The 1,153,433-nt window shown below is 40.6% G+C and overlaps 1 protein-coding gene across 2 annotated transcripts; it reads left to right on the top strand.

Moving 5' to 3' along the window:
• Positions 1 to 305,825: 305,825 nt before the first annotated feature.
• LOC150075719 (glutamate-gated chloride channel-like) lies at positions 305,826 to 1,019,065 on the top strand. 2 transcript variants are annotated; one of them, XM_090387634.1, is made up of 9 exons: positions 305,826 to 306,092; positions 580,277 to 580,399; positions 752,896 to 753,002; positions 880,836 to 880,903; positions 949,663 to 949,886; positions 959,585 to 959,667; positions 1,002,627 to 1,002,761; positions 1,006,639 to 1,007,063; positions 1,016,699 to 1,019,065. In XM_090387634.1, exons 2-9 carry the CDS (start codon positions 580,320 to 580,322, stop codon positions 1,016,924 to 1,016,926), a joined length of 1,350 nt encoding a protein of 449 aa, XP_090243760.1. In that variant the 5' UTR covers positions 305,826 to 306,092; positions 580,277 to 580,319; the 3' UTR covers positions 1,016,927 to 1,019,065. The 2 variants fall into 2 exon arrangements, with proteins under 2 accessions (XP_090243760.1, XP_090243759.1); XM_090387633.1 differs by having other exon boundaries at positions 1,016,696 to 1,019,065.
• The last annotated feature ends 134,368 nt before the right edge of the window (positions 1,019,066 to 1,153,433 follow it).

Below are 1,153,433 nucleotides of genomic sequence, written 5' to 3'. Positions count from 1 at the left end.
TGATGCTTCAGCTGCAAAAGATTCTTTTGATTAATTACCATAGCAACGACTCCTGTACGATACCCCTTCTGGGAGCTGATTCGCTTCTTTTCTCCCGCACCACTGCCTAAACGTGATCTTAGCAGAAGGAGAGAAGATAAAGGAAGTTCTGAAGAAAAGGATGACTTCAATGGACATGCGATTTATGCAAATGATTTCATCTAGACTCACTTAAAACTTTCCTCTTCGCAGTTCCCTCGTACCCCCGGGAACTGTCTCAATGGCCTTCATAATCCGCTGTGTTTGCCCTCGCCATCTGGGGCGCTTCGTCAGGAGTGCTGACTCTGCTTTTGCTTTGTATCCGTTGAGTGTTAGCCGGCGACAGGTTTAGGTAAACACGCGCGTGCTCGTCTCCTACTACCGATAGACCGTGAGTGGTCTCTCGTGTGGAACCCAACTGCCCCGAGATACACGGTGGAAATGGATTTTGCGTTTCTAAAGTGACAGTGGGGGCTCTCGAAGGTTCCCTGAAAGCGCTGAGCTGGCGACCGACAGATGAAAAATGTCCTTTGACACGAAGCAGGATGCGGAAAATTAATGTTCTTCTGTGGGGCAAAGATCGCCGCCGAAAACTCTCGCACGCACACTTCGAGGGGAGGAATAATTAGGCTTCTGTCGCTCTTTAAAAAAAAAAAAAAACTCTGTGCGCTGATGTAGCGCGTTCAGCGATATCTACAGCGACTAAACAAAAATATCGGATCATTTGCGCGCTCGGGAAAGGACACGTGTTGGGGATTTTGAGAATCAGGGATGAAACGCTTCTAGAGGAAAGTGTCGATTACTCACATCTGATCCATGGGGATCAGGATTCCTTGTTCGTAATGACATAGGGATAACAAGAAGCTGGGGGCAGTGAAGGATACTGTTTTCCTACAGTACTGACGTTTGCATTTGGTCACCAACACCCATTTGTGGGCAAAAGAAGTGACTGGGAAATGTATTAGAAAATAAATAAGCGATCGTGGAATTTGGCATAAAGGAATCACTGGCGTCTTCAACGTGTCAGGAATGGGTATGAAAGCAACTGCGTCCACGCTAGAATAAATGGATAAACGAAATACATAATAGATTGGCTTAGCGGCGGAGCTTAGCGACTTCTCGCGGGGATTCAATTTAGGATGCCGTATTAGCGATCAATCTGTTTTAAATTTTACATTAAGGGCTCCATTAAACTAAATTCCCAAAGCATGCGTTGTAATTTGAACTGTATTTTAGGATTTAGGATGCCGTATAAGCAATCAATCTGTTTGTGTCGACGCAGTAAAATTGCAACACCCTGCCCGACGGTGGATGACGTAGGAAGACACTCTTACTGTATTATACAGTTCAAATTACAACGCATGCTTTAGGAATTTAGTTTAATGGAGCTAAACTAAATTCCCAAAGCATGCGTTAAAATATTGTAAAATATGTAAAATATTTCATTCCACGCTTATCTGCATTCACCGTTTTATGTTACTTGCTATGCTTCAGGCCTGCAGCAGAGTGGCCTCTGCTGCTCTGCAAGGTCTTGCTGGAGTCTTTTACCACGAGACCCGCATATCTCGGCATCTCGTATAACCCTGACATCAAAAACGAGAAACGGAGAATTTTGAATGAACTTAGCAATGCGTGGCAATCAGGATGGGATTCCAGTACTACTAGGTCAAGTCACCCCCTCTTTTGTTCCTGCAGTCACCTTCCCTCTCAACAAGAACGTCCGCAAATGGTTTTCTCCCAGCTTAACAACGTCATATATACTTTTTGAGCACAGCTCCATCATCTCCAAACTATTTCAATTTGGCTTGTCTAACACCAATCTCTGCTTGCATGCGCTGAAGAAAGCTGGAAGCGTGTTCTGTATCGCTGCAACCATGACGACAGATCTCAACTACAAACTGCTGTTATCAATTTTTCCGAAGGAAATGAAGTAGTACTGACTGAAAATTCTCAATCGTTCTCAGCTCTACAACAATTCTCCTCTGCTGTTTTCACCGAACAAACTTTCCTCCAGTTTATTATCTTCTAAAAATGAACATGGAACCAACCTAACTCTTACAACCTTTGTCGTCACCCCTAGAGACTGAATTTTGCTTTTATCTTACTCTGTACGTTACAGCATCTTTGGCGTTTTAAATCTAAACCTTTCCAAAATGGTCTTCTAGGGTTAGTACTGGACTTAATCTGACTATACCTCACATGTACCTCCTGCTCACTTTTTTTTTCATTTTTATTTTGTATTGTATATTTTACAATTTCTTCTTTTTTTTTCTCCTCTGGTTCCCTCAGATTGGGCAGCTGTGGGTACTGCATTTACTGGCACTCACTGTTATAACACTTTCTCCAGTGGGTGCGGTTTCGTTCTTCTTATGGCAGGCAAAAAATGTAGTGGCCAATCTCCTGGTGGTTAGGGGTTCACTTAGTTGTAGCGCACCTTCTGGTGGTGTAGACACTGAGCAGGCTATCCAGGTAATTGCCTCCATTCTGGCAAAGCGGCCAGAAACAACTAAAAAAAAACAAAAACTGCGCACACACACACACACATAAATAACATCACACACACTTCTGGCAGTTTTACAGAGTCCTGTGTCATTACAAAGTACCTCGGAGGAGTTAAAATCATTGTTCCGGAACCGCCGTACACGAGATACTATACATGATATAATCTCCAAATACAAACGTCATGGTGCTGCTACAGCCAGTAAATGTTTCAATGGACTCCACAATTGAGGAAAAATGATCCGAGCGCGCTCACAAGAGTGGTACGTATATTATCTCACTACCCATTGATTGCTGTGAACTAGGACTTCACGGAGGACATAAGAGCAGACATCATAGCATGCGATGCACAGCGTGGACTTTCCTGGTTCATAGACCATCTTAATTGTCCCTGCAACATTGGATTATGGAGTGGAGACGCAATGTACACGGTTTCCTCGAATATGGCCGTGTTTCGGTCTGATAGATGCACGATAAATGTTATTTACTGGAGTGTGTCATCTCACCTCTGAAGAGTAGAGGTGCTGTCTGTGGTTGTTTCTCGTAGTTTGGCCTTGGACCATTGCCTGTTCTTATTGGAAGGCAGAGTTCCATGCGTATGTTTTTATGAACGGCGGCATCTCGAACTACAGTTAAACTCCGCCAAGGTACAGGCTTATTTTTTTGTGTTCAAAATGTCAATTTACATTTTGGATAATTTCACACATTTTGCACTCTGGCAGTAGGGTGAGGAGGTTCCACTTTTCTATTTCTATTTTATTGCATCATGACATGGTTTGAAGACATGGGCGTACCAGAGGTTCATTAACCTACCCGGAGACGAGACCTTATCTCCATTGAACAGTTGAAACGTCATTTTCAGACCAGGCCAATGCGAATTGGCAGGGTCTGAATCAGTTTGGGAATTGTAAATGCTCAACTTCTTTTAAGATAGGCAGAAAAAGTGCGTATCTTAAAAGAAGTGGCGAGAAATGGTAACATAAGGAATTGTGGTTAGTGTTGCATGAAGATTATTCAGTTACTATTCATCGAGAATGACGATGAAAGCAGGAGCTGAGCGCAGCGTGGAAATTGTGCATCAAGTATCGTTTATTGAGAAGTGTTTGTCAGCAAATGCTTCTGTTGTTGGCGGCATATGTTTAGTCTTTTGTCTTAACTATTGACGTTCAAATATTATCCCATTTTTCCATCAGGCACGTGCTTAAGATTATGCTTTCAATAGCTGAGTCACGAAGTCTTTTCACAAACACTGAGTAGTGGATCGAATGCACAACAGATGGTTAAATGAAGACTCAGGGGACATGCGTTGAATGTATAATGTCGCTACATTATCTTTTTTACGCTCAATGCAGAATATTAATAAATCTTGCTACTCGATGTCATCTGTTAGCATAAAATGGATATTGATGTCCCGAAAAGTGATTTGTGCTCTGTCGAACAAGATTTTCTGATTTGAAATGGCCAGCGTTACTTTTCAGGAGTAAGCCTGTTGTGCTGTGATTTGAAACTTGCTCTTTTGAGCCCTTACCAACTAATTTATTGTTTATCCAAAGAATTCTGTAAAAAAAAACAATGAAATCACAAAGAAAATGAGATTTTTTTTCTCCACGTTTGAATTGGGTCAGAATTTCTATATTTAGCTTTGAGTTCTACGAATAGATTTTATTTTAGGTGAGAGAGAGGGCTTGCGTGTTTCTGTTGTTCCTTTCACGAAAATAATTCCCGAAACTCCATTAAATCGAAATCGTTTCTCTTGCAGAGCCGGTTTACTCAGAAATGATCGATCTGCGGATGGAAACCTCCTCGGCTTCTTCCATTCATCTCGCGATGCTGCGCAACTAAATAGAGACTTCCACACGCTGTACACAGAATGCCAGGATTAGCATCATCAATTTCGCCGCGTCCATTGATCCCTGGTTATCTCGTTGTTCGTGTGCCATTACGGCATCACCACACAACCCGTGATGGGACTTCTGGGAGGCAGATAATTTATCCTGGTGTCGAGAGTTAACTCGATTAAGGGGTCGTTACCTGAAAATCTGTTTGTCCTTCCGAGAATTTTCGCTTCGCTATTGTCGCGTGGAAATCCGGAGAGATTGAAACGGAGACTTTTATCTGAGCCTTGTTTCTCTGACTACTGCTAATGATGTTTGCGTGGAGCACCCCATGAACACTCCCTCCCAACACGCACACTCGAATCTGCATAACGAGACGGCAGCTCGTCCAAGTTCTTTGTTACTTAAATTTGTCAAAATGGAGAGCGACTGATGGAAGGTGCAAATGATGTTTACTAATTGCCACTCCAAAGACTTCGTTCGCCCCAGGGACAACAGCAAAGATCCTGGCGGAGAAAGAAAAACACAGACTACACCCGAGAGGGTTCTGGAGCTCGAAAATACGACTTTCTTTTCCGATTGGCCAACGCATGATGGCTTGTTGGGCGCATCGATTATCCTCAGCAGTCCGTGCTACGGGCAAACTTTTCATTAATTAAAAATAATGAAAACACACGACGCACTAATTGCGCGTCACTCGCTTAATTAATGCCCGACAATAGAATATAAAGATCCAATAACAAGTCCCCTTAGGGGGCAAAAAAAGCCGGCCAACGAGAGCATCACGGGAGAGGGATTTATATTTAAATCTATTTAAGATCGACTTTGCAGCTTCTTGTGGGTAATGGCGACAACCACGCCCCCTGGTTAATTCGAGAATCGGTTCGGAGAGTGACCCCGGTGGGTTGTTCTTTTTTGCTGGGTCCTCCTCGATGGGATTAATAAGATGCAGTCCGTCTTAACTGGCACGGTCGAGAGCGCTCGTTTGGCGACCGGTTCTTCTTCTTCGCGACGCACAACTGCACGCCAGAGCACGAAAATAATAGAAAGAAGAAGTTAATTGAATGGAGCAGAAAAAGTCCATTAAGAGCGACTAATAGAAGGAATAATCAATAGAAGCGCGCGAGCCTCTCTGTGCCGATAGATGACAAATCCTGTTATGATACTATCCGCCGCACTCTGCACAGCACGAGGAGGAGGAGGAGGTAAAAAGGAGTGTTTCCGCCTCAGCTGCAATAGGCCGCCTCGTGCCCGAAATCGCGTCCAATGTCTTTCACGGCGGATTTTCTTCGATTTAAAGCAGGAGGGTGGAAGGGCCCCCACTTACTTCCAGTCGTAATCAGTTGCAGATGAAATAAGAGGAGGGTAGAGGGGACTCTCTTCTCTCGTAGAGGGGGGGGGGGAGATGCATCGAACGGGCCATGAGCGCTAACGAAGAACCACACGTGACCTGAGAAAGTTATTCGGAGAGAGAGAGAGAGAGAGAGAGAGAGAGAGAGAGAGAGAGAGAGAGAGAGAGAGACGGTTTATAAATGCACTTTGCAAGAATTCAGCTCATTCAGCTCAAAAATTCGCCCTCCTCACCCACCCCTTCTCTGCCAGCGACGTCACCTATCGATCCCCACCACCCACGCTGTGCTGCGAAGAGATCCGAAGTCGCTTTTTCTGTTGACGTCATCATTCTCTGAGTGACGTCATTGAAGCAGTCCTTTGCCGCAGCTTCCCCCTTTTGGCCTGGAGATGGTGAAGGTCAGTGCGACCTCTCTGATGGGACTTCTTTCATTCGCTTCTTCAAAATAAGAATTATCGCGGTGTCATTCGAGCGTAGATTCGAACTTAAGACTGCACCGAATCATCAAGAAAATAAAAGAAAATAAGAATCGCTCCTAATTTTACGGTAATTTGAGGTACGCTAAAACCCCCTTTGCCGTAATTTCATGTTATCAATGCAGACGAGAGTCCACCGTGAAAGATGTCGTGGCAAAGAAGTTGCAGGTATTCAATCTTATAATTAACGCACCAATGTAAGAATTTCTCCAAACGAAGCGTGTCTCAGCACCGGATGGAGTGGTTTTAAATATTTATGGTAACCGACTTCTCTTCGATGTTAAATTTTGAAAGGCAACGTAAACCTCTGGCATGGTGCCGTGAAGGGTATTGTATGGTCGTGGTACCTGCGTGTACCGGTGAACTGTACAATAAAGATCTTATTTATTAAATCCTGCCACTGCAATACACGTGTTTAGCACACACTCGCTTTCATTCGCCGCTGTGGTCAACTGTGGGCAGTGCTAAGTCAACAAACTCTTCGTCGCACTACACAACCGAGGTAGCCACACTTATTACTTTATAACTTAATTAGTAAACCTACACAATATATAGAAAAAAAAGTAACGGAACAACTAAATATAAATATATATAGGAATATGGAGGCGATTATCCGGTCGTTCGAGGCAATGGTTAAGCCGCATCTTGAGCAGTACTGAGTACAGGTGTGGATGCCTCATTTTAAGGAAGTAGATCTCATGGAACGGGAGTAAAGAAGGGTAAGGAGATTGGACTGGGAACAAAGGGGTACTTCTCCCAAGAAGGGGTTCAGTTCTGCAAATTGCAGCGTTTGCAAATTAGGCACCTGCAGGATGACCTGATTGTTGTTTTTAAGGCTTTCAATGGATTGAGCAAACTCAGTGCTGATGGCGATCTTCCTCTTGCCCAGACTATGCACATGGAGCGAGGCATAAATTCAATTTGAGGAAATTTGGTTGTAGGATAGATGTGCGTGCGGTAGTTTGCCTTCAGCCAGAGGGTAGTTGATTGTCGGAACAAGCTTCCATCTGATGTGGAAGTGGATAGCTTCAATAAATTCAAGGAAGAATTAGACAAACTATTGGAGGCGATGGATAAGGTGAAATGCTATTTTATTTATTTTCTTGGTTGACGGTATATACGTGCTTTCTTGCCTCATTTGGCACTACTAATATTTCAAAGAACCTTTTATTGATACAACACTAATAAGATGTTCGGCCCTCCTGTAACCTTATCGCACACCGTAACCTTCTCCAGTAGATTCTGAATCATTATTTGTTAATAGGAAATTTTATTCCTCCTTCAACACAGCATTCATTCAGCTACTGATTTTAGTAACGCTGGCCTGGATCGAAACCGATTCGAGCTCATCCAAAATGTTCATTGGGGTTGAGATATAATCACTGGGCAGGCCGATGAAGCACGCTCATATGTTTAAATCAAGTCACTACGATAAAATGGTGCAATGACACGCTGAAACAGAAAAACGGAAACTCGCCCCCAGTCCACCCCACTGCCACGGTGCATGAAGAGCAAACTTGTTCGTAATGTCAAGTGTAACATGCGGCACATTGACTTTGCGGACAATTTCTCTGTTCGTACACGAGCTGGGCAATTCCAGTTACAACTTTCCAAGTCCAAACCACGGAAACAATCGTGGACGATGACAGCACCTTTTTCCTCATTTATTTCAGCTACAAACAGCAAACGTACATGCCTTGAAATGCAGCTACTTAAAATAATAAGACCATTTCAAAGCAAATCAATACACAGAAACTTGGCAATATTGATTAGTACTTAAGTTGTCTTGAAATAAAAAAAAAATAATCGGTCTAACTAGCACATCCAGAAGACAATATAATTGTGCAGTCGAATTTTTTCTCTTGCATTAAAAAAATATATCAGTAATATAAACAAATTTTCAAAAGTTTACAAAACAGTTGTATTCAGAGAGAGATTCGAGTTGTTCTTGAAGTGTGTGTCCATCAAATCTCTCCGAAATTCGCTTTATTTATTGATTAATGTTGTTGCCGTCCTGTTATAGAACAGTTGTAATACCCATAATATGATGTCCTTGCAGAGGATGGTTTTAGCAGTGCATAATTTCTTAAAGCTCTGTCTGGTGGGTCATTAAAGTTTGTTTGAGCCTAAGTTGGAGCATGAGCAGTAGTAAACCGGCTTTCTCTCTTTTCCTCCAGAGTTTCAAACCCAAAGAATTCACGCCACTCCAATTACGATTTCTCATTATATTTTAATCCACTCTAAAAACAAACGTAGTGCATTTTGTTCTTTTTTGAATATTCCTAATATTTGACAGGCTGCATGGGGAGACCAAACCTGTGAAGCAAATTCTAGGACCTGACTTACATAAACTTTGAAAAGAAACAGAAAATAGATACTGCTACCTGATGGAAATCTCTGCTAACTCGTTTAAGAAAGCCTAACTTTTTTGCGGGCTGCCTTCATAATGTGAGAAATGAAGATCAAAGGAGAGTGATTCTCAAATATAAACACCCAAATTCTTCAAAGTACAGGCTTTTTAATCGCGGTGTTTGTAACACAATAAGAGAAACTGGACTTTTGTTTTCTATGAATTGGCAGAATCGGCCCACACGTATCCTCATTAACATTCATTCAGTTCTTTTGCCCCCACTCATTGGTGTTTTCCATTGATATAAATTTTCATGCCAGCTGCAAAAGTATTTATTTTAACTTGGTGTAACAACCTAATAGTTAAGTCATTGACAGAGATCAAAAATAGTGAAAAGAGCCCTCCACCAAACTTCGCAGTTGAACAGCGCCCTCCGCAAAATATCGTAATTTTTACATGCGGAATCGCCAAAAATGGCCATCAGATCGGACAGCTACGTAGCGCGAATCGTCCCTCTATAACACAGCGTTCCAACGTTCTTGGGATCAACTGCGATAGGTTGTGCAAGTCTACGTTGTCCATAGCGCGCTGTGAAGTTTGGTTTATGTGCAGCCCTTCCGGAAAATCCGCTCCCACGCATCCTGGTTTCGCTGAAATTAATTCCTGAGACTTTCCTGAATTCCTAGCCGAAGTATTCAATAGAACTGATGGGATATCCGTACCACTCCCTCCCTCCCTCCCGAACAGTTGTGGGAAGGCTGATTGATTGCTATGACATCCTGTGATTATCCCCTCCCCCGATAGACTCAACATCTCGACCTATCTACTTTCTAGTGTGATCGCAGTTGGTTTCATACTCATTCGTTGGCTGGCATGTCCTTTTTTTTTAAAACCAAATCTAGGATTTGTCCAAATACTATTCTAAAAAGAGTACATCTTTCTATCATAAGAATCTCAAAGCTGGCTTACTGTGCGTTCAGTGGTACGAATTGTAAGGAAGTGGTATGTTTACCTACTTACTCCGTAGCCGAGTGGTCAGGAGCGGAAGTGCAGTAACACCCGCTCTTTGGGTAGACCGGGGTTCAAGCCCTTGACTGCTGAATACGGTCGTTCTGTGGACCAGCGTGGCAGATCATGGTCCATTTTCCCTCAGCATGAATTGTTGAGGTTCCATCCTGCAGTGAGTTGGTAATGGCTGCACTTTACCTTTTTACAAGCAAAAGAAACGTCAAGGCGAGTTGATATGCAAAGAAGATCAGGTGGAAACACGCAGATGATGGAACGGAACGCAGGACTACTAATAACAAAGTGCTGTGTTCTGTATCGACGAATGCCACCGTTTTTTAAAGATCGTCAGATTAACATTATTATTATTATCATCATCTGTTTATTAACCTTATGTTCACCCTCTGAACAGCCACTGGGCTAGGAGGGTGTACAAATATTTTAAATACAGCGTACAATTTTATACAAATTTTTGATATTTAACATGAAATTGTTTAGAAAATTCTATTCACTTAATAGCAGTTAACTTTAAAATAAAATTGATATTAAGTTAATATTGTAATTATAAATAGAGGTTGTCCTACATATCATTTTTTCTGTCGTTACAATTTGCTTTCCTTTTGCAATACATTTTTTGCATCAAATTATTTCCATTTCTCATACAAATAAAGCTCGCGTTTTATAATAATTCTGGTGATTTGGTCAAGATTTTATCGATAATTTTGCTTCTGTATCTTCTATTTTCTCCAAACTTATTTGGATCTATGGAGAAGGTGTTGAAATGTTGAATCGTGTTACACGGGAACATTCCTTTCAGGGAGTCCGGGATCATCAGTGAGCTTCATCCTAAGTGGACGTTGCTCGCTCTGGTGGTTTCTATTGCTTGCTTTGGGAAGTGAGATAATATCCTCTAACACCTACGAACCCTATCATTAGGGTTCGTATTAGTGGTGACAATCATTCAAGGAAGCGAGTGTACACGTACATTCAATTATTCTTGGTTGAGGCAGAAAAACTCTTTCCTCGCATTACTCGCACTAATAGTATGAAATCAGCCAAAATAAATAAGTAAAATAAAATAAACTTCCACTTCCCACATCAGCTGTCCATCCCCTCCAATAGCTGGTCTATAGTTCTCACTAGAATTTATTCAAACAACCATTAACATAACAATAGACGGGAGTTTGTTCTAACCATCAACTACCCGCTGCTGAAGGATAAATGCGCGCACATCTGACCCGCAACCATCCTTCCCCAATTTGAATTTATGCCCCCTCACGTGTGGACATGTGGTGTGTCATATGTAGGGTGGCCGCTAAACGTTATTCATCTCCGCTATGGTACGCTGTAGTATAGTTATGCAACAGTATTCTTTTCTGGTGTATTTATATTTATTAAAAATTGATATAAATACAATAGAGTGTTGCACAACTCGGAACATTAGTGTCGTCTTCAGGGTGTCGCCCATCAAGATTGTAGGAAAAACGACAATAACGTGTTTGTCTCTGTTTCGGACGCAAAATACATGCCAAAAAGTTAGGTCAAAAGAAGAGTAAATAAATAAATAATGCAAATTAAGAATACTTTTAGATTAGATTTAAAGAAATCTGTAATAATGAAGTTAAAGACAAAACTGATGAATAAAAGAGAGTGGAATTATATTATAGTTTACAGTTGACACCACTGAGAACTGAAATACAACTACAGAAAAAGCAAATCAGATGGAGATCTCGGTGTCAAACGTCAACGGTGCCAGTGAGAAAAAGAAGGTAAATCTGGAGATTATATCTAAACACATGCAGCGCGGACTAAGCGACCTTTAGTGAAAAATAATAATAAAATTAAATTCGTGACAAAACACAACTCAGTATAGATTTTTTTTATTTTGACTTGTTTCATTTACTTACTCCTTTATTCCTTTTCTCTTTATTCACCCTTATTTTCCTTTACCAATCCTTTCCTTTACTAATACCTTATTTTCCTTGAGCCAATCTGTTGAGCCAACATGGACTATCTTTGTGGCCCACTATCGACATCTGTTTGGGTCCGTGATATGACGAATTTGGGCTCTTCTGGAGGTTACAGGGTGCTCTACTCGCTATTAAGTAAGCAGCTTGTTTTAGGTATGTACGCATCTAAAAAAAAAAAAAAAAAAAATTCCTTCTCAGTTTAGAATCATGTTGGTCTATTTGTAACGAATGTGCGTTGCGCAAATCTTGAATGCTTCGTTTCTTCCGGAACATCGTGTATGTCCGCTACTCTGGAGTGTCTTAAGTGGGCACTGATTAGCGTAGCAAGGGTCAACATGCATTTGGACAGCACGTGATGCTTCCACGGGTGATGCCGAGGTTTTCACGAAGAATATAAAGAGTGGGGTTGCCTGAGTCATAATCAACTATCTCATGACCCAGTATTCGTGCCAAAGAATTTATCCCGTTAACTGGTGGGACTGAGGACCATACATAGGCATAGAATGTGGGTGGCAATGAGACACATTTGCGCATACTGAAATATTAACAGTGGTGTTGACAATTCCCACTGCCTCCCATGGGAGGTAAGCCCTTCATTCGGTGTTAGACCAGACTTGGCTCGGATGGACTCTTTCTCTATTAATGAATACTTCGATTTAATTTTTGACTCGTTTGGGGAAAGATATTTGGACAGATTTTTTCTGGTTTAATTGTAATCCAGTCCAATCAAGATCGTTTTCTTGAAGCTTTGTGTCTCCAACCTGTTAGTTGATTACCTCGGGTTAGTTGTGGGACATCTCTTTGATAATGGTGATGAGGACTGAGGAACTTTGATGTTTCCTTCAAAAGAAATCGAAACACATCACAGATTATTATATTCTTGCTGTTCCTGAAGTCTTCTTTGTGCCGCAGAAGAGTACAAACAGGAAATTCGTTCACTGTCTCAGTAATCTAGCCATCGACATGGAAACCATCTGATGGAGATCATCAAAAAACTTCCACTGAAAGCTGTTGTGGGTCCCGACCGGTTTCCTCTGTTTCTAATCAAAATCTGCAGTACATATATTATAGACCCCCTAGAAGAAGAAGAAGAAGAAGAAGAAGAAATCTTTATTGTATACAAAATGCATATGCCGTACACAATACCCTTCACGGCTAGAAGCCAGGGGTTTACAGTAAAGGTTAACACAAGGTAAAAGTCTAATATAAAGGTTACAAAGGCTAATACACTGCAATAAACAAGGAACGTAAATACACAACAGCATGTTATCATGCTAATTTATCCTCCAGGGAGCAGTCCTCTTACAGTGTTGGAGTCATCTGAGCAGGCGCAGAAAGTTGGAGCAATGTAGTGAGGGATCCATGGGAATGATGGACAGGTCCTTGGGAGCAGGTTCTAATGCCCTGTGACATGGTCCTGAGAAGGAAGTCGATGGAGTAAGTTCTGCCTGTATTTTTTATCCACTGCGAACTTGTAGAGGTCGCCATCCAAGGAGTATACGTACTGCAGCATTTGCACGGGTATGAAGCGATCGGATAACTTTAACCGGTTTGGGGTGGCCTGGAGGACTGGATTGGCCCGAAGGCTTGGGACCGGGATCCTCCAACCGCAGTTGGCCCAGAAGTCTGGGTGCGAAATAATGCCAACCATCATTTTTACAGAAAAGACGAGCCTTCTCTCATGGATAATGGCAGGAAGACGTCTGATGTTTAGAGATGCTGCCATCTGGGTGGTCCTTCGTGCAGAGGGAAGTCGGAATTTCCATATGGCCCACTTCAATAGCCAAAATTCGCCCGCAAAAATCCGTCTTAGATGCGTTGCGGCAGTTGAGGTCCAGACTTCTGCTCCATAAAGAATGACCGGATAGACACACGTCTTAATATACCTGCACCCAACGGCCTGGTCATGGACATGCATAAGTTGTTGCTTAAGCATCCACCGGAGTCGACAGAATTTTTTTTGCAGGTGGTCTATGTGTGGTATAAAGGAGAGCTTCTGGTCCATATTTTTAATAAAATCTTAGAAAGTGGAGAGATTCCAAATATCTGGAACACATACTTTGTTCGGCCAGTCTCTAAATGCAAGGACCCCAAGCGGCCTCAAGATTTCAGGCCTATTGCCATCGGCTGTGGGTTCCTAAAGATATTTGAAAAAGCAATACAGCCCACCATTGCAGACCACTGTTTCAATCACAGACCTCCGTACCTCCACACTGTGATTAAGGGGAGATCTACTAACAGCAACCTCCTAGACACCTTTACCAGAATCCGGAAAGCCCTCAACAACAGGACACAGCTTGATGTTATTTTCTTTGACATAAAAGCGGCCTATGACAAAATAGATATAACAGCTCTAATCACCATTCTCCAGCAGTACTTTAACATCACTCGAAGGACTCTCAGTATCATTAAATCAATCCTGGAGCATAGACATCTCATCATATCACATCGCAGATTTCAGACAACTTGCATTACTAATGTCCCACAAGGGGAGTCCTATCACCAACCCTAATTTCCGCAGCGCTGGAGCCCTTTCTGTCATCCCAAACTGACTTCCAATCATACGCTGATGACCTGAAATTTTATATCAAATCTTCTGACCAAACTCAGGTTCTTAGCACTACCTTGCAGGCAAGTAAAACCATACATAACCTCCAACAATATTTGGCTTCCATCGGACTACAAATTAATCAAACAAAGACAGCTCAAATATCCTTCACCTGGAAAAAGTCACGCAATGACATTAATCTTATTGTCAATGGATCACTCATTCAGAAAGTTAAAACACACAAGAATCTCGAATTAGTGTGGGATGAGGGGCTGACATTCCAGGCACACCTCCTGAACCCAAAAACAAAAATGTACTCCGCTATGTGGGCGATCCGCCAGGAACTAACGGGAATTCATGACGCCGACCTGGTAAAGAAATATGTTGTCCGATGTGTCTATCCTATACCTTTCAATGCTGCAACCATTTGGTCCTCTGCTCCCACAACACACTTCAACAAGTTCCTCAGCCTGGAATACTGGCTCCTGAAATGGCTCAACTGGCGGACTGGCAACCAATACACAATTTCTAGGGTTCAGTTCTACATAAATCTGGAAGTCACCCCACGGAAACACCAGATTGTGGCAGCAAACGTTCTTACACTTGCCAGACTAATCACAAGACGACTCGACGCCCCTGACATCACTGATTTAATAAAAACTCCACGCATTGCCGGAAGGAATCAAATGGACCCAAGGCTCCCACTCACAATCAGCTTGAACAACCTGAAAGGATTGAGACGCATTTTCCCAGGAAACACGGTAGATTTGATGAACAATCTAGCCATCGACCTGGATAGATTCTGCGAGCAGTATGGATACAGACGTCAGAAGCTAAAGGACACATATGCAAACGTACACTTATGAGACGCCACGAAGGAAAACGCCACCCCAATGCATCCCGTTAAAGATAGATGAAAAGGTTGTTATTTGGTTTTCAGGAGCATTAGCAACTAAGGCCATATTGCTCCGGGGATATGCTGTGGTCATTCCCTGACCTTTCCGCATCCTCCGTATTTGGTGGTGACGGGCTCGAACCCCGGTCTGATCAAGAAGCGTGTGCTACGCACTGCTGCTCTTTCCCTACGGAGGCGCCAGGGGTGAAAAGGAAAATAAAGTGAAGCCATCACTGGTCCTCTCTCTCTTAGAATCTACTACTCCAAAGACGCCTGGCTGTGAGCACTATTACGTTCAAGATTGAAGAATTGAAGAGATACCACGTGCAACAACCGGTGAAGGACTGCCTCATTTCTCTATGTTTTGTATATTTCTCTCATGCTTTTGTAATTTATAGCAATTTTGAGAAAATAATATCCTTTAATTCTTTTAATTATGTAAAATAATAAACACTAAGTTCTGTACCTGTCGGGTTAAGCATACATGGGCCCCATGTAACCGCCAGGCACATGTCCCTGTCTTAACCTCTGTATGTAAATGTCACCCCCCCCTAGCTTTCTGTTGTCCAGGGGGTGGCTCTTCGGCAGAGCAATAAACAGATTTAATAAATAAATAAACAAATAATATGAGTGTATTTCACGTGTAAGTAGGTTGTGCAGTTCGTTGCACCGATGCTTCCATGCACTGTTGCTACCAAACACTGCCCCAGTGATTGGTACTTCCGGAAGAGGGCGATCTCTGACACTGCCCCTGTTTTTGCAGAGAGTTCTGTTCAGATCGATTATGTTGTGCGGGAGTGCAGTTGCACACTCTCTTTGAGCAGACGGGGTTCAAGCCCCTGACTCCTAAATACGGTCGATCTGCCAACCCGAACTGGACCAGCGTGGTAGATTATGGTCCATTTCCCTCAGCATGAATTGTTGAGGAGGCTTCCATCCTGCAGTGAGTTGATAATGGCTGCAAGTTTTACGTTGTGTTACGCCTTGTTTTCAGGGCCACCTTCCGACTTCTCAAGCAGTGAGTGCACGGGACAAAGCGAAAAACAAACGAACGCTGTCGAAGACCATTTTCACTTTCTTCCCGGCAAAGCAATAACTGAGTGCGTCGTTCGCGATCGGTGCCCTAAAAGGGTTTTCGTCGCTGCAAGCTGAATTTTACACGTGCGCCCTCTACCGTACAGGGAGAAATGTGCGTTCAGAGAGAGCTTTGAAAGGGAAGCGTATATCAAGGGCGCCTTTTTATATCTGTGGTTCGTAAATGTATGGGTTTTACGCGGGGTGGACTGCTTCAGAACCCGTCTGTCTACGGACTAATGAAATGCACGTGAGTAGAGAGGCAGTTGCAGAATGCTAATTAAATGTCCATTTCTAACTGTCCGACCCCCTTCGCCTCTCATCGTTCCCGACCCCATCGACCGGGCCACGTAGTACATCCGCTCCTGTTTTATGCGCGATGTCCGCTCACTTTATTGAACAATTCCGTCCGAAACGAGCGAAATCGAAGTCCCCCACCCCCACCCCCCACCCAAACGTCGCGCGCTCCTCAGCAGTCGAGCAAAAAAGCCGACGTCTCACTTCTGCACGTTTATGGCGTTGCGAGAAGGTAATCCCGGCGAACGGAGACAAAATGACTCGACAAGTTGGTCGTGAGGGGGAAGGGGGGGAACTGGGCTTCGGCAAAGTAGCCGGACGCGGGGAGAGGAGGGAGAGCTTAAGGCGCGCGTGGTGGGAAAGGTAGTGCTCGGTAATCAATAGCCGAGTCTCCGTTAATGCTCGCAGTGAGCTCATTGCCAGTAATATGATTTGGGGCTGACACCGAGTCAATATTGCCCGATATGTCTTTATGGAGGCGTCTGACGTCTCTATGCCCTGACAACGCTCAGCCACGCGCGTTCCGGAATTTAAGCAGACGTCTGCGAAGGAGGCGGCGGCAGAAACACAATCGCAACACGAATTTCAGGCGAGAATTGAGACACGGCGGATGGGCGCGCGCAACACGAAAAGCTGCTGGAGTTGGGACGGATTAAGGTGCCGTGGCCGACGAGCTAAGTGGGTGTCGGCTTCAGGGGGAGGGGAGGGCAGAGGAGGGGGCGTTAGTTAGACGATCGCTGTAAACAATGGCACGTGAGTATATTTCGTCGATAAATTCGTGGCCCGCGTGTAGATTTAATCGGCGAAAGGTTTCCGCGGTCTCATCCGTGTCCCTCACGACATCCAACAGTTCATGCTTTGCGTGTCCGCGCGTCGAGAGCACCCCTGCAGCTGACACCGATCATATCGGAAAAGAATTACGATCATTAGGCGTCCAAATAAGTGCGTGTACATCGCCGCTCGTGACAAATGCTTCCGCCATGTAAACCGCGGCCGTTATTTGCCTATTTTTCTCATTATCAGAGTTACAGCTGTCGAGGGGGGTGGGGGAGAGGGGACGACAGGCACGGCGCGGGACGAGGGCGAATAAGCGATAAGAATATCGAGAGATTGTTTCGGGTCGCAGCTGGAAGGAAATTTTCCGGCGTCTTTTATTAAAATGTGCTTCCGAGTTTGCATAACGGAATCGATGGGTGGTCGTCTGCACAAGTGGGTCAAAAAATGAAAGGACACTCGCTCGGATTTGAGAAAATGACCGCAGGGACTGCGAGTCTCCTAAAAGTAAAGAGTTAGCCTAACTGTAACTTTTGGTTTTGTGAACTTCCATCTAAGGGGAGTACGCTTACCGCTTTCTTTACAGTTCGCTGTGCAGTGCGATGAAATGTCACTTTTAAAAGAACAGAAAGAAATTCTCAATGCGAAAGAGGACTTGGCGAATGTACGATTAAGCGCGAATTTTCAAAGAAATAAAAAGGGATGCATTTATTCGCCAGGATTTCTTTTTTTAATTTTTTATTTTATGTAAACCCCGAGCACAAGAGGTATTAGAACCTAAAGTACTTAGTACCGTGCGTGGGTTAAGGATATACTAAGGAACAGCTTTGATTTCTTATAACACAACACATCCCGAAAAAGTCGCAGTCACCAGGTCCAACCCGCAGAAACGGTAGAAGCGTTCAACTGTCATCATTGAGCTCCTCACAATCGGGTGCCCCAACGTTTTCAATGATCTCCGTAATATACGCGTTGAGGGTGTTTCGTTGTCGTCAATCTGAACTCCAGTGGACTCTCCAATCTGATAATTATCGGTGGACTCTCACACTGATAAACATCAGTTTGAGAGTCCATTGTTTATACACAACCCTTCCTTTCCCTGTCAAAGTGAAACGTAAAATCAACCAAGAAATGTCTGCCACGAGCAAACTACCATACCAAAGCACAAAAAAAAAGTGATGTATTTATTAGCTCATTCGTCTTACACTAGCTATTTCTTAGTATGGTACTGTGCTCGTGGTAATTCGAGGTAGTGCGACAACATGGCAACTCGTTGTGAAGCGTGTGTTTAGTGTCAAACGGCATCAGGGGTTTCCCCCCATCTCCGCGTGTTATTCATTGTGGGTGTGAAACAGAACACTGTCAATGCCAGAGGTTTAAAAGTGTATGGATTTTGTACATGTGTAGTGTCGTGTACCGTTGTTCCTCTGATCATTTAGCCGCTGGGCTCAGATTTGGAACCCAAAGTTGGGTTCCATTAGGACATTAGGCAGACCAGGTACACCAATATTATAGTTATTTACTCTGGCAGGTCCTGCCACCTAATTTCTTGAGATTTCAGTGGCTAGGACCAAAAAAAAAAAATAAATAAATAAATAAAATGAAAAATAAATAAATAAAATAAAATAAAGGAAAAAACACCCATTATAGACAGGGGTCAGCCGAAAGGAGTACTATTTACGAATTATTATTTATACGAATCGATGTTATTAAGTTTTTGGGTGTAGGGCTCAAGCAATTTAGAGATGATTCGAACACTAGTAATTCTAAGTTAGAGAGAGAGGGGTGGGGGGACTGAAGGCTGGGAGAAAATACAGAGGTATGGGATCCATAGAGAAGATGACCCTCAAATCAGTGGAGCACGCCCATCCCCACCAGAGGGAAAAGAGGGGCGGCGAGGGGGGAGAAAACTCGGAGTCACCTCCCCCCCATCCGCCCGGGGAGTGGAGGAAAAGGACCACGCAAGAGAGTATGGCTAGGAAGGCCTGATGGCAGCGTCTGAGCTGTGCTGGTGGTTGTCACTCCTGGGACGAATCAAGGAAAGAGTTGTATGGCACAATTCCTGCGGAGATTTACGGTTGAAGTAAAGTTCGTTGCCTGGCAAAAAGGTCTTGGGCAAACTTGGAAAACGCGCGGAAAACGTTTTCAATGATCTCCGTAATATACGCGTTGAGGGTGTTTCGTTGTCGTCAATCTGAACTCCAGTGGACTCTCCAATCTGATAATTATCGGTGGACTCTCACACTGATAAACATCAGTTTGAGAGTCCATTGTTTATACACAACCCTTCCTTTCCCTGTCAAAGTGAAACGTAAAATCAACCAAGAAATGTCTGCCACGAGCAAACTACCATACCAAAGCACAAAAAAAAAGTGATGTATTTATTAGCTCATTCGTCTTACACTAGCTATTTCTTAGTATGGTACTGTGCTCGTGGTAATTCGAGGTAGTGCGACAACATGGCAACTCGTTGTGAAGCGTGTGTTTAGTGTCAAACGGCATCAGGGGTTTCCCCCCATCTCCGCGTGTTATTCATTGTGGGTGTGAAACAGAACACTGTCAATGCCAGAGGTTTAAAAGTGTATGGATTTTGTACATGTGTAGTGTCGTGTACCGTTGTTCCTCTGGTCATTTAGCCGCTGGGCTCAGATTTGGAACCCAAAGTTGGGTTCCATTAGGACATTAGGCAGACCAGGTACACCAATATTATAGTTATTTACTCTGGCAGGTCCTGCCACCTAATTTCTTGAGATTTCAGTGGCTAGGACCAAAAAAAAAAAATAAATAAATAAATAAAATGAAAAATAAATAAATAAAATAAAATAAAGGAAAAAACACCCATTATAGACAGGGGTCAGCCGAAAGGAGTACTATTTACGAATTATTATTTATACGAATCGATGTTATTAAGTTTTTGGGTGTAGGGCTCAAGCAATTTAGAGATGATTCGAACACTAGTAATTCTAAGTTAGAGAGAGAGGGGTGGGGGGACTGAAGGCTGGGAGAAAATACAGAGGTATGGGATCCATAGAGAAGATGACCCTCAAATCAGTGGAGCACGCCCATCCCCACCAGAGGGAAAAGAGGGGCGGCGAGGGGGGAGAAAACTCGGAGTCACCTCCCCCCCATCCGCCCGGGGAGTGGAGGAAAAGGACCACGCAAGAGAGTATGGCTAGGAAGGCCTGATGGCAGCGTCTGAGCTGTGCTGGTGGTTGTCACTCCTGGGACGAATCAAGGAAAGAGTTGTATGGCACAATTCCTGCGGAGATTTACGGTTGAAGTAAAGTTCGTTGCCTGGCAAAAAGGTCTTGGGCAAACTTGGAAAACGCGCGGTAGTGTTGCTCGTGTTCCAGAAGATGATTTTCTTGATCCTGTGGAAGGGGATGAGAATGCGTTGAAGGTCTTCATAAAGCGAGCAGTGGTACGTAAGGTGGTCCCAGGTTTCCTGGGATCGACAGTTACGCAAAGGGTTGTCCGTTATATGGAAATAAGTCAGTTTTGCACGAATGGAACCGTGCCCTGTGAAAAGGAAAGAAAGTGGTTTGGAGGCCTGGTTTATCCCAAAATAGCCAGTTTATCCCAAATGCCATGTTGGGCATTTGGAACCTGCGTAAAATGGGTGATAAGTCTCTTTTCTTCTGCAGTCCTGTTGTTGAGTGCATCAGAGGCGAAGTATAATATTGTGTCTGGTTTTTCTTTGGAGAGTTGATAGAGTAGACCTGTGCGGACAATTTCTAGGTCTAAAGGTTGTACATCTGCTAGGACTTGCAGGGCATGGGTTGAGACTATGCGACAAGCTCGTGTTATTATTAGAAGGATAGAGCGCTGGATGGTTTCTAGCTTTCTGTGATTGACGACGGTCTGCGTCTTTGCGAACCACACCCCAGAGGCGTAAGTGATGGCAGGGATGAAAACTGCCTTATACAAGAGCACCAGGATGCGCTTTTTGAGACCCCATTCCTGCCAAGTTACCCTGGCCAGTAGGGCAGTGTAGTTTGTGATCTTCTTACGTACGTTGAAAAGATGCGGTAGGAAAGATAGATTTTTGTCAATGACTACGCCAAGGTATTTCATTTGGGCTTGCAATTTTATGGTAGCGCCATGGATCTTTATCTGCAGCGGTCTGGTTGGTGCAAGCGTACCCCTCAGTAAGACAGAGCAGGTCTTAGCAGGTGAGATGTTCAGTTGATTATGAGTAGCCCATTCTTGTAGCACTGTCAGCGCACGATTTGCATAGGTCTTTAAGAGAGCCCTGGCGTCTGACCCTAGCATCAAGATCAGTGCATCAGCGTATGCTTGTGATTGGACTTCTCCAAAGTCGATGTTCAAGAAGTCATCCAGAACGTAGTTCCAGAGCAGAGGCCTAGAACGGAATCCTGCAGGCAGACTCGGTATATATGTCCTGAAACGTGACTGTAGGGGGTCTTAAACATGATGTTTCTATCTGAAAGATAGCTACTGACGCAATTATATAGGTTCCCTGGGAAGTTGGCTCGTCTGAGTCGACCCAGGACACTCGACCACCATAAAACGTCGAATGCCCCGGCGAAGTCCACGGATATTGCCAAGAAGTATTTATTGTTGCAGTTTTTGGCTGTGGCTATAATATTTATTATTATTATTATTTATTCATTTTATTACAATGCTTCACCCCTGAACAGCCTTCAGCTAGGAGGGTGCCTATATACATTTATACATTATAAGTTAGAGAGCAAACATAGAAATCGTACATCTAAAGTGAGCAAACAAAGCAGATACAAATATATACAGTGACACAAGCAAGATAGAGACATATAAACACATACGCGTCCTAATATATGCATTTACAGCTAATACATATACATACAAAACACATAATGATTTAAAACAAATTAATTCATCAGTAAAGTAGAGTTCATGGGAGATTCCATCCTGAAGGAGATAATCAGGAAACTTCTACAGTTGTATGTGGTGGTACATGTCCTGTATCTTCTCAGATCTGTACGCTTTCTCATCACAGAACTTGTGGGGATCAATCTTCAGGGTGTTGTACGTTTCGAGGATGTTAGACGGAAAACATCTTCTAAGCATAGTTAAATTCTCTAATAAGCTTCTTAGGGGAATCCATGAACTATTGCAAAGAACGCGGGAAAGCCTAGGGCCTGCAACAAGATTATGGACATTTGGAGCATCAAAGCGATCGGTGAGGAGTTGGCAGAGATTACGCAGATTTCCTGTGATGAGCAACTGATTCCAAGGGGTGCAACCAAGGTTACCATACATGACTGATCTCGAGATGGTGAAAGGGAGGCCATTAACACGGTTCAACCACCTTAAAATCCAGTGCTCGATACCCATGAATTTTTTGATGTTAGTGAGGGAAGCAGAGGACCAGATCGTCGAGGCATACATGGGAATCGGGACAAGACATGTTTGTATGTAGTGAGTGGCAAGTTTTTGGTTGTTTACACCAGTAAGTTTCCTGTCTTATCGCCCACATTGCTGACAGAGTTTTTGCTTTAGTGTTGGCGAAGTGCTGTTGGAAGGTCAGGCCTTCATCCCAGGTGAGCCCTAGATCAGTGTGATGAGAAACCTTTTGAACTCTAATACCATTGATGTAGATGTCTATGTTCATTTTCTTCTTCAAGTTGGTGAAAGACATTTGTGCTGACTTGGTCGGATTTATGGATAGGCCAATATTCTCAAGGGTCCCGGAGTATAAACAGAAAATTTATTTATAATGGTCAAGTTCTTCTATTAGGGCAGTGGCATGGGCGGTGATTGCTTCAGATTTGTCACCGTGTTTTGACGAGATGAAGAGTTTTATATCATCTGCGTAAGAGCTGCAGTCAGGATGCGTAGAGAGGAAGGGGTCCAAAGCGGCAGCAAAAAATAGTGCGGAAAGGACGCCACCTTGGGGGACTCCTCTGTAGACGACGTGGTTCGATTAGAAGGTTCTATGTTCTACTCTCAAATGCCTTTGTTTTAGAATGGAAACGATGACTTTTAATAAGCCTCCCTGTATTCTGAAATGCCTTTCAAGTATTGTCATCAAGGAATTGATTGAGACATTATTGAAAGCAGATTTAATGTCTAAAAATACTACGTCAATCTGTTCTTTGACATTCAGAGTCGTTCGGATCGGAAATAGGGTGTCCATTAGATTAGTCACAGTTGATCTCTTTGGAATTACAGTGTGTAAATATGGTGGTCTTTTATGGAAAAAATGCATAACAAGAATTGGCAGCAGAGTCTTCTCGAACAATTTTAGTAAATTGCAGCTTTTAGAGATGGGACGAAAATCCTTCTTGTCTTTCGGATGTTTGACTTTAGGCACGGGTTTTACAATATAATGTTTCCATATTTCAGGGATAATTCCAGTGTGTAGGGTTTCTCTAAATATGTGTAGCAAGACCTCGATGATGAATGGACTGCTTACTTTCATGATGAAGAGGGGGAACATATCGGGGCCAGAAGTGGATTTATTTGGGAGACTATTTAATGCCTGAATTACATTTTCATTGGTTATGGTGATTTCTGTTAGTAGAGGTCTGATATCAAGATTGGATCCGGATGGAGTCATGTTATTCATATAATTTCCCAGTGCATCAACAGTTGATTTTCCTGGCTTGACGTCTGCGCGTGTAGCACAGTGGTATCGTCACCGTCCACCCCACACCGGGTGGAAAAGGCATGGGTTCGAACCCGTCGATGACGCGAGGAACTTTAATGGCCTTTTTTCACTCCGTGGCTGAGTTAGTTGGTCTCAGGCGTAGATAGCAAGGTTTTTGTCCCCAGTAACTGGGTTTTTTTCATCCAGCAAAACAGGCAAATCAACCATAGGACATACGCAATTTACAGGCACAAAATACGGGTTAATGTATTTAATTACGGGTAACCCTAAAATAATTATTTTTTTCCTGGCTTGAAACCAAATTGGTTTGGGGCTGCCAACCCTGCGGTTTCGTAGTGGCTTTCTAATCTCTGGCGAAGGAGCTGCTCAAACACTTTGCTCAGGACAGGCAACAGAGCAATAAGTCTATAAGATTCTGATTTTGACTGGTGATTTTGACGGATTCTCGGGTATTAGGCGAACTAATGCAGTTTTCCAATCTGTTAGGAATTCCCCACGTTTCATACAGTGGTTATAGAGGTTTATAATGAGATCAGGTTCGTACTCAACGACTTTTTTGGCAATTTCTGGCTCAATTAAGTCTTTTCCGGGAGATTTCTTATTCCTGAATTTGTAGGCTGCAGCAGTGAGCTCCTGTATAGTGAAGGGTGGTTCTACCACTGTGGTGTTATACAAGGCATTTTCCCTCTCCAGTTGAAGTTGTTCGGTGGTGCGATCCGGGCATAGTTGCTTAAAGATGACATATTACAGATGGAGTCCTGCCACGTCGTTGTCATCTGTCCTTCAGTTGTCTTCGTGGCGTGAATGACCCGCCACGGGTCATTCCCGTTTCATTACATATACAAAGAAATTTCATTCTCTGAAATTTCATACAATGAAATTTCATTCAATTTCAATCTATAAACAATCCCCATGGGTCAGAGTTGCCCACAGTAGAGACAAGGTGCTCCCAGGACAGTTTTTTTCCTCTGTCTTATCGTTGCTGTATAGGAATTCCTTGCCTCCCTGTATTGGTTCTAAAAATGATGCCAGTTCATCCACTTTGGTAGTTTACTGCGTATAAAAATGATGCAATCCCACCATCCCATATGCCAGATTATCGATTCCGTGTAATCAGTAACCAAAGATCAAAGTAAGACTAGCCAATTGCCTGCCAAGCGACTATGACATCTAATCGTATAATCTGTTTGCAGAACAGACTTCATGCTGTTTGTGATCCTCCATCTGGCCTATCGGTGTGTTGACTCGTCCACTTCATGTCAACCCCAGGGAGTCACCCGGCCGTCCAAGAATCTAACACTGGTGCCACCAGCCGAAAACAACAAGATTGACTAATGACGAAAAATGGAATTCCCTAACCTCTTGTACAGCCGATCAGTTCGTTGTTCCCTCCAGAATAACAGTAATATTAGACATAGACAACCAACTAGCAGTTGCATAGTACGCCAAAACCCATTGGTTTTCTTCCATCAAAATTGCTTGGACCCTCCGAAATAAGCTTCATATCCTTGAGCAGATTCTCCTATCACAGCAGTACGATTGTATGTATTACGGAAACCTGGTAGATCCACCAAACTGAAGAGACCTGGTGTGGCTGAAACTAGATGCAATATGATAGAGCATTTGCTTCTAGATCCGATAAAAGAAGAGAGGGGGGGGGGGTGTCTGCATATTGTACAAGTAAATTAGGTAGGAGCCCAACCAACACTTCGAAGCCTTACGGATCACACTCGAGGTGCGCAAAATGAATATTGGTATTTGATCGATTTATATCCTTCCAACAGTTCTACTTTTGATTCTGGATGCCTCAACTGGTCGCAAACCAAAAACCATGCGCTTGATTTATTGGGATTTAACCTCAGTAGCTCGGTACTCGGTAGTCTCAGAAAAATGCTAACAAGATCTTGAGGCAACTGGAATGGGAAGTGATACAATTCCGCCCAGGCCTCCAGTCATCTGGAACTGATCTTTGCCTTATGGCGCGCCTATCTGTTGTTCCCTCTCCAGAAACATAATTAGACCATGACATTACTTTTTCCACCTTGAACTTCAGCCAACCACTTTGCAAGCACAGTAAAAGTAGTGTTAGCTACAACTACTAGGACATCTAAAAGTGTCTTTTTTCTCCCTCTGCAATTCCACGGGACATCTTAACAACTTGTCCTGTAACCCGTCAAGAATTACTTCAGTGCCTCTTTAGATAAAAGGAAAGTTAACTATGCAAACGTTCATTCAAGCTTCCTGCAGAACCTTAACTCAGATAAATGGTTCGACCATATCACTCGGTTCTCAAGTGCTGTATCCACAAATATGAAGGCCCCGAAATTCCAACCAACGGATATCCTTGACGTGATCGTCATCACCAAACAGTTAAAATGCTATGAAAGCGTTACCGCTGGTCACGATCAAGTATCGCATTCATGCAATGATGCTAAAATCCGTATTTTGCTGATGTTCAATTAACAATCTATAATATTGTGGTAAAAGAAAACTACTTCCCGAAGAAATGGAATTTTATAAAGTAATGCCCATTCCAAAATCCAGTAGACCCTCAATCAGTCACTGTTCCTCCGTTCATATCGAAAGCGTCTGTTCCAGTTTGAGCTTCTTGAAAAAATTACTGTTACCAGTTTTTCCAACCACCTACCACTTAGATACCGCCCCAAATTCGCTATGCAAGAGTGAAGCACAGATCTGCAGTCACGAACTTCCTAAACATTTTATTGGCTTTTGAGAATAATTCTGAAATTGCTGCTCTGTATTTCGGCAAACAAATGGTATTTGACGCTGTTAATATTGGGGCTCTTCTCCAGCTTCTGGAAAGATTCTTCCAGGTTAAACGGATATGCCCTAGCATTCCTCCGCTCACTCCTGATCCTCCAGACTTGTATCCCTTTCAGGTGGTTGCCAGTTATTTCGTCACCATGCAACTGCTGGCGTTCTCCAAGGATGGGGTTCTTTCAGGACTTCTGTTCACTGCACTAATCTTCCTATTTACCAACCTTCACAGGGTACAGTGCTTATGCTATGCTTATGACAACACATTTCTTACTAGAGTCAGTCCTACACATGATCATCAACTTTTTACTAAACGAATAAACAAAGTTCTCGACAACTTCTGTAATTACCTGGCACAATTCTCTGACTATCAACTCTGCTAAATCTGCCAGTAGATCATAGTTTTCTGTCTTACAGATACAACTATCTCTCAACATTGCTGCCATTCCTCAAGGAAATCAACACTAGGATCTGGAGTGATATTTGATGCCAAACAACTTTCATGCCCAACTGCGGTTGGGCATGAAATGAGCTGAAATAGACTACAAGGCAACATCTGCTTTATGTCAAAGATCGGGAAACGTCACTCAAATATATTTACAAGATATAATTCACCCAGTACTATTGCATACCTCAGATTTGGGCTACTACTGCTGCCCCTACAACCGTACGACCTCTTTTTCAGATGATTCTGAAATGGCTTAATTTCAAGTGCTTGAATTTCAACAAGGGCATCCCTCCCCATATACGAAGTTACGAACAATGATTGATATTATTTGGAAATGACATTACAGGGTGATTATCCACAGATTAAATTTTGAAATGAATCACTATTTTACCACGTGGATAATGCAAAATTAGTTCATTAAATATGTGCTGTAATATACTTTCGGAATTGGGCCAAGGCATTCAGTTAATAAACTATTTCTGTATTTTACACATGGTACAAGGGATTCGTTTCAAAAATTAACCCAACAAATAATTAATCATAAACAGTTCAAGCAGATTGGGACGCCTCATTGAAGGTTGAGCAGTTGTTGGAGACCCTACTAAATCTTTAAGGCTTTTCTCAATCTGCTTAAACCAAATATTAATGACATTCTTATTCTTTCTCGGTTAATACCCTAAGGAGACCTAAATTTAAATTGGAAGAAGGGGATTGCTTCTTGTTGTAGGGTTTTAGGAGCATCAGCAATTAAGCCCATATTGCTCCGTGTATAGTGTATTCTGTGGTCGATTTTCTGTTCGCCTGAAGAAAAACCCTAGTTTCCGGACAAAAAACCTGCAATCTCCGCTGAGACCGACTAACACAGCCACGTTGTGAAAACGGCCCATGAAGTCCACACGTCATCGGCAGAACTGGAACTCTGGTCTTTCCCACCCCATGTTGGGAGGACGGTGATTCTACCAACTTGTTAGGTAGAAGTTAAAAATTTACTTTCTGCCAGAGTGCAAATTTGTTGCTTGCTGAAAGAATCTTCCATCTGGGTGTTGGGAAAGTGGGCCGCTTATTAAATTTTGCGTAGTGGAAAATAACGGTTTCGACTATTTATTCTTTATTGTAAATTTTAAAAATTAGGTTAGACTGATCTTTAATATTAAAAAAAAATCAGGATCTTCTTTCTTTGGAATGCCATCTGATACGCTTAAGTTGGTTTCATCGTGTTGGCGAAGATTTATTGTTGGTCGATACCACGATACAAGTCTTCCAGGATTTGTTTCCTATTTTTCTTACCATCGACCAGATTGTTGTGGTCAACTAGCCGAATGTTGAAGTATTCATGGGGCGACATAAAAATCTATATGGTTTTTATGTCACTCTATGGGTGGGTTGCTATTATTTAATTTACCTTAAGAGAATCCATCCAACTGGGTAGTAATTTGGCAGGCGAGATAACGCTTTCCGCCCCCACAATCAAGAATTTAAATTTTAAGTGGAGTTATGTTCATATTTGCATACAGTATTGTTCTAGAGAACCAGCTCAACATACAACATTTGGCCGAACCTGTTCAGCCATCTCATGATTTATTACTCAATTCCCGAGAAGTTGTTTTTATTACCTAACGGGGCTGTGATTCATACCTGAGAGGCGTACGAAAAGATGGGGCACGAGGCAGTTTTCAACGCATTTGAAATTCATTGGTATATTTTGGAACCTAATAAGCTCCGTGGATTTCCGGTAGCTTATTGGCAGATGCAAAGGCTTCAGCTCTAGATTTTCGTTAATTATTTGAATATTTTGAAGCGAAATCCAAAATTACCAACTGAGAAGTCGATATTCAATTTCTCATTGGTTACTGTATAAGAATGAAGGAGACCCATTCTATGTATGTTTTGTGATGACTGCATTACTGCTTATAGTAGTTATTTCTTGGTTTGGTAGGTAGTGCAATATCATTGCAACTTGCTGGCACCTCCGCAGCCAGGTGGGAAGGAGCAGCAGTGCGTAGCACACGCCTCTTGATTAGACCGGGGTTCGAGCTCGTCACCACCAAATACGGAGGATGCGGAAAGGTCAGGGAATGGCCACCGCATATCCTGGAGCAATATGGCCTTAGTTGCTAATGCTCCTAAAAACCAAACAAACAAACAAACAAAACAAGCAACTTGTTGCGAAGGTATTCGCACTATGAGATTTAATTAAAACGATGTCAATTCATTTACCTTGGTAGATGAATTGATATCGTTTACAGCGTATAAAAACGATGCGATTGCACTGACCCATATGCAACTCCTTCGTAGTCTAAGGCTCTAGCCATAAAGACATCTTTTAATCGGTAATCTATTGTGAGGTAGTGCTAGGAGAAAGCCTAGAGGTGAATAGGCATTTCTCGACTAATGTTCCATTTAGTTGACTTGCAGATAAACTTAGTTTTAGAGATTCAAAGGGATTTTTGGGATTTCTTAGCTGCTCTCGATCCACTGAGGATTAATAGAGGTATGGTAGCGTTAACCTCTGTCCAGCCAAATGTGAATTAGTATCCTTATACGGTCCGAACGGCAGATGAAAAAATAACAAACTAAACTGGATAACGTAAAAGTATTTTTATTTATTTTAATCAGTAACGGGCCAAAATATGACATATAGACATGTAAGGCGGCTCGCAAACGCTACTTCAACTTCGCCGTGGTACACTGATGTTATCCAGTATTCTGGCCTTTCTGCAGAGTTTCTGCAGAAAGGCCAGAAATGTAATGTGTGTAATGCTATGTTTGTGCAGTGCGTGTTTGTTATGTTGCTTAGTTATTTTTGGCCGCTTTATTACCAGGGAAGTGCGTCTTGATAGCCGTCTACGCCACGAGGAGGCGGGCCACAATTGAGCGCGAACCGCAGCAAACCTTGCGTGTCACGTATTGAATGTCCAGTTCATTCCAAACACGAGCAAATAAAACAAAAAGGACAGTAAGTTTATAAAAATTAAAGGAATTAAAAAGTAAAAATAAATAAAAAAATAAAATAAAATAAAAATAATAGAAATAAAGAATTGATGGTAAACTAAAAAAAAAAGGTTAAAAACAATAAAAATCTGGCACTAGTGAAGGTTGGTTCCGGCAAGAACTCAATAGAGGAAAGAACAACAGTAAAAGGAGGAGGAAGAATAGAAAGAAACAAGAAAACACTGACAGACGTGCAAGAGGAAAAGACACGAATTAAAAGGGAAGAGATAAGGATTCACACAGGATGACCTGTGTCGGCGGATGATCCCGCCTGAGGCCGACAGAAGTCGGGAAAACACAATGAAATCGTTTGGCGTTGTGCAAGTGGAAGGTTGTGGTGAAGATTGTACTTGAGCTAAAATACGGTGGTAGTGACGATGGAGATGCTGGTCTGGACTGGAGGTAGAGCTGGAATAGTAGTAGTTCCCGGAATTGAAGCACTACTGATGAGTTGTCCACGTCTGTAGAAGGCTTTATCTGCAAAATCTTGCTGAATATTAAATTTTTCTTTGGAGTTCATGAGAAGCGACTCACTGCCTCGAGAAAATGGTTGACACACAGCAAGACAGAGGCTGACGAAGATCCGAGTAATTCGGGATCAGTACCGAGTCAAGTATGATCCTGTCTCAGAAAAGCATATGAGCTCATCCATGACAACGATTATCTGTCTTCTCAACCTTCGGCGACACGCACACACACACGCTAGTCGTGCCATACGCTCCAACGACCTTTTGTGATGTGCGTCACCTTAAAAAAAACTGATTGGAAATTTTACTGATTAAAGATAATTCTCTCCTTGTGCACAAACCTGAATGCATAACGCTGTATTCTTGAGGAACTTAGGGAAGATAAGTGGATCTACCTAAATAGAAATCATGATTGTGCATACGTTTGTATAATTATTTGGAGGCCGTGAGGGGACGTGACTCAGTTTCCGTAGTAGTACGAAATACTCTGTCATACCACGTGAGTTTTTTTGTAATTGTGACCATCTGAAAGTAAACTCAATGCCTCATCCCGCAGCGGTTTAAAGGTCCGAAGACGAGGTTTAGTAGAACTTCGAAACGTATCGGATTCATATTAAGCTTAGATCGAGATGGTAGCATTTCAAAAAATCAATTACACGCATGGTGTAACAGTGTCTTTGTTTCAGTAACTACTAAAATATGTCTTTCTTGTTAGGGGCACATTTGAGAAAATACAACAAATATAATAATGAATTCTTAAATAAATCGGTTACCTTTACGCTAACCGAAGTTCAAAGATTTAGATGGCCAGTTGGCTCAGTGTTGATCGTGCAGTGTTATACACAGGTTTTAGAATCGTTTACAAGAGTAAGCAACCGATACGGGAGTATCAGGGGTAAACCACGAGCAATAATGCTGGAAGAAGACGGTCTGCATCTTTGTTCCAACAAAGATACAGACTGAGAACACCGTCTCCGTTGGTATAACGGCCGATAGAACGTTTGTTCCCTTAATTCCCCTTGGTATAATTTCATTTCATGGTGTGGGGGAGGGGGGATTTTAACCTGTATGAATGCCAATATTCTATTTGAACCTTTTCTTTATTCTCTTTTCCTTACTCCACCTTTCGCATCTGACTCGTATATCTCACAGAAGAAATCGGGTTCTTGGGAATTGCTATATTAAGTATATTCCTTCTTCGGATTGGGCTGTCTGTTCAAATTGACTAGTCACAACTTCATTAAAGGCTATATACAGTTCTTTATTACACATATATATATACAGGAAAATAAATTAAGAATAATTATGCACATCTTATAACATGATAACTCCACACATATGACACATTGTATGAACTAATCGGTTATGTAATTTCATGTTCATGTACATCACTTATTTAGCACAAGGAAATTAACACTTTCATGAATATTCATTATAATAGCTTCTCTAATGTATAATCAATTTTTCTTTGGGATCACACTCCATTTCCACATTCAACTTTCTTATACAATCCTTCCTTCTTATATAGCAATACTAATCACAAAACCTCCTCTGGCTAAATTACCATGGTACAATCGAAACCATCCTATAAACTAGCGTTTAGCTTAATTATCTGGTTCATACCAGCACTAAACAAAACAACTTTCTGACTTGGTCACCATGGTACATCTGGATCGTCATGAATGACAATATTCACCTTAATTATTCCTTTTAATTACCCCGTCTAAATTAGTTACTTTACATCCATCCATTCATTCACATGTAATTTGACCATCTCCATATATTCTCCGTTCATTACTATGTTCTAACACCACTACTCTACTCATCTACATATACAAACATATATCTTTGTGTATATTTCCCATATGACCTTCCCCTAGAATTCTCTTATTATTCCCTATAGTCCTTCTTATAATTTAAAGAGTGCTTATGTTAACTTGGCACTTATTTTTAATTTCTGGCGGGATGTCTCCGTTAGGGCCTTCTATCCTTTCCTCATTCAGGACTGTTATCTTCCTCCATCCAGAGCAACATCTTACGGCCTCCGGGGAAATATCGTACGGCATTCAGGACCGCTACCTTCTGTTCCAGGACTGCTACTTTCTGTTCCAGGACTGACTTCTACTCTTTCTGCCTGTCAAGACTATTTCTGGGTATTATCGCCTTCCTTGGTGGACTTGGTCATTTATGTATATCTTCGTCTCTCATTCTTACTGTTTGACGAATTCCCTTTAACTACCCCTTACACGTTCATCCCTTCTTTCTCTCTCCCTTACATTTCCGATAACCTCACTTCGACTTTTTCCGTCGACTATCTCCTCACTATATTTCACTCAACTCTTTCATTTTTTTCTCCGATAAAATCTCCTCTTTTTTCGAGCGCTCTCTCTTTTTGTTTCCCGAACTCTACACTGCCCATCAAGCCTGGCACGCCCCCCCAAGGACTCCAACCAATCCCTCCTTACAGTTTAAAGTTTCATTGGCTAACACCTTTCTCCCAGGCTGCCTGACCCTTTGATGTCCACCGGAAACCGCCACAAACACTCATTTTCATTTTGCACCTTTCTTTCTAAAAGTATCAGAAAACTAAAATATCAGTCAGCCTGACGCCAGTTTTAATTTGAAACGAACACTGGACGTGCACTCACTTCCTGTTTCGGTCTGACAGTGTTATAGATCAAAGGAGGCGCTTCGTCTAATCCCGTCTCCCGTCCTATTGTTCGTTCTCAAGCAACCCTTTTCACGCCTATTCGCAAATGCCACCCCTTTACCTAGTCCCGCTGTCCCTGTTTACTCTGTTGTATTATGGGAATTGATAGTTTACCCCTTGGCTACCATTCTCAATTCTCACGCTTAAACTATCCCATCACTAAATCTATCGTTCTTCTATTTTAATCTTACTTTGAGATAAAAAAACCAAATATCTTTATTTTAATTAATTTGTAAGATTTTACATCTTACAGTGGGAAGAAGGTTATACCATGGTGGTGGCTTCAGAAACTGTCAGATGATGCGTTGTAATCCCCAACAACCTCTACAGTTTTTCCAGAAACTTAGACGTGCTAATTGACTGAGCAACCTCGGCATCCATTCACCCAATGAATGTTACCGAAGGCTGTGCATTATTCGCAATCCGTCCAAGACTCCACTTTTTACCAGAGTAGGTTTCTTCTTGATTTTTGTATCTGGTGTAATCAGCGCCATTTTACCATGAATTTACCTTTTCTGTTTATCGACAGTACTCATTACAGAGGGTACAACAAACTGATAAATTGCTGAAATTTTTACTCTTTGTCGACAGTTGTTTTATGGACTTTGGTACAGACTCACGCACAGAGAGGAGGAGGCATTCGCGCGAAGTTGAAATGGTAAAAGTGTTCTGTAACGAATTTCGCTCCTTCAAACTTTGTGGGGGGTGGAAGCGAAAGGTATAAGAGCTTGCAAAAAATAGATGGGAGAATTTCTTGGTACTGTTGCGCTGTTCGAGAGGGCACAGGAAGTTTATTCTCGCAGCCTGTTGAAGAAAGAATCTTCTACTGAAAGAAATTGTCAGAAGAAAAGAGAAAGAGGAAAAAATTGGACCGAGTCTTCTCTGTTAAATTTAAGAAGAAACATCAGCTTGCTACTATTTCTCTGCTTTCTTCAAACCATTCTCCGCGGATAAAGCCTCGCTTTGGCGGAGGAAGAAGTAGACGCCACAGCGGACGCTCAGAATGAGGCATTTTCTGATGTCAAAGGAAAAAAAAAAAAAAAAAACGCCAGCTCCTGCTCTCTCTCCCTTTGTTAACGGCTTCGTGCCTCTGCGCCAGAGGGCGATAAGTGCGTTCCCCAAAGACCTGAGGGGTGGAGATGGGGGAGGAAGCGAGTAGGAGCCGAAATGATCACTTCCGGTCGTTGGAAGGTCAATGTCTGCGGTGATGTGAATTACTTCCATTATGTGTTGTCACTCCAAGGTGCAGCGCGAGACAAGAAATCAATTTTAATAGCTCGTCGTCCTCGGGACGTGACCAAAACGCCTGCCTTAAACAGATAAGAAAAGGCTCCGTAATTTGGCTAAAGAATGGCGGAATTTTCATCAGTGCGTCTTCGAAGATGAGGTGGACGCCTGATGCATTCAGGCTGAAGATTGCTGCCGAAACTTCTTAAGAATCCCGCGATGGCTCTGTTTAATCAGCGCAGTGGAACAAAGCATTCCGGCTATCCCCCAAATATTTACACCCCTCAGCCACGAACACCGCACGATTCTCTTCAAGAAATTGTGGAGGAAACGGGGCTGCGCAGATGAAACCTTCCGTGCAGGGAGAATATATTTAGGTTGATAAGGTGGATTATAATTCTCGAAAGCTGCAACTTTTTCGAAAAGTCAACTTCATCCATCACATTGACTCTCTGCTATCAAACGTCAGTTAATAAATTTTCAGATTCTATGAGCTTGCTTTCTTCTTTGGCACTGCAAGCAGACTACAGAAAACAGAAGAAAACTGTTTACATTAGAGTTACAGATATCGTATTATACGCATTTAAGAATCATAACTAGTTTTTCATTTATTTTCTGTTTTATAATTTCATTCAAATTCACTTCGAAAAGATTTATTCCCTCTGAATGGTATCTGCTCTCATTTTTGGTTTCCGATTTATGCACCACGCGTTTTCTAGTTTTCCGCAGTACATCTTAACCTCTCAGTCCAATTTTCCAATAAATAGAGACGGACCATAAATTTCTACTATAAATAGAGACGGACTGACGTCCATACTGGACATCCGTTTTGTTTTATGTATCATTGTGATGATACAGAACTCAGTAAAATGAGCCAGAAATGAGTGTGGTTCTGTGTGATATTATTGTTTAATTCTTTCTGGTTACTTTACTCTTGGGAAGCCACGATCACCACGAGAGCTGCTCCTCAGTACCCGTCTACCCCAACGATAAGCATTGTCCGTCCAGTAATATAGGACAAAAGAAATTCCGGGCTCATAGGAGGACAAGAAGCCAAACCTATGAGTGCATGCAATCCCGTGCTCCTGGTAGCCCACGCCAGAGGTGCCTGCAGTCGTGCCCCACAGGCCTGTGAAATAATTAAAGTTTAAAAATAAAAAGAGTACAAAATAAATATAATAAAATTATAAAAATTAAGAGCAAAATAATGATGACAAATCAAAATAATAATAAAACCAATGTCCAAAATAAATAGAAAAATCGGAGTCAGCTTTTAGAAGATAACTGTTCAGAAGTTAAGTCAAGAATACTTGTTTACACTCAACAGATATCGGAATCGTTCAGCTTTTTGGAGTTTCATTATTAGACCACGCAATATTAGCAATAGCAAGGGTTAAAGTTTTAAAGATCTTCTGAAGAAAAGCTGATGGGGAAACTTTTAAAGGTTTGTAGTGATCTCATTATTCAGAAAACAATTTTCTCTATGCTTCCTGGGTAGCACAATTATTAGAAGCACCGTCCGCCCCACAGCGGATGGCAAAGGCCCTAGTTTGAATCCCTTCAAAAACGCTAGGAATTTTTAAGGATCGTTTTCACAACGAGGCTGAGTTAATCGGTCTCAGATGAGAGTAACCTGTTTTTTTTTTTGTTTTTTTTTCCTACCGGAAAATCGGGTTATCGTACAGAAAACAGCAAATGGACTATAGAGCATACAATATGGCCCAAGTTGCTGATGCGCCTAAAACCCTACAATAACCATTTTTTTTCTGCCAGGGATAATATGGTACACACATGGTCGCAAAGAATCTCAGATAACTGTACATTGGACAATGATATAAGAGATGTTCCAAGTCTTCTCTGCAACATCATATAAGAGATAGTCCCACAGTTATGATCCTTTCCAGTTCAAAGTTAGCATTAGTTGAGGCACACGATGCAAGAAAGCAAGCTTATACAGCATCACAAAAAAAAAAAAAAAAAAAAAAAACCTTTCATTTCACCCATCCGGCCACTCCAAATGTTTGTCTGCTTCAGCCTAAAATTTATTTAAGCTATCAACTTTCACAAATTCTGTTCCACCAATCAACTACCCGCTGGCTAAAGGCAAATTTCTGCACATCTATCCTACAACTGTCATTCCTCAATTTGAATCTGTGTCCCCTCAGGTTCTTCATCTGAGCAAAAGGAAGAATCCCATCGGAATTCAGCTTGCTCAACCCATTCAAGCTTTATACACCTCACTCAGAACACCTCACAGGTGCCTACTCTCCAGGCGCTGCAATTTGCAGAATTTAAGCCTTATTTGGTAAGCGAACGCCTTTGTTTCATTCACTGATCTTGTTGCCCTTCTCTGTACTCGTTCTAGCAGCTTTACAACTTTCCTAAAATGAGGCCTCCATACCTGTATGCAGTATTCAAGGTGTGGCCTGACCATTTCCTTATACAAAGGGATAATCATCTCCTTGTCTCTACTAGCAAAATTCCTGTTTATCATTGACAAAACTCAATGATCTGCTCTGGCAGCCTATCTGCATTTCTCAGAGAACTTCATATCTGACTGCACAATTACTCCCAGGTCTTTTTTTATTCTCCACCTATCTGAGTATAGTACCACACCGTATATTTCTCTTGGGTTACTTCTACCCATATGCAGTACTTTGCATTTGTCAATGTTAAACTTCAGTTGCCATTTCTCAGCCCATTTGCCCAACTTATCTAGATCCAGTTGGAGTAGCATACCAAACTTGGACATTAATCCTGATATTCCTTAATATCATTGATGAATACACAAAACAACAATGGGCCTAGCACCGAACCCTGGGGACTCCGCTAATAACATTTGTCCACGTAGAGCAGTGTCCATTGATTACCACTCTCTGCCGTCTCCCACTCAACGATCCTTTTAACCATTGTAGCAAATTACCCTTAATGTCATACCTCTCCATTTTTACAGCAGTCTTAACATGTGCAACAGTATCAAAAGCTTTCTTAAATCCAAATATATGATATCAAAATTTATTTTTTGCATCCAGTACCTTTCTGACCACATCATAGTATTCAATCAAATTGGTCAGAGAAGACTTCCCCTTAACCACCTATGCTGTTTCTGAACTATTATAAATAAATAAATATTCATGTATTGCAACTACAGCAAGCCCATCACAGCACTACGCTTGGGGCATAAATTCAGTACAAAGGAGACAAATATATATATACAGTATATAAAAAATACATAGGATATCTATATATACATCAACAACGAATATGAATTATACTGATCAAAAATATATATTGCAGAACATCATATTTGGCTCTCGGATGAAGTTGCTCATTTGTTTGGAAATGAGACTCCTGTAGTTTTCAGAGTTTAGCAACCTCTTTCAATCGATGTTGTGAAAATTTGAGGTGAAGAGAGGCATTGGGGAACATCCTGTCCATCTAAATAAAAATAAATAAATTTTCTGTTTATACTCCGGGACGACTAAACGGTCAGACTAGTTTACAAGATACACAGAATACAAGAAACAGCACCGTATTCAGCAGTCACGGGCTTGAACCCCGGTCACTCAAGGCACGTGTACTTATGCACCCGCGCGCCTGACCATTAGGTTACTGCTTCCATTTGTTTTAGTCTGGAGAGTTTGCATTTGAATTGTTGTTGGTTTCTTGGTGAATTGGTTGCAGAAGTAATTAACTTTGCAAGAAGCATGACTACAGACTCGTTGATCATCTGTAGCAGAGGCTTTGTTTTTAAGTTTTTATAAAGCTGTTGCCTGGATATTGTACGGGGAAAACGAAGTTTATTACTGCTGTCTTGTCTAGGTGATCCTGTATCACCTCTTTAATCAATGACCCCATTATTTTCCCCCGGAACAGAAGTTAAACTAACAGGTCTATAATTATTTATAAATGTTAAAAGTTATACTACTTTCCTCTATGCCCCGTGGAGCCATTCTCAGCGATTAAATATCAAAGTGTACATTTTGATTATTCTCACCGGCCTCATAGGTAACATATCGAACAAAGTTGTTTCGTGACAGTTACTTTTATAGAGGTATCCCATTGAATTTGTCACAACTTTATTAATTCATTCTAGCAGCGATTCTTTTCTTTCCTGGTGTCTGAAGAAGGAATATTTTTTCTTCTTTGCTCAGGCCTTTAAAAGCTAGATATAGGTCTAGAGGCAAAATCGGTCTAGACTTGAAGTGGCATTTTTGAGACTGTCCGACTTTCTCGAACAGGGCAAATAACACGAATCTTCATCCTGTTGAGTTTTGATTGTAATTTCACGTCTTTCGCCTTATGGAACCACTCCCGTGTACTGTACTGTATGTGACATAGGGACAAACACAACCTTGTAGTAAATGTGTTCAGTTTTTACGCTTCAACCCACTTTGCTATCTTAAAAGTGTTATTACCATGCTAGTGTAATATATTTTTTAACTTTGGCAACAGATGATTGGCATGAGAAGCAAATCTTAATTTGTCATCAATAATAAGGCCGAGATACTTAGTTTCTGTAACCATTAGAACCTGTGATCCATTTATTTTACCTGTTGGTGCTCTTGTATAATTCAATTCATTCTTGAAAACAATCAAGTTAGTTTTGGTAGGTGAAACTTTTAGTTTATGAGTACAAGTTCATTCAGACATAACTGTTTATGCCTGATATTCTGGTGCATACAACATCAGACAGAAATAGTCCTCACGTCTTTGTTCTGGACGACCTCACAATCTTCTGCATAGGCTATGGTATGAGAATGGTCAAAGTGAAGCAACTGTATAATTCAATGATCAAAATAAGGGTCCCCCAAGGTTGACCCCCTCCAATGTGGGCACCTGAAGGTAGTGAGGGGACCTCAAAGTTTTCTGATAGTCCACATCAGCATCACTGGGATCCAATCTCCCACAGCTTAAGTTCCAGGATTATAGGAATGTTCTAGGTTCATAGGAATCCATCGTTTTTGCTGTGCGCTGCGACCAGTGGAAACGCGGAAAGGGAAATCCTGGTGGTTGAGGGGCCCAGCTTCAACACTGATGGGGAGTTAACACTAATCATGAAAAACCATCCTTACAATTAATTCTCCAAAGTCTTCTAATTTGATGACAGCCCGGTACATAAATCGCTCAGTAATGCCATACATCCGAAACCCACAGCGATGTTTTAAATTCCAGAATATGGGCATTAGCAGATGGCCTGTCGTGGAGGTTCTACCTGTTCTCGTTGCGTATGGAAAAAAAAAAAAACAAAAAAAAAAACACGAAAGCAGTGCATGTACAGCCACCAAACCCACTTGAGTCAAATGTAAATGTGAGTACCCTGCATTCTCAAGGCTTGCCAGTGGTGAAAAAAAAATAGAAAATGACACAAAGCAGAGCTAAATATTCCATATCAGGAGGCGTGAAAAATGGTAATGGTAATAAGTAGCAATAAGCCCACATTTGCTCAGAAGGTTGCGGGGAAACAATCTGTTGAAACTCAGACACATATGACCATCCCACCAAAAGCATCTTTTTCTATCATTGCACACTACTTATTGAACACTCATAATCCACTACAAAATTCTCGATCAGCTGTCACTCACATATCGATAGCACTTACTGCTCCACCTCTAGCTAAACGAAATAAAACGGAAAAGAAACTAAAAAAAAAAAAAACAACAAAAAACCTGACTCGCTGCCCACAATAAATGAAAACGTTATGAACGAAAGAGGTGAACGAAACCAACCAATGACTATGTGGTCTAGGAATTTTTTCGGACATAGATTTGAACACTGGACAACGTCCATACTTTCCAAAAAGGTAGAAATCCAAGGATGAGAAAGCAAAGCCCTCAGTCGCTCAGAAGCCTACAGACGGATCCAAAAAATCTAAGAAATGTCCACATTCCAATTTCTGCAGTGGAACTGGCGTGCAAGGCCTTCTTCTGTAAGTACGAGCCAATGCTTCTGCTTACAGGACATATAGTTAAAGGTAAATGAGGACCCCTACATGCGCTATTGTACTATTATTGGGAACGACAGAGCTGGGGATGGACTTGCCCACGGAGGAGTCGCCATCCTTGGATAACCACACCCTTTGTTTAACCTACACCACTGACCGCTACAAAAGAGGTAGATTCGCCTCGTAGTTCCTTCTATCTGCTTAATCTATTTGTCATCTGTGAATGACATCCATCAGGCAGACCTTGATGATTTCATTATGCAATTCCTGCCCCTTTTATATTATTAGGAGGATACTCTGTCGGGGTCTAAATATTGACAGATTTTAGTGTTATCTGTTGAAGTAGTCTTCGCGTAGGTTTTTTTTTTTTTTTTTTTTGTTATTTTCAGTCTATCGGTTTCATGTTGAAGGCAATGTAGCCAACCCTTTTCGACGACCCTTACTTGCAAGTTCCCTTGACCATCACGTTGCATTTCTGGGGATAATTACTTTTTTTCTTAGTCAATTTTATGTAGCTCTGAGAAGAACCTCCTGTATGAATGTAGCCAGTTCCAAAGCAGAAAGAAATTCAATGTGTGGAAGTACAATCTCAGTAGAAAAATCCTACTTTATAGACTCTGATTTAATCCATTTTATGTTATTAATTGAATATCTTACGCCTATTGGAGGAGAAGAGACAACATTAGGTCGAAGTTGAGTATTTAAGTTGAAAACGTTTGCACGTTGGTCTCTGTTAGGATTGAACAATCTGTCCCAACAATGGCATTGTCAATCCGTTAGGACAGAGAAATCTGTAATTTTTTGAGAAATATTATTAGTGGCTAGGGTAAGTCCAATATTAGACTCTCCATTAGCAGTGTTGAGAATGGTTGATTGGACCGATTTAAAATTGTGTGCAGCAATGAAATCCTCCAGAAGATAACCACGAGAGGCAGCAGTTGCTAAACTAGAGATGGGATTTTGCATTTGCGTCGGTAAAAATAATGATGTTAGATGGACCTAACATGTCACAGGAGGGAGTCCGAGTAGTGTGTATGTCTGGAGCTCAAGGATCTGGGTATATTCTTACTATGTGTACCATATCCAAAAATTTCATTACGTCATATAGTGTATTACTTCATTACTTCATTCGTGTGTGCGTGTGTGTGTCCCATCCTCTTTTTCTTACTATTGAATACACCATGAATTTTCAAACTAATAGAGTAAGCTTATCTGCGAAAAGCTCTAAACCTCCCAAACACTTCCTAATTCATTTCGCAAATATGCATGGTCTCAATTCTAATCTCAACGATGTCCATTTCCACTTGCAGTCTGCCAAACCCCATATACTTTTTCTGACAGAATCCCAATTATCGGTTGATTCAAATACTGCTCATCTCAATTGCCCAAATTATTCGCTGTATGATTCCTTTCGCCTCAAAGATGGTACTTGTGCATATGTCCGTTCGGATATTCCCTATCAGAGACTTGGTAATTTGGAATCTCCTCTGGCTTAAAATCTCTCTACCTCATTGTGTCAAATTCATCTGTTGTCTCTACCGTTCTCCTAACTGCACTAATCACTTGGAGCTCTTTGACTTCCTCTCTTTGCAGCTTGACTTTCTCCAGTCCAACTTTCCTAACTGTTCTTGATTTAAAACTGTTGTACCACATCTTTGCTGGGTTCAACCTACCTGCCGGATCTTCTGTGCTATATTGACCTTCACGCTCCTGCGGTGGCTACTAGACAGAAAACTGCATTCCACATCAGTAAATAAAGATTAGAGATATCCAGGAACTCCTTCAAAAGAACATTGGCACTCATGAACAAGTTTGACTTGGATATGGCTGTGAACAAGACACAGTTTCACAGAACTATTTGGAGTAGGTTGACTGATTGACGGATGAGTTCTGGGCTAAAGTTGTCCTCTTTAATTCGTGTGTGTGTGTGTGTGTGTGTGTGTGTGTGTGTGTGTGTGTGTGTGTGTGTGTGTGTGTGTGTCCTGCTGCAAAATACTTGCAGCAGGACATTGATGAAGGTATATCAGGCTTAATGTCGAAGTTTGCAGATGGCACGAAGGTTGGCAGGGTTGTTAATGACAGTAATGGCAGTGTGCTACTGCAACAGGATCTAGATAATTTGGGCAGATGGGCTAAGAAGTGGCAACTGAAGTTTAACCTTGACAAATGCAAAGTACTGCATATGGGTAGAAGTAACCCCAGAGAAACGTACCAACTGTGTGGTACTACACTTAAGGTGGTAGAAAATGAAAAAGACCTGGGAGTAATTGTGCAGTCAGATATGAAGTTTTCTGAGCAATGTAGACAGGCTGCTAGGGCAGGTCATGGGGTTTTGTCAATGATATATAGGAATTTTGCTAGCAGGGAAAAGGAGGTGATTGTCCCTCTGTATAAGGCAATGGTCAGGCCACGTCTTGAGTACTGCGTACAGGTCTGGAGGCCTCATTTTAGGAAGGATGTAAATTTGCTTGAGCGTGTACAGAGAAGAGCAACACGATTGGTGAGGGGAATGAAGGGATCCTCTTACCAAGAGAGGCTTAAGTTCTGCAAATTGCAGTGGCTGGAGACTAGGCACCTGCGCGGTGATCTGATTGAGGTCTATAAGGCCTTGAATGGGTTGAGCACGCTGAATTCTGATGGGATCCTCCCACTTGTTCAGAATACGAACCTACGGGGACATAAGTTCAAATTAAGAAAGGATAGATGTAGAATAGATGTGCGGAAATTTGCCTTTAGCCAGCGGGTTGTTAATTGCTGGAACAAACTTCCATCTGTCGTTGTGGAAGTTGATAGGTTAAATAAATTTAAGGAGGAACTGGACAGGCAATTGGAGGGTATGGTGTGATTTTTTTTTTTTTTTTTTTTTTTTTTTTTGGCTGATGCTGCATAAGCTCCTACACTGCTTTCTTGCATCAAGTGCCACTACTACTACTACTACTACTACTACTACTTTCATGGCGTTGTTAGACTTGACGTCATGAATATCTTTTTTTATTTTCGTGAATTGGACTTTTCCCGTTTGAAAATTAACTTTCATTGTACAAAGTGTATTTATAGTCTACCATTTATTTTTATGTTTTATACAACCTTTGCTCTATTATACACTTTAACTGGGCGAATGCCTGTTGTGTAAATTATATGTTAAAAAAATAAAATAAATAAATAACAATGAGGTAATTTTCCTCGGTAATTTTAAAGTTCACAAGTCCAGCTGGCTTCCGTTTTCTAGTCACTCCGAACCAGCTGGTCGAGATGCTGAGGCTTTTGCAATTATTAATGACCTTGCAAAGATCGTTCATTTACCTACAAGCATACCGACAATCTTCACCATACAGCCAACATGCTTGATCTTTTTCTCACAAACAACCCTTCTAAGTACACGGTCGAAGTGAGAGCTCCCTTGGGCACTTCAGATCACAACTTGGTGATTGTCTCTTCTCCAATGGAACCTTTATCTCATGGCTATTCCAAACCTCGTGTTGTTTAGCATTACAAGAATACAAAATGGGATGACTTGCGAGACTTCTTTTCCTTGGTCGGATTACTGTTTCAAAAGTTCTGATGTGAACGTTTGCTCAGATCGTTTTTTTCCAACCCATATATTAAATGATCTTGGTAAAACACCTCCCACCATTCCCAACACGCTCCATTCAATGCCTCCTGTAGTCTTCCGTCAAAAGGATGTCAGGAGGATTTTGACGAATTTTGATTCTAAGAAAGCTTCAGGTCCCGATGGTATTTCTCCACTTGTTCTCAAAACCTGTGCTCCTGAACTTACTACTCTTCTTTGCCCCCTTTGTTCACTTTCTTATACCAAAGGTGTGTTTCCTTCTGCTTCAAAATTTGCTCATATCCAGCTAGTTCCTAAAAGGGTGATAAATCCCCCCCACCATCCAATTATCGTTCCATTGCAATTACTTCTATTCTTTCTAAAGTAATGGAGAAATCCATTAACCGCCAACTCTTAAACTACCTAGAAACCTTCCATCTGATCAACGATCGCCAGTATGGATTCCGTCAGTGTCCATCCACTGGTGATATTCTGGCTTATGTTACCCATTTATGGACTAATTCAATGGAAAGGTTCAGTGAAACACAGGTAGTTGCTCTTGACATCTCAAAGGCTTTTGTTCGTGTTTGGCATAAAGGTCTTCTAAACAAGTTTCCATCTTATGGTTTTCCAACTGTTTTTAGTAATTGGTTATCCAGTTTTCTCTCTGATCGCTCACTGATGGTGATGGTAGATGGCTCTCTGTCTTCTAACTTCTCCACTAATGCCGGTGTCCCGCAAGGTTCAGTTCTTTCCCCCACTCTTTTCCTCTTGTATATTAATGACCTTCTTCCATTGACTGGAAATCCTATCCATAGTTTTGCTGATGATAGCACATTACATTCCACTTTCCATTTTTAGAAACCTTGTCCAGCTCAATCAGCTTCAACTTCTCGAAAATCTGCTGCCAATTTCTTAAATGCCTATCTTCAGGTAATTCTCCAGTGGGGCAAAGACAACTTAGTTGATTTCAACCCTTCTAAAACTCAGTCTTGTCTTATATCTCGCAAAAAGGATTCTTCTGCTCCTATGCTTATCTTTAGTGACACTCCGATTTCTAGGCAAAATGATATATCTCTTTTGGGGATTACCCTGACTTCTAATCTCTCTTGGCACAAGCACATTACAAATATTGCTTCCTCTGCATCTAAAAAACTTGGTTTTCTCTTTCTCTCTCGGCGTTACTTTTCTTCCAAACAGCTGCTCACTCTGTATAAATCACAAATCCGCCCTGCCATGGAATATTGTTCCCACATGTGGGGTGGTGCCCCCAAAACCTCTCTCTCAGGCTTCTTGATTCCATTCAGAAGAGGGCAGTTAGGTTAATTAATGATTCATCTCTAACAGAGTCTCTCCACTCTTTGTCTCATAGACGCACTGTTTCTGCTGCATGCCTCTTCTACAGATACTTCCATGGGCACTCTTCTTCTGAAATGGCGTCTATAATTCCCACTCTCTCTTTCAAAACAGTCCGAAAACGTCCAGTCAACATTCATTTTCTGTCCAACTTCAAATTCACAGAACCAACTTTTCATCTTCCTCATTTATTCATTCTACTGCCGTTTTCTGGAACAACCTTCCTTCATATGTATTTCCTGGAAATTACAATGTACAGAAGTTCAAGTCCAATGTCAACAAATATCTTCTTTCGTCTTCTCAACCTCCCACCCAAGCACGGTACTGACTACTCTACGTCGTGATACCTCTCGTGTTTGAGGTCTACATAAAGAAAAAAAAAAAAAAGTTCTCTCTCTCTCTCATATAAAATTTTGAAAATCCTCTTGGAATCTTTAGGATCCAGTTGACTGTAAATCTGGATTTTGTTTTTGTTCTAAATCTGAAAATGGGTTTCCTGTTTCATTTCTTCTTTGGAAAATCTTGCAGATTTTTTTTCAGTAATTTCCCTCTGGGTCATACAGCAGCATTCTGGGGATTCCGACGTCCATAGTAAAATTAATGCGAGTTGAACTTTTCTGATGAGGATTCAACAGAAACGGATTGTGGACAAGTTAGTGCAAAGCCAAGAACAGCGCTAACAGTGTCAACATTCAGTTCGAAAATTGACCTTTCCACTGGAGCCGCTTCTTCGTGCCTCCCAGAGAACTGTTTTGTTTACAAAGTTAAAAGCTCAAGTTACGAGTGGTCTGTTTCATTCCGCCCGACTTCGGCTCACCCGATACCTCTGTTTCATTATGCTGCAGGCAATTTCCGCGAACCTCTCTAGCGAATAATTCGGAGTTTACAACACAAACAAATGCAACCCTTTCACGAGGATGTTTCCCCTTAATCAGTAAGAACCCCCCTCGCTTATTCATTCTGCCGGGCGACTGCTTTGCCCTTTCTCGGAGGAATTCTGCCGTGTCCTCCCCCTCGCAGCCCCTCCCCACTTTTCTCCGCTGTTTATTTTGAACACACGAAAACCCAAACAGAATTCCTTCCAATCTCGGCTCGTGCAGCAGCAGCCGAGCTCTTTGCAAGTAACGGACCAACATCCGCCTGCCTGAGTAGCACTACGCCATCCCCCAATCAATAGAACTCTTCGATGCTTTTCCCTACTTCTTCTTTTTTTATTCGTTAACGAACTGGAGCAAGCGGTGCGTTTTGAACAGCCGGCTTTGAGCGATGCGGAGAGAAGGAAAAAGGGGTGGGGTGGTGCAATCTGCGGAGAGAGAGACTCCACGTTGCTGTTGTTTGTCATCTCCAATCTGACTACCACCCTGACGCTGCTGCTGTTGTGTTTCAAAACACTTTCGTGTTCGTAAAAGCATTTTGCAGAAACATTTCCTGAGTGATTTCTTGCCCATCGAACGGCACGCGATTAGATTTTGTGTTCTTCCAACAACGCATTCGGAGCTGCGGCATTTTCTGTTTTCTGGAAGGAAGTGCATCCTCCGGAAAGGACATCTTCGCAAAATGTTTCTCGTCGCTGGAAGTTTCGTTTTTCGCTGCACATCGAGGCTGGACTGATTTTTAAGGAGTTGAAAACGCAATTTTAATGCCGACTGGGCCTTATTTAAAAACGTTACAATTATTTCTCGATGTACAAAAATTCCGATTTATGTTTATGATTTATATGTTCAATAATACTTGTAAAACTTCAAAACTGTAAGTTGTTATTCATATCTTTTTTTTTTTCAAACGGAACACCCACTAATATGCCCTTGAATTAGGTGTTCTCTCTCCCTTTTTGCTGTTACAGTATTTCCCAACAAGCGTAATATAAAATGGGGATAAATCAATTATCAGTACCAAATTATCGCGAAATCTGCGCTGATGTCACGCGTGCTTTTTCTGTAGAGAAATTCCCTTAAATTTATCCGATCTACAGAGAGTCTCAGAAAATTAGATTTATTTGAGTAGCTTGTGGAGACGGCTGCAGACATATCTCTTTCTCCTGTTCTGCACTCTGGATAAACCTGTCTGCAATTCCGGGGTGGAACTCGGTGTCACTCCGAGTACAATGCCAATTGACAGCGTGAGTGATGGATAACTTTGGCTTGTACTGTTCCCTCAAGGTTTACTGACAGTGTCCTAACACTAATATACAGAACTCGGATTGACTCAACTTTATTCAGTTTGAAGTTACCGCTTTAGGACCGGAACTATAGGGGGTTTATCTAACTGTATTTTCTTAGTTGGGACTTTAGCGCAGAATGGTTCAATGAAAGACGCTTGCAGAAATTGTCGAAGCGGAATTCGAAGTGAATCCTTCTGGATCTGAAGGGTGCTTTATCTGTTTTGTTTTTCAGAGTGAAATAGTAAACTTACTCGTAATTTTTTATAATGTATACTTTTCCTGTACTCAGATAACTCTACTCATGGCATCATTCATCGGAAGAACCCCCCAAGTATTAATACATTGAAAAAAATAGTATTCTCGAGAAGGTACCTGATGATCAGTGTGGTCCTCCGCCATCTCAAAGCGACTGACTGGCATAGCGGTTTAATTAAGCTCGTGAAATGTGGCTGTAATGGAAGTATCGATAATGCACAGACAGTCATCGCAAGCAGGAATCAGAAAAGGTCAGATGGTGAAAAGGTGAGAATATCTGATCACACCAGAGCGCTTCGTTTTATCGGATATAGTAGTAATAGTAATAGAAGCATTTGATGCAAGAAAGCAAGCGAATGAGGCATCGGCCGGAAAAAAAAAAAAAAAAAATCACACCATTCCCTCCAAATGCCTGTCCAGTTCCTCCTTGAATTTATTTAATCTATCAACTTCCACAACGACAGATGGAAATTTGTTCCAGCAAATGACCACCCGCTAGCTAAAGGCAAATTTCCCCACATCTATTCTGCATCTGTCTTTCCTAAATTTGAATTTATGCCCCCTCAGGTTCGTAATCTGAACAAGCGGAAGAATCCCATCAAAATTCAGCATGCTCAGCCCATTTAAGGCCTAACATATTGCTCAATGTACACTGCCTGCAAAATGCTTATTCTGTGGTCAATTTTCTGTTTGCTGGACGAAAAACCCGAGTTTCCGGGAGAAAATACCATGCTACTCTTGTCTGAGACCCACTAACTCGGCGACGTTGTGAAAAAGACCGATGAGAATCCTCATGTCATCCAAGGGACTCGAGCTGTGGTTCTCCGCTCAGTGTGGGGAGGACGGCACTTCTTTGAGGAGTTGTAAAAATGTGGACAGGTACAGTGTGCCGTCAGGCGGAATTGAGGAACAAGGCTAAAGATAGCTGAGTGGATTCTGGTAATAAATTTATTAATAAGAACCTTAATATCGTCAACAGGATCGAAAAACTGCTTGTCCATATTGCAGAAAGGTTGGTTGATCAGCGGCCATTCTGAAATTGTACAGTGGGGGATGATATTTGAAATTAAAAGAAGTTGCAGCGATATCAATAGTGATTGGCCAATGATCTGAATTGAATATAGGATTTTCTCTGGAAACTGTCCCAATTGAGGAGAATATAAGATCAAGTTAGGCGTTATCCCTGGTTAGGAATTTCTTCAAGACCATAACTGTAAAGTATATTAGCATTAGCATTAGCATTAGTAGAGGCATTTGATGCAAGAAAGCAAGCTTATGCAGCATCAGCCAAAAAAAAAAAAAAAAAAAAAACCACTTCCACTTCACCCCTCTGTTCGTTCGAAATCCCTGTCCAGCTGAGCCTTAAATTTATTTAGGCTATCAACCTCCACCACAAGGGATGGAAGTCTCTTCCACCAACCAACCACCCGCTGGCTAAAGGCAAATTTCCGCACGTCTATCCTACATCTGTCTTTCCTCAATTTGAATTTATGCCCTCTCAGGTGATTTTTCTGAGCTAGAGGAAGAATCCCATCAGCATTGAGCATGCTCAAACCATTCCAGACTTTATACACCTCAATCAGATCACCGCACAGGTGCCTAGTTTCCAGACACTGTAATTTGCAAAACTTAAGCCTTTCTTCGTAAGAGCACCCCTTTGTTCCATTCACTAATCTTGCCCTTCTCTGTACTCGTTCCAGCAGCTCTACATCCTTCTTGAAATGAGGTCTCCAGACCTGTATACAGTACTCTATGAAAGAGGTTCTCACAACACTAAATAAGAAAATATATTAAAATCTGCGCCTCCTTGTGCCCCACATAATAATGCATGACAGAATCTGCTTTTCCTTGTAGGACGGCCCATCCTACAAGGAGGAGCAGATTGTTCAATGTTGATATCTGTAGCCCGATTATGCGGACGCATGATCGGGTTAGAGATCGAGGTTGAAAAATAAAATAAAATCTCCAAATAAAATGTGGCGCAATAAAATGTTCTCCGCTTAACAAGCTCTTCACATAACGCTTCGATTGACTTCTTTGCTGGCACTAAGGACGTACTCGTCTTTGCCAAGAAATACAATTGCACTGTTCTACTGAACAATACGGAATTGCTATCTTTTTTTTTTTTTTTTCGCTTTAACCATCTTTCCTCCATGCACTGTCCCTTTGTAGCATTTGTTGTATTAATTTTATATTCTCTGTTATTTGAAGATTGTTATGCACTGGTAGTCATATTCTTCTGTTGTGCGTCTTTGTTTGCCCCATCTTCTTCAACCCATGCACGGTACTCCAAGTTTTGATGCCTTGTTCCTTTGGAAAGAAACTTGTTCCTTTGTTTTTTGAACTATCTCACACTGATGCGCTTGCTCAGTGTAAGACGGAATGAAGGAAGATATCTTCAGATAAACGACAATAATACTCCTTCATGGGAAGTGCCGTTCTAATGGAACTCGTTGTGAACACGAAGTGATCTTATTAGAGATCCATCCGGGCCATTGCAACGAAGCAACAATATTCAAAACAAAATTCCCCAATGACGTAATCAAATGATTTTTGCAACCCCCACCTCAATTCTCGTTTTCGGTCTAATGGACCACGTTTAATACGCATTGGCACCCGTGATATTTCTGTCAGAGGAATTTCCCCCCTTGGGGAGGACTGCCAGAAATGATGAGATATTCTTGTGCCTCAATCGCTCCTTAATGCCCTTCGTTGCAGCTGAATGAGCCTCGTTAGCCTCTTTCTGAATTCCGTTCTCGCTAAATGCCGCTGTGCAATGATTGAACGACGCCTTCATTGATGCAGAAGTGCATTCGGCCACGAATTAAACTTCGAAAAAAGGCTACGCCGCATGTTGCACTCGCGAATCGCATGATATGTGGAATTAGCGGAGCCCTGCCCAGAGAGGGGGCCCTATTTGTGTACACACTGGCCTTTTGTCATCCTCTGTTTGAAACTGCCGGGGGGGGGCCCAATTTATCTTTAATTCTGAAATTTGTTCGGCTTCGGGCTCCTTCATGGGGTTGTTCGCTGTTGCGTTATTAAGCATAAAATTAAGTTTTTATGCGTGCGCAGGGTTCGAGATAATGCGTTAAACTACTCTGTTTATGCGTTGCAGACTGCATCTCGAGATAATTATCGAAGTAATTAATCTTTCGTTGCGAATCCATTCTTTCTTTCTTTTTTTTTATTTTTTGTCTTTTTCTGTCTCTTCTGAATTAAGACGGGAACCTTATATCACGTGACTTTCCTCTTCCCACCCCTCTCCGGGGACGCTCCAAAGAGTATGATAAAACGAGTCTTTCGCAATTCCACCTCGTCGCGAGTGTTTGCTTGGCGAAAGAGAGGCAGTAGCAGATAACACTCGATGTGTGTGGCTGGACAGCTCGTGCAGTTTGCTGTCAAAACTTCCTCCGTGTGTCACCGGCGGAATCTCACGCCTATCGGTTTCCATGAATATTTGATGTCTCCTTCAATAAGCACGGCGCATGTTTCCTTGACCTTTTCCTATTCGGGGATCATCGTGCGTCTTTGCCACCTTTATGGTTCTTGCGAGATGGCTGCGCAGGGAGAGTAAACTCATCCCCATCCCCCCCACGGTCTCCATAGTTACAAAGTAGCCGCACAAAACGGGTTTCGGTTTCGCACGGTGCTTTGCGCTTAAAGACAAAATACTTATCTGCCGGCAACGCTCCGTGCACTCGTATTAATAAAGGTTACGCTTACCTCTCCCGGCGCACGTGCCGGAAATCTCCATCGACGCTACTGTTGTGCGTGCCACGTGGTGCATTTCCCAGGCTTTAAGTGCTCGTAACATTGTCTGCAGTCGCTCCGCCATCGGGAGGTTTCTCACCACCCTTCCGTAGGCATTTGTTCTATTTCTTGTAAGAATGCGTTCATAAAATTCAATTCTCCCTCCCGCATCGGGGGTGGGTTAATGACCTTCGCCGTGGGGATTTTATTTGCTCCTAACGAATCTCAAACTCACAAAGTCCCTGCGATTGGCAGTAACTCCCCGGCACAGTTAAAGAGTGCACATTTAGCGCCACCTGTGTACTGAATAGAATTGCGTTCCCAACGACCTAAAGTTAAAAAAAGAATCGAAAGAAATGTTATCGTCCATGAAAATTAATTAAAGGTCATTGGAACTTTGGGAAAGATACACAGAGGGCTCAACGATCTCATTTTGTGAACGCTTCCTGAAAGTTGTCGAAGTCAGCACCACATTCATCGTAATGCCATTCGCGACTGTCCCACTACCGCTGGGCCCTTTTCCTGACGTTAGAGGGCACGAGCGCTTTCACGAGGATCAGTTGAAAGATTTAATCTCTTTTCATTTTGGGTTTGGCTCCAGAGATAAGTGTGTTCCTTGAGTTGTCTTTTATCCCCTCTTCCAGGAAGTTCCTCTACAGTTTACATCGAAATCATTTTTCTGAACCGCTGTAAACCTGAGCGAGAGAGTTGCCATCTCTTTGTGGTGCATCACTATTATATTCTGCGACAGGAGAGTGTCGTCTGATAAAGTTTCCATAACCTGGAAACTACCATTTCTAATGTCTTTAAGGCTATGGTTACCTCACCTTACGACTAATCTACCATTCGCTGACTCTTCCAACATTTAAGTTATATTCTAAGTGACTTCCGTCGCCGAGTGGTCAGGGACGGGGAGCAAACGGTCTACTCAAAGAGCACACGCTCTTTGAGTAGACCGGAGTTCAAGCCCCTGACTACTAAATACGGTTGATCTGCCAACCGGCACTGGACCATCGTGGCGGATTATGGTCCATTTTCATCAACATTAATTGTTGATAAGGCTTCCATCCCGCAGTGGGTTGATAATTGCTGCTGATTTTTAGGGAGAAACAGAAAGTCTAATCAGGTACGCTTTGCACCACGTTAGGGAGAATTTAAGAATATTGTGAGAATGTATTTGAATGATGAAAATGAGTTAAGATGGGAAGTAGTCTGGAAGCTTATAAAGTAGATTTTTGGATGATGTGTTATTTGAGGCTTCTACAGGCTCAATGAGGAGATGCGGACGATAAGTTAGGGCGATGCCGTGGTGGCATGCTGGTTTAACTTGATTAAGGAAGTCTGAATAAGAAATGTAGGCGTTTATAGAGAACCAGAAGGCATGAAATGGATGCAGCGGAACTGAATACGTTGATTTAAGAAAGAGATATACTAGGAAAATACGAATGAGTAAATTTAAAACGGAATAGGGACTGTTGGGGTTGTTATCACACCTCTAGCACGGTGTAGAGGTGTGATTTTCCTTATTCCAGGAATGGCTGCTAACGATCCAACTCAAACTGCACAATAGGAATAATGCAGTTTGGTAAACAAAGTTCTCCAGGCATTACAGACCCAATGACTACCATCAAAGTGTTTGGGTCTGTAATGCCGGAAGAACATTATTTACCAAAAAATTTAACATTTCTGCGTTTGGTGCTGCAACGCTTGTAAAATTCGCTGCCATGGTCTTTATAATCGTCGTAATACTGATATCAGTTCCTGTAACCGCCCTGTACTCTTGCCCTCTTGGGTAGCAGAGTTGCTAAAATCGCCGTCCTCCCCACACCGGGTTGAAAAGACCTGAATTCGAGCCCCATCGGCGACGCGAGGAATTTTAATGGGTCTTTTTCACAACGTGGCTGGGTTATTCGGCCTCAGGTGAGAGTAGCGTGGTTTTTCCCTCCCCGAAAACGTTCGTCCAGAAAACAGAAAATCGAGCACAGAACACATTCAATTTACAGACAGCAATATGGCCGTAGTAGCTGGTGCTCCTAAAACATTACCACAAAAAAAAAAAAAAACAACCTTGTACTCCTGGTTGATAGTATTCATTGAGAACTGACGGTAATATACACGCGCCCGACTTTTCTTCGTTGGTTTCTGCGGTCTATTCGAACGTTTCCATTTGGTGATTATGTCGGCCTCGATCTACGATATTGCAATTTTGTTGCAGTGGAACGAACAGATTGATTGCCAACGTGTCATCGTATTGATGACTCCCCGTTGGGAATCGCTAAGCTCAACGGCTCCACCCACCTATCTCGTTGATGCTTCCTTGTAGCTGGATCGCACTTGCTTTTAAATCTATTTCTAACGAACAAATAGCGGCTGTGGTTCATGACACAGCGTCTGATGTAATAAACCATTCTCGCCGGCATTTTACAAGATTTAACGACAACAACGAAAAGACCATAATGTTTCCAGGATGCGGGAAATTTGTTTAAGGAGCAAAATTTGTTATTATTATTATATTAGGGTTACCCGTATTTGTGCTCTGTGAATTGCGTGTGTTCTGAGGTCAATTTGCATATTTTGCTGGACAGAAACTCCCCCCCCCCAATATCTGGGGGAAAAACCTTATTATCTACGCCTGAGACCGACGAACTCAGCCAAGAAGTGAAAAAAAGTCCACTAAAGTTCCTCGTAGCATCGACGTATTCGAACCCGGGTCCTTTCCACCCGGTGTGGGGAGGACAGTGATGGTACCACTGCGTTACACGCGCAAACAGCAAAACGTGTTATAGCAGAGGAAGTAGGAAGAAATTCCGAGAATGGATGGCGGGAAAAGATTGCAGTTTCTCAGTTTCTCAGGAAAAGATTGCAGATTGTCGGTGCCTAATCAGCAGTCGCCATATCTGATGGAGCTCTTCAGGCAGCAAGAAGTTGGCGGAATTTCTTGAAGGAATCAATTCAAATGGTGTTTGCAAATACGTGCAGATTAGCACCGTCTCCAATGGGCTTATTCTACCCTTGCGCGCAGCAATTTGAATTGTAACCATTTTTTTTTTTTTTTCAAACCAGTCCACAAAGGTGTAGATCTATGTCGATAAGCTTTGCATTTTAAATAGATCCTAATAAGAAGACTTTTGATCTCTTGCGCCCCAGCGGGATGAACCTTGAAATACATCAGTTCTGAGCCATTGATAAAACTCGAAATTTACTCTCTTTTGGAATTGAAAAAAAAAAAAAAAAATCCGTGGACAGCTGCCAGTTTAAAGAGAGACTCCCAAATCGCGTTTCAATCGAAATCGTTTGACCATGCAAAGATTTCTAGGAAATGCTCCAACTTTTCTGGGAGACAAATTATTATGCCCACTGCTATAATTAACTCAATTAAAGAATTCAATCACTGATTAACAAATAGACAAAGAGCAGCTGGGAAAGCATTTTCGGAACTAAAACTTGTAAAGAATGGTGTAATCAAATGACAAATGAGAGGGACGGAGGAGGATGGTATGTAGCCGCATGAAGATCTTTCTGTTGATCCATCACCCACCGTAAATTGTTCGAAGATGTCTCAGTAAATAATTATTCCACCTGCCGCTGCCCGCGGAAGCCTTCAGCTGAGAGGACGTTTTGGAGAGTTGCCAGCCTGGAAGAGGGAATTAATGGGGGTTCACCTTGTCCCGCTAGTAGAGCATGAAATTAACTCTGTGGTCTGCGCTAAGGCCCATCTCCCTGCGAAAATAATTTGAGCCACAAAAATAAGTGACCTTTGTACCGGTAGTTTATTCCGGCACGACAAGAAGACGTTGCTTAACAGATTAACTCGCTGATGAACGCTGGAGTGAGACACGCGAGCACAAAATACGCTCCATGAAGGGTAAAAGGTTGTACGCTCAAGAATTGTAAGAGCTGAGGTGAATGTACCCGTATTGAATTCAAAACTTTTAAAGACGATTCGTTGGGTTAATATGCAAATGTGCCGCGAATAATCAACTTTTAAATCTAGACAACTGGATTAAGTTTACATCTGAATGCTCTTATTGAGCTTAATTTCGAAATGTGTTCCGAGTAGTCAGCTGAGACAGATAGAAGACGTTTGTTAATTTTGCAAACTAACCTTGACTAATTCGTTCCCGAAATATGTAGACGGATTTAATCGAGAAATCTTTTGGACTTCTTCTGGACACCTGTAGGATTTAATGTCGAAAATTTATGTACGATTGAAATGAAACGTGATTAAATAGGAAATTTTTCTACGTGAAAAATAATATAATTGATTGGAACATTAAAGAAAGAAATTTTTTCAAATTGTTCAATCCTGTACAGTAACCAAATAAACTAACGGGCGATTTCCTGAATTCATCTACGAATTCAATATTCGGTCCTGGAAAGGGGGGGGACACTTTCATACATTTTAATTAAAGCTAACACTGCAAAAAACTGGGTTTTATAGTAAGCAATTTGGTAACTCGTGATAATCATACTGTCGATCTGAATTCTCAAATAACATTAATTAAGTGACATCGACAAAAATTCAAAGTCGTATTTTTGATATTAAGATTACTTTGAAAAAATAGATTTGCAAATACTTAACTTTCGAATAAATTCGTATTGAATTCGTTCGCGAAAGATTCCTTTGTTTATATTTAAAACATGATTTGGTTGGTTGTTTGCTCTGTTAAATTAAATGACTTAGTAATGTCCTTCAACTGCGTAAAGTTTTTTTCAGTGTTTTCTCCAATGTAAATCTGTGAAATTTTAGGAACAAATTCATCGACGTTCCGGGTACAAGACAACCCCTCGTGTGTAGCACAGTTGGAAGGATCGCCGTCCTCCTCACAAGAGGGGTGTGAGGGGGACGGCAGTCCTTTTCACAACATGGTTGATAGTTGGTCTCAGGCGAGGGTAGCATGGTCTTTTCTCCCAGAAACTCGGGTGTTTTCGTCCAACAAACAGAAAATTGACCTCAGAAAACACTCAATTTTCAGACACTATACACGGACAACATGGTCTTAGTCTCTGATGCTCCAAAAAAACCGAACAAAAACAAGACAACGATCGTTTGCAATTTGAAAGGGTGAGTTCAACGATCATTTGAAATGTGTAGTCGAACCCCTTTTCCTAGCATAACATTGGTAGCCTTTTGATCTCGAAAGTTCGAGAGGAAGTTACACTTTTTTGGGAGTACAGTAGATTTTTGAACCGCTTGAAATCTATAGCTGAAATTCAATCCCTGTGTTTTTAATCCTTGATAAGCTTTAAATCAAGGATTTAATCAATCCCTAATAAGTTTTAAAGTAGCATTGAAGTAGTTGATGGCTTACGACTTATCCCGATTTAAGGTAGTTTCTTTGTTGATGGATTTATTAGGTGTATCGGCATCTATGGCCATAGTGCGACAAGGGTGGTTCTAGCTCTCGAGCAGTTTATCTTGTGGAGTGGGTCTCATTTTCTTTCCAGATGGCATGTTCGTGTTTCTTAAGAATGAAATCTCAGTGAAGAGATGGTCAGAAGAGAAGTCATAGTGAAGAAATAGCGAATTATTACCAGAAGTTGAAAAATAATTTTGAAGATATTAAGATTTCTGCCTTCCATTTTCTCTCATTATGATGATCTTTCTCCATTTGAAAAATTCAAGTGATCTGCATTGGATTTGATGTTTGATTGGCCACGCAAGATATCTGTGAAACAGAAATGCAAAATGCAGAAAATTATACACTAGTCACAAGCAGAGAAAACTTCGTGGAGTCCGTCGTTGACATTTTTCTCTTCAGGTTTTTTGTCTTTAGTCCGGAGTGCTTTCAAACTACTGAATGTAATCAGTGAGGTGCATCCCTTTTCTCTCTCAGCTTTCTTTTTCCTTTTATTCATTAAATCATATTTCTTTGCATAAATACTTCGATTGCATCTCTCATTGTGCCATATTTGTTAACCCCATTTTGTTATTAATCGGAAATGTATTACTACCCGAAAATCTGTGAATAAAAAGTGACGCGTGGTTGTGTCTATATTGCAAACGTTTATAACTAAAGAATTTAACTGCCCATCCTTAGCAAAAAAATCATAGTTCGTTGGAACTCATTTAGACTACAAAAAGGATTTAACGGTTGAAAAGACCTCGCCTAAATTTCAAATTCACCTTGAAATTCTAAACGGCAATGTAGACCAATGAAAAAAAAAGGGAATTAAAATTAAAAGCGTCATTTATTTATTGTAAGATTGTCCGTGCTCAGCTTTCGTTATTGGTTTTTCTGCTGTGAGCGCAAAAACTCGCGTTTTAGAAGTTTGAAAAAAAGGAGAGAAAAAATCACGCATTCAATCTCGATGCAGCGAATCGCCAAACGTTTACCCAGTCTATTAGTAGTTAACCAATTACTTGGGTCAACAGCGTTATTTGTAAAGGGAAACTCGTTGTGTCCCCAGCACACTGCTCTGGAACTCTGTTCAAACTGCGACATCAATCTTTCGTACAAGCGAAAATGAAACAGCACCTCCGCATTAAAGTTAGATTTATTTTGCCATCTTATCCTTCCCTCCAGGACTCGAACATCGGCTCGGAACACCACTTTAACAGATGGATCCATTTCTCCACGAACGCTGCTGTTTGCATACACGTGTTCTGCTCTTCTGTCTCTCCGTCTTGGTCCGAATAAAAACTCTCAGCTAATGTGACTAAGATAGATTTCTCGTCCTCAGTTACTTGACACCCCTGGCGACGACTGTTTTTTCGTCTACATCCGCCCGGAAGACAATTTGTCAAACCCTCCATTCACACTTAGCGGCAGCGAAATACCGTAGCCGGGCTTCTGCATCTCTACGCAACCCAGAGGCCGAGTGCATCCTGGGAACACGCGCGCGCGTGTGTGTGTGTGTGTGTTGCGGAGATCCGCACACAGGATTTAACCGGAAAAGTCTTTCTGTGTTTAGAAAGTTGATCAGCACTGAAAATTCTACGGAAATTTCGTATCTGAGCTTCCTTTTCCGCTTTCTTCTTCTTCACTGGAATTCATTCCACCCCTCCCCCAGCTCGTCTACATTTCTTCATTTTTATCTTTCTTACTTCGTTATTCGTCATTCTTTCTGCGCTCTTTACTGTAAAAAAAAAAAATTCTGGCGAAAACTGCATCTGAAAAATGACTTTAAATTCTCTCTCGGACGTTAAGTTTCTTCGTTTTCAAGAAACAAATCTTAATGCGAAGAGAGGGAGTAAAAGCGCCTTCGGATGAAGATATTAAAAGATTTATTTTAACGGAGCAGTCTGCGCAGAAATCAGAAACCGAATTCTTAAGGCGTCGAATTAAAAGGGCACTTAGTGCGAGCAGAACTCATTCCGTACAGGGAAAGATAAGAACTTCCACCCTCCTTCTTGAGCATCTTACCAGAGGTCGCGCAGCATCTCTAAATAATTCAAACTCCACGGATAAGAACGCTCGATTCGGTGGTCGTTCATTTGCAGCCGTGGCGGTGCTTCGGGTGAGTGGTGACGCAGTTTCTTTCCCCTCGCTGGGTGCGGGAGGAGATAAAAAATTCAGCTGCGAGGCGGTGCGCGCGCTATTAATCAGTCCTCGGAGGGAGAGTGTGGCAGAGTATATAAATATCAGGAATGATGCTCGAAGATGTAGAAGTGGGAGAAGGTTCCTTCTGATCGCATTAGAACAATCGATGTGACCGAAGGAAATAAATTCTCATCACTCACGCTGCTCGCTACCAGGGCTAAACAAGAGGTGTAAACAGAGGGCCGATAGCTGTACGAGGGGTGGGGAGGGGGGTGAAAGAGAACGAGGCAGTTGCAATGCCAGGTGTAAAAAGATAGAGCGTGCGGGGATTGATAATGCGAGTTCTGGCCGGAGCGCTGTTCTTTGTGCACCTCGCCAATCTACCAAGAAGCAGAGACTAGGAGGGCTCGTGCTGCGATTTCGATAATTGGATCAAATTATGTCCAAACTTGTTCGTTCGGCAAGCGTGGACGATTAATCTGAATTGACACCCAAAGCAAAACTCGACGTATGCTCGAAAACCAGAACAACCGATAGGTGGTGCAAGTTTCAAGTTAACATTTTGATTTTCCGATTGCGTTATATTCGCTGACACGCGGTACATCTTAATCTTACAAATACGAAGGATGTTTGAAACGTAAGATAAGGGATATTTCGATGCAGTTATAAGCAGCATCATTTTTCCCTTGGGAAAGTGGAATATTAGCCGAGTAGCAGCCGATTGCTAATAAAAACTTGATTTTGGGACCGCGTCCTTAACCGCAAACTCATGAGCTAAAGCAAAGGAAGTTGTTGCACAATTTTACTGTTTTAAACGAAATGTACGTGTAAAAATATATATTCGTAGCTTGCTTTCGAGATATGGCCCATAATATGCAGATTTAGAACAGTTGAATAACCCTGTCCTAGAAATTAGTGAAAATGGCATTTTTGACATTTATTCCTGCCAGTTGAGGTTTCCTTTTCCAGAATTGTACTAATCGGTGAGAGACCTGTTGGGTATTTTCGCTGACATTTCCAGAGAACCGCAGAAAATAGTGCTCACGGATGAAAATATCGAAAGCGACCAATAGGCAGCATCGATGAGAGATTAAATTTGCACTGGGCGTCCTTATCAGTCAGAGGACGTTCAATATCAAATCGGCGATGCGTTCCTCTAATCCAATTCCACATGGGATCGAAGCGTCGCAATTATGTAGTCAAATTTATATTCTGAGTTTATTCAACCCCAATAATTATTCTTAAAGAAGCGATATCTGTAGATGAGGTGGTATGCAATATCAACACATGGAAAAAGAAATTTTAACGACGAAGAATAGTGGTATAGGGAAGTATCATCACTAATGGCTGCACATCTTCGAGGGTGGAACCTCGATTGCTCAGCGATATAGAAATGGGATCTTAGATCCTTATTCTCCATATGAACTTTCTTTAGTTATTTTTTATGTTTGATTCGGGTTTGATTTTTTACGAAATGTGCGCGAAATTTTCTGGAAGTCTCGACATGTGGTGATGCAATTTTTCTAAAAATGTCCAACTTTCCTAACTTTTACGCATGCATTTTTACATAGATTATGAGATAGCCTGTTGTTATAAAAATAAAATAAATGCACTTTCTGTTTATAATCCTCGGCGGCTGCACAGTTAGAAAAGATCACAAAATTGAAAGAATATAAGAGGGTATGAAAGTGATTTTACTTTTGTAAAAAAAAATTAAGAGGTACGAATAACTTAGTAGCTCAACGAAGTGGTTCTGCAGGCGGGTACGAAAATACTAAGTTTGAGCGAACTATAGGTCAAACCAATGATTACTAAATACAGTGTTGTTCTTGTATTCTCTCTATCTTCTAGGCTCTTCTGATTTTATGCAATCGTCCGGGAGTATAAATAGTTAGTTTCCTTTTTTTGAGAAATGCAGACAAAAATCTTAAGCACAAACACAGGGGTACTGCCATATACCTGCCCGATCTTAAGCAGAATGATAAGAGCTGCAGTTACACTGGATAAACCAGCTGGCTTCTTTAGTGTTGGAATTTGCACTTGTGGGGGGTTGAATTTTTGAGAAGGTGTTCTTTTCTTTATTTAATATTAATTTAATATTCTTTGTTTCTATTCTTATTTTGTTTTGTTCCCTTATGTGAGTTGTTGTCCACCTTATTTTAATTTCCCCCACTTACGCATCTGACATTTCTTCGCAGGAAAATTCCAGAATCAAGGGAACGTCTCAATTATTTATAATTCCCTTCGGAAATGCTGAGTGTTCAGGAATGACAAACAACACACACATTACTATATAACATAACATAGTTTATTTACACTTATGTATACAACATGAAAATTATCAACTCTCGGGCACATAATATTATTATTCAATATTTCCTATGTATTATCAGTTATATATATGCAATTACATACATTGGTTTACTCTAGCAAGGTTATCCCCTTCTATACAACACAATCAATATCATTACAGAAAATTGCTATAGTTTCTTCTTCTTTTCACATGATCCATAATTCCTTAAGAGTTTTAGTTAACATCCTTCTTTTAAAATCAATTCTTACCCTGTAACTGATTTAGGAATTTCGCTCTTCTGATTTATTTAGTGCCCCTTTTTTGTCTCGGGGATTATAATATCACAAACTTCTCTAATTAGGATAAATCATACATTTGATATAAATTTCTGGACTAATGCTTGTCCCAGCTACATTTAGAAGGCTGTCTCTTACTCTGTGTTTCTTACCCTTCCCTTCCAAAATATATCATACATATGTGTCAGACAATAACTTAATAACATATATCCAATTTCTCTCCTTTGCCTTCCTACATATGTCTAATTATACAATAATCAAAGTCATTACTATCATTAAACACCCGTATTTTCTCAATTTATGTAGTTATACCTGTCAAATTACAATTATTATCTAAATTATCTTTACTTTATGTGTATAATTTGTACGTATATATATATATATCTCACAGTATCTTTCTAAACTTCCACTAATCTACTATTAGGGTTCCTACAGTCCTTTAGGGGTAAATGAGAATACTATATGCTAGGCACTTACTTAATTCTTCGAATCGAACTCCTCTGTTTTGGGGGTTTCAGCTCCTTGTTGGGACTGGCATCATCATATGTCAAAGGCATTCATCTCCGGACTTCTAGCGGAATTTTCGTTCGGGTCACAATTCTGGTACTCTACTGATCTTACTGTTCTATCTGGACGGGACTGGCACTTAGCGGTACGATCATACTCCGTCGTTTCGGGGACTGCTATCTTTCCTTCTGCGGCTTTTCTCCACCTTATACAGGCCACTTTCCATTCGCTGCTTCCTTCTTTATCATCGAGCTACTAATTCCGCATTTTCGCTCCTTCTCTCTCCACCTTATTAAAACGTATTCACAAAAAGAAAACTCACAGGGCATCTCACACTAACTCCTTCTCTACTCCACTTTTTACAGCTCATCCACAAGGAGATAGCTCATAGGGTGCCACCCTCGCTTCTGCGCTCCACCTATTAAGAACTTCTTATTAAATTAAGAAATATTTCCCAGCGCTCGTTGCATTCGGGTCACTACCCTTGCCTTCCTTCCGATGTGGATTAGACTATAGCACAGAGCCACTGTTCTTGCCTTCCAATGACGGACAGGCTTATTCTCCTTACACTCCATAATTTTCTACCACGACAAAACACTCAACTGTCCATGTTACTAACTCATTTTTACTTACACTGACGAAAAAACTCAACTGTCCTTCCTTACTCAAACCCCGACAAGAATCTCCACCTTGTCATTCTTAACTCATTTTTCCAAACGCCAAAAAGAATCTCAACTTTGTCTCCCCCTAACTCATTTCCATACACACCCACATAACTCAACTCAGGGATCTCACTCTCTCTTCCTGTTCACTCACTTTTTTCATCTCAATTACGTACCGCCCCGATGTGTCAGGTCTGCCCCTATTTTTTCGCTTTAACCAATCTTCTTCTTTTTATCAACATTCATTCTGTCCTATTCGTCCTTTAACTTTTCTCAAGCTGTATCTACACTGTACGATTCAACATCTTATTTTAATAAATCGTAATTTTCCCAGGTTGTTTGTACCTTTGAAGTGCGCCGTCATCTTCGCCACCCCTGGTTAAACTTAGCGGATTTATTTCACACGATCTACCAAACTTGCCATCGCCGACAGCCAGACACCAGACCTAGTTCTAATCCGTGCATTTGACCCGTATTTACTACCTGTCCGATCTCCAGGTGTCACGACCAAAGAAATGTCCGACAATATTCAGTCTACTGTCCTTTGTTCTTTCAGAGCCTTAAATTGTTCACACATACTCGCCAATAGTCGCTGCTACCGTTCATGTTGTTTTGGTGTTATCCTGGGAGCTCACCCCTTATTGCCTTTGTCAAGCTTACTGCTCCCTTTCTATAATTTAACCTTGTCTAATTTTAATCCCTAGCGAGTGCCTTAGTAATATAAATGACTGGTAATGTTTTGCTGTCCCATATTGTTATTTCATAAGCTTTACTTTATATTAATCTCACTTTTTATAAAATAGTATACTCGTAAGATTTTACATCTTACACACTCTATAGAGTTTTCAGTTTCTGTGCAGTGATCTTTCGTTTCCAGAGCTAGTTAATATCTTTTTACTGTTAGTACAGCGTCTTGTTGCTACATTAATCGAGTCTTGCATCATTTTTTTCCCATCAGAAGGGCAGAACAGCACTTCTCTCTTTTCATCTGATTCCTAGGGATGCATTATTTTCAGGCAAAAAGATTTTGCTATAACTTTTGTGAATGGTGTACTAGATTTTGTGGATATTCCGTGCACTGGTGCAATTTTCAAATGGGGGTTCTACGTAGTTTGCTGTTTTTGCAAAAATGTGTGCACAAGAAGCAAGTGTGGGCATCCAAGTGCGTTTAGGGGCTTCACTTTAAATTGTAACACGGACACTACTTTGTCGATTCCTCTACTGTATTTCGCAATTTTTTTATCGTATATACTAAACCCATTTGTCAAGCAGTTAAGTGTCGTACGCCTTCTCTCCATCTGTAGATGAATGACAATAATTGTCAGCGACCATCCCAGTTGTGGATCCGCGCTACTCCTAAATAACAGACCCTCAATAGAGGAAAGGATTCGATCTTCTGGCCAGAGATAGAATAGAACTGGAAAAACAAATCATCAATAATTAAGAGTCTACTTATAATTGCTTCTAGTAGCAAAGTTAACGAAATCGATACACAGAAATATTACACCTTCCATGCTACCCGTGCCTCTGCTTATTGTTTTTTCTTTATTTTCTCCTAAGAGACACCCGCTTACGCCTATTAACCAGGGGATGAACATTCATATATACAAATATAAGTTATATACATAATTATCCTTGGGGTGTTGCATCTGAGCTTTGAGGGCCTCCGGATCAGATGGTTAAGAGAACAACTTTACCCAACAGAAGACTGCATTTATCTCCCAGAGGATCTCATTAGCACATTATTGAGCGGAACTCGCACTCAAACTGGGTGAGGCTAATAATAAACCGCTGACCTTCGGTTCGCATACTTTCTTAGAGTGCGTGCAATTAAGATGATTTACACGGAGAAAGGCAGAATGAACTAGAGCCGCCTCCAGCTGAAAGGCTAGACTACATATAATGAGGTGACGGTAAGAGAAATGGTTGGAACACAAGCAACCAGAAAGGTGCACAAGGGGTAACAAATACATTGCTGTCCTAAAGGAAAACCCTCTCTACATTGGTTGGTTCACAAAGCGCATTAATTGAGATCCCTGGAGCTGATTTGTGATGCTCGGACAAACGCAACCCTGCCACCACCGGAGCCTCAGTTAAACAGAAAGCTGTGGGTGTTCGTTTGGTACATCGTAGTTTATGAATTAGTAATTTTGTTAACCGAAATTTCATTTATTAAATGAAAAATCCATCGAAGGTTGACATATTCTAGGTGAACACGTGGTAATAATGCTGCAAAATACTAAGAGGACAATGAAATAGGACAGCACCACGGGAACGAAAACGCAATCAATAATACATGCGTGGATCTGTACGCAGCTTGCGTGTGTTACATGCAAGGACCATGAAAGAGATCGTAATATTTTATTCTAATACTTTTATTAACGATCGCTAGATGGATTCCATCAGTGTTGATCCACTGGCGATACACTGGCTTATGTTATCCATCTACGGACAAATTCAATAGAAAACTTTGAAATCGAAGCAGTTGCTCTTGACATTTCAAAGACTTTTGATCCTGTTTGGCATAAACTCCTTCCAAATAAGTTTCCATCTTATAGGTTGCCAACTGTTTTTTTTTTTTTCTGTAACTATTCACTGTGGCTATATTGATAGATTACCCTGTATTGTAACTTCTCCACTAATGCTCGTGTTTTCTAGGGTTCATATTTTTTCTCCTATTCTTTTCTTCTTGTATATTAATGACCTCCTTCGATTGATCGGAAATCCTATCCATAGTTTTGCTGATGATAGCACATTGCATTCCACCTTCTAGTATGAGAAATTGTGCACTGTACAAACTGCTTCAACTTCTCGAATCTCCATTACCAATTCTTTAAATGCTGATCTCCAGGTAATTCTCCAGTGGAGAAAGATAACTTAGTTAATTTCACTCCTTCTAAAAGTAAGTCTTCTCATATTTCGGAGAAATAATTCTTCTGTTCTTATGCTTATATTGAATGACACTGAAATTCGTAGACGAGATCTTATATTTATTAGGGATTACCGTGACTTTTAATCTCTCTTCGTATAAGCACATTACAAATATTGCTTCCTCTGCATCCAAAAAAACTGATTTTTCTCTTTCGTTCTCGGGTTTCTTCTAAACAGCTGCTCATATTTTACAAATCTCAAATCTATCCTACATAGAACATTGTTCCCCCATAACTTCTCCCAAGCTTATAGATTCCATTCTAAAGAGGGCAGTTAGGTTAACTAATGACCCGTCTATAACAAAGCCTCTTCACCCTTTGTTTCATGGATGTTCTGTTTCCGTTGTATGCCTTTCTACAGATATTTCCATTGGCGCTGTGTGGGTGGACCTGTTTAGATATCTTTCAGTGTACGTTTATGTATGTGATTACATACAGTACAGTGACTGAGTCGCTAATTCTCATGTATGCACTTAAAATAAGCAATTTCAACTAATAACGCAGTTGTTGTCAAGAAAACAGGAATAATAAAACAGCGTTACATCTCACTGAACTAATTTCTTCTCTTTTCATTTAGATCTTCCACTTCTGTTCTTTGCAAAGAAGCTAAACTTCCCCTCGTATTTATTTCTTGAGAATTGCAGAAATTGAAGTCCAAGGTGAAAAAGTATTGCTTCGTTTAGGGCATTTTACCCTGAAATATATAGTAGACTGTTCACGTTGATAGCAGATGCTGATTGATTCCGTAGCTAAATGGTATTTAGAAAAGGCTTTGATGGCATTGGACAACTTTGCCAAAAAATCTGTCATATGGGAGAAATCCCGATTTACCGTGATATACTGATTTATCAATTTTAAGTAAATGTAGGCAAAGTCTGTGAGCCTAAAACGACCCCACGAAATTGTCAGGACATCCCCATTTAGTTCCTCAACTACGAAGGATATCAATTACAGACAGCACTTCACATCAAGGTACGGCCTTTCTTCATTGCGTCAAAATAAGAAATTGCAGAAACAGAGTTCCAGTTGGTAGTTGCTTCAAATCCTCTTATCTCATTCCAAGTAATGAATTAAAAAAATAATTTTTTTGTTTATACTCCGGGACAACCACACGGTCTGGAGTTCTCAAGATACAGAGAATACAAGAATAAACGTGACTGCTAAATACACCGTATTTAGCAGTTACGGGTCTGAACCCGGTCACTGAAGGCACGTGCATTTATGCATCCTCGCCACGGCAATCATAATGGAACCCGCTACATACAGAAGACTGAATTTCTAAAATAAGATTATATTCTCCTTAAGATGACATTAATGGAAACTGCGCATTCTTTAAAGTCTGAGGGCAAGGACCCCGTTGGTGATTGAAAAGGACGGTATGCATATTACCGTCTGATCCTATTGTTGTTAGTTTATATGCCAAAGCATCTCAGGCACTGAGGTGTCAGTCTCTTCTATCTATAAAGTTTTGGTGAATTAAAAAGACAATTACTGGTAGGGAAAAACCGTATGCAATGTCTTTTTCTATGAAAACCCCAATCACAAAAGGTATAGCACCTATAACACTTTAGTACCGAGCGTGAGTTTAAGTTTGAGAAGATAATCGTTGATATTAAACTTGAATTTCTGTAGATTGCAATTTTCAGGAAATATGTATGAAGTTGTTTCAGAAAAAGAAGTTGAAGGAATAAATGAGAGAGAAGAAAAAAGTTGGTTCTGTGATTTTGAAGTTGGACAGTAAAAGGATGCTGACTGGTTGTGGCACGTACTCAGACTGCTTTCGAAGAGAGAGAGCGGGAATTACAGGAGTCAATTCAGAAGAACAATGCCCGTGGAAGTATCTGTACAAAAGGCATGCAACAGAAACAGTACTTCTACGAGACAGCGAGTGGAGAGACTCTGTTAGAGATGAGTCATTAATTAACCTAACTGCCCTCTTCTTTTGGATGGAATCTAGAAGCCTGCACCGTGGAAATGCAGTATACGCGAGAATAGACACGAAGAAGTCGTATTAGCCTCACTACGAACAGGCCTCACTAACTCAACGCATCTTTATCTGCTTGCAGACACTAATCCACCATAGTGCACAAACTGCAACGCCCAGCTCATTGTCCAACGCGTACTCCTTGATTGTCCGAAATACGATAGTGAACGACAATCGATGTTTACTTTATTTTCCACGACGAACACTAATTTCAGTATTGCTGACCTAGCAGTTGACCTGACTGGCTCCTGACCTCCTTGTTGCCCTAGCAGATATGCCACACGTGATCAAAATTTTTGCTTTCCTCAAACAGATTCAGCTGTAGAACGCAGTGTAAACTTGAACGTCATTTATACGGATAAAACTATGTATTAACATTACCATAGTTAGATGCATTATGGCCTTTTGCCCTTGCGCAGTATAGCCTATAAACAAACAAACAAACAAACAAACTAGAAGCCTGAGAGGCTATTTAGATACAGAAGAAGAAGCAATATTTATGATGTGCTTGTGCAAAGAAAGATTAAAAGCTAGGGAAACCTGTAATAGATTTTATTATTAGATTTTATTTAGAAATCTGAGTGTCATCGAAGATAAGCATGACAAAAATCCTTTTTGCGAGATATATAAGATAGTACTCAGTTTTAGAAGAATTTAAATTAAATAAGTTATCCTTGCCCCATTGGACAATTATCTGCAGATCAGCATTTAAGGAATTGGTAGTAGATATTCGAAAAGTTGAATCTCTCTGTGCAGGCCAAGGTTTATCAAAATTGAAGTGGAATTCAATGTGTGTTCATCAGCAAAACTGTGCATTTGTCGAGAAGTTATAAGAGAGAGAGAGCGACCTACAATTACGTGCAACGAACGGTCAAAGTGAATTATATACCCAGTTGAAAAAAACAATCAATAATGCATAAGATGGAAGCGTATTTAGAAGATCTCCATGCCAAACACAATCAAAATCCTCTGAAATGTCAAGATAACTTTCTCGAGTTTCACCGAACTTTGCCTTTGAATTTGTCCACAGGATCGACACTGATGGAATCTATATTGCCAATCAGTGTGGCAAATGGGAACCAGTGGATCGACGGTGATGGAATCTATAGTGGCAATTATTGATCACCATTTATGGGAACTGGCTGATTATGAGGAAATATCCAAGCAGAAGGATCAATGGAAAAACATAAGTGGAATAAATAAGTTCAAAAGGGCGACCTAGAAGGGAAGTGACCTCAGGAGTATAGAGTTTGAGAACGAGTGAATAGATACCATCAGGACCTGGAACTTACTTGGCATCAGAATTGTTCGAAATTCTTCTGACATACTTTTGAAGGACGACCACAGGAGACATTTATTGGAGGTTACTGGGAATTGTAGGAGTTTGTTTACCAAATCATCAATACAAGAATTAGAAGAAGAGTAGTATGCAACAGGCCAGCTTTATCCTTTGCGGAGGTGGAAATAAAACCAACAAGTTTTAAGGATTGTGGGAGCAGAGATGGGCAAAAGTTACTGCCAGTAGCTTTGGAAAGAAACCGGAATGCTCCACCTACTATTAGAACAAAAGCAACTTTTCTTTTCTTCTCTTCTCTTTCTTTACATCTAATTTTGAATTGATCAATAACTGCTTTACAATTGTTGCGAGCCTTGGTGTAGGCAAAAAATGAACCTGGAGATTTCAATGCAACTAATTGCGAATGCAACATTCTTATCTCGAACAGCCATAGGACACATTGTAAAACCAAGCTTTTGACAAAGAATGGGATATTAAGGTGGGGTGTGAAATAAAGGATTTCATCCTTTATTTCTCTATCCTTTATCTAAACCAAGTTTAGATAAAGGATAAGATATTTTCAAGCAGATATACGACGGTTTTCTAAGCTTCTGAAAGTCCTGATGACCAACACTGTATGCGGGTGACCGTGTAAAAGTTAAAGATCAACAAGAAAAACAGGACTAGGCGAATACATTTTTGGCAACGAGAGATCTTTAAGCAAATTGTTGTTTTGTTTTGTTTGGAAAAGCCGTGCCCAGAATTGCCAAAGAATCACGTGCGTTCCTGTACTTACTATTGATGTATTAAATAATACGGTATATGGTATATTGGTTTGAGAAAAAATAACGGGACCTTATAACCGAAATCTCAAATCCTCGAATTGAGCGTAATAGAATCATAATGTGATAAATCCAGAAGAGGTGCGAGGGCACGTTCATGAAGGTCAACGTCACTTAGTCCGTATTACTCCAAAGTTGAAAACTAATTAAGAACTTTTTTACTCGAAGAATGGTGAAATATTTGCCTCTAGTCATTTTAAAATATTCTGTGGAAAACTCTGGATGATAAAGAATCTTTAAATAATTGGTGCATTTCCTTCCATTGCCCAAGTACTTTTGGTAACCACGTGCAGAATTACTGATTAGCCTGTTAATTTCAATAACTCTTTAATTAGCGCAGAGTAATTAGAGTGGATGATAGTAACTCTTTATGTTGGCCAATTGGAACAAATGCGTGAATTAATTTTGTATAATAAAATGGTTGGATCTAAAGCGAGCGTCTTCTCATAGAATTCGATTCTCTCAAGAATGAATACAATTCATTCTTGAGAGAATCGAATTCTATGAGAATGTGCACTGATATCTTCCTCTTTTCGAGCAATGGTTGAGTGTACTTTGGAGAAATTAGAGTCTCGCATCTAATGGCATTTATTCTGCCCACAAATTTGCTGATTTAATTAGACTGTTACCAGAAGATAGTGAGTGGGTTCGGATATTCATTTTCACGTTGGCGTTTGAGGTGCGGTAATTTCTCTTACGGGCAAAAGTGACTACTGGAGCAGGCCGTTACCCTCCGGGATTCGTAAAGTTGACGTTGCAGCATTGCGCTTTTTGGATTATTCGATAAACCGTTGTTCGCCCCTTTCGCTTAGCCTTCCTGAAATGCCCTCTTAAGAAGGGTGATTATTTCCTAGAAGAGGTGATTTCATGACTCCCGAACTCGTAAAGAAGCCCATAAAAACTGGGAACAGTTAATTGGTAGAAGTCTATGTATACGTCGTAAACAGGGTGCCCCACTCCAGAGAAGCAACCCATAGTTTTTATATTTTCACAAGAACGAATTTTATCAGCGGTGTATTAAATCCCTTCTCATTTCTCTTTGTTGGAATTCTTTTGGGTGATAAACACCCCTCCCTAAATCAGTGAAGTATTTTTTTTAAGATCTAGAAAACAACGTCGATGATTTTTAATGCAAGTTTCATCCTGCAGAATTATTGCAGATGTTGAGCTTCTCCGCAAAGAAGTTTAGTTGTAGGAATTCAATTTGATTGGCAGACACTAATTTTTCTGAAAGCTATCACCAGAGAGTCTACCCATAATTCAAAAAAAAGTCCAAGAATTTTGGAGCCACAGAACTACAAGAGACCCTTTTGCGGTTTCGTAGTGACTATCTGGAATGAAAAACCGCAAAAGAGGTCGCATTTATCGGCAGGTTGCAAATTAAACAACAGGGTGATGTTCGCATGGACGGATAAAAGTTCTTTCTCTCTCTTTCTTTGTGTTAAAGACAGCCTGTCCACCCACATGCCAATTAAAAGCACCATACACGCTGTTTTCGAGGCTCGCATTGATTGCATCGTGTGCTGGGCAAAATGCAAACCGAGTGGGCACTAAATAATCGCTGTTTAATACGCGAAGGGTTTGGAAAAGGAATTCATCTGCGTCAGTGATCGTTGCGGCCTGCCGTTTAGCAAGACAGATTATCCCTCGTAGCAGTGAGCCTGGTGCAACGAAAACAGACGAGTAAAGCGCATGATGGATTGGTTACACGGATCACCTGGCGCAGAAGAAACGTGTCTTTGCAGCGCACACAATTAATTTGCACACAGACACCGAACACGAGGTTCCGGACGAGTAAACTTGACGCCTGACCTTTTCAATGATAATTTCGAAGCGGGAGACGGATGTGTGTGTGTGTGAGGGGGGTGACTAAATGCAGAGAGCTGGAGGCACTGAGATCGTCGAATGGAAAAGTTGAAGTTGATTTGTTTGGTGGGAATCGGACAGGAGAGATTCGTACGAATTGAAATAAGTCGGCTCAATTGGATCCCCCTGTGGTAGTGACTCCCTTTGAAAGAATTTAGAGGAAACCACGTGAATTCTTTTGGCGCAGCAGTTCTAGGGACAGGAGATTTTCAGTCCTTTAAATGGAATTACACATACAACTGTGTCCAACAGACGGCTTAAGTAAGCCCCTAACAAGTTCCCACATCAAGGCTACTAAAATTCTCTCACAAGTCCATTTCAGAAATATTCGGGCATGAGAGTCCTAGACCTTATCATTATCCACTACTTGGTATCAACCAATTACAATAACACACCACCTGGGTGATACCACACTCAAGGTAATAGAGAATGAAAAATTCCTAGGAGTAACTTTTGCAGTCGTCCAATATGCAAGTTCTCGAAGTGCTGGCAGGCTGCTAGGAAAGCACAAGGGATTTTGTCAATTATATGCAGAGCTTTTGCCAGCGGAGATAAGAAAGCGATTATTCCGTTGTACAAGACAATCGTTAGGTCGCAACTAGAGTATTGCATACAGGTGTGGAGGCTCATTGATCTCTGGCATTTCCAGAAAACTGGCACACCCATCACACAGCAAGCAACGCGGAGATGGGCAACCCCTGTGCTTCTTGACACGAAACACACTTTACACTTTACTTTAGGAAGGATGAGGATCTGCTGGAACGTGTGCAGAGAAGGGAAACAGGATTGGCGAAGGGAACAAACGGCGATCTTACCAAGAAAGGCTTTAGTTCTGCAAATTGCAGAATCTCCAGACTAGGCACGTGGGGAAAGATCTGATTGAGGTGTTTAGGCTTTGAATGGATTGAGTAAACTTAAAACGACGTTGGTATTCCAACTCATGCGCAGACAACGCACACAAGTGGAAATAAATTGCAAAAATGATGGCTATTGCAGGACAGATGTTCGAATTTTGTTTTTTTTATACAGCGTATGAAAGGGTAGTCTTGAAGGGGGAATGAAATTTATGATGTATTTTAAGGGACATGTGCAAGTTATTAAAGTGTGGGAACGTTTTCACTGTCTTACCAAAGCCAAGTGCGCTCAGCAACTATTCCAAGTTATTAGAAGCTACTTACAAAGTAGACTCATCCAAGTAATCTCGAAACAGCAGTCTCTCTCAAGGATCATCTCAAGAGGATGCCCCCAGGGATCAATTCTGGTACCCCTCTTCTGGAACATAGTTTTGGACAGCTGGCTCATGCAAAAACCTGACAATATCTTCGCCTACGCCGATGAGTTGATTCTTCTAATTCCTGGTCGATCGCGTCTTCAACTAGAACAATCAGTTAATATAACTCTTTCTGAGCTAATCAAGTGGTCAATTATACATAAACTGCGAATATCTGCCACAAAAACAAAACTGATGTTTTTGAGGGCAAGTTAGATTACAGAAGCCCTCCTAATATAAAGATAGACGGAAAGAAAATCCCTTTTGTTCCTGAATTAAAACATCTTGGCGTAATTTTAGATGGCCGGTTAACCTTCTTCTCTCATATTAATCACCTCCCCTCAAAGCTTAAGAAGTTCACTGCAGCAATTATCTGCATTTCCAAATCGGACTGGGGACTAAATAAGAAGACTCTCTTACTATATTACACAGCAGTATTCGTACCAATAGCAACATATGCTTCAGGAGTCAGGTATCATAGAGCCCTTAATGTTAAACTTCGTTCCAAGCTCATCTCCATTCAACGGATTATGCTGCTTGTCATGCTACGCGCCTGCAGGACAGTGTCCTCTGCTGCTCTGCAGGTCCTTGCTGGAGTCTTACCACTAGACCTGCATGTAATCTTCAAAGGACTATGCTATCGTCTAAAGCAGGGAGTTCCCGGCGAGATTCTCGGCATCTTATGCAACTTAACTGCTAACATCAAAGACGAGAAACGAAGAATCAGGAATGAATTTATCACTGTGTGGCAATCACGAAGGGATTCCAGTACTACTGCTCAAGTCACTCGCTCTTTTGTTCCTGCAGTTACCTTCCCTCTCAACAAGAACGTCCGCCAATGGTTTTTTCCCGGCCTAAAAGCATCGTATATACTTACTGGGCATGGCTCCATTAACTCCAAACTATTTCAATTTGGCTTGTCTGACATCCTGGACGCACATTCTGTTTCCCTGCAACCTCTACCACGACGACAGATCTACACTATAAGTTGCTGTCAGCAACTTCTCTGAAAGAAATGAAGTGGCACTGAATGAAAATTCTCAATTCTTCTCAGTTCTAAACAATTCTGCCCTGCTGTTTTCACCAAAAGAAAGCAACTCTTCTCAAGTTCAAAAGAGAGCAACTCAACTCTATCTACAACTCTATCACCTGCCACTTCCCTAAACCAATCCTAATCTCACACATCAATATTCTTCTATGTTTATATTTTTAAATCCCATTGCTACCCTTATTATTCTTATTTCTCTGCTGCTCTTTCCATGTTCCAGCATTACATTACATTTTCCAATACTAGCTCACCTGTTCTACTCTCTCTCTCTCTCTTTCCCCAATATTTAGATTCAACATTTCTCTTTTGGCTCTCATACGCGTTTCCCTCTCAGTGTTTATTCTCTCCGAAACTCTTCCTGTTTCCAGTTAACAAATTTCTTCAATCCTTCTTAAGAATCTGCCATCAGTACCAAATCCTCTGGAAATGTAACGCCTCTTTCTGTTTTCACCCATTACAATTCTCTCTCATTCATTCTACCTCCACGAGATACCTCTTTGGGCACCTCCGTAGCCAGGTGGGAAGGACCAGCAGTGCATAGCACACGCTTCTTGATTAGATCGGGGTTCGAGCCCGTCACCACCGAATACGGAGGATGCGGAAAGGTCAGGGAATGACCACCAATATGGCCTTAGTTACTAATGCTCCTAAAAACCAAAAAAAAAAAAAAAAAAAAAACCTCTTTGACCCTTTTCTATATGTAAATTAAATATAGTAAGTCGAGAACAGGAAACGTTCCTAACCCACACTTCGCTCTATATCTACATACTAATACATTTTCAGTGTTACCTTATCATACTCTGACCTATGCTTTTTTGGCCACAATACAGGCTACTAATTGTTCCCCTATCCTCCCCAAACTTCTCCTGTTCCTTCCAATATATTCAGTAATTTAACCCTATCAAAAGTTTTCTCAAAGAAATCTGTAAAACAAACACCTACCTACATCTTTGTTTACTTCCAGATGTTTTTCTGTGAATATTCTCATCACTCCTATTGCATTTCTTGTTTCCCTCCTCTTCCTCGTGAAACATACCTTTCGTCTCCAAATTTTTTCCTAACCTTCTTTTCATCATTCTGTTTAATATTCTATGCACATCATTGCGGCATGCGGAACGAACTTATAGTTGAAAAACGTTGCAATTCGCTTCATGGTTTTTATTTTCTGCTGGTCTCATAAATGTCATCATTTTTGGCCATTTCCCTTTTTTTCTTTTTCTTTTTTTCAATTCTATTTTATCAAATTCATCCTCTTTCTACCACTCGCTGGACCCACATCTCACTTATATTCCATCCATCTCCGCTCATCTCTTTTGGTTCTCTTGGTACTTTACCATTCCTTCTCTTTAAAAATCACTGGCCCCTTCCCATTTTCTCCATGCTCACATTCCTTACTCTCTCATACGTTAAACTATACTTTATTAATCTTTCTAATATTAATTCCCTGCAAAACACTTGCCATTCCATTCCTCCTTTGCTTTTTGTATTACCTATGTAAGCCTAGGCCTGACGTAGTCGAGTGGTCAGGAGCGCCAGTGGAGTAGCACACGCTCTTTGAGTGGATCGGGGTTCGAGCCCGTGGCTGCTAAATACGATTAATATTTGTAGTGATTGATTTTATTGTAAACTCCACTGACCTGGTCGTCATGCCGGAGTATAAACAAGAACATTTTAAGCCTCTTGTTAATCTCTTTGTATCCCTTCCTGTAGGTGTTAATATTTTGCCATTTCCTTCTTTCTTTAATTTATCTTATAATATCCCTCTGTCAAACATGATTTTCTAAGTATATATAGAAAATCATGTCTTTCCTCATACATTCGCCCTTTTGCACATCTTATCAAGCAGTTGCTGACTTTGAACTCTTTCAAGAAACTTAATGTCCTTTTTTTTTTTAACTTGATGTTTCCCCTTAAAACAAAAAGATGTTCTGTATTTCCTTCAAAATTCTATTTTGACTGAATGATCCTGTATTGCATTTTTGATCGTTGCGTCTATGGTTTTTTCATCGTTTAAGTTAGACTTGACCAGTTGTAAGAATTGTCTTTATGTATTGGCGATTCGTTAAAACTTCTCCAATCCAAAGAAATCCCTCCATATTTAGACAGAGTATTCCAAGTACTGTACAGTAATACAGCCGACCGGGCTAGCCGGTTGGGCAAAGTGCCTGCCTGGCAGCCCAAAGGTCGCGGGTTCGAATCCCGCCTCGGGCTTGGATCAAAGTACTGAAAAAACCGTGGGAGGTGCACTATGGCCACAGAAGCCGATGCGCCAACAACTACAAAAAAAAAAAAAAAAAAAAAAAAAAAAACAGTAATACAATTGGCTTATATACAATGGAGGTCAAGCCCCTGGCCTTTGCTGATGATCTCGTACTGGTTATTCATTCTGGTACAAGAGGCACATTGGAAGTACAAGCCAACTTTGCACTGGGAAAACTTCAAGACTGGGCTGCCATACACAAATTAACAATCTCCAGTGAAAAAACAAAGTCAATCCTTCTAAAATGAAAGCTCCAAATCCGACGGCCACCAGTGATGAAAATTAACAACACCCCAATCCGTCTCTACACAGAAATCAAGTATCTGGGCCTGTATCTAGACGCGAACCTATCCTACCATCCCCACTTAAAATACCTGTCAGCTAAAATCCGAAAATACACTGCAATGATAAGGCGGATTAGCAGAGCGGATTGGGGCCTAAAGAATAAAGCTCTATCATTAATATATCAGACAGTATATGTCCTGATTGTGTGCTATGGAGCCTCCATCTGGTGTGAAAAGGTAATCCTGGAAAGGAAAAAGCGCAAGCTTGATTCCATTCAAAGGTTTATGTTATTATCGGTTACCAGGGCGTGCTGTACTGTCAGCACCCCTGCATTACAAGTCATTGCAGGATACTTACCTCTCTATCTGGAAGTTGTCAAGAAGGGTCTCTTCCAGCGCCTGAAGAAGGGAATCCCAACTCAATTGTTAAACCTGCAATTGAACCATGCAAATGACCCTAAGAAGGAAAGAAGAAAAATTGCAGACCACCTACAAAACCCCTGGCAAGAAACATGGAACACAACGCCTAAGGGAGCAATCACCAAAAGGTTTATTCCCTCAATTAGTCAGACTTCCCCAAAGCCTCTCCCTGGTACTCGCCTGGATTGCAAGTCACCTTCCTGCTTACAAGCCATGGACCGTTCCAGCAAAAACTAACAGCCATGGGAATAGAAAATAACCCATATTGCCACTGTGGTGAAGAGGAGTCCTGGGAACACCTTATGTACGAGTGTCTCACTTACGACAACGCCAGAATTCAATTTCTCACAGAGATTCAAGGAAACCCCCGCAATCAGGAGTCAACTTTACTCCAAGAAGAGGCCACATACCTAGCCTTAACACGCTACGCCCAGGCTGTTTTCAATTGTAGAAGAGCAAGACTTGCGGAACTCAGGGCAGAACAGAATAACGTGCCACCCCTGCGATCTCCTACTGGTATAAGATAATGCAATTTACCCTGGGTGCAGGATACTCACAGGGGCACCTGCTCCTGTAATTTCCAACTCCCTTCTCCATCCTCTTCCTTAGAGTGGACTGCCTTCCCTCTTTGGTCCACTCCAACTACTGTTCTCCACATTTGACCTCTTCTTCTTCTCTTACTCCCCCCCCATATGCTCTCTTATCTTTTTATTTTATTTATTTTTCTTTATTTATTTATTTTTTATTTTTATTTTTACAGCCTCAACTTTTTTTATTTTCACTCTTCATTTTTTTATCTTTTTTATTTTTTTTATTTTATTTATGATTTTTTATTTTATTTATTTTATTATATTTTTTTTTTTATGGCTTCTGTCAGGTAGCTCAGGCAACCCTGGCAGAGGCAGCCAGAGTATAATGGGCAGCCTGGCTCACCTCTCAGTGGTTGTGGCGGGCAACGTGGAGCCCCAGTAGGGGCCCCGCGGCCAAGCAGCCAGACACAACAACAGAACAAAGCACAATACTACATTAACTAGACATTACATTTTTTTTCTGGCTGTGCAGTAGTTCTACATTTCATCACAGAGTGCATATGGTGCAGATGTGGGAAACCACCGGTGGCGCCTGAATCTAAATACTATGCCACTATATACAATGGAATTATGGCCTCCCTACCTCTATAAGCAAATGTTCGATAAATCCTCGATAGGACACCATAGACCTTTCTCGTAGCCTGTTTCCACCAGCACGTACTTCATATCCGCCAGTATTGTAACTCCCAAATCCCACCCTTCATCTACTTCTTTTTTTTATTTATTTTTTTTATTATTCTTCCCAAGCAATTTTTTATGGGGTTGCTGTTCCCCAACTCTATTATTTTGTGTTATACATCGAAACATATCTGCCACTTTAAGTTCCTCCAAAATGTTTAGGTAAGAAAGAACGCCGTTTAACGCTGATTATTAACTATTCTCCAGATCTTGATATCGGCAAATTTTAAACCATGCCCCCGCTATCCCTTCGTTTATGTGATTTATGAAAATCATCAAAAACAATGGACCAAGAACCGATCCTCTGGGGCATCCCTCTTCTAACTTTAGCTTGTCTGAAGAGTAACCATTAATCGAAATCCTCTGTCTCGTGCCCTTCAGCACCTGAGCTCCATCTCAGGATCTTACCAGTGATCTAAATGCATTACAGCTTATACAGTAATCTCAGAGGAACTGAGCCAAATGCTTTGCTATAATCGAGATAAACTATGTCGAAATTCTTTCCTACACCCAGCTCATGAGTAACTCTTTCAAAATAGCTAACCACTTTGGTTAAACTCGATTTTTCCACTTAAAACAAAAAGATGCTGTATTTCCTTCAGAATTCTATTTCTGACCCTGTATTGCACTTTTGACCATTGCCTCTATAATTTTCCCATCCTTAAAGTTTGACTTGACCGGTTGGTAGTTATTCACTGTACTCTTAGAATTGTCTCTATTTATTGGCGATTCGTTGGAACTTCTCCAATCCAAAGAAATCTCTTCCGAGCCCAACGATTATTCGTTTTTTTTATGCCGGTACTCACAGAACTTGCACATACTATACATGTGGGTGAGGGATTTAGTCCACAACGACAGTACGAGCCCATAGTTGTGATCTGCCTCTTCGTGGCGTGGACGGGTACTGTGAAGCAGCCTTCGTGGTGGTTTCTGCTCTCCAGTAACACAGTGGTCAGAAACAACACACACACACACACACACACACACACACACACACACACACACACACACACACACACACACACACACACACACACACACACACACACACACACACACCTGATATGGCTGCAGTTTTTAAACATAGTAAAATTCAAATGAAGGCTGCTTTCAAAAGGTTTTTGGCAGCCGTCATAATGATATTAGAGTTCCGCGTATGCATGGGATGATGCGAGATGATAATCTAGCATCATCCTAATAATGATACGCAATTATTTTCTACACTAGATGTTTTTCCTTCACTCTCTTCAGACTTCCGTTCCACACTTCCGATCTCCGCCCGTTTCTGTCCAACAAAAGTTGCAGAGCTCCGAAACGTCCACGCTGATCTCCATAATTTAACAAAAACAAAAGCCACGAGTTCTGTCTTCAGATGGTTCTCACTTAATACTCACTGCGATATTCGCTAAGATAGAAAGAGAAGCGTCAGCACTTAAGTGGCGAGTGCAGCGACATCTGGTGAATTTCAGCGAAAATTGCTAGACATACTGGAAGTCCTTCCTTTGCCCAATGATCCCGAGGGTCACCCGACATGTTTGTTCGCTGCTGCTGAAACTCCCCCTTATTTTCTTTACGGTTCGTTTCGCCGCCCTTCCCGTTTCTTGCAGCGAAGATCCGTTTGATGATTCCGCCTTCCCTCTTCACCTGGGGCTGGACCGGGCGGCTTGTTAACACCGTCTGGCAGGGCGTAACCCGCGGACACGAACGTGACGCGTTCAATCATTTGGTCACCGTGACCTCGTTATCATTCTTCATCTGCTTTCGCTTCATCGCCTCTCTCGACTCGAACGTGACTTCGCGAAGCAGGAATCGCGTTCATTACCGCATCTTTTCGTTAATAAAGTTGTCCATTTGCACGTGACACCGGTCCACTTAACGTCATCGGGCGGGTGGGGGGAGCTCGATTCACATGGCGGGCTCCGTCGATGCAGTAGCGATTTCTGAAGCACTCTTCCGTCAAAGGACACCGTCGACTTCCTTCAATAAACCGCACTGCGAGGATTCGTCACTGCATGTGCTTGCCATCCGCCCTTTTAATTAGTTTCGACGAAGGTCGGAGTGGAACGTGCGATCAAACTTTGTCTTTAATCCTGCGTTCGTGAAACATTTCAGGGAATGCGACAGAGAAATTGTCCCCACTGGACTGCATTTCTGGACAAAAGGACCGTTCTGTTCTGTTGTTCGTACTACTGTTTCTGCGTTGTTACCTCTTAATTTTCAATGTTGACGAAGAGTTCCTTGTTGTTGTTATTGTTGTAGGGTTTATAAACGTAAGCGACTAATGCCATATAGCTCCATGTACATCGTCTGCGAATGGGTATGTTTTGTGGTCAATTTTCTGTTCGCTGGAAGGTAACCCCGAGTTTCTGGGAGAAAAAAAAAAACAATGCTGCCCTCGCCTGAGACTGACTAACTCAGCCAAGTTGAAAAAGACCCATAAAAATTCTCCACGTTACACGGGACGCGAACTCAAGTCTTTTCCACCCGGTGTGGGGAGAACGGCGATTCACCAACTGTGCTTTCCCAAATGGGCGTGACAAGTTCGACCTACGTTTGATCGCGCAGTGCACTGGAGTTCAGCCAGGTTTGATGAATTCGGATTTACATTTGCATTTGTGGTTGCAATGTAAAGGAAACCTCACGAGGTGATAGATTGATAATGTGCCATCCCTACTGCTAAAGTTCCGGAAGGTGGGATGATTGTGGTGGGGGAGTCTCATGATATGGATTGAGTCCCGCTGATATAGAAACGATAAAATGCATATTTAAGACACTTAATTTTTCATTTTTATCTCAAAAGAGATGCTCAGTTGCAGAATAAGCCTTCACGGTTAACACAGTTATGATCAGGATTCGAATCTCGTTTCGACGGGAGAGGGAAGGCTTTTATCGTCTTTCAACGTGGTCGAGTTAGTCGATCTACGGGTGAGTGTGGAGAGAGGGCATTTCTTCCATCTCGGGAATTGGAGGTTTTCTCAGAAAGCAGGCGAACTGACTGAAGAATACACACTATTAGACACAGTGCACCGATATTTTATAGTTCCTTTGGCGTTTAACACACACCACCACCAAGGTGATAATGTGACTGTACTTCATGCTAATTTTTTTTTTTCCAGTGGTTGGAGCAACGTAATGCACACATATTAACGCTCATATTAAAATCTTGCAAATGTATACAGAGTCAGTTCAGGATAGTCTACTTACTCACAGACAGAGATTAAACCATTCTAGAATTACATGAAGCACAGGAATATAACCAGTAGAAAGTTACAACTCCATAACGCAGATGGAATTCTCTTATCGGACAAATTCAGTATTGCTCAAGAGTTTGCCAAACATTTTTCCAGAATTCAACCCAATGATACATTGAGACCTGCCTCATTTCCTGACTTCACACGTGTTAAAGATAATATCCTAATTAACCTCTTTATCACACAAAGATTTAAAGTCATCATTAAAAAGCATAAGAAATTACTATACTAGGGTCCAGATGACATTCTTGGCTAATTTTGGAAAATGACTGTCATTACCTTAAAACCCCTCATATTGCGGACCTTAAACTTGTCTCTCAGGATGGAGAAGTATCCTAAGCACTTTAAGCAGGTCAATATAGTTCCTATTTTCAAAAAAGGTGATAAAAATGATGTAACTGATTACAGACCCATAACCTTGCAAAACAGCCTGACTAAACTATTCGACACAGCAGTACACAAACATCTCTTCGAATTCTTCAGGCCTTTCATTGATCAGAACCAACATGGTTTCTGCAGTGGCAAGTCTGTAGTCACAAATTTGCTTCCTTTCTGACAATACACCTCTGAAGTTTTTAATAACCACCTACAAGTTGATGCAGTCCACACAGATTTCTCTAAGGCATTTGATAAAGTCCCGCACGAACAACTTCTGGAAGAACTTAAGCTATATGGTATCCGTGACCCTTTGTTCTCATGGATACGGAGCTATATTAAGCATTGTTCCTTGAGCGTTATCATCAATCAAGTTAACTCAGACCGTTTTATACCACTAATTTGAGTACCCCAAGGCTGCCCCTTATGTCCTCTACGTTTCATTCTTTTCATAAATGATCTTCCTTCTTTCATCTACACCTCCAATATTCCAGTTGCTCTCTATGCAGATGGTCTTAAGATCTACTGAGCAGTGAAGGAGACTACCGATTCTCAACAGCTTCAATGCGCCCTCAATAAATTCCCTCTGTGGCTATCTCTCAATGGCTTGTCTGCTAACCTGTGAAGTGCAAAGTAATCTCTTTCTCACTTGATACGCTTCCGACTAGGGGAGAGCAGCATTTGGATTTATTATATCATAATCTGATAAACATAAAAAATGTCACCCCTCAAACTAAATTCCAGTCAGATCACAACCCAATATGCTGTGAAATTTCCCTGTCCAACAGTACAGGTGAGCAACGCATCGATGAGCAAATTCGTCAAACCAAGAAAATATACTCTCTTAAGTTCATTAAACTTGAGATTATTTTAAAACATCTCAAGACCTACAACTGGAATGCTCTATGCAATAAACCGGTGGAAGCCGCTGCCAACTTGATTGAGAAAGAGCTCCTATCAAAACTAAACCAGTATTTCAACGAGTATTTAAAACAGGTGCTTTTGGCCAAGCAAAATGATTATAGGAGATGAAAAAAAAATCAGGATTGAATGAAGACTTCACGGACTACAAAGAAAAAAGAGCCAGTTTCTTGAAAAAGAAACGACATTCACGCTACGAAGAGGTTATTAGAAAGGCTTCGACATTCGAAAAGAATCGTGAGCAAAAAGGCAGCTAAATTTGAAATGGAAGAAACCACATTCGACACTGGGCTAAGGAGTGCTTTGAAAGGCTGCCAGTTGAAGGTAAAGAAAAACATGTCCAAGGATATAACAGCTTGAGGATATGGCACAACATATTTTAGCGAGAGGAGGCGTTTTTGAGAATGCTTTATCCACAGTCACTATTTCTAGAGAAGATCTCATCAATGTCATGAATTCCTTGCCTACCGAATCTACGATCGGCCCCGACGGGTTTCCTATCTTTATTTTAAAAATATGCAGTGCCTATATTGTTGATGCGCTGTTCCACATTTTCCAAAGCATCCTGAGAGATGGAGTCCTCCCCAAGAGATGGAATCACTACTTTGTGCGACCGGTGCCAAAAAAAAAAAAAAAAAAAAGAACCCTAAGGCCTCTTCAGACTTTCGACCTATATCCATCAGTTGTTCTTTTTTAAAGCTTTTTGAAAAAGCTATTCTTTCGGCTTTAACCCAAGAGTGTTTTGCGCACAGGCCACCCCACCTCCATACCGTAGTACCGAGATGATCCACTACTAGTAATCTGTTGGAGACTCTTCAGAATGCAGCACGCATTAAATGAAAAAGCCCAAATTGACATCGTATTCCTTCACATAAAGGCAGCTTTCGATAATGTGTCCTTACCTGCACTTGAAAATATATTAAAAGTTTATTTCCGCATTGAGGGCAAACTATTGCAGATCATCAAGACCATTTTGAAGCCAAGGCACCTCATTGTACAACACAAAGAATTCCGTGCAGAATACACCCTCACTTGGGGCAAAACGTCAAGTCAAAAGTCAAAGTATTTTATTATTTTTTGGCCGGCTCCAGGGTTTCCCCTATTCGCCGCTGAAAGTAATCTATACATTGTGTACAATTTATAATGATTAATTATACATGAAAAGTAGAATGATTAATTATACATAAAAAAGACTATATACAATGATGGTACATAAATAAATACTTGGCTTCGGAGTCCAGCAGACTGATCAATACATCAGGTAAGAGTAATCCAAAGAAGCAGTCTAGCATTTTACTGAACCTCAGGAGCAAGAATTCTTTTCCTTCATTTAAACAATTTATCTGCATAAGTGGAGAAGGCAGTGTAATACTCAGAACACAGTTAACCAATCTCGGCAGTTCGGAGCAGTCAAATACATTTGTGAGAAGTTGAAAGTCCAGTCTTAAATCGTCGTATAGGGGATATGAAAGACGAGGTGCTGAACAGTTTCTTGAGCACCGCAACTACAGAGAGGAGTGTTACTTAATCCTGGTGAGAACAATTTAAAGTTAAGACTTCCATGACCGGTACATAAAAACGTAGCGTATAAACCAGGATTGAACTAGTCCATTTTCTTGTCGAAATCATCAACCTCGGGAAAAAAACTTAAAGGTCTCCCTACCCCTCCCTACCCAAGGTATTTTGCCACGCTCTACAACATTCATTTCTCATTCTTTTAATGTCTACCTTTTCTTGCAAGTCAGTATTATAGGTTATACCATTTATAACCGCAGGAACGTTTTTTCTTCTACAATATAAAAGACAGTGTAACATTACTTCATATTGGATTGGCAGTCAATGACTGAGGACCTGGAGAGCAGCTGTAGAGACAGTTCGACAAGCTCTACTTACAGCGAGAAGAAAGAATCTTTGTGCTTGGGTAAGATGTTTTTGAACAACGGAGTTACCGATTCTGTATCCTCAAGCCCCAGCCGCATAACACACAATTGGTATAAATATACAACTGTAGTATAATTTAATGCAAGATTTCTTTACACCAAAAGTACTCCTGGTAATCTCAATAATTTTATAGGTCAGAGCTTTTATTTTCTGAAGTACATATTTTGCATGGTAATTGAAATTAAGACGGCCATCAAAATAAATTCCTAAGTATTTATGCTGCCGAGTGCTCCTAATCATTTCTCCATTCATCTTAATAACAGGTGATCTATTCACATCAAGAGAGCCTTTTAGCAACATTTGTTTTGTTTTATTAGTCGAGATTTGAAGTTTATGTGTTTGACACTAGATATCCAAGTCCTCTAGAACTTCATTTGCTCTGCACTATAGCTCCCCGCAGGAATTACCAAAAATCAGAATAGCAAGGTCGTCTGCATAAGCTATCTGAAGGATGTTGTCTCGATCAACCGAGAGCCACCCATCAAGGACCATGTTCCAGCACACAGGGCCAAGAACAGAGCCCTGAGGGCAGCCCCTAGAAACAGATCTGGAGACAGAGCAGAATCCTGAGGAAACTGTGATGCTACGAGAATCAAAGTAATTCGAAAGGAGACGGTAAATAGGAGCAGAGACCCCGGCCTCTCTGGACCTCGCCAGGACACTCGGCCACCAAACAGTGTAGAATGCCCCTTGGAAATCAACAAAGAGACCGAGGACATATTTAGAATTGGAATTTTGAACAGAACTCAAAACCTGACAAATACCATCAACAGAAGACCTTCCACGTGTAAAGCCAAATTGAAGTGGGGAACTTAGGTTTCTGTCTAAATAGTAATTTAGAAGACGAGAAACAATTAATTTTTCCAAGACTTTGCCAAGGATGGGGAGCACTGCAATGGGCCTGTAAGAGGCCGGATCATTGGAGGGTTTGTCAAGGGACTTAAGCAGAAGTTTAAGTCTAGCCTGTTTCCAAGCCAGTGGGAATAATCCTGAAGACAGACAAGCATTCAAAAGATTTAATATAATTAATGGGCAATTTTTCCAAAATCTTTTAAGTACAGAAACCTCAAGGAGATACTGTCCAGGACATTTACCATCCCTTAAGGTTGAGATAGCAGATTCCAACTCAGTATCCGTAAAAGGAGCTTCGGTTCGGGGCCCTTGGTAAGATAAATGATCTAATCTCATTGTAGTATGGATGGTGTTTTCACAGGAAGCAGTGTCCTCATGGAGCAAGCTGTCCAAGATAGCATTTATGGACAAACTCCAGGCCAGGGTTTCATTACCATTTACAATAATAGAAGAAAGAACATCGCCAGGATGAACCTTGTTAGTAACAAGTTTGTAGGGTAATCCCCACGGATCTTCATTTATGTTATGCTGAACAAACCTTGCCCAGGCAAGTTTCTTCTCTTGGAAAATGGTATTGAAATAACTCCTTCTATTGGATTTATACAACTCACCAAGTCTGTCAATCTCAGCTTTGGGCATGTTAGCTCTCTTCGCTCTCTGAAAATTACGACGAGCATTTTGTAAGTTTCTTCTGAGAATTGTGAGATTTGGGGTCCACCATGAAACACTATTCATTATTCGTTTTTTCTTTTTTAGAGTGGACTCACAGACGGTGATTAGAATCTCTTGAACCCTAGAAACCTGCATATCAGCAGGAAGCGAGCCAAGTTGGACGATTATTTCTTCTGAAGTAAGCTCATGTACTTTTACATCAAATATATTCCAGTCAGTGTGTTTTGTCTTAAACCGTGGGAAGTCAAAACAGCACCTAATAACCCTAGGATTGTTGCGTAAACTGATCATAAAAGTGATGAAATTGTGGTCGATCGAGCACCACGAAGTATGGCAAACCAGTTGGAAATGCCATAACCAAGAGTAGAGTTTGAAAGGGTAATGTCAATATAAGATTGACCCAGAGAAGAAACAAAAGTAGGCGGATGGCCTGGGGTATTCCACAGAGTGAGGTTATTGGACTGAATAAGCTCCTCCAAAAGCTCACCTTTAGAATCTGTAGTAGGGCTATTCCAAAGCTGGGAGTGAGCATTAGCATCCATCATAAAATGACGGGAAAACCAGATAAACGGATCAAAACGTCTTCCATGTAATTTAGAAATGGCTCTATGGCCTACCCAGCCTGACTACATTGAGCGTACAGAGAAACCACATACATTTTTCCAAAACAGCCTTCCAAGCATGCACATGCGGCATGTGTGGTGCAAAGACTAGAAATTTTTGTTACAGTAATGAGGGGGCAGCAACCACCAGGGCGGCCCAAACCCTAGTGGCGTTACCACGGTCACCGACCGTAACAGGGTTTGAAGAAATAATGCGATAGCTGAGAGGGAGGCCCTTGACCACACCCTTATAAGAATACAGTTCTTGTAACCCTAAAAGTTGAAATTTGAAAGGTTGAAATTTGGTATGGACCATTAACTTAGAAAGATCACTTAAAACCGATAAAGATCGTTGATAATTTAACTGTAACGTATATATACACAAGATATTCCAGAGTTAGGTAAAGTCGGTCCGAATTTTTGTTACCTCTTGGGCTTTCACAACGGCTGGTGACTAAGCTGGTAACTTAGTCACCAGCCGGTACCATCGTCAATTGCTGCAATATCTGGAACTGAAAGGGGGGGGGGGGGCTGTGTAGATTTTCGCTAAATCGATTAAACAGGCGTTAAACTGCACAGTCACGAATAGTGCTTCATAAAATAAGGAGTTGCTAGATGAGACTTGCACAACTTTCAGGTTGGAACCTTTGACGAAGATGGCAGCTCCGCCGCCTCGGCCACCTTAGTTAGTCGATGTCATTTCATTTTCTGCTCAACTTGTAGTCCTTTTTCGCTGTAATTACTACTTCATTCATTTTTACTTTTTGACTATTATCTTTGCTTTGTTCTATTAATTATTATTTAGCTATTAGTATTATTTTATTTATTTATTTTTTTTTATAAATCAAAATCACTTGTATAAACAACTAATTGTAAGATTCCTCTGGCTTTCTGTGTAAGGAATCACTAGTGTATAAAATTTATGTTAATAAAGAATCTTATTATTATTATCCACGCTGTTGGACAACAAGAGTTGTTCGAGGGTTTCAAACTTATTTCGGAGGCTCCGGACATTTTGGTAGAAAACTCTAAGTGCGAGTTGAAAGGGAATTTTTAGAAGTGCTGATCTATTTGTTCATGCTTTTTGATACTCAACAGATTAGGCCATGTGGTGCACTGGTTTTCGACCGTCGACAGACACTAGTGCAGTTTCACAATTCGTTAGTCATGCAGGGGGAGCCGTGTCACCCTTCTGTTTTGCTCACAAGATGAAGTTGAAGTGGTTGGTTTTGGGTCTTTCGATTCATAAAAAGGCCTGATTAGTGTGCCAACTGGCCACACTGATGGGGATGAAACAGATCTGAAGGCCCGACTTTCGCAAACTACTTTAAAGGACGAGTAATTCGGCGTTTTTTTTGAGTAAATCTGCTGATACTTTGGTATGCAGTTTTTTACTCATTGCCGCCTCAATATCCTCAGCAGTTGTCATTGGCCCCAGCCGGGAAATAAAAAAGGCTTCTGTGATGGGAGGATTGCTCATTAGTTTCAGAAATAGAGGACGTGGAGGTAGCAATCCTAATCTGACACTTTTCCTTGATCTTGGTAGTGTGACCCTTAATTTGAGAAGGTGAACTGATTAGCTGTCAATTGAGGAGACGAAACAGAACGGATAGCGGGGATTTCAGCCCAAGAGTGTTTATTCATGACAGGTGAGCGATGGTCGCCTGGATTTTTTCGAATGAGGTCGTGTGGATTTTTGTCCATGAAGGTAGGTATTACTGCTTTCAGATAGAAGCACAGATGATAAAACTGAGGTCAATTTTCGAGGTAGGTTGCTAATTTGGTGGGCTGCCACTTGTGGATTGCACATCTGTTCAGCTGCACGACATGAATTCTTTACCGGGACTTCGCCGATTGCTACATTAGGGAATTGAGGGTCATCCGAAAGGTGATTGCTTCCATGAGTAAACGTTTGGGCGACTTCAAATTCAGCGGGATTGTGAGAGGTCAAGATATCTAGTTTTGCTGATTGGGCGGAGAAATGAGTGTTGATTCTATTAACTGATTCATTTTGTTTGGAAGACTTATGAGTTTTGATTTGCATATTAGCATACAGATCGTTAAGGGCAGTCGTCAGTTTATCTATTAACACAGGAAAGAAATTACTTTGCAAATCATCTGCGACAGACTTACTTATTAACTCATTCTGTATTTCTGGCCTTGTGTTGTCCTGTATGGACAGTGCGGCCGTTGACAGTGTTCCTGGCAAAGGATTTGGATTGAAGCATTATTAATGCTTCCGGCCTGGGAAACAACCAATTTGTCTTTGGCACACGACAGCTCCAACAAGCTTCGAGACGAAAAAATTATCTCACTCCTGATACACCCCGGTGTTTTGCTACTGATTAACATTATCAATTCACATATTTGTGTTTGCTAGCGCCAAAGAAGTTTTGGAAGCTTTCTTTTGTCGTTAAGCATTTCTGTTTACACTCTGGAATGACCACACGGTTAGAGGGGTCCACAAAGTGGAGAGAGAATACAAGAAAATGCGCCGTATTTAGAAATCGTGTGCCTCAGTAAGGGCATTTGCTAAGGCCACACAATCGCTGACACGAAGAACTTGTTTTTATCGAATATTCGATTACTTGTTAATTGAGTCTTGTTTTTTTTTTTTTTTTTAATCTATAATAAACGAAACATGGATAATCTGTTAACCCATGGATGTTTCACACTTTTCAGTTTCCTCTTGTTGTTCGATAAACGGTATTTTATTTTACACTCGAATCGCGTTGGGCTTCAGATCTAATCTATGAATTAACTTGTTCTGGAAGAATCGACCTCCGTGCTTTTCAATCTCTATCAAAACGCATTAAAATACCTGAACAGTAAAGTCGACGAGTATATTATAGGATTGCTTCAACTCTCCTCATGTTGCTTCTTAACACCCACTGTCGAAATTCATTTCGTGTTTGAATATTTGCTAATTGTATCTCCATTACGAGGCTTTCACTTGCGCAAATAATTTATTCAATAATCGCGCGCAAGATTAACAGTTGTGAAAGATCAAGGGTGTGAAGGAACAAGTTACGCTGTTATATGGCGAGAAATTAAGATCACTTCTTTCTTTATAAAGCACCGTTTATCTCTTTCCATTAACTGCTTGAATAACTCAGGCTAATTAACGATTCCTCTCTTACAAATTGACTCCATTCCCCGTCGTTCCTAATCGGATACTGCAGATAAGTTTCACTCGATGACCAACTACGATTCTGAAGAAGGCACGGCAGGACAAGAACTTTGAAAACTGTGAGGAGAATCGTTCCATCCTAAGTGCTTCTGAGTACTCGCTTGACGTTGAATCCGGCAGTCGGGGAGACAATTTTTGGGTTCTGTTCAGATACTGGCACCCTTCATGGATGCAAGTTACCATGGCAACTCAGATTTCATTCACTATTCGAACACTTTTGCGATTTTATCTTCAGGTGGCGCCACCGTGCGTTCTCGATTCTTTCTCACACTGTTCGTCCGAATCAAGAGTCAAAGATCGTGACCTTCGATATTACTCCGCTAATCTTTAGGCGTATCGATGTTGCAACCTTTTAAAAATTCCCTCAGTAAGTAGGCGACATTTTAAAGGGGTTTTGAGTCCAAATTCTAGAGAATAAGAAATAAATCCGCCTCTTGCAATGGCCGAAGAAATTTAAATTCAATCCTCAGTGGGATTTTATTTATTAATCTTTCCATTTTGGTTGTTAGCCCAACCTCTTTATACGCTGATTTCAATATAGAGAGCAACTTCCTTTCTTACACCTGACCAACAGCTCTGGCCGAACACTCACCCCCGTTTGAAAATGTCTTCAGATTTCGTCTACAGTGGGTAGGGAGGGCTGGATCACCAGAGAGGGTTCTTTGTTTTTATATTCCACGAAAGTGTCATATTTTTTCTCACCCTTCTTCGTGCTTGTTTCAGGTTGGTTATTAGGATTTTTATGGCGCATCAGCATCTAAGGCTATAGTGCGCCAATTTGTTTCAGGACACTTGAAAAGGAATCCTTTGGAAACCCACTCAGATCCTTACGTGGCAGAAGAGGAAATATTCGTAGCTACGTGGGTGAGGCAAGTAATTGGCTACTCTGTTTCTTTCACTGATTAAAGTAGAGACAGAGGTTCGCTAATTAACTGAATTCATTTCAGAATTGCTCATTCGCAAAAAAGAGGACGAAAATATTTATGCACGAGTCAGTCAGAGATGAATAATCGGCACGATCCATTCACAGGACATACTTTTGGGGAAGTGGCCCATTCCTCTTTTGTCTACTAGGGTTAGGTAGAGGGAGGGAAGAGCTTATCTCCAACATAAAACTACATCGAAACCGCATATTTCTCATTTGAATCCTCGCCTTCATAATCCGTCTTGATGATTGTATTGCAGATGACTGAATAAATTCCTCTGGATGGTGAAGCTACTCATAGAGTCTCTCTCTCTGGATGCTTGGTTTCTACCCTGTGCAGGCCGAGATATCTTTTCACCATTGCATGCCTCGGTCCAGTGACGTCAGGGGGCGAGTAGTGCCACAAGCACTCCGCTGCTAAATTAATTTGTGTTCGATGTTGTTTCGGTGCAGGTTGTAATTATTACGCGGGCTTCGGTCTGTCTTGAGTCACGGGGAGCTACGCAGCGGGGAGGAGAGGAAGAGAGATTAAAATTCCAGCAGTTAAAGCTCGCTTTTGCTTCAAGAATTGGAGCCACCAAATGCGGCGGCTGATTTAAGAGAGAGAAAGACCTAAGCGGCCCTAAAACCTAACGACTAAGCGACCCTCCGGTCGCCTTGGCAACGCACGTGTTCGATTAATAACGTGCGTGCCCTCGGCGAAGGAGGCTTCGCACCGACGCACGTTCCACCGTGGAAGGCGCGCGCCTGCCAAACCCGACAACTGTTTCCTGGTGTGGAGCTCTCCGCGGGTTGTTACTGCGAGGCTCGGCATTTAATGCGTCGTTTGTAATACGGAGATGACTTCTTTGCCGTTATTCGCGAGCGGATTATGAGCCGCAAACCCTCCCCCCCCGTCTTGCCGCGCTTCTGGAATGCATTTTATCCGGAGGAATGGGCTGGAGGCGCGCGCCGAGTTCTGGTTATATATAAGGCGTTAATGATGCAGTCAAATGATGCGTTGATTTATGGGACAACCCTTTGCCTATCTCGAGCTCCATCTTTGTCCCTTTATTTGGAGAAACGTGCAGAAGCGCGAGCAGATAAATCTACCTGACATTTTGTTGTTGAATGTCGTGATTAATAGCGTCATCATCTGCTGTTATCGAAGCATTATCACCCTCCTCCCTCCCTCTATTCTCAAATTAAAGTGCATCTAGTGACAGTCGCGTGCCATCGACCCCCCATCAACTGGAGACACTTGCGCACTCATTAGTCCACTCAGCACGTACACTTCGGGGGCCGAACTTTCGTGCGATTCAGCTCTTTCAGTCAATTGCGAAGACTGAGCGCAACACTTTTCATTCAGTTTATTTCCCCCACTTTTCATTCAAATTGGTTCGCCCCCAATCCCTTATTTTTGGCAGAAATATTCTGCTTTTACCCGTTCCCGTAATTCATTAACAAGCGTGCCACTCGTAGGTTGCGATCTGGGAACGTACGATCTTAGAGAGGCATTTCCAGTAGGGCCGTTTGCCTTCTAGAGCACTAATAAAATGCCTCTGGAGTGAACAGTTAATCACATTTCCATCGTGGATAGTTAAGAGTACTGGCCATTGAACACGAGCCTTACATACAGGCACCATGTGTTCAGGACTGCCTCTATTTGGACATGCTTACTACACTGGAATGATGAGCAAGCAGATCCGTATTGTCTTCATTAGTAGGCTCTCTCCTGCTACCACAGCTGATGATGTGGAAAACCTTCTTGCTGCATTCAAAATGAATGGTAGAGTCACCAAGCTATCCACAAAATATCCCACGTACGCTTCCTTTAAGATCGAGGTAGCTGATGCAGATTTTGAAGCACTCTTAAATCCTGAAATCTGGCCTGCTGGAGCTCTTGTTATGCCATATCTCGGCCATAAAGGGCAGCGATATAGAAGTAATGGAAAGGACTCCCACCAATGGTATCCTGATTCGTAGCAATCCCAGATCTCGTTACCGCAACCAGAACCACAAACACAAAACACCAATATGCCGATCCCGGTGCTCATCAGTCCTAGACACACCCCGCTGAATCGAGTAGTGCCATGTCAGAGACCACCCGTCCGTATCAAAGTACCTAGAGTACCTGCCTGCCATATTTTATCAGAATGTGCGTAGTCTTAGGAACAAGCTTGACACTATGGAGCAAATTCTGCTCCCCGGATATTTTGACCTGCTCGCCATCACCGAAACCTGGCTCAATGACGATGACGAATTCCTAGCAGCAGCTGCCCCAGCTGATTATGGGGTCGTATTCAAATCTCGGATTGCACGCAAGGGTGAAGGCTTCGCAATATTTTACAAGAAATCTGCTTTCAAGCTATTGGATAATAAATCCAGTAACTCCCCTAACTATGAAGCAATCCTCGTTACGTTAAGATACAACTTCGTGACGTTTGACATCTGTGTGGTACATACCTCCAACGCCTTCCCAGCATATCATCCTTGAAGTTTCCAACTGGATAATCAATCAGCTGCACTCTTAGCTTCTCACTTAGTTTGTGGTGATTTCAATTTACCTCCTCAGCTATCTAATCAGAAAAAAGATCTTCTGGCACACTTCAGATGTGCTGATCTACAACTTATTAATGAAGCTCCAACCAGGGGGAATAACCTTTTAGATCTAGTTCTAGCCTCTATCCCTTGCACCGTTGATTACATTGCAGAAACGTCATTCGACTCTGATCATGTCCCAATACATGTGACTCCATATCTCCCAGCCCCCAAATTAGAAATCAGAAGGACAACAAAAAAGGTTGACGTCACTAGTCCCAACTTACTTGATGTAGTTAAGTGCATCAGAGCCGCCTCTTACATTCCCTGGGTGACCTTAGAGAGTTGTGACCCAGAGCTAGCTGTGAACATTCTCACAAACTGGATCAACACGGTTGCCAAATATGCCGCCTCTAAAAAAATCACAATCAGTTCATATACAAGACTTTGGTGGAATTCAGAACTCAAAATGAGTTTCCAGCTGACGCAACAGCTCCATCGTACATGGAAACAGTCTCAAAATGTCAAATGGCATCGTTTATTCAAGGGCACGGGCTCAATTTAATCGCCTGAAATCTGAGGCAATCAAATTATACGTTAACCGAGATCTGGCTAAAGGAAAACTTCCATACAAGAAAGTGAACCTTCATTTTCCTTTGCAACTTGATCCTGAATCGTGGCTCGATTTCGTCACAAGATTTAATCGTAATCCTATGCCAAACTCAGATCTGGCTCTACTAACAGAACCCAACCAGTAAGAAGTGTTGAACACCATTCTGATCAATCACAAAACAACAGCTGATCGTCGCCATCAATTCTCTACTTGCCTCGTCAACCACTGGTGATGATGGAGTTCCCCAATTCATGCTCAAATGCCTAAGTCCGTACATTATTCAGCCACTTTTAATTATCTTCAACCAGTTACTCTCGAACCAGATTTTCCCACAGCAATGGGAAAACTATCTCATTAAACCTTTAGCCAAAGTTCAGTCGCCATCTAAACCTAAACACTTCCGACCCATCTCCAACTCCTCCAGCGTGCTGAAGCTCCTGGAGAAGACCTTACTCCCGATCCTCACCAAGTAGATCTTGCCCAGTAATCCAGCCCAAATTCACTATTCCCTTCCAAACAGATCAACGATCACAAATCTGCTAGCCACCACGAATACTATCTTGTCAGCATTCGAGAAAAGGCACGAACTAGCTGTTACTTACTTAGACATTGAGGCTGCATTTGATGCCGTCCAAGTAAACCAACTACTCACTCTCCTGGAATGCCACTTCCAGATCACAGGGAACATATTATGCTTTCTCTCCTCTCTTCTGAATAACAGAGTTATAAAGTTTCATACAGGAGATCGCACCCTTACTAGATCCGTCACCGCAGGAGTCCCACAAGGAGGGGTCCTTTCCGGCCTTCTGTTCTCATCTATTATCTTCCCACTGGTTGCACATTCTCGATGTCTACTGAGCTATGCGGATGATATCAAGATACTCACTCCCATCATCTCTAGTCGACCTTGATCTGGTAAAAACGGAAATTAACAACACTCTCACTGCAGTCACATCTTACCTCTGCCAGTTTTGGCTCAAAATAAATCCTGCTAAGTCCGAATTCATGGTGTGTTCATTGAAGCAAACTCCTTCTTCTCTCCAGCCTTCGGTCGGCAACACCCTCATCCCAATTGTATCCAGCCATCGTGATCTGGGCGTTGTATTCGACTCCAAACTTCGATTCAACGCCCACATAGACATGATCCTCATACGTGCTTTAAGATTCCGGTGGATAGCAAAACAGCATCTCCTTCATATCAGAGATAAAAAGACAACCGTGAGGTACATAAGAACAATCATCTTTCCACCTTTACTCTATGCTGCTGAAATTTGGGCGTCAGCGGCACCATCAATAAAGAAACCACTCTTTGCCACAGAATTCTGGCTCCTAAAGTGGGCCAACAGGAAGCACAACCTTCCAGCTCTGATTCGTACCACGCAGCGTGCCAACTCTCTCGGAATTCCACGGCTTCCCACCTTAGTCGACGACCAACGCCTCCTAGCAACAGTCAAGGTGATAACAGGCATAATCGCAACACCTTCATTCTGGGATACCTGTGGCTGGAGGATTCCCCCTGCTGCCCTTAGGGCGAATCCCGAGCTCTACTCGCATTCAGCGCGACTCCATCTGTCGGACAGGTTCCTCCCTCAGCAGATGTTCAAGAAAACCCAGGCACTTGACGCCGACCTGAACAAATTCGCTGTTGACCTGACTTATAGGAAAAAAATTATGTCTAGTAGGACTAATTAGCAATGACATATGTACCTTGCATCTGTTCTTGTCTGATTGAGCTGGTGCCCTTATCCCGGTGTTGGCAGCTCAATCAGACCTAACTCTCGTAAGGAGTTCTCTCCTTTGTATCAAAATATGTTTTCTTTTGTAAAATTACCTGTTTTTGTAAATTAATTGTTCTATTTCCCCGGATGTTTCGGGAGTCTGTAAAAATGTAAACCCCTGGCTTTGGCCGTGAAGGGCATTAAAGATTATTCTCTCTCTCTCTCTCTCTCTCTCTCTCTCTCTCTCTCTCTCTCTCTCTCTCTCTCTCTCTCTCTCTCTCTCTCTACCATTATTATTTCACGTTGACCCACTCAAGTTGCCCCATAATGTTATCAATGTTCATTGAGCCCATGAATTTCTCTGTTGATCATTTTAGACAGGGCGGCGAGGTTTCTTTCAATGAGAAACTGATTCTAAATAATGGTTTCCAGGTCTAACCGAAACATAATTGGCATATAATTTGGGGAGGGGTAACGAGCAATGGTCAGGATATGGTTGGAAGCGCAATATGCAAAAGTCATGCTTCTTTCTTTCTGTAGGTTTTTGGTGCGCACTACCAGATCATGATACAATACGTTGCTGTTGGTACCAAGCATGTTTAAATATAGTTGGTCAGCATTCATTTGCTAGTAACATCTACCAGTTCGACTGATCACACATTGAGGTTTTTTGTTCTGGCTCTGTTCAAGTGGAACTCAAAGGATAATCGGTCATCCCATGTCGCTTCAGAAGTCGTTACATCACTTCCGTCTTTTGGTGTCACTAATACCAAAAGATGGATGGAAGCGGACTTCTGGATTGACATGGGATAACCAACTATCCTTTGAGTTCCAATTGACCAGAGCCAGAACAAGAAACGCAATGATATGTGTGACCAGTGAAGAACTGGTCGCCAAAAAAAGTAAAATAAAATAAAAATTAAATAAAACAATATTCATGCTACTCCAGTCTGAAAAGACACCTATCTTCTTCCTCATTTTACACTCACTTCCTCTGCCAAGTTTAGAAGAAACTTATTCCACTGTTGTACTACCGCTGCCCATAGATGAACTTCATGAGATCCAGTCCTGCTTTTCCTTCGGATTTTATATTTGTACCGCCCTGATTTTCGGGGGACAACAGACCATTCTCATGAATTTTACTCAATCCCTGCAGAGAACTGTCACAAAATGATCACTCTTCAGAGTGACCATTTATGATAGTACTCTGGCTCCTATATTTTATCCAGCTTGCGGTCCAGCACAGGACCTTACAATAACTCCAACTTCTTTTATACATTCCGATCTCCTCTTAGGTATCCGGTTGCCAAACTTTGTATTTCATCCCTTCTAAGCAGTTCTTCATATGTACACCGCAGTGCACTCGTTACCAATCTGGTCGCTCTTCTTTGAATCCTCTCAGAAGCAACTCTACACTGTGCTGCCACTTTATTAGGTACATCTACCTAGTAGCGTGTTGAGCCTCCTTTAGCCTTCAAAACAGCCTGAATTCTTCTAGGCATGGATTGAACAAGATGCTGAAAAGGTTGTGCAGGAATGGAGTACCATGCAGATATGAGTTTGTCACGCAGTTCCTTGAGATTCCGCTGAGGTGTAGGCCTGCATCTAACAGCCCTTTCCAGCTCATCCCAAATATATTCAATAGGATTGAGATCCGCGGACTGAGCAGTCCACTGCATCAAAGAAAACTCATTGTCATGTTCCTGGAACTGTTCCATAGCAATTAGCATTAGCAAAGGCACATTATGCAAGAAAGCAAGCAAGCAAACTGTTCCATAGCATTAGTAGAGGCACATAATGCAAGACAGCGAGCTTATACACTTCTGACAAAAAAAAAAAAAAAAAAAAAAAAATCCTTATTTCACTCATCCACTCGCTCCAAATGTTTGTCAAGTTCTGCCTTGAATTTATTTAAGCTATCAACTTCTAAAACGACAGATGGAAGTTTGTTCCAGCACTCATCTATCCTACTTCCGCACATCTATGCTACAACCGTCTTTCCTCAATTTGAATCTATGCCCCATCAGGTTCTGAGCAAGAGGAAAAATTCCATCAGCATTGAGCATGTTCAAACCATTCAAGGCTTTATACACCTCAATCAGATCACCTCGCAGGTGCCTAGTCTCCAGACACGATAATTTGCAAATTAAGCCTTTCTTCGTAAGAGCAACCCTTAGTTCCATTCACTTATCGTGTTGCCCTTCTCTGTACTCGTTCCAACAGTTCGACATCATTCTTAAATTGAGGCCTCCAGACCTGTATACAGTACTCAAGGTGTGGCCTGGCCATTGCCTTATATAAGGGGATAATCATCTCCTTATCCCTACCAGAAAAATTCCTGTATATCATTGAGAAGACACCATGAGCTACTCTTGAAGACCGTTTGCACTGCTCAGCAAGCTTCATATCTGCCTGCACAATTACCCCCAGGTCCTTTTCATTCTCTACCACTGTCAGTGTAGTATCACAGAGTTTAAACATTAGTCTCGAGTTACTGCTTTCCATATGTAGTAGCTTACACTTGTCAATGTTAAACTTCATTTTCCACCTCTTAGCCCATCTACTCAACTTTTCTAGATCCTGTTGCAGCAGTGTACTGTCATTAAGGCCATTAACAACCCTGGCAACCTTCGTATCTTCTGTAAACTTGGACATTAAGCCTGATATACCATCATCAATATCATTTAAAAATACAGAAAACAATAATGCACCCAACACTGAACACTGAGGGACTCCACTAATAACATTAGTCCACGATGAGAAGTGTCCATTGATTACCACTCTCTGTTCTCTCCCCCTCAACCACCCCTTAAACCATAGCAGCAATTTGCCTCCAATGCCACTACACTCCTCCAATTTGTGCAGCAGTCTTTCATGTGCAACAGTATCAAAAGCCTTTCTAAGATCCAAGTATATAATATCAAAGTTATTCCCTGCATCCCGTTCTTTTGTGACTGCATCATAGTATGCAATCAAATTGGTCAGGCACCACTTCCCGTTAACAAAACCATGCTGTGTCCGAGCTATAACTGAAGTCTTGTCTAGATGATCCTGCAGTGCTTCTTTAACCAGTGCCTCCATTAATTTACCTGGAACAGAAGTTAAACTAACAGGTCTGTAATTACCTGTGTCTCCCTTTTATCCTCGTTTGCGGATTGGGGTCACATTTGCACATCTCCAGTCAATGGGTACCTCCCCTGAGTCCAAGGAAGCTCTCATAATTATGGCTAAGGCTTTGCTTACTTCCTTTGCTGCCTCCTTTAATATAACTGGATAGATCCCATCCACCCCCGGTGCCTTTCTTGTGTTTATCTTCAGGGGGATTTCAGGGGATATTCATGTGTTGTTGTGGCGGACCCCAGGGTTCCCCCCATTAGCCGCTACTACTTCTTGTTTTGAGGCTCACGCCAGAACCGGCCATTTGTATGTAGTGTGTTGGGTGTGTAAATGTTATGATGTGTTCTGTTGTTATGTAGTCGGCCAGTACCTGGCTCTTAGCAAGTGGGAAGCAGCAACACCTGGTCACAGCTTCCCACCCCCCCCATCCCCGCCACGTGGAGGCGGCCAGGATCTTCTACCTTCATGCTAGTCTATACCGGAACAAAGTTCCAGGATAGGCAAAGTTAGGAGAAAAAAAATAATAATAAAATAAAATAATAAATAAATAAAATAATAATAATAATAGTAAAATAAAATAAAACAAAAATAATAAAATAAATAAATAAAAATAGCTGGAAAAGTTAGGGTGGTGCGGAAGGAAAGAAGTGCAGCGGGGGGTCAGAGAAGGGACCCGCCGTAATAAAAGGAAGTTAACAGAAATTGAGAAAAGCTAAAAGTGAGAGAGAGGGAAAAAAAAAAAAAAAAAAAACAGGTGGAGGCAATTTTCAGCCTTTGTAGTAGCCACATGTCGCGGTGCAATCCTATCCTAATTTAGGATTAGCAGTTCCTATCCTGTGAGCAGGATTATGAGATGTCGAGGCGCATCCTCAATAGATCCTTCAGCTTCAAGGGAAGCTCTTTCAACGTTGAAGATTTCTTTGGCACTCCCATCGTTTGATAGGAAATCCTGTTAGAACAAAGGCATATCAGAACTCTACAACGGACCAGGAGAAGGTTCGGTAGTTGCAGCAATCGCTTAATTTCATTGTTAGATAGGTATTCAATGGTATGGCACAGTTGAAGCACTAGAGTCAAACTACATACTATAAACACTATTTACGATTTCTAACACAGTAGGTTCGTCATTCCAATCAATAAGGATTTAGTTTCCATCACGATGTATCACCTCAAGTTCGTGAGACAAAATGCAGGAAGTAGCAGTTGAAGCTTCTTTGAAATATTGAAATACTTTATATTTATGAATTCTTTCTGGTTAGCAGTTCTTGTGAAAGTCTGAAAGTCTTCAGAAATAATATCAGTCTTTGATCAAGTCTTCAGAAATAATGCAGTCCTTGTTCAAGTCTTCAGAGATAATTTCAGTCGTTGTTCAAGTCTTTCTCTTGATCCGGGTTCAGGCTATCTCAGGGCAGCAGCTCTCGCTTCCTCTCGTCGTTTAAATGCTCGTGTTGCAAATAAGTTAAAAGATTCAAATGCATATTGTGATTGGATCAGAGAAGGCTTATTCTCCCTGTCGTAAGAACCAGTAATGAGTTGTAGTTCATTCCGTAAGTCAGTATAATAGTGATACTCCAAAAGGATGTGATCTGCGTCCTCTTCACCTCCACAGAGACAAAGAGGGGAAGGAGACAGTCCAAGTTTATACAGCTTGCTATTAAGGCTGCCATGACCGGACAAAAGGTATGTTCCATATAGTCCAGGAGCAAACCACAATAGTTCTCTTTTCCTGAATTCCCTTAGATTCGGCAAATACCCTCTTGTCACCTTTCCTGTCTCCGATACAGACCAGTCAGCCTGCCACTTATTTACATAAATAGTGCGCAATCTTTCCTTTTCTGTTGTTATTGGAACATTCAGGTCAAGTTCCACTTTATCAAGAGAAGTAGGATGTGCCTTTTTCAGGTGATATCTCAAATATCTATACTGGACCTCATATTGTATTGGCATCCTTCCTGTCAGGAGCTGTAAAGCTGCAGTAGAAATTGTCCTACAAGCTCTGGATAACATAAGAACGGCAGCACGCTGTGCTTGCAATAGCTGTTTGACAATGGCACACTTGGTTGCCCTATAACCCCAGGCGCCAGCACCATATGTGATAATGGGCAGGAATATACAGTTATAATACAATCTCAGTGAGTGACCTTTAAGGCCCCACTCTTGTCGTGTTACTTGTCTCAATCTAGATAATAATGACTTGCATTTTTCTTTAATGTATTTTGCATGGGGTATAAAACTCAAACCATCATCCAGAATAATTCCCAAGTATTTTGTGGTTGAACTGTATTTAATAGCTTGTCCTTTATATTTTATTTGAGGGGGATGGCCTCTGTCTAACCTGCCTTTAAGCAACATCTGGGACGTTTTGCTTGTAGATATCTGGAGTTTATGCTCGTCAGACCACACAGACAGCTCTTGCAGCACCCGGTTGGCAGCATCTTCGAGAGACTTCCTGGAGTTTCCTTGGACCATGATGGTTAGGTCGTCTGCATATGAGATCATGGTTGTTGCATCAAAATGTTTATTTAACCAGGAGTCGAACACTAAGTTCCAGCACAGGGGCCCAAGAATAGACCCCTGTGGACATCCTCTGGTAACTTTTCTCGACACTTGAATGGAACCACTCTTAATAACTAGCGAGCGCTGCGAAAAGTAGCTCATCAGCAACCGGTATATAGGTGAAGACACTTCGGCCTCCCGGAACCTCTCCAGGGCACTTTGCCACCAAAGTGTGTCAAAGGCCCCTTTGAAGTCCACAAAGAGACCGAGCAGATATTTAGTCGTGGTTTCCCGCTGTATTTCTAAAAGAGAAGCAATGGCATCTTCGGTTCCTCTACCCTTTGTAAAACCGAACTGTACAGGCGAAGAGAGTCCTTTCATAACATAAGTAGTCAGAAGTCGACTCGCAATAACTTTTTCAAGAGCCTTGCCCATAACTGGGAGCAAGGCAATAGGTCTATAACACAGTGGATCAGATTCTGGCTTCTTTGGATTTTTGAGAAGAATTTTTAAGTTAGCAACTTTCCAAATTGCAGGGAAAATACGTTGATTAAGACACGAGTTGAATAATGTTGCAATAACTACAGGAACCGTTTTCCATACGCGCTTGAGCACTTCCACTTCAATGCCATCAAGCCCAGGACATTTGCCCGAAAGCATAGACTGGATAGCAATATCAATCTCCTCAAAGGTAAAAGAGGGTTCAACAGGCGAGCCCAAGTAACTAGCATTTTTCACTTTGATGTCTATCTGTTTTGGATCCGTGCATTCTTCTTCTTCTTGATATGTTTAATTACCTTCTTGTGGACATGTGTGTGTATAGGTAGGGTGGCTCCTAGAACGTCCGTTCAAATCCACCTCGTTTCTTTGTAGGTTGAACAGACTCTGCAAAACAGGCCAGCGTGTAATATAGTGCAATGTTCGTGTAGTTTAATGCATGTTATGTTGTTGTGTTATGCTGACCTCTTGGCTACCCAGAAGCAGCTATCACCAGGAAGGCTGCTTCTAGATACTCGTCCACACCACGGGAAGGTGGGCCAGTTCCAGTAGATGGGACGCATAAGGTCTCAGGTTATGAGACAACAACACTTTAAAAAAAAAACAAAAAAAAAAAAACCTCTGGGGGCCCAATCCAGAGCTAGAAAAAAAAAAAAAAATATATATATATATATATGCACACATATATATACATATATATAAATAAATAAATAAAAAGAAAAAAATAATAATAATAAAAAAAAAATAATAATAATAAAATAAATAAAATTAAATTAAAAAAAAATAATAATAAAAAAATAATAGTAAATAAATAAAATTAAAAAAATAATAAATAAATAAATAAATAAAATAAAAAAAAATAAATAAATAAAATAAAATAATAATAAAAAAAATAAATAAATAAATAATAATAATAATAAAAAAAATCCTCCTCATCATCACCATTAGTTTCTTGGGCATTCTGGACACACTTCGGTAATGTTTTCAACACATTATTTTGGTTCAAGTGTTTAACAGGCGTTTCCTCAGTTCAAAGGCTCCCTTTGCAAACTCCTGGAATAATTGAAATACACTCCTATTAGATAAGAACACCTCTTCCCGACCTAACTCATTTTCAGCAATGATTTCCCTGATTATTTCCCTGACATTATCATAAATTGTACACACATATAATATATGGTGCCAACTTTCAACCTCACCACAAAAACAGAGATCTGTATCCGAAAGTCCCAACTGAAATAATTTCGCTTTCATCGAGCCGTGACCTGTTACTAAAAATGATGTTTGTAAACTTGGTGTAAACCAGCTTCGAACTGTTCTGTCACTTAAAAAGGTAACATCAGGAATAAATTTCTTTGTCACTCGACCAGAAGATACAGTGTCCCATCTTGTTTGCCACAAGTTAACAATCTCGTTTAAACATCTTCTCTTCTCCCTCTTAATGTCAGAATTTATGTCAACTTCTATACCAACAAGTCTAGTAGATATTTTCTTCTTAATGCCATAGCACAGCCCTCGATAAGCCACGAACAAATCCAAGGGGACTGCCCCAGCCATCACTTGAAGTGCAGTCGTAGCTACAGTTCTACATACCCTTAATATACTGAGAAGCATTGTTCTTTGTAGTGAGTTTAATTTAGCCTGAAATCTAACAAGAGCCACTCTGTGAGACCAAACTCCCGCTGCATATGTAACCATAGGCAGAAACACCACCTTATAATATAAAAATAAAGTTTTATTGGACACTCCCCAATCTCCTCTTGGTACTCTTATAATATAACCGGCAAATTTCCTGATCTTGCTATGTAGATGTGTTATATGCGCATAATAAGACAACTTGTGATCAATAAGGAGCCCCAAGTATTTAGTTTCAGAAACCATAGTCAACTGTCTCCCATTTAATTTTATTTGCGGCGGTCGTCCCAAATCAAGTTTTGTTTTAAAAAGCATCATTTTGGTCTTTTGGGGGCTAATGGTAAGCTTAAATCCTTGTGCCCAGGTATTAATATCATTTATTACACGGTTTGCATTTTGCTCCAAATCGTGTCGTGATCGACCTGCCACAATTAATGTGACATCATCAGCAAAAGCTATCACGTGACAATTTACTTGTGGTCGAACCAGCCAGTTCTGTAGCACCAAATTCCAAATGGAAGGACCTAATACAGAGCCCTGAGGGCAACCTCGCGTGATTTGTCTTTGAAGGAGAAAATGTTTAGACCTTACAGTCACATATCTCTCAGAAAAATAACTCCTGAACAGACTGTATAACTGCTTAGAACACTCAGCACGACACAGTTGAGAAAGAGAGTCGTTTAAACATCTTCTCTTCTCCCTCTTAATGTCAGAATTTATGTCAACTTCTATACCAACAAGTCTAGTAGATATTTTCTTCTTAATGCCATAGCACAGCCCTAGATAAGCCACGAACAAATCCAAGGGGACTGCCCCAGCCATCAAGGCAATAGGTCTATAACACAGTGGATCAGATTCTGGCTTCTTTGGATTTTTGAGAAGAATTTTTAAGTTAGCAACTTTCCAAATTGCAGGGAAAATACGTTGATTAAGACACGAGTTGAATAATGTTGCAATAACTACAGGAACCGTTTTCCATACGCGCTTGAGCACTTCCACTTCAATGCCATCAAGCCCAGGACATTTGCCCGAAAGCATAGACTGGATAGCAATATCAATCTCCTCAAAGGTAAAAGAGGGTTCAACAGGCGAGCCCAAGTAACTAGCATTTTTCACTCTGATGTCTATCTGTTTTGGATCCGTGCATTCTTCTTCTTCTTGATATGTAATAACATCTAGGATCCTGTTCATAGTGGGTATCCAAGATATGGTTTCTTGATCATCAGTAGTTGTAACCGCTGCAAACACTTCGCCAGTTGGAATTTTATTGTTTATTAATCTGTAGACGAGCCCCCAGGGAGAACTGTTTCCCTGGGTGCTCACTAGTTGCTGTTTATCTTCAATAATTTCTCCTCCACTTTACTCTTAGTTATTACAAGATCATCTAGCTTATTGCCAGAGTTGAATATACTTCTGGCATTCCCCTCGCTGAATAACTCCTCATGTGAATGTCGATGCAAAATATTCATTTAGTTTGTTAGCTACCTGAGCAGAATCATCAACAGTTGACCCATCGATATCAAGTGGACCAATCTGATTCATCCCCTTCCTTCTAGAGTTTTCATTAGTAAAGAACTCTTTGCTGTTTTTCTTTGCATCCCTTGCCAAAGATTTCTCGTAATCTGCCTTCGCCTGCCTAACCTCCTTTGTAACTTGGTTACAGATCAACTTGTATCTATCATAGGCTTCTGTGTCACGTGTTAATTTGTATGTATCCCATGCATTTTTCTTCTCTGCCATAGGTCTCATTAGTTCATCTGACATCCACTTAGGCCTGAACCTTTAACAATATTTCTTAGTTGGTATGTAATGCCTAGTAGCTTCCAAGATAAGTTCTTTGAATGCTTCCCATTTGGAATTTGCTGTTGGTAACATCATCAGTTGGTCCCACTGTATAGAATTTAAATACTGTCTCTGTCCATCGTAGTCGCCTTTACGAAAACATAACTCTTCCCTTTACCCCTAATGGTAGTTACCTCTTTGAGTGAATTTCACTTCAGCACACTGTGATCACTGCCACCTAGTGGTTCATTTATCTGCAGATTCTTAATGCAAGAAGAATCACTACTGATAATCAAATCAAGAGTATTACTCCCTCTGGTTGCCTCCCGAACATGCTGATGTAGAAAACAATCATCCAATAAATCCACAAAAGCCTTGCTAGTGTGTGAGTGACCAACCCACAAATTCCAGTCAATATCCGGAAATTAAAATCCCCCATTATAAGAAACTGTAATTTACTGGCCTACTCTATTTCTCTGCACAATTTCTCATTATACTCATCACATTCATTAGGCCTATAACAGACACCTACTCTCATATTTCCTTTCCCAGTGCACACCAAACAGACTCATCATTGCATTGTCCACCCACATCAATTGGATGCACTTCCTTAGATTTTATGTGTTTCTTAACTAACAGCATAACCCCTTCTCCCTTCCTGTCCTGTCTATCCTTTCTGTGCACATTGTACTTCCCAAATTCCAGTTCTGCACTGCTAAAGTCTGTGTGACACCATGTTTCTGGTAGTGATTCGGACTTTGTGCACCGCCGTATTATCCTGCTGGAATTACTTCCAGCAGGATAATACGGCGATAAAGTTTATCCTCAGTCAGATGGCTACCCATCTGACTGAGGATAAACTGTCAACATGAACGGATGCACTTGGGCAGCAACGATGTTTAGGTACGATGTGGCATTCAGACGTTAAACTATGGGTATCAATGGACCCAACGTGTGCCAAGAAAACATTCCCCACACCATAACACTGCCCCCACCACCTTGTACAGTAGTCGTCAGACATGACGGGTCCATGGATTCATGTTGTCTTCGCCCAAGTCTGATCCTTTTATCAACATGATGCACCGAGAACATAGTCCAGTGCTGGTGTTGCTGTGCCCACAGGAGGCGTGCTCTCTTGTTCTTCATTGATAGCAAATGTACGCTATGTGGCCGTCGGCTGTTGTAGCCCATTGGCGACAGAGTGCGACTAGTGGTCCGTTGCGATATTTTGTTCTGCGCACCATGGTTGTGTTCTTAACCGATGTGCGACATTGTGGCCCGTCCGTTTGCCTGCACAATTGTAGCCATCCTCCTCCTCTGACCTGTCTCATCAAGAAGCGATTTTCTTCCAAGGAGTGCCGTTGAGAGGATGTTTTCTGTTCGTTGCACCATTCTCGACACACCCTTGAAACTGTGGTGCGTGAAAAGTTCAGGAGAACTGTCGTTTCAGGGATGCTTTGTCCAGTACGTTCGAAGTCCGTTAGATCACTCCTTTTCTCCATTATGGCTACGGTTTTTACACTTAACTGATACTCGAAAAGTTGTTCTGCTGCATTTATATCCAAAACTCCACAGTTGTGGATATAAATGCAGCAGAACAACTTTCATGTGACTTGCAACGTTGTGGGACAAACCGTTTGTGTGCACAGTACCTAATAAAGTGGCAGCACAGTGTATGTCCCCAGACGTGAATATAATATTACAAATGCAGTCTACCCGTCGTTTGTATAGAGGGATAATTACGTCAATATCCCCAAATGATCATATTATAAACAGGATATAACGTGCCTACCTACCTGCTTGTAGCAACATCTAAGCCTTTATGGTCTTGAATCACTTTTAGCTCCTCTTCTCGTCACTTATGTGACCCCACGATTTCTGTTCCCCGATTGATTAACTTTGCATTCAGAAACATTAAACTTATTTTTAATTTTTGGACCATGTATGCAACCAATTAAAGTCTATTTGAGGCATTATAACCTGGCACGAATTGTTAACTGTCCTTCCCATATTCAAATCATCTGCAGACTTTGGCAGCTTTCCTTGAATACCTTCGTTAATGTCGTTTATGAAAATTAGAAATGTGAGAGAACCCAAAACCCACACCCAAGAAGCTGGCTTGTTACACCGGTGCACTCTGAAGAGTGACCATTTGCGACAATTTTCTGCCTTCTGTGTTTTATCCATTTTGCGATCCAGCATAGGATCTTTACCAACTTCTTCCAGTTTATATAGCAGCCTTCCAAGAGAGTGACATCTAAGGAGCATCGGTGTCTAAAGCCATGGTGCTCCGTGCATATTGTCTATAAATTACGTGCGCCCTGAGGTCGATTTTCTGTTTACTGGATGAAAACCTGAGTTTCCAACAGAAAAACCGTGCTACCACGCCTGAAACCGACTAACACAGCCACGTTGTGAAAAAACTCATAAAAATCCCTCCCGTCAGAGACGGTCTTTTCCACCGGATGTGGGAAGGACGACGATCCTTCCAACTGTGCTACTCACGAGGGCAATCCGAGAACGAAGTCATCTTCCCATGTGTAATTGCCCATGAATTGTGTGTGTTCTCTGGTCGACTTTCCTCTTTTGCTAGACGAAAAACGAGAGTTTCCGGTTTAAAAAGCTTGCTCGCAGAGCCACAACAGAAGCACTTCGCAGTCTTTCGAAAAATGGCTTGCAAGAAGCATTTAATGCGTGGGTACCACGGTGGCGAAAATGTGTAAAGTTCAAAGGAGGGAAGAAGATATCCACAGAAGATTCTGATAATGACAATTAAGATAAGATATTCCGCCATTCCGCGAATTAAATGATTACCCCTCGTAGAGGGGTAATCATTTGTAGTATGTATACTTGTAGACTTGTGTATGTATGTATACTTGTAGTATGTATACTTGTAGACTTGTGTATGTATGTATACTTGTAGTATGTAGACTTGTGTATGTATGTATACTTGTAGTATGTAGACTTGTGTATGTATGTATACTTGTAGTATGTATACTTGTAGACTTGTGTAGTATGTTATGCACAGTGACTCCTGACCGTTAGTTTCACTTCGCGATTAGGAGTCACTGTGCCATGTTTTTTACAGGGTCCTGTGACATCACATTATACACTGTGATGTTACAGGACTCTGTAAAATGGCCAGAAATGTGTGTTGTGTTGTGTTAAGTAAATTAGATAGGTAAGAAATGGACCTGAAGTTCTTTGGCAGAGTTATGGCTTGAATTTTTGAAATAGATATAACGGAGTATCCATTTCTTGCAGCTAGAAAGAACAGCTGGGAAATGAATGAGTTAAAAGGTTGAGGATAAACTGACGCGCTCTCTTAACCATGAAGTGCAGGATTTTGCCTTCTGCTGCTACTATTGAGGGATGCGCAGAACTTATTTTCTCTATTGGTTGTTGTTCGTTGACTATAATTGATGGTAGGTCAGTGCTGAACATCTACTGGAGAGTCTTGGCATAAAATTCAACCACTTTTCTGCATCTAAGCATCTCTAAAGGTCTTATGCCCTTGGCCAGTTCAGAAGTTTGCCCGCCTCTACAAGAGCGTTCAAGTGTTTCCAATTGCATCTTATTTGAGCCATTTGAAATATGGTTGGGTTCTTTCAGAATGAGATGCTACCTTTTATCGTGCCTGACAGTTTCCATTGTTTTGAGGAGCATTATTTATTTTTATTTATTATTATTTTTTTTATTTTTGCTGGTCGGGTACGACCAGGTCTCCTGACCTGTAAAAATTAAACGAAATTTTCACCTGTTCGGGCCCTCGTGGGTAGCACAGTTGGTAGGATCGCCCTCCTCCCCACACCGGGTGGAAAAGATTTGAGTTGGAATCCCGTCGATGACGGGAGGAATTTTTTTTTGGGTATTTTTCATCACGTGGCTGAGTTAATCTGCCTCGGGCGAGGTTTTTTCTCCTGGAAACTCGGGTTTTTCGTCCAGCAAAGAGAAAATCAACCTCAGAACACACAATTTAAAGACAAAGTACAGAGCAATATGGCATTAGTTGCTGATACTCCCAAAATCCAATAACAACAACAATTGTTCGCTAGCAACAACTTGGTGGCTTGATTAATTGTAAGTTCCGGATCTTAGAGTTCAAAAATATTCCATAGAATTCATGTTACATTTGTTGCGAGAGTTTAGTGACCTAATTTTCCACATGGGCAGTTTTCAAAATGTTATGAGTGCTTTGAAAAATAGGTAGAGTTTGTTGGGTGTTTCCAATTAGGATAAATGAGGAAAGGCCATCGGAACTCACGGCATCGTTACTGGTAGAGGATCTTGATTGCCAGAATGAGACGGAGTTTCGTCAGGATGCCGGGAGACAGTTATATTCACTTTCTTCTCGAATTAAACGAGATGTTCGCCTTCTGAAATAACGTTTAAGTTCGTTGAGCGATAAATATTCAAAGGATAGAATAATCGATCTGTTTCTTAATTGGTTCCAGGTACAATTCTCTCTGTAGCGAGCCTATTATAGATAATTCATCGTAGGGTTTGGATCCTGGATCCCACAAATTCTGCTCTTCCAATGAAAGCAGCGGTCTTTGTGATTGATCTTAACAGAAGAAAAGCATGCCGTCAACAGACTGGACATATCATAGTGTCACGCGTTCTTTGATAAATTTCGTGGAAAATTTATTTATTTGATCCCACACGAAGCGTTCGTCGAATCAGCAATGAAATGTCGACTTTCAGGAATCTGAGCTTATTTCAGAAACAAACATATTGCAAATTAACTGTGTCTGCGGAAGATTTACAAATGGAAATATGCGGAATTTCTCATAAAACTAACGTGAATCTTGAGAAATCTGTGGGGGTTTGTTACATCCTTTGTGAATCGCATTTGGGTGCAGTCTCTGCCTCAGTATTTCTTGGGAGTGGTGCTCTGGGTCCGATATCAGCCGATTATCTAGATACTAGAAATCGAAGTAGATTTACCCTATATGTAGTAAAACCAAAATGTCCAATGTAGAATGGAAATAGGAACAAAGCCCCTGCATTAGAAGAGTCTTTTGCCCCGCTCTATAATATTAATATAAGCTGATCAACTCTGTCCACTCCTTATTTATGGATTTGTTCCTCAATTCCATCTTATGGCACGCTCTACCAATACGCTTTGGTATGATAGTGAGTTAATTCATGAAATTAAGCCTAACAACTTCTGTAGGAATAAGTATAAGCAATTAGGTGAGAGATGATACCACGAAATATTCAGTCAACTGTGCAAAGAAGTGAAAACGCTCGTATTTAAAGCTGACAGTAAATATACAGTCAGTTCAGAATACCATTCTGGAATTTCATGAAACGTAAGGAGAAACCCACTAGTAATTTTCAGCTCCAAAATTCGGATGGAATTCTCTTATCTGATGAATTCCATATTTCTCAAGGGTTTGCCAAATATATATCAGGGATTCAAACTAATGATACAAAGAGATCTGCTTCATTTCCTGATTTCGCACCAGTCTCTCACATTTCACATTCTCTAACTCATCATTAGGGAATGTGAAAAATGCTTGCAGAAAAGGCCCTAAGGCATACGAACTTTATTCGGGAAAAAGACTGGCTTCTCGTAGGCCCCCGTAGTCAAGTGGTGAGGAGCTTGGTCAAGGTCTTGAATCCCAGTCTACTCAAAGAGCGTGCTCTTTGAGTAGACTGGGATTCAAGACCCTGACTGCTAAATACGGTCGATCTGACAACCCACACTGGACTAGCGCAGTTCAGATTCCATACACTGGACAAGCAAATTCTTGTGTAAGAAGGATCAGATGGCAGAATAAGATTTTTTGTTAGTTCAGAGTTGTTTAATCCTGCAGTAGTCTCTTGATAAATACTGTCTTTTCATATGCTTCCGATATAATGCAATTTATACGATTTTAGCAGGGACCATTATATTCGAATATAATTCCTAAACCTTTTATGCGTATAAATACAAGACGCTTAACTTTCTGGAGGTCTTTGAATGTAATTAGATTTCATTTGTCAGTATTCATTTTCAAATTATTTTGCTGCGCCCAAATATTGAATTTATTTAGAACAATTTGTAATGATTGGCATTATTCTTAATTATAACAGGTAGAAAAAAAATATTATAAAGTCTTGAGGACAGTTAATTTTAGTAAGGTCATTGATTTAAATTTTAAATAAAAGCTGTCCCAAAGAAGAGCCGCTGTACTCCAGTATTGGAATGTCATATCCTTGGGAATGTGACCAGACAAATTAATTTAGTGTACTCTGTCTGTTAAGGAATCCATTAAAGAGTCAATAGAGGGTTGGTAATTCCATACACGATTAGCTTTTGTTTTAAGATGCCTTGAGCGATCGAATCAAAAGACCTGCATAGATTGACGTAAATGACATCAACCGCGGTCCCTTTATCTAGCTCAGTAGAAACATGTTGCCGAAATGAGAAGAGGTTGGTCACCACTGAACTCCCATGTCGAAACCCATGTAAATTTTTCGATAAAATTGGTGATAAAGTAGGATAGGTTTTTTTATAAAAAATGAAGTCAAGTATCTTGGATATGCTGTTTAACAAAGTTATGTGGCCGTAGTTTCTAATCTCATTTTTTTTTGTTGTTGTTTGTATAGCTGTAAAAATATCCTTTTAAAATGAGAGGGATAAACTGTTTCTTCAAGTGATATTATTAAAAATATAGCATAATATAGAGATTAAAGGTAGTGAACATTTCTTTAGAGACTATTAAGGGACTTAGATCAAAACCCATGCGTAGTCTTTTCTTAGGGAGATTAGAGCTTTTCGGATCTTTCTTTATCCTCAATACGGATGGTAGATAATGTTTCAAAGGAGTTGAAGGTGGGGGAGAGGGGTTCATCTGGGATAGGTTGGAAGGTTGAGAATTAAGCTCTGCAAGATAGTCTGTAAATAAGCTACCTTTGAGGATTAGAAAGTATTTGTTAAATTGTGTACATAAACAGGTTGTTTCTGTAATTTGGAGTTTTTTTTCCTTCGGATTTTTAATTATCTGGGCATTAAAATTGCTTCGAGATTCGGTAATAAGTTTTTAATATTTTTTCTCAGTTCAGAAAATTTTTGACATGCGGAATGAGTTTTATTTTTTATGTATTCTTTGTGGGCTTTATTTTTTGGGGGAAGGATTTGTTTTAATTTGCCATTAAACCACACTGGTAAGTTTTGATTTGTTCTTTTATTTGGTACGTTTTTATCAAGAATAGAGCGGTCAGTTGCAATAAACTGATTCGTTAAAAATTCAGTAAGTTTATTTTGAAATAAGAAATTCCAATCCGTTTGTAATAAGTTGTTATTAACGTTTTTCCAATCCGCCCTATGGTAATTTGTCATGTAATGATTTGCGTTGGTAAGACCTTTAGTTAACGCCAAGCTATCTGTACCGCTTTGTGGTGTTGGGGGTATGATACCTGTTGCCGCTCTATCCCAATATTAATGTTAAAGTCTAATAAGTCAAGCAAGTGGAGCCCACGGGTAGGTTCTTTATCAATAGTAATATATGTAAGTTCAAACACCATAGATATGCTGTTATCTGTATAAAACCATTGTCTTGCCAATCTTTCAATGCAGCTCACTCATCTGGAACCTTCATACCAAGAGTTTACTTAACAAAATAGAAGCAGTCCAAAAATTTTTCTTCGGCTATCTCACTTTGTGTAACCCTCCATTTTATCATTCAGAATACGATAAATCGCTGTGTGATTACCTTCATCTAACACCTCTAAGCACCATAAGAATTATCGCTGATATCACTCTTCTTGCCAAAATAATTACTGGAACATACGAAGCAACTGATTTCCTAAGCAAAATCAACTTCCATGCTCCTTCTAGACAAGTCAGGAATCTCACACTGCTTCGCCTTTATTCTGTCAACACGGACTTTATGAAGTTCAGTGCACTAAACAAAATTACCAGATCAGAAAATGACTCTCTCTAACTAATTTACTTTTCTGAAAATTCTTAATCTCTGAACTCCGTTCACAAATGTTTCTCATCTCTTGGACTACAAATGATTAGAACTCTTTAATCCTACGTAGTTTGTTTTTATTTATTTATTTTATAAGTTATTTTGTTTCTTTTCTTTTATTTCTCTTATTTCTTCTACTAGTAATTACTTATTGTACTCTTCTTATTGTACATGCGATTTTAATGGTTTATTTTAAACGCTCGATTTCTCTCTGTAATAGTTACTAATTCTGTTTATTGTTTTGCTCTCAAATATACTGTTAACGGTTACCTGTTGTGTACCTTTTTATCAAATAAAATAAAATAAAATAAAGATACACTGCATATAAACGGTGTGAAAATTAGCCCTATCCTAGCGAACGCACTGCGGAGTGAATATTCAAATTTGATGGAACATCAGTGCCAATCGGTTGTTACGAATCCTCATAGTCAAGTCAGATACAGAGCGTCTGTGCCTTGTCATGGTGCTTCCCACAATGTGACCAGCGAGCAAAACTAAGCGTAAACAGATATCGATGTGAAGAATCGCTTGTCACAGTCAAGCTCTTCTTAACATCGCAATTTTCTGAATTAAGAAATGTATGAATCACATCAGCTGGGGGCACAAATTGAAGAAATCATGAACAAGACACACTTCTGTAAAGAAATCAAGCAAAAGCTATCTCAGGAAACCTAAAATCGGAGGGGGGAACTGAAGAGATTGTAAAAATTACTTGACAAAAACGGCTCATCTAACACCGAAGTGATTGACCGACGTTTTCCTCCAGCAGCCGATTCTGTACACCATTTGAACTTGAAGTCGAACCTTTAACCCAAGAAGGATGCGATGGTCCTCTGGATGAACTGTTGCCCAAGAGTATAACAAAGTCAAACAGTCTTCTTTGTGCCATCTTCTGATGATATCAACACCTCTTCTCTGCTGCCGATTCTGGGGCTCTAATATAAGGATAGTCAAGGGAGTACTGTGAGATAATTTTGAACCAACTTTTGAATATTCTATTCCATGGGCCAAATAGGGGTTGCTGCTATTTTTATAGGATTTTAGGCGCACCAGCGGCTTAGACCATATTGTCTGTAAAATGCGTGAGTTTTGTAGTCGATATTCCCGTTTTGCCGAGAAACACCGATTTTCTGGGAGAAAAATCCATATTACCTCTCTCGAGACATTTCCATTTATTAATACACACAGTTTACATACATTCATATATATACAAAACTTACATAGATTTATATACAATTATATATATATACATTTTCATGATCCAGGGCTTGTGTGTGTGCCATGCGTTGTGAAAGGCTCATAAAAATTAGTCGCGTCATTGACCGGATTGCAACTCGGGGCCTTTTCCAGCCGGTGTTGGGACGACGATGCTTATATGCACTGTGCTCTCTGCGAGGATCCCAATCGTAGATGAGGCTATTGATGCCATCAGAAGGCGCATTGCGAAACGGGTAACATATTAGGCCTGACGTAGCCCAGTGGTCAGGAGCGAGGGTGCGTAGCACGCGTTCCTTGAGTGGACCGGGGTTCAAGCCCGTGACTACTAAATACGATAAATATTTGTACTGACTTGGTTGTCGTGCCGGAGTATAAACAGAAAAATTTATTTTGTAATTCCTTCCAAAGGCGAAAGTATAGCCAAGATTTGTGACCAAATGACTTTCAGGAGATACGAAAGCCAAAACAGTTGCTGAAGGTTAGTTCAATGCCTGAAAGCTTGCTTCTTTTCTTTCCTTTTTTTTGAAGGAATAAACACGAAAATGAGCATAGTAGTGGGATCCACGTATAATTGTTAAAAGCGATCTTTTAAGTTTGTCAGAAATGTTTTTCTACAGACTCAAATGCATATTTTACCTGAGCAGCCTTTACAAAAAAAAACAAAGATTGACAATGTTTCCTGGTTATCAGTAAACTGTATAGGAGCAAGAACCATCGCAATTTCTGCCTGAGAGAACCCCCACCCCAAATCTACCAAACAAAAGAAATAAACGGTACAAAATTAACTCTGTTTGATGAAACGATCGTCACGGCACAGAGAAATAAAGGGAATTGCGAGAGAAACATCATCAAAATCCCAGCAGCTTGTCTTGATATTTAAATACGGGCTCACATTTCTAACGAAGAATAGCTCACCTGGCTGCACGCTCGAATAAATTGCCGCGATGTTCCTCCGCACATAAATTGTGGCCATAATAGCGGGGGATGAACATTAATGTTAATATTTCCTAATTATCCATCGCGGCAGATTATTTTGAATACTTTCACGTGTGTTGGATTCATAAAAGTCGCATAAAACATGTCCTTGCAGCTCCCAATTGGCCGCCTTCTCCGGATACAACAGACAGTCCGGCTCAATCGATAATTAGCAATAATAACCCAGGAAGGGATCCTGAGCTGCGACGGTGTGTTTGAACAGCGGCATGTCCGGATTCTCCACTGTGGAATGCCTTAATTTGCATGTTTGTTTGTTTTGTTGCTTTTATAGCCAAGCAGTTCGCTTTCAGCACCAGATCGTTTTCTCCAACACCGAGTACTGCTGTTGGAGACTGCAATCTGACCAGCACAGAAATGTCAGATTCTTTTAAGGTTTTAAATAAGGCAAACAAATATCTGAAATAATAACAGGTAATACCAATTTTTATTAGCTTTGAAAATTTACATATAAACGTTGCTAAGGAGATCAATTAATGAGAAAGGATATTCTCTTAGAGTTAAAATTAAACGACCCTTTCACCCCCCCCCATGTATGCAAGTTTAAGTGTAAGTGTGTGTTGTCATACGGCACCAGGGGTTCCCCCCATTTCCGCGTTGCTTTCATTGTGACGAACCAGTTCACTGGGAAATGCCAGAGATTTAAAAGTGTGTGGGAATTGTTCATGTGTAGTGTTTTCTGTACCGTTTTTCATCTGGTCATTTAGCCGTTGGACCCCTATTGAGGCCCAACGTTGTCCCACTTACGCCCCGTGGAGGCAGACCAGGAACCCAGTAGCCGTAGATTCACTCTGGCAGGTCCTGCCGCTTAATTTCCTGGGATTTCGGTGGCTAGGACCTAAAATAAAAAAAAAAATAAATAAAATAAGAAAAAGAAAAAAAAATCTGCGCTATCGTAGGGGTAATATCGTTTAAGTTAGGCCGAGTTTTGGGCGTAAGGTAATTTTATCATATTAAGGTTTTGATGTGTGGGGCTTTAGCTATGATGAAGGTAGAGAGGGGGAGGGAGACCGAAGATTGGGGGAATAAGACAGGCATATGGGGCCAATAGAGTAGATAGCCCCAGTTTTCAGTGGGGCATGCCCATGCCCCACCAGACTAGAAGTTTGGGGGTGGAGGAGAGGGAACATAAACGTCCCCCCAAGGAAGTGGAAATAATAGGTGAAGAGGGCTAGGGTGCCCTCTTCAGATCGCCATCAGGCTGTTTGCAGCTGTGCTGAGTTTAGTTTGTTCTCTACTCTCTGTGCTGCGTTCTGTTCTGTTTTGTCACACATGGAGCCCCGTCCTTGCTTTTCTTTTCCGTGTGATCAGCACTCTTCTTGTCCAAGTACTGGTCCCCTGAGGGTTTCAGTTTTCTGTCACATTTGGCGGCGATTTTTGTCAATCTCTGTGTACGTTGCTGTAGATAGCTATTAGTGTTTTTCTCCTGGTGAATAGGTCTTGCACATACCGGGAGAGTGCCCTATATTCATCCTCAGTGTCCAGGAAGTGATGCTCCAGTCCTTTTGGGAGGTATCTCAACCTTGTTATTAGTAGCCCTCTGAGGTCTTCATAGTGTTGACAATCATAGACTATGTGGCTTCAGCTTTCGCTTTCCCCACATATGCAGTTGGGATCCTCAACGAGTCCGAAGCCAAACAGCTTCTCCTTGTAGGGTCCGTGTCCGGTTAATAGTGTTGTCATATGGTACCCTGGGAAGTACCACGGTGGCTGCTTTGGGTATGTTTTCCGGAGGTCTGGTAGAAATCTTTTTGTTACTTCGTCATTTGTAGTCTCGGCCCAAAGGTCTAGGAGGTGTGCCTGTAGCCTATTTTTTTCGGTTTTTAGGTTGCCCGCAGGGTCGGTCGTGTATCCTTGGTGGCTAGCGACCACACCCCCTGGCCAGAAAAAAACAGTAGCTCCGCCCGAACAGCCTCCAGGTTCGGAGGGAGCGCTCCAGCAAGTACCTGCAATGCTGGGGTATTTACCGTGCTGCAAGCGCGCGTTGTTGATAGCAGTATTGCCCTTTGGGTCATTTCTAGTGTTCTTTTGTTAACTACCAGTGTCGTTTTTGGATACCACCCCGCTGCTGCGTAGGTGATTGTTGACAGGACGGTTGTTTTATAGTAAGTAAAGCATCACTGATTTTTTCTTGAGTCCCCAATTTTTCCTTGTGATTCTGGTTACCAGTCCGGAGTATCCTCTGATTTTTCTTCTTATGTATTTCAGATGCGGCTGGAAGGTCAGATTTTTATGTAGGATAACGCCCAGATACTTCAGTTGGCTCACAAATTTGATGGTTACATTGTTGATTTTAATTTGCGGCGGTTGTCGTAGTTGTAGAGTCCCCTTTATGAGGATCGATGAGGTCTTGTCTGACGATATTTTCAGCTGGTTCTTTGATGCCCATTGCTGCAGTCTCAGAGGAAGGAACAGTACAAGAGTTGTGAGACCAACGAGTTGTACAGGCACAAGGCATTATGCTAAAAAAAGACGCCAATCTTATTCCTATATGGACCATCCATACTCATTTTCAGCATTCCAATTCAATCCTACCACAAATGGTTAAAGCAGGATATTTGTTATGCGGAATCCGTTCGTACATTCCAAATCCAAGAAGGTGTTATAAATGTAAAAACATTCGCAGGCAACATGCCGAGACAGCGAAATCTGCCCTCACTGTGGATCCAAAGAACCTAACCAAACAGACTGTACTGCTAATTCCCCTGTCTCTCTGTCCAAATTATAAAGGAAATCTTCTGCCCTTCTCTAAGGAGTGTTCTCTAAATTATGGAAACTTGGTAAAAAAATCCTAAAACGCAAAGAGAAAAACAAAGTAAAAAATCCTGTGAAGTGTGCTTGCACGCTGGTATGCAGTTACTGTCAAAATCTACAGAACAGCTTTTTTAACCAAACGGATGTCTCAGTTTCTCTAAAGGCTACGTTTTTTTTCTCCAAAGGGTTCGATTGCTACGTGGACCAGATCAGTGGTCTCTTTCACGAAGCCAGTTATTTCCTTGTACACAGTTGATGAAAAAATAAATACCCCGATAACTTTAGCATGCATCTAACAAAGAGTCAATATTAGAGGAACCGACCAAAACAAAGCACAATGTTACTAATGATAAGAAACAATCACACTCCACCAATATGGAAGAGATGATTAAACAGAAAAAAATGATACAATACTGATGCTCCACGCAGAAGATGACAAAGATGATAATCACTCCATCTTCCCAGAAAAGAAAAGACAAAAACAGGACCGATATACGCAATTTCCTCTAAAAAAAAGTCAGATCAAACAACAATATTAGCCAAAATCAAGTAATGCAGACCTTTATACAATTAAACTGCCAAGGATTGCGCAGCAATAGAGAACAGGAAGATTTAATAGAATAATTTGACCTTGTAGGGCCGTGTCTTCAACAAACTTAACTAAACTCCCAAGTTGTCGCATCATTTCAGATGCGACAGAAGTACAGAGTTACCATCTTGTGGAGGAGTTGCTGTTCTGATCAGATGTAATGTAACCTCAATACTCCCTCAACATGGGCCGTTGTACGTGGTGAGGGGACCTCCCAGTGACGCTGCTGGTCCGCCAGATTAGCATCATTGAGATTGATCCCTCAAACTAGGTTCCATGCTAACATCAATGGAATTCGCCGTGTTTACCGTGCGCTGCAACCCGTGGAAATTCGGAAAGGGAGATCCTAGTGGTTGAGGAGCCAAGCTTCAACACATCACTTTGGCCCCTGCTTCGACAAGAAGGGTGGTTCTGGATAGCCTGGCTAAGATCAATTGGGTAGTGAGTTCGTTCGCCTTGAAAGGTCAACCGTGCCAATGCCATGTCCCTACCCTCATGGTCCGAGGAACAGGATTCAGGCCGGCGGCGATGTGGATATGGTGTCTGGGTAGCCCTGGCATCCCACTCCCGAGCGCATTTATTGCTTGCCGGATAGTCGGCATTCCTTTGAGCTTCATGGTGGATGGGGAGCCCGGGCACTGAACCCAAAATAAAAATAAGTATGAATCCTGATAAACCTATTTCTTCAGGGGTCCCAACTCGGTCCCTATCTGCAAGTAACAAGGAAGGAACAGAAAGCGCTATTGCGCCAAAGAGACAACAAACAGAACTACTGCCAGGGTCTGAACCAAGATTCTTGATCATTAATTCCAACAGTGAAAAGCCAATTGGAAAAATGTCATCCTTCTTTATAGAGGAGGATTTAGAGAGGTTAGCTGGTTCCCCCAAATGAGTTAAGAGACTTCGTTCTGGGGAGCTCTTAATTGAAACAAAAAATGACAAGCATTCTGAGCACCTACCCGAGAAACATCATTCGGAGGAATACCGATAACTAATTGTGACATCACATAGAACACTCAATTCATCGAGAGGTATCATTTCAGAGTTCCATTTGGTACCTTATCGAGGTTACTGAGGAGGAAATCTGCTCTGAACTAAAATCACGGAGTTATTGCAGTTAGAAGGATCTCTGCACGTAGGGATGGGAAACGTGTTCTCACCAGATATGTCATTCTGCATTTAACTCGCCCACGTCTAATGAGATAATAATAATAAAATTCTTTATTCATAGAAATGTAGGACACGATTCCCGCTACAGGCAACCAGAAAATCTCACAATTAACTGTACACATTACATTCAGTACTTAAAAAAACTACGTGGCTACACAAATTCATAAAATACACAGAAAGTGCTAATAGATTACATACAGCTTACATTGCATCATTAGCATTAGCATTAGCATTAGCATTAGTAGAGGCATTTGATGCAAGAAAGCAAGCTTATGCAGCAACAACCAAAAAAAAAAAAAAAAAAAAAAAACACTTCCACTTCACCCCTCTGTTCGTTCAAAATACCTGTCCAGTTGAGCCTTAAACTTATTTAGGCTATCAACCTCCACCACAAGGGATGGCAGTCTGTTCCACCAACCAACCACCCGCTGGCTAAAGGCAAATTTCCGCACGTCTATCCTACATCTGTCTTTCCTCAATTTGAATTTATGCTCTCTCAGGTGATTATTCTGAGCAAGAGGAAGAATCCCATCAGCATTGAGCATGCTCAAACCATTCAATGCTTTATACACCTCTATCAGATCATCTCGCTGGTGCCTAGTCTCCAGACACTAGTAATTTGCAAAACGTAAGCCTTTCTTCGTAAGAGCACCCCTTTGTTCCATTCACTAATCTTGTTGCCCTTCTCTGTACTCGTTCCAGCAGCTCTACATCCTTCTTGAAATGAGGCCTCCAGACCTGTACACAGTACTCCAGCTGTGGCCTGACCATTGCCTTATACAAGGGAATAATCACCTCCTTATCCCTGCTAGAAAAATTCCTATATATCATTGACAATACACCATGAGCTAGTCTTGCAGCCCTTCTGCACTGCTCAGAGAACTTCATATCTGCCTACACAACCACCCCCAAGTCCCTTTCATTCTCTACCACTGTCAGTGTAGTACCACAGAGTTGATAAGTTGCTCTGGAATTGCTGTTTCCCATGTGTAGTACTTTACATTTGTCAATGTTAAACTTCATTTGCCACCCCTCAGCCCATCTGCTCAACCTTTCCAGATCCTGTTGCAGCAGCATAGTGTCAGTAGTGTCCTTGACAACCCTGCCTACCTTTGTATCGTCTGCAAACTTCGACATTAAGCTTGATATACCATCACCAATATCATTTATGAATACAGAAAACAATAATGGAACCAACACTGAGCTCTGAGGGACTCCACTAATAACATTAGTCCACGATGAGCAGTGGCCATTGATTACCACTCTCTGTCCTCTCCCCCTCAGCCACCCCTTTATCCACAGCAGAAATTTGCCTCCAATGTCACACTGCTCCAATTTGTGCAGCAGTCTTCCATGTGCAACAGTATCAAAAGCCTTTCTAAGATCCAAGTATATAATAGCAAAGTTATTCCCTGTATCCAGTTCCTCTGGGACTGCATCATAGTATCCAATCAAATTGGTCAGGCAAGACTTCCCCTTAACAAAACCATGCTGTGTCCGAGCTATAACTGAAGTCTTGTCTAAATGATCCTGCAGTGCTTCTTTCACCAGTGCCTCCATTAATTTTCCTGGAACAGAAGTTAAACTCGCAGGTCTATAATTACTTGTGTCAGCCTTTGATCCTCCTTTGTGAATTGGGGTCACATTTGTACATCTCCAGTCTGCGGGTACCTCCCCTGAGTCCAAGGAAGCTCTCATAATTATGGCTAAGGGTTTGCTTACTTCCTCTGCTGCCTCCTTTAATATAACTGGATAGATCCCATCCACCCCCAGGTGCCTTTCTTGTGTTTATCTTCAACAGTTTCTCCTCCACTTTACTCTCAGTTATTACAAGATTCTCTAGCTTACTGCTAGAGTTGAATACACCCCTGGCTTTCCCCTCGCTAAATAACTCCTCATGTGTGAATGTCGATGCAAAATATTCATTTAGTTTGTCTGCTACCTGAGCAGGATCATCAACATTTGACCCATCGATATCAAGTGGACCAATCTGATTCATCACCTGCCTTCTAGAGTTTACATAAATAAAGAACTCTTTGCTGTTTTCCTTTGCATCCCTTGCCAAAGATTTCTCGTATTCTGCCTTCGCCTGCCTAACCTCCTTTGTAACTTGGTTAAAGATCAACTTGTATCTATCATAGGCTTCTGTGTCATGTGTTAATTTGTAAGTATCCCATGCATTTTTCTTCTCTGCCATATGTCTCATTAGTTCATCTGACATCCATTTTGGCCTAAACCTTGAACAATATTTCTTAGTTGGTATGTAAAGCCTAGTAGCTTCCAAGATAAGTTCTTTGAATGCTTCCCATTTTGGATTTGCTGTTGGTAACATCATCAGTTGGTCCCACTGTATAGAATTTAAATACTGTCTCATTCCATCGTAGTCGCCTTTACGAAAGCAATAACCCTTCCTTTACCCCTAATGGTAGTTACCTCTTTGAGTAAATCCCTCTTCAGCACACTGTGATCACTGCCACCTAGTGGTTCATTTATCTGCAGATTCTTAATGCATGAAGAATCACTCCCTCTAGTTGCCTCCCGAACATGCTGATGTAGAAAACAACCATCCAATAAATTCACAAAAACCTTGTTATTGTGTGAGTGACCAGCCCCCAAACTCCAGTCAATATCTGGGAAATTAAAATCTCCCATTATAAGACACTCTGATTTACTGGCCCACTCTATTTCCCTGTACAGTTTCTTATTATACTCATCAGAGTCATTAGGCCTATAGCACACTCCAACTCTCAATTTTGATCTCCCAATGCTTATGTCACACCAAACTGACTCGACACTGCACTGTCCAGCGATGTCCACTGGCTTCACTTCCTTGGATTTTATGTATTTCTTAACTAATAGCATAACCCCTCCCCCCTTCCTATCCAGTCTATCCTTTCTGTAGACGTTGTACTTCCCAAATTCCAGTTCTGCATTCCTTATATGTGTGTGACACCAAGTCTCTGATATCCCAACAATATCTGCATTTGATGTTTTGAGCAATACCTCAAATTCATCAGATTTATTTACTAAACTCCTAGCATTGGTGTACACGCAAGTATACATGCACCTATTTCTATTCTTAGCTACCCTAACACAATATAGTTATTATACAGAACTTATATTGCATTATACAGATTTTACAGTTATTATGTACAAGCTGCAACACATTAAAACAGTCCGGTCTGGACACTTTCACTGGGAATTATTCTGCTAAAACTTGCTCAAAGCTGGCTATATTAACTGTCCAATGCGTCCGTATGTACCAAACCCTTGACGGTGCTTTAAGTGCTAGAAATACAGACACTCGCAAATGGCCTGTCATGGAGACTTGCACGCACTCTCTGTGCTGCATAGGACCATGAAACCTCAGCACCAAAACCATCATGCATTAACTGCCAAGGAGAGCACCATGCCTATTCACGAGCATGCCAGAGGCGGATGGAGGATAAAGAAATTTAAAGACTTAAGGCAGAACTGAACTTATCATATCAGGAGGAGTGAAAAGCCGTGAAACCCTTGAATATAAACAAACATACCTATTCTCAGAAGGTAGCAGGGAAATGTTCCATTGGAATCCAAACAGAAGTGACTATATCACCAAAATAGTCATTCCTCCTATTGCACGCTACCTGTTAAGTTCACAAAAACCTGCAAAGAAATATCAAATCAGCTGCCACTGCCATATCGGTACATCCTAATGCTCCACCGGTAAAAAAAATTAGAAAATAAGACTGAAGTAGAAATGAGTAAGAAGCCTGGGTATCCCCTAGTGCTGAAGAAAATATAGAGATTGAGGAGAAGGAGATATCAGATGAATCACTCTGGGAACCCTTTGCGGAGGAGGAAATGGACACAGGACAGCGTCCATACTTCCCCAAAAGAGATAAATCCAAGACTGAGAAAAGTAAGCCCTCAGCACCTCGGAAGCGGGCTGATGGACCGACCAAGCCCAAATAATGGCTAAATTTCTAGAATGGAATTGTCGTGGATTCTGCGCAATATTGGTGACATAAAGGCCCTCCTGCAAGAGCACGAGCCAGTCTGCTTTTGCTTGCAGGAGAATTTCCTAAAAGCAAGTGATGAGCCCACCATGCGTCACAATATTTAATAAGGATAGAATTGTGGATGGTCCTTTTCATGGAGGGTTGGCTATCGTTGTGAGCAACCAGACCCCAGTTAAGCCTTTGCTACTTACAACTAGCATGTTGCATTTCGCCTTACAGTGTTTTTTTTTTTTTTTTTTTTGTTAAATATCTTCTCTATTTATTTGCCCCACCTGGGACAAACATCCCCCAGAAAGATCTTGATGATCTTGATTATGCAGTTGCCTCTCTCTTTCTTACTTCTCCGGGATTTTAATGAACATAATACTCTGCGAGGTAGTACTAGCATAAATGGAAGGGAACGAGTCATAGAGCACATGCTCAATGAGGTCATTGTCTTCTTCCACAAGCCGACCCTTACTTTTTCTGCCATTGACATTTCTATCTGCTCCCCTTTTCTACTCCCTTCACTCACTTGGGAAGTAGAGGAGAACCCATATGGAAGTGATCACTTCCCTGTTATTACCTGATTACACAGTGGGAGACCGTGCCTTCCCGTTAGGTAACTGCGGTGGAACAGGATCAGGCTAAATGGAATGCCTTTCAATATCTGGCAGCGTTTGACATCATTACAGACAGTCAGGAGCCTGTCAATGCTGCAGTCACGTACATCACAGAAAATACCGTCCACGCAGCTGCGAATGCCATTCCGAATACATCTACCCGGTTCCCATCTTTTCTCAAACCATGCTAGAATTCAAAATGCACAGCAGCAGTAAAAAAGATTCAAAATAAAGCTTGGGAGATATTCCGACGATATCTTGCCATGGCTAATCTAATATATTTTAAACGTGCACGAGGAAAAGCACGCTACATTCGCCGTCATCTATTACCCTGTCTACCAGCACTAAGGTGGTGGGATAAAATTCGGAAAATGAAGGGAAAATATACATCTCGCCATTCATCGATTCTCGAATATAATGGATGCACTATTGCAGAGCCAACTACAAAAGCCAATGCTCCTGGGAAAGCATTTTCAAACATCTGTGGTATATATTGCTTTTCCCCAGAGTTCTTGGTCCGCAAACACAAAAGTGAAAAACAGACAACTAAATTTCACACCAAAAGGCCTTTGTCCCTACAACGGATCATTCATTATGCAGTAATTAAAAAGAGCTCTCACCCTTTCTAGGGCAAGTGCTGTTGGATCAGACGGCATCTATTATGATATGATTAGACACTTATCGCCAACATCTATGGATTATCTCCTCTATTTATTTTCTATTTGTCCACTCTATTTGTTAATGATATATAGGAATTTTGCTAGCAGAGAGAAGGAGGTGATTATCCCTTTGTATAAGGCAATGGTCAGGCCACAACTTGTGTACTGCATACAGGTCTGGAGGCCTCATTTTAGGAACGATGTAGATCTGCTGGAACGAGTACCGAGAAGGGCAACGAGAGTGGTGAGTGGAACAAATGGTTGCTCTTACCAAGAAGGGCTTAAATTCTGAAAATTGCAGCGTCTGAAGACTAGGTACCTGCGAGGTGATCTGATTGAGATGTATAAGGCCTTGAATGGTTTGGGCAGACTGAATGCTGATGGGATTCTTCCTCTTGTTCAGATTACTCACCCGAAGGGGCATAAATTCAAATTGAGGAAAGACAATTGTAGAATAGACTTGCAGAAATTTGCCTTTAGCCAGTGGATAGTTGATTGCTGGAACAAACTTCCATCTGTCGTTGTGGAAGTTTATAGCTTAAGAAAATTCAAGGAGGAACTGGACAAAGTTTTGGGGTGAGTGAATGGGTGAAACGGGACGGTTTTTTTTCTAAAATTGTCCTATCGCTATGACCAGCTATCGGTGCAAAATCCTGGAGAGAATGGTTAATTTTCGTTTAATATAGGAGAAGAAGAACTCTTTATTGCATACAAAAGGCAGGCATACGCCGTACACAATACCCTTCACGGCTACAAGCCAGGGGTTTACAGTAAAGGCTAATACAATCAAGGATAAGATAGGAGAAAAAAAAAACAATATTATTACTAATTATAAAGGTGTAGGAGAAAACAAACTGCAAATTTACATATGGAAATATATACACAACAGCACGTTATCAACTTAACTCCTGGCTTGTAGCCATGAAGGGTATTATGTACGACGTGTGCCTTTTGTATGCAATAAAGAGTTCTTCTAAATTATTCTCCAGGGAGCAGTCCTTTTACAGTGCTCGAGTCATCTGAGCAGGAGCAGAAATTTGGAACAATGTAGTGAGGGATCCATGGCAGTGATGAACAGATCCTCGGGAGCAGGTTCTAATATCCTGTGACGTGATCCTGAGAAGGAAGTCGATGGAGTAAGTTCTGCATGTATTTTTACAGGCTTGATACTGGGATTCTCCCTCCGCAGTTAGCCCAAAAGTCTAGTTCCGAAATAATGCCAACCATCATTTTTACAGCAAAGACGAATCTTCTCCCATGGATAATGTCAGGAAGACGTCTGATGTTTAGAGCTACCGTCATCTTGGTGGTCCTTGGTGCAGGGGGAAGCCGAACTTTCCATATGATCCACTTCAATAGCCAAAATTCGCCCGCAAAACTCAGTCTGAGATGCGTTGCTGCAGTTGAGGTCCAGACTTCTGCGCCATAAAGTAGGACTGGATAGACACATGTCTTAATACATCTGCATCCAATAGCCTGGTCATGGACATGCATAAGTTGTTGCTTAAGCATCCACCGGAGTCGACAGAACTTTATTTTCAGGTGGTCTATATGTGGTAGAAAAGAGAGCTTCTGGTAAAAAATAACGCCCAGATAGGTGTGTTGTTGAACAGCAGAAATCGCAGATCTTCTTATATTCGGTTGGACCTTTGTTGAAGGGTTCCGTTTGAGCGAGAAAGTCAACTGTTTCGACTTTTCAAGATTCATGTGAAGGCCGAAACCGGAGAGGAAGGCCTCGAGGTTCTGGATTTTCTGTACGATTAAGACATTTAGAATCAAACGACATTCTCTCCAGCATTCAGTGCGGGTACCGAAGGAACAGATCCACTCTGAACCATCTTATAAGACTGGAAACATTCATCCGGGATGCTTTCCTTAAACGTGAACACAGCTTGGATGTGACACAACCAATGACCAAACTTGGAGATTTGGCATTTTAAAAGATTTGCATTGCCTCGGTATTAGAAGGCACATCCCTGTTTTTATTAAAAACTTTCTAGCCAACCGATCCTTTCAAATTTGTGTAGGATCCTCACTCACTCCCTTGTGCGAAGGGCGCTGTTTACAGTTGGAGGAAGTTGTTCTGTGATGGAATTTACTTTGATGGCGAAAAGCGTGACACGACACTGATCCCTGCGGTACGCCTTCAAAGTAAATTCGCCCTTTATGTTGATGACTTTAGCATATTTTCTCAGTCATGCAACATGAGGGTTATTGAAGGAGAAGCCATTGATCGCCTTAATTCCTGGGTACTTGTTAATGGATTCAGGTTCTCACCGCAGAAGACCGTTTGCGTACACTTTTGTCGTAAGCGTAATCTTCATGCTGAACCTAGATTGAGACTTGGACAAAGTGCTGTCCCAGTAGTGTCAGACACCAAGTTCTTGGGACTCGTATTTGATAAAAAGTTGACATTTTTGGAAAATATCTTTCCAGGCCTCTCTCCTATTTTGTCTTCTTAATTTTTTTCTCTCTTTTTCTGTTAAATATACTGGTTGTAAAAGAGGTTTTATGGGATCAGTTGGTGCTTTCAATTGTGCTGGATGCTCAACTTGCTTTGTTGTTCCTTCAAATTTTTCATCTACAGATTTATCTGAATCTAATGCACTATCATAGCCTTCTCCTTTACAAATAAAGGAATCCTACCATTCAATATCTGGTACATATCCTTCTTGATATTCTTTCTTGGGAGCAACAAGTGCTGCCAATTTTGTAGCAGATGAAATCCTAGTTTTCTTGGCTGCTTGAGCAATTTCTTGTTGCAATCTTTCCAGCTGAGCTTTTGTTCGTAACCTTTGTGCAAGTTGTTAAAGTGTTCCTTTTTCGTGAAATTTAAATAATTTTTTAGTTCTCTGTGCTGGCTTCAAACTTACACGGGGATCATAAAATATATGCTCAGTAATATCATCACTTATTTTTTCTTGGTTAAGTTTAAATTTCTCTCTTCTCTGTGCTCTAATATTTGCCTTTAATGTAGGCATACGATGAGTAAGCTGAATTTCCTTGCCTGCAATATCAACAGGTCGGCCTTCAGCATTTAGGATGAGGAGAGATGGCTTTGAGTGTTTGTCTAAGACTTTCAGTGCTTGTGCAGTAAGCAATGTTGTCTATTAGCAAGCCTTGCATGAATTTGTGCAGTTAGCTCAGAAATTTTTGCCCGGCTTTCGGAAATATTATTTATTATCTGATTCAGACTGGCTGTTGGAGATGATGATGCAAACTGAGATAAAAGTGCAGAAGGAGGAATAAACTGGGCATTTACTCTAGCAATGGCATCCTGAAACTGTAGAGCTTTATTCCGTTCCTCTATCATTCTTTGAGCATTTGCCATAATTTCATTTACTTGAATAGCAGTTAGTTGTTCAGGACTACATTGGTCAGCAGCAAGAATTACTTCTGTTTCTTCATCCACTGTTTTGGCTCTTTTATTTTCGCCTCCTTAGTGACCTTCCTTATGCCTCTTCTTGCTCTTATTTTTTATTTTTAAATCCTCTATAGTGATAAAAAATCGAACTGTGTTTCACTGCTTTATTTCGTCCAAAACTGAAGAAAGTTTATCTGCTGTCCTCCTCTTATTATAACCACTAGACAAACAAATGACAGCTGTATTTAGTAAAGCTGATTCCAGAAAGCCTAAATTTTTGGATTGTTTTATCAATCCATGGCTTTAAATCATTCAAATCTCGCTTTGAAAAAGCCATTTTTGGAAAAGATTAAATAAATAAGTTTCTGATATTTCTATTAGAAATTTTGATTCTTCACAATTGTTTTGGACTGCTACAAATACTGTTAATCAACCACCATGCAGAGTAGATATAAACAGAATATTATCACCTTCTTGAATTTCGTAGTCAAGTTCTCCCATTAATTTCCGATCAGAATCGTTCACTAGAACCAATATTCCTGGACGCATACTTTCTCCCTGAATAATGAACTCTGGTCTTTCTGACACGACATTTTCTTTCATCCACTGAAAATCCCACATATCCGCCAACTCAGTACAAAGTGCATGAGAGGACTAAATATTCTTCTCCTTCTCTCTCTTCTACGTGTTGGGGTGCGGACCGATACACCTTAATTCGCATCTACCGTGCACTTGTCCGATCCAAACTGGTAACGGGTCCCAAGATATATATTTCAGCCAGTGACAGTGTACTTCGATGGCTGGATCCTGTCCATCACCGAGCTATCCATATCACTACTGGAGCATATCGAACATCTCCTGTCCGGATACTATTCGTTGAAACAAATGAACCGCATCGTTATTGCTTGGACGTAAGCAATTGTCTCTAAAGTATGCTTTAAAACTGAAATCCCTACCAGACAATCCTACGTGGCCATTCACTTTTGAGCTGCGATGGAAAAGTTTGCACAACACTCCCGTCAGATTTCCAATCGCCCTTTTGGTATTCAAATCCAAACTACTCAGAGAACTTAAAAAATCAAGGTAGACAAGGTTACCCATACGCCAAAGCAGCCACTTCCATCCTGTCATGCTCACGTTCCAGCATGCAACTTTTCCCTTAAAAACTGGGGAAAGTCTGATTCTCCATTGTCTGTCTATCTGCAGTTTTATTCAGCACACCGAGCTGAACATTCTGACTTCGCGGCACTTTACACAGACGGCTCGAAGTCGGAATCATGTGGGATCTGCTGCTGTCTTTCCGGACACTACTATATCAGAGAAGATTCTCTCTGAATGCAGCGTATTTACTGCAAAGCTGTATGTTATAGGTTAGCCCTGGATCACATTAGAAAATGCCAAATACCAACGGTTCATTTCATATTCCGAAATGAACGTCTTTGAGCGTCTTACAGGCTTTATTAACGGCGAGATACAAATGTATAATCCTCATCCAATTCTGTCTCAAGTTCAGCTGAAGATCCACTTTCTCCATGAACGTGAATACGATATCCGCTTCTGCTGGATTCCCAGCCACATTGGGATTAGGGATTTTGATTTAGCTGACACCGCAACCAAATCAGCGATTCTCACTCCAATGATAACTGCTGCTTGTCAATCTCCTGTACAAACTACAGGCAGATAATACTCCAAAAGATATATTCCCAATGGCAGGATTCATGGAATAGACAGACTACAAATAAATTACATGATATAATGCCTGTAATTGAACCGTGGAAGTTTAGTCTGCACAAGAATTTTTACACCTTATTAATTTATATAACTGTATATAAAATCCTGAATGTATATATTTTTTTAACATTTATACCGCTTTTTACCATTATATGACTTGGACGAGGTAATTTTTTTTAAAGGTTACCAGAATTTCATTATACTGTATATTTATTTTTGAACAAAGGCTATTATGCGCCAAGACATAGTTAAGCCTTGGCGCATAATAGCCTTTGTCGCTAATGCTTCAATAAAATCATAATCTGAAATAATCTAAACCTCTCTACACCTATACCTCTTCAGGCCACTTTAGAGGTAGTAGCAGTAGGCATTGTTATTGAGATCATTTTAACCCTGCTTCTATATAAATTCAATCAAATATTTCATGTTCACGTATTGAGTTTGATCATACAGTAGTTCAAATTAGACCTCCATTTTGTATCTTGGAGATCTGAATGGCCATTATTCGTTATAGGGATCCAATTATATGGATATCAGGGTCGCTTATTAGAATCATTGCTCGAAGATTACTAACTTTAAACACATACCCACATCCATTTTCCAACCAGTTCTAGGAACACGAAGTTTCTTACTAAATTTGTATCGATATATTTTGTTTACACGAATGCAACATTTTTTTTTTTTTTTATGTGTTTTTGTAATGGGCGGCACCTAGAACGTCAGTTCATCTCCGCCTCGTATCTCTGTGAAGAACAGTACCACTGTAGAAGGGCCAGAAATAAGTAGTGTATGTTTGTGTGTATTCTGTGTGTGTTCTGTTGTCGTGTCTGACCGCTTGGCTACCCAGAATCATCAGTCACCTGGACAGATGATTCTGGGTACTCGTCCACACCACGGGAAGGTGGGCCAGTCTCAATGGAGCTTGCACTGTCTCAATTCGAGACTCTGACCCACCTGATGTTGGCAAAAGATGGGCCAGATTCCTCTGGGGGGCCCACTCCAGAGGAGAGAAAAAAAAAAAAAAAATATATATATATATATATATACATATATATTTGTGATTGCTTAAATGAATTAAATTTGATTGTTTTATTGATTGTTCTAATATTTTATCCCTTGCTACGTTAATGCCATTGCCGTTGGCAATTCGACAATTATACGTGCTTGATATATTTTAGTTTGATTGCTTAGATGAATTAAACTTTAGTGTCTATTTTCCATTGGGTATTAGGGTGTATCCTGAACAGGAGATTTTGTTAGCATTTCAAGTCTAACATATTCCTAGGGGTCTGTGGTGGCGTTCAAATTATATAATAAACAATAATAAAAAGTTAGTTCTAATACTAATTATTTAATTTTAATTAATGTTATTAATCAATACTAAACAATACTAAATAACATTCCCTTATCTGGTCATCTAACAGCAAATTACAAGCATATTACCTAGACAGCCAGATTACTATCAAAAATAACAAAATCGAAACTAAACATTATGACAAAAGAGACCACTTCAAATTCCCAGCTATAAAACTCATCCACTGGGATAGCAACATTGCAAAACACATACACGGAAACACAATTAGGAACCAAACGACCAGAATAATAAAAGTATGCAGTAATGCAGAAAACACAACAAAAGCAATTAACAAACTGATAAAAACACTCACAAAAAACAATATACCCTACAATTACAGCAAACACCACATAAAAGCGGCCACACTTATTAATAACAAAAATCTAATATCTAAATCACAAAGCAATACCAAAACCTAAATTAAGGTCCGGATTTCTTACGCTCAGAGGAGGCTCGTCCTCTGACCGCACTATAATCCGGTTTCCTATATTAACCCACCCTTCAAAATCAGAATAAAAAAAAAAAATAAAAAAAAAAAAAAAAAATTAATCTATGGGTAACCATTCGCAAGGTAAAATCACTTTACAGGAGGCTGTAAATATGTAAATAGCTATCCCCGAGGACAAAACGGGCTGTTATGCCTCAGAAAAGTTATACCGGCCCAGTCCAAAGGGATAGCAAACCAACTTATGTAAATAACAATAAATAACGCTTGTAAATATTATACAAACATATCACATTTTATTCAAATTAATGTTCACCACGGAGTTTAAAAACGGAAACAAAAACCCCCCACCCAGGCCGCACCCCGGCTGACGTCTCCAGGAAATCTTCTTTCACAGTGCCGTATACATCTAAAGAGTGAATCTTATTACGAGCTATCTTATAAATAAGACCCCAAGGATTATTATTACCAGCACTGTGAACAAACTCCTTCCATGTTTCCCGCTTACGTGTGGCAATAGTCTTTACATAACGCAACACGAATGCAACAGCGCATGATCTGTTACCACCTGATACATCAGCAAATATTTCGAGTTAAGATTGTTTTCTTCATTTATTAAATATGGGTCTTAATCGCAACAAATTATATATAATAATAATTATATAATTATACATTATTATTAATCTTTTGACTGTTTATTATTAATATTTTTTCAGTTTGTGCTAGCTTCGTGGCTGTGCAGATCCTCCCTTGGCTGTATTTATCTAGATCAATCCCTAGATTATTGACAGGGTCTCAGTATTTTCCAGAATATGCGTTTCAAGCAACTGAGGTTGTCCAGTTTGTGTTGCCGTGGTGGGCTAGGATCCAACTGTCTTCTTCCAGATATCCTAGGCTTTTAAATGACTTCCATCATGTTGGGTGCATGAATCCTATCCTCCTGTGACCAGTCTGGCTGCTGCTGCTCGCAAATACTATCTGCTGCTTACATGGAGTTACTTCCTCCTACATCTGCATGCATCGTCGACCTTGATGTGGAATATTGATTATGTGTGAACTTGTTGAGTCCCTTCTGAAGCCAATTTTGCGGACTCAATTTTTTAAAATGCTTTTTTGATGTTTTATCTATGTAGTTTTTGATATGTAGGTTGGAGCTCCGTTTAAAAAATAAATACTTCATGGAATGATTCCAGTCTGTCGCCCTAACTTTTGGCTGAATGGTTCCAACATCTGTAGTTAATTAATCAACGGCCCTGACACTGAAGTTTAAAGTTTTCGAAAAAAAAAGTGATAACTGCACGATTGTCATTTATATTGAATTCTATGCGCGGTTGACTTGTACGTTGGCTGCTACTGTTGGTCTAAAATATAAAATGTTGCTCTAAAATCTTTTGTCGTTAACATTTTTGTTGTGGCGTCCCAAATTACAATTTCTAAGATTAAGTGGTTATACAAGAACAGCTTTGAGCTGCGTCTATAACATCTCATCTGCTCTTTTGCTCTTGATTTCTCCCGCCAGTCGTCGAGCATGACCTGAGGGATCATTTTGTCGATGCGGTGTAAGCCATTATCGCCTCGCATTATTCTTCTTTCTCCTTCGCTAACTGGAAATTTGAGAAAGTCCTGCCGTCCCCTCCCAGGACCACATCCACATGTAGATCGTGAACACGCGGATAAACAAAAAACACTTTCAGGTTGACTGACAAAAGCAACAAAAGATTTCACCGCACGCGAAAGCTCGGTAATTCCATCAAGGCTTCCATCCCACCTGGGTCTGCGAGGAAATTCCAATCTATCAGGAAATCTTGATTCTCGGAAATTACGTTTAAATACAAATCAAATCGCTTCGAGACAATTTCTGAGACTCCACTTAAGGACTGTCACTTGCTTCTCCCGACCAGCGCCCCCTGCCGTCACGAAATTATCGCCAGTTAACCCTCTGCGCGCACCACAGTGACCAAACTCCGAAACGCTGTTCTGTCTCCGACATTTCCCCGTAACTCGGTGACGGCTCCGTACGTCACCGTATCGATTTCGGATATCGCCTACGTCTCTGGCGAGCGCTCAAAGAAAATTAGAACACATAACTTTGCCTCGCGAAGGGTTGTCTAGGTGCGCGTGCTGTCGCTTGATCATCACGTCGTTAGAACGAAAGAAAACTGCGGGGCGGTGTTTGACGTGACAGTTGTGCCGAGCTGAAACTTCTCCGAACAGTTCGCAGTTTTCCGGGATCTGTTGGATGGTCGGAGTTGCACACTCCAGCCAGGGCAAGCGCCCCCCCTTACAACTCTCACATCCAAGTCTGCTTAAAGGTTTGGTGCAGTGCGGTTTTGGGGACCCGGATCATTCCTTCATCTTTCGTTTCTCCTCTTGGTGGATTTGAGCAAGAACTGCTTGTCTTGCCTTCAATGTAGCTGAGTCCGTGGACCCGCTCATTACGTACTGTTACTAGCAGTGTTCGTTTTCGTGAATAAACTGGCAACGTCCATTTTTATGCGATTGTCTTAGAGCCTGCGATAAGTGAAGTAAGCTGCAGCTGCAAGACGAAATCGCCATCTTACAGTGTTTCATCTGCTTTTTCCGTTTGGTGTTTACCACGGATGAATTTTTGATTTACTGTTCAATTTACAATTTTCCCTTTGGCAGAAACCGGTAGGTTCATTGAGCAAACGTAATTTGGTCCACAGGCATTCGCGGACTGCTGTATTGAGGAGCGTCCTGGATACTGGATTTCCTAAACCTTAAAACGTTAGTGAAGAGTGATGAAGTTACTGAAGGAACCATTAGGTTTTCAGTCCAGGGATACTCCAAAAAGAATAACGTAAGGTGGTCTGCAGTGAACAGGAATTTAGTAAAACGTTCTAGTCACGATCTGAAGGGTATTTGAAGAGAGAAATTTGTTAAATCTTGCATCGACCAACGGACCATCAAAATATGTGATCATTGTTATCTAGCTTTTATTTTATTCGACCTTCAGAGTCGCCGATGGCCAAATGTACGAGAGATGGGGGTGTCTTCGGCACTATTAATTGGTCGGTGTGATTTCGTGGCCGGGCGATATTTCTTCATCTGATAGAGTGAATCTCGCAGCTGACCGAGCTGCCTCGGAATAAATCACGCGTCGCAAGCTTCGTGCATGGGTCGCGTCACGCATTCATCTCTGGTGCGAGTTTGCACGATCCTTGCGACAGTTGGTTGCCGAACAATTCGTCACCGCCCAGTTTGCCGCCGACATTTCGTCGTTTCCAATTTGTCGTCCTATGAAATCCGTTCGCCGCCATTTCAGCGTCTCCATGTTGTCGTCGGACGATCCGTCACGGGTCTCGGTGTCTCCAGCAGTTCGTCGCATCCTATTAGCCGCTTTTGTGTTTCTTCGACACCCTTTGTGTTTACTCCAACACACTCTCGCCTTTTGCTTTTGCGGCATCTCCCTCCGCTCGATACTTCCAGTGCGGTGGTGGAGGAAGTCGGAATGGACGGAGAAATGCGGACGGGGGGGAGAAGGGGAGGGGAGAGGAGGGGGTTAAATGAAGTGACAAACCGGCCGCCCCTCCAGGTCACTGTTGTCATGGTAACTGGACAGCGAAGCCGCAACCACTGGTCTCGCTCTCATTCCTCGAAAAAGGGTCGGACACCATGTCGAACATCAGAGCACGCCTTTGACATCTTCACACCTTCCCGACGTACAGTGCGGACAGAATTGGTGACGACGGCAATATTTGGAGGATGTGGGTAGGTGGGTGTTATAACGTACGATTACTCATCGGTGTAGACAGGATATTAGAGCTGGAAAAGGAATTAGAAAATGTGAATTGGAATATCATCGGTTTGGCTGAAACAAGAAGAAGAAATGAATCACTTATAAGTTTATCAAGTGGAAATCTGCTGTACACCAATGGAAACAGTGAAAGGAGTGAAGGTGGAGTTGGGTTTCTGGTCCATAAAGATTTTAAAAATAACATTTTGGAATTCAAAAGTACATCACCAAGGGTGTCAAGACTAATACTCAAGATTTCTAAGAGGTACAAGCTAAAGATTGTAATGATTTATGCACCAACATCGAGCCATGATGATGAAGAGGTTGAAGAAATGTACACCGAAATTGAGTCTTCTAGATGAGCAGAAAACCCACTACACTATTATTATGGGGGACTTCAATGCTAAGATTGGAAAAAGGCAAAACAGCGCAGAAAGAGGAACTATAGGAAATTTTGGAATTGGTGAAAGAAATAAAAGAGGTGAAAGACTTGTGGAATTTGCAGAATCTCAAGGAATGTCAGTAATGAACACTTTTTTTTCAAGAAAAGGGTGAACAGAAAGTGGACATGGAAGAGTCCAAATGGATTAACAACTAATGAAATCGACTTCATCCTCACTAACAGAAGATATATTGTGAATGATGTTACCGTCCTGAATAAGGTAAATGTTGGAAGTGATCACAGAATGGTAAGACGTACACTTGATATAGATGTAGAAAGGAAAGGAAAAAAACTGACTCCAGTAAATAATATAAAGGTCTTTGAAATAACAGAGGAGGAGAAAAAGCAGTATGTACTGGAACTTAAGAACAAGTTTGAGCTTCTGCAGACTGCTCAGGACCAAGATATTGACGAGGAATATTACAACTTTCTGAAAGTGATAAAGCCCAAGAAACCTATAGGGAAACAGAAATCCAAAGAAGAAAAAATTAGTCAAGAAACACTTGTCATGATGAACCGAAGACGACAAATGAAGAGCAAGAAAAACACTGACAGGGAGAAAATTGAGTATACTGAGTTATGCAAAGCCATTAGAAAGAGACTCAGAGAGGACATAAGAAGATTTAACACAAGAAAAGTAGAACAAGCATTAAGGGAAAACAAAGGATTTAAATCAGCAGCCATGAGCAGTAATACAGAAAGACAAATGATACTGAAACTGAAGAATAGCGACGGTGTACTTATAAACAGCAGAGAAGGCATAATTCAAATAGCAGAAGACTACTATAGAGAATTATACAAGGAGCGAGGGAATGATACCAGCAGTTGGGAAGATGGATTGCAAAGTAGCAACACACAGGACATGCCCGATATTCTTCCTGATGAGGTAGAACATGCATTGAAGAAAATGAAGAATCGGAAAGCCCCGGGGGAAGATGAAGTTACTGTAGAGTTGTTAAATTTGGGAGGAAGAGACATAACACAAAAACTGGCAAGGCTCTTCACAAAGTGCATTAGAAAAGGTGTGATGCCTAAGCAGTGGAATAATGCAATCATAGTTTTGCTGCATAAGAAAGGAGATAAATCAGAAATTGTAAATTATAGACCAATTAGCTTGTTATCCCATATCTACAAGTTGTTCACAAGGGTCATTTCTAACAGATTAGAAAGAATACTTGATGAGAATCAACTGAAAGAGCAAGCTGGCTTTAGGACAGGATTCTCAACTATGGATCACCTTCACGTAATATCACAGCTAATGGAGAAAGCAAATGAATATAAAACACCATTATGCCTGGCATTTGTGGATTATGAAAAGGCATTTGACTCCATACAGCATAAGGCAATGTTTCGGGCACTGGAAAGACAAGGCATAGATACCCCATATATTATGATTTTGAAGAAAATATATGAGAGTGCTACCTCCTTTATTAGACTAGACAAAGACAGCAGGAAATTTAAAATCGAGAAAGGAGTTCGACAAGGAGACACAATATCTCCGAAGCTGTTTACTGCTGGCCTTGAGGAAGCTTTCAGAAGATTAGACTGGTCGCAGAAAGGAGTCAATATGAACGGAGAGTACCTAAACCATTTACGATTTGCAGATGACATTGTGGTCATAAGCCACGATCCTAAAGAATTAGAGGAAAATCTTAATCAGTTATGCACAGTTAGTAAGGATTTTGGACTAAAGATGAAAATGGCTAAAACAAAAGTAATGATGAACGGTTTTGCCACAGGAAGGGAAATAATGATTGAAGGAGCAGTAATTGAAAAGGTGGAGTCATATACTTATCTGGGACAAGTTATTAGCTGTAATAATGATAAATGGCTGGAAGTCAAGAGAAGAATAAATTTTGGATGGATAGCATTCAGGAAATATAGTCACATACTGAAGAGCAATATCCCAGTTTGTTTGAAACGTAAAATAATGAATCAATGTATACTCCCCACCATGACTTATGGAAGTGAAACTTGGGCACTCACCAAAAGAATGGAAGAGAAGCTAAGAACTACACATCGAAGAATGGAACGAATTATATTGGGAATCAGACTGTTAGATAAGAAGAGAAACACATGGATTAGGCAGCAAACTCAAGTAAAGGACATTCTTACAAAACTAAAGAACTAAAATGGTCTTGGGCAGGACACATAGCTCGAAGACATGATGACAGATGGACTAAGAAAATAACAGAATGGTACCCAAGAGGAGCTAGAAGAAAACCTGGAAGACAAAGGCGGAGATGGATAGATGAAATTCATGAGTTTTTGAGTAGTAAATGGATGGCCAGTGCTCAAAACAGAAGGAACTGGAAAGTTGCTGGAGAGGCCTTCATCCTGCAGTGGATTGAAAATGGCTGATGATGATGATGATGATGAGGGGTAGGTGGGTGTGCCTGTGTGGGGATTGTTGTATCTCTAATTAAGGCGGCAACTGGAAGTACAGTTCAACTCCACCAATGATCTCTGTGGGGCTACGGCAATTTTGTAAAAGAGGGCGCATGTTACACACGTGACCTTTTAATGTTATTACACGTGATGTGCCCTCGCGCGTAGCACTGCTGGTAGAATCGCGGCCTCCCCACACGGGATGGAAAAGTCCCCAGTTCCAGTCCCCTCGATTTTTATGGGCATTTTTCACCGTGTCGCCAAGTTAGGGGGTCTCAGGCGAGCGTGACGTGGTTTTTCTCCCGTAAACTGGGGTTTTTCGTCCAGCAAATAGAAACTCGACCAGTGAACAAACGTAATTTGCAGATAGCACACATATGAAGCAATACGGCCTTAGTCGCTGATGCTCCTGAAACCCTATTACAACAACACGTGTCTCTGTAGTATAACAATAATCGGTTTCTTTATAACATAAATTGTAGGCTGCTTCTGACGCTCGTTTCTAATCACGTGGAGATGGGCCAAATTTTACTCACCTAGTGGTCCAAGAGGACAAAAAAAAAGAAAGCCGTACCTACTGGAGAGAGTGCACTACGAGTGATACCGAGGAAGGCCTCGATCTAAAAAATCAATAAACATTAAAAATGAAAAAATAAAAAATAGACAAAAAATAAAACAAAAATATGCACTGTTATGAAAAAAAATAAAATAATAAAAAATATATATATAAAACAAAAAAAAAATTCTAAGAATTACAACACAAATTCGTTAAATTACAAGTAATTAAAACCAACGATAATTTTTCAAAATTAAAGGGTATGCATTTTTTTTTTTTCAACAAAATCGGTACAGTAGACCAAAAACAGGTGTTCAAATAGGTTCTGGTTACATTTAAAGAGGTTACAATTACGAACGAATTCAAGCTGCAGCAAGGCGTATAAAGGCAAATCAGTTGGTAAGTTATTATAATTAAAAACAGCCTCACTCATAGTACTAAAAATGAAAGTCTGATTAACAACAGTTTGTGTAAGAGTTTTTCTTAAGGTGAACACTTTTGAGTGCAAGTCGAGTGCAGGGCTTGGAAGTAAGTTTCGTTATTCACAAGATCTGCAAGATCAGGCGTGATGTGTCCACAGTAGTCTTGCACAGCCGTTGTCTAAAGACTTCGTGAAGGGGAAAAGAATATGAAAAGTCCTCCCGAATACCCAAAGACACGTCTATATCCACAAATTGCAAAGATTGGCTATCGGCCCTGAAAAGTCAGCGGTCATGTTCTTTGGAAATCTGAAAAAGAAAAGTGATATCAGGATCTGCATTAATAGTTCTAATGTTAGGAAAGTCAAACAACACAGTGACTTAGGGTTGACATGGGATGACGGACTTCAATTTTATCATTAGTTTTCCAGAGCAAAAATTGAAATCCTCGAAACTGTGTGAGAATTTAGTTGTTACTAACAAGCAGCTATATTCAAACTTTCTTGGTGCCAATGCGAATATATTATCACCAACTAGTCATTCATCCCAAAAACTCACATAAAGAAGCACTTCAGCCTCAGATATCGGATCATGAGGTAGCTTAAACGTATTATCGCATAGCCGTGAAATATTTTCTCTTCTCAAATGTGGAAGCACTCTTTGGAGTCGATTACTCATCGAGATAAATTTTGCAATCCTTTCTAAAATCATCAACAGGCAAATTTATGGGATCGCCATTGAAAACATTATTCGGCATCTGTACGATTTCCAGATGGATGGATCTCCATATCCACTTCTTTCTGATATATTGGAAACTAATCAATTTAACATTTAAATCCGTGTTGGTATTTCATAGTGGATGGATCCTGCGAAGACAGGCGATCTTTCTGATTTTCAAAGTGGTGTTACGGTTGCCTTCCAATCTCCATCTCTTCTTTGTCCTCACCTTCTTCCCATGTTCATATGGGGTCAGCACTCCTTATCAACTACGATACGTATTCCATTTCTCCCTCCCTCATCCGCTCCTCTAAAGAACAACTTTTGTTGCCTTCCAGTCTACCTTTATACAAAGTCTTTATATTTAGCTTAGTTTATTGTAATCGGCACCTTCTAGCTGACATCTGCCGTGAGTGAAGCAATTTTGTAACAAATCGATTTTAATAATAATGGTACATAGGGCTGTCTTCTCTCGGGATGATGGGCTATACCCCAGGACCACTTTTCTGATATAAAAGCAAGGATCTTCTGGTGAAATACGCCAAAACATGTACCCATGCCATTGTAGGCTCTGCTGCAAAACATGGCCATTTGTCCCAAAATGTAGTATGAAGAAACAGTTTAACAGGGAATACTTAGTCATGCGGTAGTTCCTTTGACTACATTAAAATCGATTCTCCGATTCAACCTTGGAACCATGTCTCGGATTCAAATATTTATAAAGACCCTCACTTCTCTTTGCTAATTACCTAAAGGGCAATTAACGCCAGAAGATTAACATGGATTTACTTATTTAATTAATATACAATTAATTAATTTAATTATTAAGTAATAAACAAAGGCAGATGACACATCACTATCTTCTCATTTCATCCTATTACACTTTGCGTCGCTGGCCAAAAATTGGAAACCTTTTGCAATTGGCATCATCGGTTAATCAAAAGTACTGTATGCAAATGTTAGTCTTTTTTTTTTTTTTTTTTTTTTTTTGATTTGGCAGTTGTTGGCGCATTGGCTTCTGTGGCCATATTGCACCTCCCAAGGTTTTTGCAGCACTTTGATCCAAGCCCGAGGCGGGAATCGAACCCGCGACCTTTGGGTTGCCGGGCAGGTACTTTACCCACTCGGCTAGCCCGGTCGGCCAAATGTTAGTCGTCACGGTATAATCGTCAATGGGTTTGTGGTCATACCAATGAAATTGTGATCACATGGTATGGCCGCAAGTTTATTTGTATCAGATAAAAACTGTGCACTTTCCTTGAGTGTCTTAGTCAGCTCGGTCACTCATGTCAGTAGCAACCATCCGAAACGTGCACAATGAGTAAAAGACGAAAGGAGAATGCAGCTGTAAAAGGAAGAAATGCAAATAAAAGGAAGAAAGTCATTACTCCAAGAGACTGCAGGAATTTAAAACGAATTGTACATCAAAATAGAAGGTCCATTGGGAGAAAATAACTGAAAATTTCAATTTAGGCAACAGAGCAATAAAGCGGGAATTCAAGAATCATCTCGGATTTCGTAGCCATGTGCCTATATGAAGGCCACTCATTTAAAATAATCGACAAATTCGACTGGGGTGAGAGAGAGAGAGAGAGAGAGAGAGAGAGAGAGAGAGAGAGAGAGAGAGAGAGAGAGAGAGAGAGAGAATCTTTATTGCCCTTCACGGCCATAAAGCCAGGGGTTTACAGCCTCCCGAAACTTCCGGGAAAATCGAACAACTATTTACAAAAAAAAGGTAATTTTACAAACGAAAACATATTTTAATACAAAGGAGAGAACTCCTCGCGAAAGTTAAGTCTCATTGAGCTGCCTTAACATCGAGATAAGAGCACCGGCTCAATCAGACAGGAACAGATGCAAGGTACATATCAGTCATTGCTGATTAGTCCTGCTAGTCATAATTTTTTTCCGGTAAGTCCGGTTAACAGCGAATTTGTTCAGGTCGGCGTCAAGTGCCTGGGTTTGCTTGAGCATCTGCTGAGGGAGAAACCTGTCCGAGAGATGGAGTCGTGATGAATGCGAGTAGAGCTCGGGATTGGCCCTAAGGGCAGCAGGGGGAATCTTCCAGCACCAGGTATCCCAGAATGAAGGTGTTGCAATTATGCCTGTTATCATCTTAACTGTTACTGTTACAACTGGAGGCGTTGGTGGTCGACTAAGGTGGGAAGCCGAGGAATCCCGAGAGAGTCGGCAAGCTGCGTGGTACGAATCAGAGCTGGAAGGTTGTGCTTCCTGTTGGCCCACTTTAAGAGCCAGAATTCTGTGGCAAAGAGTGGTTTCTTTATTGACGATGCCACTGACGCCCAAATTTCAGCAGCATAGAGTAAAGGTGGAAAGATAACGGTTCTTATGTACCTCGCGGTTGTCTTTTTATCTCTGATATGAAGGAGATGCTGTTTTGCTATCCACCGGAGAATAGAAGCACGTGTGAGGAGCATGTCTACGTGGGCGTTGAATCGAAGTTTTGAGTCGAATACCACACCCAGATCACGATGGCTGGACACAATTGGGAAGAGGGTGTTTCTGACCGAAGGCTGAAAAGAAGAAGGAGTTTGCTTCAATGAATACACCATGAATTCGGACTTAGCTGGATTGATCTTGAGCCAAAACTGGCAGAGGTAAGATGTGACTGCAGTGAGAGTGTTGTTAATTTCCGTTGTTAATTTCCGTTTTTACCAGATCAAGGTCTTGACTAGGGATGATGGGAGTGAGTATCTTGATATCATCCGCATAGCTCAGTAGACATCGAGAATGTGCAACCAGTGGGAAGATAATAGATGAAAACAGAAGGTCCGAAAGGACCCCTCCTTGTGGGACTCCTGCGGTGACGGATCTAGTAAGGGTGCGATCTCCTGTATGAAGCTTTATAACTCTGTTATGCAGAAGAGAGGAGAGAAAGCATAATATGTTCCCTGTGATCTGGAAGTGGCATTCCAGGAGAGTGAGTAGTTGGTTTACTTGGACGGCATCAAATGCAGCCTCAATGTCTAAGTAAGTAACAGCTAGTTCGAGCCTTTTCTCGAATGCTGACAAGATAGTATTCGTGGTCGCTAGCAGATTGGTGATCGTTGATCTGTTTGGAAGGGAGTAGTGAATTTGGGCTGGATTACTGGGCAAGATCTGCTTGGTGAGGATCGGGAGTAAGGTCTTCTCCGGGAGCTTCAGCAGGCTTGAGGAATTGGAGATGGGTAGGAAGTGTTTAGGTTTAGATGGCGACTGAACTTTGCCTAAAGGTTTGATGAGATAGTTTTTCCATTGCTGTGGGAAAATCTGGTTAGAGAGTAACTGGTTGAAGATAATTAAAAGTGGCTGAATAATGTGCGGACTTAGGCATTTGAGCATGAATTGGGGAACTCCATCATCACCAGCGGTTGACGAGGCAGGTAGAGAATTGATGGCGACGATCAGCTGTTGTTTTGTGATCTGAATGGTGTTCAGCACTTCTTTCTGGGTGGGCTCTGTTAGTAGAGCCAGATCTGAGTTTGGCATAGGATTACGATTAAATCTTGTGACGAAATCGAGCCACGATTCAGGATCAAGTTGCAAAGGAAAATGAAGGTTCACTTTCTTGTATGGAATTTTTCCTTTAGCCAGATCTCGGTTAACGTATAATTTGATTGCCTCAGATTTCAGGCGATTAAATTGAGCCCGTGCCCTTGAATAAACGATGCGATCATTGATATTTTGCGACTGGTTCCATGTGCGATGGAGCTGTTGCTTCAACTGGAAAGTCATTTTGAGTTCAGAATTCCACCATAGTCTTGTATATGGACTGATTGTGATTTTTTAGAGGCAGCATATTTGGCAACCGTGTTGATCCAGTTTGTGAGAATGTTCACAGCTATTTCTGGGTCACAAGTCTCTAAGGCCACCCAGGGAATGAGAGAGGCGTCTCTGAGGCACTTATCTACATCAAGTAAGTTGAGGCTAGTGATGTCAACCTTTTTTGTTGTCCTTCTGGCTTCTAATTTGGCGGCTGGCAGATATGCAGTCACATGTATTGGGATATGATCAGAGTCAAATGACGTTTCTGCAATGTAATCAAGGGTGCAAGGGATAGAGGCTAGAACTAGATCTAAGAGGTTATTCCTCCTGGTTGGAGCTTCATTAATAAGTTGTAGGTCAGCACATCTTAAGTGTGTCAGAAGATCCTTTTTTAGCTGGTAAATTGAAGGCAAATTGAGGTAAATTGAAATCACCACAAACTAAGTGAGAAGCTGTGGGATGTAGTTGATTGATTAACCAGTTGTAAACTTCAAGGATGATTTGCTGGGAAGGCTTTGGGGGTATATACTCCACACAGACGTCAAACGTCACGAAGTGGTATCCTAACGTAACAAGATTTGCTTCATAATTAGGGGAGTTACTGGATTTATTATCCCATAGCTTGAAAGCGGATTTCTTGTAAAATATTGCGACGCCTCCACCCTTGCGTGCAATCCGAGATGTGAATACGATCCCATAATGAGCTGGGGCAGCTGCCGCTAGGAATTCTTGATCATCGTTGAGCCAGGTTTCGGTGATGGCGAGCAGGTCAAAATATCCGGGGAGCAGAATTTGCTCCATAGTCTCCAAGCTTGTTCCTAAAACTACGCACATTCTGATAAAAGATGGTGCAGGCAGGTACTCTAGGTACTTTGATGCGGACGGGTGGTCTCTGACATGGCACTTCTCGATTCAGCGGGGTGCGTCTAGGACTGACGAGCACAGGGATTAGCATATCGGTGTTCTGTGTCTGTGGTTCTGGTTGGGGTAACGAGATCTGGGATTGCTATGAATCAGGGTACCATTGGTGGGAGTCCTTTCCATTACTTTTATATCGCTGCCCTTTATGCCCGTGATATAGCATAACAAGAGCTCCAGCAGGCCAGATTTCAGTATTGAAGAGTGTTTCAAAGTCTGCATCAGTTACAGCGATCTTAAAGGAGGCGTATAAGGTATAAGGTATAAGGTATAAGGTATGTTAGTGTCTAACGGCTCCTGGGATTTCTCCCATCTCCGCGGGTGTACATTGTATCGGGGCCAGAGATTTGAAGTGTGTGGGAGTCATGTGCTGTATATTGTGTTGTGCCCTTTGTTCCTCCGGTCTATTAGCCGCCGAGCCCCTAGTGGGACCCGACGTTACCACACCATGCCACGGGGAGGCTGACCGGGTGTACCACTGTAGCTAGAGTACTCTGGCGGGTCCTGCCACCTACTTTCCTGGGATTTCAGTGGCTAGGACCAGATTTAAGAATGAGATGATCGCTGTTTCTTGAGCAACGGTTGTAATTTTAACAGAGCGTAGGGTTGTTCGCTGATAACTTGTTCTAGGGCCAAATAGGTCGGGCAGTAATTTTGATGTTTTTAGATTTAGACCTGTGGGGGCATGAGTGTGTGTGTATATAAAAATATATATACACACACACCCACACACAAATATATATATATATATAAACTAAAAAAAAAAAAAAAAAAAAAAACGTTGTGCAAGAGAAAAGTAAGGGAGAAAGGCAAAAAGACTGGAGGGTAGGAAACAGAAGAAAGGGGCCAATAGGGAAGATGGCCCCTGATGACAGTGTGGCATGCCCAACGCCTCACCAGAGAGAAGAGTAGGGTGGCGGGTGGACGAAAACCACCTCCCCACAAAAAAAAAAAAAATAAATAAAAATAAAAATAATAATAATAAATAAAAAAAAAAAAAAAAATCATTCTGTAAAAGAAAAATAGGGGGGGGGAGTAAAGAACGGATGGCAGGAAACAGAAGAAAGCCGGAAAAAAAAAAAAAAAAAAAATGAGAGAGAGATATACCCCGCAAGTTCAGGGTAGGTACAGCTAGCACGGCCAGTCAGTTGGAGCCGACAACTTGCTGGAAATCCAGCAGTGTGAGTGCTGCTATGGTGGATGGGTCATGTTCAGTAAGGTCTAGTTCAGGTGCCGTCATTGGGACTCCATTTGGTGAGTCTTTGTCGCATCCAGACTGAAGGCTGGTCCAGTAGTCCATCAGAACGAACAGTGGGGGTGGTCAAAACCGGGAGTCCAAGATTAATGGTCAAGTCCAGGGATCGATGCTAGGCCTCTTCTTGATGAGATGTGTCACGTCTGGTCGAGAAAAGTTTGTCCAGGAATCAATGATGAGGAATTTGTCAAAGTATGTGTGGACCCTGTCTTTGATTGCACTGCTGGTCAAGTCTTGTGCAAGTTGGTCCAAGGCATTAGCATTCATGGCTCAATGATGAATAGCAACAATTGGCAGTCATGGTTGTTATGACCTATTGATTCGGATACTAAGGTGGTGGTAGTGCTTTCTGCCTGGTAAATAAGTCCATTGCAAATTGAGTCAGAGCTCGGTAAGTTTCTTCATTCTGTAGGGTGAGGTGTTCTTGATTTTGGTAGTTGAAGCGTAGTTTTGTTATTAGGATCCTCCTGAAGTCCTCGTAGATTTCACAGCTGTGGGCAAGGTGCTCCCACGTCTGATCCTCTCCACAGTGGCAGCGGGGTGAGTCTGAAATTCTGAAGTCATGTAGTTTTTTCTGGAAGGAGCCATGTCCAGTGAGGAGGTAGGTAGCATAGAGTCCTGGTGAAAACCAGACAGGTGTGAGGGGGTAGAAGGCCCTGACATCAGGGAGGAATCTTTTGGTGACAGCGCCTTTAGTTGATGTCTGCCATCTTTCTTGCCAGGTGTCTGTTAGATGTTCATTAAGTCTCATCTTTTCAGCGTTTCTATTATTTGCTGGGTCAGTGGTGAAACCTGCACAAGTAACTGCTCTTCCTTTGGCTATTTGGTAGAGCAACCCATGACGAACAATCTCCAGGTCCAGTGGAAGAGATCCAGTGAGGACCTGTAGCGCATGGGTGCTGACAGTGCGACAAGCACGCGAGGACAGAAGGAGAAGAGAGCGCTGGATAGTTCCTAGGCGCGATCTGTTTACTACGGTATTGGCCTTCTTGTACCAGACTCCAGAAGCATAGGTGATAACCGGGATGAAAACTGCCTTATAGAAGAGTGACAGCGTTCTCTTCTTTAAGCCCCAGTCCTTCCGGGCAACTCTTGAGACTTGGGCAGCATACTTCCTGATCTTAATCCTGAGTTGGTCTAGATGAGGAGTGAAGGAAAGGTTTTTGTCTAAGATCAAACCTAGATATTTAAGCTCTGTTTTTAGTTTTACTGTAACACCATTGACCTTGATTTGAGGTGGTCTTCTCAAATCAAGGGTGCCTTTTAGTAGGATCGAATTGGTTTTCTCTGGGGAGATCTTTAGGTTGTTATGCTCTGCCCAAGCTTGAAGGGTGGAGATGGCCTGGTTGGCAGTTGCTTCTAGTTGGGTTCTGTTATTGGCAGAAAAGAGCATGACCAGGTCATCTGCATAGGCCTGGGTTTGTACATTGTTGAGTTTGGTGTTCAGGAAATCATCCAGCACCAGATTCCAGAGGAGAGGCCCCAGGACAGATCCCTGAGGGCATCCCCTGAAGACTGGTCTGGAGACACTGCAGTGGGGAGCAGACACGACAACTCGCCGGTCCTGGAGATAGGTCTTGATGCATCTATATAAGTTTTCTGGGACATGCGCTCTTCGGAGTCTGCCCAGGACGCTGGGCCACCAGAGGGAATCGAAGGCACCAGCAAAGTCAAAGGAGATTAGTAGAAAGTATTTGGAGTTGCAGTTGGTAGCAGCTTCAATGATTGTTTCCAGTGCATCAATAGTGGAGCGTCCTTTCCGGAAACCGTACTGCTTAGGTGAGGAGAGACCAGCGTCATTGTAGTGGGCTTCTATTCTATGGGAGATCATCCTTTCGAGAAGTTTGCTGAAGACTGGCAGCAGTGCAATGGGCCGGTAAGATTGTGGCAGATCATGTGGTTTGGTTGCATTCTTCAATATAAGTCTAAGGATTAGGTGGGATATTTCGTGGATAGGTTGGTGACTCTACCATTCATTTTGAATGCAGCAAGAAGGTGTTCCACATCATCAGCTGTGGTAGCAGGGGAGAGCCTACTAATGAAGACATTACGCATCCGCTTGTCCATCGTTCCAGTGTTCGCAATTTGCATCTTGCTGAAGTGCAAATTGGTTCCAATAACTTTAAGATTGGGGCTCAGTTCCTTAAGAGTTGGATTACTGGTCAGTGTTCGTTCTTTTGTTCGTTGGCTTACAATCATTGCATACGTTGTAGTGTGTCTATGGGTCTTTACATTAGATACAATCGTAGTCCCTGTATAATAGTTGCCTCTCACGTTATTTGAGGTGGGGCCACAATTGCGATGTACTTCAGCAGCCAAAGCATTATCCGGTTTCAAGTGCGAGGACCCCATATGCGAGTTTTGTGATCGCGTGATAGGTGCAATTTGGCAGGTTTTGCTCCTGATGACTTCTTTGGATCTTCTGGGAGGCAGTATGTCTTGAGTATCCATTGGCATCTGCTGTGATTTCAGCATGTACTGGTCTAGTGCTGCGTTCAGGGCACACAACTTCAGACTCACATATTGTAAGAATGGGGGTTGGAGAGGGGTCATGTGGTAATAAAGATGGGGTGGTTTAGGTAGGAGCTCTCGGTTTCGCGTGAAAGTGTCAGTCCGGAGGATGCTGCTCATGATGGTTAGTTTGAACAGCAAGATCACAAACAGAGTGCTTCAGGTCATCAAAGTCAAAGGTGGTACTATCAATGCCAAGGCAAAACTGTGGAACAATGGAGAAAGATCGTGTGGTCTGTCGAATCTCGAGTTATATGTTTTTGCACCAATTTTAGGGTGGAAGCATGGAGTTATCCTTATGAAGACATGCATCCAAGCTGTATCGTGTCCACCCCTAGAATAGCCAGAGATGGTATATTGTATGTTCTGTAGGTATATACTGAGTCCTCTCAGACCATTAGAACGTCATATTATCTTTAATGAATATCCGTCTGTCGTATGGGACCAACTTCACCCTGCAGTGCTTCATTTTTACTCGAATTGCGATAAATTCTTTCAAGACAATGTAATTATCCACCGCGCAAACAAATTATATCTGAATAGTCCGAGGAATATTCCCAATATTTCCAACACCTACTCTAGCCTAATACTCCAGATCTGAATTAAAAATGTCTGGGATTTGTTAGAAAAGGCAATTTCGTTTCGTAGGTTTCTACCGACCACAAAACACCAGCTGAAAAATATCATGCCGAAAGAATGGTCAAATGTAGATCTATTTCAAACTCCCGGTAGAATACATCCCACGACGGTTTGGGCTGTAATTCATCAAAATTGTCTCCTGTGGATATTGAATAAAAGTTTCTAAATTTTTGACCAGTATATGTTGCAGTATGTTACGCTTTCCATTTTTTAAAATAATTGCAGGAATTTTGACACGTACCAAAATGTACAGATGATGTTCTGAATGCAATGCGCACCCACTATTTGATGGCTGTGCTCGGACGAGCAAAATTTAATAAATTTCAGTAGGGGTTAAAAAGTGTCGTTTCCCATGGGTCGATCTCTCACATTGCATTTAAAGTAACTGGCAATGCCGCGCGAACCAGAAACGCAAAGGGACAAAAATTAAACCGAAGGACAATTAATAATGTTTACAGATTTGTAATCGGTATCAAAGTCGCGCTGAAAAGATAAATTAGGGCTTAATTTATGTTTCCGGTGGCATCTGTTCATTTATTACGAGGAGAGGAAGAAGAACGAGCCACAATGCAGATGCGATAACAGATTGTAAAGGATGCTTGTTTCTCATAAGAAAAGTAAAAAGAAAACGTTTTGATTGTCCTCTCGTAAAGATGTGTCTGGAGAAAATTATTAGTTTAGCAACAATGTTTATGCCATTAGAGCATCGGGGTTTTACAGTTTGAGTGGCTGCTGCTCTCATCTCGTTCAGCGAGATGGATGGGCCCTTAACACGTCTCCTCGTTGGACGTATTTGCTATTTTATGGAATTATATGCATCGTGAGTTCACATGTATAGCATCTTATGTAGGGCGGCTCAGAACTTTAGTTCAACTCAGCCATGGAACATTGTGATGATTCAGAACCCTGTATACGATAAGAAAGGTGTGTGATGTTGTGTTTGTGAAAGGCGAGGTTACCTGAAAAGCCTGCCCAGGGTCTACATACACTGAAAGGACAAAATTTATGGGATACCTGGTTCCTGGGCAACGCGATGCTGTCACCCCTCTCGCTAATCACTTCTAGTGGACGAACCCACCGCTTGGCAGGTATGGTATGTAGGTGGCTTTGAAAGAGGGATGATAGTGGGTGCCCGACACATGGGTTACTCTATCGCAAAGGTGGTACAGAAATTGCACTATTCCCTTTCGATAGTATCAAGGGTGTATCGGGAATAACATCTGAACTCTGAATGATCCTGCTTGCTATTAATCTACTCTGAAGAATTCCAATTAAAAATTAATTAAAAAAATCATGGACAGCGCTGTGGGTGGAGAAATGTGGTGGATGAATGTGGCCGTCGGCGTGTGTCTTGCATTTTTTCAGCTAACTCGAGAGCGACAGTGGCACAAATCGCCGCCAATTTCAACGAGAGAGGTGCCAGAAACGTCTCATCATTTTGTGTTCACTCAATAGCCTCGTGATTTTTGGGGATGATTCGTTACAGAGCTTGCTTAACTCGTGTAGCATTCTCAATTCTTCCATCTGAAAGTGGTCTTCCGTTTCCAGGAAAACCAGAACGCTCAGATCAATTTGGTGAATTATTTGATAGTGTTTTGAGGATAGGGAAGGGTCAGAATTCTTAGATCATTCTTTGGATTGTTATTCAAGCCACGATGTTATTAACCTTTAGTTCTTCTTGCAACGAATACAACGAATGTTGGTGCCTTATTTACAGTATTGAAATTGCAAAACAAATAAAAAAATATATATATATATATATAATTATTTTTATAAGTATTCTAAGTTCCTTCGTTAACATAAATCCGTTTGAGATACGTATTAAATTTTCAATTTTTGATGAAGCACTACACATATTCATCAAATAAATGCGATTGTATGCTGCTGCTGCTGCTGTTGCTGTTGCTCAGGTAGCTTAATTTGTATGACCGAAGGTTAACTCCTAAGCTTCGGCCATGAAACTGGAGGTCACAAAAAATGGAGGAAAAATATTTTTAACGATCCACGCCTCGCAGTTATTCACCTCGTCTGTGATTAACTTAGTTTCAAAAACTGGGGGAAGACATTTTTCCTCCAGTTTTTGAAACTAAGACTGCTAAATCTTTCAGGTGCTGTAGCGTCTTATATGACCGAAGTTTAAATGTTAAGCTTCGGTCATACAGCTGGCAACGTCTGTTCATTTATAAGGTTCAAGATTTTTTCAAAAGAATTTCGGAGAGTGACAGGAATCCGTATCGGATCTTTCTCGCCGATTTACGATTAAATTTCATCCATATAATAGACGATAAAATTAATCAAAAGCGACAGAAGAAAAAATGCCATTCGAACCTTTGATGACGGCGAGATTATCCGCATGACACTACTTCTTCATGGAGAGCAAATAAATATCCACAAAATAGCGACTTCAATTTGAAGACAGAGATATTAATGGGTTTGTTTCACTCCGTGACTGAGTTAGTCGGTCTCAGGCGTATATGGCAAGGTTTCCCCCTCAGAAACTGGGGGTTTTCGTCCAGCAAAACACACAAAAAATCGACTAAAGAACGCACGCAGTTAACAGACATAAGACACAAACAGCACGGCAGATGAATTTCATTATTCGGTTGGCCAAAAAATAATAGTTTTTTTTTTTTTTTTTTTTACCTTTTACCGGTAATCCATGAATTGCCGGTATCTCAGTCTTGAAATCAGTTCCTCGATCAGCAAAGGTCTGCTACAAGGCTTGACTCCTCTACTCTCCCCCACGACTGTACCTCTCATGATCAAGAGCAAACCCCATTACAAACGAACACTAAGAAAGTGAATTCAAACATTCGTCATGTGTATTATTTCAAGTCAGGTGCAAGTTCTACCATCTCTTCTCAGCCCAAATATTTGTTCCTCAAGGATCAAAAGTACGTGAGTTTCTAAAAGCAAAGTCCAGAGCAGAAGGAAAGTCCAGAACAACGTCGAACTACGGATGACAGGCCAGTACACACAAGTTTCTAATCCACGATGTGCGGAACGTATCTAACAAACTCCACACTTTTCAGACTCAGTCGTCCCGTGCTGAATTCACCTCCATTTGTCTCAGTGAGACCGGCACAATAGTCAAACACAACTGGATGTTCTCATTAGATCCTCCACTTGTAACTCCATTCTAATGTAGTTATAAGTTCCTACTCTTAAGGAGATGTGGTGAAATTATCCTCTTTCTGGTCCAATTTCTGTCAAAAACTCGTCAGAAAGAGTCGGATCGAGCATATCGGATAATTTTGGGGCTCTTTGTGGTTTCTTTAAAGTTGACAACTGTTATACTGAATGGAGATGCAAGAACTGAATTCTTGGCTTTGACCATTCATTATCTGTAATCGGCTCTTCCTACTCTTAAGTTTGCGCCAGTGAAAAATCAAAACCAAATCTATCCTTGAGGTGGACGAGTTTAATATGTTAAAACAAGGCACGCAGAAGCTAAAAAGAACCTCGAATCTCTTACAACAAATTTTCAAACTTAGATATAATCGCCAGCCCCTGTCCCACTGAACGGCTACGTCCACAGATTCAGACCACAGAGCATGAAATAGTTTTCTCAGTAAAATTTGCCGAAACGTAACTTGGGAATGGCCGGGACCCACTTGCCTGTGCTCCTCAGGCTGGCTACCAAATGCTCTATTCCTCTAGAGAGAATCGCAGAGAGGAAGTCGCAATGCTCTACAATACCACTATCTTCTCCTTATCACATTCGGTGATGACCCACTCCCTTTCATTTGAAGCTGCTATGGTGTCCGTAAAGCTCAACACCGACCTAACAGACATAGCAACAGCACGCATTCCGCCAGGATAAAATTTCAGAGGATTGAGCTCGGATTTTTCGAGGTGGCCACCTCCAGTCATTTGATTTAACCCAGGCTCGAGAGCATTCCTGGGTTTGAATCTCGATTTCTGCAAGAAACCTTCACTTGGAAAGGAAGGCTTCCCTCCGCCGCCTCCCAACGTAGTATTTATAATTTTTCTGCAAATGAAAACAGGATTTGGACAAGAAAATGAAGGCCGGCTCCAGAGAGCGGTTTATTAGGACTACTTTTGTTAAAGTGCCGTATTTGCTCTGTTGATAAATGACGCGGGTGAACACTGGTGAGAGGCTGAAAGGGATTTCTGACAGATTCATAATGACGCTTCCACGCGGCACCGTTAAATTGAATCCGCGGAATGATCTTCCTCTCGAGTGGCTATTTGCGAGGTCAGTTGTACTCGGTGGAATATTCCAGCTGCGCGTGTGGCGATCTCGCTCAGACTGGACGATAATCGAGTAGTCACCGACTGCGGATTTGCCATTATGCTCGCTAATCACGGCCAGGATGTCGCGAGTATCACAACACGGATGCAGATTTGCCCACCATCCCGTCCGCTGTGTGCTGCCTGAATCGCCGCCTGCCTCTCGGTGACCTCTGAAGCATGACGCACTCCTCTGATAAACACACATTTCTCTAATCTCTTCATTAATACCGACTCTTATTGATCCGCTCTTTCCCCTCCCGCAAAGACCGAGCTGGGCGGATCGGGGAGGGGGGGGCAGCGAAACATCTCCATTTAAGATACGTGCCACTTCGGCTAATCGTTTATTTCTTGTTCGTCATGTGGTTGGCACTAACTCCGTTAATTAATTAATCGCTCGCTAATTCCCTCCCCCTCCCCGGTCTCGTTTCTGTCCAAACAGCGCCCCCTCGTGGAAATGCATGGTTTTGCGAGAGTGGGAACGTGACGTTGTAGCACACTCTGATCGTCGTCCGCCTCATTTTCAAATAATTCCTGACCCCCATCTATTTTTGAAGAGCGTCAAATATGGCGAACCAGATGTAGAGCTCCTATGGATGCGAAACGTTAATAAACAAAAGCGAAATGGAAGTATTTTCTGCCGTTTCTATTCATCACGGGTCGGTCGAAATGAAGCCTTTCTCCGCGATTCCTAATGAGCGATTCGCTTGAACGTGCCGATCGCCTCATAGCTTCCGTGGAAGCGCGCTCGCTCGCTGAGGCCTCTGAGAGCAGCAGGCCGTGACAAACGGGGCGGGGGGGGGCGAGAGAAATCGGAAAAGGCAGAAAGAAGAAAGAGATCTTGATTATGAACCCGGTCACATATCAAGTGAACTCTGAGCGCGCGTGCTTGTTTTAACAAACCCAAGCGCGCGTCTACTGACAGAGACAAACGGTGGGAAAGACATCTTCCTGAGATTGAAAAAAAATATATAAAAAAGACATCCAGCGTCCCTATTTGTCGTTTGGCTAGTCTTTGTCAGCGACCCTGCGCAGTTCTGTGGAAGATGAGGTCGGAGGTTTCCGTTGTCGCTGTGAGAAGAAACGAATGGGAGGAAACGCATCTTTCGTGAATGTTTTCGACCTCATTACAGGAATTTCCTTCCTTGCTGTCTAAATGCTGATTTCACTAATCGTTAAACTTCCCTTTCTATAATTACTAAATCCTCAATGCCTAAATAGTAAATGCATAATCTCCAAATCCTCAGTCCCAAAAAGAAATCTTTACTCTTTGAACTTGAGTTCGCGACCACCAAGGTCAGTGTGCAGATGCGTGAAACTGACACATGGCGCGTTTATTACTTTTGCCCTTCGCCGCTTTTGCTCGACTCTGACGTTTCTAAGTCCGACAAGCAAGTATCGATAGTCTTCCACGATCGTTGTCACGTTTATCGGAAGTGACCACCGTGTGGCGTTACTATGGGGGACATCTTCGGTGCACCGACTACTTTGGTCATCTTTCTCCCGGTATGCTAATTCGTGTGGCCGTTTCATCGTGTATTTACTTTTGTATAAGCTGGTGCTCGCGGGCCAGATTTCCACGTTATGAGAGCTGAAAATCAAAAAGGAAAGTTTACATAGAGATAAGGTTTAATTCGGAATGGGTTAGATTAACAAATTAATTCACTGGTGGTATTTGGCTTTGTTACTCATCCATGGAAATTCAATGGAAAAGTTTTGTAAAAAATAAAGAAGTTGGTCTTGAAATTTCTAAGGCTTTGGACCATATCTGGCATCAAGGTCTTTAAAAAAAGCTTCTGTATCATCAATTACTGACTATTTCTTGCAATTAATTATCCAGTTTTCTCTCTAAGCGCTCGCTGCAAGTGATGGCAGATGGCTCTCTGTTTTCTGTCTTCTCCATTAACGCTATTCCCCCCCCCCCCAATTCAAGAGTGGAAGAGAGAACTGATGTTCACAGTTCTTTCTCCCACTCTTTTCCTCTTGTATATTAATGAATTTCTTCCACTGACTGTAAATACTATCTACAGTTTTACTGATGATAGCACATTGCATCCCACCTTCCATTTGGAGAAAACTTGCCCTGAACAGCTTCAGTTCTCGAATACCCACTACCAAAAATCTTTGCCATTAAACAGCTTCAATTCTCGAATACCCACTACCAAAAATCTTTGCCCTTAAACAGCTTCAATTCTCGAATACCTGCTGTCACTTCCTTAAATGACGAATTCCAGGTAATTTTCCAATGGGATAAAGATAATTCAGTTAATTTCAATCCTTCTAAAACTGATATCTCAGAAAATAGATTCTACTCCTCCTATGCTTATTTTCGACGACACAGATTTCTAGACAAGATCACATATCTCTATTAGGGATTAGCCCAACTTCTTCAACTGCCTCAAGTGTCAGCCATAAAACACTACGTAGAAATCACTCTCTGTAAGGGTGCCCCATTATTACCCCCAGAAACACTGTGAACTCTCCTCACAGCTCGATTCTGAAGTCTCGATGGACTTTATTGCACTATTTCAGCAAGGTCACCATAAGTCCAGTGATATTCCCATGTTTGATGATGATGTGCCCAGAGATACACTTGCAACCATTTTAATTACAAGACATGACCTTATATCTGCGTTTAATGAATTGCCTACAACTGGTACTGCGGGGATTGACATAGTTCCACAGTTTATCATTAAATATTTGAGCCCATATCTAATTTATCCTCTCTCAATGATTTTTTATCACCACATTAGAAGGAGAATTTTTCCCTCCAGCATGGAATATATATTCTGTTAGACCACTCGCAAAAGTTTCCCAACCAACTGAAGCCAAGCACTTTAGACCCATCTCACGATCCTCGTGTTTACTGAAGTTGCTTGAGAAAACAGGCGCCTCCGTAGCCAGGTGGGAAGGAGCAGCAGTGCGTAGCACACGCTTCTTGATTAGACCGGGGTTCGAGCCCGTCACCACCAAATACGGAGGATGCGGAAAGGTCAGGGAATGACCACCGCATATTCCCGGAGCAATATGGCCTTAGTTGCTAATGCTCCTAAAAACCAAATAATAACAATAATCGAGAAAACATTGCTGACTACACTTACCATGTACATCCTCCTCCTCCACAGGCCTCAGCAAATTCATTATGCTTTTCAGGACAGATCAACAGCAGAAAGAAGAAATTGCAATTGCATATCTCAGCTCTGCTTAAGCTCCTTCAAAATCACTAGCAAATGACAGACCAAGTATTGATGGTTCTATTTTGAAGAAGGACTGTCAGAAACTTCAGTACTTGGCCTGTGATTTGGCACCCGGCTACTTTGTTTAAGTATGTGCGCTTGCGCGAGTTGATGTATGTCGTGTTCGGTTATGCTCTTCATAGATAGCAAGTTTTAGTTACTTATCCTTGACCGTACAGCATGATTCAAATACCAATAGATTCCTCTTCTTCCGCCCAACACGGATGAGCCATCATCACCATCATCAAACAAACAGGTACTTCATGGTTTATACTTTTTTATGCTATTGCTTCCATTATATTAGTTCTAACCCGTATACAGCCAGCAAACAATAGTGCCCTAAAGGCATATGACGACATCGTGGTCAACCTTGAGAAGTCACAAAGCCCTGCGCTGCTGAACCCGCAGGGTACGTTAAACTCTCCTATCCTTTCAGCTTTAAAACCTCCCCTCTCAGCAGAAATACAGTGGTTGTAAGAATACTAATCCTTATTCCGACCCCCACAGGCAAACCATCGTCAAGAGAACACCTAAATACAAACGGTTTTAATTCTTCGCAGAAAAGTAATTAGTCGGACAAATTTCAACCTAAAGGCAAAGAATGGCAGAATCAGAAATTTCGACAAGCCCCCCCACGTGCTTCCGTTGTAAAGTGGATCATCCGGAAGCAGTAATCCAATGTACGTCATGTCGGCAATTTTACTGCGCGACATGTACCAAATGCGATATAAAGCGGTTCAACAAGCAGCGACGTCAAAAGTACATTTGCCCATTCTGCAAAGAAAGTAAAGGACAAATGACAAATGCAACGGAATATGTGGATATCCAGAATGATACGGAGGTCGAAAATAACCAAACAAACGTCCAAACATCAAGCTTTAGTCAGACTCACGCTGCAAGTCAAACTGACTCAGTAGCGGTTAACCCGCAGTGTGAAATGGACCCAGAGGTCTGCAGTCAACAACCAATCATCGCGACACATGAAAATCCTGTGGAATGCAGGAAAGAAAGCCAAGGGGAAAGTGCCCTCCTTAATGATGAGCAAAACAGGTTCCTGAAATACATTGATGGCATCTGTACAGAACACATGAAATTGTTCCACATGCAAACTGCAGAATTTCTGGAAAACATAATGTGGAAATTCACATCAATCTCTGACAGTCTGCAGAATTTATCTGAAGAGAACCAGCAGCTTCGTGTACAGAACAATGACATGAAACAAGAAATAGGTCTCCTAACCAATCAAGTGCGTGAACTAACAACCTTATTTTTTCCCAATGAAAATAGTATATCCAACAACGTGGCTCTGGGAACCTCGGAAAACAAGCCACAAGAAGTAGAATTGATACATGATTCCAACGCTAAAAGGAATTATACTCCCCAATTTATGTATAATGCAATGCCTCATATGCCTGTCACCCTTAGCACAATGGTAGCTATAACACAAGGAGATAATAATCAGCTTAGTAGCAGAGACACAGGGCCGAATGACTGTAACTCACCCAAACCTGCATCTAACAACACTGGGGGTAGCCACGCAAAGACCTCTCAGGTGGCCCTCTCCACAATACCGACCCAAAATACTACTAAATCTAAAAGGTTAAAGGAGACAATCCATACTGGAAAGGGTACAACAAGACCCACATTTGCAGAAGTAGTCACCGGCAAAAAAGATGCTGAGAATAACCAAAAGATCCCACCAGCAGGCCACATAGGCAGCCTCTATTCCCTGGCATCTCTCACCGACCAACATGTTCACTCAAAAGAAACCCGGATGACATATTCAACTTATCAGAACATGGAACATGGAAGACGACAAGGCAACAGAGATGCCACAGAACTTTCCTCTAAGGGTACTCGTGCTAATTCGTACAATATCACAGCAGTTCAGACTCGTGGTCGAATCTTTATATCTCGACTGGAACCGACTACTAAACCAGACAGCATTAAGGCCATGTTTACAGAAGTACATGGGATGAATATTGATGTGAGACAGAGAAGAACCAGGTATCCAACTTATGCCTCTTTCATCCTTACCTGCCACCCAGAGAAGATGAGCTTCGTACTGGATCCAAGGCTATGGCCCCCTGGAACCCTCATCAAACCCTTCCTAGATCAGAAGCCAAGAACCGCAAGAAACCATCAACATCAAACGCAATAGCAATTAAAGCTACCAAGCTCCCAAGCCAAAAAAACGCATGAGAAATCAAATAACTTCACTGAGAACAAACTTACCATAGGAAACAAACTGTCCACATATCATTCAATCCAACTCTCAGCAGATTATAATGATAATCCCCAGAGCTTCAGACCTGTAAAGAATATCCCTGTACACATGGCAATGCACAGTAGACCAGTGCGAACCTTAAAAAGAGACCTGCCACCTGTACTAACTCCAGTTACTATGGCTACCACCATTCGAATTGTCTATCAAAATGCAAGGAGTATTTGTAACAAGCTAGACACTGTCGAACAGCTTCTCCTCTCTAAAACCTTTGATATTCTCTGCATTGCCGAAACATGGCTTGGGAACGGGCGGGACTTCCTTGCCTGTGCTCCTCAGGCTGGGTACCAGATGCTCAGTTCCTCCAGAGAGGATCGTAGAGGTGGGGGAGTCGCAATATTCTATAATACCACTATCTTCTCATTGGCACATTCTGTAGTAACCCAATCCCTTGCATTTGAAGCTGCTATGGTATCCCTCAAGCTCAATGCCAACCTGATAGACATAGCAACAGTATACATTCCACCAGGCCCAAACAGTGACATCATTGAAGATGTGATCCACTGGCTGGTAAATCACCTCCATGCCTCTGCTAAGCACATTATTTGTGGAGATTTCAATCTTCCACCTACTCTCACACATCTTAGTAGGAAACTCATTAGAAGTATGGATTCATTGGGTATCGGCCTACTCAATTGCCACCCCACGAGAGGATCTAATCTCTTGGATCTAATGTTCTCTTCAGCACCATGCGACCTCGAAGACAGTCCTCAAAACCTATTTCAATCCGATCACGAACCCATTGCCATACTCCTGCACTTAGCCGCACCTAACTTTGATATCCAAGGCCCAAAAAAGAAAAAAGACATCACAGCACCCAAATTCATTGATCCATCACGATGTCTCGAAGCTGCATCCTCGATACCTTGGGAGGCTCTCAATAATTGTGATCTCGAGCTAGCTGTGGACCTCATGACCAGATGGATTCGAACCATTGCAAGTTATGGTGCTACAAAGACTGTCTGCATCACTCCCCGTTCGAGAGCTTGGTGGACACCAGCACTGAACAACAGCTTTCAACAAAAACAAAATCTCCATAAGAGATGGAAAAAATCAGGCGCTATACAAGATCGTATTGCCTTCTCCAGAGCCCGGGCAGTTTTCAACCGTCAGAAAATATTTGCAATTAAAAAGCATTTAAATTCAACCCTACGAAAAGGCAAATCGTTTTATGACTCTCAGCACACAGGAATCCCTAAAGCACTGGACCTTGAACTGTGGATGGACCACATTGCACGGTTCTCAAACAATGTGGCCCCGATGCACCTAGGCAACTTACCCATCAACGACGTCCCTACTGATATGCTCGCCACCGTTCGCATCAGCAGGAAGCAGCTTATAACTGCTATAAATGGATTGCCACCCACTGCAACTGCAGGCCCCGATCTTGTGCCACAATTCATGATTAAATGTCTTAGCTCGTTTATAATCGGTCCTCTACTATCAATTTTTAACCGTGTATTAACGCAGCAATACTTTCCCCCTCTCTGGAACAGATATACTGTGAACCCTAAATGCCAATCTGCAACCCTCATTAAACAGTTCAGGCCAATCTCTCATTCTTCCAGCCTCTTGAAGCTCATGGAGAAGACATTACTTTCCACCATCATCAATCAAATCATGCCTCACAAACCCCCACAGATTCACTATGGCATTCCAGGTAGATCCACAGTCACCAATTTAACATCGTTAACCAACACCATTCTCAGTGCACTAGAAGCGAAAGCAGAGCTTTCTGTCACCTACATCGACCTGGAAGCTGCCTTCGACTCCATCAGTATCCCCTCACTTGTTCACCTCCTAGAAAACTACTTCTACATAAAAGGTGACATGTTGTGGTTTATCACAGCCCTGCTCTCTGACAGAACCATTCTTCTCAAAGTGGATCAACACACAATCTGGAGAAAGATCACTGCGGGAGTTCCCCAAGGCGGAGTTCTCTCCGGAGCATTATTCACCGCAATTATTATTCCGTTTGTGCAACAGAGAGAAGACATACTCTGCTATGCCGATGATATTAAAATATATACTCAGATTAACCCCGGCGAACATCTCTCAAACATCAATAAAAAGATCTGTGAAAAGTTACATAACCTAGGATCCTATCTCCATCAATTTGGCCTCCTCATTAACCCCGCCAAATCAGCCCAAATGGTCTTTTCTCTGAAGCGCCAACCCACTGAAATCCAAGCTTCTCTAGACGGCATTCCCTTCCCAATGGTCAAGATGCATACAGACTTGGGCGTCGTGTTCGACTATAAACTGAGCTTCAACCCCCACATTGACAAGCTCACAGCAAAATTCTGTCAAATGCGCTGGACCACAAAACAACAACTGCTCCACGTTAGGGATCTGGATGTGACTCGTCGATACGTATACACCTCAGTATACTCCGTCGTACTGTATGCCTCGGAAATTTGGGGGTCCGCAGCCCCTACCAACATCAAGCGCGTGTACTCCGCCGAATACTGGCTCCTTCGTTGGATCACGCAAAAACATCGTCGTCCACCCCAGCAAAGGACAACTGCGATGGCGACGTCCCTTCACTTTGCCCGACTTCCAGATCTTGTATTTGAAAAACGCCTTGTTCTCACTGTCAAGATGACAACCGGAATGGTCTCGGAGCCAAGCATCTGGGAACTGTGTGGCTGGAGGATCCCTCAACCCGGACTGAGGTCAGCTCCCATGCTCACAGCTCACTATAACAGACTATCGCTCAGTGACCGCTTTCTCCCCAAGGAGATGCTCCCCACAATCGTTTCAATTGACGGCGACCTCTGTAGGTTTGTGAAGGATCGGGGGTACCGAAGACAGATCCTTAAGAGCCTGACCTTGGCCAGGCAAAGTGCACATTAATAAGAGCAGCATAATAATGTCCAATATATTGTAAATAATGTTGAAAGCACGATGTCTTTATGAATGTGTTGTAAATAAAGTGAAGAATATCGTTATGAATATAAATATTAATATAACATAATGTAAATATGAATATCTTTATTTCATTGTAAATACTGTCAAAACCATAAAATGTCCTGTAAATAATCTGACACTGATTCTATTTTATTGTTGGCTCTGGGGAATGAGCCCGAACTTCGATGTGGGCCCCGTCTCCCCAAGGCTATTATTGTCCACCATCCAATGTAAAACCCCTGGCATTGCTGCTGTGAAGGGTCTATTGTATATACCATGTTTGTATACAATAAAGATTATATATATTTTGGAATTGTAGGAAGGCATGAGTTCTTGGTCCATTTATCGCACTTGTATGCTGTTAGTGGATTGCAGAACGACGCTTGTGTGTTCCAAGTTTGTTTTGATGTCAGGGTTGCCTACCTTGCTTATTGGTTGAAAATTATTTTCAGTTCGAAGTATTTTTGTTTGTTTGTTTGTTTTGCATTTTGCGGAGGAAGACGAGGAAAAGGATTCGTGACACATATCGGTGTAGGTTTTACCTAAGGGGTAAGGGTGTCGTTAGTGTGATTTTGACGTTTTTTGGCGTTATTCCAAAAGAATTGTAACGAAAAACCGTCATGCGAAAAGCGTTACGGAAGTTACGTCATTTTCAGCTTCCGCCAGAAGCGAATTATTGTAACTTGTATCGTTGCAATCATACTTGTATGAGTGCAACGATACTTTATCTTCTACTGGACAAAATTTAACGAAATTTGCCACGAAGCTTCTTTTGCCATCTTAGCTCTATACCAGGGGAAAAACTTTCAAACCTCTGAAAATTTCAGTAGTTTTTCCAGGATAGTTGAAAACATTATCGAGGAATTTTTCTCACCTATTAAACGGGATAAAGTGGACGTACAGCACATCGTTGGAAAGCTAAGGGATTTAGAAACAGAAATATTAAGGTTTTAAGACACAAAGAACTTTCGGAAAAGCGTTAATTCGAAAACGCATCTGGTTTCAAGTGACCTGGTGTTTGCAGATTGAATGTAGTTTTTTTCTTTACAATTAAGCTCTGAGGCTGGAAAAGAGTTTATGAAAACATTCTTCAACTTGGACGTGTCATCACATCTTTCCATAAATTGTAATGGAACTATAGATGTATTTAGATGTGAATTCTTCGATGTAAAAATTATAAATCCTACTTTAGTCATCATAGACGAATACTTTCAGATATGTAATTATTATTAATTAAAATAAAAACATTGTTATATTATTATCCATTAATTTTATTAATATCTGAAAATTAAAACGTTTTTAACGCCTGTCGATGACTCTTAAATGTAAAACACGCGAAATGTGCTAGCGACAGGACACTAAATGTACTTGCTACACATTTTTTTTATCAAAATATATGAAGTTTATTCTCTAAAGAGTCAAAACTATCAAAATGTACGAAGATTAGAAAATGAAATTTCTGCTTTAGTGGATTTATTGTCTCGTGAGAACTGCGATATTGCTTGTTCAGATTATTGTGATTTGTGTCCGTCGTGTGAGAAATTTGAGTATTGGTCATCCGCACAGCATCGCGACAAAGTGGTGGCTGTGGTGCTTGTCGTTTTTTTTTTTTTTTTTTTGGTCGGTTATCTGTCCAAAGGGAGGTTGGATTTTGATAATTTGCAAACATTAGTGGTGTTTATTTAGAGGTTTTTTTTTTTTAGTTTATTTTGTCGTTGGCTACCTTTCCCGAGGGTGCTGACAACTGACAATGCGTGGTGGGTTGGTTATCTGATTTGTAATGGGATACAAAAGGTCATAATGGGAGGAGATTTCGCTTTGACGAGTTCTGACAGTTCCGAGGTTGCAGCAAGTTTTGTTAATGAGCATTTTAAGTTTTATTGAAGTATCTCTCCCACCCCAAACATTAGTGGTTGGACAAGAGTGTTCCAGAATTGTGACGTGTCAGAAATTTAGACTAGGTATGAGGTTTATTTTAACTCTGATTACCTTCCCCTTGTTTTCTGTCAGATCATTTGCGACTGATTCTTCTATGGTCACAAGTACAGTGTTGACTACAACTGTTTATGCGACGAAGTGTGGTAATGTGGAACTCGTGGGACCATTCTTTGCGATACTCCTCTGGAACTGCTTGAACGATAGATCTATTTATTTATCTATTTACTATTTATTTATTTATTTACTATTTACTTATTTATCTATTTTATCTATAGATCTATTTACTTATTTATTTATCTAATGGCGCTGCATTCGGTTGTCTCTTTCATTTCGCAATGTTCCATGTCCAGGATATACGGAGTTGTTGCATATTCCAAATCTGTGGATGGACTAAAAATTTGTCGATCCTTTGAAGTTGTTTCAACTATATTCAGGAACTCTCTGTCGATAGTGCTCAGAATTGCCTCGTTATGGCAAAAAGGGGTTTGGAGGTTTTCAGCTTTTCGTGCCAGCTTTGGTAGGAGGACTTTTTTCTTTTCACAGATTAGTATATTAATATACAAAGATGCCACAAACTTTTACTGCACTAGCGAAAAAACATAAAAATAAAATAAAAAACAAAAAAATCGCTCTCTTAATGGTACGTTAATTTCCGGTGAGTGGATGGAACATTTCTTATGTTTTTCAGAATTTACTTTGCTTCTGATTAGATGCTTGATCTTTCAGGGTATTCCTAGTCGATATATCTCAACAGATGTTGTGTTCTGATGACGAGTTAAAGAATATTATTAGAGGTTACGCGATCAGTTGGCGCTTGATTTTGATTAAATCTGACTTCTTTTTTAATTTTCACCTGATGTCACAATTAAATAGTTCTTGGGTTAAAGATGCTAATCCTCGCCTAAGAACAGTGTTTACTGTTTATGTTACGTAGTAAAGACAACAAAACAAAAAAACTACATACACTACACAAACATAATATTAGACATATTTGCCGCCGTTTTACAGAGTTCTGTATCATCACAATGTACCACGGCAGATATGAACTAACGTTCAGGTACCGTCCTACGGTGTAAGGGTACTTCCACGTAGAACGAAGGGTAGCCGCTTACAGGAAACGAGCAGCGACATGCAGCTGAACCTTCGCACTGGCTATGAACCCGCAGAAAGCAGCGCAACTTCTCGGAGGCGCCTCCGTAGCCAGGTGGGCAGAAGCAGCAGTGCGTAGCACACGCTTCTTGATTAGACCGGGGTTCGAGCCCGTCACCACCAAATACGGAGGATGCGGAAAGGTCAGGGAATGACCACCGCATATCCCTGGAGCAATATGGCCTTAGTTGCTAGCTCCTGAAAACCAAAACAACAACAACTTCTCGGAATGCGATGGGGTAGGTTTTATGGGTGCCACCGAAAGTACGATTTCTGTTACTAAGCTAAATACAATCAAAATAATTGCGGATGGAATTAATTAGGAAATATGAAAGCGGCGAGTGTTATCAATTAGTGTATTTTTTTAGGCCACGCTTTAAAATTTAACGCATTTTTATGCACTGTGCCATTTTTTGTAAACGCAAAACAGTGAGAACTATTTATTTGCAAAAAAAAAACAAAAAAAAAAACAAAAAAACCCGCATTCTATTATCAGCGATAATAAAATACAGTCTGATATTTTCAGAAACAAAGTTTAAACCTGAAAGCTGAAGTAATGAATTGTAAAGTTATGAAAAGCAATTTTAAATATATCAGATCGAATCGAGAAACGTTGTTTTAAATTCGATTAATAAAAACACGGACTAATTTTACTTGTTTAAATATCAGAAAAAAAAAAAAAAAAAACTGTTTGAACGCAGTTTGACACGTGTCCCACATTGCGCTTTACATAAATGCTTGAAATTAAAATTTCAGTATCCATGCCTAAAATTTCTGTATTATTTTTTTTTTACACCACGAATCCTTGCCTTCCATAGCAAAAGCAGTTCTAATAATTTCCCTAAGAAGGCCACAGGTGCGTGGTGTGCGTATCCAGTTGAGGACATCTTTTTTTTTTTTTTTTTTTTTTATGAAAATCCCAAACATGAAAGGTATCAAAACCTATAGTACTTAGTACCATGCATGGGTTGAAGGAGAAGTATGGGGGGGAGGGGGATGCCGGAAACTTTGCTCTAGAGACTAAACATGGGTTTCACCACTTCAAGCCTCCAATAAGCAAAGTGGTGGTATTTCACCGGTTGATGAAAGTCATCTACCACCTGCAATCTGCTGGGAACCAGGGAGTTAATTTGGTGAGGTAAGCTGGTGGATTAAAGAAGAAACGGTAGCGTTTAATAAGAGCATGTGGGCACGCTCTTATTATACGCACTTCAACTAACTTGCATTATTCATTTAGGCTACTTGTGGCTGCCCATGACAGGCAAGCAAGTCACCTGCTTTTTAGGTGGAAGCACCTTAACATACTATAATTAGATTTGGTTTTCAGATTTCTGGGAGACCGGTCCTTGAGGTTGTCACAGACATTCTCTCAGATAGGTCAGACAAGCTGTACTTGCTACCTGAGAGTCTAAAACGCTGATGGAACTGATATTCGGGTGACACTCAAGTCAAGTGGACCCAATTTCGCCGAAGTCCGGACGGTCTGTGAGAGCCAAATCCTCTACTTCCACCTTCACGATGGTGGGACTGTTAGTAATCCTGGGTATAACCCGCATGCACAAGTACATGGTGGGAGAACACCCATCGAGGTGTGGCGCCCATACCACATGGAGAAATGCCGCCCCTCTATGTTACCAGGCAGTACTAGGTGGTAGATGACTCTCATCAACCGGTGAAATACCACCACTTTGCTTATTGGAGGCTTGAAGTGGTGGAACCCATGTTTAGTCTCTAGAGCTAAGTTCCGGTCAACCCTTCCCTATCTCTTCCATCATGCAGTATGATTGATGACTTTTGAAGTTATGATGAACATCGTGGAGAGATCCAAATTCCTTACATTTCGAGGGTACAGCTCTAAAACGTGCTCTAAAACGTGTCTAAACGGTGTTCGCAGGTCGGCCGCTAGTTAAAATTCTATTATCTTTTGTACAAATGTAAATATTTACTTAATATTTACATTTGTACATATTTGTAAATATTTACATTTGTAAATATTTATGTAAATAGTTAAAATTCTATTATCTTTTGTACAAATGTAAATATTTACTTCGCTAAGTTTATTGGAGTTTCCAAACTGGCTTGTATCTGCTGAGGCTTGGTTTTTTTTTTTTTTTTTTTTTTTTTTTTGCTGGTTTCCAGGTTTGGGCAACCTGGAGACGATCACTTCCAGTAATGGAAGTGATCGTCGTGGTCATATGTTGGAGGAATTTATTATTAATAACAGCTTAAATGTAATAAACCTACCTCAAGAAGTAACAACCTTTTCCAGCTCTGTTGGAGAATCAAATATTGATGTGACATTAACTAATTTTAATTTTAAAGCAATTGTTCGTGATTGGATGGTGATTACTGATTGGACAACAAGTGATCATCGGGTTCTATTTTTTGTTGTTACTGATTTTTCTAAACCTGGAGATCAATTTTTACTACAGCCAGCTTTAGTTAGATTTTCTATAAATCATATAAACTGGGAATTATTTGACTCATCCATTTCTGCAGATTTCCCTGAACAAGACTTTTCGTCTCTTCACTCTTTTACGGCTGCTGGAATTGCTGCCTTATTACGCCAGTCATTACTTAAGGCCTCTTACAAATCGGCCAGCAAGAAAAAGATTAGTTTAAAGACCTGTTCCTGGTGGACCTCAGAATTGTCTTCTTTAAGGAAAAAGGTACATCAAGCCCGTCGAAAATATCAGCGTCGACGTAGGGATTGGCATTCTGATGAAGTAGCTTATTTTTACTCTCAATACATTTTACTCAAACAACGTTATGTAAAGGCTATAGCCACACGTAAACGGGAAACATGGAAGGAGTTTGTTCACAGTGCTGGTAATGATAATCCTTGGGGTCTTATTTATAAGATAGCTCGTAATAAGATTCACTCTTTAGACGTATACGGCACTGTGAAAGAAGATTTCCTGGAGACTACTGATTGGATAAATACAGTTAATGTTATTCTTGACAGACTATTCCCGGTGGATGATATAATTACTGATTCTGTTGTACATTCAAATATTCGAGTTGCAAATTCGCTTTATACCACCAATATTCAGACAGAAGAATTTACCATTGATGAGTTAACCTCTGTTGCTAAAAAGATTAATATTAAGAAATGTCCAGGGATAGATCTGGTTGAAAATACATTTATTTTGCGATTTTTCAAATTGCGTCCACAAGTACTGCTTTTACTTTTTAATAAATGTCTTCAAGAAGGTCTCTTTCCTGATATGTGGAAAATTGCGCTTTTAAAACTGATTAAAAAACCAGATAAACCAGCATTAAATCCTAGATCTTATAGGCCTATTGCACTTTTGCCAAATCTTGGGAAGTTGCTAGAGCGCCTAATGACTCTGCGTGTTACTGATCTTCTTCAGTCGAAAAATATGGTGTCCTCTAATCAATACGGGTTCTGTGTAGGGAAGTCTTGTGAAGATGCACTTGTTGAATTTGCTCGCAGCATTGAGAATTCAACATCAAAGTACACGTTAGCTACCTTTGTTGATTTCGAGGGCGCATTTGATTCTCTATGGTGGCAGAGTGCTCTCGAACGGTTACGATCAGCTGGATGCTCTCAGCAACTGTACCATCTGTTCGCAAGCTATTTCAGTAATCGTCACATTTTAGTGAAATCTAAATTTCAGGAGGTGTTTAGAGAAGTCTCACGAGGATGTCCCCAGGGATCTATCTTAGGGCCTCTTATATGGAATATGGTATTACAGGATTGGATTTCCCGTTGTTTCAGTAGCACTAAAATCATCGCTTATGCCGACGATCTCACTATCTTAATTCATGGTTCATCTAGATCTGCTATCGAAAGTAATGCCAATGATGTCTTACAAAATTTATTTCAATGGACAGTGGATAATAAATTGACAATAAGTTTGTCTAAGACTAAAATGATGATCTTTGGATCACATTTAAACCCTCAACGACCCCCTTTAGTGAAGATTAATAATAACAGGATTCCACTTGTCTCTGAAACTAAATTACTTGGGATTACAATCGACTCAAAGCTTAATTTTGTCTCTCATTTAAATAATGTAACAACAAAGATCAGAAGATTCACTGGTGCTATTGTAAAAATTTCTCGTTCAGACTGGGGACTTTCTAGACGTACCATGAGAATTTATTATAATGCCGTATTCCTTCCTATGGCTACTTATGCGGCAGGTGTATGGTTTCACAGGCTTAGAACTGTTAAATTTCGATTGAAGTTGGCTACTATGCAACGCACAATATTATTATGTATGTTAAGAGCTTGTCGTACTGTCTCAACTTCTGCACTGCAGGTTCTTGCAGGTGTATTGCCATTGGACCTTCACGTTGCTTACAGAGGTCTTTGTTATAGGTTAAAAAACCAACTATCAACTGAATTTATGGGTTTGGTTCTGAACATTAATTCAGATATTAAGCAAGAACGTAATCGTTTGTGGAATGAAATGATAAATCTATGGCAGACACGCTGGGATACGTCATCTGTCGGATCTGTTACTAGGACTTTTTTCCCTGAGGTGACCTTTTGTGTAAAGCAGAAACCTGTCTGGTTCTCTTTGGATTTATATACATCCTTCCTCTTAACGGGACATGGATCTCTTAACGAAAAACTATGTCGTTTTGGTCTTTCTAGGACGGAAGCTTGTCAATGCGGGGAAAATGAAAATTGGAGCCACATTTTATTTGAATGTCCGCTGTATAATGACTTTAGAGATGTTCTTCGTTCGTCAGTTTCTACACTCTCTCATGGGCATGAAACTTTGCTGGTGGGAGACAAGAATTCTTATGTTGCTCTTCAGCAGTTTGCATCCGATGTTTTCACAAGAAGAAGAATTTGTTATACGTCTACGAATAATTCTACTTCTTTGTCTGGTGAAGCTACTCAATAGGGAGCAACATTCCCAAATTTTTTTTTTTTTTTTTTTATATTTATTTTTATTTATTTTTTTATTTATTTATTTATTTATTATTTTTTTTTTTTATTAGTTTATTCATTTATTTTCTATTTATTTATTTATTCATTTACTTTTATTTATTTGTTTATTATTTATTTTATTTTATTTTATTTTTTTATTTTATTTTTTTTTTTTTAACACCACGGGAAATCCTTTTTTTTTTTTTTTTTTTTTTTTTCTCCTCTGGAGTGGGCCCCCAGAGGAATCTGGCCCATCTTTTGCCAACATCAGGTGGGTCAGAGTCTCGAATTGAGACAGTGCGAGCTCCATTGAGACTGGCCCACCTTCCCGTGGTGTGGACGAGTACCCAGAATCATCTGTCCAGGTGACTGATGATTCTGGGTAGCCAAGCGGTCAGACACAACAACAGAACACACACATAATACACACAAACATACACTACTTATTTCTGGCCCTTCTACAGTGGTACTGTTCTTCACAGAGATACGAGGCGGAGATGAACTGACGTTCTAGGTGCCGCCCATTACAAAAACACATGTCCACACACATGTCTGTCCACACAGTTAAAATTCTATTATCTTTTGTACAAATGTAAATATTTACTTAATATTTACATTTGTACATATTTGTAAATATTTACATTTGTAAATATTTATGTAAATAGTTAAAATTCTATTATCTTTTGTACAAATGTAAATATTTACTTCGCTAAGTTTATTGGAGTTTCCAAACTGGCTTGTATCTGCTGAGGCTTGGTTTTTTTTTTTTTTTTTTTTTTTTTGCTGGTTTCCAGGTTTGGGCAACCTGGAGACGGGATTGCTGGCACCCACCGGTATTGCACTATCTCCGGTGGGTGCGGGATTTGTGCCCAAGGCACAGAAGGTAATAGTAGACCCAGGCAGGCAAGGTGGACGTACACAAGCGATAAAAAGCTTTGCAGAGTTTCTGCACCAACACAGACGTGCAAGGTGGAGATGGGCTAAGGCCTAGGAGCCACCCTTGATACAGGTAAAACACACACACACACACACACACACACACACACACACACACACACACACACACACGTGTTCGTATATAATACAGTATATATATATATATATATATATATATATTTCTTTTTTTTTATATGTATAATGAGAATGCTAATGTATAAAAAATGTATATATATCTTCTCTGTAAGTTTTTATATATAATCTGTAAAGAACTCTGTGTACAAATAAATGGAAAAAAAAAAAAAGTTAGTACACCGGACCGAAAACTATCTAGGAGGCTTCCGGATCAGCTAGTGAATAATCCTGTTACCTCTACTCTGCCAAATAGTGATTGGAGCGAGTCCTAGTAGCGGGGACGCGGGCAGCATTGTCGAGGCCACGTTATGTCGAAGATCTGGGTATATTCTTACCACATGTACGCCATATCCAAAAATTTCATTACTTCATACAGCATGCCCCACTCACATTTTCTTACTATTGAATACATCATGAATTGTCAAACTAATAGAGCAAGCTTATCTGCGAAAAAATCTAAACTACCTAAGCAATTCCTAATTCATTTCACAAATATACGTGGTCTCAATTCTAATCTCAACGATGTCCATTTCCACTTGCAGTCTGCCAAACCCCCATGTACTTTTTCGACAGAATCTCAGTTATCCGTTGTTTCAACTACTGCTCATCTCAGATGCCCAAATTATTCGCTGTATGATTCCTTTCGCCTCAAAGATGGTACTTGTGCATATGTCCGTTCTGATATTCCCTGTCAGAGACTTGGCAATTTGGAATCTCCTCTCTTTGATCTTCTCTGGCTTAAAATCTCTCTACCTCATTGTGTCAAATTCATCTCTTGTCTCCACCGTTCTCCCAACTCCACTGATCACTTGGAGCTCTTTGACTTCCTCTCTTTGCAACTTGACTTTCCCCAGTCCAACTTTCCTAACAGTGAAGTAATTTTCCTTGGTGATTTTAATGTTCACAACTCTAGCTGGCTTCCGTTTTCTAGTCACACCGACCCAGCTGCTAGAGATGCTGAGGCTTTTGCAATTACTAATGACCTTGCACAGAATGTTCATTTACCTACAAGAATACCGGACAAGCCTAATCATACAGCCAACACGCTGGATCTTTTTCTCACAAACAACCCTTCTAAGTACACGGTCGAAGTGAAAGGTCTTTTAGACACTTCAGACCACAACTTGGTGATTGTCTCTTCTCCAATGGAGCCTTTATCTCATGGCTATTCCCAACCTCGTGTTGTTTGGCATTACAAGAATGCAAAATGGGATGACCTGCGTGATTTCTTTTCTTCATTTCCTTAGTCGGATTATTGTTTCAAAACTTCTGATGTCAATGTTTACTCAGATAATGTCAGTGAAATTATTCTTGCAGGAATGGAATCCTTTATCTCACACTCCACTTTAAAATCTCGTCCTTTATCTAAACCTTGGTTTTCCAATAAATGTGCTAAGGCTGTCCAAGAGAAGAATGTTGCAGATCGTAATTGGCTTGTTTCTAATTCTTCAGTTTCATTTTCTACCTACACCAAAGCTCGCAACAATTGTAAAGCAGTTATTAATCAATCCAAACTAGAGTTTGAACAGGCTAAGAATAGAAAACTTGGTTCTTGCCCTAATGGTAGCCGAGCATTCTGGTCTCTTGCCAAAGCTATTGGTCGCAACTTTTGCCCATTTCTGCTCTCACCTCTGTCCAAACCAGATGGTTCTGTTGTCACTTCAGCCAAGGATAAAACTGACCTGCTAGCATCCCATATTTCTTCCAACTCATATATTAATAATGATCTTGGTAAAATACCTCCCACCATTCCCAACACGCTCCATTGAATGCCTCCTGTGGTCCTCCGTCAAAAGGATATCAGAAGGATTTTGATGAATCTTAATGCTAAGATAGCTCCAGGTCCTGATGGTATTTCTCCACTTGTTCTCAAAACCTGTGCTCCAGAACTTACTCCCGTTCTTTGCCGCCTTTTTTCACACTCTTATTCCAAAGGTGTTTTTCCTTCTGCTTGGAAATTTGCTCATATCCAGCCAGTTCCTAAAAAGGGTGACAAATCCCTCCCATCCAATTATTGTCCCATTGCAATTACTTCTACTATTTCTAAAGTAATGGAGAAATCAATTAACCGCCAACTCTTAAACTACCTGGAAACCTTGCGTCTGATCAACGATTGCCAGTTGGATTCCGTCAGTGTCGATCCACTGGTGATATTCCTGCTTATGTTACTCATTTATGGACTAATTCAATGGAAAGGTTCGGTGAAACACAAGTAGTTGCTCTTGACATCTCAAAGGCTTTTGATTGTGTTTGGTATAAAGGTCTTATATACAAGCTTTCATCTTATGGTTTGCCAACTGTTTTTAGTAATTGGTTATCCAGTTTTCTCTTTGATCGCTCACTGAGGGTGATGGTAGATGGTTCTCTGTCTTCTAACTTCTCCACTAATGCCGGTGTCCCCCAAGGTTCAGTTCTTTCTCCCACTCTTTTTCTCTTGTATATTAATGACATTTTTCCATTGACTGGAAATCTTATCCATAGTTTTGCCGATGATAGCACATTGCATTCCACTTTCCATTTCGAGAAACCTTGTCCTACCCAAGCAGCTTCAACTTCTCGAAAATCTGCTACCAATTCCTTAAATGCCAATCTTCAGGTAATTGTCCAGTGGGGCAAAGACAACTTAGTTTATTTCAACCCTTCTAAAACTCAGTGTTGTCTTATATCTCGCAAAAAGGATTCTTCTGCTCCTATGCTTATCTTTGGTGATACTCCGATTTCTGGGCAAAATGATTTATCTCTTTGGGGATTACCCTGATTTCTAATTTCTCTTGGCACAAGCACATTACAAACATTGCTTCCTCTGCATCTAAAAAAGTTAGCTTTCTCTTTCGCTCTTTGCTTTTCTTCCAAACAGATGTTCACTCTGTACAAATCGCAAATCCGCCCTGCCATGGAATATTGTTCCCACATCTAGGGTGGTGCCCCAAAACCTCTCTCAGGCTTCTTGATTCCATTCAGAAGAGGGCAGTTAGGTTAATTTATGATTCATCTCAAATAGAGTCTCTCCACCTGCTTTCTCATAGACGCACTGTTTCTGCTGCATGCCTCTTCTACAGATACTTCCATGGGCACGGTTCTTCTGAATTGGCTTCTACATTTCCCACTCTCTTTCAAAACAGTTCAAACCTGTGCCGCCACCAGCCAACATCCATTTACTGTCCAATTTCAAACTCACAGAACCAACTTTTCATCTTCCTCATTTATTCATTCAACTGCCGTTTTCTGGAACAACCTTCCTTCATACGTATTTCCTGAAAATTACAATCTACAGAAGTTCAAGTCCAATGTCAACAAATATCTTCTTTCTTCGAAAGAAGATATTTGTTGACATTGGACTTCAACCCAAGCACGGTACTAAGTACTATAGGTTCTAATGCCTCTCGTCTTTGGTGTTTACATAAAAAAAAAGAAAAAAAAAAGATTCCTCACATTGAAGAAGCCTCACTGGCTTTTGAATCCTAATTCTGTCTGGCCATCCAAATTCTGTCTGGCCCCCCAACCTTTTTGAGCGTTCTTCAAGAAAGGCCAATCATTTATCGAGTCAAATTTTTGTTTGCGATTTGATACTGTTCACTGAGCATGCGTATGAGATAGACGATTTCACTTATGGCAGTTTCCGTTTTCGACTTTGTTCGTATCTCCCCTTTGTTAAATGGCGCGAGAAATTGAGCTCTTTTCATCGAGGGCATTTTCTAGCCGGTTCGGCCTCCGCGGGTAGCAGTGCATACAATCGCTCCTCCCGGTTCGAATCCCGTCAGACGAAGAAATTTTTAGGAACAGTTTTTCGCAACGTGGGTGAGTTAGTCGGTCTCAGGATGAAAGACCCGATTTTGGGGGAGAAAATTTCTTTTTTTTTCTCTCAGAAAATAGCAAATCGAGCACAGAACAAGCAATTTACCAATAAATACACACGCGGCGCAGTATGTATATTATTGGTAATTGCGCCTGAAAGCATAAACAACAATGTCCATCCGATGATTATAAACATTGTGCCAACCTCGAGGATTCCTCGGGCTTGGAGGTGTGATATTCCCATTGTGGGAAATTTTATTATGAGTTCAAACTATTAGTGGCCAGTTTTTGTCCCTACCGCGTGGTAGGGACAAGAACTGGGTACTTTGGGGTTCAACAATCTCTAGGGCTATAAGGCCAATAAATCAATGCGGATAGCAGTAAATTTTTCTGCTCAGCAGTATTTGATTTACGAATTGGTACTGGCCGAGTCGAAAATTGTTGGTTATATCTGCGATCAGCAGATATGGAATTCTTATGAACCTCCCCATAAATTAAAATAAAATCCGAACTTTGAAAAATAATCATATTTGTAATGTCTCACATTAACAAAAGCCACACGGACGACGTGGCTTTTGTAATAGAACCTGAAAATCGAGGTAACGGACACGAAGAAATTCATTGGAGAATTTCAACTTAGTTGCTTCGAAGACTTTCTCGCGAAATGAATGTCACTGATGGCCGATTATTAAGACTATCCCGAAAGCCACGAAACCAATGAGTAAATCCATATTTCTTAGTAAACACCAAAAGCAGGGAATCAGAGGAGTCCCCGAAGAAGAATTTGAAAAGAATGTGCACCCTTTACAGAACCCTGTGTGCATCGGTGATCAATAATGCGGTGGATTCGTTTGTTTACGTATTTCAAAAGCCTGATAAAAAGAGAGGGATAATTTATTAATCTCTTAATGAACTCGTAAAACTTTAATGGAATGCTTTTTTTTTTTTTATTCAGAATGCGGAATAACTGCTAATGTTCATTTATCAAATTTCCACTTAGAAAGCTGCACGGGCTGATCATTAACACTCGCACCTGTCGAGGCTGTATCATGTGCACGTGAAACAATTTAATATACGCAAAAATCCGACATTTTTGAAAGTTGTCCAAAATGCGAAATCCAATTGTCTGTTGTACTTTTTCCAGTTCGGAGCAATATGGCCTTAGTTGCTAATGCTCCTAAAAACCAAATAACAACAACTTTTTCCAGTGTGGGATGCTGCATTTCGAGCGATTGATTTCAAAGTTAAGGATCTGGAAATGAAAAGTGTGTACGACCCAATGTCACAAACGAGTTTCATTCCAAGATTAGGAATCTGTCCATCTGCCAAGAGTAGGAAGAACACAAACACGATGTCCGAGAAGACTTCGCCTGTCAAAAGGAAACTGATTTCAATTAGCAAAAAGTGATCTTCTTTAAAGCGTTGAATTATAAAAGCAATTTTCTCGTGATCAACTTCACTCCCAAATCTCGAAACCTGCTTTCTGGACGTTCAAAGAGTTCGAAAATCCAACTTCTTTCTGCAAAATTAATCCAGATGGAGGAAACTGATCGACACGTATTTGTTGTTCGAATCTCTCTTCCCATACGTTTATACAGAAGTCACGTGAGAGAGTGCAGACACACACGCACAGTCGACGCAAAAAAAATCTCTTGTCGCTTCCGACCACTCTATGTGTGGATGTGTCTGTGTGGAAGCCAGTGGAGGATTCGTATCTGCGCAGCACTAAGCGGCAGTTACAGTTATGATCTCTCTTTCTCACGTGCGCAGATTAGACGCCTCGCCCTAACAATCTATTAACGTGTTTCTGACACTCAGTGAGCCAGGCGGATCGTTATGTATTGGGAGAGCTGGCTGTCTCTTCCTTGGGCCTTTCCTTTAAATGATTCCTCAGTAATCCTCTCGATTTGTCTTCCTCCATTTCCGTTCTTAACGTGTTGTCTGTAAGCGGATGAGGAATGAGCTGGAAACTGATCCATTAAGTGAGATACTTGCAAATCTCGTTTCTTGGAAGAAGTTCCGAAGGCAGTTCGGATGTGACCTTTCTGTAGCACGTATAATTGCATGCGGCGGTAATTGGATTATGACGCGTTCCTCATATCCCCGATGCATTAATCAAGCAGACACACGTGATATGCAAATAGGATGAAACAATTCACAGAAAAGCAGCCACGCGTTGCGAAGAGGTGACAGCGATTCCGAGCGATTATGCGAATCTATTCGAAATATAATTGAGCTAAAAGCTGCGAAAGTGTAGGCATCCCCCGTGTCATAGGAACACCTGCTGCACGAATACCTGCAAATTGGCGTATTGCGTTCCTCAAATCCACTTATAATTTATTGAGACGAATTTCCCGTACTGTAATGAGCGCGTGCAGAATTTCAAAGCATTAGCGAACAGTCGATACGCCAACATCTGCCTCTAATAAAGAGACAAGAGGGCTACCTAAAATAATGGCATTCGACAGCATAGACATCTGTCTATGCTGTCGAATCTTAGGATGTCTATGCTGTCGACTGCAGACATTCGTCTGCATTCGACAGCGTAGACATCCAGCCCCTCCTGCAACTTTGTGAGGATGGATACCAGATAAAAGGCAATATATTGGAATTCTTGAAGTCGTTACTTCCGACCAGGGTCCTGCACTTGATTGTGAATAAATATCTTTCACAAGGAAAGTTTGTGTAGGTGTTCCCCAGGGCACAGTTCTTTCAGGGCTCCACTTTACGGCTGCCATCCACCCATTCCTGTGTCAGCAAACAGAATTTATCAGTTATGCAGACGACTTGAAGCTCCTCTATCGGATCAACGGGATCGGCGGACCTGATTCTGTTTCTGAAACCATTATCAACAGCCTTAAGAATCTTATTACATACTTGGCCCAGTTTTCTCTTAAGAAAAATCAGGACAAATCTGAACAGATGGAGTTTTCACTCAAATCAAACCCGACGAAACTAAACCTGAAAATCCATGGAACCCCATCACCCCAGTCACCAAGCACAAAGATCTCGGCGTTATATTCGACCCTAAACTCAGTTTCAAACACCATGTTGCAGACATTCGCAATCAAGGTCTGCAGATCAAGATATCACAGAGCCTGAGTACACGCTCAAATACATACACCGGTTTCTGCAAGCAGTCATCATATACTGTTCAGAAATCTGGGCGTTGGCAACGAAAACGACGCTAAAAACCATTGCATCCGATGAGTACTTACTGGCTTCTTCGGTGGGTCCTCTTCAAGCATAAACTGCCACCACTCACACATACTTCGGGCGCCTCCGTAGCCAGGTGGGAAGGAGCAGCAGTGCGTAGCACACGCTTCTTGATTAGACCGGGGTTCGAGCCCGTCACCACCAAATACGGAGGATGCGGAAAGGTCAGGTAATGACCACCGCATATCCCCGGAGCAATATGGCCTTAGTTGCTAATGCTCCAAATAACAACATAACAACTCTTTGAATTGGAGTTTGTCCGTCATGACATCCTCATATTGGTTTTGTGAGTCATTTGGCATCATTTCCACAATTACATTTTCCATTTTGTAAAGTTTCCGGATTAACGAGATTGTCGGACTAACGGTTCCTAATCGTATTACTTTGTTAGGGGCTCCAATAGCTGCTGAAGGATTCAAACTACAAGTCCGTGGGTATATTTGTTGCCCTGCAATCAACGAGCGAGGTTTTGGGCTCTCCCCCGAGAGTTTCTTTGTAATTTCATTTCTAAAGTTTCGGAAATCAAAGAAATTAGAAATGAAATTACGAAGAAACTCGATTAACATTCGTCATCCATTTCTTATTTCTGATTCGTGGTCATTCGAACGCATGCGTACCAAAGACTAATTTCCTACTTATACGATTCCGAACACACACAGACTTCGTTAGTTTCATTCCTACTCTGTGAACGTCAGTCCTGTCGAAAAGCTTTGGTCCTCTTAAGGGAGGAAATTTTAGAGGATCTTAATTCAATATTTTTATCGTATTTTAAATTCACGTTCATGACAAAATGTCTTCCGTCACTAAAGATTGCTTGCGGGTTTGATATTTCTAGGGTCTGGTTGGGTTCACCACTGCAATCCTGGGATGTTAGACTACCTGTATGATGATAGCGAGGAGCATATTATGAGTTTTAAATTATCTAAATATCATTTTAATGTATCATTTATAATTTATTCGCATAAAGAGAGTTGGTTAAGAAGAAATCCTACTGACTAAATAAAAGGTAACTCCTTGTTTATTCCTCGAAAGCTGTACATAATATAATTTATCTATTTTGTTAATGTTAGTATTTTGTTGTTCTGCATGTTTCTGTTAATATTTTATTTTTAATTTGTTGCACGATGCGTTCTGTTCACGTTATTGGTTGTCGTACATCAAAGTTCTAATGACCATGCTTCCATGAGGTTACCTTCCTTGTACATAATTTTATTACGGTTGATCTGGACCTTGTAAGGCGTTTATATAATGATGTCTAATCTTAGATGTTTATGGTATGAAGCCATTTCTTGAACACTTCGTCAATTACGAAAGTGTGAAGAACGAAATCTTTACGTGGCAGAAGATTTAGTTCAAACAGTCAACGACATACTTGCTCTCTGGTTTGTGCGGCGAATTCCTTTTATACCTTGTTTCCCGTCTGAAGATACTATTGGAAATATGAAGATTCGTTTTATCAAGAAGACCTCGACGATATTTAGTTGCAGAAGTATGATGTTACAGCTCTTTTTGGTACCCACGATTGTAGAAGACCTGGACTAGTTGTTAGTGTTCAAATTTTGTTTCATTTTATTTATTTTATTATTTATATATATATATATATATATATATATATATTAGGAAGCTTGTAAGGTACTCAGTCGAGAGTTAGGCGGATTTGAACTAACGTTCCGGGTGCCGTCTTTATGTTTAATAAAAATGTAAGTATTGGGCTTTCCTGTATTGCAACTGAGCCAAGTCTTTTTGGAAGCAACATTGCTTATTGTCGATATGCATTTTGCTTATTCATTGTTAATTTTTAACAAATTTTCTTGTTAAATATAATTGGCATGCTTATTGTCAATTATTAATTCATGGCGTAGCAAGAATTAACACATCCTGCTAGGCCTCCAATATTCTCATAGTGTCGAACTTGCCCAAATTATGCCCGTTAACTATAAATAAAAACCGCAAAATCCTTCAAAAACGCTCAACCCCATATATTTGATTATCGTAGCTGCCAAGGTCACCGGTTAACAGATACGATATTATGTTAATTTAATATGCACTTTACGTTTCTCGAGCTGTATTGATTAATTAATGAATTGATAGACAATACATGACGTAGCAGATTAAGTAATTTATTATCAGAATGATACAATGTAAAGGAATTGAACCACCTCAATATCAAACACTTAAACTATTTACGATACGTTTCGGGAACTCAGAGTTCCCGAAACATACCCATAAATAGTTTAAGCGTATTGAGGTGAGGTTCAATTCCTATAAATTGTATCATTTCGATAATCAGTTATTTAATTTAACGCGATGTAATATTGCGGTGTCTATCAATTAATTAACATAATAATGAACAACCACGCAGACACCCTCTTCCAAGTAATCTATTGATTAGCCCGGCTTGGCGTGGATTCCAGATTTCTGAGACAAATTTAAGTTTCTGAAGGGTAACTCTTTGAACAAATACACATACATGAATTCCTCTGATGCCAGAAAGGAACAAATTATTATATTACCGTAGAATAGGACCTGTAACATTTTGACCTCAGCTGCCCTTCTGCCCTTAAACATCAATACCAATGCCTACGTAATTTCTTAGAATCCTTATGGTCCTGTTTGCCTTAGACTTGATCTGAAATTATTTGAATCTTAAAGATTTTTACAGAAACTCAAGCTGCCATTGAGAAAAAAAGATTTATATCTCAATGGCAGCTTTGAGTTTCTGTTTGAACTAACGTTCCGGGTGCCGTCTTTACATTTAATAAAAATGTAAAATGTAAGTATTGGGCTTTCCTGTATTGCAACTGAGATAGAGAAAGCGCTGATTCTTCTAATAAAAAAATCCGTTTCCCACATAGCCCACAACTAACGCAGATACACACCTAATAGGGAACTTTAAAATCTTGGGTTTTTCGGGTTTGCTAGTTTACCAACAAGAAAATGATTACTACAGTACTTTTTAACGTATTTCACGTAATGAAGTTTCAAACATTGCAATGCGTTCATTTAAAATACACCGTATTTTGTTTGCTGTGTTGTAGAGAGCACGAAACATCAACTAAAGTATGAACTTCTCATCCACAGAATGTGGTTGTTGAGAACTTATTTTCTGGTTTAGGGTCTCAGAGATGTGATGGTCTCTCTTATAGGAAGATTAATTACTTCGAGAATGGAACTGCAGTACGAACTTCTTCTTTTATGGACGTTGCTCTACGCATTATCCTGAAAATAGCTTTGTTTGACTTATATCGGGGACTGGGACAAGGTATGGACGCCGCCTAGGATATTTGGACATGTTAGCTCAGGGAATGGTTTGCTTCCTCCGCTTTACTTGAAAAACTGCCGAGTTGTGGGCATTGATCGTTCTCTTGCAGTAAAATGGCGTTCATTGATTTTTGTCCTTGAAAAAAAACTTAGTTGAAACAATTTCGTGTTCTTCCCTGTTCCTCGATGATTGACCACATTGGTTACTGAACAATAACCGCGGACGAGTTAGGTTCTACGCGTTCAATGGGCACCTTCGATGTAGCTTGACCTTTCTGCGGGTGTTGTGCCACTAGCGTGAGGTTAAAGCATTGCCGTAGGCTGTTAATCGATTTTCTATAGAGAGGTCTCACGTGACCGTGGATTTGGCGAGTAGACTGCCAAGGAGCGATCTATGATTAGCATTTGTGAATAATGAAACGGAGGCATCAGAACAAACACACATCTGCATCTTTCTCTACAGATGATGGCAGGAATTCTTTGTAAGGCGTCTTGCACGATTAACTACAGATCTGATCCACCTCAAACAGTGAGTCTTGGGTCTCATTGATATTAGTTTAGAGCAGCAACCTCTCGGGTGACAACTTGGATAAATCTGACTTAATAAAGGAGTCCTACGAAGAGATCGCGTAAAGAACGTAACTCCTCATGAAATCAGATCTGTGGTAGGTGATTATACTTTACTGTTCAATAAAGGCGAGTCATCAACAAGCGTTATTCAGAAAAATATTCTGCTGTTTGTTCACTGGACTGATCAGGGTTATCTTCGAAAAACTGATTTCATCTCGAAAACTATTAGTGAGAGTGTGAGCAGCCCTTTCCTTTTAGGATTACCAAATTAAAAAAGCTTTTCCTTTCTTTGTAACCGTTCGGTATTTTGCGTGGCAGCGAATACATTAGTCTGCAGTCGTATTCATTGATTTTAGTTCCTTGGCATACCCTACTCGTCTCTGATCGACGCTCACAGTGCTGTTCACCCGGGGGCGCGGATAAAATTTTTCTCTTTTCAGTCAGGCCGAACCCGCTGCTCGGTACAGAGACATTCTGGGCGACTGTTAAAGAGGATGCTGTTCGGATTTACCCACCATTTACGATTCACACTGCCGAAAATACTTTTCTTATGTGGGCCCCCAGGGTAAAAGGGGCTGTCGCGCATCGACGTCCTGTAGGTGTTTGTTTGTACGCGTCGTTTATAGTTTAAACAGAGCAAAGCGTGATTTTCTCGTCTTTATTTCCACGACTCATCAGTGAACCCGTCCCTTGTATTTTCATTTGCGTTCCTGATCCCTGGAAAGTTTCTTACGCGTTTTGGTGATCCCGATGTAGCCTTAGCGGACTCTCCGTTGAGTCATTTCACTCCTTTGAGCTGTTTCTACTTCTCCGCACGAAGCACCCTCGGCGTGTTGGTGTATTTTATGTCCTCTGCCCGCTGTAAACACGCGCGAAAGGTCTGTTCTGCCTCACTAACGCCAAGTAGCGGTTTTATTGTCCTATCCGCACCCCAACTCGGGTCGCATTGCACGAACAGAAGATGGAAAGGCGAGTGAGTCTACCGAAACCTCCCTTGTTTGAATGGAACGGTTTATTGTATCGGAGTCGGCAGAGCCGCCAATGCGTGTTGTTCCTTCCTGTTCGGTACCTGGTTGTTTACCTAGAGATGACCTATTCTAGCGATTTCCTGCGTTGCACCTTCTGGCTTTTTTCCCACGGCTCGAGCTTCCATGGCGTGCCAGAGATTTGCATCTGCCGTTTGTGAGTAGCGTGCAGTTTGCTTCCCGGAAGATATTCTCCTCTTTTACGACGTCTACTTTGCAACTGGCAAAGCCGACAGCGAATTCGGGCCATCCTTGCAAAAGTTGCCCGAATGCAAAGTAATTAACGCCAAACTCTTCAATAAAAAAGGAAAGTTAAAAAAGCTCCCTCCCCCCCCTCTCCCTGAATCATGTGCTGCAAACTCGTTGAACTCATTATTAAGTGTTTCGCTATTTTATTAACCCCTCCATTTTATTTTATTGTATTTTTCAGCAGACCAGCAAGTGGTGAAGAAGAACTCGTGTTCTTCAACTTATCAAACAGTGGAGTTTGTCGTTGAAACGTAAAATAAAAACTTCTTTGTCAACTGGAATTTTCCTCTTTGATTTTCACTCCTTACACGTTTTTATTTTTTTGGGGAGGGATTAAGGGGTCTCCACTATGTAACGCATTTCGTAATTCAACAGAGGTCACTAACGAGGTTGTCTCTTTACGCCTTCTTCATCCATTTGTTTCGTCCGCCATAATTACGATTGAGGGTCTTCAATCAAGACAGCCTTCCGTCCATCGTTGCGTATTTTTCCCGTTTTCTTTTCAGGCTCGCAGTGACGAGGGGGAGAGGAGTCGGTCTCTGCAATCAATAGAGCATTTGCTGGATGGCTGTGAGGCGATCGTTGGAGTTTGCCAGCCCTTGATCATGACATCTCATTAGTGGTCCCAACCCCTCCATCTCTGCCCCCCTCTTCTGAGTGCTCATCTGTATCAAACTTCGTTTAGAGAGAGGATGACGCTGAAGGTGGTGGAAAGAGGAAGGGGGAAGGGACTGATGCACGTGCGTGCGGCTAATCATGCGGCGGACAGCTGGAGTGTGTCTGCGGCCCTATTCAGCGAGAATGGACGAACCTTTTGTTCGAAACAATGAGACGCGGTGGTCCAGATATTTGGGAACTCGCAGCTGAGGTCCCTGAATAGTGGGGACAAAATTTGGGGGGAAGGGACGAAAGTCTAGCGAAAACACGGTGAGGATGAGCTTAAAAGTGGCTGGATGACCCAATCGCGGCCATAATGACAGAGCGAGGATTTCTCTTTTGTGTGGAGTTCCATAAAAGCAAACGAAGAGGAAAGTATACTTGCAGTGGTGTGCAGTCTGTTAATTATTTTAACTTTTTTAATGATTCCGACTAATCCCTGCAATTATCGCAAATTTATTATGAAATATGAATGCGTATTTAAATATTCTAATAAAAGATAGAATGTTCTATCAATAAAGGAAAGATAAGTTGAATTTAATCAGACTTTGGACAGTTCGGATTGAGTGGTCTCGCCATTTTCTGACTGTTGTTCAGCTACATACGGTTAAGGTCACAATACGGTGTAATGTCGACAAGAACGGCATCCTAAGCGCTTCTCACCAGCGTCCCGTGAAGTGATCGTGCCTTACTGATGTTATAAAGAAGTTATTTATTTATTTTAATTTAATTCGGGTAAACTAAAAGTTGCATTCACCCTGGACAGCAATCAAATGCTATGAGGGTAAACACAACCATAACATAGCAATACAAAATCTATATTGGGTAATATAAAAGAGATAAAGATAGAAGGCGAAGACGGATTATTTCGACATAAATGCTCAATATACAGTCATCGTCTGGAACAGCAGAAGGAGCACAGATAATTCTCAATTACAGAAGCCACATAGGACGATGATGAAATGGAGGTCTAAAATTGCAATATAGCGTAGGTATCTGCAAAAACTTTTTTGTTCTGTAGGCTATGTCAACACAAATTGCCTCAGGGTTAATGTTTAAGTCCTTGAGAATCGTGTTTGCTGGGAACATATGACTGAGGGAGCTGATTTGCTTAAGGGCAGGTCGGATCACAGATGTTTGCCGGTTACTTATTCTTCTGCTATTCTTGGGCAGGATGATGAGGCTATCGATGCTGGGAGTGAGCACCGGAAATGAGCTTGGAGAGGGAAATTATGTTGCGAAAGGTGATGGTCTGCTTCCAAGGGATTATTCCATACAGCGAATGCACACTGGTATGAAAAATTTAAGAACCAATCAGATTTTCACCTGTGGCTTCTCACGGGAGTGGCCTCGATATGGGAAAAGCATACCAAAGGAATCTCGTGAGGTACAGAAATGAAGGAAACAACAACGGTACAGAGGGACTTCATTCAAAAATGGCAACATAGCACTGGCTGCCATGATACAGATGCATCACTGCCAAAGATGGAACAAAGGGAAGAGGTGGTCCTCAGTAGGAGATATGGCAACCTCTAATGTCGATGCAGGCTTTGCACCGTCTGTCCATACTTAAAACAATGTTGTTGTTTTTTTTATGAAACCCCCAATAGGTTCCAATGCGAGAGGTATTGGAACCTATAGTACTTGGTACCGTGCTTCGGTTGGAGGTTGAGAAGACGAAAGAAGATATTTGTTGACATTGGACTTGAACTTCTGTAGACTGTAATTTTCAGGAAATACGTATGAAGGAAGGTTGTTCCAGAAAACGGCAGTTGATTGAATAAACGAGGAAGATGAAAAGTTGGTTCTGTGAGGTTGAAGTTGGACAGTAAATGGCTGGTGGCGGCATGTGTTCGGACTGTTTTGAAAGAGACAGCAGGAATTATAGAAGCCAATTCAGAAGAACAGCGCCCATGGAAGTATCTGTAGAAGAGGCATACAGCAGAAACAGTACGTCTATGAGAAAGCGAGTGGAGAGACTCTGTTAGAGATGAATCATTAATTAACCTAACTGCCCTCTTCTGAACGGAATCAAGAAGCCTGAGAGAGGTTTTGGGGACACCATCCCAGATGTGGGAACAATATTCCATGGCAGGGCGGATTTGCGATTTATACAGAGTGAGCAGCTGTTTGGAAGAAAAGTAAAGCCGAGAGCGTAAGAGAAAACCAAGTTTTTTAGATGCAGAGGAAGCAATATTTGTAATGTGCTTGTGCCAAGAGAGATTAGAAGTCAGGGTAATCTCCAAAAGAGATATATCATTTTACCTAGAAATCGGAGTGTCACTAAAGATAAGCATAGGAGCAGAAGAATTCTTTTTGCGAGATATAACACAACACTGAGTTTTAGAAGGATTGAAATCAACTAAGTTGTCTTTGCCCCACTGGAGAATTACCTGAAGATCGGCATTTAAGGAATTGGTAGCAGATTTTCGAGAAGTTGAAGCTGATTGAGCAGGACAAGGTTTCTCAAAATGGAAAGTGGAATGCAATGTGCTATCATCGGCAAAACTATGGATACGATTTCCAGTCAATGGAAGAAGGTCATTGATATACAAGAGGAAAAGAGTGGGGGAAAGAACTGAACCTTTGGGGACACCGGCATTAGTAGAGAAGTTAGAAGATAGACAGACATCTACCCTTCACCCTCAGTGAGCGTTCGGAGAGAAAACTGGGTAACGAATTATAAAAAACAGTTAGCAAACCATAAGATGAAGCTTGTTTAGCAGATCTTATAAAGCCAAACACGATCGAAACCTTTGAGATGTCAAGAGCAACTTCTTGTGTTTCATCGAACTTTTCCATTGAATTAGTCCATAAATGGGTAACATAAGCCAGAATATCACCAGTGGATCGACACTGACGGAATCCATACTGGTGATCGTTGATCAGACGGAAGGTTTCTAGGTAGTTTAAGAGTTGGCAGTTAATTGATTTCTCCATTACTTTAGAAAGAGTAGAAGTAATTGCAATGGGACGATTACTAGATGGGAGGGATTTGTCACCCTTTTTAGGAACTGGCTGGATATGAGCAAATTTCCAAGCAGAAGGAAAAACACCTTTGGAATAAGAAGTGAAAAAAGGCGGCAAAGAACAGGAGTAAGTTCAGGAGCACAGGTTTTGAGACCAAGTGGAGAAATAACATCGGGACCTGGAGCTTTTTTAGCATCAAGATTTGTCAAAATCCTTCTGACATTCTTTTCACGGAAGATCACAGGAGGCAATGAATGGATCGTGCTAGGAACAGTGGGAAGTGTTTTTCCAGGATCATTAATACATGAGTTGGAAGAAAAATGGGATGCTAGCAGGTCAGCTTTATCCGTTGGACGAATTGACAACAGAACCATCGGGTTTCGACAGAGGTGGGAGCAGAGATGGGCAAAAGTTGCGGCTAATAGCTTTGGCAAGAGACCAGAATGCTCGGCTACCATTAGAGAAACAAATAAGTTTTCTACTCTTAGCCTGTTCAAAATCTAGTTTGGACTAGTTAATAACTGATTTACAATTGTTGCGAGCTTTGGTGTAGGCAGAAAATACGAATGTTTAAGTTCTTGCGGTAACATCGTCCAATTCTCTGTCATCGCCATCTTCAGCTGATGAACATTTTCTGATGGGTGTGGACATGTCGCTAGGCATCTCCCCAGAGCGTCCCACATGTGTGTTCGAAGGGATTTAGATGGGTGGAATGGGCAGGCCAATCCATACGAACAATATCCTCACTTTCCAAAAGCTAACAGCTGCATTGCGATGGGGTGTGGCGTTATCGTCCATAAACACGAACTCGGGGCCAATGGCACCTCGGAACAGACGCACATGGGGAAGGATTACCTCAGTACATCATATGTACACTCATCTGGTGCGTTTCCTGGCGCAGTATGGGCAACAACGCAATTTAACTATTTTCGACCTATTTAGCCTTTTCTGCTGAATTTCAGCAGGAAAATTTACCATCCCTCGCTCCGTGGAGGCAGGTCGCTACTACTCTTTATATTTATGCTTTATACACTATTTATAATAGATCTGATTGCTTTGATCCAACCCAAAAGCAAAATTTTACAATCAGTTTAGAGGTCACTAATATACATCAATTGAGCATAAGCTTCACATTTACATATCAATACAATAAGGCAACGACAAGCAGTTGCAAGACAAAACTAACATCCGCAAACATGCAGGAATAAACATTACTTACGCGTGTGCCAAGCATACACACATATTTACATCTATACATGACTATATATATATATATATACACAACCATAATATGGTAACAGTCTTTCAGCCACCATGTACATAGAACCGAGTAGGAACCAGCACTCTAAAAGAGCACCACCCTGACAGCTGAGCAGCAGGAGGAGCACTGATCTAGAAGAAGCAGAACTCATTGAGCGGTTGTTATAGAAGCTATCCATAAATAACCTAACTTTTAATTTGTTCAAGGTAGTTCTTGTAGATAGGGCAATTCCTACTACGAACAGAATGGTCAGAGACACTACCGCGCTTCAAGCAATTCACGCAGGTAGGCTTCTCGGCCTGTTTAGGGCACTCCTCAAGAAAGTGGTCCTCCCCAGCACAATGGCCACACACAGCCTTAAATTTACAGTTCCTTGCTTGGTTCCCGAAGGCAAGACATTTAAAACAGTTCACTGTGAAATATATATCTCTGACTTTGTAAGATCTCCAGTTCAGGAACACTCGCCCTTTCTCAATCAAGATGCTCCTCAGTTCTGTGGGAACCTCGATGATCCAGTTCTTAATGTCCTTGTTCATTACTTTTGCCACTGATCTAACTATGGTGCTCGATGGGAAAAGAGATCTATTCACACTGTGAGAACTAAGGTTGCGCTCAAAGAGCTCAGAAAGAAAATCTTTTTCGACATCAGCATCCACATCGTAGATGATGAGACGTTTACCTGGCTTCTTGGGTACCTCAGTCTTCATACCCTTTGCCCTTATTGTCTCACAGTTAAGTACCTTTTGAGCGTCTTCTTGACTGGAAACCTCCAGTACAACTCCATTATCTTTAATGGTTCTCATTCTGCGGACGTTCACACTCTTTAAAACAGGCTTTAAAGTTTGTAAAACGGTCTATCTTACATCCTCACTGGTCCTCAGAGTCTTGGAGTCCGATTTAATCAAAACGGCGTGCACTTCCGTCTTCTTTGGACCTGAACTCGTCTGGTTCCGTACGACGTCTGCGTACGAAGTGGGCGCAACGCTGACAGAGGACTGATTCTTCAACATCGCCTTTAACGACTAGTTCTCGGCATATACTTCGATAGTCTTTGCTTCCATCTGATCCCACATTCCAAGAATGGCGTATATAGCCGCTCTGTTGACCTTATTTGAGTCATTAAACAAAAAGTCATGGAGTCTCTGACGCACAACTTTCATGTCTTTAAAGTTTTCTTGCGGATCTCCTTCTTCTTCGTCGGAGTCCTGCCTAAGCCGCTTCGCGGCAGTTCTCTGTACTGACTCAGCAACCGCAGAGTCACTGAAGGAGTCTCCATCCATTTTTTCCACCAAGTCGGTGGTCAGTCTCTCGAGCACTACTTGTGTCGAACCTGAGGAAGTAGTTCCAGCCAGATCATCTGCCGAGCCAGAACCGCCAGGACAAGCAACTCACTCTCCAAAGTCTTTAGAGATAATTTGTTCTTTGAAGACATGGTTGTGTATAATACACAATAAAGCAACAGTACTTTTTAAATGATTTAGTGGTTTATGGAAACACAATGTTCGTTCCAGAATAGTCCCACATTACAGTCACTTTGGATCAGCAAAGTCCGCCGATCGAGGCCTACTTAGCCGACCAGGACTCGCCTGGCCGCCCACCCCGGACTACGTGGAAGTATGGCCTACCAGTTAGCAGCTATCACTGCACAGTAGTACAAGAAGTCTCTTGTGGAAATTACTATGATCACTCTAATATACGCTAGATCAAAGCAAGGAGAACACTGTGCACCTAGACCGCCAAAATGGTACCGGGGCATTATCTCAGTACAGTAGCGTGTACGGGTTACAGTACCGTCTTCTTACAATGTTAATGAACATTATAAACAGCATTTACATGAAATAAACAAATAATTGCATACAAGCATACCAATTTCCATATATTTGAACCATACTGCAGTACACTACACTATCTCTCTCTCTCACACCAACTATTCTCAATTTACAAATTAATAACATCAGTTTGTATCATACTTAATTTGAATCCACCTCGATGATTACTCAACAATTACTCTCTTACATTACCAATTTTTATCATTTACATCAGTAAACTCATTTCAACTATTAATTACTCCTTTTGTATATTTGTTTCTAGCCTTTAACACACGAAATGAATTACAACTGTATTACCAAAATGTATTACATCAGTAATATTCACTATAGATCACGCATTCTACCTGAATTAATCTAGTTAACATCTTAATCCTCCCCTTTACCACCCTTACGTTATTTCATTAACATTCATAACAAGTTATCTCAACCTTAGTAACTAACTTGCCTAATACAACAGGAATGTTCCATTTTTAAAAGACTATCGCCGAGTTCCTTACAGTGCTATGTTATGAGTCCTTCAGTTCAGGATTCAAGAAAAAAAAACAGGAACAGACTTGCATTCCGGAATGGCCGCTACTTCCATTTTCCTTTGCGATCAGGCTTCCTTCGTGGCAGACGGGCTTTTCTTGGGCACTCTGCTTTCCTTAGTGACGGACAGGTGTTCTTTCCTTTCTTTGCCCACGTATCTGCAAAACTGGCCATTATCACCTTCCGATGGCGGACTAGGTTTTCTTTCTCTTCTTGCACGTTTTTTCGTTTTCGTCTCCATCATATTTTGCTACCACGAGATGTGAACTCCGACCACTTCAACCTGCAAACTCACGACTTTCTCTCTTTTCCACAGAGAAGTCAGACACAGAATCGATATTTTCCCAATTACTTCCCCCGAACTTTCTTTATCCCTCAAGATTGAAACGCCTCCCCCAAGGACTAGTAACCAATCCTCATACTCTGCTTAATTTTTCATTCCTTCCTATATGCTAAAACAACTCGCCCCATCTGTCTCCCTAGCGCACAAACCAACCCTTCTCTAGAAATTTCCTTTTTTTTTTTTTCACGTGGCAGTATGGCTCTTTCATGTTGCGGGTTACCTCCAAAACATTCATTTTCGTGTTCACACTTTCTCTGCTAAATACATCGAACTTATCCAAAATTCAGTCACCCTGACGCAGTTTTATTTTGACAGGAACACTGGACGTCCACTAATTTCCTTCCTGTTTACTTCCTAACGGTGGCTTAGATCAAAAGAGACGCTTCGTAATCCCGTTTCATGTCCTATTGTTCTTGCCCCCAGCAACCCTCTCTCGCCTGTTCTCAAATGGCATCCCCTTCTCTAGTTCTGTCCCTGTTTTCTCTCTATATTACTCGAAATTTTTTATCTCCATTTAGCCAGTATTTTAATTCCCTCGCCTAAAAATACTCATTCCTAAATCCAGTGTTCTTCTAACTCTATCCTTATTTACGTTAAAATTAAATATCCAATCTTAATACTTACTTTCTTTAACTTAATACTCGGGCATTAATGCTATTTCTCACTTTCCATCGCCCTTCCTGGATTTATTTTAGTAAAACAGATATTTCTATTAAATTTGTAAGATCTACATCTTACAATTTCATGTTTTGGAAATAGGGTGCGAGAAACAACTTTGCTATTACAATACACTGTTTAAAATCCGTCACCCTCGGGGATTGAGACATGCGGATTTTAGAGAGGTTTACAACTTTTAGTGATTCAGCAGTTTAACGAGCTCATTTTAGTAAATATTGAAATAGCTACGCTCCATTTCGATATCCACTGAAACACGTGAACTGTTTACATCTGAAATACTTGAGATGTAAATCTCATCTGTTTGATTTTTTTTGTAAAATGTATAACCTTTTAATTTAATTTAATTTTAATTTTGATATTTTGAATTAAAAACAAAGTTTCTCTTCATACGACAGGAGTCACAAGGCAGAAAGAACAGCGTATTGATGGAAGGTCCATCAGCGATTAGTTTGCTGGTGGGCAGGCAGGAGTCATAAATGAGTATTTTTCAGAGTGCTCGGAGAAGAAATGGGATCCTCAGGGATCAGTGCTGGGACCGCTGCTCTTGTTTCGTATCTTTCTAAATTACGTTAGAACTCTCAAACTTTTCTGACCACCTAGAGGTTGAGAGGGTGGTTTACGATGGGAAGCAGGCTGCGCCGCTTTCAAATAATGTTGGCCAGATTGTAAGTAGAAACTAGAGTTTAACGCTATCAAATGCAACAGCGTTAAACTTTTGGGGTTCTTCCCACTTGGAGAAAATGAATCGAGGAATTTTTTACAAAAGGGGGATTAAAGGATCTTCTTAATGTATTATTAATTAAATAATTCATTTATTTATTAATACAGTTAAGTTTTAAAATGAATTTTTATTATTTTTATTTTCTTACGAGATGCATAAGAAAAAAATAACTTTTTTTATTTTTATTTTGTTTTCCCATTGCCACCAAACGCAATTCAGACTATTTAGTGTTAGTAGTAGAAAAATGAATATAATTAAGATAAAAAAAACACACACACACACAAAAATATCTTCTCGTTTCTATCCATCCCTTTTAGTAATTTGTCCTGTCTTACTTTAAATTTATTCGCATTACCACTTCCACAACACCAGTTTGTTCCACAGTCCATCACTCTCTGGCTTTAAAGCACATTTTCGTACAACTGTCCTGCAGCTATCCTTTTTCATTTTGTGTCTTCTCACATATTTCCTGAAAAAGAGCAAGGAATACCGCCCCACTGAGCTTACTAAGCCCATTGAAAGTCTTCAACACTTTAATCGGATTTCCTCACAGTTTTCTACTTTCTAAGAGATGAAATTTGCTAGATAAGTCTCATGGGAAGAAGAATACTCTTTTGCGTTCCTCGACTAATCTCGTCGATTTTCTCTGCATCCATTCCAACAGATAAACATCCCTCCTAAAATCAAGTTCCAGTCTTGTCAGCACTCAAGATGTGCTATAACCATTGCTTTACAACGGGGTAATCGCCTCCTTATCCGTAATTAAAAAATCCAGCATATCATTGACTGAACCCTGTGAGCTTTTCTAGCAGTCTGTTTGCATTGGTCAGAGAATTCCATGTTACTCTGTACAATTATCACTAGAACTTTGTAATTCTATACCACCACCATGAGGTAGCTAAATCCAATTCGACACACTGCCTCTGGAACACTTTTAGGTAGAGTTCCTGACTGGACAATATCTGTCGGACACTGAAAAAATGGAGCCAACATAGACTGCATTCAAACCATTATGCGATGATTTATTTCGGAAATAATAAAACGACCGTCGGACTGTTTTCCATTACCACAGAGTTTCATACAATCAGAATGGGCAATGAAAATTTCAGAAACATTTCTAATCAAGACATTGCGATGTATATATTGATTCAATGAGTCCAGGACTGCTTCTAAACACAAATATCCCCACTCTCACCCTATTTTTAAATAAATCCGAACAGAGTTGATACAGCTCAGAATGGAAAACAATGGTAAAGTTCTGCTACATTTCTGAACATGCTGGATTCCAGCGAAACGAGTAAGCAATTCGAGCAGATAAAATTCCGCTCAACCCTGTGTCTTTATCTGCCTTAGTCCCTTACATGGACTACACAGCCATTATACGAAATATCTCAAATAATATTGGTTGAGCAATCAAGATCAATATGGCAGCAATAAACCCATAATAAGCTCTTTCAAATAAAGAAAAAGTCACAAATCTTCAACTCTAGCTAACGGTTGAACAGACCAGACAAGGTTATCTCTGCTTGCAAGAACAAGCATTGGGCACATCATCCTCATCAGCCGTTCTCAATCCACTGCAGGAAGGCGGCCTCTCCAGCAACTTTCCATTTCCTTCTGTTTTAGCATTAGCATTAGTACAGGCGTATGATGCAAGAAAACAAGCTTATGCAGCATCAGCCAAAAAAAAAAACAAAAAAACCCACCCATTTCTTTCCTCCATTCGTTCGAAATTCCTGTTCAGCTCAGCCTTAAGTTTATTTAAACTATCAACTTCCACAACAAAAGATGGAAGTTTGTTCCACCAATCAACTACCCGCTGGCTAAAGGAAAATTTCTGCACATCTGTCCTACAACTGTCATTCCACAATTTGAATCTGTGTCCCCTCAGGTTCTTAATATGAGCAAAAGGAAGAATCCCATCGGATTCAGCTTGCTCAACCCATTCAAGCCTTATACACCTCAATTAGAACACCTCACAGGTGCCTACTCTCCAGGCGCTGCAATTTGCAGAATTTAAGCCTTTCTTCGTAAGAGCAACCCTTTGTTCCATTCACTAATCTTGTTGCCTTTCTCTGTACTCGTTCCTTCTTGAAATGAGGCCTCCAGACCTGTATACAGTACTCAAGGTGTGGCCTGACCATTGCCTTATATCGGGGGATAATCACCTCCCTGTCCCTGCTAGCAAAATTCCTATATATCGTTGACAAGACTCCATGACCTACCTTGGCAGCCCGTCTGCCCTGCTCAGCGAAATTCATATTTTGACTACACAGTTACCCCCCAAGTCTTTCACTTTCCACTTCCCTGAGTGTTGTACCACACAGTTGGTACGTTTCTCTTGAGTTGCCACTTCTCAGCCCATTTTCCCAACTTATCTAAATGCAGTTGGAGCAGCATACTCTCTTTACTGTCATTAACAACCATGCCAACCTTTTGTATCATCTACAAACTTGGACATTAATCCTGATATACCTTCATCAATATCATCGATAAATATACAAAACAACAATAAGCCCAACACCGAACCCTGGGGTACTCCGCTAATAACATTAGTCCACGAAGAGCAGTATAGTAGTAGTAGTAGTGGCACATGATGCAAGAAAGCAAGTGTAGGAGCTTATGCAGCATCAGCCAAAAAAAAAAAAAAAAATCACACCATTCCCTCCAAATGCCTGTCCAGTTCCTCCTTAAATTTATTTAACTATCAACTTCTACAACGACAGATGGAAGTTTGTTCCAGCAATTAACCACCCGCTGGCTAAAGGCAAATTTCCGCACATCTATTCTACATCTGTCCTTTCTTAATTTGAACTTATGTCCCCGTAGGTTGGTAATCTGAACAAGTGGAAGGATCCCATCAGAATTCAGCGTGCTCAACCCATTCAAGGCCTTATAGACCTCAATCAGATCACCGCGCAGGTGCCTAGTCTCCAGCCACTGCAATTTGCAGAACTTAAGCCTCTCTTGGTAAGAGAATCCCTTCATTCCCCTCACCAATCGTGTTGCTCTTCTCTGTACACGCTCAAACAAATCTACATCCTTCCTAAAATGAGGCCTCCAGACCTGTACGCAGTACTCAAGGCGTGGCCTGACCATTGCCTTATACAGAGGGACAATCACCTCCTTTTCCCTGCTAGCAAAATTCCTATATATCATTGACAAAACCCCATGACCCGCCCTAGCAGCCTGTCTGCACTGCTCAGAAAACTTCATATCTGACTGCACAATTACTCCCAGGTCTTTTTCATTTTCTACCACCTTAAGTGTAGTACCACACAGTTGGTACGTTTCTCTGGGGTTACTTCTACCCATATGCAGTACTTTGCATTTGTCAAGGTTGAACTTCAGTTGCCACTTCTTAGCCCATCTGCCCAAATTATCTAGATCCTGTTGCAGTAGCACACTGCCATTACTGTCATTAACAACCCTGCCAACCTTTGTGTCATCTGCAAACTTGGACATTAATCCTGATATACCTTCATCAATATCATTGATAAATACACAAAACAACAGTGGACCCAACACCGAACCCTGTGGGACTCCACTAATAACATTAGTCCACGAAGAGCAGCACCCATTGATTTCCACCCTCTGTCTTCTCCCACTTAACCATCCTTTTATCCATTGTAGCAACTTACCCTTAATACCATTCTGCTCCAATGTGTACAGTAGTCTTCCATGCGCAACAATGTCAAAAGCTTTCCTGAAATCCAAGTATATGATATCAAAATAGAGTGGTAATCAATGGACACTATTGATTACCACTCTCTATCGTCTCCCATTCAACCATCCCTTTATCCATTGTAGCAACTTACCCTTAATGTCATACCTCTCCAATTTGTACAATAGTCTTCCATGTGCAACACTATCAAAAGTTTTCCTGAAATCCAAGTATATGATATCAAAATTATTTTTGTCATCCAGTTCCTTTGTGACCACATCATAGTATCCAATCAAATTGGTCAGACAAATACTCCCTTTAACAAACCCATGCTGTGTCTTAACTATTACTGCAGTCTTGTCTAGGTGATCCTGTGATGCTTTTTTAACCAGTGATTCCATTATTTCCTCCGAAACAGAAGTTATACTAACAGGTCTATAGTTACTTGTATCACCTTTTGAACCCCCTTTGTGAATTGTTGATACCTTTTGCACACCTCCAGTCCATGGGGAACCTCCCCTGAGTCCTAGAAGCTCTCAATATTTATTTCTAAATGTTTGCTTACTTCCTTTGCTGCCTACTTTATATATAACTGGATTAGATCGTGTCCACCCCAGTTGCCTTTTTTATGTTTAACTTCAACAATTTCTCCTCCACTTTGCTCTCAGTTATTACAAAATCACTCATCTCCCTGTTAGAGTCTGATAAACGTCTAGCACTCCCCTCATTGAATAACTCGTCATGTGTGAATTTAGATGCAAAATATTCATTCAGTTTATCGGCTACCTGAGCATGATCATCAGTGGTGAACCCATCTATGTCAAGTGGTCCAATCTAATTCATCACTTTCCCTCTAGAGATTACATAGATAAAGAACTCTTTGCTGTTTGCTGTTTTTCTTTGCATCTTTATCTATCCATCTCCATTGTTTTCTTTCAGTACCTCTTCGGTACGAAGGATTTCTCGTAATCTGCCTTCGCCTGCCTAACCTCCTATGTGACTTCATTACAACTATTTTATATCTGCCATAGGCTTCTGTGTGACCTGATACTTCACACAAATCACATACATTTTTCTTCTCTGCCACGTGACTCATTATTTCATCTGACATCCATTTAGGTCTAAACCTTGAACAGTATTTCTTAGCTATAGTGAAAAGCCTAACCTCCTAAATTAAGCCCCTGAAGGCTTCCCATTTAGAATTCAAGTTGATCCCACTGTACAGAATTTATAAACTGTCTGAGACCACCGTAGTTGCCTTTACGAAAGCAAAAGCCCTTCCCTTTAGCCTTGATGGTAGTTAAATCTTTAAGTAATTCCCACATCAGTACATTGTGATCACTGTTGCCCAGTGGTTCCTTTATCTGCAAATTCTTAATGCATGAAGAATCACTACTGATAATCAGATCAAGAGTATTACTCCCTCTGGTTGCCTCTCGAACGTGTTGTTAACAAAACAGTCATTCAATAAATCCACAAGTCTTCCTAGTGTGTTAGTGACTAACCGACAATTCCAGTCCATATCTGGAAAGTTAAAATCCCCCATTATAAGACATTCTGATTTACTGGCCCACCCTATTTCTCTGCACAATTGTTCATTGTACTCGTCAGATTCATTAGGCCTATAACACACTCCTACTCATTTTTCCTTTCCCAGTGCTTCTTTCACACCAAACAGACTCAACATTGAATTGTTCACCAACATCAATTGGATGCACTTCCTTAGATTTTGTTTCTTAACTAACAGCATAACCCCTCCTCCCTTCCTATCGTGTCTGTCCTTTCTGTATACACATTGTACTCCCCAAATTCCAATTCTTCGCTGCTTATATATGAGTGATACCACGTCTGTGATATCTCAGCAATATCTGCCTTTGATGTCTTCACTTGTACTTCAAGCTCATCAAATTTATTAACAATACTCCTAGCATTGGTGTACATGCAAATAAACATGCACCAGTTTCCCCTCTTAGTTACCCTAACACAGCCCATGTATTTACTTGTTCCACTATGACTCTCAACAGTCCTGGAAATCCCCATTGCCTTGCTTTCCATGACTTTTGCCTCTGCCTGCGGCCACTGTTAACCTTTTAGTCTGTGTATTCCCCCAAAACTAGCACTTTTCCGACCCACCTAACACTGCCTCGATAGCATCAGCAAATATTCTTGCACCCTTTCTAATTGTACCCCATCCCTGTTTCATGCAATGCCATCCATTTATTGCTCACAAACTCTTGGATTTTGTCTGTCCATGTCAGTTGTTTTTTTTTTAGCACCACCTCGGTAAAATTCTATTATTTTCCTAGTCCATCTGTCATCATGTCTTCATGTGTCCTGCCCAAGTCCATTTCAGTTCTTTAGTTTTCATAAGAATGTAATTTACTTTAGTTTTCTGACTAGCATTGGGCACACTCATCTCAACCACCTCCGCTTGTTGACAGGCGAGGCCTTCGCACTGACAGTGAAACAAATCCTCCTTAGCTGTCCCCACTATCAAGCTGCTGGACTAGCAAATATTAGATCTCTTAGAAGCAAATCTGTCTATTTATTTAATTTTCTAAAGATTATTTATTTGAACACAAGATAATGAAAAATGATTTCATTTACATAGTGACTGAGTGACAGACAATTTCGCCCTTATGCCAGAAAACTCCATTATAACAAAAAACACAACCTTGATTTGTTACCTCCACTGCTCCAATTTGGAGACTAATCTTTTAGGTGAAACTGTCTAAAAAGTTTTTTTTTCTGAAATATAAGTACACATATCAAAATGATTTTTTTTGCGTCCAATTCCTTTGTTTCTCGATCTAAAACGTAATATTTGCTACTTCAGAGTAGCCAGTCAGATTGATCAGACAAAGCGTTATTTCTTACCCAGTCAACTAGTTTAATGTGATAAAATTCGACAGAGATGTATTTTTCAATTTGAATGGAAATTACCTCAGATCAGAGCAGCAAAGCAAATAGCTGAAGGTAGTGGGAATGTCGTGGGTCGGGAAGAGAATTGGAGGAGGGGGATTGTCCTCCGAATCACGGCCTTATGAAACGTTCTAATTTTATGGTGTTTCGATTAAAGGGGTGTGAGGATATTAGGCGCCAACTCAGCTTTGTTATGGGACTTTATAAGTGCTTGAAGAACAGGGTAGATGCCCTCGAAGGATTTAAATTGGGGGCCCATAAAGCTCTCAGCTGCACACATCAAAGCTAGAGCTTTCACTTGATCATCAGGCCACACACACAGCAGCAACCCCCAAGTCAGAATGCGCTGGCCCCACAGAAGCAAGTTGTCGATTATTCTGTTGTCAGGGAAACGGGAATATATTGTGCAAAAAGGATAGGTGGAATAGGACTAGTGTGTGGCTGACAGGAGGAAAAGTTGATAACAGAGCAGATGTCATCTTTTAAGGGCACAGAAGGTGATATTATTTACACGTTGGCATTAATTACAATAACAGTGACTTAACAAGTACAGGACAATGTTGAAAAAAAAAAGGCGCAAGTTAGGGTTAAATTTGAGTGTCTACAATTCTGCTAGGACACGATAGGAGAGAGTATATAATGAGAGCCTTGTCGATCAATTCGGCCCTGGAGATATTGGGCAAGGCTCAAGGGGTACACATTTTCTCATCCTGGTCTGTGCTTGTTGACAAGAGAGACTGTTTCTACAGGGATGGGATACACTTGAGTAGAAAGAGTGTTTGCTGATGCTATCGTGTTAGGTGGGTCGGAAAACTGCTAGCTTGGGGGGATACACGGACTAATAGATTAACAGTAGCCGCAGGCAGAGGCGAAAGTGATTCTTGCACTGCTTCTATTGGAATGAGCAGCAACCTAGACAGAAAGTTGTTGGAGATTTCAAGGACGACTGCTGGGAGTCATTGTGGAACAAGTACGAGGGGTATCAAAAAGTTCGTACCCTTACCTAGAAACAATAGCCCTGGAAAGGGAAACTTCACATGAACTTTAATCCTTTTCTATGTACTTTCCATGTATAGTAACACATTTATCCCGTCTATGGGTCAATTGTTTCATGTCTTCATCACAGAAGTGTACATTGTTAGCCTGAAACCACTATTCCACTTCATTGATGACTTCCTGGGACGAATCAAAGTGGAGTACAGGAGATATGCTTCCACTGCTTTGATATATCTTTAGCCACCGGATCATACTGGTACACCCAACATTCTTCATTTGTCACCAACCGATCAAAAAAGTTCTCAACATCTGCATTACACAAATCCAACAGTTTGCAGAACATTGCATGCGGCATTGTTCAACTTTCCATAACTAGCCTCTGGCATTCCTGCCGTGAAGGGTACATTGTATGCATCCTTTTGTACACAATAGATTATATATATATTGCTTTTGCAATGGCGTTAGCAATCTTTGAACCCATCGTGCAGAGACTTTGACGTGCAGATGATCATGTGAAATGAAGTTTGCACGGGTAGCACAGTGGTATCGTAACCGTCCTCCCCACACCGGGTAAAAAAAGCTCGGATTCGAATCCCGTCAATGACGCCAGGAACTATTAATGAGCTTTTTTCACTCCAATAGCAAAGTTTTCTCCCCGGCAACTCGGATTTTTTGTCCAGCAAAACAAGCAAATCGACCAGAGAACACAGGCAACTTACAAACACAATGCACGGCAGATGAATTTAATTATTCGGGTGGCCTTAAAATAATAGGTTTTTAAGGCCACCCGAATAATTAAATCCAGACCGATAACTAATTCCAACTGCATTTGCGATGAAATGGATTGTCACACGTCTGTCACTCAGCATCAGCTGCTCAACCTTTGCAACCATCTCACTGTTGATGGATTTTTTTTTTTTTTTTATGTGCGAACCCCAAACACGAGAGGTATTAGAACCTATAGTACTTAGTACCGTGCTTGGTTGGTGACCTTCCTTCTCTTGACTCGTCAAAGACACTTGTACGACCGCACAGAAACTCCCGTTTCCATTTTTTTACAGTGTCACAGGTTGGACAATTCTGTCCATCATAGCTCTCAATTTTAAGTCAATTTCCTGAGCTTTCTTGCCCTGCAAATGCAGGAACTTAATCACTGCTTGATACTCCAATTTGTCAACCATAGCGTCCTTCCTCAGATTCCGGGCTTCACTTCTGGTGTACGATCACCTGTAGGAATGCAATTTCACAAGTCAGTTATTGAACATGTAGACAACTTATTAAAAACGGAATCTTCCTACTGATGTTTTATCTAGGTCAGGGTACGAACTCTTTGATACCCCCTCGTAAATACATGGGTTGCGTTAGAGTAAGAACAGGCGCGTGTATATTTACGTGTACACCGATGCTAGGAGTATAGAAAATAAATTCGATGAATTTGAAGTGCTGCTGCAAGAGTACGCGAACTTTCTATAACTGCCACTAGAGCGCTCTCCCTGATTGCTACTGAGCAGCTCTGTGCACATGCCAGTACTTGTCGAGCTGGCGTTGAGTGAAGAGTTTTTTTTTTTTTTTTAGCTAGCTGCGTGTCACTGACGATCGTTTTGAAGTACGTGGATCATGTCGGACATACAGCGTGAAGTGAACAGCGATATGTGATTCGTTAATTGTATCAGACGGGGCTTAAATGCATGGGAAACAGTTAAAGAGATGAAGGGTGTGGTAATGGTGTCTTGGTAGGACGGCCATATTCCAGTGTCATTTGTCATTTGAAGGAGCCTCATGCTACTTGCCTCTTGGGCTTCCCCCCATATGTAACTAGATCTCGATTCGTGACTTGCATCATAACCTTTCCAAAAGGTTAGTATTATTAAACAACACAGCGAGCGATCAGTTAATTATAATGCAAGTCTGCTTCGATTTCAAATAACAAATAGATAGGAACAACCATTTAGCCTAGTGGCAGGGACGGCGTCCCCTCCCCACCACGAGGAGGTAGTCATCCTATCTAGCGAAATGGTTGACGTTCATAAACGCCTTTTATGAGTTTGACAAATCTTTCAAATGTCAATGGATCTTTACATAAGTCCACTACTGTGGACTGAGAGGGCGAGCTTCCCTTTGTTCCTCTAGCCTCGCTCGGAGGACATCATAAAGAGCAACCGCGACCTCAGTTCATGTCCAGTTAGGAAGAGCAGACAACCACTCCAAACGGGAGCCGAGGCCTTCGCCGGCTCAGGGTACGAACAAATGGGATAAAGGAATACAAATGGCGTCCTTTCTCAGACGTAGTCCATTGGGTCTGTCACATGGTTTTTAATTCATTACTGATTAGCCTAAACTCAGCTGTTATATTAAAGGCTTCGTTTGTCCTACCAACTGAGCACGAACAGACGCCGAATAGCAGACTGGGAATTCCTCTTTTCAAGCAGTACCTTAGGTGGGCCTGAACAACCTGCAGATCAGTCTGCATCTTGCCGGCTAATACACACGAAGAATCAGTTGAAACAGTTCTGAAGGCACTGGGTTATACCAAGGAGAGCAGGTCTCTGTGCCTACAGAAGGATTGCGCGGACATGAGTGTTCAACTTTCTTCCAAAGCCCCAGCCGCGTACGTCAGGATCGGGACAAAGATGTTGTCACATCCTCTTATTCGCCGGACTTAGCCCCGTGTAATTTCCTTCCTGTTTTTCGGAAGAATGCTCTGAAAAGCAAGCATTTCACGTTCGACACAACGATGCTCGGAGAACCGCAACAGAAGCATTTCGCAGTCTTTCGAAAAATTGCTCGCAAGAAACATTTAATGAGTGGGCATGACGGTGGGGAAAGTGTAAAGTTCAAGGGAGAGTATTTCGAGAAGAAATCCACAGAAGATTCAAATGATGACAATTAAGATAAGTTCTTGAATCAGGCAACAAATTAAATGATCATCAGTTTTTAAATTCTATGCAGTTGGACCAACTGATCATATTTCCATCGGCAAATTCCAAATGAAAGTATTCAAAGAAATAATAATAATCAAGGCCTAAATGGATGTCAGATGAATTAATGAGACCCATGGCAAAGAAGAAAGATGCATGGGGTGCATATAAATTATCAGGCGACACAGAAGCCTATGGAAGATATAAGCTGGTCTGTAATCAAGTCACAAAGGAGGTTAGGCAGATTATGAGACGTCTTTGGATAAGGATGCAGAGAAAAACAGAAAAGACTTCTTTACTTATGTAAACTTTAGAAGGAAAGGATGAATCAGATTGGTCCAGTTCGCATTGATAAACTACTGTTGATGATGCTGCTTAAGCAGCTGACAAATTGAGTGAGCATTTTGCATCTTCATTCACAGATGAGGAATTCTGTACAGAAGTGGAGGCCAGAAGCTTTTCAAACTCTAACAGGAAAGGGAACTGAATGATTTTGTAAAATCTGAGAGGAAAGTGGAAGGGAAATTGTTGAAGTTAAAAATAAGAAAGCGTCTGGGGTGGATGGGATCTATAGAATTATACTAAGGGCGTCAGGGAAGGAAGCAAGCGAATCCTTAGCCATAATTTTGAGAGATTCCTTGGAGTCAGAATATTCTGACTCGGAGTCAGAAAATTGCTGTTGGTAACATCATCAGTTGGTCCCACTGTATAGAATTTAAATACTGTCTCAGACCACCGTAGTCACCTTTACGAAAGCAAAAGCCCTTCCCTTTACCCTTGATGGTAGTTACCTCCTTGAGTAAATCCCACTTCAACACACTGTGATCACTGCCACCTAGTGGTTCATTTATCTGCAGGTTCTTAATGCATGAAGAATCACTACTGATAATCAGATCAAGAGTATTGCTCTCTCTTGTTGCCTCACGAACATGCTGGTGTAGAAAACAATCATCCAATAAATCCACAAAAGCCTTGCTAGTGTGCGAGCGACCAACCCACAAATTCCAGTCAATATCTGGGAAATTAAAATACCCCATTAGAAGACTCTCTGATTTACTGGCCCACTCTATTTCCCTGTACAATATCTTATTATACTCATCAGAGTCATTAGGCCTATAGCACACTCCTACTCTCAATTTTGATTTCCCTATGCTTATGTCACACCAAACTGACTCGACACTGCCCTGTCCATCGATGTCGACTGGCTTCATTTCCTTGGACTTTGTGTTTCTTAACTAATAGCATAACCCCTCCTCCCCTCCTGTCCTGTCTATCCTTTCTATACACATTGTATTCCCCAAATTCCAGTTCCGCATTACTTATATCTGTGTGACACCACGTCTATGATATCCCAACAACATCTGCCTTTGATGTTTTGAGTAATACCTCAAATTCAAATTTATTTACCAAACTCCTAGCATTGGTGTACACGCAGGTATACATGCACCTGTTTCTATTCTTAGCTACCCTAACACAACCGATGTGTTTACTTGTACCGCAATGACTTCCAGCAGTCTCTGAAATATCTTGCATCTTGTTTTTCAGGCTTCTGCTCATTTCAATAGAAGCAGTGCAAGAATCACTTCCACCTCTGCCAGTGGCTACTGTTAATCTATTAGTCCTTGTATCCCCCCAACTAGCAGTTTTCCGACCCACCTAACACTGCCTCGACAGCATCAGCAAAAATTCTTGCACCCTTTCTATTTAAGTGTATCCCATCCCTGTAGAAGCAATCTCTCCTGTTAACAAGTACAGTCCAGGCTGAAAAAAATTCTACCCCTTGAGCCTTGCACAATCCCTCCAGGGCCGAATTGATCGACAAGGCTCTCATCATATACTCCCTCTTATCGTGTCTGGGCAGAATTGCAGACACTTTCAAGTTCAACCCTAATTCACGGCTTTTTTTCAACAGTGACCTGTACTTGCTAAGTAATTCCGCCGGTCTCCTACTCTTAATATCATTAGTGCCAACGTGTACAACTATATCACCTTTTGTGCCCTTAAAGGATGATATCCGCTCTACAACGTCATCAACCTTTGCCCCTGGCAGACATACCCTGGTCCTATTCCACCTATCCTTTTTACAAAGCATGTTCCCCGTTTCCCTGACAATAGAGTCACCAACAACTACTAGTTCCTGTGGGACCAGCGCATTCTGCCTAGGGGGATGCTTCTGTGTTGCCTGATGACCAAGTGCAAGCTCTGGCGTTGCTGTGGGCAGCTGAGAGCTTGATGGGCCCCTCAATTTATTTCCTTCGAGGGCATCCACCCTGTCCTTCAAGCTCTCATAAAGGCCCATAACAACGCTGAGTTGTCGCCTGATTTCCTTGCACTCCTTACATCGTGCACACACAAAGACATCCCCCTTGGCAGTATCATGTCCCGTACCCGACTGCTCCGCAAACATCAAGCAAACAGTGCATTTTAATAGACTGTGATTCAGAGGGCAACTGCCCCCCTCAGTTCTCCCCTGAACCACAGCACTCCCATTAGCTTGAGCCTTTTGCTTTGCTGCTCTGGTCAGAGTCATGATTCCGATTTAATTCAATACAATTCAAAACAAAAATTAAATTCTTAAGTTATATCCCAAAACAGTTATGTTATATATATTTTTTTCGGTATCTAGTATTTTCTACGAGTTCCCTTTATACAACTTCCGTATCACGTGCACCACTATAGTTATGTATTAATTATTTGTTACGATTAAGTCGTTATATATATATGAGTTAAAAGTACAATTTAATTGACAATAAAGTTTATCAAGATTAATAGATTTACTGATTAATTGACAATATTATATTATGCACTATACTACACTAAGCTTATGCTATCGTGTAAAAATTGCCGGGAATTCACGAACGGTATTTCTACGGACTCGTAAGTATTGATTAGCTTCCAAATCTCGCTATCTCAATTTAGAATAAACTAAGGATCCTGACTAGGTCTATAATCTACTTATAGAAGATAATTTGATATAACAGTTGGTTAATAAATCGACTAAATTTGGTTAAAAAAAAAATTTGGTTTGTGACACGTGGATTTGATACCGTTACCGATACTAAGTAATATCTACAAAATCTCTGTCTAAGTTAAACTTTAAACTAAGTATCGTAACTAGGAATATAAAGCTACTCTAGAAAATAAGTTAATATGACAATTTAAACTAATAAATCAGAAAATAAATCAGGAAAAACTTCTCTGTTTGAAGAGCTTTAAGGAGCAATGTCCGCACAGGCTAACCTCGCAGACAGATGTCTGCATTGCTCAGAAAACTTCATATCTGACTGCACAATTACTCCCAGGTCTTTTTCATTTTCTACCACCTTCAGTGTAGTACCACACAGTTGGTACGTTTCTCTGGGGTTACTTCTACCCATAAGCAGTACTTTGCATTTGTCAAGGTTAAACTTCAGTTGCCACTTCTTAGCCCATATGCCCAAATTATCTAGATCCTGTTGCAGTAGCAGACTGCCATTACTGTCACTAACAACCCTGCCAACCTTTGTATCATCTGCAAACTTCGACATTAAGCCTGATATACCTTCATCAATATCATTGATAAATATACAAAACAACAGTGGACCCAACACCGAACCCTGTGGGAATCCACTAATAACATTAGTCCAAGAAGAGCAGCACCCATTGATTACCACCCTCTGTCTTCTCGCACTTAACCATCCTTTTATCCATTGTAGCAACTTACCCTTAATACCATTCTGCTCCAATTTGTACAATAGTCTTCCATGCGCAACAGTGTCAAAAGTTTTCCTGAAATCCAAATATATGATATCAAAATTGTTTTTTGCATCCAGTTCCTTTGTAATCACATCATAATATCCTATCAAATTTGTCAGACAAGACTTTCCCTTAACAAACCCATGCTGTGTCTGAATTATTGCTGCAGTCTTGTCTAGATGATCCTGCAATGCATCTTTAACCAGCGACTCCATTATTTTACCCGGAACAGAAGTTAAACTAACTGGTCTGTAATTACTCATGTCATCCTTCGATCCCCCTTTGTGAATTGGGGATACATTTGCACATTTCCAGTCCGTGGGAACCTCCCCTGAGTCCAAGGATGCTCTCATAATTATGGCTAAGAGTTTGCTTAGTTGCCTTGCCGCCTCCTTTAATATAACTGGATAGACCCCATCCACCCAAGGTGCTTTTCTTACGTTTAACTTCAACAATTTCTCTTCCACTTTGCTCTCAGTTATTACAAGATCATTAAGCACCCTGCTACAATTTGATAACCTTCTTCCATTTTCAAATTGTAATAATTCCTCACGTGTGAATGTAGATGCAAAATACTCATTCAGTTTGTTTGCTATCTGAGCAGGATCATCAACAGTCGAACCATCGATGTCAAGTGGACCAATCATATTCATCCCCTTCCTTTTAGAGTTTATATAAGTAAAGAAATCCTTGCTGTTTTTCTTAGCATCTTTTGCCAAGGATTTCTCGTAATCTGCCTTCGCCTGCCGAACCTCCTTTGTGACCTGATTACAGATTAACTTATATCTGCCATAGGCTTCTGAGTCGCTTGATAATTTATATGCATCCCACGAATTTTTCTTCCCTGTTACGAGTCTCATTAGTTCATGAGATAACCATTTAGGCCTAAACCTTGAACAATATTTCTTAATAGGTATGAAACTTTTAGTAGCTTCCACGATTAATTCCTTGAATGCTTCCCACTTAGAATTTACTGTTGGTAACATCGTCAGTTGATCCCACTGTACAGAATTTAAAAACTGTCGGAGAGCACTGTAGTCACCTTTACGGAAGCAAAAACCCTTTCCTTTACCCCTGATGGTAATTAAATCTTTAAATAAATCCCACGTCAGTACACTGTGATCTTTAAGGGCACTGTTTTTGTATATAGTGATATGGAATTCAAATTTTTAATTGAGGTAGTTAGGTAGCTCTAACGTATAATTATAGAAACAGTAATACGCTTCACTGTTTCTATTAGATAGCGTAGTATTGACATTTAATTTAATTTATTGATCTTATTAATTTAAACTACCATGCCCCAAACTAGAGCAGCAAAGCAACGGGCACAAAGTGGCAGGAGTGCTGTGACTCGGGGAAGAACTGCGGGGGGGCGATTCTCCAACGCATCACAGCCTAAAAAAATGTGCAACTTGTGAAATGTTTGCCGAACTATCTGGAACGGAACATGATATTGCCATGGGGGATGTCTTTGTGTGTGCGCGATGTAAGGAGTGTAAGGAAATCAGGCGACAACTCAGAGTTGTTATGGGCCTATATGAGAGGTTGAAGGACAGGGTGGATGCCCTCGAAAGATCTAAATTGAGGGGCCCATCAGGCTCTCAGCTGCCCACATCAACGCCATCAACGCCTTGCACTTGGTCATCACACAACACAGTGACAACCCCCAAGGCAGATTGCGCTGGTCCCAAAGGAACTAGTAGTTGTTGGTGACTCTATTGTCAGGTAAACGGGAAATACTTTGTATATTGTGTAAAAAGGATAGGTGGAACAGGACCAGGGTATGTCTGCCAGGGGCAAAGGTTGATGACGTTGTAGAGCAGATATCATCTTTTAAGGGCACAAAAGGTGATATAGTTGTACACACTAATGCTATTAAGAGTAGGAGACTGGCAGAATTACTTAAAAAGTACAGGTCACTGTTGAAAAAAAGCCGTGAAGTAGGGTTGAATTTGAAAGTGTATCCAATTCTGCCCAGATAGGAGGGAGTATATGATGAGAGCCTTGTCGATCAATTCGGCCCTGGAAAGATTGTGCAAGGCTGAAGGGGTAGAATTTTTTTCAGCCTGGACTGTACTTGTTAACAGGAGAGATTGCTTCTACACGGATGGGATACACTTAAATGGAAGGGGTGCAAGAATATTTGCTGATGCTATCGAGGCAGTGTTAGGTGGGTCGGAAAACTGATAGCTTGGGGGATACAAGGACTAATAGTTTAAAAGTAGGCAGAGGTGAAGGTGATTCTTGCACAACTTCTATTAGAATAAGTAGCGACCTGGAGCGAGGGGTGTTGGGGGTTTCAGGGACGGATGTCAGTCATCGTGAAACAGGTGGGTATATGGGATGTGTTAGAGTGGCTGGGAATAGGAACAGGTGCATATATACTTGCATGTATACCAATGCTAGAAGTATAGTAAATAAATTTGAATTTGAAGTGTTGGTCAAGACATCAAAGGCGGATATTGTTGGGATATCAGAGACGTGGTGTCACACTGATATAAGGAATGCCGAACTGGAATTTGGGGAATACAATGTGTACAGAAAGGATAGACAGGATAGGAAGGGAGGAGGTGTTATGCTGTTAATAAAGAAAAATATAAAATCAAAAGAAGTGCATCCAGTTGATATAGATGAACAGTGCACTGTTGAGTCAGTTTGGTGTGACATAAGCACTGCGAAAGCAAAAATTAGAGTAGGAGTGTGTTATAGGCCTAATGACTTGAATGAGTGCAATGAACAATTGTACAGAGAAATAGAGTGGGCCAGTAAATCAGAATGTCTTATAATGGGGGATTTTAACTTCCCAGATATTGACTGGAACTTGTGGGTTGGGCACTCACACACTAGTCAGACTTTTGTGGATTTATTGGATCATTGTTTTCTGCAGCAGCATGTTCGAGAGGCAACCAGAGAAAGTAATACTCTTGATCTGGTTATCATCAGTAATCATTCATGTATTAGGAATTTGCAGATAAAATTGGTGACGGGCTCGAACCCCGGCCTAATCAGGAAGCGTGTGGTAGGCACTGCTGCTCCTTCCCACCTGGCTACGGAGTCGCCAGCATGCTACTGCAACAGGATCTAGAAAAGGTAGGCAGATAGGAATGAGAAATTATGGTAACTAAAAAGGCTTTAATTAGTCTCCATATGAGGCCTTTAGTCTCAATAAGTCTCCAGACGCTTTCGAGGTAATTTGATTGAAGAATATAAGGCCTTGAATGATTTGAGCAAGCCGAATGGTGATGGAATTCTTCCTATTGCCCAGATTACGCACCTGGGGACATAAATTCAAATTGAAGATAGGCAGCTGTAGAATAAATGAGTGAAATTTTGCTTTTGCCAGCGGTATTGATTGTTGCTACAAACCTCCATCTGTCTTTGTGGAAGTGGATACCTTAAATAAATTCAAGGAAGAACTAGACAAATTATTAGCAGGAATGATAGATGAAGTAAGAAAGGTTTTTTCCGCTAATGCTGTATAATCTTGATTTCTTTCTTCATTTGTTGCTACTAATAATCATGCTAAATAAAATTAATTGATTTATTTAAAGATTTTCATAGTGTTCATAGTTAGGTCAGGAGCAACCTTTGGTTTCCCATATCTGCGCCATATGCACGCTGTGAAGAAAACAGTACACTTGGACAGAAATTATGGGATACCTACCTAGTAACGGGTAGGCCCACCTTTCACAAGAGCAAAAGGCGCGCCTACCCATTACTCGGTAGGTAGACATTGAGCCCACTAGTTCTCCAAACCGTTCCACAGATATTTCCAACCATGCTTGCTGCACCGCTGTCTATAATTCTGCCGCATTCCTGGGTATCCCGTCGATGACGCGAGGAACTTTAGTGGGCTTTTTTCATTCCGTGGCTGAGTTAGTCGGTCTCAAGTGTAGATAGCAAGGTTTTTTCCCTCAGAAACTGAGGTTTTTTTCGTCCAGCAAAACAGGCAAATCGACCAGAGAACACACGCAATTTACAGACACGAATACGAGTTAATGTAATCATTTACGGGTAACCCTAATATAGTAATTTTTTTATTCCTGGATTGAGGATCCAAAGTTCGGACCAACCTTTCCACATAATCCCTAAGATTCTCTGCAGGGTCCATGTCCAATGAATGGGGAGGCCATTCCATGGTTGTAAAATATGCAGAATGATCTTCAAACTATGTTCTAGTCACCACGGCTCTGTGGGGAGGCGTATTGTCCTGTTGGAAGAGTCCATTGTCCTGTGGGTGCACCATATTGTCTGCAAGGATGGACACGTAACCTGGACCGTTCAGAGATGCGTCTAGACGTACCAGAGGTCCCAACGTGTGCCAGTTGAACACGCCCCAGACCATTACGGACCGTCCACGTGCCTGAACAGTCCCTGGTTGACATGACAGGTGCATAGCTTCGTGCGGTTTCCACTAGATACGCACCCTCCCGTCCGCTAGAAAAAATAACTGGAAACGGGACTCATCGGACCAGGAGACCCGTCTCCAAACATCCAGAGTCCAGTGCCGATGTTCTTTCGCTCAGTCGAGACTTAGAGTTCTGTGTTGTGATGTTAGCAATGGGACCTATTGCGGCTAATGACCACCTAATGATCTTGGTGGAGACGTTTCTGGCACCTCCCTCGTTGAAGTGAGCCGTGATTTTTATCTCTCTCTCTCTCTCTCTCTCTCCGGTTGGCTGAAACAATGCGAGACAGACGTCGACGGCCACGTTCATCCACCACCTTTCTCCGCCCACAGCGCTGTCCACGATTAGATGTTATTCCGGAAACGGTATATTCCCGATACTCTTGATACTGTCCAACGGAGATAGTGCGATTTCTGTACTACCTCCGCGACAGAGTGACTTATGCATAGTGCACCCACTATCATCCCTCTTTCAAAGTCGGTTGACTCACGACGTTTATCCATGCTGGCATCGAATTACCGTCTACATGAATGCAGTGTACCTACATACTTGCCAAGCCGTGGGTTTGTCCACTAGCGAGGGGGGGGGTTCCAGCGTCCCATTTCCCAGGAACCAGGTGTCCCATAAATTATGTCCTTTCAGTGTAGTACGGTAAATGCCAGGAAACTGTTGTGTTGAATGTGTAGTATTATGTTTGGTTCTGTTATTTCCAGACATTTGGCCGCAGGGCCCCAGGTGGGACCCCACGTTTCGCGCACACTTCTAGGTTGCCCATTATATTCTCTGGCTTGACTCCGCGAGTGTCGCCTGAGCTTCCTGGAAGGTGAAAAAAAGAAGAGTAGGAATGTGGGAATATAGTAGACGAGGAGGAGAAAAGAGGGAGATAGGATGAGCCTTGAGGAAGACAGCGAAGGTATCCTCAGGTGAGATGGAGCTGCTCCATCAGTCGAAAGAGAGGGGGATGAGAAGGGGAACAAAAGTTACAGTGCAAGGGAACAGTGCTTAGGACGCCATTTGACGGGTAAAGTCTTCTTTCCTTCTGTCGTTAAATCCAGGTTACTTTTCTTTGGGTCAAGTCTAGGGGTCATGTTTAGATTTTTAGATCCAGTGATCGGCCCTATTGCTAAAAGGTCATGTCCTAGGCAGGAATTTCCGCTTCTCGAACAGGTCCTGGTGAAGCGGGTGAAAGCAATATACACTGTCCTACCATTACTATCCGGACATCTGCCTTTGGACAAAAAAGAGCTTTTATTGTGTCATTTAATATTTTGCGCTGAAACGTTTTGCTTTTATGGCGGCCTGCAATCTTCGCGGCATATTGTACTAGTGCTGACATTCTCAACCAGCGTTTTATAAATGTCAGGTGATATGTTCCGACAATCGGCCTTTAATGCAGCCACCAGTTCAACCTTGTTCTTTGGGCGAACATGACGTGCACGAAACCGACGACCCAGTACATTCCAAAGATGCTCGATAGATCAGCTCTGTGCTGGACAATCCAACTTTTCCACACCCATGTCCTCAAACCACTCTGTTACGACCCTAGCAGCATGACATGGCGCGTTGTCCTGCTGATGCAGGTATGGGCCTTCCACTAAGTATTGCCTTAATGTCGGAAGTGCATAATTGTTCAAGATGTTCTGGTATTGCACAGTATTCATGATTTTGTCGATAACTAATGGACTCAAGCCAAATCATGAAGGGAGCCCCATTTCATGACACTGCCTCCACCAAACTTTATTGTTGGGAGGAAACAATTAGAAAGGAACTATTCCCCTGGCATTCGCCGCAACCAGGAACGGCCATCAGACTGGTAGAGTGCGAACCTCGACTCGTCTGTCAATAGGACTATTTTCCACTGTTCTACAGTCCAGGCTAATTCGCGCTCCTTACACCATGTTAATCGGCATCTAAAATTTGTTAGGTTATCAATGGCTTGTGAACAGCTGCACGACCATTGTAACCCACCCATATCATGAAGTGTCCTTCGTATTGTTCTTGTGCTGACATTAGTAGCCCAGTGGACATGTGGACATGTGTATATGTAAGGGCGGCACCTAGAACGGTTGTTCAACTCCGCCTTGTGTCTCTGTGAAGAACAGTATCACTACAAATGGGCCAGATATGTGTGTGACGTACGTTTGTGTGTTCTGTTGTTATGTTCTGGCCACTTGGCTACCCAGAAGCATCAGTCGCCTGGACAGATGATTCTGGGTACTCGTCCACACCACGGGAAGGTGGGCCAGTCCCAGAAAAACACGTACTGTCTCAAGAGAGACTCTGACCCGCCTAGTGTTGCCAGAAGGTGGAACAGATTCCTCTGGGGGCCCGTTCCAGAGGGAGGAGATAAAGACAGAAGAGCCCAAAAAAAAATAAATAAAAATAAAAAATAAAAAAAAACCACCCGTGGTGCAGTTAGGAAAAAAAAAGAAAAAGAGTAAAATAATAATAATAAATTAATTAATAAAAAAATATATATTAAATAATAATGATAAAAAACAATAATAAAAAATAAAGAAATAAGAAGAAGAAAAAAGCAATTTAATTAAATTGGCTGCACTAGAGTGAGAACTCAAGGCAGAGCGAGTGAAAAAAAATTAATTAAAAAAGATATATATATAATAATAAAAAAAGGAATAAAATAAAAAATAGAAATAAAAATAATAAAATAAAATAAATAAATAAATTGGCTGCACTAGAGTGGGAACTCGAAGCAGAGCGCGTGAAAAAAATAAAAAATAATAAAAATAGATATAAAATAAGTAAATAAATTGGCTGCGGTAGAGTGGGATCTCAAGGATCTCTAGCCCAGTGGTCAAAAGCGGGAGTGCAGTAGCACACGCTCTTTGAGTAGACAGGGGTTCAAACCCCTGACTGCTGAATACGGTCGATCTGCCAACCCGCACTGGACCAGCGTGGCAGATTATGGTCCATTTCCCTCAGCATGAATTGTTGGGGAGGCATCCATCCTGCAGTGGGTTGATAATGGCTGAACTTTACCTTTTTTTTTTACTCTTACAGAGGGTTTGTGTGACTTGAGACAATGACAAATTACGATTTGGGCCCACAGCTCTTCACGGAATTCTCTTGCCCCATTCTGTTAGTTTTCAGGATGTACCAGGCTGTTTTTTGTCAATTCCTCTGTCATTTGCATATGGCGTCACTAACAGTTGACCTATTATTATAATCATCTTAGGTTCACCCCCTGCACAGCCCGTGGGCTAGGAGGGTGTACAAATATATATATATTTGTACACCCTCCTACGTATCATCAACTCAACCCAAAGATCGATTATACTATTTACTTCTCGTGCCTGCAGCACGGTGAGCAGCCATGCTTTACAGGTCCTGACTGGAGTTCTCCCCCTTGACCTGGAGATTGTGGGCAAAGGATTACTTTATCATCTGGCAAAGGGCACCTCAAGGATCTGTCTCGGACATACAACTGACCCAGCAAATAACCGCACCGCTTAAAAGAAGAGGCTCTACGCTCACCTGCTGCAGGTGTGGCAAGAGAGATGGACAAACTCCCATACAGGGGAGATAACTAGAAAGTTTATACCTGACGTCGGCAGGGTCTACCCTAAGTTCCCAACATGGTTCTCACCTGGACTCCATGCGGCATACCTTCTCACCGGACATGGCTCCATCAATGCCAAACTTTTCCTTTTGGGAATTGAAGAGGACCCTACCTGTGTTTGCGGCGGTCTGGAAAGCTGGCAACATCTAATGTATGATTGCCAGCTTTATGACGACCTCCGCAACATCCTAATAACAAAGATCCTATATTGTCCTAGAGGACGGGAGCACAACATACTGGATACAAAACAAGAGTACCTGGCTTTCTCCTTCTATGCCCAAGAGCTCTTCTCAAGAAGACGAGTGCTCGCTGCAATGGAGCACAACAGAACCCTATACATGACAACCAGGAATAACAACTGAACCTACTTAATAAAGGACAAGGACTGACTTGATTAAACTGGACGGAACCTGGTCCCATGAGTGATATCACAAATAGGAACACTAATACCACTGAAGACCAACTGCAGCTTGCTGCTGACCATCTTGGCTCTCAAACCATGCTCCCTTGCATGGTCTTTTCTTTTCCCCTCTTCCCCCGGCAGGGGAGGGGACGGTATTTTCCGTCCCCTCACCTCCTTGCGACTCCTCTCTTCGCCTGTTGGGGCATGGGCCTGCCCCACTGATTATCTGGTGTCGCCTTTACTATCGTCCCCATATTTCTGTCTTTCCCGGCCCCGGGTGCCAAGCGTTATAGTGATCAAGCGAATTTCAGAGTGATTCATAAAGCGTTTACTCAGAGCCAAAGTTCTTATTTAGTTTAAAAAGTTTTTTACATTGTCTTTAATTAATAACTTAGTCTTACAAATTGTAAGCAAGTTTTAAGAAAGGAAATCCACCTTTCTTTTTTCTTTTTAAACTAACGTACTAACCCTTATACCGCTTGGTCACTCTAGCGGCACTGCTCCTGCCTCCCCGTGGCGGGGCCGGTAACCTGGGAGAAGAAATCCACTCTCCCAGGGCTGAAAGGAGCAAAGATGGAAAACAGTTCATTTCCACCTTTAGAGCCATCGAGCTCAAGACTAGCAAATAAAAGTGACAATGAAAATGACTATTCTCAAGCAAAGAGGTTGAAAACAACACCTAAAGAGGAGATACCAGCCTTCCTCATCTTGCACTCTCTATCAGATCAGTCCCTGAGCAAATTATCACCTTTTCTAGTGCAGAAATGCATTGAGTCTGCTGCTGGTTCACCTAAATCAGTACGGCGACTTCAATCAGGTGATCTTCTAATAGAAACAACTCAACCTCAACATTCTGTAAAGCTATTAAAGCTCACAACTTTTGGAGGACACCAAATAAAAGTTACTCCCCATGCCACCTTAAACTCCTCAAAGGGAGTAATAACAGAATGGGACTTATTACTTGTACCAGAGGAGGAAATTGTCCAAGAATTACACGATCAAAAAGTCATCCAAGCAAGGAGAATAATGACCCGAAAAGACGGTACACTCGTTCCAACAAGAAGCATAATTCTTACCTTTAGCACTCCTAACTTGCCAACATCTGTGAAAGCAGGCTACCTGCATTGCCGTGTCCGATCATACATTCCGAATCCCATCAGGTGCTACAAATGCCAAAAATATGGACACTCCCAGACTGCATGTCGAGGTGAGGCAGTATGTCCCATCTGCGGGTCAAAAGACCATAACCAATCTGATTGTGCCACTACCACTCCGCATTGTCCAAATTGTAAGGGTAACCACCCAGCTTTCTCAAAAACATGTGAATTATGGAAGCAAGGAAAAAAAATTCAAAAATATAAAGTAGAGAACAAAGTGACATACTCAGAGGCAAGAAGACGGATAATCAAAACAGAGACAAAGCAAACATATGCCGCAGCAACTCAATCTTCACAGTCTGTAGGGATCCAAACTGAAGTATCGATTCCTCCAAATATATCAATCGCGAACTGGGCACGTTCGTTGCTTTCTGTTTCAAAACAGTGTCCTACACAAAAAACAAGTGAACAGTCCAATAATACCCCAATCACCATACCAACGGAGGCCTCCTCAACAATAAAACCAAAAGTAATAGAAACCAAAAAACCGCAAACATCCACCACCGGAATGGACATTGATGAACATCACGAAGCAGAAGATACATTTTTAGAACTACATGCAAGTGAAGAGATGGATGTGACCCGACCCGTTTTTCCCAGGAAAGACAAAGCAAAAATTGATCGATACAAGCAAGCTGCAACTAAAAAACAGCCAGAATCGAAAACAACACAAAAAACCACATAATGGAAAAAATCCTTCAGTGGAATTGCAGAGGATTTCGAAATTCAAAAGATGATTTGCAGGATCTAATCGATCGGTATGAACCAGCTGGCATAGCCTTACAGGAAACCCTTCTAAATTCACGAGTGTGCCCTTCCTTAAAAAATTATACCATTTTTAGACGAGATAGGAGCATTGACACGCCAGCTCATGGAGGGGTGGCTATCATTGTCAGAAATAACATTCCATCCAAGCATGTATCCCTCCAGACTCCTTTTGAAGTAGTGGCAGTGCGCATTGAAATTGGTATCACCATTACAATAGCCTCTATATATCTCCCTCCTAATTTTGCTTTCTCCTCAGATGATTTAGAAAAGCTAGTAGATCAGCTGCCATCTCCTTTCTGCTTACTGGGTGACTTTAATGCTCATCATCCTCTATGGGGATCGCCAAAAATTGACAAAAGGGGTAAAATAATAGAATTGCTGATTGATACTCACAACCTTACTCTGTTAAACACTGGTGAACCCACATATGTCCATTTTACTACAGGATCCATGACTGCAATAGACCTTTCAATCTGCTCTACCTCCATTTATGCCAATATGGGGTGGTCAGTTCTCGATAACCCGCTAAACAGTGATCACTTACCGATTCTTTGCAGTATTCAAACAAAAGTAAACTTATCTCCATTGCAGCGATCCACGTGGAAATTCTATAGGGCAAACTGGCATAAATTTTCCTCCCTAATACAGTTTGATGATGAGATAGTCCAGTCTCATCCCATAGATAGTGTCAACGATCATATAACAAATCAAATATTACAAGCTGCGAATTCTGCAATACCAAAATCTTTACCTGGGAAACGCAGACAGAGACATTACTGGTGGAATCAGGAATGCACAAGTGCTAAACAGACAAAAAATCGAGCTTGGAATCTCTTTAGAAAATTTCCTACAACTGCTAATTTTATTAACTTTAAAAAACTCAAGGCCAATTTCCGCCAAAAAAGAAGAAAAGCAAAGAAAGATGCCTGGATAGATTTTGCTTCCACCATAAACAAGGATACGGACAGCAGACTTGTCTGGAAGAAAATTCAAGCACTTAACGGTAAATTTGTGCAGTCTCCAGCCTCAATCCTGAACTGGAAAGGGCAAGAATTGTCTGATCCAAAAGAAATAGCAAACGCATTAGCTGAGTCTTTCGCCAGTATATCAGCAGTGTCCACATACAGTCAAACCTTCCAAAAAATTAAGGCATCTGCAGAACAACATAAAATAAATTTTTATACTAATGCACCTCAGCCGTACAATCAGCCATTCACGTTAAAGGAACTTTTTGAGTCTCTAAACAAAACGTCAAGTACTGCTGCCGGCCCGGACGGAGTATGCTATATAATGTTAAAAAAGTTAAATAATAAAGCAATAAGTTCCCTATTGAAATTCTACAATCGAATTTATTTAGAAAATACTTATCCACACTCATGGCGTCACTCAATTGTACTAGCCTTTCCTAAGCCAGGTAAGGATCATACCATACCGAATAATTACAGGCCGATATCGCTGACTAGCTGTTTAGGCAAAGTCTTAGAAAAAATGGTGCACAGGCGGTTAACGTGACTTCTGGAAACAAACAATCTGCTAAACCGAAATCAGTATGGTTTTCGGAAAAATCACTCAACCTTAGATGTGATGATTAAAGCAGAAACAAATATCCGCAATGCTTTCATTAAGAGACAACATCTGGTTATGGTCAATCTCGATATTGAGAAAGCGTTTGATACCACTTGGCGATATGGTATCCTTCAGGATCTTCGATCATTCGGTCTGAGGGGGCAGTTACCACAATTTATACAAAATTTCCTACACTACAGATCTTTTCAGGTCAGATATAGGAACGCTATATCCGAATCATTTGAACAAGAGGAGGGTGTACCGCAGGGTTCCATCCTGAGTGCAACACTATTCACAATAAGAATTACAAATATAACACAAGACATACCAAAAACAGTTGAATCATACATGTTTGCCGATGACCTGATTATCTCTTGCCAGTCACAAACCATGATTTCCATTGAAAGGCAACTTCAAATGTCCATAGCCAGAATAGAATTGTGGGCGCAACGGAATGGCTATTCATTAGCAGAAAATAAATCGACTGCAATTCATTTCTGTAAAATACGAAAATTACATCCAGATCCTGAAATATATTTAAAAAACAATCGGATTCCTCTTACCAACAATTTTCGTTTATTGGGTTTATATCTAGACAGTAAACTTAATTTTTCTAATCACGTAGCCTACCTTAGAACGGCCTGTCAAAAGAAATTAAACATCTTAAGAGCTGTGTCATCTAACTCCTGGGGTGCTGACAGACACTCCCTCACACATCTTTATGAAAGTTTTATCCGGTCCCGCTTAGATTACGGGTCACCTGTCTATGACTCGGCAAGAAACAATTCCTTGCTACGTCTAAATACTGTTCAACATAGTGCCCTAAGAATAGCCACAGGTGCCTTCAGGACATCTCCAGTCCATAGCCTGTATATTGACGCAAATGAACCGCCATTACACCTTAGACGAAAATCCTTACTATGTAGCTATGCTGCAAAAATAAAAAGTATTCCATCTCATCCTTGCTGGGAATACCTGTTTAACCCTCAGTATGAAATGCTATATCGTAATAAACCTAATGAAAACCGCCCTGCGTGTATTAGATTGCAAGAACTGATGCTCAGTTGGAATATTAACTTCCAGCATATCCTTGAAGACGTAGCTCCTCCTGAACATCCCTGGTCTCATTACTCACCGCTCTGTGATAATTACTTTCTGAGATGGAGAAAAGGCTACCTGCCAAACAACAACTTCCAGCAGCTGCATAAAGCCCACGCCTTAGAAAACGCAGAGAAATTTCACATATATACAGACGGCTCCAAAACAGATGAAGCTGTAGGTGCTGCAGCAATCTCTTCTGCTTTTTCAATAGCTGTGTCTCTTCCTATAGAATGCAGTATCTATACCGCAGAACTGTATGCAATAAAACTAGCTCTAGATAATATAACCAAACAGCAAATCAAAAAAGCTCTTATATACACCGACTCCTTAAGTGCCGTCACTGCAATTCAATCTACTACTTCTTCCCAACATCCCATTCTTAAACAGATACGGTCTCAATTATACCAATATCAAACATCCAAACAGTTGGTTACCTTCTGCTGGATCCCTGGGCATGTCGGCATCCCAGGCAATGAAAGTGCAGATCATGCAGCTAAACATCCTACAAATAGATCACTCCATCATCTGAAAGTCCCACACATTGATTATAAATACACTATTAAAACAGCATGTAGGCTTCAATGGACTAATCTGTGGCAAACACAAGTAAATAATAAACTGTTTCAGATTAAAAAAGAACCTCAGTTCTGGACTTCTAGTTTCAGGAAAAGCAGACGTGAAGAAGTGATTTTGGCAAGACTCCGTATTGGACACTCATACAACTCATTTGTTCTTGCTTATGGGAGAAAACCCACCTCAATGTTCATTCTGTCAGACTCAGCTAACAATCAAACATATTCTAATAGAATGCCCTAATTATTCAAGTAACCGGAAATCCACTTTTTATTCTGCATCCAATCTGCTGGAACCTTTAAATTTACTACACATACTGGGAAATAATGCAAATTTTGAAGCACTGTTTAGATACTTGAAGAGCATAAATGTATATAATGGCCTCTGACAACAATTATATTAATAACTCAGTCATAAGTTAATAAAGAAAAGGCACAATATGGCCCAGGAGGCCCTTGTGCCAAAAAACCCAAAACAACAACAACAACAACTGTCTTTCCCCCCAGCCTTCTGTCTCCCCTCACTCTACCTAATACGCAAGTGTATACCCCACATAACTTAAAATTTAATAATGACTAAATTTAATTGCGTTCGCACTAAACTCATTTGGTCTTTCTACTCAGTTTTCTTTACCCCCACTGAGCGAAAATTTTATTTTTATTATATATATCTGATAATTAAAATAAATGATATTTAAAATAAAAAACATCAGCCAGTAGTACGGCAAAAATACAGAGCGAAACGAAACGCAAAATAATATAAAATAAACAAACAGGGAAGGGAAAGTAGAGATGATAAGACAAAAAGGTAGTCGATAATCCCCTGTATATAATTTAGTCATTAAACCCAATTAATAACAACGATGTAAATTTAGAATAATGCCAATTATATATAATTTAGCGGTACCCCCCTCGAAGGTACCAGTTCCAAAAGACGTGAAATATCACCAAAAAGGGGTTAAAGAAACTACAAAAACTAAAATATCAAAATAATAGACTGACCATTATGCCCCATATCGACAGAGGACCACGAGGCCAATAATGGTCACGGAATCGCTGCATTTCAATGATAGCTTCATATTTATTTATGATAGCTTCATGATATGATAGCTTTATGATATTTATTTTTATTACTTTTGCCTAACTTTTACATCACAATTATATTGATATGCTAAATAAGCAGCGCCTGTGCCGCCATCTATTCTTTTCCTTTCTATTATATAAGCTGGTTAAGCTTGCATTATGTCAGTGGTGTGGCTTTGATTAAGAGTGCTGACTGTTCTATAGATTATTTCTCGCTGCATAAGGACCACCGCCATGCAAATCCTCTGCATTGGTTGATCTATCGGAGAATGGAAGGGTGGTTTGGTTCTTCGATATTTCCGCCTTTGCGATGATTTGTATGACGATTGAAATGCAGCGATTCCGTGACCATTATTGGCCTCGTGGTCCTCTGTCGATATGGGGCATGATGGTCAGTCTGTTGTTTTGATATTTTAGTTTTTGTAGTTTCTTTAACCCCTTTTTGGTGATATTTCACGTCTTTTGGAACTGGTACTTTCGAGGGGGGTACCGCTAAATTATATATAATTGGCATTATTCTAAATTTACATCGTTGTTATTAATTGGGTTTAATGACTAAATTATACAGGGGATTATCGACTACCTTTTTGTTTTATTATCTCTATCTTTCCTTCCCTGTTTGTTTATTTTATATTATTTTGCGTTTCGTTTCGCTCTGTATTTTTGTCGTACTACTGGCTGTTTTTTATTTTAAATATCATTTATTTTAATTATCAGATATAATTAGGCTTCATGTGGAGGATGTGCATTTGCTGCCTCTAATGATAGCTTCATATTTATTTATTTTTATTACTTTTGCCTAACTTTTACATCACATTATATATATATAATATATATATTATTCTTTTGTATTATCATTCTATTGTGGTTTAATCCGTCTTTTGTGCATCGTTAATGCCATTGTTTTTCGCCATGTTGGCCAATTGAACATTATACGTGCCAGTGTATATTCGTTTCCAATAGTTCGATTTTCTTAAATACTGGTGTTTTTTACATATAGGTATTATTGTTAATACAGTACTGGTCTTTAAGCTAGCCTTATCTCGGTTATCTTAATTTCCCATGGCCTATACATTTAGGATTTAGAAGCTTCTTGCGTATTGCTAAAGAAATTTTCATGATAATTATTGATGAAACATTTTTTTATATATCTGTAGCAATATGCAATTATCAATACTATTTTATAACTATATAATATTATTTATACATTTTTGTATTACATCACGTGGACGTAAATCCCCTACTTCATCGGGGGCTTTGAGTGGATTGACGGCCCATTCGATGTAATGCATTTTTTACTTACTCGTTTATGTTTGCATCTATCACAGCTTTGCTATTTTATTTAATTCTAGATGCTAAGGTTCTTTTTAAAATTTTTTTGAACTTGTTTATATTATTCTTAATTGTTGTTAGTTAAATTAGTATTAATTATGAATTAAATTAATTTTTTATAATCTCTACAGCAACTGTGATAGAATACACAAAGCCCAACGGGTAAGTTGCTACAGATATATAAAAAAATGTTTCATCAATAATTATCATGAAAATTTCTTTAGCAAAAATTTCTTCTAAATCCTAAATGTATAGGCCATGGGAAATTAAGATAACCGAGATAAGGCTAGCTTAAAGACCAGTATTGTATTAACAATAATACCTATATGTAAAAAACACCAGTATTTAAGAAAATCGAACTATTGGAAACGTATGTAGATAGATATATATTTTAATTAATTTATTTATTTATTTGGTCCTAACCACTGAAATCTCAGGAAATTAGGTGGCAGGACCTGTCAGAGTAAATATTTTAATACTAGTGCGCGTAGATGGGGGAAACCCCTGGTGCCGATAGACACGAACAACTATATATATATAATTTTTTATTTTTTTTAAATACAGCGTACAATTTTATACAAATTTTTGATATTTAAAATAATGAAATTGTTTAGAAAATTCTATTCACTTAATAGCGGTAACTTTAAAATAAAATTGATATTAAATTAATATTGTAATTACAAATACAGGTTGTCCTACATTTCATTTCTTCTGTCGTTACAATTTGCTTTCCTTTTGCAATACATTTTTGCATTAAATTATTTACATTTCTCATACAAATAAAGCTCACGTTTTATAATAATTCTGGTGATTTGGTCAAGATTTCATCCATAATTTCGCTTCTGTATCTTCTATTTTCTCCAAACTTATTTGGATCTATGGAGAAGGTGTTGAAATGTTGAATCGTGTCACACGGGAACATCCCTTTAAGGGAGTCCAGGATAGTGAGCTTCATCCTAAATGGACGTTACCCGCTCTGGTGGTTTCTATTGCTTGCTTTGGGAAGTGAGATAATATCCTCTACACTAGGGATCCCCAGAGTGACTGCGATGTCTCGTACAGAACGCATGCTCATGTGGAATCCTATTATTCCACGTTGGAAGACTTAATTCTGTGGGCATCTTGCATGCCCACTTTTGCAGTTGTCTGTTCGAAACCCAGTGTGCATATTTATAGCAGGTTCTGTGACGTGTTGCATGTACAGGACCTGTTTCACTATTCATGGAAAGGTGTCCTGATGTTAATGGTAGGGCAGTGTAGTCTTCTTTGTTTTCCAGAACATGGTGCTGAAGGATTTTTGGAAGATAATGTATCATTGTGAGTAGAGAGCATCTTATATTCCCGTAAATTTCAGAATCGTACATAAGGTGGTCCCAGTTTTCAGGGGACTGCAATGGCGCAGGGGGTCGTCAGTGATACCCAGCGCTTAACTGCGGGCTTGGGGGATTCACACACTAATAGATTAGCAGTAGCCGCAAGCAGAGGTGGAAACGATTCTAGCACTGCTATTGGAATGAGCAGCAGCCCAGAAAGCCAGTTGCTAGGGATTTCATGAACTGCCAGGGGTCATGAAACAAGTAAATACATGGGCTGTGTTAGGGTAACTAAGAGTAGAAACACGTGCATTTATACTTGCGTGTACACCAATGGTAGGAGTTTGGTAAATAATTTGATGAGCTTTAAGTGCTAGTCAAGATCATCAAAAGGCAGATATTGTTGGGATATCAGAGACTTGGTGTCACACAGATATAAACATTGCAGAATTGGAATTTAGGGAGTACAATGTGGACAGAAAGGATGGGCAGGACAAGAAGGGAGGAGGGATTTAGACACTGTTAGTTAAGAAACATAAAATCTAAGCAAGTGCATCTAATTGGTGTTGGTGGACAATGCAATGTTGAGTCTGTTTGGTGTGACATAAGAACTGGAAAAGGGAAAATGAGTAGGCGTGTGGTATAAGCCTTATGAATCTGATGAGTATAATGAGCAATTGTGCAGAGAAAAAAGAGTGAGCTAATAAATCAGAATGTCTTATAATGGGGGATTTTAACTTTCCAGATATTGACTGGACCTTGAGTTGGTCACTCGCACATTGGCAATACTTTTGTAGATTTATTGGATGATTGTTTTCTACAGCAGCATGTTCGGGATGCAACCAGAGGGAGTAATACTGTTGATCTGATTATAAGCAGTGATTATTCATGAATTAAGAATTTGCAGATAAAGGAACCACTAGGTGGCAGTGATCACAGTATACTGATGTGGGGTTTACTTAAAGATGTAACCCCTCTCTTTACCACATCAGGGATAAATGGAAGGGTTTTTTTGCTTTCGTAAAGATAACTACAGTGGTCTCCGATTTCTTTTTAGTTCTTTACAGTGGGACCAACTGATGATGTTATCAACAGCAAATTCTAAATGGGAAGCATTCAAGGAAGTAATTTTGGAAGCTACTAGGCTTTTTGTTCTAACTAAGAAATACTGCTCTAGGTTTAGGCCCAAATGGATGTCAGATGAACTAATGAGACTCGTGCAGAGAAGAAAAAATGCATGGGATGCATATAAATTATCAGCCGACACAGAAGCCCATGGCAGATATAAGCTGGTCTGTAATCAAGCCACAAAGAAGGTAGATTACGAGAAATCTTTAGCAATTGGTGCAAAGAAAAACAGCAAGGAGTTCTTTACTTATAAATAAACTGTGAAATAAGGGAATGAATCAGATTGGTCCACTTGACTTCAATGGTTTGACTGTAGATGATCATTATCAGATAGCTGCCGAACTAAATGAGTATTTTGCACCTATATTCACATGTAAGGAGTTATTCAGGGAGGGGGACGCCAGAGGTGAATTAAACTCTAACAGGGAGTTAAATGATTTTGTAATAACTGAGAGAAAAATGGGTGGGTTGGTTATTAGGATTTTTATGGCGCATCAGCATCTAAGGGTATAATGCGCCAACAGAGAAAAATGGGAGAGAAACTGTTGAAGATAAACATAAGAAAGGCACCCGGGGTGGATGGGATCTATCCAGTTATATTAAAGGAGGCAGCAAAGGAAGTAAGCAAACCCTTAGCCATAATTATGAGAGCATCCTTGGACTCGGGGGAAGTTCCCACTGACTCGAGATGTGCAAATATATCTTCAATTTACAAAGGAGGACGATCAAAGGGTGATACTATTAATTCCAGTCCAATTAGTTTAACTTTTGTTCCGGGTAAAATAATGGAGTCACTGGTTAAAAAAGCACTGCAGGATCATCTAGATAAGACTTTAGTTATAGCTCGGACACACATGGGTTTGTTGTGCCCATTGTTTTTTTTTTTTTTTTTTTTTGTATATTTATCAATGATACTGATGAAGCGTATATCACGCTTAATGTAAAAGTTTGCAGTTGATACAAAGATTAGCAGGTTTGGTGCAACAGAAACTGGAAATGTTGGCCAGAAGGGCTGAGAAGTGGCAACTGAAGTTTAACATTGAGAAATGAAAAGTAGTGCATATGGGTCCAGTAGCCCCAGAGAAATGTAGCGACTGGGTGGTGTTACACTCAGCGTAGTGCAGAATAAAAAGGACCTGGGGGTAATTGTGCCGGCAGACAAAGTTTTCTGAGCAGTGAAGCTAGGCTGCCAGAGTAGGTAATGGGGTCTTGTCTATGATATACAGGAATTTTGCGAGGAGGGATAAGGAGGTGATTATCCCCTTGTATAAGGCAATGGTCAGGCCATACCTTGAGTACTGCGTGCAGATCTTGAAGCCCCAATTTAGGAAGGATGTAGTTTCTAGTAAGAGTACAGAGAAGGGCAACGAGAGTGGTGACTGGAACAAAGGGTTGCTCTTATGAAGAAAGGCTTAAGTTCTCCAAATTGCAGCTTCTGGAGACTAGGCACCTGCAAGGCGATCTGATTGAGGTGTATGAAGTCTTGAATGGATTGAGCATGCTCAATGCTGTTGGAATTATTGCTTTTGCTCAGATTACAAACCTGAGGGGAATACATTCAAACTGAGGAAAGACAGTTGTAGAATAGATGTGCGGAAGTTTGCCTTTAGGCTGCGGGTAGTTGATTGCTGGAACAGACTTCCATTTGTTGTGGAAGTTGATAGCCTTAAATAAATTCAAGGCAGAACTAGACAAGACAAACATTTTGAGCGAATGGATGGGTGAAATGGGAATTGTTTTTTTTTTTTTTTTTTTTGGCTGATGCTGTATACGTTTGCCTCCTTGCATCATGTGCCTCTAGTAATGCTAATGCTTTCAACTTTCCTTTGATTGATTCATGGCCAGTAAGTAGGTATGAGACCCACAGGCCAGGTAACAACCACGAAGGTGACTCTGGGTAGGTTCTTAAAATTTCAGGGGTGAATTTTTTAGTGTTATTTCCTTTAGTATAATTAATGCATCTTGACTGCTAAGTCTGCATTACGTATTGTGTCAGCCTCATTTTTTCTGCCTTGGTATTGTTAGCAGGACCAGTTGTGAATCCAAGGCACGTTAGCATTAGTAGAGGCATTTCCTCCATTGTTCCAAATGCCTGTCCAGCTCAGCCTTAAATTTATTTAGGATATTAGCTTCCACAACAAAAGATGGAAGTCTGTTCCATCAATCAACTACCCGCTGGCTAAAGGCAAATTTCCGCACATCTATTCTAAAACTGTCTTTCCTCAATTTGAAACTGTACCCCTCCTTAGGTTCTTAGTCTGAGCAAGAGAAAGAATCTCATCAGCATTCAACTTGCTCACCCCATTGAAGACCTTATACACCTCAATCGGATCACCTCGCAGGTGTCTACTCTCCAGACTCGTCAATTTTCAGAACTTAAGCTCTTTCTTGGAAAGAGCACCACTTTGTTCCCCTCGCCAACATTGTTACCCTTCTTTGTACTCGTTCTAGCAACTCTACATCCTTCCTAAAATGAGGCCTCCAGACCTGTACACAGGTGTGGCTTGACCATTGCCTTGTATAACGAGATAATCACCTCCCTGTCCCTGCTACCAAAATTCCTATATATCATTAACAAGACTCCATGACCTGGCCTGGCAGCCCGTCTGCACTGCTCAGTGAACTTCATATTTGACTGCACAATAACCCCCGGTCTTTTTCACTTCCCTGCGTGTAGTACCACAGAGTTGGTACGTTTCTCTTCGGTTATCGCTACTCATATGTGGTACTTTGCATTTGTCAATGTTAAACTTCTGTTTCCACTTCTCAACCCATTTTCCCAACTGATCTGGATCCAGTTTGAGTAGCTTACTTGCATTAACAACCCTGCCAACTTCTGTATCATCTGCAAACTTGGACATTAAACCTGATATACCTTCATCAATATCATTGATAAATATACAAAACAACAATGGTCCCAACACCAAACCCTGGGGAACTACACTAACAACATTTGTCCACGAAGAGCAGTGTCCATTGATTACCACTCTCTGTCGTCTTCCACTCAAATCCCTTTATCCATTGCTGTAACTTGCCCTTAATACCATTCTGCTCCAATTTGTACAGCAGCCTTCCATGTGCAACAGTGTCAAAAGCTTTCCTGAAATCCAAGTATATGATATCACGTGTTGGACCTCCCATTGGAAAAACTGTACAGTAGCTCACTTCTGACAACCTCCAAGTCCATCTGAAGTGCACTAGACAGCACCTGAAGAGCGTGGATGCTGACGGTGCAACAGGCCCTTGTGATGGTAAGAAGGATGCCACGTTGCATTGTTTCTAGTGTCCGCCTGTTTACACTCGTAATAATTTTGTCAGACCGACCCCAGATCCATAGCTGATAGTGGGCAAAAAAAAAGCTCCGTAGTAAAGAGGGCACACTTTTTCAAGCCCCAATCTCCTCGTGAAATTGTATTTATCAGTGCAGCGTAGTTGTGAATTATCTTTGTAAGATAGTCAAGGTGCGGAGTAAGGAGAGATTTCTATCCAATATACTGTCGAGATATTTAAGTTCTGGAGACAGTCGGATGGTCATGTTCTGTATCTCTATTTGTGGGATGGAGCGTCCCTTTCAGTAGTAGGGAGTTGATTTTGCAGATCGGATGTGTAGGCGATTATGATCAGCTCATTCCTGAAACGTGACAAGAGCCCTGTTTATTTTCTACTTATTGTGTGGAGTCTGCTGCCATGGTAAACATCAAATCGTCTGCATATGCTTTGGGAAATAATATCTTGTTGGGAAATATAGTACTAGACGGCCCTAGGACTGAACACTGGGTGGCATCTTTGTGAACTTTTCGGGTCACCGATCTGTATGGTGCTTTAACTGGTATACTTCTTTGTGAGAGATGGTCCTTGATGCAATAATAACGGTTTCGTGGCAGGTTGGCTGTACGGAGTCTGTCGAGGACACTTGGCCACCACAGTGAGCCAAACGTCCCGAAAACATCGATTGAGATCATCAGGAAATATTTTTTTTTTTTTTTGTGGAGTTTCTTGCAGCAGAGAAGACTCTGTCCAGTTCATGCCCAGTGCAGAAGCCCTCTTTAAATCCGTAATGGTTTGGTGATTGTAGGCCAGCATTGTTATAGTGGGCGACAATTCTGTTACGAAATAGGTGCTCAAAAAGTTTACGAAAAACTGAGAGAATGGCTATGGGTCTGTATGAGTTTGGTTGGTCATATGGCTTGTTCGGGTTTTTCAGAATGAGGCGTGCATTGGCTTCTTTCCAGGCAGATAGGAAGCGACCGGTGTGTAAGCAGCGGTTAAACAGTTTTAGTATATGTGATCTAGGATGTATTCTACCACTTTCTTTGTTATTTTTGGCTCTAGTAAGTCCAGTCCAGGCGTCTTGCGGTTCCTAAACTTGGCAGTTGCAAGAGTCAGTTCTTCAAGAGTGAAGGGAAGTTCAGTCTATTGAGTTGAGTATGCTTCGTTTTCTTAAATATTTAGAGTGAACAGTTTTAAAACAAAAAAAAAAAACACAATTTCAAGTTTTTTACAGAAAAACAGCTGAAGTCATTTCTTGTGTGATGCCTACGAGTTAAAATCTCATTATGTTTAAAACAAAAACTAGTCGATGTCGCCTGGAGTAGTTTGTTGTTGCTGCTGCTGCTGCTGTTGTTGTTGTTGTTTCCGTTTGGGACGATGAGAAGGGGCTCCTCTCATCGGCAATCATTTCTTACCATGTTAACGAAATGCGACACTTCACGTGATTAAAAAATGTTTTCACATCTTGAAGTTTCTCCATGTGTGTATCGTAACTCTCAGACATCCTCGAGCGTTCGCGCGTTGTATTCTCCTGAGAGATGGGCTGGCGAAGGGGCAGGCAATCCACGTACGCGAGAAGGCAGTCGGGTAGTGGGCTGCAGGTGTTGGGTGTTGAAACAATGAGAATTGTTTCTCAAGCGTGGGATTGGAAAATGAAAAAAAAGGCATCTTGGGAGAAGAGAGAACCTTGTCTATTGAACGTCTTCAATAATTTAATAAGAAAGATATTTCCCATTACTAAACAAACGTCGCTAATCGCATTACCGAACGAGGAGATGGAATATGTCGGATTTGTTTCGGAAACTTTGAGAAAGTTCTCTGGTAATGTAATAAGCTGTCTTAATTGAAGAAGTCACTGCAATGACCGCAATAGTAAGGTCCGCGCACTCACCGGCTCTTTCTTTCTCGCAGGAATAAGGGTGCACGAACGCCGTTCCCCACCTCGCTAATCCCACCCATTGCATCTACTCAATTGGAGGAACAAAAATAAATTTACTGCTCAGATATCGGCCTGAGAAACTCAGCTAATTGTGGATCGCGCCATCCATCCCAGAGGAGAGGAAAGACGCCTTCCAACGTTTTGCTGTCGCTTTTAAGTTACACGAAGGAAGGAGAAAAATGCAACAGCTTCTAAGAGAACAATATTTTCTTTTTTTAACATTCCGATTTAAACAGGAAAAGAAGAAATTTCCTTCTGTTGAAGCTGAGAGCATCCTCCTTTCTGAATGGATGTTATCTTAAAATTACCGCCGTTACTGACATTCAAGGGGATGGGGAAACTTCTTCTTAATCTAAGGTGACACGTGAAACCAAAAGAGTCTCCCATTTAAACACCGCCTCCGTGCATATTCACTGAAAACAACACCCTAAAGTGTATTTTCTCCAACCGCAAGAGTTCAACTCCCAGTGACCCAGAACAAAGTTTCAAGATCTCAGGTAATGAAAGGGGCGTTTCTCTTCTGGAGAGTTCATTCATCACGAGCCCACAGAGACATCGCGGTCGAAGAGCTCCAACCGAAGCCACGAAGCTGATTTCTGCTACGAGATCTTATTTAGAACATAATCAGGAGAGAGCGTGGCTATCCTTTACGTGTCGTGTTACAAATAACTCTTCCATCGAACACTTCGAATTTCCGGTGTAATATTAATTATTTTACGCGGTAGGTATCCTTAATGCTCTCTTTTAAGGCGTATATGAACATTGTGGTTAATGTCCAATTGTTTCGTAGGATCCAGGTCTTCAATTTCAAGAAAATGAACAAATGTCTCGAATTGAGATATTAAATGAATTTAAAAAAAAAAAAAAGAAACATTTCTCGATTTTCACGAGTCCTAAATTACAAGAAAAACACCTAACACTAAGGGTCCTGCCCCACGAAATCGCGGTGCTTATCAGGAAAGTGATCACCGCTAACAGCTAGACCTCTAACAAAGATGTGATCTTGCTATGTGATTTTCGTACAGTATTTTAAAAGAAGGGTGTGATGATTGAGGTCTCGTGGTAAGTTCCATTCTTCTGCAAGGGCAGACCTTTGAATGGATGGCGGCAGGACGAAGCCGAGATTACTCATTTGATACCACTAACTAATCCCAACGTATTCAATTTGATGCGGACCAGAAAATCTGGATGTTCACTCCACAGAAGAATACACCTCCGTTTGAACGAACTCGTCGACCGCGTGAGCTTCGGTGGAGAAAAGATATTTTCCTTAAAACGATATTCTTTGTTCAGGACCTACGGTAGTTTTCAGTAATGCGCAAAAGACACAATCCCAGACCAGCAAATATTTGTAAAAGGCACATCCATACTAACCTGCCTGACACATTGGATGAAGTGGAAATTTGTACGGAAACGGACCTCCGCCAGTAAACTCATCAAAAATATCTTGAGCAGAATTTGATCTCAAAGTTCTTAATGATGTTGTCTTAGTGGTCTCATTTGCAAATTACATCGGTAACTGCGCTTATTTTATCTTTATCTGCTCTTTCTTTCTTTGTGTTTTAAGTCTATGTTTGATCTTTTCAAGGAACTATGGCGGCAACAAGGGCTGAAGGAACAGACTGAGCTTGGCAAATGCTCTCAATCTTTGGGTAATTTTCAGATGTGAACTGCCATTGCATTTTCTCATAATTTTTATACTAATATATTTTAATGTCAAACAATAATAGCAATTTATACGATAAGAGCACGTACACTGCATATTTTGCAAATAAAAGGTCTTTGAACACGTTTCACTGAATCCTGTTAACCATAAAAATTGACGTATCCATACCCATTAATGTCAGTATTGTTACCATTTTAAGATCAAATCAGTTGTCGGGCTGGCTAAACAGTAATGGAAATATTTCTCTTGAAATTATTATGCAGGGATCAAGGAGCTCGTTACTGAGCAAAGTACCGGCTTCCTCCCACAAGAAATGTGGAGATCAACGTGCCCGTTCTTGTGCCCGTGCGAACAAGATTGGACAGCCTCCACCACGCTGATCCTTTTCCCTGATTGTTTGAGGAATGTGATTTGTTTACTCTTTTATCTGTGTTATAGACTTCACTCATCAGTGAGTGAAATCTGTGTTATTGGTTGTAGATACCTCAGTTTGCGATTGTCTGGCGAGCAGCCATCAGAAGCTTCATACATAACATTCCCGAAGCTTTCGCTCCACGTTTGCTTGCTTGCTTGAGGTTTGAGAGCGACTCGTCGAAGAAAATACAGGAAAATATGAATCCAGTTAGGCAAAATAAGGATAATTTGCTATGTTACTATCAAAACGTGCAATGTCTAAACAATTGCAACTATAAAGACACCTATTCCCTTATATTACAAGAAGACTACGACATCTACTTCTTAGCGGAAACATGGCTCACTCAGGATGTTAAGGACAGTGAATTGGCCCCACCGGGCTTTGTTGTTATTCGTAGGGATAGACTGGATAAGAAAAGCGGCGGGCTCATGATCATCTGTCAAAGATTCCTATCTCAAAAATCAAAATCTTGGCTAACATTGAAGGAATTTTTCTCCAATTGGGCAGTGGCTCTTATATTTGCTATGTTATGCTTGTCTACCTTCCACCACCTATAGATAGCACTCTTATGGTGGAATTTGAGAACACTATCGACCAAATTCTTGATCAGCATCTGGGAATAGACCATTTAATTGTTTTAGGGGACTTTAATATGCCACATGCCTACAATGGATGTAATGCCAATCCAAATAACGTCTGGACACTTAAGGGTAGATTTAAAAAAAAAATTCATCTCTCTGAATCAGATCTGTGAATTTCCAACTAGAAATGAAAACTACTTGGATTTAGTCTTCACCAACTTTCCTTTGGTGGTCTTTAAGCCAACTAATCTTTTCAAATCAGATCACATTTCCGTGGCCTTTTTACATCAAGAAAAGACCAGTTAAAGATACGGATTTAGAACAAAAACAGAAGCTCAATTTCAATAAAGTGAAATGGCCTGATATGAATTATGCATTTAAAAACTGTAATTGGGAATTATTAAAAATCAATGATCCTCAAGAAGCACTGGACTGCTTTTACCAAATCATTAATGAAGTAACTAACAACCTTGTTCCATGCTATAGTGTTCCTGATCCAAATTACCCACACTGGTTCTCTAAGAAACTAAAATCCTTACTGGCAAAACGAAAAATGCATATTAGGTTTAACACAAATAAGGAAATATGCCATTACAATAAATATTCTTCCTTAAGAAGACAGGTTAAAATGACATTAAAACAGGACTACAACAAATATTTGTGCTTTGTCGAAAGAAGAGTCTTCGAGGCAAAAGATATGAAGCCTACATTCAGCTATTTCAAAGCCAAAAATCAAAATACGGCTGTAAACACACTAGATATTCCTAATGAATTGTCATCTTTGTCTGAGGCAGACTACCTTGCTAGCAGCTTTGAAGAAATTTACAAAACAGATACAGCAGATGACGGGACGGAAGGTAACGAAAATTTTCCTCTCAACTACATTGATACACTAACAGCATTCGAAATCAACCAAGCAGAATTGTTGAGCACAATCCACAGTATGAAAAATTACCTCACACGAGGCCCGGACGGTATCCCTACTGTCTTATGGAAAAAATGTGGGACCACACTTGTAAAGCCATTACTTCACTTAATAAAATTGGTATTTGAGAGTGGAATCTATCCAGCTCAAACTGAACAAGGCCTTTGTTACTCCTCTTTACAAAAAAGGAGACCCATCTTCACTCAACAATTACAGACCAGTTTGTCAATTGAATACACTCTCAAAGATAAGTGAATCCATTGTAATGAAGCAGCTTTTAACCTTATGAAACTTAATTTGTCAGATTACTCCCACGGATTTATCAAGGGTCGTCCCCCTGCACAGATATGATTTCGTTTGTTTCGAATAGCATATTTCCTTAAAACAAGTAGACTCCATCTTCCTTGATTTAAGCAAAGCCTTCGACAACGTAGTCCATCAGAGACTAATCAACAAACTGCATCACTATGGTCTCGGAGGACAGGCACTAAACTGGATTGAAAACTACTTGGAAGGTAGATTGTGATTGTGTGTGTCCTGATATGAAGGGTGGCTCCTAGACACAAGCCCATCTCCACCTTTTACTCCTGAGAAAGCTCAGAACGTCTGCAAAACAGGCCTGAAAAAAAGAGCATTATGTCAGGCCATTTCGCCACCAGGGATTAACTAACACCTGGATCCACCATTCTCTGTGTGCTGTAATGCACAAATCCTGCACCTACCGGAAGTAGTGCTATACTGGTAGGTGCCAGCAATCCCGCCCCCAAGGCTGCCCAAACTTGGAGGCCAGCGAAAAAAAAAAAAAATAAAATAAAAAAATAAATAAAATAAAAATTTTCCAACTAAGAACAATGTACACTTGTTGAACAAAAGCAACATTATACGATTATCTACATGTAAATAGCAAATACATACACTTAGAATGACATTAACTTAACACTTAGAAACATTAACATTATCTCCACTTTAGAGTCCATCCACAAATGCAAGCCTGCAATTGGGTGTCCAGGAGCAGAAGATCATCTCGCTGTAAACAAGAAACATCCTATAAAGATGACATTACACGAAGTGTTCTGTCGTCAAATGTGCAGCATTTCCCTTAATTGGTATCCTGCAATAGATTTCTTAGCTCCTGTCTTCTTTTAAAAACTTTGGCCGAGAATTCCTGAAGCAAAGCAAAGATGTCCCACCTCTGAACCAAGAGAGGTAAATTATTCTCCTTGAGGTTTGGCAACCTATTTAGTAATTCCTGCCTGTCTGAAGTATACAGCCCGCATTCAAGGATGACATGTCTCCAAGATTCCACCTCACCGCACGAACAGTAGGGGTCAGGTTCTAATCCTCTTTCAAATAGTTTGGCCCTTAAGCCATGTCCAGTGATTAAGTAACTCGTGTTCATGGTGGGAGCAAACCAAGACAACACCCTCCTGTCCATTGCAAAGCTTACGGCTGGAATGAAGCCTCTTGTAATGGTGCCATACTCACTCAAATCCCAACGTTGCTGCCAGCAATTCACAAGCTCGCCCCAAATTCTACGTTTTTCCTCCTTTATGTTGTTATTTGGATTAGAGGTGATATTCAATATTTGTAACGCCCTTCCCTTCTTTAAGTTATATACAATACCTCGGAAAATAATGTGTAAATCCAAGGGGATGGTACCTGCAATAACCTGTAAGGCATTTGTCGACACTGTCCTTGGAGCGCGTATTACTGTAAGCAACATTGTACGTTGCAGGGACAGAAGCTTGGCTTTAGTTGTAACCTTGGTAGAAGCCGCAAACCAAATACCAGCACCATAATCTACAATGGGAAGAAATATCGTCTTGTAGTACAATACCAGAGTTTTTTTGGATAAACCCCATTCCTTGCGGGAAATTCTAACAACTGCAGCTACGAACGTTTTGATTTTTTCATTGATTTTAGTGACATGTACATGAAACCTGAGACGATCATCTAAAGTTAAACCCAAATACTTGGTGTTCTGTACATATGGAATTTGAGTACCATATAGGGTTACCTTTGCGGCCTTCCATAATCGAAGTGGTGTTTAAACACCATGAAATTGGTCTTGGTGACAGAAATCTTTAGTTTATTCAAACCCGCCCATGCCACTAAATTATTCAAAACTGACTGAATTTTTTGTTCGAGAATTTGTCTTGATCCTCCCTGCACCGCCACCACCAAGTCATCTGCATATGCAACTTTGATGAACTCATCGCTATCCTTCGTGAGCCACTGGTCTAGCACTGCATTCCAAAAGAGAGGTCCCAAGACTGAACCCTGAGGGCATCCTCTTGAAACGGTAGTCGTGTATGATAAATGCTTTGCACATACTCTAATTTGTGGATCCTTAAAGTAAGATCTGAGGACTCTGAACAGGTAGTCATCACACTTTGCCAGTTGCATTGACCTGAGAGCACTCTCCCACCAAAGGGAATCGAAAGCGCCCTCAAAGTCAATAAAAACAGCAAGAACATATTTGCTGTTTGCCTCCTGAATGTAAGTCAGCAGGGTTGAGATTGCGTCCTCAGTGGAACGCCCTTTTTTGAATCCAAACTGGCAATCAGAGGAGAGTTTATGTTCTGTAAATAATTTAAAAATCCTTGGGGCAATCATCCTTTCAAATAATTTGCCAAGATTTGCCAATAAAGAGATTGGCCTGTATGCTCTGGGGTTTGTTTTTGGCTTTCCCGGTTTATGCAAGATTTTTAAGAGCGCAAGCTTCCATTCGAGAGGGAAAAGCCCTTCTAGCAAGCATTTATTAAATAAGTTTAATAAAATCTCAGGGAAGAATTCATAAAATTTTTCAATTACTTGATTCTCAATGAGGTCAATGCCAGGACATTTTTTATGGTTCAATTTAGCTACTGCAGCACCTAGCTCAAGCATATTAAAAATGGCAGTTTCGGTTGTCCCCTTATATTCACGATTAATGCGTCTAATTTCCGCTTGATCAGGGCTGTCCATAAACGGCAAATCTTCCGGAAATAGGCTACTCACTATCCCTTCGACTGTAGATTCCCAGTCCGAAGTTTCTTGATTCTCTCTAATTATCGTGTTGTAAATTTCACCACACAAAAGTTTATTTCTTGAAAGCTTATAGATTATACCCCAAGGGTCAGCATTTCCTGTTTCCTTCACCAGACGTTGCCAACAATTTTGCCTGCTATCAGCAATTGCTTTATGGTACCTCTTCCTCAAGTCTCTGTAATCATTTTTCAAAGCCTGAGTGTCTGCGTCCGATAGATGCCTATTCCTTTGGTATGCTTTTCGTGCTTGTTGAGTTTGTTGTCTCAATTCAGCTAGTGCCGAAGACCACCATGGGACAGAAGTTCTTCCTGTCTGTTTTCTTTTTGTCGAGTAGGCCATTGCCTGATATAAATGATATTGAACCAGAAAAACATATTCTTTTGCTGTTAAGGTGTTAATGATTACTTTGTCATCTCCATTAAAAATTGTATTCAGATATTCACGAAACTTGGTCCAGTTCACCCTGTCCATCCGAAAACGCCTTAAATCCCTTATTGTTATATTCACTTGCCTATCCTCCGGTAAAATCGAGAAGGTGATTGCTCGATGGTCACTATTAATTAGATACGGATTGACGTCCCAATTTTGCACCCTATCCACCAGATTAATGGAGGTTAAAGTAGCATCTATATTAGATTCACCATTTGTCGTCGAGAATGTATATGGTTTATTTGGCAAGTTCTTTACACAGAGATTCTGATCCAAGATCAGATCAACCAACTGCTCGCCTCGAGCATCAGAAAAGCCGCTGTTCCAAAGTGTAGACTTAGCGTTGAAATCTGCTGTAATTAGTAAGTTTTTAGCTGAAAATCTGCTACATACCCTGTCAAGTCTGTGTAAAGCTGGCTGAATATCTTCTGAAGGAGGAAAATACTGGGAAACCAGATAAAACGACTGGTCCCTGGAGGAAACCAGGATACAAACTGTGGTAGCAGAACATTCACTTGAGATAGTTGTTATTACTAGTTCACTGTTAAAGATAATTATGGCGGCCTTGGGTCGATCGTCACTTGAGGCAATAATCCTTGCCGAAATTGGATATCCTATAACTTTATACGCTGAACCCCCCCCTACCTGAGAAGAGTAATACGGTTCTTGCAAGCATACAATATCAAACCCCAGATCATCAGCAGCTTTCCTAATCTCGTCCGCCGCTGCACGAGATCTTTGGCCATTAATTTGAATAATTTTTATTTCGCCGTATTGCAGGTTAACACTTGTTGAATCAATTACCGTTGTATTATTCATGTCTGGTTCTTCGGTCTGTCAATTCAACAGCTTTAAGATACTCAGGGCATTTATTATCCCTGACCGAGTGATTACAATCCCTACCTCTACGTTTACAATTAACACACTGAGGTGGTTCCTCCTTGTGAATACAGTCAGAAAAAACATGGCCTCCACCCCCGCAGTGGCCACAAGATACAGCTTTATGGGAACAGAACTGCGCACTGTGACCATATCCCAGACATCTGAAGCATTTGCTTACAAGTGTAAACTTACGAAATCTGTGTGACGTGAAACCTAGATAAATTTTGTTACTCTGAATCACGTGTCCCATAAGGCGTGGGCTGAAACCAATAACCCAATTGGTCACTCTGGTTCCGGTGCCCGAGTTAAATCTGAATGTAATCTCATTCTTAACTTCCTCCTGGCTAAAACCAAAGTCTTTTAAATTTTTATTAATTAAATCCTCCAAAATATCCTCCTTAGAATATTCCTTCGGGACACCGTAGATCAAAATTGTAGGATCGGACAATCTGGGTTTTTCTATTGATAATCCTGCTTTTTTTAATGCAGAAGCACTTGAGATCTTCTTGGCATCATCAGGATTTGTTGTCTCTAACAACACACCTTTATTTCTCAAAAGACGTACACCCTTGATTTTCATGTCCTTGTGATCTTTTTTAATCACTTCAGTAACTGCCTTCCTGATATCCTGGCTAGACGCCAGGGAAGATTCTGCTGAGGGCCTAAGTATTAGTATGTTTTCGGAATCAGAGATCCCACTTCCGGAATCCATCCTATCTTCACCAACAATTGGTCTGCCCGAAGAAGCTGCCACCTCCACTGAAGACGTTAGCAGTGGAATCTCTGTTATTTCAGGAGTCTGTCTATTTCGCTTTGTACCACCACGAACAACTTCCGTAAAAGTCTTATGAGGATGTAGATCACGTTGGATCTGTATCATCTTGTCCAAAAGACCTGCTCTGATTTCCAATTCAGATGCTTTGGTCTTAAGTCGTTCATTGTCAATTAAGATTGCGGTGGTAACTGCCTCTAGATCTGCCCATAGACTATGAATGCGGTTAGAGGCAGACTTAGTTATCTTGCTAGAATCCTTTGATAGAAACTCTCCCAGAGCTTTCCTGATTTTGGCAACCGTCGCATATACAATTGAAGCATTCAAAGACCCACCCAGGTCCAATCCCTCTGTTAGAGAAAGATCTTCAGAAGATTCCGTTGGAATCGAGTTACTATCGACAATGACCATCGGCGGCTCAGAAGCCAACGAATCAGAGGGACTCTCCTCCACCACAATGTTTTTATCTCCTCGAGCTTGAGTAATTCTAGGAGTTTTGGGAGTTTTCTTCCCCCTGCACCCCTTTTTTTTTCTTAGATGAATCCGTAGACTCTGATCCAGAAGAATTCTCAATGTCAATATCTTGTGTCAGTATCCTAACTTGGTCATGGTCCAAGTCAGTATCCATGTCAGATAAGTGCAGGGAAAAAAAAAACCACACGACTATTGTCTATCCTCTTGTTCTAAACTTTTCTTCTCAATCCTAATAGGATACTCATTAGTACCCTAAAGGCAGAGTTATATCAATATGTCTATGTTTAATATGTATTTCACTTATCCAGCTGGATGGAAAGTGGAAGGGAAGTTCTGAAATCTTCGAAAAGCAGTGTCTAGATCTCAGTCCCTAATAGCCTGAGGGCGCCAGAAAAATTCTTGAAATTAAGTATTATATATATAATCTTTATTGTATACAAACATGGTATATACAATAGACCCTTCACAGCAGCAATGCCAGGGGTTTTACATTGGATGGTGGACAATAATAGCCTTGGGGAGACGGGGCCCACATCGAAGTTCGGGCTCATTCCCCAGAGCCAACAATAAAATAGAATCAGTGTCAGATTATTTACAGGACATTTTATGGTTTTGACAGTATTTACAATGAAATAAAGATATTCATATTTACATTATGTTATATTAATATTTATATTCATAACGATATTCTTCACTTTATTTACAACACATTCATAAAGACATCGTGCTTTCAACATTATTTACAATATATTGGACATTATTATGCTGCTCTTATTAATGTGCACTTTGCCTGGCCAAGGTCAGGCTCTTAAGGATCTGTCTTCGGTACCCCCGATCCTTCACAAACCTACAGAGGTCGCCGTCAATTGAAACGATTGTGGGGAGCATCTCCTTGGGGAGAAAGCGGTCACTGAGCGATAGTCTGTTATAGTGAGCTGTGAGCATGGGAGCTGACCTCAGTCCGGGTTGAGGGATCCTCCAGCCACACAGTTCCCAGATGCTTGGCTCCGAGACCATTCCGGTTGTCATCTTGACAGTGAGAACAAGGCGTTTTTCAAATACAAGATCTGGAAGTCGGGCAAAGTGAAGGGACGTCGCCATCGCAGTTGTCCTTTGCTGGGGTGGACGACGATGTTTTTGCGTGATCCAACGAAGGAGCCAGTATTCGGCGGAGTACACGCGCTTGATGTTGGTAGGGGCTGCGGACCCCCAAATTTCCGAGGCATACAGTACGACGGAGTATACTGAGGTGTATACGTATCGACGAGTCACATCCAGATCCCTAACGTGGAGCAGTTGTTGTTTTGTGGTCCAGCGCATTTGACAGAATTTTGCTGTGAGCTTGTCAATGTGGGGGTTGAAGCTCAGTTTATAGTCGAACACGACGCCCAAGTCTGTATGCATCTTGACCATTGGGAAGGGAATGCCGTCTAGAGAAGCTTGGATTTCAGTGGGTTGGCGCTTCAGAGAAAAGACCATTTGGGCTGATTTGGCGGGGTTAATGAGGAGGCCAAATTGATGGAGATAGGATCCTAGGTTATGTAACTTTTCACAGATCTTTTTATTGATGTTTGAGAGATGTTCGCCGGGGTTAATCTGAGTATATATTTTAATATCATCGGCATAGCAGAGTATGTCTTCTCTCTGTTGCACAAACGGAATAATAATTGCGGTGAATAATGCTCCGGAGAGAACTCCGCCTTGGGGAACTCCCGCAGTGATCTTTCTCCAGATTGTGTGTTGATCCACTTTGAGAAGAATGGTTCTGTCAGAGAGCAGGGCTGTGATAAACCACAACATGTCACCTTTTATGTAGAAGTAGTTTTCTAGGAGGTGAACAAGTGAGGGGATACTGATGGAGTCGAAGGCAGCTTCCAGGTCGATGTAGGTGACAGAAAGCTCTGCTTTCGCTTCTAGTGCACTGAGAATGGTGTTGGTTAACGATGTTAAATTGGTGACTGTGGATCTACCTGGAATGCCATAGTGAATCTGTGGGGGTTTGTGAGGCATGATTTGATTGATGATGGTGGAAAGTAATGTCTTCTCCATGAGCTTCAAGAGGCTGGAAGAATGAGAGATTGGCCTGAACTGTTTAATGAGGGTTGCAGATTGGCATTTAGGGTGTGGCTTCACAGTATATCTGTTCCAGAGAGGGGGAAAGTATTGCTGCGTTAATACACGGTTAAAAATTGATAGTAGAGGACCGATTATAAACGAGCTAAGACATTTAATCATGAATTGTGGCACAAGATCGGGGCCTGCAGTTGCAGTGGGTGGCAATCCATTTATAGCAGTTATAAGCTGCTTCCTGCTGATGCGAACGGTGGCGAGCATATCAGTAGGGACGTCGTTGATGGGTAAGTTGCCTAGGTGCATCGGGGCCACATTGTTTGAGAACCGTGCAATGTGGTCCATCCACAGTTCAAGGTCCAGTGCTTTAGGGATTCCTGTGTGCTGAGAGTCATAAAACGATTTGCCTTTTCGTAGGGTTGAATTTAAATGCTTTTTAATTGCAAATATTTTCTGACGGTTGAAAACTGCCCGGGCTCTGGAGAAGGCAATACGATCTTGTATAGCGCCTGATTTTTTCCATCTCTTATGGAGATTTTGTTTTTGTTGAAAGCTGTTGTTCAGTGCTGGTGTCCACCAAGCTCTCGAACGGGGAGTGATGCAGACAGTCTTTGTAGCACCATAACTTGCAATGGTTCGAATCCATCTGGTCATGAGGTCCACAGCTAGCTCGAGATCACAATTATTGAGAGCCTCCCAAGGTATCGAGGATGCAGCTTCGAGACATCGTGATGGATCAATGAATTTGGGTGCTGTGATGTCTTTTTTCTTTTTTGGGCCTTGGATATCAAAGTTAGGTGCGGCTAAGTGCAGGAGTATGGCAATGGGTTCGTGATCGGATTGAAATAGGTTTTGAGGACTGTCTTCGAGGTCGCATGGTGCTGAAGAGAACATTAGATCCAAGAGATTAGATCCTCTCGTGGGGTGGCAATTGAGTAGGCCGATACCCAATGAATCCATACTTCTAATGAGTTTCCTACTAAGATGTGTGAGAGTAGGTGGAAGATTGAAATCTCCACAAATAATGTGCTTAGCAGAGGCATGGAGGTGATTTACCAGCCAGTGGATCACATCTTCAATGATGTCACTGTTTGGGCCTGGTGGAATGTATACTGTTGCTATGTCTATCAGGTTGGCATTGAGCTTGAGGGATACCATAGCAGCTTCAAATGCAAGGGATTGGGTTACTACAGAATGTGCCAATGAGAAGATAGTGGTATTATAGAATATTGCGACTCCCCCACCTCTACGATCCTCTCTGGAGGAACTGAGCATCTGGTACCCAGCCTGAGGAGCACAGGCAAGGGAGTCCCGCCCGTTCCCAAGCCATGTTTCGGCAATGCAGAGAATATCAAAGGTTTTAGAGAGGAGAAGCTGTTCGACAGTGTCTAGCTTGTTACAAATACTCCTTGCATTTTGATAGACAATTCGAATGGTGGTAGCCATAGTAACTGGAGTTAGTACAGGTGGCAGGTCTCTTTTTAAGGTTCGCACTGGTCTACTGTGCATTGCCATGTGTACAGGGATATTCTTTACAGGTCTGAAGCTCTGGGGATTATCATTATAATCTGCTGAGAGTTGGATTGAATGATATGTGGACAGTTTGTTTCCTATGGTAAGTTTGTTCTCAGTGAAGTTATTTGATTTCTCATGCGTTTTTTTGGCTTGGGAGCTTGGTAGCTTTAATTGCTATTGCGTTTGATGTTGATGGTTTCTTGCGGTTCTTGGCTTCTGATCTAGGAAGGGTTTGATGAGGGTTCCAGGGGGCCATAGCCTTGGATCCAGTACGAAGCTCATCTTCTCTGGGTGGCAGGTAAGGATGAAAGAGGCATAAGTTGGATACCTGGTTCTTCTCTGTCTCACATCAATATTCATCCCATGTACTTCTGTAAACATGGCCTTAATGCTGTCTGGTTTAGTAGTCGGTTCCAGTCGAGATATAAAGATTCGACCACGAGTCTGAACTGCTGTGATATTGTACGAATTAGCACAAGTACCCTTAGAGGAAAGTTCTGTGGCATCTCTGTTGCCTTGTCGTCTTCCATGTTCCATGTTCTGATAAGTTGAATATGTCATCCGGGTTTCTTTTGAGTGAACATGTTGGTCGGTGAGAGATGCCAGGGAATAGAGGCTGCCTATGTGGCCTGCTGGTGGGATCTTTTGGTTATTCTCAGCATCTTTTTTGCCGGTGACTACTTCTGCAAATGTGGGTCTTGTTGTACCCTTTCCAGTATGGATTGTCTCCTTTAACCTTTTAGATTTAGTAGTATTTTGGGTCGGTATTGTGGAGAGGGCCACCTGAGAGGTCTTTGCGTGGCTACCCCCAGTGTTGTTAGATGCAGGTTTGGGTGAGTTACAGTCATTCGGCCCTGTGTCCCTGCTACTAAGCTGATTATTATCTCCTTGTGTTATAGCTACCATTGTGCTAAGGGTGACAGGCATATGAGGCATTGCATTATACATAAATTGGGGAGTATAATTCCTTTTAGCGTTGGAATCATGTATTGTTTCTTGTGGCTTGTTTTCCGAGGTTCCCAGAGCCACGTTGTTGGATATACTATTTTCATTGGGAAAAAATAAGGTTGTTAGTTCACGCACTTGATTGGTTAGGAGACCTATTTCTTGTTTCATGTCATTGTTCTGTACACGAAGCTGCTGGTTCTCTTCAGATAAATTCTGCAGACTGTCAGAGATTGATGTGAATTTCCACATTATGTTTTCCAGAAATTCTGCAGTTTGCATGTGGAACAATTTCATGTGTTCTGTACAGATGCCATCAATGTATTTCAGGAACCTGTTTTGCTCATCATTAAGGAGGGCACTTTCCCCTTGGCTTTCTTTCCTGCATTCCACAGGATTTTCATGTGTCGCGATGATTGGTTGTTGAATGCAAACATCTGAGTCCATTTCACACTCCGGGTTAACCGTTACTGAGTCAGTTTGACTTGCAGCGTGAGTCTGACTAAATCTTGATGTTTGGACGTTTGTTTGGTTATTTTCGATCTCCGTATCATTCTGGATATCCACATATTCCGTTGCATTTGTCATTTGTCCTTTACTTTCTTTGCAGAATGGGCAAATGTACTTTTGACGTCGCTGCTTGTTGAACCGCTTTATATCGCATTTGGTACAGGCCGCGCAGTAAAATTGCCGACATGACGTACATTGGATTACTGCTTCCTGATGATCCACTTTACAACGGAAGCACGTGGGGGGGCTTGTCGAAATTTCTGATTCTGCCATTCTTTGCCTTTAGGTTGAAATTTGTCCGACTAATTACTTTTCTGCGAAGAATTAAAACCGTTTGTATTTTAGGTGTTCTCTTGACGATGGGTTTGCCTGTGGGGGTCGGAATAAGGATTAGTATTCTTACAACCACTGTATTTCTGCTGAGAGGGGAGGTTTTAAAGCTGAAAGGATAGGAGAGTTTAACGTACCCTGCGGGTTCAGCAGCGCAGGGCTTTGTGACTTCTCAAGGTTGACCACGATGTCGTCATATGCCTTTAGGGCACTATTGTTTGCTGGCTGTATACGGGTTAGAACTAATATAATGGAAGCAATAGCATAAAAAGTATAAAACATGAAGTACCTGTTTGTTTGATGATGGTGATGATGGCTCATCCGTGTTGGGCGGAAGAAGAGGAATCTATTGGTATTTGAATCATGCTGTACGGTCAAGGATAAGTAACTAAAACTTGCTATCTATGAAGAGCATAACCGAACACGACATACATCATTAGCATATTAGCATTAGCATTAGTAGAGGCATTTGATGCAAGAAAGCAAGCTTATGCAGCATCAGCCAAAAAAAAAAAAGAAAAAAAAAAAAAAAAAAAAGTAACATAAATAAATAAAAATAACCACTTCCACTTCACCCCTCTGTTCGTTCGAAATACCTGTCCAGCTGAGCCTTAAACTTATTTAGACTATCAACTTCCACGACAAGGGATGGAAGTCTGTTCCACCCACCAACCACCCGCTGGCTAAAGGCAAATTTCCGCACATCTATCCTACATCTGTCTTTCCTCAATTTGAATTTATGCCCTCTCAGGTGATTTTTCTGAGCTAGAGGAAGAATCCCATCAGCATTGAGCATGCTCAAACCATTCAAGGCTTTGTACACCTCTATCAGATCACCCCGCTGGTGCCTAGTTTCCAGACACTGTAATTTGCAAAACTTAAGCCTTTCTTCGTAAGAGAACCCCTTTGTCCCATTCACCAATCTAGTTGCCCTTCTCTGTACTCGTTCCAGCAGCTCTACATCCTTCCTGAAATGAGGCCTCCAGGCCTGTATACAGTACTCTAGGTGTGGCCTGACCATTGCCTTATACAAGGGAATAATCACCTCCTTATCCCTGCTAGAAAAATTCCTATATATCATTGACAATACACCATGAGCTACTCTTGCAGCTCGTCTGCACTGCTCAGAGAACTTCATATCTGCCTGCACCACCACCACCCCCAGGTCCCTTTCATTCTCTACCACTGTCAGTGTAGTACCACAGAGTTGATACGTTGCTCTGGGGTTGCCGTTTCCCATATGTAGTACTTTACATTTGTCAATGTTAAACTTCATTTGCCACCTCGAAGCCCATCTGCTCAACCTTTCCAAATCCTGTTGCAGCAGCATAGTGTCAGTAGTGTCCTTGACAACCCTGCCAACCTTCGTATCGTCTGCAAACTTGGACATTAAGCCTGATAAACCATCATCAATATCATTTATAAATACAGAAAACAATAAAGGCCCCAATACTGAACCCTGAGGGACTCCACTAATAACATTAGTCCACGATGAGCAGTGTCCATTGATTACCACTCTCTGTCTTCTCCCCCTCAACCACCCCTTTATCCATAGCAGCAACTTGCCTCCAATGCCACACTGCTCCAATTTGTGCAGCAGTCTTCCATGTGCAACAGTATCAAAAGCCTTTCTAAGATCCAAGTATATAATATCAAAGTTATTCCCTGCATCCGGTTCTTTTGTGACTGCATCATAGTATCCAATCAAATTGGTCAGGCAAGACTTCCCCTTAACAAAACCATGCTGTGTCCTAGCTATAACTGAAGTCTTGTCTAGATGATCCTGCAGTGCTTCTTTCACCAGTGCCTCCATTAATTTTCCGGGAACAGAAGTTAAACTCACAGGTCTATAATTACTTGTGTCAGCCTTTGATCCCCCTTTGTGAATTGGGGTCACATTTGCACATCTCCAGTCAATGGGTACCTCCCCTGAGTCCAAGGAAGCTCTCATAATTATGGCTAAGGGTTTGCTTACCTCCTTTGCTGCCTCCTTTAATATAACTGGATAGATCCCATCCACCCCAGGTGCCTTTCTTGTGTTTATCTTCAACAATTTCTCCTCCACTTTGCTCTCAGTTATTACAAGATTCTCTAGCTTACTGCTAGATTTGAATACACCTCTGGCATTCCCCTCGCTGAATAACTCCTCATGTGTGAATGTCGATGCAAAATATTCATTTAGTTTGTTAGCTACCCGAGCAGGGTCATCAACAGTTGACCCATCGATCTCAAGTGGACCAATCTGATTCATCCCCTTCCTTCTAGAGTTTACATAAGTAAAGAACTCTTTGCTGTTTTTCTTCGCATCCCTTGCCAAGGATCTCTCGTAATCTGCCTTCGCCTGCCTAACCTCCTTTGTAACTTGGTTACAGATCAACTTGTATCTATCATAGGCGTCCGTGTCACGTGTTAATTTGTATGTATCCCATGCATTTTTCTTCTCTGCCATATGCCTCATTAGTTCATCTGACAACCATTTAGGCCTAAACCTTGAACAATATTTCTTAGTTGGTATGTAAAGCCTAGTAGCTTCCACGATAAGTTCTTTGAATGCTTCCCATTTTGAACTTGCTGTTGGCAATATCATCAGTTGATCCCACTGTATAGAATTTAAATATTGTCTCAGTCCATTGTAGTCGCCTTTACGAAAGCAATACCCCTTCCCTTTACCCCTAATGGTAGTTACCTCTTTGAGTAACTCCCACTTCAGCACACTGTGATCACTGCCACCAAGTGGTTCATTTATCTGCAGATTCTTAATGCATGAAGAATCACTACTGATAATCAAATCAAGAGTATTACTCCCTCTAGTTGCCTCCCGAACATGCTGATGTAGAAAACAATCATCCAATAAATCCACAAAAGCCTTGCTACTGTGTGAGTGACCAGCCCCCAAATTCCAGTCAATATCTGGGAAATTAAAATCCCCCATTATAAGACTCTCTGATTTACTGGCCCACTCTATTTCTCCGAACAGTTTCTTATTATACTCATCAGAGTCATTAGGCCTATAGCACACTCCTACTCTCAATTTTGATCTCCCAATGCTTATGTCACACCAAACTGACTCGACACTGCACTGTCCAGCGATGTCGACTGGCTTCACTTCCTTGGATTTTATGTGTTTTTTAACTAATAGCATAACCCCTCCTCCCTTCCTATCCTGTCTATCCTTTCTGTAGACATTGTACTCCCCAAATTCCAGTTCTGCATTTCTTATATCTGTGTGACACCACGTCTCTGAAATCCCCACAATATCTGCCTTTGATGTTTTGAGCAATACCTCAAATTCATCAAATTTATTTACTAAACTCCTAGCATTGGTGTACACACAAGTATACATGCACCTGTTCTTTTTCTTAGCTACCCTAACACAACCCATGTGTTTACTTGTACCCCAATGATTCCCAGCAGTCTCTGAAATATCCTGCATCTTATTTTCCAGGCTGCGGCTCATTCCAATAGAAGCAGTGCAAGAATCACTTTCACCTCTGCCAGTGGCTACTGTTAATCTATTAGTCCTTGTATCCCCCCAATCTAGCAGTTTTCCGACCCACCTAACATTGCCTCGATAGCATCAGCAAACATTCTTGCACCCTTTCTATTTAAGTGTATCCCATCCCTGTAGAAGCAGTCTCTCCTGTTAACAAGTACAGACCAGGCTGAAAAAAATTCTACCCCTTGAGCCCTGCACAATCTTTCCAGGGCCGAATTGATTGACAGGGCTCTCATCATATACTCCCTCCTATCGTGTCTGGGCAGAATTGCAGACACTTTCAATTTCAACCCTAATTCACGGCTTTTTTTCATCAGTGACCTGTACTTGTCAAGTAATTCCGCCGGTCTCCTACTCTTAATGTCATTAGTGCCAACGTGTACAACTATATCACCTTTTGTGCCCTTAAAAGATGATATCCGCTCTACAACGTCATCAACGTTTGCCCCTGGCAGACATACCCTGGTCCTATTCCACCTATCCTTTTTACAAAGCATGTTTCCCGTTTCCCTGACAATAGAGTCACCAACAACTACTAGTTCCTTTGGGACCAGCGCATTCTGCCTTGGGGGTTGCCGCTGTGTTCCGCGATGACCAAGTGCAAGCTCTGGCATTGGTGTGGGCAGCTGAGAGCTTGATGGGCCCCTCACTTGTAATCCTTCGAGGGCATCCACCCTATCCTTCAAGCTCTCATATAGGCCCATAACAACGCTGAGTTGTCGCCTTATCTCCTTACACTCCTTGCATCGCACACACACAAAGACATCCCCCATGGCAGTATCATGTCCCATACTTGACTGCTCCGCAAACATCAAGCAAATAGTGCATCTTACAAGGCTGTGATTCAGAGGACAACTGCCCCCCTCAGTTCTCCCCTGGGCCACAGCATTCCCATTAGCTTGAGCCCTTTGCTTTGCTGCTCTGGTTTGAGTCATGATTTAGAGTTACTTTCAATAAAATTTCGGTTTCTGTACAAAATTAAATCCTAAACTTGTATCCAAACACAGTTATAACGCTATATTTATGTTTCAGTAACGAGTGTTATCTACGGAATATTTACGTTTCAGTAACGAGTGTTATCTACGAAATATTTACGTTTCAGTAACGAGTGTTATCTGCGAAATCCCTTTATATAACTTTCGTATCAAGTTATGTATTAATTATTTGTTTTTACTAATTATTTATGTTACGTAACCTAAGTGGTTATATGTATAATTAATTATGTTAAATAAAATTAATTATATTACGTTTGTAATCTAAGTCGTTATATGTATTTATTTAAACGTACAATTTAACTGCTAACGAAGTTCAACCAACGCTATCTAGTACGGTTTTTTTTATAAGATCCTCACCTACCAATAACGGGGTCCCAAGGACCAATAGATGAGGAGAAATATCAACTTTAAGATTGAGAAATGATAGCCCAAACAAGCCCACAATGTTATCCAACAGAAGGCTTAAGTAAACTAATGAACAAACGATATTAAGTCAATACTGCGATGGCGCTAGTAAATGTTTTCGGTCTCCATGACTAATTTCAAAAATGGAATATTTCAAGTCGCCATTATCATCCATACAAAGTCTATGGGATAATGGTATCTCTATGGGAGATTTCAGTGATATATGTATAAGCACTATGCAATGCAATATACGACTATGAAATCAATTACTCAGTTTGTAATATAATCTCGTGCAAATAATTCCACAACCCCACGGTCCCAACAACCAAAAAATCACCTATGAACTCACCACAACTTTAACTTCTAGGAAAACATATTTACACATAAGGGGGTTGTCAATGAACGCATTAAATATCTCAAAAAGCAGGAGCACATTCACTACACATGAGCCACACTGGACTCTTGGAAGGTAGAGAAATGTCCGTGACATTTAAAGGTAAAACCTCATATCCTTTCAAGTCTGAAATTGGTGTCCCACAGGGTTTCATCCTTAGGCCCGCTATTATTTCTTATCTTCATCAACGACCTGCCAAGCGCCCTTGGAGACTACCAAATCAAAATCAACATATTTGCGGACGACATAAAAATCGATAAAGCAATTGGCAGTACCAATGACTGCATCATCCTAAAAGAACTCTTCAACGAGTTTTTCAGTGGTTGAAGGAGAACAAAATGGCAGTCAATGAAAACAAGTGTGAGCTGATGAGCTTTGCAAATGCACACAAGAAAAACAAACTTCATTTTTCTTATTGTATCAACAACAAGGCAATCAAAAAAGTCAGTACAGCCAAACATTTAGGTATCTTTATTAAAGAATCATTTTCCTTTGATGTCCATGTCTCTAACATTGTGAAGGCAGCTAGCAAAAAACTAGGTTTCCTGAAAAGAATTAACCGAGACTTCAATCAGTTGGCACTTTTCATCTTTCTTTACAAAATGTATGTTAGGCCAGCCCTAGAATTGGCCTCACAGGTCTGGTCCCCACATGCAGCTTACCAAAAATTAGAAATTGAAAATATTCAAAAAAGGGAAATCCTGTATGTCTGCTTAAAAAGTGGCCTTGAATACAATGAGAAATCCTACCAAGAGTGGTGTTTGGACACTTTGGACTTGAAACGCTGGAAAAAAGAAGAGAAAGCCGACTTACTCCTTCTTAAGCAGCTGTTAAATGGTACCCTGAATTGCCCTCATCTCGTCTCAAAAATAAATTTCAACGCTCCGACAAGAGCTTTAAGAAACCATTCACTGCTGAAACCATCCTATGCGAGAACAAATTATGGATACTACAGCTTCTATAAGAGGACTGCAAGATCAATCAACAAATCAAATCTGGATGTATTTGATACCCCTGGACACTTGAAGAAACAACTGAAACTGCTAACCCCATCCTTTACCTGACTTAAAATGGACTCTTCTTGTAAGTTCTAAGACTCTGATTGTGTAATGTGTGTGAAGAAATAGCAGTGCTCTGCCTTACTCCTACCTGTTCACTTAAATAGGACGGATGAGTCCTACTTTTATTTATTTTCTCTGTACATTTCAATTCTGTAGTCTTCTTATGTACATTTACTTTTCTCTTTACTTTGGGAAATGTATACTCCAAGCCAAGCTTCTACTTTGAAGCTGTGTAATAATGATTTGTAGCTGCACCCTCAGGCACATTTGTTTGCTATTTTGTAGCTGTTAACAATAATAATAACAAGAGGTTTTGAAGGCGCTATCCCGGACTGGACAAATTAAAAATCGTGGTCCGAATGGTAGAAATAACTTCGAGATGGACTGGCTCTCTTCATCGAGTAATTCCGTCCACGGGGATGAACAACAGATCCAGAAGTGTCTTCCTGTTTCTCTCTCTCTCTGTCCATCCCACGCAATTACGAGGCCAAAGGCGCAGTTTATTCAATCGCCGATGGTTACCACCATCTAATTATTCGAAGCTCGGTTTGTTTCGCGGTACGAATTAATCTGCGGCTGTTCCGTGCAATTACGAAATCATTGTTTGGTTTAAGCGGCGACGTTAATCTTCGAAGCCGCGGGAGCATCGGTGAACTTTGCGTAGTACATGCAACTTGGGATTAACGGGAATACGCTCAAGGACGAGCGAGTTAAGTTGTCGCTTATTTTCGGCGCCTTAATCTTCTCTGGTGTATGAATAGAGTAGATGGCGCGACTTCGGGCATTCTGTTGTATTTGTTGGGTAACTCCGCAATATCTCGCCGGTCGGATTACGACAACACAGTCTAGTGCATGGGGAGGCCAGCCTGCGGTCCGAATGCCAACGGCAACACTGGAAACTTCTCACGTTCCAGTTCAATCTCCAGAGTTGAAGCGCATCAGCTCTGCGTGCGTATTCATTTTGTAATTTAACAACAGGTGAAAGTGACAACAGATGCCCTGTACACTCTTCCCTGATTTCACGAACTCACTACCCGCACCATTTATTGCTATCTACAGGGATCAAGAACAGGCACCACGACTAAACTAACCATCCTTGGACTCAACGAAACTGGCTCTCACCCAGATACAAGACCTTCCTTTGGGACTCTATAGAATTTTTTTTAAGCCACGCTCCCTTGCGTGGCCCTTTGCCTCCGCTCCCCTGGCGTGAGGGGGAAGTGACTTCTGGGCTCCTCCTCCCCTCTCTTCCCTCTGGTGGGGCCATGGGCCTCCACTGATTTGTGGGGTCATCTTCTCTGTGGACCCCTTATTTCTGTCTTTTCCCCCCAGCCTTCAGTCTCCCCACCCCTCTCTCTCTCTTTTAAGTATAATTACTAGTGTCTGAACCCAAAAATGTAACAACATTTATTTGCATAAATAGTACTTCTTTTTGGCTGACCCATAACTATAACGTATTATTATTATATATTTTTTAAGGTCCTGGCCACTAAACTCTCAGGAAATTAGGTGGCAGGACCTGCCAGAGTAAATAACTATAATAGTGGTGTACCTGGTCTGCCTCCACGGGGCGGAGTGGGGCAACGTTGGGTCCCAGCGGCTAAATGACCAGAAGAACAACGGTACACGACACTACACGTGTACAAAATCCATACACTTTTAAACCTCTGGCATTGACAGTGTTCTGTTTCACACCCACAATGTATAGCACGCGGAGATGGGGGGAACCCCTGGTGCCGTTTGACACTAAACACTCTACCCGCACCATACATTCCTCAAAGTATGCATGGTCCTTCCCGCTTCCTGCCGCAGTGAACCCGGCAGGTCACCTATGGAAGGTTGTCAATTTCAGAAAACACACAAAGAGTATACGATTTCTTTTTTCTACACAAATCCTGCCAATTATTCTACTGACTAGTTAGTTAACTGACTGTCAAAAGGGAGATAAGTTCATTATTACAAATACACTGCCCTCAAAAAGTGCCTGGATATGCATTTGTTTCACGTTGACGTCTGCCAATCGCTTCCACAGCGTGTCATTGCCCTTTGACACACCGAGCCATCCTGGGTAAGCTGTGTATGGACGCACAAATCGGAGCTTTGTATGGCGTGGGGCATTCCCCTGTGGAAGCAAACGTGGCAGTGCATTAAAGAACTGCCTCATCGTGGAGATCATGGAATTGTCCAAAACGATAAAGTAGATTGGTAAAGCGGGTTTGCCCTCGTAGGTAGCACAGTCGGTGCAATCACCGTCCTCCCCACACCGGGGGAAGACCCGAGTTCGAGTCCCGTCAACGACGCGAGGAATTATTATGGGTCTTTTCCACAAATTGGGCTGGGTTGGACGGTCTCAGGCGAGAGAGCATGGGGTTTTACACCACAAAACTTGGGTTCTTCGTCCAATTTTAAAAATAATTAATTAATAAAAGGAAAGTAAATAGACAACAACATATGCGTTTTCTCCTTCACGTAGATAACTATCCAGCGACCTTTGCTCGTACTATTACGAGACTCTACGTTATAGCGCACTCGCCTTCTAATGCGACATTCCATTCTGTTTTCCCTTTTTTGGTAGAGCAGCTTCTGTTTGAAATATAGACCGCGCAAATGGGAAATAATCAGTGCTAGTATTTTATTATTATTATTCTCAGTTTATTTCTGTTAGGAGAACACATGCATACAGCCACTGGCCAGGGGGTGATGATACAACTGTTGTTGTGTTTTTAGGAGCATTAGCAACTAAGGCCATATTGCTCCAGGATATGCGGTGGTCATTCCTTAACCTTTCCGCATCCTCCGTATTTGGTGGTGACGGGCTCGAACCCCGGTCTAATCAAGAAGCGTGTGCTACGCACTGCTGCCCCTTCCCACCTGGCTACGGAGGCGCCTGATACAACTGTGTTACAAAATGTAATACAATTATGAAATACATAATATCTGATTTATAAGTACACTTTATCTGGAATATTTGAGTTATTAATTACTCGCAAAGGCTTTTACTGCTTAACTACTGTAAGAAAATGAGCGAATTCGAACTGCTGGTTAAAACAAGTAACTCGGACATAATAGGGCTTACAGAGACGTGGTGCCACCCGGAAATTGGGGATGATGAGTTTCAGTACGGCTTGTATAATGTATTTAGGAAGGATAGGGTAGATAGAAGGGGTGATGGGGTAATGCTTCTTATCAGAAGCAGCCTGAGTGCGACGATAGCTTTCCCAGATTCAGACATTTCACATGCTAGTATAGAGTCTGTATAGTGTGAGATAGTTGGAAACAAAGGTATAATGTGAGAAGGAGTAATCTACAGACCAGGTGATTGTGAAGACTATGACAAAAGCCTCTACATGCAAATGGAATGGGCAAGTAAGCGTTAATGCCTTATTATGGGTGATTTCAATTTGCCTCTAATTGATTGGAGTAAATGGCAAGGAAACTCGACATGGGGAACAAAATTTTTAAATCAACTAGATGACTGTTATTTGTATCAACATGTCAGGGAAAGTACGACCGAAAAGAATATCCTAGACCTCATCATCACACATGAATCAGATGACATAACAGGGCTGACAGCAGGAAGCGATCATGGAGTTCTACGGTGGATCATGAAGAGAGAGAGAGAGAGAGAGAGAGATAGCAGAAGTAAAAGGCAAAGGAATGGGTTTTAATTTCAGAAAAGGAAATTACGATGCCTTAAGGTACTACATGGCCTCTATAAACTGGGTAGATATCGCGCAGAGAATGAATACAATTGAACTGTGGTACGCTTTTAAAACATCAATCACAGATGCCTTGAATGCGTATATACCATTAAAAAAAATACTCCACGAGAAGGGTTCCAAGTTGGATGAATAGTGAAGTTGCCACATTACTTGAGCAGAAAAAGGTGGCATGGAAAGGTTACAGAGCAATAAAAAGTACTGAAGCCTATAACAGCTACAAGGTGATGTGTAATAGAGCCACAGAAAAGGTTCGACAGGCAAAGGCAGTTTATGAGAAATCACTAGCAAACAGAGCAAAGAGGGGGGATAAAGAATTCTTCACATATATAAATGCCAAGAAGAGCAGGACAAACCAGATCGGACCTTTACGTAAGGGAAATGGGATAGTAATAAATACACCAGCTGCCGTTGCAGATGAACTCAACAGTTATTTTGCATCGATATTTACAAATGAAAAGCCTTTTGTGGCAATGGGAAATTGTGGGAGCGAAGTTAAAAAAATATGTGATTAATGATATTGAAATTTCGCAAGATTATTTAATGAAAAACTTTCGAGCGTACAGACCAATAAGGAGTTGATGGAATATACCCTATAATCTTAAGAGAGGCGGCAAGCGAGTGCATTGAACCATTGAGGCTAATTATGCGAGCATCACTAGACTCTGGGGAGATTCCCTTGGATTGGAAAAGTGCAAATGTATCTCCCATACATAAGGGTGGCTCTAAAAGTGAAGTTGGAAATTATCGACCTGTCAGTCTGACTTCAGTAGTAGGGAAAATCATGGAGGCAATGATCAAGGGTGGAATTCAGGATCATTTCGATCGAATTGAAATTCTCAAGGATACTCAGCATGGTTTCGTAAAGGGAAAATCATGTTTAACAAATCTGGTTCGCTATTTCGAAAGGGTCACTCACGAGCTGGATTTAGGGAATAATTTCGACATTGTTTATGTAGATTTCAGCAAAGCTTTTGACTCAGTCCCACATGAGCGGTTGCTTTATAAGATGGAACGGGTTGGAATCACTGGGAAAATCCTGAGATGGATAGAAGGATGGCTTCAGGGCAAGAGGCAGAGGGTTGTGATGAATGGCTATTCCTCAGATTGGGTTGATGTAAGAAGTGGGGTTCCCCAAGGATCAGTATTAGGACCACTGTTGTTTTTAATTTTCATAAACGACATTGATGAAGGGATAGAGGGCGTGATGTCTAAATTTGCAGATGATGTTAAAATTGGTAGAGTAGTTAATGATCACTGTCAAGCTGAGCTTCTTCAAAGAGACCTAGATAGACTTCAGGAATGGTCAGAAAAATGGCAGCTGTGCTTTAATCCAACAAAGTGCAAGGTATTACACCTGGGAAACAGTAATCCCAAAATAACTTATTCACTTGGTGGAGTTCAACTAAACCCAGTACTGGAGGAAAGGGACTTGGGTGTTACGATACGATCAGACATGAAATTCTCTGAGCATTGTAAAAAGGTTGCAAGAAAGGCCCATGGTGTCCTATCGATGATCTATCGAACTTTTGCAAGTAGAGATAGGGACGTGATAATCCCATTATATAAGGCTTATGTTAGACCACACTTGGAATACTGTGTTCAAGTATGGAGACCGCACCTAAAGAAAGACATCGAGCTTCTTGAAAGGGTGCAAAGACGGGTAACTCCTCTGGTGAGATCGGCAAAAGGGCGTCCTTATGAAGAAAGACTTCGAATATGTGGGTTGCAGAGTTTGGAAACTAGACACCTTAGAGGAGATTTGATTGAGGTGTTTAAGGCTCTGAGAGGCATCAGTAAAATGAATGAGGACAAAATTTTCAAGATTATAAATGATGCTAGAACTAGGGGACATAAATTCAAGTTACGGGGGGAAATGTTTAGATTGGACTGCAGGAAGTTTTATTTTAGCCAGCGAGTTATAAATTACTGGAATAAGTTGCCTTCATGGGTGGTAGAGGCCGACAGTTTGGGGAAATTCAAAGGTCATCTGGATAGTACTTTCGGGTAAGGGAAGCGCATAGGATGATAGGATTCATTTCCTTTTTATTTATTTTTTTTATTTCATTTTATTATTTTTATTTATTTATTAATTATTATTATTTAATTATTTATTTAATTTTTGTTTTTATCATTGTTTTGTTCGGTTTTTTTTTTTTTTTTTTTTGGCTGGTGCAGCATAAGCCATAGGCTTTCTTGCACCATACGGCCGTTACTAATAGTAAAAAAATACTAAAAAAAAAAAAAAAAATACTAAAAAAGAACATAATACCGTGACACTTGAAGTATACCTTCTCCTTAAACACACACAAGTGGGACTTTAACCATATTTACATAAACACGAATATTTATAGCCAAAACAGCGAACAGCAATGAAACCACGTGACAACAGGAATGACCGCGATACAATTTAATGCAATGCAAAATAAAAATTTTAAAGTTCAGTTTACTGCTTCCAGCAGTCGGGTTCTTCTGTGAGATTAGAGTGGGGTGGGTAGGACAATCCTAACCTCTATTTCTTGATGAGGTCGGGTTTCCTAAAGCCCAGTGGCTCGTGCTTGGCCGAACAAGATCCTAAAACTGTTTCCTTACATCTGTATTTGCAAGTAAGAGTTTCTGAGAACTTTCCTTCTGTAGGATTTGCAATTGCAGAGCTTTTCAGGATTCATATTCAGGTTGTTGAATAACTGGATGGTGTTTGCTGGAAAGAATCTTCCGAGGCTATCGAACTGCGTAAATGCCGCTTTCAGTTGTGGTTCCTTATCTGCAACTCGTCTTGGTTTTTCGGTGGGTATTATTATCCACTCTCGGGCTTTCGGTGCATCCAGCTGTCCCTCCCGTTAAAAGCTGAGCGAGGATCATTATGTTTCTTGACGTGATTATTTGTCTTCAGGGAGTGACTTCCAAATTGGAGTATAGTATACCTCTTGAGATGGTAAAAGGCTTAGCTGAAATTCTGTTCAGCCAGTATTCGGGTCCTAGAAAGGTTTTGATACTGCTTTCGGGAGCTGAAGAGCAGGTTTTTGCCGCGTTTTGATATTATTATATTATTTGATATTATTCATATGCTCGTGTATGTGTTATGTCGAGTGTTGGCATTCGAGGTGAGCGGACGCACTTCGTCAGGGCTCCTGAGTTAAGTGGATCGGATTATGGTTGATTAGTGCTTTTAAATATTTGATTTATTTAGATATTGTTGGATTATTTTGTTTTAAGTTTTCCTGTAAGAGTTTGATTTTAATAATATTATAGATATAATTTTTAAAGTTAATTTTCATTGATATTTAGCTAATTTTATAATGGTAGTTACGAGATCTGCCTTAAACACGTCACAAGGTATCGTGACTCACACGGAAGTGACCGATGGCGATTTACGGGTGAGTCATGATTTAATCCATTGCGGAACCTGTGGAATGTTTTCCAAGGTCGACCTGGTGACTAATCATAGTTCACCCGGGGATGCTTTTCTGTGTGATCGATGTAAGGAGTGCACCGATCTTAAATTATAATTTGGTGGAACAATTTGAGTCCCTGAAAAAACGAGTGCTTGCCCTCAAGAATAATGCATCTGGGAGCTCGTCAGGGTCTCATGATCTCAAATTTGTCAGTTGATAAAGGGACACTAGTTCCGAAAGCTACTGAATTTGTACTTATATTTTATTTTATACTGGGTATACTGTAAATATCTATTTGAAAATTATTAAACTATGGACCCCAGTACTCCAGGCCCATTTGTCACTAAGTGTAAAGTGTGTTTAGGGTCAAACGGCACCAGGGGTTTCCCCCATCTCCGCGTAGTTTACATTGTGGTGTGATACAGTTCACTGTAAAGGCCAGAGATTTTGCAGTATATGGTGTCCCCATGAGGTTGGTGATGGTTGATCTCTGTGGAAGTACTGAGTATTGTGGCCTGTGCTTAAAGCAATGCTCGATAATGGTGCGCAGGATTGTTTTTTCAAAGATTTTTTGCAAAGAGCATCCGACAGCGATTGGTCTGAAGTCTTTTACAGATTTTGGGTTTTTTATTTTGGGGATCGGTTTTACAAAATAGCTTTTCCACAGCTTCGGGAAGTTCTCCATCAAAATTCTGTGGAATATGTGTAGTAGTAAATCGATGATGTCACAGCTACAGATTTTGATCATGAATAGTGGGAAATTATCTGGCCGAATTGTTGCTTTATTTGGGAGGCTGTTGATTGCACTTTTTAGGTTGTCTCTGCTAATACTGATTTCCTTTAGATGTTCGTTGTTAGTGACCATCGATTACTGTTGATAGATTCCTTAAACTTCTTGATTACATCATATATCCTGTTACTATTTACTGCAGATACAAGTGCGCATGAGTGTTCAGAAACGACTCGCTTTCCCTCTTGCGTTGAATGCATTAACGACGGAAGAAATTATTGAGGTTTAATCTCGTTTTTAAGTTTTTTTTTTTTTTTCTTGTTTTGGTTTTATTTTATTGTTTTGTCGGAGAAACTGCAACAGAAAGAACCGTTAATGAAAGGATTGATAAAATAAATTACAGTCGGGTAGTAATGTTTCAAATTGTTTTTAGACGATAAAATTTGGGAGGGTGAACAGTCTTGGGTTGATGACATCAGCTCATTTCAGAGAGCTCTAAAAACGTGAGAATAATATTTGACCGCCCACTGTTCCAATTCTTAAATCTGTGCCCCGATGTTGCTCAAGAAATCGAGAGAAATAAAAGAATTGCTTTTATTCAAAGTTGTGGACCACCCTAAAAGAAACAAAATAAATGCTTTGTTTATACTCGTGGACTTTCGCTTAAGACCAGATGAGTTTTCGCGATCAAGAGAATACAAGAACATAGCCGTATTAACAGTGTCAACACAAATATGTACTACAGGAGCCTCGTGCTCGGCTACGACGTAACCTAATCTAACTCGGGCTATTTGGTGTGTTTGGTAGCAGAGTGGTTATAATCACCCACCACCCCACGCCGGGTGGAAAAGGCCCAGGTTGGTTGAAATTCCGTCAATGAAGAAATTTTATGGGCTGCTTTCACTCCTTGGCTGACATGTACTTCTGATATCATGTGTTGATGGCAAGGTTTTCTTTTCCCCTTGCCCCAGGAAACTGGGATGGACTTTTCGTCCAGCAAAACTCGCAATCCGACCAGTGAATACATGCAATTATGGACTTCTTGCACGCAGGCAGATGAGGATATTCTCGTGTAGTCGTAATATGACTGTTTTTTTTTTTAACTCGGTCTATTTGTATGGCAAACCCACCGTAGATCTCAAGCAATATACGTATATATTGGCGTCGTTTGTTTCTGCAGCGTTAAATAAAAACAAAAAGAAAACTTTTTAAAGTTAAATCGTCCCAGTTCGATCACTGATAACTCTCAACTGTCTCTTGAACTTAGTGTTAAGTGAGATATTCGCAACGTACATTTTCATCGGCCAACCCTGCTATTCGGGCCACCCAACATTAAACAGATTATCGATTGCGTGCTGTGTATAAAACAGGAGACAACCTGGCAAAATACAGATTCTTTTGTCATTAGAGCAAAATACGCCAACAGTTGATGTTCTGCTCATTTTGGGACTGCTTTTGATCATTAGCAGGCGAGAAATTTTTGTTCGACTCGAAAGTTGCTAAATGTTGTAAAGGTTGGGAGCCTCGTCACATACTTTATGCTGCCCATGGTTACACTCCCTCACGCAGTTCACCTCGGATGTAAGCGAAACCGTTCAGACAATCGTAGACGTTCTGTTGCAGTTTTGGCTGAGCAGTAGGGAGTTTTATTTATTTTTAATTAGCTAAAAGTGTATGGAAAGTTCGCTGTCCATTCACTTAGAAAAAACAAATCTCAGATGTCAGCTTTGGAGACACGCTTGTAAATCAAAAAAAAAATTCTTGAATATATGCTTGTTCGCGATCTTGCCCAGTTTTTTCATCCACGAATCAATTATCACTGGAAAGATTGTGATGAGGAATGGATTTTCGACATTAGCAGATTTGGATAAGTCAATTTTTAATTATGAATTCGAATAATCATATTTGTTTGACGTGGAAGCAGATGTTAATAAAAATGCACATTCTTTATAAATATGCAGAAAGTTGTGTAAATGATAGATATAAATAGAACAACTGATCACCACGATTACAGTTAAAGGTTCGAGTATATTACAACCCAACTTTATGTATCGCTTTTCCTCTGATAACTAACTTGTCCCACATAATAAAAGGAATTCCGTGAACTATTAGCGTTCAATAATAATTGCCCATATTTTTAATTTGTCGATAAAACATTTTTGAAATAGCGTTCAACAGACAGCATTAAGGATTATAAGTTTGGTATTCTTTTTGAATGCAATGCACGCGCAAGCAGATATTTTACTCTTATCCAAAGGTACGCCGGGTCCTTTGATCGACTTGTATTGGAGAAACTCAGCGAACGTTATACATTTGCTTTTCCTGGATAAGCTGAAAAGATGCAAAAGACTCCAGAAACAGAGCCACAAGCAAATAAGTATGAAGGAAGATATATTTAAGGAATGGACCGAGCTCACGTTTCAGCAGACCTACCAGTCACATGCACAACTCCCTGTTATACTTTTTGCCCTCCCTGCAAACCTCCAATATCACTCCTAGTCATAACAATAATCCATCTCATGGAGATGGTCAAAAAACTACCACTGAAAGCTGTAGTGGATCCCGACCGGTTTCCTGTTTCTAATCAAAATCTGTAGTTCATATACAGTGATGTGCAAAACTTAAGGACCAGTCAGGTTTTCACCTATAGCTTCTCATTACAGGGGCCTGTATATGGGAAAATGTTGAAGGAAACAACACCGACACAACAACGGAAACAAAACGGTACAGAGGTCCTTTATTCAAAAATGACAACATAACACTGGCTGCCATGATACAGATGCATCGCTGCCAAAGATGGAACAAAGGGAAGAGGTGGTCCTCAGTAGGAGATATGGCCACCCCTAACGTCGATGCAGGTTAGCACCGCCTGTCCATACTTGAACAATTTCATTATTTTAATCTGATCTATTATCGTTATTATATTTTATTTTTAACTAAATTCAATCTGCTGTATGCTATTTATTCATCCTATTATGTATTTATTACATTTCCGGCGAGATGATATCTCTGCCGCTTGCTAACCCCTGGCTTAGTTCCGTGAAGGGTTTGTAAAGGTAGGGTACCTGCGTGTACCTAGGAACCTTACAATAAAGATCATATTATTGTTATTATTATTATGTTGTCGATAAGTTCTTGCGGTAACATCATCCGTTCCTCTGTTAGTGCCATCTTCAGCTGGTGAACATTGTCTGGTGGGTGTGGACGTGCCGCTAGAGTGTCCCATATGTCTTCGCTGAATGTTGATGGAATTCTTCCTCTTGCTCAGACTAAGAACCTGAGGGGGCAGTTTCAAATTAAGAAAATATAATTGAAGAATTAATGTGCGGAAATTTGCCTTTAGCCAGCGGGTAGTTGATTGGTGTAACATGCTTCCATCTTTTGTTGTGGAAGCTAATAGCCTAAACAAATTTAAGGCTGAGCTGGACAGTCATTTGGAACGAATGACGGAGTGAAATGGAAGGTTTATTTATTTATTATTTATTTTTTTTGGCTGATGTTGCATAAGCTTGCTTCCTTGCATCGTATGTCCCTACCAATGCTAATAAACATGAACTCGGGGCCAATGGCACCTCGGAACGGACGCACATGGAGAAGGTGCTGTACTGAGGATTACCTCAGTACAGTAGCGCGCTCCCGGTTACAGTACCGCCTTCCAGTATCCGGAGTTGTGTACATTCATTCAAGATATCGCCTCCCCAGACGAGAACACCTCGACCGCCATATCGATCCCTTTCTCGTGATGTTTGCGGGGTGATACCGTGTGCCAACCTCTCGACAAATGAGCTGACGTCCAGAATCGCTGCTGAGACTGAATCTACTCTCATCAGTATAGAGAACCTTACCCCATTGAGCTGCTGTCCAGTCCTTGTGCTTGACGCACCACTGTAAAGGGTGTCTCCGATGGGCAGGTGTTAAAGAGACAACGTACTGGCCATCGGTCAAACAGTCCACCTTGGTGGAGTCGCCTGGCCACAGTAAACCGCGATATCCTGCGTCCTGTGCAGCTGGTTTGCAATGATTTCGCTGTCTGGTGTCGGTCTCTCTTGGCCTGTAGGAGTATATAGCGGTCATCATTGGGCGTTGTTTTTCGTGGACGACCGCCACTGGTCCGTCGAACAGCTGTAACTGTCGTTCTGAAGGCCCACCACGCACGTGAGGCTGTGCTATGGGCGATACCGGACTCTGCAGCCACATTCCTCGTTCTTCGACCTTCCTCAAGCTTCCCAATTATTCACCTCGGGTAAAGTCATCCAGATGCTGTCTACTGGACTTTGGTTTCTTACAGTGCTACTGTATGAAACCAATGGAACGTGTGTAAGAATCGTGCTCACCATTCGATAATTTGCACATAACTGCCGAACTGCTGCTTTTATCTGTTTATGTGAGCCCTCTCATCACGATTGAAATGTTTGCATGTACACCAGCTTTCTATTGAACGGCAGCCACAGTTATGCAAATCGCCACAGGCTGTTTTGTTTGATTTTGTGGTTGTAACGTTTAGAAATAGTGTTGGGCCTTAAGTTTTGCACACCAGGGGTCTAGCGGCTAAACAACCAGAACAACGGTGCACGACACTAAACGATCGAAGACCCACACACTTTTAATTCTTTGGCATTTACAGCGTACTGTTACACACCGTGACGTAGACTACGCGGAGATGGGGGGAAACCCCTCGTGCCGCTTACCATAAACATTAGATCGTAAAGAAAATATTATATCGTAAGTATAGCGTAGTTTAATCTAGTTGTTATCTCACAGCACATAAGGAATCCTTAATATATCATCAATAAGAAAATATTGCAACTCAAAAATTACAAGGTGGCAAATCCGATTTGATAAAGAAATTTGATTTGCGTTAAAAACCTGTAAAGACACATCTTCGCCTTTGATGCCCTTGTGTTTTGAAATCCTTAAGCAACAGCCCCAGAACAGCCTAGATTTCTCGTGGCATGAACTGAACGAGGACTTTAAAACGTTCTGCGGCAATGTTGGTCCATTTGAAAATTGCTTGGTTGAGGATCTCTACACCGATCAGTTTGTTCTACCTCACCCCACAGCTGCTCATTTGGTTTGCGCTCTATTGAATGGTGAGACCAACGGAGCAGATTGAATTCACTCTCGTGTTCGTGGAGACCACTTCTGTACAATTCCGCTTGGTGTTTGGGCATGGCGCATTATTCTGTTGGAAGAACCCACTCGCTGATGCACACTCTGCAGCTATGAAGAAATACATGTTGTCGATAAGAGTTTCCAGATAAAATGTGTCATCTAACTGTTGCCTCACTGGTATCAAAGGGGCCTAATGTGCACCACCGAAACACTTCGAACACCATTTTGTAACTCCTCCGCCGCCACCATTACTAGTCTGCATCGTTAAAACTTGGCCAGATGGATCCATGGACTTGAAGTTTTCGTCATATCAGTCCAGTCTTCCCATCGCCGTTCAATAGCAGGAATCAGGATTCAGGTCAGCCCAAGCAGAGTTTTTTCAATCATCGGGTTGATGTTCCCGAGCCTTTCGTCTTCTGTATTCTTACCTTGCATCAATAAAAGAATGTGGAATGCTGGCGGGCAGAAATTCAGGATGCTGCCTATCTGCTCTTCCACCTCTTCCTGCTTTGCATTCCACACTCTTATTTCTCTTAGGAGTACACTCGGTTACAGCCACTGGCTAGGGGGTGATCATACATATACAACTATGTTACAAAATGTAATACAATTATGAAATACATAATATCTGATTTATAAGTACATTTTATCTGGAATATAGAATATTTGAGTTATTAATTACTCGCAAAGGCTTTTACTGCTTAACTACTGTAAGAACATAATACCGTGACAATCGAAGCATACCTTCTGCTTAAACACACACACAAGTGGAAGTTTCACCATATTTACATAAACACAAATATTTACAGTCGAACAGCATATGCAGACAACAGGAATGACGCGATACAGCAAAATAAAAATTTGAAAGTTCTATTTTCCAGCAGTCGTCTTCTTCTGTGGGGATTAGAGTTGGGTGGGGTTGGTAGGTCAATCCTGACACCTATTTCTTGATGAGGTCGGGTTTCCTAAAGCCCAGTGGCTCGTACTTCGCCGAACAAGGTGCTGAAACTGTATCCTTACATTTGTATTTGCAAGTAAGAGTTTCTGAGAACTTCCTTTCTGTAGGATTTGCAATTGCAGAGCTTTTCAGGATTCATATTGAGGTTGTTGAATAGCTGGATGGTGTTTGCTGGAAAGAATCTTCCGAGGCTATCCAACTGCGTAAATGCAGCTTTCAGTTGCGGTTCCTTATCTGCAACTTGTCTTTGTTTTTCTCATGGGGTGATTATCCACTCTCTGGCTTTCGGTGCATCCAGTCGTCCCCTTAAAAGCTGAGTGAGCGTCATTATATATCTTGACCTGATTATTTGTCTCCAGGGTGTGACCTCTAAATTGGAGTATAGTGTAGCTCTTGAGATGGTAAAAGGCTTAGCTGAAATTCTGTTCAGCCATCTTAAGAGCCAGTATTCGAGTCCTAGAAAGGTTTTGATACTGCTTTCGGGAGATGAAGACCAGATATGATGACTAAAAGGCCGCCGTAGCCTAGTGGTCAGGCGCGCGTGTGCATAAGTACACGTGCCTTGAGTGACCGGTGTTCAAGCCCGTGACTGCTGAATACGGTGCTGTTTCTTGTATTCTGTCTATCTTGTGAACTCCTCTGATCGTTTGGTCGTCCCGGAGTATAAACAGAAAAAAAAAATATATATACATAAAAAAAATATATATTTGGGTCGCGTATAGGGGAATACATCTGTTGATGTATTGCTTCATCAGACCGGGGTCTCTAATACCCGTGAGCTCTTGCCTGGTTGCCCAAAGCGCCGCGTATGTTTTGTTACGGATGTATGCGAAGTGCGGGCGGAAGGTCAGGCCTTCCTTCGTCCCACTTGAGTCCAAGATCAACGTGTGACTGCGCCTTTTGGACGAGGATGCCGTTCACAAATATTTCCATTTTGTTTGGCTTTATTTTATTTGTGAAAGTCATATGTGCCGTCTTTTTTCCATTCAACTGCAGCCCGATACAATCTAGGTACTCTTGAAGTTCTTTTATTTTAGTATTAGCCACTTGGTTGTGGTATTCAGCTGATTTCTGATCTCCTGAGGTAATAAAAAATTTTATATCATCGGCGTATGTGATGAAGTGCTTCTTGTTCTGGGCTAAGAAGGGTTCGAGGGCTATGGCAAAAAGTGTGGCAGACAAGACTCCGCCTTGTGGGATACCTTTATCAACCTGATACGTTGCGCACATGTTTTCGTTTGTCAACGCAATCTGTCTGCGCCGAAGAGTGTCTTTAATAATTTCTTCTCACTTTGTATCACGTTAGAGCGCTTTATTTCATGAAACGCGTAGACGTACTACTCAGTGTGAATTTCAAAACTGACATCTCGAAATTTCGACGATTTTATAGAAATGCGCCGTTTCTTGAGAAAAGCGTTGCGACAGTACAGCGGGGTTGGCGTTTCCTTCGCGCGGTATTCGTTTCAGTCCACGCAGAAACATTTTAAGTTTTTCTTCGTTTTCTTTATGATAATTGAAATTTCGAATGAGAAGCAAATGAGGAACGCTTCATCCTCTGCAATTGGCGGGGTCTCAAAAGTACTGACATCTGGTGGCAAAACACTGGACTTCGTAGATGTCTTACGTTTTATTTCTTTTATTACCTTTTAGTAAGGGTGAGGTGATGCCGCGTGGAGTGAGGTAATACGAGGTCTCCTCGCTGAGAATAAGCACTCGGTGCCCTCTGACATCGCTCTTTCCGGAGCATCCGCTGCAGGTGCTCATGTAAGTAGACTTGTGGCGGTGCTGGTCGCAAATGCGGGTCCAACCCCTTCCACCGTCTACCCTCGGAGGTCCTCCATCTGCGCGTGACCTATCCGCACGCGGAGCAGACTGTTAACTTTATTAAAAGTCCACTCGCGAGGGTTCTTCGCAGCCTCGCGCTCTAAAATAAACATAAAAACGACGCATTAGCATTCTCCGGGTGGAAGGCGGCACTCTGTATTCAGACCGGCGCGTCAATCGAAGCCCGGCGAGGAGATCGTTGATTTGCACGAGCGGCTCTGAACGCTGTTTGCTCGAGCAAGCAAAAGCCAGACGAAGACCTCCGTTGAGTCTTTCTTTCTATCTTTTCGAACAAGAACAAGACGGACCGAGAGAAATAGAAAAGATGAAATTTTTCTCACGTGCGACGTCTGTATTTGGGCGCGTTGCGAGACAGGAACGTGGGATTTAATGGAATCGCCTCCCCTCCCCCCCGGGTTTCGAGATTGCCGTTTCGTTCAGAGGCGCTTTATTCTTGTTGCCACGGAGTGCAACGAGCATTGGGTCAAGAGATCGAAGTCTCGCTACCATGCGAGTCATGTGATCGAAGCGGTCTCCCGATTTAAAACAGCGAAGCCATTCGGTTACACCGAGAAGGTCTTCACTCTGTCGACCCTCTTTCTCGGGCCTTTCTGTTGGAGCAAATGAGCGTGGAAAGCCCTTTCCACTCGTGGCAGAGGAGTGTGTCGAAAGTCAGAACGAGAGCTCTTTGCAGGTCTCTGACGATATATTTTTATTGGTTTCCTCGTTGTTGACCCGATTAGCATAGATCGTAAACAAATCCATTAGAGAATTGACGGTGCAGATGAGATATCGATGGGGTGGTGCCGCTGCTCCACTGCCCACCATCGCCGTAACAAAACGAATTCTGCCACCGCGTACCATCCCCCGTATGCATCGACCACGCGGTTTCATTCCTTCCCCGTTGTTCGTTTCAAAGTGGCGACTTTCAGCGCGGCCGGCAATTTCATTCCACACCACGTGACAGGGGGTTGTTTGCCGGCGATTTCTGCTTAACGCGATGTGGGATCCCGACGAGCAGACACCGCTGATTGATCTCCTTTTGAAAACAATTGCGGGGATCTTTTCGGAAGTGAGCGTTCCGACGATGCTAATAATAATTTCATCGCTCACCTCACCTCAACGGGGTCAATTAGCGGCATTTGTTCGTCCGTAATGCCGCCTTGCACGCAGCGCATTACCTAAATGGCATTTCACCTCTCCTCGAGCAAATCGTATTCCCCGCAGGGACGCGTTAACTATTCATACTGCGTGATCGTATTTTGGGGGAAATTAGACCCGATTAGACTCGTGTTCAGACGCCTCCCCTCCCTTCGTTCCTTCTGCCACACCACGATTTCAATGCGCAAGTGATGACGCAATTCTACTTGCAACGGACTACTGGACTTCGCAGCACGTGCTTTACATAACTTTAAATGTCCTCCCCCAGAAAGAACAGCCCCCCTTTCCGCAGTTTCAGAAATTTCTGTACGATGTTCAGAAGTTTCTTTTAGGCAACTGAGAGCTTGAGGCGATGCTGTACGTTGTTTATATCGCGTTTACCAGGCTAGTTCGGAATGAAAAACAGTGTTTCTAGAGATCACATGCACGCATTTGTACATATACTATATTGCCAAAAAAATCCGGACCTATCAGGAATAGGTATGAGTGAAACCTGCGTTCACTCATAACCTGAAAAGCAGATCGACGAAATAAATTAGATAAATCGAAGTATTCGTCTGTTTATCGTTAAAGCGGATTTGTGCTTTGGGGCATTCAGCGGCAAGTCATTGGAGCGTGTCTTATCAGCGGTAAATCTTTTCTTATCATTGCAGCAAACAATAAACCTGACATCGATGGCGGCTGATGTAACCTCCTACAAAGGGCACACTCCTCGTGGAAATGATGGTAACTTCGTACTTATTTCTTCCAGCAAACCAGGGAATACACTGCTGGGATTTAAGGGTCTTTTGACGATCGACCTCTGCTCTCCTGCATCACCCTGATCATTTCATCAGACAAGTCTCCAACACCAGTGAATCAGCTCTTCCATAGCGAAGTTGGACCTCAACCCCTTACTCTGCCAGATAGTGACGGTACTGGAGGGAGTCCGAGTAGTGTGTATGCGGGGAGCATTATCGAGGCCACGTTATGTCAAGGATCTGGGTATATTCTTACCACGTGTACACCATATCCAAAAATTTCATTACTTCATACAGCTTGTCCCACCCACTTTTTCTTACTACTGAATACCATGAATTGTCAAAATAATAGAGCAAGCTTATCTGCGAAAAGAGCTAAACCTCCCAAGGACTTCCTAATTCATTTCACACATATACGTGTTCTCAATTCTAATCTCAACGATGTCCATTTCCACTTGCACTCTGCCAAACCCCATGTACTTTTTCTGACAGAATCTCAGTTATCGGTTGATTCAACTACTGCTCATCTCAGATGCCCAAATTATTCACTGTATGATTGATTTCGCCTCAAAGGTGGTACTTGTGCATATGTCCGTTCTGATATTCCCTGTCAGAGACTTGGCAATTTGGAATCTCCTCTCTTTGATCTTCTCTGGCTTAAAATCTCTTTGCCTCATTGTGTCAAATTCATCCGTTGTCTCTACCGTTCTCCCAAGTCCACTAATCACTTGGAGCTCTTTGACTTCCTCTCTTTGCAACTTGACTTTCTCCAGTCCAATTTTCCTAACAGTGAGATAATTTTCCTTGGTGATTTTAATGTTCACAACTCCAGCTGGCTTCCGTTTCCTAGTCACAACCACCCAGCAGGTCGAGATGCTGAGGCTTTTGCAATTACTAATGACCTAGCACAGATTGTTCATTTACCTACGAGAATACCGGACAATTCTAATCATACAGCCAATACTCTTGATCTTTTTCTCACAAACAACCCTTCTAAGTACACGGTTGAAGTGAAAGGTCCTTCAGGCACTTCAGATCACAACTTGGTGATTGTCTCTTCTCCAATGGAACCTTTATCTCATGGCTATTCCCAAGCTGGTGTTGTTTGGCATTACAAGAATGCAAAATGGGATGATCTGCGAGATTTCTTTTCTTCTTTTCCATGTTCGAATTACTGTTTCAAAACTTCTGATGTCAACGTTTGCTCAGATCGTGTCAGTGAAATTATTCTTGCAGGAATGGAATCCTTTACCGCACACTCCACTTTAAAATATCGTGCTTTATCTAAACCTTGGTTTTCCAATAAATATGCTAAGGCTGTTCAAGAGAAGAATGTTGCATATCGTAATTGGCTTGTTTCTAATTCTTCAGTTTCATTTTCTGCCTACACCAAAGCTCGCAACAATTGTAAAGCAGTTATTAATCAGTCCAAACTAGAGTTTGAACAGGCTAAGAGTAGAAACCTTGCTTTTTGCCTTAATGGTAGCCGAGCATTCTGGTCTCTTGCCAAAGCTATTGGCCGCAACTTTTGCCATCTCTGCTCCCACCTCTGTCCAAACCAGATGGTTCTGTTGTCATTTCAGCCAAGGATAAAGCTGACCTGCTAGCATCCCATTTTGTTTCTAAGAAAGTTAAGAAAGCTCCTGGTCCTGATGGTATTTCTCCACTTGTTCTCAAAACGTGTGCTCCTGAACTTACTCCTATTCTTTGCCGCCTTTTTTCACTTTCTTATTCCAAAGGTGTTTTTCCTTCTGCTTGGAAATTTGCTCATATCCAGCCAGTTCCTAAAAAGGGTGACAAATTCCTCCCATCCAATTATCGTCCCATTGCAATTACTTCTACTATTTATAAAGTAATGGAGAAATCAATTAACCGCCAACTCTTAAACTACCTAGAAACCTTCCGTCTGATCAACGATCGCCAGTATGGATTCCGTCAGTGTCGATCCACTGGTGATATTCTGGCTTATGTTACCCATTTATGGACTAATTCAATGGAAAGGTTCGGTGAAACACAAGCAGATGCTCTTGACATCTCAAAGGCTTTTGATCGTGTTTGGCATTGGTCTTCTAAACAATCTTTCATCTTATGGTTTGCCAACTGTTTTTAGTAATTGGTTATCCAGTGTTCTCTCTGATCGCTCACTGAGGGTGATGGTAGATGGCTCTCTGTCTTCTAACTTCTCCACTAATGCCGGTGTCCCCCAAGGTTCCGTTCTTTCCCCCACTCTTTTCCTCTTGTATATTAATGACCTTTTTCCATTGACTGGAAATCCTATCCCTAGTTTTGCCGATTATAGCACATTGCATTCCACTTTCCATTTTGAGAAACCTTGTCCTGCTCAATCAGCTTCAACTTCTCGAAAATCTGCTACCAATTTCTTAAATGCCTATCTTCAGGTAATTCTCCAGTGGGGCAAAGACAACTTAGTTGATTTCAACCCTTCTAAAACTCAGTCTTGTCTTATTTCTCGCAAACAGGATTCTTCTGCTCCTATGCTTATCTTTAGTGACACTCCGATTTCTAGGCAAAATGATATATCTCTTTTGTGGATTACCCTGACTTCTAATCTCTCTTGGCACAAGCACATTACAAATATTGCTTCCTCTGCATCTAAAAAACTTGGTTTTCTCTTTCGCTGTCGACGTTACTTTTCTTCCAAACTGCTGTTCCCTCTTTAAAAATCACAAATCTGCCCTACCATGGAATATTGTTCCCACATCTGGGGTGGTGCCCCCAAAACCTCTCTCAGGCTTCTTGATTCCATTGAGAAGCGGGTAATTAGGTTAATTAATGATTCATCTCTAACAGAGTCTCTCCACTCGCTTTCTGATAGACGTACTGTTTCTGCTGCATGCCTCTTCTACAGATACTCCCATGGGCACTGTTCTTCTGAATTGGCTTCTATAATTCCCGCTCTCTCTCTCAAAACAGCCCAACACGTCCAGCCAACATCCATTTACTGTCCAACTTCAAACCCACAGAACCAACTTTTCATCTTCCTCGTTTATTCATTCAACTGCCGTTTTCTGGAACAACCTTCCTTCATACGTATTTCCTGAAAATTACAGAAGTTGAAGTCCAATGTCAACAAATATCTTCTTTCGTCTTCTCAACCTCCAACCCAAGCACGGTACTAGGTACTATAGGTTCTAATACCTCTCGTGTTTGGGGTTCACATAACAAAAAAAAAAAAAAAAAACTCAACCTCTCGGAGCAAGCAGATCTTCTACTGATGATTTTGCACTTTCTCTTTCCTCCCCTATCCCACTGCCATCTTTAGGAACTCCCTACCTTGCGCTAACTATTTTTCCACCCACTGTTTTTGGCTTGGTGATTCCTTCCTCTCTGCTCCTCCTCCTCCTCCTTAGGCCCTCCCTGCCTTCATCTTTTCTGTAAAATTCTCCTTCCAGCTGGCTCTCTTCACGTAAACAGACCAATAATTTGAGAAGACAATATCAAAAGCACAGGAGATTCGGAGATGTTGACTTATTAGCAGGGTATTTGGCAAACTATATAAATAAAAAGAAGGGATATTGCAAGATCATTAATGAAACTAAAAGGTCTCAATGGAAGACTTATGTCAGGGAGCAAGGATTCCGAGATCCTTGGGGAAATTTTAACATTATTATTAACAAAAAAGGAGCTCAAGATATAACTAGTACTATTGGTTTAGAAGGCAACCAAACTTTAAATTTGCAAGACTCAGTTAACAGGACGCTGGGCGATCTTTTTCCTGAGATTAACGAAAATAATTCCACTCCGTTGCAGGTGTGGATGATGGAATAAAATGCGCAATATAACTCTGAATTACTTGAAGAGGAATTCTCTATGGATGAAGTCATGTTGGCGATGGACCGGGCAAAGGATTGTAAATCACCAGGGCCTGATAAAATTGAGGTGAAAATTATGAAGCAGGCATTTATGTTAAGTCCTGAGACATTCCTGAATTTGCATAATAGATGTTTGATATATGGCGCTTTTCCAGGGACCTGGAAGGAGGCCCGTGTGAGGTTAATAATAAAAAGTACAGATAGATTGTTAAATGAAACAGGTACATATCGACCCATCGCTCTTCTATCAGTGCTGGGTAAAATATAAAGGTTGATTAGAGACCGTTTCATGATTAAATACGAAAATAAGTCCATGTCCTCATTGAACCAGTATGGTTTCAAGAAGGGAAAGAGTGCAGAAGATGCTGCATATGGGCTAACCCGTGCTGTGGAATTGAGCGATGCTAGATATGTGCTTGCAATCTTTATTGACTTCAAGGGGGCTTTTGACCGGCTCTGGTGGGAGAGCGTGCTTGTTAGATTAAGAAAAGCTTATTGTTCAATGAATCTTTTTAATGTGTTTAGAGATTACTTTTCTGATAGAGTTATAATGGTCAGAAATAAATATTGTCAAGTAATTAGAAAAGTAAATTGGGCATGTCCTCAGGGCTCTGTGATTGGCCCCTTTGTCTGGAATATCGTTATGGACGAATTTCTGGAGGGTAACTTTGAAGATGTTCAGAGTATAGCGTATGCCGATGACCTAGCATTGTTGTTCCAAGGTGATTCCCGTCTTCAGCTTGAGACTAGAGCTGAAAATGCTCTGTTCTCGCTGAATGAATGGTGTAAGCAAAATAGGTTGGAAATATCTTTGACCAAGACTGTCCAAATGTTGCTTAAAGGTAAGCTAAGTGTAAGTCGTCCTCCCACTGTTCGGCTGTCTGGTGGGGCTGTTCGACATGCTAGAGTTGTAAAATACTTGGGATTGATGCTTGAGGAAAGATTGTATTTTACAGAACATATAAAGTACTTGAAAAATAAGGTGAGAGTACTATACTCTAAGCTCAGGAGGGTTGTGAGGAGTGATTGGAGCATCAAGGCTCGTTCATTGAACTTATTGTATGATTGCGTATTTGTCCCAATCATGACTTATGCCTCTGGGGCTTGGGTACATCGAGTTGAAAACTCACTTATTCAAAAATATATGGCTCAATCTCAAAGATTTGTTTTATTGAGTATTACTTGGGCATGTCCGACGGTTTCTACGGACGCCTTACAGGTGGTTGCAGGAAGGATTCCGGCTTTAGCTAATGTCTTATTAGCTGGTATGCTATATTGCACCCAGCATAATATAAGGAAAACTATTCTCGGAGTTTCCTCTTGTCCTGTAGAGGACTTTGTATATTCTCGAAATAATTTAAAGTTGGAAAAGAAGAGGTTCATCTCTGAGATAGAGAACCTTTGGCAACAAAATTGTTCTGTGGACAGACGAACCATCTTTCCAAATTATTAATTTAAAAATTAAACCATGGTTGCAATTTGGCTTAAATGCTATGTTCTTGATGACAGGTCATGGTTTAGCTAAAAGATTGTTCGAATTGGGACTTAGGGATTCTGACCTATGCACCTGTGGTGGGGTGGAGACTTCTGAGCATATTATGTTAGATTGTGTACAATCTTGTCATTTTAGGAATAATTTAGAGAGCTCAGTTGGTGAATCAATGGAGAGAGATCGTCTTAGTGTCCTGTTTTCATATAAAAGGAATTTTGGTTATTTTAATGAATTTATAAGTGCGGTTTTCAGAAGAAGAAATAGTTTAGTAGATAATAGAGGCCCGCCTCTCCGAGGCAGGGACGGAAACCGTACTTATTAAGATACACAAAGAGATTGAAATGTGTTATTTCTAAGGACGGGCTGAGTGGCCGTAAAACTATTTTTAGAGTTCAATTTTAATTTGTTATACTAAATTCAAAATTCTAGACTCTGGTGCCATTTTATGATGAGACAAGCCACGGATGTCTTTATGCACAGGTAGTGGTTGGCTCAAGGTGTTTTAAATGGAAATGGCTCTCTTCGTTTTTCTTCTACTGTTGTTTGGTCCGGATCCCCATGCTGAGATCTCTTTCCGGTAACTGTGGCCGTTCGAACAACGCAACACAAACAACACACTGCTTACTTAACCCTCACTACCAACATCAACTGGTTTTGCAAAGTTTTGCAGCACCACAGAGAACTTACGAGTAAAACGGATTTGTGGCAACCACAGGAACTGCCTGATCAACACGCCATCTTCACTGTGTAACCACCTACAACGTTTCCCGGCTTATGAAACTGAAGGAAGGCAAGAAACGTTGGAACAGAGATCCGAGGGCGAGAATAAGTATACCGTACTGTCGATCAGGAGTTTAGGGAAGTCACAGGATCTGATATTATCACAAGCATGAGAGCTGCGAATGTGAATTTTACATCTGCAGCACAGAAATCACACATCGTAGCACCCGTCCACCTGATTGGTATACACTCTATTTCCATTGGTCCCTTGAACATTAAAAAACTGTTATGGAGTGGCGAATCGCGGTACAGGATTTCCGGTTCTAATGGCCATGTTTGGGACTGGTGGATACCTCGAGAATGATATTAACAGAGAAGAGGTGTTGTTTGAGATTGCACCATTGTTTGTCATTCTGCAACAAAGAACGCAATGGAGAATATTGAAATTCTGGGCAATTCCACGCATCAGCGTGACAGTGAATCATGTGCTGCACGCTCTGTAGTGACCTGGTGTTGACCTCTAAAGAGGAAAATACGACCGGCTTTCTGTTATCAAAAATTGGTTTTGATCTGCCAACGGGATTACACCGTGTAATTGAGGCCGAAGATGGGCCAACACGTCGTTAAATGTTGTCTCAATAAAAGGTTCTTCGAAGCATGCGGGTATCTGCTTATTTTTGGCAGTGTAGTGTATGTTATCATAACCACAAATCGGATTATAATTGAATGCTAGGCTGATCTCACATTTATCAAATATACGACCGCTAATTGAAAAGTTAACCGGAGGTGAAACGTGTAATGGTTCCAATTACATAAATAAATAAAACTTTTTTGAAAAAAAAAAAGAAATAAAAGCTTCGTTCTTCTGAAAATAGATTCACGAGTTTTTCTCTCTTGTTTTCCTGCTGTTTAACAGATCTCTGTTATGATTATTCGATCAACAAATTGCACTTTCTAAGGTCGCGTGCATCTACATCCGGTATTTATAACGTCGCTTACTTGGAGTTGTATCATTTTGTAAGGGGGGCAGGGGCGGGGGCCACTTTCCGAAGGCATCTTGTACTGCTAGAATTTTTTGGCCGTGTTTGGTCAAATATTCATTTCTTTCGGCCTGCTATTTTTGTTGCCGCTCTGCCCCTTAGAGGACTTCCTGGACGTAATGAAAGTCACGCAACGCACGATCTTATTGGCAGCACAACAGTTTCACGCAGTTCATTAACAATTCATATCGGCACAGAGGAGAGATGGCTTCCCCGATTTCGTGTCCACAACGAAGTTTAACAAAAAAAAGTTCATAAAAGACTGAAGTTACTCTTTCCGTGTCAAGTGGGCGCTGTCCCAGAGATATCTCGCGAGACCCATATCGTCGTGATTCCAATCAGCTTGCCTTCGAGTGCTTATAAGGACAGTTGCGCAGCGGTCGAGGGATCGAAAGCGATAGTGGGGAGAACTGAATTGTTTTGAATGATGTCCACTGAAAAGCTGCAGCGAATGGAGTGGATGGTTTTGTTTCGCCTTTGAATTGTCGCTGGAAGAACTCTCGCCGTGTGGATATCTCCGTGATCATTCGCCCGCTGTGTGCAGGGGAAGTCATTTTGGCCCGTTAGCCGGATGTGGTATCGATACATGGCTTTGACGAGCAATGAAAACAAATGTCCGCCACTCGAGATTTCTGAGAAAGAACTGCTGATTACGCAGCTTCCTTAGAAATGCTTCTGCTGAGGAACGAGTTCTCCGAGACGGATTAGCGTCTTTGTGCCCATCAGAAGAACTCCCCGTTGTGGTTTTACCAGCGACTGCCTACCCCCCCGTATGTTCTCGGTATTTCCTGTGTCACGTTTTGCGCGTATTGATATTCGCGTTGAACCGAGGATCGAAGGTGACTGCGAGTACGAGTCCGTGCTGTTGATTCACCCGCCCCTTCTCGAGCTTCAGTTTGCATCGAGAAGCAATCTCGACCGAAGTTGCGTTTAATCTATCGTCTACATTTTCATCGCGCAGCGGCAAAGTGATTGATCCGTACTGCGTGTGGTTTAAACGCACGTGCACTGAGGCAATAAAAGAAGCTTTTTATTTTTATTTTTTTTCGGTGCCCCGAGTGAATTCTTACTTCTGGAGACTCATTGCTAAGAAATTGCTTACACTCCGCGCACAACAGACTCAGGGGTTCAGCGGATGCTCGGAATAATTTGTGCGCCGCTCGCAGCTTTGGAAAATTGCGGAGGAAACATTTTTCGTATAAAAGCGGTGTTTAGCGGGAACACGACGGGATGAGGGAATCGTAAACAGCGCGAGAATGGCCCTCACGAAGCACTTTGCTCCAGATGTTCACAGAGCCGTCTTCGAGACTACCCAAACTTTCTTATTTTGATGCGAAAAGATTGGCAATAACTGGAATGGTAAGTGGGGTGGGCAGCAGATTGGTACGGATTAAGAGACACGAGGTCAAGGTTGTGGCGGGGATGGGGTAGTCAATGATATTTCGGTGGCATTCCCGAATGTCTTCAAGGCCCTCACTTCACGTCTTTAGAAATGTTAGATGAAATATCGCTTCCCTTCAGCAGTTTTTAAGAAAGTTGTTCGGTTTTTATTCGTGGTTTTGGTTGGTTGAACCGGCTGCGGTTTATTTCATAATCTTGTTAATTATATTCCGTACACGAGGGAGAATACACGAACAGTGACAACTTTATAAAAGTAAAATTCGGGTAAACACTTACACACGAACTCCAGGAATGAAGATATTTACCTTCTCAGTACAGTTTCATTTCTAACTATTTTGCTCTAAACTTGGTACCATTAAAAGGCCCTTGTAGGCGGTGTAGTTGATATAATCACCGTCCTCTCCGCACCGGATGAAAAAGAAAAACTTTGGTTCCAACTTCTTCGTTGAGACAGGAATTTTTATGGGCCTTTTTTCACTTAGTAGATTTTTTCTCCCGGAAACTCGGGATTTTCGTCCATAAAACAGGCAAATCGACCACTGAACACACTCAGTTGACAGCCATAATATACGTATATGGCGTAGCACTGTTTCAATCGCAGATGCGTCTAAAACCCGATAACTCATCAATAGAATGGATTACAATGGACGCAGTTAAAAAATCAACCTGATAACGAAATTCTTTTTTGATCACATCATGACCTTTCTTGACCAATACTTCTCACGATACATCTGTCGATTTCTGGTCTAAATAAAAGTAGTTTAAAAAATATCGCGTGAAGAAGAGTTAATTGAACGCAAGAACAGTAGTTTTGGACAAATTAATCTGGGCAGATTCGTTGCATCAAAACGACAAGGTCTTCGACTTCGGCGCTTTATTAAAAATGAATTTAAGTGGAGTCTTTATCTGAAAAAGATTCGCTCAGTGAGGCATTCGGACCTTGAAAAATTTGTGACAAACCGCTGCCTTTCAGACAAATCTGGACCCCAAAGTGATCAGCAAATTTGCAGGTGGACTAAAAAATACACCCATTATTAGCCTGGCCTTCTGCAATATTTATGGCGAGCTGTTACGTGGAACCATTATGGATGCGACCATTAAGAAAGCGAAAAAAAAGTGCATTAACTCGGAATATTTAAACCCCACAACACTCGTGCCCTCTGGAAAGCGATGCATTATTTTGAGGAAACAAAGCAAAAAAAAAAGTACAGCTTAAAAAGAAAAGAATTATTTTCGGAGATTATGTCTTTCGCAACGCCTTCCAGAGAGTTGCATAATGACCCACTCAGTGCGATTGAAAGCGACTGCTGCGGCCATTAGAGATTTAAGCAGAAATTACATTAAGGTGGAACCGTGTCAGCACATACTTAAAGGTATGAATGTTGAACTAATGAGCACCCCGACAAGTTCCGGAAAATGTTCGATAATTATAAACTGCGCATTGTGTTTTGAAAAAAAACAGGCTACGACTGGATGGAACAAAGCAATTGATTTAGCGTGCATTGTGAGTTTCAGAATGTTAAGTAATTAAAGATGGTTATTAGGACAATATTTACGCTGTTTTCTGATGGATAATGCAGTCTCATAAATATCTGGTTCGTTCATTTTCTGAACATTTATTGCGATGTTCAGAGAAGTTAACAAATCAACTGCAGCGAACAGCTCAAGATTCGGCCATCAATTTAGCTGTCATGGGTTATATGGTACGCTTACTAATCTCCTGTTTGGTGCCTTTATGTTCCAAATAGAAGAGTTATGACAGAAAGGCATCATTCTTCACATAGATCGAGATGTCGCGACCCTTAACTGTGTTTCTCCCGTGAAAGACAGTTCGTGGGACACCCTTATCGTCGAAGAAACTTCTCAGGATGGAGGAATTTTAATAAGCAGACTTGAATGGCATCAAATATCTTAGATGTTCATTTTGTTCTTAGCCGATTGATTAAAAACTTAGAATTTCTGGATCAGAGGGAACCATAATGATCGGAGAGGCAGGATGTAATCTTAGTGTAAAATTTAAAAAAAAAAATCATTCCGAAGCTCCTAAATAACTAAAAATTCGTAGCCAGTGGTGCTGTATGACAACGATTTAGAACTGTGAACTAATCCAGTCCACGAAGTCGACGCCTGGTTCCAAGGGTTCCAGGCGCTCTTTGTGCATTGTCAAGTGACCCAAAAGCGCCTTCTTAGCAAGGATTTTTTTTTAGTTTAAATGTTAGCGTATTTAAGTTACATCATATTCAGAAGACTTCTGCCCTTTCAAACAGTAAGTGCAGTGAGGAAAGAAAAGATGCCTTTCCTTTATTCTTTTGTAACTATGACGCCCTCAGGCGAGGGCGCTATTGTTTTATTATTCCGGAAATTCGGGTTTTTCATCCATCAAACTGAAAATCGTCCAGAGAACACACGCAATTTACAGACGTAAACTAAAGTTTTACGTGAACTCACGTAAAACTTTAGATCATCGGCATAAGAGACAAAGTTAGAATTACGTGCTAGGAAAGGTTCCAAAACTGCTGCGAAGAGGATGGTTGAAAGGACGCTCCCCTGCTGCATGCCTCTTGTGACATCGATAGTTACCTGGAAGTCTTTGACAGCAACAGGCAGATGTTTGAGAAGTAGGGTGGACTTCAAGATTTGTAGCAAGTTATCTGCCAGTTTGAAGTAATGCTTCAGAATAGTAAAGAGAGCTAATAGGTATATCCTATTGTATGCCGATTTGATGTCCAGGAAGACGATGCCAATCTGGAATTTGTTATTGATTGCCTGTTGGATTCTGAAGAGGGTATCTAGAAGATTGGTAGTTGTTGATCTCTTGTGTAGAACGGTATGAAGGTACTCCGGCCTCATTTTTTTTTTCATTTATTTACACACCCAAATATTATGTACAATTTCAAGAAACATAAACAATAATCTATATACAATTTTATGTACATTCTCATTTATATAATTACCCTAGCATATATATATATATATTTTTTGTTCACAGTACAGTTGAGGAAACAGTACAAAACACGTGTGTGTGTGTCCTGGTATCAAAGGTGGCCCCTAGGCATAACCCATCTCCACCTAGTGGATCTGTATTGAATGTAGGACCTCTGCAAAGGAGCAGCCAACACCTGTGCAGCTGCTGTCTGGTGCCTGTCCCCAGGCGCGAATACCCAGGCCTGGGTTTTTTTTTTTTAAACCTTTTACACGCCAAAGTGCACGAAATCCCGCACCCACTGGAGGTAGTGCAATACCAGTGGGTGCCCGCTATCCCGCTCACAGGCTGCCCAGGCCTAGAGCCAGCAAAAAAAAAAAAAAAAAAAAAAAAACAAGGCTGGAGCTCCAAAAACCCATTGAAGTCACACAGCTAAGACAAACATTTGTAAAGAGACCTGCAGTTATCAGTAGCATTATATATATCAGTTACCCTATTAAGTTTAGCATTAACAAGGAAATAAACTGTTAACATTGATTACACTATTTACATTACAGTGAGAATTACCAGTCTTTCTGTTTGACAGTTCTAGCAACAGAATTTGAAAATTATTTACAGTCGGTTTTACAGCAACACAAGTTGTTACTTACCAATAGTTACATATAAATTTACATTTACATATAAATATTTAAGTTACATATAAATATTACAATTCTTCGAGGTTAGCTTCCTAATAATTTAGGCCCGTTTATACACAAAGCTTCTTGGAATCCCATCCAGCATCACTTAGAGGAGAAAGGGGTCTACCTGTCATTTCCTGTTGCGTCGATGGCTATCTTCCGATATGTTCTTCCCAAAGGTGAGTTAATCTGGATCATTATGACCCCGCAGTAGAGTTTCTAGCCGCAAGTCTTTTCTTGAAAACTGCCGCAGAGAACTGTTGAAATGTAGTGAAGACATCAGAATTTTCGATGAGCAAATGTACATTATTTTCTGAGAGATTATTTATTTTACTCAGCAGTACCTGTCTTTCATTCGAATAATCGTTACATTCAAAGAGAACGTGCTGCCATGTCTCAGATGCTCCGCAGTGACAGAAAGGATCAGGCTCAAGGCTCCTTTCGAAAAGTTTAGCCCTGAGCGATCCGTGGCCAGTCATTAAATATGAGGTAGTCATGCTAGGCACAAACCATTTTGAGACTGTGAGTAATGACGCGAATTCAACATTTGAAATGTATCTTCGTGTAACCTCACCGTGTTCACTTTCAGCCCATCTTTGCTGCCAAACAGCGGTGAGTTCCTTCCAGAGTCTTCCTTTTTCCTCTTTTATTCTGTTCGTAGGGTCTGTTACAATATTGAAAATATTTACAGAAATTCCTTTTTTGAGATTGTAGATCATACCCCTGTAGGAGATATAAAGGTCCAGAGGCAGGGTTCCTGCTAGAACTTGTAGGGCATTATTCGACACCGTCCGAGGAGCTTGTAGACGTGTGAGCAACACCGAACGCTGTAATGAAAGAAGTTTAGTCCTGGTCTTAGTTTTTGAGACCCTCCAGAACCAAACACCTGCTACGTACGCAGCAATTAGTAGGAAGATAGTCTTATGGTATAAAGACAACGTCTTTTTGCTGAGGCCCCATTCTTTTCTGGAAATCCTTGCGATTCCAGCCGTGAAGTTTTTAATTTTCTCAGAAATTTTGGATACGTGAGTATGAAAGTTTAGTTTGTCATCTATTGTAAGTCCCAAGTGCTGGATACGTAGGGGATTTGTGAGCCATTTAGGATAACTCTGGGAGGTCTGGCATAATTGAATTGCTTTCGAAAAACCATGAAATTTGTTTTTGTAGGGGAAATTTTGAGCTTATTTAGATTCGCCCAGTTGGATAAATCATCCAATATTGTTTGGATCTTTTGTTCCAAGATTGTTCTTGACATTCCAGTAACGCCAACCGCCAAGTCGTCTGCATATGCAATTTTTTTGCAATCTCCATTTTTCTTTGTCAGCCATTGGTCTAAGACCGCATTCCAGAATAGAGGCCCCAGGACTGAACCCTGCGGGCACCCTCGGGAAGCAGTCGTGCTGTAAGTCAGGTGTTTGGCACAAACCTTGATCTGTCTGTCTTGAAAGTATGATCTCATAATTTGGTAGATATGATTATCACACATGGCTGAACGTAGCGACCCGAGGGCGCTCTCCCACCATAGGGAGTCGAATGCGCCCTCGAAGTCCACGAACACCACCAAGACATACTTACTGTGAGAATCCTGGATGTATTTCAGAAGAGAAATTATAGCATCTTCGGTCGAGTGACCCTTTTTGAATCCGTGTTGATGATCTGAGCACAATTGCTGGTCCGATAACATGCTTGCAATTCTGGGAGAAATTAATCTCTCAAAAAGTTTCCCTAAGTTAGCCAGGAGGGATATTGGTCTGTACGCCCTTGGGTTTGTTTTGACTTTTCCAGGTTTATATAAAATTTTCAGTAGAGCTAGTTTCCAGGGTTTGGGAAAAAGTCCTTCGAGGAAGCATTTATTGTACATATTCAGTAGTATATTGGGAAACAGTTTAAAAAATTTCACAATTACCAAATTCTCTAGCAAGTCAATGCCAGGGCATTTTTTCTTATTGAGTTTAGCAGTAGCAGCTCCTAGTTCCACGAGAGTGAAAAGGCAAACATCGGTAGATCCAACATAATTCTGGTTTTTCCTCCTGATCTCTGCCTGTTCTGGAGTATCACAGTGAGGTAGATCCTTTGGAAACAAATTATCAACGATCGTTCCGACAGTAGAGTGCCAGTCTGTTGTTTCTAGGTTATTACTAATTACAGTCTGATAGATATCTCCACTTATCAGTTTATTCCTCATTATTTTATATATGATCCCCCAGGGGTTGGTATTCCCAACATCTTTGACCAAGTTTTGCCAGCAGGTCCTCTTACTTTCAGATATGGCTCGATGGAATAATTTTCTTTTCTCTCTATAACTGTTTTTCAGCCTTTCAACGTCCTCGTTAGAAAGATGTCTACTACGCTGATATAAGCGTCTGGCTTGTTGAGTTTGAAGCCTCAAATCAGAAAGCTGAGCGTTCCACCATGGCACTGAAGGCTTTCTTATATGTTTCCTTTTACTTGAGTTTGACATAGCTATATATAGATGTTGCTGAACAGTGTCTACATATTCTGAAGCCGATAGTTGGTTTAATGCTTCTGCATCCTCCCCATTAAATACTGTACGCAGATAATTCTGGAATTTTTTCCAGTTGACTTTATCCGTACGGTATCTTCTTAAGTCATGGACAGGGACAGTCAAGTCATTGTGTTGGGAGTTCTTTGATATGTTGAACGTGATAGCCCTGTGATCGCTGTTCACCAAGGAGGGTTTCACGTCCCAGTTTCCAGTTTTGTCATCCATCCTTATGGAAGTAAGTGTGACGTCAATGTTTGATTCTCCGTTGGTAGTGGAGAAAGTAAATGGTTTATTTTGTACATTTTTAATACAAAGGCTGTGAGCCATAATTAAATTTTCAAATTGGGCTCCCCGAGGATCAGTGAAGCCACTGTTCCAGAACGTCGATTTGGCGTTCAGGTCCGCCGCCACCACCAAGTTATTATTTGCGAATTTATCACAGATCTTGTCCAGTAGGTGCAATGCTATATGCACATCTTCTGAGGGGGGACAGTATAGTGAAGTTAGGTAGAAAGAGATGGAACTAGAGGATACGAGGATACAGGTAGCATTCGCTGAGCATTCTCCTGTAATCGCAGTAATAACTAGTTCGTTATTAAACACAACAATTGCAGTTTTGGGTGGAGGATCACAAGTTGCTATGTTTCTAGTGGAATTGGGGTAGCCCATGATTTTATGCGCCGTTCCACCTACTTGGGATGAATAATATGGTTCCTGTAGACAGACAATGTCATAATTATGTTCTATGGCTACGTTTCTGATCTCATCAGCTGCGGCTCGAGAGCGCTGTGCGTTTATCTGTAAAATTCTAATTGTGTCTGTATTTTGAGAATAGCCAAAGTTATTTCTGCTTGTAGTTGTATTATCCATCAACGATACGCTTATTTGCTAGTTCCATCGCTTTTAAAAACTCGGGGCACTTGCCATCCCTGACTGAGTGATTGGAGTCCTTGTTCTTGCGTTTACAGTTTATGCATTTTGGTGATTCTTCTCTGTTGGGGCACTCTGCGAAGATGTGACCCCCATTGGCACAGTGACTACATGACACGGTTTTATGAGAGCAATTTTGTGCAGAGTGCCCGTAGGCCAGGCACCTGAAACATTTGTTAACTACGGTGAATTTTCTGAACTTATGCGATGTAAAGCCTAAATATATTCGATTGTTTTGAAGTAAACAGTGGAGAAGTTCAGGATTGAATCCAATCACCCAGTTAGTAATACTGTTTCCAGAACCTGAGCTGAACCTAAATGTTGTACCCTCGTTTACCTCCTGTTGTGAGAAGGAATAATCTTTTAAATTTTTATGATACAGGTCGTCCAAGATATCTGCCTTACTATAATCTTTTGGAACTCCATAGACTAAAATTGTTGGGTTTGACATTTTTGGCTTTTCTATTGAAAGTCCTGCATTCTTGAGTGCAGGCAAGGTACAGATTTTGGTGGCATCAGATGAGTTTGTAGTCTCTACTAACAAACCCTTGTTCCGGAGGAGTCTGATGTTCTTAACTTTCATTTCTTTATACTCGGTTTTGAGTGTGTTTGTCACCGCATTCCTAATGTCTTGACTGGACTGTATCACTGAGTTAGCAGTGGGTCTTAGGATTAGTATATTGCGTGGATCACCAGGTCGAGAAATCCAGGGGGTTTTGGCAGGCTCTGAATGGGCCACCATCTGTGGTTCATTTGACATTTCTGTTGATAGTTGTCTAGACTTTTCGCCCCGTCTTCCGGAATTAACTTTCTCCAATGGATGGGATCGCTCAGGATCAAGTCGGCCCCATTTTGATTTTGCAGCCTCTGCAAAAGTCTTTTTCATCAACGATTGATTTCCTCCATGGGAACCTCCTGGGGAGAGTATATGTTGATCAAAAATATCTGCCCGACATTCTGTGCTGGTCGTCTTGGCCTTCAGCCTCTCATTATCTATTATTAGAGCCATTGTTAGTGCCTCCATGTCAGCCCAAAGGCTGTGAATGAAGTTTGATGCAATTTTCGTAACCATACTGGTATCTGCTGACATAAAATCTCCGAGCGCCTTCTTTATTTTTACAACTGTGGCGTGTACAATAGTTGGATCCAAAGAAGCTCCAAGATCCAAGGTATCGGTGAAAGACGTGCTTTGAACCCCTGTTGTCTGGGAGGGGCTAATATTTTCAGTATTTTCTGGATTTGTTGGTTCTGTTTTGTCACCAACTGTGCCAGTATCTTTCTGTACTGTATTTTTAGACTTTGAATCTTCCGGATTAGTGTGTGCGTTTTGGTGTGAACTTCCATTTTCGTGGTCTGTTCGCTCTCCTTGAACAGAAACAACTCCAGCGCGGCCGTGTTGATCAAGTTGGGTGAAATACACCTGGCTGTCACTGGCGTGCCGCCTTCTACTATGCTGCAGTGGGCTGGGCGACGCCAGGTGGGAGTCGAGCAGCAATTTCGGGGGGGAATACGGTACTGATTGGAAAGGGCTTACTTGTCCATTCGTCGGCTTTTTCCGACAGCAGTAAGCAGTGAATTTCGCGCGTGCTGTGCTTGATAATTTTTTCAGGCTTATCTGAGACAGACCTGAGCAGCTTAGGTACTCCGGCCTGTGACCAAAGCAGTCTGCTGGGCAATTGCTGGCTGAATCACTTTTTCAAAGATTTTAAGTAAAGAGCAACTGATGGAAATTGGTCGCAGATGTTTCGAAAATTTAGCTTTCCTGATATTTGCAATAGGTTTGACATGATAAGATCTCCAAACTGATGGAACTCTTCCAGATTGTAAGATTCGTCTGAAAATGTGGAGTAGAAGGTCAACAATGTATGTGCTGCATATTTTTACTATGAATAATGGGAAACCGTCTGGTCCTACATAGCTTTGTTAGGTAATTTGTTGATGACATCAATCAGGGTCTCCCTAGATATTTCTATATCGTTCATCTGTGCTCTAGGTAACCAGTCCTCCTGTGAGAGGGGAGGAATCTGGATCTGGAAAATCTGCCTGCAGGAGGTTGCACTGTACACATTCCTGGACAAGCGCTTGATCAATGATATGATGGTTTGTCTGGTGCACATTAAGGAACAGCTGGCCCTCATAGAATTTACTGTATGATGCTTCAACATCTAGATCAGAAATATTAATCTTCACTGCTAAATTTTTACAATCGGATCTTTTCTAAACATACAGTTCGCCAATTCTTGGCGACATTCGTATGTAATAGGAATGTTGCCATGAACTGGGGAATGCATATTCAGAAAGCTGTCCCTACACCAGGAAAAGATCATTCGATTCATCGCAACTACAGACGCATTTCTTCAACCAGTTGCTTTTTTTAAAACTTTGATTAAAAAAAAAAAAAACAGTGTTCCATCGATGCACCTTGAATTCCGAAACATAATCAGCAGTAATAAGTTTGCCTTTTCGAAGAATAAATTATCCTTAGATTTCGTGGTGAAGATTGAAACAAACATAAGAATGCAATAAGTGAATATTTATTTATTTGTTTATAAGAAATCAATTCACCTGATATTAGCAGATTTCGATTCTGCCGATGTCAAAGGATCCTCTTCCAATCGTGAATAGCATTCGTCTCCTACGGCTAATTTTTGTTAAGGACTAAACGTCAGAGAGCACATTAAACATCCATGAACTACTTGCATTAAGAAAATGAATATAATCCAGGTCATCTTTAGTACATTGCTTTATACCCTGCTCCACTTATATAGGTCTCTAAATCTCAACTAGACTAACAGGCACGTGTTTATGACTCTACTAGGAGAGCACCTTAGCATATCTTATCTCCATCCGCACTCTGCTTCTTGGATTGCCTTGGGTGCATACAGAACGTCCCCAAATAAAAGTCTATATATTGAAGCTCACGAACCGCCACTCAACACACACAGAGAGAGAGAGAGAGAGAGAGAGAGAGAGAGAGAGAGAGAGAGAGAGAGAGAGAGAGAGAGAGAGCTTACTGGTGAACTACTCAGCTAAAATTACAAGCCTCCCCACTAATCTTATTTCACCACTTCTACATTGCTCGACAAAATTAACAGAACAAAATGTTTTTCATGAATATTTTATTGTGAACAGTGTCTTTGAAGGCGAATATTTGATACAATAGGCATCATGACCTGCAAGTTCCGAGTATCCAACAGAAATCGATCTACCACCTTACAGAGCCACACATTATGCATATTATTATTGCCTTTGAAAACACGGGTTGCCAGCATATCACTTCCTTCCCATTTTTTTCTCTTTTTAGTGCGATAGACACATCTCCGGACTCTGGTTGGCAAGTCATTATTTAGATGATTATCTGAGATTTCGGGCAGTTGAATGACTTGGAACTGTGCAGTCGCAGGCAGAGTGGCACGTTGGTTTAATGTGTCAAGCAATGTCGTCTCGGCACTATGGAAGCAGCAGTGTCAGGAGAGAGGAACCATTGCAAGAAGAGCTGTCTAAGGTCTCCCGAGGATACATCAAACAGAACAGACGTTATCTGGCTCTAGCAAGACGAAATCCAAGGTGTCCTGCCATCAACTGTTTCTTGAGGCTGCTGCAGCCACAGGTGAAAACATTTCAAACCGACACTGCGTTAAGAAGTCTCAATTGAATGGACTATACACAAGGAAGCCATTGGTTTATATCCCATTAACCTCAAACCACCGCAGAGCTCATCGAAACTGGTTCCATGAACATGCGACTTGGAGTCCCTGACAAATGGGGAACAATTCTGTTGCCTGATTCCCGGGAATCAGACAACAGAACTGTTCCCCAGCAGAACAATTCCAACATTATTTAGATGGAACGGGACTGATCTGAGTCCCGTTTTAGCTTACAGATTCTAGATTATTTTATCTGGACACAACGAAGAAAGTGATACCGTTCCTCCAACATCAGAGAAACGGACACTTATGGCGCGGTGTTTTCGTGCGGTGTGGAATAATGATCAACGGCCGCACCCCTCTTTATGTTTTTAATAGGGGTACCGCAACTGCGCAGAGGTACCGAGAACAGATCTTCGAACCCCATGTGAGACTTCTAGGGGCGCAGTTGGCCCAGATTTTCTTTTCATGCACGGCAAAACCACTACAAAGAACTCAAGTGATGTAGTAGTATAGAAGTACATAGTATAGTACTGTATATATAATCCTGTTGACGGTGGCACCCAGGCTTACGCCTATATCCACCTGTATCCAATTATAAGATTAAAAAAAAAATCCTTATCGCTTATGAACGGCCTGAGTGTTTAATGAACAGACCATTCTGCCACTAGGGAGCAGCCAACCCATGGGCAAATGTCCTGCCCAGCTCATCCCTGGCAACAGGAGCCAGGCCCGGCTCCAATATCAGTGTCTGTGCGTAACAGCACCAAAAATCCCTCACATACCAGTGAAGTGCAAGACTGGTATGTGCCAGCAAATCCCACTCCCAGGCAGCCTGAAAGCCCGCAAAAAAAAAGAAGAAAAAAATTCCTCAATGCTTCTACATTCAATTTCTGCAGTGACAACTCTCTGAACGCCAAACACAAAAAAAAAAAAAAAAACCCTGCAGACAGCTCCGATGCTCAAGTGATGTAGGAATATCTTGAAACTGAAGATATGAAACGACTGATGTGGCCAGCACGATCAACACACTTAAATCCGATCGAACATGTGTGGAACGCCGACTTCCAACTCCTCGGTGAACTGTGGTCTGCGCTGTTGAAAGAATGGGATTTGCTACTACAGGATCTTATAGGCATCCTTATATCGAACATGGTTCACTGCTGTCAGTCTTGTTTATGTGACCATATCGTGAAGCATGTAGTATTGACTTATGTAATGTGACCTTTTTGGAAATTGTTATAGAACCCCTATAAATGTCCGTTATACCTTTCCGCAGTTTCTTGCTGCCTCCTCATTTCATTGTTATTCTATGGTATACCACCTTACCAAATTTTGTCCCACTTCATGTCAAGCTGCAATAAATTAAACACCACGTTTTCTTCGTGTTGTATTAATTTTGTCGAGGATCTTCACTGGGCAAACTAACTGAGAGCAATACGCGTACTAGTATTATATTACGGAATCTAACAGATAGCTAGAATGGCAACCTTCGTGATATCCTCAGAGACTTAAGAGATCCGGATTCCCCGTGGAACACCTTCTCACTTTCTTGTGATGATTACTTAGTGCAATGGAAAAAAGTGCTGTAGCGAATATTAACCAACAATTGCATTCTCACTTTACTTAAATTTAATTGATGATTCAAAGTCTGGCAATAAAGTGGGTTCAGCTGCTGTTTTCCATATTATAACAGATTCTCTTTTGCTTCCGGCCGCGAAAGCAGCAGTTATCCTGTTGAAGTCCGAGCCATTAAGCTTGCCGTGAAAAATATTTCCGGGTGTGTGAATCCTTTAATAAAATCATCAGACGTGAGATGATACGTCTCCGTGAATATCAGAAAAGTGTTATCTTCTCTTTGGTTCCAGGGCACAGTGGTATTCCGAGAAATGGATATGCAGATGATACCGTGAAACACCTTCCAGCATAGCTTCATTCAACAAATGATCTGGTCCCATATCCTGATTACAGAATAAGTATACATGTTTAGTGTGCTATGTGGAGAGAATATGTGTGAGAACAATGGACACTTCTGTGGAAAATGCAAGCTGTTTCTACTGAAACCTGAAATAATCCTAACCAAAATCACAATAAGTGTCACTCTCACCTCACTTATCTGTATCTGTTCCTGCTTACAGGAAATGATCCATCGTACTGCACGCGCTACTGAGCACCGATAACAGTAAAGCATATTATCATCAAATTTACCTTGTTGAACAATGTCCGACAGTCTACTTTCAATTTCCTCTCAGAATGTGCGGCAAGATCCTTTGTCCCTCAGCCGCATCATGGGTATTGATGCGAACTCTCCGAATTTTTTTCTGCCTGCAACAAATTCAAATGTATGACCACCACTGACTGCTCCCCTGGCTCTTATCATGCGTAGCCTCAATTACTGCGGTAGGCGCAAAATGGCCTAAGTAGCCCTTGCGTCAGAAATTACAACAACAACAGCCAAAAAGTCGAAAGAGAATGTAATCTTGTTTTCTTGCATTAAGTTACTTTCCATGAAAACGAATGCCTTTTCTTGAAATGCAATATGACAGAAGTCAGAAAGTCCCTCTTTCTTTGGCCATTAGTCGTAAGACTTTAAGTCTTCTGCTTTGTCTACACCCAGTCTTGAGGGGAATTCTTTCAGGCTTTTCTCAGAATTTGTGCAACGACTCGAACGATCTCGCATTCAGTAAATTTCCTTCTTCAATGATGTCGAAAATCAAGTAGTTTTTGAAATAAAGTCCACGTGCAGATGTTTTCGATGTAATACTCTGAGAAGGAAAAATAGCAACGATGTCCGATCTTAACGGTATCACAGCGAGTGACAAGCTACTATAAATGGTGTCACTCCCAAGTGCATTAATGATCAAGTATTTCGATATCTGCAGAATTATCACGTAATAGATCAGAAAAAAAATTCGAGTGACTATAGCGATTTCCGAAGTAATTTTCAAGCAATTTTTTTAAAAATAAGGGGATTGAAATAGTTTTGGTTTTCTAATTTCCACAGTTATTTAATTTTTCTTTTCTAAAGTAAAGAATTTAGCTCAATTATCAGATAGGAACGATTGTATAATAGGACTTCCTTACTAATGCACTAATAACTAGCCTTCTCTTATAGCTCGCTCATTAGTGGCACTGTTCCTGCCTCCAAGTGGTGGGGATGGGAACCTAGGAGAAGAAAGCCACCCTCCCAGGAATAAAAGGAGCAACAATTGGCAACGCAAAACAGTGAATCTTTTGATCCAAATCTATGAATCTTTTGATCAAGATCTCTTAGAGAGACTTGACGACTTAAATATATCCCATGCAAAGAGACAAATTCGATGGAATTTTACTCCTATCTTTTTAATACTATTTTCCTCCATAGAACAACTGAATAAGCTGAACACTGAGTAAGCTCTCCCCATTTTTGAAATGTCTCTAAAATGCGGCTGGCCTCCAAAATGGTAGATATTTTAAAGAATATCTTCCATCAAAGAATTCAGAATAGGAGCTGGTAAACATATCGAGAAACACACGCCAAAAGAATTGCTATAAAAAAGACAGAGCCTGTCCCTACTCGACATACTCAATTCAAACACTAAATCTACGCACAGCTATAAAAGCTGGTGACAATTTTCTATCACATTTTTTATCTGACTTTAGTCAGATAAAAAATGTCAAAAATGCAGTTCCCCCATGAAAGTTTATAAATGGTATTATTGATGAGATCCTTCGTTGGATCGTGAAATGGCCAATAGATAGGAGAGTAATCATAATTGGTCATTCCTCAGACACAGAATAGTCAAATGGTAATTCCTCAGAATGGAGCGGACCTGGCTAGCCGGATGGGTGATCCATGAATGGGATCATTCTACTTAAAAATGAGTTAGATCGGTTGCAGAAATGGTCTCTAAAATTCAATTTAATGCTAATAAATGTAAGATTAATTGTAAGTTTAAATTTAATTTTGCCAAACTTCCATGCAGTGTAAGGATGCTAGGAAAGCCCATGATGCTCTACTACAATATATTCCATCGTCTCTTTATAATAAAACGATAGTAAAGTCATAGTAAGAACATTGAGTTCAGCTTTACAGACCCCACCTGAAGGGAAACAGAACTTCTGAAAAGGGTTCGAAGAAGAGCAATCCGATTGGCCAGGAATGCTAATAGATGTCTATATTAATAAAGACTTAGAAAACGCGGAATGCAAAGTTTGGCAACTCGAGATCTTATCTGTATACAAGGTAGGGCATAGCTTTGCAGGGGATTAGTGAAATGCATGTTTTCAGTAATAGAAGAAACAAGAACTACAAGTCACAACTATAAAATTTTAGGCAGTTACTGAAGGCTGGACTTCGTGACGTTTACCTGCGGGCAGGGTGCCCTGGATCATTTCAATAAATTACTGGCTAAGGTGGTCGAAGCGGTCCAATTAACCCGTAATTAGGAGGAGAGGATATTATTTATTGGATGAAATGACCACATCATCAGGGAAAGGAACTCTGAGGACTCCCATTGTAAATTGATGAGAAGATAATATGGCTGATCAGCGGTTGAATAATGAAGAAAGAGATGAAGAATCAATAATTATTGTAATACTAAATAAAATCATGTGAACTTTAAACGTGAATATAAAAGTTATATTAGTATTTATTTTTAATTCACTCGCTTTAGGAAAATCAACTACATCTGTAACGGCGGTTGGGATAACCAGCTAATGTTATATTTTACGGAATCTCTGACCTTCCCAATGAAATTTGAGCTTTAAAAATGCGTCGTTTTTATTCCCTCTGTAATATTTTTATGAACAGCGCTATCAGAGAGGTGTTTAAAAGGAAGAATAATCCGCACGCTTCGAGAAATAAAAATTAGAAAAGAACGGGAAATGAGAAGATCATTAAGCTGGCGTCTTTTAAGGATTATAAAAATGCCTCCCTCGAACCAGACGCATCGCTTGAAAGAATTTCCCTTTAATATCATAAACAAAATAAGAATGCGCCTCGTAAATTATTAGGTGTGAACGAATGGTTAAGTGGATAGTTCTGAGGAACTTGTAAGCACAAAGATAAAATCGGACGACGAATATTTGGGTGGCAAACACGCAAATAAAGTTGATGGATTCCATCATAAAAGTTACGACTGACCGGTTGTTGCCACCAGACGAAGTCAGTCGATAATTAATCTTTCTGACTACGAATTAAACTGGCGCGAGATTACCTTACTGGAGAAGGGCATAAATTTCCGTCCTCCGAAAAAATTAAAATAAATGAGTTCATTATTGGAACTGAAAGAGGCAATGAGAAAAATGGACAAAAAACGAGAGTAACTTGGGCAATTAATCAAGCACTAAATAGAAACATGAGGCGAAAGTCTACTTCATCTAGAAATGAAAAACAAGCAACAAGTTCTTTAAGTGCAAAGAGGGTATTTTCATACGGGTGGAAGAGAGGGAGGGGGTTCAATTGATAACATAAAAGTTGTTGTTTATAATATGATTGACCGCAAAAATTAGCGAATATCAGTGTCGCTTTCTTCCTAGTTAAGTCTAGGAAGGAAGTCTGTGACAAGAAGTGCAGTTCTTAGCTGCACAAAACTTAAGAAAAAAATTACGAACGTGCACTTATATTAGAGAATTAACCGTAGCACGAATATCTCCCTCCGATAGATCCATCCATCGATCCATCAGAGCCAGTTTTAGAAACAAGATATATCTAACTTGTTGATATCTCTTTCAATTGCCGTTAAAACTTCAAAAAGATTAAGATCGACTTTGGAATAGAGTACAATGATGAGAGTATGTGCCGGATCATTCCATATTGATTTTGACTCTGGAATATCAGACGGGAGGCGTGAGATAGATTAAGTACCCAGGGGTGATTCTTAATTCGAATTATTTACGCGTGGATGGTAATGAAATTGTGAACACTACCCTGTTCTTAATAGAGGTGGGTATTTTAAATTCCAGAATAAACCAATTTGTGGCTTAGCAATGGGCCAGGAAATCTGCGCGAACATTTGACTGAGTTTTTTCAGCCAATATGCAGGTCTATTTATTATTGTTATTTCTTCAGCTGGAAATCATAATCTCACCTCTGGACAGCAAAGTGCTAGTCGGGTTTACATTAGTGACAAGTGAGCAATTACCATAATGATTACAAGACTCAAGAGATAAATGATTAGTGTACAATAATAATAAAATAGGAGATTTATGGGAATAAACAAAATAAAAAATAAATGTATAACAACATTAGTAAATTAATTCTATAAACATGAGCAGAAATTGATCAAAGTGATTAGTAGAAGAAAGTCTGAGGTCCATTTTGAACGCCATCTGAAAAAGTGGCCATTGGCACATCCCAGGAAGGAAACAGAATTCCTAGTTGGCCCTGTCAGTCGACGACGTGAGGTTTCTGGTTTGTAGAGCTAACCAATCCCAGAATCGCTCGTGCTGCGTCAGAATTGAACCACGGAGAAGATTTATTTTGTTTTCTGTATTTATTTTCAAAACATATTTTCCTTAGGTCTATTTCAAGGATGTTGCAGAAATTGATGGTATTGGTGGGGGGGGGATGTATGAAATACATGTTAGGCTTTGAAATGCGCTTCTGTAGATATTAAAATTGTAATTTTGATCTCTTCTTCTCTTCCTTCTGCATAGGCTGTTTCCAATGTCCGTGACATCCAAAGTGTGTTCAACCAGCTGACTTATAACATTCCGTTTAACGGCGAGATGTTTCCACGGTGGGTTGTTCAAGTTTGAGAACAGTACCGCCTTGGAGATTGTGAAGGGCTTCCTCGTGGTCCACTTCAACCATCGCAGGTACCATTTGATTTCGAGATTGTAAACAAACTAATGTAGGAGGATTATGGCAGTTTTTTATTTAAATCGTTTATCGGCAATACGCCCATAATGAATAGTATCCTCTCAGTTTGGCAACGATCTGATTTCCTGTAAGAAGGAAAGTGTTATGTCTTTGTCAACAAATATCTGTCGAGAAACAACTGAGATAGTGAAGCTTACGTTGTTTGGAATCCAACTCGACTGCATTCAGTGAGGAAGCAGCCTCATTCGCAGTTTGAAAATAGTATTTCTATTAATTAAATAAAATACAAATTTCTCTTTTTATTTCCCATGCGATGAGATGAAAGTACAGAAATGCCTGCGATGAAAGTACAGAAAAAAAAAAAAATACCAACGTCAGTTTCCATTTCATTTTCTCCTAATGAGGACTTGGCTTGCGTGTAATGACGCCTAATACTTTGCATCACTTAATTTTTATTTTTCTGTTTTTTTTATGGAATCGAATTTTTGTCACGCTACTACCCGGAGGGGGAGGAAGGACTTCATTCCATTTCTTTCTAAGTAAATTCCCTTTAAAATTGTTTTCAGTTGGATGAAAACGTCACAGTCCCGAAAAGCAAACACCTAATGCTTCTTGACGAGACAAGTATCTGTCGGCTTTAAGTTTGGAATGCTTTTATTGCATTCTGTAGTGGAACATGCGCGAAATGTTTTATATTATCCGTTTCTTGTTTTTGCGAAGGAAGGTCTCAAAAATTTTGTAAGACCCGCAACTTTTATTCCTGCATCGATGCTTTATGAAAAAGCGTCTTTCCTCTCAACTTTATTTTGAAGCAACAGAATTTGGACACATTTCTTTAGCACGCTTATGTTTCATCCACACGATCTGTTTTACCTTTTCCTACTGACAGTGCAAGTAAGGAGAATGATAGAAAGCATCTTTTATACGTTACGCTCTTTTATACCAACATAAGAATTGCGATCCATTATACATTTCAAAACTTCGGATTTTTGCGCAATCATTTTTATAGGAACGCTCGCAAATGCGTAAAATGCTTATTGTCTTCACTACATTTGTCCGTCCACCCTCACAGGACACTACCACATTGAATGTTCTGGCATTACAAGAGAAGGAAAAAGTCGGATTGACGTGAAATTTCTATGTATGCTTCTTGATCCTTATGGAAGGTTGAAGTCAAATTGGGATTTCACAAACACCTCCCACCCTGCAACAACTACTTTGTTTTAAATTCGGAATAGCAGCTCCAATCCTTTCAGACTTTCACAACTTACAAGGTTTGATAATAGAGTTCAGGATTAATCAATTTAATGACAACCAAATGGAGGAAAAAAGAGAACAAAATTGCAATTAAACTGAACGCTGTCCCATTTCTTTTTCAGAATGGATTCCATTTTGGAAAACAGAACAGTAGGAAAAAAATCAGTGGAATGAAGGAAGAGGATGGTATAGCTCCAGAAACATGGAATAGTATTCAACGTGCTGTCCGATTATGAAAAAAAAAATTCTCCTTCAAAATTCAGAAAAGTAAAATGACGTTGATCACTTTCTTCTACAGCAAGGTAAGACAGTGAATATGTACTTATTCATCTTACGAAAGTAAGCACTTATTTGCTTTCTACTCAAAGAACTCAAAACTTGTGCGTTTCGGTTTCTTTGATTAATAATTCAAGAAAAACAGAGATGGCCAAATTATGCGCAATATAGGAGTTTTTTCGAAACTCACGGATTGATCAGTGAATAAGGGAGGACAGAATAAACTGAAGTTTATTAACAGAAGTTTAACAGAAATTTAAGTTTATTGTCAGAAACTTAAATTAAAAAAACACACTTAATGATTAGTTTATTTAAACGTTTCAAAGATTCAAACACCTCCATAGGCAGATGGTTGATTTCCAATCGCTGTAGCGCACAGATATCTTTTTCTCTACCCACTTTAACATTACCCCTTTGTGCCTTTTAACGAACCAACCCATCTTTCTTCTTCGTACCTTTTCCAAAAGGTACAAATATTTCTTAAAATGGGAATTGCACGCCTCTTTATAATGCTCAAGGTCTAACCTAACTATTTCTTCACAAATAGAATAGGATCTGATATCTATGCTTGTATAATATATTTACAGAGCCTCTGGTCTTGGAAATACAGCACTCCGAGTCTGCAGCCTACATATACTATTTCAGAGGACTTCATATTATTATTATTATTATTATTATTAAAATCAGTTTATTTCCCAAGAAACCTTGGGTCACCCCGGGACGGCTCTGTGCCAGAAGGGTGTGAATATTTACAGACTAAGGTGCGAGGAACACAATGTACAATAAACAAGGGTACATGCGTGCTCGACCCGAGACATTTACAGGACTAAATATACAATAATGTACAACATATACAGTAATATACAAAATATATGATTGCATGAAGACAAAAAGTTTGTCATATACAACAGCCTGTCATGTCCAGGAGCAGGTGAGTATTATAAGTTCATTATCTGGTAGCAGTTCTTGAGGATTTCCTTTCTGTAGGGCTTGTCTTCACAGAACCTATCAGGGTGGATCCTAAATTTATTGAAGATCCGAAGACAATTGGCTGGAAACATGTTCCTCAGGGAATCAATGCTTGACTGAACAATTACTCCCAATTGATTTTCAGCCCTATCTGCTTAGTTTATCTAGATATTTTTGAAGCGTACCCTCATTAACAACTGTATCCATCTTGTACCATCAACAAACATAGACATAAAACTTGAATTTCCCAAATCAGTATCGTTAATAAATATTAAAAACGTTAAAGGGCTCAACAGCGAACCCCGAGGGACACCATTAAAAAAATAATCCCTGTATAGCAGCGCCCTAATGTCACGTTCGATTGGGACTTTATCAAAACATTACTGAAATCAGAAAAAAAAATGGAATGGTGTCAGTTACTTCTTCTATCAGTTCCTCACTAACAACCTCGGAGAAGTTAATTCAATTAGAACGACGTGAACTGTTCTTAATGAAGCTGGCACAATACTTTTGTTGTGAACTGTGAAATTTGATAACTCATCCATTACGTTTTCAGCTCGATCAATATATTTGTTAATTTGGACACGGTTTTTATTGAACAGCTGTCGATGGAATAATGAACGAAGAAATCGCAGAATTGCTCGTGGAGCAAAAGAAGAATGTTTCGCTGGTGTAAAGTACGCATCCTAACCAAAGCGAAATTGCGTTATGGTGGGTGTTTAGGAAAACTTTTACTTTGCATTACGTTGCTCATCCAGTGAGCGTAAAAATGTAAAGAATTAAAATTCTGGGACATTAATGCGATTGTAAACGAGTTTCTTAGATTAAAATTGATGCATTACGCGGAAATACTTGTCTCACACCCCTGGCTGGTAACGAAGAGATGTACCGCGGTCTGATTGTTAATCCATTTCTGTAGTTAGACTGTTAATTTTAATTTATGTGCATCATAAACTCCGGTGTGTGCATCCCACAATGGCGAATTCTCATAAATATCTCTGCATTTCACTCCCAGAGAATGGTAAGCATTAGTGTGAGCCTCTCTCTCTCTCTCTCTGAATTACAAATTTTATGACACTTTTCCCTTTGGGGTATCAGCTTGAAGTGGTAATAAATTATTCTGCATTTTAACACACTTCAAATTAAAGCGTTACATTGCTGTTTGTAATGGACGCGATGTGCAGATTAACTGTTTCTCGGTATATTAAGCGATTCTTAGAACGTTTCGTTCAAGTTTGTTTGATATTTGATCAGACTTTCAGTTGTAATCGACTCGGTTCGTTGCATTCAATTGTGTTATATTTCGTGAGCAAACTGTTCATCAGAAGTCGTTAGCGAACTCATACAGAAATAAAGTTTAGTCATCTATCAAAGGGACGACAACTGAGAGGTTACAACATTGACCGTATGAAAACAGCGAACCATCCTCTGAAATGCACCCATTTATGAATATTTATTATCGTGCACGTAGCATTCCTTTTCCGATCACCGTCGCAGTCTGAAGCATGTCCTGATCTAATTAAGGACCACTTAAAATGGATTCGCCAGTTGTTTTAGGATCCTTCCTTTTTACCATTCTCCGTTGAGAACCAGCGCATGATAACGTCTATTACCAAGAGGGAATACAATACAGGGCGTGTATGGAAAGGAACCTGTCATCTAGTTTCAGTCACTGTTGCTGAAGTACCAGGACGGATGGCCTCAGTGATGTTAGGAGAGGTGATGTCGGCGAAAAAATTTCTAGAAATCTGGAAAAGAGAGGATCCTGAAATGCAGCCGCCTGATTCTCCTAGTATAAATGTTTTTGCAGAATCTGTTGGATGTCTTTGGAAGGCAGACGGAACTTACATGACGTCCATTTTAAGGGACAGCATCTGCAGCAAGGATTCGCATCAGTTGATCCTTGTAGAAGGGATCGCTAATTCCCAAATTTCATGGTTGTTGTTGTTATTTGGTTTTTAGGAGCATTAGCAACTAAGGCCATATTGCTCCGGTAATATGCGGTGGTCATTCCCTGACATTTCCACATCCTCCGTATTTGGTGATCACGGGCTCGAACCCAAATTTAATGGGTATTCGGTATGGTCAGCGCGGGGAGGTAATGTACCTCCTAGTTGACTTGATGTCTCGATGAAGAACCAAACTACTAAACCGAGTCTATAGCTGTTCGACGTTCAAGCGCAATTTCATCTTAAGGTTAAAAATAATTTTAAGGACGTGTTTCCCCCTAGAACTGGGGTACACCACCAAGGAATAACAATCGGACATCAGCAGTGCTGACCTGAGAAAAATCACTTCTTGTACTTTCTCTGACTGACTTAAAAAGGTTTCCTAAAGGGTTTGACATTTAATCAAAGATAAGAACTACGGGCTCAGAGGAAAGAAATCGATTCCTGTTAGCCACTTGGGGAAGTAATCACCTGGGCGATCCTCCTTGCCGCGAGGAGGCTGCCATTTACTGTACACTCACTGGGATGCTTTCAGTGCCAATTTATCACTGAGGGAATCCAGACCGGAAAATAATTCATAAGGAAGGAGTGGGATAAAATGTGAATCGGGGTCGGGAGAAAGGGAACAGACAGATGGGGACTCCAGGAAAGCTTCTTCATAGAAAAGAAGGGGGTCGGTATGAGATAGAGAGATAGTAGGACAGTGTGGTGTCCTACCCCTCTAGAAAGAGAGCCAATTCATGTCAAAAGTTACAGAAACCCTACTACAGAGGGTTTCTGTAATTCTTCCTGGCCCAAGTACTAGAGCCAGTAGTGGTAGAGAGATACTCTGCATCGTTAGCATCCTCTAATTGTTACATCTCGCCTTACATGCGCTAAGTCCAGCAGTGTTATTCCAGTTATGGATCTTGTCAGTGATAATTGTCAATATAGTCAGTAGTTGGTGATAGTTATCTTCTATTGTATTTTCTTGGTTGAAGAATTTTATGGGTCTTTTTCACAACGTGGCTGATTTAGTCGGTCTCAAGCAACGGTAGTAGGGATTTTTGTCCCGGAAACTCGGTTTCCCCCTAAAACCGTACTACAACAATAATAAATCTTGGTTGAAGTGGTTTATTTTCCTTTCAGTAGGTTTTTGTTAATGTCTTGGTTAATAGACATTACTGTGGGCTCTGGGAAACGTGTCATTGCAGTAGTAATTCCGAGGTAGGGTATAGTTCACTTTGTTTTCTTTTTTCTGTGCTGGTTTCCTTCTCCGTTCTGCCCTTACTGTTCCTTGGCACTATTTTTCTTTTAGGGGTTCCGTTCACTTTTATGACCTTGGCAAGAGTGACTTCTTTCTCTTGAATGACGCTATTGCAAAATCTGTGAAGGCGGTATAATAGGATTTGGTATCGATTAATCTTGTTTTCATTTCTCTTCTTAGTTCTCCTCTTTCCAGTTCCAGGTTGTTTCTGATGCTTGTATAGATGTGGCAGTCTAAGACAGCATGGTCCTGGTCTTCCTTTCTCCACAGTAATAAGTTTCCCCTCTCATAAAATTTACTATTCTGATTTCCATGTCTTGTAATTAGGTAGCTTGCTTTAAAACCTGAGGTTCATCACGGTTGGAATTTTGTTGTTTATTTTTCCTGTGGCATGAACTTGTGGGTCAGCCTGCGAAGTGTGGTTGCTGCCATTTCTCATTAACCACACTCCCACCTAAATTTCAGAATTACAGCGTATAATAACAGTTTTCGTGATTTATTTATTTACTTGAAATTTAATGACACCGGAAAGTTTAATACAAAAAACAATATGATTTCGAAATCATATTCCTAATTTATAGAATATACTAGAGTCTCTAACAGGTCTCTCCACTCTGTCTCATAGACGTACTGTTTCTACTGCATACCTTTTCTACAGATACTATCATGGGCACAGTTCTTCTGAATTGGCTACTATAATTCCCGCTCTCTCTCTCTCTCTTTCAAAACAGTCCGAAGCCAACATCCATTTACTGTCCAACTTCAAACTCACAGAACCAACTTTTCATCTTCTTCGTTTATTCATTCAACTGCCGTTTTCTGGAGCAACCTTCCTTCATACGTATTTCCTGAAAATTACAATCTACAGAAGTTCAAGTTTAAATGTCAACAAATATCTTCTTTCATTTTCTCAACCTCCAACCTAAGCACGGTACTAAATACTATAGGTTCTAATACCTCTCGTGTTTAGGGTTTACATTAAAAAAAGAATAATATAAAAGTTCAACAATCTTCCACAACCCTCATTCAGGAGTCTTCTGCACTTTTCTGGAATATTCTAGAAATTTCTTAATTATTTGTTTATTTTTTATACATAATAGAAAATATTTTAATAAAAATTTTGAAAATTAATAAAAATGAAACGTGATTCCAAACTTTTAGGCGGGAGTGTATTTGCCCTTTTTCTTGACTTTTCCTGTTTTGGTTGTGCTCTTACACGTGCTGCGATGCCATCAGTTGTGGTTGGAGTTATCCTGCGAATGTAAATGCAAGGCTTCTCTGCTATACCTACAAATACAATGGCAGTTTTCTGATTATGACCTGCAGGGTTGGGCGCTAAGATCTGAAGGCCCCTGGAGATGGCCGATAACTTTGCTCTTTGCGCCTGTAACAGAGTAACAAAGACATCATTTTGTATGGCTATCTTTGTCACTCTGCCTGCTCGTGCTGCTGCTGCTTGAGTCATGATGGGTATGAAAACAGTCATAATAGACCTTTAAGGCCCCAGTTTCCTCAGTTTTTTTCTGGTGACTTTATTTAGCATGGCCATATAATTTTTGGCCTTTTCCTTCAGGTTTTGTGTGCGTTGAAGAAAACTGAATTTTTTGTGTAGAAATATTTGTTAATCTGTACATATTACTGCGTCATGCATTGTCTGAAATATGTGCATGCCTGTTTTCCCTTTGAACAGCATTTGACATGTTTTAGATGTAGAGACCATAAATTTGTGTTGGCATCTGCCTGTTGGGTCATTAGAGGAAGGGCAGATAAGACAGGAGGGGGGAATTATGTTCTTAATTAAAAGAACGTAAAAGCTAAGGCAGTGCAATGCTGAGTCAAGTTTTGTTGACATAAGCACTGGAAATCCAAAAGTGACAGGAGTGTACTTAGCATTAGCATTTACCATTAGCAGGGCATATTATGCAAGAAAACAAACTCATACAGCATGAGCCAAAAAAAAAAAAAAACTCTTCCCATTTCACCCATCCATTTGCTTCAAAAGTTTCTCCACTTCTTCCTTGAATTTATTTAAGCTATCAACTTCTATAATGACAGATGGAAGTTTGTTCAACCACCAGCTGGCTAAAGGAGAATTTCCATACATCTATTCTACAACTGTCTTTCCTCAATTTGAATTTATGCCCCGTCAGGTGAGTAATCTGAGCAAGAGGAAGAATCCCATTATCATTGAGTTTGCTCAATCGATATTTCAAAGCCTTAGACACCCCAGTTAGTATTGGTCTAATGACTGTCATGAGTATAAGGACAAGTATACATACAAATAGAGTGGACCAGTAAATTACACTGTTTTTATGAGTGCGTAATTTTCACTTTTCAGTCATCTGCAAAGGGAACCCACTAGCCATACTTTTGTAGATTTATTGAATGACTGTTTTGTTCATCAGAGAGGCACAAGAGGACGCATTATTCTTGATCTGATTTTCAGAAGCAACTCTTCATGCATTAAGAATATCCAGATAAAGGAACCACTAGGTAGCAGTGATCATAATTTGGGATTTACTTAGAGATGTATTCTTAGAGATTCAAAGGTATACGGAGGGGAATTTCTTTCATAAAGGTAAATACAGTGGTCTAAAGTGTTTACGGTTTTAAACGGATAGAGTGAACTAAATGCTGATTTCAACCTAACCTTTTTTTTTCAAACCTCATTTATAACGAGAGATAAACTGAAAGACATCGGTAGAGGGGAGATGTACAAGATTTGCTCTCATCTAGAGAGTTGATTGTTGGAAATAACTGATGTTGTGGAAGAGGTTAGTTTGATTAAATTATTATTATTAATAATATGAATTCATTACCAAAGAAATGTCCCTTTACAGCTATAGCTAGAGGACACAGGTTGCATGATAATAATGAATAAATATTGCCATACTATTTACAATCTATGTATACTCAAATGAATTGATACAATAAGTGGCCTAAAACATCATCTGATTACATAAATTCAACAATAAGTGGATAATATAGCATCGCAGAAGTTATATCACTTAGAGTTTGACTAGGGCATACATATCTGCCAGAGAAGATCTGTACGTTTTGCCCATGCACAGCTTCTGACAGTCAATGGATAATCTATTAAATATTTCAGTGGAATTCAATTGAAATATGTTATCCAAGGAGGCCATGCTATGCAGCTTGGAGCCGTATGGCAGTGCGCTGGTATGACATTTATTACGATCTGACGGTCTAGTAATGCTATCCCAGATATCAGGTGAGCTTAATTTTCAGTAGAGAAGCTGGGCGAAGATCACGAGGTTCCTAGAGTTGATGTGATACTTCCAAGGCAGTATATTTAGATTAGAGCGCAGGAGAGATTTTCAAATTGTAGGTAGTAGGCGTGCGATCTTATTTAGCCATTTTAAAATCCACTATTCCAGGGATAAGAACCTGGTTTGGTAAGATGGAGGTGCCGAGGACCATATCGTTGAGGCCTGCAATGGAATTGGGGTTATACAACCGAGAATATAGTTACTGATAAGATGTGGGTTATGGAAGTTGGAGATTATTTATTTATTTATTTATTAAATCTGTTTATTGCTCTGCCGAAGAGCCATCCCCTGGACAGCAGGAAGCTAGGGGAGGGGGTGTTATTTACATACAGATGTTAAGACAGGGACATGTGTCCGGCGGTTACATGGAGCACATGTACGCTTTTTTTATGAAAATCCCAAACATGAAAGGTATCAAAACCTATACTACTTAGTACCGTGCATGGGTTGAAGGAGAAGTTTGGGGGGGGGAGGATGCCGGAAACTTTTCTCTAGAGACTAAACATAGATTTCACCACTTCAAGCCTCCAATAAGCAAAGTGGTGGTATTGCACCGGTTGATGAGAGACGCTTAACCCGGAAGGTACAGAACTTACAGTGTTTATTATTTTACATAATTGAAAGTTGTGCAATACCGAATTGCCTCGAATTATAGGATATTATTTTCTCAAAAGTGCTATAAATTACAAAAACATGAGAGAAATGTACAAAATGTAGAGAGATGAGGCAGTACTTCACCCGTTGTTGCACGTGGTATCTCTTCAAATTTGACTGTAATAGTGCTCACAGCCAGGCGTCTTTGGAGTAGTAGATTCTAAGAGAGAGAGGACCAGTGGTGGCTTCACTTTATTTTCCTATCCACCTCTCTTTAACGGGATGCATTGTCGTGGCATTTTCCTTCTGGTGGCGTCTCATAAGTGTACATTTGCATATGTGTCCTTTAGCTTTTGACGTCTGTATGAATGCTGCTCGCAGAATCTATCCAGGTCGATGGCTAGATTGTTCATCAAATCTACCGTGTTTCCTGGGAGCATGCGTCTCAATCCTTTCAGGTTGTTCAAACTGATTGTGAGTGGGAGCCTTGGGTCCAATTGATTCCTCCCGGCAATGCGGGGAGTTTTTATTAGATCAGTAATGTCAGGGGCGTCGATTCGTCTTGTGATATGTGGGCAGTGAAACAGATCTCCTGTTTCACTGCCCAAATAGCTACATATGTTTTAATGCCGAGAGGCATTAAATTAGTAAGGAATCGACAAATTGTTAGAGGATGGACAGATGATGCGGGAGAACTCTTCTTTAGCTGATGCTGTCTAAGCTTGCTTCGTTGCATAATTTCTGCCTACTAATAGTAATACTATTATTAAACTTCAATCGAAATATATTATTAGTAATAATGAACCAGTTAAGGTTTTCCATTTGAGTTTTAAAGGAAGTTATCCTAATGTGTAATAACCACGAATTGCGAACGTTGCCTGATCATATCATCATGATTTTTGTTGGATCCAGTTTCGTTTTTCACCAAGGCTTTAATTATCCTTCGTATATAAACTAATATCAAATTACTGTAATTACCGAAACTTCTGAATTATTCGATAGTTGCTGCTCCAATTAAGAAGATTAATTTTAATATGTAGGTCATTTCCATTGATCTGCTGATTTAGGCGTCATTGATTAAGTTTAGAGTTATGTTGAAAAGATCATAACATTTTTAGTCTTTTTCGTTCTTTTCATATCCGGATATAAAGCGCACAAATTATAATTACGAGCCTCATTCTCCCCCTTTGGTATTTTCTCTAATTATGAAATTAAAAAAAAAAGAATGAAATACCATTTTTTATTTTAAGAATATGCTTTCAATTGCAGAGTGTAATTTGCTTATAGCTGCTTTAAACCATTCTATTTTTTAAACACACACAAATTTACGACAATCATCCGGAAACCGACTTCATTACGAGCATTTCCCTTTGCAGCCGCTAATTTTCTTCTAATTTCTGTAATGACATTACTTCGAGCCCCTTGTTGTGCGTGTAGTTAAAACTATTTTGCACGCGCTGTGCGTTAATCTGTTTTATTCAGTCGTTCGATTTTTGTTCGCGGTCGGTCCACTTCCCGACAGGCAGCTCGATCGAAAGCACAGAAGTATCCAAGAAACGCCGCCGAGACTCGAGAAAAGATGCGCAGATCGTAGCGACGCACATCCAGGAACGGAGCAAACCTCCAACGGCATTCCACGTGCCAGCTGGTGCCAGGGATGGCGGAACGCAGGACACACTGTTCGGAGCAGGAGCAAACTACGATCTAGTATCGATTGGCAGTCGTAGCGTGACGGGGAACCGCCTCCACCTCGACCAGCCAAGAAAACGGTGATTGGCCGTCCTCCGACGGCCTGTGCTGAGGAGTGCACAGATCCCGGATGTGTAGATCAGACGCCTCTCAGGAACTCTGGAAAGTACCAGTTCCCTTTTGGCACGTCTTACCGTTCCGCGTTGTATACAAGCAGACCAAAGAATCATCGACGTCCACTGAGGTAAGATTTGATTCTTAGAGTTTTTCAGAAGCCCCTGGAATTGTAGTTTTCTCGGATAAAGCCAGGTGTTGCGGAGTAGCCGTCTCTAAAAGGCAAATCACTTAGAATGTCCCGACTCGTGGCGGCCATTGCAGACTGCTTTACCAAGTGTCCTGAGAACCACGGCACTGCTCGGTATGGCGACATTGAGACAGGTTCCTGCTGGAGGACGAACGTGGTAGCGTTGGCGTGAACCCAGCCCCCCTCCACCCCCATAATGAAGGCGATAAAGGGAACGACAGTGGTGAAGCCGAATCTCCGCAATGCACTCACCGGATGCTGCACGTCCAAATGACTTCCCGATGATGCGCTGGAGTGGGATGCTTCAGCCGCCACTGATTCCGCGGATTACTGGCAACTAACAGCACGGAACGCTATTAGTGGGTGGGAAATGCGAACTGAAGCTTTCTTCCTTATAAATAATTACCGAGGCATCGTCGACTCGAGATGTGTCAGAGGTCAAGCGGTATCTGGTATCCCCCAACACGTCGGTAGCCATTGTGCGAGGGCTGCTACCGCCGCTGTCTAGAATTAACGCTCAGCGTGGAGTGTTCGCTGCTGCACAGTCTGCCACACGTCTTGTGCAAAGCGTTCGAAATGTGGATTTCCCCCCACAAGAATTTTAAATGTGGCTTGCGTAAGTAGCTTCTGATTTCTCACCTCACCTAGAGAGGACCTGCGTTGTTTATTTCGCTAATTACAGTGAAGGCCTGTTGCTCGCAAGAAATCTAGGTTTATTTGAGGTTATAAATGTCTCACTTATCGAGTACGACCTGAAAACATCTTTTGAGATGCTGCAAATGGAAGCAGTCTGCTGTTTCAAGTGCCTGTAGAGGAATAAATACACCTGTGAATTTAAAGACAGTCAACATTGACCTAAACTAGTTCCTTTCGGCTTAATGTCTTTAATGCTGCTGTATTTGTTTTAGAATAGATTAGTTTTAAGCTTTAAAAGCAGAAATTGCTCGCAAGGAATCAAAAACACGAGAAGTAGAGTTCAAAGTGAGTATATTTTAATCAGCATTTTGATTGATTGAAGTTGTGCCCTTGGGGAATAAACAGAGCATTCATATTTTTGTTCAAAATTAAATTTTTAAGAATGTATTGCCGATGCGTAATTCATTTCAATTGATAATCTCTGAAATAGAATAGTAAGAGGTACAGATTTTGAAGTATAAATATCCACGTGTGAATTCTGCTATTTCATAAAACAAGTTTTCTATTCATTTATGATGTTTGCAGCGAGAAAATTAGCGAACTACATCATCTAGTATCGCCGTATATTTTTATTTTGCGTCGTTCCTTCAAAATGTCCTGCCTTTAATGTTTTCCCGAGGAACGTTCTTAAGAAAAAGTCCAGACGTCATCTGCTTGTAATTGCGGCTGTTTGAATCAAATGAGAGAAGTCCGTAATAATTTTGCATCTGTCGTGGCCTCTAGCAAAGCCCCATTAAAATGCTATTTTCTAAATAACACGTTACTGCGGATGTTGGTCGTTGATTTGTCTTCGGAGGTATTAAGTTTCATTAAGCAGAATTGCCGCTCGCGCTGCGACTCCATTGGATGATTTATATCGTCAGATTAGTACGTCTCTTTAAGAGAGGAATACTTTTCAGATCGCATGTCTTGAAAGGTGATCGCATGAATCGAAGCCAATCCAATCAGTAGATTGCGTTCTTCCTAATAACGCAAAGGCGATACGTCTGTGTCTATTGATTAGTCGATCCTGGAGCAGCGAGGAAATCGATACCCTTTCTAAACCTAACTCTTTTCATTTCCTTTACATGTAATTAAATTTAGTGCAGTTTTAGCTGAAAGGGGAGCGTGTTTTCTGGGAATGTTTCGTTTTTGGAAAATCTGAATTCCCGTTCTTTCTCTCATCGCATTCTTGGTTAAGAGACAGTTGTCAGGGGTGCATTGGACTGGAAAAATTTCAGGAATTTTTCAAGCTTTCCTTTGGCATTGTTATATAATTCTGTCCCTTCGTAATGCCCTGAATTTCTTGAAGATACACGAATCAGATGACGGGAGTCATAAATTTAATAAATATTACTCCGTTTTTTGTTTCTAACTTAGTTGTTTGTTGCTTAATGGTTAATGGAATGGTGCCTGCAACTTTCAGCCAGTTTCAGACAGATTCCATTAAGAACTAAATCAGCAGAAAGCGGTCGATAGACCACTTTGGCTCAACTTGTTCACAGAATGGCGTACTGTCACTCACCGCTTCTCTTTTACTGAATAAGCTGCGTTACTGTGTACGCGAGTTTTCCAGATACATGGCCAAACGATAACCTGGTTGCAGGACGTAGAAATGCAGGGGGAAACTACAGACAGTATCTTCAGAAACCCTCAACCAACTTTCTTTTGCAGCTTGCAATTGTTTGGGATATTAAAAAGAATGGGTAGTCAACCTTTACAATTTTTTTCCAATCTGATTAATTAAGCGAACAGTTCGGTCCTCAGTTATATCGGATAACTGACATCCCGGATAATCGAGTAGCTGAGAGTGGCAATGTATACGCACTTTTTGATCAAAAAGTCGGTGCGTCTCCGGTCATCCACCACATGGCATATCATCGGTCATCAACCACAAAATATAAAGGGATCCATCGATTATCACAACCAGTTGGGATTCAGCTGTTCTGAATACTGATCCCTTCTCGAAGAAAATTTTAAAAGTTCACGTCTCATTCTTTGTTAATATTCGAAATGGTTGTGCTCTCCGCTCCATATTCTGCTACTAAACGGTACTAAGGGCACGTTTCTTTCCATTTTATTATTATTTTTTTTTAAATTTGATCGCCGATGGACCAAATACGTGGATCACCTCACGTTTAATATTCTGTATTATTACTGCAAAATGGACTGTTTTTAGTGTTTGCCCACGGAATCTAAATTGCAGCAAATGGCAGAAAGTGTAATTGTTTTTCTAAACTATTTACGACAGCGGTCTTTAAAGAGTATACTTTGCATTGAATCTTGCCATCTTAAGTCATGTTACATAAAACATTTATTGCAGTAGAATGTGTTTTTAGCGAGGACTTTCGAAGTGACGGAGGATTGATTCAGCCAGTTGTCCAACGTCTCAATGGTACAGACAGTTTGTGTAATGGGAAAGAAGCATTTCTTTCCATGGACCAGCTCATGGACTAATTTAAAGTTAAGAATTACACTTGGCAGAAATTTGTCCATTAATAAATATTACAGTAGTGGCGCTTTACAATGGCCTCCGACTGTTTCGAGAAAAACTCAATTACAGAAATACTTAACTTTAGGAATTGATGCTCTGAATGGGTGGGGAATGAAAGGGGTTTGGTTTACCGCATCAATGGCTCACAGTGAATAGAAATCTTCTCAGTCATATCTGAGTCGATAAAGGCGCTTCGTGAGTTCCACTAAAAGACGGTACAAATGAAAAAAAAAAGTCTCATCTGGCTAAAAACTGCTTCATCCACCGTTCTCTTGGTCTGTTCCAATTCAGCCCATCTGTCTATCGATCAGCTCGTGCATTACATCGCATGTTCCGGATATTACAGATCTGAAGGTGGTGCCAGCGACACTGAAACATACCCCCGTCGACGAGGGGATATTAGAATCTTGAGTGGCTGCGAAATTTAAAATTGAAGGCGCAGGTGTTCGCAGGAACAGCAGCAGCAGCAGCGTTCCTTCCCATTGAGCGACGCGTTGCACGAGAAAAGGTTATTAGCGAAAGGTTGGACATTAAATATATCAGCGGAGTGGGGAGAAAAAAGATGTTTTAAATATATCGGGGGAACCATGTTACTTTCATCTGTGGATGCGTGAGAGAGTATCCAGCTAGAGACGCCGGTTAGTCTCGCGTTCTGGCTGCATGTCGTCAGTACAGCGATGCTCCCCACTAGACATTAATTCCCTCGTCCCTTCGATACCCCGCTTTGAAATGCTGACTTCTACATTAATAAAGGAAATGCCGCAACTGAGAATAGCCGGAAACTTACGGATTTTTAAAAAAGTCGCGAGCTGAACCTTGCTCTTTCCCCAAAGAGGTGGTCCACGCGTTCAGTTAGTGTATGTTTATCGATTGGTAACCGATCTACCATTAACCGCGTTTTCCTTCTTAGTGGATCCAATCTGTTTAAGCAGTAATGTATCTAAATTTCCTAAATGTACCCGAAAATAGGACCTCTGTTAAGAAGTTTAAAAAAGCTCCGGTTATTTCGACATAAGAACGAGTTTGATGTCTACAGCTTGGTTTCAGATCCAACCCGCGATATGAAACGCATGCACATTAACTTTTGGAATGAATCAACACTTATTTTCCATATTGAAGACCGCTGATACACGTGAGTTACAGATCTCTGCTGATCTCTGCTGCGAGACGTGTTTAAAGATGCTGTTTAGTGGACCTGCCCTTAATACATTCGAACAGTAGCCTGCATTTTACAAAATGGCTTCCAGAAATGCACACCATCGAATTTTGTTTTGCGCTGCAGGTTTCCTAACCACACACACACACACACTCAGTACTCAAAATACTTCCTTCTGTTTTACTCAGCGTTCTCTTTAGTAACTCATAATTTAATTTTCTTTATTCACACCATATTTTTGCGGACAACATTTCTGCAGGAGCAAAGGTACCGTTGAGAATTATTCAGAGTTGAATCTAAGCTTTAGATTTTACAATTCATACTCGTATACCACGGTGACTAGGGAAGCTTTTCATTCAAGTTCCCGAAATCAACTCCTCTGTTCATGCGTGAATATTCAAAATATAACCCCTAAAAATACATAGCAGATATATTGCGCTTGAAGAATCCCAATGATCATTGTGGCCTCTAGGAGCCGATCTGCACTTCCCGCTAACTTAGTACTCATAAGAAAAACACGTCAGATGATAGAACTGCAGTTCACTGGTGAAGATTTCATTTGTCTGAAGGTTTTCTAGTAATAATTATGAATTTTCTGTTTATAATCAGATGCCTTCTGAGGTGGGAGCGATATCCGCATTTGGTGATCCGATTACCTCCCTTTCCACACACACACGCACCCAAAACTTCTCTTCTGTTACATTGTATAGAGGCAGAATTGCGCGTAGCAGAGCTACACCACAAAAAGGGGAAGGGATCAAAGCGGCGGGGGTTGTTCTGGAACACATATGCGGCCTTGTGTACGGAACAAACCGTGAGATGTTATCAGGCACGCGAAGGGAGTTTATGGTCGTCACGTGGTCCAATCTCTTTGTTGGGGAGAGCCGAAAGATAACTGTCCACCGTTATTCCACGCAATGTTCGCGTCTTTGTTCCGCATGCGTGACCCAAGCACCAGCGACCACGAAGAAACTGACACGCTAAGGAGTCTATTTCTATAACGGCAAACATTCTTCTCTTTCCACATGTTTGATCGGATAGGTAACATTGGGCGCTCTGTGCCTTGAAGACCATTTCCTGTCCAAGAAAAACATCGAAAGTAACACAAATGAACTCTTCCTTCCTTCTGAGTACCTGACTGAATACTGATAATGTTTTAAAGGAATACTGTAACATCCAATTAAAGATTCTATTCATTGCTGCAATTAAAGATCCATGGTAAAATGTACGGGACATTTTACCATGGATTTTTCGCAAGCGTCAGAAATTTATTTATAGTGCAGAGATGGCGCTGGTCAGTAACTACATACGAATTCAACAGTTTGATTTTGTCATGGTTTTGAATAATCCAAGTGCAATTAGCAATACAAAGTACAAAGAGGGATACTTTTTTCAATAAGGACCAAAGGGCTTTACACCATGGGGATGGTAATGACGGGTTTCGTGTCTGTAAAATGAATGCCCTTTATTGCTGATGACAGTCGGATCATCCCTCAACAAGTTCCTCCCATTGGAGAAAAGCGAAACCTTAAATATTCCAACTCACGCAGAATAAAATCTCTCGTCGAATTTTTTAAAGGAATACTGATAATTTTCAGATGTTTTAATTCCTCTACTACTGCTTCAGTGAATGAATTTCTCTTAATTACCGTCAACTATCTATGTATGCAGTTCACGATGAACTAAGAACAAAACTCCTCTGTTTTTTCTAATAAGTTAAAAGATTGTATTTTAAATTCAGTTTTTATTTTTTTATTTTATTTTATTTTATTAATAAAAAGATACACAACAGGTAACCATTAACAGTGTATCTGAGATCAGATCAATAAACATAATAACAATAATGTGAAATCCTACAGGACGATAAACATTGATACAAATTCAAACAATAAAGCATATGTACAAAAGAGGATTGTATTAAGTTAAGTTACCGGTAAAACAAGTAATAATTAATCCGTTAGAGAATAGAAAAATAATATAACAAATAATAATAATTAGATGTGAGCTAGTCACTTTGCAGTTTAAGTGAAGAGGCAAACTTGTGGATGGAGTTCATCAGTGATTGGGAGTTGTCAAAGAAGTCAATGCGAGAGTCATTTGCTGATTTGCTGATTCTGTTCAGTGGACTGAACTTCATTAAGTCCGTGTTGGCAGAGTCAAGGCGAAACGGTGTAAGGTTCCTGACTTGTCTACAGGGAGCATTGAAGTTTATTTTACTCAGGATATCAGATGCTTCATAAATTCCAGTGATTACTTTGGCTAGGAGGGCGATGTCAGCAGTAACTCTTCTAGCGCACAGAGGCCTTAGATGAAAGTAATCACACAGCGATTCATAATACACTGAGTGATAGAATAGAGGATTGCGGTACGTAAGGTAACGGATAAAGTTTTTTTGGACTGCTTCAATTTTGTTAGTTAAAGTCTTTGTGTGAGGATTCCAGATGGGTGAACTGAATTCAAGGATTGGCAGAACAATAGTTTTATAAAGGATAACCGCATATCTGTAGTTTTTGAACTTGTATGTGTTCCGTTTGATGAATCCCAGTGTTTTGAATGCTTTGCTGGTGATTTTAAGGACATGGGCATCGAATTTAGCACTGCTGGAAAAGAGAATCCCTAAGTCGTTAACTTGGTCACACCTTTCGATGATCACAGAGTTAATACTATACTCCGTATTCATTAGTTGTGGAGATCTGCAAGATGAGAAAGAGATAACTTTGCACTTCGAGGGGTTAGCAGACAAGCCATTCAGAGATAGCCACAGAGAGAATTTATTGAGAGCACATTGAAGTTGTTGAGAATCGGTAGTCTCCTTCACTGCTGAGTAGATCTTAAGATCATCTGCATAGAGAGCAACTTGAACATTGGAGGTGTAGATGAAAGAAGGAAGATCATTTACGAAAACAATGAAGAGAAGAGGACCTAAGGGAGAGCCTTGTGGTACTCCGCTTAGTGGTATAAAACAGTCTGAGTTCACTTGATCGATGATAACGCTCAAGGAACGATGCGTAATATAGCTGCGTAGCCATGAGAGCAAAGGGTCACGGATGCCATACAGCTTAAGTTTTTCCAGAAGTTGTTCGTGCGGGACTTTATCAAATGCCTTAGATATGTCTGTGTAGACTGCATCAACTTGTAGGTGGTTATCAAGAGCTTCAGAGGTGTATTGCCAGAAAGGAAGTAAATTTGTGACTACTGACTTGCCACTGCAGAAACCATGTTGATTCTGATCGATAAAAGGCTTGAAGAATTCGAAGAGATGTTTGTGCACTGCTGTGTCGAAGAGTTTAGCCAGGCTGTTTTGCAAGGTTATGGGTCTGTAATCGCATACGTCATTTTTATCACCTTTTTTGAAAATAGGAACTATATTGACCTGCTTAAAGTGATTAGGATACTTCCCCAGCCTGAGAGACAGGTTGAAGATCCGCAGTATGAGGGGTTTCAATGTAGTGACAGTCCTTTTCCAAAATAGGCCTGGAATGTCATCTGGGCCTCTAGTATAGTCATTTTTCATGCTTTTTAATGCCGAGTTTAAATCTTCATCAGTGATAAAGAGATTAATGAGGATATCATCTTTAACAGGTGTGAAGTCAGGAAATGAGGCAGGTCTCAATGTATCATTTGTTTGAATTCTAGAAAATTGTTTGGCAAACTCTTGAGCAATACTGAATTCGTCAGATAAGAGAATTCCATCTGCGTTTCGGAGTTGTAACTTTCTACTGGTTATGTTCTTATGCTTCATGAAATTCCAGAATGGTTTGATATCTCTGTGAGTAAGCAGACTATCCTGAACTGACTCTGTATACATGTTGTAGGAGTTTAATATGAGAGTTTTCACTTCTTTGCGGAGTTGGCTGAATATTTCATAGTATTGACTGTCACCTGTTTGCTTATATTTGTTTCTGTAGAATTGTTTGGATTTAATTTTACGTATTAGTTCACTATTATACCAGTGCGGGTAGGTAGAGCGTGCGGTAAGATGGGATTGAGGAACAATGTCAGATATAACTGAATGGACACAGTTAATCAGGTTGTTGGTGAGCACATCGATGTCATCCATAGCGTAAGCGAGCTGCTTGTCTACGTTTCTTAGAGCTAGGTTGAGCAGAGGCCAGTCAGCCTTTCTGAAATTGAATCGAGGAGTACGGGAGCTGCATTTGAAGTTATGAGAAGTCACTGTGATGTCAAAAGTAATTGGTGAATGATCCGAGTGAAATATGGGGTTGTCGGTGTGAACATCTATATGAGTAGAAGTTGAATTTCTTAAATTAAAATGGTTAATTTGCTTTTCACTTTTCTTTATTTCGATTTACCTGCACAAAATACCCCTAAAAGAACAAGGCAATGCCATCGCAGTCTTGAATTAAGCAAATGGAAACCAAAAGTGTGGTTGTGTTGCGGTGGTTACATTGCACGAAAAGTTCAGTTCTGAAAGGGCGTAATTGAGGAAAAAAAAAACTACAAAGCAGAAATGCATTTTAATGTTTAGATGGACCAGCTTGAGCTGCATAATGAAGCTCAAGTTGGTTCATCCAAAACGGAGATGAGGTCGGTTTCATATGTAAAATCATGGCCAACTTTGTGATGTTGTTATTTGGAATACTGTATTTAAAATGAAATGATAATTCGCTGAGATAAGCCGATTTCATTGTACAGATTTCAGGCCGAAAATTATTTGCTGTTGTGCTATATTTCTTGTTCTCGGGCATGCAAATCTATCTCTCTTCTCAAGTGATGTCTTTTATAGTGAAATCTGTCCTTAAGCTGGCAACACTTTTATTACATTCATTTTTTCCACATGCATTTGTAATATTGAGCCGTTTCATGAAATAAATTAATAATTGCAGTATGCAGACTAAAATATTTATCAAAATGCACTCATGGATGGCACAGTGGATATGATCACAGACCTCCCTAAGCCGTGTACAAGATTCGCAGTTAGAAATCCATCAGTGATACGAGGAATTTTTACAGGCCTTTTTCACAATGTATCTTTTTTTGAGTTTTTCGTCCAGCAAACGGACAAACCACAGAACAAACGCAATATAAAGATCCTGATAGGCTTGGTTGTTTTGCCGTTCAACAAATATTGCTAATATTTTCTGTTTATCCAAACAGGTCATAAAAGTAATACTCTCATCAACAGTCGACATGCTATCCAACAACTTACTGGCGTACATAGTTCCTTGACCCAGATCAACAGTTCACTGAATATTGACAGTAGCTAGCAACAGTATTTAATATACTTTTCAACGACATCAAATACTCTTGCTAGTCTACAGAATGGAACGATCAATAAAAAACGGGACATACCACAAAGACTTAGGACTGGTATGGAAATGTAGTCTTTCTTTTTGTCAACACTTCTCTGCTGCCTAGAAAATGGTTCTCGGTTCGGTGTGGATCACTAATCAAGAATTTATTGGGATTCGAAACCCAAAACTGGTATGTTGGCGAGGAAGACGGCGTCCCCAGTCTTCCTCTCCAACACAGCTCAAATGTTATTTTTTAAGCCGATCGAGTATTCAACATTTAAATCGGTTTTTTTTGTGTTTTTTTAATGTTAAATACTAGATAATAGCCAAACAAGATAAACCCATTCACTATCTGTAATCCTGGGAATAAGGGAATCCTGTGTATAAACTTAATTGGAAGTCGTACGGGCTAATTCTTGACGAAAGAAATGTTTGTTTCTTTGATAAATTACTCTTGAAAGACACTTGTGGCGAGGCTGGAGACGCTCGTGACCTTCCCTCGGTTTAGATGGAACTTTGATAGCTATATGCTTTGTCCCTTTCGTTTTAAATTAACTGATCACAATCCCTTTTCGGACGGAGAATGTTCCCTGAGAATACTGTTCAGTTTATAAACGACTGGCTGAAAATAACTGAACGACTTCAGCAATAACAGACACTGCAGGACATATATATACATAAATAACCTAGAAATATCTATCTTGAACTGATAGGCTTTAAATTTCATCCAGTATTTAAAATGAGGCAGAATGAATAATTTATGAGAATGCAATGCAAAAACCTTTACGATTTATAAAACTTTACAAGTTCCTACAATCCCGATAGAATGCATCATTAAAAATATACAAATGTTTACGGTCCCTTTCATATTTAAATGCAAATAATTGTCATTTCTGATGCTTTAGCTCGAATAAAGCTTTATAAAATTTTAACTATACATTAATTTCTGAAAAATCTTAATCCGGCTATCAATGCCCTTTTCGAAAGTAGCCGATGCTGCATTTTCTGTAATCGTGATATTTACATTCAAAGAAGCGAATATTTCCTTCCAGAAGCAATGTCTGTTTAACTGCTACATTTTTAAATGAAAACTGACCACTTTAACGATGAAAATTCTGGTATAAGTGAAACCAGAGAAAGATAAAGAAGAATATAAGAAATAAATTAGATTTCCTCGTTGAAGTCAGATTTTAATATGCAATGAAAAAGAATTTCTGCTCTAGTTAAAACTGCAGAACACAAAATGCACTTGTATGATGTGGATGGTCAAAAATGTTTATCCTGCATCAAAGCGTTCAATGATAATTTAGATCTCTCAACGTCGCCTCACAGCTTATGTTTGGAATGCCCTTGGGAAACGTATTGTTCCATTGACAATGTCTCCAGCGGTTCGCGCTTCCTGTTGACCAGTAGTTAACATTCTATCTGGACTTCACTCTTAACCTACAATGTAAATAGGCGGTTCATGATTTGTGCTTTTCTATTCATACCGTAAATTATAAGTTTCTGTTCATCGGCCCATGACTTAAAGATCACGAAGGTTGAAGGTCATCCGCTCGTCACGTTTCAGCCAAATATTTCCACGGATTCCAGCGATATGCTTGAAAGAGTTTTTACCGATTTGTTTGAACCAACTAAGCAGTTGGAGAGGCGGGCATTTTTTTTTTGTTTGTTTTATAGGAATATACACTAATTACATTTGCCCATTATTTTCTCAACACCAAAATGCAAGTTCAAGTTCATTCTGAAGCAAAAACTGAGAGTAATGTTCTTATTTATTTCTCTGGGGATTCAGGTGTAAAGGCAGATTTGCGTGATCAACACATGCGAATATGTCTCTACTGCTGAGCGGCTTTCAAGCACCAACAGCATGGAATGGGCCACAGCATCGCATTACTTAGTAACATGATATGGACTTCGCAAAGCGGATTCATTCTGTAACACAGATTTGAACATGCCCAAAGAGTGGACGTCGACTGCAAAATTTCGCGAGTAAGAATAAAACGGGCAAAGCATTCTCAAGGGCGCTTCTCACTTCCAAGAAATGACTGACGGTTTTTCTCTGTTTCATTAAATCAACCTTTCATATATAAATTCTGTAATTTCGAGAAAAAGAAGGAAGTTCAGCAATACAGAATCTTCTAGGAAGTTCACAATGAAAACACAAAACACATAATACACTGAAAAAATATAAATCAATCAGCAGTTTAAGACTCTTAAAGAACAGAAGAAAATCTTTAATTGCAGTGTAAAATATATACAATTAATTTCATTACGGCATGATGGTGCCAGCCGTCTACAAATACAACTACAAATACATACATATATGCATGCAAATACATATATAATTGAATCATTACATTAAACTATACGTAAGCACCTAAATGGCATTGAGATATTATTTTGGTGATAGAGCTTTGCATGCGTGGTCGACCAGGGTCACAGGCGGCGTTTGGCATCTCGAGAATCTGTGGTGGCCACGGGTGTCACTATTGGAGGATAAAAGCTCAATTGGCTGGGACTTGCGTTCTAAATTTTTAGTGTAGCGAGGATTTCCTCCTGTTGTCTACCACTTCTTGGAGGTCATCGTTGATCACTTGCGGTGAGGGCCGTATTTTCTTAATCAGAAGACTGTCGGTGAGTGCTAGCTGGTTATATATATATATATATATATATATATATATATAATCTTTATTGTATACAAACATGCTATATACAATAGACCCTTCACAGCAGCAATGCCAGGGGTTTTACATTGGTTGGTGGACAATAGCCTTGGGGGAACGGGGCCCACATCGAAGTTCGAGCTCATCCCCCAGAGCCAACAATAAAATGGAATCAGTGTCAGATTATTTACAGGACATTTTATGCTTTTGACAGTATTTACAATGAAATAATAAAGATATTCATATTTACATTATGTTATATTAATATTTATATTCATAAAGATATTGTTGACTTTATTTACAACACATTCATAAAGACATCGTGCTTTGAACATTATTTACAATATATTGTGCATTATTATGCTGCCCTTATCAATGTGCACTTTGCCTGGCCAAGATCAGGCTCTTAAGGATCTGTTTTCGGTACCTCCGATCCTTCACAAACCTACAGAGGTCGCCGTCAATTGAAACGATTGTGGGGAGCATTTCCCTGGGGAGAAAGCGGTCACAGAGCGATAGTCTGTTATAGTGAGCTGTGAGCGTGGGATCTGACCTCAGTCCGGGTAGAGGGATCCTCCAGCCACAAGTTCCCAGATGCTTGGCTCCGAGAATATTCCGGTTGTCATCTTGACAGTGAGAACGAGGCGTTTTTCAAATACAAGGTCTGGAAGTCGGGCAAAATGAAGTCGCCATCGCAGTTCTTTGCTGGGGTGGACGACGATGTTTTTGCGTGATCCAACGAAGGAGCCAGTATTCGGCGGAGTACACGCGCTTGATGTTGGTAGGGGCCGCGGACCCCCAAATTTCCGAGGCATACAGTACGACGGAGTATACTAAGGTGTATACGTACTGACGAGTCACATCCAGATCTCTAACGTGGAGCAGTTGTTGTTTTGTGGTCCAGCGCATTTGACAGAATTTTGCTGTGAGCTTGTCAATGTGGGGGGTTGAAGCTCAGTTTATAGTCGAAGACGACTCCCAAGTCTGTATGCATCTTGACCACTGGGAAGGGAATGCCGTCTAGAGAGGCTTGGATTTCAGTGGGTTGGCGCTTCATAGAAAAGACATTAACCCTGATTTGGCAGGGTTAATGAGGAGGCCAAATTGATGGAGATAGGATCCTAAGTTATGTAACTTTTCACAGATCTTTTTATTGATGTTTGAGAGATGTTCGCCGGGGTTAATCTGAGTATATATCTTAATATCATCGGCATAGCAGAGTATGTCTTCTCTCTGTTGCACAAACGGAAGAATAACTGCGGTGAATAATGCTCCGGAGAGAACTCCGCCTTGGGGAACTCCCGCAGTGATCTTTCTCCAGATTGTGTTTTGATCCGCTTTAAGAAGAATGGTTCTGTCAGAAAGCAGGGCTGTGATAAACCACAACATGTCACCTTTTATGTAGAAGTAGTTTTCTAGGAGGTCAACAAGTGAGGGGATACTGATGGAGTCGAAAGCAGCTTCCAGGTCGATGTAGGTGACAGAAAACTCTGCTTTAGCTTCTAGTGCACTGAGAATGGTTTTGGTTATCGATGTTAAATTGGTGACTGGATCTACCTGGAATGCCATAGTGAATCTGGGGGTTTGTGAGGTATGATTTGATTGGTGATGGTGGAGAGTAATGTCTTCTCCATGAGTTTCAAGAGGCTGGAAGAATGAGAGATTGGCCTGAACTGTTTAATGAGGGTTGCAGATTGGCATTTAGGGTGTGGCCTCACAGCATATCTGTTCCAGAGAGGGGGAAAGTAGTGCTGCGTTAATACACGGTTATAAATTGATAGTAGCGGATCGATGATAAACGAGCTAAGGCATTTAATCATGAATTGTGGCACAAGATCGGGGCCTGCAGTTGCAGTGGGTGGCAATCCATTTATAGCAGTTATAAGCTGCTTCCTGATGACGCGAACGGTGGCGAGCATATCAGTAGGGACGTTGTTGATGGGTAAGTTGCCTAGGTGCATCGGGGCCACAGTGTTTGAGAACCGCAACGTGGTCCATCCACAGTTCAAGGTCCAGTGTCTTAGGAATTCCTGTGTACTGGGAGTCATAAAACGATTAGCCTTTTCGTAGGGTTGAATTTAAATGCTTTTCGTTTGCTAATAGCCGTGCTGAAGATGACAGAAGGATTGTGCAAAAATCTCTGTAAATTCGGCTCTGTAATTTTACCCGTGGCCATCATGACTTTCAGTAATGGCCTTCTTTCTCCAAATAGGTAGGATCAGAACCTACGCAGTTTAAGGGCATTTGCTGACTGTGTTGCTCTGAGAACTGGGGGAAGATGAAGTGTAGTGGTGACCCATTTTAATAGCCAGAATTTGCAGCAAATATCCTTGTTTAAGGTTGGATTTAGCAGCTGAAGCCCATATCTGTGAGGCGTACAGGAGTACCAGGCATGGATTGGATACAAAATATATTTTTAGCAGGTGCGAGTCATTTGTAGGGAGCAGCTGTTGCTTGGCAAATCCAGCGTAGAGAAATCAGCCTCGAATGTACGAGATTAATGCGATCGATGAATGAAAGCTTGGAGTCGAAACCGATTCCAAGATCTGTGAACACTTGGAAGCTATTGAGCAATCGAGCAAATTCCAGTAATACCAAATGCAGTCTTACAATTGCCGTATACTGTGGGATTAAAACCTCCTTATCTATACAGGATAGAAAGGTTCAATTGATCATCGATAGGACACGATGGGATTTCCTCGCCGCCTCTTTACATTGCTCAGAGAACTTTATATCTGCGATATTATAACCCCCACATCCCTTTCTGACCTAATAATGTTTTAATTCAAGTGTATAAGTTATTTGGGGTTGCTATTTTCCAAGTGTATGGCCTTGAATTTTGCTGCATTAAAACATATTGCCACTTTTCTGACCATTCCTGAAGCCTGTTCAAATTATCCTGAAGGAACTCTGCTGTCTACTGATCATTAACAGCTCTCCGAATCTTTACAGTGGCTGAAAGGTTTTACATCATGTCATCTGTTCCTTCAATGATTCATTTATGAAAATCAGAAACAAGGTACAAGAATCGATTCTTGGGGAACCCCACCTCTGATGTTACACCAATATCGAGAATATTCATTATTCACAACCCTCTCTCTGTCTGCTGTCCTGCAGCCACTCTGCAATCCATCTAGAATCTTTACATTTTTTGCAATCATTAATGAGGAACGACATTCCTGAAGAAGGTGCCCATTTTCTGGATCCTTTTGGAAAGGGACACAAACCAGGTTGCGCTCTGGAATTCACTAGGCAATGTTACAATCCACGAACTCCCAAATAGAAACACATCTAACTTTACAGAGATGTGACTGGCAAACCAGTCAAGGAATTAGTTTGCGATCTGCAAGCGTTTGATCTTGCAGTATCGAAACCTTTTATTTTTTAAAGAAAGAATACTTATTTGCATTAAAAATTAAATCAAGTTTCAGGAACCAACATGCGTTTTAAAGGAACCAACATGCTCACAGTGCTGGCAAAATTATTATCGATTATAACCGTCATAAAACCATCAGCCAGTCAAAATGAACATTGATGGTTTCTACTGAGCCCTGAATTATATTTTACGCCGCAATACAGTTCACTTTTGGCCACATTTTGAACCTGTTTCTACACGTGAAGGTATATCAATTACATATGAAGTGCGAAGTGAAGTTTTCACATTGGTTTTGTTTCAGTTTAGGTATATTACCAAGAAATGTATATTCATTATCAGACGGCATCTCTGACAATAATTTATTACCCGTGTATGGGTAGCACTTCAAATTGAACAGTAGCACGGATATCGAAAGTGAAAATGATGTTTTTGGTGCCTCGAGAACATCTGGCAAATGTTTCCTATCGAAATATCGCAAACAAGAACGAAAAAAAATATTTTTAACGAATTTTCTGCACAAAGTGTAAAAGCAAATAATGCTAAGGATTCTTAATACAGAAAGGTGGGCCCTGTTATCCGAAACTAAGAATTTATCGCGTAGTTCATCTACGGCATAGAAAATCCCTGTTTATGAAAAAGAGTTGTATAAATCGAGGGCTGTAATTCAGATCGGCTATTTAGATAAGAGTATTTTATTTCGAGTATTAATTTATATAATTATGAATGAATTTTTAGCTGTTTTTCGCAGTACCCATTTCCTACTCAATTCATAATGTTTGTATGAGTACAACATGGTTTTATTATATCGGTGTGATGGTTTCGTTTTGTACAATTAAGTATGTCAAACTCTTTGAACGAAGTTAGGAAAAATGAAAACGAAAAAAATTATTTCGGATAACTGGAATTATGTTGCATTTAATGTCTTTCTTTTTTGAAGTCATATTACGATTGTACTCGATGTGGGATTAATGAGAGTTGTTTTGAACTTTTATAAACGTTCAAAAGTACTAAAAAGGGTTGTGCATTGTTTATGCGCCACATCAAAATAACTGCGCAGTGGCAGTTCCAGATATACAACAACAGCATATACAAACTATTTTCTTCACGCAAATTTGCCTTAATGTAGCTAAATTCTTATACCTTCCCACTGCATCGGTTTCTACGAGTGGGGGAACTTACCCTTCTTGCTGCACACAGCTCGCCCATCTTACTGTAATACAAGCCAAGGGCAGTCATGATATAAGAGAGCGATACGAAACGATTTATCTCTTGCATGTGGGGAGCATTTTGAAATGACTTTATTACTATTGGGTGTGCAATTAACGGAATGAATTATTTCTCTAAATTAATAAACTTTCGACAGTTTGGGTTCGGTTACATTCAGTGACTCTTGTGTAATGATGTAGAGATGAATTAGTAAAGTTACTTGTTCGGGTTTGAATGAATTGGTCCTAATTTGTTTAATTCTTAAAGTACAATGCAATCTACTCACCACATTCACGATTGTAGATAATCAGTCAGATGATGGACAATCGTGAACATAGTAAGTACATTGTGAAGAGTTCATCAATCCACTCAGCTGCTACTCTTCGATCTGAAGAGTAGCAGTTGAGAAGGTTGATAGAATTTTCTTCTGAGGTCTTTCATTACTTTATACGTTGACAGTTTTTCTTCTGCAATAGTATCTTGTTGATTTTATGAATAAATATATGCAAATCGATCGTGATACATTACAACCAAGTTCAGCTTTCATGCATCAAATCGGTAGTCCAAATGACGCTGCCCAGAAAAGCTCATTTAAGAACCTGCGATGGTCTTTAATTCTATTTATGTTTAAGAGCAAAAGTTCTACATTTAGCGTCCGAACAGAATCTGCAGGGATTGATTTTAAGGCCGTTGCAAATTTCGGTAATTTTTGTAGGGAAATTACATTCAATGCAATTTGGCTTCTTCTACAAGGAAGAAAGGAGATGACCGCTAAGATGTCGCGCATAAATTTTATTTACCATCAGATATTGTAAAATTTTAATATTTCTACAGATGACTAGAAATTTCCATGACTTTACCTCCAGTAACAAAAATAAATGCTTTGAGGTGTTCTTGGTTTCTGAATTAGTGGCCTAACTATCTCATCGACAAACGTTCAATTGAAAGAACCTACTGGAAGTATGACGGTGGTGGGAAGGACCCGATGATAATGGCGCTTAGGTTTATTGGAGTTAGTTGATGCATTCCAGAAGACACTGCACGAACAACCATTCATCTTGAATGTATAGGCCCCAGTACTGGAATCATTAAAATAGTGAATTTCGCCTTCATTGGTTTTACATTCACTTCAATCAAGAGCATTATAGACCTCAGTCAAATCCATTCTAAAGTTCTTGGTTGAACTCGCGGTACAACTCACATATTCGACATATTCGAAACATTTTCTCACATAGGCGTCCTTTTTCAGATCTCACCGAGCTGATTGTCCTTTCCTTCTTTGGACCCTTAAGAAACTCGATTATTTTAGGTGTGGTCGCCATATTTGGGCACAATTGCCAAGCAGCATTTTGCAATTTCTGTTTATTATGTTTAATTTCAATCCAATTGTGTAATTTCTTGATTTACTGTTGGGCCTAATTCTGTATCTGATTCAATGAAACTCTTCAAATTTTCAACATAAACTTAAAAAATATATTAGCTGAGAGGAAAGGAATAGCTAGTGCTTCCGAAAATAAAGTAGCAAACAGAACTTCACCTACATAGCAGGCGTGAGACTTCAAAGATTGTTTTTAGATGGTTATGGGTATCAATAAGTTACGATTAGATAGGATTTTAGTCATAATAATCAGAAGGTCGCCAGAAATATTTATAAGTAATTTGATTTTTCGAATATACACGTAGTGGACTTTATTAGGTACATATACCCTTTCCATGAAATGGGGTGCTGCTTTAGCAAAATCATGCAATTCTACGCGATATAAAAAGTAGGTGGGCATAATAAACATGGATGCTGCTTGTGTACTGGTTGGTTGTTGTAAAGTTTTAGGCACATCAGCAATATTGCTGATGTGCGTAAAACCATATTGCGCCTAATATATATTCGTAAATTGCGCGTGGTCGATTTTCAGTTTGTTCCACGAAAAGCCCGAGTTTCCGAGAGAAAAAATATTCTGCCTTTGCTTGAGGGACCGACTAACCGAGCCACGTTGCGAAAATTCCTCGCTCCATTGACGGGATTCGAAGCAGGTATTTTTTTCCCATTTTAGCATTGAACCAACCTGAGGGATAAAATGGGGAGGGAGAATGAAACTTACTCTTTATTATGAGGATGTACCTAAAAGAGTGGGCATCTCAGTGTATGGAGAAGAGCTGGTCTCCTTGATAATGTGTCATACTCTGCTTTTATGCCTAGGGTTCTTATTTCCAGGTGGGTTTTAAACGTAAATATTTCTCATTCAGACACTTTTGAAAAATGTCTGAATGAGGTTTGTAATGACTAATTTTCCACTGATAAAATTGTAAAGGTAGGCCGAAATTCATCTTGTGTATTCGTTGCATTATAATCGGGCATCAGAGCTGATGAAGTGTTTGGCGAGTGCTACGGGACAGAGGTCGCTTAAAAAGTTAAAAATAGCTGAGAAAAGAGCTGAATGGAATTTCAAGATGAATTGATCAATTGGACGATTTCTCAAAACTCGAGTGGAGTTCTCCCAGCTCTCATGATTTTGTACAGAAAGAAATCATTTATTATCCGGAGGGTCTGGTTTCAGGCTGAGACGACAGAAACTGCATTTTGAAGTCAGCAAAATTTCCTCATGGAATTTTAGGACATGGTTATCACTTTATATTCTACCCAAACGAAGGGTGAGGGGTAGAAAATGCAGCGCTTCATTTTCATCATACAGTTATAGGTATTTTTAGTTGAACTTTAACTTTGCTTAGCTTTTAGTTACTACTGTATATACCGCTGATAAAACATGTCTTTGATTGTTAAAAAAACGAAATTATATCCTTAATTCAAAGCGTGACAGCTGGACGTTTGTTACTCGACAAGGCAAAGCAATTTTAAAGTAGTACTGAAAATCTGAGATTCAGCGTGAAGTTCAAAGAGACAGTGGGATGCGGATTTATCACAAAGCCACCTGGAATTTTGTTCCTTAAGATATGACACATCTTCTTTAGACACTTTGCAGATGATTAAGATATCGATTGAGATGCTTCTTCTTCGGAGAGAAACGAAATTTCTTAACATTGGCTTAATTTTTTCACTCTGTCTTCGGATACCCGGCTCTTATGAGCAGCTTCAACATTGCAAGGTGTGCAGGATATTTCCTTTTACTGGAGGCCAATATCATTTTATAGAGCAATACAAAAGCAGCTGTCGTGAGTAAGCCTGGGAGGGGTGTAAGAAAGTGAATCAACGGCGGGGACTGTGGTTTACCCAAATTTTTGTTTACGTTTAGCTTGGGCTGTTTTTCAGCAAGGCAACTAAGGCATGGGTATATCGTGTCTGTGAATCGGGTTTGTTTTGCGGCCTCTTTATGATCTGCCGGATGACAAAAACTACGTCGACAGAGATTAACTCAGCCATTGAAAGCCTATAATTTCCTTCCACAGAGAGAGGACTTGAACCAGGACTTTTGTATACGGTGCGGACATCGATTAGGACCAATGTACAGGCCGGAAGGCCTGTACATTGGTCGTAATCGACGTCACCACAGTATTTTGACAAAAAGGTTTTGTCCTTTTTGATCTAATTGGATTAAACCCAAAATATTAGGTCGAAAGAAACCAAAAATTCTGAGTGTTTTATTAATAACTGAAGGAAATGAGTTTCCCGAAAATATTGAAAATAATTTTTTACGCTGGCCAGCTGTTTTAAAGTAAACAGCTGGCCAGCTGTTTACTTTAAAACAGCTTTGAAGTAAAGTAAAGGGAAACATGTAGATGGCAATGAAGCTGAAAGGAAAAGATTACGTTGGTGCATATTGTTGGGTCAAGAGAGTTGAAGAAAAAGTCATACAAAACATCCAGATCTCTCCTCAACGATCCGTGGGGATTGATTTTAATCCACAGATGCAGAAACACCGAAATGGATATCGGTAATTGTAAGATGTAATCCTTATCTTAACTTTCTTCCAGTCGAACAGAATGCAATCTTAGTGATCCAAGAAGATCTGAGAAAGGATCTTGTATTAGGTCTGCATTCAGAGCACGCACTGATTCTGTGAATTTAGTTAAGCTCAAAGTGACTGAGGGTTTTTGAAACTCTTCCTTTAATCCTGATCGTTCAACCGAGACTATTTCTCGATTTTAAATTTCTTTCGTTCGTGGTATCACTTCCACGATTTCATCTTTCTTAACCAATCATCTGTGTCGAAAGCCTCAGCTGCACATTTATTCCTTTTAAAGTTCGCTTTCCCTCTGACCCTTTTTAGAGATGTTTTTGTACGTAGGCAAGTCCGTATAATGGCGCTGGGTTCGAGGCTATTCTGGAATGTAAGACACTAGACATTGACATGGAGATGGCTTATTTCCATGTGAATGAAACCGTTCCAATGGCACTGTCATTCTCCGCGCAAAACTTACTGGCGGACATTAAATTGACATCGATGGAGGATGCTAGTGAACGAAGCGTCTATCTCTCGATTCTTGGGGACAGCCATTCGCGCGTGCCGTTATACTTTGTGTGAAATGCTAAGTCGCGATAAGATAAGCGAAACGAAGTTGCCCTTCTCAATTTATGACGACCCGCTCCTCGCCTGTCCGTCAGAGAAAATTCTGTTTACCAGCCGCAGATGGCGAAGTGCAACATCTCGAGGTGTGCGCAGATGGGATCCCTGCACAGGGCTGGGGACGTTCACTTAGAAGTAATGTAGTAGTGACGTATGAGGTGCCACGCGGGATTCCATTAACAGTCATTTCACTCTGATCTCCGCAGGTGGAACTTTCGTACTTGCCCAGAGTCGAGATTCTTGTTTGCCACGACGACAGGCATTTTCTGCTTCTTTTCGTTTCCCTGGGTGCATGACGCCACTTAAGGGGAGAAGTAGCTTCTGAGACATCTTACGCTTTTGCCACACAAATACTTTCGAGAGACATCCCTACTTTTCAACTACCATCGATGCATTAATTTTGACGCACTGCGAACACTCGATAAATTTCTGATCAAAGTTTTATACATTTCAGGGGGCCTCGCGGGCCCATTTTCTAAAATATCCAAATTGCTTTGCGCTGAATGCATCTAAACCTGGACACACACACACGCATATTTTAAGGTATGTCTTGGTAACAAATCACGGATTTGGAAGAACTATATGAGTGATGTGATTCAAACTCAACGAAACCCGAATGTTAATTTTATTAAATCTTTTAATATCAAATTACGTAGTCAAGAAATTATCATAAACGTAATGATAATAAGCAATTATAATACTGAAAATACCTACCATCTTCATAAATACATTCAATATGTTTTCATCATATTCGATATCGACTTTTGCGATGACTGAACGTTCAATTTGCAATTTTATTCTCTATACTGGGTTCCAGGCCCCCCCTCCCGTGTGTGGTCGATTACATTCATAATTATTCATACTTATACATATTTGCCTTTCAGGTTATCCCACAAATAATAATCGCGCGACGTTAAATATGTTGTGGGCTAAAAAATGTTAGAATTAAGTCGCCCAATCTTGCTTAAAAATAACATTCTTCTCAGTAATTTTTGGACTAAAGAAATAAAAATCGATTAATGTTTCTATTTTTCACTTAGCAATGAAGGACCTCTGGTAGTTTTGTTTTCAGGAGCACTTCCTCTTTCAGGAAAACGACTTTCTATTCTCGATCGAAATTGTTCATTTATTTGATGTTGGTGAATCGGGAAATTTTTCTTGAAATTCGGCTTTGATGTTCACACACGATTTTGAACAAATCATGGTTCAAGTATAAACAGACCTTCAGGCATGGGTTATGCCACGAACAAACCGTCATGAATGAGTTCGTGTAATTGTAAAATAATAACCACCGTTCACAGCATGCAGAGTTTTCGTGTTCTGATATGTGCCTGCTGATTTCTTGTTGTATGTTTTATTTGTGCGCTGCGTACAGGTGTTTTTCAGAAAGCCAAAACTATACAGTGACGAAATTTTCACAAAATATTTTCTTTGAAAAAAAGATGTGGCACCGAAAGGTTTAACATGAGGCCAAACCAGTGATCGAGTCCTGTGAGAGAGAGAGAGAGAGAGAGAGAGAGTTGACGTCGTTAAAATTTGAAATGGCAACAGTAAAAGGTTTTTATTACTCCACGATGGAGGATTTCTGTTCATCGTGGCGCATTCCATTATTCAATCTCCTCCAAATAAAGACGCAAAATCACCTGTCGGCAGTGAGTAGCTGCAATCAGATTATCGAGCTGCAATGGCATTTTTTCGGAGTTGTCTCGCGCAATAATTTGCGATATCTTCGCAGACCACAACCCATCTTCTCATCGAGCTGTTTTTGCAGACTGCTCTACTCCACAGAGCGTTTGATTAAGGGCAGATAAATTGAATAAAGAACAATCGATCACCTCTTCCCCTCCGATCTTCTGGGTGTATCCTTACTACTCCACATCGTCTTAACTTTCTCTCTCTCTCTCTCTTTCTCTCTCTCTCTCTCTCTCGCTGACTAACCGAAATGCTCGTGCAGCGTTTGCTTTTCTTCCTCTGCCTCCTCCCAGAACGCCAAACGCTATTAACCGAAATTTAATTTTGCTGTTCCGCTAAAAGCTGTGCTGTCCAAGTTTGGCTTTTTGTCAATTCCGTGATCTTTGAAAACTCCATCGCAATCAATAGTAACCCGATTATCCTGTCGCTTTCTGCAGGAGCGTTTTCGGGGGACGAATTTAGTTATTGGGGTCAAAAGGACGTTTCAAACAACGAACTGCTTAACGCGATACGGGTTGAAGAAGAATGCACTCCTATGCCTGACCTCTGACGGTGGAGCGTTCATTCAAAATGGCATTTATTACACTCAACACTCATCAAATGCGATGACGTATTCGTTACACTCAACACTCTCCAAAAGTGAGTGATGGTGTATTTATTACACCACCACTCGACACTCACTAAAATCGTATTTTGATGAGTGTCGTTATGAGGAGGGTGCATACCAATGCAGTGCACATCCACTTGACGGGCACTTGATCCTCGTTATTAGAAGCAGACTTGGGATATACGCATGTAGTTATGCATGTCTCTAGTGCGATAGCCAGTTGACAGCAGTACATCTCCTGCATATTCAATTAATCTTACACGTGTGTGTGTGTGTGTGTGTGTGTGAGCAGAATGTTTATGCGGACGTGAGACGTTTATCCCAAACCAACCAACATTTTCTAATTCATGGCGTGTTTGCAGCTTCTCTCTGGAAGGGAATCAAAATCGCTAAATCTTCCCAATATTTTGGATTTGGAAAGGATGAATTCTAGTTCCAGAACTCAAACTGCCGTGTTGAGTCCACACTCATCTCCGCTGGATGGAGACGTGCGTGTCTTTTTGATAGCGAGTATATTTTATTTAAAATTATTATTTTTAAATATTTTAACAGATGGCATCCAACTGATGCCGTTTGTTAAACATTCGGGAAAACTTCCTAATCTCAGTAACCTGCATCAATTATTGAAATCTGCAAGGACACAATTCAATAACTGACGCTCAACGCCCATTGTACATACTTGTACCAATCGAGCCGTAAAAATTGATGAAAAGTCCCTAATTTGTAAACTAAAATAAATAAAAAAACCTAATGGAAACCATCGCTTCTATTCATTGAACACAGAACAGGACGTCAACTCAAACTTGTTGACGCTGAAACAAAAAAAAAAAAAAAATCGGCAATATTTTTCTTTCATAATTTTGTGTCCAAATATTTTCCATAATATAGATGCGTCCTAAAAGGGCCATGTTTTCCGTTGCAGGTCTCTCACAAAATAAGAACATCAACTATTATGCCAATGACTGGAATATGCTTGTTAGGACACTGGCAGTTCTGTATAAATCTCCAAGAGAGAGAGAGAGAGAGAGAGAGAGAGAGAGAGAGAGAGACAGAGAGAGGGTGGAACCAGATTTACGAATTAGCTGCATATTTAATGCCACTGGTTTCGAATTCCATCATAAACATGCCGAAATGATTTTCAGGAAAACTTATGTGGAAACAATATCATCCAGAAGCATCCTGTATTTCGATTTCTAAAGTGGATATAACCACGATCATTCAGAGAGTAGTAGTGTTATCTCGCCTCGTTTGTGCAATTTTTGTCTTTTACCAGAAACTTACTTTAGGGCAGTTCGCTCCTACTTGAAGCATCTAGGGGTGGGGTAGTTTATGAGCACCTCTTTAATCGCTGCTTATTTTAATGTGCGTGTCGTGAATTCTCCTGGAGAAATACAATCTCTGATTAACTTATCTCGTGTAAACTTCTTATAGAAGTAACGGGCGATCTCTTTGTAAAATTATTACAAAAATCGCTCTTTCTTTGGAAAGATCTTTTCCAATATTGAAGTAATCGAATATTGCAGTGGCGGTTTTATTGATGTATTTTATTACTTTGCTAAATATTTTCAGCGATAATTGTTTTATTCAATTAAATTGAACGCTGCAAATAATAGAGTGTACGATTTTTATTTCCAGAAAAAAAGAATGCTCAAAAGCAGGTGATTTTTGTGCGTAGAATTTCAAGAAAATTCTGCCACCGTAATTCTTCCAGCGTATTCGGGTCTATTTATGAACTCGTGTACATCAATGATTGCGTGCCAAACATCGCGATAAAAATAGAGTACATCGCGCACACGTTTGCATATTTCAGTTAAATTTTTATGGTTGTAGCTGTTGTCAGGGAGCCCCGCTTCAGTCTTCAAGGCCAGAAATTAAACGCGAGGCCGAGAAGAGTGCGCCAACCCACTCCTGCTTCCACTCATTCGCTAATTTATATCGAATTGATCAATCTTCTCCTTTTCTTATCAATTTTAGATCCGAAAACGATGCGAGTATATAAAATTTAATAGGGCTTGTTCGTACAAGTACGGAAGATCGATTTAGTTCAGCGTCTCCTTGTAGTGCACGAGCAGTTTTACTTAACGTCGCGCTAGTCTGTAATGCGGACATTTAATGTTTGTGTTCTCCTTCAACGTTTCGAAATCAATCAATTCCCCATTTCCGAAGGCAGCGACAGTTACGTGACACAATATTAGCTTTGTGGGGTTTGCGAGTCGTGGCTCACACATTGCCGCCAGTGTCCCATAATTCCGCAGAATGACGAAGGAAGGCGGTGGTGTACACAAACGCGGCTGAAATATGCCCACCCATCTAACAACACGTTGGTTGTGCTCCCCGGGTAGCGAATTACGACTTAAACAGCGCGTGCCGGTGGACATCGAGAGATTGCGAAGCATATCCGGGCGTTGTGCCGCCGCAGATCCTCTCTCGAATACGTCCCGGTGGTCGGTGGTGGTGGATATACACGTCATGGCGCGTGCGACCTCGTGGCAGAGGGTTCAGTTGGAACTTTGGAAGTTCCCGACTGGAATTTTCTTTTACTGCTGCTGCGCTTCCCACGAGGCAGAAAGGGGCGCTCTTCTGATGCGAATTTGTTTTATCCCATCAATTCTGCACGCTAAAAACAAGAACCGCTTTCTTTTGGAAGCCGAGCTCAACTATTTCTCCTTCATTTTCCTTATCGCTTTAATTAAGACTCCCACATACTTAACGCTGTCAAAACTGTAATTATTCAAACAAATTTTTATTCTCTTCGATGCATCCGCCCCTTCCCGTTTCAGTTACAGCCAGCGGGCTCATCTTCCCGTTCGCGAGGCAGTTCCCATTTTCCCCGAAACGAACGAATGAAGATCGCCTCGTGTGTGCGTTCCATCTCTGTCCAAATGAACAAAAAAATCCAACTCGCAATTACTCTGAACTATTAATCCGAAGTTTCATTTTAATCCTAGGTTTTATGCATTGTCATTAATATTTATTTATTTATCGCGGCAATTGCGTTGAAACTCTCTTCGCAAGCGATCCTTTTCCATACCCTTTCAGTCTGAATGAACGGATACTTCACCCGTTTCCACTTTTAATCGGATTACCTTCGCCGTTGAATCTCTTTTCCCTCTTTTTGCAATTAGCCGGATGACTTTTTTCTCGCTGGATCCAAATGGTTTCAGTTCTGGCCCTCTTATTTTTTCCCGCTTATTTAACCGAGTAAAATTTTCGTCGTGTAATCGTTGAAGGTTTCCATTTTATATCCTCACTGCAATTTGCGATCAAAATTTTTATATCTTTTTCCGTAAAAATGTTGCTTTGGAGACATTCAAAATAATCTGCGTTCATCGAGGTCCCCTAAACAGCTATTTCCGAATGAACTTCGACGATCCAACTCTAAAAAGTTTTCTTTTCAAACGAACAACTAGAGTCATCTAGTTGTTCTTTTTCAACGCACCAACCAGAAAACAACTAGAGTCGTTGGTGTGTCTTTTTCGTGAAAGTCGACAGAGAGCGCGAAGTCGAAATGCTGCTTCATTTAATGGTGAATTCCAGAGTACATTAGCTTAGTTCAGAAGAATTACTTTCCGCGTTTTGTCCCTGCAGAGAAGGTCACCATAGCCGAGTGGTCAGGCACGAGAGTGCATAAGTACACCTGCCTTCAGTGATTGGAATTCAATTCCGTGACTGCTAAATACAGTGCTGTTTCTTGTATTCTCTCCATCTTGTGTACTCTTCTGACCGCGTGATCGTCCCGGAGTATAAACAAAAAAATATATATATACATAAAATAAATAAATATTCATTTATTGCGTATTAAGCAAGTGCTTCAAAACGCATGGCTAGGGGCAGATCATTTAATACAGAGGAAAAAAAATAGCGAGTAATCAACATACATAACAATATTTATATATACATACAATGCTGAATATTCATGTATTAACAAAATAAGACAGTTGCGATACAATACACACCTATTGGGTTGCTAATCACTTGGCGAAAGGTGGTCGCTCTTTGTATTTATTTTCATCCGATTGGAAAAGGGAATACAATGATCTTCATTTGTCAAGTTAATTTGTATAACATTAACTGACCCTATTTTTAAAATGGTAACCGGAAGTCGCGATAGGAGATATGATAACAATGTTTGGGGATTGATTTTATTTTGAACTTGGTCGTAGTAACATTCTCGGTGACTCACCTGACGAAAGAACCACTCATTTATCTGCACTCGTGAAAGTGCAACAGAAACTGACAAGGTTGAAAACAACTCTCGGAGAAGGTTTTGTTCAAAGACATTTCAGTGTTTTGGTCCCATATTCGCCGAAACTGATCCTGACTCTGGAATCATCACTCAGCGTTAAACTTCAAAATTCAATCATTCAATAACTGATCGCAAAGCATCGATGTTTAACTATCCACAAAGATGAGTGAAATTGGTGTTTCTTACGGAACACATCAATCAATTGTAACACAAAATTTATTTAGGAATGCGACAAGTTTCCACCAGGTATCTCCCTCGCATCCTGATTGATGATCATAGAGCGCAGAGTTCTTGTATTCCAAGATCTTTGTCAATGTGCTAATGTTGACCCACATCCATCATTACTGGCGACGAATCCATGGAACAAAGGTCCATTCTTCTCAGGGGAAGACTCCTTTTCCAAGCCGCAAAAAAGGAAGACAACCTCAAGTGTGAATATCTTACTTATCATATTTTATGAATCAGGGGCTTTGTTCATTATGAATTATTTCCGCATGGTCAAACAGTGAAATACTACAAAACAGTTGCACGGCGATTGCATAGCTCTTTCCATTCCACAATGTCTTTCGAAGCGTTTCTTTCATTCAATCACTGTGGTCCCTCGTAATGCTCACCTTCATTTTTTTTTCAATTTACCAAGCATAAAGCTCCCTTGAAAGATTAGCAATGACTGAAGAAATCACTCAGGAAGCTACACTGGAGCTGTTACCAATTCGAAAATAAACCAATCAGGAAGTCTGTCAGAAGTTGCAGAACCATCGGAATGGGTATATACAGCGTCCAGGAGATCCATTCGAATAGTCGGAAAGCTTCATTATTTTCCAAATATTAATTCAGCCTCGGAACTTTTCGATCACGCTTGTACTTCATGAAACTAGCGTTTACATACAGAATTGTTGAAGAAACTTAAAATATGCGCATTTATATTATTAATTCAGATTTTGTTACTTTAAAAAAATAATATATAATAACTCGGGTGTTTACGTCAAGGCATTTATTGTGGCTAAATTTATATGGCTCAAATATCGCTCAAAATTTCGTCTTCTGAATCACTAACAACTCCTTATTTTGGGTACGGATATCTCGGGTGGTTTTAAACGTGTGCACGCACATTCTAAGGAGATTAAGTTGAGGAAAATCTGGTTACAGTTTGTGTAAGCTGGTTGCGAGTTTAGCAAAACTGGAAACTCTGTATGGACTGTTTCCCCTGCAAGAAGGAACGGCCCTTTCGTATTTTTTGAGTGATTCGTTAATCTGCTAATATTTCAGTATCTTTTATAAAGGTTTGAGGGCAGCCATAGCGTTATTACCACCTTGAAAATTACGAATTACTGCGCTTCATTTGTAGTTTCACTAATGCGAAACATTGCATGCGATGCTTCCACTTCAGCAATGTTTTAGCAGTTATGCACACAAATTAGTTTGTGTGACATTGATTGGAGTATTCCGCATTTTTATATTTTCAAGTTGCGCGTTAAAACTTATGCTTTCTTTGTATGTTGATTTATACGTTCACTTAAAACATTATTTCACGTGAAGTTGATTTTTGACAACGCAGCGCATTAAAAACAGCTCCAGGAATTGCAAATTTCGCTCATTACTTATTAGCAACAGCAATTCTCAAGGTATTTTTAAACGCTTCTGGCTGACGTATCCTGACGCAATTTCAAAAAACGTAATCGAGTAAAAACTATTTCCAGTCGTGGTACCTTCTGATATCACACATATCTACAGTTTAAGGCAGAGAAATTTAATTAGCAGTTAGATCTTAGTAGATCAAACATAATGAATAAAAACAAGACGTCGAGTGGGCTTCTTAGAAACCCTGTCTGTAATTGTATTTCGTAAGCTAGACAGTGCCATTTTTAAAGAACGAAATCCTCTGACAGCAGAGATATTTTTGTGTCGCGAGGAAAATGCTGGGCTGTTGCTGTTTATTGCAATCACAGACACCGCTACACAACGCCATTCTGTTGAAATTTGTACTTTAATTTTGATTTTTCGCCAAACAAACTAAAGCCTTGAGGGCTTTTTGTTTGTAAAGTAGAGCGTTCTCTGGTGTTTGTCTGTTTAGCTGAAAAAAAAAAAAAAACTTAAATGTCCAAGACAAAATAAAAAGCATAAAATCGTTGGCCGAGACCGATTAACTCGGCTAAGGTGCAACAAAAACCTATAACAGTTATTTTCGCCTAGACAGGATTTGAACTTTTTTTTCCAGAGAACAGAAGGAGAGAATAAAGGAAGAAAACAATTCGTTCGATGATTTAGAAGTTCAACAGTCAATGGAATACTAATCAGCTTTTTCATTTGTTTTAACGGGTTTAAATAAACCAGAAAAATATGATCACTTTCAATTCAGAAAGCCAGTGGAAATATTTGTAGTTGTATAATAGTTTTAGGCGCATTAGGATCTTAGGCCATATTACGTCATATATGATATGTCTGTATATGAAATATGTCTGTACATTGCATGTGTTCTTTGCTGGTCGAATTGCTGTTTGCTGGAAATGAAACCCCGAGTTTCAGGGACAAAAATCCATGCCCCCATCGCCTGAGACCGATAACTCTGCCACGTTGTGGAAAAGATCCATAAAGATTCCTCAGGTCATTGACGGGGTACAAACTCAGGTCGTTTCCACCTGCTGTGGAGAGGATGGTGATTATACCAACTGTTCTACTCAAGAAGGCGAATATTAGAAAAGGCAGCTGGAAAAATTAAATCTGCGTGATAGGAAGTGCAGTGAATCGGTGGAGAAGTGGAAAGGAATAGCTGAGGATTTCAAGAGTTTTTGACTGTATAAGAATTGTTCATCATTTAGAGAAGTCTTGGCTCGAGTCGACTTCCCTCTAAAATTTCTCGCAATGAGTTATTCCAGTTTTTTTCTCACTCTTTAAAACAAGAAAATCGTTCCTGAAACACACACACACACTTGTTCAGACATAGCTCATATAATACCCAATCTAAGTAGGCGGCATGGATCGTCCTCTTAAAGGAGGAAACCAGCGTCTGAAGATAAGAAGCTCGACGTAGAAAAATAGTTTTGCAGAGGAACATTTTGGATTGAGAGAAAGCTACAAACATCTGCTAACCTGAGAAGTGGTCGATCTGTGGTTGAAAAAACCTCTTAAAAACTCTGATTTTTGGATTCAAGTGTTATCGAACAAACAGGTGTGTAGTTAGAATATAACCGTCTGACATAGCCTCTTTAGACAACTGTCTGAGATGTACGACGGTTTTCTATATATGGCATGATTGTATCGTGTCCTTACGTACAATAAAGATTGGTTGATTGATAAGATGCAATGTGGAACTAGAGTAGCTGCGTCCATCTTGGTGTTGTTGGCAGTGGCGCATAGATAGCTTAAAAAACAGCAAAACTGATTATACTTCCATTTACAAATAACCACGAATATATCTTCACTCTTCCAGTTGGCGCAATATGGCCTAAGTAGCCCTTGCGTAGAAAATCCCACAAAACAACACCACTCTTCCGGCATGCTTTTTGTGCATTGTCGGATGAATGACATATATTGTAATCATGCCATTCACCACATAGTTATATAACACTCTTATGTTATTGTGCTAAGGTAAATGTACGTTGCGTGGAACTTAACGCTTGTTTTGGTGGCTGGATCCTAGCAATTAACAGAAGATTTTCCAACTAAAAACCCAGTTTTATTGCGCTATCATTCAGTGAAAAGAGCAGGAAGGTAATGGGACATGGCATTGTATCACTTGGAGAGCATTACTGAAAACGAATTTCTTCATTTCTGCGCTTCGTGTTTGACCGCTCTCCACATAGCACTTGCGTGACCTCATCTCGCTCTGCGCGCCCTAAAAATCAACAAAAGCGCTAAATCATCGATTGCCTACTCCAGGCATATCTTCAGTGCCAATATCCGTCCACACAATGCGGCAACAAATTCCCCGACTTTCCAGAGGGTGAGATGGGAGGAGGGGAGTAGTAATATGACACTGCCTTCGGTTCACTTTATTTATTCAAGACGAGACGATGCCCATCCAATTTCCACTTGTCGACTTTGATGTCCAAATTCATTCCTCTTTGGCGCAGTCGCAGAGAACACACCAATAATCGTATTAGAGCGGAAGGAAGTAAGTCAAAGGATTCAGTATCGGTTTCAAATTAAACTGAGCTCCTTCAAAATAGGGAAAAAATAATGAAGACTTTGAATGGCCAATGATTATTGTGTTATTCGCATAAGCCGATTTGATTAATGTTTCTTTCTGAGTTTGGAAGCTGGACTATCACTTCCATTACACTGGTCAATAAATTTTAAGCTGTAGAATTTTCTTCCCTAAATAAGGTACACGTAATTTGATTAGCTGAATCCAAATTTGATGTCAGATATTAGCACTCACAGATTTAGAGAGGAATGCAGGTTACGCTTATTGGAATTTTAATGAAACTTTCAAAAGTTTTACAATAAGCAGCTTAGAAATACAATATATATATATATATATATATCTTTTTTTTAATTTTTCTCTTTTTTTATGCAAGGCTCTGGAACCTCTCTGATCAATGTCCGGCAAGAGTCTGCCAGCATAATCAGCTTCCATTTTCCATGATAACATCTCTCCACGGTAGAAATATCTTGATGAAACTTTCTATGTTCAACACTAACGTGTCCATGATTATCTGGTTAAAAGGTGAAAATGGGAAGAAGAAGCGTATTTTTCGAGAGATATCGCAAATGTAATAAACTGTCATTCAAGATCCAACAGTTATCTGCTCTGTCGTTGTCCACATAATGTTCATAAACTTTGTTGAAGGATTTCCACTTCCTCATATAGGCTGCCCAATTAGTGTAGCATATAAGAAAAGCCACTTCTTGTCCCGATCACCTAATTTGCAATCAGAATAAAGCTCAGATGCTTTTCTCAAGGGGCGCTATGGATCACCTGTCTGTGAGGTGGAATTGTGTAACCACCACACATAAAAGGACAGTTATGGGGCCAAAATTAAGCACTGGCATTTCATAAACAAGTTCAAATATCGCAGTTCATGCAATATATATACAAACGCACGAGTACTAATATTAACTCAGAAACTTGACTCCAACTGATAGATCTGTCTGGGAGGTTTGCTTTTCTCTTAAATGCAGGGAGTTGAGTTCATTCCTCGTAAAAATAAGAATAGAGCGAAGACCGATTTCCTCATAGCAACAAACAAAGAAAGGGACTGTCAAACAGGGTGCCCAGTGGATACGTTTGATTTGTTAGCATTTACATTGTGACCTTGTGTGAAAACGTCACTGGGGGGGGGGAGCATGAACCGAATTGTTTTCTAATTAATCCGATTTACGAGGGTTGCTTATAAAGGTTTGAGTGAAAAGGTTTCTAAGTCGGTGTGTTGAAACCCCGGACGGAGGACGAAACAAAGGACGCAGCTGTGGTCAGCGGTGCCGTCAATAACCGCCGACCGACACACAACACCGATATCGAGAGGTCGGATTTCTGGCAACGTTCACTTGACGGTGACAACATTCAGTTCCTGATGTTTGGCTTACGTTGCCATGGCAGCCCCCCCCCGCCCCGAGTAGGTTAGCAGCGCGTGCAGACGAACGCTACAGTGGGCTTGAGTAAACATTAGCCTCGCGATGGCAACTGATTCTGTTTCTCGTTAACTGACTGTTCGGCTCGGGGCTGGACGGAAGTCGCCGTTTCCACAACCTCGAGGATATGACGCCGGGGATGCCGGGAACTTGGTTACACTTCTGCTCAAATAGCGGACTAAGATATGCTCGGTGTGGGTTCCCCCATCCTCCGAGTTGCTACGTTCTCCAAGAGGCTGACCTTGCCGTGATACACCACTGAAAAAACAAGAAGGCGCTGGTTGAACAGCTCCAATAAATGCCCTACACTTTAGGTTTATGGAATGTTGTCCTGTCTTGGAGCAGTTACAGGTTTTGATCTCTCAGAATCCGACATGTACAACATTGGTCGGAGTATCAATCGCAGACCGTGATGCTGCGATCCCAACTTGATTTTGTCTTTCTCATACCGTTGACTTTTACTGACAATGGTGCGTGCGGTGGGTTATAGGGGAGTATCCACCTATCCACGACACTACACATATACAATATCCACACACTTTTAAATCTCTGGCATTTCCAGCAAACTGGTACACCCACAATGAAAACTACGCGGAGATGGGGGGGAACCCCTGATGCCGTCTGACACTAAATACACCTTATCCACCTTTCTGCATGTTCCTAGAAAAACAAGGACATTTGGGTGATGTAGGGTGAGATTAAAACCGTTTCATCGCGTGATGTGCTCACCTCCCCGAACACAGATCGATTTGAACTCTTGAAGGAGGTGATGTATTTCGAGTCTCGTCCTTCTCCATTAAAGGATGTCTCAGGTGGTCCCGCAATCACGGCCAATGTGGACGTACATTTGATTTTACTGAGAAAGCGGGGCTTTGATATTTTCGTCTTTCTTCGCTCTGCGAATTTCCTTTCTCTCAACGAGCTGCCACTTTCTCTCTGTTTGTTTTTCTGCATTCTTTCTTTCTCTTTCTCTCTCGCTTTCATTTGCTCATCCTTTCCCGCTCAGTTGAGTGCCTTCGGCTAAACCAACACGGGAGAGCCGAAAGTTTCGAAGATTTGGACGAGCCAAGGGTGGACGCACGAGCTGCGTCCGAAGTTGCTGAATAATGTATTTTCGGACACACACACACACAAAATAATGCGTTTACCGAGAGGTTGTCATGGAGACTTAATTGACGGTTAAGTTTAGCGTGCAGACACCGCGGGTAGTCCTTTGTTAGTCGATCTGCTGCACAAACACGCCGGACTCGTTGTGCGTGCTTGTACAATGTATTCGCAACGCATCCGAAGTCCTATTTGTACGGGTGGCAGCGACATCATTGCGAGGTCTGCTGACGTCAAGCTCGAGGTTTATCCTCGACTTCGCGTAGGAGCTTCTCCTCGAACAACTCCTCTTTCCCTTTCTCGCCTCGCTTTGCAACTGTTCGCCTTTCTTCTTCTCAGAACTTTCTTCCCTCCCCGAGTGCACTGCGGGTGCCGCTAATCTGTCCCCAAGTTTATCTGCAGTCCATCCCCCGATTCTTTCGTTCCGAAAGTTGGTCCGCCAAAGTTCAGAAACTCGACGCCGCGGACGCTGTTCGACTCCACCCAAAACTCGGAGTTTATGCAAAGTAGTGCGATTGCCGGCGAAGACACGCCAAAACAGCCCTTTTCACTCCCCAAAGACGCAATTATTAATTGTCGCCCTTCTTAATGACAGCGAAGCCACCGACGCTTAATGTCGCTTGTCCACCCCTTAATTATAGCGGTAGCGATAGAGGAGGTTAATTAAACGGTAATATCTGAATTAATTAAGGGTGCGCACGTGAATTATTCCTTCCTTTCGCAGAATGGCTCCTCAACGCGCAGAAAAATGCGACTTCGCTCAGGTGGGGACGACACCTCTGATGGAGCGGAAAGAATTCCAGAAGCAGCAACTGTGTACCTCAGAACATGCCATCCCCACCACCTCCACCCGGTTACATCAACGCCATGGTGGACAGAAACTGCTTTTTCGAGGTGTTTTGCCGGTTTTAAGCAAGACTTCTATGGCGCCAGTGCATTACGTATGTACGGGCTAATTTGGATGCTGTACACGCTGATGAACGAGAAATATCATCATCATCTTGTTATAAAGATTCAAAATTAGTAAGATGAATGCTCAGGATTTCAGCGGTGCCGTTGCTGAAGTCGTTTCTACAAACTGCAATACGACTTTTGTGCGTCAGATTAAAAACAGACCCCAAATTCAAGAAATCGTAAAGCTCGACAGCCTCGTGTCATTCGATATTATCCCAATGAATGAAGAACACTTCTAAACAGATCCAGTGTGCTATCGTTAGCTCGCTAGAGCTCCTCTGGGTCTAGACTCAATCACACAGGAGTGCATGGACGAATGTGAATTCACCTCCAACTACTACACAATTCATTTACTGTTCGCCTTTCTTCTTCTCAGAACGAGTGTAACACGAGTTTCACCCCCTGTACAGCAAGTGGGCTAGGAGGGTGTACAGAAATTTTAAAATATACATTATACACTTTTGTACAAATTTTCAGATCTTTACAATATAATTATTATATAATAATAACTATTAAATAGATATATACATTTGCTTAATTGTATTCACTTTGAAATAACAGAGATGTTGATAATTGAAGAGTTAAATACACAGGTTGAGTTCTTTATCAGCAACCAACATAACAGATTTATTTATTTTCATTATACTACTGCATTTAATTGTTTATATAATCAAATTTCTAATAAACACTGCTCAATTTTCACAGCGATCCTGGTGATTTAGTCCAGATTTGGTCTATAATTTGGCTTCTGTAGGTTTTCTTCAAACTTTTCCGGATCAATGGAGAAGGTGTTGAAGTGTTCAATGATGTTACATGGGAACATTCCTTTTAGGGAGCCCAAGTTTGATAGCTTCATTCTATGTGGGTGATGGCTTCTATTTCTTCCTCTTGTTAGTGCGATGATATCTTCTATTGATGGGGCATCAATATGGCGAGTTAGCAACTTGGTAAGCGTTGACAGATTTTTTTTTTTTTTTGAGAACAGTGAGCTTCCAGGAGGTCATGCCTAGGTTGACTAGGAGAATGGATTTCGAGATGGTGAAGGGGATCCCTCCCAAACGGTTCAGCCACCGCAGAATCCAATATTCCATTGACAGAAATTTATTACATTGAGAGGTAGACGCAGAGGACCAGATTTCAGCTGAGGCATATAGTGGTATGGGTGTGAGACATCTATTAATGTATTGCCCAATCAGTTTGGTGTTGTGACAGCCAGCGAGCACCTGGCGGATAGCCCAGAAAGCAGCATAGGTCTTCGTCTTTGCCTTTAGGAACTTTTCCTTGAAATTTAAGTCTTCATGCCACGTTAGTCCCAGGTCAGTATGGGATGAAACTTTGGGGACTGACTCACCAATAACTGTAACTCAAATGTCATTCTTGACCTTCCTCTTCGTGATTGTCATGTGGGCTGACTTGGCATTGTTGAGGTGGAGTCCAGCTCGCTGTAAAAAAGTCAGTTAACTGTTGAATTTGCTTGGAGGTTTCATTATTAATTTTTTGTATCTGTTTGGGGTCTTTTGAAATGATAATTTTAGATAATCAGCGAAGGAACTAAAATTTGGATTTTTTTCGAGGAATGGTTCAAGTAGGATTGCAAAGAGGGGTGTCCACATCACCCCACCTTGAGGTACACCCCTCGTTGCATAGGTTGTTTTCTGGTGAGTTCCGTTGGCTATAATTAAATGTCTCCGCTGTAGTAAGGACTTCAGAATGCTGACAATTTCGTTAGATATTTTGAAATATTCTATTAAGATGCCTATAAGAGTGATTCGATACTGTCTCCATTCCTACAGGAATGGAGACAGTATCGAAGGCAGATTTGATATCGAAGAAGATTATGTCCTGTTGGGCTCTGTCTTTCAAAGCTTTTTGTGCTCTGAAGAGAGTATCGAGATTAGAGGTCGTGGACCCATGCTGCAGGACTGTGTGGAGGTAGGGTGGTCGGTGAGCAAAACAGTGTTGAATAATCACTGGGTGTATGAGTTTTTCAAATATCTTTAATAATGTGCATCCTATGGAGAATGGACGGAAGTCCTTAGACATCTTGGGATTTCCAATTTTAGGGAATGGTTTGACATAATAAGATTTCCAGATTTCCGGTATGGTGCCTGTCTTTAGAATCTTCTGGACGATGTTTAAGAGAAGATCCACAGTGTACACAGAGCACACCTTAACTTTAAATAGTGGTATACCGTCAGGGCCCTTAACAGCTTTGTTGGGAAGGCCATTTATCACGTTAATGAGCTGCTGCTTAGTGATCATAACATCATCCATGGCAGAAAGCGTGTCCTGGTTTACACTAGGTAGGGTTGAAACTTCAGTGATTGCATCTTGATGATCGAAAGATATGTGAGTCCACTCCTCAAATAGCTTTTCATCCAGGTTGAGATGGTTGTTGCGCTTTGGGAAAATTCTCCAGGTTTTTGTAATTTGGGATAATATATACTGTTGATGTGCTCCTCTCTTGAAGCGAAGGAAACGAGCTCTCTTTCTTTTAAAGGTTTCGTGGTCCGTACTGCTTCTCGATTTCAACCATTTTCTATGTGCCCTCTGCTTACTTCTAAAGGCAATTTTCATATACAAATGGAACCACCGCTGGGTTCTCTCAGTAATTCTGACTTGTTTAGACGCTCCGATTGAGGCGATATGTCTCAACTGCTCAGCTAGGGTCTGGATTGCCTCTTTAACAGATAGTGAAGATAAATTATCGCAATCAATGGTGGAGAGATGGTTGATAACTATATAAGGTTTCAGGAATTTTGGAGAAAAATTCAGATCAGAGTGAGTATCCGAATAGTAATTTCTAATTTTATTTCCCGATAACGTTGGTATGGAGAAGATACAGGTTATAGGTGAGTGATCTGATGAGAATGTGAAAGGGTTGGATATGTTATTACAGTTGGGGAAGTTGTGGAATATCAGGTCTAAAGCTTGACCTTTTCTCGTTGACGGTGTGATATATCTCCTGAGGTCTAAAGAATTCAAGGTGAGCGTTAAGTCTTGTAGAGCTTTTACATGTCTTGGGACTGGCATATCGAAGTCTTCGCCTACAACAGTTTGTTCAGTAGGGGCTAGGCTTGTTACTAACCAGATCTGGAGTTCAATCCGTGTAACTTCGGAATGGTCAGGAGGGAGGTAAACCAAACAGAGTTGTATTTTCACTGGTCGGTTCACCAGTGTTACTCACAAAGCTTCGTCAAAGTTGTTAGACTGGCTTAGTTTAACTCTAGTCGCCTGCCACTAGATTAGAAAGAATATTTGGACGCCCCGTCCTCTTCCCTTACCTCTACTGTTTCCAATACCTTTTAAGAAGTATATCAATTTGTCGCTCATTTGTCAGCAAGGTCTCCGTTAAACAGATGAGATCAATTTCTGTGAGAGATAAAAGCGTTTGGAGGGAGTGGAGTTTATTAGATAAACTCCTGACATTTTGTAGGAAATATCGCAATTGCATAGTTTTTGATTCAGTCTACAAACTAGCCATTAGTTGCTACGTTGGATTAGATTGTGAGTTTTGTCTGTGCGCCCTCACGGGGCGAATTTCTTTAAAAGGCTTAACCCAGTGTTCCTGGAGGCCAGTTCTTCTGATTCATGACAGTATCAGTCGCGTTAGATGTGCATATCACTAGGAAGGAGGCATAGCATGGGTGTTTGGTTCTGTGCGTGTTTGTCCTCAATTTATACATCGTGCTACAAGAAATGATGCATTTATTTGCTATTGAAATAAATTGTAACTTATGTATATTACATTTAATTTATTTTCTGCGTCTGAAAAAAATTCGCATTTTGTTCCCATCGATCGTCAAAAAGTTCAATTCTTCGTTGAATTTTGCCGAACTCTCCTTCTCAGCCACACTTACAGCAAATTTATTTCAAAAGATCCTTAACACGCTACCATAAACTTTAATATCTTTATTGCAGGCAGTGAATGGTCACATGATTGCCTGATGCAATTATACCCACAACAGCGACAATGCTAGGTTTAACATGAAATAACTAATCCAGGAAGAATTACATAAAACATATATTAGGACATAAAACGTATAATTACATGTTTCACATTTAAAATTGATATTAACATGGGAAATGAAAACACATGAAAAGACGATGGCAGTCACTCCGTTGAAGACGAAAGCTGTTCCCTGATGATGCGTCTTCTGTACGATTTGTCCTCTATGAATTTTTGTTGTCCACATCCATCTCCTGGACGTTGTGCAGCATCTCCATGGGCAGGAATCTATTCCCTATCCTGAGCCTCCACGCCACAGACATTGGAGGATCCCACCTTCGGGAGATCCTCCAATTGCAAATCTGCTAAAAATTTGGCGTATTGACTTCGCCCGCTATCATTTTAATTGAAACGAGCAAGCGGACTGCGAATATCCGTTTGGACACTTTTCTGTAATTTAGAAGTTGGGTGATATCTGAAGTATGTGTGAGTGGTGGTAGTTTATTCTTGAAGAGGACCCACCGAAGAAGCCAGTACTCCTCAGATGCAATGGTTTTTAGCGTCATTTTCGTTGCCGACGCCCAGATTTCTGACCCGTAGGTGATGGCTGGCTGCACACACCGGTATATGTATTAGAGCATGTACTCAGGCTCTGTGACATGAAGGAGGTGTTGTTTGGCAAGCCATCTTGATCTGCAGACCTTGTTGTGAATTTCTGCAACATGGTGTTTGAAACTGAGTTTAGGGTCGAATATAACGTCGAGATCTTTGTGTTTGGTGACTGGAGTTATGGGGGTTCCGTGGATTTCCAGGTTTTGTTGCGTTGTGCTTGATTTGAGTGAAAATATCATTTGTGCAGATTTGTTTGGATTTATCTTAAGAGAAAACTTAAGAGAAGGCTGTTGATAATGGTTTCGGAAACATAATCAGGTCGGGCAGTCCCGTTGATGCGATAGAGGAGCTTCAAGTCGTCTGCATAACTGATAATTTCTATTTGCTGGCACAGGAATGGGTGGATGGCAGCCGAAAAGAGGAGCCCTGAAAGAACTCCGCCCTGAGGAACACCTACACAAACTTTCTTTGTGATGAAAGATTTTTTTATTCGCAGTCAAGTGAAGGTCCTTTATAATGTATATTCTTCTGTTCCCTAAGCGGTTACAGTTGTGCCCTCTGGTTACAGAGGGCACAACTGGGATTGACTGGGAAGATCCATTGTCTCTTTCACATTGTTACTAAGCTCTACAAGACCATGCCTTCTAAGTTACTCCTCGAAAATTAACGGTTAGCATTCTTCAGTAATCTACAGTAGTGTCTCTTCTTTGCACATTCACCAGAAGTTCGAAATCTTTGTTTAGATACAGCCTCCAAACCCGGATTCTGCGGTCCAAGTGACGTACCACCATAATATCGAGAGTGGTTATGACCTCCTTATTTCTACTTCCAAAATTGAGATAAATCATGTTTTCTGCCCACTTAGATTGAACTATGAGCTTAAATGTCTTTCTCTGTCGTAATCCTGAATCTTTCTCATTTTAAAACGGCCTTTAATTTATTTCACTGTAATATTAACTCTATTTTCAGGTTTCCATTTCTCAAATGCAATTCTCTGATTTTGGCGTCACTAAATTTTAGATGCCATTTTCAGATCTACTATAAACAGGTCCAGATCCTTTTGGGCAAAATAGTCTGATCCTGATCGTTAAGCTCCTTCCCAACATCAGCAATCTTTTTAAAGCTTCGCCTGTATTTCCTCATCAGTGTCACTTAGAAAGATAGAACACAAGAGCGGTCTGAGCACTGATCCCTGAAGGATTCTTCTTGCTATTCCCCTTCATGAAACCATGCTGAAAGGTGCTATTCTTTTAAAGATTTTCTTATGTTGTGTATTTAACAATGCATTCCATAATTTTGCTAACCACATAAGTTCAGCTGTCTTTAATTGGCTAGTCCGTTTTTAAATTGGCAAATCTCTAACCCAAGAGATTCGTCAGAATCTAATGATGATGCTGATGAATTATCATTAGATTCTGATGGTGCACTGATCTACTGCTGCCTTTTTCAGTACAATTAGTTGTACTGAAAAAGGCAATTGAATTTACGAAAAAAATGCACATAATTTACGTTCTCTTGGCCTCAGCAGGTAGTTTCTGGACTTGAGCCCATTGACCTGATGATTATGAGGAGGACTTTGAAGTTTGCCACGAAAACCAGGTCGATAAAGATCCATAGAATGAGATCATGCCCCGATATCACCAAGACATATTCCAAAAAGACTTGAAGAAATAAGAGATACAGCATTTGTGGAAGGCACAGTAGGCGGTTAATCTATGAGTTCATGCTTAATGTGGACACCATTTTTCAAAGGAAGGAATGGCTGAAAATGGGGTTGTTGTATCCTACTATGATGGTAATAAGACATGGGCAAAGGCTGAGACTATTCGAACTGGGGTTGGTTCAAAACTCCTAACTACATATGTGATGATGTTGAATACTCTCAGGACATTCTTTAGAAATATGCTGAGCATACTTGGAAAGCCATATTGGGAGTAGGTAGAAGTCTTTATTAGCAAGAGAAAATACTTAAAAGTTTATCGAATTTGTCGATGTTGCATTTGTAGCAAGTCTGGCGTGGAGCTATCAATGATACGTGTATAGTGGATGCATTGCAGTTTAAATATGAAAAGATTTTGTTATTCAGGTTTTACTGAAAGGAGTTTTATTTTAATAGTGATTGTATAAGTTTTGAGTCACTGTATATCGTATTGTTGTTGAGTAATGGTAAGATAGTGAAGTTCCACCTCCACGAGCAACGGCGGTAACGCATGCCACTATGCCTGATTTGCCTGGTATGAGGCTAAGTGAACAAATAAAGTGTTAGAAAAAAATACGCGTGGATGGAATTAATAGTAAAGAAACACGCATTTTCTAAGAGTAGGTTATTAGATGAGATGCATTGTCGATTATCCCATTACTTTGATATAGCGCAAGGATTTTTTAAATTTTATTTAAATCAGACCTGTGTTTGGTAATTATGGAATCTAATGTTAAAGGCACAGGACCATCTCAACAAGAATAACCCCTTACAGCATGGTTTCCTGAAGACGAACTCTTGTCAGAAAATGAAGTAAGATAAATTAGTATGACGAGTTTAAAAAGCAGTTGGATATAAGAAAAAAACTGGCATCATATATGACTATATTTTAGTAAGGCTCTTGATATAGTTCCTCATCAGAATTTATTGTATTAACTAGAAAAGATCGGAATAACAAGAAAGGACCATCATTGAATTAGGGGTTGGTTGAAGAACTAGAAAAGATCCGAATGACAAGAAAGGATCGTCATTGAATTAGGGCTCAACTAAACCCAGTACTGGAGGAAAGGGACTTGGGTGTTACGATACGGTCAGACATGAAATTCTCTGAGCATTGTAAACAGGTTGCAAGGGAGGGAAGAACTAGAAAAGATCGGAATAACAAGAAAGGATCGTCATTGAATTAGGGGTTGGTTGAAGAACTAGAAAGAGGGGGTGCCCGTTTATGGGCACCCGCTCTTTGCAATAGCAAAGACTGCAATAGCAAGTGGAGTCTTCGAAGGAACCTTGCCAAACCTCTCTCTCTTGTGTTTTATCTTCCTAAATAACATCGATGATGAAATACATGCGAAGCTGTCAAATTTTCTGGATGATTAACAATCAGGACCAAGTTATGCTGATTCAAAAAATATTTGGAAAGTGGCCCTCACTTAAATGCTGTAAGTGTGAACTTGTTTGTATGTTTGTTGTTTTTTGGCGCATTGGCATCTAAGGCCATGTGAACTGTTTTTGATCTCCATAATGGAAGAGTTGATAAACAGAGCAACGTTTTGTTAGTTGCTAGTATTCTAGGTGGCATGAGTACTCCAGACAAATGTCAAATAAGATAAATTTCAGATGTTTACGGAGACAAGTGTTACGGTCGTTGGCCAAAAAATTATAAACCTTTTTCAACTGGCAAATAATTAAATGTACGGTATGCAAAAAAATTTGTCATATGGTGCGATCACAAGTTCCTTAGTATCAGATGAATAATGTACGATTTCCCTGGGCTTCTTACTCGATCCTCTCATGGGGAAAGACAAGTGATCTTTCCGATTTTCAAAAAGCTATTATTGTTGGAGCACGATTATCAGGAGTCACAACTGAGAAAACAAAGTAAATCGCTGGCGTGTCGAAAGCAATCATCTCAAAAGTGTGCAATGAGTGGAAGATGAGTGGATAATGCTGCACTAAAACGAAGAAATGTAGCAGAAAGTCTGTTCTCCAAAAACGAGACCGAGGAATTTAAAGAGAAATGTGTGTCACAAGGGAAGTTTCAGTGTGCAGAAAATGAGTGAAAACATTCGATTTAGGGGAGGAAAATGCCACTTACAAATGAACTGCATGCGAGAGTTCAGAAATCTAAGATTTGGTAGTCGTTTGCTTATACGAAGAAAGACTGGAACAGTGGGTAAAGATCATGTGGTGTGACGAATTTCGATTTTAACTTTTTTGCATCGATGATAGAACGACAATAAGACGCCAACTTGACTTCTTGAAGCCCTGCATTCACACTGACTGTCTCGTGTACTCAAGTGGCTGGAGGCGATATCATGGTATGGGTATATGTTTTTATTGCTACGGACTGGGTCCGATCACTTGCCTTTAGAAGGTCGTGGTATGGTCAATGACACCTTTTCTCTCATATGGGGCCGATTTTATCCTGCTATGCTTTATTTTTATCGGAATTGGGATGATATTTTCAAGACGATAACGAATTACCCACCAAGTAAATTTTATGAGAATGGTTCGAGGAAATATTCCCAAGATCTATCCTAGCTACCTAATTCTCCAGATCTGAATCCAATTGAAAATGTCTGGAGTATGCAGGAAAGGTCAATTCGCCTTCACGTTTCTTGACCGGTTACAAAACGGCATCTGACAAATATTCTAATGGGAGAATGGTGAAATGTGCAGTTAGATTCCCTCAACACTAGTGGAATCCATTCCACGACGGGTACGGAATGTAATTCTGTCAAAAGGTAGCCCTACTATATATTGGATAAAGGTTTCAGTGGGTGTAGAATAAAAGTGAAAATTTCAGGTGGTACAGGCGCATTGAAGAAAGTTGACTATCTGTGACCAAAACTACTCGGAAAGATTTACAGACTGGTTGACAAGAATGCTTCTAGAGGGGATTCATCAGTGGTGCAGGCGCCTCCGTAGCCAGGTGGAAAGGAGCAGCAGTGCGTAGCACACGCTTCTTGATTAGACCAGGGTTCGAGCCCGTCACAACCAAATACGGAGGATGCGGAAAGGTCAGGGAATGACCACCGCATATCCCGGAGCAATATGGCCTTAGTTGCTAATGCTCCTAAAAAAAACTACAACAACATCAGTGGTGCAAATGTACTTAAGAGATGATTTATAGTCATCTTATGAAGCAGTGTCAGGGTGATATAGCCGATAACTGACTCGTGCTTTTTTTATTTAAAAAAAAGTGCGATTTCTTCCAAGTTCCATTTAATTTGGTAAATATTTGTAGTATCACTATCTATGAATAATGAAGTAATGAATTTCGTGTTCAGGGATATTTGAATATGTAGAGGGGTTTCCATTAAAATGCATGTTTGACGACTTTCAGGTGGCAAAATCTGACTTTCTCAGAACCGAAATTTTTGAAGAGAAAGTGACCAGAATACATCAGGATAAAAGGCACAAAATAATTCCGAAGCGCAAGAGCAAATTCTAAATTGTGGGAAATATCATTCGGGTATTTAATTTTAAGGATTGACGAAGCGCGTTTGGTTAATAGCAAAGGGACAGTAATGTTCAGGTTTTTTTGCGTATATATTTTTTATAGATGAAGTTTTTTAGTCCACTCTCCGATTCCTTCGGAGATCGTAGTAGGTCGACGACCTACCTACCTAATATATAGTAAGGTAGTAATGTTTCCTCTAGTAATATTCTACATTTCTCAGCTGCACTTGAGGAAGAGGAGAAGCTCCTCTCGTGGATTAAAACGGACATTTCAACGCAGGCAGAATATTTAGACTGCGGTCCAGTTTTACAACGTGCAAAATATGAACACACTTTCTGCTTAGAATGGCTTCATATTTCTTCTGCGGGGAAGCGCCTCTGCAGCTCATGGAAGTAATTTTCTTTTGAAATTACGGTTTCTAAATCACATTTTACTGTAACTGAATTTAGCTTTCACTCGGTGTTTCCCCGCTCACAAGCTTACCGATGAATAACAGTTTTACGCGCTTTCTATCTGTAACCCTAGCAACAGAATTCTACGTCTTGCAACGACATATTCCGTACATGGCGAGACCGGAGTGCTGTCGACCACTTTACGATGCTAAATGAATCAGCGCAGTTGAATTTATTAAGGCCGCTGCAAGCTGGAAAAAATACTTTTTTGTATTAAAATATGGAACGAAAACAAGGCAGAAGGTTGGATTTGATAGTTAGATTTATTTCATCGGAAACCGAGGAATTATTTGCGAATGCCTATCCACTTTAAATCTACAATTTAAAATGTAAGCGTGTTTACACGAGGCATAAAGAAATGGAGACAGAAAGATGGATAGATGGAGGCGGGAAAAAACAAATAAATGACGATGCAATAAATAAGAAAGTCGCAGAAATTTCCAAAGTAAACTTGGCGAAGAAAAGAACAACATGAAGCCAGAAATGCAAATCAAAAAAAGGGAAATGCAACAAGAGAAAACAGATGAAAGAAGTTGTGCTCTTTAACTATTATTTTTTGGGGTTTCTGCAAATTCGAGAAGCTCGAAGTCTATTTTTATATTTTCAGAAAATGTACCGCTTTACAGAACATTCCCTTGACGAAAGGAAACTTCTCAGCGCCATCCCTGACTTTGCCGAATGATTTTTTTTCTTTTAACGTTTTCAAGTTTATTGCGATCCAGTATTGGACGATATATTAAATAAAAAGCACCGCTCCAGTGGACGACTGAAAATAAAACGCCAAAACCCCACGGGAATGGTTTGCACTTTAAGTAAATGTCAGTATACATCTTTGCCGCAGCTATTTTATTAAAAGTGCGTAGCGCAATACTGGGGTGGTGCTCCTCCAAAACATGAGATCAATTCACTCATTAGGAAAGCCTATTTTGCTCAATGCTGCACGAAAAACTGCGAATTTGCTCTACTTGTGTAATAATCTTTCTATATATAAAATCCTCGCGCCTTCTGTTGCTGCATATTCTTGCTTGGACAATTCCGAAGACATTATCAAGTCTACGCTAAATTGTATCTAAAATTTTTAATGAAGCTTAGATTGAGATGGAAAAATATATTAAAACAATACAACGTTCTAATACATTTTATTCGTTGATAAATGAGGATATTTATTTTATTATTTTTTTTTAATCTGCCCTCCTCGTTTGGAGAGGTTTGGGTTTGATTTCCCTCTTCGACTCTAGGAATTTCTACAGCCTTCTTCATTCGTTTAGTTTCAGATAGTCTATTTCAGATGAAGGGTTGCAGGGTTTCCCCCGTGAGCTGTTCCGGGCTAATTCACCCTCAAAACGTAAATCGGCCCATAAACGCACAATTCTTCAAATATAACGTACTTCTGGATATGAACTCACGTCTTGGGTCCATTAATACTAATATATTATCTTCTGATCTTGCCAGAGAATCTGTTTTATCAGTTTTAACGCAGGGAAGAAGGAAATTGAATTTATTCACACTTTACTGTTCACATTGCGTTGCGAAGAAGGTAGTTTTTGTTATTATTAGGAGGATACGGGACTCCCTACGCAGGTATCAGGTAGGGTTTAGAGAATAGATATCTTTTCCGATGTCTATTCATTCGTTTCGATATGTAATGCCATTCGTTGAAGTATTGATTTAGTGTCGTCAGTCCTTCCATAACCTCACACAGTTATTCTGAAATACATTTACTGCTGGCAGTGGTTCGTGTGCCTACAGGCTGGTTGGTTTTTCAGTCTATTGTATAACTGTTGTTGTTGTTGTTATTTGGTTTTTAGGAGCATTAGCAACTAAGGCTATTGTATAACACAAACTCTCTAACTCTTATTTGAAGTTTTCACCTGCTGGAAATAAAAATAAACATTTTGGCATTGCTTGTATATTTACGCTCGTTTGATTCTATCCTTTTGTAATGCTGATTAGCACTATATAATTGGGGTCCAGGTATTCTATAAATAATTAGACATATAATGGAAAAATCATTTTTGAAAGAAAAAATGCAGCCGAGAATGTAGCTTTCCGGCAGGACACCACTGCACTGCGAAGAAGCTTAAGTTGTAGATCTTATCTGAATTAGTTACTCCTTCGCAATTTGGTTTAATGTTCACCTCGTTTAAGGAATACCAAATGAACCGGACATTGCTTCTTTGTGATGCGTGCCGCTTCTGAACAGTACAATCCGCGAGTTATTGGGTGGTGCGCTGACTACACATTACCGAACGGAATTGGCGTATGGATGCTGTGAAATGAGGTTTTGTGTGCAGAATGACTCCCAGAAATATGTTAGTATCGCACCTCGTGTTTCACGAGCCTGTTCGCAGATAGCGCGAGGAGGCAGCAGTTCCAGCCGAATTTAGAGATTTTGAGATTTACACTTTAATCCTCCTCATTTATCCGCGGACATTACGTTACGGGTACTTCGGAAACGCCGCTCATGCAACCTCACGTGAAGATGTTTTATCTTGCTTGCGATCGAGCCATTCGCGTAATGCATATTGTTTATTGCCATACACGCGCCATTTGCGGCTTCATCCCTCAGTGCCACGGGCCATTCCCGTGTACTCTTCTATACACTACGTTGGCACGGGCATCGCTTGTGCTCGCGCATAGTTATTGCCTGTTACATAACTGAGGCAGCAATTGTCATAGACACAACTTCGCGACTCGACTTACTTCCACACGAAAGCGAAGTCGCTTCTGATATGACGAAAGAAACGCTCCTGCGTCCATCAGCGTGCAGTGCAATGCAATACAGATCCTGCAATGTTATTGACACGCAGCGAACGCCGATGTGTGCGATTGTGCCAATTAGTGCTCCGTGATTTCCCTAAAGTTCTAGTGGGTTTTCAGTGAAGAATATTATCTCCGGATTCCTCCATAAATATTCTACCTGTTGTGTGGCTCTTTATTTGAGGTAATTTTTAGAATTTTTTAATTTTTATTAGATATTGTATACATTAAACTGTGACGTAGCACAGGCGAATCAAAATTAAAAAGCGGTTGCTTTAATGGTAGTCACATTTCTCCATTATATGACTAGGACAACTGCGCAGGTTGGGCTTCCAGCGTTGACTTCTCTGCTCTACTGCATACACTAACACCCTGAGCCAATCCTCTTCTTTCAGGGCAAACAGTACACTGTTTTGTTCCCTTCAATCGAAACTATAAATTGTGAATCCTTCTTGAACGTTAATTAGCGAACAAATTCATTCCTTTGCTGCTGTAAAGGAAGTTGTTCTCTTTAATCTTTTAGTACTTCTATTGGCTGTTCCCAACAAACGATTAATATTCTAATAGACACGAATAAACAAATCAGCTAATCAACGCAGTGCGTTATATTTCAGGTGCGTTCGATTTTTAATTAAATTAAATGTTTTTTTTTTTTTTTTCATTTTCTGTGATTAATAGTAGTAGTGGCATGTGATGCAAGAAAGCAAGTGTATGAGCTTATGCAGCATCAGCCAAAAAAAAAAAAAAAAAAAAAAATCACACCATTCCCTCCAAATGCCTGTCCAGTTCCTCCTTATATTTATTCAACCTATCAGCTTCCACAACGACAGATGGAAGTTTGTTCCATCAATTAACCACCCGCTGGCTAAAGGCAAATTTCCGCACATCTATTCTACATCTCTCTTTTCTTAATTTGAATTTATGCCCCCTTAGGTTCGTAATCTGAACAAGTGGAAGGATCCCATCAGAATTCAGCGGGCTCAACCCATTCAAGGCCTTATATACCTCAATCAGATCACCGCCCACGTGCCTAGTCTCCAGCCACTGCAATTTGCAGAACTTAAGCCTCTCTTGGTAAGAGGATCCCTTCATTCCCCTCACCAATCTTGTTGCCCTTCTCTGTACATCTACACCCTTCCTAAAATGAGGCCTCCAGACCTGTACGCAGTACTCAAGGCGTGGCCTGACCATTGCCTTATACAGAAAGACAATCACCTCCTTCTCTCTGCTAGCAAAATTCCTATATATCATTGACAAAACCCCATGACCTGCTCTGGCAGCCTGTCTACATTGCTCAGAAAACTTCATATCTGACTGCACAATTACTCCCAGGTCTTTTTCATTTTCTACCACCTTAAGTGTAGTACCACACAGTTGGTACGTTTCACTGGGATTACTGCTTCCCATATGCAGTACTTTGCATTTGTCAAGGTTAAACTTCAGTTGCCACTTCTTAGCCCATCTGCCCAAATTATCTAGATCCTGTTGCAGTAGCACAATAGAATTGAAAAGTAAATATAACTATCTCCTTGTCAATTAATTACTAATATTATAACTTTAGAGCACTTAGTAAAACACTATCGGTTTCTATAGGCTTAGCCATTTAGTTTAATTACAAATATTTATAATTATTATCCCTTATTACTCTTTTGAAGCCTCTTTTCTCTATACACATATATCTCTTCATTAGCGATTCCACGTTCACGAGTCTTACAGTACAACCCTACACAAATTGGAGCAGTGTGATATTGGAGGCAAATTGCTGCTATGGATAAAGGGGTGGTTGAGGGGGAGAAGACAGAGAGTGGTAATCAATGGACACTGCTCATCGTGGACTAATGTTATTAGTGGAGTCCCTCAGGGCTCAGTGTTGGGTCCATTATTGTTTTCTGTATTTATAAATGATATTGATGATGGTATATCAAGGTTAATGTCCAAGTTTGCAGATGATACAAAGGTTGGCAGGGTTGTCAAGGACACTACTGACACTATGCTGCTGCAACAGGATCTGGAAAGGTTGAGCAGATGGGCTGAGAGGTGGCAAATGAAGTTTAACATTGACAAATGTAAAGTACTACACATGGGAAAAAGCAACCCCAGAGCAACGTATCAACTCTGTGGTACTACACTGACAGTGGTAGAGAATGAAAGGGACTTGGGGGTGATTGTGCAGGCAGATATGAAGTTCTCTGAGCAGTGCAGACGGGCTGCAAGAGTAGCTCATGGAGTATTGTCAATGATATACAGGAATTTTTCCAGCAGGGATAAGGAGGTGATTATTCCATTGTATAAGGCAATGGTCAGGCCACACCTAGAGTACTGTATACAGGTCTGGAGGCCTCATTTCAAGAAGGATGTAGAGCTGCTGGAACGAGTACAGAGAAGGGCAACAAGATTTTTTTTTTTTTTTTTTTTATCTCCGCTAGGTGGCGAAGGTCAGTGAGTTACTGAATTATGTGCTCCTAAAAATACTCAAATACCTAAGTTAACCTGAAAGGATCATAAATGAACTGCATATTGACAGAGAGCTTATGAGAAGTTGAATCTGGATATAGTGTCTACTAATGGAATCCTGAACAGGTAATATGTCTAATCTTGATTTTAAGCATTCATACTTCGCGTAATAGTTGAAAGGAACGGTTGGTTTATAGCGATTCAGTGCAGCCGAACATAGCAATATTCTGCTTAAGGCAATACGGCACTTAAGCTCTGAACAAGGTCAAGCGGTGACAAAGTTAGGGATTAAAACCTCCCCCATTTCCACCTGCATATTTCATAGGCTAGTCATCGAACGATAGAAGTGCCCTATCTTGTTGTACTAAAGACTACCTTCCTCGAAATTACTGAAATTCCAGCCCCCATTTGCATTTCAGAATGACAGATTTCAGCGCATCAGCCGTGCCGCTTACTTGCTGTATATGTCTGACCAATGATGACTTTATAATTAAATGCGTTACTTGTCACAAAAACTATTGCAATAAGCCTGATTGTACTTCTGTAGATATTAAGAAATTAAACAAAACTAGAAAACGCAAGTTTGAATGTAACGCCTGTAGGCAACAAACAGGGAAAAATAATGAAGAATTACCCAATGAAGTCATTTGTGAAGATTCTTGCACAGAACAGATTAATGACCTTGAACAAGCAACAAGAGAAATCCTCTCGCAGACTGACCTTGGAAATGGCATCTTGGGCCATCCTGAAGGATCAATTTTTGAAACCTTGGGATGCGATATTTGCCCGGAAGACTGCGAGCACTCTGAAGGGGGTTTCGCTAGAAAGAGGAGCAATCATAGCCCGGATGAAAGGCAGGAAGAGAACCGTAAAGAATATGTCTCGCGTACGGAATTAAAGGATATCCTTGCAGACTGCATCAGCCCCTTTTCGATGCAGGCTGTGGAATACGCTGAAAACCTCGCGAGCAATTTCATCCCTGTACATAAAATGCTACAGGAACTGCAGGAAGAGAATTTTCTTCTCAAAGAACAAAACAGTAAAATATTGCACACCCTTAAACGACTGGAGGAAAAGCTAGGATGCTTTGAATCCGTCCTCGTTGCACAAGGTGGCTCAACGGCTCCCGTAACCGACGAAACTTGCTATGCGAGGCAGAGCTACCCAAAGAAAAGTAGAAGTGATATGCATGGTTTGTACAGGAGGACAGAAAGCATTGAAAATCACAAACAGAAGACAAGAAAAGAATTGAATTCGGAGGAAAACATATCAGAAGGAATTGCAAAACTACAAGACAGCCAAATAATATGTGAATCTCAAGCCCAGCCGCGAACTGTCTGTTTGCAGCAGGACCTCGCAAGCAATAGCACCAAACTCAGTGAAACTTTAGGGGCAGCACAAGGAAATGGCTCCACACATTCCACTAGGAAAAGTCGAAACCAAAATAAAGAAGCCTCAGAAACATTAGGACAACAGGAATCAACTGAAATGATTGGAGCATGCATGTATTCCAAGAGTACGAACTCCAGAGTTACATCTTCCCCCTCAAATCATGTTCCTGCAAACCCACTCACTTATGCGCACATCACTATGCTACCTAAAAAGCATAACACTTTTGAGGGTAGAAAAACCCGCCCATCCCAAAATTTCATGCCTACTCTCGCCGAGGACAGCCGACGACGTAATCCAGTTCACAGAGAAAGTATTAACGTGTCTTCCTGTAACACACCTGAAACAAACAAACGGTTTTCTGAAATGTACAACATTACTTCCGTTGCAACCAGAGAGCAAATTTTTGTATCAAGGCTGGGACCCACAACACAGCCCAGAAACATTAAAGCCATGTGTGAGGGCGAACATGGGATAACTGTGGAAGTAAAGCAGGTGAAAACACGACACCCAGCTTACTCCTCCTTTATAATCTCTTGTCCACCAGATAAAGCAACTCGCCTACAAGACGTAAGCGCCTGGCCAGTAGGTACCTTAGTCAAGCCCTACAGAGACAGATGGGCCAGACCACTGGTTAAAAATGATGCAAGGAATCGGGCTCAATAGCAATCAAGAAAACTACCCCCAGATGGGAATGCAGAACATCACATCCACCTGTTTGTACAAAACGTGAGGAGCATCTCAAATAAGCTCCACACCCTACAAACGATGATGATGTACGAGGACCTGGATTTCATTTGCCTAATCGAAACCTGGTTGGGAAATGGAAAACAGTTAGATCGGCTAACTGCGGCAGCAAACTGCAAATGTGTGGGAACCGGAAGAACAGATAGGCGAGGAGGGGGAGTTATAATTTGCTACCAAAATAAATACCAGCCTATAAGAGAACGAAAAACCAATTCAAATAATTTTGAAGGGATTTGCGTTACCTTTTCAAAAGAGCACGTGAAAATACAGTTATGCATCATATACCTCCCACCTGAGCACTCAAAGGAGACAAGAAACGAACTCTATGCTTGGCTTGCTGCAAATCTAAAGCCATCAGTCGACACAATAATAGCGGGAGATTTTAATTTGCCTTTTCCGAAACACAGGGAGGCCAAGAAAGAGCTGGATGCTACATTGGGTGCATTGCACTTAACGCAGCTTCCGACACCAGTGACAAGGGGAATACAGCAACTTGACCTGTTGTATCATAGTTCCTTAGACATAAGGCTAGCGCAAAACTGCATAAAATTTAAGTCGGACCACAATTCCATTGAAATAGAAGCAGCACTGAAGATACACAAATACATGCAGGGTAACCACACGAACTGGGAAAGGCAAAGTAAGTATCTTTTCTCCGTGAAGTATATTAAATCAGAGGTCATTCTCAGTCACCTGACTAGTTACAACTGGAATGACCTGCAAGAAAAGCCAGTAGACGAAGCTTTAGAAATGATCACTAAAAAGCTATACCAAACAGCACTGGAAGGAGCAGCAAAAGAAATCAAAATATCTGAGAGAACAAAAGAATGGTTTAACCCACAACTGAAAGCAAGTTTCCTCAGGAAGCAAAAACTGTATAGAAAATGGCAAAGAACGGGTCATCCTGCCGATCACATTCGTTATAAGAAAGAAAGAGCACATTTCATCAAAGCAAAAAGACAGGCACACTGCAGTGTTGTTCGTAACAAACTAAAACGAGCAAAAAGAATTACTAGCAATAGAAATAGCACCGAAAATATGACCGAATGCATTTTCAAGGAATGGGCTAATAACACTTTTAGTAACCTGCATGGACCGAATCAAATTGAGAACACTGATAATAGTAACAAAATTTTGGAATTCCTGAAAGATTCGGCAAGAGAGGAACCAACAAGACCTCCATTGAGTGAAATACAAATCACCAAAGAGAGCGTAATGAAAGCAATCAACGATCTGCCCAATAAGGCCACTGTTGGACCAGACAAATTTCCAATGTTCATCCTTAAGATAAGTAGCCCATTTATAATAGATCTATTACTGCACATCTATCAGGAAATCATCAGGTCAGGAGCTTTCCCGCAAGCCTGGAAAAATTACATTGTAACCCCAATACCAAAGATTAAACACCCAAAATTGGCTAAGGATTACAGACCAATTTCTGTCAGCTGCACCCTACAGAAGGTATTCGAAAAAGCACTGCTTCCCACCATCAATCAACACTGCTTCAGCCATAGACCACCGCATTTGCACTCAGTTATTTCGGGTAGATCAACAATAACAAACTTACTGGAAACCCTTTTTCGCGTGCAGAGAGCACTAAATGAGAAGGAGCAAATTGATATTATTTTTTTGGATATCTCTGCAGCCTACGACAACGTCTCAATTCCAGCGCTCATTGCGATTTTAAAGAATTATTTTAATGTAAGAGGAAATTTGTTAACTATAATAACCAGCCTGCTAGAACATAGGAAACTTATTGTTAAGCACCAAAAGCTACAATCTTGCTTTACCATCTCGCGAGGAGTGCCACAAGGGGGAGTTCTTTCGGCTACTCTCTTCGCGGCCGCCCTGGAGCCGTTTCTTGCACGGTACTACAATTTTATAACATATGCTGACGATGTAAAATTCTTCATCACTTCCAAAGACCATGAATCAGCAGAAGGTATTTGTCAGATGGCAAATAGCACAATCAGAGAATTTGAGAGCTACCTGGATTGCATCGGACTCCGTATTAATGCGCAGAAGTCTGCCCAAATGACCATAACTTGCAAGCAGAATAAAAATGACATTTCGATCTCTGTGAACGGGTCTAATGTGGTAAAAGTGCACTCTCACCTGGACCTGGGTCTTAAGTGGGATGACAGACTCACCTTTGCTCAACACTTCGCCCATATGAAGACAAAAATATTCGCCGCTTTATGGGCTACTAGACAGGAACTGGTAGGAATTAGGGATCCTCAGCTAGCGACCAAGTACATTTTAATGTGTGTCCTGCCAATTGCAATGTATGCCTCGCAAATCTGGTCTTCAGCTCCAGATTCACATTATAAGTCCGTCCTTGGGATCGAGTACTGGTTCTTGCGATGGCTTAACAGAATTGCTGGCCACCCTTTTACTATCTCAAGGGCCATTCTCTACTCAAACCTTAACATCACACCCTGGATGCAGCGGACAATTAACAGGAACATACACACTCTCGCACAAATGCTCACAGGCAGAGTGGATGCTCCAGTCCTGGATAATATTCTAGTCAAACCGCGTGCCACTGCTAGACGTTGCGGGGAAGTAAATAATCCACTGCGTCCAGTCCTGAACAATCTTAGTAGCCTGCAAAGATTCTTCCCGTCAAATGCAGCGAAAATATTTAACTCACTACACATAGATGCCGAAAAACTGTGTGAGGATGCAACATACCGGAAAGAGATCTTCCAGGATTCGTATAGACTTACCGAAATATGAATCGGCTGCAAAGTACCAAAGAATTTAGAGTAAAAGAGAAACTTTCTGCTTTCAGAACAATAATAATTTGTTGACTGTAAAAATATACCTTCTGTAACAGTTATGTAAATATGTAATTTATAGATGGAATTATTAGTGAATTGTAAATATATGAGTTGTATAATGTATGTACAGAATCATCAATGTGTAAATACTATATATATTAAACATAAAAATGTGTATATAATATTTCGGGACGAGACTACGTGTTCAGTATATGTAACCCACTGCACGTAGTATCTCGTACCCTGATATGTACTTAGCACCCTCCTGGCACTTTGCCGTCCCGGGGTGGTTTCCTTATGGAAATAAACGGATAATAATAATAATAATAATAATAATAATAGTGAATGGAACAAAGGGGTGCTCTTACGAAGAAAGGCTTAAGTTTTGCAAATTACAGTGTCTGGAGACTAGGCACCAGCGAGGTGATCTGATAGAGGTGTATAAAGCCTTGAATGGTTTAAGCATGCTCAATGCTGATGGGATTCTTCCTCTAGCTCAGAAAAATCACCTGAGAGGGCATAAATTCAAATTGAGGAAAGACAGATGTAGGATAGACGTGCGGAAATTTGCCTTTAGCCAGCGGGTGGTTGGTTGGTGGAACAGACTGCCATCCCTTGTGGTGGAGGTTGATAGCCTAAATAAGTTTAAGGCTCAGCTGGACAGGTATTTTGAACGAACAGAGGGGTGAAGTGGAAGGGGTTTTTTTTTTTTTTTTTTTTTTTGGCTGATGCTGCATAAGCTTGCTTTCTTGCATCAAATGCCTCTACTAATGCTAATGCTAACCCATGCTAAGCATACGCGAACTGTCTAAAGCTGACAACACTGCATTACAGCTACATTTAATGGACGAATTTCTTTTTGTCGTATGTATGAAAACAAGACAATCATAGATTGAATCACCTTAGGAACGTAACTCTGGATTCCGTGATGGAATCCACTTTCATTTTCAGCAATGGGGAAAGAATGTCGTGTCTTCTTGAAACATTAAGCAGTTACACGCAGCTTACTCCACATCTGATTCCCAGGCGCATGAAATTTACGTCGGTGGTTTAGAAAACAGACACTTCAGTTGGTGCTGCGACTGTCGTCCTTTCTGTTATCAGTACGGTCTCATTGACGATGGCATGTAGCTTTTTCACCTTCGAACTTTCACTGTTTGAATCTTGTTATTTCGCATGCCTTGATATATGCAGGCTCTCTGAAAGCAGTCCCTGTCATAAGAAGTAATCCCTTCATATCCGGAATAAAGGACATCCGCTTATAGTTACTCTCTTACCAAACCAATCAATTTTCTGCCAAACTTTGAGGAACCCGTGGCGCTTTACCATAAGTAAGGATGCTAATCTATTGGAGTTTTTCCACTTTCTTAACAGATTAACTGAGATCATAGCAATCACGATGCATATATACCTTTCACAGGGTTGATAGGTGCAATGTAGCCTAAGTAGCCATTGCGCCGAAAATAACAACAACAGGATCCATAAGCTACTATTAATCGGCTACCCAACCTCCCAGACCCTAGATCTATAACATCTTATTGGAATTTATAATAACCTGTTTGAATATTCCAATATTTAAATGCCATAAACTCATATTTAACTACATTGTAGAAAAATGCATTATATAAATCTTGAACAGAGGCAATTTTGCCGTAAACCCAAGCAAAAATCAATTTATTATAACCTCGAACACAAAAGGTAGTTGAGCCCATGTTACACCAGCACTGTGTTAGAACATGGATTGCAAAAAGTTGCGGAGTCAGAGAAGAAAAACTTTTTTAAGTTCGTCTACAGAGACTACACGTAGATGAGTGGAAATATCTATAGGAAACAAAACAGGGTGCAGAAACTGAAAAATCTGTATGGACCCTTGTGAATTAAGCTGACCAGAATTCGATTCTTGTGGAGAAAGAAAGATTTATGGGTTTTTTTTATGTTCCTCGAAATTTTCTGTCTCGAGCAAGGGTTGCCAGATTTTATGCTCAAGAAACTCTGGTTTCTCGTCCAGCAAACACTTACAGCGACCAAAGATTTGCCGAAATTTATAAAAATGAATATTATACCAAATTAATTCGAGCTGCAGTTTTCCAGGAAAAGAGTCATTGTAAGGAATTATTGAGGAATTGTGGACAAATTTGGACTTGGCAAGAGAAATGACCTTGAAGACAGGCTGGTGGAGTTTGCGCAAAGACTTTAACTGGTTGTAATGAATACTTCCTTCGAGCTGCCACCGCGCAGACTTCAGACATGGAAATATCCAGGTGATACAGACAACAATATTGTGAGGAATCAAAGTGATTATGTTTTCATCAACCATCGTTTCAAAAACGGCGTAAAGCATTTATGAACAAATCCAGGCGCTGGCATAGGTTCTGACCATAACCCGTTAATTGGTGAACTGAAAGTGAATCTGAAACGTATAAAAAGGAGGGTAAACAACCAATTGACCTACAAAAATTGTAGAACAAGGATATTTAAGAGAAAATTAAAGAATCATTCGTGAAGGAACTGGATTATAGCCTTCCAGAAGAAGACACAAATGAAAGATGGAGATCAATTACAGATGCGTGCTTAAAGTGGCGGATAATCATCTGAAAGGTGAACTTCTAAAATTAAAACAGAAGTGGATAACGAATAATATAATAGAACTGATGGAAAAGAGAAGGCAGAACAAAAACATCCCAACAGAATACAAAAGTTAGGAAGAAAACAGAAGAAGCAAAAAAAAACTGGATGAGGTCCAAATGTGAAGAAATTGAGAAACTGGAAATCTGTACATGACCAATTCGACAAGCATAAAGCCTTGAAAGAAGCGTTAGGACTGCACTACAAAACTGGTAGGGGAATATTAAAAAAAAGAAAAACAGAAAGATTGTAGTTTCAATTGAAGAAAAATTTGAGTGCTAGCAACAATATATCAGAACTGTTTGATGACAACAGAAATGAAAAGTTTCACAGATCGGAAAATGTGGAAGGACCGAGTATCATGGAGGAAGAAGTTATCTTAGCTGTTAAATGTGCTAAACTCAAAAATTCAAGTGGTCCTGACAAAATTCCTACAGAACTATTAAAGATAATGAAAGTGGAGATGTTGGTTGGCCTGCTCAAAAAAGGTTTATTTTTGACACTGTAGAAATTCCCAGAGAATGGTTGAGATCATCGTTCATGCCCATACCGAAATATGCAAATAGTTGTGCTCAATTTAGAACAATTAGTTTGATTAGCCGTGAATTGAAGATACTTCTACACGAAGTACTTCTATAAAAGATTGAAGATACTTCTACACGAAGTACCTTCAATCTTTTATACACCGAATTTATAAAAGATGTGAGGAAACACTTAGTGATTTTCAATTTGGCTTCCGACAACGACTGGGTATAAGGGAAGCCATGTTTGCAGTTCGGACCCTAATAGAAAGATGTCGAGACAAGAACCAAGAGGTATTTCATCTGCTTCTTGGATTATGAGAAAGCCTTCGATCGGGTTATACATGACAAACTGTTCCAAATCTTAGAGATGATCTGAATCTTATATAGAGAAGATTGGAATTGATAGCAAAGACATCAGAATAACGTTGAATTTGTACTGGGGACAATCAACAAAGCTACGCATAGAAGGAGAAGAATCGGAAGATATAGAAATTAAAAGAGGAGTTCGTCAAGGTTGTATTCTATCACATTTATTACGTAGTGATTTCAGTAGCCGAAAGCTTCATGGTCGGTGCAAGCAAGAAATCACTATTCATCCAAATCCTGACCTCACAGGGTTCTTCAATCATTATCACATATATTGTTCAATGTATATGCTAAAGATTTTTTTAAGGAAGCTTTAAAAAGTTATCACTATCTTGGATGCATGCTGAGCGAGGACTGGGACTGTTCTATTGAATTAAGCTCAAGAATTGAACAAGCTCGTGCAGCTTTCCTTAAAATGAAGAATCTTCTATGCCATAGTGATCTTACGCTTCCTTTAAGAACAATAATTATATTGATATGTTTTGTCTTTTCTGTCTTCCTTTATAGAGCTGAGACCTGGATCTGACAAAGAAGACCCAGAATAAGTTAATGCTTTTAATATGTGGTGTTATAGACGAATGTTAACAGTGTCATGGACTGATAAGATAAAGAATGATAAGATCATGAGACGAATGAAGAAAAAGACAGAAATAACTAACACCATTAAGGAGAGGACAATGAAATATTTAGGACATATAATGAGGAATGACAAATATGAAATGTTTCAGTTGATAATCCAGAGCAAGATCAATGGAAAAAGAAGTCGAGGGAAAAGAAGGAAATCTTCGTTGGCAAACCTCAATGTTTGCCAACATTGAGGTTTGATCAACGTAACGAGGATTTATTTAGGGCTTCTTTCTCAAGCGGGTCCATCGCGAAGATGACAGCCAACCTCTGAAAATAGATGGCAACTGAAGAAGAAGAAGATATTATTCTCTTCAGTACAATCACTGTTCTGTTCCCCCTGCTGTAGTGGATATCACGTACAGTTGACGACCTACGACCTATTTGTTTTTCTTTGGAAAGATAGCAGTTCGATTACGGAGAATTTAACCTATATAGAATTTTAATATTCCATATGCTCCAGGAGAGAGAGAGAGAGAGAGAGAGAGAGAGAGAGAGAGAGAGAGAGAGAGAGAGAGAGAGAGAAAATTTTGGATTTATCCAAGAAACAAATAATCCCTTAAAAAGAGACATTAAATTTCCCAGAATGCAGAGAATGCAAAGGTTCTGTTATTCTTCTTCAAGAAAGGTTATTCCAGGAAAGAAATCTAGCAATGCGGGTATTATTGAATCTGCCATTTTGTACTATGGTTGATTTACGGCCCTTTTCTATGTATTCCTATCGGAGTCCATGATTATCCTCAATTGTTCAACTAACTTTTCGGAACGATTCACCTCAGAAAACTAATAATGAATGAATGTTGGAAAGCTGTGGTCCAATATTACTCTCCAATATCTTAAAAATCGGAACTTATTCTGTGTGCCAAATTGCTTCTAATTGAGTGGTTGCAGGCCAGGTTTTTACATTGTGTAGTCTACTTTATCAGTTCCTAATCATTCCATCAATATTAAACTGTCTTCCGTGTCTTATCTGAGATTTTTATCTCCGTGCCGGTCCAACACTTTTCTGTTGGTGTGTGCCGAGCTATCAGAAGGTTCGATAACGAGTCGGAACGACGAATACCACGTAATGCAATTAATGCGAGGGGCAGCTTGCTGGAGTTTCTGCAGTCGAATAGCATCGCTAAGATAAAACGTGCGAACGGTCGATAACAGAGCGAAGACAGATTAACATTGATGGAATCCGAAGGACAATTATTCCAGCACTGCCACGCTATTACGGAAGGACTGTTCCGCACCCACCAGCATGGCGGATTTGAACCAAACACACTGGGCTTCGTTGTAGATGGTCACAGCTGGGAGGAACAAACTAGAAAATGGTACGGACTTACACTCGGGACAACCATCACGTTATCCCTTGCTCCAGAAGCGGATATTCACCGATGATAAACAGCCATTAAGGAGGCCATAAATGGAGAATTGTCAATGGCCGTTATAACTCGTTCACATTGTAGTATCGGCAAATTGCAGTAATTTCAGTGGCTTGGTCGATGGAGGATAAGAAAAAAAAAAATACATAGTTGATGTTGATTAAGTTCAGCCATAAAATTGTTGACATCACACTACTAGTTTAGAATGTTTATTAATTATGACATTAGTAATTTTAATTTGAGCGCGGGAATACATCTTCGAACGGCTCCAATGACAAGCGATTTTCTCTGGGATGTAAAGCGGGCTCTTTCCAAGTGATAAAGTTTAATTTTTTTGTAGTATATATATACTACAGAATAAGAATATAGGTATTCAGTGTAAAAGTATACATATTGCGCCATAAGGCCAGATACTTAAGCAACCTAAGTGAGTTTTTTTTTTTTTTTTTTTTATGTGAACCCCAAACACGAGAGGTATTAGAACCTATAGTACTTAGTACCGTGCTTGGATTGGAGGTTGAGAAGACGAAAGAAGATATTTGTTGACATTCGAATTGAACTTCTGTAGACTGTAATTTTCAGGAAATGCGTATGAAGGAAGATTGTTCCGGAAAACGGCAGTTGAATGAATAAATGAGGAAGATGAAAAGTTGGTTCTGTGGGTTTGAAGTTGGACAGCAAATGGATGTTGGCTGGTGGCGGCACGTGTTCGGACTGTTTTGAAAGAGAGAGCAGGAATTATAGAAGCCAATTCAGAAGAACAGTGCCCATGGAAGTATCTGTAGAAGAGGCATGCAGCAGGAACAGTACGTCTATGAGACAGCGAGTGGAGAGACTCTGTTAGAGATGAATCATTAATTAACCTAACTGCCCTCTTCTGAATGGAATCAAGAAGTCTGAGAGAGGTTTTGGGGGCACCACCCCAGATGTGGGAACAATATTTCATGGCAGGGCGGATTTGCGATTTATACAGAGTGAGCAGCTGTTTGGAAGAAAAGTAACGCCGAGAGCGAAAGAGAAAACCAAGTTTTTTAGATGCAGAGGAAGCAATGTTTGTAATGTGCTTGTGCCAAGAGAGATTAGAAGTCAGGGTAATCCCCAAAAGAGATATATCATTTTGCCTAGAAATCGGAGTGTCACTAAAGATAAACATAGCAGCAGAAGAATCCTTTTTGCGAGATATAAGACAAGACTAAGTTTTAGAAGGGTTGAAATCAACTAAGTTGTATTTGTCCCACTGGAGAATTACCTGAAGATCGGCATTTGAGGAATTGGTAGCAGATTTTCGAGAAGTCGAAGCTGATTGAGCAGGACAAGGTTTCTCAAAATGGAAAGTGGAATGCAATGTGCTATCATCAGCAAAACTAGGGATTGGATTTCCAGATAATGGAAGGTCATTAATATACGTGAGGAAAAGAGTGGGGGAAAGAATGAACCTTGGGGGACACCGGCATTAGTGGAGAAGTTAGAACACATAGAGCCATCTACCATCACCCGCAGTGAGCGATCAGAGAGAAAACTGGATAACCAATTACAAAAAACAGTTGGCAAACCATAAGATGGAAGCTTGTTTAGAAGACCTTTATGCCAAACACGATCAAAAGCCTTTGAGATGTCAAGAGCAACTACTTGTGTTTCACCGAACCTTTCCATTGAATTAATCCATAAATGGGTAACATAAGGCAGAATATCACCAGTGGATCGACACTGACGGAATCCATACTGGCGATCGTTGATCAGACGGAAGGTTTCTAGGTAGTTTAAGAGTTGGCGGTTAATTGATTTCTCCATTACTTTAGAAAGAGTAGAAGTAATTGCAATGGAACGATAATTGGAAGGGAGGGAAGAGCTCCAAGTGATTAGTGTAGTTGGGAGAACGGTAGAGACAACAGATGAATTTGACACAATGAGGTAGAGAGATTTTAAGCCAGAGAAGGTCAAAGAGAGGAGATTCCAAATTGCCAAGTCTCTGACAGGGAATATTAGAACGGACATATGCACAAGTACCACCTTTGAGGCGAAAGGAATCATACAGCGAATAATTTGGGCATCTGAGATGAGCAGTAGATGAATCAACCGATATCTGAGATTCTGTCAGAAAAAGTACATGGGTTTGGCAGACTGCAAGTGGAAATGGACATCGTTGAGATTAGAATTGAGACCACGTATATTTGTGAAATGAATTAGGAAGTCCTTGGGAGGTTTAGATCTTTTCGCAGATAAGCTTGCTCTATTAGTTTGACAATTCATGGTGTATTCAATAGTAAGAAAAAGTGGGTGGGATATGCTGTATGAAGTAATGAAATTTTTGGATATGGCGTACACGTGGTAAGAATATACCCAGATCCTTGACATAACGTGGCCTCTACAATGCTCCCCGCATACACACTACTCGGACTCCCTCCAGTCACTATCTGGCAGAGTAGAGGCAGCAAGATTATACACTAGCTGATCCGGAAGCCTCCTAAACAGTTACCAATAGGTTCGGTCCGGTGTACTAACTAGCGGCCGGCCTGCGAACACCGTTTTAGAGCTGTACCCTCGAAATGTAAGGAAGATTGGATCTCGCCACAATGTTCATCATATCCTCAAAAGTCATCAATCATACTGCATGATGGAAGAGATGGGGAAGGGTTGACTGGAACTTAGCTCTAGGGACTAAACATAGGTTCCACCACTTCAAGCCTCCAATAAGCAAAGTGGTAGTATTTCACCGGTTGATGAGAGTCATCTACCACCTAGTACTGCCTGGTAACGTAGAGGGGCGGCGTTCCTGCATGTGGTGTGGGCTCCACACCTCGACCCCTGCTTACGTTGGTTCACACCTGGGTGGTCACCCACCATGTACTTGTGCATGAAGGTTATACCCAGGATTACTAACAGTCCCACCATCGTGAAGGTGCAAGCAGAGGATTTGGCTGTCATAGACCGTCCGGACCCCGCCGAAATTGGGTCCACTTGACTTGAGTGTCACCCGAATATCAGTTCCATCAGCGTTTTAGACTCCCAGGTAGCAAGTACAGCTTCTGGCATATCTGAGAGAATATCTGTGACAACCTCAAGGACCAAAGTCTTCAGTGTTATACCCTATAATTAAACACATAATTAATAATAAAATAAAATGATTGCTATCAAGCCTAAGAGGGAATAAGAAGGAAGAAATCGTACTTGTTGAGTGTGGATTGGGCATACTCACCTAACTCATAGTTACCTACTCATTCGGGATGATCCTCCACTATGCAGCAACTGTCCGACTCAACTCGCAGTAAAACACCTTATCACTGAATGCCCATTACACTTGAAAGAACGACAAATGCTTTTTCATCTATGTTCCTCTAATCAACTTACTTTACAGCAGATTCTCGAAGACCGACGAGATTTAAATGATCTTTTTGCTTTCCTCAAAACGAAAAACAAATACCATCTGACCTGAACCCACCTGTTTAGTATACCAAACCTGTACCAACTAATATTGTAATAAGTGCATGCATTATGGCCTTATTAGCCCTTGCACCAATAAATAACAACAAATCTTTGAACACAAAATCTATCTTGAATCGCTGATATTAAATAAACTGTCAAGACTCTCTCCATCCAAGGGTTTCTACAAATAAGACTGTTTACATAGCCCAGATGTGCTCAAACATGAGTCAAAAAATTACCCCACCGTTATTAGCAACGTCAATGAAACTACTGTTTTACTCAAAGAGAAGAATCTGCCTGATGTATTCCCTTAATGAATTCAGACACGATACCACAAAGGAAGGGTATTGGGTGGTGTTTTTCTTTTACCCTGATTTTTTGACTATTATCCCGAGTTTTATTGGATTCCCATTCGCAATTTATGTGAATACATTCAAAACACAAACGGTGACACAAACTCTGTACGTGTAATAGGATTCTTTTCTCCACTCTCCTTATTTTATTATTTGTCGCGCGCTTTTAAATCATTAGTAGAAATCATCATTAGTGAAATATCTGTTCATGATAATGAAGACCCGATGTGAGCGTAGCGTTTTTAAGGATATTCAATCCTAAAATTCGGATCACCGTTAAAACCACGTGCTTTTTTCAGTAACGAAGCATTGAAGCCTTCAGGAGTCAGCCGTCCTCGATTGTTAATCTCTGCACTCCTATGTGATTCAAAAGCCAATTAATAAAGTTGTTGTTAAGAAGCTTAAAGAATTCATTTTAATGGTACGTACTAAATTCTCTCCCTGGTGATGTTTAAAATTTGTTTTATGGTATCGTCGGGTCTCTTCCTAATTTTATAAGTTATTAATCGGTGTGTAGGGACCATACGAAATTTTGGCAATTTTTGTTTGTCAAATTTTGTTCAGTAAAGAAACCATGCCCTCCTCCCGACAGACTCTACAGTTCCATATTAACTCAGTGAACTCAAAATACGTTCCAGTTGCGTCGTGGCGATGCTGATGCTATAATTCATCCATTGCGTCACTCTTCGTGTTGTTGTTCCGGTTTACGCCACCCCCTGCACTTTATTGGGCTCGCTATTGGAATGGATGGCGTTTTCGTTTCACATTCGCGCATAAAGATGACATCCTGGACTGTATTCCCTCCGTATGTGTTTGTTTTTCCACCGACTGATCACTCCTGTGGCTATCGTTATGTCAGAGGAATGCGCTGCTCGCGCTATTCCCCTCTTCGAACAGGGATGAGCGGTCTGTTTCCCGTTTCCTCTTGGGGGGCCACGAGAGAAGATACCCTTCGAAACAAGGCCCGCGGGACGTCACTAAAGGCGATGCAGACATGGAGTATTTCACACATCGCACTCACTACGTGCGTGGAGTTTACATCATCTCGTAGCTCCGCGCGATAACTCTAGGACGGACCCTTCTAACTATAAAGAAGACAAATTTTTCCAGTAATGAATACAAGTTGTCGTATTAGTCAGCATCTCAGAGATTTTTGAACGGGGGGTTGAGTTGAAATGACAAAGTTACGGCGAGATTAGTTTTCTCTGTAAACGACATGAACAATGGTGATGAACAGCGAGCTACGTGGTGGTGCTGTTTCTCTTGGAGAATTTTAGGTGTTCATGCGTCCAGGTAAAAATTCGAGGTTCACATTATCTTTTTACACCAATAACTCTGATATTCTTAACCACTTATAAATCGCAGGGCTATGAACCTGTTAATATTTTTATTAATATTTTGATTACTAATAGTTTTTAATTTGTTCTATATGCACAAGCCCTTGCATCACTTTCAAATTTTTGATTTCTTGCCCCTCGATGTCGGCAGCTGTATGTAGTGAGGGGACTTCCAAGTGATGCTGCTGGTTCTCAGATTAGCATCACTGGGATCCAATGCCCACAGTTCCAGGCTAACGCCATAGTAATCCACCGTTTGCGCTGCAACCTGGGACTCACAACTTCAACACACCACTTTGGTTCCTGCTTTAACAAGAAGGATGGTCCTAATGGATCGACCAGGATCAATTGGCTAGTGTCGCCTAGAAAGGGTCAACCGCGTCAGTGCCATGCCCCTACCTTCATGGTCCAAGGGACAAGATTCAGGATGGCGGCGGTGCGGGTATAGTGTCTGGGTAGCCCTAGGCGTTCCATCCCCAGCGCATTTAGTACTTGCCAGGTAGTGAGTATCCCATGTGGGCTTCGTGGTGGGTGGGGAGCTCAGGCGCTGCACAAAAAAAAAAAAAGAAAAAGAAATTACAAAACGTATGAATCCTAATAAAGTTATTTGAACTCTAACACGGTTTCTGTCTGAAATATTGGAAAATAACCATGCTAATGTGACTTCAGAGAAAAGACAACGAAAAAAAAAAAAAAAAAAAAGAAATTATATTAGGTTCAACAACCAGTTACCTGATAATGCACTCTACAAGTGGTGGGAAAGCTGTAGTTTTCCGTGGTTCAGACCTGCCTCATTCATTTTGCTTAATCCCTTTGGTGCCTTAGCATCTCAATTAGGTATCCCCTTTGATCTCATGGCTTTAAACCCACACCATTTAAGAGTTCTTCGTATGTGCATCGCTTTGCACTAACCACCGATCTGTTTGTCCTTCTGTGAATTATTTTCAGAATGCCGTTCCTCGAATCACACGTGCAACCGATCAAAGTAGGACCGATTGCATATGTGATTGTTTTTGGAGTAACGTGGCCCAGCATGGATTGTTAACCATCTTCAAATCGCCAGCAAACTTTTGCCGCTTCCCTTAACTACTCTCGCCAATAACATTCATGAAAATTAAAAATAGGAGGAGACCGAGTACCGATCCCTCAGGTGTTAAGTTCCTTGTTATTGGTTCACCTGCTATTGCTATTTGTCCACTCTAAACACGGACCATTTATACCAGCTAGTAACCCTTGAGTGGAACATTCTGGACACTTTAAATTCGTTGTATTTCGTAGCGTGTATAAATAGTCAGTAGTTAGCGATCTGGGGAAAAATCAGTGCAAGCAGAGGTCGAGATTTTGCATCCACACATCTCAGAGGAATGGTGTGGCAATAAAAACTGCCTTTGCCACAAACGAGAAGCAGTCAAACTTCATTCCATTATTACTAGAAAAAACGCCTCCCCTCTATTTTATTAGTTCTTTTTACCGCGTCAAGCGTGCACACATCTGGCACGTGTTTCAAGCGTTGTCGAGGGCGGCAAAGTTAGCCATATAAAAAGTGTTCTAAAACACCATCGTCATAATTTATTTATACGAATGCGTACGCATTATTTATAGTCCTACCCAAAAGATTATGGTAAAAATTAATACGAGGATAAGAAATTTTGCGACACGGCCTTCAAGGGTCAAATTACTTCCACTAAATAAGTCTGCGTCGCAGTAAAAAAGCTAGGGTGTCCGTGCACCGCCGAAAATAAATTATGGGCACTCAAACCAAAGAGATCGGGAAGTACCTTCCTTAATGAAACAGGCCTGTTGTTCGAAAAACACATAGAGCTGCCGCTTGAATAATTTCACAGCCCCTGTAACTGCTACTCAGTGGTAACTCCGCCCGTTCGCCCCCGGCAATAAAATTTCGAATTAATTTCCATCCCTAACCCTGTGCCGAATTAGCGCTCGTTCTGACATCTTTTTTGAATGTGGCGTGCTCTCCCACCCCACCATTGAAATTTCTTTGTGGCCGCGTGCCCCGGTGTTCCATCTGCACGCGCACATTTGTTTTTGCTCCCTCAAATGACTGCTCGAGTTGTTCCACTGGGAGAAAAGAAAGAAAAGAGAATTTTCCAAAAAGCCGACGAAGTGAATTTTAAGCATTCAGGAAGCCACGAGCCAGCGGGCATTGGAAAAAAAAATCTCCGAACATCACATCAGGACTCGGCAATGTTACATTATGTATCGCAGAAAGTGATTTGGCTGCCCTTAGTTTGTGCTTGACCAGCCGTGGCCGCATGACGGTCGGCGATTCGTAAAATCTGCTTTAAATTCGGAACTCATGAATTCTTCGGAGAGAAAGCAGACCGTTGCGGAGAAAAATGAGAACAATTTGCATCAATAAGCTCACCGCGCAGATCTTTAACTTCGCCGACTTCCACTAAATGGAAATGGAAGAGCAGTTCTTCGGGGCAAAGATTTGTTTCTCGGAATGTTTACGCCATTGAGACAGGGGTGGAAGGATTGGAACTCGGGAAGCTGAACCCCATTTAGTCTGCATTCTCCATTCAGCTTCCCCATTCCTAGTTGGGCATTAAGCGCTCTTCTGCCTGAAATTAAACATGAAATTATTAGAGAGAGAGAGAGAGAGAGAGAGATAATCTTTAATGCCCTTCACGGCCAAAAAGCCAGGGGTTTACATTTTTACAACCTCCCGAAACTTCCGGGAAAATAGAACAATTAATTTACAAAAACAGGTAATTTTACAAAAGAAAACATATTTTATACAAAGAAGAGAACTCCTTACGAGAGTTAGGTCTGATTGAGCTGACTTAACATCGAGATAAGAGCACCAGCTCAATCAGACAGGAACAGATGCAAGGTACACATGTCAATGCAGATTAGTCCTACTAGACATAATTTTTTTCCTGTAAGTCCGGTCAATAGCGAATTTGTTCAGGTCGGCGTCAAGTGCCTGGGTTTGCTTGAACATCTGCTGAGGGAGGAACCTGTCCGAGAGATGGAGTCGCGCTGAATGCGAGTAGAGCTCAGGATTGGCCCTAAGGGCAGCAGGGGGGATCCTCCAGCCACAGGTATCCCAGAATGAAGGTGTTGCGATTATGCCTGTTATCATCTTGACTGTTGCTAGGAGGCGTTGGTCTTCGACTAAGGTGGGAAGCCGTGGAATCCCGAGAGAGTTGGCAAGCTGCGTGGTGTGAATCAGAGCTGGAAGGTTGTGCTTCCTGTTGGCCCACTTTAGGAGCCAGAATTCTGTGGCAAAGAGTGGTTTCTTTATTGATGGTGCCGCTGACGCCCAAATTTCAGCAGCATAGAGTAAAGGTGGAAAGATGATTGCTCTTATGTACCTCACGGTTGTCTTTTTATCTTTGATATCAAGGAGATGCTGTTTTGCTATCCACCGGAGTCTTGAAGCACGTGTGAGGAGCATGTCTATGTGGGTGTTGAATCGAAGTTTGGAGTCGAATACAACGCCCAGATCACGATGGCTGGATGCAATTGGGATGAGGATGTTGCCGACCGAAGGCTGGAGAGAAGAAGGAGTTTGCTTCAATGAATACACCATGAATTCGGACTTAGCAGGATTGATCTTGAGCCCGAACTGGCAGAGGTAAGATGTGACTGCAGTGAGAGTGTTGTTAATTTCCGTTTTTACCAGATCAAGGTCTTGACCAGGGATGATGGGAGTCAGTATCTTGATATCATCTGCATAGCTCAGTAGACATCGAGAATGTGCAACCAGTGGGAAGATAATAGATGAGAACAGAAGGCCGGAAAGGACCCCTCCTTGTGGGACTCCTGCGGTGACGGATCTAGTAAGGGTGCGATCTCCTGTATGAAGCTTTATAACTCTGTTATTCAGAAGAGAGGAGAGAAAGCATAATATGTTCCCTGTGATCTGGAAGTGGCATTCCAGGAGAGTGAGTAGTTGGTTTACTTGGACGGCATCAAATGCAGCCTCAATGTCTAAGTAAGTCACAGCTAGTTCGTGCCTTTTCTCGAATGCTGACAAGATAGTATTCGTTGTGGCTAGCAGATTTGTGATCGTTGATCTGTTTGGAAGGGAGTAGTGAATTTGGGCTGGATTACTGGGCATGATCTGCTTGGTGAGGATCGGGAGTAAGGTCTTCTCCAGGAGCTTCAGCAGGCTGGAGGAGTTGGAGATGGGTCGGAAATGTTTAGGTTTCGATGGCGACTGAACTTTGGCTAAAGGTTTGATAAGATAGTTTTCCCATTGCTGTGGGAAAATCTGGTTCGAGAGTAACTGGTTGAAGATAATTAAAAGTGGCTGAATAATGTACGGACTTAGGCATTTGAGCATGAATTGGGGAACTCCATCATCACCAGCGGTTGACGAGGCAGGTAGAGAATTGATGGCGACGATCAGCTGTTGTTTTGTGATCTGAACGGTGCTCAACACTTCTTGCTGTGTGGGCTCTGTTAGTAGAGCCAGATCCGAGTTTGGCATAGGATTACGATTAAATCTTGTGACGAAATCGAGCCACAATTCAGGATCAAATTGCAGAGGAAAATGAAGGTTCACTTTCTTGTATGGAATTTTTCCTTTAGCCAGATCTCGGTTAACGTATAATTTGATTGCCTCAGATTTCATGCGATTAAATTGAGCCCGTGCCCTAGAATAAACGATGCGATCATTGACATTTTGCGACTGTTTCCATGTGCGATGGAGCTGTTGCTTCAGCTGGAAACTCATTTTGAGTTCTGAATTCCACCAAAGTCTTGTATATGGACTGATTGTGATTTTTTTAGAGGCGGCATATTTGGCAACCGTGTTGATCCAGTTTGTGAGAATGTTCACAGCTATTTCTGGGTCACAAGTCTCTAAGGCCACCCAGGGAATGAGAGAGGCGGCTCTGATGCACTTATCTACGTCAAGTAAGTTGGGGCTAGTGATGTCAACCTTTTTTGTTGTCCTTCTGGTTTCTAATTTGGGGGCTGGCAGATATGCAGTCACATGTATTGGGACATGATCAGAGTCGAATGACGTTTCTGCAATGTAATCAAGGGTGCAAGGGATAGAGGCTAGAACTAGATCTAAGAGGTTATTCCCCCTGGTTGGAGCTTCATTAATAAGTTGTAGATCAGCACATCTCAAGTGTGCCAGAAGATCTTTTTTCTGATTAGATAGCTGAGGAGGTAAATTGAAATCACCACAAACTACGTGAGAGGCTGTGGGATGCAGCTGATTGATTATCCAGTTGGAAACTTCAAGGATGATTTGCGGGGAAGGCGTTGGAGGTATGTACACCACACAGAGGTCAAACGTCACGAAGTTGTATCTTAACGTAACGAGGATTGCTTCATAGTTAGGGGAGTTACTGGATTTATTATCCAATAGCTTGAAAGTGGATTTCTTGTAAAATATTGCGACGCCTCCACCCTTGCGTGCAATCCGAGATGTGAATACGACCCCATAATCAGCTGGGGCAGCTGCTGCTAGGAATTCTTCATCGTCACTGAGCCAGGTTTCGGTGATGGCGAGCAGGTCAAAATATCCCGGGAGCAGAATTTGCTCCATAGTGTCAAGCTTGTTCCTAAGACTACGCACATTCTGATAAAATATGGTGCAGGCAGGTACTGTAGGTACTTTGATACGGACGGGTGGTCTATTATTATCTATCTTCTGCCATGAGTAGATCCAGGCATACATTCAACAACCACTTCTCCATATATCCTATCTTCAGCCCTCTTCTTCATCTCTCCATGTCCACCAACCCCTGTTAATTCGTCAATCACGGTTTTTTCAATCTCCTTCTGGGACTTTTTTCTCCCAACTTTTCCCCATCAAATCTTCACCTTGCAAAGCATGTCCAATCCAATTTCTCTTCCACCTGATTATTTCAGGCAATCATTCTTCTCAAAACCTCCCTTCTCAGTCATCCTTTTCGAAACCTTCTCACTCGTCACTTTATTAATCCATATTATCTATTCCCTCTTCCTTCGTATCCAGATCAAAAACTTTCCCAATTTTTAATATCTTCCATTCTCAATGTCCATGTTTCTGCTCCATAAAGTTCCACAAAACATACAATACATAAATCCATAAAGTTCCATAAAACATACAATTTGATAAATCTTTTTTTCTTAAACCAATTCCTAATCTCCCATATAATATTGTTCTACGCATCTCAAATACCTTTTTTCTCCACCTTCAGGCTTCTCGAACTCTTTCTTTCTCTCTTTTAATTTCCATATTTAACTCACCGCTTTCTCTCTCTACTCTCATAACCTTTGTATTCACAAAATTTATTCTCATTGTAAATCTGTCACAACTTTATTAGCCTGTTAACCAATTTCTGCAATCCTTCCTCACAATCTGCCGCCAGTGCCATATCATCTGCAAATCTAGCACTTTCAATAATCTTTCCTCCACTCATGCAGTTCTTTCGTCGTCCATATTTCCTTTATCAAATACCTCTTTAATCATTTCTTCTACAGACAACACCCATATTTCACAGCTCCTGCCTACTTACTATTTTTTTCTCCAGATAATCTTCTAATCTGAACATTACGTGACCTGTATCACCGGAAAGTCGTCCACTCTGTGAAGATTGATCATCAAGAGTGATTATGGCATTGATCTATAAGATATCTCCTACTTAGGTTTCTAAAGCTGTGTAACAGAGGATAAATGGGCGCATACTTGATACTTGGGGTATGATGAATCTGTGAATGCCCTCTCGATTCACGCCTCCTTCTCAGGACAAAATGAAAGGTGACTTGGGTAATAAGTGGTTAAATGTATTTGTTCTTTCAAACCAGTCTCCCGGTAAATTCCCAAACCGACAAATATATTTTAAAATTTGCTTCAGGTAATTCATTCCAATGATTTTCAACCAGATATTTATTCCTATGCATAATAATAAGATCTAGCCTTTCATTACCATGGTGGATATCATGTAGTAGTTCTCTCGTGGATCTTCTTTCACGTTGCTAACCTTTGCAGTCTGCTTATTCTAAGTCTTTCTTAATGTGGACATCGATTAACGCACATCGGCAATCTGGTTTTCCCATAATCCGTACGATTTTCTGTAAAGAACGAGTTTCTTTTTGAAGAAAGACAAACAGCTTCAAGAGAGAAGGTGTAGCCTTTATAGCTAAATCTAATAATCCAAATGCACTCTCACCATCTTCTTATATAGAGGACAGTGACATCTTTCTCCCTTCTTACAGACGCCTTAAAAGTCATAGACAGGACGCCATGTGCCTTCCTAGCCTCATGGTAAAATTCATATCCTTTCATCTTGAACCACTTTTAACTGCTCTCCTCTAGCTTTAAGTAATTTCTGGATGTTTGTTCCTCAGCCGCCATATCTTACTGGCCTCGACCATCTAGAGAATGAATAGAAATTTGTTTATTTATTTATTATTAAGCTTCTGTTGACATTTCTCAGACTGTATCTGCAACCGATCCAAATCATTTTCAAGCAAAATTCCCTGGTTGTGATTGATAATCGCCCTTCCCACATTTAAATCCTCAACAGAGTTTGACAACTTTCCCCGCACTCCCTCGCCAATGTCACTAAGGAAGATTAGAAATAGGAATGGTCGTGATACCGACTACCACTGCCACTGGTTCGTCCTGAGGAATGCCCATTAATGGCTTCTCTTTCTCCTGTCTTTTAAGTAGCCCTGATCAAATGAAGACTTACTAGTGAGATCTTTCTTTGGATATTACTGCAGAAATTTGTCTGTTAGTGTTTGGTTGTTTCTTCATTTTTGGAAATGAAGAAACTCCAGGAAGAAACTTCAAATGGAATGGAAGAAAGGAAGAAACTTCAAATGAATCTCTAGGGAGCAATATCAATGAATTTCATCAACCAGTAAATCCTTGATTCATTCAGATTTCTGTGATGGCGTGCGTTGCTCTTTTGCTGCCGAGATCTGGCGACTCGTACATGATGGCTGGTCTTTGTGAACGCGCTCATTTCTCTAACTGTTTCGCAGGCTGATTTCGGATGAAAACATTTTTCGTGCTCAGGGTGGTGATTCGGCCGTCGTCAGATTGCAATTCGGGCACTTCAACACGCTCTGCCTTTCCACACTGCGTTTCTGACATGACGTCACCGAGTGGCCGCGAGCACTTCTGGCATATGCTCGTGCGCCTAGAAACACATGCCCTCGCGTTGCCGTAACTGTATTGTTTCTGTCACGTGCTCTCGTGCAGTGAACACCCCATTTAGTCACATTCAGCGGAAATAAACGAAGTTTGCAACTCGGCCAAGCGTACCGCTAAATACACATCAGTAGCGAAGGGAGAGAGAGAGAGAGAGAGAGAGAGAGAGAAGACGCCATTCTCCTCCGTGCTGCTGATCGCAGCCAAAGATCATTTCCAGTCTCTGAGTGCAGCATTCGCAGCGCGTGGCAGCAAACCGGATTTAAAAATTCGGATAATATTAAGCACTCCGTTGAATTATTCATGGCCGAAATTAAATTATTTGCGTGCCGGCGAAACAGTGGTTGAATGTACGACAGTGTACTTCGGTTAACTGCTGCGGGGCTCATCAATTTTGCACGCTCAACTTGCACGAGCGACGAATGGTTTAGTTGGTTTGGTGGTCAACGGTAATACGGAACTCTGCGGTTCGGATGCAGCAGGTGGAGTAGTCGAGCGTGGAGGCTGTGCGGTAGCGCACTCCCCTCAAGGTGGCAGGTTGTCGAGGGACTGCATTAAACGGGTTTCTTGTTAGCAACGAACTGAACCTCCTCGGTTTCATTCACACTCGCTCACTATGCCAACCTTTGTAGCTGCGATAAACTCAGCGAACGGTTTCGATAAATCGATGCAAAAGTCAAACTGCACGACCTTTTAGTCGCCCCTCCGTTAAAATGCCCCGCAGTTCTTTCTTAATTTAACGAAATTATTTAATTATTTTTGGCTGTGATTTTGAGTCAGAAATCACTTTATCGAATATTTATTTATATCTGCATCTCTCAGAGAACTTTTTTTTTTTAAGTGGAAGAGGAAAGTAGATCAGGAATGAATTATATCATTTTGATCGCGAATATCCCTAATGCGTCCTCCAGATTTAAATACTAACATTTTTATCCCTTAATGACAACCAATAGATCAATTGGCGATGAAGAAAAGCAGCAGTTCTTGGGAAAGGGTGATGAATTTGTGGTGATGCAGAAACTTGGACGCACGTGTTGTTTGTTTGTCCTTTTTATGGATCAGAGCGTCGTCGACTTTTCGACGAGGTTTCTCCCTTTACTGAGGATAACGTGGAGATCCTTTTACAAGATGCATCTAGCTTCCGGGCTCTGCAGAGATTTGCTGCCGCTGTGTTTGCCAGAAGAACAATCATAAGGAACTTTTCAGATCTAGAGTTAGCAGCATATGTGAATCATGCATGATTGCATCTGGGTTCGGGTGCTTCAGTCTGGGAAGCTATTTGTCCGGTCTGTGGCTCCTGAACATGTACCACTACGGTAGTTTTTTTTTTTTTTTTTTTCCTTGGTTCTCGGGTTTGGGCGGCCTGAGACCAGGGATGTTGGCACCCAACAGTATTGCACTTCCTCTGTTGGGTGCAGGTTAGTGCCTTGCACTTCAGTATACAATAGTAGAGACAGGTCCGGCTCCACGTGCCCAGGGTCGGGCATCAGCCTACAGCTGAAGATATCAGCTGTTTCCTGATGGCAGAGTGACCTGACATAAACAACATACTAAGTTCATAAACATTTCTTTAATACAAGTTTAACCTTTCCTATACAAAATTTGACTATTTTTCTTTAGATATAAATTACACTAATTATATCTAAAAATGCTCTTGTTTTGAATATTCAATTTCTTAGCTATGTTTCAGGCCCACTTTACAGTTATCTGTTTTATTTAAAGAATTAGGTGGAGATGGGCATATGCCTGGGAACCACCCCGACACAGTATACACACACACACACACACACACACACACACACACACACACACACACACACACACACACACACACACACACACTCAATTATGACCACCCTCATCCGTAATTGAGTATGCCACATAGCTCGCAGAATAAAAAACTAACCAGCTTCGACGACAGAGCGGTGATAATTTTTTTCCTCTGGTCGTGCAAGTCGATGATAAAGAAGCAGATTTGGGACGTAGTAAAGAAAAAGATCACAGATTTTCAAAAGGTCATGATTGTGGGAGTTCGTCATCAGGTGCTTCCGTATCGGAAACGGCACTTCTTTGGGTTGTTCACGGTCCATTGTGGTTAAGGTGTACAAGAAATGGGGTCGAATTGGTCAAACCATCTCCACCGAGAGAACTGTAAAGGATTACGCAAGGTAGATATTGGTTGTGAGCGAGATTTGTTTTGGAAGAAATGTACGGGCTGAATGGCAGGTCACTGTGTGGAATGCAAGAATATCCCAAATTGCGATGCGGCACACTCGCTTAGACGTAAGGGGATTCCACAGTAGACGACCCAAGAGACAACCGCTGTTCATCGTTTATCATCCACGGCAGCGAATGATGGTTGGGCATTCGAGGACTGCCAACGAGTGTGCTGATCGATTGAATCCAAATACGTAGTGAATCACACCGAAGGATGCCTTCGTGTTTGCTGCAAGCAACAGGCGTCCGTGTACCCATCGTGAATAGTACCAACTATCCAAGATGTTTAATCTTGGATAGTTGGATAGCTTAATATGGGGTATAATTTGCTGGCAAGAACTAAGAGCCCTGGTGAGTATGGAAAAACGTTTCACTGGTGAAGTCTTCATGTAGCTCTTAGGAAACCATATGCACCTTGCCATGTTGGAAAAGTCGGACAGAAACGGGATCTTCCCAGAGGATAATGCGCCCAGTCATCGGGTCCAAAAAGTGAAAGAGTAGATTGAGGAGCGCATTTGGCTTCCAAATTCGCCTGATCTCAAACCACCATCATCTATTCCAACACTGCGGTGAGCCTTGCAGACAGCATGGCTGCAAATCCCTACTGACGCCTTCTGATGTAGTGCAGTCAATGCTTAGGCAAATAGCTGCTGTTGTCCGGCCGAACGGTGGCCCAACGCGGTATTAGGAGGTGGCCACAATTCAGTAATTACTGAGTTTATATAAGAATATGAACTCAGTAATTACTGAGTTCATATTCTTATATAAATAATGCTTTAATGGAACCCCCTCTATCCTGAGCTGATAACAAATTCAAATGGAATCCGAAAATTTAAAAGTTAATTACTCGCTTTGCCAGCGAGTAATTTACTTTATTTAGTAAAAAACTGTATTTTTAAACATACACTGGTGTTCAAAGAAAGTGCGTCACCTATAAGAATTTTACATTTCTAACCCACTTTTGCGATGATGTGTTACATTAATGACACAAATAGAAATATAAACAAAAGATATTTATTAATAGGTACGGCAAAGCTAAGTAATATTTGACAGGTGCTCTCGAAATATTCCAAAATGAGCATTTGCAACCTTTATACAACAGTTTCGCTAACACCACAATTATGGCTGAAATATTATCAGAATTGAATTTGCTTCAGTTTATCATTTTAAGTGGAAAACAAATTGAAAAGTTCACCAGGTGCAAAGTAATATTTAGTTGAACCGCCTTTGGCCCTGAGGACAGCAGCACACCGTCGAGGCATTCACAAAATCAATTTCTGAAGATAATCAACTGATAGTTCGTGGTTCCAAACACCAATTATGAAGTTCACGAAGACTCTTTGGTTTCTTTCTGGCAACTGCACATTCCAAACGATGCCAACTGTTCTCTGTAGGATTCAGGTCTGGCCGAATTGTTTCCTGACCAGCTAACAGTTGTAATGGACCGTTCTTCCAACCATTTTTTAAACTGTAACAAATGTAAACACATTACTGTCGAACCCCTAATGCAGAAATGAAGCTAAAGTAACTACAGAAGTGCCTACTTACACTTTTCGCCAGATGACAAGGAGCAGAGTCGTTCGGAAAGATGCAGTTACTTGCAGGTTGAAATGGTCTCTAATGAATGGTTGGCAGCAATTTGCTTTCCAATATAGCTAGGCATCCATTGGCATTTATGGAAACTTTTTTATAAAGTGCAGGTGGTACGAAATACACCCCATATCATTTGGGGTGTTGGTAGGGAATTTCACTGTAGACACCATACAGTCTGGATGGTATTCTTCACGACGTCTACAGCGAATCATTTGTCTCCGAGAAAACAACTGATCTCCTCTGCTCGGGGGTCCATTTGACACGCTCCTTACACCAAATTAATTTTTAATTTTTTGTATGAGGATGGGCTTCTTCTTAGGACAACAGGCTTCAAGTCCATTTTTGAAGAGGCTTCTTCTGACTGTTACTGCACTTGCTACCACTGCTCTGTGTTCTTCCCATTCTCTTTTCAGCTCAGACGAAGAAGAAGCACGATTTTTAAGACATAAGCTCTTCAAAACGCGGTGATGTTTTGGCGTAGAGACTCGTTTGCGGGGTCCGATTCCCTTTTTCCTATCAGCAGAACCAGTATTGTTGAGTTTGGAGAGAAATATACTCATTGTCAACAAGACACTCTATAAGCAATATGACGGGATGACGTCCTTCCTCACGTAAAGCAACTCTTTCTTCGTGGCGTCAACTGCACGTAACTCGCCATCCTGACACAAGAAAGGAATGAGTGCAACTCTTGTAGAGCGTGCTTTTATAGCTGAAAGAACAGCTGATGCAATATTACGTCATCACCTACGCGTGTCAATCTTATCTAAAGCAATCTGTAAGAAATATTGCCGTATACGTAAGTTATTCGGACGACAATTACAATTTTAAGGGGTGATGCACTTTTTTTGAACACCAGTGTACTAGCCCGGCAATTTCCGATGTTGCACAGGAGCGAAGTAACTGTGATGACCGGTTTACCATAATAAACTTTGTCATAAGGAATAAACGGCGCCTCCATAGCCAAGTGGGAAGGAGCAGCAGTGAGTAGCACACGCTTCTTGATTACACTGGGGTTTGAGCCCGTCACCACCAAATACGGAGGATGCGGAAAGGTCAGGGAATGACCACCGCATATATTCGGAGCAATACGGCCTTAGTTCCTAATGCTCCTAAAAACCAAAATAACAAACAACAACAACAATAACAAGGAATAAACTTTGTTTCTTCCTGTTGAAGGCATAGCTGAACATATCATAAGAGGGACGATATTGTTGCCTGTCAGTCCCCTATAGGCAAATAATACGCAACAAGATATACTCCCAATGGCAGGATTCAGGGAATAGATATTTAGACTACAAATAAATTACATCAGATAAAGCCTGTCATTGAACTTTAGCAAACTGGGCTGCGCAGAAATCGTAGCGAGGAAGTTATTCTTGCTCGACACCGCATAAGACACAGTCATCTTACACATTCCGTCCTGCTGAGAGCAGGTGATCCGCCTATGCGTGAGTCTTGTTACACACTGTGTTAACTGTAAAACACGTTTTAATTGATTGTATAATTTCATCCGAGCATGAAACATGTTTTACTGCTTTTACCCATCTGATTGAGCTTATACATTGTCTCAGTCCGATTTTATAAGACAATGACCACGTCAAGTACTTTTAAATTTTTACAAGCTATATTGATATTTACCAATATACATACACTGAGCTGCCACTTTAATAAGTACACCCCTGCTGTGCACAAAAATGGTTTGTCCCACAATGTTGCAAGTCACATGACCACAGTTCTGGATATAAATGAAGCAGAACAACCTTTCTAGTATCAGTTAAGCATACAAACATAGCAAGAACGGGGAAAAGGAGTGATCTAACGGACTTCGAACGTGGCATGGTAGTAGGTGCAAGATGTGCTGGACAAAGCATCCCTGAAACGGCAGATCTCTTGAACCTTTCACGCACCACAGTTTCAAGGGTGTATCGAGAATGGTGCAACGAACAGAAAACATCCTCTCAACGGCACTCCTGTGGAAGAAAATCGCTTGTTGATGAGAGAGGTCAGAGGAGGATGGCTAGAATTGTGCAAGCAAACAGACGGGCCACAATGTCGCACATCACTTCAGAATACAACCAAAATTAAACAAAATATCGCAACGGACGACTAGTCGCACTTTGTCGCGAATGGGCTACAACAGCCGACGACCACATCGCGTACCTTTGTTATCAACGAAGAACAAGAGAGCACGCCTCCTGTGGGCACAGCAACACCAGCACTGGACTATCGAGGATTGGAAAACTGTTGCTTGGTCTGATGAGTCGAAGTTCCTGGTGCATCATGTCCCTACCACCTTGCACAGTAGTCTGACGACTATTGTGCAAAGTGGTGGGGGAAGTGTTATGGTGTGGGGAATGTTTTCTTAGCACACGTTGGATCCATTGATACCCATAGATTCACGTCTGAATGACACATCACACCTAAACATCGTTGCTGACCAAGTACATCCAATCATGTTGACAGTTTATCCTCAGTCAGATGGTTACTTCCAGCAGGATAATGCACTGGTGTACAAAGCCGCAAACACTATGGAATGGATCCAGGAACATGACAATGACTTTTCTTTGCTGCAGTGGCCCGCACAGTCTTAGGACCTCAATCCTATTGAACATCTTTGGGATGAGCTGGAATGGTCTGTCCTCTGAAGGCCTACACCTCCGTCGAATCTCAAGGAACTGCGTGCCACACTCACCTTCATGGTACTCTATTCCTGCACAACGTTTTCAGCACCTTGTTCAATCCATGCCTAGACGAATTCGGGCTTTTTGAAGGCTAAAGGAGGCTCAACACACTACTAGGTAGGTGTACCTAATGGCAGCATAGTCCTTATGGAAATAAACGGATAATAATAATAATAATAATAATAATAATAATAATAATAATAATAATAGTGTATAGTGTTATTTATTATTATTATTATTATTATTATTATTATCATCTTTATTTTCTCCTAAGAGACACCCGCTTACGGCTATTAACCAGGGGGGTGCATATTCAGATATACAAATGTTAGTGTTGAGGATTTATTTTAAGTCGCTGTGGCTGTATTTTATGTATTTACCATTTTTTGACGTTGTAACCTTTCTGTAATGTTACAAAATCTTGTATTCATTTTTTTATGGCGTGGTCGTGGCGCACCATAGTCTTAGTCGCTTTTGCGCCAGTAAAATCCAAATCCGAATCCTCCTTCAACAGAAAACAGTACAGAAAGGAAACTTTCGGTGTTTGGATTTATTCCGCAGGAGTCCAGAAATAAATCCATTGGCACTAACGCGACCTTACTTTCGTGTCTCCTATTTTTACCGTCCAGGCATGAGCTCAGGCGAAAGGACAGATTCAAACTTATCCTTTAGAAATCACAAATCTGTCTGGCGATAAACGAAAGAGTATTTGCACACACACACACATGCAGCTCGAAACGGCTTGCCCGACCTCCGGCTGCCAAGACAACCGGGATTATCTTTTAAACAAATACGGAAATCTTGTAAAGATTTCGGCTTTGCTTTTCGCTGTTGGACATTGTAAATATCTTTGCCCGATTGTTCATTAGAGGGGCAGATTATCGATGCTCACAATGGCGATCATTTTCTAGCTTCGTGCTAAGAAAACATTCGCCAGATAATTTTCCCTCTTTATTATTTATTTCTTTTACTTTGGGCACACGAATTTTAATTTCGTACTCAAAAATTGGGCGATTAATTAAAATCTATGGAACCCTTAATTATTTTTTGTGTAGCGTCGAGCAGCCAGCCAAATGGGGATCCTGCACGGAAGGGCTTGTTTGATTAAAGAATTTAATAATACTACAGATTACAATCACCATAAATATTCACCAAAACTCGGTTGAAATTGTGGCGATGAATCTCGTAGGAGCTCTCTGTGCGCGCGCGTTATCAGCTGGACAATTAGTCTGAGAGGGAGAGAAAAAGTTAACGAAGTGTGTTTGTTACCGATGGAAAGTAATCAGAAATATTCGCGACTCCCAAGCAATTTGTCATTGGTGAGTAAATAAAAGTAGCGAATGGACAGAGGCAGGAAATAACAACACTACTTTAATCTTCTGGGAGAAAAACAGAGTGAATTGGCTCTGTGAGAGAAAGGCTGGTTGCAGTGAGGGCAGACAGATTGCTTATTTCCACATAATCGTGGTATTATGGGTTGTGGTTTGCTTAAAATACGCGCCATTGAATCGACTGTACATATTGTGTTCTTCAATGGGTATATTTTGTAACCGGTTTCCCTTTTTTCGGATGAAAGATCTCAGTTTCTAGAAGAAACAGAAGGGATTGATCTCAGGCTTTTTTTCACATAACATTGTAAAACACTGACCGCAGCCGTTAGTTCAACGACGAGACCCCCCCCTCATCGCAAAACTGTGGGAAAGCGTCGCCTCTGGAAGTCCCTCATGTATTAATGCGCTTTTAAGTTTCATATCAATGATCTATAGAGTTTTTCAACTGGAAAATGAGATCCAACTTAATTGCGCATCGAGTGGTTTTAGTTGGAACTGCTGACAGAGGCAGGGAAGCAGTTTTTTCTAACGTCTTTTCCTCCAACGATTCCAGAGCCATTTCAAGAATTTAATTATCATCCTAATCCATAAAAAAAGATCTGGAGAATGTTATACGACCGGAGGTATCGGCTTACCGCGCGTCTTTGCTGCATCCATCTAAAAGCCGTGCAGCAGGAACGTACTAGAACGGCTAATACAGGAAATACAATGAATCCTGCACCGCTCATTTTTCAGCGAATAGAAAACTCCACTTAGTGATGGATTTCGAAGATGGAAAATCCTCTCAGACAACCGTTCAAGCTCACAGATTGAGAGAGAAAGAAAACAAACAGGAAATCAATAAAATATTCGAAGAAATGGATCTGACGAAGGAAACAAGACGATGCGTCTTATCTTCATTGGAGATGCACCCGGTAATGATTATTGAGATGTTGTCTGGCTTATTTTTTATTCATTAACAGCAAGAGAACAGGAGAGCTGTCTAGTTATGGTTTACGTATGATCGAAATAATCAATCTTATGTAGACCATATTGAAATAGTTAATCATATATAGTTATCGTCTATCGTTATGGTCTATAAAATAATAATAATAATATTATTATTATTATTCAGTTTATTAAGCTTGATTTTATCCCCTGTACAGCCGGTCGGCTAGAAGGGTGCATAGAATTATGTTACTGCTATTAAGCGAATATAATTAATTCCTTTATTATTTCTGCCGTTTGTTAACCCCTGGCATGGTGCCGTGAAGGGTATTGTATGGTCGTGGTACCTGCGTGTACCGGTGAACTGTACAATAAAGATCTTATTTATTTATAATTTTCTAAACAATATCATTATTTTAAACATCAAAAATTTGTATAAAATTGTACGCTGCATATATATATATTTGTATACCCTCCTAGCCCACTGGCTGTTCAGGGGTGAACCTAAGTTAATAAACAGATGATAATAATAAGTGAAAAAATGCATACATTGAAAGGGCAGTAGATAATGTTTGACAATGCACTTGCCTGGAGTTGGCATAGTATAGGCATATATATATTTACAAGAGGGGGAAAACTTAGGTTTGAACATGTATACAGACTAGCATTACAATCTATTAAAAGCAATCTAATAAAAAGACAGCCAAATCTTGAAATACAGAGGTTCCTAAATTTATGCGTCTGTAGATGGCATGTGATGGACTGGTGGATGAAGTGATTTGATCGTATTAGACAGGACTCATTGAAGATTGATGCTTCAAGTCTTCCAGGATATTCCTTTATTTCTTGTCATCCAATAGTTTGTTGGGGACAATTAGCAGATTATTGAACTGTTCCATAATGTTTGCTGCGAACATATCTCTAAGGCGGACAAGGTTAGTAATAGTCGACCTGTAACCTTGTTTATGTCGCTCTGTTGAATGAATACTTGAGGTTGAGATGATTTCTTGCATGTTGGGGGATCAATCCTATTAGTTAATAGTTTAGAAAGAGTGATGAGGTTCTTTTCTAGAAGTGATTTTCCATCCACGGTGTCATGTTCATGTTTGCTTGTAGAATAGATCTGAGAGATGCTGAACGGGTTTCCATGGATCCTCCTGTTTAACCACATCAGAACCCAATATTCAACTGCCAGGAATTTCCTCACAATACTTGACGTAACTGAGGACCATAACTCAGACACGTATAAAGCGATGGGCGTGAGACCAATTTTAATATATTAGCATATGAGGTACGTATTTTTACAACCAACAAGCTCCTGTCTGATCTTCCAGAAGGCTGAATGTTTTCTTTTTGGTTTATATGAAATGGTCGTGGAAAGTAAGGTTTTCGCCCCACGTGAGACCAACATCCGTGTGGAATGAAACCTATGTTACTTTACTGCCATTTATTAGAGCTTGAATATCATTTTCCCCCGCTTTTGGTGATAGATATTTGGGAAGGCTTTTTCTGATTTAGTTGGAGCCCTGCCATACCTAAGTAGTCAGCAAATTGATTAATCTCTGCAGTAGTATTTTGATTTGTTTCCTGAACGCTTTTAATGTTATCAGAGATGACAAACAACTTTAAGTCATCAGCGTAAAAGCTGAAGTTTGTAAATTTTCCTGAATTCTGTGCGAGACCAAGCCCCGGAAAACCCTCAGCTCTCCGGCTAACAATTTCCGAGCTCTCGTTCTAAAATTATAATTTTAAAATTAAAACTAGACCTCGATCTCGTTCTAATCTTAGGTAACCAAGAAATAATATCTGCTTTTTCCGAGATTTTACAAGCACTCCTCATTTAGTCTGTTTTTGCGATGCATAAAAACAGAAATAATTTGGAATACAAATTAATCTATGATATATAAATTGAAAGTTTTTAGAACTGATAGTTGTGATTCGTTGTTGAGAAGAAACGAAATCTATTCCCGATCAAATCAAAGCAGGGTGAGGGGTGAAACGCGCCTCAGAAGAGAAGTGTGTGGTCTTTGTATTTGAAGATTTCCTTGTAAGTCTTCAGAATTTAATTGATTGTATAGATATAAGAATGTATTATTTTTAACTTTTTCAACTTCTATCTTTAATTATATTAGTCCCCGTGGTCAGCATATTTTGTATAATCACCGTCCTCCACATACCGGGTGGAAAAGACCCGAGTTCAAGTCTCATCGACGACATGAGGAATTTTTATGTGCCTTTTTCACCATGTGGCTGAGCTAGACAGTCTCAGGCGAGGGTAGTATGGGTTTTCTCCCGGAAACTCTGGATTTTCCTCCAGAAAACAGTCAATCGACCACAGAACACATTAAATTTACTAACATGTTATATAGGCAATGTGGCCCAAGTTACTGATGCACCTGAAACCCTGAAACATATTTTGTTGACTATGTAGACTTTATCGTTGAGCAACAGAAATCCTGGAATTATTTATAAGCTTGGGGGAGGAGCTAATGCCCAGGATAAGATTAAGAAGCGTGAATTTTTATATACAGAGTAAACAGGGGCTGAGACGATTTATACGACATTTTCTAGTAAAAAAGGGGAAGGACATCATTATTGCTTTATAGAAGAATTTGGTCAGATTGCTTTTAGAATTGTACTCAGATCTGTAGACTACGCCTAAAAAAGACAAAGAATGTCTAGAGAGGATTCAAAGAAATGGGACGAAATTTACGAGTCCAAATCGATGCACACGAATAATGAACGGCTTAGAAGAAGTGGAGTGCAAAGTTGTTTGACACCCACACATCTAAGGGGAGATCCAATCGAGCGGTATAAACAGTCGAGGACTTGAATGAAGATCTGTTTTCCTCCGTAAAATATAAAATATTCAGTTTTCCTATTGCAAATAAAAAATATCAGGGAATAATAGAAAACCGGATCTCATGAAATAAATTCATCTGCTATCAGCGAGTATTCGAACACTGAAATAAGTTGCTAACCAAGTGGCCGGGGCAGCGATTCTGGGTATGTTTAAAACAGGGTGGATACCTTGTGGGAATAGAAATAGTATAAATGTCAGGATATTTTGGCCTAATGCAGCAAAAGTCCGCTTTCTTGCAACATTTGTTTTATACTTTTATGGTTTTATACTAACACTAGGAATATTTGAGCGGATGGTCAAGTAATGTGGGAAAGTGTTTTTTTTTTTTTTTTGGCTGATGCTTTATATGCTTGCTTTTTTGCATCATTTGCCTTTCAAATACTAGTACAAAAGCGTAATCTTATCAAGAAAGGCTTCAGTTCGTTCTGCGTATTGCAGCGCCTCGAACCTGAGAGTTGATCTGATTGAAGTGCTTAAGGCTCTGAATTATAATCGCCGTCCTCCCTACACTTGGAGGAAAAAAGACCTGGATTCGAATCGCATCAAAGACGTGAGGAATGTTTATGGGTCTTCTTCAAAACGTGACTGAGTTCGTGGGTCTTGGGCGATGGTAGCATGTTTTTTTCTCCCGTAAACTGACAAACAACAAATCGACCATAGAATATACGCAATTTACAGCCATATTATATACTGCCCAGTATGGATTAAGTTGGTCATGCGCCTAAAACTCTGCAGCAACCGACCAACTTTATGGCGCTTAATTTTTTATATCGACTTTGACATGAATTGCAGTGGAAACAGCTTTTACATTTAATGCATGCAACATAGACATCCGAGCTATTTGATTAGCATGTACAGGTGGTTCTCTGTTCTTGCCTTGTTTAGCATTCATGAAATGTCAATCAAGACTTTTTTTTATTTATTCTTTACCAGTAGTTGCTTTTAGGATTTGTTTTTCTGCTTGAAATTCGCGTTGCTATGACTGCATTCAATCAGCCACTGAACCTTCGTACCACGAGACCTTATTAGCAAACTCAAAGCCTCGCCGTGTACTCAGAGTTAAAATTTTCGTAATAGTTAATGCTGTTCATCAGCTTATCAGCCAGAAGGTTTTGGGAGTTGTTTAATCCATCAAAACCATATATAAGACTCCGATTATGTGGACTACAGAGTTTGGCAACCAGGCACCTTTGAGGTGACCAGACTGAGGTTTATAAAGCTCTGAGAGGGGGATTAGTAAAATGAATGAAGGCGGAATTTTCACAGTTGCAAAGAATTCCAGAACTGGGGGCCCATAAATTCTAATTACAGGTGAAGAGGTTTAGACTATATTCTAGGAAGTTTTATTTTAGCTAGCGAGTTGTTGATTACTGGAACAAATTGAACCCGCATGTAGTTGAGGCTGTCAGTTGGAAGAAATTCACATTTTGCGCTTCCCTCCTCAAAGTAGGCAACTGGATAGTTGCTTACTTGAAAAAGGAAAGTGCGTTAAATTTTGGATTAATTTTCTTACATTGCAGTATAAACCGGCAGGAAGAGGTTGTTATAGCAAGGACACGTATCAGCCATACATGTTTCATTCACTGATAGGAGAGAATCCTCACATAAACTCAAACCGAAGAAAGCCGAGTATTGAAATACACTGCACAGCTTTCAGTCAAACATTGCAATTAACTTTAAAGCATTTAATAAGAAATCTGACTGATCTTTCCAACTATTTAAGCAGATCCAGTTATATCATAAATTCTTATTTATTGTGGATTTCTTCATGAACGGCTTGCCTCAAGGCAATCTCTGGCACATCTTGGATTTAGCAGCCTTAAACGGCCACACCTACAACAGCAATTTCCGAGAAAACAATATATTTACCACTCGCACCTTGCCACTAATTGCCAATTATTTCGTAAAGACAAACACTCCTGGGACGAAGATGTCGTGCAGGTCAGCAAAGAAAAATGATGAAAAATGTTATTCAGCAGTGGCTGAACGAAGCGGCAAATTCAATTTAGACCGGAGCCTTTTGACTCTTTTGGGATTACTTGAGCCACCAGAATTGGATTTTGCGTTGGACTTTTAATCCATTGCTAGAGAGATCCTCACAGAAATTATTATATCTGATTTAAATATTTTTTCGCATTATAAAATAGTCAATTTTATGGAAAGAAATAAGAAAACTCCACTTGCTTGTAATGGAAATATAATCGTAAGAAAGCCACATTTTCAATCTTAAAATCAACCACTCAAAAGTACCGTCAAGGTCAAGTACTGTACAGCGATTACAGTGAAAATGGTCACTTTCAGGATTGAATAGCTCTGCTGATTAGACTCCAGAAATTTCCTGAGTAGTTACTCGCTCGAACTACTAATGTAGAGAACAGGCTGATGAAGGCTAACTAAGTTTGTCTTTGAAAGTTTACCAGGAAGATTATTGGATGCGGATTTTAGCCAAATTTAACATAACGATTTACAAAATGAGTTACCAGTTTATTTTGTGGTCGGTTGAGGTGTAGAGTCCTGTTTCGTGGTGTTAGCAATGGGACTTTGGTGGGTCGGTAGGTCCCATAACTTATTGTTACTAATGATCGCCTGATGGTCTTGGTGGGGACATTTTTGGCACCTCCCTTGATGAAGTCGGTGGTGATTTGTGCCACTGTCGCTATCCGGTTGGCTGAAACAATGCGAGACATGTTGATCCACCACCTTTCACAGCCCACAGCTCTGTCCACAATGAAATGTTATTTCGGAAATGGCGTATTCTCGGTACAATGTTGATACTGTCGAACGGGGATAGTGCAATTTCTGTACCACTTCCGCGAGAGAGTGACCCATGCATCGGACACCCACTATCATCCCTCTTTCAAAGTCGGTTAACTCGCGACATTTATCCATACTGACATCGAATTACCGTCTACAGGAATGCAGTGTACCTGCCAAGCGGCGGGTTCGACCGCTAGCGAGAGGGGTGACAGCTCCGCGTTACCCAGGAACCAGGTATCCCATGAATTGTGTCCTTTCAGTGTAATTATTTAGCATTTCCAAAAGCAGCATAAAATTTCCCTCTGGAGCTCTCTCTAATCGATGCTTTTATTCCATTATTCTGCCCATGGGATTCTAAGTACTTGTTTGTTTGCCTCTACAGAAGGTCGCAACCTCTAATTCGTGAAATTCGAGACTTAATAAACAGCATCTCCAAGAGCGGAGGCGCGAACGGAAGCAAACCGAGAAGACGGACACCTCCGCCAAGCAGGTGCGTCAAGATAAGAAATGGGGGTTCTGAATTATTCTGTCGCGAGACGTTTCTTCCTACGTCTGAATTTCGCAGATAAGTGTATCGTGTCTTTTGAAGTGTGCAGTTCGACTGGACAGACACACTTAGTAGAACTGTGTTTCGCAGGGGAGGGAAGCGCGCACCTTCGCGATATAAATAAACGCCCACAAAACCGCGGATAGCCCGACCTCGTTTCTTATGGGAATTTTCGAACTTCACGCGCCATCTTAGCGCGTTGCCCAACCGTGAGACACGAAGAAGCAACGGAAGCGTAATTTGACTGGATTCGCTATTCATCGGAGCTCGAGACAAACAGTCTGAATGCCTTTCCTGTCACTATGGCAACGAGAGAACAAACAACATGAAACGTGATGTTTCGTTTTAATCTTCGCGTTTACTGCCGGGCCCCGTTCTTCCTGGAGGTGTCCTCTGGCACCGAAGGGGAGGGGGGGAGAGCGGGAGGCACGATTCTGTCGTCACTAAAATAAGAAGCGTACGTCACAGTAGAGTGGCTGCTTTGTGCGCGTTTATATTTCACGCAGGAGGTGAACAGAAGAACCAGCGCGTGGTTTGTCTGAAGAGCGTGCCGGATGAATCGCTTTCTGTTTTGTTTTGTGATGTGGAACGGAGAGGAAGGATGGAAGCCACTGATTGCGAGGATTCACTCGCACCTGCGCCGCACCTTTACGTCTATAAAAAGAAGAAACGTTGCAAACCATGACGTCCCCATCTCCTCTGCTAGTGGGCAGCATCTGCAATGCCAGATAATTTAACCAGCCGCCATCGATAAAGTTGCGAGAGGAGGCTTCAGTGCTTCATCAGATCGGACAGCAGTGTGCTTCGAACATTGAAGTCCGAACGAAAGGTGCATTTTCACATTCCGCTACTGGATTTACACATCCGGAATGCATCGCTTTGTAAATCCCCTTGCTTGAGCTCCCAGGTTTTCAGTGTTTTTCCAAAACCAGGCTTATCAGATCGCCATTTCTGTGAATCCCTCCAATGGCATTCGGGTTTACGGTCGATTCAAACCAAGTTACAGGCACAGATCAAGGCCCACCAGGGTAACCTCGATGGATATTTTTATTTCGATCCAAAACAAGATGGCCGCCATTCACATTTAGAACGCATGTGTTCTCAGACAAATGGGGAGCGAGATAAGAGGCTGTTTTTTGTTTCTTGAAAGAAGATTGGAATAAAGTCAGTTGTTCAGTGTTGAAGGAAGTGGAGTGTGCGACCTTTTTTACAAAACCCTCAGGTCATTTGAGAACTATAATCTTATAATCTTCTATGTTAAAGGAAGGCCGTTTTTTCCATAATCCACCTGGGCGCCTCCGTAGCCAGGTGGGAAGGAGCAGCAGTGCGTACCACACGCTTCTTGATTAGATCGGGGTTCGAGCCCGTCACCACCAAATATGGAGGATGCGGAAAGGTCAAGGAATGACCACCGCATATTCCGGAGCAATATGGCCTTAGTTGCTAATGCTCCTAAAAACCAAACAACAACAACAACCATAATCCACCACCCTGTTTGAATTTACGTGTGTCATCTACAGCGAGGTTATCATCGACCTTATATTAATTAAACGCATAACAGGATACATAAGCGAATTTGAATGAATGAACGAATGGCTGCAAGCACCGTTCCCAAGGATTACGGCTATTATTTTATGCAGACAATACGAAGATCTTAATGTCTTGTAAAAACCAAACAGACTGTAAAAAAGTTACAGAAGGCCTTGATAATATTTTGCAACTGATTGTTAAATAAAAATATGTATTAAATGCCGATAAGTGCAAGGTTCTATCGTTTTATGACCCAAAGAAAAATATCAACTCATTTGATTACAGCATTGAAAAAAATATCAACCCAAGATAAGCCTCGCTAACCGATTTTGCCATAATATTTGTATTTATATTTTGCATATAAATTATCAGGTGACACAGAAGCCTGAGGCTGATATAAACTAGTCGGTAATGAAGTCACAAAGGAGGTTAGGCAGGCGAAGGCAGATTACGAGAAAGCTTTGACAAAGCATGCAAAGAAAAACAGCAAGGATTTCTTTACTTATATAAACTCTAAAGGGAAGGGAATGAGTCAGATTGGTCAACTTAACATAGATGGTTCGACTATTGATGATACTCCTCAGATAGCTGACAAACTGAAGGAGTATTTTGCATTTACATTCACACATGAGGAGTTATTCAGAGAGGGGAAGGTTAGACGTTTATCAAGCTCTAACAGAGAGCAAAGTGATCTTTAATAACTGAGAGCAAAATGGAGGAGAAATTGTTGAATTTAAACATAAAAAAGAGGCACCTGGGGCAGATGGAATCTATCCAGTTATAATGAAGGAGACAGCGAGTGAAGTAAGCAAACCCTTAGCCATAATTATGAGAGAATCCTTAGAGTCAGGGGAGGTCCCCATGGACTGGAGGTATTCAAATGTATCCCCAATTCACAAAAAGGTGACACAAATAATTACTGACCTGTTAGTTTAACTTCGGTTTCGGGGAAAATAATGGAGTCACTAGTTAAAGAGATGATACAGGATCACCTAGACAAGACTGCCGTAATATTTCAGACACAGCATGGGTTTGTTAAGGGAAAGTCTTGTCTGACAAATTTGATTGGATATTATGATGTGGTTACAAAGTAACTGGAAGCAAAATATAATTTTAATATCATGTACTTGGATTTCAAGAAAGCTTTTGATACAGTTCCACATGAAAGACTGCTGCACAAATTGGAGCAGTGTGGCATTAAGGGCAGGTTGCTGCAATGAATGAAGGGATGATTGAGTGGGAGACGGCAGAGAGTGGTAATAAATGGACACACTGTTCCACATGGGCTAATGTTATTAATGAGTTCCCCAGGGTTCGGTGTTGGGCCCATTGTTGTTTTTTACATTTATCAATGATATCGATGAAGGTAAATCAGGTTTAAAAGTCAAAGTTTTCAGATGATACAAAGGTTGGCAGGGTTATTAATGACAGTAAAGATAGTATGCTACTGCAACAGGAACTAGAAAAGTTAGGCAGGTGGGGTGAGAAGTGTCAATGTTAAACTGAACTTTAACATTGACAAATGCAAAGTACTACATATGGGTAGAATAACCGAAGAGAAACCTACCAACTATGTGGTAGTACACTCAGGGAGGTGGAGAATGAAAAAGACCTGGGACTAATTGTGCAGTCAGATATGAAGTTCTCTGAGCAGTGCAGACGGGCTAAAAGAGCAGGTCATGGAATTTTGTCAATGATATGCAGGAATTTTGCTAGCAGAGACAAAGAGGTGATTATCACTTTGTATACCTCAAGAGTTCTTATCTGTTACCCCAACTGGACATATTATCTAGATGTTCTGGGGGCAGAAACGTTTCAAGTGAGCGGATAGCTAATGCTAGGGAAGAGAGCCTAAAAAACTTCAAGGGTTGTGTTAGGATTGTTAAGTGTACAAGAACAGAGTCTTAATTGTTTATATAGTAAAGTTAGAAGCGTCGTCAATAAAATGAGCGAATTCGAATTGCTGGCTAAAACAAGTAACGCGGACATAATACGGCTTACGGAGACACCCGTAAGATGAGTTTCAGTACGGCTTGCATAATGTATTTAGGAAGGATAGGGTAGATAGAAGGGGTGGTGGGGTAATGCTTCTTATCAGAAGCAGCCTGAGTGCGACGATAGCTTCCCGGATTCAGAAGTTTCACGTGCTAGTATAGAATCTGTATGATGTGAGATAGTTGGAAAAAAAGGTATAATGCGAGTAGGAGTAATCTACAGACCAGGTGATTGGGAAGATTATGACAAAAGCCTCTACATTCAAATGGAATAAGCAAGTAAGCGTCAATGTCTTATTATGGGTGATTCCAATTCGCCTCTAATTGATTGGAGTAATTGAGAAGGAAACTTCACATGGGGAACAAAAAATTTTTTAAATCAACTAGATGACTGTTATTTGTATCAACATGTGAGGGAAAGTACGAGAGAAAAGAATATCCTAGACTTCATCATCACACATGAATCAGATGACATAACAGGGCTGACAGTAGAGGAACCAGTAGCAGGAAGTGATCACGGAGTTCTATGGTGGATGATGACGAGAGTGGTAGCAGAAAAGGCAAAGGAATGGGTTTTAATTTCAGAAAAGGAAATTACGATGCCTTAAGGTACTGCATGGCCTCTATTAACTGGGTAGATATCGCGCTGAGAATGAATACAATTGAACTGTGGTACGCTTTTAAAACATTAATCACAGATGCCTTGAATGCGTATTTACCATTAAAAATACTCCACTAGGAGGGTTCCGAGTTGGATGAACAGTGAAGTGGCCACAATATTACTTGAGCAGAAAAAGGTGGCATGGAAAGGTTACAGAGCAATAAAAAGTACTGAAGCCTATAACAGCGACAAGGTTATCTGTAATAGAGCCACAGAAAAGGTTCGACAGGCAAAGGCAGTTTATGAGAAAGCACTAGCAAAGAGGGGGATAAGGAAGTCTTCATATACAGGGTGTTTCAGTTAAACGTTTCAGAACTTCTAAGAGGAGTAGGGTACATCCTGACAACTCGAAATCATATAGCAATGTGGGGTCGGAAATGCTTTCCTGAAGCGGTGTTGTACACAGAAGCACCATAAAGAAAAGAGACCGTAAGTGAGAAATCGTTTTAATAATACATGAAAAAAAGCAAAAGGTACATGGATTAAAGTAAGTGTTCGAAGTTTCTTCCACGGGCTACAATGCACGCCTCACATCTCCGACGCATGGACATCCGAACATTATGGAATACTCCAGGCGAATTTCGAATTTCTTCGGCAGCTACTGCGATTCTTGCAACCAGCTCCTCAGCATTGTCATAAACTAGCGATTTCATATGACCCCAGAAATAAAAATCAAGACATGATAGGTCTGGTGACCGAGCAGCCCAACGCACGGGACCACCACGTCCGATCCACTGTTGACCAAATGTGACATCCAGGTAGTTACGAACATCTCCGCTATAATGGGCAGAGGCTCCATCGTGTTGGAACCACATTGTCTGTTGCGTCGATGCAGAAATCTGTTCATCTCTCAAAAGTTGTGGCAATACTTGCTGCAGAAAGATCAAGTAGATAGGTCCGGTTAGACGACACGGTAACAGGTAAGGTCCGATGAGGTGGTCTCCCATAATACCGGCCCATACATTGATCGAAAATCGAATCTGTGCTGCACGACGTCGTATTGCATGTGGGTTCTCGACCGCCCAGATATGGTCGTTATGCTTGTTGAAAATTCCTTCCCTTGTGAAGGATGCCTCATCGGAAAACAACACTTCAGCAGGAAAAAGGGGATTTGTAGCACATTTTCCAAGGTACCACTGTACGAAAGCAAAACGAGGTGCATAATCCTCCGGTTGCTGTGTCTGGACACGCTGCCTGGAGTATTCCAGAATGTTCGGATGTCCATGCGTCGGAGATGTGAGGCGTGCATTGTAGCCCGTGGAAGAAACTTCGAACACTTACTTTAATCCATGTACCTTTTGCTTCTTTTCATGTATTATTAAAACGATTTCTCACTTACGGTCTCTTTCTTTATGGTGCTTCTGTAGTAGTAGTAGTAGTGGCATGTGATGCAAGAAAGCAAATGTATGAGCTTATGCAGCATCAGACAAAAAAAAAAAAAAAAAAAAAAAAAAAAATCACACCATTCCCTCCAAATGCCTGTCCAGTTCCTCCTTAAATTTATTCAAGCTATCAACTTCCACAACGACAGATGGAAGTTTGTTCCAGCAATTAACCACCCTCTGGCTAAAGGCAAATTTCCGCACATCTATTCTACATCTGTCTTTTCTTAATTTGAATTTATGCCCCCTTAGGTTCGTAATCTGAACAAGTGGAAGGATCCCATCAGAATTCAGCGTGCTCAATCCATTCAAGGCCTTATATACCTCAATCAGATCACCGCGCAGGTGCCTAGTCTCCAACCACTGCAATTTGCAGAACTTAAGCCTCTCTTGGTAAGAGGATCCCTTCATTCCCCTCACCAATCTTGTTGCCCTTCTCTGTACCCGCTCAAGTAAATCTACATCCTTCCTAAAATGAGGTCTCCAGACCTGTACGCAGTACTCAAGGCGTGGCCTGACCATTGCCTTATACAAAGGGATAATCACCTCCTTTTCCCTGCTAGCAAAATTCCTATATATCATTGACATAACCCCATGACCTGCCCTGGCAGCCTGTCTGCATTGCTCAGAGAACTTCATATCTGACTGCACAATTACTCCCAGGTCTTTTTCATTTTCTACCACCTTAAGTGTAGTACCACACAGTTGGTACGTTTGTCTGGGGTTACTTCTACCCATATGCAGTACTTTGCATTTGTCAAGGTTAAACTTCAGTTGCCACTTCTTAGCCCATCTGCCCAAATTATCTAGATCCTGTTGCAGTAGCAGACTGCCATTACTGTCATTAACAACCCTGCCAACCTTCGTGTCATCTGCAAACTTCGACATTAAGCCTGATATACCTTCATCAATATCATTGATAAATATACAAAACAACAGTGGCCCCAACACCGAACCCTGTGGGACTCCACTAATAACATTAGTCCACGAAGAGCAGCACCCATTGATTACCACCCTCTGTCTTCTCCCACTTAACCATCCTTTTATCCATTGTAGCAACTTACCCTTAATACCATTCTGCTCCAATTTGTACAGTAGTCTTCCATGCGCAACAATGTCAAAAGCTTTCCTGAAATCCAAATATATGATATCAAAATTGTTTTTTGCATCCAGTTCCTTTGTAACCACATCATAATATCCTATCAAATTTGTCAGACAAGACTTTCCCTTAACAAACCCATGCTGTGTCTGAATTATTGCTGCAGTCTTGTCTAGATGACCCTGCAATGCATCTTTAACCAGCGACTCCATTATTTTACCCGGAACAGAAGTTAAACTAACTGGTCTGTAATTACTCGTGTCACCCTTCGATTCCCCTTTGTGAATTGGGGATACATTTGCACATCTCCAGTCCGTGGGAACCTCCCCTGAGTCCAAGGATGCTCTCATAATTATGGCTAAAGGTTTGCTTAGTTGCCTTGCCGCCTCCTTTACTATAACTGGGTAGATCCCATCCACCCCAGGTGCTTTTCTTACGTTTAACTTCAACAATTTCTCTTCCACTTTGCTCTCAGTTATTACAAGATCATTAAGCACCCTGCTACAATTTTGATAATCTTCTGCCATTTTCAAACCTTAATAATTCCTCACGTATGAATGTAGATGCAAAATACTCATCCAGTTTGTTTGCTATCTGAGCAGGATCATCAACAGTCGAACCATCGATGTCAAGTGGACCAATCAGATTCATCCCCTTTCTTTTGGAGTTTATATAAGTAAAGAAATCCTTGCTGTTTTTCTTAGCATCTTTTGCCAAGGATTTCTCGTAATCTGCTTTCGCCTGCCGAACCTCCTTTGTGACCTGATTACAGACTAGCTTATATCTGCCATAGGCGTCTGAGTCGCTTGATAATTTATATGCATCCCATGCATTTTTCTTCTCTGTTACGAGCCTCATTAGTTCATTTGACAACCATTTAGGCCTAAACCTTGAACAATATTTCTTCATCGGTATGAAAAGTCTAGTAGCTTCCACGATTAATTCCTTGAATGCTTCCCACTTAGAATTTAATATTGGTAACATCGTCAGTTGATCCCACCGTACAGAAGTTAAAAACTGTCGGAGACCACTGTACTCGCCTTTACGGAAGCAAAAACCCTTTCCTTTACCCCTGATGGTAATTAAATCTTTAAGTAAATCCCACGTCAGTACACTGTGATCACTGCCACCTAGTGGTTCTTTTATCTGCAAATTCCTAATACATGAATGATCACTGCTGATAACCAGATCAAGAGTATTACTTTCTCTGGTTGCCTCTCGAACGTGCTGCTGCAGAAAACAATCATCCAATAAATCCACAAAAGTCTGACTAGTGTGTGAGTGACCAACCCACAAGTTCCAGTCAATATCTGGGAAGTTAAAATCCCCCATTATAAGACATTCTGATTTACTGGCCCACTCTATTTCTCTGTACAATTGTTCATTGTACTCATTCGAGTCATTAGGCCTATAACACACTCCTACTCTAATTTTTGCTTTCGCAGTGCTTATGTCACACCAAACTGACTCAACAGTGCACTGTTCATCTATATCAACTGGATGCACTTCTTTTGATTTTATATTTTTCTTTATTAACAGCATAACACCTCCTCCCTTCCTATCCTGTCTATCCTTTCTGTACACATTGTACTCCCCAAACTCCAGTTCGGCATTCCTTATATCTTTGTGACACCACGTCTCTGATATCCCAACAATATCGGCCTTTGATGTCTTGACCAACACTTCAAATTCATCAAATTTATTTACTATACTTCTAGCATTGGTATACATGCAAGTATACATGCACCTATTCCTATTCCCAGCCACTCTAACACATCCCATATACCCACCTGTTTCACGATGACTGACATCCCTCCCTGAAACCCCCAACACCCCTCGCTCCAGGTCGCTACTTATTCTAATAGAAGTTGTGCAAGAATCACCTTCACCTCTGCCTACGGCTACTGTTAAACTATTAGTCCTTGTATCCCCCCAAGCTATCAGTTTTCCGACCCACCTAACACTGCCTCGATAGCATCAGCAAATATACTTGCACCCTTTCTATTTAAGTGTATCCCGTCCCTGTAGAAGCAATCTCTCCTGTTAACAAGTACAGTCCAGGCTGAAAAAAATTCTGCCCCTTGAGCCTTGAACAATCTTTCCAGGGCCGAATTGATCGACAAGGCTCTCATCATATACTCCCTCCTATCGTGTCTGGGCAGAATTGCAGACACTTTCAAATTCAACCCTACTTCACGGCTTTTTTTCAACAGTGACCTGTACTTGTTAAGTAATTCTGCCGGTCTCCTACTCTTAATATCATTAGTGCCAACGTGTACAACTATATCACCTTTTGTGCCCTTAAAAGATGATATCCGCTCTACAACGTCATCAACCTTTGCCCCTGGCAGACATACCCTGGTCCTGTTCCACCTATCCTTTTTACACAATATATTTCCCGTTTCCCTGACAATAGAGTCACCAACAACTAGTAGTTCCTTTGGGACCAGCGCAATGTACAACACCGCTTCAGGAAAGCATTTCCGACCCCACATTGCTATATGATTTCGAGCTGTCAGGATGTACCCTACCCCTCTTAGAAGTTCTGAAACGTTTAACTGAAACACCCTGTATATAAATGCCAGGAAGAGCGGGACAAACCAGATCGGACCTTTACGTAAGGGAAAGAGGATAGTATTAAACACACCAGCTGCCGTTGCAGATGAACTCAACAGTTATTTTGCATCGATATTTACGAATGAAAAACTTTTTTGTGGCAATGGGAAATGGTGGGAGCGAAGTCGAAAAATATGTAAGTAATGATATTGAAATTTCGCAAGATTATTTAATGAAAAAACTTTCGAGCCTACAGGCCAGTAAGGCTACTGGAGTTGATGGAATATACCCTAACATCTTAAGGGAGACGGAAAGTGGGTGCATTGAACTATTGAGGCTAATTATGCGAGCATCACGAGACTCTGGAGAGATTCCGTTTAATTGGAAAAGTGCCAATGTATCTCCCATACATAAGAGTGGCTCTAAAAGTGAAGTGGAAATTATCGATCTCTCAGTCTGACTTCAGTGGTAGGGAAAATCATGGTGGCAATGATCAAGTGTGGAATTCAGGATCATTTGGATCGAATTGAAATTCTCAAGGATACTCAGCATGGTTTTGTAAAGGGAAAATCATGTTTAACAAATCTGGTTCGCTATTTCGAAAGGGTCACTCACGAGCTGGATTTAGGGAATAATTTCGACATTGTTTATTTAGATTTCAGCAAAGCATTTGACTCAGTCCCACATGAGCGGTTGCTTTATAAGCTGGAACAGGTTGGAATCACTGGGAACATCCTTAGATGGATAGAAGGATGGCTTCAGGGCAGGAGGCAGAGGGTTGTGATAAATGGCTATTCCTCAGATTGGGTTGATGTAAGAAGTGGGGTTCCCCAAGGATCAGTATTAGGACCACTGTTGTTTTTAATTTTCATAAACGACATTGATGAAGGGATAGAGGGCGTGATGTCTAAATTTGCAGATGATGTTAAAATTGGTAGAGTAGTTAATGATCACTGTCAAGCTGAGCTTCTTCAGAGAGACCTAGATAGACTTCAAGAATGGTCAGAAAAATGGCAGCTGTGCTTTAATCCAACAAAGTGTAAGGTATTACACCTGGGAAACAGTAATCCCAAAAAAACGTATTCACTTGGTGGAGTTCAACGAAACCGAGTACTGGAGGAAAGGGACTTGGGTGTTACGATACGGTCAGACATGAAATTCTCTGGGCATTGTAAACAGGTTGCAAGGAAGGCCCATAATGTCCTATCGATGATCTATCGAACTTTTGCGAGTAGAGATAGGGACGTGATAATCCCATTATATAAGGCTTACGTTAGACCACACTTGGAATACTGTGTTCAAGTATGGAGACCGCACCTAAAGAAAGACATCGAGCTTCTTGAAAGGGTGTAAAGACGGGTAACTCGCCTGGTGAGATCGGCAAAAGGGCGTCCTTATGAAGAAAGACTTCGAATATGTGGGTTGCAGAGTTTGGAAACTAGACACCTTAGAGAAGATTTAATTGAGGTGTTTAAAGCTCTGAGAGGCATCAGTAAAATGAATGAGGACGAAATTTTCAAGATTATAAATGATGCTAGAACTAGGGGACATAAATTCAAGTTACAGGGGGAAATGTTTAGATTGGACTGCAGGAAGTTTTATTTTAGCCAGCGAGTTATAAATTACTGGAATAAGTTGCCTTCATGGGTGGTAGAGGCTGACAGTTTGGGGAAATTCAAAGGTCATCTGGATAGTACTTTTGGGTGAGGGAAACGCATAGGATGATAGGTTTAATTTCATTTTCTTTTATCAATTATTAGTTTGTTTGTTTTTTTATCATTGTTTTATTCGTTTTTTTTTTTTTTTTTTTTTTTTTTGGCTGCTGCAGCATAAGCCATAGGCTTTCTTGCAGCATGCGGCCATTACTAATTATAATACTAAGGCAATGGTCAGGTAACACCTTGTGTACTGCGTACAGGTCTGGAAGCCTCATTTTAGGAAGGATGTGGATTTGCTAGAACGAATGCAGAGAAGGGCAACAAGATTGGTGAGAGGAACAAAGGGGTGCGCTGCGCTTACGAAGAAAGGCTTAAGTTCTGAAAATTGCAGCGCCTGGAGAGTAGGCACCTGCATGGTAATCTGATTGATTGTACAAGGCTTTGAACCGGTTCAATGCTGACGGGATACTTCCGCTTGCTCAGATTAAAAACCTGAGGGGGCATATATTCAAATTGAGGAAAGACAGTTGTAGAATAGATATGCGGAAGTTTGCCTTTAGCCAGCGGGTAGTTGATTGATGGGACAGACTCATCTTTTGTCGTGAAAGTTGATAGCTTAAATACAAAATTTAAGGCTGAGCTGGATAGGCATTTGGAACGAATGGGAGGGTGAAAGGGGAAGTTTTTTTTTTTTTTCTTGGATGATGCTGTATAACCTTGCTTTCTTGCATTGTATGCCTCAACTAATGCTAATTTCACTGTTTCTTTGTACTTTATATTAACTGAATAATCAGTAAAGCTTCTCTAAATTAGGTTTAATCAAACCTTTTGACTCTTCTTTCAATAACTTAAAACTAACGAAAACTCGCATGCGGAAGCTGTATCCCTGGTTATGCACTTCGTACTAATTCGTACCCTCCTCCATTCTATCTGTCAAAGTTCAGTCAAAAAAATAGAAAAGTTACAAATAAACATAATAAAATATTGACTATCCCATGATGGTATCCAGTACTGACATATTATAACAAATGCCATTAATATCTATCTAAATAAAACTAGAAAACAATTATTCATTAGATGCAAATCTCAAGGATTAAAATTGATATTTAAGTAATTAATATTACTTGCCTAAGCTCTAAGATGTAACGCAATATAGAGCTTAGGCTAGCCTAGCTTGTCTAAGCTCTATATTGCCTTACATCAGTCGAAATACGAAAATATATCTACAAAATTATTGGAAATTTAAACACGTTTAGCGTTACGTTTAGAACAGAAAATGAAAGAAATAGTCCCATTAGATATTTGTTGTGTCTAAGAGATCACTAAAATCACGACACTTCCAAAACATACTCTGCTCAATCCAGGGACATTTAAAGAGAAGTGACATTCTGAAAGAAACACAACATGGCTTTGTTAAGGAAATGTTGAGAGATTAGTGTATATGTTGGAATTCCTGGAAAGATTCTAAGGTGGGTGGCAGCAGGGCAGAAGGCAGAGAGTTGTGATTAATGGATATTCTTCAAATTGGTGTAACTTCAGGAGTGGGTTTCCCCAAGAATCTGTTCTTTGACCACTGTTGTTTCTGACTTTCTAAACGACATCGACGAAGGGATGGAGTGCGTGATGTCAAACTTTGCAGATGATATAAAAATTGAAAGAGTGATTAACGATCAGCGCTAAGCAAAGCTCCTTCAGGACGACCTGAGCGGGCTGCCAGAATGATGAGAAAAATGGCAACTATGTTTTAACGCAACAAAAAGGCAAGGTCTTAGACTTGGGGAACACCAATCCCCAAAACAAATTATACACTTTATTTAAAAACAGTGGAGAAGGAAAGGGATCTGGAAGCTACAATAGGAGCATTTATTGAGTTTCTCATCTGTAAAAAGATATTGAGCTTCATGAATAAGTTGCGAGATTATACACTAATCGCATGGTGAGATCGGCAAAACGGTGACCGTACGAGGAAAGATTCCATGTGGGCTGCACAACTTGGCCACCAGACACCTGATTGAAGTTGATACGGCTCTGAGAGGGTAAAATGGATGAAGACGGAATTTTAGCTGTTTTAAAGAATTTCAGAAGAAGAGCCGTAAACTGAGATTACAGGGAAAGGAGTTTAGACTAGATTCTAGGACGTTTTCTTTTAGCTAACGAATTTTTGATTACTGGGCTGACAGTTTGAAGAAATTCAAAGGTTGACCTTTGAATTGTGTTGCTGCGAGAGGAGAGAAGTGCATAATTTGTATTTTCTTATTTTATCTTTAGGTGCAGCTAAAGCTTCCTAGTACTATATGAGTAATGCATTCACTTCTATTAAAATATTTATTTAGCTCTTGAGTAATAATTTTTAATGTCTTGGTTTGTATCTATAAAATTTACTTTGAATACTTGTAATTGGAGTTAATATTTATAATTGTGAAAAATTCGTATATTTTTAGATACTTGGTTATTAGGGTGAAATTTAATTTATGGATTTATCAATTTAATAAATGTATGTATATATTTTTTATAAGATTTTGCAAGTGTATATGTCTTGCGCTTTGTAAAATGGGGCCTCTACCTGCTAAGTGAAACTAATGGGCTAGCCCTCGTTGGTAGCGCAGTTCGTAGGATCACCGTCCTCCCCACACCGAGTGGGAAAGACCTGAGTTTGAGTCCCGTCGAGGACGAGCGTAATTTTTATGGGCCTTTTTCACAACGTGGCTGAGTTAGTTGGCTTCAGGCGAGGGTAGAATGGTTTTCTTTATTCGGAACTCGGGTTTTTCATCCAGAAAACAGAAAATCGACCTCAGAACACACGCAATTTACAAACAATGTACACAGAGCAATATAGCCTTGTCGCCGATGCTCCAGAAACATTACAACAACATCCGAATCGCTACTTAGTTTCCATAATATGAACTTCTGTTTGTATTGCGCAAACCAAGATTACTTCATAACATATCTTTGACTATCTTTCTTTCTTTCTCCACTTCTGCTATACCTGTTCGTCATGTCTCCGCATCGCACTGTGTTTATTGACAAAACAGGTTGAGTTCAGTTTTAGCAACAGGCGAGAAAAGACCTTTTTGGTTTGGAGCTGCTTGTCAACATGAGTAGCTGAACAAACAGACTAACCAAATTACCCGCAGTGCACCCCTACAGAGCCTGTCATAACCAATATTAACTACGTTTGCCTGTTCCAATATGAAGGAGTCGAGTGGACAGACCAAGACGAGAAGTAGCTGCTTGTTGGCTGGTACCAGCCCGGAGACGAATTTGGAAGAGAATAATACTAGTCTTTGTTTTAGCGAAATTTACTGAAACCGCTTTCTGCCAACATAACTGAAAGACTAATCGTGAAGAATTTTTCTTCCATAGTTGCTATTCTAGAGGACATTGGACCATGCGGAGGTCTCTTCATAACGCAACAAGCGTGTTCATGTTTTTAGGACATGGGACTATTCGTCCAAAAAAAAAAAAAAATATGAACTAAAATTACCGAATGTTACTCAAGAAAAAAAAAAAGTAAAACTGCGTTGTTGCTCGTGCGTGTAGGAGGTAGAGATCGAATTGGAACTTTCTCTGTAGAATATTCTCAGGAGAGAGAGAGAGAGAGAAATACTTCAGTTATCACAGTGTGTCGAACAGAATAATCCGCTGCCCCTTCTTCAACCTCCACCCCTTTCTCTACGTGCCGCTACTAAAGGCAACGTCACTCTTCGATAACAAGCAATCGTACGTGTCCTTAAATTATGTCTTGGCGCGCGTGCCAGTCGTGTATCCGCCAAGAAACACGAAGAACCAATTAGAAGTTCTGCCGCACGTGGAATACTCCGGGGAGCAGCTGGAGAACGCTAAATTATTCACCCGCAGACACTTCGCGACAACACTGCTGAGGGTAATTGAGGGGTGTTGAACACACGGATTGCGATGACTCAACTGCGTCCAGATCGGAATTAAAAGACCGGCGGAAACCACGCTATCTCGGTAGGAGCACCCGAAAACGGAAGATTGCATCTGGGAAAGAGACCAATTCCTTGATCGGGACGAACATTCGTTCATTACATGGACAAGGGCCAACCTTTTCCACATAGTTCTGCAATCAATCACCTTTTTTTTCAGTTAGTTCAGTTTTTTTCGATTACTTCAATTAATTGAGGTTGATAAAAAAAGAAAAAAAAACTACGTTTGAAACCAACACGTAGAGTTGTTACGTTAATCCACTTCACGTGATTTTTATGTATCGTGTATACAAAACGTATTCAAAGTCCGATTTTCTTATTATGGGTTAAAATCCCCTCCGCCCATGATCAAATAACCAAAGTTCCTTGAAGCGGCCCTCAAGAATTTCCCCGTCTCCATCTGGATTCGAACTCAGACCTCTCCAAATGAAGGAGATGTCTGGATTCGAACTCAAACCTCTCCAAATGAAGGAGAGTAAAAACTTCAACTGTTTTTCTCACATTTAACGCAGGTTTTGTGTTTCTATCATTAAAATTACATTTGTTACAAACATTTAAAATTGGTTACACCTTTTTGGGACAACCTGTATTATATATACGCATGTATATCAATATATAATTAATGGCAACATCGACACGTTATGCGATGGAAATAATAGCAGTACGTTCTTATAATCACAGGTGCTTTCACATTACTCCTTCGATGTCAACGTGCATACACTTCAGCCAATCGTAAAGTAATAGAGCGCGCCCGCACACACACACACGCAGTCATAACAGTAAATTATGAAAGATGATAAGATACTGCGTCGGTCTTCGAGCAGTTTAGAAAGAACTGTACAGTCCACTATGGAACTCGGGGTTGCTGCAGAAAATTTGTTGCAAGGATCAACGGTATCAGATATGGGTTACAACTACAAGGCACGCTGTTTCAACCACTGTAACATCCTGAACATTAGCCAGGTCTTAGATAGGAGTTTAAATTCAATAAACTAAAAAGATTGACTCAGACGTGGAACTCACACACTTGAACATACATAGATTTAACAAATCGTGCACAAAGAGTTCAGATATTATTCTGCCAGACATTCAGAAATCTTAGAGGAAATGTTCATGTGCTAATCCATAAAATCCTTTATCCGTGCGGACTCAACAATTGCCGACCGGGCTAGCCAGGTGGGTAAAGTGCCTCCCTGGCAACCCAAAGGTCGCGGGTTCGATTCCCGCCTCGGGCTTGGATCAAAGTACTGCAAAAACCTTGGGAGGTGCATTATGGCCACAGAAGCCTATGCGCCAACAAGTACCAAAAAAAAAAAAAACTCAACAATTGGTTCCAGAACACACGTATTAAGCAACGGCAAAATGACCATGTCCAGATGCACTGCAGATATCTTCAGTAGTTTAATTATAAAAATGGTAGAATGGATCCCAGAGACAACGTGGAAATCGTACAGATAAACACAATGATATTATAATTATAGATTTTAACGAACTATTACAAGATTGGGGTAAAGCGACTATTCAGATTAGATTAATTAGGATACAACTGCGTCAATTCGAAAATAGACTCTAAGAGCCCTAGTATTTAAATTTAGAAACGTACATTTGTTAAACCTTATAACACGATACAGACTCAAAAACACAGAGCATTTATTTATTCGCAGAATACTGTAGCATAAGATTTCTAGATAAGAGGTTTGATCAAATAATCATTTATTTATTGGATTTGGCAGTCCCTGCCAAAGTTTGACAACACCGCTGTCTGTTGTACAGATAATTTACGCAATGTTATTCTAATATACTCCCTCCCCTGTTTATGCCCAAGTAGAGAGTGGGAAAGACCCTCAAAAGCGGCACAAAAAATAGATACATATAGAAAACAATCCAAACTCCAGGTTAAATTTCCCAACAGTCCAACGCTGACATGCGCTTCAATCTACATATCTTTTATCTCAGCAGCAGAAGGAACTAGGACGCCGAATAATGAGGTCCTCAAAAAGTTGGAGAAATCTTTACAAATAAATAAATATTCATTTATTACAAATACAGCAAGCCCATCACAGCACATGGCTAGGGGCAGGTAATAATACAAAGGAAATGACATAAAATAATCGAATATATACATAGCAGATTTCATACACACATTAACAATGACTAGGAATTATAGTTATGAGTTAGAAAAGAATTTGCAGAACAGGACATTTGGCTTTCAGTTGCAATTACTAGGTTGGATTATTTTTCTTCATTTTATCGGAGATCTGACTCCTGTAGGCTTCAGAGTTGATTAACCTGTTGCAATCAATGTTGTGATGATTTATGAGGTGAAGGGATGCATTGGGGAACGTTCTGTCCATTTGAGCCTGGAGAGGTTGGATTTGAATCGCTGGTTTCTTGAATTTTCCCTGTTGAGGGCAGCTATTATATTGGCTAAGTTTGGTGCGTCCCATGCAGAAGTGATTAACTTTGCAAGAAACATGACTCCAGACTCGTTGATCATCTGTTGCAGAGGCTTTGTTTTTAGGTTTTCATAAAGCTGTTGCCTGGATATTGTATGGGGAAAACGAAGCTTACTATTGATCTATCTAAGAACCCATGAAGCTCATCTCAGAGTCTGAGATGTAGCTTCGCCACTGAGATAAGCCTAAACCGCAAGCAGCTGCCTAGAACAGAACTGCCAGCAGAAGGAGCTGGAACTCTGTAGGTATACCAAATATATTGGAAAAGTGTATTTTAAAAATTTAATTACTTATTACCGCCTATAAAACCGAAAATAGCGATTATATCTAAGTTTAGTCTCCAGCCCCATTAGCTTAAGGATCGATGGCTACAATATATAGCTACTGCTGCAGATCCAATATCTATGCAAAACTATTACTGTGGCGAAACTAGCTATAAGTTCGTGAATGAATACCAAGGTCATGTTACCACAAGCGATGTTATAAAAGTGATACACTTAAAAACCTAATGAAGCACGGATTCAAATTGAGCACTAATTGTACAAATATCCTACAGAAAAGAGATTTACTATGACCAGTTACAATTCAGCTAAAAGTTAGCTCTTAAATGTAATCTGTCGAATACTTTAATGGCTGGATAAGAAAGGTATTGGACTAACGATATTAACTGCAAAGTACAATCGACAGTCTTTAAAAATGCAACCATTAAAGAACAGATCAGAGAGCTACAAAAATAAATTTATTGTTACGAGTACAGATATTTTGCAGACAGACAATCGGGGCACCTATGGAATCCAAATCAGTTTTGACTACAAACCGTTTACTGCTTATTACAAAGGGAATACATTAAAAGGCAAAGAATCAAATAACAAAAGCGAATAAAGACATAGAAGATCTGATTTCCTTTGATAGTAACTTAAAAGAAATTAAATAACATCAACGATCTCAAGCTGACGAAAGAAACGTAGATAACAGAGAAATCACATTTCAGACCCAAAAATAATGAAATGGGTGTAGAGAAGATCAACGACATTGGTAAAAGGAACGTTTTACAAGGAAAGGCTTCAGTTCTGAAGCCCCTAGATACTGGGCGCCTGCAACGAGATCTGATTGAGGTTTTTTAGGCTTGGAATGGATTGCGTAAGCTCAGTGCTGACGCAATTCGTCTTCTTGATCAGATATCGCGCATGGGGAGGCATAAATTCAAATTGAGAAATGATGGTTGCGGGACAGATGTGTGAAGGTTTCCCTTTGCCAATGTGTGGTTGATTGTTGAATGAAACTACATCTGATGTTGTGGAAGTGGGTAGTAGGAAAGAATTCAAGGAAGAAGTGGGCAAACCTTTGGAGTGGATGGACAAATGTGTGAAATTTTTTTTTTTCTTTTGCTGATGCTGTATAAGTTTGCTTTCTTGCATCATCTGCTACAAGTACAAGATAGTACGGACCTGTGTGTTCTCTATACGTTAAAAATTACATTAATAACAATTATCCTTAGTGACCGATATAATCACATGCACTCACTTCCAGATTAACTTAACTACAGTGTCCATGGCCGTCGCTAGTGAGGATACGAAATTATCGAGAATAACCCGAGAACGAACTCTGCAGACTTCATTCGTATACTTTTTTATTTTCCCTAAATATTTCAGCATTATAAAATATTAGGTCCCGAGGGCAGCAAAATCTCTTTAGAGTGTGCGTATTAGTTACCAAAGTAACTAAGGCTATGAGGCTTCACTACATTTGTCTGTAAATTGGGTGTACTCTGTGGTCGATTTGCTGGACGAAAAACCCGACATTTCGAAAGGAAAATCGACGTAACTCTCGCCTAAGACCGGCTGACGTTGTGCAAATGCTCGTGGAATTTGTGGCGTTGTTGACGGGATTCGAACTCGGGCCTTTTCCAGTGACCTGAGAAACCAGTAGCCTGACTGTACCGAAATAATTTAAAATAAACAGTGTCGTACCCAAAATGTTTGTGATTTCGTTTGCCTGAAAATGTAGAATTTATTTTTATCGCCAACACGTGGCATGTGGGAACTACTACGGAATAATTAAGATTACGGCCATTGAAGGTTATTCGTCTCCTTAATAAATGTGCTGACATAAGCTATTTCAGAGGGCAGATGGACAAGCATTCCCTACCTCAATAGCACGATCAAAAGTCACTGCCTATTTCACTAGGCTGTACATATAATTTCGTTTCTTTTTATTGGACTACCCGTATTATTTTTTCTCGTTGGAAAATTTAAAAAATCCCTAAAATGTGAGCACGCTTTAAGAGATCAGTAATTAATGTTTTCTTTTGTTAAGCGTAGGGATATTAGAAGTCATCGGGGAAGAATTAAGTGCGCACAAAAACTACTCGAAAAGAAAGCGTTGCACTGAACAAACGAAGAGGGGACACTATTGAGTGATGCACTATTTTCTGACGAAGAGCTAATCGAACACCTCCCTGCGGTACAGACTAGATCGCGTGGAAAGTGCAAATAAAGTAAGATACATTCGTTATACTTGTAATAATGGTGAGACGTTTTTAAAGCCCTCTCTTATTAAAATGGATGAAAATGGCCCGTTCAATATCGTACCGTCCGAGCAATTATTGATTTGCGATAGACCACGGCTGGTATTGGGAACCACTATTGTGTATCCATAAACGACCAAGTAATATTCCAAATTGATGCTATTTTTAGCAACTACTTCGACTACAAGAGAATGTGTCATCGTTATCACGGCTGTAACTTCTTTTCAAGCCTGGCCGTGTTTAAAATATTTTACAAACAAAAAGGATGCAGGATACCAAACAATTAATTAAGAAACACTCACCGAAATTTAAATTAAATTTCAACTGGCTCACCCCGTCAATACGCAAATATTAGATTTTTATTTCGCTTTTTACAATAAGTCAACATTCAACTTCACGATCAAAGTGGAAGCTTGCGTAAAGTTAGATCGATGCTGGCTAATTTCCGTATATTATTAGTATTGGCATTAAAATGAAATAATAATGCATGCAAGGAAGCGAACCTATTCTGCACCTGCCAAAATAAAAAAAAAAACTCATTATTCCCCATCATAAAAGTACCTTTTCAATTCTCCCTGAATTTTTCCAATCTGTTTCTCCGCCTCGGCCGATTGTAGGCAACTTATTGCAACGTTTGGTAACGCTCTACCCGAAGGTAAACTTCATAAGAGCAAGTAACAACAGATTTGATCTGCCCTCAGGTTCTTATCTCATTTCCCAGTGAAAATATTCCTCCCTCCCTCTTTCAGCGTACTAATTTACATATGGTTAAAACCGACAGTGCTTGGCACCCTAATGTGGAACACTGCGTTCAAGTATGGACTCCGAGCTTCTTGAAAGAATCCAAAGAAAGGCAACGGGTCTGGTGAGATCGGCAGAGGGACATCTAAGGAAACCTTCCTTTGAATTTTGGCTGCAGAGCTTGGAAACCTTAGAAGAGATTTGATTGAGGTGTATATGAGCTGGAAGTAAAATGAACGAGGGTGAAATTTTCACTATTATAATTCATACATTCAAATTATGGGAGGGTATTTAAACTGGATTGTAGGAAGTATTTTCGCTAGCAAAGTGTTAATTATTGGAAGAAGTTATTTCCATACATGGTTTGAGAAAATCCTACCTCAGCTGGATAGATACGTAAGTGAGGAGTCGGTTTTATGGAGAAACCACAGGAATCGCTGGACATGAGTCATGAATATATATAATACAAAAATACCTGAGTGAGGACGGAAACAAATAGGTTGTATTTTTTATATTGGCTGGTGCAACAAAAGCCTCGGGGTTCCTTGCACCACATGGCTAACAACACTTTGTACCAATGTAGTGTATTGAATGTCCAGCCTTTCTATATCGTAATCCCCAAGTATTTTTCATCCTGGATATCCTTTAATTCTTCTTCCTCCACTCGATAAGACTCTTGGATTTGTTTTCTACAAGTACATTATCTTCCATTTGGTTGCGTTAAATTTAACTGACATTTTTCGGATCATACTTTCAATCAGGCCAAATCTGTGAAGTGACATCTCTGAAGAGAGGAATTTCTGAAGTCATCTTCATCGAGGCTGTAGTTAGCCGATCTTAGGTAGTGTGTGTGTGGAGGGGGGGGGGTCCCGCTAATCGTTCCAGTTTTTCTAGCATACATAACGTCGACCCCTGAATAAACACACACATACACATTACAAGTACAGTTTTGAGCGTACTCTTGAAGTCGTTAATACCACCATTTATGCTTTTTATCTTTCTACAAACTCCTAATCCGTTGATGGATCTTTCTAGTTATTCCGACCAGCTGTAATTTATAACCTCGTCATAGTAATTTATCAGGTACCCTTCACGAAAGCGTGATGAGGCTCATTCTTGTCGAAATCTGCCTGTATTCTGCCTTAACTATAGACTCCATAAGCTTATCAACCACAGAATTCAAACTCACTGGTCTATCATTGCCCATTACTTCTTTAGCTCCTCCCTTATAGATTAGAGAGACGTTTTCACTTCCAAAGTCAACGGGAATATTTCCTGAATCTAATGATAATCTCATTTAAATGCAGCAGTGTTCCAGAATAATAGCGTATTGGAACGTCATTATCTCAAATTGCAAGTAAAGATAAAAACTCACAGGGAGGAATGTTAAAGATATCGATGGACAAAACCAAAATGTGAAAAGCCTTTTGATCTGTTTGCATTTCATAAAATATGGATTTCAGTAAATTGAGTTACAATTTAACCCGCTTTATAGGTGAAAACCGAAGCATAGTCTCAGATCATGACTCCTTTCATATGACTTACCGGTGCATTCTCTTGAATCAAATATTATCAAGAGAAATATGACGTGTGACAGCGATTTTTTTACAAAACTATTTAAATATCTTGAACCATAAACTTCACATTCATCTCTCTTACCGAAGCATGTCTAAAAGATGTTGGAGTAGCTTCCAGGTGGAAGCTACTGCAACCATACATCGCATCAGATGGCATCAATACAACTTGATCATATTATATTGATGTGGGATTTACTTAAAGATGTAACTACCTCCAAGCAAAGGTGATATTACCAACAGTGAATTCTAAATGGGAAGCATTCATTGAATTATTATAGGATTATAGTATTATAGGAATTATTGAAATACTATAACATCCTTGGATTCTGGGATGAATTGGAAATGTGCAAAGGTCTCTCCTATTCACAAAGTGGGGGATCGAGAAGGGCAAAATAATTGCAGACCTTTGAGAGAGAATTTAATTTATTCTCGTAGTCTGGAAATCTGCGTTTCAATAAACTATTAAAAATTGTTTCAGCCGGGCATCTGTGGAAGGTTTTCAACATGTACGATATATAAAATAATAATACGGTGACAGAGTATTTCGGAAATGCTATTTCAAAAAAGACCGCGAGTAATTTCCGTATTAAACGCAGTCACCAAAAAGGAATTGAATCCTGCCGTCAATCACAGCCCTGGCATTGTGGCTGCCATTTCCTATTAAGGAAAAAGTGCCCCCGACATAGATCAATTTAAGGCTGTTTACGTTTATTTTGGCTCGTCTTTCTGCCTACTCCTCATTACAGATATAGGTGGCGCTTTCGTAGCCATTTCTGCCATTATTGCTTGGCGGGAGGTAAAAGCGCTTCATCAAAGTTTCAATGTTGTCTTTGCCGAAGGTCACTGGAATATGAGCTATCGGGTTCCTCATAAATTATTCGTCGACATCCTCGGAGAACTTGTTAGTTACATGGAGTCGATCAGTTCTACTCGGTTGGCAGTTGCTAGGCAACGACACAGCAACCAACAGTTGGGTGAGTTTTAGTCCGGAGATGAAGTGGGTAACGAGGACACTCCGAGAAGACAGTACTCGTCGGATGCCCCCAGGAGTATGCCCCCCCTTACCAGCGTTCTCATTAGGGACCAGTATTATCTCCGGGACGTGGAGGCAATGCTCAGCCCTTTCAGGCAGACGAGATCAATTAATTTCGGATCAACTTTAATCTCGTGCAATCAGGAATTCATCCTGAATCCCGTGGATTCCGTAATTCTTGGTTCCTTTATTAGAAATGCAAAACAAATAAACGAGATTAGCTATGCCTTAACGAGAGCGCTGGGTACCATTCCTGCGTCCCTTCTAAGCAGCGATAAATGCGATGTTCCAACTTGTACCCAACATATGTAAGAAATTTCGCCATCCGCAGTTTTAAACATCAGTACTGTTAACATATTATGGGCAGATTATGTGCCAAAGGGTTTTCCTTTTAAAAAATGGTCAGTAGAATGGTTATTACTTAAGGTCATGTCATGTATACTTTGTTGTAAAAGTATTTGGACACACTGAGGATTCGGAAAAAAAATGTATCACTCCCTCCACCAACGTGTCAGAAATGGGTACAAAAGCAATTTCCTTCACGCTACAATTAAACGAACCAACGAAATACAGTGGATGGATCGAGGGGTTCAGCTTGCACACTTCCAACGGGAAATCATCGTAGGACGCCATATTAGCAATTAATTTGTTCGTTCCATTGCGCAAAATTGCGAGACCGTTGAGCCACAGCGGGACGTAACCCCCAAATGGAAACGCCATGGGACTTCGTAGTCGAGTGGTCAAACGTGAGGGTACAAAAGTGCATTCGCTTTAAGTGACCGTGGTTCAAACTGCATGACAACTAGATACAATAAAAGTGTCGTGTACTTTCTCTATCTTATGAACTCCTTTGGCCTTATGTTGTTGTCCAGGAGTATAAATAGAAAATTTATTTATTTATTTATTTACTACTACAGCCGGGAGAACTCTCCGTGGACCGCACAAATTGACAGAAGGGAACTTAGAAGAATGTGAGCGGATTCCATCAACTATCACGACTTCAGTTCACCGTATTTCAAATGTATTGTTAAATATCGTAAGACAATAATGGCACCTGTTTCAAATTGAACCCTGAAGGGCTCAATTTGAAGCATCGTCCTCGGTATTTTTTTTTTTTTTAGGAAGAAAGGATTAAGATGCCACGACCCATCCTTGCTGGCTGGGTTGCATCTTCTTAATATTCCATCCAATCACTGTAGGATGGAATCGAAATTCAAAACGGCTGTGGAAAAGCATGTCCATTTTTGTTTGCTTTTTTATTTTCTAGAAGCACGTGAGAGACGATAAAGGGATTTTCTTTACCAGTGATGTAAATTGAATTTATTTTACCTCCTTAAGTTTCTTGTGGCTGTACTACACGCGCAGTAAACAGATCCAGAGTCAGTATAGTGCCCTAACCACATTACAGCAACGTGCTCACCTCTGGCTAGGTGGTGCCTTCCGTCTATTGTCCATTGAATTAGGCAATGAGCAGCAAGGCCTTGACGCTGCCTTAATTAGATTGACTTCGTTAACCCCGAGCACTAAACAGGCTCCCCAAGCCGCTCCCCTCCTCCTCCCCCCCAGTAGCTGCAGGAACAGCGATCCCGTTAGACCGCTGATGAGTGTTCAACGTCCACGAGAAACCGCTGGGACAGTCTAAATTTCTGAAATTTAATGACAATAATACATCAATTACTTTTCATATCTCTTCACAAGCGACAGTTTTCAGAGAATGCAACCTTCCAATGATACAACAAAAGTAAAAACTACAAGATAATCCGGAAACCAAATAAACCGAAAACGAATAAACCAAAGGCAGAGAAGAGGACATTTTATGGACCTCTTGTGTTGCAGTAATCTTTGTGTAATGTCATCAAAGAGGAATGGACCAAAATGAGCCGAATTTATTTATTTTTTACTGTTTCTACCTTCTAAATGATTTCTAAGTAGCCTTTCAGTCTTTTTCAGTTAGAGTTACTGGAAGGAACACATTTGCAAACGATTGGTCCAGTTCGAAATTTAAAAAGAAATTATAACGAGCGCCGTTAATTATCCCGAATATTCACTTAAAATAGAACACACATTCGCTGTTACACATCGAAAAATTAGAATAACTGATATAAATTATAAGGGACCAATCTGACTGTTCTGCAACGGACTTTTCAGTTTTCTGTGGCTGGGATGACTAATATTTTCCTCAGTTCTTCTCTCTCTCCACTTATCAAATATGAGAACGTTGAAGAATGTGTACTTGACCGCAGACTCCCATTTTTGTCAGTTTTGCACTTTAGAAAATGAAGGATCTTTCTGAATGTTTCCAGAAGATTTATGAGATTGTGAAGGAAATGAAATCATTTATTTCTCAAGGTATTTCGACAACAGTTGGTAAGTTTCAATGGGAAGTGATGCATATTTCATTATTTAGAAATCTTTATTGCAATACTACTACTACTAATAATAATAATACTATTTGATAAATTGCAATATTGCCCTTCACGGCACAAGGCCAGGGGTTAACAGTAATAGTACAATATGTCAGAGAAAGAACATTGATAAATTAAAAATATGAAAATACATATGTGGACGAATAAAAAGGAATGCAGCTCAACACTCGAGGTTTATAAACACCACAATGTACAAAGAACATATAGATGGAAACCTGAAGAGTTAGTAAGCCATCTTCATGCCATATGGTAGGCCAGAATCCAAAGACTGCGCACATTAGAGTAGCTGAAAAAGCAGAAACCTGTAGGATAGATGGAGACGGCTGAGGTGTGCCCACAGAGTTGGAGTCGCTCTGAGGGAAGGCTGAGGGATTCTCCAAGAGCACAGGTCCCCCAATGATGGTGTCGAAATTTTGTCAGTGATCATTTTGACGATCGTAATAAGGCATTTCACCCTAATCAGCGTGGCGAGCCTGTGATTTTTTTATCGAACTGGACATTTCAGCTGTGGATGAAGTTTGTTTGTTCATGGCCCATTTTAAGAGCCAAAATTCAGTAGAAAAAAGTGGTCAAATTGTGCTAGGGGCAGCAGATGCTCATACCTCTGCGACATATAGTATACGTTCTCCCTCTTCAAGATATCTTCACTTTATTTCATGCATTTTCGTTTTTTTACACGTTAGGCCACGGTTTAAAGGATGATTCTACAGTATGGAGGACAGACACACACCTAACTAAAAAGAAACCATTATTTGGCAATTACCGATTGGTCCAAGCAGCTCTCTCTCTGGTAGTAATGTGACTTAATTGCTGAATTTCATCTCACCATAGCCTGACGAATTAAGAAGTTTAAATTACGCGTTAATAGAGATATTTCAAGCCAAAGACATCAGCAGCGGTCCTCCTTGTCACGAGCGAGAAAGCCTCCAGCGGCGGAAAGGCATCGGAGGAATGCCATATATCCATGGTTAACCAGAGAATGGTGACAAAAGACGGCCGTTCTTTGAATACCTGCGGTAGGTTGAGTATGCGGAAAAGTTAGCCGAGCGTTGATAGGAAAGAGGTGAAGAGGCAGCCAGCCGCAGCGAGCACACGTGCGTGGCTCCGTGGAAGTTGGCTGCAAGAATTCGGAGTGACCGCGAAGCCATTAAATGAGTTCCGTGAAACAATCTCGTGCTGGTCCGAGTGTATAAATATTTATCGGCAGCGCCGAAATGGTCGCAGTGCCGTTCACGCTCTGGCGGGGTCGCCATGTGTGTAGTTCTCGCCTTTCCCGATAGTTGAAAACATCGTTTTTGCCTACTTAAACGCCGAATTAGATTCCATTTAGGGCGACGTGACCTCAATGCTGATTCCGTGCCTCTCTTCAAAACATTCCCACACGCTTGGCGCGCAGCACTCTGGGAATTTTTCAGGGCTTCCCGGCAAGAAAGAAGAGAGCGAAGAGCAGAAAGATCATGAATCAAAGGATAATGCTCAGACTCCCAACTGTTGTATAAAAGATTAGGCCAAACAGGAAACTTATTTTAGACTTCAAAATCTAGGTTTTTTGATTCGTGTTGGGCCGCGATGTATTCCTCTTTTTAACTTGAACTACCACGTCCACAGTAGTTGAGGGCCTCGAAGTGTTTCGTGGTAACAAACACAACACGAAGCAATCGTTGTTGTTCCCGCAATACTTTCTGGTACGTGGGAAGCGCTAGCTGTGCAGGGGAAGATAAGATCGAGCAAAAGCTGCGCTAATGTGCGGCATTTGTAAATTATGAAACCGTTCTTGAATGAACGTTTTTGCACGATATTGGCCTCGAATTTTGAAACTACAAACATAAATCATACATTCGAGAAATCCCAACGAGGAATCAAGTTTGCGATATTAACCATAATTTAACGAGTTACATTTTAAATAAGTAATTAAGTTACTTATGAGTTTGCGCGAATGATTGACATAGTAAATCAAGATATTATAAGCACAACGACAATAGTCAACCCAGTAATGTAATTGGACAAAAGAGGTTCTTATGTTTTTATAACTTCAGGCATACGTGATTAAATTCAGACGTTGGCAATTGTTTTTTTTTTTTTAAATCTTCTTTGAATAATTATAAAATATTATGTGCGCTGTAGAAGTATAATAAATGTGCCCCAGTAAGATAAAATGATTGCTTTAAATATGTGTTGTAGAAGTTTGTACTAAATGTTCAATCATCGTGAATATTCATAAGACGCATCGCTCTCACAAATACCTTCGATGTTTCAAAAACATTTATTAACAAGTTAAATCATCACGAGGTAAGATGTTAACAGGTGGTACAGGTCAACTTGTAATTATAATCAAATATTGGTCGCCATTCCCGAATCGATAGAAACTGAATTTAATAATATTTAAGTGTTCAGAAGGTGAAGGACTGCATTATATCCAAATCTGTAGCAACATATATTAAAAGAAATATATGCAGTCCTACTTTGATGATCTCGCTGATTCCTCGTACCATCATTAAAAACGCTACAGAGATGGGAAGCACTATTCTGCGTTTTTACACTATTTTCTGTATATTTGAGGGTTCTTTTAACTATTTACAACTGAAATTTTGATTTTCTGAGGAGTATTTATAAATCTCCGCATCTGGTAGAGTCTCTCGTGTTACAAAACCGCTTATAATCAGCACTTGGCAGCTCTCGTTCAAAAAAAAAGCGGGCAAATGATGTTGAAGTAACTCGAAAACGGTATTAAAATATTTAGAAAGATCTCCCCGCGTTTTCCCTGTAGGCTTAATGCACTCCCTTGTCACGCTAGGAAACGCTTTATGAAGCCATTTCGCCTTTTGATTTCGAAGAGTAAATCATAAATGAAATTTATCCCGAAATTTCCTGTCTGGTTTCAGTGGCACTATTTTGATTTTTACAGAACAGAGGCGGTTGTAGGAGGCGCGAGCACTCGCTGTTCACATATTTATGAGTTCAGCGCACACATTTCAGCTCGGCTGACAGGTGAAATGTGTCCTGCAGCGCCACGCTGATTAAATATTTGAGCGGCTTCTCGACACTGTCTTATCGAGGTCTAGAGAAATTCACGTGTTAATGCAGCCTCCTAAATAAAGGAGATGGGAATCAATCAAGGGCTGATGAATGCGAGGTGAAGCACCCCACAGCCGCTACTAACAAGAAAGGTGACTCAAAGGGAAGTCGTGTTGAGGAAATTGAAACCACTTAAAAGTGTGTCCAAAACAGAATTAATAAGAGTTATAGCCGTTACGAAACACTTCCTCTGTGCCTTGCGCGCAGACTGCTTCGTTAAGGGTATAAATGCCACAGCCGCTGAAATTCTACAGAAAATACAAAATAATAATGATAACGAGTGAACTTTGCAGGGTACACGAAGAACAAGACACGGAAAGACTTCTTCTTCTACTGTAAATAACGCAAATGGATTTGTTCTCTGAGATCAAAGTTGTACTAAATAAAAGTTGGACATTTTATTTTCTGTTAAACCACAGATGAGGTAGTTTAAAATGTCACGTATCAGTTTTGTTTCTTAAAAGCCTATGTTTTTTTTTTTATTGGGCATCATTAAATTTTCCGTCAACGCTCCAAAGACTCTTTCGTCATGTAGACTCGAGTCTGCTAATAAATTCACCATTTACTGACCGTCTGCTCTGCCCTAAACAATCCTTCGATTCTTCTTTATATTTTGTAAGTTGCTGCATGAGTCATCACCACTCCACTCTCTCTCTCTCTCTCTACACAATCCTGAGCCGTGGCAGCGTGCTTGACTGAGATCTTGTTGCCGCTGCACTGCTTTATCTCTCGATACAGGAGTGAAATACTCTGCCTAATCAATGGCTGTTGCTGCACCACTCCGTCACCTAATCACGGGCATCCCTCTACAGATCCTCCACTACAGTAACTTGTCAGACGGCTTTGTTTCTTAGCTCCGAGAGTTTCCTCGTGCCAAGCTAAGAAAGGGATCCTCGTTTCTTTATTTCTTATTTTTGAATTTCCAATTTTTTAAGCGAGGGGGCGGAGACCGGCGAGATAAATCACATTAATTACAAAGGAGACGAAGATAGCGTTCCTAACCAGACATGACAGTGAATAATGTATTTTTCTCCTGGTGGAGACAAAAAACCCTCTTCCAGAGAGATGTTTTTTCTAAATATTTCTATTTTTAATCGCTCTCTCCCTTTCTGCCTTTCGCTCTATTGCCGAGCGATGCCCGGGAGTTTGTTCCATTCATGCGGGACTGAATGCATTTAAGATGCAAATCATTAAGGGCCCCATCTTAAAGGATCAGACCATGTTTGTTAAACACGTCTAACCTAAACAATCTCTTCCCTTTAAAAGAGAACTACTTTGTCTTGCCTACAGTTTTACATGCCATTTAAATATTTTAAAGTCTTTGAAGCCTTTCTTCAGAGCGGTGGTTTTCTTCGTAAAATACTGTCATGCAGATCTTCAGAATAGCTGCATCGAAATGGATTAAAATCAGGGTATCATAAAGAAAACAGATGCGGGATCTGGAAGATTCCAAGAAAAAACTTTTACGTGGATAATGTAAGGAGCAAATGAGGAAAATTGGAAGTTGGCACAGTCCAACAGGCATAACGGTCGGGCAAGTAAAAAACCCAAATATGATTTTACGTGCCTCATATTTAGTTCGTTGTTGAACAAGGCAGTATTTTGTCAAAGGCATTAGCTATCCTCCTCTGTTCTCCTTCGTCCTTTTCTCTTTCCCTAACATCAGAAAGAAGCTGAGTCTATAATCACGTGTTAGAATTTTTTCACTAATATTCATCACTCCAACGTACAGAAATATTTGTTCCATTAAACTTCTATTGTGTGGATGGGAGAAGACCAGTTTAGAAGTTTCCAACGGAGCCGGTGAATGATTCATTGACACGGAAATAAGCAAATTCAGTCTCCGAAGCTATCAACCGTTAGTTCGTGCACTTTTCTCTCTCCTTTCTGTGTCTCGCACTTTATTAAAGCCACGTTTGCTAAATTCAAGGATATTTATTGCAATCACCAGTGGCCTAATGAATCCCAGCAGGCGGCGCTGCTTATGGATGCGGACGAAATTTTAAAGCGCAATAAAAAGAGATGAAATGGGCTATAAATGGGACTATCTCATCGCGCGAGCGTGGAGCTTGATCTTTCTCTCCATGCAACATCCCTCGGCTGTGATCATTTGGGGGAGAGGGTGAATAGCTTTGTCTCTATTCCCTTCGCCACATTCTGGTTTTAAACAGATGCTCAATGCTGTCCATTCTTTCTCACTGTGTAGGACTTATTTCGGCTTGGGTTGGACTCCCGATAAAACAGGAAGAACATTTATAGATGGTTCTGGACCCTGTATTGGATATTTTCATCAGTGTTGAAATAAGCTTAGAAAATAAGACAGTCGGAAATGGATTGTTTTATTAGCATGTTGGGAAAAGCCTTGTCAAGATCATGTTGACTCGTTTTCAGAATGAAAGAGGAAGAAGGTACAAGAATAATCGGAAAATAACAATGCGCATACTCTGTCAAAACGTCATAAGTATCCACAATAAACTGGTGAATTTGGGGTTACTTTTTGTTTTGGCGTAGTCTCGACATGTTCCGTGCTGCTGAAATAAGGCTCGATTCAAATAAAAATGTGTTTGCATCCTTCATTCGCTAATAGGGCAGCTATATGGCCATATCAGCGTATGCAACTCGAGATGTCAGAGAAGAAGCAGAACTTTGGTACTGTTTCGTCAAGTATCAGAAGCGGTCCTCGTAAATGATATCTTCAGCGTTGCACATTAGTTTGAAAGCGTCATCGCCGCATATTAAGTTCAGAAATCTTACCTGGATGAGGCTGTTGTCTGTATTCAACCAACACTAAAGGCAGACATCACTGACGAAATAACAAACCGGCTTATTCATGGCCTAAGCCGTAGCTCCTAACTACCAGGATATAAATAGTCCCAAGCTGCCACAATGATCGACTTATCCGTGCTCGAAAATTGTGTTGGTGACCGATTTGCTTACCAGGTGATTAGCCACAATTTCAAGCAACGCAGCATCCAAAACAGTGGCAATTTCTGCAAGATCCAAAGAATGATGGACATTAGCCGTAAGCGCGAACTTTAAACCAAAGCAGAAGCTGAATTCCAACCATTAAGAGTTCTGAGGCTAGCTTTGTTTCAAGCGCGAGAAATTACAAGCTATTAAGCAAAATATACAGGTTTTCAGAAATATGGTAAAAGAATCAGTTAGTTGTAACGTTTTTTTGTCGATCCAGTTTAACACGTGCTATATCCAATGAGAGAAATACGGGGATGATGATCTATTTACAATTCCCTTCAGGTGGTTTATCAACGATTATTCCAGTGATTTGGAAGGATTATACTGTACACCGTGTTCAACTCTAAATGTGAGTTTTTTTTTAATAATTCTCTTATTTCGCTTGATACTGCCGGTTATTCTTTCATCAATAATAAATTGGAATCTAATCGTAATGAACATACTTTCTAATGTATTTTCGAACAGCACCTGGTATTGTTGGACGATTTCAACTTCCCTCTTCATAGTTTCGGTTTCGTTCGTTGCTAAAAGTAAAATAATACAAAAATTCTAAAATATCCCACTTCATATAATATTAATTATTGAACCTGAGTTTCGGGAACAAAATCCATGCAACTCTTGAATGAAACCGTCAAACACTCAGCAACGTTTTGAAAACAAAGGTCCATAAAAATTTCTTCTGTCATTCGCAGGATTCGAACCCAGGCCTATTATGTGGGGAATTAGTATCAGTAGTGCAAGAAAGCAAAGCAAGCTTATAAAGCGTCCATGCGGACCTCCTTGAATCTAGAGATGCTCTCTTAATTATGGCTAACGGTTTGCTTAGCTCCTTTGCTGCTGGGGTGTATGGATAGATCCCATACACCCCAGGTGCCCATTTTCCTTTCAGTTATCACAGAATCATTTAGTTCCCTGATAGTTTTGTATATTGGAGGCTTGAAGTGGCGAAACCCATGTTTAGTCTCTAGAGCAAAGTCCCCCCCCCCCCCAATACTTCTCTTTCAACCCATGCAAGGTACTAAGTACTATAGATTTTGATACCTTTCGTGTTTGGGGTTTTCATAAAAAAAAAAATTCTGACATATTCCCTAAAGAATTTCTCATGTGTGAATATAGATGCCAGTTACATATTCGGTTTAATTCGTATTCAGATTCCTAATGCATGAAGTAGCGCTACTGATAATCAGATCAATCGTACTGCTTCATCTTTTCACCTCTAACAATTAAACCATCAATATCAAGTGGCCCAATGTGATTAAACCCCTTCCTTCTATTTTAATATAAGAAATAAGTCTTTGCATTTCTTAGCATCCTTTGCCAAAGATTTCTCGTAATCTGCCTTCGCTTGCCTAACCTCCTTTGTGACTTGATTACAGACTAGATGAAATGCATTCATGCTAAAATGCATTCAATGATGCATTTTAGCATCGAATAACAGAAGGCTGAAATAGAGTTTATTTTCAGTGTGGGAGAAATTCTACCAAAATTAAGATTTAAAATTCCAATAGAGGCCTTTTCCGCCGGTGTGGGGTGGACTATAATTATATCAGCTGAGTTCCCCACGTGAGCAATATATGTATATGAAGTAGATTTGTTGTTGGGTTTTACAAGCATCGGTAACTATGGCCATGTTGCTTCGCGGTATACTGTCTGTAAATTGCGTGTCTTCTGAGGTCGATTTTCTGACGCGAAAAACCCAAGCTTCCGGGAGAAAAAACCATGCTACTCACGCCTGAGACCGACTAACTCAGCCACGTTGTGAAACAGGCCCATAAAAATTCTTCCCGTCATCGACGAGATTCCAACTGGGATCTTTTCCACCTGGTGTGAGGAGGACGGCGATCCTAGGAACTGCGCTACGCACGAGGGCGAAGTAGAGTTTGAATTGATACATTGTCAATACACTCATTAATGCATCACATCAGTGAACATAAGGATGTAATATATTTTGATCGTAAATAAGAGAATATAATATAAAGAATGCAAATATAACGAATTATTATATACAGTAAAGATACCTAAATTATTAAAATATACTTCCTATCTGGAGATAACCAAGCAAAAAATGACTGCGTGGTGTTGGCTAATGCATCAATAATGTTATTCCAATCGTGCTTGGATATTAACTTCAATAAAGTGCTTGTTTGGCCACTTGATTAAGCTCAAATCATAACTACTTGAATCGTAATGCCTCGTGAACAAGACACGAGTTATGAGAATGCCTGGTCATTGGAGTGGTATAAGTGAGGTGATGTGAGAACAAAGTCCACCAACTGGATTTAATTGCAACGAACGCCAAGCTGAATGGGCCAGTCAACGTGCAGACGTCAGCACTACTAATTCTGTGAATAAAATCTTGGCGTCATTTATCACGGGGATGCCTCTCAAAGAGCCTCGATATGCTAAATAAACGCCCATGAACTGCAGTTCCGCTCCACAAGTACAATTCGAAGTGCTTTCTGAATAAAATTCCCGCTGCTGTGGGGGACCGGAAGACCACGATGGGGAGCAAATGGCACAATTATGAACGCCAAACTGAATGTGTGCCAAGATTCAAGAAATCATCTTTCTGTTCCGAAGAAAGGCGTGTCTGAATTGCTCGAATGACAACACGAAGAAATTGCGCCATCTAGGGCCACATTTACCAGAACTGCGTGCTTCTGAGCGAGCCATAGCCAGCTCGATCTGTTCGTGTGTGTGTTTGGAAGGGACATTTACACCGCACTGCGGTCATTTGGACCGTTTTTGTGCCTCCCATTAACAGAGCCCGAGATGGCAAAGGCACCGCTCTAAAAGATAAAATTCACGAATATCACAAATATTCAGCAGAGCCGGCCCCCGATTAAGAGCAACGCGGTGCCATCGGCTATTGGAATTCGATTGTTCCCTAAGAACATACTTCAATCGCGTGCTGCTCTTCAAGACAAGTGTCTTCCTGGCATTTACTCCTAACTACCCAATAGGAGTCGCCAAATTTTATAGCACAATACGCTTGACGTAAGTGAAGCGATAGACGGGTTTTATTGGTCATAAAGCGAGAACTACACAAACAAATGACGCGTAATTTCCATCGGGATCGTCAACCACATTGTCCAGACACAGGGTGTACACGTGCTGTCTCGTAATGCCTCGAATCATCGCGTCAATTTTAAATATGTGTCGCTGTTGAACAGGCTGCACACAAGAATCTATCGGAGTAATGTCGTTTGCACTGTCGTTACCCGACTTCGAAACTGCGGTGATCCGATGATTCAGAACCACTGGTTCTTGCATGACGACCAGAACGCCACTGAAATTTTTCTAATGAGAGTAGGATTTGACATTACACTTTACAGCGCGAGTTCTACATTTTCCCAAATTTTCTCTTGATTTCCTGTTTTCACCTTTAAGAGTGTCTTCAATTATCTTAATGCAATTTGAACTCAGACTCGTCTAAACAAGACCATTCCTAACACGCAACTCAGAGGCTGCTTACGAGATCGTTGTCCATGTAGCCAATGTGTGGCTGGCTTTCCATCCAAGTATTTGCGATCCTGTCCAAACCATATTTACAAAACGCCCACAAACGGAGGATTGTGCAAAGAGGGACCGTTAAAATAATTACTTCTTTAATTACCTCATCCCACAAAACAACAGGCAAACCGAATAGAGAACATTCGCAATTTATAGATACAATACACATGGGTACATAAGGTTGTTCTCGAATGGCCCTAATTTGGCAGGTTTTTTTTTTTAACTACCTCATCCCACGGGTTCAAACGGTTTGAAATGTGATGACTGATATGACCACCACGCTAGTTTAAATTCGCTCTCATGTTTCTGGAACCATTTCTGCTTAATTCTGGTCTTGTGGCACGGCGCTTTTCTGTTTTAAGAACCCATTCGCAGATGGATACATTACTGTAAAGTAATGAAGGTACACACTGTGGAAAAGGCCTGTGTTCGAATCCCTTCAATGACGCGAGGAACTTTTATGAGCTTTTTGTCTCTCCGTTTCTGAGTTAGTCTCTCTCAATGACGATTGTAGAAGGATTTTTTTCCCCAAAAATGCTATTTTTTTGTCCTGGAAAATGACCAGAGAATACATGAAATTTACGGGGAAAATGCACGTGGACGAATGAGTTGTTTTTTGTTAACCCTAACAGGAAATGTTTATTTATTAGGCGCGTATGTGTGTGTGTGATATCGCCGGTGGCTCCTCCTAGGCACCTGAACGTCAATTCATCTCCGCCTTTGTACACTGTGATGATTACAGAAAGCACTGTAAAAGGCCAGAAGTTTCTGGCCGTTTTGTCACCAGGCAGGCGATCACCCGAAAAGTCTGCCCAGTGTCCGTCTACACCACGGGGAGGTGGGCCACAACTACGTATGTATCGTGGCCGCCCTCCGAACGCTTTGTTTTACCAGCTCTTACTGCCCTAGTATCAGAGAAAAATAAATAAATAAATAAATTAAAAAAAATATATATATATATATATATTTATATATATTTATATATTTATTTATATATATATATATAAATGTAAGTAAATAATAAAAACTCGATAATAAAATCCTGTCCATCGGGCAGCCCAAACCCAGGGTACCAGCAAAAATAAATAAGTAAATAAATACAAATAAAAAGTGAAGAAGAAAAAAAAAAGAAAAAAGGACATAAAAAAATAATTAAAAATTAAATTAAATAAAAAAAATTAATTTAATTAATTAACACTTATTAGGCGTGGGTATCCAAAGGCTGTTACATTGCCACCATTAGCCTCTAACCCTGGCACCTTCAATATGGGTCCATGTCTTTAAATTGCGTGTGACTCCTGCTATTTTCACCGCATTTTTTAACTTTATCTTTATTGTACAGTTACTATAGTATATACTTTACGGCATCCCATTACAGCTGGTCCTTGCCCTCGTGGGGCAAGGACCAGCTGTAATGGTCCTTGCCCCACAGTTGGTATAAAAACCGTCCTCCCCACACCGAGTGGAAAAGACCATAGTTTGAATCTCATCAATTGCGCGAGGAATTTTTAGGGGTCATTTTCACAACGTGGCTGAGTTAGCGGTCTCAGGCGAGGGTTGCGTGTTTTTTTTTTTTTTTTTTTTTCCAGCAGACAGCAGATCGATCACGGAACACACGCAATTTAAAGACATTATATGCGGCCCAATATGGCCTAAGCTGCGGATGCGCCTAAATCTCTACAACAACAAGAACAGCTGATCCTCCCATTAGCATGAACGAACAGGAACCGCCCCGTCTTGTTTATTTTGCTGAGAGGAGTGCCACCAGTCGTTGCCTGCAATACTTCATCCATCACAAGGTATCACGAAATGTGCATTCCCAATGCCTCTTTGGTTACTACTATTGTACTGCGTTATTATTTGAATGACTGTAGCTTTTCTCTTACCTTGAACGAGTCTTGTCAGTTTCCGATGACCGCCATCAGCAAACTGTTCAGAGCACAGGATCGACGTTATTTGATTACTGGATCAATCTCGATATATCCCGAGACAGTCGTAGGTGAAAGCTCCAGCAGGATTGCAGTTTCCATGATACTCATGTTCGCGTGTCTGGCGCCGATCACCATGCCACGTTCAAAGTTACATAAATCTTTCGTCTTTTCCTGTTCTCGCACTAAACTGTTCGCATACAGCACCCTCGTATCTGCCCTTCTGCTGTATATCGTAAATTACAAACTCGTGGTACTATTACTGAACGGAGCAAATTCTTGAAGAAGGTTGGTGCCCTTAATAAAGGGGTGTATAAAATGGCTCGAAGAAGCCCTTCCTAGGGAAGGGCCTCTTTTTGGATAAAAACCCAATAATCCCAGTAGATCATCAGTAGATTTGATACTATGGTATTCAATCCTTCTATCGGAAATTTCAAATCTCCTTTTATGTAGTTCAAGAGGGAAAAAAAATATATATTTTTTCTCAGAACTCAATGACTATATTGCATTTTATTGAGATTAACTTTGAAATGGCTTTTCGATGCCAAACGGGAAAATTATTTTGGAAATTTATACACCTAATTGCATCATTAATTAAACTGTGCAAAAATTAAATAACGTGGTTCATACACGTTGCTTGGGTATGGACTAAGAACAGATCTAAAGAGGATCTCCGATAAATCCCAGAGTTCAGAATTCGCTACCTGTGCAGTTATTTAGTAAAACTTGCTATCTGGTTTACAGAAATATATTTATTTAATGGATCTTAGGTTTATGTTTAATGGATCAAAGACGCCAAAATTCTTTTGGTAATCATCGTACCATCAGCGGCACTATACTTTTCGGATTTTGAAGCGAAGGATCAGAAAGTCATTTTTAATTTATGAAAATACACGTTTTCATGATGGAGCTTATTCCAATCCACGTGATGCCACAGACACACTGCAGTCGTAGATGCCTTTAACCCTTAAAGTGGCATTCTCGGAATTTAAATAGGTTGTAGTTCCAAGTTTCCCCTAACTCCTGCTTTAAAAGAACTGTACTTATCCTTGCACAGCGAGATGTTTATTGGAATATTTTCGTTCGGTTATCTTGATGGCTGGTGTTAACCTTGAAGCCAAGTATTTACCTTCCTTCTTTTCCGGGTGCTTGTTAAAGCATCAACTATCTTCCTTATTGGGAATTTCTTACGATACCGCTTGCTAAGGGAAAATACCAAACATCAGCAAACGTGGAACAGTCTTTAATCTTAGCTTGGTATTTTTTGTGTCACAGGACTTCTTTTCCACGTTGAACTGGAATCTCATTGCGACTGCACTTACTTTCTCTCTCTCTCTCTCTCTCTCTGTGTGTTTAGGAGATCCTATTCGGGAAATATTCCGTCCTGATGAGGCTGCAAAGTCGAAGAGAGTTGCTGTTTGCTTGGACGCATAGGACAGATAACTGAAGTGGATGTTTTACCCATTGATTAGCCTACCTTGTAAATAATTGGGTTATCATATTTTGATGGATATTCAGATCCAATGTGACTTCGACTTATGATTAACCCGGTTCCATCATGACGATCGTTCATACGGTGACCATATTACTACTATCTAATTAGTAACATGGTCACCGTGCCTTAGTATCCACGAATACACTATCTCAGAGGTTTCCTATAACCCTACAAGCTAGGAAGCTAGTTGCTGAGCTATCATCTCCCTGTATCACTTTAATCTTTTAATAAGCTATATCTGGGCTTGAAAATCCTGAGCTCGTTTGAATATACGAGGTATATTCAAACGAGCATATCGTCCTCACTATCATATGAGGACGATATGCTTATTTGCGTCATTCATTCCATTTTTGTGTAAAAGAATTTCAGTTCGCTTTATAAAAGGTAAATGGAATTGTACTCTTCAGGAAAAAACAGAATTAAACTGTCATAACATAGGGTCTGCTCTTTAATTAGCTTTCTTCATGATTTCCTTGAAGTCCTGCAGACAACTTAAAAAGCAAAATAAGGGATCATATATTTTATTTATTCATTTCAGAAAGCTGGCTTGATTAAAATGTGGTAGGTTTTACGCACAGTGCTATTTTAACGGGAATAATCATTTCGATGTCTCTTCTGCATTCGGTTTTGTACCTTTCCAAGAAAGTATCGCTTTATTTTTACAAACGCTGGAAATCTTATTTGAAGCCATACTCCTGAAAAATTAGAAATAATTTGGGTCGCCAGGGAGTGTCTGGCCACTTCATTCGGACCATGGAAGCTTGGGCGAGAACCTCCAAGTTTGACAGTAGTTATAATCAACTTCGCATAACGATGGATAACAGCTTTAAGAATTTTGGTTCATAATTCACTTGACATCTGGCTACATGCAAATCATCGCAAAAATATTCAAAACTGAGAAGTCACATTGCGCATCACATGTTAAGAAAAGTGCTATAAGCTAGCTGTCCGACCCGACTAGTCCCCTCTCCCAAAATCATTTCGCCGAAAACAGGGAAAACGGACAAGATCTCACGAGCTTCTGATGAGATGTAATTGCCAGTGCACATTTAGCACCGGAGAGGACAAAAAACCGTCATATCAGGATTATCCAAGAGCAAACTCGTCCACCCATATGTATTATGCCTATAAATTGCGTGGATTCTACATTTGATGGACAAAAAATGGATTTCTACGGGTGGGGAAAGGGGGGGTTTGCTATCCACGCTTGAGACCGACTTGGATTCTTAAAGAGCAAGTTGTTCTTGCTCGGATCCGCATAGCGCACAGTAATCGGACATTCCTTTTTGCTGAGGGCAGATGACTCTTCCGCGTGAACTCTGTAACACCGTTTTATCTCTGACACATATTTTAATTGACTGTACAGATTTTAATGTACACGTTTTACCGCTTTTAACTATCCTACGGAGCCTTATACACTCAGTAATATTTTATTCGACAATGACAACTTGTCAGCTCTCTCTAAATTCTTACGACTTAGTAATTTATATACATACACATGTGTAGAAAATATTGATATACTTTCGATTCACATACTACCTTTACAAGTTACAAGAACTTAGGCCTGATGTAGCCGAGTGGTCAGGAGTGCGAATGCAATAGCACACGCTCTTTGAGTGGACCGGGAGTCAAGCCCGTGACTACTAGACATATATGTATTGATTGATTTAGTGTGAACTCCACTGACCTGGTGGCCATCCCGGAATATAAACAAGAACATTTTTAGTTTTAACATTTTATAATCATTTTGAAACATCCGGGAACGGATTCAGCTGCTGTGAGACATTACGCAACATGAATGCAAGCCTTTACGGTGATCTGTGCTCAATGCAGAGAGTGCAGAGTGTGTTTAGTGTCAAACGACACCAGGGGTTCTCCCATCTCCGCGTACTATACATTGTAGGTGTGAAACAGAACACTGTCAATGCCAGAGGTTTAAAGGTGTGTGGAATGCAAAATAATACGTCGGTGATAGGACTATCGTTCGGCAGCCGCCATACATATAAAAGAAATTGTCCTCTTCCCTCCGATCGCCCATAGTTACCCTTAAATTCTCGGGCACACAATCCCAAGAACGTATTTTTCAATCGCGATGTATTTTTTATCAAAGAAACATTTTTCTGAGTGGCTACTACAGAAACCTTATTTCTTGTGGTTATATCATTTGCGAATGGATCCTTAAATAACTATACTGTCACAAGTTTCAATCTTATGGGAAAGGGGACAAATATGGATCGCCATGAGAAGGAAAAGGGATGAAAAAGAGCCACTGGCTTCGTGGTGTCTCTGTAAGATGCTGTAGTTCCACTGACACCGAAAGGCTGTGCGACTGAGCGCAGTGGCATAATGGTTAAATTGTTGCTGTGGATCGCGACTTACGTCTGGCCCCGGTGTTTAATTACCGCCTGATGGATGTCCTTCTGTAATTTGCGTGTCTTTATTTGTCACTTCTGGTCGGTTGGTTTTGTTTCGGTTGTGCAATGAATCGCAGCATCAGCTGGCATGTTCAGCTCGGAGTTCTTAATTGTCTTTTTTCGGAATTCATGGCCGCCACGATTGTCATTTTGCAGAGATCGCCCTCCCCGTGTAACTGTTTAATGTATTCGGAGTGTTTTTGCCATTTCTGATGGCGTCGCTCGAAACCCTTCCCTCGTATAATTAATCTTCATCGCTCCAGCGCAGCACCAAAGAAGGAGCCATTCATTGTTCCTTCATCTGAAGCCTTTCATGTCGCTAATGAACATTTTAATCGATCAGTAGACGTACGGAAGTAAACAGAAACGATCCATCCATTTTGGGAGCTGCACAAAGTGTGAATAGCGATCTCTCTCTGCTAACGAGATCGCGGCCGGAATTCTTAACAATCCCCAAACTCATGAATGCAAATTGCTTCACGTGGAGTGAAAATGGGTTTTCTACTCCATCACAGGAAAGGAGGAAGGGGGAGGCGGTGATAATAGACTTACTGCCAGCCTTCTTCTCCTCGGGAGCAAAGGAACTCGTAGTTTCATCAGAAATTCCTCAATGGACGCTTTTCTCTCTTGCAAACTATCAATGACGAAAGTTTCTTACATTCGATTGTACGTTTGCTTTATTAGATCATACGATTTTCCCAAGCACGAGTATAAATCAGACAGACATCTTCCTACAGCGATCTGTAGAGGCGGGGTGTCTTTCAGCCTATGGCGGAGACCTGGTTGTAATTCACCCCATTGTGTAGAGTATTTTCCACCTTCTTTCGGTGATTCCAGATCATGCATTAAACTATAACTGGTTTGATGCATTTAAAGTGCACTGAATTAAACTAAATAGTGCAGTAAATTGCTATTAGCAGCGAAGAAATATGGAAGGAAAAAACATACATACGTAATCAGCTAAAAATCCACATAATTTGTCACTCAGTTCTAATAATTTGTCCTATACTTCTTTAGATTGATTCAAACTATCCACTGCCACAGCACCAGATGGAAGTTTGTTCCAGCAATCAATCATTCTTTGGTTGAAAGCAAACTTTTGAGCATACATCCCTTCCCAATTTAAATTTATATCCTGTTTTATGCATTATTCTTTCTCGAACCAGAAGGAGGAAAAATACCAGAATACTAGCATAAGCAGCAGAATTTAGTTTACTCAAGTCATTTAAGCCTTGAACATTTCAATCAGATCTCCTTGCGGACATATAATTTCCAGACACTGAGGTTAACACTAAAGTCTTTCTTGGTATGAGCACCCTTTTGTGCCACTGACTAATAATGTTTAAGTTCTTTCCAATAAATACACCAACAGATACACAACCCCTTAATTTGAAGTTCCAGAAGATCATCCCTAACATTGTTCAACGGGATAACACATCCTTGTCTCTGCAGGCAAAATTCCTTTATATCATTGATAGAACCCTGTCGTGTTGCTAGGGCAGTTCATGGCTTAGATCATCCTTTAGTAGATTTTGAGACAATTTTAGTTATTATTATTCATTATTTCGGCCTGGTGTTCTAATTTCAGTCAATCATTATTTCAGCCTGGTTTTAATTTTAGCGTTATCAAAATTTGCTAAAATGTAACTAATCCAGAATTAAAATTTTAACAAAATCAACTTTTGGCCCATTTAACGGATTGAGCACTGGTTTATTTATTGATACCATCAAAGATCTCGTATTATTGAGTAATGTGAATTAGTAATTTAGGGCACAAACCGTCCACATCTCCATCTCACAACGAACTCTGAAGTGCACGTACTAAAGAGCAATTTGGTTGAACACAACCTGCTCTTTAGCACCTCTCGTAATCGATTAAATCGCAACTGGGGTTGGAATTATAACCGCCCTATTTCTACGACGTTATATCGTAAAGAGAAAAGCAAGCGCAGAAATATAAAACTGAACATAAGGTCACACACCAAAAAAGCCGAAAAGCAGATTTCATTACTCCCAGTAGTGAGAGCATACGCAATAACAACAACGGCAGTACAGAAAACAAAATATAAGTACATCACAAACTGACAGAAACAAACACGCAATGACCTTATCCATGTCTTTCGAAAACCCTCTGAAAATATATGGACACAAACCTGGCAATCTCAAACAAGCAACAAATTATACAAAAATCAAACAACAGCCAATATCCTGGAAAAAAGGTTTTGGTCAAACAAACACGAAGAGGATCCTCGCCCGGCTTCTCATCGGATACCCACATTTAACGTACTCGTATCTCCTAATGAAAGACGATCCTCCACAATGCCCTCAGTGTCTGATCATGCATGCTCACGGTAAAGCACGTTATCGTAGAATGTCCAAGTTACCAAATTGCCTACCAGGCTTTCAAATCATATGCAAATGAACCGTTAAACTTTCAACTTATTATGCGAGACCAAGAAGACGTAAATGAACTCTTTATCTTCCTCAGTGTGTAATAAATCTTACCAACCGCATTTAATATGAAAACATCAGTAACAACATATAATCGGTAATAACAAAATTTGAACAGGCATAATACAGCCGAAGCAGGCTTTTGTGCCATAAAACTACAAACAACAACAAATAGCAACTGGAGTATCAAGTTGTTCTACATTATTGGGTGTCTGCACTCCCAGAGATTTAAGTACGAAAAACCACCAAAAGACCATCTTGGAGGTGATGGGGCTACAAAATGCTAATAAGTTACAATAGTAATCCTCTCAGACATGATTCTTATTAGTGGTGCAGTCCCGAGGTACTTCATTGTAAGAAGTCAGTGTAATTGTACTATGACGATCCCGACCAACACTTTATTTCCTATTCCTCTAACTCCTTGTAAGAAGCACACGAAAAAAAAGCTGTATTTCTGCGCATAGAGACGGTTCTTCTGTGGCCTCCAAGAATTCAGTATTTCTGTAACTTTCCCTTCAAAGGCTTTCGAATTAGTTTCTTTTTATGACCTTAGCTAATAGTGAAAAGCGCAATCCAACGTGCTTGAGGAAAGAGCTGTACTTTCTAAATCGTGATTTAATAATGAAGGGGGCACACAAAGTGTCGGGAAGAAAGAAAGAAAGAAAATCTGCAGAAACTCCAGTTAAAAGCTTTTGGAAATTAAATGACAATCAAAAATAAGAGGTGTATTAATGACAGAGAGATTTCGGTTGAAAGCCGAAAGGAAGAACAGAATGAGAGAGGATTGTCCTTTACAGTAGACGGATCTAATCTTTATTTAATAATTAACTATTAGAACGATTAAGGATAAAAAGTTACCTTTTAATGAATTTTACTCAAGGAGGGAAGCGTTCCATTACAATTTTTATTTTCATCGGTGATCAAAATTAGAATCGAAAGTGACACGGATATTAAGGATTTTGACAGAATTAACCTATGGAAACGAGGAGCCAGGGGAAAGTAAAAAATGAGGAGGGGAGGGGAGAAAAAGGAAGAAAGGAAAAAATAAAGAAACTAGCCAGTTTCTGAAAGGTAAAGCATTTAATTGCTAATCTCTTGGGCTTCTTGGATACAGTTTACACATGGAAAAAACTTACTTAGCCAGACGATTCTTTTTATAATTTGTGAGAAGGTTGTCCTGAGCCAGACTATGACTATTTGACTCGAAATATATATATATATATATATATTTTTTTTTTTCGAGTCAAATATCGAGCGTTGCTCATTACAAAAAAATGTGCAGAAAGGTGAATATTTAGGTCATATATAGGAAAGAAGGAGTGACATTGAACTTTTATAGTCTTCACACATCTGTTCAAAGAAATTATATTTATTTTTATTTATTACGTAGGTTTATTTCTAGAGGGTTTTGATCACGCTAGGAAGGGACCCTACTTGGATAAATCTCACATAATTCCAGCTGTTGCATATTCCAGGATAAATTATCTTTTGAAGTAGGGGATATATCCCATTATACTTGTTGGGGTAGGAGTATATCCCCCTATGCCCTTATTTCAAAACCGCCAAAGGGAATGAACTGTTAACGTGAATCATTCTTGAAATATTCGCTACTTTGTTTTTATATCCGCGTCACTAAACAACATATATGAAAATGTATTGATGTGCACAAACTCCCATTTTCCTGCTTGTGCACAAAATTCCCACAACCCTCTTAAGGCATCACATTTGCAGATAATGACTCGCAGGTACAGTTCTTCCTAGGCCACATTCCAATTCGGTAGACATTTCATAAAATTTTATGGAAGTTTACAAAGTTTATTCCAATCAGTTCTTTATTTTTTGAGCTTCAAACGTGGGCTCTGTGGTAATTTGCAGAATGTTCATGCCGACTTTAGGCTCTTAGATAAAGTACCATTATTCGGAGAGGGGGGGGGGTTCGAGTCTTCAGAGATTAATAAGTTTATAGGCGTTTCCTAGAGTTTGCTTTCTACAAAGCCTATTCAAGTATATTTATTCGGTTAGATACCTAAGCTGTTGAAGATTGCAGGCTATTTGCAATGTAAGGATCGTATCCCGGTGACAGATCAGATTTGTAAATAAATAAATCTTTATTTGTCCTACCAAATATAAAATATGGGTGTACATTGGTAAGTGACAAATTCCCTTCACGGCAGACAATGCCAGGGGATTATCATAAAATGCGAATAAAAGAATATCTAAAATATACAAGAAAGGTTAAATATACACGAAAAGATTACATTTAAACTACATTACTCTTCACTACATTTCTGTCTAGAGTCCTGGCAATTGTAATACAAAAGTTCATCTCAACATCACATCCACTGATCAACTTGTGCGAGATATACAATTGCGTACACACAGTTCTTGACAGAAATTCGCACAACTACTAGGGAACAGTAGCCTCAGCGAGCCACACTGCGGTTTGTTTCCTATATTTAGGGTCTTCGATGAGCCTTAGTAGGTCAATTCCTATACGTGTTAGGCACTGAATTGATTCTAACGCACTGGCGGGTATAAACCTGTCGGCCATCTTCAGTCTGTTGGTCTTCATTCTCAAGAATTTTGTGCCTCTCAATGCAGATGACGGGATGTGCCACTCACAAAGCTGCCAGAAGCATGGTGATGATATCGTGCCAGTCATCATTTTGATTGTAGTTATTAATCGTTTCCAGGAAATGATGTCTGGTAAACGCTGCAGTTTTAGCTGTTCAGAGAGCTGCGTGGTCCTTAACTGTTGAGGGAGGTGGTGTTTATGGTTTGCCCACTTCAGCAGCCAGAATTCCCTCGCATATATTCTCCTAATGTGGGTAGGGGTGGCTGACGCCCACAATTCAGCGCCATACAAAATGGCCGAATACACTGTGGTTCTTAAATATCGTGCGGTTGTTGCAGTCTGTTTCACATGCAAGAGGTACTGTTTTGTTGCCCAACGTAAGTAGTTCATTTTCTTTACAATCAGGTCAATATGAGAGTTGAACGTAAGTTTCGTATCAAATGTTACTCCCAGATCTCTATGCGTCTCAACAACTGGGATAGGTTTGCCATTAAGTTTCGGGTGTACGAGCGTAGGCGATTTTTTGAGCGAGTACACCATGATTACAGTCTTCTGCGGATTTAGGGCCAAGCCAAATTTGTCTAAGTACACGAATAAGTTCAGAAGCTTATAATTAATCTGCTCACACAATGCCCTGTTGTTCATGGACGGTTGGATGGGTGTTAGGATCTTAATGTCATCTGCATAAGTGCATACATCATCCCTACCGTTGCAGAACGGGATCATCATGGCGGTAAAGAGGAGTCCTGATAAAACTCCACCCTGTGGAACTCCTGCATGGAGATGGCGTTGGAGGATCTGACTATCTGTGCGGTAATAAATGGACCGACAAGTAAGTAGGGCCTGTAGGAACTTCAGCAAATTTCCTTTTATTTGGAAGGCGTGTTGGAGCAGATGAAGTAAGGCATGTACATCCAGACTATCGAAGGCTGCTTTTATATCGGCATAAATTATTGCAATTTCCTTTCTGGCTTGGAAAGCATTTAGTATCGTGGCCTGAACTGTGAGGAGGTTAGTTATTGTTGATCTTACAGTCATTGAATAATGAATCTGTTGAGGCTGCCCAGCCAGTATCTGATTCGACGACTTTGGCAATAGAGTTTCTCCAGTACTTTTAACAGGGTAGATGCAGTGGATATTGGCCTATAGTGCTCCACAAGGTTAGGCTTTGTAATTTTCGGCATTGGAATTACAGCGTACTTATTCCAGTTCTCAGGGAAAACTCTGCAAGCAAGGATAGAGCTATAAATTGCTTGGAGTGGTTCAATTAGGTAAGGACTAAGACACTTTACCATGAAGTGGGGGACTCCATCAACTCCAGCTGTGTTAGTTGGCCTGAGGGAGTTAATACTCTGTATTAGTGCTTCTTTAGTTATAGGAACAGACTCCATCTCATTGTCAACTAATTGATCCCACTCAACTCCCTGACTTGAGACTCATGATATATGCTGGAGAATCTGCTGATGTGGTCCATCCACGCTTCTTTGTCAAGCCCCTGATTTGTGTCACTTTTATGTGTGCAACGAGGTAGCTTTCCCCTGTCAAGTGTGTCTTTCATGTAGCGGTTGATTGCTCTAGATTTTTCCCTATTAAATATTGCTCTGGCCCTCGAGTAGTTAATTCTATCTTGTGTGTCATTAGACAGTTTCCATTTTCTGTGCAGAGTTTACTTTAGTTTAAACAATGTAGATAGGCTAGAGTTCCACCAGGTTTTAGATTTTGATGACATCCTTACTACTTTGGAAGCCGCAAATTCTGTAATAGAGTTGATCCAACTTGTTAAGAGTTGTTGCAAATAAGGCATCACATTTGAGTAGACATTCCCACGGGATACAGCTGGCAGAAAATAAGCATTTATTTGGGTCCAGAAAGGCTGGCGAAGTGACAAGCTGGCTCTTAATTTTTTCCTTGACATTGAAGTCCACATACGGTAGCATTATGAGCATTGCAATTGGGCTATGATCGGATGGAAAGAACATTTCGGGGGGTACATCAATTATACATTTACCAGAAGACAGAATTAGGTCAAGTCTATTTTCACCTCCTGTAGGTTGGTCATTGATAAGAGAGATGGAACATGGCTGTAGTTTATTTAACATGGTGTCCAGTAGGTTATTGAGCTGTGGTGTAAGGTTGAAATCTCCACATACTATATGGGTGGCTGACACATGTAATTTGTTGAGAAGCCAGTCTACTACATTATTTATCATTTCTAGACTAGGGACAGGTGGAATGTAAACGACTGCTATATCCTATGTAAAGGCCATCCGGAGAAATAGCAGGAGTACGGGTGATCTCCTTCTTTGACCCAGGGATTAAAGAGATGAGTCGGATAGGAAGGAAACACCGGATAGTTCAATGTGATCATCCAATAATTCTAGGGATCAGTGTGTCCACATTCAGATTTTCGTGGCCCCGAGTAGCCACTGATAATGACCAAGTAATTTCCCCGTGCAATTTAAATAGTTCTATTTCTAACAAACTCAGTTATTTTTCTCATTTTATTCATTTATTTCTTTCTATATACGTAAATTAAAACAACAAATGAAAAATATAAAATTAATTTCGGGACAAAAATCAGCTCTGTTGTACAACAAACTTCTAACAGAGTCAGGATACAAGAATTCTTAAATAAATCATTGGGCACCGTTGCATCTGGTCCTCATTACGTCATGTTACCTAACAACTGTAACATTCAGGGTACTGCAGAATGAAAAGAACCTGTAGGTATTTGTGCAGTCAGATATGAAGTTTTCTGAGCAGTGCATATGGTCTTGTCAATAAAAAGTATATATATAGGAATTTTTATAGTAGAAATAAGGAGGTGATTATCCCCTTGTATGAGGCAATGGTCAGGCCACACCTTGAGAACTGCATACGCGTCATTTTAGGAAGGATGCAAAAAGCTGTTGGAACGAATACAGAGAAGGGCAACGAGATTGTTATTATTATTATTATTTAATCAGGTAAAGAAAAGTTACATCCACCCCTTGCCAGCAATCAAAGGGTAAACAGATTTATAAAAATGAATACAATATCAATATTGGGTAAAATAAAATATACAGAGATCGAGTCAATAATTAATTACAGAAGTTAAGACAGATTAGATTCGCCATAATACTCTAAATACATTCAGCGTTTGTCCAGAAGAGGGCGGGGATGCCGGGAAGATGCTGCAGGCTGTCAGGAACAGGTGAAGGCATATCACCCTCCAACACAGTAGCCACTTAAAGCGATGGTGACATGAAAGGTCTAAGTTAAGTATAATTCCACAACTAAGTATTTAGGCATCTATCTTGATGATACCTTAAGTTTTCTGCCCCATGTAGGGTACATATAGGAAAGATGTAAATCAATTCTAGCAAGATTACGATTAGTAACCAGAAAGGAGTGGGGGCTGAGAGGTCACTCTCTCAGACTATATCACAATTGTGTCTTTTTGTCTATTATTACCTATGGTGCCGGTGCATGGGGCTATAGAGCTACCAAGTATGCTGTAAACAGTTGTTACAGACCCAGCGTGCTGCCCTCCTAATAATGATGTCTAGAGTATGTAGGACTACATCTACTGTGGCTTTACAGGTTCTGTTGGGAAAACTACCAGTACATTATGGGATCCAATACAAATACATGAATTATCATCTGAAGAAAGCACGTCCTGTTTCCTTGGAAGATGTGCAGCTTGATTTGAGTGCTTCTTTTATCTCTGAAAGGAAAAGACTGCGTTTCATCTGCATTCAAAAGTGGCAAAGAGATTGGAATACCTCAGACCTTGGCAGTGTAACGAGAGAATTTTTTTCCATTAGGCAGAGAGTTCAAGAAGAAAAAAATTTATGGTTTTCTCCAGGATTACGCGGCACATTCCTGCTGTACGATCATGGCAACATTAATAGCAAACTGTTTAAACTAAGACTGTCTCCTACTGCACTTTCTCGGTGTGGGGCTGAAGAGGACGTGAATCTTATCTTATTTGATTGTCACTACTGTTTGGAATATAGACAAGAACTTCAACTTACAGGACACTTCACTAGTGAAAAGACTGAACAAGTAAAAAACCTTTACTTGTTCAATCTCAGGTTGTATTTAATGCTCTAAATACATTTGCTACACGTGTCTTCAAAAGGAGAGATGAACTTCGATCGTTTAACCCAAGATAGACTCTTGTTCTTGTGACTCTTTGTACTTCAAGTGTGGTGTTTAGAAAAGTGAATTCTAACTACGAGTTCTCAAAGTAATTACTTGAATTAGATGGTAACAATATTATTGTTATAAATTAGAACTACTGTTTTTCGACTACCTCTGAAGATTCTTCTTTTTGATCCTTGGATATGCTACTCCAGTGGATTATCCCTTTTAGACATGTATTGTTTGGTGAACTGTTGAAACCAACTTGGACTTGCTTTGACATCATTAACAAATATACTCTATGTACATAGTATATATATTTGTTGATGATCAATCTTTCCCTATTAATGGAGTTTAGCGGGTTGAAAATTGGTCCATGATATTTGGACTCTTTCCTCAAAGAAGACAGGAATGTCCTTGAGGAACTTCCTCTGTTTGCTGATCTTTATACTAGGATGGGACTTTTGGTAAAATTCCAGGCGCCAGTCACACAACATAACAGCAGAACAGAGCACACATTTACACACAAAACTACGCGCAAGTTACCGGTTATGGCGCAAGCCTCACCACGAGAAGTATAAAAGCGGCTAATGGGGGGGAAGAACCCTGGGGTCCACAACAATTACACTTAAATACTTAAAATTATTGTTTTCGTGTTAAGCTTTGAATTTGGACATCCGGGTTACAGTGCGATCAGTTAACGAGCCTTGTCTGAGCGCAATAAACCAATGAGGGGGTCTAATGGGGACCCAGAAAGTTGCTCTATGACCCTATTATGATTAACGTCTGGGCGATGTCGAATTAAATTGGCTTGAATAGCTGCGTTTATATGGTACATGATAAATTTAACTGGCATTTTATTCTTGATTAAATTGCTTTTAGTTTTATTAATGTTCCCAGTATACTTCCCTGGTTAATACAGATACGTATTATTCCGTTGGTTTGATTTCTAATTTTGCCCCCCCCCCATTAGACCCCCCAGGTGTAGTACGATTACAGTCTCATCATGAAAAAGATATAAGATTGCTAATTACTTGAATAGGTATACAATTTCAAGTCATTAGTTTCCGTTGTTCTTTTTTAGGGGAGGCTCGGCGTAGTTGCGATCTTGGATCTGCAGACGTTTCCTTTCAGCGAATACGTCCTTGGCAAACTGAGAGATGGGGCACAATATTGCTACTCATCAATAACTAGGAGGTGTTCATAACTTCTCGATATTTGCTGGATTCTGGAGAGGCGGACTAGTAGTAGTAGTAGTAGTGGCATGTGAGGCAAGAAAGCAAATGTATGAGCTTATGCAGCATCAGCAAAAAAAAAAAAAATCACACCATTGCCTCCAAATGCCTGTCCAGTTCCTCCTTAAATTTATTCAACCTATCAACCAGATGGAAATTTGTTCCAGCAATTAACCACCCGCTGGCTAAAGGCAAATTTCCGCACATCTATTCTACATCTGTCTTTTCTTAATTCGAATTTATACCCCATTAGGTTCGTAATCTGAACAAGTGGAAGGATCCCATCAGAATTCAGCGTGCTCAACCCATTCAAGGCCTTATACACCTCAATCAGATCACCGCGCAGGTGCCTAGTCTCTACCCACTGCAATTTGCAGAACTTAAGCCTCTCTTGGTAAGAGGATCCCTTCATTCCCCTCACCAATCTTGTTGCCCTTCTCTGTACACGCTCAAGTAAATCTACATCCTTCCTAAAATGAGGCCTCCAGACCTGTACGCAGTACTCAAGACGTGGCCTGACCATTGCCTTATACAGACGGACAATCACCTCCTTCTCCCTACTAGCAAAATTCCTATATATCATTGACAAAACCCCATGACCTGCCCTGGCAGCCTATATGCATTGCTCAGAAAACTTCATATCTGCCTGCACAATTATTCCCAGGTCTTTTTCTTTTTCTACCACCTTAAGTGTAGTACCAGACAGTTGGTACGTTTCTCTGGGGTTACTTCTACCCGTATGCAGTACTTTGCATTTGTCAAGGTTAAACTTCAGTTGCCACTTCTTAGCCCATCTGCCCAAATTATCTAGATCCTGTTGCAGTAGCACACTGCCATTACTGTCATTAACAATCCTGCCAACCTTTGTATAATCTGCAAACTTCGACATTAAGCCTGATATACCTTCATCAATATCATTGATAAATGTACAAAACAACAGTGGACCTAACACCGAACCCTGTGGGACTCCACTAATAACATTAGTCCAAGAAGAGCAGCACCAACTGATTACCACCCTCTGTCTTCTCCCACTTAACCATCCTTTTATCTATTGTAGCAACTTACGCTTAATACCATTCTGCTCCAATTTGTACAATAGTCTTCCATGCGCAACAGTGTCAAAAGCTTTCCTGAAATCCAAATATATGATATCAAAATTATTTTTTGCATCCAGTTCCTTTGTAACCACATCATAATATCCTATAAAATTTGTCAGACAAGACTTTACAAACCCATGCTGTGTCGGAATTATTGCTGCAGTCTTGTCTAGATGATCCTGCAATGCATCTTTAACCAGCGACTCCATTATTTTACCCGGAACAGAAGTTAAACTAACTGGTCTGTAATTACTCGTGTTACCCTTCGATCCCCCTTTGTGAATTGGGGATACATTTGCACATCTCCAGTCCGTGGGAACCTCCCCTGAGTCCAAGGATGCTCTCATAATTATGGCTAAGGGTTTGCTTAGTTGCTTTGCCGCCTCCTTTAATATAACTGGATAGATCCCATCCGCCCCAGGTGCCTTTCTTATGTTTAACTTCAACAATTTCTCTTCCACTTTGCTCTCAGTTATTACAAAATCATTAAGTATCCTGCTACAATTTGATAACCTTCTGCCATAGTCTTACGTCTTCATAGAGCGGACCGTGACAAAAGAGGTGCTCCCAAGTTTTGAGCCTGCAGAGGCAGCGAGGATCATGTACTATACCCATTCAGGCGAGTTTCATTAATTGAACCATGGCCGTAATAAGGAATGTAGCGTACAGATACGGACTATGAAGGAGTCTGGGTAGTAGCACAGTGGTATCGTCACCGTCCTCCCCACACCGCGAGGAAAAGGCCGGATTCGAATCCAGTCGATAACATGAGAAACTTCAGTGGGCTTTTTTTCACTCCGGGGTTGAGTTAGTCGGTCTCAGGCGTAAATAGCAAGGTATTTTCCCCAGAAACTGGGTTTTTTTTTCCTTCCATCAAAACCGGCAAATTGACCGGAGAACACACGCAAATTACAGACATGTTTATGTAATGAATTACGAGTAACCCTAATGTAATAAGTTGAATTTGGAAAAACAACTATGACGGAGTTTTGGATAAAGCTCGGCAACGTTTGGTAAGAATTATTTGGTAACGGGGCCTTTGGTTGTCTCTGTTCACCTGTTTTGCCAGATTTTGGTCCGTTGGTTTGCTATGCTTTCTCGTTCCTGTTTTACATTTTTAGCTGGATTAATGGTGATGTTCTGGATGGATGCAGGGAGTTCCTTAGAGAGGTGGTAATTTAGACCCCGTCTAATGACCTTCAGATGCTGGAGGAGAACGCCTGCCAGGACTCAAAAGACAGGATTGCTAATCGTGCAGCAAGCACGTGTAGTAGCTAGGAGGATAATGCGCTGTATAGTGATGAGTTTCCGTGAATTCTTTGCCAGAGTGGTTCGCGGATTCCAGACTATGGCACAGTATGTTATGGTGGGAACAAAAATGGCCTTGTATAGTAAGGCAAGAGTGTGACGTTTTTAAGTCCCAGTGTCGTCTGCTAATCCGTATGACCACGACTGTGTACTTTCTTTCTTTCTGATGGAGATAAGCGAAGTGGGGAAAGAACATCAGCTTAGAATCCAGGATAACTCCGAGGTACTTGGTTTATGTTTGAAGTTTGATCGTTCTGCCCGCTATCTTAATTTGTGGAGGCCTAGCTAGTAGTTTTAAATGTTCCCTGAGAGGATGAAGGTTGTGTTCTCCGGGGACATGCGAAGTTTTTGCAAGTTGGACCATTCCTCAAGAATTTGCATAGACCGGTTCCCAGTAATTTCCAATGCTGCCCTCGAATCCGCAAGGATGGCGATGATAAGGTCATTTGGGAAGGTCTGGGCTGTGGTAGACTCCAAGTCAAGATTGGAAAACTCATCCATGACCACGTTTCAGAAGAACATGATGTAGTCATGGATGGTTGGTCAAGGATAGAGCTCTGCGGACAGCTTCTGTAGACAGTGCGCGACACCCGACGATAGGCGTTTGTCACAATGACTTTCCTCTTACTCAGATAGTCGTGGATGCATCCATATATATGTTGGCAGGCGATGTGAGCTTGCCATAGGCGTTTCAGGATCCTTGGCCACCAGAGTTGATGAAAAAAATTGTTTTTTTTTTTTTGTTTTTTTTCACTGATACCCGTAACCTGGCTTTTGGTTCATTCCACAGCTCCCGTTCTGCTTACCGAAAGTGGCCCACTGGGTACTTACATCCTTTCGTCCGGGCTACGAGTCAAGCAAGACGAACTTTTCACCCATTTAAAGCTTGAGAATAGGTTGAGGTCATTTCGGCCCCAAAGCTTCTAATCATTCGCTTTACTGGATGAGATTGATTCCCTCAAGCGCCTATTCTAAGGGAAACTTCGGAGGGAACCAGCTACTAGATGGTTCAATTAGTCTTTCGCCCCTTGGGCAACCTGGGTACGGAATTGCTTGTATCCACTGGACTAGCACTCCTTCCAGTGGATGCGGGATTTGTGCATTTGGCAGAGTAAATGGACACAGGCCTGGTTTCACGTGACATGGGATGGACACCAGGCAGCAGCTGCCCAGATGTTGGCTGCTACCTGGAGACAAAGAGGCTTTACACACACACACACACACACACACACACACACACACACACACACACACACACACACACACACACACACACACACACACACACACACACACACACACACATTTACGCTTTGGTTCATCACAGTGACATCAGATGGAGATAAAGTTAATTCTGGGAGCCACTTTAGGCAGGATATACATACTTATAATACCAACATTATTGAGGTGTTTTCAAGTATATCATCATCTTTAAGAATCGTCATGAATGAAGTTAGATTGTTCAATGCACATCGCCATTAACAGGCACAATTAGTGTTGCCCTTGTGCCAGAAAATCAAATCTCAATCTTCAAACTAGGTTATATTTTGGAGGATGGATCTCTGAATGGTAAGAGGGGTACCTTCAACCCTGTTTATCCATCCCAGCATGCAGTAATTCTAATCCGTGATATATCAGAATATACCATATTCCGCAAGAGAAGAGCAATCTCTGTATCCAGAAAAGAGGAAATTATAATCTTTTTGCATGATTACAGATCGCAACCGATTTTTTTAAACATCGGTGGAGAGTCTGTAAGCATTTCTACAATGATTCCGCAGGAATTTTTTTTTTCGAAGGCAAAATGTTCACAGAATAATGAAATACTGAATTATACGATGGTTGTCTTATTTTGCGCAAGAGCTGCATTGCATGAAATGGGCAAATGGATTTAAAACCCGCATTTTATATTAGTGTTTTCAAAGATGAATCTAATAGGGTAGAAGGTTGTTTGTAAGAAATAAATATTCAGTCGAGGGAAAGCGGAGAACTTTAATATTAATTGGATTGAAAAGAGTGAAGAGAATTCTTGCTGACTCTTTCAGTCGCAGTTCTTTTTTTCCCTTTAAATTTAACTATATATAAGACTTCATTGGATAAATAGATTATGACATAAAAATTGCAGTTTATTTAAAAATATATTTAAAGAAAATTTAGAGGAATAACAGAATACGGAATTATACGATGGTTTCTTTATCTTGGACAAGAGCTGTATTAGATGAAAATGGGCAATCCATGGATTTAAAACCCGCATTTCATATTAGTGCTTTAAAAGATGAATTTAATAGGATGGAAGATTGTATGAAACAAATATTTAGTCGAGGGAAAGCAGTTGTTAATGCAATATCAAGACGATATTGCATTAACAATTGGTGCAAAACCTATTGAAGTCAACGTCGAGGTGATGTACTTCCGTTAGCTTTTGATTTGGGAGGAAGCGATCTCAGATATGAGGTCTCTGATGCTTCGAGCAGAGCATCGGGGTTGACCGAAGTTCTAGCTTGAGTAAAAAAAAAAAAGTAAAGTGCAGCCATTATCAACCCACTGCAGGATGGAAGCCTCCTCAACAATTCATGTTGAGGGAAATGGACCATAATCTGCCACGCTGGTCCAGTGCGAGTTGGCAGATCGACCGTATTCAGCAGTCAGGGGCTTGAACCCCGGTCTTGAGTATTCGCCAGTAACACCGACTCCAAAATGAAAATGTATGGTGCTGAGATTTCGTCTGTGGCCATCATAACAGTAGCTACCAGTCGCTGTATTTAAATAATATCATGCGGTCGTTGCATCCGCAGTGAAGTAGCTAAGGTTTTATCTGCGGTGGAAGACAAGCTCTCCGGTTAGCCTATTTAAGGAACCTGAATTCTGCTAGGATTGACTTTTTCGTTTTAGCAGCTGCTGATGCCCACACTTCAGCAGCATAGTGGAGTGGAGAATAAATTACTGTCTGTATTTCTTAATTGTATGATGATCCTTAACACACATTAATTGTTGTTTGGTTGTCAGCGAATGGAGGCTGCTTTGGACGTGAGATTGTCTACATGAGCATGAAACTGAAATTTTGGGTCAAATGCTATTCCCAAATCTGCGTGGGTAGGAGTGGCAGAAATTTCAATTCCATCAAGTGTTGAGGCTATTGCTATAGGACTTATTTGAAGGAAAATTCCATTAGTTTTGTTTTTTGTGGATTGATTGAAAATTTTTTTCAAATTTTCTCTTTGTGGCAGGCTGGTTTAGGCTAAGGCCTGACTTCAACAACATTATAAAGGCAGGAAAATGGTTCTTCCCGTTAGTTTGTGTCGTCTTTTTTGTTTGCCTACAATCGGATGAAAGTTTAGTAGCGAAATCGTTACATTGAACGATGACTTGAAGACACCACTTTGCCATATGGATCCTGTACTGATCCAGATGTACCGATAGATCGAAGGAAAACAAGGTTTTCCTTCGATCTGAGGTTTTGCATTTTCTTGTTGCTTGTTCTGTGGATTCAATTCAGCTCTTATTTGTTCTCCAGTGCGTGAATTGAACAGATCTACTCTCGGTTTCAGCTTCCCAACTTAACTTTTCTTCCCTTCTGTCCTTGAAACGATCTTCCGTGCTTTGATAATTACACTCTACACAAATTTCATCCGAAAAAGTTTTTTTTTTTTTTTTTGCTTCTCGACTGTTAACCTGACCGCATACAATAGATTTGATCAAAACGTCTCTTCTTTGGCGTCACTATAAAAATTCAAACAGTAACGTGCCTTCAATAAAAATTATATATTATTAATCAAAGTGCAATAGAAGTATACTCACTATTTTATTTCTCCTGAACAAATTCGAAATTTAGCGATAACAGCGCCGAATCTTTTCAGTTTCTGTCCATAATCGACTCTCTCTCTCTCTCTTTCTCTCTCTCTCTCTAATTGAACACGAGACGGCCAGATTCAGTTCGTAATAGAAAGATTACTTTTCGAAGCTCGAGCAAGCAGAATTCTTTCGTTAAAGAGCCAAATTAGCACTTGGGAGAAAAATGAAAATTGCACTTGAGAAAATTCTGTTGGCAGTCGTGCTAATCCTGCAAACGTGGGAGAAAAATCTCAGTTTAAGCGAAGGTGCTGCAGAAATAATCCCAAGTTTGATTGCGGAGGAAAAAAGAAATGTCCACTCTAAGACAGCAGCAAATAACATTAGATTCGCCGGATAAAAACTGCAATTGTAGCTGTCGTCCCTTAAGCGCGAGAAGAATCTCTGATTAGTCTTCGGAAGTAATTCGTCGTTCTCGAAACAGAAATAAAGATCGGGGGGGGAGGGGAAAGACGGGGTTATTGCCCATAAGTCTTTACATTAAAAGTGTTAAAATTCTTTTAATGTAAAAGCGAAATTCTCGACATTCGTTTTGGTGTCGAAGAAATCGGAATATTTTGAGGCTCCGTAAAGAAATCTTAATGCATTTCTTGTCATCTTGAAGGAAGGAAGAAGACCGCCTTCGATTAGTTGTTGACATCCGTTAAAGGAGGACCTGCAGCCCACTGCGCCCCCGAATATGTCTTCGAAGAAGGCCACCCCCTCTGTTCTGGATCGTAATCAGTTGAAGTGGCTGAAAGATTAATTATTTAATCTTTCAACACTTAACAACAAATTGCACCCTTAACAACAAATCACAGATTGATATCATATTCCTCGACATAAAATCGGCTTATGACAGAATGCACCTCCCAGCTCTTTTTACCATTCTGAAACACTACTTCGGCCTGGCGGATACCTTACTTCAAATTTTGAAGTCTATTTTACTCCCTAGACTCACAATGACTTTCAAGTAACTATTGACGTCTCAACAGGCATCCCACAAGGAAGCGTACTGTCATCTATCCTGTTTGCAGCAGTTTTCGAGCCTTTCCTTGCTCAGAATCCGAACTTTGTCTCTTATGCCGACGATCTGAAGTTCTACGTGAGCTCAGATCATAATCATCAGATTCATGATATCAACCAACAAGCTTCTAGGCAGATATTGAGCTTGGAAAGTTATCTTGCCACAATAGGGCTGCATCTGAGCCCTTCCAAATCAGCACAACTGACGATAACCAAGAAGATAGTCAAAAATGATATCCAAATCTTTGTTAGTGGGGAACCGGTGCAAAAGGTGACCTCTCATACTGATATTGGCCTCACTTGGGACGTTGGGGGCTCACATTTCAGCCTCACTTTACCAGGATGAGGCAGAAGACGTACGCTGCTCTTTGGACAGTGCGTCAAGAGCTCGTTGGTGTGCATCAACCAGCGATGCTTGTTCGGCACATTCTGAGGTGCATTACGCCGATTCCACTCTATGCTTCAGAAATTTGGTCATCTGCCCTTGCCTCATACCTTCAGAAGTATTTCAGTTTAGAGTACTGGTTGCTCAGATGGATGAACAGGGTGGTAGGTCCCTCTAACTATCTCCAGATCTATCCTACAAGCAAATCTGGGCACCACTCCCTGGAGACATATCATCATGACAAAAAATGTCCTCACACTTGCATGGCTTATAACGAGGCGAATTGATGCTCCATCGGTATCCACATTAATCTCTGGCCCTAGGAGGGCAAGAGGGGAGCACCCCGACTCCTGTCTCCCTCTACGTCTTACGCTGTCAAGCATTGATTTCCTGAGGAACATGTTTGCAGCCAATTGTCTTCGGATCTTCAATAAATTTAGGATCCACCCTGATAGGTTCTGTGAAGACAAGCCCTACAGGAAGGAAATCCTCAAGAACTACTACCAGATTATGAGCATAATACTCACCTGCTCCTGGACAGACTGTTGTTTGTTTTTTTAACTTGCCTATTTGTATATGACAAAGACTTTTTGTCTTCATGCAATCATATATTTTGCATATTACTGTATATTTTGTATATTTAATCCTGTAAAAGTCTCGGGTCGAACACGCGTGTACTCTTGTTTATTGTGCATGTGTTCCTCGCACCTTAGTCTGTAAATATTCACACCCTTCTGGCACAGAGCCGTCTCGGGGTGACCCAAGGTTTCTTGGGAAATAAACTGATTTTAATAATAATAATAATAATTTCCACATCAGGTTTTTGTCTTCGTAGGCCTGGTCGGATGGAGTAGGTGTGGATTGTTCAGCGAAGATGAGAAAGCGCGAATCATTAACAGACTGTTTCGTAACGAGATGTATCCTCGAGGTACAACAAAATGCTCCGCTATTCCATCCTTTTTCCTTTTACGCCACTTTCCGGAAGAGTTTCCTTCGGCTGGTCGTTACCACGGCAACGGCAATTTACGAGGCGCGAAATATGTTTTCATCCTTCCGTTCATTCTGCCGAATATCGCCGCTGCCCCCTTTTAATACAAAACGCCTCATTTCTTGCGCAAGAATAGCATTCGGATGTCGTGCACGAGGAGTTCTTTCCCCCCGCATTCCCGAATTTCCCTCATTTGCATTTTAATGCGTCTTCCGTTGTTGTTTTTCCTGTATCTCCCATTTCTAACGTCTTTCCTTTCTCCTTTATATATTTTAATTTTCAAACAGCGCCTAAATCATATTTTTGTTGAAGCTGTCGGAAATAGAACCCGTTGGGCTTCCCACAATGCGGCGCTGTGTCCTCGACAAAGCGAAAACAAACTTTCCTAAAAATAATTCCCTTCCGGTTCAACCCGAACTTCTTGCGAAATACAAACATCAAAACATTTAACACACGAATGCGTCACGCTTAAATGAATTTTCATTTAAATGAACGAATCTTCTGAATGGATCTAAAATGAATATATCTTTTTTGTGTTCAGTTAAGGAATTTCATTTTTTAGTAAGGACATAATTAATTTAACACCGCGATCGTAATGGTGCAGCGTAAGGTACATCTTGAACTTGATAGTACAAAAGGTACAAAGAAAAACTCGATAGCATAATGCGTATCGCTGTATTTAAGAATCTATATTATCTTAGTGTAGTGTGACCAATTAATCGATTAAATTTATTAGTTTTATTTTTTTTCAATTTTTAATCAATTCGGTGTCAATCATTTCATCGTTAATCAGTTCATTGTTAATCGATTAAATTGAATTTAAACGGAAATCATGCTCTAGACCGGAGCGGCGAGGCAACGGGCACAAAACTATCCTAACTGTTAGGGTTCGGGGGAAAGTCAAATGGGGATTCTCCAACGTATCATGGCCTAACAAAATGTGCACCTTTTGAAACGTTTGCAATGTTGTCTGGAACAGGACATGTTCCAGCCAAGGGGGATGTTTTTGTGTATCCTAGATGCAGGGAGTGTGATATTAGGCACGAACTCAGCGTTCTGATGGGCGTTTATGAGATTTTTAAGAGTAGAGTAAAGTGGGGGAGCCATCAAGCTCTCAGCTGCCCAACTCAACGCAGGAGATCACACTTGTCAATAAAATAGCGCAGCAGCAAATCCAACCAGAATGCGATAGTCCTACAGCAGGGAGTTATCGTCGGTGACTCTTTGTCAGGGAAGCAGAACATATGTTCTGCAAGAAGTATAGGTGGAATATGACCAGGGTATGTCTGGCAGGGGTAAAAGAAGATGACGTTTTTGAGCAGATATCATCTTATAAGGCCCCAAAAAACGATATTGTTGTACACTTTGGCGCTAATCACATTAAGAGGGAGATGAGATCTGCAGACTTAATTAACAAGTACAGGGCAACGTTGGCAAAAAGTCACGAGTTAGAACGTGTAAGTGTCTGAAATTCTGCTCTGAAAACACGATAGGATGGAGTGCATGTTGAGAACTTTGTCAATCAATTCAGCCCTGAAGAGACTGTGCAAGGCTCATGGGGTAGAAGTTTTCTCTGCGTGGTCTGTGCTTGCTAACATGAGAAACTGCTTCTACAGGGATGGGATACACTTAAATAGAAAGTGCAAGATTATTTGCTGACGCTGTCGAGGCAGTGTTAGGTGCGTCGGAAAACTGCTAGCTTGTGGGGGGTTTCAGAAACTAATAGCTTAACTAGAGCCGCAGGCTGAGGGGAAAGTAATTCTTGCACTGCTATTATTGATACATGCCGCAGCCTGTAAAGCAAAGTGTCTGGGAATTCAGGCCCAGATGCGACTCATCATGGAGCAAATAAATATATGAGCTGTGTTAGGGTAACGAAGGGTAAGAACATGTGCATCTACACTAATGCTAGAAGCATTGTAAATAAATTTGATGAATTTGAAGTATTGATTAAACCATCAAATGCAGACATTGTAGGAACAGCGGAAGCATGATGACACTCAGACATAAGAGATGCTGAATTTGAATATATGGGGACTACAATGTATACAGAAAGGACAAATGGGACAGTGGAGGTTAAGGCGTTATTCTTCTAGTTAAGAAATGGTGGAAAGTGCTTCTAGTTAAGAAATGGTGGAAAATCCAGTTAAAATGGTGGAAAGTGCTATGTTGAGGCAGTTTGATGTGACAAAAGCGCTAGAATATCTCACAATGGGGAATTTTAACTTTCCAGAAGATTTATTTTGGCCAGAGAGTTATAAATTACTGGAATAAGTTATCTACATGGGTGGTAGAGGCTGACAGTTTTGGGAAAATTCAAAGGCCAGCTGGATAGTTTCCTACGGGAGGAGAGAAACGCATAGGTTGTCTATTTCCTTTTCTTTTATTATTTATTAATTATTTACTTTACTCTTTTTTTTTTTTTTTTTGGCTGGCGCAATATAAGCCTTAGGCTCCCTTGACCCACATGGCCATTACTATTATTAATTAGCATTAGCAGAGGCATATGATGCAAGAAAGCAAGCTTATATAGTAGGAGCCAAAAAAGGAAAATCTTCCCATTCACCTATCCATTTAGCTCCAAAAGTTTGTCCGGTTCTTCCTTGTATTTATTTCAGTTATAAACTTCCACAACAACAAATGGAAGTTTGTTCCAGCAATCAACTACCGTTGGCTAAAGGAAAACTTCGGCACATCTATTCTACAACTGTCTTTTCTCAATTTCAGTTTATGCCCCCTCAGGTTTGTAATCTGAGCTTGGAAGAATACCACCAGCATTGAGCCTGATCAAACCATTAAAGCCCTTATACTTTGTACATTTCAAGCAGATCGCCTCGCAAGTGCCTAGTCTCCAGACGTTGCAATTTGTAGAACTTAAGTCTTTCTTGGTTAAAACACCCCTTCGTTCCCCTCGCCAATCTCGTAGCCCTTCTCATTCAAGCATCTGTACATATTTCCTAAAATAAGGCCTCCAGACCTGTATACAGTACTCATGGTGTGATCTGACCATTATCTTATACAAGAGGATAATCACTCCCTTATCTCTGCTAGCGAAATTCCTGTTTATTATTGACATTTGACAAGACCCTTATCTGCTCTGTTTGCACTGCTCAGAAAGCTTCATATCTGACTGCACAATTACCTTCAGGTCTTTGTCATACTACTAATGATATCGACTGAAATTTGTGAGTTGGTCACACGCACTAGCAAGACTGTTGTGGATTTCTTGGATGACTGTTTTCTTCAGTTTCATGACAGAGAAACAACAAGAGGAAGCAATACTCTTGATCTGGATATCAGCAGCGATTCTTCATTCATTACGAATCTGCAAATAAAGAAACCACTAGGTGGCAGTGGTCACAGTGTACTGATGTGGGATTTACTTAGAGATGTACCTACCATCAGGGATAAAGGGAAGGGTTTCTGCTCTCCTCAAGGTGACTACAGTGGTCTCAGACAGTTTCTAAATTCTATACAGTGGGACCAACTGATGATAATACTAACAGAAAATTCTAAATGGGAAGCATTCAAGGAATTAATCTTGGAAGCTATTAGGTTTTTCATACCACTAAAAAAATACTGTTCAATGTTATACCTAAATGGATGTTAGATGAAGTACTGAGACGCGTGGCAAAGAAAAAAAGTGTACAGGATGCATATAAATTATCAGATGATGCAAAAGACTATGGTGCATATAACTCTACTGAAGAATGACTTTCAAGGTGTGTACTGTACAGTTTAATTAACCCACGGCGTACGGAATCTACCTGTTGAGTTATAATTGGGTTTTGGTCATTTGTAATCGTAAAACTAAATGTTGCGAGGGAGTCAGCATCAAATTCTGCATTGAACACACTTCTTCTGCCATTAGAAGACATTGATTTCAATGTCCAACAAACTGCTTCTGTTATCCACTGAGACATAATATATATGTTCCCTGGTTCACGTCTCACCCACAAGGGAAAAGAGACCTTCCTCATTTATTTTATTCAATCCCTTCAGTTTACGCACATCAATCAATCTCCCCTTAAATACGTTGTCTCACTGTAAAATCCACACCTTCTAAGTCTGTCTTCATATTCACATCGATCTGCACTCATTACCAATCTGGTGACTTTTCTTTGAACCCTCTCCAAATGTTCCGTGTCTTTTCATTACCAGAGTTCAGAGGCTTGCAATTACCAGACCTGATATAATTTTCATATCTAACCAGCCTCGCCATCGTAATGTACATAGGGATGCCATTCTTCTTCATAATAGCAATGGCCCTACAAATTGTCCTAGCCCTTGTTTACATTGCATGGAAAATATCATATATGATTGAAAATCGCCCCTAGGTCCTTTTCGTCCAGAACCAGTTTTAGTTCCTCTCTCTTTTACGTGGCTTCAGGATTTTTGCTCCCCAAATGAAAAACCTTACATATAGGAGCAAACCAATTTCGGGTGCGAGGTCTAAATATACGTTCCTTTGAATGAACATGACCTTTCTCGAATTAATTACAACCCTTCCCACTTTAAAACCATCAGGAAACTTTCAGATATTCTCGAAAATTTTGTTATTCTCAGTAAGTTTACCAACTATACATTTGCCCCATGTATGGCCCGTGTGCTAGGATATTTTTTGTACTAATATTTTTTGAGGGTATACGTAATTTGATTCTTAGAATCACATACTGATGATATAAAATACATTGAAATTCATATTTGAAATTTTAGCATCATGTATGAATATATAGGGATTTGCATTCGTAGAAATTTAGAGGTGAATTACAGAGATTAAAGTTGCTATTTACACACTTGTAATCTATTTATATAAATTAAGCTCGGGTTATTTATGATAATTAATTTTACTGGCTTGCAGAAACTGAATACGGTGGAGGACAGGTATTACTTTGGAGATGCATATTCTCCACCACCCCGAGTGACAGAATATTTTCTAGTGCCATTTTCTCTCTTTCGTTTTTTTTACTTCAAGTAGTTCTGTGCTTAAAAGGTTTAAAGTAAGAACCCAAAAATGAAATCCACATTTCTTTTCTTAGTGTATGTACTCGTATATCTATTAATTTACTGACCAACTCTATTAACTTCAACAACCGCTTAGTCACTGGTTATTTTGTTATTGTATAAGGGACATCGGCGACTAAGGTTTATGGAGTTTTAGGAGCATCAGCGACGAAAGCCATATTGCTCTTTGTATATTGTATTAATTTGCGTGTGTTCTGAGGTCGATTTTCTGTTTGCGGAACAAAAACCCGAGTTTCCTGGAGAAAAACCCTGCTACCCTCGCCTGAGACTGACTAATTCAGCCAAGTTGTGAAAACTGCCCATAGAATTCCTCTCGACTCTCTCGACTCCAACTCAGGTCTTTTCGACTCGGTGTGGAGAGAACAGCGATTCTACCAGCTGTCCTACCCACAAGGGTTCCACGGATGGAACACCAATCCCAAGGGTAAGCAGCTTAAGGACTATGAGTTTCAAGAGGGAAAGGGGAATCATGCCTAAGTTGGCTGAAAGGATAGAAACCAATCTTTATTTATGATGAAATCTTTACTGGTGTGCCATTATTTTGGCACACCAATGAAGGAGTGTATGCTAAGGACACAATCCATCAGGACGATGGATTGATGTGTCCTTAAAATCTGAAACATTGCTGCTACAAGTCATCAATTCTATAAATCACTTCTTGTAATGATAATGGTAGACCACTTCCAGACTTATGAATTCGGTAGCCTTCTTCGAAATGCCTTATAATATTTAAACGTGGTTCTTTTCGAACAAGGAGCCCTTCAGACATTTTTTCTGCCTTTGATACTCTCTGAGGGCAATAACACTATCGCATTTTTATAATAAATTTAATTAAAAGTGCTTTGTCTTTTAATTAAACTTTAAACACGCGCATTCTCTGATCCCAGAATCATTCCTTTTTTAGAACGAATGCAAAATAATTTCTTTATTAAAATTAATAAATCGTTTAGCTCGCTGGTGGGCAAATTTCGAAGTACATTTTTATTGTTTAAAACAGATCCAGCTTTTACTGATTACAATGCGAAATCCCATTTTTCATTCGACCTAAGGGCTTCTAGTCATTAATTTTTAAAAGTGGGAAATTTATTTTTAACCAACATGTATTGACCGATCAGTTGAATGCCTACGAGCTACTTGCCCAGAATGTAGCATACGTCTTCTTGGTCCTTACGAAGTGCTTTTTGAAATTTTGGTTTTTAGGCCACATTAGACCTAGGTTTGTGTGGGATGAAACTTTACGGATTCTGTCACATTTAATGGCATGTCTTTCCTAAACCTCCTGTTCGTGACTGTCATGTGGACTGACTTCGGATTATTTAGCGGGAGTTCAGCTATCTGCAGGTAGTCAGTTAACTGTTAAATTTGTATATAGGTGTCAATATTAATTGAATCGGTTTGGGGGCTTTTGAAAACATGAACAGTTTAAGATAATTAGCATTGATGAAATTTGGAGTTATTGTTAGGAATGGTTCAAGGTAACTGAAGTTTTAATTGGTCAACAATCTTGCCTTGTGTCAAACCCGTCATCGCATAGATGGTTTTCTGGTGGATCCACTAGACATAATTAATTATCTATGCTGCAGCAGAGACGCCAAGATGCAGATTATTTGGTTTGATGCTTTTAAGTTTCCTTCAAGATGTACATCAGAGTAGGAATTAAAGCCGATTTAATAACAAAAGACATCATATAGAATGAGCTCTGTCATTTAGGATTGTTTTGCTCTGAAGAGGATATCCAGAAAAGTTGAGGTCGTGGACCTGTGCTGCTGGGATATGTAGAGATCGGGTTAAAGTAATTTTGAGAATTATAAATAAATAAATATTCCTTTATTACAAATAGAGCAAGCCCATCACAGCACATGGTTAGGGACAGAAATTCGGAACAAAGGAAATAAAATAAAAATATCAAATACACATCAGAATTCATGTACATTAACAATGTACAGGAATTATATAATGAATTAATAAAATATTTTACAGAACAGCACAATTTGCTTTCAATTGTGATTATTGAGTTGGAGGCAGGATGGTGTTTTTATTCCTCTTCATCTGATTGGAAATATGATTCCTGTAGACTCTAGAGTTTAGTATCCTTCTGCAATCAATGTTATGATGATTTATGAGGTGAAGTGATGCATTGGGGAATATTCTATCCATTTGTTTGAGTTTGGATTTGAATTGGTGTTGGTGTTTTGAATTTTCTCTGTTGGGAGCAGATGTTATATTGGCTAAGTTTGGTGAATCGCTTGGAGAAGTAATCAACTTTACCAGAAGCGTGACTCCAGACTCGTTGATAATCTGTTGCAGAGGCTTTGTATTCTAGTTTTCATAAAGCTGTTGCAAGGAATTTCTTGACCGTTACTTGAGGAACACCAGACCAGATTTCGGAGGCATAAGCCAGAATGGGAAAGATGCATCTCCGAACATGATTTACGACTGTTTATTTTTTATTTTATTATTTTTTTCCGTCTTGAATCGCTGCTGTTTCTTGTTTGATTAGCCATTTTGGTTTTTGAATATTTTGAGGAACATATGAATAGTGGGAATTAAAGGAAAAGAAATTGAAGGAAAGATTCTTGTCAAAAACAACTCCTAGATTAAATCTCTCGTCGTAACCTTGCTTATAATCAAGCGAGATTGGGGATCTCTGCGTCAGGATGTTCTACATTGAAGTTTTTTTTCGACAGAAGCTGACTTGACTTATACCTATGAGAGCTTTTAAAATGGACACACACACACACACACACACACACAACCCCGTTTGGTGGTGCCGTCAGCTGCAGCTGCTGCCATATTTACAACGATTTCATTAAACCCCAAAGCAGCCCATTAAAGGTGAGGAGTGGAAACTGAGTGTCGATGCCACTCCCGGGTCCGCAGCGGGTAATGGTTATTAATAAGATGCTGTCGACTGCCAAAGGTGTCGAGTGAGAAACAGCGAGCTTCCGAAATGCGCAGCGTTGACCCCTAATTTCGGGCCATCAGCTAAAGTGTTGTGTATTTATGTGTGCGCGCGCATCTTGCCGAAGTTTTGGCACTTTTAGAAGCAACGATTGATTAATCTGTAATGGGTAGCTGGCGATTACAGCAGGGTGTCATGTGATCGTGCCAAGGTTATACTGCCTCCGAACCAGACGTGGAATGTCAGAAGGGGAGGGAAAGGGGATTCAGACCTTTCTAAATGTGTTCATTTTTTATAATATTAAATTAAATTAATTTTATTGTACGTAAAGACCCGATACAATTACCCCCATCACGACTTGCTGCCAGGGGTTTCATATGAATAGTAATATAATGAAATAAGTTAAATAATGATAATGAAAAATAATTGGTTCACAGAATACAGTGGCACAGATCGAGTTTTTCAGAGTTCACAAATAGATATTTGCAGTTCAGCTTCGTCACCGTACTGGGTAGGGAGAAAATCACGTGCTTTCGTTAAGATTCTTTCCTGGGCTGCTTGTCACAGGAAAACCGGTGCAGATTAACGTCCAGCGATTGTATCATCATTAAAATTTGTGTTGGAAGGAACCTTTCAGACATGTGCGATCTCCCGTCAGTCGAGCACAACTGTGGCTTTGCTCTCAACGCAGGAGGAGAAATTATACAGCGGGTCCCGTCCCATATGTTGCTGCAAAGATCTTTCCCTGAGTATTTTCACATCGAAGGTTAGGCGTCTCTGTTCCATCCTCACTGCCAATCATTCCAGACCAAGAGCCGTGTGGCCACCGCTGAAGTTCGCTGCTGTGGAGCTAACTTGGACTTCCACGTGGCCCATTTAATAACCACAACTCGGCTGCATATAGAAGCTAAATACAGCTTAATGAAAAAAAAAAAATCAAATCAAATCCAGGATCCAAATTAAATTATTCAGACAATCACATAGGCCAACAAGGGAATTGCTGAGTTGGAGGATCAGCACAGCAAATGAACACTGGAGTGATTTCCTGGCAAAGTACTTGCGACTGTTAGCAGCAATCTAAGAAAAGGCCCTGTAGGCCTCCGACGAATCGGTACATCCCATCCGTACCATTTAACTTCTGAGAAGGTGTCAGGAGATCATTCGGCCGTGTGGCATATGAATAACGTGACTATATGAAATGATGCCACACGAGAGGAGGACTGATCGTCTGCAATGCCACTCTGAAGCGACAATGTTCTAATAAAATTCATTGCACGTGCATCCTTAGCCTCCCGATTACGGCAACACCAACTAATTTGGTTGCGCAATTTCGTTCATTTTCCGGATGGTGTGGGTGGGCTGTCTAAGGCTGTTGGGAATGGAAACATACCTATCACGCGGCTCAGTAGCACAGTGTCCTCCCCACACAGGATGGAAAAGGCCCGGGTTCGAATCCCGTCGATAACGCGAGGAAATTTTACGGACCTTTTTCACTCCGTGGCAGAGTTACTCGGTCTCAGGAGTAGACAGCAAGGTCCACCCCCCGCCCCGGAAAAACTTGGGTTTTTCGTCCAGCAAACCTGGAAAGTCGACCAAAGAACACGCGCAATTTACAGCCGCATTACTCATGGGTAGTTGAAAGTAACTTTCCAGGTGACCCTAATATGATAGTTTTTTATACCAATTAGTCTAAGAACGAAAAACTAAACAAAACAGTTTCGATTCTCGCCAGCATCTCACTCACCCTTGCGGCGATCATTCAACCTCAACGCGCTTTACGCTCAGCGTTGAGACCCCCAACAGTTATCAAGCACATCCCAGCAGCGTCGCACGCGTTCAACATCTGTGTATTTGTTTCAGCGACAAAATGTCGAAATGAGTGCGGTGTCAATTGTGGGGTGTCCAGAACGTGATTGCAGCGAGCGGCGAAGCTTAAAACTGGCGAGTTTGAAGTGGCTCCGAGAATGCGAGTAGAGTATCTCTGCACTCGCAAATGACGTCACACACACGAATATCGACCCTTTCCACGATGCTCGTCAACCAACCAGGCAACTGCCCTGTCTGATCGGGTTCCTCTGGATAAGGGACCGGATTCAGTTCCCACTTGTACGAGTACGGAACTAAGCTGCTCGGCATTGAGAGTTCGCTCGCTGTGTTCTGTTTGAATTCAGTTATTTCCTTCGGTTTCAACCCTCCCTCCTGACCTCGTTCTTCCGCTTAACAGCACGTGCACATTCCATCTTTCCCTTTCAAATTGCTGATCTTTCTTCCACGGCGTGCTGAAACATCACGGCGCGGTGTGGAAGATCGGAATGGAAAAATTGCACGCTCACAATCCAGGAGGATTGTGAGCGTGCAATTTTCGTCACTTTGATGGAGATGTTATGGGTCGACGGTAACGAAGACGACAGCTGTAGCCTCATTGCAGAGCAAGCGCGTCTGTCCCTCCCCTCTACCTCTCCAACTCCGACGAAAGTGTCGCTGGATGACGACGCCGAGAACTCCAGGTTGCAATATCCGCACGCATCTCTTTCCGTCTCTCCCTCCCTTCCAGGATCTTCAGGTCGATGGGTGGGCGAAAGAGGAAAAAACTCATTGCCACAGCAACAAAGAACGGAAGTGAACCTGATACACCTTACCGATACGTGAATGAAGGAGCCCATCCTGTGGTGCTGTCATGGAAACCCCTCGGATTAATGTGCCCTAATGGAGTAAAGCTACCGGACTCGACTCTTCTTGTGGTACGCTGTTCCCTGTGAGCTCGCTCGGATGCTGCAATCGATGCTGAAGCTCACCGGATAAGCGCATTCGTGCAGCCACCCCAGTTTCCCTCTCCCCACCCTAAGTGCTCGCATTGCTTTGAATAAGTAGCGTATTATGCTGTTCGCGAAGTTCTATTGTCAGCACGAGGTGAATTTTTTTGTTTGAACCTCTGGATTCAGTAACTGAAATACAACTAACTCAGGAAGTAATAAATATATAAAAGGGCATTCAAATCTTGAATAGCAAAATGCAGAAATATCCACGCTCAACCCTGGATGCACAACACAGAGACCGATAAGAATTTGCAGGCGTTATTAGAGACTCCCTTCTTTTTATCCTGCACGATGATTGAATGTTTTGGATTAAAACGCTTTCTCGTATGGCTCTTTGCAGTAACCTCGCCGGGGAAACTTTAAATTTATTTCCATTTGAAAGGAATTTTAAAATGAAATGGGTTAGTTGTCTTAATGGCATTTATATTCCCGAGGGTTGGTTTTCGGCATCAGGTAAGAAGCGGAAATTTTGCCGTATCCCCAGAATATTCACTTTAAGCATTTACGAATTCAAAATTTATGAATAAGTAATCTATATACGAGGGGTGGTCATTTAATTCGCGGACTGGTGCAAGGTTTTATGTTTGCAGCGCGAAATTTCCATAACTGCAGCTACAGGTGGGCTCCCTGATCGCTACTGAGCAGACTCTGTGTGCGCATGCCAGACTTGTTGAGCTAGTCGCGTGAGTGAAGGGAGCTTTTTTTTTTCTTTTTTAGCCAGATGTCACTGGATCGTTTTGAAGCAAATATCATGTCGGACAAACAGATTGAACAGAGATATGTGATTCGTTATTGTGATATGTGATCCCTTATTCACCGGAGTTCGCTCCGTGTGATTTCTTCCTGTTTGCACGTCTGAGAAAGCTCTGAAAGGCAAGCGTTTCAAGTTGCCTTTCAGAGCTCTCAAAGCCACAGCGGAAGCAATTCACAGTCTTTCGAAAAATGACTTGAAAGCAGCATTAATGCGTGCGTACGACGGTGGCAAAAGTTCAAGGGAGAATATTTCGAGAAGGAGAAATGCGCAGAAGAATCAGATGTTGACAATTAAGATAAGATCTTGCATCAGTCCGCGAATTAAATGATCACTCGCCGTAAGTAGATCATTTTTATTAACACAGCAGCATATGGCATACAGCTCCTTCATGGTGTGGGGGTGGCGTTTTATATATATTTATTAATTTTTTTTATTTATATTATTACTATAGTATTTATATTCTTAAAAATCCCCACTTTGCATCTGACTAGTTATCTCACAGAAGAATTCCGGTCCTGTGGGAGTTCTTATATTAGTGCACTCCTCCTTTGGATTTTTTTTTGCTGCGTGTTCAGAAATAACCAAACACTATTTGCATTAAGTTAGATACAATTAGTTTATTATACATAATTACAAATAAAAGATCAAGCAATTCCTTACACATTATTCACTTCATATATAGGTACATGGCATGGATTACGTTCCTGGTCATTTGGCTCTCCTGTCATCATCTTCTTAATATTCGGCAACTAACACATTCCTACGATCAGTTTCACCTAACTCTTTCTTAAATACAATTGACATTTTTTTATTTATTAATCATACTTATCTAGCACAATCGTACATTCTTCTTCATGGTTAACACAATTCTTCTTCTGGAATTTTAATATCCACTTTACACATTATTCTATTCTATTCTCACCCTAACACATTAAAATTACATGTTAATGAAATATACATTGGTTTATTTATTTCTTCATCCTCTCAGGTAAACTCCAGCATTTAGCGACTAATTTCTCTACTTCAGTAATATTATATAAGTAACATACAACTGTACCTGCTTTATAGGTTAACCCGTCCAACATTATTAACTTCCTTCCATTAATTAGCAAATAAACCATAACTATAATCAATCCTTCGTTAAACTAATTCTACAATATTTCTTTGTTTATCTATACTACATGCACTGAGTTAACTGTATGTTTCCCTAAATCTCACTTAATATTTATCTAATCTTCCCTGCAGTCCTTTGCAATTACATAGGGGTATATACGTTGTTTAATCACTTACTTCCGGGGATTTGAATCCTATCGCTAATACAATGTTTGGCCTGTGACTTTCCGCTCTGCATCGGGGTCCACTGTTGGTTTGGAAACGCTCTTCTCCGATTCCGGACTGCTTACTTCTGCCAGGAACACTATTCGCTTTGTCGATCATATCTTTCTTTGATGTGCCGGGTCATTCAATAGGAGTCGCTTCCCATTACTTTATTTCTTTCTGTAGGCTAGAAGACGGTCCGGTGTTCTTCCATAAGCATTATCTCGCTGTCCTCCTTCTAAAAATATCTCTCGATGGACGCTTTCGGACTTCTAATTTCCATCTCGAGAAAGTTCCCTTTACAGTAACTTAGCTATACTTTACTAACAGTATCAGAACTTAGTCAACTCACCATAACTGGTTCTACTGGTGGATTACTTCCGGGGACTGTTTCCCGAGCCTACCTCCGAAAAAAACTTTAATCATACGTCAGAAAAAACCTTTCATCACTTCTAAAAACATACCTTCTAAAACATACCTCTCCGAAAAAACTTCATCACCCCTTTAACTCGCGCGCTCTTGCCTTTTTAGTTCCCAAAATTTCGAAACATCCCTCCCTTTCTCAACCAATCATTTCTATCTGACCATCATCATCTCCATTCTCATTTGCCTATTCCACATGACAGGACGGTCGAGCTCCTTCCGGTGTAGAAAGGACTTCCGTTTTCCAGAGAATTCTCGATCCTTCTAGAAATGACCAGAAATTTCTGGAGCTCGGAACCCATCCGGAAAACATCTGCGTCCATTTATTTGATTCGTCTCGCCTTATTTTAAAATGACCACACCCGCTCTGTTTGCAGTAAACAAAAACGCTTACACCTGGTACCCCTATTGTAATCTCTGGAGCACTCCTTCCCTTTTGCCATGCCATCAATTAACCCCCCACTGTTCCGTCTCGTATTCTTCACTTGCTGCTTCAGGTAGTGGGCGCTGATCGTATATTTCTTTCTAATGTTTATTTTCACGGTATATTTGCTTGTACATTAAATTTAATCTTCTCTTATATTAATTCCATTAACGCGAGACCCATTATCTTAGACAATATTTGTGATTTTAAGTGTTTTCTTGTAAGGTTTACAGTATCGCTCTATCTAGCGTTCTTTCTTTAATTATACTGATATTTAATTTAACTTGTAAGACTTTGTGTCTTACAATGGTCAGGTATTTAACAGGTCAGGAGTCCAATAATCTCTAGTGTTTCGGATTACCATAAAAATGGACTCTTGTTTTTTTTCTGGATGAAGGTGTTTCAACTATTCTTACACTCGTTGCATACAGTATTTCCTCGATTTTCAATAGAAAACCTGAAGATTAGAATAAAAGTATTGCATCGTTCTACCCATTAGTTTGGGGATCTTTACAGGGTGCTGGAAGAAGAAGAGCAGCAATTGATCGCATTTGCTGACTGACTGATCTGCAATGAGTTGAACTGATCCGAAAAATGGTCAGTCTTTAGGGACTCTGTAATTTGAATGTTCAAGGTTTGGCGAATTCCTCGTAGTGGAATAATTTTTCCTTGACTCTTAGTTGATTTTTTGGGCTTTCAGGAAAGATAATTTTAGGAAAATGTTTTGCGCAGCGTTCTTGTCAATAATAGTTGGTTTAACCCGAAGTCCGTTCAGATGGCACAGGACTGAAAGGGTATTCTGCGTGATTCAGCTTTTGAAATGATCCGTCTGATCAGCTAATGTATGCCACCACGGGGCACGCTTAGCGCAATACTCACATTGAATTTAAAAATCCAAGATAATCAGTGTGGATGTGTAGCTAATAAGGTCACGCGTGTTGCCTTTTCCTTTAATTCTGGCTCAGGAATTTTAGTGGGCCATTGCGCAGATGGAGGTTTTAAAACAAAAATCTCAAAAATTTGAATGCCAATTTTTTGCATCGAATGGTAGAGATCCAAATTATGAGACTCGAGATTATGACCTCCCTGTTATCATAATCGCGAGGATGCATTGTGGGAAGTTTTTGTACTTTGGAAGTACGTTTGTGGGCAAACGCACGGAGTCTTGTGGGCCTTTTCTTTACTGCGCAGACCAGGGTATCGTTTGTAACGAGTCCCATCACCCACGAAGCTTTTTCAAAACAAACATCCGAGTGTTTCTGATTACCGAATCAGCGACGTTGCTTTGAATTCGCGAAATTTTAATGAGCAGCCGTCTTTGAACATTTAAATGTACTGCGCGGGGGTTTCTTGCGAGGGAAAGGGGCGCTGGGACTGGGGGAAGGAATCGTCTAAAGTGAGACGCTGTCGGCTGGATAGGCCGTCGCTTGCTTCATTAAACCGATGGCTGCGTCGTGAGAGGAGGACGATCTATCTCCGTCAATGCCGCCAACAGCTTTCGCAGTTTTGGGTAGTAATTGAGTCAATCAGTTTTCGGAGGGTGCTGCCGCCTCGACACAAAGGGCTGAAACGGGGGAGACGTTTTTTATCACGCGAGGGCGAGAGCGAGGAACAGAAAGAGAGCGGGTGGGTGGGAGTCACGGCGGAATAGAAAGGGGGCGGAACAACGAATGAATTCAGGATTTCCGACCGAATGTAGATCGTTAGTCAGGGATGGCGGTTAAGCGCGAGGCACATTTCCCGTAACAGGAGGGAATACTAAATGCTTGTCCCGGCGCCATCTTAATGGATAATTAATGTTAGGACAACGCCTGACATCCGTACACGCTAACTGACGACACCAGGAGATGACAACGCGTTGTGGAGGGGATGCGAAGCCTTTCCAAAAGGGGGCACGCCGAGATTTTTGGGTTGCTCTACGGAGACTAGCAACAGGGCAACTGTGAATCGAAAGCAATCACTGACGGACGGATAGACGGACGGACAAGGGGGGAAAGCAGATTTCGGGATCGAACTGATGCGTTTCCTGTTTCAAGGGTACTCCTCTCTCTCGATTAAAACATAGGTCATTGTTTTGCTGGACAACAGAAAAAAGGAGAGGGACCTATCGGGTCTCACAGAGAAAAAACTGACACTAACGAATTCTGCAATTTTTCTTTTATAGAAAGGGAATATTTCTAAACAAATTCGCGCAATGGTATTCGTTATCATTGGGCAGAAAATGAACGACGGAAGTTTCTTCCAACAATCTGTTGAAACATTTTTTTTTTTTGTATGACGCTTTATAAGCTTCCTTTCTTGCATCATTTGCTGCTGTTAATACAATGCTAAATATCGTTCCCAAACCAAAATCCAGAACCGTATCCTGGACATTTTTAGCTTCGACCCAAGTATACAATGATCAAAAGAACTAGGGGAGGCGGGCACTGCACAATCTGTTGGACAGTCTACAATATCGATATCCATTATAATTGCAGCCCTAGCAAACGTTAATAGACTGCCGTGTTTTACTACGGGGAGTATTGTGACCTCCTTTCTTACTAGCAAATGAGGTCATAACACTCTTTGCCACACCAGCACAAGCGTCCGATCTAATTCGTTTCTCTTCCTTCTTCTTTCTATTTACATAGATGAAAAACGTCTTGTCCCCCATTCTTTGCTTTCTCATACTCAGCCTTGGCCGTCCTAACGTTTCCTGCGGTGCTATTACAGATCAACTTGTAGATGGCTTAACTACTTTTCATAGCTCTTTAACTTTCTCAGATGTCGGAGAATTCACTAACAAAAAAGCTTAAAAAAGATGCGGCAAAAATATTCAGTGTCACACCCTCTAGAAAGTTTTGTGCATTTTCCTCTCTCTCTCCTTTTTTTTTTTTAATGATGTCAGAGCCATTTCGGATAGTGTACAATGACGAATTTGGCTACCAGTAGTACTAGTTTTTTTTCTTTCTTACAAGAGAAATGAAAAACGTTCCTGAGGGAATATTTTCAAACGAAAGAACAGCAGATATGAAGCCACAAGAAAGAGGAAGATCGTTGTTTTGAACGAATTTTCACTCGATTAGCGGAATAATTAATAATTAGAAAAGAGTTCAACGAGTAATCCGAACCCACCGATATTCGATTACGACCAAACTGAATTTTTGTATTAATGCGCGGAAGAATTTTTAAAAGCAAAATATTTTGTGAAAAGTCCCAATTAGTTTCATCTACCGCATGCGTGATATTTCTTTTAAATGGGATATGTTTTCAAAACGATATCTGCAAACAAACTATTTTTATCCATGCGGTCCTGTTCGCGCATTTAATTTATTCGTTATCGATTTTATAAAGTTTAAGTAAAATGAACCGGAATTGGCTACTTCGATATAACAGAAGAGCTCAACTTATTTGAACAAATGATGATTATTTTGAAATAATTTCCGGAATTTTCTTTAGAATTTATTAATTTTGGAAAATCGGAGTGATTCATAAACGCCGGAGAAGTCCACTGTAACGAGATAAAAGCACATAACGTCGTGTTTGAGCATTCTACGATTAGTGTTTTTGATGAGCACTGCAGTTGGAGAAGCGTAATGCTCTTTTATCACCCTCGCATGAAAGGAATCGTGGACACTTAAAAGACGATAATTTGATTAACGCTTTATGAATACTCGGAAATTAATATTTCTAATACGTGGATTATACAGTACTCTGCACTTAAAAAAAAAATCACCAATGTTTTCAGAAAGGGTGTTTCTTAATCATGTTCTAACGATGATTTCAAAAATCGCTTCTGTTTGTTTCCATCATTCAGCTTTCTTCAAAAATCACGATTTGATTTTTCGCAAAATTTTATTTTGGCAGAATTTGTGCACTGAAATTATGACAAAATGCTGCCTTTACCAGACTTTTATATTTAAATACGTGTTGAAAACATTATTAAATAGCAGTGTTGTAAAAAATCCACTGAACACTCACCTCGCATTTTTAAAACCGATCTACAATGGGTCAAATTTTCGTTTCTTTGATTTTCTTGCAGATCTTTCTACTTTACAGTCCCTCTTCAGCTACTAGCAATAATCAGCCACAAGGTTGACATTCCACCACCCTGGTTACCTCATCTCCGTGTCTTTGATATTCTAGTGAAACCTTTCACCCTGTTCTTCACTAACACTTCCTAGATTTTCTGGGACGTAATCGATATCGGATTATAAAACATGCATTCACGCTCATGTTGCAGCCCAGCTTCTTCAAGTTTGCCAACATATTTTCAACTATATATATATTGTTGTCGTCTGGGTCTCTGTTGTTCCCTAAGAAGTTATAAGGTTATGCACATTTCCTTCACTCAAAATGCCTGTCCCTCATCAGTTTGCGAATTTTGAAGTCCAACAAAAGTACCTTTTTTGAGCTTCTCTTCGGTGATCGACGAGAATTTAATACAAAGGTAGTTGAAGAAGGGACTTTCCTGAGATAAAGCTTTTACAAACTGTTTCATCAAACCCCGTTTGATTTGCAACGATGGAAGGAGGACGGTTTTAAGATCTACCAGTGGTTTGTGAACCATATTTTTTTGATCCAAACGACAAACTGCCCCTCTTTGACTAGACCTTGACGTCTCAGTGCTTACTCCTTGCGGCGAAATCATGGAAATTGCAATGGCGCAGCCTTCGTTTTATCATTTTTTCACAATCTCAATGCTTCAACACAGGTTCGGAAAACTTTATGTGGAGCCCGTTGTTTATCTTGGTCACCGAGTTTGACCCAAAGATAAACACACTCCACATTTGTTTTTACAAATTCTGTAATATCTTGTCTTTGTTTGAGGACTACATAACTTCCACAAATGTAAAAAAATAAGTTCGGGTTGCTCAAACACTTGCGTGAAGACATTTTACTCTCTTTTCAGAATGTGACACAACAAACTCAAAAATAAACTAAGTTCAAACTGATAAACACTGCTGCATGGAGCTCTTAAGGTCAAGAAACAATTGACTGAAGGCTGTGTTGCCAACGTGTGAAGATTTTGTTTATAAATTCCCAGAACTTACTCCTAACTTAATACAACTCATGACGTCAACTTAAACGATTTAAAAAAAAAAAAACGGTACGTGATAGAAAAAAAAAACCAACAAATTTTCTGAAATCAGCATAAAAAACTCAGTTAAAAACAGTTATTAATTTACATAATCGAAACCCATGCAAATGGGTTATTGCACAAATCGGGATGGAACATTTACCTCAAAATAAATGAGCTCGAGAGAGAGAGAGAGAAAGATACTTTTTAACTATATGCACCTGATCAAATTTGTGGGGTTAAAGCGAAATTAAGCATAAGCAGCGCAAGCAGTCCCTTCCGACCCTGAAATTCAGCGGAAGCTCGAAATTACTGCACGCGTAGCGCGAAGACCTCGAGACATTACCTTATTATCGCTCTATACATTAAAACGGTTTTCCTCCTACTCATATTTATTCGCGCCAATGGGAGAAGAGGGCGAGGCAATTACAAATGCAATTAATTATTGACAACTGCCTCCATAACGTTCACCATCCTCGTGCACGTGCTTCCCTGTCTAAGTTTTCATGTTCTATCGTAACCTTTTTTTTTTGTATATTAATGAATACTGTATATTTGTAAATACAGTAATCTAGTATTTTGTAAATATTTGTACAGTTTGTAAATATTTCAGCGAAATATTTTAGTCCTGCTCTTTGGGGTGCAACAAATTTCCTCATGCATTATGGAACCCAAAGGAAAAGGCCTTTTCCTAAGTGACCGATGTAAACGAAGGTAAATAATTACGTTGTGATATTTATTCGACCTTGAGAATGCTGCGCACTACAAATGCACAGGTAAATAATTATATAGGCCATTTCCTGATTAGATATCGATCACAGTGACATAGTATTTTTTGCCTGGCTCCCCCAACTCCGCGTTTTTACTCTGTGAAGAATACAATACTCTGAATAAGACTAAGATTTGTGCTTTTTGAAGTATTAGTGTGGGTTGTGTTGTTCCTCTGGGCACTTAGTCTGGGGGCTTGTGGAGAGCCACTAACAACCCCAGTATCCATCACCGCCTCTGGGGGGCAGGACACATTAGGAGAGAAGAAAGCTCTGGTGGGGTGAATCTTGATGTAGCCTAGGCATCCAAGGAGAGCCAAAAAATATATATATTGGAAAGGAGATAATAGGGAGATTGGAAGAGGATGGGATAAAAGGAGCAGAGAACAGATGGGGCAATAGTTGAGGCACTCACCTCATTTGAAAGGGGAGACAGTAAAGAGGCTCCTGCTACAGGACACTCATCCTGGTCCAGACGGTGGGAGTTGAAAGTGGGTGGTGGGGTGAGCCATCATGCAAAATGGGGTAGGGGCCACTCAGGGTGGGGGAAAGGGATGGGGGAAAGAGCTCACTCACCCCATGTGGTAGGAATAAAAGAACATTGGGAAAGAAATTGCTATGGTGGAGAGTGCTTTTTGCAGCTCTGTCCCACACTGGCCTGGGGATTAACCTAATGGCCAGTCTCAACATCCAGCATCATGCCAGCTACGAAAAGCTACAGCATGGTGTCAGCTTAGATAACCATGAGGCCTCTGAGAGCCTACATAGCCATCATTCTGTCCAATGAAGAGGCTACGATAGAACATGCAATTAGTAATAACTTTCATCCACTCAACATTCACACAATTTTACTTTTTATAGTTTTTTCTTACACTTTCTAGTTTCTTTTATATATTAGATTACATATCGATCAGTGTGTTTTTACGTAGAAATGATTTGACTTACTCCATCCTACCTCTACATATTACGGAGAAAAGTGTGGGCGGGGTTTGGCGAGCAAAGCGAGTAGAGGTTTTGCTGTTATTTGGTTTTTAGGAGCATTAACAACTAAGGCCATATTGCTCCGGGAATATGCAGTGGTCATTCCCTGACCTTTCCGCATCCTCCGTATTTGGTGGTGACGGGCTCGAACCCCGGTCTAATCAAGAAGCGTGTGCTACGCACTGCTGCTCCTTCCCACCTGGCTACGGAGGCGCCTGCGAGTAGAGGGCGAAGCCCCCTAGTTTTAATATTAAAATAATGAGTTAGTGCCTCAATTCATTAAAAACTGACCCAGTACACATTGTGCAAAGTACTCTTATAGGAAGTAACAAGCCTTCGATGCAGGTACTTCTTTTTCTCACAGAATATTTTAACACCAAAAAGGTTCTTGAACTGTTTCCACTTCGGAGCCCAGAATGGACTAAATCCCTCTTACAAGATTACTCAAGAAACAGTGTTTCTGCAAGAAACCAAGGAAGCTTTGTCAAGCATCGAACAGCTGGAATAACTTGGGAGGAATGGTTGCAGTGAATGTCAACTTCATAAAATGGAATGCATGAGAGCAACCCCGGTCATTCAATGGGGGCGTAATGGCCGTTAAGAGGTTGTCTCTGTGAGGAATAAGAAGGCTTCTTAGTGGAACAGATCATCCAATTCGTCAGACAGGCGGAGGTCGTGTCGTGTCATGTCGCGCTCCTTCAAGAACGCCCGAGGAAAAGGCGTTTCCCACCCCTAATCCCTTGGTGATAGTTAGTTGGCAGTCGGAAGGAATTATTCAGAATGACGAAGAGATAACTGCATCGCCTGTCAGCAGCGGCAGTGATAAGTGCGAAGCGCAGTGTGTGAGAGGAAAGTCACGTGATAACGGAATAATTGAGGTTTTCCTTTCCGTGCCGCAACGGAACCTTTCTGCATTAGGTAGTCCTCGTCAGTTGCTTTCCTGCGCTTAAATAGATGGAAAACGCCAAACAACGGGCGAGGTATTCGAGACTATGCATGTCATATATAAAGGAACACGTCAGTACAGTGAGGGCTCGTTTGGCATTTCTCTGCATTTTCCCAAAATGCGCCTGCCACAGTAAACCCAGGTGACCTTTCCAACCTAATCGAGGATGTGTTGTTTATCAAACGAAGATGTGTTTGTAGCGAGGCTCATTTTTATTTTGCAGAAACATGAGCGTAACTTTAATTATTCCGCGTACACCGTCGAGTACGTTGTGCGTGCAGTAGAAGCGTGTTGCTGGAGGCGGCCAATCGAGAATTTAAACAACAAAAACTCTCCTCCGCATGCTGACACTCGGAGCTGAAAAAATGGGTTTACATTCCAGCAGGGCCAGACGAAATGACAAAGATTTAAACAGAATATTTCTAATTATGCTAATTATCAGCGCTAATTACTTAGGTAATTGCTGTAATTTACGCAGTCTTTGACTTCAGAAGAGAAAGGACTGTTGCTGCGCAGGTGAATCGATAGGCTCCCCTCTTCGAGTTTGGAAGAAGACCTTACACGACTGAGTGAAAATGAAGCGATAATAAAAAAAGAGGAAGAAAATTATATTTGTGAGCGTCTGCGTCGTCAACGTTCTTGTCAACGGTAGATGAGTTAAAGATAAGGATTATCTTATCTAATCTTAACTAATCGATGCTCAATATGTGTCCAGGACTGAATAAGCCAAAGAATCGTCTAGCATATTCCACAACTAAACTATCACCGCCATTTTCAAGTATATTCTAGGACTTTACTCCTTTATATTTTCGTGAACCCCAGGGAGTAATTTGGATCGGTGACGTCATTGTTGTAGGAACATTAGCGCAGTCATATTGCTCCGCATATACTGTCTGAAAAGACAAAAAAACAGAGCTTTCCGGAAAAAAACCATGCTACCCACGACTGAGACCGACTAACTCGGCCACGTTGTGAAAAAGGCTCATAAAAATTCCTCACTTCATCGACGAGACTCAAATTCAGGTCTTTTCCACTTGGTGTGGAGAAGACGGTGATTTTTCCAACTATGTTACCCACGAGGGCGAAAGATTCTTTAGGACAAAGTGAGGAAAACGGTCTTATAAAAGTGAAACTTATAACATTAATATTTCTGTCGATATCTTTGGCATCTTTCAAAATTTTTATCCATTTCGGAAACGAATGAGGACATGCAGGCGGTGAACTGATTTTGAAAGGTGTTCCAGCGTCTTTCTTTTCCCTCCCAATCCCCCAAGAAACTTTGCAAACAGTTCCTTTCCCATTGAACGAATCGAAAGAGGAAGAGATTGAAGCCAGGAGGGGAAAAATTCAATTTAAATGGCGAAGGAGATTACTTTTCTGGGAGAGGGGTGTGAATGGGGTGGCATTTCTAGGAGATTGGTTTTGACTACTAAGTTGAGTTTTTTAACGAAAAATTACAAAATGAAATTCGCTTTGTTTGAGACTGATGCAAAAATTCTTTTCCCTTACTGTAAACTCCTTAATGTAGTGGGTTAACACACTGGAATAATAGCTAATAGGCTACCTCTGCGACTCAGATAGAAACACTTTCCGCTTTACCTCACACGTAAAGGTTTTCTCCCAACGGGCCTTACCGCTTTAGGCCAAAGTGCTCCTCTGCGAGGGCTTACATTTCACTCTCTCTCTCTCTCTACAAAAATTACTGGCTCAGTTATTTTAAGAAATGAGTAGCGGCAATGAATCATCATACATTGTGAACCATTAAGAGCGAATAGCATACAATGCATGAAGACCTACGGTTCAACAAAATTTGTCAGCAAATTGGTCGCCTATATTTTGTGGTACTAATTGTATTCCTGTTATCAGTAACCGGTGAAGTTGAAGCCTTTTATATAACTTGTGAACGAGGAGTGAGAGCCCTTTGCACAGCTACTCGCTATCAGACTTCAAAATATTCTCTAATGACTCCAACAACTAAGGACTTGAAGTCAGGTGACTCTTTCTCTTTCAGCACATGTGTGATGTGTACGTTTTATCGTTCGTTTTTACACTCGTAAAATGAGATTGTTCCAGAGTTTTGCTTAACGTGAATGCGCTTTTAAATACATACCTTCTTCATTGAAAACCGTATTAGTATATGGACAATTCCCCATCCCTCCTTTTGATATTATCATCTAGGGAATTCATCACGCTGTTTCCACAAAGTTATTGTAAATTAGAAATTGCTTTAATGTTATATGTTTAATCCAAGTACTTCCAGTAAGAAAGTTGCAGTTGCTTTTCACTTTTTTAGAAGTCAGATGTCCATTCTAGCGGATAAAAATCTGTACAACGTGGTTCTTATTGATAGTACAATAACAGTATTAATTAGATTAATAAAATTAAAGTATTTATTACCTCGGACCTTTCAAGATTAATTTAATATTCTCCTGTACAGAATTATTCTTGCTACAATCATCTGGAGACTTCAACTAGCTGTTGCTATGCACTGTAGTAGTGGCATGTGACGCAAGAAAGCAAGTGTATGAGCTTATGCAGCATTAGCCAAAAAAAAAAAAAAAAAAAAATCACACCATTCCCTCCAAATGCCTGTCCAGTTCCTCCTTAAATTTATTCAACCTATCAACTTCCACAACGACAGATGGAAGTTTGTTCCAGCAATTAACCACCCGCTGGCTAAAGGCAAATTTCCGCACATCTATTCTACATCTGTCCTTTCTTAATTTGAATTTATGCCCCCTTAGGTTCGTAATCTGAACAAGTGGAAGGATCCCATCAGAATTCAGCGTGCTCAACCCATTCAAGGCCTTATACACCTCAATCAGATCACCGCGCAGGTGCCTAGTCTCCAGCCACTGCAATTTGCAGAACTTAAGCCTCTTGGTAAGAGGATCCCTTCATTCTCCCTCACCAATCTTGTTGCCCTTCTCTGTACACGCTCAAGCAAATCTACATTCTCCCTAAAATGAGGCCTCCAGACCTGTACGCAGTACTCAAGGCGTGGCCTGACCATTGCCTTATACAGAGGGACAATCACCTCCTTTTCCCTGCTAGCAAAATTCCTATATATCATTGACAAAACCCTATAACCTGCCCTGGCAGCCTGTCTGCATTGCTCAGAAAACTTCATATCTGACTGCCGAATTACTCCCAGGTCTTTTTCATTTTCTACCACCTTAAGTGTAGTACCACACAGTTGGTACGTTTCTCTGGGGTTACTTCTTCTGCCCATATGCAGTACTTTGCAGTTTAAATTCTGTTAAATTTGAAAGTGTCTGCAATTCTGCCCAGATACGATAGGAGGGAGTACATTATGAGAGCCTTGTCAATAAATTCGGCCCTGGAGGGAATGTGCAAGGCTTAAGGGGTAGAATTTTTTTCAGCGTGGTCTGTGCTTGTTAACAGGTGAGACTGCTTCTACAGGGATGGGATGCGCTTAAATAGAAAGGGTGCAAGAATATTTGCTGATGCTATCGAGGCAGTGTTAGGTGGGTCGGAAAACTCCTAGCTTGGGGGGGGGGGATTCACAGACTAAAAGGTTAAAAGTAGCCGCAGGCAGAGGTGAAGGTGATTATTTCAAATTTTCTGTTTAGCAGATAGTTTGATTATTCCCTAAATATTTTTAATCCTTGTTGCTTCGATGGAAATTTCCATCGCCAAAGTTAGTTTATAGAAATTGCAGTGTGACCTTTCCCTCTCTCTCTGAATGCGACGTCGCTAAATGGCACGGACTATTTGTATTGAAATGACTACCGTTCCTCTTACAATCTCTATATGATGCGAGACATTCTTAACGCGAATCACGCTCTACACTAGCACAGATCTTTCATTCCTGAAGGGCTGTGCGCGCGTAATAAATAATCTAGACAAGTTTTAGATCCGTGCACTTCCTTAAATCATTCATCTGGATTGCGACATTTTATAACCCACCATGCGTATACCCCACGTGGTCTACCAGCACTGTGTGTATATGCATTCGACAGCTAGCTTTGGATATAGTTTTTCTCAGACCATAAAAATAAGAAGATAAAAAAAAAAATTCAAAGTTAAGCTATAATTGGGGTGCATCTATTTTCAGGTTAAGGAGACCACTATCTTTGCAGTGTAGTTTGTTTTATTTGAACTCATCTTAGCGTGAGGGCATCCACATTTCCTTTAATCATTCAATTCAGTTTCCACTGAAAATCTGTTCCTGTACCACATTCAAATTGTATACAATAAAGGAGAAATAAAATTAATCAAACAGCTTTATTATGCACTATGCGGCGTTAAATGAAAAGAAAAAAAGTAAAAAAAACAAAAAAAAAACTTGTAATATCGGATAAGACCCTCGCTTATCAATGCTGAAATTAAGATTAAATTAATTTATTATTCAGTGTTTGAACAAAGATGCATTACTGTAGCTCACTATTGTCGTCTCAAAACAACATACTGAAGGTATTTAAGGTATGGATGGTGGGCTGGAACTGGAAAGTTCACCACGTTATTCTTCTCGAACTACTGCTGTATCGGCTGTGATTTGTGGCACACAGAGTTGTTAATTCTAACAGAAATAGATTTCTTCCCAAATTAACTGCCATAATGCTTGTTCGTAATATCGCAACAGAGACATTCACAGATTCGTCAATGACAACAGGGACTAATTCGGTGAAAAAAAAAATAATGCGTCCATCTGAAGCTTGGACTGTGTAGAGTAATTCATCATTCCCTATCACGGTCTGCCACTGCTGCAATGTGCAGAGACAGTTTCGGCTTACGAGTTTACCTGACCATGGTAATCCATTCAACGAAGTAGTTTCCATGTTGTAAATGGACATTTGCGTGTATTCTGCGGTCGATTTGCTGTAAACTAGACGAAACACCCGAGTTTTCGGGAGCAAATGCATGCTACCCTTGCCTGAGAACAACCAAATGAGCTAATTTGAAAAAAAAAACAAAAAACATAAAAATGCTTCGTGTAATTGCGGTTTCAAATTCAGGTTTTTTCCACCCGGATGTGAGACTAGTGACGAGAAATATAAATGAGCTCCTCCTTGGTGATATATGGCCGTCATACAACATTAACAACACTCCATAACATCATTACCCACAATTAACTCCTGATTGGCTTAGCAAGTCTTGCTTAATCACAATGTATACGGCGGATATGGAGAAACCCCTGGAACCACCAGGATATGAGTAACAATAAGTACAATACAATATCAGTGGATAGTACAGTGTTTATAATAAACTATTCCCATAGCGTATGATGAAGGCCTCGGTCAGAATCATCTACTGTGACTTGGTTAGTCAGGCTCAAAGGAGAGTAACAAGTTTTTCCTTCCATTTTTTTTTTTTCTTTTTTCGATCAGCAAACAGACAGACCAGCCTAAAACACACTCAATTGACAGACCACATTGGTTTGTGAGTGTTTCTTTTCGGGTATCCTCCGTAAAATGTGTGTTTGTTTTATGAGTTTCATTTGTCGACTTGAATCAGTGAACCCCATTGTTTCTGTTATCTGAGAATGGACATTCCCGCTTTGTGGTAACATATTATCTCACCCCATGCGATGTGATACAAGTTCCTTTTTTTTGTTTGTTGTCAGTGAGTGTGCTGATACTACTATCTATCGTGAGACCTCTGGAATTAATCTTTACTTTTTGGGGGAGAGTGACCTCATTAACGTTGAGGTACTGTAGATCGACCACGATTTTGAATTCAAAAAGCGAGTTCATGAACACCTTTTGGCAAATCGGGCAAACACGTTTCAAGAAAGCTAACATCTAGGTGTTAGCTAAACCTACGGCGTCAAATTCAAATCAATACCATTAAAAATATATTTCGGGAGTCAACAAAATGGACTTGCCTCAGATGTCAAGCGACTCTGAGATAACCCTCGCGGCGCAGTGGATTTAATTATCATCCACCTCACACCGATGAAAAATGCCCGGGTTCGATTCTCTCAACGATGAGAAGAACTTTATGGGCTTTGTTCACAGCTCAGTTGGTTGGTTTTCTCTTGCGAAAATTTCGGTTTTTCGTCCCCAAAAGTCTCAATTGCTTTTGCGCTTAACACACACACTGCGATCAAGATCGAACAAAGATAAGCAATAATTCCTCAAATTACGTAAATTTCTCTTGTCATTGGCAGTTTAATGCCCAGGCCCCTCTACTACGGTGTGTGGATGGACGGTTATAATCCCGTGATACCCGCGAGCCCAAAGGAAGTTGAAGCTATGCGTACATGCAATGGCAACCATAGTACATGTGGATGTTATTTTTATTATATTTAAATAATAATAATAAAAAACCGCACGTGTTTAAAAATGCGCGAATAGTTAGTATCGATTGACAGATGTCACATTTGTTAATAAATTAAACAGATTATATTTTGTAATTAGAGATATAATTATCGGTTTAAATGAGATGAAAGCAATTTGCTCGAAAAATTTTCGCTATTAATTAATGTCAATGTTAAAAAAGAAAAAGGGCTTCGTTATCAATTAGCAAATGCGATAAATGCCACTTGACAAACTTAAAGGTAATAAAAGAATTCTGTTTTAATCGATTCGTTCGGAAACCTGGCAGAGAACTTGTTGGACTCTTCTGTAATGTTTTTGTTCACAATTATGTTTTTTTATTACATTTAAATGTTTAGATTTCCAAACCTTTTACTCCGTGAACCGCTGAACCCTTCAGGTCTGCATTGAACTAGCCAAGAGGGGGCGATCGCGTAATATCCACTATCTCAGAAGTCTTTATTAGTAATCTTTATTTGCGCAACCCCTTGTAAATCGACTGTTAAAGCGGCTCTGTTTAATGATTTCGTCGCTGTCGGGAGTTTTGTAATTTCGGTTATTCGCTCGCGATTCCCTCAGGTGGCGCTAGTTACTTAAGAATGGTTGCTAACCGAAATGATTGCTGCGCTGTAAGCCTAACAGTTGATTCCTTGGTATTATGCCTTTTCGTGTGATTTGATCTTTCAGGTGCCATTAAAGTAAGTTGCGTTTCTTATTATTATCACAGTGCCTCTTGATTTCTCTAATGTGTTATGCGCGTCTATGTTATGTATGCATATAACGCGTTTCGCTGAATAAATGTTGCGGTGGAATGGAGAAGTTTTGTTGCTGTTATATCACGTTGAATGCTTTTTGGTCTACACCTTTATCGGTATCGTAACTGTTAAAGCTGTGTACACCAGATAACATACAATACCGCTCTTTACCGGTATTGTAACCTTCGCAATTTCTTGCACTGGTGGATAAGTCGTTATCGTAGAGGGATGCACACTTAACTGCTGTACAGTAAAAATAACTGTAGCTGTACATGGATCGAGTGGCTGATGCAAATGAGCACGATGTGTTCATCGGCATTCTGAAAGTAAGGATGGTTTTAGAAGTTGAGAGCAGTAATGTTTAAAGAAGAAATAAGGGATCGCCAATTTATTTCCTTTTGTTATTGTATCATCTGACCTGTGTACGTAACCACTCCTATGACAATAATGGAAAAATACATTTTGATACAACTTTTTGAGACACTCTAAGCGTCACGAAACCCAAGGGAAATCTGTCACTCTAGCTTGTGATGTGCACTGCATATTTCTTAATGCTTTCCTCCAGTCTCTTTTACATATATGCCATTTAGGTTTTTGTTCACACCTGAGCACGACTCTTAGATCAGAAGAGTCGACAATTATTTTTTAGACGATGATTGCAATCATTAACTGTTTCAGTTGACGTGAGTTTGTCAATAATCTAGATAGCAAGTATGAAGAATAAACAACGTGTTTGGGGTATGAATAAGAATATTGGAGCTCCCCATGGCTGCTTATATGTAATATCCGTATGATACAATCTGTATGAGTTCTGCTTGCGCGAATGGTTGTGCTGTGTTTGTGCTCCTGCAAAAGTGAGCTAAATGAATGGTTTCTGATGAATCTGCTCCAACATTTTTATACTATCTGAATCAGCAAGTTATGTTCGTCACATCCATCAAGAAAGAAGAGGTTTTGGAAAGATGGTTTTCATGCTATAACGAATGAAATTTGTTTCCTTTCTACAAGGCATCTCAGATCGTTTCCGTAGGCGTCCCAGAAGCTGGGAAGTATCAACGAAAGGATTACTCCCTCGCAGTATAACCAAGGTCAGTCACTTTACTGTTTTGTTCGATAATAGCAAGCAAGCTCACCTGCCATTGTTCTTACGAAGAGGACTCAGCCTTTCAAAAGACCCTCTGCTAGTTAATATGCAATGGTGTGAAATCCAGAACTGTTGTTTAAATTTGGGAATGCTGTTAGGAATGCCTGTTGCTTAAATTAGGAATCTACTAAGTATATCTTTAAAATTCGCTCTTTGAATGAATTGTAATTGAATTCTGAAGAATTTTAACTAAAGTTCACGAATACGTTTAGTCTAAAATTATTTCAGATAGCAATAATTTTGTGTTGTATATCTCATATTTTGTATATTGTATATTTTTATTGTTTAATCTCAAAAGAAATTCTGTATACTTATTCTTCATTACAATGGCTCCGCAAGTGCATATTATTTGCCAATTGTTCGATAATAGCACAAAAAGAAATGCAAGGACTTTCTTCAATGCAATGCGGTCTTGTGTACTGCATCAAATGCATAGATATGTCAACTGCCAACTGGAAAAAGATGCCACAGGCAGCGATTGACTCGTGGAAGGGCCCTTGTTGTATAAATCACAGGCAATCAAAGAAAAAGCAGACGAAACATGAAAATAACTTAGGCTCCAGCCCAGCTGATCCCTCAAGCCCTCCCGACGATGAACCTCAGTGTTTCAACTGTCACTCATCGTCAATGAATACTCGGCAGAGTGGGCTATCCGAGGCCATACCTCATGACGTTGCATCAGAGCAGACAAATCGCTCCTTCTCTGACCTCCTTAACCAAGAAGTTTTCACAAGATGAAAATCCAAATGAGCTGACCACAAAACTCATTTTTCAAATCTTGGACACTCACAAATCCATGATGGTCTCTGTTCTTGATGAAACTAAAAAAATCAGACTGGAAAACGAGCAATTGCGTGAATTTAATTAAATTTTACTAAAGAAACTTTCTCATTTGACAGATCTTATTCGAAACTCCAGCAGGTCAGTAAGTCCTACATACAATTGGACGAAACTCATTGAAAATTCCACTTTCCAGCTAACCTATGCTCCTGTTGCAGAAGCCATTTACGCATCTATTATAAAGCAAGCAACCTCCATACCCTCCAGTATATGCTCCTATCTCCAGTCAGTCTCAGAAAACATCTAAGGACGTCAATCGAACTGCAAATCCACTCCTAGAAGATGTCATTTCCTCTAGGCGGCAGACAGATCTCATCGGAAGACAGCGGAATCTATCTGCCTCTAATCACACAGGCAGACGTCGACATCCTCCTCCTCCTGTTGTGGGAACAGCCACCAACTCTACAATCAGAGCAATCCCCAGAACCAAAAGTTCGACCAAGGGTATTTTTGTCTCAAGACTCGAACCTCAACTCTGCGATAGAGAAGTAGAGCAGCACATCAGAACGCAGCTGCAGATAGAAACAAAGGCAATAAAATGATTTCTAAACACGAGTCGTACAACTCTTTCTACATTCAATGCCAGCAAACAGACTTTGACGAATTACTGAAGGACCACTGTTGGCCTGTGGGAACTATCATTCGGCCTTTCTACGGACGACCTTCCCCCCCTGTCCCTGGCTCTAGGTTACCAGCTAGTGACTTAGCTATCGAAACAAGTGAGCATGAATGACAATCCGTGCGTTTTTTAGATATCCAGGAATCTCTACAGGAAATAACGTCTACAAATGATTCATCTGTCTCTTCAGCCTACAAGAATTTCAGTGACACTAACTCTTGTGAAAACATCTTTCTACCCTGTCACTTGCTAACAATTAAGCCAAACAACTTATGCCTTACTGCAGCATCAAAAGATGCAATTACTGTATTCTATATGAACGCACGCAGTCTTGTAAAACAATGATGAAATCCTCGCTCAACTGACATCATGGAATCTGCATCCAGACCTGATGGTTTTTACTGAAACCTGGTTCTCTCCTGAGGTTTCATTCCAAATTCCAGACTACTTTATTTTTCAAAGTTGCAGAGGTGATTCAAAAGGTGGTGGAGTTGCTATTTATGTTCACAGTCATCAGTGATGCTCTGCCTTTCCTATCTCAAATCTTGTTTGGCAGACTGCAAGTGGAAATGGACATCGTTGAGATTAGAACTGAGACCACGTATATTTGTGAAATGAATTAGGAAGTGCTTCGGAGGTTTAGATCTTTTCACAGATAAGCTTGCTCTATTAGTTTGACAATTCATGGTGTATTCAATAATAAGAAAAAGTGAGTGGGACATGCTGTATGAAGTAATGAAATTTTTGGATATGGCTTACACATGGTAAGAATATACCCAGATCCTTGACATAACGTGGCCTCGACAATGCTCCCCGCATACACAATACTCGGACTCCCTCCAGTCATTATCTGGCAGAGTAGAGGTAGCAAGATTATACACTAGCTGATCCGGAAATTTCCTAGAGAGTTTCCAATAGGTTCGGTCCGGTGTACTAACTAGCGGCCGGCCTGCGAACACCGTTTTAGAGCTGTACCCTCGAAATGTAAGGAATATTGGATCTCGCCACGACGTTCATCATAACCTCAAAAGTCAATCATACTGTATGATGGAAGAGATAGGGAAGGGTTGACCGGAACTTAGCTCTAGAGACTAAACATGGGTTCCACCACTTCAAGCCTCCAATAAGCAAAGTGGTGGTATTTCACCGGTTGATGAGAGTCATCTACCACCTAGTACTGCCTGGTAACATAGTGGGGCGTCGTTCCTCCATGTGGAGTGGGCGCCATACCACATGGAGGAAGTAGCTTATACTGAATCCAGAAAAATCAAAATATATGGTGTTTAGAACTAAAAACAAACCACTAAATATTTATTTAGACGTAACATACAAAGAAAACAACTTGAAAGGGTGAATGAAACCAAGTTTCTCGGAATCTAGCTAGATGATAAGCTAAGTTGGGCAAAACAAATGATAACCATACGAAAGTAAACTTCGTCACTAGCGGGAATACTCGCCAGGGCCTCTGCCTGGGTGTCTCCTTCTCTTCTCAGACAAGTATTCCTTTCTTTAATTCAGCCGCACCTCACCTATGGAATCATCTCATGGGGTACCACCAGCCAAGAATACCTCGCGAGATCAACTCCATTCTCAATCGATGCGTTCGTTCAATTTTGGGCCTTTCCTGGAACGCATCGGTTAGTTCGAGATACAAGGAAGTGAGACTCCTAAGCATCTGCAATAGCTGGTAGATGCTTAGTGAGACTCCTAAGCATCTACCAGCTATTGCAGAAAGCCGAGGCGATCCTTGTTTACAATGCTATGAAGACAGCAGACTTTCCCCCTCTCTTCAGATCCTTTTTCATAACCACAGACGAAGAAGAAATATCGTACAATCTACGAAATGAAGCCAACCTGAAGATTCCGCTTTTCAGAAAAGTATAAAAAACAGAGGTGCTAAAACCTGGAACAAATTTCCTACAAAAATCAAAAATGTCACTTCACTAAATCAATTCAAGAAACTACTAATTGAACACATCACCAGGGATGTCTGATTCAAATTACCTTCCACTCAACTCCTGGATTTTAAAAACACCAACATGGAAATAATGTACAAATGTTAAAGGAAGCAGTTGGCAAATAGTTTCTGTGCAGACATCGCATCATTTTTCTTTTCTCTCCTCATTTAATTGTAAAAATGTTCACAATGATGTTATAAGTAGTGATGCTTTTTGAAGTCTTCTGTAAAGAAATGTACAAAAAAACTTCCAATTTATTTGTCTTTCCTGTTGAACATTACCTGTAAAATTTCAGAATTGTACATTTTTCAATTGTATATTTGTATAATCATAAATTGTTAAGGGAACACCCTCTAAAAAGCCATTGGCTTATGTGTTCTCCCTCCCTTTTTGCTGTTATCTCCCCCCCAAAAAAAATAACATAAAATAGGGATAAATAAATTATTATTATTATACAAGAGCCAACTGTATCTCAGGGGGTTTTTGTGACATTGAAATGATTTATCCTAACCGTCAGTTCACACGCGATGTTGTTGCGTTATGGCGTAATGTGCTTCCAAACAAATTTGTCTTGTTGGTTATTTTGAAACTATTGCGCTTAGATCTTAACTGCAGTCATTATTAGTATTATAGTATAAATTCCCTGCATATAATGCTCAGTTTGCGTTGCTTTATGGTAAGAAAAAGTAATATTGACCCAAGACCGGATATTTTCCCTCCATTGCTGACTTCCCTGGACGTGTTGCTGAAAACTATATTTCCTGGAAACTTGGTTACTAGACTAGAATTTTTTTAGAATTATTGGTTTGCGTTTTAGAGACAAATTAACATTTGGACTTGTAGGTAATTATAAAAGAGGTTGTTTCCTTTTAAGATTTTTATACTATTCCATATGATACGTCGGCACAAATTGGAGCAGAGTGGCATTGGGCAGGTTACTGCTTGGAAAAAAGGATGGTTGAGTGGCAGAAGACAGCTACTATGATTATTAATGAGCACCGCTCTTCTTGGACTACTATTATTAGTGTAGTCCCTCAAGATTCAGTGCTGGGCCCTCTTCTGATATCAATATTTCTTAAAGAGACTGACTAAGGCATATCGAGCTTAATGTCTAAGTTTGCAGATGTCAAAAAGGTGGACAGTGACAGTAATCAGGGTGCCACTGATGCGTATATCTGATACAGAGCCAAGCTTACTTCCACAAAAACCTTTGCTGAAACAGAATTAAGTTACGACACCGATAAATATTCCACTAACTTAATGGTTTTACATCTTCCTTTGTGAAATTTCTCCCTGTTTCTGGCATTTATTCGAATTTCAAAATGCACCATCTTTCTCCTTTTCAACCAAGCAACAGAAATGTTACGTCACAGCACTCGCTGCTTACGTAACGCTCTTTGCTAATATATGAGAGAATCTGGCGGTTAGTGCGCGTTTAAAAAGGAAGCATATTAAATTCTTGCTTTACATAATCAATGAAGATTATGGTATGCCATTAACAGATAATCTAAGTAGCACGTGTGCGTCCAATTCTTCCCATTCGTGATTATATGTTTAAGTATCACTTAAGAAAATTTATTCACTCGTTTATTCTAAATGCATTTATGCGTCAGTAAGCCACAAAGTAAAGAGGAATGAGTGTTTGTGGATACCTTCGTTTGTTCTTAATTTCACCGAAATGTTTTCATCAAGAAAAGGCGCTGTAGAACGAATAGGAAGTATTACGTTGAGAGATACCCTTAGAACTATTAATCATTAAGTAACAGTGTAAATAGGATTGTTAAAAGATCCTTTCAATTGCTTAATAAGTTACCAAGTTGAAAATGTTTTATTCATTTCAATGGTTTATAAAACGCTGTGTTATGAAGTTAATATGATATTGATAAGGGGATAGATCATGGTTGCCACATAAATCCAAAAAGGAGAATGCCAACTTTTCAGAATGAAATATGGGGATTTATTGAGTTAAATAGCTGAAAGTGATGTACTGTAACAACCTTTTATAAAAAAAATCACTTTATTCACCATTGATTTTAATCAACAAAATTGAAATATACTTTACTTATGGAAAACTATATGCATTGCGGCTATTGCAACGGCAATTAAAAGGTAAATAACCTCTTAGATCAAGGGAATGCAGATCGCTTAAGATGACAAAGCGCCACGTCGTGTCGAAGGCTTTCTCAATCAAGGCATAAAAGGTAAATTGCAGCCGTTTTCAATCTCAATTCATGTTGAAGGAAAATGGACTGCAGGCTGGTCCATTGCGGGATGGCCGATCGATCGTATTTAGCAGTCAAGAGCTTGAACCCGGTCTACTCAAAGAACGTGTGCTACTGCACTTCGGCTCCTGACCACTAGGCTACTATGACGAAACTCATTTCTAATAAACGCATTGCTGACACCTGATTCAGCTTTAACTAGGAAATCTAAAGATCAATTCTCTGGTACATGTGTGTGTAATATATAGTTATTATAGTAAAAGTATAATATGGACTATGTAGATGATGAATATGTATATAAACATAACAGTATATTGCAGGCCATAAGGCTAAGATAACTTATAAAGACTATGATAGCCTGTGTAGGTCTACAATGCCATACCCTGGAAATAAACATAATTAGTAATAATAATATATAAATATATAATACAATAATGATTATGTAGCTAATTATTGATATATATACACTGAAAGGGACTTTTTCAAGGGCTAACATTTTCAATATATCCCACCAATAATTAACAGAGCTATCCGTTTCTGATTGCTATCTGACTGTTTAACTAAGTCCAATTCTTAAACATAAACATAAGGCTAATTTGGTTATAATTTAGCAGCAAACAGGCAAGATAACATTTAGCCCGACAGATAACTTCGAAACGAATATATAGAAAATAAAAGGCGAACTATAGTTTTCAATTTCTGATGTGGTAGTTTTATTCGATTTATATTTATGCAAAAGAAAGCTACTGCTGACATAAGGAGAAAGGAAGTAGGGATAAGTATAGTAATAGTATCTCAATTTCTTTTTAATATAGACTGATGTAATTTTTAATGTACTATTGATGGCATTAATCTGATCTGGCAAAAAAACTTTTACATTTATCCCTACTATATATATATATATATATATATATATATATATATATATATAATTACGAATAATAAGATTAAAATTAAGTAGAGAAATTGGATTTGAATTTGAATAGCGATAATATGAATAAGCGAAAATATGAATTATGGATCAGGGACACTGCAAGAGCAAAAGTACCCTACAACTATAATGTATATATAAAATTATTTTTATTGTTATTTGTAGAATGTAGTAGGTATATATCTATAATTTAACTAGTGCTAATAATGAAAATATCGTGTATCCTGGGAGCGATATATGTTGATTAAAGGGGGGGAAGGAAAAGAAAAGTGTAACGTTATAAACAAGAAGAAACAAAGTGCGAATTTTGCAAAAAAAAAAAAAAAAAAAAAAAAATGCAAATTTTGAAAAGAACGAATTTTTGCAAAATTCGCACTTTGTTTCTTCTTGTTTATAACGTTACACTTTTCTTTTCCTCCCCCCCCCCCCTTTAATCAACATATATCGCTCCCAGGATACACGATATTTTCATTATTAGCACTAGTTAAATTATAGATATATACCTACTACATTCTACAAATAACAATAAAAATAATTTTATATATATATATATCCAAGTATGAAAAAGCAAATAGTAAAATGTTATAATAAATATAAATATTATAATAAATAGTAAATAGTCACATAACCGATTAATGCCATCTAAGACGATTAAACATTACATCGGTCTGTATAAATATGAATATGAGTTAAGTTAATAGTGGTAAGAGTTTTTAAAGGTAAAATATGATATACTAGCTTATCAGGTAAACTGAAAACCATAGCGGGTACCCAACGTGACCTGGAAAAAAATATCAATATATGCCATGACATAAGCAATAAATTATAAAAATATATAAAAATACCATTAAAATGTTAATTATGGCAATAAGATACATTGAAAGGGACTTTTTCGAAGGCTAACCCTTTCAATGTATCAACCATAATTAACGAGCTATCCGTTTCTGTAGTCAACGTCCAGCATAACTATGTCCAAATATATGTAAAATAGTAAGATAGAGCCAAAAGTAGTGACGAGAATAAAATTATGTTGATTAATCCCAAATTTAGCAGTAAGCTGGAAAGATGACTGTTAGCCCGACGGAGAGCCTAAATTTAAATTAGAGAAAGAGCTATAATTATTATTAGGCATATGTGCGTAGTTGATAGTAAATGCAGTCACGGTAGTCTAAGCAAAAGTAACAGTGGAAGCTAGCGCTAACCAAGGCGAACGGAAAAAGGTAGAAGAATAGATATAGTACCTCAATCCCCCTCGAATACTCTAATAGTTCATGAGGTATGAATAAATAGGTATGAATAAATAGGGATAAGAAAGTGAAAGTTAAACAGAAAAGAAAATGTAAAATAATTAACATAGGATGCAATCTTATAGTAAGGTATCCTGGTTATGGCAGGCAATGCACAGATGTATAGAATGCGTTAAGATTAAAATAAGAATGCTTACCACCGTATAGCCAAAGTACTAAAAAACCACGTGTATTAGCACGTGTAGCATATATAACTACCGATCGTAGCCTCCCCCCCCTAGGAAATGTAATAGCTAAGTTAAGTGCTAAATTAAGTATAATTACATGTAGCGCCCTCTGCAGTTTTTATATACTGCATAATATTACACATAGAAAGGCCGTCAAATAAGTATCTCTCGAAGTCACAGTAGAAGTTAACAGAATAAGTTCCTACCCATAGAGCAAATATAGGTACGACGTTTTTAATGCGTGTAAGCTATATACAACTTACTCCATGAGCAGTGCCTACTATTTACATAATTACATATCCAACGAAATTTATCTAAGCCAAAGAAACACCTACGAAAATTTACAAATTTACATTTACAAAATATGTTATATTAGCGCCTGTTTAGGACTTTATCTATAATACTCTGTGCGTTAAGGTTATAATGTCCCTTGTTGTTTGCTAATCAATATGGCTTTATAAAGATATCGTGTAATTATGTGGTGTGGGAAGCATTTTTTTTTAATAACTTGGATCTGAATTCAATGAGTGTATCTATAATATAATCGGTCTGGTTACATATGCATAATCTTCTGATACTTTGTGCGATTATGATATTGCGATGTATCCTTTTTGAGATATTCGAGTTCCAGTTAGTGAGGTCAATAGCATTAAAATGAAAATCTTTGCGTTTATCATACAGCTTGTGTGTATGGTATTATTATCTATCCTTATATCCAAGTCCAGGAAGGTAGCAGATTTGGAAATATTAGTGTTGGTGCGTTCTAATGTTAATTCAGGCGGATAATATTTAATTGCTTCTGTCAGGAAGTCAGGAATGTTAAAAACTATCAAATCGTCAATATATATCTGTATAGAACAATATTGTGCTTAAAATTATATTCAAAGTGGTGTAGGTATAGATTAGCCACTAAACAAGAGCTACATGCACCCATCGGTATACCTGTGTGTTGCCTATAAAGATTACTGCCATTAAATATGTAGTTATTGAAGATACAAAGGTTAAAAAGGTCATCCCAGTAGTGTTTTTCACAGGGTAAGATATTTTTGTATTTATCATAATAATCGCAGAACACAGTTTTTAGGCTGTTATGAGGGATGCTAGTAAACAAGTTATTAAAGTCAAATGTATTGATGTGTTCTATCGTATTGATGCCTGTGTTGCTATTAATGTAATTTAATACCGGTCTATTATTGAGAATAATATTTGAATGACCTATGTTATCAAAAATAATTAGAAGTAAATTAACGAGTTTGCGATGCGGAATCTTAGCGTAGCTATCCCTACACGAAGTTATAAATCTAAAACCAGTAGGAGTTTTATGAAATTTAGATATACAGTATATGTATGGGTATATGGTGGTATGGTTAGTAAGCTTTAATTTTTTATGCCAAGCACGTATTTTCTTAGTAATAGAGTTTCGTTTGTCCGTTACTATTTTGTAAGTGCTACTATTGTTAAGTTCATTTAGTAATGCGGAAGTGTAAAATTTTTTACATATAATACTGTAATTATTAGAGGCTTTATGAATAGTAGTAATTATAAACTTATTTTGTATCAGTTTAAGCTTCTGCTTAATTGTATCTATATTAAAAACCTTAGTAGGTGGTAGTTTCTTGCATATGGACTTTATCTGTTTCTTGATAGCCTGAAAGGTGAGCGTAAGCCACTTGTGGAAGGCTTCCAAGGATATGTTATATTTGTAAGATAACTTTAGGCTGAACTTCATTATATCTGAGTGTAGTTGTTTAATGATGGCGTTGGTATTAATATCAGTCTTTGGTCGAAATTTAAATCCAAATGAAAGAATCTCACGTAGCTCAGGATAGTCTATAATGCTCAAATCTCCGGTGATAATGTGTTTATGGTGTGTGTCCACAAATGTCTGATATTGCGGTAAATGGCAAAAGCAAACCGCCTCAATATCACTATTGACGAGGTTAGTAGCGGCTTTTTTATAATTACAGGCTGTAAGTCCAAACGGTTTGTTATAGCTGAATCTGGTGCGTATCTGTGCATTTGTAATAAGCAAATCACTTTTATATACGTTAATGATTTTATCTAGGCAGACATTATCAAATAATGCGTGGCTGAATTTAATGTTGATATATTCATATGTAACCTTAGTTTTTTTATTACTAAAAATAAATTTAATTATGTCTTTAATCAGGAGGTTAAGGTGTAAGTTATTATGCCTATAGGTAGAGTTGATAGTGGCAAGAGCTCGGATTTTACTATGTTTCAACCCGAATATAAAATCATGAATCTGTTTGACATGTATAATGGGTTTCCCAATACATTAACATGTCATTAAAATCGTCAGTTATATTTGGTGTGCGGGCTTTTTTACTATTGTAGGTTTTTGCTATTCTGTTAGATTTGGGTCTTTTTACTATTTGAAACAGGCTATATATACAAGTATCGTTTATAGTATTGCTAGTGTAGCAATGCCCATTAAATTTATTATTAAGACCATAAGGATGCAGGGTTTTATATTTTAATATATTGATATTTTCGGATTCTAACCTGGTATTTTGGTTACTTTCAATAGCTAATATAGTAATAGTAGTATTGCTAAAGCTGTGTACTTGAAAGTGCTGTAGTTCGATGTCTTTAATATTTTACTATCAACTACGCACATATGCCTAATAATAATTATAGCTCTTTCTCTAATTTAAATTTAAATTTTGGCTATCCGTCGGGCTAACAGTCATCTTGCCAGCTTACTGCTAAATTTGGGATTAATCAACATAATTTTATTCTCGTCACTACTTTTGGCTCTATCTTACTATTTTACATATATTTGGACATAGTTATGCTGGACGATGACTACAGTAACGGATAGCTCGTTAATTATGGTTGATACATTGAAAGGGTTAGCCTTCGAAAAAGTCCCTTTCAATTTATCTTATTGCCATAATTAACATTTTAATGGTATTTTTATATATTTTTATAATTTATTGCTTATGTCATGGCATATATTGATATTTTTTTCCAGGTCACGTTGGGTACCCGCTATGGTTTTTGGTTTACCTGATAAGCTAGTATATCATATTTTACCTTTAAAAACTCTTACCACTATTAACTTAACTCATATTCATATATATATATATATATATATATATATATATATATATGTGTGTGTGTGTGGTTTGTAATATAGATTTTGTCTGTGAAAATGGAAATGAAAAGTACACACGGTGCCTGAACTAAGAAGTTTAAGGGATAGTCGAAAGTGGAAGTGAAGTAGTGGTTAAACAGGTGAAAGAATTTGAAAAACCTAGTACAAAAATTAACTGCGACGAGGAAGCAAAAAAATAATAATAAATAACACTATATTCAGATATGGGAGGGCAATTTTAGCAAGAGATCGAATCAGGGGATGGGAAATATGCAAAATCTGAATTTTTTATTCTGTTTCCATCTATAGTTTTTTCGCCTGCCGAATTTTTTGTCACGCTCTTCAATGGATTCACTAAACCTTCAATCAACCCCAGTTGTGCCAAACTCAGCTTTTCTCTTTCTACAGCGGTTTTGCCATCTTGGAATTTGGAGCCGTGATCTATAAACCCTGTTCTCTGATCATCTAAATTTTACCACAATTTTATTTCCTGTAGTTCGGAATTATTCTTGTTCTACTTTCTGTTTCACATGTTCCTTCACATGTCTGCAGCCTTTTGTCTGGCGTTTCATGTTTTAGGCCATCTTTCCTACTTTTTTTTTTTTTTTCAACGATAGAGGTCATTCCTATCTGTTTCTCTAAATCTATATAACTCGGTGACTTGTCATTGTTTCTCCCTTTTGCATCCTGGCTGTGTACGTCTCTCCTCCTCTCGACTTAATGACTCCAGGCAACTCCCACTTTTAGCTTTGGTTTCGATTTGCCTTCCTCTCTACAAGCCTATGGTGGCCCCGAGTGCCAAGCGATAGTGTCCAAGCGATTTTCCTAAGTGATATATAGTGCTCTTTCTAAGTGATTTCGTTATATTTTCTTTCCAGTGCTTTTCTCATCCTTATTTCTTTATAAGTGGTTCTGTACTTAACAGGTTCTAAGTAAGAACCCAGAAAGGAAAATTACGTTTCTTTTCCTAGTATATTTATTAATTTTCGCACTAACAAACTAATCTCTCCAACCGCTTGGCCACTAGGTGGCACTGCTCCTGCCTCGACGTGGCGGGGCTGGAAGTCTGGGAGAAGAAATCCACTCTCCCAGGACTAAAAGGAGCAACGATGGACAAAAATAAACAGTCCTCGTGTGGATCTTATGATTCAGAACTGGACAAACATAATCCAGATCATGACGACACAAATGTATCCCATGCTAAGAGACAAAAAAAAGAAGGAATGGATAAGATCACACCACTCTTTCTAATACTACACTCCTCCACAGACCAACCACTGAGTAAGCTGTCCCCATTTTTGATACAGAAATGTCTCGAAAATGTGGCTGGCCCTCCAAAAATGGTTCGGCGATTAAGATCCGGAGATTTATTGATCGAAATGACGGAACATCGACATGCTGAGAGGCTATTGAAAATATCTACTTTCGGTGGAATTCCCACGAAGGTTACCCCACATGCCACCTTAAACTCCTCTAAAGGGGTAATATCAGAGTGGGATTTATTAAACGTATCAGAGGATGAACTTGTGCATGAACTAAGAGATCAAAACGTAGTACAAGCCAAAAGAATTGTGATTAAAAGAGATGGAGAACCTGTTCCCACACGCACGGTGATCCTAACATTCAAAACACCAAATCTGCCTACTTCTATTAAAGCTGGTTATCTTAGATGCCAAGTAAGACCATACATTCCAAATCCAGTCCGGTGCTTTAAGTGCCAAAAATTTGGTCATTCCCAAGCTGTCTGCAGAAGTGTAGCCACTTGTGCTAACTGCGGATCAAAAGAGCATACACACACAAACTGTAACACTGAAGTGCAAATTTGTCCCAACTGCCATGGTAACCACTCTGCCTTCTCTAAGGAATGCCCTCAATGGAAAAGAGAAAAGAATATTCAAAAATATAAGATTGAGCAGAAAGTATCCTATCAAGAAGCTAAAAAACATTTTGCAGTACCTGCTAAGTCACCTACATATGCTTCAGTTACCCAACGGCTACGCTCAGTAGAAACTCAGACAGACTGCTCAGTCCCTCCAAATATCTCAATATCTGGTTGGGCTAAATCGCTCCTCTCCTCATCAAAGGAAAAACCTACTCCTAAATATGCTACTCGAGAAGCAAATACTCCTGTAACAATACCTCCAGATAAGAAGCCTAATGAACAACCAAATGAACGAGCCAAGACCCCTGAAAGAAGCAACACTACTAAATTTATATCCGATACCATGGATATTGATGAAAAGATAGATGAAGATGATTCAATTCTTGAGATTCATCCAGAGGATGACATTGACACGGGTAGGCCAGTCTTCCCAAAAAAAGAAAAAGCAAAAGTAGACAAGCGCAAACAAAAAAATCCGCCGTAAGAAACCAAACCCTCCTTTTAAAACCAAACAATGCACACAGTAATTCAATGGAATTGTCGCGGATTTCGTGCTAATATCGATGACCTCTACGATCTCCTAAGTGAATATAAGCCCGTTGCAGCATGCATACAAGAAACAAACCTGACGAATGCAGTACCTATAACAGTTAAACACTTCACCATGTACATAAAGATAGAAACTGCTCTAATGCAGCACACGGAGGAGTGGCGCTGTTAGTAAACTCTTCAATTCCCTCCAGACCTGTTCCCTTGCAAACACCGTTGGAGGCAATTGCAGCCCGTATCACCATAGGCATAACGATAACTTTAGTCTCATTGTATCTGTCACCAAACTACGCTTACACCCTTGCTGATTTAGATGACCTAGTAGGACAAATACCCGCTCCTTTCTGTATTCTGGGTGACTGGAATGGCCATAACCCTCTATGGGGTTCTCAACAACTTGACTGCAGAGGGAAAATAATTGAGAAGTTCTTGGATAAACACAATCTAACTATTTTAAACACAGGTGATCACACATATGTTCATGTACCATCTGGCTCAAGCTCTGCCATTGACCTAACAGTATGTTCTTCAACAATATTTCCTCTCATTGACTGGACAGTTACTGACAATCCTCTTGGTAGTGATCACTTTCCGATCATCTGTAATTTCTGTACAAGTTCTCCTCCGATCGACAGAATTAGAACAATTTGGAAATTTGACAAGGCCAACTGGGCTAAATATCAAGAAATAGCTCATTTAGATTCCACTATCATTGCTACTGACAAGATCGATTCTGCAGTAAGCTATATCACAGAACGAATAATGACAGCAGCTGAATCCGCTATCCCAAAATCATCATTTAAAATCCGACTCCATCCAAAAATGTGGTGGAACGAAGCATGTAGCATTGCTAAAAGAGAAAGAAATAAATCCTGGAATCAGTTTAGAAAACATCCAACCACAGCCAACCTCCTACAGTTTAAAAGAGCAAGGGCTAAGGCTCGTTATATAAGACGAATGAGTAAAAAAGAAGCATGGTCACGCTATGCTGCCACAATAAACAGATTCACAGATACTGCTACAGTCTGGAAAAAAATCAAACGTATCAATGGCAAATACCCACTTGTTACTTCCCCGATTCTATTTCTGAAAGGAAAGGAAATTTCTGAACCTGAAGAACTTGCTAATGCATTTGGCTCGTCTTTTGAATCACTCTCAGCTGTTTCCGCCTATGAACCAGCCTTTCAGATGCTAAAACAAAATACAGAAAAGTATAAACTGAATTTTAATACCGCTCTCCAACATTCATACAATCTGCCGTTGACCATGACTGAATTGCTTAATGCGCTCACAAAAGTGAAAAACAGTGCTCCAGGTCCTGATGGAATTTATTACTCAATGATTTCCCATTTAAGTGAAAGATCATTAAGTGGTCTCTTACTACTCTATAATAGATTTTTTTTTAGAGGAATATTACCCCACCAGCTGGTGCCATTCTTATGTGCTAGCCTTCCCGAAACCAGGAAAAGACCATACAAACCCAACAAACTATCGACCTATCTCCTTAACAAGTTGCTTGGGAAAAACAATGGAAAAAATACTTAACACCCGACTAACGTGGTATTTGGAGACTCAAAACATTCTGAGTCCAAGCCAGTATGGTTTTCGGAGAAGTAGATCGACGCTTGATCTCATTATCAAAGCAGAAGCAAATATTCGGAACGCCTTTCTAAGAAATGAACACTTTGTTATGATATGCATTGACATCGAGAAAGCATTTGATACAACTTGGCGTTATGGGATTCTTCGGGACTTACATAAATCTGGTCTTCGGGGTCATCTCCCGAAATTCATTCAGAACTTCCTATCTAACAGATCCTTCCAAGTCCTCTACCACTCGTCACTTTCTGGCACATATGTTCAAGAAGAGGGAGTTCCCCAGGGCTCAGTGCTGAGTGCTACACTTTTTGCCATCAGGATCGATTCTATAACTAACAGTATACCTAACACAGTTGATGCATACCTGTATGCTGATGACCTTGCCATCTCATGTCATTCTCAAAATATGCGACTTATTGAGAGACAACTACAAGTCACCATTAATAGAATAGTCTCTTGGGCCAAAAACAATGGCTACAGAATTTCTAAACCGAAAACAACTGCAGTACACTACTGTCGTAAACGTACATTGCATCCTGATCCAAACCTTCAGTTAGACTCCCATTGTATTACATTTCAACCAAGCACTCGTTTTCTTGGTATAATACTTGATAAAAAATTAAACTTCCTTGAACATATAAAATATATTCGTACCAGCTGCCTTAAGAAACTAAATATTCTCAGAGTAATCTCCTCTATGTCATGGGGTGCAGATCGGTACATGTTGCTACATTTATACCGCTCATTAATTAGATCTCGCTTAGACTATGCATCTCCTGCATACGCCTCAGCCAGGCCAAGTGTACTGAAATGGCTTGATCCCATTCATCATAGTGCAGTTCGAATAGCACTGGGTGCCTTTCGTACATCTCCCATTTTAAGTCTATATACGGAAGCCAATGAACCGCCACTAGACCTTCGGCGACAAATTCTTCTCCTAAATTATGCTGCGAAAATCAGCAGCTTTCCATAACACCCGATATGGCAATATCTCTTCAGACCAAAATGGGAAAACCTCTATCGTACTAAATCACGTATCAACAAACCATCTGGTATTAGGCTTCAAGCTCTAAACACTAGCTGGGGACTCAACATGAATAACATAATGCAGGATACTAGCATGCAAATCCAGCCATGGCAAATACCCACAATAGATATTGAAAAATACTATCAGAAATGGGGAAAGAATAATCTTCCAGATATTAACATCAGACAATTACATCTGGCCCACTCCACTCAGTTTAGGAGTTACGTGCAGATATATACAGATGGATCCAAGACTGCCAGTAAAGTTGGTACAGCTGTAGTACTGCCGGATGCTATCATCGCCAAACAGCTCCCTTCAGAATGTAGTAATTATACTGCTGAGTTGTATGGTATTTTACTAGCCCTGGAGAAAATAAAAGAAGCCTCATATACTCAATCCATAATCTACACCGATTCATTAAGTGCTGTGAATTGTATACAAGGTAAACGCCCCAACAGTCATCCTCTGGTACAACATATCTGGACTCAGTTAATGGCAATTCATGCACGTGGTCACCGCATAATTTTTTGTTGGATTCATGGACACAATGGAATCCCAGGAAATGAACAGGCAGATTTAGCTGCCAAAAATGCTTCCAATCCTATTTCTTCCAATTTCAGGACACCTTATGTTGACTTTAAATCCATTATACAGCAGACCTCTAAAGAACAGTGGAAACATATATGGGAAAAAGAAACAAATAATAAACTTTTTGAAATAAAGAAAGAACCCAAACAGTGGCGATCCAGTCTAAGGGAAAATAGAAAAGAAGAAACTGTACTAGCGCGACTGCGCATTGGTCACACATACCTCACTCACAGTTATTTATTAAGAAAGGAAGATGCCCCACAATGCAGTAACTGTTCATGTCCACTCACTGTAAAGCATATCGTTATTGAATGCCCACTATATTTAAAACAACGAAAAACTGCTTTCTCCTTACTTTTCAAAAATTGCAATCAGTTAACACTATGTAATGTCCTAGAAGATCGTCAAGATATGGATGACATTTTTGTTTTCCTAAAATTGATTAATAAATATCACCTTGTTTAAATTTTTATCAGAATCAGCATCAACAACAAAGATATACTAGTCAGAAATCAGTGCATTATAGCCACAGTTGCTGATGCACCAATAAACCTAACAACAATAACACAAGCCTATGGTATTAACACCCATTTTTACTAACGCTTGCTTATACCAGAACCCGTTCTTTAAACACTGTATCCTCATCGATAGACTCCGAAACCAAATCTTGGTAACGTTAAAGCAGTACTTTGCGTTTTTTTCTTTCACACGGCGGTCAATTCGTCTACTGATTGCAGACGGGTTGGCCTGGCCCAAAAGCCGGCGTTGCAGTTCATCCCAAAGGTATTTAGTCAGGTTAGAGTCGGGGATCGAGTATGTGGACCAGGTAGTCGGTCTCGAGCGAGTTTTGTGTGATTTCATTTTCCTGTAAAGAAATGGGGATTTCGAATCCAGCAAAAGAGGCAACTCGATCATACAATACACGCAATTGAGAGAGAGAGAGGGAGAGAGAGAGAGAGAGAGTACAATGATGCAGTAGTTTTGGCGCAAAAGCAAGGACCACAGAACACAAATGGGCAACCAACTCCTGGGTGGTGGTGGTGGAGGAGGCATATGCAATAATGTGGACCAGTTATGTTCATTATGAGGAGCTGCTGTTTATTTTACAGATTCCTTTCCGTATCATCAACTGTGCTTCCGTGTTCACGTGACAATCGCATTATTTTAATTTGGAAATCTGTCTGGGTAAAATGGCAGGCCAATCGCTGAGCAAGGGAGAGGCGAATGCGCGTGTCTAAACAGTTAATCGGAACACACGTAATTAAGAGAAATGGGCGCGATAAAAAGTCGCTGAGATGCGTTCAGACGACGATTTCCTTCCCTCGTCCTTTGACACGATAGAGCACGGCAATTCGCTAGGATTCATTGTGCCGGAGACGAAGACATCACACTTAAGTGTGCGCGATGAACGAAATGAAATTAAGTCGAGAGACAACGCTGCAAGTTGTCCACGGTAGTCCGGGGGCTCGTTAATAATCCACCCTCCCTCGACATCGTGCTTCGAGCAAGGCGGAGGCGGGGATTGCCTGACGCTGGTCATTGTCTCACCCGTAATGAATATCGAGGAGCTGGCTCAGATGCAGCAGCCTTAAGTCCCGACGTCCATGGAACGAATCTCTAAATACTTCACGACAGCAGAGAATCAAACAATTGTTTTTTTCAGATTAGCTCTGATCTGATCTAGCATTAGTAGAGGCATATAATGCAGAAAAGCAAGATTATACAGCATCAGCCAAAAAAAGTTTGTCCACATCTTCCTTGAATTTATTTAAGCTATCTTTATTTAATAAGAATTTATTTAAGCTATCAACTTCCACAACGACAGATATAAGTTTGTTCCAACTATCAACCACTCCTCAGCTAAAGCCAATTTTCCGCGCATCTTTCGACAAGTATCTTTCCTCAATTTCAGTTTATGCCTCCTCAGGTTTGTAATCTGAGCAATATGAAGAATCCCATCAGCATTGGGGCTGCTCAATCCATTCAAGGCCTTATACACCTCAACCAGAGATCACCTCGCAGGTGCCTAGTCTCCAGACGTTGCAACTTGCAGAACTTAAGCCTTTCTTCATAACAGCAACACTTTTTTCCATTCACTAATCTTGTTGCCCTTCTCTGTACTCGTTCCAACGGCTCTACATCCTTGTTAAAATAAGGCCTCCAGACCGGTACACAACACTCTAGGTGTAGACTGACCCCTTGCCTTGTATAACGGAATAATCACCTCACTGTCCCTGCTAGAAATATTCCTATATATCATTGACAAGACTCCATGACCTGTCCTGTCAGCCCGTCTGCACTGCTCAGAAAAATTGGGTTGACTGCACAATTATCCCCGGGTCACTTTCGTTCTGCACTGCCCCGAGTGTAACATCACCCAGTTGGTACATTTCTGTGGGGTCACTGCTACCCATATGCAGTACTTTGCATTTGTCAATGTTAAACTTCAGTTGCCACTTCTCCGCCCATCTACCCAACTTTTCCAGATCCTATTGCAGCACTACACTGCTATTAACAACCCAGCCAAACTTTGTATCATCTGCAAAGTTTGACATTAAGCTTGATAAACCTTCATCAATAACATTGAAAAATATAAAATACAACAATGGGCCCAACACCGAACCCTGGGGGACACCACTAATAACTTTAGTCCCCGAAGAGAAGTGTCCATTTATTACCACTCTCCGTCTTCTGACACTCAGACATGCTTTTCATCCATTGTAGAAACTTGCCCTCAATGCCATACCGCTCCAGTAGTCTTCCATGCGCAAAAGTTTCAAAAGCTTTCGTAAAATCCACGTATATGAAATTAAAATTATTTTTTGCATCCGGTTCCTTTGTGACCATGTAATGGTATCCAATCAAATTGGTCAGACAAGATTTCCCCTTAACAAATTCTGCTTTGTCTGAATTATTACTGCCGTCACTTTAACCAGTGACTCCATTATTTTCTCTGGAAAAGAAGTCAAACTAACAGGTCTGTATTTACTGGCGCCTCCGTAGCCAGGTGGGAAGGAGCAGCAGCAGCAGTAGTGCGTAGCACACGCTTCTTGATTAGACCGGGGTTCGAGCCCGTCACCACCAAATACGGAGGATGCGGAAAGGTCAGGGAATGACCACCGCATATTCTCGGAGCAATATGGCCTTAGTTGCTAATGCTCCTAAAAACCAAATAACAACAACAACTGTATTTACTAGTGTCACCATTTGATCCCCCTTTATGAATTAGAGATACATACTATATCTCCAATTTATGAACATACTGTATCTCTACTCAATGAATTGGGGATAATCCTGTTCGTCACTCTTCGTGGGTAACGAACAGGATATAACTACCGGGTGGAAATGGCCCTGATTCGAGTCGCTTTAATGATGTGAGAAATTTTGTTATTTTTTCCATAAAGTGTCTGAGTTAGCCGGTATGAGAATTGAGATTCAGGGAATTTTCTGCCGGACACGATTTTTTTTTGTCCCACAAACCGACAGTTACAGGCACAATATACTGATATCTCATAGCCTTGGCGCTTTACACACATACACAGAACCTAATCTGATCGTTTTGTATATGCAATAAAGAAATTTTGCTCTTTCCCTAGCTGCGTTTCCTATGGTCCCCTTCCTATTAAAGTTTCCCATCTCCATCCGTAATTCAAACGGCATAAATCGCGTGCCAACTACTTTCGCTTAATAACAAAAAAATAAAATTACGAGGCTTAAAAGTTTACCGTATTTTTACCCGCCGTTTTTCTATTTATTTGGCGTATATAGTATATACAAGAAAAATTAATGCAGGAGTCCCACAAGGTGGTGTCCTGTCTGGCCTTCTCTCCTCAGCGATTCTGATTCCTTTCATGAGTCCTCGTAATGATGCTCTAATATATGCTGACGATATAAAGTTTCTTACCTTAATCCCACCGTCTGCAAACCCAATGACAATTACGTCTTCCACCACCGAGAACTTGACCACTCTTTCAACTTACTTGAAGATGTTTGGATTAAACCTTAACCCGTCAAAATCTGCAATAATGACTCACTCATTAAAACAGCAACCAACAATAACTCAACCTTTAGTTTTAGGTACTATAATTCCAGTGGTTACCTGCCATAAAGATCTCGGTGTCTATTTTGATCCGAAGCTGAAATTTAATGTTCACACAGAACACCCTACGCTGGAGAGCGAAACAACACTTACTTCATTCCAACGATGCCGCAACCACTACCAGATATCTTCAAGCCACTGTTTATCCGGCTATTTTATACGCTGCTGAAATTTGGGCATCTGCGTCGCCCTCACTTCAAAAACCGGTGTTCTCGTGTGAATACTGGACCCTGAAATGGGCCACAAATAAGCATCGCCGACCTCCTCAATTGAGAACAACTGACATGGTTGAGCAGCTAAATGTACCCAGGCTCCCGAGGTTAATTGACAGCATTTATTTTTTTTTTTATTTACATACATTTTTATTATATATATATACATAGATACAAACACTTTCCATTTACAATCATCGCATTCTGCGTAAGAAACAATTTTAATTACACAGCTTCACTTGCAAGCAATAAATCACAATAAAATATATACTATGTATGTATGTATGCGGATGTACTTGTTTTGGGTGGCACCTAGACGTTTAGTCGAACTCCACCTTGCAAAATCTGTGTTGAGAGAGTGTAACTGTCTACATTCTACAGCGATCAACACCCTGTCAATCACTGCCCATTTCTAAGCATCAGTAGTTGTGCCTGGTTCTATTATCTAGTGCTGCTGCACCAATTTGTCGTCCAGTGGAAGGAGTGCAATACCAAAGGACAGGAGCCCTCAGGCTGCCCAACCCGAGGGGGAAAAAATAAATAAATGAAAATAAATATTAAAAAAAAAAAAAAAAAAATATATATATATATATATATATATATATATATATATACAGTTAATACCATTTCATACATACTATATTATTACTAATTTAAGAACACAATATTTAGTTTCTAAGTTAACAGTTGTAAGGTAGAAATATAATTTGATGAATACATCAAGTCTACTGTCCACTTCTAGAATAAGTAAGCAAGATGCATCTTCTTTTAAACACCTTGTCAGAAAAGAATTGGAATGCTGCAAAGTTCTTGGCATTTTGAATCAAAATATCGAGGTTATCAGTCCTAATAGGTTGAGTGCTGTTGAATAGTTCTTGTCTGAAGTCGTCATAAGCCGGGCAATGAAGCAGAACATGCCTCCAGTCTTCTACTTACGTCTACAAAAACACAAAGGGTCATGTTCAAGTCCAAATTTACACAATTTATCCCGCAGTGAACCATGTCCAGTTATTAAATATGACGTTGTCATTGAAGGATAAAACCATCCCATAACTTTCTTATTTACAGCAAACGTTGCGTCTTCCATGAACTCCCTGGTAGTGAGTCCTGTTTCACTGGATTGCCATCTGTATTTCCACTTCTCAGTGAATTTTGTCCAAAGATTAATTTTTTTCCTTCCGAATGTCCGTGGCCGGATTACTTGTAATGTCTAGGATTTGAGTTGCCAAACCTTTCTTTAAGTTAGAAATCATACCTCGGTATGCCACATAAAGGTCAATCGGGATACAACCTGAGATCACTTGTAAAGCATTGGTTGATGTTGTTCTGCAGCATCTGTGTGTTGCCAATATCATCTTTCTCTGCAATGATAAGAGTTTGGCCTTCATTGTGACGTGAGTAACCCCAGGAAACCATATGGCTGCCGCATATACTACAATTGGCAAAAATATAGCCTTATAATATAATGCCAAAGTTTTGTGCTTTATACCCCATTCAGCTCTTGAGAGCCTAATCACATTGGCAGTTAACTTGTTAATCTTTTCAGCTAAATTCTTTACGTGGGGGATAAAAGGAAATTTATCGTCAATTAAGAGACCAAGATATTTATTTTGAGAAACATAAGGAATTTGGACATTGTTGATATGGAGATTAGGAGGTCTGTTATAATCCAGTTTGTTGTTGAAGATCATCATTTTTGTTTTCGTCTCAGAAATTTTTAATTTGTTTATTCTAGACCATTCCAGCAAATCATCCACGATTTCTTTCCCATGTGTTTCTAGCAAAAGTCTTGACCTGCCTGGTATGCACAGCGCTAAATCGTCGGCATATGCTATTTTATTGCAAATTTGACTTTCTTTTAGTAACCATTGGTCTAAAACAGAATTCCAGAGGAGAAGCCCAAGGACTGAACCTTGTGGGCATCCTCTGGAAATGAATTTTGAAAATACCAAGTGTTGCGAGATAACTTTTATCTGCCTATTTGAAAAATAAGATCTAATAACCTGATATAGTAAATCATCACATTCTGCCTCTCGAAGTGACTTGAGGGCTCTCTCCCACCAGAGTGTATCGAAAGCGCCCTCAAAGTCGATAAAAACAACCATCATGTATTTTTTGTCTGTAGGTTTACATAGATTCACCAATTTTTTGATGGCATCTTCAGTGGAGGAGCCTTTCTTAAAGCCGAATTGTGAATTAGAACTCATATTACTTGCAGCCAAAACCTTCTGCGTCCTAGGCGCTAATAATCTCTCATTAAGCTTTCCAAGATTTCCTAGAAGGGATATTGGGCGATATGCCTTGGGATCCGTTGCCAATTTTCCAGGCTTTCTGAGCATCTTTACTAACGCAATCTTCCAAAAATTTGGAAAAGTCCCCTCTAATAGACATTTGTTGAATACATTCAACAATATATGTGAAAAATGTTGGTAAAATCGTTTGATTGCCACGTTTTCAACTAAGTCCATTCCAGGACATTTTGACAAATTGATTTTAGAAATTGCAAGTGCAAGTTCATCTAGACTAAATAGTTCCGTGTCATTTGATCCCTTGTAAGATTCGTTAACGAACCTTATCTGAATTTGTTCGGTTGGGTCTTGCTCTGGGTGATCATCAGGGAAAAGTCTCTCTATAATAGCTTCAACGGTGGAGAGCCAATCAGTAGTCAGATTTCCGTTAGAGTTAACAGAACTATATATCTCGGGAGTTACAAGTTTGTCACGACAAATTTTATATATTACTCCCCATGGATCAGAATTACCTGTATGAGACACTAGTTTCTGCCATGAGGATCTTTTGGCTTCCGCAATAGCTTCGAAATATTCCTTACGTAATTGACAATAGACTTCTTTTAGTCGCCTAACGTCTGTTTCTGTTAAGTACCTGTGCCTCTGGAAATTCTTCCTTGCATCTATAACCCGTCTTCTCAAAACAGATAACTGGGGATTCCACCATGGTGTGGAGCCAGGTCTCCTAACTTTCCTTTTAATGGATTCAGTCAATGCTCTGTAAAGAGTGTTTTGCACAAAGTAAGCATATTCTACTGCAGTTAAACTGTTCAATTGTGCAATTTTATCATCTGAAAATTCTTGTTGCAAGACTTGCTTAAATTTGGTCCAGTTCCGGTTAATTGACAGCAGGCGTTTAATGACTTCAGTAAAAATGTACACAGGAGTGATAAACGCCCCAAACATCTGGGATTTCTATCAGTGGCACAATCCTACGCCATCCTTGAGGTCAGAGCCCACACTAATCCACAAATACAACGGGTTGAAACTGTGTAGTCGGTTCCTACCTGCCCAGGCACTCCCCAAAATTCAGGCACTGCTCCGTCTTGGAGTCGACCTTCAGAAATTAGCTACCGACTACAAATACCGTCACATGCTCCTCGAGTGGATTCCATCTGTGGAACTGGGATAATTTCCTCCATATGACGTTTAGTCCTCATTTTTCATTATTATAATTTATATGTTTGTAACTCATAATTTCCATGTAACGGTATTTTTTTTTTTCTTTTTGCCAATTAATTTCATTTATAATGTAAAACTCCTGGCCATGTCGCCGTGTTGAGTATTATTGTCTCTAGTACATGTCCTGTACTTATTAGCAATAAAGAATTTATTTTTTTATTTATTTATTTATATTACATTTGCTTAGTACAGTTGGCTAATTATAACAAAATCTAGTACGATTAAAATAACAGGAAAAGTTCGAGTGAATAATCAAGTAAATGCACCTTGATCAGTCAATCTCTGTGCTAACTGTAATAACCCCTGCGAGGAGGATATGCATATCTCGATGGCAGTTTCCTCCCTGCCAATAATTATGTACTTATAATCCCCTGGCCATATGATTCGCCGTGGAGGGAGGTTTCTTATTTTTTTCTGCTACAAAACAGCAATCGTAGAAGCCTTCAAAAGCAACTGCATAAGATAAGACAATTCCAAAGGAAATAAATAAATGACTTTTTACTGTTAATTTCAAGTAGCAAAAATACAAATAAATAACATAATTTTTACTAAAAATTATAGGCTTACTGCTAACATGTAGGTTAGTGCAAATGCGTCATTTTAACTTGGCCATCTCCCGAAGTAGTTAAATTAATTAATTAAATTGGCATCATTTTGGTTATCTCATATTGTGAATGCCTTCACAACGAGTTGCCATGGTATTGCACTACCTCGAATAAATAACATTCACATTAGGCATTCACAATATGAGATATAACCAAAACGATGCCAATTTAATTAATTTAACTACTTCGGTAGATGGCTACGTTAAAATGATGCATTTGCACTAACCTACATGTTAGTCATTCTACCTCGTAGCATGAGGCCTTTGCCCTTAAATATTTTATAGAATTACTGCTATTAATAAATTACTAAGTAATTATTACTAATTATATCAATTTATTAATTTATTTTATTCTGTTAATTTTATTAAATTTTAATGTTCTGGTCGAGTATTGAAGTTTATTTTTAGACGAAGTTAATAGCCGCGTTTAACGCTTATCAAATAATAGTAAATCAGCATTATCTCTCCTTTCCTTGAAGAGCTTTTCAAGCCCAAAGAATTCACTTCACTCCTTATATGATCTCTCATTGAACTGTAATCCTCTCTTCAACAAAGATAGTGCATTCCTCATGTTATAACTTCACTCCTAGTTGGATTTTCATGAAAATTTGTATTTGGGCCTTTTAAAAAGATTTTTCGAGTAATTCCAAATTTCATTAAAATTGGACTAACGGAAATGCAATTATTATTTCTTTTTTTCATAAATGTCACATAGGATATCCATATACCGCGTATTGTAGCAGAAGCATTGAACTTTGCGCTGAAATGAGCAGTAAGGTGGATGCGCAAATATGAAATATTCTCGGTTCGCGCATAAAATTAGTTTCCTTTCTTGGTCGATTTTTTGTTATAAATCATGAATTATTAATATTTGCTAACGCGACTGAAGTGTAGCGCGCTGCTTGCATCAAGTTACTTGAAGGAAATCTCCGGAATCCTTTTTAAGAAACCCTAAACTTTTGCTGGCTGCCTTCGCTATGTTTGAGACAAGAAAATCAAGGGAGAATAATTCTCCGCTAAAAATATCCAAATTTTTTCAATGTACTAGCCTTTTTAATCGCATTGTTGGTAATACAATCTGAAAAACTCAGGTCCTTTTGTGTGTGAATAAGCAAAACTGATCAGCTCATGTTTACCCTCATTAACTATCACTTCATTTCTCTTCATCCACTGATTTACTAATTGCAAAGGTCGCTTAAAATTGCACTGTTATTTCCTGTTGACTTATAAATTTATGTCATCCGCAATAATGTTTATTTTATTTTGGTAATTTGGTAAATGCTATGTAAGTTTTTGACATAGATCAAAAATAGAAATGGGCCCAGGGGATGAATTCCTTTCACACCAAATTCTGGTTTGAAACAATACGAAATATTACCTTTTAAAAGTTAGACGCATTTCTTTCCCTTCAAAGTAATTTGCAGTCCAATTTAAAAGCCACCCTCTCAGTTCTTAATAATCCAGTTTCTCCACTAATCTTCGATGAACTACCTTTTCAAAGGCTTTGCTGCGTGTCTTTTTATTCATCGTCAGTTGTCTCAGCCATGTCAGCTAAAAAAGAAATCACGCCTGTGCAGGCGGATCGGCCCTTGATAGACTCACGAATATAGCCAGAAAAATTTACGTCTAATAAATTTAAATAGTTCCTCATCACAGTGCACTACCTTTGCAGTTGTATTTCATCGATATTCTGATCTGTAGTTTTTGGGTAAAGATCAGTCTTCTATTTTATGAACAGGGGAGACAAATCCAATTTTTTAATTGAGTACAATAGGTTCCACTCAGAAAAAATATTTTTTATTAAATGTAGCATTTATCAATGCTTTTCCACATTGGTAAAGTCACTACTATATTTAATAAAAATTTTCTTTGAAAGCGGAGCCTTTCCTTCACTGTTTTTATATAAATAAATTTTCTGTTTATACTCCGGGACTACTGCATGGTCAGGGGAGCAATACAGAATGAGTTAGTTCATTTACTTATTTAAACAATTCCACTTGCCGGCAATACAGTATAGCGAAGAAGTACGGCCATCAGAGTTAAAACCTTATTAGTATGATATGTTTTTGAACATTTAAAATTAAGAACAATAATATATTGTTGTTCTTCATTAAGAATCTGCAGATAAAGGAACCACTAGGTAGCAGTGATCACAGTGCACTAACGTGGAATTTACTTAAAGATATAATTATCATCAGAGGTGAAAGGAAGGGTTTTTACTTTCGTAAAGGTGACTACAGTGGTCTCAGACAGTTTTTAAATTCTATAAAGTGGAACCAACTGCTGACGTTACCAACAGCAAATTCTAAACGGGAAGCATTCAAGGAAATCATCATGGACTAGGAAATCATTCAAGGAAATCATCATGGACTAGGAAATCATTCAAGGAAATCATCATGGACTAGGCTTTTCATACCGATTAAGAGATTGTTCAAGGTTTAGGCCTAAATGGATGTCAGATGAACTAATGACACCAGTGGCAGAGAAAAATGCATGGGATGCATATAAATTATCAGGCGACGCAGGAGCCTATGGCAGATATAAGATAGTCTGCAACCAAGTCACAAAGGAGATTAGAAAAGCGAAGGTAGATTATGAGAAATCTTTGGCGAAGGATGCTTTGAAAAACAGCAAGGACTTCTTTACTTATATAAACTCTAGAAGGAAGGAGATAAATCAGATTAGCCCGCTTGATATTCATGGTTCGACCGTTGATGATCCTGCTCAGATAGCTGACGAACTGAATGAGTATTTTGCTTCTATATTCGCACATGAGGAATTCTGTAGGGAAGTGGAGGACAGAAGCTTATTAGACTAACAGAGAGCTTGATGAGTTTGTAATAACTGAGAGCACAGTGGAGGAGAAATTTTTGAAGTTAAACAAAAGAAAAGCACTGGGTGGATGAGATCTATCCAGTTATATTAAAGGAGGCAGCAAAGGAAGTAAGCAAACGCTTAGCCATAATTATGAGATCATCTTTGGACTTAGGGGGAAGTCTCCACTGACTGTAGATGTGCAAGTATATCCACAATTCACAAAAGGCATCAAAGGGTAACACGAGTAATTACAGACAAATTTGATTGGATGCTATGATGTTGTGGGGAAGGGGGTGTTTTTAATGTTATTAATCTTATTTTATTTTATTTACTATCTCACAGAAGATTTTCCTTATTTATATTTATTTAGATTTTCTTAGGTGCCCTCACACCTACAAGGCCCCACCTTTTTGCCACCTGACTGCTATACACTGTATATATCACAAAAGATTCTCAAGATCTTGAGGGTACTTTATTTTGTTTCCCCTTAATCAGTTTCCAGGATTTTCTCGCCAAGTTGTGGGAGAGCAAATTCTTAACTAGGCAAGCAAGGCGTGTGTTACTTAGAATAACAGGACTCAAAGTGAAAACAAAACGTGAAATTTATTACATACACATATACGATATAATATACAATTGAATTAAAAAGCATACAGTCCTAATATACAAGGTCGACTCAGATATACCTTGCATATGTTATTCTTGTTAGTTTCCATTGACTAGCTAATCTGAGTTGACCATTATATGAAAACACCTGATTCATTCTTCTTGCCGTAACTAACTCCTAACACTTGTACATTCACTATACTTATTTCATTTACTCCCGGATACAATTCTGTTTCATATACATTAACAATTCAAATATGCTACATTCGTCATTCAGCTCTGTGATCTCCCCACACTGTTACAATATACTTGTTAACCAATCTTCAGTATCCTAAAGTCCCTACTTGTTATTAGTCGTTCAGATAAACCAACAAATCTTCATCAATTAAAATACTATATTCAAAGTTGCTCATGTAACTTAATTATCTATAACTTTAAAACATATTCAGAATCCTTCTCTATAAGCTTTACTACCCTTCTAACACATTATATCTGTTATATCAATTTCATCTATTACTCATTCCTTAGTTTCCCTTGCATTAAACACTAACCCTTTTTAACATAATAAACTCTGTTAGTATATCTACCTCAGAGATAATTTATCTTCCACTTTACTCTCTAGTGCTACCCCCTTTTCATTAATTACTATACTATTTCACTAATAGTCATTAATTACTATACTATTTCACTAACAGTCATTAATTACTATACTATTTCACTAACAGTCCTTCCTGCTAACTTAGTGTACTTAATATATTTCTCACCTACTTCTATCTTTTTCTTTTGTTTTCCAGGGAGATTTCAGGCTTCCATCTTAGGCTCTCCAGGCTATCTTCTAAGGCTTTCCTTCATCTGCCTCAGATAATTTTCCGAAACTCTTGGCTGCATGGGTCTGGCGTCCTTTCTCATGCCTTGAATACACAACTCCTCCTTTAATACGGATCATTTGGATGTATCTTTGTCCAAGAGGTCGTTACCTTTCCTGGTTCACTTAACTGTCTTTCATAACCCTTTGCTTATCATCCTTAGCCTTCCCGTTACTTTTCTACTCTTAACTATTTTTTCCCTTTCTGTCTAGTGCTATTTTTGCACTCCTTACATTTCTGCACTGCCCGACCACCCCTTTAGCCACACTCCCTCTTACTCTTGACACTTCTGTCTTCCTCACACTCTCTTCACCTTGACGACCCCAACTTTTTCTCCACCGTTCGAACCTCCTTCCCCATCCTCTCTACCTATCCCAGGAACTCACCTAATCGTCCGACTTTTCTATTCGTTAAAAAGAATTATCATAACTATTTGCGTCGTGTGCAAACCAAGCCTTGTTTCGTAATTTTCTCGTCTAGTTGTCAGGGTAGCACAATCCTTTCATGTCTGACGTCCGTCGTCTCCCAGGATAGCCATTTTCGTCTTTTCCCATTTGCGAAAATGTTGACCACTTACCAAAAAGCCGCCACAGTGACCTGGTCTTTTTTCGACCCAAACGCTAGCCCATCGGGACTTATGTCTAGATATCACATAGATCAGACGCGTCTTAATCATGTGCATTTCACCGACCCATTGTTCTGTTTCCAGTAACCCTCTTCCGCTCGTTCACTAATGACCACTCCTTCCCTAGTGTGGGCGGCTGTTGTTTGTTTACTGTCAGTTCACCCCTTTTTCTCTCACGGATCCACATTTATGTTAATTTCTCTTCCATTTGACTGCTATTCAGTTTGCATATCTGTAATCGCTTATTTTATAAATCTAGTATTCTTCCCATATATGCTTCTCTTAAATGTCAAAATTCCTTTCCATATCAAAGATTAAATTATTCCCAAATTACAAATTTTCCCATTACCACTAAATCTCTATATTTGTAAGACTGACATCTTACAATGTTGTTATAAAGGAACTGGATGCAAAAAATTATTTTGATATCATATACTTGGATTTCAGGAAAGCTTTTGATACTGTTACTCATGGGCGACTACTGTACCAATTGGAGTAATATGGTATTAAGGGGAAGTTGCTACAATGGATAAAAGGGTGGTTGAGTGGGAGAAGACAGAGTGGTAATCAATGGACGCTGCTCTTCGTCGAATGATGTTATTGCTGGAGTCCCTCAGGGTTCGTTGTTGGAACCACTGTTTTGTATATTTATCAATGAATATTGAAGAAGGTATATCAGACTTAATATCCAAGTTTGCAGATGAGGGTAAGTAATGGCAGTATGCTACTTTAACAGGATCTGGAAAGTTGGGCAGATGGACTGAGATGTGGCAACTGAAGTTTAACATTAACAAATGCAAAGTACTGCATATGGGTAAAAGTAACTTCAGAGAAATTTACCAACTCTGTGGTGTTATACTTAGGGTGGTAGAAAATGAAAAACACCTGGGAGTAATTGTGCAGTCAAATATGAAATTTTCTGAGCAGTGCATACAGCCCGCCAGAGCAGGTCACGGGTTGTTGTCAGTGATATATGGGAACTTTGCTAGTAGAGAAAGAGATATGATTATCCCCTTGTATAAGGCAATGTCAGGCGACACCTTGAGTACTGCGTACAGGTCTGGGGCCCTCATTTCAGGAAGGATGTAGAGTTGCTAGAATGCAAGGTGATCTGATTAAGATGTATATGGCCTTGATTGGTTTGAGCAGGCTCAATGCTGATGGGATACTTCCGCTTGCTCAGATTAAGAACCTGAGGGGCATAAATTCAACTTGAGGGAAGACAATTGTAGAATATATTTGCGGAAATTTGCCTTCAGCCAGCGGGTAGTTGATTGCTGGAACAAAGTTCCATCTGTCGTTGTGCAAGTTGATAGCTTAAATAAATTCAGGGAGTAACTGGACAAAGTTACGCGCTATTTAGTTTACTAATACGGCAGTGACACTGTGTGGTTGTGTCGGTGGCGTATTAATATAATGAATACTAATATTTCTGCAGTTTGCAGAGTTCTCTCTTGTCTCCATATTTTACCTGAAACGCGCTGTATTTATTTGATTATTCGGCAAAAATTGAAAGAAATTTTACAGTTTTAGGTTCTTTACGATATTCCCACTACTATAAACTATTTGTTATTTATAAATACGTATAAATGAAGACACTGTTTTACCAAGTGGAATGGGAAAACAAAACAGGTTTTTATCGATACTTACAAAAAATACAAATACAATACCCTCGCACTTAATTGTTAGCAGGTGATGTTTCTGGATTATTTCCAAATCCAATCATCAGACCAAAGGGAACACTCAAAATCTTCAAAATAGGATTCGGAGAGAATCCTGAAACTTCACCCGCTATTTACACAATTTAGTTTAAACATTGCATTTGTTGTAAGTATCGATAAAAACCAATTTTCGTTTCCTTCCATTCCACTTGGTAAAACAGTATCCTTATTTATATTACTTACGTATAGTTTATCTAAATGGATATAAACCACGATTCGTCATTTGCTAACCATATCTCGCTGTTTTGATAGCAGGACAGAAAATGAAGTTCTTCCATTTTGAAGCAAAAGATGGAGTGCCGACCTCATTAAAGCAAACTCCATTTGCGTAATCAAGTGGATTCTATGGTTTAGATTTTTTGACCCAAAAGACTCGCGCTTACTTGTTGCATTGTATTGGTATATTGCGTAACACCCCCTTCTCCCGCTTTAGATTGTGTAGTTTACTTTTACGAGTAGCAACGTCTCAATGGTGACTGTTGGAGTTCTATCTGCCTCTCCCCTTTATGTCGCATCTGGAGAGTCTCAGAAGTCGCCAATTAAATCTTCCACTTAATTTTATTCATAAATGACGCTAGTTTGTATTTAATTCTGCATACAATGGAATGTCAGTTCGCCTGTACTGATTTTGAAGGAAGTTCTGACTACGTGAGCCGACATGATAAGAGTTGTTAAATGTTAAACGAGTCGATTCTCCTGCAGCCATTCGCAGATTTCATATTGTGGTAATGATCGCGAAGATTCAGATCACACTGTATAAAATATGTAATTTGGATTCGCATATTAGTGAGGTGTGCGGTCTCTTAATTGTAACTTTGATCTGACTCTCCTCAATAAAGAAGTCGGATTTCACTTAGGAGAAAATTGACCGCTATCAACATAGTGTATGGACAATCGTAAATGGGATGGAGAGAAGTTTCGATGAGACCCAAGCCCTTCCAGTTTTCTGGTAAAGTGTAAAGTGTAAAGTGTATTCGTGTCAAACGGCACCAGGGGTTTTCCCCCATCTCCGCGTAGTATACATTGTCATGTGAAACAGAACACTGTTGAGGCCAGAGATTTAAAAGTGTGTGGATATTGTACATGTGTACTGTCGTGTACCGTTGTTCATCTGGTCATTTAGCCGCTGGACCCCTACTGAGGCCCAACGTTGCCCACACTTGGCCCCGTGGAGGCAGACCAGGTACACCAGTTTTACAATTATTTACTCTGGCAGGCCCTGCCACCTAATTTCCTGAGATTTCAGTGGCTAGGACCTATGTAAAAAAAAAAAAAAAAAAAAAAAATGGGGTTGACGCTAGAGGTTTAGGTAAGGCCGAGATAGGTTTTAAATGAAGGTTAGGTTAATTTTCACATTGAAATTTAGCAGCATGCAGTGGGACATTCACGGTCGGTAAAGGTAGAGTGGGGGAAGACTGAAGACTGGGGGGAACAGGTAGAAGTATGGGAACGAAAGAGAAGGCGATCCCAGGAGTGTCAGTGGAGCAAGCCCCACCAGGGAGGAAAGGGGGGGACAGGGGAGGGGATGAGACAGAGGCCTATCTCTTCCCGTTCCCTGCCTAGGGATGGGGTTTTAAAAGTGAACTGGGCAAAGGTGCCCAGAACGCCAGGCAGCATGCTGCAGCAGAGCTGCTGTGGTCATGTGGTCCAGTCATTGCGTCGCACATGGGAGAAAGAGTCCCGTCCAGAGAGAGATCATTGTCTAGTAGGAGTCCCATATATGGTGTCGAATCGTCTATCATTTGCAATGGATGTTCAATTCTAGGAGAGAGGGAGAGTGAGGTCCCACCATAACGGCCATAGTCTGGTTCAGTTTGGATGCTCATCTGCAGGGAGCCCTGGGCTAATGGTGTGCATTATTGATTGCAATTTGTGTTCTCCTTCTTGCAAATAAGTCTTGTGCAAATTTGGCGAGCGCACTATATTCATCGAAGCTGTCCAGGAGATGGTGTTCCTGGTCCTGAGGTAAGTAAGTTAGTCTGGTGATTAAGTTTCCACGTAGGTCGTCGTACAGTGGACATTGGTGCATCAAATGTTGCCAGCTCTCGCGTTCCCCACATGGACAATGTGGGTCCTCCACAAGCCGAAAGGCTGCAAGTTTTTCATTGAAAGGTCCGTGACCCGTCAGGAGGTAAGTGGAGTGCAGTCCTGGGTGGAGCCAAGGCGGTGATTTAGGGTACACTTTATGTATTTCCGGAAGAAATTTCCTTGTCACTTCTCCTTTGGTGCTGTTTGTCCAGCGGGTTTGCCATTCTTGCTTTAGATGCCCTAATAATCGGGTTTTTTCTGTCTTTCTGTCATTTGTAAGTTCGATGGTGTACCCCATGAATGTGACGGGCATCCCTTTAGATAGGTAGTATGACAGGCCACACCTGACAATCTCCAGGTCCAGCGGGAGAACCCCCGCCAGCACCTGGAGCGCATGCGTACTGACAGTCCTGCATGCGCGGGTTATTGTTAGAAGGATTGATCTCTGGATTGAATCAAGAATTCTTTTATTTACGGCCATGGCTGTCTTGTGGAACCAGATTGGAGCAGCATATGAGATTGCTGGTATAAATGTAGCCTTATAGTAGAGAGAGAGTGTTCGCTTTTTCAGGCCCCAGTCACGCCTTGTAACACGGGCTACCAGTGCAGAGTAGTTTCTAATTTTTATTCTTAGTTGCTTGAGATGAGGTTGGAAGGAGAGATTGTTGTCAAGGATGACACCTAGATATTTCATTTGGGTGGTAAACTTTATCGTTTTTCCTTTTATTTTAATTTGCGGAGGTCTTCTGATATTTAATGATCCTTTGAGAAGGATCGACGTTGTTTTTGTCGGTTCAATTTGTAGGAAGTTTTCTTCTGCCCATTGTTGTAGGATCTCTAGTGCATGGTTTGCCTGTATCTCCAGTTGGGCCCTGGAGTCTGCACCCACCATCAGTGCAAGGTCATCTGCAAAGGCTTGACACTTTACTTCCCCCAAGTTGGTGGCAAGGAAGTCGTCGAAGACTATATTCCAAAGCAGGGGGCCAAGAACGGACCCCTGAGGGCATCCTCTATGGATATTTCTTGTTATCCTTTGGAAGGGCGCTATGACTTCAATTCTTCTTTGGGACAGATAAGCTTTGATAGTATTGTAAAGGTTTATGGGCGTATGCGCTTTGCGGAGTCTGCCAAGGACGCTTGGCCACCAGAGAGAGTGGCCACCTAGCAAAATCCACAGCGATCACCAGGAAATATTTACTTTGGCATGAATTGGCAGTATTTATAAGGTTCAGTTTTCTGGTAAATAGGGGAGTGCACGTTAGTTTTTTAGTGAAAACTATTTTCTGGAAATCACATCACGAGAATGGAGGGTGCGCCAGATTCGTCTCGCGAGTGCGAGTTATAGGAAGGAAATTACATTTAATTGCCTCTCGATGGCGCAAAATGGAGCGGAAACGTACGATATCAACTCGCAGAACACCTTCACAGGGTCATTACGGACAAACAGTGGTGGCTGCGTATCACAAGGTGCACCAATCTCGCTGCACACACACACACACGAAACGGCGCTTCCGGCTGAGTGCCCACAAAGGTGTTATTCGTGCCTTCAGCCGGCCTTTATTTCTGCTGAAGTAGCACGTGACGGCACAGTTCGTACGTGCGACCTGCCAAGGACTGTTTGCACGGCACGGTGGTTGCTGCTTCTTAGACGATTGAAGATTAAATTTTCATGCAGGTCTCCTCACTCACTTTCTCCAGTGTTTCTTTCGAACAGGTCTGTTAATAAGGTCTTGTCCACTCTCTACCACCGTGTTGACTAATTAATTAATAAATTTGAATTGAATTCCTGGAAGCAGATAGCCCTTCAAGACATAAAGCCGTCATACCGCTTCGGTCCGTACTGGGCAGTTAGTTACCTCATCGCTAATAAAGTACTACTACGACTGCGCGATGGTCACAGACCCGGATACCCTTTGCGCTTGAGAGTTCCCAGAAATCTCGATGTTCTAAAAGCGAAGAAATGTCTTTCGCATGCAATCTGTGGTGAATTCGTATATCAGTATTATCGAAAACATCAATAAGATGCTTAACACATCGAACTGTAAAAACTTTCCTATGAACACATGCTAAGATATTTCTAAAATTGTTCACGCAAACTGTTATTATTAGTACAGTATTATCGTTATCCGTTTATTTAAATAAGTTTTGCCTACACAGCCGGCCGTGAAGGCAAGGAGGGTATAATACAACGAGTGCTTAATCACGCCTTTAATATTGGAAGTTTCTAGGAGCATGCTTGAAAAGTTGGTCATAACAATTATCTCTCCTCTCCCAACCTCAGAATTGGTAGCTGTGCTATACATCAATGAACTGGCAGGTATTCTTGAGTGCGTGATTCCCTTAACTGTTGCCATTGCAAAATTTGTACGGATCTACGGCAAGAGTATTACGCAGAATGATTGCGTTAGATGGGAACGCGTTCTTGCGACACACGAAATTGTTGCCGAGAGTACTGTGGGGGTTATCTTTTCTTTTAATTTAAAAATTTATTTTAAATATTTTGTTTTGGTCCCTTATAGATATATAGACCCCTTGTCTTATACCACCACTTACACATCTGATATTGATTTGGATTCCCTTTGATTCAAGGGAACTTCTCAATTACGTATAGTTCCCCTCGGAAAGGCTGAGTGTTCAAGAATGGCAAACTCACTAAATAATAAATAACATAGTTTATTTACATTGACGTAGCCCAATGGTCAGGAGCGAGAGCGCATTGTACGCGTTCCTTGAGTGGACCGGGGTTCAAACCCTTGACTACTAAATACGATAAATATTTGTATTGACGATTTATTGTAATCTCCACTGACTTGGTTGTCGTGCGGGAGTATAAACAGAATTATATATATACATTGTATATATACACACACAACATGATAAAGTGATCAAAACTCAGGCACGCACTAATATTATTCAAATTTGCCTATGTAGCATCAGATATATACATGCAATTTAGTACATTGGGTTACACTAGAAGGGTTATTTCTTTCTACACAACAAACTTAATATCCTTACGGAAAACTGTTATAGTTTCTTCTTTCTTCACACATGAACAATAAATATTTAGGATGTTAGTTAACACCCTTTCTCCTATGTAAGTCAAATTCGTACCTTATAAATTGATTTAGGAATTTCACTCTTAACTTCTGATTTATTTAGAGCCCTTTTTTTGTCTTGGGGAATATAATTTCACAAACTTTCTCTAATCAAGATAAATCGTACATTTAACATCAATTTCTTGACTAATGCTTGTCCCAAGGGTTTAGCTACATTCAGAAGACTAGTCTTTTCTCTGTATTTCTCTACCCTTCCCTTCCAAAATTTATCATACATATATGTTAGACAATAACTAATAACAAATATCCCATTTCTCTCCTTTGCCTTTCTACATATGTCTAATTATACATTAATCAAAACCCATAACTATCATCTGACTTATCCCTATATTTATGTATATATATTTAACTTTTTGTACATCCTTCCCTTAGTATCTTTCTAAACTTCTACTAATCTGCTATTAGGGTTCCTACAGTCCTTTATAGGTAAGTGGGAATACCTTATAACTAGTCATTTACTTAATTTTTTGAATTGGACTTCTCTGTTTTGGGGCCTTCCGCTCCTTGTTTGGGACTGTCATCATCTTTTGCTAAGGGCATTCATCTCAGGACTTCCAGAGGATTTTCGTGCGGGCCACAGTTCTGCTACTCTGCTGAAACTCACTGGTTCATCTGGCTGGGCTGGCTCTTTGACGTACGGTCCTACTCCGTCGTTACGGGGACAGCTATCTTTCCTTCTGCTTTGCTCCGTCCGCTCTAGGCTGGCACTTTGCCTTCACCCCCTGTTAGTTTCGATACAGGGGCTGCTTCATACCGTCTGGGACATCGGAACTCGATGTCTTCATGAAAAAGGGGCTTCCTCCTTTTCCAGGTGCTTTTGCCTTTGCTGATTTCTATCATTCCATTCCTTTACTTTCTTCGGTACCTTTCTCTCTCCCACTTCTCCGCTCCACCTTTTCTTAAAAACTCATTCACAAGAAGAAAATTTCACAGGGCGCTCTCTCACTCCGGTTCTCTCTTTTTGTTCATCTCATTTCGAGGTTCACCCTTATTCCGGGTCTTAACCAATCTTCTCATTCTATCAAACCTTTCTCCCTGTTCTATTCGCACATGTTATCCTTTCCCAAGCTGTCCCTTCAGTGCTCGATCCAACCTCTCATTTTAATAAATTTGTAAATTTCCCAGGCAGACTGTCTCTTTGAAGTCCTCTGCAACCCTCTGGTTATACTTAACAGCCTTACTTCACAAGATCCACAAAACTTGCCATTAACAACAGCCAGACGCCAGTTTTAATTCTAATCCGAGCATTTGTCAAGTATCCACATCCCGTTTCGTCTCCAGGTGTTACGATCAAAGGAATGTTCCGACAAACTCAGTCCACTGCGTATTGTTCTTTCAGAGCCATCAATTTTTCACACTTATTCACCAACTGCCGCTGCTACCTGTTCCCGTTGTTTTGGTTTATTCCCGTGTACTCGGAGCTGAAGCGTACCCCATCTGCTACTAGTCTTTTCTCATACTTACCCCTCCCTTCTTGTAACCTTGTCTAATTTAATCCCTAGCGAGTGACCCATTATCTTAAATAATATTTGTGACTGGTGAGGTTTCACCGCCCCATATTGTTATATCAGAAGCTTTACTTTTAGTTAATCTCTCCTGTGTATAAAATATTTTTCTTGTAAGATTTTATATCTTACAGTACGTTATCATCCCGCCAAGTTTGGACAACTTTTGATATTTCAAATCGGTGGGGCGTCTGTCTTCACCGAGATAATTTTTGCCAGCAGGTGGATATTTGCAATTGTGATCTGTATTTCCATAGGATTCCTCTAAATTTGGAATGAAGAATTGATCTTGAGATTGTGAACGGTCAGCCACTTAGCATATTGACCCAACTGAGGATATTCGAGCCCATAGTATCCACTGAGCTGTACTTGTTGAGCTAAGGACCAAATAACAGAAGTATAAGAGTGGGGCAGTCGGAAATATGCATCTTTGATGTATTATGCAATTAGCTTGGAATCCGTTACCCCCCACTATACTAGTGGGGTAACGGATCCGCACCACTACCCCACTAAAGGCCTCCGTAGCCGAGTGGTCAGGGGCGGGAGTGCAGTAGCACGCACTCTTTGAGTAGACTGGGGTTCAAGCCCCTGACTGCTAAATACGATCGATCTGCCAACCCGCACTGGACCAGCGTGGCAGATTATGGTCCATTTCCCTCAGCATGAATTGTTGAGGATTCTTCCATCCTGCAGTGGGTTGGCAATGGCTGCAGTTTACCTTTACCTTTTACCCCCACTATCTCTCCTAAACCAGAAAAGGATCCCACAAAATAATCGGACGGCCTTCCCCTCACCAGTTGTCTCAGCAAAACACTAGACAGAATGATATGTAGACGGCTTACGTGGATTCTTCAAACCAAAAAATGTTGAACAATATTCATTTTAGATTTAGACAAAGATCTTCTGAGACCTAGGAAATCAGGTTATCCTTGGACGATATGAACAACCGTCTGAACACTCGAAGCATAATATACACGAATTCCAAGGGTGCGATCTCGGCATTAGAGAATAATTCTCACCCTCAGTAATGAACCAAAATCGGTCCTCTCTGAAAAATTTAAAGATAACAATCATCTGGTCAGGTTTTGTTGGATCCCCGGGCATGACGGTATTTCAGGTGATTGTGCTGCTGATCATGCAACCAATTGCTGCAGCACGTGCATCTTGTCGAGTGCCGTACGTAGATTTTCTGACGCATATCCAACGAAGTTATACAATCCAGTGGCCACAGAAATGTGAATCACAGCTATGGAAATCAATCTTTCGGCAAAATAGACAAGAATAGCAAGAATTGGCAATAATAAGAACAGAGTACACTCGACTAACTAATCTGTTTCTGCTCACAGGGAAAGAGCCACCTCTGTGTACACATACAAACTGTTCATCCCAACTCGCAGTCAATCATGTTATTTTGAAATGTGTACATTTTTTACATTAAAATCACTAACTTCCTTTCTCTTGAACAACTCCAAGAATTTCACTTTCCCACATCATAGGGAAATGATGAAAACCTAGATGTACTCTTAGCCCACTTTAAAGAATTACTTCATTTTCCGGGATGTCAAATAAACTAAATTTGCTAGATTATCTAACAAAATCTGAATAGGAAAAAATTGGCCAAGTATCCCAGTGACTCTAAACAACCACCACCCACACTATTTCCTGCTTAACAGCCAACATAGAAACAACGAAAAAATGCCACACCTTCTGAAATGCCTTTAATTTTATTTAATTTACATCTACATGTGCTATTTCCTTTCACCCATTTCATTCTTCGTGTCCTTTAGAACCAATCATGCCTCCCTCCCCCACGTCCAAATGATCTAATGAGTTTGACTTATAAAATAAAAAAAAAAATTCAAATTATTTTATTAGTGACCCAGAATTTCTTCTATATACCATTTATGTAATGTCTGTAAATTGCATGTGTTCTCTGGTAAATTTGCCTGTTTTGCTGTACGAGAAAAAAACCTTGCTATCTACGCCTGAGACCGATTAACTCAGCCACGGAGTGAAAAAAGCACATTCAAGTTCCTCGCGTTATCGACGGGATTCGAATCCGCTTCTTTTCAACCCGGTGTGGGGTGGACGGTGACGATACCACTGCGCTACCGCGCAGACCGTTTGACTTATCATTAAAATGCAACCACTGCTGCTTCCTAAGGTTGGTTTAAGTACATATCTAGTCTAATTCTCGTGGGTAGCACAGTTGGTACGGGAGGAATTTTTATGGGCCTTTTTCACAGTGGGCTGAGTTAGTCAGTCTCAGGCCAGAGTAGCATGTTTTTTTTTTTCTCCTGGAAACTCTGGTTTTTCTTCAGCAAACAGAAAATCGACCTCAGAACACACTCAATTTACAGACAATAGTGAGGAGCAACATGGCCTTAGTTGCCGATGCTCCTAAACCCAATAGCAGCAACATATTTAGTCCAAAGAAATATTTAAGATCCCGGTTCCTCTCTTAATAAATAAATAAATTTTCTGTTTTTACTCCGGGACGACCAAACGGTCAGAGGAGTTCACAAGATAGAATACAAGAAACAGCACCGTATTCAGCAGTCACGGGCTTGAACCCCGGTCACTCAAGGCACGTGTACTTATGCACCCGCGAGCCTGACCACTAGGCTACGGCGGCCTTTTTGGAATTAGTTCTTTGCATAGTTTTAATTTTCAATCTCGGGGAAAGTTTTTATGGAAAATTGTGTTTTGTTTAAATGTCTTGTAGGTCGATATATGCTTAATTTTGGTGATTAGACTTTTTTTTTTTTTCTCATTTACGAGTTCTTTGTTAAGGGAATACACGGATTTTTACTTATTTTTTTTTATTTAGTTTGACTTGTTTAAACCCATCTCTTTCAAAATGTAAGTTATAGTGTAATTGAAAATGTAATTGAAATTTTTCTGCTCTAACGTCTGGCAGGTCTCGATACATTAAAATTTTGCTGAAATATAATGTAAATTCTGTGAGTTCTTTTCTGAAATCTAGAAAATAAGTCACAGAATTCCTTAGCACTATCTTAACGGAAACTAATAATTGTTTCGTTATTAGCAGAAACGTCTGTGTTTCCCAAAGAAGCAGTTTGAATTAAACATTACTTCCGATCCCTAATAAATTCACCATGCTTAGAGGTGCATCATCATTAAATGTCGATATTTGATTAGTTGGCTGGGTGGCAGGCTTCAAAATCCACGTTGGAGTGTGCGTGGCAGTTCTATTCAACGAGACTACTATGATCATTGATTTCTAACCCTGGGGTCAGCAACGGAAACATGCCAACTTGATGGTCCGCCTGTAGTAGATCAGGCTCCTGTGCATTAAGGGCATTGATAAATTGTATCTATAATTCTTTTGTTCTTTATTGAGCCGTTGAAGTCGCCGTCCACTCTGTTCACAGACGCAAGCATTGCTTGGAAGGAAAACCTGCCTGCTTGTTACTGCAAGCCAGCTGTGGTTGGCACTAACGCGGTGATGATTTTAGGCATATCTGAAGGATCCCCCAGCAGCAAGCATTCCCGATAATGGGAAATATTTGGTGTGCAAATAGTTTGGCTGTAAAAAAAAAAAAAAACTAGCCTCGTCTCCACGATCAAGAACTTCATTATTCTAATTTTTACCTTTAGTTCATAATTTGAACTAGTTACTTAAAACGACTATCAACTCTGAGCCTGTAGATTTAAATCTCTCAGCTCAGGGTTGGGTCAGATTTAAAGTAAATGAAATCAATAATATAGACTCGTAGACAACTCGGCCAATGGTTAGTTAATTTGTTACAGTTGTTTCCCCATTAAGAAAATTTGACTTTGCACTTATCCCTCCTTAATCCTTAATAGCAATAAATTGATTATTATGAAATCTGAAAGAATTTGGCAAGATTATTTCCGCAATATGTGAGGAATATTATGCGTAATCACTCGATATTTGATAGATAATGCAATAGAATTTCATTCATTTGGACCGAAGGAGACACAATGGTACAATGGTCCGAATTAGCGAAATACATGTAAACATTTTCAAATTGTGTATGAAAAGAAGGAACTTTATTCACGATCCCATCCCATCCATTAAAAAATTGTTTTAAATATAAATATTTTAAGCATTTTTAAAAATAAACAAAACAGAGTTCGGATAAAACAGAACACAAATAAAAGATTTTTAAAGTTAGTGACTGTAAACTTTGTTAACTGTCACTCAGTATAAATTTAATGACATGTGCGTGTTTTATCTAATAATGAAAATGTATTTTTCTTTGATTTTTTTTCCATTTGGGATCCACCTGTTGCACACACACACAGACTATCATCCTTAAGGGCTTTAGGTTAGATTGCGAGCAGTATTTCACACTTAACAAGAGCGTTAACTAAGCATTTTGCATAAATTATTTACATACTTTATTTCTAATTTGTTATTTAGAAATAATGTATTTTCTGTTTATACTCCGGAGAGGTCACATAGGCTCAGAGGAGTTACATTTTTCAAAGCTGCCACATTTTTGAAAGTTTCATGTCGTATCTATGCCCAGTGGTGAACGTTTACACCTCTATTCTACCATATCACTCATTTGTTCAAAATTCTTGGTCAAAGGAATGAAAAAAACTCACATAATTAATAATAAAATTCTTTATTAACATAAATTTTATACAATAGTGATTGGTTACACAGAAAGCCGGAGAAATATTACAATTCGTTGTTTATACAAGTAATAAGATCGCTTCCCCTGACCATGAGACCACCGCCTCGATAGCCGTTTCTTTTCGTGATGTTAGACAGAGAAGGGAGAATATTTCGTTTCAGATGAATCATTGTAAATCACTTTCATGATATATCTTTCTGGACTCGTTCGTAAGGACACCATTTGTCTTAGCTCTAGTTTGTTGTTTGAATAAAGTCAAACTGGTTTCACGTGGGATAGGATAAAGGTCTCTTCACCTTACGACATTTCTTGAAGCATTTCCATACAGCTTCAAAATGTCGTTCCTGTGAGCACCAAGAGACCGAGAACGTGGCCTGGCTGTCATCTCCTTATGATGTCTTGCTCTTATGGTCAGACTGTGGTCACCTTGGGATGTTATAACGTTTAGCTGACCTGAAACATGCTTCCGAGACACGTCACCTCAAATTGCTGCTATAACGTCGAAATTAACATCCATCCTTGACACGTTTATGGCTCTGGTGTTTCGGATCCTTAAACGAGTTCCTCTGGTGTTCATTTTCCTGTCAATTCATCAAACTCTCCGAATTACCCGTTTATAGATATATAAACGGGTAATTCGGAGAGTTTTGTTTACTGCATTGGAATAAAGTGTGTGATGCAGTAATACGCCCTTTGTGTCCACGTGATTTGCGACATTGACATCGGTACCACAAATTTTATGAACAAATAGAAATGAGACGCTAAGTTTGAAGGTCTCACTGTATTTCTGAGTTATACCAACTAGGACATTTGCCTAATAAGAATTTATTAAAAAGGGTAATTAAGACATGAAATACAGGATATATTTTCATGGGTGCGAGAGCCGGGATTTTTTAAAGAATACGGATTGTGTCGAACTAGCGTTTTGATGGACATTATCGGTATTATCCATATTTAATTCATAATTATTACTATATGCTATTTACCAAAAATGATGAGCGAATATATTTGCGTTAATTTGTGGATTTTTCAACTATGTACTGGGAGATTCTTGAAGACGTTTCATGTTTTGTAGAGTCCGAGTTACATAACGGGAAGAAGCTAAAAAAAAGTAATGCAGATATGAAAAATATGATACGGGTATCATTTTTCATATCTGCATTGTAATATAAATATAATACTCTCAATATAAAGTCTTAAACAAAAGATGTTTTGTTATCAAGGTTGGCGTTGCACATGCGCAAATTGCTTTACCATTAAAGCAATTTGCGCAATATCCGCTCTGAATTAGAAAATATTCAAACGTACCAAAGACAGATTGTGGAATTTGGTATGTTGAAAACGTCAAGGTCATCAATCAACCACTGAGAATAAAGATTCCATGTTAATTCAGTTTAATTATGTTTTCAGAGCTCCAATTTTATTTTGCTTGTTGCTTGTTTGTTTGTTAGGAGCATTAGCAACTAAGGCCATATTCAATTTTATTTGGAGAAGAGTATAAATGTTTTTCTCTTCCATCTCCAAATAAAGACCGGTCTAGCTGGCCATACCCTAAATTTTTATATTTTCTTCTGTACACTTTCTTATACTTACACCACTTACTTAGCTTTATTTCCGTGGTTCCTAATTATCTGGTAATCAGTAGTGATGAACTCTGCATGGAATATTGATTCACTTTCCAAGTTTCTATTAAAAAGTACTAACTTTCAAAGGTTAGGCGCGTTTAATTTGAAAAATATCATTAATAAGTCTCTGACAGTTTCGTAAATAACAGTGTACAATAATGATAAATTGCCGTGTAAATTAATTAATTACTAATATTTCTTTGAAAACATTCATTAATTTCCGGTTAAGTTCCCGCAAAAATATTTAATAAAATTCTAAAGACTACTTTTAGAATTCTATTAAATATTTACGAATTTAATATTACGCATTCAAATGCAACTTCAATATTCCGCATTAAATATTAATGCGTAATAATAAATCATCGTTTACTGTTCTGTATGAGATTAGAAATGTGAATAAATAGCCTATTGTCTTCAGCTCCATCCATTTGTTCGTTCTTCCGCCAGCATGTAATAACAACTTCAAGTAGAGGGAATATTCCAAGGAATTTTATGCAATATTTTGCTCTTTTAGAACCATCCAAATTTCATTAAAATTGGACTAATAGCAACCCGGAAATTATATATATATTTATTTATTTTAAATGGATATTACAGAGGCTATCCATATACCGTATATTGCAGCTGAACCACTGGATAGTATATTTGTTGCCGTGCAGTGATTGAAGAAATTAATGGACAATATGGCGGATGCAGATATGAAGTGTTCTCGGTTCACATATCAAATCGTTGCTTTTTTCTAGAGTTTTTTTTTTTTTTTTTTTTTTTTGTTATAAATTATTGAAAGTACTAAGGCAGACATGTTGATTGATTAAAAATAATATATGAAAGCTGAAAGTAGAGAATTTATTTTTCAGCTTACGAACTTCTAATTTAATTCTCCCATTTCAAACTTAAAAACTCTCATCAGGCCTTGTAGAAATGAGTTGGTTGAATAAATTCCAATAGGAACTGGATAGGATGTTGGAGGAGTTGGGCTGGTGAAATGGAAGTGTTGGCTTTTCGATTGTTCAGCTAATGCTGTATAAATTTGATTTCCTGCCTAATTTACCACTACTAATGATAATAATTCGAAATTCTTCAAAAACTTATTTTGCTGTTTTCGGCCATAACTGAGTTCCAGTGTGATTTCAGTTTATCATAATGGCGGAGTTGGTTTAACGAGGAATCTGATTTTTAAGATTTTGCTAGGGTATTACTGCAATTTGTGTACTCGTTTTTTTTTATTATTATTTTTTTTATTAATAATACGGTATCAATTTGGTTTTACTCGTGATAAGGGGACTGAGGATGCAATTTCCAGACTCCTTACTTTGCAAAAGGAAACTGATACAAAATACCTAGTTGGCCTCTTTGTGGACTTCAAAGGGGCCTTTGACACCCGTTACTGGCAGAGTGCTCTGGAGAGGTTCCGGGAGGCCGGGGTTTCTAGACCAATCTTCAAATTACTTACAAGCTATTTTTACCAGCGCTCCATCATAGTTACGAGTGACTCTAAACAGATCTCTAAACATGTTTCAAGGGGTTACCCACAGGGATCAATTCTTGGCCCCCTGTAATGGAATGTTGTGTTTGGTTCATTGCTCACCAGGAAATTTGAAGGAACAAAGATGATTGCCTATGCAGACGATCTTACCATCCTTGTACGCGGAAATTCAAGGAAGAATCTGGAAGACAAAGCTAACTGCGTCTTACAAGAACTTTCAACTTGGTCTGAAATTCACAAACTGCAAGATTCAACAACTGAAACATCGGAGATGCTTTTAAAAGGAAAATTAGATACTGAACGTCCGCCACTTCTAAAGTAAAGAGGACAGACAATTAAATATACTGCCATTATAAAATATTTAGGTATTCAACTTGATGCCTTAAGTTTTCTGCTACATACAGCGTATGTGAAAGAGAAGTGCAAGTCTTTCTTATCCAGATTGAGACAGGTAACCAGGCAGGAATGGGGCCTGAGAGGCCATTCACTCAGGTTATACTCTATTTTTGTGTTTTTTTTTTTTTTTTGCCTATCATTGCTTATGCAGCTGGAACGTGGGGACATAGGGCCAACAAGTCCGCAATTATGAAACAGCTTCTGCAGGCCCAGCGTGCTGCCCTCCTGATTATGTCACGGGCGTGTACACTATGAAATACAATAAAGATATATCACCTGAAGAAATCCATACCTGTTACTTTGCATGATGTGAAACTCGAACTAGATGCTCCTTTAACATCTGAGAAAAGAAGGCTTCGTTCCATTTATGTAGATAAATGGCAAAGAGACTGGTCAGCTTCGGAACTTCGCGCCGTGACCAGAGTTTTTACCATCGGCGAAGGAGTTCAGGAAGAGATAATCTTTGTGGTTTGCACCTGGCTTGCATGGTACATTTTTACTCTCCGGCCACGGGAGTATTAATAGCAAATTATTCAAATTAGGATTGTCTCCTACCCCGCTTTGTCTCTGTGGACAGGAGGAGAATGTTGACCACATTATTTTCGATTGTCAATATTATCAAGACCATAAGCGTGAATTGCATCTTGTTTCAGATACCTTCACAATGAGAAATAAACCTGCGATTATCCGATCTCAAGCGGCATTTATAGCACTGAACACCTTTGCGTCACGTGCTTTTAAAAGAAGAGAGGAGCTTAGACTCGCTAATTTGGGATAATTTTTATCAGGAGTTGATGATGATTGGGTACGCATTGTAATCAAATATACCCTGCTGGACACTGAACGTGTTCCTGTTTATAGTGTAAATTCTTGGTGTTTTTCTGAAGACGTGGAACCTGAGTATAGCGTGATTGGGGTAAAAAAAATAATAATAAATAAATAAAACAAAATAAATTAATAAATAAAAAAAATATTTCTCCGAGGAAGTCCTTGGAACAATGTCGACAAGAGATTATAATTAATTATGTATCAAGAAATCTTGCTGATCCTAGCTTCTAGGATGGGATCCTCCATGGGATTATTTCCCATAGCATGAGAAATCAGTCCACTTCTCCCCCTCTCTTTTCTTTAGTCTTGCTTTATTTCTTCTACCGTCTACCTATTGGAGGGTTCCTCTGTTTGATCCTCCTCTCTTCTATTCTTTCCTACCTCTCCAGATCCCAAACTTCTTCTTCTGTAGCCTTTTCATTTCATCCTAATTTGGGCTCTCTCTCTCTCTCGGGTTTTTTGCCCTGGGCTAGTCTATCAGGTGATCGTAGATCTTATTCGCCTCCACGTGGCGGGGATAGGATGTGGTGACCAGGTGTTGCTACTTCCCATCTGCTAAGAGCTAGGTGCCGACCGGGATAGCCAGGTAGGTAAAGTTCCCCCCCCCTGGCAACCCAAAGGTCGCGGATTCGATTCTCGCCTCGGGCTTGGATCACAGTAAAATGTAAAAACTTTGGGAGGCGCATTATGGCCATAGAAGCTGATGGGCCAAAAACTAACAAAAAAAAAAAAAGAGCCAGGTACCTGCCGTAAACATAACAACACACCATATCACTACACTTACACATCCAACACACTACATAAAAATGGCCGGTTTAGGCGTAAGCTTCTTCACAAGATGTACAGTACAACGGCAGCTTATGGGGGGAAATCCTGGGATACTCCTCAACACATGAATATACCCCCCCTAAATATTAATAATAATACCCGTACTTAAAATTATGATGATTAATTAAAGGTCCTATTTATTCAGGCTTGTACAACCACTGTAACACATCCTGCATCTGCTTGCCGCGGTGGGTAATGCTGTTTGAAGTCTTCTCATCTCTTCCGACAATAAACATTTCCTAAATTTTCACGGATTTCAGCTCAGTTGATAATTTAAAACAGGAAAATCGTTAACATTTAAAGGTTGTTCATTACGTGCATGTTTGCAAATCTGGACTGCTAATGAAAATAATGCGCCGCACATTTTTAAAGAATTTTACTAATTCATTACATCCTTGAGACTCATTACTTATGAATACATCATACGAGGTTTTATCTAATTTATCCTTACTAATATGAAGATAATTTCTCATTCAGCTGAAACCCTCAAGTTTCAGTAAAATTTCATATATAGATATATTTTTAATTACTATTATTAATAATTAAGTGGCTTTAATTAAATAACAAACTATACATATCTGTGTTACTCAGTTTAATTATTGGCATACAAATTAGTCTGTAACTAATACAAATTAAATTGTAAAGTCTGACTTGGTTAGGTAAAGAAGTGTGTGTTAAGCGTCAAAGCAATAATTGCGTGTATTCTTTGTAGGCTTACTGGATGAAATATCCGGACACGAGTTTTTCATCCAGGGAACTTCAGCCTGGATCCGATTAACTCACCACATTGTAAAACTTTTCCCTCGCCATTGCCGGCATTCGCATTGAGGACTTTTCTGCCCTCTGTGGAAGGACGGTGATTTAACCACTGTGCTATCATGAGGGAGTAACATATGAGTACAATTATATTTAAATTTGCAATTTTCAATTAAAATTATTATTGATAGTAATTAGTATTTATTAGTAAATTTCACTTATCCCCTAATAATTTATTAAACTACTTCAACTGCATATTATATTTTTAAATTTCGTTATGCATACACTGCAATTTAGTATTTCTAATAGAAGTAGAAAAGCTGAAAGAAAGAAAGCTTATACAGCATCAGACAAAAAAAAAAAAAAAAAAAAAAAATTCCAATTTCACCTATCCATTCCCTCCAATAGTTTGCCTAGTTGTTCCTTGAATTTATTCAAGCTATCCACTTCCACAACAACAGATGGAAGTTTGTTTCAGCATTCACACGCTAGGTAAAAGAAACCTACATATCTGTTCTTTAACCAAACTTTCTCCGTTTGAATGCCCCCTCATGTGCACAGTCTGAGGAAGAAGCCCATCAGCACTGAGCTTGCTCAATCCATTCAAACCTTAAACGCCTCTGGGTGGTGGGCCTCTAGTTACTTGCTAATTTCTACCTGAAACTTGAGATTTTCATCCAGCAAACAGGTATACTACCCAAAAAACTAAATAAAATAAACGTGCATTTGCAGGGAATTTCAGTATTCCCGATTCGGTCGTTCACCATGTCGGGCTAGTATGGATTGGATGGACATAAAATTAAAAATTTGAAAACTAAAAAAAAAAATAAAATTATGAATGAAAAATTCTGCTTAATATTAAAGAGAATTCAAAGACACATCACGCTATGCAACGAAACCCTTTCGATTCTGTGGAATCGCACCAGTTCAAGTTTATTTATGGTAACCGTTATCAAGGAAATATAATAAAATCCAGAAAGTAGTTGTGGTCATTGTACTAGGGAGGAAAACAGCCTGTGGTACATGAAGTAGAAAATCTGATATTTTTCAGTGGCGTTTATGAAAGGCTTTCTTCTGGACAAAGTGCACTTTAGAAATATTACGTTAATTATTTTTCTCGTGTGCATACCCTGAATCGTGTGTGCTGTTCGTGGTACGTATCACAATGTACAAAGTTCGTGGCTCATTGAAGTACCACGTGATCGGAAGTTGACTTACCCATGCGCATAATTAACACGTGAGTCGCTTGTTTTGTGTATTGTGTTTTGTGTATAAAGCATCTATCGATTTTTATCGTTTTACTTATTAATATCTCGGTTTTGTTCACTTGGATTGCGTGGAAGAAAGGTTGCTTCCTGCAGATAGTAGCAAACATTATTTGTTTGCTTCTTTATAATTACAGGAAATGTAATTTTTATTATGAGCGCCATACGTATTGCCTAGAATTCCATTCGCCTCCGGAACTTCAACACCTCTTGAACCCCACGAAGTGATAGTACCGTTCTTGATATTTTCCTCCGAAGAATTACGTTGAATTCCGGGATAATAAAAGGAATGCCTTTTGACCTCGTCCAACAAATATTCTTTTGGATCGACATCTAGAGAAGGCTGTTTTGTTCAGGGGAATGTCAGTACCTCTCATTAGATGGAGGGGAGGAGAGATATAGCATATTTCTCTCTCTGTTTGCTGAAAAGTGAAAATATAAATAAGGAATTTGTTCTTTATTTATCCATTTAATGCGAAACCTCTAATTTTGGTAATGTAGTAAGATCTTTCTTTTAGGGTCTTTTGCATTCCGAAAATACCACTGACATAAGCGAGTTGTTGTCCAGTAGATACGCTGCTGTTTTACAAGATTTATCTAGCGATCGTGCAACAAATTCAGAAGCTTTCATTCAGTTCTCAACAGAAATGTCAGACCCCTTTCGTAAAAAGAGTACCCCTGATATCCTTTTACCACGAATGCATGTGATATTAATCCATGGGTCATAAATGGTCATTACAACCGTTCTTCCAAAAGGCTATTTATCGAAAGTGGCGCTAACCACACAGGATAGTGTACACTTTTTTTTTGTTTGTCATATCTGATGCTCCAACAACTTCTCAGGGTATTTTCTTTGAATGCTAACGGTATAATTGCTGAATAGAGAAATTGAGTTCTGCTCATTGCAACAGAGACGTCGGGGGAACCTAAAAACGACAGAAAGCCAAGGAAACAAAAGGCTGATGATTAATATTCTGATGAACAGAAAGTGAAAGGGAGAGCTAGGAAGATGAAAAGTGACCGAAAAATTTAGGTGTCATGGTAGATAGTGATGCGAGACCCAGAAACAGTGACAAGACTTGGTGATCAAGAAACGTCAACAGATATACCAAGAACAAGAAAAAATCCTATTACTCTGACAATGTTTTTGCTACATATGCACAGTTCTTTAATTATTCCACTAATAATGGACATAAAAATTCAAATCACAATTTAGACCACATATTTATTTAAAATTCCACAAAATAGGTATATTTTATACATTATAAAATATATAGCATATTAATGTATAGACTAGACAAGATTTAAATACAGTGGCATCATTTATTCTTGTTAGGTGCACGAATATTGATATGTAGCTGAATCCGATTAAAACCTGTGCAGTTTCTCTGTAGATGATTCGGACATCAATACGATTCTTTCTTGTTCAAATTAACGCAGTTTGCAAACTGTGAGATGAAGAGATCTTGGTGATTGCCACAAAATAAATTATGCTACAGATTCATATTACTGACATCTTAATGGGTTTTCAGAGGGGGGGGGGGGTTCGCAGGAGCAAAGCGCATGATTAGTGAGACAAAAACGGTTCAGAACTGTTGTAAAATAAGAAAGGATAATTAGATCCCTGAAGTGCAATTCGCATCAGTTATTTTGCATATTATGTTGTACATTTCTCATTATGCATATTATGTTTTGCATTTCTGTTTTAATGTTTGATTTATTAATTTTCGATTTTACGCAGCATTGTAAGTGGGATAATATTAATATTTTGTAAAATTCTGTTGTTAAAGATGGAAACAAAGGATTTATCAAACGCGTCAAGACCTAAAGCTTTTACCGACCCGGCCATAGTGTTTACACATCCCACCATCCCATCCCACAGATCAGAAAGCAATCCTCAATTTAATAACCTTTGTTTGGCAATTGGGAGGGGATTGGTCTAGAATGTAATTTTAGGTGGATTATTTGGCACGCTGTTATCACGATGAGAGTTGATGTTGAAGTGGTTGTTTTTCAGTTTTCGAGGATCTTGAAACCTTAAGTTTGTATTTTTCATTCACCTATAAAATTACCACAGAGTAAAATGTTTTATAAATCACTTGTGTGGGTTTTGAAGCAAGAACAGACAACAGTTTGTATGTGACTATCTTTCACATCAGTGGAGAGTGAGTTACTTCAGAGTAATAAAAATGTTTCCCAAATAACTCATTAGTTGGATCATATCTAGAGATTCGACTACACATGAGAACTTGATTTTCATGCTAAGCTATCCGGCAGCTGTTGCGTAAATTTATTTTTTAAATATTTTTAGTAACTGATAATTAAGGTAAAGTGTACTTTCTTAACAAACCCCTGTAGAGAGTTTGTTTAGCGATATTAATAATATAATATCAATATTCACGAAAGTCAAAGGCGCATTGCTGCACTTTTCATTTTACTCTAAGTGAGTCGAAATGAGTGACACACAACCGCAGTCAGAATTGATCATTCATTTCAAACGGACCGATCAATGTTGCAATCGCTGGGTCCTGGCATCTGCAGCTGCACGTCGAATTTCGTGTTTTGGTGAATTATGAAGGGTGACGGGATGTTCCCCGGACAATGTTGCATCATCATGCCGCTATCAGTGTTTCGTGGGCTGTTCCCCCGGGAGTTGTAGTTCGTTTTGGAGGTACGCTGTATACATCTTCTCCCAATGGATCGAAAATTTTGCGCGACCGGCGATTGTACGAATGTTTGTCGTTAACTCTGATGATTGGAGTTTCGTTTTATCACCGGCACGAGATTTATGGACGCAGTGAAAGCCTTTGGTGATGTTCGCATTACCAAGATTGCGTGAATATTTCTAATCTCGGTGCCATTGACTGCTGCTTGACCGGCGCGGTCCACTGCTTCCGTTGTGTTGCCTTATCGATCGAGGTCACAAAACTTTCCATTCTGCCCCTGTGTTTGTCTTATCGCCTTACACTGTAATGGGTTCGGGTTATCGACAGCTGCTCGAGTTGCGTTCCTCTGAGGGAGACGCAAATGGACGCTCAGTATCCCTGCCCCCCTCTCTGCTTCTCTCCCCTCCCGTTTTCCTATCGCATCCCACTGAAGTGACTGATCCTTTGTCGCTAACGTTCGCAGGATATACTGATGACGTGGAATCTTAATAGTTGCTAGTCCCTCCCAGAAGGTCTGTGGAATGCATCCCAAAGTGATCTCCAAAAATTCTAGTAGACCGTATATTCTAAAAATAATAGTTACGAACTCATAGAAATCCATAAATGCGTGGCCAAGTCGAAGATTTAACTAGCGGGGTGCGCTGTAGACGGCTGACCTTTACCCCTTTGCATCAGCAAGAATAAATTTTCTCGCATCAACCATTTTCGTCCCGCTCGCCACATCTTTAGATCGATACGTGCCTCGCTCATCAGTAGACTTTTATTGACACCTTCACTTTCTAGTTGGCCGTTAGAGGGCAGTAGAAACCAGTAACCCGGCAATTAATTATCAACCAAGTAGAGCATACCAGTGATCAATCTTCCATTGGGCCTCGCAATCGCTAATTAAACTCGAGCCCCGTGTTAGAGAAGCTTCTACGAAGAGTAATACAGAAATGATTGAAAGTGTTAATGATGATGTTTTCATGGAGATAAACAAATATCTAAAGCAGAACAAAATTTGAATCCAAGTCTTACACTGCGAATGCACCAATTGGATAAGTCCAAGCTCAATTCGAAATCGGACACTAAACGTCTTGATTTCACTTGACTAGTCTCGTAACTGAACTCTTTCGCCATGGTAGGATTTCCATAGTTTCAGGAGAGGGCAGCTTTTATTCGGAAATTATTTGAATGGGGGACGTTACGTAATCCAACATTATTGAAATACTATAATATAAAAATTAACCACCTCAGTACTCAAATTTAATATAATGTTAGCTACATTTGCATGTCCTCATCAGGCCTTGTAAAGTAGGACAAGAAAACAGACCTGCACACCAAAATTTGAAAATTACAAGTACATTCGTAATTTTCGATGAGAAACTAGTACAGTATATGTAGCATTCAGCTTTAATTATTCATTAACTGATTTTATTTAATAAATATCGTTTATTGAATTAAAAGAAATCGCAATTCATGTCGGATGCCGCTTACAGCAAATTAAAATAAGTAGAAAACAGATTGAATCCGGATTTCTATAATTACCTCTCTTATACCACGTGAATATTAAGATAGCTTATTTGGCTATTAACTAAATCGCTATACGCTAAGGTAACGATTCAGTTACCTTGCTGGAACTTGTCCTTAGACCATACGTAGGCTGCTGCCAGCTTCCTGCTTGACGAATGTTTCATTGATTGCCAGAACGATTGCGCGTTCTGGCATTCAATGGAAAACTGCCACTTAACGTCCTTTTTCTAACTATAGTAGAAAATAGATTCCAAAGCTTTGCATAGTTATTTAACAGACAAAAAAAAATCCGGTTTATCAAAGCAACACTAAATTAGCAACACGTTTTTATATTATTAAATTATTAGATTTCTTCCTTATAATTAGTTTTTGTTTTAAACAATGTCATGAATATTCCGAATTTATTCATCGAAAGAATTGCGAAGGTTGTACCCAGCAAACGGATTCTAGAAAATCATAGAACCAGTTCGGGCTTACTCGTAATTTTAGAGGGAATGTGCCACCCATTTTCTTCAAAAATTGGTGTTTTGTGCCGATTCATTAAAATAAACATTTCTGCGAGTACATTGAGTTTAACCATCTTCCTAAAGGGACAGACAGATCCGCATGTTATTAAATTTTGTTCCAGAATTATAATCCTGCTCTACAGATGGAATAAAGTTTTAGAAGACCCATTTAGAATCACGAGAGAGTAGAGGCATTAAATTTGTTTATGCTGAGGCAGCCAAGTCTAATGCATTATTCTCTCATGTCGGGTAATTAACAATTTGTTTGAAGTTTAAAGCCAGGAATTGATCGAAAAGTTGCTGTTTTAAATAGAAGCAGCTAGATCTAAACAAATTTAAAGTATCCCATTTGCGGTTAAAATTTTCTATCAATCACGTAAGAATATCTTGCATAGATTCGCTTCTAATAATTTGTCTACTCCTTCCTTAAATTTGTTTAAACACCACATGGAAATTTGTTCAAACAATCAATTAGTCTGGCTGAAGACAATTTCCGTACATCTATTCTAAAACCATACTTTTCCAGTCTGAATTTAATGATCCACTGTGTATCATTCGAAATTATTCCCCTAATCAGTTTGTCGGAATTTTCAAGATAAATGGCTCGATTTTAAACTTTCGGTATTTTATTATTTTTTCATAAAGATGATATAATTTTCTTTATGTTATTCATATATTAGTAAAATAATAAAAGGAGTTTACCTCAATATAGTACGTAGAACACTTCCGTATGATACCCTCCAGAAATTAAAACGGAAAAAACGAAAAAAATCGACAACTTACCGGTACATTAAAGTAAAATATAAATAATTAAATAATCAATTTAACACAATTCAAAATCAATTTAAAACAATTAAAAATCAAATTAACGCAATTAAAAGAATCTAACGAAAATATTCAAAACGATTTTCCTTCCTGAAGCTGACAATGCTTTTCGACCGACTGTCGTGATCACAGGAATGAAAATTACCGAATCGGGTTAAACCTGCAACTTAAATAGTGATTATGTCTTCGCGCATGCGCGTAAAGGTCCACGCATCGGAGATCAAATATGGCCGCCGAACATTAACAGAATTCTCGTGTAATTTAATTTCAACGGTTTCTGCAATTAATAGTCGCGTATAATTACGTTGAACGTTAAGTATTTTGGCCTCGTTAAATAAAAAAGTATGTTTTTCGTTAATGGCATGAAAGGCTAATTCTGACGCTGCTGAACGAGAAGCCCGAACTGAGGCTTCGTGTTGATTTACACGAATATTAAGAGAAAATCGCGTCGAACCTTGGTAAGACGAGTCGCAATCACCGCAAGAAATATTGTATACCAGATCATTAGTTTGTGTTACGAACGTGGAAAGAACCGAGCGATTATTCAGTATAGTATGTAACTTCCGTATAGGCCTAGCTATAATTTTAAATTCGGTATCTTTAAAGAATCTGTTAAGCTGTTTGTACCACTGTTCAACATATGGGACAGAAATAAAGTATTTTTTGATATTACTATTGTTGATTGGTGTAGTTTTTGTATAGTATGTGATACGGGGACGATTTGGTGTAGTATGTGATACGGGGACGAAAAGGTGTCAAATGTATCTGCTCAATCGTTGAGAGATAGATCAACTGTTAGTTGAGGCTAACTACATCACCTTTCGAGACAAGGTGTACAAACAAATTTTTGGATTACCAATGGGTTTGAGCCTGAGTGGCTTAATGTCACAGATCTATCTCTCAACGATTGAGCAGATACATTTGACACCTTTTCGTCCCCGTATCACATACTATGGGAGGTATTTAGACGATGTTCTAGTTATTACCGATAGTAGTACTATCCAAGACATTTTACATTCGTTTAATAATATTCATTCTAGACTCAAATTTACATTGGGAAGGGAAGATACGGATACAAAGTCATTAAACTTTCTAAATTTCACGCTTACCCGGGACTCGAATAAAATACAATTTAGCATCTATCGAAAACCCACAAACACCGGTATGCTTTTACATTATAATAACTATCACCCGTTCACCTACAAAAGATCGATTATCTTTAATCAATTTCTAAATGCTTATAAATATTCAACGACGGATTCTGCTTTGGACTCAGAAATACAAATATTAACTAGCAGATTCTTAAACAGGGGTTATTCCATTACCACAATAAATCGAATTAGGGTACAAGCTAAGGATAGGATACAAAATACTACACCAATCAACAATAGTAATATCAAAAAATACTTTATTTCTGTCCCATATGTTGAACAGTGGTACAAACAGCTTAACAGATTCTTTAAAGATACCGAATTTAAAATTATAGCTAGGCCTATACGGAAGTTACATACTATACTGAATAATCGTTCGGTTCTTTCCACGTTCGTAACACAAACTAATGATCTGGTATACAACATTTCTTGCGGTGATTGCGACTCGTCTTACCAAGGTTCGACGCGATTTTCTCTTAATATTCGTGTAAATCAACACGAAGCCTCAGTTCGGGCTTCTCGTTCAGCAGCGTCAGAATTAGCCTTTCATGCCATTAACGAAAAACATACTTTTTTATTTAACGAGGCCAAAATACTTAAAGTTCAACGTAAATACGCGACTATTAATTGCAGAAACCGTTAAAATTAAATTACACGAGAATTCTGTTAATGTTCGGCGGCCATATTTGATCTCCGATGCGTGGACCTTTACGCGCATGCGCGAAGACAATCACTATTTAAGTTGCAGGTTTAACCCGATTCGGTAATTTTCATTCCTGATCACGACAGTCGGTCGAAAAGCATTGTCAGCTTCAGGAAGGAAAATCGTTTTGAATATTTTCGTTAGATTCTTTTAATTGCGTTAATTTGATTTTTAATTGTTTTAAATTGATTTTGAATTGTGTTAAATTGATTATTTAATTATTTATATTTTACTTTAATGTACCGGTAAGTTGTCGATTTTTTTCGTTTTTTTCGTTTTAATTTCTGGAGGGTATCATACGGAAGTGTTCTACGTACTATATTGAGGTAAACTCCTCTTATTATTTTACTAATATTATTATCAACGTAGAACATGTTGAGTATTACAGCTCTGATTCATACTATCTAGTTATTCATATATATATAAGTATTGTTACAAGTAACACATGTATTTTAAATTTTCCATAAATGCAAGTGCAGATAAGTTTAAATTGCTTGTCAATGCGTGCGTGATCCAAGCGATCGCTCACTGAGGATGATGGTAGATGGCTCTCTGTCTTCTAACTTCTCCACTAATGCTGGTGTTCCCCAAGGTTCAGTTATTTACCCCACTCTTTTCCTTTTGTGTATTAATGACTTTCTTCCATTGACTGGAAATCCTATCCTATCCATAGTTTTGCCGATGATAGCACATTTCATTCCACTTTCCATTTTGAGAAACCTTTCCCCTCTCAATCAGCTTCAACTTCATGAATACCGCTACCAGTTCCTTAAATGCCGATCTCCAGGTAATTCTCCAGTCAGACAAAGACAACTCAGTTAATTCCAATCCTTCTAAAACTCAGTCTTGTCTTATATCTCGCTAAAATGATTCTTCTTCTTCTGCTCCTATGCTTATCTTTGGTGACACTCCGAATTCTAGGCAAGATATCTCTTTTGAGGATTACCCTGACTTCTGATCTCTCTTGGCACAAGCACATTACAAATATTGCTTCCTCTGCATCTAAAAAACTTGGTTTTCTCTTTCACGCTAGGCGTTACTTTTCTTTCAAACAGCTGTTCACTCTGTACAAATCGCAAATCCGCCCTACCATGGAATATTGTTTGCACATCTGGGGCGGTGTCTCCAAACTCTCTCAGGCTTCTAGATTCCATTCAGAAGAGTTCCATTAGGTTAATTAATGATTCATCTGTAACAGAGTCTCTCCACTCAATGTCATAGACGTACTGTTTCTGCTGCATGTCTTTTCTACAGATACTTCCATGGGCACTCTTCTTCTGAATTGACTTCTATATTTCCCGCTCTCTCTTTCAAAACAGTCCAAACACGTGCCGACACCAGCAAACATCCATTTACTGTCCAACTTCAAACTCACAGAACCAACTTTTCATCTTCCTCGTTTATTCATTCAACTGTCGTTTTCTGGAACAACCTTCCTTCATACGTATTTCCTGAAAATTACAGAAGTTGAAGTCCAATGTCAACAAATATCTTCTTTCGTTTTCTCAACCTCCAACCCAAGCACGGTACTAAGTACTATAGGTTCTGATACCTCTCGTGTTTGGGGTTTTCATTAAAAAAAAAAAAAATAGAGTTATGTTGCGATCCTTTTACCTTGTCTGTCTCTGCGTTTAATCTAATAAACAAACCAATCCCGATTTCTTTCTGGATTTATAATCTAATGCTTTGGAGAATTAACCCCAGTGGCTAACATCCGGTGAATATGGGCTTGGCACACCCAGGGTCCTGAACTAGATATCATCATTCTTATCGTCCTTGGTGATTCTCTCTCTCTCTCTCTCTCTCTCTCTCTCTCTTTGGCTGGTGCAGCAAAAGCTTCAGGCTTCCTTGTACCATATGGCTAATAATAATAATATCGGGTGGAATGGAATAGCATGTGATGAGCAAAGATTTATTCAGAGTCGTAAAGCTTACAAACAAGATTACCTACCCTGTTACCACCAGTTTTAAGCGTAAAAATGTCTTACCGCTTCGTTCATAAGAATGCACGTTTACATAATTTATTCTCTTCCGCTTGACGGCACTAAAATCATTGGAGGGGAGTGACGTCGTTGATTAATAAAATAAATGAGAAAAATATGAATGAACAAGTTATTACGTCAATGGAAAGCTAACAAAGCCAAGAGTAGGGGCCAATTTTAAAATTCTGTGTAATTTTAAAACTGGCTCGTATGTCTTTCATAATTTTAAATTCATAAATCCTGGTTTCAATATTTTATTCAACTTGGTGACGATTTATTCTCTCTTTGCTTCCACAATGACAGATGGAAGTTTGTTCCAGCAATCAACCACACGCTGGGTAAAGGCAAATTTCCCACGTCTATTGTACAACTGTCTTTTCTCAATTTGAAGTTACGCCACTGCAGGTACATAATCTGAGCAAGATTATGATTTAATCCCATCAGCAAAAATGAGAACTACTGGAAGTCATCAAGAGAACTAGTCATCTGGAAGAACTAGGTACCTCTTAATCACCCGTAAAAATCTGCAGACGTCATGCATAGTTACTGGAGGTGTACCCCAGGGAGAGGTCCTATCGGCGAGCCCGTTTGAGGAGGCTCTGGATCCTTTCTTGGCAGTATCTCCCGAATTTCGCTTCCGTGCAGATAACATAATTCTTCATAACCTCAAAATATGCTGAGAAAATTCCGTACTTGCAAGAAAGGTCAAATCATAAAATGCAGATATTTCAAAATCGCTTAACTTCAATTGTCTTGATCTTAATCCGACTAAATCAATGTAACTAGTAGTGACCAAAAAGAGAAAGAGAAACAACATTCCAGAAGGTTATAAAACTCTTAACAGGTAGATAAATGATTTTGTAATAATGGAGAAGAACGTGGAAGATAAATTGTTGAAGTTAAACATAATAAAATGCATCTCGGGTGGATGAGATATATCCGAATAGTAATAGGTAATAGGCATATAGTGCAAGGAAGCCACAGGAGTTTTCTAGGCGGCCAAAAAACCCGAGTAGATAAGAAAATACATTATTTTCTTCCTTCCTCACATACACAACTATCCATTTGGCGTTTTAAATTTTTTCAAACTGTCGGAAGGCAACCTGTTCCGTTCATCAACGACGCGCTGGCTAAAATAAAACTTCCTACAATTTAGTCCACTGTAATTTGAATTTATGCCAACAAGTTCCCCCTTCATTCATTTTACTAACTCTTCTCAGAGCCTTATAAACCTCAATCAAGTCGCCTCAGAGGTGCCTGGTTGCCAAGCCCCGTAGCCCACATGTTCAGTCTTTCCTCTTACTGTCGCCTTTTTTCCGATCTCATCATGTGAGTTGCCCATCTTTGGTCCCCTTAAGAAGATCAATGTCTTTTTTTCAGATGAGGTCTCTATACCTGGACCCAGGTATAGAGATCTCATCTGAAACTTGGGACTGTGATTTCCATTTCTCTTCAGGCTAATGTTCGATAAAGCCCATAGTACACCATGGGCTTTCTTCACTGTGTTTACACTGCTCATATAACTTCATATCTCCTCGTATAATAACTTTCAGATCCCTTGGTTCCTCTACTGTTTTTAATTCAACCCCAGGATAATAGGACAATTTATTTTGGGATTGCTATTCCCCAGTATAAAACCTCTCATTTCGTTGCATAAACATATAGCTGCCTCTTTTTTTTTCCAATTCTCAAAACGGAATGAAAGTGTGACAAGAGTAATAAGAGGCCTGTTAGCCTAACCAGGGAAAATAAGAGACATTGATTAAGGAAGTAATGCAGGACCATCTAGACAGGATACTATGATACAGTAATGAAGGAAGGTGCAAAAATTAATTTTGATATCATATACTCAGATTTCAGGAAAGCCTTTTGATAGTGGTGCATATAAAAGACTGCTGTATAAATTTGAGTAGAGTGGCATAAAGGAGGGAAAGTTACAGCTATGGATAACCGGACGGTTGAGTAGTGGGTGAAAACATTGATTAATGGACACTGCCCTTCGTGGAGTAATGTTATTAGTGGAGTCACACAGGTTTCGTTCTAAGGCCCATTGTTGTTTTCTGTATTTATTAATGATATTGAGGAAAGCATATCAGGCTTAATGTCTAAATTTGCAGATGATATAAAGGTTGCCAGGGTCGTTAATGAGTAATGAAGGTATTCTGCTACTTCAAAAGATCTAGAAATATTAGGCAGGTGGGGATGAGAAATGGTAATCGAAGTTTATAACATTGACAAATGCAAATAACGCATATGAGTAGCGGTAATCCCAGAGTAACGTACCAACTGTACTTTACTCTGGGATTACTGCTACTACACTAGGCTTGTGAAAAATGAAAAAGGACTGGTGTTATTTGTGCAATCAAACATGAAGTTCAGTAAGCAGTGCAGGCAGGCTACCAGGACAGTTCATGGAGTTTTTGTTGATGATATACAGGAATTTTGCTAGCAGGGATATGTAAGTGATTATCCCATTGTATAAGGCAATGATCAGGCCACATCTTGAATACTGCGTCTGGAGCCCTCATTTTAGGAAAGATGTAGAGCTACTGGAACGAGTACAGAGAAGGGCAACGAGATTGGTGATGTAAACAAAGAGGGTGGTGTTACCACGAAAGGCTTCAGTTCTGTAAATTGCACCGTCTGGAAACTAGGCACAAGCAAGGTGACGTGATGGAGACGTTTAAGGCTTTGATTGGCTTGAGCAAAGTCGGTGTTGATGGGATTCTTCAACTTGCTCAAACTATACAGATTATGGGGACATAAATTCAGTTTGAGAAAGGATGGTTGTAGAATAGATGTGCGGAAGTTCCTTTCAGCAAACAAGTGGTTCACTGCTGAAACAAGCTTCCATCCATTTTTGTAGAAGTGGCTAGGTTGAATACATTGAAGGAAACAGTAAACAAACTATTGGAGGAGATGGATAGGTGAAATGGATTTTCTTTTCTTTTTTTTTTTTTTTTTTGGCTGTGCTTTATAAGCTTGATTTCTTGCATCATTTGGTGCTACTAATACTAGTTTACGAGAAAAAAGAGGGAATCCCTCTCGCTCCCTCCCCCTGCAGAATTACGATGAATACTATGCATACCACCTTTCCTGTTATCTTGGGGCACAAAAATAGTTGCCAATTTCTATAGTGTGCTCATTTCGATCCAGTGTTATATTTTAATCTGAAAGCGAGGAAGTAGCAGTGAAAAAATCCCAAATATATCTCAGTTCTTAACAACACCAGACAAATGCTTTCTCAAATTAAGTTGGAAGAATTGCAACTACACATTCAAAAAAGTTCCTATTCTTCTATATTTATTTCGCAAGATGGAGCTCTATAACAGCGTGGTGGATTAGCTACTCCAAGAAAAGTCGGGGACATTTTTTTTTTCGAGAGCGTTTTTTAGTTCCTCAAAAATCGCACTCAAGATTTGCAGTATTCATCCAACAATTTTTCTACTTATTTTTTTTTAAATTTGTTTTATCGGTTGTGCTGCTACGAGTAACACGTCATCTTGCGAGGCTAAGATCGTTTCCTGGAGAATTTCTTTGCCAGCCTGTTTCATTTTCTTTTATTCTTTGTTACATTCTTTTCTTCGTGGCCGCCCATTATCACGATCGCCAGGTGTCCGTTGACTTTTCTCGGAAAATCTTTAAAAGTTCTCCAACAGTCTCATTTTTACCACTTTTTTCCTGTTCCGATTCTCAACCGAATTTCTAAATAAAATCATTAAACGCTCACCAACGAAAACCCGCTGGCCAACTGCTCAGCGTATGGAGTTTTTTGTAGTGCTTAAGAATCTCACGACCTCCTAATGTCTCGGCAGAAGAAGGTGATGACGAGATGGGGATATCCATTTCCACTTCACACAGGAGAAGAAATCTCGTCAAGATTGCTTTGCTAATCTGTTCATAGAGGCCTTCATTTCTTGAAATCGTAGGTTGCGTGTCTTCATTTCTTTTCGTGTTCTTTGCGTCCAAATAATCCAGCTTAACTTGTCAGAATCCTCATATTCCAGTTCTTCGAAGCTACAGGAGAAATTCTTAGAAAGAAATGGCAGTTTTTCATTCAAAAGTATAGCATTTAATATGTTAAGCAATGATAATTATTAGCTTCGTAAGCTTGCAGGTTTTTTTTTTTTTTTGCCCTGATTTCGGATGGACTGCGGCGTTATCTTTAATTTAAAATGACCAGCCTTAGAACCATCAGTGATGTCAAGCATATCTTGACAGCACTCTGAAATAACTGCGTATTACTGGGATTTACCTTCACCATTAACACACGCAGATACACAGGCACCCCAACTCATCTCGCACGACATTTAAACAACGGGAGTTACGCAGTGTGTTCTTTTTCGATGTGTTAATCCCGTAAGTTGGCGTAGCTTGTGCTGTTTAAGGAAGACGGAAATCCCTTGCCACGCTGAGCTCATTTATTAAATTATCTTAATGCGTGGCAGGCGGTTAATTGCCCTTGTTTGTAATCCAAGCAAGTTGTGTTCTTCCATGCACTACATTACGCCGACGTCTTACAGTTTCGCCATAATTAGACCAGAAAATAAACGAGTATACGGTGGTATAAAACGAGGTGGAAAGAGTTGCGAATAAAATGTAAACAGAATGGAGTCGTAAACTAATTCTAGTCCGCAACATTGCTGTCCTCACGTACCTACGGGAACCATTAAACTGATCAGCGTGTCTGTATCTTCCACGAAACGTTTTTTTTTTTAATATGGCAACCCGTGTTTCTTTGCTTCTGAAGATTGGTCTGCGCTTGGGTTTAACAAGAGTGCTCCCAAAAGGGAAATCAGGGGCGATTTAAATGATCCGTCAGAAATAAGAAACTGGTAGACAATTCCTTCAAATTAGCCTTTCACTAGATTAAAAACACACTAAGTCTCTTGTCATATGAAAAGGGACTTATTGATATTAATACTAAATGATATTAATAACTTCCAATTCATAATGGGTATGATCTGCATTTAATTGCTTACTAGACATTGATAATCAAAATTGATTAACTTGAATTACCAGGATCTTGACCCACTTACAGGGAGCTGTGCTCTGAAGCCAGTTGCGACTTCATCCCTCTCATATGCGGGAGTAGTCAAATCCAAGCTGCAGGTGCCCACGGAGGATGGTGGGCTGAAGCCATCATTGCCCCTCACTTCTGATAAGAGGTCGCAGCACGTCCTTCTGTTCCGGGCCAGCGAAAATTCGGAACTCAAGACTAGCGGAGAGGTGAAGAACCTGGTTGCCAGCACACTCAAGACGGATTTCAGGAGAATCAAAGTAAAATCTCTCAGACCCATCAGAAACCGGGGTGTTGTTCTGGAGACCTCCACAATGGAGGATCTTAATCACATCTCCAGTGGTTCTCTCTCCACTGCCGGTGTTCTGCCCCACCTAAGAAGTCGAACCTGTCAATACTGATATATGATACCCCGCTTGACTGTACCAATAATGAGATTCTTGAGGACCTCTTCTATAAGAACCTGGCTGACTTTTGACCATGGAGGAAGTCAAGAGCGAGATCACCTTCAAATTTCAACCAAAATTAAAACCATTTCTACAGCACACAGTGTTCAGCCTCTCCCTTCGTCTGTACAAGAGCCTCCTTTCCTCTGATAGATCTTTTTGGGTTGCGGGACCCATAGATTCCGTCCCTTCAGTGGTTACAAAATGCTTTTTGTGCCTGGGATATGAGCATACATCTCAACACTGCTCCCATAGTTAGAGAGAGAGAGAGAGAGAGAGAGAGAGAGAGAGAGAGAGAGAGAGAGATAATCTTTTATTACCCTTCACGGCCATAAAGCCAGGGGCTTACAGTTTCCCAAACTTGGGAAAATTGAACAATTATTTACAAAAAGGTAATTTTACAAAGAAAACATATTATAATACAAAGAAGAGAACTCCTTACGAGAGTTAAATCTGCTTGAGCTGGCTTAACATCGAGATAAGAGCACCAGCTCAATCAGACAGGAACAGGTGCAAGGTATACATCAGTCATTGCTGATTAGTCCTACTCGTCATAATTTTTTTCCGGTAAGTCCGGTCAGCAGCGAATTTGTTCAGGTCGGCGTCCAGTGCCTGGGTTTGCTTGAGCATCTGCTGAGGAAGGAACCTGTCCGAGAGATGGAGTCGTGCTGAATGCGAGTAGAGCTCGGGATTGGCCCTAAGGGCAGCAGGGGGGATCCTCCAGCCACAGGTATCCCAGAATGAAGGTGTTGCCATTATGCCTGTTATCATCTTGACTGTTGCTAGGAGGCGTTGGTCATCGATTAAGGTGGGAAGCCGTGGAATTCTGAGAGAGTTGGCAAGCTGTGTGGTACGAATCAGAGCTGGAAGGTTGTGCTTCCTGTTGGCCCACTTTAGGAGCCAGAATTCTGTGGCAAAGAGTGGTTTCTTTATTGACGGTGCCGCTGACGCCCAAATTTCAGCAGCATAGAGTAAAGGTGGAAAGATAACTGTTCTTATGTACCTCACGGTTATCTTTTTATCTGTGATATGAAGGAGATGCTGTTTTGCTATCCACCGGAGTCTTGAAGCACGTGTGAGGAGCATATCCATGTGGGCGTTGAATCGAAGTTTTGGGTCGAATACAACGCCCAGATCACGATGGCTGGACACAATTGGGATGAGGGTGTTGCCGACCGAAGGCTGGAGAGAAGAAGGAGTTTGCTTCAATGAATACACCATGAATTCGGACTTAGCAGGATTGATCTTGAGCCCAAACTGGCAGAGGTAAGATGTGACTGTGGTGAGAGTGTTGTTAATTTCCACTTTTACCAGATCTAGGCCTTGACCGGGAATGATGGGAGTGAGTATCTTGATATCGTCCGCATAGCTCAGTAGACATCGAGAATGTGCAACCAGTGGGAAGATAATGGATGAAAATAGAAGGCCCGAAAGGACCCCTCCTTGTGGGACTCCTGCAGTGACGGATCTAGTAAGGGTGCGATCTCCTGTATGAAGCTTTATAACTCTGTTATTCAGAAGAGAGGAGAGAAAGCATAATATGTTCCCTGTGATCTGGAAGTGGCATTCCAGGAGAGTGAGAAGTTGGTTTACTTGGACGGCATCAAATGCAGCCTCAATGTCTAAGTAAGTCACAGCTAGTTCCTGCCTATTCTCCAATGCTGACAAGATAGTATTCGTGGTGGCTAGCAGATTGGTGATCGTTGATCTGTTTGGAAGGGAGTAGTGAATTTGGACTGGATTACTGGGCAAGATCTGCTTAGTGAGGATGGGGAGTAAGGCCTTCTCCAGGAGCTTCAGCAGGCTGGAGGAGTTGGAGATGGGTCGGAAGTGTTTAGGTTTCGATGGCGACTGAACTTTGGCTAAAGGTTTGATGAGATAGTTTTTCCACTGCTGTGGGAAACTTTTTTTCGAGAGTAACTGGTTGAAGATAATTAAAAGTGGCTGAATAATGTATGGACTTAGGCATTTGAGCATGAATTGGGGAACTCCATCATCACCGGTGGTAGACGAGGCAGGTTCTCCCACCTGCAGCCATTGTGCTCGTAGTGGACACGTGCATGCAGTATGCCCCCTCCGTGACGAACAGCCCAGCTGCATCAACTGTAAGAGAAGGAAACGGGTCTACTCCCATTCAGTTCGTGATGTATCCTGCCCAGAGTATCAACGAGCACTTGAACTGGTACGGCTAACAACTGATGATGAATAATCCAAATACAGTTACGGATCGATGTCTTCCCAGTCGCAACACTGCAGTAGTCAATCCCAGTCTTAATCACAACTCTGCCAATCTAATCATTCCTGGAGAAAAACTTCGCATAATGCAAATTAATGGACAAAGGTCACGAGCTGTTTCTGATGAGATCCGTCTTTCAGCAGAAGAACACTCCATTGATATTGTTGCCATCCAGGAGCCCTATTTTTTAAAGATGCAAGTTGGTTCTTCAACTAAAATAATGGGGTATGCTCTTACTGCTAGGGTAATACAACTAGTCCCCGAAGATCCCAAATCCTGCATTGTTGTACTTAATAGGAAACTTGATATACTGATAGTACACGGGCTCTGCAACAAGTTTGCAACTTGCATCCAAGTCATAGCCTCTATATTATCATTTTATTTGATTTCACTCTATTGCCCACCCTCAGCCGATTTCAATGATTCACTTAACTATCTGGAGTTTGCTCTCAACTTTCTGAAAACGAAATACGTTCTCATTGTTTCCGATGTAAATGCCAAGTCATCATTCTGGCACAGCCCCATCTCTGATGGTCGAGCCACTTGTTGGAGGACTTCATTGTCTCCCACAACCTTATAGTTCATAATCTACCACAGCAATATTTCACATATAGTAGCTCTATAGGAGAGTCCAACATTGATGTCACAGTAACGCCCAATGACCTGAGTACCCGGATCTCTGACTGGAAGACAATCCCAGACTGGACGCACAGTGATCATTGAGTGATTACCTTCTACATGGCAACACACTCAGCCGCTCCCCCGAAGGCCCCTTGACAGCTCGCCCTTGTGAGGTTCTCAATCAAGGATGTCGATTGGCAGACGTTTGATGACTCGATTACCAGGGATTTTCCCTCACGCAATCCTAACCACCTTAACTCATCTGCTGCTAATGAATTGGTCGACATACTTCAGCAAGCACTATTGAAGGCCTCGTATAAGTCGGCAAGGAAAAAGTCCATCCGTCCCACTGTTTACTCATGGTGATGCAATGAGCTGGCAACGATACGTAAGGAAGCCCACAGAGCGCGACGGTTTTATCAGCGCCATCGCAACTGGTCCCCCTCTGAAGTGGCAAGATTACACAGTAGCTGCATTGCCAAAAAGAATGAATACACAAAAGCCATTGCCGCCAAGAAGAGAGAAACTTGGACTACATTTGTTAATGACTCGGGGAATTCCAATCCATGGGGCCTTCTTTGTAAGATAGCGAGGGAGAAAACATACATGCCTGATATCTTTGGCACAGTTACAACCGAAATATCAGAGACCTCGAACTGGACTAACACAATTAATCAAATACTAGACAAATTGTTTTCTCTGGTAGATCCCATGCGGAGGATGATTCCGCAGGGAATCTACCAGGGCATTCAGCTATGCGAATGGCCAACAAAACCTATGACAATAAGGCAACTACCAACTCCTTTACCATTGATGAACTGTCGGCAGTGATTAATAGGATCAATCCCAAAAAATGCCCTGGGATGGATCTAATAAAATGTTTTTATTCTGCGCTTCTTCAAGCTTACACGGCTATATCTACAATTACTGTATAATAAATGCCTGCAAGCCGGAGTATTCTCCAAAATTTGGAAAGTAGCTCTCCTTCGGCTCACCAGGAAACCTGGTAAACCTCCTGACGACCCCCGCTCCCTCAGACCTATTGCCCTCCTGGCAAATCTCGGGAAAATACTGGAAAGACTCATGGCGCTAAGAATCACGCAGTTACTCTGTGAACAAAACCTCTTCTCCCTAGCTGGCGCATTATAGCCTTAGTTGCTAATGCGCCAATAAAACCCAAATGAAATCTTCTCCCTAGCACAGTATGGCTTTATGCCAGGGCGCTCTTCTGAGGAGGCTCTGTTTGACCTGGTCCTCCACATAGAAAATTCTACATCCAAATATGAACTGGCTAACTTTGTTGATTTCGAGGGTGCCTTTGACACTGTCTGGTGGGACAGTGCATTGGCACGCCTCTGCCAGGCTCAGTGCTCCCTCCAGCTATATCAGCTCTTTCGAAATTATTTCACAGAGCGCGAGATAGTAGTGAAATCCAACTACCTGCAGGTAACCAGACCGATCTCTCGAGGGTGCCCACAAGGTTCTGTCCTAGGGCCCCTTGTCTGGAATATGGTCCTCCACAACTGGCTCACAAAACCCTTAGATGAATGTAAAATAGTGGCTTTCGCAGATGATCTCACTATCGTTCCTGCGGAGATGGGGGAAACCCCTGGTGCCGTTTGACACGAATACTATCGTTGTTCCTGGAAAATTCCGCTTTGACCTAGAGTGTAAAGCAAATCGTATCCTATCGATCTCAACTCCTGGACGGTGCTCAACAAACTACGAATCGTATAAAACAAAAATGATTCTCTTCAAATCCAAGCTAGATCTCAGGCGCCCACCACAAATTAAGATCTTTGGAAAGCAACTCCCGATCGTAACACAGACGAAAGTCCTGGGGGCGATTATTGATCACAAGCTGAGCTTCCATCAACTTAGGGACCAAGGCTAAAAGATTTTCAGCGGCCATCATTAGATTTTTCGGATGTGACTGGGGACTCTCAAATAAAACTCTGTCCTTTACTACAGAGCGATCTTTTTGCCTATTGTGACATATGCGGCGAGAGCATGGCTTCATAGAGTGAAGCTAGTCAAAATGAGAGACAAACTTTACTCCATCCAGCGAAGCATGCTTTTGTCTACTCAGAATTTGCCGAACAGTGTCCACAGCTGCCATTCAAGTGATCGCCGGAACATTATCACTAGATTTGTACGTCATCTATCGAGGTCTGAACTTCAGGATCAAGAAGAAAATTCCAACTAAAATCCTTGAAATTGAACTGGATCTAAACAGCAACCCCAAAGCCGAAAGACTCAGGTGCTACAATGAACCAATAAGCATTTGGCAAACCAGATGGGATACCTCTGTAACAGGCGCTGTCACTAGAAAATTCCTTCCAGAGGTCTCAATTACTGCAACGAAAACTGTTAAGTGCTGGCTGTCGCTGACCTTGGAATCCTCCTTCTTGGTCACTGGACATGGCTTCCTTAACGAGAAGCTTTTTCATCTAGGACTGTCTATAACAGATGGCTGTTTCTGTGGAGAAAAGGAGAACTGGAAGCGTCTGCTATTTGAATGTCCGCTGTATGAAGACATAAGAACTCTTACACAGGCAGTACCAAACATCACTGAGCATCAACCGGATCTCCTACTCCGAACACCAGAAAACCTCTCAGCGCTGCAGATTTTTGCTGCACAAGTCTTTGAGCGTAGAAGGCAAACCTATGCTGAAGCAAGACGTATTAGAAATACTCGTGCAATGAACTGAAAGTCCACAATGAAAAACTTATTTTTTATTTTTTATCTATTTATTTATTATAATTATTATTTTTTGTTTCGTCGCGTTCTGCCTGGAGTTAGTTAATCCGGTGCAGCTGTTTTTTTTTTTATTTATTATTTATTTTTTTTATTTCATTTTATTTTTTTCCCTCAAACGCACAAATTTTATTTTTTATTTTATTTTTTTTTCCTGCTTAATTTGCCATTTAGATATGGCCTTATTGAAATTTATTGTCTACTTATTTTTATTAATTACTTTTTTTTTCTCTTTATTTATTTTTATTATTATTTTTTTAAATTTATTTTTATTTATTTTTTTTTTTATAACCTGCACCACGGGCGACTTTTCCTTTTTTTCTCTCTCTCTCTCTCTCTCTCTCTCTCTCTCTCTCTCTCTCTCTCTCTCTCTCTCCCCTCTCTGGAATAGGCCCCCAGAGGATCGTGCCCCCCCCCCTTCTGGCAACACTAAGTGGATCAGCGTCTCTTTTGAGACAGTACGTGTTTTACCGGGACTGGCCCACCTTCCCGTGGTGTGGATGAGTACCCAGAATCATCCCTCCAGGTGACTGATGCTTCTGGGTAGCCAAGCGGCCACACAACAACAGAACACACAGAATACACACAAACCTACTTCACACACATATCTGGCCCATTTGTAGTGATACTGTTCTTTGCAGAGATACGAGGCGGAGTTGAACATAGGTTCTAGGTGCCGCCCATTACATATCCACATGTTGTCATATGACAAGGATTGTTCCAGCGTGTTTTGGCAACGCGCTGCATTAACTTTTCCTACTGCCGCCGTCCACTTCAAAACAAATCGGACTTTATGATGCAGCTGGCAGACACAGCCCCACCATTGTGGAGTATTCTGCCGGAAGCAGTCCTGGAAATTTTATGCAGGATATATGCAGGCAGTGGATTTCTCTGCCGTCAGCGCCTGTGTTGGGCTTGGAGCAAAGTCTGTTTAGAACTGGTTTGCCTCTTTGTAGAAAGGAACTAAATTTCTCCTGCCTAAGAAACTGTGAGATGGGACTCAAATCAAAATTTCGGAAAAAGTGGTGCGAAGTAACTCGGCCACCATACTAGCACCGAAGTCAGTATAGTGCACGTGACACCACATAGTAACACTTTGGCTTTGGGAATAATCGATTTTCGTCAATCCATATGAGGCTATGTTTTCTTAACTAAGATATTCAAATCGACATGAGTCTCATTGGGCATGAAGCATGGTATTATTACATCTCGGATGCCTTTAAAAATCTTAGAATAGTTTATATTCTCTGTCTCTCTCTCTCATATGTAAGTGTGCCAGGGTTACTTCCTTCGTTTGAAGAAGTCTAGGAGAAGTTAGAAATCCCTTCAGGGAACGGAGGAAGTTTAAAATGCCTCTCCAATTGAGGCTGTTGTTAGCTCAAGCAGAGGGGAAGAGTTATCTCCACGTAAATTATTCTAGGTTTTTTAGAATGAACGTGTTAATCGGCTGAAGAACATTTTGTTCACGGAAACTCTTGCGATTAGTATAGAAGCAGTCGGTCCAAGGAATTCAAATTGACAACAGAGAAAACACAGTAATCGTTTTTGACTTTAGATGTCAATTATCGTTGGCACTGGCAATCCCGGTATTGCAAGTGCACCTTCTCCTAGTAAATCTGTAAATTAAGCATATCTGATTGAAATTGGAACTAAACGTTAAATTATGATCCTCCAGGAACAGGTTTCGCTCTTCAGCTGTCCAATCAAAGCACGCTCTCCTCTGGGAAACCCCCACTCGCTGTATTCAATCAGCTTTGGGCTTTGCCGCTTGAGCTTGTCCTAAGCTGAGTAATTCAGGGACACTCTTAAGCCAAAAAATTTGTTCCAATCATCCCACTTTTACAATAGGTGGGGTAGGTTTAAGCGTGTTCGCAGGCAATGAATGAAAAGCTCGGTGTTCCTGTAAAGTTCAGGTGGTGACCACACGGAGGATAACATTGGTTTCAGAGTTTAATCATTGCCGCATGGTACAAACAGATTTAACCTGCCGCAACCCAGGGGCAGATCTATACCCATATATGCTAGTCACTTCAAGAGATCTCTTCACAGACGGTTCCATCCATTGCGTCTTTCCTCAACTTTTGTTATCAAAGAAAATTCCTGCCTGTTTACCATGAAATCCCCTTTTCTCTCTCTCTCTCTGCTGTGGCAACAATTATTGAATATATGAATGTGAGAACCAAGATTTCAGTATCAATAGCCAATAAAATGTGGTATTCGTAGCATATGCCCAGTGAACCCCTGACTGCTGAATACGGTGCTGTTTCTTGTATTCTCTCTACCTTGTGAACTCCTCTAACCGCGTTGTCGTCCCTGAGTATAAACAGAAAATTTATTTATTTATTTATTTATTTAAGAAACAAACATTAAGTTCAGGAGACATTAAGTTCCTTAAAAGCACAGCGGTCAGGAGACATTAAGTTCGTTTCTTAAAAGCTGTGCTTTTAAGAAACGAACTTAATGTCTCCTGACCGCTTGGTTAAAGCATGAAAAGTGAGGGCAAATTACATGGAAGACTTAGAAAGCAAAAATTTTAAACATGAACTCTGAATACCCTGAGGAAAGTTCACCAGTGGTTCTTCGTTGAGAACTTAAAACCATAACAAAGAAAAAAAGGGAGTGCTCTTATCAGAAATGGCTTCAGATTTTCAAATTGCAGCGTCTGGAGACTAGGCACCTGCGAAAATATCTGATTGAGGTGTTCCAGGCCTTAAATGGATTGAGTACGTTCAATATTGGTGGCATTTTCCCTCTTACTCAAACTTCACACATGAGTGGGCACAAATTCAAATTGAAGTAGGACTATTGCGGGACAGATGGACAGAAGTTTGCCTTCAACCAAACTTCCATCTGTTGTTGTGGAAGCTGATAGGTTAAATAGATTCAATGAATAACTGAACAAACTGTTAGATGAGCTTACAGGTGAAATTGGAGGTACTGGCTCTTTTTATTTATTTTATTTTTTGTCTAATGCTGTATAAGTTTGCTTTCTTGTATTGTTTGCCACTACTAATAATAACACCTGGAAGAAAGTGCATGCACTCTTCCTCTCAAGTCGATTCGGAGTTCTTTGTAATTCTTCTTTACTTTTCTTACTATAACCAAACAATCATGAGGTAAGTTCTGTTTCTTGAAAAGTTATGCTAATAATATAATTTGCTAATATTCGATTATTTATTGTGTTAACTATATGAATACAGGGTATCATGATTAGGGTACTTGCAGTGTTGTGGCGATGCGAATGTGGACAATATATTTTTGCAGGAAAATTTAATTAATGCAGATTACATTAGCTACCTTTCTCTTTCACAATACCACAGGGTGGATTTTTCCAAGTAACCAAAACGTATTTCACATATTGACCATTGCGGAATATTGATTTCTTAGGGCCTCTTTCAATTCTTCATCGGTTTCTAGGGTCTGTTATACGAGGAAGCGGTTTCCTCATATATTTTTGTCCCTCCCCTACGAAATTGCGGGAGTGGTGGACAAGACAGTGCTTCAATATTGCCAGAAAACGTAAATTCGTGGTAATTCTAGATTTCTTTTTTCAGAATTTTAGGCTGAACTCTTTAATGGAAATGGCTTCCACGCGAAACTCTTCGATACGTTTGGGTGATGTCACCTGGTAACACTAAGACCTGCATTGTCTGTTCCGTGATATCCATTTTGTTTTGGATGTCATGGAACAGTTGTTGATGTTTCTGGGGGGGCCACATCTTAGCTCCACACAGATGGAAAGTGGTAATGTTTTTTACTCTCTTCAGTTCAAAAAGAAAATTGTTGTGAAGCTGACGTCACAAGATTGCGTTGATCTAAGAAAAAAGTTTTTTTTTGTTGAGTAGTGATACGATTAAACCTTTGAATATTAAAATAAAAACTCCAAAGTAAGACTATAATCTATTAAAGAAGGAGCAGCATTTCCTTCGTACTCTTTGCTTCAAAATATTGTTTTTTTTTTTGTGTTTTTTTTTTTTTTTGTGTACGCGTAAATCTTAATATTGTACTTGATATTTTTGTTAACAGTTTTTCGTAGGAGAATAAGACGTTCCTTCACATCTTAATTCATGGGATTTTCTGCAGATTAACTGTTTTTTTTTTTTTTTCACTTTTACCAAGTTATTTTACGCATTATTAAAATATTATTACTTGTGTGTTGTATTTTTTTCTTATTTTTTAATCTTTAGTAAAATCTGGGCTTTTATTTTCGAAGAAAATCGTTTCTAAATAAGAAGCGATTATTCGGGTGTTAAAAGACTGAAGCAAATTTTGCTCCTGTTTTTGAAAGAAAATTACGATTTTATTTCTCTTAGGAGAGGTTTAAAAGATTTTTATGCAATAATTGTGTACTTGTGTATACAGTATGTAGTGGACGTTCGAGTTTGAATGTTCAAAACAGTTCTAAACCGCGGATTAAATCACGATGGAGTAATCAAAAGATGGAATTGTATATACTCGTAAGGGATTAACATATGAGATAAAACAACTAATCCTCAACGAAAACTGACAGAGTAACATTGCACTGAACTGGTTGACTGTTTTTAGCTATCGATAATAAGAAAAATTCTTAATCTAAAAGGAGGGCGTTTTTGAGTGAAAAGAATGAAAGAGAAACACATTTTAGAAAGCCATAGTTTAATGCAAAACTTGCAGGCTGGACAGTACTGGTTACTGAGGTGTATACCTACAAGCATCAGTGCCACACTCCGGTACAGTCCAGCGCTGTGCGATCCTTGAAATGTCCAGACTGCTTAAAAATATTGAGAACACTTGAATTTTTATAGCAGTTTAACTTCTAGTAGGGCTCTTCTCGGTTTTAAATATCCGGGACAGTGGATTCCACTGGCGCTCATCAGTTTCTACAGTGAGAACTAGGCTGCACCGGGGAAACAGATTTTCGTCAGTACAACTATTGCAAAAAAAACAAACAAAAAACAAAAAATGCAGGACCTCGATTTGGAATCCTAGTTACTATAATATCCTATCACACAGTATAGCTAGAGGTTTTACAAATTATAAGTTGTTCTCCAAGCTACATGAAAAAAGTAACATTAACAATTATGATGGATACCTCATTACACAAAATAATACAGAAATATTTATTAAATACGTAGAAAAAAAATGTGGTATTCACTGTCTATGTATAATGAGTAAACGAGCAGATATCTGTCTTCAATAAGGAGGCGAATCAAGTTCGATCTAAGGACTGTTGAGTCTCTGAAGGTGTGATAAGGGGCCCCTCCAGTTGTATAATTCCCAGCTGTTTGGGGAGCTAATATGGCCGTCATCTTCACTGTGGTGCGCAGCCTTTTATCGTAGATTTTAGCCTGGTATATTGCAGGTTCTGTCCTAACTCAGTCGTTCTGACTTGAGGTGGCAACTGATAATTGAATTTACACCATTTCAGAAGACAGTATTCATCTGTATAAAGAGATTGTAGGAGATGGCCAAATTTCTGAAGCATATAACAGTACTGGGTGAAAACTCTTTTAGCTTTAATGTTTCCAATCTCCATTGTGAAGCAGATTTTGTTTTGCACCCCATCTTTGCCCATTGAATCTTCGATGAATGGACTGCAATCGGCATTGTAAATTAAGTTTACGGTCAAATATTATTTCCAGATCTTTGTATTGAGTCACTTGAGGAATAGTAACGCTGTTGAGAGATGGCTCTATCTGCGAGGGTTGTTTTTTGAGTAGTAAACTGTGATCGCAGGTTTGACAGGATTGGTGGCCTATAGGGCAAAAACTTCCGGGCTGACAATGACTTATAACTTGGACGCTTTTTTACTGTTTTGTATATGTATCTATTTTTGGTCGCTTTGATGTATGTATTTTTGCGTTGTCTTAGAGGGTATTTCACCTTGTAAAAAAAAAAAAAAAAACCTTGCTATCTGCGTCTGAGACCGTCTAACTCAGCCAAGGAGTGAAAAAAAAAATTCGAGTAAAGCTCCTCGCATCATCGACGGGATTCGAACCCTGACCTTTTCCACCCAGCGTGGGGAGGACGATGACAACACCACTGTGCTACCGCTCAGTCTTTCCCACTTTGTAAGTGAGGCAAAAACACAGAGAAGGAATATATTAGAATTATGTTAATTCTGTGTATTAAAAAGCGCTGTTGCAAAATTTTGGCAGGAACCGCCAAAAAAAAGAAAGATTCTCTCTCAGGAGAGCCGGTGTTCAAATGAAACTGTTTCACCCGACTCTCCTGCAGATGTAATTAATAATTCATTTTTATGTTTATACTCCAAGACGACCACACGGTCAGAGGAGTTCACACGATAGAAAAAATACAAGAAACATCATCGTATTTGGTAGTCACGGGCTTGAACCCCGGTCATTCAAGTCACGTGTCTTATGCACTCTTCTGCTTGACCACTCTACCGCAATGGAAAGGAATATAGTAGAGTTTATTTTTTTGTACTCATTTCTTCCACAGCACAGAGAGAGAGAGAATTACTATGAGAAGCGTTCAAAACATCTGTAAAAGAAATCTTCCGCTTGTAGACAGCATTACTACAGAACGCTAACTTGCAAGAGTTGTGACGTCCAATTATGCGCTCCCTTGTTGCTCTATTATGATTCCTTTTCTAAATTTATTGCGGCGAGTCTGTACAGTGAATTTTTATGAATCTCTAAAATTAATTATTCCGCCTTCCCTGTGTAAATAACCCGAAGCCTTTGCAAGGGATCTTTTCCTCCATACTGCGGGCTGTAATTTCTATTGCAAACCCCATGGCATCGGTTTGCCGTTATGGGTAAATCTGGATGAAAATTTTGTTTCTTTAGACAATAAAGCTTAATTAATTGATAGTTTCTTAAAGTGGGACACACAAATTGTCAGAATATTGAATTCCTTGCAATATTTAGTGACTAAGAAGATAGATGTTTGCGGTTGCATGTAATTGGTTTTGGTTGGTTTGGGTTTTTTTTTTTTTTTTTTTATTTAGGAGCATTAGCAACTAAGGCCATATTGCTCCGGGAATGTGCGGTGGTCATTCCCTGACCTTTCCGCATCCTCCGTATTTGGTGGTGATGGGCTCGAACCCCGGTCTAATCAAGAAGCGTGTGCTACGCACTGCTGCTCCTTCCCACCTGGCTACGGAGGCGCCTAGGTTCCATGTAATGAAGAATATTGGCCGGAAGACATGCTTGTTTGGCTTTCTTGTAGTAATAACAGGAAGCGCAAGTCTCATTGAGCAAAAATATAATGAAATGGAATTTCGATACTCCACAACCATGTGCACTTGGTTAAGTATTTGCAATAATTTAAACATTTTTTTATTAAGAATTGTAATTCAAAAATTGTCTTGGATAGTTATACACTTTCTGTAATGTAGGGTCGCCCAACATTTTTTTTTAAGTCATACCTCCTGCTGTACTTCCCCTTAATAGGTGGGCAGAAAGGCCTTAGTAAAGTTACAGTAGCTCACTATACTTCTTTTGCCTCGGGGAAAGAGCGACCTTAAAAACTAACGGAAAACACATGTCTGGATTACAAAATATGGATAAACAGGGATCAGAAGCAACCGATCAAATATGTAATATATGCCAAAAAGTGAGAAAATGCGCTATTAAATGCAGTGGATGCAAGGCGGTTATTGGAAGATGTTGCTCCTCGGTGGACATAACTCGACTTAATAGAACTAGAAAGAAGAAATTTCTTTGTCTTACTTGTAAATCCAAGAAAGAGAATGGTGGGGGTGAACAGGTAAATAAGCCATCTAAAGAAGAGTCTAGCGAAGGCGAGTCGGGCGATGACGCCGGCAGCGAACGCGAGCCTACGGACTCCTCTCAAGATATCTGCTCTGGAATAGCCGAAGAACCAATTAATGTCATAGATGACTCGATAACGGAAATACTAGGGTGCGACGCATGTCCAGATGACTGCGAACATCGGAGACTTCTCAGCGGAACCCAAGACACTGAAAAAATTTCAAACCTCGTTGTACAGCGTGTTGCAGAAAACCCTCATTACAACGGAACTGGGAAAAACCAACACTGCGGCTCGGAACCCTACACGAGCAAACACGAATATAACCTAACAGAGCTCCTCTCTCCGATGTACAGGGCCCTACGGGAGATCCAAGAGGAGAACAATGAGCTAAGGGAGCAAAACATTAAAATCAGCAGAAGTCAAACGTTATTAGAAGAAAAATTGAACGCACTATTAGCGCAGTTCCAACTTACGGATAGAAAAATTGACACTGCTGTACTGGCTATTAAAAAACAAGAAAATAGGGCCCAATACAAGGATGCAGACAAGGCACGAACGGATCAGCATACGCAGACATCCAACTTACAGAGGGATACGAAGGGAAAAGCAAGGAATGCTAAGAATAATATCTGTAAAAATGAGGGATGCGAGTCACAACTGCAGCTAACGGTGTCAGGATCTGAAATCTCCACTGAGAAAAATTACATGACTAGGCCTGAAACAAGAATAGACCCCGCCAAAGCTAGTCCCTTCTCCCTATCAACCCATGACAACCCCCAGAGCACATTGAAGACTGAAATAAATACTGGGTTTACTAGACAACCTACCTTTGCACAGATTCCGGCCATTAGCCCGAAGGCACCGCAGCAAAATAAGGCGAGTAAATCTGCCCCATCGATACCCTCCCGCACAAAGCAATCCATGTTTGAGAACAATCTCGCGGGCTATAGGGTTCAAAAAACAAATCAAATCAATGATGAGCACAATAGAACCGAGACCACAATGAAACGTGTCGCGGGTAACAGTCAGAGGCTTGCCGATAGTTTTAACATATCCTCTGTACAAACCAGAGGAAAGATATTTATCTCAAGACTCAACCCGCAGACAAGTACAAATCTTATTAAAGAAATGTGCGACAGAGGATTAGGGATTGACGTAGAGGTCAAGCAAATACGCACAAGACATCCTGCATATTCCTCTTTCATACTCTCCTGCCCACTAAATAGTGAAGGACAGCTCTTGGACAGAAACATCTGGCCAGTAGGAACGCTAGTGAAGACATACAGAGAAAAGGCTGCGAGGCCCACAATTAGGAACAGCACCGCGAACCTAAGAAGAGCCCTATAGCAATCAACAGTCAATTTTTCTCTCGCAAAAGAATCGAACCAGATTATTATCTTCTTGCAAAATGTAAGAAGCATATCAAATAAACTTCACGCACTACAAACCTTACTACTGAACTCGGAGAATGATTGCGTATGCTTAGTTGAAACATGGCTCCATAATAACAGACACCTGGACGCCCTTGCACACTCCTGCGGTTACAACTGCATCGCAAATGGAAGAGAGGGTAAAAGAGGAGGCGGTGTAATGATTCTTTTGAAGAAAGGATTCTCAGTAGTCAAAGAACTCGAGGCGCAATCTGAAAATTTCGAGGCTATCATTGCCACTCTTGGTACAGAAACGAGGAGATTGCAATTAGGCGTAATATACCTACCACCGGAACACACTAAAGAAAACAGAGCCGAGCTTCTTACGTGGCTCACCTCAAATCTGAGCACGAACACAGACACAATCATAATGGGAGACCTAAATATGCCACTACCAAAACATCGGGAGGCAAAAAGCGAGTTGGACGATACAATGAAGGCTTTAAACATGATCCAATTGAAAACACCAGCAACAAGAGGAACTCAATGCCTAGATCTCATATACTACAATACCCCAGATATAAAGTTGAGGAACAGCTACATGAAATTCTCTTCGGATCATCAACCACTCACGTGTGAAGCCACTTTAAGAAGAATCCGGGACATCCCTCAAGCTGTTCGGCATCCAAAAAGGGAAACTAAGATGATTTTCTCATCAAAATATATTAAAAGTGACGTCATTCTGAAACATCTGATGGCATATAATTGGCAAAACCTATACCGTTTGGGCACTGATGACGCCTTATCAGCGCTCTCACAATCACTCATGCATATGGCTGAAGAAGGAGCATCGAAGGAAATAAAAGTATCAGACAGGGCAAAGCCCTGGTTCAACTCACAGTTGAAAGTAATCTTCAAAAATAAGCAAACATTGTTCAGGAAATGGAAAAGAACTGGGCATCCAGAGGACCACACCCTGTACAAACATGAAAGAGCACGCTTCATGAAGGAGAAGAAACGGGCACACATAGATATGGCTAAAGCAAAACTAAAAAAAGGTAAAAGAATTGTCAGCAAAAAAAGCCTCGCGCATAACATGACTGAGACATCCTTTAAGGAATGGACCGAAGCCACTTTCGGAACACCCCTCAAGGAAAACCAAATTGACAGCGAAGCAAACAGTACCAGGATACAAGATGTAATCAAGGGGTTTAAGGAATCTAACAATAGTAATCGGATTGTCACTAACAATGAACATCTAAAGGAAATCAGTATTAGCAGAGACAACCTAAAAAGTGCAATCAACAGCCTCCCAAATAAAGCAACGACTGGGCCAGATAATTTCCCACTATTTATGATCAAAATCTGTAGCTGTTACATCATCGATGTACTTCTACACATTTTCCAGAGGATTTTGATGGAGGAGAGCTTCCCGACGCTGTGGAAAAGCTACTTTGTAAAACCTATCCCCAAAATAAAAAATCCAAAATCTGTAAAAGACTTCAGACCAATCGCTATCGGATGCTCTCTGCAAAAAATCTTTGAAAAAACAATCCTGCACACCATTATCGAGCATTGCTTCAAGCACAGGCCAGAATACCTGCACTCAGTACTTCCACAGAGATCGGCCATCACCAACCTCATGGGGACACTGCTAAGGATCCAACAAGCACTAAACAGCAAGCAGCAGGTGGACGTAGTCTTTTTAGATGTGGCATCCGCCTATGATAACATATCCATCCCAGCTCTCATAGTCATTCTGCGGGACTACTTTCACATTTCAGAAAATATCCTCCATTTATTAAAGAGCACTCTTCGGCGAAGACAAATTGCGGTGACAAACGAAAACATGTGCGCAATGTATGAGGTGGATAAAGGGGTCCCGCAAGGCGGAGTTTTGTCTGCCACACTTTTTGCCATAGCCCTTGAACCCTTCTTAGCCCAGAACAAGAAGCACTTCATCACATACGCCGATGATATAAAATTTTTTATTACCTCAGGAGATCAGAAATCAGCTGACTACCAGAACCAAGTGGCTAATACTAAAATAAAAGAACTTCAAGAGTACCTAGATTGTATCGGGCTGCAGTTGAATGGAAAAAAGACGGCACATATGACTTTCACAAATAAAATAAAGCCAAACAAAATGGCAATATTTGTGAACGGCATCCTCGTCCAAAAGGCACAGTCACACGTTGATCTTTGTCTCAAGTGGGATGAAGGCCTAACCTTTCGCCCGCACTTCGCATACATCCGCAACAAAACATACGCGGCGCTTTGGGCAACCAGGCAAGAGCTCACCGGTATTAGAGACCCCGGTCTGATGAAGCAATACATCAACAGATGTGTTACTCCTATTCCCCTATACGCGGCACAGATCTGGTCTTCAGCTCCCGAATGCAGTATCAAAGCCTTTCTAGGACTCGAATACTGGCTGTTGAGATGGCTGAACAGAATTTCAGCTAAACCTTTTACCATCTCAAGAGCTATACTATACTCCAATTTAGAGGTCACTCCCTGGAGACAAATAATCACGTCAAGGAACATAATGACCGTCGCTCAGCTTTTAACGGGACGACTGGATGCACCGAAAGCCCGAGAGTGGATAGAAATACCCGGCGAAAAATCAAGACGAGTTGCAGATAAAGAACCACAACTCAAAGCGGCATTTACGCAGTTGGATAGCCTCGGAAGATTCTTTCCAGCAAACACCATACAGCTATTCAACAACCTCAACATCAATCCTGAAAAGCTCTGCACTTGCAAATCCTACAGAAAGGAAGTTCTCAGAAACTCTTACTTGCAAATACAGATGTGAGGATACAGTTTCAGCACCTTGTTAGGCCAGGCACAAGCCACTGGGCTTTAGGAAACCCGACCTCATCAATGTGTAAGGATTGACCTACCTACACAACTCTAATCCCCACAGAAGAAGAAGACTGCTGGAAAATTGAACTTTAAAATTTTTATTTTGCCGTATCACGGTCATTCGTGTTGTTTCATATGCTGTACGTTGTTTTGGCTGCTGTAAATATTTGTGTTTATGTAAATATGGTGAAACTCCTCCCACTTGTGTGTGTTTAAGCAGAAGGTATGCTTCAATTGTCACGGTATGTTCTTACCAGTTTACAGTAGTTAAGTAGTAAAAGTATTTGCGAATAATTAATAACTGAAATAGTGTATTTTCCAGATAAAATGTAGTTATAAATCGGATATTATGTATTTCATGTATTTTATAATTGTAACATAGATGTATTTTTGTAACATAGTTGTATATGTATTTTCACCCTCTAGCCAGTAGCTGTAACCGGGTGTTCTCCTAAGAGAAATAAACTGATGATAATAATAATAATAATAATAATAATAATTAAACGAATGGCAGCATTATCCCGGATCGCGATAGGCGGAGTGCACCGTGTTGAAATCTATAGAAACTCTGCCGCCTGGTTGCTACCCAATTAGAACTCAGTTTTGAGAGCGGATGTTTGTTTCTCTGCGTACAGTCTTTGAATCCCGCTACTTCCACAGAGGCGTTGAGAATCATCAGCATCGTGTCGACGAAGGGAGAAGTCTACTTCCGATTCGGTAGTTTCGTGTCGTGTTTTCTGAATATGAGATTAACTGGCAGTTCTTTGTGGGAGGTCATTGTTCTGGCTGTAAATGATCGTCGCACCTGGCGTTCACACGGCAGCTACTACACCAATTGCAAACCTGCACGGGCGGGAATGGGGAGGAGAGAGAATCTACCTACAGATAGTAACGGGCGTCGAAGATCCTTATTTAGGAGCCTTTGTGGATCAGGTTTTTTTTTTTTTTTTTTGCTTATGCACGCGGGCGTCGTTTATCGTCTTTAACATGCGCGTGCATTATCTTCACCCCATAATTAGCCCGGTCATTGGGCTGCGTGAACAACGAACAGTATGCAAATAAGCGTACTTAACGTTCACTCCACACCACTATTTGTAAATGTTTTGCTTCTCTTCCCCCTCGTACCGGGAGAGCGAGTTTGAACTGCAAAACCCACATCGCAAACGAGTCCCGTGCTTTCGAGGGGGTTGGAAGTTTCTTCATTTGTCTTCGGGCTCCCTCGTTAATGCGGGGAGTTGCACTTATTGACGTTGTTTCAAAAATGCTGATCACCATGGAAACACTCGGAAAAATGAAACACGAGCGGAAAGATAAAGCACACTGCCAGAAACCCCATCCGCGGCCATCTGAATACTTATTGGAAGCATCCACATTTGCCTGTCATTAGCTTCTGTGCAGCAGTGATTTGGTCAAACTGTTTCGTGCTTGGGCTACCCTTTGAGGGGAGGGGGTGACCCCCGTCGCTTTGATATAGAGGCTTCAGTGCTGCGATGACGACAACCCGTGAATCGTTGATGGACTACAATCTCCGACGTAACATCTCCCATTACAAAAGCGTTGAGCACGTCGGATATTTTTCCACAATTTCCAAATGCTGTACCTGGGATCAAGACTGTGATTTCAGTTTCTTTAGAGGATGAGGAGAGGGATATATCATTTCTTTCCTAAAGGCATCGAGGAGAGCTCTGTACTTTTTGGGAAACACAGATTTTTATTTTTGTTGCTTTGACAAAGGGGTACCATGATTTTTGTTTTCTCACCGCGTCGTAAGTGATGACATGAAGTAGTTCGCTGGTTTATATATCGGAGGTCACGTCTGTGTAAGACGACAAATAGCCAGGAAATATTTTTGCACTGATCTGTCCGATGACGTCATGAAATTTTAATGAATCCACTCTATCGCACGGGGGCGCTGGCTTCTCGTGTGCGCGTCACATTTCTCGGTGTTGGGCTCCGTTATCTGCGTTCCCTTGAACGGGGAAAATGTCACTCCTCCTTTCCCCTCATTCCTCTCGAACTTCGATCGAAAGCCAACGACGCTACGTCGGCTGGATATTAAGTATGGCTATTGAGTGATAGTATCCATGGAAACGGAAGCAATAGACTCCCCCTCCCCTTCCCTCTTGACTCGGTCTTGTTGCCGGGAAGGGTTGCGAGCCTGTTTGAAAGCCACTTCAGGAAGAGCCGTAGTTTTCCATTGTCCCCGCTCATAATGAATGTGTCCTTACGCTGGGTTGAGCCGACATTTGACAGTCGCGTGCAGGCTACCGTTGCTGCTGAGGCGGCACTCATTCGGGGACGCGACGGAGTACAGTGTTTCAGCGGCCCGCTGTCGGCAGAACCACGATTCCTCTTTGACCTCTTTCGCCAGTAAGCACACGCAGGTACTCATCGAAATATTCCCTCTAATGCATTTTCTGGGGGGGGAGCCCCCTCCAGAATATGCAGTTGCATAATTACGAGTCTCGTTTACACAAGACAGAGCTCTGAGTTTAGCTCACATTTCCGAGCCATCCCTGTTTTAGACTAATAAAGCGCGTTGATTTCAGCATCAGCGGTCATTCTGGGGGGGGAGAGAAACTATTCCCCCGTGTAAGAGAACCACTGCAGATGACAAGGTAACCGATTCGCTCTCTGTACGCAGGGGTAGGTTATCAACGATAACCTACCCTTGATTGATTTTATCCAATTCATTTTATTACTGAAAAGGGAGGGGTGGGGGACTGCTTATATCCCTGCGATGAAACGAAAATTACAGTTTTTCTGTTTAAACTACTTTCAACCTGTTTGAGCTTCTCCCTTTCCTGAAAACGGAGTTTTTCGAATTGAAATTAATAAGTTTTATTAAATTCCTCCGCCAGTGCAGACTGGATACGCGAAGTGCATTGAAAGAAACGAGAGTAAAAATTTAATATCTGAGGAAAGACCGGCCCGATAACATCGGCCAGAATATTTTAACTACATCCACCCTTAACTGAGCCCAAATATTAAAATCTTAATATTTCGTGGGTGTTTTAAAAAGGTTTCTGAGTGTTCATGCAAATCGTTTATCTCTTTAAGCAGATTTCAATAGAGGCGACCCCATATGGTATCGCTCCCTTACATACCGCCATGCGCCCCCCATTCGAAGTTCACTTTAGTCGCGAAGAAACGAAAGTAGAAATACAGCTAAAGAACCTTCAATATTCGACTCGCTCGTCTTCTTAGAGGTAGCGTAGAAGCTCGAGCACAGGGAATTCGAAGCAGATCACTGACTGCAGAAATCAGCCGCCGTGGGATCTTCAATCAAGCGGATGAAAAATTGACAGAAATTTAGTTATGTCCTCGGCAATATTCTGAAGGCCCATCTGTTTCCTCCACATCTATTTAGAGCACATGCGGCAACTGACTATCCTTTCACTGTCGAATTTTAAATCGCAGCCTTCTTGCCTTTCATTCGTTTCCGTCTCTTGGTGCTCGTGAGCAGCTAGCTTTTATGGATTTCCTGAAAAATGGAATTTTCCAAAATTAAACGTTTTTAAAAGTTCTGTATGCACTCTGTTCTGTGCGAGAGATTCTCAACTAGAGTGAAGGGTGTTGTAAAAGTTTGTACCTGTTATGGTTGTACCATAAGAGGAGATTAATATTTATTAATTACGAATTTAATTAATATCACGAGGCATTCTTTTCATTGAAAATGATAACACAGGCTTGAAAACTGAAACTGGAAGAATACGGCTTGTGTTACCTACCCTAAGTTTCCCACGATAATTTCAATTTTAAATTTGGGATTAGACTCGGTTTGGTTTGCGTGGATTGCCGCGATTCATATACGTTTTTCATACTGAGGAACGGTCATCAACTCACAATGTAATGCGAAGAAGCTTAATGGTTCTGATGGGGAAGCTATAGGGAGATCACATGTGTGATTGGCGTAATTACAAGATGGTTAATATACGAAATTCTATTTCCAGCGATCATTTATATGTTTATAGCATTTTAATTTAAATGACACCGCCGCGTGTCGCTAATATTTGGACACATCTTAATCTTTATTTACAGGAAAACTAACGTGTGATGGAACCTTTAGCCTTCATGACAGCCTATGATCTTCATGGAATATGCCCCACTACAAGTTTTTTTCTTTTTCGAAACTTTATTCTCCGAACAACGTTCTTTTATATTTTATCCATTTAAATCTAATACCAATGACTATTTTGGTAGATTAGTTCTCGCTACTGATTACATCTAGTCCGACATTTCTCTGCTTAAAGATTTCTCTGGTGTTAGAAATGATCCTAATGCCCTACCTGCTCTTTATTCAAGAAAAGCAGTTTCTGTCTCCCCCCCCCCCCCCCCAATTCTTACAATTTCTTCCTTCTTCGTGGTTGTTATCTTTCAGCTTTCAAAGAAGCCCGAATCTTCCCGTTATATGAAACAGGGTTAAGAAAGCTCAGCTATAAACTATCGACCTATTACTATACTGAATGTTCACAATATTACATTAATACACCAAGCGTTCAGTTAAAGTAATTTAATACTGTATATATAAATACAGAGGATACTGTAACATAATCTATTTACAACAACTGATTGTGAATAAAGCCTGATAATAAAATATAAGTTTAAAACTGTACAGTTGTATCTTTCGGCAGCATCCGCCTCCTTTCTCAACAAGAAATAATGCTTACCAGCACATCCTTAAGTATCAGGTTCACAGCACACGTGGTTGATCAGGCGCATGAGCAAAAGTTCCTACACGTGCCACAGAACCGGAAGCAGCTCGGGAACTTGGTAAACAGAAACGCTCATCTTTTGAGAGGACTATAGCCTCAAAAAGGGGGGTGAAGCCGCACACCCCATCCCTATTCATAGTATTGTTATCGGATGAGCAAAACCACAAGCTCTCGAGCCACTTGCGGTCCCTGAATCTATGCGGCCGATCAAGGATGACAGCATTTTCTGAGGAGACCTGGTGCTGTCTTTCCCAAAAATGTTCAGCAACAGGGAACCTATCAAAGTCTGCGGTCTGTATGGTACTCGTGTGTTCCCCCACACTATCCTTAAACCGCCGCCCCGTCTCCCCCACATAACATTCCCCACAATCCGGGCATTGTGAGGAATGTTATTCATGCGCCTGATCAGCCACGTGTGCCATGAACCTGATACTTAAGGATGTGCTGCGTAAGCATTATTTCTTGTTGAGAAAGGAGGGGGATGCCCCCAAAAGCTACAACTGTACAGTTTAATAGATTTAACGCTTTTACCTTATACATTTTATTGTATTTTATAATTGTACAGTTTTAACCTTATATATTTTATTTTATTTTCAGGACTTATTCACAATCAGTTGTGGTAAATAGATTGAAAAAAAAAATGAATAGCAAATGCTTAGAAAACGGTACTCACCTTGTATAAATCTGCAATAATTTTTTTTTGGTAGATGGTGGTTAAATTTAGGTTGGAAGAAACATTAAAAAGAACTAAGGCGGGGAATGGGGTGAAAATATTTTAAACAGATTTTAAATGTGCGCAAGGAAGTAGAAATGCAGATCTCCAATCCTTGGTTGTCATAAAGAGGTTGAAAGACGTAAATGAAAAAAGAGAGAAGACCGGTGGTGCCAATAGTCGTTACGAGGGACTTTCGTGAGTAAACCGTCATCAGTTGGCAAATGGAAGAGAAGTGAGCGCGTGTTGTATTTAAAGTTTATCTAAACTCCCATGATGCTCTTTTTGACACATGGGAACATTAGCCGCGAGAGGTTCCAAGCCGGTGAAAGGTTGAAGGGAAGTTTGGCGTTAATAATGTGGAGATCGAAATGGTGTCGGTACCATTCGATGGTGAGGGCTTCATATTGAAGAATTCTGTAGCTCGATCTAAGTTTAATAATAGTGATGGCAGAGTCAACAAGGGGGGTGTGGTTGTGGGTTTGAGCTTGGGTTGTTAACTCAGTGCAGGATTGACTTGTCTTGAAACTGTTGAAGTGGTAGTATGCGCGGGTATTGGAAGTTGTGGAGGAACCGAATTTGGTGGTAGTGCTGCCGATGTAACAGGCAGCACTACCACCAAATTCGTTTTGGTTGGCATTTGGTTCGCATAAAATGAATAGCATTTGCTATTCATTTTTTAGTCAGATTTATCACGGTATTATAAGGTCACTATAATTTCACTATTTTAAATAGATTGTTACAGTATCCTCTGTATTTATATATACAGTATTAAATTATTTTAACTCAAGGGTTGGTGTATTAATGTAATATCGTGAACATTAACTTTCCCAACCTCAGAGGCCTTTTTGAAGATACTATACTGAATACAATTTGCTTTATTCACAATCAGTTATTGTTTCTGAGCTATTATTTTATAAATATCTTAGTTCTCTCTCCACCTTTTTATTGATAATCGTCAGAATGCCAGGAAATCAACTGTTTCAAATCTGGTCTTGTTCTCCAATTTCTTTCTTGATTTGGACAGAAATCAAATTATTCTCTTCTCTTTGATATTTCACAGGCATCTGACCCTGTCCACATCGATTTTCTACTCTTAAAGCTTTCATCTTATGGTCTACGACTCACTTTACTGCATTTTCTTGGAAATCTAACTACTGTATCCGTAATAATCGATGGTACTTCAACTCCGTTTACGGTTTTGCAAGGTGTTTCTCAAGGATCACCCTTGAGTCCGCTTTTTGTTTACATTAATGATCTATCAACTTTATTTCAGTCCGTTAATGTTGAATGGCAACGCAATGTCGATGATATTAAACTTTATAAAGTTATTTATTCTTCAAGTGAGAGCAATGCACTCCAGTTCTGTCTTGATTCCTTTTTACTCTGGCTCAATAAAAATAACTTGTTTCTAAACCCATTGAAATGTAAGTTATATCACGCGAATCATGCAGTTACACCCTCCGTATTTACTGATTATTATATTGGAAACTCTCTAATTGCAAGTACTGATACATTCAATGACTTAGGCGTTCTATTCCCCATCTGATCTTCATCCCCTTCCCATGTCGATCACATAATAATACAATGCAATTTATTCATCAAAATTTTTTTTTACAATAAATAAACTTATAAAGAAAATTCTGGACAAAAAGTTATAATTCAAAAATTAAAACAGCTTTCTAAACATTTATTAAAAAAGAAGAAAAGAAATAATTACACATAATACATTCCACGCTGTAAACAAAGAGTACTATTTATATGTAATGCACCTCCAATCTATTGAATCATTAAGAATCAAATTTCATTTTATGATTTCATTTCATTATTAAATATTTTGACTTGAAAATAGAGCCTAGATCTGAACTGAACACTAGTCAACAAATTGTTAATTACTGTATATTCGCTGTATGCAAATTATCGAGTACCCTAGGGTGGGGCAAAACAATTGCCTTTGGATTTCTTAAAATATGTGAAAAACATTCCCTCGCTCATTCAACTCATCAAAAATAATGTTAAATTTTTCAAAATTAAATTTAACTTCAGTTTCTGAACTGGATAAAGGATTTTATATTTTAACGAGCCTTCTCTTATTCGAGTCATTCCAAATATTTTTTTCTCATTATAAGTCTCAAAATCCTGTTTTTAAGTTATTTATTACCCTTACTTCAGATAGATTTGCTCGTACATTAATAAATGATTAAGTTGGGAGTCCACTAATGCATAATATAAGGTAATTTTTGTTCTAAGATTTAACTTCTTCTTAATATAATTTTAAAAAATTACACAAACTAATTTTTTATACATATATATGAACTGCCCAACTAAGACTAAGTCAATCCATTACCCAAGTTAACAATGATTTGAGACTTTTTCCACAATTTGACATTTGTAATTCTGGAAATTCTGCTCGTGAAGGCATTCATGTTTATGTTTAATAGAAGGATGGCTATCTAAATATGATAATAACTATAACTAAAATTTGAAAATAATAATATTATTTCTCCCTGACTGACGGTCTCCACCTCGTGACGGGTATTGCTATCAAGTACACAGGGTGGTTGTTGTTATGTCTGGTGTTACTGTTGCTCGAGGAACTCTGACTGTCCTACAGGTGTTCAGGATTGCGACTTTCTGGAGTTCATTGTAGGAGTTCTCTGGGAGGCCTATTGCTACTAGGCTGCTATGTAGGGTCTTTGCACCATACCTGTGGTTGACACGATGATCGGAATAGTTGTTACATGCATATGCCACATCTTTGATCTGTCTTAGGTTCGTGTACTTCCGGATTTTTTACTCATGAGTTTTTTGAATGTTGCCACTGTTAGGCACCGTTACGTCAATTAGATAGGTAGTCTTTTCCTTCTTGTCCACAAGGGTTCGGTCTGTTGTGCGGGACTTTCTTGTTTGGTCTCTAGTACTGCCTGGGTTTGCACTTGCAATATGGTGCACTTTCTTTGATCAACTGGTATTTTCTTACTAGCTTCTGATGTATTATCCTGGTTCCTGGTCGTGTCTAGAGTGTACTCAGTCTGGGTGATCAACTTGTATCCTACAGTGATGTTTTTGATCGTTTCTGAGGCCAGGTGGCATCGTTGACATTTGTCATTTGACACTCCAGGCTCCTTTATGTTTCTGGAGGATTCGTGGATGGCGACCACGAATCCCCCAGTCTCGGTGAGGAGAGTCCCGCTCTTAGCCATGCATTGGCAGCAGTTTTATCTAGGTGGGCTTGATGGAGGTCATTGTAGTGTCTGCTATGGAGTGTCTTCATTGCCCATCTTTCTAGCTTCGTTTATGCTGTCTGGGCGGAAGGGGTCTCATCGCTTAGGTTGAGTGGGGTATGTCGCTTGTTTGTCTTCCTTATGGCCTGGTAGAGTGCTGCTACGTTTTTCTGGAAATAATCCTTCAGGTTAGGTGTCGCTATTTTCTGTTGCTCGATGAGGTCTATCAGGCCCCTTCCTCCCTGTTTCCGAGCTATTGTCAGTCTCTCCACAGCTGACTTCGGGTGATGTTGGCGGCTCTTGGTCATCATTGTTCTTGTCTTTCTCGTGATATCCTCCAGCTCGGTGTGGTCCAATCTAAGATTCTAAAGGAGTGTTATCACTTGGACTGTATAGGTGTTTATGGCTTTAATTGTGTTCTCTCCGTTCAGCTTTGCCTTCAGCAGGCTTCTGCTGAATTATAATATATTATTATTATTATTATTATTATTATATAATAGTCAAGAACAACCCCCCCCCCCCCAGACAGCACTAAGGTAGGGTTATGATATTTACATTCGAAGGTTAAAGCAGGGACTTGTGTTCAAGGTTACGTGGAGCAATATGTATGCTTAACTTGAAAGAAACAGTATTTGCGGTGTTTTTATTTACATTAAATTTGTGGGATGCCGAAGTATCCCAAATTAAGAGATATTAACTTTATCACAAATGTGCTGTACAATAACAAATAGGGATTCTTTGGTTGAGGCGTATCTCAGACTTCCAAACGTCTTGGCTTTATTAAACCACCTTCCTCGATTTTTGAGAGTGACAAAGTTAATTATTGTCTGCAAGCAGCGTATACCTCCCATTTTTGATTACTGTGATGTCATTTGGTCCACAAGAGAAATATTTTTCTCACAGACTTCAGTAAATTCAAATCAGATTAATTAAATTTTTATGCTTATGAAATAGCCTTACCTTTCACCTTTGAAACTATGGAGCTCTTTGTAGTCGCTTCAGAATCGTTCCTCTTCACTCCAGACAACTCCATGAACAAATACCTTTCTCTGTACCCAGCTTGAATTTTCGTTATAAAAGTAATTATTCGCTGCCTGTCCGTCCCTCGTACTCAACACTTACTTGGTAGTCCTCTGCTTCGTTTCCTCCACGTATTCAATAATTGCAACATTAATTTTAAACTGAAACCATCTATGTATTAAGAAATTGTCTTTACCTCATTGTTAATCCAAAATTTGTATACGTTTTAGTATTAGTGACTGATTTGTATTAATTTTCTGATTCTCAGCTTTCTATTATCTAGGGTCTGTGTGCCTGTAGGTGGGAAGTTTGTAAATGAATAAATGAACCCTAAGCATTTATGGCCAAAATTTCGTGTCCGTCACTAGAGGTGCCCAAGTGTCTCCAAGATAGCAATTGGCACGGCTGCGTAAATTTCTTAAATTATTTCGGTGTTGCATTGAAATAAAACCCCGCAACCATTACTACCTCGCCACAATTACTCGCAATGGGGTCTTTTTTACATCTAACTACGCTGTTGTCAAAGAACACGACAAAGGGCCAGTTCTTTCATCTACAACATGCCGTACACACGAAAAAAAATTCTCCACAACTTGTAAAATCAGGAAGTTTTTATGCTGATTATAGCCTCTTCCAATGAGGCTAGAACTCTAGAACCCTCTGCAATCCGAGAAGGTTAATCTCAGCCCACCAGAAAATCTCAAAGAAAAAAAGGAACTTCTATAAATTATATTCGAAATTCAACACTTCTTGGCACGTAAATATTGAAAAAAATTCTTAGTTTATCTACTCGCGTTCAAATCTAGAGAATTCAGGAATGAACACTTTTAACCTGCAGTGCTGTGCTATTTAGCTACGGAGTACAGTTGTTCCTGGACAACGTAGATTTGGAAACGCATTCCTAAGCGGATTCGGAACGTTGTTATAATTGTACAAAATCGTTCTTTTAATTGGATCTGTTTCTGCATATGACTTTCGCACAAGGACTTAACTTGTTTAAGATGCTCTCCGTGCTGAACGGAACCGAAACCAGTTCCATAAATTACGATCCTCCAATTCTTATTTATACACGTATTCGTTTCTCTTTGCCTCGCATTGTCAGGTTGTTCGGGGAAAAGCTGCTTATTTTTCTCTCCACATCGTCCCACAGGTGTATCTGAACCCTCAATGTTTTAAGCACCCACTTCCCGGTAGGAAGTTCTAGGATTCTCAGTTTCACGTGCGCGTTTCTCCGCAGGAATTTTCTGCTCGGTTGAGCTTCGCTCGCACTCAGACCCACCAGGTGATAATTTACGTGTTGTCGACAGCGCCTACTGTCGGAGGTGTCACAGACACGTTAATAAAGTCTTGATCTTCCGGTGAGCAGGAAGTCAAATTAAATGCACTGTCTGCGGCACGACAGTGAACAACACGCGAAGCTGTCACGAGCAGTAGGTAACACCCAACCAGGGCATGCGCTTTGCAGCTAGGATTGTACGCCCTTAAAAGAAAAGAAAAAGTAATCTATTGTGAAGCATTAATTAAGCCGTAATTTGTTAAGTCGCACAGTTGATGAAAAATTACTTGGCGCCCCTGGTGGCAGGGACATGGAACAAAAAACAGTTTAATTAAATCTCGACTTTGGGAAACTGGTTTTTAATCATACAAGAACAACTATTCCAGACGAGAATATTACAATCCCTATTATACCGAGGTGCAAAAGTATAGGATACCCGATTTCGATGCGTACGATGGCACCCACTCTCAAACTCCTCTCTTGTTCTGGAAGAGAGCAACAAAACGGGGTATGCTTTCGATATACCAGTTAAAGAAGAAACTCGCCTTTGAGAAGCCGAATTATTTCCACCACGTGATTTAAGAGCGAAAATCTGAAATGTGAAACAACAAACTGACGAACATATAGTTAAGTCTGTGTTTCAATGTGCACGCACGGCAATAAGCTGTACAAGTCTCTCGACTAAGTCTGTAATCCGCATCTGTACCGCAAGGACTTGAACTTTACCGCAGTCACCGCAGGCAGCTGATCCCACGTGTTTCAATTACTGCCTTCCTGCGACAGCCAATAAACCCCTTTACATGCCGGCAGAGCTATGTGCAGCGCCCCGAGACCCAGGAAGGAGAGACTAATGATCTTGTTAGTTATGAAGGGGAGATGAATTAATTGGAATTTGATACAAAACGCTGTTCATTAATCAGTGGGGAAGACCAGTACAGTCTCCAGGCACGTGAGCCGACGGAAAATCAAATCTCAGTTGTCACCGGAGGGATGATGAACGACATTTTAAAGAGTCTCCAAATGTGTTCGTTGTTTTAAAAGATCGCGAGAAGCTGGTAATGATGGAAGTTGTCCAATGAAGCGTCTTACACTGTACTTAAAGATACTGGAAATAGAGGAGAGCGAAGGAACAATTTGTAACACTCACAAGACAGAACTTTCAGGCGGCACCTCTTTAAAAAGAGACAACCATTTAGTAGAACGTCTTAAGATAAAAGTCGGGCGAAGTTTCAAGATTGCTTTCGATGTAGGAAGTTGAGTGACCTCGTGTCTAAAGCGACCGCAAACAGTCGATGCGTTTCATTAATCAAGAAATAATTTTATTATTATTTTTTTGTCTTTGAAATGTAAAATGTTTTTCTGCGTCTTCAAATTAAGCGCATTTCTTTCGTTCTTTCTTTACAGGTGTGGATGAGATCGGCTCGGAGGACCATCGAGGCTCTCCTCCATGATGGCCAGAATACTGTCTCCCCTTCTGTTAATATTGGCCTGGAGCTTCATACTGCTGCAGGGGGCGCTGTCCGTATGGTAAGTACCCACAAATTGCGTACTTTGTTTAATTTCTTAATTTTATATAAGATAAGCCTGACTTTTTCTAAACCTGTGGTATCCTTTCTGGAAATGTGGAGATGCGTATTGTTCTACTTTGCATGATTCATCAGGAATAAATTCAAGAAAAACATTTACTAGCGGGAAGACAAGAGAATTAAATCCTCAGTTCTTGTGTATTCATTTTTTAATATATATGTTTAAATCTCTATATTGGCTTGACAATACAATACTGACCTACCTTATACAGACCTAAAATAATGACAAGAGACGAGATGGGGCTAATAGTATAGATTTGTGGGGGGTGAAATAAAAGATGATGGTATTTATTTATTTAATTATTTTTTATTATTTTTTTTAAAAAACAACGAAGTTTATTTACATATATATACAACAAAATATACAATTGAATAAAAAAACATGTAATATGCGTACAAGGTTAAGTCAAGGATACCTTGCATATATTATTCTTATATTAACCATCAATATGCTATTTTCATCATTATACTCTGTGTTCTCGCCATTCTGTTACAATACACGGAAGACCAATCTTAACTTTCCTAAAGTCTCTGTTTTTATTAGTCTTTCAGTTGGACCAACATTCTTTATTAATACAAACACTATATTCAATTACCTATCCTTAAAACATAATCAAAACTTCTCATAGGATTCAATTATCTGTCCTTAAAACATTCAAAGTTTTTTTATATAGTTCAATTATCCTTCTAATATATTATAATCATCTGAACAACAATTTAATCTATTACTTGTCTTTCGTTTCTCTTGCATTTTACAATAACCTTTTTAAATTAATTAACTCTGTTAGTATATAATTTACTTAAGAGATAATTTATCTATCAATTTACTTCTAGTGCTATCTCTGTTTTTCATTAATTAATCACTATACTGTTTCACTAACAGTCCTTGTTAACTTACAGTACTTACTATTATCTTTTTTCTTTCCCTTGCTTTCCGGGGCGGTTTCAAACTTCCATTTTTGGCTCACTGAGGATCTCCTTCATCTGCTTTCACCTGAATTTGCTACAGATACTTTTTTTAGGAACTCTTGGCTGCATAAGACTGGCGTTCTTTCTCCACCTTATTCGGGCTACCATCCATTCGCTGCTTCCTTCCTTCTCGTTGAGCTACTAATTTTTAGGGTTCGTTCCGTCTAATCGGCTAGCACTTTGCCTTCACCACCTGTTAGCTTCGATACAGGATCTGCTTCCTCCTGTCTGGGACATCAAAACTCGATGCCTTCATCAAAAGGGACTTCGTCCTTTCTTAAGCACCTACGCCTTCGCTGATTTTTATCACTCCATTCTTTTACTTTCTCTTTATTTTTGTTTTTCCACCTTGTTAAAAACACCTTCTCAAAAAGGAAACCTCATAGACTCACCTCTTCCACTCCGGTTTTCTCTTTTTGTTCAACTCAATTTCTGTACCGCCTACATATGTCAAAGCCGGCCTAGTTTTTCAGTTTAACCAATCTTACTCATTTTATCAACTTTCTCTCTCTTCTTATTTGCCCATTTTATTTTCTCAAGCTGATTCCTTGTTGCTCGATCTAACTTCTTATTTTAAGAAATTTGTAAACTTTCTCAGGCTGTCAGTACCTTTGAAGTCAGCCGCTTATAGTTATACTGTAGCAGACTAATTTCGCACGATCTAAAACTTGCCATCACCGACAGCCAGATAGACTTAAACCTAATTCCCAGCACTTGTTCCGTTTTTACTACCCAGGTGTCACCGATTAAAGAAATGTCCCGACAGCACATGGTCCACCGCGCTATTGTTTACCAGAGTTGACACCTCTTACTAATAGCAGTTGCTACTGGTTTCTATTGTTCTGGTTTGCCTGTGTGAGCTGGGAGTCGAGTTTACCCAGGTTGCTAATAGCTTTTCAGTTATTGCTCCTCTTGTATAGACGTTGTCTAATTTAATCCCTTGGCTTGTAAGGTTCGCTCCCCCATATTGCCATATTATAAGTTTTACTCTAAATAAATCTCACTTTTCTTTAAATTAATATATTTGTAAGATTTTACATCTTACAGATTACTTATACTACTAGTTACTAAGTGCAATAAAATTAAGAAAGAAAAGGGATAGGAATTATTAAAAATGTTGTTTGTACTCCAGCAAGACCACTAGGTCAGAGAAGTTAACGATTAGTCATTTCGACAGTAAATACAATCGTTAATCGTATTTAGCAGTCATACGAGCTTGAAAACCACGGTCCACTCCAACGCGTGTGCTAATGCACTCTCGCACTTGATCCCCAGGTGAGCAGGAGCGGCGGTGCGTGGCACACGCTTCTTGATTAGACCAGGGTTCGATCCCGTGACCACCAAATACGGAGGACTCGAAAAGGTCAGAGAGTGACCACCGCATATCCCTAGAGCAATATGGCCTTAGTTGCTAATGCTCCGAAAAAAACAAATAACAACAACGTGATCACCCAGAGCCATTATCATATTGTCAATTGAGCATCAGTTCGAAATCAGTGTGCTAAATTTGCGAAGATCCTCATAAAAGTGCAATATCCTGTTAAGCATCGGTGCTAGGGAGGAATCTGCGACCAAGTTCTAGGCGAGCTCGAAATAACTGCGAGATACCCCACTGGCAAATATCCCTAAATACTGGTGCAACAGTTGATTGTTAATGTCAGGTGAATATGGTCAATGAGCTTTTTAAATATAAGAACTTTAATAATATGGCTCTTTTGCGTATATATTAGTGCCAGAGCATCATGTCTATACTTATCCAACTATAACTAGTTTAAAAATGACATCTTTAAGCAATGTTGTGTGTAGTTATTATTTTTTATTATCTTTTTAATTTTTTTTATTTTGTTTTTATTTTGTGGAAGGATATGAAAAAGCTGTCAATAAGCCAGCCATTAATTGAGACAATTAATAAATAAATAAATAAATTTTCTGTTTATACTCCGGGACGACCAAACAGTCAGAGGAGTTAACAAGATAGACAGAATACAAGAAACAGCACCGTATTCAGCAGTCACGGGCTTGAACCCCGGTCTACGAGAACAATACATGCTGTATAAAAATTGGTTCAAAAATATCAAGAAAACTTAAGACTTTAAGAGATTTAGGACTCAAAAAGTTAGAAATGACGTGATAAGGAATATAATGAATGTCCAAAAAAACAATCATTAATAAAATAGAGGAGAAAAGATTGGAGTGGTTTCGCCATGTGAAGAGAATGGAGGACAACAGATTGCCCAGAGAGCCATGGAAAAAGAAAAAGGAGAGGAAAACATAGGTGTGAGAGCAGCCATGAATAGAAGAGGACTGGTGGACGGAAATTGGGAAGATAGAAGAAAATGGGAATAAAAGAATAAGGGAATGACTTCTCTATGTTAAGTTGAGGAAAACCGTTGTAATAACAAAATAAATCCTAAGAAGAAGAAGATTTTGTTTTTATTTCTATATTGGGACCTCCCTTCCTCGAGTTCCGACCTTTTCCTCTTACCTTTTTCCCTTTGCCCCATTTCATTTCTTGAGTTCTTTCCTTCCTTGCTCTACTGGGGGAGGGGGACTGGACTCCAACAGGCGGCCCTCTACTGACCTGGTCCGGCTCCTCGTGCTGTGGACGGTTGATGGAATGCCTCTTCCTGGTGACGGGGCCTTCCAGTAACTGAGAAGCCAGATGAACAACACGATACCACGGTACATGCATTACCACACACTCATCTGGCCTTGGCAGAGATTTTATTTCTTCACAGTGGCACATTTACCTGGTTTTGTGGGGACCACTGGCACCGCTGACAGTTACACACCATGTCGACTATCTCATGTTGGGAATACCTTCACAACGAGTTACCATGATATTGCACTATCTCGAAGACTCCCTTGCCTGGTACCTCTCTCCTCCCACCCCTCCTACTGGGGACACGTTTCCTTCCTCCCCCGCTACCCCCATTCCTTCTCGTGGTGAGGCATGGGCTTACCTCACTGGCTTCCTGGGGTCGCCTATCCTATCGTCCCCATACTTCTGTCTTTCTCCCCAGTCTTCAATCTCTCCCTCACACACGTAAATCTAATTATGTTTAAAATACCATTCGCCCATATTTTTGGCCATATCAATCAAGCGAAAACTCCCTCACGCAAACGAACTCAAATGCCAACATATGTGTATGCATATACTTTTGTGTGTGCATACACATATATAATCCCCCCCCCCCAGATTCTATCCGCTGAAATCTCAGGAAAGTAAGTGGCAGGACCTGCCAGAGTAAAGTAGAAACTACTGTGGGTACCTGGTCTGCCTCCATGGGACGAAATGCGGGCAAAGTCGGGCTCCAGAAGGAGTCTGGCGGTTAAATGGCCAGAGTAAAAACGGCATATAACACTGCACATTAACAGTGTCCACACACTTTTAAATCTCTGTCCTTCTCAGCAAACTGGTACACCTACAATGAAAGCAACGCGGAGTTGGGGGAAACCATTGGTGCCGTTAGACATCAATACACTTTACGTCGAATAAGTAACGCTTCACCATAGGAGAAGACTAGTGTTACTTATTCTCGGCGGATACCCATACGGCGCCGTTTCGGAGCTTATCGACTCCTCTTCGGTGGGTGGGCAGGTACCCTGGTATTGCAATGATGACAATCCAGTTACGAAGTACAACTTCACAATATAAGAGATACCTGATGGTGTACAAGTAATTAAGATATACTTATTAAATGATGCCATTTTTCAACTACTTAGTAGTGGACTACGTATAGACACGTTCTAGCACTAATTATACGCTAGTTAACTTCTACGTGACTTCAGGATATTGCCCTAAATCTATTATGTAATCTTAATTACTTGTACACCATCAGGCATCCCTCATATTTTGAAGTTATACTTAGCAACTGGGTTTTCATCATTGCAACACCAGGGTACCTGCCCACCCACCGATGAGAAACCAACAAGCTCGTGCCGGTGCCGTCTGGGTGGTATCCACCGAGAATAAGTAACAGTAATCTTGTCCATTGATGAAGCGTTATTTATTCCAGGCAGTGCATTATCATGGTAACTCGTTGTGAAGGTATTCACAATATGAGATACATAAATGATGTCATTTTTCTTTTGGCTGCGTATAGATATGATGCTCTAGCACTAACTTATACTCTAGTTAACTTCTACGTAACTTGAGGCTATTGCCCTAATGTATTACGTGTGGCTCTTTTGGTCTTTATAAATAAACCATTTTAGCGACTCGAACCTTTACTTTAATACAGTTGTTAAGACAATCCCAGACTAAATCAGCGAGTAAAATAGCTCCAGAAATAAACATTTGTGCAGCCATTTCTCCGTTTACCAAAACGTTTGCTAAATACGTTTTGGAAAAGTTAAATACTCTGAAGTAATCTTTAATTTGTTTAATTTTTGCAGAATTCAGACTCGCTTCTGTTCTTGCCAACTCATGATAACAGTTCATGCAGATTACCTACAAGAAACCTGTGAGTAAAATTCGTTTACGCTCAATTTCCTCTCCACTTGGAGAAACCGCTCTCGGCAACCAATCTTCGTAGACTGGACGATACTGTTTCTTTTATCGAAAGTATCTCAACAGCAGATATTCGTTCATTATATCGTTCTTGCTTCGTTTTCTTAGAACGTTCAGAATTCATTTCAGCGAGAGAGTTTTTTTTTTTAAGTATGAATTGTCAGTTAAATTTCAATTCGTTGTCCGCATTCATTTCAAATGTACGTTCAATTACATATCTTTTTATTCTGGTTTCTGCGAACAGTGGATATTGTGTTGGCCCGATGGGTTTTTATTGGAGAAGCTTGCGTTATTATGAGACTGCTGTCGAAATCTCCGTTGCTATTTCAGAGTTGATTTAATATCAGTTCATCTTCGATCAGATCGTGGTCATGAACTGTTGTTGGAAATTCTAATTTATATCGAATCTCGTCTGCCAACTTGCTTGGCAGACGAATTAACTATTGTCACTGGCCTTCGTACACCGCTTAACACCGATCACTAAACGGTTAAGGTCACTACATTCTGCGGGTCTCCTCCTATCGACGACACCAATAAATCCAGTCGGTCGGAGGATCCACATTCAGCATACTAAGTTATCGCCTCTGTGCGTGCCCACGCACCAATTAGATCTCACTGAAAGACAAATTCCACTACTATCTCACCATGCAGTATATACCGTAAGGTTTGTGTCCTCAAGTGGAGAACACATGCGCCGTGGTATGTAATATTAATCAGTGGAGTTACTCATCGAAATTGCATTTTGTAGTTGCTACAAAATATAATGCAGATAGCGCTCTTTGGTCGTCATTTAAAAAATGTGAGTACATATCCTAAGCCTAAAAAAGAAATGGCGTAGTTCAATAATTCATTCAAAACGAGCTTCAATGGGGAAGTTTCTCCAGTTGAGACAAGGATGAACGTTTTTCAACTGCTTAGACATTTTGTTTACACAAAATTTCATCTGCGTAACGGTTCTCTTTAATTATTCTTAACATACTGTATGGCGTTCATGCAGTCAGTCGAATTCAAATATATTGTCAAAAAGCCGAAAAGAACAAATACAACAAACATAACAAATGCCCCAACGCAATAATAATTATTTATTCGGTAGAAATACGCTATAATTTGCGCACTCGAAGCGTGATACTTCCTATCGTAATAATTCCTATCGCGCTTTAACAACATGTAAAAGTGTTCTATCAGGTGCGTTCATCTTCGTTGACATCATTAAATTTTCAAGCTCGTGTTTCTTGCGGTACTTTCGTTTAAATTTGTCAGCGTTTGCTGCTCACGTGATGAATCGCAATGGTTCGTTCGCCTTGGCTTTGATCGTTAACTGAGGACAAAAGAACTGGCTCAAACCAAATTTCATACTATGGCCAGAAAAAAACGAAAGAGCAATGAGCCTGATGGAATCTATACGGAGTGTGGTAGAAATATTGTTAAGCCTTAGGTGTACAACCAGAAAACGGTCATTGGTAACACTTTAGTCCACTTCATACACCTTTTTGGAGAAGTTTGAGGTAGAAACCTGGAACACTTTAGTGGCTGGCTGCCACAGTGACCAGGTGGATATGCTGTGGTGGCAATACTAACGGGAAACTACAGGCACGCCGCAGACATTTGCAAAAAGGGGCACAGGGCGCTCCCGCTTAGAAGAATGGTATGAAGATCTCGTTAGTCCTCATTCAAATACTGTCAAATAGGAATTCAGGAAGCCCATAGGAACTGATATTAGTGCGTACCAGGGCGAAACATAGGAGGCTGCACGGCGTCAGATTTGACGGAAGACATGCAGCGCGCAGTGCACATCCAATGGTAGTTGATCCGCGAAACGTTGGACATCACTGTTATTTTTATTTTGTTCAATTTCTCTTTCAGAAAAAGTACACCCATTTACACCATACTAGCGAAGAAAATACAAATAACATTCGGTTAACAGTAATGCCACAATAAAACAAGAAAATATTTACAGTATTTAGAAGGAAGTGTATAAAAGCTATTTGCAGTGTTCTGTATATATAGTTTAGAGATAAAAGTAATGGAGAGAGGAGTAAAAGAGGAAAAGAATAAAGGAGTATAATTAAATATTATATAAATACAAAAGCATCTATACAAAATAAATAATGATACAAAAAAAAAAAAAAAACTTTTCACTTCTTGTCTCCCTTTTTAACTTTTTTTCACTTATTTTATACCCACTCTCCTTATTTTTTTTCTTTCTGCCTTTGATGCTCCCTACTATTATTTTCTTTACTTTCTGCTTTTGCTTCTCCTTTTTTTATTCACAACATTCTTTACGCTGAAGTTCCAATTCATATAACCATTATTTTTCCATGGACGTACAACTTTTTAATAATAATAACACGTTACATGCGCAGAGTAGCATAAATTTGACCTCGAGGTTATTGTGACTCTGGATAGTATTAGTAACACTATCCAGAGTCACAATAAACCTGGATAGTGTTGGTAATAATTTTTTCTGTGTTTACCTACACAGAATAGCATATGTTATGCGGCTCCTGTGGTTTCCCACAGGATAGGCACGCTTCACAGAGCAAATTCCCTCCTGGATTCTCATGAGATCTGTTAGGCTGTAACTTTTAATAATTTTATCGCTAAGTTCAACACGTGTAATAATAAACTTGGCCTTTTACATATCCATATATGCACCCGTAGGATCTGCCGTAATCTTCTCAGACAGTACATTATCTGAGAAGATTCCCCACGAGTGCAGTATATACACCGCAGAGTTGTATGCTATAAAACTAGCCTTGGACTACGTTAAAACTAATAATAATCAAAGATGTATGGTATACACAGATTCCTTAAGTACAGCAGGTCTATCAATTATGAGATAGAATCGTGATCCCGTCATGTCTAGGATTCAACAGAGTCTATACTCTTTATGAATCGAGTTTCGACATCCGGCCCTTCTGGATCCCATCAGAGCTAATGATCTGGCGGATGCCGTAGCCAAGATCATCACAATCTCAGAACATTCGTAGCCCAAAGTATATTTTTGGCTAGAGCTTTAGACTTCAGGGATTTACTGGCATATGGGTTAGTGCAATTGTATCGTTTTTATATTTAACGAACTACATATATAATGATCATCTACCAAGGTCGATGAATTGGCATCGGTTTTAATTGCATCTCATATTGTGAATACCTTCACAACGAGTTGCCAAGTTACTCGAATAAGTAACGCTTCCCCAATGGAGAAGGCTATCGTTACTTATTCTCCTGGATATCACCATCCAAGCGGAACCGTTTCAAGGCTTATTGGCCTCTATTCGTTGGGTGGGCAGGTATCCTAGTGTTGCAGTAGTGACAACTCAGTTATAAGTCCACAATATGAGAGATTCCCTAGAGTGTGCACTGATTTAGACTAAATGATATTTTTGGCTAGAGCCTTAGATTGCAGGGGTTTACTTCCATATTGTGGAGTTTTACTTGTTAACTGAGTTGTCACTATTGCAACAACAGTTGCAATAGTGACAACAGGATACCTGCCCACCCAACGAAATCAGCATGTATCTGTTTTTTTAACCTATTTAAAATCGCTAAGCCCTTTAATGGCTTTTAACTTTTACCATTTTACTGTTACATATTTCTTTATTGGTATTGATTTTATTTCTTTTTATATGGGTATTGTTATATATCTGGACTTAGTGACCTAATTCTTTAGTCACTGAAACTTAACTGTTTAGTGTTATGTGACCTAGTTTTGGCGCATTATAACCTTAGTTGCTAATCGCCAATAAAACCCAAACCAAACCAAATATCTTGTTCTTGATGCCTTACACGCCAATAGTATTGAGGATATTCGAACATTTTGACTTTTATATAGCCTTTTCACCAGTATTAATCTGTTTAATTTAAAAACAGTTCTTCATCAAATATATCAGAATTATAAACATGTAATTAAATATAATCGCACATATAGGAATAAGCTTCAATGGCCAGCCCAGAACTTTAACTTCAGTTCCACGGAACAGGAATGAACGGGTTGAAACCGCACTCTGCCACTTTGGAATTATTTGATTACCGGAGATGCCCTCCAAGGTGGGAGGGATAGATTGTATTTCTGCGCCAGTTTTCCGCAATCAAGAAGACGTCGATCAGGGAAAATATTGGCGCAGAAATATGCCTTGTATTAAAGCTATACGTAATTGTATAGTCTCAGATTCTCGATCTTTCTTAATCTCCCACTGCTTTCCCCCACTACCCTCTAGATGTGAGTGGGGTGTGTCTTCGGAAAAAGCGTCGACCTCAGAGGTCAGTTCCGTGGTGGACTCCGGAGCTGTCTCGTTTGAAATGTGAGGTGCAGAGTGCACGTAAAAAATCCCAAAGGGAGAGAAAAAAACGTTTCCTCTAGAACTATGAGTGAATTTAAAAGACAATAAAGTGTAAAGTGTTTTCGTGTCTAACGGCACCAGGGGTTTCCCCTATCTCCGCGTAGCTTTCATTGTGGGTGTCACAGTTCACTGTTAAGGCCAGAGATTTAAAAATGAGTGGGCTATGTATATGTGTAGTGTTATATACCGTTGTTCTTCTGGCCATTTAGCAGTTGAGCCCCTATTGGGACCCACCGTTGCCCACTTTTTGCCTCGTGGAGGCAGACCAGGTACCCAGTAGCTCTATATTTTACTCTGGCAGCCCCTGCCACCTAGTTTCCTGAGATTTCAGTGGCTAGGACCTATGTTACAAAAATTAAAATAATAATAATAATAAAATAAATAAATAAAATAATAGTGGGGTTGAGCACTAAGATTGGAAAAGCCAAATGGATTATAAAGGATGCAATTTTGGCGTAATTATACTTCGGAACTAGTGTGGGGCGTACACTAGTGTTTAGAATTAGCAAAGGCACATGATGAAAGAAAGCAAATTTATAAAGCATCAGCCAAAAAAAAAAAAAACCTTATTTCACCGGCTCCAAATGTTTGTCAAGTTCTGGCTTGAATCTATACTTGAATCTATTCAAGCTATCAACTTCTATATCAACATGGAACAGACTTCCCAAGATGGAAGTCTGTTCCAGCAGTCAACCACCTGCTGGCTAAAGGCAAACTTCCACACATCTATCCTACGACCGTCTTTCCTCAATTTGAATTTATGCCCTCTCAGGCGATTATTCTAAGGAAGAGGAAGAATCCCATCAGCATTGAGCATGCTTAAACCATTCAGGGCTTTATACACCTCAATCAGATCACGTCGTACGTGCCTAGTCACCAGACACTAATTTGCAAAGCCTTTTTTCATAAGAGCAACCCTTTGTTCCATTCACTAATCTTGTTGCCCTTCTCTGTACTCGTTCCAACAGTTCTACATCCTTTTTAAAATGAGGCCTCCAGACCTGTATACAGTACTGAAGGTGTGGCCTGACCATTCCCTTATACAAGGGGATAATCACCTCCTTATCCCTGCTAGAAAATATTCCTGTACCTCATTGACAAGACACCATGAACTACTCTTGCAGACTGTCTGCACTGCTCAGAAAACTTCATATCTGCCTGCAGAATTACCTCCAGGTCCTTTTCATTCTCTACCACAGTCAGTGTAGTACCACAGGGTTTATTCGTTTTTCTGGGGTTACTGCTTCCCATAAGTAGTACTTTACATTTGTCAATGTTAAACTTCATTTCCCACCTCTCAGCCCATCTGCTCAACTTTTCTAGATCCCGTTGCAGCAGCGTACTGCCATTAGTGTCATTAACAACCCTGCCAAACTTCGTATCGTCTGCAAACTTTGACATTAAGCCTGATATACCATCATCAATATCTTTATAAATACAGAAAACAACAATGGACCTAACCCTGAGGGATTCCACTAATAACATTAGTCGACGAAGAGCAGTGTCCATTGATTACTACTCTGTCTTCTCCCACTCAACAATCCCTTTATACATAGCAGCAATTTGCCTCCAATGCCACACTGCTCCAATTTGTGCAGCAGTCTTCCATTTGCAACAGTATCAAAGGCCTTTTTAAGATCTAAAAATATGATATCAAAGTTATTCTTTGCATCCAGTTCTTTTGTGACTACATCATAGTATCCAATAAAATTGGTCAGATAAGACTTCTTCTTAACAAACTAATGCTGTATCCGAGCTATAACTGAAGTCTTGTCTAGATGATCCTGCAGTGCTTCTTTAACCAGTGCCTCCATTAATTTCCATGGAACAGAAATTAAACTAACAGGTCTGTAATTACCTGTCTCCCTTTGATCCTCCTTTGTGGACTGGGGTCGCATTTGTTCATCTTCAGTCCATGGGTATCTCCCCTAAATCCAGGGAAGCTCTCATAATTATGGCTAAGGGTTTGCTTACTTCCTTTGAAGCCTCCTTTAATATAACTGGATAGATTCCATCCACCCCAGGTGCCTTATGTTTAACTTCAACAATTTATCCTCCATTTTACTCTCAGTTATTACAAGATTATCTAGCTTACTGCCAGAGATTAATTCACCGCTGGCATTCCCCTCCCTGAATAACCCCATGTATGAATGTAGATGCAAAATATTCATTTTGTTTGTTAGCTACGTGAGCAGGATCATCAACAATTGAACCATCGATATCAAGTGTACCAATCTGATTCAACCCCTTCCTTCTAGAGTTTACATAAGTAAAGAAAGAGAGAGAGAGAGAGAGGGAGAGAGAGAGAGAGAGAGAGAGAGAGAGAGAGAGATAATCTTTATTACCCTTCACGGCCATAAAGCCAGGGGCTTACAGTTTCCCAAAGTTCCGGGAAAATTGAACAATTATTTACAAAAAGGTAATTTTACACAGAAAACATATTATAATACAAAGGAGAGAACTCTTTACGAGAGTTAAATCTGATTGAGCTGGCTTAACATCGAGATAAGAGAACCAGCTCAATCAGACAGGAACAGATGCAAAGTATACATCAGTCATTGCTGATTAGTCCTACTCGTCATAATTTTTTTCCGGTAAGTCCGGTCAGCAGCGAATTTGTTCAGGTCGGCGTCCAGTGCCTGGGTTTGCTTGAGCATCTGCTGAGGAACTTGTCCGAGAGATGGAGTCGTGCTGAATGCGAGTAGAGCTCGGGATTGGCCCTAAGGGCAGCAGGGGGGATCCTCCAGCCACAGGTATCCCAGAATGAAGGTGTTGCCATTATGCCTGTTAACATCTTGACTGTTGCTAGGAGGCGTTGGTCGTCGACTAAGGTGGGAAGCCGTGGAATTCCGAGAGAGTTGGCAAGCTGTGTGGTCCGAATCAGAGCTGGAAGGTTGTGTTTCCTGTTGGCCCACTTTAGGAGCCAGAATTCTGTGGCAAAGAGTGGTTTCTTTATTGACGGTGCCGCTGACGCCCAAATTTCAGCAGCATAGAGTAAAGGTGGAAAGATAACTGTTCTTATGTACCTCACGGTTATCTTTTTATCTGTGATATGAAGGAGATGTTGTTTTGCTATCCACCGGAGTCTTGAAGCACGTGTGAGGAGCATATCCATGTGGGCGTTGAATCGAAGTTTTGGGTCGAATACAACGCCCAGATCACGATGGCTGGACACAATTGGGATGAGGGTGTTGCCGACCGAAGGCTGGAGAGAAGAAGGAGTTTGCTTCAATGAATACACCATGAATTCGGACTTAGCAGGATTGATCTTGAGCCCAAACTGGCAGAGGTAAGATGTGACTGTGGTGAGAGTGTTGTTAATTTCCACTTTTACCAGATTTAGGTCTTGACCGGGGATGATGGGAGTGAGTATCTTGATATCGTCCGCATAGCTCAGTAGACATCGAGAATGTGCAACCAGTGGGAAGATAATGGATGAAAACAGAAGGCCCGAAAGGACCCCTCCTTGTGGGACTCCTGCGGTGACGGATCTAGTAAGGGTGCGATCTCCTGTATGAAGCTTTATAACTCTGTTATTCAGAAGAGAGGAGAGAAAGCATAATATGTTCCCTGTGATCTGGAAGTGGCATTCCAGGAGAGTGAGAAGTTGGTTTACTTGGACGGCATCAAATGCAGCTTCAATGTCTAAGTAAGTCACAGCTAGTTCCTGCCTATTCTCCAATGCTGACAAGATAGTATTTGTGGTGGCTAGCAGATTGGTGATCGTTGATCTGTTTGGAAGGGAGTAGTCAATTTGGGCTGGATTACTGGGCAAGATCTGCTTAGTGAGGATAGGGAGTAAGGCCTTCTCCAGGAGCTTCAGTAGGCTGGAGGAGTTGGAGATGGGTCGGAAGTGTTTAGGTTTCGATGGCGACTGAACTTTGGCTAAAGGTTTGATGAGATAGTTTTTCCACTGCTGTGGGAAAATGTTGTTCGAGAGTAACTGGTTGAAGATAATTAAAAGTGGCTGAATAATGTACGGACTTAGACATTTGAGCATGAATTGGGGAACTCCATCATCACCGGTGGTTGACGAGGCAGGTAGAGAATTGATGGCTACGATCAGCTGTTGTTTTGTAATCTGAATGTTGTTCACCACTTCTTGCTGGATGGGCTCTGTTAGTAGAGCTAGATCTGAGTTTGGCATAGGATTACGGTTAAATCTTGTGACGAAATCGAGCCACAATTCAGGATCGAGTTGTAAAGGAAAGTGAGGGTTCACTTTCTTGTATGGAATTTTTCCTTTAGCCAGCTCACGGTTAACGTATAATTTGATTGCCTCAGATTTCAGGCGATTAAATTGAGCCCGTGCCCTTGAATAAACGATACGATCATTGACATTTTGAGACTGTTTCCATGTGCGATGGAGCTGTTGCTTCAGCTGGAAACTCATTTTGAGTTCAGAATTCCACCAAAGTCTTGTATATGGACTGATTGTTATCTTTTTAGAGGCAGCATATTTGGCAACCGTGTTGATCCAGTTTGTGAGAATGTTCACAGCTAGTTCTGGGTCACAAGTCTCTAAGGCCACCCAGGGAATGAGAGAGGCGGCTCTGATGCATTTATCTACGTCACGTAAGTTGGGGCTAGTGATGTCAACCTTTGTTGTTGTCCTTCTGGCTTCTAATTTGGGGGCTGGCAGATATGCGGTCATATGTATCGGGACATGATCAGAATCAAATGACGTTTCTGTAATGTAATCAAGGGTGCAGGGGAAAGAGGCTAGAACTAGATCTAAGAGGTTATTCCTCCTGGTTGGAGCTTCATTAATAAGTTGTAGGTCAGCACATCTCAAGTGTGCCAGAAGATCCTTTTTCAGATTAGATAGCTGAGGAGGTAAATTGAAATCACCACAACCTAAGTGAGAAGCTGTGGGATGCAGCTGATTGATTAACCAGTTGGAAAACTCAAGGATGATTTGCTGGGACGGCTTTGGGGGTATATACAGCACACAGACGTCAAACGTCACGAAGTTGTATCCTAACGTAACGAGGATTGCTTCATAGTTAGGAGAGTTACTGGATTTATTATCCAATAGCTTGAAAGCGGATTTCTTGTAGAATATTGCGACGCCTCCACCCTTGCGTGCAATCAGAGATGTGAATACGACCCCATAATCAGCTAGGGCAGCTGCCGCTAGGAATTCTTCATCATCATTCAGCCAGGTTTCGGTGATGGCGAGCAGGTCAAAATGTCCGGGGAGCAGAATTTGCTCCATAGTATCAAGCTTGTTCCTAAGACTACGCACATTCTGATAAAAGATGGTGCAGGCAGGTACTCTGGGTACTTTGATACGGACGGGTGGTCTCTGACATGGCACTACTCGATTCAGCAGGGTGTGTCTAGGATTGACGAGCACAGGGATCAGCATATTGGTGTTCTGTGATTCTGGTTGCGGTAAGAAGATCTGGGATTGCTATGAATCAGGGTACCATTGGTGGGAGTCCTTTCCATTACTTCTATATCGCTGCCGAGATATGGCATAACAAGAGCTCCAGCAGGCTAGATTTCAGGATTGAAGAGTGCTTCAAAATCTGCATCAGCTACATCGATCTTAAAGGAGGCGTAGGTAGGATATTTCGTGGACAGCTTAGTGACTCTACCATTCATTTTGAATGCAGCAAGAAGGTTTTCCACATCATCAGCTGAGGTAGCAGGGGAGAGCCTACTAATGAAGACATTACGCATCCGCTTGTCCCTCATTCTAGTGTTCGCAATTTGCATCTTGCTGAAGTGCAAATTGGTTCCAATAACTTTAAGATTGGGGCTCAGTGCCTTAAGAGTTGGATTACGGGTCAGTGTTTGTTCTTTTGTTCGTTGGCTTGCAATCATTGCATACGTTGTAGTGTCTCTATGGGTCTTTACATTAGATACAATCGTAGTCCCTGTATAATGGATACCCCTCACGTTGTTTGAGGTGGAGCCACAATTGCGATGTACTTCCGCAGCCAGAGCATTATCCAGTCTCGAGCGCGAGGACCCCATATGTAAGTTTTGTGATCGCGAAAAGGTGCAATTTGGCAGGTTTTGCTCCTGATGACTTCTATGGATCTTCTGGGAGGCAGTATTTCCAGAGTATTCGCTGGCATCTGCTGTGATTTCAGGGCACACAACTTCAGACTCACATCTTGTAAGAATGGGGGATGGAGGGGAGTCATGTGATAATAAAGATGGGGTGGATTGGGTAGGAGCTCTCGGTTTCGCATTAGCATTAGCATTAGCATTAGCATTAGTAGAGGCATTTGATGCAAGAAAGCAAGCTTATGCAGCATCAGCCAAAAAAAAAAAAAAAAAAAAAAAAAAAAAGTAACATAAATAAATAAAAATAACCACTTCCACTTCACCCCTCTGTTCGTTCGAAATACCTGTCCAGCTGAGCCTTAAACTTATTTAGGCTATCAACTTCCACGACAAGGGATGGAAGTCTGTTCCACCCACCAACCACCCGCTGGCTAAAGGCAAACTTCCGCACATCTATCCTACATCTGTCTTTCCTCAATTTGAATTTATGCCCTCTCAGGTGATTTTTCTGAGCTAGAGGAAGAATCCCATCAGTATTGAGCATGCTCAAACCATTCAAGGCTTTGTACACCTCTATCAGATCACCCCGCTGGTGCCTAGTTTCCAGACACTGTAATTTGCAAAACTTAAGCCTTTCTTCGTAAGAGAACCCCTTTGTCCCATTCACCAATCTAGTTGCCCTTCTCTGTACTCGTTCCAGCAGCTCTACATCCTTCCTGAAATGAGGCCTCCAGGCCTGTATACAGTACTCTAGGTGTGGCCTGACCATTGCCTTATACAAGGGAATAATCACCTCCTTATCCCTGCTAGAAAAATTCCTATATATCATTGACAATACACCATGAGCTACTCTTGCAGCTCGTCTGCACTGCTCAGAGAACTTCATATCTGCCTGCACCACCACCCCCAGGTCCCTTTCATTCTCTACCACTGTCAGTGTAGTACCACAGAGTTGATACGTTGCTCTGGGGTTGCTGTTTCCCATATGTAGTACTTTACATTTGTCAATGTTAAACTTCATTTGCCACCTCGAAGCCCATCTGCTCAACCTTTCCAAATCCTGTTGCAGCAGCATAGTGTCAGTAGTGTCCTTGACAACCCTGCCAACCTTCGTATCGTCTGCAAACTTGGACATTAAGCCTGATATACCATCATCAATATCATTTATAAATACAGAAAACAATAAAGGCCCCAATACTGAACCCTGAGGGACTCCACTAATAACATTAGTCCACGATGAGCAGTGTCCATTGATTACCACTCTCTGTCTTCTCCCCCTCAACCACCCCTTTATCCATAGCAGCAACTTGCCTCCAATGCCACACTGCTCCAATTTGTGCAGCAGTCTTCCATGTGCAACAGTATCAAAAGCCTTTCTAAGATCCAAGTATATAATATCAAAGTTATTCCCTGCATCCAGTTCTTTTGTGACTGCATCATAGTATCCAATCAAATTGGTCAGGCAAGACTTCCCCTTAACAAAACCATGCTGTGTCCTAGCTATAACTGAAGTCTTGTCTAGATGATCCTGCAGTGCTTCTTTCACCAGTGCCTCCATTAATTTTCCGGGAACAGAAGTTAAACTCACAGGTCTATAATTACTTGTGTCAGCCTTTGATCCCCCTTTGTGAATTGGGGTCACATTTGCACATCTCCAGTCAATGGGTACCTCCCCTGAGTCCAAGGAAGCTCTCATAATTATGGCTAAGGGTTTGCTTACCTCCTTTGCTGCCTCCTTTAATATAACTGGATAGATCCCATCTACCCCAGGTGCCTTTCTTGTGTTTATCTTCAACAATTTCTCCTCCACTTTGCTCTCAGTTATTACAAGATTCTCTAGCTTATTGCTAGAGTTGAATACACCTCTGGCATTCCCCTCGCTGAATAACTCCTCATGTGTGAATGTCGATGCAAAATATTCATTTAGTTTGTTAGCTACCCAAGCAGGGTCATCAACAGTTGACCCATCGATCTCAAGTGGACCAATCTGATTCATCCCCTTCCTTCTAGAGTTTACATAAGTAAAGAACTCTTTGCTGTTTTTCTTGATGCATGAACGTGTCCGTCCGGAGGATGCTGCTCATGATGGTTAGTTTGAACAGCAAGATCACAAACAGAGTGCTTCAAGTCATCAAAGTTTTTTCCCAACACCTCCAATGTTTTGTGCATGCATTCATTTTGTTCTCATAGTCGCTTCTTTTCAAGCAGTAGGTCTGCGAGGATATTATTAATTGGGAATAGCTTCTTACATAGAGTTGTCTCGATATTTGTGAGGAGCGAGACAAAGAGTGGACTGTGTTCGAGTGATGCTTGATTAACTATTGCTGAGATCTCTGTTGATAGGATGTTATCCTGTTGGGAACTACTTGATTTTTGCATGATGAGATTTTGTTCTGCCAGTAATGAGTCAGGGGTCAATTCCACATGTGAATCTGACGATCTCAGTTTTTCCGTGTCTACTTCAGGTGCGGGTTGGGTCCTGTGCTCAAGTGAATCCGAAATTTGGTTAACGTCGTTGTTAGAAGTTTCACCAGTTGTTCCTAGTGACTGCATATAATTTTCTCCCTTACAGGGGGGACACTGCCATACTTTCCGTCGCTGCTTCCCGAGCCTCTTTAGGTCCAACGCGAGACATTCGCTTCAGTATGTCTTGAGACAGGAAGTATATTCTATAGCTACGTCCGGAACAATGCCACAAATTACGCAGCTTTCATTATTTGGGTGATCTTGCTTTAAAGGCATTTTCAGATTTTAGGCGCAGATAAAAGGATTACGAGTGGGTTGAAAAAGAGTTTACAATTGTGTTTAGTAGTCAAAGTAAAAGTGGTCTGTTGAGAGCGTTGTCCAGGCAAAAGCTGAAAATTTCCAAAACTTCGTTGCCAAGCAAATAGCAGACAAATAACCAAACGCTTGATTGCCAAGTTTCTTCCAGCTTGTTGCCGAAGGCAGTCTCATAAGTAGAGCAGGAGCGTAAATAGGTCGGAGTTGTAAACGTCCTGCAATACGGGGGGTCGACTGGCGAATAACTCCCAACACAATGCAACTGCTTGACCTTGTGATACAGTAGTGGGCAAGAGTTAGTGAGCAGTGAAGGCTAGTAACCAAGGTGTTAACATCCGGGCATTGAGACAAGCGAAGGCGGCAAATATGAATACAGTACAGGCAAGAAAAAAAATCACGTAAAAAACAATAATTACCTAAAGATTCATGGTATTCATCTTCACCAAGGATGCAGGGTAACTTAGGAAGTCACTATACGAACATATTACTCAGACTCGCTAAAAAAAAAAAAAAAAAAAAAATACATTAAACACTGAAAACTTGAGGAGCTCAAGATTAGGCAGCCGTCACACCGACGCGTACGCGCGCCACCTCCAGAAATCTCTGCTGTTTTTCTTTGCATCCTTTGCCAAAGATTTTTCGTAATCTGCCTTGGCCTGCCTAATCTCCTTTGTGACTTGGTTACAGACTAGCTTATATCTATCATAGGCTTCTGTGTCACCTGTTATTTTATATGTATCCCATACATTTTTCTTCTCTGTCACATGTCTAACTAGTTCATCTGACATCCATTTAGGCTTAAATCTTGAACACTATTCCTTAGTTGATAAACCTACTAGATTTCAAGATTAATTCTTTGAATGCTTTCTATTTTTAATTTGCTGTTGGTAACATCTTCAGTTGGTCCCACCGTATAGAATTTAAATACCGTCTTAGACCACCGTAGTCACCTTTATGAAAGCAAAAACCCTTCCCTTTACCCTTGATGTTAGTTACCTCTTTGAGTAAATCCCACTTCAGAACACTGTGATCATTGCCACCTAGTGTTTCCTTTTTCTGCAGATTCTTAATTCATGAAGAAACACTACTGATAATAAGATCTACTCCCTCTAGTTGCCTCCCGCACATTAATATGTAGAAAACAATTATCCAAGAAATCCACAAAAGCCTTGCTAGTGTGTGTGACAAACCCACAAATTCCAGTCAATATTTGGGAATTTAAAATCTCCCATTATAAGACTCTCTGATTTACTGACTCACTCTATTTCTCTGCCCAACTGTGCATTGTGCTCATCAGAGACATTAGGTCTATAACACACACCTACTCTCCTTTTTCCTTTCCCAGTGGTTATGTCACATCAAACAGACTCAACATTGCATTGTCCACTAACATCAATTGGATGCGCTTCGTTAGATTTTGTGTTTTTTAACTAACAGCATAACCCCTCCTCCCTTTCTGTCCTGTCTATCCTTTCTGTACACATTGTACTCCCCAAATTCCAATTCTGCACTGCTTATGTCTATGTGACACCAAGTCTCTGATATCACAACAATATCTGCCTTTTATGTCTTGACTAGCCTTTCAAGCTTATCGAATTTATTAGCTATACTCCTAGCATTGGTGTACATGTAAGTATACATGCACTTCTTTCTACTCTTAGTTACCCTAACACAGCCCATGTATTTACTTGTTCTACTATGACTTCCAGCAGTCCGGGATATCCGCATTGCCTTGCTTTCCAGGCTGCTGCTCAATTGCATTCCAATAGAATCAGCGCAAGAATAACTTTCACCCAGCGGCTACTGTTAATCTATTAGTATAGGTAGAGTAGGGAAGGGAGACTGAAGACTGGGTGGTGAGAGGTAGAAATATGGAGACGATAGAGAAGGCGACCCCAATATAGTCAGTGAGGCTGGCCCAGGCCCAACCAGGCGAAGGTAGGGGGAAAGAACCTTTCTCTTACACAATGGTTTTTTTTTTTTTTTTTTTTTTACACACATATATATATATATATATATATATATATATGCCCACAGGTCTAAATCTAAATACACCAAAATTATTGACAGACCTATTTGGCCCTAGGACAAGTTATCAGCGAACAACCCTACGCTCTGTTAAAATTACAGGGGATATTCATGTGTTGTTGAGGCGGATCCCAGGGTTCCCCCCATCAGCCGCCGTCGTACATCTCGTGTAGAAGCTTACGCCCAAACCGGCTATTTTTATGTAGTATGTTGGATGTGTAAGTGTAGTGATATGGTGTGTTGTTATGTTTTCGACCGGTACCTGGCTCTTAGCAGATGGGAAGTAGCAACACGTGGTTATCACTTCCCAACCCCCATCGCCGCCACGTGGAGGCGGCCAGGATCTACTATAACCTGCTGGACGAACCCAGGGCAAAAGACCGGAGAGAGCCCAAATTAGGATGAAATGAAAAAGCTATAGAAGGAGAAATTTGGGATCTGGAGAGGTAGGAAAGAATAGAAGAGAGGAGAATCAAACAAACAGAGGAACCCTCCAATAGTTAGAAGGTAGTAGAAATAAAGCAAGACTAAAGGAGATAGAGGTGGAGAAGTGGACTGCCTTCTCATGCTATGGGAATTAATCCCATGGAGGATCCCATCCTAGAAGCTAGGATCAGCAAGATTGTTTTGAAATATAGTTATGTCTAATCTCTTGTAGACATTGCTCCAAACACTTATAATTTTTTTTTTACCCCAATCACGCTATAAACAGGTTCCATGTCTTCATAAGATCACCAAGAATTTCCACACACTAGATACAGGAACATGTTCAATGTCCAGCAGGGTATATTTGATTTCAATGAGTGTCCAATCATCATCAACTTCTGAAAAATTATCCCAAATTAGCGAGTCTAAGCTCCTCTCTTCTTTTAAAAGCACATGACGCAAAGGTGTTCAGGGCTATAAATGCCGCTTGAGATCGGATAAGCGCAGGTTTATTTCTCATTGTGAAGGTATCCGAAACAAGCTGCAATTCACGCCTGTAGTCTTGATAATATTGCCAATCGAAAATAATGTGGTCAACATTCTCCTCCTGTCCACAGAGACAAAGAGGGGTAGGAGACAATCCTAATTTGAATAATTTGCTATTAATACTCCCGTGGCCGGAGAGTAAAAATGTACCATGCAAGCCAGGTGCAAACCACAAAGATTCTCTCTCCCTGAACTCCTTCACCGATGGTAAAAACTCTGGCCACGGCGCCAAGTTCCGAATCTGACCAGTCTCTTTGCCGTTTATCTACATAAATGAAACGAAGCCTTCTTTTCTCAGATGTTAAAGAAGCATCTATGTCGAGTTGCACATCATCCAAAGTGACAGGTATTGATTTCTTCAGGTGATATATCAAATATCTGTATTGTATTTCATAGTGTAGAGGTAATTTTCCCAATAACACCTGCAAAGCCATAGTAGAAGTGGTTCTACATGCCCGTGATATCATCAGGAGGGCAGCATGCTGGGCCTGCAGAAGCTGTTTCATAATTGCGGACTTGTTGGCCCTATGTCCCGACGCTCCAGCCGCATAAGTAATGATAGGTAAAAAAAAAAAACACAATTATAGTATAATCTTAGTGAATGACCTCTCAGGCCCCATTCTTGCCCGATTGACTTGAACAACGACTGAAATTATCTCTGAAGACTTGAACAAGGACTGCATTATTTCTGAAGACTTGATCAAAGACTGATATTATTTCTGAAGACTTTCAGACTTTCACAAGAACTGCTAACCCGAAAGAATTCATTAATATAAAGTATTTCAATATTTCAAAGAAGCTTCAACTGCTACTTCCTGCATTTTGTCTCACGAACTTGAGGTGATACATCGGGATGGAAACTAAATCCTTATTGATTGGAATGACGAACCTACTGTGTTAGAAATCGTAAATAGTGTTTATAGTATGTCGTTTGACTCTATTTCTAGTGTATTTCTAGTGCTTCAGTTGTGCCATGCCATTGAATACCTATCTAACAATGAAATTAAGCGATTGCTGCAACTACCGAACCTTCTCCTGGTCCGTTGTAGAGTTCTGATATGCCTTTGTTCTAACAGGATTTCCTATCAAATGATGGGAGTGCCAAAGAAATCTTCAACGTTGAAAGAGCTTCCCTTGAAGCTGAAGGATCTATTGAGGATGCGCCTCGACATCTCATAATCCTGCTCACAGGATAGGAACTGCTAATCCTAAATTAGGATAGGATTGCACCGCGACATGTGGCTACTACAAAGGCTGAAAATTGCCTCCAGCTTTTTTTTTTTTTTTTTTTTCTCTCACTTTTATCTTTTCTCAATTTCTCTTAACTTCCTTTTATTACGGCGGGTCCCTACTCTGACCTCCCGCTGCACTTCTTTACTTCCGCACCACCCTAACTTTTCCAGCTATTTTTATTTATTTATTTTATTATTTTTGTTTTATTTTATTATTATTATTATTATTTTATTTATTTTTTATTTTTTATTATTTTTTTTTTATTTATTTATTTTTTTTTTCCCGAACTTTGCCTATCCTGGAACTTTGTTCCGGTATAGACTAGCATGAAGGTAGTAGATCCTGGCCGCCTCCACGTGGCGGGGATGGGGGGTGGGAAGCTGTGACCAGGTGTTGCTGCTTCCCACTTGCTAAGAGCCAGGTACCGGCCGACTACATAACAACAGAAATACTCGAGGCTGCCCCCAGGGATCCGTTCTTGGCCCTATCTGCTGGAACGTGGTCCTTGATGGGTGGCTCTCCATCCCACACCAACAAATAACCAAAATAGCATATGCAGATGATCTGGCCTTGATCTTATATGGCAACTCCAGACTACAACTGGAAACCTTAGCCACTGAAGCATTAGAAGACCTTAACCACTGGTGCAACCAACATAAACTAAGCATTTCAGTGGAAAAAACCTGTCAAGTTCTCTTCAAGGGCCGCCTGGATCCGCGTAGACCTCCCAATATCAAGCTAAATAACCAAAGCATTAAACTGGTAGACTCCCACAAATACCTGGGAGTAATCCTAGATAACAGGCTAAACTTTGTACCCCACTCTAGATACCTACTAAATAAAACAAAAATCATAACTGGGAAACTACTTAAAATCACCAGGAAAAAATGGAAAATCAAGCCATCAACCTTGCAGTTATATTACAAAACGCTTTTCCTTCCTACCATATGCTACGCCGCAGGGGCCTGGGCCCCTAGTGTCTGCCGGGACCAAGTAAACAAAATCCTTACTAGGGCTCAACGCTTCTTCCTCCTGGCCACATCCAGAGCCTGCCGCACAATATCATCAGCAGCCCTAGAAGTCATATGTGGGAAACTCCCAATCAAATTTGAGCTCATAAACTCATTCCTAAAATACCAACGCAAACTAGATACACCAAAGGAAATTGGGCAATACAGCATAGACCAAAACCTATCAGGAAAGGAAGACAGCACCCGTCTTAGATGCCAATTCCTGCAACAATGGCAGGAAGAATGGGCCACAAACACAAAAGGAAGAACCACGCTCCTATACTTCCCTGAAGTCATGGAATTCGGTAAAAACTGCAAACCCTGGCTTAACCCAAGCTTATACACGATGTTCTTACTATCAGGACATGGTAGCCTGAACTTCAAGCTCTACTCCTTCAACTTGACAGCGTCCCCAAACTGCCACTGTGGCTCCCCAGAGACAGTACAACACATCCTATTCGACTGCACACAATATACGGACCTGAGGATGCCGCTGCAACTTGTTACTAATGTTTACTTGCCAAGTGAGCTACCAATATTGGTGGCCTCCCCGGACCATTTCTCTGCCCTCTCCCTATTTGCAGAAAAGGTCTTCTCCCGCAGATTAAGACTACTGAACGCAAGAGAACAGACCTAGGTCGAAATTTGATGGAGGTCTGCACTCTACATCTGTATGAAACTGTAAGGAGCTGGTGAGTACAGCCGCATTGCCTACCAAGTTAGAAGACTCAGTCAATGTGGGCACATGCCTGAATAGGAAACTCAAACCTGTTGTTGACAAGTGCGTGAAGTGAGTGATTGTGACCAGCATAACCACATCCAAAAAACCATTAAAAAACTGACAGCAACTTAAAGACTGACTACAAGAAGAGGTTGAACACTCAACCAACTGACTGTTAGGTAACTGATTCTGATGCACATAAACTGGTGGATCAGATACTCTTCCTTGTACTAGACAATAACTAACACAAACAACCAAACACAGGTTGCCAGCTCTAGGACAGGATGCGCCCTGCGGGAACTGTGCTGAAGCCTGCCATGTCAAACAGCCACAACCACTAGAAGAATCAGAGACAAGAATGGTGGACACAACCATATACTATGCCCCAATCTGGACAGGACTGAGCCCTGCGAGCTGAGGGACGAGTCTCAACACACTGGACTCATGCGACAGGATTCTAAGCCATGCACTGAAGCAACTGGCTCAGTACAGGTAAACCTTGTAATAGCTTTCTCCTCCCTCCCTCACCCAACTGCTGGGTGTGCCAGTTCCAGGACAGGATTGGGCCCTGCAGGAACAATGCACGTTTAGGGATTTTATTATTCTATTACACATTGTTATTAGCTAAAATAGTAGAACCTGGCTGCCTCCTCGTGGCTAGGGATGGGAGCGGGGGGGTTGGGGCACACCTCGCCTTCGACCCCCTGCTGCTAAATGCCAGGCGCCAGCCACAACCAACATAAAACAACACACAACTCACACTAACCTACCCAACTAGTAATCAATAAATTAAAATCAGAACAATTAAACATAAATTCAAACTTAAACTCGAACTCAAACTTAAATCTAAACTTTATCTATAACTCAATCTTAACTTAGACTTAAACTTGAACTTAAAATTAATCTTAACCTCAACTCTAACCCTAACTTCAACATAAACTAAAACTTAAACTTAAAACTGAACCTTAATCTAAACTTAAACTTGAACTTTAATTTAAACGAAAACAATAAATTAAACTTCAACTTACTTCAAACCTTAGCTTGAACCTAACTTAAACGTTAATCTAAACCTTAACTTAACCTTATTAGTGGAATTTCACAACACTGCTGGCAACAAAAAACGCTTAACATACGGTGGACATAGGGGACACCCTGGAAACCGCCAGTAACCTACATAAATACTTTGCAGTGTCACTACATTACTTGGCAAAAAGCCTTTGTAAATGTAAATGTCATCACATTACTTGGCAAAAAGCCTAACAAACGGCGGATATAGGGGAAACCCTGGAAGCCGCTAATAACTTACAAATACACTATTTCTGTATACATGTCGCGAATGGATATATATGTGAGAATGTATATAAATTGTATATAAATCTTGTATCATGTATATATAAATGGATGTATATAAATCTTGAGAATGTATATAGAATTGTGTGTATAAATAAAATGTAAAAAATGTAAATGTAGAACACATCATAACATTTACACACCCAACACACTACATACAAATGGCCGGTTCTGGCGTGAGCCTCAAAACAAGAAGTAGTAGCGGCTAATGGGGGAAACCCTGGGGTCCGCCACAACAACACATGAATATCCCCTGAATATCCCTGTCTCAATCGGGATAAGAAAGACTTGCACTTCTCTTTCACATATCTTGCGAGTAATCTACAGACCAGGTGATTGTGAGATTATGACAAAAGCCTCTACATGCAAATGGAATGGGCAAGTATGCGTCAATGCCTTATTATGGGTGATTTCAATTTGCCTCTAATTGATTGGAGTAAATGGCAAGGAAACTCGACATGGGGAACAAAATTTTTAAATCAACTAGATGACTGTTATTTGTATCAACATGTCAGGGAAAGTACTAGAGAAAAGAATATCCTAAACCTCATCATCACACATGAATCAGATGACATAACAGGGCTGACAGTAGAGGAACCAGTAGCAGGAAGTGATCACGGAGTTCTATGGTGGATGATGACGAGAGAGGTAGCAGAAGTAAAAGGCAAAGGAATGGGTTTTAATTTCAGAAAAGAAAATTACGATGCCTTAAGGTACTACATGGCCTCTATTAACTGGGTACATATCGCACAGAGAATGAATACAATTGAACTGTGGTACGCTTTTAAAACATTAATCAAAGATGCCTTGAATGCGTATATACCATTAAAAAAATACTCCACGAGAAGGGTTCCAAGTTGGATGAATAGTGAAGTTGCCAAAATTACTTGAGCAGAAAAAGGTGGCATGGAAAGGTTACAGAGCAATAAAAAGTACTGAAGCCTATAACAGCTACAAGGTGATGTGTAATAGAGCCACAGAAAAGGTTCGACAGGCAAAGGCAGTTTATGAGAAAGCACTAGCAAACAGAGCAAAAAGGGGGGATAAAGAATTCTTCACATATATAAATGCCAAGAAGAGCAGGACAAACCAGATCGGACCTTTACGTAAGGGAAAGGGGATAGTAATAAATACACCAGCTGCCGTTGCAGATGAACTCAACAGTTATTTTGCATCGATATTTACAAATGAAAAGCCTTTTGTGGCAATGGGAAATTGTGGGAGCGAAGTTAAAAAATATGTAATTAATGATATTAAATTTCGAAGGGTTATTTAATGAAAAAACGTTCGAGCCTACAGACCAGTAAGGCTCCTGGAGTTGATGGAATATACCCTATAATCTTAAGAGAGGCGGCAAGCGAGTGCATTGAACCATTGAGGCTAATTATGCGAGCATCATTAGACTCTGGGGAGATTCCCATGGATTGGAAAAGTGCAAATGTATCTCCCATACATAAGGGTGGCTCTAAAAGTGAAGTTGGAAATTATCGACCTGTCAGTCTGACTTCAGTAGTAGGGCAAATCAAGGAGGCAATGATCAAGGGTGGAATTCAGGATCATTTGGATCGAATTGAAATTCTCAAGGATACTCAGCATGGTTTTGTAAAGGGAAAATCATGTTTAACAAATCTGGTTCGCTATTTCGAAAGGGTCACTCACGAGCTGGATTTAGGGAATAATTTCGACATTATTTATTTAGATTTCAGCAAAGCTTTTGACTCAGTCCCACATGAGCAATTGCTTTATAAGCTGGAACAGGTTGGAATCACTGGGAAAATCCTTAGATGGATAGAAGGATGGCTTCAGGGCAAGAGGCAGAGGGTTGTGATAAATGGCTATACCTCAGATTGGGTTGATGTAAGAAGTGGGGCCCCAAAGATCAGTATTAGGACCACTGTTATTTTTAATTTTCATAAGCGACATTGATGAAGGGATAGAGGGCGTGATGTCTAAATTTGCAGATGATGTTAAAATTGGTAGAGTAGTTAATGATCACTGTCAAGCTGAACTTCTTCAGAGAGACCTAGATAGACTTCAGGAATGGTCAGAAAAATGGCAGCTGTGCTTTAATCCAACAAAGTGTAAGGTGTTACACCTGGGAAACAGTAATCCCAAAAAAACTTATTCACTTGGTGGAGTTCAACTAAACCCAGTACTGGAGGAAAGGGACTTGGGTGTTACGATACGGTCAGACATGAAATTCTCTGAGCATTGTAAACAGGTTGCAAGGAAGGCCCATGGTGTCCTATCGATGATCTATCCAACTTTTGAAAGTAGAGATAGGGTCGTGATAATCCCATTATATAAGGCTTATGTTAGACCACACTTGGAATACTGTGTTCAAGTATGGAAACCGCACCTAAAGAAAGACATCGAGCTTCTTGAAAGGGTGCAAAGAAGGGTAACTCGCCTGGTGAGATCGGCAAAAGGGAGGCCTTATGAAGAAATACTTCCAATATGTGGGTTGCAGAGTTTGGAAACTAGACACCTTAGAGGAGATTTGATTGAGGTGTTTAAGGCTCTGAGAGGCATCAGTAAAATGAATGAGGACGAAATTTTCAAGGTTATAAATGATGCTAGAACTAGGGGACATAAATTCACGTTACGGAGGGAAATGTTTAGATTGGACTGCAGGAAGTTTTATTTTAGCCAGCGAGTTATAAATCACTGGGATAAGTTGCCTTCATGGGTGGTAGAGGCCGACAGTTTGGGGAAATTCAAAGGTCATCTGGATAGTACTTTGCGGGTAAGGGAAGCGCATAGGATGATAGGTTTAATTTCCTTTTTTTTATTAATTATTATTATTTAGTTATTTATTTTTTATTTATTTTTTTTATTATTATTATTTATTTATATATTTTTTTATTTTTTGGCTGGTGCAGCATAAGCCATAGGCTTTCTTGCCCCATGCGGCCGTTACTAATGCTAATACTAATACTAAAATCTGTGGTGGTATCGCAGAGGCAGATTTTGTGGTGGGGGGATCCTGTCTCTTGTTTGATGGTTTGTTCATGGAGAACACTACTGAAAATGAACAACAAGCTAAAATTGTTCAAGAAAATTTAGATTATGATACTGAGGGGAGCGAGCTTCCCTTCTCTTCCGTTGAGCTCGAGTTGGCGGTACAGCAAACCAGAGATGGTAGAGCTCCGGGACTTCATCGAATTGAAACTGCTGTGGTTAAGCAGGTGAGTCAGGCAAGTCCTGATATCATGTTGGACGTGTTTAATTCCTGCCATCGGGATGGAGTTTTTCCTTGGATCTGGAAGAGGGCGGTGTTGAGAGTTATCCTCAAAAGTCCTGAGACGCCCATGAGCGAGCCTCATTCATATCGGCCTCGTTCACCAACGGATTTATCTGTAGAGTTAAATCCGTTGCCGTTATTCCGAGGGGATGTCTCAGTTGGACCAGATCACTGGTTTGTCGCTCCAGAGATTTCTCTTTTAGAGTGGTTAAGAAACTTATGTACGTGGAGAAGTGATTGACCTTTGTGGCGCATGCCGCATATGTGCGAGACAACGTGAAACGGTTGTATACCAAGCTCCAGCGTGTGACACGCGTGGATTGGGGTATAAAGGGGAGCGCCCTCCATCTCCTTTATGATAACATCTTTATCCCAATCCTGACTTACGCGGGTCGGGATTCGGGAGGGTCAGCTGAACATTCGCATGTCCACAGGATCTTGTCCTCTGTACAGAGGTTTGCTCTCCTGGGGATCACCCGGACTTGCGGAACTGTGACCAGGGAAGCATTATGCGTTCTTGCTGGAAAGATGCCAGTTCAGTTGGTTGTGGGGCATTATGCTCTGCAATATGCAATGTTAACGTCACACACAGGCGTCTCTAGCCAGGTGGGAAGGAGTAGCAGTGCGTAGTACACGCTTCTTGATTAGACCGGGGTTCGAGCCCGTCACCACCACCAAATATGGAAGATGCGGAAAGGTCAGGGAATGACCACCGCATATCCCGGAGCAATATGGCCTTAGTTGCTAATGCTCCAAATAACAAACAGCAACAGTTAACGTCACATTTTATGTGCCCTTAACATTGATCCTAAGGTTGAAAAGAAAAGAATAATATGCTAAGTTAACGGAAATCTGGCAAGCCAGGTGAACGGATAGTATTACTGTTGCGGTCACCAGACTTTTTATTCCAAATGTTTGTTTTGCGTGTTTTAAACTGAATAAGTGGTTTTTTCCTAGTGTGGAGACTTCTTTTTTTGTTAACAGGGCAGGGTTCTTTGAATAGTAAATTATATTATTTTGGTTTAAAGTAAAACCCTTACTGTGTATGTGGCGTTGAAGAAACTTGGTGCCATGTATTATATGAGTGGTTTTTGTACGAGAATTAGAGTTGAATTAAAGAATGTGATTTGAGGTATGAAAATGAAAATAATTACTTGTCAGATTATAATAAGTTCGTTGCTTTTCAAAGGTTTGCTATTTCTGTATTTCTAAAAAGAAGACAGTTATCAACGTGGATATTTGTAAACTAATAACTGTTCACTGTATTGATTTTTTTTTCTCCCCCCACCTCCTATTCTTGTCCTTTTTTTTTTTTTTTTTTTTGTTTTCTGGCACTGTGGAAATTAACCTAGTGCACGATAAATTGCCAGGGTGAAATTTGGGTAGGGGTAGAGGGTTTTTTCCCCCTAATCACCCCGGTCTTCGTTTTTATTTATTTATTTATTTATTTATTTTGTTTTCTAGCTCTATGTAAGTAACAAAGTTTGGGATTGTGGACCAGGATGGTGTCTTTTTCTTTTTTTTCCCCTCTTTTTTATTATTATTTTATTTTATCTTTTCCTTTGCACACAGGAGTAGGAGGCTTTGATTCCTAAATGTCTGTGCGAGAAGGAGAGATTTATTATTTTATATTATTATTAATATATTTTTACTTTTATTTTTATTTGTTTTTATTATTTTTTATATTTTATTTTATTATTATTTTATTTATTATTATTTTTTTTTTTTTATGCTGGCTCCCAGGCCTGGGCAACTTCGGGATGGGATTGCTGGCACCCTCTGGTCTAGCACTTCTACAAGAGCATGCGGGAATTTTGTGCGGTCAGCACAGACAGTATAATAGACCCGAGCCCAGCTCCATGTTCATAGGGACGGGCATCGGTAGCAGTTATCCTAGGTGATGATTGCTCCCTAGTGGCTGGGCGTCCTGTGTATAATGTAAACTCATACTTACACAAACCTAACACTTTTTTTTTTTTTTTTTTTTTCCCAGGCTTGTGTATAATAAAGTCAGTGATATTAGGTGGATTTGGACAAATGTCTAGTGGCTATCAAAGACTATAATAAAGTAATAATGCCACCTTGGAATTCTTTGATTATCGGCGATATTCTTCAAGGTGGGAGAGTTAGAATGTATTTCTGCGCCAAAGTTTTCCGCAATCAAAAGGACGTCGATCAGGGAAAATATTGGCGCAGAAATATGCCTTGTATTTAAGCTAAACGCAATTGCATAGTCGCAGATAATCGATCTTTCTCAATTTGCATAAAGCTTAACATTCGCTTCAGCTTCTCTGAATGTAGGGTAAACTTTCAGGAAAAGCAACCGAGCCTCCATGGGTGGCTGATAGCTTTGGGGAATTCGGAAGTACCTACAGTGGCGGACAAAAAAACTGCATCGTTTGTGAATTTTGCAAATAATGCGTTTTTCATTACATTGTGAGTTGCAGAAATGTTCGAAATGCATTTGCTAGATGGGATATATATCTCAGTGAATGAAATCCAATAAAAAGACTCCACCTGATATACCTAATTACCGTAAATATCTTCCCAATGGGTAAAATGTATAATTAATGAAAACATGAGACAGTCATGCAAATGGCAATCATGACAACCAAACATTTTATTGCATTTACGTGTACAAACTGGAATGACAAATTATCGTCATAGTATTATGTTTCATGGTACCAATTTCGTGGTACCACACTCTTACAATGCGGGCGGTTGAATCTTACTTCTTGGTTTCTTCTGAGCAATTTAGACGACATTATATACCAGCAATTTTCAATAGGGTTCAAATGTGGACGGTTGCCGGGCCAGTCCAACGCTAATGCCAGCATTTCTGAGTTATGACTGCACCTTAAGGGAGAAAAACGAGGGAAAAAATTGGCGTAATTATATTTGAAATCTAGTGAGACTAGAAGGAAAACTCATCATTAAATCTGAATAGCATAAAACTTACCAATTTTGCTATGTGGCAAGATGCTGAGTCCTGTTGAAAAATGCAGTTTTGAACGTCTGTGTGGTAATTCCTAATAACGGGTTTCAGGCAGTCCTCCACGATAGCAGTGTAGGTTTCTGCATTCACCGTTCCATTAATAAACTTCATTCGCCCAACCCTTTGCTTGTTATGCATCCCCACACCATCTGACCGGCGGGGAACGTTATGCAGTCAGGATGGTATGCCTCCGATTTTCGTCTTCTGACATATCGCTTTCCATCCGAGCCATGCAGATTGAATTTCGATTCGTCAGAAAAGTTGACGGTGTCCCACTGCTCTTTTCTCCATGAAACATGCGTTTTAGCCCAAGGAAGTCGCTTCTTCTTGGGCCGACTAGCATGCAGACTACATTCCGAAAGCCGATAAAGTGGACAATTCCGCCACCATATATGAGGACATTATCAAATGCGAGTCAATCTTTCACCTAATTTTATTGCCGTCTTTAAATTTGGCATTCCACACCTTTAGTTTTGCATTCGGCTTTTATTCGTATATTATTATATTATTATTTTTGCTCGATATTAAAGGTAAAAGTTTCGAAAATATTCTGAAAGCCACTCGCTGAATTTTGTTTTGCACTTTAACGGCACAGTAAGAGCATCGCCTTTCGGGAAAGTGGATCATGTTCTTTTGGAAGATGCAGCTGGAACGGGAGCTTAGCTATCTATCATGATTAGTGAAAGCCAACGAGAATTAACAGCAGCTGCACCTCACAATCACGCGATATCTGTGGCAGGGTAGCCATCCTTTTACCAGAGTAATAAAAAGGGTCGCTCGCCTCGTCCAGTCCTAAAAAAACGTCGATGTAAAATGCCTTAAACAATGTAAAACTTATTTTATGTTATCATCACACATTACGGTTTTGACCCTCTTACAATGTGAGAAAACACAGAAGTACAAATATAAATACGAAAATGCACAAATATATTTTGTATGTACGTATACAAATATAAATGCAGATTATTTTACGAGGTTAATATCTCCCTTCGTTCAAATAAGAAGAATGAAATTGATACCAGGGACTAGTTTAAAAAGTGCTTAATTTTGCATTTATTAGACGTGAATGTTATAAAACTAATGAGTAGAAACAGATTGAATATAAGAAGTAAAAGTTTTATTTAAACTGTGTTCAAAGTTTAGGCCTAAATGCATGTCAGATGGACTAATGAGACTCGTGGCACAGAATAAAAATGAATTGGACACATACAGGGTGATTCACTACCAGTGCGACAAACTTGCAGGAAGTGTAGGGGGCACAAAGACAAATCGGAATCACATAGCATTGCAGGGTCCGAAATGCCTTCGTCATGCGGTAGAGGAGGTTGAACGGGAGGTCGCGTGAACAGCAATCCCGCTGAAAGTCAGCATTTGCGAACCGTTTCTGTTGAAGAAACCAAGTAGCAAAAGTCTTCCGGAGTGGATAATCCGCAGGCTCCAAGAATTGGACGCGTTGCAGATGATATGAACTCATTTGTTCATACGTTAACCGTTACAGTCCGCAACTCCATACGCAGGTGCATGTCGGCCAGTTCAACGTTTGAATACTCGTCCATTCTACTGCCTCGGGAACCGGTTCGCAAATGCTGACTTCCAACGGGATCGCTGTTCACGCGACCTCCCGTTCAACGTCCTCTACCGCATGACGAAGGCATTTCGGACCCTGCAATGCTATGTGATTCCGATTCGTCTTTGTGCCCCCTACACTTCCTGCAAGTTTGTCGCACTGGTAGTGAATCACCCTGTATAAATTATTAGGAGACACAGATGCCAATGGTAGATAGGATGGTCTGTAACTAAGCCACAAAGGCCGTTAGGCAAGCGAAAGCAGATTATGGGAAGCCTCTAGCAAAGTAGGCAAAGACTTTATTTATATAAACACCAGAAGGTAGGGGATGAATCAAACTGGTCGACTCAATTTGACAAACTGAATAATATTTCTCATCCTCATTCATACATGAAGAATTCTCTGGGGAAGGGGGGGGGGGGGTATTCTGCCAAACTCTAACAGGAAGCTTAATGATTTTGTAATAACTAAGAGGAAAGCGGAAGAAAAATCGTTGAAGTTAAACAAAAGAAAGGCATCTGGAGTCCCTGGGATCTATCCAGGTATATTAAGGCAGCCAACGAAGTAAGCTATAATCATGGGGAAGATCTCCAAGGATTGGAGATGTGCAAATGCATCACCAATTTACAAAGGGGGATCAAAGTGTGACACAAGTAATTACAGACCGGTTAGTCTAATTTCTGTTTTCGGGGAAAGTAATAGTCACTGGTTAAAGAAACAATGCAGGATGATCTAGACAAGACTGCAGTTATAGTTCAGACACAGCATGGGTTGTAAAGGGGGAAATCTTGCCTGGACAATTTGATTGGATACTGCGATGTGGTCCCAAAGGAAATGGATGCAAAAAATAATTTTGATATATTATTGAATTTCAGGAAAGCTTTTCATACTGCTGTACATAAAAGACTGTCTGTAGAAATTGAAGCTGTGTGGCATTAACGCTAACTCACTGATATGGATAAAGGGATGGTTGAGTGGGAGAAGACGGAGTGGTAATCAATGCGCACTCTTCTGCTTGGACTAATGTTATTATTGGAGTACCACAGAGTTCGGTGTTGGGCCAATTGTTGTTTTGTACATTTATTAATGATATTGATGAAGGCATAGCAAGCTAAATGTCCAAGTTTGCAAATGATACAAAGGTTGGTAGGGTTGTTAATGCCAGTGATTGCAGTTATTTGTTAGTTTGTTTGGTTTTTAGGAGCATTAGCAACTAAGACCATATTGCTCCTGGGATATTCGGTGGTCATTCCCTGACCTTACCGCATCCTCCATATTTCGTGGTCACGGGCTCGAACTGCAGTCTAATCCAGACCGGGGTCCGAGTTCTTGAGGTTGTCACAGACATTCTCTCAGATATGCCAGACAAGCTGTACTTGCTATCTGGAAGTCTAAAACGCTGAAGGAACTGATATTCGGGTGACACTCAAGTCAAGTGTACCCAATATCGGCAAAATCCTCTGCTTGCACCTTGACGATGGTGGAACTGTTAGTAATCCTGGATTTAATCTCCATGCACAAGCACGCGGTGGGTGACCACCCAGGTGTGAACCAAGGTAAGCAATGGTCAAGGCGTGGCACCCACACCACATGGAGGAATGCCGCCCCTCTGTGTTACTAGGCGGTACTAGGTGATAGATGACTCACCAATCGGTGCAATACCACCACTTTGCTTATTGGAGGCTTGCAGTGGTGGAACCCATGTTTAGTCTCCAGAGCTAAGTTCCGGTCAACCTTCCCCATCTCTTCCATAATGCAGTACGATTAATGACTTTTGAGGTTATGGTGAACATCGTGGAGAAATCCAATCTTCCTTACATTTCGAGGGTACAGCTCTAAAACGGTGCTTGCAGGCTGGCCGCTAGTTAGTACACCGAACCGAACCTATTGGTAACTCTATAGGAGGCGTCCAGATCAGCTAGTGTATAATCTTGCTACCTCTACTCTGCCAAATAGTGACTGGAGGGAGTCCGAGTAGTGTGTATGCGGGGGGAATTCGCGAGGCCACGTTATGTCAAGGATCTGGGTATATTCTTACCATGTGTACGCCATATCCAAAATTTCATTACTTCATACAGCATGTCCCATCCACTTTTTCTAACTATTGAATACACTATGAATTGTCAAACTAATAGAGTAAGCTTATCTACGAAAAGATCAACCTCCCAAACACTTCCTAATTCATTTCACAAATATATGTGGTCTCAATTTTAATCTCAACGATGTCCATTTCCACTTGCAGTCTGCCAAACCCCATACACTTTTTCCTACAGAATCTCAGTTATCGGCTGATTCAACTACTGCTCATCACAGTTATCCAAATTATTCGAAAAGAGAATCTCTTCTTTTCGATCTTCTCTGGCTTAAAATCCCTCTACCTCATTGTGTCAAATTCATCTGTTGTCTCTAGCGGTCTCCCATCTCCGCTAATCATTTGGGGCGCTTTGACTTCCTCTCTTTGCAACTTTACTTTCTACAGTCCAACTTTCCTAACAGTGAGAATTTTCCTTGGTGATTTTAATGTTCACAACTCCAGCTGGCTTACCATTTTCTAGTCACACCGACCCAGATGGTCGAGATGCTCAGACTTTACAATCACTAATGACCTTGCACAGATTGTTCATTTACCTACAAGAATACCGGACAGTCCTAACCAAACAGCTAACACGCTTGATCTTTTTCTCACAAACAACCCTTCTAAGTAAACGGTCGAAGTGAGAGGTCCTTTAGGCACTTCAGATCACAACTTGGTGATTGTCTCTTCTCCAATGGAACCTTTATCTCATGGCTATTCCCAACCTCGTATTGTTTGGCATTACAAGAAAGCAAAATGGGATGACCTGCGACATTCCTTGTCTACTTTTCCTTGGTTGGATTACTGTTTCAAAACTTCTGATGTCACCGTTTGCCCAGATCGTGTCAGTGTATTTATTCTTGCAGGAATGGGATCCTTTATCCCATACTCCACTTTTAAATCTCTCGTCCTTTATCTAAACCTTGGTTTTCCAATAAAAGTGCTAAGGCTGTTTAAGAGAAGAATAATGCATATCGTAATTGGCTTGTTTCTAATTCTTTGGTTTCATTTTCTGCCTACACCAAAGCTCGCAACAATTGTAAAGCAGTTATTAATCAGTTCAAACTAGAGTTTGAAGAGGCTAAGAGTAGAAAACTTGCTTCTTGCCCTATTGGTAGCTGAGCATTCTGGTCTCTTGCCAAAGCTATTGGCCGCAACTTTTGCCCATCTCTGTCCAAATCAGATGGTTCTATTGTCACTTCAGCCAAGGATAAAGCTGACCTGCTAACTTTCCATTTTTCTTCCAACTCATGTATTAATGATCTTGGTAAAATACCTCCCACCATCCCGAACACGCTCCACTTAAATGCCTCCTGTGGTCTTCCGTCAAAAGGATGTCAGAAGGATTTTGACAAACCTCGATGCTTAGAAACTCCAGGTACCGATGGTATTTCTCCACTTGTTCTCAAGCCCTGTGCTCCTGAACTTATTCCTGTTATTTACTTCTTTTGGCACTTTCTTATTCCAAAGGTGTTTTTACTTCTGCTTGGAAATTTGCTCATATCCAGCCTAAAAAGGGTGATAAATCTCTCCCATCCTATTATCGCCCCGTTGCAATTACTTCTATTTCTAAAGTAATGGAGAAATCAATTAACCGCCAAATCTGAAAACTACCTAGAAACTTTCCGTCTGATCAACGATCGCCAGTATGGATTCCGTCAGTGTCGATCCACTGGAGATATTCTGGCTTATGTTACTCAGTTATGGACTAATTCAATTGAAAAGTTCGGTGAAACACAAGCAGTTGCTCTTGACATCTCAAAGGTTTTCGATCGTGTTTGGCATAAAGGACTTCTAAACAAGCTTCCGTCTTATGGTTTGCCAACTGTTTTTTTTTAATTGGTATACAGTTTTTCTCTCTGATCGCTCACTGAGGGTGATGGTAGATGGCTCTCTGCCTTCTAACTTCTCCACTAATGTCGGTGTCCCACAAGTTCTTTCCCCCACTCTTTTCCTCTTGTACATTAATGATCTTCTTCCATTGACTGGAAATCCTATCCACAGTTTTTCCGTTGATAGCACATTGCATTCCACTTTTCATTTTGAGAAATATTGCCCTGCTGAATCAGCTTCAACTTCTCTAAAATCTGCTACCAATTCCTTATATGCCGATCTCCAGGTAATTCTCCAGTAGGTCAAAGACAACTTAGTTGATTTCAATCCTTCTAAAACTCAGCCTTGTCTTATATCTCGCAAAAAGGATTCTCACGTGAGGAATTTTTATCGGTCAATTTCACAACTTGGCTGAGTTAGTCGGTCTCAGGAGAGGGTAGCATGGTTTTCTCTCCGGAAAACTTGGGATTTTTGTCCAGCATAATAGAAAATCTAGCTCAGAAGACACGCAATTTACAGCAAATAGACACGGTGCAATATGGCCTTATCGCCGATGCTCTTTAAATACAACAGCTGAGAAGTGGCAAACTGAAGTTTAACAATGACAAATGCAAAGTACTGCGTATGGGTCGCAGTAATCCACATTAACCTACCAACTGTGTGGTTCTCCACTCAGGGCTGTGGAAAATGAAAAAAAAAATTTTTTTTTTTCATTTTCCACTTTTCATTTTTCATTTTGCTGGGGGCGATTGTGCTGTCAGATATGATGTTCTCTGAGCAATGAAGATATGGTGCCAGGACAGCTCATGTCAATGATATATATAGGAATTTTGCTAGCAGGGATAAGGAGATGATTGGGTCACTTCTTGAGTGCTGCATACGGGTCTGGAGGCCTCATTTTAAGAAAGATGTAGAGCTGATGTAACAAGTACAGAGAAGGGTAACGAGATTGGTAAGGGGAAAAAGGGTTGCTCTTACTAAGAAAGCTTCAGTTCTGCAAATTGCACCGTCTTTAGACCAAGCACGTGCAAGGTGATGTGATTGAAATACTTAAGGCTTTGAATGGATTGAGCAAGCTCAGTGCGGATGGGATTCTTCCTCTTACTGAGATTATACACATGAGGGTCACAAATTCAAATTGAGGAAGGCCAGTTGCAGAATAGATGTACGGAAGGTTGACTGCTAGAACAAACTTCCATCTGTTGTTGTGGAAGTTTATAGCTTAAATGAACTCAACGAAGAACTGGGCAAACTTTTAGCGTGAATGGGTAGGTGAAATGGGAAGTGGGTTTTTTTTGGGGGGGGGGGATGATGCTGTATAAGCTTGATCATTTTAATCTGGATTTGATGTGCTTCTTTTTTGCTGGATTTGGATGATTAACTGACATTGTGTCTTCTGCTCGTTCGCGTGTACAGGATATTCAGCTCTTACGTTTCTGGCCACGAGCCCTATCTACTGGACATAATTTTTCCACTAGTTGGACTTGTACATATAGTGCCTTTTCTCAGGTAAATGCTCTTGCACTGTTGATAGTTGGACAGTCATTTAGTTTACCAATGCAAAACGATTAATTTTCTTCCCATTCTGTGCAAAACAAGACTCGCATTCTAGTCGAGACAGTTGTGAAATTCTTTCTTAAATCCGGCTGGAATGAGCACATAATGCATTCATTTAAATGTTAAGTTATCTTGACTACGAGTAATATTGCCTCTGATTTATGAATAATATACGGTAATGAGCCCTCCCAACTGCTTTTGCGTGTAATTATTATTTTTAGCAATTAATTTACGATGAGTCGTATTTCTTTTGTTTAATTTGTAAATTTCATTTTTAAAGCAATTTCACTCTCATAATTCCTCTTCGTTCTGTTTTAATAAATTAATTTTCTATTTGATTACATCCTTAATTATGTCTTGCGTTTGTTAATTCTTTCCGTTTTGCAGTTCGGACCACACGCGACCCTATCTTAAAGCACTTTCTTAAATCCGCTTCCAGAAAGCCCTTAATGCATCATTTGGCTCTTTCTAGAGAACCATTAGAACTCCACGAATTTTGGATAAGTCATTTTCTTAAGAGGTAATTAATGAAAAAAAAAAAAGGTTGTGGGATCACTACATAATTTGTAAACAAAACAAAGATGAAGTCAATAATACATTTAAAAAAAAAATAATAATAAAATAACGTAATCCCTTTGGAAATAGCTTAAAGTTTCTAATGTGAGGTGGCGCAGTGTTTTTTTATTATATTATTATGTGTGTTGTTATTTCTCTAATAATGCGATTTCTATCTGTGAAGATTCTTTCTTTTGCATTCCTTTTGCTTTGGCCAAATATTTCTCTCGTGGAAGCCCCAAATAATCCAACGGAACACTCATGACCCCCAAGTCAATGCCTGAATCGCAGAAAGCGTCTGAAGAAATATTGTGGAGGGATTTCGGAGTAGTAATTAACATTTGGATGTTTTCGCATTTTTCTTACGCATACGCTTAGCATTTTAAGATTATGAGATGTTTCTTAACTTTGAGATGGAACTTTTTTGAAGTGAAACTTCTTTGGTGGGCTCCAGGAATTTTTCAGATATTATGTATCTGAGTAACTTGTGTTCGTGGATTGACAAAAAAAAGCAGCGAACAGCGTTAGACTTGACCTGATTAGTAATTGAGAGGGTGACCACCTGGGAATACCCTGTGTAGTTGCCTTACTTTCTTATTTTTTTTGTTTTGTTAACCTGTGGAAAATATTCTTCCGATTTTCCCTTATCATTTAATTTTGTTAATTGGTAAGGTTATAAAGTGTAATTCTGTGCTTTATATCTTTACTTTTACAACCTGTGGACAATGATAAATTTCGCTTATTAGAAAAGCTGTTAAAATAATTAAAATTCAATTCGTAAACGTGATCACGATGACCGGCCCCAACTACACATCGTATAGTGAACGGTATTTTGTTATGAAGTGTCCATCGTAAAGAGATTTGATCGAACAGTGAACCAATCGTAAAGCGGGAGTCCACTGTAGTAGAGGCATGTGATGCAAGAAAGCAAGCGTATGAGCTTATGTAGCATCATGTACGCCATGCATGTATACTGTACTGAGCGTTGTAAAGTATATAGCTCACGTACACATCTTCAGAGGCTTACATCTCCCCAGAAAGGTTAGAAGTGAATTTGGAAGGAGGAGTCATGGAAGTTGATACTGCAAGTGAAAACGATGAAGAGTCCTCGACGCCCAATCGTAAACGTAAAGCGAAGAAACCAAAACCGACTGCCAGAAGTACGCTATCAAATCGTTCAACACGTAATAATACCCAGCAGGAGCAGCAACAGGATTTTAAGAAACACCGAAGCATGCATGTACAGTTTAAACGTACATTCCTGGATAATGATTTTGGTTCAGTCTGTTTTGTGTATGATCGGCTTAGGTTCCAGAACGATGTGAGGATTGTAGCAGCTCTAGATCACGCTCTTCAAACAACATTTCCAGATGAGAATAAGTCAAATTTCGGCCTGTAACAGCTGTCCTGGCTCTCTCAAGAACAAAGTGATTCTGGCTGTATCGAAATCAAATGATTTTAAATATCATCCGATGCCACAGCACTTCCGAAACTAGATTTGGTAACGGAACGTCTCATATCACCAAGGCAAATTCGTCTCCTGCGGCATTCATGCGGGATCTTCGGTCAAGTGATAAATATTCACCTAAAGAAGTTTCACTTAAATTTCGCTATGCATGCTCGGCACACACACACATTTTTTTTTTCCCCTTGAGACTTTTTTTGTTTATTGGTTATTTATTTCCAAGCGCTTGCAGACGTCCTGAACATTTGTCTTGCATTGCGTTTAGCAAAGTGTTTCTTTAAGCCCTATAAAATTTGCAGTGGTGGTATAGATATGTTAAGGGTCTGACGGCTCCGGGGATTTCTCCCATCTCCGCGTATGTTCTATGTATCGAGTGACAGTACCCTGTCTATGCCAGAGGTTTAAAAATAATGTATGGGTCATGTGGTATGTAGTTTGTTGTGCCCATTGTTCATCCGGCCTGTTGGCCGCCGGGCCCCCAGTGGGACCCGGCGTTACTATATCTAGCGACGGGGACGCCGGCCGGGTGTACCAAGAGACTAATTATACTCTAGCAGGTCCTGCCACTTACTTTCCTGGGAGTTCGGTGACTAGGACCTAAAATAAAGGTTGGAGTTATCGCTGTTGATTTAAGTAAAATTGCATTTAGAAAGCGCTGCGTGGGGTTTTACGCTGAAAGAACTATTTCTAGAGAGTATAAAGGGTCTGGCAAAATTTGATGTGATTTAAATTTGGACATGTGGGGCAGTCGCTGTACAAGAGAAAGTGATGGGACGGGGGATGAAATAGGAAGAAGAGGGGTCGGGTAGGAAGAGGTGGCCCCCCATTTTCAGTGTGCATGCCCATGCGCCACGACAGTGAAAATATGGGGAGGCGAGAAGAGGAGAAGTGCAAATACTTCCCTCTCCCCCTCCCCGAAAAAAAAAAAAAAAAACCCGCACAAGGGAGTGCAGTTTTGGGTCGCCAATAGGCCATCCAAATCACCCTAAAGTCTTGTCTTTCTGTGGTATGGTGAGTTTTTTTACTCGTTTCACCTCCTGCATTCTTTCTAGTCTAGTTGCCTTTGATGTATTTCTATCATTGTTTTCCTTCTAAAAAATAGATCCTGGGCATATTAACTGAGTGCCTTGTAGTCCTCTTGAGTGTCTAGCAGTCTGAGTTCTTGGTTGTTTGGGATATATTGGATTGCCGTTATGAAGCGTAGTCGTAGGTCGTCATACAAATCGAACTCAAACGTTAAGTGTCTCCGGTGGTGTAAGTGTAAGTGTGTTAAATTTGGACATGTGGGGTCAAGTGGCACCAGGGGTTTCCCCCATCTCCGCGTTTGTTTGTTGTTTGTTTTTTAGGAGCATTAGCAACTAAGGCCATACTGCTCCGGGAATATGTCATTGCTGATGCGGAAATGTCATTCCCTGACATTTCCGCATCCTCCGTATTTGGTGGTGACGGGCTCGAACCCCGGTTTAATTAAGTGGCGTGCGCTACGCACTGCTGCTCCTTCCCACCTGACTACGGAGGCGCCGTCCATCTCCGCGTAGTTTACATTGTGGTGTGTTACAGCAAATGCCAGAGATTTAAAAGTGTGTGGGTCTTGGATCGTTTAGTATCGTGTACCGTTGTTCTTCTGGTCGTTTAGCCGCTAAACCCCATCTGGGGCCCAATGTTGCCCCCACTTACGCCCCGTGGAGGCAGATCAAGAACCCAGTAGCTTATATGTACTCTGGCAGGTCCTGCCACCTAATTTCCTGAGATTTTGGTGGCTAGGACCTTAAAAAAAAAACAAAAAAAAAAAACGGGGGCACTTAAGTTTAGAAAAGCCGGGAGAGGTTAATATGGTTCAGTTTTCAATTTAGAAATCGTTAATTTTGATTAGTTGTGTGGGGTTTACGCTGGCGTATTAGTCAGAGTAGGGGGAAAAGACTGAAGACTGGGGGGAAAGACAGAAGTATGTGGTCGATAGGGAAGGCAACCCCACGTGGTCAGTAAGGCATGCCCATGCCTCACCAGGCGAAATATATGGGGTGGTAGGTAAGGTAAGGTAAGGTAAGGTGTATTGATGTTATGCAGCACCAGGGGCTTCCCCCATCTCCGCGTTGCTTTCATTGTGGGTGTACCAGTTTGCTGGGAATGCCAGAGATTTAAAAGTGTGTGGGTATTGTACGTGTGTAATGTCATGTACCGTTGTTCATCTGGTCATTTAGCCGCTGGACCCCTGCTGGAGCCCAACGTTGCCCCACCTTCGCCCCGTGGAGGCAGACCAGGAGCCCAGTAGACTTAGTTACTCTGGCAGGTCCTGTCGCTTAGTTTCCTGAGATTTCGGCGGCTAGGACCTATATAAAAAAAAAATCATAATATGTATGTGTATATACACATGTATATACTCATTTCACTTGTCTGCATACACCATACGTTGTATGCCTATACACACCGCTGGGGGATTTGAATTACGTAGATGGGTAGGCCGAGACTGGGCGAAGATTATTTTGAGTGTTGTTAAATTTAGTGTGTGGGGCGTTCGCGTTGTATATAGATAGAGTAGGAGGGGAGACAGAAGACTGGGGTGTAAAGATAGAAATATGGGAGCGATAGAGGAGATGCCCCCAGTTGGTCAGTGAGGCATGCCCATGCCTCACCAGAGAGGAAAGGGGAGGGGGTTCGGCGAGGGGGAGACAAGGAGTCTCCGCCCCGCCGTGGTAGGGTTGGAAAGGAATCGAGTCAGGTGCTCGATTCTGGTCCCCAGCGAGTCCTGATGGCAGCGAAGCTGCATGATTCAGGTCCGTGTGGCCCCCTTTGCAGATTCAGGGTTCAGTCAGTCGCAGAGTTGTAGACCATGTCTTTTTATTCTCGTTGGAGGTATGGAATTTGTTGTGGGAATAGTAGCTTGTCCCATTTAGTTTCCGGTTGTGTTGTTATTTGCTTGTTGGGCCAGTGTGGCTCGGCGTCTGTTAAACAGTTTCTGTGCAAATTCGGTGAATGCCAAATATGGTCCTTTATCGTCCAGAATGAATTGCTCCTGGTCCTTGGGTGAATGTTGTAGTCTTGTCACCAGCTGGCAGCGGATGTCGTCGTATTGGTGGCAGTCATACATTAGGTGCGACCAAGTTTCTGGAACGCCACAAGTGAAATTTGGATTTTCAATTATTTCCATAGTTGTTAGTTTGGCATTTAAGGCCCCATGTCCTGTGAGTAGGTACGTCACAAACAGACCAGGTGCGTACCAGGTTGGTAATTTAGGTTGGAATCTATCTACATTTGGAAAGAATTTATTTGTTATCCGACCTTTGATGGAGACATCCCATTGTGCCTGCCACGCCTGCAGCAAGTGGGTCTGGAGTCTTCTTTTTTCCGCAATGCGGTTATTTCCTGAATCTCCGTTGAAGTCAAGGTTGTGTACAAGCATTGCCTTTAGCGAGCTCATGGAGGATGCCTCTCCTCACCACCTCTAGGTCTGAGGGGAGGGTTCCTGCTTTGAATTGCAGAGCGTGTGTGCTTACTGTGCTGCAGGCGCGAGTAGCAGTGAGTAGCATGATTCTATGTATGGAATCAAGTATTCTTAGGTTTGCAGCTGTGCTGGCCGTTTTGTACCAGGCGCCAGCTGCGTATGTCGCGATTGGAAAGAAGGCTGCTTTATAATAAAACATCATCGTTCTCTATTTCAATCCCCAGTCTCTTCGGGCAATTCTGTTTATTAAGGCAGTGCAGTTTCTTATTTTTCTTCTTACGTAGTTTAGGTGCGGTTTGAAGGATAAGCGGGTATCCAAGATGATGCCCAGGTATTTGAGCTCTGTACTGAGCCTTATTGTTCTAGTGCCAATTTTAATTTGGGGTGGTCTGTGGATGTTCAGTGTTCCCTTTAAGAGTATGGAGTTGGTCTTCGTTTGTGAGATTTGTAGTAAATGGTGTGTGGCCCAGAATTGGAGAATTTGCACAGCGCGGTTTGCCAGTATTTCCAGTTGCGCCCTGGAATTAGCTTCTATTGTTAAGATGAGGTCGTCCGCGAAGGCTTGTGAGCGAACCCCTTCCACATACTTGTTTAGAAACTGGTCCATCAGGAGGTTCCACATTGTTGGTCCAAGTACTGACCCCTGTGGGCACCCTCTATATATTTTTCTTTCTATTTCTTTGTAGGGAGATTTTATCTTGATTGTTCTGTTGGTGAGATAGCTTTTAAGCAGATTGAAGAGGTTGCCAGGAACCCCTGCCTCCCGGAGCCGACCCAGGACGCTCGGCCAGCATAGGGTGTCGAACGCCCCGGCAAAATCAATTGAGATAGCTAGCACGTAATTTTTCTCAGATTCTTGTGCTTGGGCAATTAGGCTTTCGAGTGCATCAACTGTGGATCGACCTGGTTTGAATCCGTACTGGTTTAGTGAGGATAGGTTTGCCTGTTGGTAGTGGTGATTTATTCTGGATAACAGTAGCCGTTCAAAAAGTTTACTTAGTACTGTGAGTAGTGTGATCGGTCTGCAGGACGATGGCAGTTCTGGTGGTTTGTTTGGATTCTTAATTATTAGTTTAACGTTGGCCATTTTCCAATCTTGCGGGTATGCTCCCACTGTGAGGCATAGGTTAAAGAGTTGGAGCAAGAGTTCCGGTTCTATTTCTACGACTTTTTTGATTATTTCCGGCTCCAGGAGGTCTGGACCTGGGCATTTTTTCGCTGCTATAGCCGCCAGGATGAGCTCATCCGTAGTGAATTGCGGTTCTGTATTATTTGTTCTGTACTTATCATTTTCCCAGCAGGTCTGGATCTGCTCCTCCGTTTGTGGTCTTTATGGGGATGAAAGGTGACATCTAGTATATTGTTTATTGATGCCTCCCACGAACAGGTTTCTTCTCCTTGGGGCGTGACAGTGGTTGTAAGCACTTCACCTCTGGGGAGCTTTTTTGTGACAACCTTGTACACAACACCCCAGGGGTGTTGTGTACAAGGAGTGACCCCCCCAGGGGTCAGTGTTCCCTGAGTTTGCTACTAGTCTCTCCCAGGTTTCCTTTTTATTTTTTCTTATGAGGGCGGTATAAGCATTTCGTGCTTCTCTATACATTTTTCTGAGTGCGTCCACCTCCTGCTCAGGCCAAGTTCTTCTTGCCTTTTGGAAGTTGGTCCTTTTGGTCTGGACGTCCTTGCGAAGCTGTTGAAGTTCTTGGTTCCACCAAGGTACAGCACCAGGTTTCGGCCGTCTCCGTTAGATTGAGGTGTTTGCAGCCACTGTTATAATTTCGGTGATGGTCTTAGCATTAGCATTAGTAGAGGTATTTGATGCAAGAAAGCAAGCTTATGCAGCATCAGCCAAAAAAAGAGAAAAAAAAAACCACTTCCAGTTCACCCCTCTGTTCGTTCAAAATACCTGTCCAGCTGAGACTTAAACTTATTTAGGCTATCAACTTCCACGACAAGGGATGGAAGTCTGTTCCACCAACCAACCACCCGCTGGCTAAAGGCAAATTTCCGCACGTCTATCCTACATCTGTCTTTCCTCAATTTGAATTTATGCCCTCTCAGGTGATTATTCTGAGCGAGAGGAAGAATCCCATCTGCATTGAGCATGCTCAAACCATTCAAAGCTTTATACACCTCTATCAGATCACCTCGCTGGTGCCTAGTCTCCAGACACTGTAATTTGCAAAACTTAAGCCTTTCTTCGTAAGAGCACCCCTTTGTTCCATTCACTAATCTTGTTGCCCTTCTCTTTACTCGTTCCAGCAGTTCTACATCCTTCTTGAAATGAGGCCTCCAGACCTGTATACAGTACTCAAGGTGTGGCCTCACCACTGCCTTATACAAAGGGATAATCACCTCCTTATACTTGCTAGAAAAATTCCTGTATATCATTGACAAGACACCATGAGCTACTCTTGTAGCCCGTCTGCACTGCTCAGAAAACTTCATATCTGTTTGCACAACTACCCCAAGGGCACCCAGGTCTTTTTCATTCTCTACCACTGTCAGTGTAGTACCACAGAGTTGTTACGTTACTCTGGGGTTACTGTTTCCCATATGTAGTACTTTACATTTCTCAATGTTACACTTCATTTGCCACCTGTCAGTCCAGCTGCTCAACCTTTCCAAATCCTGTTGCAGCAGCTTACTGTCAGTAGTGTCCTTGACAACCCTGCCTACCTTTGTATCGCTGCAAACTTCGACCTTAAGCTTGATATACCCTCATCAATATCATTTATGAATACAGAAAACAATAATGGTCCCAACACTGAGCCCTGAGGGACTCCACTAATAACATTAGTCCACGACGAGCAGTGTCCATTGATTACCACTCTGTTTTCTTCCCCTCAGCCACCACTTTATCCACAGCAGCAATTTGCCTCCAATGCCACACTGCTCCAATTTGCCTCCAATGCCACACTGCTGCAATTTGCCTCCAATGCCACACTGCTCCAATTTGTGCAGCAGTCTTCCATGTGCAACAATATCAAAAGCCTTTCTAAGATCCAAGTATATAATATCAAAGTTATTCCCTGCATCCAGTTCCTTTGTTACTGCATCATAGTATCCAATGAAATTGGTGAGGCAAGACTGCCCCTTAACAAAACCATGCTGTGTCCGAGCTATAGCTGAAGTCTTGTCTAAATGATCCTGCAGTGCTTCTTTAACTAGTGCCTCCATTAATTTTCCTGGAACAGAAGTTAAACTCACAGGTCTATAATTACTTGTGTCAGCCTTTGATCCTCCTTTGTGAATTGGGGTGACACTTGCACATCTCCAGTCTGTGGGTACCTCCCCTGAGTCCAAGGAAGCTCTCATAATTATGGCTAAGGGTTTGCTTACTTCCTTTGCTGCCTCCTTTAATATAACTGGATAGATCCCATCCACCCCGGGTGCCTTTCTTGTGTTTATCTTCAACAATTTCTCCTCCACTTTACTCTCAGTTATTACAAGATTCTCTAGCTTACTGCTAGAGTTGAATACACCTCTGGCTTTCCCCTCGCTAAATAACTCCTCATGTGTGAATGTCGATGCAAATTATTCATTTAGTTTGTTAGCTACCTGAGCAGGATCAATAATAGTTGACCCATCGATATCAAGTGGACCAATCTGCTTCATCCCCTTCCTTCTAGAGTTTACATAAGTAAAGAACTCTTTGCTGTTTTTCTTTGCATTCCTTGCCAAGGATTTCTCGTAATCTGCCTTCGCCTGCCTAACCTCCTTTGTAACTTGGTTACAGATCAACTTGTATCTATCATAGGCTTCTGTTTCATGTGTTAATTTGTAAGTATCCCGTGCATTTTTCTTCTCTGCCATATGCCTCATTAGTTCATCTGACATCCATTTTGGCCTAAACCTTGAATAATATTTCTTAGTTGGTATGTAAAGCCTAGTAGCTTCCAAGATAAGTTCTTTGAATGCTTCCCATTTTGAATTTTCTGTTGGTAACATCATCAGTTGGTCCCACTGTATAGAATTTAAATACTGTCTCAGTCCATCGTAGTCGCCTTTGCGAAAGCAATAACCCTTCCCTTTACCCCTAATGGTAGTTACCTCTTTGAGTAAATCCCACTTCAGCACACTGTGATCACTGCCACCTAGTGGTTCATTTATCTGCAGATTCTTAACGCATGAAGAATCACTGCTGATAATCAAATCAAGAGTATTACTCCCTCTAGTTGCCTCCTGAACATGCTGATGTAGAAAACAATCATCCAATAAATCCACAAAAGCCTTGCTAGTGTGTGAGTGACCAGCCCCCAAATTCCAGTCAATATCTGGGAAATTAAAATCTCCCATTATAAGACTCTCTGATTTACTGGCCCACTCTATTTCCCTTACAATATCTTATTATACTCATCAGAGTCATTACGCCTATAACACACTCCTACTCCCAAAAAATTTTGATCTCCCAATGCTTAAGTCACACCAAACTGACTCGACACTGCACTGTCCAGCGATGTCGACTGTCTTCACTTCCTTGGTTTTTATGTGTTTCTTAACTAATAGCATAACCCCTCCTCTCTTCCTATCCTGTCTATCCTTTCTGTAGACGTTGTACTCCCCAAATTCCAGTTCTGCATTCCTTATATCTGTGTGACACCACGTCTCTGATGTCCCAACAATATCTGCCTTTGATGTTTTGAGCAATACCTCAAATTTATTTACTAGATTCTGGAGTTCATCAGGGTTCCCAGCCGTTTTGATTTCTTGCATCTTTCTGTTTTTGTTGCCTGTGAGGGTTTTCTGGACCAGATCCCAGTTTGCAGTTTGCAATGCAAAGCGTTGGGGTATTCTTTCTGCTGGCGGTTCTCGATTCAGGTTCCTGTTGAGTTGGAATGTCAGGGCCCTATGGTCTGAAGTGGTCCAGGCATCCTGGACCATCCAGTCTGTGATGTTTCCTGCTATGTTTCGAGTGGCAAGAGAGACATCTATTGTAGCCTCCCAACGGAGGTTGCAAAAAGTTGGCAGCTGGTTTGGAGTGGGTATATGGTTCTTGCAATATGATTACATCTGCATTAATTTCATCGGCCTTGAGCCTGACTTGGTCGGCTACGGCCCTTGCCCGTTGTGCATTCAGTTGGATGAATTTGATTTTTGTGGTATTATAGTGGTTATGGTGTGCTGCCATAATTGATTCTGGCTTGGTTTAAACTCTTGTTTTTGACGTAAATAGGACATTTGTTGTCCGAACTGAGTGTGAAGCGTCCAACTTCTGACTCTTACAGTTGGCACATGTTGGTTCCTCATCTTTCTTTGGGCAGTCCTTGTAGTCACGGCCTTTGTCGGCGCAGTGACCACAGGTTGGGATGTTTTGGCTGCAAGTGTGGGTAGTGTGGCCAAACTTGCAGCATCTGTAACATTTTGGAACTACTATATGTTCGTGGAATCTGTGGCTGCTCCAGTTGATGAAGATCCGCGTTTGCTTTGCTAGGATCTGCCACGCTGTGGGATTGAGCTCGACAACCCAGTTCCTTATGTTTCCTGTAGCTGGTTTGATGGCGAATCTAGGCATTATTTGCTCTTTGATGTCGGTTTCCGGTAGGGATCTCTGTAGGTTCCTGGTGTATATTTCTGAGGCTAAATTTTCTGGTGTCATACTGGCATCCAGGCCATAGATTTTTATGGAGGGTCCTTTCCTTTTTGGTTCCTCTGCTTTTAACCTTATGTTAGTTATCTTGGGGTTGATTATTATTTCGGTAGCTTCCTCTTTGGTTTCGGTCTCCACGACTGTACCCGGGATCCTGGTTTTCCTTATTGTTTTAATTCTTGTTGTCTTTAAATCATTAGCTAGTTCCTGGATGAATTGTGTCTTGATACTTTCGCTGGAGGTATCATCATCTGTGATAAGCGGTCTCAGGACAACAATGTTGGGGGTAGGTAGCAGGGTTTTCCTTGAGGCTGATTGGCATTTCATTTTTGGATTTTCCGTTGTATTTGGTTGTTTCCTCAGCGTTTCCGCGTATGTGGGCGCACGCTGTAGCATTTTGTTTGCCCCACACTCCATGTAGGCTTGAAGTTTAGCCGTCGCTTTCTCGCTGTTGAGATAGGTTTCTGTCAGTAACGCTTCTAATTTATTAAATATGGTAACGATATGGTACCGAACTCCACTCGATACTCTATTGGGGTAGTCTTTAAATATAGTTTCTAGTGCCGTTTTGAGGTACACAGTTTTTGCCTGTAGCGTACCTTCTGGTAGGGTGGGGTCCAAAGGTTGATCCTGTGGCCTTTCCTCGTTGGGGTTCTTTTGAGTTGGTTGTGGTATAGATTTATCTGAAATACCTTTGGTATTTATTTTATGCGCCGTAGTGTATAGCTGAGTAGCTTGAGCATAAGATACTACACTGACAGTGGTAGAGAATGAAAGGGACTTGGGGGTGGTTGTGCCGGCAGATATGAAGTTCTCTGAGCAGTGCAGACGGGCTGCAAGAGTAGCTCATGGAGTATTGTCAATGATATACAGGAATTTTTCCAGCAGGGATAAGGAGGTGATTATTCCATTGTATAAGGCGATGGTCAGGCCACACCTAGAGTACTGTATACAGGTCTGGAGGCCTCATTTCAAGAAGGATGTAGAGCTGCTGGAACGAGTACAGAGAAGGGCAACAAGATTAGTGAATGGAACAAAGGGGTGCTCTTACGAAGAAAGGCTTACGTTTTGCAAATTACAGTGTCTGGAGACTAGGCACCAGCGAGGTGATCTGATAGAGGTGTATAAAGCCTTGAATGGTTTAAGCATGCTCAATGCTGATGGGATTCTTCCTCTAGCTCAGAAAAATCACCTGAGAGGGCATAAATTCAAATTGAGGAAAGACAGATGTAGGATAGACGTGCGGAAATTTGCCTTTAGCCAGCGGGTGGTTGGTTGGTGGAACAGACTTCCATCCCTTGTGGTGGAGGTTGATAGCCTAAATAAGTTTAAGGCTCAGCTGGACAGGTATTTTGAACGAACAGAGGGGTGAAGTGGAAGTGTGTTTTTTTTTTTTTTTTTTGGCTGATGCTGCATAAGCTTGCTTTCTTGCATCAAATGCCTCTACTAATGCTAATGCTAAGATAATGTGGGCACAGCTGGCATGGGTTGAACATCTTCTGATTTACCAGAATTTTGTAAAAGTTTGTCCATTTGAGAATCTTTTTCTTCCAATTTTGCCTTGAGGCGTTCATTCTCCATAATTACATTAGATAGAATCTGTTCCATGGCAGACCAGATGTTTTGGATTTCTGTGGTTACTTGATTGGTGAGTCTACCATCATCGGATATAATGCCAGATAGAGCAGACCTGAGAGTAAAAACTTGATGCATGTGGACACTAATAACATTATTATGACTATATAAAGATTGGTCTGTAACTTCAGACAAAGCCTCCATAGAAACAACATCCTGATCCACAGGAGGAATTTTCTCCTTAGAATTTTCTCCGGATCAAGCCTAGAAGTTTGTATCCTGGTTTCTTTACTTATAGCACTTATTCTATTAATAGAGTCTCTATCCTCATCAACTTGAGAGGAAGAAGGCAACGTAGGAAAAGTATCCAACGACTCATTCGGTCGATCAGAATTCATTATGGTCTTATATGCGTAGTGCAAATTTAATATCTAAAAGGGATGACAGATCTGCTGTACAGATCTTTATGCTGTTGTGGTAGTGAACTTCTTCTGTTCGATGACTAGAGGAGAAAGTATGCAGCAGTGGGTGGAAGAAACAATCACTAACCCCGTTGCCACTTGACCTTGCCTGGAGCTTAAGTGACGTGTTGCCTTAAGCAGAATATCACTGGGTTCGGCTGCATTAAATGAACATTAAGCCCGCTGTTGGTTTCGACTCTTAATTAACTGGAGTATGAATGATTAAAATTAAAATTTGTTGGAGCTCTCTTTCAGCTCGATAAAAACACTGTTGGGGCACCCTCCCCAGTCAAGTGCACACTACCAACGTGGCCTCCGCTTTATAATCGGTGCCTCTCTATGGCCCTGCTGCCAGCCACTTGGTGACCATTGTAGTCTGGCAAACAAAGGACACAGATAAAAACGCTGGTAATTTGCTAAATTCCCAAAAGTTTTGCAAAATTGTCTCACCTAGGGAATCCTCAGATGAATGTCTTTCGACGGGAACACTTTTCTTGGCGAACTAAACACTTAAAACTCATTTTAACACAAAAATCAGGAGCTCGTAAAAGAGTGTCTACTCGTAACGGCTATGGGGTGGTAGGATATGAGGTATGAGGTATATTGAGGGTCTAGCGGCTCCTGGGATTTCTCCCATCTCCGCGAATGTTCTATGTATCGGTGACAGTACCCTGTCAAAGCCAGAGATTTAGAAGTGTGTGGGTCATGAGTAGTGTTATATGTTGTGCCCCATTGTTTATCCGGCTTATTGGCCGCCAGGCCCCTAATGGGACCCGACGTTGCCCATACCTCGCCACGTGGACGCTAGCCGGGTGTTACCATTGAGTCAATTGTACTCTGGCAGGTCTTGCCACTTACTTTCCTGGGATTTTAGTGGCTAGGACCTAAAATAAAATTGGAACGACCGCGGTTGATTTTAATTCACTTACATTAAAGCGCTAATATGGGGTTTGATGCTGAAGGCCTGTTTCTGAAGTGCCAAAAAGGTTGGGCGAAATTTTTTTTTTGGTGTATTTTAAATTTGGACGTGTAGGGCTATACACTGTGCAAGAGAAAGTGCTGGGAGGGGAGAGTGAAGGCTGGGGGGGTGAAATAGGAAGAAGAGGGTCGATAGGGTAGATGACCCCCAATTATTCAGTGAGGCATGCCCATGCCCCACCAGAGGGAAGGAATGGTGTGGCAGGGAAGAGAGGAGACAGCAAGCCGTCACCTCCCTCCCCTGCCGGGTGTGGGAGTAAAAGAATTGCACTGCACAAGAGAGTGCAGAGCCTTGAGCCAATATGGCTCCGTTGAGGCAGAAACTTGGAATTTCTCTATCTTCGTGGGTCTTCTCTGTCATTGGTAGCGTTTGGTATCCAGATTTGTCCTACAGCTATGAACACTGGTCAGGTCCGTTGGTAGTCTGTTAGCAATGGCTGTGGTTCTCTTCATCATGGGAGGATCCGCATCTCCATGGGGTTATTCTTGCGATCGCTGGTTTTTGATGATTAGTAGTGAGCAGGTTCCTGAGGGAGGTTCTCCTTGAGTCCTCTCCACGCGTGTTCTGTATCTCTTTTTATTTATTTATTATTATTTTTTTTATTATTTTTTATTTTTATCTTCTTCTGTAGATGGCTATCAGTGTTTTACGCCTACCAAATATTTTGGGCATATTCCTTTAGCTCCCTGTGTTCCTCTAGTGAGTCCAATAGATGTGATTCCAAGTTCTTGGGGAGGTAGTGTATTGCAGGGATCAGTCTGCACCTGAGGTCCTCATAATGGGTGCAATCATACATAATGTGCTCCCAGCACTCAAGCTCCCCACAGGCACAGCTCGGATCCACCTCAATCCCCAGCGCTGCCAGGCTTGGATTTAAAGGCCCCGTGACCAGTCAATAAATATGTGGTGTATAAGCCAGGTTGAAACCAAGTTGGGGGACTGGGGTACATCCTGTCGATGTTCGGAATGAATTTCCTGGTGATATTTCCCTTATTTGAGTTGGCCCAGCGCTCCTGCCAAACTTGCATCAGGTGTTTTTGCAGTCTTGTCTTTTCATTTTTTTGTGGTGCATTAACGTCCACAGTATAGCCATGGTATGTACAAGGTATTCCTTTCTCTGTGTGGTAGTTCATTCCCCTGCGCGTGATCTCTAAGTCAAGGGGGAGAGCTCCGGCCAAGACCTGCAATGCTTGGGTACTGGTTGTCCTACAAGCACGTGTAACTGTCAGTAGGATGGTTCTTTGCGTTGCATCAAGGATGCGTCGGTTTACTGCAGTTGCTGTTTTGGGAAACCATATTGCTAAGGCGTAAGTGATGATCGGTAGGAAGGTTGTTTTATAAAACAATGACAGGGTGCGTTGGTTTAACCCCCAGTCCCGCCTGGCGATCCTAGCCACCAATCCAGGGTATCTTTTAATTTTAGCTCTGATATAAGTTATATGGTGTTTAAAGGTAAGATTACCATCCAGTATAACCCCTAAATATTTTAACTGGGTCACTAATTTTATTGTGGTAGGTCCCACCTTTATTTGTGGCGGTCTACGTATATCAAGCTTGCCTTTTAGCAGGATGGAGGACGTCTTTGTTGTTGATATCGTCAGGCAGTGGGTTCTGGTCCAGTTTTGCAATATCAGCATTGCCTGATTGGCCTTTTCCTCTAGCTGGGCCCTGCTATCTGCAGCAATGGTGAGGACCAAATCATCAGCAAAGGCCTGGGAGCGCACATCACCGAGGTGCAACGCCAAGAACTCGTCCAGAACCATATTCCACAGGAGCGGACCCAGAACAGAACCCTGGGGACAGCCCCTGCGGACATCACGATTCACTCTACCATAAGGTGCTTCCACGATGATGCATCTCTCGGAGAGATATGACCTAATTATGGAGTATAAGTTGATCGGCACTTGTGCCTGCCTTAGTCTTGCCAGTACGCTCGGCCACCAAATGGTGTCGAACGCCCCAGCGAAGTCAACGGAGATGACTAGAAGATATTTATTATTGCAGTTTGCTGCTGATTCCGATAGGCTACGAAAGGCTTCCACAGTAGACGAACCCTGCTTGAATCCGTATTGCGATGTCTCTGTGAGTTTCGCTGCCTAGTAATGTTGATTTATCCTTGTGCAGAGTAGTCTTTCTAGCAGTTTGCTTGCAACCGGCAGTAGGGCTATTGGCCGATAGGAGTTTGGCAGATGGGGTGGTTTGTTCGAATTTTTGGCGATTAATTTTACCTTTGCTGTCTTCCATTTTTTGGGGAAGATGCCCTTAGCCAAGCAGCTGTTATATAGGTGTAAGAGGAGGTCTGGAACGATCTCCACGGTCTTCTTAATAATTTCGGGTTCTAAGTAGTCCAGGCCTGGACATTTATTATTTCTTATCTGGGTTGCCATTTTTTGTAGTTCATCCCGTGTGAAGGGTGGTAGGGGAGGGAGGAAACAGGAAGACCATCTCCTCCTCCCCCTGCCAGGGAGTGGAAAAAAGGTACCAGGCAAGGGAGCTGGTACAGATCGCCATTTGGCTACATGGCAGTGAGGCTGCATTAGTCGTAGTATAGTCATAAGATCATGTCCGATAGTAGAGTCACTCGTGGGACAGTATCCCGTCCAAGTTGAATGTCTTTGTTTTTGGTTCTCTATCTTCAGTTAGTATATTTGTCAGTTTCACTTAGGTCTCATATTTGTTGGTACGTAGGCAGGGTTTCTTGGTAGACAGCTAGTAGCTTCCACATAATTATCATTCCGGGGTGTGTCTGAAAGGATGTTTTGATTTGTTATCTGGCTGGTCGTCTTCACTCCTGGTATATTGCATTTAGCGTTCTCCTTCTTGAGAAGAGTTCTTGAGCGAAGTTGGTTAGGGCTCTGTATTCCTCCTCTGAATCCAATAGGTGAAACTCTTGCCCTCTGGGGAGGTATCTTATACACGTGATTAGAATGCACCTGAGCTGCTCGTATTGCGGACAGTCGTACATGAGGTGTTCCCAGGTTTCGATCTCTCCACATGTACAGCATAGGTCCTCTACAAGGGCAAAGTCCATTAACTTTGCGTTAAAGGGGCCGTGTCCAGTTAGCAAGTATGTTGTTTGCAACCCCGGAAAGAACCAAATAGGCGATTTTGGATAGATTTTTTCCAGTTGCGGCAAGAACTTGTGGGTGATTGCTCCTTTGGTTGTTTCTGCCCACCTGTCCTGCGACACCTGCAGCAGGTGAGACTGAAGCCGGATCTTTTGTGCATTTTCTGCCTGATCTTTTCTCTCTCCTGTGGTATAATGTATAGTGTGCTTAGGGTCTAACGGCACCAGGGGTTTCCCCCATCTCCGCGTATTATACATTGTGGTGTGATATAGAACACTGTAGAGGCCAGAGGTTTAAAAGTGTGTGGATATTGTGGTGTGTAATGTTTTGTACCATTGTTCATCTGGTCTTTTAGCCATTGGGTTTCAAATGAGCCCCACCGTTGCCCACACTATGTCTCGTGGAGGCAGACTAGGTACACCAGTATTTTAGAAATTTACTATTTACTCTGGCAGGTCCTGCCACCTAATTTTCTGAGATTTCAGTGGCTAGGACCTAAAAAAAAAAAAAAAGTGAGGGGGAGGAGAAACGCTAGAAATTGGGTCAGGCCGAAAGAGATATAAGTTATGCGGGTTGGAGTTAGTGTGGGGCTTGTGTAGTTTTGACAAGGGTCAAACGCTAGTTGTTTTTGTTTGTTTATTTGGTTTTTAGGAGCATTAGCAACTAAGGCCATATTGCTGCGGATATGCGGTGGTCGTTCCCTGACCTTTCTGCATCCTCTGTATTTGGTGGTGACGGGCTCGAACCCCGGTCTAATCAAGAAGCGTGTGCTACGCACTGCTGCTCCTTCCCACCTGGCTACGAAGGCGCCTTCAAACGCTAGTCGCAAGAGAGCTAGAGAGGGAAGGGAGACTGAAGACTGGGGGGAGAAAGACAGAAATATGGGGTCAATAGTGAAGATAACCCCCCAAAAGTCGGTGGGGCAGACCTATGCCTCACCAGGTGAAGATAGGGGATGGCAGGGGGGAGGGTACAGAGTAACCATCCCCCTATCAAGGGAAGGGAAGGGAAGGGAAGGAAAATGAACAGAGTGAGGGTACCCGGTTCAGATCGCCTAATGATGTTTCGGCAGCAAACTGCACAATGTCTTTGTCTGGTCTTTGTATGCCATTCCTGGGCACACGTCCACTCACACGGACGGGACATGTTGTCCCGTCCGTGTGAGTGGTCAAGTCCAAATAATTGATTTGAATGCTGTTTATAACGATTGGCGATAATCCATTTGAATGCTCTTTATAACGATTGGTGAGTGCCAGTCGTTATAAAGAGAATTCAAACATGAAAATAATATGATATCTATTTACATGAACGACAATTATCCATGATATGGTTGTTGTTGTTATTTAGTTTTTAGGAGTAGTTTTTCCATCATACCGACAGAAATACTGTGAACTCCCTCCACAGTTTGATCCTGAAAGGTGGATGGACTTTATTGCACGAGTTCAGCAAAACCAACTTGAGCCCAGTGATATTCCCATGTCTGATGATGATGTGCCCAGAGATGCACTTGAAACCATTCAATTAACAAGACAAGACCTTTTATCTGCGATTAATAAGTTGCCTGCAACTGGTACAGCGGGAATCGACAAAGTACCACAATTTATCATTAAATGTTTCAGCCCATTTCTAAGTGATCCCCTCCTAATAATTTTCAACAGCATATTAAAAGGAGAAATTTTCCCTCCAATATGGAATTTATATTCTGTTAGGCCACTCCCAAAAGTTTCCCAGCCAACTGAAGCCAGGCACTTTAGACCCATCTCTCGTTCCTCGTGTCTATTGAAATTACTTGAAAAAACAGTACTGAAAACACTTACCACGCACATTCTCCCGCAAAGGCCCCAGCAAATTCATTATTCGTTGCAAAACAGATCAACAGTTAGTAACCTGATTATGACTACTAATGCAATCCTTGGATCATTTGAGTAGAAAAAAGAAATAATGGCAATCACATATCTTGATTTACAAGCTGCATTCGATAGTATTCACATCCCAGCCTTGCTCAAACTCCTTCGAAATTACTATCACATCACAGGCCCAGTATTGAAGTTTCTGACATCCTTTCTTCAGAATAGAATCATCCAAATGTACATAGGAAAACAAAGGTATACTAGACAAATACATGCAGGCGTTCCACAAGGAGGAGTCCTGTCCGGAATTCTTTTCACTGCTATCATCTACCCACTAATACACAATAGAACAGATATGATATCATATGCAGATGATTTAAAGATTTTCACAAAAATAAATTTGACCGATGAAGCCAAAAACGCCACAGTAACCATCAACAAGACCTTATCAGAAGTACAGCAGTACCTCAAGAATTTTGACCTGCAAGTGAACCCTGAGAAATCTGCCATCATGGTATTCTCTCTTAAACCCATACCAACCATAATTCAGCCTGCGATATACGGAGTCCCGATCCCCTGCGTTGAAAAGCAAAGAGATCTGGGTGTAATCTTCGACAGAAAATTACGATTCCATCACCATATAGAAGAACTCTGTGCTAAATTCAACAAGAAACGGTGGGTTGCCAAGCAGCACTTGCTACACATTCACAACAGAAACCTGATAAAAATGTATATCAGGATGATGATTTTTGGAAGTGTACTGTATGGAGTAGAGTTGTGGGGCTCAGCTGCAGGCACCACAATTAAACCATTAAAAGCCGCTGAATACTGGCTCCTGAAGTGGGCAACCTGGAAGTGTCATCTCCCACCACAGCAGCGCACAACACCGATGGCCAACGCGCTGAATTTAACCAGGTTTTCAGCATTAATGCACGAGAGAAGACTCATCTTCACCGTAAAAATGATTGCCGGGAGAGTCTCAGCACCCAACGTTTGGGACACCGTGTGCTGGCGGATTCCCCAACCAGGTCTCCGCTCCACTCCCAAGCTTCTTGCTCTTCCTTCGAGACTACATTTGAAAGATCGGTTCCTCCCTTATCAGAAGCTCCACCTGGTTCAATCCCTGGATGCTGACTTATTTAAAATCCTAGATGATAAAAAGTATAGACGGATCATCCTAGATCTGCACGTGGTCTCCAGAACTACCAACTGATCTCAGATCGTTATGGCGGGGCAAGAGACTCTCAGAAAACTGGACTTGAGGAAAAGCTTTTGTTATCACAATTTGTTATTTTTGTTATTTTGTATTAGTTTTCCTTTCAAGTCAGTGTTATCTGATATGAGTACTTTTTTTTTTTTTTTTTTTTTTTTATTATATAATTTGCTTATAATTAATCTTTACAATTCCTTTATTATCTCTGCCGTTTGTTAACCCCTGGCATGGTGCCGTGAAGGATATTGTATGGTCGTGGTACCTGCGTGTACCGGTGAACTGTACAATAAAGATCTTATTTATTTATTTATCTTATTTATTAGCAACTAAGGCCATATTGCTCCAGGGATATGCGGTGGTCATTCCCTGACCTTTCCGCATCCTCCGTATTTGGTGGCTCACGGGCTCAAACCCCGGTCTAATCAAGAAGCGTTTCTAGTCGGGTTGCTACGCACTGCTGCTCCTGCCCACCTGGCTACGGAGGCGCCAATATGGCTGTATTTAGACGCATGTTGGCACAAGGATTCCGGCAGTATCAAATGGACACCTGCCTGTTGAAAAGAACATTATTTTTAACTTACGTTCAGCAGAGCACAAAACTGTGCTACCGTTCACCTCGCATTTCTGAGTCCTAAGTGAGGCCCATTACTGGATAGGTATCCCATGATTTCTGTCTACTCAGTGTATTTGATAAAGCGCTTGAAATTTAGTGCACTGAGTACATTTATGAAGTTTGAAACGTATGCATAGTGTGACTTGACACATTGACGAAAGCAGATGTTTATCCGGTGTATGTATAAATGTCATGTGATCTAATCTTTAGCATAATTGAGAGGCATAACCGCTATAAAGTTACTCCTAAACTACACAGGGTATCTCAAAAATATTGGTTCAAACGTTTAAGGGAGATAGGTAACATCTAAAGGATTGTGAATCGCATAGCAACCCATAACTGGAAACTTCACGGAAAAGTAGTAGCAGAGGCACAAGAAGCAGAAGCCGACCGGGCTAGCCGAGTAGGTAAAGTACCTGCCCGGCAACCCAAAGGTCGCGGGTTCGATTCTCGCCTCGGGCTTGGATCAAAGTACTGCAAAAACCTTGGGAGGTGCAATATGGCCACAGAAGCCGATGCGCCAACAACTACCAAATCAAAAAAAAAAAAAAAAAAAGAAGCAGAAATGACACAAGACAGTAATTAGTGGCAAACATTTATTTGACATAATATTAACAATGGAGTACGAGATGGATGCATTTCATGATGTTACAACAGATGCTCGAAGGTTCCACCATGAGACGCGATGCGCGCGTCACACCGACGCAGCATGGATTGGCGGACACAGTCGAACACACCTAGAGTTTCTTTGACAGTAGCGCGCAGACGAGATCCATTTCTGTCTCCACAGGCGATTCACGATAGATTTGAGCCCCCCCCCCCCCCTTAGAAAGAAATCAAGGCTCGATAAATCAGGTGACCGTGGTGGCCAGGCATCGGGTCCACCACGGCCAATCCATCGACGCCCAAAACGCCTGTTCAAATGGTCACGAACACACCTTCCATAATTCCATGAGCTCACAGGAGCTCATCAGCTCCTGTGTGCTGATGAGCTGTGCTAATGCACACAAGAAAAACAAACTTCATTTTTCTTATTGTATCAACAACAAGGCAATCAAAAAAGTTAGTACAGCCAAAAATTAAAAATTTAGGCATCTTTATTAAAGAATCATTTTCCTTTGATGTCCATGTCTCTAACATTTTGAAGGCAGCTAGCAAAAAACTAGGTTTCCTGAAAAGATTTAACCGAGACTTCAATCAGTTGGCACTTTTCATCTTTCTTTACAAAATCTATGTTAGGCCAGCACTAGAATTTGCCTCACAGGTCTGGTCCCCACACGTTGCTTACCAAAAATTAGAAATTGAAAATATTCAAAAAAGAGCAATCCAGTACGTCTGCTTTAAAAGTGGCCTTGAATACAATGAGAAATCCTACCAAGAGTGGTGTTTGGACTCTTTGGACTTGAAACGCTGGAAGAAAGAAGAGATAAAGCTGCCTTACTCCTTCTTAACCAGCTGTTAAATGGTACCCTGAATTGCCCTCATCTCGTCTCACAAATAAACTTCAACGCACCGACAAGAGCTTTAAGAAACCATCCACTGCTGAAACCATCCTATTCGAGAACAAATTATGGATACTACAGCTTCTATAAGAGGACTGCAAGATCAATGAACAAAGCAAATATGGAGATATTTGATATCCCCGGACACTTCAAGAGGCAACTGAAATTACTAATCTCATCCGACCCTGACTTAAAATGGACTCTTTTTGCTAGTTCTAAGACTCTGATTGTGTAATGTGTGTGAAGAAATAGCAGTGCTCTGCCTTACTCCTACCTGTTCACTTAAATAGGACGGATGAGCCCTAGTTTTATTTATTTAGTTTTATTTTATCTGTACGTTTACTTTTTTTCTTTACTTTGGGAAATGTATACTCCAAGCTTCTGCTTTGAAGCTGTGTAATAATGCTTTGTAGCTGCACCCTCAGGCACGTTTGTTTGTTTGCTGTTTTGTAGCTGTTAACAATAATAATAATAATAATAATGGGCAGGCGCTCCGTCTTTGAAACCAAATGTTGCGTCTCACATTTGCTGGAACATCGTCAAGTAACCCTGGTAGAACTTGTTCAAGAAAGATCCGATATTTAGTGGAGTTCATTCGGGATGATAACAGGTATGGGCCGACTAAGCAGTCACCGACCATACCTGCCCAAACATTTATTGCGAACCGATGTTGTGCCGCATGGGGGCGCACACCGTGTGGGTTGTCTGAGCCCACACATGAACATTGTGCTGATTGAATAAGCATTCCCGAGTGAAATAAGCCTCATCCGTGAAAAAAACACAGGCTGGAAAATTCAAGTCTTGAACACTTTCTTGGTGAAACCACTGCGCAAAACACACGTAAAGGATGATCTTTGGGGAGCAGTAACTGAACCCTTTGGAGATAAAAGGGGTGTAAGGAATCGTCGTATCAGACACGCTGTCCACTGCAACGAGACACTCCTAAGGCAGAGGGAACGGCACGTGTGCTGGTAGTAGGATTATTCTGGATGGCATTGAACACACTTTCTTCCATGGTGGGAGTTCGCGTCGAACGTGGTCTGCCCGCACTACTCCTGTTACCTTTAAATGACCCATAATCGCACAAATTTTGATGCACACGCGCAAACAAGTGGTACTTGAGGTTGTCACAGACATTCTCTCAGATATGCCAGACAAGCTGTTCTTGCTACCTGGGAGTCTAAAACGCTGATGGAACTGATATTCGGGTGACACTCAAGTCAAGTGGACCCAATTTCGGCGATGTTCGGACGGTCTATGACAGCCAAATCCTCTGCTTGCACCTTCACGATGGTGGGACTGTTAGTAATCCTGGGTATAACCTTCATGCACAAGTACATGGTGGGTGACCACCCAGGTGTGAACCAACGTAAGCAGGGGTCGAGGTGTGGCGCCCACACCACATGGAGGAACGCCGCCCCTCTATGTTACCAGGCAGTACTAGGTGGTAGATGACTCTCATCAACCGGGGAAATACCACCACTTTGCTTATTGGAGGCTTCAAGTGGTGGAACCCATGTTTAGTCTCTAGAGCTAAGTTCCGGCCAACCCTTCCCTATCTCTTCCATCATGCATTATGATTGATGACTTTTTGAGGTTATGATGAATGTCGTGGCGAGATCCAATATTCCTTACATTTCGAGGGTACAGCTCTAAAACGGTGTTCGCAGGCCGGCCGCTAGATAGTACACCGGACCAAACCTATTGGTAACTGTCTAGGAGGCTTCCGGATCAGCTAGTGTATAATCTTGCTACCTCCACTCTGCCAGATAGTGACTGGAGGGAGTCCGAATAGTGTGTATGCGGGGAGCATTGTCGAGGCCACGTTATGTCAAGGATCTGGGTATATTCTTACCACATGTACGCCATATCCAAAAATTTCATTACTTCATACAGCATGTCCCACCCACTTTTTCTTGCTATTGAATACACCATGAATTGTCAAAATAATAGAGCAAGCTTATCTGCGAAAAGATCTAAACCTCCCAAGGACTTCCTAATTCATTTCACTAATATACGTTGTCTCAATTCCAATCTCAACGATGTCCATTTCCACTTGAAGTCTTCCAAACCCCATGTACTTTTCTGACTGAATCTCAGTTATCGGTTGATTCAACTACTGCTCATCTCAGATGTCCAAATTATTTGCTGTATGATTCCTTTCGCCTCAAATTTTTTTTTTTTTTTTTTTTTATGAAAACCCCAAGCACGAAAGGTATGAAAACCTATAGTACTTAGTACCGTGCATGGGTTAAAGGAGAAGTATGGGGAGAGGGGGATGCCGGAAACTTTGCTCTAGAGACTAAACATGGGTTTCACCACTTCAAGCCTCCAATAAGCAAAGTGGTGGTATTTCACCGGTTGATGAAAGTCATCTACCACCTAGAAATGTGGTACTTGTGCATATGTCCGTTCTGATATTCCCTGTCAGAGACTTGGCAATTTGGAATCTCCTCTCTTTGATCTTCTCTGGCTTAAAATCTCTCTACCTCATTGTGTACAATTCATCTGTTGTCTCTACCGTTCTTCCAACTCCATTAATGACAGAGCTTTTTGACTTCCTCTCTTTACAACTTGACTTTCTCCAGTCCAACTTTCCTAACAGTGAGGTAATTTTCCTTGGTGATTTTAATGTTCACAACTCCAGCTGGCTTCCGTTTTCTAGTCACACCGACCCAGCAGGTCGAGATGCTGAGGCTTTTGCAATTACTAATGACCTAGCACAGATTGTTCATTTACCTACAAGAATATCGGACAATCCTAATCATACAGCCAATAAGTTGATCTTTTTCTCACAAACCACCCTTCACAAACCGTCCACTTTTTCTAACTATTGAATACACTATGAATTGTCAAACTAATAGAGTAAGCTTATCTACGAAAAGATCAACCTCCCAAACACTTCCTAATTCATTTCACAAATATATGTGGTCTCAATTTTAATCTCAACGATGTCCATTTCCACTTGCAGTCTGCCAAACCCCATGCACTTTTTCCTACAGAATCTCAGTTATCGGCTGATTCAACTACTGCTCATCACAGTTATCCAAATTATTCGAAAAGAGAATCTCTTCTTTTCGATCTTCTCTGGCTTAAAATCCCTCTACCTCATTGTGTCAAATTCATCTGTTGTCTCTAGCGGTCTCCCAACTCCGCTAATCATTTGGAGCGCTTTGACGCTTTGACTTCCTCTCTTTGCAACTTTACTTTCTACAGTCCAACTTTCCTAACAGTGAGAATTTTCCTTGGTGATTTTAATGTTCACAACTGCAGCTGGCTTACCATTTTCTAGTCACACCGACCCAGATGGTCGAGATGCTCAGACTTTACAATCACTAATGACCTTGCACAGATTGTTCATTTACCTACAAGAATACCGGACAGTCCTAACCAAACAGCTAACACGCTTGATCTTTTTCTCACAAACAACCCTTCTAAGTAAACGGTCGAAGTGAGAGGTCCTTTAGGCACTTCAGATCACAACTTGGTGATTGTCTCTTCTCCAATGGAACCTTTATCTCATGGCTATTCCCAACCTCGTATTGTTTGGCATTACAAGAATGCAAAATGGGATGACCTGCGAGATTTCTTTTCTTCTTTTCCTTGGTCTGATTACTGTTTCAAAACTTCTGATGTCAACGTTTGCTCAGATCGTGTTAGTGAAATTATTCTTGCAGGAATGGAATCCTTTATCCCACACTCCACTTTAAAATCTCTCGTCCTTTATCTAAACCTTGGTTTTCCAATAAATGTGCTAAGGCTGTCCAAGAGAAGAATGTAGTTGCATATCGTAATTGGCTTGTTTCTAATTCCTCAGTTTCATTTTCTGCCTACACTAAAGCTCGCAACAATTGTAAAGCAGTTATTAATCAGTCCAAACTAGAGTTTGAACAGGCTAAGAGTAGAAAACTTGCTTCTTGCCCTAATGGTAGCCGAGCATTCTGGTCTCTTGCCAAAGCTATTGGCCGCAACTTTTGCCCATCTCTGCCCCCCACCTCTGTCCAAACCAGATGGTTCTGTTGTCACTTCAGCCAAGGATAAAGCTGACCTGATAGCATCCCATTTTTCTTCGAGCTCATGTATTAATGATCTTGGTAAAACACCTCCCACCATTCCTAACACGCTCCATTCAATGCCTCCTGTGGTCTTCCGTCAAAAGGATATCAGAAGGAGTTTGATGAATCTTGATGCTAAGAAAGCTCCAGGTCCTGATGGTATTTCTCCACTTGTTCTCAAAACCTGTGCTCCTGAACTTACTCTTGTTCTTTGCCGCCTTTTTCACTTTCTTATTCCAAAGGTGTTTTTCCTTCTGCTTGGAAATTTGCTCATATCCAGCCAGTTCCTAAAAAGGGTGACAAATCCCTCCCATCCAATTATTGTCCCATTGCAATTACTTCTACTCTTTCTAAAGTAATGGAGAAATCAATTAACCGCCAACTCTTAAACTACCTGGAAACCTTCCGTCTGATCAACGATTGCCAGTATGGATGCCGTCAGTGTCGATCCACTGGTGATATTCTGGCTTATGTTACCCATTTATGGACTAATTCAATGGAAAGGTTCGGTGAAACACAAGTAGTTGCTCTTGACATCTCAAAGGCTTTTGATCGTGTTTGGCATAAAGGTCTTCTAAACAAGCTTCCATCTTATGGTTTGCCAACTGTTTTTAGTAATTGGTTATCCAGTTTTCTCTCTGATCGCTCACTGAGGGTGATGGTAGATGGGTCTCTGTCTTCTAACTTCTCCACTAACGCCGGTATCCCCCAAGGTTCAGTTCTTTCCCCCACTCTTTTCCTCTTGAATATCAATGACCTTCTTCCATTGACTGGAAATCCTATCCATAGTTTTGCCGATGATAGCACATTGCATTCAACTTTCCATTTTGAGAAACCTTGTCCAGCTCAATTACCTTCAAGTTCTCGAAAATCTGCTGCCAATTCCTTAAATGCCGATCTTCAGGTAATTCTCCAGTTGGGCAAAGACAACTTAGTTCATTTCAACTCTTCTAAAACTCAGTCTTGTCTTATCTCTCGCAAAAAGGATTCTTCTGCTCATATGCTTATCTTTAGTGACACTCCGATTTCTAGGCAAAATGATATATCTCTTTTGGGGATTACCCTGACTTCTAATCTCTCTTGGCACATGCACATTACAAATATTGCTTCCTCTGCATCTAAAAAACTTGGTTTCTCTTTGCTCTCCGCGTTACTTTTCTTCCAAACAGCTGCTCACTCTGTATAAATCGCAAATCCACCCTGCCATGGAATATTGTTCTCACATCTGGGGTGGTGCCCCCAAAACCTCTCTCAGGCTTCTTGAGTCCAGAAGAGGGTAGTTAGGTTAATAAATGACTCCTCTCTAACAGAGTCTCTCCACTCGCTTTCTCATAGACGTACTATTTCAGCTGCATGCCTCTTCTACAGATACTTCCATGGGCACTGTTCTTCTGAATTGGCTTCTATAATTCCCGCTCTCTCTTTCAAAACAGTCCGAACACGTGCCGCCACCAGCCAACATCCATTTACTGTCCAACTTCAAACCCACAGAACCAACTTTTCATCTTCCTCATTTATTCATTCAACTGCCGTTTTCTGGAACAACCTTCCTTCATACGTATTTCCTGAAAATTACAATCTACAGAAGTTCAAGTCCAATGTCAACAAATATCTTCTTTCGTCTTCTCAACCTCCAACCCAAGCACGGTACTAAGTACTATAGGTTCTAATACCTCTCGTGTTTGGGGTTCTCATAATATAAAAAAAAAAAAAAAAAAACGGTGGTCCGGTTCATCTCTGTCTGGGAAGTGTTCTCCATAAATTCGTTGAGCGGCACGTCCATTGCGCTCTGCTAATCCATACGCTAGGTGCATGTCTGCCTTGGCGCCTCCGTCGCCAGGTGGGCAGGAGCAGCGGTGCGGAGCATACGCTTCTTGTATAGACCGGGGTTCGAGCCTGTCACCACCAAATACGGAGGATGCGGAAAGGTCAGGGAATGACGACCGCATATCTTGGAGCAATATGGCCTTAGTTGCTAATGCTCCTAAAAACCAAATAACAAGCATGTCTGCCAGCTCTCAGTTCATATATCGATGCATGCTCTTCGTGCGATATGTTCGTGCGGCGACTTCTGCTTCAATGAGTAAACCAGAAAATTTCCTTCCCTCGAACTGATGAACAGCGCCGTGTACCGACTTACGGTGACGTGTGGGGGGTGGAAATCAATGGATGATATTTTATATATTTATTTATTTTTTTTATAATCGTTTTGTTCCCTATTATGTATTTGTCCACTTTTTTTCTTATTTCCCCCACTACTTCCTAGGAGAATTCCGGATTCAAGAGAACTTCTCAATTAATTATAATTCCCTTCGGAAAGGCTGAGTGTTCAGAAATAACAACTCACAAATTAACAAACAACAAAGTTTATTTTCATATATATATATATACAACATAATATACAATTGAATAAAAAACATGTAATATGCATACAAGGTTAAGTCAAGGATACCTTGCATATATTATTCTTATATTAACCATCAATATGCTCATCATTATTTTTCATCATTATAGTCATTATAATCTGTGTTCTCGCCATTCTGTTACAATACACTGAAGACTAATCTTAGCTTTCCTAAAGTCTCTATTTGTTATTAGTCTTTCAGTTGGATCAACAATTCTTCATTAATACAAACACTATATTCAATTATCTATCCTTAGAACATTCCAAGATTCTCACTATAAACTTTATTACCCTTCTAACATATTATGATCATTTGAACAACAATTTTTTTTATTACTTATCTTTCGTTTCTCTTGCATTTTACAATAATCTTTTTGAATTAATTAAACTCTGTTAGTATATATAAATTACTTAAGAGATAATTTATCAATCAATTTACTTCTAGTGCTATCCTTTTTTCATTAATTAATGACTATACTGTTTCACTTTCACTATTATCCTTTTTCTTTCCTTTGCTTTTCGGGGCGGTTCCAAGCTTTCCTGGCTCTCAGGGTACCTTCTGGGGATCTCTTTCATCAGCTACACCTGAATTTGCTACAGATGATTTTTTTTTTAGGAACTCTTTGCTGCACTGGGACTAGCGTTCTTTCTCCACCTTATTAAAACCTATCACAAGGAAAACTCATAGGGCATCTCACTCTAACTCCTTCTTCACTCCACTTTATTAAAACTTATCACAAGGAAAAACTCACAGGGTGCTACCCTCGTTTTACCGCTCCACCTATTAAGAACTTTTTTTCAAGAAGAAAATTTCCCAGGGCGCAACCCTTCTCTTTTCCCACTAGGTCCAAACACTCCACTGTTAACTGACACATATTTCCTACCACAACAGAACCCTCAACTGTCCATGTTACTAACTCATTTTACCTATCTCGACGAAAATCTCGACTGCTGTGTCCGCTGACTATTTCATTTTCCCTAGCACCAACAAAAACTCAACTTAGAATCCCACTAACCCATTTTCATAAAACCCACATAAACTCAACTGTGGTTTTTCTAACTCATCTTCGCAACACTCCCTAATTCTCAACTCTGTGTCTTCTAACTCATTTCCATAAACACACACCTAAAACTCAACTCTGTGTCTCCCTAACTCATTTCCCTAAACACCCACATGAATCTCAACTCGGGGTACTGACTCTCTTTTTTCTCCCGTTCACTCACTTTTTGTTCATCTCCTTTTATGTACCGCCTACATATGTCAAATACGCCCTAGCTTTCTGTTTATCCAATCTTACTCATTTTATCAACTTCCACTCTCTTCTTATTCGCTAATTTTTATCTTTTCCACGCTGTTTCCTTATAGCCCGATCTAACTTCTTATTTTAAGAAATTTGTAAAATTTCTCAGGCTGTCAGTACCTTTGAAGTCAGCCGCTAATTGTTATACTGTAGCAGACTAATTTCCCACGATCTATAAAACTTGCCATCACTGTCGGCCAGAGCCATACTTCCATCTAATTCCCAGCATTGTTCCATATTTTACAGTCCAGGTGTAACCGATTAAAGAAATGTCCCGACAGCACTTGGTCCACCGCGCTATTGTTTACCAGAGTTGATACCTTTTACTCATAACAGTTGCAACCAGTTTCTATTGTTTTGGATGCTCCTGTGCTCTGGGAACCGAAGTACACCCCTTCCTTGCCATTAGCCTTTGTCAAGCTTAACGCTGACCTTCATAAATGTTGTCTAATTTAATCCTTGCCAATGATCTTAGTAATATTCTTAACTTGTAATGTTCCGCTCCCCCATATTGCTTTATTATAAGTTTTACTTTATATAAATCTCCCCCTTCCACGAAATATTATATTTGTAAGATTTTACATCTTACAGACGTTTCCGGTAATGGGTTCCTATGCGATTCACATTCCTTTAGAGGTTACCTACCTCATCTAAACGTTTGTACCAATATATTTGAGACACCCTGTACGGTTTCTGGTGTTTTCCTTCAGTCGGTGTAAGTTCAATACTATCGAAATTTTTTCAGAGTAAATCCTTTATTATCAATTTACTTCTGAAGAAATGTCCCTTTTGAGATTTTAGGTGCTAGACCGGCGATCTTATTTAGTCCTTTCAAAATCCAGTATTCCCGAAATAAGAACCTGGTTTGGTAAGATGAGGGGGCAGGATCGCACTTTGAAGTTACCATCGAGTTGTTTGGTAAGATTCCATTGTTCTTTGGTTCCTTCAGCGTCGTAGCAAGTGGACTCCGTCAATAGGTGGAAATTCTGATTAATTCCAGAATATGTGGATATGTTGTCTTATGTAAGCTGGCCTTTAAACGTTACTTCAACTCCACCATGGTTGTCTGTGATGATATACAAAAATCTGTACAATTCCAGGATGGTTTACTTCCATTTTCAGATGCAGGTAAGCCTTTGTGGGAATTCGCTTTTCAAAACGCATTGTAAGAAGTCTTTTAGGAAGGCTTCTTACGTTTTAGGCTGGCTGAAGGTGTTGTACGTAGGATTCCTGGCTTCGTTGTTACGAAGGAAAACATCCCTGGACCCTCCCCAATGAAGTCTGCCGTCTTCAAGTTTCTCTTCAACGAGAAAATTGCGTAAAGTTTATGCTGAAAAATATGGCAAACTTTCTTCTGAGCGAGATTTGTTTCGTCCGCAACATCTCTTACAAGTTTTTGATGGAACAACTAAAAATAGGGTTCTCTGATAGAAATCTCGGCGGTGTGTAATGCGTTTTTGAAAAACAGCGTGTTACAGATACGGGGCCACTGCTATCTGTCTTCCGTGACTGGTGTGCATCTGACAGTCGGACAGAGGGGAGTAGCTTTTGTCTAAGGCCGGGAAAAAGAAAACGCTGGAAACTATACACTGGAGCAGAGGGACTGTCAAACAGCTCTCCCATGACTCTCCCCAGGTGGCGTAATGGAAGCCATGTCGGCCTGTCCCAGACAAGAGTCTTTTGTCCTCTTGGGGCGTCATTACTACGACAGCGGCGGTCGCTTCTTTCCGTTTAATTATTATATTTCTGCCACTCCAACTAATTCTATTCCCCTCTCTCTCTCTCTCTCTCTCTCTCTGTGTTCCTGAAAAGTACCACCCACAAAATAATGAGGGGGAATTCAAATGAGTTTCTATGAAATGCAGTGACTACGAAGGCACTGAAATTGCTGCGGAGAAGAGCATCGTTAAGCACGAAATTAAATCTTCGATTCGGTGTTACTTCGTGCCAATTCCAAGTCAAATCTTTTTTTCACTGCTGCTCGTTTATTTCAAACGTTTGGTGTCAGATGTAAACATATGCCCATAAGCCAAGGGTTTTAAGAACTGCAAATCCTTGGCGTTTATTCACCTCATCAGTACGCGCTCAATTTTGTAAGAATTGATTAGGAAACTGCGACAGCAGCACCGTTCATGCAATTCCCTCCACTTTAGGATCCAATAAAAAGATTCAAATCGCGCTTTTCGCGGAGTGTGAACTGAGTCCTCGTGCGGCTGTGTTTTCCGGTCAGGAATCGCACTGCCACGGACTTAACAAACATCGAGAACTAATTTCGTTCCGCACTTCCGGATCCTTGACGCCCCGTTTCCTCACTGGGCTGTTTGGTCCCGGTACGACAAAGAAATGGGATCGTGATAAATGGTTCTGCTGCGGCGGATACTCGCTAAAGATCTCTGGATACAACGTTATCTTCCACATCACGAGAGCGGGGATGCCTTTTCCGATTGACTCTCGGGGCGATGAAGGAAATCTGACACGTGACTCGCATGGATAGAAACACGAACATATCGCAATAGAGCCGAAAGCGACTTGGGAGTGGTGATTAACCAGCGCTTCACACGGAGTCCACCTAAAATGCACGTGGTTACGTGAGAATGAGTAAGACCGCTCGTTTCCTATTATGCATGATGTCTGAAGACAAAGACCCGATCCCCGAGGGGAGAAAGGTTCTACCCCAGCAGAGGATCACCACGGAGGATGTTCTGATCTGTGAAGAAGGGCAGTTTTTGAGAACCCTTCTCTCTCTTCTCTCTCTCTCTCTCGTCACAGATACGAGTGATGTGTGGAGTTTTTCTCCCGGGAAAAGCTCTCCCACATGATTGCTACCAATCAAATTGTTGTGTGTGTGTATACACATGCCATGGAGAAATATATGTAATCAACAGGCGCGGTTAAGAAAAAGTGATCTTTTTAGAGGGGAATAACCAAATGAAATCTCGAAGGCGATCCCGGAAGGCGCTAATCCAAGATTGGATGATGGGATTGAGGCTAGCGTGTAGACGCGTTTTGTGTTCCTAATGAATTCAGCAGAACCCAGACTATTTCTACCGAGACCCGTTTCCTCATCTCCGCGCTACATCCTCCCAACGATCACAAGCAAAGCATCTTCGCATTGTTGTTTAAATGTCGTTTCGCCTCCCCTTAACGCTGTTTTTCTGCCTTTATCCCCATTTCTTTAACACCGATGAGGAATGAATGACGGCCTCGTTACGAGCGGAGTTAAGACGGACTTAACGAGGACGACTCGTTACAACCTCCGGAGGTCAACACCGCCGCTTGATCACTGCTCTACGGGACAAGCACTTAACGACACCCGAAAACACCTTGTTAGCGAAAAGACTGCGAGTCCCCATTAGAGACTTTCATTCGATCCCCCCTCCCACCCCCAAACTCCACGGTTCTCGCGAGGAAGCAACGCAATTCGAGATTCACAGCAATACGCTGCACTTTGCGTTGGCAGAAGGAATGAGCAGACACGCACACGATCTCATTAAAACGGTTTGTTAGCATCCACTTCCTGCATCTGGCTTGTATTTCGCTACCATAAGCAGAGCAGCCTTCATTTGATATAAAAAGAGAAACGCAATTCATTCGGTGTGTTTGGCCTCATTCTGCTTCATATTCATAAAATATTTGCCAATTTAAATGCCTCTTGAATCCCCAGATCTTGGGCGCTTCCTCATATCTTCGCGTGTGCAGTGTTCGTTTTGTAGGGCGTAGATCGCCGATAATCCGAAATTTTATTAAAATAGGAAAGCAAACACAGAAGTACAAAAGGAAACGACAGTAACCTGCCAGGAAGAAGAAAATAAAATCATGAAATCTGCACCAAAGTACACGTATGCACAAATACTCCATCCAAGTCACCCAGTAGATACTCAAACTGATATTCCAATCCCTGCTGAGAAACACGTTTAGGAGCCAGTATTTTCAAAGAAGAGCGACCAGATTAGAGAGATGCGCATATCGATGAACATATGAAGAAGAACTCTTTATTATATACAGAACGCACATTGCTGTATACAACTCCCTTCACGGCTGCAAGCCAGGGGTTTATGTAAAAGAAATTACACAACATAATAAACAAAGATAAAAAAAAAAGCAATATGACTCTAGAAAGGTTTGAACACTGGAGTGATGGATCCATGGCAGTGATGGATAGGTCCTCGGGAGTAAGTTCTAATGTGCTCTGACGTGGTCTTGAAGCGCATCTTAGATGGTACTGCAATGTCTGTCAACTAGATATCTTAGGGGGAAACTGATTCAGATGTCTAAGGCCCTGAAAGGAATCAGTAGGGAGGAAGGTAGGTAGGTAGGTATATTTTCACTGCCTGAGGAGAGAAGGATCGGCGGCTACAAATAAAAACAAAATATTGGTAGTAACAGAAGGCGGATCTCGTGAAGTGTACTTTCGGGCAGCGTGTTCTAGAACGTTGGTATGAACTGCCTGGCGCTACCAAGGTGTACAATTTGGTAACGTTCAAATTGGATAGACGTTATGGCAACATGGTATGAGTGATAGAATTCTTTCGCTGTTTTTTCGACAGATTTAAAAAGCACTCTTCCTTTTATCAGCCATTATTCACTGGTGTGCAAAATTTAAGGACCACTCAGGTTTTCATCTTTAGCTTCTCACAGGAGTTACCTGGATATGGTAAAAGCATACCAAAGGAACCTCGTGACGTACAGAAATGACGAAGAAAACAACACCAACACAACAGAAACAAAACGACAGAGGGACTTTATTCAAAATTGGCAACGTAGCACTGGTTGCCATGATACAGATGTATCACTGAGTTCGAGCATGTGACCACCAAATATGGAGGATGCGGAAAGGTCAGGAAAATGCCAAAGATGGAACAAAGAGAACAGGTGGTCCTTAGTAGGAGATATGGCCACCCCCAATGTCGAAGCAGGCTTTGCTCCGCCTGTCCATATTTAGAACAATGTTGTTGATAGGTTCTTGCGGTTACTTCGTCCATTACTCTATCAGCGCCATCTTCAGCTGGTGGACATTTTCTGGTGGGTGTGGACGTGCCGCTAGGCATCTCCCCAGAGCGTCCCATATGTGTTCGATGGGATTTAGACCGGTTGAATGGGCAGGCCAATCCATACGAACAGTATCCTCACTTTCCAAAAGCATATGGACAGCTGCAGTGCGATGGGGTGTGGTTTTATCATTCCTAAACACGAACTCGGGGCCAATGGCACCTCGGAACAGACGCATATGGGGAAGGATTACCTCAGTACAGTACCGTGTACCGGTTACAATACTGTCTTCCAGTATTTGGTGTGTAGGTCCATCCAAGATAACGCGTCCCTAGACGGAAACACCTCGACCGCCATATTTTCCGTGATGTTTACGGGGTGATACCGTGTGCCAACCTCTAGCTAGATTAGCTGACGTCCAGAGTCGCTGCTGAGGCTGAATCTACTCTCATCAGTAAAGAGTACCTTCAGTAAAGATTTTGTGGTTGTAACCTTTAGAAATAGCGGTGGTCCTTAAGCTTTGCACACCAGTGCAATTTTTTTTTTGGGTGCTTTTTTGGGACGGTATGCAACGGTACGACGTACCGGCACCTTTATTAACAGTGACATTTGGGTGCAGTGCATTTCGAAATTTATAATATTCCTTAATTTTTTTCACATGTTTACCTATTATTCAAATAAGCTTAAAATTATTTAACTAAATTTGCATTTTTCACTGTCTGTTAAGATATTTTCTATATAAAACTGTATAACCATTTTTATAATTCTGAATTACTCAGTCGGGCCTCTGTTTAACGAAGTCCTTTATAGCGAATCATTTTGAATTCCTTTGGAAGTAATTCATTTAAAATACTTTCCATTGAGCGAAGAAAATTTTCATATGGCGAACGGATTAGGAGAGAATTAACTCGGCACGCACTTTTCGCATTTCTGGCCTTCAGGCAATTAGTGCTACTGCGCGAATTAATAGATCTTAAGGGATTATCATTCTACAGCTTAGTGGATACCAGGTACCACTGGTATCCACTAAGGTAATACCAGGTGGAAACCTGGTATTACCTATCCGACCTGTCCCACATACGGTGAAGTCGAGCTGGTCAACGGTGAGCAGATCAAGGGGTATTCCCAATGGGTTCTGTTCCACCTTCTACTGCAGTGGTGTTCATCCTTTTTCCGTAAAGGGGTCATATTCAAAAAAAATTCAAAGTTAGATTTCTTTAGTGTGTTGCATGTAAAAGTAAAATTGAAAATATTCGAAAATTTTATTAAGTACAATACACAATACATTTACTGAATAAAACATTTAATGAGAATTTTTATTGATAATTAACAAAAATTAAAATGATGTTTTAGTTCACTTTCCGGGCGGTCTGTAGGTTGGACACCGCTTTGAATCAACTATAACCCCCCCCCCCATTCGAGAATTAGGAAAGCCTGATTTTTTATTTTTTTTTTATTTACTATCAGTTTATTAACACAAGGTTCACCCCCTGTACAGCAAGTGGGCTAGAAGGGTATACAGAAATTATAAAATATACATTATACACTTTTGTACAAATTTTCAGCTCTTTACAATATAATTATTGTATAATAAAAACTATTAAATAGATATATACATTTACTAAATGTATTCCCTTTGAATTAACATAGATCTTGATAATTGAAGAGTTAAATACATAGGTTGACTTCTTTATCAGTAACTAACATAACAGATTTATTTATTCATTACATTATTGCAATTTATTTGGTCATATCATCAAATTTCTAATAAAAACTGCTCAATTTTCAAAGCAATCCTGGTGATGTAGTCCAGATTTTGTCGATAATTTGGCTTCTGTAGGTTTTGTTGACTTCAAACTTTACCGGATCAATGGAGAAGGTGTTGAAGTGTTCAAAGGTGTTACATGGGAACATTCCTTTTAGGGAGCCCAAGTTTGATAGCTCAATCTTAAGTGGGGGATGGCTTCTATTTCTTCCTCTTGTTGGTGCGATGATATCTTTTATTGATGGGGCATCAATATGGCGAGTTAGCAGCTTGGTAAGCTTTGACAGATTTTTTTGAGAACAATTAGCTTCCAGGAGGTCATGCCTAGGTTGACTAGGAGAATGGATTTCGAGATTGTGAAGGGGTTCCCTCCCAGACGGTTCAGCCACCGCAGAATCCAATATTCCATTGATAGAAATTTACTACATCGAGAGTGCAGAGGACCAGATTTCTGAGGCATATAGTGGTATGGGTGTGAGACATCTATTAATATATTGTCCAATCAGTCTGGTGTTGTGACAGCCTGCGAGCTCTTGGCGGATAGCCCAGAAAGCAGCATAGGTCTTCTTCTTTGCGTTTAGGAAGTGTTTCTCGAAATTTAAGTCTTCATCACACGTTAGTCCCAGGTCAGTGAAAGTGAAAGTGTGTTTAGGGTCCAACGGCACCACGGGTTTCCCCCATCTCCGCGTAGTTTACATTGTAGGTGAACCAGTTGATTGGAAAAGCCAGAGATTTAAAAGTGTGTGGGAATTGTATTTGTGTGGTGTCGTGTACCGTTGTTCATCTGGTCATTTAGCCGCTGGACCCCAGCTGAAGCCCAACGTTGCCCCACTTTCGCCCCGTGGAGGCAGACCAGGAACTCACTTGACTTTAGTTACTCTGGCAGGTCCTGCCGCTTAATTTCCTGAGATTTCGGCGACTAGGACCTTAAAAAAAATAAAAATAAAAATAAATAAATAAATAAATAAATAAAATAATAAATAAATAATAAAAAAATAAAATAAAATAAAATAAAAAATAAAAATTGAAGATATATAAGTGTATATATATATACATGCAGTTTTAATTTATTTTTGAATGTTTGCATACAGCGCATAGCGTCCATGCATTCAAACGGCAGGAGCAGGGCAATGCATGTGATAGGCCGAGACTGGGCGAAAATTATTTTGGATTTGATTAATTTAGGATGTAGGGCGTTTGCATCGTGTATAGATAGAGTGGCAGAAGGCTGGGGGGTAAAGGTAGAAGTATGGGGGCGACAGAGTAGATGTCCCCAGATGGTCAGTGAGGCATGTCCATGCCTCACCAGAAGGAAAAGGAGGGTCGGCGGAGAGAGGGGGGACAGGGTGTCTCCCCTCTTCCCGCCTGGGTTTGGGTTTAAAGTAATCGAGTCAGGTGCTCGATTTTGTTCGCCAATATGGCTTGGTGGCAGCGAACTGCACGATTCAGGTCGGTGTGTTCCTTTGACAAGTCCAGGGTTGTAGTCATTCTAATGGTTGTAAGCCGTGTCCTTTATTCTTAGTAGAATCAATTTCCTTGTAGGGTCCACGATGCGGCAGTCATGACATTTCGTCGTTATCAGTTCTCAGCTTGAATTAGTTTTATTGCTGTTGATCACGGTTTGGTTGTTGTACGACGAGGGTACGTCTCCTCTTGTAGAGGTCTTCTGCAAATTTGGAGAATGCAATGTATTGCTCTTTACTGTCGAGTAGGTGCTTTTCTCTGTCTCTGGGCAAGAAGGTGATCCTGGAGATGAGCTGGCAGCGAAGGTCATCGTAGAGCCGGCAATCGTACATGAGATGCTGCCAGCTCTCAGACTCTCCACAGCAGCAGGCAGGGTCCTCTGTGATGCCCAGGGCTGTGAGTTTTGCCTTGAATGCTCCGTGTCCGGTAAGTAGAAAGGTTGTATAGAGGCCCGGTGAGAACCACAGCGGGGCCTTCGGATGCAATTTCTCCACGTTGGGGAGAAAGTTCCTAGTGATCTCTCCCTTGGAAGAGTTGTCCCATCTAGATTGCCATATTTGCATGAGGTGGGCAGTGAGTCTTTTCTTTTCGGTCGCTCGGTTAGCAGTGGGATCTGCATTGAAGCCCATGAAGGTGCAGGCGTTCCCCTTAGAAATTTTATAGAGGATTCCGATTCTGGCCACTTCCAGGTCGAGTGGAAGGGTTCCAGCCAGCACCTGCAGCGCATGTATGCTTACTGTGCTGCAGGCCCGTGTGATGGCTAAGAGCATGGCTCTGTGGATGGAGTCGAGTAACCTGTGGTTTACTGCCATGGCGACTTTAGAGTACCATGCTCCCGATGCATAGGTTGCTATAGGTATAAAGGCTGCTTTGTATATGAGCTTGAGAGTTTTGCTGTTTAGCCCCCAGTCCCTTTTTGCGACCCTGGTGATGAGGGCCGTGAAGCCCCTAATTTTCTTCCTGGTGTAGTTGAGATGCGTTTTAAAGGAAAGGGTGGCGTCAAGTATTACACCCAGGTACTTGAGCTCTTTTGATAGTCTCAGTGTGGTGGTACCAATCTTGATCTGAGGGGGTCTCCTCGGATCAAGGAAGCTCCTTAGGAGGATAGAATTAGTTTTTTCTTTGGAGATCCTGAGATTGTGCTTTTCGGTCCATTTCAGAAGAATTTGTAAGGCATGGTTTGCCTTTGTTTCAAGTTGTAGTCTGCTGTTTCCGGCGACCATAAGGATGAGGTCATCTGCGAAGGCTTGCGAGGATGCTTCACCAATGTCCGTATTAAGGAGTTCATCCATTGTAATGTTCCACAGTATTGGTCCCAGTACAGAGCCCTGTGGGCAGCCTCTGTGTATTTGTCTTCTAAGCATTCTGTATGGGGTGTTTATCGTGATACGTCTGTCAGACAGGTAGCTTTTTATTACGTTATATAACTTTTCTGGCATGCTGGTCTCCCGGAGCCGGGCCAGGACGCTTGGCCACCAGAGGGTGTCAAACGCCCCGGTAAAGTCAACAGAGATAGCTAGGTACTTTTGATCAGTGGCTGCTGCTTGCACCAAGAGATTTCTCAGGGCATCCACCGTTGACAGCCCCTGACGGAAGCCATACTGTTTTGGCGATGCCAGGTTTGCTTGCAGGTAGTGGTTTTGTATTCTAGTTAGGAGGAGTCTCTCAAGGAGTTTGCTACAAACAGATAGCAGGGCTATTGGTCTGTAGGAGTTTGGTAGTTCCGGCGGCTTGTTAGCATTTTTGATAATTAGTTTTACGTTGGCCCTCTTCCACTCTTTGGGGAAAGTTCCAGTCCTGAGGCATAGATTATAAAGGTTTAGGAGTATGTCTGGGGCTATCTCAGTATGAAATGAAACTTTGGGGACTGACTCACCAATAACCATAACTCGAATGTCATTCTTGACCTTCCTCTTTGTGATTGTAATGTGCGCTGACTTGGCATTGTTGAGTTGGAGTCCAGCTCGCTGTAAAAAGTCAATTAACTGTTGGATTTGCTTGGAGGTTTCATTGTTAATTTCATGTATCTGATTGGGGTCTTTTGAATTGATAAAGAATTTTAGATCATCAGCGAAGGAACTAAAATTTGGATTTTTTGCGAGGAATGGTTCAAGTAGAATTGCAAAGAGGGTTGTCGACATCACCCCACCTTGAGGTACACCCCTCGTTGCATAAGTTATTTTCTGGTGAGTTCCGTTGGTTATAATTAAGTGTCTCCGCTATAGTAAGGACTTCAGAATGCTGACAATTTGGTTAGATACTTTGAAATATTCTATTAAGATGCGTATGCAGGAATGGAGACAGTATCGAAGGCAGATTTGATATCGAAGAAGATTATGTCTAGTTGGGCTCTGTCATTCAAGGATTTTTGGGCTCTGAAGAGAGTATCGAGGAGATTAGAGGTCGTGGACCTATGGTGCAGGACTGTGTGGAGGTAGGGTGGTCGGTGAGCAAAACAGTGTTGAATAATCACTGGGTGTATGAGTTTTTCAAATATCTTTAATAATGTGCATCCTATGGAGATTGGACGGAAGTCCTTAGGCATCTTGGGATTTCCAATTTTAGGGACAGGTTTGACATAATAAGATTTCCAGATTTCCGGTATGGTGCCTGTCTTTAGAATCTTCGGGAAGATGTTTAAGAGAAGATCCACTATGTACACAGAGCACACCTTAACTATAAACAGCGGTATACCATCAGGGGCCTTAGTAGCTTTGTTGGGCAGGCCATTTATGGCGTCAATGAGCTGCTGCTTAGTGATAATAACATGATCCATGGCAGAAAGAGTGTTCTGGTTTACACTAGGTAGGGGCGAAAATTCAGTGGTCGCATCTTGATGATCGAAAGAAATGCGAGTCCACTCCTCAAATAGCTTTTCATCCATGTTGAGATGGTTGTTGCGCTTTGGGAAAATTCTCCTGGTTTTTGTAATTTGGGATAATATATACTGTTGATGTGCTCCTCTCTTGAAGCGAAGGAAACGAGCTCTCTCTCTTTTAAAGGTTTCGTGGTCTGTACTGCTTTTCGATTTTAACCATTTTCTATATGCCCTCTGCTTACTTCTAAAGGCAATTTTCATATCCGAATGGAACCACCGCTGAGTTCTCTCAGTAATTCTGACTTGTTTAGACGCTCTGATCGTGGCGATATTTCTCAATTGCTCAACTAGGGTCTGGATTGCTTCTTCAACAGATAGCGACGATAAATTATCCCAATTAATGGTTGAGAGTTGGTTGATAACTATATCAGGTTTCAGTAATTTTGGAGAAAAAATCAGGTCAGAGTGAGTATCCGAATAGTAATTTCTAATTTTCTTTTCCGATAACGTTGGTATGGAGAAGGTACAGGTGATAGGTGAGTGATCTGATGAGAATGTGAAGGGGTTGAGTATGTTATTACAGTTGGGGAAGTTGTGGAATACTAGGTCTAAAGCTTGACCTTTTCTCGTTGGCGGTGTGATATGTCTCCTAAGGTATAAAGAATTCAAGGTTAACGTTAAGTCTTGTAGAGCTTTTACATGTCTTGGGACTGGCATATTGAAGTCTCCACCTACAACAATTTGTTGAGTAGGGGCTAAGCTTGTTACTAACCAGGTCTGAAGTTCAATCTGGTTAGTAACAAGCTTTTTTTCTTTTTACATCGACAAATAATCATCTGTTGTTTCGCTGAAGTGCGTTATCCACATTTTCCGAAAAATTTCCCTATCTCTGTTTACACGGCACAGTACCTGAATATCGGAATGACACTGACATTTCGGACAGTTTCAAAAAAAAGAAAAGAAAAGAAAAAATTCAAATTTAAGAACTAGTGACAATACCGATGACGAGAGAAGGAAAACGAGGACAACGAAGGTATTAAACCTTCTAAACATGAATTGTTGAATTTGGTGAAAATAAAGTTAGAAAATTGATTCGTGGCTGCTTCGGAAACGTCATTCAGCAAGAGGAAGAAAAAAAAGTCGGCAAGAATTTAATATAAATTTGGAATATTCTACAAAAGTTTTATTATGAAATTATTTTTACTTATGTTATTTATTTTTACTTATTATTTTTAGGGTCCGTAGTCTAACGAAGGACCCTGAAAATAATAAGTAAATGTCACTCGGTTGTCCGTCTGTTACAGCAGTGTATCTCCCGAACCACTCAAGCTATTGACTTGAAATTTTGCACGAGTTTGTACATAATGTGAGCCAACATAACGCCATATTGATCGTTGTTGACAAAAATTTGTTTAAGAAATGGGGGAGGGTGTAAAAAAATTTTTTTACAACCTATAGCTTATTATACGCCGTTGGAAAGAGCTCAACGAGTAGGTTTAAAATATAATTTTAAAATATTTTTAAAATTAAAAATGACGGCGCCAGACAGGAAAATGTAATTTTCGTGTCCCCCCCTCCATTTCCGTCACTAATGGAGCTAAAATTTTAAAAATCACATTAGCTATGCGTTATTCGATGCTTATCAAGGAAAAAATATTCCGATTGAAATCTATCATTTACTTTTTGTGTTAAAATTAAAAAAAAAACAATTTTTTATTGCACTTCAATAGTGCATTTCTTGTTACTAAGTAACTCTCCTTTTGGTGACGAAAAGATTGCTAAATAGTTATTTAATAAATCTATAAAGGTCATTTATAAATTTTGCGACGAGAACTATTTTTTAACAGTTTTCAAATTTGGAGTTGTCCCGACAAGGAGGTACTCAGAGAGTCAGTGTTGAGGCGGCGGTAGTGGGGAGCCACCTGCGTGTAGTCTTGCATGGCCCTCACCTGCCAGTTGCTTCTCCCCCCACCAAGACTTTAATCGCTTCTCCAGGAAAAAGTCGGAGTCGCTTCTCCCACCCTTGCCATTCATAACAACTGGAAAGACAAATAGACAACGTTTTCGTTAGTTCTTCACTTTTAGGCCAAGTCGGGGTACTAGAAACTATTTTTCAGTTACCAAAAAGCTCTCTATTTGAGATACTACACTAACGACCATTCATGACTACGGACCTTCATCCTGAATGCCCGGCACTCAGTAGTTGACCGATTTATTTACTTATTTTATTTATTTTTTTATATACTTGAATAAATTTATGCTTAATAAACTGTGTTAATATACTGAATTTGTTGTTCTCATTCCAAAATCATTACTACTAAAGTAGCAATATCAAGAAAAAAAAATTTTACACTACTTTTCATATCCTTTTAATTTTCAATTTTTCCTGATAGCAAAGAATGAGTACCGGCACCTATTTTTTTCCAAAAAAAAGCGCTGGGAGTACTAATATCCCCATTGCAAAATTGTTCACGTTCGTCTTTGTTAGTCAGTAGAAGTCAAATAGCATGTAGTTTAAAAGAAGCAATACTCCGATTTCGTTCCCACTCATCTTGATCCGCTCATGGAATAAAGAAACCAAGAACATTACATACTGTTAGAAAGAAGAAGCCTTCCTTCATGTGCATGTATGTTGAGAATAATACCAGCCCAAATAAACCAATCCTGGATATTCAAGAAGAAAAGGAGACGAAATCCAAAAATGAAAGAGAATCTTTATTGCAAATAAATTAATACAACGTTAGATGGAAGTGAAGTTGCAATTGTCCCGTCACGACGAAAGGCCAGGGGCTCACATCAGAATAGATAATTAGTTATGTGAACACTGTAAAATTAAAAATGTAAAAAGTAAAAACGTAAACATGTTATTATACTTCCTCACATTACGCATTATTCACTGTAATTACAAGCTACATCACACAGTTATATTTACAATAAAAATATATAATGTACGTGAAGGGCACTTCTCTCTCAAACGAATTTTGTCGTGGCACAGGAGAGCTTGGCAGATGGTGTGGAGGGCGCACGAACTTGTTCTTATTCGATTCTTGGATTGGAGCGAGCTGGTAACACTTCTTTCCTGTAGGTTTTATTGCTGCAAAACCTCTGCAAGTCAGCATCGAGGGGCTGTACTTCGGTAGCATTTGGTTTGGGAGGAAGCGGTCTGAGATATGAAGCCTCCGATTCCTCGAGCAGAGCATCGCGATTAACCTAAGTTCTGGCTTGGGTATTCGCCAGTAACACGAATCCTGAATGGACGGTGTTGAGATAATTTTAACTGTAGCTATCAGTCGTTGTATTTCAATGATATCAGGCACTCCCTGCATTCCCAGTGAAATAACTAAGGCTATAGTTCTGTCCTGTGTTGGGAAACAAGCTCTCCGGTTAGCCCATATAGGGTCGAACCAACTGATGACGTTACCAACAGCAAATTCAAAATGGGAAGCATTCAAAGAATTAATCTTGGAATCTACTAGGCTTCACATATCAACTAAGAAATATTGTTCTAGGTTTAGGCCTAAATGGATGTCAGATGAACTAATGAGACATGTGGCAGAGAAGAAAAATGCATGGGATACATATAAATTAATGGGTGACATGGAAACCTATGATAGATATAAGCTGGCTTGTAACCAAGTCACAAAGGTAATTAGACAGGCAAAGGCAGATTGTGAGAAATCTTTGGGAAAGGATGCAAAGAAAAACAAAGAGTTCTTTACCTATGTAAACTCTAGAAGGAAAGGGATGAATCAGATTGGTCCTCTTGATATTGATGTGAACCATCAATATCAAGAGGACCAATCAACTGTTGATGATCCTGCTCTGGTGGCTAATAAACTGAATTTTGCATCTAAATTCACACATGAGGAGTTATTCAATGAGGAGAATGCCAGACGTTTATCAAACTGTAACAGAGAGCTAAGTGATTTTGTAATAATTGGAGATGTGCAAATGTGATCTCAATTCACAAAGGAGGATCAAAGGGCGACAAAAGTAATTATAGACTTGTTAGTTTAACTTCTGTTCCAGGAAAATTAATGGAGGCACTGGTTAAAGAAGCACTTGCAGGATCATCTAGACAAGACTTCAGTTATAACTCGGACACAGCATGGTTTTGTTAAGGGAAAGTCTTGCCTGACCAATTCGATTGGATACTATGATGTGGTCACAAAGGAACTGGATGCAGGGAATAACTTTGATATCATATATTTGGATCTTAGAAAGGCTTTTGATACTGTTGCACAATGGAAGACTGCTGAGCAAATTGGAGCAGTGTAGCATTGGAGGAAAATTGCTGTTATGGATAAAGGGATGGTTGAGTGGGAGAAGACAGAGTGGTAATCAATGGACACTGCTCATCGTGGACTAATGTTATTAGTGGAGTCCCTGAGGGTTCAGTGTTGAGTCCATTGTTGTTTTCTGTATTTATAAATGATATTGATAATGATATATCAAGCTTAGTGTCCAAGTTTGTAGACGATACGAAGTTGGCAGGGTTGTTAAGGACCCGAGTAACGTATCAACCCTGTGGTAATACACTGACAGTGGTAGAGAACGAAAAGGACCTGGGGATAATTATGCATACAGATATGAAGTTTTCTAAGCAGTTCAGACGGTCTGCAAGAGTAGCTCATGGTGTCTTGTCAATGATATACAGGAATTTTTCCAGCAGGGATAAGGAGGAGATTGTCCCCTTGTATAAGGCAATGTTCAGGCCAAACGTTAAGTACTGTGTACAGGTCTGGGGGCCTCATTTTAAGAAGGATGTAGAGCTTCTAATTCAGTCTGCTTTAATATACGCTGGCTCACTCAGTGCTGTCTCCGCCATAAACAGCAATACCAACTTCTCTCATCCTGTAATAAAAGAAATACATTCTAAATTACTTGCATGTAATCATTCAAACCAAATTGTGACATTCTGCTGGATCCCGGGTCGTTCTGGGATAGCAGGAAATGAAAAAGCAGATCTTGCCGCCAAACAACCAGATACTTCTATTATAAACACTTTTCAAGTTCCATATACCGATTTCAAACCAATCATCCGTAAAGCATGTTACAATAGTTGGTCTATAATCTGGAGGGGTTATCCAGGGAACAAACTTGACTGAATAAAACTAGATCCAAAGCTGTGGCTTTCCAGCTTTCCGAAAAGCAAATCAGAAGAGGTAATTCTAGGAATGCTACGGTTGGGCATACTCGCCTCACACACCTCTATCTATTAATGAATGACAGCGCTCCTCTATGCACATGTCATGTAGAACTGACTATTCATCATTTATTAGTAGACAGTCCATCTTTTCAATATCCGCTCAAATAGCTTTAAATCATGTGCTAATACACAGTCTTCGCTAACATTAATGCAGATTTTTGGGGATGGTCCTAATAAAACAGAACTGTTTGCCTTTCTAAATACCCTAGGAATATACTATAAAATATAACAGGTATTACAATAAAATTAGTATTTTCTTTTCTTCTTCTTCTTCTTCTTCTTCTTTGGTCCTTAGCTGGCAGCTGGGGGAGGCGGTTAGCCACGCAACCAGTATGCTGCTGTAGGTGCCGCAGGGTTTCGGACTTGCTCTGTGATGTTCTTCCATACCTTACGATCCATGGCGTCAGTCCTGGCCTGGTTAAGGTCGAGACGTCGGCTCTTCAAGTCATTTTCCACTTGCTTGGCCCACGTTTTCCTAGGCGCGGTCCGTTGGATGCTCCATTGGGTGGGTCGTTGTCTCCAAAGGAGTGTGGATGGTATTCTGTTCGTGCCCATTCTACATACGTGGCCAAACCATCTAAGCCTTCGCTTCTGGATTTGGTCGGCAATGGTTGGTTGCTGTTGGCATCTGGCGCGGATGGTATCATTAGTGATGCGGTCGCGAAGAGAGATGCCCAAGATCTGCCGCAGGCATCGCATTTGGAATACCTCAAGTTTGTTCAAATCTAACTTGAGACAAATCCATGTTTCCGATCCGTAAAGAAGAATGGGCATTATCAAAGTCCGGAAGAGTCGGATTTTAGTCTTTGTGGAAATGTTGGTCCTCTTCCACAGACACCATTTGAGCGAGGCGAACGCAGTGGCCGCCTGTCCAATTCTGCTGCGGATTTCCATAGTGGATGCAACTTTCTTCTTCTGGACCAGCGACCCAAGGTATTTAAAGTCCTGCACTTGCTTGATCTGGACGCCTTCGCGATAGATGGTGGCTTGCGACCCATCTGTTGTCAGGGCCTTTGTCTTACCAGCATTGATCTTCAAACCGTATGGCCGGGCAATGCGGGCAATGTCGTAGAGGATGTCCGTGGCTTCAGCGTCGTTACCGGCAAGGATAGCACTATCATCAGCAAACATCAGGTCAGTCACATAGTGATCCTTGTCATATTGTATGCCCTGTCTGTTTCTGAATGCTTGCCTCATAATGGCGTCGACCACGATGTTGAAAAGCAACGGGGAGGCTACATCCCCTTGGCGGACTCCAGTTTGGATGGTAAATTCCTCAGATAAATCGTTCTGGATACGCACCTGGCTGGTTAAACCGTTGTATGCAGTTTGGAGGAGTGTGATGACTTTTCGAGGTACATGTTCAACCTCTAGTAGTTTCCATAAGGCAGGCCGGTGGACACAGTCGAAAGCAGACTTAAAGTCAATGAAAACAATGACGGTTCGCTGTCCACACCGGATCCTCTCCTTCATCAGCTGACGAATGGCAAAGATTTGATCACAGCATCCTCGCCCGGGTCTAAATCCTGCCTGTTCTTCTCGACTGGTTTGCTCGCGATGTTTTTGCAGTCTTGACTGGATGATCTTCATAAAGACCTTTCCGATGATGGAAAGGAGGCTGATGCCACGGTAGTTCTTGCAGTCCCGGTTATCACCTTTCTTGTGGATCGGTACGATAATGGCTTTCCTCCATGTTAGCGGAATTTGTTCAGTGCACCAGATGGTTTTGAGGAACGAGTGTAGTCGGCGAAGCAGTACATCTCCCCCGGCTTTGATCGCTTCTGTGGTGACTTGGTCCACTCCTGGTGCCCTGCCATTCTTCAGGGATTGTATGGCTGCTTTCACTTCTTCTACTGTAGGCTCAACATCGACCATGGAGACCTCAGTGGGGTCGATCGAGAGTGCTGTTGCTGGCGGTCCCTGAGGTGGGTCGTGATTATACAAAGCTTTGAAGAATTCACTCCACCGTTGCAGGCGTTCGGATGGTGATCGCACGAAGGTCCCATCAGCATTCTTGATGTTGTCAGTAGTCAATTTGGTCTTTCCACTCAGACATCTGAGGGTGCGGTAGAGAGTGCGGTACTCGTTCTTGGATGCCGCCACTTCAAGATCGTCTGCTACTTGGTTCCAGTATGCTTCTCTTTCTGCTGTCATTCTTTGTCGGACTTCTCGGTTTAGCTGCCGGTACCGTTCAAAGTCGACCAACTTTGCCTGTTTCCGTTTGTCCACGAGGTCGAGGCACTCGTCTGATATCCATGGTTGCGTTCGACGTCGGGCAGGTGGACATAGGGGCTTGGCACATTCCAGGATGGCATCAGAGATCTGCTTTTCTTCTTCATTTATATCCTCGGGCACGGCCAGCATCTCGAAGCGGTTGGATAGGGCGATCTGATATGCCTGTTTGTTGGCAGCATTCATTAGCTGCCTCCAGTCCAGCTTGGCTGACCGAGATGATCTTTTTGCATGCCGTAATTTGAGCTGCACCTTAGTATTTTCTATTAACCATTATAAAGACACAATATGGCCCTAGCAGCCTGTGTCGTTAAATTTCATAACAACAGCCGATCCTTCAGGCCATTCCAAACCGGTTAAATTTATCCAATCAGTTCTTACCCCTGCAAATGCTGCAATACATACACTCCTTGGACGGCGACCTCTACAATTCCTTAGTCGATAAGAAATATAGGCAGAAAGTACTAGGTCGACTTTCTTCCCAGGACCACGTCACAGGACATTAGAACTGCTCCCAACAACCTATCCATCACTACCATAGATCCATCACTCCAGTGCTCAAACCTTTCTGGAGTCAAATCCTGGGGGATTTTTTCAACTCTTTATTACGTTGTGTAATTTATTTTATGTAAACCCCTGGCTTGTAGCCGTATACAGCAATGTGATTTCTGTATATTGACGATGGTATCCAAGGGAAGTTGCCAAAATTTCCTTATGATTTGAAGGTGGGGAGAGTGTTAACAATTCGACTTAGCTGGGATGCTACAAAAACACTTGGATCGGTCTCGTGGACGGTCTGAAAATTTTCAACAAAAGTTTTTTTTTTTTTTTGCTTCTAAGGTAAGGTTTTAAACTAAGAAATAGAAATAATAGGATGAGAGGAGATAAAATTAATTCAAGACGAAAGAAAAGAAAGTACGATTGAAGCTGACATGAAATTTTGCATGCAGTGTGAATAGGAGACCAGGAAGGCACAGGGTGTTCTGTCCATGATTTATAAGGCGCCTCCGTAGCCAGGTGGGAAGGAGCAGCAATGCGTAGCACACGCTTCTTGATTAGACCGGGGTTCGAGCCCGTCACCACCAAATACGGAGAGGTCAGGGAATGACCACCGCATATCCCGGAGCAATATGGTCTTAGTTGCTAATGCTCCTAAAAAAAACAGCCAAAATAACAAAAATGATTTATAGGACATTTGCCAGAGGGGGGATCAGCACGTCGTTATCCCTTTTTACGATGTGATGTTCAGCCCTCATTTCGAATATTCTGTAGTCTGCAGTCTACACCTAAAAAAATAACGTATAAATTCAGGAGAGGGGCAACAGATCATTGATTACCAAAAAGTGAAGCACATACGTAGAACGGCTTAGGACTGGACTGCAGAGTTTGATGACCAGACATCTACGTGGAGATTTTATTGAGATGTGTAAAGTACTGACGGATTGACTAAAATGAATGAGAAAAGTTTGCCCCCCCCCCTGGTGGAAGAGACAGGAACCGCGAAACACAAATATAAAATCTTGGGGAATAACATCTCGGCGAATAATGGTTAGTTTGGCTAAGTTCAAAGCTGAATGATAGTTACTTTGTGGAAATAGAAATAGTATGAATATTCTGCTTAGTTTTATTTTATTGTAATTTGAAATTATTATTTTTAAATGATGATTATTATTATTTATTTTCTGCTGATGTCCACTTCTTTTTGTATTATTTTGTCTTACTAAATTTGCATTTTCTTAATGCTGAACGAGAAAAGGCCGGAAAAGGCCAAGGAAGAGAACTGTCGAAGTAGAGACCACCAACAAGTGTAGTCTAAAGTGTCTAGAAACCTCTCATTGATTGGATATTTTAACGGATTGTTTGGGAGTAGTTTGAGATATGAATGAGGAAGTTTAACACTAAATGCCCTCAATCAACCAAATAGCTGCGAGATAAAGGCAGCAGGATTATACACTGTCGCTGATCAGCATACCTCACAGGGAATTACCAATATGTTCGGTGCGGTTGGTTATCTACTGGCCGGTTTTCGAAGCCTTCTCTAAATATTTACCTTTTATCATCAATGGCTCCGCAGCTTACAGGGTGAAATATGAATTTGTTTTCAGCCGGAAACTATAATTTTTATTGTAGTGTTTTAGGTGCGTCGATGACAGACTATATTGAGCTCATATCTGGTGAGTATGGTATGAGCTGGATATCATCATTCTTCTCTTCTTGGTGATTCCTCACCCCCCCCCCCTCTCTCTCTCTCTCTCTCTCTCTCTCTCTCTCTCTCTCTCTCTCTCTCTCTCTCAGGGTAACTTGAATTTTTTTTGGCTGGTGCAGCATAAGCCTCAGGCTTCCTTGTACCATATGGCTAATAATAGTAATAATAATAATATTCGCGCCGATATGTTATGTATGTTACTTGTGTATGTTCTGTTGTCGATTTTCTTGTTTCTTGGAGAAAAAACCGTGCTGCACTCGCCTGAGACCGACTAACTCACTACATTGTGAAAAACGCACATGAAAATTGCTTCATGGAAGGGAGTCAAACTGAGGTCTTTTCGCCCGGAAAAGACCTGTTTGTGGTCTTATTGACCTGTTTGTGGTCTTTTCCGGGTGAAAATACCACTTCTAAGCAGGAAGGATACAACTGTGCTATTTGCGAGAGCTCTATGGTCTGTTCAATAGAGACGTCCATAATGAAAAATAACGATATTCTGTCAAAATTAACTTTAAAGGTTAGAAATAAGATAATGATTTTGTGAGGAAATTTCTGTGCAATCTGCAACCTAATCTTTAACACTTTGTGGAGCATAACGCTCCATTCACACAGAAGAAAGCAGCTGGCAGGTATTCTGAGGGATATTACCATAATATGCAGATATTATCGAACATCTTGTGGTATTTTGTGAAGCAGATGTGGCAGCCACTTGGATGACTTCGTTCACTCACCGGTGAACGATGAAAAATTAAAATGAAAAATTAAAAATAGGTATCGGCCACACACAGGTGATAAGCAGAGTGTGTCCAACACAATCTGCTTATTGCCGACAATGGAGGCTTCTGCCCACTTCCACTTGTCTTCCTCCACAAACCTGCTGTTACAGCTGAATACTGGAGCGTGCATGGCGCCTGTTTTCCAGGGTATACGGGACGAGTTCTTGAGATTAAAATACAGTATATCAGAATCGCAAGCAAAATGGCGGAGGAGGATCGGATTTGTCATTCCCTCGCGGGAATCCACCAGGAATAAAGCCGAAAAATTGTTCGCGATGAAGTTCGAAATGTTAGCGGAGCCCAGTTCATTAGAACGCGTGGTTTGAGGGCACCCAAATAAAGATCTGCGATTTATGTTATTAGTTGTCGTGCAGCGGGAAAATTGCTGCTAACTCACCATTAAAGATGCAGAGAGCGCGCGGCTTCGTGCAGGTTGGCTGGATTCAGCACACAATCCCTTCTTTCACTAATGACGAGTCCTGTTTGCTAACGTCTCTGGAAGCAGCGAAGCAATATCACGGATAAATTGGGAAGCCTCGAGGGAGACAGCCGATATGGCTGTTATTGGGCAAAAAGAGAAGGCACGACTAATGAACGGAAACAGATAAGGTCATAGCGGCGTGCTGCAGAGAATCGCGCAGGAAGGTTAAATAAGGCAGCGTCTTATTGAGCCAAAATATCCTGCCTCCGGGGTCTCAGGGGATCGTTAGGGCATCGAGAAATTGAAATCCTCTTCTTTCTATTCGCGGTCATTTATATGCGAGCACGGCGATTAGTGAAACCTTCTTACACCTGCGAGGGCAGTTTGTTTAGCTCGATGATCACGTGAATCACTGTTTAGGAGCTCGCCGAAGCGTGCCTTGACAAAGAATTGCGATCAACTCGGCAACCCGACAACTCGGCAAAGAATGCCGATCACTGTTCTGAACGCAGTCCAAAGCAGACGTAAAGGTGCGTTCGTGTCAAGGCACCGTTCAGCTAAGAATCGTTTGAGATAGCTTTCTTCGAAGTCCTGGCATCTGAGATACAAAATGGCTTCTCAGATGCCCAATGACACGGATGCTACTGCTTAAGTAGAACATTTATCAGAACAAAAATATCATTCCCACTAATCAGCTGCCTTCATGGCTTTGTACTTCCTCTTTGGTAGTCACTTGTTTCAGCTTGTCAGCGGAATAAATTAGAGAGAGAGATAATCTTTATTGCAATAATCCCATCACGACCACTGGTTCACAGAGCATGTTTCTGAAATAAAACATGGACATTAAGTTTACTTAAAATGTAATTTAACAACTAATAAAAAAAATTGAATAAAATTAAGTTTAGTGGTTAATTGATAAGTTACACGCATTAATTGACATTGCATAAGATCCAGACGGTGTAATTTTACATGCACTACAAATTGTATTTTTACTAGAAGTGACTAAATTAAACATTGCGTAAGGCACCAGAAAAACAGTTCCAAATCGCATTATAAATATAATAATAATAAGATTCTTTATTAACATAAATTTTATACACTAGTGATTCCTTACACAGAAAGCCAGAGGAATCGTACAATTAGTTGTTTATACAAGTGATTTTGATTTATAAAAAAAAAAATAATAATAATAATAAAATAAATAAAATAATAATAAAAAAATAAATAAAATAATAATAATAAAATAAATAAAATAATAATAAAAAATAAATAAAATAATAATAATAACTAAATAATAATTAATAGATCAAAGCAAAGATAATAGTAAAAATGTAAAAATGAATGAAGTAGTAATTACAGCGAAAAAGGAATACAAGTTGAGCAGAAACAAATTACATAAGTTAACTAAGATCGGCACTTACACAAATGTCCTTTACAAACAGCAAGATAGGACAAGATGCCATCTCGGTATGCCTTGTCTATCGTCCACAGGTCGATGTCCATGTTGAGCGAGTTGAGAGTGTCCAGAGTCACATTAGGGAAGTGTCTCTTGAAATTCTGTAACCGCTGGAGCCTTGAGCATAAGGAGGGAGTACTACGGAGATGTCTGCATGGCAAACGCCAACCAACCGTGTTCCAGATGTTGATGTGAGCCTGCTTAGCTGAGCAAACATGAAGGAATGACTTTATTTTTAGCACATGGGCTCTGTGGACTATGGGCGTATATTGCAGGTTGCAGCAGAGAGTAGATTTAGATGTTGTGTAGTTCTGGTGCGACCACAAGTTGGCCCACTTCAGCACCCAGAATTCGAGGCCCCATAGTTTCCTGAGGCTGGTGGGTGGTGCCGCCGACCAAACTTCCACGGCATAGGAGAGTTCACTACAGAAGTAAGTTGCGAGGTACTTCTTGATTATTTTCTTATTGTGCGTCTTGCACAGATCAATTTTCATTCCCCAGAACGCTCTCAGGGCTTTGGAAAACTGAGCTTGGATTTGTTTTTTATAGGTGAGGTTGGCATCAATGATTACTCCTAGGAATTTGACACTGTCTGTGGGACTCAGAACATTTCCTGCCAATTCCGGAAGTAGAGAAGATGCAGTATCAGTAGAAGTGATCCGACTTGGCGTAAAGATGAGATAGTTTGACTTCTCTGGATTGACTGACAGGCCAAAAAAATTAGCATACTTATAGAATGTATTTAGGTAGCTGTTTAATGATTCAGAGGCGGTTTGTCTTTCTTGTGAAAGACCAATATTGCGTTTGCATGGCAAGTAGCAAACAATATCATCAGCATACGATAGGAACGCTGGAATTTGATCCATTAGTGGAACGAATATTGCTGCAAATAACAAGGCTGAGAGACAACCACCTTGTGGGATCCCTACTTCGACGCTTTTAGTGACTTTAACGCCATCGCCTTCGAAGTGAAGCATTCTCCTAGATAGCAAATTATTGAGGATCTCGAGCATATTTCCGGATATCCCGTAGAATCTCTCAAGTAAGGCAAGAAGGGGTGTTATTTGGACTGAATCGAAAGCAGATTTCATGTCCAGAAAAATGGTGTGAAGATCTTCGTCGTCATTCCAGGCCTGAAGTATTTTCTGTGATAATGACTGTAGGCAGGTTACCGTAGATCTATTAGGCATGGCATAATGGGTGTGTTCTGGCCTATGCGCACAGATTGCGAGTGCTACATCATTATAGATGCACTTCTCGAGGCATTTCAGGAAGGGAGAGGCAATTGATATTGGTCTGAAGTCAGCCGGTCTTTTCGCATGAGGCTTTTTCGGAACTGCCACGACTCTGTATGATAACCAGCTTGAAGGCACCTGTGCAAATTTGAGTACTTTGTTGTAGAGTTGAGTGAGCTCTTTGCTGATGAAATGAGAAGCAATTTTTAGACTAAACAGAGGTATTGCGTCAATTCCTATGGTGGACTTGTCAGGTAGTGAATTTATTATTTTTATTAGTTGTTCTTCGGAAATTGCTGTATTACTAGTAGGTGAAGAAATGTTAAATGCTTCGTTCCAAGGATATGCTTCGGACACACGGTGATCTCGCTTAAAACGCAGCACATGCTCACACCATTCCAGGACATCTAAAGATAGAGGGGCGCAAGTATGGCTAGTGGACCACACACGTTTTCCCCTGGATAGCCGGCCGCTCATGAAATTGTCAATAGAAAATTGTTTCCTCTTCTGGAAATCCATCCTTGCCTTGGAAAATCTGGCGTATGACTCTTGTGAAGGCGACTTCTTGTAAGAGGCATGGGCTGTCTGTTTTTCCCTAAAGGCCTTGGTCAGGAGGTCATTCCACCATGGCTTTGAGTGAGGACTAAGGATGCAAGTTTTGGACATTGCAGACCTTGCAATGAATTCCATCCATCTCGAAAGCCAGTAGGCAGCCTCCTCTATGTTAAGCTCAGCCAGTATGTTCCATGGGTAAAGTTGGAAAAGGGTAGTAACTTTTCCAATGTTGATGTATTTTGGATTGTATACTCTCCTAACAGTGTTTGTAGTTTGTACTTGTGTACGTTCATCTTTAGGTGCCTGCAGAGATATTTGAAATATATTTATCTGAAATAAATTCGTGTAGGGGATGAAAAGTGAGAATTATTATTATTACGGGGTTTCAAGAGACACTTCCCAAATATGACTTTAGACACTCAACTTGCTCGACATTGATCTTTGGTCTATTGACAAGTCATATCGAGATGACATCTTGGCCTATCTTACTGTCTGTTGTGGGGAGTGGAATTGAAATTCTTATTTTATATACATTTGTTTACTCTTATTTAAATTTTAATTTTTATATGTATAATAATAATTATGCTTTATTATATATTCCTTATTTGTTCTGTTCCCTTATCACTATATAGTCATCTATTTCTTACACCTCCACGTACACATCTGACTTTACTTCCTAGGAGAATTCCAGATTCGTGGGAACTTCTCAATTAATTACAATTCCCTTCGGAAAGGCTGAGTGTTCAGGAATAACAAACTCACAAATTAATAAACAACAACGTTTATTTACATATATATATATATATATATATATATACAACAAAATATACAATTGAATGAAAAACATGTAATATGCATACAAGGTTAAGTCAAGGATACCTTGCATATATTATTCTTATATTAACAATCAATATGCTATCTTCATCATTATACTCTGTGTTCTCGCCATTCTGTTACAATACACTGAAGACCAATCTTAACTTTCCTAAAGTCTCTATTTTTATTAGTCTTTCAGTTAGATCAACAATTCTTCATCAATACAAACACTATATTCAATTATCTGTCCTTAAAACATTCACATATAATCCTTACTACCTTACTAACATATTATAATCCTTTGAACAACAATTTAAGCTATTACTTATCTTTCGTTTCTCTTGCATTTTACAATAACCTTTTTGAATTAATTAAACTAGGTTAGTATATATATAATTTACGTAAGAGATAAATTATCTATCAATTTACTTCTAGTGCTATCTCTGTTTTTCATTAATTAATCACTATACTGTTTCACTAACAGTCCTTGTTAACTTACAGTACTTACTATTATCTTTTTTCTTTCCTTTGCTTTCCGGGGCGGTTTCAAACTTCCATTTTTGGCTCACTGAGGATCTCCTTCATCTGCTTTCACCTGAATTTGCTACAGATAATTTTTTTAGTAACTCTTTGCTGCACTGGGACTGGCGTTCTTTCTCCACCTTATTCGGGCTACTTCTATCTTTTCCATTCGCTGCTTCCTTCCTTCTCATCGAGCTACTAATTTCGCATGTTCGCTCCTTTCTCTCGAGCTACTGATTCTGCGGATTTCGCTCCCTTTCTCTCCACCTTATTAAAACCTATCACGAGGAAAACTCATAGGGCATCTCACTCTAACTCCTTCTCCACTCCACTTTATTAAAACTTATCACAAGGAAAAACTCATCGGGTGCTACCCTCGTTTTTCCGCTCCACCTATTAAGAACTTTTTTTCAGAAGAAAACTTCCCAGGGCGCAACCCGTCTCTTTTCCCACCACGACCAAACACTCTACTGTTAATTGACACATATTTCCTACCACAACAGAACCCTCAACTGTCCATGTTACTAACTCATTTTTACTTATATCGACGTAAATCTCGACTGCTGTGTCCGCTCACTATTTCATTTTCCCTAGCACCAACAAAAAACTCAACAAAGAATCCCACTAACCCATTTTCATAAACACCCACAAGAATCTCAACTTTGGGTTCTGACTATCTCATTTTCTCAAGCACCGACAAGAATCCTCCTAACTCATTTCCATAAACACCCACATAACTCAACTCGGGGATCTCTCTCTCTCCCCCTGTTCACTCACGTTTTGTTCATCTCAATTTCTGTACCGCCTACATATGTCAAATCCGCCCTAGTTTTTAGTTTGTATAGTAAATTTGAATATGGTAAATATTAAGATTTGAAAATACTGAATTTAAAGGTTAATGCATTTAAATACTGCATTTAAAGGTTAATGCATTTAAATACTGCATTTAAAGGTTAAGCAGTTAAAAGGAGACAAGAAGTTACAAATAATACAAAAGGGTGAACTGAGAGTAAACAGAACAGTGGCCTCTACTAGAGAAGGAGTGGTCTTTGAGGTTGCTGGAACTGATACTCAGCAGGAGCCTTGTGTCCACTTAACTTATTCGGGCAATTCGGGGAGGTTTTTTAGGTCACTGATATCAGGGGCGTCAAGTCGTCCTGTAGTTAGTCTGGCCAGTTCCAGAAGGTTAGCCGCCACATTTCGTTGTTTCCATGATGTGACTTCGAGATTTATGTTGAGTTGGGCCCCAGAAATAGTGTACTGGTTGCCAGTTGAACCATTTCAGGAGCCAGTATTCCAGGCGGAGGAACTTGTTGAAGTGTGTTGTAGGGGTCGATTACCAAATAGTTGTTGCATTTTTGTGGGCAATGCTGACGGCTTGCCGACATAGCAGAATACATTTTTTGTTTTCGAATTCAGGAGGTGTGCCTGGAATGTCAGAGCCTCATCCCATACTAAGCCCAGATCCTTGTTTGTTTTAACTTTTTTTAATGGGTGATCCATTGATGGTAATGTTGATATTATTGTGTGACTTCTTCCAGGTGAATGACATTTGGGCTGTCTTTGCTTGGTTAATCTGTAAACCAATTGAGGCCAGAAATTGTTCAAGTTGATGGATTTTTTTTTTTATTTGCCTTCAGAGTAGTGGCAAGAACCTGCTTTTTGTTAGAGAATGTAATGTAAAATTTCAGGTAATCGGGATATGACTGGAAATCAGTCTGGGATGCCAGAAATGGCTCTAGCACTGCGGAAAATAGGGTTGATGATAGGACTCCCTCTTGTGGGATATCACTATTACTACATGCTGTCCGGAAACTACGATGTGAGATGATGAGATGTCTGTGCTCCAGGATTGATTTAATTATGCTGAGAGTATTTCCTGTAATGTTGAAGTAATGCTGGAGAATAGTGATTAGACATGTTATATCTATTTTGTCATAGGCCTCTTTAATATATATAAAAAAAAATAATGTCTAGCTGTGTCCTGTCATTGAGGGCTTTCTGGATTCTGATAAGGGTGTCCATGAGGTTACTATTTGTAGATCTCCCCCTAATCACGGTATGGAGGTACGGGGGTCGGTGATTGAAATACAATGGAGTGGTCTGCATTGGAGGGCTGAATTGTTTTTTCAAATATCTTAAGGAACTCACAGCTGATGGCAATAGGCCTGAAATCTTGTGGCTGCTTTAGGTCTCTGCATTTAAGGACTGGGCGGACAAAATAGGTGTTCCAGATCTTTGGGATCTTTCCACTTTCAATGATTTTATTGAAGATATGTACCAGCGGGTCGATAATATATGTACTACAGATTTTTATTAGAAACAGAGGAAATCGGTCAGGACTTTGAGTGGTAGTTTTTTTTTTTTTTTTTTTGACAATCTCTATCAGATAGCTTCGGATTATGGTTAGGAGTGATATTGGCGATTTGCATGGATGGCCAGAAAGTGTTACAAGGTGCTGTGAATGCTATTGGTCGTCCGTCTGTTGAAAAGTGAGCTCGGTCCACTCTTTAAATATCTCTTCTTTCATAGTGATTTTCTTGTATCTCTGTTTTTGGAGTCTTAGATTTTATCAGCTTGTCCAGGGCAAGTTGGTTGCAGGCTAATGTTTTCTGTCTTAAGAAGAGAGCCCTTGTCTTTTTTTAGGCGCTGAAGTCTTCTGCATCTGCAGATTTTCTCTATCTTTGGTAGGACTTCTGCTTCTGGAGGAAAGTCGCTTTGTTTGTTCGGGTGAACCACGCAGAGGTTCTGGAGGTGATGCAAATTTCTTTTGCAGCTCTCTCTTTGACTATTACATAAAGCTCTTCGGCTAGAATTCTTAGGGCTACGTCCGGAAGGACAGCGAAAAGGTGTGTCCAGTTGAATTGTCTGAGGATAATTCTGGTTTCAGGAATTTAGTGGAAAAGATCAGTTGTTTCTCAGTTTTGTTTCCTATTCTGGACAAATGAAAATTGTGATTTTCCAGTACGGCGATTTCACAGGTAACGGACGACTACAACTTAATCATTATTATGAAGAAAACCATGCAATTGAATGCCACGGGTTAACATTTTCAGTGCGGCACTTAAAGTAACATATTACAATTAATAGAATACAGAGTGGGACAATATGTAACAAAAATAATTAAATAAGAAAAACATAACATAAATGAAAAAAAAAAAAAAACTGGTTAGCAGTATTTTTTTATCTTACTTTATTTTGTATTTATTAAACTTTGCGGCCCAGCAAGCTTTCTTGGCACCCTCGCCACCTATAATAATATACAAATAATTTATATAATAACTGTAATATAATATATACTGCCACTAGTTGCTTAAAATGCCTGGCACATGGAGGTTGGCGATCAGCATCGGTTGTAAACATCATGAAATAATTGCTCCACAGTTTTGCCTGTCCATTCCTTCAAATTATCCAGCCATGATATTATTCTTCTTCTCACCATTAATTCTTCCAGTCAGGATGATTTGTGGCATTGCATATTCTTCTTGATGTCTCATAATGTGACCAAAATAGAAGTTTTTCATTTCTTGATTAGGGATAGGTATAAGTATAGGTATGTTGAGTGTCTGACGGCTCCGGGGATTTCTCCCATCTCCGCGTATGTTCTATGTATCGAGTGACAGTACCCTGTCGATGCCAGAGGTTTAAAAATAATGTATGGGTCATGTGGTATGTAGTTTTCTGTGCCCATTGCTCATCTGGCCTGTTGGCCGCCGGGCCCCCAGTGTTAGAGAATGTAATGTAAAATTTGAATCGTAACGCCGTACCCGGCGTTACGATACCTAGCGACGGGGACGCCGGCCGGGTGTACCAAGAGACTAATTATACTCTGGCAGGTCCTGCCACTTACTTTCCTGGGATTTCGGTGACTAGGACCTAAAATAAAGGCTGGAGTTATCGCTGTTGATTTAAGTAAAATTGCATTTAGAAAGCGCTGCGTGAGGTTTTACGCTGAAAGAACTATTTATAGAGAGCCTAAAAGGTCGGGCAAAATTTGATGTGATTTAAATTTGGACATGTGGGTCAATCGCTGTACAAGACAAAGTAATGGGAGGGAGGGTGTAGACGGGGGATGAAATAGGAAGAAGAGGGGGTCGGATAGGAAGGTGATCCCCCATTTTAAGTGGGGCATCTTGATTAGGGAATGGAATGCGCAATATTCTTTTATAAATATACATCTCGAATGCCTCCAGTTTCTTAATTTTTGCTTTCTTTAATGTCCAAGTCTCGCCGTAGAGTAGTGTGGACCAGATGTAGCACTCCATTACTCTTAGTCAAAGGTTTAGAACCAATTGCAGATTACATAAAACGCCCTTCATTTTGCAAAGGTCCGATCTCACTGTTTCAATTCTTCTTTTAATTTTCGCATATTCCGTTTTCCTTCCACCTCACTTCACTTAGGCCTAAAATTATTATTAAATATATCATTATTATTAAATATAATTTTTATTATTATTAAACACATTGTTAAATATACTTTTTATTATTATTATTAAATTAAATTTTATTATTATGAAATTAAAATATTATTATTCGATATATAATAATAAAGACTGAGTACACTCGTAGACATGACCAGGTAGCCAGGATTAAACATCAGACGCTAGCAAGGAAATACCAGTTGATCAAAGGAAAGTGTACCGTAATAAAAGTACGAACTGCAGGCAGTACAAGAGATCCCAACACCCAAGCTGTACTGAGATCGCACCGTAATAACTGATAAGACAGTCCCTCACAACAGACCAGACATAACTCTTGTGGAGAAGAAGGAAACGGCTACCTATCTGATTGACATAGAGGAACCCAACAATGGCAACCTGCAGAAAACCCATGGGGAACAACCAGGAAGTACACGAACCTAAGACAGGAGATCAAAGAGATGTGGCATATGCAACAAGTAACGACCATCCCCATCATCGTGTCAACTACAGGTATGGTGCCAAAGACCTTACATAACAGCCTAGCAGTAGGTCTCCCAGCGAAAACCTACAAGGAACTCCAGAAAGTCGCAACCCTGAACACCTCTAGGATAGTCAGAGAGTTCCTCGACCAACAGTAACACCAGACATAACAACAACCACCCTGTGTACTTGGTAGCAATACCCGTCACGAGGTGGAACCCCAATCAGGGAGGAATAATATAAGAGCAATAACGATAATAATAATAAAATTCTTTAATAAATTAATTCGGATGCATTTATGATTCCATGCGCAGATAACCAAAGGAATCTTCCAAAACATTAACTATACAAGTGACCAAGCGCAGAAATATACAGTTAAGCTACAAAATAACCATTAAAGCCAAAATATCAAAATAGAGAATTAATCATAATTAAAACAAACAAGCGTACAAATTCGACATAACATAAAATTATATCATCATATTAGGACCGGCACCTGCACACCTACCTTTATATACAATAAGATAGGCCAAGATGTCATCGCGATATGACTTGTCAATAGACCATAGATCAGTGTCTAAGTTGAGCGAGTTGAGAATGCCCAAAGTCACATTTGGGAAGTCTTCTGAAACTGTAACTTCTGGAGACTTGAGTACAAAGTTGGGGTATTGCGAAAGTGTCTTCCCAGCAAATTCCAGCCAACTGCATTTCAGATGGTGATGTGGTCATGCGTAGATGAACACAGATGAAGGAATGCTATTATTTTTCGCACATGGGATCTGTGGACGTATATTGCAGGTTTGAACAGAGTGCAGATTTGGATGTCGTGTAGATTCACAAAGGAGGATCGAAGGCTGACACAAGTCTGCCTTTGATTCTCCTGATTTGGCTGCTCTCACAGGTCTATAAAGGCTGACACAATTATAGACCTGTAAGTTTAACTTCTTTTCCAGGAAAATTAATGGAGGCACTGGTTAAAGAAGCACTGAAGGATCATCTAGACAAGACTTCAGTTATAGCTCGGACACAGCATGGTTTTGTTAAGGGAAAGTCCTGCCTGATCAATTTGATTGGATACTATGATGCAGTCACAAAGGAACTGGATGCAGGGAATAACTTTGATATTATATATTTGGATCTTAGAAAGGCTTTTGATACTGTTGCGCATGGAAGACTGCTGCACAAATTGGAGCAGTGTGGCATTGAAGGCAAATTGCTGCTATGGATAAAGGGATGGTTGAGCGGGAGAAAGCAGAGAGTGGTAATCAATGGACACTGCTCATCGTGGACTAATGTTATTAGTGGAGTCCCTCAGGGTTCAGTGTTGGGTCCATCGTTGTTTTCTGTATTTATAAATGATATTGATGATGGTATATCAAGCTTAATGTCCAAGTTTGCGCACGATACAAAGGTTGGCAGGGTAGGTAAGGACACTACTGACAGTATGCTACTGCAACAGGATCTGGAAAGGTTGAGCAGCTGGACTGACAGGTGGCAAATGAAGTGTAACATTGAGAAATGTAAAGTACTACATATGGGAAACAGTAACCCCAGAGTAACGTAACAACTCTGTGGTACTACACTGACAGTGGTAGAGAATGAAAAAGACCTGGGTGCCCTTGGGGTAGTTGTGCAGGCAGATATGAAGTTTTCTGAGCAGTGCAGACGGGCTACAAGAGTAGCTCATGGTGTCTTGTCAATGATGTACAGGAATTTTTCTAGCAGGTATAAGGAGGTGATTATCCCTTTGTATAAGGCAGTGGTCAGGCCACACCTTGAGTACTGTATACAGGTCTGGAGGCCTCATTTCAAGAAGGATGTAGAACTGCTGGAACGAGTAAAGAGAAGGGAAACAAGATTAGTGAATGGAACAAAGGGGTGCTCTTACGAAGAAAGGCTTAAGTTTTGCAAATTACAGTGTCTGGAGACTAGGCACCACCGAGGTGATCTGATAGAGGTGTATAAAACCTTGAATGGTTTGACATGCTCAATACTGATGGGATTCTTCCTCTTGCTCAGAATAATCACCCGAGAGGGCATTAATTCAAATTGAGGAAAGACAGATGTAGGAGAGATGTGCGGAAATTTGCCTTTAGCCAGCGGGTAGTTGGTTTGTGGAACAGACTTCCATCCCTTTTTGTGGAAGTTGATAGCCTAAATAAATTTAAGGCTGAGCTGGACAGGTATTTCGAAGAATGGGGGGGGGTGAAATGGGAGTGTTTTTTTTTTTTTTGGCTGATGCTGCATAAGCTTGCTTTCTTGCGTCATATGCCTCTACTAATGCTAAATTTGGTGACAACACAAGTTGGCTCACTTCAGTATCCAAAATTCTATTCCTCGTAATTCCTTGAGGCTGGTGAGAGGTACGTCAGACCAAACTTCCACGGCTTAGGAGAGCACGCTACTGAAGCGACGTATTTCCTGATTATTTGTTTATTGTGAGTTTTGCACTAATCTATTTTCATTCCCCAGAAGGCTCGCAATGCTTTGGAATACTGGGCTTTGATTTGTTGTTGATAGTTTGGTTCGCATCAAGGATTACTCCTAGGCATTTGACACTGTCTGAGGGAGCCAGAAGATTTCCTTCTAATAGTAAGATATTAGCGGATGTTATACGACTTTGAGAAAAGATGAGATAGCTTGACTTCTCTGAATTAACTGACAGGCCAAAAATTTTACAGTTTCTGAGGAGGTTTGTCTTGCTTGTGGAGTAACAACCAGGCCTTCACTTATTTATTGAAACATCTCTATGCTTTCTTTAATCCATGTACGTCTCGGTAGGGAAGTTAAAAGTTTTTATAGGGAAATTTTCGCGCATGTGTATTTGGTTTTATCAATGTTTGTACGTAGGACTGGTCTTGAGAAGGTGAGTAAGATTTCCCCAATCGAACTTGTCCCAGTAACCAGTATACGACACCCAGGAACTTCTGTTATAAGTTGTTAGCGCAAAGGTTCAGAGGGACAGGTGTGAGGCATTTCCCGGTGACTGGCAGATTACTCGTGGACATCCTATGAGTTTCTGGTAGATTTCTCAGAATGCAGCATAGGTTTTCTTTTTTGAACGGCTGAAATGATCTTGAAAAGTGATTCTCACCAAAGTTACGATCAGGCCGTAAAGCGTTGTTCAGTTATTGCTGGACATATGTATTTTTCAAACATTAGAAGAATGCACTCCATAGATATAATAGGGCGGAAGGCTTTTGGTGAGTTTCACTGTTTAGTTTTGGGAACTGGTTTTACATTAGTAGGTTTACCATAGTTGGGATGATTCTTTTTTCAGAACTTCCTGCAATAGTTATAATTAAGTACCGCTTCTAATCCCAATAGTGATGGAAGAAATTTTTATAGCGTGGGTGTTTTTTTTTTCACAGCGAAATCAGTCGGTCTCTGTCAAGGCTTGTTTTTCTCCCTGAAATTCTGGTGTTTCTTCTTCCTGCAAAAGAAGAAAATGAACCAAGGAGCATTAGCAGAGACATATGACTCAAGAAAGCATGCTTATACAGCATCAAGCAAAAAAAAAAAAAAAAAAAACCGAAAAACCCCACTTCACCCACTTCGTTCCAAAATTTTGTCCCGTTCTTCCTTGAATTTATTTAAGTTATCTAAGGTATCAACTTACGCAATTTACACACACAAAATTATTATTATTATCAGTTTATTTATGTAACACCACTGTACAGCCATTATCTAGGAGGGTGGCTAATACAGACATCCTACAACAAAATAGACGGCAACATTTAAAATCAGAAAATACATAAGAATAAATACATCAACAGTCACTTGACACAAATGACAAATGACACAAATGATTACAGATGATAAAGAGTTCAAATTCCACAGAAATATACACTGTCCTCTTCATTAAGTTTGTAGTGCAGTATACAAGTCCGCTGCTATCATCCTCCTGTAGGATTTTTCATTTCAAAATCGATCCGAACAGTACCTGTTCGGATCGATTTTGAAGTCTCTAAAGAGCTCCAGAGTATTGGCAGGAAACATCCGGCTTAATCCTTCCATGTAATGTAGAGGGCTTCGGAGACTATGAGGGTAGTAGAGCCGGATCCCTGGGGTGGGGCTGACCACATGATTATCAATTTGTGGGGCATCTAAACTCCCAGTCAGAAGTTGTGCAAGAGTGCTGATGTTACGCATGGTGACCTGTATTCATGGAGCTACGTTTAAGTTTGTATACAGTATGGATTTTGAAATTGTAAAGGGCTTCCCGGCAATCCTATTCAACAACCGGAGTACCAGTATTCCACGCTGAGAAACTTCGTAATATAGATATTTCGGGCAGAAGACCAAATAATTGAGGCATACAGGAAAACAGGAACAAAACATCTTTGGATGTATTGGGTTACTAGTTGATTCCGAATCCCAGTTTTCTCCTGTCTTAGAGCCCAAATGGCAGCGAGAGTTTTTATTCTGGTGTTCTGAAAGTGCCTTTTAAAGGTAAGGCCGTCGTCCCACGTCAATTCAAGGTCAATGTAGGTGTCGACTTTCTTAATCTGTGCTCTATTTATAGATAATAAATGGAGCACAGATTAAGAAAATAATAATAATAATTTATAGATAATCAATTCTATTCTTTATCTTCTTATTTATTATTTTCAGTTGTGCTGATTTGTCAGAGTTTAGCCGTAAACCTATTTTACCTAAGTATAAATGCACTTCATGAAGCTGAGCGTTGGCGTGGTAATTGACCACAAGGACACAAGGGCGAATTCGCTAGAGATAACAAAATACTTAATGTCATCGGCGTATGAAATAAAACTATGATTCTGCGATAGAAAAGGTTCCAGAGCTGCCGCGAAAAGCAAAGCTGATAAAACACCTCCCTGAGGTATTCTGCACGAAATTCTTGTTGTTGTACAATTAGGTTTTTGGCTTCAAAATGGCCTTGATAATGTGTAATAGTTTGCCTTCAATGCGGAATTAAACTGACAAAATATTTTCAAGGGCAGATAAGGAAACATTAAAAGCTGCCTTAATGTCAAGGAACATCATATCAATTTGGGCCTTTTCATTTAAAGCTTGTACTCTGAAGAGAGTCTCCAACAAATTAGTAATACTATAGTATGGAGGTGGGGTGGCCTGTGCACAAAACACTGTTGGATTAAAGCAGGGAGGATGACTTTTTCAAAGAGTTTTTTAAAAGCGAACAACTGATCGATATGGGCCGAAAGTCTGATGGGTATTTAGGGGTCTTCTTTTTTGGCGCAAGCCTCATATAGTAGTGATTCCATCTCCGGGGAGGAACTCCATCTTTCAGGATGTTTTGGAATATGTGCAACAACACATACAATATAGGCGCTACAAATTTTTAAAATAAAAATTGGGAACCTGTCGAGGTCGATTGTAGATTTGTTAGGCCGGGAATTAATAGCATTGATGAGATCTTCTCTAGAAACAGTGACATGGGATAATGCATTCACACAAACACCGCCATTTGGCAAAAAATGTTGTGCCGTGTCCTCCGACAGATAATCTTGATCATTTGTAACTTTCCCTTCACTTTTCAAAGCTTTCCCTTGGCCTGGTAGCCTTTCAAAGCATTCTTTAGCCCAGTGTCTGAATGTAGTTTCATCCATTTCAAATTTAGTAGCCTTTTTGCTGACAATTCGTTTTGAATGTCGTAGTTTTCTTAGAATCGCTTCGTAGAGAGCAAGTCGTTTCTTTTTTCAAGAAGATGGCTCTTTTTTTCTGATAGGCCGTGAGGTGTCTTCATTAAATCCGGAATTTCTCCATCTCCGATAAGCCTTTTGCTGGGCCACGAACGCCTTTTTTAAAACCTCATTGAGCCACAGTTTGGTTTTGTCGGTGATTCTTAACTCCTTCGAGGCACCCAAGTCAGAAATCAATAAGAGCTGTTCCTCAATCAAGTTGGTAGCTTCTTCCACCGGTTTATTGTAGAGAGCATCCCAGTTGTAGATCCCAAGATGTTCTAAAATAATTTCAGGTTTTACAAACTTCAGGGAGTATATTTTCTTGGTTTGACTTATTTGTTCATCGATTTGTTGCACACCTGCTCTATTGGATGAAGAAATTTCACAGCATATTGGGCAGTGATCTGACTGAAATTTAGTTTGTGGCGTACCATTTTTTATATTATTCAGATTATGATACAATAGGTCTAAATACTGCTATCCCCTAGTCGGAAGCGTACCCAGTAGGGTCAGTCCTAAGGTTTCTAAGGTTGCACCCAGGTGTTCTTTAGCATGATCGTGTTTTGGGCTAGGCATATTAAAGTCTCCAGTTACGATCACAGGAAAGTCAATGGCAAGATTCTCTGTTATCCACACAAGAAGCTCGGTCCAGGTGTCTGAGGTGTGCTCCGGTGGAAGATAGATAAGGCAAACTTGGATTTTTTGGGATAGCTTTAAATTTTTCGGTTTGATTTGATTTTATTCTGGTAGGATGAAGACTTTCATGATATAGGACAGCAACACTTCCACCCCTCTTTTCCTTTTTGCTGTTCCCAATAAATCTGTAACTATAAGATTGGACCAATTGAACGAAATTCATTGCGTGTATGTGCTATCACTCGTCTAACTAGGTAAATGGAAACTATTAGTCTGTTTTTTCAGAACTTTGAAAGGTATATAGTAGATTTCTGCAATGATGGCGTGGATTTTGATAACGAACAGCGAGAAATCATTTGTTACCACAGTTTTTGTTTGGAAGATTGTACTTAACCTTATTAGCTACTTTGAGATTACGAGGTTATTAATTGGATTTTAAGACGGATAAGCCGCCTACGAGGAATACCGTTCACTATTTCTCGAACGACATGACCCGTCAACCGAGACATGACACCTTGGAATCTCTTCGTCCTAGGAAAAAAATTACCATCGCTCTATCAAAATTACTGGCGAGAAGGGTTGAGGTTCCTATTATACGCATATGATATTGTTACAGATCCCAGAGCCCATCAAATGCTTAGTATATTTCACACAATAATAGATCTTCAGCTTACCAGATTTCTAGGAGTCTCCTAACTAAAGTCCAAATTATCAAATTTCTTATATTTATAAATTAATATAAAGATCAAATAATAATTGTAAATATTTTTGTTGATCAGTATTTATTTATTTATTCAGATGGTTGCAAGTTACAATCGCTCCTTGTATGGCGTGCAAGCCAGAGGGGTATATTTACAAGGCAGAGTAACAAAAAAAGAATATTTACAGTTTAGAAATAGATATATTAATATAAAAAAAAATTTCATTGTTGGGTGTCTTCGTAGAGGAGCATTTGCAATAATTAAATTTATTAACTTACTGCCATTCAAATAATATATACAATGACAATACTGTCATTGTATATATTATTGTAACTATGCATATTTTGTAAGTACCCTTTTTTGCACCCTTAGAGCTTGCATGCTGTTCAGGGGTGATTGTAAAAAAAGGAATAAATAATAATAATTTTGGAGAAGTGCAGTATGTATCGTGAGGTATGCCGGAGGTCATTTAAGTGTTTCTCTCGCTTGAAGAAGCTTCCCTCCACTCTCTGATGGGGTTCTAATCGATTTCAGAATATTAACTGCGTTGAGAAAGAATTCGTGGTGATTGTTTCGCCTTAGAGAAGATGTGTTGATCATGCACTGCTTGATTTAATTTCAGAATCTTTGTTTTGCCTCTCTCTCTTGTAATTCTCGTGGCCGGATTACGTTCTGGAATTAAGTCACTTCTTGGGACCTTTGCTTTTCTTGAAATGGTCCTTATCTTGAACCAGGTTGGGTTACATTCTATTATTTTAACTTATTTGGATGCCGCTTATTTAGCAGGAACTTTTTTTTTTCTGGATAATGGGCAACCCTGATTCAAGACGCCAAGGTGGTACATGGTGGTTATGAAGTTCTTTCCCACTTTTAAAAATTAATAATTCGAATACCATGCCTTATCGAAAAAAAAATTTCCGTTGAAATCAGTATATATGGAATCTTTTTTTTTTTTTTTTTTCCAAACAAAAATTTGTTAGATATTTGACCACCAGGAGAGTTATTCTCTCCAATAACAAATTAGCTTTCGGTTCGTTATAAAAAGGAATCCGAATTCGAATGTTTGCTCGTCGTGGTTTTAAATAAAGATAAAAAGCCTCAAGTTGTAGTTCTAACTTAAATAGCGAAGTACAGTCAAGTTCATTTTAAAATGTTGCCTAAAAAAGGTAGCATAGTTTTTTTTTTTTGTTTTTTTGTGTTTTACAACTGACGTGATCATGAAAACAGATTCGCCTTAAGGTTATGACCAGGCCGTTCTGTATTTTAATTTAATTTTAATTTTAATTTTAATAATTGTTTTTTGAAATATGCAGCACATTTAAAGCGCTTTCATATTTAAACACCTGAAGATAAATCACAAGAATAGTGAGAAGGTTACTAAAGCCTTCACGGCCCAAACAAAAACATAAAAATGTCTCCAAGTCTTTGTTGAAAATGAACTGGATTAAAAATCGTAGGGAGTCTCGAAGGGCACTAAGATTGGTCAGGGGAACAACGAAGTCCTCTTATCAAGAGAGGCTTAAGTTCTGCAATTTGAAGCGGCTGGAGTCTAGGCAACTGCGAGGTGATCTGTTGAGGTGTATAAGGCCTTGAATGGGTTGAGCACGCTGAATTCTGATGGAATTCTTCTGCTTGCTCAGACTAAGAACCTAAGCGGGCATAAATTCATTAGCATTAGTAGAAGCATATGATGCAAGAAAGCAAGCTTATGCAGCATCAGCCAAAAAAAAAACACGCTCCCATTTCACCCTTCCGTTCGTTCCAAGTACCTGTTCAGCTCAGCCTTAAATTTATTTAGGCTATCAATCAACAAAGGATGAAAGTCTGTTCCACCAACCAACCAACCAGCCGCTGGCTAAAGGCAAACTTCCGCACATCTATCCTACATCTGTCTTTCCTCAATTTGAATCTATGCGCTCTCAAATGATTATTCTGAGCAAGAGGAAGAATTCCATCAGCATTAAGCATGCTCAAACCATTCAAGGCTTTATACACCTCTATCAGATAACCTCGCCAGTGCCTAGTCTCTAGACACTGTAATTCGCAAAACTTAAGCTTTACTTCGTAAGAGCAACCCTTTGTTCCATTTACTAATCTTGTTGTCCTTCTCTGTACTCGTTCCAACTGCTCCAGACCTGCATACAGTACTTATACCAGTGCCTTGTATAAGGGGATAATCACCTCCTTATCCCTGCTAGAAAAATTTCTGTATATCATTGACAAGACACTATGAGCTACTCTTGCAGACCGTCTGAACTGCTCAGAAAACTTCATATCTTCCTGCACAATTACCCCCAGGTCCTTTTCGTTCTATATCACTGTCAATATGTAGTACTTTACATTTGTCAATGTTAAACTTCATTTGCCACATCTCAGCCCATCTGCTCAACTTTTCTAGATCCTGTTGCAGCAGCGTACTGTCATTAGTGTCCTTAACAACCCTGCCAACCTTCGTATCATCTACAAACTTGGATTTTTTTTTTTTTTTTTTTTTGCTGATGCTGATACGCTTGCTTTCTTGCATCACATGCCTCTATTACTAACTCGAAGAAGCATAGAGATGGTTCCCTTTAGTATCGCAAGAAGTGAATCTAAGAATATATTAACTGTAACAACATCCAGTTCTATCAAATTCTCAAATTCGTTGTGATTATCCACACTTATAGTGTGACTGGCACTCCGTTAAGCCAGGGAATACTAGTAAGTAGGCCTACCTACATTTTATTTTTTTATTTCTCGCGTTAAGGTAGTCACTAGGCAGAATATGGCAACCCTGCCATGTGTATGTGAAGGTACACTGTACCTAGCAAAACTGAGCATAGTGTTTGGGTAAGGTGCCGCCTGTGGTTTCCTACATCTGCGTCATCAGTACTCTTGTGAGATATAAAGAACTCTGTAAAAGCCAGAAAACGTGTAGTGCGTTGTATGTGAAGAGTTTTGTGTTGAGTTCTGTTGTAATGTTCTGGCTTCTTAGTCGCAGGTCCCCTAGTGGGACTTCCCGTCGCCCGCCACCACCACTGGGAGTTAGCCAGACTTCCACAGTACTCTGGCTGCTCTCCGTCAGGGGCAGCCTGAGCTTCCTGACGGAGAATAAAAAAAATAAAATAAATAATAATAATAATTAAAAAATAAATAAAATAAAATAAAAATGGTAATAAAAATGATCAGTTTGAGTTGGGAAGATAGTATGAGAAGTGGAATCAAAGTGGGAACAAGGAGGAGAAATGCTAAGTGTGATGGGAAGGAAGGTATCCTCCAGCTGAGCAAATAGGTGAGGAGGAGAAGCGGGAATCACCCCTGGTATATGGAACCCACCCATTGCCAGGGAAGAAGAGAGTTTGCAAAGCTGAGCAGTGTAGCCACGAACGTGCGCACTTTCACCTTGATGGATCTGTTATTGGGAGGAATTGTAGAATCTTGGTTGGAGAAAACCCTCGCGCGTATATTGAGGACTCACTCTTTTTATTAAGGTTACCAGAGGATACGGATTTCCGTCACGCGGTATTATTGGCCCTTTTTCTGGCATTTGGAGAGTTATTGGTGTTATCTTGGGCCCAAAAGATTAATGAATATGGTTTACATGGAAGCATAACTAAAAATAATGCTACACAGTTCGTACGAAAAATCTTTATGGAAGAGCAATTATTAGTCACGCTTTCACATCCTTGGCTTGCAGGGTTGCCCCCCCCCCCCCCCGACTTAAATCCAGCAGATATTTGATTGTGGGTACATCCGTTTACATCCATCATTGGATGTAAACACAATCCATTCTTCGAAATGCTGTGCATTCTTCAAATCTGAAAGAACTGAATGGATTTCCCTTCAGTTCTTTCAGATTTGAGGAAGCAAAAATATTGCAGGCAAGTGTGGTGAACACAATGCTCCGTGTTTGATCGCTTTTATAAAATAATTTTGGACACGTAGAGATATTATCACCAATGAAGATTTGTGAAAATTTTACACTTGTGTTACTTTTCTAAATTAATCACAAGCGGCTCTCCTGCTAATCAGATTTCGAACTTATATTAAAGATAATGTAAAAGACAGCTTTTCGATACGACCTACATATAATTTTCGAGTTAATTTTTAAAAATGAGAAAGGAATTTATAGTTACCCTGTACATCATAATTTGAGCTCTTGAAAATTAGTAAAATTTCATGAAAACATCTACTGATCTGTGTCTCGAGAGATGGATGAAATTGAATTTGTAAGTCATCTCCAGAGCTGTTTTATATGCCAACTTAAATATCACTCCCTGGAGAGTTCACATTACATCCAGGAATGTTCTTCTTCTGTCTCAGATGCTAACTGGTGTGATTGACTCCCCCAGTCTACACGGAGTTATCGGTACTCCACGTGCTGGACGCAGTAATGACAATCCCTACACCGTTGCATTCTACACTATCCAACCTGTGCTGTCTGAAGAACTTCTTTCCGAACAACGCAGTCCCCCTTTTCAATACATTGGCACCCTGTTATAATATACCACCCTGTTAAATACCGTGAAGGCAAGCAGTACAGAGTGAAGAGCCTCTCTGAAGCTTACAGCTTGCTAAGGCGCATTTAGGGCTAGAGCCTCAAGCTGCGAACAAATTTAGACTATGTATATAAAGTGCTTAGCATCATAATACACAGCCATTTCTGAATAAACAGAAAATTTTTAAGGTGGCATCGTTTTAGGTTATATCTCATATTGTGAATGCCTTCACAACGAGTTGCCATGATATTGCACTACTTCGAATAAGTAACGCTTCACCTAAGGAGAAGACTAGTGTTACTTATTCTCAGATAGGTACCACCACCCAGACAGCACTGTTTCAGGGCTATTTATGTATGTATGTGAATATCTACTCGAATATCCACTTGTCCCTATTAGACTTAGAAAAGCAAAAAAGGTAGAGGGAAAGTTATAGTAGGAGTGGAAGAGGAAAAGAAACAGTGTAGAAGAATGAAAGGGACAGTAACTCCTTCAACTCACACCACTCAAAAACTCATAAACTCCTCGAATAGGCAACGCTTCCCCAGTGGAGAAGGCTGTTGTTACCTATTCTTGGAAACTCTGGACATCATCAAGCTCCCCCTAGCAGCTCTGTTTCAGGGCTATTTATGTATGTAATGTGAATATCTACTCGAGTATCCACTGGTCCCTATTAGACTTAGAAAAGCAAAAAAGGTAGAGGGAAAGTTATAGTAGGAATGGAAGAGGAAAAGAAACAGTGTAGAAGAATGAAAGGGACAGTAACTCCTTCAACTCACACCACTCAAAAACTCATAAACTCCTCGAATAGGCAACGCTTCCCCAGTGGAGAAGGCTGTTGTTACCTATTCTTGGAAACTCCGGACATCATCAAGCTCCCCCTAGCAGCACTGTTTCAGGGCTATTTGGCCCTTCGTCAGTGAGTGGGTAGGTACCCAGGTGATGCAATGATGGCAAAAACAGTTATGAAGTATAACTCCACAATATGAGAGATGCCTGATGGTGTATGATGTATTTAGACTAAGGCGCATTTAGGGCTAGAGCCTCAAGCTGCGAACAAATTTAGACTATGTATATAAAGTGCTTAGCATCATAATACACAGCCATTTCTGAATAAACAGAAAATTTTTAAGGTGGCATCGTTTTAGGTTATATCTCATATTGTGAATGCCTTCACAACGAGTTGCCATGATATTGCACTACTTCGAATAAGTAACGCTTCACCTAAGGAGAAGACTAGTGTTACTTATTCTCAGATAGGTACCACCACCCAGACAGCACTGTTTCAGGGCTATTTATGTATGTATGTGAATATCTACTCGAATATCCACTTGTCCCTATTAGACTTAGAAAAGCAAAAAAGGTAGAGGGAAAGTTATAGTAGGAGTGGAAGAGGAAAAGAAACAGTGTAGAAGAATGAAAGGGACAGTAACTCCTTCAACTCACACCACTCAAAAACTCATAAACTCCTCGAATAGGCAACGCTTCCCCAGTGGAGAAGGCTGTTGTTACCTATTCTTGGAAACTCTGGACATCATCAAGCTCCCCCTAGCAGCTCTGTTTCAGGGCTATTTGGCCCTTCGTCAGTGAGTGGGTAGGTACCCAGGTGATGCAATGATGGCAAAAACAGTTATGAAGTATAACTCCACAATATGAGAGATGCCTGATGGTGTATGATGTATTTAGACTAAGGCGCATTTAGGGCTAGAGCCTCAAGCTGCGAACAAATTTAGACTATGTATATAAAGTGCTTAGCATCACAATACACAGCCATTTCTGAATAAACAGAAAATTTTTAAGGTGGCATCGTTTTAGGTTATATCTCATATTGTGAATGCCTTCACAACGAGTTGCCATGATATTGCACTACTTCGAATAAGTAACGCTTCACCTAAGGAGAAGACTAGTGTTACTTATTCTCAGATAGGTACCACCACCCAGACAGCACTGTTTCAGGGCTATTTATGTATGTATGTGAATATCTACTCGAATATCCACTTGTCCCTATTAGACTTAGAAAAGCAAAAAAGGTAGAGGGAAAGTTATAGTAGGAGTGGAAGAGGAAAAGAAACAGTGTAGAAGAATGAAAGGGACAGTAACTCCTTCAACTCACACCACTCAAAAACTCATAAACTCCTCGAATAGGCAACGCTTCCCCAGTGGAGAAGGCTGTTGTTACCTATTCTTGGAAACTCCGGACATCATCAAGCTCCCCCTAACAGCACTGTTTCAGGGCTATTTGGCCCTTCGTCAGTGAGTGGGTAGGTACCCAGGTGATGCAATGATGGCAAAAACAGTTATGAAGTATAACTCCACAATATGAGAGATGCCTGATGGTGTATGATGTATTTAGACTAAGGCGCATTTAGGGCTAGAGCCTCAAGCTGCGCACAAATTTAGACTATGTATATAAAGTGCTTAGCATCTCGTTGTGAAGGCATTCACAATATGAGATATAACCTAAAACGATGCCACCTTAAAAATTTTCTGTTTATTCAGAAATGGCTGTGTATTATGATGCTAAGCACTTTATATACATAGTCTAAATTTGTTCGCAGCTTGAGGCTCTAGCCCTAAATGCGCCTTAGTCTAAATACATCATACACCATCAGGCATCTCTCATATTGTGGAGTTATACTTCATAACTGTTTTTGCCATCATTGCATCACCTGGGTACCTACCCACTCACTGACGAAGGGCCAAATAGCCCTGAAACAGTGGTGCTCGGGGGAGCTTGATGATGTCCGGAGTTTCCGAGAATAGGTAACAACAGCCTTCTCCACTGGGGAAGCGTTGCCTATTCGAGGAGTTTATGAGTTTTTGAGTGGTGTGAGTTGACGGAGTTACTGTCCCTTTCATTCTTCTACACTGTTTCTTTTCCTCTTCCACTCCTACTATAACTTTCCCTCTACCTTTTTTGCTTTTCTAAGTCTAATAGGGACAAGTGGATATTCGAGTAGATATTCACATACATACATCAAATAGCCCTGAAACAGTGGTGCTAGGGGGAGCTTGATGATGTCCGGAGTTTCCAAGAATAGGTAACAACAGCCTTCTCCACTGGGGAAGCGTTGCCTATTCGAGGAGTTTATGAGTTTTTGAGTGGTGTGAGTTGAAGGAGTTACTGTCCCTTTCATTCTTCTACACTGTTTCTTTTCCTCTTCCACTCCTACTATAACTTTCCCTCTACCTTTTTTGCTTTTCTAAGTCTAATAGGGACAAGTGGATATTCGAGTAGATATTCACATACATACATAAATAGCCCTGAAACAGTGCTGTCTGGGTGGTGGTACCTATCTGAGAATAAGTAACACTAGTCTTCTCCTTAGGTGAAGCGTTACTTATTCGAAGTAGTGCAATATCATGGCAACTCGTTGTGAAGGCATTCACAATATGAGATATAACCTAAAACGATGCCACCTTAAAAATTTTCTGTTTATTCAGAAATGGCTGTGTATTATGATGCTAAGCACTTTATATACATAGCTTACAGCTTGCTTGAACTATAGAAGTATAAAGGAAGGAATAACCAAAATATAAAATTGCTGTTGGACCTCTACTTGTAAATGGTACTGTGAATAATTTCCTCTTCTAAAGTTGTCATTAATTACATTCTGTAAATAATACTGTAAATGATTCGCACTTCTGTAAATATTGTAAACATGATTTGTAAATTTTGCATTGTAAAAATTGCCACTCTTGCATTTTTGTACACCCTTCTAGCCGGTTGGCTGTGTAAAAGGGGTGAAAGCAATCACTTGCTATTAATAAACGGATTTAATAATAATAATAATAAGTGTACACTGAAAAGACAGAATTGATGGGATACCTGGTTCCTGAACAACGCGACTTTGTCACCCCTCTCGCTAATGAACGAACCCACTGCTTGGCAGGAAGGGTAGGGGGTAACAACGTTGACTTTGAAAGAGGGATGATAGTGGGTGCCCTACGCGTGGGCCACTCTATCGCGCAGGTGGAGAAATTGCACTATCCCAGTTCGGCAGTATCAAGAGTGTATCGGGAATACGCCATTTCTGAAATATAATCTCATCGTTGACAGTGCTGTGGGCGGAGAAACGTGGTGGATGAACGTGGCCGTCGACGTCTGTCTCGCATTTTTTCAGCCAACCGGAGAGCGATAGTGGCACAAATGTCAACAATGATCTGTTCAAGAAGCTGGACAGTCGGTAATGGTCTGGGGCGTTCAACTGACACACGTTGGAAACTCTGGTAAGTCTAGATGCATCGCCGAACGGTCCAGATTACATGTCCGTCCTTGCAGACCATCTGCATCCCTTCATGGTGATCTTGCATCCATAGGGCAATGGACTCTTCCAACAGGACAATGCGCCTCCCCACAGAGCCGTGGTGACTAGAACATGGTTCGAAGAGCATTCCGCGGATTTTATCACCATGGAATGGCCTCCCCGTTCACCAGCTTTGAACCCTGTGGAACATCTTTGGGATGCTGTGAAAGGTCCGTTCGAGCTTTGGATCCTCCACCCAGGAATGCGACAGAATTATGGACAGCGGTGCAGCAAGCATGGATGGATATACCTGTGGAAGCTTTCGTGAACTAGTGGACTCAATGCCTCGTCGTATGGCTGCCCTTATCCAGGTGAAAGGTGGGCCTACCCGTTATTAGGTAGGCATCCCGTGATTTCTGTCCACTCAGTGTAGTGTAAGGTAGGGAGAAATGTGATGGTTGAACAAATTAATAACAATAAACCGTAACTGAATTTTCTTCCTGCATTACACGAGAAGAATATTTTCTTGACCTATCCTAGCTGTCTTTTCCTTTCTGAAAAGGATAATTTACTGTCGACAGATTTACTTGGCCTTTTAACCAGATTTTATTTGTTCTGTTTTGCATCTTTCGTAGGCATTACTTCGTTAGAAGAATGTTTTGTATTTTAATTTCACAGCCTTAGCTCCCAGTGAGCTATAAAAAAAGTAAGGCGTCCACCATTCTTCTTGACAAGCTCCAGTTGGGGATCATAGCGGTATGAAATCTTGCTGTCACTTACTGCAAGTTCCCATACAATTAGCGGAATAAATGGAACACACGACTTTCTCTTCAAAGGCATCCAGTCTTCTGTACTCAATCTTTGTAATAATAGCAATATGTATATGTGCCCTCAGTATGTATGAGAGAGAGAGAGAGAAACAACGATCACGCATAAGTTTTCGAGGGTGTGACTATCTCAGCAGGAATCCAGACTGCTCCCAGCGCGATCGCATTGCGCATACATTTCGGACATCAGATTCTGCGGAGCACATAAGTTCATTGGAAATCCCAAAAAGTTATTGTCCTGTCGTACACATTAAAGAAATTGCGGTGAACGCCGGATCGAGGTCGTAAAAGGAACATCAAAGAGGCAGACACGGCAATAAAGATGTTTCTTCTTTATCCGCCCAGTTTACGAGGGGCAATTACCTCGAGGAGGGAAGCCAACATGTTGTTTATTTATCTGCAGATAGATGGAGATGCCCAGACCGAAATAGACGGGATATTTGAGTGACGCGTAATGCGGGAAGCGAACAGTATTTAATGCAGAATGATAAGCGGAACATATGGAACAGCTGGTGATCGCATATTCGGTGGTTGCCCGTCCACTCTCGCACTACGACTGAATGATTTTCTTGCGACACAACCGGAATAGCTTTGCAATGACAATGACTGTGTTCAGTCCACCCCTGAAAATGTTAAAAGCTGATCAGCAATGATGTTAGTGATCTAATAAGTGGCAGTTAGGGGTGGCAGTTTGTAATCTTAGCAGTTGCCTTCTTCACTTTGGTGATTCACCATAGCTTACTGTGTATCTCCTAAATCTGTATACTTTCAAAGTAAGAACGACGCCTGTCAGGCAGAAAAAAATATTTCAGATTAGAGTAACCGTAGAAGACAAACTCACCCACTAATGTGTGTTATGGTGATAAATTACGTGATGTCTCTAGTCGATTTTCTTGTTTTGGTGGACGCAACCTAAGGAGCGGAACCTTGCTGTCCTTGCCTGAGGCCAACTTACTCTGACATGATCCGAAAAAGTGTTCCATAAAAGTTCCTCGCGTCATTATGGGATTTGAACTTGCCTTTTCCATCCTGGGTGGAGAGGATGGTGGTTATAACCATTGTACTACCGACTAGGATCTGTCAAACAGATAAGCACTCAATAGCAGATCGAACTAATTGTATGAGAAAAGACCTTACTGGGTAGTGAAGTGCATACCGAATTACGCATGCCGCCTGTGCGAATTCACGTAAATCTATAAAATACACAGAATTTACTGCTCGCTTGCCGTGATGGACATTATTACAGATTAAAAAATAATAATAATCCTATGATATATGAACTCTACACGACTGACCCAGCTTTCTTTTTGACACCGACAGGACCATTTGCATGCGTTTACTCAGGTGAAGGACTTGTAATCTCAATTCTAAATTGTACTAGTGGGGTCTACTAGCCGCTGCTTCTTTGCTTGTAATTTTAACAGTGTTAGCTATATAATGTAGTGCTGAATACCGACTTATTCTTCTTAGAACTTATTCTCATTCTTCTTAGGACTGAAAGTTGAGTTGTTAATACGTTTTGCAGTTTTGAAGTGTAACTTTTCACATGTTAGAAGTGTTGTAGGGCCCTTTTCACCCATTTCAATAAAGTTTTTTTTTTTTTTTTTTTATGATTGTGTGGTTGAGAAATGTTCTGCCTGCTGGGAAAGTCCTTTCTAGATAAAAATATGATAAAGGATTTTCTTTTCGCTAAAAGTTCTACTGAAATGTCACCACTGTACAGCAGTCAATTGGGAAATGTTACCCTTCTTTATCCAAAAAGGATTAGAAAGGTTGGCAGGATCTCCAAAATCTGTGAAAAAGCTACGTTTTAGTTGAAGTTTCATGCTCAAAACATACCCAGCAAATCTGAGAGCCACATCGATAGGGCAGAATACCCATCATCGTAACCCGTAATAAAACTCTGAACGCTTCACATAGTGTCATATCAAAGAGGAATCATCTCGATGTCTCTGAAAGCGAAATCTCCTCTGAATTGAAAGACCATGGTATGACAGGTGTCAAGCGAATATCGATGCGAAAGGATAGGAATATCATTCCTACTCGATTCTCGTGTCTTTCAACGCTCCCCGGCCTCCAATTTGTATCAAGGCCTGCTGTTTAAGCTTCCAAGTTTAAGGATAAACATTCCAAATCACTGAGGTGTTTAAATTCCCAAAAATACGGCCACTTATAACCTGCCCGTCTTGGTAACCCTACCTGTGCTCGATGTGGTACCAAAGACCACGAGAGCAAATGATGTCCAGCTTCAAAGCTAATTTGTACAAACTGGTAGGGAGAACGCTGTGCATAATCTCGAATGAATTATTCCGTAAACGTATTTGACGGAAGTTGCAGAGTCTCGAATATGAAGTAAATGCTGCTTTGCTATCTATCTCAATCTACACATTTTGATATGAAGGCCCGCTCAAATATTTCTGTAGAACTGCAGCTTCGGTTCAAATATCACGCCTAGATCTATCTCTCGGGGTTAAAGAGCCGTTTAGCATCACTGGAAGGTGGATTGGGTTAACTTTTGTCAGAAGATTATCACCGCAGATTTTGAAGGATGGATTTATTTTCAAATAAAACTTAAGCAAATATTGAGCGGGATGCAGGAATTTTAAATTGGTAGCTTCAGTGATTTGCTGGCGGTTATTTGTTGAGTGGACTTTCTATTAAAATTGTATATCATATACCAGAATATGTGTAATCCGTTGGCGATGAATAAGATAAGGACTGCTGTGAAGAGTAAGCCGGAAAGTATGCTACTTTGTGGAACATCAATGATTATTCTGCGAGTGAACGTGGACTTAGCGACTTTAAGATGGAGGATTTTATTGAGACAGAAGAGATCTTAATAGAAATACGTTGCATCTGATTAGAATGTATTTCTCACAGAGGTGGAGGACGGTAAAGATATTGCCTGTGTCAAAAGCTGCTTGAACATCCAGGGGGATATGCAGGGGATATTCATGTGTTGTTGTTGTGGCGGACCCCAGGGTTTCCCCCATTAGCCGCTATTGTACTCCTTGTGTAGAGGCTCACGCCAAAACCGGCCATTTGTATGTAGTGTGTTGGGTGTGTAAATGTTATGATGTGTTCTGTTGTTATGTAGTCGGCCGGTACATAACAACTTTGTCATACCGAAACAAAGTTCCAGGATAGACGAAGTTATGAGAAAAAAAAAAAAAAAAATCAAATCACTATGCTAGGGTTACCCGTAAATGATTACATTAACCCGTATTCGTGTCTGTAAATTGCGCGTGTTCTCTGGTCGATTTGCCTGTTTTGCTGGACGAAAAAACCCCAGTTTCTGAGGGAAAAAAAAAAAAAAAATCAAATCACTATGCTAGGGTTACCCGTAAATGATTACATTAACCCGTATTCGTGTCTGTAAATTGCGCGTGTTCTCTGGTCGATTTGCCTGTTTTGCTGGACGAAAAAACCCCAGTTTCTGAGGGAAAAAACCTTGCTATCTACGCCTGAGACCGACTAACTCAGAAACGGAGTGAAAAAAGCCCACTAAAGTTTCTGGCGTCATCGACGGGATTCGAACCTGGGTCTTTTCCACCCGGTGTGGGGAGGACGGTGACGATACCACTGTGCTACCCACGCAGACAAAGTTATGAGAAAAGGAAAATGGGAATAGCCGCAAAAGTTAGGGGTGGTGGTGGTGGGGGGGAAGGGGAGAAGTGCAGCGGGGGATCAGAGAAGTGACCCGCCGTAATAAAAGGAAGTTAAGAGAAATTGAGGGGAAGAAAAAGAGGAGGTGGAGGCAATTTTCAGCCTTTGTAGAAGCGACATGTCGTGGTGCAATCCTATCCTAATTTAGGATTAGCAATTCCTATCCTGTGAGCAGGATTAGGAGATGTCGAGGCACATCCTCAATAGATCCTTCAGCTTGAAGGGTAGCTCTTCCAGCGTTGAAGATTTCGTTGGCACTCCCATCTTTTGATAGGAGATCCTCTTGGAGCAAAGGCATATCAGGACTCTACAACGGACCAGGAGAAGGTTCGGTAGTTGCAGCAATCCTTAATTTCATTGTTAGATAGGCATCCAATGGCATGGCACAGCTGAAGAACTAGAGTCAAACTACATGCTGTATACACTATTTACGATTTCTAACACAGTAGGTTCGTCACTCCAATAAATAAGGATTTAATATCCATCACGATGTATCACCTCAAGTTCGTGAGACAAAATGCAGGAAGTAGCAGTTCAAGCTTTTTGTGAAATATTGAAATACAATATATTAATCAATTCTTTCTAGATAGCAGTTCTTGTGAAAGTCTGCAAAGAGAATGTCAGTCCTTGATCAAGTCTTCAGAGGTAATTTCAGTCCTTGTTCAAGTCTTCAGAGATAATTTCAATCGTTGTTCAAGGCTTTCTCTTGATCCAGATTCAGGCTACCTTAGGGCAGCAGCTCTCGTTTCCTCTCGTCGTTTAAATGCTCGTGTTGCAAATAAGTTAAAGGCTTCAAATGCATCTTGTGATTGGATCAGAAGCGGTTTATTCTCCCTTTCATAGGAACCAGTAATGAATTGTAGTTCATTCCGTAAGTCGGTATAATTGTGGCACTCCAAAAGGATATGATCTGCGTCCTCTTCACCTCCACAGAGACAAAGAGGGGAAGGAGACAATCCAAGTTTATACAGCTTGCTATTGAGGCTGCCGTGACTTGACAAAAGGTATGTTCCATATAGTCCAGGAGCAAACCACAATAGTTCCCTTTTCCTGAATTCCCTTACATTCGGCAAATACTGTCTTGTCACCTTTCCCGTCTTCGATACAGACCAGTCAGCCTGCCACTTATTAACATAAATAATGCGCAATCTTTCCTTTTCTGTTGTTATTGGAACACTCAAGTCAAGTTCCACGTTATCAAGAGAAATAGGATGTGACTTTTTCAGGTGTTATCGCAAATATCTATACTGGAACTCATATTGTATTGGCATCCTTCCTGTCAGGAGCTGCAAAGCTGCAGTAGAAATTTTCCTACAAGCTCTGGATAACACAAGAAGGGCAGCACGCTGTGCTTGCAATAGCTGTTTGATAATGACACACTTGGTTGCCCTATAACCCCAGGCGCCAGCACCATATGTGATAATGGACAGGGATATACAGTTATAATACAATCTCAGTGAGTGACCTTTAAGGCCCCACTCTTGTCGTGTTACTTGTCTCAATCTAGATAATAATGACTTGTATTTTTCTTTAATGTATTTTGCAAGGGGTATAAAACTCAAACCATCATCCAGAATAATTCCCAAGTATTTTGTGGTTGAACTGTATTTAATAGCTTGTCCTTTATATTTTATTTGAGGGGGACGGCCTCTGTCTAACCTGCCTTTAAGCAACATTTGGGACATTTTACTTGTAGATATCTGGAGTTTATGCTCGTCAGACACACAGACAGCTCCTGCAGTACTCGGTTAGCAACATCCTCAAGAGACTTCCTGGAGTGTCCTTGGACCATGATGGTTAGGTCGTCTGCATATGAGATCATGGTTGTTGCATCGAAATGTTTATTTAACCAGGAGTCGAACACTAAGTTCCAGCACAGGGGCCCAAGAATAGACCCCTGTGGGCCTCCTCTGGAACTTTTCTTGACACTTGAATGGAACCACTCTTAACAACAAGTGAGCGCTGCGAAAAGTAGCTCATCAGCAACTGGTATATAGGTGAAGACACTTCGGCCTCCAGGAACCTCTCCAGGGCACTTTGCCACCAAAGAGTGTCAAAGGCCCCTTTGAAGTCCACAAAGAGATCGAGCAGATATTTAGTCATGGTTTACCGCTGTATCTCTAAAAGAGAAGCAATGGCATCTACCCTTTGTAAAATCGAACTGTACAGGCGAAGAAAGCCCTTTCATAATATAGGTAGTCAGAAGTCGACTCGCAATAACTTTTTCAAGAGCCTTGCCCATAACAGGGAGCAAGGCAATAGGCCTATATGACAGCGGATCAGATTCTGGCTTCTTTGGATTTTTGAGAAGAATTTTTAAGTTAGCAACTTTCCAAATTGCAGGGAAAATACCTTGATTAAGATAAGAGTTGAATAATGTTGCAATAACTACAGGAACCGTTTTCCATACGCGCTTGAGCGCTTTCACTTCAATGCCATCAAGTCCAGGACATTTGGTCCAATGCATGGACTGGATAACAATATCAATCTCCTCAAAGGTAAAAGGGGGATTCGACAAGTGAGCCCGAGTAACAAGCCTTTTTCACTGTGATGTCTCTGTTTTGTATCCGTGCATACTCCTTCTTGATATGTAATAACATCCAGAATCCTATTCATGGTGGGTACCCTAGATATGGTTTCTTGATCATCAGTAGTTGTAACCGCTGCAAACACTTCACCAGTTGGAATTTTATTGTTTATTAATCCGTATACAAGCCCCTAGGGAGAACTGTTTCCCTGAGTGCTCACTAGTTGCTCCGACGAAGCTTTTATCCTCTTGTAGATTTCCTGATGATAGTTTCTGCGGGCTTGTTTGTATCTGTTTTGCAAAAGTACAACCTCCAAAGTGGGACGAGATCTGTCTCTCTTCGCTTTCTGGAAATCTCTTCTTGCCTGTTTTGTCAATGATTTTAATTGTGTCAATTCTGAGGACCACCACGGCACATGGTAGGGCTTCCTTTTCCTATATCTCATGGACTGTCTACAAGCAATAATAATTATGTTTTGAACTACTCGTGCCTGTTCATCTGCAATGAGGGTAGTCAATTTTTCTATTTGGTCTTGTGTAAAGGAGTCTTTAAATGAGGAATCAAATTTATCCCACTTTTCTTTCTTTGTGTGAAATCTTGGTATGTCAGTAGAATCAAATCTGGATCGCCTTTGATCACAATTAAGTTGAAATGTCATGATGTTACGATCGCTGGTAGAGCAGCTAGTGTGCAGTTCCAGTTGGAAAGTCTCGGACTAATAGCAGAAGATGCGAGAGTAATGTCGATGTGAGAAGAACCCATAGGCGTCACACATGTTGGCGGATGGCCAGGGGTGTTTAGTATAGCTAAGCAGTGAGATAAAATTAGGTCTTCCATTAATTCACCCTTTTCATTTGTAGTTACAACACTCCATATAGTAGACGAGTAGCCGGGCCTGGATTTTTTTTATCCTCTTACGTGTCAAAGTGCACGAAATCCCGCACCCAGCGCGTGCGCGTGTAGTGTGTTGACAAGTGATTTGTATGCTCTTCAACTTTTTAAAAAATTAAATAGTTTCTTCCCGTTTATGAAATCTAAACTTATACTAATAGATGCTGTATTGGATGTTCTTCTCGTCCTTCAACTTATATTATGCAGATTGTCATCAGGTAACCTTTTATTTTGAAATTTTCCTATATGATATGTATATGTGTTAAAGACACTCTGTCCGCTGCAGTGTGACACAAGGTCAAAGTTCTCAGCTACAAAGCTTTACAGTCAACGACGGGAAAACACAAGGTCAAACATTCCTATTTTTGCAGGCGTTAGGAGTGCCATCGTACCTCCCTGCTAATAGCCTTATTTGGGGATGTGGTGACCTTCCGATCTGAAGGCGATTAATTAACGGAACACAACAGTTTATTTTGTCAAACGCAGCGGCCTTGTTTCCAATGCATTTTTCGGGAACAATTTCCTATACTCTAGCAGTGATTAACATTTATTAATTTGATTGCTTGCTGAACTATTTACATAGTGAACTAGCTGTGCTGTGTGTTAAATTATGCAAATCTAGATTAGTTATGGTCCTGAACATTAATTTGAATATGCAAAGCTGCTACGCCCCCTGGCGGATTCAGTAGGACTTATTGGAAAATTGGTAGATTATGGTATAACAGCCCAAATATACCATTGATTGCTAATCTTTTGGCTATATGCCACGAACTTGTGGTGGGTATCATTTGCCATCATTTTCAGTGGCCTATCTTACTATCCTACCATACATTCGATAATCCGAACTGTACCGGTTATCCGAATTTCGTGAAATGGAAGGAAGAACAGGAAAACACAATAAATCCCCGGGCCAGAGTGACGACCCTGTTATTGTGGAACCCCAGGACGAAGAGGAGGACTCCCGTTCTGGATCGCAACTAACCAAGCGGAAAAATCGAAATCAAGTGATCCCTAGATTGGGGCGGGAAACACGTTCCCATACAGAAACTAAAGAACAGCCAGAAATAGCCACATCGCAAAAAGACCAAAAAGAAGACATACAGCAGGACTCACCCCTCGACCCTGCCATACCGGAGGGTACCATATACGAAAAGACGCTCTTTCTGAAAACCGCACTTGAGAACATTTTCAAGGAAAACTCAAATAGAGTGTCAGCAGCACTCAGATCTGAGATTGTCACAATCTTCCACAAGATGGAGACAATCTTACATGATGAACACCTTGACAGAGAGAGAGCTACCACACGGCTACAGGCCTATATGGAATGCGGGGCAAGCCAAATGCCACAGCGCGCCCCGGCATATTCTGATGCGCTGAGGAATCAAACTGCGACAACAATGGCTCTCACAAACACCACCAACACCAAGTCTGCACCCAGGAAGACGCTGCTCCCTACACCACATCTTGTAGTTCTTAAACCAACCACTACTGATACTCTTAAAACTAGCGAAGAGGTCAAGAAGAAAGTCATTGACTCTCTGACCCAAGAATTCAAAACAGCCAAGATTAGAACCATCAGGAAAACTCGTAACACTGGGGTAATAATCGAGACGGAAACAAAAGACGATGCCAACTTGATTATAAATAATGCCAAGATACCGACGCTCGGACTCTCTGCTGAGCTGCCTAGAGAAAAAGGTCCCTCAATTGTTATATTCGGCACAGACCCGGATCTGACCCCCACTTCCATCTGCGAGGAGATATACACAAGAAACCTCCAACAACATCTACCAGACAGAGACTACGCAAGTCTACTGGTACCTAAACACCAAACCAAGAGCGGGAATGGTAGCTCAATAAACTGGGTGGTCGGACTGGCCCCTGAGGCATGGAGGGTGATAACAAAACAAGAGAGGATATATATAAACTGGAGCTCCCACCGCTTCAGGGAACACATCGCAGTCCCAAAGTGCTTCCGGTGTTGCCGATTCGGCCACACCACCCACACGTGCGTCCAGCAGGAGCCAACTTGCGGACACTGTGCTGAGAAGGGGCACAATTATGCAAACTGTCCAAATAAACAAAGCGACCCAGCCTGCGCAAACTGCAAGTGGCAAAAACTCCCCCACACACATTCAGTCAGAGATAACAAATGCCCGGTATATATTAAAGCAAGAAGCGCCCAACAATCAAGAATATATTATGGGGACTCTTCCTAAAAGTTACAACAACAGCTGCATTAAATTCCTCCAACTTAATGCACAACGAGCCATTGCTGTAGCGGGACAGATAAGGAAAAGGGCCGAAGAAGAAAATCTAGACATTCTCCTGCTGCAAGAACCTTATACCTGTGCAGGTGCTGTCCGAGGATACCCACCCAGCTATAAAACTGTCCAAATGGATGGAGCAACCCCATGGGCTGCAGTTGTTGTACGAAACCCCAACATAACTGTCACCAAGATCTCACACCTGTGTCACGAGTGGGCATCCTGTGCACACATCATAACTTCTCTAGGGGAACTCTACATCATTTCCCTGTACTGTCGTCCAGAAGCAGATATCCTCCCGTACATTCAATATCTGCATAAAGTGCAAACCGAACTAGCAGGAGCCAAGATCCTTGTATCCGCCGACTTAAACTGCCGCTCACCTTTGTGGCACAGTGAGACCCCAGAGCGTAGAGGCTCTAGAAATGGGCAACACATGGAGGAGTTCCTGGCCAATAGCAGCTTTGTTGTCATAAATCGCTCTAATAATCTACCAACATTCAGTTCAACTCTCTGGGAGGCCACACTGGATGCCACCATGGCAACTAGATCCCTAGCCGGTCACCTCAATGACTGGAAAGTGCAGGAGGATTGGACCTCCTCCGACCACAGGGCTATCACCTTTACTATGCATAGATCACTCCACCGTACTCAGACAAACTGTTACAAACAGAATAGATATGCTGTCAACAAAGCAGACTGGGGAAAATTCAAAGAAGCCATCACTAGAAATGCACAAAACTTGCCATCCAACCAGCTCCACAAACAAACTCCGGACCAACACCAACGCGCTGTCACCAATGCCATTGTAAATGCGGCTAATCAAGCAATCAGGAAAAGGACCCCTCGGCCAGGAGCCGTTCCGTGGTGGTCGCAAGAACTTGATATTTTAAGAAGAGAAATGAACCAGAAGAGACGCGCCTTCCAAAGAGCCAGATGGACCTGGCTGGCCCCTGAGGTGGAACCACTCAGGCAACAGTACAGGGAGGCCAGGAACACCTATACTGCGACGATCAGGCAGCGGAAAAAGCTGTCCTGGGAGCATCTGGTCTCTACTGTCGGCAACTCTGACCCCTGGAGTATCATCTATCGGATAGTCACAAATAAGCTGCCAAGGGGGGAGGTAACCCCTTCCACCATCACTCCCCAGGGTGCTATGACCAACAACTGGCACGATACTGTAAACAATATACTAGACGCCACTTTTAAATCCATTGAAGGAGACAACACTCCTGAACAGCAACTGCTATGCCAAGCCAACGATGCATACAAATCCCCCAGGACGGAGGAGCCCTTCACCCAAGCAGAACTACAAATTGCTATTAACAAGATAAGAAACAGGAAAACCCCAGGATTAGATATGCTCGAGCCGGAAATAGTAAGGAAAGTGGCTGAGTACACCCCGAATCTGCTCCTGGACCTTTACAACCACTGTCTCCACTCAGGCTGGTTCCCTACGGACTGGAAGGTGGCAAACATTAAATTGATCCTTAAAAACCCTTCAAAACCACAGCACAAGCCGGACTCCTATCGGCCAATAGCACTCCTGACTGTGCTCAGCAAAGTGTTGGAGCAGCTGCTCAGACATAGGATTGAATCACACTACCTCACAGCTAGCTTAACAGCAAACAAACAGTTTGGCTTTAAACCGGGAAACTCAACCCTCGACGCACTGGAATGTATCCTTAACATGGCGGAGAGCTGCCGACAAAAATACTTTCTCCTCATCTCTATTGACTTTGCAGGGGCGTTCGACGCCCTCTGGTGGCCGAGCGTCCTCGCAAGACTCAGGGCAGCCCAACTGCCATCAAATCTATTCAGCTGCATAAGAAGCTACCTAACAAACAGACGGATCCTGGTACAGGCCCCTTACTGCAAGGTAGATCGACAGATACACCGAGGATGCCCCCAGGGCTCAGTATTAGGCCCCCTCCTGTGGAACTATGTATTGGACGAGTTCCTCTCCCTCGACTTAGGGGGTGTACAGGCATTGGCCTATGCAGACGACCTATCCCTAGCCCTTACTGCAGATTCAAGAGCCCAATTAGAAACTCTCGCGAATGCAGCAGTAACCACACTGCAAGAATGGACGGAAAGGCATCGGCTCACCATTTCGGCCACCAAGACTAAATCCATCTTACTTAAGGGCTACCTAACCCCAACTAGACCGCCGCAAATAAGAATCAACAATAGGACAATTAAGCTAGTCACAGAACTAAAGTACCTGGGAGTTATCCTGGACCGTAATCGGTCTTTCACCCCACACCTAAAATATATACAGGCTAAGATGAAAAAATACGCTGGCATGCTTGCCAGAGTCACACGTTGCGAATGGGGCCTGAAAAGGCGCACACTTGCGATCCTTTATAAAGCAGCCATTATCCCGGCAATCGCATACGCCTCCGGCGTCTGGTTCCACAAAGCCTCAACAGCGGTAAACCGCAGACGACTGGATATCATACATAGACCCATCCTATTGACCCTCACCCGAGCATGCAAGACAGTCTCTACTCATGCACTACAAGTGATCACGGGCGCTCTCCCTCTTGATCTTGAGGTGATTCGCAATGGCATGCTTCAGCAACTCAGACGTGGCAAAGTCACAACCTTCCAGGACCACACTACGGACCCGGCTAATAACTGTGAAGTTGAGAAATACAGGCTGCAAACGTACTTGACATCGATATGGCAACAACGCTGGACGATTTCTGACAAAGGAGACATCACGCGAAGGTTCTTTCCGAACTTGCAAAAGGTGTACCCAAAATATCCGACATGGCTCTGCCCTGGTCTCCACGTCACCTACCTTCTCACAGGACATGGAGCTATCCGCCACAAGCTACACCTCTTTGGACTGACAGATAACCCAGCCTGCGCATGTGGTTCCCTCGAGACCTGGGACCACCTGCTACACGAGTGTGAACTGTACGAAGATCTGCGTGGACACCTCATCACACGAGTCCAGTTCAACCCCAAAAATCAGGAGCACTACCTACTGGAGGACGAGGGAACCTACAATGCCCTAACCAACTTTGCTCAGTGCCTCTTTGTAAGACGCCAGACTCTTCCTTTGCCGGAAAATCTAGGACAACTAGGATAAATACAACAACAATCACAACAAATGATGAACCAAGATAAAACTGGACTGTGCCTGAACTGCACTCTCCCAAATACTGACCGATGGAGGACACCGATTCCATTTGAGAACTGTTAACCAAATGCATTGACTACAATCGGACCTTCGGGAGTCCTCCCTGACTGTGACTGAAGCCTGTCCTACTGAATATCCACTAGTGGATGGACCTGGATCCCACGAGTAACTACTTAATAAAAGACGAAGCATGATCTGCACAAATGTCATACAGACCTGGACTGAAAACCTGGACAGAGATATCTTCACTCCACTCCTGGGAATACCAAATGGGGCAGCCCTGACGCCTTGGCGCCCGACTGAAGCCACCCCACATGTATGCCCTGTGGGCAAATAGGCCAGCTCCCTTGCCTGGCCTACTTTCTACCCGTCCCTGGCGGGGGATGAGGGGACAGCCCTGCTGTCACCTCCCCTTCTCGCCACCCCTTCTTTTCCTTCTGGTGGGGCATGGGCATGCCCCACTGTAAACTGGAGTTGTCTTCCCTATCGGCTCCATACTTCTATCTATCTCCCCCCCAGTCTTCAGTCTCCCTCCCCACTCTACCTGCATGCTAGTGAACGCCCCACACAACCTAAATTCCACAAGTGAAAATCAATTTCGCCCACCATTTCTTTTGACCTCCTAGCACTTCCTCCTCAACGTGATCACATTTTTATTTATTTATTTTTATTTATTTTTATTTTATTTTATTTATTTATTTTATTTTTTTTTATTTTATTTTTATTTTTTATTTTATTTATTTTATTTTTATTTTTTATTTTATTTATTTTATTTTTATTTTTTTTTTAGGTCCTAGCCACTGAAATCTCAGGAAATTAGGTGGCAGGACCTGCCAGAGTGAACTATATTCAAGTGGATACCTGGTCTGCCTCCACGGGGCGAAAGTGGGGCAACGTCGGGCCTCAGTAGAGGTCTGGCGGCTAAATGACCAGATGAACAACGGTACAAGGCATCACACATATACAAAGTCCATACACTTTTAAATCTCTGGCTTTTCCAGTAAACTGGTTCACATACAATGTAACCTACGCGGAGATGGGGGAAACCCCTGGTGCCGCTTGACCCTAAACACACTTTACACTTTACACTTTACACTTTACTCCATATAGTAGACTCAGCATTTGCATCCATCATCATCATCACGATAAAGTTCTTCCCACGTAGAATATTAAGTGTCATATTAAGTGTCACAAATGGTTGTATAGAGTCTGTATTGGGAGCATTGACAGCATAATTAGATAGCGTAGAGATGGCCAAACTGGCCCTCCAAACATACACAAACAGTATGGTTGGAGCAGAGACTGGGAATTCTTGTAACTGTGAGACTTGGATCTAACATGAAAATTGCAGCCCAGATCCGACATCGGGTATTTCCTCCAGTTCTAACCGTAGCTGGATTGGATTGTACTATTCTATAGCGAATGGGAAGACCCTTTAGAAGGCCCTTATGTGAATAGGGCTCTTTAAGAGCTATAACCTGAATAAAATGTTCTTGCGACACTTTTGTTAAGTCATTTGTAACTGCAATGGATTGCTGGCAATTTAGCTGCAAAAACCTGATTTCTGTTGATTGTGAAGTACTAGAATTATTACTTGATGTTGTGTTTCTATCCATAAAATGTCTTTGAGCGAACAGCATCTACGACTTTTAAGTACTCTTGGCATTTGGGATCTCTGAAGGAGTGGGTACAGTTCTTTCGCTTCTTACAGTTTGGACATTCAGCTGGTTTCTCCTTATTTGGGCAATCTATAAAGTTGTGACCGGTTAGACCACAGTGCCCACAAGTTTGTGCTTCTTAATGACATGATCTTACAGAGTGGCCACATCCCAGACATTTATAGCACCTGGGAACTATGATATAATCCTTAACCGTGTGAGATGTCCACCCTAGATAAATTCTACGAGCAGACAAAAGAATCTTGCGAATCGTACCAGTGACTTCTAGAATCCAATTTATGTTGGACTTACTAAGGTTTGACTTAGTTGGAAATCGAGGCTTAATTTGCTCTTTTACATCCACAAGTGTAAAATCATAGTCTTTTAAAATTTTCTCATAGATATCTTCTATTATATTTTCAGTCTTGGAGTCTTTGTGAACATCATAAATCGCAATAGTTGGGCTCAACTTTCTGAGCAATTCAGGTTTTAAACCACACTCTTGTAATTTGACACAGTTTTTGATCTTTTCAAGATCTTGAGAGGTCGCAGTTTCAATTCATACCCCGGTTGCCCGAACTTTCCGCATGTATTTAACTTTGACATCCTTTATGTCTGAGGTTAATTTAGCTTTAATCTCTTGTTTTACTTCCTCACATGTAGCACAGGTGATGTCCTCCTGCGCCTTAATCAGAATTACGTGTTGCCTCTGTGTAGATTTACCCGCTATTGATCTTACGGTCTAAGTCTGAGTGTATAGTTGCATTGCTTGAGCATATGTTAAAGATGGCTGAGAGAAACCAGGATGAGAATCCTTAGATGTTTTATAATTGTTTTGTATTTTATTCATCTGGAATTCTTTTTCATCCAGCTTAGTTTTAAGGTGCTCGTTCTCCATGATCACATTGATTAGTATCTGCTCCATGGCAGACCAGATTCTTGTATTTCAGTGGTTACTTGTTTGTTAGCCTGCCCCCATCAGAAAGAATGGTAGAGAGGCCAGTTCTTAAGGAGAAAACTTGTTCTATATGTACTCCTAGCGTTAAGTTGGATTGAGACTGGTCAGAAACAGCAACAGAATCTTCTAGGGCAGAGGAACTAGGATCCACTGAAGGCTGAGGTAAGTCTTTGGGTTCTAGGCTAGGAATTTCCATTGTTGGTTCTTTACGAATGGAAACAGTTACTTTGGTCACATTATCACTTCCAGCAGCAGTCTCTGCAGAGGAAAGTAACGGTGGGAAACCATCCAAGGATTCATTTTGATGGTCCGATTCCATTTTTATATTATTTTATATTAATGGTTCTTGAATTTAGTTGAGCTTGTTAAGATTTTTTTTTCTTTACATTTTAATGGCACCTATAGCTGAGTTATAGATTTTAATTATCCTCATTTTATAATGAGGTGTGAGGTATGAGGTATATTGAGGGTCTAGCGGCTCCTGGGATTTCTCCCATCTCCGCGAATGTTCTATGTATCGGTGACAGTACCCTGTCAAAGCCAGAGATTTAGAAGTGTATGGGTCATGAGTAGTGTTATATGTTGTGCCCATTGTTTATCCGGCTTATTGGCCGCCAGGCCCCTAATGGGACCCGACGTTGCCCATACCTCGCCACGTGGAGGCTAGCCGGGTGTTACCATTGAGTCAATTGTACTCTGGCAGGTCCTGCCACTTACTTTCCTGGGATATTTTTTTTTCTTGGGATTTCCTTACTTTCCGTCAAGGCAGCAACTTGGAGTTTCGCTATCTTCGTCGGTCTTCTCTGTCATTGGTAGCGTTTGGTATCCAGATTTGTCCTCAGCTATGAACATTGGTCAGGTCCGTTGTTAGTCTGTTATCAATGGCTGTGGTTCTCTTCATCATGGGAGGATCCGCATCTCCATGGGGTTATTCTTGCGATCGCTGGCTTTAGATGATAGTGAGCAGGTTCCTGAGGGAGGTTCTTCTTGAGTCCTCTCCACGCGTGTTCTGTGTCTCTTTTTATTTATTTATTTATTTTATTATATTATATTTTATTTTTATCTTCTTCTGTAGATGGCTATCAGTGTTTTACGCCTACCGAATAGTTTCTGGGCATATTCCTTTAGCTCCCTGTATTCCTCTAGTGAGTCCAATAGATGTGATTCCAAGTTCTTGGGGAGGTAGTGTATTGCAGTGATCAGTCTGCACCTGAGGTCCTCATAATGGCTGTTTTTTTTTTTTTATAATGAATTATGAACAACGATATTCAAGTAATACAGGTGTTACTATATTCAGGCTTGAGAATGTTGGCTCCCTTCCGTTGGGCAAGTTCCCGCCAATCAGGTTGAGGCCTTAGGGTCACGTGCCCAAACAACAACAACAACAGCGATGAAGCCTTTTGTTTTCATTCGTCGAAGAAGAAGCAATGGCTGCCTCCAGGTAACAGAATTATTCTAGTCACTAATTCTATCACCCGTAAACCAAAATAAATAACTCTAGCATTACTAAAACCATATATAGTTGGAACGGAGTTCAAGTATGGTCATCTTAGCAAAGATAAATCTATAGAAATTGTTACAAAGAGCATAGATTAACTTTAGCAACTGCCAACTCCCCTGTTTGAATATCCATATAGATAACTGCGAGCTGCTCGGAATTTTTTTGTAACACATAAAGCACTGAGTTCGGTAGAGAAAGATTCGTTTCAGTGGGTCGCCGTTTTAGTGCGAAATGTATTTGAGAACTGTTTTATGGTAGCAATTGGGTGATTAAGATTGGAAACAAAACTTTCCCCGTGAATTTGAGTGATACTAAGCCTTTGGCAAATGGCGTAAAATGGTTTATGGAATTTTCTGAATTGACTTTTGACCGGGTGTGACAGTATACTCCACTAAGCGCAGGAAGATAGTTTTCTTTTAGAATACCATCATATGCGCTAAGAAGCACATCTCTGCTATTTGATCAGAGGTCCTTTTTAACCTAACTCGTGCAATGTGCTTGGACATTTAAAAGAAACTTAGGCGCCTTATCGTCTCCAGAAGTTGCTGTCTGGTAGAGAGTTTATGGCATTTATGAGTTGTTCTCTCGAGATATTAATGCTTATCAGGGGAGTATATCAAATTCATTCTCCAAATGAGAATTATAAAAATTGAGCTTGCCTTGAATTTGGTAATATCCTCAAACCAGGCTGTATGGTAGTTTTTGTTGTTGTAATAGGGTTTAGAAGCATTGGCTACTAAGGCCATATTGCTCCGTGTATACTGTCTGTAAATTGCGTGTGTTTTGAAGTCGAAATTTACAGACAGTATACAGCTCCGTGTATACTGTCTGTAAATTGCGTGTGTTTTGCTGTTTATTGGTACGAAAAACAAGAGTTTCAGGGGAAAAAATATGCTACCCGTGCCTGAGACCGACTAACTCAGTCACATTGTGAAAAAAAAACTCATAAAAATTCCTCACGTCATCCACAGGACTCGAACTCTGCTCGTTTCCACCGTGTAGGGTGGGCTGCGATTCTGCGAACTGTGTTACTCACAAGGGCGCTGTATGGTTAACGTTGATTGGAAATTCCACTGAAGTCTATGTATAAGGTGGTATTTCTTTGTACAGAGTGTTTTTGAAGGTAGTTTTTGATAGCTCCTGCTTTTTTTCCTGTCGAAGATTGCCCTTGCTTTGAAGTGTGTTGATCTGTTCTGTGGGGTTATCTGAGGCCTTCCATGGTGAGTGAAAGTGCTGTTTATGTTTAATAAACTAGATGATTGCAGAGCCACCAAGGATTTGTTTTTGTGGCGATTTTTGCCTGCAGATCCACACCACGGGAAGGTGGGCCAGTCCCAGCAAAACACGTACTGTCTCAATACGAGACTCTGACCCACCTGATGTTGCCAAAAGGTGGGCCAGATTCCTCTAGGGGCCCACTCCAGAGGAGAGAAAAAAAAAATAAATAAATTTTCCCGTGGTGAAAAAAAAATAAAAAAATTTATATCACTGTAGAACGCGAAACAAAAAAAAAAAAAAAAAAAAAAAAAAAACAATAAAAAAAATTAAAAAAAAAAAATTGTTTTTCGTCCTGCACACAGGCGGCAAAAACAAGCTCCACAGCCCATGTAGCAGGATGGGAGAATACAATGGTCGGTTTCAATTCACTGCTGGGTCATCGATGTTAGCGACTGGGGGCCTGTTAATCTTTCGTCTGCGCTTAAAGACTTCAGCTGAGTAGGTTTGCAGTGCAGGGAGGTTGCTAGGGTTCTGTAGGAAGAGCTCTAGATGCTCGCCAGAGATCTGTGTACAGCTGACAAGGTTGTGTCTCAGATCTGCGTACGTAATGCACTCGAACCAGTTCTCTTTGGCTCCACAATGGCAGAGATCTGTTGGGTGGAGACCCAGATGGTGTAATTTTTCATTCATGGATCCGTATCCGGTAATTAGGTATGACGTTTCTAGTGAAGGGGTAAACCAACACTGTACAGATTTAGTAGCAGCGTGGGTTACATCAGGTAGCAATCTTCTTGTGACAATGCTCAGTGTTCAGTTATCCCATCGAGTTTGCCAAATGTTGAAGAGCTTTCGGAAGCATCAGCTTCCTTCCTCAACAGTAATAAATCTTCCGGCAACACTTCCTTATCAGGCTCACGGTATTTCACCACGTGGTTCCATCGGCGCATGGTCAGAACTGGAAGCGGAAATAGCTCGGCAGCGCGCAAAGCAAAACCGTTCATCCGTACTTAGGAGAATAGTTTCAAATAAGGGATGCAAACGCATACCCATGTCCCTGTTCATGGTATTGTTGTCAGATGAACAGATTAGCAAGCTCTCGAGCCCTTTGCGATCCCAGAATCCATGCGCTCGATCCACAATAACCGCATCCTCTGGGGAGATTTGATGCTGCCTCTCCCAATAATGCTCGGCCACAGCAGACTTGTTATAATCAGCGGTTTCTATAGCATTTAAATGCACCCCCAGACGATCGTCTGACCGCCGTTTTGTTTTGTCCACATAACATTTCCCACAATCCGGGCATTTTATCATATAAACAACTCCACTACTAAGGTCCTTTGCGATTGAATCTTTTACCTGGGACACAACTGTGTGCAACCTCCGTCCGGAAAGCTGCACACAGCGTGTTTTGAAACCCCGTAAAATTCTGGTTAACCGCTCAGTAAGGCCCGGATAGTAAGGAATGTATGCAGTAGCCACAGGAACAAACGGTTCCCTACAGTTGGACACTATTCCTTTGCTGTATCTGTCTACGATCCTCTGAGGGTATCCGCATTTTCTAAGGTCTGCTGTGACTCGTTTAATTTCACATTCTTTATTCGTCAGAAGTAGTACAGTGTGATGTTGCTCTATCTACTAGAGCTTTTACCACACTATTCTTATGTTGTCCGGCTTGTGCTGAACTGTAATGGGTGTATTGACCTATTCACATAGGTTGTTTTTTTTTTTAAATGCTATAATTTTAATTTTATACAGTATACAAGGATTACAGTTTTAATCCTTGTAGTGTATCATAGAAGTTTTATTTTATACATTCAATTTTATTGTAAATATTTTATTTTAATTTGTAAATTTTAGTCACAGTAAAGAGTTATTTCAATTAATGGTTGGTGTATGAGCTTATTTATCATCAAGACATGAATTTACCCAACCTCAGTGGCTTGAGAATAACAACTGCTCGGTGGGAAAAATAATTCTGGAAGAGGCTGTATAATTGCCTGGGGAAAGCGGCAGTTCGAAGGCATGCCAGGGCACTATCCCACCAGACGGTGTCGTAGGCTCCCTCGAAGTCTATTAAGATGGCCAATTCGAATTTGTCTTCAGAACTTTCAATATGTAAGAGCAAATCGAAAAGAGCTTCTTCACACGACCTTCCACGGGTGAAGCCATTCTGACACAGTGAGACCAAATCATGCATCTGTAGCAGGGAGACAACCCTGACAGCCATGAATCGCTCAAGGACCTTAGCCAGCAGGGCATGGGCCGGAAGCGGCGGGGTCTGTTGGTGGTTTGTGAGGCTTCTTGATGAGGCGAAGGAGGGCCAACTTCCATTCTTTTGGGAAGCATCCTTCGTCCAAGCATTTATTGAAGAGAAGGAGTAGATGGTGCGGCCGCAGTTTGTGAAAGCGAATGATGAAGATTTATTCTATTAGGTCAAGGCCCGGACGATTTTTGATATTAATGTTTTTAAGGACTCCTCCCAGTTCTTCTAGTCTGGATGGGTCGGCTTGCTCTTTTGCTATATAATTGCTGTTGGCAGCTCTAATTGCTGAATGTTCTGGGGGATTCCCAGAGATGTCATCAGGTGGAAACAGTTTGTTTAGAATAAGGTTGACAGAATTCTGCCAACACTTAGTTTCCTGAGCGCCCACTAAAGCAATGTTGAAAACTTCCGGGGAGAAGGTTTTCTTTCTCTAGAACCATCTACCATCACCCTCAGTGAGCGATCAGAGAGAAAACTGGATAACCAATTACTAAAAACAGTTGGCAAACAATAAGATGGAAGCTTGTTTAGAAAACCTTTATGCCAAACACGATCGAAAGCCTTTGAGATGTCAAGAGCAACTACTTGCGTCTCACCGAACCTTTCCATGGAATTAGTCCATAAATGGGTAACATTTATGGACTTATGTTACCGATTGGATCACCAGTGGATCGACACTGACGGAATCTCTACTGGCAATCATTGATCAGATGGAAGGTTTCTAGGTAGTTTAAGAGTTGGCGGTTAATTGATTTCTCCATTACTTTAGAAAGAGCAGAAGTAATTGCAATGGGACGATAATTGGATTTGAGGGATTTGACACCCTTTTTAGAAACAGGCTGGATATGAGCAAATTTCCAAGCAGAAGGAAAAACACCTTTGGAATAAGAAAATAAAAAAAGGCGGCATAGAATAGGAGTAAGTTCAGGAGCACAGGTTTTGAGAACAAGTGGAGGAATACCATCGGGACCTGGAGCTTTCTTAGCATCAAGATTCGTTAAAATCCTTCTGACATCCTTTTGACGGAAGACCACAGGAGGCATTGAATGGAGCGTATTGGGAATGGTGGGAGATGTTTTACCAAGTGGTCATTCCCTGACCTTTCCGCATCCTCCGTATTTGCCAAGATCATTAATATACGAGTTGGAAGAAAAATGGGATGCTATCAGGTCAGCTTTATCCTTGGCTGAAGTGACAACAGAACCATCTGGATTGGACAGAGGTGGGAGCAAAGTTGGGCAAAAGTTGCGGCCAATAGCTTTGGCAAGGGATCAGAATGCTCGGCTACCATTAGGGCAAGAAGCAAGTTTTCTACTCTTAGCATGTTCAAACTCTAGTTTCGACTGATTAATAACTGCTGTACAATTGTTGCGAGCTTTGGTGTAGGCAGAAAATGAAACTGAAAAATTAGAAACAAGCAAATTACGATATGCAACATTCTTCTCTTGAACAGCCTTGGCACATTTATTGGAAAACCAAGGTTTAGATAACTGACGAGATTTTAAAGTGGAGTGGAGGATAAAGGATTCCATTTCTACAAGAATAATTTCACTGACACGATCTGAGCAAACGTTGACATCAGAAGTTTTGAAACAGTAATCCAACCAAGGAAAAGAAGAAAAGAAATCTCGCAGGTCATTCCATTTTGCATTCTTGTAATGCCAAACAACACGAGGTTGGGAATAGCCATGAGATAAAAAGCTCCACTGGAGAAGAGACAATCACCAAGTTGTGATCTGAAGTACCTAAAGGACCTCTGATTTCGACTGTGTACTTAGAAGGGTTGTTTGTGAGAAAAAGATCAAGCGTGTTGGCTGTATGATTAAGATTGCCCGGTATTCTTGTAGGTAAATGAACAATCTGTGCAAGGACATTAGTAATTGCAAAAGCCTCAGCATCTCGACCAGCTGGGTCGGTGTGACTAGAAAACGGAAGCCAGTTGGAGTTGTGAACATTAAAATCACCAAGGAAAATTACCTCACTGTTAGGAAAGTTGGACTGGAGAAAGTCAAGTTGTAAAGAGAGGAAGTCAAAAAGCTCTAAGTCATTAATGGAGTTGGAAGAACGGTAGAGACAACAGATGAATTGTACACAATGATGTAGAGAGATTTTAAGCCAGAGAAGATCAAAGAGAGTACATTCCAAATTGCCAAGTCTCTGATAGGGAATATCAGAAAGGACATATGCACAAGTACCACCTTTGAGGCGAAAGGAAACATACAGCGAATAATTTGGGCATCTGAGATGAGCAGTAGTTGAATCAACCGATAACTAGATTCTGTCCGAAAAAAGTACATGTGGTTTGGCAGACTGCAAGTGAAAATGGACATCGTCAAGATTAGAATTGAGACCACGTATATTTGTGAAATGAATTAGGAAATGCTTGGGAGGTTTAGATCTTTTCGCAGATAAGCTTGCTCTATTAGTTTGACAATTCATGGTGTATTCAATAGTAAGAGAAAGTGGGTGGGACATGCTGTATGAAGTAATGAAATTTTTGGATATGGCGTACACATGGTGAGAATACACCCAGATCCTTGACATAACATGGCCTCGACAATGCTCCCAGCATACACACTACTAGGACTCCCTCCAGTCACTATCTGACAGAGTAGAGGTAGCAAGATTATACACTAGCTGATCCGGAATCCTCCTAGAGAGTTACCAATAGGTTCGGTCCGGTGTACTAACCAGCGGCCGGCATGCGAACACCGTTTTAGAGCTGTACCCTCGAAATGTAAGGAATATTGCATCTCGCCACGATGTTCATCATAACCTCAAAAGTCATCAATCATACTGCATGATTGAAGAGATAGGGTAGGGTTGACAGAACTTAGCTCTAGAGACTAAACATGGGTTCCACCACTTCAAGCCTCCAATAAGCAAAGTGGTGGTATTGCGCCGGTTGATGAGAGTCATCTACCAACTAGTACTGCCTGGTAACATAGAATGGCGGCATTCCTCTATGTGGTGTGGGCGCCACAACTCGATCCCTGCTTACGTTGGTTCACACCTGGGTGGTCACCCACCATGTACTTGTGCATGTAGGTTATATTCAGGATTACTAACAGTTCCACCATCGTGAAGGTGCAAGCAGAGGATGTGGCTGTCACAGACCATCCAGACTTTGCCGAAATTTGGTCCACTTGACTTGAGTGTCACCCGAATATCAGTTCCATCAGCGTTTTAGATTCCCTGGTAGCAAGTGCAGCTTGTCTGGCATATCTTAGAGAATGTCTGTGAAAACCTCAAGGACAATTAGAGAACTCAGCAAATAGAGTAGTCACTGTCTTGCAAGAATGGGCTGAAAACACCAAACTCACAATTTCTCCAACTAAGACATGTTCAGTCCTACTCAGGAAGATCCTAGATATTAGGAGACCTCCCCAAATCAAAGTCCAGGGAAAAACCGTCAAACTCGCAACGGAATTAAAACATTTGGGAATCATACTCGATAGGAATCTATCCTTCACACCACATCTGACATACATCAGGAATAAAATCAGAAACTATTCTGCACACTTTGCAAGAGTCATCCGTGGTGACTCTTGCAAAGGACCCTCGCCCTCTTCTACACGGCAGTATTCCTACCAGCCATTTCATATTCCTCCCGAGTTTGGTACCACAAGCGACTACCGCGGTCAACAGGAGGAAACTCGAGACGATACAAAGATTTACCCTGCTATCGATCTCCACAGCCTGCAGGACGGTGAGTACTCATGCGCTGCAGCTACTTATCGGGGCCGTCCCTCTGGACCCGGAGATCGTTCGTCGCAGAATCCTCCACCATCTTACCAAAGGAAAAACGTCCACCTGCCTGAACTGCACGATTGACTTAGCCAATGACCCTAAAATGGAAAAGAAGCGACTCACACTGCATCTCTAACAGACTTGCAAACCCGCTGGGAAAATTCATTCAAAAGGTGAAATCACCGGAAATTCGTGCCGACAATTCAGACAGTATATCCAAAATACCCCTACTGGCTCTTTCCAGGACTCCTGGTCACATACCTGCTCAACTGACGCGGTGCATTCAGACACAAGTTATCAGGCTTCCGACTCAGTGACTCTCCTCTCTGCCACTGCGGCCAAACAGAAACATGGTAACAGCTCATGTATCACTGTCACCTGCATGAAGATCTACGCTGCCGGCTCATCACTGAAATTCGATTCACACTGCAAAACCAGGAACACCTCATCCCGGAAGAAGAAGACAGCTACAAAGGGCTAACAAAATTAACTCAGGACCTCTTTAGCAGAAGACAGACCTTCCCCTAGTCGCAGGAGTTCGGGAAGTTTTTTTGTTCAGTAATAATGGCACCTTATATAGTTCGTACAGAAGAAGGCGACAGTCATTAAAATGTAATTCAGATCTCTTTAGTGGTGTCAAACAATTTGACACCACTAAAGAACACTAGAACAAATGAAATCTACAGGGATCCGGTCTCATAGCAGAAGGACCAAAATAAAATCACAAATTCACATCCAAACTGACTGGAATAAATAACCTCGGACGGGACCCTAACCCATGAATGGCTACAACATAAACTGGACTTTTGGAAACATCTGACTGGATAATGTCTCCGAAACGACATTCCACCGACTGAAGAAACTGCTGAGCCTCTCTGCACACTAGCCTTATTGGCGATCTGAGCCGGCACCCTTGCCTGGCCCACTTTTCTTTCTTCTCCCTGGCTGGGGTGGGGAGGTGATGTTCCTTATGTCTCCTCCCTTCCTTGCCACCCACACTTTCCCTTCTGCTGGGGCATGGGCATGCCCCACCAAATATTGAAGTCACCCTCCCTATCGACTCCATTCTTCTGTCTGTCGCCCCCCCCCAGCCTTCAGTCTCCTTCCCACCCTACTGCACGCAAGCGGAAGCCCCACACATCCAAATTTAATTACAGCCAAATTACGCGATCACTTATAAATTTTTTTTTTATTGGTTTATTTAGGAGTATTATTTTTTATTAATTTTTTAAGTCCTAGCCACTGAAATCTCAGGAAAGTAGGTTGCAGGACCTGCAGGCCTACTTATTTAAAATATTGGTGTGCCTGGTCTGCCTCCACGGGGCGAAGTGCCGGCAACGTCGGGTCTCAGCAGAGGCTAAATGGCCAGAAGAACAACGGTACATGACATTACACACCACAATATCCATACACTTTTAAATCTCTGGCCTTTACAGCGTAGTGTATCACCTGACAATGTAAACTACGCGGAGATGGGGAAACCCCTGGTGCCGTTTTACCCCAAACACACTTTACTTACTCTACCGAATCAACGTTATTGATTGCATTAGCGTCATTAGAAAGTGACGTAATTTGCGTAATTTCCGTTTCACACTTTCGTCAAATATGTTTTCGCATGAAGGGGCCTCCGTAGCCGGGTGAGAAGGAGCAGCAGTGTGTAGCACACGCTTCTTGATGAGACCGGGGTTCGAGCCCGTGACCACCAAATACGGAGGATGCGGAAAGGTCAGAGAATGACCACCGCATATCTTTGAGCAATATGGCCTTAGTTGCTAATGCTCCAAAAAAAAACAAATAATAAATAACGTTTTCGCATAAAACATCTTTCGTGCGTACAGGGTACAGACGCCATTTCTTTTATTTTTATTTTTTTTTATACTTTTTCCTGTGCTCGAAGACGTTGTTGTGAATGTCCCTACAGCCACATCGTCGCTATGTCTTTTGTTGTCTCTGCGGTTCCTGTGTATCATCCCCACTGTTGCGGGGAGAGAATAAGAGGTTACCATGACCAAGGCTCACTGGAAGAGGGTTTTGGAGCAGGGGCACTTTCTCTGTCTGTTTAGTGTCCTACAGAGAGATCCTTTGTGGTAGACGTGTACTTAGACTGGTGCTAAGAGTTCTGATTGTAAGACAGCGAGTCAGAGAAGGAGAACCAACGTCAGCCTCATACCAACCTGTCTCAATAACTCCCTTTAAATGCTTCTACCAAAATGTACGCAGTATCAGCAATAAACTACACCCCTACAAACCATCATGTTACTAGCTGAATATCAGTTCATCTGCTTGACTGAAACCTGGTTATCTCACGGAAGGCAACTGGAAGTCATAGGTCAGCCTCTTGATTACCTCAGCCTCCATAATTCCAGGGATAGCAGACGCGGTGGAGGTGTTGCGTTACTGTACTCATCCAGTTTCAAGCAGTCCAGATTTCAAGTGACCAAATCAGATAAATTCGAAGCCCTATGTGCCACATTAAGAAAGGATGCCATATAACTCCAAATTTGTCTTGTATATCTACCCCCTGACCACACAGAAGATTCACGAAGTGAAATGATAGCATGGATAGCAGCCAACCTAGCCCCCAGTATCCCCACCTTCATTATAGGCGATTTCAACATGCCTACGCCTAGACATGATGAGGTCACGGAGGATCTCATATTAGCCACTGGCACATTTGGCTTATTTCACCAAACCACACCTCCTACCAGGGGAAACCAGATGCTGGATCTATTATTCCACAATCTCCCACACCTAGGTCTGACCACTGAACACCACAGCTTCCCCTCTGATCACTCTCCCATCACGTTTGAGTTCAACGTCACTGTAAACTCAAACGCTGATGAAGCTCTCAGGAACGAGAAGATTACCAAAACAGTATTCTCCATTAAATATTTAAACCCAGAGATCATCCTTGCACGTCTCACAGAAATAGACTGTAAGGATCTACAGCAAGAATCAATACATTGTTATATCTAACCTGGCTAACCAGCTACTTGAAATTGCCTCCCAAGGAGTTTCCAAACAATTAAAACTCTCTGATAGATCCAATACATGGTTCAATGCCGAAGTCCAAGTTGCATTCAAGAGGAAACAAAAAGCATTCTTTTTTTTTTTTCTGCGCGTGCGCGAATGGTTATGTGGTGTTGTGTTTGTTCTCCTGCAAATGTATGCTAAAATTAATGATTCAAGATGAATCTGTTTCAACATTTTGATACACTACGAGTCAGCGAGCGTTGCTCTTCACAAATCTGAAGAAAGAAGTACTCGAAAGATAGTTTTCAAGCGATAGTAAACGAAATTTATGTTCCTCTTCAATAAGGTATCTCATATAGTTTCTATAGGCAGTCACGAAGCTGGGAAGTTTTCAGCGTAAGGATTACTGTCTCACAGGTTAACCAAGGTCAGTCGCTTTACTGTTTTTGTCTGATTATAGCCCGCAAGGTCACCTGTCATTGTTCCTACAAAGAGGACGGTGCCTTTCAAAAGACTACTGATTAATCTGCAGTGGTGTGACCTTAAGTACTACGTGTAGTTCAAATTAGGACTGTTCTAAGCTTATCTCAGGAATCGCACTTAAATCTTTGAATGTATTTTAAAGAATTCTAAAGTATTTCAACTAATTCTCTGATTAGTTTACTGTAAAATTAGTTCAAATAGGAATAATATTGTTTCGAATATTGCATATTTTATATTTTGCATTTAATTTTTCATTTTACCTTGCATATTTAATTTTCATTTTAATATAAAAAAGAAATTTATTGTTTTTACTGTTAATTACGGCTCCGCAAGTGCAAATTATTTGCCATATGTGTAAAAAGAAATGAAAAGACTTCCTCCCGTGCAATGCGGTATTGTGTACTGTATAAAATGCATAGATTTGTCAACCGTAAACTGGAAAAAGATGTCACAGGCAGCTATCGACTCGTGGAAAGGTCCCTGTTGCATAAATTACAGGCAGACGAAGAAAAAACATACGAAAAATGAAAATAACTCAGGATCAACCCCAACGGATCTTTTAAGTCTTTCCGACGGTGAATCTCAGTGTTTCACCTCATCGTCAAATGGCACTCAACAGAGTGGGCCATCCGAGGACATACCTCATGACGTGATATCAGAGCAGACAAATTGCTCCTTCTTTCACCTTCTTAACCACGAAGTCTCACAAGTTGAAAAGCCAAATGAGATGACCACGAAAATGATTTTTCAAATCCTGGACACTCAAAAATCCATGATGGCCTCTCTTCTTGACGAAACTAAAAAAATCAGGTCAGAAAACGCCCAACTTCGCGAAATAAATTATATCTTACTACAAAAAATTTTGGATTTAACAAATCTTATCCAAAACTCCAGTAAACTTATTCAAAACTCCAGTCTTACAATAAACTTGGCGAAATCTATGGAAAATCGCACATTTCAACCGACTCCTATTATGCATCTATTGTAAAGGAACCTCCACATCTGCCAGTATATGGTCCAGTTACTAGTCAATCTCATAAAACGTGTAAATATGGCAATAGATCTGTCAATCCATTCCTAGAAGATGTCATTTTCTCCAGGAGGCAGGCAGATCACATCAGAGGACAACGGAATCAATCTGCCTCTAATCAGACAGGAAGACATCGTTGTGGGAACAGCTACCAACTCTTCAATCAGAGCAGCCCCAAGAACTGAAAGTTCAACCAAGAGTATTTTCGTCTCGCGACTCGAACCCCAACTGTGCGGTACAGAAGTAGAGCAGCATATCAGAACTCAACTGCAGATAAAAGTAAACGTAATAAAAATGAATTCCAAACACGATTCGTACAGCTCTTTCTATATTCAGTGTCAACAAACGGATTTTGATCTATTACTAAAGGATCACTGCTGGCCTGAGGGAGCCATTATTCGGCCTTTCTATGGACGCCCCCCTCTTCCTCGTACTGGGTCATCAGCCAGTGACTTAGCAATCGAAACTAGTCAACGGGAATGACATATCGAGCATTTTTTCAGATATTCTGGAATCTCAACTGGGAAGAACTTCTATAAATGATTCATCTATCTCTTCATCCTACCAGAATTTGAATGACTTGTGAAAATACCTTTCTGCCATGTCCCTTGCCAACAATTAAACCAAATAACTTATGCCTTACTACAGCATCAAAAGATGCAATTACTGTATTCTATATGAACGCACGCAGTCTTGTAAAACATAATAATGAAATCCTCGCTCAACTGACATCATGGAATCTCCATCCAGACCTGATGGTTTTTACTGAGACCTAGTTCTCCCCCTGAAGTTTCAGTCCGATTTCAAGACTATGCTCTCTTTCACAGTTGCAGATGTGATTCTAAAGGGGGTGGAGTTACTATTTGCGTTCACAATCATCTGCGATGCTCTGCCTTTCCTATCACAAATCTGCCTGATCAAGCTTGTGAAATCACTTTTATCCGCATTGCTTCTCTGGTGATTGGGCGTCTATACCGACCTCCCTCAGCTTCAGTCAACAGATTCCATGTAACTCTTGACAATATTCTATCTCACTTCACAAGCAAATCCCTTAGTGTTCTGCTGATGGGAGACTTTAATATTAGCATACTTCAAAGCTCTTCCTCTCAAGTGCAAGACCTCCTAGATGTCATTTCTTCCAATGGTTTTTCTCTTCTGACTGACGGAATTATCCCAACTAGAATGGGAGAGTCCCACAATTCCCTTCTTGACTTCGCAATTGGGGAATGCTTACTAACCTATGCAGTACTGGATGCAACCATTTCTGATCATCCTCCCATCTTAATGGTAATTGAAAATGAAGAAATTGTGGAAGAGATCATGCACACTTACAGATCTGTGACTCCAGGCTCTCTCAATCAGCTCTGTTATGATCTCCAGCAGTCTTCGTGGAATGGAGTGGCTGCTACAGATGATCCTGAAATTGCGACGAACTTCTTCTTTGAGCATATCCTAAATAGTTACGAAAAACGTGCGTCATACATCAGGATCCCAGGGAATAAAAAGACCACTAGGCCAAGATGGAAATTATGCCCATTTATGTCAAACAAAATTTGTAACATGCTAAAGAAAAGGGGCAAACTTGCAAGAATTGCTAGAGAAACAGGAAAGGAGGCGGATAAAAACAAATACACAACGTACAGAAACAAAGGCACCGACAGTATTAGGTCGGAGAAAAGGAAATATTATATTACCCAACTTAAAGGCGTCATTACAAGCAAGGAAAAGTGGACAGTCTTGGACAAGCTACTACCTGGAAGAAAGACGAAATCACAGAGCTACGTTGGAGATGTAGTTGAGAACGAGGTACTCATTTCGGATGACCAGGAAAAAAGCCGCAGCATTCCGTAATCACTTTATCTCAAGCGTGAATAACCTTTGTAAAGACGAAGTTGACTCTAGAGATAATGCAACGAGAGAATCTGTCAAGCACTCAATGAGGAGCTCTTTTTTCCTCGCTCCGCTCTCAGATCAAGTGATTTTAGAAGCAGGACATCAATTAAAAGAAAAGGGAGCCCCTGGCTTTGATGAAATATCTCCTGCTCTGCTGAAAAAGGTCCTTAACTCAATTCTAACACCACTGAAGTATATTTACAATCTTTCCGTTCAATCTGGTAAATTCCCGTTTTTTAAAATTTAGGGGAAAAATTGTAACTCTGTCAACAATTTTCGTCCAAGAGCTCTACTCTCAGTTTTTGCAAAATTATTCGAAAAACTTCTTCACGGCAGACTCATGGGCTTCCGGGAAGTCAATCAGCTTATCCATCAACAACAGTACGCTTATCGTTCAAAAAGATCCACTGACCTGGCAATTGTTGACTTCTGCTCCAGGATCACGGACTGTCTTGAAAAGGGTCACTATGCAATAGCACTGTTTCTAGACCTATCAAAAGCTTTTGACTGCATAAATCATAATATCCTACTCAACAAGCTCAACAATCTTGGCTTCAGAGGAAAAATTAACATTCTCCTTGAAGACTACCTTACTGATAGGCCATTTGTCGTTAAAACAAACGAGTCTTTTTCAGACATTTCTTATTTCTCCAGGGGAGTACCTCAAGGCCCACTTCTCGGACCTATCCTATTTGTTCTTTACATTAATGAATTTCTCTCTCATCTTCCATCTTCCCACCTAGTAGCGTATGCCGATGACATTTCCATTCTAATCACTGATAAAGACCCTAACCAACTTCAATGCATGATCTCTGCCCTGCTCTCTGAAATGCATAGTTGGCTTCAAAAGAATCAGCTGATACTAAACCCAGAAAAATCCAAATATATGGTGTTTAAGACGAAAAATAAACCATTAAATATTGATTTCGAAATAACATACAAAGGAAAACAACTGGAAAGGGTGAATGATACCAAGTTTCTAGGAATCTGGCTAGATGACAAGCTGAGTTGGGATAAACAAATGATCACCTTACGAAAGAAGACTTCGTCACTAGCAGGAATACTCGCCCGAGCCTCTGCCTGGGTACCTCCTTCCCTTCTCAGACTAGTATTCCTTTCCTTAATATAGCCTCACTTCACATATGGAATCATCTCATGGGGTACGACCAGTCAATATAACCTTACGAGAATCAATTCAATTGTCAATCGATGTGTTCGTTCAATTTTGGGCCTTCCCTGGAATGCATCGGTGACTTCGAGATATAAGGAAGCGAGACTCTTAAGCATCTACCAACAGATACAAAAAGCTGAGGTGGTCTTTGTCTACAATGCTTTGAAAACACCGAAAATTTCCTCCTCTCTTCACATCCTTTTTTTTTAACAATAGAAGAAGAAGGAATAAGATATAATTTAATAAATGAAGCGAACCTGAAGGTTCCGCTTTTCAGAAAAGCCATAGGCCAGAAAAATATAAAATACAGAGGCGCAAAAACCTGGAATAATCTTCCTGAAAACATCAAAAATGCCATTTCACTAAACAAGTTAAAGAAGCTCCTGACTGAACACATCACCAGGGATGTGTAATCTAAATCACCTTCCACTCAACTCCTGAACTTTCCACAATGCATACCAGTTTGGAAATTGTGTAAACAAGTTGAAAGAATAGCTGTCAAAAAGCTTGTAACACTCTACGCAATTATTTCATATTTTTTTCTTTCATACTCGTTATTGTAAAAGTACTCGCAATGTAATTATAAGTACTGTTGTTAACCACGCGACATGTGTGGTTGGTTTATGTAGTCTCTGTAATGGAATGTAGAAACATGTCCGATTCATGGTGTATCTGTTTTTATTGTTATCTTTTTCAAAGGGAACACCCCTTAAAAAGTCTCTGGCTTGTGTTATCTCCCAACAATTGTAACACAAAATAGGGATAAATAAATTATCAAATTATCAAAAAAATTATCAAATTATTCAGAATATGGAAAAAGTACCATAACTCAGCTGACTACCAGATGTACAAGAAAGAGCGGGCAACCTTCCTCAAATGTAAACGAAATGCAATCCGGCAGCTGGCACTCAACAGAATAAACCGCTCGAAACGTAATACATCCAAATGCATCAAAGATTTCCATATCGATGAGAAGGTATATTTCAGGAATGGGTATCTTTGACTTTCAACGAGTTGGCATTAGACCCAAAAACTCCAAACCTAAGTGATTTCACCATGCACTCCAGACAGCCCCTTTCAACTATAACGCTAACAAAACAACACCTTATAAATACCACCAATAGACTTCCTAATAAATCTACAATCGGTCCTGACGGCTTCCCTCTCTTCATGGTTAAAGTGTGTAGTGCCTTCATTGTGGAGCCCCTTCTTGTAATCTTTAATCGCATATTGAAGTCCGGATCAATCCCGACAATGTGGAATCACTACAGGGTACAACCCATACCCAAAAGAAGAAACCCAGAGGAACCTAAGGACTTGAGACCGATCTCAGTGGGTTGCTCTCTATTAAAAGTGTTTGAGAAAGCTATGTTATCAGCACTGATCGACAATGCTTCTCTCATAGCAATCATACATTACCTACTGGATACCCTATTTAAAATTCAAACTGCTCTCAACAGTAAATCTCAGCTGGACGTCATCTTCCTGGACGTCTTTTCTGCTTATCTGCTTATGATAAGCTCTCAATCCCGCTCTCATCTACATTCTGGAAAAGTACTTTGGCATTACTGGAAGCCTGCTAAAAACCATCAACCGCATCCTTACACCAAGACAACTCATCATCAGCTATAAATCCTTCCAACAGGAGTGCATTATAACGAGAGGAGTGCCACAGGGACGTGTCTTATCCTGTGTACTGTTCGCCGCTGCCCTTGAACCCTTCCTCGCAAGGTATACTAATTTCTCATGGTATGCAGACGATCTCAAATTATACATAACGTCTAAAGAAGCTGAACAAACTCACCTGACTAATCAGCGAGTCTCCGTCCTGATCGACAGCCTTGTAGCATATCTACTGGAAATAGGTCTGGAAATAAATGCATCAAAATCAGCTCAACTTACCTTTACAAAAAAGAGAATAAAAAATGACATCACAGCCTATCACAACGGAGTGCTAAGGAAAGTGAAGTCTCACACCGGCCTCGGCTTGATTTGGGACGAGGGCCTCACTTTTCAGAACCATTTCTCGACCATGAAAACTAAGACTTTCTCGGCGATGTGGGCAATTCGACAAGAGCTAACAGGGTTACTCCACGTCGATGTAGTCGGTGGATACGTCCAGCGGTGCCTACAACCTATCGCACTGTATGCATCAGCAATCTGGTCTTCTGCCCCGACGTCGTACATAAATAGATTCCTCGCAGTCGAGTACTGGGTAATGCGATGGATGAACAGGGTCACGGGCAATGCTTTCACCATCTCCAGGGCTGTTTTATATACCAACTTAAATATTACTCCCTGGAGAGTTCGCATTGCATCCAGGAATATTCTTCTTCATTCTCAGATGCTTACCGGTGTGATTGACGTCCCCAGTCTTCGAGGACTTATCTCTACTCCACGTGCTGGACGTAGTAATGACAGTCCCTACCTACCGTTGCATTCTATACTGTCCAACCTATGCTGTCTGAAGAATTTCTTCCCAAATAACACAGTGAACCTTTTCAATTCATTGACAATAGACCACCCTGTGAAATACTCCGAAAGCAAGCAGTAGAGAGTGAAGAGCATCTCAGAAGCGCACAGCTTACTTCAACTATAATCTTAACAATGAGTGAATTTGTAAACAATATTGTAAATATACGCACTTGTGTAAATTATTGTAAATAATTGTATTCGTGCTTTTTGTACACTCTTCTTATATTGTAAATACTGTAAATAATTGTAATTTTTGCTTTTTGTACACCCTTCATATTGTATATAATTGCAATTCTTGCATTTTGTACACCCTTCTAGCCGGTCGGGTGTGTATAAGGGGTGAAAGCAAACACTTGCTATTTTTAATAAACGGATTTAATAATAATAATAAGAAGTAAATACATGACCAACAAAGCAGGGTATGTTTGTGCTTAGCACCGGTGTATGGTTGTTGAACAAGGAGATTGGCTGTTGAAGGTTCACTTGGTGTCTTACGGCTTCCTTGTGTGGAGAGATTAGGTTTGGATGTCATCTGGAATATACCTAGTGGTGCACTTTGAGAAAGTAAAGGTGGTTGCACTGATTTTAATAGATTATCCTAGGGCTGACAATTGCGAACTGGATCAAATTGTATGACAGTTGCTGAAGACAGGGCATACAGGAAAAGAGGCAATGGATTAACATTTTTCTTGAATTCACTGGATGATATCTACTTACAATAAAATTATTTAGTCTGTCTTTTAAGAGTTTGATTAGTCCATTTATTGCCTACCAATAGAATCTGCAGATTTTTTTTGCTGATTTTGTTTAAGTGCATTTTTGCATCATTTAACTACTACTAATGCTAATGAGGTTGTCGTATGTATGCGACGTTCATAAAGGAAACAATTCTGATTTCATTATCTCCAAGGTGGCCTCAGAAAGCAAGTCATCAATCATTTTATTGTACTTAGCATTGGAGGAGTTCGGGAAGCTTTCTTGTTCAGTAAGGATGGCACCTTATATAGTTCGTACAGAAGAAGGCGACACCCATTAAAATGTAATTCAGATCTCTTTCCCTAAAGGATTCCTGTTCGTGCATCCTCGGGTCAATAGAATCGTTTTATAGTAAGTCTAATAGAATCGTTTTATAGTAAGTTGATGTTCCATTACATTACTGGAAATTCATCCCTATGGACACAGTTTGTCCTCGTCAGTAGTTCAGTGGGTATAATCACCGTCACCGAGTGGAAAAGACCGAAGTTCGAATCCCATCAATGACGCGAGGAATTTCTGTTGGTCTTTTTCACAACGTGGCTGAATTAGTCGGTCTCAAGCGAGGGTTTCATGATTTTTGTTTCTCCCAGAAACTCAGATTTTCGTCTAGCAAACAGCAAATACACAGCAGAACACACACGCAATTTACAGAAATATTATATACGGCGTACGCAATATGGCACAAATTGCAGTTGCGTTTAAAACCTATAACGACATCTAGCCAATACAATTCTGTTCCCGACGCCATCACTCCGATTATCAAGAGCATTTCCACACCTGAAGTGGTCCAGAAAATTATGTCGATATGAACATACCACCATTTTCACATAGAAGCGAAGATCTCGCAAGGAGGACAGCGTATGACTCTGGATCACGTGATTGTGATCAATGTGGCTCTTGGTATTTATTCTGGAAGGATCAGTGTCTGCAGACTGGTATGCCTAGAAAACATTTTTCATTCCACGCCGGACAGCGAAAACAACATCCCACCCCCCCCCCCCCACTCGCGTATTATCGCTCCTTCGGTGTACGAACGAGATATGTGACGAGCTGTCTCGTGAGTAACAAAAGGGGGGTCAGGAGCGGGCGAATTACACACATCCGGGGATCGTGGAACTGCATCTTCTGCTTCTAGTCAGACGCTGAGCCGCGTGCGGAACCCTGAGAGCCGCTATTACAGTCTCCTCGTGCCATCGTCGGCCAACTTCCCACACAAATAAGGGCAGCCAGCGCTGCAAGATCGAAGCGCGGGGGAAAGCATGGGCGGCGCAAGCCTAGAACGCAACGCAAAGTCTGTCGCGCAGCCTCCGCTGCCGCTGTTTCATCTCCCAAGAGGCGATCAATGTCGGGATTTTGATGATTGTATTAGGCTGCCTGCCTGTCGCACTTTAATCTTCCCGTCAACCGTTGGACGCAGGCCGATCGGAACGCCAAATACCGCGGTTGAACGCCCGTAGAGTTGATGCCCCGTAATCCCCCTCAATAGTCGGAACAAAGGAGAGACATCTGAAACGTTCAGCGCGAGAAAACAGCAACAGAAGTGTCCGTTCTCATTCCTCACCGTCTCCGCGTATCCCTGCAGATGGGTGATGACAAATTGCTTTGATTTCTCCATTCCTGAGACATTTCTGGCAGCACGCGCCAACAGACCCTCTCCGCACAAACTAATAAACAAAAACCCCCTCTACGAATGCGGCTGAAATCACTCCGAATTTCACAAAATCGGGGTGGAATGCTGTGTATGCGATATAAAACATCACCCACCAGTGCCTGATTCAGTCATACAAGCAGAATGGCTCCCACGTGTGGTTCTTCAACCCTGCCGAACGTTGTTTCCCCTCCCTCTTTCTGACACCATTTACCATTTAAAATCATTGTATTATGTTTTTAATTCAATCCACAAAACATTTGCTGCTCATCTGATCTGTACATACAAAGAAAACAGTACAGAGGAAGGAAGAAAGAAAGTGTAAATAATCCGTTTATTGCAATAAAGGGAACTAACGGTCATTTACTCTTTAATTACAGGAAGATTTTCGATCATCCACCATAAAATTTTCCTCTCTCAGTTTAAATGTAGTCAGGTGACTAGGTGTAAAAATTTCCTCGGAATTTAGTTTATTTAAAACTTTCAAGGCCTTAAATACCTTGACCGGGTGCCCTCGAAATCAGAAACCAAACACTGCAGCTTACGAAAGTGAAATCGCTCCTTTTGTACTTTCGCGACTCTAATTTTACCGGAGTTAGAGTTCGCATGTCGATGTGGATATGAATTTTTCAGAATTCCAGAAATAAATGGAAAAAGTACAGCTCCGTGTGGTTTATTTATTAAACAACTGCTAAAACAAGGTGGAATCCAGCATTACAATAGTAATAGTTATCACACTTAGATGTAAACCGAAACCTTCAGCTATGAGAAGGCAGACCCAGGGATTAAATTAATACACAGGATTATCCACAGTGTTGCTCAAACTCCTCGCTTTTAGCCCACAGTCAACTGAAAATACCGCCAGTTGTACTTGGAATCCCTTCAAAATACCCTTCAAAATAAAACACGGAACAAATTATGGAAAAGAGGCCTCTTTCCGAGAAGCTTCACTCATTGCAAATTAGATCCCTTTGCATCATTCCCTCCACTTAAATCAGTTAAAAGTTTTCATTTAGATTCTTTATTATGATTATCTTTATTTCTCCTATAAGACACCCAGTTACACCTACTGGTCAGGAGTGAAGATACATATTTAATTGTTACAGTCTTGTTTTCATTTAAGTGTAGCCCGATACAGTCTAGATATTTTTGCAGATCTTTAATTATGGTGTTAGCCACTTGGTTGCAGAAATCAACTGATCTGGGGCAATAAAAAAATAATGTCATCTGCATATGTAAAGAATAGAATTGTTTCCTGTTTAGAGCTGAGAAGGGTTCTAGCACTACGGCAAACTATGCGGCTAACAAGACGCCACCTTGTGGGACTCCTTTATCAACCTGGTACGTAGCGCACATGTTTCCGCTTGTTACTATAATTCGTCTGCGCCGAAGAGTGTTCTTTAAAAAATGGAGGACATTTCCCGTAATGAGGAAGTAGTCCCTCAGAATAACTATTAGAGCTGGGATGGATATGTTGTCATATGCTGCTGCCGCATCTAAAAAAAACGAGATCCACTTGCTGCTTCTTATTTAGCGCTTGTTGGATCCTTAGCGGTGTTCCCACGAGGTTGGTGATGGTCGATCTCTGAGGAGTACTGAGTGCAGGTATTCAGGTCTGTGTTTGAAGCAATGTTGGATGATGATGTCCAGGATTGTTTTTTCGAATATTTTTTGCGAAGAGCATCCAACAGCGATTGGTCTGAAGTCTTTTACAGATTTAGGGTTTTTTATTTTGGGGATAGATTTTACGTAGTAGCTTTTCCACAGCTTCGGCAGATCCTCTTCATTCATTATTCTCTGGAATATACAGTATTATTATAATTATATTATCTGGAATTATAATAATTAGTACCGTTAACTTATTTCATGTTTATTTAAATTTTATCACAAGTGGTTTGTACATAAAATTTGAGCCATTTAAATATCTTATAAGATTGTTTAATAAGTGTGAACATTCTTTAGATGCTGTTTAAAAGTATGCCTTATCTCTTAAAACGCCATTCAAATGAAGTATTGCACTTTGTAAATGGGTGAAACCCCGTAAAGTGCCGATAAATAAATGGAAAGGGCTTTTTTTTTCTGCAGCTGCCGTAAAAATAATTATGGAAGATACAGAAAAATGAAATAAATAAATATTATATTTTATAATATAAATATAATATTATATATTTATTATATAATATTATAAACAAATAAAATCTCCAATCACCCATAGCTTTTCCATTCCTATAAAGTGACTGTCCGGTGGGCTTTAATAATTTTTGTATCGTCTTCGACTCGGATTTGACTGAAAATTACAACATATTGCCACTCAAAGAATGGCATAGACCTTCTAGCAAGGATTCGAAATAGGCAACCAAACTGGTGCGGAATGTTAATTGATATTCACAGAAAGAACGGTTTAAAAGATGCGAACTGCACAGTTTGGAGGACATCTTCGGGGGTGGAACCCAGATATCTTTACAAGGTGAGGAGTTAAGACCCCAAAACCAATCACTAAATGAACTAGGGAGAATATATTCACTCCAAAAGAGAAAAAGATCAGGGGGTGCAAGTACAAAATTTTGATGAGTGATAGATGCAGGATTTCATGAAATTTTTATTTCGTTCATCACTTGATAATTGGAGCGAGTTGCCTACCAGTGGTCAAGGCCGGGCACTGGTAGGTGCCCGGCCTTGACCACTGGTAGGCAATTAGTTTCGTGAAGTTCAAAGCGGAATTGGATAACCAGTTTTTGACGATGACGAAGATTCGAATGATAGAATTTTATTTATTATTTTTTTCAGATGCAGAAGAAGTCCACTTCTTTGCATAATTTAGCTATTCTGCGAAACACAAAAACACATTTGATACGTGAATGTTCTTAGTACGGCACTGGAAGCGGACGAGCTTATCCCTTAAACCGACACCTCTACACCCCAGTGCATCGCCGTGCTTCGTTTCGTCTGTTGTTCGTTGAGCAGAAGAACTTCCGGCAATTCACGAGTGTGGTGAAGACTGTTCGATATCGTGGAGTGGTCAAGATTTTGAGAAAAAAGAAAATGTCGATCATCGCAAATAGCGTATTGTCTGTACTTTTATTTGCGCAAAGCTCTACATATTTATATTTAATTTATTATGGGAACTTTGCTAACTCATCTTCTATTCCCAATTATTTTTACGCAGTTCTCTGTTTGTTTGTGATACAATGCAAATATGCATTATAACTGGAATTTATGCTGATATGTATGCGTATATCTGCTTCCGGAAATAAACTGTTGCGGTCACTTGATTAGATGTGGGTGTTCGCATCGCATTCTGAGAAAATATTTCTTTTTGTCGTATGTTTATAATGCACTCGGAGGAAAGTCGTGTCGAAAACTCCGTAACCATGGAAACGAATGCTGTTGAAAAACTCTTCCCTCTACGGCAACTGTTCCAGTTCTACCCGAATTCTTCCGAGAAAGAGAGAAAGAATAATTATTCCACTTTAAAGAAGAACAATCTCTTTGTTTGCATAGTAAAATTTACTTTTATAACCACCAGGTGGCGGCTGGTTGAAATATGAAAAGAACTTTCGGGTCAACTTTAAACTTATGAATAGTTATCGATGCACTGGAGAAAGAGTTGCGGCCTTGTTACTTCGAGTCCATGCCATGCTATTAAAAGATTCACCTCTTGAATTGACTTCCCCCCTTTCCTTTACTTGAATTGCTGATGTAAACCCTCCCCAGCAGCGATGACGTGTGTAAGAAGCCAATCAGGAGCTGTCCATGTGACCCGAAAGAAACAATGAGACCCGGTGGCCATCCACGAGATTATAGGCTTATCGATTAGGTCCGCTTAATTAAACATTTAATTATATTTAAATGCTAACGAGGCTCTGTTGGCAAAAATAAAAGTCACCGATGCAAGTAATTAGGGTCCTAATTAATCTTCAAGATGTTGCTAAGAGTCATCAAAATGAATTTCGCGGATTCCTCCAGCATATCTTCAACGAAGGGGGGATTTAACCCTCACTACACAATGGAATCAGCAGCCATTGGGAAAACGAAGCAGTCCAGTAAGAACGTTTTATTACACACGAAGGTTCTCTGATGTGTATTTTATAAGGGGCACTTCATAGCCATTCATTCTGTGTGGAATCTCTGAAATATAATTAATTTACAGATTATCTTCGTATATCATGAAAAAGCTTTGTCCACTTGTATAGATAAATTACAACACAATTAGAACTCAAAGTAGACACTATTTACAACTCATTTAGAACTCGAAATAAATAAGTAAATTTAATTTTTACTCATTCACTTTCAGCTCTATGAATATTTAACTGTAAAATGTACATGGAATACACAAATAAAAATGTAAAACAGTCGAATTTTCCTCTTGGCATTTTCTCCTGGATTGATTTCGCAAAGGCAAAACTGCAATCAGAACACGCAATCTGAGTGCTGAACATAATAGTGTTGAAGAGCCAATAATAAAAAAGCTCAGTACGGATGTACCATCAGAATCTGAAAAGAGCGATTGAGCTGATCATAGCTAGAATAGCAACGTTTATTTTTTACGTCAATCAGCAGTTACAGTTGTCTGGAAGAAATGGGATTGCTTTGCCTAGTATTATGAGTGAAAGCCGTTTTGCTGTAACTGTGGTGCCCTCATTAAGTGCGAATTTGAGCTCGAGGATGTCGTGATGTGAATGGTGAATTTTCAGAATGTTCAGTTCTGTCGAGCTTCCACAAACATCGGTGCTAGTGGAATCGCATTTGTTGGTTTTGCGAAGATTATCACCGTCTTAGACGTTTTATATTTTACCTGTATGGTACTCAGTTTTACCAAGAGATTTCCTCCCTTATTGATTCACTCGATGTTTTATTTTGATGTCAGATGAGATCGCGCTTCTCTGAAAGGGTACATAATCTGGAATGCTTCCACAGCGATGCCATCACATACTTAAGTGAAAATGGATTCCAAAAGATATGTCACAGTAGGATCACCATCTCCAAACGTATGCAACTACGTTAATGTTCAACATAGCATCTATTTTTCATTTTGCACGCACACTTAAGTTTGTCGGTCGTAATCTCTTTTTGACGCATGCCAACTTCCGCCATCTTTTCAATGTAACTGCTTGATTGTTCACCATAGATCACCAACAAGAGACAGAGTTCACCTATGATGAACTCTGTCTCTTGTTGTGAATCCATACAATGATGGGCATTGACCTTTAAAATGCCATCAAATTTAGCCTACCAACTCATCGATCGCTTATCGCTCTTAATCCTGATAACTGTGAAAATTAATTACAATAATTATGTTGTCGTCAGGCGTGCGATGACTGCAGCAGATGAATTTTACTCCACCTAAATAACTTTTCTATTCATACTTGTGAAGGATAATTTTGATATCATATACATGAATTTCAGGAAAGCTTTTGACACTATTTCACATAAAAGACTGTTGTACAAATTATTAAGGGATATTGCTTTTCATGGACTAATTTTGTTAGTGAAGTCCCCAGGATTCAGGTTGGGCCCATTTTTTGTTCTACATTTATTTTGGTATTGATAGAAGTATATCAGGTTTAATGTCTAAGTTTGCAAATGATTCAGAGGTTGGCAGGGTAGTTAATAAGAATAACAGGATATCTGCTGCAACGAGATCTAAAAAAAATTAGGCCATTTCTTAGCCTAATTTTAGTTGAAATTTAATATTTCCAAATGCAAGGTATTACATACGGGTAGCAGTCATCTCAGATTAATGCACTTATTGTGTAGTACTACCGTCAGGGTAGTGGAAAATGAAAAAGACCTGGAAGTAATTGTGCAGTCAGATATGAAGTCCTCTGAGCAGTGCAGACAGGCTGCCAGGACAGCTCATGAGGTTTTGTCTGTGATATACAGGAACTTTGATAGGAGAGCGAGGAACTGATTATTCCGTTGTATAAGGCAATTGTGAGGTCGCATCTTGAGTTAATACCTTGAATGGATTGAGTAAGCTCAGTGTCGATGGCATTCCTTCTCTTGCTCAGACTCCACATATGAGGAGGCATAAATTCAAAGCGAGGAAGGATGGTTGCAGGATAGATATGCGAAGGATTTCCTTCAGCCAGCGGGTGGCTGACTGTTGGAACAGACTTTCATCTGTTGTTATGGAAGTGGGCAGCTTGAATAAATTCAAGGAAGAACTAGACAAATTATTGGTTGGAATGGACTGATGCTTTATAAGTTTTCGTTCATGAATCATATGCCACCTACTAATGAACATTGGCCAGAGGTGTGTACTAGATGGACATGACAGGTATCTTTGTAGCTAACATACCATTTAACTAACATACAGCCTAACCAGTTGGCTGTGGTCACGTGTTGATTCTTCAAAAGAAACCTGCATTCTTACTATGTTTTTTTTTTTGGTAGTTGTTGGCGCATCGGCTTCTGTGGCCATAATGCACCTCCCAAGGTTTTTGCAGTACTTTGATCCAAGCCCGAGGCGGGATTCGAACCAGCAACCTTTGGGTTGCTAGGCAGGTACTTTACACACCCGGCTAGCCCGGTCGCCGTTCTTACTATGTACAAATATAGTTTGTGCTCTTACTATACATAAACAAACTACTTAGCCAGCGAATTAAGATGAAAGCAACAATGTTCCACCACGTATTCATATTAACTAATTACATATGTTACTGACCTTTCTTAACAAAAATATATACGACAGGAATAATACCAGATATTTGGAGTAAACTTGCGGTTAAAAATACGAGCGTTTTACATATATTTCAGCAAAAACCCATAAAATCATTTATTGACGCGATAATGAGAAATTGAGATCTAAATTAAATTATACCGCGTAAATCCGAATGGAATAACAGGGTGTACGCCAAGGGTTCTGTTTATCTCCAACTGCAACGTTGATTTGAATGAGATCGTTTTATGGGCGCAGAAAGCAGCAATTAAAATGAATGTTTATTTGCCGGCTGTTTTTCCGGAAATATCCCGCTAGATTATGCGTGCTCAATTTAAGCGTGCGAGACAAATTGAATATATTTTTTATTTTTCTTGAACCGGAGAATGTATCAAATTTAGTAAGGTTCAGTATGTCGATTCTCGGGTAGTATTTACCTCATGGTACCCCTTACACGGATCGTTGCAAGTAGCAACGATTGGCAGGCTTAGCCTCCTTCTCGTTGCTCTCCTCGCAGTGATTGGAAGCTCTGACCTTCTTAATATACGGTACCCATTTTAGTTAGTGTGTTTATTAAAATCGGAAAACGCCGATTTTAAAACAGCGGTTGGTGAGGGAGGATTCAATCTCAAGCTAAGTAAAAAGCAACCAGTGGGAAGAGTTAAGCCTATCGATCGGGAGGAGTATCAGATCGTAAAGGTTAACTCCATTTCTAAACTGTTCATATCCAGAATGTTGCAAGGATTAATCAGAAAGTAATATTTCTTTTTTTGATAATCTTTTCCCACGGGTCATTTACCCGTGATGTTATTTTTGTTCATTGTTTTTATTTAATAAGCTTACTTCGCCCGCTTCAACCAACTAAGAATTCCCTTTACATACTCCTCCGCACAAAATAATGACACTACACTTTTAATTGGTATTAAACTGCAGCCCATGTCCTCCTTGAATTTTGACAAACTTGCCGACTTATCTACCCTTGTAAGCAACTTATTCCAGCGTCCACCAACATGTTCTTCCTTCATTCACTTCACTGATTCCTCTTCAGGGCACTATATACGTCAATCTACGATCTGCAGACCCATCATCTGAGCCGTTCCTCATAGGGCTAATGCTTACAGACCTCCGCCAAATTTCTTGCCCTTCTCTTAATCCTCTTTCTTTCGATGTGGCCTGAGGGATTACAAATTTAGTCATGCCATTGTCTTATAGACATGTTTTTTTGTAAAGGGCGGCTCCTAGAATATCAGTTCAACTCCTGGCGCACTATGGCCATAGTTGCCGATGCGCCTAATAAATCCCTAAACTAACAACAATCAGTTCAACTCCGTCTCGTGACTCTCTATGAAGAACAATACCACTGCAAAAGTGCCAGAAATGTGAATAGTTTAGGTTTGTGTGAATACACTGGTGTTCAAAGAAAGTGCATCACCCCTTAAAATTGTAATTGTGGTCCGAATAAAGTAAGTATATATGGCAATATTTCTTACAGATTGCATCAGATAAGATTGACACACGTAGGTGATGACGTAATATTGCATCAGCTGTTACTTTCAGCTATATAAGCACGCTCTGCAAGAGTTACAGTCATTCCTTTCTTGTGTCAGGATGGCGAGTTACGTGCAGTTGACGCCACGAAGAAAGAGTTGCTTTTCGTGAGGAAGGATGTTCTTCCCTTCAGTCGGTCTGCGCGGGTAGCACAGTGGTATCGTCACCGTCCTCCCCACAGCGGGTGGAAAAGGCCTGGGTTCGAATCCCGTCGATGACGCGAGGAACTTTAATGGGCTTTTTTCACTCCGTGGCTGAGTTAGTTGGTCTCAGGCGTAGATAGCAAGGTTTTTCTCCCCAGTAACTGGGGTTTTTTCGTCTAGCAAAACAGGCAAATCAACCATAGAACATACGCAATTTACAGACACAAATACGGGTTAATGTATTTAATTACGGGTAACCCTAAAATAATAATTAAATTTTTTTTGTAATTCAGTCGACACTGAGTAGATTTCTTTCCAAACTTAACAATACTGGCTCTGCTGATAGGAAAAATGGAACCGGACCCCGCAAACGAGTCTCTACGCCAAAACAGGACCGCGTTTTGAAGCGCTTACGCCTTAAAAACCGTAAAGCTTCTTTGTCTGAACTGAAAAGAGAGTGGGAAGAATATACAAGGGTGGTAGCAAGTGCAATAACAGTCAGAAGACGCCTCTTAAAAAATGGACTTGTACTCTGTCGTCCTAAGAAAAAGCCCCTACTCACACAAAAAAGGAGAAAAGCCCGATTAATTTGGTGTAAGGTGCATGTCAAATGGACCCACCCCCGAGCAGTGAAAGTCAGTTATTTTCTCGGATGAGAAGAAATTCAAACTGCATGGTTGTGATGGGAGAAAAACGATTCCTCCGCCGTAAACGTGGTGAACCAGCCAGACTGTATGGTGTCTACAGTGAAAAGGCCGCCGTAGCCTAGTGGTTAGGCGCGCGGGTGCATAAGTACACGTGCCTTGAGTGACCGGGGTTCAAGCCCGTGACCACTGAATACGGTGCTGTTTCTTGTATTCTGTCTATCTTGTGAACTCCTCTGACCGTTTGGTCGTCCCGGAGTATAAACAGAAAATTTATTTTATTTATTTTACCTACCAGCACCCCAAATGATATGGAGTGCATTTGGTATCACCTGCTGTTTATAAAAGGTTCCTTCTGGCTGCCAATGGATAGCTGGCTATATTGGAAGCAAATTGGTGCCAACCATTTGAGACCATTTCAACCTGCCAAGTAACTGCATCTTTCAGGACGACTCTGCTCCTTGTCATCGGGGGGCGAAAAGTGTAAGTAGGCGCTTCTGTAGTTACTTTCTGCATTAGAGGTTCGACATTAAAGTGTTTACATTTGTTACAGGTGAAAAAAATGGTTGGAAGAACGGTCCATTACAACTGTTACCTGGCCAGGAAACAGCCCGCACCTGAATCCTATAGAGAACTGTTGGCATCGTGTGGAATCTGCAGTTGCCAGAAAGAAACCAAAGACCCTTCGTGAAGTTCAGGAAGCCATAATTGGTGTTTGAAACCTCGAAAAATCGTTTATTATCTTCAGAAATTGATCTTGTCAATGTCTCGACGGTGTGCTGCTGTCATCAGGGCCAGAGGCAGTTTAACTAAATATTAGTTCGCACCTGGTGAACTTTTCATTTTGTTTTCCATTTAAAATGATAAACTGAAGCAAATTCTGGTAACATTTCAGCCATAATTGTCGTGTTTAACAAAACTGTTGTATAAAGATTGCAAATGTGCATTTTGGAATATTTCGAGAGCACCTGCCAAATATTAGTTAGCTTTGCCTTAACTATTAATAAATATCTTTTCTTTATATTTCTATTTGTGATGCTAGTCATTAATGTAACATACCATCGCGAAAAAGGGTTAGAAATGTGAAATTCCTAGGTGATGCACTTTCTTTGAACACCAGTGTAGATATGTTTTTGCTTTGTAGCAAATGTCTGATCTATCTAACGAATCCCTTTTCATTTTTCTGAGCGATTGGTGAATCCCTTTTCATTTTTCTGAGCGATTGGTGAATCCCTTTTCTGAGCGAGTGTCTGACGAATGACTTTTCCATTTTCTATCGATCTCGTTCGTAGCGGAGTTACTAGAATGATCGTCCTCCCCACGTCGGGTGGAAAAGACATGAGTCCGAGTCCCGTCGATGAAACCGGGAGATAGTGTTTCACTGGCTCGATTCATCTGCGAGGAATTTTTATGGGCCGTTTTCACAACGTAGTTGAGTTAGTCGATCTCATTGAGAGGGTATCATGGTTTTTTTTTTTCTCTCCCGGAAATCAGGTTTTTCTTCCAGCAAACAGAAAATCAACCATATGATACATGAAATTTAAAGACAGTATGTGCGGAGCATTATGGCCTGAGTTGCTGATGTTCTTAAAACCCTACTACAACAATCTTTTTCTATCATGTGCTAATGGTTGTATACACATTTAGAAAAAAGCAACATGAAGCCATGCCGTCTGAATGCACTGTGCTGTTCGGCAGGCTGGAAGCGATGTGTTATCACTGTTATGGTTTGGGAACTGTTTTTGTGGCATGCCCTGTATCCTCTGATCACCGTTAAATCAACGGCTCGATGGAACTGTCTATCGTATCTGCGCGGGCAGCACGCAATTTACAGACACAGTACACATGGGTAGTTGAAATTAAATTCCAGGTGACCTTAATAAAATAATTTAGTTTAGTTTTTTTTTAGCTTCCTATCGTGGCCAACGACGCATATTCCTTCGTGATGACAGTGTATCCAATTCCACACTGTCATCACGTGATGACAGTGTGGCAATTCCGGCATCTCACAAAAACGCTCCACCTGCAGTGTCCTAAACAGGTTTAAGGAACATGACAATCGATTATCCTATAGCTGCCCATATCATCCTATCTTAACTCAATTGAGCATGTTTTGAACCGATTGAAAGAGGACTTGATGCTACGACCATCTGGCTGAAAAAGTGCGGCCATTGCTGGACACATTGGACCAACTTGCTTTTGTTTGGATTTTTTTTTTTTTTTTTTTGGCCATATTGCGTCTTTGTGCCCCGCATGAGTAGCACTACCCCCAGCAGTCCATGCTAAAACATCTCAGTATTGGTGTACATAAAAGATTGTTGATAGTTAATTGGGCTATATCTACTGCGATCTGTTCGGAAGCACTGCATAAACTTCATAAACTTGAATTTATAGATGTATTGATAACTCATGTATTAAGGTACAGGAGTTATCAATTATACTAAGTGTGCTACCCACAAGGGTAGCACACTTAGTATAATTATCGTTCCCCCTACATGGAGTGGAAAATACCTGAATTCAAATCCTGTCAATGACGCGAGGAATATTGATGGGCATTTTTCACAACGTGGCTGAGTTATTTGTTCTCAGTCGAGAGTGGCATGGTTTTTATCCGGGAAACTCGGGTTTTTCGTCCAGCAAACAGCAAATGGATCGCAGAACTCACGCAATTTAGAAGCATACTATATGCGGCGCAATATGGCCTTTAAGTTTTTGATGCACCTAAAACCCTACAATAACATAACAGTAAGGTATCATATTGCAAAAACTATTCCTAACCTTAGAGATAAATTTGAATCCTGTGTTTCGTGGATATTCAACGATTTTATTTTAATAAAGAGAAAGGTTGCTAAAGTAATTAGATATTTAATTGTTATCCTGAAAGATATTTGACTATTCTAATATTTATTTGCTCTATTTTATTAATTAAGAAATTTGAGTGAATTGCCCACACGGCTCATAGTGCGATCACAATTGAATGAAGGAAAGCATAATGAAACCGGTTTTACCATCAGCTTCTTTTGTGATTTTATTTGGTGTTACAATTAAATGTGATACCTAGGTCCGATATGGAACTAACTCTCATTATGTTCTAATTGTTTATGGAATGATTAAAGAGTTATGTCTAAGAGTTTTGCTAGCCGACCACAATAGATTCGATGTGGGTGATGACGGAGGTACACGGATTTGCTTCTCCATCACCTGATATATGAGATCTGTCTTAATTCTATGAAATGTAATGTAATCCGAAAGTGGGGGAACTTGAATCTGAATTCTTCGGTAATTTTAAAGATGGGAGCTATCGATAGAATGCCTTCAAGAAGTATATATGATTCGGGAAAGTTTCAGCCGCACTTTGTGTTACACTTCAGCGATCGTATCTGTTCTGTCCATAGCCTTGCAGTTCAGTGGTCAGCTTTTGTATACCAGGGAAGTTGTCGGGAAAGTTCGAAAAACCGGACGCTGATTCCGTTAGCTGATTCAAGCGAATTCTGGGTACGGCAACAGGAGCCATTGCTGTATGCGCTGTTTGATAATGAGTTATCAAAAAATGAGAAACCCAAGCCAAACATCAAAAACCGCTTTCTCATTGGCATGTTTTTTTGTCAGTATCTGCACAGAAGGAACTGTAGGTGTCGAGTTTGTTTTAAGCTGCGTTGCCTTGGCTACAACCACCAACTGAAAGATGAATGACTTAATTGGACATCGGGAAGCGTCTTAGTATTGTATGCAGAGGATACAAATGGTTTTCACGTTCTTCTTGTCCTCAGTCAGGCTATTGTAAACATCAAGTTTCAAGAAGTGCCGTAACAACATCCGGCATCTGTCATCTAGACTTGCATGAAGAATGGGGAACTGCAACCGACGTGCTGCTTGACTCAGTTGCACTGGGATGATGTCATGAAGCCAACTTGATTTATTAAAGCAAGAAGAAGTAACCTCCCGTAATTTTTATAGATTTGACAAGCTTTGGCACCTTTGCAGCTGCCATTTTGGTGGGGGGAGGGGGGTTCAGAAGAGATTGCTGCAGGTTGACGTGATAATCGCAGGTAGCTAAGTTTGTATATCGATACCAGTAACTGTGTTTTATCACCGTAATAGGACAACTAATGTTTCCTTTAATGGCTGCATTTTTCATTATATTATCAATAACTAACATCCATATGATTATATTAACTTTTTAGCCCTTAAGATAGATAGCCTTAAGGCTATCTATCTTGGCAGAGTTAGACTTTCACTTCGACTTATCAACGCCGTACCAATGAATTTCAAGCTGCCACGAATTGAAACGAAGAGCAGATGGGATCAGTATTCCTCAGCCACGAATAACAATCGATAATAACTAAATCTAGATATTCAACGAAAGCATTTAGGAGATGGAAGCACGAAGTATAATAATTCGACCAGACTTGCAGCATTGGGGTGAGGGTACGTTGGGTGGTTTCTGCCGATCGCCGTTCATATCGGAGTCAGCGCGATCCAAAATTGAACTGGCGGAAAGTAATCTAAGCTAGCTTTCGAAAACGTATCGAGTGTACATTTTAATTAAAAGCGCCTTTGTTTAAGTGGGAAGCATGGGACGCTCCACTGTACGCTTCTTCGGTTTGCAACTGCGATAAACAAAGTGTAATCACGCGCATGTTCTCACCGCTGTGCTCGAAACATCTGCGGAATTAAACTGTAAAGTTCAGCAGTTACATTTCGCCCGAGTTTACTGTGTGGTGGGGAGTTAATGTATCGCTTTTGTCATACTACTTCCCTTTCGCCGACAGAACGTGTCGGTTACAAAGAGTAACCCCCTTTTACCTTAAAGCTGGAAGAGGAAACAGTGCGACAGTGGAAATTCCGGTGCATTTTAAAGCGCAGATGTACAGATTAAACCCGTATGTCCTTTATTCTGGTAGGCCTTCAATTAAACTGCATATCTTCTTCTTGTTGGGGTTCCCCCGAAGGAAAACATCGCACTGTCATCCTTTCTGTCGCGTGCGGATCTCGTAGAAGTTCTCTAGTGAAAATAAAGTGTGGCCTTTCAACTGCATTAGTGTGAAGCGGTGGACCATTAAGAAGAACATCGGATTTGTCCTTCCTCGAAGTGAATGCTGTCGTTTTAATGGATTTATTGCGTGTTCTTTTTGTTAGTAATGTGTTGGAAGTTACAATCGGATTCAGTGATATGCTTTCCTTTTAGCCATTGGTGAAAATAGAAACTGTCTTCCTACTACTCTCAATAGCCCAACTCCTGGTGCAAAGAAATGCTTCGGGAGACAGAAGAAGTGGATTCACTGGAATACGTGCAAGTAACATAACATGAAGGCACAGAAATTAGGATATAAATCGATGGAAGAAATTGAGAGTTCAGTGTCTTAGAGGTGTTCAGTTAAACTCGTGGATGCATAAATATAAAGAGAAGCATTTCACTGTTGGGTAAGAAACCTCAATATATAAGAGGGCGAGGGGAATATTATAACGATTATGATGGTTTGGGACAACTTTATTGTTGTCCCAAAGATAGAAAGTAAATAGTTTATGGTGGTTTGAAGAAATGCTGGATATAGAACTACGAATATATCTGCGTGACAACACTTGTCTCCTGAATTGAAAACAGGGCAGTATACAGTAAGGCAGGTCAATATGAGCGAGCACCGTCGACGTATGACTAATTAGCACAAAATTAGACAATCGCTGTTTACTTCACAGTTGTAGCGGGTTTCAAGAGCAGAGGTTTCCTTTTTGTTGGTTGCTGTGCAAAGCATTATTTATTTATGAAGACCCTAAACATGAAGAGTACACAACCTATACTACTTGAATTTCTGTTGATGGTAATACATATTATTATATTAGGGTCACCCGCAATACATGTGAAGAAAGGTATTTCTATAAAACGGAAGGTGAAGGGATAAATAAGGAAGGAAGAAAGAAAGTTGATTCTGTGAGTTCGAAGTCCCCGCCGTATCCGAGCGGTCAGGCCCGAGGGTGCATAGGTATACGCGTGCCTTGAGTGACTGGGGTTCAAGCCCGTGACTGGCGTGTACGGTGCTATTTTGATTTGGTAGTTGTTGGCGCATCGGCTTCTGTGGCCATATTGCACCTCCCAAGGTTTTTGCAGTACTTTGATCCAAGCCCGAGGCGGGAATCGAACCAGCGACCTTTGGGTTGCCGGGCAGGTACTTTACCCACTCGGCTACGGTGCTATTTGTTGTGGTCTCTCTGTCTTGTGAACCCCTCTGACCGTGTGGTCGTCCCCGAGTATAAACAGAAAATTTATTTAAGTTTACAGTGAATGGATGCTGACTGGTTTCGGCACGTGTTCGGACTGGTTTGGACGAGGGGGGGGGGGGAATAATTACAATTACAGGATCCAATTCAGAAGAACACCACCCATGGAAGTATCAGCAGAAAGGGCATGGAGAAAAAAAACAAACTGAAAGTCTGAGACAGACAGCGGGAAACTTCGTAAGAGATCATTAATTAACCCAACTGTCCTCTTTTGAGAGGGAGGGAGCCCACCCCTCACGCCGTTGCTTTCACCCCGGCGTCTCACACCGGGGGAAATGGGATGATTAGTGTAACTTAATGTGCTGAAATTTATTACTGTAAGTACGGTTTTGAAATAAATAGATTAAAATAGTATATAGCGATGAATGATATGGCATCCAATAAAAAAATCGGTTTAAAACGCCTGTGGAAAACAAGAAAAATAATTTATTTTTCAAAGTAAGTAAAAAAATAAATATTCAAAAACAAAGATAAGAAGAAATTAGAATCATTATTTAAAAGATTCTCATTTTTTTAAAGTGCAGCTATTAGTAATCTGAAACTGTTAAAACCATAATAATCTGAAATATCAAGTAGGCTGTGATGTTTTTTTTTTTTTTTTTTCATACGTTGATTTCGATTTTTTCATAAATTAAATCCTTTTTATTTTCCTTTTATATGATTAATATGGGTGAAAAGTAATGATCTTATGGAATTATGGATCTTGTGGAGTTATAATCTCAGTAAATATACTGAGATTATAACTCCCCATTTACTCGAGTCTTAGATTAAAACATACGCGAAGTGTCCAAGGATCCTTTGACCCAAGGACAAAAGTGTCGCGTTGTTTAAAGCTAGCATTACTGCATTAAAACTACGTTTAATCGAGGAATTTCTTTTTTAAGTACAAATTGTATGGAAAAAAAGAAATAATTGCCAGATTTCTAGGTATCCAGTTCTTCTTTGTGGTAGTGAAATGCTCCATGTAGGATAACTTGTTGTCCCAAGTAATTCCCAATTACTTCCAACCAAATATTTTAAAAGGCTCGAATATAAAATTTCACGAAAATCCCTCTACTGGGAGTCCATCTGTTACAGCCGGATGACCGGAAAGATATAGTGAAGACAATAGGCGCACTATATATACAGGGTCTCAAAAATATTGGTACAAACGTTTAGGGGAGGCAAGTAACATCTAAAGGAATGTGAATCGCGTAGGAACCTATAACTGGAAACGTCACCGTAAGTCGGTACACGGCGCTGTTCGCGAGAGGGAAAATTTCTGGTTTACTCATTCAAGCAATAGTCGCCGCACGAAGAGCATGCATCGATATACGAACTGTGAGCTGGCAGACATGCACTTAGTGTATGGATTAGCAGAGGGCCCACACGATGTGCGCCCCCATGCGGCACAACATCGCTTCGCAATAAATGTGTGGGCAGGTATGGTCGGTGACTGCTTAGTCGGCCCATACCATCCAGCATGAACTCCACTAAATATCGGATATTTCTTGAACAAGTTCTACCAGGGTTACTTGACGATGTTCCAGCAAATGTGAGACGCAACATTTCGTTTCAACATGACGGGGCGCCTGCCCATTATGGAAGGTGTGTTCGTGACCATTTGAACAGGCGTTTTGGGCGTCGATGGATTAGCCGTGGTGGACCCGTTGCCTGGCCCCCCACGCTCACCTGATTTATCGAGCCTTGATTTCTTTCTGTGGGGGGGGCCTCAAATCTATCGTGTACTACTTTCCCTTGACGTTTCCGGTTATGGGTTCCTACGGGATTCGCATTCCTTTAGATGTTACCTACCTCCCCTAAACGTTTATACCAATATTTTTGAGACGCCCTGTATATGCTAAGGCGCCTAAAAAAAAAATCCCAGACACCGTGGATACCGGCACACTATAGCCACGGAAGAGATGCTTCTTTCCAACGAAAAGCAAAACGAGTTATAATGAATAAGTACTTTTCTCCAAATTAACAGCGTGTTACCTATGGTTCTTATAATAACAAACATTTTGCGAAAGACTGATTTTTTTTAATAACTTTACTCATACTACGATGATAGGAAGTGTAGAACCAAAAACCACAACTAAATGCACATTAATATTTCGTTGGCCCACCGCCTGCTTTGATGACTCCTGCACAACGACTGGATAAGGTTCTGAATGTATTCCACGGAAATCTCACCGTAATAAACACCGATTAATGTCATCTGCAGCTCTCTAAATGTTTTTGGTTTCGTTTTCGTTACGGAAACACCCATTTTTTTCCCAACAGTTTTCAATTGTATTTAGGTCTGGACTGTTCCCAGGCCATGCTATTGTGCGAACTGATTTATCATTCCACCATTTTTGCACCCGTGGACAATAAAGACATCGAAATAAATTACATTTATTTAAGCAAGAATGCGACATTTCATAAATTTAAGACTTTTGCTAATTTTGAAATAGTACTTATGGTTTTGGTTCTAAGAGATGGAGCAGGGTCGTTCTGAAAAATGCAATTGGCAACATCCCCACAGTAATCCCGTTGGGAAGTAATTTTGTCTCAAGAATGTCCTTGTACCGTACCCTTTGCAAATTCAAGACGACCAACCCCTCAATGTGAAATACAGCCTCCTATCATTTGAGATGCAGAATGTTTCACAGTAAAGACGATATAGTCGGGCCAAAATTCTTCTCTTCGTCTAACAGTCTGTCTCCGTCTGAACCGTGCATTCGAACTTTGATTCATCAGAGAAAGTAACGCAATTCTACCGATCTCCACACCAACATGCTCTTTTGCCCACTTCAAACGCGAGCTTTCATTCTTTATGCCAGAAGTGGCTTTTTCTTGGGCGACGTGCTAATAATCCTGATGAGAAAGGGCATCTACGTACTGTAGCAGTACTTTAGTACTTTCTGTTACTCTCATGTTTTAAGATCTGTCGATGAGGCTCTTCTGTTTCGGATACACAGATAGACCAGAAATTTGTCCTACTATGCAGAATATAATCGTGGGTGTCCACTTCCTTCCTTTTTTCTGTTTAGACTGCCATTTTTGATCATTTTCGTAATAAACGTGCCACTGTTGGCTGCAATAGTGAATCCTTTGGCCATTTTATGAGTACAATGTCGTTCTGCATTCACCGCAGCAGGAACACTTTTCCTAAGTGGTGTTAATTGTGAAAACTTAGCCGTTGCAATAGCACAGAATACTGGGTTCGTGTCATGTGCACCGGATTTATACTGCCGCTAGTGTAATGCAATTATATATGTGTCACATCTAAGCTAACTTGGTAGAGAAGAATGATGAAATTAGGTAATGCTATTACAAAGCACATATGATGTATTGCCAAATTTCACAGATATTCGGTGAAGTTTGCAAGCGATGCAATTTTTTGAGAACCACTGTATACGCTTTATACGTTCTTCTTCTTTTTTTTTTTGGGAATGTTTTCGTCTTGGCTATATACCGTTTAACTGAATAAATGTACATAATTTGCACATTATGGCATTAGAACAGATACCTACTATAAGAATATCGGTTGCGAAATTTCGATACCAGAATATATACATATTCTGGACTACGACCTGCTTTATTCTCTCTGTCATAGTAGCCGTAGCAACTTTGTGTTTAATATATCGCGATTGATAATCATTTATTTCGATGACCACTGTGGAAGTGCCTTATCTGCGTTTACTTTTCCTACAGGGGAGCCAAAACAAACTTCAGACAGGTAGAAAAGCGAATACTCGACAGCATCATCGGTCCAGGTCGCTACGATAGTCGTATCCGACCCCACGGCATAAACAACACAGGTGAGTCCTTCATGGATAAAACTTATATATATATATATATATCTGTTATTCATTTCCAGGTTATTTTTATTTTCCCACTATTTCTACAGTTGTTAATTTATTAATATTATTTATATATATTTGAATAACGTTTAAAATAGTTGGAAACGGAATCTTTCATAATAAGAATAAAATAAAAAGGTACAGCATACATCAGTGGCAGCAAAAAGCACATTCCTCTACATGATGCTTGAAATATAACCATACAAATAAATCAGAATGAGAAATTAAATAAAATAAAATAATGCCAGCAGTATGGCAAGACAAGAGCGAAAATAGTCGAAATTAAACCTAAATTAAATCAAACCAAACAGGGAGGGAAGAGAGTGGGGTAACAAGAGTAAAAATATTGCAGCAGAAACTCTAAAATAATTTAATTTAGAAAATCTAAATATAAGAATCATAATTCATTGAATTTTGAAAGCCAATTAAATAGAAATTTAACGGCGCCCCCTCTGACGGGCACCATGTCCAAATTTCTGTGAAATATCACCAACAGAGATCTAGACCACTACAGTAAAATAAAACAAAAATAAACCAAAAATAGACTGACCATTACGCCCCATCTCAACAGAGGACCACAAGGCCAATAATGGTCAGGGAATGACCATTACTGACCATTCTCTGAACACAAATGGTCAGGGAATCGCTGCATTTCGATCGCTAGACAAATCACCGCAAAGGAGAATCGATCGAAAGATCAGTCCGCCATCCGATCCCCAGATCGAACCACCAATGCAGGGGATTTGAACAGCGGTATCCTGATGCAGCGAAAATTAAAAAATAGAACAGATACGAGCACTCCAGTCCAAAGCCACACTACTGACAAAAGTAATTATTACTTTTGTCAATAGTGTATTGACATTTACTTTATTATTACTTTTGTCAAAATGAAAGTAATTATTACTTTTGTCAGTAGTGTGGCTTTGCACTGGAGTGCTCGTATCTGTTCTATTTTTTTAATTTTCGCTTCATCAGGACACCGCTGTTCAAATCCCCTGCATTGGTGGTTCGATCTGGGAATCGGATGGCTGACTGATCTTTCGATAGATTCTCCTTTGCGGCGATTTGTCTAGCGATCGAAATGCAGCGATTCCCTGACCATTATTGGCCTTGTGGTCCTCTGTTGAGATGGGGCGTAATGGTCAGTCTATTTTTTGGCTTATTTTTGTTTTATTTTACTGTAGTGGTCTAGATCTCTGTTGGTGATATTTCACACAAATTTGGACATGGTGCCCGTCAGAGGGGGCGCCGTTAAATTTCTATTTAATTGGCTTTCAAAATTCAATGAATTATGATTCTTATATTTAGATTTTCTAAATTAAATTATTTTAGAGTTTCTGCTGCAATATTTTTACTGTTGTTGTTATCCCACTCTCTTCCCTTCCTGTTTGGTTTAATTTCGCCTATTTTCGCTCTTGTCTTGCCATACTGCTGGCATTATTTTATTTTTTTATTTTAACTATCATTATAATTTATTTGTATGGTTATATATATATATATATATATATATATATATATAAAATAGGGATAAATGTAAGATAGCCATCAGGGATATATTGAAAGGGTTAGCTCTTGAAAAAGTCCCTTTCCATGTATCTGTTTATGAATAATTAGCTACATAATCATTATTGTATCATATATTTATATATAATATTGTGTTATATATTTATTACTAATTATATGTTTATTTCCAGGGTATGGCATTGCAGATCTATATAGGTTTTATCATAGCCTTTATAAGTTGTTTTGGCCTAATGGCCCGCAGTATACCGTTTTGTTTATACACATTTTCAGGATCTATAGTAGTACTTTTATTATAATAACTATATATATATATATATATATATATATATATATATATATATATATATATATATATATAGTTATTATAGTATATTACTAAAACTAACTGAATAAATAAATATCCAAGTGTGAAGTTAACTTTTTGCTAAAACCGCGAGTTGCATGATTCAGGCAATGAAAGCATCGTTGAATTGTTACGAACTTCACCCGTTCATACAATCATTAGCGTTCTGTTACTCATTAGCCAACTACACTGCTTATAATAACATTTCAGTCTTTCAGAGAAGATTCTCTGAGGCGAGAGTTCGCTTTCATTCTTTCAGAGCAGCCATGGAAACGTGCCTTCCTCTTTTGTAGTTCAACGAACGCTCATTCTTGGCCTTGATCGGAGCCAGATGGCAAAAATAGTGTATGGTTAATAAAAGAAAATTGGGCAGCAAAAGCGGTATAGAAAACGTGTCTTTAACTTTCAGAATATCAATTTAAATTATTCGATAAAAGGAAGAATTCTTTTAACGGAGGCTTTGTTTTGATCGTCGGCATCCTATAATTAAGTTAGCAAACAAATGAGGAAGAGCTCCTTGGCATGTCCATCCCGGTCGTTGAAGCGGAAACTCTCGCAGATGTGAATGACAAACGCAATCAACTCAGCAAAATCTCGATTCAAAGCGGATCGATGGAGGATCAGTTTTGGACAGGTTTTAAAGCGTTTTCCTTCGCAGTGAACGAATCTGTTTGATTTGTGCTGCGGATCTGAAAAGACAACATGATTATTCACGAGTTAATCTCGGCAACATTTCCAATTAGCACTAAAATTGCATACAAAAATCTCAGCAGATGGACTTGACCAGACATAATGACCGAAGCATTGCACGATGCCCTAGTTAGTGCCTCTACTCAGCCCTAAAGAATGCGATTACAAGCAATTGATTAATTTTGTTCACTGGAAGTTGCCAAATGCAATTACAAAAAAAAAGTCGATAGCGTCAAAATCTCTAATTGTATTCGAGTTCCACGAAGAGCGATTTCTTGGTGAAAAATTTTAAAAATGAGGAAAGAGGCTAAAAGTAGAAACAAGTTAGGATGTTAATAGTCAGTTAATTTAATAGAGGTCAATGCAGTCACCTTCCCGTGGATACGTCCGCATTCAATAATTGCAGTTAGTCGATCGACCGTAAATGGCAGAAACTAACACACATTGGCAGCAAGTTGAGTGCCTCTTCTTGTTCTTGAAACCTCGATAATGATATCCTGAAAATCGGATCAGTTTTAGTAAAACGAAAGGGAAATTTCAGAATATCGTAAATGTTTTGTTCTTAGAAGTCTTTCTCTGATACGAGGACTTCTAAGGATAAAACTCGAAAGGATGATAATAATTCTTTGATGCAGCCATTCTCTGCAGTGTTTGATGTTCATCCTGAAATATTTTAGGGTACAGTTTTGCTTATATTTGGATACGCAGCGATGTACTTCTGGATGCCAGAAATGGATTTTTAAGTTTTTCTGCGATTCCAACAGTCGTATATGAGTGTTGAAACGATTTTTGCCCTTGTGTTCTCTCCTAGGCCGAAATTTTAGTGTACTCGGAAAGAAATCAACTGGACTGGTTTTTCCCCTATACTCGGAGTCATCAAATGAACTGACCGCTGCTTACGTTGTGAGCGCTCTTTATGAACTCGCTTTCAGCAGTGAAGGAAATCACCGAGTAGCGTCCCATGTTATTTTAATGATTTCTGAAACTGTCGTAATAAAGATTTTATCTCATTTTCCCACCATGTCACGTGCTGGGGTTTGGATACGTTTAATACACGCTGGACCAACGATAAAATAAGCGTGCTAGACCCTTGTGGAATTTACTGGAAACGGCTTTATGGATTTGTCTGGAATTTTTGCATTGCAGCGACGTTTGTGATGACACTCATTTATTTTGACTCTGTAAGAAGATTGCTGCTAAAATTTGTAGTGAGTTTATTATTTTGCCTTTGATTAGTACTGTAATGCGTAGCCGATTCACAAAACTTTTCAGGAAGTGTCAATTCGAAGAATGAACTGGCCATTATGGCAGAGAGAGAGAGAGAGAGAGGCGATGTGCAAGTTAACTTAGTGAAATTTTCAAGTTAATCAAATTTCTTAATTCTTCAAGTGATGAAATTCTTAATTTGATCTCTAAATGAAGAAGAAAAAGCAGCTAAGCTGATTAAAACCGGTGTATCATCGACGTTAACAAAGCTTCTTATTCTCCTTCGGGAAGTGAAACTTAGGAATGTCAGGTGCGTCTGTTCTATAGTGGTGTGTTTAGGAAGGGACGTGAAGCACTGGAGATTGTCTTGTTTTGGCTGCTTTGTATCGCGATTTAAATGGGGATTCCACTTTCATAACGTATCTGGAAAGATGTGCTCTGTTTAATCTTCAAACATCGTACGCTTGACTTGAGAAAGCTTTTTAAAATAGGAAATGCCAAATTAGATAGCAGTTTATTAGCATAAAACATCAAGTTTAATTCTGCTCTTCGTATGAACTATTTATTTCGCCCAGTAAGTCCAGAAATAAAAAATTCAATTTGTTATAAAGGCTTTAAGGGTCTTGGGGATATCAAATAACTTGGTTATGAATTCTGCGACTGCGAAAACTTTATTTTAACAAAAATTGAGACGCTTTTAGAACTGATCGGTTTTAATTATTTTATTAATTTTATATTTTAAAATGTAATTACGTTTTCATATTTTGTTTTTCAAACTACTAAAATTTCTAACAATTTTTATTTGTTTTTAATCAAAAAACTGAATTATGCTTTGATGACGTTATTCTTATTTTAATGAAAGAATCTCTTAATTAAAAAAATTATCTTAATAATCAAATTTCTGTTTTAATAATATACTATGAAATGTTTGATGTATCTCTATCTTTGTTAAATTTATTCTTAAAATTATTACGCTAAAAGTAATGCGTAAATCTTACGTCAACTACCCAAGTTACAAACATATTGTGTACATCAGATTTGAATACTCTAAAGTCGTTGTTAATAATGGTGGTTTTAGAGTTCTGCGTCCTCCTTTTCGTGTGAGCAGTTTTTAACGAATTTTTCAGAAGTTTGAAGGACGAAGACATTCTCTGGTGTCAGGATTTGCTTCGACTTTTATTAGGAACTTGGTTCAGGTCGAGTTGATGAAATGCTCGAGTTCGACCGAATAATATATCAAGTTAGTGTTGGCAGTAGGAGAGATGGCGCTTCACCATTGTTTCCAGTGGTGACGCGCCATCTGAAGAACATCTCATCAGGTGGGTATGTCTGATGAAATTATTTGTGCGTGGGAAGCAGATGTCTGTCTGTCTCTGAGGGTCTTGTTAATCGAAGAGCGGGGATTTCTGGTAACTGAGGCAGCGGTCTAATCTTATGGGGATTAGAAATGAATGAAATTTCAGTTTACTGATAATGATCACGGTGTCATCTCTACACAGTCTATTAATTAAGTCTGTCTAGAAAATTTCACAATTCCCCTTTAGCCAATCACAACACATATCGATCCCGTAACATGGACCCGAATGTGAAAGTCTATATGTTTCTTTATATATTTACTCCTTTGTTTATCAAGCCAGGGAAAAACATCATCCGCGCTGCTGCAAATAGATTAAAAAATGTCGCGTTCATGATTTTTTAGCCAGTTGAGAGAGGAGTAGTGAGAAACTGTGATGTGAATAAGTGAATAAAAGCGACGGAGTGGGTTTAATAATCAAAACGCATTTAAAACGTGCAGAGAATGCAGCTCCTTTCAAGCGCATTCGTCGATTTCTTGGCCTTCACTGTTCCTACTTGAAGTTCTGATCTTGGCGTACCTCAAGTATCACGCTCTAGCTGAGGCCCCCCGGCTATCTAATTTATTGTCAATCAAACAGAGGTTGATCCTTTAATCACAGTCGTACTTGAAGGGCTTTCATCTGCCTCACTGACCAGGAATAGAAGGGCGGCATTACTCGGTCACTCGCGCGTGGCAAAATCTTAAGAACAAAGTCGCTCCAAATTTAGAATCCTTACACGGCACTCCCTGCTGCTTCCTCAGAGAGCGCTTTAAAACTTCCAAACAAAGTTTTACGTGATGCGTAGAAATATCTTTGACCTGAGATAGATAAGAGACAGACAGCGAAAAGCCTTGGTTCTGTGGAGTATCTTGGGGTAGGAGCCGCTGGAGATATTCGTGATGGAAGCTTTTCTTTGAAGAAGCGATCTCTCTAGGAACCAGACAGATTAGTCCATCAAATAAGAGGTTCTTCGCCATCACTGCTCTTGGAAAACCGTAACAGCGAGGATAAATAAGAGGTCGAAAGCTTTGTAGGGACAAAGGTAGTCTTGGGGGGAAAGGGCTAAACCTTATAGCTTCTTTTATTTTATTTATCAATGGACACTGCATAAAATGTCCTGGGCCGCCTTTAAAGCATAATAGAGAACGGTTACTCCTGTGCATTTGGGGATTTACGAGCAATATAGTTGATACCCATAATTTCAGCAGAAATGTAAGAGCCCTTTGGAATATTTTTTCTGACTAGACATCGAGGTTCGGGTTGCTCATATGTCTGCCCCCTCTATTCTCCGCTTTCATTTGCAGGCTGAAAGTAAAATTCCATCAGTACTTGTCAAAAAAAAAAAAAAAATTAGAATTATACTCCGCCGCATTATGTCGAGTGTTAGTTTGCCTTAGGGTTGCCGAAGATAACTTGAAGGCGAGTTTCCAACGAAACACGAATCTGAAGTGCTGGCTCGAGCTCGTCTACGTAAGCAGAAACCATAGTAGAACTGTTCTCCAGCAACTATCCGGATGGAATCATATTTAATTTTGGCTTCGCTTTAATATTTTTTGGCTGCCTCGGGCATATATATATATATATATATATATATATATAGAGAGAGAGAGAGAGAGAGAGAGATCCAGAATTCCTCCAAGACGTGAAATGGCGTGAGCCTGAGTTAAGTGATGGGAAGTAATGCTCGGTGTGTGCCGCTGCTAATATCTCTCTCTCTCTCTCTCTCTCTCTCTGGGTGTTCTCCGTCACCAGAGAGCTACGAAAGGAACATCAGAGGACATGAGCGTTGTGTGAGATCGATTTCGGTTATCGCGTCCTGATTGGCTGCCTTTTTTTTTTTTTTTTTTTTGAAAGAACGATCGAAGCAGCCAACTTTTATCAGAGGTGCGAAGATAAAAATAATAACCTCTCGCATCACTGTAACGACGGCCCGCACAGATGATGATGTTGGAGAGAAGTTGTTCTGTTCATGCGACCATCTCGCAATGCCACCCTACCCCTGCATCGAACCCTCCCACTGGGGTTCCACCCGAATGAAAATTTTTATCTCAATTCGCTCAATTCGTTTTTCTCTTCCCTACCTCCCCAAAGAATTTACTCTGAACCAGACTGCCCTTCCCCTAGATAACGGACTCGCAGAATACCCCGACACAGTCTAGATCTCTTCAGGGGCTCCGCTACACTGTATCCTATTGAAAGTGGAGTTGTGAATGCATTGATAATCCTGACCATCTCCCTCTCGCATATGCGGAGTACCATAGAGTAGGTTTCCTATTTCCGTCGTGACCCCGGCTTATTTCACCCTGGAGAATAGAAATCGTACCAAATGATACTTCGCATATGCGATTAATATTTATTTATTTATTAATATATGCACATATAGCCTTAATTTAATCTTAGCTTTTGCCCCTTCCATTCCCTATTCCTTTTTCTTCAGAGTCCTCGGAGAGAAAATGCCCATTAGGACTAGGATGGCGAGTGCGCAGCTGCAGGGTTCTGTAGCACCCACCGAGATATTTGAGCCGCACTAAGCGGGAGATGGATAGAATCTATAATCTGCGCTACTTGCACGCTCCAGGGGTAAACACTTTCTCGCTAAGCGCGACGTACCCCGGTGGGGAGAAAACGACTCTCGCGCCTCATTACTTCCCGCTCATCGCACAGCAGCGACCTGCGCTGTTCTTTGCGAGTGTCACTGGGTTTCCGTAATGAATGGAATGGCGCATTTCGAGGGGGTGTGATGCGTGTCACGCAATTCCGAGGGGTCAATACGAGTTTACCTCACCTTAATTTGATTTCTTTCTTTCACAGCTCCGGGATTTCTTCGTAATGTGTCAGAACTCCCCCCCTCCCAAAAGAGAAGTGCTATAGAAGTGGGGGGCACTGAAATCAAGATGTTTGACGAGCGAAACGGATTAAATGAGCGAAACGAACATCAATAATAACTGAAATGCACGAGCAGATGAATAGCCCCGTTTTATGCCAGTAGCGCGTTTTTTGCCAAAATTCCGAGCAGCTTATTCAGGGTGCGTCATCCCCCTTTCTTCGCCGTGGAAGGCGCCGCGACGCTCTGAATATTTCAGCAGTCTTCCGTCCTCCCGGTCGTTCCGTTAACCCGTGCACGTGCACTTAGACTGACAGACCCTCCTGCGGGGTTTCATCTGATCTGTCTCGTCACTAATAGCGTTCAGATTGCCTTGCTCGCGCTGCTGGCGACTCTCCAGTGGTTCGCTCTCTCTAGGAATTCCTTTCCCATCAAAGCTTAACGAAAGAAATCTTCGCCCACGAAGTTTCTCAACAGAAAGAACAATCCATTAAGCGCTAATACTGAAGGGTCTGCGCCGATATTCGGGATTCTATCGCATTGTGTTGTATCGCTTGGAAACCCGATGTCTTTTATTAATGCCAATGATATCTCAGGCAATGTCTCGCAACTGTAACTGATTCCTCTCACTTAGCCCAGATCTTTGGATTCGCCGTTCCCGACAGAATCGTGAAATCGGCAATTGCCTCCATAGCAGAAATGCCCTATGTAACGGGTGACCCATTTAGAATTATTGTTTCGAATCCCCTTGAAACAAGAGAGTTTTCTTCAAAAGTATCAGATGGAGATGCACCGATTGTTTCTTCTAGCGAGAAAGTTTATTCGCAAAAACCTTCTAGCTGGATGAAAAACCAGTAGCTGGCTTTCTCTTCAATTGCCCTCGTGTTTAGCACAGTTAGTATAAACACCACACCAAATGGAAAAGACCTGAGTTTGAATCCTCCCAGTGAGACGAGGAATTTTTAAGCGTCTTTGTCATCACATCGCGGCTGAGTTAGTGGGTCTCAAGCGAGGGTAGCCTGTTTTTTTTCTTCCCAAAACTCATTTTTTTTTTCTTTCGTTTAACAGAAAATTGACCACAGAACACACAATTTGTAGATAATATAGGCGTAATATGGCCTTAAGTTGCTGATGCGACTAAACCTCCACAACTGTTTGCACGATGATGGTGTAATGACAAAGAAACAAGAAGCTGTTCCAGGAGCACTTAGCATTTAGAGGAAATTATTTAAACAATCCTCGGCGACTGTAATTCTAGAGAGGCGCTCAAAAATTCCAGTTTGCTAGATTTATGGGTTGATATCCATTTCCACAACCTATTTCCAGGAAATCTGAAGTCAAGGTTTTTTTTATAGCTATATGGCAGGCCGATATGGTACATTTGAGGACAGTCTACAGAACAGCTGAACATTATGCTGCTGGCTCCAAAGCAACTCCTTGTGCTGCGCTCTTCGGGGTTCCAGAAACCGAAAGCACTACGTGCTGCCGATTCCCGAAACCATGAAGCACCATACATCCTTTGGTCTTTCTGATTTCCTTAATATGCTCCTTGGGCTTTTTCTACAAGGGCTGATACCCATCTACTGTATATCCCAGCAACCTCGATATGAACTTTTCGGTAATTTCTTATTCAATGGTGAAAGAGCCTGAACCTGGATTTTTGTATACGGCACAATGTTATTGCTTGGCGGGTGGTGCCCACACATAATAACAATATTCTTCAGCCTGTTTATTGAATAATTACTAACGTTTTTTTTTGAACTGTTCAAGCTGCTTCTGTTGAAGAAAGAATGCTCTGATGCACAAAGTTATGCGCCCCGCTGGTAGTGATAATAATACGGGCATTGTATGTTTCTGTTCAGTTATTCTTTTAACCCCAAAGTAAATAAGGTGTCGATTATGTATTTCATGTTACGCTCGACTGCGCTACCCACCAGGATGCAAACATCTTAACGATAATAAAAATTTCAGCTGCGTAGTTAGAAATTTTTTGATCACCTGTACAAAGCTCACCGAAGAGCCTCCCTACCCGCACCCCCACCTCTATTTTTATTGCCGTGAAACACCAAAATGCTTTACTCGTAAAAATCGTATTTTCTAATGCGAATTTTAAGTAATATAAACGATAAAAAGCTGTTAAAGTGGTTGGTAATAAAAGCAAGCAATTTAATAATCTTCAACGTTATAATTAGTTTAATATAAGAATTTGATTTATTATTTATAAGGTTTATAACTGTTTTATTCAATAATGTGCATTACGGGGTTAACTCCAGTGATAGTGCGTATGCAGTATTAGATGAAAATTGAATTTCAGTGCACTCAACAATTCAGCATCACATCTGTACATAAATGCGGGCACAAAATAATGGGAAAAATATGGACATTGCTCGTTGATTGAAACAACTTACTACGCCTGTGAATGTTTGCCCAATGCTCGTAAAATAACATTGGCGAAAAAAGAACGAGTGTCACTTGCATTGGAATGGCAGATGAAAGGAAATGAGTGGAATGTGGTTGAATACAGACTCATCACAATTTGCGCTTTCGCCTTATGGGGCACAAAACAGTTGACTATTTCTGTTGGACAGCTGACTGTCTCGTTGATAAACGTTTGACATAGTGCGGTGACAGATAAGTAAAAGCTCTTTTTTTTTTTTTTTGTGATATTGGCTGAATAATTTTTGAGGATAAATGGCCTGTTGTACTAGTATTAGTATTAGTAATGGCCGCATTGTGCAAGAAAGCCTATGGCTTATGCTGCACCAGTAAAAAAAAAAAAAAAAAAAAACCGAATAAAACAATGACAAAAAAAAACAAAAAAACAAACTAATAATTAATAAAAGAAAAGGAAATTAAACCTATCATCCTATGCGTTTCCCTCACCTGAACGTACTATCCAGATGACCTTTGAATTTCCCCAAACTGTCGGCCTCTACCACCCATGAACGCAACTTATTCCAGTAAATTATAACTCGCTGGCTAAAATAAAACTTCCTGCAGTCCAATCTAAACATTTCCCCCCTTAACTTAAATTTGTCCCCTAGTTCTAGCATAATTTATAATCTTGACAATTTCGTCCTCATTCATTTTACTGGCTAAACATCTAATCATCATTTATGAATATTTTTTTTATGCTAAGAGTGCTCTTTGGCATACAAATTGTAGTTAAAGAAGTGATATACAGTTAAAAAATATTGTTTTTTTTTATTAAGTGGAAAAGCAGGTTGCATTTATTAATATGATATTTCTCTGTAAATACTGGTACCACACTGTATTGACGCGATGATGAGGATGGTCGTTATTTCTTGCATGTGCCACATCTTTTTCATCTCCTTCCTGTCTTAGGCCCGTGTACTTCCTGATCTTTTCCTCATGAGTTTTCTGGAGGTTGCCACTGTCCGGCACCGCAACGTCAATCAGATATGTAGTCCTTTCCTCTTTGTCGACAAGGGTTATGTCCAGTCTGTTGTGCGGAATTGAACTGTCCGTTATTATGGTGCAGTTCCAGTACAGCTTGGTGGGGGGGGGGGATTCGTACTTGTCACAGTACACTTTCTTTGATTAACTGGCATTTCCTCGCTAGCTTCTTATGTATCATCCTGACTACCTGGTCGTCTCTACGAGTGTACTCGGTCTGGGTGATCACCTTGCATCCTTCAATGAAGTGTTGGATCATTTCTAAGGCCAGCTGGCATCGTCGACATGTGTCATCTAATACACGGGGTTCCTTGACGATGTATTTTTTATAGTTCTTGGTGTGGATTACCTGATCTTTGATGGCGAGCATGAATCCTTCAGTCTCGGGGGAGAGCGTTCAACTCGTGAGCCATGCATTAGAAGCCACGTTATTATTATTAGTATTAGTATTAGTAATGGCCGCATGATGCAAGAAAGCCTATGGCTTATGCTGCACCAGCCAAAAAAAAAAAAAAAAAAAAAAAAAAACCGAACAAAACAATGATAAAAACAACAAAAAAAAATAAATAATAATAATTAACAAAAAAAAAAGGAAATTAAACCTATCATCCTATGCGCTTCCCTCACCCGAAGGTACTATCCAGGTGACCTTTGAATTTCCCCAAACTGTCGGCCTCTACCAACCATGAAGGCAACTTATTCCAGTAATTTATAACTCGCTGGCTAAAATAAAACTTCCTGCAGTCCAATCTAAACATCTCCCCCCATAACTTGAATTTATGTCCCCTAGTTCTAGCATCATTTATTCTAATTTTGAAAATTTCGTCCTCATTCATTTTACTGATGCCTCTCAGAACCTTAAACACCTCAATCAAATCTCCTCTAAGGTGTCTAGTTTCCAAACTCTGCAACCCACATATTCGAAGTCTTTCTTCATAAGGACGCCCTTTTGCCGATCTCACCAGGCGAGTTACCCTTCTTTGCACCCTTTCAAGAAGCTCGATGTCTTTCTTGAGGTGCGGTCTCCATACTTGAACACAGTATTCCAAGTGTGGTCTAACATAAGCCTTATATAATGGGATTATCACGTCCCTATCTCTACTTGCAAAAGTTCGATAGATCATCGATAGGACACCATGGGCCTTCCTTGCAACCTGTTTATATTGCAATGCTGAGAGAATTTCATGTCTGACCGTATCGTAACACCCAAGTCCCTTTCCTCCAGTACTGGGCTTAGTTGAACTCCACCAAGTGTTATTTTGGTATTACTTTTTTATTTTGGTTGAACTCCACCAATAAGTTATTTTGGTATTACTGTTTCCCAGGTGCAATACCTTACACTTTGTTGTATTAAAGCATAGCTGCCATTTTTCTGACCATTCCTGAAGTTTATCTAAGTCTCTCTGAAGAAGCTCAGCTTGACAGTGATCATTAACTACTCTACCAATTTTAACATCATCTGCAAATTTAGACATCACGCCCTCTATCCTTTCATCAATGTCGTTTAGGAAAATTAAAAACAATAGTGGTCCTAATACTGATCCATGGGGAACTCCACTTCTTACATCAACCCAATCTGAGGAATAGCCATTTATCACAACCCTCTGCCTCCTGCCCTGAAGCCATCCTTCTATCCATCTAAGGATTTTCCCAGTGATTCCAACCTGTTCCAGCTTATAAAGCAACCGCTCATGTGGGACTGAGTCAAAAGCTTTGCTGAAATCTAAATAAACAATGTAGAAATTATTCCCTAAGTCCGGCTCGTGAGTGAAAACAATGTAGAAATTATTCCCTAAGTCCGGTTCGTGAGTGACCCTTTCGAAATAGCGAACCAGATTTGTTAAACATGATTTTTCCTTTACAAAACCATGCTGAGTATCCTTGAGAATTTCAATTCTATCCAAATGATCCTGAATTCCACCCTTGATCATTGCCTCCATGATTTTCCCTACTACTGAAGTCAGACTGACAGGTCGATAATTTCCAACTTCACTTTTATAGCCCCCCCTTATGTATGGGAGATACATTTGCACTTTTCCAATCCAAGGAAATCTCCCCAGAGTCTAGTGATGCTCGCATAATTAGCCTCAATGGTTCAATCCACTCGCTTTCCGCCTCCCTTAAGATTATAGGGTATATTCCATCAACTCCATTATTATTATTGTTGTTGTTGTTCTTCTTCTTCTTCTTATATTATTTCTCCCTGATTGAGGATTCCACTTCGTGACGGGTACTGCTACCAAGTACACAGGGTGGTTGTTGTTATCTGGTGTTACTGTTCGTCAAGGAACTCTCTGACTATCCACCAGGTATTCAGGATTGTGACTTTCTGGAGTTCCTTGTAGGTGTTCGCTAGGAGACCTGTTGCTGCTAGGCTGTTATGTAGGGTCTTTGACACCATACCGTTGGCTGACACGATGATCGGAATGGTCGTTACTTGTTGCATATGCCACATCTCTTTGATCTCCTGCCCTAGGTTCGTGTACTTCCTGATTTTTCGTCATGGGTTTTCTGGAGGTTGCCAGTTTTGCGTACCTCTACGTCAACCGCTACGAACATAACCATCGTAGAGAAGGGTTATGTTCGGTTGTTGTGCGAAATTGCCTTTTCCGTTATTAAGGCTATGCATTGGAAACATTTTATCTATGCGATCTTGATGGATGTCATTGTAATGTCTACCATGGAGTGTCTTTTTTTCCCATCTTTCTAGCTTCGTTTGTGCCGTATGGGCGGGAGAGGACTCCTCGCTTAGGTTGAGTGGAGCATGACTCTTATCTCTCTTTCCTGGTAGAGTGCTGCTGCGATTTTCTGGAAGTAATCCTGTGGGTATCGCTATTTTCTTTTGGTCAATGAAGTCTGTCAGCTCCCTTCCTCCCTCTTTCCGAGCTCTTGTCAGTCTCCCAACGTCCGACTTCGGGTAGTATTAGCGGCTCTTCATCATCCTGGTCTTTCTCGTGATATCCTCCAGCTTGGTGCTAGTCCAGTCTATGACCCCGAAGGAGTATATTAGCACTAGGACTGCATTGTTTATAGCTTTAACTGTGTTCCCTCCGTTCAGCTTTTCTTTCAGCAGGCTTCTGAGTCTCTGATGGTATTTTCGTTCAGGGTGGCCTTAATTTCCTTGTGCTATAACTGCTGAGCCTGCATTGTCCCCAAATATTTGTAGGCCACTCCTTCTGCCATGGCTTCGATCTCTTTACCAGTCTGCAGCTGGTAGTTTCGGCCGACTAATTTTCCCTGGTGCAATTCGTGGGGCTTGCATTTATCTTGACCAAATTCCATCCTGATATCATTGCTGAATTCTTCGGTGATCCGGTGGATTTGCTTTTCGGTTGTCTCGTAGAGCTTGATGTCATCCATATGCATCATGTGGGTGAGGGTGTGCAGGTTTTTCCTTCCTTTGAGGTTATGTCCATGCTTGCTGCTGTTGAGCATGGTGGACAGTGGGTTGAGTGCTAGATAGAACCACAGCGGGCTGAGGGCATCTCCCTGAGGGATTCCTCTCCTGATGGAGATCGGTCTGGTTATGATGTTATCGACATTAGTGGTGGTACTCCATTTCGGCAGCCATCGTTGCTTCTAGGAAGGTTGTGATTGCCGGATTGACTTTGTAGATCTTCAGCGTCACTATTAGTCAGCTATGATCGATGTAGGCCATGTACAGGATGCGGCGCTTCTTGTAGGCTTGCTCTATAACTGTGGCATCTATAGTTAATTGCTCCTTGCATTATTTCTGCTGCTCGGCCATTATGTTCCGACTCTCCAAGTGACTATTTTAGAATATATCAAAAAAATCACACAAAGAAAAACTCCAGATTCCTCATTAAGAGGTGAGAGATCCTCTCAGCTAAATAGACCGAACCAGACTACACACCAGTTACCAGCTGCACAAGGAGAAATAATGCATCAGAACACCAGAAGACCAACTAAAGCGGCAGTCAGAGGTTCAGAACTGAACTACAAAAAAATCCAAACAGCCCAAATCGAGCTATCTGCAGCAAAACACAGCTGCAGTGAACATACAACAGCATTACTTCCGACCAACAACGAACAGTAATGCAACAAATACAACAGATGGTCACAACATGCCGTTTGAAAGTAGCTCCAAGAAGACAGTTGAACCAAGAGCATGGAGGATGAAATCAGCACCTGTCAGCAGTAACGTTACTTCCAAGCAAGACAAGGAGCCCTTCTTGCTATCTTAGCTATCTTAATGACTCTTTGGAATCATGTATGGGCTAACTCAAATAAAGGTAAAATAACTCGTAGGTTCTTTCCCTCTGTTGTTGATGTTACGTCAGAAAAATGGTTTGTGCCTCATCTACAAACTGTTTTATTAACCGGTCATGGCTCATTTTTAGCAAAGCTAAATCAGCTGGGTGTTTCAGAAAGGTTGCCGTGTCACTGCATGGAGTCATATTATTGTTATATTATTGTCATGAGTACTTGGATCTCAGAAATGAATTTTTATTTGCTAGTCCAATTCTTGCTCACCTGACTGAGGGCAAGGAGGCTCAATTAATTAAGAGTAAGGAAGATTTTCAGGCTTTCCAAATTTTTTCCAAGAAATTCTTCCAGAGAAGATTAGTGCTGCTTGAACTTGAGGAAAGAAGAGTAGAAGGCTAATAGACTAACATATCATGTTGGCTTCGTAAGATCAGTGGCCCCTTGCGCCACTTTGGTCTTATTCATTTCATATGGCTCATTGTGCCATGTGCTTGTCCTGTAGTTCCTTGTGTCACAATTTATATTTCTTATATCATATTTATATCATATGAAGGTGTATAATACATATATGTATATAGCGGAGTTGCCAGTTTCTGGCTAGTGGCCGCTTGCTGTTAAAATGAAAAAAAAAAAAAAAAAAAAATACTTTTCCCAAGTAATGAAATGGCACCTGCAGATCTTTGCTTTGCCGTTGTTTGGCATAAAGTAGACCTCCAAAGTTCTAATAAACAATTCTCAAATTCCCTATGTCTCAAGCAACAAATATTTAGATGTAACGCTGGATGACAGATTATTCTTCTTGCCGCATGCATCAAAACTGTTAGAAAAAATCAGGAACTTCACTTACTCCGTGGTTAGAATCTCTAAAACAGAATGGGGATTGGCGAAGAAAACCCTTTCATTATACTATAAGACAATATTCTTACCGATTGTATCTTATGCCGCCATTTATGGTTCAGAAATGTTGTCAAAGTGAAAATACGTACAAAACTGATATCCCTACACCGCTCTGTTCTTTTGGCTGTCAAGTGTGCTCCTAGAACAGTATCTAATAATGCTTTACAGGTGTTAGGTGGTATGATGCCCCTTGACCTGTTTATTATATACAGAGCAATCACTCTTCGTTTGAAGAATGGCCGTGCTACGAAAATATTGGGGGTTTCCTCAAATCCAGCAAACAACTTAAAGATAGAAAAGACCACAATTTGGGAGGAACTTGTAAAGGTATGGCAAATCTGTTGGAATGAAAGTGAGCACGGATTGGTTACTAAGAAATTTGTTCCTAAAGCTGATTTGTTTCAAAGATTCAAGTTTTCCCGTGGTTTACACCCTCTATGACCACATCTTATTTACTTACAGGTCGATTACAGGTCATGGTTCCCTCCGTTCTATGCTCTTCGAAAGAGGATTGGAACCTGATCCTTATTGCACTTGCGGAGGCGTGAAGACGTGGGACCATGTACATTTCCATTACCTATTATACTCACAGGTTAGATTGAACCTGCAAACCGCAGTTCCAGATCTCACGGAGGCTAATGTAAACATACTTGTGGAAAATAAAACTAATTTCAAGGCATTACAGATTTTCTCCACGTTGGCTTTCAAGAAGAGAATTGAGATGAGAGCTCAAACTGCTAGGCAATTCACTTAATAGACCTTGAAAATCAAAAGTAATAGATGGAAATCGGCTTTGGGGCATAGTTGCCATATTGTTACAAATCACCTAACCTAGAACCACAGTATAAAACAACAGGTGCAATTTCTAGATCTAGCGTGACTAGGACTCTATTCACAGTGACTTCTTGGACGTGGACTTCAGGCGAAACGCGTTCGACGCCTCTGTATACTATCAACATTGCTGTTTTGGGCAAAACTGGAGACAAAAGAACTTTCTGCTTTTTCTGTGTTGGATATTATCTATTGGACACATCTGATCCGCTTTGGAAACTGAAGCAAGCATGTACTAATTACAATTAAACTACAGCTATGATTTTGCATGAGTACATGGCTCTGAGGTGAGGACTTGTAAAGAATCCTTCAGTTTGGGAGAAGACTTGAAACGTAATATGCTGTGTTGGTTGCCGTTGCGTTTGTTCGAGTTGGGTAACAACTAAATGTTTATATTTTAAATGTAGACGATGTAATGTTAAAAGCCATACTTGTTTTGGTGCTACTCCAGGCCTTGTTTGGACTTGGCACTATTATCACTAAACTGAAGTAGTGATAAATGTTAAATTTCTATAATTTAAGCATCGAATGCCATGTTTACTTAAAAATGGTTAGTGGTACTACTGTGGGCAACTATGCCAATTTATTTTTATTATTATCTTTTTTTATTTATTTATTTTTTGCTGGCTTCCAGGTCTGGGCAACCTGGGAGCCGGATTGCTGGCACTCACCGGTATTGCACTACCTCCGGTGGGTGCGGGAATTTGTGCACATAAGCACATATAAATCAATAGACCCAGGCCGGTTTTATCTTGCCTGGATACGGGCAGCAGGCGGCAAGTGCCCAGGTGGTAAAGTGGCCTAGTATTTCTACACCAACACAGAGAACAAAGGTAGAGTTGGACTACTGCCTTGGAGCCATCATGATACACGTACCCAAACAAGCACTGGATGATAGAAATGTATATATAATTTTATATAAATCTATGTAAGTTTTGTATATACTGTATATGAATGTATGTAAACTGTGTGTATTAATAAATGGAAAAAAAAAATTGCCGTTGTCCCTGGAATTGTTTCAAGTTGCGAGATTTAAGGGAAAAATGACTACTTCATTAGTTTCTTAGCACTATGGAAGAAATATATGACGACGCCACTGCAAGGGCAGTTATTTTCCAATCACACCCTTGAAAGCACACTGAGTTGAATTTTTCTTAGCTTTACATTTTAGCAAATTACGTTAATAATCAGAGTAGTTGTCGAATTGGGCTGTTTAGAATAAGTAAGTTTTCTTTCATTTACTTTATGGCACCTTCTTTCATTTAAACATTGATTTAATGAATACCCAAAAATTCTTTGTTGTGTATAAAGGTTTCATTTGTCCAGAGGAAACATTCCCTTCAAGTTCTTCATTTAATAACGTTAATTATTATTGCCCATTTGGCAAGCAAACTGATTTAATTAAAGGGCTTTGTTTATAATGATGGCATTCAGAAATTGCAAAATTTCGAAGTAAATTGATTTTAAACTTTACAGTTTTTGAGAGATAAAACGACTATTCACATTAAATTAGTTTCTTAAAGATTGCCTTTTTTAATAGGCACAATTCGTGTGAACATTTAAAAGAAATATTCCATCCATTTAAAGCTTTCTTAATTAATTAATATCGTAAAATTTCCAGATTTACTGTGCTTTATTTAATTTAGTTGTTTCATTTTTCTTTATATAATTTAGTTGTTTCGTTTATGGTAAGGATTCTTAAACATTTTTTACATTCATCTGCCTTCCTCCTTCGCGGTTACCACAGTGGATATTATCACCGTCCTTCCACACCAGGTGGAAAGGCTTGAGTTGAAAATGATGACAAGAATTTTAATGGGCTTTTTTACACAACGTGACAGAGTTAGTGGAGGCAAGGGTGCATAGTTTTTTCGTGTAGTAAACCTACTGAAAAATACACCCAATTACAGACACAGTGATCAACTGTGCTCTTTTGGGGAAGTACGTACAGGTACGTTGGTGTGAAAACTTAAGGACCAACATTAATTCTAAAGGTTACAACCACAAAATCTTTACTTAAGGTACTCTTTACTGATGAGAGTAGATTCAGTCTCAGCAGCGATTCTGGACGTCAGCTAATCTGGCGAGAGGTTGTCACACGGTATCACCCCGCAAATATCACTCCAAGGGATCGATATGGCGGTTCTCGTCTGGAGAGGCGTTAACTTGGTTGGACGTACACAACTCCATATACTGGAAGGCGGTACTTTAACCGGCGCACGCTACTGTACTGAGGTAATCTTTTTTATTTTATTTTATTTTTATTATTATTTTTATTTATTTTTTTTTTATTATTTTTTTTTATTATTTTTATTTTATTTTTTTATTATTATTTTATTTTTATCATTTTTTTTTTTTTTTTATGGCTTCTGTCAGGAAGCTTAGGCAACCCTGGCAGAGGCAGCCAGAGTATAATGGGCAGCCTGGCTCACCTCCCAGTGGTTGTGGCGGGCAACGTGGAGTCCCAGTAGGGGCCCCGCGGCCAAGCAGCCAGACACAACAACAGAACAAAGCACAATACTACATTAACCAGACATTACACTTTTTTTCTGGCTGTGCAGTAGTTCTGCATTTCATCACAGAGTACATATGGTGCAGATGTGGGAAACCACCGGTGGCGCCTGAACCTAAATACTATGCCACTATGTACTGAGGTAATCCTTCCCCATGTGCGTCTATTCCGAGGTGCCATTGGCCCCGAGTTCGTGTTTATGGATGATAACCGCACATCCCATCGCACTGCAGCTGTTGATATGCTTTTGGAAAGTGAGGACATTGTTCGTATGGATTAGCCTGCTCGTTCCCTCGCCGATCTAAATCCCATCGAACACATATGGGACGCTCTGAGGAGACGTCTAACGGCACGTCCACACCCACCAGAAAATGTTCACCAGCTGAAGATGGTGCTGACAGAGGAATAGACGATGTTACCGCAAGAACTTATCAACAACATTGTACTAAGTATGGACAGGCGGGGCATCGACATTAGTGGTGGCCATATCTCCTACTGAGGACCACCTCTTCTCTTTGTTCCATCTTTGGTAGCGATGCATCTGTATCATGCATCCAGTGCTATGTTGCCATTTTTGAATAAAGTCCCTCTGTACCGTTTTGTTTCCGTTGTTGTGTCGGTGTTATTTTCTTCATCATTACTGTACCTTTGGTATGTTTTACCATATCCAGGCCACTCCTATGAGAAGCTACAGGTGAAAACCTGACTAGTCTTTAAATGTTGCAAACCAGTGTATAATATACTGAAAATTTACAAATTAAATTGGTGGATGGTTAGAGAATTCGAATTTGAAAAAAAAAAAAAAAAACTGATTGTTTGAAGCAATAAGCCACATGCTGCTCTTTTCTACTTAAAAATGAGATAGATGATGAAGCAAACAGATATTCTACTGAAGAAGGAAAAAAAAAGTCTAGTGTGGAAGCATCGACATTAATGGCAAAGTACAGTTATTAACGTTTCCAGAAAATAAAATTCTATTCCTCTGCCGAAACTTAACCCAAAAACGGATTATGAATAACGGGGCAACAGTCAATCCAGCCATCGATATCTTTCTCGGAACTATCCCAAGGAATAAATAAATAATAAAATCCATTTATTGCAACTACAGAAAGCCCATCACAGCACTAGGCTAGGGTCATAAGTTCAGTACAAAGGAGACAAATATATATAAAAAAAATACATAGCATATTCTATATACAGGGTGATTCACTACCAGTGCGACAAACTTACAGGAGGTGTAGGGGGCACAAAGACGAATAGGAATCACATAGCATTGCAGGGTCCGAAATGCCTTCGTCATGCGGTAGAGGACGTTGAACGGGAGGTCGCGTGAACAGCGATCCCGCTGGAAGTCAGCATTTGCGAACCGGTTCCCGAGGCAGTAGGATGGACGAGTATTCAAACGTTGAACTGGCCGACATGCACCTCGCGTATGGAACTGCGGAATGTAACGGGCGCGCCGCTCTGGCTTGTACCAGGAACGTTTCCCGCACAGCCGTGCTCCTCACCATACGATTTTCGCACGTGTGCACAGAAGGTTACGTGAGACTGGTTGTTTCACGAGAGGTACCATGAATCGAGAGCGAACGACGAGGACGCCAGACAATGAGGAGAATGTCCTACGTCTTGCAGAAGGCAATTCGGGTACGAGTACTCGAGCGATAGGCCAACGATTGGGTATTTCCAAATCCACTGTATGGAGGATACTGTCAACAAACCAAATGAGTTCATACCATCTGCAATGCGTCCAATCATTGGAGCCTGCGGATTATCTACTCCGGAGGACTTTTGCTACTTGGTTTCTTCAACAGAGTGCGGCAGACAGCGCATTTGCTGCGTCCGTATTGTTCACGGATGAGGCAAGTTTCACAAGAGAGGGAACCTTCAATCAACATAACGCCCATTTGTGTGCTTTGAAGAACCCCCATGGTATGTGAACATTTGCAACTCAACGCCGTTTCTCTGTCAATGTTTGGGCCGCCATTGTTGGAGACCACCTCATTGGACCGTACCTTCTGCCCCCTCGTCTGGACGGTAGGGCATACTTGATCATTCTACAGCAAGTCCTGCCCGAACTTATTATTATTATTATTATTATTATTATTATTATTATTAACTTATTGAAGAAGCACATGTTCTTCAGTCGTTGCGCCGCTCAATGTGGTTCCAGCATGATGGGGCTCCCCCACATTACACCAATGACGTCCGCCAACACCTAAACGTTACATTTGGACAGCATTGGATAGGTCGTGGTGGTCCGGTTCATTGGCCTGCTAGATCGCCGGACCTATGATGCCTGGACTTCTTCTGCTGCTGGGGTAAAATGAAGACATTGGTGTACGAGACCCCCGTTGATTCAGTTGAAGACCTCGTCGCTCGCATCACTGTAGCTGCCGGGAGATTCGAGACACGCCAGGAATCTTCCAGAACGTTGGGATTCCATGCGGCGGCGCTGTGAAGCCTGTGTGACTGCTTCTGGTCTAACTTTCGAACACCTTCTGTAGCATGGCTTTTTGCCAATGTAAAACTTGTCATTAAAATGATTTCTGTTACACTAACGAGCTGCTGTTTCTGTTCTTTTTCTTTGCTTCTTTGTTCACGCGACCTCCCGCATGACGAAGCCATTTTTGACCCTGCAGTGCTATGTGATTCCGATTCGTCTTTCTGCCCCCTACACCTCCTGCACGTTTGTCGCACTGGTAGTGAATCACCCTGTATATGTGTGTGTATTTACGTATTATTTTTTCTTTAAAATAAATTACTTCCACCCTACTGAAGTACCGGGCGGATAAAAAACTGCAAATCTGACTGCAATTTTCAGAAAATTGGAAAACTGTGAAAGCAGTATGTTAGTAGAGCATGAAGGTGACACAAAATCTTCATATAATTAACAAATTTTAATGAACCCATAAAAATATTTAAATATACAGATTACAAATTTAAAATTTCATATAGGAATTGTAATACAATAATTCAACATCTCGCACACATTTATATATCAATTGTATTCATTTATATTTACATTAGTTAACACACTACTTCTTTCCTTTTCTCTTTTATCTTTTTGGTAATCTCTCGCACTAATCGAAAAAAAATACAATTATTAAAGTGGTTCTCATCTTACTACCCTCTCACCCACAAGCATCTTTGTTATTTCCCTTTCTAATACAGGGCAGAGTTTCCCCTTTCCTCAAGGTTTTTCAAAAAATATATTTTTCTCTTTCATACTTTAAACGTTACGTAGAATTTTATGTTAGGATATTATCTGTTAACACATTATCTCGAATAATTATATAGGGTAACGTATTCACTTCCTACTACGCCTATAATTAATTATATTATTAATCCCCTTATATTTTTTTTTCTTTCTTCTTTACCCCTTAATTTCATAATCATTAACTTAATCTATTATCTAACCCAACTTAATTGTACATTACAAAAATAATTCTCTTGAAAGAACTGTCAAACAATATCTCACAGAGTTCAGGTTATAAGTCTATAAGTTCTGGGTTCAATAAACCTGGAATACACTCACGTTCCGATTTGGGCCTCTACCTTCGATTCCTTTGCGCTCTGGTTTTATTCCGTGGCAGACAGGCCCTCATATCCGTTTTAAATCTTTCTGGCGGTCCATCTCTTCTTCGGGGATGGACCTAGACACGAAGCTTCCTACACGAATTAACTTCAGAAATACAGCATGCGATTATTCGACTGATGGCCGTCTCCACTTTACTTTAAACGTTAGACCAGGGGCCCCAAACTTTTAGAGAAGCGGGCCACGTATGAATTTTTGGGTTCTTTGGCAGGCCCAGAAAATTCCTAATTACTGAAAAATACATTTTCTGCGTAACTTTAGTGTTATGCAGAGAAACAAAATTTATACCTACCTATATCTACGAATTCAAAAATAAATCGATGGATATGTAATATAAAATATACCAGTTTGTTTATATCAAATTTTAATTATTACTTATGCTAAGCTATACATACGATTTAGATATTAAATTAAGCTAAGCTATACATACGATTTAGTTATTACTTATTTATTGTAGTAATCACAAAAATACAGGTTAATAATACAACAAAATTGTAATTAATGCGATGAATGCGGCTAAGTTTCGTAATATTGGGTTTTAAAGTACTAGGTCCAGTTCTTAAAAAGTCGTGTAAATGCGGGTCAGTTAGAAGCGATCGTATTTTTGATTTTACATATTTCATTTTTGAAAAGGTCTGCTCACATATATATGTACTTCTGAAAATGCATGTAACGTTTCTGCAAGATTTTTAATTTTTGGATAATCTGCTGACTCAGATAATGTTGATTTATATTCGAATTAATTTTCATTTTTAAATATTGTCTTCAGTACATAATTAGGTTGAAGATCTAGTAACTCTAATTGTAAATTCTCATCAACATCGTTGACGGGTACGTCACGCGGATTTTGAAAAAGTTCAAACACCTTTGAATTATTTTTAAAATCATAAAATCTATCCGCAAAATTTTCCTGCAACAAACTAACATTTTGAACAAACTTTTCAGTGGTAAAAATGCATCTAGGCATATTTTTTAGGTAAATTATCGCAACACAGAAATTGTGAAAAATTTTTCCGAAGTAGTTCTTTTTTAAATAACTCCAGTTTTGTTTCAAATGCTTTTACATTATAATACAATTCATTGATAAGTTTGTATCGTCTTTGTTTCATATTAAGGATATTCAGTTCACATGTACACTGTGCTGCCACTTTATTAGGTACACCTACCTAGTAGCGAGTTGAGCCTTCAAAACAGACTGAATTCTTCTATGTATGGATTGAACAAGATGCTGAAAATGTGCAGGAATGGAGTACCAAGCATATATGAGTGTGTAACGCAGTTTCTTGAGATTCGACGGAGGTGTAAGTCTGCAGCGAACAGCCCTTTCCAGCTCATCCCAAAGTTGTTTCAATAGGATTGAGATCTAGGGACTCAGCGGGTCACTGCAGCAAAGAAAAGTAATTGTCATGTTCCTGGAACCATTCCATAGTGATTCGAGCTTTGTGCACCGCCGTATTATCCTGCTGGAAGTAACCATCTGACTGAGGATAAACTGTCAACATGAACGGATGCACTTGGTCGGCTACGATGTTTAGGTACGATGCAGCATTCAGACGTGAATCTATGGGTATCAATGGACCGAACGTGTGCCAAGAAAATGTTCCCTACACCATAACAATGCCCCCACCACCTTGCACAGTAGTCGTCAGACATGACGAGTCCATGGATTCATGTTGTTTTCGCCAAATTCTGAGTCTTCCATTAACATGATGCACCAGGAACTTCGACTCGCCAGACCAAGCAACTGTTTACCAATCCTCGATAGTCTAGTGCTGGTGTTGCTGTGCCCAGAGGAAGCGTGCTCTCTTGTTCTTCATTGATAACAAAGGTGCGCGATGTGGCCGTAGGCTGTTGTAGCCCATTCGCGACAAAGGGCGACTAGTGGTCAATTGCGATATTTTGTTGTGCGCACCAAGGTTGTATTGCACGTGATGTGTGACATTGTGGCCCGTGTGTTTGCTTGCACAATTCTAGCCATCCTCCTCCTCCTCCTCTGACCTGTCTCATCAAGAAGCGATTTTCTTCCACAGGAGTGCCGTTGAGAGGATGTTTTCTCTTCGTTGCACCATTCTCGACACACCCTTGAAACTGTGGTGCGTGAAAAGTTCAGGAGAACTGTCGTTTCAGAGATGCTTTGTCCAGCACGTCTTACACCTACTACCACGCCACGTTCGAAGTCCGTTGGATCACTCATTTTCTCCATTCTTGCTACAGTTTGTACGCTTAACTGATACTAGAAAGGTTGTTCTGCTTCATTTTATATCCACAACAGTGGTCATATGACTTGAAACGTTGTGGGACAAACCATTTGTGTGCATAACAAGGGTTTATACCTAATAAACCGGCAGCACAGTGTATCTGTTAAAAAGGCAAGATTCCACAACCAATTGAGATCTGACAGTTCCAGAACAGACTTCAATTTTTGTTCATAAAAAGATCTATTTCGAACCTAAGTTCAAAAAATTGCTTCAGTACGTTACTTAACCAACTTACTTCAGTGTGTTATAACAAATCACCGCATTCAGCCTCAATAGTTTTAAAAAATTTTGAATTTTCAAAATTTTGAAATGATTCAGAGCATTCTTGCGAATAAAATTTACTGTTAATATTACAGTTGACATGACTGAATGTACGCCCAAACATTTTCCACACAAAGACTGCTGGTGAATTATACAATGAAATTTCATTCGTTTTTTTAATATTTTTACTCTCAAGGTATTTATGAGCTGACCGAAGGAACCCAATTTTGGTACCGACCATATTTTTAACGCCATTAGTCGTAACCGCTGATAGCAAATCCCAAATCAATTTGAGGCTGTCAATTGCTTTTGACCATTTGTTGTATCTTTCAAGCTTTTTTCTAGCTCTTCAGTTACTGCAAAATTTTGATTTACACCTCGGATATAAATTATTAATTGAACTGTATGGCTTGTATCTTCACTCTCATCAATTGCTATTGAAAAATGTGTAAATTCACGAACTTTTTCTACGAGTTCATTTTGAACATCGGCTCTAAATGTTCAATTCTTCTCGTTACAATTTATGAAAATAAAATTACAGACGCAAAATTCTTTACTTTCTCAGGACATACTTCTGAAATTGCAAAACAAATTCTTTTACAAATTGTCCATCCGTAAAGGCCCTTTACGGATGGAGAATTGTGTGTCTAAAACATGTGGGACTACACTTTAGACCCACATGTTTCCCCACTCGTCCGCACTCCTCCCTCCAAAAAACCTCACCTTCGGTCAGCACGTCTTCGCGTTCTCTCCCCTCACTACCCATTTTTTTCCTTCATCTTAGATCTCTCTCTCTCTCTCTCTGAACTTCAAACTCGAACCCACACTCGCTAGTCTAAAACTGTAACTCTGAAAATCTCCATATCCTCCCCTCCTCTCTGCCTCACTACGTTTTTCTCTTTATCTTATTTTCACGATTTCCGAACTCACTAGCTCAACAACAGTTAGCTCTCTTTCAGAATCCTATTTTTTTTTCAGAAGTTTGTAACTCTTCCCAGAGGAATCTCAACAAATCCCTCCCTCCTATTTGCTAAAACTTAGCACAATCGTCTCCCTCGTGGAACAAACTAAACTCCTCTCTTGTAAATTTCTTATTTTCTTGTTTATTCGCACTTCGACACTTAACCCTTTCATGTATGTCCAGCGCCGTCAAAGGTAGCTATTTTCGTGTTTTCACAGTTTTGCTAAATGTCGCCAACTTACCTAAAATCGTCACACTGGCGTAGTGTTTCTGACGCAACGCTATACTGTCCTGTCACTTGCTGTATTCGTCAAACTTTGCGGCATAGATCAAAGCGTCCTTAATACCTGTATCCAACAGTCCCATTGGCTTCCACTCCTTGTAACCGTTCTCGCTTGTTTGCAAATTGCCAGTCCTTCCCCAGTACGGGCCACTGTTTTTGTTTACTCTCAGTTCACCGTCTTTGTACTACCTGTTGCTTCTTGTTTCTATTTAACTGCTATTTAATTCACACATCTATAACCATTCTATTTCTAAATTCTTCTCTGTGTGCCATCTCCTAACTGAGGTCAGCGACCACCACGGAAAATGTCTCTCTGACTCTGGTAGCTCTGAACAGCTGTTCGGTGTTCAGTCCTGTCCAGTTCTCAATGTTATCAAGCCACGATGAACATCTTCTCCCAGGCTTTCTTCTTCCTTCTATTCTACCCTCAATAATTAGCCGTGGAAGTGCACATTTCTTGTTCCTCATTAGGTGTCCAAGATACGCCGTTTTTCTTTTCTTTATGTCCTTCAGCAATTCCCGGTTTTTTTCAATTCTTAGCAGGGTCATTGGTCACTCTTCTTTTCTAAATCCAGTATTTTCCAACCGTAATATTTACCATATTCAAACTTAATATTTTCCAAATTTTCTCTGCCCTTTATGAAATTTTTTCAGATAAAAAAAAAATATATTTTCATTATATTTGTAAGATGTGACCCTTACAACTGTAACAATAAATAAATACAAAATAAAATATTGAATAAAATAAAAACTAAACGCTATGCAAATACTGTACAATAATATATCATAAAAATCAATGATTAAAATTCTGAAAGAACGTTTAGAAAATTTTGTTTCGTTTTAAAGTTGCTTAAAACACACAGATATAAAGAAAATCTAAGAACGAGTATATGACTGTAAAAAAGAATGAATATCAATAAAAGGATCTGAAATATGTAAAAGACGATTGGTTGGACTATGCCTACCATAAACCGAACGGATTTTTAATAAAAATATTTTTATGTCGAGTAAATATATTTGGAGTGTGAAAATTAAAAGGTCAGGGGAGTGAACTTTGTTATGTAGAATTTTATGAATGAACCGAAGATCGGAAAGATATGCCCTTTGGGACTAAGGCTTTGAATTGTATCTTTCAAGTATCCATCATACCGATGTTTAAAGTATCGCCGTCCAATCAAAGCATACATTTTACAGCATCTCTCTGTACGCGCTCCAAAGGGACACCAGAGGGCTAGGGGTGGGAGACAAAATGAAAGAGGCGAATTATGCAATGGGAAGAGCTAAGGAGATGTAAAGTGTTCTAATGATTGAATTCAAAGATATCGTAGCAGCAAACCTCAGGTTTGATTGCCGCGAGCACTGATATTTTTAATGTGAAGTGAAAAGCTTCAGTTAAGAGTTAAAAGTCATTCCAAGATCTTTAGAGCTGAGACGCTTGTTAATTTTCATTCATTAAAAAATTTTCGTATGAAATATGCGCGAATTGACGTATCATAACAAAACATTTCGCTAATTTATGTTAAAATTATTAGTAAGAGCCCAATAATTACATTTCACAAAATTCACACGAATCTTTTATTCCACTACCTTGACGAAATTTGAAATAATCCGCGTAAGCCAAATAGAAATGATGACATACTACAGGTCATTAACATACAGAAAACGAAAATCCTTTACGCAGGAAAAGATAAAACACCGTTAATTTGATATTTACAGTCGTTGGATAACTATGAAACCAGTAGATCCCGAAAGCTTGTAGTTTTTTAACAAATGAGATTGAGTTGAGGAATGAAGGCGCGAGAAAGTTCTGTAATCTTACGTCTGTGAGATGTGCAAGAACCATAGACCTGGTGACATTGCCAGAATGTGTTCATAAGTTTGACAGCACTGGTCCTCCAGGTCTAAATCCGATCACTATCCAAATTCTTACAAACATTCGCAGATTAGTTGATTGACCGCAGAAGAATGATTGAAAACTCCTAGAATACTGTTTTTAAACCGAAATTTGAAAGGTTTAACTAAAATTAATGCTTTTAATGTACATCCTGCTACCCACAAGTAAACCAGCTTTAATGATACCCATAAAACAAACTTTCCTTTTAGGCTTATTTCTCATACGTTCGCTAATGCGTTATCCCCCACGCCACATTTTAATAATTCTTATTTAATTCCGTTAATATTTTAAATTCCTACATGCAACTATAATGATTGGACCAAGAACAATAATTCTTGGCCAATCATTATAGTTGCTGCATCAAGAGAATAACCACGGCATGATTTATTTTGCATCTGTATTATCTCATTGCTACCGTAATCTCTTGGGTGCATTATAAACAATTTTATGTAATTCATGTATCGCAATGCGAATGCCAGCGGGACAACCCCGTTATCCGAACGACTGTGAAATAAATAATATTTGGCGGCACTCACTCGCGAGGATTGCCCCATTCCATCACGTCAATTCGTGCGTGCGTCGGGGGTCTGTGAGATTGTCACACGCAGTTCGTTTGGACAACGAGGGAAATGTTGCATCACAGGAAGCACCCCTGCACCTTCCTTGAGGGCGAGGAGCGAGCAGTGACGTTGCAGAGGCCCGATAGACAGAGCGAGTAATTGATGAGGCAGGACCGAGTTTGGATGAAAAACGTGCGTGTGTTAAGACACGCAATTGATGATGGCAACCACCCCTATCCCAACTAAGATCTAAAACTAATAACTGAAATCTTTTTATCCGAATAAGGAGCGCACTTTAATCATTTCTGGCTGTCACGCGACCAGCGACCACCCCATCGGAAAACAGCATTAACGCAAAGAAGCAAATGAAATGCTTTAAGAAACTCCGCACTTTCTGAGGTCTTCGACCTTTTGTCTCGGGGGTTAAGCGCGCAATACGACATTAAGTAGTTATCGGTCCTCTTTGACAGACTTCCGCATGTCCGCTTTCACAAGTGCGCGCGCATTTAACGCGCACAATAAGGTTAGTACAATAGCGGGACTGATTAATTGTGACCAGCGCTGCGGCAGTTTCGCTGTTTTCGGCCCAATAAAACGCTTCATTTTGGTGACAGGACGAGCATCCATTAATTCATAATCGGTTTCCAGAAAGTCTTAGTATTTTTTTAGTATTTTAGTATTAGTAACGGCCGCATGGTGCAAGAAAGCCTATGGCTTATGCTGCACCAGCCAAAAAAAAAAAAAAAAATCCGAACAAAACAATGATAAAAACAAAAAATAAATAAATAAATAACTAAATAATAATAATTAATAAATAAATAAAATAAAATATAAATAAAGAGGAAATTAAACCTATCATCCTATGCGCTTCCCTTACCCGAAAGTACTATCCAGATGACCTTTGAATTTCCCCAAACTGTCAGCCTCTACCACCCATGAAGGCAACTTACTCCAGTAATTTATAACTCGCTGGCTAAAATAAAACTTCCTGCAGTCCAATCTAAACATTTCCCCCCATAACTTGAATTTATGTCCCCTAGTTCTAGCATCATTTATAATCTTGAAAATTTTGTCCTCATTCATTTTACTGATGCCTCTCAGAGCCTTAAACACCTCAATCAAATCTCCTCTAAGGTGTCTAGTTTACAAACTCTGCAACCCACATATTCGAAGTCTTTCTTCATAAGGACGCCCTTTTGCCGATCTCACCAGGCGAGTTACCCTTCTTTGCACCCTTTCAAGAAGCTCGATGTTTTTCTTTAGGTGGGGTCTCCATACTTGAACACAGTATTCCAAGTGTGCTCTAACATAAGCCTTATATAATGGGATTATCACGTCCCTATCTCTACTTGCAAAAGTTCGATAGATCATCGATAGGACACCATGGGCCTTCCTTGCAACCTGTTTACAATGCTCAGAGAATTTCATGTCTGACTGTATCGTAACACCCAAGTCCCTTTCCTCCAGTACTGGGTTTAGTTGAACTCCACCAAGTGAATAAGTTATTTTGGGATTACTGTTTCCCAGGTGTAATACCTTACACTTTGTTGGATTAACGCATAGCTGCCATTTTTCTGACCATTTCTAAAGTCTATCTAGGTCTCTCTGAAGAAGCTCAGCTTGACAGTGATCATTAACCACTCTACCAATTTTAACATCGTCTGCAAATTTAGACATCACGCCCTCTATCCCTTCATCCATGTCGTTTATGAAAATTAAAAACAACAGTGGTCCTACTGATCCTTGGGGAACCCCACTTCTTACATCAACCCAATCTGAGGAATAGCCATTTATCACAACCCTCTGCCTCCTACCCTGAAGCCATCCTTCTATCCATCTAAGGATTTTCCCAGTGATTCCAACCTGTTCCAGCTTATAAAGCAACCGCTCATGTGGGACTGAGTCAAAAGCTTTGCTGAAATCTAAATAAACAATGTCGAAATTATTCCCTAAATCCAGCTCGTGAGTGACCCTTTCGAAATAGCGAACCAGATTTATTAAACATGATTTTCCTTTATAAAAACCATGCTGAGTATCCTTGAGAATTTCAATTCTATCCAAATGATCCTGAATTCCACCCTTGATCATTGCCTCCATGATTTTCCCTACTACTGAAGTCAGACTGACATAATTTCCAACTTCACTTTTATATCCCCCTTATGTATGGGAGATACATTTGCACTTTTCCAATCCAAGGGAATCTCCCCAGAGTCTAGTGATGCTCGCATAATTGGCCTCAATGGTTCAATGCACTTGCTTGCCGCCTCTCGTAAGATTATAGGGTATATTACATCAACTCCAGGAGTCTTACTGGTCTGTAGGCTCGAACGTTTTTTCATTAAATAATCTTACGAAATTTCAATATCATTAATTACATATTTTTTAACTTCGCTCCCACAATTTCCCATTGCCACAAAAGGCTTTTCATTTGTAAATATCGATGCAAAATAACTGTTGAGTTCATCTGCAACGGCAGCTGGTGTATTTATTACTATCCCCTTTCCCTTACGTAAAGGTCCGATCTGGTTTGTCCTGCTCTTCTTGGCATTTATATATGTGAAGAATTCTTTATCCCCCCCTCTTTGCTCTGTTTGCTAGTGATTTCTCATAAACTGCCTTTGCCTGTCGAACCTTTTCTGTGGCTCTATTACACATCACCTTGTAGCTGTTATAGGCTTCAGTACTTTTTATTGCTCTGTAACCTTTCCATGCCACCTTTTTCTGCTCAAGTAATGTGGCAACTTCACTATTCATCTAACTTGGAACCCTTCTTGTGGAGTATTTTTTTAATGGTATATACGCATTCAAGGCATCTGTGATTAATGTTTTAAAAGCGTACCACAGTTCAATTGTATTCATTCTCAGCGCGATATCTACCCAGTTAATAGAGGCCATGTAGTACCTTAAGGCATCGTAATTTCCTTTTCTGAAATTATAACGCATTCCTTTGCCTTTTACTTCTGCTACCTCTCGTCTTGTCTTTAGGTACTTCATTTATCCGCCACGAAACTTCATCACAGATAAACACAGCAACAACAACAGCTCCTACAGAAAATTTCATTTCTTGTTCACCTCCCTAACTCAATAACCAGAAACGGGAAAGATACCGAGCTCCTTTAAACTTTTTGAATACTGTTGACTCCAAAGCTCTGCTGAAGCTTATTTCTTTGCTTTTTTTACACCGAGAAAAGCCAAGTTAGATGTCGACACCCGAGAAACCTCTTAATCGAAGCAACTTCCTACATCTCATTTGAGGAAGACAGTTGCGAACTATATGATGAAGATAAAGAAAACCTGCAATTTTTACGAAATTGTATTCTTTTATGAAGTCGAAGTAACAGAAGAACAGCTGGTAAGCCTTCCTGGAAATACAAAAATATTAATTTTAATTTCTGGGTTAGAAAACTCCAGAATTTGTTGACTCTTCCTGGAAAAGCACAAAATCCAGAAAACTTTAAAATTTTGAAATATGAGAAAGATGCACTCAGAAAATCAACGCCAAGAATATGTTTATTATATTATAATTGAAAACCATTTCAAATTCTATTAGTTCGTTAATATTATAAATGATTTTCTCTTAAAGTGGTAAGAGGCACTAAACTGAAATAAGTAAATTATTCCTTCAGTAAAGTATTTCTTCAATCCATCAAGGTTCTTTCTTCTCACCGTTTGTTAAATTAATATATTTGTAATTTTGGTGTATTAAAATCAGTTAATGCCGCACACAGGTATATGTCTAATTGAATAGCTATTAACATATCGATATTGGAAAAATACTTGGTGAACTGTCCTTGAATTTTATATCGGTTGCTCTCTCACAAGACTCTACCAAATGGGAAATCCCAAATCTTTTGTTCGAATTTTGGCGCCATCGCTGTAATTATACACAAAATAATCTGAGAGTAATAAGGTACTTTAAGGTCTTTTACAAAATGCCTGTTACTTCTGTACAATCCAAACTCATTCATACATTCCCTGTCGCAAAAATACCACCATTAAATTCCTCTTCTGAGTCCAAGTTAAAATTCTTACTGTTCCACCTTTTTACTCCCTAAGACTCTATATTCGTGGCTCCCTTTTCCTTTATCCTACCAGCGAAAATATATCTCTCTGTTCATTTCACTAATCCCCTTTAAGGTTTTTTTTTTACCATATCGGACCCCCTGTCACCTTAAGATGTCGATTTGCTAAGCTTTGTGCTCCACTACTCCTAAGCCATTCTTCGTGTGGATATCGATTACACATTTCTTTAACCTTCTATGGAATATCTTGAAATATCCATTTTTTTCGAGTATAACAATATATTATTATCACATTGTAAAGTTTATTATAAATGTGAAGTGCTCATCTTCACTAGTTTTTGCCTGAGTTGCATTCAAAGCCTGAGGCAGAACGTCTTCTATGTTTATTTGTAAGTCGATATGAAAAATTTTGTCTTGGTTTGTTTACAGATAATTTTAGATGGCCTCTCTGGAGAGTCAGTCCATCTTACTTTCCAAGCCGTTACTATCCGTTGGCCGATAAAGTCTACTGTTTTTACCTTGGTGCGGCTAAGGTCCTCACTCGCTACTGGAAAATGGCCTGAATTCGAATGCCATCATCGTGAGAGGAATGTTTTACATATCGTTGCACACTTAGTTGGTCTGGGGCGGAGATCCATGGTTTTATTCACCCGGAAAATTTTGGTTTTCATCTAGGAAAAATGGTAAACCGAGAAATACCTTAAAGCTTTTATAGCTTAATCTTCACCCAGCTCACACAACACCTCCACTTTCTACTCATAGTTGTTCCAGTAACGTTTCTAGCATGTGGCATTTTTCTCTCCTTCACTGATTATATATCGAGGGTTTAGTGTCAAACAACGTTATCATTTGTTGTTTTTGTAATTAACTAAGCAAATGTAATTTGACATTTTTCTTCGTTTATCAGAAATGTGCTTATAGCCCAAGCTAACTTCTAAACTACTAGAGCAGCGTTTCCCAACCGGGGTCCACATGGACCCCCAGGAGTCCATAGAAGCTTTGAGGGGGTCCACAAGAAAAATACTGTATTTCGGGGCTCCATAATATGAGCTAAGGGGTTCATGATAAAATATTATAAATAAAATAATTTGTTAAATAAAAATAAATAAAAATAATAATAATAAAATAAACTAATGTCATAGAAAAGTCCAGAAATTCACAGTTAGAAGATACTCGTATATTCTGGAACCTTCTTTAGTTGACGCAAAAAAAAATTTCTTTCCTTAGAAAATTCTAGAAGAAGAAAATATTATTTAAGCACCGACTAATCTAGAAAGAGTCAGTCAGTCAGAGGCAGTCATTTCATTCTATAGTGAGTAATCGGCATCGTCGTGGTGAAATCTATTGTTTGTGTTATTTATTGTTCTAGTGAACTATATTTCCATTAGTACCTACAAGCATTTCCAACATTAAATATTTGAGGTCAGTAATATCATTATTGTTTTCAGATTACCCATGGCTCATGCAAAGAAGAAAACGAGACAATATTTGACTCAATATCTGTCGTATGGTTTTATTGAATCACCAGAGAATATCACAAAACCAATGTGTCTTATATGTATGACTGCGCTGTCTAATGATAGTTGTTGTTGTTGTTATGGGCGTTTAATGGCGCATAAGCTACTATGGCTATAATGCGCCTTCTAATGATAGCGTGAAGCCAAGTAAGCTTCTTCACCATTTGGAGACAAGGCACGGGGAAAAGAAAAATAAATCGGTGGAGTATTTCCGAAAACTACGAGACAATTTTCAAGGAAGAAACAAATTGGATCAGATTTTTAGTAAACAAGCGAGCAAGAAAGAAAGCGGTTTATTAGCATCATATGAAATCAGCAAAATCTGGAAAGCCACATAGCATTGGTGGAACTGTCATCTTGCCTTCGATATCAGTTGTAATTTCAACAAGGTTAAACAAAAATGCACGTGAATTACCGATAACCTTCCTTTGAGCAATAACACAATATTCAAACGCATTGATGAAATGTCTGAAGATGTAGAAAATCAACTTATTGCTCAATTACGAGTGAAACAGTTTGCAACGCAACTCGATGAATCAACTTTGATGGGCAATGAAGCACTTTTATTGGCATATGTCAGATGTACGGATGATAATCAATTCAGAGAGGAAATGCTTTTGCAAGATTCCTCAAAACAATACTAAAGGTGAAACAATATTTAAGGAAGTCCAGTCTTATTTTAGAGGAAAAAAATAAATCCACTCGAAAATTTAATGGCTTGTGCTACTGATGGCGCTCCTTCCATGATCGGTAGGTACAGAGGGTTTATCACTCATTTAAAAAATGCATTGCCAAAAGTATTTTGCATACATTGTGTGATTCACCGCCAACATCTGGTGGCGAAGAGATTGAGTGGACGTCTTCACGAAGCCTTAACTCTTGTAATAAAAGCTGTCAACCTCATTAAGGCTAATGTTCTTCAAGATCGTCTCTTTCGCAAATTTTGTGATGAAAATGATGAAGGATTTGACCGTCTTGTACTGCATACAGAGGTGCGATGGTTATCTAAAGGTAATTGTCTTCGTCGTCCTATGGAACAGTATTGTATCATTTCTAAACGAAAAGGAGATTGAAAAACAGTTGGTTGCCATGAAAACAGACATATTTTACCTCTCAGATGTGTTTGAAAAACTGAATTCTCTTATTAAACTGCAGCAAGGACATAATTGTGATTTAATATCTAGCAAAGAAGCCATTAATGCATTCCTAGGAAAACTCAAATTGTACAGTCTTAATATCTCACGCCGTGCGTTTGACCAGTTTCCAAACCTTCAGTTAGCAGTGATTTAAAAGATGATGATTGTGTTGTGTATGTTGATCACTTAAAAAAAAATTATGAAGACACGCAAGTTCGGTTCAAGGACCTACTAGAACTGAACATCCCAGATTGAGTGCTGATTGCATTTGAGGTAAATGTTGCTGAGTTGAAATTGATTTACAAGAGGAACTTGTTGAATTGCGGTCTGATGAGACAGTCCGAAGTCTATTCAAAAAAGGAAAGCACGATGTATTGAAGAATAGTGACATTGCACGTAAATATCCGTTTTAATGGAAGAAAGCTAAAATGTATGTCATTGTCTTCCCATCATCTTATCTTGTGGAATCTGCTTTAGTCGTGTAACGCAGTTGTTAACAAAAAATCGTAATCGAGTTGATATAGTTAAAAGAGGTGATCTTCGTCTGACTCTCACAAAATTGGAGCCAGATATTAAAATGCTAATGTCAAAACATCAGCCACAAGGATCTCATTATTAGGGCCTGTTTAATATCCTTAGGAATAAATTCATATGTTGTTTGAAATAGTATTTTTAAATTTTTTTTTTTACTAATTCTGTCATTACAAGTAGTATTGCACGTAGTATCTCGTACCCTGATTTGTACTTAGCACCCTCCTGGCACTTTGCCGTCCCGGGGTGGTTCCTTATGGAAATAAACAGATAATAATAATAAAAAAAAAAAAAAGTAAAAATATGTTTCAGTTTTATCAATTAAAATTTTCAAAATTTGTAATTTACATTTTTTATATTATATTGGAATTGTTAATTATTAGCTTTTACTAACCTACAAATAAATATTTCATTTAGGAATATTGCATATGCGTATATGGGGGTACACATACGTAAAGTTAGGACTCAGCGGGTCCATAAGCAAAAAAAGGTTGGGAACCCTTGTACTAGAGAAATACATATCTATGGCATGATATGCATTGTTATTTGCATAAAGTAAAACTAAAGTTATCTCAAAACAAAAATGAAATTTTGTAGTTAATGTTGTTTGACACTAAACCCTTTATATATGACTAAAGACTGCCTTAGACTGAAAACAAAAACGCAGGTAGAGACTTAAACGTTAAAGCTGTAGAAAACACCTCGTACCCGGCGACGCATGGACGCTACAAGATTTTTAAATGTGTCTTGTGGTATCCGGTACCAACACGTAACCAGCAGATCCTTTAACTCGTGTAAGGTCCGTGGTTGACGCAGATCGGAGTTGCTGTTCCAACACAAACCACAGATTCTCGATGGAATTGATGTCTGGGGAATTCGAAAGCCGGGCAATACCTGGAAGTCTTCCTTATGTTCCGCGAACCAGTCTCGAACAATCTGGGCGGTGTGACATGGTGCATTATCCTCTGAAAGATGGCACCGCCAGAGGGGAAGACCGTTGCCATGAAAGGGTGTACCTGGTCAGCAGTGATGCTTAGGTAAGATGAAAGGTATATTGATGTCATGCGGCATCAGGGGTTTTCCCCATCTCCGCGTTGCTTTCATTGTGGGTGTACCAGTTTGCTGGGAATGCCAGAGGTTTAAAGTGTGTGTGGGTATTGAATGTGTGTAATGTCATGTACCGTTGTTCATCTGGTCGTTTAGCCGCTAGACCCCCTGCTGAGGCCCAACGTTGCCCCACTTACGCCCCGTGGAGGCAGACCAGGAACCTAGTAGACTATTTTTATTCTGGCAGGTCCTGCCGCCCAATTTTCTGAGATTTCAGCGGCTAGGACAAAAAATATATATATACATATACACACACATATAAAATATATGTGTGTGCAACATGTACATATGTGCGTGTCTTCAATTGCGTGGGAAATTATCGTTTAGATGTAAAAAGGCCGAAAGTAGACAGTTAATTTGGAGTTGTTTAAGGTTTTGGTGTGGGAGCATACGTTTGCGTAAAGATAGAAGGGGGGGAGAATGTAGACTAGGGGAGTAAGGCAGAAGTATGGGGACAATAGAGTAGGCGACCCCAGTAGATCAGTGGGGCATGCACATGCTTCACCAAAAGAAAAGGAGGGGTGGGGGCCCAGCATTTAAAGAGGTCGGGCTAGGTTGCCGGCTCAGATCGCCATGTGGCGTCGGCAGCTGGGCTGCGTGTCACTCACGTCAACTCTGTCCGAGTTGTCAGTTCGGTATTTGTCCTGGAACAGGAGCTTCGTTCCAGCTACCTGGATGTCCTCAGGTCCTGCTTGTGGTTGTAGGCGACTAGTCGCGTACCTCGTGGGTGTTCATTATTAAGTTCACTTCTTGGTCCTCCTTCTTCATTGTCACAGTCGATGTACCTATGGTCCAGTCCGATTTGTTTTTAGTCGGGGTCTCGTCCTTGCGGGAAATCCCCGAGTGTTCATCTGTTCTTTTGTTGTGTTTATAGTAGACGGCTGTTCGCCTAGTTTGTGAATTGACATTTGCCCTCAGTCGGGGTCTCGTCTGTGATAGGACACTAGGGTTTCCTTTTCATTTCACCTGATTAGTTCCAGGCTTTTCTCGTTGGTTACTGTCCATATTTTTAAACAGTGGCTTGGGAGTTAGATTTATCTTTATCCAGTTACTTTAGTCAGTATTGAATTTATCCTGGGAGTGTTGTCAGTTGTGGGCGATGGCGTAGTTGGCTCTCCATCTTGACCGCAACATTCCACAAGGGGTCTCGTTTTACTTTTGTACGGCGTTTGTGTAACGTGAAATCCCTTCGAAGTCGACCATTTCCAGAACTGTTCGTTGCGATCACGGTGTTATTTTCCCCGAAGGAAACCAAACAGAAACGACCGTGAGGTCCGGAATTAATGAATGGGGCTGCCTGATTAATAAAAACACCCTCGTAAATTGGGAGCGTGACAAACGGATCCCGATGTCACCTCGCTTTTTTCAGTGCAGATGCCGGGAGGATCCGTGAGGGGCGCGCTGCAGAGTTATTATTCTATATAAAACCGGGTAGCCATCCCGCCGAAGTTCGCATCTAATAGAACCGAAAGGGATCTAATTGATGCTCCTCATTGCGCAGAGATTGGGGGAAGACAGTCATAACGAGCCACTCGAGCCCGGAATGAGATACCATTTCCGAGTTGGAAAAATTATTCTAAAAATGAAAAGTTTCCTCGTGGCGCGGGTGAAAAGCTCTGCCACCCGAACAAAGGGACGGAGGGCCCGTGAAATAAAGGGATTCACTTCCCATTTCTTTCACGAGACTGGCTCTTTTTACGTCATATTACGTGCCGCGATGGTTATCACGCCACGCCGAGATGGACGCCAAAGAATTCCTGACACTCTAAAAATAGTTGAAGGGAACGAAGAGAGTAGTTGGCCAGAACGGATCCTGCGCTGCTCGCATGGCCGGATGGCTGGCGTTCTTTCGGATGCTCAGTTAGGGATGAATGGAGACGTTGATAGCACCTTGTTGTAGGGGACAATTCGGGGGCGCTGCTCGTTTGGTGAGCGCAAAAGAGGCAAATGTTTCCAAGTGTTCGGCATTTCGTGCGCGCTGTTCATTCCCTCCCCCCACTAACGACTGCGCTTGGTACGGGTCCTCTCCAAATCTGCGCTTTTCTTTTAAGCGTCCACTGCTGATGTTCGATGTCGAACCACACCCCTAGCGTCATTGCAGTCCTCTCGCCGCTCTTGGACGAGTAAGAAGTCCACAGACTCGCTTCATCTGAATTTTTTTTTAATTTGAAAAAAAAAAAAAAATTCAGAAGTTTACTTTTAAATTTTTTATTTTTATTATTATTATTACATCATTTTATTTCTTTTTTTTTTGATAAATATTGAAGGCTATTACATAGATTGAATTAAAAGAAAGGAAAGCATATTTACAAGTAAGCTCACATAGACACTGAATTTCAAAACTGTAAAAATGGTACAGTCAATAGGTCTACTTTATACACTTCTTTCAGGATGTCCTGTCTGTAGCGCTTCGAGCTGCAGCAAGCTGAGGCATCAATTCCCAGGGTCCGAATTTGTTGTACGCAACTCAATAATTCCAATAAAAACAGTCCGAATGTAATATACCCACATCGGAATTGTAAAAACCTCAGATTCTGGCAGCAATTTAATATTACACCCGACGATTCAATGTTAGAGGTTCGGTATACATCACTGAAAATTCTGTCTATTGAGGGATATATTTCATAGTCTATCAGGTGGCTCCACAATCACCATTATTCAGACTTCTAATATTTTCTCCTCCCACTATCCGATGAATCCTCTGAGTAACTTGAGGCCACCAACGCTTGCTCACCAAATGCACGGTTGTTCGATTACTGTAGCCGCCATGTGGCAAAGTGATCAGTACACCAACAAAGCACGCTAAATCATTGATTTAGTTCATCGTAATACCACGACATGTACAATTTTTGGCACAAAAAAGTGCAAAGCTTCAAATTTTTGTCCATATAAAGTTCAAACGTTATTTTCTGGATCAAATAAAATACATAAATTCATAATTATTTATTATTATCATTATTATTATTATTATTATTATTATTATCTGTTTATTTCTCTTTCGAGACACCCATAGACAGCACGTGGCTAGAGGGTGTGGTTACATTATAGTATTTACAAGCATGTTTACATGAACTTATTTACAAAATTTGGAGATGAAAAAACACAGAATATGTGGTTAATAAATTAATTGTTAAGTTGGTTTAATTAATTGCAAATGGTTGTTAAATGCTAAATATTATTATATAAATTATTAAATTAGTCTTCTTATTATATTTGTACACATCAGCCGGTACACATTACCAAAGATTTCTGTCCTATACATTTTGTCTGTACATAGTTTCTCTGGATCTATATTTAAATTATTAAAATAATTCACAGTATTTGCTGGGAAAAATCTCCCCAGAGAGTCCAATTGAGTCAGTTGGCACATGAGACTTGGTTCTTCCCTCTTTATTCTCGGTCGTATCATCCGGGGGCGAGTGATCACGTTTCCCACTTTCAGCGAATCTATTCTCTCCGTTAGTAGTTTTGCCAGAGTTAAGATGTTTCTGGTTGTGATGATATACTTCCAGGGTGTGATGTCCAGATTGGCAGACAAGACCGCTCTTGAGATGGTAAACGGTTTCCCGGCAATCTTGTTTAGCCATCTCAGGAGCCACTATTCTACTCCTAAGAAGGCCTTGATGTTGTTCTCGGGGGCCGATGACCAGATAGTCGATGCGTACAACGGAATCGGTGTAACGCATTTAAGGATGTATTGGATCATAAGATGAGGGCTTGGGAGACCGGTGAGTTCTTGTCTAGTGCTCCACAGTGCTGCGTATGTCTTTTTCCTAATGTGTTCGAAGTGAGGTATGAAGTTTAATCCTTCATCCCACTTAAGGCCAAGGTCAACATATGCGGGGGAATTTTGGATTCTGGTATTGTTCACAAAAATCGTAATTTCATTTTTCTTCTTTTTGTTGGTGAAGGTCATTTGGGCAGTTTTCTTTTCATTAAGTTTCAGGCCAATGTAGTGCAGATATTCTTCTAGCTTCTTGATTGCCTTGTTTGCTTCCTCTGATAGATGGGGTGCAGTTTCTTGTTCTTTAGATGTTACAAAAAATTTCAAGTCGTCAGCATATGTAATAAATTGTTCACAGTTTTGAGCTAAAAATGGGGCTAGTGCTATTGCAAAGAAGGTGGCGGACAATACGCCCCCTTGAGGTACTCCCCTAGAAATACAGTAAGTTGCTGTTTGTTTCCCATTTATTGCGATAATTTGTCTTTCTTGAAGGGTGTTAGTGAGAATGCTTAAAGTGCTTCCTGAAATGAGGAAATACTCCTTGAGGATTACTGTTATAGCTGGGATTGAGACGTTGTCGAAGGCTGCTGCAACATCCAGAAAAACGATGTCTAACTGTTGTTTATTATTTAAAGCTAACTGTATTCGGAGTAGAGTCTCCATTAAATTAGTAATAGTCGACCTTCGAGGAAGCACAGAATGTAAGTATTCTGGCCTGTCCCCAAAGCAGTGCTGATTGACGGTGCTCAGGATTGCTTTTTCAAATATTTTTTGCAGAGAGCATCCGATTGCGATGGCCCTGAAATCTTTACTGGTTTTAGGATTGCTTATTTTTGGAACTGGTTTTACGTAATATCTCTTCCATTTTTCCGGGATAACCCCCTCACTTAGTATTCGCTGGAAGAGGTGCTGGAGCGGTTCGATTACCTCGGCGCATTAAGCGGTCCTCTTCTCTGAACAGTTTGCTCGCTAATTAACGCAAGCTAAACGCCATTTATAGTGGTTATTCCACGAACACCCAATCACGAAACGCTCAACTTATGAAGCATCACGAAGATTTAGTTGAATGGAAGAATCTCTCACTTCATAATTCTTCCGTTGCAAAGGTAGAACTTATAAACTGAGTTTTCTGTTGCGCACTTTGCCTGCGGAACATTGTGCTGTTTTCTGTCTATCAGCTGTCCGATGTTTGTTTCGTTTCCTCCTTTCTCTTATTAATGCCGCCCCACATAATCTCGTTTTGTCCATCAATGATGGTTCCAGCACGAGAGCAAGCATTTCGCAAAACCGTCAAAATAGAATTCAAATAGAAATACTCGTAATTTCTATCAACATTACTTCAGAAGGCGATGTTTTCATTTTTATTACTTCTTTGCCATTCCGACCGAAATATCATTCCCACTCTAATGGATATCTAGGGAAGACGTTTTACATATATTCTTGTGGGATGATTCCTTCCATTGTATATCATTAATGGCTATAATATTAATGTCGAAAATAAAAGCAATCTAAGTTATTATTTCAAAATATTTAGAAATTGGACTTAATGAATGAATGCAATCATTTCTCCCAATTAATATCTGCAGACAACTTATCTGGATTCGTCACTTTAAATTGCTCTCATCGGTTCAGAGAAATTCACAGCTCACTCAATTATTATTATAAAAACCTTTTCTCCTTTATGGGATTTTTTTCCACCCCGCGACGGGTACTGGGACCAAGTGCATGGTTGATTGGTTGTGTCCGATAACTATTATTATTACGACTGTTGGTCGAAAAACTCTCTTACTATCCTATGTATTCAAGATAGGAGCATTCTGGAGTTCCATGTAAGTGTTCTCTGGGAGACCTATTGCTACTAGGTTTGTATGGAGGCTCTTTGGCATTATGTCGATGGTTCACAGGATGATCGGGATGGTCATTACTTATTCCGTATGCCACGTATCTTTGACTTCTGTCTTAGGTCTGACTTCCTGGTCTTTTCCTAGTAGGTTTTCTGGAGGTAGCTGGTGTTGCACACCGCTATGTCGATCAGGTAGGTAGCCATTTCCTTCTTATCGATGAGGTCTGTTGTGCTGGAGCATCTTGTCCGGTATGTTGTCACGGCCCCAATATACTAATTCCTTGTGATTAGTGATCTCTAGTACGGCCTGAGGCTCGTACTTGTAGCACGATAAACTTTCTTTGATCAGCTACTATTTTTCCCCAGCTTCTCAAGTATTATCCTGGCCAATTGGTTCTGTTTGGGTGAGGTGCTGGATCGTTTCTGGAGCCACGTGACATCGACGACCTGTCTCATCTCTTACTCCGGGCTCCTTTGCGATGTATTTTCTAGTTTCTAGTATTTGTTGAATGGTGAGCATGAATCCTTCTCGTGAGCCATGCATTGGAAGCCAATTTATCTATGTGGTCTTTGTTGAGGTCATTGCAGCGTTTGCCATGAAGTGTCTTCTTGGCCCATCTTTCTGTATTTGTTTTTCTTCTGTCTGTGTGAGTGCGGTTTTCTTGTTGAGGTTGTGTTGTGTGCCGTTTGTCTATCTTTCTTGTGTGTTGGCAGATCGGTGCTGTGTTTACCTGGAAGTAATTCCCCAGTACTTAATTGGCTTCTTCTTTTGTTCAGTGAGGTTAGTCAATCCCCTCCCTCCTTCTTTTCGGCCTATGTTCAGTCTCTCGATGGATGATTTCGGGTGATATAGCCGGCTTGGTCATCATTATCCTGATCGATCACTTAATCTCCCCCAGCTAGATGTGGGTTCAATGTGTGGTGAGAATCTATTATTATTATTATTATTATTATTATTATTATTATTATTATTATTATTATTATCTGTCTAGATCGTAGGTATAGCTTAGCTTAATTTTTCAGCACTTACCTCAGAGGTGAGTGCTGAAAAAATACCTACGATCTAGTCATTACATTACAGCACATAAGGACTCCTTAAAAATCAAGAGTATATTATTATCTGTTTATTGCCCTGTTCATTAGCTACCCTGGATGTGAGCTGGGGGGATGATATTTACATACTAAGGTTAAGTTATAGTATATTTTTATTTAAATTATGCTTTGAGTTATAAGTTAAATTATATTAATGTACAAGTTAAGTTATCATTAAGTATATCTCATATCGTGAATACCTTCACAACGAGTTGCCATGATATTGTACATTAGTTAAACTATTAAACTTGTACATTAGTTAAACTATTTACGTAGCCTGAGATTTTAGCCCTAAACTATACTGTAAGTTAAATTATATTGTAATTTAATACAGTTTATAAAATTATATTGTTTTATTTATTTATATTTATTCTTCCATGAGTAACCTTGGCATCTCGTTTTCCATCTATCAGCTGGTGTTCTTGTAGTCATAACGATAGATTTCAGTATGTTTCTGTTCGTTTCTGACATCTGCGTGCATTCTGCTGGCAGAATTTGTCGAGATCAACGGCTAGATTGCTAATCAAATCTACCACCGTGTTTCCTGGAAATAGGCGTCTCTGGACATTGAGTGAACTGATTGTAGCAGTGTGGCCCTAAGAAACACTTCCTTTTTATGTAACCGCTGAGTAATTCAACAAACGTAATTGAAATACATTGCATTACGTTAGTAAATAACTTCTGCACCCCTTTAAATCGGTTTATCCCGGAGAGCACCAAAGCTACGAGAGAGAGAGAGAGAGAGAGAGAGAGAGAGAGAGAGAGAGAGAGAGAGAGAGAGTGTTGCAGTATTGGTTAAATGCAGAGAAATCGAGAGGTAAAAAGCAACACGTTAATTCTAACGTATCAATAAGATAAAAACAATTTTTATTATTTTTTGAGTGTGTAGATGTTTCTCTCTATTTATTAAAAATTAATTCAATTACTGTACTTAAAAAATTTAGTATTAACGTCTCTTGATTAATATTACAATTTTTAAGGAACATTTATAAGGGTAAAAATTTCATCCTCGTTCATTCTACTTTCACCTTTTATCCTTGTACACCTCACGTTCCTCTGAGGTGTCTGGTTGCCAAGCTCTGCAGCCCACATATTCAAAGACTTTCATCCTTTGGGTGTCCTTCTGCAATTTAATCATTGCATCTCACCATGCGAGTTGCTCGCCTTTGGATCCTATCAAAAAGCTCAATGTGTTTTTTCCAGATTATTTCTCAATACTTGGACACAGTTTCCAAACCCTTCGTGGATAGCACAGTTAGTAAGATCGCCATCGCTCCCTACAGGGTGGAAAAGACCTGAGTTGGAACCGCGTCGATGAGGGGAGGAATGTTTACGAGTGTTTTTCACAACGTGGCTGTGTAGAGTGTAGAGTGAATCTATTTGAAGACGGTTTTTTCTCCCAGAAACTCGGATTTTTCTTCCAATAAACCAGAAAGTCGACCTCAGAACACACGTCATTTACAGACAATATACACGGAGCAATATGGCCTTAGTTTCCGATGCTGATAAAGCCCAACCAACAACAATATTCCAAATATGGTCTTACAATTGCCTTGTGCAGTGGGATTGTGACCTTCCTATCGCTACAGGATGTTATTCGATATCATCAACACGACACCATGGGCCTTCCAGACCGCCACTTTACACTGCTCAGAGACCCTCATATCCACTCGATCTTCCGGTCCCTCTCTTCCCCAACCCTCTTTTATCAAGTCCCACCAATTGCATACATCATTTAATATTGCTATTTCTCAAGTGGAAGGCTGCATTTTGTTGGATTAAAACTTAGCTGCCGCTTCCATGAATTCTGTATAAGTCAGCCTGAAGAAGTGCTGCTTGGTATTGATTGTTAACTACTCTACCTACAAACTTGGACATGACACATTTTATCCCTTCGTCGATATCATTTAAGAAAATGAAAAATAAGAGTAGTCCCAGTAGCAGTCATTGGGGACCACCATTTGTTACATTAGCCCAAGCTAGAGGTTAACCGTTAATCAAAATCCACTGCCTCCTACGCTGCAGCAAAACAACTGTCCATCTAACGATCTTTCCAGTGACTCCAACATTAGTATTAATATTAGTAATAGCCACATGGTGCAAGAAAGGCTACGGCTTATGCTGCACCAGTCAAAAAAAAAAAAGCCGATTAAAACAATGATTAAAAAAACCCAAACTAATAATTAATAAAAGTAAATGAAATTAAACCTATCATCCTGTGCGTTTCACTCACCCGAAGGTACTATCCAGATGACCTTTGAATTTCCCCAAACTGTCGGCCTCTACGAACCATGTAGGCAACTTATTCCAGTAATTTATAACTGCTGGCTAAAATAAAACTTCCTGCAGTCCAATCTAAACATCTCCCCCCGTAACTTGAATTTATGTCCCCTAGTTCTAGCATCATTTTTAATCTTGAAATCGTCCTCATTCATTTTACTGATGCCTCTCAGAGCCTTAAACACCTCAATCAAATCTCCTCTAAGGTGTCTAGTTTCCAAACTCTGCAACCCACATATTCGAAGTCTTTCTTCATAAGGACGCCCTTTTTCCGATCTCACCAAGCGAGTTACCCGTCTTTTCACCCTTTCAAGAAGCTCGATGTCTTTCTTTAGGTGCGGTTTCCATACTTGAACACAGTATTCCAAGTGTGGTCTAACAAAAGCCTTATATAATGGGATTATCACTTGCCTATCTCTACTTACAAAAGTTCGATAGATCATCGATAGGACACCATGGGCCTTCCTTGCAAGATGTTTACAATGCTCAAAGAATTTCATGTCTGACCATATCGTAACACCCAAGTCCCTTTCCTCCAGTACTGGGTTTAGTTGAACTCCACCAAGTGAATAAGTTATTTTGGGATTACTGTTTTCCAGGTGTAATACCTTACACTTTGTTGGATTAAAGCATAGCTGTCATTTTTCTGACCATTCCTGAAGTCTATCTAGGTCTCTCTGAAGAAGCCTCTCACCTTGACAGTGAACATTAACTACTCTACCAATTTTAACGTCATCTGCAAATTTATACATCACGCCCTCTATCCCCGTCGTTTATGAAAATTAAAAAGAACAGTGGTCCTAATACTGATCCTTGGGGAACCCCACTTCTTACATCGATGAATCATCAGATTCATCAGAACCCAGTCTGATGAATAGCCATTTATCACAACCCTCTGCCTCTTGCCCTGAAGCCATCCTGCTGTCCATCTAAGGATTTTCCCAGTGATTCCAACCTGTTCTAGCGTATAAAGTAACCGCTGATCTGTAACTAAGTTAAAAACTTTGCTGAAATCTAAATAAACAATGTCGAAATTATTCCCTAAATCCAGCTCGTGAGTGACCCTTTCAAAATAGCGAACCAGATTTGTTAAACAAGATTTTCCCTTTACAAAACCATGCTGAGTATCTTTGAGAATTTCAATTCTATCCAAATGATCCTGAAATCCACCCTTGATCGGTGCCTCCATGATTTTCTCTACCACTGAAGTCAGATTGACAGGTCGATAATTTCCCACTTCACTCTTAGAACCATTCTTAGGTATCTGAGATACATTGGCACTTTTTTCAATCCAACGGAATCTCCCCAGAGTCTACTAATACTCACATAATTAGCTCCAATAGTTCAATGCACTCATTTGCCGCTTCCCTTAAGATTATAGGGTATATTCCATCAACTCCAGGAGCCTTACTGGCCTGTAGGCTCGAAAGTTTTTTCATTAAATAATCTTGCGGAATTTCAATATTATTAATTACATATTTTTGAACTTCGCTCCCACAATTTTCATTTGCAAATATCGATGCAAAATAACTGTTGAGGTCATCTGCAACGGCTGCTGGTGTATTTAATACTATCCCCTCTCCCTTACGTAAAGGTCCGATCTGGTTTGTCCCGCTCTTCTTAGTATTTATATATGTGAAGAATTCCTTATGCCCCCTCTTTGCTCTGTTTGCCAGTGATTTCTCATAAACTGCCTTTGCCTGTCGAACCTTTCCTGTGGCTCTATTACAGATCACCTTGTAGCTGTTATAGGTTACGGTACTTTTTATTGCTCTGTAACCTTTCCACGCCACCTTTTTCTGCTCAAGTAATGTGGTAACTTCACTATTCATCCAACTTGGAACCCTCCTCGTGAAGTATTTTTTAATGGTATATACGCATTCAAGGCATCTGTGATTAATGTTTTAAAAGCATACCACAGTTCAAATGTATTCGTTCTCTGCGCGATATCTACCCAGTTAGTAGAGGCCATGTAGTACCTTAAGGCATCGTAATTTCCTTTTCTGAAATTATAACGCATTCCTTTGCCTTTTACTGCTGCTACCTCTCTGTTCGTTATCCACTGTAGAACTCCGTGATCACTTCCTGCTACTACTTATATAGAAAGAGTCAAATTATTTGCTGTCATCCAAGTAAACAAAATTATTTCATGCATCCAACTCATGTGTGACTTCTCAAATTATAGGATCAAGTTTGTTAAACATGATTGTCCCTGTAAGCGAAAACCGTGTTGTGTTTCCTTCAAATTTCGATTTTTGTGTAAATATTCTTGTAATGCACACTTTGCTTTATCATGGCCTTCATTATTTGCCCTACCATAGAAATCAGACTGATTCGTCGGTGAGTATATACGCACTTCACTCTGCGAACTGCCTTTAAATATTAGCGCTGCACTGGCACTTCTCTAATCCAAGGCAATCTCTACTGAGTCCAGTGATACCCCCATAATTTACCTCGATAGGTCCGTGCACTCCTCTGTCGCCTCCCTCAAAGTTATTTGGGCTATAAGGAGCGTTATTTGCCAATTTGAGCTATACAGGCCCTTACTTATCGATAATTTCATTCTTTTCAGTTTGAATTATGCAATTTCTCCACATTAAGAGGGGTTGGAATCTTTCCTAAGTAAATATGGATGCAAAGTAAATCTGTTCAATTCAAACATTCATCTGCAACGCCACGTTGATTATCTGAGACCTTCCACGCACATTGCTCAAGGGTCTAGTGTCATCCCTTTTTTTCTTTGTACTGATATATGTGAAAATTGTCTTCGTCTCCGTTCTTTACTCTCTTCGCACATGTCTCTTTATCTTCATTTCTCAGCCTAAACTTTACGAAATTTCGAAATTGTAAGCTCATGACATGTAAAAAACCTAATCTCCACAAAGGTATTGACATGTTCGGAATCACCTTTCTACCCACACCGGGCGGAACATGCGTGGATTCTAATTTCGTCAATTTTAATGGACGAAGGGGGAATTTTTATGCACTTTTTTGACAACGTAGCTGAGAATCGCGATTTATAGATAAAATTATTATTATTATTATTATTATTATTATCCGTTTATTTCCATAAGGAAACCACCCCGGGACGGCAAAGTGCCAGGAGGGTGCTAAGTACATATCAGGGTACGAGATACTACGTGCAGTGGGTTACATATACTGAACACGTTTGCGCGTAAACGAAATGTACTGGTTCACCTCATGGCCTTAGTTGCTTTGGCGCTTAACATGCCGAAGTCGTCAGGATCACAACGGCTTCGCAGGGACACGCGAGTAACAGCCACCCGTCGCTTATTTTTTTAAAGCAAACGTGTTTGTTGCTGGAGAGAGAAGTCGCCAGCGGGAAGTGGGAAAGGTGTCGGGGTCTTAGTAGAGCATTCGTCACGAGGCGGTGAATTAAACGACGAGATGAGATATTTTGTGGTCGCGCAAATCAGATGCGCATACTTTGAACGAGTTAACGCGAAAATTCATCGCTGGTTTCTTTGAAATACGAAACAGTTCCCATAAAATCCTGTTAGAGGTCACATGTGTTGCCGATGTCCGTGAGCATCGGTGTCTTAAATGCACGTTCGGAGGGCGGAATTAATTACTTTTGGAAAACGAACTATTCCCCGTTAACTTCGTCAGGGGTGGGTTTCACTCTGTGTCCGACCAAACGTTTTATAGGCACGCGGAAGCACATAACGTGGCAAAATTAGCCGCGCAAAATTCCCAATAGCGAGACGGCTCCGAATTTATGGGTCGATGTCATTTTCGTAATCATGTGTCGGCAGCAGATAATTCGCCAAGTCGGTCCGCATTTTGTAATGCACAAATTCATTATATTTAAATTATGCGTCGCGGAACAACCTCTTAATGACCAAGAACGAATGCGAATATCGTTTCCAGTTTGCTTTCTCAGCAGCAGATGCAAGGCTCGCTCAATGGTGGCGGACTTTAATCTCGGTTCTGTTACAGATCGGCACGGAAACACAAAGTCTCATTACGGCCGACCCATTTGAGTCGTAACAAGGTGTGTCTTTGTGGACGGCAGAATATTTGTGGAAGGGGACGAGGGGGGGGGGGTTGTGCGAGAAACTTGGTAATGATTTAAACAGCGATGGAAATGTTCTCTCGTTCTGATTGGTTTCGCACTTCGGGTTACATATAAAGTTGGCACAGAAGACGATGGAGCTGCGAACGGCGTTCTGTGGATGCACCTCGTACTCGCCTTCCAAGTGGGGCATAAAGGAAGAAATGAAATGTTGCAAAAGCGAATAAAAGTATGTTGCAAATACGCATTTATTTGTTTAATTATTACAAATAATACTATTAAAGAATGGAAAAGCAGAAAGGTCTAGAAAACGTAATGATGTACAGCATTTTAAAAGTAATATCCCATAATAACGCGTAAAATGAGTCTTGAGGTTGTCGCAGATATTCTTCCAGGTATGCTAAGCTGTGCTTCCTACCTGGGAGTCTCAAACGCAGATGGAACTGATGTCTTCAAGTAGATACACTCTACACTCGAGGTACACTCGAAACAAGTAGTCCTAATTTCAGCAATGTCCAGTTCGTCTGTGACAGCCAGATCCTCTGCTTGCATCTTCACGGTTGCGGGACTGTTAGTAGCCCAAAGTATAACCCACCCCATGTGCACTTCCTCAAATACGGCACCTAGCACACTGGAAATGCCCACAAAGGTGCGAATCAACGTGAGCAGGGGTCGAGGTGCGGCGCCCCTCTGTGTTACCAGACAATGTTAAATAGTAAATTGCTCTCGTCAATTGGTGCAATACCACCACTTTGCTCATTGTAGGCTTAAAGTGGTGGAACCCATGTTTAGATTCCAGAGCGAAGCTCCGGCAAACCCCGCTCCCCCTCCTCTTTTGTCATGCAGTATGATTGATGCCTTACATTCCGAGGGTACAGCTCTAAAACGATGTTTGCAGACCGGCAGCTAGATAGTCTACCTGACCAACCTATTAGTAACTCTCTAGGAGGCTACCGGATCTGCTAGTGTATAATCTCGCTGCTTCTACTTTGCCATAGAGTGACAACATTTCACGTTTCTCGAAAAGTAAACCGATTCAATGTTCGAATATGGGTTTCTGAAAACCCACACAGTATTCAAGAGCACATTCGAGACAGCCCAAAAGTGAACATATTGTTTAGTCTTAGGAAGAACGTGATTAGTTGACCGTTTTTCTTCTTGGAGGATACCGTTACAAGAATCACATACCGACACATGCTGGAACAATCCGAATTTCTTCAGATTACATACCTGCAGCTTAACATAATCTTGCAGCAAAATAGAGCATCCTTCATTGGGCTTTCCTGGTGAGCACTGCTGTGACCGACAGTTTCGAGACCGTTGGATTGGGTGGACCGATGCCGGGGTGCTTTTTTCTGGCTACGTGAAAGACATGGTGTATTAGTATTAGCAATGACTACACGGTGCAAGGAACCCTATGCCTTATGCTGCACCAGCAAAAAAAAAATAAAAAAAATTAAATAAAATAATAATAATAATATAATAAATAAATAAAATAAAATAATAATAATAATATAATAAATAAATAAAATAAAATAATAATAAAAATAATAAATAAATAAAATAAAATAATAATAATAAAATTAAATAAATAAAATAATAATAATAAAAATAAATAAATTAAATAAATAAAATAAAAAATAAAAAAATAATAATAAGAAAAAAAAATTTTTAAATTAATAAAAGAAAAGGAAATATGGAATCTATGTGTTTCCTTCCAGAAGTAACTATCCAGCAGACCTTTTAATTTCCCCAAAATATCAGCCTATACCACCCATGTAGGTAACTTATTCCAGTAATTTGTAACTCGCTGGCTACAATAAATTTAGTCTAAACTAGTTTATTCATTCACCTGCCGTTTTCTGGAACAACCTTCCTTCGTAAGTATTTCCTGAAAATTACAGTCTACAGAAGTTCAAGTCCAATGTCAACAAATATATTCTTCCGTCTTCTCAACCTCCAACCCAAACACGGTACTAAGTACTATAGGTTTTAATACCTCTCGTGTTTGGGGTTTTCATAAAAAAAAAAAATCCCCCCTTGAAATTATGGCCCCTTGTTCTAGACAGTAAAATGAATGAGGACAGAAATATTCCGTCATCATTCATTTTACTTTTGCCTCTCAGAGCCTTAAAAATCTCAATCAAGTCTCCTCTAAGGTGTCTAGTTTCCAAGCTGTGCAACCTACATATTCAAAGTCCTTCCTCAGATGGACGCCATTTTACCGATCTTACCCGGCTTTGGATCCTTTCAAGAAGCTGGATGTCTTTTTTTAGGTGCGGCGTCCATACTTGAACACAGCATTCCAAGTGGAGCAAATGTTCGATAAATCATCGATAGGCCACCATGGGCCTTCCTTGAAAATCAGATTTGTTAAATATGATTTTCCCTTTACAAAACCATGCTAAATATCTTTCAGGTCATTGGTCATTGCCTCCATAATTTTCCCTACCATTGAAGTCTGACTGACAGGTCTATAATTTCCCAATACAATCTTAGAACGGCCTTTAGGTATTGGCGATACATTGGGACTTTTCCAATCCAATATAATCTCTGCTGAGTCCAGTGATGCTCTCATAATTAGCCTCAATGGTCCAATGCGCTCACAATTTCGTCTCCCTTAAAATTATAGGGAATATGCCACCAATCCCAGGAGCCTTACTCCTCGTCTGTAGGCTGCTCGAAAGTTTTTTCACTAAATAATCATGTGAAATTTCAATATCATTAATCACATTTTTTTCAACTTCACTTCCGCAATTTCTCATTGAAGTAAAAGGGTTTTTCTTCTGTAAATAGCGATGCAAAGTAACTGTTGAGTTCATCTGCAACATCATCTGGGGTATCTATTACTGTTCCATTTCCATTACTTAAGAGTCCAATGTGATTTGTCCTTCTCTTCTTTTCAGTTATATATGTGAAGGCAGCTTCTCTGGCAACTTTGCTCTCTTTGCCATCCATTACTCATAATCTGCCTTTGCCAGCCTTTTCAGTGGCATTATTACAGATCAATCTATGGCTGTTATAGGCTTCAGTACTTTTTATTTTCTGACTTTTCCATGCCGTTCTTTTCTGCTCAAGTAATCTGGCAACTTCATTATTCATCCAACTTGGAATCCTCTTCGTGGAGTATTTTTTTAATGGTATATACGTATTCGTGGTGTGGGGGGATAACGTTATTGTACTGCAAGTCGCAGAAGATTACTACCTTTCCTTGAATATCTCTTATTTAGATATACCTTTATTTATTTTTATTTAGATTTTTCTTAGATGCTCTCACACCTATCAAGGCCACTTGACTGCTATACACTGTATATTTCACAGAATATTCTCAGGATCATGAGGGTAATTTTCTTTGTTTTCCCCTTTGTCAGTTTCCAGGATTCTCTCGCCTAATTGTGGGAAACCCTTAACTAAGCAAGAAATTCGTGTGTTACTTAGAATAACAGGACTCAAAATGAAAATAAAAATTTGAAATTTATTACATACAACATAATATACAATTGAACTAGATATCATGTGATCATAATATACAAAGTTGACTCAGAGATACCTTGCATATATTATTCTTATTCCAGTTTCCCTTCACTAGTTAATTTGATTTCACAGTTATATACAAACACCTGATTCATTCTTCTTGCCTTATTCCCTAATTAAGTCCTAACACTTATAAATTCACTATATCTCTTTTCTTTACTCCTGCATACAATACTCTTTCACAGAGCAATAATCAAATATGCTCCAATCATCATTGAGCTCTTTGTTCTCACCACATTGTTACAATATACTTGTAGACCAATCTTCAGTATCCTAAAGTCCTTCCTTGTTACTAATCATTCAACTAAACTACTTGTACACAAATTTCCATAAATTAGAACACCGTATTCAGAGTTGCTAGTATAACTTTATTATAGGCACCTCCGTAGCCAGGTGGGAAGGAGCAGAAGTGCGTAGCACACGCTTCTTGATTAGACCGGGGTTCGAGCCCGTCACCACCAAATACGGAGGATGCGGAAAGGTCAGGGAATGACCACCGCACATCCCGGAGCAATATGGCCTTAGTTGCTAATGCTCCTAAAAACCAAATAAACAAACAATAACTTTATTATCTATAATTTAAAGCATATTCAGAATCTTTCTTAATCTCTTTACTTCCCTTTCTAACACTTTATAGCTATTTGTACACCAATTTCATCTATTAAAACAGCTTTGTTCAGCTTTGCCGCTTCTCTCTTCACACTGACCATCCCCCAACTTTTTCTCCGCCGTCTGAACCTCCTCCCATAAGCCTCTCCACCAATCCCGAGAATTCACCTAATCGTCCCCTCTTTTCTATTCGTTAAAAAAAAAATTCCATAACCCTTTTGCCCCGTGTGCAAACCAAGCCTTGTTCCTGTAATTTTCTTGTCTTGTTCTCAGGGCAGCACAAACCTTTCATGTCTGCCGTCGTCTCCAATTATATCCATTTTCATCTTTTCACGTTTCGAAAAGGTTGTCACTTAACAAAAAGTCGCCACAGTGACTCTGTGTCTCGGGACTTATGTCCAGATGCCGCATAGATCAAACGTTTATTAAATCACCCGCACTTCACTGACCCATTGTTCTGCTTCTAGTAGCCCTTTGTCCGTCCCTAGTACCGGCCTTCCGTAGTACTGTCCGCTGCCTTTGTTTACAGTCAGTTCACCCCTTTTCTCACGCATTTACATTTATATGTTACTTTGTCTTCCATTTGAGTGCTATTCAATTTACCCCTCTATAATCGCTTATTTCTAAATCCCGTATTCTTGCCATATATGCATCTCTTTAATGTCAAAAAGTTTCCTTTGCATATCAAAGATATTTTTATTCCCAAACGACAAAAATTTCCCATAAACTGTAACTCCCCATATTTGTAAGATTCACATCTTACAATGGCTTCTGTGATTAATGTTTTAAAGGTATAGCATAATTCAGTTGTTTTCGCTCTCTGTGAGATATCTACCCAGTTAATTGAGGCCATGTGACAACTTAAGCTGTCGTAATTTCTTTTCCTGAAATTATAACCCATTCCTTTGTCTTTGCCTAATGTAGAACTCCATGATCACTTCCTACTACAGGTTCGTGTACTGTCAGCCCTATTATATCATCTGGTTCATGGGTGATGATCAAGTCTAGAATATAGCTGGAGGAGTATGAGCCGGATATTGAATGACACTTAAAGTCATGACGTGCTGCATTACAACAGAATATTATTATGGTAGATAGGGTGAAAGCATAATGAGTGGTACCGTTCTGATTATAGTTGGGAGTCTACCCTGTGCACACTATACCTTCTAAGAAACATCACGATGAATCCTCCAGATGCCTCTTCCACTAACAGGCGATTCAGATCAGTTGTTGAGGAGACCGCTGACGCTTTTCGCACAGGTTTATATCGGAGAAATTGGGGCTCCAGTGGAGGCTTAGACCACCACAATGAGCCTGTTAGATTGTATTGTGTTTACTTTCTCAATGGACGACCTGTTCTGCTGTGGTTTTATTGTGGTTCCGGAGATTGTACATGGAGACTGATTGAGGTATCCCCCTTTGCTGTTAACTGCTGTATGTTGGGACTATTCAGGTTTGAAGAAAAGTTGACTTCTTCAATGTGACCATGATTCCATGATTGGACTTCTCTTTTTTGGTCTCCGCTTCTTCTTTTTCATTGTGGACCTACAATAGTCTCTGTAGTAATAATCTCCAAGTGCATCCTTGGAGATCATCACACCCTTATGTTGGGACTTTATAGTGTTAGATACCTTCATGATATTGCACTGTAATATGGACATTGATAGCGAATTCTAAAAATTTGAGATAATTATACATTAACATTGTTATGGCAGCATTGTAAATAGATTTCGAGGTTGCCAATAAAACTGGCTGGGACCGCAGAGTACAATAAATAAAATTAAAATGCAGTTATGTTGTAGTATCGTTTGACCTTCTTTGTTGCACCAAAGAACCCTTATAGAAATCTGCTGATTTTTTTTGTTATAAACCGTTTGAATTTTCTTTCCCGATAAAAATTATTATCATTTCCAAGGACACTGGGTTTTATTTCAAAACCGTTCAAAAGGCAAACCCTGAAAAACAGATTTGCGCACCAGTGAGTGTGGAAATAAGTCTGAAATCTAGCGACGTGATTTGCACACCCACTGGTGTGCAAATCACGTCGATAGATTTCAGGTCTATCTAGCAACCAGGCGAATGTTTTCCTAGAGTGCCCTCAAATGGTACCTCATAGTGAAATACGAATAGCAACAGGAACTTTCCGCACATCCCCTATATACAGTCTCTATATAGAGGCTAGTGAATCACCACTGTTCCTGAGGAGAGAACAGTTGTCACTGATGTATGCTTACAGGATAAGACCCATAAGAGACCATCCGACTTGGGCAACTTTATTCTCGCCAAAATGGGAAAACATATATAGGAACCGCAAAAAGAGCAAATCAGCCCCTAGGCATCAGACTACAGGAGCTACTGATAACACATGATCTCAAAATAGATAACGTTGCAAACCAAGAAGGATTTTATAGATCCACCATGGATAAACCATACCACAGCTTATGAACTCCTCACACAAAACTGTAATAAAAATACTTTATCAGACAGAAACTTTCAACAACTGCATGCAGCACATAGAATGCAATATCCCAATCACATACCAATATATACAGAAGGATCAAAATCAGAGAACCATGTAGGAGCAGCAGCAGTATTCCCAGATGTTATATTGTCACGCCAACTCCCAAAAGAATGCAGTGTTTACACTGCAGAATTAGTAGCAGTTCAGATAGCCCTGAGCATTTCAGAACCACCTACCACTTGAGAACAGTAATATACTGTGATTCATTAAGTGTAATCCAAGCCATACAAAACACAAGCAATATAACCCATCCAGTACTCAGGAAAATTAAACAGATACTAACAGGCTTCACAAATAAAAAACAAGAGACACTTTTCTGCTGGATACCAGGACACATGCAATCATAGTTTTGTTGCATAAGAAAGGAGATAAATCAGAAATTGGAAATTATAGACCAATTAGCTTAGAAATAGAGAAATATAGAGCAATCAGATTAGAAAGAATACTTGATGAGAATCAACCGAAAGAGCAAGCTGGCTTTAGGACAGGATTCTCAACTATGGATCACCTTCACGTAATATCACAGCTAATGGAGAAAGCAAATGAATATAAAACACCATTATGCCTGGAATTTGTGGATTATGAAAAGGCATTTGACTCCATATAGCATAAGGCAATGTTTCGGGCACTGGAAAGACAAGGCATAAATACTCCATATATTATGATTATGAAGAAAATATGTGAGAGTCCTACATCCTTTATTAGACTAGACAAAGACAGTAGGAAATTTAAAATCGAGAAAGGAGTTCGACAAGGAGACACAATATCTCTGAAGCTGTTAACTGCTGCCCTTGAGGAAGCTTTCAGAAGATTAGACTGGTCGCAGAAAGGAGTCAATGTGAACGGAGAGTACCTAAACCATTTACGATTTGCAGATGACATTGTGGTCATAAGCCACGATCCCAAAGAATTAGAGGAAAATCTTAATCAGTTATGCACAGTTAGTAAGGATTTTGGACTAAAGATGAATATGGCTAAAACAAAAGTAATGATGAACAAGTATGCCACGGAAAGGGAAATAATGATTTTTTTTTAATTTTTTTTTATGAGAACCCCAAACACGAGAGGTATTATAACCTATAGTACTTAGTACCGTGCTTGGGTTGGAGGTTGAGAAGAAGAAAGAAGTTATTTGTTGATATTGGACTTGAACTTCTGTAGATTGTAATTTTCAGGAAATACGTATGAAGGAAGGTTGTTCCAGAAAACGGCAGTTGAATGAATAAATGAGGAAGATGAAAAGTTGGTTCTGTGGGTTTGACGTTGGACAGTAAATGGATGTTGGCTGGTGTTCGGACTGTTTTGAAAGAGAGAGCAGAGCGGGAATTATAGAAGCCAATTCAGAAGAACAGCGCCCATGGAAGTATCTGTAGAAGAGGCATGCAGCAGAAACAGTGCGTCTATGAGAAAGCGAGTGGAGAGACTCTGTTAGAGATGAATCATTAATTAACCTAACTGCCCTCTTCTGAATGGAATCAAGAAGCCTGAGAGAGATTTTGGGGGCACCACTCCAGATGTGGGAACAATATTCCATGGCAGGGCGGATTTGCGATTTATACAGAGTGAGCAGCTGTTCGGGAGAAAAGTTACGCCGAGAGCGAAAGAGAAAACCAAGTTTTTTAGATGCAGAGGAAGCAATATTTGTAATGTGCTTGTGCCAAGAGAGATTAGAAGTCAGGGTAATCCCCAAAACAGATATATCATTTTGCCTAGAAATCGGAGTGTCACTAAAGATAAGCATAGGAGCAGAAGAATCCTTTTTGCGAGATATAAGACAAGATTGAGTTTTAGAAGGGTTGAAATCAACTAAGTTGTCTTTGCCCCACTGGAGAATTACCTGAAGATCGGCATTTAAGGAATTGGCAGCAGATTTTCCAGAACTTGAAGCTGATTGAGCTGGAAAAGGTTTCTCAAAATGGAAAGTTGAATGCAATGTGCTATCATCGGCAAAACTATGGATAGGATTTCCAGTCAATGGAAGAAGGTCATTGATATACAAGAGGAAAAGAGTGGGCGAAAGAACTGAACCTTGGGGGACACCGGCATTAGTGGAGAAGTTAGAAGACAGAGAGCCATCTACCATTACCCTCAGTGAGCGATCAGAGAGAAAACTGGATAACCAATTACTAAAAACAGTTGGCAAACCATAAGATGGAAGCTTGTTTAGAAGACCTTTATGCCAAACACGATCAAAAGCCTTTGCGATGTCAAGAGCAACTACTTGTGTTTCACCGAACCTTTCCATTGAATTAGTCCATAAATGGGTAACATAAGCCAGAATATCACCAGTGGATCGACACTGACGGAATCCGTACTGGCCATCGTTGATCAGACCGAAGGTCTCTAAGTAGTTTAAGATTTGGCGGTTAATTGATTTCTCCATTACTTTAGATAGAGTAGAAGTAATTGCAATGGGACGATAATTGGATGGGAGCGATTTGTCATCCTTTTTAGGAACTGGCTGGATATGAGCAAGTTTCCAAGCAGAAGGAAAAACACCTTTGGAATAAGAAAGTGAAAAAAGACGGCAAAGAATAGGAGTAAGTTCAGGAGCACAGGTTTTGGGAACAAGTGGAGAAATACCATCAGGACCTGGAGCTTTCTTAGCATCAAGATTCATCAAATTCCTTCTGATATCCTTTTGACGGAAGACCACAGGGGGCATTGAATGGAGCGTGTTGGGAATGGTGGGAGGTGTTTTACCAAGATCATTAATACATGAGCTCGAAGAAAAATGGGATGCTAGCAGGTCAGCTTTATCCTTGGCTGAAGGGACAACAGAACCATCTGGTTTGGACAGAGGTGGGAGCAGAGATGGGCAAAAGTTGCGGCCAATAGCTTTGGCAAGAGACCAGAATGCTCGGCTACCATTTGGTCAAGAAGCAAGTTTACTACTCTTAGCCTGTTCAAAATCTAGTTTGGACTGATTAATAACTGCTTTACAATTGTTGCGAACTTTGGTGTAGGCAGAAAATGAAACTGAAGAATTAGAAACAAGCCAATTACGATATGCAACGTTCTTCTCTTGGACGGTCTTAGCACATTTATTGGAAAACCAAGGTATAGATAAAGGGCGAGATTTTAAAGTGGAGTGTGGGATAAAGGATTCCATTCCTGCAAGAATAATTTCACTGACACGATCTGAGCAAACGTTGACATCAGAAGTTTGAAACAGTAATCAGACCAAGGAAAAGAATAAAAGAAGTCTCGCAGGTCAACCCATTTTGCATTCTTTTAATGCCAAACAATACGAGGTTGGGAATAGGCATGAGATAAAGGTTCCATTGGAGAAGAGACAATCACCAAGTTGTGATCTGAAGTGTCTAAAGGACCTCTCACTTCAACCTTGTACTTAGAAGGGTTGTTTGTGAGAAAACGATCAAGCGTATTGGCTGTATGATTAGGATTGTCCGGTATTCTTGTAGGGAAATGAACAATCTGTGCTAGGTCATTAGTAATTGCAAAAGCCTCAGCATCTCGACCTGCTGGATCGGTGTGACTAGAAAACGGAAGCCAGCTGGAGTTGTGAACGTTAAAATCACCAAGGAAAATTACCTCACTGTTAGGAAAGTTGGACTGGAGAAAGTTAAGTTGCAAAGAGAGGAAGTCAAAGAGCTCCAAGTGATTAGTGGAGTTGGGAGAACGGTAGAGACAACAGATGAATTTTACACAATGAGGTAGAGAGCTTTTAAGCCAGAAAAGATCAAAGAGAGGAGATTCCAAATTGCCAAGTCTCTGACAGGGAATATCAGAACGGACATATGCACAAGTACCACCTTTGAGGCGAAAGGAATCATACAGCAAATAATTTGGACATCTGAGATGAGCAGTAGTTGAATCAACTGATAACTGAGATTCAGTCAGAAAAAGTACATGGGGTTTGGAAGACTGCAAGTGGAAATGGACATCGTTGAGATTAGAATTGAGACCACGTATATTTGTGAAATGAATTAGGAAGTCCTTGGGAGGTTTAGATCTTTTCGCAGATAAGCTTGCTCTATTATTTTGACAATTCATGGTGTATTCAATAGTAAGAAAAAGTGGGTGGGACATTCTGTATGATGTAATGAAATTTTTGGATATGACGTACATGTGGTAAGAATATACCCAGATCCTTGACATAACGTGGCCTCGACAATGCTCCCCGCATACACACTACTCGGACTCCCTCCAGTCACTATCTGGCAGAGTAGAGGTAGCAAGATTATACACTAGCTGATCTGGAAGCTTAATAGAGAGTTACCAATAGGTTCATTCCGGTGTACTAACTAGCGGCCGGCCTGCGAACACCGTTTTAGAGCTGTACCTCGAAATGTAAGGAATATTGGATCTCGCCACGACATTCAATCATAACCTCAAAAATCATCAATCATACTGCATGATGGAAGAGATAGGGAAGGGTTGGCCGGAACTTAGCTATAGAGACTAAACATGGGTTCCACCACTTCAAGCCTCCAATAAGCAAAGTGGTGGTATTGAAGGAGCAGTAATTGAAAAGGTGGAGTCATATACTTATCTGGGACAAGTTATTAGCTGTAATAATGATAAATGGCTGGAAGTCAAGAGAAGAATAAATTTTGGATGGATAGCATTCAGGAAATATAGTCACATACTGAAGAGCAATATCCCAGTTTGTCTGAAACGTAAAATAATGAACCAATGTATACTCCCCACCATGACTTATGGAAGTGAAACTTGGGCACTCACCAAAAGAATGGAAGAGAAGCTAAGAACTACACAGCGAAGAATGGAACGAATTATATTGGGAATCAGACTGTTAGATAAGAAGAGAAACACATGGATTAGGCAGCAAACTCAAGTAAAGGACATTCTTATCAAAACTAAAGAACTAAAATGGTCTTGTGCAGGACACATAGCTCGAAGACATGATGACAGATGGACTAAGAAAATAACAGAATGGTACCCAAGAGGAGCTAGAAGAAAACCTGGAAGACAAAGGCGGAGATGGATAGATGAAATTCATGAGTTTTTGAGTAGTAAATGGATGGCCCGTGCTCAAAACAGAAGGAACTGGAAAGTTGCTGGAGAGGCCTTCATCCTGCAGTGGATTGAAAATGGCTGATGATGATGATGATGACCAGGACACAAAGGGATAAAAGGAAACGAAGAAGCGAATAGAATTGCAAAATCAACCACTAACCTTCAAGAACAATATTTCACAGTTCCACATAAGGATACAAGCCAATCATTAAAAATCGCTGTCTAACCCAATGGCAAGAACTCTATCAAAAACAAACATGGAATAAATTATATGAAATAAAACCAAAAGTTGAGCACTGGAAAACGAGCATAAGGAAATCAAGGAGAGAAGAAGTTGTTCTGACCAGATTGCGGATAGGGCACACACATTTCACAAATGGTTATCTATTACGTGCAGAAGAACCCCCAAGATGCCAAGTATGCAATACTATCCAAACAGTTATACATATACTTATAGAAAACCCAACATATGAAAATAATCGACACCGAATTTTTTCATCATTATATAAAGATTATCAAAAATTCGAGGTTGGCATTCGAGGTGAGCGGACGCGCTTAGACAGGGCTCCTCAGTTAAGTGGTTTACTTTTGGATAGTGCTTTTAAATATTTGATTTATTTAGATATTGTTGGATCACTTTGTTATAGGTTTTCCTGTAACTGTTTGATTTTAATAATATTATAGATATAATTTTTTAAAGTTACTTTCATTGATATTTATTTAATTTTATAATGGTAGTTACGAGATCTGCCTTAAACACGTCACAGGTTATCGTGACTCACACGGAAATAGCAGATGGCGATTTACGGGTGAGTCATGATTTAATCCGTTGTGGAACCTGTGGAATGTTTTCCAAGGTCGACCTGGTGACTAATCCTACCTCACCTGGGGATTCTTTTCTTTGTGATCGATGTAAGGAGTGCACCGATCTTTAATTACAATTTGGTGCACTGATGGAACAATTTTAGTCCCTGAAAAAACGAGTGCTTGCCCTCGAAAATAATGCATCTGGGAGCTCGTCAGGGACTCAAAACTCCAGCAATCTACCAAGTGATGCACACCCGATTCGAGCCTCAAAACAGAAAAACCAAGTGCAAACTACTCTGGTTAAAAAGGACATTGTTTTATTAGGAGACTCCATTGTCAGGGAAACGGGGAATATTTTTTGTAATAAAGATAGGTAGAGGAGAACCAGGGTATGTCTGCCGGGAGCAACTATTGATGATGTCACCAACAGACTGTCAGATTTTAAAGGGGGTAAAGAAAATATTATTATTCATGTGGGGACAAACGACATTAAACGTACACGATCTGACGATTTGTTGGAAAAATACAGGACCATGCTGAGGAAATGTCGCGAGCTAGGCCATAATGTCTATGTGTCTGCAATTCTGCCCAGACACGATAGGAGGGATTATATGTTAAGAGCCCTGTGGATTAACTCAAGACTTGAAGGAATCTGCAAGGCTTTAGGGGGTAAATATCTATCAGCATGGCCCACACTTGTAGGTAGAAGGAATTTGTTTTGTAGAGACGGGATACACTTAAACAAAGGTGGTGCAAACGTTTTTGCCAGTATTACTGAGGATACCTTAAAGGTTCAGGGAAACTGCTAGTTAGGGGGGATGTGGGTAATACTGACACGCGTTTATCTGATAATATTGGTCAATGTAACTCTTGCACATACCTTAAGAGTTCTTATCTGTTACCCCAACTGGACGTATTATCTAGATGTTCTGGGGGCAAAGACGTTTCACGTGAGCAGGTAGCTAATATCAGGGAAGAGAGCCTAAATAACTTCAAGGGTTGTGTTAGGGTTGTTAAATATACAAGAACAGTAAATCTTAATTGTTTATACAGTAACGTTAGAAGTGTCGTCAATAAAATGAGCGAATTCGAACTGCTGGTTAAAACAAGTAACGCGGACATAATAGGGCTTACAGAGACGTGGTGCCACCCGGAAATTGGGGATGATGAGTTTCAGTACGGCTTGTATAATGTATTTAGGAAGGATAGGTTAGATAGAAGGGGTGGTGGGGTAATGCTTTTTATCAGAAGCAGCCTGAGTGCGACGATAGCTTTCCCGGATTCAGACGTTTCACATGCTAGTATAGAGTCTGTATGGTGTGAGATAGTTGGAAACAAAGGTATAATGCGAGTAGGAGTAATCTACAGACCAGGTGATTGTGAATATTATGACAAAAGCCTCTACATGCAAATGGAATGGGCAAGTAAGCATCAATGCCTTATTATGGGTGATTTCAATTTGCCTCTAATTGATTGGAGTAAATGGGAAGGAAACTCGACATGGGGAACAAAATTTTTAAATCAACTAGATGACTGTTATTTGTATCAACATGTCAGGGAAAGTACTAGAGAAAAGAATATCCTAGACCTCATCATCACACATGAATCAGATGAGATAACAGGGCTGACAGTAGAGGAACCAGTAGCAGGAAGTGATCACGGAGTTCTACGGTGGATGATGATGAGAGAGGTAGCAGAAGTAAAAGGCAAAGGAATGGGTTTTAATTTCAGAAAAGGAAATTACGATGCCTTAAGGTTCTACATGGCCTCTATTAACTGGGTAGATATCGCGCAGAGAAGGAATACAATTGAACTGTGGTACGCTTTTAAAACATTAATCACAGATGCCTTGAATGCGTATATACCATTAAAAAAATACTCCACGAGGAGGGTTCCAAGTTGGATGACTAGTGAAGTTGCCGCATTACGTGAGCAGAAAAAGGTGGCATGGAAAGATTACAGAACAATAAAAAGTACTGAAGCCTATAACAGCTACAAGGTGATCTGTAATAGAGCCACAGAAAAGGTTCGACAGGCAAAGGCAGTTTATGAGAAATCACTAGTAAACAGAGCAAAGAGGGGGGATAAAGAATTCTTCACATATATAAATGCCAAGAAGAGCAGGACAAACCAGATCGGACCTTTACGTAAGGGAAAGGGGATAGTATTAAATACACCAGCTGCCGTTGCAGATGAACTCAACAGTTAGTTTGCATCGATATTTACAAATGAAAAGCCTTTTGTGGCAAAGGGAAATTGTAGGAGCGAAGTTAAAAAATATGTAATTAATGATATTGAAATTTCGCAAGATTATTTAATGAAAAAACGTTCGAGCCTACAGACCAGTAAAGCTCCTGGAGTTGATGGAATATACCCTATAATCTTAAGAGAGGCGGCAAGCGAGTGCATTGAACCATTGAGGCTAATTATGCGAGCATCATTAGACTCTGGGGAGATTCCCTTGGATTGGAAAAGTGCAAATGTATCTCCCATACATAAGGGTGGCCCTAAAAGTGAAGTTGGAAATTATCGACCTGTCAGTCTGACTTCAGTAGTAGGGAAAATCATGGAGGCAATGATCAAGGGTGGAATTCAGGATCATTTGGATCGAATTGAAATTCTCAAGGATACTCAGCATGGTTTCGTAAAGGGAAAATCATGTTTAACAAATCTGGTTCGCTATTTCGAAAGGGTCACTCACGAGCTGGATTTAGGGAATAATTTCGACATTGTTTATTTAGATTTCAGCAAAGCTTTTGACTCAGTCCCACATGAGCGGTTGCTTTATAAGCTGGAACAGGTTGGAATCACTGGGAAAATCCTTAGATGGATAGAAGGATGGCTTCAGGGTAGGAGGCAGAGGGTTGTGATAAATGGCTATTCCTCAGATTGGGTTGATGTAAGAAGTGGGGTTCCCCAAGGATCAGTATTAGGACCACTGTTGTTTTTAATTTTCATAAACGACATTGATGAAGGGATAGAGGGCGTGATGTCTAAATTTGCAGATGATGTTAAAATTGGTAGAGTAGTTAATGATCACTGTCAAGCTGAGCTTCTTCAGAGAGACCTAGATAGACTTCAGGAATGGTCAGAAAAATGGCAGCTGTGCTTTAATCCAACAAAGTGTAAGGTGTTACACCTGGGAAACAGTAATCCCAAAAAAACTTATTCACTTGGTGGAGTTCAACTAAACCCAGTACTGGAGGAAAGGGACTTGGGTGTTACGATACGGTCAGACATGAAATTCTCTGAGCATTGTAAACAGGTTGCAAGGAAGGCCCATGGTGTCCTATCGATGATCTATCGAACTTTTGCAAGTAGAGATAGGGTCGTGATAATCCCATTATATAAGGCTTTTGTTAGACCACACGTGGAATACTGTGTTCAAGTATGGAAACCGCACCTAAAGAAAGACATCGAGCTTCTTGAAAGGGTGAAAAGACGGGTAACTCGCTTGGTGAGATCGGCAAAAGGGCGTCCTTATGAAGAAAGACTTCGAATATGTGGGTTGCAGAGTTTGGAAACTAGACACCTTAGAGGAGATTTGATTGAGGTGTTTAAGGCTCTGAGAGGCATCAGTAAAATGAATGAGGAGGAAATTTTCAAGATTATAAATGATGCTAGAACTAGGGGACATAAATTCACGTTACGGAGGGAAATGTTTAGATTGGACTGCAGGAAGTTTTATTTTAGCCAGCGAGTTATAAATCACTGGGATAAGTTGCCTTCATGGGTGGTAGAGGCCGACAGTTTGGGGAAATTCAAAGGTCATCTGGATAGTACTTTCGGGTAAGGGAAGCGCATAGGATGATAGGTTTAATTTCCTTTTTATTTATTTTTTATTTTATTTTTTTTTTATTTATTAATTATTATTATTTAGTTATTTATTTATTTTTTGTTTTTATCATTGTTTTGTTCGGATTTTTTTTTTTTTTTTTTTTGGCTGGTGCAGCATAAGCCATAGGCTTTCTTGCACCATGCGGCCGTTACTTATACTAATACTAATACTAAAGGAAACCAAAACATCACCCTTAAAGACCTTATAGTTGACAAAGAACACGTGTCAGATATTTTTAGATTCATACAAACAATCAACATATACCATCTGCTGTAAATAATAGTATAATACCACAGAAACAGTTAACCTTTTACATTCGAACAAGATTTATATAAAGAGAACATTATATAACAAATGAACTGGCGCACTATGATCTCCATTGTCGATGCGCCAATAAACACCAAAACAACAACAACAACATCCTAGAGCAGAAGGGTGACTGCAGCGTTGTGTTTTCTTCTTCGATATCTTCGATAACTGGAGATATCGAAGTGATTCCGGTTATCTTCGATAACCGGAAAACACAGAAAAACCCGACAGCATCACGATCATCACTTTCATTCAGATTTATTGAAATTTACTTTTCTACTTTTCCCAAACAGAAAAAAAAAAAAAAGGTTTGGTCTGAAAATAGTTTCCCTATATCGTTTTGCACTTCGCATACATTGGATGAATCAGGATAATTTTCTCATGAAGAAGTACGAAGGAAACCTGTCAAAAAAATGCCCTCTTTTGACAGAGAAATTAGAAAAGTAAATATAACCTCCATGTATTCAAAAATCGGAATTAAATCAAAAATGTTTATTCTTGTTTTTTTTTTTTATTTTATTTTTGTTTCAGAGGATCCCAAAGAGTAGAGCTTACGCCCTGAAATCCAGCCTCAGAAATTCCATTCCCCTTTTAGGAAAATTTAGGTTTAATTTATTTTATTTTATTAATGTTATGACTAGGGGCTTCGTCCCCTGCTTCTTTTGCTCGCCAACCCCCGCGCACGCTTTTCTACTTGAAATGTAGAGGTGTGACGGAGTAAGTCAAATATTTTCTATGTGAAAGACACACCTGTCAAAATGCACGATCGATATTTAATCAGGAAATGACCTTTGTAATTATTTACGATGCATTTGTAGTGACGAAATTTCCCCGCCTGCTTGTATCATGTGACCTGCAATCCCTCTTCGCCCGTTGGCTACCCCACCACGCGGCATTCTCAATGTGGAATAAATATCACTATGTATTTATTTATCTGCGTTTACATAGGCCTTTTGCTTTGGGTTCCATAATTCATGAAGAATATTGTTGCATCCGAAAGAGTTGGACTAAAATATTTATTACAAACTACTAAATTATTTCCAAACTATATCGGGTCCCTTCATAAGCTGACATTTCAATGGAATCTTAAATTATGCTGGAGTGAAGCACGTTCACGAGGTTGGTGAACGTTATGGAGGCAGTTGTCTTTCAATGGAAGACAAGAATGTAATTATTTACCTAGGCATTGTAGTGACATAATTGCCCCGCCCTGTTCTCCCATTGGCTCGAATAAATGTCACTAAGAAGAAAGCTTTTTTACTGTATAGATAGATTTTTAATCTGTCGAATTTTCTGCCTCTTTAAACAATGCGTTACTGTTTTGTTTCTTTTATCATTTATTTACTTGTAATCATACATTTTAATTAACTCTTACTTTACAGGAATAGAATCCTATCGTCTTCTCCACAGGGGAGGTTTCTATAAGGGGGAAAAGGACTGATTCCGAGTCACGTTGAAAACATGAGGAATTCTAACGGCCTTTTGCACAGTGTGGCTGAGTTAGTCGGTCTCGGGCAAAGGTAGCATAGTTTTTAATCTCCTGGAAACTTGGTTTTCTTCCAACAAACAGCAAATCGACCACAGAACACAGGAGCTAATAAAAAATGGAGTCGTTTAAAAACTAATCATTTACGGTTTCATTCGATTTTATGTGACTTTTGAATGTTGTCACAGAAGTCGGTTTGAAAATAGTATGAAATCTTAACTGCAGATGGATATGTGATTGCATTGCTGTGTTTTATGGGGTAGAAGTTCAACCTTTCATGGTATTGGAGATCCAGTTCGAAGGATATTTTGATATTCGACAGTTCGAAAAGCATTTTATTATAAAAACTTTTGCCCCCTTTATGGGATATTTTCGGCTCCGTGACAGGTACTGGTACCAAATGCATTGGGGTGGTAACCTGTGTCCAATTACTACTACTGTTATTACTATTGGTCGAGGAACTCTCTTACTATCCTCAGGTGTTCAGGATTCCAACTTTCTGGAATTCTATGTAAGTGTTCTCTGGGAGGCCTGTTATTGTTAGATTCTTATGGAAGCTCTTTGTCACCATACCGGTGGTTGACACGATGATCGGGATGATCATTACTTGTTCCATATGCCACATGTACTTATGCCGTCCCATTACTAAAATACTTGGACTGCTTAAGCGTTTATCGCTTTGATGTTCCCGCCATTCAGCCTCGATTTTAGCAGGCTTCTCAATTTTTTTTTTTTTTTTTTTTGATGGTATTCCTTGCTCTCCTTGTATTCTAACTTGTGGGCCTCCATCATCCCCAGATATTTGTATGTCTCTCCCTGTGTCATGGCTTCAATCTCTCCTCCGGTCTTCAGCTGGTAGTTTCGTCCGACTGGATGTTCTTGATGGGTCTTGACTGGCTAGGTCTTGCATTTGTCTAGGTCAAATTGTAACCTAATTATCATTGTTGCTGTCCTATTATTTCTCCCTGATGGGAAGTTCCACTCCATAAGGGGTATGGCTAGCAAGTACACAGGATGGTTGTTATGTCCGGTGTTACTGTTGGTCGAGGAACTCTCTGACTATCCTACAAGTATTCAGGATTGCAACTTTTTGGAGTTCCTTGTTGACGTTCCCTGGGAGACCTGTTGCTCCTAAGCTCTTGTGTAGAGTCTTTGGCACCATATCAGTAGTTGACGCGTATTATTTAAAAAAAAACAAAAAACTGTTCCTCCTTTTTATGGGATTTTTTCCGCACTGTGCCGGTACCAAGTACATGGGATGGTTGATTGTGTCCGGTTACTATTATTGTTACTGTTGGTTGAGAAACTCTCTTACTGTCCTACACAGGCCTTAGTTTTTCAGCGAGGCAACGTGAGGCTTCTGTCGATTTTCATTGCAACCCTTCCTAATGATAAGTCATCAGCGTCTGAGAATTGTGGCTGGTTTTAGAAAATTAATCGAAAATATTAGTTTGGTTGACTTTTTTTTTTTTTTTTTCGTTTCGTGAACTGCCTTCTGTTCCGGCCTCGGTTACCAAATGTAAAACACCTACAGAAGGAGAATGGTCTGACTGCAATTTGCTAATTGTATTACATTATGGAGCAATAGTATATGGTTAATGCACCAGAAAAATTCAAATCCAACCAACCATAATATGCTTCAGTTAAAATCAGTATCCTACGATCTCGGAACACCATACAACGCAAGTACCCTTCGATCTGCACTGGTGCTTTCAGAACTTCGCCAATTCAGAGCTTGTACGTGGAAGAAGCACATTACCCTCCATTCATCTTAGAAGATAAAGCTTACTCTGCCAATACGCTGCCAAAATAAGAAGCTCTCCATCTCATCCTTGTTGGGTATACCTCCAACCTCTTTGGCAAAGACTACGAATCCAAGCTTAATGAATCTAGGCCTGCTGGGATACGCCTTCAAGAAATAACACAGAAGTGGAAAATTAATATCAACAAAATTGAAGAAAGTACAAATGCTCCTTTACTTCCATGGAATAAAAATGATATAGACATTGATCTACGCTTCACTCATTGGGCAAAAAACTCAATTCCATCATTTAACATCCAACAGCTACATGCCAACCATACTTCGGAACACAGTGTAATCTATACGGATGACTCTAAGTCGAACTCACATGTGGATGCAACAACTGTATTCCCATCGAATGTAGTTTCAAAGTCCCTGCCGCTTGAATACAGCATACTTTCTGCAGAGTTATATGCCATCCAGTTTGCATTAAGTGATACATGTCAGCAGTCGTCACTTTTTTCCTAATATATTCTGATTCGCCTAGTGCTATCTCAGCCACGCAGGGTAAACATCATTCTTGTCATCCCATCCAAACAAGAAATTGGCTTTCTAATCAAACTCTGTCAAAAAAAAAACAAAAAAAAACCCACAAATAACTCTGTGCTGGTTTCCAGAACACTCCGGAATAGAAGGCAATGAAAAAGCAGATAATGCAGTAAAGTCAGCTAGAGAACTGCCAAATAAAACAATGATAGTACCATCCATACACTGATTTCAGACCAATTATTATTAGAGCAAGTGAGTACGAATGGGTCCAGAACCATTCTGGACCCATTCCGAATAAAACCGAATCCACAAATTGGAACTGAAGCGTCAGAAGAAGTCGCAGAGATGAAGTAATGCTTGCCAGACTGCGAATTGGCCACTCTCACCTCACGCTTTATCATCTATTAGCTAATAAAAATCACACTCGCTGTACCTGCCTTTCAAAGGCAAGTTCAGCTTACAGTAAGACACATCCTTTTGGTATGCCCTCGCTTCAGAAATTCCAGATTCCTTTGCTTTCAGAGTTTATGCAATAATCAGAATCCACCTACCCTTCAACAGATATTAGATAACCCTGCAAACCTAGATGAACTGTTTAATTTTATTCGACAAATCCAATTTGATAAACGAATCCGAAAAATGTTGATTTACATTAAAAAAAAACCTGGCAAATCTTGGCCTTTGATGTCCCTTTTGTTTTAAAATCTTGAAGCAACAACTAACAGTAGGCATTAATTTAATCTCCTGGAGGTTTTGGAAGATTAGGTCAAGAGATCGGTCCCCTCTGGAAGGCGGCGTTCCGAGCTGACGTAGGTCATATTTGAGAAAGACTTTAGCCGCAGCTTTTCTGGGCCCTAGACATTTAAGTAGGGGAAATCTGCTAAAATTAAAATGGAGCAGTTAGGTTTCAGAGTGCTCGCCATTTGGAAAAAACGAAGCAAATATGTTTTTTGTGTGTGTTAATAAAATAAATAAATCATTTATTACAAATACAGCAAGCCCATCAGCACTAGGCTAGGGGCATAAATTCAGCACAAAGGAGACAAATATAAAACCAAATGCATAGCAGAATTGATATTTACATTAACGATGAATAGGAATTATAATGATCAAGAAAAAAAAGATATATATATATATTGCAGCACATTACATTTGGCTCTCGGTTGCAGGTACGAAGCTGTTTTTATTTTTCATCATCGTTTCTTCGGAAATCTGATTCCTGTAGGCTTCAGAGTTGAGCAACCTCTTGCAATCAATGTTGTGATAATTTATGAGGCGAAGAGATGCATTGGGGAAAATCCCGTCCAGTTGTTTGAGTCTGGAGAGGTTGGATTTGAATTGTTGTTGGTGTCCTGAATTTTCTCTGTTGGGAGCAGCTGTTATATTGGCAAAGTTTGGTGAATCGCATGCAGAAGTAATTAACTTTGCAAGAAGCATGACTCCAGACCCGTTGGTCATCTGTTGCACAGGCTTTGTTTTTAAATGTTCATAAAGCTGTTGCTTGGATATTTTACGGGGAAAACGAAGAAGTTTTTCCCAACTCGGAAGCAGTTTCCAATCAAATGATGAGAAATAAAAACAGCTGCCTGTCTGCAACCCAGTAACTGCATTGGGACCAAATGTAATGTTTTGCAATATACGTATATATATTTTTTTTTCTTGATCATTATAATTCCTATTCATCGTTAATGTATATATGAATTCTGCTATGTATTTGTTTTTATATTTATCTCTTTTGTACTGAATTTATGCCCCTAGCCTAGCCCTGTGACTTTAGGCAACAGCTTTATGATGGCTGAAAAATTGTATGGAAACCAAGTTTTCCCCAAATAATTTTTCATTTCCCCATTTAGCCATCTAGGAACCCAATATTTTAGGACAAGAATTTCTTGACGGTTACTTGAGGAGCACTAGGAATGTGAGGATAGGAATGTGAAAGATGCATCTTTGAAAAAGATTTTTTTTATTTTGTCTTGAATCGCTGCTGCTTTTTGCCTGATTAGCCATTTTGCTTTTTGAATTTTTTTTAGCAACATAGTGAGAATTACGGGAAAGATTTTTTTGTCAGAAACAACTCGTAGGTCTTTGTGCGCCTATACATTTGGAATTGAAACATTCTGGTTGTTTGTGTAACGATTTAAATAAATAAATAAATAAATCTTTATTTGTCCTACCAAATTTAAAATATAGGTGTACATTGGTAAGTTAGGTTAGGTTTTTTTTTATTATTTGTTTTATTTTTTTATTATTTTTTATTTTTTTATTTTTATTATTTTTTTTATTTGTTAGGTTTTATTTATTTATTGTTCCGAAACAGTAAAACTTCAAAGGGCTTTTTTTGATGAAGGTAAGGACAAAATATTTGGCTGATTCAAAAGGTTGTTAACTTTGACATGTCTTCAAAAATTAAAATAAGGTCTTCGCCGCGATTTCACCTCTGCCCGACTACTTCAATGGAACACCCTTGTATTTTCTGCGCACGCTAAATGCAGGGGTACAGTATTTCGAAGCCTCGTTCCTTAATTGGGAGTCGGATGTGGACCATCTTTTGTAACTAACTCGCCGGGAGGCGGTGCTGTTCCGTAACCTATTTTTACGGAACCTCGAACGGAGGCTGCGAGCAGTAACCGGGCGAGTGCCGTAATAAGGTGACGAGTAGATGCTCGTGCTGCGTCTCATTCGTTTCCCGACATCCGAATATTTTCAATAATATCCGGCAGGGAGATCTAACGGCACTTTTTAAAAGGAAAATTTCTTTCTCTGCGGGCTAATGCGAGTGTGGCGCTGATAGGTAGCATCGACCTGACTTACTCAAATACCTTTTATTTAATAAGGCAAGCCGCATGCTCCATTGGGCCGGAAAATTGCGCTCCGCCAATCGATCCTGCGACTTGCCTCGCCGACTGGCTACAATCGACAGCCCCCACCCACCCTCCCCGAATATCAATAAATAGAACGCTGTGATTCCGTGGCGCGTGTTTGTGGACCGCTCGTGTTTCCCGGCATACAGCTTCATCATCTCCACTCCTTCCGCCCGGCCGACTCTGACAGTGGGAAGACAGCTTAACGCACTTCTTCGCGTGCAACTTCTTTGTTGGGCGAGCCGTAATCCTGTTTCTGTACTTCGTCTGACCCTTTGGTGTGCGGACACCCTTCCGCCTCGTCACATTCAATTTCTGAGATTTCACAGAATTCTTCCGGCGTGTTTGCCACCTTCGTAAGTCCGATGATTGTCCGTCAATTTTCAATGCGATGATACGAAGGAGGGGACAAATGCTTAAATCCCTGGCGCACAAATCCCTCTTACACAGTCCATTGCAGTCCCCGTGGGTTAAACTGGTTCCTCGCTCCACACATGCGACACCTTTCCTGCAGTTTCCTCTCGCTGTTTGACATATTCTCGCATCGCATTCACTTTCGAATCTGCATCCACGGGTCGTCTTTTGAGAACGCCTTCTTGTTCCGTACAAAGTCTAACGGTGTGGCTCGTGTTTCCTCACCTTCTCTTTAGTGGTGGGGAGAGAGAGCAGCGAGATCCGTTGTTCGGGTGTGAAATGAACTTTGCCCTTCTCGTGAAAATATTTTGCGGAATAATTTCGGAACCACGTCGCCGTTGCGTGACATTCTGAGACTAATCAGAACGATACCGCCCCGTTGCGAGACGATTTCCGCAAGAAATCCTTACAATTTACTTGGAAACCCCACACAGTTTTTTCATTGACCTACCGTACACCCAATTTGTTTAATTATTCCGTAGTTTCGTACTTTGTCCTAAACGCAGTTCTGCTTCCTCCCCCCCCACAATTTTCTCCCAGTTTCCAGGCCCGCACACGTGAATGTGCACGCGCTTCGTCACGCTTTTTCAGCGTCATAACGCATCCGTCGTAGCTTCGACATCTGTCAGTTGCAGCCATCATCGTGCCACCTGGCGGACAGCAAACTTTCCGACTTAATAAAAACCCGCCGGTTGCCTTTCCGGACCGTTTCGTCCATTTATTCGTCCGCAACCCCGATGACATCTTTCGAGTGGAAGCGGGGTCCCATTACATTCTCGATTAATTACGTTCTTTCTGGCTCGTGCCACCAGCTAGCTCGCACGTGATACGACATCGGGTTCACGAGGAAACAGCTGCGGCCTCATCTTCTAAAGTGGCGCAACCACGAGCATCGCAGCTGCCTCCCACGAGGATCCGATTTAAGTCGGGAAAAAATTTCAAAACTGGAGCGGGGGGGCGGTAATTGCTCGCAGTTGCGAATGTGTCAATGGTGGGCACAAATGAAAAACGGACGTAATACACGCCATCTGTTGGAACATCTTTCTCGAGGAATCGATTCCCCGGGGAATAAAACTAATTAATCATCCGCAACTAATGGAAGAATTCGAAGTTTGTCGTTTGCTAGGAATATTGCATTGCATCACGGGACGATGAAATCTATCACGGACATCGCCGTCCCCATTTAATAGCGAACTTTAAATTCGGAATCTGCTCGTGATGAATACGGAAAGTTGGTATGATTTCCCGTCGCCCTCCAACCTTACATCGATCAGACAGAGCTGCTCTGTGAGCCATCTCGTATCCTACACATGTTTCCCGTCTCTCTTCTCTCCCTCCCCTGCGCGTTCTAAACTTTCTGTGTTTGCGAGGAATGAATCATCTTTCCCCGATGTAGAGATTAAGCTGTAATCTCTCGTTTGTATCTGTTCGCTTCTCCCAGGGTTGTTCGACATTTTGAAGCCAAGCATTAATGAATGAGGAAAGGAATTTAATGGATTCCGTGTCAAAGCTCGTTAACATTCTGCAATCTGAGTTTGTGGAAAAAAAAGCCCTCTTGGGGCCGCCAGTCATCGAATTCATATCACTGGGTCTCTGCTATTGTTTCAGTCGACATTTTTGAGGACTTCGGTACTGTGGACACCTGCGTCGTGTGTTTTAACAGTTTGCATCCATTGGTATTGCATTACCTCCTATGGATGCGAACTTGGTGCATATAAGATACTAGATAGCAGAATCGGTCCCAGGTAAACGGGCCCAGAGAAGGGCCCGTTTACCTGGGAGGAAGCCACAGACCAGGTGTTGGCTTTGACACACAGACACAACATTCTCAGTCCTTTAGACAGTTCTACTGTTTCTAACACAGATTTACAAGGTGGAGTTTGACTTGCGTCCAGATGCCACCCAAAACATGTTATAGATACATGCATACAGTTTCTCTTATACAGAATGGATATATGAAAATTTACATAAAATATACATAAATCTTGTATATAAATGGATGTATAAACATTCTTGAGAGTGTATATAAATTATGTGTATAATAAATTAAAATGAAAACAAAAATGTGCCTTTAACAGCAAGTATGCATCTGTGGTGGTTGGTAAGCCACAACGTTATTAAAACGACATCGATGTATGAACACTTCTGATGTGTCGACACTTAAATCAAACGGTTATAGCAAATTGGAGATGAATTGGTGAATGCGATGATAGAACTTTCATCTAGTGGCCTGTTCCTGGCAACAACGTAGATTAATGTCGAGTAAGTGAGAGGTGTCCGTGATGAATGTCATTTGGAACCATTCAGTACGCCAAGTTAGACATTCTGCTTAGGGAATTGAAATATTCCCTCTGCCTGTTACTAGAATGATCAGTTGTGACCGACAAGACAGAACTTCTCCTCTGCTATCCCTAGTTAATCTTCCAGAACCAATGACACCGTAACGTCTCATTGTCGATGAAGCAAACATTATCGAATTATTTTTCTCTCTGAAGCAAATTCGAGTATTTCATCGCTTCTGATTCAGATTTTGCTTAATTCAAGTGATATTGAGAGAACGATTTTTCACACTTATTGTATATCGTAGATGAAAATGCCAACTGTTATTTTATTTATTCTTTTTTGTTCGACTCTCTTTTTGAAGTATCACATATCTTGCAGCGTTCTGGTTCGGGTATATATGTATCTTGATTGCAGGCAGTGATTGGTTACATGATTGCCTGATGCAATAATACCCACAACAGCGACAATGTTTAACATTAACAGTTTAACATTAAATAACTTATACAAGAAAAATTACTTAAAACATATATTAGGACATAAAACGTATAATTACATATTCTACATATAAAATTAATATTAACATGTGAAATGAAGACACGTTAAAAGCGATGAAAAGAGGATGGCAGTCACTCGGTTGAAGACGAAAGCTGGTCCCTGATGATGCGTCTTCTGTACGATTTGTCTTCTATGAACTTTTTGTAGTCCACATCCATCTCCTGGACATTGTGGAGCATCTCCATGGGCAGGAATCTATCCCCTATTCTGAGCCTCCACGCCACAGACTGCAGAGAGGGGAGGGCTCTTAAGGGTTTTGGGGGGATCTTCCAATTGCACATCTGCCAAAAATTTGGCGTATTGACTTCACCCGCTATCATTTTAATTGACACAAGCAAGCGGAGGGCAAATATCCGTTTGGAGACTTTTCTGTAATTTAGAAGTTGGGTGATATCTGAAGTATGTATGAGTGGTGGCGGTTTATGCTTGAAGAGGATCCACCGAAGAAGCCAGTACTCATCAGATGCAATGATTTTTAGCGTGGTTTTCGTTGCCGACGCCCAGATTTCTGACCCGTAGATGGGTGGCTGCAGAAACCGGTATATGTATTGGAGCGTGTACTCAGGCTCTGTGACATGAAGGAGGTGTTGTTTGGCAAGCCATCTTGCTCTGCAGACCTTGTTGTAAATGTCTGCAACATGGTGTTTGAAACTGAGTTTAGGGTCGAATATAACGCCGAGATCTTTGTGCTTGATGACTGGGGTGATGGGGGTTCCGTGGATATCCAGGTTTAGTTGCGTTGGGTTTAATTTGAGGGAAAATACCATTTGTGCAGATTTTTTTGGATTTATCTTAAGAGAGAACTGTGCCAAGTATGTAGTCAGATTCTTGAGGCTGTTGATAATGTTTCCAGAAACAGAATCAGGTCGGGCGGTCCCGTTGATCCGATAAAGGAGCTTCAAGTCGTCTGCATAACCGATAAATTCTGTTTGCTGACACAGGAATGGGTGGATGGCAGCCGTAAAGAGGAGCCCTGAGAGAACTCCGCCCTGGGGTACACCTACACAAACTTTCCTTTTGAAAGATTTTTTATTCACAGTCAAGTGAAGGACCCTGGTCGTAAGTGGCGACTTCAAGAATTCCAGTATATTGCCTTTTATCTGGTATCCATCCTCACAAAGTTGCAGGAGGGGCTGGATGTCTATGCTGTCGAATGCAGACTGGATATCCAAATAAACAATTGCCATCTCAGCCCTATCTTGTAGAGCCCTCAGAATGGTGTTGGTGGTTTGCAATAGGTTTGTAATGGTGGACCTGCGTTTCAAGGCATAGTGAATGTATGGTGATTCACATGGCAGAACCTAGTTGGTTAGGATAGGAAGAAGGCACTTCTCCATGACTTTGAGGAGACATGAGGCTTTCATTATTGGCCTGAATTGTGAAATTGATGTCGCTCCTTGTGTTTTGGGGATTGGTCGGACAATATATTGATTCCAGGCTGTTGGGAAACTTTGCGTTGTGAGGATTCCATTGAAGATACCTAGGAGTGCATCAATGATGAATACACTAACGCTCTTAAAAATGAATTGTGGGACCCCATCATATCTAGTGCAAGACGTTGGTGGGATATCATTGATGGCCTGGATAAGCTCTCTTTTTGTGATGATGATGATGGAAGCGAGGACATCTGGCTGACAACTGTTGTGAATGCTCTTCAAGTCTGATGCTGACTTTGGCTTAAATCTTGTGATGTAGTCTAGCCATTCAATTGGATTAAGTTGTTGAGGGAATTCATCATGCCTTGCCTTAAATGGTGCTTTCCCGATCTTGATTGTTTTGTCGATATAGGCTTTAATGGCTTCAGATTTGCTTCTATTGAACTGGGCGCGGGCTCTTGAGTATGCAATTCTGTCTAGTGGGTCTAATTTTGCTTTCCATTTTGCATGTAGTCTTTGTTTATTCCGAAATTTAAGGCTGAGATCTTGGGTCCACCATGCTTTGCTTCGACAGGAGATTGAAACTGTTTTTGACGCTGCAGTTGGAGCAATAGACTGCAGCCAGCAGGTAAGAAAGTGCAGCCCGAGCTGTGGATCACATTGGTTTAGGGCTTCCCAAGGAGAAATAGATGCTGCGAAGCAGCATTTCTCTGGATTGAGGAGAGAAGGGCTAATCATTGTCTTCGTAACTGGTGCCTGATGTTGCCAGGATGTCCTGGGAGTGGTTGGAAGAATGAGGCCTACTGGTAGATGGTCTGACATGAAGGCTGTTTCCGGTTGGCTGTCAACGATGAGGGTGTCTGTTGCAAATATTAGGTCTAACAGGTTAGAACCTCTGGTAGGGGAAAAGTTCTGGAGGGTCAGACCTACTGATGCCAGATTAGAAGATAACAATTTGCGAAGACTGTGTTGGCCTAAGCTAATATTAAAGTCTCCACACACTAGTAATGTTGCTTTAGGGTGGCATTGATTAATGATCCAGTTGGAGGTCTCTTGTAAAGTGTTCTTTACTGTGGGGGGGGGGGGATGTAGACTGTGCACACGTCAAGTCTGTGGCCTTGAATGCTGAGTGAGGCTCTTGCAGCTTCAAACAGTTCTGTTTTTAGTGTTGCTGAGCTTGTCAGTGAGAATTTTTTTTGTGTTGAAGAGAATGCCTACACCACCACCAGTTGTCCGTTTCCTGGAGGCAAAAATGCCCGAGAAGCAAGTGGCTTGAAAAAATGCGAGGTTTTTTCATTGGGGGACAGCCATGTCTCTGTGATACAAATGATGTCATACCACCTTGACAAAAGAAGAATTTCCATTGTCTGAAGTTTATTTCTCAGACTTCTAGTATTTTGATAGAAAATTTTGCACATTAAAGAAGTTTGGATGTATGCCCTTGTTGGAGCTCTGATGGCCTTCATCAATCGTCTATGGTTCGTTCTGGAGGTAGTTCTCACTTCAATCTTCATGTCTTCCCTCAAGCGTTTGTGGTGGGTGATCATGTCGCTGGGAAGCTTCTGGGGTATCACCCACACGTAAGACCCAGCACACACCGGAAAGATCCTTGCAGCACGATATCTGTCTACGGATGAAAATTATTAAACTTAACAAATAAAAATCAAGACACGGTTAATACATCCGCTAAAGAGATAGAAAAATTAAAATACACCAATCTTAATAAATCGTGAAAGTTCAGCGGCCATTCCTTGAATTTTGGCAGGCTTGATTATTGAAAGCTCAGCTCAATGGATTGCCCACGCTAACGTTTTCAGTCCATTCGCCAATATTTATTTTAATATTGAAAAGAGAGTCCGAAACTCAGAAGCGGGTATACAAATATTGCGAGTTAACATGAACCTTGTTCAACAGATCGGCACGCCAAGGCCGATGATATGTGGGGGGACAGCAAGTGAGGACGGACGCCTGTGTGCATTACATTTCCGCACATCACGTTAGACCCGCCGTTTCGTGTTAATCGCTCAGGAAAATATTTTTACTTGTTTATTTCTGGCATTCAGCGCGCTCTCTCCAATCGAACTCGCACGTACACGAACTTGTCTTCACCGTGGTCACAACGGCGCAAATTTCAAATCTATTTCGAGATAGAAAAGAGATAGAAATGAAGGACTTCACATCCCGGTAAGGCGACTTGCATTTACTGTTGCACACGTGCTCAACTCCATCAGCAACTTTCTCTCTCTCTTTTCCTTCATTCGGAAGGTTTATCATCCTTCATAATCACATTCACGGGATCTAGTTTTGGTTTCTGAGTCAGGAAGTATTCCGCTCGTGGGCCTCAAAGGTCTGGGTTCGAACCTCTTTGCAAATATCCTTTAACCCTTGTTGGCAAAGGTCTTAGGGTTCCCCTCCGGAAATCCCACTTAAACACAAAAATCGACCCATGGAACGCCCGAAATATGCACGGGTATCGATCCTAAAAGGGCTCACTTTCCCCCTCTTCTATTTATCTCAGTGATCTGCTCTCAGTCGTAATAGTTGGAGAGACAGATAGGGTCGTGAGCATCGGCTGGATCCGTAGTAATCCAATGCAATGCTTGCACTCTTAAAACGGTCCGGGGGTCAATTTTACACCGCTCACCTCCGAAAGGCCTTAAATTACATTGTTTCTGCAAAAGGATGTCGTGCGCACTTGCAAATGGCCAATTTCTCGTGGACATGAACTGCCTCCACAGACTGCGGCGCCTTCTAGCGGAGAGTAAATCACAGTGCCGTAGAGCCGTGATTTATTGTCGTCCCGTAGGAGCACTGAAGTGTTTCGGCACTCCGAGCTTTCCGTCAAGTGTTCTGACGTAATTTAATTTATTAGCGTTCTCCCTCGAGGGAGAGTGCGGAACAGTTGGCCGTGGTTCTTCTGTTGGAAGAAGTCGAGCGCGGGTTCGTTGGCAGCGCGTGTTTCCCCGCTGCTTATAAAAGCGGCTCCCCTTCCAGTCTGATTAGAGAAACAAAACGACTTTGGAGAGTTTTTTCGAATGGCTAATGTATCATTCCTGATGCGTTGCCACGGCAACTGCTATCCCTTTCAGCTATGCAGATTCGAGGCAGCTGCAGAAATGCGCCACTGATTATAACTCGTCATTCTCGAACAGCAAACTGAATGCGAGTCTTTAACTGCACATTTACGCCACTTAGCACTCTCCCGCGTTGTCCTTCCTTACTGTCATCAGTTTTTGAAACTACTTTATGTCTGAAGTACAATAATCCAATCGACCCTTAAAGTTCCGAAGAAGAAGAGGCATCACAAAAACACAAGATATCGGATGGAGTAAATGAACGATGAACCAAAGAACCCTTCCCAGACTTAACAAATGAGAAACGGAAGGACTTTGTCATAGAAAGAGAAAGCAGAACCTTAGTTTCATCCGGTATTTATTATTATTAATAAGAATATTGAGCCATAGTTGGTTGCACTTTGAATAGTAAACTGGCTAGAGGGTGCATATTCTGATTAGCGGCATGTACTGCAGATAACAATGTATATTACCCCAAAGAATGCGAACCGATGTCGGTTTCACGCTAACGTCACAACCATTCACTTCTAAAGCGTGTAGGTTACCCCTTCGGCCCTTTATAACACAGTCGACCCTCCTGGCATTCTTCCAGTGGACGGCAGACTGCAGCGGAAATGGTCCTTCATTAGCCTGAACAACTTTGGATGTGTAACTGGGCGGTGTGCCCTCATCTGACGGTCCACTTCATCTGGTAAGTGTTCTATGGGACCAAAGTCGGTATCTGTGAGGGCCACATTCTAACTTTCGTAACTTCCATTCGTGTCCACGAACTATTCTTGACAGCACCGATGATACAGAATGTAGCTTTACATCGTTGAAGCAAAACGGGTCCATACTGAAGAACTGCACATCGTAGGGAGCATGGAATCATCTAAAATGTTAAAGTGCATCTCAGCCTTCATGGTTTTCCTTCCAGCCATCAAACGCCTTATCACGAGAAATAGTGCCACGTGATAACCGTGCCTCCTCGAACTATCATTATTGGCACAGTACACTCCGGGAGCCCTTGTGCACAGTTAGTAGGATGGCCATCGTCCCCACACCCGAGGAAAAGACCCGAGTTCGAGTTCCATCGATGACGTGAAGAATTGTAATGGGCCTCTTTTCACGACTTGGCTGAGTTACTTGGTCTCAGGCGTAGGCAGCATGGTATTTTCACCCGCAACCCGTTCCATCGATCTAAATCCCATGGAACACATATGGGACACTCTGGGGAGACGCCCATATTATATAAAACCTAAACGCCTAAATTATATAAAAATCAATTATATAATTTTTCTAAGAATTAATTTATGTTTTTCTCTGAAATTAATTCACTTATATCGGTTTTTCTGGAATTAATTTATATGTTTTCAATTATAATAATGTGATCTTTAATAAAGTCTTTTCTAACCCACACGGAGCAATATGGCCTTAGTCGTTGATGCTCTTAAAACCATACTACACCAACAACAACTTACGTATATGCTTAGAAAAATATATTTTTATATTAAGATCTATCATATTAGTACAGAATTTTTGATATAATACTAAAAACACTTTAGTATTATATCAAATTCCACCAATTTTGTCTACAATAGCCCGGTAAATCTTCAACGGTAAATAAAGCAAGTAATCAAGTTGTGTGTGAGTTAGAATAGTCTTTATTAAAGATCACATTATTATAATATATATATATATATATATATATAGTTATATTAGTGATAAAAGGAAAGAAAGTTAAAAGACAATAACTAATATTTATGTATATAATGCAGTTGCAAGCAATCATGCAATACACCCATAATGTCTATAGAATATTATTAGAAAACGTAAATCAATCCAATAATAAGAATACCATCAGGGACTTAAGAAAACGCAAAAAAAAAAAAAAAAAAAAAAAAAAAAATTATTATTATCGCTTTTTACCGACAATCTAGATGACTTCAACTGGGGCCAACCACCCAGAATGAAGGCAAAAAACGACAAGAAGTTCTCTGTTTCTGTGATGATCAATATATGCTAAGTAATTTAAATCTAAACCAAATATAAACCAGTATAGGCCGAATATAAATCGAATATAAATAAATCGAATGAAGATAATTAATTAAGAAAAAATTAATATAATTATATAATTTAATAATTTAATTATTATACAAAGATATACATGAACATTTTATAATAACTCCCGTTGACAAAGCTGCTTGCAATTATGCAATCATATGTAAATCATATTATATAGATATTATAAAAAATGAACTACAGTCTAGCCGTACATATAAACAGATAACCTCTTCCTCTAATATAATAATCAAAAAATTAATTGCATTGCATAAAAAATTAAAGTTAAAGTATAATAACCTAAAATATCCATTTATATATTGCATACCCAAATTTCATAAATCACCCATTGCTTTTAGATTCATAACATCATGTAGAGATAGTTATGCTAAATTTCCCGGAAAAACGTTAGAAAAGTTACTTAAAATTATATTAAATAACTTAAATAAAACTATTATAATAAATAATAACTTACCGATTATAAATGCTATAAAAAATAACAATATTCATCAAATACAAACATTTGACTTTAACAGTCTATTTACGAGTATTAATCTTGATAATTTAAAAGTCGTCCTCCAGAAACTATATTTAGAAAATAAAAATGCTATAAAGGTTGATTTAAGCTATTGGGATTCTCTAATAAAATTATGCATCTTTAATAATTATGTATATGACGGAACATCGTTATACCTACAAGTGACTGGCACCCCTATGGGAAGTCCAGCATCAAGCATAATCGCAAACCTTTATCTGTATTATACAGAAAGAGAATTTTAAGATAACCTACTTATATACAGATACGTAGATGATATATGTGTTTTTAATTGTCCACATTTTGTCCAGGATTACAGTAAATTATATCCAGTAGAACTTGTATTGGAAAAAACTAATAGTTCCGATACTATAGCAAATTACTTGGATCTTCATATAGAAATATTCCATAATAATAAAATAGACGTAAACGTATATAATAAAAGAGATGCATTTAATTTGAACGTAGTCAGCCTTACAAATTGGAAATCTAATGTATCAAAATCAGTGCATGCTAATATAATTTTATCGCAACGTTTAAGGATTGCTTATATCTGCAATAGTAATAAAAATTGTTCAACGGGCTTAACAGCGTTGTACGGCAAGTTGATTAATAATAATTTCCCTGTCGCTTACCTGAAATATCACTTCAGGAAAGCAATAAGCATAATTAATTTCAAAAATTTGTTTTCTGAACCTATCGTTTCAATATAATTTCAATAAAATCGTTATATTTAGTGCCATGTATATATGTAAATAGGATACACTTTGCATTCTTGGTGTCTTACGGCGTAGAAAACTTGTACCCACCGGCTTGCAAATTACAGTGTATCTGTTTTTTTTTTTTTTTTTAATACATATAGTTAAATTCATTTAAATTTACTTAAATTCACGCTGAGATAACATGCAAATTCAGCTCAGGGTCCTACTATAGGAACGGGTTTGCGATCCCGGGCATACCCGTGCCACAACTTATATCTTGTAATGCCTTTAAGCTGTCCTACACTCTTTATTTTTATTTCTCTGAAATTATTATGGCAATCCGAGGACGTAGGAGAAACTATTTCTTATCTATACCACTATTTTTCGCCTTTGTGGAGTTCAGGTTAATGTTCTATTTTTCCTACTCCTTTAGTTTTTCTTCTTACTATCTGCATGTTTCTCTTTGCGTTAATTTAATTATTTATTTATTTTTACCGTATCCATCACATTGGGGGCACCACTTATTATTTTGACGACTATTACGTTATGTCCTAGATACGGTCAATATGTAGTATGTATTATATATTTAATCTTATTTTAATCATTAAATTACGTTCTCTGTCGGGTCAACGATGATTAATATATGCTTACATTTACATTTTACTTATATTTTACTTATAATTCTTACCTTTGATTCTAATATTTCAAAGTTTTTTCTTAATTAATTATCTTCATTCGATTTATTTATATTCGGCCTATACTGGTTTATATTTGGTTTAGATTTAAATTACTTAGCATATATTGATCATCACAGAAACAGAGAACTTCTTGTCGTTTTTTGCCTTCATTCTGGGTGGTTGGCCCCAGTTGAAGTCATCTAGATTGTCGGTAAAAAGCGATAATAATAATTTTTTTTTTTTTTTTTTTTTTTGCGTTTTCTTAAGTCCCTGATGGTATTCTTATTATTGGATTGATTTACTTTTTCTAATAATATTCTATATATATATATATATATATATATATATATATATATATATATATATATATATATATATATATAGAATCGTAATATTACGACGGTTCTTGCACTATAACTTATCTAATTATGGTATATATATATATATATATATAGATATACACACACACACAAACACACACACACACTGGTGTGCAAAACTTAAGGACCAACACTATTTCTATAGGTTACAAGCACAAAATCTTTACTTAAGGTACTCTTTACTGATGAGAGTAGATTCAGTCTCAGCAGAAATTCTGGACGTCAGCTAATCTGGCGAAAGGTTGGCACACGGTATCACCCCGCGAAATCACTGAAAGGGATATGGCGGTCGAGGGGTTCTCGTCTGGGGAGGCGTTATCTTGGATGGATACTGGATACACTATTCCAGATACTAGATGTACTTTTTGGAGCAATATTCACTGGGTCATCTCCATCTACCTCTAGCGTAACCACTTTCAAAGCTTTCACCCCTGAATTGCCAGCTGGATTGTTAGATTCTTCTGAAAAACCTGAACAGACTGCATTAAGAGAACTAAAAGAAGGAACAGGGTATACTGGTAAAACAGTAAAGCACACGAGCCCAATACTGGATGTACTGAAGTAATCCTTCCCCATGTGCGTCTGTTGCGCGGTGCCATTGGCCCCGAGTTCGTGTTTATGGATGATATCGCCATCGCACTTCAGCTGTTGATATGCTTTTGGAAAGTGGGAACATTGTTCGTACGGGTTGCCCTGCCCATTCCATCGATCTAAATTCCATCGAACACATATGGAACGCTCTGGGGAGACCCCTAGCAGCACGTCCACACCCACCAGAAAATGTTCACCAGCTGAAGATGGAGCTAATAGAGGAATGTACGATGTTACCCCAAGAACATATCAACAACATTGTTCTAAGTATGGACAGGCAGTGCAAAGCCTGCATCGACAAGGGTGGCCATATCCTAATGAGGACCACCTCTTCCCTTTATTCCATCTTTGGAAGCGATGCATCTGTATCGTGGCAGCCAGTGCTACGTTGCCATTTTTGAATAAAGTCCCTCTGTACCATTTTGTTTCCGTTGTTGTGTCGGTGTTGTTTCCTTCATCATTTCTGTACCTCACGAGGTTACTTTGGTATGCCTTACCCATATCCAGGCCACTCCTATGAGAAGCTACGGGAGAAAACCTGACTGGATCTTAAATTTTGCCCACCATTGTATTTTTTTTAAGACCAAAGGAAAAATAAAATTTTACTCTTTAATTCGTGTAAATTTGGATTCTGTAAAAATCCTCAACTTTTAGAAAAGTCAACATTTAAAATCAGGAAATATTTTAAGAAAGCAATCCGGCATTTGTATCAACGGTGACATTTGTCTTTAAGAATCCATACAAAACAGGATTATCCTTTTAAACATTTTTGCTACCGAGATAATGTAATATTCTTTATTCTCACGGCAGAATAAACTTGCCTTTGCAACGAGTTAACCCAGCATTGCACTATTTTCAAACAGATACAGATTGCCTCATCAAAAGGGCAATCGGCCATTTGTTTAAATGACGAGGTTGCTGTTATCGCCTGTATCGGATTAATTGGGCCGCAGAGAGTAGATGTCCTCTAGTGGCAACAGACAGACAACGATTTTAAAGCATTGGTTGTTCGATTACGAAATCGCAGTCTTCAGATTTGTAATATAGCTAAAGCTATCTGGTTTGTCTGAGTGCTGTCAGTACAGATCATTCTTCTATATAACGAGCCCGTATCTTAACCACAGTATCAAATAAAATTTTCTCCCACCATCACTTTCCCTTTCTGGAATTGCTACATAATAAAACACCCCCAAAGTATATTAATCTTTATTGTACGTAAAGATACCATACAACATACCCATCACGGGATGCTACCAGGGGTTTCACATGGATAGAAATATGTTAAATTAGTAATATTGAGTAACACAATGTATCAGAATCTCAAATCGCCAACGCCATCAGCCAATACCGACCAATAACCTGCTCTTCAAGTCCCTAAAAGCCTTTGTAGAAAGTCTTGCTTCCCATCCTAACTCCCTGAATTCTTCCGCACCTGCCTCCATAGATCAATTATGCTATTTCTGGTAGGTCTACCTTTACCAACCTAACAGCCATTGCATCTGCCATCCTTCGATGGAAGACTTTTTAAGATAACGCTGACTTGGCCATCTACGAGCCTTGATCTACAAGCAGCCTTCGATACCATTCACATCCCATCGCTCGTCACCCTATTGGAACAATATTTTGAAATCCATTGGAATGTGTTGTGGTTCATCAGTGATCTTCTTTGCAACAGACCATGATTCTCCAACTTAATGAGCTCACAATCACAAGAACCATTACTACAGAAGTACCTTAAAGGGGGGAACCTCTCTGGAATTTTATTCACAGCCATCTTCGTACCCTTCATTGATAACTTCATGTGCAATTTCGATAATCTAAAGATGCTAACTGGAATCAGTCCTGTAGACAAGTACTGACATCAACTCTAATGTCAGTACAATCAATTCTTAGTGACCCCTAAAACTTTTTTTATACCTCAGGCTCTCCATCAACGCATCTAAATCGGGCCAAATTATCTTGTAACTGAAAAAATAATCCAATGCAGACCGTAGCTACTATTGGAGGATCCCATTTACTAAATGTACCTATACACACTGACTTACTGATGCATTGTCTTCGGTTCAAGTTACGTTTTTACTATCATATCAAAAAACAACTTAATAAATTCCATCGAATGCGCTGGCTAGCGAAATTCCAACTCCTCCACATCCGGAGTCGGTGCAGCTCGCAAGTACATAAATACCTTCCTCTCTCTGCTTGAATCCTGTACGGAGCTAAGATGTGGGCATCAATGCCACACTAACGCGCATTTATGCCGAGGAACATTGTTTGGTAAGATGGGGCACCCACAAATTTAATCTTCTCCTTCTAAAACAGACAACAGCAATGGAACAACAAGTGTGAACGAGCTTGCCGAATCTGGTTGAAGACAGAAGACTAGGATTGACTGCTAAAATGGTTACAGATATTGTATCGGAACTCAATATATGGGACATATGTTCTTGGTCGTCTTCCCCCTGCACATCTAAGGGCAACGCAGACCTAAATTGTGCATTCCAACAGGCTGGCCTTATCGGACGGTTCCTACCGAATCAGATGCTTCACAGGATCCAAGGACCCGACGCTTGCCTCCATCTATTTGCCGCCAATGCAGCTTTATAGGCGCCACGTGCTCCTCACCGCAAGCTCCCCAGTAGACTGGTTAGCGAAATGCCGTTGTCATAATTGTGCGGACTGATGCGTAATTATTTGTGTTAATCCCTGGTCACGACTATTCCGGCTGTGATGGTACTGTTACATTGTTTTCTTCAGCACAGTCTTTGTGAAGATTGAAACATGCAATGAAGGATTTAATAATAGTAGTAAAATAAATGTATATTTTTTATTATAAGTGAAAAAAATGTATATTTTAGTGCCTTGCAGGAATTCATTTGAAAGGCGTTTAGTAAATGACGGCAATTATATACCTTGATAAATATAAATGAACTATACTCTGTACTCTTTTTGTTTTTATTTATTTTCCTTGAATTCACATGAGAGGTTTTTTTTTTTTTTTTTTTGTTGTTGTTGTTGTTGTCGTTGTTGGAATCAGCGGGTTGCTGGTGTAGGATTTTTCACTTTTGTGGGTTCCAGGGATTTTTTTTTTTTCTTCATATTATTTATTTATTTTTTTATTTTATTTTATTTTTTTTTGTTGGCTTCTAGACCTCACCCACTGGTATTGCACTACCTCCAGTGGGTGCGGGATTTCGTGCACTTTGGCATGTAAAAGGTTTAAAAAAAAAAAAAAAAAAACTAGGCCTGGCTACTCGCGCCTGGGGACAGGCACCAGACAGCAGCTGCACAGGTATTGGCTGCTCCTTTGCAGAGGTCCTACATTCAATACAGATCCACTAGGTGGAGATGGGCTATGCCTAGGGGCCACCCTTGATACCAGGACACACACACACGTGTTTTGTACTGTGTTTGCTCAACTATATTGTGAACAAAAAAAAAAAAAAAAAATATATATATATATATATATATATATATATATATGCTAGGGTAATTATATATGTGAGAATGAAAATGTACATAAAATTGTATATAGATTATTGTTTATGTTTCTTGAAATTGTACATAATATTTGGGTGTGTAAATAAATGAAAAAAAATGAAAAATGGTTTCTAGACCTGGGCAACCTGGGAGCGGGATTGTTGGCACCCTCTGGTCTAGCAGTTCTACCAGAGGGTGCGGGAGTTTGTGTGGTCGGACATTCAAATTAGTAACGTGTACTTTTTTTTGGCTCATTTTGCGCAGTATGTATTTATTATAACGAAAGCGACACTAGCTCGATTTGGAGAACAGTTAGGGCCAACAAAGACGATACATACTAACGAAGAAAATAATTTCCTTCGCGCGTTTATCCCTCTATCGGAAGCGTTATTTAAATTTTTAAATGCGCGTTGCCTTTGGGGTGAACAGTAGACGCGATACCAGATTTTAATTACGGCGCGAATCAGTTGTGTTCCGATGAATCGAAAATAACAGTTTGAATGGGGAACGCTCCCTCATTTCTCACTGGAAAAGTCCGCAGATTTCTTTCATTTCTTTATTCACCGATCGCGTGGTTCTCACACTGTTTTCACAGTCAGGGTCTTCTGTTTTACGGGGGCCGATTAACTTTCTCTGTAAATTGCGCGCTACCCATTGAAGGTGTCTTTGTTCAGCAACGCTAACCACGAAGTCGTAGGATTTGCAGACAGTGTCGCAGCCAAACGTTATTACAAAATAAAAATAAGTTAAAATAGATAAATAAAAGTAATATCTACGTATATGCGTGTAATTACGTCCTTCCTTCAGCCTGATTCATGGTTATGTGCGTTTATTTAGACAGTGGTTGCAAATGATGCACTGCCTCTAATATTCTTCTGTCGTTAATTCCTTCTTAAATAGTGAAAATTCGCCGTCTGAATCTTTTTGAATATTCCCTGCAACCCTTTTCAGTTCTTCTGAGGATATTTGTACTCTTATAATTACCTAATCTTCTCATCTGTATAAGGAGAAATCCGTGCATGCAGAAAACACCTGCATTTGGACAACTCCCTAATCGCGTGCAGCTTCCTCCAATGGGTTCTGTAAAAGCGCGTTTTGCAGAACGCATCCCACCCCTCCTCTCTTCCCTTCTGTTTCTGAGTGAGTCGAGGAATACCGAAGCAACGAGAGAGAATCCCTCGAGGACATGTTTCGAAGGCTCGGTTTTGTTGTCAAATATTTTAACTCCTCAACCAAAAGAGAGAGAGAGAGAGAACCGGGTCCATATGAACACCCGACTAACAAACACGTACCGAAATCGGGCCATTTGACTAAGTGGGTGCCCGTAATTTGCTAGGGCATCGCTAAGTGGCGTTGCTGCACTCGGAAGAAGATGTATCGAGACGTGTGTGAGAAAAGCGAACTGTTAAATCTGAAACTGGCCAACATCCATCCAGTTTTCTCGCCTTTTACGGTCATCACCGAAGGCATCGGAAGCTGTCTGGTGCCGGATAAAGGAGCGAACGCCATATTCACATGTGTCGGGGTGCTGCACTGTCTGGCTCTCTGCCAGGGAGTTCCGCCGCTTTTAATGCACCGCTACTTAAGAAAATTGTTACAACTCTGCGCCTGCCTCACTCTTTCCTTTTTCCTTCAATCTTTCTTTCTTCGCACCGTCGGAATAACAGCTGCAGTTCGCTACAGCAGCCTCCTCGTGCGTTCGTGCGTGTGTCTGTGTGCGCTCGCTTGCTCGCTCGTGCGAGGCATCTTCGTTAAAGTTTTGTAGCCGACTTAAAATATAGAGACACTTTCGGTTATCGAACGCGGACACCAGCTGGCGTTCTCACAAAAGGCGCTTTTCGTGTTCGACTCCGCTGACGAACACTACACAACGTAATTATCACCATGGTGACGAAATATGACGTCATAATGGCTGTTCTGGTGGACGGCTCTTTAACAAACAGCCCGGGGATTCTATTGATGGCGGCCTCGGCGAATAGAACTTTGTTATTTCGACTATCCGTGTTTCTTAAGAGTCCCTTCTTCGAGTGGAACGTATCGAATAAAGAGAGAGCGCCATCTAACGGCAATAAACCGAAAAACAGAACAAGCTGCAGCGAATGCCTTCGAAATTAATCCGAAAGTTTTGTTACGTCGATGATGGGGGAGGCAGAAAAAAGTGATCGATTGGCAAAGATGATCTGAAAGCGTTGTGATGCTTAAAATTCGGTCGTAACCCAGCAGTCTTTTACAAAACGAACGATGCAAGTTATTTGTCTTTTGCAGTTCTTGCTCGTTTCGTTTATCGGGAAGGAATTTTCTTTATTTTTTTCTCTCTCTCCTGTAAAATGCCGGCGAACTGATTCACCTTTGCTCAGTGAATCATTACCATTTATTATTTCCGTTTTCTTATTACATCTTGACCAAAATGTCTATTTGTTTCTGCCCCCAGAACTGAAGGGTTCGTTCGAGTATGGTCCACCTACTTAGCATTTTCATCCACTTTGTTGCTGGAGTTCATCGATTTTCCACTCCTCTGTTAAAGGAGTGACTTCTCGAAACCCTTTGAGAATGTCTGTGCATTAGCGCACAATTTCTCCACAGATTCGATGATGCTTCTTCTAAGGGATTCCTTCGGAAGCTGAACGATAAAAGGCATCCCTAAAAATTGCCGTGTTTTTTACAAGATGTCGAGGTGCAGGGCACAAACAAACGCCAGCATTGGAGATATTAACTCTTGATGGGTATAATCGAATGATTAGTAATCGAGAAATGAAATTTCAGTAATAATAATTAATAGTTACTGAATAGTAATCATTCGAATGATATGAAGGTAATCGAAATAATCGATTATGACCTCTCGATTATGCCCATCAATAATATTTGCCGATTATGGATAGCTCAAATGTGAAAAAAATATTGCAACGACATTCGAATTCGGATTGGTTCGGGATCACAAATAACCAGGTCTGATGAGATGATAATCTCGAGACAATCTGGAAAAGCGGTTTAAGTGCGCGTGGTGGAAGCGTATCACCTCCAGATGATAAATGAAATGCTTTGTAATCCCGTCCCGGTGCAGCGATTCACCTTTGCCCGATAACACCGACACAGTGACAAAATATCGCAGCCCTTCCATTCTTCTAAAGTCCCCGTAGGCTTCAAGTTCCTCCCTACTTCCTTGTGCAGCGGGAACAACACGATGAGTCTTTTCTTAAAGCCCATTAATTAAATATGAAAACCAACAGTTGCAAAGCTATTTTACTCCTGTTTTCGCTCCCTGATTTCTGTTCTTTTTAAACGGTTTCTTTTCTCAATTTTTTTTAACGATTTTTAATTTTTTGTTGTATTTTTTTTCTTTTATTGTACACGTGTATTGTAGGTATACACGTGCATTGTACAGATTTAAAATAAAAGAAAAAGTCATATAAAGATGCCCATTTCCGAGCTGTTATTTTGCATTTTAATCATTGGCTACGAAGTTTTATACTGTTAAAAATAATATTAAAAAAAAAAAAAAAGAGTTAACAGAGGCACTCATAATAAAAATGTGTATTTTTATTTATATTTTAAACATTTTTGGTTTTCTAAAAATAAAAACCTTTTGGGTAGACTGTTGATAGGGGTAAAGCTGTTATTGTCTCACCGTGTCCATAAGTAATAATGCGCTACTTCAAATATTTTTTTTTTTTGTTTATACTCCGGAGCGATCCCACGATCAGAGGAGTTCACAGGATAGTGAGAATACGTAAACAGTACCGTATTCAATAATCACGCGAGCTCGACTTGGACGAATGAAAGGACAATATTGCGGATGCGCATAAAAGAAATATTCTCGATTTCCGCGTGTGAAACTTAAGGAGTTTTGTTAAAATTTCGATTTGTTTAAATGTTATTTAAATTTCTTCCGTTGCTGCTTCTTTCCCCGAATAACATGTTTTAAAACGCCAGAATCTCTTACCTCCAGCCACCAATGAAGTCCCACTCACCCTGAATAACGGAAAAAAAATGTCTCGAATGTTTTCACTTCGCTAAAAACGATTACTGCATGCCACCTCCTTTAACTATAAAACAAAACTCCGGTTCTCATAATATATTGGCAAATCTATCCGTAAACTAATAGCATATCACCATGTGGTCGTAGATGCTAATGCGCCAAAAAAAAAAAAAAACCACACACAAATAATGCCTTGCATATTATCGCTGAGTAATCGCTCCAAGCTTTCGTGCCAAATTACTGATACAGTTTCATGAAGCATTCCAGCGTTTAAATTCTCGTTCGTAATTTCTTTGGCCTAAAAATGTATCAGCCATAAAGTGCAAGAAAGCCACAGGCTTTTCTGCACCGGAAAAAAAAATGCAAAAATAAAGTGGATGAGAAAATGGACAAATTATGCGCTTCCCTCCTCACGTAGGTAATTATCCAGCTGACCTTTGAATTTCTGCAAATTGCTAGCTTCAGCTGAGGCAACTTGTTGTAGTAATCAACAACTCCACGGCTAAAAGAAAGCTTCCTACGATATACTGTAAACCTCTTCCCCCGTAATTTGAGTTTATGACCGATACTTCTGGAATTGGTTATAACAGTGAATATTCCGCCTTCATTCATTTTACTAACCCCTCACAGAACCTTATAAAACGCAATCAGTTCTCTTTTAAAGTGCTTGCTTATCAAGCTTTTGGTCCTTGAGGTTGTCACAGACATTCTCTCAGATATGCCAGACAAGCTGTTCTTGCTACCTGGGAGTCTAAAACGCTGATGGAACTGATATTCGGGTGACACTCAAATCAAGTGGACCCAATTTCGGCGAAGTCCGGACGGTCTATGACAGCCAAATTCTCTGCTGGCACCTTCACGATGGTGGGACTGTTAGTAATCCTGGGTATAACCTCCATGCACAAGTACATGGTGGGTGACCACCCAGGTGTGAACCAACGTAAGCAGGGGTCGAGGTGTGGCGCCCACACCACATGGAGGAACGCCGCCCCTCTATGTTACCAGGCAGTACTAGGTGCTAGATGACTCTCATCAACCGGTGAAATACTACCACTTTGCTTATTGGAGGCTTGAAGTGGTGGAACCCATGTTTACTCTCTAGAGCTAAGTTCCGGCCAACCCTTCCCTATCTCTTCCATCATGCAGTATGATTGATGATTTTTGAGGTTATCATGAATGTCGTGGCGAGATCCAATATTCCTTACATTTCGAGGGTACAGCTCTAAAACGGTGTTCGCAGGCCGGCCGCTAGATAGTACACCGGACCAAACCTATTGGTAACTTTCTAACTCACCAACAACTGCTAGTTCCCGTGGGACCAGCGCATTCTGCCTTGGGGGTTGCCGCTGTGTTGCGTGATGATCAAATGCAAGCTCTGGCGTTGATGTGGGCAGCTGAGAGCTTGATGGGCCCCTCAATTTAGATCCATTGAGGGCATTCACACTGTCCTTTAAGCTTTCATATAGGCCCATAACAACGCTGAGTTTTCGGTGAGCTCGAGTGTAGTGAACTTTCCTCTGATAGATCCATGCCAGTTAACAAAACAAATATGACTTGTAGGCTAGGGGGAACCATGCGGCAGATTTTGGGTATACTGTTGCTATTGTAGATATGAATTTTCTGGGACTTCTCCTTTTTTATAGTGTATCCATCTAGCCTGCCAGACCTTCTACAATTATGCAGTGAGGCGCTTCTTCTCGGCCTTGATGTTATTTGAGGGGTCGTTGGTAAAATCCATACAGGAGATGGCTTTACCTTTGGAAAGCATATAAAGCAAACCACATTTGAATATTTCTAGATCTAGAGGTAGCACGCCAGCCATCCCTTGTAAGGCATAGGTGCTGACCGTGCAGCAGGCCAGGGTAGTGGTGAATCTAGAAACTTTTCTAGATTCTGTTCGAAGAGCCATTAGTCAGTAGCATAGGACATAGTCATCATACGCATGCATTTCTGCTGAGAGCAGATGACTCTCCTATGTGTGAGAACTCTGACTCAATTTTATCCATTCGCCATATTTTAACTGTGTCCACTTTTTAGACAGGAAGGTGTTTTATATTTCACTGCCTTTAGGAATTTGTCCGAGCCTTATACACTCCGTCAGGTTTTCTCTGACAATCGGCGTGCATGTGCTGTTTTTATCTAGTTAAAATCGCTAATCCTCTTAAATGGCATATAACGTTTACCTTTTTTCTGTACTTTCATAATTGTTATATATTTTTATTTTTTTATGCTAGTACTGTTATATATCAGGATATAGTGACCTAATTCGTTAGGTCACTGAAAGCTTAACTGTTTTGTTTTATATGACCTGGTTTTGTTGCATAACAGCTTTAGTTGCTAATGTGCCAATAAAACCGAAACCAAAATCCAAAATTACCTTCAATTCGCTAACTTGCAGTAACATTAATCTGACACATTCTTAGAAAGCTTGTTGAATCGTTGCGCTACTTTAAATACATCCATCTTTACGACCACATATGTAGCCATATTTTTTAAATAAATATTGAAAAAGCACTGTGTGGTCCAGGAGGCCTTTTTGGCAATGCATTTACAATAAATAAACAATGAAGCGTCCCGACCTCTATGAAATTCTCATTTTAGGGAGTGGTATTCAAGAAGTACGCTAAATAATTACCTCCTTTCTCCTTCCGGCACGATTCCTTTGTATCTTTCACAAAATCCCTTGAGCTGTCTAGCAGCCAGTCTGCATTGCTCAGACAACATCATGCCCGACTGCACAATTACCTCCTAGTAAAATATCCTGATTGCTGTCATTAGCCACGCTGTAAACCTTTGTATCATCTACAAACTTAGATATTAAGCCTGATATGCCTTCATCAATATAAATACAGAAAACAACAATGGGCCCAGTGTTGAACCCTCAGGTACTCTACTAATAACATTATTTCAAGTGCCCATTGATAACTACTCTGTGTCTTTTCACACTCAACCATCCCTTTATCCATATCAGCCATTCGCCTTCTCTACCACGCAATGCTAACTGAAGTCGCCCGTTCACGACTGTTAGCTTTTCCTCATTAACTACTCAACTATCAGTGTTAACACACAGGTCCTATGTACTGTATGACAACCAAGAAACGGGATGTGCACTTCTCTTTCTTGAGCAAGTATTTTAATTCTTTTAAATTGTAATCATAATTACAACCACGCAATAGTTAAGTTCCATTAATATCATTTAAGTTTCTAATTCACACAACCACGCTTCTTCCTTAATTTTCATCGCACCAAAACGGATTGTACGAGGTGAGTACTGTTTTTGCTATTTTAAACTGTCTTCAAATTATGGTACCTAAGGAATTCCTAAATTCATCATAGCCATATCAGCAACTAATTTCGCTAAAAAAGGACCTAGAAATTGATGGTGGTTAGAGGTCGTCCAGCAGTAAATCCCGTATAAATATCTCATTGTGTGTAAGAGCCGGATATGACTTCATCGGTTTTCAGAGAAAAAGTAACGAAATACCACTGATACAAATAGTCAAATACCCGAATGTCCACATTTCTCTCTCTCTCTTTCTCCTTTTTCGTGTTTCATTGTCCACTCTTGTGAACGCGGTCGGAAGTGGGTGCGCACGAGTCTTTTCATTGGCAGGCATAATTCAGAACATTGTCAGATTTTAATGCGAGATTGAAATTCTGCACATTAGGCGTAATTTAAACCGTTTTCTGATACGACGTTTAGTCGATCATTGGGTGCAGCACGTGGAATACAAAACAAATTTTCCACAACGAGAATTTCTTGTTTTTATAAAAATTCATGTTTTGTTCATCGCCCAGAAGTTCGCAGTCGGTAGAAAATAGTACGACATTGGCCATACATTTCTTCAGATGTTTCTTCGTAACCAAGGCAACAAGAGTATATTGTCTGCAACAGCGTCTGGCATATTGTCTGTTGTGGCGTCATTTCTTCTTCTGGAATTTACTTCCAGTTTCCAAAGAGACGATGACGACGTGCACCGTTTAATAAAACTTTTGATACATGCAGGTGGAAAGGGTACGCTGCAAGGTATTTATTCAATACTGTACATCGTTATATAATAATCAACAATTATTGTGTTAACGGCTCCCAACCTAACTTATATCCGTTACGTTGGCCGAGTTGTGAGTGCTGTAAACGGAGGAGAACCTTATCCTACGGGAGAACTCTACTCCCTTGGAAATTCCTCCAAACAACGACAGGAATTGAACTGAGGCCTCTTCACACGAGAGACAAGTAGCGAAACTACTAAACCTAAACTGTCACGGAGGACTCAATATAGCGTTGTAAAAAATGCGTAAATTTTGTTTACCATTCTTTGTCCATTTTTGCATTTATTTTTGCTTATGTACGTCTTTTGGCATCTCTCATATTGTGGAGTTATACTTCATAACTGGATTGATTGCAACACTAGGGTACTATACCCACCCACCGACGATAGGCCAACGAGCCTTGAAACGGTGCCATCTGGGTGCTGGTATCTCCCGAGAATAAGTAACAAAAGTCTTCTCCATTGGTGAAGCGTTATTTATTCGAGGTATTGCAATACATGGTAACGCGTTGTGAAGGTAGTCACGATATGAGATGCAATTAAATCTATGCCATTCATACTACGATTGTAGTTCACTATTACGGACAAAGAATGCTGTATTTTCACCCAACATTCTATGTATATCTGTTTAAATAACAACGAGTTTTAAGTTAAAACATCCAAAATTAAATGAGGGCCCGCATTCCCGTCATCATAAATGAAATAGCTGTACCCGCTATTTTTAGCAACCATCTGTAGGCCACTGACACTGCCCATTAGAGTATTAAGTAACTGTACTCCCTCGAGTGTATCATAAAGGTCATTCATTCGTGCACATCAATGTAAGAACAGCCAAATATAATGTGTATCAAGCATCCAAAGAATTAAGCGTGTGGGTTAGCAATTTCTATGTAGCTGCATACAAACTGAGAATAACTCTCCATCAATATCCGTAGTCAGCAGGAAATAATAAGATTAATAGTTATTATTAACTTTTACGTAGGCGCCTCCGTAGCCAGATGGGAAGGAGTAGCAGTGCGTAGCACACGCTCTTTGATTAGACCGGAGTTCGAGCCCGTCACCACCAAATACGGACGATGCGGAAAGGTCAACGGAATGACCACCGCATATTCCCGGCGCAATATGGCCTTATTTGCTAATGCTCCTAAAAACCAAATAACAAACTTTTTCTCCATTTGTGGGACTCCCCCCCCCCCCCCGTGACGGGTACGAAGTGCATGGGGTTGGTTGTATCCGTTTACTTTTATTATTGTCATTATTAATGTTACTGTTGGTTGAAGAACTCTTACTATCCTACAGGTGTTCAAGAACGAGGCTTTCTGGAATTCCATGTAAGTGTTCTGTGGGACGCGTATTGCTGCTATGTTCTAATGGAAGTGCATTGGAACCATGCCGGTGGTTGACGCGGTGATCGTAATACTCATTACTTGTTCCGTTTGCCACAAATGTTTGGTTTCCTGTCTCGGTTGAGTTCTTCTTGACCTTTTCCTGGTATGTTTTCTGGAGGTTGCTGTGTTGGGCACGGTTATGTCGATCAGATGGGAAGCCATTTCCTTCTTGTCAATGAGGGTTATGTCTGGTCTGTTGTGCGGAATCGTCTTGTCCATTATGATGGCACGGTCCCAGTATAGTATGTGAGTAGAAGTCTCCAGTACGATTGAAGGTCGTACTTGTAATTCGGTAAACTTTCTTTAATCCGCTAGCATTTTTGCACTAGCTTCTTTTGTATTGTCCTGGCCACCCAGTAGTGTTCGACCAGGCGGTTAGGTCGAATTACCTGCTGTAATTCTGCAGTATCTGCTGCTTTACCTCCTGCAATTAGGCAACTACATACAATTAATACATAGATTCAGATTAGTTATATACATTTTATATATTAATAACATACATAAAACAAATTGTCAGTGAAAGGTCACTGAGGATTTGTTCTTTGTAGGGCAGGTCCGTGGAGAACTGCTGAAGATCGACGGTACTTTTGCAACCTGGAAGTACAGAGATTAGAACTGTAATAAAAAAAATAAAAAAAACATTCAGGACGAACAAAATAGTGGACTCGGAAGAAAATTGCTAGATGGTGTTCAGTTCAATAGCTAAGACTTACTGTAGGTCGTCCTTCCGCGATTTTCTTCCTGTATATCACATTACGCAATAGCCTATTTGGATCAATTTACGTATTGTTGAGATATTGTGCCATGTTTGCCGGGAAAATATTTCTGAGGCAGGGGAGTTTGGTGAGTCGTTGGTTTTGGTGAACCTATATCGTTGTTTATGTCGATCCCTATGAAAAATACTTGAGGCTTTAATTAGAAGAAGAACTCTTTATTATATTATATCCTTCACCTTGGGGGAATCCATCCTGTTAGTAACTTCGCATGCGTTGTTAGGTTTTTTAAATAATTTTTACTTTCCACCAGATCTTATTCGTATTATCAAGACGTATAGATCTACAACTGATGAACGGTAGTCTCCTGAACTTATTTAGCCATCTCACGCACCCGAACAGTGTTGAGGATTGGAATAGAAGATGGGAATGTATAGTTGGACGAGCACGTATTGGCGTATATAAGATCATCGAAGAATTTCAGAAATAACAGTAGCAGGTCGATAACCAGGCTGAATGTATACTTCATGGTGAATCTCGTCCCCCTTTGTTTTTTTAAATACAGTCAGCATGTCAACAATCAGCAATCAGACAACCAAAATCCAGACATAGATTTTGGTTGTCTGAATATTCGACTATCGGGATTCTGGGCTATCAGAATTTTCGGCTGTCGGGATTTTAGGCGGCAATATTCCAGAGCCTCCCTCCGAAATGCATTACACGCCTGTCTGTTATTATGCGTTCCACTTCCAGTAAGGCACGTCTGAAGCGTACAAAGATTATTACGCGCTCTTTCTGAGGTTGGGCTTTCATTATCTATGCGCGTGTAGCAATACACACAAATGATACTTCCAACCCGAAACCTTAATTAAAATGTGCCATTCCAAAGGTTGCCTTTCTATTGAGCCCAAGGAGGTCGTGCAGTGCATAAAGAAACTGCGTTGTTTCCACAAATAAACGGGTTCGGTGGTAATGCTGTGCGCGTGACGTGTTATAATCTGCATTAAACAAGGGGCATCGATGGTATTTCTTGTACTGCACACTGTTCATTTGCGAAAAGATGATCGGAGGTAGCACCACGATCGTCTTTTCGCAAATGAACTGTTCAGCAGGCAACTTCGAAGAGAATGCGCCGTTACTTTCAGACATCTGTTATTTTCGCGTGCTTCGTTTGCGAACGAATTCAGAAAATGCAGGCCGTCGTTCACTAGTGGCAGCCGTCGGGCTTTGTGCAGAAGGTCGCTTGAATCTCTCAGATGGAAGAACGTGATTAGTCCCCCTTCTGCGCACTAAGCAGCCTGAAATGTGTAAAAATGGATTTATGTCTTAAGTTGTTTGTGCGTGTTCCACGCACAGTGGACGAATGGGGAATTATAAATTTGTTATATGCGAGTCATGGTTCTGTATATTTTGCCATGTAAGATATTCACTGCATCCGTAAAGGACTATCTCCAGAATCTCTTTTGGTGCTGTTTTGTCCCTTCTAATGTTTATAGCAAAAATGCAGCTCACAAGACAATCGCTGGAGCCTAACAAAATCATGTTTGACGAAGGATGGTGATTTCTGTTCACTTTATGGATGACCTGCACGATTCCTCTCCAGCATAACTGTAGTTACTTTCATCGGTTTGCTCTTTCAATGAAGATCACTTGGGCTGATTTGTTGTGAATTTAGTTCCAAGTCTATTGATTTTAGGTAGTCTTCTAGATCAGTCATTATCTGGTAACTATACTTTATAAATAGTTTCAGTTATCAGCATAAGATAGCGTATTGGCTTGAGTGAAGAGAAAAGGGTTGTAGTGAGGCGGTGAAAGAAATAATGGAGAGAAAGTTCCCCTGCGGAGCTGCTCTAGACTTAATGAATTCATTAGCAGATTGCCGGCGAGTAAGAGTGAAATGTCTTTCTTGGAAGATGACTGTGAGAACTTTTGGAAAATACGTCAAAGGAAAAGTAACTTTTTTGCGAAACGCAGATTTAATATCCAGAAACATGATGTATCTGTTGTTGATTATTTTCTGAATCTGAGTTTATAAGAAAGTAGTAAGTAAAGTAGTCTCAAGAAAGTAGTAGTAGTTTTCAACTTAAAATTTCGTTTCTTGTTTTTTTTTTTAAGTTTACCTCTAATTAGCGTAGCGAGCCTGATTTTCAATGCTTCTGATGAGTGTGGTGTGTTTGCAAGCCAACCTTGGAAGTTTACAGAAGAAAAACCGTGGAAGCTATCAAAGTGAACATTTGACTTGCCTTTCTTATAAAAACATCATTTTGGTAGATGGAGAATGCTAGAGTGAGAAGTTTACAATTCATCGGTGCTTAGCTTCTCTGTGGCTCTCAAGCAGAAGGAAAAAAAAAACAGACTTAACAAAAACTGCTAATTTTCAGAGGCGAAAGAAGAATTGTTTTAGTGAGCCAACCATTTTGTTTTCACGGAATGGACGTGTGTTTCTATCTTTGAAAAAACGAAAGTGATTTTCTGTGAATGGGAACCCTTCTAGAGAAGTAAAGAGGATGCGCCAGTTAGGGAAATTATGGGTAGGCGAGCAAAGAGACCAAGAAAAAGTTTCTTTGCGCAGAGAAGTGACGAATAGGATATCAGTGAGAGTTGGATGTGGGGAATAACAGTCTCAGCACGTGTGCTGGGACCGGATCGGCATTACGACATTTATGTTATCCCTGCCTTATGAACCAAAACGACTCACAGTGTCTTCCTTAAAAATTGGAAGTGGTTTCGCCATACATGTTCTGAACGGGCTCGCATCCCTTGTTATATGAAAATTGGCATCGTTAATGGCTCATCACCTTCTGTTTCGAAAGACACCAATGCTAGTTTCTAAGTAGGGAAGAGCATATATTAAAATATTTCGAATAATACGATTTGCGTTCGTGTGATTTGTCTCCATTGGGGGTCCTCATTGTACATTTTTTGAGACTCGTTCATTTATATTGCAAAGGATACTAGTGTGTCTTATTACTGGGGGGCGCTGCCTTTACAGTTCCACTTTTGCGGAGATAAGGGAAACCCCTGGTGCCGTTTGACCCTAAGCACACTTTACACACCATTCGACTGTGATTTAGATGATGTAGGATTTGAGAAGATCACGCGTAACTGGTAGGTGGAAGCTGATGGATGCATTGTTCTTGAGTCTGCCACCTCCTGAGACCTGTCAGGTTTCTGTTTGCTTTGGGTCCCCGCCTCTCCAGCTTTCCTTGCTCTAAGTGAGGTCATTATGTCTTGATAATCGAGGGAGTGCATCCGAGCAAACGCAATCCAGGCTCACTCAAACGCCAACGACAGGGAATCATCCATTGAATCGAAGGCACGAAAGCAGAACATGCCGTTCTGCCCCTAGTTGGCTGTGTCGTTACGCTTGCGCAAATGTTGCATTTTTCTAAGGTTTCTTTTGCACTTCTAAGACCTCTGAAATAGCGAACAGATATTTGAAAAATGTATGCATACAAGCTGTATGGGTATGCTTCAGAGTTGTACAGTATTGTATTCCACAGTTGATACATTATGCTTGACTTTTTATGAAAATTTTCCCAATCTCTTTGAGCATTGTGTGCTACTATCGATAAGTAGAAATATGATGTGGGGGTTATATGCAGGACATCCAATATGGTTGTTCGTGAGCGCAATGCAGTGATCGTAAGCCATTCAGAGAATATTAAAATATATTTATGATGGAGAAAGGCTTTGTCACAACTTGCCTAATGCTTTGGGCGAGTAGCATTTTCTTTTTCTCCTACTATACTTACTATACTTGGAAGATGAATAACTTCATCAAAAATAACTTCAACTAGTTCCATGCAAATAATCTTCAGTCCATTTACGATTGATCCTCTCAGTTTTCTGGTTTGTTTGTAATTCCGAACAGAAAACCTATCAATAAATACATGACACTGAATAGAATTAATAATCCTCATCATAAAAGTACGCGTACATTTGTTTTAAGTCTGGCAACACCAAACCTACCTCAACTGATCAATAGCAGATTTGATTTCGTCCTGCACCAGCTCCCTAAAGGAGAGACAGCCATTTGAAACTCGTGATTTCAGAGGAATAAGAGAAATTCCATGGACGCCTTCTAATCATATATGAGCGATACTCTCGTTTTTTTTTTTCCCCATAAAAGTAACCTTCAGTGGTTAAAGCGAAATATGGGAGGTTGCTTTGTTTTCCTAGAAACTGCAAGTTTTCACCATAACGATTTCAAGATGTCCACTTAAAGATTTACGAAGATGCTAAATAGCTCCCCCGTGCCCAGTACGGATAACACTAATCGTTCATAGAGCTGAAAAATAAACATAGCGATGCTGATTACCCTGAGGACCTAGCTTAAAGATCTTGGGGTTTAGATATAATCCCCAAGATCTTTAAGGTGGTCTACCTGATGGACTCTAATCAACTTCACTTTTAGCGTGGATGAGTGAAAAGGCAACTAGAAACTCTTCTTGGAAAACAGTGAAACGACATTTTGCAACTGAGTTTAGGAAAACTTCTACTGGGTTTGAGCGGTCAGAAGTGAGTAAGAGACGATCTCTGTGTAAAGAATCCTTTCTTATTAATCAGTTTTCCGAATGAAGCTTCCGGTTCTTTGATGAGCAGAGAATTTGTACTTAAATCCCTCTGCAGTCAAAAACACCTTCTGCGTGATCCGACTTTATATCTGGACGTAACCTCTTAAAGAAATCGGTGATTACTTTAATGAAGAGGTAGCAGAAAGTATCAGATATCCGTTGCGATATTCAGTTTATGGTATCCTATTTGTCCCGGGAACTGAATAGTGTCTCTTTCTTCAGAGCCACGTTGCGCTAATCGAGATACGTGTTTCGCAGCTCCCGAAATCCATTGGTTGAATAAAATGCAGTATTAAATCGTCCACAGTTGCCCACGGGAACATTAAATCGTTTCTAGTAATTTTAGCGCGCAACCATTCGCAGCACAGCTAGAGAAATGCTGTTTGGCCACTCACTGGGGAGTTTCCCGTTTCCAGTACAGTTTTGAATGCTGATTTATGCTGCCCATTACTATCAGTTCATATTTTATTTCAAAAACAACGCTGCGCTGCGGTGCACTTGATAATTAAACTAGTCAAACCATGCTTTTCCCAACACTGAAAAGAACTCTTAATTCTCTTAAATTCCAGTTTTTCTTTCTTTTTTAAGGTCTTCGGCACTGAAACTCAGGCAATTCGGCGACAGGACCTGCCAGGGTTTGGGATTCCCCGGCTACCTTTCACAGGTTAGTGACGGGCAACGTTGAGACCCACCAGAGACCCCCGGCGAAAAGCTAGACGTACAACCCAACCCAACACTACACTACACTTCACAAACAACTCACACCTCTGGCTTTTACAGAGCAAACGGCGTAGATGTGGAAACCACTGGAGACGACCCCACCACTATGCCGATATTTCCTCATTTCTGTAATTAAATATTTTACCGTGACCAATTTTGAGTCTAATTGAGATATTTAAAACTCGTATTCTGCGTGTGTAACAAAGTTGGTGGAATCGCCTTCACTCCCCGACACCGGGTGGATAAGACCTGTGTTAAAGTGCGATCGATGACGTGAGAAATTTTTATGGGCTTTTCTCACAACGTCGTTGAGTTAGTCATTGTTTTTTCTCCCGGAAACCCAAGTTTTTCGTCCAGTAAACCGGCCACAGGGCACACGCAATTTACAGACAGTATGTATGGAGCAATATAGCCTTAATTGCTAATGTTCCTAAAGCCCACATCCATATATCTTTTGCTCGCATATAATAAAACTTTAGAATCACAGCGCATGACAACAGTTTTCGTTATTTTTTTTGAAATTAGCTATGATAATGTTTACTCAAAGAGCGGTGCTACTGCACTTCCTTCCCTGACCACTCGGCTATGGAGGTAAGGAGCGGGAGTGTATTAATACACGCTTATTGAATATACCGGAGTTCAAGCCCCTGACTGCTAAATACGGTCGATCTACCATTACGGTCCATTTCTCTCAACATGAATCGGTGAGGAGGCTTCCATCCTGCAGTGGATTGATAATGGCTGCAATTTACTTTTTTTAAGATAATGTAAGGTTTAATATAAAGAAACAACACACTGCAAAACATTTTAAGAATTTTAATTAAGGGCTGAAAAATTTACAGCAAAAAATATTGAAAAGTTTAATATTAACAGCTGTGTGTACTGATTTTTCATCAAAATGTCCTCCGTGAGATTTTATCACTGCCTTACTAAATGGAAATAGGCCTACCGTCTCAGAATTCATACTAAAATAATATTGCAGTATCGCTGAGAAAAACGAATAAAATAAAAACAGGTTGAAGTAAAATTCCTTTAATAAACTTGGAACAAATTAAAATAAAACAAAAAATAAAAGTAATAAATCACAATAACTTTCGGACGGAAGACGCTCTTCTTCGGTTGTATGGCATAAAGGCGGTCGAGGCGGGGTTATCGCTGTCACGTGCCTGCAGTTCACACCTATCTAAGGCACTGGCAGGGTAGCCGCATTTTTCCAGATCTGCTTTTACCTTACCGATCTCAACCCTAGGGCCATACATAGCGATGATCCCGCCTCGACCGCCTTTATTCCATACAACCTGGACCTGTCACAACAACTTTCTAGGGTCTTACAAGCTAACGGGAAAAAGAACTTGCAGCTTCGGGGCAGAAGGTTGCGGTCCCTCGTTTCGAGTATTAAGACACCTATTTCCCCCACTCCTACGAAGCGGCTTGGTGTACCGCATTTCCTGCCGTATTTGTACTGGCTGCTACATAGGTGAGACTGTCAGAAGACTCGGAAATCGAGTCTGTGAGCATGAGAAAGCAATTCGTTCCGCGGTCCTCGAATACTCAGCGATTGCTGAGCACTGCTAGTCTACCCAGCACAACGTCGACCCACGTAGTGACCTCGAGATCACTGACCGATCCCGCCACTACTCTCGTCGTCTCTGGTTGGAATCGCTACACATGTCGTGTTGTAACGACTCCTTTAACCGATACAGAGGTCGTATCCATCCCATCACTGAGGCAGCCATCGTCCTAAATGACAAACGTTGGCACCTGCAGCCTAGCCAGACGTTACAGCTACAACCGCAAGCCTCTACTTCCAACAACTAATCCTTGTCTGCACCTGTATCACGCGGTTTCCACCTCGTATGATCACCATACCTGGTTACATGACATTCTGTATTTTATAATGACGCTTACAACTGAAGAAGGGCATCTTCCGTCCGAAAGCTATTTTGATTTATTACTTTTATTTTTTGTTTTTATTTGTTTCAAGTTTATTTAAGGAATTTTACTTCAACCTGTTTATATTTTCTGAGCTTTTCTCAGTGATACTGCATTGTTATTTTAGGACTGCTTACTAATTCTGGCGATTAATTTTATAACAGTGTCTTCACTAAAATTATCCCAAGCGATCTGCAAGATTTCCTATAAATTTGTGAAGATGGGCAGACTTCACAGACTGGCGGTCTAGATGATCCTATAAAAGCTCTATTGGGTTGAAGTCACGCGATTGGGGTAGTAACACCATAATCTGAAATACTCCTTCCTGTTACTATAAAGGCCCTGCACAGCTTACAGCCTTGCTTCGCGTCATTGTCTTATATAAAATTGCTTACACAAAGTCGAAGTCCAGAGGATATTGCACTATGTTCAACAATATTTTATAGTTTTTTTTTTTTTTACTTGAAATTCTTTTAATTCTGACGATGTCACCCATTCCAGAAAATCAGAAGCAACTCTAGATCAGGTTTGAGCCACCACCGTGCTTGGCTGTAGGCACTAAAAAATGTGGCACCATTTTTTCCCTTCAGTTGATCTTCTCACATAAGCTCTACGCTTGGATCCAAAACTTTCAAATTTCGATTCACCTGATGGAGCTTTGCCGAAGCCAATTGTGCCTTCCGATGTTCCGGTTTAAATAAGGGGTTTCGGACCTCTACGCGACCGTGAAGGCCTGCTTGCTTAACACGAAGTTTTGTAGTGTAGACACGGCGTTTCTCTGTTCCAGTTGAACTGAGCTCGGTTTTCAGGTGAAGTAAGTCGTCAATTAGGATAGGAGTACGTGTTGTGCAATACTTCTCATGGAATAACTTTCTGTATACAGAGTTATAATAGCATTCATTTCTCAACAATCACTTTCTTCCTTATCATGAAACATTCTTTCTGAATGAGGGGTGTTGGACTTTATAAGTTCTTACTCCTCAATTTTTTATTATTGCAAAACATTTTAGAATCGCCTACAATCTTCATCTTATTAAACAATTAAGCCTGACGTAGCCGAGTGGCCAGGAACGAGACGAGAGTAAATAGCATGCGTTCCTTGAGTGGACTGGGGTTCAAGCCAGTGACTACTAAATACAATAAATATTTGTATTGACAATTTATTGTAAACTCTACTGACTTGGTTATCGTGCCGGAGTATAAACAGAAAATTTAATTTCATTTATTCAATACTCCCACATTCTAGAATCATTTAGGAGTATTCTAGAGTTTTCTTGAAGATTCTCGAATATCCTAGACATTTCTTAAATAGTATTTTAAGTTTTTTTTTGATTTTTTTACATAACAGAATTTTAATGAAAATTAGTAAAGACGTTGGTCCTCTTTTAATAAAACCGCTGAAAATTAAGAAAAATGAAACGTGTTTCAAACTTTAAGACAGGAATGCCTGATAACAGAATCGTGCCTTTTGTCTCATTAACTTTAGTGATATTTTTGTCATCATGGACCCCCACCAAATTGATTCACCCAAGTATGAAACGATGAACTTTTGGCGCAGCTTCGAGTGTATGTGAAAAAAAGGAAAAAAAAATTCGTTTTTGCCAATAAAATGTGAGACGTTTACTGGGCTAGCAAATCATTTTCGTTTTAAAAGGACACAGATGTTGAAGTATCGTTTTCTTTCTGCTTTAAATTTAGGCATTTCGTTAGGTGGAAGTTTGAAAAGGGGGTTTTTGTATTACACGCGCCATTAGGTTCCCGCTGTTTTTTTCCATCGTCGTAATTCTTTGGAACGAGCACTGGGGGATTCGCTGACTGGAGACTGTTTTCAGCCTCGGTGGTGGCAAGGCCATTCGGTAAGATGAGACTCCGAGGGAAGGGAAGGGATCTGGTAGGCAGAAAGAACATTATTAAGTCATGAATAATGCATGCGCTCCAATGAAACACGTTCCGAGGAAAAACACAGCTTTTGTTTAGCACTGAAACTTCCAAGATGTTGCATTTGCATGCCGATTTCTTAAGGAATCGTAATTGCCGTTCGGCGGAACTTTTCTAGGCAGCTGTTTACGGGGGTCAAAAGAATTCTGCATCTGCGGGAGAAATAACTGAAACTGAAAACGGGTGGACTCTATTTCGAACCTTCGTGGACACGAAGCTCTTGGTAATTTGGAAAAAAGGAGCCCTTTCCAGCGGAGGAGGAGGAGGAGGCCTGGCAGTGAGGTGAGGAAAACGGCACGATCTCTTAACTGAGGCATTGAATCGAGTGAGGCGGACTGGGGTTGAATGTGTGTTTGACTCATAAACACAGTTCCATCATTACGCGCACTTCCAAATCACCGAAGGATGGAATTCTTTCTCGGAGGAGAGCCCTCCGTGTTCAGCACATGAGGTGTAGTTAAATACGTTTCCCTTTAACGACTTCGGCTGAAAAACCTCATCAACGTGTCGAGTTCCACCTATTCCCGAAGGAGCTCGCCTTCCCCTCATCGCTACTTTATCTTCGCCTTAATATCTCCTCGTTCAACTGGAAGAGTATAATTGACCTTCTGCACTCGATTGTTCCTCAGCTTTGCTCCGTCGACTGCTATTTTTGAGGTCATCAGGTGGTGGATGAGGCGAGATAGCCGAATGAGATGGGAAGCTGCTATGCGATTGGGAGGCGAAACGGAGTTGCTCAGCACGTGATCACTCCAGAACCATCTCGGACAGGCGACATTTAGCTAATTTGACATACATAATAAAAAAAATATATATATTATTTATTTTTATAAGACACACACCGGCCTTACCTTTACAGAGTCTATAAAAACTGAACAAAGCAACGAGGCGGAGATGAACTTCTGTTCTAGGAGCCGCCCATACAAAAACACAAAAATAAAATAAAAATACATAATCGAAGACGGAGTCAAAGTTAGGCAGTCAAATGATAACAGTGGTTTCAAATGCAGCATTCCGAGCAACATTGGTCATGTATTGCAGTCGGACCATCGGGTCAGCTGGAGATTTTTAATTTGAATCTCTCTTTCAATCTGAACAGAAAGACACAGTCGAACTGCTCTTGCCCTCTCGCAGAAATTAAGGCATTGCAAAAATATTTTACTTCTCGCTGAGTACGGTGACGTCACTGTTGCTCTGCTTCGTTGCCTCAACAACGCTCACCCATCCCGAAATGGTCTGTGCCCCTTTAGTTCTTGAATCGAGACAAGTCGCCATAATCGGGTCGCGTGATCTGGCTGTCTCCAGTTCCTCAACACGCTGCTCACGCGCGCTTTGTCCTCTTCCATTACGCGATCTGTATCCTATTATCAGCCCCTCGTGACAGGGGCTGTCTTCGCTCGTGCTCCCTTAATCCCGGAGAAGTGCGATAGATCAAGATTGGATTACATTACGATATTGCAGTCGTGTGGCCGGGAGATGGTGACGTCATTAGGTGATATGTCACGTGCTGTCAGTGTCAAACGCGGACGATGTTTACAAGGGGGTTTCTCGTGCACTCAGTACATCGCGCTTTCAGCAACGTTTACTTTCACGTTCCGAATTTACATCGGGAGAAAGATATTCTAAAGGAGTCCGAAACTGTTCAATTCTATATAACAAAATTATTATTATTTATTTTTATTATTTTTGCAGATAATCGGGGGTTATTTCTTGGTTTTCAGTTAATCTGGAGTAAGCATATTGCTTGTTCTTGAGTAAAGAAGAAATCGAAGGTTTTACTTATTAAAAACACATGCGTATTACAAAGGAAATCTTGAAGTTTCCTTTGTACGTAATAGAGCGTGTAATAAATTATATTTCCAGAGTACTTATATATCATCGTGTAAAGTTTAAATAATAAAAGGCAATATTTTACAATATAACGGGGAAAAAAGCCCTCTTAAAGACAGATCTCATTCAAGAGCTGACTTGCAATTATTCTTCTAGCTGCAACGACCCGTCACATTTATTTTTTTTATATACAGATAGATAAATTCTCGAAAAAATCAATAGTACATCGATTGACGACAGCCACCGATGAAAAGAGCCGTAATCAGCCCGATGATCCACGCTACGGCACTCAAGACGTTAACTAAAATACAGCAATACGGAATTTGCACCAGGTGACGATCACTTACGTTACCACTTTTAGAGATCGCCAAAGTAACCGGAGAATTAATTGGCATTGGGGAGATGAATCAAATATGGAAACTTAGAGTCATATATATTAAAACACAACTGACAAAACCTAATTATACAAATGCGAGAATCCAGCTAAAATGTGAAATAGTATTTTCGATTCCGATAAAGCCGGGATAGACAAAAAAAATCAGGAAACGGCTTAAAGGAAAAAGATACATAGAGAAAAAGACTGAAGACTGAAAAGAATGGACTGAAGCCATATTTGAAAAACCCACCAAGGCCACAGAACTAAGGAAGATGAAGGAAATTGTGAATACCGATCAGACTGTGACTGATAATAGAAAATTGAATGAGGTAGATGTAAGTAGTGACCTCACGTTGCCCGCACACACCTCTAGGAGGTAGCCAGGCTGCCCTTTATTCCCTGGCTGGTCTCCGCCAGGATCGCCTGGACGAAGACTAAGTTAAAGAAAAAAAACAGGAAGAGAAGAGAAGGCCTTGGGTACAAGAGGAAGGGGGGTCTGAATGTGAGGAAAAAGCTAAAGTGGACAGATAGAGAAGGCAGTCCACCCGAGTAAGGCGAAGGGAATGTGGAGAGTGTAGAGTGTTTAGTGTCAAGCGGCACCAGGGGTTTCCCCCATCTCCGCGTGTTATACATTGTGGGTGTGAAACAGAACACTGTCAATGCCAGAGGTTTAAAAGTGTATGGATTTTGTACATGTGTAGTGTCGTGTACCGTTATTCATCTGACCAGATGACCAGATGTACCGTTGTTCATTTGGTCATTTAGCCGCTGGGCCCCTAATGGAACCCAACGTTGTCCACACTCTGCCTCGTGGAGGCAGACCAGGTACACCACTATTATAGCTATTTACTCTGGCAGGTCCTGCCACCTAATTTCCTGAGATTTTAGTGGCTAGGACCTAAAAAAAATAAAATAAAATAAAATAAAATAAAAAATAAAATAAAAAATAATAAAATAAAATAAAAAATAAAATAAAAAATAATAAAATAAAATAAAAAATAATAATAAAATAAATATATAAAAATAAAAACTATAAATACATAGAATAAAATGAAGGGGAAAAAACGTTATAGACAGGGATCAGCCAAAAGGAGTACTATTTATACGAATTGATGTTATTAACGTTTTGGGTGTAGGGCTCAAGCAATTTAGAGATTGACTTCTCCAAGGTCGATGTTCAAGAAGTCATCCAGGACGTAGTTCCAGAGCAGAGACCCTAGAACGGAACCCTGCGGGCAGCCTCGGTATATATGTCTTTAAACGTGACTGTAGGGACTCTTCACCATGATGTTTCTATCTGAAAGATAGCTATTGATGCAGTTATATCAAAAGAGGGATCAAAAGTCACGGGGGCAGGTGCCACTGTGCCAGTTCCAAAGGCCAAGCACTCTCTGGGAGTCAGCTTTCCAAGGAGTCCCAACCATGATGATGCCAGCATAGTATTTTAATCTTCGCTCTTACTCTTTTATCAGTTGGGAAAATGCTATCCGACCCCAGTTTCTGATTGCACTTGAGGGTCGTTGTTCTGAGCAGCTCTAAGTTCAGCAAACTTTGCCCGTCTGATGGTAAAGACAGCTTGCGCGTAACTCGTTAGGGTTTTGTATGTTGTTTCATCCTGAAGCAGGTACGTTTCATAGTTACGAGGGTTCCCCTGGATTTAGGTAAAAGAATTGAGTCTACAATCATCGCAAGCAGGGCACTCATACGTGGGATGCCCCATGACTCCTCTTCTCCACAGTAGCAGAATGATTGCTTTCAATTTCCATTGCTGTTAATTTCTGTTGAAAGGGCCCATGTCCTGTGATCAGGAATGTAACTTGCTGACCAGGTAACAACCAGGAAGGAGACTTTGGGAAAGTCATGTCAATAGATGGGAGGAATCTTCTGGTAATTTCTCCTTTGAGCGTGGTTTTCCATGAATACTGCCCAAGTCCTTGAAGGTGTTTTAAGATACGTTTTCTTTCTTGTTTCAGGTCATTGCTAAGCTGCAGTTGAAGATTTAACAACTGTGTGGGAATTCCCTTCTTTAATCGATGTTAAAGGCCTCTTTCATCACCTCAAGATAGAGTGGCAAGCATCCAGTAATAACCTGTAGGGCAGGGGTACTGACAGTGTGAAATGCCCTGCAGGTAGACAACAGCATGAATCTTTGTATTGAGTCAAGTTTACGCCTGTTCTTTTCCAGGATGGCCTTTGTACACCAAACTGAGGCTCCATAACACACAATTGAGAGAAACGCGACTTTATAGATGAGAGGCAAAGCTTTATGCTTTAAGCCCCAGTTCGCTCTGCAGACTCTTCCTATCATGGTCGTATACATTCGGATTTTTGTGGATAAGTACTTCAGATAGGTGAGAAAGGTAAGACCCGTGTCAATGTAGATTCCCAGGTATTTGACTTCTGTGTAGAGACGGATGGGGATATTATTTAACTTCATTGTTGGAGGCCTGCGTATTTGTAGCTTTCCCTTGAGGAGAATCGATCTTGTTTTCTCACCAGATATTGAGAGGTTGTAGAGTGCTGCCCAGTTTTGGAGCTTTTCCAGAGCTGTATTTGATTTTTCTTCCAGTGCCGCTCTTGTGTCAGCTTGAACCACCAAGACAAGATCATCAGCGAAGGCCAAGATCATCAGCGTAAACTTGGTCTGGACGCACCCAGGTCAAACCCCAGGAACTCGTCCAGAACAATGGACCAGAGTAATGGCCCAAGGACAGAGCCCTTGGGGCAACCCCGGTGAATGCATCTTGTGATAGTCTGGTATTTGTTTACAACTTGTAATTTTCTATTGCTGAGATAGGATTTTAGACTATTGTATAGGTTTTTGGACGAGTTTGCCTGCCGAAGCCTCGAAGGACACTGGCCACCACAGTCGATCGAGGGCACTAGCAAAGTCTACCATGATGGCTAGAGTATACTTTGAAGTTGTATGTGTGGCCTGGGTAATCAAGTTGTGTATAGCGTCTTCAGTGCTGGAGCGTGTGTTAAATCCAAACTGATATGGTGAGGTGAGTTGCATATCGGTATAGCAAGTGGAGAGGCGATACAGCAGAAGTCGTTCTAGAAGCTTGGCCAAAACGGAGAGCAGAGAAATTGGTCGGTAGTAGGAAGGAAGTTGGGGCGGTTTATCTGGATTTTTCAGGATCAGCTTGAGAGTAGCAGTCTTCCAGGGTACAGGGAAAGTTTCTTCAGCAAGGCACCTGTTGAGGAGGCTCAAGAGTATGGTGGGGTAGCCTTCATCAAATTTCTTGACTACGTCGACTTCGAGTAAGTCAGCACCTGGCGTTTTGCCATCTTTCGTTTTAGCCAGAGCCATATTCATCTCTAACATAGTCAAAGGCTGTTCCGTAGCCTCTGGCTGATAAGCTTGATTACTGTCGATGAACTGCTGTTGCTCCAGTGATATCGCTGAAACTTCAGTACAATAAATGGAATCAAGAATATTGTTTATTGAGTCAGACCAGGTATAGGTTGAAGAGCCATCCGGTTTGAGAGTTGTGCTAAGAACCTCACCTCTAGTCAGCCTATTGGTGACGATGCGGAACACGATGCCCCAGGGGTCTTCATTGCCAGTAGTGGAGACCGAGGTGTGCCATAACTCGTTCTTATACTTACGAATTTCCTTAGTGTACATGTTTCTAACCACCTGATATGCCTCCATGGCAGCTTCAACCTCATGTGGGGAAAGATGGATACGCGCACGGTGGTAAGTTTTCTTGCTTATTGTGCCCTCTTTCTTAAGTTCAGAAGGTCTGTATTCCACCAGGGGACAGCATAGCGGTATGGCCTCCTACGCGGAATGGACAGATCACAGGCACTTTTGATGATGACAGTAATATTGCGTACACAGTGATCCGGCGAGAGTGAAGCCGGTAGAGGAACATCATCTGGTAGCCTTCTGGACAGTTCCACAAGGAAGCGTTGCCAATCCTCTTTTTTTTGGTGTTATAATGTCCTTTGGAATCGATGCGACGCCACAGAGCGAACAAGGGAGAATGCGATCGCTCTGTGGTCTGAAGTGGTCCATTTAAGCAACAGAACCTTCAATGCGCCACCCAGGCAATTGCCTATCTGCGCCAGAGTCTTTAAACTTTTGTAATACATTTATATTTATGTGACTTATCATCACTTTAGTTGTTACTCTGCCAAAATTGTTCTAAGCATTTCTGTTGATTAAAGGATTCTTAAAATTGGTCTTTAGCCTGTGGTCACACAGAAATAAGTGAATATCCTGTGTGACCACAGTTTCCGCCCCTTCCTCGAGGAGGAAGACCTCTACACGTTTGGCGGTAAAATTCAGCTTAACTCTTTAAAACCTTAAAACTGTAGTCTCACACTGGGTCTCTTTCCAAGTGCAGCACTGTTTCAATCATAATCAGTTCTTCTTCGGCTTAGGGACATAGCCTTTTCATACTCAGGGCAAGTATGGTCTACTGCAGTATGCTCTGCTGTTATCTTCCTACGTTTGCAGTTTATGCAACAAGGTGGTCTTTCTTTATTAGCACAATCTTTATATGAATGGCCTTCAATAGAACAGAATCCGCAGCTCGCTCTCATTTTGCAGAACTTGGCTATATGGCCAAAGGCCATACATCTGTAACATTGTGTCACCATTACAATGTCACGAACTCGGCAAGCAGACCAATTTATGAACACTTTCCCTTTGCTAATTAGCTGTTTATGGACGGGACCTGCTATCTGCAATATCCAATTGTTTAGTTTCTTATTCTTTGCTTTATTTACTGATATTACGTTAAAGCTTTCTTGAAATACACTTTGGTCCACGCCATAATCCTTCAAGTTCTTTATCCACAATTGTTCTTTTAACTCTTCTTTATTTATATCTAATTCCACATCAAAGATCAGAATCTTGGGATCTTGCTTCTTTACTTTTTCCACGCACAGTTTCAGTTCTTTAAACTTTGGACAATCTTTGAGCAAGTCTATGTCCTTCTCTGATTCTGCTTCAAGGATGATCTTGTTATCCCGTGCAGTTCTTAAGTTTTGTACCCTGATTTTCTGTAACTCTGGTCTTACTTTTTTTATCAGATCTTCTTTGATATCTTCACTACACTTATGTTCACTATTCTTCGTAGTAATAACTACCACTTTTGGTTTAACACACTTTTCTTTTAATACAGTAGCATAATCCCTTTTTTGCTCCTTTTGAATGTCTCTCTTTTCAGCTTTTAAAACATGTATATCTATTTCCATCTTTACTATAATCATCTCTAGATCATCCCAGATGTTCATTATCTTAGTTGCCACATTGCCTGTAACTCGATGTTCCCTTTGCAGTAGGAGAGCCCTCAATCTCCCTCGTGCCTCTGCAACTTTTTCCAAACCTGTTACCATTGGTCTTTGTTCCGAACTGCTTGCCATAGAATTTAACAACTTTTTCATATTATGAATCATCTCTAATTTCTTTTCTGGTGTCCATCTATCCTGCTTTTTCCTTTTACCACCTATATCACGAAATTCCACAGTACTATCAGTTCTTCCACTTGCTTCTTCAAGATCTACATCTTCCATTTCTTCCTGAGTCTCCGATTCTTCACTCTCAAGATCACTCTCTTCTTCCAACATCATCTCTGCTTTTTTCTTGGAAAGAGAGCCAGTGCTCGACTGTTTACTAGACATATTAAAAGGCTAAATTTGCCAACTATTTACAATTGAACTTTATACAAGGTCTTTAAGACCAACTCAACTAAATAAATTTTTAAACAAAATTCTCTCCGCTCTATCACTCAGTACCCGTTTGGCCGGCCAAGGAAGCGTTGCCAATCCTCTTTTTTTTGGTGTTATAATGTCCTTTGGAATCGATGCGACGCCACAGAGCGAACAAGGGAGAATGCGATCGCTCTGTGGTCTGAAGTGGTCCAGGACTCTTGGACTGTCCAGCCGGAAAGTTTGTTGGCTAAGTCAGGCGAAGCCATTGTGATATAAATTTTGCTCTCCCAGAGTGGGCCACTGTAAGTGGGTAGATGTCCTGGGCGGTTTAAGTTTGTAAGCCTGATGTGAGCATAAGATCCTCAAGTCTTGAGCCATTTCCTAGGGCATTCCTATCTGGTGCCTGACTGTGCCAGAGTGGCGAGCGATAGTTTAATAAATAAATCAATTTTCTGTTTATACTCCGGGATGACCAAATGATCAGAGGAGTTCACAAGATAGACATAATACAAGAAACAGCACCGTATTCAGTAGTCACGGGCTTGAACCCCGGTCACTCAAGGCACGTGTACTTATGCACCCGCGCGCCTGACCACTAGGCTACGGCGGCCTTTGAGTCCATGCCTATCAGTAGCTGCCCACCCGGGAGGAGCTGGAGTGCCACTTTAATCAGAGAGATCGCAGCAGTGATGTCTTCACCTGGATGGCTGTAGAGAGAGAGAGGACGAACAGTGATCCAAGAGATGTAATGATTTGGGCACAGGCACTGATGGAAGTGCATAGTGGGGTGATTCTTGGTTTCTGCGATGTCAGGGCTTCTGATGACAATCGCAGCCCATGGTTGGTCATTTGTACAGTGGTTTTATATGATGAGGGGTAGCCCATAACCACCCCAGAGCAAACATAGGGCTCCTGGTGCAGGATTAGATCTATTTGTTTTTCCTCAGCCTCTATCTTCAGCTGGTCTGCAACCATTCTTGCTCTCTGCGCATTTAGTTGTACAATTCTTATATCTAGTTGGTAATTGGAAGAAGGAATTCTATCCATAATTTATCCGCATTTGGTAGAGATTCTTTACTTTTAGATAGACAGGGCAGTTGGTATCTCGGATGGAATGTTGGTGTGGAGCCTTTGCAGTCTTGCAATTTGCGCAGCTTGGCGGCTGATCTCTGACAGGACAATCCTTATAGTCTTGCCCCTTTTGGGGCACAGTGGCCACATGTGGATTCACGCTGATTGTAAGTATTTGAGGTAGAGCCAAAGCGGAGACACCTGTAACACATGCGGATAGGAATATATTTTTGAATCTATGGCTTGAATATCCAGTGAATATTCTGTTTTGAGCTCCGAGAATTTGCCATGCTCTGGTTGATAGTTTGATTACCCAGTTTACGTTTGTAGGTGACTTGGTCTTCTTTTTGTATTTCGGACTAATATCATCCACGCTCGCCTCATTTTGCAGCTATATACTTAGATTTTTATTAAAGATCTCGGCTTTTAGCTCCTCTGGTGTTAAGCTCTGGTTCACATCAAAGATTACAACTGAAGGCCCTTTTTTTCTTTGGGGCTTCAGTTGTGATTAGCAATGGTAAATAATGTAAGAAAGAAAGCCTATATAGTAGCGGACAAAAAACTGCATAACTTGTGAATTTTGCAAATAAATAAATAAATAAATAAATCTTTATTGTGAAGTAGAATTACAGCACAATATCCCATCACGGCGACGAGCGCCAGGGGTTCACATATAGAAAACATAAGTACAAATTCAAATGGCTACAAAATATAGCGAACACATACAAAAGGCTACAAAATACAGATTACAAATGCAAAAAGAAATACAAATACATCATAAAAACAAGGAGCTGAACACAAATAAAGAAAAACAAATACAACTTGGCAGTGATTCAGGTTTCAAGAGCTTTGATAAAGTTGTGTCTGTCCTTCTTTTTACTTATTATGGTGTCGATGTCGGATGGATATATGGATAGATGGATATATATCTCTTCGAATGACATCCAATATAAATAATCCACCTGATATACCTAATTGCCATAAATATCTTCCCAAAGGATAAAATGCGTTATTAATGGAAATATCAGAAATCATGCAACTGGCAATCATGACAATCAAACATACATTTTATTGCATTTACGTGTACCAACTGAAATGACAAGTTAACGTAATAGTATTATGTACTGTAAATCAGCAAAATAAGTCCCCAGTATTTTGTTGTTCCTCCTCTAGCTGCAATTACAGCCTTGCAACGATCTGGCATAGAGTTAACCAACTTCTGGATATACGGTTGCCCAATTTTGTGCTACCACACCCCTTATAATGCAGCTGAATCTTACTTGTAGCAAGATTATTTACTTCTGAACAATTTCAGACGACATTATGTACCAACAATTTTCAATAGGGTTCAAATCTGCACTGTTGCTGGCATTACATTCCAACACTGTACCGTTTCTGAGGTATGATTGTAGGGAGGAAACGAGGGAAAATATTGGTATAAGTAAGCCTTGTAAGACAAGAAGAAAAACTCATCATTAAATGTAAATAACATAAAACTTACCAATTGTGCTGTGTGGTAAGGTGCTGAGTCCTGTTAAAAAATGCAGTTTTGGACGTCTATGTGTTGATCTCTAATAACGGGCTTCAGGCATTCCTCCAAGATATCAGTGTAGGTTACTGCATTCACCGTTCCATTAATAAACATAATTCGCCCCACCCCTTTGCTTGTTATGCATCCCCACACTATCTGACCTTACAGTCAGTGTTATACAATCAGGATGGTATGCCTCCGATTTCCATCTTTTGACATATCACTTCCCATTCCCATCCGAGCCATGCAGTTGAATTTCGATTCGTCAGAAAAGATGACAGTGTCCAATTGCTCTTTTGTCCATGAAACATGCGTTTTAGCCCAAGCAAGTCGCTTCTTCCTAATTTGTTGAGTCAACAAAGGCTTCTTCTTGGGCCGATAGGCATGCAGACCACATTCCAAAAGCCGTCTTTGGAGTTAGTGCACTTGTTTCAACAACAGGGGCCATCTAAAAGTCCAGTTTTAGATCAGGAGCACTAGCATGGCGATTACGAAGGCATACCAATTTCAAATATCGATCTTGGGAAGGTGTAGTCTCTCTTACGGCCTGATCCAGGTCTTCTCTTCACATCACCGGTTTCACGCTTTAATTTCAGCACTGGGATACTATTGACTGGTGGCAGTCTATTTTATCAGCGATAGCACGCTTAAAATGCTCTTCTTGGGACAGGGTAACAGCTACACTATTTTTTCTTGGTGTCAACTGAACATATTGAGCCATGCTTACACCTCTGCAAAACAGGATACTAATGAGCGTGTATACCCTTCCAACGCCGGATTTATAGAAACGGCTGGTGTAATAGAAGCGTTATCTGACGCAATACCTTTGCTTTTCGATAAACAAAATGGCTGTAATCAAACAATATCTTATACGTTTCACTACAAATGTTACTTTTTTTAAGGTGAGGTAGTATTTTTGTCCGCCACTGCATAGCATCATGCATAAAAATAAAAAAAAACACCCCCCATTTCGTCTATCCATTCCTTACAATAGTTTGTCTAGTTCTTCCTGGAATTTATTTAAGATATCAACTTCCATAACAACAGATGTAAGTTTATTCCACCAATCAACAACCCGCTGTCTAAAATCAAACATTTGCACCTCTATTCTGCAGCGTTCTTCCTCAAGTTTAATTTTTCTCCCTGTGTCCTGTGTGGTCTGATTGAACAATGGGAAGAACCCCATCAGCATAATAATAATAAAGACGGAGAACGTCTATGTACTCGCAATATTATACTTCATTCATTACCTCGATATTACAGACACAACAAAAGTATGTTACCTTTTGTGTATAGTATCGTCCCAAATGCTATATTACGGTATTTTCCAATTTTATTATGGTGCAGATTGAACTGCGGTTCAGATTACTCTATAGAGTAGCCTGGTTAGTTTGTATATCGTGCTATTGATTGCTTCAGCGTATATTTTTATGCAGACATGTTGAAATAACTTTCGTAAGAAAGAGCGCGTCCACATGGACAGTACAGTTGGTAGAATTTCCGTCCTCCTCACACCGGATGGAAAAGACCTGAGTTCGAGTGCCGTCGATGACGTGAAACTTGACCGACACGTCATTTCTCTCTCTCTCTGAAACTCGAATTTTTCGTCCAGCATATAGGAAATCGACCACAGAGCAATTCACAGACAGTATAAACGTCTGTGAATTGCTCTGTATGGCCTTAGTCTCTGATGCTCCTAAACCGTAATAGTAATTGCCATAGTGTAAAGGGAAGCCACAGGATTTTTCTGCACTGGCCGAAAAATAAAAATAAACAAACACAAATTATCTGTTCTTCCCCTCATATTACCATTAATAGAGACATATGATGCAAGAAATCAAGCTTATGCAGCATCAGCCCATTTCACCCATCCCTTTGCTCCCCATTTCACCCATCCCTTTGCTCCAAATGTTTGTCTACTTCTTTCTCGAATTTATTTAAGCTATTAACTTCCAAACCAACAGATGAAAGTCTGTTTCAGCAATCAACTAGCCGCTGGCTAAAGGCAAATTTCCGCACATCTGTCCTACAACTGTCTTTCCTCAATTTGAGTTTATGCCTCCTAAGGTTCGTAATGTGATCAATAGGAAGAATCCCATCAGCATTAAGCCTGCTCAATCCATTCAAGGCCTTATACACCTCAATCAGATCACCTCACGGGTGCCTAGTCTCCAGACATTGCAATGTGCAGAACTTAAGCATTGTTAAGATGACCCCATTTTGTTCCCCTTACCAATCTTGTTGCTCTTCTCTGTACTCGTTCTAGCAACTCTACATCCTTCCTAAAATGAGGTCTCCAGACCTGTATGCAGTAATCAAGGTGTGACCTGACCATTGTTTATACAAAGGGATAATCACCTCCTTATCCCTGCTAGAAAAATTCCTGTATATCATTGACAAGTCCCCATGACCTGCTCTGGCAACCTGTGTGCACTGCTGAGAAAACTTCATATCTTGCTGTACAATTACGCCAAGGTCTTTTTCATTCCCCACTGACCTGAGTGTAGTACCTCACACTCTTGGTAGGTTACTCTGGGGTTACTGCTACTCATATGCAGCACTTTGCATTTGTCAATGGTAAACTTCAGTTGCCATTCTCAGCTCATCTGCCCTATATTTCTAAGGCAGATGTTGCAGTAACTTACTGTCATTATCATCCCTGTCAATCTTTGTGTCATCTGAAAACGTCGATATTAAGCCTCATATACCTTCATCAAAATCATTGGTAAATATACAAAACAACAATGGGCCCAACACCGAATCCTCTGAGACTCCACTAATAACGTTAGTCCACGAAGAGCAATACCCATTGATTGCTATTCTCTGTCTTCAACCACTCAACCATCCTTTTATCCATTGTAGTCACTTGCCCTTAATGCCATATTTCTCCCATTTTCTGCACTCGTCTTCCATGTGCAACAGTATCAAAAACATTCCTGATAGCCAAGAATATGATATCAAAATTATTTTTTGCATCCAGTTCTTTTGTGACCACATCATAGTATCCAAGCAAATTGATCAGACAAGACTTCTCCTTAATAAACCTATGCTGTGTTTAGATGATCCTGCAATGCTTCTTTAACCAGTGACTCAATTATTTTCCCTGAAATAGAAGTTAAACTAACAGGTCTGTAATTATTCGTGTCACCCTTTGATTGACCTTTGTGAATTGGGGACACATTTGCACATCTGCAGTCAATGGGGATATCTCCTGAGTCCAAGGACGCTTTCATAATTATGGCTATGGGTTTTCTTACTTCCTTTGCCGCCTCCTCTAATATAACTGGATAGATTCCATCTGTCTGCCCCAAGTGCCTTTCTTATGTTTAACTTCCAGAATTTCTCCTTCGCTTTGCTCTCAGTTATTACAAAATCAATTAGTTCCCTGTTAGAATTTAATAAGCTTCTGTCTTCCACATCCCTACAGAATTCCTCATTTCGGTGCAATTCTGTAATACACAACAACAGTACAACCGTACTATAACAACAAAAGAGCGACAGCATTATAACACAACATTTTTGTAAACCATGTATTTTTAATGTTTCAACGTATGAATTATAAGGCGCTATGAGTGCCAAACATGGCGCCATTTACAAATAGCATGCCAGGAAGACGGAACTTGCTGTATCTGTTGGCCCTAGAGCCACACACAAGCGTATTTTAATGCGGAATTTGCTTGCTGTGTAAACTGCAAAATCTCTCACCCAGCATACCCCAAAGACTGTGAGATGTGAAAATTAGATAAAAAGAAATTCATGGGTACACGATAAAACTTAAAGTTACGTATCAGGAACCAAGGATATAATGCCTCCTTGACACTCCAAAAAGTACTTATGCAGAAGTTAGCGTAAAAGGTTAACTTCTGCATAAGTTGCAAGGAAGGCCCATGGTGTCCTATCGATGATCTATCGAACTTTTGCAAATAGAGATAGGGACGTGATAATCCATTATATAAGGCTTTTGTTAGACCACACTTGGAATACTGTGTTCAAGTATGGAGACCGCACTAAAGAAAGACATCGAGCTTCTTGAAAGGGTGCAAATACGGGTAACTCGCCTGGTGAGATCGGCAAAAGGGCGTCCTTATGAAAAAAAGACTTCGAATATGTGGGTTGCAGAATTTGGAAACTAGATACCTTAGAGGAGATTTGATGGAGGTATTTAAAGCTCTGAGAAGCATCAGTAAAATGAATGAGGACGAAATTTTAAAGATTATAAATGATGCTAGAACTAAGGGACATAAATTCAAGTTACGGGGGGGGGAAGAAATGTTTAGATTGGACTTCAGGAAGTTTTATTTTAGCCAGCGAGTTATAAATTACTGGAATAAGTTGCCTACATGGGTGGTAGAGGCTGACAGTTTGGGGAAATTCAAAGGTCATCTGGATAGTACCTTTGGGTCACGGAAGCGCATAGGATGATTGGTTTAATTTCCTTTTCTTTTATTAATTATTAGTTTGGTTTTTTGTATCATTGTTTTATTCGTTTTTTTTACTGGTGCAGCATAAGCCATAGGCTTTCTTGCACCATGCGGCTATTACTAATGCTAATACTAACACATGAAACAATACCTATATAGAAACAGAGACAAGTATTCCTCCGAATATGTCACTTGTCGATTGACAGATTGCCAGCAAGCCTCATCTGCCATCCTCAAAAGAGAATGGCAGATGAGGCAATTAATACTTTTCGAATTCACTCCTCCATCCACGTCTGCTCCTCTAGGGAATGCCCAGAACGAGAAAGAAAAAAAATTAAAATTTGTTAAAGTGAAAAACTGTACTTTGTTAAAGTAAAGTAAAAAACAACACAGACGATGGATTGCTATAATACAGCCAATGAAGAAGAATTCCTTGAAATATATGCAGCAGATGATATGCATACAGGAAGCCCCTTCTTTTCTAAAAAAAAAATGCAAAAGGGATAGATATAAGCCAACAAAGAATAACCAGATTTACCTTTCACCTCCAAAACTAAATGGACCACACCTACAATGGAATTGCAGAGAATTACTTAGCAATAATGATGACTTATAATACGAAATTATCAGTCATTATAACCCCGTAGCCATACCTTTGTAGGAAACCAACTTGACGTTTCAAGTTTCTGGGTTTATTAAAATTATAAACTCTAGAGACGAAGACAGAGATTCAACAAACACAGCTCAAGAAGGTGGTGTCATTTTCCATCCAAACACATACCATTTCATATTCACTTAGAGGTTGTTGAAGCGCATATTACTCATACCATTTCCATATACTTCCCACTAAATCATATATACACAGAAACAGACTTAGAAAACCTCGTTATGCAGAAAACAACCCCATTCTATTTACTAGGTGACCTCAATGCACACCACACACTTTGGGGATCACATCAGATGGGCAAGCGAGGAAAGCTACTGGAAACAATATCAAATTATTTCAGTATATTTATTAAGCACAACCTAACTGTAACAGTGGTCTCCATAATATGTTCATTTCGCTATTGGATGAACCTCTACCATTGATGTTTCCATCTGTTCGCCAGTATTAGTTCCAACCATCGATTGGTCAGTGATTGATGGCCTCTACAGCAGCGAACATTAGCCAGTAGTGTATGGAATCCAAACAATAACCACTTCAGAAACCGAAAGTCGAATAAAATGGAAATTTTCCAAAGCACACAAGAACAAATATGCCGCTCTTTGTTGCATATGCCACATCTTTTTGATCTCCTGCCTTAGGTTAGTGTACTTCTTCATTTTTATCTCATGGGTTTTCTGCAGGTTGCCAGTGTTCGGTACCGCTATGTCAATCAGATAGGTAGCCTTTTCCTTCTTGTCCACAAGGGTTATGCCCGGTCTGTTGTGTGGGATTGTCTTATGGCGCGTTATTATCTCTTTATTCAGCAAAGGTTTCTTTAATCTCAGTTTGTAGCCCAACTAGCTACAGCTACAGAGGGGTAGCCCATAAGAGAGAAGACATTGGTGAGACTGCATTTGAAACACTTTCCAAATCAAGAATATTTTAGTTAGGGCTGAAGGCCTCGCGTGAAGAGTGATTCTGACTCGAAGAAATGCTTTCGGAGAGAGAGAAGGAAGAAAAAATCTGCTTAGACGTACTGCAAGGCTTGGCAGTCGCATATCTGGAGGGGGGGGGGACTAATAAAGTCCTTGAGGAGATCAGTAATATAAGCGAAGAGTATATTCTGGCTGGCGAAAGAGACAAGAACAAGAGACCACAAATACAAAAACTCAGGATTAACAGAAGGCGATCTCATGAAGTTTACCTTTGGATTATTGCAATTCACAACAAAGAGGAGGAGTTGGTTAAGCTCAAAGCGGAACCGGGCTCTCCAGGCTTGTACAGACACTTTATGACGCCTTGTCGTCGCCATTGCATACTCTTTCAGAAACCGTCATCGACTCATTCAGCTCGCAAGATTCTTCGTGCTTCTTCAGCAAATCCCGCTCGCAGCGCACATCGAAGTGCCAACAATCTGCTAAAAATTTCTTGCTGATGAAGAAGATGGTGCATGTTTTCATACACTTTCGTGACAGGCAGAACTGAAGGCAAGCGGCGGAGTCGGAAGGGAAATGAACTTGGGAACGTGTAAAACTCACCCTGTAGAAATGATACATGGGGGTTTGGGGCGACAACGATAACGAAATGATACTTGGGGGGGGGGGAGAAAGAAGAGAGATAACGAAATGATTTACTCTGAAACAAACAAAAGTAATTTCATGCATTCCCGCCGCTATCACTCGACAACAGAACAGCGTCTTGCTCGTGCATCGCGATGCTGTTTGCTGACGTACCAGTTAAGAGGATTTAATGCCTTTATTTGCGCGCGACAGAAGTCCCTTGTTTCACGAGACAGACCAGATCGAACGCGAGCGAATTCGAGCCAGTCATCCGAGAAATAAAGTATTCGACGACACACTGCGTGACGTCACATCATATCTGTCAACCGCGGGAAGTGATCGGCTCGCGCGAGCAGTTAGCGCCTTCGCTGCAAACTCCGGCAGCATTTGAAGTTGGTGTAATTATGTGGAATGGCTTCAGCCAAGTGTGAATGGCAGCGGAGACAGAGACTGCGGAGCACGAGAGGATCAATGGAGCCAGCAGATAAGGCAGCGGGAAGAAGTCTCTAGAAATTACGCATTTCCGAAGAAAGTAGCCCAAGTAACGGGCTCATTTCCAAGGGTTACGGTGCCTGAATGTGCCAGAATTTTGCTCCCAAATGTCAGAACCCAAACACTAGAAGTTTGGACCTGAAATGACAGAAAATCAACTGAAAATTTTCGCGATCCGCAACACACCAGGAATAGTTTTTTACAAACGTACCTCTGAAGTACTGTTTAGTGCAGTGGTTTCGACCTTTTTTTGATAAGGGCACCCCTGAGTAATTTATTTTATTTTGTTGCAACCCATACTCAATTTTCTGCCTGTTAGATCTGTTTCTCTCTATATATATGTATATGATACTAGTTATTAGAGTAATAACTATAAACAAAATTAAAAAGATACCGTACACCTTTTTATAATGAAATAAATATATACATTTAAAAAAATATAAATTTAAGTACCTTAAACCCAAATTACGTGGCACCCTTGGAATGTTGTTGTGCCACGCTAAGGTGCCGCGGCGTCCCGGTTGAAAACCACTAGTTTAGTGCCTGCTAACGACTTCAATGTCATCTGTAAATGTGTGTTTAAACGTAACTAGAAGTTGACTGAATCTAATCTACCGTTTTTTTTATTTTATTTGCAGATGGTCCCGCCCTCGTCAGGGTCAATATTTACATCAGAAGTATAAGCGAGATAGACGATGTCCGAATGGTAAGTTGCGTAACACAAAAATAAATAAATAAAATAAAAAACACTTTTACTCTGTTTCATGAATAAAGTACGCTACGCTTCCAAATGTAGAGTATAAATGATGATGGAATGAGCAAATGCAGTTAGGGAAGGACGTTATGTGGTTGTTTTCCATGAAAATTAATTACTATAATTAATAACCAGTCATATCACCTGAAATTATAAGCTTAATAAACTATATTATTAATTTCACGTGGCATATGAGTGGTTATTAATTATAGTGATTAGTTTTCACGAAATGAGCAAAATGAATAAATTATTATAAAATAGGAAACGGTCTTATAAAAAGTAAAACGCAAGATGTACAAAATGGCTTCTTCTTTGGCAGAAGTCATTTTTAAGAATCGGAGCAGTAGAGTAATCCGGTCTTCAATCGAATGGATCCCTTCAAGTTCCTGTAGCTGAATAATTTCCGCTGACAGCGTTAGAGTGAATAACGCTCGTTATTCACACTCATTAGCCAAAACATTATGACCACCCCTGATTCCACGAGTGAACGCATCCCACAGCACCTTGGAGTGACGTCACCGACGAGTGCAGTATTCACTGGTATGGCTTGGAGGCTGCCAGTATATGAGTTGGATTTAGTATCGGTTCGTCCCAATTGTTTCAGCAGGTCAGAGGCAGTTCTTGTTCCTGGGATGGTTGAGTCTACTGAGAATAGCGGAGTATCTCGAAGCAAAGTACACCGGGCATTTTACAGATAGGAGCTCCTAAGACTGAGCTCTGATTTTGTTCTCTGGTTTTGAGTGAAACCACTTGATATCTTTGGTAACGTGGGACATTCAATCACGACTAGGCTCCAATCAAGGCCACGCTTGAAGCCAACAATATCCGATTTTTCAGTATCATTTTATGAGGTACAGAGGGCGCCTCCGTAGCCAGGTGGGAAGGAGCAGCAATCGCTTCTTGATTAGACCGGGGTTCGAGCCCGTCACCACCAAATACGGAGGATGCGGAAAGGTCAGGGAATGACCACCGCATATCACGGAGCAATATGGCCTTAGTTGCTAATCTCCTAAAAAAAAAAACCAAAAAAAAATGAGGTACAGAGTTAATGGCTCTTGTTATTTGCAAGGACACAGCGACAGATCTTAATTTAAGCTTGTAGGCGTGTAAGATGGCAATATGACGTATTTCTTGTAGTTTTAACAAAAAAAATTGGTATTTTTTTCATGGATCAGAGGTGTTCAAGTGGACTTGTAATTTGCATTTTTCTTTTATATTTTGATAATTTAAAATAGGTCTGTAAATTAAAATATCGCAGATTAGTGTGCGTCTTTCTCTGTCCAGCGGTTGTACCTCTTAATTGCATGCATATTGCTGTTCTGACAGTTGTTGTAATAGGGTTTTAGGAGCGTCAGTGACTAAGGCCATATTCTTCCGTATATACTGTCTGTAAACTGCGTGTGTTCCATGATCGATTTTCTGTTTGCTGGAAGAAAATCCCGAATTTCCAGAAGAAAAAAAAAAACATGTTACCCTGGCCTGGGACCGATTAACTCGGCCACATTGTGAAAAAGGCCCATAAAATCTGTTTTGAGAGCTCAATCAATCATTTTGAAGAAAACCCCGAGTTGCTGCTCATTTTTTTTTTTTTTTTTACCGAAAAGGTAGTCTACCGAGTACCGACTTCTTGCGTATCTTTTGATTGCTAAGAAAACTTAACAACTGGACGATAGGAAGAATTCCCGGCAACCGTCCACGGTGCGGTCGATTATTTGAGTGCTCCCCATTAATCCATAATTTCAAGTAGTTCTAGTTCACGTAGGAACGCCAGCTAAAGACTGTACCGATCAGGAAAGACTCGCTCGTCAGCTACTAATTTTCCACAGATCTTCCAACAGATAAACTTTTATTATTATTTTATATTAGCCACTCGCCCACCGCTTTTTCTTTGCCCTCTTTATGAACATACTACAATAACAAATCACCAATCCTATATATATAATCAAGGTTGTCACCCCTCAGGAAGCTTATCCCAACAATAGCAGTCCGCTGCCACCCCCGACTGCCTTCGGCAAGACAGGGCGTAAACAAATACATTCCTTTCGCTGAACAGTATCTGCTGCATAACGCAATCGGATTCTAAGTGCTCAAAATTCAACAGGATAATAAAATAAGAAAATGCAGGACGAACGACACACTCAGCACCCGACCACGTGTGCCACTGTCAATTAAATAAGGAAGCTGATTTAACTTGTTGTCGATGCAACCTGAACATTCGTAGCTCCTGTCTTACCTCCTCACAAAAGAAATTAAATAAGCAGCAAAGAAGACGCGCATGGATCTGCGAAGCATGTAGAAACCATACCTCTACTATTCACAACACAGATCTTCCTACAGAGGATACAACGAAAGAAGATAATTTGCATAACTCCAACGCAACACTGATAACTCCTGAAGAAACACAACAGGAGACTTTGCCTAAAAAAAAAAAAAAAAGTAAATTGCAGCCATTATCAACCCACTGCAGGATGGAAGCCTCCTCAACAATTCATGCTGAGGGAAATGGACCATAATCTGCCACGCTGGTCCAGTGCGGGTTAGCAGATCGACCGTATTCAGCAGTCAGGGGCTTGAACCCCGGTCTACTCGGAGAGCATGTGCTACTGCACTTCTGCTCTTGACCACTCGGCTACGGAGGACTTTGCCTAAGAAATGGATGTTACTGAATCGACAACCCCAACTGATGAGGAACTAATAGGAGACACAGAATCAGCCACATCAAGCCTTGAACATCTCACTCAAGAAGAAAACTTAACACCTCAAGTAACCATCTCACAGGCCCACACGGTCCACGATTTTCGCAACCTTATCACTGAAGTTTTAGACACATACAACGTACAGTTAACTCGACAGAACAATTTGGATCGAGCTGTAGATAGTAATATCGTCCACCGCATCCAATCTAATCAAGATATACTAATAGAAGAGATGCACTCGCTTCGCGAGCAGAACAAACAGATACTGACAGAAATCTGTTGGTTCTGCTCACATTGACAAAACATTGAAACCCACTTGAGTTTTGGAATCTCAGTACCTTCGGAACTCTCCTAAATCTGTTGAACGCCTCAGGAGTCGACATAACGAAACCACGTCTCAAGTTGATTTTGATATAACAGAACTGAACCAGGATCTTAATGCAAACATCCACAAATGGGGTCCTTTTCAACAAGTAGGACGCAGCAACTCACCTGACGCTATTAGGATAGAAATGCCAGTCCCCTCTTACCATTTTTCTGAGGATATCCAATCACTGAGTACTAGAGAATCAATTCTCCAAACACACTGTAGGGGGGAAGATTAGAACTTTACTTTATTTCTATATAATAATAATGTTATTAAATATTCTTTGTTTAATATTCTTTGTTTTGTTCCCTTATTAGATATATAGACCTTTTTTCTTATACCCACCCTTACACATCTGACTTCACAGGCGAATTCCAGATTCAAGGGAACTTCTCAATTACGTATAATTCCCTTCGGAAAGGCTGAATGTTCAAGAATGACAAAAGCACACGTTAATTTATAACATAACATAGTTTATTTACACATATATATATATATATATATATGAGTTAAGTTAATAATGGTAAGAGTTTTTTTAAAGGTAAAATATGATATACTAGCTTATCAGGTAAACCATAAACCATGGCGGGTACCCAACGTGACCTGGAAAAAATCAATCTATGCCATGACATAAGCAATAAATTATAAACATATATAAAAATACCATTAAAATGCTAGTTATGGCAATAAGATACATTGCAAGGGACTTTTTCGAGGGCTAACCCTTACAATGTATCAACCATAATTAACGAGCTATCCGTTTCTGTAGTCATCGTCCAGCATAACTATGTCCTAATATACGTAAAATAGTATTAAGTTAGAGCCAAATGTATAAATTTTGTAGTAGTTAGAGCCAAAAGTATAAAATTTGTAGTAAGTTAGAGCCAAATGATAGTAATAAAATTTGTTAATTAATCCCAAATTTAGCAGCAGACTGGCAAGATGACTGTTAGCCCGACGGATAGCCAAAATTTTAAATTAAATTAAAATTATAGAAAGAGCTATAATTATTATTAGGCATATGTGCGTAGTTGATAGTAAATGCTGCCACGGTAGTCTAATCAAAATTAATAAAAATAATAACAGTGTGAGCTATAGCTAACAAAGGCGAACGGAAAAAGGTATAAGAATAGATATAGTACCTCAATCCCCCTCGAATACTCTAATAGTTCATGAGGTATGAAAAGATAGGGATAAGAAAGTGAAAGTTAAACAGCAAAGAAAAAGCAAAACAATTAACATAGGATGTAACCTTATAGTAAGGTATCCTGGTTAGAATGATTTAAGATTAAAATTAGAATGCTTACCACCGTATGGCCAAGGTACTAGAAAACCACATGTATTGGCGCGTGTAGCATATATAACTACCGATCGCAGCCCCCCCTAGGAAATGTAATAGTTTGGTTAAGTGATAAAATAAGTATAATTACATACAGCGCCCTCTGCTGTTATTTAATATACTGTATAGTATTACACATAGAAAAGCCGTCAAATAAGTATCTCTCGAAGTAATAATAGAAGTTTACAGAATAAGTTCCTACCCATGGAGCAAATATAGGTACAAGTTTTTAATGCGAGTAAGCTATATGTAACTTACTCCATGGGCAGTGCCTACTATTTACATAATTACATATCCAACGAAATTTATCTAAGACAAAGAAACACCTACGAAAATTTTACAAAGGCTATGTTATATTAGCGCCTGTTTAGGACTTTATCTATAATACTCTGTGCACAGAGTATTTTCTATGTGTAATACTATACAGTATATTAAATAACAGCAGAGGGCGCTGTATGTAATTATACTTATTTTATCACTTAACCTAACTATTACATTTCCTAGGGGGGGGCTGCGATCGGTAGTTATATATGCTACACGCGCCAATACATGTGGTTTTCTAGTACCTTGGCCATACGGTGGTAAGCATTCTAATTTTAATCTTAAATCATTCTAACCAGGATACCTTACTATAAGGTTACATCCTATGTTAATTGTTTTGCTTTTTCTTTGCTGTTTAACTTTCACTTTCTTATCCCTATCTTTTCATACCTCACGAACTATTAGAGTATTCGAGGGGGATTGAGGTACTATATCTATTCTTATACCTTTTTCCGTTCGCCTTTGTTAGCTATAGCTCACACTGTTATTATTTTTATTAATTTTGATTAGACTACCGTGGCAGCATTTACTATCAACTACGCACATATGCCTAATAATAATTATAGCTCTTTCTATAATTTTAATTTAATTTAAAATTTTGGCTATCCGTCGGGCTAACAGTCATCTTGCCAGTCTGCTGCTAAATTTGGGATTAATTAACAAATTTTATTACTATCATTTGGCTCTAACTTACTACAAATTTTATACTTTTGGCTCTAACTACTACAAAATTTATACATTTGGCTCTAACTTAATACTATTTTACGTATATTAGGACATAGTTATGCTGGACGATGACTACAGAAACGGATAGCTCGTTAATTATGGTTGATACATTGTAAGGGTTAGCCCTCGAAAAAGTCCCTTGCAATGTATCTTATTGCCATAACTAGCATTTTAATGGTATTTTTATATATGTTTATAATTTATTGCTTATGTCATGGCATAGATTGATTTTTTCCAGGTCACGTTGGGTACCCGCCATGGTTTATGGTTTACCTGATAAGCTAGTATATCATATTTTACCTTTAAAAAAACTCTTACCATTATTAACTTAACTCATATTCATACAGACCGATGTAATGTTTAATCGTCCTAGATGGCATTAATTGGTTATGTGACTACTTCATATTTATTATAATATTTATATTTATTATAACATTTAATATTTGCTTTGTTATACTTGGAAATATATATATATATATATATATATATATATATATATATATATATATATATATATATATATATATATATATATATATATATATACAACATGAAAAAATGATCAAACTCAAGCACATACTAATATTATTCAAATTTGCCCATGTAGCATCAGATATATATGGGATTAAATACATTGGTTTTACACTGGAAGGGTTATTTCTTTATACACAGCATAATCAACACAAAAAACTGCTAAAGTTTCTTCTTCACACATGAACAATAATTACTTAAGAGGATTAGGTAACACCCTTTCTCTTATGTAAATCAAATTCCTAGCTTATAAATTGATTTAGGAATTTCACTCTTAACTTCCGTTTTAATTAGTGCCGCATTTAGTCTTGGGGAATATAATTTCACAATCTTTCTCTAATCAATTTAAATCGTACATTTGACATCAATTTCTTAGACTGCTTGCTGGTCCCAAGGGTTAGCTACATTCATAAGGCTATTTCTTTCTCTGTATTTCTCTACCCTTCCCTTCCAAAATATATCATACATATATATGCTAGACAATAACAAATATCCAATTTCTCTCTTTTGCCTTTCTACCTATGTCAAATTATACATTACTCAAAATCCAAAACTATCATGTGACTTATCTCTATATTAATGTATATTTATTTATACCTTTGTACCACCTTCCCTTAACATCTTTCTAAATTTCTACTAATCTGCTATTAGAGTTCTTACAGTCCTTTATTTGTGAGGGAGAATATTATATACTAGTCACTTACTTAATTTTACGAATCGGATTTCTCCGTTTTGGGGCCTTCAGCTCCTTGTCTGTGAATGGCATCATCATTTGCGAAGGGCATTCATCTCAGGACTTCTAGTTTCTCAATGGGCTGTCGTCTACGTCTGGATAGGGCATCGCTGTGTCTCTTAAACATTATGAGTCTCTTCTTTTTTTTTTTTTTCTTTTTTTTTTTTTTTTTTTTTTCTTTTTTTTATCTATTTTTTTCCTAAACATTTATGGAGTCGTCTTCGCCTTGCCTTTATCACTGCCTTCAGATGGTGGACTAGGGTTATTTTTCTCCTTACACTACTTATTTTCACGCTGGCTACTTTCTCTACCTTACTACTCATCGAGCTACTAATTCCGCGTTTTCTCTCCTTCTCTCGAGCTACTAAGTTTGCAGATTTCGCTCCTTCTCTCTCCACCTTATTAAAACTTATTCACAAGAAGAAAACTCACAGGGCATCTCTCACTAACTCCTTCTCCACTCCACTTTTTACAGCTCATCCACAAGGAGAAAGCTCATAGGGTGCCACCCTCACTCCTTTGCTCCACCTTTTAAAAACTTCTTATTAAAGAAAGAAATATTTCACAGCGCTCGTTTGCATACAGGTCACTACCCTTGCCTTCCAACTACGGACTACTCGACTGTTCTCTTCTATTATGAAACTCCACTAACTTTTCTTAACTTACTGACTGCACTTAAACTTATCTAACCCTTCATTACTCCATCTTAACTTTGTCAGAACTTTCCTAACTGGCTGACAGGACAGGACAGGACTTATCTAACCCTACACAACTTATTACTCATTTTCCCACTACCATTGTCAAAAACTAAACTCTGTCTTTCTTAACTCATCTCACAAAACACCAACAAAAGCTCAACTCAGTGTTTATAACTCATTTCCATAAACACCCACATAAACTCAACTTTGTGTTCTTTTTAACCCATTTTCACCAAACACTAACAAAATCTCAACTGTGTGCTTTTCTTGGCTGCATGCGCTCTCTTTTTGTTTTTAGAATTTGTGTACTGCCCTTTTGTGTTGGCCCACCTTCGCTCAGAAGTGTAACCACTCGTACATCAATATTTAAATTTACATCCCTACTATTCGCTAGTGTGGGTTTCCCATGCTATGTCCATCCCCGCTGGATTCAACCTCCCATTTTAATATCACTATTCCTTTCCGAGGCCCTCTGTTGCTTTGAAGTTCGCCGCCATCTTTCTGTTTCACTTAACACCTTTACTTCCTAAGATGCCAAAACTTGCTATCACCGACAGCCAGACGCCAGTCTTAAATCTCATCGGAGCATTTGTCCCATATTTACTACCCGTCTTGTGTCCAGATGTCACCGATCAAAGGAATGTCCCGACAAACTCAGTCCTTTGCTGTATTGTTCTTTCAGAGCCATAATTATTCACACGTACTCACTAGCTGCTACCTGCGTCCCGTTGTTATTGTTTATTCCCTTGTGCTGAGAGCTGAGGTGCACCCCTTCTGCTAGTCATTTCTTTGTTTACCCCTCTCTCTTGTGACCTTGTCTAAATTTAATCCCTAGCGAGTGACCCATTATCTTAGTAATATTCGTGACTAGTAATGTTTTGCTGCCCCATATTGCTATATCATAAGCTTTACTTTTAATAAATCTCACTTTTGTATAAAATATTTTACTTGTAAGATTTTATATCTTACAACACACCCCACTGAATCACATCTCATTGTCAACCGCACTCCCAAGGCAGCAGCATTTCCCGGTGGAGGCATCCGGTGAACTGGCACAAGGGAACAACCTAGCAACTATCATCAGTCAAAGTACAAAATCACGAAGCTTCCAGAGCCAACCTTCAGATAACCCCCAGAATAAAAACCGGGGTGACCCTTCAAGCCATCCCACCAAACAGACATATGCTAAGGTGGTAAAGATGCCCCCAGAAAAGCATGACAGGTTAACCGCACGGTCACCAATTAAACCTCCTTCTCCTCTTGTCAGGCGGTTAACCCACAGTCAGCTGATATGATTCAATCAATTGACCTAGGCATCAATGTTCTCACGCAAATAACAATTTACCAGCCACCAGACCATCGTTACCTCGAAGAGACCAACATTCACAACGCCTGTCTTCCATTTATAATATCACTGCTGTCCCAACTCGCGGGAAAATTTTCGTCTCAAGATTGAGCCCAGCTACAACGGGCGAAAACATCAAGATGATGTTGGACACTGAGTTCGCAGCACAGGTAGAAGTGAAACCCGTCAAAACAAGACTCCCAAGTTATACCTCATTCGTCATTTTCTTGCCTCCGGATAAACAAAGCATAATTCTAAATCCCAAAATCTGGCCGCCAGGAACCCTGGTTAAACCATTCATTGACAGAGTTCGAAGAGAAAATTTCTCCACCAACGAAATCAACCATTCGACATAGCAACCAACAGATCAGGAACATATGAACCCGAAATGCCTTCAGCTCAGTTGCTTCATCCAAAATGTCAGAAGTCTCACCAACAAACTAAACACCCTTCAATCCCTGCTGCTCCTCATGGAAGAATATTGAATTATATGTATCACAGAAACATGGTTACCCAAGAGCAATCACCTAGATACTCACGCAGTCACCAAGGCATAGATCTCTAGAGAATTCCAGAGACGCCAGAAGAGGAAGTGGAGTCGCACTGGTGTTCAGAGAACATTTTCGACCCACTAAAACTAATACCAGCCAAACATCTAACTTTGAATCTCTTTCCGCAGTGTTATCGTTCAGTGGTACCCAAATTCAAGTCTGTGTAATATATTTTCCCCCAGATCATACTGAAGATGCAAGAGTGGAGCTACATAACTGGATACTCACAAACTTAGAAACAAGCCTCAAAACCATAGTGACAGGTGACTTCAACGCCATGCCATGAAGACGCCAGTAAAGAATTGGACGCAATATTTGTTTCCCTGGGCCTTGTACAAATTATTACGAGCCCAACCAGAAGGAATAGCACATTCGACCTCGTATTCCATAATCCTGACAGCATCTCTATGATCACCTCTTCTTTTAAATTCAACTCTGACCACAATCCTATCACATGTGAAATCGCCTTACAAAAAAATCACAATTATCACTTGCCCAGAAAAGAAAACCAACCTGAGAGAGAGAACTAACCTTTTCTACAAAATTCCTGAAATCAGAAATCATCCTCAGACGTCTTAGGGAATTCAACTGGACACACTTGTTTACTGTCACTCCTGACGTAGCCCTAAACCACCTAGCCAAAGAGCTTTATGGAATAGCCAAAGAGGGAGCTGCAAAAGAAATACGCATCACCTTCAAAACCTCTGTATGGTTTGATCAAACAATCAAGCAAACTTTCCTCCAGAAGCAGAAGGCTTACAGACGATGGAGAAAATCAGCTGATGCCGAAAACTTCAGCGCCTATAAAAAGGAAAGGGCTCTCTTCTTAAGACAAAAACGACTTGTCTGCAACCAATTTGCCCTGGATAAGCTGAAAAGATCTAAAAAATTCCAGAAACAGAGCCATAAGCAAATCACTATGAAGGAAGAAATATTTCAAGAATGGACTGAGCTCACTTTTCAACAGACTGACCAATCACATGCTCCACCCCTTGTTACACTTTTTGGCCCTTCCTGCAAACCTCCAATATCACTCATAACCATAACCAGAAACCATCTGATGGAGATCGTCAAAAAACTTCCCCTGAAAGCTGCTGTGGATCCCGACCGGTTTCCTCTGTTTCTAATCAAAATCTGCAGTACATATATCATAGACGCCCTAGTCCATATTTTCAATAAAATCTTAGAACGTGGAGAGATTCCAAATATCTGGAACACTTACTTTATTACTTTATTATTTTGTTACTTACTTTATTTTGTTCGGCCAGTCCCTAAATGCAAGGACCCCAATGGACACAGGACAACTTGATGTTAATTTCTTTGACATAAAAGCGGCTTATGACAAAATAGACATAGCAGCTCTAATCACCATTCTCCAGCAATACTTTAACATCACTGAAAGGACCAGCAGTATCATTAAATCAATCCTGGAACATAGACATCTCATCATCTCACATCGCAGATTTCGGACAACTTGCATTACTAATAGGGGTGTCCCACAAGGGGGAGTCCTATCACCGACCCTATTTGCCGCAGCGCTGGAGCCCTTCCTGGCATCCCAAACTGACTTCCAATCATACGCTGATGACCTGAAATTTTATATCAAATCTTCTGACCAAACTCAGGTTCTTATCACTACCTTGCAGGCAAGTAAAACTATATATAACCTCCAACAATATTTGGCTTCCATCGGACTACAGATTAATCAAGCAAAGACAGCTCAACTGTCCTTCACCTGGAAGAAGTCACGCAATGACATTAATCTTACCATCAATGGATCACTCATTCAGAAAGTTAAAACACACAAGGATCTCGGATTAGTATGGGATGAAGGGCTGACATTCCAGGCTCGCCTCCTGAACACAAAAACCAAAATGTACTCCGCTATGTGGGCGACCTGCCAGGAACTAACGGGAATTCATGACGCCGGCCTGGTAAAGAAATATGTTGTCCGATGTGTCTATCCTATACCTCTCTAGGCCGCAACCATTTGGGCCTCTGCTCCCACAACACACTTCAACAAGTTCCTCAGGCTGGAATACTGGCTCCTGAAATTTCTCAACTGGCGGACTGGCAACCAATACACCATTTCTAGGGCTCAGTTCTACATGAATCTGCAAGTCACCCCATGGAAACAACAGATTGTGGCAGCAAACCTTCTTACACTTGCCAGACTAATCTCAAGACGAATCGACGCCCCTGACATTATTGTTCTAATAAAAACTCCCCGCATTGCCGGAAGGAATCAAATGGACCCAAGGCTCCCACTCACAATCGGTTTGAACAACCTGAAAGGATTGAGACGCATGTTCCCAGGAAACACGGTATTTTTGATGAACAATCTAGTCATCGACCTGGATAGTTTCTGCGAGCAGCATTCATACAGACGTCAGAAGTTAAAGGACACATATGCAAACGCACACTTATGAGACGCCACCAGAAGGAAAATGCTACCACAAAACATCCCGTTAAAGATAGGTGAAAAGGAAAATAAAGTGAAGCCATCAGTGGTCCTCTCTCTTAGAATCTACTACTTCAAAGACGCCTGGCTGTGAGCACTATTACAGTCAAGATTGAAAAGATACCACGTGCAACAACCTGTGAAGGACTGCCTCATTTCTCTATATTTTCTACATTTCTCTCATGCTTTTGTAATTTATAGCACTTTTGAGAAAATAATATTCGGGTTAAGCATACATGTGCCCCATTTAATTCTTTCGATTATGTAAAATAATAAACAGTAAGTTCTGTACCTTTCGGGTTAAGCATAAATGTGTCCCATGTAACCACCAGACACATGTCCCTGTCTTAACCTCTTTATGTAAATATCATCCCCCTAGCTTCCTGCTGTCCAGGGGGTGGCTCTTCGGCAGAGCAATAAACAGATTTAATAAATAAATAAATTACTGAGCCAATAGAAGGAATAAAGGTAGTCTCTGGCGTCGTCACAATTATAAATCTGCAACAAGAACCCTTGCAGGTTAGCAACATATCATATCCAAACAAGGTGGAAAATTCCCGGATAGTTCTTGTTTCTTTGGCGCTTAAAGTAGAACAGTAAAGTGCAGCCATTATCAACCCACTGCAGGATGGAAGCCTCCTCAACAATTCATGCCGAGGGAAATGGACCATAATCTGCCACGCTGGTCCAGTGCGGGTTGGCAGATCGACTGTATTCAGCAGTCAGGGGCTTGAACCCCGGTCTACTCAAAGAGCGTGTGCTACTACACTCCCGCTCCTGACCACTTGGCTACGGAGGCACCTAACCTAGACGTAACCACGTAATTTGCAACGAGTGTTCCCCCAGAGTTTTGATTGGCCCGCTTATCCTTGCAGTTTAGGTTGACGAATTTCTATTTCTACCATCTACGCAGGTAGCACAGTGGTATCGTCCTCGTCCTCCATATACACCCCGGTGGAAAAGGCCCGGGTTCGAATCATGTCGAGGAACTTTGGTCTTTTCACTCCGTGGCTAAGTTAGTCGGTCTCAGGCGTAGATAGCAAGCCCCCCCCCCATAGAAACTGGGTTTTTTTCGTCCAACAGGAAAACTGACCAGAGAAGATATTCAATTTACTGACACAATATGCATGGGTATATGTAAGAAATTACCGGGTGACCCTAATGTAATAGTTTGGTTTGACGAATTTCCACCAGTTCTGAAGTTCGGTTTTTTTTTTTTTTTTTTTTTTTTTGTCGTTTCTGACATATGCCAAGCTTTTACCCAAGTTATCTGAGGGGAGATACTGTGTGTGTGTGTGTGTGTGTGTGTGTGTGTGTGTGTGTGTGTGTGTGAGAGAGAGAGAGAGAGAGAGAGAGAGAGATACATGGGTAATGAGCTGCAGAGAGAATTAGTAAGCATAGTCGCATAGGGCAAAGATTTAACTTTAAAACTTAATAAGCGCATCGCTGCAATTTTTCATTAAAAGAAAACGTGGTAATGTGCTATCTGTGCTGCCACCCTGATTCAGCTCAACAAGATAAATTGGGAGTTGCATTCCTATGAGATGGAAAATTTAAGAAGTATATCGATCGACTCAGTAAAGTGCAGTCAGATCTCTCAGATTCATTAAGAGGCAGTCCATTACCTTTTAGATGAGTGAGGCAATCCTCACTCATCTTAAAGTTCTTTAGTTCTGGTGCGAACTGGATTCAAATACGCCAGTCAGATCTGGGGCTAACCCTAAAGACCCTACGCTACACCAAAATGGAGCAAAGAAGACTTTTTTTTTTGTTTAAATCATTTCTACTTCGAGAGTAGTTTGGGTGTGCCATCGGGCTGACCACAATTGCTTACGCTTCATCTTCAGTATTCGCCAACTAGCAGATCGTAATATTGGCTTGGAACCGTATGCAGGTATTAGTAATGCGTCTGAAATTTGCCCTTACCTTTTTTAATTGTATCAAGTTGGTTGTGGTAGGGTATCTTTGGAAAATATTCCATGCCTTGATTTTCTCACGTTTTGCTACGAAACATTCATCGTTCCACGACGGATTTGAATGTATGGGAAATTTTGATGAAGTTTTTTGTATTGTTAATTTTGCAGCTTGGAGTAGTTTGTCAGTTACGTATTTCACTGCAGAGTCAATTGACCCCTGTTGGATTTTTGCTCTTCTAATATGACTAGCTAGCTGTTTGTATCTTGCCAGTTTGCCTTATCTAATCTCCACTTTGGAGTTCTCACCGGTTGACAATGAGTTGGTCCTTTTAAAATAATTTTTATTGGAAAATGATCCCTACCCAGTGGATCATTATGAACTGCCCACTCTAGTATATATATATATATATATATATATATAAAGTGATCCAAAAGTTAGTAAACAATTAAAGAATCGGTATTTTAGTGAATTTTGACGTATAGTAACGAGATTAGCGCAGTAATGCATTAAATTACGTGTTTTTTTTTCCCCGAAAGAATGTCAAAATTATTTCCAAATATGTCCGCCAGGTGGCGCTTGATCTGTAACACCACAAAGCACCTCATTATAGCAAATGTTCAATGTGGCGGCCTTCGTTATCGAGCACTGCCTGAAGACGAGCAACGATATTATGGACAGCATGAAACAGCATTTCGGGAGGTATCTTTGATACCTGCCGTCACATAGTCTTTTAGCATTGCCAATGACTTTGGGAGATCTCTGTAAACCCGTGACTTCAGGTAGCCCCATAAACAGAAATAGCAGGGCGTTAGGTCTGGAGACCTTTGGTGGCCATTCATGATGAAAGTGACGGCTTATCACTCGATTCTCTCCAAACACTGAGAGTAACAGTTGTTTCACAGGAGAATCAATATGGTGTAGTGCTCCATCCTGCACGAATGCCACAACATCCAAAGCTTGCCTCACCCCCATGCTAGGGATAACGCAGTTTCATAACAGGTCAGCGTAACGCTGACCTGTGACAGTGACAGTTTCAAAACCAGAGCCACTGGTTTCCTGAAAGAAAAATAGCACTACTGTATAACAAAAGAAGAGGTGAATCCACGCTACACCGTTACTTTTGACTGATGCAATGGAGCTTCCGTATAAGCTCGAAGAGTTTTCTGTGGCCCAAATTCTGCAATTGTGTGTGTTTACAGTGACATTGAGAGTGAAATGGGCTTCATCCGTCCACAAAACATTTGATAGCCAGTTGTCATGTTCTTCAATTCGCTGAAAGAACCATAACGCAAATGCTTCCCGCTTTACAAAATCTAAGTTCTTGAAGGTGTTGAATTTTGTACGGATATCTACGGAGGACTACTCTTAGTGCTCTCCACACACTCCCATATTGGATCCCAGTTCGACGTGAAACTTCACGAGAGCTTGCTTCTCTCTTCGGGACCTCCGATCCTTCTCAAACCTGCACAGTAGAGGATATATTTATTTATTTATTTATTAAATCAGTTTATTTCCCAAGAAACCTTGGGTCACCCTGGGACGGCTCTGTGCCAGAAGGGTGTGAATATTTACACACTAAGGTGCGAGGAACACAATGTACAATAAACAAGAGTACATGCGTGCTCGACCCGAGATATTTACAGGATTAAATATACAATAATATACAAGATATACAGTAATAAAAAAAAAAAAAAATGATGGAGAGCATATGGATAAAGAGCATATTGCTGTGCTAGTTCCTGTGGATAGGCGTATATATGTGTGTTCCGTCATTTAAGAGTGTAAGGTTGAGTTTATAAATAGTTTTTCTAGAATTTGTCCTCTTCTATCTATGTTAAATTTTCCCATAGAGGGTGGTGGCTATTCGTATCTCCCATGATACAGACAGGAGGTGGTGGTTGAGCTACCAGGTCCTCTAGTTCGGTATAACGTATATCTTGGTTCGGTAGATGGGGAGTGGGAGGATGTAAATGTGTATATCGTTATCCCACTGTACATAAGTTGGCTGTTATGCTGTAGAAAGGTTATTCTAGTCTTTGCCCAGTGGATAACATTACTGATTATACTAATACAGTATTAATACATTATATTAATACTGATTATATTAATACAGTAATCTTTAAACTAATTAAAATAATACAGTAAAATACATTTTATTTCTATAACTATTTACCTTTAATCCTAATAACTACAAAAATACTTTTCTTTAACATTTTCCAATTTAATAGTTGCTATCTGTATTACCCGTTCATACTCATAAATTACCATTCAGCCTACCTAACCTAAAGCTAGGACCGCAGAGACTTAGAGAATTTAATTAATTATAATCACGCCAGTCCAGCGAATTGGACCAGATGGCACCCCCGGAAACTATAAATTCGGCAACTCGACCGAAACTCGGCTTTTCTTATACCGACCACCATCCATAACGGTTGCAGGTAAATACCAATGTACTTTATACTGATGCATACCCGTAGGGCTTTGGGTCTCAACCTCAGTTTGTTGAAAATACTAATCTAAAATAAAATTTAATTTAATTTTCAGCCACATTTAATGTATTTGTATACAATATTTAGGATACCCCCAAACGAAATGTGGAGAACGAATTGTTGACGCCAAATCCGTTTTTAGTAAAACTGTTATTGGGCTACAGAAACGGGTGTGGTTGCATTCCCTTTTTTGTAGTTCCACTAACAGTTTTACGCAGACAGTTGGCCATTTAATATGGCTATCTGTCCGCTCAAAGCCCCTGGGGAAGTAACGGAGAGATGGCCAAGTGGATGAATGTATTTTTTTCCTTCCTCCTCCACATCTTCACTAACTCTTTATTCATTATTGTATTCCCTTTTATAACCCTTTAGCTATAATTAATTTTTCCATTTCTTCTAACCTTTTATATTCATTTTTAACATATATTTATTTTTTAAATTAGAACATAGATCTTTAGGCGAACCGGCAGCTACTAGCACACCAAATTGCTAGGCAGTACCGTTAGGCCTTAATGCCTGAAATACCTTCCACCAAAATATAAACTGCACTACAAATACAAACACGAAAATTAAATAGAATCTTGCCCTAATTCTATTAATGTGCGTATAATGTTTAATTATTACAATAGCATTAACGCCACATATCTACAATACAACTGTAAATTTTATATCTTATAGCCCATAAAACATAAAATTAGCAATTAAGTATATACACTAAGTGATCACTGAATTATGTCCACGTACCTAATACTTCTTAGGTACTCCTTTTCCCCTCAGTACAGCAGCTATCCGACGTGGCATTGATTCAACAAGATGTCGGAAGCGTTCGGGAGGTATGGTCAACCAAGCTGTGTGTAATGCGGTCAGCAATGCAGGTATAGAGGTGATTGATGTATCCAGACGCCTGATATGCCTTTCCATATTGTCCCACAAGTGCTCTATAGGATTGATATCTGGAGAGTTCGGAAGTCAATCTATATGTTGGAAGTCAGAACTGTATTCCTCAAACCATTCCTGCACAACAAGTGCCCGATGGCTCGGCACATTGTCATCTTGGAAGACTCTATCGCCATTCGGGAAAAAGTGTAACATAGCTGGGTGTACACAGTCAGCACGCAGTTGACGATAGCGGAGACCACTGATACGTTGTTCCACATGTGAAACAATGTGGAACAACGTATCACTTATCAACGTATCATTGTTTCACTGGCAGAAACAAGTTCCTGCCAGTGAAACAATCGCCTCCATCGGTCTGCACTTTTTTGATACCATGCATGTTGGATGAAGAGCCTCATGTTGTTGACGCCAAATCCATACATGACCATCCACGATGTGGAATAAATAACGTGAGTCATCCGACCAGCATGGCGCCTCGGCAGCCAGGTGGGCAGGAGCAGCAGTGCGTAGCACACGCTTCTTGATTAGACCGAGGTTCGAGCCCGTGACCACCAAATATGGAGGATGCGGAAAGGTCAGGAAATGACCATCGCATATCCCCAGAGCAATATGGCCTTAGTTGCTAATGCTCCTGAACACCAAATAACAAAACACAAACCGACCAGCACACCTTCTTCCAGTCATCTAACGTTCAACTTGCATGCTCTTTGCACAAGGCGGCATACTCTCCGAACCGATGAACCTTGGTTAGGAGAGGATGCCGTAGGGGTCGTCTGCTAGTATAACCCATACGTACGAGCGTGCGACGCATGGTCATGCCAGATATTGTTCCGGGGTGGCCCATGTTGTATTGGGTAGTCAACTCTATAACAGTGCTGCGCCTGTTCCCCTGTATGAGTCGTCAGACCCGGCGCTCACCTCTAACAAAGTACAAAGTACAAAGTATGTTGAGGGTCAAACGGCACCAGGAATTTCTCCCATCTCCGCGAGTGTTCGCTGTATCGAGGGACAGTACTCTGTCAAGACCAAAGATTTAAAAGTGTGTGGATCATGTGTTGTGTAGTATGTTGTGCCCATTGTTCTTCTGGCCTATTGGCCGTCGAGCCCCTGATGAGACCCGACGTTGTCCGTACTATGCCAACGAGGAGGCTGGCCAGGTGTACCTTGAAATTTATTATACTCTGGCAGGTCCCGCCGCCTAATTTCCTGGGATTTCAGCGGCTGGGTCCTATAGAGAAAAAAAAAAAAAAAAAAAAGATAGATAATCGCGGTGGTATAATTGCAAAATCGCTATTAAGTTAGTATGTGGGGTTTGTTCCCCGAAATTACCATGGGATTGTACGCTAAAATGACAAGTTCTAGAGGCCTAATGGGGCGGGCAATAATTTTGGTGCTAATTTAAATTTGGATGCGTGGGGCTTTCGCGGTGAATAGTCAAAGAGAAGGGTAGGGAGACTGAAGGCTGGGGGGGAAGAAAGAGAAGTAAGGGGCCGATAGGGTAGATGGCCCCTGCAGTCAGTGGGGCATGCCCATGCCCCACCAGAGGGAAAGGGGGATGGCAGGAGGAGGAGAAGACAGCGAGCCATCTCCCCCCCCCCCTGCCAAGGAATAGGAGTGAAAGCAGGCTGGTCAAGGTTGCCAGCCCAGATCGCCATACGGCTAGGTGGCAGCAATGTGCTGCAATCATTTCTCTGAGCCCTTGCATGGTAGTATCTGGGAAGGTTTCCGTGGTTGTGTAGACATTCTGCTGGCCTGCACGGCATGGTTGTTTACTGCAGTGGTTGAGGCTGTGGGAGCGTCCTTCTCCTTGTGAAGAGGTCCTGGGCCAGCTGCGCGAATGCCTTGTATGTGTCAACTTCAGTTAAGGCGAGGTCTTCTTGATTACGGAGGTTAAGCTGTGTTCTAGTAATGAACCTGCAATAGAGGTCCTCATATAGTGGGCAACTGTACATTAGGTGCTCTCACGTTTCACGTTCACCACAGAGGCAGAACGGTGTATCACTCAGTCCAAATCCTTGTAGTTTGTCTCTAATGGCCCGTGTCCCGTCAGCAGGTAGGTGGTGTAGAGTCCTGGTGAGAGCCACGGTGGATAATTCGGGTATACCAGCCGTATGTTTAGTAGAAATTTTCTAGTTATTGCACCTTTGCTGGAGGTCTCCCAGCGGGCCTGCCAAGTTTGTTGGAGGTAAGCGGAGAGACGGCTCCTTTCTACTTTGGGATCATTTGACAGGTCTATGGTGTAGTCGAGGCATGTTGCCGTTCTGCCTTTGGTCAGTTGATAGAGTAGCCCATGCTTAACAATCTCTAGGTCCAGAGGGAGGGATCCCGTTAGAGCCTGGAGTGCGTGGGTACTTACAGTGTTACATGCTCTCGAGATGGTTAAGAGTATGTGTCGCTGTGTAGTCTCCAATTTTTTCCGGTTCACTGCAGTGGTAGCCTTGCGATACCATATTCCAGAAGCATATGTAATCGCTGGCAGGAAAATAGCTTTATAGTAGAGGCTGAGGGTTTTCCGCCTCAAACCCCATTCCTTGCGTGTGATTCGCGCAAAAAGTGCGGAGTATCCTCTAATTTTCTTCCGTAAGTGCACTATATGTGGTGTAAAGCTCAGGTTTTTGTCTAGTACGACTCCAAGGTGCTTTAATTCGGTGGTAAGCTTGATTGTGTTACCTTGTATCTTGATTTGAGGGGGTCGTCTGGTGTCTAGGGCTCCTTTTAATAATATAGATCTTGTCTTCGAGGATGAGATCTTCAAGTTATTGTTGTTAACCCAGTCCTCTAGAGTTTCTATTGCTCTGTTGGCGGTGTTCTCCAGTTGCGCCCTAGATCCCCCAGGCAGCATCAGAACCACATCATCCGCATAGGCTAGGGGAACGACGTCGCCGAGTTCCAGGTTCAAAAAGCCATATAGAACCAAGTTCCATAGGAGTGGGCCCAGGATTGAGCCCTGTGGGCATCCGCTGAATACTTCTCTTGTTACTGAACAATATGGTGCTCTGACTGTCGCAAACCTATTCGACAGGTAGGATTTGATGACTTGATACAGATTTGATGGTAGGTTGGCTTTCCGGAGTCGGGCCAGGACGCTTGGTCACCATAAAGTGTCAAACGCCCCAGCAAAGTCTATTGCTATGACCAGAAAGTATTTCTGATCTGAGGTAGTTGCAGCATTTGTAATATTTTCCAGGACATCCAAGGTTGAGCATCCCTTCCTAAATCCATATTGTCGGGGTGACTGCAAGCCGGCTGCAGTGTAGTGGATCCCTATTCTGTTTCTTAATAAGTGCTCAAAGAGCTTGCTCAGGACTGATAACAGTGCTATGGGTCTGTATGACCCCGGAAGGTCCAGTTGTTTGTTGGGACTTTTGGGAATGAGGCACAAGTTTGCAGTTTTCCAGGCCTGGGGGAACAGGCCTTCTTTGAGGCAGTGGTTGTATAGATTAAGAAGCACCTCTGGTATGGTTTCGACGGCTTTCTTGACAATCTCTGGCTCCAAAAGATCAGAACCAGGAGACTTCTTGTTTCTAATCCTCATGGCAGCTGTTTCCAGTTCAAGTTTGGTGAAAGGTTCTTCTGTTGCAGTCGTGTAGTAGGTTTCATTGTCTGCACAGAGGGTTATCTGCTCTGGGGTAGAGGGGGCAAGATGGTCTTGAAACATGGTATCCATGATGTTAATAATTGTTTCCTGCCAGGTCCGGGTATAAGTACCCTGCCGTGTCCTCGTCGCTGGTATGGTCTCACCCCTGGGGAGTTTGTTTGTGGTTACTCTGTATACCACACCCCAGGGGTTATCATTCCCAGTGGTAGAAACAAGGTGTTCCCAACTGCGCATCTTACGCTGGCGAATGGTTGCCGTGTATAGGTTCCTTGCATCTCGGAAGTTCTGTCTCAGTGCCTCCACTTCCGCTGCCGGCTGGGAGCGCCTTGCCCGCTGGAAGAGTTTCCTTCTCCTGTGCACCTCCTGCCTAAGCCTCTGTAGCTCTGAAGACCACCAGGGTACAGCCCCCGGGGTTGGGTTTTTCTTTTTGATAGAGGTGTTGGCAGCTTCAGTGATGAGACCAGCGACCGTCATCTGATGCTGATCCGGGCTGAGTCCAATGATGTTCAACGATTGGGCTGCTGTGGTCAGTGTGGCTTGGAAGAGTGGCCAATCCGCCTTCTCTATGGCATATCTTGGCTGTGCCTGCCTCACTGCTTGGTGTCGACTAAGGGAGCGCTGGAGCTCAAACGTGATGGCCCTGTGGTCCGACGTGGTCCAGCTTTCTTGGACGGTCCAAGATGTTAGGTGGCCAGCGAGGGATCTGGTAGCCAGAGAGACATCGATTGTGGCCTCCCCCATCGAACTAGAGAACGTTGCCAGATTGTTTGGCCGGTTGAGGACTGTGTACGGACTATTTGCTAAGTAGTCTTCAAGTTGTTGCCCGTTCTGTACTCCACGTCTATCCATGGTCTCGCTGAACCACGCTGGGGACCTGCAATTCACATCCGCTCCCACGACAATTTTACTGTTTGGGAAGTCTGTCTGGAGGCTCCTCAGATATCTGATTACTGGTAATATATCTTCACCTGGGTGACAGTATAGCGATACCGCATAAAATTCACCCAGGGGCGTGATAATATGGGCACATGCAGCCCAGGATGTGCAGTAGTTGGTTAGTTTTGTTGCCGTTATATTTGGATTCCGAATCAATATGCAGGCCCAGGGTGTTTCTCTGTTATCCTGCACTATCTTATAGGCCAGGGGGTAACCCCTGACCTCCTTGCGATATGCATATGGCTCCTGGATGAGGAATATGTCGAGATTTGCCTCGTTCGCCTTCTTTGTGAGCTGCGCCGCTACTATTTTGGACCGTTGTGCGTTCAGTTGTATGAATTTAACCCTGTTGATGTTATAGGATTTAGGGCGTGTGGCCATAATCTAGTCTCATGCGGAAAGTGCTCTTTGCTTTACAGTACACTGGACATTCGTTATCCCTAACTGAGTGCTCTGCTGGTAGTTTATGGAATTTGCAATTTACACAGGTCGGCGGCTTGTCTTTATTCGGACACGTGTTGAAGTCGTTGCCACGTTCTGCACAGTGGCCACAAGTGGGTTGGGTTTGGGCACAGGTATGAGTGGTATGCCCAAACCGGCAACATCTGAAACACTTAGGGACAGCAACGTGTTCCCTAAAGCGGTGACTGCCCCAGTTTATAAACACTCTGTCGGTCTGGCTAAGCGTGACCCAGGCCGCTGGTGACAACTCGACGACCCAGTGGTAAGCATTTCCTGTTCTGGCTTTCGTCTTGAACTTGGGAATAATCAAGTTGGCGGGTTCTTCTTCCGGATGTGCGTGCTGGAGGTTTCTGTAATACAGTTCCTCCTGGAGAGCAGTTGGTGCCAGATCATTGTCGAGGTTATATATTCTGATGCTAGGTCCTTTGCGTCTAGGGTGTAGGGCTTCAAGTCCGAGTGTTTGAATCTTCTCATTTTGTAGGATTTTTGTTGCGTCCTCTTTTGTTTGAGTCTCGATGATAATCCCTACGTTTCGGGTCTTCCTTACCGATTTTATTTTGGTATCTCTGAAGTCGTCTGCCAACTTTGTGACCACTAGATTTTTGACCTGTTCGCTGCTACTGTTTTCGTCTGTGGAGGTCGGGCGCAGTATTACCAAATGTGGTGTTGGCAGGAGGGTCCTGCGTTTCATCGCTGTAGTCGCAGTTGCAGTTGGGTCAGCAGTCGGTCGGGTCCTCAGCGCTTGCGCATACGAGGGAGCGCGCTGTGGCATTTGGTCTGCTCCCACGGATTGGAAGGCCTCCAGTTTCGCTTTAGCTGTTTCGCACTGTAGGTTGGTTTGTAGTAGGACTGTCTCCAGCTTTGTCCAGATGGACACTATTTTTCCTCGAAGTCCAGTAGTTATTCTGTTGCTGGTATCTTTCAGGAGGTTCTCTAACGTTGTTCTGAGGGCGAAGGTCTTTTCCAGTACCGTCCCCTCTGGGAGAGTCGGATCTAGCGACTCGCTATTTTCGTCCTCCTTTACATTGTTGGTATTTTCTGCTTGAGAGCAGAGGATGTTCTGACTTCCTCTTGTTCCTTGCTGGCTTCTTGTCTCTCTGTCACTCTGTTCGACGACCTGTTTTTTATTATTTTTCCGCTTGGGTGCGGAGTTCGTTTCCTCTGTATACTCAAGCTGCACAGTTTCCAATAGAGTACTGCCTGCTGTTTCCTGCGGAGCAGTGTTTATTTGGGCGGTGTTGCTATCAGTTTCTTGTGGCATCTTGAACCAAACTTCGGATTACCGAGCTATTCCAGATAAACGAATGTAATGCATATCGTTGTGGAAAGTGATTCACAAGATTGCAAATAGCGTTGACTACAAGTTCGTAGCACAAGTCCAAGCCGAGATATGGCGTGTCAAAGTTTCAGCTAACCCCCGCAGGTCACTGAGGAGGTGGGGGGGATAACACCAGGGAGCTGGGACTACCTTTAGTAGGTTTTGGGTCAACAAGTACAACGGTGGTGTTATTTCTGTCTATGGTGCATGGTTATCAATCGCGTCTTTAACATTTTAGGTTCCACGTGGGGTGGGTGGTGGGGGAAGCACATTAGAAATTTAGAAATCATTGTTCAGTAGTGGTAGTGAACTTCTTCCGTTCGATGACTACAGGAGAAAGTATGCAGCAGTGGGTGGGAGTGGGGGAGAAACAATCACTAACCCTGTCGCCACCTGACCTTGCCAGGAGCTTAAGTGACGTGTTGCCTAAAGCAGAATATCACTGGGTTCGGCTGCGTTGAATGAACATTAAGCTTGCTGTTGGTTTCGACTGTTAATTAACTGGAATATACGAATGCTTAAAATTTAGATTAAACATATTTTCCTTAGCAGTCACTACAGGTTCTAGTTCTCATAAGCTTTCTGTTAAATTGTGATTCAATATATAACACAGGGGGTCACCCTCCCCAGTCAAGAGTGCAGTTCAACCGCGGTGGCAGGGAAATAAGTGGAATGCCACTCTCTCCAACGCTAGAACAATGCCGCCATGGTGAGCTGACACATTGTTGCCAGCGTTGAATCAAAAACGAGTTGAAATGCACTATCTCACCCAATAAAACTGAAAACAAATCTCACCACTGTGATCCACTGATGTAGATAAATCCTTCAGTACACAATTTAATTACCATATTAAACTTAAAACGCATAATCCAGACACATTTTCACGGAGCGATGAACAGCACGTGTGAGTAAGAAGGCGGCCATTTTGGCGATCTTTCGCTCACCTCTAAGCTCACCTCTAACATCAACCTTCCACTGACCGTTGCAATTTTGCCGTCGGGTCATTGTTTGACCATTTTGACGCCAGTCCTGGTACACTTTAACTACCGCGGCCCTTGAACAACCCGCTAGTTCAGCCGTTTGGGAAATCGAGGCACCAGCTCGTCGAGCACCCACAATCTGTCCTTTATCAATGTCCGATGAAGCCTTCCTTTTACCCATCGCGCTCGGAATTTTACTACTTGACACCTTATTAATACTACTTATTTAAACCACTGACACCTTATTTATACTACGTAGGTCGACTAACTCCGCACTCTCGTACCTCACGTGGTCAACGGGTCGCATTCAGTTTTCATAGGGGTCATAATTCAGTGATCACTCAGTGTATATTGTTTACTAGTCAGCATATAAACTCGGATTTAAGGAAAATGCTCCGGATTAATTAGATGAATTCACTTTTGAGCATCAATGAGTTCTCTGATTGCAACTTTCTTGTAAGGATGGCGAACAGCAGCTATTTTACGGGTGTGTGGAGCAGAAACTAAGGAGAGCCCCCGAAGTTTTTCCCAACAGACAAATTCCAAAACAAAGCAACGTTTAGATCGAGTCTGATAAGATTTTTAATTACTTCAAAGAAAGAAACGTCAAAGTTTATTTCATCACACGCTAGCGTACCAAAAAAATTGATCGAGGAATATTCAATTAACTACGCCAGATCATTACAGATTCCAGGACAGAGCCTGTTCTTTTAAACTGCACCGTCCCCTCGATGGTTTCGGATCTTATTGACTCCCTTTAGCTAATCTAACCTCCCTTGCCACTTCAATTCTGAGCAACTATCTTTCCTTCTGGACCTTTCACTTTAAAATTATCTAAAATAATCTATACATGGTACGCAATTCTTTGTTTTCTATGGGGAATCTGAATCAAGAATTTTATTCATTTTCCCGGTGTCTGAAACCTTTTCTATAAAAGCAGTTATTCAAAGTTCTTTTTTATACAGCCGATACGAATACAATTTGGTTTTTAATTCCTCAATTATTCGTACATGAAACAAAAGAGAACGCTGTTTCCTTGGAAGTTTCGCATGCAATAAAATACTGGCGAAGACCATTCCGATATCATTAGTCAATAAATGATACCATATCACGAGTAGTGCCCAATTTAAAATAAACATGGCTGAACGCACTCTAATTGACATTTTTAAAGAAATGTTTATTTATATTTTACTCACATAAAAGAGGACAACGAACCGATTTAGTTTTGGCTTTTCGGTTAGCGTTATCAGTTGAGAGATGGTAGCACAAAGACTGCAGTAAAAAAAAAATAATAATAAATAAAACCAAATTTCATAATCTATCCAACTTATACGACAATAAATCAAATTTCTTCTTTTTCTTCTCCTCGTGACATTCTCGAGGCATTTAATTTTCAAAAGTGGCCCAGTGGACGATTTCAGTTGTATGGGCCAGTTCCACTTGACAGAAGTTCAGCTTTTTTGGTTGTGTTGGGGCAACGTCTCTGCCATGCAGGTGCTGCATGTTTCCATTTCTTTCCAATAAAAGGAATGTTTCTCTTCAGTGGTGGACCAATCAACGAATATCTGCTGGGTGTTGGGAAGTAGAAATAACTACTGGGAAAGAGCGGAAAGCAAAAAGTTAGTTGGAGAAGGGCGAAAGTGTAATTTGTCAACATTAATTGCCACAAATTTGTCAGCGATTATTGATGTCAGAGGGAACGGCAGCGATTAAGGAACAGACAGATATTAGTTACACGCGCCTCCTCAAGATGATATTTCTGTAGCACGTGCATCGAACTCTCATCTGTGGGCCGAAAAAATTTAGATCTCGGATAGCGAACAAATCTTTTCAACTTCCGAAACTGTTGGAGCTTTTCTTGCTGCAGCACAAGCGGTGATTATCGTTTAATCAAATAAAAAATTGACTTTTTTCAACGGACAAACACACAGTGAAACTAAATAATACTTGAGTGAACATTTTTTGGTTTGACTCTTTACTCAACAGCCCTCAAAAAAAGGGCAGAAAAAAAAGGAAAGCTTCCCAGTTTCCTTTGCTTTGTTTTCGGAGACTTAACGTTCCCCCGTCCAGTAATTAGCGTTAGCTTTTTGCACGGCAAACAATCGCTTACTCTAGCGCTCCCACCCCCTAGTGCGTTTCTGAACTCACGTAGTTCCATAAGAGGCAAATAAACAGCTTGATGTAAGAAATCATTGTCAGAAACCTAGTGATTTATAATTTAGCATTGGATGCATACACAGACTTACTGTACTTTCCTATTTGATCAGGACAGGTCTTGGATGTGAGCCCCTGTCTATCAGAGACTAAAATTCAAAACTGGCATCTTGAAATCCTCTCATTGATAACGACACTTTCATCAGCAGAAAGTGTGCTGCGATACCCTCCCTCCACATCAGTGATGAACTGATGTGAGGGAGTGCATTTGGGAATTTTCTTAATATAACCTGATGGTCGTAGTATTAGTAACGACCATCCGGATGGAATGTCGTTACTTTGTTCCATATGCCACATCTTGTTAACAGGAGAGATTGCTTCAACAGGGATGGGGTACAGTTAAATAGAAAGGGTGCAAGAATATTTGCTGATGCTATCGAGGCAGTGTTAGGTGGGTCGGAAAACTGCTATCTTTGGGGGGGGGGGGGTATACGCATTAACAGTAGGCGCTGGCAGAGGTGAAAGTGATTATTGTACTGCTTCTATTGGAATGAACAGCAGCCTGGAGAACAAAATGCAGGGAATTTCAGAGAGTGCTGGGAGTTGTAAGATGTAGATCTTGCAAATATAATAGAAATATTTGTTTTGCTAAAATAAATCCAGGAAGAGCAATAGAAAGTGAAAATTAGCATTAATGCCCGAGTATTAAGTTAAATATTAAGATTGAATATTTAGGTTGAATATAATAGAAGTTAAAGTTGGAAGAACACTGGATTTAGTAATGGACAGTTTTAAGCGTGGGAATTGAAATAGCGGCTAAAGGTAAACAAGTAATTTAAATAATACAAGAGAACAAACAAGAGACAGCGCAATGACTAAGAAAGAGGATGCCATTTGAGAACAGGCGTGAAAGGGTTGCTGAGGGCAAGAACAATAGGACGTGAAACGGGATTACGAACCGTCTCTTTTAATCTAAGCCACCGTTAGGAAGTAAACAGGGAATTGGTGGACGTCCAGTGTTCGCATAAAAAGAAAATGGAGTCAGGGCAACTGGATTTTGGATAAGTTCGATATATTTAGCGGAGAAAGTGTGAACACGAAAATGAGTGTTTTGGAGGTGACCAGCAACATGAAAGGGTCATACTGCCGTGTGAAAAAAACAATAAGAAATTTCTAGACAAGGGTTGGTTTGTGCGATAGGGAGACAGCCGGAGTTGTTTTAGCAAATAGGAAGGAAAAATGAGTCCTTGGGGGAGGCGTTCCAAGCTTGAGGGAAAGAGTAAAGTTCGATGGAAGTAATTATAGCAAGTATCGATTCTGTATCTCACTTCTCTGTGGTCAAGGGGAGAAAGTCGTGAGTTTGCGGGTTGAAGTACAAGTAGATTTTTTGGTGGTCAGAGTTCACATCTTGTGGTCGCAAAACGAAGAAGAAAAAATGTGAGAGAAAGAAAGCCTGGTCCGGCATCGATGGGCAGTGATAGGCAGTGTTTAAGGTTAAGGTAAACCTGACCTTCTTCCATTGACTGGAAATCCTATCCATAGTTTTGCCGATGATAGCACATTGCATTCCACTTTCCATTTGGAGAAACCTTGCCCTGCTCAATCAGCTTCAACTTCTCAAAAATCTGCTACCAATTCCTTAAATGCCGATCTTCAGGTAATTCTCTAGTGGGAGTAAAGACAACTCAGTTGATTTCAACCCTTCTAAAACTCAGTCTTGTCTTATATCTCGCAAAAAGGGTTCTTCTGCTCCTATGCTTATCTTTGGTGACACTCCGATTTCTAGGCAAAATGATATATCTCTTTTGGGGATTACACTGACTTCAAATCTCTCTTGGCACAAGCACATTACAAATATTGCTTCCTCTGCATCAAAAAAACTTGGTTTTCTCTTTCGCTCTCGGCGTTACTTTTCTTCCAAACAGCTGCTCACTCTGTACAAATCGCAAATCCGCCCTACCATGGAATATTGTTCCCACATCTGGGGTGGTGCCCCCAAAACCTCTCTCAGGCTTCTTGATTCCATTCAGAAGAGGGTTGTTACGTTAATTAATGACTGGTCTCTAACAGAGTCTCATTATTCGCTGTCTCATAGACGCACTGTTTCTGCTGCATGCCTCTTCTACAGATACTTCCATGGGCACTGTTCTTCTGAATTGGCTTCTATAATTCCCGCACTCTCTTTCAAAATAGTCCGAACACGTGCAGCCACCAGCCAACATCCATTTACTGTCCAACTTCAAACTCACAGGACCAACTTTCCATCTTCCTCGTTTATTCATTCAACTGCAGTTTTCTGGAACACCTTCCTTCATACGTATTTCCTGCAAATACGTTCAAGTCCAGTGTCAACAAATATCTTCTTTCGTCTTCTCAACCTCCAACCCAAGCACGGTACTAAGTACTGTAGGTTCTAATACCTCTCGTGTTTGGGGTTTACATAAAAAAAAATAATAAAAAAACGTTCAAGAAAGAAAATCGGAAGGCAGTGATAACAGCCAGTTGTGCAGATAAGTGAGCCAAGAAGAGAAAGAAAGCCTGTCTGCCATTAAGGAAAGAAAAGTGCCCAAGAAATGGAAGAAAGCCCGTCTGCCACGAAGGAAGCCTGAACGTAAAGGAAATTGGAAGTAGCGGCCATTCCGGAACGTAAATCTGTTGCTGTTTTTTTTTTTTTTTTCTTGAATCCTGAACTCAAGGACTCATAACCAAATTCTGTAAGGAATTGAGTAATAGTCCTTTTAAAAAGGGAACGTTCCTGTTGTATTAGGCAAGTTTTAAAGTCTGTACAGTTGAGATAATTTGTTATGAATGTAAATGATTTTGAAATAACGTAAGGGTAATTCACAGAGTCAAAGAGGGATGACTAAGATGGTAACTAAGGTGTGATTTGTAGTAAATATTTCTGATTTAAGAGGATACCAGTTGTAATAAATTTCATGGGTTAAAAGCTAAAAGATATAAAAAAATATATAGAAAGAGTAATAATAGTTTAAATGAGTTTACTGATGTAAGTGATAAAAATTGATAATGTAAGAGAATGATTAAGTAATCATCGAGGATTCAAATTAAGTAAGATGCAACTGATACAAACTGATGCTAATAATTCATAAATTGAGAATAGTTGATGAGAGAGAGAGAGAGAGTGTGTATTGTACCGTAGTATGGTTCAAATATATGGAAATCGGTATGCTTGTATGTAATTATTTGTTTCCTTTATGTAAATACTGTATATAATGTTCATAAGGTTGTACATTTTTGTAAATAAATTTGTGTCTTTAATGTTCTCCTAACACCCGCTTTACACACCCTAGAGGCTAGAATTTTCTGTGATTTGCGGTCGTGCGGTGGGATTGTGACTTCAGTTGAGTGGAAGTCAAAAGAAAATAAACTCAACAAAAACAAGATAAGAATTCAGTTAATAACATTTTTTTTTTTAATATTCTAACCCTCACAGAGTCATGGTGGAACAAATAAATGCATGGACTGTGTTAGGGTAGCTAAGAATAGGAACAGGTGCATGCAAACTTGAATGTACACCAATGCTAGGAGTTTAGCAAATAAATTTGATGAATTTGAGGTGCTGGTCAAGACATCAAGGGCAGATATTGTTGGGATATCAGAGACATGGTATCACGCAGATATAAGCAGTGCAGAATAGAAATTTGGAGAGTACAATGTGTACAGAAAGAATAGACAGGAAGGGAGGAGGGGTTTTGCTGTTAGTTAAGAAATACATAAAATCTAAGGAAGCGCATTCAGTTGACATGGGTGGACAGTGCAGTCTTGAGTCAGTTTGGTGTGACATAAGCATGGGAAAGCAAAATTGAGAGTAGGAGTGTGCTATAGGCCTAACCCAGATTATTAAGTCTTGTCTGATCAATTTGATTTGATACTACGATGTGGTCACTAAGGAACTGGATGCAAAAAATAATTTTGATATTATATACTTGGATCTAAGAAAAGCTTTTGTTACCGTACAAATTGGAGCAGTATAGTATTCAAGGCAAAATGCTGCTATGGATAAAGGAATGGTTGAGTGGAAGAAAACAGAGAGTGGTAATAAATGGATACTGCTATTCGAGGACTAATGTTATTAGTGGAATCCTCCGGGTTCAGTGTTTAGTCCATAGTTGTTTTCTGTCTTTATTAATGATACTGATGAAAGCGTATCAGGCTTAATGTTTAAGTTTTCAAACGATTCGAAGATTGGTAGGGTTGTTAATGACAGTACTCTACTTCAAGAGAATCTAGACACGTTGAGCAGATGGGCTGAGAGGTGGCAACTGAATTTTAACATTGACAAATGTAAGGTACTGCATATGGGTAGCAGTAACCCAGAGTAAAATATCAATTGTGTGATACTACACTCAAGGTGGTACAGAATGACAAGGACCTGGGGGTAGTTGTGCAATAGGATTCCAAGTTTATTGAGCAGTGCAGACAGTCTGCAAGAGTACAAGATGTCGATCAGGTAGGTAGTCTTTTTTTCTCGCACATCTATTTTTCACTCATCCTTTATCAATTTCAGTTTATATACCAAAGGCCAAATCATTGCCTTATACAAAATGATGTCGCCCCCTTGCCCATGCTAGCAGGATCATCAATAGTTGACCCATCAATATCAAGTGGACCAATCTGATTCATCCCCTTCCTTCTAGAGTTTACATAAGTAAAGAACTCTTTGCTGTTTTTCTTTGCATCCCATGCCAAAGTTTTAAAGAAGTTACTGCACTCAAGGAATCCGTATAGGTTATTATCTCTTCATTAGGCCAGTTGTTGACGTGTTCGCTAGCCATTTTTATTGTATGCAATTAAGTGGTATAAATACTGCAACTAGGGGAAAAGTTTCTCAGAGATAGCAGTAAGCTAGAGAATCTTGTAATAACTGAGAGTAAAGTGGAGGAGAAATTGTTGAAGATAAATACAAGGAAGGCACCCGGGGTGGATGGGATCTATCCAGTTATATTAAAGGAGGCAGCAAAGGAAGTAAGCAAACCGTTAGCCATAATTATGAGAGCTTCCTTGGACCCAGGGGAGGTACCCACAGACTGGAGATGTGCAAATTTGACCCCAATTCACAAAGGAGGATCAAAGGCTGACACAAGTAATTATAGACCTGTGAGTTTAACTTCTGTTCCAGGAAAATTAATGGAGGCACTGGTTAAAGAAGCACTGCAGGATCATTTAGACAAGACTTCAATTATAGCTCGGACACAGCATGGTTTTGTTAAGGGGAAGTCTTGCCTGACCAACTTGATTGGATATTATGATGCAGTCACAAAAGAACTGGATGCAGGGAATAACTTTGATATTATATACTTGGATCTTAGAAAGGCTTTTGATACTGTTGCACATGGAAGACTGCTACACAAATTGGAGCAGTGTGACATGGAGGCAAATTGCTGCTATGGATAAAGGGGTGGCTGAGGGGGAGAAGACAGAGAGTGGTAATCAATGGACACTGCTCATCGTGGACTAATGTTATTAGTAGAGTCCCTTAGGGCTCAGTGTTGGGTCCATTATTGTTTTCTGTAGTTATAAATGATATTGATGATGGTATATCAAGCTTAATGTCGAAGTTTGCAGACGATACAAAGGTAGGCAGGGTTGTCAAGGACACTACTGACACTATGCTGCTGCAACAGGATCTGGAAAGGTTGAGCAGATGGGCCGAGTGGTTGCAAATGAAGTTTAACATTGACAAATGTAAAGTACTACACATGGGAAACAGCAACCCCAGAGCAACGTATCAACTCTGTGGTACTACACTGACAGTGGTAGAGAATGAAAGGGACCTGGGGGTGGTTGTGCAGGCAGATATGAAGTTCTCTGAGCAGTGCAGACGGGCTGCAAGAGTAGCTCATGGTGTGTTGTCAATGATATATAGGAATATTTCTAGCAGGGATAAGGATGTGATTATTCCTTTGTATAAGGCAATGGTCAGGCCACACCTAGAGCACTGCGTACAGGTCTGGAGGCCTCATTTCAAGAAGGAAGTAGAGCTGCTGGAACGAGTACAGAGAGGGGCAACAAGATTAGTGAATGGAACAAAGGGGTGCTCTTTCGAAGAAAGGCTTAAGTTTTGCAAATTACAGTGTCTGGAGACTAGGCACCAGCGAGGTGATCTGATAGAGGTGTATAAAGCCTTGAATGGTTTGAACATGCTCAATGCTGATGGGATTCTTCCTTTCGCTCAGAATAATCACCTGAGAGGGCATAAATTCAAATTGAGGAAAGACAGATGTAGGATAGACGTGCGGAAATTTGCCTTTAGCCAGCGAGTGGTTGGTTGGTGGAACAGACTTCCATCCCTTGTCGTGGAGTTGATAGCCTAAATAAGTTTAAGGCTCAGCTGGACAGGTATTTTGAACGAACAGAGGGGTGAAGTGGAAGTGGTTGTTTTTTTTTTTTTTTTTTTTTTTTTTGGCTGTTGCTGCATAAGCTTGCTTTCTTGCATCAAATGCCTCTACTAATGCTAATACTAAAACACAAATGTTCGAACTTTCATCGTATTCTGAAAGAAATCAGTGCACAGCTAATTAATCTCGCAGAATATAACACAGAGATAAGGTTTTGCTGGATTCCTGGGCATGCTGGAATCGAGGGAAATGAGAAAGCAGATCAAGCAGCAAAAAATCCAGTCAACCCCGTGTCTTCACTTGCCTCGATTCCCTATATGGGCTGCAAACTCATCATAAAACAGTTATGTATTGACCAATGGGCATCAGTATGGCAGCAACAGCATAATAAACTTTTACAAATAAAGAAAAAGTCACAATACTGGAAATCTAGTTCACGATTAAACAGACCAGAAGAGGTTGTCCTTGGAAGTACACGCATTGTGCATTCCCATCTCACCCACGTCCACTTGTTGACAGGTAATGAACCTCCTCATTTTCGTCAGTGTCCCGCTGTACTTACAGTGAAACACATTCTCCTCGAGTGTCTCCACAAGCATGCTGCTCGATTAACAAAGCTTAAATTAAACCTTAACCCAAAATAATTCATTAGAGATGAACCATATTCTCAGTGATGATGCAGATTTATCTGACTTATTTAATTTTTTTAAAAAAAATTCATTTATATGAACTTATCTGACATATAACTGGGGGAAAAAAATCATTTGCAGGATTACTGTGACAGGCAAAATTTGGCCTTAGTTGCCCTTGTGCCAATAAAATTCCATTCAACATCAGCCATTTTTAATCCACTGCAGGATGAAGGCCTCCAGCAACTTTCCAGTCCCTTCTGTTTTGAGCACTGGCTATCCATTTACTACCCACAAACTCATGAATTTCATCTATCCATCTCCGCCTTTGTCTTCCAGGTTTTCTTCTTGCTCCTCTTGGATACCATTCTGTTATTTTTTTTAGTCCATCTGTGATCATGTCTTCGAGCTATGTGTCCTGCCCAAGACCATTTTAGTTCTTTAGTTTTGATAAGAATGTCCTCTACTTGAGTTTGCTGCCTAATCCATGTGTTTCTTTTCTTATCTAACAGTCTGATTCCCAATATAATTCGTTCCCTTCTTCGCTGTGTAGTTCTCAGCTTCTCCTCCATTCTTTTGGTGAGTGCCCAAGTTTCACTTCCATAAGTCATGGTGGGGAGTATACATTGGTTCATTATTTTACGTTTCAAACTGGGATATTGCTGTTCAGTATGTGACTATATTTCCTGAATGCTATCCATCCAAAATTTATTCTTCTCTTGACTTCCAGCCATTTATCATTATTACAGCTAATAACAACTTGTTCCAGATAAGTATATGACTCCACCTTTTCAATTACTGCTCCTTCAATCATTATTTCCCTTTCCGTGGCATACTTGTTCATCATTACTTTTGTTTTAGCCATATTCATCTTTAGTCCAAAATCCTTACTAACTGTGCATAACTGATTAAGATTTTCCTCTAATTCTTTGGGATCGTGGCTTATGACCACAATGTCATCTGCAAATCGTAAATGGTTTAGGTACTCTCCGTTCACATTGACTCCTTTCTGCGACCAGTCTAATCTTCTGAAAGCTTCCTCAAGGGCAGCAGTAAACAGCTTCGGAGATATTGTGTCTCCTTGTCGAACTTCTTTCTCGCTTTTAAATTTGCTACTGTCTTTGTCTAGTCTAAGAAAGGAAGTAGCATTCTCATATATTTTCTTCAAAATCATAATGTGTGGGGAACTCATACCTTATCTTTCCAGTGCTCGAAACATTGCCTTATGCTGTATGGAGTCAAATACCTTTTCATAATCCACAAACTCCAGGTATAATGGTGTTTTATATTCATTTGCTTTCTCCATTAGCTGTGATATTACGTGAAGGTGAGCCATAGTTGAGAATCCTGTCCTAAAGCCAGCTTGCTCTTTCGGTTGATTCTCATCAAGTATTCTTTCTAATCTGTTAGTAATGATCCTTGTGAACAACTTGTAGATGTGGGATAACAAGCTTGGTCTATAATTTCCAATTTCTGATTTATCTCCTTTCTTATGCAGCAAAACTATGATTGCATTATTCCACTGCTTAGGCGTCACACCTTTTCTAATGCACTTTGTGAAGAGCCTTGCCAGTTTTTGTATTATGTCTCTTCCTCCCAATTTTAACAACTTTACAGTAACTTCAACTTCCCCTGGGGCTTTCTGATTCTTCATTTTCCATTAAACCAACAAACTTCCATTAAAACCAACCAAACCAAGAGCCTCTCAGCAATGCTCACAGAACTTCATATTGAACTTCTTCAAACAGGCCTCTGAGGTTGGGTATATTCATATTGTAGTTTTAAATGTTTTTCACCAACCTTATGTAGAAATAAAACACAAAGGAAACGAAAACTGTTATCTTGATAACTATGTATTTATAATAAATTATATTTGCCTATATTTACAATAAATTATATTTAACTTTACAACTAAAATATATGAAATATATATATAAAATATACATTAAAATATACTGGGTTAAGAACAATAAAATACATTAAAATATACTAAATTAAAAGCGATAAAACCATAACTTTCGAAGGCTCCTGCCTTCTTCTTCAACGGTATTTTCTTTGTTCTGCGTTGCGTCTTTAAATACCAGCAGGTTCACCGTACTCATCACGTGTTTCATTCCCACGTGTTCCGTTCTCTTGTGTTATGGAATCGGAAGTGGCTCGAGAGTGGGTCATGTGGAACCGTTCATCCCTTCTGAGGATAATAGCCTCAAAGAGGGGATGGATCCGCATTCCTCTATCTCTATTAATGTTCACTGTGGAACAGATCCGCAAACTCCCAAGCCACTTGCGGTCCCAGAATTTATTCGCCCGATCGGTGATGATAGCCTCGTCCGGGGAGATCTGGTGCTGCTTCTCCCAAAAATGCTCGGCCACGGCGGACTTACCATAGTCCGCACTTCTTATTGCCTTAGTGTGCTCCCCCAGACGGTCTTTGAGACGGCATTTTGTTTCCCCTACATAACACCCCCCACAATCCGGGCATCTAATACTATATACGACTCCACTTGCATTCTCTTTTTGAATGGGGTCCTTTACTTGTGACACGATTGTGTGCAGCCTCCGCCCCGGAAGCTGCACACAACGCGTCTGATAATTTCTTAGTATTCTAGTTATATGATCGGTTAGACCCGGATAGTAGGGAATATATGCAGTGGATACTGACGTAAAAGATTCGCCTCCCCTGTGATTTCCTTTAATATATTTTTCTATAATCCTCTGGGGGTAACCATATTTTGTAAGATCCGTCGTGACGCGTTCATACTCTATCTTCCTATCCTCGGAGGTACTACAGTGTAATTTTGCCCTGTCAACTAATGTTCTAACCACACTGTTCCTACGATGGTTGGCCTGAGCTGAATTGTAGTGCGAATATTGACCTTTACTCATCTATTTCCTATAGACCTTAGTCTCTAGTTGTTGGTCTTCCCTACAGACCAACACATCTAGGAACGGCAAAACTCCTCCTTCTTCTGCCTCCGAGTAAATTGTATGAATGGGGAGACGCCATTTAAAATATTCAACACCTGATCTTCACTCCCCTTTCGAATAATTGAAAACGTATCTTTTCCAGGGGCGCATAGGGAGAACACTAACATTAAATATTCTAGCCTCGAGCTCCTCCATAGCTAAATTAGCTATAATTGCGCTAATGGGGGAGCCCATGGTTGTACCGTTAACCTGCTTATACATAGTATTATCAAACACCATAGTGGTGCTTGAGAGGCATAATTCTATACCTTTCTCAATATCCTCTAAATCTAATTGTGTTCTAGTATTTAGAGTAGTATCTCTCCGTAAGGCCATGTGTGCACAACGCACTCCATGGTCAATCGGAATACACGAAAATAGAGATTTCACGTCGAAAGATATCATAATTTCATTCTCTTCTATGCGTTGGCTTCTAATAAAATGCACAAAGTCTTTGCTGTCTTTAATACTAAATTCAGAAAGTCCTACTAATGGAGATAATAATTTGGCTAAGAAACCAGATAGTGATTATGTGGGACTGCCTATAAATGAGACTATGGGTCTAAGTGGTACACCCATTTTATGAATTTTGGGCAAGCCATAAAATCTCGGTATTTGGCTCCCTGTAGCATGCAGTACCCAATATTGTCCTTTGGAAATTTTGCTGGACTTAAGCCAACTCTGTACCATTCTATTCAACTGCCGTTCCAAGCTAAGCAGTGGACTTTTATGAATAACCTTATAGGTTGTATGATCATTCAATAAATAAATCAGTGCAGCCACGATTTCTCGAGCTCCTGAATTTTGAATTATTTAATGTGTTTAAAGTGTTTTCTTCCACGGGGAAAGTGTGCCAGCTGAAAGAACTAAGTAAGCGGATTATGTGGGTGAGAAAATTTTGTCATCACCAGAGTTATCTTGTGAGAACCCTCTCGTTATCTACTTAATCTCATTAGACATAACATTCTGCTGACCGCATGCTAACGCGTTTTGCTGTAATCACATACGCATTGTTGAAAATTAGGCTTAGCGGTTTCACTATTTCAATTTAAAAATAAGAATCTGGGGTTTGAATGATATTGGCTCGTTCCCACTAAAATTTGCTTCTTAGTTTGGACAATAACTATCAACCGTTTTTGTGTTCGTGGAGTTTTCATAACGACGAAGCTCATCCTGCCGCCTGAATCAGGTAAATAGAATTTACTGTTTTTCCATATTCGTATCACTGCAAACGAATAAGAACGCTATAGCACGTTGTATTCTGCCAGCCTTTGTTCACCAGCCATAGCCCCGGGTGCTGAAAAGCTTACTTTCTGATCACAGCATTAGGCTGAAGTGCGCCCTTTCTTTTCACTCAGCTTCCCGCTTACTCTGCTTGCCGTACTATTTCGACTGTGCGGAAAGTTCGCAACCCCTAGCCCGAAGCCAACTCACAGCAAGACATCACGTAGACTACGCAAACGCCCGTCCATTGAATATCCCCCACTGCTTTCCTCCCAAATATGAGCAGAAACGGAAAACCCCTAAACTCGACACAGAAATGTGCCCTTTGCTATCATTTGGCTGTTGACGTCATCCTCTGTACCATCTGTGATAACCCCATCTGTCCCGGATGTTCGGGCCTGTCCCCATCCAGCTGGAAGAAACTTTCCATGGCTGCCAGGCTGAAATTCAAGGGATCATGCTGCAAGAAGCTACGCTCATTAGGCCACAAGGACAACCCGAAAATTTCCAACAATAACTCACAGAACTCGCCATGCACAGCCCAAAACGCAAAGTAAAAACAGCCCAGTCAGGTAGATTTCACGGAAGTCGCGTCACCACTAGATAATACTCAGCACTATGCCAAGCTGCAAGAAAATATGAGCGATAATACCTACGAGACTGACACCATCGCTACAGATATAACGCCTCATACCAACGCCTCCTACAGACCAACACCAAGCCACCTGAACCTGCCCACATAGCATGCAAGCATCGATGCATCTTCAACAACCCCTCAGACACCTTATATCATGCCAATATCTGAAAATAGCCAAAGCGCACCTGCGCGGAGGGACGAAGGGTGCCAAACCGAACCAGAAATTAACATCCAATACTTAAAGTCATCCCTAAAGCAAATCTTTGACAGCAAAATCAACGAAATAGTGGAAGTCCTCATAGAGAAAATAACTAGTTGCCTAACAAGTCACGAAATCAATGCCAGTCCGCAAGCCAACTCTCACACACTGGAAAGCATGACGTGCAAATGTGCTGATACATCAGCATCACCCCAACATGGCTGCACAGCCCTAAGAAACATCCATGATGCGCAACCTTCAGAGTCCCCCCGGGATAAGTCATACGCAGAAATCCTGGCCACCGAGGTGAGCAATAGTGGCAAAACCATCAAAGGTCAAGCTGTAACATGCACCGCGATAAAATTGCACAGTTCCCTCCAAACTTCAATCCCTCACAGTGACCTAAACCCATCGCTGACTTCCCAACGCAGTCAAGAAAATATACCGACAATCTCATCAAGCCACGTCAACGCCCAAGCGAGCTCAATCGACATGATTCAAAATCAGACGAATGGCAACCACGATAACAGCACTGCCCAATCTGTAGCAGCTTCACTAAACGGCGATACCAGACAAGAAACCCGCACTCAGAGAAACTCTATAAAGTACGGCATAGCAATAAACTCCAAGCTACGAGCTTTCAGGACTCAAGGCACTATCAGAAACAGTACAACCAGCCTTTTCGTATCTCGACTGGATCCATGCACAACCCCTGAACTAGTCAAACAGGTTATATATGAAGAGATGAATCTACGGCCAACTGTACATAAACTACAAACTAGGAGTCAACAATATGCTGCATTCAAAATTGACTGTAGCCGACAGCAAGTAGACCTGATAGGAAGCGTCGCCATTTGGCCTGTCGGAACGAGGATCAGGCCATTTGTTCACTATCAATCAACCTCGAAACCTAAAGCGACTACTCAGATCCGACAAAAGTACTCCCACCGCAGTCCCAGCTGACTTGGCGAGTATAATTGCCTGCCAGAAAGGATGCCAGCACCAGAATCTTCCCAAATCAACATACTGGAACAAACTCCGCCCAAGGTTGGTAATACCATCCTCCAACGCGAGAGAACCCGAGGTCGCTTTAACCCTGTCCTGATCTCTCATTATCGAGAGCCTCTACTTGTTCACAGCCGGGAAGCAAGGCTCCCTCCTGTGAGGATAAACATTACAACCTCTCCTACCATCAGCGTAATGTTCCAGAATATCAGGTCCTTAAGAAATAAACTTAATACACTGGAAGAGATTCTACTCTCAAACTCACTAGACATATTGTGCCTCGCTGAAACGTGATTAGAGGCGAACCAGACAGATATCAGCTGCTCCATTCCTGCAGGCTTTCATGTACTGGCTGCCTCTCGCGATAACCGCAGAGGGGGTGGAGTTGCTATAATTTTCAATACGACAAAGTTCTCCATCATACACTCTGTCTCAAATATCTCTCAAGACGTGGAAGCCTTAATGATAACTCTGGAACATCAAGGTACCACTATAGACGTCGCATCCCTGTACCTTCCTCCAACGCCAACTATGATGGCCATTGATGCAGCCACTAACTGGTTAATAAATAATCTCCACCCAGCCACTCACATCGAATGTGGGGACTTCAATCTTCCGCCATCTACCCAACACCTCAAAAGTCGTCTCACAGAATCTCTCCAATCAATCCAAATATTCCAAGTTAACTACCAGCCAACGAGAGACCGAAACCTACTGGACATAGTCTATTCCTCGGCAACATGTCAAGTCGAAGAAACCACAGCCGACATGTTTCAATCAGACCACCAACCAATCATATTTACAGCTCTTCTACCCAAAAAATATTTCAATACCCCCAAAACCAAATCTGTGAAAAAGGTCACCGCCCCAAAATTTCTGAATCCAGCACTCTGCATTGAAGCCGCATCCACAGTCCCATGGAACATCTTAGATGGATGTGAACTGAGCCTCGCAATCGATTTAATGACCAAATGGATCAATACCATAGCCCTTCACACCGCTACCAAGACAGTCACCATTACTCCGCGCTCCAGAGCATGGTGGACTTCCCAGCTCAACCAAAGTTTCCACTACAAACAATTACTACACGCCAAGTGGAAAGCTTCCGGCGATGTCCAAGACCGCATTTCATTCTCCAAAGCCAGGGCCGAATTCAACAGAAACAAATCAGCTTCAATTAAAAAGCACCTCGAAAGAACCCTAAAAAGGGGAAAACCATTCTACAAAACAAAGGCTAGTTCTTCCAGCAACATCGACCCAATTGACTGGCTCAACTACGTCGCCAGATTTTCTAATCAACCTCCAGCTCTACCTAATCGGCCACTCCTCAACCGCTCTCATCTCACTGATAGTCTCGCTACGATCCGAATTTCCAAGCAACAACTGATGCAGGCCATTAATACTCTCCCTCTCACAACAACCACCGGTGACGATGGCATCCCCCAGTTCATAATCAAATGTTTAAGTGTCTTCATCATCGACTCACTCCTCAAGCTATACAACAGATGCCTCGAAGTTCATTTCTTTCCACCCCAGTGGAACAGGTACTCTGTCTGGCCCCTTCCTAAGCACCAACAATCGACGCTCCCAAGTCAACATAGGCCCATCGCTTGCGCCTCTGTATTGCTAAAAATTCTGGAGAAAGCATTGCTACCGTCTGTCACCCATCAAATTCTCCGTGACAGTCCTCAACAAATACACTATGGGATATCAGGAAGGTCAACTATAACTAACCTTGTAACAACCACTCTGCACATCTTAGATGCCTTCGAACAAAGACAGGAATTGTCAGTTATATATCTTGACATCCATTCCGCATTTGATGCCGTCTATATACCTAATCTTCTACGTCTCTTAGAAAACTACTTCAATTTTCGCGGCGATGTTCTCTGGTTCCTAGAATCTCTCCTATCGAAGAGGACCCTTGTTCTAAAGATCGGAACAAAGACCTTCACGCGCCACATAACTGCCGGTGTACCTCAAGGGGGGGTCCTGTCTGGCATTCTCTTCTCAGCAATCATGGTGCCATTTGTGACCAATAAGTGCAATTGGATCACATATGCTGACGATGTCAAGCTCCTTACTAGAATATCGCCATCCAACTCGGCAGCCGAAATCACTAGCAAACTGCAGGACATGGCTGACTACCTCAATACCTTCAACCTCCAAATTAACCCCCTAAAATCAGCACAAATAACTTACTCTCTAAAGGGCAGCCCAACAACGTTGGAGCCTGTGCTTAACGGCTCCTCAGTTCCAAGTGTTCAAACACACAAAGATCTGGGGGTCGTTTTCGACTCCAAACTATCTTTCAACGATCACATAAACCTCATACAGTCGAGGCTGAATTCACTACGCTGGGTCGCCAAACAACAGCTGCTCCACACCACCGACCCACAACTGGTAAAAAGATACATCGTATCAATCCTTTACCTGACAATACTGTATGCTTCAGAGATATGGGCCTCGGCCGCCGAATCGAACATCAAAAGAATATTCTCTGCCGAATTCTGGCTTCTAAAATGGGCCAACAGCAAACTCCACCTTCCCCAAGCTCTCAGATCAACGCAGTTAGCAGAAGCTCTTCAACTACGGAAGCTCCGGTCCTACATCGCAGAAAGAAGGCTGCTGTTCACCATCAAGATGGCCACCGGTAAAATTACAGAGCCGAACTTCTGGGATCACTGCTCTTGGCGCGTTCCTCCCCCTTATCTCCGGTTTTCAGCACAGCTGCTAGCAAACCATAACCGGCTAGTACTAACTGACAGATTCCTGCCAAAGCAAATGCTGCCCTCACTGCAAGCCATCGACGGGGACCTCCAAGAAGTGGTCAATAATAAAAAATACAGGAAGGGTATCCTCGTCGAACTGAAAATGTAAAACTGTGCTTTGTTAATAATCTGATTTATCTTTTTTTCTCATGTGTATCTCTTTTGTAAATATGTTTTGTTAACCCCTGGCACCACCATGCCGTGACGGGACTAATTGTATGTCTATCATTGCTGCAATTAAAGATTCTATTCTATTCTAAATCCAACGCCTTATTTAGATATGCTTCCTTATCAAGAACAACCGTTGCTCTACCTTTGTCCGCGGGTAAGACCACAATGCTATCATCTTGCTTGAGGCTTTTTAGCGCTAATTTTTGCTTCACATTGAGATTAAAGGGGGCGTTTTTAGCTTGACTGAGGATAACTGCTGTTTTAACTCGAATTTCATTAGCCATATCTTCGGGAAGTTTATTTATAGCTCTTTCCACGCCCATTGCCATTTCTGCAACGGGTACTCTGGACGGAATCATGGAAATTTTTGGTCCTAAATTTAGAACCTCCAATTGATCTTTAGTTAGTTGCTTACTGCTCATATTCACTATAAAATCCTTGGCAGTACTATAACTATTGCCTCTAAACCTGGTTTGTTCTCTAAGTCTGTCAAACTTCCCCATTTGTCTTCGTCTATAGATGTTAGAAATTTGTTTTGTTTTAGTTGCCACCACACTAATCACTTCTGAAAAGTGCTGATGCTTTCGACGCAGTGTTAGGTGGGTCGGAAAACTGCTAGCTTGGGTGGAGACAAAGACCAATAGATTGACAGTAGCCACGGGCAGAGGTGAAAGAGATTCTTGCACTGCTTCTATTAGAATGAGCAGAAGCCTGAAAAACAAGATGCATGATATTTCAGAGACAGCTGGGAGCCATTGCGGTACAAGTAAACACATGGGTTGTGTTAGGGTAGCTAAGAATAGAAACAGGTGCAGGTATACATGCGTGTACACGAATGCTAGGAGTTTAATAAACAAATTTGATGAATTTGAGGTATTGCTCAAAACATCAAAGGCAGATATTGTTGGGATATCAGAGAGGTGGTGTCACACAGATATAAGGGATGCATAACTGGAATTTGGGGAGTACAACGTCTACAGAAAGGATAGACAGGATAGGAAGGGGGGAGGGGTTATGCTATTAGTTAAGCAACACATAAAAACCAAGGAAGTGAAGCCAGTCGACATCGCTGGACAGTGCAGTGTTGAGTCAGTTTGGTGTGACATAAGCATTGAGAGATCAAAATTGAGAGTAGGAGTGTGCTATATTTCTAATGACGAGTATAATAAGAAACTGTTCAGGGAAATAGAGTGGGCCAGTAAATCAGAGAGTCTTATAATGGGAGATTTTAATTTCCCAGATATTGACTGGAATTTAGGGGCTGCTCACTCACACACTATCAGGGCTTTTGTGGATTTATTGGATGATTGTTTTCTACATCAGCAAGTTCGGGAGGCAACTAGAGGGAGTAATACTCTTGATTTGATTATCGGCAGTGATTCTTCATGCATTAAGAATCTGCAGATAAATGAACCACTAGGTGGCAGTGATCACAGTGTGCTGAAGTGGGATTTACTCAAAGAGGTAACTACCATTAGGGGTAAAGGGAAGGGTTATTCCTTCCGTAAAGGCGACTACGATAGACTGAGACAGTATTTAAATTCTATACAGTGGGACCAACTGATGATGTTACCAACAGCAAATTCAAAATGGGAAGCATTCAAAGAACTTATCTTGGAAGCTACTAGGCTTTACATACCAACTAAGAAATATTGTTCAAGGTTTAGTCCAAAATGGATGTCAGATGAACCAATGAGGCATACGGCAGAGAAGAAAAATGCATGGGATACTTACAACTTAACACATGACACAGAAGCCTATGATAGATACAAGTTGATATGCAACCAAGTTACAAAGGAGGTTAGGCAGGCAAAAGCAGATTACGAGAAATCCTTGGCAAGGGATGCAAAGAAAAACAGCAAAGAGTTCTTTACTTATGTAAACTCTAGAAGGAAGGGGATGAATCAGATTGGTCCACTTGATATTGATGGGTCAACTGTTGGTGATATCTGCACAGGTAGCTAACAAACTAAATGAATATTTTGCATCGACATTCACACATGAGGAGTTATTCAGCGAGGGGAATGCCAGAGTGGTATTCAACTCTAGCAGTAAGCTACAGAATCTTGAAATAACTGGGAGTAAAGTGGAGGAGAAATTGTTGAAGATAAACACAAGAAAGGCACCCGGTGTGGATGGGATCTATCCAGTTATATTAAAGGAGGCAGCAAAGGAAGTAAGCAAACCCTTAGCCATAATTATGAGTGCTTCCTTGGACTCAGGGGAGGTACCCATAGACTGGAAATGTGCAAATGTGACGCCAATTCACAAAGGAGGATCAAAGGCTGACACAAGTAATTATAGACCTGTGAGCTTAACTTCTGTTCCAGGAAAATTAATGGAGGCACTGGTTAAAGAAGCACTGCAGGATCATTTAGACAAGACTTCAATTATAGCTCGGACACAGCATGGTTTTGTTAAGGGGAAGTCTTGCCTGACCAATTTGATTGGATACTATGATACAGTCACAAAAGAACTGGATGCAGGGAATAGCTTTGATATTATATACTTGGATCTTAGAAAGGCTTTTGATACTGTTGCACATGGAAGACTGCTACACAAATTGGAGCAGTGTGACATGGAGGCAAATTGCTGCTATGGATAAAGGGGTGGTTGAGGGGGAGAAGACAGAGAGTGGTAATCAATGGACACTACTCATCGTGGACTAATGTTATTAGTGGAGTCCCTCAGGGCTCAGTGTTGGGTCCATTATTGTTTTCTGTATTTATAAATGATATTGATGAGGGTATATTAAGCTTAATGTCGAAGTTTGCAGACGATACAAAGGTTGGCAGGGTTGTCAAGGACACTACTGACACTATGCTGCTGCAACAGGATCTGGAAAGATTGAGCAGATGGGCTGAGAGATGGCAAATGAAGTTTAACATTGACAAATGTAAAGTACTACACATGGGAAACAGCAACCCCAGAGCAACGTATCAACTCTGTGGTACTACACTGACAGTGGTAGAGAATGAAAGGGACTTGGGGGTGGTTGTGCAGGTAGATATGAAGTTCTCTGACAGTGCAGACGGGCTGCAAGAGTAGCTCATGGAGTATTGTCAATGATATACAGGAATTTTTCCAGCAGGGATAAGAAGGTGATTATTCCCTTGTATAAGGCAATGGTCAGGCCACACCTAGAGTACTGTATACAGGTCTGGAGGCCTCATTTCAAGAAGGATGTAGAGCTGCTGGAACGAGTACAGAGAAGGGCAACAAGATTAGTGAATGGAACAAAGGGGTGCTCTTACGAAGAAAGGCTTAAGTTTTGCAAATTATAGTGTCTGGAGACTAGGCACCAGCGAGGTGATCTGATAGAGGTGTATAAAACCTTGAATGGTTTGAGCATGCTCAATGCTGATGGGATTCTTCCTCTAGCTCAGATTAATCACCTGAGAGGGCATATATTCAAATTGAGGAAAGACAGATGTAGGATAGAAGTGCGGAAATTTGCCTTTAGCCAGCGGGTGGTTGGTCGGTGGAACAGACTTCCATCCCTTGTAGTGGTGGTTTATAGCCTAAATAAGTTTAAAGCTCAGCTGGACAGGTATTTTGAACGAACAGAGGGGTGAAGTTTTTTTTTTTTTTTTTTTTTGGCTGATGCTGCATAAGCTTTCTTTCTTGCATCAAATGCCTCTACTAATGCTAATGCTAATGCTAAGTGCACCGGAGTCATCTTGTCACTAATCTTAGTAAAGCACTGTCTTTTATCTCTACTAATGTGGTATAAATTCCTATGTAATTTCTCAATCCATATATTTAAGATCTTCTTTTGATACCACTTGGAAACGTTAAATAGTCGTTCATCTTCAAAAGGTAGCTTTGTTTGAAAGCCTCGAGGTATGAGATTGTTTGTCTTACATCGATGGGCAAACCTCAGATGTTGCTCATGTTTAGCCTCCGTAACACTATGCCTCTGGAATTCTCTGATGCTCCGCACAATTGAATGGCCATAGCATCTAAATAATTCTTCAAACAGGCCTCTGAGGTTGGGTATATTCATATTGTAGTTTTAAATGTTTTTCACCAACCTTATGTAGAAATAAAACATATTTACGATAAATTATATCTAACTTTACAACTAAAATATATAAAATATACATTAAAATATACTGGGTTAAGAACACTAAAATACATTAAAATATGCTAAATTAAAACCGATAAAACCATAGCTTTCGAAGGCTCCTGCCTTCTTCTTCAGCGGTATTTTCTTTGTTCTGCAGTGCGTCTTTAAATACCAGCAGGTTCACGGTACTCATCACGTGTTTTATTCCCACGTGTTCCGTTCTCTTGTGTTATGAAATCGGAAGTGGCTCGAGAGTGAGTCATGTGGAACTGTTCATACCTTCTGAGGATCCCTTCCGTTTTGTTTCCGGGTCTAACCGATCATACTAAGAAATTATCAGACGCGTTGTGTGCAGCTTCCGGGACGGAGGCTGCACACAATCGTGTCACAAGTAAAGGACCCCATTCAAAAAGAGAATGCAAGTGGGATCGTATATAGTATTAGATGCCCGGATTGTGGGGAGTGTTATGTAGGGGAAACAAAACGCCGTCTCAAAGACCGTCTGGGGGAGCACACTAAGGCAATAAGAAGTGCGGACTATGGTAAGTCCGCCGTGGCCGAGCATTTTTGGGAGAAGCAGCACCAGATCTCCCCGGACGAGGCTATCATCACCTTTCGGGCGAATAAGTTCTGGGACCGCAAGTGGCTTGAGAGTTTGCGGATCTGTTCCACGGTGAACATTAATAGAGATAGAGGAATGCGGATCCATCCCCTCTTTGAGGCTATTATCCTCAGAAGGGATGAACGGTTCCACATGACCCACTCTCGAGCCACTTCCGATTCCATAACACAAGAGAACGGAACACGTGGGAATGAAATACGTGATGAGTACCGTGAACCTGCTGGTATTTAAAGACGCACTGCAGAACAAAGAAAATACCGCTGAAGAAGAAGGCAGGAGCCTTCGAAAGCTATGGTTTTATCGCTTTTAATTTAGTATATTTTAATGTATTTTATTGTTCTTAATCCAGTATATTTTAATGTATATTTTATATGTATATTTCATATATTTTAGTTGTAAAGTTAAATATAATTTATTGTAAATACAGGCAAATATAATTTATTATAAATACATAGTTATTAAGATTCCAGTTTTCTTTTTCTTTGTGTTTTATTTCTACATAAGGTTGGTGAAAAACATTTAAAACTACAATATTCATATTGAACTTTTGAACGAAATATTCATTTCGTTTTCCACCACTTGGAGTGTTGTACCACCTAACTGGTATGTTATTCTGGAGTTACTGCTGTCCATGTGCAAGGCCTTGCAATTATCATTGTTAAACCTAATCTGAATTGTCATTTCTCAGCCCATTCCTAATTTATCTTAGGTATTGCAGAAGTAATATGGCTTGATTCCTATCATTATTCACTCAACCAAACTTCTTCACACTTAGACAATAAGCTGATGTTCCTTCATTGTTATCGTTAATAAATACTGTAAAGAGTCCATCACTAAACTCTTAGGAACACCACTAATAATATTAGTCCCAGACAGTGCCTATTGATAATCTCTCTCTTTATCTTCTGACACTCAACCATCCTTCAATCCATTCGGTAGTTTGCCACACTGCTCCAATTGTACTGCAGTCTTTCAAGTGGAACTGTCAAAAACTTTACTGAAATCTAAATATATGATTGTAAAATTATTATTTTATGCATCCATGTTCCTTTGACTGTGTCGTAGTAGCTAATCAGGTTTCTCAGACTTGATCCCCCCCTTTAATAAACGTATGCTGCGATTTCTGTATAATATAGTTCCATTTCTGTTAGAGGATCTTGCAGTACAGTACTGCTTTAACTACGTTATTTTCCCCGGCTCATAAGTCATGTCATCTTTTGATTTCTCCCCCCCCCTTATGAATGGGGACACTTTTTCATGCCTCTTATCTATAGGAACCTCCCCTGAATTCAAGGATACTCTTATAGTTAAGTTACTCTCATGGATAAGGTTTGCTTACCACTTTTCTGCCGGATTTGTTAACATACTTGGATTCATCTGATCAACTGTAGGTAGCTTATTTGTTTTTAGTTGCAGCAAATTTTTCCGCTTTCCTCTCAGTTATCATAAAAAAATCAGTTATAAAAGTGTAGTTCTCGTTTTTCCATTCCAAAACTTCTTCAGCCACGAATGCAAATGCAAAATATTCAGCTTCTTAGCAAGCTAAATATGTAGACTTAGTGTATAATTTTTACAACCTGTATATATGGTGCATAATTTATTACAATAAAAAATAAAGTTACTTATTTTAGCAATTTTTAAATTCAATCAGAGATGGACGATTTTTTTGTCCTTGTTTTATGTTTAGTGCAATAAGTTGCAGGTAGTATGTCAAGAATCAATTTTAATCACGTAGTGTTTCTGCTTTAGTCTCAATACTATAAATATTTATTTTTAAGATCAACGTATACTTTTTTCAGCTTTTTTAAACCATTAAACTGATTATAATATTTTGCAAATTATCCGTCGGAGCAATTACTATTATCCGTCGGATAATAGTAATTGCTAATAGTAATTTATATAATAGTAATTGCTAATAGTAATTGCTAATATAATAGTAATTGCTAATAGTATTACTATTATCCGTCGGATAATAGTAATTGATAATAGTAATTAATAGTATATAACAATATTATCCGTCGGAGCAATTACTCATCTCAATCGAGAGCAGACCAAGCATGCTCTATACATCTTAAACCTATTCTTATTTTCTAACCAACTCCATAATCTCTTTAGGAACATTAATATTAGTAGAGGCATATGATGCAAGAAAGCAAGTTATGAAGCGTTAGCCAAAAAAACTTCTCATTTCACCCATCCACTCGCTCCAAACATTTTTCCAGTTATTCCTTGAATTTATTTAAGCTGTAAAAAGTTTCACAACAGAAGGAAATTTGTTCCTACAATCAACTACCCACTGACTAAAGCAATATTTCTGCACATGTATTATACAACTCTTTTTTAATTTGAGTTCATGCTCTATCAGATTCGTAATCTGAGCAAGAGGAAGAATCCCATCAGCATTGAGCCTGATCAAACCGTTCAAAGCCTTATTCGCCTCAATGAAATCACCTAACAGGTGCTTAGTCTCCAGACGCTGCAATTTTCAGAACTGAAGCCTTTCTTGGTAGGAGCAGACCTTTATTCTCCTCACAAATCTTGTTGTCCTACTTGTCCTACTCTGTTCTCTTACGAGAAACTCTACACCCTTACTAAAATGAGATCACCAGACCTGATCGCAGTACTCAAGGTGTGGCCTGATTATTGCCTTATGTAAGGGAATGATCACCTCCTTATCCCAGCTATCTCTCCTAGCAAAATTCCTGTATACATTAACAAGACCAGATGACCTGCTCTGGTAGCCTGTCTGCAATGCTCAGAAAACTTCACACCTCACTGCACAGTTACCCCCAAGTCTTTCTCATTCTCTACTACCCTGAGTGTAGTACCACACAGTACATTTCTCTGGGGTTATTGTTACCCATATGCAGTACTTCGCATTGTAATGTTGCCACTTCTCAGCCCATCTACCAAACTTTTCTAGATAATGTTGCAGTAGCCTACTGTCTTTACTGTCATTAACCTTTGTATCTGCAAACTTCGACATTACGCTTGATGATTAAGCATCAATATCATTGATAAATATATAAAACAACAATGGGCTCCCAACTGAATTCTGGGGGACTCCGCTAATAACATTAGTCCAGGAAGAACAGTGTACATTGAGTACCACTCTCTATCTTCTCTCACTAAACCATACTTTTATCCATTATAGCAACTTGCGCTTAATGCCATACTGCTCCAATTTGTATAGTAATCTTCCATGTGCAACACTATCAAAGGCTTTCCTGAAATCCAAGTATATGATATGCAAATTATTTTTTGTATCCAGTTTCTTTGTGACCATATCATAGTATCTAATCAAATTTATCAGACAAGACTCCCCCTTAACAAACGCATGCTGTGTCTGAATTATTATCCGTTATTTTTCCCAGAACAGAAGTTAACTTACAGTTCTGTAATTACTCTTGTCACATTATGATCGCCTTTAATTGGAGATACATTTGTATATTCCCAGTCCGTGGGGACCTTCCCTGAGTCAAAAGATTCTCTCATAATTATGGCTATGGCTTACTTCCTTTGCCGCCTTCTTTAATATAACTGGTTAGATGCCAACACCCCCAAGCGCATTTCTTAAGTTTAACTGAGAATTAATTGAAGATCCGCATTTAAGGAATTGTAGCAGATTTTCGAGAAGTTTAAACTGATTGTTCAGGGAAGGTTTCTCAAAATGTAAAGTAGAATGCAATGTGCTATCATCGGCAAAACTATGGATACGATTTCCAGTCAATGGAAGAAGGTCATTGATATACAAGAGGAAAAGAGTGGGGGAAAGAACTGAACCTTGGGGGACACCTGCATTAGTGGAGAAGTTAGAAGACAGAGAGCCATCTACCATCACCCTCAGTGAGCGATCAGAGAGAAAACTCGATAACCAATTACAAAAAACAAATGGCAAACCATAAGATGAAAGTTTGTTTAGAAGACCTTTATGCCAAACACGATCGAAAGCCTTTGAGATATCCAGAGCAACTACTTGTGTTTCACCGAACCTTTCCATTGAATTAGTCCATAAATGGGTAACATAAGCCAGAATATCACCAGTGGATCGACACTGACGAAATCCATACTGGCGATCGTTGATCAGACGGATGGTTTCTAGGTAGTTTAAAAGTTGGCAGATAATTGATTTCTCCATTACTTTAGAAATAGTAGAAGTAATTGCAATGGGACGATAATTGGATGGGAGGGATTTGTCACCCTTTTTAGGAACTGGCTGGATATGAGCAAATTTCCAAGCAGAAGGAAAAACACCTTTGGAATAAGAAAGTGAAAAAAAGGCGGCAGAGAATAGGAGTAAGTTCAGGAGCTCAGATTTTGAGAACAAATGGAGAAATACCATCGGGACCTGGAGCTTTCTTAGCATCAAGATTCGTCAAAATCCTCCTGACATCCTTTTGACGGAAGACCACAGGAGGCATTGAATGGAGCGTGTTGGGAATGGAGGGAGGTGTTTTATCAAGATCATTAATACATGAGTTGGAAGAAAAATGGGATGCTAGCAGGTCAGCTTTATCCTTGGCTGAAGTGACAGAACCATCTGGTTTGGAAAGAGGTGGGAGCAGAGATGGGCAAAAGTTTCAGACAATAGCTTTGGCAAGAGACCAGAATACTCGGCTACCATTAGGGCAAGAAGCATGTGTTCTACTCTTAGCCTGTTAAAAATCTAGTTTGGGCTGATTAATAACTGCTTTACAATTGTTGCGAGCTTTGTTGTAGGCAGAAAATGAAAATGAAGAATTAGAACAAGCTAATTACGATATGCAACAGTCTTCTCTTGAACAGCCTTAGCACATTTATTGGAAAACCAAGGTTTAGATAAAGGACGAGAGATTTTAAAGTGGAGTGTGGGATAAAGGATTCCATGCCTGCAAGAATAATTTCACTGACACGATCTGAGCAAACGTTGACATCAGAAGTTTTGAAACAGTAATCCGACCAAAGAAAAGAAGAAAAGAAATCTCGCAGGTCATCCCATTTTGCATTCTTGTAATGCCAAACAACACGGGGTTGGGAATAGCCATGAGATAAAGGCTCCATTGGAGAAGAGACAATCACCAAGTTGTGATCTGAAGTGCCTAAAGGATCTCTCACTTATATGATACAGCATTACGTTATCATTAGGAATGGTGTTTATATTATGAAACAGATTAAATATTAAATTTGAAACTGCATGACTGAATCAGTTTTTCGTGTAATCTGTTTAACAGGATATGGCAGTGTTGTGAATAACTTAGTGTGTATCGTTTATAAACAAATACGTATTATGTAAATAATTTACTTAGAAATGTTAGAGCGAGAAACTGTTGGTGTGGAATGTTGGTTGCAATTTAGTAACCACCACCCACGGTCGAAGCCAGAAATTCAATTCATTTTTAACTCGTATTTTATTAATGGTGTTATATTATGAAACAGATTAAATATTAAATTTGAAACTGCATTAAACTATGGACCCCAGTACTCCAGGCCCATTTGTCACTATTCGTATTTTATTGTTGCTCAACTCTTGTTACAATTGTGTGTTCTGTCCTGACACACTGTGTCGATATTTCTGTTAATGAGTCTGTGAAAGAGTTGATGTAAGTTGCTTTTCGTATTGAAAGCTTTAAGAATGGGTCCGTCTTTTATCATTGAAAGCATTTATTTTGATCGATCGCACATCTAGAATATTTTCATGGACTGTATTTCTGTTTTGTAAATTGTATTCATTTTGTATAGTGTATTTATTCACTATAATTCATTGATGCAATAATATGTTTCTATAAACTGAATATAGAAACAACAAGAAAAATGGAAAATTATTTTATTATTATTCAGTTTATTAAGATTGACTTCACTCTCTGTAAAGCTGGTTGGCTAAACGGGTGTACATGGAATTATAAGTGAAAAATACATACATTAAAAGGACAACAGCAATGTTTGGCAATGCACTTGCCTGGAGTTGGCATAGTATAGGCATATTGTTTACAAGAGGAAGAAAACTTAGGTTTGTACATGTATACGCAGGAGAATTAATTAAGTTTACAATATAAATTCAGTTTACAATGTATTTAAAACAGTCTATTAAAAAGACAGCTAAAGTCTTGAAGTACAGAAGCGCCTGGTTGTATGCGTCTGTAGATGGCATGTGGTGGACTGGTAGAGGGTAGATTCACTGGAGGTCGGTGCTTCGATGCAAATCGTCCAGGATATTTTTGCTGTATTTCTTGTCCACCAATATTTTGTTGGGGTCAATTTGCAGATTTTGAAATGTTCCATAATGTTTGCTGGGAACATATCTCTAAAACAGACAATGTTAGTAACAATCGACCTATATCGTTGTTTATGACCCTCTCTTGAATGGGTACTTGAGGCTAACACAATTCCTTGCACGTTGGGGGAATCAGTCCTATTAGTTAATAGTTTGGTAACTTTGATTTTCCATGGTGTCATGTTCATGTTTGCACGTAGAATAGATCTAGAGATTTTTTATTTTATTAATAACAAGATACACAACAGGTAACCATTGACAGCGTATCTTAGAGCAGAACAATGAACACAATTGATAACAATAATATGAAATCCAACAGGAAGATAAACATTGATATAGATTCAAATATTAAAACCATATGTACAAAAGAGGATTGCATTAAGTTAAGTTACCGGTAAAACAAATAATAAATAATTAGAGAATAGAAAAATAATTTTAAAAAATATAATAATAAACTACAATAATTAGATGGGAGCTAGTCATTTTGCATTTGAAGAGAAGTGACAAACTTGTGGATGGTGTTCATCACTCGTTGGGAGTTGTCAAAGAAGTCATTGAGAGAGGGATTTGCTGATTCTGTTTAGTGGACTGAACTTCATAAAGTCCGTAGTGGCAGAGTCAAGGCGAAACGGTGTATGGTTCCTGACTTGTCTACAAGGAACATTGAAGTTTATTTTACTAAGGATATCAGGTGCTTCATAAGTTCCAGTGATTACTTTGGCTAGAAGCGTGATGTCAGCAACAATTCTTCTAGTGCACAGGGGCCTCAGATGAAAGTAATCACACAGCGATTCATAGTACACTGTGTGATAAAACAGAGGATTAAGGAACGTAATTTAACGGACAAAATTTTTTTGGACTGCTTCAATTTTCTTAATTAAAGTTTTCGTGTGAGGGTTCCAGATTGGTGAGCTGAATTCAAGGATTGGGAGAACTATAGTTTTATAAAGGATGATAGCATATCTCCGAAGCGCTCATCTTATGATTCAATACATCCTTAAATGCGTTACACCGATTCCGTTGTACGCATCGACTATCTGGTCATCGGCCCCCGAGAACAACATCAAGGCCTTCTTAGGAGTAGAATACTGGCTCCTGAGATGGCTAAACAAGATCGCCGGGAAACCGTTTACCATTTCAAGAGGGGTCTTGTCTGCCAATCTGGACATCACACCCTGGAAGTATATCATCACAACTAGAAACATCTTAACTCTGGCAAAGCTACTAACGGAGAGAATAGATGCGCCGAAAGTGGGAAACGTGATCACTCGCCCCCGGATGATACGACCGAGAATAAAGAGGGAAGAACCAAGTCTCAAGTGCCAACTGACTCAATTGGACTCTCTGGGGAGATTTTTCCCAGCAAATACTGTGAATTATTTTAATGATTTAAATATAGATGCAGAGAAACTATGTACAGACAAAATGTATAGGACAGAAATCGTTGGTAATGTGTACCGGCAGGTACAAATATAATAAGAAGACTAATTTAATAATTTATATTAGTATTAGTATTAGTAACGGCCGCATGGTGCAAGAAAGCCTATGGCTTATGCTGCACCAGCCAAAAAAAAAAAATAATAAAATAAAAATAAAAAAAAAATATAAATCCGAACAAAACAATGATAAAAACAAAACAAAAAATAAATAAATAAATAAATAAATAACTAAATAATAATAATTAATAAAATAAAAAATAAATAAAAAGGAAATTAAACCTATCATCCTATGTGCTTCCCTTACCCGAAAGTACTATCCAGATGTCCTTTGAATTGCCCCAAACTGTCGGCCTCTACCACCCATGAAGGCAACTTATTCCAGTAATTTATAACTCGCTGGCTAAAATAGAACTTCCTGCAATCCAATCAAAACATTTCCCCCCGTAACTTGAATTTATGTCCCCTAGTTCTAGCATCATTTGTAATCTTGAAAATTTTGTCCTCATTCATTTTACTGATGCCTCTCAGAGCCTTAAACACCTCAATCAAATCTCCTCTAAGGTGTCTAGTTTCCAAACTCTGCAACCCACATATTCGAAGTCTTTCTTCATAAGGACGCCCTTTTGCTGATCTCACCAGGCGAGTTACCCTTCTTTGCACCCTTTCAAGAAGCTCGATGTCTTTCTTCAGGTGCGGTCTCCATACTTGAACACAGTATTCCAAGTGTGGTCTAACATAAGCCTTATATAATGGGATTATCACGTCCCTATCTCTACTTGCAAAAGTTCGATAGATCATTGATAGGACACCATGGGCCTTCCTTGCAACCTGTTTACAATGCTCAGAGAATTTCATGTCTGACCGTATCGTAACACCCAAGTCCCTTTCCTACAGTACTGGCTTTAGTTGAACTCCACCAAGTGAATAAGTTTTTTTGGGATTACTGTTTCCCAGGTGTAATACCTTACACTTTGTTGGATTAAAGCACAGCTGCCATTTTTCTGACCATTCCTGAAGTCTATCTAGGTCTCTCTGAAGAAGCTCAGCTTGACAGTGATCATTAACTACTCTACCAATTTTAACATCATCTGCAAATTTAGACATCACGCCCTCTATCCCTTCATCAATGTCGTTTATGAAAATTAAAAACAACAGTGGTCCTAATACTGATCCTTGGGGAACCCCACTTCTTACATCAACCCAATCTGAGGAATAGCCATTTATCACAACCCTCTGCCTCCTGCCCTGAAGCCATCCTTCTATCCATCTAAGGATTTTCCCAGTGATTCCAACCTGTTCCAGCTTATAAAGCAACCGCTCATGTGGGACTGAGTCAAAAGCTTTGCTGAAATCTAAATAAACAATGTCGAAATTATTCCCTAAATCCAGCTCGTGAGTGACCCTTTCGAAATAGCGAACCAGATTTGTTAAACATGATTTTCCCTTTACGAAACCATGCTGAGTATCCTTGAGAATTTCAATTCGATCCAAATGATCCTGAATTCCACCCTTGATCATTGCCTCCATGATTTTCCCTTCTACTGAAGTCAGACTGACAGGTCGATAATTTCCAACTTCACTTTTAGAGCCACCCTTATGTATGGGAGATACATTTGCACTTTTCCAATCCAAGGGAATCTCCCCAGAGTCTAATGATGCTCGCATAATTAGCCTCAATGGTTCAATGCACTCGCTTGCCGCCTCTCTTAAGATTATAGGGTATATTCCATCAACTCCAGGAGCCTTACTGGTCTGTAGGCTCGAAAGTTTTTTCATTAAATAATCTTGCGAAATTTCAATATCATTAATTACATATTTTTTAACTTCGCTCCCACAATTTCCCTTTGCCACAAAAGGCTTTTCATTTGTAAATATCGATGCAAAATAACTGTTGAGTTCATCTGCAACGGCAGCTGGTGTATTTATTACTATCCCCTTTCCCTTACATAAAGGTCCGATCTGGTTTGTCCTGCTCTTCTTGGCATTTATATATGTGAAGAATTCTTTATCCCCCCTCTTTGCTCTGTTTGCTAGTGATTTCTCATAAATTGCCTTTGCCTGTCGAACCTTTTCTGTGGCTCTATTACACATCACCTTGTAGCTGTTATAGGCTTCAGTACTTTTTATTGTTCTGTAACCTTTCCATGCCACCTTTTTCTGCTCAAGTAATGCGGCAACTTCACTAGTCATCCAACTTGGAACCCTCCTCGTGGAGTATTTTTTTAATGGTATATACGCATTCAAGGCATCTGTGATTAATGTTTTAAAAGCGTACCACAGTTCAATTGTATTCATTCTCTGTGCGATATCTATCCAGTTAATAGAGGCCATGTAGTACCTTAAGGCATCGTAATTTCCTTTTCTGAAATTAAAACCCATTCCTTTGCCTTTTACTTCTGCTACCTCTCTCGTCATCATCCACCGTAGAACTCCGTGATCACTTCCTGCTACTGGTTCCTCTACTGTCAGCCCTGTTATGTCATCTGATTCATGTGTGATGATGAGGTCTAGAGGTCTAGGATATTCTTTTCTCTAGTATTTTCCCTGACATGTTGATACAAATAACAGTCATCTAGTTGATTTAAAAATTTTGTTCCCCATGTCGAGTTTCCTTCCCATTTACTCCAATCAATTAGAGGCAGATTGAAATCACCCATAATAAGGCATTGACGCTTACTTGCCCATTCCATTTGCATGTAGAGGCTTTTGTCATAATCTTCACAATCACCTGGTCTGTAGATTACTCCTACTCGCATTATACCTTTGTTTCCAACTATCTCACACCATACAGACTCTGTACTAGCATGTGAAACGTCTGAATCCGGGAAAGCTATCGTCGCACTCAGGCTGCTTCTGATAAGAAGCATTACCCCACCACCCCTTCTATCTAACCTATCCTTCCTAAATACATTATACAAGCCGTATTGAAACTCATCATCGCCAATTTCCGGGTGGCACCACGTCTCTGTAAGCCCTATTATGTCCGCGTTACTTGTTTTAACCAGCAGTTCGAATTCGCTCATTTTATTGACGACACTTCTAACGTTACTGTATAAACAATTAAGATTTACTGTTCTTGTATATTTAACAACCCTAACACAACCCTTGAAGTTATTTAGGCTCTCTTCCCTGGCATTAGCTACCCGCCCACGTGAAACGTTTGTGCCCCCAGAACATCTAGATAATACGTCCAGTTGGGGTAACAGATAAGAACTCTTGAGGTATGTGCAAGAGTTACTTTGACCAATATTATCAGATAAACGCGTGTCAGTATTACCCACATCCCCCCTAACTAGCAGTTTCCCTGAACCTTTAAGGTATCCTCAATAATACTGGCAAAAACTTTTGCACCACCTTTGTTTAAGTGTATCCCGTCTCTACAAAACAAATTCCTTCTACCTACAAGTGTGGGCCATGCTGATAGAAATTTACCCCCTAAAGCCTTGCAGATTCCTTCAAGTCTTGAGTTAATCCACAAGGCTCTTAACATATAATCCCTCCTATCGTGTCTGGGCAGAATTGCAGACACATAGACATTATGGCCTAGCTCGCGACATTTCCTCAGCATGGTCCTGTATTTTTCCAACAAATCGTCAGATCGTGTACGTTTAATATCGTTTGTCCCCACATGAATAATAATATTTTCTTTACCCCCTTTAAAATCTGACAGTCTGTTGGTGACATCATCAATAGTTGCTCCCGGCAGACATACCCTGGTTCTCCTCCACCTATCTTTATTACAAAAAATATTCCCCGTTTCCCTGACAATGGAGTCTCCTAATAATACAATGTCCTTTTTAACCAGAGTAGTTTGCACTTGGTTTTTCTGTTTTGAGGCTCGAATCGGGTGTACATCACTTGGTAGATTGCTGGAGTTTTGAGTCCCTGACGAGCTCCCAGATGCATTATTTTCGAGGGCAAGCACTCGTTTTTTCAGGGACTCAAATTGTTCCCTCAGTGCACCAAATTGTAATTTAAGATCGGTGCACTCCTTACATCGATCACAAAGAAAAGAATCCCCAGGTGAGGTAGGATTAGTCACCAGGTCGACCTTGGAAAACATTCCACAGGTTCCACAACAGATTAAATCATGACTCACCCGTAAATCGCCATCTGCTATTTCCGTGTGAGTCACGATACCCTGTGACGTGTTTAAGGCAGATCTCGTAACTACCATTATAAAATTAAATAAATATCAATGAAAGTAACTTTAAAAAATTATATCTATAATATTATTAAAATCAAACAGTTACAGGAAAACCATTCGCAATTAATCCATTAACACATACTCTGTCTTTTTTCATCTGCAAATATTGTAAATAAGGTCATGTAAATATGCTTGTAAATACTGATATAATGTAACCACACCCTCTAGCCACGTGCTGTCTATGGGTGTCTCGTAAGAGAAATAAACAGATAATAATAATAATGATAATCTGTAGTTTTTGAACTTGTAGGTGTCCCGTTTTATAAATCCCAGTGTTTTGAATGCTTTGCTGGTGATTTTAAGCACATGGGCATCAAAATTCGCACTGCTGGAGAAGAGAATCCCCAAGTCGTTAACTTGGTCACACCGTTCGATGATCTCAGAGTTAATTGTGTACTCCGTACTTATCAGTTGTGGAGATCTGCAGGATGTGAAAGAGATTACTTTGCACTTTGAGGGGTTAGTAGAAAATCTATTCAGAGATAGCCACAGAGAGAATTTATTTGAGAGCGCAGCGAAGTTGTTGAGAATCCGTTGTCTCCTCCACTATTGAGTAGATCTTAAGATCATCTGCATAGAGAGCAACTTGAATATTGGAGGTGCAAATGAAAGAAGGAAGATAATTTATGAAAACAATGAAAAGTAGAGGACCTAGGGAAGAGCCTTGGGGTACTCCACTTAGTGATATAAAACGGTCTGAGTTCACTTGATTGATGATAACGCTCAAGGGACGATGCGTAATATAGCTGCGTAGCCATGAGAGCAAAGGGTCACGGATACCGTATAGCTTGAGTTTTTCCATAAGTTGTTCGTGCGAGACTCTATCAAATGACTTAGAGATATCTGTGTAGACTGCATCAACCTGAAGGTTGTTTTCAAGGACTTCAAAGGTGTTGAACGGGTTTCTATGGATCTTGTTCAACCACCTCAGGGTTTTGAGGTGGTTGAACAGGATATATGAAAACTGTCTCACCCTCAAAGTTGATTGATAGTTTTTAATGGCACATTGGACCCTCAAAGTGATGGGTGAGACAGTTTTCATATATTTGCATATGAGGGACATATTTTGACAATCAACAAGCTCCTGTCGAATCGCCCAGAAGGCTACATATACTGTATTTTCTTTATTGTATATATGAAATGGTCCTGGAAAATGAATCTCCTATTCGCAAAGGTACTCCAAGGGTTAAGTATATAAAGTAATATAATGGAATGTTCGAACTAATTTAAGGAAGAATTGGACCGTTGAGGGAATGGGCAAATTTTTTTTTTTTTTTTTTTCGCTGATTCCCTATGAGCTTGCATCATTTTCCGGTAGTAATAATGAAATTTAAAATTTAATTCATGTTTGCATGCCTTACGTTTCGGAAGAGAGAAAATAATTCATGATTTTCATTAAAACAAGAGCAGAACGCAACGACTGTTATGCGAGAGCCGAAAACATGTCGAGTTTGCGCTGTTGTTGTTTTGGTTTTTAGGAACATTAGCAACTAAGGCCATATTGTTCTGGGGATATGCGGTGGTCATTCCCTGACCTTTGGTGGTGATGGGCTCGAACCCCGGTCTAATCAAGAAGCGTGTGCTACGTACTGCTGCTCATGCCCACCTGGCTACGGAGGCGCCCGAGTTTGCTCATCCACCAGTTTTCTGTTCGTTCCTTAACCAGTGCAAAGTAAGAAAACAATATCCAGTGCTTCAGCGACAATATACGGCTAGCCAATGGGATATGTATGGAAAAGATTAATAAATGCCGGATTTCTCTTGGTTCCATTTTAATACGATTTAGGTTGGCTGGATAAATCTTTCTAAAATATAAAATTTCATGCAAATTCATCCACTGGGAGTCGAATTGTTAACTCTGCGAACGGGTTGATAAAGAAATCATCAACAAACCTTTTTAAAGAGCCGTATTATAAGATATCGTGGAAATCAGCGCAGCGTGAGTCGAGTTGTTACACGTGGATGAACGGATGTGGTGAAGACAAAGGTGCCTGATGCATATGTGCTATCGCGCTTAAAAATCGCTAAACGGCGATATTCTGTCTCGATTCTTTTCATTGGTTCGAACTCCAATTTCATGGCAACTCTTAAATTATCAGTTAATACCGTGGTGGTTACCTCTCAACGGATATAACCGCGGCGAAGGAAATAATTCTTCTGATTTTTCTAAAGTAGTGCCACTTTAATTTCTAACTTGTGTTTAAGGTTGGATGGACCGATTTTTCCGAACCCAGCGTAGCTTTTGAGTTCATCCACCAAGTCTCATGAACCAACGGGACGATGTCGAATGACGAAACTGCATTGCTACCACTCACCGGGCGTGAAATATTTCGGTTCCGAGTGCCGATAACGACTCGCGAACTCATAAAGCAAACGCTCCTCTCTGCTGTTGCTCCCGATGGTCGCCATTATTTATGTTATTTATTTTGCGCGTTTTAATGCCTAGTGGGGGAAGGGACAAACCTTTTGTTTCCTTTCGGAAACAAATGCCCGGCCCCCTTTGGTGTGCTCGCTGCAACCGAGCTTTCCATCCAGCCGTCTCTGTTCTTTCGAACGTCATAAATAAAGCCCTCAGCCACCGAGTCCGCTTTTATTAACTAAATTACCGAAAATCATCGTTCGCAATCGAAAGCAAGTTCCCGATATCGTGGGCAAAGCAGCCCCCTCCCCCACCTCCTGTTTAGCATGCGACTCGCCGCGAGATTAGAAGAAAGATTGGGTCCTGGGAAATTTAATCAGAACAAACTGAGCCGAGGTAATGGGAGTGCGGAAATAAAGGAGCGACTTAGTTACGGAGATTCGATTTGTGTCGGAAAACGGAGAAAGGGAAGCCCGGAGTCCCGATGATTAAAGTGAGCCATTAAGCTTGTCGAACTCCGGCGAACTTTTTCTTTGCTTCTCGAAACTATTTGATATTCTGTCATATCCATTAAAGTCATCAAACATCATCGCGGTTCCGATCCTTTCATTAAATACCCGCCGATCTTCTGTAATCGACTTTTCCACCAGGTGCTCCGTTTTCTGATTTCGCGCTAAGGTAGCGCAGCTGTTTTTTTTTTTTTTTTTTTTACATTTTCTTACTGTTTTTCTAATAGGCGCAGTAACCTTTGAGCACGAGCGATTTTCGGACGCGATAGGCTAGCCTCCTCTACGAGAACGCAAACATCCAGCCCCTCGTATAATCGTGGGCTGTGTTCCCTGTCGGCTGTTTCCTTATCAATGGCGGCGGAGGCAGAGAACTGCTTGAGGAAATTTTATTTTTGCGATGAAACCGGAATTTGGAAACAAGTTTCTCCCCGTGATCCACGTTGAATAACTTCCTCGTAATTGTGACGCTCGTTAGGAGAGATGCTTTTTACAGCCATTATATCGCTTTTCCACATCTGATTTGCAACTACCACATCACGTTGAAATCGTTCAATTCAGTGACCTCGATAAGAAGAGTCCGAATGTAATTTCACCGTGCCGTTGCAATCTGACAGTAATTAAGCGTTGAATTAAAAGAAGAGAAAACCACATCGGATCGGAACATCGAGCTAAAAAAAAAAAGTCTAAATTTAACTGCCATCTTTCAGCGGAGCGTAGGAAAAGAATCCGTTCGTCGACGTCAGCGGAAAGTTCCCTCGTTAATAGCCGAAATTCCGAATTTCGCCGGTGCCCATTCTTAAATTCGTTTACCCACTTCGAAGCTCCACTATAAGATGACCAGAAGTCTAAGATTCATTATCTGCTACCAGATAATGAATCTATTATGTTCACCTGCTCCTGATCATGACTGACTGCTGTCTCTTTTTTTTTTTTTTTTTTTTACTTGCCTATTTGTATATGATAAAGGCTTTGTTTTTGTCTGTACGCGGTTGTATGTTTAATCCTGTAGATTTCTCGGGTCGAGCACGCATGTACTCTTGTATATTGTCCATGTGTTCCTAGACCCAAGGTTTCCTGTGGTAATAAACTGATTTTAATAATAACAGACTGGCAGTTTTAACCGCGACCACTTGCATTTATCTTCTTTCGTCTTCTCAACCTCCAACCCATGCACGGTACTAAGTATTATAGGTTCTAATACCTCAGGTGTTTCCGGTTTTCATTAAAAAAAATTCTGTGAAGGTCAGAATGAAAGATATCTTACGGAAATGTCAAGCCAGAGTGTACACCTTTAAGTAAGTATCCCCAGAATGCAACGAGGCTGTGGACGCTTTCCTGATTTTAGATAGATAGATAGATAGAGAGAGAGAGAGAGAGAGAGAGAGAGAGAGAGAGAGAAAGAGAGAGAGAGAGAGAGATTTGTAGCCTTCGGGACTTTTCATCGGTCTGTAAGTTTTCCATTCTATCTTATTCTGACCTGTTAAACTGGCTAAGTTATTATTCATACATTTTGGAATCCTCCTCGTGCTGCATTTTCTTAATGGTATATACGCATTCGAGGCTTCTGTGATAGCTTTAAAGGCATGCCATACGTATATGAACCACTCACTCTCCAGCTAATAAGGCCCGGTAATAGTCATATAGTCGCCTTTCCTGAAATCAAAACCCATATGATTTCCTATAGCAATTGTTATGTCTGCCCTAGTCATTCAGCTTAAACTCCTTGATAACGTCTTGCTAACTAAAGATGGTTTCTATACTGGTAACATTAGGAAATCATCAGGCTCGTGGACGATGGTCAGGTATAGAATATTCTGTCCCCTATTACTTTCCTTAACAGGCTGATACAAATAGCAATCGTCTAATTGATTGAAAAAAATATTCCACACAGGGAGTTACCCTCGCACCTGCTGCAATCAGTTAGGGGCAAACTAAAATTACTCATAATAACACATTCACACTTGCTTGCCCATTCTATCTGCGTGTAGAGACTTTCGTCATACTATTCACAATCTTCCGGTCTTGTAGATCACTCCCACTCTCATTATAACTTTTCTTCCATCTAATTCATATCACATGCATAACTTCTGAATCTGAGAAAATTTTTCTCACGCTCAGGCTGCTTTTTTTAATCCCATCATAACTTAAATCTTCCTATTCTTCCTGAACACATTGTGCATATCATACTGAAACGCAACCCCTAATCCCTGTTGATACCACTAGAACATTGGCATTAGCATTAGCATTAATAGAGGCATATGATGCAAGGAAGCAAGATTATGTAGCATCAGCCAAAAAAAAAAAAAAAAAAAAAAACCCTTCCCTTTTCACTCATCCATTCACTCCAAAAGTTTGGAGTGAATGGATGAAACTGGAAGTTCAGCCATGAATTAATTCATGAATATATGAATTTGTCTAGTTCATCCTTGAATTTATTTAAGATGCCAAATTCCACAACAACAGATAGAAGTTTGTTCCAGCAATGAACCACCCACTGGCTAAAGGCAAACTTTCGCACATCTATTCTACAACTGTCTTTCCTCAATTTGAATTTATGACCCATCAGGTGCGGAATCTGAGCAAGAGAAAGAATCCCATCCCATCAACATTGAGCTTGCTCAAACCATTCAAGGCTTTATACACCTCAATCAGATTACATCGCAGGTGCCTAGTCTCCAGACGCTGCAATTTGCAGAACTTAAGCCTTTCTTGGTATGAGCAGTCCTTTGTTCCGCTCACTAATATCGGTGCTCTTTTCTGTACTTGTTCTAGTAGCTCTACATTCTTCCTAAAATGAGGTTAGATGCTAATGCGCCATAAAACTCCTAATAACCAACCAACTAATAACCAGTACTCAAGGTGTGGCCTGGCTATTGCCTTATACAAGGAGATAATCAGCTCCTTATCCCTGCTAGCAAAATTCCTGTATTTTATTATTATTATTATTATTATTATTATTATCAGTTTATTTAACAAACACCCCTGTACAGAAATTTCCTAGGAGGGTGGCGCATACATACATCACTTATTAGAGTGTAACATAGGATTAAATATCAGGAAATACATAAGATATATACACATAGAGGAAGAATTACATACAGACATCATGCATTCACAGAAAAATTACAAAACAATATATGTACATAGAAAAATTACAAAACAATGTACATACATAGGAAAATGACATCGTCATTTACACTATGAATTGGTCCTCATTTTTTATTCTCTGAACAAAAGGAATACCCTCAGGCCTATAAGAATCTTTTGGAATATAATATATCGTTCATTTAAGATTTTTATCAGTTCGAGGGCACTTGAAGTCTCTCTTCAATTACTTTCTTCATCATATCTGTAGTTTCGTATACAGATCCGCTGCAATGAGCTTCCTGTAAGTTTTCTCGTGGCAGTACCTGTCCGGGTCTATTTTGAGGTCTCTAACCAGCTCCAGAGTATTGGCAGGAAACATCCGCTTTAATCCGTCCGTGTGGTGGAGAGCGCTTCGGAGACTATGAGGGTTGTGGAGGCGGGCTCCAGGGCGGGGCCTAACTACAAGATTTTCAATTTGAGGGGCATCTAAACTCCCAGTGAGAAGTTGTGCTAGAGTGCAGATGTTACGTATTGTGATCATCTGAATCCACGGAGCTGTGTTCAAGTTTGCGTACAGTATGGATTTCGAAATTGTGAAGGGCTTCCCGGCGATCCTATTTAACCACCGGAGCAACCAGTATTCCAGGCTGAGAAATTTCCTGATGTAAGTATTTGGAGCAGAGGACCAAATTGTCGAAGCATATAAGGATACAGGAACGATATATCTTTGGATATTTCATTGACAAGATTCCATGAGCTACTTTTGAAGCCTGTCGGCACTGTTCAGGAAACTTAATATCTGACTGCACAATTACCCCCAGGTATTTTTCATTCTCCACTACCCTGAGTGTAGTCCCGTCCAATTGGTATGCTAGGGGTTACTGCTACCATTATGCAGTAATTTGCATTTGTCAATGTTGGGGATTATTTCCTCATTCCATGCAATAATTTGTACAACTTTTCTTAAATTTATTCTTGCTACCCACTTCCACAACACTAGGTGACAATTTATTCAAAGAACTTATTACTCTTTCACGGATTGCAAATTTCTGCATATCTATTCTGCAACCATCCTTTCCCAGTTGCAATTTATGGATCATCTTGTTTCAAAAAAAAAAGTTAATTATGCCATTAGCATTTAGTTTACTTATTCCTTTTAAAGCCATTCCACAGATGCTTATTTTTCAGACAGTGAAATTTACAGAATCCAGTATTTTTGGGTAAAATTATCCTTTTGTGCTCCCGACGAATCTCCTTGCACTTCTTTACGCCCATTCCAACAGACGCTAAAAATACTCTTCCAGACCTTTATGCAATATTAAAGATGCTACCTGACCAATGCCTCGTACAGTGGCATAACATACTTGACCCTACCAGCAACATTCCTATATAATTCCTGAATTTGTTTTTTATTATTCATTTTACTAAGTGGTCCCAGTCTGCTTTACTGGCAACCCTGCCACCTGTTTACAGTGCTGCATGCTGCATATATATAGCCATTCAACTAGTTGATGTAAAAATAGCTTCGATCCATCGATGAGGGTCAGTTAGTTCTCAATGTAATGTCCATGCCACAATACAATACCGTTAAGGTACCTGAAACCATTCAAGTCCGAACATAAGGTTGCGATGGCCATTCAAGTCCGAACATAAGGTTGCGATGACCATTCAAGGATTCAACTGGCACTCGTAGGTCCACCACAAAGATGAAAAATCATTATTAGCCAATTCAGGAAGTATAAGTCTAAGCCGGGAATTGTGGTCATAATGAAAAAGGCAACTTTGCTCTGCACTGTCCCACCAGTGCAGCAGTTAATAGTAAAGAGAAATACCTCAATTTGGCTTTTATTGTCCCTGGAATTACAATAACACCACAGCGCAGGTCATCAATCATGGACTCAACCATAATGCCATCCAGTAGGCTCGTCAGTGTGTCTGTCCCCCTCTATTAGAGCTTCAATTCTCCAATACGAGCCTTCCCGAAATGCGGTCTCCTCAACAACTGCTCTGAATTATCTGATACGACATGCCGTTACTGATACTAATATCATTGTATCACGTCTCAAAAATTGAAGCACTATGCTCCATGCAGGCACCATTAATCTGATGTTGGTAGTATAATATTACAATTCTTCACACCTGAAGCACTATGCTCCACGAATACTGACAAAGAGACATTATGACCTGTAACTCTAGCTGTAGAAATGGCACAGTGAGCCATTTAGGCCATAGGATTATACTCCACAAATACTGACAGACAGGCACAATGAACCTATAATTCCTACTGCAGAATTGGCATAATTGGCCATTTTTGCCGATCGAAATTGTGGAACTCCTAGAAATGGCACAATCGGCCATTTAGATCAAACAAAACAGTATAATTGCACAACAAGCATTGAAGTTATACTTGTAGACCTAACCCAATGAGCCAGGAATGAAAATTCTCTTCGTTTTTTTTTCAGCAGAATAATTCAGTCAGCTAGTGAGGAAGAGGCATCTGGAGAATGCACCTTGAGGTTCTTTATAAGTTATAATATTCACAGGGTAGGCTATCACCTATAACCAGAACGGTAGCACTCATCCTTGTCAACTATAAGAATAATCCTTTCTAATGTAGCACGGCATGTTCTTTTTAACCATCATTCAACATTTTTCTCATGCTCCTCCAACTGCAATAAGGTTCCTCTTCTTCTGAATAGTGGGACTGCAAAGTTCTGAAGTACATAAAAATCTTCTTTTGTGTTAATTAACAGTTGTTCACACCCAGCAGTAAGAGAGCGGAGATGAGGAGTTTCTTCAATTAATTTTCAACTCAAGTCAAAATACTTAATAGATTCATAGAAAAAATGATTCTGATCTTCCGGGAAACTTGGGTTTTTAGGTTTTTCGAAAACTCCTGAAACTCGGATTTTTTCAGCATACAGAAAATCGACCACAGCACATACACAATTTATAGTCAGTATACACGGAGAAATATGGCCTGAGTCTCTGACGCTCCTAAAACCCTACTACAACAACAACAATGCAGTCTTCTAGGAGTCCGCCAGTACATTCTTATTCTGTAATCTTCACTCTGCTGTCCCAAGTTACAAACAAGCTGTATCAGATAAAGCCTGCAATCCAACACTGGCAGTCTAGTCTGCGCAGGAACCGCAGAGTGGAAGTTGCTTTAGCTCGTCTACGCATAGGACACAGTCATCTTACGCATGCATTTCTTCTGAGGACAGATGACTGTCTTATGTGTGAGAATTGTAACACCTTTTCAGCTATTCGTCATATTGTAACTGAGTGGACACGTTTTAGACACGAACGTGATTTATATTTTACCGCTTTTAGTCATCTGACTGAGCCTTATACACTCAGACAGATATTGTCTGACAATGACCGGGTTTTTAGCTTTCTAAAATCAGTAAACCTTTTTACTCGCATTGAAAAATTTACCTTGTTATTGTTACTTCTTTATTGATATATGCCTTATACATTTTATACCTGTTTTTATATCTTGATTTAGTGACCTAATCCATTAGGTCACTGAAAGTTTCACTTTTTTATGACCTGGTTTTGGCGCATTATAGCCTTAGTTGCCAATGCGCCAATAAAACCTAAACAACCAACCAACCAATCAACTCTGATGTGCAAGAGGCCGACCGAGACTTTCAGTGATCTCGTCTGTTTCTTTTCTTTCTAGGAATACAGCGTGCAGCTTACTTTCCGGGAACAATGGAGAGATGAACGTCTGCAGTTCGACGACATTGGAGGCCAAGTCCGGTACCTGACGCTCACTGACCCCGAGAAGATATGGAAACCTGACTTGTTTTTCTCCAATGAAAAAGAAGGCCACTTCCATAACATCATCATGCCTAACGTGTTGCTTCGGATATATCCCAATGGCGACGTTTTATACAGCATAAGGTGAGTCCTTCTCTTTTACTACTTGCAATATTTATACCCACCCCCTTCCACTTGGTTACTTTGGCCTTTGGTGTCGGAGTGTATTTTTTTACCCATCCGCAGGAGTTAGCGAAAATCTTACCAGGTTCTAGCTAGGTATTTGACTGAATAAACTAATTTCAGAGAGTCGGTTTAGTACTGATGAAGAGATGGCAAGCTGCTGCAAGCCCCGATGTCCTGTAGTGTCTTCATTTTGGTCTTCAGGAAACAATAACATTTTCTATCCCGAGTGCCATGCGAATTCGAAGTCAAGCGTTTCCAGTGCGTATTATCTAGAAACTTCTTTTTAATTTATATTGCTCTCTCTCTCTCTCTCTCTCTCTCTCTCTCTCTCTCTCTCTCTCTCTCTCTCTCTCTCTCTCTCTCTCTCTCTCTCTCTCAGCAGTTCATTTGTAAACCAATCTACACTTGGAAGGTCGCATGTAAGATCAGAGAAAGGAAATTCACCCTTCTTTTTTATTACATATATTAATTTCTTTACTAACCGAATAATTCTTCTAACCGTGGCCTACTAGCGGCATTGCTCCTGCCTCCCCTTGGCTGGACCGGAAACCTGGGAGGAAAAATGAGCCTCCCCAATGGCAAAAATGAACTAGCCATTGATTACGGCGACTATCCTGCACTTAAGCAGCCTAGACGCTCATCTAGTACTGTCAGCTTGCTGACCATGAAATTGATTATGACAAAATAAAGTCAAAAAGACTACGTAAGGACACAGTACAACAGGAATGCCCATCATTCCTTATATTACATTCTCTCTCAGACATTTTTATGAGCACTCTGTCTCCATTTCTTAAACAGACATGCTTAGAAAATGTGGCGGGTTCACCAAAAATATTGAGAAGACTCAGATCTAGCGACGTATTGGTTGAAAATGCGAATCGTGCACATTCTGAAACTCACAACATTTGGAGGACTACCGTACTGATCACCCTACATGCAATATTAAACACCTCCAAGGGAAGGGAGTAATGGCAGAGTGGAACCTGATCAATGAACGGAATCTGAACTGGTCCAGGATATGAAAAAATATATATACAATCCAAATGCATCGTGGTCAGGAAAAATGGAGCTCTTATTCCCACATGCAACATTATCATGGCATTCGGTATACTCGTACCTATCTTACCATCTATTGTCAAAGCCGGCTATCTCAACTGCCGAGTACGACCTTTTATTTCGAATACTATAAGATGTTACAAATGCCAAAAATGTGGTCACTAGCAAATGACTTTCCGAGGAGATACAGTCTGTCTAAACTGTGAATAAAAAGCACATATGCAAACAGACTACGATCGTAAAACACCACGCTGTCCAAATTGCAAAGGCGCACACCCAGCCTATTCTAAATCATGTGAACTCTAGAAAATCGGATAAAATCCAGAAGTATAGGGTAGACGGAAAGTTACTTACCTAGAGGCAAATAAGCAAATTATGCTCAATGCACCCAAGAACACATATGCAGCAGCAATGCAAACATATCAATAAATGGCAACACAGACTAAAGTCTCAGTTCTTCCAACAAAATCCATTGCAGATTAGGCCAGATCTATACTTTCATCGTCGATGAAACAGACTCCTAAGGAACAAAAGGTAATATAGGTAAAAGACAGAGCTAATCCAGTCACAATTCCACCAACTGCAAACATAGACAGTAGATGCAAAATTGAAAACTGGTCCACTTCCAACAAAGAAGATAAACAATATCACAGTATTTAACATGGATATCGATAACAGTGTCAACTCAGATGAACCCATTCTAGATCTTCACGCAGATGACATGGACGCTAGTCACCCAATCTTTCCAAGAAGAAAGGACAAGCTTGATCGCCATAAACCGTCTAGGAATAAAAAAGAATCATGTACCAACACCAAATAATGCATCACATCATACAGTGGAACTGTAGAGGACTTTGCAGTAATATTGATGATATCCACGAGTTAATCGGTCGTTATCGCCATCTATAGAGAATTATACAAGGAGCGAGGGAATGATACCAGCAGTGGGGAACATGGATTGCAAACTAGCAACACATACGACATACCCGATATTCTTCCTGATGAGGTAGAACATGCATTGAAGAAAATGAAGAATCGGTAAGCCCCGGGGGAAGATGAAGTTACTTTAGAGTTGTTAAAATTGGGAGGAAGAGGAAGAAGAAGAAAAACTGGCAAGGCTCTTCACAAAGTGCATTAGAAAAGGTGTGATGCCTAAGCAGTGGAATAATGCAATCATAGTTTTGCTGCATAAGAAAGGAGATAAATCAGAAATTGGAAATTATAGACCAATTAGCTTGTTATCCCATACCTACAAGTTGTTCACAAGGGTCATTACTAACAGATTAGAAAGAATACTTGATGAGAATCAACCGAAAGAGCAAGCTAGCTTTAGGACAGGATTCTCAACTATGGATCACCTTCACGTAATATCACAGCTAATGGAGAAAGCAAATGAATATAAAACACCATTATGCCTGGCATTTGTGGATTATGAAAAGGCATTCGACTCCATACAGCATAAGGCAATGTTTCGGGCACTGGAAAGACAAGGTAGATACTCCATATATTATGATTTTGAAGAAAATATATAAGAGTGCTTCATCCTTTATTAGACTAGACAAAGACAGTAGCAAATTTAAAATCGAAAAAGGAGTTCGACAAGGAGACACAATATCTCCGAAGCTGTTTACTGCTGCCCTTGAGGAAGCTTTCAGAAGATTAGACTGGTCGCAGAAAGGAGTCAATGTGAACGGAGAGTACCTAAACCATTTACGATTTGCAGATGACATTGTGGTCATAAGCCACGATCCCAAAGAATTAGAGGAAAATCTTAATCAGTTATGCACAGTTAGTAAGGATTTTGGACTAAAGATGAATATGGCTAAAACAAAAGTAATGATGAACAAGTATGCCACGGAAAGGGAAATAATGATTGAAGGAGCAGTAATTGAAAAGGTGGAGTCATATACTTATCTGGGACAAGTTATTAGCTGTAATAATGATAAATGGCTGGAAGTCAAGAGAAGAATAAATTTTGGATGGATAGCATTCAGGAAATATAGTCACATACTGAAGAGCAATGTCCGAGTTTGTCTGAAACGTAAAATAATGAATCAATGTATACTCCCCACAATGACTTATGGAAGTGAAACTTGGGCACTCACCAAAAGAATGGAAGAGAAGCTAAGAACTACACAGCGAAGAATGGAACGAATTATATTGGGAATCAGACTATTAGATAAGAAGAGAAACACATGGATTAGGCAGCAAACTCAAGTAAAGTACATTCTTATCAAAACTAAAGAACTAAAATGGTCTTGGGCAGGACACATAGCTCGAAGACATGATGACAGATGGACTAAGAAAATAACAGAATGGTACCCAAGAGGAGCTAGAAGAAAACCTGGAAGACAAAGGCGGAGATGGATAGATGAAATTCATGAGTTTTTGAGTAGTAAATGGATGACCAGTGCTCAAAACAGAAGGAACTGGAAAGTTGCTGGAGAAGCCTTCATCCTGTAGTGGATTGAAAATGGCTGATGATGATATCGCCATCTGCTTACAAGAGACAAATTTAACGCTGCATGTCTCTCTCTCATTTAAAAATTATACGCTTTTTCGGCAAAAGAGAACTGTTACAAATAATGGTCACAGAGGGGTAATCATACTCCTAGATTCACGAGTACCTTGCAGACACATTCCTTTAAAAACCTCCATCAAGCTGTTGCTACGCGTATAGTGATTGTATTACTTTGACGTGTGTCTTTGACGTGTGTCTCTATCTTTTAAACCAGTTGGCTAGGTCACTATTTTCTTAATATATACGGATTCAAGGATTCTGTGACTCTTGTTTTAAAGGGATCCCATACGTATATGAACCACTACGTATATGAATGCCCAGTCATCTATATACAATTCATGAACTCGAAGATCTTATTGTGCAGTTGCCAACCCCTATCTATTTATTGGACGACTTCAATGGGCATCATCCATTGTGGAGTTCTCCGAATGCAAATTGACGAGGATAACTCATTGAAATGCTCGTTTACAGACAATTCAAACTTCGCATTCCATAATCTCAGAAAAAGCACATAAAATGGAAATTTTACAAAGCAGATTGGGCAAAGTACACTCGCATATGTCCTTTGATGATCAGATCATTGAAACCTGTCCTATTGACACAGTTACCGGTCACATTACAAAAAAAAAAAAAAAACTGGCAGGCGTATCGATGGTTGATTCCTTTCACACAATCGTTCAATCATTGATGGTTGAACGATTGTGGAATCGCAGTCAACCATCGTAGAACCGTTAATTATTGGTGAAACGAAGAGCGTAAGAGTTCAAAAAAAAAAAAAAAAACATCATGGAATTTGTTTCGCAAACATCCTACCACTGTCAATCTTATAAACTACAAGAGACTTAGAGCCTATACCCGCCAGGTTAAAAAGAAAGTTAAAAGAGACTCTTGGATTCGATTATCCTTACTACTTCTGAACTGGACTGGGCAGGAGCTTTTTACTTCTGCAGAGATTTCGAATGCCCTAGGGACTTTTTGCTCATAGTTGTCTGCCTCGGCAGCATATGATCTGTCATTTCAAAAGATCAAACTTTTAGCCGAAAATCCCAACTGAATTTCAGAACCATATCTTTTTTTACCCTACAATCAACCACTTATGATGTTTGCACTTGAAGAAGCCATGTCTACATCAAAAAAGTGCTGCAGGTCCCGACGGAATATATTACATAATGCTCCAACACTTAGATAATGAATCACTATCCTCGCCACTGACCTTCTATAATCGCATCTTTATTGAACATTCATTCCCCCGTTTCTGGCATCGCTCGTATATACTGGCAGTTTCCAAACCAGGGAAAGATCAGTTTATTCCTCAAAACTATACACCATTTCTCTCACTAGTTTCTTAAGTAAAACCCTAGAAAAAAGTATACATCTTCGACTGACTTGGTGTCTTGATTCCCAAAATATGATCTCTGATAATTGGTTTCAGCAAAAATCGATCATCCCTGGATCTCATGATCAAAGCTGAAACAAACATCAGGAATGCATTTATCCGCAATGAGCATCTCGCCATGGTATGCCGCGACATAGAGAAAGCCTTTGATACAGTGTCGAGTTTTTGTATCCTGAGAGATCTCCATTCCCTTGACGTGAGAGGCCACCTACCATATTTCATACAGAATTTCCTTCAGCATAGATCTTTTCAAGTTAGATACCACCATGTCCTCTCGGAAACATGTATACAAGGAGTCGCAGAGGGCTTTGTTCTTATTGCACCTTATTCGCAATAAGTATTAAATCACAACCAAATACATTCCCAACACTATGAATTCATACCTCTATGCCGGTGAGCTGACTGTTTCTTTCAGCTCATAGAACGAGCTTCATCGAATGGCAGTTCCATATCTCAATCAATAATATTCAGCTATGGATCGCAAAGAATAGGCATCGACTATCTTATCAGAAATCTAGAGTCGTTCACTTTTGTAACAAGCAGAAGATGCATCCAGATCCCGAGCTACGCCTAACAAATCATGCTATCTCAGTTGTGAACAGCATTCGTCTCCCTGTTCTTATTTTCGATAGTAAATTGAACTTTTTGGAATAGGTTAAATATCTACGGACAACTTGCCAGAAAAAGTAACGTACTCAGAGTTATTTCTTCTACATCATGGGGTGCAGATCGTTACACTTACATCATTTGTATAGAATCCTAATCAGATCTCGCCTTGATTTCGGTGCCACAGGGTATGATCCTGCTATGGAGAGCATGCGAGCACGACTCGACTTGCCCCTATTCAATATTCTGGCCTAATGATTGCTGCAGATGCTTATAGAATGTCGCCAGTTGAAAGTCTTTATATTGAAGCCCATAAACTTCCCTTAAGCCTTAGGAGAAAGATGTTACTTAACTACACAACTAGAATTCAAAAACGTACCTGCTCAACCCATTAGACCTTGGGAGCGCATGGTCTCCACTATGGGAAACGAGAACCCCTGGGGAATCGTCTACAAACTGACCATGAATAAACTCCCCCGAGGGGAAGTTATTGCCGCCACCACATTGACCCAAGGAGGCATGTCCACAACCTGGGAGCAGACCATTTCCAATATCCTGGACACAGTCTTCCACCCGACTATACAACCGGAGACAACAGAGCAGATCCAACTCTGCTTAGAAAATGAAAGCTATCAAACAGCAACGACAGAACCTCACTTCACCGTGGAGGAGCTCAAGAGTGCTGCCACCCTCATTAGGGGAAATAAATGCCCTGGACCAGACCTCTTGGAGCCCGAATTCATCAAAAAGACAGTAGAGTGTTCCCCGAACCTGTTGCTCAACCTCTTCAACCTCTGTCTTCACTGTGGCACCTTCCCGACTTCGTGGAAGAAAGCAAACGTCAAACTAATCCTGAAAAATCCGACCAAACCACCACACCTCCCAGAATCGTACAGACCGATCGCACTTCTCACAGTTGCAAGTAAACTACTTGAACGCCTTCTCTATAGACGAATAGAGCAATATTATCACAGGGCTGGCCTGGCCTCACCCAACCAGTTTGGCTTCAGGCGGGGTCGCTCAGCCGTGGATGCCTTAATACACCTACAAGAACAAGTAACAAGATGCACCAAGAAGTATTTCCTCGTGATTGCCGTGGACTTTGCTGGGGCCTTCAATGCACTTTGGTGGCCAAGCATCTTGGCAAGGCTTCGGGTTGCTGGGATCCCAGGCACCCTCTACAGGGTCATCAAGAGCTACCTCACAAACAGATCCATCAGGATTGTTGCTCCCTATGGGACCCTCTCCATGAATGCATTTCGCGGCTGTCCACAGGGTTCGGTCCTTGGACCACTACTGTGGAACATAGTAAAGGACTCCTTCCTAGCTATAGACCTTGACGAGGTAAAATCGCAGGCCTTTGCTGATGACCTCTTACTGACAGTGACAGCGGACTCAAGGACACAACTGGAGACACTGGCAAGCCGGGCTCTGTCCACCCTTCAGGACTGGGCAAAGAAAAATCAACTTAGAATATCCCCTGCAAAGACAAACTCCATTCTGCTCAATGGGTGCCTCAACCTCAGGCGTCCTCCACAAATCAAGATCGACCAGAAAACAATTAAATTCTCAAAGCAGCTAAAGTACTTAGGCATGATTCTAGATCCGAATGATTGTTTCAGTACCACCTGAAATCTTTGCGTACAAAAGTCAGACGATACACTGCATTGGTTACCAGAGTCACTCGCAGAGACTGGGGCCTAGACAGACGGGTGCTACGTCTTTTCTATAAAACCATCTTCACCCCAATAGTCACATATGCATCTGGCGCAAGGTATCAAAAAGCCACAACTGTTGTCAATAAACGAATCATTGACTCGATTCACCGATCAGTCCTTCTGACCATTACTCGAGCTTGCAGCACAGTGAGCACGCATGCCCTTGAAGGACACCAGCAAGTCCTTGCTGGTGTCCTTCCACTGGACTTAGAGATCATTCGACGGGGCCTCACGCACCACCTGGACAAGGGTATCCCACAGACATGTTTGGGATTCACCACCGACATCATCAATAGCAAGACTATGGAAAAGAAAAAGCTGCATGCTCACTTGCTGCAGGTGTGGCAGGATAGATGGGCCACCTCGAAAAAAGGCGAAATCACCAGAAAGTTTCTGCCCAACATCGGCCGGGTTTTTCCGAACTTTCCACCCTGGTTTTCCCCGGGCCTACAAGTCACATACCTACTGACAGGACATGGAGCTCTGAATGCAAAGCTATCCCTACTCGGAATACAAGAAGATCCCACCTGCACCTGCGGGGGGCTGGAGAGCTGGCAGCACCTCATGCATGATTGCCAGCTGTATGACGACCTCCGCAGTGCATTCATCACCAAAATACAGTATCTACCATACGGCCAGGAGCACCACATCTTGGACACCAGGGAAGAATATCAGGCTTTCTCCAGCTATGTACTGGCCCTGTTCACAAGACGGAGAGCTCTTATCGCAGCGAACCGCAATCAACCACTGACACAATAAGGAAATGAACAAACCTCGAAGGAAATCATCCCGCGGAAGGCGCCTGAACCCAGTGGCCTCCAATAATCAAGGCACTAAACCCTGAAGTGGACCTAAAGTTGAATAAATGAGAAATGACTCTATATGCCGTTTGTTAACCTCTGGCATGGTGCCGTGAAGGGTATTGTATGGTCGTGGTACCTGCGTGTACCGGTGAACTGTACAATAAAGATCTTATTTATTTATAAACAACATTGACGCAAACCCCCCACATGGATGGGAAATGTCACAAGAAAGACCCCACAAACGCCGACAAGCAAACCCGGACCTTTTGACGGTAAAGACTGCAGAACGGACGGGAAACACCGCATGAACGATCATGCTTCGTTCCGATCGCTCCTGGAAATGGACTAGAACCACGAGCAGCTCTGCTGCCAAATGCTATTTGGCGAGCTGAATGGGGTACCCTTACCCTATTCATCTTAAATTCCCTATCCCCGGCAGGAGGGAGAGGAGACATGCTCTGTTTCCTCCCTCCCCTGCCAACCCATCTGTTCACTTGGTGAGGCATGCGCCTGCCTCACTGACCACCTGGGGTCGCCTTCTCTATCGTCCCTATGCTTCTGCCTTTCCCCCCAGTCTTCAGGCTCTTCCCCCACTCTAACTGTATACCTTATCCATGGCAGGGGGAGATAACTCTTCTTCGTCTCCCCCACCCGCCATCCAAACTCCCCTCTGGTGTGGCATGGGCATGCCATACTGTCTAGCAGGGGTCATCTCCTCTATCGACCCCTTACTTCTACCCCCCCTCCCTCCCACTTTTACCTTTCATCTAACGTATAGCCCGCACGTCTAAATTTAATAACAAAATTCTGCCCAACCTATTAGGCCTTTTAACACATCTTTCTAGCGTTCAACCCCAACCAGCGATCTCCTAACAGCAATCTCCTTAAGAATTAACGTCAAACGCGTATATATATATATATATATATTTTTTTTTTTTTTTTATTTATTTATTTATTTTTTTTTTTAATTTTTTTTTTTTTTTAATTTTTTTTTTTTAGGTCCTAGCCACTGAAATCCCAGGAAACTAGGTGGCAGGACCTGCCGGAGCAACTCGTCATGATTCTGGACACCCGGTTAGCCACCACGTGGCAAGGTATCGGCAACGTCGGGTCCCACCAGGGGCCTGGCTGCCAATAAGCCGGACAAACAATGTGCACAACAGATCACACTGCACAGACACGGCCCACACACTTTCAAGTCTCTGGCTTGACAGTGTACTGTCCTCGATACAGCGAAACACACGCGGAGATGGGAAACCCCAGGTACCGTCTGACAGGAACATACCTTATAATGCAGAGTAACTCGCTAATATGAGACCTGATTGTAATTGGAAAACAAGAGCCAATCGACAAATTTTAATGTGATTTTCGTATTCAGCAGCATAAAATTAGAGAAGACTGGGTGTTTTCGTAATATTTTACGTATTGACTAGCGCCAGGCAATTGTTTAGTTTTTGCACTTTGTATTTTCTTTCGCAGAAACAAAGTTTCCTGTAGTGTTTAACATCTATATAATTGTTGTCGCCTTAATTTACTTTTTTTTCTTTGTTTCGCAGAATATCCCTCGTCCTCTCCTGCCCAATGGACCTCAAATTCTATCCACTGGACAAACAGACCTGCTCCATCCTAATGGCCAGCTGTGAGTATCGCGGTGCAGATTTTCTTTATGCGAATCACTGCGCTGAAATTAGAATATGCGCGCCTTCTTTTCTTTCTTCTATATGCAATGCACGGAACTGGTAAATTCCTCGTCTAGATCGTCGCTTCACCTTAAAAGTGTGGATTCTTTCGACAAGTCAATTTGTTATCGTTCCTGCACCGAAAATTATAAATGCTCGTATTTTGAAATTTTAGTCCACCTCCACTTTCCACACAAGGGTAAAAAAGTGGCACGGGATGCCCAGTTCGAACAGTGAAATGCGTATCAAATATTCCCGTCTATAATTTGATTTAAAATGGCGCAGGTAACGGATCCGATTTCAAGCGCAGAAAAGTGTTCACTCACCAGCATTATAAATGTATACACAGAAGCAAATGTACTTAACTTCGAATATCTACACGAATGTATATTGAATTATATTTGGACTTTGGGAGTTTTTCATGAATTTTGACAGCGGATGATTTTAGGAAATCGCAGTTGCCATCGTCCCACGTTAAGTCTGCGGCGATACTAACATTTGTACGGGGGAAGGTTGCCAGAGCTCATATACTCATAAATATACTCTTCTTCCTAATCTACTATTTCTTGAAAATAGCTAGTCAACTAAATCCCTATTAGTTTCATTTTCAAGTATCTTGCCACCTCTGAATTCTGCAAGAAATCCATACTCGTCGCTATTAACTTTCTTATCTGTTTCTCCAGGAAAAAAATGAAATTTACATCTCGGAGTTGCCACTGATACATTTCGTTCTTCTTTCTTTCTTTCCGCTTACGACTTTAGATTATTTGATGATTTTAAAGATTCTTTCTGCCATTTTTCTTGCTTTTTGCCTCCTTTAACGTTAATTAGGAGTTTAAACTATTGGTATTTTCCCTCACCGCTCTTTACTTTTTTAGGAAGTTCATCGGTAATGTCTTTTCCCACCACAATATAAATATGAATTCTTTAATATTTAGGAATCTGTTAGTAAAATGCTTGGCTGTCCACTGATCAAATAAAACTTTTCACAGCCTTTTGCGAAATAGAAAATTTCGAAATAGCTTCACAACTTGAATAAATTGGCGGGTATAAAATGTTATTATTATTATTACTATTTCTTATTTTATTTCTCCCAATATCATCAGGTGTGGAGACTAGGCACCAGCGAGGTGATCTGATAGAGGTGTATAAAGCCTTGAATGGTTTGAGCATGCTCAATGCTGATGGGATTCTTCCTCTCGCTCAGAATAATCACCTGAGGGGGCATAAATTCAAATTGAGGAAAGACAGATGTAGGATGGACGTGCGGAAATTTGCCATTAGCCAGCGGGTGGTTGGTTGGTGGAACAGACTTCCATCCCTTGTCGTGGAGGTTGATAGTCTAAATAAATTTAAGGCTCAGCTGGACAGGTATTTTGAACGAACAGAGGGGTGAAGTGGAAGTGGGTTTTTTTTTTTTTCTTTTTTGGCTGATGCTGCATAAGCTTGCTTTCTTGCATCAAATGCCTATACTAATGCTAATGCTAAGATAATTTTCCAAGCTCAACATCTGCCTAGAACCTGTTGGTTGATATCAAGAATCTGATGATTATGATCTGAGCTCACGTTGAACTTCAAATCGTCGGCTTAAGAGACAGAGTAAGGATTCTGAGCTAGGAAAGACTCCAAAACTGCTGCAAACAAGATTGCTGACAGCACGCTTCCTTACGGGATGCCTTTTGAGACGTCATTAATTACATGGAAGTCGTTGTGGGCCCAGGCAGGTGTCTAGGAAGTAAAAGTGACTTCAAAATTTGAAGTAAGGGTTCTGCCGGGCCGAAGTAGTGTTTCAGAATGGTAAAAAGAGCTGGGAGATGTATTTTGTCTTACACCGATATAATGTCCAGGAATATGATATCAATCTGTGATTTACTATTAATGGTAGCTGGATTCTGAAGAGGGTATCAAGAAGATTGGTAGTTGTCGATCTCCTGTGCAGAACAGTATGCAGGTACTCGGGCCTGTGCCCAAAGCAAAGCTGGGCAATTGCTGGCTGAATTACTTTTTCAACAATTTTGAGTAAAGAACAACTGATGAAGATTGGTCGCAGGTCTTTAGGAGATTCAGGTTTCTTGATCTTTGGAATGGGCTTAACATGGTAAGGTCTCCAAATTGAAGGAACTATTCCAGATTGCAGGATTTGTCTGAAAAGGTGAAGGAGAAGGCCAACTATATATGGGCTGCAAATTTTGATAATAAAGAGTGGGAAACCATCCGGACCCACATTAGCTTTGTTGGGTAGTTATGACATCAATTAATTACATCAGTTAGGGTCTCTCTAGTAACTTCGATGTCAGTCAAGTGTACCTTAGGTAACCAGTCCTCCTATCAGAGAGAGAGAGAGCGAGAGGAATCAAAATCAAGAAAATCTGCCTGCAGAAAGCTGAAATGTGCCCATTCCTGGACAAGCTTTTGGTCAATGGGTAGATGTTGATAATGCGAAAGGATCCTTCCACCCCTCTTCAACCTATCGAGAACAGCTTGGTTAAGGACTTGCCTTTTCTTTTTCTAGAAGCATGCTCTTTCTTTCTTAAAGATGGTAAGGTCTAAGGGAAGTTGGAGTTTCTGCCATTTCCGGTAGGCCTTCTGCTTCCTGATGAAAGCCGTCTTAGTTTCCTTATTAAAACCCCGATTCTACCTGTTACCGAACCTGGTGATTCTAGCTGCACCACGTAGTGCAATTTAACTTCAGTTGTTCAGACAAGAGCATAATAGCATCTTCGAACGGCTCATAATAGAGACGTCTCCAGTCAAACCCAATCATTTTTTTTTTTTTTGGCTGGTGCAGCATAAGCCATAGGCTTTCTTGCACCATGCGGCCGTTACTAATACTAATACTAACCATTGTAGAATGATCTCTGGCTTCAGATATTTAGTAGAGAAGGCTATCCTAGGCAAGTCAGTGGAGAATTCGTCAGGGAACCCAAGGGAATTGCTCTGTAAGGATAGTTCACATGCGATTGGTGAGTGATCAGATTGGAATCGAAAGTTGCTGAATAGGAATTTGATGTCTTGCAAGTTGTGGAAGATTAGGTCCAGCGTTTGACTCGCCCTAGTTGGTTGCGTCGCTAATCGTGTAAGATTAAAGGCCCCAAGAGTGGCCTGATGGCCCACAAGAGCATCCCTATGCCTTGGTAGCGGCAAGTTAACATCACCTGCTGCAACGGTTGGAATTTTAGCACTAAGTTGGTTGCTAACCACGTGAGCAGCTAAGCTCTAGTCTTCATTGTGGTCTGGGGTCATTGGCAGCATTGGATTTGCTGAAGAGGACTCCTCAGCGTCGTGCAGACTGCCTCAAATTCCTATCCAAGTTGTTCGACTGGCTCACTCGTGTCCGTATTGGCCGGAATCGATCGTTAAATAGGATTTCAAAACCTCCGCCCCACCCGCTAATCCTATGATTCGCTATGTGTTTGTAAGGGGTGTTAAAAGGAGTAAGATCAAGCTGTCTGTCCGCTGTTAACCATGTATATCTAATTAAGCATCACATCAAACTCCGTATATCTAATTAAGTATGACATCAAACTCCTTAAGAAATAGGAGGTCTGGAGACAATGACGCTAGTTTTTTAGGCTCTGTACATTCTGCATAAACCAAAGAATCTCTCCTTCGTGTGAACCTGGTAGCAAGTTATCCTTTTGTAGTTATGGCTGCTTATCTCGTCTGCGTCCACTGTAGGCGATCGATCTGCTCCTGTCTTGGAACGGCTTTATGAGGGTGCCTACGGGCCAGCAGCTAGAATCCAAGACGATATGTTTTGCATTCGCAGGGCAGGAGATGATAAAGGAAGAATAGGTTCGATGTCTAGTTTTGGTAGCCTTTGCGTCTAAGTTGATCCCATGCTCTTGGGCAAAGAGGTGCCCTGATACTTTCCGCTTTTGTTGCTGGTCCCAGTCTGGAAACAAAAATTCTCTCTCGGGTCTGGACAGCTGAAATCTTATATATCTCCTCAAGTCTCCTCGGCAGAGGGACCGAGGTGGGTTCGGTTTGATCCGACCTATTAGGCTCTTGGGATGGAATTCTGTTCCCCTGTGTTTTTACAGTCAAAACGCTTGGGGCGCAAGCCATTTGCGGGTTATGCCTGACTAATTGCGCATGGGAGTTAAATTGATCAGAGAGATAGAAGTCATCCGCTTGAGCGTAAATCCGCTCCTCCCTGTTTTGACGTGGAGTTTCTCTCATCTCCATCATGTTGTAACAGTGATGAGTCTGGCTTAGAACCTGGCCACCAGGCTTCTCCTGACGTTTTCTGCAAGGTTGGTAGAGTTTAGATTCACCAGGAATCATGCATTTATCCTGAGTAAAAGGACTGTCAGCCTGGAAGGTCGGACCACGCTCATTGGGGCCAGTGTGCGGGGGATGAGTACCCAAAGGGTTCAACATCACGGTCGCGGCTACGATCTGTTGGGTTGTTCTGTCTGCAAAAGAAACTCTCTTACCCATGGTATAAAGTGCAATTAAATCCATTGAAAAAATAATTCAAGAACATTTTAAGATTCGATGAGGATTTTAAAATCCTGGTTCTTTTATTTTTTTAATTTTTAACTGAAATATTTTAATAAGGGTCTAAGTCAGATCGCTTTAGTCCAGGAATCAGTAGTACAAAATAAACAGCCGTCTGTACAAGAGGTGAAAATAAGCCTTGATAAAGTCTCAGAACAGTGCTAAATGTATGAATGCGTATGAACTTAATAACACGTAATAACAAAACTTAATCACACAATTCGAGTTGACTGTGTATCAAGCCGTAAGAACAGACCATCAGACTTACCTGGTCATCTCGGCATGGTTTCAATTATGTTCAGAATCTTATGGGAGTGGAGAGGCAAATCATCTCGTTCGTGCAACTTGGTTTATTATATCAGTCGACGCCCAAGCTCAATTGTTTTGATAATATCCAACTCTCCGGAATTGGTGAGTTGGATATTGTATTAAAACCATTGTATTGAAAATACTGTATTGAAACCTGTGGTACTTAAGACTATCCAGAATGGCATTCATTCATTTAAGAATTCTAACAAAATATTCCCGGTAAATTTCAATGTACACCTTTCGAACGTAACCTTACAGACCTCTGCTCATCTTGTCTATATAATAGTTTCCAAAATATTTATTTATTTATTTTTAACATATAATATACACAACAGGCATTCACCCAGTTAAAGTGTATAACAGAGCAAGGTTGTACAAAACATAAAAATAAATAGTAGACTAATACACTTTGTACAATGAAAGTTAATTTTCAAACGGGAAGAGTTCAATTAATGAAAATAAAAAAAAAAGATATTCATTACGTCAAGTCCAGCGCCATGAAAGCAGGTTGCTGCTGGACACACAAACACGCACACGAGTTAATGAGGACATCTTTAGCCCAGAACCCATCCGTCAATCAGTCAACCTACTCCAAATGGTTCTGTGAAACTGTTTCTTGTTCACAGCCATATCCAAGTCAAACTTGTTCATGAGCGCCAATGTTCTTTTGAAGGAGTTCCTGGATATCCCTAGTCTAGAATTACCGATGTGGAATGTAGTCTTCTGTCTAGTAGCCACCGCTGGAGCGTAAAGGTCAATATGGCACAGAAGATCCGGCAGGTAGTTGAACCAGCGAAGATGTGGTACAACAGTTTTAAATCAAGAACAGTTCGCTGAGTTTCCAGAGATTGAAGCTTGAAGTAAGAACAGAGATTCCGGTAGAATATTCTGTGGTAAAACATGGGGTTACATCTGGAAAGATAGTGGATAAATTTCATCTGGAGCGATTCTATTTGCTGTATCAAGTATGCATAGTGTGGGTTCCATATAGGAGAAGCAAACTCCACTATAGGGAGTATAGTTGTCTTGAATAGGAGCACAGAGAACTGAGGATCTTGAAATCTGTACGTCTGCGGTTTAATGAAGCCAATTTGTTTTTTCGCTTGGTTTAATATAATTATAACATGTTTATCAAATCCACATGTAGCAGTAAAAGTAATTTCAAGATCTTTAACTTCGTTAACTCTGGAAATCTGCATCTCCTTGATGTAATATCCATTAACTAAAGCCTTAGTTTTCCTCGAAGCTGCAAAGGAAATAGAGCTGCATTTCCTAGTATTAACCTCCAGACCATTCAAAGCAACCCAATCAGCAAAGGAGTTGAGAGAGCAAGGTTAACCACATCATCTTGACTGCTGATACGTGAATATAGTTTCACATCATCGGCAAACATTAGTGTCTTGATACCACCTCTCTCCACAAATTGCGGTAGATCGTTGTATCGTTATATTTTCCTTACACGAAGGTGCCCTGATTTCAAAAGCTGGTTGTTCGCACCCGAAACCCCACCAGGTTGAAGCTGAAAACTATGAAGACCACCCCTGAAAGGTTACCAACCCACTGTCTCCTCCTACACATCAGGTGGAAACCACACCACCGAAGCGATTGAGTGCGAATGAATGTTAAGTCGCGCAATGTTCTTTTTTGCCCTCTTCAGCGATTCATTTGCTCGATCGATATCAGCCGAATAAGACCGCTCTCACCTGAGCAGTTATTAAGTCCCCGACGGACAAAAGGCCCCTTTTTAGCTAATTAAGTATGGCATGAATATAATGAAACCGTAATCGCGTTCTGTTCAGAAACCGCTAACAGCATCCTGCACGGGCATTATTTATTACCCCACGGTTCGGTGAACGGCAGACACGTCTGGCTTTAATTAGCGGCAGAGTGTGTTAAAATTGGCATCCGGGAACGACCTGGAACGATGGTTGATGGACATTCTTTCTGTTCGCGATCGCAAAAACTAAATTGCGCCCTCTCATTTGACACAGCATTCACTCTTCTTTGTTGTTCCCCGCTGTTTAAGTGCTCGTCATTACGTACGCATTAATCTGCACCCTTGCTATTTGAATGTCACTCTACCATCTTGTTATTTGGGTGTTACATCGATGACGTGTCTTTTTCTGGACTCGTTTGATTCATGTTTTTGGTCTCCTTTCTAATTCAAACTGTCGCTTTCGTATTGACAGACAGACAGATGTTAAGAAGTTCATTAAGCAAGAAATAATCCTCCATCGCCTCACTACGTATAAATGGAACTGTCTGTTAGAAAAGTCAGGGCCTGAAGCTGCTTCCATCCTGGCTGAAGAATTATTTCAAATAGCTTGTGTTGGTGCGTCTAAGGAGATTCGGATCTCACATCGATCTAACTGGTGATTTAACAACAATATGAAGGTTGTGTTTGTAAGAAAACAAAAGGCTTACAGAAAATGGCAGAAAACCAGAACCGCTGAAGACTACATCGCTTACAAAAAAGAACGAGGCCTGTTTCTTAAAGCACAAACGCCAAGAGTACAACTTTCAATTTCTAAAAAGCTTAAACAGTCTAAAAGAATCAATAACAACAAGAATACCAACTTCACCATGGATGAAACTTTATTTAGGGTATGGGCGAACAGTACCTTCGGAATCTCTCCAGACCCTAATTTAAAGAATAACTCTCTCGCACCAGACAATACCAGTTGGCTGGTAAATTACATGAATAACATGACTCCATCCGGATCCAATCTTGATATCAGACCTCTACTAACAGAAATCACCATAACCAAAGAAAATGTAATTCAGGCATTAAATAGTCTCCCAAATAAATCCACTTCTGGCCCCGATATGTTCCCCCTCTTCATCATGAAAGTAAGCAGTCCTCCATTCATCATCGAGGTCTTGCTACACATATTTAGAGAAACCCTACACACTGGAATTATCCCTGAAATATGGAAACATTATATTGTTAAACCCATGCCTAAAGTCAAACATCCGAAAGACAAGAAGGATTTTCGTCCAATCTCTATAAGCTGCAATTTACTAAACGTTTTCGAGAAGACTCTGCTGCCAATTCTTGTTATGCATTTTTTCCATAAAAGACCACCATATTTACACACTGTGATTCCAAGGAGATCAGCTGTGATTAATCTAATGGACACCCTATTTCGGATCCAAATGACTCTGAGCGCCAAAGAACAGATTGATGTAGTATTTTTAGACATTAAAGCTGCTTTCGATAATGTCTCAATCAATTCCTTGATGACAATACTTGAAAGGCATTTCAGAATACAGGGAGGCCTATTAAAAGTCATCGTTTCCATTCTCAAACAAAGGCATTTGAGAGTAGAACATAGAACCTTCCAATCGAACCACGTCGTCTACAGAGGAGTCCCCCAAGGTGGCGTCCTTTCCCCACTATTTTTTGCTGCCGCTTTGGACCCCTTCCTCTCTACGCATCCTGACTGCAGCTCTTACGCAGATGATATAAAACTCTTCATCTCGTCAAAACACGGTGACAAATCTGAAGCAATCAACGCCCATGCCACTGCCCTAATAGAAGAACTTGACCATTATCTTGAGAATATTGGCCTATCCATAAATCCGACCAAGTCAGCACAAATGTCTTTCACCAACCTGAAGAAGAAGATGAACATAAACATCTACATAAATGGTATTAGAGTGCAAAAGGTTTCTCATCACACTGATCTAGGGCTCACCTGGGATGAAGGCCTGACCTTCCAACAGCACTTTGCCAACACAAAGCAAAAACTCTATCAGCAACGTGGGCGATAAGACAGGAACTTACTGGAGTAAACAACCAAAAACTTGCCACTCACTACATACAAACATGTCTTGTTCCGATTCCCATGTATGCCTCGACGATCTGGTCCTCTGCTTCCCTCACTAACATCAAAAAATTCATGGGTATCGAGTACTGGATTTTAAGGTGGTTGAACCGTGTTAATGGCCTCCCTTTCACCATCTCGAGATCAATCATGTATGCTAACCTTGGTTGCACCCCTTGGAATCAGTTGCTCATTACAGGAAATCTGCGTAATCTCTGTCAACTCCTCACCGATCGCTTTGACGCTCCAAATGTCCATAATCTTGTGCAGGTCCTAGGCTTTCCCGCGTCCTTTTCAATAGTTCATGGATTCCCCTAAGAAGCGTATTACAGAATTTAACTATGCTTAGAAGATGTTTTCCGTCTAACGTCCTCCAAACGTACAACACCCTGAAGATTGATCCCCATAAGTTCTGTGATGAGAAAGCGTACAGATCTGAGAAGATACAGGACATATACCACCACATAAAACTGTAGAAGTTTCCTGATTATCTCCTTCAGGATGGAATCTCCCATGAACTCTACTTTGCTGAAGAATTAATTTGTTTTAAATCATTATGTGTTTTGTATGTATATGTATTGACTGTATATGCACACATTAGGACGCGTATGTGTTTATATGTCTCTCTCTCTCTCTCTACCTTTTGCTCGTGTCACTGTATATATTTTTATCTGCTATATTTGCTCACTTTAGATGTTATTTTGTTGGATAAAGAAACTAATGTTTATAATATTATATAGAAACTGTTGTTTCTATAAAATAGAAATAATAATAATATGCGTAATTTATGTACGCTTCTATGTTTGCTGTCTAAGTTATAATGTACAAATGTATATAGGCACCCTCCTAGCTGAAGGCTGTTCAGGGGTGAAGCATATGGAATAAATTGAATAAAAAAAAAAAAAAAGTAGCTTCCAGACGGTAGGTTTTATTCCCGTCTTTACGCTAGCACAAAATGACTAAAATTTAACGTGATTTCGTACATCCTGTCATTCAAATACTTCTGTGACCCAGTTGGCTGTTGTCTTTGATTCCATACAAGATATCTAAAAAGACTACTATACACTTTTCATGTTGGAAACATATGTCATTTTGCATTATCGCTTCGATATGTAATTAAATTTTCTGCATTTAACCTGCTGATATCTGTGGAAAGTTGAGACTCGAGTTATCATTTAGAGGTTTCACAGCGGTGTCACTTGCTGAGGAGGTTGTGAAAAATTGGCACGCAGGAAAGGTATGCTTCCCATAAGATTGAAATCTAATACTATTACCTACTGAGCATTAAATTTTCTATAATGTGAAATATCTATAATGTCTAATCGGAGACATTGCATATTATAGAAATGGTTACCTTTCATACTCTCTCTCTCTCTCTCTCTCTTCGTCCACTTAAGTTTTTTCGATTTGAAAGGTTGCCAAACTGAACATTTATTATCATACAAACTTGACTAACTATATAACTGTATTTATAGCAAGAAGCGAGAGAGAAAAGCGACCAGATATCTGAACGCTTTTCTCTCTTACCTGTAATCATTTTTTAAGTTAATGTTTTAATTGTGGAGTCATCTGACCTCTCGGCTTTGACAGTCACTGTGTGTTCTTCGTCGTCTTCAAAAAAAATACGGCCCCACAATCCCTGTGGAAACTCCGATAGCACACCACTCGACAACCTTTGGGCGACTATGAGGTTTTTCATGAAAAGTTTTAACCCCAATGACTATATGGTACCCGGAGACTCCTCTCATCGAGACCTACTGAAAGGCGTATATTTCATGATCGACTGTCCAACAGGTAACAATATTTTCTTAATAGTTTATCTGTAATTGCACTCAAATGACCACTGTTCATAAATAATGAGCTGCAGTTAAGGTCACAGCTAACAGCAATAAAGCCCACTCACTAATCCCTGCACCGAAGGGGAACGCTATACTAATCTCATGTTACAATAGCGTAATTCATCCGCTGTAAATGCTTTAATTAGTGTGACTCCGTTACAAAAAGAGGCCACTCCTGCTGAATTTTCTGAAAGGTACCTAGCTTAAAACACCACCTGACAACTGCGTAAATCCAGCGTGCTTCTCCGTATAAAACAGTTTAACCTTGCCTGTCCTGACGCGTCTACAGCGGAATTTCACAATTTCACTCTAGGAATACGTGTATCATCTTTAAACGTGATGGATTCCGGTTCCAGTCGTCTGACGTCATGCGATGAATGCAAGAAGGCATCTACTGTACTGACCTGTACTGCTGAATGTAGAAGGAATCTATGCCGGGAATCTATGCAGCGGAGTCGCAAATTTAAGACGCCTTTCCTCTATTAAGAGAGCTCGTTCGGGATGTTCGCGTTGTAAGAAAGCTATCGGTAGAAGTCGCAAACCACAAGTAAGGAAGTCACCCAGACTGACTGAGACTGAAGCTAGCCCGGTATCGCAGGATAAATGTACAAGAAGCCAACCCACCAATCACTCAGAAACGAATTTTTATATTATTTTTAATATTATTATTATTATTATCAGTTTATTCAAGAAACACCCCTGTACAGATATTATCTAGGAGGGTGGCTAATACATACATCCAACTAAACTTATTAGAGTGTAACATAGGATAAAATATCAGAAAATACATAAGATATATAAAATATAGAGGAAAAATTACATAGATACAGAAATCATATATTCATAGAACAATTACAAAACAATATCGGGATACAGTGGCCGTAAATGAGAGCCACGATGCTAATTTTGATGTTTCAGCCTACATTAAGCCAGTTGCCCCCAGAACGCAACTATATAGAAATCGATGTAGACGGAGGCATACTAGTGATAGCACACTATATTCTAAACAGCATTATAATGAAACCTTGGCTTATGCTGGTTTTGGGAAGAGTATTGAAAACCTAAACAAATATAACCAAATGCAGAACAGCTCGAGCGAGTCTAGACGTCCCAAATGAAATATCCAACTCGCCTATGGAAACTTGCCTAGGATCAAACAAAAAAGCTGAGTATCAACAAGTCGATAACCAAAACTGAATGACATCCAAACACCTGATATGAGTGAAAAGCAGCAAATCAAAAAGCCAATCGACCTCCGTCCCGCATCCATTAAAACAACTGTTCCCACCATACAGGAAAAAGCCTACCACAATCCTCCATCTCACAACATTGTTATGCTTCCCGAACGGCACAATCTTGAAGAGATGGTGAAACCAATGAAAAAGAACCTGACAAAACTGCATATGGATAATTATCGATTCAAAATTCAAAACACTGAGATTAGAGATGAACTGTTACTGCTCAGAAAACAAATTAAGGACCTAACTTTCCTAGTCACCGACTTAGTTAACCTTTCAGAGCTCTCCAAACTTGGTGATGCCTCCATCATTACCAAATCCTTTCATCACAGGAACTTGTTAAGCTATATAAATCCAAAGCCGATGCTGAGAGAATTACAGAAGTTGAACCTCACAACAGACAACCTGACAACAACAGAGTATGTCTAACAAGCCCCGCGAACCAACCTATGCAGACCCGACAAAACCACAGCACCCAGTCTTCTGCCCCAGGTGCTACCATCAAGGCTCTCCTGTGTTTAGAGTACTGGGAGCTGAAATGGTTAAACAGGATCACTACGGAGACATTTAAAATCTCGAGCTATTTTATATGCCAACTTGGATGTCACGCCTTGGTCTCTCATAATTGTCACCAAGAACATTCTCACGCTTGCAAAACTGCTGACCGGGAGACTCGACTCGCCGAAAACTGATTACCTGCTGACTCGGCCCCGCATGACGCAAAGGTAGGCGAATAGGACACCATCCCCTCCACTGAGTACCGCGCTCAGGCAGCTGGGAAGCCTTCTAACACCATTAAGATGTACAACGATCTTCAAGCAGAGCCAGAAAAGCTTTGCACAGAGAAGAGGTTCAGGACTGAAATGTTTCAGAATGCATTACTCCACCTATAGCTTTGGAGTGAAGCCCACAGATGAAAACAAAAGAGAATGTAGGAAATGAAGAATTAACTGGTCGGGACTATTTTTGATCCGCACTGGTGCTCCTGTTATGTTTACATTATACGTCTTGTCTTTCTGTTATCTCGTTGTAAATAGCGGTGTAGATGTGAACATTTTCTTATTCCATGTAAAACTGCAAATTATGCTTGTGCTCTCTCTCTCTCTCTCTCTCTGCCTGTTATGTAAAATAAGGCAATGATATGAATAATATAATTAATTAGACAATGTATAATTTGTATAATTTATTAAGACAATGATATGTATAAATTATAAATGAATAATTATGTATATAACTTATATTTGTATATATGAATGTGCATCCCCTGGTTAATAGCCGTAACTCCGGCTACTCCGGCTACTCCTTTCTCCCGCTTCCTTAACAAGCATTCACAAGGAGACCATCAATTAGGACCTCTCAGCTCCCTTTCTACAACTATCGCTCCACAGAACTCGAACCATCCTATGACTCTAACAACAGTGAACGAGACTCTCGGCCTGAAACCATGAGAAACCATCATCAAGGAGAGGAACCTGCACACATTGGCTCAACTCCTTTGTGGCCAAATGGATTCACCCGACATTTGGGAAGTGACGACAAACCCTCTGACCACCGAACCAAAACCGGTGCAGTGCAACACCTTTTCCATGACCTTCACTACAAAACCTGCAGTACCTAGGATCAGTGTTTCCGGCTAATACGGTAGGACCATATAACTTCCTTGGAATCGATGCCTCTGCTTACTGCAGCTCGAAACGCTACAGACAAGACATCCTGAAAGAACTGTACAAAGTAGGACTATTGGCTGTACCACCTTCACAGTTTTGAAACTTCAATGTTATATCATGTCAGCTTACTTGTAAATACAATAAGGTATAAGGTATGGAGACTAGGCACCAGCGAGGTGATCTGATAGAGGTGTATAAAGCCTTGAATGGTTTGAGCATGCTCAATGCTGATGGGATTCTTCCTCTAGCTCAGAATAATCACCTGAGAGGGCATAAATTCAAATTGAGAAAGGACAGATGTAGGATAGACGTGCGGAAATTTGCCTTTAGCCAGCGGGTGGTTGGTTTGTGGAACAGACTTCTATCCCTTGTCGTGGAAATTGATAGCCTAAATAAGTTTAAGCTCAGCTGGACAGATATTTTGAACGAACAGAGGGGTGAAGTGGTTTTTTTTTGGCTGATGCTGCATAAGCTTGCTTTCTTGCATCAAATGCCTCTACTAATGCTAATGCTAGTATGTTTGTGTCAGACGGTACCTGGGATTTCTCCCATCTCCGCGTGTGTTCGCTGTGTCGAGAACAGTACACTGTCAAGCCAGAGACTTGAAAGTGTGTGGGCCATGTCTGTGCAGTGTGGTGTGTTGTGCCCATTGTTTGTCCAGCTTATTGACCGCCAGTCCAATAAGCCGGATGAAAATTTTGGTGAAATGTGAAAAATTAGGGTGAAAATTTTGCCCGACGTTGCCCATACCTCGCCACGTGGAGGCTAGCCGAGTGTGTCCAGTATCACAACAAGTTGCTGTGGCAGGTCCTGCCTCCTAGTTTCCTGGGATTTCAGTGGCTAGGACCTTAAAAAAAATTACGCGTTTCACATTAATGCCTTATGGGATTGCGGTTAGGAAATCGCTGGTTGGGGTTGAACGCTAGACAAATGTGTTAAAAGGCTTAATAAGTCGGGCAAATTTTTGATGTTATTAAATTTAGACATGTGAGGGCTATACGCTTGATAAAAGATAATAGTGTTAGTTGTCATAGAGATTTACACGAAACCTGTAGAATTTAGACGTTGATTAGAATTTGCCGGCATTGTTAAAGGGTGTACTCGGTCGGTTTAGTGAGAGGGGGGAGACAGTACTGGGGGAAACAGATAGAAGAATAGGGACGATAGAGTAGGCAGCCCCCAAGAGGTCAGTGGAGACGAGCTCCAACAGCCGAAGTATAGGGGAGGCAGGTGGGAGGAGACAGAGACCTGACTCCTCCCTCCCTCCTCTGCCTTGGGATGTGGTTTTAAATTGAACCCGGTTATAGTACCCAATTCAGATCAACAATGGCGTGTTGGCAGCAAAACCGCAGTATATCTTTGTCGGTAATGGTTGTAATGTCTTTGCAGTGTCGAATCCGGTAAGAAGGTAAAGCTGCCCATCCCGCTCTGAGGCTTGGATATGTCAGCTGGCAGCGGGAAACCACCAGGCGAACGGGTGGGAGAGACACAAATTTACTTCATTCATAATCTGCATTCTCACTCTACTTGCATTCTTTTTCGGCCGCCTCCATAGCCAGGTGGGCAGGAGCGGCAGTGTGTAGCGCATGCTTTTTGATTAGACCGGGGTTCCAGTCCGTAACCACCAAATACGGAAGATGCGGAAAGATCAGGGAATGTCCACCGGAGCAATATGCCTTAGTTGCTAATGCTCCTGAAAACCAAACAACTTCAGCGTTCTTTTGTTTTTTTTTATATTACTTTTTTTTCTTATTTTATAATTTTTTTCCAAGTTTTATATATATATATATTTTTTTTTTTAATTTTTATTTTTTTTTTCACTCACACTCATTCATCTTTTTCTCACACACCACTTATAAATACAATTTGTGTTCATATATTTTTTAAACTTAATGTGTTTATAAATAAATAAATAAGATCTTTATTGTACAGTTCACCAGTACACGCAGGTACCACGACCATACAATACCCTTCACGGCACCATGCCAGAGGTTAACAAACGGCAGAGATAATAAAGAAATTGTAAAGATTAATTATAAGCAAATTATATAATAAAAAAAAAAAAAAAAAAAAAAAAGTACTCATAGCAGATAACATTGACTTGAAAGGAAAACTAATACAAAATAACAAAAATAACAAATTGTGATAACAAAAGCTTTTCCTCAAGTCCAGTTTTCTGAGAGTCTCTTGCCCCGCCATTACGATCTGAGATCAGTTGGTAGTTCTGGAGACCACGTGCAGATCTAGGATGATCCGTCTATACTTTTTATCATCTATGATTTTAAATAAGTCAGCATCCAGGGATTGAACCAGGTGGAGCTTCTGATAAGGCAGGAACCGATCTTTCAAATGTAGTCTCGAAGGAAGAGCAAGAAGCTTGGGAGTGGAGCGGAGACCTGGTTGGGGAATCCGCCAGCACACGGTGTCCCAAACGTTGGGTGCTGAGACTCTCCCGGCAATCATTTTTACGGTGAAGATGAGTCTTCTCTCGTGCATTAATGCTGAAAACCTGGTTAAATTCAGCGCGTTGGCCATCGGTGTTGTGCGCTGCTGTGGTGGGAGATGACACTTCCAGGTTGCCCACTTCAGGAGCCAGTATTCAGCGGCTTTTAATGGTTTAATTGTGGTGTCTGCAGCTGAGCCCCACAACTCTACTCCATACAGTACACTTCCAAAAATCATCATCCTGATGTACATTTTTATCAGGTTGCTGTTGTGAATGTGTAGCAAGTGCTGCTTGGCAACCCACCGTTTCTTGTTGAATTTAGCACAGAGTTCTTCTATATGGTGATGGAATCGTAATTTTCTGTCGAAGATTACACCCAGATCTCTTTGCTTTTCAACGCAGGGGATCGGGACCCCGTCAATCGCAGGCTGAATTATGGTTGGTATGGGTTTAAGAGAGAATACCATGATGGCAGATTTCTCAGGGTTCACTTGCAGGTCAAAATTCTTGAGGTACTGCTGTACTTCTGATAAGGTCTTGTTGATGGTTACTGTGGCGTTTTTGGCTTCATCGGTCAAATTTATTTTTGTGAAGATCTTTAAATCATCTGCATATGATATCATATCTGTTCTATTGTGTATTAGTGGGTAGATGATAGCAGTGAAAAGAATTCCGGACAGGACTCCTCCTTGTGGAACGCCTGCATGTATTTGTCTAGTATACCTTTGTTTTCCTATGTACATTTGGATGATTCTATTCTGAAGAAAGGATGTCAGAAACTTCAATACTGGGCCTGTGATGTGATAGTAATTTCGAAGGAGTTTGAGCAAGGCTGGGATGTGAACACTATCGAACGCAGCTTGTAAATCAAGATATGTGATTGCCATTTCTTCTTTCTCCTCAAATGATCCAAGGATTGCATTAGTAGTCATAATCAGGTTACTAACTGTTGATCTGTTTTGCAACGAATAATGAATTTGCTGGGGCCTGTGCGGGAGAATGTGCGTGGTAAGTGTTTTCAGTACTGTTTTTTCAAGTAATTTCAATAGACACGAGGAACGAGAGATGGGTCTAAAGTGCCTGGCTTCAGTTGGCTGGGAAACTTTTGGGAGTGGCCTAACAGAATATAAATTCCATATTGGAGGGAAAAATTCTCCTTTTAATATGCTATTGAAAATTATTAGGAGCGGATCACTTAGAAATGGGCTCAAACATTTAATGATAAATTGTGGTACTTTGTCGATTCCCGCTGTACCAGTTGCAGGCAACTTATTAATCGCAGATAAAAGGTCTTGTCTTGTTAATTGAATGGTTTCAAGTGCATCTCTGGGCACATCATCATCAAACATGGGAATATGTATTTATTATATAATTTGAATATTTGATATGTACACCCCTCTAGCCGAACAAGGCCGTTCGGCTAGAGATGTGGAAATAAAAAGATGTTAATAATAATAATAATAATAATAATAATAATATAGAGGTGCTGAACATCTACAAAGTCAATCCGATAGTGACAAACTTCCCAGGAGAAATGATGGCGAAATGGTATTCCAGTAAAGTCTAAAACATCACAAATAGGCCAATCCACATCAGGAGAGGAATCTTTCAGGAGATACCCTGAGCCCATTGTGGTCTGTCTAGCACTTAACCCGCTATCTACCATGCTCAACAGTAGCAAATACGGATATAATCTCAAAGAGGGAAGGAAAAACTGTACACCCTCGGCCACCTGATGTACATAGTTCACATCAAGCTCTACGCGGGAACCGACAAGCACCTTCAGCAACTACTCCGGATCACCGAAGAAATCAGCAATGATATTAGGATGGAATTTGGTCTAGACAAATACAAGACTCACGGATTGCGTCAGGGAAAAGTAGTCAGCCGAAACTACCAGTTGCAGAGTGGTAAAGAGGTCGAAGCTATGGCAGAGGGAGAGCCCTACAAATACATGGGAGTTACAGCACAAAGAAATTAAGGCCTGCCTGACCGAAAAATACTATCAGAGACTCAGGAGCCTGCTGAAAGCAAAGCTGCACGGAGGAAACACAGTTAAAGCCATAAACACCTATGCAGTCCCAGTGCTAACATACTCCTTTTGGGACATAAATTGGTCTAACAACGAGCTGGAGGATATCATGAGAAAGAAAATGACAATGATGACCAAGAGTTGCCAAGACCACCCGAAATTTGCCATGGAGAGACTGTCAATTGCCCGGGAAGGAAGAGGAAGAAGGCCCTGATAGACCTCATTGAGCAACAGAAGACAGCGATAGTTAACCTGAAGGATTACTTCCAGAAACACACAGCAGCACTCCACCAGGCCATAAGGAAGATAGACAAGCAGTATACCCCACTCCACATAAGCGAAGAGTCCCTGCCCAACCAGGAGGTACAAACGAAGCTAGAAAGATGGGCAGAGAAGACACTCCATGGCAGACCCTACATGATCTCCATCAAAATCACATAGATAAAATTGCTTCCAATGCATGGCTCACGAGAGGGACGCTCTTCCCCGAAACTGAAGGATTCATGCTCGCCATCCAAGACCAGGTAATCAACACCAGGAACTATAGGAAATAAATCGCCAAGGAACCCGAAGTGTCTGATGACACATGTCGACGATGCCACCTGGCTTCAGAAACGATCCAACACATCACCGCGGGATGCAAAATGATAACCCAGACTGAGTGCACTCATAGACACGACCAGGTAGCCAGGATAATACATCAGAAGCTAGCAAGGAAATACTAGGGGTCCAGCGGCTAAACGACCAGATGAACAATGGTACACGACACTACACATATACAATATCCATATACTTTTAAATCTCTGGCATTTCCAGTGAACTGGTACACCCACAATGAAAACTACGCGGAGATGGGGGAAACCCCTGGTGACCTCTGACACTAAATACACCTTACACCTTTACCAGTTGGTCGAAGAAAGTGTACCGTACTACAAGCAAGAGCTCCAGGCACTACTAGAGGCTCCAACCCACAAGCTGTACTGTAACAGCGCCATAACGGATAGGACAATCCCGCACAATAGATCGGACATAATCCTTGTGGACGAGAGGGAAAAGGCTACCTATCTGATTGACACAGTGGTACCCAACACTGGCAACCTGCAGAAAACCCATGGGGAAAAAATTAGGAAGTACATCGGACCTAAGATAGGAGATTAAAGTGATGTGGCATATGCAACAAATAACGACCATCCCGATCATCGTGTCAATCACAGGTATGGTGCCAAAGACCCTACGTACAGCGTAGCAGCAATAGGTCTCCCAGTGAACACCTACAAGAAACTCCAGAAAGTCGCAATCCTGAACACCTGTAGGTCAGAGTTCCTCGACCAGCAGTAACACCAGACATAACAATAACCACCCTGTGTATTTGGTAGCAATACCCGTCTCGAGGTGGAATCCCCAATCAGGGAGAAATAATATTAGAGCAACAACGATAATAATCTGCTCAGCGTGCTTTGTTTAATTCATTTTTGCATGATGAACTTTATTGCATTCATTTTCGGCGCCTCCATAGCCAGGTGGGCAGGAGCAGCAGTGCGTAGCACACGCTTCTTGATTAGACCGGGGTTCAAGCCCGTCACCACCAAATACGGAGGAAGCGGAAAGGTCAGGGAATGACCACCGCATATCCCCGGAGCAATATGGCCTTGTTGCTAATGCTCCTAAAAACAACAGCATTCATTTTCTATGTTTCTAGTAATAACATGACATCTTGCGCGGTATAATATAATGGGACTGAATTTTGATAGCCTTGTTTTAATTTCTTTGACATCGCTGGCATCGTTTATAGATCCTACATGGCGAAAACCTCGGGTCAGTTATCACGTCGAACTTCCATATGAAGCGGAATGGATGAAATGTGCCCAATGATTGGCTTCACCACCATGAAAACTGCTTCCACTCACAGTCCAAATGTCTCTGAAACAGTTTTAGACCAAAGTCGGTATTGTATATAGTAGCTGGATCATCGCACACTCTCTGCAGTCTTCATTTCAAATCATTCAGCTGCATTTACGCATCTTACTACAATTAGACCACGCAACAGCTTTCTGTGTTCTATGTCTAATAAAGATATCGATTCATTATCCGGTTTTATATGTGTATTTATTTACCCTTCTCTTAATTTATTGCTCTGCATTATCTAGGTGAATTTACCCGAGCTCAAGTAATTGCGTTATTCGAGTGAAAGAGTCTTCCCTTGGAAAGAGTCTTCCCAGAAAAAAAAAGAAACGCGATCCTTTGTGGAGACCACGCTTCCCACTGTTTTCTGAACCGTTCTTCATTAGCAGAGTTCTGGTTGAGAAGATTCGCCTGCTTAGTAAATTAACGGCAATCGACACACACACACACACACACACACACACACACACACACACACACACACACACACACACACACACACACACACACACACACACACACACACTCTCTCTCTCTCTCTCTCTCTCTCTCCTGGAAAACACATTCTGTATGTTCATGTGAGCTCGCATTTAATGGCTGCAGTCTTTGTGATTTGCATCTTTCTTAAGTTGCTTTCGTTCCGGATTTCGCGGAAACATTTTCTAAGTAAATTTACACCGAGGAGATCGTTTAGATGTTTGCCTGTGGCGTTTGCAACTACATTTCTGGTTGGTGCGCAGCCTCCCACGATGCACTCTGTGCGCCAGAAGCGAATAGCGTGTCCAGCACTGAACATACAACGAGTTAGCCAGAGATTCCTGCACATTTCAAATGACTACCGATTCATCCCGCTCTTAAAATTGTAAGGAGAATCTATAAATAATTCTTTATTAGAATCTGAAAACAGTCTTGAAGAAATATATCTTACAGTCTTATAAGAGTACTCTTGTGGAAAAATTTAATGTTAATTTTCTGGCTTATGATTCAGAAAATATGAAACTTTGATGTTTGGAGTAACAAGTCAGCAAAAGATGGAAGAGAGAGAGAGAGAGAGAGAGAGAGAGAGAGAGAGAGAGAGAGAGAGAGAGAGAGATTTGTAAGGATTTTTTGAATCATAAAAATTAAAAAAAAAAGTCTTATAAGTGCAAACGGATTCTGAATTTACATGCCCATGTGTACGCTGTTCGTAAATTGCGTATGTTCTCTGGTATAACAGTCTGATTTTCTGGATGAAAAACCCGATTGTCTGAGGAACAAAGATTTTGCTATAAACTCCTTAGATTGACTACCTCAGCACGGAGTGAAAATTCCCATAAAAGTTACACGTTATTGACGGGATTCGAACCGGATACTTTTTCAACTGGTGTGCGGATGACGGTCATCATAACCGCTGTGTTACCGGTGCAGATAGTTCATATAAGGGTGTGAGGTTATTACCATGTTGACCAAGATTTTTGCAGCTCCGGACAATGCTAAGTTTTCATTTATATTTATTGACTTAATTGTTATACTAAATAATTCTTTATAAGTAGCTTTATAGTTCTAGTCAAGCTCCGTGGTTTATTTTTGTATTTCGATAGCGATTTTGAAAGTTAATACTTGGTGTCCGTAGATTTCACGTTCGTAACTTACCGCCATTCTTATACGATACGGAATAGCGTAAGGTTTAACTTAAAACTAGATAGCGAAAAACGTAGCACTGTATTAGAAATCTGTTAGATTAGTATAGTAATATCAATAAAATTTATTAATATTAATAAATTTCATTGTAATTAATATTAATAAATTTCATTGTACCGGTAATTTTACCGGTAACTTAACTTAATACAATCCTCTTTTGTACATATGCTTTATTGTTTGAATTTGTATCAATGTTTATCGTCCTGTAGGATTTCACATTATTGTTATTATGTTTATTGATCTGATCTCAGATACACTGTTAATGGTTACCTGTTGTGTATCTTTTTATTAATAAAATAAAAATAAAATAAAATAAAAATAAAATTGTTAATTAAATTATACTTAACGGAATCATGACCCAGACTAGAGCAGCAAAGCAGCATTCACAAAATAGCCAGAGTGCTGTGGCTCGCGGGAGAACCGAAGAGGGCGATTCTCCAACGCATCACAGCCTAAAACAATGCGCGAAATGTGAAATGTTTGCAGACTGCCTAGAACAGGACATGATCTAGCCAAGGAGAATGTCTTTATGTATGATAGGTGCAGAGTCTGTGAATAAATTAGGCGCCAACTCAGGGTTCTGATGGGCGTCTATGAGAGTTTGAGGTGTAGGGTAAATGCCCTCGAAGAAATTAATATGTGGGCCCATCAAGCTCTCAGCTTTCCAACTCAACGACAAAGCTCACTTCTCTGCATTAGGTGACACAGCAGAAATCTATAAAGCAGAAGACATCGGACCCACAGGAACTAGTTATTCTCGGCGACTCTATTGTCAGGGAGACTGGGGTATATATTATGAAAAATGATAGGTGGAACAGGACCAGGATATGTCTGCCAGGGGCAAAAGTTGATGAAGTTGTAGGGCAGATATCATCTTTTAAGGAGACAAAAGGTGATATTGTTGTACACGTTGGCACTAATGACCTTAAGAGTAAGAGATCTGCAGATTTACTTAAAAAGAATAGGTCAAGGCTGAAAAAAAGTGCCGACTTGGGGTTAAATTTGAAAGTGTCTGCAATTCTGCCCAGACACGACAGGAGGGAGTATATGACAAGAGTCTTGTCAATCAATTCGATCCTGGAGAGATTGTGCAAGGCTCAAAGGGTAGAATTTTCCTCAAGGTGGTCTGTGCTTGTTAACAGGAGAGACTGCTTCTTCAGGGATGGGACACCCTTAAATAGACAGGGTGCAAGATTATTTGCTAATGCTATCGAGGCAATGTTAGGTAGATAGAGAAACTGCTAAATTGGGGGATTCACACACTAAAAGATTAACATAGCCGCAGGCAGAGGCGAAAGTGATTCTTGCACTGCTACTATTAATGAGCAGCAGCCTAAAAAACCAAGTTGCTGGGGGCTGCAAGAGCTGCTGGTAGTCATCATGGAACAAGTAAATACATGGGCTGTGTTCGGGTAACTAAGAGTAAGAACAAGTGCATGTATACTTGCATGTACACTAATGCTAGAAGTATAGTAAATCAATTTTATGAATTTGAAGTGCTGATCAAGACATCAAAGGCAGATATTGTTGGGACATCAGACACATGGTGTCACACAGATATAACCAGTGCAGAATTGGAATTTGGGGAGTACAATGTGTACAGGAAGGATACAGGGTAGGAAGGGAGGAGGGGTTATGCTGTTAGTTAAGAAACACATAAAATCTAAGGAAATGCATCCAGTTGACACGGTGGACAGCGCAATGTTGAGTCTGTTTGGTGTGACATAAACACTGGGAAAGGGAAAATGAGAGTAGGAGAATATTATAGTCCTAATGACGCTTGTGAGTACAATGAACGGTTGTGCAGAGAAATCGAATGAGCCAGTAAATCAGAATAACTTCTAATGTGGGATTTTAACTTTCCAGATATTGACTTGAACTTGTGGTCACTCGCACGATACTAATACTTTTGTGGATTTATTGGAGGATTGTTTTGTACAGCAACATATTCGAGGGACAACCAGAGGGAGCAATAGCCTTGATACGATTATCAACAGTGATTATTCATGCATTAAGAATTTGCAGATAAAGGAACCACTAGGTAATAGTAATCACTAGGTAATCAATGGGTGCTGCTCTTCTTGGACTAATGTGATTAGTGGAGTCAACCAGGGTTCGGTGTTAGGTCCACTGTTGTTTTGTATATTTATCAATGATATTGATGAAGGTATATCAGGCTTAATGTCGAAGTTTGCAGATGATACAAAGGTTGGCAGGGTTGTTAATGACAATAATGGCGGTGTGCTACTGCAACAGGATCTAGATAATTTGGGCTGATGGGCTAAGAAGTGGCAACTGAAGTTTAACCTTGACAAATGCAAAGTACTGCATATGGGGGAGAGGGCGCTGACCAAGTACTGGCCACACGCATAGTTTTGGTGCTCCGTTATTTGTTGTGCCGTTTATTGGTTTCAAGTGTCACAGTTTCATTTATTTTGTGTCCATCAAGTTCCTCTTTTCAAGATGTGTCCATGGACATCAACTTCGTGAAGATCGGCCAAGGTAATCGAAAGTTATGAAAATTTTTATTAGCGTTGATCTCGCCGGGTCACAACGTGATTTTGCATTGCATATTGTTATATTGCCAATTTTGTTAAAGTGAATAGTACAACAAATAATTCCTAAATATTGATCATAGTAATTATCGGGAACAGTAATTGAACAGTTCTACAACCACATGTAACTTTCATAATGAATTTTGGATATTTTGCTAGTTTTCCTTGTTTGACTTTAGTATGCTGGTTAATAAACAAAGGCCTTTGTTCTCAATTTACGCCACGCGGTCAAGCCCTGATTGGTCAAGCCCTGTTTGAGTGACCGTTGCGTGAGTTGGTAGCTACGTACCTCAAGACATCTATATCCAGAATATTTATTGGTACTAAATTTATTAGATTTAAAATATGAATAGAAGTTATTAATTTAATTACATTTAAGATATTGAGAACATGTATATATATATATATATATATATAATAATATGCGCAGTGCCGTGCTCCCAATGGCTCCCCAGGACGAACAATAAACCAAGCTCGTCATCCAGTATTCTTCATATCTAGGGGTTCAGACTTCCCCCCCTCCCACTCGCAAGACTCTGAACTAAACACTGCACCCCAGCAGCAAAGCAACTGCCCCTCAGACCCTTTCATCCCGCAGATTTCATCCTGCTGCAAAAAATTATTTTGGCACCATTATCCAATTCTGGGTATGGGAACACAAGACCTGGAGGAGATGCCAGACAGTCAACAAGGCCAGCCAGAGGGTTCCCAGACATCTACCGACAAGCGAGCGGTGAAACCCAGCCTGGACAAACCAGAAGAACAAGACGAAACCAGACAAGACACCACCTGCAAGAGGAGAAACAAGAGGTACAATATTGAAAAACCAGACCGGGAAATGAGGAGCAATAGTGAAGCAAGAGATCGACAGGAGCCAAGCAAAAACACAGAAGAGCAAAAACAAGGGGAAAAAATCTCCCCCCCGGATCTCCCATTGCCACAGGGAACAGTCCTTGAGCAAGTGCTCACCCTGCGAGCCACTCTAGAAAATATAATGAGAGATAACAGTAGCAGAATTTCTTCAACCTTAAGAGCAGACATAGTCCTTCAATGGACTAAATTAGAAACAATCCTCCTGCAAACAAATGTGGAGCACCAGAGGGCGCTTGCAGCTCTAGAAGCATATAAAGATGCTGATGGTGGCAAACAAATGCTACAGCGCGCCCCATCATATGCTGCCCAAGCGCTGAGGCATACCCCAAGTGAGAGGGAAAAAACCAGTGAATTACAAGTGCCAAAGAAGAAAGTACTCACAAAAACTCCAAATATAGTGATACTGAGACCTACCGGGGACAGCAACCAATCAAGTGAGCAAATCAAACAAAAAGTCATAGATAATATGAAGGAAGACTTTCAAAACACCAGGATAAAGTCTATCCGCAAAACCAGGAACCCAGGGATCGTGATTGAGACTGAGAGCGAGAAGGAGATAGAAGAAATAAAAGCAAATGAGAAAATAACCACATTAGGGCTAAAGGCAGAATTACCGAAAAAGAAAGGCCCAACTATACTAATATTTGATGTAGAGTATGACATGGATCCGCAGCAATTAACCAACGAGATTTATAGAAAGAACTTACAGAGCCACTTCCCAGAGTTGGAACCCTCTGAGCTGATTTTTCCAAAGTTCAAAATAAAAGCAAAGAACGGGATGGGAGTAAATTGGACGGTGGAACTGGCGCCATCTGCTTGGCAAATCTTAAGCACCCAAAACAGAATATATATAGAATGGAGCAGCCTGAGATACAGGGAACATATATCCATACCCAAGTGCTTTCGCTGCTGCAGATATGGCCACACCACTCATACTTGCACACAAAGAGAGCCGACCTGCGGCCACTGCTCTGGCAAAGGGCATGAGTACAATACCTGCCCCAACAAAACCGGCGCACCAACCTGCGCAAACTGTAAGAGTCTGAAACTGGAGCACTCACACTCCATCCGCGATACTGGGTGTCCGACATACCAAAAAATCAAGAGTTCCTACCAACAGAGAATAGATTATGGCCACACACCATAAACAATTCAACTCCAGCGTTCTCACATTCCACCAGCTCAATGCACAGCGTGCCAGAGCGGTGGCGGAGCAAGTCCGACTAAAAGCTGACGATGAAAATGCTGACATCCTCATAATATTGGAACCGTACACGCACCAAAAGCAAGTACGGGGGTATCCTATTAAATACAAAATTGTGCAGTACACAGATGAAACCCCATGGGCAACTGTGATAATCAGGAACCCCCATATCACGGTCACAAAAATCCCACAATTCTGCACACCATGGGCAGCATGTGCCCACCTTGTCACCTCTCTGGGAAGTCTTTATGTGGTTGCTCTATACTGCAGGCCAGGGGCAGAAATCGACTATGCGATAACATACCTGGAGAATCTTCAAACTGCACTAAGCGGACACAAGATAATAGTGGGGGCAGACGTCAACTGCAGATCCCCCCTCTGGCACAGTACCACGCCTGAAAGAAGAGGCTCAACAAATGGGCAAAGGCTCGAGGAGCACCTGGCCAACTCCATATTTGTTGTTAAAAACCAACCCTTCTGCCTCCCGACCTTCTGCAACACCTTATGGGAAGCAGAGATTGACATAACATTAGCCACAAGAAACATAGACACCCACATCACAAATTGGACGGTTAGAAATGCCTGGACGACCTCGGACCATCGTACAATAACCTTCACATTAGAAAGGAACTTGACAAGAACAGCTGCCGACAGGCACACGCTAAATAGATTCGCCCTAAGCAAGGCAAACTGGGACACCTTCCGAGAGACTCTACGCACAGCAGGCCAGCAATACCTACACACACTGAGGGAGCAGGAATGCGGGAGCGAAAACCCGGAACGACTCCAGAAAGATTTAACAAAAATAATAACAGAAGCAGCAGAGAAAGCCATGAAGAGAAGAATCCCCATTGCAGGGGCCACGCCCTGGTGGACTCCAGAGCTCACACGAATGAGGAAAATAGTTCAACACAGAAGGAAACAATTTCAGAGGGCTAGGAGGAATTGGCCGCAACAAGAAGTCACTGAACTCAGGAACCAATATAGAATCGCTAGAAATTGTTATACTGAACAGATAAAGAAAAATAAAAGAGAATCATGGGAGAGGTTGGTACAAGGGTCAGGAAACAGCAACCCCTGGGGGGTGGTATACAAAATTACCACTCACAAACTCCCCAGGGGGGAAGTCGTGACAGCCACCAAAACAGCACAAGGAAATTTAACCATAACCTGGGAGGAGTCGATTGGGAACATCCTGGACAACATCCTTCAGGAGCTGCCAACAACACTAACAGATGAGCAGCAGGCTATCTGCCAAGCAAACAATTCCTATAATAATGACCAAATAGAAACCCCCTTCACCTTAGAAGAAATTCAGGATGCAGCAAGCCGCGCGAAAAATAAGAAATGCCCTGGATTGGACCTAATTGAACCGGAGATGGCAAAAGAAGCAACGGAACATATACCTGAATTACTGCTAAAACTATTCAATTGCTGCCTGGAAGCAGGTAAATTTCCACTACAGTGGAAAAAAGCAAATTTAAAACTGATCCTAAAAAACCCAACAAAGCCACCAGAGACACCTAGTTCCTACAGACCCATAGCCCTGCTACCAACCCTCAGTAAAATATTCGAACGGCTGCTACATACAAGAATCACAAGGCATTATGATGAAGCAAATCCTAACATGACAAAGCAATACGGATTTACTCCTGGCAAATCCACTATCGAAGCAATACAGAACCTCCTCTCTAGAGTCGCCCATTGTAAAAGGAAATACTTCCTCGTCATCGCAGTGGATTTCGCTGGGGCGTTCGACACCCTCTGGTGGCCGAGCGTCTTGGCGAGACTCAGAGCTGCCAACCTTCCATTGAATCTTTATTATTGCATGAAGGATTACCTGGCTGATAGAGCAGTGCAAGTTACCACACCATATAAATGCCTCAGTCGCCCAGTCCACAGGGGCTGCCCCCAGGGTTCTGTCCTGGGGCCGCTCCTGTGGAACTTTGTCCTGGACGAATTCCTCGCCATGGATCTGGGTGGTGTGGAGGCCCAGGCCTATGCAGATGACTTGATCTTGACCATCGAGGCTGACAGCAGATCCTCCTTAGAAATCCAAGCAAATGATGCCCTGCAAAAGCTGCTAGATTGGACGAAGCTACACTTGCTCAAACTAGCACCCGACAAGACAAATTCGGTGCTGCTAAAAGGTACGTTAGACTTAAGGAGACCACCACAAATTAAGATTGAGAACAAAACAGTTAAGCTGTGCGAACAGATTAAATACCTAGGAATAATCTTGGACAGAAAATTAAATTTCAAACCACACCTAGAATATATTAAACAAAAGATAAGAAGATACGCGGCCCTCTTCGCTAGAGTCACTCGCAGGGACTGGGGACTCAGACGTACTACCCTGTCTTTGTACTACAATGCTATCTTCATCCCTGCCATCACATATGGCTCCCCTGTCTGGTACGCGAGGGCGGCACTAGAAGTGAATAAACGGATCCTCGAAACCATTCAGAGGACCATCCTCCTTACCATGTCGAGAGCAACTAGAACAACTAGCACGGCTGCCCTCCAAGTCCTAGTAGGAGTTCTACCCCTGGATCTCGAAGCTACCCGCTGTGGTCTGCTCTACCATCTTGCCAGAAACACATCGGCTACGATGTATGACCTCACCACTGACATCACTAATGACCGCAACTATGAGAAGAGAAGAATCACCGACCACCTCATCCAGATTTGGCAGAGGAGATGGAGCAACACAGAAAAAGGTGCAGTGACCAGAAGATTCCTCCCCACTGTCACCAAGCTGTACCCTAAGGCGCCAGTGTGGTTTCACCCTGGTCGAAATACCACCTTTCTCCTTACAGGACACGGCCCGTTTAAAGCTAAACTTCACCAACTTGGTATCATAAATAACGCGGACTGTCCCTGTGGCAACCCGGAGTCCTGGAGACACTTAATGTTTGAGTGCGATTTGTATGACGACCTGCGACTACAGCTAATAACGTCAATCCAATATATCCCAGACAACCAAGAACCCAGACTGCTAGACACTCAAGAGGACTACAAGGCACTCAGTCAATATGCCCAGGATCTATTTTCTAGAAGGAAAACAATGATAGAAATATACCAAAGGCAACCCAACTAGGAAGAATGCAGGAGGTCAAACAAGTAATAAAAAAAAAAAAAAAAAAAAACACAAGCAATAAACTCACCATACCACAGAAAGACAAGACTTGAGGATGATTTGAATGGCCTACTATCGACCCAAAACTGCACTCCCTTGTGCGGTTTTTTTTTTTTTTTTTCCGGGGAGCGGGAGGGGAGGGGGTATTTGCTCTTCTCCTCTCCTCGCCTCCCCATATTTTCACTCTGGTGGGGCATGGGCATGCCCCACTGAAAATGTGGGGTCACCTCTCTATCCGACCCCTCTTCTTCCTATTTCATCCCCCCAGTCTTCACCCTACCCTCCCAACACTTTCTCTTGTACAGCGACTGCCCCAGATGTCCAAATTTAAATCACATCAAATTTTGCCCGACCTTTTAGGCTCTCTACAAATAGTTCTTTCAGCGTAAAACCCCACGCAGCGCTTTCTAAATGCAATTTTACTTAAACCGATAACTCCAACTTAGCGATAACTCCAACCTTTATTTTAGGTCCTCGTCACCGAAATCCCAGGAAAGTAAGTGGCAGGACCTGCCAGAGTATAATTAGTCTCTTGGTACACCCGGCCGGCGTCCCCGTCGCTAGGTATGGTAACGCCGGGTCCCACTGGGGGCCCGGCGGCCAACAGGCCGGATGAACAATGGGCACAACAAACTACATACCACATGACCCATACATTATTTTTAAACCTCTGGCATAGACAGGGTACTGTCACTCGATACAAAGAACATACGCGGAGATGGGAGAAATCCCCGGAGCCGTCAGACCCTCAACATACCTATACCTATACCTATACTGCATATGGGTAGAAGTAACCCCAGAGAAACGTACCAGCTGTGTGGTACTACACTTAAGGTGGTAGAAAATGAAAAAGACCTGGGTGTAATTGGGCAGGCAGATATGAAGTTTTCTGAGCAATTCAGACAGGCTGCCAGGGCAGGTCATGGGGTTTTGTCAATGATATATAGGAATTTTGCTAGCATGGAAAAGGAGGTGATTATCCCTCTGTATAAGGCAATGGTCAGACTACGCCTTGAGTACTGCGTACAGGTCTTGAGGCCTCATTTTAGGAAGGATGTAGATTTACTTGAGCGTGTACAGGGAAGGGCAACAAGATTGGTGAAGGGAATGAAGGGATCCTCTTACCAAGAGAGGCTTAAGTTCTGCAAATTGCAGTGGCTTGAGACTAGGCACCTGCACGGTGATCTGATTGAGGTATATAAGGCCTTGAATGGGTTGAGCACGCTGAATTCTGATGGGATCCTTCCACTTGTTCAGATTACGAACCTAAGGGGGCATAAATTCAAATTAAGAAAAAACAGATGTAGATTAGATGTGCGGAAATTTGCCTTTAGCCAGCGGGTGGTTAATTGCTGGAACAAACTTCCATCTGTCGTTGTGGAAGTTGATAGGTTGAATAAATTTAAGGAGGAACTGGACAGGCATTTGGAGGGAATGGTGTGATTTTTTTTGGCTGATGCTGCATAAGCTCATACATTTGCTTTCTTGCATCACATGCCACTACTACTACTACTACATTGTACTGATGTGGGATTTACTTAAATATGTAACTACAATCAAAGCTAAAGGAAAGGGTTTTTGTTTTCGTAAAGGTGACTACAGTGGTCTCAGACAGTTTTTAAATTCTATACAGTGGGATCAACTGATGATGATGTTACCAACTGTGAATTCTAAATGGGAAGCCTTCAGGAACTTAATCTTGGAGGTTACCAGGCTTTTAATACAAACTAAGAAATACTGTTCAAGGTTCAGGCCTAAATGGATGTCGGATGAATTAATGAGGCTCGTGGCAGAGAGGAAAAATGCATGGGATGCACATCAGGCGTTTATGGCAGATATAAGCTAGTCTGTAATCAAGTCACAAAGGAGGCAGGCGAAGGCAGATTACGAGAAATCTTTGGCAAAGGACGCAAAGAAAAACAGCAAAGTGTTCTTTTCTTATGTAAACTCTAGAAAGAAAGGGATGAATCTGATTGGTCCACTTGACATAGATGGTTCGACTATTGATGATCCTGCTCAACAAGCTGATAAACTGAATGAGTATTTTGCATCTACATTCACACATGAGGAGTTATTCAAGGAGGATAATGGCAGAAGTTTATCAATCTCTATCAGGGAGCTACTCGTAAGTGATTTTGAAATAACGGAGAGCAAAGTGGAGTAGAAATTGTTGAATTAAACATAAAAAAGGCAGCAGGGGCAGATGGAATCTATCCAGTTATAATGAAGGAGGCAGCAAGGGAAGTAAACAAACAATTAGCCTTAATTATGAGAGCATCCTGAGATTCAGAGGATGTCCCAATGGACTGGTGATGTGCAAATGTATCCCGAATTCACAAAGGGGGTTCAAAGAGTGACACAAATAATTATAGACCTGTTAGTTTAAATTCTGTTCGGGAAAATAATGGAGGCACTGATTAAATAGGTGATACACGATCACCTAGACAAGACAGGAGTAAAACTCAGACACAGCATCGGTTTGTTAAGGGAAGTCTTGTCTGACAAATTTTATTGGATACTACGATATGGTCACAAAGGAACTGGATGCAAAAACTAATTTTGATATCAAAAAGCTGTATTTCAAAAAAGCTTTTAATAATGTTGCACATAGAAGTTCTATACAAATTGGAGCGGTAGGGCATTACGGGCAAGTTATTACTTCATTGGATAAAGGGATGGTTGAGTGGCAGACGGCAGAGAGTAGCAACAAATGAACACTACTCTACGTGGACTAATGTTATTAGCAGAGTTCCCCAGGGTTCGGTACTGGGCCTATTGTTGTTTTGTGTATTTATCAATGATATCAATGAAGATATATCAGGCTTATTGTCCATGTTTGCAGATGATACAAAGGTTGGCACTGTTGTTAATGACAGTAAAGACATATGCTACTGCAACAGGATCTAGAAAAGTTAGGCAGATTGGCTGAGAAGTGGCAAAGTACTCCATATGGGTAGCAGTAATTCAAGAGAAACGTACTAACTGTGTGGTACTACACTCAAGGGGGTGGAGAATAAAAAAGACCTGGGGGTAATTGCACAGTCAGATATGAACTGCTCTGAGCAGTGCAGACGGCTTGCCAGAGCAGGTCATGGAGTTTTGTCAATGATATATAGGAGTTTTACTAGCAGGGACATGGAGGTAATTATCCCTTTGAATAAGGCAATGATCAGGCCACACCTTGAATACTGTATGCAGGTCTGGAGACCTCATTTTAGACGAATGTAGAGTTGCTAGAACGAGTACAGAGAAGGACAACAACATTGGTGAGAGAAGAACAAAGGGGTGCGCTTAGGATAAAAGGCTTAATTCTGCCAGTTGCATCATTTGGAGACTAGGCACCTGCGAAGTGATCTGATAGAGGTGTATAAGGCCTTGAATGGTTTGAGCAGGTTCAATGTTCACGGGATACTTCCGCTTGCTCGGATTCAGAACCTGAAGGGGCATAGATTCAAATTTAGGAAAGACAGTTGTAGAATAGATGTGCGGAAGTTTGCTTTTAGTCAGCGGGTAGTTGATTGCTGGAACAGATTTCCATCTGTTCTTGTGGAAGTTGATAGCTTAAAAAATTTAAGGCTGAACTAGACAAACATTTGGAGTGGTATCAGAAGTCACTGGTTAATGATAGTACCACTGAGCAGAGGGAGGATTTAGTTGTAGAGAGTCTTGATCAAGCATGAACCAGAAAAGTGTTCTTGAAAACCCAAACAATTTTGTATGTGACGTCATCGGGACGACAGACAGGGCAACATGCAGTATTATGATTTCTGATCTGCTTTCAGTTTGATTTCTTGAATTAAATATTGAGTTTGAAAGTCTTCCTGCGATTCAAAGCAGCATTGCAGAATGTTTGAAGGGCCTGGAAATTGTTGATAGATATGAGTATCTCCTCACATCCAGGAGACAAGTTTGGAACTGTTGCCTTATGTGCTAATCTTAGGTCCTCGTAAATGGAGCATTTAAAAAGGACGCGACCAGAGTCTGTTAGCCCACATCAACAAGAGGCCGTATTAGAAAGTCTCAATTGGTAAATCTTTGCGTGAAGAGAACCATGTCTAGTTAGTATACAGGAGGTAAAAGGTGAGGGTGAAAACCATTTTCTGGTGGATGATGAATGCAGTGCAGTTATGTCGGTAACCAAATTTTTTGGTAATAGCTCCTTTTTCGGTAGAATTCCATCTATTCTGCCAGGTGTTCACTAACAAATTCCAGCATTGGGTTCGTTCAGTTTTGGGATCATCATGAGGGTTAAGAGTGAATCCCTGAAATTCCATAGAAATGCCTCTGCGGATGTAAAAGCAAAGCCTTCTAAACACAACATGCAGGTCAAGTGGTATAGTGCCTTCAAGATTCTGTAGAGCTGAAGATGATGCTGTTCGGAAAACGTTAAATAAGCCAAGGAGAAAACAACGTTGAATAGTGGATAACTTGGTTTGTACAGATTGGACTCAGTACGTCTCAACCTTAGATTGGCAGCATAGGTTTCAATTGGGATTATGCCAGCATTATAAAATAGATGTAGGGTTTTGGTGTTCAATCCCCAGTCTTGTCTGGTAATCCGGTGCAGTATGGCGGTAAAACTCTTAACTTTTACGGAAAGATGTTTAATATGTACAGTAAACGAAAAGCGGTCGTCGATGATGACTCCTAAAAATTTGGTGCTTGGGACAAGTGGAAGTGATTTCTTGTCATGTTTTACAATTGGTGGTCGGCCATAGTCTAATTTGTGTTTAAAAACCATAATCTTCGATTTCGTCGAGGATAATTTCAAATTGTTCTTACAGGAACAGGATAATAGTTCAAAGATTATTTTATTGGTAGAGAGTTCTAAATCAGATCTTGAGTTTCCATTCACCAAAATGACAAGGTCATCTGCATATGCAAGTTGTTGCACATTTTGAAATACAGTCGTCCTAAGCAGCCAATCATCAAGAACCAGGTTCCAAATCAAGGGACCCAAAATTGATCCTTGAGGGAAAGCACGAGAGACAGATCTGTGAATTTTCGTGCTTATAGTGATGACAGTGCGATCAGCAAAGTAATTTCTAACAAGTTTATAAAGCTGAAGAGGGCAATGAATGGAACGAAGTCTACTGAAGGCGCTCTCCCACCATAAGGTATCAAAACGCCCTCAAAGTCGATAAAGATCTCGCCATAACTTACTTGGAAGTGGAGCTTGTAACCAAAAAAAAAAAAAAATCACAATTTATTATATTTAGGCCACACGAATAATTAAATTCATCTGCCTTGCTGTGTGTCTCATGTCCGTTAATTGCGTGTGTTCTATGGTCGATTTGTCTGTTTGCTGGACGAAAAACTGTGGCTGGAGGATCCCCCCCTGCTGCCCTTAGGGCCAATCCCGAGCTCTACTCGCTTTCAGCACGACTCCATCTCTCGGACAGGTTCCTTCCTCAGCAGATGCTCAAGCAAACCCAGGCACTGGACGCCGACCTGAACAAATTCGCTGCTGACCGGACTTACCGGAAAAAAATTATGACGAGTAGGACTAATCAGCAATGACTGATGTATACCTTGCATCTGTTCCTGTCTGATTGAGCTGGTGCTCTTATCTCGATGTTAAGCCAGCTCAAACAGATTTAACTCTCGTAAGGAGTTCTCTCCTTTGTATTATAATATGTTTTCTTTGTAAAATTACCTTTTTGTAAATAATTGTTCAATTTTCCCAAGTTTGGGAAACTGTAAGCCCCTGGCTTTATGGCCGTGAAGGGTAATAAAAGATTATTTCTCTCTCTCTCTAAAAACCCCAGTTTCTGGGGGAAAACCTTGATATCTATGCCGGAAATGAAAAAAACTCATTAAAGTTCCTCGCGTCATCGACGGGATTCGAACCCTGGCCTTTTCCACCTGGTGAGGGGAGGACGGTGAGGATACCACTGTGCCAGCAATCTACAATGCTCGAAGAAATTCATATCTGACCGTATCGTAATGCCCAACTCTCTTTCCTCCACTACCGGCTTCAGTTCAACTCTACCAAGTGTATAAGTTACTTTGGGGTTGCTGTTCCCCAGGTGCTATACCATACACTTTGCTGGATTAAAGCATAGCAGCCATATTTCTGGCCATCTCTGAAGTCTATCTAGGTCATTCTGAAGAAGCTCTGTTTCGCGGCAATCATTAACTACTCTACCAATCTTTACATTATATGCAAATTTACACTTCACGCCCTCTATGCTTTCATCGATGTCATTTATGAAAATCAAAAACAACAATGGTCCTATTACTGATCCTTGAGGACCCCCACTTCTTAAATCAACCCAATCTGAGGAACAATCAATTATCACAACCCTCTGTTTCCTGCCCTCAAGCCACCATGCTATCCATCTAAGGATTCTCCTTGTGATTCTAACCTGTTCCAGCTTATAAAGTAACCGCTCATGTGGGACTGAGTCAAATGCTTTGCTAAAATCCAAATAAACGACATCGAAATTATTCCATAAGGCCAGCTCTTGAGTGACCCTGTCAAAATAGCTAACCAGATTATTTAATCATGATTTTCCCTTTAAAAAACCATACTGAGTATCCTTCAGAATTCTATTTCTGTCTAAGTGATCCTGAATTCCACCCCTGATCATAGTCTCCATGATTTTCCCTGCTACTGAAGTTAGACTAACCGGCCGGTAAATTCCCACTTCACAATTAGAACCGCCCTTATGTATTGGAAATACATTGACACTTTTCCAATCCAACGGAATCACTCCCAGCGATGCTCTCATAATTAGCTTGAATGGTTCAGTGCACTTACCTGCCGCCTCCTTTAAAAGTATAGGATAAATGCTATCAACTCCAGGAGCCTTATTGACCTGTAGGCTCGACAGTTTTTTCATTAAATAAATGTGAAATTTCACCATCATTAATTACATTTTTTTCTTTCAACTACACTTCCATAATTTCTCATTGACGTGAAGAGTTTTTCTTCTGTAAATATCGATGCAAAGTAAATGTTGAGATCAACTGCAACTTCAGCTGGTCTATCTAATACTGTCCCATATCCTTTACAAAAGGGTCCAATTTGGTTTGTCCTTCTTTTCTTTGTATTTATATATGTGAAGATGTTGATGTGATCATGCTTAGCTGAGCACAGATGAAGGAGTGCCTTTATTTTTAGCACATGTGCTCTGTGAACTGTGGCCGTGTATTGCAGGTTGCAACAGAGTACAGATTTCGATGTCGTGTAGATCTGATGAGTTGGCCCACTTCAGCAACCAGAATCCGAGGCCCCATAGTTTGCTGAGCCTGGTGGGTGGTGCTACAGACCAAATTTCCAACGCATAGCAGAGCATACTACAAAAGTAAGATGCGAGGTATTTTCCGATTATTTGCTTATTGTGCGTTTTGCACAGATCTATATTCATTCCGCAGAATGCTCTCAGCGATTTGGAATAATGAGCTTGGATTTGTTGTTTATAGATGAGGTTGGCATCAAGAATTACTCATAGGAATTTGACACTGTCTGTGGGAGTCAGAACATTTCTTGCCAATTCCCGGACGTAGAGAAGTTGCAGTATCAGCAGAAGTCATTCGTCCTAGGTAGAGATGAGATAGTTTGACTTCTGTGGATTAACTGACAAGCCAAAATATTTGGCATAGTTACAAAATGTATTTAGGTATCTATTTACAGATTCAGAGGAGGTTTGTCTCTCTTGTGAGTCACCAACACGGCGTTTGCATGCAAAGTACATTACAATATCATCAGCATACGAAAGGAACGCTGCAATTTGATCCATTAGTAGAACGAATATTTCTGCAAATAGCAAGGCTGAGAGAGAGAGAGAGAGAGAGAGAGCCACCTTGTGGGATCCCTATCTCGACGCTTTTACAGACTGTAATGCCATTGCCTGTGAAGTGAAACCTTCTCCTAGATAGCAGATTATTGAGGATCATCTCGAGCATATTTCCGGATATCCCGTAGAATCTTTCAAGTAAGGCAAGAAGGAGCGTCATTTCGACTGAGTCGAAAGCTGATTTCATGTCCAGAAAGGTGTGAAGATCTTTGTTGTCATTCCAGGCATGAATGTTGTGGAAGTTGATAGCCTAAATAAATTTAAGGCTCAGCTGGACAGGTATTTCGAACGAACGGAGGAGAGAAATGGAAGTGTTTTGTTTTTTTTTTATTTTTTGGCTGATGCTGCATATGCTTGCTTTCTTGCATCATATGACTCTACTAATGCTAATGCTAATGAAGTATTTTATGTGATAAGGACTGTAGGCAGGTTATAGTAGATCTATCAGGCATGGCATAATGGATATGTTCGGGCCTATGCGCAAAGATTGCGATTGCTACATCATTATAGATGACTTCTCGAGGCATTTCAGAAAGGGAGAGACAATTGATATTGGCCTGAAGTTAGCCGGTGTTTTTGCATATGGCATCTTCGGAACTGCCACGACTCTGTACGACAACCAGCTTGAAGGCACCTGTGCAAATTTGAGTACTTTGTTGTAGAGTTGAGTGAGTCTTTGCTGATAAAATAAAAAGCAATTTTACGACTTAAAAGAGGTATTGCATCAATTCCTGTGGTGGACTTGTCAGGTAGTGCGTTTATTATTTTTATTAGCTGTTCTTCTGAAATTTCTGTATTACTAGTAGGTGAAGAAACGTTAAGCGCTTCGTTCCAAGGATATGCTTCAGACACACAGTGACCTCGCTTAAAACGCAGCGCATGCTTACACTATTCCTGGACATCTAAAGACAAGACAGAGGGGTGCAAGTATGACTCGTGGACCACACATTTTCTCCTGGATAGCCGGCTGTTTATGAAATTGCCAATAGCTGATTGTTTACTTTTCTGGAAATCCATCCTTGCTTTGAAAAATTTGGCGTATGAGGTTTGTGAAAGCGACTTCTTGCAGTAGGCGTGAGCTGCCTGTTTTTCCCTAAACAAGCCAGGAGGTCATTTCACCATGGCTTTGAGTGGGGGCTAAGGATGCATGTTTTGGACATTGCGGACTTGCAATGAATTCCATCCATCTCGAAAGCCAGTAGGCAGCCTCATTGACGTTAAGCTCAGCCAGTAAGTTCCTTGGGTACGTTCATCCTTAGGTGCTTGCAATGATAATATGGATGGTAGCGATCGGATCTTGATCGGTCGGGAGGAAGTTCTCAGTTATGGTCACTATTTGCTTTACTGAACTGTTTGAGAAGATTTGCTGCTGGCTGGCATCGCCATGTGAGGGAGGAACATGAATAAGACCAATGCCCATTTCGGGCATGTTCAGTGACAGTGTATCTAGGAGCTCCTTTGTGGCTGGCAGTGGAAGGTTAAAGTCTCCGAGAATGATGAGCTATTGCCGATGATTGATTGTGGATGACAGCCATGCTGTCAGATTAAGAACACAATCCTCAGAAACCGGTGGAGGAATAAACGGCACACACAGAGATCGACAAACCAGCAATTCTGTAGATTCCAATAACTGCTTCTATGTCATCTCCAGTATAAGTGTCAATCTGTCAAAAGAGTTCACTCCCCATAATTAAGGGGAGTGAACTATTTTTGACAGATTGCTATGCCGCCACCTCTACTCCCTCTATTAGCAGCCAGCGTGTGAGAGCCAAGATTTGAGGTGAAGATAGCTGTTTCTATTTCACATCTGGGCCAGGTTTCATTCAGAATGACGAAGTCGTACGCTTCGCAGGAAAATAAATCAAGTAGGCCATCTAGTTTGTTTTTGACACTGATATCCTGATGTTTTGTAGGAAACATCGGATATTTACCTCCACAGATGGTTGTAATATGATGAGATTACTCTCCGAACAGTATCTGCTTTTCATATAATGATCTGGAATCTTGTCAGGTACCCATATTGCGGTCAATGTGCCCTGTTGCTGAATATTATAACTGATATGCGACAAGTCTGATGTTTGCTCATCATATCCATGCTAGACATCCACGAATTGCATCTGCTCCCAGATATAATTTGGGAGACTCTGCTAGAGATTACGGGCAGCTATGCTGGCGTAGTTATGCATTGTTGGGGAATGGGGTTCGGGCTTGATGCATTCTTAGCCTTTAGTCTCCCATAGTATGGCATCACCAACAGGCCTCTGGGCCAGTATTCGGCATTGAGATGTTGGTAATTGGGCCCATCAATCTGAATCCTGAAGTAGGCATAAGAGGAATGCTTGGTATGGAGTTTGAAAGGCTTACCGGGTATGCCTATTTCCTTCAATAGTGCCTCTATTTGTTCAACTTTTGTCAATGGATCCAGCCTCCTAATGAAAATATTCGCGTGAATATTGCTGGTCGCCTAGCGATTTCGTATTCTGAGGCTAGTATTAACTACTCTCGTGCCAATCAAGGTGGTTTTGCTGTTGGCCTGGATATGCTTGCATCGGTGCAGGCCGGGCTTTTCGGATATCTATCCGAAAAGCTGGCACCATTTCATGATTCTTGTCTTCATGAAACCGAATTTATATTGACACTTTCATGAACCGCCGGCTGTGCACAGGCAAACATGTGTGGTCAACAAGTCATACCTGCATCCACATAGCCTTGGATGTCCAGGAATGGTGTGACCACGTGCTGCGTTTTAAGAGAGATTACAGAGTGTCTGAAGTATATCCTTGGAATGAAGCGCTCAACGTTTCTTAGACTACCAGCACCATCGAATTTCCGAAGAGCAGCTAACGAAAATAATAAACTCAGTACCTGAGAAGTCCACCATAGGAGCTGACGCAGTACCCTTTTTAGTCTTAAAATTGCTTCCTGTTTCTTCAGCAGAGAGCTCACCCACCTCTACAACAAAATATTCAAAGAGGGACAGGCGCCTGCATGCTGGTTGACTTACAGACTAGTGGCAGTTCCAAAAAAAGCCTCATGCGAAAACATCTGCTGACTTCAGGCCAATATCAATCGCCTCTCCCTTGCTGAAATGCCTCGAGAAATGCATCTATAATGACGTTGCACTCGCAATCTTTGCGCATAGGTCAGATCATACCGTATAGATCTACTATAACCTGTCTACAATCCTTATCTCAGAAAATACTTCAAGCCGGGAATGACAATGAGGACCTACACACCATTTTTCTGGACTGAGGTGTGATTTGGACTGAGTCGAATCTGCATTCGACTCAGTCCAAATCACACCCCTCCTTGCATTACTTAATAGTTTCTGTGGGATATCCGACAATACACTCAAGCTCCTCAAAAGTCTTTTGCTTAGGAGAATGCTTCACCTCACATGTAATAACAGCACAGTCTGTAAAAGCGAAGAAGTAGGAATGCCACAAGGTGGTTCTTTCTCAGCTCTGCTATTTTCAGCAATATACATTCCAATTATGGATCAAGTTCCACGTTCTCGTCGTATGCTGATGATATTGTGTGTTACTTGCCATGCAAACGCCAGGTTGTTGATCCATAAGAAACACAAACCTTCTCAGAAACTTTAAATAACTACCTTAATACTTTCTGCCAATATACCAAATTTTTTGGTCTTTCAGTTAATCCCCCAGAAGTCAAGCTATCTCATCTTTTCTCCAAATCGCATGACTTCCGCTGATACCTTACTTCCGGAATTAGCAGGAAAGGTTCTGACTCCAACAGACAGTGTCAAGTCCTAGGGTAATCCTAGGACTTGACGCGAATCTTACTTTTATACAACAAATCCAAGCCCAGCATTTCAAAACCTTGCGAGCCTTCTGGGGAATGAAAATAGATTTATGCAGAACTCACAGTAACAAATAATCAGGAAATACCTCGAAACCTACTTAGTAGCGTGATCTCCTATGCCGTGGAAGTTTGGTCGGCTGCACCTCACACCAGCCTGAAGAAACTATGGGGTCTAGAATTCTGGGTGCTGAAATGGGCCAACGGGTGACCTCACCAGATCTACACGGCATCCAAATCTGTACTATGCTTCGAGCTGCAATATACGCCTGCAGTCCACAGAGCCTATGTGTGGAAAATAAAAAGCTTCATCTGTGTTCATCTAAGCATGATCATATGAAGGTTTGTCCTTGATTAGTGCTTGTAGAGGGGCCACTGTTGTATTTGGGTCTAGTCTCGTGGCAAAGAGTCTCACTTTTCCTGGTGCTGCTTTTATGCACGAATTTTTGTATGTTCCAGTGATGAAATCATACTGAGTTTTTCGGAATTGGCTTTCAGTTGGGTTATTGCTTTGGTTCCTTGGGGCCTCCACGTGGTTTGGTCGGACAGTTCTGTTCTCCGTAAGTCGGGAAGGAGCTTGGTGCCTTCTCATATGGGTCACCGCTGTCGTGCAGCCGTTCACATTCCACTAATTAGCGCGATTCATGGTGGAAACTGTCTTGGTGTAAGGTTCGTTGTTCTTGGATCATAAACCAATGGAAAGCTGTAGACCAATGGACCAATGGAGGGACGAGTAACATACGTCGTCTACTAGTCTGACGTTCGTGCCTTGGTGTGGCGGACGGCCGGCGAAAGCTATCCGCCGGAATGTATCGTCAGGACAATTGTTTGTTTTCGACAAAATCATGAACGTTGAGGTCTATCTAAATGTCCTGAACTGTACTGCAGTCACAAGTTGTGACAGCACGTCGGCAAAGGCCCATACCTTTATCAGTAGGATAAAGGTATGGGCCTTTGCCGTTCTATTTACACTACGGCACCACCACCACATAGGCCAAAAGAGTTCAGAGATAATCATTTTGAAGAGAATGCAGCGTTGTTCGTATTTTGCAGTCACGTGACTCAAACTATGGTCAATTTAAACTCGTGTGCTACTGCGATAAAGTCATGGGCCTTTATCCATGTTATCCAACCTTTAGCCGTTATCCAACGCTCCATGTTATACTGCTAGCGTTGTGAGCAGTATGACATGGAACATCGAAATTTGGACTGGCCAGTCCAATTCTTCGAAGCTCCATAATTTTAAACATTTGTAAAATTGCTATGTGATAACAAAGAGGATTTTACACATTTATATAATGGCTATGTGATTAAAAATTAGCGCTCAGTCTTTAAATTAAGTAAAAGGTTTAGCTATTAGACCTCCTCCCCATCGGGTTTTAGATATCAACAACATTTTTCATTAAAATGCGTGAACGTGAATGTCTCAAGGTTCAGAATATTTTATAACTGTCAGACAAATGGAAGTGGTTTCCGATCATTGTTATTTAGTCTCATGGACGGATTGATTCTAATCTGATATTAGCATACTCCGATGCCACCGCGAGTAAATGAACGACTGAAAGAAACTGGTACTCTGATATCAGTGTATTTTTTAAAAACTGTAAAACTAAATAAAAGTGATAAAATAAACTGAAATTAATGACAAACTTAAACTTGTAAACTAACAGACAAAATTATAGACTAAAGTAATGACAAGCTTTCCAAAGCCTAAATTTTCTTTATCAGGGAACGAACGTTGCAACACACACACACACACACACACACACACACACAGTAAAGAATGTGTGGATTCCAAACATGACGACGTTTCGAACCCACACATTCTTAGATCAGGAAGAGAGACCTAAAGAACGAACCCGATTTTAAATTCAACAATAAACTTTGTTGATGTTAACGCGTTACACATTTCTTTATATCATCACATGTTAACACACAGATTGGAATACACTTACACCTAACAAGAATTTCCTAGAACTCGTACGGTATTTCTTTAATGAAATCAGTTTGCACGTTTGTCTCGTAAAATCCTAAGCAAATTTCATGGCATAGTAGTAAAATAAGTTTCTTTTTCATCTCCAGATGGCTATACAACTGAGGACTTGGTGTTTCTCTGGAAAGAGGGAGATCCAGTACAGGTCACCAAAAATCTTCATCTTCCCAGATTCACCCTGGAGAGGTTTTTCACGGACTACTGCACCAGTCGAACCAACACCGGTAAGCATTGCATATAGCTCTTTCCGACGTTCAGAGTTTCCCACAGTGATTATTTTATCGAGTGAGTGTGCTAATGAATAACACCTTTCGGATCAGGGCAATCGCACCTGATGTCGTACTTTTAAGGACAGTACGCCATCTCATCGGTTCCTAATCGAGAGCATGCCTTCTCATCGAGATTGAGTCCGAATTTGTAGACGAAAAGTATAAATACAGTGTCTGTTAGGAACAGCGTTCAATTTGATAATTAGCCAAAAAATTACAAATTTCTGACGTTTGACTACCCTATCCTCCTTGGGATCTCTTCTAGCTGCACGATGCTCGAAGATTAGGTTATCCCATTAATAAAAACTACAATCTTTGATTGCAAGTATAGTACGATAATTATTTTGTTTTGGCAAAACTCTGCTGTGAAATAGAATTCCACGATGTGAAATTGTTTCAATTTCAACAATTTTCCTCACATATCTCTAAATGCAAAGCGATTCTCAAGTTCTATCGGATTAGTGAACAGACTTCATTCTCCCAGCGGAAGGCTGTTAGGGGTACAGCATATGCATAAATTGGCATGAAATTTCGTTTGTATTAGTGGCATGAAAGTGGATTTTTGGCATCATGCTCTTCCAATTACTGGTGCCTTTCCAATCAACAAGTGCTGCTGCTGCATTATGCTTTTAAACTTCAAGATTTTCTCAAAATGTTTCGCTGAATCCTTGTATATTATTTTTTTGTCCGAGAGAATCTGTGCCTTGAATATGCTGAACTATTTTTGGTTGAAAATAAATCCTCGCTACTGATGGAATGTTTCCGGAAAAATTTTATTAAAAGTGCGTCCTTGACTTCACATCCGTACAAAGTCAATGAAATCAGTGCTGAGAACGGGGGCATCGGAGAAATTTCAGAGGGATACTTAGTCAGTGCATAGCCGAGTAGCCAGGAAAGGACGGAACGCAGTAGCACACGAGTTTAAATTGACCATAGTTTGAGTCACGTGACTGCAAAATACGAACAACGCTGCATTCTCTTCAAAATGATTATCTCTGAACTCTTTTGGCCTATGTGGTGGTGGTGCCGTAGTGTAAATAGAACGTTTCTTTTACTACGAAAAAAATACCTTAATAGAAAAAGCAGAAAACAGATCCGCACAGCATCTAATTCGGAACTCATATCTAAAAAAAATGAGTATTTTTCATTTTCCCGCGCTAAATGAAAAGTTTTTCTGAAAATCTTGTTTTTGGGAAAAAGATTTCTGAAGTCTTGTTAATGCGCAAAATTTCTATTTAAATGCTCAGTTATTTCAGATATTGACACAAGATAATGATAGAATTTAAAAATGTAATGTGTAAATTAACTCTCGAAGGAGAATCACATCTCATTCAGATATTTCGAAAAAATAACCATTTTCTTGGCCCACGAAACCGTCAGATAACGTAAGTAATGATGGCACCTCTGCTATAGTTAACGAAATTAATTAATGTAATAATTGATCAATAACCCGGTCATTACACACCAAAGAAGTAATTCAAAAAGCGGAAGAAGCAGTTTTTTAATCAGTGCATGCTAATATAATTTTATCGCAATGTCTAAGGATTGCTTATATCTGCAATAGTAATAAAAAAAATTGTTCAGCGGGCTTAACAGCGTTGTACGGCAGGTTGATCAATAATAATTTCCCTATCGCTTACCTGAAATATCATTTCAGGAAAGCGATAAACATAATTAATTTCAGAAATTTGTTTTCTGAACCTATTGTTTTAATATAATTTTCAATATAATTGTCACATTTATTGCCATGTATATATGTAAATAGGATACACTTTGCATTCTTGGTGTCTTACGGCGTAGAAAACTTGTACCTACCTGCTTGCAAATTACAGTGTATCATTTATTTTTATTTTATTTTATTTTATTTTTAATATATAGTTAAATTCATTTAAATTTACCTAAGTTCACGCTGAGATAACATGCAAATTCAGCTCAGGGTCCTACTATAGGAACGGGTTTGCGATCCTTGCATACCCGAGCCACAACTTATATCTTGTAATGTCTTTAAACTGTCCTACACTCTTTATTTTTATTTCTCCGAAATTATTAGGGCAATCCGAGGACGCAGGAGAAACTATTTCTTATCTATACCACTATTTTTCGCCTTTGTGGAGTTCAGGTTCTATTATTCCTACTCCTTTAGTTTTTCTTCTTACTATCTGCATGTTTCTCTATGCGTTAATTTATTTATTTTTACCGTATCCATCACATAGGGGGCACCACATATTATTTTGACGACTATTACATTATGTCCTAGATACGGTCAAATGTAGTATGTATTATATATTTAATCTTATTTTAATCATTAAATTACGTTCTCTGTCGGGTCAACGATGATTAATATATGCTTACATTTGTATTTTACTTATATTTCTTAACTTTGATTGTAATATTTCCAAATTTTCTTAACTTTTATTATCATCTTTCGATTTATTTATATTCGATTTACATTCGGTCTATACTGGTTTATATTTAGTTTAGATTTAAATTACTTAGCATATATTGATCATCACAGAAACAGAGAACCTCTTGTCGTTTTTTGCCTTCATTCTGGGTGGTTGGCCCCAGTTGAAGTCATCTAGATTGTCGGTAAAAAGCGATAATAATTTTTTTTTGCGTTTTCTTAGGTTCCTGATACTATTATTATTGGATTGATTTGCTTATTCTAATGGTTCTTGATATTATCCTTAATATTCTATAGACATTATGGGTGTATTGCATGATTGCTTGCAACTGCATTGACTCATAAATATTATTTACATATTAGTTACAGTTATTGTCGTTTTAACTTTCTTTCTTTACTTTTTTATCAATAATTATATATATATATATATATATATATATAAAATACTGTACTTAATACTATCGCCCACTGAACAATAACGTAAACAACTTCGCTAGCTTCAGACAGATGTTACTGGGTGATACCAGTCCTCTCTTCAACAATAAATCCTGCTAGAATAGCAGAACACACGCACATGCACACATAGAAAATACCGCTGGAAACACAACCCCTTATACAGTTTTTAAACTATTTCTTGCTTGTTCTAGTGTGCATTGTTAGCCTAGTCTTAATTATGATGAAAACGTGACGAACAGTTCCCTGAACATTGTGGGTTGCTAATTTATTTCCTATGAGCAGCTCGCAAGGTGCAGAGAGACTGTTCGCATGGTCTTTATTGGATGGATGCACTACATCAGCTACAAAAACCTCGTCCAGTTCTTTAGAATCTGGCTCGATCAGAAACGGCTTTGAATCTATAAACCTGAACTTTTTAATGTGGCACCGGTTTTACTTGATTTTTCTATTTTAAAATTACGGGAAAAAACTGTTAAAATAATTATTTAATCCGTAAACATGCGTATAATTAGTAATTGAATTTTCTTCGTTTTTTTTTTTTTGTTTTTTTTTTTGTTTTTTCTACGTGTAATCCTGTATTGTGTAAACCAAACAAATCAAAGCGCGTCCTTCTAACCATTTGTTGTGTCCCAGGGGTAACCATTACGTGATAATGAATTGATATTTTACATATATGCATTCTGAAAAAAGAAGTTTGTTAATTATACTCAACTTATGTTTGGAAAATTGTATTAAAACCAAGCTTGAAACGTTAAGTTCTAATTCTAACAATAATTTTAGAATAATCAGAATAATAATTATCTTCGAAAATAAATAATTTCGTTTTAATATATTTATTCATATTTGAATTTTTACAGTTGAGTTGCATTTTATGGAATCTAGTTTCCGTGTTTGTTAGACTGTTTATCTCACGATAATCAAGTTCTTTTGGCACCTTTCCTCGACCTCTCACTCCTGGCATTCTTCTTGCAGGTGAATACAGCTGCCTCAAAGTAGACCTTCTCTTCAAGCGAGAGTTCAGTTACTACCTGATCCAGATCTATATCCCGTGCTGCATGTTGGTGATCGTCTCCTGGGTCTCCTTCTGGCTCGATCAGAACGCCATCCCGGCCCGCGTATCGCTCGGGGTTACCACTCTACTGACCATGGCCACGCAGACGTCGGGCATTAATGCATCTCTTCCACCCGTGTCATACACCAAGGCCATCGATGTGTGGACGGGAGTGTGTCTTACCTTTGTGTTCGGGGCGTTACTAGAGTTTGCTCTGGTCAACTACGCGTCTCGAAGCGACGCCCACAAGAAGAATGCAAAGGAAGCCCAGAAGAAGCAGTGGGAGATGGAGCACGCAGCCCTGGAGACGGATCACCTGGAAGATGGAGCCACCACCTTCGCCATGGTGAGATGTTTCAATTCAGTGTTATGTTGCCAGTATTTGTGTATGTCCTCTGTTCACATTCTATATTTGTGTATATCTCTCTATACGCATTCTGTAGTTGTGTATGTATGTAGGCCTATAGACATGTCTGTATGGAGTGAAATACACAAGGTGATAACGCTCTTAAGTACGAATGCAACGGTTTTCAGCACATCTTTTATCTGTGTTTTGATTTTCATCCAGATGATTCCCAAATGAAATGACCCGAATGATAAACTGGTTAAGAACTGTGCGCAAAACCATTGCAGCACATTAAAAATTATACAAGGGTCGGTCGCATAAGTAATGCCGCTTTGACCATAAAAGTATAACGACAAAGCTATAACAATGAATATGGGAAGCGTGTATACATTATTCTCTATATCTATCTTGTTTATCGATGCATTTTTCCAATCGTTCTTTCCAACTCACGTATGTACTGTGGAACATTAATAATGTATAATGTGGAGCATTATACATTATTCGCCTATTGAAGTGGTCTGTGACTTGCAAAAGGATTCTGTTGGGACTCTGCTTTGGTACGATGTAAGTCTTGTGGGGTCCATTCCGTCGAATTCTGCTAGCGCTTTCGCATACTCTTCTGCTTTTCTGGACATCGCGATCTTGTCTGTTTGCACTTCGGCTGCTCTGGATTGTAGCTCTTGTTGTTTATCCACCAATTCTGGTTCCTTTATGTAAGTATTCGTTATTGTTTGTAGTTGCTTGCTCACATCCCGCTTGATTTTTTCCAAGGTTTCAGTAGCTATCATGTTCGTCTTGACTGTGGTCCGACTCTAGTCTGCTATTCGCTGTTCGGTGGCTTGAACTGTCGAAAATCGTTCAGACCAATTCGTCGGAACGATTTTCGACAGTAGTTTCGTCTTGTATACATTGCTCCACTGTCGTCCGCGGGAGACTGTCTCCGACTTTTCAACTGACCCCTCTGCCTAAAGCCTGAACACGAGTGACTTGAGAAATTTTATCCAGAAACAGTCAGTACTTTTGTTAGCGAATCAGGTTCGTGTTTCTGTAGAAGAAAAGAAGAAATCTTTATTGTACAGTAAAGATACAATAATGTGCCCGCCACATCCAGGAAGCCAGGGGCTTGACAATGATATAGGGTAATATAAAAACATGTACAGTATAACAAAAAAATAACATAACATGAATTTAACTTAAAAACGTGGCATTAACCATTCTATAGATATGAGTATATACACAGTTCTGAGACAGACAGTACACCAAGGTATGTACACGTTCATATGTACAAAGCACATATTTCAGATTATTCACAGAAGACAGAATATTTCACATGCATTAAGTTGTATACGGTTTCGCATTTTCTTGTGAAACAGTAAGTCGGTGTGCCTGCGACGTGCCGTTCTGCGCCTCATAGCAGATAGCAGGTGGAGATATCGGTATTAGTCGACATCAGGGGCCAAACAAAAGCGGAACAATTTCGGCCAACGAGCGCCTGTAATTGCAATCCGAAGCGAATTTCAGGAGATCAACTCCGATCGTTAGCAGGGCTTGTGTTGTAGGAAGTACTTGGCCATTTTTTTTTCATTTATTTACACACTCAAATATTATGTACAATCTCAAGAAACATATACAATAATTTATATACAATTTTATGTACATTTTCATTCTCATATATAATTACCCTAGCATATAAATATATATTTTGTTCACAATACAGTTGAGGAAACACAGTACAAAACACGTGTGTGTGTGTGTCCTGGTGTCAAGGGTGGCCCCTAGGCATAGCCCATCTCCACCTAGTGGATCCGTATTGAATGTAGGACCTCTGCAAAGGAGCAGCCAACACCTGTGCAGCTGCTGTCTGGTGCCTGTCCCCAGGCGCGAGTAGCCAGGCCTGGTTTTTTTTTTTTTTAAACCTTTTACATGCCAAAGTGCTCGAAATCCCGCACCCACTGGAGGTAGTGCAATACCAGTGGGTGCCCGCTATCCCGCTCACAGGCTGCCCAGGCCTGGGCGCCCGCAAAAAAAAAAAAAAAAAAAACAAGGCTAGAGCTCCAAAAACCCATTGAAGTCACACAACCAAGACTAACATTTTTAAAGAGACCTGCAGTTATCAGGAGCATTATATATCAGTTATCCTATTAAGTTTAGCATTAACAAGGAAATCAATTGTTAACATTGATCACTATTTACATTACAGTAAGATTTACCAGTCTCTGTTTGACAGTTCTAGCAACAGAATTTGAGCATTATTTACAGTCGTTTTTACAGCAACATTAGTTGTTACTTACCAATCGTTACATGTATTTCTGTTTTGTACAATTGTAAAGACTGTCCAGTAGTCTAACTGTTCAGGAAATATATATTGTCTCATTTAATTTCTTCCCCGGAGGAATCTGAGCTTGTAGAGTAGGGCTATAGAAGTTCCACAAGGCGATTTCCATGTAGAAAGTTCACATGGTATTCCTGAGCTTTAGGCAGGAGAGGAAGTTCCCAGCATGCATTAAAGCACTCGCAGTAACACTAGCGTTCTTGCAGAAGGTTTTTCTATACGTGTAGCTATAAATTATCAGTCACAGAGCAGAAATTGGAGTTTTTTGTGTTCAGTTGGCTTGATGGCATTTCAGATTATTTCAGGATTCTTCTTATAGGGAGAAGATCTTATTTTATTTTATTTATTATTTTTTTTTAAATAAGATTTCATAAGAGAGAAGTGTGTTCGGGTGCACAGAAGTATGGGTATTCTTAACTGTACGGATAAGCAATTATTTACAATTCTTCAAGGTTAGCTTCCTAATAATTTAGGCCCGTTTATACACAAAGCTTCTCAGTGAGCCGTCCAGCATCACTTAGAGGAGAAAGGGGTCTGTCTACCTGTCATTCCCTGTTGCGTTGATGGCTATCTTCCGATATGTTCTTCCCAAAAGTGAGTTAATCTGGATCATTATGACACAGCAGTAGAGTTTCTAGCCGCAAGTCTTTTCTTGAAAACTGCCGCAGAGAACTGTTGAAATGTAGTGAAGACATCAGAATTTTCGATGAGCAAATGTACATTATTTTCTGAGAGATTATTTATTTTACTCAGCAGTACCTGTCTTTCATTCGAATAATCATTACATTCAAAGAGAACGTGCTGCCATGTCTCAGATGCTCCGCAGTGACAGAAAGGATCAGGCTCAAGGCTCCTTTCGAAAAGTTTAGCCCTGAGCGATCCGTGGCCAGTCATTAAATATGAGGTAGTCATGCTAGGCACAAACCATTTTGAGACTGTGGGTAATGATGCGAATTCAACATTTGAAATGTATCTTCGTGTGACTTCACCATGTTCACTTTGAGCCCATCTTTGCTGCCAAACAGTGGTGAGTTCCTTCTAGAGTCTTCGTTTTTCCTTTTATTCTATTCGTAGGGTCTGTTACAATGTTAAAAATATTTACAGAAATTCCTTTTTTGAGATTTTTAGAGATCTTTATATCTCCCTGTAGGAGATATAAAGATCCAAAGGCGGGGTTCCTGCTAGAACTTGTAGAGCATTATTGGACACTTTCCTAGGAGCTTGTAGAAGTGTGAACCACGCAGAACGCTGTAATGAAAGAAGTTTAGTCCTGGTCTTAGTTTTTGAGACCCTCCAAAACCAAACACCTGCTGCGTACGCATTAATCGGTAGGAAGATAATCTTATAGTATAAAGACAACGTCTTTTTGCTGAGGTCCCATTCTTTTCTGGAAATCCTTGCAATTCCAGCCGTGAAGTTTTTAATTTTCTCAGAAATTTTGGATACGTGAGTATGAAAGTTTAGTTTGTCATCGATTGTAAGTCCCAAGTACTTGGTGCTGGATACGTAGGGGATTTGTGAGCCATTTCGGATAACTCTGGGAGGTCTGCCATAATTAAATTGCTTTCGAAAAACCATGAAATTAGTTTTTGTAGGGGAAATTTTGAGCTTATTTAGATTGGCCCAGTTGGATAAATCATCCAATATTGTTTGGATCTTTTTTTCCAAGATTGTTCTCGACATTCCAGTAACGCCAACCGCCAAGTCATCTGCATATGCAATTTTTAGGCAATCTCCATTTTCCTTTGTCAGCCATTGGTCTAAGACTGCATTCCAGAGGAGAGGCCCCAGGACTGAACCCTGCGGGCACCCTCTGGAAACGGTCGTGCTGTAAGTCAGGTGTTTGGCACAAACCTTGATCTGTCTGTCCTGAAAGTATGATCTCATAATTTGGTAGATACGATTATCACACATGGCTGAACGTAGCGACCCGAGGGCGCTCTCCCACCAGAGGGAGTCGAATGCGCCCTCGAAGTCCACGAACATCACCAAGACATACTTGCTGTGAGAATCCTGGATGTATTTCAGAAGAGAGATTATAGCGTCTTCAGTCGAGTGACCCTTTTTGAATCCGTATTGATGATCTGAGCACAATTGTCGGTCCGATAACATGCTTGCAATTCTGGGAGAAATTAATCTCTCAAAAAGTTTCCCTAAGTTAGCCAGGAGGGATATTGGTCTGTACGCCCTTGGGTTTGTTTTGACTTTTCCAAGTTTATATAAAATTTTCAGTAGAGCTGGTTTCCAGGGTTTGGGAAAAAGTCCTTCGAGGAAGCATTTATTGTACATATTCAGTAGAATATTGGGAAACAGTTTAAAAAATTTCACAATTACCAAATTCTCTAGCAAGTCGATGCCAGGCATTTCTTTCTTATCTCCTAGTTCCACGAGAGTAAAAAGGCAAACATCGGTAGATCCAACATAATTCTGGTTTTTCCTCCTGATCTCTGCCTGTTCTGGAGTATCACAGTGAGGTAGATCCTTTGGAAACAAATTATCTACGATCGTTCCAACAGTAGAGTGCCAGTCTGTGGTTATTACTAATTACAGTCTGATAGATATCTCCACTTATCAGTTTATTCCTCATTATTTTATATAGGATCCCCCAGGGGTTGGTATTCCCAACATCCTTGACCAAGTTTTGTCAGCAGGTCCTCTTACTTGCAGATATGGCTCGATGGAATAATTTTCTTTTCTCTCTATAACTGTTTTTCAGCCTTTCAACGTCCTCGTTAGAAAGATGTCTACTACGCTGATATAAGCGTCTGGCTTGTTGACTTTGAAGCCTCAAATCAGAAAGCTGAGCGTTCCAACATGGGACTGAAGGCTTTCTTATATGTTTCCTTTTAGTTGAGTTTGACATAGCTATATATAGATGTTGCTGAACAGTGTCTGCATATTCTGAAGCCGATAGTTGGTTTAATGCTTCAGCATCCTCCCCATTAAATACCGTACACAGATAATCCTCGAATTTTTTCCAGTTGACTTTATCCATACGGTATCTTCTTAAGTCATGGACAGTCAAGTCGTCATTGTGTTGGGAGTTCTTTGATATGTTGAACGTGATAGCCCTGTGATCGCTGTTCACCAAGGAGGGTTTCACGTCCCAGTTTCCAGTTTTGTCTTCCATCCTTATGGAAGTAAGTGTGACGTCAATGTTTGATTCTCCGTTGGTAGTGGAGAAAGTAAATGGTTTATTTTGTACATTTTTAATACAAAGGCTATGAGGTATGAGGTATGAGGTATATTGAGGGTCTAGCGGCTCCTGGGATTTCTCCCATCTCCGCGAATGTTCTATGTATCGGTGACAGTACCCTGTCAAAGCCAGAGATTTAGAAGTGTGTGGGTCATGAGTAGTGTTATATGTTGTGCCCATTGTTTATCCGGCTTATTGGCCGCCAGGCCCCTAATGGGACCAGACGTTGTCCATACCTCGCCACGTGGAGGCTAGCCGGGTGTTACCATTGAGTCAATTGTACTCTGGCTGGTCCTGCCACTTACTTTCCTGGGATTTTAGTGGCTAGGACCTAAAATAAAATTGGAACGACCGCGGTTGATTTTAAATCACTTACATTAAAGCACTAATATGGGGTTGACGCTGAAAGCCTGTTTCTGAAGTGCCTAAAAGGTTGGGCGAAATTTTTTGGTGTATTTAAATTTGGACGTGTAGGGCTATACGCTGTGCAAGAAAAAGTGCTGGGAGGGGAGAATGAAGGCTGGTGGGTGAAATAGGAAGAAGAGGGTCGATAGGGTAGGTGACCCCCAATTTTTCAGTGAGGCATGCCCATGACCCACCAGAGGGAAGAAATGGTGTGGCAGGGAAGAGAGGCGACAGCAAGCCGTCACCTCCCACCCCTGCCGGGTGTGGGAGTAAAAGAATTGCACTGCACAAGAGAGTGCAGAGCATAGAGCCAATATGGCTCCGTTGAGGCAGCAACTTGGAGTTCTCTATCTTCGTTGGTCTTCTCTGTCATTGGTAGCCATATTTTTCCTCAGCTATGAACACTGGTCAGGTCCATTGTTGGTCTGTTAGCTATGGCTGTGGTTCTCTTCATCATGGGAAGATCCGCAGCTCCATGGGGTTATTCTTGCGATCGCTGGTTTTAGATGATTAGTAGTAAGCAGGTTCCTGGGCGAGGTTCTCCTTGAGTCCTCTCCACGCATGTTCTGTGTTTTTTTTTTTTTTTTGTTTTTTTTTTACCTTCTGTAGATGGCTATCAATGTTTTACGCCTACCAAATAGTTTTTGGGCATATTCCTTTAGCTCCCTGTATTCCTCAAGTGAGTCCAATAGATGTGATTCCAAGTTCTTGGGGAGGTAGTGTATTGCAGTGATCAGTCTGCACCTGAGGTCCTCATAATGGGTGCAATCATAGATAATGTGCTCCCAGCACTCAAGCTCCCCACAGGCACATCTCGGATCCACCTCAATCCCCACCTCAATACAAAGGCTGTGAGCCATAATTAAATCTTCAAATTGGGCTCCCCGAGGATCAGTGAAGCCACTGTTCCAGAACGTCGATTTGGCATTCAGGTCCGCCGCCACCACCAAGTTATTATTTGCGAATTTATCACAGATCTTGTCCAGTAGGTGCAATGCTATATGCACATCTTCTGAGGGGGGGACAGTATAGTGAACTTAGGTAGAAAGAGATGGAACTAGAGGATACGAGGATACAGGTAGCATTCGCTGAGCATTTTCCTGTAATCGCAGTAATAACTAGTTCGTTATTAAACACAACAATTGCAGTTTTGGGTGGGGGATCACAAGTTGCTATGATTCTTGGGTAATTGGGGTAGCCCATAATTTTATGCGCTGTTCCACCTGCTTGGGATGAATAGTATGGTTCCTGTATACAGACAATGTCATAATTATGTTCTATGGCTACATTTCTGATCTCATCAGCTGCGGCTCGAGAGCGCTGTGCGTTTATCTGTAAAATTCTAATTGTGTCTGTATTTTGAGAGTAGCCAAAGTTGTCTGCTTGTAGTTGTATTATCCATCAACGATACGCTTATTTGCTAGTTCCATCGCTTTTAAAAACTCGGGGCACTTTCCATCCCTGACTGAGTGATTGAAGTCCTTTTTCTTGCGTTTACAGTTTATGCATTTTGGTGATTCTTCTTTGTTGGGGCACTCTGCGAAGATGTGACCCCCATTGGCACAGTGACTACATGACACGGTTTTATGAGAGCAATTTTGTGCAGAGTGCCCGTAGGCCAGGCACCTGAAACATTTGTTAACTACGGCGAATTTTCTGAACTTATGCGATGTAATGCCTAAGTATATGCGATCATTTTGAAGTAAACAGTGGCGAAGTTGAGGATTGAATCCAATCACCCAGTTAGAAGTACTTGGCAAGGTAAAAATCTGTCACTGACCTTCAGCCTGTTCCGCTGTAGCTGAAGAAGAGGGATGGCTCTTAGGGAAGGAAGTGGAACATGCTGCTGACATATATCCCAGAAGTTAGGGGAGTTGATCTTGCCAACCAGCATTTTGACGGTGGTCACAGTTCTCCTCATGCGGATTATTTCCGACCATAGAAAAAAGTTTGATTTTCTCATTGCATATCTGAGTATCGTCTTGTTTCTTTCTTCGAACTGAGAGTCTCAAAAACCTGTTTATGTTAATGCTTTACTTCAATTAATTTTTAAGAAAAGCGAAATATTAGTGTTTGTAAAATTTGTTTTCACAAATAATCAATAATATTTTCATCAGAATCAATATTTTCTCCAAGTTTTAATCGAAATTTTATTTTAAAACGGGCTATCAGAATACATATTTCTTCGGAAGGATTCGGTCGTAAACCTCCCCTCGTGGTTAGCGCATTTGGTAAAATCGCCGTTTTCACCACGCTGGCTGGAAAAGATCTAGGTTCGAGGTCCTCAATGATGATAGGAATTTTTATTTTATTGGCTTTTTTCACAATGTGACTGAGTCCGTCGGTCTTAGGCAAGGGTAGCATGTTTTTTTCCGACCATAAAACATACGAAATTTACAGACAATATACAAGGGGAAAAATGACGTTGGTCGATAATGCTCCTAAAACGCAATAGCAACAACAACCTCGTAAAATTTCAGTCTATTGTGGATTTTCTTCTTTGATACAATACAATGTTCTTTCTTTCATAAATTAAATTTTGGGCTTAAAAACTTTGTGGTTTCCCAAAAGCGAATAGTTAGGTTTCTTTCACCAGTTGTCCACATTCTATTCCTCTTGCAGAGATATTTTTATGGCCCTTTTTCTTTTTCCGTTCTTCCTCTAATTAATCCTCTGTACATTCGCATTCGCGGACAATGACAGCCAACAGAATTCAAATGGAATATCCTCAGGTTTCCTTCTTTTGGCTTCTGAACCAGTATCATTTGGCTGTTTGAGAGTAACGTAGGCTCCAACAACCTTTAACATATTTTAATGGCGAACTTTAGTTCGCCATTAAAATATGTTTTCCAAGTTGGGGAAATATGCTCTTAAAGACGGCATGATTAACTTCTTTGCTGCTGGTGTTTGCAGTGATTAGCCCCGGTACTGATACTGATACTATCTGGTGGTACTGATACTGAGCATCGATGCATTTATGCTCTCCCAAGCATCCAAGCATGGGAGAGCAAATCTCCTCCAAGCATTTTTGACTGTTTATTCAGCCATCCCCATATTCCTCTGGTCGACGGATTATGTGAAGATGAAGTTCGTAGGGATCAGTTCCAACTGCCAAGGAATGATTGTAAATGAGATGCCATTAAAGTCATATACCGTATATCTAATAGCGATTATGGAAATAATTATTTATTTTAAATTTTAATCATTATAGCTTGGTTGCGGGAATAACTTTATAATTGAATATTTGTAAAGTAAAACAATATTTAATAGAAAGTGATACATCTTCACTCCAACCACATGAAAGTAATTGGGTCTCGCTGTGGTTGCGCGTGCAGGTGATCGCTAAGCTATCACTGTTACCATAACATGGTTGAGTTTCTGCTCACACAAGCTGTCCAGGAGTCCGTTAAAAAATCAATTTTAGGGTTAACCAACTCTCATGCGCCGAACACCAAAAAAGCATCCTTGATCACAGAACACTTTCCTCTGAACCAGCTTGTGTTGGCAAAAGTCAATAAAGCTAATGTGGCAAATGGAAGTGGCCGCACGTTACTCGCCATTGCAACATCACGAGTTCCTCGTCCAGTCTCCCACCCCACAGATTTCTGCTAATTCTCTCCCAGTTGCAAGTGCAGACTGTAGCGCACGGCCACTTCCCCGCTTTACCAGTGGAGATCACTAACTTTCTGTTTTTCCCAGAAGCCCCTGGTCCATCACCACGGTGACATGCACGCCGAGAAGATGCGGCAGTGTGAGGTCCACATGAAGTCTCCGAAGGTCAACCTATGCCGACGATGGCTGAACAAGTTCCCTTCTCGCTCCAAGCGCATAGACGTCATCTCCCGCATATTCTTCCCGCTGATGTTTGCCCTCTTCAACCTGGTCTACTGGACAACGTACCTCTTCCGAGAAGACCGTGACAACGAGTAACTGCGACCACCTCTCCTTCCCCACCCTCCCAAGTGACATGACAATGGCCGGCGGAAGACGAACTGCATCTCTCGAAGTCATGTAGTGTAGAAGGGACCGCACACCCGTTCCTCAGACTGCTGTAAGATCGGCAAGGACGCTGTTCCAGTGCTGGGTCCTCGACAGGCCCCACAAGACGTGAGCGACTTTGTCCGTTGTACAGATTCTGTCTGTTTCCCCAAAGACACGCGCGCGCGCGCACACACACACACACACGTAGTAATAACTTTCTCAAAGTGATAGTTTATAGTACCTTTCGTCGCCAGAGGTAATGCGGACAGTCAGCGGCAGACGTAGCGAGTTCCATTCCACCCTCTTTCTTTGTTTCCATGGGAGCGACCGAAATCAAAACTGAGGAGACCCAAGATGCGTCCATTACATAATCGTAGACCGTGTTCGTGTATGTGCGTTTGTCTGTGTGTGTGTGTTGCGTTCAACTACACAATTTGTGCCAACCTGCTGCCATCGCTGCAGAACTCCTCATCGTAACCGGTTTGTGGTCGCAGTTCAACTGTGGCAGCAGTTCAAATTCCTTACTGAACCACTCCTCTGGAACCAGTAAGCTGCCCATCAGACCTCGGACAGCACTCGAAAGAAGCGAACTGTCAAATCTTGGATCGTTCGAGGTGCTGAAGACGACGACTTCTTAAAAATTACCTGTGCGAGTGTAGTCGCCACTGGGAACTGTGCGGTGTTGCTTCTCCACCCCCTCCCACACGAGTGGGGGCAACCGTGGTGTATATACTAACCTGCAATAAGCTCGTGCATAGGCCTAACCCTACAGTCATTTCTTCTTTCGTAGTTACTAGCCTGGTCTGCCAGTATAAACACAACAAACTGTAGACTCTAGACACGAAGTAGCTGTTGTGTGCATGTATGCGAGGGCATCCTATCTTCCATAGCTATCAGTATTCTCCGATTACTTATTATGTGACAGCGGTGGCTCCCACGAGCCTTTGTTTATAAACTCTTGGAGACTATTGTAATTTAGACATGACCCTGATGTGGCGTGTTATGTTTGTTATAACCGGAGCCGGATAGTTCTGTAATATACGTTAAATCGATAGTTTTTTTTTTGCTTTCGGAATTTATTCCAGATTGACCTTTGCTTTGATTAGTTTTACCAGTTTAATTAACGCATCAGACAGCGAGGGAAATGAATCCACTTACCTTTGCTAACATTTCTACTTTTCATACGTATTACATAGAAATGAAAATGTTCCACGTGCGCGCCCTCACGCCCAATAGTCGCAGCTCGGGAAAGAACAGAAAAACGAGAGAAATTCACGCTCACCAGCCAGCTCGCCATTACTTCTTTCCTTAATCTAGTACATAAAGCGCCCTCTGCAATGTCAATTAAACTATCCATAAATTCGTTTCTGTTTTTACAGAGAGGTGACATTTTTTGAAGTCGTATGTTCATCCTAATAATTGTATGAAATTCATTTTAATTCCTTCTTATACAAAATAAGTTTTAACTCGTTAAAATTTTATTAAAATCCAAAGAGATTTAACATTCAAATTGTGATGACCATTTCGCTGTCGCAGTGATCAGTTTCTTTCATGATTCGAAGGTCATGTACCTGAACTGGTGTGCTTCTTGGAAGTTTACCTCTTCCTCTTAGTCACGAAGAGGACGCAATAAAAATGCCAGGAAGTGATAATATTGGAAGTGGTGCATGCGTTATGGACTGCAGTGACGTGAAATCCAAGTAAGGTAAGAAAAGAATGTTCCGTGCTCGATGCTTCTCATTTCTTTTTCCACAGAAATGTTTCAGTTGGTGTGTCTTCTACTTCCTCACCGCCCAATTCTCATCTCCACAGACGTGTGCCTCCAGGAATGCAGACCGTTACCCAAAGGGATCGATCTGTCGGTATGTGCAAATAAAGTAGAGTTTCAAGGCACGACAATCAAATAGAAATTGTGTTGGTTTCCCAAGCTGCAACTATTAACGCCATATCAGATTTTAAAACGACCACCCGTCAGTGTTTTAAGTTTATAGGTCTGTTATAGGAAGAACGTTTGTTCTAAATCTTGTGCACTTGCCTTTGAGCAAACCGTTCTGTTATTTCTCTCTCTATCTCTCTCCCTCTATCTCTCTCTCTCTCTCTCTCTCTCTCTCTCTCTCTCTCTCTCTCTCTATGGACGAACTAATTTCATTCAAGTGCAGGGACTCTGAGACTCACGATACTTCCGGTGTTCACCTTCACCTCATTAGGGCGGTCATATATAGAAATACAAATTTATCTCTCCGAGGTGGAATATGGATGCAAGAATTTAGTCCTCAATACGGAGGTAAGTTTATAGGTTTCTATGTTAAGGGAAGTTCTTCCTAATGTACGAATACATGCCCCGCTGGAGACGAGTCCCGAGAATAAAATGTTGCTTAGTTTAAGAAATGTCTGTTATCGGGAGATTGTATGAAGAAATGTTAAGTTTGCTGTTGTATTGCCGTGTTTGTTGGTATTCACAGGATGTTCTAAGTTGCCCTGAGATATGGTCGTTGTTGTATAAAGGTATACGATTGTACATAATAATTGTATAAAGTAAGGTGGATAATCTGGGAAAAGAAAATTACCAATGTGATATGTGAATATAGTTTATGTATATATAATGAACCTGTACAAGCTAACATACATATCCAGGGTGCGTGTAATACTTGCTTGGAATAAGTTTAAACATTTTGTGTTCAACTTTTTTTCTTCACCGTTACTTAATTAGTAAGTTCAAAATATTTCTGCTTATTTGTAGATGCCTCTCAACTCTGTGTACGATATAAATTATTTGTACATTAACTGTGCCATCGGAAATTGGCTGAAGGAGAGATGTGATTTAGCGTATGAGTAGAGGTGAAATGAAGGTATTCTAACTCATGTAACCCTTATAATTCCTATATTTGTTAATGAATTTCTTTTAATGTAAATGTACCGTAAATGTGTCAATTTTGCATCACAAGAATTTTCACGTGTAAATATACTATTTAGAAATTGTCATTTATGTTGTAATAAACAGTGTGTGGTTCCCAGCTTATAGTACAAAATTACGAAGGTCCTGGCACGGAGAGAAGCACTTCGTTTCGCAGCAGTAATTTAATGTTACCTTTTCACTAAATGGGTATGATCATCCTGACCTTCGACCCACAAACGTTTTACTTGAAAGTGGAGCTTAGCCCAGTTGGCACATGTCTCTCTAGAGACGTGAATTGCACTGAATCTGCTGCTATAGCAAGGGCGAGTGAAGTTCCATTCGAAATTTCGTACAGCAGGTTCTGGAGCTTTCATTATTTCGAAATTAGAAGGCCATTCTAAATTGCTTTTACCGCAGAGCCTTGTAAAAGAGATAAATCACGATTCTGCCGTTAGATTTCGCCGATATAGTTTAGTTTCTGCCCGAATTTGAACGTTTAGAATTTGCAGTGTGAGCATATGTAATGTGGGTGTACATGAGATTTGGGTGCCTTCCATGTGTTTGCTTTTTTCATAAGTCTTTAAGTGCACAGAGAGAGTGTGAATTTCGTTTTCATCCCGGTTTTGCCTCCAGCTTTAAAGCATTCGTTGGATCGTTAATGTCTCAAAGCAGCTGTGGGAAATCGTCTTCCCTATTTTTGAAATGCATACCGTATTCTTTAGAGATCTGGAGTTAGGTTGTAAAAGCACGTTTCAGGATCTCTGGGATGTCTATCACATTTAGAGAGCCAGTTGATATTAGCACCACCTCAGCTTATGAGAAATTGGCTTTCTACTGTCAAGATCTACAATGAATTGGTCAGTCTAAATGATGTTTTTTTTTTTTTTTTTTTTTATTTCTATTGCATTTAATTTTTTTCCTAATTTGGAGGTTCAAGATACCAATAATTGAATCTAAAATACTTGTTTTTCCTTCCGAACTGTTTTCTGGAGTGGATTCGAAGTGAAATTGAAGATAGTACATGACACTAATTTACGGAATTAAAATTCAGTCGTTTTACCAGAAACAAATATTTCCAGGCATTTGTAAACTTCACTGGACTGATTTAGAATGCGTAGAAACAAAAAGCCTGTGCTGAGTTCATGAAAGATCGCTCAGCATCATTTTAAAGTGCATTTCCTTAGGACAAATGTTTTGGAATTTATAAAACCCCCGGAGGGAATTTGCAAATGCTACGATACTCTTAGTCATTGCATGAAATTGGGGGTTGCCATAAATCATTTTTGTTCATGAAAACTCTCATAATAAAACGAGAGTGCTCTACAAATGAAACTGAATTTTTTCATAAAGGCTGGTGTTGGATGTGAAAAATGACGCACGCAGACACCATAATAAACAGGACGAGCGGAAAACACAGGCTGCAGAAGTGTTTTATGAAATGCGGTGTGCAGTGCTCTTATGGCCCTTGATGGGTAACCTTTATGCTGAGAATTGCTGTCATCCAGCAACTTACTTAATGCAGTGAACACTGGAAAACAAATTTCTGAATCAGTCCTCAACGGAAATGCGCTTGAAGACTTCGTCAACCTTGAAACCCTCAAAACTGCTTTGTTTTGTGTTAATTTTTTTTTTTTTTTTTGGAGTCAATCTTAGGAGGGAATGAAGTTGGGAGATGTTTCAATACTGATTCTGATGACAAATTTCACAAGTGATGCTTCATCGAATTCAAGTTGGCCAGCTGCTGCCTTCATTTCGTATATCTGTCGCAATAAGTGCATTGGGACTCTTCAAATGCTCTGCATTAAGACTGCAAGAAATTTATGCCAAAGCTTGTGCCTCGTTCACAGAAATGAAATTCATGACTGCCATCTGAAAAACCCGAAGTAACGTCTTAGATAGATTTTGGAAGGCACTCATTACACCGTGCGGATTATAAACGCATTTCATTAGGATTGTAAAAAATGATCGTGTGGCGCTTAATTTAAATTTTTTCTTGTGGCTGTATTGTAACCGAGACAAGAATTGCATCGACGCTGATGCAATCCCTGAACCATTTTCCAAGGGCTGGCAAACCGTACTGATGTTTTCCATTGAATTTTTATGAGTCTAACAGGTGTAATCGCATGATCCAATCCCATCTTTCTGTCCATTGTGTGATTTCATTCAGTGAAATCACCAGGGAATAGAACCTTTCCAGAGATCTGTCAGAAACACAAAAGTATGAGTGTTTAGATGCTCGCCGTAAATCACTTCATTCCTGTGATTGTTACTTTCCATGTCTCAATAAAGAAATAAGGAATATTTCCTTAAGAGATCCCACTTTAGATTTCTGAATGCCAAGATTTCGATACAGGAAAACACTTGCATTTTGTGTGCCTTTCATCGGATCGTACCCCCCATTTTTCTTTGATTCAAATTCTTAAACAGGCAGTTTTGCGTCTCTAAGTTGAGCGCCAGGTGGCTGGCTCTTCACTTGAAGGAATCCAGAAATTCGTTAGTCTTACTTATGAGAGAACGATCTATTAATAGCAGAGGATCTTTAGTAGTTTCGTGTTTAACTACATTTTCCACGTAGCTCCTAATTTGCTTGTTTTTGATAACCTCCCCTTGACTACTATATTCAGCGAGATCTTGAATACGGACCACGCAAATGCAGAAATGGAAGGAAATGGTTTGCAGTGAAACTTCTAGAAGTACAGAGAGGGAATAATTTCTGTAATATTTGTTGTGGCAAAATGCTGATTCACTCCAGGAATTTCTCCACCAAGCAGAACGTCCAGAATCAACAGCAATACTTTCGCGGCCACATTTAACAGCAAGTGGAATGCCACAGAAACCAGCATTGCTGACTCCGTTAGTTTCTGAAAGCTATGATGATTGGAAAAAGGCAATTGATCAGATGCACTGGCGATGTTCGTTTCACCCTCACCCTCTCTCTCTCGGGTTTAGTGTTCATCATAGCTCCATCATCTTGTCATTCCTTTCAGTTGACTTTTGGCCAGTCTTTCCGTATGTGTCAAATTGTTAACGAATATCCCTCATTTTCTCGCCCTTGTACTCCTGTTCGTGTGTCCGTGTTTTTCTTTCACCAGTCCCCGTTTATTTGGCCCCCTTTTGTACCTCCAACAGTTAATCAATTTGTACACAAAGTCTTAGAACTTGCAGCTCTGAATTCGGGTACCAGAGCTCAAGTTCAGTTCTCATTGCTGCTTTTCCTGGGTAGGACCAATGCTGTTCTGGTGTCTCGGTAGCAAAGTGAGGCTGATTTCTTTTTTGTAGAGAAACGACGGTCTTAAGCCGTAGAGAAAGCTAACCCTCCCCAGCCGTAGGTGTTCGTAGAGTTGCTTCTCATCGATGTTCACCGTAGACTCACTCAAAGTTCCTTTACTGTAGATGTTGTCAACGCTCCCTCGTGAATATCTTGAATTTGCGCTCGTGGTCATTCGCCAGCTGTACCTCCTCAAAGTGTAGAGTCGGTCGGTGTCCCGGAAAGGTAATGTTTACTGTGCATCAGTCTCGTTGGTAACTTGCTGATGTCTTAACAGGAAGTTTATTTTGGGAACTTCCATTTCTAGGACTGTCGACATCGTTTTTTTGAAATGGGGAGTACACTATCGGTGTGCTTAAAGATCCCGCTTAGCACAGCCATCTTCCTAACAGTTAGTCTTCAATATTTCCTTTAACCTTCGTGTTTGGTGCGTGTCCCAGACATTAAGTCTCATCATAGTATGCTCTGTTGAAGGTTCTTGCAAAGTAGGGATTGCCATTAATGGTTCTTTTTGCTGTTAGCGATTCTTGCCTTTAGTCATGGGTTTGTATGCCATTAGCTATCCACACCCATCTAATGAAACGTAAAGGAATTATGTTTGTTCACAGTTCAATTTTATCAGTGTGGATTGATGTGTTTTTATTCTGCTGACATCTTTGATCAGATTATTTTACTTTTGCATGATTCTTGAGGAATTTCCACGCCTTTTCCTAGGTTGCTTTTGCTGCGCAACGCTAAAATTGATCTAGTCTCTGAAAGCTCTGCAAGAACCAGACACTTCAGTATATCAACCCCTAAGTGAACTGGTAAAATCACTCGGTAAGTTAATCATAGAAATCAAACAGGAAACCAAGAAACCATAGGGTGCAACTCGCCCGGGAGGGGAATCATAAAACGGGGGAAGCGTCCTCGTTGATAGAAAGCCAATAGAAAGCTGGGTCAGAGTGACTATTACATCAAGAAATAGGGAAGGTGAAAGTATTAAATAAAATAGAAGAGCATCCTTAACTGCAGTAAGATGCACACGATTAATCTCATCATGGCATTGTGCCTGGGGTTTAGAGACACACATGTGATTGCAGTTAATACAGACAAATAATATTACAAGCTCCACAGAAAAGGTGCACACACTCAACTTTCTAATTATGTCGATCTCTTTGGAACTTCTTATCAAAGCAGACTCTCCAAAGAATAAAAGTTATTCAATTCCACACCAAGTTTATTGAAATACAAGCCTTTTAACTGAAACTGCTGCTTGCCAAAAATATTAACTTTTGCTTTAATGTTTTTTGAAACTTTGTGTATTTTAATATTCACTGAAATACTTTTAGCGTTTACTCCTTGCTGTAATGCTCTTTAAGTGCTTGCTGCGGACATCTTACCACATTTCGAGCGATTTTTGTGTTTTATTGCCTTTCGAAGTTAAATCGTTGTTTTTGTTGTCACCGAACAGGACTGTTGTTTGTAGTTTCTGCTGTTACTTGTCTCCAGCGGGGCCCTCTTTCTAACGGCCAGACAGCACTGGCTCGTGACTGTTAAGGCAGCTGTTCTTTAAAGTGTACAACGTTGTTACGTAGATGGCAATGGCTCAATAAATATCCCGAAGCTGTTCGTTCTTTGTGTTGTTCCTTGGCTTGACACACACACACACACACACACACACACACACACACACACACACACACACACACACACACACACACACACACACACACACACGTGCGTCTGTGCTAACGACATTTTACTTCCACGCTTTACCATTCTAGAGTGTTTGTCCACCAAATATCACATGTAATGTTTTCTGCTTCTCCTCGCCTTTTAAATCCTTTTTATTACCACCCCACCAACTTCCAATTCGAAATTGGTGGGGTGCATTTTCGAAGCTGAATGGATAAAGTGCACGGGCAGCAACTAAATGCACCAGCAGCTGAATTAAGTTGATGAACAACTGATTGTCACGGACTCTACCAAAGTACATTTAGCTTAGCGTAAACTCAACTTCTACAAAGGAAGAAGTAGGAAATGATAGCGACTTCTGTTCATTCGCTAAGCTGTTTGCTCCCAATTAATGGTAGTCAAAAAGGCAGCAGTTAAGGAAAAACACTTGCACTGCTTCGTGCACTTATGTGACGTGTGCATCCATGTTTTCAAGGCTGAGAAAACTCCTTTACCACTTTAACACAAAACGCATTGCCAACAGTCTCGTCGGCCACTTATTTAAAAGATGTTGCACTACTGTGCCTTGATCATCGCTCATCAGAAATTTACATGCAATCTGGAGATCATGTTGAACTCATATTTTTGTTCTGCATGAAAGAAAAAAGATTTCTCCAGTGCAAACAAAGAAGAGTACTACATCCACATCTGAATCTTTTTTCCCAAAGGATAGGTTTCTTTTCTCGGAAAGGAATTGGTGACTTAAAGACAATTTAGTGATAAAAGCTTCTCTATGAGCTTCGATGAGAAAGAACGCCTCGTGAGATTTAATATGCCTTTATAATTTTGTGATGTTATTTAATTGAGATTAATGCAATGCGTAGGCATCTCCTAGTACTTGAGTTTTCTCTGTCACGTATAGGTACTAACACTACTGTAGTTCAAATTCTGCAATGACTTTAAAACCAAAAATCGACATCAGCTAACAGAATTAGCACACTTGTTTTTCTATATACAACGGAAATTCAAAAAGTAAATGAAATTTGCGTATTAAATAATGATAACATGCCAGAACGCTCTCTTTTGGACCACACACACACACCGCAATTTAAACTTGATATTGCATTACGTTTAGATGTGTTTCGTATTGCTACAGCTTGTACATATCAACTTTGTTGACACGATCAAGCGGAGAACTTTTCGCATTACCCCATTGTTAGCAGTTCAGTGTGTAGTCCAAATGTGTAGCGTTCTGAGATTCACTGAGGAATATTAGCTTTGTAAGGGGAACTATTACACAAAAGTGACAGAACACGTGTGATCGTCAATGACTGTTCGGGATTTCTTCGGCGACTACACTTTGTTATGCGTTTAGATGAGCCCTTCCACCACCTCATGCACCTTCCTGTGAAATGCAGTTTTTCCTCATACCGAGCTAACTACTCTCGTAGTCAGTTGCATAACTTCTCGCTCAGCATTAGGTCAGTCAGAAAGTAGAGCCGATGTTATTTAATCAGCACTAGCACAAGACATATTAAAAGTATTGGAATCCAGTTCGGGTTAAAATTTTTATTCTACGCTCGATAGTTTCAAGAGTGCCTCCTGGTATATCATTAATATAATGAAAAATTAATATAACATAATGAAAAAATATTTTGCATTACTTTTGTACTATCCTGATAAGTTAATAATTTCAATTCCTGATATTACTTACCTCAGCTAATTTCAATTCCTGTTATTAACCTGACATCTAATTGCTATTTGCTATAACCCGATCGACACTACACGCCAACCTTGACATAATACCTTGGAAGCTCCTCGTCCTAGGACAAAATAGCGTCACTCTATCGAAATTCCTGACCAGAAGAGTTGATTTCCCACCATATATGAAATTGTTACAGGTCCCAGATCCCGTCACAGAAGCAGAGAGAATTCTCAATTTCCTTTAAGGAGAAAAGTCTATAACGTGGCCTGCCTAAACAATAAGTTTCCAGCAAACATTAAATTGAGGACCTTTAAATTGACCAGTACAAAGTAACCGAAAACATGATGTACAAAAAAGCTTCAACAATTGAAGATTAGGCACATAACCCACTAATTTTTTACCCAGGGCTTGATACTCGGGGCAATTAAACATGACGTCCCGGTCCTCTTGTGTCCCACAAACGCACATTATGCACTCATTCACTTCCAAGTCACATACTTTAGCAATTGAATGACAATACCATTTCGAAAACCATGGTGGAATGCACAGCAGGCAAAAAGAAAGCAAGATGTTGGGTTATTTCGACGATATCCTACCACGGATAATTTAATAGCCTTGAAGCATGTACGCACTAAAAACGTTACTTCCAATGTAAAAGCCAAAAGTTTACTTTGGTCCCCTTTACATATGTCGCCCGATCAGTCAATCTCATGATCGCTTGAACATGAACAGCTGTTATTTTATTTATTTTATTTTTATTTTTTATTTTATTAATAACAAGATACACAACAGGTAACCATTAACAGTGTATCTGAGAGCAGATCAATAAACATAATAACAATAATGTGAAATCCAACAGGACGATAAACATTGATATAGATTCAAACAATAAAAGCATATGTACAAAAGAGGATTGTATTAAGTTAAGTTACCGGTAAAACAAGTAATAATTAATCCGTTAGAGAATAGAAAAATAATATAACAAATAATAAACTACAATAATTAGATGTGAGCTAGTCACTTTGCAGTTTAAGAGAAGAGGCAAACTTGTGGATGGAGTTCATCAGTGATTGGGAGTTGTCAAAGAAGTCAATGAGAGAGTCATTTGCTGATCTGCTGATTCTGTTCAGTGGACTGAACTTCATAAAGTCCGTGTTCGCAGAGTCAAGGCGAAACGGTGTAAGGTTCCTGACTTGTCTACAAGGAGCATTGAAGTTGATTTTACTCAGGATATCAGATGCTTCATAAATTCCAGTGATTACTTTGGCTAGAAGGGCGATGTCAGCAGTAACTCTTCTGGTGCACAGAGGCCTCAGATGAAAGTAATCACACAGCGATTCATAATACACTGAGTGATAGAATAGAGGATTGCGGTACGTAAGGTAACGGACAAAGTTTTTTGGACTGCTTCAATTTTGTTAGTTAAAGTCTTTGTGTGAGGATTCCAGATGGGCGAACTGAATTCAAGGATTGGCAGAACAATAGTTTTATAGAGGATAACCGCATATCTGTAGCTTTTGAACTTGTATGTGTTCCGTTTGATGAATCCCAGTGTTATGAATGCTTTGCTGGTGATTTTAAGGACATGGGCATCGAATTTAGCACTGCTGGAAAAGAGAATCCCTAAGTCGTTAACTTGGTCACACCTTTCGATGATCACAGAGTTAATACTATACTCCGTATTCATTAGTTGTGGAGATCTGCAAGATGAGAAAGAGATTACTTTGCACTTCGAGGGGTTAGCAGACAAGCCATTCAGAGAGAGCCACAAAGAGAATTTATTGAGAGCACATTGAAGCTGTTGAGAATCGGTAGTCTCCTTCACTGCTGAGTAGATCTTAAGATCATCTGCATTGAGAGCAACTTGAACATTGGAGGTGTAGATGAAAGAAGGAAGATCATTTACGAAAACAATGAAGAGAAGAGGACCTAAGGCCTTGTGGTACTCCGCTTAGTGGTATGAAACAGTTTGAGTTCACTTGATCTATGATAACGCTCAAGGAACGATGCATAATATAGCTGCGTAGCCATGAGAGCAAAGGGTCACGGATACCATATAGCTTAAGTTTTTCCAGAAGTTGTTCGTGCGGGACTTTATCAAATGCCTTGGATATGTCTGTGTAGACTGCATCAACTTGTAGGTGGTTATCAAGAGCTTCAGAGGTGTATTGCCAGAAAGGAAGTAAATTTGTGACTACTGACTTGCCACTGCAGAAACCATGTTGATTCTGATCGATAAAAGGTTTGAAGAATTCGAAGAGATGTTTGTGCACTGCTGTGTCGAAGAGTTTAGCCAGGCTGTTTTGCAAGGTTATGGGTCTGTAATCGCATACGTAATTTTTATCACCTTTCTTGAAAATAGGAACTATATTGACCTGCTTAAAGTGCTTATGATACTTCCCCAGCCTGAGAGACAGGTTGAAGATCCGCAGTATGAGGGGTTTCAATGTAGTGACAGTCCTTTTCCAAAATAAGCCTGGAATGTCATCTGGGCCTCTAGTATAGTCATTTCTCATGCTTTTTAATGCCGAATTTAAATCTTCATCAGTGATAAAGAGATTAATGAGGATATCATCTTTAACAGGTGTGAAGTCAGGAAACGAGGCAAGTCTCAATGTATCATTTGTTTGAATTCTAGAAAAGTGTTTGGCAAACTCTTGAGCAATACTGAATTCGTCAGATAAGAGAATTCCATCTGCGTTATTGACTTGTAACTTTCTACTGGTTATGTTCTTATGCTTCATGAAATTCCAGAATGGTTTGATATCTCTGTGAGTAAGTAGACTATCCTGAAGATCCGAAGTATACATGTTGTAGGAGTTTAATATGAGAGTTTTCACTTCTTTGCGGAGTTGGCTGAATATTTCATAGTATTGACTGTCACCTGTTTGCTTATACTTGTTTCTGTAGAATTCTTTGGATTTAATTTTACGTATTAGTTCACTGTTATACCAGTTCGGGTAGGTAGAGCGTGCGGTAAGATGGAATTGAGGAACAATATCAGATATAACTGAATGGACACAGTTAATCAGGTTGTTGGTGAGCACATCGATGTCATCCATAGCGTCAGCGATCTTCTTGTCTACGTTTCTTAGAGCAGGGTTGAGCAGAGGCCAGTCAGCCTGAATTCCCATTCAAACAAACGATTTGCATCGTTTGTTTGAATGGGAATAATAGCGGCCACCATTCAATGTTGTTGAACTTTAATAATAACTGATCTTTGAAACAAACGGCCAAACTTGCAAAGTTAAGCACCGAAATAATCATTCCATTTCAATTATACCTTTTTTTTTATTTCTTGATGAATTTATTATATAATGAGTTTATTATATTTGCCCATTTAATTTTTTCACTTGAATTGAAGAGTTTCTAAACTTGGTCTGTGAGTCCATCCTAAAAACGAATAAACGAAAAATGAATTGTTTTTCATGGTGGACCCCAAATCTCACGGTTCTCAGAAGAAACTTACAAAATGCTTGTCGAAATTTTCAGAGAGCAAACAGAACTAACAGGCCTAGAGATAATATTGACAAACTTGGTGAGTTGTATTAATCCAATAGAAGGAGTTATTTCAATACCATTTTCCAGAAAAGAAACTTGCCTGGACAAGGTTTGTTCAGCATAACATACATGAAGGTCCGTGGGGATTACCCCACAACCTTGTTACTAACAAGGTCATCCTGGCGATGTTCTTTCTTCTATTATTGTAAATGGTAATGAAACCCTGGACTGGAGTTTGTCAATAAATGCCAACTTGGACGGCTTGTTCCATAAGGACACTGCCTCCTATGTAAACACCATCCAAACTATAATGAGATTAGATCATTTACCATACCAAGGACCCCGACCGAACTAAATGTCCTAGACAGGATCTCCTTGAGGTTTCTGTACTTAATAAAAGACTTAGAAAAACTTTTCCATTAATTTTATTAAATCTTATAAATGCTTGTCTATCTTCAGGATTATTCCCATTGCCTTGGAAACAGGCTAGATTTAAACTTCTGCTTAAGTCCTTTGACAAACCCTCTAGTGATCCGTCTCTTACAGGCCCATTGCACTGCTGCCCATCCTTGACAAAGTCTTGAAAAAATTAATTGTTTCTCGTCTTCTAAATTACTATTTAGACAGAAACCTAACTGTCTCACTTCAATTTGGCTTTAACTGTGGAAGTTGATGCTATTTTCCAGATTTTGAGTTCTGTTCAAAATTCCAACTCTAAATATGTCCTTGGTCTCTTTGTTGATTTCACAGGAGTATTCGACTCTGTTTGGTGGCCGAGTGTCCTGGCGAGGTCCAGAGAGGCCGGGATCTCTGCTCCTATTTCTGTCTCCTTTAGAATTTATTTGATTCTTGCAGCATCACAGTTTACTCAGGATTTTGCTCTGTCTCCAGAATGGTCTCTATGTGCTGCCCTCGGGGCTCTGTTCTTGGCCCTGTGTGCTGGAACATGGTCCTTGTAAGTGTAAGTGCGCGTTGTTGTCTTACGGCACCAGGGGTTTCCCCCATCTCCGCGTTGCTTTCATTGTGGTGAACCAGTTCACTGGGAAATGCCAGAGATTTAAAAGTGTGTGGGAATTGTTCATGTGTTGTGTTTTGTACCGTTGTTCATCTGGTCATTTAGCCGTTGGACCCCTATTGAAGCCCAACGTTATCCCACTTACGCCCCGTGGAGGCAGACCAGGAACCCAGTAGCTGTAGATTCACTCTGGCAGGTCCTGCCGCTTAATTTCCTGGGATTTCGGCGGCTAGGACCTTAAAAAAAAATATATATATATAATAAAAATAACAATAATAAATTTTAAAAAAAATAAAAATAAATAAATAAAAAAATAAAAATAAATAAATAAATAAAATAATAAAAAATATATATATATATATTGATGGTTGGCTCTCGATTGATCAAGACGACATCTTTCAGATAGTTTACGCAGACGACCTTGTTATTCTGATTTTTTGAAATTCACGCCGGGAGCTATAGTGCAGAGCAAATGAAGTTCTAGAGGACTGGAATATCAGGAGTCAAACACATAAACTTCAAATCTCGACTAATAAAACAAATTACACAGATGTTGCTATTATAGACCACCTGTTATTATAAACCACCTGTTATGGTAAAATAGACCACCTATTGTGAATAGACCACCTGTTATTAAGTTGAATGAAGAAATGATTAGGAGTATTCGGCAGCATAAATACTTAGGAATTTATTTTGATGATCGTCTTAATTTTAATTACTGTGCAAAATATGTACTTCAGAAAATAAAAGCTCTGACCTATAAAATTATTAAGATTACCAGGAGTACTTTTGTTGGAAATAAATGTTCATTACATTATGGAAGATTATACTCTTGTATATTTGTAACAGTTTTGTGTTATGCGGCTGGGACCTGGGGATACAGAATCGGTACCTCCCTTGTTCAAAAATATCTTATTCAAGCACGAAGAATCTTTCCTCTTGCTGTAAGTAGAGCTTGTCAAACTGTTTCTACAGCGGCTCTCCAGGTCCTTAGCCATCGACTGCCAATCCAATATGAAGTAATGTTACACTATCTTTTATATTGTAGAAGAAAAAACGTTCCTGCGGTTGTAATTGATATAACATATAATACTGACTTGCAAAAAAATGTAGACATTAAAAGAATGAGAAATGAATGTTGTAGAGCGTGGAAAAATACCTGGTCTACCTCTACTTTGGGTAGGAAGACCGTTAAGTTTTTTCCCGAGGTTTGTTGTTTACGACAAGAAAATGGACTGGTTCAATCCTGGCTTATACGTTACGTTTTTATACACCGGTCATGGCAGTCTTAACTTTAAATTGTTCTCACTAGGTTTCAGTAACACTCCTCTGTGTAGTTGTGGTGCACAAGAAACTGTTGAGCACCTCGTCTTTCATTGTCCCCTATACGATGATTTAAGACTGGACTTTCAACTTCTTATAAATATATTTGCTGCTCCGAACTTCCAAGATTGGTTAACTGTTCTAAATATTATATTGCCTTTTCCACCTTCTCTACCTAGAAAAATTGTTTAAACGGAAAAAAAGAATTCTTACTTCTGAGGTTCAGTAAAATGCTAGTCTGTTTCTGTTCCTTTGGATTACTCTTACCTGATGTATTGATCAGTCTGCTGGACTTCGAAGCCCATTATTTATTTATGTATCATCATTGTATATCTATACATTGTGTTCAACTATGTACTAATCATTGTACATAGTTTTTATAAATTGAACACAATGTATAGATTACTTTTCAGCGACGGATAGGGAATCCTGGAGCCGGCCAAAAAATAATAAAACACGGTGAAGTTGGTTGCAAAGAGAGCCCATGGTGTCTTATCGATGATTTATCGAACAATCCCTAGTAGAGATAAGGACGTCATAATGTCTTTATACACCAATGAGCTAAAACATTATGACCATCGTTATGTAATATCGGCGCATGCGCAGGTCGGGACATGGTATAAAAACACCTGATACTGAGCTCTGTTAATGAGTGTTACTCTTATTCTTCAGATGGGAAAGGCAGCAGACTTAAGCGAGTTTGACAAAGGCCAAATTGTAATGGCCAGACGACTGGGTCAGAACATATCCGAAATGGCACGGCTGGTGGGGTGCTCATGGTCAGCCGTTGTTATTACCTATCGAAAGTGGTCCGAGGAGGGAAAACCCACGAACCGCCGGCGAGGTGTTGGACAACCACAGCTCATCGATTCTCGAGGTGGGCGAAGGCCCTCCCGGATGGTGCGTGGCAACAGAAGGACGACTGTGGCACAGCTCACTGGTAATTGGAATGCTCATGACAAGAGTAATGTGCCACAGCACACGGTACATCGAACCCTGCTGAAAATGGAGCTGCGTAGCCGCAGGCCGTTCTCAGTGCTTTTGCCAACCACAGTTCAATGGTGGCAGCGCCTACAATGGGTACGCGAGCATCAAAACTGGACCACACCATGTAGAAGCAGTTTCCAAGCAACTGTTGGAAATGTCTATAATACCCCATACTTCCAACCCTCCCATTGGAATTCGTATCCAAGAGTGGCTCAAAAAACTTAGTATGATGGTAGACTATATTGCCCAATTATAAAGGCAATCTTTTCCACCCTGGCATGCTTAATTACCACCACAACTTTCTATTAAAAACTAGAAAATAAGCCTGTAATCCAGCCAGACTGCTGGTAATAGTGCCCTATTCATCGACCTGAGCACTCAGCTTTCTTTCCAGTCTTCAAGGATGACTAGAAGTCAGAATTATCTGTGGATTCTGCTGCCATCTTCTCAGATAAAACTTTATCCTCCCAAGGAATTTTAAATATAAAGAAAAATTGTGCAATATAGATATAGCTTTGAATCATATTAAAACTTAGAACTATCAAATATGTATGATGTATACTTATTCTTTAAGCATATTAGAGATTTTGTTGGATACAAGATAAAATCTTGTCCTGCCCTGTCCTTGGATCACCAAAGGCGCATGATCTTTCTGACTGTTCCTTCGTCATCTGCTTCTGCTTGATCCCGAGCCACATTGGCCCGAGTTCCAGTAGAAGCAGCTGACAAAGATAAGAGTAATGAACTGGCAAATGGTGCAGCAGATCAGTTGTAGCCCCAGTTGAAGGATTACTTTTCTGATCAAAATGTAGCGAAGACGGGAGAGACTTATGGTATAGAACATTGTTTCTTCATGGGTTGATTCTGGGGCTGACCATGTCAAATATTGTTTAAGGTGAGTTTTTCGAGGGTGGCATGAGTGCACTCTATGCCATTGATTATGCAGATGACATGGTGTTCACAGTAAATGGACAGTCTAGAAAAGAAATAGTAGGGACAGTAAGGATTTGATTGCAAAGACGTCGTCACTTGGTGTAATGTCCTTTGGTAAAGTTCTATAAGATGAATAATGGAACTGTGTTACTGAAAAGTATGTTCAGCTTGATGAATATTATCTTGTGAAGTATGGGAGATGTTCCTCTGAGGTATTTAAATATGATACATACATACATATTCCATCCCATACGTGCCTCCAGGGCCGAGGCCCATATGCATTAATTGTCAAGGTCAAAAGACCACATATACAGCCTTTGATTTAAAGGTATGCATTCATAATCAGCATAATAATAATAAATAAAATTAAAATATATAAATAAATAAAATGAAAAAAATAACAATAAATCTTTCTAAAATTTCCGGTTAAATCTTGGTTCAATTTCAGTAAAATTTTACATAATATGCACTATAAAAACAGAGTAGGTATATTAGCTTGTCGACACTGAATAGCACATTGTGCTATCCAGTGCCTTCGGCTTCCATTCCTATACTTGTGACGAAATACCTCTACAATCACTTAACAACAAGGCCCTCCTTTTAAACACATTAATAGCAAAAGTTGAGACATTTAAAGGACATTCGAGTTACACATAAATCCGACAAGGTATCCAAATCTAAATAAAAGGTCTCCTATTCAAGTGTGCTGCACAGATCTTCATAATAGGGACATTAGAGCATAACATGAAGGCCAGTCTCCAATGCCTCACAGAAGCACAAGCCCTTCTGACTTGTGCTTCTGTGAGGCGATGACTTAAAATCCAGGCTGATTCGGTGCACAAAGTAAACCGACTCAGTCTAGACTTTAAGCCGTGCCCAGTCATCAGGAAACAAGCACTCAAGTTGAACTGCAACCACAATCTTATTTTCCAATTCATGGCTGTTACAGAGGGAATAAAGCCATAGGTTTCCCTGCCTTTATCAGAGTCATTTAATCTAGCTTGCCAAATATTCATTAACTTATCATCCGTCTCTGGACCACTAGCAGCGGCCCCTCAAGTGCCATCCCCCAGGCATGACCGAATACCTAAAATTTCTGTGGATATGCCTCTTCTAAGACAGTACCTCAAGCCCGCATGGATTAGCAATAAATCCGCAAGCATCTTCCCAGATATAGAATAGAATAGAATAGAATAGAATCTTTAATTGCAGCAATGATAGACATACAATTAGTCCCGTCACGGCATGGTGGTGCCAGGGGTTAACAAATATTCACAACTGACGCTGTGAATATTCCATTCACAGCGTCAGTAGAGACATTACGGCTGGCCTTGGTGATAACTACAAGAGCAAATCTTTGGGCAGACATTAAATGCTTTCTAATTACAACATTAATCATTTTGATACCAAGCTCCAGCAGCATAGGTGATTATGGAGACAAACACACGCACATATAGTATATTTAATGATTGTCCTTTGATTCCCTATATCACCCTTATTACAATACAGTGCTTGTCATAAAGGAGTTTATTTTTTTGTTTTAGATATACAGGGTATCTCAAAAATACATGGCATAACTTCAGGAATGGGTTCCTCATATGTAGACAATAAAAATATTTTATATCAACATAGTTCCGAAATGTTTGGTTTGCGAGTTTTGAAGGTCTACGACACTTAACTGTTCACATCACCTTATGGTAATTGTTCAAAATGTCCACCTTCTGCCTGAATACACGGCTCACATCGATGTATCATGGACTCGCGAAGGCGATGCCAAATTCCTGGCATGTTTCGTATTGTCTCACAATCTGCCACAATTCGATTGCGGAGAGTTTCCACATCAGCTACCGGAGTCGAATATACCAATGACTTTAAATGCACCCACAAGAAGAAATCTAGTGGGTTCTATCAGTGAGCGTGGAAGCCTGGCTGTTGGTCCACCTCTACTTATCCACCGACCATGAAACCTTCGATTCAGGTAATTGCGGGCTAGGTGGCTGAAATGTGCGGAGCGTCATCGTGCATGAAGTGTGCTTGTTGACGAATGATCAGTGGCGTGTCGTCCAAGTAATCAGACATGTTTTACATAATGTTTCTGTACGCCTGCCCTGTGAGTTTGTTTGGAAGTACATCGGGCACAAATAACTTATCACCAAAAACACACGCCCAGGTGTTGAGGCTGAACCGCTGTTGGTGATGTGATGGAAGAATTGCGTGTGGGTTTTCCTCAGCCCACACATGCTGATTGTGATAGTTTTGGATTCCGTCTCGTGTGAACTGTGCTTCATCTGTGAATATCACTAAGGCAGCAAAGTGAGGAGATGTACCACACTGCTGCAAGAACCACTGGCAGAACGTTACTCGCGCAGGGTAATCTGCTGGTGCCGTTGCAACTGGTAAGGTTACAGTTAGTGTTCTCGCAACACTCTCCAAATAGTCGAACGTTGAACAGCCAGTTGCATTGCTATTCTGCGTGTGCTGATTCCAGGAGTGGCATACACAACATTAAAAATCTCCTCCTCTACTTCAGGAGTCATAGATCTTGGTCGTTCTCTGTCGGCAGCACAAGGTGTAAAGGTCCCGTGTTCACAAAGTTTCCTGTCTTCATTCCTGTCTGGACATCTTCGTTCTGGGAACCTTTTGTGGTACAAACGACGAGCCTCCACAGCATTGCCGTCCGCCAAACCGAACATAAAGGTGCTTGCTCCTGATTTGAGCATGGTCGGAATGGAAAACCACCAGATTCTGTCCGTATCTTGTGATGAAGGAAATCACCTGCGGGAGATAAAACATTCTGGATAATAACTCGGGAACCAAGCATTTCCCGAACTATGTTGATATAAAATATGTTTAATTTCTACATATGAGGAACAGATTCCTGATGTTAAGCCGTGTATTTTTGAGACACCCTGTATAACATGTTTCGTAAAAAGCAATCGCCATTCCAGACATACACCAAGGTACCTAACAATACACACATTCCTCAAAGAGACACGTGCACTCAAACAATGGGAGACCTCATCCTGCTTAGCCTTCCCTTCAGCAACATAGTAACAGTTTTGTCTTTAGAAATTTAAGCTTGTGCAAGGTACTCCAGTCCAACAGATCCTGTAGCTCACGTCTACAATATCTCTACTACGGTTACTAGGAACCAGCAATTCTAAATCATCAGTGTAGGCAATGGCCTGTGAATTTCCCATATCATGCTCTAAAAATTCATCTAAAATCATGTTCCACATAAAGGGGTCGAAGATATACTCCTGCGGGCATCTCCGTTTGACCTGAAAACTTCTCCTCAAGAGAGGACCCAACAATTACACTAGGGTCCGAAAATTAATCCCGGAAGATGTTATAAATGTCCCTGGGACAGAGGGCAGTTCTCGCTTGGCAGAGGATTCTACATCACCACCACCACCACCACAGGGCATATCAATCGCACCCCTAAAGTCCACAAATAAGGCGGGAACATATCACCTTGATTCTTCCTGTACAATCTTAATGGCCCAGGTGCCAGAGTGATTTGACTAGCAGTTGATATTTTTCAAGGTGATATTCTGTGATTCTGTGCTCTTTTCGAAGTCACATGATGGTTTTCTTGTTTTTTTCCCTGGTGCTCAAATATTCTGAAGAGGTGTTGGCCTCTTCAGAATAGTTGTGGGCAGGTGAGGGCAACCCCAACTTGTAGAGTGAGGTATTTTGATCAACCTTTCTAAATTTAGTGTTGCTTTTTTTTTGAGTATCGGATTATTATTACTATTCAGTTTGTTTTAGCTTTAATACCGTTCTAAGTATTAAAATTAAGTTAGTTTTAAGTTAGTAAGTTAGTATATAATTTAGTATATTTTTCTTGGTTTCTGTCGCATGGTTTCAAAGAGGGTTACTTTCTCAGATCTCCAGAAAGGTGAGTCAGAGGAAGATGATGAGGTGGAAGTGGTGAGTGATGTTCCACGACGTGGATCACCATTAGTGATGTTATAAGGTCTGCCTTTATGGGAAGAACAGAACGATACTTCTGGGTCTAGTACTGAAGATCAAAAGAAACCGAAAACAAGATCTAAACCACTGGCGAGAGCAGTGATGATGGCGGAAGAGGATGAGGTTTCGAGTGGTGCTCGCACAAAGAGGGTGTTGCGAACTAGAAATATAGGTACGGTGACAGATACTGAAAGTATCTCCCAATATCAATGAGTGATGGACGTAGTTCAGAAAGACTCAGATGAAATGGCTACTTCTCTGAGTGGGTTTGAGGAGTTTAGGGAGTTTTAAACTAGTTTACGGACTTTAATCCTACGATAGGGTTTGCCCGATAGGGTTATTGGAGAGATGTTGTCTTTGTGGGATCGCCTGGAAGGTACTCTCCAAGACACGATAATACAAAATTCTGTGTTGAAAGCGAAGCTGGAGATCAGTTCTACTTGGAGACAACCTTGGAGACAACCTTATTCCGAAGTTGCGATGTCGACATCGGAGAAGGTAAAATCAAAGACTGTTATCATAAAAGCTGTTATGCAGAAATTCAAGACCAGTGAAGACGTGATATCGGCGCTCTTGAAGACTATGCGTCCAGCCGTAAAGGACACAAAGGTGATAGGTATGCGACCTATCCGTGATCGGTGGGTAGCATTAGAAGCCGCATCAGAAAACATAATTAAAAGATCATGAGTTGTTCTCAGCTAGGTGAGATGGACCTAGAAATAGAAAAAACGCTTAAAAGGAAGCCAAAGCTGGTGATCTTCGACCTTGAGCAGGACTTGGATAGAGAATAATTTATGGACAAGCTTTGGACCCGAAATCTCAGTGATTCTGGGTATCGGAGGAACAGTTTCGAACCGAGACTGTGATTTTGAACAGAAATAAAGCCAGGAGTAGACCTGGCTTTAATTTTATTGTTCAGACTTCCGTGGAGATCAGGAGAATCCTGATCTATCGAACTAGTCTTTGTGAATTGGAGTTCCCACAGGGTGAGGGATCTTACTGCTCCTACTCACTGTTTTAAATGCATGGCCTTTGGCCATGTTGCAAAGCACTGTAGGAGTGAGTCGTTCTGTGGTTACTGCTCAAAGAAAGGGCGCTTATAAAGATTGCGAGAATCGTGGTGATTCTCCCAAATGTGTTAATTTGCTGGAGGCGGAAACTTTCCTCTGACCATGCTGCAGCTGATAAGATGTACCCTGAGTTTGCTCGGTCATTAGAAATCATAAATCATCGACTGATTATGGAGATTAAGAAGACAAATACCATAATGATGATAAACGGTCAGAGGGCTTTAAATGTAGCCTCGCAGTTGGCGCAGGTCATTGATGAGAAGATAAGTCGATTTGGTGTTGTTGCAGGAGCCATATGTACTTCAGAATAGGGTTGTTGGATACCCAAAGAGATCGAGTGGTGGCAGCCCCTCATTCCCCATCTGCAGCAATCATTATAGCGCACCCAGACATGACGGTTACTGTGGTTTTTTCACTATGTACAGAGCATGCTATGTGTGTGCTGAAGTGATTGGGGGATAGGAAGGGTATATTTGATACCCTTATACTGTAGGCCATCTGAGTACATGGAGGTGTTTGTGCAATGCCTCGAACAGGGTGTGCACACACTGAGTCTGACTCAATTGATAGTGAGTATGGATGCGAATGCTCGATCTAATCTTTGAGGTGGCCAGGGTTCTGATGAAAGAGGAGAAGATCTGGAAGAGTTTCTTGCTACCTAAGGGATGGTGGTTATTAATGATGCTGAGCAACTGCCTACCTTCTCGTCAATAGCGTGGAAATCATACATTGATATCCCGATATGTTCTAGATCTATATTGATATCTGTTAAATGGTGGACAGTGCATGAGCACTTGACGACCAGTGATCATAGAACGATCCCCGACAGTGTAACAACTGACTTTCCAATGAGATGTCGGAAAGAGACTGGAAGGTTTTTTAGTCGGAATGCGGATTGGGTGAGGTTTCGGACCCTTTGGCAGTCTTCAATAAATGAAGGGTATCAGTGGCATGACCTGTCTGCGACAGGGAAGGCCGAATTGATAACAAATGTGTTAAATTATGTGAATGTCATTTGTCTACGGAGGAGGCGTCGGTCTCAGAGGTCGATTCTGTGGTGGATTGCAGAACTGACTAGCTTGACGCGTGAAGTGCAAAGTGCTCAGAAAAAGTTTCAGAGGGAGAGAAGGAATTTCTCCTCTGGACTTGTGAACGAGATAAAGAGACAATACCAGGAAAAAAGAAACTTTTATACCAAGAAAATTTTACAGTGTAAGAAGGCATCATGGCAGGTCTTTGTGAGTGAGAGGGGGGGAGGATCTGCTGACCCCTGTTCTCCAATTTACAAGCTTATCACCGATAAGATTTACGGTGGTGATATGATGTTGGCAATGGTGACATTATAGAGGGAGACCTTGGGGTGGACGGATTCTGTCTCACATCTCCTTGATAATTTATTTATGCAAAATACTATACATAATGTACAGCAAGCTAAATTGTATATCGTAATGAAAATTATGATACAGAAGGCAGCGAGTCTCCCTTCTCTCCCGTTGACCTTGAAATTGCATTACAGCAGACAAAGGTTGGTAAGGCTCCGGGATTGGACCACATCGAAACTGCTGTTGTTAAGCAGGAGCGAGTCAGGACATAATAGTGGAACTGTCAGGACATAACAGCTCGAGCGAGTCAGGACATAATAGTGGAACTGTTTAATTCCTACCTTCGAGAGGGTGTATCCCTCTTGTCTGCAAGAAGGCAGTACTCAGGGTTTTCCTCCAAATCCCTGAGAGACTCATGAACGAGCCTCATTTATATCGCCCTATTGCTCTGTTGCCTGTTATTGGTAAGTTGCTGGAGATGCTGGTCCTTGGGCGCCTGATGGCCAGCTATGGCGCTCAGTTGCTGGCTGACAGCAATCGTTTCGGGTTTAAGGCGGGGTCTTCTTAGGAGGACGCCAATAGTTAATTAATAAAATGGACAGATGAACAGCTTGGTCGATATGTCCTGGGCTTGTTCATAGACTGTAAGGGGACATTCGGTGCTCTGTGGTGGGACAGTGTTTTCCACAGGGCGTGGAAAACACTGTCCCACCACAGTAAAGTAAAGGTTTCCTGGACAAAGGTATAGAGCGTGCCTTTGTCCAGGAAACCTTTACTGCCTTCTGAAGGTATATTTTCAGAAGAGGAAAGTGATGGTCAGAACTCCTTTCACCGAGTGTGAAAAAGAAGTTCACAGAGGTTGTCCTCAAGGTTCAGTCCTGCGGCCAACTCTTTGGGTGTTAATGAGTACTTGAATTTGCATTGTGTGGATAGTTTGAACACTATAGGTTATACGGACGATGTAATCTTCCTGGTAAGTAAGTCTACATCGTCCGTATAACCTATAGTGATCTAGTCTTCCTTGTAAGTAGGGATTCATGCCAGATGCTGGAGAGCGAGCTGAAGCTTCTCTAAGTTGTTAAACTGGGCTGGTCTGCATAAGCTACAAGTTTCTGAAGATAAATCTGTTGCTGTTCTGCTGAGGGGTACCTCAGCTGGAACAGGCCGCCTGTTTGCCGCTCTGCAGATTTCTCTCTTAGAGTGGTGAAAAGAACAATGTACCTCGGTGTCTGCCTGGGAGAGCGTATGACCTTTGCAGCACATACTACGTTTGTCAGAGACAAAGTGAAATGGTTGTATGCCAAGTTCCACCGAGTGACTCGCATAAAGAGGGTCGCCCTCCACCTCTTTTATTACTTATTATACTTACGAATATTTATTCTCCATCGGCAGCAACACTCTATCCTGCGACATTACTGCTGGAGTACCGCAGGGGTGGTGTCCTATCTGGTGTCCTGTTCACAGCTATCATCGTGCCCTTTATTGCCTCAACGAATGGTCTCCTATGCTATGCTGGTGACCTTAAACTGCTGACTCAAATTAACCCTGGCGACAACCCCGCTCAGCTCAGCAACAGGATCAATTCCCAACTTAAGGATCTAGAATTGTACCTGGCAAACTTCAATCTAAGAATCAACTCACTGAAGTCTGCTCAGGTTATATTCTCCCTTAAATCCAAACCGACAGTACTCAACGTTTCACTCGCAGGGGTACGAATACCAAACGTACCCTCGCACACAGACCTTGCTGTTCTCTTTGACCAAAAGATATCCTTTGTCAACCAGATCAACAAAATCAGTACCAAATTCTCTCGTCTACGGTGGTTCTCAAAGCAGCAGCTTCTACACGTCCGACAACCTGTCATTGTTAAAAGGTTCCTCACCTCCACCGTCTACCCCGCCATTCTCTATGGTGCAGAAATATGGGCCTCTGCAGCACCTACAAACCTGAAGCGGGTGTACACCGCTGAATACTGGTTACTGAAATGGGTTAACAAGCTTCGGCTACCTCACACTACCACAACCACCATGATGGCACAAGCACTTGACATCCCGAGGATGAAGTTCCTGATCGTGGAAAAGAGGCTGGTCTTCACAGTCAAACTCATCACAGACCAGATATCTCCAAATATTTGGAATGCTTGTTCTTGGAGGATTCCACAGCCAAGCCTAAAGTCGGCTCCAGCACTCGTGGCTCACCACAACAGGCTTGTACTCACTGAGAGATTTCTTCCCAAGCAGATGCTCGCTGCCCTCAACCGTGTTGACTACATCGACAGCATAATAAGTAACAAGCACAGACACAACTTTATCAAAGCCTTGAACCCTGATATATTGCCAAGTTGTATTTATTTCTGTATTTGTGTCTAGCTCTGTGTGTGTATGCTGTATTTGTATTTATTTTGCACTTGTGGTCAGTATTTTGTAGCCTTTTTGATGTGTTCGCTGTATTTTGTAGCCATTTGTATTTGTACTTATCTTATCTACATGTGAACCCCTGGCGCTCGTCGCCGTGATGGGATATTGTGATGTAACTCTACTTCACAATAAAGATTTATTTATTTAATTTAGTACATCTTTATTCCAATCTTGACTTACGCGACTGGGGCGAAGGATCTTGTCTTCTGCAAAAAAGATTTGTTCTTCTGGGAATCAGGAAGTCACTGTGGCCACTGACCCGTTGTGCGTTCTTTCCGGGAAGATGCCAGCTGAGCTTGTAGTGGCACAGTACTCCTTGCGATTTGCGTTGAAGAGAGGGATCTCTAGGGCGATTTTTGGCATCAGGTCATGCCCATTGGAGCAGGTGGCTGTAATGATTGGTTTGTCAACTGAACGAAGGCGAATCAATGATGAATTGGAGGCCATCTGGCAAATGCAGTGGATCAATTCTGAGAAGGGCCGGCATTTATACACCTTTATGCCTTCGGTTCATGCTGTGAGCCGGGAACAACAGATTTTCGCTCCAGTTCGGGCTGCGCTGTTCTTGCCAGACATGGCCTGAGGTCAAGGCTGTTTCATTTGGGGCTGTATCCGATGGAGAAATGTGCTTGTGGGAGGCGAGAAACTGGCCTCCAAATGATGCTTGATTGTCCACTTTATGAGGATATTAGAGCACAGCTGGAGGGAGGGACGCTCGCTCTAATTGAAAGTAATTTAAAGGAATTGTTTATTGATAGAAATAGTTTTGGGTACTTTTTGCAATTGTTAAAGTTGCATATCTTAGAAGTACGGCGATGCCCAGTTAGAAGTAGAGACCTACCTCCTTGTGGTGGGGACGGTAACTTGTGGTAGTGGTCGTGATCGGCCCATCTCTGTCCTTGAGGCCAAATGGTCAAATTAATTAACTTGTGTTTGGCATTGAGTTGACCCGTTGGTCTTGTGGTTTTTAAATAATAACCTACTAGACTGGTAGTCGAAGAATTACGAAGGAGAACTAAGTCGCATATGCCTGAGAACACAGGAGGTGACTTAGGATGGAAGCTCACTCAAATGACAAATGTACAATCGTAATAAATTTACGAATTGCATCTTCAGTCAAGAGGACCTACTTAAAACCATATCATTTACTTGAAGAAAGATATAAATTTTCATATTTAAACTGATGCCAGGAAATTATCAGCCTCTCTCGAAAATTTTTTCCAAGATTGGAAGCAAAGCAATTGGTCGATATGACGTTGGTTCACTCAAGGAATTGGTACGAAAGATAATTTTACTACTCTGGAAATAAAATGAATATTTTTCGTCATTCATTAAATAAAATACTATACAGAAAATTTTATTTATTTCCATTTACTATGCTGGCTTTCTAAAATACAGTTTACTCGGTTGTGCTTAGAAGTACTTAAGTGTAATTGTTGCAGACCCCAGGGTTTCCCCCATTAGACGCTTTTATACTTCTTGTAGTGAGGCTTGTGCCATAACCGGCCATATGTGTATGTACTGTTCGTTGTGTGTAAATTTTGTGTTCTGTTCTGCTGTCATCGTGACGGGTGCCTGACATCTTACCAAAAGTTCCATCCTGGTATCAGAATCAACAAATAGAGAAAGCTACTCAATACATTATTTTCTTCGTTGAGGAAAGAGTCCAAATATCATGGATCATATTTCACTCCATCAAACTATTAACAGGGAAAGATTCATCATTAACAAATATACTGTATGTACTGTGTACAATCAATATCAAGGCTTCAACAATTCACCAAAAAATTCACCAAGGAACAAAAAAGTAGAATCTTCGGAGGCAGAAGAAATCCAGTAGTTCTAATATATAACATTGTTACCATCTAATACAAGTAATCACTGTGAGAACTCGTAGTTAAAGTCACTTTTCTGTACACCAACCCTGAGGTACAAAGAGTCACAAGAACAACAGTCTATCTTGGGTTAACTGATCCAAGTTCATCTCTCCTTTTGAAGACACGTGTAGCAAATATTAAGAGCATTAAATGCAACCTGAGATCGAACAAGTAAATGTTTATTTTCACTAGTGAAGTGTCCTGCAGTAAGTTGAAGTCTTGTCTATAGTGCAAATAGTAGTGACAATCAAGTAAGATATGATCCACGCTCTCTTCAGCTCCACACAAAGTGCAATAGGAAATAGTCCTAGTTTAAACAGTTTACTATTAATGCTACCATGACTCAACAGCAGGAATGTGCCGTGCAATTCTGGAGAAAACCATAAAAATTCTTTCTTCTTAAACTCTCTAACTAAAGGTAAAAATTCTCCCCTTACACTACCAAGATCTGAGGCATTCCAATCTCTTTGCCACTTTTCAATGTAGATGGAAAGCAGTCTTTTCCTTTCAAAAGCCAAAGATGCACTCAAATCGAGCTGCATATCTTCCAAGTACATCATCATCCTTGTGCTTAGAAGGCAGAATTAAAAATTAAAATACGTTATCAGTTAGAAAAGCAAACAATGTGCTCCTACACCGATGAGCCAAAACATTATGAGCAGCGAGTTATTGCAGGTGAACTATGGCACAACTGCAGGTGAACTACGGCACGTGCGCTGGTCGAGACATGGTATAAAAAACACCTGATTCTGAGCTCCGTTAATCAATGTCAGTCTTGTTCTTCAGATGGGAAAGGCAGCGGACTTCAGCGAGTTTGACAACGGCCAAATTGTAATGGCCAGACGACTGGGTCAGAGTATATCCGAAACGGCATAGTTGGTGAGGTGCTCACAGTCAGCAGTGATTAATACCTACCGAAAGTGGTCCGAGGAGGGGAAACCCACAAACTGCTGGCCAGGAGTTGAACGACCACGGCTCATCGATGCTCAAGGTGAGTGAAGGCTCTCCCGGATGGTACTTGGCAACAGAAGGACGACTGTGGCGCAACTCACCGGTAATTGGAATGCTGGTGACGGGAGTAATGTGTCACAACACACAGTACATCGAACCCTGCTAAAAATGGGGTTGCGTTGCCGCAGGCAGCTCCAAGTGCCCATGCAATCCACGGTTCACCGGCGACAGCGCGTGCAATGGGCACGAGAGCATCGAAACTGGACCTTGAGTGATTGGAAGAAGGCCGTTTGGCCCGATGAATCACGTTTCCTGTTGCATCATGTGGACGGATGGGTACGTGTGCCTCGTTTACCTGGGGAAGTGATGGCATCTGGATGCAGCATGGCACCAAAACAAGCTGGTGGCTGTGGTGTTCATGCTTTTGGGCGTGTTATGCTGCGATATCCTGGTTCCAGTCATCCATGTGCCGGGCACTCTGATGTCTACTACCCAACTAAACATTATATACTGTTAAGAGAATCGAGTTATTCTGCTAGCAGGGGAAGAAAGATTCGTAAGGTTGTGTCCTGGTGGAATGAAGATTTAACACGATTGAGAACAGGAATGTTTCACGCAAGGAGAATTTCAGAGACATAGGTCTTGGTGAGTGGAAGATAGAATCTATGTATTTTTACGGAGGTTTACAGGAATAAAAGGAGGCAATACCAGAAAGCCATTATTGAAAGTAAATCAGATTCTTGGAGGAACTGGGTTCAATGGGTTTGAAATATTGACACTGGGGCCTTTTATATAAATTAGTGACTAACAAATTACAATTCAGTTCATTCATGTCCACGGTGAAATATGGGGAATGTGAAACGAAGTATTGGTTGTCGACAGTTCAGTTAACATCTGACTATCTTTTTCCTGAGGATGTTCAAGCTGAAGATAATAAAGACAGGAATAAGGTATTTGAACAGTAATTATAAAGGTCCTGCAGATCATTTGCATTTACTGAGTCAGATTTGAAACAGATTTGTCAGTATATCAACGTACAGAAAACACATGGTTTGGACTTAATATAGAATAATGTTATTATTAAGTTTCTAGATGCTTACCCACATTAATTGTTAAATATCTTTATTAAATGTTATTTTTCTGGTGTTTTTCCAGGATTTTGGAAAGTTGCCTTGGCGAAATTATTATCAAAGCCGGGCAGAGAAGCTACTTACCCTAGGGATTATAGGCCAATTTCCTTATCGTCTAATATAGCAAAAATTTATGAAAGATTAATCTTACTCAGACTGAATGATTGGTTATTTCAAAAAGGAGTTCAGCTGCAATTTCAGTATGGTTTTAAAAAAAAGGTGTTCAGCTGAGAATGCTATAAAGGATTTAGTAAATTATGTTAATCATCTAGGAAGCATGTTCTCGTACTATACATCGATTTCCAGGGTGCCTTTGAGAGTGTGGGATGAAAGCATACTCTGTTCTTTAAAACAAGTAGAATGCCCAGATCTTGTGTATAGAATCATGGTCAGTTATCTCACTGGTATAAAAATATTAATCAGGTCTCAGCATGTGGTGTATTCTAAACTCGTTAGGCCCTAGGTGTCAAGCGTATTTCGAGGCCAGGCGATATTTGTGCGATTCATAAAGTGTTCTTCAAAGGCGATTAAAATTATTTTTAAATTCTTGCATTTCTCTAAAATCTTATTTTTAAAACTGTTCTATACTTGAAAAGCCCAAAGTTAGAACATAGAAAGGAAAACCACCTTTCTTTCTTTACCCATATTTCTAGCTCACTAACCAACTAACACTTTAACCGCTTGGCCTCTTAGCGGCGCTGCTCCTGCCTCCCCGTGGCGGGGCCGAAAACCTTGGCAGATAAGTCCTCTTGCCAAGGGCTAAAAGGAGCAAACATGGCAAACAAAGACCATCCGGATATTGAGAACGATAATCCGAAGAGACAAAAGACTGATCGGATGGAGCAACCTTGCCCATCGTTCATAATCATCCACTCACTTACTAGTCAGCCCATAAATAAATTGTCTCCCTTTGTCATAGAAAAACATCTGGAGGGTATTGCAGAATCTCCCAAGACGGTGAAGAGGCTGCAATCAGGAGACTTACTAGTAGAAACCACCACGAACCGCAGACATTCTGTAAAGCTGTTACAACTTGCAAGCTTTGCTGGCATTCCAGTTAAAATATCTCCTCACACAACCCTAAATTCATCTAAGGGTGTGATATCCAGTTGGGACCTATTAAACGTCACTGAAGAAGAAATAACCCAAGAGCTGCAGGGACAACAAGTAATTGAAGCAAGACGAATAATGATTAAAAAAGATAATCAACTTACACCTACCAGAAATATTATTCTTACCTTCAATACTCCAAACTTACCCTCCTCTGTAAAAGCAGATTATTTACTTTGCCGCATCCGCCCTTACATTCAAAACCCTTTAAGGTGTTATAAATGCCAAACGTATGGCCACTCACAAACTGTATACAAAGGAGTACCTGTCTGCCCCAATTGTGGATCCTCAGATCATATACAAAGTTAATGTACAGCTACAAAAATGACCTGCCCAAATCAAAGTTGACCATCCTGCATAATCTATGACATGTGAAAAGTGGAAAACCGAGAAAAAATTAGAAAAATACAAGGTTGAGAACAAAGTCATTTACCCAGATGCAAGAAATGTAGTTCACCTATTATAACCAAAAATGCCGTATTTCCCCATGTATAAGACGCACCTTTTTTCGAAAAAAAGGGGGTCTATAAACTGGGTGCATCTTATACAGTGGTTGTAGATTTACTATATTTCCTGAATGCTATCCATCCAAAATTTATTCTTCTCTTGACTTCCAGCCATTTATCATTATTACAGCTAATAACTTGTCCCAGATAAGTATGACTCCAACTTTTCAAATACTGCTCCTTCAATCATTATTTTCCTTTCTGTAGCATACTTGTTCATCATTACTTTTGTTTTAGCCCTATTCATCTTTAGTCCAAAATCCTTACTAACTCTGCGTAACTGATTAAGATTTTCCTCTAATTCTTTGGGTCGTGGCTTATGACCACAATGCCATCTGCAAATCGTAAATGGTTTAGATACTCTCCGTTCACATTGACTCCTTTCTGCGACCAGTCTAATCTTCTGAAAGCTTCCTCAAGGGCAGCAGTAAACAGCTTCGGAGATATTGTGTCTCCTTGTCGAACTCCTTTCTCGATTTTAAATTTCCTACTGTCTTTGTCTAGTCTAATAAAGGATGTAGCACTCTCATATATTTTCTTCAAAATCATAATATATGGGGTATCTATGCCTTGTCTTTCCAATGCCCTAAACATTGCCTTATGCTGTATGGAGTCAAATGCCTTTTCATAATCCACAAATGCCAGGCATAATGGCGTTTTATATTCATTTGCTTTCTCCATTAGCTGTGATATTACGTGAAGGTGATCCATAGTTGAGAATCCTGTCCTAAAGCCAGCTTGCTCTTTCAATTGATTCTCATCAAGTATTCTTTCTAATCTGCTAGTAATGACTCTTGTGAACAACTTGTAGATGCGGGGTAACAATCTGATTGGTCTATAATTTCCAATTTCTGATTTATCTCCTTTCTTATTCAGCAAAACTATAATTCCATTATTCCACTGCTTAGGCCTCACACCTTTACTAATTCTTCATTTCCTTCAAAGCATGTTCTACCTCATCAGGAAGAATATTAGTATTAGTATTAGTATTAGTAACGGCCGTATGGTGCAAGAAAGCCTATGGCTTATGCTGCACCAGCCAAAAAAAAAAAAAAAAAAAATCCGAACAAAACAATGATAAAAACAAAAATTAAATAAATAAATAATAATAATTAATAAAGAAATAAAAATAATAAAATGAAATTAAAAATTAAATAAAAAGGAAATTAATCCTATCATCCTATGCGCTTCCCTTACCCGAAAGTACTATCCAGATGACCTTTGAATTTCCCCAAACTGTCGGCCTCTACCACCCATGAAGGCAACTTGTTCCAGTAATTTATAACTCGCTGGCTAAAATAAAACTTCCTGCAGTCCAATCTAAACATTTCCCCGCGTAACTTGAATTTATGTCCCCTAGTTCTAGCATCATTTATAATCTTGAAAATTTTGTCCTCATTCAGTTTACTGATGCCTCTCAGAGCCTTAAACACCTCAATCAAATCTCCTCTAAGGTGTCTAGTTTCCAAACTCTGCAACCCACATATTCGAAGTCTTTCTTCATAAGGACGCCCTTTTGCCGATCTCACCAGGCGAGTTACCCTTCTTTGCACCCTTTCAAGAAGCTCGATGTCTTTCTTTAGGTGCGGTCTCCATACTTGAACACAGTATTCCAAGTGTGGTCTAACATAGGCCTTATATAATGGGATTATCACGTCCCTATCTCTACTTCCAAAAGTTCGATAGATCATCGATAGGACACCATGGGCCTTCCTTGCAACCTGTTTACAATGCTCAGAGAATTTCATGTCTGACCGTATCGTAACACCCAAGTCCCTTTCCTCCAGTACTGGGTTTAGTTGAACTCCACCAAGTGAATAAGTTATTTTGGGATTACTGTTTCCCAGGTGTAATACCTTACACTTTGTTGGATTAAAGCACAGCTGCCATTTTTCTGACCATTCTTGAAGTCTATCTAGGTCTCTCTGAAGAAGCTCAGCTTGACAGTGATCATTAACTACTCTACCAATTTTAACATCATCTGCAAATTTAGACATCACGCCCTCTATCCCTTCATCAATGTCGTTTATGAAAATTAAAAACAACAGTGGTCCTAATACTGATCCTTGGGGAACCCCACTTCTTACATCAACCCAATCTGAGGAATAGCCATTATCACAACCCTCTGCCTCCTGCCCTGAAGCCATCCTTCTATCCATCTAAGGATTTTCCCAGTGATTCCAACCTGTTCCAGCTTATAAAGCAACCGCTCATGTGGGACTGAGTCAAAAGCTTTGCTGAAATCTAAATAAACAATGTCGAAATTATTCCCTAAATCCAGCTCGTGAGTGACCCTTTCGAAATAGCGAACCAGATTTGTTAAACATGATTTTCCCTTTACAAAACCATGCTGAGTATCCTTGAGAATTTCAATTCTATCCAAATGATCCTGAATTCCACCCTTGATCAATGCCTCCATGTTTTTCCCTACTACTGAAGTCAGACTGACAGGTCGATAATTTCCCACTTCACTTTTAGAGCCACCCTTATGTATGGGAGATACATTTGCACTTTTCCAATCCAAGGGAATCTTCCCAGAGTCTAGTGATGCTCGCATAACCAGCCTCAGTGGTTCAATGCACTCGCTTGCCGCCTCTCTCAAGATTATAGGGTATATTCCATCAACTCCAGGAGCCTTACTAGTCTGTAGGCTTGAAAGTTTTTTCATTAAATAATCTTTCGAAATTTCAATATCATTAATTACATATTTTTTAACTTTGCTCCCACAATTTCCCATTGCCACAAAAGGCTTTTCATTTGTAAATATCGATGCAAAATAACTGTTGAGTTCATCTGCAACGGCAGCTGGTGTATTTATTACTATCCCCTTTCCCTTACGTAAAGGTCCGATCTGGTTTGTCCTGCTCTTCTTGGCATTTATATATGTGAAGAATTCTTTATCCCCCCTCTTTGCTCTGTTTGCTAGTGATTTCTCATAAACTGCCTTTGCCTGTCGAACCTTTTCTGTGGCTCTATTACACACCACCTTGTAGCTGTTATAGGCTTCAGTACTTTTTATTGCTCTGTAACGTTTCCATGCCACCTTTTTCTGCTCAAGTAATGTGGCAACTTCACTATTCATCCAACTTGGAACCCTTCTCGTGGAGTATTTTTTTAATGGTATATACGCATTCAAGGCATCTGTGATTAATGTTTTAAAAGCGTACCACAGTTCAATTGTATTCATTCTCTGCGCGATATCTACCCAGTTAATAGAGGCCATGTAGTACCTTAAGGCATCGTAATTTCCTTTTCTGAAATTAAAACCCATTCCTTTGGCTTTTAGCACTCCTACTTTTCTCGTCATCATCCACCGTAGAACTCCGTGATCACTTCCTGCTACTGGTTCCTCTACTGTCAGCACTGTTATGTCATCTGATTCATGTGTGATGATGAGATCTAGGATATTCTTTTCTCTAGTACTTTCCCTGACATGTTGATACAAATAACAGTCATCTAGTTGATTTAAAAATTTAGTTCCCCATGTCGAGTTTCCTTCCCATTTACTCCAATCAATTAGAGGCAAATTGAAATCACCCATAATAAGGCATTGACGCTTACTTGCCCATTCCATTTGCATGTAGAGGCTTTTGTCATAATCTTCACAATCACCTGGTCTGTAGATTACTCCTACTCGCATTATACCTTTGTTTCCAACTATCTCACACCATACAAACTCTATACTAGCATGTGAAATGTCTGAATCTGGGAAAGCTATCGTCGCACTCAGGCTGCTTCTGATAAGAAGCATTACCCCACCACCGCTTCTATCTACTCTATCCTTCCTAAATACATTATACAAGCCGTACTGAAACTCATCATCCCCAATTTCCGGGTGGCACCACGTCTCCGTAAGCCCTATTATGTCCGCGTTACTTGTTTTAACCAGCAGTTCGAATTCGCTCATTTTATTGACGACACTTCTAACGTTACTGTATAAACAATTAAGATTTACTGTTCTTGTATATTTAACAACCCTAACACAACCCTTGAAGTTATTTAGGCTCTCCTCCCTGATATTAGCTACCTGCTCACGTGAAACGTCTTTGCCCCCAGAACATCTAGATAATACGTCCAGTTGGGGTAACAGGTAAGAACTCTTAAGGTATGTGCAAGAGTTACAATGACCAATATTATCAGATAAACGCGTGTCAGTATTACCCACATCCCCCCTAACTAGCAGTTTCCCTGAGCCTTTAAGGTATCCTCAATAATACTGGCAAAAACTTTTGCACCACCTTTGTTTAAGTGTATCCCGTCTCTACAAAACAAATTCCTTCTACCTACAAGTGTGGGCCATGCTGATAGAAATTTACCCCCTAAAGCCTTGCAGATTCCTTCAAGTCTTGAGTTAATTTACAAGTATCGGGTATGCCGTATGTGTTGCTACTTTGCAATCCATGTTCCCCACTGCTGGTATCATTCCCTCGCTCCTTGTATAATTCTCTATAGTAGTCTTCTGCTATTTGAATTATGCCGTCTCTGCTGAATATAAGTACACCATCGCTATTCTTCAGTTCCAGTATCATTTTTCTTTCTGTATTACTGCTCATGGCTGCTGATTTAAATCCTTTGTTTTCCCTTAATGCTTGTTCTACTTTTCTTTTGTTAAATCTTCTTATGTTCTCTCTGAGTCTCTTTCTAATGGCTTTGCATAACTCAGTATACTCAATTTTCTCCCTGTCAGTGTTTTTCTTGCTCTTCATTTGTCGTCTTTGGTTCATCATGACAAGTGTTTCTTGACTAATTTTTTCTTCTTTGGATTTCTTTTTCCCTATAGGTTTCTTGGGCTTTATCACTTTCACAAAGTTGTAATATTCCTCGTCGATATCTTGGTCCTGAGCAGTCTGCAGAAGCTCAAACTTGTTCTAAAGTTCCAGAACATACTGTTTTTTATCCTCCTCTGTTATCTCAAAGACCTTTGTATTATTTACTCGAGTCAGTTTTTTCCTTTCCTTTCCTACATTTATATCAAGTGTTCATCTTACCATTCTGTGATAACTTCCAACATTTACCTTATTCAGGACGGTAACATCATTCACAATATATCTTCTGTTAGTGAGGATGAAGTCGATTTCATTAGTTGTTAATCCATTTGGACTCTTCCATGTCCACTTTCTGTTCACCCTTTTCTTGAAAAAAGTGTTCATTACTGACAGTCCTTGAGATTCTGCAAATTCCACAAATTCCTCTTTCACATCTTTCACCAATTCCAAAATTTCCTATAGTTTCCCTTTCTGTGCTGTTTTATCTTTTTCCAACCTTAGCATTGAAGTCCCCCATAATAATAGTGTAGTGGGTTTTCTGCTCATCTAGAAGACTCTCAATTTCGGTGTACATTTCTTCAACCTCTTCATCCTCATGGCTCAATGTTGGTGCATAAAACATTATAACCTTTATCTTGTACCCCTTAGAAATCTTGAGTAATAGTCTTGACACCCTTGGCGATGTACGTTTGAATTCCAAAATGTTGTTTTTTAAATCTTTATGGACCAGAAACCCAACTTCACCTTCACTCCTTTCACTGTCCTTTCACTGTTTCCATTGGTTTCTACTGTTTTCATTTTGGTAATGTCCAACCACAACCAACCTCATTAATTTTAAGAAGCTAAGGGCAAAAGCACGTTTTAAAAAAGGCAAGTCAAGAAAGAATCCTGGAACCGTTTTGCATCGACCTTTAACAGAAACACTAATCCCAAAATTATTTGGAAAAAAATTAGACAGTTATCTAGTAAGTTTCCTACCATACCTTCTCCAATCCTCTCCTGGAAAGGGCAAGACCTATCTAGTTCTTTAGATATTGCTAATGCTTTGGGCAATACTTTTGATGAAATCTCAGCAGCATCAGTATATTCTACATCATTCCTACAAATTAAAACCCTAGAGAAAAGCATGCCATTAACTTTCAAACTGCCCGCCTTCTTCCATATAACAAACCTCTGCAATACTCTGAAATTTTGCATGCCATTACAACTGCCCACAATGGTACTGCCGGGCCATATGGGATTTATTATGTCATGTTACAACATCTTGATGACAAAGCTTTGCTTTTGCTCCTGGTTTTTTGCAATCGTATATTTTTAGAAAATGTTTTTCCAGCTTCTTGGCATCACTCTACTCTTTTGGCATTCCTAAAGCATGGGAAAGATCCAAATAACCCCCATAGCTATAGATCGATATCTATCTCAAACTGTCTGAGCAAAATCCTTGAAATAATTGTGCACAGAAGACTCGTATGGATCATCGAGTTAGAACATCTAATGAGCCATATTACGAAAGCCAATATGGCTTTTGTAAAAATAGGTCATACTTAGATCTTATGATCAAGGCTGAATTCGCCATTCGAAATACATTTCTTAAACGTGAACATCTTGTAATGGTTTCTATAGATGTCGAGAAGGCTTTTGACCCCACCTGGCGGCATGGAACACTTAGTGATCTTTACTCTCTTGGTCTGCGGGGCAGTCTTCCTATATTTGTTCAGAACTTCCTACGTACCTACATACTAGAAAGTTCAGTACCAACATGCCCTCTCCACAACGTTCATGCAGGAAGAAGAAGTTCCACAGGGACCAGTACTGAGTGCCACTCTGTTTGCTCTCAGAATAGATTCCATCACCAAACAGCTTCCAAATATAGTTGAGACCTACCTTTATGCAAATGACCTTTCCATCTCTTGCCATTCCCAAAACATGAGGTCTCTTGAACGGCAGCTTCAGATATCACGGAATAAAATACAACAGTGGGCAAGCCTCAATGGCTATCGACTCTGGCAGCAGAAAAAAGTTGCTATCCATTTTTGTAGGCAACGCAAACTTCATTCGCATTCTGAACTTCAAATTTATAATGTCTCCATTACAGTCACTAATAACATCAGATTTCTAGGATTAACCCTTGACAACAAGTTAAATTTTATAGACCATATTAAAAATGTACGTACTTCCTGTCTAAAAAAGTTAAATTTACTCAGAGCTTTATCCTTCCAAACATGGGGCGCAGATCGTACAGCTCTACTATACCGGGCTGTAATCAGATCCCGTCTTGATTATGGAGCTTCCCATCCATGGTTCAGCCAGAATGAGTGCATTGCGCTGGCTTGATCCAATTCAACACAGTGCTTTGAGGAATGCACTTGATGCTTTCAGAACATCACCAGCACATAGTCTCTACATTGATGCCCACGAGCGCCCCCACTAACTTTACGTAGGAAAACACTGTTATTGAAGTATGCTGTCAAGATACAAAGTTGTGCCATACATCCGATTCAGTCATACCTGTTCAATCCACCATTAGAAAACCTTTTCAGAAATAAACCTAGCATAGTAAAGCCAGCTGGTCTTCGCCTTATTGAACCAATGCTATTTTGGCATGTTTCCATCCATTCTGTACAACACGTAACAACTTATACTCGACCACCATGGGTTCCACTTCCTGTACCGATCTGTGACACTTACCTCTGTCAATGGGGAAAGAAAATTTTACAAACATCAAATATCAAAAAACTTCATGAAGCTCACATTCAAAGATGCATTGATTTTTCTCCAATTTATACAGATGGCTCTAAATCTAATTCAAACGTTGGAGCGGCTGCAATGTTTCCAAATACCGTTATTTCAACATCCCTGCCATCGAAATTCAGTATCTTCTCAGCTGAATTATATGCAGTTAAACTAGCTTTACAAAATCTCTCTACTCACTGTTCTTTAAAATCTGTTATTTACACTGATTCCCTCAGCTTAAACATGACTTTATGTAACTCCTCAGATAAAATACACCCACATCTAGACGAATTAAGAAGCATATTGCTACAAATTGAAGAACGCCATCAACTGGTCACCTTCTGCTGGATTCCAGCTCAATCTGGCATTTTTCTGAGACTCAGCAGGCATCTGAGTCTCTGATGATATTTTTCGATCAGGCACTTCTTGATTTCCTTGTGCTCTAACTGCTCAGACTGCATCATCCGTAGGTATTTGCAGGTTTCTCCTTCTGTCATAGCTCCGACCTCTTCGCCAATCAGCAGCTGGTAGTTTCGGCAAACTAATTTTCCCTGGTGCAGTGTGTGGGTCTTGCATTTTTCTAGACCAAATTCCATCCTGATGTCCTTTCTGAATTCTTCGGTGATTCGGAAGTAGTTGCTGGAGTTGCTTCGCGGTTGCCGCGTAGAGCTTGATATCATCCATGTACATCAGGTGGGTGAGGGTGTACAAGTTCTTTCTTCCTTATTTGAGGTTATATCCATACTTGCTGCCGTTGAACATGGTGCTAGACAGCACCATATTGCGCTCAGAGCATCTCCCTGAAAGATTCCTCTTCTAATGGGGATTGGCAAGGTTGTGATGTTCTGGACCCTAATAGTGGTACTCCATTTCGCCATTCTTGCTCCTAGGAAGTTTGTCACTATCGGATTGACCTTGTCGATCTTCAGGGTCTCTATTAGCCAGCTATGAGGTACGGAGTCGAAGGCCTTGCTGTAATCGATGTAGGCAGTGTATAGGTTGCAGTGCTTCCTGAAGGCTTGCTCCATAACTGCGTCATCTACGGTCAAATGATCCTTGCATCCTTTGCTCCTCCGCTTGCATACTTTCTGCTGTTCGGCCGTTATGTTCTGACTCTCTAAGTGGCCTGATATCTTCTTAGTTATGCAGCTGGTCATCCTTGTACATCGTTGGGAGGCATGTGATTGGCTTGTATTTCGCCGGGTTTCTTGTATCTTCATCTATAGGCTTCAAATGTGTGACTCCTTCAGTGAGAAACTTCGGGATTGTCTCCGGGTGCCTTATCATTCGAGTGAACTGCTCTTATTATTATTATTATAATTATTATTTCTCCTTGATTGGGGATTCCACCACGTGACGGGTATTGCTACCAAGTACATGGGACGGTTACTGTTATCTCTGGTATTACTGTTGGTTGACGAACTCTCTAACTATCCTACAGGTGTTCAGGATTCCGACTTTCTGGAGTTCGTTGTAGGTGTCTGCTGGGAGACCTATTGCTGCTAGCCTGTTATGTAGAGTCTTTGGCACCATACTTGTGGTTACTACCATGATGGTCGAGATATTCATTACTTGTTGCATAGGCTATATCTCTTTAATCTCCTGTCTTAGGTTTGTGTACTTCCTGATCTTTTCCCCATGAGTTTTCTGCAGGTTGCCAGTGTTGGTATCGCTATGTCAATCAGATAGATAGCCTTTTCCTTCTTGTCCACAAAGGTTATATCCGGTCTGTTGTGCGGGATGATCTTCTCTATTATTATGGCGCAGTTCCAGTACAGCTTGTGGGTTGGGGTCACTAGTACTGCGTGGGGTTCGAACTTGTAATATGGTATACTTTCTTCGACCAAATGGTATTTCTATGCTAGCTTCTGATGTATTATCCTGGCTACCTGCTTGTGTCGATGAGTGTACTCAGTTTGGGTGATATCACCTTGCAGTCCACGGTGATATGTTGGATCATTTCTGACGCCAAGTGGCATCATCGACATGTGTCGTTAAACACTCCGGGATCCATGCCGATATATTTTCTATAGTTCCTGGCGTTGATTATCTGGTCTTGGATGGTGAGCAACACACTCGGGGAAGAGCGATCCCCTCTTGAGCCATGCATTGGAAGCAATTTTCTCTATGTCATTTTGAAGGAGATTATTGCAGTGTCTGCCATGGAGTGTCTTCTCTGCCCACCTTTATAGCTTCGTTTGTACCTCCAGAAATGTTTGTACATTTCTGGAAGTAATCCTTCAGGTTAACTATCACTGTCTTCTGTTGCTCAATGAGGTCTCTCAGGACCCCTTCCTCCTCCTTCCCAGGAGGAGGAAGGGGTCCTGATTTCGGGTGGTGTTGGCAGCTCTTGTTCATCATTCTCCTTGTTTTCTCATGATATCCTCCAGCTCGGTGTTAGTCCAATCTATGACCCCGATGCAGTAGTATGTTATCACTGGGACTGCACAGGTATTTATGGCCTAAACTGTGTTCCCTCTATTTAGCTTTGCTTTCAGCAGGCTGCTGAGTCTCTGATGGTATTTTTCGGTCAGGCAGGCGTTCATTTTCTTCTGCTGTAACTATTAAGCCTGCATCATCTCCACGTATTTGTAGACCTCTTCCTCTGACATGGCTTCAATCTCTTCACCAGTCTCCAGCTGGTAGTTTTGATTGACTAATTTTCCTTAGTTTTCTTTGGTGATCTGGAGAAGTTGCTAGAGTTGCTTCTCAGTTCCCACGTAGAGCTCGATGTAATCCATGTACATCATATGGGTGAGGGTGGATAGGTTATTCCTTCCTTCTTTGAGGTTATCTCCGTATTAGTGCACCATGCTCAACAGTAACCTAGTTACTGTTGAGCATGGTGGATAGCGGGTTAAGTGCTAGACAGAACCAAATTGGGCTCATGACATCTCCCTGAAAGGTTCCTGAAAGATTCCTCTCATGGTGGGGATTGGCCTGGTTGTACTATTTTTGACCTTAATGGGAGTGCTCCATTTCGCCATCGTTTCTTCTAGGAGGTTTGTCACTATCGGATTGACTTTGTAGATGTCCAGCGCCTCTATTATTCAGCTATGAAGCACGGAGTCGAAGGCCTTGTGACAGTCGATATATGCCGTTTACATGTTGCGGCGCTTCTTGAACGCTTGCTCCATAGCCGCGGCTTCTATGGTTAATTGCTCCTTGCATCCTTTGCTTAGCCCCTTGCATCCTTTCTGTTGTTAGGCCATTATGTTCTGGTCTGATATCTTCCTGGTTATGCAGCTGGTCAGGACCTTGTACATCGTTGGGAAGCAGGTGATTGCCCTATATTTTGCTGGGTTTCTTGTATCTTCGCCTTTAGGCTTCAGTTATGTGATTCATTGAGTGAGAAACTTCGGGATTTTCTCTGGGTGTCTTATCATTCGGGTGAAATGCTCTGCTAGGTGCTTGTGTGTGTGCAAGTGAGCTTCTTGTACTAGTAGTTGTGGACGTTATCTATTCCTGTAGTTCGCCAGTTGTGATAATTCTTGATCGTCTGTTTTACTTCTTCCCGAATCTCCCACCGTCTCATTTCTTGTACGTCCTTGGTTTTCTTGCATTCTAGTTCTATCCATTTTGCTCGGCTGTTATGTCTTACTTCCCCGCTCCATATGTTTCCCCAGAACTTCTCAATCGTCTTCTGCTCGGGTGATCCATTCCTTTCTTTCCCGTCTTCTCCGAGACTCCTGTAGAAGCCTCTTTGGCCCTCATCGAAGATTCGGTTGTTTATTTTTTCTCGTTTTATCTGGGAGCTCTCTTTGTATCGGTGTGGTCTCTTGCTGAGTGCAAGGAGGTTCTGCTTCAATGTGTCCAAGTACTCTCCTATTCTCTGATTTTTTGTCACATGTTTTCTGTGGATGCTGTCTCTCTTGAGGGTGCTCTTCACTTTTCTAATTAATTTCTTACTCCTATTGTCCCGTTGGTACTGGATCAGTTGGCCTATCTTAACTCTTAATTTTTCTATCTTGTGCTGAAGTCTGCCTTCCCAAGCTGTCGGTTCCTTCTGTTTTCGGTTCTTCTGCTCCTGGTCTCTCGTTTCTCTTCCATTAGTCCTAGTGGCTGCTACGGCAGCATAATACACGGCTGTGTGGATGGCCTCCAGTGTTGCACCATTGTTAGGTAATACGGTATTGTTTGCCGATTGAGTTCGTCTCAGATTCTCCGCAATGTTCTATTCGGCCTCTGCTTCGGTATCACATGAGTCTTTGTGGGGGTCCATTCCTTCGAATTCTGTTAGGGCCTCTTTCCACTCTCGTCCTCTATTTTGGATATCTTAACCTCGTCTCTTCCCCTTCAGCTGCTGTGGGTTGTATTTCTTCTTGCTCTTCCTCATCTGGTTCGGTGGTGGTATGTTCTTCCTCCTTTAGTTCCATATTTTTTAACCTTTGTAGTTGAACGCTCACACCCTGCCTGATTTTTTCCAAGATTGCAGGAGCTATCAGGTTCTTCGTGACTATGGTCCTTCTCTGGTCCGCTGTTCAATGACCTGAATATCCGGGAATCATTCCAGCCACTTGGTATGTAGGCTTGCCCTGTACGTTGTGATATCAGTCTCCAGCTTCATTATTTCGTAGTATGCTTGCATGATGTACGTATTCATTTCGATGCTCCACTTCATGTGTTGCCATTTACTTTCTTCCTGGGTGGTCACTAGCGCAGTTGCGCAGGAAACACTTCCAGTTGTTGGGGTTGGATGGCGTTGCCCTTCTTTGTGGTAGTCATACTGGGGATAGTGCCACTTGCTCCACTTTCTTCTTCGGGTGACACACTGTACACCAGACTCCAACACATACCTCAAGGACAGGTGCACCTGTTAATTCTGATGAACCGTACTACAAATTATTAACGGAGTATGCACAGAACCTCTTTTCTAGGCGCAGGACTCTACAACCACCTCAAGCTAGGGATACAAACCTGTAAGGGACTTGCTCAAACTTGAAATAAAAAATCTCTACTTGACCGTTTTACCAGCATCGACCTACTAACCCTGGAACATCCAGGGTAGGATTACCTGCTAACTTTCCACATGGTTGGGTAGGCTCCATTGATCTTGACCACTACACCGCAAAATATAAGTTACACTTAGCACTCTCGCTGAGTGGCTTTTCTACCCTTCTAGAGTTATCCCCTCCCCCTCTTCTCCTGGTGGGCATACGCTCCACTCTCAATGTAGGGGATGCCCTCAACTACATCCCCTTACGCTTACTTTCATCCCCATCTTCTTCCATACATCCTGTACTGTTGCACTCTACCTTATTTTTTATTTTTTTAATTATTATTTTTATTTCTTATTTATTTATTTTTTAAATTATTATTTTTATTTTTATTTTATTTTAGTTTTATTTTTTATTTATTTATTATTTTTTAAATTATTATTTTTATTTTTATTTTATTTTAGTTTTAGTTTTTATTTATTTATTATTTTTTAAATTATTATTTTTATTTTTATTTTATTTTAGTTTTATTTATTTATTTTTATTTTATTATTTTTTTATTATTTTTTTTTATTTTTATTATTGTTCTTTATTTTATTTTTTATTATCATTTTTTTTATTATTTTTTTATTATTTAATATATTTTTATTTTTTATTTAATTTATTTCTATTTTAATTTTTTTTTATTATTTATTTCATTATGTATATTTTTTATTATTTATTTTTTTTATTTATTTATTTATTATTATTATTATTATTATTTTATTTTTTTATTTTTTTTTTTTTAATTGGTCTCCGTTCAGGAAGCTGAGGCGACCCTGACGGAGACCTGCCAGAGAATAATGGGCAGCCTGGCTACCTCCTAGTGGTGTGTGCAGGCAACGTGGGGTCCCATCAGGGATCCTGCGGCCAAATGCCAGGACACACAACAGAACCCAACACAATAAATACTACACATTCAACACACTACACTTTTTCTGGCATTTACGTTCTGTATTTCTTCACAGTGTACATATAGTGCAGATGTGGGAAACCACAGGTGGTGCCCGACCCTAACACTATGCACATGTTGTTATTTGGTTTTTTTTTTGGAGCATTAGCAACTAACTCCATATTGCTCCTGGAATATGCGGTGGTCATTCCCTGACCTTTCTGCATCCACCGTATTTGGTGGTAACGGGCTCGAACCCCGGTTTAATCAAGAAGCGTGTGCTATGCACTGCTGGCCCTTCCCACCTGGCTACAGAGGCGCCCTATGCATATGTGGACATGTGTATATGTAAAAGGCGGCACCTGGAACATTCGTTCAACTCCGCCTCGTATCTCTGTGAAGAACAGTATCACTACAAATGGGCCAGATATGTGTGTGACGTAGGTTTGTGTGTATTGTGTGTGTGTGTGTTCTGTTGTTCTGTTCTGGCCTCTTGGCTACCCAGAAGCATCAGTCACCTGGACAGATGATTCTGGGTACTCGTCCACACCACGGGAAGGTGGACCAGTCCCGATATATCACGTAACGTCTCAAAAGAGACTCTGACCCACCTGGTGTTGCCAGCAGGTGGGCCAGGAACCTCTGGGGGCCCATTCCAGAGGGACTTCAGCAAAAAAAATAATAATACATAAATAAATAAATATACACCCGTGGTGCAGGTTTTGAGAGAAAAAAAAATAATAATGAAAATTAAAAAAATTAAAATAAAGAAAAAAAAATAATAATAAAAAATTTATAAAAAAAGAAAAAAGAAAGAAATAGAAAAAAAAAGAAAAAGGGAAAAAAGAAAAAGAAGGGAGAAAAAAAGAAAAGAAAAGAGGGAAGATGAAAAAAAAGAGCGAGGTGAGGAAAGGAAAAATTATAAATAAAAAATAAAAATAAAATAGAATAATAATATGCCTGAAAGGTAATTAGGTTGATCTTTGATTGGTGCTTGAGGTTATGTTGCTACCACATTAGTTGTAAGCATATCTTTCCTTCTGGCAAAGACAACAGCTGCAAAAGCCTGTTGTGCAGACAAGTGACGTGGGGTCAGAATAAGTTGGTCAACTTGATTTATGCTGAAAGATGGGACTTCATTTCGCAGTTCATTCGTAATGTCTTCATAGCAGGCACATTCGTGGAGAAGATGTTGCCAGTTTTCTTTTGCTCCACAGAAACAGAGGTCAGTATTTAACAGGCCTAGCTGGTGGAGTTTTTTCGTTAAGGACCCATGCCCTGTAATAAGATACGATGTTTCCAGACTAATTGTGAACCATGAGCTAACCTTCTTCGTCATCACAAAGGAGACATCCGGTAGGAAATTTCTGGTTACAGTGCCAACAGTTGAATTGTCCCACCTTATTTGCCAGACATTTATTAGCTCTTTAAAGCATCGAGCTTTTTCCCTTTTATTGTCATAATTCAGCGATAGGTCTATATCCATGATGGAGGTAGGTATTCCTTTTTTGGGCCTGAAGCATAATCCTCTAAATATTACATAAAGATCTAAGAGAAGAGTCCCAGCAATAACCTGGATTTCCACAGTGGACACCGTTCGGCAGATGCGATGTGTTGCTAGTAGCATAGCCCTCTGGATTGAGTTGAGTTTTAGCTTCATTTTGACGATTACCACTCTGTGGAACCAAGCTCCGGCCGCGAATGAGACTATGGGAAGGAATATCACTTTATAGTAAAGTAGCAGGGTCCTCCTATACAGGCCGCACTCATTCCTGAAAATTCTAATGATGGAGGCTGTAAAGTTCCTGGGTTTTTCATGAAGGTGTTGTAGGTGAGGTAGGAATGAAAGCCTGTGGTCTATGATCACGCCCAAGACCCTGGCCTCCACGACCAGGGGTAGCTGGATACCATTAATTTTGACCTGGGGGGGGCCCTTCTTATGTCAAGTTTGGTTTTGAAAATCATCATCTTTGTTTTGGTGGGATTAAACTGAAGTTTGTTGGTTGCCACCCAGGAGGTGAGACTATCAAGGACTTTCTGCGCTCTCAGTTCAAGGACCGATCTTGCATGACCTGAGATGATGACAGTCAAATCATCGGAAAATGCAATGACTTTAGTATGTTCAAATGAATTCTGTTGCCAGTTGTGAAGCACCATATTCCAGACCAGGGGTTCCACTACCGACCCCTCTGGACACCCCCGGTATACAGGCCTATGGATCTGTTGGTATTTAGATTTTACGATGATCGATCGCTCTGAAAAGTAGTTTCAGATTAGCCAATAAAGATTGTGAGGGCATTCTGCCGATCTCAGACGTTCCAGGGCGCTTGCCCACCACACGTTGTCGAAGGCCCCCTCAAAATCAATGAACAAGGCCATTTCGTATTTGTAATTAGACATCTCCAGATGCAGGACCAGGACTGAGAGGGCCTCCTCGCAGGACCTACCTGGGGTAAATCCATATTGTGCAGGTGAGGTCAGATTCCGAGAAAGAAACAGATTTGTAATGCGCAGAGCTATTAACCGTTCTAGGATTTTTCCCATGTTGTCCAGAAGTGCTATGAGTCTGAAGGATCTCGGCTCTGTAATTGGTTTATTGGGCTTGGCGATGAGACGGAGTAGTGCAGTTCCAGATTTGTGGGAAACAAGAGTGAGAGAGAGACATTTGGTGTATAACAGTAGCAGGAGCTCAGGTTTAATTTTATGTAGTGTGATGATAAAAGCATATTCCACCATGTCCAGTCCTGGGCATTTTTTGATGTTAATCTTCTTAAGAACTGCTTGAAGTTCTAGTTTTGTGAATGGGTCAGTTTGCACTGACGTTTAGTATTTTTCATTGTCTCTTCTGATTGTAGTGTGTTCTGGAAGGTCTTCCAGGGGGTTATCATCAGGAAAGAGTTTGTTGAAAATCGCGTTGATTGAGTCAGCCCAGTTAGAGGATTCCTGCTGACCAGATTTGATTGTTCCAAAGACGTCAGTTGCGAGAGTCTTGTCTCGAGCTAACTTGTATAGTAATCCCCATGGATTCGTTTTACCTGATTCATTTACAAAGTTGGACCAGGTCTCTATCTTTCTTTTTGCTATTTCCCTGGTATATGTATTTTTCTTATTTATGTAGTCTCTATAGAGCCGGGTGACATCAGGGGCTGGTCAGTCTCTGTGGGTCTGATATTGTTTTCGCGCCCTGTGGACAACTGGTCAGTTCTATTCACTATGTCTTCTTCGAGTTTGCCACTAAAATGTGAGTTGCTAAACAGTGAGTTGACCACCTGCAGTGATAAAAAGGGCAAGGCTTGCATCGATGTCAACAGTTGCATAGTTTTATTCCATCGGACAGGGGCCATTGTCACGCTTGTACTATGCGATAGAAAAAGCGGCAAAAGTCAACCACATGACGTTCATAACTACTGCGCATGTTCTTTTGAAGGTATTTCGGACTTGTATAAGAAATAAATTCAGTTACAGTTTTGAATTCTCTCTCTCTCTCTGTGGTTGTCAATACGTCTGGTGCTGCTCCCTTAGAAAACAGAATGTTATTTTCTATAGAAGATGATGGCACAGTTCGGGTGTGTAATCCGAGCTGTCTCTGATGTTCAAGACCGAGAAAGCCTATATATATATATTACTGTCAAAAAATCAGAGGGTGCCGTTGAAATAAACAGTGCGGGATAGCTTGCCTTTCGTGAGAGCGAAGTCAAAAGAGGAAATTCAAATTCACAGGCTAACAGCGCCTATGAAATTCTGCCAATGTGCGTTTTTGGCAGTGTTCTCGAGCCAGAGATTAATCTACGTTTAGAATTTTCAGAACTAGAACTATTATCGGCTAGGGTTACAGATATTGACGATTTAATCAGATGCCTCAAGACAGAAAAGTCTACAATTCTACTGATGTAAGATTCTATTTTAGAACACCTAGACTGTGTTAGAGAACGTTTAAAATAGGAATCTTTACAAACTCATTTCACATTCCTTTTATCATTGAGTATGAACATTATATTCGCACCAAGGAACCGTATAATTCAGTCAATATTTTCTGCTAAATTCCAGAAAGAAGGAATAACACCAGAATTCAATGCATATGGTATATTCCATGTTGTAAATGCTATGATTCAAGAACTTGATGCTGCCTATAGTCTGAAATATACGGTATATCCGTTTATCTAGAAAAAAGACAGAATTGTTTGTACTCTGTAAATTATGTAAGTGGCTATGCAGATTTTTGCCTTTTTCTCTTAATAGTGTAGTCTTTTTTTTTTTGTGTGTTTTTGTCGCTAACCCTGTAAAATACATTGTGACAATCAATAAAAATTCTTTTGTAAATATTGTATCTGCCATTTCTTAGCTACTAGAGAAATAATAACTCTTTTAAAAATTACAACTAATCAATAATAGTATTTAAAAAATCTTAAACAACTTTTTAGGAAATTACTTTTTAAGAAGGTGAATCCCCATATGTCAGGTATCAGTACAAAGGAAAAACAAATTCAAAATCTTTATATCTCTAGCAATGACAAGTAAAAATAATCATTTTCAGCTTGCAAAAAGGCTCGATAAATGTATCCACAATCTTGACTAGCTCTAAGTTTATTTGAAAGAAAAAAAAATATATTTTAGTGTCCCCTAACAATATGGAATAAAAAATAAAATAAAATAAAAATCTCTACTTTTTCAGGTTTCGTCAGCAAAGTGGACCTCTACTAATCATAACTTAGTATATCTCCAATAACATTAACGCAGGGAAAAAAATACGTTTTTTACAGGTACCTCCCGTCAAAATAAGAAATGAAATTTTTAGCGTCACAAGCGATCTTAGCGATGTGTGCTGCTCCCTGCAAAGCACAGCCCACATCCCACAATTCATAGCAGAATACAATTCAAATTTTTGACGTCACAGTAGTCTGCCCCTAAGCTTAAATTCTTAACTCTAACTTGAAAATTGTCCCCTGGAAAAAACTAATAATTTCCATAATTTCTACTCAATTTACAAAATTGAAACTCTCAATATACATAAACAGAAGTACAATTGAATATTGTTTTATGTGATTGTACATTATGACTGCAAAAAACAGTCCTCGTTCACTTTGATTATATAATTCGTCACTGCATTCATTTAAATTTCGCGTGTTATCGCGACACCATTGGCTAAAGTGAAATTCAACACACACGGAGCCATAACTGACTGGTCAAGCTTTACCATCCAGAAAATAAAAATGTAAACAACTTTCTTGGAAAACAAACAGTTGAGCCTCATTACTTTCAAACAATATTTTGTCTTATAGCTTTATGTAACTATTGTACGAAAGAATTGCAACCAATTATTTTTGAAAAACAAAATTATCGTATTTCCTTTCTTCAATATGTGTTGTATCCACTAACACAAAATCGAGGAAATTCATCTATTGGAAGCTGCAGTGGAAACGGAAATAAAACCTAGCTTAAAACTGATAACACAAAATGCTTATTTGATAAAAAAAATTTCCTTTACTTTAATCGTTTTAGGGAACAATATTTTGCAATAATCCCTCTGGAAATATTAGCAAATGAACTGCATTACAAAGTTCCAAAATCGTCACATACCTTGTCCCTGAATGCAAATGACTACAGTTACTTTCCTTTGAGTGACCGCATGTTTTCACTTTGTACAGATGCCTTATTGTGGATACTTCTTTCCATCAGTGATCAGTAGTAGTACTTTACTGTACCTAAAGTAATTCGTTATGTTGAGGGAAACGGTTTTTGCTCCTAATTGATGTAGCACTTTCGAATTTTCGCAAAGTGGATTATCTGAACACAATGTAAATTAGAAGGACAATAAAAGAGTTAATAATAGCTGCCATCATTGGTGACATTGGTGGGCAGCATTTCGACAAACAAATTTTCTATTTATATTCCTGGACCACCACACGGTCAGAGGAGATCCAAAGATAGAGGAGAGAGAGAAAATACAAGAAACAATACCACATTTAGCAGTCGCCGTCTTGATTGTGTGATATAACCTTCCTAGAGCACAACAAAAGAAGAGATAGGGAGTAAGATAAACCCCATTGTTCAATGGGGTTTATCTTTTTATTCCAGCTCAGAACAGCATATGATCGTGGATGGTGAATTTATTCGGCCTATGCACTAAAACAAAATTCCTCCCTTTGTGATAACATCAAATGCATACCAAGAAAATATTTTCTAAGAATACTTTTCGAATAGCCCATTAGCCATAATCTAATGGTTTTCCTCGATTTTCTCGATGAATTTCCTCGATTTTAGGTAAGTAGACGCAATACACTTTGAAGAAAGGAATGCGGTCTTTTTTCTTTTTCTAAAACTATTGTTGCAATTCTTTCTTTGTTTTTTGTACCAAGAAACGGTAGCTTGCGGTTTGTCTTTTTTTTTTTTCCTTCTCGATAAAGCTGTACGGAGAAGTAATGCAATGCATGATTGGAGTTTCACACCAAACATAAACGAAACTCCCTTTTGTAAACTTGTGTGCCCTCTCTAAAACGACAAACGAATCAAATATTGTGTTTCATAAGCCCTAGGCTAAAGTTAAAAGATCAAATGAAAATAGTCAAGATAAAGATCGTACAAAACATAAACACCCAGGGGTGATTATTGAAACTGATACCAGGGAGGAGGGGCAAAAAATCCTAAATAATGAGACTAACATGACCAAGTTTGGACTAAGCGCCGAGACCCCAAAGAAAAAAGGGCCCGCGATTGTAATATTTGATGTTAACCAGAGTGTCACACCTGATGAACTTAAGGAAGAAAGTTACCATAAAAACCTAAGTGTTTACCTGCAGGAGAGTTCTGAGGAAGAAGATATTATACCCAAATATAATACAGCATCAAAAACTCACTCAAATGTTAATTGGGTGATATAACTCTCAACAAGAGGGTGGCAAATCTTGGAAGCACAAAACCATATCTTTATAGGATGGGGCAGCCACAGATATAGAGAGCACATATCTTTCCCAAAATGTTATAAATATCACAGATTCAAGGACTGCACAGTTAAGGACCAACCACCAATCTGTGTGAACTGTCAGGCAGTGAAAGCGCCACATCAAAGATGCAAACTGTCCGGTTTGCCAAAAGTCTTTACCAGACAAGGATTAATTATGGAGGGAGCCCCCTACAAATTGTCAGCAAGAAGAGATAAAAATTATACAGATAAACACACATTTAACTTTTAGCTGGTCGTTGCCGACCAGCTAAAAGTTAAAATTTAAGAGAATCAAATAGATATTGTCCTGCTGCAAGACCCCTACGTGCATTCAGGCACGGTTTCTAGGTACCCGGAATTATACAAAATAGTCCCATGTGAGACAGGCAACTCATGGGCTTCAATAATAATCAGAAACCCAGACATAATCACCACAAATCTCAGTCCACTGGGTACCACTATTAGTACCTGTGCACAGATAATTACATCACTCGGCTCACTGTACATTCTCTCACTTTATGCCCACCCTGGCGAAGACATTGCGCCAGTGATGTCATTCCTTTGAACAGCTCTTCAACTTCTGTTGGGGGGGGGGACTGCTCATTGGCATGGATGGAAACTGTCGTTCGGTGCTCTGGCACAGTGCCACCCCAGATAGATCTACACAAAGAAATGGACCTCGACCAAAAGACTTCTTCCTCACCACAGGTCTCCAAGTTTTAAATCGCCCTGTCCATCTTCCCCCTTTCAGCGGGCCCCTCGGAAAGGACACCATTGATGTCACTGCTGCCACTCAGGACAGCCAATAAACTTGCTCTGTGGACAGTCCAAGAATCATGGACTACATCTGACCATAGAGCGATTTCATTCTCACTGGTTCACTCTGTCGAGCGTACTACTCCAATCATCAAAATTAGATACAAAACCGAGAAACCTGACTGGCAGCGCTTTTGCTTGGAGCTCTCCAGGTGGTTACCTGAGGAAAATGGACTCCCCACTGCACTTTCTCCAGATGACTCGGTACGGATCATCACAAACATTATAAGAAACCCTTGTGACATTTCCATCCCACGCAGGAGGCCATATCAATACGCATTTCCAAGGTAGAATCAAAACCTGCACAGTCTCAGGAAGCAAGTTCACCATGCCAGAAAAAACTTTCCGGAGAGCACGAATTTGTTCTCCTCCCCAAGAAGTGGCTGCTTCCAGGGAAATATACCGGATCATCAAAAATGATTACACCAAAGAAATCCGAAAATGCAAAAATGAATCTTGACAGACCCTTGTTGCTACCTCTGAGAACGAGAACCCTGGGGCATCGTGTTCTGAATAGTGACAAACAAGCTACCTCGTGGTGAAGTGCTTGACACATTGCTCCGTTTGAACGGCTCTTCAACCCTTCACCTGGGAAGACTCAATTAATAACATTCTTGACACCATATACCCCACTGAGGAACTTGTCAGAACACGACAGCACAAGAAGTAATCAACCAAAACCACGGTTACCGTTCGGAATCCGTGGAGCATTATAATCACAATAATAGAAATGCTTTATCAAGTTTATCAAGTGGAAATCTGCTGTACACCAATGGAAACAGTGAAAGGTTTATGCACCAACATCCAGCCATGATGATAATGAAGAGGTTGAAGAAATGTACACCGAAATTGAGAGTCTTCTAGATGAGCAGAAAACCCACTACACTATTATTATGGGGGACTTCAATGCTAAGGTTGGAAAAAGACAAACCAGCGCAGAAAGGGGAACTATAGGAAATTTTGGAATTGGCGAAAGAAATTAAATAGGTGAAACACTTGTGGAATTTGCAGAATCTCAAGGACTGTCAGTAATGAACACTTTTTTCAAGAAAAGGGTGAACAGAAAGTGGACATGGAAGAGTCCAAATGGATTAACAACTAATGAAATCGACTTCATCCTCACTAACAGAAGATATATTGTGAATGATGTTACCGTCCTGAATAAGGTAAATGTTGGAAGTGATCACAGAATGGTAAGATGTACACTTGATATAGATGTAGGAAAGGAAAGGAAAAAACTGACTCGAGTAAATAATACAAAGATCTTTGAAATAACAGAGGAGGAGAAAAAGCAGTATGTACTGGAACTTTAGAACAAGTTTGAGCTTCTGCAGACTGTCAGGACCAAGATATCGACGAGGAATATTACAACTTTCTGAAAGTGATAAAGCCCAAGAAACCTATAGGGAAAAAGAAATCCAAAGAAGAAAAAATTAGTCAAGAAACACTTGTCATGATGAACCGAAGACGACAAATGAAGAGCAAGAAAAACACTAACGGGGAGAAAATTGAGTATACTGAGTTATGCAAAGCCATTAGAAAGAGACTCAGACAGGACATAAGAAGATTTAACACAAGAAAAATAGAACAAGCATTAAGGGAAAACAAAAGGATTTAAATCAGCAGCCATGAGCAGTAATACAGAAAGACAAATGATACTGAAACTGAAGAATAGCGATGGTGTACTTATAAACAGCAGGGAAGGCATAATTCAAATAGCAGAAGACTACTATAGAGAATTATACAAAGAGCGAGGGAATGATACCAGCAGTGGGGAACATGGATTGAAAAGTAGCAACACATACGACATACCCGATATTCTTCCTGATGAGGTAGAACATGCATTGAAGAAAATGAATCAGAAAGCCCCGGGGGATGATGAAGTTACTGTAGAGTTGTCAAAATTGGGAGGAAGAGACATAACACAAAAACTGGCAAGGCTCTTCACAAAGTGCAGTAGAAAAGGTGTGATGCCTAAGCAGTGGAATAATGCAATCATAGTTTTGCTGCATAAGAAAGGAGATAAATCAGAAATTGGAAATTATAGACCAATTAGCTTGTTATCCCATATCTACAAGTTGTTCACAAGGGTCATTACTAACAGATTAGAAAGAATACTTGATGAGAATCAACCGAAAGAGCAAGCTGGCGTTAGGACCTCCTTTATTAGACTAGACAAATCGAGAAGGGCATTTGACTCCATACAGCATAAGGCAATGTTTCGGGCACTAGAAAGACAAGGCATAGATACTCCATATATTATGATTTTGAAGAACATATATGAGAGTGCTACATCCTTTATTAGACTAGACAAAGAGAGTAGCAAATTTAAAATCGAGAAAGGAGTTCGACAAGGAGACACAATATCTCCGAAGCTGTTCACTGCTGCCCTTGAGGAAGCTTTCAGAAGATTAGACTGGTCGCAGAAAGGAGTCAATGTGAACGGAGAGTACCTAAACCATTTACGATTTGCAGACGACATTGTGGTCATAAGCCACGATCCCAAAGAATTAGAGGAAAATCTTAATCAGTTATGCACAGTTAGTAAGGATTTTGGACTAAAGATGAATAGGGCTAAAACAAAAGTAATGATGAACAAGTATGCTACAGAAAGGGAAATAATGATTGAAGGAGCAGTAATTGAAAAGGTGGAGTCATACCTATCTGGGACAAGTTATTAGCTGTAATAATGATAAAAGGCTGGAAGTCAAGAGAAGAATAAATTTTGAATGGATAGCATTTAGGAAATATAGTCACATACTGAAGAGCTATATCCCAGTTTGTCTGAAACGTAAAATAATGAACCAATGTATACCCCCCACCATGACTTATGGAAGTGAAACTTGGGCACTCAACAAAAGAATGGAAGAGAAGCTGAGAACTACACAGCGAAGAAGGGAACGAATTATATTGGGAATCAGACTGTTAGATAAGAAGAGAAACACATGGATTAGGCAGCAAACTCAAGTAAAGGACATTCTTATCAAAACTAAAGAACTAAAATGGTCTTGGGCAGGACACATAGCTGGAAGACATGATGAGAGATGGACTAAAAAAATTACAGAATGGTACCCAAGAGGAGCTTGAAGAAATCCTGGAAGACAAAGGCGGAGATGGATAGATGAAATTCATGAGTTTGTGGGTACTGGCCAATGGATGGAAAGTTGATGGAGAGGCCTTCATCCTGCAGTGGATTGAAAATGGCTGATAATGATCATGGTGATGATGATGATGAATAGAAATGGACCTGGCAATAAACAAAATGAGGGAAGGGAAAACACTTGGTGCTGACCTCGTCGAGGTCGATGTGGTCAAAAGGTTTGCAGAGAATTACCCAATTAGAATAGAATAGAATAGAATAGAATCTTTAATTGCAGCATGATAGCCATACATTAGTCCCGTCACGGCATGGTGGTGCTAAGTCTTCTAAATCGATGCCTGGCAGAAGTTATCTTGCGAAGATCTTCTAGAATAGCAACTCTAAAACTGCTCTTAAAAAATCCGGGGAGGTCGCCACTAAACCCCATATCGTATCGACTAATCGCTCTTCTGCCCGTGTTGGCTAAGCTTCAGGAACGTCTTCTCCTATTCCGACTCTTTGCCTACTATGAAGAACACCGACTCTCATCGGCAAAGCAATATGGCTTCAAATCAGGCTACTGTACGGAAGATGCTATCAATACCCTAATCACTCAAGCGACGCGCTCCCCTTTCAAGTACTACTTTGCAATTATTAGTATTTAGTATTAGTATTAGTAACGGCCGCATGGTGCAAGAAAGCCAATGGCTTATGCTGCACCAGCCAAAAAAAAAAAAAAAAAAAAATCCGAACAAAACAATTATAAAAACAAAAAAATATATAAAATAAAAGAAATAACTAAATAATAATAATTAATAAAAAAAAGGAAATTAAACCTATCATCCTACGTGCTTCCCTTACCCGAAAGTACTATCCAGATGACCTTTGAATTTCCCCAACCTGTCAGCCTCTACCACCCATGTAGGCAACTTATTCCATTAATTTATAACTCGCTGGCTAAAATAAAACTTCCAGCAGTCCAATCTAAACATTTCCCCCGGTAACTTGAATTTATGTCCCCTAGTTCTAGCATCATTTATAATCTTGAAAATTTCCTCCTCATTCATTTTACTGATGCCTCTCAGAGCCTTAAACACCTCAATCAGATCTCCTCTAAGGTGTCTAGTTTCCAAACTCTGCAACCCACATATTCGAAGTCTTTCTTCATAAGGACGCCATTTTGTCGATCTCACCAGGCGAGTCTTTGCACCCTTTCAAGAAGCTCGATATCTTTCTTTAGGTGCGGTCTCCATACTTGAACACAGTATTCCAAGCGTGGTCTAACATAAGCCTTATATAATGGGATTATCACGTCCCTCTCTCTACTTGCAAAAGTTCGATAGATCATCGATAGGACACTATGGGCCTTCCTTGCAACCTGTTTACAATGCTCAGAGAATTTCATGTCTGACCGTATCGTAACGCCCAAGTCCCTTTCCTCCAATGCTGGGTTTAGTTGAACTCCACCAAGTGAATAAGCTTTTTTGGGATTACTGTTTCCCTGGTGTAATACTTACACTTTGTTGGATTAAAGCACAGCTGCCATTTTTCTGACCATTCTTGAAATCTATCTAGGTCGCTCTGAAGAAGCTCAACTTGACAGTGATCATTAACTACTCTACCAATTTTAACATCATCTGCAAATTTAGACATCACGCCCTCTGTCCCTTCATCAATGTCGTTTATGAAAATTAAAAACAACAGTGGTCCTAATACTGATCCTTGGGGAACCCCACTTCTTACATCAACCCAATCTGAGGAACAGTCATTTATCACAACCCTCTGCCTCCTGCCCTGAAGCCATCCTTCTATCCATCTAAGGATTTTCCCAGTGATTCCAACCTGTTCCAGCTTATAAAGTAACCGCTCATGTGGGACTGAGTCAAAAGCTTTGCTGAAATCTAAATAAACAATGTTGAAATTATTCCCTAAATCCAGCTGGTGAGTGACCCTTTCGAAATAGCGAACCAGATTTGTTAAACATGATTTTCCCTTTACAAAACCATGCTGAGTATCCTTGAGAATTTCAATTCGATCCAAATGATCCTGAATTCCACCTTTGATCATTGCCTCCATGATTTTCCCTAAAATGGCGGTCTTTGCAGGGGTTTTTGATTGGTTATGGTGGACTAGTGTTCTACAGAAGCTCCGCCTGGTCAAAAGTTTCTAAAATCCTTTTCAACAGTCTGAAACCTACTTAAATAACAGAAAGGTCCAGATTATCAACAAGTTCGAGACAGTATCGTGGTTCATCGCTCTCGTGGATGCCTCAGGGTTTTGTCCTTGGCCCTTTTCTCTGGTCCATAGTGCTTCATAATTTCCTAGTGATAGACCTGGGAAGTGCTGAACCTCTGGCCTTCATGGACTACTTGGTCTTGCTTATACATGCAGAGCGATGTTGAAAACAGTAGCTAACAGAGCATTAGACAAACTCCAAAACTGGGCAGCCATGCATAACCTGAAGATTTCAGCAGAAAAAACCAAATCAATCCTCCTAAAGTGGGACTGCAAATACGAAGACCACCAACAAATAAACTAAATTTCATCCCCATCCGTTTATATACAGAAGTAAAGTACCCAGGCATCTACTGTATATTTGTTAATGATGAATATTTACCTATTAATAGTTTGATGGGTTGAAATTTGATCCATGATATTTGGACTCTTTCCTCAACAAAGAAAAGAATGTCTTGAGGACCTTTCTCTGTTTGGTGATTCTGATACAGGATGGGGACTTTTGGTAAGATGTCAAGCTCTCGTCACGATGACTGCAGAACAGAGCACAAAATTTACACACAACAAACATTACACACACACACACATATGACCGGTTATGGCACAAGCCTCATCACAAGAAGTATAAAAGCTACTAATGGGAGAAACTTGGGGTCCGCAACAACTACATTTAAATACTTAAAATACTTACCTTACTTTTCAGAAACCCCTCGTATCAAGTGTCGCCGATTAATGTTAAGTTACAATGATATCTTAGCTTCCATTCTAAATGCCTATGGGGACTCCAGGAAAATGTAGAACCCATCCTTACGAACTGAGCGTACCTCTGAGGGGGCCCTTACCAAAGGGATAACTCCAAAAGAGTTATCTTTCCGTTTCTGCTGAGCATGTTCTCTCTGCTGGTGCGGCGCTTCCTGGCCTCATAATCCGGTGAGGGTTCCATAAGGTCTGTTGATGATGTCTAGTATCGCAATGAGTATTAAGAAAGAACCACTCCACGATGCACTGATTAAATCCATGGAAGAGATACCAGAGCTTACATATGATCATCGGAGAGTAAAGCGGTTTCTAGCCGATCCTCTGGATAACATGTAGATCTGGAGGAATTGAATAACTACATCTACATAAGCATCATAGGAATGAACCCTACTGCTATCAAGAAGAAAACAGGGAAGGTGGTGCTAGAACCTAAAGATAAGGAGAAAACATTGAGTAGGAGGCGGAAGAGAAAAAGAAAGAGATTACACAAAGATTCAGAGCTTATACTCTAAGAATAGGAAAAGATGCGTTCATAAGATATTAGATCCAGTGAGGGCGGCTGATGATGTAATTAAACCCCAGGAACTGCTTTCGTTCTGGGAGAAGGTCTTCTGCAAAGGAAATGATGATTACCAGCTATATATTTCAGAACAATATGAAGACGATATGAAATTAAGCTCAATACTATAGTAGTAGTAGTAGTAGTAGTAGTAGTAGTGGCATGTGATGCAAGAAAGCAAGTGTATGAGCTTATGCAGCATCAGCCACAAAAAAAAAAAAAAAAAAAAAAAACCACCATTCCCTCCAAATGCCTGTCCAGTTCCTTCTTAAATTTGTTCAACCTATCAACTTCCACAACGACAGATGGAAGTTTGTTCCAGCAATTAACCACGCACTGGCTAAAGGCAAATTTTCGCACATCTATTCTACATCTGTCTTTTCTTAATTTGAATTTATGCCCCCTTAGGTTCGTAATCTGAACAAGTGGAAGGATCTCATCAGAATTCAGCGTGCTCAACCCATATTCAAGGCCTATACACCTCAATCTGATCACCGCGCAGGTGCCTAGTCTCCAGCCACCACAATTTGCAGAACTTATGCCTCTCTTGTTAAGAGGATCCCTTCATTCTCCTCACCAATCTTGCTGCCCTTCTCTGTACACGCTCAAGCAAATCTACATTCTTCCTATATAGTCCTATTACCATGATCTGGCTACTAGTCCAGATCCTGATGACGTAATTGTATGCCTCTTTACTGGTTGATCTGTTTAACCAGTCCTGGTTGAACAGATCAACCAGGATACTGGTTCAACATGCTACCAGGATATTGGTTGAATGTTGAACAGATCAACAAGGATACTGGTTGATCTGTTCAACAATATTCTCTGGACAGATGCCCACACTATAATATAGATGCAGATGTCAAGCAAGAAAAACTCAGAATATGGAAAAAAAAATTTGATAAACAGCTGGCAAACCAGATACCAGCCAAACTGGGCATGTGACATGAGAGTTTATGTCAGATCTTACTGGTCTGTAGGCTCGAAAAAACGTTCGAGCCTACAGACCAGTAAGGCTCCTAGAGTTGATGGAATATACCCTATAATCTTAAGAGAGGCGGCAAGCGAGTGCATTGAACCATTGAGGCTAATTATGCGAGCATCACTAGACTCTGGGGAGATTCCCTTGGATTGGAAAAGTGCAAATGTATCTCCCATACATAAGGGTGGCTCTAAAAGTGAAGTTGGAAATTATCGACCTGTCAGTCTGACTTCAGTAGTAGGGAAAATCATGGAGGCAATGATCAAGGGTGGAATTCAGGATCATTTGGATCGAATTGAAATTCTCAAGGATACTCAGCATGGTTTTGTAAAGGGAAAATCATGTTTAACAAATCTGGTTCGCTATTTCGAAAGGGTCACTCACAAGCTGGATTTAGGGAATAATTTCGACATTGTTTATTTAGATTTCAGCAAAGCTTTTGACTCAGTCCCACATGAGCGGTTGCTTTATAAGCTGGAACAGGTTGGAATCACTGGGAAAATCCTTAGATGGATAGAAGGATGGCTTCAGGGCAGGAGGCAGAGGGTTGTGATAAATGGCTATTCCTCAGATTGGGTTGATGTAAGAAGTGGGGTTCCCCAAGGATCAGTATTAGGACCACTGTTGTTTTTAATTTTCATAAACGACATTGATGAAGGGACAGAGGGCGTGATGTCTAAATTTGCAGATGATGTTAAAATTGGGAGAGTAGTTAATGATCACTGTCAAGCTGAGCTTCTTCAGAGAGACCTAGATAGACTTCAGGAATGGTCAGAAAAATGGCAGCTGTGCTTTAATCCAACAAAGTGTAAGGTATTACACCAGGGAAACAGTAATCCCAAAAAAACTTATTCACTTGGTGGAGTTCAACTAAACCCAGTACTGGAGGAAAGGGACTTGGGTGTTACGATACGGTCAGACATGAAATTCTCTGAGCATTGTAAACAGGTTGCAAGGAAGGCCCATAGTGTCCTATCGATGATCTATCGAACTTTTGCAAGTAGAGAGAGGGACGTGATAATCCCATTATATAAGGCTTATGTTAGACCACGCTTGGAATACTGTGTTCAAGTATGGAGACCGCACCTAAAGAAAGATATCGAGCTTCTTGAAAGGGTGCAAAGACTCGCCTGGTGAGATCGACAAAAGGGCGTCCTTATGAAGAAAGACTTCGAATATGTGGGTTGCAGAGTTTGGAAACTAGACACCTTAGAGGAGATTTGATTGAGGTGTTTAAGGCTCTGAGAGGCATCAGTAAAATGAATGAGGACAAAATTTTCAAGATTATAATAAATGATGCTAGAACTAGGGGACATAAATTCAAGTTACGGGGGGAAATGTTTAGATTGGACTGCAGGAAGTTTTATTTTAGCCAGCGAGTTATAAATTACTGGAATAAGTTGCCTTCATGGGTGGTAGAGGCTGACAGTTTGGGGAAATTCAAAGGTCATCTGGATAGTACTTTCGGGTAAGGGAAGCGCATAGGATAATAGGTTTAATTTCCTTTTTTATTTATATTTTATTTTATTTTTTTTTAATTATTATTATTTAGTTATTTATTTTATTTATTTATTTTTTTTTTTTTTTTGTTTTTATCATTGTTTTGTTCGGATTTTTTATTATTTTTTTTTTTGTATTTTGGCTGGTGCAGCATAAGCCATAGGCTTTGTTGCACCATGCGGCCGTTACTAATACTAATACTAATACTAATACTAATACTAATACTAGTTACTTTTGCCACGGAAAGAGACGTTAAGAAATGGTTCAGCCCTAGTCTGTACTCTTCATACTTAATCACTGGTTACGGATTCCTAAATTCAAAATTATTTCAATTCTGTCTCGTCAACTCACCGCTTTTCTCCTGCGGGTCCGGGGAAACTTGGGCTCATGTGCTCCAACTACAATGACCAATGATCAACAATAAAATCTTATCATAATAATTTTTGCTGAGGGACATGAAGCTATTTTCGTGGAAACTGAAGGATCCTTTCAGGCATTTCAAAGATTGGCTCTAGAAGTATTCACAAAAAGAGAGATGTTGGCTGCTCCATCTCCTGCTTCTTCTTCAACTGTCGACCCGCTGGAAAAACACCTACGCCATCTACAACAAACTCTTAAACTTCAGACCACTACCTTACGTGAATGTTAACTGTACAACAGGCTTTTTGCATTTATCTAGAAATGCATCCTAAACTTCAAACAATAGAGAAGAGGAGAAGAAGAAAAAAAACTTATACTGATAGTTGATTAGGCTCTTGGACCGTATTGAAACTATTACTTACGTATTCTGCGCACCTCTCACGGTTATCAAAATTATAAAATAGACCTGCTTATCTGACAGTACGTACCTAGATAGGATATCTTTCTGGATAATAATTCTCTTTTCCAGAAGAACTGATTTCAAAACAGAATGACTTTACGATAGGACTCATCCGACTGGACTACCTAATTGGACTTTACTGACTGCACTTACCTGACAGTACGAACTTGCCTTCTCCTTCCATGGATCGGAGTTTTTATTTTCTCTTTCTCCACAGCTCCGACAGGTGCAGAAATTGTGGCCTCATGAGACGAACTCCTTTGCTGGCACCCAGGATTTGGGTCTCCTGTGGTATGGGATTGCTGGCACTCACTGCTTTCTCCATGTGGGTGTGAGATTATTGATTTTATATATATATATATATTTATTTTTTTATTATTATTTTTTTTTTCTTGCTGGCACCCAAGGACTTTCATTACTCTCTGTGGGTGCAGGATTTTTTTTTTTCCTGACCTCTTACCCTTCTCTCGAGGCGGGATTTTGCTGGCGCCTGGGATTGGGCTCCCTTGGTATGGGATGGTAGCATTCATTAGTCTTGCACTTAACCAGTGGACTTTGGATTTTTTATTTTATTATTTTAATTATTTATTATTTAAAACATTTTTTTACTTATTATTATTTATTTTATTACATTTCTTTTTTCTCTTTGAATGATCCCAAACTCGTTTCGGGCATTCAGTACGAGCTACTCGAGGTCGGCCACATTACATGCGTAGTTGTATCCCACCTCCCCGTGATGTAGACGGACATTGGGCAGGCTTTCCAGGTGATCGCCTGCCTGGTGACAAAGAGGCCAGAAACAATGAAACAACAAACACACAGCAAAAAATTCTTAAGACCTTTGCATCTAGCATCTATAGATCTCCAGAAAGCCTTTGATAATGTTGACTACAATGCAATTCTTGAAGCTTTAAGAAGCAAACATGTTCCAACAGAATTTATTAATTATGTGTTTAAGCTACAGTAGCTGTGCTCGACAGAGTTAAGGTTTCATGTGAAGGTAATACCAAGTGTATAATGCCAAAGAATGGGGTTCGACAAGGAGACCCGTTGGTTCCTCTCCTTTTTAACTTGGTTTTGCATATGCTAATTTTAAAATTACCTCCCTAGATCGGATTTGGTATGGCAGGGTTTAAATTTAATGTGATTGCATTCGCTGATGACCTCCTCTTAGCAGCATCAACATATTCGGGACTGCAGTGCCTTCTTTATAACACAAATTATTTCTTTAAAAAGAGAGGGCTTATTATGAATACAGATAAGAGCTGGACACTGTCATGGATACAATCGGTTAAAGAAAAGAAAATGAAAGATGAGGGATGTAGTTTCATGATAGGTGATATGGCTTTACCAGTGGGTGATCTGAAGCAGAGTCGGAAGTATTTAATAATAAATTTTGATGCCACGGTGTAAAATCCTCTCAGATCTAAATTTAGAGGATTTATTGGGGCGATTGAAGTAGGCTACTTTAAAACCACAGCAGCATTTGTTTATCCTCAGAGTATATCTCTTACCTAGATTCTACCATGCTTTTACATTTGGTAAGATAACAGCAGCTAGGTTAAACAGGATTGATATACAAACAAGTGAAAACAGCAGTTAGATCTTGGTTGAAGTTATCAAAGGACAGAGTGGTTTCGTACTTCCATACGGTCATAATAGATAGGGGACTTTGAATCTCATCGTTTCGCTGGACCATTTTCCACTTTTGGAGAGGAATCGCTTTAAGAGACTGCGTCAGTCCTCCCTGGAAGTGATTAAAACAATAAAATGTCAGAGAATTATAAAGAAGGAACTGAATGGAGTAAATAAATTGTTAAGAGATGGAGTTGAAAAGATGGAGAGTAGGAAAGCCATTAGTAGGCGGTGGAGAGGGCTCTTACTCTTCTCTTTTGATGGCAAATGCTTCAAAAACTCAGCACAGGTGAACTCACAGCATCGACGAGTGGTTGATGGAACTAAATTGCTGTCCGGGCATGCATTTATTGATCTGGTTCGCACCACAATCAATGCTATTCTGGCCCTCTCTAGAACATCTCGAGGGCGAAGTTCGGATCGGCAATGCCGGGCCGAATGCAATGCGGTTGAGTCGCTCGTCCATATTGCACAAAGATGCCAACGTACTCACGGGGTGCGCATTAAAAGGCATAATGCTGTGATAAACCTTGTGGCAAATAGCTTGTCACAAAAGGGGTGGGAGGTTCAGAAAGAACCTCATTTTGTAACGTAGATTGGTGTGTGAAAACCTGTCCTCCTTTGTGTGAGAGCCCCTCCGTATGCCTTCTGGATGCGCAAATCGTAGGAACGGGAATGGAATTGGATAAGGTACACAAAATTAAAACTAAATATTACCATTTGAATAGTGATTTGAAACAGCAAATAATAGAAAGGTTGGCAATTCCCCATATGTCAGCTCTATAATTGTATCATACAAATGCGTATGGTACAAAGAATCTGCAGTTTACTACTGAAAATGGGTTCACCCACTTCTGATTTAAAGATAATATCGTTGAGGGCATTACAGGGAACTCTAAGCTGCTGGGGAGTTCATCAGCGTATGATTTAAGCTATGATACAGTTGACGGATTACCTAGCATGCGTTAGAGTTACGTCGTATTAAGCCTTATGTATATAAGGTGTTTGCTTTCACCATAAACTCCTCACCATAAGCTTTCACCAAAAGGAAAGCAGAAACTTGTAAAAACAAAACAAATATATATTTCACGTAGAGGACTATTCCAGCGGTTAAGGAAACTTGACCTGGACAATAATTCCAAGCAGGAAAAAAGATGCATCTCCAACTATCTCCAAAACCTATGGCAAGAAGAATGGAACAAAACTGAGAAGGGAAGAATCACGAACAAGTTTCTACCTTCATTCAATTTTACCTTCCCGAGGCCTCCTCCCTGGTTCTCTCCCAGGCTACAAGTCACTTTGTGCTTACGGGACATGGAATTTTTCAACAGAAGCTCACAACAGCCTTTGGGATTGAAAAACGACCCGAGATGCCGCTGCGGCGAAGAGGAAACCTGGGAACATATGATATATGCTTGTTCTGCCTACGATGACCCACGACTAAGACTACTCACGGAAATACAAGTATCTCCACAGAACCAGGAACACATCTTCCTAGCTGATGAATCCACATATGCTACGTTTTCGCACGATTTTCCCAGGCGATACTCTCAATCAGACGGACCAGACACCCCAATACTAGAATTGGAAGGACACCATGCTAACTCCATAATGGGGTAGTAATATGCTAACCCCTCGAAGAGTCTGCGCGGGTATCACAGTGGTATCGTCACCGTCCTCTCCACACCGGGTGGAAAAGGCCTGGGTTCGAGTCCCGTCGATGACGCGAGGAACTTTAATGGGCTTTTTTCACTCCGTGGCTGAGTTAGTCGGTCTCAGACGTAGATAACAAGGTTTTTCTCCCCAGTAACTGGGTTTTTTCGCCCTGCAAAACAGGCAAATCGACCATAGAACATACGCAATTTACAGACACAAATACGGGTTAAAGTATTTAATTACGGGAAACCCTAAAATAATTATAACAATAATAACCCCTCGAAGAGGTAGGATCATGCTAGCACTTCACATGCAGGATCTGTAGAATTACTCTCCCGAATTCAAACCCCTGGTCAGAGTAGGATTCTGGTACCCCATGCAGAGTGCAAGATCACTGCTGGCACTGTATTGAGTGCGGGGTTTTCATACTGAGCGCATTGCTATTGGCGTTCTCTCAGGGGCACCTGCTACTGTGACTATCTCTCCCCTTTCCCAGCCCTCACTTCGCCTTTACCGTTTGATGGACCGTCTTCCCCGTTGGTCCACCCTGTTGGATGATGAGAGTGGGGGAGTCGCAGGGACAGGTGTCCCTGTGACTTTCCCCCCTTCCACCATCCTTGCAAATCTCCCTTATTCTGCATGCTGTCTTCCTTTCCCTGGCCTTCAGTGTGCTCCCAGACTAGGGTGATTTCTACTTCTCCCTTGCCTTCTTTCCACATCCTCCTGTTTTGCCTACTTTGACTTCACACCACTTGTGCTCTCTTCCCCACTCTTTTCCCTTTTTTTTTTTATCTTGGTCTCCGTCCAGAAAGCTCAGGCGACCCTGGCGGAGACCAGCCGCAGTATGATGAGCAGTATGGTTCACCTCCCAGTGGTGGTGGCGGGCAACGTAGGGTCCCACTAGGAGCTCTGCGGCGAAACAGCCAGAGACACAACAACAGAACAAAACACAATACTACACAAACCAGACACTACACGTTTTGCTGGATTTTGCACTGGTTCTGCAATCCAACACAGAGTACATGTGGAGCAGATGTGGGAAACCACTGATGGCGCCTGACCCTAAATACTGTGCCACTATGCCACCCTATGCACTTGGTACTGGTACCAAGAACGAATTACTTGGCGTTCTCGAAGCGCATTCTCCTTTCATTCGATATGGACTCGAGAAATTTGAAACGTGAGGTTTTCGAATGAAAAAGTCGAAGAAAACAAATTTTCAATTGCTATGCTTCAGTAACAATACAAAGGAACAACTGGATGAAAAAGAAATGTTCGCAAAGCCTGTTTATATCTTGTTTGAGTGAGTTCAGTCACGATTCGGCAGAGCAAATGAAGCAGAGAACTGATTTTTCACTTTTCATTCTGCTCTTTTCGACTTTCTCAATGTGCCTCCATTACGTACTTTTTAATGGTATCCACTTGTCTGAAGTATAAGTAAATGGACGTCTTTAGGAATTCTTCCAACAGTGTGAAGAAGAACTTGCGAGAATTTCGGATTTTATTGGTTAAACTGCAATTAACCTTTACTAAACTAACAAGAACCTACCGGTCGAGGTAGTTTAGTAAAGTCCCAAGCGGAACTGGATTAGCTACTTTTTGACAATGGAAGGATTTTTTAAAATTTTATGATTTTTTTTTTTTTTTCAGATACAGAAAACGCCCTATCCTTGCATCCTTTAGTCATTATAATACTACACTCGCTGGCCAAAAAAATTATAAACCTTTATTCAATATCTAGTAGTATCACCTTTTTTGCCCGAATTACATTTTTCCTGAATTGATTGTGTTGTACCTTCCTGTCATTACAGGATTTCTGCTATTGATTTTCTTTGTTTTGCTAATATACAGTTCTTCCACACGAAACATTGTTTCTATGTGGCATCCATGTGCTTTTTAAACCCTAGGCAACTTTACACGATGAGAATGAAGACTTTATTTATTTAATTACAGCCCGTAAACGTCATGGCATGGTTGGCTTTAGCTTGGCCATTCTTCCACGAGCATGGTGGTAAACTGCTGTATTGTGGTCGGTAGAAAGATGCAAAGCCAAACTTCCCTTTCCACGATAAGTTACCGTTTTTAAAAGATCCGTCGCAATCCGGGTAGAAATGAAGCATTTCAAGGTGAAGTTGGCCCGATACGACAGAAGGATATTCACTGGCAGTAACGCGATCTTCTAACTGTGTGTGAGAGGACCCAGTCGGTATCAATAGAACAATACACCATAACGCGATAGTGGATATAATTCTTCTTGAGATTCGCGCCACACTTTCTCTCTATAATTGGTGCAAAACGCTAAATCGAGACTCCTCAGACTATGTGATCTTTTTCCACTGTTCCACGATCCAATCTTGGAGTTGGCGGCACCACTCCAGTTGAATCTTTTGAATTTTTCCCCAGAAATAAGTGGCTTTCAATAGACACACGACTACTGAATCCCAAATTCTTTAAATCCGTGCGGTCTCATTCTTGGAGTACCGACTTTCTGCCGCATTTCATTCTTTTACAGCTGCATTCGTCTTCCACTCATCTGATACCAAGGAACTTGTGATCGTGTCATATGACAAATTACACTTGCCTATTGTACATTCAATTGTTTCTAGACGCCAGTAGCAAAAGGCTTCTAATTCGATGCGACACTACTACTAAAGCTAAAATATTTTAGTGAGCACATTTAAGTACGTACTTTCTTCAATCTGCGCGTGTCTGGTCTTTCCCCTGCCGCGTTTGTCGTTCGTCGTCCATCCCTCTATGGAAATGTTCCATTATAGCATCCATTTTATCCCCTCTCTTTCATTCTTTCTCTTTCTCGATCTGAGATTCGTTTGGCGGTGAGATGAAAGACGCGAAAAGAGTTATCACGCCGAGTTCTTATTCCGCGAAGCGAAGTCATTTTGTTCAGGCGATGACGTCACCCCTACCATCATTCCGAAGTCACGGGATATCAACATCCAAAGCGGCGTCACAATATACAGTTTGGTTTCTTAATGCGACCCCAGCGGAATTGAGTATTGCGCGAAGTTATTTGCATCGCTCTACCCTGCATACGAATCACGATGCGACGATCTGTTCGCCCACCAGCGGAAGTAATGAGAAAATTTGGGACTCCTCTCGTCCCTTCTAGATTGAAGCTGGCAATTGAGATCAGCAACGCGAAGACGTGATGAGTTTCGCTCGATTTAAATGGGAAATCTGCGGGCGCCACATCGCAGGAAACGAGTTTATTTCTGCGGGATCTACTTGATTTCACCTCGTTACTTGAGCAGCTCCACAAAAGCTCGCGGGCCTTTCTTTTTCTTGTCCGGCGCCTGACCAAAATGAAACACCCCCAAGTCGGCACAGAGCCGTTCTTTGGATCATCAGCTGAAGTACCTTCGAACACCGACACTCCGCAATGTCCCACAGTTTCTCCCAGCACGTTGTTCAAGATAATTCCAATTCAACAAAACGTGACAAAAAGTAAAATTTCTCCTCCAGCCACAATTTAACCTTGTATTGAAAACAATATCTTAGCTTTTATATATAAGCATATATATAAATTAAGGTCAGGTTTGTGAGGGCTCCGTAGGCTACGAAGTGCGCTTTCCAATTACACGTCTTTTTCAGATTATAATTAGGTGTGGACGGACTGATATCTCTGTACATGCCGCTAATCCATTCTACTTGAGAAAAGATTAAGTATTAAGAAAACTTTTGAGCTGCACACGAAAGACTGTCTCTACCTTTTCAAAAAGACCAAATCAAAAATCAGAAATTGATGAATAAATCTTGTTTGTCATCTCAAGAACAAAACGAACGAAATGAAAAATCTTTTATCGCCTCGGTGTGGTTTGATTATAAACAAGTTCTGTTCGTTTCTGTGGCCGATACCTCGTGAGCTGCTATAACGGCTGAGGGGTGAATGTGGGGTTACCACCACAGTCGTCCGCAGCTGGAGAGATCAGTACTTCCGCCACCGATACTGCCTTAAGGACCGAAAGAAAATCTTTTCCTTTTACGGAAGGCAACGAACTTTCATCGCTTTGAAAGGTTGAAGCGAGTCCCACATCCGAGCCCCTCCTTTTCTGATATTGTTGTACAGCCACGTTTTAATTAGCTTACTGATAATTAAAAGATCAAAAAGTCGTTCAAGCAAAAAACAATGATGACTAAAAAAATTAACTTTTTCCCATGAGAAACATTATTTTTACATTCGGTATTAGAAATTAGATATGTATTAAAAGATTAACAATGTATTAAAAGAAATATATAGAAGTTCTTCCACGTTCCGCTTAGGTGGGAGAAATTCCACCCAACCTGCAGAGGATGCCTTTTTTTACATCCTCCGTTGCTCTGTCTATACCTCCTTTCCTTAACTCTCTTCGGTACATCCTGTACTCCCTATGCTCTGTCTTTTTTCTTTTTACTGGATCTCTTTCCAGGAAGCTCAGGCGACCTAGAGGCGGCCAGAGAATTATGGGCAGCCTAGCTTTCTCCTAGTGGTGTCTGCAGCAACAACGTGGAGTCCTTCCAGGGGCCCTGCGGTCAAAAGCCAGGACACCCAACAGAACCTAACACAATACTTCGTATACAACACACAACACTTTCTGGCTTTCACAGTGATACTGTTTGTCTTCACAGAGTTTATATGGCGCAGATGTGAGAAACCACCGAAGACATCTTCCTTTAAACTATGCACCCTATGTCCCACCATCATAGTCTGCACGGTTAGCACAGTGGTATCGTTATCGTCCTCCCCACACCAGGTGGAAAAGGCCAGGTTCGAATCCCACAATGACGCGAGGAACTTAATGGGCATTTTTCACCCCGTGGCTGAGTTAGTCAGTCTCAGGCGTAGATAGCAAGGTTTACCCTCTCCCAAACCTGGGGATTTTTCGTCAAGCAAAACGGGCAAATGGACCAGAGAACACGCGCAATTTACGGACATAATACACATGGGTATATTTAAGAAATTACCGGGTGGCACTAATATAATAATTTGAATTTGTCCCACCAACTGCTTTTGATACTCTACCAAAAACTGTAAAATTGAAAGCATCAGCCCGCAACCAAGACAGAGTAGCGGTGCTCACAAAATATAGATATTCATGTTGGTACTCTGCAGGATGAGCCAATCTTAGATCAGCGTGCTGAAGATTATCATGGATGTTGGAACTTTGTAAGGTAGGCAGTAAGATTCAGAAATACAAGATTGAACAAAACGTTACCTAACCGGAAGGTAGACTGAAAAGGTCACTACCTTTTTATGAAAAGGTAGGGACTTTTTCATAAAAAGAAAGGAGGAAACTAAATCGATACAAACAGGTTGGATACACAAACAGACAGAACCATACGCAAATCTCAAAACCCAAATAATGCAGTAACTGAGTAAAAAATAAAAGCTAAATTACAAACGAATAAACAATTTAAAATTATATAATGGAATCGTAGAGGTCTACCAAGAAACATTTATGATATTTATGATCTAATCAAACAGCACAGTCCAAATTCATGACACCTTCGGGATGCGGCAGCTACAACATTGTACCCACACAATTTTGAACGAATATCGAGCGAATAGTGAAGATCTCCTCCACCACAATTACCGAGTCTGTCATTGCATTTACAGGGTGACTTTACAAAGGGATACGATGTTAATCTGTCATAAGCCAAGCCTCTAAAGGGGGTCAAATCAAAATCAGCAAGAAAGAACAGAGACTGAAATGTTTGTCAGTTAACCTTCCGTCATTTTAGTATGTGTGAGAATCTAATTGGTTTGGAAAGCGAGTAACATGGGGTCAGTCGTATTCGTAATTTGTTCTTCTGGTGAACTTGTGAGACCGGAAAGATATCCACGAACTTTGGGTCATGCTGGCTAAAATAGGTTACGAGGTTCAGATCTAATGTTTTGTTATTGATCTCCATGTGAAGACTTCACTGGGGAATTATTTATTAGGTCCCTGAATGAAGTGTTTCTTCACGAGAAAGCCATTGTCAAGCACTGGAGAACTTACTTTATGGAGGTTAAGAAGTTTGGAATGCGAAAACTCTGAGAAGGTAGTTCCTCCTAGGTCTATTCTTTTAGCGAATGAGAAAGTTAATGGCAAGACATGAGAAGCTTTGAGTGCCCAGATAGGCTGTATTGCTTTGATGGCGATGTCCTGGATGATCCGGTTATATTCTGAGCAGCCACTTTATTCGGACACCTATCTAACAGCGAATATATCCCCCCCCCCTTTTTTAACCATCAGAAGAGCGTGTTTTTGTCGTGGCATAGACTCAAACAGGTGTCCAAGTGGATCACAGGGATGTTGGTCCATATTAACTCATTGCCCCACAGATCTGCGACCACCCAGTTTGTGACTGGATGGTGGCAGATCTACTCTGACAAGTTCATTACATCTCATCCCACATTTGCTCAATTGAATGTTGATCTGGCGACGAAAGGCGGCCACCACAGTCGGTCGAATTCACTTTCACTCCTGGAACCAGATCTGTACAATTCTAATCTTGTAACATGCTCATTCTCCTATAGTAAGAATCTATTTTCAGATGCAGCCATCAAGGAATGCGCACGGTTGGATACAATGTCCACATAACCTTTTCCAATGAAATGTTGCTCCGCTGGTACCAAGGGATCCGATGTTCTCATTGAAAATGCTCCACACCCTTTCGTCCTGTCGCCACGAACATTGTTGGCACTTCTCAGCACCACCAAGTTATGTGTCTATGTTAATTGCCAAAGCGACTAAGTCTATGAGGCATCACAGTTACGTCAGTAACTGCGTGCATTCTGCCTGTTTTGCTGGAGACGAAAAACTGAGCTTTCAGGAGTAAAAAATCCATACAACCATCGCCTGAGAACGCCTAACTCAGTTACTTCTTGAAAAAAAGCCCATACAAATTCCTCGTATCATTGACGGCATTTAAACTCAGTCCTCTTTTCCACCCATTTGCAGGTGATAACAGGACGGCTGCTGCTGGATCTGGTCTTATTATTCAAGTTCATGTGCTTTCATCTGTGGCACTGACACCACACGAGCGGATATCAATCGAGATTCGTTGTGACAAGGGTTATAACCAGGAGAGGAAACAATTGTAGACTCTTCTTATTGACCGGTGCAAAACAGACGGAACAATTACACCAAGGGTTTAATAACCAAAAAGTTCCCTCCGAGTATTAAACAGGTGGCAGGACCTGCCAGAGTGAAAATTTAAAATTACTGGGTACATGTAATTTTAACGAGGCATAGTGTGGACAACGTTGGGCTCCAGCAGGGGTGTAGCGGCTAAATGGCCAGAACAACAATACATAACACTGCACTTACAAAATCCATACACTTTTAAATCTCTGGCCTTTACAGTGAATTATTACACCAACAATGAAAGTAACGCGGAGATGGGGGAAACCCCTGGTGCCGTTAGACATGAACACACTACACCCTATATACGGACCGACGAGTCACATCCAGATCCCTAACGTGGGGCAGTTGTTCTCGTGTAGATCTGGTGAGACCACCCTTCGGCCCACTTCAGCACCCAGAATTCTAGACTCCATAGTTTCTTGAGACTGATGGGAGTCCGACCGGGCTAGCCAGTGGGTGAAGTGCCTGCCTGGCAACCCAAAGGTCGCGGGTTCGAATCCCGCCTCGGGGTTTGGATATTACGATGATGCCGTACTCTCCGGTTGGACCTCACGGCCACGATATACGAAGGAAGCAGGAAAAAACTGGTTCCTTCGTATACTGCTCACATCATACGATAAAAAAAAAAAAAAAAAAAAAACTGATGGGAGGTGCCGCCGACCAAACTTCCACTGCATAGGAGATCACGCTACTGAAGTACGTTTCGAGGTATTTCCTGATTATTTATTTTCAGTTCGTTCGTCGTGTACTTGTGGAGAAAAAGAAGATTGGGTACATCTTTTATATAGCTTCCACGAATACCAGGACCTACAAGAAGAATTGATTGGTGGAGCAACCAGCGTGCAAATATTGACTTCTGGATGTGAATCCGTTCTACTGAAGACAAGAACAGACTTTGGTGCTTTCCAAAATTTTACAGTACAAGTTTTCAAGAGACCACAAGTCCTGCTGCAAATGGAGCAAAAACAATGCTGATAAAACTACCTGCGTAAAAATGTGGTCGAGTGGATAGGCTGAATAGTCATTTGATTTTAACTGCCAAATGGCCAATTTAGGATCTTCTTCTCCATCCCTGCAGACTAGGGCCCTCTTTAATATGCTTCCCAGCTATGGTCTTGAACAAGTTTGTAATTTTCCAACCAGAGAAAATGCCTACCTTGACCTAATATTCTCCTCTACTCATATAGAGGTTCACGAGGACAACCCTATATTTCACTATGATCATTCGCCAATTACTTTTGACATCACTGTGACTTCTCATAACCTCAAATGCAGCTCTCAGTCTCCACGATTCAATTTCAGAATGGCTGACTGGCTGCTCAACCTAGCTCTCAGCAACGTAGACAAGCATCTCTTTGATGCTGTTAATCACATCGATGTTCTCACCAATAACCTGATCAACTATGTCCACTCAGTTATATTGTTTCTCAATTCCATCTGAACACACGCTCTACGTATCCACACTGGTATAACAGCGAATTAATACATAAAATTAAATCCAAAGAATTCTACAGAAACAAGTATAAGCAAACAGGTGACAGTCAATACTATGAAATATTCAGCCAACTCCGCAAAGAAGTGAAAACTCTCATATTAAACTAATACAACATGTATACTTCGGATCTTCAGGATAGTCTGCTTATTCACAGAGATATCAAACCATTCTGGAATTTCATGAAGCATAAGAACATAACCAGTAGAAAGTTACAACTCAATAACGCAGATGTTGTTGTTGTTGTTTTTTTTTTTTTTTTTTTGGTTTTTAGGAGCATTAGCAACTAAGGCCATATTGCTCCGGGATATGCGGTGGTCATTCCCTGACCTTTCCGCATCCTCCATATTTGGTGGTGACGGGCTCGAACCCCGGTCTAATCAAGAAGCGTGTACTATGCACTGCTGCTCCTTCCCACCTGGCTACGGAGGCGCAATAACGCAGATGGAATTCTCTTATCGGACGAATTCAGTATTTCTCAAGAGTTTGCCAAACACTTTTCTAGAATTCAAACAAATGATACATTGAGACCTGCCTTATTTCCTGACTTCACACCTGTTAAAGATGATATCCTCATTAACCTCGTTATCACTGATGAAGATTTAAATTCTACATTAAAAAGCATGAGAAATGACAATACTAGAAGTCCAGATGACATTCCAGGCTTATTTTGGAAAATGACTGTCACTACCTTAAAACCCCTCATATTGCGAATCTTCAACTTGTCCCTCAGGCTGGGGAAGTATCCTAAGCACTTTAAACAGGTCAATATAGTTATAGTTCCTATTTTCAAAAAAAGGTGATAAAAATGATGTAACTGATTACAGACCCATAACCTTGAAAAACAGCCTGGCTAAACTCTTCGACACAGCAGCACACAAACATCTCTTCGAATTCTTCAGGCCTTTCATTGATCAGAACCAACATGGTTTCTGCAGTGGCAAGTCTGTAGTCACAAATTTGCTTCCTTTCTGGCAATACACCTCCAAAGCTCTTGATAACCACCTTCAAGTTGATGCGTCTACACAGATATCTCTAAGTCATTTGATAAAGTCCCGCACAAACAACTTCTGGAAAAACGTAAGCTATATGGTATCCGTGACCCTTTGCTCTCATGGCTACGCAGCTATATTACTCTTCGTTCCTTGAGCGTTATCATCAATCAAGTGAAATCAGACTATTTTATACCACTAAGTGGAGTACCACAAGACTCCCCCCTTAGGTCCTCTTCTCTTCATTGTTTTCGTAAATGATCTTCCTTCGTTCATCTACACCTCCAATGTTCAAGTTGCTCTCTGTGCAGATGATCTTAAGATCTACTCAGCAGTGAAGGAGATTACCGATTCTCAACAGCTTCAATGTGCTCTCAATAAATTCTCTCTGTGGCTATCTCTGAATGGCTTGTCTGCTAAACCCTCGAAGTGCAAAGTAATCTCTTTCTCATCCAGCAGATCTCCACAACTAATAAATACGGAGTACGCTATTTATCCTACCTCTGAGATCATCGAAAGGTGTGACGAAGTTAACGACTTGGGGATTATCTTCTCCAGCAGTGCTAAATTCGATGTCCATGTCCTTAAAACCACCTGGAAATCATTCAAAACACTGGGATTCATCAAACGGAACACATACAAGTTCAAAAACTACAGATATGCGGTTATCCTTTATAAAATTATTGTTTTGCCAATCCTTGAATTCAGTTCACCCATCTGGAATCCTCACACAAAGACTTTAACTAACAAAAATGAAGCAGTCCAAAAAACGTTTTGTACGTTACCTTACGTTCCGTAATCCTTTATTCTATCACTCAGTGTATTGTGAATCGCTGTGTGATTACTTTCATCTGAGGCCTCTGTGCACCAGAAGAGTTACTGCTGACATCACCCTTCTAGCCAAAGTAATCACTGAAACTTATGAAGCACCTGATATCCTTAGTAAAATCAACTTCAATGCTCCTTGTAGACAAGTCAGGAACCTTACACAGTTTCGCCTTGACTCTGCCACCACGGACTTAATGAAGTTCAGTCCACTGAACAGAATCAGCAAATGACTCTCTCATTGACTTCTTTGACAACTCCCAGTCACTGATGAACTCCATCCACAAGTTTGCCTCTTCACTTCAAATGCCAAATGACTAGCTCTCATTTAATTATTGTAGTTTATTATTATTATGTGTTTTATTATTTTTGTATTCTCTAACTGATTAATTATTACTTGTTTTATCGGTCACTTAACTTAATGCAATTCTCTTTTGTACGTATGATTTTAATTTTTAAATCTATATCAATGTTTATCTTCCTGTTGGATTTCATATTTTTGTTATCAATTGTGTTCATTGTTCTGCTCTAAGATAAGCTGTCAATGGTTACCTGTTGTGTATCTTGTTATTAATAAAACTTTAAAAAAAATAAATAAAAATAGTCCATTGGACATTGGAACGGAGATTTTGCACTCAGGGTAACCATAGGATGTGTGTAATACCGTTCCAATTAATGGTGAGTAGTTTACTCTGTGCAGCTATCGCTTACAGTGGAATAGTGTTGTGGTGTGAGAGCAACGTGCAATAAGATGATCCCTGCATTTCCGTGCACTGCACCGGATACTTCCATGGCACATTCCAATGTTTCGTGAGGATGCATGTGGAATGTCTCTTCGGTTGCAGCAAACATAACGGAAGACAGGTGAAATGATTCAAGAGGGCTAGTGCAAGGACTCTCATTTGCTATTTTCTTGACAGCGATTCAAACTCACATGATATCAACTGTAGGGTTCCATACCCTATAATGGAGCGGGCATATGACGTGCAGAACTTCAATATGTTATAATGGAGCAATTGTAATTATCTGCGCAGTATGTAAATAGGTGCTAGGAAAGTTGGCTGGGATTGCCTAGTCCAATAAATAAATAAAAATGTGTGGGAGAACACTACGAGGGCACAGTGAATGCCACCCAGTCTCTTGAAATTCTGAATAATTCTGCTTCAGGCGCTTTCAGCATAATACTGTAGTGCGCCATGTTATACCGAATAGCCTGTGTAATGCAAAAACGTCATCGACCCATTGAAGACTTTTGTCATGAATTGCAATCTATATCTTCGAGTCAAGCAACACAAAGTCGCTTAACCGCTGTGTTGAAGGAGGGATGGACCAAAATGCCATATTCCTTGTATCAAAAACTGGTTCGGAGTCTTTGAGTCAACCACTCGGTACGCTGGACAATACCAGCCAAAGGGGGGATGACATGTAATTAAACATCGTATCAATAAAAGGATCTTCAAAATCAGCGTGCTTTATTACTTTTGTCAATATAGTGTATAAAAAGAAAGAGAGAAACAGGAGGAGTGATTGTGCTAATTTATTCAGAAATCTGAACTTTATTTTATTTTGCGAATTATTTCTACTTTATTAAATACGGGGAGGGCGGAGTCTCCTTTGCATGCGTTCACTCGTAATTTGTGCCCACCAGCGATAAATATATGACATTCAGCAGAAGTTTCAATAACAATATCTTTCTTTTTCTTTCGGGAGGTTGTGAGAATCGTAGTAAAATTTCTCCAGATGTGCAGAAGCGAGACAGTGTCTGAGGCGAATGCACCCCCTGGAAACTCCTTACGTAATCGTGGCGAAGTGCACACTCGCTGTTTAAGTTCCACGGTGATGTTATCCAACCCCAATTTCTGTAGCTCGTTCGCCTGCCAAACGTCCTCTTTAAGAAAGCACCGGCGACGCACCAGAGAAGCCTTTTCTGAGTGCGAGCACGAGATGGTGGTGGTGACGGAACTCCGTGTAAATAAAACTGGGGGTTTACTCATTGCCCTCTGACCGCTAAACGGCTTATTTTATTGAAGTATCCTTCCGACTTGAATTCACGCTAAATGGTGCCTGGACAGCCGTGGTTGGTGGTCCTGGTCCAGACCGAACTGCAAAATGTCCTCATAGTAGCGCAAAATTTCACGAGTGCGTTATCAGAGAATGAATTGTGTTGAGGCACGTGCGGATCTACTCCTAGAAGAGAGAGAGCGAATCGATCGGAGAAGGCAAATCAAGCTTTCTTCGTTTTTTTTTTTTTTTTTTTTTCTTTTTTCCCTTCTTATTCTTCTTCTTTCTGGAGAGAGGATTTCGGCGCTCGCTAAGCATCGTTTTCTTTCTGGAATCGACTCAAACTAGGATTACTCGAAGCGAAGTTTGATTGTTTGGAGAAATTTTTTTCACCTCTCCACGAGCACTGCTCAAATGAAATCCATTTGAGCTTAATTATCTCGCGACAAACTCGGTAAAAGATTTCGCTCCTCAAAAAAGGCTCTTTGCTGCCGACGAAAACATAATTAAGTCGAAATGAAATCAATTCATCGTCATCGATCCCGATAATCCGGTTGTCAAATTCAAGAGATGCCAGCAGAAGACACTAGGGAGAATCAATTTCCAGATTTCGATCCATATTGGGGGGGGGGGGGAGAATCAGTGGCAGCTGAAACAGAAAGGGAGACTGGAGTCATCACACCTGAAAGGATTCTCGCCCTTTCTGGCACCATCTTTAAGCTGAAAAGAAAGGTAGGAAACAGTGGATTTCTTAAGATGTCCTCTGAGAGACTTGGTGGGTGCCGAAGACACCTTACCCTTACGGATATTTCCTCTGGGATATCCAGCTGTAAATTAGACTTAGAATCCCGCGTGCAGCAGACTAAACGGTATAGCGAAGGCATCCATAACCCGAACTAATTGGGGATGGATGGATGTGTCCGCCGAATTTCAACACGATGGGTGGAGCACACAATACATTCGCTCATTTCCCACAACCAGAAATGCAGTGTCTTAGAAAGTAATACAACCGGCGTTAATTGTACAGAGGTACTACTCTTTATTGTTCTTTGTGACTGCAACTGATGTAGCTCCTGAATATTCTGACCTTAGGCTCAGATATTATTATAGATACACTATTATTATTATTATTATTATTATTATTATTATTATTATTATTATTATTAAATCTGTTTACTGCTCTGCCAAAGAGCCACCCCCTGGACAGCTAAAAGCTAGGGGGATGATATTACACAGAGAGGTTAAGACAAGGGACATGTGCCTGGCGGTTACATGGGGCCTATGTATGCTTAACCCGACAGATACAGAACTTATTGTTTATTATTTTACATAATTAAAAGAATTAAAGGATATTATTTTCTCAAAATTGCTATAAATTACATAAGCATGAGGGAAATATACAAAATATGACGAAATGAGGCAGTCCTTCACCGGTTGTTGCACGTGGTATCTCTTCAATTCTTCAATCTTGAACGTAATAGTGCAGCCAGGCGTCTTTGGAGTAGTAGATTCTAAGAGAGAGGACCAGTGAGGGCTTCACTTTATTTTCCTTTTCACCTCTCTTTAACGGAATGCATTGTGGCGGCATTTTCCTTCTGGTGGCGTCTCATAAGTGTATGTTTGCATATGTGTTCTTTAGTTTCTGACGTCTGTATGAATGCTGTTCGCAGAATCTATCCAGGTCGATGGCTAGATTGTTCATCAAATCTACCGTGTTTCCCGGGAACATGCGTCTCAGTCCTTTCAGGTTGTTCAAGCTGATTGTGAGTGGGAGCCTTTGGTCCATTTGATTCCTTCCGGCAATGCGTGGAGTTTTTATTAAATCAGTGATGTCAGGGGTGTCGAGTCGTCTTGTGATTAGTCTGGCAAGTGTAAGGAGGTTTACTGCCACAATCTTTTGTTTCCATGGGGTGACTTCCAGATTTATGTAGAACTGAGCCCTAGAAATGGTGTATTGGTTGCCAGTCCGCCAGTTGAGCCATTTCAGGAGCCAGTATTCCAGGCTGAGGAACTTGTTGAAGTGTGTTGTGGGAGCAGAGGACCAAATGGTTGCAGCATTGAAAGGTATAGGATAGACACATCAGACAACATATTTCTTTACCAGGTCGGTGTCATGAATTCCCGTTAGTTCCTGGTGGATCGCCCACATAGCGGAGTACATTTTGGTTTATGTGTTCAGGAGGTGAGCCTGGAATGTCAGCCCATCATTCCACACTAATCCGAGATCTTTGTGCGTTTTAACTTTCTGAATGGGTGATCCATTGATGGTAAGATTAATGTCATTGCGTGACTTCTTCCAGGTGAAGGACATTTGAGCTGTCTTTGTTTGGTTAATCAGTAGTCCGATGGAAGCCAAATATTGTTGAAGGTTATGTATGGTTTTATTTGCCTGCAAGGTGGTGCTACGAACCTGGGTTTGGTCAGAGGATGTAATATAAAGTTTCAGGTCATCGGCGTATGATTGGAAGTCAGTTTGGGATGCAAGGAAGGGCTCCAGCGCTGCGGCAAATAGAGTTGGTGATAGGACTCGCCCTTGCGGGACACCCCTATTAGTAATGCAAGTTGTCTGAAATCTGCGATGTGATATGATGAGATGTCTATGCTCGAGGATTGATTTAATGATACGGAGAATCCTTCCAGTGATGTTAAAGTACTGCTGGAGAATGGTGATTAGAGCTGTTATATTTGTATTTTGTCATAGGCCGCTTTTATGTCAAAGAAAATAACATCAAGCGGTGTCCTGTTGTTGAGGGCTTTCTGGATTCTGGTAAGGGTGTCTAGGAGGTTTCTGTTAGTAGATCTCCCCTTAATCACAGTGTGGAGGTACGGAGGCCTGTGATTGAAACAGTGGTCTGCAATGGTGGGCTGGATTGCTTTTTCAAATATCTTTAGGAACCCACAGCCGATGGCAATAGAGGCCTGAAATCTTGAGACCGCTTGGGATCCCTGAATTTAGGGACTGGCCGCACAAAGTATGTGTTCCAGATATTTGGAATCTCACCACTTTCTAAGATTTTGTTAAAAATATGGACTAGTGGGTCTATAATATATGTACTGCAGATTTTGATTAGAAACAGAGGAAACCGGTCGGGACCCACAACAGCTTTCAGTGGAAGTTTTTTGATGACCTCCATCAGATGGTTTCGGGTTATGGTTATGAGTGATATTGGAGGTTTGAAGAGAGGGCCAAAAAGTGTAACAGGGGGTGGAACATGTGACTAGCCGGTCTGTTGAAAAGTAAGCTCAGTCCATTCTTTAAATATTTCTTCCTTCTGTTTCTGGAGTCTTCTAGATCTTTTCAGCTTATCCAGGGCAAACTGGTTGCAGACAAGTCGTTTTTGTCTTAAGAAGAGAGCCCTTGCCTTTTTATAGGCGCTGAAGTTTTCGGTGTCAGCTGATTTTCTCCATCGTCTGTAAGCCTTCTGTTTCTGGAGAAAAGTTTGCTTGATTGTTTGATTAAACCACACAGAGGTTCTGGAGGTGATGCGTATTTCTTTTGCAGCTCCCTCTTTGGCTATTCCATAAAGCTCTTCGGCTAGGTGGCTTAGGGCTACATCAGGAGGGACAGTGAATAGGTGTGTCCAGTTGAATTCTCTGAGACGTCTGAGGATGATTTCTGGTTTCAGGAATTTAGTAGAAAAGGTGAGTTCTCTCTCAGGTTGGTTTTCTTTTCTGGGCAAGTGATGATTGTGATTTTTTTGTAAGGCGATTTCACATGTGATAGGATTGTGGTCAGAGTAGAATTTAAAAGAAGAGGTGATCATAGATATGCTGTCAAGATTATGGAATACGAGGTCGAGTGTGCTATTACCTCTGGTTGGGCTGGTAATACTTTGTACGAGGCCCAGGGCAACAAATATGGTGTCCAGTTCTTTCTTGGCTTCTTCATGGCGTGGTGTAGGCATGTTGAAGTCACCGGTCACTATGGTTTTGAGGTTTGTTTCTAAATTTGTAGCTATCCAGTTGTGTAGCTCCACTCTTGAATCTTCAGTTTGATCTGGGGGAAAATACATTACACAGATTTGAATCTGGGTATTATTGAACGATAACTATAGAAAGAGATTCAAAGTTAGATGTTTGGCTGGTTTTAGTTTTAGTGGGTTGAAAATGTTATCTGAACACCAGTGCGACTCCACCTCCTCTTCTGTCGTATCTGGAATTCTCTAGAGATCTATATTTTGTTGGCTGCGTGAGGGTATCTATGTGATTGCTCTTGGGTAACCATGTTTCTGTGATACATATAATTTCATATTCTTCCATGAGGAGCAGGGATTGAAGTGTGTTTAGTTTGTTGGTGAGACTTCTGACGTTTTGGATGAAGCAACTAAGCTCAAGGCATTTCGAATTCATATGTTCCTGATCTGTTGGTTGCTATGTCGAATGGTGATTTCGTTGGTGGTGAAATTTTCTCTATGAACCCTGTCAATGAATGGTTTAACCAGGTTCCTGGTGGCCAGATTTTGGGATCTAGAATTATGCTTTGTTTATCCGGAGGACAGAAAATTACAAATGAGGTATAACTTGGGCGTCTTGTTTTGACGGGTTTCACTGTGAGTTTCACAAGCTGTGGTTAAAACAAAACATGTGTCTGATTGACGTGCATACATACATGTGTGCGATTATACTGTTTTCGTTATAGCTGAATACTCGTTAAATATAATGATATGCAAAACGTCTTCTTGTCTATTTTTCTGTCCTCCTCCTGCAGGATTAAATTTTCCTCGTTCCCATACTTATGACTATTTTCCTTTTATGAAAAAAAACCTTAATCTGGTTTCACTGATCTCAGAATTAAAATAATATATATACAGCAAACCCTTTCCTATACTACTACTAAAAAGAATACAGTAAAAAGAAGAGCAACCACATAAAGACATACAGATACATAGATGACATGATTTATTTTCACAGCAACCAAGAAGAGATCAACAATGATATCTATTCCAACGATCTGGCATTACAAAAACCTACCATGTTAAGCCCATACCAAAGATCAAGAAACCCAATTCTCCTAAAGAACTGCGACCAATATCCATCAGTTGTTCTTTACTCAAAATTTTCGAAAAGGTAATCCAGCCAACAATTGCCCAGCATTGCTTTGCACACAGGCCCAAGTACCTGCATACCGTTCTACAAAGGAGATCGACAACTACCAACCTTCTTGATACCCTCTTCAGAATTCAGCGCACCCTTAACAACAAATCACAGATTGATATCATATTCCTAGACATAAAATCGGCTTATGACAGAATACACCTCCCAGCTCTTTTTACAATTCTGAAACACTCCTTCGGCCTGGCGGATACCTTACTTCAAATTTTGAAGTCTATTCTACTCCCTAGACATCTGTCTGTGACCCACAATCACTTTTAAGTAACTATTGACGTCTCAAGAGGCATCCCACAAGGAAGCGTACTGTCAGCTATCCTGTTTGCAGCAGTTTTGGAGCCTTTCCTTGCTCAGAATCCGAACTTTGTCTCTTATGCCGACGATCTGAAGTTCTACGTGAGCTCAGATCATAATCATCAGATTCAAGATATCAACCAACAAGCTTCTAGGCACAATAGGGCTGCATCTGAGCCCATCCAAATCAGCACAACTGACGATAAGCAAGAAGAAAGTCAAAAATGATATCCAAATCTTTGTTAGTGGGGAACCGGTGCAAACGGTGACCTCTCATACTGGTCTTGGCCTCACCTGGGACATTGGGCTCACATTTCAGCCTCACTTTGCCAGGATGAGGCAGAAGACGTACGCTGCTCGTTGGGCAGTGGATCAAGAACTCGTTGGTGTGCATCAGCCAGCGCTGCTTGTTCGGCACATCCTGAGGTGCATTATGGCGTTTTCTCTCTATGCTTCAGAAATTTGGTCATCTGCCGCTGCCTCATACCTTCAGAAGTATCTCAGTTTAGAGTACTGGTTGCTTAGATGGATGAATGAACAGGGTGGTAGGCCACCCCCTAACTATCTCCAGATCTATCCTACTAGCAAATCTGGGCACCACTCACTGGAGACATATCATCATGACAAAAAATGTCCTCACGCTTGCACGGCTTATAACGAGGCGAATTGATGCTCCATCGGTATCCACATTAATCTCTGGTCCGAAGAGGGCCAGAGGGGAGCACCCCGACTCCTATATCTCTCTGCGTCTTACGCTGTCAAGCATTGATTCCCTGAGGAATATGTTTCTAGCCAATTGTCTTCGCATCTTTAATAAATTTAGGATCCACCCTGATAAGTTCTGTGAAGACAAGCCCTACAGGAAGGCAATCCTCAAGAGCTGCTACCAGATTATGAACTTATAATACTCACCTGCTCCTGGACAGACTGTTTTTTTTTTTTTTTTTAAACTTGCCTATTTGTATTTGACAAAGACTTTTCGTCTTCTTGCAATCATATGTTTTGTATATTACTGTATATTTTGTACATTATTGTATATTTAATCCTGTAAATGTCTCGGGTCGAGAACGCATGTACTGTTGTTAATTGTATATGCGTTCCTCGTACCTTAGTCTGTAAATATTCACACCCTTCTAGCACAGAACCGTTCCGGGGTGACCCAAGGTTTCTTGGGAAATAAACTGATTTTAATAATAATAAATAATTAAAAAAACGAACGTAGACAACACAAACGTAACGTTTTTAGACCTAAAAATAAAAATTAAGGAGAATAACCAAGTAGAAACAGGAATATACGATAGCAGAAAAGATTATAACTTTGAAGTAACACACCGAAGCAACTGGGGCTCCAATATAAATCAAAATAAAGAGAAATAAGAATATGCAAAAATAGTAAAAACAGGTCGGAAGCACTTGAGACATTAACAGACAAGTTCACTTAGAACAGAGTTCCTGACAGATTTTATCAAAAAGTACTTAGTAATGTAATACATAATGAAAGAACAAAAGAAGAGGCCAGTACAGAGTGATAACAAAACCGCAAACATCGAGACAGGACCCTTTTGTATGATTCTCTAAATACAGTGTTTCAAAAGTGATGGTCAATAATTAAAAGGTGAACAGTACAGACTAAAATATGCAAAAAAGCCTAGTAAACATGAGTGCTTAAGTGAATCGTTTTCGAGATATTGCACTTTTCTAGTTGGGACCCACCACTGACAAGGTTTTTTTTTTTTTTTTTTTGATTTGGTAGTTGTTGGCGCATCGGCTTCTGTGGCCATATTGCACCTCCCAAGGTTTTTGCAGTACTTTGATCCAAGCCCGAGGCGAGAATCGAACCCGCGACCTTTGGGTTGCCGGGCAGGTACTTTACCCACTCGGCTAGCCCGGTCGGCACTGACAAGGTGAACTGCACAGAATTGGGATCCACCACTGACTTGTTTGTTTATGTTGGGTAATTCTCATTCTCTCCCTTTCCCCTCTCTCAATGTCTGAGACAAAACAGGGATACTACATTGGTATGCAAAACTTAAGGACCACCACAACTATTTCTAAAGGTTACAACCACAAAATTTACTTAAGGTACTCTTTACTGATGAGAGTAGATTCAGTCTCAGCAGCGAGTCTGGACATCAGCTAATCTCGTGAGAGGTTGACGCACGGTATCACCCCGCAAAGCCTGCATCAACATTAGGGGTGGCCATATCGCCTACTGAGGACCACCTCTTCCCCTTGTTCCATCTTTGGCAACGATGCATCTGTATCATGGCAGCAATCGCTATGTTGCCATTTTTGAATAAAGTCCATCTGTACCATTTTGTTTCGGTTGTTGTGTCGGTGTTGTTTCCTTCATCATTTCTGTACTTCACATGGTTCCTTTGGTGTGCTTTTCTCATATCCATGCCACTCGTATGAAAATCTACAGGTGAAAATCTCACTCGTCCTGAAATTTTGCACACCAGTGTAGCACTTATTAAAGGATACTCAACATGGAAAGAGGTTACAGCAACGAAGAGTATGCGGACATGCACTTCATGTATGGTAAAGCCAACGGCAGTGCATTCGAGGCTGCACGTTTGCAGCAAGACGCATTTCCCCACTTCCTGCAATCACCTGTACAGCATTAGTCGAAACAATCTTACAAACAGGCAAAATAGTTAACAACGTTATTCTTTGTATTGATAATAGTTTTTGTTTAAATTTTACATTGACAGTACGAACGTACCAGAGTGATGCAGTATTGGACACAATCGGAATAAAAATAGCTTTATAATATAGATACAAAATGCATTTACCTAATCCATAATCTTTTCTGGTAAACCTAACTATAAAAGAGGTGTAATTTTTTATTTTCCTACTTAAATAATTCAAATGTTGTTAAAACAATAACTTATCATCTAAGATAACCCCTAAATATTTTACCTGGGAAAAAGAAGGAATTTGTTTACTGTTTATAATAATCGAGGTGGTCTGTTGTACTCTAACTTTCCTTTTAGTAACATCATGACAGTTTTAGTAGATCAAATTTTTAGTTTGTTTAATGTAGCCCAATCAGCCAAATCCTGAACAATAACCTCCATTCTACTTTCTAAGACTGCTCTACATCTCCTTGCTCCACGCACAAACCAAATCATCATCATTAGCCACCTTATAACAATCAGGGATTGTTCTACTTAACCATTGGTTTAAGACCAGGCCACTGGTTTAAGACCACTGGTTTAAGGTCCATAAAATAGGACCCAACACAGATCCCTGTGGACAATAACTCTTTTAAATGTTAGATGTTGGGATCTTATAATAATCTGCCTATCCATTAAATAACTTTTAATAATTTGGTATAACAAATCGGGACAATTTAATTCTCTTAATGAAGAAAGAACACTTTGATACCATACAGTATCAAATGCTCCTTCGAAATCTCTGAATAATGGTAGCCCATATTTCTCACCAGAATTTACACTAAAATTATTCTAATCGGGTAGGGCATCCTCTGTTGAGCTCTTAAAACCATGCCGATATTTAAAATTAAGATTTTCTTCATTGAACAATTTCTCTAGCCTAACAACAACAATCTTTGCAATATTTTGCCCAAATTTGCTAACAAAGAAATGGGTCTATAACCCCTAGGATCAGTCGACAATTTGCCAGGTTTCTGTAATAATTTTAACGGAGCAATTTTCCAAAATCCTGGAAAAACTCCTTTCAATAAACACTTATTACACATATTAACCATTATTTCTGGACACAACTCAAAAAACATTTTTAACATAATTATTTTCAATCAAGTCTAAACCTGGTGTTTTATTATCCCCAACCTTAGAACATACAAATTTCACTTCATCAATATTAAACAATTCCATCTCAGATGATCCAGCATATTGTTCAGTCCTCTGTCTAATTTCTTGCTGCTGTACATTGTCTACCCCACAATTGTCATCAGCTAGAAATAATAGAATAAAATCCAGGAATTTCGACAAAGAGGATTGCCCTGCAAGAGCGTGTACTGAGTCATAGCAGTGTGTGGCGAATTTTACATCGCCAGTTACTGTACTCCTATCATATAATAACTATAAAACCTATAAAACTTATTATCGTACATAAAACCTATGTATGATAATGCAATATAAACTCTGTTATAAAATCCATTGATTGCAATATTAGCTGTGTATATTGCACTGTCTATGTATTCTATGTATTTGCTGTGTACCCACGTAGTTTTTATGTACTGAATGTAATGTGTACAATTAAGTGTAAGATTCCTCTGTTGCCTGTAGCAGGAATCGTGACCTACATTTCTATGAATAACGAATTTTATTATTATAATTATTGTTATTATTATTATAATTACATCCAGCGTGTATGGTCTCAGCAATACAGACTGTCCTCTCAGAATGAACATCTGCCGGTGGATGCAACCACAGTGTGTCCTGAAACCCCAATTTTTAAACAACATTTTTTTTCACTGACGAAGATGGTATTTTTAATTTTCATAACTGTCACGTTTGGTTCGAAAAAACTCCTAATGCAATTTTTTTTTATTAATAACAAGATACACAACAGGTAACCATGAATAGTGTATCTGAGATCAGAACAATAAACACAAAAAACAATAATATGAAATAAAACAGGACGATAGACATTGATATAGATTCAAACATTAAAATCATATGTACAAAAGAGGATTGCATTAAGTTAAGTTACCGGTAAAACAAGTAATAATTAATCAGTTAAAGAAAAGAAAAATAATAAAACACATAATAATAATAAACTACAATAATTAAATGAGAGCTAGTCATTTGGCGTTTGAAGTGAAGAGGCAAACTTGTGGATGGAGTTCATCAGTGACTGGGAGTTGTCAAAGAAGTCAATGAGAGAGTCATTTGCTGATTCTGTTCAGTGGACTGAACTTCATAAAGTCCGTGTTGGCAGAGTCAAGGCGAAACGGTGTAAGGTTCCTGACTTGTCTACAAGGAGCATTGAAGTTGATTTTAATGAGGATATCAGATGCTCCATAAGTTCCAGTGATTACTTTGTCTAGAAGGGTGGTCAGCAATAACACTTCTAGTGTACAGAGGCCTCAGAAGAAAGTAATCACACAGCGATTCACAATACACTGAGTGATAGAATAGAGGATTGCGGTACTTAAGGTGACGGACAAAATATGGGCATCGAATTTAGCACTGCTGGAGAAGATAATCCCCAAATCGTTAACTTCGTCGCACCTTTCGATGATCTCAGAGGTAGGATAAATAGTGTACTCCGTATTTATTAGTTGTGAAGATCTGCTGATGAGAAAGAGATTACTTTGCACTTCGAGGGGTTAGCAGACAAGCCATTCAGAGATATAGCCACAGAGAGGATTTATTGAGAGCACATTGAAGCTGTTGAGATTCGGTAATCTCCTTCACTGCTGAGTAGATCTTAAGATCATCTGCATAGAGAGCAACGTGAACATTGGAGGTATAGATGAACGAAGGATGATGATTTACAAAACAACGAAAAGAAGGGGACCTAAGGGGGAGCTTGTTTTTTACAACATCAGCAACGTTTCTCGTTGATTTTCTGGGCAGGACTACTAGGAGACTGTCTAATTGGACCACACATCCCTCCAAACAAGCTAATAGGAGAGCTGTACCTTCAGTTCCTGCAGAATGTTCTTCCAGACCTCCTTGATGATGATAATGTTCCACTTCAGCAACGCCAGAACATGTGGTTTGTGCATGATGGTGGACCGGCATATTTTTCTCGAGTTGTGACTCGGTATCTAACTAGAAGGTACGTTCAACGGTCGATAGGTAGAGGTGGGTCTGTAATGTTGTGGCCTCCCAGATCACCAGACTTAAATCCTATGGATTTTTGTATCTGGGGTCATTTAAAAACTTGGTGTATACTTCTGCTGTTAACAGAGTTGAGGAATTGCATAGTCGGGTTAAAGGAGCCTTTCAGCAAATCAGAATTGACCCGGGAATGTCTGAGAGGATTCTCAACTCAATGCAGAGAAGATTACAAAGCTGCATACGGATGCAAAGACAGCATTTTGAACATCTTTTGTAACATCTGTAAAATCCTGTGGTGTTGAAACCAAAAATTAGAATTGTATCGTCTCATGTTTAATAAAACCACCCCTTAGCATGGGATTCACAGCTAAACTATCTCTCCCGTAGTCAGTTGGAGCACTAGTTTAGCAAATCTTAACAGAAAATATCTCGAAAACGGTTCATTTGCGGCCCGATGTTCACTGGAACTTTTTTTCTTATTTAATTTTTACTTTTCACCTTTAAATTATTGATCATCATTTTTGAAACACCCTGAATATTATTTCGGCCTTCATGGGCTCGTCTAAACTCTGTAGCATGTAGAGAGAACAGCTTTATGTTAGGCTAGAATCTAGTTCAATTTCAGTTTAATTTAATGTAGTTAGACATTAAATTAAATCTATATACATAGCAGTATATAGAATTAGTTATTAGAATTTGATCTATATACATATATTTATACATATATAATATATATTTTTTTTATTATTATTATTTTTACATTTTCGAATTTTGTGGATTTTCGCGTGCTTTACCTTATGTTTGCCGGATTACGTAGGGTTAATCCTAAACCATAATAGGTCGAAACTTAAGGCCACTACAGGGCGGCAATCTCGAAATTGCTGTCGACAACTGTTCCACGTAATTAGAAGCTACTTTCAAGACAGATATATCAGATTCATTTCAAAACAGCAGTCTCTAACAAGAAAAGTTTCCAGAGGGTGTCACAAGGTTCTGTCTTGGGACCTATCATCTTAAATATAGCCCTAGACAGTTGGTTCCTTCGCAGTTTTGATAAGACACACGCAATAGCATATGCCGATGATTTGACTCTCAACTTTGCAGGCAAATCTCGCTCGGATCTCGAATCTCTCGCCAACATGGTCCTCTCTGATCTCCTTACTTTGGCAGCCACTAATAAACTGAGTATTAATAAACTCCTTCAAAGACCAAGATGATGACTTTCAGGGGAAAATCTGATTACGGTAGATCTCCGCTCATTAAAATTAATGGCCGTTCCGTCTCAATGGTTCCACAGGTCAAATATCTCGGAGTTATTGTGGATGACCGATTAAATTTTGTGACCCACGTCAACTATCTAACTTCAAAGATCAAAAAGAATACTAACGCTCTAATCAGAATCACCAAGACTGAATGGGGATTAAATAGGAAAACTCTCTCCCTATATTACAAGGCTGTTTTTGTCCCAATGGCCACGTAAGCCTTTGCAGCGTGGTTTCACAGGGCAACAAACATCAAATTTAACATAAATAAGATCTATGCTCCTTTCCATGCTTCGCGCTTGCAGGACGGTATCCTCTGCTGCACTGTAGTGCAGATGTGAAGCCAGAAAAAAATCAGAATAATGAAAGATTTGATAAACATCTGGTAAACCAGATGGGATACCAGCCAAACTGGGCATGTGACACGAAACTTTATATCAGATGTTCCCTTTGCCACAGGAAGAGATGTTAAGAAATGGTTCGGCCCTAGTCTGTACTCTTCATACTTAATCACTGGTCACGGATCCCTAAATTCAAAATTATTTCAATTCGGCTTTGTCAACTCACAGCTTTGCTTCTGCGGGTCCAAGGAAACTTGGGCTCATGTGATTTATCCTTGCTCCAACTACAATGACCAAAGATCAACAATAAAATCTCGCTCTGGGATTCTATTGAAACAAATACTTAGTATTCAGCGCACCTATCACTGTTATATTATAAAATGGATGTACTAACCTGACAGGACGTACCTAAGAGAGAATACTTGTTATGATATTTCTCTTTTCCCAGAAGAACTAATTCAAACCAGAATGACTTTTCGATAGGACTCATCCGACTGAACTATCTGATTGGACTTTACTGGTTGCACTTACCTAACAATACGAACTTGCCTTTTCTTTCCATGGATCGGAGTTTTTATTTTCTGTTTCTCCACAACTCCTGAAGGGGCAGAAATTGTGGCCTTACGAGGCGAACTCTTTTGCTGGAACCCAGGATTTGGGTCTCCTATGGTACGGGATTGCTGGCACTCACTGCTTTCTTCATGTGGATGCGAGATTAATTTTTTTTTTTTTTTGCTGGAACCCAAGGACTCATTACTGTCTGTGGGTGCTGGATTTTGCTGGTGCCTGGGGTTGGGTTCCCTAGGTACGGGATCGTAGCATCCACTAGCCTTGCACTTAACAAGTGGACTTTGATTTTCTTTTTTTTTTTAATCTTAATTATTCATTTATTGTTATTCTTTATTTATTTATTATTATTTTATTTTTTATTTATTTATTATTTTATTTATTTATTTATTATTATTTTATTTTTTATTTGTTTATTATTATTTTATTTATTCGTTAATTTATTATTATTTTATTTTTTATTTGTTTATTTATTATTATTTATTTTATTTTTTTTTTTTTGCTGGCACCCACTACCTATGGGTGTGGGATTTCTTTTTTCCTGACCTCATGCCCTTCTCTTTGCTGGTGTCTGGGTTTGGGCTCCCTAGGTACGGGATCGTAGCATCCACTAGTCTTGCACTTAACCAGTGGACTTTGGATTTTTTTTTGTTTATAATTTTTATTTATTTATTGTTATTTTTATTTATTATTTATTTTTTAATTTTTTTATTTATTTATTACTTTTTTTTTACATTCCTTTTTTCTCTTTCAATGATCCAAAACTCGTTTTGGGCATTCAGTACGAGCTACTCGAGGTCCGCAACATTACATGCGTAGTTGTGGCCGACCTCACCGTGGTGTAGACGGACACTGGGCAGGCTTTCCAGGTGATCGCCTTCCTGGTGACAAAACGGCCAGAAACAAATAAACAACACAACAACACACACTGCACGAACATAATATTACGCACATTTCTTAGCCTTTTACAGTGCTTTCTGCAATCATCACAGTGTACGAAGGCGGAGTTGAACTCACGTTCAGGTGCCGTTCCACATAAAATACAAACAATCTCGAAATTTAACGCAGCAAAGTAACTCAATTTTTTTTTTTTTTTTTTTGTTCAGTCGGCAGTGTGCAGCGTGGGAACACTTTGCTGTGACTTGGAATTTTTTTTAACATATTTCGCTATTTCATATTTTATTAAATAATAATATCGTTGATTAACTTTTATTTTATTTTTACCAAATTTCTCATTGCAATATAAGATTTTTTTTTTTCTTTTTAAAGTAAAGGTAACATAAAGTAGATGCCAAGTTACCTGTACATTCACCGATGAGCCAAAACATTATGACCAGCGAGTCGTTATGCAAATCGAAGCAACTGTAAGGGAACTACGGCGCGCTTGGGTCGGGACACGGCATAAAAAACACCTGATACGGAGCTCCGTTAATCAGTGTCACACTTGTTGTTCAGGTGGGAAAGGCGGCGGACTTAAGCGAGTTTGACAAAGGCTAAATTGTAATGGCCAGACGACTGGGTCAGAGCATATCCGAAACGGCACGCTGGTGGGATGCTCATGGTTAGCCGTGGTTAGTACCTACCGAAAGTGGTCCGAGGAGGGGAAACCCACGAACAGCCGGCGAGATGTTGGACGACCACGGCTCATCGATGCTCGAGGGGAGCGAAGGCTCTCCCGGATGGTACCTAGCAACAGAAGGGCGACTCTGGCGAAACTCGCCGGTAATTGAATGCTGGTGACGGGAGTAATGTGTCACAATACACAGTACATCGAACCCTGCTGAAAATGGGGCTGCGTAGCCCCATTTTCCGATGGCCCATTCTGATCACGGTTCACGGGCGACGACTACAATGGGCACGCGAGCATCGAAACTGGACCTTGAGTCATTGGAAGAAGGCCGTCTGAGCCAATGAATCAATGTTTGTTTCCTATTGCACCATGTGGACAGTGAGGTGTGCATCGTTTACCTGGGAAAGTGATGGCACCTGGATGCACCGTGTGATGAATGCAAGCCTGTGGCGACGGCACTGTCATGTTTTGAGTGATGTTCTGCTGAGATACCCTAGGTCCAGTTATCCATGTGCCGGCCACTCTGACGTCTATCACCTACTGCCGTTTCTATTTGGTCATTATTATAGCAAGTATTTGCTTGGCAGATAGCCTGCTGCTCATCTGTTAGAGTTGTTAGCAGCTCCTGAAGGATGTTGTCCAGGATGTTCCCAATCGACTCATCCCAGGTTATGGTTAAGTTTCCTTGTGCTATTTGGTGGCTCTAACGACTTCCCCCAGGGGAGTTTGTGAGTGGTAATTTTGTATACCATCCCCCCTAGGGGTTGCTGTTCCCTGACTCTTGTACTAGCCTCTCCCATGATTCTCTTTTCTTTTTCTTTATCTCTTCATTATAATAATTTCTGGCGATTCTATATTGGTTCCTGAGTCCTGTGACTTCTTGTTGCGGCCGATTCCTCCTAGCCCTCTGAAATTGTTTCCTTCTATGCTCTACTAATTTCCTCATTCGTGTGAGCACTGTAGTCCACCAGGGCGTGGCCCCTGCAATGGAGATTCTTCTCTTCATGGCTTTCTCTGCTGCTTTTGTTATTATTTTTGTTAAATCCTTCTGGAGTCGTTCTGGGTTTTCGCTCCCGCATTCCTGCTCCCTCAGTGAGTGCAGGTATTGCTGGCCTGCTGTGCGTAGATTCTCTCGGAAGGTGTCCCAGTTTGCCTTGCTGAGGGCAAATCTATTTAGCATGTGCCTGTCGGCAGCTGTTCTTGTCAGGTTCCTTTCTAATGTGAAGGTTATTGTACGATGGTCCGAGGTCGTCCATGCGTTTCTAACCGTCCAATTTGTGATGTGGGTGTCTATGTTTCTTGTGGCTAATGTTATGTCACTCTTTGCTTCCCATAAGGTGTTCCAGAAGGTCGGGAGGCAGAAGAGTTGGTTTTTAACAACAAATATGGAGTTGGCCAGGTGCTCCTCGAGCCTTTGTCCATTTGTTGCGCCTCTTCTTTCGGGCGTGGTACTGTGCCAGAGGGGAGGACCTGCAGTTTACGTTCGCCCCCACTAGCATCTTGTGTCCGCTTAGTGCGGTTTGAAGATTCTCCAGGTGCGCTATCGCGTAGTCGATTTCTGCCCCTGGCCTGCAGTATAGAGCAACCACATTAAGACTTCCCAGGGAGGTGACCAAGTCGGCACATGCTGCCCAGGAAGTGCAGAATTGTGGGATTTTTGTGACCGTGATATGGGGGTTCCTGATTATCACAGTTGCCAATGGGGTTTCATCTGTGAACTGCACAATTTTATATTTAATAGGATATCCCCGTACTTGCTTTTGGTGCGTGTACGGTTCCAATATTATGAGGATGTCAGCGTTTTCATCGTCAGCTTTTAGTCGGACTTGCTCCGCCACCGCTCTGGCATGCTGTGCATTGAGCTGCTGGAATGTGAGAACGCTGGAGTTGGATTGTTTATGGTGTGTGCCCATAATCTATTCTCCGTTGGTAGGAACTCTTGATTTTTTGGTATGTCGGACACCCAGTATCGCGGATGGAGTGAGAGTGCTCCAGTTTCAGACTTTTACAGTTTGCGCAGGTTGGTGATTCGGTTTTGTCGGAGCAGGTATTGTGCTCATGCCCTTTGCCAGAGCAGTGGCCGCAGGTCGGCTCTCTTCGTGTGCAAGTATGGGTAGTGTGGCCATATCTCCAGCAGCGAAATCACTTGGGAATGAGTATATGTTCCCGATATCTCAGGCTGCTCCATTCTATATAAATTCTCTTTTGGGTGCTTAAGATTTGCCATGCAGATGGCGCCAGTTCCTCAGTCCAATTTACCACAATCCCGTTCTTTGCTTTTATTTTGAACTTTGGAAAAATCAGCTCAGACGGTTCCAGCTCTGGGAAGTGGTTCTGTAAGTTCTTTCTATGAATGTCGTTGGTTAATTGCTGCGGATCCATGTCATACTCTACATCGAATATTAGTATAGCCTTTCTTTTTCGGTAATTCTGCCTTTAGCCCTAATCTGGTTATTTTCTCATTTGCTTTTATTTCTTCTATCTCATTCTCGTTCTCACTCTCGATCACGATCCCTGGGTTCCTGGTTTTGCAGATAGACTTTATCCTGGTGTTTTGAAAGTCTTCCTTCATATTGTCTATGACTTTTTTGTTTGATTTGCTCACTTGATTGGTTTCTGTCCCCGGTAGGTCTCAGTATCACTTTATTTGGAGTTATTGTGAGTGTTTTCTTCTTTTGCGCTTGTAAGTCGATGATATTTTCCCATGTTACTGAGCGCTGTAGCATTTGTTTTCCACCATCAGCGGCTTTATACGCTTCTAGAGCTGCAAGCGCCCTCTGGTGCTCCACATTTGTTTGTTTCTAATTTGGTCCATTGAAGGACTATGTCCGCTCGTAAAGTTGAAGAAATCCTGCTAGTGTTATCTTTCATTATGTTTTCTAAAGTGGCTCACAGGGTGAGTACCTGCTCGAGGATTGTTCCCTGTTACATCGCGGGATCCAGGGGGGAAGTTTTTTTACGCTTGTTATCTCTAAAATTGAGGAAAGAGGAATTCGTTGCCGAATAGCTCTGTCCAGCATGGGGGCCAGGGATGATGGTGGAAATCCGTGCCATGTTCTCCCAACCATTCCTGCCCGATTCTGCACAATGGGCTGTTGCATTGTCATTCATAAAGTGGTTATCTGAGGCATAAAAGTGTAACATTGCGGGGGGCAGTATATCTGATACAAAATCCAGTACTCCCTGGATGGCATCCGACCTTCCACCGGTATCAACGGATGCAGTCGGTACTCATTTTAGGAATGATGTAGATTTGCTTGAGCGTGTACAGAGAAGGGCAACAAGATAGGTGAGGGAAATGAAGGGATCCTCTTACCAAGAGAGTCTTAAGTTCTGAAAATCGCAGTGGCTGGAGACTAGGCACCTGCGCGGTGATCAGATTGAGGTGTATAAGGCCTTGAATGGGTTGAGCACGCTGAATTCTGATGGGATCCTTCCACTTGTTCAGATTACGAACCTAAGGGGGCATAAATTCAAATTAAGAAAAGACAGATGTAGAATAGATGTGCGGAAATTTGCTTTTAGCCAGCGGGTGGTTAATTGCTGGAACAAACTTTCATCTGTCGTTGTGGAAGTTGATGGTTGAATAAATTTAAGGAGGAACTGGACAGGCATTTGGAGGGAATGGTGTGTTTTTTTTTTTTTTTTTTTTGGCTGATGCTGCATAAGCTTTCTTGCTTTCTTGCATCACATGCTATTACTACTACTACTAACAAAATATTCCCCCATACTTGATACCACCTCCAGATGCCTGGGTTGCCTTAACAAAGCAAGCAGGTTCCATCGCTCCCTGAGCTTTTTGCCCACTCTCTGCTTACCATCAGTGCAAAACAAAGTGTATCGTGATTCGTCTCACCACGTGACTTCAATTACATGGAGTTGCTCCTACGTCTTTTCTTCCTACTCCTTCGCATTGTCGACCTCGATGTGGAGTATTCATTATGTGTGAGCGTGTCGAGCCATTTCGTGAGCCAACATTCCAGACTAAGAAATTTGTTAAAATACTTTTCGGGTGAAAATCACCATTTGGTAGATGCATAAAAAGGCATTGGGCACAGACATCGAAGATCATATTTTATGATTATCTGTGCGTCCTGACTGCCAGCTTGAGTTGAATTCTCGAGGTAGCTTTTATGATAAGACGAATCACGTTACTCCTTGCAGCATGTCTGTCCATTGTCACGCGTCTGTTCACAGGAGATGATGCCCAATTTTACGTAGAGAATTTGATGCCCAAGTTCCATTCTTTTTTATAATTTTAATTGACTTTTTGTGCATTATTACTGCGTGTGCCGAGTGACTAGCTTTGAGAAAGCGTGCTTCATCGGCACGTATCCTGTTGTTTAAAACAAAGTCAGTGGGCATCTCATTGCCTCCATTAGGATGTGGCAGTAAAAATTGCGAATCCATCAGTCCTCAGCTCTACGCTTTTATGGGCTATCTCGGCTGCCCCAGAAACAGCACGTCCACGCAGTTTAGAGATAACTAAGACTGGTCGAACACTTTTAGAAATTACTCCGGCAACACCCGACGAAGAAGATTTTAACTTCGCCTCTCAGCGTGATCTCCCAGGTGCAGTCTGGATGGGTTAAGGGGAACCAGGGATCGGTGTTTCGTGGGTAGCACGGAATGAATTACCGAGCCGATTCTCACCGTGAGGGCAGCGGCGAATTGCAACTGAACTGTGGGGAGGGGACGGACGGGCAGGGAATGGAAACTACTTCGCTGGTGCGAGTGAGAGTGACTGAAGCAAGGTGAATGTCCGAAGAAGTCCGACGACTCATTCACGTGAATCATCCTAATTAAAACGGGCGTTTTTAAGAAATTTTAAGACGTTTTGCGCGCACGTCAAACTATAAATCGTCCCTTCGAGCCACATTGAGAATCCTCCTTGTCCACCCCGTCGTTTGCGGAAATAGTCCTGAAAAATTCGATCACTGCGCTCTTCAGAGCGAATCAGTTATCCCTGTTAGTGTTGTCCTTCTCTCCTGTTGTTTCCAAGTTGTCCTTCTACCCTCCTGTTGTTTCCAAATCTTTCTAGAATTTTAACCAAGGTCTACCCTGGCCCTGGCCACACTTGTAGTCAATTTCTCTGCCTCTGTCGCATTTCATGGAAAACGGTGCAGTCTTCTTGAAGTTGATGGAAACATATACGAGTTAATCGTTTATGACTTCAAGGATAGCAGAGAATGAAACCCAGACAACTCCTTTACTCACTCTTCCATCTCTACGTATAAACGGCAGCAGTGGACGTGTCAGTATTACCCATCAAGTTCGAAAATTATAACGATTTATGTTAAGTAAACGATTGCGTTTGTAAATAATTTAGATTAAAGAAATAATTGTAAGAAATAGAATAAAAGTGCGAATAAAATGCCACAAAGTATATTGTTTTATTTTAAATATTAGAGAATTTTTGAGTTCATTAGTCTCCGTACAAGTTAAATTAGTACACAGCTGAACTCTGAATTAGCAAATTTTTGCAAATACGGCATCGTTTAAGTTATATCTCATATTGAGAATACCTTCACAGCGAGTTGCCATGACATTGCACTACTTAGAATAAGTAACGCTTCACCGAAGGAGAAGAGGGTTGTTACTTATTCTCGGCGGTTAGCAGCACCCAGACGCCACTGTTTCGGGGAGGGGGCTGTTTGGCCCTTCTTCGTTGGGTAGATACCTTAGTGACGTAATGTGTGTATTTGCGTAGGGCAGCACCCGGAACGTTAGTTGATCTCCACCTCGTTTCACTTTTAACATAGAGAGAGGATTCTGCAGAAATGGCCAGAAAAGAACTGGCTGTTTGGCTACCCGGAATCGTCGGGTTGGAAATGCGCCACCATCATGGGAAGTTAGAACCGGCGACAGCAGGAGAGAGGGATGCAAAGAGCCCAAGAGAGTTCGAGCCAAAGACTCTAGTCAAAAGTAGTAAAAAAAAAAAAAAAAAATCTTATATAACTAAACAAAAATTAGAGTGTACGCAAGATTAACCTCAACAGATTGAGGTAAACAGATGATACTTCGAAGTTTCAAAGTAAACAATGCAAGTAATCTCGTTGACTTTTAAAAATTAACGCAAATATCAAAAAAATTAAAGGTTATATACAAGGTCAAAGAAAATAAAAGTTAAATGTGACATCCAGTAAGTGCTGCAATCACCATTAGCAAAGTCACAGTCAGTCAATCACCAATAACAAAATCACAATCAGCTAACAGCCAGCAGAGCAATTTCAGGAGCACACCAATTTTCATCGTTAAATTGAGTTGTACTTAGAGGACACTTGTAGAGTTAAAAAAAAAAAAAAACACAGCGCAAGTCCATAATTGTAGATCCTGTTGAGAAAATGGACGTCATTGCAGTGAAGGTGAAGAGTGTTGAGCTGAATTTGTAACATTCGCAGGTGCATTCATTGCAGAAAGGATTGCGAGTCTATTATTGAAGGTTGCCTTAGCAAAATTCTAGAGGGCGCGGTAACTCGTACCATTTGATACAAAATTATGTTCCAATCCTGATGAATAGATAGGAATTGCATTCTGCAGAGTTACTCGAAATGCAGTGCTGTAATGATGGCAAAACCGTTATGAAGTATAAATCTCCACAATATGAGATTTAATTTAAAAGATGCCTCCTTTGCAAAAATTTGCTAATTCAGATTTTAGCTGTGTACCAATATGATGCATCGCACTAACTTGTACGTAGTCTAATTCTCTTGCAGCTTGAGGCATAAGCCCTTAATTCATCCTACTTCATTAGTCTCTTAAGAGTCGAAGCGTACTTATTATCCCCTCCCCCTATCTTATTGCTGTCCGGGGGGGGGAGAGTCTGCGTGGGTAGCACAGTTGTATCGTCACCGTCTTCCCCACACCGGGTGGAAAAGGTAGTCGGTCTCAGGCGTAAATAGCAAGATTTTTTCCCCCAGAAACTGGGATTTTTTCGTCCAGTAAAACAGCAAATCGACCAGAGAACACACGCAATTTACAGATAAAACATGGGTTAATGTAATTACGGGTAACTCTAATACAATATAATAATAAATAATGTTGTCCAGGGGGATGGCTCTTAAGCAGAGCAATAAACAGATCTAATAAATAAATAAAATATTATTATAACGAAACAGGCCTAGGCGCTCTGGATTCATTGAGGAATTTATTGTAGCTTAAACACAGAGCGTACAGATAAAGTAGAAATATATGAGCTTTCGGCTATATGGTAGCCTTCGTCAGAATTAAAATACATGAATGGCAGTTGGAATAGAGATGTGCACTGCCAGGTGCGTGAGACGCGAGGTTTAATTGTTTGTTGACGTCTGTGGCTGTGACGCATGATGACGTGGCCAGCGCTTGTCCAATGACAGAACTACTGACTCTGTGATCGGGTTGACTTGGTAACCACTGTTCCTGTTTAAGGATTTATCCGAAGATTTTATATTTAATGATTCCAACCAGGTACGCTTTAGGTAATGGTGGGATCTGTCTACCACCACGACATCGCGGTGTGGGTCGATGTCGTGGTGGGTTGTCCAGACATGCTCGGCGATGGCTGAGTGTTCAACATCCGCTAAACGGATCGCTCTTTTGTGCTCCGAGAGACGTTTCTCGAGTCGACGTCCAGTCTCTCCGAAGTAGCAGCTAGTGCAGTCACGGCAAGAGATGCGGTAGACTAAACCGCTCTGCAGAAGGGTGGGGACAGGTGTTTTCACGTTGGAAATGAAAGAACGCAGTTTCCTGCCTGGGAGCTGGATGCATTTTATTCCGTGCGTTCTCAGGATTCTGCCGATCTGTTGTGACAGGTTGGGGTAGTATGGGATGAATGCCCTTGTGGATGGCTCGTCACTGTTGGTGTTGTAGCTGGTCGTCACGATGTCACGTGTCTGTAGATCACACCTGTCGAGGACGTCAATGGGGTAGCCACACCTCGTAAGGTCTACTTTGACCCTAGTGACCTCTTTGCGTCTTTCATCAGCGGAGCTGGAGTGTGTCCAGGCGCGAGTAAGCAAGGTTCGGGCCGTGGAGAGGAGGTGGCCTCGCGCGTGTGCTGACCGGAAGTTGGTAAACTGGCCAGCACACATGGGCTTACGATAAACTGTAGTCCTCAGGTATGTGCCTTCACGTCGGACAAGTGTGTCTAAGTATGGTAAAGAGTTGTTCGACTCCAGCTCAATCGTGAATTTTATGAAGGGCGATAGTGAGTTGAGGTATGATAGAAGTCGCTGACCTGAGTCTCTAGGGATTACCACGAACACATCGTCAACATAGCGACACCAAAAGGCGATGTGATCAGGTGCGTGTGCAAACGCACGTCCCTCTAACTCCTCCATCACGATGTTTGCTGTGACTGAGCTGACCGGGGAACCCATGGCCGTGCCATGTATCTGCTGGTAGACTGAGTCATTAAATATGATCGCACCCCCTGTTAAGCACAGTCTGAGGGCGGTGGAAATGTCATCGGGTGTGAGACCAGTTCTTTCGTTGAGGGTTCTATCATTGTCCAAGAGTTGTTTTGCACAAGAAATGGCAAGTTCCACAGGGATGGAGGTAAAGAGCGATATGACGTCGAACGATGCCATAACTTGATTCTGCGAGATGGATACAGTGCGAATCCTCTTTATGAATTCAACACTGTTGGAAACGGTGTGGGTGGTCTTGCCAACCAGAGGAGAAAGAAGTCTCGAGACAAATTTAGGCAGCTCGTAAGTCGGTGATCCACAGCAGGATACAATTGGTCTCAGTGGTGTGTCTTCTTTGTGCACTTTCGGTAGGCCGTAAAACCGTGGGATCTGACATCCGGAAGCACGGAGGTGATTACGGGTTGACTGTGTGATCTTCCCTTGTTTCAGCCAACTGTTGATGAGGATATTCACCTCTGATTCCCATCGCTCTAAAACTCTGTTGGGGTTGATGGTCAGGGGTTTGTATACAGTAGTATCCCGTAAAAGTAGTAGCGCTTTCGCCATGTAATCAGTGTGATCCATTACAACCGTACGGCGGCCTTTGTCTGCCGGTAGAATGACGATGGACGAATCCTGTTTCAATGCCTTGAGGGCAGAGAACTGTGTACGGTTGAGGTTAGAAGGGACGGGGCGAGCACGGTGTAGAACTGCTGCAGTCTTCAAGCGGATTGTGTTGGCTACATCTTCTGGGAGGCGTGATAAGCTGGCTTCCACACCTAAGGCGATGTCGGTGATCGGCGGGTGCTTAGGAAGAACGGCAAACGTCATGCCAAGAGTCAATAAGTTTACTTGGTCCGCAGATAACTGTTTGCTGCTTAGGTTCAATACGAAGTCCGTGGAATTAGTGAGAGGGGTATTACATTGGCTGCGCAATTGACGGGATTCATTAATCAAATTACAAAACTTACGTTTCTGTCGGGTACAATAAAGATCTGATTCTCTGATGGCCTGGTGACATAAAGTGTTGACCACATCGGTGTAAACGGGATCGGGAATCAGAGTCTTAAGGTCGGCTAGTAGGGTTGCCTTGCTCGCTGAAGCACGTTGTATGTCATGATGGAGGCAGCCGATCCATATACGTAGGGTTTTGAGGCCGAAGTTCCGACAGGCACGTCTCATGCGCTCATTAGAAAACGGTTGTTTGTAGCGAAACCCTTTCGGTATAATCTCGTTAGCTTTGCACCTATGCGCAAACCTCAGGTGTTGTCTACTACGGGCTATGAAGATAAAATCTTTCTGTAGTCTCACGACCATGTCGTATGCTGGTTGGCCAAGAATAGTACGAACATAACGAAACAGGCCTAGGCGCTCTGGATTCATTGAGGAATTTATTGTAGCTTAAACACAGAGCGTACAGATAAAGTAGAAATATATGAGCTTTCGGCTATATGGTAGCCTTCGTCAGAATTAAAATACATGAATGGCAGTTGGAATAGAGATGTGCACTGCCAGGTGCGTGAGACGCGAGGTTTAATTGTTTGTTGACGTCTGTGGCTGTGACGCATGATGACGTGGCCAGCGCTTGTCCAATGACAGAACTACTGACTCTGTGATCGGGTTGACTTGGTAACCACTGTTCCTGTTTAAGGATTTATCCGAAGATTTTATATTTAATGATTCCAACCAGGTACGCTTTAGGTAATGGTGGGATCTGTCTACCACCACGACATCGCGGTGTGGGTCGATGTCGTGGTGGGTTGTCCAGACATGCTCGGCGATGGCTGAGTGTTCAACATCCGCTAAACGGATCGCTCTTTTGTGCTCCGAGAGACGTTTCTCGAGTCGACGTCCAGTCTCTCCGAAGTAGCAGCTAGTGCAGTATGAGCTTTCGGCTATATGGTAGCCTTCGTCAGAATTAAAATACATGAATGGCACTAGCTGCTACTTCGAAGAGACTGGACGTCGACTCGAGAAACGTCTCTCGGAGCACAAAAGAGCGATCCGTTTAGCGGATGTTGAACACTCAGCCATCGCCGAGCATGTCTGGACAACCCACCACGACATCGACCCACACCGCGATGTCGTGGTGGTAGACAGATCCCACCATTACCTAAAGCGTACCTGGTTGGAATCATTAAATATAAAATCTTCGGATAAATCCTTAAACAGGAACAGTGGTTACCAAGTCAACCCGATCACAGAGTCAGTAGTTCTGTCATTGGACAAGCGCTGGCCACGTCATCATGCGTCACAGCCACAGACGTCAACAAACAATTAAACCTCGCGTCTCACGCACCTGGCAGTGCACATCTTCATTCCAACTGCCATTCATGTATTTTAATTCTGACGAAGGCTACCATATAGCCGAAAGCTCATATATTTCTACTTTATCTGTACGCTCTGTGTTTAAGCTACAATAAATTCCTCAAAATATTATTATTATTATTATAAACTTATTTCTCTTTATGTGATTTTTCTCTAGCCCCGTGAAAGATACTGGTACCAAGTGCATGGTGTGATTCTTTGAGTCCGGTTACCATTATTATTTTTACTATGTCACAAACAAACTTGTTAAGATCAGCATTTAATCACTGGGTGCATGAGAGCAGCTTAAAAGGCAGACACCTTTCGGACAAGTGAAGGCAGCTGAGATGGTGGCACAGGGTTGGAATCCATATGAGAGAAGGCTGAGGGATTTTCCCAGGGCACGATCATCGTTTTATCCCTAGTAGTAATTTGCCCTTAATACAACACTACTCTAATTTGCACAGCAGTCTTTTATGTGCAAAACAGTATCAAAAGCTTTCCTATAATCCAAATATTCTCAGTATGACATCAAAATTAATTTTTTTCATCCAGTTCCTTTGTGACTGCATCGCAGTATCCATCCAATTTGGTCAAACAAGATTTCCCCTTACTGTGTCTGATGTATAACTGCGATCCTATCTAGATGGTTTTACATTAACTTTTTAACTAGTGACTCTGTTATTTTCTCTGGAACAGAAGTTAGCCAACCTGTTTGTAATTACTCGTGCCACCCTTTGCGACTTGATGGATTCATTCACACATCTCCAGTCCGCGGAGACCTCCCCTGAATTCCATCGTAATTATGGCTAAGGTGCATACTTCCTTTGACGTCTGTTTTAATATAATTGGATAGATCCCATCCACCCTAGGTGCCTTTCTTATGTTTAACTTCAACAGTTTACCTTCCACTTCCACTCCGTTTTGCAGTGTGGAAGAGAACGCTCGGTTAAGGAAATTGATACTATTTTTGGTTTGCTTCAATGTGGTGCCATGTGTTCTGTTGGTGGTCAGGTGGTGGAGAACAACTTGAGAGAGAGACTTGGAATTTCTGTGAAGAGCTTTAACAAAATGGACATGTTGAATTGAATTATAATAAGTTGTTAGGGGGTCTCCAGTCCAGCTTGGAATGGAGACTACTTTTTTTAGATAGTAAATAAATGGCTTTCCAAGGTTCAGTCGTTACAGCTACTAAGATATTTAACATCACGGAAGGCAAAGTTGGCCAAACACCAAAGAAAACCCTTCCACCATGCTCATATTCCATCATGCACCTTTTCCTTTAAGAACTGGGTAAACCTGATCCCCCATCATCTGTCTACCTACAGCTCTATTTAGAACACCGACCTAAACACTATGGCTTCCTGCGAGTTTACACAGAGGACTCGAAGTCGGAATCGTGTGAACGATCTGCTTTTGTCTTTCCAGACACTGTTGTATCTCAGCCGATTGTTCCCGAAACTAGCATATACACTGCAGAGCCGCATGCTATAGAGTTAGACTCGGATCACATTAGAGCATGTCAATACCAAAAGTCTATAATATATTCCGATTCTTTGGGCGCATTACAGGCTTTATTATCTTTGCGACACAGTTCCTATCCAGTTCTCTCTTGGGTTCAGCAGAAGATACATTATCTTTATGAAGACGTTTGATATACTCAATTCTGTGGATGTCTAGCCACAATGGGATTAGGGGAAATGCTTTGGCCGACACTGCAGCCAAGTCAGCAACTCCCACTAATAATCATCGACTGCCAGTCCCCTATACAGACTACAGGCAAATAATATACAAGATATACTCGCAATGGCAAGAATTATGGCATAGAAAAACAACAAATAAATTATATCAGATAAAGCTCGTAACTGAAACATTGCAGTCTGGTCTACGCAGGCATCGTAGCAAGGAAGCCGTTCTTGCTCGACTTTGCATAGGACACTGTCATCTATCACATTCGTTCCTGCTGAGTGCCGATAACCCTCCCATGTGTGAATCTTGTACCATCATTTGTCTATAAACCATATTTTAATCGATTGCGTTAATTTTACTCATGCTCGCAATATACGCTGAGTGATCACTTGTGACCACTCCATCCGTAATGGACTATGCCGAAGAGTTCGCAGGCAGTGACAGTGGTTGCTTAATATGGGGCATGCTTTTCCGGTAAGAACTAGGACCCCTGGTGCGTATGCACCAACATTTCTCTCGGCAGCTCTTAGGACACCATGTGCACCCTTGGCTGTTGCATTTTTTTCCCGGACAGAAAGAAACGGATCTTCCAAGGCCATATTCTTTGTGATTCGAGGAACAGAGTGAGATATCAAATGTTGAAGGGATTCCAAATTCACCTGACAACATTTCAATTACCTCTGGGATGTTTTGGAACGGAAAGTGACGCATATGGAAACACAACCGTCATCTATTCCGACATTGTGGAAAGTCTTGCAGGCAGCATGGCTGCAAATCTTCTTCAGACATCTAGTGCAGTCAATTGCCCAGGCGAATAGTGGCAGTTATTCGTACGAACGGTGGCCCAATACTCTATTAGGTAGGTGGTGACAATTCAGCGATCACTGAGCGTATGTTTTATTGCTTTTACTCATCTGACTCGGCCTTATACACTCAGTCAGATTTTATCTGACAATGACCACGTGTATACGTTTTTAAATATCTACAAATTATTAATTTTTACCAATACATATAATTTTATACATATTTTTAGTATGAATATACCATAATTTATTCTATTTTTACATTTGTGTATATATCTTTACGCTGTAACCTTTTTGAAAGGTTACCAAAAATCGTTTTTATCTCTTTTATGGAATGGCCGGGACGCACTCTAGCCTCAGTTGCTTTTGCGCCAAAAAAATATAAACCAATCAACCAACCAACCACAGTTGATGACAATTATGGATGTTTCAGGATTCTTTAGTCCGCTTGAGCTGCAAAAGAATGAATTTGTTCTCTTTGACCTTGCATGTTCATCGATTGTTTGATCTTTCTTCTTTATGTTTCTTTTTTTTTTTTTTTTTCTGTATACTACACACACCCATAGATGGTATTTCTCTCCTCTAATCAATTGTATTCTAAGGGAGAGTCATCCATTTGCCAGCACTTAAGCAACCGGTTGCCATCCTGGCCAGCCCATTTGTTTCAATCTCCATCTTCCCACATTTCCATGGAAATCAATCTTAGCTCGGATTTTCATAATATTTTCCTTTGAAAAAATTTTTTTTTCCAAAAGAAAAAATTTTTCATCCAGGAACAGGCAAACCGATTGAAGACAGTACTCAGTTACTAATTCAAACTGCTTACGTGAATAACCTCAGTTGGCGCTTCAAGCGCACGCATACACACTAAGGAATTTGGACTACTTTGAATTCCACCTTCTCATTGCATGCGATAACGGTGAATCTTCTGTATGGACAAGCGGGATTGCCATTGGTTGGCTTGGACCACTTTAATTAATAAATGAAAATAAAAAAAATCTGTATGAACAGAATCGGCTAACTGTAGGTGCTCTTCTGGTAGAATCGTTCTTCTAGAATTTTGGTTGATGTTAACTTTTGGGAAAGCATGTAGTGGCCAATTCAGTTCGTCGGAAGCTAATAGCATTGCTTTGTTCCTTCAGAGTTGCGTGCAAGTTGTTTATTTACTTTTATGCAAATTTTTCTAACCATATAATCCGTAGCTGAACTATCTCTATTGATGAAGAGACCACACTTTCTGCACCTCAGACAAGTCCCACTCCATCAATCGCTTTCCCTGGTCCACTCTAATTGGTACTAGATTTTCCTACTGGCTGTGTGCAGTGGAGCTCAGGTCACAGATTAGATGGAGGTTGCGTATGTCAAACTCTTCCTGGCTCAGAGTCTATTTGTTGGTGACTGATATCAGGGCCAGTGGGTTTCAGTGTGTGAATTTAGAAATTGTTTTGCTGTCTGTATTTATTAAAGCGATTGGATTTTGGTTCTGGACGTTTGCCAGTTCTCCCTCCTTGGGAATTTGACGGCGTTGGAGGTTTTGTCCGATATTGGCAATCGCTGACTTTGCGCTTCTTGGAACATTCGTACGAGGAGCGGCTGAACTGCTCCAAAAGTGCGGCCTTTGCCCTCGTTAAGAGGGATTCCTTTGTACACTTGAAATAGAAAGAAGACTTCACATCTGCGAACTCAAGTACGAGCTGACTGAGTGCCAGAAAGTGGCACGTGCACCCGGGATTCTTTAACCGGCGTGAGCTGCGAAAAATAACTTTCTTCTCTTTGACCTTCCGTGTTCGTTTATTATTTGAGTCTTTTTTTCTTCTTGTGTTTCGTGCGTGCTGTCTGCGTTGTCACTCTTATCATCGCGTGCCAGAGAATACCACGTGGGGGCGCTGTGCGAGATTCCCTTCTCCCTAAAAACGTTTCTTCGCTTCGGAGCGGAGGCGAGTCGAAGTCTCTCTCTCTCTCTCTCTCTCTCTGTCTGAAGGCCGGCGGAGGGAGGGAGAGAGAGAGAGAAATGGGAAAGGGAGGAGGTGGAATACGAAGTGTTGGGTGCTGCAGGTGACGACATTCGCTGTTCAACAATCGCCGAGGTGAATGTTTTTGCCGCCGTGGCATAAATAATTCGTTCCTTCGTTCATTTCTTGGGTGCGTCCGTCCCCAATCCGCATCAGTTTCGCCGAGTAATGCGCAACCGGAGACGTCACGCAAGTGCACGCGATGCACTTGCCCCGCACGTAGCCACGCGTGAAATATGAAATGTGGACGCCGTAATCAGCAGCACGTGGGAATTTGTAGTCGTAACTGGCGATTGCTCGGAAGCATCGCGAAGCTGCGGATGAAAAGCGTTCCTTTGTTCCTCGCGCTACAGCACGAGCTAATAATAGCGCGCGTAAATCAAATCTGCCGCTCGGCGCGTGGCATCGTCAAGAAAGGCAACTCCGCCGTGAATCTTCCGAGATACGCACTGTCACGGTGAATGCCAAATCGGCCGTTTAAACAAGCGCGGGGGGGTAAGGCTGGGGAGAGTCCTTTGTTCGCGGGACAGTCAATAAGGAATGTTTTTGCCGCTGTGGCGTGCAACTCCTTTTTACAAGAACAGTTTACAGAGACAACACATCTGTCCACGCGTGCGCAAATACTGTTACGAGTCCTGAACCGAGATTAGTATTTTAAACTCCGAAACCGGGTTCGTTGGTTATGACGTTAATCTGCAGATCAACAAGAATTGAGTGAAACCTGTCAACGCGCAACGGAGTTCGACGCCAATTCGAAATCGCAAATCCCAACGACCCCGCGAGCAAACTAACCCCGCTGATGGTGCGCGAAAGGAGGACGCAGATCTGCTACAAAAATAATGCGCGCGTTTATAGCGATCAGCTGGCGAGATAATCTGCGCGCAGCCAATGCACGCGGACACCTGTCCTTTAAAAGTTTAAAAAATCAAAAGAAAGCGCAATTTTTCTTCGCGTTTCAGTTTTTTCCCATCCATTCAGTCGTAAACCGGAGCGTAATTATTTTGTTTATTCATTTATTTAGTGCGCGATGAGCCGCGCGCACAACCCTAATGATGGGGCCAATTTGCGTTGATCGTGAGAAAAGGTGCCATAACAACGGCGCCCCCAAAGTAACAGGTCGGTGTAAGCTGACGGATGGACGTTAAATGGGGTGACATTTTGCTTCATTGTGTACACGGGCAATATCGCAGCGACAGACAGATTTTCGTCATTTTATTGAGCACTGTTTAATGTTTTCGTAAACTATTCAGAGTAAAATGGGCCCTCCTTTCCTAAATTATGCCAGCGTCATTTCGTTCTTTGAACTCGTACAACTGAATCTGCTCAAAGAAGGTCGCATATCAATCTGCTTTATGAATTTAAAATTCAGTTCGGTTATGAACAGGATTCACTTCTAACCGGGACATTTCACGATTTTGGAAAACTGTCGAGCAAGTTGTATGGGACAACGACCATAAAAATTAAGACAAACGATAGGCCTATTTCTAGGCTGAGAATCTTCGTCAGGGTATAGTCCGTGGATCAATACCTTCAAGCGTTTCTCAGTTGTACCTAGAGGGCTACTCTGTGATCGGCAGGGCTTCCGACAAATGGGATCTCTTCTTCTTCTTCTTCCAATCACATAGTTCCATGAGCAGGTGTTGTGGCCACCAACAAATTCCTCCAACTGCATCGATCATGCGCTATACTAACGGTATCGAAAAATGTCACGCCGAAAAGTTCACCGATCCCATCCTTCCACCTAGTTGCAAGTCTTCCTTTAAGAGAAGTTTTTGGAGTTGCTTTTGTTATGGTCTCTGTGGCATCAGATAATGTGGTGGTATGCCGTTGCCTACCACATGGCCGATTATGAAAGGGGCCGGCTTTAATTGTAGGAAGAGTCATCATGCAACCCACGAGATGCTCTTGAAGAGTGCTCTTGGTGACTACAGTAGAGCCCCGCTTAGTGCAGAAGGCTGATTACAACTCGTTTCCGCAGGTTGTCTATGTATATAAACAGTTATATATTATTCATTATATTCGCAAAATTAGTTATTATACCACCGGAACTCTTACAGGTAAGCTTTTTGCATTGCGAAACTTTTTCGCTGACAAGCGCCACACAACAAAAGATGTAGAAGATCAGCGCTGGAATGTCTCTGCGGTGAAATGTCTGGAATGTTTGTGTGCAATATAGGATTGCCTCAGGGCTTTGCAGTTGGTCCACTCCAGTGCAAATTTTACCAAACCATTTGACGCAGTTCTGCAGGATGAATTACTATATAAGCAGGAATATGTTTGGATCTTTAGATCACAGGAGAAAATCCTTAGAAGGATCGCAAGGCGGCAGAAGGGCAGGAGGCAGAGGTTCGTGATCAATGGTTACTCTTCACGTTGGTTAAATCTTAGAAGTGCCTCCCTCCTCCTCCTCCTCGTCCTTCTCTCGGGGATCTGTACGGGCACCACTATTATTTCTAATTTTCATCAACGAATTCGACGAACAGACGCCGGATGTGATGTCAAAACTTGTTGATGATGAAAAGATCAGCAGAGTACTTAGTGATCAGCGCCAACAGCTTTTTTTTTTTTTTTTTCAGGACGACTTAAATAGGCTTCAGGAATGGTCAGAAACGTGGCAGACATCTTTTAAAGCAAAAAGAAAAAAAAATAAATCTAATCTTAACACTTCAGGAATAGCAACTCTGAAATAACGCACAAGTGGTGCTGTTAGATTAAAAACAGTGTTGAAAGGAAGGAATGGCTATGGGACTTACAATACGGCTAGTCATGATATTCTCTGCGGATTATAGATCAGAAGGCAAGGAAAGTCCAGGGTGCCTTATAGACGATTTATCCAATATTTATTCGATTGAATAGAAATAGGAACGTCATACCCCGCTGTATAAAGGCAATTGTAAGACCACACTTATTATTATTATTATTATTATTAAAATCCGTTTATTAAAATAGCAAGTGTTTGCTTTCACCCCTTATACACAGCCGACCGGCTAGAAGGGTGTACAAAATGCAAGAATTGCAATTATATACAATATAAGAAGGGAAATACGGTGTCCAGGTGTGGAGATCGCACCTAAAACAAGATATTGAGCTTAGAGACAGGGTACAAAAAAGGGCAATTCTTTTAGTGAATCGGCAGAAGGTCACCCATATGAAGAAAGATATGAAATGTGTCTTTCCTCATATTGAAAGACATGGAATATGTGGGCTAAAGAGCAACCAGGCACGTTAGAGAAAACCTGATTGAAGAGAATAAGGTTCTGAGAAGTGAAAGCAAAATGAATTAGGGAGAACTTTACACCGTTATAAATGATCCTAAGCTAAATAGGAAAGATAAATTCTTGAAATTACGAGGGAGGGAAGGAAGTTTAGACTGGATTACATGAAGTTTTCTTTCAGCCAACGTGTCGTGAATTATTACTGAAATAAGTTCCCTCCGTGGGGCTAACAGTCTGAAGATATTCAAAGCTCAGCTGGATAAGGACCTATGCTGGTAGGCTCACCCGGTTTGTTTGTTTATTTATTTATTTTATTTTATTCTTGTCTGGTGTAGCAAAAGCCTGCGGCTTTCTTTATTCATACGACTAACATTAATACTGCTTTTTCCTATTCGTTGTGGTTGGCTATGCTTTATTTTCATGTTCACATTATTTCGCATTATTCACATTATTCTGGTGAGAACAATCCGCTCTTGTTCTTGTTGCTCTTTTTAAATGCTTACTCTGGTAATTAAGTAGGATTTCCCCGATAATAAATAAAATTATCAAACATAAATACAAATTCATGATCATGCGGCACCCATGAAAATCCTCGCGGATCTCTCGTTATGTACATCTGAGCAATGAGGGTGCCATCCTCGAAGATTTACATTGATTGGCGTTCATTCAGTTGATCTCCGGTCCATCATAGCAACATAGTTGGAAGGAAAGAAACCGTTTCCAAGTTCTCCTCAGATGTGAGTTTGTCTAGAATCCAGGAACCGTTTCTTGGGTTCACTGTTGCCTTATCAGTTTTCGACTTGGGACTGTTAATGTAACCCCAGGGGCTCACATCTGATGAGTATGGGCTTGGCACACCCAGGGTCCCGAGCTGGATATCATCATTCTTCTCTTTGTTGGTGATTCCCTTCTACTTCTGACTCTCTCTCTCTCTCTCTCTCTCTCTCTCTCTCTCTCTCTCTCTCTCTCTCTCTCTCTCAGGGTAATTCAGAAATTTTATTTTTGGCTGGTGCAGTAAGCATCAGATTTCCTTGCACCATATAGCTAATAATAACAATGGTCTCCAGAGGAAGACAGTGGAGTGAGTGGCGCTATCCCCCCCCAACAAGTGAAGGGCAAGACCATCCAGCCCCACCAACTGGAAGTTCTTCCTCCGCTAGTAACCACCCAGGAAGGTAGAAAACGCCAACGCATGAAGTGGAGCATCGAAATGAATATGTACATCATGCAAGCATGCTACGAAATAACGAAGCTGGAGACCGATATGACAACTTACAGGGCGAGACTACATGCCAAGTGGTTGAACGATTCCCAGATATTATTATTATTATTATTATTATTATTATTGTCAATTTATTTCTCTATTGAAAAGGCACCCCTGGGACAGCCATTGGCTAGAAGGGTGAGAGTTACATTGTAAGGTGTGAAGCAGGCCCATGAGCAAAACGTTACAAAGTCCATGGGACGCTTACTCTGAAAGGTTGAATACAGAATTTTGGAATACATGCGTAATTATGATTTTATAATAGAATATTTACATTTTTTGGTATCTTTGAACATTTTAGAATATTTAAAATTTTGACATCTTAGGTTGACATTTAGAATAATGAGAAGATACAGTAAAAAGGGATCAAAATTAAATGCATTTTTGAGCCGAGTGGCTGTGCATCAGTTGCACAAGACGATAGGAGTTGGCAAAGACTTTCAATCTGTAGGCTTTTCGTTATAGAGCTTTTCCGGTTCAATTCTTAGTTGATTGAAGAATTCTATTGTGTATGTTGGAAAAAAGTGACTCCAGGTTTTTTAAATTGCTTTGAAGAAGGTGTCTTGTTTCAGCATTCTTGGGGGCTCCTCGACGAGAGTGAAAAAAGCCGTCAGTACTGGGAGCGTCTAATCGTCCTGTTAACAGTTGGGCTATTGTGAAAATGTTTCTTGTGTTAATTTCCTGTTTCCAGGGAGGAATGCTGAGATTGGAAAGTAGGATGGCTCTAGTGATAGTAAATGGGTGATTCGATGTTCAGCCATCTCAGGAGCCAGTATTCAATACTAAGGAAAGTTTTCAGGTTGCTCGGTGGGGCAGAGGACCAAATCTGTGAAGCATACAGTGGGATGGGAAATATACATTTCAACATATACTTTTTAACAAGATCTGGGTTTCTAATGACAATTACCTCTTGTTTGGCAGCCCAGAGCGCTGCATATGTTTTATCTTTGATGTAATCAAAGTGCTCGGAGAATGTTAGTCCTTCATCCAATTTTAGGCCAAGGTCTACATGCGATTTAACCTTTGGAACTTCGCATCCGGTTACCAGCATAAAGATATTGTTCCTGCTATTTTTCTTTGTAATTGTCATCTGGGCGGATTTGCTTGGGGTTAAACGTAGTCCAATACAGTCGAAGTAATGCTCCAGTTCATTTATTGTGTTATTGGCTCGTTGATTTGTTTGCTTAACTTGTTGTAGATCTTTAGATTTGACGAAGAATTTCAGGTCATCATCATATGTAATAAAATTGTCTTTATGGGATGCAAAAAATGGTTCCAGAGCTGCAGCAAATAACAGTGAGGAGAGAACGCCTCCCTGTGGCACTCCCTGTGAAATGGAATAATGGACAATAAAATCGTCATTACGGATTATGAGGCGTCTGTCCTTCAGAATGCAACATAAAATCTTCAGGAGATTGCCCTGTATTTTGAATTAGAAAGATAAAATTTGTTCCAGGGCCGTTATTGAGATATTGTCGTCAACGAACAGCGAATACCGGAACAGAGAAGGACCATCGTCACGAAGAACCTGAAAGCTCCTGCAATCTTGGAAAAAATCAATCAGGACGTGAGCGATCAACTACAAAAATTAAAGACTAAGGAACCACAGGAGGAAGAACATACCACCACCGAACAGAGGAGGGAGAGCAAGAAGAAATACAGCCCCTAGCAGCTGAAGCGGAAAGAGACCGAGGTCATGATATCCAGAATAGAGGACGAGTGGAAGAAGACCCTAACAGAATTCGAAGGAATGGACCCCACAATGAATCACGTGATACCGAAGCAGAGGCCGAATAGAACCTTGTGGACAGTCACAGACCACCTCACTCAGCACATTAATACCGCATTACCTCGACAGCAATGATGCAACACTGGAGGCCATCCACAAAGCCGTGTATTGTGCTGCGGTAACAGCCACGAGGATTAATGGAAGAGAAGCGAGAGACCAGCAGCACAAGAACCGAAAAGAGAAGGAACCGACAGTTTGGGACTTCAGCAGAAGATAGAAGACTTAAGAGTCAAGATAGGCCAATTGACCCAGTACCAACGGAGCAGTAGGAGTAAGAAATTAGTTGGAAAAATGAAGAGCATCCTCAAGAGAGACAGCGTCCACATTTCAGTATTATTCATTATATATGTACTTGTCTAAGATGGCACGCAGACTAACGTCCATCTCCACCTGTATATTCTGTGTTCAAGTATTCTGCTAATCGGCCTGTAGTGTAAAGTGTGTGTAATATGTTATAAGATAAAAAAACAAGACTCTCTGCCACCAGGGAGCGGGCACCACCTGAGTATCTGTTATCTCGTGCCTATCCCTATATCTGGTGCCTACGCACGTGATGTTGGTCAAAAAAAAAAAAAAACAACTCAAACGAGTTTGGAAAAAATAAAATAAATAAATTTTTTTTTTAAAAATAAAATAAATAAATAAATAAAATAATAACAAAATGAATAAATAAATAAATTACAAAATAAATACAGAAATAAATTAATAAATAAATTAATTAAAAATAATAAATAAATAAAGAAAAACAATAATAATAAATAAATATAAAAAAAACCCCACAACCTGCAAGAGTTTAAATCCCACATCAGTTTTCTTTCTGATGCCTGCAAAAGCAATTGAAAAAAAAAAAAAAAAAACTCAAGCAAAGTTGTGGGGAAAAAAAGTGTATATTTCTAATCTATATTAACCAGTACAGATAGCTGTTTCCTTTTTTTAAAATACATTTCTACAAAATTCCTGGAATACTGAAAAATTCTCTGAACCTTCACCCATTGAGCTTCAGCTCCTCGATTAAAATCTGATATAACTGATCTTAAATTCCGCCTAAATTCCTCATAAAGAAGGACAATCATAAAAACCACGTTCCTGTGTTTCAGGTAATCTACATATACAGAAAGGAGCCTCCTCCAAACCTAAGACACATTACTTATATTTAAGCAAACCATGCCCTGTCATTATATAAGAGGCTTTCATGCAGGGAAAGAACCATTTATTATGTTTATTTCCAATATTAAAAGATACAACAGGAATAAAAGGCCTAATTACAGCACCAGTCACGCCAGTGGTCCAACGTTCTTGCCATCTTCCTGTCAACTTCATTAAAATATTTTTTCCTCTCTCTTCCGATCAATCAAAATGTCATTCGTAATTCCCATGATTTTAACTTGTCTGCCCTTTCTTAAAACGTAACTGAAAGCTCTATATACAATATACAAATCGAAGGGGAGTGCCCCAGCAAGCACCTGAAGGGCATTAGTCAATACTGTCTTACACACTCTCAGAGTTGTTAATAACATAATACGCTGTAATGAATTCAGCTTATTTCTAAACTTGACATTGCTCACATGCTTAAACCAGATAGAGGCCGCGTAAGCTACAATTGGTAAAAAAAAATAGCCTTATAGTAAAGACTGAGGACCCTTTTACCGAACCAGTCTTTCCTGGTAATCCGGACTATAGAGACTGTGTATTTCTTTGCTTTACCGCTTAAATATTCCAAGTCGGGTGTAAGAAATAAACTGTCATCCAACAAAATCCCCAAGTATTTGACCTGAGACACCAAAGGTATCCGTTTACTATTAATAATTAATCGAGGTGGTCTCCTGTAGTCCAGTTTACCTTTAAATAACATCATTACAGTCTTATTAGAAGAAATTCTGAGTTTATTATTCAAAGTCCAATTCATCAGGCTACCAACTGCCCCTTCGAGTTTATTTTCAATTACTCGTCTGGAATTTCCCTGCACACACACACACACACACACACACACACACACAGCACCAGGTCGTCCACATATGCGACCTTGTGACAATCCACACAGTCTTGTTCTAACCAAGTGTTAAGGACCAGATTCCAAAATCGGTCCCTTCAATTGCTCGTCTAGAATTTCCCTGCACACACACAGAAACCGCATCCTCAATTAATTCCTCTCTCAAATTTCAAATGTTGAGAACTAACTATAATTCTTCTATCAGATAAGTAATTGCTGATTGTCCTAAACAACAAATCAGGACAATTCAAAGCACTCAAATCAGTACAATTCAAAGCACTAAAATCAGTACAATTCAAAGCACTCAAATCAATACAATTCAAAGCACTCAAAGATTTCAAAACACTGAGGTACCAAACTGTAAACGAAACCCCCTTCAAAATCTATGAAGAGGGCTAGGACATACTTAAAATTAGAACAAGAAGCAAAATCAACAAGATAATGAATTTCATCCTCTGTGGAACATTTCTTTTTAAATCCATATCGGCAGGGAAAATACAATTCCATTGTACAAAATAAAGTTTCAAGTCATATTAGCAATAACCATCAAAACATCTTCCGTGGTTTGCAAGCAACGATATAGGTCTATAACCTCTCGGATCAGTTAGTGGTTTCCTTGGTTTATGAAGCAGCTTCGAAAGGGCTGTCTTCCAAGAACTTGGGAATATACCCTGAAGGAAACATTTATTAAATATATTTACATTATCTCAGGAAACAGCTAAACAAATTGAACAATACTACTATTTTAAATTCTATCAAGACCAGGTGTTTTGTTTACATTTAACTTAGAACATACCATCCTAAGTTCAGTAATACTGAATAATTGAATATCATGACCGCCAATATAATTTATATTCTCTTCTCTCACCTTATTCTGCATAACTGTGTCCTCACTAACACAGTCAACCAGAAACTATCTGTCAGTTATTGTTGTGATAGTGGAAAGCCAATCAAAAGATTCCTTATTGTCAGAAACAACTGTACCAATTAAGTTATTAATATCCAGTTTGTTTCTTGTAAGTTTAAAAATAAGTCCCCAAGGTTCATTATTCCCAACCGTGTAAACCAAATTCTTCCAAGCTTCAAATTTGTGATTATAAATCGCTTTATGGTACTCCTTTTTCTTATTTTTGTACAACTCTTTATAAACCAATGCCTCAGTAAGACTCCATCCTCTGTGTCTTTGATACATTTTCCTCGGATCAAATACTTCTTTTCTTAGGGCCGTCAACTAGCAGACCGCCAAGGAACCTTATGCGTTATCTCTCTCTTTTTCTTAGTAGCAAAATGTAAAGCATTATAAAGTGCTGTCTGTACAATAAAAGCATATTCAACTGCATTTAATGCAGATAACACTTTTGCAACAATATCTGAAAAACTATTTGACAAGCTAAACCCAAATTTTCTCCAAATGATCCTTTTATAATTAAATCTAACATTGTCTTCCACTACAGGTTCATTTAAAGTTCCATCTACCAAACTTAAGCTAAACACAATTGATCTGTGATCACTATTAGTGTGCTCTGTATATACATCCCAGCAGCAGATCCTTCTGTTCAATTGTTGAGTTACTGTTGTTAAATCAATGTTGGAACTTCCACGGGTGTTATCGAAAGAATATGACTTATTAGGTAGATTTAACACATTTAAATTATGGCACAACTAAAACACCTCTAACTGTACACCTCTGCTATCAACATAATTATTATGCCACAATCTAGATTTAGCGTTCGAATCCATAACTATAATTACTGCCAGCAACAAAAAATCCCACTCAAACAACAACATTTAACTGCATGATCTGTATGAACTCCCCCCCCCATTAATTAGCCATGCTACATTATTATTAGTAGAACTACTATTCATTACAGATGCGCGTACTGGAAATATCTAAAGCCCTAAGACACTATGGACATTTAGAGTCTCTTATAGAATGTTCACAGTTTTCACCCCTCCTTTTACAATTAATGCATTTAGGAGGTAGATCTTTGAGCTGGCAATCTCTAAAAATATGTCCTCCTTGTGCACAATGTCCACAACTTACAGATTTGTGTGTACAATGAACAGATGAATGCCCATAACCAAGATATTTAAAACACTTATTCACAAAAAGAAATTTTATGAACTTATGAGAATTATATCCAATAAAAATTCTATCAGTTTCAAATAAAGCATCTGTGAAATTAAGCCTATAACCCAATTAGTTACCCGTGATTTTAAGCCAGTATTAAATCTGAAAGAAACACCTTTTTTTACTTCCTGCTCCGTAAAACCAGTCTTTTAAATTTTTACAGTACAAATCCTCCAAAATTTCTTCCTTTGTAACTTCCTTGGGTACATCATAAATCAGAACTGTCGGATTGGCTAACTTGACATTATCATACGTTAACCCTTTCCCTAGCAAATTCTCAGAACCAGCTAATTTATTCAAATCCTCCACTGTATCAGTTTCAATTAACACCCTCCTGTTGTGAATCAATCTCAAGTTCCTAGTGTTTATATCCCTGAAATCCTGTTTTAGAATATTTACCACCATTTCTTTAACTTCCTGGCTTGTACTGTACGTGGTTTCATTCTCCGCTCTCAATATTAAGGTGTTGCCTGTCTTAGGTTTTAATTCCCTGGCCTTAACAGTACCGGTAGCCCTGTTATTTGTACATTCGGTATAATCTACCCTCACATACCGATTATTTGTCACCCTCTGTGTTCTTACAATCAGACTTAACTCTCGTAAGGAGTTCCCTCCTTTGTATTAAAATATGTTTTCATTTGTAAAATTACCTTTTTTTGTAAATAATTGTTCAATTTTCCGGGAAGTTTCGGGAGGCTGTAAACCCCTGGCTTTTTGGCCGTGAAGGGCAATAAAGATTCTCTCTCTCTCTCTCTTAACTCTACCAGCATAAGACATTTGATGTTGTCCGAATCCATGCATAACAGACTGTTCTTTAACAAGATCATCAAATAAATTAACTCTCATCTGTAGTTCGTCTAATCTTGCTTTCAAACGTTCATTATCGATTAATAAAGCTGTGGTGACAATCTCCATTTCAACCCACTTATCTAGAATAAATTTAGAAGCCGATTCATTTACCTTGTTGGCATCATTAGTGGTATAATCCACCACTATATTTTCAATTTTGAAATTAACTCATAAATGGTAGTATCATCATACCCACATCTCTGTTCATGGATATTACAACAATTATATCACTCTCTCGCAATTTGTTTCTGTATTTTTCCTATCATCACCAAAAAAATGTCTACATCACGATTCAGAAGGTCCACTCGAATCTCTGAAACATCTGAGGACCATGGCTGTGAAAATAACTGTAAGTTCTGAATACTTTCTCTAATTTCTTCAATTTGAATTCCCTGGTCAACAGACAGACAAAGTGAGGTATCTGACCTCAACTTGTCTGTCTGTTGATGCCTGCACACCAACTTCCCCAGTACTAATAGCATTACTAGAACTTGCAATCGTACTGGTCGAAGCAGCTATTCCACTAGAAACGCATACTTTCAAACTCTTTCCTTTCAGGAGTTTATTGTCAGGAATTTCTTTACCCACCATCTGTATGCATCCTAGGAACTCTAGATGTCAAGAGTGGAAAGCACAAATCTCATCGGTCTTTCCTCCCTCGCTGATTTTTCCTTTTATTATTCATATATCAGAAATCCAGGCGAACTCTGAAGTAACCAGTTCATTCGAATGCACTCCACATATAGAATCTGTGAATCTTCTATCACTACCAATTAAAGTGACTTTCACCTTCTCTCAAATTAGAATGCAGGCTCAGCTTAAGCTGCACCTGCACGAATAACGATAACTAGAGAGCGTCCACAGCAAACATGAGACAAAAAATCAGAGAATAGGAGAGTACTTGGACATATTGAAGCAGACTCTTCTTGCACTCAGGAAGAGAGTACGCCGATACAAAGAGAGCTCCCAGAGGAAAACAAACAACCGAATCTTCGATGAGAACCAAAGAGGCTTCTACAGGAATCTCGGAAAGGCGGGAAAGAAGGGACCGCACCACCCGAGAAGTAGACGATTGCAGAGTTCTGGGGAAACATATGGAGCAGGAAAGTAAGATATAACAGCCGAGCTACCTAGATAGAACTAGAACGCAAGAAAACCAAGGACGTACAAGGAATGAGAGGGTGTGAGATTCGGGAAGAAGAAGAAGAAGTAAAACAGACGACCAAGAACTCTCAAAACTGGCGAACTCCAGGAATAGATAACGTTCACAACTATTTGGTACAAGAAGATCACTTGCACACACAAGCACCTGGCAGAGCAGTTCACCCGAATGACAAGGCACCCAGAGACAATCCCGAAATTTCTCACTCAAGGAATCACATATCTGAAGCCTAAAGTCGAAGATACAAGAAACCCGGTGAAATATAGGCCAATCACCTGCCTCCCAACAATGTAGAAGATGTGACCAGCTGCATAACCAGGAAGATATCAAACCACTTGGAGAGCCAAAACATAATGGCCGAACAGCAAAAAAGGATGCAAGCGGCTGAGCAAAGGATGCAATGAGCAATTAACCATAGATGACGCGGTTATGGAGCACGCTTACAAGAAGCGCTGCAAAATGTACCCAGTCTACATCGATTACCGCAAGGCCTTCGACTCCCTACCTCATAGCTGGCTAAGAGGGGCGCTGAACATCTACAAAGTCAATCCGATAGTGAAAAACTTCCTAGATGAAACGATGGAGAGATGGAGTACCGCCATTAAGGTCGAAAACATCACAACCAGGCAAATTCCCATCATGAGAGGAATCTTTCAGGGAGATGCCCTGAGCCCATTGTGGTTCTGTCTAGCACTTAACCCGCTATCTGCCATGCTCAACAGTAGCAAGTACGGATATAATCTCAAAGAAAGAAGGAAGAACCTGTACCCCCTCACCCACCTGATGTACATGGATGACATCAAGCTCTACGCGGGAACCGAGGAGCACGTACAGCAACTACTCTCGATCACCGAAGAATTAAGCAATGATATTAGGATGGACTTTGGACTATACAAATAAAAGACCCACGGATTGCGCCAGGGAAAATTAGTCAACCGAAACTATCAGCTGCAGACTAGTAAAGAGATCGAAGCCATGGCAGTGGGAGAGGCCTACAAATACTTGGCAATGATACAGGCTCAACAGTTACAGCACTAGGAAATTAAGGCCTGCCTTACCGAAAAATACCATCAGAGACTCAGAAGCCTGCTGAAAGCAAAGCTGAATGGAGGGAACACAGTTAAAGCCATAAACACCTATGCAGCTCCAGTACTAACGTACACATTCGGGGTCATGGATTGGACTAACACCGAGCTATCGTGTGAAAGACAAGGACAATGATGACTAAGAGCAGCCAACACCACACGAAATCTGCCGTGGGGAGAATGACAATTGCCCGGGAAGAAGGAGAAAGGAGCCTGAATGACCTCATTGAGCAACAGAAGCAAGCGATAGTTAACCTGAAGGATTGCTTCATAAGGAAGATAGATAAGCCGTATACCCACTCAACCTAAGCGAGGAGTCCCCCCCCCCCAACCAGGAGGTACAAACGAAGCTAGAATGATGGGCAGAGAAGACACTCCTAGGCAGACACTACAGTTATCTTTTTTTTTTTATTACATATATACAAATACAGTGAAAGTTCCCTTTAACGGACAGCCATGGGGAACGAAAATGTGTCCGTTAGAGAGAAGTGTCCGCTAACAAGAAGTCTGAGGGAGGAAAAAAAAAAAAAGAAAGAAAGAAAGAACAATCGTTAAACGTTTAATGTAAAATTAAATTAAATTATATACAGATATTGCACAATATATTTGTAAATAATATACATATAATTGTGCTATGCATATTATGACTTTATCTTAAGAAAAATACATACAGTAATCACTTATTTTCTTCTGCGCCTTCTTCCGGCTGATAATTTTGTTTTCAACATTTGTTTGGAGTGAAGAAACCATCGAAAGTCCTGCAGTATCTTCTTCAGCGGCGAAAAACATTTTTAAACGATTGATTTGTATGAGCGCTTCTTCTATTTTCATCGGTGGTTCGTCGTTAATATGTTCTTCGACGGAATGACCTCCTTCCATTTCTTCATCCTCATGAGGAACTTCTTGAAAAATATCGATGATAATGTCGTTGATATCTAGAGCACCATCTTCTGTAGTGAAGTTCGAGTCTATATCTTTGTAGCTAGGGTCACTTGCAGCGGAAGTATCGTACATTACCAATAGATGTTGAAGTTCTTGTTCTTCTTGGTACTCCATATTGCTATTCACAACTTCAATTTTTGCGTTTGAGAAGCCAGACTTTACAAAACAGTTCACGACAGTTTGTTTTCTAATTACGTTTACTGAAGAGGAAATCCACTGAATCGCATCTAGGATGCTGATTTTCTTTGAAAGGTCACTCGCACATGTTACATCGTTCATGTTTGCAATGAGATGTCTTAAAACACGTTTTCTGTAGTGAAGTTTAAAATTTTTTATTATCCCTTGATCCAAGGGCTGACACTCTGCAGATGTGTTTGGTGGCAGAAAAACGATTTGAATGTTGGACAATTCAATGTGCGGGTGAGATGCAGCATTATCCATGAAAAGAATATTTTTTCTGTTTTCACGAATCATGTTTTGGTTAAAGTAACTTATCCATTCGCTCATGATATCTCGTGTCATCCACGCTTTTTTATTAGACTTCCAGTCAACATTCAAAAGATTCAACTTTATGCCCTTGAAACAACGAGGATTTTGTGGGTTTCCTATAACAAGAGGTTGTTCAAAGTCTCCCAGCATATTTGTACACAATAGTACAGTCAAGCGTTCCTTAGAAATTTTTCCGCCCTGGCCCTTTTCGTTTTTTAGACTCATTGTTTTTTCAGGAAGAGCTTTAAAAAACAACCCTGTTTCGTCACAGTTGTAAATATCTTTAGCTTCAAAATCACGACATAAATCTTCCAATTGGACGGTCCATTCTGTTACAACCCCAGTATCAACAGATCCACCTTCACCACTTACGGTTTTCCAAGAAATTTTATGCCGAGTTTTGAACTTATCTAGCCATTCCACAGAAGCTTTGAACTCATTTACTCCCCTTTTCCCTAATAATAGGCCCATTAATGGGAATTTTTTTAGCACGTGCGCGACAAAACCACTCGTACGTAGCATTGTCAATTTGAAGTCCAACAGTTTTCGGGAATGATTTTTGAACCTGATCATTTCCGTGTTGCCAAAATTGTTTGAGCAGTTCACTTTTTTCCCTTTAGGATGTCGCTTACCTGCGTCTTCCCGATTTTGAATTTTGCAGCGAGATTGCGAACACTATTTTTTTGCCGATCATGCGCATTAATGAGTTCGACTTTATCTTTTAAAGTTAAATGTTTACAAGAAGACATTGTGCACTTCACACGACACTGAACAAAACTGAAAACTGAAACTGAAAAGACGAAAGGCCGGCCATATTCCCGTCCCTGCACACACCGAATTCATCAGAAGTTTTACACGTGCCTTAAAATTCTTGAAAAAGGGTTTAGAACCGCGACGTAAACCTTGATAAAATTTAGAGAATCGGAAATAGAAAATAAACACACGATTGAGGCAATACGTGGAAGAAAAGTTCCTAGAAAAAGGGCCGTAAGCTCGCCCGCTGTCCGTTATGGGAAGATCAAATTAAGTGCTAATCTAAACGAAATAGTGCAGATTGCCTTGTCCGCGTCCGTTATAGAGAATGTCCGCTAGACAGAAGCTGCAAACACGTTAAAACCAATGGAGGTGAGTTGGGGAATTTGAAAATGTCCGTTGTAGAGAGATGTCCGTTAACGGGAGGTGTCCGTTAGGAGAAGTTTCACTGTATACAAACACTTTCTATTTACAATCGTCATATTCTGCGTAAGAAACAATTTTAATTATACAGCTTCACATGCAAGCAATAAAACACAATAAAAGATATACTATGTATGCGGCTGTACTTGTTTTGGGGGCCATCTACACGTTTAGTCGAAGTCCACCTTGGAAAATCTGTGTTGAGAGAGAGAGTATCTGTGTTTACACTCTACAGCGATCAACACCCGATCAATCACTGCCCATTTCTGCTTCTATTCTTTAGTGCTGCTGCACGAATTTGTCGTCCAGTGGAAGGAGTGCAATACCAAAGGACAGGAGTCCTCAGGCTGCCCAACCCGAGGGGAAAAAATAAAATAATAATAAAAAAATAAATAAATAAAAAATACTATGTATAGTTAATACCATTTTATACATTCTCCATTATTACAAATTTAAGAACACAACATTTAGTTTCTAAGTTAACAACTGTTTGACCTAGTAAGGTAGAAATATAAGTTCGTGAATACATCAGTCTACTGTTGTCCACTTCTAGAATTAGTAAACAAGGTGCGTCTTCTTTTGAACACCTTGTCAGAAAAGGATTGGAATGTTGCAAAGTTCTTGGCATCTTGAATCAAAATATCGAGGTTGTCAGTCCTAATAGGTTGAGCGCTGTTACATAGTTCTTGTCTGAAGTCGTCATAAGCTGGGCAATAAAGCAGAACATGCATCCAGTCTTCTTCTGCCCCACAAAAACACAAAGGGTCAAGTTCAAGTCCAAATTTACACAATTTATCCCGCAGTGAACCATGTCCAGTTATTAAATATGACGTTGTCATTGGAGGATAAAACCATCCCATAACCTTCTTATTTACAGCAAACGTTGCGTCTTCAATGAACTCCCTGGTAGTGAGTCCTGTTCCACTGGATTGCCATCTGTATTTCCACTTGTGAATTTTGTCCAAAGATTAATTTTCGTCCTGCCTAATGTCCGTGGCCGGATTCTTTGCAATGTCGAGGATTTGATTTGCCAAACCTTTCTTTAAGTTAGAAATCATACCTAGGTATACCACATAAAGGTCAATCGGAATACAACCTGAGATCGCTTTTAATGCAATCGTTGAGGTTGTTCTGCAGCATCTGTGTGTGTGTTGCCAATATCATCTTTCTCTGCAATGATAAGAGTTTGGCCTTCACTGTGACTTTGGAATTATATTATAAGGCTATAATTTTGCCAATTGTAGAATTGGCAAATACTACAATTGGCAAAATTGTTTTTGCCAATTGTAGTAACACTAGGAAACCATATGGCAGCCACATATACTACAATTGGCAAAATTATAGCCTTATAATATAATTCCAAAGTTTTCTGCTTTATACCCCATTCAGCTCTTGAGAGCCTAATCACATTGGCAGTAAACATTTTAATATTTTCAGCTAAGTTCTTTACGTGGGGGATAAAAGAAAATTTATCATCAATTAAGCGACCAAGATATTTATTTTGAGAAAATAAGGAGGAATTTGGACATTGTTGATATGAAGTTTAGGAGGTTTGTTATAATCCAGTTTATTATTGATAATCATCATTTTAGTTTTCGTCTGAGAAATTTTTAATTTGTTTATTCTAGATCATTCCAGCAATTCATCCAGGATTTCTTTCCCATGTGTTTCTAGCAGTCTTTACCTTCTTGGTCCAGACTGCAGGTCAAGTCTTGACCTTCTTGGTCAAGACTTAACCTGCTTGGTATGCATAGGACTAAATCGTCAGCACATGCTATTTTTATTGCAAATTTCGCTTTCTTTTAGTAACCACTGGTTTAAAACAGAATTCCAAAGGAGAGGCCCAAGGACCGAGCCTTGTGGGCATCCTCTGGAAATGAATTTTGAAAATACCAAATGTTCTAAGACGACTTTTATCTGCCTATTTGAAAAATAAGATCTAATTAACTGATATAGTAAATCATCACCTGCTGCCTCTCGAAGTGACCCGAGGGCGCTCTCCCACCAGTGTGTATCGAAAGCGCCCTCAAAGTCGATAAAATGTATTTCTAAACTGTTGTTTTACATAGATTCACCAAATTTCTGATAGCATCTTCAGTGGAGGAGCCTTTCTTAAAGCCGAATTGTGAATTAGAAATCATATTACCTGTAGCCAAAACCTTCTGCATCCTAGGTGCTAATAATTTCTCATCAAGCTTTCCAAGATTTCCTAGAAGGGATTTTGGGCGATATACCTTGGGTTCCGTTGCCAATTTTCCAGGCTTTCTGAGCATCTTTACTAACTCAATCTTCCAAAAATTTGGAAAATTCCCCTCTAATGGACATTTGTTGAATACATTCAACAATAAATATATATGGAAAATGTTGGTGAAATCATTTTAATTGCCGCGTTTTCAACTAAGGCTATTCCAGGACATATTGACAGATTGATTTTAGAAATTACAAGTGCAAGTTCATCTAGACTAAATAGTTCTGTGTCATTTGATCCCTTGTAAGATCCGTTAACGAACCTTATGTGAGCTTGTTCGGTTGTGTCTTGCTCTGGGTGATCATCAGGGAAAAGTCTCTCTATAATAGCTTCAACCGTGGAGAGCCAATCAGTAGTCAGACTGCCGTCAGAGTAAACAGAACTATATATCTCAGGAGTTACACGTTTGTCACGAAATATTTTGTATAATAATCCCCCTGGATCAGAATTACCTGTATGGGACACTAGTTTCTGCCATGAGGATCTTTTGGCTTCCGCAATAGCTTCGAAATATTTCTTACGTAATTGACAATAGACTTCTTTTACTCGCCTAACGCCTGTTTCTGTTAACTATCTGTGCCTCTGGAAATTCTTCCTTGCATCTATAACCCGTCTTCTCAAAACAGATAACTGGGGATTCCACCATGGAGTGGAGCCAGTTCGCCTAACTTTCCTTTTAGTGGATTCAGTCGAAGCTCTGTAAAGAGTGTTTGCATAAAGTACGCATATTCTATTGCAGATAAACTGGTCAATTGTGCAATTTTATCATCCAAAAATTCTCCTTACAAGACTTGCTTAAGTTTGGTCCAGTTCGTGGTTCTGATAGAGAAGCGGTTTAAATAATGAAGATGATCTGAAAAACCTCCATCCCTAACATTTAATATCAATCAAAAGTGATTGCACTGTAATCGCAATTGCATACATCCGGGCAGACCATACGGTTTTTTACATGCTGCGACAAGCATGGAGAGGAAAGGGTAAGGACTATGTTAGACCGTCCGGGAACGTTCCAAAAGGTTGTTGGCATTTTGGGAAGATTATGCACAGTCCAATGGTTAGTCAATATAAATTCTTCAAACACAGAACCTCTAGCGTCGTTGCGTTCGCTAAACCAAAGTTGAGATTTTGCATTGAAGTCAGTTGAAACAAATATATTTGCACTAGGAAAAGTGCTTAAAATTTCTTCCAAAAGATGAATTGGTACCTCGGTATTATCATTTGGAGCGCAATATAAAGAAACCATGTAGAAGTCTAAAAAATGGGTAGAAATGTGGATGCAGTTAGAAAAGGATGTACAAAAACGAGATATGACTGTTACAATTAGAGCTCCATTAAATACAACGATGGCAGTTTTTGGCTGCTTGGATTCACATGCAAAAACTCTAGCTACTAACGGGTATTCAACAACGTGATATAACTTATCCGTTTATCTATACATCGAGTAGGGCTCCTGAATAGCCAAAATGTCTACTTTATCCTGCAAACATGAAGCTCTTAGCTCATCTGCAACGCAACGTGAACGTTGCGCGTTCATCTGCATTATTTTTAGGAAGTATTTGTTGGTAGATCTATTGTAATTTAGATGGTTTATTTGTGTATTATTCATTAGCAATTTTCAGTCTTGCAAGTTCAGCTGCCTGCTGATATTCTGGACAGATTGGATCCCTTACAATATGCGCATTGTCCCTATTGATGCTCTTACAGTTTATACATCTCGGGGGCTGTTCTTTATGGGGGCAATCTGCATATATATGTCCCCCAGCCGCACAATAACAGCAAGATACAGTCTTTTTGGTGCAAAACTGCGAGAGGTGGCCAAATCCCAAGCAACGAAAGCATTTTGTCACTATTGTAAATTTCCTGTATTTATGGGCTGAGAATCCCAAGAAAATTCTATCGTTTTCTAAAAGATGTCTGAATGCTCTCGGTGAGAAACCTATCACCCAATTTATCACTTTTGTTTTTGTACCGGAGCTAAAACGTAACATCACCTCTTCCTGAATCTCTTCGAAAGTAAAGCCATAATCTTTAAGATTTCTCATAAAGATATCCTCTACTATTTCTTCCTTAGTTAAATCTCTTGAAACGTCATAAACAATAGTGCAGGAAATGTCATTTTTGGTTTGTCCGACTGTAGTCCAACATATTTAAATGTGGATGATTGTCTAAGCAGCTCTAAATCCGCCTTGTTAGATGTTTCAACTAACACTCCATTATTTCTCACAATTCTGACGTTTTTAATTTTTAAATTTTTATGTTCAGAACGCAAAGATTTGGCTATTACTTCTTTAACCTCCTACCCTGAGGCCAGCTTGGAGTCGTCCACCGGTCTAAAGATCTTCACATGCTGAGGGGTACTGATTTGTGTTGTAACAGTTTTAGCTTCCATAAGTATCCTATCTCTAGAGTCAGTTATATTATTATACATCAGAAGCTAGCAAGGAAATACCAATTGACTGAAGAGAGTGCACCGTACTAAAAAAAAAAAAAAACTATTATTTGTAGGCCACTCGAATAATTAAATTCATCTGCCGTGCTGTGTGTCTTATGTCTGCTAATCGTGTGTTCTATGGTCGATTTGTCTGTTCTGCTGGACGAAAAACCCCAGATTCTGTGAGGTAAAACCTTTCTGTCTACGCCTGAGGCCGACTAACTCAGCCACAGAGTGAAAAAAAACCAATTAAAGTTCTTCGCGTCATCGATGGGATTCGAACCCGGATCTTTTCTATCCGGTGTGGGGATGACGGTGACTATACCACTGTGCTACACGCGCAGACAAGTATGAACCCCAGGCAGTACTAGAGAGCCCAACCCACAAGCTGTACTGTGACCGCGCCATAATAACGGATAGGACAATCCCGCACAACAGACCGGACATATCTCTTGTGGACAAGAAGGAAAACGCTACCTATGTGATTGACATAGCGGTACCCAACACTGGCAACCTGCAGAAAACCCATTGGGAAAAAATCAGGAAGTACACGAACCTAAGATAGGAGATCAAAGAGATGTGGCATATGCAACAAGTAACGACCATCCCAATCATCGTGTCAACCGCAGGTATAGTGCCAAAGACCCTACATAACAGCCTAGTAGCAATAGGGCTCCCAACCAACACCTACAAGGAACTCCGGAAAGTCGCAATCCTGAACACCTTTAGGATTGTCAAAGAGTTCCTCGTCCAACCTTATATTATTTCTCCGGTAATCAGGAAGAAATAACATATAAGAGCAGCAACAACAACAACAACAACAATAATAATAATAATAATAATAGTAATAATAATAATAATAATAATAACACCGATTCTGTATTATTATTATTATTATTATTATTATTATTATTATTATTATTTGTATTAATTCGGAATAACAGAAGTTATTCCGGAATTATTGCAAACATATCATCTGTAGAAGATAACCGCCTGTGCTACGAAATATACAATATTTCGAAATATACAATATTTCGTGGCCACTTTCCTGCAAATAGAAGAGTCCCTTCTTTACGACTTTTCGTAGAATATTACACATGGACCGTGCACTGTCCTTCCAACATCGCCTGTCCATCCCTTCTAACACTTTGTCTCGTTCTTCAATTTATTCAAACTGGCTACTTCTACAACACCAGATAGAAGTTTGTTCCAACGAACAACCACCGTTGAAGATAAACTTCTGCACATCTATTCTGCAACTGTTTTTCTTTGTTTGAATTTGTAACCCCCTCATATGTGTAGTCTGAGCAAGCGGAAGAGTTCCATTGCATTGAGCAAGCTCAATTAGCAATGAGGTTGCTCAGTTAATTCAATGTCTTAATCACCTCAGACCGATCACCTTGCAGGTGTCTATTCTCCAGATGCTGCAATTAGCAGCACTGAAGCCTTCCTTGATAAGAGCACCCCTTTATTCCACTCACCAATCTAGTTGTCCTTATCTGTTTCCTTTTCAGGAGTTCTACATCCTTCCTAAAATTATTATGATTATTATTATTATCAGTTTAACTCAAATTTAATAGCAATGCTTAATTTAGCGGTACTCACCTTAGTATGATCTGCAATTGATGCTTAGGAGAGTAAATTAAATAAATTGGGGTTGGGGTAATGATTTGAAAATCGGAATTGAAATAAGCTCAAGGAAGTAGGAGTGCACAACTTCGTCCTTTGTTGTCATTAATGAAATAGTTGATAAATTAATTAAGGTAGGAATTTAAACTGGGTAGGCCAATATTTTGTAATTTGACTATCAAATAATTATAGAAATTTCTTAAGGTACCGAATTGAACTAAGGTGAGTACCGCTAAATTAAGCATTGCTATTAAATTTGAGTCAAATCAATTCGGTAGCTTAAGAAATTTCTATAATTATTTGATATTATCAGTTTATTAACACAAGGTTCACCCCCTGTACAGCAAGTGGGCTAGGAGGGTGCACAGAAATTTTGAAATATACATTATACACTTTTGTACAAATTTTCAGATCTTTACAATATAATTATTGTATAATAATAACTATTAAATAGATATATACATTTGCTTAATTCTATTCACTTTGAAATAGCAGAGATCTTAATAATTGAAGAGTTAAATACACGGGTTGACTTTATCTTTTCTTCAGCAAATAACATAACAGATTTGTTTATTTTCATTATATTATTGCATTTAATTGTTCATATTATACAAATTTCTGATAAAAACGGCTCAATTTTCACAGCAATCGTGGTGATTTAGTCCAGATTTGGTCTATAATTTGACTTCTGTAGGTTTTATTGACTTCAAACTTTACCGGATCAATGGAGAAGGTGTTGAAGTGTTCAAAGGTGTTACATGGGAACATTCCTTTTAGGGAGCTCAAGTTTGATAGCTTCATCCTAAGTGGGTGATGGCTTCTATTTCTTGCTTTTGTTAGTGCGATGATATCTTCTATTGATGGGGCATCAATCTGGCGAGTTAGCAGTTTGGTGAGTGTTGACAGATTTTTTCTGAGGACAGTGAGTGAGCTTCCAGGAGGTCATTGCCTAGGTTGACTAGGAGAATGGATTTCGAGATGGTGAACGGGTTCCCTCCCAAATGGGTCAGCCACCGCAGAATCCAATATTCCATTGACAGAACTTTGTTACATCGACAGGTAGATGAAGAGGACCAGATTTCTGAGGCATATAGCGGTATAGATGTGAGACATTATTAATGTATTTTCCGATAAGTTTGGTGTTGTGACAGCCTGCGCGCTCCTGGCGGATAGCCCAGAAAGCACCATAGGTCTTCTTCTTTGCCTTTAGGAAGTGTTCCTTGAAATTTAAGTTTTCATCCCACTTTAGTCCCAGGTCAGTATGAGATGAAACGTTGGGGACTCTCACCAGTAACTGTAACTCGAATGTCATTATTGACCTTCCTTTTCGTGATTGTCATGTGCGCTGACTTGGCAGTGTTGAGTTGGAATCCAGCTCGCTGTAAAAAGTCGATTAACTGTTGAATTTTCTTGGAGGTTTCATTATTAATTTCTTGTATCTGTTTGGGGTATTTAAATTGATAAAAAATTTTAGATCATCGACGAAGGAGCTAAAATTTGGATTTTTTTCCGAGGAATGGTTCAAGTAGGATTGCAAAGAGGGTTGTCGACATCACCCCACCTTGAGGTACACCCCTCGTTGCATAGGTTGTTTTCTGGTGAGTTCCGTTGGCTATAATTGTCTCCGCTGTAGTAAGGACTTCAGAATGCTGACAATTTGGTTAGATACTTTGAAATATTCTATTAAAATGCCATAAGAGTAGAAATGGAGACAGTATCGAAGGCAGATTTGATATCGAAGAAGATTATGTCCAGTTAGGCTCTGTCATTCAAGGCTTTTTGTGCTCTGAAGAAAGTATCGAGGAGATTAGAGGTCGTGGACCTATGGTGCAGGACTGTGTGGAGGTAGTGTGGTCGGTGAGCAAAATCACTCGGTATATGAGGTTTTTCAAATATCTTTAATAATGTGCATCCTATGGAGATTGGACGGAAGTCCTTAGGAGTCTTGGGGATTCCAATTTTAGGGACTGGTTTTACCTAATAAGATTTCCAGATTTCCGGTATGATGCCTCTCTTTAGAATCTTCTGGAAGATGTTTTAAGAGAAGATCCACAATGTACGCAGAGCACACCTTAACGATAAACAGTGGTATACCGTCAGGACCCTTAGTAGCTTTGCTGGGCAGGCCATTTATCACGTCGATGAGCTGCTGCTTAGTGATCATCCATGGCAGAAAGAGTTTTCTGGTTTACACTGGGTAGGGTTGAAACTTTAGTGGTCGCATCTTGATAATTGTCCACTCGACACCGCTGCACTGTCCAGTTGACATCGCTGGACAGTGCAGTGTCGAGTCAGTTTGGTGTGACATAAGCATTGGGAGATCAAAATTGAGAGTAGGAGTGTGCTATACGCTTAATGACTCTGATGAGTATAATAAGAAACTGTACAGGGAAATAGAGTGAGCCAGTAAATCAGGACTCTTATAACGCGCCTCTACCTTGGTACACGAATGACTACTATTGTTTTTGATACTGATAGCACACTGTTACCAATACCAAAAACCCTTCTTTTCAAAAGTCCGCCGTCCATTCTATATAGCGAATTACATATGTATATTTAACCCCAGGGGTTCACATCTGGTGAGTATGGGTTTGGCACACCCAGGGTCCTGAGCTGGATATCATCATTCTTCTCTTTCTTTATGATTCCCTTCTACCTCTCTCTCAGGGTAACTCGGGAAATTTTTTTTGGCTGGTGCAGCATAAGCCTCAGGTTTCCTTGCACCATATGGCTGATAATAATAATAATAATACAATACAATACAATTTTATTTATCAAGAGAATTCGTTTACAATAAATGAACTTCTTAAGAAAAGTAGATTTCTTGACAACAAGTTGTAATTCTTCCTTCACAGGTTTTGTACAAATTTGTTATCTTTCAGAAAAGACTATGAAGTCACTACACATAGTATATTCCACACTGTAAACAGAGGTAGTTTATCTGCATATCAATTCTAATCTACTATGTCATTGAGTATCAAGAATTTTCTTATTAGGAATTTTAATTTGGAGATGGGGTAACTTCTCCTGAGCCTTAAATCAATGCTAGCCAATAAGTTGTTTATTATATTCATTGTGTGCCTATCTCCAAATCTATTTGGTATCCTCGGGTGAGGCAAAGTAATTGCTTTTGGGTTCCTTAAATTATGTGAGATATTTCTTTGCAGATTCGACTCTTCAAAAATAGTGTTAAGATTTTTTAAGAATATATTTAACTTCAGTTTTTGAACTGGATACAATATTTTATGTTTCAACAAAAATTGCCTTCTCTTATTCAGGTCATTCCATGAGTTTGTCCCCATTAAAAGTTTCAGAATCCTATTCATTAAGTTGTCTAATGCCCCTAATAATAATAATAATAATAATAATAATAATACAATACAATACAATACAATACAATTTTATTTATCAAGAGAATTCGTTTACAATAAATGAACTTGTTAAGAAAAGTAAATTTCTTGACAACAAGTTGTAGTTCTTCCTTTACAAGTTTTGTACAAATTTGTTATCTTACAGAAAAGACTATGAAGTCACTACACATAGTATATTCCACACTGTAAACAGAGGTAGTTTATCTGCATATCAATTCTAATCTACTGTGTCATTGAGTATCAAGAATTTTCTTATTAAGAATTTTAATTTGGAGATGGGATAACTTCTCCTGAGCCTGAAACCAATGCTAGCCAACAAGTTGTTTATTACATTCATTGTGTGCCTATCTCCAAATCTATTTAGTATCCTAGGGTAAAGTAATTGCTTTTGGGTTCCTTAAATTATGTGAGACATTTCTTTGCAGATTCGACTCTTCAAAAATAGTGCTAAGATTTTTTAAGAATAGATTTAACTTTAGTTTTTGAACTGGATACAATATTTTATGTTTCAACAAAAATTGCCTTCTCTTATGCAGGTCATTCCAAGAGTTTGTCCCCATTAAAAGTTTCAGAATCCTATTCATTAAGTTGTCTATTGCCCTTATTTCTGTTTTATTTGCTCGTGCCCATATATTTACTAAATAATTGAGTTGGGAGTCCACTAATGCATAATATAAGGTTACTTTTGTTCTAAGATTTAACTTATTCTTAATGTAGTAGAAAAAGTACACATAAAATCTCATTTTTTTGTACAAGTTTGTTATATGCATTATCCAACTTAGACTGTAGTCGATCCATAACCCAAGGTAACAATGATTTGAGACTTCTTCCACAGTTAGACAGTTGCAATTCTGGAAGTTCTGTTCGTGTAGGCATTCGTGTTTATGTAATTTAATAGAGGTATGAATGTCCAGTGTTTGGTGAGGGGGGTCTAATTACCAAGAATTTTGTTTTTTCAAAGCTGAGTGCTAATTTATTATTGTGCAACCAAGATTGTAAATGTATTGCATCCTGTTGTAAATCATTTGCCATTTTTGTTAGGTCCTTTCCTATTGTATATAAGATTATATCATCTGCATAAATTTTTATAAAGGAGTTCTTAATTACTTCGAATATGTCATTTATATAGATGTTGAACATGATTGGCCCAGCATGTGTGCCCTGAGGTACTCCTCTCTTTACATTATAAGATTTCCCCTTTGTATTTTCTACTTCTACTGTTATTTTTCTCTTGGTTAAATAATTTGCTAGTAGTTGATTGAGTCTTCCCCTTATTCCATATTTCAGTAATTTTTGTTGCAATATTGGGATATCAATTAAGTCATAAGCTTTGGTCAAATCTATAAATAAAATCAATATGAAGTTATTGTTGTTTAAATGTAAGTTTAGAGAGTCTATTAAGTTCTCTAATAATGTCTGTGTGCTCTTGCCCTTCTGATATGAGAATAGAGAGTTGTTTAACAGTCCATATTGATGTAAATATTTGCTTATATGGAAAAATATATAATTTTCTATTATCTTATTTAAAACTGACTGTATTGTTATTGGTCTGTAGTTGCAAAAGTCATCTGGTGGTCCCTTTTTATATATAGGAATTATCTTAAATGACAGTAAGTTTGTAGGATAGCTTCCCGACTCTAACATCCGTGCTATTAGCTCCACCAAGAGAACAGAGAACTGTTCTTTGTTTCTCTTTACTTCGGTTACTGTAATACAGTCCAGTCCGTAAGATTTCTTGTTCTTTAATTGTTCTATAATTTTAAGAATCTCAGTATAATGTGGAGCTAAGACTACACAAGAGTTCATTATATAATAATAATAATAATAATAATAATAATAATAATAATACAATACAATACAATACAATACAATTTTATTTATCAAGAGAATTCGTTTACAATAAATGAATAATAATAATAATAATAATAATAACGGGGGATTTTAATTTCCCAGATATTGTCTGGAATTTGTGGGTTGGTCACTCACACACTAGCAAGGCTTTTGTGGATTTATTGGATGATTGTTTCTAAATCAGCATGTTCGGGAGGCAACTAGACGGAGCAATACTCTTGATTTGATTATCAGTAGTGATTCTTCATGCATTAAGAATCTGCAGATAAATGAACCACTAGGTGGCAGT

Source organism: Mastigoproctus giganteus, chromosome 13, assembly GCF_048544385.1.
Source record: "Mastigoproctus giganteus isolate SK-2022 chromosome 13, ASM4854438v1, whole genome shotgun sequence".
Lineage (NCBI taxonomy): Eukaryota > Metazoa > Arthropoda > Arachnida > Uropygi > Thelyphonidae > Mastigoproctus > Mastigoproctus giganteus.
This window is presented reverse-complemented; position numbering and strand designations above follow the sequence as displayed.

Coding starts and splice junctions, on each gene's coding strand:
- LOC150075719 (XM_090387633.1), top strand. CDS start 580,320: ATGATGGCCAGAATACTGTCTCCCCTTCTGTTAATATTGGCCTGGAGC. Junction 880,904..949,662: donor AGATAGACGATGTCCGAATG/GTAAGTTGCGTA, acceptor TTTTCTTTCTAG/GAATACAGCGTGCAGCTTAC. Junction 949,887..959,584: donor GACGTTTTATACAGCATAAG/GTGAGTCCTTCT, acceptor TTTGTTTCGCAG/AATATCCCTCGTCCTCTCCT.